This window comes from Crocodylus siamensis, chromosome 5, assembly GCF_052110815.1.
Source record: "Crocodylus siamensis isolate JL-2025a chromosome 5, ASM5211081v1, whole genome shotgun sequence".
Taxonomy (NCBI): Eukaryota; Metazoa; Chordata; order Crocodylia; family Crocodylidae; genus Crocodylus; species Crocodylus siamensis.
The window spans coordinates 159680761-160834193 of NC_143399.1; the positions used below are offsets into that span (position 1 = coordinate 159680761).

Genomic DNA, 1153433 nt, shown 5'->3' on the forward strand with positions numbered 1-1153433 from the left:
TTACTTTGTCTCATTCTTTCACTGGACCAAGAGAAAAATCATGCCAGATAGAGTAGATGATGAGCACTGTAGAAATAATTGCCTTCCTACTATTGCCATAGAATTGGTGTATGACCAATTAATAAAGTTAGATGTATACAAGTCAGTGGGACTGGATGATCTTCATCCAAGAGTGCTGAAGGAGCTGGCTAAAGTCATTGCAAAACCCCTGGCAAAACTCTTCCATAACTCGTGGCACTCTGGAGAAGTCCCTGAGGACTGGAAGAGGGCCAATGTTGTGCCCATCCACGAGAAGGGCAGGAGGGAGGACCCAGGTAACTATAGACCAAACTTCCATTCCAGGGAAAAAGTCTAGAAAAGTTCATCAAGGAATCTATCTGCTATAAGCTTGCAGAGGGTAAGATTCTGAATGACAGGCAGCATGGCTTCATCGTGGGCAGGTCTTGCCTTACCAACCTCAGCTCCTTCTATGGCCAGGTAACTCACCACCTGGACATGAGAGAGCAGGTTGACATTGTATACCTTGACTTCCAAAAGCCCTCTGATCTAGTATCCCACAATATCCTTATGATAAAACTGTGGATTGTGGGCTTAACTCCAAGATAGTCAGGTGGGTGTGAAACTGGCTGTAGAATATAACCCGAAGAGTTTTAGTGAACAGATCTGTGTCATCCTGATGAGAAGTGGGCAGCAGTATCCCACAGGGGTCGGTGCTCAGTCCAGTACTTTTCAACTTCTTTTATTAATGATTTGGATGTGGGAATGGAGAGCTCACTGGCCAAGTTCATGGATAACACCAAGTTATGGGGAAGTGTGGTTAGACTTGAAGAAAGGCTACAGTTACAGGCAGACCTGGACGAGCTAGCAAGTTGGGTGGATCAGAATCTGATGCAGTTCAACATCAAGAAATGTAAAATGCTCCACCTTGGGACGAACAGCCCCCAACACCACCTACAGGCTTGGTGGCACCAAACTAACACCATGAATGAAAGGGACTTGGGTGTAATAATAGACCACATTATGAATGCTGTAGCCAGTAGGGCAAATAATACTCTGGCATGCTTCAATTATGATGCATCTGCAGCAAAACCAAGGTGATTCTTCTGCTGTACTCAGCACTCATGAGACTGCAGCTGGAGTACTGGATCCAGTTCTGGATACCACACTTTGACAAGGATATGGACAAGCTTGAAAGAGTTCAAAGAAGAGCCACCTGTATGATCAGAAAGGCTGAGGGATCTGGGACTCTTCAGCCTGAGGAAAAGAAGGCGGAGTGGAAACCTGGTAGCAGCTTACTGTTACACTACAGGAGTACATCAAGGGCTCAGTGAGCAACTGTTCACCAGGGCACCCAAAGGGAAAACTGGGAGGAATGGTCACAAACTTGTGAAAGATCGATTTAGGCTCAACATTAGAAACAACTTCTTCACAGTCAGGCTATCCAGACTGTGGAATAAGCTCCCTCCAGAGATGGTGCAGTCACCTACCCTGGAAATCTTCAAAAGGGGACTAGACAGTCACCTTGCTGGGGTCACCTAACCCCTAGTTATCTTTCCTGCCAGGTGCAGGGAGCTGGACCCAATGATTTTCTGAGGTCCCTTCCAGCCTTGCGGTCTATGAATCTATGAAAGTCAGTGGGTGGGGTGCTGTCTGGGCTGCTCTGCTCAGTGTTCCCCAAGAGTACAATTTTTCTGAACCTCTGATCCATCTGTACATCCTTTTGTCACTTTTTGTCACCTGTAATTAATTGTCCTTGTCCTCACTATCTCCCGAGTTAGTAGGGGCAACTATGTAACATGATGGGCTTAGCTCACACCCCCGATAAGATAGATAGGCCTATACATCATGATTAAGAACAGGCATTTTTGGGATGCTTCTTAGATTTAGGCAGATTATTTTAAGCCACCTAAACCTAAGCAGGGAGCAGTAAATTCAGGTGTTTGCTGCTTGCCAGGAGTGATGCGGGCAACTGGAAGTAAGTAATTCAGTGTGTGTGTGGTGGGGGGGAGCTAGCAGAATCAGGGTGACTTGTGGATTCAAGGCAGATGCTACCTGACATGACAGAAGGTAAAAATAGCTCCATCAGGGTTGGGGGACCAAGAACAGCACATCCCTTTATCAGTCTAAAGGCAGCTCACTTCTGAGGTAAACTAATTTCAGATCACCTGTGCCATTTTTAGGGCAACCTAAGCCATGTGAATGCCTGCATGCTGCAGCATTTAGATCACCCTAACCTTGGTTAGGGTGGTCTACATATGTAATGCATGTACATACCCCAAGAAACAGTGCTTTCTTTTTCCAAAATCCTCCATCCTCCAAATAAGTATGAATCTAGCCCATCCTAAAATATCCTAATCTTAAAAAATCTTAATCTTTAATTGTATGAATAATAATAATATTAATACTAATTTTTAATTGTTTACTTTGTTGCTTTGTATATGGAACCTATCTCCTGAATTATCTCCTTTTAAAAGAATAAGGGATAAAGACCAGCTAAGCATTCCCTTGTATTTAACCAGGAAGAACATGTGGACTTCCCCAGTATACTTAATTATAGATTTTTGTGAGTCACTTGATGAGGTGAAATTCACCATGATTTTTAAAGGCAGCTTTCCCAGGTGGCTAAAGGTTATGGTTACACATTATTTTTCTCCTTAGGCTGCATCCTTAAGGTCTATTTTTCCTTTCATTCAGAGTGATGGAATTCTATTGGGTTCAGCAGAATTTCACCTGATTCACTGCAGTGTAGCAGTAAAATCAGCACTTCAACTGAATAGTTAGGCACCATTGTGAAAAGCTGAAGCATAATAATACCATTACAAATATAATTGAGTCACATGGACTATATAATAGAGTGCAAGTATATAAGAGAGATTGGAATAAATCAAATTATTTCTGGATTGCATATATAGGAATGTAAATATTTATTACAGTATATGTATTTGAATGTCTCTTTGTTATTATTTCCATATAAATAACATTGACATTCCCCCTTGTAACAGGAGAAATGTTTTATTGTTCACTGCCAGTTTTGCATTCTTAGTCAGCACTTGGAGAACCTGATGCCAAGTGGGAAAGCTGATGATACTGACCAGACATTTGTTACAAGGCCAAATTCATCCCTCACCTCACTTATTTAACAGACATTGGACCATGGACATTTGGTTCCTTAAATATTTCTGTAAAAGGCAAAAATAGGAAGGGACAGAATAACCTCTCTAGGATATCTTGACCCTTCTGCACACATATTGCTCCTGATAGCTAATTACTTGAGCCCAAAGATATAAACTATTTTGAACAAGTGATGTAGGAACCACTACGTGTTACCCTGTAGCTGTGTTCTCAATATCTGGTATGTTGATTCCTTTCCTTTCCATTTTTCATGTCCTTGTGACAAGGTATTTGACAGAATTTATAGATTCGTTGAATCCGATAGGTCTCCTCATAACCACTTCTGGTATGATCTCAAACTTGCGACCCTTAAACTGGGCTTTAAATTGAGATAGCCGGGGGACAAGCAGACAACTTCCAGAACAAGCCCAGGAGATGGCAACTGTGGAACTAGGAAGTCAGGAAACATTAGAAAATATACTTCAACACCAGCTGAAGGGATGATTTTTTCCTCAGCATACTGGGAATCCTAGGGCCTCCAACGGCAGGCTTAGTTGCTCGTACACAAATGCCAGGAGCATAGGGAACAAAGAGGAGGAACTGGCCCTCCTGCTAACCAATAAGGAATATGATCTCATAGGGATAATGGAGACCTGGTGGGACTCCAGCTATGATTGGACCACAGGTATAAGAATGCTACACCTTGCATAGGAGGGATCATGTTGGGAAGGTCAGGGGTGTAGCTGGCTATGTGAAGGAGCAGTACACATCCTTAGAAGCACTGACACTAAAGGTGGGCAACTTGAGACCCTCTGGTTAAAATCCAGGGACAGCATGGTGAAGAGGATTTGACCATAGGGGTTTATTACAGACCTCTGAACCAAAATGAAGAGCTTGATCAGGATAGATATCTGGCTGGGGTTTTAGGATCCCAGCCCTTGCTCCTGCCCAGGGCAGAGGCTCGGACTTGATGATCTATTCAGGTCCCCTTCTGACCCTAGAAACTATGAAACTATGAATTCTCTAGAGAACTGGCAGAGGCTGCATGCTCTTGAAGCATGGTCATTGTAGGTGACTTCAACTACTCAGACATCTCGTGGGAAGAGCAGTCAACAAGATCTGATTGGTCACAGAGCTGTCTCACTTGCACTGAAGAGCACTACAGGCTGACTGGGGGTAAGGCATTCCTGGATTTTGTTCCGGCCAAAGGGGACAATCTAGTAAGCAACCTGAGGATCGAAGGGAAGCTAGGCAACAGTAACCATGAGATGATTACTTTCTCCATCCATCACAAGACAATCAGCAGAGTAGAAATCCTTGATTTTAGGAAAGCTGACTTCTACAATCTTAGGAGATTGGTTAGTGAGGCCCTGCGGGACCATGGTCTGATGGGGAAGGGAGCCCAAGACAAGTGGTTGTTCCTCAAGGATGTGATCCTCAGAGCACAAAGGAAGTCCATTCCTGTTCATAAGAAAGGTAGCAAAAAGGCTGGGAGACCCCCTTGGCTCAATAGGGAAGTCATGGACCTTCTGAAATTGAAAAGAGAAGCTCTTAAGGGATGGAAGTTGGCAATTACCACCAAGGAGGAATTTACAGCAATCGCCTGCACCTGTAGGGAGCAGATTAGAAAAGCAAAGACTGAAACTGAATTTAAACTGGCAACAGAAATCAAGAATAATAAAGTCCTTTTTTAGATATGTAGGAAGTCAGAGAAAAGAAAAGGAAAATGTAGGACGCCTGTTGAATAAAATGGGATAGCTGATAACCAACACCCAGGAGAAAACTGAACTCCTAAATGAATACTGCACATTGGTATTCCACCAGTCTAAGGGTGTTATCCTGCTTGACAGGATATAAGATGATCAAGGTGGGGTTGATCACCCACCTATAGTTGGTGAAGATCTCATGAGGGAATATCTGGAGAGGCTGGATATTTACAAGTCAGCAGGACCAGATGAACTACACCTGAGAGTGCTGAAAGAACTGGTTAACATCATTGCACGATCAATGACAAAGCTTTTGAGAACTTGTGGCACTCGGGAGAGGTTCCAGAAGACTGGAAGAGGGCCAATGTGGTGCCTATCTTCAAGAGAGAAAGGAAGGAGCACCCAGGGAATTACAGGCTAATCAAATTGACCTAAATCCCTGGAAAAATCCTGGAAAAAAGTATCAAAGAATCTATTATAGAGTCATAGAAGTAGGGTAGGGAGGGACCTAAGTAGATCTTCAAGTCCAACCCCGTGCCCTGGGCAGGAGAGAATACTGGGCTCATATGACTCAAGCTAGGTGATTATCAAGCCTCCTGTTAAAGAGCTCTGTGTAACCATTAGTGATAGGTTAGCTGAAGGCAGCATTCTAAGACAGCCAACATGGCTTTGGTGTGGGTAGGTCATGCCTAGCCAACCTCATTTCCTTCTATGATCAGGTAACTGAACACCTTGATAAGGGAGATGATGTTGATATCATATACTTGGATTTCAAAAAGGCCTTTGATTTGGTCTTCCATGATGTCCTCATGGTAAAGCCGGGGAACTGTGGCCTCGACAATTTAACATTCCTGTGGCTAGGACCCAGAGAGTATTGATAGAACTGAGTCAACATGGTGCATGGTGACCAGTGGCATCCCTCAGGGTTCAATACTTGGACCATTGCTTTTCAACATATTCATTAATGATTTTAATTTAGGTGTTAAAAGCATGCTGGTAAAGTTCACAGATGACACCAAATTATGGGGGAGTGTGGTCACACTGGAGGATAGGCTAGGGATACAGGCTGACCTGGACAAGTTTGCAGGGTGGGCGGATCAAAATCTGATGATGTTTAACACCAAGAAATGTAAAGTGCTCCATCTGGGGAGAAATACTCCATAACACACTTACAGGCTTGGCAGTGCTACACTTGCTAGCACCACAACTGAAAGAGATCTGGGGGTCAAGATAGACCACAGAATGAACATGAGGTACCAATGTGATGCTGCAGCTGGCAAAGTGACTAAGACACTGACATGCATCTACCAATGCATCTAAAGCAAGACTAAGGATGTCATCCTCCAGCTCTACTCGGCTGTGGAGAGGCTGCAGCTGGAGTACTGTATCCAGTTCTGGGCGCTGCATTTCAGGAGGGATGTGGAGAAGCTTGAGAGAGTCCAAAGGAGGGCTACATGTATGATTAGAGGTCTGGGGAGCAGGCCATATGAGGAGAGGTTGAAAGACATTGGACGGTTCAGCCTGGAAAAGTGCAGGCTCAGGGGTGATCTGATGGCCACCTTTAAGTTTATCAGGGGTGACCACCAGGATCTGGGGGAACGTTTGTTCATCAGAGCGCCCCAAGGGATGACGAGGTCGAACGGTCACAAACTCCTGCAAGACCGTTTCAGGCTGGACATAAGGAAGAATTTCTTTACTGTCCGAGCCCCCAAGGTCTGGAACAGTCTGCCAGCGGAGGTGGCACCTACATTGAACACCTTCAAGAGTAAATTGGATGCTTATCTTGCTGGGATCCTATGACCCCAGCTGACTTCCTGCCCTTTGGGCAGGGGGCTGGACTCGATGATCTCCCGAGGTCCCTTCCAGCCCTAATGTCTATGAAATCTATGAAATTGAACTAAAGCTCATTAAAAGTTCTAGCCCCACACACCATATACAGCATGTGAGGCCACTCTGGTGCACTGCCATGTAGCGTGCAGGTCCCATGGGCCAGATGATAGGATACTGTGGGCTGGATCTGGCCCACAGGCCAAATCTTTGACATTCCTGACTTAAGCTAAGGACAATACTGGCACAGAAACAAATGGTTATAGACTGTTTAAGAATAATTTTAAGAAATGAAAAACATTTCTAACCAGCAGGCAAGTAAGGTTCTGGAACAACAGTCCTATAGGAGTAGTGGAGCAAACAACTATGTAGTCTTAAAAAAGAACCTTATGGGCGCATCCCAATGAGTGCACACATGCAGGGATGTGTGTTTCCCACAGGACAAATGCAGCTGCACATATTTGTGCCACTGCTATTTGTCCCTGGGCTTGCCTCTGCACATGTGCTCTGGCAGGCGGCAAAGTGACCCAGGATAGGGAAAGCTGGAGCCACCACCTTTGCTGTCCCCAGCAGCCTCACCTGAGGTCCTGGGAACCTTCTGGGGAAGCAGCAGTGCCGAGCCAGCCATTCAGAGCCTGGCTGGCAGCCAGAGCATGGCTTTGGCTCTGGCCAGCCAGGCTCTGGTTTCTGGAAGCACATCCTGCTGCCGCGTGCACTGTGCCACTTTTTTAGTGGTGGGTTTTTTTTTGACACTGGGATCTCTTGGTATAAAAAAACCCTGCCGCGCTGCTAATTATTAGCACAGCAAATGGGCGCGCGTACACCGTGTGTGGCTTGCAGCGCCTCAAATGGGTTTGAGGTGCTGCAAACCACATCTGTGTGTGCATTCGTCAGGACACATCCTAAATGCTTATAAACAGTATTATTTTCTATGGTTCGATCTTTAGATTTCTCTTATTAATTTTGATAAACTTCTACTCCCAGAAAGCCCCACATCTAGGCCTCCACAGATTTGTTTACTTTGTAACCAGGTTATTTCCTATTCGCTATTTTTTTCAGGCCTCGTTTCTGAGATGTATGTGAGGTCAGGAGGAGGCTGGACAACTGCTTTACCTGTGTTCTTTTCTTATGAGGCCAAACTCTCAAATTGGTTTTAGTGGATTGAAAACTTTGTATATGTCAGCCTTGGCCTTCTCCAAGGACGTCAGCCATTCGAGCTTTGGGTGTTTGTTTTTCAGAAATAGTCTTCAAGATTCCTCCATGACTATTAAATATATTGCAACTCTTGTGTACTACCTGAGCCTGAAGTGTTTTGTCAACTTCTGCAAGTAAATTGTAATCTCTTTTTATTGCCAGTGAGACTAATGCTCAATAAATACTAAATGATGATAATATCAGTATACCCATTTCTTCCCCTTCTCCCATATTAACTAATTCAGTGTAATTCAAGTTATATGCCTTGACTGCATGTGTCTTGGGCATTATTTCTATTCAAATGCATTACTTTTCATTACATTAATGCTCATTTAATTTCCTATTCCACCTCTGAGCCCATTTTCCTAATCTGTCAAGATTATCCTGTAAAATAGCTACATCCCTCTGGGTCTTAACTACTCCCCCTATTTTAGTATCATCTGCAAATTTAATGATCCTACTTATTGCAGCTTTGCCTAAAACATTAAATAAAATATGACAGACTTCCAGTGTTAATCTGCCGCCCTGTGGGACTTCATTCCTCAGCTGTCTATTCACCTTTAACTCCAGCTCTGTTTTTAGATGCTAACTAGAACCTCAGTCTTGAAGATTACTCTACATGGGCTGGTGCCTGTACCCATGTTGAGTCCCCTGATGCTAATTGTTTTCCACACAGTTCAACACAGAGTGCACACAACATTATAGGTCCAGGTCAAGGACTGGAGATTGCCCCAGATATGAACAACTCTAACCCTTCAGAAAACTTGCATGTCATATCTAAACTTGTTGCCTTGATTTTTAGTCCCAAATCATTTTGATCTATTAAACAAATAATTAACAACGCGATACTAAGGGACTTTCAATGATAATAATGATCATCTTTTCAAATGTTGTCCAAATCCAGATATATCAGATATATTGGTTTCCCTTGGCCAAGAGTCATTTAATTTTTAAAAGCAATCAGATTTGTTTGACATGATTGCCTTTTCCATATCCACGATGACTCACTGCTATTAAATCATGCTTATATACTTGTACCTTAAAAGAATCTATAAATATCATCTAAAAACCTTTTCTACACGTAAGGGTCTGATTCTGTGTGGTCCTGAGCCTCCTTGACTCTTGTTATGAATAACAAAGTTCAAAGCATTCAGCACTGAACAGGATTAGACAGATGTTGGATTTGTATGTCCATAATATTCAGTCTATATCCTATAATTTTACTTTATAGTTGAAGAAAATATCTGCTCTTTTCTAATCACTTGCTACCTGTCTATGATCAAAATACTTTTAGATATAATGCATGAAATAAATATGTAATCCCTTATCTTACATATTACAAGCAAGGCAAGACTTTTGCTACCTAATGCTCTATCTGATTCTTTCTTTATTACGAAGAAAGAAGGAAGGAATAGGCTGTGATTGGACCTAGACAGGTTACATGGGTGGATGGACAAGAATAGGATGGGATTCAACACTGACAAGTGCAAGGCGCTGCACATGGGGAAGAAGAACCAGCAGCATACCTACAGGCTGGGGAACTCCCCTCTCGTTAGTGCAGAGGCAGAAAAGGATCTTGGAGTCACCATTGATGTCAAGATGAACATGGGCTGGCAGTGTGAGGTTGCAGTCAGGAAGGCCAACCGTACCTTGTCATGCATCCAGATGGATCTCTAGCAGGTCCAAGGAGATGATACTCCCCCTCTATGCGGCACTGGTCAGGCTGCAGCTGGAGTACTGCATCGAGTTCTGGGTGCCGAACTTCAAGAGGGATGTGGACAACTTGGAGAGGGTCCAGAGGAGGGCCACTCGCATAACTGGGGGTAGCAGGGCAGGCTCTACGAGGACAGGCTACAGGACCTGAACCTGTTCGGCCTCCTCAAGAGAAGGCTGAGGGGGGATCTATTGGCCTGTTACAAACTACTCAGAGGGGACCAGCAGGCACTGGGGGAATCCCTGTTCCCCCGAGCACTACCAGCAGTGACTAGAAATAATGGTCACAAGCTGGAAGAGGGTAAATTCAGACTAGACATCAGGAGGCACTACTTCACGGTCAGGGCAGCTAGGATCTGGAACCAACTTCCAAGGGAAGTGGTGCTGGCTCCTACCTTGGGGGTCTTTAAGACAAGGCTTGACAATCACCTTGCTGGGCTCGTTTGACCCCAGTACTCTTTCTTGCCATGGCAGGGGGTCAGACTTGATGATCTGCTCAGGTCCCTTCTGACCCTACTAACTATGAAACTATGGATATATTTTTACCAGCAGAGCTGCAGCTGCAGGGGCAGTTGCCACATTGCAGCCCTGCCCCATGCTCACACTGGTGCTGGGACATGAAGTCCCAGCCTGGGGAGGGAAGGGGGTGACTCCTGGTCCCAGGAACCACTTTGGGGGTGTGATGAGCTGGGGGTAGGGGTGGAGGTGGCAGCAGGGGTTTTTGTGTGTGTGTGTGTGAAAGAGAGAGATGGGGGTTGGGGATGAGGGAAGTACTTCAGGTAGAAGAGGCTGCCAGAGTTGGATTTAGAGCTCCCATGCCCCGATAAAGCATCCTGTCCATGGGGAGGCTGGCCTGGAAAAGAAGGGGCTTGCCCATCATCCCTGAGCCCCAGTCAAAGTCTTCCCAGGAACAGCACGGAGATCACTGGGGCTTGGGCACAGGCGCAGGGAGCAGAACAGAAAGGGCTGGCACTGCTCAGAGCCACAAGGCAGCAGGTGGGACAAAACTGTGGGTCAGAAGTGAGAGGCACTGGCAGGGCTGTGGGTTGGGAGTGAGGGGCAGGGCACTGGCATCCCAATGCTGCTTAGTGCCTCATATCTAGGTGAACAAAGGGGGCAGGGGTAGCTTTGATTTTTTCAATGAGAAAAAAACCCAAAAGCAAATGCTGAAGTATATAAATATTTAGAATTCATTTTATTATGATGATAGAGGCACTGGTAGGCTCCCAAATTGCTTTAAAATTATTATTATATCAATAAAACATTACTGAACTGATCTCTTTATATATATATAGTGGTGTTTCATTTTAATTCAAGAAGAACACAGATTTGGGGTATTTAACTGGGAGAATTTGGGGGGTTTTATCAGAATTTGCAATTTTTAAACAGGGAACATCAGGATCCTTTTTGGTGAGGCAAGTGGTGGGACCCGGGCAGAGAAGCCTGTCCAGGAGCAGCACTGGGGACCCAGCTGGAGGGCAGATGAGGTGGCTGACCTCCTCGCCATTTTGGGCCAAGAGGACATGCTTTGACAGTTCAAAGTGGGCCACTGCAACAAGCACATTTTTCTGAGCAATAGCTGCCCAGATGGCAGAGTGAAGGCACCAGAAGACGTGACAGCAGTGCTGCCCGAAGCCCAGCTGTGCAGCCACAACCCACTGGCAGCTGGCCCAGAAGTGCAGGAGGCTCTGCTACAGTGCCTATAGCACAGCCCCAGGTGGCTGTGTGGTCTCCATCCAGGTCTGGCAGGTGTGCAGACATGGGGCTGCAGGTCCAAAGGGGCAGATGCTGTTGCAGGTGGCATCAGGACACAGATGGGTAGCAGCTCCCACTGCCAGGCTGCTGCAGTGAGTAGAGGGAGCATTAGTCCAGCTGGCAGAAGGAGCTAATGTCCCCAGATACCAAGTGACTGGGGCTCAGAAACTCCTGAGGAGGAGTATCCCTGAGCTGCTAGCCAGAGGAACTGGGCAGGTTCAGTTTGTCCCAAATGGTACAATTTGCCCCACACTGAAGTGCGTGTTCAGGCATGTGTGCTGAGGCATAAATCTCCAGCACAAATTTGTGCTGCTGCTATTTGAGCTGCTTCAAGGACTGTGTCCACATGAACATGGATGTTTAGTTCCCCAGGGACAACTAGTGCTGGTGCACCTTACGCCACCAGTACTTGTCCCTGGGGAATGCCTGTGGCATGTGTGCTTTGGTGTGTAGCAAGTTACCCTGGGTGGGGTAGGGGAGGCTGGGGCCAGCCCAGTGCTGGCCTTACCTGGGGTCTTGGGGGCCTCCCAGGGCTGTAGCAGCAGAGGTTCTGCCACGTGGAGGCTGGCCAGCAGCTGCAGCACAACTTCAGGCTGGCCAGCTCTGTTTTTGAGTGGCATATGCTGCCTGTGTGTGTGCTGCTCTACTTTTTTCTTCCATGGGGTCTTTTGACCCCTGGATATCCTGAGGTCAAAAAAAATGCAGAAAAATAAAAGTGGAGCAGTGCACACACAGGCAGTGCTCCCTTGCAGCGTGGAGAACTTCTGAATGTGTGGTATATGGCACTGCAGACATGTTTGCAGTGCAACATACAACACAGCTGTGCTCATCTGGATGTGGCCAAAGGGTCTGAATGAAAGCCACATGGATAAGTTTGTGAGTACGTGACATTACAAACTTAAAGTCCTTTTATCATGGGTATTTGGTGCTTATTAGGTAAACTAGAATTTTCAGTTGTGTTTAGCATCTACTTTCAGGGCTAGTTTTCCAGTGTTCAGCTACCAGATTCAGTGGCCAGATTTGCAAAAGAACTTTGCAATGTTGGGTAACATGTTCTTTTAAAAACCTACCTTAAGTGTCACAGTGGGTGGTTCTGGGTGAAGAACCTTAACATGTGATTCTTCTTTTGGTGTTAGAATGAGAGATGGGCTCTTTGAAACAGTGGCCCTAACTGTAGGTGATGAGCACTTGAACAGTCACACCTTAATTTTTTGGAAAGGCTGGTTTATCCAGTTTAAAGTGTTATGGGCAGAAGACTGAGCAGTGTGGCACCTTTTAGACTAACTTGGGAGACTGGAGCTTTCATAGGCAACAGTTTACTTTGTCAGATGCTATGAATGAACTTGCAGGGAGCAAGGGTACCATATGCAAAGAAAGACATTTAAATACAAAAAGAAAGGTAAGAAAGGGGGTACCAATGAGAGAGGCAAAGGTGGATTGAAGAGATCAAAAGAGATAAACAAAGCAATTAACACTTTGAGGGACATAGGGTTAAAAGTTAGTTCAGATACTGGGATAAGAACCCTATATACTTAACACAGTTCTATCTGTGGATGACTTCATATTCCACAATTTAGTTTTCAAGTCAGTTTTTAAAGTATAATAGGTACTCTACAGAAGTCAGGACAGGGACAGATTGTATTCTACCTACCCAATTAAGCCCATAAATTGATTCAGACACCTAAGAGTGATCTTATTCTACCCTACTACAGTCCTTGAAAAAAATGTGAATGCATGTGTTTTAGAACATGTCATCATCGTTGCCTTAAGTCATAGAAAGCAGCAAGCAAATTAAGGACCCATCCACCTTTTGCATTAACTTTTCCAGGGACTTGAACAAATGGAATAGACTCACAGGCACCTAAGTGAACTCAGGCGCCTAATAGATGGAATATGATCCAGTCCTATGTCAAAGAGCATGGGTCAGACACAATATCACAAGTAATAATAAAAGATGGTACTCATAAAATAGAATAAGGATTATGATAAAGAGACTAGGATAGTAATTCTGTAACTCTGAGTCATCAGCAGCAGCACCTGTACTAATTGGTACAGCTTGTAGCTACAGTGCTATTAATATCCCAGGCAGAGACTGCAGAAATATAAACTCACTGCTTCCAAAGTGCTTCTCTCATAGTGAAACTGTGTATGCTCTGCAGGTATGCTGCACTCTGATGAGGACCAAAAATCTCTACTGAGGCAGCAATGTGACCTTGTAGCTCACTGCTAGCAGAGGCATAACAGCAATGAAAGATTCATTATCCATTTCTTCCCCCAGGGACTGAAAGTGCCTCTTTTACAATGCCCCCAACTCAAAGAATGAGACTAAAATCTCAGTGTTTCTGTGTCCTAATTATCTGGATCTTTAAAAAAAAATGAAATGTAAGTTCATTCAAATTTAAACACTCCACTAGATTAATCATTTTATAAAAGTATATTTCCTGTTAAAAAAAGGAAAAAACCCCCATGTTTTCTAATCACAAAACAAAGTAGGAGAGTGTTAACTAAAAGCAGGGGGGCAGAGGGAGGGAGGAAGAACCTTTTTTCTGTTATGCATTTGCACTCTGTAGCACTTCTTCTGAAATAAAATATACTACCCTATTATCATAATTCCTCTATTCCCAGCCTTACAGCAGCCCATCAGGTTAAAAATATCTGATTGGAATAGAAAGATTGTATGATAGATTGCATGTAAATTACACTTGGTTTAGCTGACAAGCAGGAAGAACCAGGTTGTATCTGGTGAAAGTAACAACAAGCATTGTACAGCATACCAAAATGAAGAAATTAAATTGATGGACCCTTAAGGTGCTCAGCAGCTAACACCAGGAAGTAGGATCAGTTCTAGAGTAGTTAACATAATGCAATAGATAAATGGATCATCCGGTCCAATGCCTTACTTCTGAAAACAGTTTTCCCCAGATATTTTAGGTGAACCCCATACAATAACATACCTTAATTTAGGTCCCGACGCTACGGAGCACCATCAACTAACAAAGAGGCTTGCCCTAAAATTGGGAAAAATGGCTTTCATGTCCCTAATATTTATTGCCTATATTATTCTCAAGCACTCAGGCTTGGTTTTTTGAGGGGTGAATTTTATTGTAAGGGCCTTCAAAAGAACACTTCATTATTTTATTGCTTCCACAGCTTATCTTACCTAAGCTTTCTGGCTTGAACTGGAGGGCTCAGATTGATTGGTGGGGGCATTTGCCTTCCCCACCAATCCGGATGAGGTAGGAGAGAGGCTTGCCCCACCCTGATTTAGGGGCAAAGTGAAGAAGAGGACCTGAAGGGGAACTAACCCCTCAGACTTTCCTATTGGTCTGCTCCCAACCCAGGGGCGGAGCCTCTGGAAGGAATAAAAAGCCAGTGGCCCAGGGAGAAGTGGCAGGCAGCTGCATCCCAGCTGCCACAGGAAGTGTGTGGTGTTAGTGCATGGAGGGTCTGGAGAGCAGATGGGACCCTGGAGGCAGTGTGGGTCCCCAACTCTGCACGAGGCAGGAGCCCAGCCCCTTCAGTGCACAGAGCGGTGCATGGAGCTGGTGGAGAGCTGAAGGGACCGCGGTAACTGCATGAGTAGTGCAGGTCTCCAACCCTGCACGAGGCAGGAGTCCAGCCCCTTCAGTGCACAGAGCGGTGCATGGAGCTGGTGGAGAGCTGAAGGGACTGCGGCAACTGCATGAGTAGCGCAGGTCTCCAACCCTGCACGAGGCAGGAGTCCAGCCTCTTCAGTGCACAGAGCGGTGCATGGAGCTGGTGGAGAACTAAAAGGACCTCTTAACTTTTCAATATTGACAAATACGGATAGAATAGGAGATGGAGCTGCACACTAAGGTACTTTGGTGTACTCTTGTTCATATCCCTCGGATAGAAAATAATTTAAAATGTTAAAAACAGAAAATATCAATAGTGTTGACTAGTAAACAAAAAGAGAAAGCTAAATCAGCTGGGCTTAAAAACAGTATGAAAATAGAGATCTGATATATAATATAGATACAGAAGAAAGCTTGCAAAATCAACACATACATGAAAATATATATTTTAAAATATGATATATATTTATTATAATGTAATTGACACAGCACAGTGTTAAGGACCAACAGGAAATATGGGTATATATCTAAACATGTGCCAGACTCTAATGGTGCATTACCATCTTGTATAGATTAAGGTTAACTTTTAAGTAAAATTACACATCCAGTAATCAAGTATAATAAAATTTAAACACTTTAATTACTAATATTATCTTAGAAATTCTATCTTAGCCTGTATTTTCATTGTGGCTTCTGTAATCAGAATCCATTTCTGAAAGATCCACAATGATTTCTGAAAGATCCACTTTGATGCTGAATATTTAATTTCCTGTTTCAATACTTTTGTAAATATATTGTTGTGTTGTTAACACAATGTTGAAGATTCCTTCCTTCCTGTATATTTGTCCACCTATCTGTAAGTATTTGGTAGGAAAAGTGATTCATTGGTATATTTCCTTGCTCTGTTTAAATTTCAAACTCGTATTCAGATTGTAGAAGCAACTTGCACAAGAATATCCACTGGGTAACTGGTACAGTGATTTAAATAAATTAAATACTGTCTAAAAATAAACTATTTTTAGTGTCAGATAATAGTGTGGCTGAAGTATGGCTCTTGCAAGAACTTAGTCATTTTTTTTGTTGATATTTAGGTATAATTTTGTTTATAAGTGGCATTGTGGTTGGAATATAGTTGGTTGTGATGTCTGTTATGTATCTGGTGATTGAAAAATTGAACTCAAGTGTACAGCACTTTCAAATAGTGATGTTATAAAAACAGAAGGATTTCTGGATTGAAAATATTTGTTCCAAGTTCAAACATTATCAATTACACTTTTTGACATGCATCGCCACTCGTGGAAGATTTTGCAGGACATTTCACATATGTATGGATGCATCTGGAAAAGAAGAAGAAAAAAATACCAGCTACTCTGTGTTGGGTGCAACTGGTTCCTCCTGTGGATCTCAGTTTGGACTCAGAGGCAGGATTCATTTCAGTCCCTTAAGATTCTCCTTCATGCCTCCTTGAGGGACAGGCAGGCAGGAGACTGTTCTCTTGCAAAGCAGATGGTATTGACCTTTTAAACCACTGAGGAGAGATGATGGTTCTGTGCTGAGAGGGTTGTTGCCTGGGGCCAGGCAAGAGAGACAGCACCTACCAGGTGACGCCTATTCCTGTTCATCTGGTCTTTGCATTGTAATCTAATGGAAGGACAGAGCTCACAAAAGGTAGACAAGCAGCCACACACAAGACAGAGCTCTATATTCACTCCTCTTCTCTAGGAAAGATGGCAGCATCCTCTCCTCTCCACAGTCTGTAATAATATGCCTCAGGGGATTACGTATATATACCTAGTATATGGGAGCTGTATTTGCCTAGTACTACAACTATCTATATTTGATATATTTATTAGTTAGTAGAAAGCATTCTGAGGAACTGAACTGCAGGAATAATAATATAATTGTATTATATATATTAATTATATATATATATATAAAATATATAATTATTATATATGTTAATTATAGAATTATTATATAGATTATATATATATGATTATATTATTATTCCTGCACTTACATATCAATTATTATTATATATATACTTCTTTCACTGTGTATTCTGAGATAAAAATTTTACATAAACATTTATTTTCACTTTTAAAAAATCCAGTATTTCCCCAAATCCTGGGGAACAAAAAACCCAGGTCAGGTCGAGGTTTTTTTTGAAAAATTTCCATTTTTATTATTTGCAGACACCTCATATTTTTAATCCTGGCTCTGTGAACAGGGTGTTCAATCTGGGATCAGTTTCATTTAACATTTATAAGAAGAATTGACCTCCAATACAGTATTAGTTGGTTCAAATTCAGAGAAATCAGGTAAATCCTAATAACTTTAACTCTAGTCCTTATCATCCATGAATTACCAGTTATATCTTACAGCATTTTTCAGTGGCTTTTATCAACAAGATATGAAATACAGACAATCAGCTGTACAATAAACATCTAATCTTTATAGAAGAAAGAGAATATGTCTTGCATTCTGCAAATACTACACATAAGAAAGGAATAATTCATAACAGTTATTTATGCACCTATAGGATTTATCTGGGAGATTTATTTTTTACTGTCAAAGGTCTCCAAGGGGAAAGTGAGGCCCTGAGCCACATGCCTATCTATTTGCATTCAGAATCCAGGAAAGTTACCAAAGCTGCATTCCAGATAAAGAAATTAATTGCCTGTTGCTATGACCATGTGCTTTCTCCCATGGCCAAAAGTATGGCTGTGTTTTCTATTTCACAGCATTCTCCAGAACTCTATTAAAAAAGCCAACCAAACAAGAGACACAAAAGAAAGTTTGATGGCCCCACATTGTTCAAGAAGGTCCTGGTTTTCTTAGCCAATGTAGGTGGCAACTAATATTCACTTAATTAAACCTCCTCTAGGTGCTTTCCAGCCAACATTCCACATGCCAGAGGCCAGAGAAATTAAATCCTACAATGTGAAATTTGAGGGATGCCAATTTAAATAGGTGATTTTATATCCTATAAATATATAATGTAACACATTTTAGTCTTGAGAAAGTATCTCTCAAATTTCATCAGAGGTCTGGGTTATGGGTAAGACATGAAGTCATCAGCATGGATGGGTCTAGTCAAGGCAAAAGTAAAGTATATTTTGGTTTTTGGAATTTTTACAGTAAAACAGGGGAGCAGTTTGCAGGCAGTTCACAGGCCAGGTGTGGACAGGAATACACGGGGAGCGTCTATATATAGAGACTTCAGATAAGTGAATGAGGAATGGGGGTGGTGACATGGAGCACAGCCAGGGCCCCTGCCCTGCTGCTGCCTCCGGCCTGGAGCTCCTGTGGGGCCTCCACCCAGATGAACCCCTTAGATGGCAGTGCCCTGTCCCCCTGTCTTCAGGGGTTGCCTGGCGGCACCTCTGAGGAGGTGGGGGTTCCCTTGCCTGTCGCACATGTGCCCAGATTGAGGCACTGGAGGGGCAGGTGAGGGTACTCTAGGCAGAGGTGAGCAGGCTGCAGGGGATCAGGGCATCTGAAGCAGAGATTGAGGGCTACTTTCATTCTCTGCAGGACAAGACATCTGATGGAGAATCTGTGAGGGAATGCCCTGAAGCAGATGCTGGTAAGTGGAGGACAGTCACCTCGGGGTTCAGACCTCTCGCCGCGGACACAGATCCCCTGGTGCAGCTGGGGAACAAATATGAGGCCCTAGCTGCACTAGAGGAGTGTGTGGTGGGGGAAAGTACACTGGAGGGCCCTGCCACCATCACTGAGTTTGCTGAGGGCCAGCCAGGTAAACGGAAGAAGACACACTGTGTCATCATTGGCAATGACTCCTTGCTGAGAGGAACAGAGAGTCAGCTGTCTGCCTGGAGCCAGGATCAGGCATGTCACGGTGAGAATTGCTGACCTCATCCAGCCTTCTGATAACTATCCCATGGTCCTTATCCATGTGGGAACAAATGATGTGGCCAGGAGTAGTCCAGACTATATCATGAGTGATTACTGGACTGTGGGGACCAGGCTTAGAAAAGCAGGGGTGCAGGTGGTCTTCTCATCAATCTTCCTGGTCAGCGGTCACAGTAGGCATCATGTGATCTGTGTTAGAGAAGTCAACCCACAGCTCCAGAGTTGGTGCTATCATGCAGGTTTTGGCTTTCTGGACCATGATCCGCACTTACGTGTAAGGGACCTATTGGAACACGATGGGCTTCATCTTTCCACAAAAGGTAAGATTCTCTTTTCTTACAGGTTGGCTAAACTCCTATGTCAGGCTTTAAACTAAGTACAATGAGGGATGGGGAGGCAGGAGATGGAGAGAGTCTAGAACCTACAAACTGCAAGACATACTGCAGTATACCCCAGGTAAGTACCAAGGGGCCCTTTGGGCATCAGAATGGGGGGGCATGAAAGGCACCATTTGGAAGGCTCAAGTGCCTCTATACTAATGCTAGGAGCATAGGGAACAAGCAGGAAGAACTCACACTCCTGCTTGCAGACAATAACTTTGATTTAGTGGGGCTAACAGAAATCTGGTGGGACCCTACCCATGACTGCGAGGTGCACATTGAGGACTACAGGTTGTACAGAAGGGACAGAGTAGGGACAAAAGGGGGCATGGTTGCTCTCTATGTTGCTTTCTACATGTACTTTAATCAAAATGGGATCAGGGGAGAAGAAAGTTGAGGCATTGTGAGTTAGGATACAAGGAGGTATACAAGGGAAAGGGACTTGGTGGGTGGGGGGTCTGCTATAGACCACCACATCAAGAGGAAAAGCTAGACTTGGAATTCTTGAGGCAGCTCTCAGAGGCTGTACAGTCTAGGGATGTGGTTGTCAAGGAAGACCTGAACTACCCTGACATCTGCTGGGAGGAGCAGTCAGCCAAATCCAACTGTTCACATAGGTTTTTAACTTGCGTGCAGGACCTTCACCTAATGTAGGAGGTATATGGTCCCATTAAGGGGAATGCCTTACTGGACCTGGTGTTGGCTACAGGAGAGGACCTGATAGGGAAGCTGCAGATTCGTGGTCTCCTTGGGGACAGTGACCATCAATTAATCTAATTCATCATAGGGTGTAGGGTGGGTAGGATAACTAGTAGAGTGGAAGTGCTTGACTTTAGGCAGGCTAACTTCAGTGTGCTTAGGAGTGTAGTCAATGATACACCGCAGGATAAGAGTATTGGCAAGATGGGAGTTCAGGAAGGATGGTCGTTTCTAAAGGAAGTGATCCTTCGGGCACAGAGGGAGACTATCCCAGTATGAGGGAAAAGGGGGAAAGGAGCCAGAAAACTTTCTTGGCTAAACAGGAACATCCAGGGGAGCCTAAGGACAATAAAGAAGGCATATACATGATGGAAGCAGGGGGAAGCTGCCAAAGAGGAGTATATCTACTTGGCCCGTACTTGCAGGGAGGCAGTTAGAAAAGCCAAAGCAACTGCAGAGCTGAGGTTGGCAACACAAATTAAAGAGAACAAAAAGTCTTTTTTAGGTATTGTGATGGGCTAGCTGGTAATGATTTGGCCCAGGGGTTTTGAAAGTGCAAAAGATTATTGGAGGGCTTGGGATTCCCTTTCCTCACCAATCAGGCCCCAGAGACTCACCCTCCATGTCCCCGGATTGGCTTATTCACCTAGAGGGGAATAAAAGGGGCAGCGCAGCTGACTCAAGAGAGAGCAGTGAGGGACCACAAGGAAGGTGTGTCAAAGAGCTGGACCAGCAGGGCGGGAGCAGTTGCCCCAGAAGAACCTGAAGGAGTGGGACCTGCAGGCAGCAGTAGGACCCTCAGCAGCATGGTGTGTGGCCGGCAGGAGCCACTCTCCCGTTGGGCTCTAGGATTCCTCTATGAGAGGCTGCAGCCAGCAGGAGAGGTTCCCCAGTTCCAGCAAGAGGCCAGGAAGGTCGACATGTGGCAGGGTCTCCTGGAAAGTCAAAACCCCTAGCAGCTTAGAGTAGTACCAGCACTGGTGGCAGAGTTTCTACCTACCATGTGGGAGATCTGAGTTCAAGCCCTAGTTGGGGTGAGTGAAGTGACAATGAGAAATTCTTGTTGCAGTGGAAGGGGAACATTGTGATTTCCCTCTCTGCCCACCCCCCCACCCCGTACCTAGGCCCTATATTTCTTGTTATTTGACATTTTGTATTTTGTCCATTTTATATTTCGCCAACCAGTATTGTTTGTTGTGCTGTTTGTGTTTTATATTTTGTTAAACCTGTCTTTTGTCAACTGGATGAATATGTCTATGATTGTAAGTGTCTAACCTTTGTTGAATCCTGCCCCTTTGGGGCATTGTAGTGTCCCCTATACCCCCTGGTTTATACTGGTTATGTTCCCACTACTGTTTTCTCATTAAAGGGTATATGGTTAAGACCCCATTAGTGGTCTGGCTCTGCTTTATAGGGGAAGGAGGGTCCCTACACCTCCCACAGCATTTGTGCACCTTCAATTGGAGAAGGGGTACATCTTGGAGTACTGCTTAGGTTACAGTATGTAGGGAATAAAAGGAAGGTGCAGGGCAGTATGGGACCCCTACTGAACAAGAAGGAGCAATTAGTGACAGACAGAAGGGACAAGGCTGAGCTATTCAATGAGTTTTTTGCCTTGGTATTCCTGAACCAGGAGTCAAGATAAGTCTCCTAATGGGTTCTTAGTTGGGCATTAGAGGGACACCAGCCCACCAACTGTCGATGCTGACTTGGTGCAGAGTCACTTGCATGGACTGGATGTGTTCAAGTCAGCAGGCCCGGATGACCCAGTCAGTCTCACCTCCATCATTGGAAAGGTCTTTGAAAAGATTATGAAGGATCATATTTGTGGGAGTCCAGCTGGAAAAATAATGCAGCAGGGAAACCAGCATGGATTCGCAGCAGGTAGATCATGCCTGACCAATCTGGTTTTGTTTTATGACAGGGTCACAAAATGCTTAGATGCAGGAATAGAGGAGAGGTGGATGTAATTTTCTTGGATTTTCTTGATATCTCATCCCATTCTTATAAGTAAATTAAGAGGCTATGACATAGATGTTTACATGCTCTGGTCCGGTGTGTGGCAAATTGGCTTAGCAGTTGCACTGACAGTGGTAGTAGATGGTTTGGTATCGACCTAGAAGGATGTGGGTAGTGGGGTCCTGCAGGGTTCAGTCCTTGGACCTGTACTCTTCAATATCTTCATCAGTGACTTGGATGTGGGTGTGAAGTGTATTCTGTCCACGTTTCTGGATGATACTAAATTGTGGCATGAAGTGCACACTCCAGAGGGTAGGGAACATTTGCAGGCAGACCCAGACAGGTTAAAGAGTGGACAGTACACAATAGGATGCAGTACAACAAGGACAAGCGCTGAGTGCTGCACCTAGGGTCCAAAAATATACAGCTTACCTACTGGAGGGGACTCTAGGCCCCTTTCATGCTTTAGAGAAAGAACAGCATTGACCAAAGCTAGATGAAAACATATATTTTAGAACATTATTTAATAACTGAGTGATAACAAGTCTGTTATCTCCCCTTTCAAGGTCAAATTACATGTTTCTACTTGAAAGAATGAAGTTTATAGGAAAGTAAAGATAAGTTTTTCCTATTCCATTCTTCCACTGAAATTCTTTGTTCAGTTTTAGAAGCAATGGACTCCTCAGCAACCATTGCCATAAGACAGGCAGATGTATAGGATTTTCACTAGAAGATATCAGATCATGATTCAGGAAACTGAACTGATTTCTGAAATAAGGAGTTTTGGTACTCTGACTGGATTCTGTTTTCAAACACACTTGGTGTAAGGAGCTATCTGTGCATATTTGATTGAAGTAAAAAAATGTAATAGCTTGTTAGCATATGATGCCTGTAGCTAGAATATGATGGGTTATGTTCTTAGAGTAATATTTTCTAAAGTACCTAAGTGATTCAAGTGCCTATGTTCAATTGAAGGTCAGTGGAACTTAGGTATCCTTGAAAATTTGACCCATTTTTTTTTTTAAATCTAAAGAGGCCACTCAGGAGTGCATTTTATAGCTGAAATAATCTTTTCATTTCACATTACTTTAAAAAGTGGACTGAATCCCTTTACAAACATTCAGGTGTCTGCAGTTTCCACATTTATCTCAAAGGGTGTCATAGTATTATGTCTGCTACTATGTGGTGCTAGGTAAATCAATAAATTAGGCCCCTGGCAGATGTGCAAGTCAAAGCGCAATGGGATCTGGTGTGGGATCCCCACAATCATATTTTCTGCCATGCCATACATGCAGGGGGTCCAGCATCAGATCCCATCATGCCTTACTGCTGGTGCAGGGAGAGCTCAGGATCATGATCTCCCCGCACCAGCCAGTAGCAAGCTCCTGCAGTTGGGAGCCCCATCAGCAGATGGGGCTTCAAGCCATGGGGGCACATGGTATGCCCGCTCAGCTAGGACTCCATCTGGCCACATGTTCAATTAAAGGCGTGAAAGAAACTAGCCATAAAGTTATGGCTTTTTTTGTGATAACTTCCATTTTCTGTGATAACTTTGTGACTTATTTCTTGTTTTATCCCACCATTAATTGCTTTAATGTGCAGCTGGGTAACAACTTAAGACATAATTAACTGCTTAATCATGTCTTAAGTGTAATATGTGGCAGGGGCCTTAGTTGCATTCCAAGTAGTTCTTAAATGATTCAAAACAGTGTTTGTTAGCAGCAAAGTTTTGTTTCCATCTTTTGTGCCTCTGAATCTAGAGTAAATCAAAAATACCGGAGGAAATTCTTGTGTAACCAGCCTTCATAAAATCAAGAGTCATAGATTATAAGGCCAGAAGAGAACTTCCCAACTATCTTATCTGGCTGGACCATGGGATTCCAGCCATTGAATGTGTACACCTTTGCCTGCTAGACTGAAGGGCTCATTATTAGCCTGTTGTTCCCCATGTAAGTATGTACCTGGGAAACTTGATTTCCTATTTTAAAATGTAATTGTTCAGCCCTCGTGGTTATAGGGTGAAAAGCTTGAATGTGTGCATTTTAAGTGCTTAAAAACTAGAAAGCAAATTCTAAGAACTCCAAGTGAATTGTTTCAGGTTTTTTTTTTCATATGATTTAAAAAAGAAAGGATTTTTGTGGGTGATTTCTTTCATTGCACCAACTTTGTGTTTGGGATAGACTTAGACAAGTTTTTGGTTACCACAGTACCCTCCCACAGTACCTCTCCTCTAGAGACCTGAGGAAGGTTACTGTGGTGCCAAATGCTTGACTAATACCATAAAAAGATATTGTCAGCTGAAGCATATCAGTCGTGCCAGTTTTTTCAAGGTCCTTTTTTTTTCCTTTACAAATAATCCTTACTGTGTAACACGTGTATAATCTATTCTACCATTAGTATAAAATCAGTGTTTAAATTACCCAAACACTTGATGTATAGCAGTAAGAATACATTGTTACAATATACTTGTTTTTTGGGTTTTACTTGCCTAACGATTTCTTAAGGTATAAGAAATATAACAAGAGAATTTAATTTAGGGTAAAAAAAATGAGGGGAGTAGAACTCAATGGTAGAAAAAACATTCCAAATAACGATTAAAAAAAGCTGGCAGCCTGTATGCCCTTTATATAGGGCAAATTATTAGTTTCTACACTCACAGAGTAGTTCTAGAAGCTCTCCAATTCCCTGCATAGAAATTTGTTTTCTGCACATTATTTTAATATTTTTTTTTCCAGTAGGTCGCAGGTGGATAATTCATCAGCCAAGCCTCAAATGTAGGAGGAAGGATTTCTTTCCACTTAATTATTGTACATTTCTTACAGTAGCTTTCACTAAAGCCAATTTAATAAACTTCTCTTTTTCAACAGAAAAAGATGCTGGAACACCACCCCCAGTTGTCACAGTGGGAGTGGATTCTGAAGGTGCTTCTAGAAACTGCTCCTCACTAGCAACAAGCAACAGAAAATGAAAAATTTGGAAAGTTTTCAAGCAATTGTAAAACTGAGGCTAACAGCTCTTTTGTAATTATGGTTTGGAAAAGACCAGACTTCATCAGAATCTTCTTTCATAATTTAACAGCATACGTAGTAGATCACTCCCTACTATAATTCAAATCTTTGCTAACTAAAATTAATTTTAAAAAAGATTATTGTACCATGCTAAGTATTGTTGTTTTTTAGGGAAAAAAGGGCAGTATATCTGCTGCATATCAATAGGTTAGAAAACATTTGTAGTGGTCTACCAAAGCATTTCAATATTCTAGTAAGTCACGAGGCATCGGACCTCTAAATGTAGCAGTACTCTCTGTCTTATTACATTATTTTTCAGTCTGTTTGTGGTGCTGAATTTTTGTTATAAAAATGTTCAGTAGTGCCAAAAGACCAACTGTTAGTATTTGTCCATCCAGAAATACAGGGGTGCTTTTTGAGACACACGTTATAATCAAGATCACAAAAAGTTTTGAATGTTTAGGGAAGCTAAGTATACAGTTAGACACCTTGGTAGCCAAAGGAGCCGATGTGAATTTAACTGTTACTTCCCATTCTTTCCTTCTACCAAAATTATATGTGTTATGTTTCAGCTGGTTTGTCCTTGTTCAAATCTTGACTCCAGACAAACACAGGATAAGATGTGCATTTGCACAACACATTTGAAGTCATTTGATATCACAGCCAAAATCACCTCATTTTCTTTCCTAACACCATCACATACATATTGAACAAGGTAGTGAAAAAGCCTTGGGACATCCCACACAAGATATTCCTCTGGACAGATGAGGAATTGCCCAAAACTTCTCTCTGGATCTTTCAGGAAGAAAAAGGAAAGGCGCCATGCAAAATTGGCTTGACTGCCAGGGTCTGCAGCTGTGTCAACACCACTTTTCAACTGCCAAATGGCTCTGTATCTGTGGAGGTTATTGAGCTGCTCTTATTCCACCTGGGAACAAAGAGTTATTTTCCACCAGACGTTGCCTTCATTTTAATAAATTAGAGGTATAAGATTCTGTATTAAGGGTCTAGTGAGCTTAAACTGACCTTTTACAGCCAAATTATGATCCATTTGGAAATCTTTTGGGACTGCTGCAGATGTGTTGCATAGGTAATGAAATGCTGATTTGGAGCAATGAAGCATCTGGAGAAGACACCATTTTCACATTGCAGTTACACAAGATGATTTGACTTATCTGTTCCTATTTCCGACTCTCCCCACGCATCTCATGGGTCTATGCAGTTAAGTTAAATACCATGCGCTATAGAAACAATTCATGCTAAAGCCTTTGCCGGATCATTTACCTAACAGAATTAAATAAAATACTTCAATAAACCCTATAAACCTGCTGTTGTAGACAGATCAACAGGGAATTAGGCTGAATGTTCAATACTGCACGGTAGTAATATTAAGAATGGCTTGATCTATATTTCCCTCTATAATTTTCACCCACATCATGTTTGTAGTGTGGCTGATATTACATTTGCCAGTAGGCTGGTATGGATTCAGTCATAATTTCAATCAACAATACTTTGATTCCCATGACAACTTTTGATGGGTGTCTAAAACTTCCTTAGCTCCACGGGCCTGTCCCAAAGACACAGGGTGATCCTCAGTGATATCCTATGTGGAATAGAAAACAGCAAATAGTCTCAAGCATCATACCTTTATTGAGTGTCTTCATCACTTTATTGATTACCAGGGATCCAGGTTTTTCATTTCCCATGGAAAAATGGAGTAAACTGTGGATTTCCCCTCTTGCTGCAGTAAAACACAGATTTCTCATTTTAGCAGAGAAACCCACGGAATTTGCAATTTTGCAACAACCCTTCTGAACACAGCCGCTAGGCAGATCCTGCAGGTAAGTGTATATGTGTGTGGTGGGGGGAGGGGTTGGGCAGAGCTTGGGCTTGGGCTTGGACTGGGGCTGCTGCCCAGCTTAGCAGTGTGTGGGGCTTGGTGCCTGGGGCCATAATGTGCTGCAGGGCCCCAGAAGGGACCGGGATGGGGCCATGGGTGAATTGTTTGTAGGGGTGGAGGGAGTGGGGCTGGCTTCCCGCCATGGCATGAGCTCCCAGGGGCAGGGGGAACCCATGCCCCCCAGATCTGTGCACAGGGTGGGCACAGGTGTGTGCTGCCCACTGTGAGCTCAGGCTCCTACCTTGCTGTTCTTGCCTGGGACCTCCACAGCTGGCATGTGTGATCCAGTGGTGCAGGGAACAGTGGAGCCATGCAGGAAAGCTGCTTGCAGCTGTGAGCTCTGTGCTGCCCTCGTGATGTGTATTCTGTGTGCGTGGCTGCACAGCGGGGTTGTGCCCCTCACTGCAACCCTGTGCGGAGAGGATGTGTCACCAGGGCAGTGCAGAGCTCCCTGCTGCAAGCAGCTTTCCTGCATGGCTCCACTGTTCCTGCAGTGCTAGGTCATACACGCTAGGCTGCAGAGGCCCCGGGGGAGGGCAGCAGTCAAAGCCCGTAACTGACAGCATGTAGCCGTGCATGCCCCATGCATAGATCTCAGGGGCACGTGCTCCCCACCTCCTTGGGAGTGCACTTTTGGCAGGGAGCTGGCCTCACCCTTGCCCGAACCTGCGGCAGGCAGTAACTGGGGGGAAACCAGGCTCCATGCTCTGCTCCAGTGCAGCAGCCATCATCTCCTGCTGGGGCAGGGGACTGTGTGGGGGAGTGAGGGGCACCAGCAGGGCTGTGAGCCTGTGGAGGGCCTTTTATTTTAATCACAGATTTGGGGGGTTTATCAGAGAATTTGTGATAGGAGAGAGAGGGAAAAGGGGTGGGGGAGAGGGAAGGCTGGGGGGTGGGAGGCAACTGTATGGATAACAGCTGTCTGGGAAAAGACCAGATGATTTGAGATACCTGAGTATTGTGAAGCCACAGGCTGCAGCAGTGAGCTGAGAAAGCAGCATAGAGCCAAGTTTTCCCTCTTAGGAAAAAGACCCTAGGCTGTGAGTCAACCTTTTGTTGGCTATGCCTCTGCTGTTTGCTGATTACTAGTTTATACTATGCCCTGTGGGGCAAGTTTGCCCAGGTAAATAAAGACTGTGTTATGCAAAGTGACAGCCCACTACACATGGTGAACTCATATCAGAATGGAAGACCTCCAGCTCATTTGCCCTCTGGTGGGGATCTGTCCACCAGAGAGTAGCAGATGCAACATAACAGGCCTGTCTTCTCTCTATACAATAGAAGTGGCCATTAAATGAGTACTTCAGTTTGTCCAAAATGTATGTATATTAAGGAATTGGTTGCTACAGTGTTGTCAAAGACTTTGTTCTGTTTCAATGTGGAGATGGTTAACACTTGTTGCACTCAAAGCATTGCCTCACCAGCACAGTAAATAAAACTCTTGCACATGCGCTCTGTGGACTGCACGAAGAACATGCTTGAATCTGGTGAACTACTGAACTTATGTCGTAGCCACATTGACAAGCACGTGAAGTCCTGAACCTGGTACTGGGTTGGTGCAACCCTGGGCTGGTTCTGTCCAATGTCTATGTGTGCCCTCTCACTTTGGGATGTCACCCATTAGGAAGAATAGGTAATTTGTCGTTGTGTTTGTGTTCTTTGTATAAGGTCTTGTCATTGTCGCCTTATGTTGAATTATATTAAATCTGTTTATTTTTATAACTTCTGTGTTATTTGTTTATTGTTGTTCTTCATTGTTTCTCTTTATAATAAAAGTTATTCTTGTTTGTTCACTATAAATCTTTGTTCCAATTTATTATTTTATTATCTAAATATTACTTCTCATTCACTAACAATAAAACCTCACCTGGCAACATGCCTTTTTCCCTGTACTGATGCTAGCAGGCATCATGACAGAGAAAAAGGCATGTTGACTGGTGAGGTTTTAATGAGGTTGATTGAGAAAAAATAGCTATGTACCACCTGGGGGTGGGGGTTCTTTGCAAGGTTTGAACAGCTAGCCTTGTACCCGAAAAGGCTCCCCTCAACAACAGCAGCAAGCAGAGAATGAATTCCATGCCCACATGTTTCTCTTTGGCTCAGAGATAACGAGCTCATTATCCAATTGCAAAAGTTCCTTGGATTTCCCTGGACACATGACCCAACCTCAGCTGATATCTGACTTCAGGAAATTAATGAAGGTGGCCTGAAAATATTACAGAACTCTCCTCAGTTCTTCAGTAGGTGCCAAATATTCCCTGATACCTCTAAAAATATTTTGATTAGATTTTCAAGTAAGTTCCATTTCAGTTTGACCCAAACATTTTTTCTTTTTCTTTTTCTTTTTTTTGGTTCATCATATTTAGTGAAGAATACCTTATTCACACAGCTTTATCAGTGTGGATCTTGCTATTTTACCCATGCTAATCTACTCCTTCTCCTTTATTCTTTTCAGATAATGTTTAAGATATATCTGTAACAGGGATCCCCTGCCCGTGTTGCCAGAAGAGAAAAGGGTGTGTAGCTGAGGCATATCGCAGGAAGCCTAAATGACAAGGGGAAATGGGCATGAATCGCCCGTGTAAATTGAGCTGCAGGCTGCAGAAGGCCAGACTGCTGATGAGGGAATCAACAGCACCTGGGTGTTGGAGGCAGAGATCTGGGTCAGATGACTGAAAAGTGGCTAGACTTGGGTGCATAGAAACCCAGTCTCTGGACATGGAGTGGGCAGTCTGACATTGGCTGTCACAAGGTAAGCAACTCTAAATAAAACTAACTGAGCAAAGGAGAGAGATACCCGAAAGTCTGGGAAAACAAGCCAGCCCCCTAGGCAGGAGGTTAAGAATAGGCAGAGATCCATTTGAGTTGATATTTTGTGTTCACATTTAACTGGAGGTTTGGGTTGTAGCTATGTGGGAGTTTTGGAGGCCCATAACAGGGTGCCAGGGGCACTCTGCAGCCCAGGAATTGCTCTGGGAAAGGATTCAAAGGGCCAAGGCCCAGGAGCTGAAGTCCAAGACAGTGGACCTGGGCTGAGAGATCAGCCAAAGGAAAAAGGGCCCAAAGGCAGGAAGGCTGAAGCCCCAACAAGTGTTTGAGGTCTTAGGCCAACTATCTTAAAGAGGAAGTTTCCCTAGAGAAACGTAGGGACCCCAGGACTGAATTTGGGGCAGAGAACCCCAAGGATAGAGTCAAAAAGCAGGACCACCAGAGAAGTCACTCCTGACATCCAGTGGCCACCTCCCCAGTATATTATTGATAACATCAAAGGCATGGCAGGTGAGAGACTGGAGACCAGGTGGCTGGAGAGAGTGCAGCAGGTGGGCCTGACCCCACGGGACATCAGGTGTGGGGGGTGAACCCACAGGATGCTACAGTATATTCTTATTGCAAATCCTCCAAAGAAACAGGAGATTTTCATTTGGTAAATATCTCTGTTTGCCCATCCTCAGTGATTTTTTTTCCCTTTAAAATTTTGCCTTTCTCTAGCATGATATGAATAATTTGTCTTTTAATGTAGAGAATGTAAATGACTCAAGTAGTATATGAATAACATTAAGTGAAAAATTTTATTGAAATTAATGTGACTTGGAAGTTGTTTTTTTTTTCCTGTACACTCATTTATCACTTATTTTTAATGACAAATAGTAATTTTTTCAGAGTTTTAAGAACGTATTCAAAATGTTGAGCATCCCCTTTCCATGCTCATGATCTGTAACATCTTCCTTCTTTGTATTTAAAGTTTCTAAGTGCACACATAATGGGTAGGATCCATTCACTTATTGAGCCCCTTTCTGCCTCCAAATGGCTCAGAGGGGGTTGAAAGAGCTGAAAGAGTTCTGTATATAGCACAGGGAGAATTCCTCCAGTGCAGCAATTATAGTGCTGGGGACCTCTCTATTTCCTGGAGCGGTTTAGGATAGTTTGGTGCAATGTTAATTTAATGTCCTCCTCATTCTGGCTGAGAACTGGAGTACAGCCCAGAATCTCATCCAGAGTCTGACAGATACCATATATAAATGTACACTAAAAATAGGTTCATTTTCAAATTTTCCTGAGGGAAAGAGATTCCCATTTAGCTGAACTAAGGAAAGTGTACTAGCTAGCACCCAGAAGAACTGTTATCATTTAAAGAAGTGAATAAATAGCAAGAGTATCATTGTCAAGGCTGTCCATTTATATCTTCAGTAAGAACCCTGGGTGAAAATCAAAAAGTATAACCGTTTTCTGAAAACAAAAACAGAAGTGCCACTTGGATGTGCCATGATATTTTTGCCTTCTTCATACATTGTATGTTATATGGAGGCATATAGCATTTCAGGTATTAATGTTACCTTTTGTACAATATGATTACAGGGCTAGGACACTAGCTATGGGTGGGGAGTTAAGAAAACTGGAGTCCTTGGATACTATTTTAGGACATGAAACCCAAGGAGAAATGTTTAAGATACATGCGGGTAAATATAAATACCAATTCTTATAAAGCACTTGAAGATTACTGGCTCAGACCATATGTCCACCTAGTCCACTTTCCTGTTTCACATGGTGGCAGAAGTTGATGCTGAGAGGGGGAGGTAAACAGGGCATATTTATCCTTTGCTTCAGTCTCTCTGAACCTTCCAACAGTCAGACATTCAGGAAATTTTTCATTTGAGGCTATACTCATATTTACCATGTTGTTCAGTACCTACTGATGGATCTTTCCTCCAGGATTTTAAATGAGGTAAGTAATGTAACTTTAAGTGCCATGTAACATTTTTTAATTGGGTGTTTTTATATTTGCATACTTTTGACTTGGTGTTCTCAGTCAGAGGCCCCAGTAGTTCATTGTTTTGTCCATCTCCCTTTAATCTGTACCAAGTAATGATAATGCACCACGAAAACAAAGGGCCAGAATGCCAATTTGCTAGCCATTTGTACAAACAAAATGGGTCATAACACAAAGACTTTAAAATCAAAATATAAGACAAGAAACACCCAAATGGATACAGACAGTTCAGGGGAAGGAAAGAAAGAATGATGAGCCATTGTTATGATGCACATCATAAGCTGGAGTTTCAGCACACCAACACCTAGCTATTTTCAGCTTTTTTTGTAGGTATCACAACAAAGGAGTTTTAGGAGGGATTTGAGGGAGAATAATGAACCACCGTTACAGGGAGGTCTCCTGAAGAGTGATGGATACAATTGTATGGTTTTTTGAGTATACTACTTTTCACCAGCAGAGTGCAGCACCTGTAGGTATCCTGAAATCATCCTCATTACTACATCATTGATTGTCCACTTGGATAAGAAGGTGTGCCCACAGAAGCAGACACAGGTTACAGTAGACTTCAAAAGTTGCACGACACAAAGCATTCTTATTTTGAAACTAGAGTTTTCAGGTTTGATTGAAAACCTGTTATAGTGCCATCTCTGCCAGGCCACCTCAATGTTGTCTCATACCATAAAGGCTTTTTGTTACATTCAGCTTTTTGTTACATTCAGCCAGCCTGTAAAGGTTTAAATGATGTGTTCAGAACTAATTACCAAGACAAATTGAGGTTTTGTAAGTATTACTGTTTTTTTATAGTTATGCCTAGATGAAATTTCCTGAATTCTTTCATGGACATTTTTTAAAGGTTTATAATACACTGTGTATCAAGAAGCACCATTCTGGCTGACGATAAAAATATTCTTGAAATTTATATTTGTGTTACAGTGATTCTCTCATGAAGTGTAACTGGGTAATATTGGGAAGACATTTAGTAGATGTTAACTGTCAAATCAGACAAGACAATGTGAAGTTGATAGTCTATTCTTTTTTTCAGACTCACCAAGTCTTAGTTGAAAACTTATTTTGATATACTTATATCTTTTGAATGTACATCTGATTTTCCAATCATATTATTTCCATGTAAACAAAATTGTGATTAAAAATGAAAAAAACCCTTGAATTCCTTCCCCTATTTTGCAACTAGATCTACTTTTTTGGCTATACTGATAATATATATTTCATTATAAATCTGTATAATGGAAATATAGTAGTTCTGTTAAAAATCATGGAAATTAAAGAAAGGATAAGCCTGATAGTTTAACAGTCTGATTTCAAATACAGGAATCTTCTGTATTGTTTTATCTACTGTTTTTTTTTCTATATAAATTCTGTAATGCATTCATAATGGTAATATCTAGTTCCGAGTAGAGATTTGATCTTGTTCTTGTCAGTATGGGCTGACAAGAAAGGAAGCAAAAAAGGTTTCTATGAGTGGAAAAGGCTGTGGGCTTTGCTGCTCTGCAGTCTTTGGATTAGGCCCTAAATCTGTGATGTGCATTGTGCTATTTAAAATTAAGCTTATTTTTATGTCTCAAATGGCATTAATTATATTGATTGTGAAATGTGGTACTAACTGCCAGGTGGTAAATCAAGCCTGCTTCATGAAGTGGAGTTAATGGGATGACCTGCCTGGATAAGATTTGGCTTAAGGTGAAAGATAATCTGAGAAACATGTGATTTGTTTTGATTTTTAAAGCAGCAGTTTCATGGAAGTATGTCTAAATGAGGAAATAACTAGGAGACCTGGAATAACTGAGCAATTTCAGTCTCACAGAAGTTTAAAAAAGCCCCAACTGTTGCAGTGAGGACAGCACGTGTTTGTACAGTGTGAAAAAAATAATTGTTATTTTTCCTTTTGGCATTATCAGTTTGTGATACTCCTAATCTCACCATAATTGCAACTAAATCTAATATATTGTATCACCACCTGCCAAAGTCTCACACTTATGTTTGTGAAATACTTCATAGAAATTCAGTTACAGTTATTTCAGATTTGTAATTTCTCAAAGTAAATTAAGTTTATAAGGTAGGAATAACCCAGAGAAAACAGTACTGGCCTAGAAAACAGTAACAGTATTAGGGGAAAAAAACCCATTAGGTCGCTAAAGGGTTTTTCTATACAGGGCAGGTAGTATTAAATTACGGTGTGATAACACTAACTACTACTCCATATTACATCTTTTTATAAATGCTTTTAGTTCACATTAAATGACAAATAGCTTACTCTGCCTTTTAAAGGGGGACACCCTGTCCCCATTTGGTAATCTAGATTGACACTTTATTTCTATGTTGTTTGTCTGAGTGGCCATTAGGTCAAAAAGAAGTAGAATGTCAGTCGAGACAACGAAATGACAATAGGCTGCCACTCTAAGTCTTCCAAAAGGGGGAGTTAGTGCAGAGTGGCTAGTCTGGCGCAAGTTCATGCCCCAGCTTAATAAACACGAATTTTGAGAGTTCAGTCAGTGTACCAACCTATAATGCTTGGAGGATAAAGAATGGAAGTGCTTAAACTTGGGAGCTAGCTAAAAGAGAAGAGAAAAAATAAGTGGGATCATCTTTAATTAGGTCAAATACCTAATTGTGAAGAACTAAAAAAAATATGTAAAAGATTATGATGTATTATATACATAATAAAAATGACACCTGTCCTCAAAGCTAGCAGTAGCAAGGCTCTTGATAAACAGCAGGAGGTATGTGCAGACACCAGTAATATCTACCCTAAAGACCCAGGTAACTTTGTAACAATGGCAGCCTCTTTTTTCAGATATGACTCTCATGTGCATTCAGAGTTATATCTGCTCTCTTTACTCACTAAAGTACACTTTCATTGGCTTTTACTCTTGTTAGTTTGCTGAACCAATGCAGCTGTCACCTGGATACTATTTCTCCTTATGCTTCATCAATGATTCAGGCATCAACAGAATCATTAATGAAGTCCCAGTCAGTTATACTGATGACACCTAAGCAGAATCCAAGGGCAATGGACTGTCAGATAGGGGCAGGTTTTATGTGCGTGTACCCAGTGCAAGGAACTCCTGGCTCTGAGAAAACATATATGTTCCCTTGGGGCTATGGTGATAGGATAGGAGCAACAAAAGGAGGCAGAGTTTCCTAAATGAAGCTTTCAGGGTCATTGGTGCAAAGGGTGTTACTGAGCAAGTGACCACAATGCAAATAGGTTTGACATTCATGTAGGAGGGGAGACAAGAAGAAAATCTACCACAGTAGTCTTTAACTTAAAAAGGGAGACTACACCAAAATGAAGAAGCTAATTAGACTGAAGTTAAAAGGGGCCCCTAAGGATGTGAAGGATGTGCACTGCTTAAAAATATTATATTGGTTGCACTTAGCAAATGCATACCACAAATTGAAAAAAAATATATGAATGTAGACGAAAAGAAAGCCAGCATGGGTTAATGGCAGAGTTGAAGAACAAAAAGCACAAAAAAGGCTTATTTTAAAAAGTGTAAGTAAATTCCTAATGAGAAAAAGAAAAACAAGAGCATAAACTCTGGCAACAGACTATAAAAGAATTTAAGGAGAAGCTTGCTGCAGACATAAAAGGTAACAATAAAAAATTGTTTAAGTACATTAGAAGCCGAAGACCTGCTATGCAGTTAGTTGGGCCTTTGGTGTAAAAGCAGGGTGTAAAAGGGACTCTAAAGGACAACAGGACTATTGCTTGTCGGGGAAAACCGAAGGATTGGGCCCCAAGGTCACGGTGGGCCGGGGTGGCAATTAGATACGGACAGGTGGGATTAGCGGCGTAGAGTCTGGAGTTAGGGACTCGGAGCGGATTGAGAAAGAACAGGTGAATTTATTTGACTTACGCTTCAGGTGTAGGCAGAAAGGTCTTCAGTTACAGTTTGGAACACAAACAAATGATTAACAACAAAGGGGTCTGTTGGCCCACGAGGTTCAGTCCGAAGACCTAGTCCCAGGGCTGGTCAACAGCTCATAAATGGGGATCACAAACAATAAAACAAACTGTAACACGGTGATGATGAACCGCGTGACGCCAGTCCACAGCAATGGACAAATCGGGTGGTCGAATGAGAAAGCCGAGATCAGGAGCCAGAAGGTGATGCAGCGGAGACGTCAGTTGGAGGGATGAGCAGAGTCGTAGTTGGTGAGGAAAGCCGAGGTCGATGATTCAGAACCGGGTTAAACAAAGTCCAGAGGGTGATCCGAAATCGTAAGCCGTTAATCAGTTCAAAAGGTAAGTCAGGAGCCAGATGAACGTAGTCAAAACCGCAATACAATGAGCACTAAGCCACCGAAGGAGGAGATCAATAGGCCCTGAAGCCTGACTCAGAGAACAGTCCCTGCAGCAGCAGCCTCTGTCTCTAGTCCACGCGATCTCCCCCCCGAGGGAGGGGCTCACAGAACTTTTATATCAATTTGGTAGCCAATCAACGTGCTCTCCGCAGAGAAATTTCTAGTCTGATTACCTCATGTCAGGTTCTGACTGAGCATGCTCTCAGTCAGGAGCTGACACAATCTGAGCATGTGTCTGTGGGGAAAGTAGGTCAGCAATGATTGACAGCTCTGCAGGTCACCCAGGGGGCAAGGGCTGGGTGAGCCTTGGAAATTTCCACTCACAGCTTCAAACCACACATGTCAGTTTAACCTCTTCTGTACTGGCAGCACATACTCAAAAATTTCCATGACATTGCTGAGAAACTAAATACATCCTTTGCATCTGTCTTCACTGTGGAAGATGTTAAGGAGATTCTTTCACTAGATCCACTCCTCTTTAGGGACAACTCAGTGGAGCTAACCTAAATTGAGGTTTCAATAGATGAGGTCGTAGAGGAAAATGATAAAACTAAACAGTAGCAAAGCATCTGATGGCATTCATAGTTTCAAAGTTTCTAGGGTCAGAAGGGATCTGATTAGATCATCTAGTCCGACCCCCTGCCATGGCAGGAAAGAGTACTGGGGTCAAACGAGCCCAGAAAGGTGTTCATCTAACCTCCTCTTAAAGACCCCCAGGGTAGGAGCCTGCACCACTTCTCTTGGAAGTTGGTTCCAGATCCTAGTCGCCCTGACTGTGAAGTAGCACCTCCTGATATCTAGCCTAAATCTTCCCTCTACCAGCTTGTGACCGTTATTCCTGGTCACTCCTGGTAGGGGGAACAGGGTCTCCCCCAGTGCTTGCTGGTCTCCCCTGACTAGTTTGTAACAGGCTCCTTCTCTTGTGGAGGCTGAACAGGTTCAGGTCCCTTAGCTGTTCCTCACAGGGCCTGCCCTGCTGCCCCCTGATCATGCGAGCGGCCCTCCTCTGGACCCTCTCCATGTTGTCCACATCCCTCTTGAAGTGCGGCGCCCAGGACTGGATGCAGTCCTCCAGCTGCGGCCTGACCAGTGCCGCATAGAGGAGGAGGATCACCTCTTTGGACCTGCTCAAGATGCATCTGTGGATACATGACAAGGTACAGTTGGCCTTCCTCACTGCATCCCCACACTGCCGGCCCATGTTCGTCTTGGAGTCAATGATGACTCCAAGATCCTTTTCTGCCTCTGTACTGACAAGAATGGAGTTCCCCAACCTATAGGTATGGTGCCAGTTGTTCTTCCCCAGGTGCATCACTTTGCACTTGTCTGTGTTGAATCCCATCCTGTTCTCATCTACCCACCCCTGTAACCTGTCTAGGTCTGATTGTAGCCTATTCCTCCCTTCTAGCATGCCCACATCCCCCACATCTAAGTGTCATCAGCAAATTTGAACAGGGTGCTTTTTACCCCCTTGTCCAAGTCACTGATGAAGATGTTGAACAGTGCAGGCCTGAGGACCGAGCCCTGCAGAACCCCACTGCCCACGTCCCTCCAGGTCGAAAATGACCCATCCACCACCACTCTCTGGGTGCGGCCCTCCAGCCAGTTGGTGACCCAATCGACTGTGTGGTGTCGACACCACAGTCCCCCAATTTCTTAATGAGAACGGGGTGAGAGACAGTGTCGAAGGCCTTCTGAAAGTCCAGGAAGACTATGTCCACTGCTACCCCTGCATCTAATGATTTGGTGATCTGATCATAGAAGGCCACCAGATTGGACTGACAGGACCTGCCACTAATGAACCCGTGTTGGTTGCCCCTAAGCATGCAGTCCTCAGCTGGCCCCTCGTGGATGTGTGCCAGAATAATTTTCTCAAACAGCTTGCCTAGGATTGAGGTAAGACTAACTGGCCTACAGTTTTCCGGGTCCTCCTTCTTCCCCTTTTTGAAGATGGGAACCACGTTGGCCCTCTTCCCATCCTCTGGCACCACACCAGAGCACCATGAGTGCTCGTAAAGCCGTGCCAGGGGTCCTGCAATGACCTCAGCTAATTCCCTTAGTACTCTAGGGTGGAGATTGTCCAGACCAGCTGACTTGAATACATCCAGTCCCTCCAGAAGTTCCCTAACTAGCTCCTCACTAACCTTTGGCCTAGGTGCGTCCCACCTGGGGCCAGAGGGGGGGCCCAGCAGGGTCGTGACTGTTCCGGTCCCTGCTTAGGAAAATGGAGGCAAAGAAATCATTAAATATGTTGGCTTTGTCGTCTGGTGTGACGACCAAATTTCCTAACGTGTCCTGCAGGAGCCCCACATTACCCAGAACCTTCTTTTTGCCCCCTATGTATTTAAAAAAGGACTTCTTGTTGCCCTTAATCTGGGAAGCTAGTCCCAGTTCCACCTCTGCCTTGGCCTTCCTGACTGGCCCCCTACATCCCCGAACAACTGCAGTATAGTCATCCCTGGTGATGGCCCCTCCTTCCATTGGGTGTACGCCTCCCTTTTAGCTAGGAGACATTCCCGGATGCTTTTGGTGAGCCATGGGGGCTTGTGTGCCCTCCTGCTCCCTTTGATCTGTGTTGGGATTACCTCCCTTTGGGCTTGGAGGATCGTCTCCTTAAGGAGTGACCACTCTCCTTGGACAGCTGGCTCCCCTCCCCTCCGGGACCTTAGTGCTTCCCCAGCTAGTCTCCTTAGCTCATTGAAGTTTGCCCATCCTGAAATCTAGGGCTGCTGCCTTGCTGTAGGCCTTTGCCACCTTGCACTGGATGGTAAATTCCAGCAGGCGATAATCCTAGGGTCCTGAAGGAGCTTAGATCAGAAATTGCCAAGGTCTTAACTACAGTATGCAACCAGTCACTTAAAACAGCCTCCATGTGAGAGGGCTGGAGGGTACCAGTGTGACTCCAATATTTAAAAAGAGCTCTAGAGAGGACACAGGGAACTACAGGCCAGCGAGCCTAACTTCTGTTCTTGGGAAAACTGGTACAACCAATAATAATAAATTGTTCAGCACATGACTGAACATAAGAATGGGGAGGAACCAACATGGCTTTGTCAATGGGAAACTGTCTCATCAACATACTAGAGTTTTTTGAGGGTCAATAAGCAGGTGGATTGGGATGATACAGTTTACACAGTAAATCTGGACTTCCATAAAACCTTTGACAAGGTCCCCTGTCAGAGGCTATTAATTAAGTTAGATTGTCATGGGACTACAGGAAATGTCCACACATGAATTAGAAATTCACCTAAAGATAAAAAGGAAAGAGTGAGTATAAATGGTAAGTTTTCAGATGGAAAGAAGTAAACACTGGGGTTCTACAGGGATCTGTGTTGGGACCAGTGCTGCTTTACATATTCATAAATAATCTGGCAAAGGAGAATGAGTAGTGAGGTGGCCAAACTAGTGGATGACACAAAATTATTCAGAGGTAAAGACCAAGGTAGACCATGAGGAACTACAGAAGGATGTCGCACAATTAAGCAGATAGGCAAATAATTAGCAGGTGACATTCAGTGTAAATTAATGTAAAGTGAAGCACCTGGGCAAAAATAACCCAAATTACACCTACATTATGATGGGCTCTGCATTAACTGTTACCACACAGGAAAGAGATTTGAGAGTCATTGTGGACAGTTTTCTAAAAACATCAGTTCAATGCTCAGCAGCCACCAAAAAGGCAAAGAATATGTTAGGGTTTATGAAGAATGGAATTGTAAACATAACTGAAACTGTCATCATGCCCCTTTATAAAACCATGGTGCATCTATATCTTGAATACTTTGCCTAGTTCTGGTCCCCATGCCTCAGAAAAGGTACAGAGAACTAGAGAAAGTACAGAAAAGGGCAACCAGGATGATCAGTGGTATGGAGGGGCTTCCATATAAGGAGAGATTAAGGAGGCTAGGTCTATTCTATTTAGAAAAGAGACACTTAAAAGGGGATATGATAAGGCTTTACAAAGAGAAAATAAATAGAGATTTATTATTTACTGTCTCACATAATAGGAGTCACAAAATTAAACTATTTTTTGTTAAAAATAACAAAAAAAATTTTTTTCACACAATGGGTGCATCTACATGTGCAGTGAATGTGCCTGAATTTTCTCCACAGAAAAAAATCAGTCTCATTAAAGCACTCTTGGGCACATGTCTACATGTGCACCCACATCAGGAACAAATTGTACTTGATAGAAGCAGCTCAGTCCAGGTACTAGAAAACAGTGCATTAAACTAATCTACTGGGCAGTAATTGTTGTGCATATGTAGATGGGGATTCTTTACTGTGCATTAGATTAGTCAATGCAACCAGTATGTAATTCAAATGTGAAACTTATTGCCACTAGATGCTGTGGAAGCTGCTGGTTTAGCCATATTCAAAAGGGTATTGGACAAATTCTTGGAGGAAAGGGGCATCAATAGCTACTGGGCATGAGAGGGTTAAGCTTGTGAATTAGTGAACAGGAAGGAAAAAACCCTGGTCATACCCAGTTCACTCTCCCTTTCAGCATCCACTCTCTGCCACTGTGGCTGCATCTACATGAGATGCTTTACTGCTTAGTAGTGTAGCTTACTACACTAATGCAAGTAGCAAGATTACTTGTGAGTACTTACAGTGCAGTAACACACATGTAGACACCGCCCAGGAGCAGATTTGCTCCTGGTTAGCCCTGCCACTGGGGTGCCAGCTTGAGCTCGGGCCCAGGGCCCTCGGTCTGGGAGCCTCTTCTGCTCTGAGCTGAGCCACCTCCGTGGCAGCCCCAGCCACAGGCCCTTTAAAAGCATGCAAGCATTTTGAGTCCTTGGGCACAACAGCCCAGGGAGCCTGGGGGGAGTCTTGGCCTCTGATGCTCCTGCACAGGCCATAGGCTACCTGTGCCTTCCTGCCTGCACCCCAGGACTGCTGTCTAGCACTGCAATGCTGCATGGCTGCCAGACCCATGACATCCTGCCTGTAGGCTGCTGCAGGCTCTTGCTAGGCCTGCCAGTCCCTGGGCTCAGTTGCAGCCGGCTCCTGGCTTCCAGGGCCAGTGCCAGCTGCCTACAGCCAACCCCCAGCAATCTGCCCAGAGCCTGTAGGTGCTGCAGGGCATTGGCTTGCCGTGCGGCTTCCAGTTCTGTGCCATGCCCCTGCACTGGGTGCCCAGGCCTGGAAGCACAGGCACAACTGTGCAGAGGCCCAGAGAGCTGGCATGGGAGCTTTGATGGCCTTGTTGCTGCTGCCATTCACCACCACCTGGGCCCCAACTGGTTGCAGGAGACTGACAACCTTGTGGTGCTGTGGGGCAAGGTGAAGGTGTGGTAGCAGTTTGCATAAGGTGAACAAACCAATGTCAATGTCTATGAGGGGCTGTCAGGCCAAATACGGAAGCATGGGCACAACTGGTCAGCCTGGACATGTGCTCAACTTTATTTTCCATTACTTGAAAACTTTAACCGAAGCCTGGATGTTTCTCTAAAAGTACATTCTTGACTAAATTTGGGAATGACTTTGCAGTATCCGGGCACTGTGTTGGAACACTTCTATTTTCAGTGTGGTTCCCTGGTTTGTAGCTGTGTTCTTCCTGTTAATGAGGCTCTGGCTCACAGGGTTAATTCCTCTTACCTGGTCTTTAAAAAAAAAATCAAAAGATAAATTCTCATCAAAATGATAAACCAAGTTGCTACAAAATTCTACTCAGAAACTGACAGCTGACTAAATCCAAATAGAGGACATCTTTAGAAGTTTGAGGTCTGCTGATTCGTAGTTCAGTTTTGGCCAACCAATTAAAATGTGGCCTATGGCTAAAAATCAGTATGGGTATGAGGCACTAGGAAAATGACTTGAATCAAAGATTAAGGTTAGATTATACAAAATTTGACTGTATATGCACTGTACTGGATTTCTGCTGAAAAAAGAGAAGGGCTGGGAAGAAAATGAATTTGCTTAACCCTTGAAATGATTCCTCTGCATATATGTGTCAAACAACACTGTCATATATTCAGTGCCCTTTTGTTGTTACTATATAAATGATAGATCATACTTTGTAATTTATATTGCAACTTGTGTAGATTGTGTGTGAACTGATAACAGATCAGAATAATAGAATTCTTCACCTGCTTTGTACATAGTATAATAAGTAGGGTAGAACTGGTTACACAACCTCAGTGTGCTAAGTGTGCACCTGTGGTGGGATCCTTGTCTCTATTATGGCCTGTTTACATTATGTGTAAGGGATTGATCGGTGGGCCATAAAAGCCCACTATCTTATCAGGGGAGTATTTCCTGATTGCAGACATCCATGGACGATATCTGTAGGACTGCCTTCTTGGGACCTCTTTGCAAGTCTTAGCAATGGGATTGTTCTGGGACTGTGAGTAAGCCAGAAATGGTATGTTAATAGCAGAGCTACAGCACAGAGCACCAAAGACATTGAAGACAATTCATCAGTCCTGAAGGCTGCTGTAAATTTTGCTGGACCCTAGAACTGTCAGAGTCACTCTGGAATATCTTCAGCCCCCAGAATAATTTATGATTGGGATTAAAACCAAGTTTGTCTCCATTTCTACACTCATGCTCTTAGTTTTTGTGTTGTGCCTCTTAGACATAGGTCTTTACCTCAGGCTGAGGTGTGATAGGCTTTCTTTCTTTATGTATAATGTTTGCAACACTTTATATGGTACCCGCACAACAGCTGTTTGACATTAACCATTGTTTAGGGGGACCTAAAGAAAACAGTGCCGGTCTAGCTAGGGCTCATATATGCCACAAAGACCACAAGTTTGTACCTTTTAATAAACAGTCAGAATTAAAGAAGTGGTCTAGATACAGAGTTTGCTGGCAAGTTTCATTGTAGTTCAAGTGCATCCTCATTGTCAGACAAGGTTGAAATGACTACCTAGCTGCAGATGGTTTGGCTCATGTTTGGATCACGAGGCATGTTCCCAACTCAATCATTCTCTCAGGTAATGCCCACATTAATGTTTTAGGTTGCTATAGAGGATAATTTTGAGCTAATCTGAGCCACATGAGCCAACTTTCCTCATCTTTACTTTACTTGCCATGTCTGATAACCATCCACATTGTGCTTCTTATTCCTTGAGTGGAGTCCTTCTAGGAATAAATTTACAAATACTATTTTGTACTTATGGGTAGTAGAGACAGGAAGCGAGGTGCAAAAGTATCAAAAACTAGAACAGAGATTTATGGAATTGCTGCTGGAAACTTCTTCTTCTGGCCTGAAAGTATGGTCAACAGGTGTGGGCTTGAGAGTGGCTTTTCAGACTGAACCAAACTAGCAGTATAGATGTACCCATGGTCCTTGCTATACAATGAATCCTACATTGCCAGGAGAGAGATGGACCATTTCATATATGGTTTTAACCTATACAAGCACAAAGAATATACCTTTCTGAAAGTTGTGAGGTAATGGAACATGTGGGAAAACTGCACATGATGCAGGTCTGGCAGAAAAAAAGCCAGTATCACAGCATTAAACATCCTTGTAGTGTCCTAAAGAGAAGTACTGGTTGCTTCCTTAAGCCCTGCACCCCCTCCCCTCTTACCCCAAAACACAGTTTGAAGGAAAGCACAAGACAGAAAAATAGTGTGAGCAGGTGCTGGAGTCTTTTAGAACCAAATGAACAATTTTTGCACAGATCAACACAAGGCCAAGCTGGCCTGTGATTGGTCAAAATCAGCCCATCTCCTTCCCTGCCTCCCAGTAAAGCAAGCCTAGCTGGTTAATGCCACATCACTCTGATATGAAGGGATGGGAGGAGGGTTGTTAGAATTAGGGTGATGACTACAATGAGTTAGTAGTAAGTTGTCTGCCCTAAAAAAGGTGCAAGAGAGGATGTATATATGATTGAGAAATCATCCTAGAAAAGTTACTTTTCAGCTGAAATTTCATATGAGCCATGAATGGAGATCCAGAACTATATTTATAGGACAAGCAATCATCATAAGAAAGAACCTTTTCCCCCCACCAGTAGAGTTAGCAGCAGAGCTGTTTCAGGTTGTGTACATTCAATAAAATCAGTGTCAAAGAATGCTGTATTGCAGGGTACAATACTATTTAGATATATGTAAAACTTGGGGGGTATATTCTAAACTATTGTGCAACAATCCAAAAGTGTCATAATCAGAGTAAGAAGTTTATGTAGATTTATATTTCCTTTTAAATAAATAAAAAAAAGAATGTTTATGGGAATGTAAAGGATCCTGGCTTTAGGGCAGGTTTCTGCTTGAACTGAACTGTATGTGAGTTCAGCATAAACCACGTGGATAAGTGCTAAAAATGTAGTACTGTATATTTGTTTGTGTATAATGTTAGGAAAAGAAATATTAGGTAAAAGAATAACAATCTTAGGTAATATATCCCTGTCATTTATAGTTTTACTACATTTGAAAAATGGTTTACCTTCCTGGCCTATCTCAAGGGGCTTGACTCTACAGAGACATTCTGGGAAGCTAAGATGTATTGACTAAAAATATGAAGCTAACATGTGCAAATTAAGGAACAGTAAACATCTGTGTGGAAATTTCCATTTAGAGTTTAAGTCAACTTGGTTCCTGTAAAGCTTAATTCTCCTTAAAGTATCTGAATTAGGGTCACTTATTCACAGCTTCATTCTTCAGTTAATGTGTACTAACTTTCCAAACGCTCTTGTGTAGACAACCCCAAACCTTCCTTTGGTGTTGCTTATATGTCACGCAAGAACTGTATTCAAAGACAGAAGAAAGAGGGAACAATTGTTCACTTGAAATGGATAATTATTATCCAATCTGTTAACCAAACTGGTGTTGGATGTAACAGGAGATGAGTGAAAGTAATGACGTTTGATTGTGAACAGGTGCCTTCCCTCACTTTGCTCCAAATACATTCCACACATGTTGTAGTGTAATGTATCATCATTTGCCCCTTCAGTGGTTTGAGTTCACTCAAAAAAAGGAACTTGAAAATATATCCCAAGTTGTCTCCTCGTGTTATCTGTGCCCCCAGGAATGCTGAACTTGCATGGTCAATAGCTGCTACTGTTTATGTATTGGCAGACAGGATACCAAGTCATCTGCAGCAGTGAGTCAGTAAAACTCTTCTATACCATATATATATATATATAGTATATTTCAAAAACAAAATATATATATATATGGTATATTTAAAAAATATATATATTTCAAAAATTCAAAATAAGGGATTATATTGTTTTTTACATTGAGTATCAACATATTACGTTACCCCTGAGACTGGTTTAATTTAAGGGAAATACATTTTCACTCTCTGACAATGTTTCAAGTCAACATCAGTCACTGCTTTGATAGTTTAGTAGTACTGTGGTTATCATTATCACTTGTAATGGAAAAGGCAAGAGTTTTTCCACTGTTGCTTTACATACATCTCCTTTTCTTTTGTCTTCTTTGACATAGGGTAGTGTATTCTTGAACTTACAACACAGTTGGTTTGCATCCATGAATAAGTTTCTCTCTTTTGTTTTATAAGTCAATTGACTTGTTGCCTTGTACAAAGAGGGTTTGGATTGACAGGGCTTAAAGATCTAGGGCTTTGGATAAATTGAACTGTTAAGAACAACTTTAAAAAGCTAAAAGTCTGATCAGGCACACAGGAAGCGTTTTAGAACTGAATGAAGCGTGGGTGGGAGGAAAGAGTTGGAGTAATGTTATGAATACCTTCCTCCTTGCATTTTTCAGTAGGAAATTTAAAGCCCACTTATGGGAGTCTGGAAAGTTTTACTCTGGAAAATGGTGTAATTTGAAAATAAATGCCAAAATCAAACATGCCTCTGCTAAGGACATACATGAGGGCTTTATAAGTAATATATTACCTAGTTATAAGAAGTAAGGGAGTCTTCTAGTTTCAAGATGCTTTACTCTGAAGATAACATGGGGGAGTCATCTTTGGAATGTTTTTTAATGATGGGGCATAGGAGTAAGCTGAGAACAGCTGGTAAGGAGGGTAACAACACTTACCAGAGAAACTGCTATAACTTCAGCTGCTTAAATGGATAATAGTTCATTTAAAAAGGAAAAAAAAGCATTACTGCCAATGTGCTATCTAGAGGTTACATGATGTGTCTTAAACAAGGAGCCAATGCCCCCATTTGTGCTTGGAAGTGGGAGGTATCCCTGGCAAAAGGCCAGATAATAAATCTGTAACTTTAATATAGGTTTTTTAACACTATGGGTCTTGCAAATGAATGATTCTAAAATGAAATTTCCTTTGAACTTATCTTCAGACATGCTCCTGTTTATCCAGGAGATGTTGACAGTGAGCAGCATGATGCCTTTCTGCTCCTGGTGAAAATGGTCCCTTTATCTCAGGAACCCCATGGAGGGGAAGGCACAGAGCCCACCAGGGTTAAATTATGTAAAACTATGCCATTATGCATGGCCATGCCTTTTATGCACAAAATGGCATGGGTGCATAATTCCTTGGGTTGTAAAGCTACCTTGGTGAAGTGTATTTGCTCATCCTAGGCTGTGTGAATGGAGAAGTCAGAGTGAGGAAAGGGAGGAGACCTTTGGCCTGACTAGTAGTGACTACTGCCATTATGAGCTGGCATATCCTAGCCAGAGCACTGAGGAAAGAATAAAGTATGTAGACGCTGTTCTGGTGCAGGCACTTCTATCTTACACCATGGAGTAAGTGGCCTTCTTAGCCAGCTCCACAGGCAATACAGCAGTGCTATGTTCCTTTCCAGACTCATGACAGACCCAGTACTTAGCTTTAAGAGGGCAAGAAAACATAATCTTAAAGACTTTTACAAGTCTTTATTTTGGATCTATTTGATCATTTAAATTGTTTCCTCCCTTTTTTTTCTAGAAGTTTTATTATTCAGACAAGTATTTCTGACTTGTGCATCTGATGGCATTTCCTTTACTTGATCAAATTTTCCTCTACGGGTGGTGAATAATTCATTTTGTTTAGTGAGCTACTGGTTATGCATGTATAAAATAACTCCTGTCATGAAATTCAACATAAATATTTGTGCATATCTCCTTCCATAAACCATAGATCTCTCATAATTCTCAAGAGAAGCCAAAAATCCAACTACAACCAACATTGCAGCAAATGTGTTAATGGAGCCCCTTAAAAATAATTTCTGCAATTCTAATTAGTTCGTCTTTCTTAATTACCCTGTATTCCAGTTCTTTGTTTTGGTAATCTAAACTCTTTCAAAATGTATATGGGTTCTTATAAAGTCACATATTACTGTGGTATCTAATTATCTTAACACATAAGTCAGTGCTATGACACCCCTACTTCTTAATTATTTTCTATAGAAATGTTGTGGTCACATTTGAATGGGTTTGTACCATATCTAACAGTTGTCGGGGTAAACCAAACAGAATGAATCGGGCCCCAAGGTCACGGTGGGCTGGGGTGGCAATCAGATACGGACAGGTGGGATTATTGGCGTAGAGTCAGAAGATACGGACCCGGAGCGGATTGAAATGAAGATGGATTTATTTGACTTCCGCTTTAGGCGTAGGCAGCGATGTCTTCAGTTACAGTTACAACAACAGTGAACAACGAAGGGGTCTGTTGGCCCATGAGGTTCAGTCCGAAGACCTAGTCCCAGGGCTGGTCAACAGCTCATTAATGGGGAATACAAACAATAAAACAAAAACTGTAACTCGATGTATACGGTGAGTTGCGTGACGCCAGTCCCGCAGGACAACGGTGAGAAGTGGTGATGTCGGAAGCCGAAGTCAAAATCAGGTGAGTCGAGCCAAGATTGCAAACAGAGTGCAATGGATGATCTTGAATCGTAGTCGGTAGCCAGTGCCAAGGTACGTCGGAAGCCAGGTAGTAGATGCAAAGCCATAATTCACAACATGAGCAATACAAAATGCCAAGCGGAGGCGGCGAAGGAGGAGATCTATAGGCCCTAAAGCCTGACTGAGAGACAGGCCCTGCAGCAGCAGCCTCTGTCCTCAGGTAACGCGATCTCCCCCCGAGGGAGGGCTTCACTGAACTTTTATATGAATTTAGTGGCCAATCAGAACCCTCTGCGCAGAGAAATTTCTAGTCCGATTACCTCTTGTCAGGTTCTGACTGAGCATGCTCTCAGTCAGAAGCTGACACAATCTGAGCATGCGTCTGTGGGGAAAGTAGGTCAACAATGATTGACAGGTCTGCAGGTCACCCAGGGGGCAAGGTCTGGGTGAGCCTTGGAACTTTCCACTCACAAAGTCAAACCGTGCATGTCAGTCCAGCTCTTCTGTGTTGGCAGCATATACTCAAAATTTTGCTCTGACATGCCCCCTTGCTGTCAACACAGAAGTCTAATAAATCCGAATTATAGGTCCTCCTCGATCTCGCCGTTGTTTCGATCAGATTCGTATGTTGGCAATTTTGTGTATATCATAACTGATAGCGCTACCACCTTTCTAGATAAGATTCGGAAAATGCAACTCACGACAGAGGAGATCATTATTATTACTATAAAAATTAACAATAATGGAGTTAACAAATTCGTAAGCCAGGAAGACATATTCCATCCGAGTCCTTTAAAGACTCTGGACAGCCACCCCTGTCCTATGCCCGAAATGGCATTGACATTTTCTGCTATTTTGCGAATTTCCTTGATTTGACTTTGAAAGGGATCATTACGTTGGGTATACCAATACAACAAATTTCTCGAGATAAATTTAGAAATTGACATAACCCCCCTGTTGAATTAAGAGGGCGTCCAGTGCCAACTGATTTTGTATGGACATTTTTGATGCAGCTTGCAATTGTTCATTTAACAATTCAAAACCTACCACCGTGCGATTCGCGAAAATTTTGACCTGTTTGGATAGTTCGGCTAATGCCACCCTAGCTTTTGCTATGGCATAGCCCCATAGGAAAAGTCCCTCAAAGGCCCAGCTGAGGCCTTGAGCTACCTTCTCCCCATGCGTCAAGGAGCTCCATACTGGAGTGGCAGATCGAGTTTGCCGGTGTAATATAGCTGGACTAGGTGGGTGTGCAGTTGAGGCTTTCAACGGAGGACAAAATAGAACAGAACTTAAAACACATTGTGTACCCGTTAAGATTGCCAGGAGGGTTGTATACAATTTTCCATCCATACATGCCCAGGCTAAGCCAAAAGGTGCTGGTGTATTCATCTTAGAACACCTCCCCGGTCGTGGGAAGACATGTCTAGACCGCATAGGTGACCCTGTTTGACTAATGGGTGCCTTTCTACCTTGGCACGCAGTGCTTAGTAAGGTGGCACAGAGTATAGGATAATAAAATCCGAACCATGAGTTTTTTCCACGGGGGCCTAATTTTGTTAAATCAATGGCTGCCAATTTATCCCACTGAACCAGAGGAGTAGCTTCTTTGAGTGGTGTAAGAGTAAAATCTGAGGGCACCTTTTCACCTTTTGGGTTTAAGTCAATGTACCACGGTGGAATTACCGTTCTCGGATCCCACCGTAGGGATACGTCTGGTCGTGTCCACTCACTACCTTGGGGATGTATTCCCCATGGGATTTCAGAACAGGAACATGGTAACTTTTGTTCTTGACATTCCTTCCTGGCTGGCCACATATCATCAGCTAGGGTGTCCAGCGTAAAGTAACGAGGCCAGGTATAAATAGCTGAAACATAGCCTCCACCTTCTAATGGGATCGAAATATTAGTAGATGTCTTACGCCGTCTTGAAATTTTAGAAAACCACTCATGAATATTAAATGGGACAGGATAGGGGTCAAGAACCGAATCCTCTACAGAGGTAGGTAATCGCAGACAGGCAGTCAGCCCATCCCCTACTTCCTCATCCCCGGTGGCGTTTGCCCACAACGAAAGTAGCTGAAGGACCGTGTTTTTGGAATGATCCAACTCGGACATCTTTGCAACACATATACAAAATATACAATAAAGTATAAGAGTCTTTGTAATTCATTTTCTTCACGTATCCGCTGATCCGGAAGCTACATCGGTTCTTAAATCAAACAGTACAGCGATGTTCTCGAGTCCTCAGTTTCAACGTTTCCCGATCAGTGAACCTGTAACAATAAAACAGACAGGACAGGGTGTGTTCTAAAATATAACTATATACAACTATTACACTATGTGCCTAGTTTGTACTGTTCGTAACTGCCCTTCTAGTTAGCCAGTTATGATGGGCCAACACTTTCTTTCCGCTATCTTCAAGTTCTACCAGGTAAGTATTTGGATACTCTTCAGCTCCTTGTACTATTCCTTTTAAGATCTTAGGGTGCTTATTTTTGGGATCTGGAAATGTTATCCATACAAGCTCATTTTCTTTGAATTTCTTCTCCCATGGTTCAATGGGGGCTGGTTTTCTGTTTGCCCATAATTCTTTTCCTTCATTTAGGTTTACTAGTACTTCGTCGCAAATCCGTGTCCACCCTCTGTAGGACCCATTTCCTTTCAGCCGAAGTGCTTCTTTAAATAGGCCTACTGCCCTTTCAACTACTCCGTTTGACTGCGGGTGGTAAGGGATATGACGATGCCATTTTATATTTCTAAGGCAGCAAATCGTTCGATTGTGATAGATGCAAATGGAGGTCCTCCATCTGATTGTATCGTGTGTGGTACTTGCCACATAGCGAATACACTAGTTAGTGTGGCGATCACTGCAGTTGCGTGAGTTTTTCTTAAGGGTATTACCATAACCTGTCTAGTTCCTAGGTCTGCGACAATCAGACCTTTATTTGGTACGGATGCTCCCGGCAATGGTCCTAGGAAATCTATTTGCCAGGTTTTCCCTGGTTCAAATTTGTCTTTATCAAAAACACCCTTATTGTTTTTGGTCGGGTGGCATTTTTCTTTGGCGCAGGCTTCGCAGGCCTGTACTACCTTATTCCAATCTTGATGGTTCCCGCATTCCTGATTCTTCTTACTTCCTCGGTTCCACTTTTTATAGCATTTCCGAGAACTTGGGTGACCCCAATTCTCATGTAGCCACATTAGATATGGATCGATATTTATTCTTTTGTCGTTTTCTTGGGTTATTAGAATGTGTTTGCTGTGATTTGACTCTTGTAACAGCTTGTCCATGTATTCATGTACCGGATCAGTATCGATTTGATGCGACCTTGTATGCTTGATTAATGGTGGTGTCGTGAATTCAAATACCAGGCTGTAGATCTTTTCCCACACCTCGATGTTCTCGGTGGGTGCCGCTATACCAGTAATTATTTTATATATATACATTGAATCTATAGCTATTACTGGAACGGGGAGCGTTCCATCGTGATACGTCAAACAGTGCATGATTACATCTTTAAACCCCAACAATTCATTCTTCTGGGCTGATGTGCTCCCAGGATGGATGTCATACTTGTTGCATGGTTTACAGTAGAATTAGTATTTTCCTCCCTGGCGTGTGGTGCCATCGGAGGCCATCCATGCCGGGTCAGTTGTTCCGTATAGGATAATTCTTGAGCTGTCGGTGTTTTTGAGGATTGGTGGTAAATCTTCATGTCCCCAATTGTGCCAATGGTAAAGATGATTTAATACCAGTGTGCTCCACGTTGAAAGTTCCCCTTGAAAATATGGGTCCGGTCAATCATGCATTAATTGAGGCAGTAAAGTGGCTCCCACAGCTCTTAACTTTCCTTTCACAGGTATCAAAAATTCCACGAGTTGAGCTGCTAGCATGGTCTTCACCACTGTGCCGTAACTGTGTCTTTATTGTTTTATGAGCTAGGTATACTAAGTTTCCTTCCTGATTCTTTACCGTGGCGAATAAATGTTCTCCGGTGAAACCTACGGTAATAATTAAAGTAGTGGTCAGATTGATGGCGCATAATGAAGTGTTTTTTACGGCGTTTAGGAGCTCTTTCAAACTCTCCACATCCCTTTTGGTCCATGGCGTCTTCCGTCGCGTCTTTTCGCGTATTTGCCATTGTATACGGGCTAGTATAGACAAATGTTCTGGTCCAATGTAGTGACGGAACCAATTCAGCCACCCGAGTAATGACTGAAATTCAGCTTTCGATGTAGGAGTCTTTTTTTCCCATAAATCGTTGTCAATGTCTTTGTGGGTCACTCCATACCGCATAGTCTTATGGAGGACGGTTCCCAGAAATGTGATCTTATCCGTTGGTTCGAGATGTGATTTCTTCTTGTTTATTTTCCAGCCATCGTTAATTAGATACTCTACTAGATCATTCATAATCTTTTGTACAATAGTTCTTCCTCACCCCATAATTGCTATGTCATCAATGTAGCTCCAAATTTGTGTGGCTCGGCTTTCTAGGTTAGACTTTCTGAACTGTTCCAAGCTATCATTCATTGCACTGGTGGCTAATGTGGGGGCATTGCAGTACCCTTGTGGGCATACATTCCATTGATAAATTTTATACACACATTTAGAATTCCCTCTTCATCATTTATAGGGATTGAAAAGAACATATCCTTTAAATCAATTGTAGTTCCAACCCAAGTTTCTGATTGATATTCTGCCATTTTGCGCAGGCTCTGCAGCAATGTACAGGGTGTCGCCTGGGTTAACTTCGTGCACCTTTTATTCGCCTCCCTGTAATCAACTACTAGACAGACCTCATTCGGTCTTCCCGGTTTTGGGATACCCCATCCGGGCGATAAATGAGCGCTTGCATGAATCGGGGTTATTGATCCTTCCTTTTCTAGTCCTGCTAACAAAATATTTAAGGAATCAAGAAGTTGCGGCTTTGTCAGTATTGGAGTATATCTCCACGTTGACATTTTCTGTAAAGTCGGTCTGTGCCTCTCCTCGCTGGGTATCGTTGAGATCGGTAAGGCCTCGAGCACTTTCTGCTTTAAGTTTAGGGCTCGAATTCCTGGTACTCCTAGAATATTGACATTCCCAAGGACTGCATCAAGGCATTTCTCGCAGCCTTTTACTAAGAATTTCACTCTGCACATTGCCGTCGCAGCATTTAGTCCCTGCACCATCATTATCTTCTTTGTTTTTACGTGGGGTATGGATGACTTTATAACGTTCACTTGGGCTCCCGTGTCTAGGAGGAACTTTACATACGTTATATCCATTTGGTGATTGGGATTTTGAATCTCGATCCGAGCATATGGTCTTTGGTCGTCATTGAACATCTTCACGTTGTTTTCTGCTACAACAGCACCCGGTTTTGGATAGCTTGTTTGCCTAACTCCGACTTCCTCCTGCACTCCTTCAGTCAAAACAGTTTCTGTTACGGTAAGTCTCATGTTCAATACGTTTGGGTTTTCTTGGTTTTGTTTCGATTCATTTCGTACGGTTTCATCACGCTTCAGGCTTTGTTTCGTTTCATTCTTTCTGGATTTATCTCATTCGCTTGGTTCCGATTTGTCTCGTTGAGGGTCAGTTCGAAGTTCAGTTTGCTTTAAGTCGAGTTGTTTTGGTTCATTATACTTCGGTTCTGCTTGTTTCGGCTTATCTTGCATTGGTATGTTTTCCTTATGTACGCTTTGAGTGGTTTCGATTCGTATTAGTTTATCATTCATTGATTCATTTCGTGTTTCTTCGCTCTGGATCCATTTATTTCACTTTGTTGACTCATCTCGTCTGGGGTTACGTCGTTTCAGTTCGGTTCGTTCGTTTGGTTTTATTTCGGTTTTTTCATTTCATTGGTTGAGTTCGCTTATTGAGTTTCGCTTCATGTAGATTCGTTACGCTTTAGTTCATTTTGTTTTGCGTTAGTTTTGAAGTCCGTGTTCAGTTCGTTCAGGTTGTTGCAGCCATCGGTCACCGGACTTGCGCCGATGGCGGTCACTCGTTTTTTGATTTCTGTCTTTCGATGAATCCTAAAGTTTTAGCGAGAGCTCACTGTCCCTCATCTCTTAGGGCTCTTAATTGCTCTTTATTAAGGCTGGATTTCTCCAGAAGGAACCCAAACATTGCTTTTTCCAGAGGGGTCCTCCGGGGCGGTGAATAACTTGTCCGGGCTGGCAGTGGAGAAGATTGAGAGTAATATTTTCTCGTTTCCTGTGGTGACACTCGAGGTGGTTTCCGTTGGTTCTTATCGATATTTTTTGGATTGTGTTCGATCACATGTACATATCTTGATTCCTGTTTCTCATCCCTGTCGAAGCTTACATCCTTTTGATGTATTTGATTTTCCATCGCTCCTCTCAGCTGGTCGAGCTGTCCCAGGGTATGTATTACTGGTCCGTTTACCGATGTACTTAATAAGAGCCTCGCTGTTATGCTTTGATTTCCTCCATATAACTTGGTCGCTGCGTCTACTGCTTCCTGCAGACAGGGCACGTCTCCAGATGATAGGACATACCTATGAGGCCTGCCCCCTGCACCTGAGCAGGTGTCAAATTTAAGGCTTGGTGGGCTGGGTTCCACATAGTGTATGACACTCCAATCACTGTGTACACCAATGAAGTGGCACTCGCACGACCTGCATGTCCCTCATGCCAAGTGTGGATTTTTCTTTGCAGTGCCTCAGTAACCAAAGCTGGTATTGGTATTGGCCAATAGTATCTGGCTAGCACTGGCACCGGGTCCACTACCTTTGCTCGGCTCCACGCTGAATTGCGCACAAGCTGTAAGTCTTCGTCTTGGTTGACGGTCTCGCTTCCAGCCTCTGCTACTAGTCGCCCCAGCCAGGCGATTGGTGTTTCATCGTTTCTTATTCTGGTTTCCTTCCTCAGTTCATTCATCTCGGAGCGTGTTCTAGTTCATATTGTGATTGTTTGTCGGGTCTGGCCCTGGGGATCGGTTACCCATTTCTGGACTGCAATGGGAAAAGCTGATGCTAACTCTTCGATGTCTTGGTTGTCTTGTTGAACTGGTTTATTTCGTACTATTCTTATGATTTCACTTTCATTATCATCAGCACTTATGGTTTCATTTATATAATTCTTCTTAGTTACTGGTTTAGTCATCTCTATTAATCCATTGCTCGTGTTTGTTCTGATTGTACTTGTCTTTATTGTTCTTCTTGTCATTTCATCATTCGTATTGGTTCCAGTAGCTTTGTCTCTTAGCTTTCCTATGGTTACGTTGTCGGCTGTATTTTCATTCATCACTTCAGTTGCTTCTGTTCCCACGCTCTTGCTTGTTACTTTGTAACTGTTTTTGTTGTAATTTGTTTGGTTGTGGTTGCAGTTCTCATTGTTTGTTTGGGTGCTCTTCTCCCGTACGTCCTCCTGGTGGCGCTGGCTGACATACGGGGGCGGTGAGTTGCGTACAGCAGGTGGCGCTGTTGCAGGAGGCCAGTTCTCGGTGGGTGGAACCATGGGCGGCGTCTCTCTGGAAGGCGGGCTCAGGATGGGTGGAGCTGGACGCAGTGACATCAGTACTGGTTTTGGTGCACTGACAGTTTGGTTGGCACCATCTTGTAATGGCCGCTCAGCCAATTTTTCTGTCACAGCTCTGGTTACTGCCATGAGCTGGGCCCTCGTATCTGTTAGCTCTCTTAATAACGCAACGTACTCCCGAAAAAGCACATTTATTATGCGGCCTTTCTTCCATCGGGGTCCAGACCATTTGATTTTCTTGGCGTCCCTTTCTAACCGCTCTCGCAGCTGGGCCAGGAGGTCATGCCCCCTAGACCCGATGGCAAGGGTCGGACAATTGAACTCGTCAGGAGGGGTATCCTCACCACCCTCCTTTACATACTTTATGCACCAGGCGAATTCTCGGTCCGGGCCTGAGGTTGTCGTGCCCAATGATTTCTTACGGGCCAGGGCTACAGTCCTGGTCTCCCCCCTTGGGCGGTAAACGGCCCGAGGATCCTGGACAATGCAACCCAGAGCGCCAGGGGTGAGCCGAACGGCCCATTCTTCCCCACTTTCTCCCCAGAGGGACAGGTATCCGCTCACAGTTCCTTCAACCAGTGCGGCCTGAAGGAAAGCTATATGGTCCCATAAGTCCTCGGCACCAATGGTCTGCCGGACTCGGTTGCTCCATGGGCAACTCCTTATAATCTCCGACTCCAATACGCCTCCCATTGATCCTGTTCGTGACGCCATGTCGGGGTAAACCAAACAGAATGAATCGGGCCCCAAGGTCATGGTGGGCTGGGGTGGCAATCAGATACGGACAGGTGGGATTATTGGTGTAGAGTCAGGAGATATGGACCCAGAGCGGATTGAAATGAAGATGGATTTATTTGACTTCCGCTTTAGGCGTAGGCAGCGATGTCTTCAGTTACAGTTACAACAACAGTGAAAAACGAAGGGGTCTGTTGGCCCATGAGGTTCAGTCCGAAGACCTAGTCCCAGGGCTGGTCAACAGCTCATTAATGGGGAATACAAACAATAAAACAAAAACTGTAACTCGATGTATACGGTGAGTTGCGTGACGCCAGTCCCGCAGGACAACGGTGAGAAGTGGTGATGTCGGAAGCCGAAGTCAAAATCAGGTGAGTCGAGCCAAGATTGCAAACAAAGTGCAATGGATGATCCAGAATCGTAGTCGGTAGCCAGTGCCAAGGTACGTCGGAAGCCAGGTAGTAGATGCAAAGCCGTAATTCACAACACGAGCAATACAAAATGCCAAGCGGAGGCGGCGAAGGAGGAGATCTATAGGCCCTAAAGCCTGACTGAGAGACAGGCCCTGCAGCAGCAGCCTCTGTCCTCAGGTAATGCGATCTCCCCCCGAGGGAGGGCTTCACTGAACTTTTATATGAATTTGGTAGCCAATCAGAACCCTCTGCGCAGAGAAATTTCTAGTCAGATTACCTCATGTCAGGTTCTGACTGAGCATGCTCTCAGTCAGGAGCTGACACAATCTGAGCATGCGTCTGTGGGGAAAGTAGGTCAACAATGATTGACAGCTCCGCAGGTCACCCAGGGGGCAAGGACTGGGTGAGCCTTGGAACTTTCCACTCACAAAGTCAAACCGTGCATGTCAGTCCAGCTCTTCTGTGTTGGCAGCATATACTCAAAATTTTGCTCTGACAACAGTGACTGAAATAAGTTTGAAATTGTTGCAGATAAAAGAACAGAGAGTATGACATATATATGCATGTGTAAAATGGTTTCACACTATCCGGTTTTATTGCTGCTCTCTCCACAAAGGTTTCCGTTAAGAGAAGGACAATTCCTTCTTTAGTGTAAAGCATTGATAACTCCATCCTGTATGTCCCCCCTACTTTTTTTTAACTGAGTGATTGTCTGACAGCAAAACAGTCTCTAGGGAACCATTCTACCCTTAAGCACTCTAGAAATCTAAATCCACAGCTTGTACAAGTAATACATGTTTTTGATATAGTGGCTGAACCAAATAAAAAGTGCAAAAATATTGTTTTGAGTCCCCCCAAATGGTTTGTTCCATTGACATTAAATATTTAATTTCACTTGGGGGGGTTGCTGATTTTTTTTTTAAATAAGTTTCCAAAGATTGTAATTTCACAAAAAAGGCAAGTGAAATGTTTGAAAGAGAATCTTCTGATTTCTTTTTCTTCCAATTTACAATAACAGTTAGACTGAAATTTGTTAATTGTTTTAGTTCCCTTGAAAGTTGCATTTTTAAAATTTTAATTTATTATTCACTAGGTTGGGCAGGGGGAAGCCAAGTGGTTATTCATACTGTGGATGAAATACCAGCTCAGGGCAATCAACTTCTCAGTGTTTATTTTTAGTCTTTCTCCAAGCAATGAATGTTAAATCCTTGGATCCAGCCCATAACCATGCTGCATGCTTTATTAATGTATATATAAATACTTCTGCTACCTGTATTTTTGTCCTAGCAATTCTCGCACATTTTCTCTAAAATTCCTGAGGTATCAGCCCCAAATAATACTACAGCTCTCAAATGGTTTGATATGTTACTTCACATTATAACTATATAATACTAGAAGAAAAATCCTAGCTGTTCCTCATAATTGATGTCACTCAAATTCTTCAAAAAACAAAGTATTGATTGAAAAAATATTCACGTCTCTTCCAGGTACATTATGGCTGTAAAAAACAATCATCAATTTGAAGACAATGCTGATACTCATATATGTTTCTATGGTATGTAGGAGAAAATTATCAATTTTTATAAAACAAGCATGCCATATTCAAGTGGAGATTTTTCCCTTGAAATGTTCTGTTGGAATCATAAAAAATGGGTTGCAAAGTTCATTAGCTTGTTTCAAGGAACTACTGAGTACTTGCATCTTTCACATCAGTCTGTCTCTTATGGATTGAATAGATTTAATGACTTTTTTAACAAGGCACTGAAAAAGTACCAGAATATAGTCATATTAATAACATTTATAAAACCCCTCAGACTAATCCCCCAAAATAAGTCTGAAATAGCTCTTAATTGATGTAACTATATAGTCCTCACAAATTTCTGACTCTGCTCTGTTAATACAAACATCATATATGCTAGCTACCATATATTCTGAGCTATTTAAACAGATATTTTGCACACAGAGGAAATCCACACACCCTTTCCACAGATATGCACTATTTCATTAACTGAAGAATATAGCCTATTTCACACAATTAACTGCATCTCATCTGATCTAAGAAAAAAACTGGCAAGATCAAATTAAAAAGTGTAAAGAACCAAATACAGTTTTTCTTAAGAAAAGACAGTATGTCAAATCATTAAGGATATTTGATGATAGCTTTTCTCACTGATCAGTTTATTTCACAGTCATTCTGTGAAGTTCAGTGCTGTAGAAATTACATTTTTTTTTGCCCAGGAGAGTCTCCCACACACAAACAGTGTAATAAATCCTAAGTGCAACATAAAAGAGCTGAAAAAAATCAAATATATATTTAAAATTCCCCTGTGGGTTATACAATGAAAGCTTTACTCCAGTGTCATCATCATAATCAGATATATTAGGTTTCAAATCCTCCTTTAGTCATAGGAACCCTAGTTCATCTAAGCGTACGCCCTCTGAAACATGAAAGACAACACTCTGTGACCAAACATAGCCCCTGTAACTATTGACAGTCTGCATGAGTGATTTATATTCTGCCATCTCAGGGAGGACTGATATAACTAATGCCTTAGAATAAATCTTGCAGTTACAAAATATAGTGGTTATCTTGTTCTTGAATAACCCACAAAATAAAAGGAATGGAGATGTTAAATCCAATCATACAAACATTCCCTCCCTTCTCTGCCCTTGGGTCAGGGTAGCTACTTGTTGATTATAAAATTATAGTCTAGCCCTCAGCCATTTGGGGCCTGATCCAAAGGCTGTTGACGTCAGTGGAACTTTTTCACTGACTCCACTTGGGCTCTGGCCCTGTTTTCCTGAAGCAAAATACAATGCTCTTAACTAAGCAGTTGAAGAACTGCAGTATGTTTTTTTGTAAGTCTCAAAATAGCAGAGAGCACATACAGAATTCTGAATAGGGATTGTTGTTGTTGTTGTTCCAAGGCGCTTAAGCAGTGAGAAAGCTGCTGCTGTTACCTCTGAATATATTTATTTTGACTATGGGAAAAAAAAATCACTGCAGTCCTTTGTTGTTTGCATGGTGAGAAAATATTTGCTTTAGACTGTTTTGAGATGATACTATTTTGGAAATTCGAGATTAGGAAGAAAAAACTGAAGGAATAGTAACAATTGTTTTGTGCTTTTCCAATTGATAAATTCAGCAGAAAAAATAAAGACAAGTATTTTCCCTTTTCAGTTGCTATAGATTCTTCTTACAATGGTAACGTGATTTTTTTCCCTCTTTGTTTTTCACATTTTTGATTAAGGAGGTAAAATGATTCATACAGTAAAAGAATGCAGGGATTGAATAGATCATTATTAATGTTCTGAGTACTGCAGGAGTACTGCATGATCCAAAAGTGTTTCACAGCAATTTTTGCATCATGCTTATTGCTTGCTAATGTGTTGCTGTTTGAGACTTTCTGATGAATCATCCAAGTTTGTAAACACAGCAATATGGTTCAGTGAATTAGCTTAGACTGTATTGCTTTCTTGTTGCAATTGTTAATGTATACCTAAACTGTCATCAGAATTGTTGCTTTCCTGCGACTGTCCCCAGAAGGCCTGCAAGCTAAGTCAAAATTCAGTGCCCAGTATGATGATACCATTCTAGGGCAGAATTTGGTTTCACCTAATGAATGACCAAAGTGAAGCTGACTACTGTGTAGGAGCAATAATGTTACTCCCTTCAGGCATGTGAATGCCTCTGTTATTAATAGTTGCTCTCCAGAGATGTTCAGGCATCCCTTTACTCTTATAATATGGTCACTTATGTGCCCATAAGGGGATAATAGTATCACTTCTTCACCTTAGTTGGGTAAGTCAAAGTTAGTCTCAAACTGGATTTTAATTGTCCACTAGGTAAAACTGAATTCTGCCTCTAATGTTTTATAAGGGGGGCTTGTATAGGAAGTGTGATGCATTTACCTGAGCCATCATCTTTTCTATATCAAATTGCATGTGCTTTTAAAGAAGAGGGTATGAAAACTCAGGTAGTTGTTCCTGTTGAAGGACAGTGAGATAAAAAAAAAATCTCTTGCATGAGCTGGCAGGCATTCTCATATGGCAAAGCAGTGAATTTGGTTGAATTTTAATAAAAAATTTCACTGGACATGGCAATGTATAACTCTTTGGTTATACTTTGACTTTCTTTGGTGTTACCGCTGGCTTTTGGAGCCATTTAGCACCTAGCATAATACCTACCTTTCAGGTATTCATTGTGGGGTACCATACAGTTATTTCAGGGTCTTATCAGCCAGGATACTACTTTCCTTTATTTGTTCACTTATTGTAAGCGCCACTAACAATGGTGTGAAAGCCTGAAGAGGCTATAGCTACATTACAGGAAGATTGGGTGGGGGAATTTTCTCCTGTGGTTCAATGAGGCTTGACTTACAGACTCTGTTGCTTACTTCCAGACAGGACAACTGAGCTTTGTTTTATGATTATGGGCTTCAGAAAGGCTAGACTTCTCTGAGGAAAGTGGAATAAAAAAGTCCCTTCAGACAGTAGCTGCAGGGAAAAGCCTTCTAAAACAGTGAGTCTCAGGCTGGCAGTCGCAGTACCCTGGGGTGCCATGACATCTTTCTAAAGGTGTCACACAATATTGCCACTGCTAGGTAAGCATACACTTATGCATGATTCACCAGATAAACCCAGATATTTCAAAGAGGCATCCATGGTGTCAAAAACATTCTAGCCTCCTGTGGTCTTTCTCAAGTTTTTTGCAACAGAAGAATTTCTCTATCAATTTTCTTTTTATATTTCTTCATTTTTAAATGGGGTGCTGCTAAATTAATAAGATGCATGTGGAGGTGCAAGTTTTAAATGGTTGATAACCATTGTTATAAAGTGTTACTATAGGTCTTTTTGGAAGCAGGCTATAAATCATAGGCAGGCAATTTATTTATGTGACTTCATTTTCATTTTTCTCTATTTGATCCTTCCCACACGTTGTGACCTAAAACAGAACATGAGTAACTTGCCTTCTTCCTCCTGAAATACAAAAAAAAATGTAGCATGCTGTCATAAGAGGAATTTTTCTCCTTTCCCAAAGACAATGGGGAGCAGACTTACAAATAGTCACTAAAATAAGGAGGGTCTCATGGCCCTCTAAACATAAAATTTTTAAAAATCATCCAGTAAAATGATTGCCTGGAAATATTTCTTCCTTTTTATTTTGGGGATGGTGTTCATTGCAGGGTCTCTTACAAGCTCTGTATAACACCACTGCAGGCTCTGTTGGGTTTTTTTATTCTTATCTTTTTCTTGCTTCCTTCCACTTCTGGGGCTGTCTGGCCCATTTTAGACTAAAAATAGCTCTGCTGCAGCTGTTGAACGTGACCAATTCATCGCCCACGCAGTACCTGCTCAGAAAGACAACCATTTCTCTTTCTATGCTTCCTTAGCATTGCAAACAGCAGGGTGGTGGTGGTAGTGTGATGTTTCAGAAAGATGCAGCAGGGAAAAAACAAGGAGGTTTATATACATGTGATGCTTTACTTAGTTATGATTGCCACTATGATTTTACAAGGTATATAAATGTTTGTAGAGGGGTCTGGAGCCTTATTTGTTAAAGAAAATCTCATAAATCTGTTTACTTTCTTCGCACCAGGCCCAGACAGACCGTATTATCTGAACTGGAAAAAGATAATCAAGAGTTTATTGTGAGAAAAGGTACATTAGTGGATTTTAATGTCTGCTAAAATGAAGGTGAAATACTAGTGTAACATTTTAGTGGGAGATTTGGCTTATTTGAAACTATACAGTGTCATTGGATAGTAACATATAGTAGGAAATGTTTGTAGTGCTTTTTATATACTTTTTTGATCCTCTTGTAGTTAGTGTCAGGAGTTTAAAAACATTTCAGTTTTCAGTATAGAATTTTTGATAGGTGCATTTAATTAATCTTGATAGCCAAAAAGCCCCTCGGCTTTGTTTTCTGATGACATTGCATGAGAAATGTTGCCTCTGGAACTAAAATTATAAGGCAGTTTGCTTTTTGTGTTGTAGTAGTAGTGATAGTAGTAATAATAATTTAATGTAGTTACTATTTAATCTTAAAAGAGACCCCCTAGACCTTCTGTTTTATGATGGTTGGGCTGGGGAGAGGGGATGGGGAAAAAAATTGGTTAGAATACTTAGTTAACCTGGGTTTGATTTTGGATTCACAGTGTTAACTCCATTGGTCTCAGGATAATTTCCTCTGATATCTGACATACACTGCTATAACTGAGACCCCAAATTGAACCCCAAATCACCTGAACATGTTAAGATAATACTGCAAAGACATTTCACTTGTTGTTTTGAAGTAAGGGCACTAATTATTCAAAAATATAAAAAAGCTATTATAGATTCACTGCATGTAGAATAGGCCTGTGGATATGCATGTAATTATACAAGGCTATTCTAAACCAATCAGCTAACATATGCATTACTGAGAATACAACACACTGGGTATGTTTACATGTGCAATTGAAGTGACTGAATAAACTCCAGTGCATTTGAGCCAGAATAAACTAATCCCAACATCACCATCTACATGTGCAGTTAAGCACAATAATTTACTCTGCCATTGGATACTACTTGTGTCTGATGGGACTATCCTTTGCCAGAGTAAATTAATATACTGTGCCCTAATTGTGGTGCATGTGTAGATGGTGACACCTTACTGTGCAGTAAATTAGTCTAGTGCATATGTAGACATGCCCACTGATACTCAGTTCCAGGCCTGTTTTACTAAAACTAAAGGGCTTTCTTTTTTTCAGGCTAGCCACTAGGCTACAAAATTTATTCTTGATAATCAGGTTTGGGCTTTCATTTGCCTTTTCTCTAGGAGTCTATATGATACTAAAATAAATCAGTATGGAGATAATATTGGCAGGAGAGGGAGCTTAATATTCTGGGTTCGGAATGTGAAATTAAAACCATAGATGAAAAAATGGCACAAATGGCACACAGATTTAGAACTAAAATCTGCAAGAACTTTCAGATTTTTTTTTAGGAGTTGGTAGCATTACATAAGTAAGAGTTGGTCTTGTCTCCAACGAGCTAAAATATTAATGTGCTATTTCCGGTAATCAGTTTGCATGAATTATCAATTAGAACTTTATCATTTTATTCCTTATGTAGTTTCATTCAGAGTCTGCTTTAATTTTTAAGCAATAATAGCAATATTTACTGCTGATTGTTGCTGACTAGTGATCCTGGCAGGACCTTAAACACCTCTTCTGTTGTTGGGTGGTATCAGCTGAAGTAGTGAAAATTCAGCAGCATTGTGTTGTAGAAATAGATCCTTCAGAGCTAGTTTTAGGAGCTCATATTTGTAACCTAGCTAGTAGACAGCACTGAGAGTCTGAACAATTGGCCTTCTGTTTGACCATCTCAGCAAACATCTCAGATAACATGGTGACTGAATACAAGGGGGTTTGATTTAAATACAATTTGAAACTCTGATAAAAACAGAGCAACATCCCCTGTTCATACCCCCCATGCTATGAATATTTGAATACCTCTCCTATGAATCTCTCCAAATTTAATTGAAAATATGTTCTGAAACTCAGTGTTATAATTATATAATAGGAGTTTGGAAAAGCTTCAGTTTGAGGAAATTAAATATGGTAACATTTTATTGAAAACCTATTATTGTAGAAAGTTTGGGTTTGCCAATAAGGTAATAAAGTAGACTAGTGCTGATGCTAGGAAATTTTCTTGGGGGTGTAAATTTTCAAAATGAAAATAATTCAAACTGAAAATGTACTTGGGTGGGGGACTTCATAAAATCTAGAGAACGGTTAGAAGATACCTAGGTAGAGGGCAGGGGAGAAGGACAGCAGTTAGCAAATAAAAAATAAATCTAACAAATCATTACTTCATGAATACAGGGTCAACTTGAACCAAGGCTAAATTTGAAATACTTTTACTACCTAAAGCAAGTGTTTCTCAGGCTGCTGACAGACATGAAAAAAGCCATCACTTTACTGGAAGAGGAAATCCATTAGTTCAAACAGGCTCCTCAGAAACCAAGTATAGTTTGGGCACTTCAGTGGGGCTTTTTGGATCTTTAAAGTTGATTCAATCACCTATTAGATAAATGTGCTAGAAAGCTCCACTGAAGCATGTGATCTATATAGATGTTGGGCGAGTTGGGTCAAACTAATGTGATGCCTTATCTGGACATGCACTGAACTTGGGGTGGGGGCTTGTTGGGCTGAAAGTTAAGTGATTTTTGGGGAGGAGGGAGAAGGGGGTTCACATCTTTTAGAAGTCAAGTGTTTTAAACTCTTTGAGGCAGGCCACTAGAGAGGTAAAAGCCTCGCTATATCCAGATTCCTCCAGTACTCCATTAGCAGTTCACTTTAATGAAGTATGGCAACTTAATGTACATATCTGAATCTGGGCTGTGCACCATTAGGTGGTTTAGATGCTCATTTGTTACTGTCCATGGTACTGTATGATCTATGAAAATAAAACAAAAGAAATGTTGTAACTCTCAGTTTTAGAAACATTGGTTCTCATTTTTATTAATAATTGAATTAATATTCTATCTAAGATCAGTTACAACACTGATCTTAAAATAAATAATTTAGTCTAATAACACTTTTTTCTATTTTTCTTTATTTGTTGTGAACCATATTTCCATAGTTCATTCTAGTTTTTGTATATTTTAAACATGGATACATGATGAAAAATGGTCTGTGTCAAGTGCTGTTTGTTCAGACTAATATTTTCATACCTAGATACCTAAAATTAGATTCCTAAATTTAGAATGAGGCTCCTAAATAGCCTAATTTTCAAAGATGTAGAGCATCGTGTGTGCAGAAGGCCCAAGAGAGAGAAGGGGCAAACACACAGATCTATGTAGGTGTGAGCCTAAGAAAAGAATATACAGAGTGTCATGGCCAAAAGGAAGGAACAATGTAAAGCAGAAATCAGATAGAAGCCAGGAATGAGGGGAGGGTGAGAAAGATAGAATATAAGGTAAAAAGAGAGGAAAAAAAAAGAGAAAAACAGGGGTGCGGTAGAGAGGGAAGAGCATAGATGGGAATACCTGGATACTGTCTGAAAAGTTTTGAAAGCCAAAGATCATGCTGTCAGGGGGCACTTGGCACAGAATGTCTCTTGGGGTGCCAGCTTGCTGTCTGTTTGCACTGCTGCCAACGTTTGCTCAGGCAAGAGTGAAAAAATAACCTATTTTATCTCAGTTTCCTTTTTGAAAATCAGTTGGTATTGTACAATGCTTCCAAGACATCTTTAAATAGAATGAAAAATAGGCCAAGAGATAAAACTACTATGTTTTTTTCGGCCCATAAGTAAACAATAACATTTTAATACAAGCTGCCATAGGCATCTATCAGGCTCCATGTAGACCTTGCTGTTGTACTTTTTTGTTAGTCTGGCAGAAGTTATGCTTCTGTGCATTTCTGCACTACTAAAGCCAGAGTAATCATATCACTCTGAATTTAGAAGTCCTTGAATAGGCTTCCTGGGAAGTATCATATTGATTTGATGCTGCACAGTGTAATTGACATCACCCTGTCTGTGATCCTCGCTGTCTGCCTTACATTGCTGAGCACAATTAGGATGGGTTAGCATTTTTTACCTGCCTGATTTTATGGTTTAAGGCTTGTGGATACAAATCTCCTTGGCATAATATTCTCTGCCTTTTATATTCTCAGGAGCATGCAGTTCAGAAAGTAAAATGCTTAGTGGTTTCATGTTAGCTGGAAGAGACATTCGTAAGATTTACTTTTCCTTTGAAACAGCTCAATATTTATTAGATTGCAAGAAGCTCTCTGAGCCACTTGAATTGTACATAATGCAAGCTGTATTATTATATTGCATTATTCTGAAAACCAAAACAGGAGAATGTGAATTGATTTTAATATTGACAATTAAATCCTAATATCCAATCAATTTTTTTTAATATCAGTTATCAATAGTATTTTTCTTTGGAATACCATAAACTGGTCTTGAATAAGGGTATGAAAAATAGTAGTCTCTTTCCAAGCATAGAAATATTTCAAGAGATTTTCACTATTATCAGCTGCTATAAATTGAGATGGTAGGGTAATGTAATCCTTGAAAACAAGACTGCTGTAGATTCTCCCAAACTTGTTCCTTATAATTTTTCATTTTGTTTTTAAAATATGCAATATAGATTAATATTGAATACTTGGTGATCACTGATATGCTGTATTGGTTATTCATAAATTATATTGAATTTTTCTATCCAGTTCCTTTCTTCCTGTTTTATGGATTGAGATCACATGTAGACTCAATAGATACTTTACTGTATGTTGGATTATGTTACATTTTTGTTTTTATGTCATTGCCCCGTGATTCAGACAGTGGGGTGTAATGCATCTATCCTCCCATCTGTTATGCCAAAGGTACTAATGGCTTGCTCATTAAGGGTTCTTAACATGTAAGCAACCAAATCCTCAATAAAGATAAGGAGTTTGTCTGAGGTAAGGGACTCTTCGTTATCTGAGAACCGAGATGCTCGTGCTTATTTTTGAGGGCAAAGTTTTCCCAGATGACAAGCTAAGGACTACAAGGCCCTTATAAGTATCTGATAAGTATGGCTGTTACAGCAGGAAAAGAGAGCTGTTTGTTAAAGATCTTAGGCCATAGATGTGCGATTAGTTAGGTAGACAAGGTTATTTGGGTGAATCTGATATCTTTTATTAGACCAACTTAAATTGTTGGAAAAAAATTTCTTAGCAAGCTTTTGGGTTTAAAAACCCTTCATTGGGCTAAGGAAGCATCTGTAGTTGGTGTGTGCTCTTCCCAGATGGAATGAATAGTAAAGAGGTGAGAACCGGGTATGTATGCAAGAAAGGCAGTCAGTGAAGATGTAAATTGTAGGCCTGTGTGAATTGGGAAGTATTCAATTCAGATTCAGCTGATTTGGAGAACAGTGATTCAATTCAGTGATTTGAATTACTGTCCCCATTCGAATCAGAATCAGAAATTCGGTGCTAATTTGAAGTTTTGGATCTGCCAGGGAAAGGTAGACACAGCTGGGTGGCTGCAGGTTCTCCCGTGACTCCTCCAGCTGTGCTTGCCTTCCTCCAGGTGGGCAGGGAGCCACAGGAGAAGCCACCATGACTGCCCTGCTTGGTCCCATCCCCCGCCCAGCCCCAGTCTCCTGGCACTTAAAAACAAACACACCATGACCTTGGTTGTCATGGGTGACTTCAATTACCCGGACATCTCGTGGGAAGATCACTCAGCTAAATCTGAGCAGGCGCAAAGCTTTCTCTCATGCGTGGATGACCTGTACCTGACTCAAGAAGTCTATGGGCCAACGAGAGGCAAAGCGCTGCTTGACCTGGTACTGGCTAAGGGGGACGACCTAATCGGCAACCTAGTGATCGATGGGAAGTTGGGTGACAGCGACCACGAGCTGATCACCTTCACCATCTACCAAAAGCTGGCAAGTCAGTCAGCAACACAGAAGTCCTTGACTTCAGAAAAGCCGACTTTGACAAGCTCAAGAGGCTTGTCGGTCAGGCCCTCAGGGACCGTGACCCCAGGGAGATGGGAGTTCAAGAAGACTGGTTGCTTCTCAAGGAAGCGATCCTCAGTGCACAAGCTAAATCTATTCCAACACGGAGGAAAGGCAGCAAGAAGGTACAGCAGCCCCCCTGGCTCTCCAGAGACCTAGCAGACCTACTGTGGCTAAAAAGGAAAGCTTACAAAGGATGGAGGACGGGATTCACCTCCAAGGAGGATTACTCCGTGCTGGTCCGGTCCTGCAGGGACCAAACCAGGAAAGCCAAGGCTGCAACTGAACTCCAACTAGCTTCAGGCATCAAGGACAACAAAAAGTCCTTTTTCAGATATGTGGGGAGCCGGAGGAAAAGCAAGGGCAATGTTGGACCCCTGCTAAACCAGATGGGGCAACTGACAACTGACGCTCAGGAAAAAGCCAACCTATTAAATAGGTACTTTGTGTCAGTCTTTCATCAGTCACACGGGATGCCCATGCCTGCTGTGGGACAGGGAAATCTGGGTGAGGGGAATCCCCTACCCTCCATCAATGCTGACCTCGTGAAGGAACACCTTGAGAAGCTGGATACCTTCAAGTCAGCTGGCCCTGACAACCTGCACCCCAGGGTACTCAAGGAGCTGGCAAGCGTCATAGCCCAGCCCCTGGCACGGATCTTTGAAAACTCCTGGCACTCTGGTGTAGTGCCCGAAGACTGGAAAAGGCCAATGTGGTGCCGATCTTCAAGAAAGGGAGGAGAGTGGATCCGGCTAACTAGAGGCCCATTAGCCTGACTTCTATCCTGGGGAAGATCTTAGAAAAGTTTATTAAGGAGGCCATCCTTGAGGGACTGACCCAGGCTAACATTCTAAGGGATAGCCAGCACGGGTTTGTTGCAGGTAGGTCTTGTTTGACCAATCTCATTTCCTTCTATGACCAGGTGACCTATCACCTGGACAAGGGAGAAGAGATTGATGTCCTATATCTTGACTTCCAAAAAGCTTTTGATCTGGTATCCCATGATCGCCTCTTGGCCAAACTGGCCGGTTGTGGCCTTGGCTCCACCACTATCCGCTGGCTGGGAAATTGGCTTCGTGGTCGGACCCAGAGGGTTGTGATTGATGGCAGTCACTCATCATGGTGCCCTGTGACCAGTGGGGTCCCTCAAGGCTCTGTCCTGGGACCCATACTGTTCAACATCTTCATTAACGATGTGGACATTGGAGTTAGGAGTGGACTGACCAAGTTCGCTGATGACACCAAACTTTGGGGCAAAGCATCCACACCAGAAGATAGGCGGGTGATCCAGGCTGACCTGGACAAGCTCAGCAAATGGGCAGACGAGAACCTCATGGTGTTTAACACCGAAAAATGCAAGGTTCTCCACCTTGGGAGGAAAAACCTGCAGCACCCTTATAGGCTCGGCAGTGCTACGTTGGTTAGCACTACAGAAGAAAGAGACTTGGGGTTCATCATTGACCACAAGATGAACATGAGCCTGCAATGCGATGCTGCGGCTAGTAAAGCGACCAAAATGCTGGCGTGCATCCATAGATGCTTCTCAAGCAAATCCTGGGATGTCATTCTCCCCTTATACTCGGCCTTGGTGAGGCCGCAGCTGGAGTACTGCGTCCAGTTTTGGGCTCCACAATTCAAAAAGGATGTGGAGAAGCTTGAGAGAGTCCAGAGGAGAGCCACGCTCATGATCAGAAGTCAGGAAAACAGATCTTACGATGACAGGCTGAGAGCCATGGGACTCTTTAGCCTGGAAAAGTGCAGGCTCAGGGGTGATCTGATGGCCACCTATAAGTTTATCAAGAGTGACCACCAGGATCTGGGGGAACGTCTGTTCACCAGAGCGCCCCAAGGGAAGACGAGGTCGAACGGTCACAAACTCCTGCAAGACCGTTTCAGGCTGGACATAAGGAAGAATTTCTTTACTGTCTGAGCCCCCAAGGTCTGGAACAGTCTGCCAGCAGAGGTGGTTCAAGCACCTACATTGAACACCTTCAAGAGTAAATTGGATGCTTATCTTGCTGGGATCCTATGACCCCAGCTGACTTCCTGCGATTTGGGCAGGAGGCTGGACTCAATGATCTCCCGAGGTCCCTTCCAGCCCTAATGTCTATGAAATCTATGAAATCTATGAAAAAAGCCCCACACTAACTGGATGCAGAATGGGGCTCTGGGGCCTCCTGGCAGAGCCCCACACATTCATCCCAATTGCCTGCCCAGCCCCACTATCCCGGCAATTAAGAAAACAAAAAAGCCTTGCATTCTGGCAGTGGCCCTGCCAAGCTGCACTGCACCCACACCATGGGACATCTGCCACGTGGGTGCCAGGGGGGTTGATCCCCGCTCTCCCCCACTGCTCCACGCTGCAAGGGGGGGCTTTGTCATGGGCCCTCAGAGGTTCCAGTTGCCTCTGCCAGATCTGGTGAGTGCAGGGCTTTTTTTTTTTTTTTAAATTATTGGGATGCTGGGGCTGGCAGGGCAGCCATAGGGGGGTGAGGCTAGGCAGGGGGGGTAGATTCGGGGATAGGGGCTGTGCAGGGGTGCTGCCACATGGCCCCAGAGTCCCCACAGCCGACGCTACTGCCAGTGAGTGTGGGGTTTTTTGTGGGTTTTTTTGATTCCCAGACTGCAGGGGCTGGGTTGGGGGTGGCATAAGGGATGGGACCACAGGGGTGATTGGGGCACAGGGTCTTCATGGGGGGGCTCTGCCAGGAGGTCCCAGAGCCCCCACAGCTCCTGCTGCAGCCAGTGAGTGCAGGGATTTTTTTTTTTTAAGTGTTGGGAGGCTGGGGCCAGGTGGGGAATGGGGACAGGCAGGACAGCCATGAGGGCTTCTCCTGCAGCTCCCTCTACCTGGGGAGAGGCAGGTACAGCCAGAGAAGCTGTGGGAGAATCTGCAGCCACCCAGCTGTGCCTGCCTTTCCCCAGCCGATCCAAATCTCTGAATCTCATCGTATCTTTTGCAAATTAATTAGGAGGCTTCAGATTCAATTTGGATCTTTTAATGGATCTCCTGATTTGATTCATATTTGGAAATTTGGCTGCTGAATTGGGCTGAATCTCCTTTGAATCGAATCGCTGACTGAAGCTTCGCACAGCCCATGTAAACTGAGGAGTCAGCGGGTGAGATAAAGGTAAGGTGAAGATCTGGATATTAACCTGGAGCAAATAGCCTCCTAGCAGCTGTGGTCAGCTGAATCATCATTGAAGGGCAATTGATAGGCACTGAAAAGTAAGTAACTGAAAGCACAAGAAAATTTTCCCTGATTTTCCCAGATGTACACCACCCATTGTTGAAGTGGGACTGCAGTGCTTCTAGAGATTGTATCATGAATTCACAGCTTCTTTTTAATTGGGACAACTTAACCCATTTATGTGTCCATGACCTTAGATTTCTATGAAATACCAGGCAGGCAAAAGCAGATGCAGTTGTTTTCCATGAAACCCCTGCCTGTTTTCCCCTCCCCTGCCCATGAAAGCCTATATTCAATTTGTTCCTATCTCTGTTCAGAGGAGCAGGACATGTGCACATGGGAGAGAGGTTTCAATCTCTGGTGATATGGTGGTTTTGTCATTGAAGTGTTTTGTGCTCTGCAATGGGGAGGACTACACATTTTTGCACTTTTTACCTGTTTGTTTTTAATATTTGTATAATGAAAACTTAAAAAAACCAGCAAATATACAGTTCTGCAGAAACATAAATTAGCAAGATAATAAAAAGGAGAGTATGGAGGGAAGAGCCACATACCTTACTTGAAGGCTAGAGAAAATGACTTAGTGTGGGATTTAAAAAGTACAGTACAATCCATTTAGCTTATCAAAAGTAAAATTGATAAGCTATGATGATAACTTGATGGTGATATATAAAAGTGCTTCCATTAAGAGGAAATAGTGGTTGCAGAATCTTTAATCTAGGAGAGAGGGGCACAATAAGGACCAACCAGACATATTTAAACTGAAAATAGTACATTGATTTCTAACAGTGAGGGTGATGATTTAAAATTGGAACAAACTGCAGGAAAATAGCATCCTCAGATCCAGGCTGCATGTCCATCTGGAAGATAGGTGCTCATCAAAGTGTAATTAGAGCCCTGTTACAGGTGAGAAAGCAGATTGAGTAATTTAATTGTTCCTTCTGGTCTTAAATGATATGAAGGAACTCTAGCTGCCAATAAAGGCCTTTGAGAGGATTAGGGAAGGCATATGACCCCCAAACTCTCATAAATTTGCTGCTCAAAGCCCTCCTATTTGAGTAAAAAGCAGCATTCAGATGTAAAGAAGGCAAAGCTATTTTGCTATTGGTGTATGCCCTCAGCCACCCAATATGCATTAGAATTAGGCTCTTTGGGCTTGTCTGCATTTACATTAATGAGCCTTTTCTAATGAGTATTAAATTTAGTACCTGTAATGTGAAGCACCAAATTAATTCACATTAGACTGTGCTAATGCACAGTAGCACATTTGCACACTTTTTTACTGATGCCTAATGCACAGTAGATTATTTTACTGCACTTAGCATAATGTCATGCATTTTTATGTGATGCTTTAATGCACAGTAAAATAGTCTACTGTGTGTAAACTACATTTACTTTGTTTTTGCGTTCCTTAGTTTGTACATTTTTAGTCCGGGTACCTTGTTGCCTTGAGTTGCATCTTCCTGTCATCAGCAAAATGGTGGTTCAGTTGTCATCTTGCTTGTGTGTCGGACTGATCTCTTGAAGGAAAACTAAACCATGCCTAAGAATGAGCCAATCTCTTTGAACTTATCAAGTTGACCTTTATAAAGGTTTGGTATCAGTTTGATTAAATAAAATAACCCCAAATAACTCCTTTCTTTCCACTTGTACCTATTCTGCTAAATTCATCTCCATTCCAGTGTGAGTTTTCTGGGTTTGAAACCTGCATACAATACACAGCTTTCTTTACACTTCGGGATATAGCTCTTGGCTCTGGTCCTGGAGCATACTGTAATAGGGTTGTCTGTAGTCTCCCTTACAAAGAAGGAAGTGAAAGAGCAGGACAGCTCTTTACGTGAAACAGCACAGATTTGGAGGCCCCCCCTTTACAAACGATATAAAGGAAGGTCCCCAGCAGCCAGGCACTGAAATGTGCTAGCAGCAGAGGAGAGCAGAGTGTCTTAAAGGGGAAAGAAACACCTAGGATGCAAATGCTGTGAATAGGCTTCAGTGAAAGTCGAAGCAGAAGGAAACCAGACTAAAGGCTTTGTTACATGTTGTACTTCGAGCTGCTCAAATGTTGACTGGTATTAGGACTAGCTTGAATTTTGAACAGTTGCACCTGAAGGGTAAAATTCTTGTTAAATTGCCCCCTACCTACACAGCTTTGACGTGCCACTAGAGAGAGGGCTAGTGAGCGGGGCCCAGATTAGGAGCTATAGCTGTGAGTTGCCACTACAGAGCGGGTGAGTAGGACCAACTTCTATCCCTGCTCTAGGTTCGGGGTTTGTGAGAGATGGGTTGGTGGGTGGGGCAGGACCATGAAGCTGGGAAGCCAAAAGTTAATGGGATGGAGGTGGGTAATGAAATAGGAAGTGGAAGGAAATGGGGTGGGGGAAGTGTGGTGAAACGAAGGAAGTCAGGCACTAAAGGATAAAATAAAAATAAGTTTAAAATAATTTTAAAAGAAATAAAGAAAAAGTAAACTACAGAAGGTTTCATATTTTAATAAATTGGGATGGGGGCTGGTTGTGCTTCCCAGGGTGGCCGGGAGAAGTGAAGGAAGGTGTTTCTGAGGGAGTTATTGCCTCTGCCCTGGGAAGGAAGCTCATGAGTACCTGACCTGACCTCCCTACCTTGTTCTCCCCACAAATCCCATTCCCAAACCCATCTGCACCCTATGACCTGGCATATGCTTCACAGGCTACTTGGAGTCATGGATGTGGGAAGGTGGGAAGAGCCACAAACTTTACTTGAAGGCTAGAGAAAGGTAGGAAGGTTACACCACTGGGGGCAGGAGAGGGAGTTGGCTTGGTGTCAGAACTGCCCCTGGGCAGTAGAGTTCAAGGGGTGGAAAGTTTTCCACACAAAACAGGAGGGTGGGGGAGGGGACGCTGCATCCTGGTGTACTTGAGGACTAATTGGGTGGCTGATGTGGGGAATGGCCAGTGTCAGGCTGTGGGCTTGAATCTAGGGCTTTAGCCTTTTTGGGGTGCCAATGGCCTACCCTACTCTGCCACCTCCCAATGCAGCTTTGGGGCAGACACAGGTGGCCAGAACCCCTCCATCTAGGCCTAGGCACACACTCACTCCCTGCTACCACAGTTTCCAGCCAAGGTCAGCTCTTTCCCCCTTCCATGTAAACCCCTGACCCAGGAAGGGAGGTGTCTGGGCAGCAAGGTACAATCTCGTACCTAGGCTGCTGCACCCTTGGCTTGTGCTGCTTCCAATTCTGACAGATTCTTTGGATACTCCACCTGGCTAGCCGGCTAGCCCCCTGCCTGCCCCTCTGCATACCTGACATGGTTAGTCACCTGACCTCATGCTCTGCCTGATTCTCTGGCTTTCTGACTCAGTTCTAGCTTCCAAGAATCCCCTGGCTTCTGACTTTGTCATTTCTCTTGCCTCTGTGGTGATTCCCAGACCTGGCTGCCCACAGGCCGGCTTGACAGATCCATGTTGATGGAACAGGAGCCGGGTAATACAGATCGGAGAGAAACCTGCCCTGGAGTGGTATAACTGTAAGCCACCTAAAGTGTGCTGAAATTAGTTTCAGGTGTTCATGTATGGATAATCCATGGATTAAGAGCCCCAGGAACTATCTAAAATGCATGTGTATCAAGGCCCCAAGGCCAAGTAGGCTGGGACCTGTGAAAGCTTATTAGAAGAACTAGTAAAAGGCCTAATTAAAGGCTGGTTCTGGGAAAGACTCAGAAGATACTGTTAGCAATCCCAGATGTCATTGGAATGGGTAGAGAAGCTGTTACGAAGCCATGGGAGACTACCTGCACAGAGATCCCCAAGCAGTCTCATCTGGGAAAGGTGCTGCATCCTCTTCCCCATAATGACTTGCTGAATTGTCTTCAATGTACGGTAGATGAGTGGGATAGAGACGCTGAGAGACAGAGACTTGGTTTCTGTGCACATATGTGTATGTACACACAGTTTTTACATTCAGTGAGGTTGATTAAAGCCCACTAAATAGACACAGAGCAAACACTTGCCAATGACCCTGAATTTGCAGGCAGGTAAGGAAATGACTCGACCCTTTCACTGTCTTTTGCCTGTCTTTGGAGTTGCTGAGAAGTCTTTGCTCAGCAGGTGCTGTAGGCTTATGTGACAGTCAGTGGTTTCTGTCAGTCCTCTGCACAAGAACAAATATTAGGTATGGGGAACATAATCGATGATGAAGTTCTTCTTAACTGTTAATGGATTCAGATTTTAAGGCCCAATAAAGATGAGAGAGATTAGTCTTTGTTCCTCCATCCTCAAATGTTATAGAAGTCCTGTGAAGTTTTCTAGTATTGGATGTCTGCCTTTAATGCAATAATGATGAATGTCTCTTACAACGTACTAGTGGATTTGTATTGATCTGAGTATTTCTGGGAAGCAACAGAACGTTTCATACCCATGTCAGAAAGCAAATAAGCAGACTAACTAATGTCAAGCAAGAGAGAAAAGAAGCTAATTTATTCTGTAACACTTCTGTTTTTTCAAATATTAATTAGGCACATACATAAAATGTATAAATGAATACATTTCTACCCAGTAGTCAGACATAACACAGTAATATGGATATTTAGCAGTCTATTGCCAAAACTATGTTATTTTCCCCAAACTCAATGAAGGCAAAGCATCCTATAATATGTATTATGAGGCAAACAAGACAAACTTTTTTGTTACTTAATTTAATCAATTTTCTTTTTGTACGTCTGAAATTTGATTTATATTAAGAACAAAAGGTGAAAACAGGATCTCTCATGTATTTCCCTTAATATAATACAAATTCATTAGACTTTTCCAACCCCACTAAAGCATAGGTTCACAAATGTGATTAAAGATCAATGAAGATCTAATGTCATACAAAGGTTCCAATTTATTTCAATAGGAATTAGTTTCAGTTCCCTGCTACAAATTAAACTGTTTTTGTTAAAATATATTTAATAGAAAAAAAGAGCTATGAAACAACAAAGCCTCAATAATAAAAATCTATCTTTGTTTAATTACCTCTATTTTTTCAAGGTAGGTAATAAGGTTCCCAGAACATTACAAAGATAAAAATGTTTCATTAGCAAAAGAGGAAAACTAACAGCAGCTTTGAACATCATCTTTGTTTCATCTTCCCATTGTGACAGGGTTTGTGAAGACAGCTAGTTTCCAACAGATGCTTAAATAAAATATAAATGAATTAACAATTGCTGTAGAAGTAGCAAGTCTTGAACAGAGTTATTTTGTTCTATGTAGTGCAGTGCACCCTTGTTACAGAGAACTGAAAAAAAACAAAAACAAAAAAAGGACTGATGCAGATAGTTTGCCAGAAACCTACCAGAAAGCTCAGTGCAGTTTCTCATTTTGGTAGTCCCTCTACAACGTGTGTAGGTAAAATGCTTTTGATAATCAGCTTCTCACAGAATGTCTTGTTTCTTTATGCTCCCCCATCTGTCTGTATCCATCTGTGTCTTGTGGGCTGTTTGGGGCAGAGATTGTCTCTGTTCTATGTTTCTATATCACCTAGCACACTGAGGTCCTGGTCCAGCTCCACACCCAGGGTAGCCGCCAGGGTAGTCAAATGGCAACCGGGCTAATGCCAGCTGCTACTGTTCTGATCTCAGTGGTGTGTTTTAACAGCTACTGTAGCAATAGCTGCTCTTATGCCTACCCAAAAGGCAGGCAATACCCTGCCAGTTATTCTACTGGAAATAATCACAATAGCACCTGCCTAGGTATGAAACAGGGCCATCTAGACTGAAAATGATAAGCACTTGAACAGGTAAATCACTATATGCCATGCTTGCAAGAAATGTAAGGCATGGTGGTGCTTCTGTAACATTCAAATGGCTACGTCAAATACATGTACTAATGATGTATTTAGAAATGAAAGCTCCAGTCCTGCAAACTCTTAAGCACCTAATAGCCCTTTTGGGTACAGCTATGTTGCAGGTTTACTTCTGGCTCTGGCCAGTGTGTTCTAGCTCCCCCTGATCATCCCTGTACAAAGCACTTGTAAGCAGCCTTATGGGCACGTTGAACTAGGGTTTTAAGTCAAGCTTAGTGCCATCCTCTTTGCAATGAGGTTGTAGCTCAGGCCTAGGTAGCTGAGCTGGTGTTTTGATAAAGCTTCAATGGCATGTTGAAATTCCTTAGGCCTTTTGTGCTTTGATATTTCTGTCTGCTTATTTCCCTCTTGCCTCCTCTGCCTGAGAAGCTACCAACAGGCTTATGCTCTTTGCTTTAGTACCTGTATTGAGCACTTCGGCAATACATTTGTAACCCTGGGTGCGGCACTACATGCACCCTCAACTGAATGATGGGATCCTGGGGTACCCGGTAGCCAGTAGCCCTGCCCAGCCCTCCTGGGAAGCTGCTGCAGTGCCCCTGAGTGGAGAGCCTCCCCTTACAATCAAGCAACCTCGCAGACAATTCTCAAAATATTTTCAAGATTTAATTATTTTCAACATAACAAATAACCATTAAATAAACACATTGATATACCAACTAATAAACCCTCAAGAACTTATTTACACAGTCTCTCACTTGCACATGGTGTACTGGGCATCCTGTGTGCATTGCCCCTGGTGGGGTGTCTCAGGAAGTGGAACTGCCTGTGTCCCTGCACATGGTCTGTGGACACTCCCTGGTGCTGGTGTCTGTCTCTGTGCTAATGGGATCTCCAGGCAGCAAGGGTCTCTGGGCATCAGGCAGCAGCTCCTCCTCTGCAGTCCTTACAAGACAGCCTTCCCCTGCCTTTGAGCCCCTTCCCCAGCTCAGCAGGGAGCAGTGTCTGAGCTGCAGGCTGTAGCAACTCTCCTGTCCCGCACAGCTTCACAGCCCTGGCAAATGCAGCCCCTTCCTGGGCTTTGCCTGCCCCTGGAGCCCCTCACCCATCAGGGAAAACAGGGCAGACTCTGGCAGTCCCGTTCTCCCCCCAGCTCTGTTGTGGTCACCCAGCCATGCCGGGCTGCAGGCAGGTCTTCCCAGGCTTGGAGTCTCCACACAAGCAGCCCCTCTCTGATCCTGTGGCTGCAGGCTTCTAGGCTGGAGACAGGAACTGGATACTGTATCACTCTCATTGCAGCCTTTGCTGCTGCTTCTGCAGGGCACTCCCAGGGGCTCCCGAGGGACCACTGTGTTGAAACTCTGTCTCCAGTCTCCAGCCTGTCCCTCAGCCCCTTTCTCTCCCCTTTTATCCAAGCCTCTCAGCCAATCCCAGCCCAGGGCACTTCCCAGGCTTTTGCTAATGGCTCTATTTCAAAACTTTGCTGGGGTTATGTCACCCCTCCCACTTCCAACAGGGCTGCCTCCAAAAGAGCTTCACTTGCCCTCAAAGCCTACAGTGTCCCCGCTGGGACAAACTCTGTCTCTCTGCCGGGCAGCCCTTCCCATTCTTTCAGGTGGGTCCATTTTTTAAATGCTGCTACACATTCAATGTGATTGACTGAGGCTTGGGATAGACAAATTGGGGATTTCTTCTGAATGGCAACTTTTGGGCATGAGTGCCACTGACTGATCCAGTGTGCTTTGGGAAGCCCAGTCTCTCAAATCCAGGAATATTTTTATGTACATCATTGCATCCAGTGCACAATAAGTATATCTCCACTACCCCAGCATCAATGCCATAGATGGGATACGCCATAGAAGGGGTGGCCACTTTCAAGGTAGCAATAGCATCCTGCTGTCAGCAGCATAACTTGGCCTATTTACATATCAAGAAGGGCCAGAGGAAGATTTTTGATCAAGTCCATGGAGGTTTGCTTCCTCATGTGTTGCCCTGTGGGGTCAGGCCAACTCCCAGGATTTCAATATTGTGCTGTTAGACAGGAGGGTGTGATGCTATTGCACATATACAAACACCCAAATCAATCAGGTGGATACGCACACATACTACCAACTCAGGCACATACACATTTAAACTATCCTAGGCACATGCATACCTATCACCAGTTCAAGCACATACACTATTAGTTAGACAAAAATCAATTGTCCATACCTACACACTGAGTACACATACACAAGTCACTAATTTGTATATCATGCACACAATGACATATATGTATACACACACACTCACCAGTTCACCAACATACAACCCACCTACACATACACACAAGAAAATTCCTAACTTGGATGTTATGGTATGTATGTGTATGCTTGTGGTACCTGGGATACTTGGGGGAAGGTTAAGGTGAGAGAGAGAGTTAAAGTGTAGGGAGTGAAAGTTTCCAGAACCAGGATTAGAACCAGTGACCAGAGAGAAGCTGGCTGAGGACCTGAGGCTTGGGGTTACTTAAGATCAAGTGGCCTCAGGGTTACTCAAGGTAACTGGTGCAAGGGGAAAAAATCCTGGTGGCAAGGAGGAGACAGCCAGGAAAGAGAGAGAGACAGAAACCTGGGAGCTTGGGGCTGGAAACTGAGGCAGACAGCTGAGATATTGAGGGGGAAAGGGGCAGATAAGTGGTGGCAAGGAGGAAACAGTCAGGAAACAGACAAAAACCCAACTCAGGTTTTCAAAATAACAGGTATATTAAAAAGACAACACACTAACACAGCCCCATTAAGTTATTGGTTCACACACACAAGCACTCACAATGGCAGCAGCAGAAAGAGAATCAGTAGAAGGGTTGGAGTCCAGGTGGGGAAGAGAAACAGAGTCCAAGTCCTTGGTTGAAGAGGAGGTGGGGGGTGATAGCTACCTATCCAGGCTGGAAAGGGGTCCTTGTCCAGTAGGTGTTTTCTAGAGTGGGTCGCCAGCAGGTCCTCTGGGTGGATAGGTGGTGCGGCGTGGTGCTGGTCCAGATGGAGAGGGCATCCGGAGCAGTCAGTTTTCACTATCCCTTTTTATGGTGCAGACTACCTCTGGTCTCCTATGGGGAGGGCCTGTCCAGGCAAAGTCAGTCCTGTTCCAGAGGGCCCCAAATGTTCATACTGAGCATGTGCAGCCTTGGCACAATGGTGGGTTGCCTCATCTTTTGTTTCTTGAATGCTGAGGGTGGTTCCAAGGGCTGGGTCATGGGTCCAGGTATTGGTGTTGATGGTTTGGTCATTCAGAGAGAGCTATTTTTTAACCTACTGCCATTGTCTCTCAAGCACCCTCATCCATCCCCATTCATTCAGGAACCAAGTTAGATAAGAGGGGTAGGTGTGAGTCATAGGTTACACAACCAGGCATGGGGATAAGATGGAGGCTTGACATTACAAGATGGAAACTTGACATGACTTATGCTAACTTACATATATAAGCCTATAACAGTAATCACACAATATAAAAGCAGCAAAAAAAATAAATACAAGCATAATAATTATCACTTATAAAACAGTGGATATCTATATCAAAATTGCAGGGCACTTGAGGGGAGAGAAAAATAAAACTTACTACCTAAAATAAAATGTTAAAACTTATCCTACATCTTAGCTTACTTATACTTATCTATAGGGAATAGAGAGGGAGAGAAAAAGTCAGAAATGGTTGGGGAAGGGAAGAGAATGCATTTTAAAATGAATAAAAAAAAGAAAAACTGGGGGTTTTGCTACATACATAGCAGATGATCCAAGGTCTGCAGGACTCTGTTACCTCACTAGTCTGTACTACGTGTCTCATACCAGAAGTACCAGTCTCTGTATGAGGAATATGCAGCAAAGACAGTATGTTACTTGTATTTCTATAGCTATTTTAAGAGGGTCTCCTAGCCCCTTTTACTGTGGGGGGTGGTAGGGGAGGTGGAAGATTGCAAAAAGCAATCTGCATGTAGGAGGTGGGCTGCAGAGCTATAGGTCTGCTATTTAGCAATAAGGAACTCATGTGCCCTGCTAGGAGAGGGAGAAGATCAAAGGGGATGACGCTAGGGGCTATATAAGCCTAGCTCCTGAGCTGGGGAGCAGAGCTCTCTGAAGGACGCTGTAGGGAGACTGATAACCACAACTTGCAGATGGGAAGATATTCCTGGGAGATGGGTATGGGATTCCCTAGCTAAAGGGTCAAATTTTATTTGTGTTATGCATGTACTCTGGAGTTGGGAGAGGAGTTGGTTATTTCATTTACAATGGGATAGCTTTGTTTTTGCTAGCTGTGAGGCATTGGGGGAGTAGGGAAGCCACTAAGGGTGCCTAACAAAAGGTGCTTTGCTTGTCCCATTGACTTGTGGTGTTAGCCCTGCAAGATCTCTGAATGTGCTTGGAGAAGGTGTGTTGAGGAGTTTGTGACCCCCTGCAGAACTGTTCCCAAAGACACAGAGTCACTGTCCGTCTCAAAATTTATTCAGCATGCTGGGCACCCTGAGCGAACTCAGAGGCCCTGAATAAAACTGTTAGAGGCGATTTATAGTTTACAGACAAGATGCGCGCGCAGGTGGGAATTTTCCACTGTGAATATCAGGTCAGTGTGGGAAAACTCTTAATTATTTCAAAACTGGTTTTTGGCTACATGTTTGTTTTGAAATGGTAACTAATAGGGAGGAAACTTACTTCAGACTTCAAAGTGAATAGGATTCGGTCATTGCAGAGTCTTATCAGCCTGTCCTTCGAGGCTGAGTCTGCTGTAGAAGTTTAACTGCTATACTATTATTTACAATCTTGTTAGTAAAATTTCTACAGGTGCTGTGTGTTTGATTTAGGGCAGGAGACTGCAGGCTCAAGCACATTACTGTGGGTGGAGATTGCAGCCTGAGAGAGATGAGTGTGAGGGCAGAGGGAGCTATTGAGGTAGGACACCCAGTAAGAGTTCGTTGATAAAGGTTGGGCCAGACTGAGGTGGTCTAGAGAGTAATAGAGCAGAGTTACCTAGGTGCCACTTCAATAGTCTAAGGGCTGCCTTCTAAATTTAGAACTAACACTAAGTCATAGGTCAAAGGAAGCGCTGTGCCAGATCAGCCAACATGCAGAATGGGCTTGAGGTGGTCACCAGAGGAGTGCTATGGCCACCTTTGGAGGTTAAGCCTTTTGTTTCCTGAACCCATCATTGTCCTCTGAAAATCAGAAATTTACTGAAATGTGCTTCCCTAGTTCTCTTGTCCTGTATCCTGCTAAAATAACAATGCAGTATAAGTGTTGGATCATAGGTTGCATCCTCCTAGTAACATCAAGCTCAGGGCCTTGGCCTGACCAACATAACAGCTTGCTCTAGGAGGGTGGATGGTGGATGCTTAAGACCTGTATCAATGCCTGAGATTCTGCATATTCCTTGGGGCTTAAGTGGCTGGTTCATAACATCTGACCAGCAACTTCTTCTATATAAGACCAGAAGAGGAACAGGAAGTGGTTGGAGTAGATTATGCTGTGATGGAAACAAAACACCCCCAACTCACCAGCTGCTGCAGGGGCCTTGGGAGTCATGGCAGAGCCCCTCACACAGCATGGGGCAGTGCGGGGCAGTGGGGATCGCCCTCTCCCTCTTGCCTGGCAACAGCCAGTGAGTGGGGGCATCTTTTCCCCCAACGAGCTGGGGCTGAGAGAGCAGGTGGGTAATGGGGCCTGTGTGATTTGGAGATTCAATAGTTTCAGCAGCAGCCAAATCTCTGAATCAGATTCAGCCGAATCAATTCAGGACAGCGATTTGAAGCACTGTCCCCTGAATTGGCTGAATCTAAAGTGAATACCAGCTGCTCCGCACAGGCCTAATACAGAAGTAAGGAATGTGTGGAGCTGAAAGGGGCTCCTCTTAAATTTCTTTAGCAGGCTAAGAATACCTCCACACTGGGATTCAGAGGAACAGACAAGTTCTCTTGCAACTCTGAGAATCATTTTCTATAGTGCCTGAGTTACTAAGGCTTAAAACAGATAGTGGTGATGGATCTGAGTCAAAACCTGGGACAAAAGTGTGGCACAGCCTAACACACTTAGCTTGTATGTTAGCACACTTAGCAATTAACTCAAGTTAGCTGTGATTTGTCCTTGGAAAAAGTATTCAGACATATCACAGGTACTTATAGTAGGACAATGGGCTTGTATATCTGTAGAATCCTACACCATAAAGCTTTGTCCTGGAAGAAATTGTGTGTGGGGGGTTTGGTTTTTTTTTCATAGATGTTCAGGGCTGAAAGGGAAATTGGGAGATAATTGGGTCCAGGCCCCCTGCTCTGGACGAAAAAGACTGCTGGGATCAAATAACCCCAGCAAGGTGTGCATCCAGTCTCCTTTTGAAGATCTCTAGGGTAGGTGCCTAACCATCCCCACTGAGAGTCTATTCCAGAGTCTGGTCACACGAACTGTGAGGAAGTTTTTCCTTATATCCAGTCTAAAACCTTATTCTAGGAGTTTATGACCTTTGCTCTTGGTTTTCCCCTGGGGCACTTTGGTGAATAGTTGTTTGCCTAGCCCATGATGCAAGTCTCTCTTGCCTGTTTTCAGCCCTGAACTAATAAACTAACAAATAGGTGAAAAATATTTAATGAATTGCTTGTCTAAATGTCTGTTCACATCCAGAATATATTATGCAGATCCAAAGTAGACAGTGATTTAGAGGAATTGAGACATATAGACTAAGTCTTTGTATGAAAGCTATTAAAAACTATGCTCTCTACCTTGAAGAACTTGCATTCTGAAGGACCGAAGGGAGAATTCTTTTGTCACAAAAGCAAAGAATATTTATGCAATTAAGACTATTCTCAAGCATTAAGTTACACAAGAATTTCCTTAGCCTACTTTTTCTGCCCTTCACTCCAAAGAGAGTGAGGGCATTTAGATTACCAAAAGATCAGGTAATCTAAGAATTCCTGGGATTTGATCTAGTCCCTTTGTATTAATTGGGTATCTTTTCACTAAAGTCAGTAGGTACTAGATGATTCAGTCCCTGAAGAAGGAGGCTGTTTTTTTCTGCAAGGGGGAATAATTTGCTAATAACAACTGTCCTAGGGTCAAATGGATGAAGACGGCCAGTATAAGACCCACATTAAGCAACTATTAACATGTTACATCCTGTTTTAAAGGACTAAGTGGGATTTAAGAACTTGTGCTGGCATTCTACATTGGAGTAAATGTTACCTTTAACAGGAACGTGTATCATCATGATTTTGATACAGTTTATGGAATACCAAATAGCAATTTTCTGGGAGTGAGCTAATTTCTTACTTTTACTCATTAAGAGACATTTAAAAAATGGCCTTTAATTTTGGTTGCTGGGCTTTTCACATCTAGCTAGCTGGCAGCAACTGTTTAGAAGAGATGTGTTTAGTAGATTACCCACTTCATTCATGCACCAGTCTCCAAGCACTCCTCCTTTTAAAAAAGTAATTTTAATGTTCTGAATTAACGAGTCCACTGCAACACCAAATGATAACATAATTTATAATTTGAAAGATCTATAAGATTTCTGACTTGGCTAACAGGAAGTCTTCAGAGTTTCTGGCTTCCCATGAATAGTTTTTCTGTTTTTCTTTTTCTTTTTTTCTTGGCTTCTAGCATTTTATCAGTCATAAAACCAGCTGGAGCAAAAGATTAAAGGGTCCAATAATAGAACTGACAATAGTTAATACCTCTCAGTATATGATGTTGATGAAGCTTATCAGGAAGGGATGTTTTGTATAACCTTGTAGCTTGGGTAATGCAAATTTTGGGAGGTAGAGTAGTAAACAAGACATTCCTAAATATTGTTTTATAGGAATGACTTGTCTTGTTGTCTAATTTGGTTGCCATTGAGCAACTATTAACATGTTATGTTAATGTATCTATTTTAAGTAATCATAGTAATGATGTAGTTTTGATGGTTCCGGAAGCATATGGGAGACAAGGGTTTTCTGGGGGAGCGGGGAGGGAATGGGGGTGATATAGAAGTTAAGGGTTGGAATGGACCTTAGGAGATCATCTAGTCTAACCTGCTGCTCACAGCAGGACCATCCCCAACTTGAGCATCACAGCCAAAGCTTTTTCTAGCTGGGTCTTAAAACCCTCCAAGGATGGAGCTTCCACCACCTCTCTGGGTAATCTGTTCCAGTGTTTTACTGCCCTCCTAGTGAGAAAATTCTTCCTAATATCTAACCTATACTGCAGCTTGAGACCATTGCTCCTTGTTCTGTCATCTGCCGCAACTGAGAACAGTCTAGCTCTGTCCTCTTTTGAACCCACCTTCAGGCAGTTGAAGGCTGCTGTTAAGTTCCCTTTGTCACCTCTTGTCTAGACAAAATAAGCCCAGTTCCCTCAGTCTTTCCTCATAAGTCATGTCCCCCAGCCCCCTCACCATTTTTGTTGTCCTCTGCTGGACACTTTCTCCAATTTATCCACATCCTTTCTGTAGTGTGTGTGTGTTGGAGGGGTGCAAAACTTAACTCAGTACTCCAGATGATGTCTCACCAGTGCTGAATAGAGGGGAATAATCACTTCCCTTGACCTACTGGCAGCACACCTACCAATGCAGCCCAGTATGCTATTAGCCTTCTTTGCAACAAGGGCACACTGCTGGCTCATATTCAGATTATTGTCCACTGTGACCCCCAGGTCCCTTTCTGCCAAGCTACTGCCCAGCCAGTTAGACCCCAGCCTGTACTGGTACATGGGATTGTTCCATCCTAACTTCCGTTTGGAGCAATTGCATGGTTTAGAGAGCTCTTAGGGAAGTTACCAGGAACAAGGTACTACACAGTTTGTCTAGTAAAATGCCATTCCCCCAAAATCATTGCCTCTTATTAATTAATCATATAAAAAATGGACTGCATTTCTCTCAGATACTTATTAATTATGTAATGTGGTTACATAATTTACATTATAGACATAATATACATTATGTTAATAAACTGTTTGTTTAGAGTTATTTAATGCAAACTCCATGCCAAAAGGCACCTTGTTAACATCTGTATCATATATTTAAAAAGCATAAGAACCCAGGAGATCTAGTAACATACAAGCCAGGCAGATGCAATACGTTCTTCAGGATGATTTCTCTTAACTTTAGAATTTTAAGATTAACTACCTTTCTTTTCATAGTTGACAAAGTATTCCTAACTTTTTAAAGCAACTTTTGAACCACCAAAATCCCTTAAATCAGAGGTCACCAACCAGTGGATCTCGAAGTCTCTTGTGGTAGATCTTGGAGCCTCTTGGAATTGATCTGAGTCTGGGGTGGGGGGAACCGAGTGCCCACATGCATGTACTCATGTGCCCCAGCCCAGAAGGTCAGTCTGTGGGGGAGAGAAGGGGCCAGGACTAGATCAAGGTCCCCACAGTGAGGGACAGTGATACAGAGGCATGAACAGGGATAAATTGAGTGGGGCCCTGGCTGGGTGGGACTTACCTGCTGGGGAGGCGCACCCCCAAATAATTTTTTCTCCCTCTGCCGAGATCTGATCTCTACCTTCCCTTCACACAGACTGACCTGCTGGGTGGGAGATGGGGAATGGGGAGGTGAGGACGGTGGTGCACAGTAGATCTTGGGTTGCTTTTAAATGCCAAAGGTGATCTACTTTAAAAAGGTTGGAGACTGCTACCTTAAATTAAAAAAAAAAAAACAGTTAGATGTGAAATATAAAATGTGACTATTGCACATGCAGAAGAGATTTTGGTGTTTGCTAAAAAGGAGAGGCCACCTTATTAGCATTCTTTGAGACAGTAGTAATCTTTTAGGATTACAGAGAGAATGTGAGTTAAACTGAACCATGTGTCTTAGTTGGTATAAAGCTGAGAATTTTCATAGCAATAATTTCTGATCCAATTCCAATCTCTTATTTATGAGGAAAGAGAGAACAGCAGGATGTTATTAGGTCTCTGTGTTGCACCCAGGATGACTTAGGGTGGCTTTTATTTTATCTGTATGGCTGAATACAGACAGTTTAAAAAAAAGCCTGAGGCTGAATTGATTCAATCTTTGCAGGTTAGTCTAAACTGCATGGATTAAATCAATAAGCAAGTGAACAGACATTCACTTTTGATTCCAGAAATGCAGCCACATGCCTGTAGTGGCTCAGGCCAGAAGCCAGGGGGTGCTAGAGCACACTTTCCTGCTCTGCTAGAGCAGAAAGCTTGGGCCAAGGCTAGCTAGCCTGCCCACTCTGTGGGGGGTGCGGTTACATGGGAGGTGTAAAGCATTCTGGGATGCTGGGGGACTGTGAGTTAACTTGAATCTGGGACAGAAGTTCAATAAACTGATTTAACCTAAATCAGTGAAGTCATCTGATAATAGATCCATCCAGGATCAGACTAAACAGGTTTTGGCCATTTTGAAAATGGCTTATGTGCACTAAATTTCTGTTGTGTTATAGATTTGGACCCATTTGTGGTCATCTATACCAGTTTGTGTAATTTCTGTCCCTAGTTTGGGGCTTATTCACATTGCCCCCATGTCCATTTGTGTGTGCCATCTTCCCAAAATGAAGCAATGAGGAGTTGCCTTTGAATGGTCCTAAGCATAATTCCAGCACTATTCTTATCTGCTCTGTCCTGTATGCTTACTGGTGTGCGCTCAGGACTACTTCACAGTACATTCGTCTCATTTCCAGGACTTTGTGGGCTCAGTGGGATGTTTCATGGCAGTATACCCATGTGTGCCACAAAGATATTACAGAGAAAAAGTGACAGATAACTGATGCTGTAAAAGTTCATTTTTTGTTTTGTCATGCGACAAGCGAGCTTGGATTGCAGAGCTGTTTCAAAGGAAGTGTTATTAATGATTCAAAATAAGGAAAATAGCAAAATAATGACATGTGCTACCTAAGTTTGGTAGGACTGCTTCATACGAGTAGGGCCCAGTTGACTTGTCCCTAATTCCGTATTCAGCTATTAATTTATCTGTTCACTACCAGATAGTCGCAACTAATGATCTACATTTTTTCATTACCAGCAGTACAGTTTTATCAAGTGTCTGTCTGTCTATTTCTAGTGAATTTAGTGAATTTCATGCAAACAAATGGACTAGTCAACATTCTGAGACTTCCTTGCTCTTCTCAGGTAATGGTGTTTCATATAAATATTTATAGTCTAGATTGAGTATTATTTTTCCCTTCTCCTGCTTTCCTACACATGTTGGAAGTAAAACATGATTGATGTTCTCTGGACATATAATAGAAAAACCCAGCTTTAATATAAGCAGAGGAAACCTTGCATGCCATGTAAGTGCACACCACCTTCCCTGACAATCTGTACTTTCTAGAAAGACAAATACAGCTATTTTTAGGTAGTCTCTGCATTTATTCATACTTAAATATGTTCTTTGAAAAAGATGCAATCATTCTTTTAATGTGTCATAGCTTCTGTTTTGAAAAGAAGAAATACAGATTTAATATGTTGATTTTATAGTAGTATGATTAATATTTAATTGATAGGCAAATTTTCAAATTATTCTCAATAAAATATAAGCTTTCTGAGATGAATCAAACACAACCTGAATTATTTTATCCCCATTCCAATATTAACTGTGTATTTAAAATAATGCTAAAATCCAGTTCATGGTTTCGTTAATAATGATGGATGTCCTAGTCTTCAACAGTTTAAAAACTCCATTTAGATTTGTCATTAATCAGTTAAAGATGTTGGAGTGATAAACAAAGTTTATGAATAATTCATCTGAAATCTACTATATGAATTGTTGGTGAATAATCATGCACTTGTATGGAATTCATTAATAGGTTTATGAATATGTACGAACAACTAGTGTCATATGTGTTTCACAGGGTGGGGGAATTACAGGTGTACATCTTGGCACCCCCGGTAGCAGGGTAAAAATTACTTTTGATAGCAAGAGTATCAAAACTGTATATTTGTGAAATGAGAGATCAGAAAAGGCATTTATATACTTAAAGTATTATTTTAGAAGTGCCAGTAATATTGGCAAGCGCAGACTATTTAATTTCTGATCGTGTGCAAAGTATATATGTTGATAGCTACACAATATTCTAGTTTAATAGCTAGCATTTATTTAAACTGCTGCAAATATTAATTGGGTAATCTATCATCAAAACCTTTATTACTCGGTAATTTGATACTGGTTATATGAAGATTTGCAATGGGTTGACTATGCAAATAATGCTTTAGTTTTAAGATTGTCATCAACAGTCCTCCTGATGATATGAAACTGAATTTCTAGCAACAAAATTTCTTTTGGTCAATAAGACTTTTGAAGTCACTTCATTGTTTACAGCTGTTCACAAAGGGTGTATTCATGGAAACTAGCACAACTGTTGTTTATCTATAATTCTTTCTTCCACCCATTTTGTATGCGCACACATTTTTTTAAACTATGGCTTTCCCTAGGAAAATAACCTAAGCATGTCATAAAAAGTCTACTTCTCTTCCTGTCTGCTAAATTTCATTTTAACTATGTGTAAATGGCTAAGGGCCAGTCCCAGTCTGGTCATGTCAGTGCCAAAATAGGATTTAAATAGAATTTAGATGTCTATGTTCCAAAGAGTGAGCTGTAAGGTTAAGTATCTTCCATTTTGTAATGTGAAGTTTTCTAGGCATCTATACTCAGGCTTCTGAGCATGCCTAAACTCCATTACAGATTGATACTGGGGAGGTGCCTAAATCTGCAGAGGGACCTGATCCATTAAGGGTGTAAACAGCTGAGAAAGCCTTTGTTCCCGAATCCTACAGATGTTTACACCAATTGTCCCACATCAAGTATAAAATCATAGAAAGTTAGGGTTAGAAGAAACCTCAAGAGGTTATTTAGTCCAATCCCCTGCTCAAAGCAGAGAGGTAGATCATCCCAGCCCAGGCTCTGTCTAGCTGGGTCTTCAAAACCTCTAAAGATGGAGATTCCATAACCTGAGTAGCCTATTCCAGTGCTTTACTACCCTCCCAGTGAGAGAGTTTTTCCTAATATCTAACCTAAACTTCCCTTACTGTAACTTGAGACCATTGCTTCATGTCCTATTATCTGCCACCATTGAGAATAGTCTAGCTCCATACTCTTTGTAACTCAGCTGTTGAAAGATTTTACTAAATCCCCCTTTCATTATTCTCTTCTCCAGATAAAATAATCCCAGTACCCACAGCCTATCTTCATAAATCAGGTCCTAATAATTTTTATTACCCTCCACTGGACTCTCAAGTTTGTCCCCATCCATTCCATACTGAGGAGCCCAAAATCAGACATTTTGCCTAGGGCACTCTAAATCCTAGCCCTACCCTCTAGCATCTCTACTATTTCACCAAGCTTGAGGATTCATCTGCAAACATGCTGAGGATGTACTCCATCCCATCTTCCAGGTTGTTGATTAAGATAGTGAAAAAAACTGGCCCCAGGACTGCTCCCCAGGGCACTCCGCTTGATACTGGCAACCAATTAGACATCAAGCAATTGATTATTACACTTTGAGCCTATTGATTCCACCAGTTTTTTATCCACCTTACAGTTGATTCATCCAACCTATACTTTCTTAGCTTGCTTGCAAAAATATTGTGGGAGGGAGTGTCAAAAGCCTTGCTTAAGTCAACATATATCATGTACATGGCTCTCCTTGAATACACAGAGCCAGTCATCTCATAGAAAATAATCAGGTTGGTCAGGCATGATTTGACCTTGGTGAATCCATGCTGACTATTCCTAATCACCACCTTCTCCTCCAGATGCTTAGAAATGGATTCCTTGAGGACCTCCTCCATGACTTTTTTCCAGGGAGGTGAAGCTGACTGCTTGATCTGTAGTTCCCTGGATCCTCTTTCTCTAGCTTAGAAGGGCTGTATGTATTTCTCGTGTTTTGACCTGGGTCAAAACCCAGGACAATCAGTCCTATGTCAAATAAGATGTTTGTTTTATACCCTAAGTGTTTTGGAGTGTGCCTAACTCAAAGTAATGATATTTGGGAGTGTGAAGACCTGGGCTGGGTACCTACTGCCAGTACTTTTTATGTATTTGACATCAGACAATCATAAGTTAAAAAAAGAGAAATAACTCTGGCACGGGGAGCAGAACTCCCACCATTCAAATGCTGGTGGCGTGAGTTGGGCATGTTCCGAGCACACCTATTAAATCAGGAAGACCACCAGATTCATCTGTGTTCTTGTGGTTATGTCAGTGCCAGGAGGTAAGGAAAACCTAGAACCATTTTATCCCAGTTCTTGGGCAAGTAGACTAGTGGTTAAACATCAAACACCATTGGCTACCTCTAGGCACCTCTGGATTCTCCATAGAGATGCACACATCTCCCCACTGACTGGGTAAGGTTCCTGTGTACTTAAACCTTGTCAGTTTGATCAGCATCCTGGCAAACTACCCAAGTATAGCTGCCTATGAGACCAAACTTGGTCTGGCTATCTCTCTTAGCAGCTTCAAAAATTGTAACTAAAAAAAATAAGTGTGAGGGAGGAAAGGAGCCAGCAGGCTCTGAGTCGCCCTGTCCCGACGCAGGTAGGTGAGCCCCGCGCGCACAGGCCCAATGCACTGGGCGGAAACTCACCTCTTTTAGGTCCCCGGAAAAAGGAAGGCCTGGAATGAGCAGTGAAGTGCTGGAGCCGGACGAGGGGGCAGCGGGACCAGAAAGAGCCGGAGGAGAAGCTGCCACCAGAGAAAGCTCCTGGGCGCGGATACAAGCTGCCTGCGGGGGCTACAGGACCTTCTGGGGTAAGGGTAAGCCCCGGCAGAGCTTGTGAACTTGATCATCCAGTACAGGGAGGCCGTGGACAGTTTGAAGCCACTGGGAGTGACTGGAGCCCGCCCAAGCCAGTTACCATATAGACTGTAATAAAGGAGCAAGCCCCAACTGGGAGGCTGCCACCCTGGTAGGGAGGGGCTGAGCGAACTTGGGAAGCCTGAGAGAGGGCTGAAGCACCCTTGGGGAAGTGGGGAAGGGGTCCCAACCCAGTGGCATACAGGAGAAGAGAGGGGAACGTCTGCTGAAGATTGAAGCAGTCTCCAAGCCCTGTGGAACTCCTGGCTGTACCCTTTTGTTTTGATCCCTGTTTTCTTTTACAAATGAGCGGGAGTGATATCCTGATTACGTGGCCTGCCCAGATAGGTGGCCACGTACCCGGCGGAACGAGTGAGGGTGTAGGGGAGGAGGAGCCCTCAGCAACGTGGGACCCCACGCCTACAGTGAGTCCCGTTTCTGGACTGGCACACGCCAAACAATTCCAACTGAACTGGAACCATCAAAGTCGTGGCAGGCGAGTCAGAGGCGCGCAGGAGTCCAGGAACAACCTGCTGCAGGCGGGAAGCGGTCCCCGAGTAGGAGGTGTCGGTGTTTCAAGCCAACCCCCTCACACTAAGTTTAAAAATTATGATTTGCTTAATTGTCATGAGGTTGTCTTGATGTTGCCCTGTTAAAATTGTTGTTAAAGGACAGTTGCTCAGACAATTGCAAGAATAAATCAATATAAAGTGTCCCCCCACAAAGCAAATATAAATTATATTTTTATTGTTTGGTTAAATATTATTTAATACTTAACTCAGCCACAGTGATCTGTAGTCATCTGTCGCAGGGCACTAAGGTGTGCCTGCTCCTTTAAGGGTAGAAGCAGCTTAGCTACAGAACACTGGGATCTAGGCAGAAGTCCACAGCTGCAGGTTGCAGCAGGCTAATGAGGGAATTAGCTGGTACCTGCACCCAGTCAGCTGACTGGAAGGAGGCAGAGCCCTGGGCACATATAAGCACCAGGGCCGGGGCTGGCTCAGGGTTAGTTCTTTGTCAGGTGCTAAGGGAAGGAGCTCCTGCAGGAAAGAACTGCCAGAGATGTTTGGCTGTCTGATCTGCTGCTTGTGTGACTAATGGGGCTCCAGGAGCTCATAAAGTACCCAGGGCTAGGGGGCACTCAATGCTTGGGGAGAAGTTTGTCGTCTTAAAGAGACAAAGTGAGGCACCTGCATTGCTTTTATTATGTTATAGCCCAGGGGCTTATATTTATATTGTTATTTGCACCAGTGAACTGGAATGAGGCTATAGGGGAGGAGGAGGACTCATTTGGGCACAATACTGTGTACAGTCCCAGCATCAGAGGGGACGCAGCAACAGGGGCCACAGAGCCCAGTGACCACAGAAGGCCAAGGTAGGCCAAGACCGTATTAGAGAGACATTAATTATATTCCATTTGCGAGGCATGGGGAGTGGTGAAAGGGAGGTTTTGGAGCCATGCATCTAGCTAATAAGGCTTAAGGTGTCTTGTGAAGCACTGACTTGGAGTGAGACCCAACAAAGAATTCAAGAACCTGCAGGTTCTGGTGGGGTTCTATGGGAGTGTGACCAGACAAACTTGTGGGCAGCCTCCCAACTTATTATTTTAACCAACAAAACATGGCAGGGGAGATTAGAAGGCACCTGCAGGGCAGAACTGGCACAATCATGGAGCCCTACGGGCATCATGGCCATCCCTGGGGACCCCTCACTGTGACATAATCTTTAAAAAATCTTCCTTTGCTTTAGCACTTGCATGGAATTCTGTCTCCTCTTGCCTTGCCTGTGTTGGGCTTTCCTCTGTTTTTAAAGCCACTCATGGCTATCTACTTCTGTAGCTGCACCAGTGTAGTGTGGACCTACTATTACAGATGCCCATTCTTTTCTAATTGAGTGAAAGAAAAAAGAATGCTTATGTTATAAAGTCTGTAATTATATTATAATTCCATGGAGACATGCCAGAATGTTTCTTTTAGAAATACGATGCTTATTAAATGAGGTTCAATACACTCTATAAAAAATCCAGTATTTACTAACAGTTATCCATAATGGGCTCTAGAAACTCACTTGGAAGCAGGTGAGTGAAGGCAATTAGAAACTGCTGCTATAAAAGATTGCAGGCCAGGCATGTGGAAACAGAAGATAGAAGGATGTGTCTGTACCCAAGAACTTCAGAGGGAAGTTGAGAAATACTACGGAAAAAATAATGTGTAAGGGGAAAAAGTGCCAAATAAGGTAGGAGGCAGCTTAACAGAGTAGTGAGGGATAGGAAAGAATGGCCTTTTGCTGCTTGACACTAACTCCATGGGCTGGAATCCAGAGAGGAGGCAGAGCCTGGGTTCTTCTCAGCTTTCTGATGGGCTTTTGAACCTTGTTTATTTAATGGACCAATGAAAAATTCACGATATGGTACTATGTGAAGCACAGGCCTAGACCCATTTAAAAAAAAGCAAAAACATTTTAATTATATTCATTTGTTAGACATCAGCCTAGCAAGTACTACAGATATTGAACTTCACCTACCACGTGTAGACCATAACTTTAGATCAGTAGCCTCCAGCCTTTTTAAGTAGGAGATCAACTTTGGCATTTTCATAGATTTAAAAGCAACCCAAGATCTACCATGTGGTGTTGCTGCCACCCCTTCTCCCCCCCAACCATGGTAAGTCTGTGGGAAGGGAAGGTGGGGGGCAGATTGAGGCAGAGGGAGAAAAAATTATTTGGGGGTGCACCTTCCCAGCAGGTAAGTCCCACGCAGCTGAGGCCCCATTCAACTTACCCCTGCTTCTGCCTCTTCGGCACTGTCCTTCACCGTAGGGGCCTTTATCAGGCCACCACCCCTTCCCTCTCCTATGGCCTGACCTGCTGGGCTGGGGCACCAGCCTCAGATCTACTGCAAGAGGCTCCAAGATCTACCAATGGATCGAGATCCCTGGGTTAGTGACCATTGCTTGAGATTCAAGATGCTCTGCATCAGTGGCTCATTAATCATCCTGACCTAACTCAGACCCACCTCACAGATTTTGTTTGTTGTTGTTCAGATTTAAAATCTTAGGCATCAGTCTTAAATCTTCAGGATCACTCTTTCTTCTTGAATTATTTCACATTTCAGACAAAAACATGAAACAATCGAGGGAATATCACAAAGCCTGTTTGCTTCTCACTTAATGAGTTGTAACTGAGGTAGAGTCCATTCTTCTGTTGAGGATAAGCAGTGGAGAGAAAACATGGCATTGTGCAATGTGACTGGGGAGCATGCTCTTTCGTGGTCCTCTAGCTGCTGCAAAAGACTGACTAATTGCTAATAGCTTGGCCCTCTCACAGAAAGATTGAATTGTTAGGCTCACTAGGCTCTGAGGGCCAAAAATACTTTATCTTCTGAGAAATGCTTATCTTATTGAACTGATAAGCTGCCCAATAGTTGGCTATGCATCACATTTTACTGTTCTTGACCAAGCCAGTTGTTCTGTTGCGTTAGCATAACAAATTTATACTTGTGTTTTTATAAACATGGCCTTGCATTAAACAATAAAGGTAAAATAGTTCTTGACATAGTGTGTAAACGAAGAATAATAATTATTTGAATTATCACTTTAGATTGATTATAATTTTATTATATGAATCAGATTGCTTGAAATTCTCAACCATATAAATCTAAATTTAGACAAACTTCTCTTTTCATTCCTTTTATTAACTGCTTCTCTGATGAATATTGATCTCTTGATCATTCATTTTTTTTACTGATGTGTGATAAGTTATACATACTCTAGAACTGTTGTGATTATAACAATCCAATAATATTAACATCTGTCCAGAAAAGAAAATGCTATCTATTTAAAGACAGTTTGCAAGTCTGTGTTCTACTGGGTACATCTTATAGAAAGTGCTATTGGAACTGTAGAAAAATCTCAGACCTGGAGGTCTAAACTAGTGTGGTTGAGGTTATTAAGCACAGCTATTAATCCACTTGTTTTGGTGCTTAATATTGGTCAAATTACTTTGCTTTGAGGATACTCTGCTTTAGGTATCTAATAGGGCTGTGCAAAAGAGCATTGTTCCACTTTGACTTCCATTTTGACGGAACAGTGTTTCCGTTCAGATTTCATTGCATTTAGAAAGCACTGTTCCATTTCATCTCATTGAAACTCTTGCTGTTTCCATGTTTCACCCATAGGCAGCACTGGGAAGATCAGTGCTGCGTCTGGCCCCAGCCGGCAGCACCAGCCTCCTTTCATCCAGCAAGCAAATTGGCGACTCACCCGCACCCCCAGGAGGGCTGCGAGGGCTCTGTCGGACTGCTCCCAGGGATGCAGGCCCCCAATCTGCCTCCCAGATCACAGGAGGCTGGTGCTGCCACCTGGGACCAGTGGCAGCAGGGCCCAAGGGAAATCAGCTTGTGCTGGGACCTGTCCCTGCCCCAGGATTGGGATGGAGGTGGGTCCCTGCATGAGCTGATTTTCCCCGGGGCTCGCACCCTCCTTGGATTGGCTCTGGTGTGGGGCCCAAGGAAAATCAGCTCCCAGGGGCTCGCAGCACTGCAGAACTGAGACCAGTGGGGAGAATTGGAGTGCGGCACCAGGGCTGCGTGCTGCCTTCCTCCACTGGGCTCAGCTCCCAGGGCTCAGCCTGGAGGCAGAGTGCAGTGCCAGCTCTCTGCCAGCCCCTGCCACCGGGCTGAGCTCCATGTGGCTGGCAGAGCTGATTGGAGCACAGCCCGGTGTTGGGAGGTGGGCAGAGCAGGTGCTGCACTCTGATCAGCTCCACCAGCCCCAGGGAGCACAGCCCAATGGCAGGAGGCAGGCAAAGCTGCACTCCCCACCAGGCTGAACCACATGGGGCTGTGGAGCCACTCAGAGCACAGCTCTGGCTCTCACCTGCCTCCTACCACCTGGCTGCTTTGAAATTCAAAATGTTTCAACTGCCCTGGTTTTGTTTTGAGGCTGTTTCAAAGCTCTTCATTTCAATTTCACTGTTTTGAGCTCGGAACAGGTCAAAACAGCACTGAAATGAAACAGCCAGTGAAGCTTCACACAGCCCTAGTATCTAGGTCTGAAAGTTTTAGATTCTGGGCCAGATTTTCAAAGGTATTTAGAAAGGCATATAGGTGCCTAGGCACTTATAAGAATCCTAGCAGATAGTTACCTGACTTTTTTTAAAGGTCTCACTATCTTAGGAAATGGCTTTAAGTAATTTGCTCAGGATCAGAGTGGGGAATGTACCTCTATTTTTTTTGACTCCCAGCAATAAGTCGATCCATTAGCTCACAGAGCTTCCTGATTTTTCTGTGGTTATTCTGTTGTTGTGGTTGGGAACCAAATTCAGCACAGATGTGTTTATATTGGAACACTGCATTCAGAGCCTGCATTGGTCAGTGCATTCAAACTGGAAGGTCCTGTGGGAAGGAATAAAGGCTGCAATAGAAGCCTTAGCAGGGACTTATGGGAGGGCCTCTATATAAATTTCCTTTATGTTTTATAGGAAATGTCCTTTCATTTTTCACCTTATAACTCACTGGACATGGGAAAGTTGCTTGTTTGTTGTGGAAGTTGCTTGTAATCACAGTAGTCTCCCTTCCCTCCCATGGTGAGAGGCAGAACATGAGTTAGGTAATGCTAGCTTGTCTCCTATAATAGATTTCAAGCTGTCTGTAGTACACACCATCTCTTTGTGACAGATTGTATTCATATAATATTTTATGAATACAATGTATAATACAATAGAGTCTAGTCCTATCTGAGACATCTATGTGCAAACTTTTATTAATAGCACCTCTAACTGCTATTATTATAACGAGGAAAGCAGCTTACATCTCCCTTAATTTGCAAAAGAGGAGTACAGGAAATGAGAGAAGGCAGGTAGAAAGAATGTATGCTTTTCAGAACTGAAAATGTACAAGCATATTAGCTGAGTTCTATGAGAACAAATAACCCAGCAAACAGCCAGTTAAATTTTGATTTATTTTTTTTTTCAGATGAATGAGTCTCCTAAATCCAAACTCTTGATACTGGTTTATTTTGCAATGTGCATTAAGGGCATGGCCACACAAATAAGTAGGGTAAATGGAAATGAGTTTTCATTAAACATCAGCTGCTGTGGTAAGTACCTGCGTGTGCATTCTTAACCTGAAATATCTCACTCATTGAAGAAAGAAGCATAAGGTACCACATGTTAGCTTTTGTGTACAAGGCACATGATCTGTTATCTGGCACTGAATTCTAAGGGAAACATCTTCATTAGATATTGAGCCTATGATAGAAAGAATTTGGCATGTTAAATTCAGTGCAATTGTTTTTGAGGACTCTTCTGATGGGAGAATTTATCCAATCTCTTGGCATTTGATGGTGGTCCCTTGTGTTTACCAGTTTTTTTGTTTTGCAAGGCTACATACCTTAAATATACCCAACAGAAGTATAAGGTGGCCAGAAGCCCAGGACAGCAGCCACACAGAGGTGCAGCGGCAACTTGTGGTTGCCACCACACTGATGGCATGATTTGTTCAGCTGCCTGCCCTCCCCCTCTTCAAGTTGACCCTAGCTATTTCACTGATACCCGGAGCAAAGTAGGAGGTAAGGGGAAAGAATTTATGGTAAAAGCAGGCGGCCTGGCATATAAGAGCACAGTAAGATGAGCATCTGTTAACATGTTACAGTTAACATCTGATAACATGGACAACTAAGCTCAGAAAACTTATGCATTGCTTAGACACTGTTGTTATAAATATATGGAATCTTATTTTATACTATTGACAAACCTAGAACTCAGTTAAGCCCTTTTAAGGCCTAGATTTATCCCTAAATGCTACTTCGTTTTCAGTGGGATGTCCATTGCTACTATTTGACTTTCTCATGTCTCTTCATGAAATCACCATAGAAATTCATTTACACTGTCTAAGTCAGTTGATGCCTCCTAGTTAATCCTAAGGAGATGGAAGTAAATTACCAGTTTAAACATTTTCTGTTTTAACAAGGGATAACCCTGAGAAAAAAAGATGAGCCAGTGCCTTTTTTTTTCTTTTTGAAGTTTTCAATTTCAATGTAGTCAGTGGGGAAAGAACCTCTCTCCTTAGCATGGAGCTTTTCTGTGACTCTGCACATGTTACTTGAAGTCTGTTAATGTAATTCTCAATACCCTATTTGCTAGTACTGGAAAAATCAAACACTGCTATGGAAGTGGTGGCGGGGACAAAAGGGTGGCTTCAGTCTAAGGTAAGACTCTCCAGTTTTTAAGGCAAGACTGGCCAGGGGTGGAATGCCTTGTGGGTCACACCAGTGGAGGCCATACCAGGGTGAGCCGTGGGGCCCCCAGGTTGCCTGTGGCACAGATGCTGCAGTGTTCACTTGCATGGAATCCTTGCCACCAATCGCTGAACTATTTGCCCACATGCATTACCCGCCACCCCCACAGTGAGGCAATGCATGCCTGCACAGCCCAAAGCTCATCCTCGGCTCCCAACACTGTACTGCTGCTGTACTGGGGGCAAAAGGCAGAAGGTGGAAGATGGAGGGGCAGCCTGGAGCCTCCAGATACTGTTGCAGCCAGAGTAATGCAGAAGAGAGGTGGGAGTCCAAGAGCCTGAGGGCTGCAACTTAACCCCTGACAAGGCACATGCAGCCTGTGGGCCATCAGTTGGGAAGCCCTAGACTAAGCAAGCTTTTTTTCCTTGAGGGTTTAGAAACAAGTAAGTGATTACCAGATGGGATTTTAATGTGTTAAAAGATCACTTAACAGAGGAAACCAGATCTCTGTATAAGGTACAGATCTTGGGAAGATTGTAGGCTTCTCTTGCCTGGCATTCATAAGACTGAGCAGGAGCGCTAGAGTACTAGATGTGTTTTGTGTAAAAATAAACTATGATCGGTTTACATGTTACTTTGAAGTCTGTCTCTTCTCGCTTGTCAAAAGATCCACAGAATGTTAAACAGTAAATCAAACTTCACAAGAATGAAGCTCTGGAGTGGCCATGCTTAAACTGTTAGGGAACCTTGGTAGGGGGAAGCATTGGCTTTGGAACCGAGGGAAGCCTGACAGTAGGGTCCCACGTCTTGGGAAAGCAGGTACTAGACAAGTGGTCTGTATCTGGGAATGTACCACAAAATCAGGACTTGGAGTGCACATCCAGATGACCACAGATGTGCAGTATGTGGTGCCACAGACTTGCCTGCAGCACTGCACATGTAGATATTTCCCACACTAGTACTTCGCAGTGTCGGGGGGGGTTTCACCCCAGGAGATTAATCAAATCTGCTCCATTGCATACTAATTAGCACACGGAGGAGACATCTGGCACCTGTATAGGTGCCCTAGGAATGAAGTGGCTATCATAGATGGACGAGGGCAGATGCTAATCTTGAGAGAAATGACTTTTCTAGCCCAAGCTTCTTGTATGTGGAATACAACAAGATTCTATCTTGTTTTCTTTCCAGTTTTGAAGCATGTATGAGATAGTTAGGAAAAATTCTGAGGAACCAAAAGTTACCACGTCTCCAATAGATGCTGTGGCAGGGCACTAGGTGTGCCTGCCACTTTAAGGCCCTGGAGCTGGCAGCCTCCAGGTGCCTGATGAGAGCAGCCATTTTGGGTTCAGGGCTGCCTATATAAATGAGGCAGTTTGGCTGCTGGAGGTCAGGCAATAACATTGCTTGGCCTGAGCTGAGTTTCTTCTGAAGGTAAGGGAGGAGCTGTAGGGGATGGTAGGAGGCTCCTAGTTCTAGGTGTGACTGGAAACTACACCCTGCTGGGAGTGGGTGGCCTGGTGGGGCTCCCAGTGGCATGGGAGCCCCCAGGAAATACCAGGCCAGTGATCACCCCACTGAAAGGCGGGTTGGGGCACCTTAACCCCTAGCCCTCACCTTCCGGTGGGTTGTGTACACTGGAGGTAGTTGTGGGGGTTTGAGACCTGAGGAGGAGAGTTGGAGGCTGGGTGTGGTCAAGGCCGCCTGAGCCCTGTGAGGGCTTGAGACCCCAAGGAGGAGAGTTGGGGCCAGGCATGGCTACGGCCACCTGAGCCCACCTGTGGAGGGAAGCCTCAAGACCCCGAGTAAAAGGGGTGTTATGAGCAGTGTGGAGCCCCCAGTGTGAGGGGGGCAGTGTGTGGAGCCCTGTGAAAGGAGAGGGGGCTCAGCCAGAGAGAGAGAGAGAGGGAAAGCTGAGTCCTGACCCCAGTAAGTCCTCCAATGCGGGGAGGCAGAGTTTGGGTCAAGTATAACACCAGTAGTAGCACCACAACCTGCTACCCAAGGGATAGAGTGAGAGTCCCCTGTGAGACCCTGAGGCACCAGTTGTGGTGTGAGGTGGGGGCCAGAAGGGCAAGGAGGTCCACTGAGTGGGATGCCCAAGAGCCAGGGGCCTGGGGTCTGGACTGACCTTGGGTGGGCTGGGGCTAGTGTGAACTGAAGGTCCCAGTGAGGGGACCACACCTGAAGGGCAACCAGTGGCAGGGAGATATATGGCAATGTCCACCTGAGGGGAGGAGCTCAGGTGGGGGTCCCCATTGTGGAGGACTGGTGTGTATGAGAACATCATGATGTCATCTGCGAGGCTTGGGCTGCAGAGTAGGGGAGGAATGGAGCTGCAGATAGTGCCCCCTAGCAGCGGGGCAGAAAATGGGCAGCCTCCTGCCTAATTGCATCTATTAATTAATCAACTAAGACCAAGGTGTGGCGGGTGAGAAGGTGGGCGGTTTGCCCAAGAACAGGCGGGCGGGCCACGCAGAGAGTAGGCCCTGTGTTACAGACTCTATGACCGAAAACTCATCTGATCTTACTGAAACAGTAGAACAAAAGACTGTTTCTATGAGGGGATGGAATTTGTTATGAATGCTAATTGTTTGTGGCTCAGACGGGATAAAAGTCGTGTTTAATAGCACTGCATGTGCTTATTTCTGCAGCCTGACTGAGGTTATGCAATTGTCATGGCTACCGACAATGGGGCCGAAGGAGACAAAGTTCTCCTTTAGGATTTCTACTTGTTTTTGGTTTGTTAGTGCTCGCTTAGCCACTGGTATAGTTGAGCAGCTCATGGTTTCCAATTTGCATTTGCATGTGAGGCCATTTTAGTCAAATCTAGAACATCTAGGTGACAGAGTCTTCAACCATGGTGTCCCTTGGGACCAGACTGTGCAGCCATGCAGAAGCTTCAGTTGGTGCAAAACATGTCTGCCTGCTTCTTAAGTGGACTTTCACTCTGAGCACACCAGCCAGAAGATCATAACATTCACTGGCTTGTTATGGATAGAGTTTTAAGATGTTTGTTTCAGCCTTTATGCAAAGTTCACCACTTTGAAACCTGAGAGACTTCCTCCCTCCACAAGAACTACTTTCACAGATTGGAAGAGGCTTTCAAACTAAAATAAAAAAGAGCTGCTAACAAATGTGAGGACCACTGGAATTTACAGCTCAGTTTGGTCCATTCCGAATTTGATTTTTGCAGACTTCCTATAAGCTAAGCTTTTTTCTTAGGTGCTTGGGGTGAGTTCAGTTCAAGTTTCTTGGAGGACACTTAAGGGACAGGAACTAAATTGCATGTTGAGGTGGCAAGTATCTTGACAGCAGCAAAAAGCTGGTCTCATGGGGCAGTTTTTTTTTTTTTCTTTATCAGCATTGCTAAATATTACAGAGACAGCCAAAGCGTTTTAGATCTGATTAGATTCTTCATCAATCTGCATAGATGCTATCATTTCTGCCTCACATGATTTTTTTTTCCAGAAAATCATAGTTGGTCTTTATGGACATGGGCATGGGGCTCAGGGCACATTCATGAACTAGCCATGGAAACTGTCAGCTGGTTTATGAAGCATAAAATTAGCTAGAAAAGACAGTATAATGCTGAGGATAGGACTGCAAGTATTTATTTAAATATATGACTATCTTCTTGTTTTGTTTTTCTGTCTCTTCATAGGATATGTTTGTCATTACAATACACAGCAAGTTGATTTATTAGATATCATAGTTAAGAATGGAGACGTCCCCTGGAGAAAAGTCCAAGAAAGTTCAATAGCAATTAAACCAATAGGATTCTATAGAAATAACACGATTCTATTAAAATAGTCCAAAAGACACTAAATACTATTATTTTACTGTGGGGTTTCTTTTAGTATGGACTTCAGTTTTGGAGATAGATCTCTTAAATTCGATATAAAGGTTAAAAAAATAATCTAGAGGCCACTGTTTCCAGCAGGATGGTTTCATAAGACTAAAGATCACATTTTCTTGATTCCTTTCCATACAAGGTAATTTGCCACCTGCTGGTTACTGTGATTTCTTTAGCAGTTTATAAATGCCCGGAGAAAATGTCTATTTTGCCTATAGCCTTTCTTTTTCATTAGCGACACTTCCTTTCATTAGTGACAGTGCCTCGGAGGATGGGTCCAGCAAAAAAAGCATCTGATTCCTTCAGCATCTTCTAAGAGGAAAGGTTGCAAGGCAGAGAAGGGAGCATTTCCCCACCCATAAGGACTGTGAATAGAAGGATACTTTGTCTCTTTCTAAAAGAATCATTTTTAAACGTACCAAATCCCTAGTTGCTAAGTCACCAACAAAGGACTTTCACCTAAAGCAGTTTTTCCTGGCTTGGTTATTTATACCTCTGATATGACTAATGGAGCCCCTGGAACAATTTTTTAATTATACTGCTTCTGAATCTACTCTTTAGGCATTTATTTCTCAAACCATGGTCCTGGTCTACTCTCTAAGATTGCTTCAAATGCAGGGGCCCAAATCCTATTCCACCTATAAGATTTTACCAGACAGTGCAAAAATAATGCAACTTGCCTCAGGAGTGAAATCCTAATCTACCCAAGGAGATGCAGACATCTCTATTTCTCTCAATGGGCACCCTGGGGAACCTCCAGAACCTAATTTTAATCCAACTTGCATAGATAACTCTCTCCTGTTACAACAGTGGAAAGTCTACCAATTTTCAACCATCCAGGAAATGTCACAGTTTTATTTTCTTTTTTTTAACTGGAAACTCATATAACATAGCTACTTAAAAGGATCCAGTTTATTCAAGGAAGCTTTTCAGTGATGGGAGGAGGAGTCAGGTTAGGACAGTTGCCCAGGCTGTTTCTGCTCTTTATCCAATGACTAATTAAAGCAAAATGGAGAAACACCTTTGAGAGCCCAGAACTCAATGCAGTGCTCTCCTGCTTGGGTCACAGTCATACTCTTGCATGGTCGTCTCTGTTCCCATGACACTTAAATGCTTGACTGCTCAACACGGAGCTTCAAAAGGATGGCTGAGGATAGTCTTGGTCCTATGTAAACAATGGCCTTTCAGAAGATAGCTACGTTGTTAGGAAGTGAAGATATTCAGGTGGCTTGGTAGCAGGAGCATCCTCCACCATCCTGTAGATGTTAGCCTGCTGGTTAGCCAAGAATCTAGATGCCCACACGCCATTGTGGATTGTATTTTAGATGCCTAAAAGGCTATGTAAGTGCTTCACAGAAGTAGATTAAGGTCTGATCTTGAGTGCTTTGACATCTTAAAATATCTCCTGTTGACCAAGATACATTTAACCTCCTAGGCAGGCACTTGTGGCTTCAACATTTGAAAGCATTGCCATTAGAATTTTTTGTCAAAGTACTTTAAAATTATGGGGGTGTGGATCATAGCAGCCACTTCCCTTGACCCTAAGCCTTCAGGGGAGTGATGATCTTGCTTGCTATTGGGCTGTTTTAAAAAAAAAACACAAAAAACCCCAGACTCTTTCCCCAAACCTCCCCTCCCAAACTCCCCCTCCCCCGCAACAAAAGAAAAAAACAGGAATTCTTGGGTGCATATGAGATCATTCAGGGACATCTGTTCTAAAATAAACATCATGATTTTTTAAAAAAAAATTAAACCCAGAATTTTCTACATTTATGTTATTTATTATTTTGCCTCAGAGTTAGAATAGCATTTTTACTTGCAATTAATCAGAATGTAGAAACACTTGTGGGGTAATAAAGTATCTTAATAACATATTGGACAACTGTTTGTTTGTTTTCAGTTTTCCAGAAAATCTCTATCTGAAGTATTTCTGTAAGACTTTTCATGGACCCCTCTCTCCAAACCTGCCTAAGCAAAGTAATTCGAATTGTCATTTGCTCTTGTTTCCTATAATAACACCGTTCATTTTAGCACAGGGCATCTACTATAGCGTTTAATGCCGGACTATTTAAAATAGTCCTATAGTAATCAATTATTCCATCTAGTCATTAATCCATAGTAGAGGTTCTGTGTCTTACATCATAGCTTAAACAATTATAAATATAAATATCCAAAGTAGAGGTATACAGACTGCTGAGATTAACAGATGTATAGGCCCCCAAGGTATAGGTGTATAGGCTGACAAGGTGTATAGATCACTAAGGTCTAGATATATAGATGCATAGACCACCAAGATATAGATGCATAGACCACCAAGATATAGATGCATAGACCACCAAGATATAGATGCATAGACCACCAAGATATAGATATTTAGGCCCCAAGGTATTGGTGTAAAGGTTGCTGAGGTATACAGATTGCTGAGATATAGATGTATAGGCCATGATATAGGTGTGTATGCTGCCAAGGCATATAGGTTCTTGGTATAGATATATAGAATGCCTAGATATAGAAATCACAGAGGTATAGATCTCCAAGCTATAAATACCTAGATGTATAGGCCCCTAAGGTATAAATCACAGAGATACAGCTGTATCTTGGACATCTGTATAGATATGGAGATCACCAAAGTGAATAGATCACCAAGATATGGAAGTACAGACTGCCAGGGTGAATAAACCACTGAGGTGTATAGATATATCAGTCACCAAGATAAAGTTCTGTATGTAGACCTACATACCTCCAAGATGTATATCTACAATGTACAGCTATATAGAGATATGCACATACATTTTGTGAACAGCTGTCATTCTTCTCGAGTTTTGATTTTTTTTTTTTATGTAGAAACTGGCAGTTCCCAAATAAGCCTGTGTTTGTTTGAGCTTATAGGCAGGATCCAGTCAGCCCTTAAAATCATCCTCTCTAGCTCAAGAAATGACTGATCACACTGTTAGCATCTGGAATCAAAGTGGAATCTTATTTTATATTGAAGCAGAAGCTGCTTTCTTTTAAATTCATAGGACTGAAATACACAGAGTCAAGAAAAGAAATGCCAGATACATTGTTCTTTGTCATATTTCTTCTTTACCAAAACTCTTAAGAGAAAGTTAGAAAAGTAGTCAGCAACCTGTCTAATGTTTTTTTTTCAAGGGGCATAATTTTCTGTGTACTATGACATATGCTGCCTCACTTTTATAGCTGCTGATGTATAGTGACTTTAGCTTGTGTATGAAATTTCTATTTTGACTCGGTGTCCTCCATAAAACTTCCCAGAACACCTCCATTATTGGAAATGCTTTGGTTCAACTGGAGGTTTTGCTAGATGGACTTTGAAGGGCTTTCTCATTGAACATCTTGGTTATAATTTGTGAACTACTACATATAGTATTGTAGACATGTTCCAAATCATGAAAAACTATTTTATCTAAAAGACGAGAGAAACTCTTTTTCAGATTTGTTATTTTGCACAGAGCTTTAGTTTACTAAAATGCTTGGATAAATAGAAAGCAGATTCATACTCAAGATAAAGTTAAAGACATATGTTATCAAACTGAAATACTATATCAGAGCTGTACTCTGATGTACAGCTCAGCAACAAAACAGAGCTAATCAATTAACTCATCAGAATTTTGAATTGGGAACTGAATACCTACCGTGCTTTATTGTTCAAGTCAGGTTGCTAATCAGCCCAGTGCAGTGCAAACAATTCCTTCCTTTATGTGTGAGTTTTGCAGTGGAATATAATTCATCCAAACAGAGATTGGTTATACATATTTATAACCAGACTTTTCCCAGAAGCAAAGATCAGACAGGTACATTTGTTTAAGTAAGCAGGCTCACTGTGATGGTTAGTTTACAGTAGAATTAAAAGAACTGATTGGGATCACTCTGTTATTTTATGAAAATGCATATTCCGCTGAGATCTATAAAATCTAAAGGTCCAAAATCAGATGGGAAAAGACTGAAAATATTCATCCTACAAGCACTAAGCTAGGAAATGCACTTTAAAATAAACCCATTTATATGTAGAACCAACCTGCAAGCTGTCCTTTCATTACAAAGAAAAAAAGTGCTACTCCCATGCTTTTATTCTAAGATTAAAGCAAAGTCAAACTGCCCGTAGACAAAGATTTTTACAAAGGAAATCTGGTTTCCATGTAATGTGGGGGTTTTTTATATATTGTTCCCCTCTCTTTCCCTCCCTTCCATTTCTTCTGTAGAGTTGTAATTGTGCCACCTCCTCAAACTCCTACTTTCCCAATTCTGCCTCCTGGGCTTTAGTGCAACTAATTGCTTCTAAAATGTTGTGAAAAGCACTGGAGTGCTGTTAAACTTCTACAAAAAGTACTGGCAAAACAACACCACCATTAGTGAAAATATAACAAATTCATATAGTGCAAGAAGGGAACAAATTTTGAGTTAAGGGGAGGGGCGGATGGAGAGGGAGGCAGGCAATGCCAAACAAAGTATTTGAGTAGTCTTTTCCAATATTATTAAGATATTTTAATTTTGTTGGCCCTCTTCTGCAAAGATAAACGCACATTTTTTTCCCCCTCGGTTATGCTGGTTGGAAACCAGGCACTAATGCTTGGCTTTAGTGAGATTTATTGTTAAGACTCATCACTTCATAGAACTCGAATTATATGCAGGGTTACAGGCTGATAAAGCTGCATGCATGAGTTGGGTACTGTTACACATTTTTCAGCAGAAATTATACTGTTGCCTTCCAGCAAACATAGTTGTAATACAAGTTATGCTAAAGCTTTTCTTGTGCAGCCATGGCTTCAGCCTTAGGCTAGACTTGCACTGTAAGTGATGCTCTAAGAAGAATCTACAGTTGCAAGGTGAAAAAAAAAAAAAAAGGTAAGGTTACAGACTCCTTATTACGTCATGTTCAGTAACTCCCCTGAGTAGGAAACTACTACTAAAAAGTGATTAAAAAGGATTTGTTTGGAACTGACAGGAAGATGAAGGTTATCTCATTTAGAGAATGTCTGCTGATGTAGACAGGTGCTTAAAATGCATACTAACTTTATTTTACTGTATTTCTGAATGGCTGGCTAAATGCAAGTTTCTATACAGCATTAGCCCACTATAGGACTCAAGTGATGGATTTCTGGGTCACTCTGTTAAATTCTGTGAATCATTTAAAAAAAAATCTATAGCTAGACCATTCTCTATGCTTTGTCGGTTTTAGAAGTTTTTTTTTTTTGTGTAGGTTGAGCATTCCTTAAGTTCTGCAGGACTTTCCCTATTAATAGAGAAGGGAGGACCATTTAGGTATGCAGTTTATGTACTCTGTATTTTTGTCAGCCAGGCAGAAGCCACACCTGTTCTTTCACTAGCAGTTTTGTATTGTTTGGGATTAACTACTCTCATTTTGCCAGAGCTAAAATTTTCTGTAGAAGTGATAATACCTATATAAAAGATGTAATTGTATATAGGTCAAGTATTGGGCTTTCATTGGCCTTGCCTATTATTGTGGTATTGAAGTATCTGAAGGTATTTGCAACTTCATTGTAGGCTCTGGAGTTCTTTAGAATCAATATTTGTCTAAGAAGCAGAAAGATGGACTTAACTAGATTTAAATTCTTTAAGGAGCCCCCAAAACTATTTTGACAGCCCTAAAGCCCTTGTCTAGTCTCATGTGTGACTACAAGGGCTACAAGGTTGCTGACTACTCAGACTATTATCCCATGATGCTTATCCATTTGGGTACTCATGATATTGCCAGGGAAAATTGCAATAAGAACAAGTGATTACATGGCTCTGGGTGTAAGGTTGAATGGGGCAGGGGCCCAGCTGATGTTTTCATTGATCCTTCTAGTAAAGGCCCAGGCAGGAGTAGATGCATCTTGGAGATCAACACAGAGCTGTATAGGTAGTGTTGCCAGCAGGTCTTTGGCTTCTTTGGTCATGGAATGGTGTTCAAGAAAAAGGACTACTGGGAAGATATGGGATCCACCTGATGAGAGCTTTTTTGAGTTTCAGCTGTATGTAGAGTTTGCTTTCAAACCAGGCTGGTCAGAGCTGGCCTTACGAGTGGGAGATATGGGCAACTGCAGTCAGGGGGGTGTTGTGGTCAGGAAGCACCATGTGTGCACGCACATGTGAGCAGCCCACAGTCACAGCAGTGCCTTCCTTCCACCCTGCCCTGCCTTACCCCAGCAGGAGGAGCTGTGCCCAGCCCAGCCCAGCCCACTCCACTCCCCACTTCCCCTCTGCCTCCAGCCCACCCCACCTTGCCTCCAGGTTGCTCAGGAGGAACCGAGCTAGGCAGTACAGGTGGCAGCCACTCTGCCTCCCCATCAAATTACACCTCATGCCTGGCTGCCTCTGCCTATGGCAATGAGCATGCAAGGAGAAAATTAGGAAGGCCAAAACATAATTGGAGATGTAGCTGGCAAGGGACATGAGGCAAGTAGAAAGGGATTCTACCAGGATGTCACCAGTAAAAGGATGACCAAAGAAACAACAGATCCCTTACTAAATGCAAAAGACAATCTAGTTACAGAGGATGCAGAGAAGGCTGAAGTATTTGACGCTTTTTTCACTTCAGCTGTCATGAATAGGATCAGATGTCAGGTGCAGTTGGCAGCAAAGCTGAGCAAGAAAACATACAATCTAGGGTAGTGGAAGAACAGGTTTGAGGTTGCTTAGACAAGCTAGATGTTCAAGTCAGGTCTGAAAAAGATACACCTAGGGTACTGGAAGATTTGGTTAAGGTATCAAAGCCATGGATATTCTTTGAGAACTCATGGAGATTGAATGAGGTCCCAGGCACCTGGAAAAGAGCAAATATAGTGCCCATGTTTAAGAAAGGGAGGCAGGAGGAAGGAGGATCCAGGGAATTGTAGATCAGTCAGGCTGATCATGATGCCTGGAAAGTTCATGGAGAAGGTCCTCAAGGAATCTATTTTGAAGCACCTGGAAGTGAATTAAGTGATTAGGAAGAGACAACACAGATTTAGAAAGAGCAAGTCATGTCTGACCAACCTGATTTTCTTCTATGATAAGGTGATAACTTATGTTTATTTGGAGTATAATGTCTTTTTTAGCGATCTGGTTTTAAATAAATATGAACTGAGGATGATATTGAGACTACAATGGAAAGCTTGGTGTGTAAACAACCCAAGTTTAAATGCATATGTCCATTTTAGGGCACGTAAGGACCAAAGGGTCACCTCATGGGTTACCATGATGCATTTCTCCTCCCTATGTTACTGTACTTCAGGTTACTGTTCCACTACATATTTTTAATATGATCTTGGGCATGACTTGGCACTAGGTCCAAATCGGGGATTCCTTCACTCAGGATTGCAATAACTAAACATTGGTTGCCTTGCCCCAGCAGGGTAATCCAAATAGACAGGATTGAACCTGTAGGCTACACAGAGTCGAAGGAGAGAGCTTTCTGCCTCCACTGAGAGAGAGCTGCTAAGAAATGCTAGGCATGATGCAAATATTGCTAAGCTGTCATTGTATAAAATGTTTCTAAAATAGACTAAATGCATGTGCTTTTGCATTACTTTGCTCTTTTAACTTTTTCTATCAGGCATTTTTCCAATTCCATACCAGATGGAAATGAGAGGTGTAATGAGACCCAAACCCTGCTACTTGGACACAATGGAGGGGGTGGAAAACCCAATCGGCACATTCAGGGCATGTGCCAAAGCAGTCCACATGAAATCAGGAGACTGGGCAGGTGACATTAAGAGAGGAAAAACAGACAGACATTTGGGTTGGGACTGGGGATTGAAACAGCCAGTCCAAGAAGAGATCTGTGTCAGGAAGCCAGGGGACTCCTGCCACTTTAAGAGGACGTAGCAGCAGGAGTGTAGGCTGACCCTTAATAAAGAGTCAAACCCCTGTATGTAGCTGGAGGGAAGATGCATGTCAAAGGGGGTGAGGCTACAAGACATATAAACACAGGCCCTGGGAACACAGACCTGCCCCTTCCCCCCTCCCCCCCCCCCCCCCCATCCACGCGCACACAGACACTCATCCCCTCCATGTACATGCACCTACCCCCGGACAGTCCCCAAGCCCTGGACCTCCAAACCCCACCCCCACAGACTTACCTGCATCCAACTGCCAGGGCTGCTTCCACCACCCTACCAGGCTGCAAGCTGACCATGTGCATATGTGTGCAAATGCACACGATGCCCCCCCCTCCCCCCGGTCCAACCGCCCTCCTCTCAGCCCCAAGCAGCTCCTTGCAGGCTGGAGCACTGCCAGCCTGCAAGGGGAAACCTGCCTTTTCCAGCAATTTTCTCAGTAGTCTTCCACAGCAAATAGAAAATCTGGATCCCTGGTGATAAAGCATACTTGCAAATGAAAACAAACAGACTGAGCACAAATGCCCAAGACCTAATATTCAAGGTCCAGAAAATGAAAACAATAAGAATCAACATGGGTCCAATAGAATCAATTGTCTGTAAATAACACCAAGTAGAAGTAGACAATTTTTTTTATGAGTTCGGTAATTCAGAATCGGAAAACAGAAGGAGAAGAAGATATCCAGACCTGTATGCAAAAAGCTTGACCAACTTTTATTCAGCTGACTAATATGTAGAGGTCAAAAGTTGCTTGCCTTTTTGTGGACCTTCCTAGTCGTATCTCTAGGTCTTATCTTATCTGGTGCGTGTATCTTGGGGGGGGGGGGCGGGAAGGGGGAAGAGGTGTGCATGTGTGTACTATATTATCATATTTATCTATACATGTACTATATTAGGGATTGGGGATTGAAACAGCCAGTCCAAGAAGAGATCTGTGTCAGGAAGCCAGGGGACTCCTGCCACTTTAAGAGGACGCAGCAGCAGGAGTGTAGGCTGACCCTTAAAGGGTCAAACCCCTGTGCGTAGCTGGAGGGAAGATGCATGTCAAAGGGGGTGAAGCTACAAGGCATATAAACACAGGCCCTGGGAACACAGACCTGCCCCTTCCCCCCTCTCCCCCATCCACGCGCACACAGACACTCATCCCCTCCATGTACATGCAGAGGAATAAAAGTTCACTCACACATTTTTCATAAGGCTGGCTCCCCTATATACCTGTACTATATTATCATATTTATCTATACAGCTAACTTTCTGCTTTTTATAAGATAATTTTTAATTGTCAAGACAGCAAAGAGCTCACTGTTTAGCCAAGTAGGTGTTTTGTTATTTCATGTCCTTCCTTCATGTAAAGGTACAATATACTAAGCTGATAATTAGAAAATGTCCAAACACCAAAAGGAAGAAATGAAAAGATATTTTCTTTGACTCTGCCTATTTCCATTTAACTGTTACTAGGGAAGACAGCTGCTTCTTACAACCTTGTTTTGTGAGTTTCTGACATTCTGTTGCAGTCAGGCAGCTTGTGGCTATTTATAATTATTAAACTTAGTCATGGACATAGACAAGGAATAACTGAGAACCAGTAAGAAAATACTTTTGTGTGTTTGGGGGTTTTTTTGTTTTTTGTTTTTAATGGTTTCAGGGAAAGTTGAGATTTCAATGTTCTTTTTACAGTATCCTAGTAGTAAGAATGATGGCAAAGAGCCTTGGCTTGGAAGTAGTACTGCACAGGAGAATTGATGTCTCTGAAATGCTTATTACAAAACACTGTGTTCTTGCTGCTGTCTTCTTTCTTGCCCCTTTTATTATAACTATGTTAATTCTTTAAGCATGATAAATTTGTCAAAGCATCTCAGACTTTTGCAGGTTCATGTACTCAAATACTTTGTCTGCACATTCTGAGACTTTTATGCAATGTAAATTAGATGACATAGCTACTTCACTGGTATAAGTCCCCAATACAAATATAGTGTTTGAACATCTCACAACCTCAGCTTTAGGACAGTGGTTTTCAGCCTGTGGTCTTCAGACTGCTGGGGGTCCACAGACTGTCTAAGGGGTCTGTGAAGATGACTATGATCCATCAGAAGTGAATACTCACACTTATAATTAATAGCTTGAAGGGGGGCAAGAAAGGTTCCTTTTCATCTCAATCTCTGGAGTGATGAAACAGGAGAAGCCTAGTTTTGAACTATAAATAACATGCAACATTCACAACAGCTTTCACTGTCAAACACTTGGTGGTGGTGGTGGTGGTACCCACCTTTTTGCATTGTACTCCAGTGATTAGAGCATCTGCCTGGGAAAGTGAGATCTTGATATTAGGCTGTCATAAGTTGAAGGGTCTCAAAACCACAACTTCCCCCTTCTCAGGAGAGCACCTTAACCAGGAAGCTTTAGAAACACTTGTGTGGGACCGTCTCTGCCTCCACCCGTCTTGTTGGAGGTAAGCTACTAGGTATCCAAAAGTTCAAGACTTTTTTTGTGGTCAGAAAGATGTGGGCTTAAGATAAATACACACAGAGAGTCGGTAGCAGGAACCAAAATCCAGGACTCCCCCCTCCCAAATGAGTAACTTGACAAGTGGGCTACCGAATCATTCTCACCCTTGTGCTCTTCTTTCTCTCTCTTTGGCCCACACGGTGATACAGCTGGAGGAAGATGAATGGAGTGTGATCCTATTAAAGCATTATCATGGGAGATGAATCCCCTTAGGCAAAGGAGATAATATAGGCACACCTCTTTCTGTAGGAGTGCTTTAACTCTCAGTCCTGTATAAAGGAAGCAACCTCCATTTCTTCCACCTGCATTTTAAAGGGGAAAAATCACCCCTATTTGGTTTAGTGTTATTTTGGGAGGGGAAAAGTCATAGGTGCCTCCTTTCAAGAGAGGGGTCTAGATTGTAGATCCAAAGTGGATAGAGCTACCTCTGTATAACTCTTCTAAGCTTTTTTTGTTTCCTGAAAAATTGGGGAAGATTCAGTTTATTCTTTCTTAAAACCCCAAATACTTATTTTCCTCCCTGGATCTTTATCAGTCTTTCTCTCTCTGTGGCCTTGCTGCAGCATGCAGTAGTACAATGTGTCAGCAAGAAAGCTGCAGAATAGAAAGCAAGGCATATTGTAGCAGTTGGTGGGTCCAATAGGCCTAATGGTGTTAGCTGCTTGAGAAGGATAATCTGTAATTTTCTCCTAGAAACATCAGCTATGTTGAGGAATAATTCTTATGAGAGAGAGCTTATCCCATTTCAAAGGAAATGGTTTACTTCATTCAGCCCATTATTTTGTTCCACATCTTTCCCTATTGAAACTTTTATTAAAAATATATCTTGATTGAGAAACTGAGTTTACTATACAAGAAGAAACCAATTAACTTATCTGATTAAAAAACCCTAAGGGTCAGAGATGCTGTTTGGTTATTTTAAAGCAACTATACTAGATTTTAAAAATTCTTAATGTTTGGTATAATTAAAAAATCTCTTACTTAATGGTAGCTAGAACCTGACAATAACACAGTTCATGTATTCCTAGGGATTAACTGACCTACTGATTTAAATTGAAGCCTTCATTTCCTACTTTCCTTTACTGTTACAATCTGTAAGTGACCATAAAATAGACATTATGAAAAACATGTACCAGCTGATCTTATTTCTCAGCTGTAAATCTTCTATCAAATATCTCTGAGAAATACAGACTGACTTTTTTCATTCACACATTTGGCTTAATTTCCACTCCTTCCTAGATTCATTATTCAGGCATACTCATGCTCATCTGTTATATAGGTCATCAAATAATGTCTGTATAGGGAAATCTAAACACACATAATGGGTATGTATATACTTTCTACTGAACAGTAGGCAGAGCAGAACCACACTTTGTAGACTAACTAACTGAGAGATTAATGTATTCTTGTAAGTAATAGCTTGCTTCATCAGATGCCATGAAGGGATTACAGGCAGCAGAGTTTTTAAATAGAAAGCATTGGTTTGAATATACAGGATAGGGATGAAGGAGGAAAAAAGGAGGGAGGAGAAGTGGGTTGAAGAGAGGAAACCAAAGCAGTTAACTAAGTGGCTTAGCCATGATATTTTGGTTTATTTGGTTTCAAATGGTTGCTTCCCTGGAGTTAGTTGAAAGTAACCTTCCCTTTAATCTGTTTTGATGTGAAGGCTTGGGTGGTGAGAGGGGGCAGTCACATGTGAAATATGTACTTTTGACTTCTTGTCCAAGTTACCCCTTCTTTACACCACCAAAATTAAAACATCATACCTTTTTGGCATTAGTTGACTTGACAGTGATAAGGGATTTGGGTAGGAAAACATCAAAGTATTTCAGAGCTGACTCGAAACCACTGTATTTATTTCTCTCATGTTCCTAGCTCCTGATCTAGCAAATGTGTGCTCCTAAGTTGGATACTGAGCAATGATAAAACATACAATTAAGGATCATGGCAGTTATTAGGGCTGTGGGAAACAGCACAGTTTCATTTAGACTTCTGTTTTGCCACTTCAGTGGGACAGGGTTTTTGTTTAGCGTTTCATTACTGTGAGGAGAGAGAGAAGAGCCCCAGGGAAGTAAATGGCCTCACCTGTATTGCAAAGAACTCCACAGGGCTCCTTCTTCCCCCAGCGTTTCGGGAGTGGGGGGGAGTCAGCCAGATCTCCGGGATAAAAGGAGACGTGGGGCAGACAATAGAGCGACACAGGAAACTGGAAGTGACTGACTAGGTGTGTTAAGGTGTGACTGTTTTTTCCATCCCTCCCCCAGAGCATCAGAATTGGAAGGGACCTCAGGGGAGGATCAGAGTCACTGGCCGGCTGCACATGTCAATATCAGTAGTCCTTCCCCCCTCTTCCCCTCCCTCTCCTTGGTTTCTGTTTCCCTGAAAGCAAGCCCAGCTTTGAAACTCATTCTGTTTCGAGGCCATTTCAAAACTCATTCTGTTTTGAGTGCCCTCATTCTGTTTTGAGGCCATTTTGAAGCCTTTTGTTTCATTTCGATGTTGCTGTTTCAAGCTCGAAACAAGTCAAAACAAAACACCCAGCGACACTTCACACAGCCCTAGCAGTTATACCCATGATGACAACTCTAACCTTTAAATCGGACAGAGAAAATCTCCTGCCTAAGTCACATTCAAGCATTTTTTTTTCATCTTTCCTTCTTATTACTTCTATTATTCCTAGTCTGAAATTACAGAAGAAAACCCTAGGGGGTCTTGTTACTCATTGCAGTTTGAGCTGCTCATATGTTGATACGTGTTAGTGTTAGCTGGAGTTGGGAGCAATCACACTGTTTACGTTAAAAACCCTCTCTGGCTATCCTATACCTACACAGCTATGACTTGCCACTAGAGGGCTGGTGAGCCAGGACAGTCTTCTGGCTCTGCTCTAAGTTGGGGTGTGAGGGAACATGAAGCTGGGAGGCAGAGAGTTAATGGGATGGGATGGGTAATTAAATGGGGGGTGGAAAAGAAATGGGAGCAAGAGAAAGATGGTAAAATGAACTAAAAGATAAAACAAACAAACAAAGAATTAAAAAGAAATGAAGTAGAAGTAAATTAAAGAATCTCATCTTGTAATAAATTAGGATTTGGGATGGAGGTTTTGTAGTTTCATAGTTTCATAGTTTCTAGGGTCGGAAGGGACCTGAGCAGATCATCTAGTCCGACCCCCTGCCATGGCAGGAAAGAGTACTGGGGTCAAACGACCCCAGCAAGATGTTCATCTAACCTCCTCTTAAACACCCCCAGGGTAGGAGCCTGCACCACTTCTCTTGGAAGTTGGTTCAGACCCTAGCCGCCCTGACCATGAAGTAGCGCCTCCTGATATCTGACCTAAACCTACCGTCTGCCAGCTTGTGACCATTATTCCTGGTCACTCCTGGCGGTGCTCGGGGAAACAGTGACTCCCCCAGTGCCTGCTGATCCCCCCGACTAGTTTATAACAGGCCACAAGATCCCCCCTCAGCCTTCTCTTTTGGAGGCTGAACAGGCTCAGGTCCCGCAGCCTCTCCTCATAGGGCCTGCCCTGTTGTCCCCTGATCATACGAGTGGCCCTCCTCTGGACCCTCTCCATAGTGTCGACATCCCTCTTGAAGTGTGGTGCCCAGAACTGGACGCAGTACTCCAACTGTGGCCTGACCAGTGCCACATAGAGGGGGAGGATCACCTCCTTGGACCTGCTCGAGATGCATCTGTGGATGCATGACAAGGTACGGTTGGCCTTCCTGACTGTGTCCCCACACTGCCAGCCCATGTTCATCTTGGCATCAATGATGACTCCAAGATCCTTTTCCACCTCCGTGCTGACAAGAGGGGAGTTCCCTAACCTGTAGGTATGGTGCTGGTTGTTCCTCCCAAGGTGCATCACCTTGCACTTGTCTGTGTTGAAACCCATCCTATTCTCATCCGCCCACCCTTGTAACCTGTCACGGTCTGATTGTAGCCTGTTGCATCCTTCCAGTATGCCCACGTCCCCCCAGATCTTAATGTCATCAGTAAATTTGAACAGGGTGCTTTTTACCCCCTCGTCCAAATCACTGATGAAGATGTTGAACAGTGTGGGCCCGAGGACCGAGGTGTGTTGATCATGTTTCCAAGGGTGGCTAGGAGGTGGGAGTGATGAAGGAAGGCACCGTGGGGGGAGCTGCTGCCCCTGTCCCAAGAAGGAGGCCTCAGTTCATAGTGACCTGATCCCACCCCTGCACCCATCTGTGACCTGGCTAGCTGATGTGTGCTCTGCAAGTGGTTTGTGCAAGGATGCACTCCCTAAGGGTGGGAATGTCACACCCCTGGGGGCAGGAGGGGGAGTTGGCTTGGTGCCAGAACCACCCTCTGGGCAGTATTGTTCAGGGAGTAGAAAACTTGTCTACCCAGAACAGGAGGGTGGGGCAAGGGATACTGCAGCCTGGGATGCTAAAGGACTGAAACTTGGGCTGCTCATCTATGGGGTGTTGACTACACATTATTGTAACACGAGCTGGGTAACATGGATCAGAGAGAAACCTGCCTACAGTGGTGTAACTTTAAGCTGCCTAAAATGTACTTTAAAACTATAGTTTCAGGCATGTGTGAACCAACCAGGGGTTAAGAGCTCCAGGAGCTGCCCAAAATTAATGTGTAACAAGGCCCTAACTTTACACTGCTGGTTTCCCTTAGCTATTTTTATTTTTAATCACAGACTCAACTGTGGTATATTCCCATGTGATTCTGTTTTCAGAACTTGAGCAGAATGTAAATGTTGCCTCTTTGAGGAGACTTGACTTTATGTAAGCCATGAAGCTACAAAATTGCTTTTCCTTGATTTATACCTGGTATCTGTATGATAACATCTACTACAGTTTCTCTCTCTGAAATTGATTTATACAGAAGTCAATTATATAATTCAGATCTGCTTCAGATGCAGTGCTCAGTTCTGTGTGAGTGCTACTATACAGACTTGACTCCATTTACCCAAATTAGGCATAGCATAGCGTATATTTTAAAAAATGTAAACCAGTATTTATTTCTTAAAGGTGAGCAGTAGGGGGGAGGACAGAGAGAACAGGCAAGGTTAAATACAAAAAGTAAAAAGACTGATTTTTTTTTTTTTTAATTAAAACAAAGTCAAGATTCAAAACTAAGAAAATGAATTAAGCTCTTAACTCCAACCTGAATCCTAATAAGTGAGGGGCCTAGTTCTTAAACAGTAGTGACAATCTAGCCAATCCTTTTGATTTGAAACCTATGTTTGGGTATTTTAACACCAGGGTGATCTACCAATCTCTTAGATCAGGCCACCTTTTGGGTGGTTAAGTTTTTGGTTTAAAACTCCAACTTTAGGTTTCTAATGTTGAAAATCATGGCCAGAGTTCCATTAACTTTTATTTGAAAAAAGGGGTGGGGGGAGGAGGGGAGGGTACATTTTCACATGGAAGCAAGGGGGCATGAAATTAGGAAGCTATAGGTCTGAGCCACACTCCACTATAGTCAGTGAATACCTTTTCATTAACTTCATGATACTTTGGATCAAACCTTCAAAATCCTATCAGTCTGACCATGTTGCATGCCAGTTTTATTTCACTGCATGCACTTTGGAGCAAGGAGCATATTGTGTTAAAACATTTTAGATGTTGCTAACAATTCGGGAACATATTTGCAGTACAAAAAATACACTGCTTAATGAATATATTATGGAAAGGAAAATATAATAGATACAGTAAATACTGAGTTAATGTTTTCAAAGGCAAATCTAGTGAATTTTTAAAGGCCACCTGTCCAGGAAGTGCTTATGAGCTACTAAATGCTTCTAAGTGAAACGAGATGGATTCTTATCATAAGGGTTTATTGAGACATACCTTAGTATTGAGACTGTTAAAAAAGATCTATTCAAAGACTAAAAAATATTTTGTAGGAAATGGCAGCCTCCCCCTGCCCCCAAGCTTAAAATTACAGGTTTACTTGGCAACAGAACTAATTTCAGGAAAATAATTGGCAAAAGCTAGGAGAGCATTTTATACAGCTTCATGCTATCAAGTATAAATAATAAAGCTGAGGTAAAGTAGCAATTCTCAAAACAAAGCCAGTTATCCCAATTGTTACTAATTGACTGGAAAAATGCTATATCAATAGGGCTCTGATTCTGCATTCACTGAAATCAATTGGTGTGGGATCAGATTGTTAGCCTGCCTTATGCATGTACATAGATGTATCTGTGCCCTTTGTAAAAACTAAATTTCTTGCTGTATATGCTAGGTATCCTTATTATTATTTCACTTTTAATTCATACATACTTACAAATTTGAAATGGTCCTCATCTTACCACTGGTTCTCTTTCCCACTTCTACCCTTCCTTGTGCCATTGTCCTTTCCCTGCATGTACCATTTTTCTCCCTTTCCCTTCAATTTTCTTCTTGTCTCCCATCGCTGTTTTCTTCTCGCTACTGCCTATCCTCCTTCTCCTTCACTTTACATTTATTATGGGAAAGTTAATATATTCAGTAGAACTGGGGCTAATTACATGCTAAACTCGTATAATATAACCATTGATTTCTGTAGTGTTACAGCAATGAGTGTAAGTAATTTAGATCCATTATGTTGTGCTCCACACAGAGGTATTCATTTAAAAATAAGAATAAAAACTATTCTCTGAGAATCCCAGTAGGGCATTGTTCAAAATCTAAAACTCCCATTGAGTTTTTATAGTACATTAAGACATTGGGACAGGAAAATTCATCTCAAACTCTAAAGTACAAAAAATAAAGTAGCTTAGGTCACTCACACTGCAAAATGAACAAGCGTCCACATGTTAGGACTACAAGAGTCTGAAATAGAATTTCTGGGTGTAAATTAAAATACATAAATACATAATTTGTTTTTGTGAAGCTCATCGCATTAAAATCTATTGCATGTATTTGCAGAAAGGAAGATATCAATATTCATAGACTCATAACTACATTTAAAAGATATCACAAAAAACTAATCAAAACATAATGTTGGCTAATTTCAATTTGGAATTAAGTGTCTGACATTCCCTAAGATTTTTAAAATTCAGGTCCAAGTTATTCCTTTCATGAGAACATATTCTAGGAACTGCAGACTGACCTCCGTTAGTGGGAGGCTAAAATTGCTCAATTATTTGACAAGGTAGATGGAATATTTGTTGGTCTCTTTTAGTTGCCAGTAAGAAGAAACTTTCTTAATTGCTTCTGAAGTAAATTAAGAATTTCAGCTGCAAAGTGTTAAATGTGTAAACTTAATTTATATAACAAGCAATAATGGGTGTGTATTACTGGAATAGCACCAAGTTATTAGATATAAACTAAAGCTGAGTCTCACAAATTCCCGAGAAGGAACTATTCTCCAGTTTGAAAAAGCAATACCTTGAGGAATTTGTGACTGCAGGTATATCTGTATCTATTTTACTTGCTGGAATACAAAATGATCCATTCAGTACTTAAGGCTTTTACGTCTTTAAACCACCAAAAATATTGTCAACCCAAAAGAAAAAAAAAAGTCCACCTCATGAAGTGCTTTAAAAATAAAAAAAACCCCCCATAAGTCTTAAATATACTTAATTAGACTCAATTCCCCTTCTTTTCCCCCCCAATTTGTTTTTCACTCCCTGCTCTCTGGAAACCTTTTGGTCTGAAACTGATAGTAAAAAGGATCCAAGGGGAATTTCTAAAAAGTGTTTGTGACCTGACTATGTTCAAAATGCCTGAGGCCTCTCTTGTTCTTCACTATGACTAGGGTGTTTTTGTTGTTCCAAGAGTTACAATACTGGCACGTTAAAATAACACAAAACAGCTGCTTTGGTGTCAGGAAGGTTTATCCTGGCGAAACACCTCTGTCTTTGTTTGGCAGCCAAGCAATAGCATATACCCTGGGCAGCAGCTAGCCATGGACCAAGGATGCTGTCCTTGGAACATAAGAGAGAACTGCTGGACAAAGGAAAGCAATTGTCTCAGATCCTACGCTACTCTTTTTTGTGACCTGTTTCTACTCTCAGTTATGGAACCAAGAATGACCATCTTGGTTGCTAAATCCAGGATCCCAAGCAAGAGGACTAATTTCCCCACAAACCTGCAGGTCACTCTTTTTCTCTCCATGAAACTACAAAATTATCCCTACTCCCAGCTGTTACTCACACTCTCCAGTGACTGATCTTTTCAATAACCACTCTCCTCTTTTTTTCTCCAGTGGCAAGTGCCACAATTCCCTTGTATCTACCCATTCTTCCCCAGCCTATTAAGTTGTGAAGTCCTCTGCATGCTTCTAGCTAGAAGAGCACTCAGCCTTTTCTCTGCTTCTCCACTTGCATGAACTCTAATATGACCCTTGCTTTCCCATCCCAGTATTCCTAACTGCAAGTGGCTAAATTACCTTTTAATTATTCATATTTTCAGAAAGAGGTATTTTCAGAGAATTGATAAAAGAGAATGCATTTATTAAGACGAGGGATATATTGATGCAAACACTTTATCGTAGCCAAGAGCTTTTCAGGTTTTATATATGTATCTATAAAATACACACACACACACACACACACACACGAATTAAATCTTTATATGGCTGTTGAAAAATGTCAACAATTAAATGTGTGGTCAAAAAAATTCTAAGAGACTACTTCAAACAAACCAGCTACTAACTAATGGGAATTAGAAAATGCCTTCAGTTGTAGGCAGGACATTTTTTGTACCTTCCCCTGATATGTTTGGTTATGATGCTGTAAGGTACCAGAGCAAATGAAGTAACTGTCTAATCAGAAATAGTACTTTCCTGTGCTTTTACATAGTGCTGGAACCCTTTTTGGGGGGTCTTTACAATCTGAGCAAGCTCTCCATACTCATTTAGTGCTCTCAATGTTCAGCATGTATGAATACCTTGTTGCATATAACAGGCATCCTTCTTGTCCTTTTCAAGGCCTCTTTTGTATCCAGAGCTTTCTCACTTCAAAAAAACTGCTATTAGCAGAGTGAATAAACAAGCACTTGGCATGCAAGAGCTGTTAGGGGTAGAGTATGAAGCAAGACCAGCCTGAGCTTCATCCCCATATCCATTCACCAGCTCCGACAGTGTAGCTGAACTGTAAGGATACACAACTGTTAGAGTGATTAGCCTCATATCCTCTCCTTTTAAATTTTTTTTTCTCATCAATATTTTTCTCTTGTGACCCAAAGCAAAATAGAAGAGAGCCAAGCCAAGAAGCAGAAAGACTGGCAATTTTTTGCAGTCAATCTAGGTTTCAAAACAGTACGTTGTCAGAGCTTGAGAAATGCAGGTATTCAAACGCTGATGCTAAATAAGTATTTGAGACGCGTTTTTGGTTGAATGTAAGAGCAGGAGCGATCTAGTTGGTTACAGTCAGGCATGAAGAGAAACTCTGAAGGAAAACAAGTATAAAATGGTAGCAGGGATTTAAAAAGAAATGGGAACTGAAGGAAAAGGCTCATGCAAAATATTTGTAAATTGGCTAATAATGAGGAGAGGGGATGAGAGGCAAGCATAAGCCCAGTATCACCTCAGTAATTCTTGTTTCGTCATAATGAATTCTGCAGATCTTAAAGATCTTGGAATAAAGTTGGCTAAAATTAAAGCTTGCTGTGTGGGTCTGTCTAAAAATTGTTAAGATTGTGGGTAACTTGATGCAAATATTGCCTTCTTGCATATTCATAGATTGTAAGGCTAGAAGGGACCTCGGAAGATCATCGGGTCCAGCCCCCTGCAACAAGCAAGAAAGACAACTGGGGTCAGGTGACCCCAGCATAGTGACCGTCCAGTTTTCTCTTGAAGATTTCCAGGGTAGCTGATTGCACAAGTTCTGGAGGGAGCTTATTTCACAGTCTGGATACCCTACTTGTGAAGTAGTTTTTCCTAATGCTGGGACTGAAATGGTCTTCCAGGAGTTTGTGACCATTACTCCTAGATTTCCCCAAGGGTGCCCTGGCGAACAGTTGTTTACCGAGCCCTTGATCTATCCCTCTGATGCAGTGGTAAGCTGCTACCAAGTCCCCTCTCAGCCTTCTCTTTTTCAGGCTGAAGAGCCCCAGATCCTTCAGCCTTTCTTAGTATGGCTTGCCATGCAAGTTTCTGATCATATGGGTGGCCCTTCTGTGGACTCTCTCAACCTTTACCACATCCTTGTTAAAGTGTGGCACCCAGAACTAGATGCAATACTCCAGCTGCGGTCTCACCAATGCTGAGTAGAGTGGGAGAATCACTTCTTTGGTTTTGCTGGAGATGCATCAGTTGATGCATGCCAGAGTATTGTTAGTCCTGCTGGCTACAGTGTTGCACTGACAGCTCATGTTCATATTGTGGTCTGTTATCCTCAGGTCCCTTTCATTCATCATGCTGGTCAGGTTGGCATTGTTCGAGATGACACAGATCTGTTCATTAGAACTCCTCTGAGTCCTATCCGGCAGCCAGCTTCCTACCCATCTAACTGTTGAGAAGTTAAACCCACAGTCTTCCAATCTGCTTGTGAGAATATCATGGGAAACCAGATAGAAACCTTTTTGGAAGTTGGTGTATATAATGTCAACCTCCTCTCTCTTATCCAGATGGTGAGTCACCTGATGGTAAAAGGTGATGAAGTTGGTAAGACGAGACCTGCCAGTGATGAAGCCATGCTGGCTGTCGTTCAGAATCCTACCTTCTGCAAACCTATCACACGCACATAGTTAAAAGAGATGATGTACATTAGTGATGTGAAACTAATATGTTCTGTTTTATTGATTCCAGCATGTGAATCACATATGTCTTGCTAAAGGAGAAGATGATGGTTTGAACATTAGCTTTGGGCATGGACTACCTGGTTTCAGTTTCCTGCTTTGCTGAAGACTTTTTTTGTGGGACCTTGAACAGGTTACTAAGGTATAGGTCCATAGAAGAAGTGGGGATATGTTGCTAATAACAGTGGCTAACTTCTAGACTAAGCTTTAAGTGGAATCATCCCCCGTAAATTCAGAGCCTTGATTCCCTGCCTCATAACTGAAAGACATCAAATCTCTTATTGGTCTGATGTAAACCAGGTGTAGAGGATAATATGGTCCTGTGATGGGTATACAGATTGGCCAGGAAATGGCCTAATGAGCCAACATGGCTTCAATCAGTAGGCCTTGTTACATGTGAAATAGGTAACAGGCTTGGAGGAAGAAATTAAAAGGGGAGAGCCTGACTCAGTTACGTGCTGGTTCATTGGGAGATTGCAACCACAAGAAGATTTTTGGCTTCTGTGGCTAGGGAAAGGGATGATGCAATTGTTGTTTTGTATTATGTGCCAGCAACTTGCTCAGTTGTGTTACATTAGGTGGCTGAGATGATGCCTTCTCAGCGGGGAGAGACAGCCAAATAGAAGCCTTTTTTTTTGGTTTTATTGTGGCTCACTGGGTATTCTGTAGTTTGCCATGAGCCTGGACTGATGCAATCATAGTTGTAGTTAGCTGGAAAATTTGACCCCTATCAAGGTACATACCTTGTGCTTTGATGTACATGGCACTTTTTGACACATGCAAGATCCTTGTCCCAAGACTCTGGAAAACTGAGGTTTTGCATGTAGTAGACCTAAACTAATACTCTTATTGACAATGTTTTCACTGAGCTTGGAGTGATTCTACAGTCTCAGGATTCTGGTCAAGGGAGTTGCATTGAATTGTGCATAAAGAGGAAGAAAGCAGACTGTAATATTTTTGGGAGTGATTTGTGTAACATCAGCAATTGCTTTGAGTTATCTTTTAATTCTAAAGGCCAGTCTTAACTTATAGCTTTAACTTCCAAAGCGTTGCTTGTAAGTAATTGGATGGACTTCAGTAGGACTGCTTACATAGTTCAAAATCTGCTTGCCTGAATACAGGTTTTGTTGAATTAGGCTGTGGTAGATGGTGTATGGTTTCTGAGTGCATAAAGTGTTGTAACTGTAACATGTAACTGGCATCTGCCTAGAGATTCCTCCTTCTTTCAGCAGTTTAAGGGGTAATTCAGTCCTTCAGCCTGTTGACCTCATATATCTAAAAAAAAAAAAAAAATCCAAGGGGTTAGTTACTACATGGAAAACAATTATGGGAAATTTGTTGGGGGGGGTGATTTTATTTTTTGCTGTTCCATTCCAGCAGCTGTTCTGGGTTCTTGCCAGAGCTGCTTCAAGGCATAAATGGAAAACAGGGAAGTTTTTACCCTTAGATATGTTTCTGGTTCAAAATCTTCCATATGAATAAATTGTACAGTGTGGTTTGGATGCACTTTAAATTTCAAATCAAACACAAATGGTCTTAGGGTTTAGTTACCCTCAAAAGGCATAGGCTGGGTCCATCTGGTTATTGGAGTTCCAAATATGTCTTATTTATTTTTGGCAATTTAAGTTCCTTTTTATGCTACTTTTCAGTTATTTACTATATTAATTTGAGCTTTCTGTGCAGGCTGCTTGACTAAAACATGTATTGGTTTTATATTATTTGCAGGAGCAGATGGACCTACTAGAGATGAATCTTTTGCTGTGATAGACAAAAGAACAGAAAGAGTCTTTGGAATCAGATGCTTAGTAGGATCCAGAGTGTATCAGGTGTTGTCTGGAGAGAAGCAGCTGGAGAAAAAGGAACCAGAGCAGATAGGTAATTGTGAGTTTCTAGGAAACCAGAACATACCTGTTCTCAGGCCAGTGTGTCACAATGAAAATAGAAAGTTGTTGGCTTCTACTTGATTATGAGACCTGAAACTTTTTTTGTTTCCAGTCTGCAGGCATCCACATATGTCACCAGGTATTTATATAGCTACTGAACATGGGTGACACGTAAAGGGTGTACATGCACTCCCTAAGCATGGGGATTGCCGCTCACCAACTCCCTCCCCACCAACAGTGCTCCAGCTGCCTGAGGCAGCTCCCTACTTGCCTCCACTACATTCCCACTGCCAACAGCACCACTGCCACCTGTGGGAGCTCGCTGTGACTCCCCAGCCTCCGGGGGCACACATTGTTCATACTACTGGAAATAGTCAAGAAGACAGTAATTTTAGTTATATCACAAAACTTTATTTTTTTATTCTTAAAGTGGTTTCAGGTTAAGGTTTATTGCTCAGTGACAGGATAAAGTCATCTGTACAGAAGTTTCACTTGGAAAGAGGTAGGAAAAATGGGTTCATCTGATATTTTTGGTCTTTCCCATCTAAGTATTTGTGAGTCCAAACTTGCTCTGTGTGAGACTGGAAAAGGTCAGACCACAATGCTATGGATATAGTCTTTGCATTCCCATTAAGTGTGAGAGAGCAAGAAGGTGAGTAATCAAACTTGGGTATCATGGAGTAATATAGCAACAACCACTGGATCAGTCTTTTATGTAAAAGACTAATTATATAAAACTTTTAAAAATGTCATACAAAATATATAGTCATAAACACTTGTTCCCACAGTCATGGAATTTTAAATCATCATGAGAACCTCAGGAAATTATTTTTTTCCCACTAAAAGTGAATAAGCATTCTTAATGATATTGGTACAATCATTATGATTCAGGATAATTGTGGCTGTATTGCCTAGTCATTGAGAGTTAGAGTTAATATGATGGTTGAAGGTCAGAAATTATTTGTGGCTGGGGCTTTCTCTTTCATCAAGGTGTCCAGGAAATGGCGATCAGTTTACCTCAGAGGTGTTAATATGCAATTACAGATCACAAAAGCTTTTTCCGAATAAAATGTTTCGCAGCCTAAATACACTTTTTAATGGGATTGCTGCCCAACTGGAACGAATGGGCATTCCTGGAAATATACAAGGAAAGTTGCTGCTTTTCAAAGGAGATAAATATCTAAAACTAGTACATTTAATTGGAACAAGAGAGCCTAACTTCCTTAGAATCCTTTGACAACCTCCATTGAGGTTTTACTGCAGGTTGAACTTGGTTATCAGGTCTAAGCATCTAAATTAGTTTAAACCATGCCTAAAAACCCTCTTCCCCACCCCCCCCCCCAGAACATTTGGGGATAATGTCCATCCTTCTGGGCACACTGGAGGGAAGACTATCAGCATCTAAATGATCCTTACTGCAAAATGGATGGGTCACCAGTCCAAGAAAATGAAGATCAGTATCACCACCAAACTCAAGTGAGATGTTTTGTTGCAGAAGGATAGAGATAACACCCAGTACAAACTCTACAATGAAATACAAGCATTTCTAAAACATATAGAGATCAGTACTTGCTGTACTCAGTGTCTCATTAATTGTAAAAACAGGAGGAGATGAAGCCATCCAGACTAATAATACTATTTCTTTTCAAAAGATGCCGCTACCATTCCTTTACCGTGGTTATTCTCAACCAGGTTCCTGCCATACCCTGCAGTATCTTGCAATCTGTATAAGGGTAATGTAGCATGCTAGGTGTGTAAACACCTATACACGATCCACAAGACCTGTTGTGATCTGACCTCTCTGCAACAGAAAAATTGATCTATTATGTTTCTGTAATCAACAAAAGAATGAAAGCTAAGAGCTAGCATTTTCTAAGGAATGTCTTGAGTCCAACAAAATTGAAAACCACTGCTTTAGTAATTAACAGCTTCTGAGTTCTACTAATTCATTCCATGATGTTCAGTTATATCGTTCCAATATCTTTACTTTAGTTTGTAATACTGCTACACTTAATATTTTATAATCACTGCATACAGTGGGTTCTTAGATTGTTAAACTTTGTTTGTTGGTGTCTCAGCTGAATCGGAGCTCCCTGCTTGGACAGTATTGCATTATCTTTTCCCCCCAGCCACTGTGAAGCTTCCCCCAACCAACATCTTGGTTTATTTATTTTTCCTTTGATAATTATTCACTCTTAAATTCTGCTTTCTGCTGACAAACTTGATCAAACTGGTTTTGGAACTTGGGCTGTTTCTTAGCATACTCCTTAGTTGGTGGTCAGAGCATGATCTACTTTGTTATCCTTGGCCTCATGGATAGATGGTAGAGCAGGGGTTCCTAATCCCTGGGCCATGGCCCAGTACTGGGCTGTGAAGGGTTGGCTGCTGGTCCACAGGAGGGTTGCCTGCCATGGACTGGAAGTGACTGCAGACCTGCAGACTGGAAGTGACCCGCATATTGCTGACCAGCAGCCAACCCCTTTTTATGCTGACTATAAAAAGGGGTTGGCTGCCTGCCTGCAGTATGCTGGTCACTGCTGGTCCACAGTTTGGTCTGTGGTCACTTCTGGTCCATGGTTTGCCAGTCCTCAGCACAAAAAGGTTGGGAACCCCTGTGTTAGAGGCCTTGTCAGGAAACAGCAAATTTAGTCCTTTAGGAAGTGGAGTTTTTTTTAAAAAGTACTGCCTTCTCATCATAACTGCATAACTCCATAGCAGTACCCAGAATTCATACTCTGTAGATGGTTTTCAAATCATCACATAAGTCCTGATTATGTTCACACTGAAGTAAGCAGCATCACTTCAGTAATTCAGGTTTGGAACCATATTAATTAAGGTATGAGATACAAGAACAGAGGCCTTGCTATACCAAAACAGTCCTATTGACTGCTGTTGAAGATGTATGTCTAGTAATGCCAGATCTTGTGAAACAATTGCGAGACTCCTGATTTCCAAGTCAAGTTAACTCTACCTCATGATCTCTGGATAGAGATCAAATTTCTGGGTTTTTTTGTTTTTTTCTTTTTCTACTGGCATATGTAGAGCCGTGCTGTTCCACTAAGTCTGTGGAGGAGAAGGGAGGGGGTTGGGGCAGATCGAGGGCCCCCATGAAGAGGGAGAGAGTGGGCCCCAGGGCCGGGCCAAGTTGCGGGCTGGAGCCATAGGTGGCTTAGGCAGAGGTGCAGCGGTGGGGTGGGTGGCTCCCTGCCCCTGTATACACCCCTGGGGAGGCATGAGGGGCAGGTGCCCCTTGGATTTGTGCCTGGGGCAGAGGCAGGCTGCCCACTGTGGGCTTAGGGCTCTGGGCCCTGGTGCCTTTGTCCCAGGAGCTGGGCCATGTGTCCCCTGCCTTCCCAGCAGCATGATGTGGCTCCCAGGGCAAAGGCAGCAGGGTACAGAGCCCCAGCCCACAGCAGACAACCCACTTCCACCTTGCTAACACATCTGAGGGGCACCTGCCCCTCATGCCTCCCCCTAGGATGTGCACAGGGTCAGGGAGCTGCCCACCCTTCCCCTGCAGCTCTGTTGCAAGACCCTCAACCACGCATGCCTCTCTGCCTGCTTGCGTGTGTGTTGGGGGGGCGGGGGTGGTCTGTGTGTGAGGGGGAATGTGGGGGGGTCTGTCCATCTGCCCCTCACTCCCAAACAACAGTGCCCCGCATCCTGCCAGGATGTGCAGGGATCCCCCCCTCCCTGGGCTCCAAAGCACCTACACACACCCACAACCCTTACACCTTCATAAATAATGCCCCCCATACACATGTTTCAAAAATAGCATCTCATGATTTAGATTCCAAATCTCTTGGAATCTAAATTCTTTTTAAGAGTTTGTCTCAAAATTTTGACAGGGTGGGGTTGGCAATACTGTATGTCAGTCCAAATGTTTCAGAAGGAGCAAAAGAGTCCATAGTGACAGTCATAGATTCATAGATGCTAGGGTCTGAAGGGACCTCAACAGATCATCGAGTCCGACCCCCTGCATAAGCAGGAAAGAGTGCTGGGCCTACATTACCCCAGCTAGATACTCATCCAGCCTTCGCTTGAAGACCCCCAGGGTAGGGGAGAGCACCACCTCCCTTGGGAGCCCGTTCCAGACCTTGGCCACTCAAACTGTGAAGAAGTTCCTCCTAATATCCAATCTAAATCTGCTCTCTTCTAGCTTGTGGCCATTATTTCTTGTAACCCCCGGGGGGGCCTTGGTGAATAAATACTCACCAATTCCCTTCTGTGCCCCCCGATGAACTTATAGGCAGCCACCAGGTCGCCTCTCAACCTTCTCTTGCGGAGGCTGAAAAGGTCCAGTTTCTCTAGTCTCTCCTCGTAGGGCTTGGCCTGCAGGCCCTTAACCATACGAGTGGCCCTTCTCTGGACCCTCTCCAGGTTATCCGCATCCTTCTTGAAGTGCGGCGCCCAGAATTGCACGCAGTACTCCAGCTGCGGTCTGACCAGCGCCCGATAGAGGGGAAGTATCACCTCCTTGGACCTATTTGTCATGCATCTGCTGATGCACGATAAAGTGCCATTGGCTTTTCTGATGGTTTCGTCACACTGCCGACTCATGTTCATCTTGGAGTCCACTAGGACTCCAAGATCCCTTTCCACTTCCGTGCCACCCAGCAGGTCATTTCCTAGGCTGTAGGTGTGCTGGACATTTTTCCTCCCTAGATGCAGCACTTTGCATTTCTCCTTGTTGAACTGCATTCTGTTGTTTTCTGCCCACTTGTCTAACCTGTCCAGGTCTGCTTGCAGCTGCTCCCTGCCCTCCGGCGTGTCCACTTCGCCCCATAGCTTAGTGTCATCTGCAAACTTGGACAAAGTACATTTCACTCCCTCATCCAAGTCGCTGATGAAGACATTAAAGAGTATCGGTCCAAGGACCGAGCCCTGCGGGACCCCACTGCCCACACCCTTCCAGGTCGAAACCGACCCATCCACCACGACTCTCTGGGTGCGACCCTCCAGCCTATTCTCCACCCACCGGACTGTGCAGTCATCCAAGTCACAGCCCCTTAACTTGTTCACCAGTATGGGGTGGGATACCGTATCAAAGGCCTTCCTGAAGTCCAAGTATACGACATCCACCCCTCTTCCTGCGTCGAGGCGTTTTGTAACCTGGTCATAAAAAGAGACTAGATTGGTCAGGCACGATCTGCCTGCCACGAACCCATGCTGGTTTCCCCTCAGCATAACTTGCCCTACCGGGCTCTCACAAATGTGAGCCTTGATAATTTTTTCAAAGACTTTGCCAAGGATGGAGGTGAGACTAACTGGCCTATAGTTGCCCAGGTCCTCCTTCCTCCCCTTCTTGAAAATGGGAACCACATTGGCCCTTTTCCAGTCCTCCGGGACTTGACCCATGCGCCACGAGTGTTCAAATATTCCCGCCAGTGGCTCTGCAATGATGTCGGCCAGTGCCTTCAGTACCCTCGGATGGAGCTCATCCGGGCCTGCCGACTTAAAGGCATCCAGTTCTTCCAAGTGACCCTGCACCACCTCAGGGTCCACGCATGGAAGTCTGGTGCCTTGCTGCTGCCTCCCTACACTCCCAGTGAGAGACTTGTCATGCCTCTCGCTTAGGAACACTGAGGCGAAGAACTCGTTGAGGAGTTCAGCCTTGTCCCCTCTGTCCGTCACCAATTGTTTCTGCCCATTTAGCAGAGGTCCTATTCCTCCCTGGGCCTTCCTTTTACTCCCTATATATCTAAAAAACAATTTCTTATTGTCTTTTACTTGGGTTGCCATCCTCAGCTCCATGGTAGCTTTGGCCTGTCTAACTGCCTCCCTACAAGCACGAGCAGAAGAGGTATATTCCTCCTTGGTGATCTCTCCCTGTTTCCACTTTTTATGTGCTCCCCTTTTGGCCCTTAGTCTGCCCTGGATTTCTCTGGTCAGCCAGGGAAGCCTCCTGGCCCCTTTCCCTCTTTTACCTCTCACGGGGATCGTCTCGCTTTGTGCTCGAAGGATAGTTTCCTTAAGGCACAGCCACCCTTCTTGGGCTCCCATCATTTCAAAACTACTACTCTGCAGTGCGTCCTTCACTAATCGCCTGAGTTCACTGAAATCAGCTTTTCTAAAGTCCAGCACGTTCACCCTACTAGTTACTTTACCCACTCGACGCCTTATGTTGAATTGTATTTTTAGGTGATCACTGTCCCCCAGATGGCTACTGATCTGTAGGTCCCCTACTATGTCATCCCCCGTTGCCAATACCAGATCCAGTAAGGCATTCCCCCTAGTGGGACCATGTACCTCCTGCGTCAGGTGGAGGTCCTGTACACAGGTTAGAAACCTGCGTGAGCGGTAGGACTTTGCTGTCTGTGTCTCCCAACAGATGTCCGGGTAGTTTAGGTCCCCCATGACCACCGCCTCTTTAGCTTTTATGGTCTCCGAGAGTTGCCTCAGGAGCCCCAAATCTATTTCTTCCCCTTGATGTGGGGGTCTGTAGCAGACCCCTACCACCAAATCCTTTTCTCCTTGCCCCCCATGTAGCCTAACCCACAGTCCTTCTACTTCCTCATCCTTTGATTCTGTCTTGATGAGGGTTGATGTATATTGCTCCTTAACATAGAGCGCAACCCCTTCCCCCTTTTTCCCCACCCTGTCCTTTCTGTCCTTTCGTCCTGCATCAATTGATGGCTGCCTGAAACTGAAACAGAAGGGTTCAAATTCCTTCTCAACGCTTACTGTAGCTAGAGAAAAGAAGCATGTTCGTATTAACGACATAAACATCAATTCTTTTTTACTCTAAGCTATTGGTTTCAGTAGTGCCTAGTAACAGTGCATTCCTTATATCAATTATTCACTTGAAATAGTGTGGTGTTTTCTGATTCTTTTAGAGCATTTGCTTTTGAAACGGTAAACCGAGCTCACAGTTTTATCTATGCAATTTTTATATGCCTGTGCCATGATCTTTTATTTATCTCTCTCCAAGTCAACAATCCTAGTTTTTCAATTTTCCTGTGGCAGTATTTCCATGCATCTAATAACTACTGTTGCCTGTCTCTGGACTGCTCTGTTTCTAATATATTTGTCAAGGTAAAGTCATAAACTGAACAAATTATTCAAGCTTACACTGAGTATCTGATGTACATAGTAACATTGCAGTATTTTCAATTTTCTGTCCTACTTTTTTTCTTAATGCTCTGTTTGTTTTTTGTGACTGCTACAGACTGAGCAGATGTCTACATGAAAATACCTAAGCCTTCTTTCACTGAATGACTCGCTTGTTAGTTCAGAGCCAAACAAGGACTTAAAGTAGTTTAGATTATTCCATCCACAGTAACTAGCTTGAACATGTGGTACCAAATATCTTCAATGGTCCTGCCCAGGTACCTAGGTGTGGCAAGTTCCTCTGGGGACCTTCAACCTTCTGTGGCCTTGACTAGGGAAAATAACTTTGCATGGTTCATATATCATATGATTTTCCTCAAATGTTCCAGGCTTGCTTATTCTTCAAGCTGGCAAATCTTATGTTCTCGCTTCAAAATATATATAAAGATTTTGAAGTTTTAAAACAAAGCTATCCTTGTATTATCCACATACAAAGAGAGATTTTTATTTTTTTTAAGCCTGGAAAAAATCTTTTTTTCAGGCCCAGATAAATCAAAAAAATCTTAATGGTTTCTCCTAATAGTGGCTTTCTTTTCAGGAAGACAGAAATCACCTCAGGGCTCTAAAACTGCATGAGAAATTTTAGGCAAAAAGATAACGTATCAGGGAGTTCAGAAGTTATTCTTTTTTAATTTTACAGTGCAGATATAGGAAACATCTGTAGTCTTATGGTAGTTAACTATGGGTAGGAAGGACTGAGACAAGTGGCTGCTATTGCCAAAATAGGGTGTGAGGTTTTAAATTTCCATAAATTTGTATAGTGTGATTCAATTCACACTTTAAGTGTTAATGTGAGAAATTACCACATAAAGACCCATGACTCTAGAATTAACTAATTTTCCCACCTGTAAAAACTGATCTCTCTCTTCTTTTCCTTTCTTTGATCTTTTAAAGTTGAATTCAGCTTCTTTTATTTGTTGTGTAATATTTTGCCATTATTTTTCTTTCACTCGTGCAATTTTCTTGCCAGCAACACTCAAGAAGATACCACTACTACTGTCCTCTGGAGACCAGAAAATAGCAGACTCAAACAGAGCCAGTGGAAATTTGACAAAGTGAGTCCACTGCTCCTGTTCTTGACACGTAGCTGTTTCTGTCTCTCACTGTTGCTGTCCTGAGTTGTTCAAAGCAACAACCCTCTGCCCCATAGGAACATTATCCCACTTTTGTTTTTGAAAGCAACTTAGCTTACTTCCTGAATGTCATGCACAGTCCCTCTCCCTGTCCAATGAGAGAGACACACCCCAAGCTTTTAAAAATCATGAGATTTTCAAAAGTAGAAAGTTGGGAATTCTTTTATTGGCTTTTCTGTTCTGAGTCTTTTTAAGTTCATATTTTATATAACCTGGCAAGAAGTGTGTGTGTGAGACAACCAATTGTATAATTGCAGGACTCATGGATCTGCCTTTGGAATACCAAATACAATAGAACAATGAACAGCAGCAGTCCAGCTGAGCTCATGTTGTGCAGTTTCGTTCTTTTTCTTGAAGTTTTTGAAGAGTTCTTGCTCCTTTCTAATAAGGAAACCTCTTGCTCTTTGTCAGCGCTAGGAAAATACCTATGTAAACAAAGTACCTTAAAATCTAATCTCTCTTTTTTATAGTGCATTTTCATCAAGTTTTGGGAGGTTACTGTTTAAATATACAGGGGTTTTTGTGATATTCTTAATGTTCTATCATATTGTAAAACTTGCTATAGATTCACAAGACTTGGCCATGCTGAGAAGTCTCTTCTTCAGACAAAGAGGAGTTGTCTTTATTCTGCAGCCCTTGTTAACAAAGAATGAATATTTGTGGGAGAAGAGGCTGGAGAAAATGAAAAATCGATTTGATTTGGTGACAAGTAATCAAAATAATGGATTTAATCAGAGACCAACACTTTCTCTTTCTGCATTTCAAATTTTTTTGGTTTGTTTAAAAACAAACAAACAAACCCAAAAAACAAAATCTATTGCTAGGTACAGATGTTCAGGAAGGCTAATCTGGTTCAAAATGGTCACCCAATTTAAACTTGGCTCATCCTGGTGCCAATGCAACACTTACAGACCTGGTTTCAGTGAGATGAAATCAATCTACATCTGTAACTACAGAAATGGTGGAACCTGGTTTAAGGTAAGCCTGGATCTATGTAGTATCAAACTTACTTGATTTAGGTCAAAACTGTGCATGGAAGTTCTGTGCACTTTCCCCATGCAGCCCCAGGGCTGGGAGAACCTGGCTGCCAGCCCCGGCACTGGGGCTACACTTTTCACCCCTTCCCACCTCACATCGGATTATCTCTTGCCCCTCGGCCCCTCACCCCACCATCCAACCAGCCATCCATCCCCAATGCTTCCCATCCTGCAATGCATTTCAGGTGATGTAAGTGCCAGAGATGAGCAAGTAAGTCCTAGTGTGGGAGGGATAGGGGTTGGTGTGGGATTTTCATGGGGGTTGGGGGGGGGGTTAGCCCCCTCTCCCCAACCCCACAAGCTTCCCTGATCCTGCCAGACCCTCCCAGACCCCAGCAACACCTTGCAGATTGCACCTGCTCCCCCCACCCCCTGATCACTCTCATGGGTCATGCCTGCCCCACACCCCTCAGGTCACACCTGCCCCCCTCCACACCACCTGTGGGTCATACCTGCCCCTATCCCCAGGTGAACCTGTGATCCCCAGCCTGCTTGCTGCCCCAACTGCAACACTATCTCCCATTTTGATTTGCCTAATAATACGCAACCACTATGAACTGATTTAATCTCCCCATAGTGCCCCTGAATGTCTGTACTTACCCTAAATATTTCCCTATCCTGTATGACTATCCATTATTGTGAACGTTTTAAACTGAGACAATATTTTGTGTAAGATGAAAATATGAATTAAATGCATTATTTAAGCTATTTTAAGGTTGTTTTTCAAATAAATTCCTTACAAACCACCTTACAAAAATTATCTGTGAAAGGAAAGCAGGACCTTCTGAGACACTTAAGTGACTAATATAGCTACAGCTGATTTTAAATGAAAAACAGACCTATGGTTTCATAGCTGAGGGTGTCATGCTGAAGGATAGGATCCAAATCTGAAGAAATACAAGAGGGCTACTAATGGAGGGCAATTGAACATTGGAAAAAGAGCCCTCACTAACTCTAGCTCCATTTCACTAGCTCCAGCTCTATTATGTGATGCAATAGAGATGTAGACAGTAATCAGATGCCATCAACAAGAGTGCAACAGTTGCAAACCAGCCATGTCACATAGACAGATATCCGTTTTTCCAAATGTGGCTTACAGAATATAAGACTAAATTAATACTTGGCCTCCAAAGATATGCCTCAAAACAAACTTATGCAAAAACATACTGCACACAAAGAACAGGGTGCAAAAAGTATACTATTAGAAACTTTAACTGTAAAATAAAAAGATTAAGTACATGTAAGCACATATAAGTACCTTAATAGGTCCTGAAGAAATATGCTTGAAGTTGAAATTGACACTACAGCACAAAGACACTTAGCTCTGAAATGGCATTACCTGTATGGTTGAGACTAAAGAAATGTAAGAAGCCTCTCCTTTTAAATACTGATAAAATACAATATTAAATATAGGAATAAAGAAAATAGTCAAAATCTAGATTTTTCTGTAATGGACATATTAGTACAAGCAGGAGCTTGGGTGAATCCTGCCCTGCTCCGCCCCTGCTTTTAGTTTAGGACAACTGTCTTAGTCTCCTTGTCTGGTATAAGACTCCTTAGAGCATCATAGGAATGCAACACTGGCTTACCAAGCCTTGGGTTTGGCTCTGAGAGCTGGAGGGCTTTGCCCGTGCCTGTGCTAGGTCTTGGCAGCTTCCAGCTGTGCCAATGTCACAACTGCTTTTCCCCAACCTCCTATCTGTAGTCTGATGCAGCCAGGGTGGTTTCAGCAATGTGTCAGCAGTGGAGGACTTTTCCCAAATCAAGGCCAGGCAGCTAGGAGATGTATCTGCATTGCCACTACTTCCCCCAGCCCCCCACTCCCCAGCTGCAGTTCAGCTTCTGTCTGTGGGGACCAGGTATTTGCAAACAGCTTCTGTGCCACTGTCACTTCTGTTCCCCTATCCCCCAGGCTGCAGCCTTGGCACAGCCTCCAGCCAGTGAGGAGCTGTGCTGGAGCTAGGCAGCTTTTAGCCATACCTGTGCTGCAGATCAGGGGTAGAAGGAGGTGGGGAAAGTAGCAGCAACATGGATTCAGCTTGCAGTTACCTGGTTCTGGCGTGCTCCCCACTGGTTAGAAGATGCATCCATGCTGGAGCTGGGGAGTTTGGGGCTGGGCAAAGTAACAGTGGGCTGGGCACAGCTCCCAGCTGCCCAGCTCTGGCACAACAGGGGGTGGGGAGCAGAAATCCCCTTGTTGCTGATGTGCCAATAAGCTACCCAGCCCATATTGGATCAGATATGGGTTGTTCTGGCCTGCAGCTTGCAAAACACTACTGGTCCCTGATCTAAACCAAGACAATATATCTGGGATACCTAAGACTGCCACTCTGATCCTGTGTTAAATAAAAAGATCACAAAATATTTGCAGTTTCCCATAACCTCAGTAGGAATCTGCAGTACTACACGTCCTCCACTAAACGGTGTTGTATAAAGCTCTACAATTCAGAATTACGTTCCCTTCTGCTGCTGGCTGCTTTGCTCCTCATGAATCCAGTGGTAACCTGCTATGCATGAAACACTTTTCCACAGTAATACTTCCCTCAGATTGTGTCTCTGTAAGGTAATGGGCATATGTAGCTAGAGCTTAGGTAGAATCAATTCTGTGCACCCTCCTATACAGTATGTGTATCTGTACCTCAGCATACAAGCATATTTTTTTTATATTTTAAATTATTGCTTCAGCTTAGAAATTAGTGAATCCTATTGTGAGGGAGGAAAGGAGCCAACAGGCTCCGAATCTCCCTGCCTCGACGTAATTAGGCTAGCCCTGCATGCACAGGCCCAACGTGCCAGGCGGAAACTCACCTCTTTCAGGTGCCTGGAGGAGGGAAGACCCGGAACGAGCTGTGCCGGTATAAAGGAAGCACCCGAGCTGGACAGCAGGGCAGCGGGACTGAAAGGAGATGGAGGAAGAACCACTGCCAGAGAGAGCTCCCGGGCGCAGATGCGAGCCGCCCGCGGAGGCTGCAGGACCTTCTGGGGTAAGGTCAAGCCCCAGCGGGGTTGGTGAGTCCAGGTAATTGGTTGGACATTGCTATGGACGGCTTAGCACCGCCAGGAGTGGCTGGCACCCGGCAGAGGGCCGGTTATCGTATAAACTGTAAGAGGGGAGCACCCTGGCGGGACCGTTGCTCTGGCAGCGTGGGGCAGCATTGCCCCAAGGATCCCTAATCAGGGCGGCAGAGCTCCCGGAAGGGAACGAAAAGGGGTCTTAACCCCGCTTTCTCCAGGGGGACGTCAGCACGTCTGCTGGGAGGAAGCAGATGCCCCTCAAAAGGGGAATCCCTGGTTTTGACTGTCAAGTTAATCTGTTCCTACTAGGCGGGAGCTTGGAGTGACATCTTGATGCAGCCAGCCTAGACAGGCGGTCACGTACTCCCGGTGGAACGGGCGAGGGTGTAGAGGTGGAGGAGCCCTCAGCGACGTGGGACCCCAAGCCAGCTAAGACTCTCACTTCTGGACTGGCACGCTCTGGATAATCCAAACTGGACTGGTTCAACATCAAAGTCGTGGCAGGTGAGCCGGATGCATACAAAGTACAGGAGCAACCCTCGGCAAACGGGAAGCAGTCCCTGAGTGGGAGGTGACGGTCCCCCAAGCCTTGACCGCCCCCCCCACACCTATGTTGATTTGATACACAGTACACATGGATTATGGGATGTCTTTCAAATTCTGTGGCAAATGAAGAAGCTGTTTCATTAATCTCTGTTGGGTTTCAGGAAAGAGGTTTGATGCAAGAATAAATCTTTTCTGGGTTGGCTTCTACAATAGCTTTTTCTTGCCTTTTTTCTCTGACCCTGTGAGGTCTCTCCATCAATCATGTTTTGATCTGTTAATTCCAGAATTACTTATGTACTTTCAATATTGTTATCTGCTGTTACACTTTTACTGTTAGCAGTTGATCCATCATTATGTAGGTGATAAAATGAAAAGTTAGGAACGGGCTAGGAGTGTAGGCACGGGGCCATCTGGGGTGGATAATACAGTAATTCTGGTTTGCTACCAAGGGCTCTGGTCTCAGCTGCCAGCTGCACTTTTCAGCATCCTGAGTCTACTATCAAGTGTTTAAAAAAAAAAAAAAAAAGACTTTGAACACCACAGACCACTGATGAAACATCTAACTTTTATACCAGGTATTTGCATGGAAAAATTTAGGCCCTGTCAATTCTATTACCCTCTTTCCCATTATCCATAATCTAGGCATCCAGAATGTTGCAATATTGACCATAGTTATTTCTGTAAGAGAGCTAGTGTTTACTATATGGTTAGCAACTGGATGTTAACTTTTCTATTTTTTCAGTATGGGTAAGGTGCATATTTCTTATTCTGAACTGCTGGTGTGCTAAATGTGAAGTTGTAAAACAAAGGTGTTTGGAGTCCTAGGGTGTATCCAGATGAGCATGCATGTGCAGGGGTGTGCATTTTCTGCAGCACCAATAGCAGCAGCACATTCAGTGTCCACGGTCCAGTGTTAGGCCAGTTTACATTGTTTTCAGTCTGTTATTTTCTTAAATAGTTGCCTTAAATTGTGTCATTTGAGTTGAGTCAGAGCATGCTCAATAAGGAACAAGAATGGAACATCCTGGGCTTCATGCACTTATCACCTACTAGGACATTGTGACCTACTTAAAGTAGGTGAGCGTGCCCAGTGAGTACCCCTCACTTGGTAGGAGAGTATAAGGGGAAAAGTGAATGCGTTGTTTGTGACAATTGAGTGCCATGTGCATGAGTGACATGTGGAAAAGGACAAGTGGTATATGCACAGATGCTTGATTGGCTGTCTGGGTGATTGATAGATGTCAGCAAGAGGTCTGTATAAAAGGGAACAGATTTGAGTGATCTATGTTTCCTGCAGGCTGAGTGGTAAGCCATGTGTGTGCCTGAGATTGCAAGTGAGAGTTAGAGGGTCTGGGAGACCAATAGCTGCTTCCCACAGTGCAACTGGTGTGATTTGAAGGCTCAAGTGGGATCCCAACCTGAGGTTGTGGTTTTTCCCTATAGATTAAATGCAATGGTGAGAGGCGTGTGCCTGCAATGTCATGACTGGAGGGCCCAGAGTAGCCGATAATTAGGGACCTACCAAATTCATGGCAGAAGTAGAGTGTGCAGTGGTTCCTTTAATCTCGCATGTTTCCCTGTGCGCACCTCATCCCTTGCCCCCACCCCCTTGCTGCTGATTAGCAGAGGACCCTGCCATTCCCTCCTGGTCAGCAGGGAAGCTTAAACCACGGTTTTAAACATGGCACCATTTTTTGCCTCCCTGCCAGTCAACAGCAACCAGCAGGGCTGTCTGGGCCCCCTCAGCCAATCAGCAGTGGGAGGCAAAAATGGCGCCATATTTAAAACCACAGTTTTTGCCTCACTGATCAGGAGCGAGACACAAGTGGGGGCCCTCCAAGCAGTGGAGCAGGGTGGGGGCCTAGGGAAATCTGCAAGACTAAAGAAGCCACAGTGAACCCCACTTCTGCCATGAATTTGGTTGGTCCCCACTGATAGATGGTGTGGTCCAGCATATGTGGGTGTATGTCCTGTAAGTCTGCGGTGTGAATGGCAGGGAACAAGTGGGCATTTGGCCTAGTGTGCATGGAGTGATGGTCCAGGGGACCAATATCTCCCCTGTTTGGTGTTTGTATGAGTGGTGGTGCCTGGTGCCTGGTGCTGCTGCTGCTGCTGCTGCTGCGTGGTGCCTGCTGCTGTTGCTGCTGCTGCTGCTGCTGCTGTGTCTGAGAGAGCCCATCACTGCTGTCCAGCACCAGCTGCTTAGACTAACTGGGAATAGTGTTGATAATGTGTATTATTAGTGTTTGTACATAATTGGTATCAATTGTTGATATGATTGTTTAATACACTTTTGTTCTTGTTAATACCCCTTTACCCATGTGTCTGCATGGCACTGATTAACTGTTTTATCACATGCTCAAAGCAGGCTGCAGGGTTGGGTAGATTAGAGCTGAGGAGTGCCCCACACCCTGTATGAGACAAGTCTTTGTTTTATTTAATAGTGGCTATCTGGATTTTCTTGTGATGACCCATTCCCACATATATAATACCAGCATGCAGCAAATTGGCCCGGGTTGGGCAGGAGAGGCTGTGGCCAGCATCTATACTTGCCTCGGCAGCCTTACCTAGGATCCTGGGGTTCTCCCAGGGCAGTAGTGGCACCAGTCTGGATACCAGTAGCCTGACTGGCAACAAGAGCCATGCTCTGGCCAACCAGGTTCTGTTTCTGGTGGCACGCACTGCTGCCATGTGCACCACACCACTTTTATTTATGGCTTTTTTTTTTTTCCACGCCAGGATCTCCCAATGTCAAATTTTGATGCTGCACTGCAAATTAGCCATGCAGCAAATGGGTGAATGCATGTTGCATGCAGTTTGTGGTGCCTTGAACAGGTTTGAGGTGCTGAAAACCACACATGCACACTCGTCTAGACGTGCCCCTATAATACCAAAGGATGGATGTATTTTACAAAAAGACAGATTTTACTGTGATGCCATGAACACCCTCTTTTCCAACATAACTACAAATACAACCAAACATTGAGAAATGTTAGCTTCAAAGGGAACTTTTCAGAAAGCAAAGTAGAAGGGTCATGGCATCACAGTTGTTGTAAGATTCAGGGAATAAATAGACCTTACCTTCTCTTACCAGTCAGTTCCTCATCCTTTTCTAGTGATTTTTGTGACAGCATCCTTCAGTGATTTAAAGTAGATTTGAAGAGAGAGACACTTTCTCATTGCACCAGCTAATGCAGAGTGGGAACTCTTGGGAGAGTATGGCTTTTACTCAAGACAAGGAGAAGGGACATGCCTTACTTTTTAATGAAGCTATAATGCACAACACTTTCTTTCTCTAACAATTAAGCATCATCTTCTGAAGTCTTTATAGTATGGGAGATGCTGTATAGCTCATTCTCTTGTCTTCTGGTAGAGTTTAGCCCTTTTATGTAATATTAAAATACTCTGGATATATGGAAAAATCTACAGATTGCCCCAAACTTTGGCATCCCACATGACTCTGCTACCTTCTGCTGTTATTCTCTGGCTATTTGGAATTGTTGATAATTACCTACTTGGAACACCTCCTTTCTTCCATTACTCCCCACATACCCCAGAAAAGTATTAGGTCTTTTAGATAGAAATGAAGTTTTAAAAACAAACATTCTGACTTCTATTTAGTTACAGAAATATACATAATGTATTGACAATGTGTAAGCTCACATGGATCTTGAAGCATAGTCAATCATATAATGACTTTTCTTTTGTTCATGTCAGTACTGAATTTCTCATGTACTTAAGTATTCTGAGGATTTTCCAAAGGCTGAATCCTATTATTGATCAACACACAGATTCAAGTACAGTATATAATATGGCGTGACTAACTAGGGCTGCTGGTAAATGTAGTCTTTGCTTGTCCTGAGCAGTCCACTAACCAAAATGGCTCTGAACAACATCCTTGAAAATGTATTGTAGAAAACCACAGATTAGCTCTCTCCCAATTGAAGAATTGAAGGTTTTTTTTCACTTAAAGGTCACTTTGCAAAGGAGTAAATTTTGCAAATATTTTATCATAAAGTTTGTGTTTGAATCATTGTAAGGAGAGAAGTTTTCTATCTACTTTTTTTTACAGTTATTGCAGTAAAACGTTTCTAATCACTGTATGTACTGCATTATACGCTAATTTAACTTTGCTGCTAACTGCACTAAGCACCTATTCCAAAGATACAGGACTTTGACCATTTATTGTATGTCGGTTATAAAATCAAGGTAAAATGACTATCCTAAGTCTCACAAGTTATGGCCAGGCTCACAAATTACTATAAACATATCCTACCACTTCTGACTTCCCAGCTAGAATGACCAAGTGTCCATTAATACCTAGGTCAACTGAGGGTGACCTTCAGTATAAATCTGGAGCAGGGCTCAAACTCATACTTCTAGAGCTACAGCAACCTAAATCACTATGGTTTCCTATACACATATGGGGAGGCTGCTCCAATGCACTGGAATGCTGGAACATAGTAATTATTGCATTTCAGCAGACTCCAGTGTCACATGTATCAGCACCCCGTGCTGAAAAATGGTGGTGGTGCGCTTTAAACTAAAAGCTTGTTCGAGGTTTAGTTTAAAGCACCACACTGCAATTTTTCAGCATGGGGATGCTAATGCACGTGACGCTCCGCGCGTTTTTAATGAATGTGGCTTTCACAGTTGCACTAATTAAAGTGGCCCCCTGAGCCTCAGGACATGTCTATAAATGCCCTATGGCACTACTTGATCAAACAATCCACATGACATACTTAGAGGGAAGCTTGAAAAGAAATGTTAAATTTTTTTTTCTTCTCCCCTCCTCCCTGCCCGTGACAAAAACAATGGTCTGTATGTGACTTGATTTTGCCAATAGTTTTCCTCATTGAAACTTCATATCTTGGGGGGCAAATTTCCTGTTTATTAAAATAACCTTTAACCAGCTCTCCTGAAGACGCTAGGTTTTCAGGGTCTATGGCACTAGGGAATCGCTGCCACACACATTGTCTTGGAGTGGAGGCTCCCAGGACTTCCCCTACCTTAGATGCAGTACCTTGGATGCTCCAGGCTTTCTGGATTTGGACTCAGCTTTATTGCACAGAGCTTGGAAACCCTGCCATCTCAAGACTTGAGATGGGGATCTCGAGTCTTTCTTGATGAGAAGTTTGGGAGTCCTGGGAGCAATCTGGATCGGGGATCTCAGGGCTTCTTGACTAGCCCTGGTTATGGAGGACTACCTAGTTTTGTAGGACTGGGTTTATGAACTAAGCTTCAGAAACTACAGTGTTCTGCAAAGCTGGGAGAGTACTGTAAGGGAAATCCCGCCCCATAGTTTAGAGAGAGGTCACAGAGGGAAATTTATACTTCTATCCCTGTGAATATGATTTTTTTTATTTCATGTTCAGAATATTGGAAAAGTTTTCATTAAGGATGATGTGATTGGGAAGGCCTGTTGAGTGAAGTGAGTCACAAATTGGCTCACTAGTGGAATAAAATAGGTCCATATTACAAAAACCATTACCCCAATTATCGTTAACTGGCCATAATGTCAGACTACACATAACTATGCCTATTTAATCTTTGTGCAATTAGAACAGCTGAACTTCCTTGTTTTATAGAGATGGTTTTCCTCAGGCTAAAATCAGGACATATCGAACACTTCGACATGTGCTCCGGAGGGTGGGTGCTTTAATTGGAGCGGCTCTGAGAGCCACTCTAATTACAACTCCGCAGCATCTCATGTATTAGTGAAATGGCAGTGTGGGCACTTGAACTAAAGCTCATCTATTAATCGAGTCTGCTCCAATGCACTGTAATTACAGCAAGTCGGATCAGGCCCACAGCATGTCTGTAGGCGCTGGTTGTGTGGCATAGGCAGCTCTCACTATTGTTCCTCATGTTGTGTTTCTTTTGTGAATAAAGGGAAAAGTTTGGGCTTGCTGTCTGACACCAGTCATAAAATCAAGAATAGTTTTTGTGATATCTTTTGTTGGACCAATTCCAGTGTTGGGAGAAATGTCTCTCCATGTTGGGACAAATGTAGGCAGCAGTGTAGGGACAAGGCTGGGCACCAAGGGCAAAGCAGAAGTGGTGACTTCTGGTTGCTGCTATGATTGTGAATATGTGGCTGCCATTTCTTTTTTCTTCCCCCACACCCAGTCAGTGCCCAAGGTGATTGCCCTGTCCTGCCCCCTACTCCTCTGTAGTTATGCCACAGGATGCCAAACTAGCTTTCAAGCACAAAGTCCGCTTCAGATTTGGTCTTTCACACTTCGTGCCAAAAATATGTCCGACACCCATCTCAACCTTACAATGATTTCAGTAAGAGATATCACAGAAATCCCTAGCTTCATAGCTGCAATAATATTCCAATCCTCAAAAAGAGAGATTTACTTTAAAATTGTAGAGTTGTGAAAAGTTACTATGACTTGAAGAACAACTGGGCTATAATGGGGCATTTATGAGCAAAATGATGTGTTGTCAACAATCTTTTGCTTCTAAAAAACTTCTAATTCATGCTGAAGAGTACTTTGTAAGCAGCTACCTCAACTTCAGTAGAAGGGTAAGATATTAGGGGAGAAGAGTGATAGAACAAAGTCCCACATGCTGTTATGCTAACAAATAATCATTTTTCAATTTTTAATTTGTTAAAAATGATAAGACACAAACTTATCGGTTTAAATATTCTTCCTGATAATATGGAACTAATTTATAACTGAAAGAATTGGTGCAGTATTATCTGAATGGAGAATTAAGAAACAGTGTAAAAAAAATCTAAAGAGGCTTGAAAAGGGGATCAATATAATTGCACTTGGGATCAACACTGATGTTTTCTTCAGATAAATTGCTGCACTGATTGTCATGAAGTATATTGATGTCACTGTCACTATGACAACATTATGACAAGAACTACTCACTCCAGGCTACTTCATAAAAGGATCTGTCATCTATATTTTTTTGTATAAAAAGTACTAGAAATGAGAGCCTCTCTCTTACTGCGAGGCTTCAGTCATGGTAAGATTAGATAATTTTATGTAGACATTGGATCAAGGCTTTTTCAAGCAAATGGCAAGCTAGCTTTTCATGAGAGGTAAGAACAATATATTATTTAACCAATATGTGCTCTTACTTTTTAGCGAATCCAAATGAGGAGAAAATAAATATTGACATGTCCATGCATAAATAACCTGATTGTAATGCAAAACACCATTCTCCGTTAAACAAGCAGAAAAAGAGCATGCAGCTGAGGAAGTATGTAGCATTTGGCAGTGAACAAAGTAATTTACCATAAGATGGGTTTTTCTGTCAGTTGTTTCCATCTTTGTCATTTAAAAACACTCTCTATTTTCTTTTTTCCCGTATGAATGTTTCACATTTTTATTTGTGTCATCTTGTAGTTTGAGCCTTGGGACTTTGATGCATGGCACTTCAGTCATATTTTAAAATTCATAATCCTAGTTTTTCTCCTCTTAAATCCATTTGGCTTCCACTAGTTCATATTTTTAAATGCTCATTTTTCCCCACATAAGAAATATTACATTGATGCTGGCAAAAGCTTCTTTGAAAAATCTGAGTCATTAGAAAAATCACAAGTTAGCAAAAGCCTTCCTAGTTCACTTAAACTGCTTTTTTATGCAGCTGTTCCAGTTTTCTACAGTATGGTGCCAAAATTATGACACTAACTGTTTAGGAATATGTAGTATTACATGATAATGGCATGGAAATATAAACAAACGGTATTTTCTCTAGTGCTGTTTGTGCTATTCGATCTGAGTCAAATCCAGAGCTCTTCAGAGAATTCCTTTGCATGCCTGTTTTGGCTGTCTTTTACCACACAAATCTAATTAGACTCTTCTCTATAGTACTAGTTCATTTCATCTTGATTTTACTTATTTATTACAATAAGTTTAATGCCAGGAAACATGTCAATACAGGGCAGAACATAATGTTTAGTTTTGCTACAAAGCTTTAGTAAAAAGTATGATATCCAGTAGTATTCAAATATCACTATGGGAAAAGCAGTTTGATTTGTCTTTTAAATTTAACAGGATTTTTTCACTATTCACACCTGTTTTCTCTACTTTTACCTTGGAAGACAGGTTGTTTCAAGTGAACTGAAATTTAATGTAGGAGAAAACCATGACATGAGTAGTCATGTTAGTATGAAACTTCAAAATATACAAGATTTAGGCAATTGCTTTGTAGTGACATTTGGGTGTGCACAGGGAGTAGTATTTATAAAACACTGCAGGCAAAGGCAGAGAAAAGCGTCAACGTCATTACAGTAGGTTTAACAAATAAAGCTCTAACATTACCAACAATTGGTATTTAATGGTCCAATTTAAAGCAATCTCAAGCCTATCTATAAAAATAGGACAAAAATCCTGTTCCATTGCAGAGCCCAAGCAACTGTAAGAGTAAAAATGAATTGTTGCGTTGGAAAAAAAAATTGTTTTTGTCCTAAAATAGGCTTTTTCCTGAGTGTGTTCCATTTAAAAAAGTCAGGATACTTGCTTCTAAAATAACTACCTGGAGTCACTTTTTTCCCCCAAAGCCGACGATAGCTGGGTTTTCTTTAGGTGCTAGTGCATTAGACTGTAATGTAATCTTTTTGTAAAACCAAATGAAATGAGTTAGCATTATTTCACAGGGGAAGGAGGAAGGCCTCATTTGATCCAACTGCAAATTACTTAAAGATATTAAAAAGATATTAATAGTGAAGGGTAAATATAACAATGTTATTAAGAGTCTGAACAGATACTGTGCACTAGTGAACTGATAAGTAGCCTTTTCTAAATTGTGATCTTTTGTTCCACCGGAACAACCTGTCAGGACTCCCTTTCCACCTAGAAAAGATTTTAAAAGTCAGCTACATTCTTCAGGGCTACATTAATCTCCAACTACTAAAGATTAAGTTGACCCTCATTGGGGCAGATTATTTCATGTCTGTCTATTATGAAGCATTTGAAATTGTGATACAGTTAGAGAAATGATACTGAAATAGTGGCTTCACATATCTGATCTATGGCATCTTATATTACTATATACAGACAAAGAAACAGTGTCAGGTTGTGACCCTAGATTGAAAAATCGTAGGCTAGTGCATACAACATGGCACATTCATATGGGAATGAATAAAATAGAGTGTTTTTAAATGAGAAAGGTGGAAACAACTGACAGAAAACCACACCTTACAGTAAATTACTTTGTTCACTGCCAAATGCTACATACTTCTTTAGCTGCCTACTCTTTTTCTGCTTGTTTAATAGAGAATGATTTTTGGAATTACAATTCTACATTTTAATACCAACTCTAACTCTGGTTAGCATTTTAGCTTTTGATAAATTGTATGCTTTCTTAAGCGTCCTATTTATAAATGGAGTATGAGGGGTTCAGTGAAGGGATTTGGTTAGTTAATGTTTATGCAAGTTTTGAAAACTTAAAAAATACAGTTATTTGACTGTTAGAAAGTTAATAACATTTTTTGTAAGAGGTGGGAGAAATAAGAAAAAAAATGTAACCACGTTTGCAAATAGAAATCCTGAATTTTGAAATGTCCCTTCTGGAGAAAATAGCAACACTAAGAAAATTACAGTTTTTTATTTCTTAAGATCACTTGCCTTATAATAAATAATATAAAAAAACCCAGCCTTTTTTAAACTATTATTACAGAATTCTTGGAAAAAAACTGAAAAAGGAATCTTTAAGTGTCAATAAAACTTGATAGGCCAAGAGAGAAAAAAATCAACTTTCTTGAAGGAGATTGATTTAATTCAATTTTGCAATTTAAATTACTTCAGCGAGCTTGTTCAGTAAATGTGTGGATCAGGTAAATTAAGAAAATTTGAAAGTAAGCTTCAGGTGAAATCTTGTAACATACATTTTATGGTTTTAGTTTTTGGCTGTATCATTCACTTTTTATAATGTTTTCTACAAAACAAACACTTCTTATAAGCACAAGTATCTTAAGTCATCCACCAATATTTCATACACGATTAATTTAATGTTGCTTAGAACTACTTCTTTCTCTAATCTTTTTTTACACCTTTTGGTAGAGTGTTTCTGTAATAAGCTGAGCTAGTAAAAGACTGGACCAATTTTTAAGTGTTTTATAAAACTGTCAGGTCACACAGGACTTTTTTTTTTTATCCTTTAGGTAGAAACCTAAGAAGTCTTCATAAGTTTCATAAAAATTCCAGTAACTTGTTTCTTATAAATATCAGTAAAAGTGCAAAGCTTCATACCTTCTTCAGATAAAAAGGGGGAGGGAAAAGGATTGCATTAAGATGTGGAGGACTGTATATATACCAATGTCCTTTGCCTACTGTTCCCATATGAAAGAGAGCAAGCACCTCATAATACCTAGCAGATAGATTAATATGCTGATGGGAAGACAAAAATTAAACTCTACAGCAGCATGGCTTGGAAATGGCTTACTTCTACTTAAACTGTCCTTCACTCAGTCTTAGGCTGCCAACACAGGAAAGTTTCTATAGTTCATAACTATAGAACCATTTGAGGAAACTGCCTTTTCTGTTCTTTTTTTCTTTGGCTGTGCCTCATCAAGACCAAAATAAAGTAAACCTTTGTACTGTGGAGGGAATTTTTGCCCACTTCTTAATTATCAGTCTTTTAGAAGATAAGTCTGGAAGACCATAATCCGTAGGCTACTAGGCAGGGTTCTCCCCATTATTATAGCAGCATAGTTCTGTTCAGTGGGGTAGAGTTATTGGAAATTTCTTATAATTTTGGACTCTGTGGGCTCATTTTAGATCTTGCCCATGAGCCAATTTCTATATTAGGATGATGGGAGATACTAGCTGAGTCTCCTACTTTCATTCCTAACTCTTTAACACTTTAGTTGGGTGGCATCAATTACCCAAGCAGGCTCCTGGGGTTTCCATGGCAAATATGGGAGTGCTATAACTCTTAGAATTGGAAGCAGTCTCTGCAGGCACAGACAGAAGTGACAATTTTTGCCTGATGTAGCCACATAAAGCAGTTTATAACGGTGACCAAACACAAGTGCATGGCTGCAGACAGCTTTCAAAAATGGCCATTTGGGTAAAAATCTGGCCCCTCATTACATGAGACATCAGATGAAGATGCTTTAAAATGTAGTGTCTTCTGTAACGTGTGTCTGCGGAGGTTCTAGCCTGTCACTGTTTTCAGAATGAGAAGCGGGGAAGGGGAGAGGAGGGAGTTCAGCCTGGGGTCTTTCCAGTCCCTTCTGGAGGGTGGGGAGGGTATATTGGATTCTCCCCCACACACACAAACCCTGAGGTGCAAGGGGGGGTCTCCAATTCACCCACCCCACCCTCCAGTATCAGCTGGGGAGCCCCAAGAGTGAGCTCCCTCTGCTGTCTTTCCCCTGTCCCATTCTGAAAACAGTGAGCACTGGCAGAAAGCTATAGCCATTGCTATGGGAACCTGGCTGTAGCTAGATTCCCCTCTCTCCTGGAATCAAGAGTGAACTTCTGTTTGGTTTGGGGTAATGTTGTAACTCAGAACGCTTTGCAGAAATTGTTCTGAGTTACAGCTGAGAGCTTCACTTCTGTCTGCACCCTGTACCTATACCTTAGAACATGGTAGCCAAGATGCAGCACAAATACCACGTGATATGAGCCTGCATCCAATTGAGTCAAGGACAGGCAGCACAGGAGCAGATCAGACAGAGTGCTTAAAACAAAACAGCAGTTCGGGTAGGGAGCACAGGGCAGGGAACAGAAAGCAGAGCAGCTGATAAAACAGGGAAAGGAGATCAGAGTGGCACTCCAGGATAGTGCACAGCTAATTGATGCCATAAAGGTTGGGCCCCACTTGCATATAGCCTTCCCTGTGAATCCATAGACTCATTTCATAGTAGGAATTGTTTCTGTCAATGATGTATAAATTCTCTCTCCTCTTGAAGAGTTGGTCCAAACTATCACAATGGAAAAACATTGAAAAATAATGGGAGGCATGTTTAAGGCAGTGTAGCTATATGTAGGTGGAGGCACTGAATGGTTAAGAAGGTGTTATTGCTACTGGACCTACTGAGATTTTTGCTGATTTTACAGAAATCATGAAATATGGCATTTTTCGCAAAAGCGGGCAATGTCAATGAAATCCATTGGTGGGGGAAGGGGTGGGGAGGGGGAGATTGAAAGCTGCAAATAGACAAATTCAGTTTAGGATCAGGATTCAGTTTTCTAACATTATCACTGGAAACACTAATGATAGGGACAGGTTCTCCAGATCTTGCATTCTTATAGTCAAGTCTGGATGTACTTTTTCAAAAAGATGCAACTAAAAAAGAAGTTGTAGACTTCATGAAGGAATTCCTGAGTGAGATTCTCTGGCAAGTGTTATAGAGGAGGGCAGACTAGGTGATCATAAAGGTTTTACAATCTATGGAATGTGGTGAATCTTCAAAAGTTTGGGTTTACTTTTGTATCCAGGATTGGATTGCAGGCATAAACCCCATTATGAGGCATAAGAGGTCAGGTAGGCAAAAAGACAGTTTGGTTTTGAAACACAAGAGATGCAGGGGCAAACTGTGCCTATGGAGAAAACATTTTCATTATTATTTAGCACAGGATTATCCAACTTCTAATCCCCAGGGTCCACACACCCTGGAGACTGCATTAGGTGAGCCATGAGCCGCTGGGCCATGTACAACACAGGTGCTACCCCCCACACTGCTCCATGTGGGCAACCCTCACCACTGCACCAAGTACCCCCCACCCACAACTGCTGTTCCATGTAGGTGTCATACCACAACCCCCCACCCCATAGTACCCTTGTGGATACCCTTTTCCTCCCTGTCACTCTGCACAAGCATGATCTTCCCTCCATGAACAGCCTGGAGTCACCCTCAGTTCCCCATACTGTGTTGCTCTACCCACCCCCCTTGGTCAGAGGCATGGGAATGGTAGGAAGCAGATGCCAGAGAAGGGATATCAGAAGCTGTTTCAGCTGGAATGATGGGGATAGCAGCAGCTGGGAGAGAGCCCACGGGCTACAACTTAACCCCTCACAGACTGGACAGCCCTGATTTAGCATATTAAAAGCCAAGCTCTGAACGTATGCACAATACTAAACTGTGGTTTAAGAAGGAATGATCATATTATGCTAAAGTCTGAATGAAACTAAGACTTGCATGTAGCCCCAATCCATGGACAGAATAGTGTCTATTTCTGGGATCTTTCTTAGGCCCTGACTGCTTTGTGCATAGTGCCTTATGACCATGTGCATAGCTAGAAATCCCTGATGACCTCTAGAGCATTACAGTTGACAAGTATAGGAAATCAAGACTAAACAGTTAAACTAAATAGTGTTTTATTCCAGGAAATAACTGGGGTAAGTTAAAAGAAAGGTATGGGTCTACTAAGCAAAAAAGGGTTATCAAATAAATGATTAACTAATCCATCACACTTCAGTAAATAACCAAACCTTGATCCTCAAGTGTATTATATCTGTGAGGATCTTGGCATACATGCCTAAAAATAGAGTTAAAATTTTCATCAAGTCTTCCCCCTTCAGACCTTGGTTATTTGAGGGGAAGCTTGAAGAATTGCACACCTTCCTCTTCAGAAAAACAATAGTTCATTCTTTTGAGGCTGAGCTGGATCCCAGGCAGCCTCAAGTTCTGGCTCTCCTCTATTTCTCCAGGAATGTGAGAGCTATGAGGAACTAGGCAGTCTTCACAGGTACGGTGGTGACTTTGGCTTCAGCTTCTGTCTTGTAGATGTAGGCCACTCTCAAGCTCTCTGACTGCTTTCTGACTTTTGCCTCTCCCTTTACACTGCAGAGTGCAATTCCCTGAGCTGATTTTCCTATGATTGTATAATCCAGTTTCCTTCAGCACAGCCAGCCTTTCCTCATTTCAGCACACATCTCAAGGAGGTCCACCATGAGTAGTTCATTTGCTATTTGAAAGTAATCATTTGGTTTTGTCCTTCTGAGTCTTCCTGTTAATTCCCCTGCTTCCTCCTCTCCTGCAATGTTTCTATACAGGATTTGTTCATATGTCTAGATGGTACTAAAGTAGATGTATATTATCTGAACTTTTGTGGTTCATTTTCCATGCTTGTCAACTGTATTCCTGGTGTGGGTCTTCAGACAGTTTTTGTCTCAAGTAAAGACTAGGTTGTTGGTACCAGTCTTGGTCTGAAGTTCAGCAGAAAGCCTCTGCTGTCTCCTCTGGGAATTTTTGTCTTTTTGACTTGCAATGTCAAGGGGGACTACATTTATATTTTGTCTAAATCTTATCTGCACAAATATACTTACCAATAAGTATAAGATGAATTTGCTGTATGTAAATATTTAAGATATTTAATATTTAATAATTAATTGAAGTTGCTCAATTTAAATTACTACTATGTACAAATTTCTATATGCCCTGTGTGGTATTTGATTGTGTTTGTGTCAGGACTAAATTTTCCTGCAACCTACAGAGCCCAGAAAGCTGAAAGGGAGTGAGCTTGATTCTACTGTTCCATGTTCATTGTCAAAATAAATGTTTGCTAAATGCCACTGATTGATACTTTTGCAAAGATACTGAAAGCAAAGAGGTCACAGATATCTATCAAGGTTGATAATTTGCATCTTTTACATCACCTCAGTAGACTATAGCTTCTGAAAGCTCGTGCCTTTCTGCATGAGCTAGTCTATAAGGTGCCACCCTGCTCTGCTTTATGCCTAACTTCAGGGTAATATGGCTAACTACCTCTCTCTAGATGCTTGTAAAAGGGGTTCCCCAGTCTATATAAGTGATGATACACAAGAAGAAAAGAACGCAACTTGAGTTGAGTCCACATTATCATGAAGTGGAGAAAAAAACCACACCCGATACAAAAGAAATAGAAAAAACCCACAAAAGAACCACAAACAGAAAGAAAAAAACACACATTAATACTTGTAGAGGACATTAATTATGAAAATCATGGGGCTATAATAAATGTACCCCCCACTGTGCTATTTTTTAAAGATGTGTACATCTTTTAAAATCTGTAAACTATATACCATCTCATTTGATGCTTTACATTTGTCTTCTTTCTGGTTTTTATGACCCTTATATATGGAGTCATATTTGCATTAATTGTTGAACAAATACTTGTATTTCAGGAAAATAAACTTGACTATTATTGTTGGCACCTTTTGTTAGTTCCATTATTAACTGATATTTCATACAGTGTTCATATATTTAGGTAACTTCTCAACTAACTATTTCTAGATATTTTAAGGCTTAGGTTTAAAAAAAAAAGATTTGTGTTACTTATTCTGAAGTAAGTCTTTATTATTTACAATAGCAGCTTTAACTGCAAATAAAATGAAGTTTTTGGTACCTAATACTAAGCTAGATGCAAATCAGACCCTAATGAGGGAATAATGTTCTGATATGGAATTGCAGATTTCTTCCCTCTGAGGTTCGCTGAGAGATGCATACTTTTTATGTAGACAATTTTGTGTGCGCATGAGTGTGTATGTAAATACATACATACGTTTGTATATACATATACATATAATCACACACACATATTTCATAACTTGTCTCTTCTGCAACAAGTAAAAGGTTGGTTTTCATATTAAAATCTTATTTGGTCTACTATTCTGGTCTTCCTTAAACTAAAGATTACTAACCAAGCTATAACTAATTTTATAAAGAACTGTAAATAAAAATGGCAAAATCACAAGTAATGTATAAAGCAAAGGCTATATGCAAAAACCATTGCAGTGATTTTCATCCAGGGTGCTGTGGCACCACGGTGTTCTGTGAAATCCTTTTAAGGGTGCCCCACAATGTTAGTACTGTTAGGTAAACACCTACACATTTCATGAAAAAAACCTGGAGATTTCAAATAAGAATACATAGTGTCAAAACCATTGATTTGTTGTAGTCTTTCTGAGTTTTTTGCAACAGAAGAATTGCTCTATTATTTTTTTCCATAGTCAAGAAATGAGTGAAAGCTAATAGCTGGCTTTTTCTGAGGGTTTCTTGAGCCTAACAAAGCATACCTTGAGTCTAAAAAGGTTGAGAACCACTGGGCTTCCATGTCTTTATACACTTTTCATTGGTACCCATTTGTAGTAAAAACCCTTCAACTGCAAGGCTGCATCCACAGCTGCATGGACATTTGGTTCTCTGGGACAATTAACAGTGACACCCCTTGTTCCATCGCAAGTTGTTCCTGGAGAATGCCTGCGCCACACGCTGCCTAGCACATGGCAAGTTACCACGGGTTGGGTAGGAGAGGCTGGGACCAGTGCTTGGCTGGCCCTAGCAGCCTTACCTGGGGTCTTGCGGGGGCTCCTGGGGCTGCAGCAGAGGTGATCCAGGTGTGCAGAGCCTGGTTGGCAGCTGGAGCATGACTCTGACCAGCAAGACTCCAGCTTTGAGCAGCATATGTTGCCCCCACATGCATCGCTCCATTCCACTTTTTTTTCCCCACAGGTTTCTTTGATCTCCTGGATATCCAGGGGTCACTCCCCACTATCTTGCAGCACAGAAAACAGCTGAATGCTCAGTATGTAGTGCTAGGCATTTCTGCGGCCCCACATACTGTATGGCCTCACTCATCTGGATGCTGCCCAAGTGGTCATATGCTGGCAAACAGATGCTAGCAAAGTGTATTGCTAAGAGGGGAACTCTTACCCGCTTCAGAAAGAATAGATGGGAGCATATTAATTTTTGCATATTAAGTTTCCCTGCCTGGAATAAGGCTCACAAACCAGCTGTGTTATGCATAAATTCTATAAATATCAACAAGGGTTAGTCAGCCCTTTAGAGGAAGGATCTAAGGGGATATTATGTATTAAAATAAAGACCATGTTCCTAAGTTCAGGCCTGGTTCCAGACTGTTGAAAAGGGCTGGGATGGCCTGTATAATATAGGACAGATACAAATGTTCCTCTTATCTGGCTGTCACCATTGACTTATGCGGTAGCTGTAATTGGCCCCCATTAATCTGATAAGAGACTCAAACTAGCAATAAAAAAATAAATAAAATCCTGAGTCCTGGGCAAAGTCTGTTATAGATTATATGAATTTGAACAAGACCCATAAAAGCTGGTAGAGCAGGTACATTGCTACTGATGAATTGGTTCAGGCATGCCAAATACACCCAAGGATCAAAGTCTAATGAAGAAACATCCTTAATTTACTCATTTCTTCATTTTAATGCTCTACACTGCTCCCCTCTTCTCCCTCAGATGTATAACATACGTGTGTTACTTTTGTAAATATTAACATAATTTCTGACTTCAAAAAAGCACATAAGCTGACTATTTAAAGCAAAAATACTGTTTTTTTTCTCTTTGAAGTTGCTTGCTACAAGCTAGCATTTAGGTAGTGCTTTACACATTTAAAACACTGTACATATATTAACTAATCTTCATAGTATTTCTGTTTGATAAGTCGACAAGCATTAACCTTATATTACAGACCAGGAAATGAGGTGAAGAGGCTAAATAACTTGTCCAAAGAAAGACAGAGAGTCTCTGGTAGTCCAGATTAGCATTTAAAAGGTCCTAGTTTCCAACTCTGTTTTCATTTTTTTTTCAGTATGCATTGCCACCTCATATTTTAAGTACAACTTGACTGTGAAGGAAAGGAAAGAAAGTGCAGTCTGTAATAAAACCCAGATATCTAATATTTTTAGCTTTCAAACTGGTAACTGGTAGTTAAGAGGAAACAATCACAGGCCTTCTCTATATTATTATCTATGCTTTGTTGTTGAGGGTTGAGTTGTTTGTTATCACTTTCCGCAATTTCCTAACTGATCTTCTTTTAATCCAACATATACATAGGACAGGCACCAGACCCCTTTCACCTTTATCAAGTTTATTTAATGATTTCTCATGGCACTTTTTTTATTATAAAACTTTCATAAACACCAATTAGCTTCATTAGCTTGAAACCTTTAAAAGCCCTCTATTTTAAAATCTGGCTTATTGACTAGGTAGGCTATTTTGTGTTGCAATTTACTCTACAATTAAATTTCCCACAAATTGCTAGGCAAATTATTTTCATGTATGAATAAATTACTTATGCTTATATAATAAAATATACTTTTCATAGTGGCTTGGGGCAGATGTAAACAGTATCTTACCTGCAAATTAAATGAAAATTTCTTTCATCTTAACTTTCCTAGATGGTTTTTTTTTGGACAGAGGGCAAGTTTTTCCCCCTCACTGACTTAACTTCCTATCAACAAATAAAAACCTGGACACTACTGGCCGAACTTACAGCAGCCATCAGGGAAATTATTAAATTGTCTTATTTCAAGTAACTGCCTCATTGCACTGACATATTATCTGTATATTCAGAGGCAAAAGGCAGCTTGGTACCTGGAGGAGTGGTAACTTCTGGGTGCAATTGCCAGTAATGTGGCCAACTAGCAGCAAAAGAATCATAATCATAGAAAAATTAAGATTGGATGGGACCTCAGGGGGTCATCTCACGGCCAGCACTGCTGGTGCCCAGGGCAGGGCGCAGGCTGGCAGGGGTCTGTAGAGCTGGGCTGGGCTCCATGAGCAGGGAGAGCTGGCCCGGCTCCATAGAGCCCCTGCCAGCCAGGACCCTGTACTCCTGCTGCCCTGCTCTAGGCCCTGCCAGTGCTGGCCCCAGGACACTGGTGTGGGCCCCATGCTCCCACTGACTCCCATGCCCACTCACTCCCAGTACCCCCCAGCCCCACAGTACAGGCAGGGGGCAGCATGCACCCCCAATCCCTTGCTTGCCAGCAGAGCAGGAGCTGGTGCTGAGCACAGGTAAAAGCAGCCCCTCCCCCACCCTGTGGGCAGTGCCCCATGCTACAGCCACTTGCAGCCTATGTGGGGCAGCCTGTGCCTGCTGAGGACAGTCCCATGTGGGCTGCAAGTGGCTGCAGCAGGGAGCAGGGGTGGGGGAGGGGCCGCTTCCCCATATGCTCAGCACCAGCTCCTTCCCTGTCTGGGGTCCTCCCCTGCCCTTCCCCCTCCCTTACCTGAGTTTCTGGCACCGATGCAGTCACATCGCCCCAGGCCAGAAGCCCCTGCTGGGGTTTCTCACTGGGGGGCGGGCCAGGTGTGAGCTGCTGTTGGAGAAGCCCACCAGGTCTTTCCCTGAGTCCTACTGCCCCTGGCTCCTGTCATTTTTGACAGGAACCAAGGACAGATAAATATTAATTTCTAATTGTCCTGGGGGCCTGGATAGAATGGTCTTGAGGGCCGGATGCAGCCCACGGATAAAAAGTCTCACAAAGACACTCTCGTGGACCCAGAGGGACAGACTTTCATCTCCAGCTCCCTCTGTGCAAACATGAAGTTTATTTCCTACCTATTGGGGCTTTTTACCATCTTGTACCAGCTACACTTTTCCTAGAGCCTGACGAAGGGATTTTGATCCCAAAAGCTTGCAGAAAAGGAAAATTTTCTTGCCATTTCCCAGTTGATCTAATACAAGGTATCATTTTGGAACCAAGAGTTCTAGTTTTTTGTGTGTCTTTTTGTCTCAGACCAACACAGCTACCAAGTACGCCCATGAAGTAAAAGGGCGTTGTCTGAAGTATGGGAAGAACCATAAATCAAATCTGTATCTGAAACAGTCCTATACTGTATCTGCTTATGACAACTCACTGGGCTGATTCTCCATTACCTGGTTTAACAGGCTCCTCTAGGCTCATACAACAAAGATAATTTCTAGCAGTCTGTACTGGGACAGAATCTAGGGAAGTGTATGAAAATAGTTAAGAATACTAGGGACAGGGCCCAGGGAAGTGTGTATAAACAGATACAAAGACAACACACTGATCTCATAATATTAATATTGTACTATTATTTTGCACTGTAAAGCACCAGCTTTAACGTACTTACTTATGAATTTCAAAGGCAATTCATGAAAGTGGGGAAGAATCAGGTTGAGACTGGGCCTTTGTCTGATATGAGAGATGTTTAAACTAAATGGTCTGTTTCAGAGAGTAAGCTTATTGAGCTGGAAATCCCATCATCCTCTGCTTGTGCAGTACAGAGGATATTGATGGCTCTCCATTCATAATAAAATGCCATGTAATGCACAGGTTCTAGTGGAATGTGTATATGAAAACAGATGAAAGTAAAGTATTGAACATGGTGGGAGGAGATGAAATCAAATTAAGTGAACTGATCAGGAAAGAAGCTTTTGTCTGATTACAAAATGCAGCGTCACCTCTGAATAGGAAAAATACAGCGCTAAGGAACTGGATAAATAATCTTAACTTCAAAGTGAAATATTTTAAAATATGTCAGACAAAATATGACTAAGTCATTACAAGCTCAATGGGAGTTTCAAAGTAAGAATCATTCTAGTTTATGCACCAGTAAATAGCCATTCAGACAGAAAATGGAAAGAAAAATATGTATATAAAGGTCATAGAAAGCTTATGACATGGTCAAGAAATCCTCTTTTTAAAAACACCATGAGAGTTCAGTTGTATAATGGGCAAAAAGCCCAAAAAGTGATAAGTCAGGCTGAAACAAAAGCTAGAGAAGATGTGGACAAAATATTGTAAAAATTACTGTTTGCTAAGAGGAGGCGTTCATAAACACTATTAGCATAGAAATAATTGTAAGAAAGACCATGAAATTTTTTTCTGAGGCAAATAAAATGAAACAAGGATAATTTGTCTTTCAGAAATTTATACTGGACCAAGGAGCAATAATTTTGAGTTACAGGAGGTAACTGAAAGCTGATGGAGATACCAGATTCAGCAAAACAGAATAGCTGATAGAGGAAAATAATTGAGAAGGGGAACAGAGAAAAGTACAAAGGAAAAGTTTTTTAGTGTCACTTCTGCTCTGCCTCCTACTTCCTGTCTTATTTGCTCCTGTGCTCCATTTTCCTCCCTTAGATGCCTCACACCATTTGTAGCACTTGTGCTACATGTTGGCTACTCCCGGTTTAGACCAGCTGTTGAGTCAAATTTTGAGAGCTTTAGCCTCCTGTCTTTAGGGTGGGCATACTGAGCATGAAAGCATTATTTAAACTTTTCACAAGGAGGAAGTGTTAAGACAGGGTCTACTTGAGCTTAGCTTGGCCACACATTCATGGCAGGAGGCATGATTGTGGGATCAAGCATCAGATCCCATCATGCATTATTACCAGTGCAAGAAAAGCCTATGATTAGGTACCTAGGCTCCCTCTGCACCAGCAAGTGGCAAGCTCCCACAGCTGGGAGTCATCAGCTGACCTGGGATTCCAGCTGCAGAGGCTCACCATGCACCCGTGTGCCTGGAAGCCCAGATCAGCTGGCAGGGCTCCCAGCTGTGCCCGCACACCTGGAAGCCCGAGATTGGCCACACATTCAATTAATGGCATGATAGGAACCAGCCACAAATGTATTGCACCTATTTTGTATAATAACTTTTTGGCTTATTCCCTGTTTTATCACATTGCAGGGGTGACTGGGTAACTGATGAACATGCGATTAACTGGTTACTCGTGTCTTAAGTGTAATGTGCTAGGGGCCTAAGGAATGTATAAGGAAATAGAGTGGAAGCAGAGTTGGAGACAGGAGAGCATAAAATGAACCTCAAAGTATTTTCTCCCTAGTTATTACAGTATAAGGTGGAAATTTTGCTTCAAATATTAATAGCATCCATTAGAGCAGCATTTTCCAAACTGGGGTGTGTTCGCCCTAACAGGGGGTGGGTGGGGGAAGCACAAAAGTTTCTTAAGGGGAGGGAAAGTGAGTAAATCACAATGAAACTTGACTGGAAATCTTCCCTACTTCAGCTACGCTTGCCAGGAGCTGCCACTTCTCTCATTGCTGACTATTATGCCCCTTCCCCTTCCGCCATTTAACTCACCACTGCTGCAGGTTTCTCTGTTGGCAGTGAGAACTGGCAGGAAGCAGCAGCAAAGGAAATAGTGGTAGCTGAAGTAGGCAGGCATGAGAGAATTTGTGGCGTGGAAAGTGGTGGCTGTGACAAATATGGGGGGAGTACAAGTGCTTGCTTTCCTATAGTGGGGCATAAACCCACCAAGTTTAAGAAACACTACATTAGAGTGGGAAAATGTGTCACTTAAGGCAGCACAAAGGCTGAACAAATAGACATCCATGACAAGAAAATCAGTGGTGCAACAAAAGGTAATAATAGACTTTGCTACTTTATTGTGGTGGATGTCTGTTACCATGTGGTGCTTTCCCCACTCAGCAAAACCCTGCTTTGCCCACTGCTCCAGACCCATGCCATGAGTTTGGGGTAGCAAGAACAAGCGGTTATTCATCATTTATGAACATGAGCAATCGGTGCAATGTTGTAGCCAACAGGGCAAACAATACTCTGGCATGCATCAACTGATGCATCTCAGGCAAAATCAAGGAAGTGATTCTTCCACTTTACCCAGCATTGGTGAGACTACAACCAGAGTACTGTGTCCAGTTCTGGGTGCTACACTTCAACAAGAACATGGAAAAGCTTGAGAGAGTCCAGAAAAGAGTCACTCGTATGATCAGAGACTTGTAAGCAAGCCATATGAGGAAAGGCTGGGGGACTTCGGGTCTCTTCAGCCTAAAAAAAGAGAAGGCTGGGAGGGACTGATATATTCTCCTGATATAGCTTACCGCAATATGAGGGGAATACATCAAGGGCTCAGTGAAGAACCAGGGCACTGTTGAGGAAAACCAGGAGTTATGGCCACAAACTCCTGGAAAACCATTTTATGCTTAACACTAGAAAAAACTTCTTCACAGTTAATGTGTCCAGATTGTAGAATAAACTCCTTTCAGAACCCTGGAAATTTTCTAGATGAGATTGGACGGTCACCTTGCTGGGCTTACCTGAACCCAGTTGTCTTTCCTGCCTAATGCAGGAAAGCTGGACTTGATGATCTTGCAAGGTCCCTTCCAGCCCCTTACAGTCTATGAATCTATAAGTTAAGTGTTTCATACAGCCACACCCAGAAAGGCTTTATTAACTCCATCTATTCACTGTTAACTGAGAGTAAAGCAAACCTAAGTCCAGTATATTTAGCTGTAAAAGTGATTGTATCTCACCAATACAGGTAAAGAGGTGATTTGGTAAAGAGGTGATTTGAGGCATGTCAGCTTCTCAAGGCCTGCATCCACTCACCAGAATATCAAATGGTGCACTATCAGTTCTTGTGTTGAGTGATTTCTCATCACATGCTGAGAATGCTGCTTTGTTCATCTTTGATACCCTTTAGCTCACCATCTTCCAAGCATTTTTGCAGTTGTGGAAATCAAGAGACAAACCCAAGCAATAATTAACAGGGAAATCTTGTTAATCAAACTGTTCATTATTGATTATTAGAAAGTCCAAATTTTGATTGAATTACCTTCCTCAGTAACAGGAGGTTATCAATTTCTATCTGAGTTGGAACATATCAAGAAATTGATTAACATCTGGAAAAAACACAAAGTTTTTGAGGAGCTGTCCTTGGAAGATCAAGAGAACCACTGAGGCAAAATAAAGTAAACCAGGAGGAAACACCTGGAGAATGTCTCTTCCTGCACATAAACACAAGTTAATTGCAAAGAAATATTTACTATAAATTTAATCAGGGATAGAAATTTCAGAGTCACATATCAGACACAGAGGAGTCCACTTAAAATTATCATAGGTCCAGTAAGGTAACCTGGAAGTGATGTCTTATTTCTTTTCAGAAGGTTCAGCCGCAAACTTACATCATCTTGTAGGATGCAGTTGCTATCCATATTTTGTATTTTAACTTCTGTGAATACACCCAGCTCAGCTTAAGTTTCACAGTCATCAATTCTAAATTTTAATTCCAGGTTGAAAAGAGCAATTGCCTGTGTAAATCTATATCTGTAAATAATAGATAGATAGATAGATATATCTATGTATATCTATAGATCTATATCTAAGTATATATCTATATCTATATATTCTAATATTATAAAAGCCTTTGTCTGTCTGTCTGTCCATAGTACTTTATTCGCACTCTGATTAGCTGTCTCGGCAGCTAATCAGAATGCTCTACACAGACAGAGACAGGCGGTGGAGCACTGCCATGACAGTGGGGACTGAGGGGCCAGAGGGAAGGGGGCAAGGCCATGCCTCACCCCCCCCCCCCCCGCTTCTCAGAGGTAGAAGGGTATGGCGGGGACTGGATCACCAACATAATGGAGGGGACGGAGCGGGGGGGGGGGTGAGGCCAGCAGTGCCTCTTGGAGCCAGGGGCCAGCTTCCCTATGAACAACAGCCTCCAGGGATGGGAGGCAGCAGGGAACAGGAGAGGGGGGTTTACTGGTGGCTGCGCCACACCACAGCCATGACCACCACCGCAACCACCATGGTGGTTGCAGGCCCTGGCCTCAGCCTGAAGCAGCATGGGGGAGGTGGGGAGTGGCCCTGGCCCTGGCCCCGGCCCAAAGGGGAGGGGGAAAACGGCCCTGTCTCAGGCCCTGGCCCAAAGTGGTGGGGGGGGGGGAGGCAGGGAGAGGCTGTGGCCCGAGGTGGTGGGGAGCAGACTCAGGCCTCTGTCCCTGCCCACCCCCACATCATTCTTGATGGGCAATTTGCAAGATAGATAGACAGATAGATAGATGTACATAAGTTCATGTTTATAAGTTTTATATTATGCTGTATCATTAAACCTGTAAATAGTTAAATATCACTGGGTGTCCTTGGTCTTTGCTCTGCTCTGTAGGAAAAGGAACTAGTGTATAGCTAGGCATGTGTATAGCTAGGCACTCCCTACAGCATTTGTGCACCCACTGACATCCCTGCAATTGGAGAGGGGGTACCTTCCACGTACCACCCAGGTTACATTTATTTTCTGGCCTTGCCATGTTCTTTGTTATGAAAAAAAGTATAGATTGATCTCAAGATACATTAAATGGTGTAGATTTTGCCAATGATACAAGTCTTCCCAATGAGAACTTAAGAAACAATTTAAAGAGAAAAGCAAACAACTATCCAATGTCACAAAAAATAGTTATTCATCATTTACAAAAAAAAATCAAACAAAGGAACCCCAGAAACTGTTAGACAAGCAGTGTTTGAGAAGGCAACAGAATAGCAGAAATTTGGAAATTATATGAATTATATGAATGCCAAGGAGCTTATCCAAAAGAAAATAATGGCACAAATTGTGACTTCTGTTGCCAGTTTCAACAAGATTTGGTCTTTAAAAATGTACATTCTAAAAACTAGTCATGGATCTTCAGTTCAAATGTTATTTCTATCTTATTATACATGCAAGAAAACTGGAAACCCACTGAATGTAGAGGTGTACTTCTGTATGCCGTATGTCATAGAAAATACTAAGTATTAATTGGGATGGCCTTATAAAAATAGAGATTAATTAGAACTGAACAATCTTGAATCTCCAAAACTGATCACAAAAGAAGAGGGAAATATTTCTCCTGGACATCCCATTGCTTTGCATGTTGCTGCTACGATATGTATATTGGCTTATTTTTGTGAGAATGAAACCAGAACTTCTGCCATGGTAGACATGTTTTGTACAGCTGGAAGAACAGATGAAAAGGGATTGATTTACGGAATCCCTTCATCAACTGCAATCAAAGGGAAAACTTGGGGGGATTTAACAACATGGAGGATGTGCAAAGAAAAGTTCAGGGTAGAAAGAAATGGCAAAAGCCTCATTTACCATCTGAAATATCTGGAAAAAAAATTCAGTAAAACCAAAGTTAATTTAACTGTTTTTACTCCATCAAATAAGGATCTTTTGTTTTCAGAAATCGGATTGTAAGGATTGGGGGTGTACCGTGGGACCCCGAATCCGGATGTCCCCTGGAGAGGAGGGGTACTCAGTGGACCGTCCCGCTTCACCGCTCTCGCCTGCCACGACTTGATGGAAAATATGGGGTTCACCCGTGCCGGGAAGCTGGCGGTCCACGTGGGGTACGGTACCTCCAAAGTCCAGGGGTCCTGAGGGCTCCTCCTCCCCTACACCCTCGCCCGGTCCTCCGGGTTGAGCCTCCGTGAGGGGCTTCTTTGGTAGAGTCCCAGTCCGGTGGGAAAGGGGGGGGCCTTCCCTGGCCGGACCCTCACCGGTGTTCCTGCGGCACCTAGTCCCCCTGGCGCCGCTGGCTCCTAAGGTCTGGGGCTATCCCAACCCCCGTACGTCTGTCTCCCGCCAAGCGGGGTTTCCACGACCGGCCTTCCCCGCCCACGGGTCGTCCTGCGCGACCACGTGTCCCGCAGTCTCTGCAGAAGGGTGCCCCCGTCGGTGGCCCCCTTCCCGGTTGCCCCCAGGGTCCGCGTTACCTTCCGGTCCTCGCGGCCTCCTGCCGCTGCTGCCTCCACAGTCTCCTGCACCGCTGGTCCGTCTGGGGTCGTGTGGGGCTTCGCCGCCCTCCGGGACGCCGCCTCTGCCTCTTGCTGCGCGGCTCCCGGCTCCGTCTCTGCCGGCTGCTCTGCGGTCAGCCTCTGCTGCGGGGCTTCCGACTCCGCCTCCGCCAGCTGCTCCGCTGCCGGTCTCCGCCGCGATGCTCCCGGCTCCGCCGGTATCGGCCGCGCCGCCGCCGGCCCCCGCCGCGAGGCTCCCGGCTCCGCCGCTCCCTGCCTCACCGTCCGCGGGTCCGCGGCTCCTGGCTCCGCTGCCGCCGGCTCCCGCCGCGTGTCTCCCAGCCTCACCACACGTGGCTCCGCCGCTCCTGGAGTGGGCTCCGGATGAAGCCTCCCTCTCCCTCTGCGGGTAAGTGTCTCCTTTTTATTTTCCCGCGCCGATCCCGCGCGGGCGCGGTTCAGGTTCCGGCACCCGTTAAGTTCCCCGCCGGGTTTCCGGGTCCTAGCCCGGAAACGGGGCGGATTTCCAGGATTCTTCCCTCGGGCCGGGCCCCGCGGGGTCCTGGACCCCTCACACGGATGTATTTAGTAGTATTCTCATAAAGGATTTCTACAAGAGGATTTGGAAATTAGGCTGAAAATGACCATAAAAGCAGCTCTCAGGAACATTAAAGTAGATAGATTATCTCATAGGAGGTGTATTGTGGAAGAACAAATTGTAGGATTCAGAAAAGATGTGCAACGCTTTGGTCAAAAAGATGTGCAACTCTTGGAAACAATAAAGGAGTAGTTAGGCAGATAACTAAGGTGCTGGTAGATGTAATTGCTATCAGGAAGATGGAACTAGGTTTATAGTAGATGTCATTACTGCTAGAATGAAGAGGAATGGTTATGACTAGAAAGATGAAATAGTGCAAAAAACTTTTACTGAATAGCATTCCTTCAACACAAGGGATGTGTGTGTGTGCATGCATGTGTAAAAAAATTGTCGAGTTATAAAATGTGGACACTGAAACCTTTAATGTGGAGGAGTGAATTGATGCAAGATTTTCTGGTCCTTTTAATTTGCTCACTAAACTGCTGCCAGGCCATAACATTTAAACATACTTGTAAATCTTTCAATATATCTGTGCTATATGCAAACAAAAACTTCACCGGCCCTAGAATAAAGAGGAACACTGAGTTAACAGACTGCAAGTGGGTGTGATTAAATGAAAATATTACCTTTTTCCAGATCTAATTGTGCTATGGAGTACAAAAGTGCTGCCAAAAAAGAGAGAGAAACTTCATGTTTCAATATCTATATATTGATTTGAGCATTAAAACTGTCTGAAAATGATACATGGTGATAAATATGTCAGTATATTAAAGACAAAACACATTTCTGCTTATGTAATTGGGGTACGTACGAAAGCCTTCTTCATCAAAGAAACTATTCATGGGGGCAGAGGGGAATTGATCACATAAGTAACTATTGTACGTAATGAACCAAAAAAAATAATTTATATTTCACATGTGAGAGGGTACATATATAAACATAAATCAGTGGTTTGATGCTCCAAATATGTAGGACCATCATGGCTCTAGGGGCAGGGCACATGAAAGGGGCATTCCTCAGCAATTCTGTGGCCCACCAAACAGTTGGCTAAATTTATTCTTTTATCTTATGCACTACCCTGATTGGTATCAGCTTGAATAGTGGGGCAAATATAGGGGGACCATGTATAGTCAAAGAAACTCCCACACCTTTGGGTAATGTAGTGCTCAGGGTAGGACAGTGGGTGGCAGAAAGGGAAAACTGGCCTTTCTCCAAAGCTTCAGCAACAGCAGTGAGAGAGGATCGTGATGGGCAGAGGCGTGGAACGTGCTTATTTTATTGTCTGTCTAATCCCTAAACAGCCTCAGTCCCACTGCTGCTGAGGGGAGTTGAATCATGAACAGTAGAGGGGCAAAGGAGGCAGTGTTTATGGGGGAGGAAGGCAACTGGTTTATATTCTAATGGTGATATGGGCAGGCAAGTAAACTAATTAATCTAGCAAGAAGAAATAGCATACAGTAAGCACAGCATTGACGCTACTGTGCTCTAGCCTGCATTCTGTCTCTGCAGCTGCTTCTGGTCTCTGGATATAAAAGAATCTAAGACAGGGGCTCAACCCCCAACATGAAGGACAAATCCAGCCCATGGAGCCAGGTAATCTGGCCCATGGGTCTCCCCATGGGTCCAGAAATTTGTCAGTAGGGGAGAAATAGTAATTGATACTGCCACCACTCCCCCAGTGCCAAATTTCCAAGCCCTACATGGCTGTGCAGAGGAATCAGGCCCTATTCCTGCGTGGCTGGATTGAGCTAGGGCTAGGCCCAAATGAAGACACTAAGGGTGGGGCCCAGTGGGCTGTTTTGTCATGCTGCTGCATTATGCTACAAGCAGGCCATTCCCATGCTTCTGCATCAGGTCCAGGCAAACTGTTTCCATATGGCTGGATCAGACCCTGGGTGGGCCAGTCCCATGTACTGGATTGGGCCCACAGAGTGAATCTGGCCTAAAGCCAAAAGGTTGGGCATCACTGGGCTCTAGGAGATTTTAGAGGATCATCCTTCATAACATCCTGCATTGTGTCCAACAACTTTTAATGTTACTGCTGCAGCTTAATAGTTTGTAACACAAAGCAGCATTCAAGAGATGTCATGGAATAAGGAAGAATGAAAAAAGGAGAAAGGAGAGAAAATGGGACAGACAACTCAGAGCCAAAGAGCGGCTGCTTATATATCAAGTGCAAAGGTAGATATGGTACTTTGATATATACTCCACAACATAAAATACTTTCAGTTGGTGTAGAAGTAAAACAGAAAAAATGAGAAAAAGACAGACAATCATGATAGTTTCTGTGCAATGCAATTGCCTTATGTGAGTTGAGGTGCAGATAGCCTGTACATTGTGTCTAGTACCTACTCAAGCACAGCCCTTAATGAAATATTACTAGTAGGGTGCATCTACACATGCATTAATGCACCTTTGCTACTGTGCATTAAGTTTAGTACCTTAAATATGAGGTCCTAACTAAATGCACAGTAGCCAGTGCTTATGTACAGTAGCAAAGGCGCATGGTTTTCTTGTGATGCGTAATGCATGGTAGACTAATTCTACTGCACACGAGCACAATTGTATATCTTTTGTTGTGATGTGCTCATGCACACTAGAATTAGTCTACCATGCATTAAGCATCTTGTGTAGACTCACCCAGGGAGTATTAAAATCTTTGCTAACTAAGCTTTAATTTTTTCCTCCTAATTTTGCAGAGCTAAGGAAAGCAACTTTGCATATTTTCTCAATATCCAGGCGTTTAAACCTCCTTGATTAAAAATTTTTCATTTTTTAAAAAAGCAACCTCCTTTCTTAATAGACAGTTAAGTAGGTTCTATTTTTTACAGTCAGTTAGCACTAATGATATATGTTTGGTTGACAGTGTAACAGAGCCAGCCTTTTGTTAGCTTCTATAGGCTGTAATTTCCTTTCTCCAACTGTAGTCAACAGGGGGCCCTTTAAGGGCAGGGGTCTGTCTTTCAGGGACCCTCAGTGGTGATTATAGTAACAACAATGCCATTTTGTCACTAGGAACTGAATTTAAACCCAGCTTGCTTTAATATAAGGTGACAACCAATTATCCAGTGGAAACAAATTTCAGCCAATGCCTACCTCTGTAAATATGAACCAGTAGAGGTCAGGCCAACTCTCAGGATCTCAATATTGTGATGTTAGATAGGAGGATATGACACAATTGCATATATATAAACACACAAATCAATTAGGTGCATACCCACACACACACACAACCAGCTCAGGCACATACACTATATACCCCAAAAGTTAGACACAGATCACTAATTTGTATATCATGCACACAATTACATATATATATGCACACACACTCACCAGTTCACACACATACAACCCATCTACACATATACACACAGGTAAGTTCCTAAATTTGATGGTACAGTGTGTATGTGTGTGTTTGGGGTACATGGGATACTTGGGGGAAGGTTTAGGTGAGAGAGAGAGAGTTAAATTGTAGGGAGTGAAAGTTGCCAGAACCGGGATTAGAACCGGTGGACTAAAGAGAAGGTGGCTGAGGAACTGAGGCTTGGGGTTATTTAAGGTAGACCAGCACTGGAAACTGAGGCAGACAGCTGAGATATGGGGGGGTGCACAGCTAAGTGGTGGCAAGGAGGAGACAGCCAGGAAAGAAACAGAGGCAGAAACCTGGTTGCTCAGGGGAAAAAGAAAAGGCAGTGGGGATAAGACAGTGGCAAAGAAACAGGAGGTTTGGAGGCAGAAAGCAGCTCAGGACAGGTGTTGGAGGTAGCAGAGAGCCAGAAGCAGGAGCGGGAGAAATAGGGACAGAAGTTAGAGGGGAGGAACAGTGATTGGAGCAGGGCCAAACCACAGTAAAGCAAAACCCAACATAGGGATCCAAATAACAGTTTTATTAAATAGACAGCACACTACACAGCCCCATGAAGTTATTGGCGTTCACACACACACACATACACACAAGCACTCACAATGGCAGCAGGAGAAAGAGACTCAGTGGAAGGGTTGGAGTCCAGGTGGGGAAAAGAAGCAGAGTCCAAGTTCTTGATTGAAGAGGGGGTGGGGGGTGATACCTATCTAACCAGGCTGGAAAGGGGTCCTTGTCCAGTAAGTGTTGTCCAGAGGGGGGTTGCCAGCAGGGCCTCTGGGTGGATAGGTGGTGTGGAATGGTGCTGGTCCAGATGGAGAGGGCATCCCACTGGGTCTATCTTCACTGCCCCTTTTTATAGGGGCAGACCTTGTGTAACCCTAGTGACAGGAGGCATACCCAGGCAAGGGTCAGCCCCTGGTGTACCAAGCATGTGTGTTCCATGCAGGGATGTGCAGTTTCAGGTGTCTGTAATGGTGGGGTACAATGGTAGGGTTGCTGGTTCTGCATGGTCTTTTGTCTTTCAAATGCTGGGTTCTTGTCTCTGTTCCTGGGTGAGGTCTGTGGTTCCTGGATGAATCAATGTGAGGTGATGGCCTGGTCGTTACAGGCCATTCAGTAGAGGTCTGCTATCATTGTATTTCAGTCATTCCCAATCACTCTCATTCATCTGAGAACCAGTTTACATGGGAGGGGTACATGAATCATAGAGTTGCAACACAGGGGATACCCGGGCAGAGGACACAAGATGGAGGCTTAACATACAAAATGGAAACTTGACCCAACTTACACTAACTTATATATATAGGCCTAAAACAGTAATCACACAATATAAAAGCAGTACAGACATAATAATTATCACTTATAAAACAGTGCGTATCAATATCAAAATAGCAGGGAACTTATTTGCAAAGAGGGGAGAGAAAAATAAAACTTACTACATAAAATAAAATGTTAAAGCTTATCCTACATTTTAGCTTACTTATACTTATCTTTAGGGAATAGAGAGGAAGAGAAAAAGTCAGAAGTGGTTGGGGAATACATTTTAAAATAAAGAAAAAAAGAAAAACTGGGGGTTTTGCTACATACGGTGACAACCAATTATCCAGTGGAAACAAATTTCAGGCAATGCCTACCTCTGTAAATATGAACCAGTAGATAAAGGGTGAATAGTTCACCATTCCATTATTCTTGAACAATTCAGTCTCTTGGAACTCAGTTGGATTTATCTTTCCCTTCTTTTAACGGGCAAATTTATTAAGATCTGTAGTTTTAAGAAGTTTTATTGTTCATTTGCTCTGATTTTCCAGCAGTATGATTCGGTGTTGGGAGTGGGGAAGAAAATAACTAGATGTCAAGTCTAGATTAGTGTTACATGTTATTGCTTTGCAAACTCTTGCATTTTCGTGCTATAACATATATCTCTGTAGTAATTTATACCTAGTATTGTTATGCGTTGACAATGCACACACCAGGAACTATGCAAGGCACAAAATGAAAGCTATCCTTGCCCCAAATAATTTGATAGGGACAGCAGTGATAAAATGCTAGTAATGGTCACCGCCAGTGCCAAGAGTAAGAGATGGAGATATATGAACTCAATTCCATTCATAGGTTGACTGATTTTTCAAGTTAAAACCAGAGCCTGCTAGGGAAGAATTTTGCTGGGAAAGGCTATTGGTGGGGAGATAGAGAAGCTTTGTGGGAAAAGCACTGTTTAAACAGGGGCCACTGGATAAGTCTCTAATGAGCTATTTGCACTATTGATATATTTGAGTCAGTTGTCTCATCTTCACTTTGCTAGTCAACTTGATCCAGATATGTGATTGCTAATAACATTTATTAGAAGTTTTATATTTATTGAAATGTATGTTAAATGCATTCACTGTTCTTAAATTTATTTTTAAATCAAACCATACAGTCTATATCCACTTTCTAAATTGGTTTATTTTAATTAATGCTAAAGGATTTTAATTTTGTTATAGAAAGGGTTTTTTGCATATTTCTTCCCTATAATGATATCCCTTAGGACCATAGGAACAGACACAGGGATCTTTATAATAATTGCATAGTATCTGAGTCATCAAATAAGCAGTTGGTATGTATATTTGAAGGGACACACTCTAATTTATTCTCTGTCCTACTTTCAACATTCCAAGTTCTTTACCTTTCATTAAGGAAAAAGAAATTCTTTGGTTGTAGCTAGTCAACTGGAATTAAGGAAAAATAAGCTGATATCCTCATGACTTATTTTCCCTATGTGAATAATGATTTCTTTTTCTAAGATGTCTTGTCTGCAAGCCTGATTTGCTTGAAAATGAAAAAAGTACATTTTAATGTCATCTGAAAACAGAAGGATCAAACTGAGTCAGTTTTTGAGGACTTAACTATTTTGAAACATTTTTTTCTGAGAAATAAGCATTTGCCTATTTAAAAAAAATATTTATTCATCTTAATATTGTCATTTTAATGTGAATGTAAAAAGTAAGCTGATAAAAAAGACCAAGCTGGTACTCTTGAATTTAAGCGAGTTACCATATTTACTTGAATCCAAGTCAACCTTGATTTTAAAAAAATAATTTTCCAGGTATAGAATCGAATTCTCAGAGGGTTGTCTTAAATTTGTCCCCTTCCCAGTGCTACAGCAAGAAAAATACTGGTGCAGGGTGAGGGTGTGAGTTCAACTGGTCGCCTTGCCCTTTGCTTCCCCCTGCATTTCTTTTCCCTGCAGCCTTTCTGCCCTCTGGACACTGGCATCCCCCATACCCCATAATTTCTGACCCTTCCCATGCTGCTCCCTACAGTCTCTTCTGTTTTCCCCACCCATTACTGTCTGACACTGCTCAGGCTCCTTTCCATCCGGGGCACAGCACATGGAAGCTCAGTCCTTGTGGGGCCATTCAGCAGTATCAGTGCTGGTGATTGGACAGGCAGGGAACAGAATTTCCATGTGATCCATACCCCGGAGGGAATCCAGCCTGAGCTGGAGCCAAGCTGCACCTGACCGTAAGGGAGCAGAGGAAGTGGCAGAAACTGTAGAGGGCAAGTTGGGGGGGGGGGGGTGTCAGGAAGCAGCTGTGGGTCTGAATGTGGCCCCAACCCAGGCTCAAGGGAAGAGTTAGAGCCACAGCAACCACTCCCCCCACTCCTCCATACACAAATGTAGGATGAATGTGAGATGTACAGCTTTTCCAGTGCTGATTGGGGTTGTAGGGGAGAACCTTGTCTTAGATTCCAGATAGCTTACTCATATATAGTTCAAATTGCTTATTATAGACTTCTCCAGTGGCCTCTGTCTAAACGGAGCATTCAGGCTGGGGATAGACATTCAAAAAGCCTGAATATGAATCAATTCAATATTTGCAGGTTAGTCTAACCTGCCTAGGTTGAACCTATTTGCAAGTGAAAAGACATTCTCTCTGGACTGAGGAAATGCAAGTGCATGTTTGCAGTGGCTCAGGCCAGAAGCCAGAAGCCAGGGGGCACTTGAGCAGCCCTCCTTTCCCTTTGAAAGTGCTGAGCTGAGGTGGGGACATGAGTTTAAACCCCTAGCCTACCTGTGCAGTCCCAGGCTTGTCCCCACTCACTGTTCAAGGGGTAGGAGTGTTGCCGGCCCCCAGCTAGCACACTGGGGCAAAGGGGTAGTATGCAATGCATGCACCTGTTGATGATAATGATCTTTTCAATCTCCCTCTCCCTGTTGCTTCTTCAACAAACCTGACAGGCGAGGGAACCAGCATGGAGCTGATAACACGGTGTTTAGCAGCCCATCAAGAAAACAAAAGCCTTTCTCATTAGTTCAAGCTCTTTTTAAACATTTTTTTCCAAGGAAGGAATGGAGGAATATTAAGAGCTGACCTATTGATTAGCTCCAAAAAGCCCTAAGTGGACACTGTCCTGTTGCCTTTGTCCTGTCCCAGGGAAATTGGCGATACACACCCATACACCTCTCATCATTAGCTAGTATACCACATGCCTAGGGTCCATGGGGCTTGGATCTGGGCTGTAGGAGATGGGAGAGTGGGAGGGGCAGCAATTGGTGAGGGATTGGATAGGGCAGGGGGTAACCAGGCAGACCCTGCTGTGCCTACAGTCTTCACTGGAGCTCTGGCTAGGGAGTAGAGGTGTGGGGCCAGCCCTGCTCTCTGGAGCAGATAGCCCAGCCCAGAGCTACAAAGGGATGCTGGGATGCTGAGGGACTCTGGTTTAACTTCATAGTTTCATAGTTGGTAGGGTCAGAAGGGACCTGAGCAGTTCATCACATCCAACCCCCTGCCATGGCAGGAAAAAGTACTAGGGTCAAATGACCCCAGCCTCTGCTTAAAGACCCCCAGATTAGCAGCCAGCACCACTTCGCTTGGAAATTGGTTCCAGATCCTAGCTGCCCTGACAGTGAAGTAGCACCTCCTGATGTCTAGTCTGAATCTACCCTCTGCCAGCTTGTGACCATTATTTCTAGTCACTCCTGGTAGTGCTTGGGGGAACAGGGACTCCCCCAATGCCTGCTGGTCCCCTCTGACTAGTTTGTACATGGCCACTAGATCCCCCCTCAGCCTTCTCTTGTGGAGGGGAGGCTGAACAGGTTCAGGTCCTGTAGCCTCTCTTCATAGGGCCTGCCCTCCTGCCCCCAATCATGCAAGTGGCCTTACTCTGGACCATCTCCATATTGTCCACATCCCTCTTGAAGTGTGGCACCCAGAACTGGATGCAGTACTCCAACTGCAGCCTGATCAGTGCCGCATAGAGGGGGAGGATCACCTCCTTGGACCTGCTCAAAATGCATCTGTGGATGCACGACACGGTATGGTTGGCCTTCCTGACCGCATCCCCACACTGCCAGCCCATGTTCATTCTGGCATCAATAGTGATTCCAAGATCCTTTTCTGCCTCTGGACTGATGAGAAGGGAGTTCCCCAGCCTGTAGGTATGCTGCTGGTTCTTCCATCCACCACTACTCTCTGGGTGCAGCCCTTCAGCCAGTTAGCGACCCATTTGACTGTGTAGGTGTCAACACCATAGTCCCCTAGTTTTTAAAATGAGAATGGGGTGAGAGACAGTGTCAAAGGCCTCCCTAAAGTCCAGAAAGACTACGTCCACTGCTACCCCTACATCTAAGGATTTGGTGACCTGGTCGTAGAAGGCCACCAGGTTGGTCTGACAGGACCTGCCTCTAATGAACCCATGTTGGTTGCCCATAACCATACTCTCCCCTGCTGGCCCCTCGTGGACCTGCGTCAGGATAATTCTCTCAAAAAGCTTACCGAGGATCAAGGGAAGACTAACTGGCCTATAGTTTCCTGGGTCCTCTTTCCTCTCTTTTTTGAAAATGGGAACCACATTGGCCCTCTTCCAGTCCTCTGGCACCACACCAGAGCACCACGAGCGCTTAAACTTAAACTAGGAAGGGGACAGACAATGCATAAACTGGTTTGAGCCAAATCAGTTAAGTCTCATACCACATTCAACCAGGTTTATCTCAAACCAATTTCAGCCATTTTGAAACTGGTTTATGTGCACTGAACTTATTCTCTTACAGGTTTAAACCAATTTCTGATCACTTAGACCTGTTTATGTGCCATGTCTGTCCCTAGCCCCAGAGTTTAACAATCCACATCATGTAAGGTTGCTCAAATGATAAGGATTTGCAGGATCTTGCACTAATATAGGGAAGGGTGATAGCCTTTCAATGGAAAATCTCTTGTAAGAGGTAGGGGGGAGGAAATTTCTATGAATATCCCCTTGTACTAAATACATCCTTGAAAATTGTTCTTTCTGACAGACTTTGATTCACTATAGAAACCCACACTCAAATCTAGGTGGTCCTGATGAATCATAGGATTGGAGGGACCTATCAGATCATTAAGTCCAGTCCCCTGGCATGGGCAGAAGGTTGTTGAGCTCAAACAAGTTCAATGAGGTGCTTATCCAGCCTCTTCTTGAACACCTCCAGGGATGGCAACTGCACCATCTCTGCTGGGAGTGTGTTCCAGATTCTAGATAACCTTATGGAAAATAAGTTTTTTCTCATGTCCAGCCTAAATTCTTCCTCAACTAACTTGTGCCCATTAGATCTAATACTCCCAAGGGGTGCCTTTCTGAAGAGTTGCTCCCCTAGATCTTGGGGTTTGCCACTGACATACTTGTAGGTAGCTATCAAGTCTTCTCTCACTCAGTCTTCTCTTACTAAGGCTGAACAAACCCAGTTCCCAGAGCCTCTCCTCATAGGACTTAGCCGCCAGGCCCCTAATCATATGGGTGGCCCTTCTCTATACCCTTTCAAGCTTATCCACATCCTTCTTGAAGTGCGGTGCCTAGAACTGGACACAGTATTCCAGCAGTGGTCTCACCAGTGCCAAATAGAGGGGGAGAAGCACCTCTCTGGATCTATTAGGCACACATCGGCTGATGCACACCACAGTTCTGTTTGCCCTGCTGGCAATTTCATCGCACTGATGGCTCATATTCATCCTCTGATCGATTGTCACCCCCAGGTCCCTTTCAGATGCAGTGTCAGCCAGTGGACCACTACTTATCATATAGTCATGATGAGGGTTCTTTCTATCCAGATGAAGGACCCAGCACTTATCGTTATTGAACCTCATCTTATTGCATTGAGCCCATAGGACCAGCCTGTCAAGATCATTCTGGATCCTTACCCTGTCCTCAAATGAGCCAACACTTCCCCACAGCTTGGTGTCATCCACAAACTTAATCCTTGTGCTTTCTATTCCTTCATCTAAGTTATTGATAAAGATGTTAAAGAGCACGGGCCCAGGTATTGATCCCTGGGGGACACCACTCAAGATGGCCCTCCAGGATGAGGCCATCCCATCAATTACAACTCACTGGGATCAGCCTCTGAGCCAGTTGCCAACTGTAGACTCACTGTAGACTGGTCTAGGCCTGTACCCTCCAACTTAGTTGAGATAATTTCATGGGAAACCATATCAAAGGCCTTAATGAAGTCTAGGTAGATGTCTCATATGTCCCATATCCAGCAGGTTAGTTACCTGGTCGTAGAAGGACACCAGGTTTGTTAGGCATGACCTCCTGTCGACAAAGCCATACTGGTTGTTTCTTAATACCCTGCCAGTTATGAGCTTGTGGTTGATGAGCTCTTTGACAATTTTTTTGAAATTTTTCACCAGGACTAAAGTCAGACTGACTGATCTATAGTTGGCAGGGTCATCCCTCTTCCCTTTCTTAAAGATGGGCATCACACTGACCCTCTTTCAGTCATTTGGGACTACTTCTGAGTTCCACAACTCTTTGAACAACCTTGCCAGAAGCAGCGGTATGAGGTTGGCCAGTTCTTTCATGACAAGGTTCATTCTTTCAGATGGAGGTTGTCTGGCCCAGCACACTTGAAAACATCCAAATGCTCTAAGAGCATTTTCACCTGTTCAGGTCTGTTTTTATGTGGACTGCTGTCTTTCCCATATTCTCTGGGCATCTCATCTGGGCAGGTGACAAGTTCCCATCTGATTTCAAGAATACTGATGCAAAGTAAGTGTTTAGGAGCTCTGCCTTTTCACAGGGATCAACTGTGGGCTGCCCCTCCATATCAAGTAGGGGTCCAACGGTGGAGCTTGATTCTTTTTCTTGCTCCCTATGTACCTATAGAAGGACTTTTTGTGGTCTTTTAATTCAGTTGTCTTCTAATTTGTTGTCTTTTAATTCAAGCCTTCAGTTTACTTCTTTCATGCATTCCTCCCTCCAGCGACCACAGCCTCTAATTGGGAGATTGAGGAGAAGACCACTTGAGCTCCTAGTTCCTTGAGCTAGTTCCTCATTGACCCTGGCTTACCATATTTCCTTGTGTATAACCCACACCTTTTTTCACCAAAACTAGCTGGTGACACTTGGGGTGTGACTTATCTGTGAGAAAACCAGATTCCCATAAGTCTGAACATTTAGTGGGGTAGGAGCCATGGCAGGGTTAATTGCTATAACTCTGGGAGCCATGGCAATTAATGCTGCTGCCACTTCTCCACCATCAAATTTCCAGACCTGTGGGGAGCCCCTTAGCTAGATGACATAGCCTTGTGCACTGGACTGGGTCAACATGCAGGTCAGAGCAATATGTAACCCTGGACCCAGCACACCTCCCTTGGATCAGGCCAATGAGTTGGTTGTATCACATTGTCTTGGAGCCCACATGTGGACCTGGACCCAGGATGAAGAGTTTAGTCAGCCTTAGCATGCCAGATAAGACTGCAGGCCCTATCCAGCATGCCGGACTGGCAGCAGGCTTGGCTGTCTAGCTGCTGCTAATCAGTTTCTTCAAGGAATATATCTATATCTATATCTATACTATATGTGTGTGTGTGTGTGTGTGTGTGTGTGTATCTATCTATCAATCTATATTTTTTCACGCTGCCTCTTAAAAACAAGGTGCTTATTATATGGGGTGTAGCATATGAAAAAAATAAATGGTACTCATGGCAGATCATTGTGGAGGAACAAGTTTTTAGTCCTGCTTTCCTTCTAGCAGAATGTCTCGACTGGAGCCATTCTACAATGATTGTCTGCAGATGCCCTGGCAGAGATCAGCTAAAAAGATAAGATACTGTTACAATTGTTATTGCCATTACTAGATGAAGACAACAGCTTCATCTATTTTTCATCATTCCTGTGCCTTTTGGAAATACAGACAACATATCTTACCAAATATAGAAATGTGAGTATAAATATGGGCACAAATCAAATGTCGTTGTTTTTTATCCATAGTCCATAGAATTTTTATGCTTAATCATCAGGTGCCTTTTTCAGCAGGTAAATCAGATGCAATATACAACATTCAATTATGAAATTGGGAGAAATGGCAAAGTGTACATTCAGTAGCAGCAGTTAGTTACATTGCATAGATTTGAATTGCAAAGGAATATGTTTTTTCCTCCCTTACTTCAGTTCAAATCTGTAGCTGACACTTACACATGGCCTTCAAAGGGCTCTGATTTTGCTCCCCTCAAAATCAGTGGGATTTCTGTACTATACTTCAGTGGGATCAAGTGCAATCCTTATTTGTAGAGAACGGGGATAGTTTCAGCAAGCAGAACCAATAAACACTCTTCAGGAAAACAGCAAAGAGATAAATGTACTTTAGGTCAAGCAGACAAATGGTCAAAAACATTGATAATATATAAATAATGCATCTTTTTTGTATAAACAGGGTAGTTTAAATAATAAGTATCTTGTATGTGTAAGAATCCTGTTGTCTCTAGGTTCTCAATTGCCAAAAACAAAGCCTTTTTGCCTGTTGTAATAAAAGTTGATTTAAAAGTTATGTAAATACCTAAGGCTAACAAGAGCAAACTTTGTTTCCTTTGGTGAGCTCACATGAGCAGTTCCATTAGAGTCAATGGAACTGGTTATATGATGATGAAGCCCTCCTTGCTCATGTTGTACAGCAACCTAGTCCTTCAAACACTGATTAATTCAGTGACGTAAAATGCACAGATTCTTTTAATAAATTCTTGACATTTACATACACTAAAGTAAAGAGATTTATTCTTCTTGGCATTCAGTGATTTAGTATCCTGTACTTGGCTGACTTGATAAATGTTTCCTTGGTATTAGTGTTGTGCTATATGTGGATCAAAATATTATACCATTTATCTTTCTTGCCTAGAGTTGGATTCTGTAAGCAATCCATGCATAGTAGTCCTCTGTAATTCTGCAGGTAGAACATACAATTGGGTTTTGTATATACATCTTCGAGATTATATTTCAAGGCCCCAACTTTGCCAGAGTCCTATGTAAACTTCCCATCAAACTCCTAGGTTTTTATACCAGTGTTCCTTCAACCAGCAACATTCCAAGTTGTGTACATTATTATTCTAAACAAGAAGCCCTGACCTTAGTTTAGACTTCACAATTTGCTCTGGTATCAGTGGTAGGATCTCTCTAAGAAAACCAATAAATTCCCTTGCTACTGACACTTACAGTGCTGTATAATGTAGATTAAATCTCAAAGGATAGAAACTAATAAAGTGTGCTGAAAAATATGCAGTCATTATCACACAGTCTTCAGTCATGGTCTAGTCAATCTTGCTAAGAGGGAAAATTGCTCATGGGAGGGAGGGCCAACACACTGCTCACTCATCTTTTAGGGGCTTTGGTCAAGCAGCTGTTTAGCTCTGTCTGTACACAGCATGTATATGTGCCATAGAAAGGGTTTCTATGTTGGCCCCATAGAAGCTGATAGTCAAGATAAGGTTTTAGAGCATAAGAGTGTCAAACCGGAGGTGGCGAGCCCAGCTCACGGTATTGGTCACGGTGGGGCGGCCGGGTGGTGGCGGATTGGAACACGAACAGGTGGGATTAGCGGCGGTGGAGTCTGAGTGGCACACAATCGTATGGTTCCAAACAAGGTAGTTTATTTGACTTACGCTTTGATGGCATAGGTGCAGGTAGCTTCTTCGGTTACAGTATAACACAGAACAACAAAGGGGTCTGTTGGCCCACGAGGTTCCCCAACAGGCCCTTGCGTTCTACCCCTGGTGCCGAAGCCCGGGATAGGGGCGGCTGCCTGTTGGTTAAGTCTCAGGGCTGGTCAACAGCTCATTAAAAGGGAAACGAACAAATGAAGAAAACTGTAATGTGATGAACGATGAAGTGAGATGTGACACCAGTCCAAAAGGGGTGATCGAGGTCGAGGTCGATGAAGAGCGGTGCTGGAGTCGAATGCCAGGTACGGTGGGACGGATGGATAGTCGAGGATGAAAGCCGGAGTCAGGAGCTGTGCAATCAAGGTAGGTTCAGTTTGAGAGTCCGTTAATCAGTATCGAAGTCAGAGTCGCAGCCGGTGCCAGTTAGATTGAGGGCCAAAAGATCAATAGGATAAACGCAGAACAAATCGGAAGGATCGCAGTGTAGGAGACCGGTAGGCCACAGAGCCTAACTGAGGGACAGTCCCTGAGAACCAGCCTCTGTCCTCAGTTGAACGGATCTTTCTCCCCAGGGAGGGGCCCTCAGACTTATTTATAGCAGCCCTATAGCCAATCAGGCTGCTTGGCTGAGAGAAATTTCTAGAGGAATTACCTCATTCCAATTGTACACTGGGCATGCTCTGCAATAAGGTCTGTGTAGCAAAATGAGCCTGCGCAGGGCTGAAAAGTAGGTCAGGGCTGATTGACAGCTCCTGAGGTCACCCAGGAGGCACATACTGGGTCTGTTTCTATGGCGCATGCTCATATCAGCTAGTTCAGTTCCTGTATTGTCAGCATACATACAAAATTTTCCATGACAAAGAGCACCTGAATATCTATGACTACATGATTGGTCCCAATACTTATGATATTCCTGTAGAGATTATTTATTATATGATTGTTAAGATGGAACTGTAACCAGTGGAGAGGTTGAACAGTATCTCTGGATCCTGATTACGGTTTAGGCAAGGGATTCCTCCTTCATAAACTTTGGGAATGCTACCAACATAGAGACTGAATGCTAAGGCTGTAGGCAAGAGGAAAAATATATGCTAGTAAAACAACTTTATAAGAAGTTATATCAGTTAAACTCTTCCCCCACCACCCCTTAGAAAGTATGAAGGTTTATTATGACTTATAGTAAAAACAGAGATGATTAGTATTTAAATAGCAAGTATTATTCAGATAACCTATTTTTTTTTTATCTGTGAACACTTACAGTGTTATTTTAAAGAACTTTAATAATGGGTTTGTTAAATTAAGAATGTTATAACCATGAGGTAAAATGTGTTACTAAGTTTCAGTTTGCACTTAAACCAAAAATTCAAGTATTTTTTGTAGGAGGAATAAAGTATACCTTCCCAATATTTAAAAAGATTATTCTTGGATAAAGATTTTTTTTTCTGGGGTGCCATTGAAATAAACCCATTACTTTAGGTCACCCTTACTAGGTATTTTTATTCATCAGTATGGGGAAAGTGTATAACTAGAGCTTGTTCTCCTTCACCCATAAAAATCTGTGATATAGGTAGCCAGCACAAGTAACCAAGGGATTACTTATACTTTCATGGTTTCTTTTCCTTCTGCATAAGCTTACCCACACTTGACTATATATGCATGATTAATATTAATTAGAATATAAGACCTTTAAGAATTTACATCTCAGTTGCATTTTGCTTAAGTTTTGCTATATGCAATAGGAGTTATGGCAGAATTTTGAAGATTTTTATAGTTATTGCAGAGTCAGAGGTAATTGGTTTCCTTTATTTCTTTTAGTCTTCATACAGTACTTAATGTTTTGTGCCATAGCTTTTATTTAAACAGGTATTAGAACAAAGGCTATCCATACACTGGAGATAAAATACAAATTTGAGGTTTTTTATAATAATGTTTTTCCCGATTTTTGCTTCCTTTAGAGTTTAACCATAGCTTTTTCATTTATCCTGACAAGGAGATGTTGCTCATACTACTGATGACTCACATAAAGTGTTTTGCTGATTCTCTGTGATTAGGAAAATACAATAACAGCACAAAATTACTGCAATTTGGGGCATGTATCTATGCCACTATGCTGCCTGTCTATTTGCTTTTCTTTTGGGCTAAAAAGGTTAGATCTCTATAAATAGGACATGATCCAATAATCCTTAGAATTGTCTGTCCTTTACTTTTGTGAATCCGTGACATTTTCTTTTGATGATACCAGGTTCAATAGCTTTAGATAAATACATTTGTACTGGAAGATTTCAGCTGCTGTCCTGCTTTTCACAGCATTTTGTAGTAATTTGCACAACTACTTTGAATGATCATTTATAATGACCACATTTTTTGTGATATGTTGTTTAATGAAAAACATTCATTTATATTTTCTGTTTGTCATACTGAATTATTTAGGTCATAAGCTCTATGTTAAGGACCCTGTTATACTGTCCTAGCAGAAGATCTAGAAGTAGATTGTGATTTTACAGTCTTAATATGAGAGTGTCTAAAAATGTCCCCTAAAACCATATTCAACAGCTAAATAAGTGACCTGATTTAAAAAAATATGTACACCCAGCAGCTTCCTCCAAAATCAATGCCAGGTTTAGTATGGAGACCTTTATGTGTTGTTGTCATGATGGTAGTTGTCTTTCCTTCTAGTATACCTAAGTAATTTCTTATACAGCTTCTACAAGGGTTGAATTAATTATTTTTGCTAGGATTTGGTGAATAGGTTTTCATTGAAGTGAAGGTTGCTTTTCTTTATATAATAAAGGGCAAAATTCTCAAAGTCGGGTGCTCACAGCTAATCTTCTTAACCCTAATATATAGGGCTAAGTACAGACAGTCAAAAAGCCCAGGGCTGAATTGATTCAATCTTCACAGGTTAGTCTAAACTGTGTGGATTGAACTGATAAGCAAGTGAACAGATGTTCACATTTGATTTTGGAAATGCAGCCACGTGCCTGCAGTAGCCCATGCCAGAAGCCGAGGGGTGCTAGAGCAAACCTCCATGATTGGCTGGAGTAGACAGCTTGGGCCAAAGCTAATCTGCTTATCCTGCAAGTGGATGGGGGGAGGTTTGTGGGGGAGGTTCAAAGCATCCTGGGATGCTGGGGGACTGTGAGTTAACTTGAATCCTGCAGGGTTCTGGAACAGAAGTTCAATAAACAAATTAACCTAAATCAGTTAAGTCTGATACTATATCCATTTAGATTTATCTTAACCAGTTTCAGCCATTTTGAAAGCAGTTTATATGCGCTGAACTTCTGTTGTGTTATAGATTTGAACCAATTTCTGATAACTTATACTAGTTTATGTGTAATTTCTGTCCCTAGCCTAGAAATCTAACTTCTCAATTATATTGACCACCAGTAGATGCCACTTATGCTTTATTGCAATTTTAGGTTGCCCAGTACTTCTCTGATCATACAAAATTATTAGTAATAGTAAATAGCATTGAGTAGGTGGCATCTATTGCATGTGCTGTTAAAAAAAAAGAAGTGTGTTGCAATGATTTTGAAGTCACAGTTAATCTTGTTTTAAAGATTGCTGAATAGCCCTTGCCATATATAGAAGACATTAGCAACAGCTTGACAGAAGATCCTGTGGCTTAGTTTGTCTATCTGTATGTAGTTAAACATGAAGACCCTCTATTTGATGTACAGTTAATACCTAACAGAGGTCTCGGCTCTGTTAGGTATTACAGAATATCTGGCATCATGTAATATCGAGAACCCAAAACTCTTTCCATGATAGCATTATTACAGAAAAAATATTCAAAAGAATTAGAAGACTTAATTTGAGTATAACTGAGGACAAAGCATTATGAGGAGAGAGAGAGGGGTTAAGGCTACAGTTTACTTCTGAAAATATATGGGATGGTTCCAATCAGTAGCATAAGGATGGGCGGGTGAGTGGGCACAAGTCCCAGTCACTACCGAAGGCGAGGGTGGCACCAGAATAGAGAGGGGGTGCCTCACCCTCCCATCCCCTGTTCTCTCTGAACTTTTCAGCTCCATCACTAGCAACAAATAGCGGTGGCACAGGTGAGTGTGTCAGTTAGTGGGGGCATTCTTGGGAATCTGGTAAAGGTGGCAGCAGCTTTGCCATCAAAAACAGAAGATTTTTTGCCTACTTGACATCGGCACTTGCAGGAAAAAATGAGGTGATATTTCCCCTCAGCAGTAGTGAACTTGTGCTTCTGGTGCATCTGGAACTAGAGCCTTGCAAAAAAGTACAGATGGAAGAGGGAGGGAGATGGGGGGATTGCCCTACCATAATACTAGTAGTTACTCTGGTATCAATTAGGATTTTAGGCACCTAACTTCCACTGATTTTTACTCTGTCCATGTGAAACATGCACTGGCTTTTATAACTCTTTTATGCTGTTTATTGTGAAGAATGTCCCTTTTTCCTACAGATGTTGAACAACAATAATATTATTGTATCTGTTTGCTGTCAAACTTTATAGGGCTGAATCCCATATGACTGGAATGAGCTGCTCCAGAAAAGTAGCAAATGGCAGTGGAAAATTGCATAATAAGTAGCACGTAGAAAAGCCAAAGACTTTTGTACTTGAGATGGGGTGACTACTTTAAGCCTTGCACTTTCATAAAGATTGGCTTGTGCTGCTGCATACATGTGTAACATGCAACATCACTATTACTATCTGAAGGAAATTAAAAACATCTCATTTGTATTTCATTCTTTAATGGCAGTTGAAAAAAAAATATACAAGTAGATAGCCTGGTTGAAGGCTAAGAAAAGACAGTTTCTAGGGGTGTAGAAATGCAAACACTTTCAAAAGGAGAACATTTTACAAAGGATGAAGCTGGTACTTCTGATTGTTACGTGTGAATGAGCTGAAACCATTCAAATGTTCTGATTTTAACCCTGGATGGAGGAGTGTTAAAGTTGAAGCAGGTTTTGCTGCATTTGAATACATCTCAGCAGCTGATACATAACAACATACCAGCTGCTTCCCTTTTAAAACATTCCCCTTTCGACAAGCCTCCAGGAGTCCATGTATCCACACCCTAGAAGTGATTGTTTGCCAAACACCATCACCCTTTACAGGTGCTGGCCTAGAAATGTTAATCTTGTAATAGCTGCTTTTTTTTTTCAAGGAGGTGCCTACTAGTTACAACTGAGTGTAAGTAGTAAATAAATCCATTGTTGAGTGTTCCAACATTGTTAGATTTTTGGGAACATATGTTTCAGAATAATTTTTTGAGGTGAACGATGCGCTCTGTTCCAGAATCAAAGCTTTCATAAACATTTTATGTATATAATAAAAGGCAAAATTCTCGAAGTTGGGGGCTCACAGCTAAGCTTCTAAAGTCTAATGCATAGAAAGTCCTGACTTTTCAATTATGTTGACCACCAGCAGATGCCACTTATGTTTTATCACAATTTTACATTGTTCAGTACTTCTCGAATTGTACCAAATTGTTAGTGATAAGAGATGGCATTGAGTAGGCTGCATCTATTGTATGTGGTGTTAAAAAAGTGTGTTGCAATGATTTCAAAGTCAAAATTAATCTTGTTTTAAAGACTGCTGAATAGCCCTTACCATATATAGAAGATATCTTTCTATATTAACAGTTTGGCAGAAGATTCAGTGGCTTATTTTCTGTATTTAAACTTGAAGGCCCTCTATCTGATGCACAGTTAATACCTAACAGGGGAAGTCTCACCTCAGTAAACAGCCTATTTGAGTAGCATCAGTGCCTACAATAGGGTAAAGACTCACAAAAGACCTGGAATCCAGTACTGTTTGCATTATAGCATTATTGCATTAAAAATATGCAAGAGTTAAAAATCTAAATTGAGTAATACCGAGGACAAAGCATTATGGGGAACGGAGAAAGTTCAGTGTATGTAAGTTGTTGTTTTTAATATATCAGAAATAGCAGTTTACCAGTAAGTTGAAAAGAACAGTTAAATATTAACCACTTTTGGCACAGGTATTTGAGGAAACTTTGATGGTTTGGATCACTGACCACAGAGGTAGTGTCATCCCCATTTTGTAAGCAGAAAAAGGGGTTTTATATTGATTATGGGTATGTAAAGTGGGGCAAAGATCTCTAACGGTGGCATCTTCTATTGGACCAACTATTTAGCTGGCTTAAGTTAGACAAGGTTTCAGATGCAGACAGTCTTCCTCAGGTCTCTGATCAAAGGAACTAGGCATAGCATAGTAAAGAAGAATAGAGAGGGGGTGACAGAAAAATCTCAGGAGTAGCAGATACACAATTTGCCAAAAAAAGGAATCTGATTACTGAGAGATCAAGGCCTATCAAAAGGAGGAGGGTCATTCTGACCTTGCTGTTGTGGAAAGAATTCAGGAATTGAGTAAAATATACTGTACCATAAAATCGGTATCAATGCTTAGCTCTTGGTTCTTAGTGTCCAGCCAGCTCATGAATTATTGTTCCTAAATTTGTCTTTTAAAACTGTTAGGTATATTTCCTTGAGCACAAGGATACTGAGGTCAGAGAAGGAGCAGCTGTTCTACGAGAAATATGCTCCTAAGCCAGTTACAGACATTACAATCTTACTCATATAAGTGAATGGAAACTGGTCTCTACCTATAACAGAAGAGAATTTCGGCACACAAAACTGGTCTATACCCGTAACAGAACAGAAGTTTTGTGCACATATTGATTTAAAAATGGGAGAACCTGATCTAAGATTTGCTCTCTCTCCACTCCCCCCCACACCAGCAGCCAAATGTGTATTCTGTGCACTACTGATATAAACTGCACCCCTTACAGAAAACAACATAACTTAGATTGATTAATCAATGACCTGGAAGATGGGATGTAGTGCACCCTCAGCAAGTTGACAAATGACACCATGCTGTGGGGAGTAGTAGATATGCTGGAGGGCAGGGCTAGATTTTGAGAGAACTCAACAAATTGGAGGATTGGACCAAAAGAAATCTCATGAGATTCAACAAGAACAAGTGCACAGTCCTGCACTTTGGATGGAACAATCTCATACAACTGGTACAGGCTGAAGACCAACTGGCTAAACAGCAACTCTGCAGAAAAGGGCATGGAGTATACAGTGTACAATAAATTCAACATGAGCTAACAGTGTGCCATTGTTACCAAGAAGGCTAACAGCATAGTGGGCTGCACTAGTAGGAGCATTATGAACAGATCAAGAGAAGTAATTATTCCCTTCTATTTGGCATTGAGGCCACATATTGAGGACTGTGTCCAGTTTTGGGGCCCCCACTACAAAAAAGATGTAGACAAATTGAAGACAATCCATCGGAGGGCAAAAATGAGGAGGAGGCTGGGGCACATGACTTATGAAGAGAGGCTAAGGGGACAAGGCTTATGTAGTCTGGAAAAGAAAAGACTGAGTGGTGGTGGGGGGGGGGGGTTAATAGCAGCCTTCACCTACCTGAAGGTGGTTCCAAAGAGCATGGAGCTCAACTGTTCTCAGTGGTGGCAGATGACAGGACAAGTTGTAGCAAGGGAAGTTCAGGTTAGATGTTAGGAAAACTTCTCTCACAAGAAGGGTACTAAAGTACTGAAACAGACTACCCAGAGAGGTTGTGAACTCTCCATCCTTGGAGGTTTTTAACACCCAAGTAAACAAAACCTTGTCTGGTAAGATCTAGCTGGGAATGGTCCTGCTTTGAGCAGGAGGTTGGACTAAATGAGCTTCTGAGGTCTCATCCAATCCTAATTTTCTGTGTTTTGGTGAATCTAAGACAAGTTTTTTGAATGTCTTTATTTAGACCTAATGGTGTGTGACCTTAATATTTTTTTCTGTCAGAGTTCAACCTGGTGCATAGTTGCTATTTAGTTTCACCCACAGAGTTGCCATGAAGGCACTTGTTATACTGGATCAGGTATATCACATTTTCGGAAAGCTGTGTATAGGAACCATGGATTCTGATTATTTTTTAATGGGTGGTGCTGATAGTATTCTCAGTGGAGATGTGCTGACAGGTTAAGCACTTCTTGCCGTCACATGAACACATGATGTGTGTTGGGAAGTTGAAAGTCAGTTTCTAATAGTGGACATCTATAAGTATGTAAGGGGTTGTCACGGAGTGACGTAGGTGCCCCGTGATTGTGAGAGTGATTGGCAGAGCTGCCAATCACCCAGGCAGCTCAGGTGCCGGTTACCAGGGCAACCAGGTGGTCACATGGCCAGAAGGGGGCAGGGCCCGGCCTTTATAAACAGCTTAGGCCGGAGCCTGACTCACAGTTCTCTTCTGGCTGCCGCAGGAGCAGGAGCTCTGCGGCTCGAGCTGAGTGGCCTGAGTTGGTGGTCGCAGCCTTACCCCACTAACAGGCTGCGATGATGCGGGGAACAGGATCACCGTGACGGGAGGTAGGACTGAGAGCCCTGGCAGGGCTTGGAGGTATGGATAGGCGGATGGAGCCTCTGTGTTTATGTTACAGCCAGATGGCTGGAGTTTGAGTTACAGTTTACTCCGGAGGACCGGGTGAGGCTGTAGGGGAGCGAGGAGGCCTCACGGGAGCTCCCCCACAGCTTGGGGGTTCCCAGTGCCCAGTAGGGGCACAGTGCCAGCTAGGCACTACTGTCGGTGTCAGGGAGGCACTGTATTGCGCCAGAGAGGCGCGGGGTACAAGGGTGCAGACCCCAGCCCTAACGTGGGGTGGTGCCCGGTGGGGCAACTTGACCCTGAGAAGGGTCAAGGGGACAGGCACGGTGGCGAGCGCCTGTGCCCCTAGCGCGAGGCGCGCGGGGTCAGCCCTAGAGAGGGCAAGGCCCCAGGGAGGGGCAGAGACAGGGCGCGAGGCGCGCGGGGTCAGCCCTAGAGAGGGCAAGGCCCCAGGGAGGGGCAGAGACAGGGCGCGAGGCACGCGGGGTCAGCCCTAGAGAGGGCAAGGCCCCAGGGAGGGGCAGAGACAGGGCGCGGGGTGCGCGGTGCCAGCCCTAGAGAGGGCAAGGCCCCAGAGCGGGGCAGGGACAGGGCGCGGGGTGCGCGGTGCCAGCCCTAGAGAGGGCAAGGCCCCAGAGCGGGGCAGGGACAGAGCGCGGGGCGCGCGGTGTCGGCCCTAGAGAGGGCAAGGCCCCAGGGCGGGGCAGAGACACAGCGCGAGGCGCGCGGTGTCGGCCCTAGAGAGGGCAAGGCCCCAGGGAGGGGCAGAGACAGGGCGCGGGGCGCGCGGTGTCAGCCCTAGAGAGGGCAAGGCGCCGGAGCAGGGCAAGGACAGAGCGCGGGGCACACGGTGTCAGCTCTAGAGAGGGCAAGGCCCCAGAGTGGGGCAGAATAAGAAGCTATAGCGAGCCGGCCCAAGGGCGCCGAGACTAGGGCGGCGAGAGCGAGCCGGCCCAAGGGCGCTGAGACTAGGGCGGCGAGAGCGAGCCGGCCCAAGGGCGCCGAGACTAGGGCGGCGAGAGCGCTCCAGACCCAAGGCGGAGCCGGCGATTAGCCAGGCACCGGCTAGAACCCGGCCCAGGGGCGTCGATATTAAGCGGCGCCAGCGAGCCGGACCCAGGGGGCGCCAGCGAGTAGCTGGGCGCCAGCGAGACAGGCCCAGGGCGCGGGGAACGGGCTAGAGATTGGAGCCTGACCCAAGGGGGCGCCAGGTGGGCGAGGGGCCCCGGGGCCCGAGAGAGAGAACGAGGGCCCCCAAGGGGCGAGGGACTACACAAACGTCCCCCAGAACAGCTGCGAGGCTTGGGGCGTGCTAAGGGGGAGGTTTGGAGGCACGCATAGCCCTTAAGGCGGGACGCACATGGATACCCCAGTCTGGAATAGGGACAGGAACACCAAGACCGTCCACTAGGGAACTGGCAGCCTCCATAATATATATATGTCATCAAAGTCGTGGCGGGCGAGATTCTGAGGGTGCTACGTCACCCTAACGTGACGGTAGGGGGGCGCTAGGGGGTTCACGGCCGCCCCTAGCCCCCGCTCCCTCACAGGGGTATATATCTGGAGCTGGGAGAAAAACCCCAGGACACCTGAGGGCACCCAAGGGGAGAACAAGGAGCAATGGTCATCAACTGTTAGAGGATGGTTTCAGATTGGATGCAAGGAAGAGCTTCTTTATGGTAAGAGTGAACAGAATCTGGAACAGACTTCCCTAAGAAATGGTGCAGTCTGCAACCTTGGAAGTCCCCAAAAGAAGACTGGACAGACATTTTGCTGGGATCATTTGATCTCAGCAGTATTCCTGCCCAGAACAGGGTGGTTGAACTCAATGATCTTTTGAGGTCCCTTTCATCCTTTAATTTCTATGATTCTATGGTAGTATAGGTTTCATTGTGCAGTTTTCTAGAATTTTTTCCTCCAGAATTTTTGGCTTATGAAGAGGGTGGCATATTAAGGAGCCATCTTTATGACATAGTTAGAAGTTATGGGCCATAGCTTGAAGGAGCAATTCTGACACTATCTAGAAGACATTGGACTTTCCCCAAAATTCTGTGGAAATCTGCAATATGTCAAAAGTGTTACTCTACTCCAAAGTGTAGATTACAACCTTATCAGGGTATCTAATGAGGGACATTCAAGCAGCCATCTTTAAGAAAAGAAAAGACTGAAAGCCAAGCATTGATTAAGCAAATTAAAAAAAAAAGAGCAATTATAATATGTCAATAGATGGAAAATACCCTTGATAAGGTTTTAATCTGCCCTTTGGAGTAGAGTAATGTTGTAGCACATATTGTAGATTTCACAGAAATTTGGGGAAAGCCCAATATCTTTTAGTGATTTATACCTATTCAAAATAGCCATAGATATTCACAGTGCTACTGATACCATCTTGTTTACCAATGAAGTACTATACATTTTTGCAATATACCATTATATTTTGCAGTATACCAGAGAACTTTATCAGTAGGATGAGTCCACAGTAACTGGGATCATTGGAATTTGAGGAATTCATTAACTTAAATGAACCATCCATCCAAACTAAATCCCCTCATCTTCCATACTTCAGTGGCTTGGCTGAATGGTTTGTAATCCTTTTTCACAGTCTATGAAATCAGAAACGGGTGCTTGGAACAGAGAAACTGGCATACCTCTTACTGTGTACAGAAAACCTCAATAAAGCCAGCACCATCTGTTTTTTAAAGAATGCTTTGTTCTCAGCCGGATTTCTTGAACTAGGCCTTTGAGGATGCATTTATAAGAAACAAGTAAAGGAAGTAAAGGAAACTGCCAGTGGACATCAAACCAGTTTATGTAAACTGAACCTCAGCCAACATTTTGCATGGAGACCAAAAATGAATTCTAGGTATCACATCACAGTTAGTACCAGTGCTGAATGCAGGGTAAAGGGTGATAAAGAGACATATATATAAGTTTACATCTGTCATGGATGATATTTAATTGTAACTAGTTTGGTCCAGACTTCTTTCATACTAGGGGTAGTGTGTCCATATGATTTATGAATCTAATACATTCTACAGATTTTTTTCTGCATGAGGAATGGAAGTAACTAAACCAACACCTTACTATAACTACAGGTCCTTCTGTTCAGTGGGGTGATGAAACTAGTACCAAAGAATTAGCAGAAGATCATTGAGGGATTCCTTTAGAGCAGAGATGTCAAACTCATTTGCCTCTGTGGGTTTAAACTGGACTACAGGGCTTCCCGCAGGCCAGTTGACTGTTTAATTCTGGAGCTGCCAGAGCTGCTGTTTCAGTGCAGCTCCAGAACTCAAGGGGTTAACACTGCTGCCTCTTGCTCCTCCTTTTCCCCAACCACTGATCTTAGATTCCAGGAGTGACTAAAAACTCCTATTTAGGCCTTTGTTTGGGTAAAGGTGCAGGGAGATGAGCAGCAAGAACTCCTGGACTTCAACGTCTGTCTGCAACAGCTGCTTCTGCAGCCCCGGGGATATACATTGCAGCAGTGAGTCCAGTGAGCTGAATCAAGCTCATGGAGGTGGGTGGTCCAGCCCAAGAAGAGTCTAAAGGACTGGATGACCTCTCTTTATGTGCTGGATCCCATTTAATACCCCTACTTGAGATAAAACAAATCAGCTAGATAGAGACATTTGCCTACCCGTCATAGTGCATATTTAGTTAATGTCCTTGTACTAGACCTTTACATTCAGTGCAGAAAAAAAATATACATAGGTTGTATAATAGTACGAGAGCATTATGTGGTTATAAGTGTTTAGGGTGTACACCAGCATGGCCTAAGTATGCCCTGGTCAGAACAGTTCTAAGCACCCATATACCTTCTCTCCTTTCTCTTGAACAATACACTAAAAAAGTAGAAATACACTGGTAAACACATTCTAGGATCTACCAGAGTGGCCATTCTCAAGCATGCCAGAGACTGAGGTCTTGAGAGCAGCTGCAAAGAGGTGTCCTGGAGTTATCTTATGGACCCTTTTTTTCTGGGTTTGGAATGTGCTTATGGCAGCAACTTAAGAGTGGCTTGGGAAAGGTATATTGAAAATGGTTTGGCCTGGGAATGCTGCAGTTGTGATGTAGACATAGCCTCCAGGTTGAAATTTAAAAATGGAAAGTTTACTGATGTAAAAGTATAAGGGATTACAGAATTTAGTCCTCCCGCTGAATTTCTTCTGGGTGACAAAATGTGCCTGTGTGTTATCTTTAATGGAGTAGATCAATCCAAAATATGTTTTAATTTCATACTTAGATATATTCTTGATGATTTGTAGGATGTTTTGTTGAGGTCTGTGGGTCAGTAAGTCACCTCTTTCATGTGTTTCCTATCTGAAATCCTTTGGAACCTGAACCCCAGTTACATAGTAAAGAAACAGTCTTTTAACAAATTAGATGATCAGGGCAATTTTCTTTATTTTGTGCAATAGATAAAATTGCTGATTACTATCACCAAGTCTCCTCCTTAGCTGTAGAATCCATTTTATTACAAGTTTCAAAAATTAAAAACAATAATACTTCATTATATGCTTCATAGATTTCATAGAATTCTAGGGTCAGAAGGGACCTATTAGATCATTGAGTCTGACCCCCTGCTCTGGGCAGGAAAGAGCACTGGGGTCAAGTGACCCCAGCCAGGTGCTTGTCTAACCTCCTCTTGAACACCTCCAAGGTAGGCGAAAGCACCATCGCCCTTGGAAGTCTATTCCATATTTTGCTAACCCTCAATTCATATTATGTAGTTTTTAAAATCTGTTTTATTAAGTAGGCATAAGTTCTAGAATTTCATAAGTGCATGCCTATAAGCATAGGCCACTAGAAGATTAGTTAAAGCTACCACAAACAGGAAAAAGCCACGAGAAAACAAGATGCGTGTAACAGGGAGCCAGGGTCTCCGGTTGCTCTGAGAGTGACTGTAGCAGAAAGAACCCCAGGCAGTTGCACAGGGATTAGTGACAGGAGGTAAGGTAGCAACTACAGCCTGGGCACAGTAAGCTGCCCACTAAGGTGTGGAGACACACCTGCATGCTGGCGAGGAGATCACCTGACCAGAAGGGGAGGATCCCAGGGGATATAAACCTGAGGCAGAGGGCAGTACAGACCTGAACTTTACAGAGGAGCTCATGCCAGCTCAGGCTGGTGGGGAGAAGGAGCTTTAGGCCATGGCAAGTACTCCCTGGCCAGAGAGAGCCAGAGAGTGGGAAGGTGGCTTGGCTGTGGTGTAATGACCCAGAGAGGGAGGGACTTTGAGTTTAAATCAGTTGGTAGAATTTCTGTTCTAGTTTATACCAGAGGACCAGAAGTGATGGTAAGGGGTGGAAAGGAGATCACAGGGGCACCTGATGGACATGCTAGGCTTGAGCCCTGCCAAGGGCAGAGGCACAAGACAGAACCAGGCAGAGGCTGAGATTGAAAGGCTGACCCTGAGAGGGGACACCAGAGGTGATTTGAGGCTGAGAGGGCCAGAGCCTGAGCCCAGAGTGGGCAATAGGGGCAGCCAGGGGATCACAAGATGCTGAGACTGGAAAGGCTAGGCCACAGACAGTGGGTCTAGGCCACCAGTCAGCTGCTAGAGTAACTTGTTGGCTAAGGCTTAGAAGACCAACGCCTATGCAGGAAGGCAAACAGTGACTGAGTGATATCTGCAGCAGAAGGCCACAATTAAGGGCCCTAAGGCTTAAATAAGGGCCATTTTAGCCATAGATGGTGACTGGCTAGGCACCAGTATTTCCACCAGGGTGAAGAGATATCCGCAGAGAACAGAGTAGTGTGGAGTTAGTGAGCCAAGGACCTGGAGACCCTAAGGGGTCAATTAGAACAATGGAGGACAGTGAGAGCACTCCAGGACTTCCATATCATTGGAATGTGAGAAAAATTGAAGTCATGATTGTTGTATCATTCAGTAACATCTTTCATTTAATTCATGCAAGTAGAGTGTTGGAGAAATTCCTGCCTGAAGTCTTGCCTGAAATATTACATTGAATTAAGCAACTGCTGTAGATAAATTATGTATGTGATTAGTATTAAAGGTGATGGTACAGTGTGAAAAATCTAAAGAAATCTTCATGCAACAATAGACAAAAAAAGATGGGATTTTCTGGGACAAAACTGAACATTAGAAATATGAGCACTTTCCCCAGAATTGTGTTTGTATTGAATTGTGTGACATCACAAACAAATTTTATGCTAATAAAGTTTATTTGGGAGAATCCAAAAAGAAAATTAGCATTTTAACAAATTTGACTTTGAAGAACAACTTTCAGTTTTCAAGTCTATGTCTGTACTATGATACTTTCTTGCTGCATAATTTATCCAGCGGTTCATACTGTACCAATGAAATCTCCTATTTTTGGTGTCTGATCTATTGTACAGTGGCTGTAACTAGTGCACTATATATCACATTGCCCTTTAGTGGCATTCTGCTTGAGAATAGCATTTATGTGTAAGTGGAATTGTTCTTTTGACTCAAGAAGAAAAGTGTTTTGGACTTGGAGGTCCTGAGTTCATGCCCTGCATGAAGTTGGGCACAATAGAAGGAAAACATTTAGTAGCCTCATGAAAGACACTAAATGTGAAGTTTTATTCTTCCATTACAATGAAGTGCAATCCCTAATTTGTCTACAGTTTCCTACTTTGAAATAGGCTGTTCTGAATGTGGCAATCGTGCTTACATGACTTTGCTAGCAGTTGATGGCTTGATCTATTACTATGTCATGCTGCTGCCCAGTAGATGCTAAGGAACACTTGTTGGTATGAATCCATGCCTCCGTATGACTGGCTCTGCATGGGATTTGTTTCTGTGTATGTGATGCTCCCCGCCCCCCGGCCCTCCAGTCTCTATGTACTTAATGCCATCTAGTAAGAACACTTTCATCAGTAAGAATACCTAATATCCCTTTTGCACTGCAGAGTGCCTTCATACTGGTTTCCTGTTTTATCACACTCCTAGGGCTGCACCTGCATTTCTCCTGACTTTCAGATAATAGCTACTAGGACTGTGTAAAATTTAGATGGGTGTTTCATTTCAAAGCTGTTTCAATGCATTTTGAGCTTGAAATGGATAAATTGAAATGAAACAAAAGGCTTTGAAGTGAAATGAGGGCACTCAAAACATTTTGAAAGTTTTGAAAGGTTTTGAGCTTTGAAGCCGGGCTTGCTTGCAGCTAAACAGAAACTAAAGAGTATGGGGGCGGAGGACTGCTCTGACATTGACATGTCTAGCTGGCCAGTGGCTGTGATCCTTCCCTGAGGTCCCTTCCAATCCCAGTGCTCTGGGGGAAGGAAGAAAAAACAGCACAAACAGCCAATCAGAGCATGAAGAAGCATTCTGACAGGAAGCAGCCTGCCGCCATGATGATGGAGATACAGGGGATGGAGTGCGGGGGCAAGGCCAGCACAGCTGGCCCCATCTCCCTGCCCTGCTGCCTGGAGGTGGCAGCAACAGAGCGGATGGAAGGGGGGGTTGAGGTGCTGGCCTTGCCCCCCTCCCCCCGATCCCTGAAGGTAATGTGGGAGGGAGAAGGTTTGGGCCCAATGTGGGGGGGAGCGGGCCCGAGTGGGGGAAAAGCCGGCCCGCTGTGGTGGGTTGGGTGGGGACAGCGGGCCCGGCCCAACACTTCTGCAGCAGCAGTGAGGGAGGGAAGGAGACTGTCTCCTCCTCCCCCTTGGGCCTAGGCCCACTCCTGAACCCGCTTCTCCCATCCCCAAGTGGGCCTGACATGGGGTGGGAGTGGAGAAACAGACATGCCATGGTGTCGGCAGTGACAGTGGGGCCAGGGGAGTTTAGGGCTGGGCCTGATGCAGGGGGGAGCTAGCCCAAGCTTGAGGAAAAGCCGGCCTCCCACAGCAGTGGGGGGTGGGGGGACAGCAGGCCTGGCCTGGCCCGACCCAACCCAACCGAGCAGCTGCAGTGGGAGGGGAGGAGTGAGCCTCCTCCCCGCATCGGGCCTGGGCCCACTCTTCCCCTACCCCCGCTTTCTTGTGTCGGCCCTGAGCCTGCTCCTCCTGTCCCCCTGCTGCTGTCGGATCAGCCCGCACTTGCTGCTCCCCCCCACATCCCTGCCACGGCAGCCTGGTTTCTTCCCACCCTTGTACCCGGTCCTCCCCTGCATCAGGCCCAGGCCCACTACTTCCTCCCCCCCACCACTGTGGCAGGGTAGGGAGGAGTAGGCCCAGACCCCAAGCAGCAGGAGAGAAGGGGGAGTGAGCACAGATGCGGGGGGGGGTCCGTCTCCACCTGCTCCCACCCCCCATCATTCTCGATGGGCAATTGGCTAGTATTAGATAAATACATATTACATTACAGAAGAACACACAGATTTTTCCAGCACACCAAATACACTATGAAGTGTGCTGGAAAGGCAGCTGCCAAGCCTTCAGAGAAGGGCGGGAGGGTAGGTAGAGGGAGAGCTGTAAGTGTCCCCCACCTGCAAACTGAGACGCAGCCTCTTTCCCACAACTAGCATGCATGAGGCTTCTGGTTCTACTGGCAGCAAGGACAGGAGAGCAGTGCCACTGCCTGTGCCTGAGTCTGCATCACCTCCAATAGCACCAGCCATAACACCCCCACCACCACCATGACAACAAGCAGCACCAGCATGACTGTCTCCTCCATCCTCATTTCACTTCTCAGCCTGAGCCTTCTGGTGCCAGATGAAGAGCTGGAGGAAGAGCTGGGTCCGGATCCGAGTGCCGTAGTGAAGGAAATTTTGGGTAAGGGGGCAGGAATCATTTCAGTTTGTGCTCCATACCCCTCAAGTTTCTCCTAGAGCCAAGTCTCCTTCCCCAGAAATCACTTCAGAGCAAGGCTGAGGGAGAGGTTGTGGAGGCAAGTGGCTTGTCTGAGTCCGCTCCTCCTGTTGCTGTGCCTCTGCCTGCTGAGGAGGGGTAAAAGGCAGCATCTGCATATGCACCTGCACCTCAGAAACGACGGGTAGTGTGGTCTGGGATCATTTTGAGCTCACAGATGATTCAGGAAAATGGACTTATACAAGATGGCCCATTAGCTATTAAGTACAGACTTGTTGCCATTGCTGGAGTGTGCTCATGTTACATTATCACGAGAGTACACTGTACCCATAATATCTTTTAGGCATTCTTGAGTGTACTATTTTTGTGACTGTCCTGACTTCTGGCATCTCACTCTGAATGGAACAACATGGACCAGCCAGTCTTGGACTGAATCTCTGCTGGCAGCCCTGTGGTTACAAACTGTATTGATAACATAGCTCCAAGTTGCTCTTGGCACCTGCAAGGTTTTTTTTCCAATTTTCCAAGTTGCAAAGGATATGGAACAAAGGTTAAAACAGAACAAGGCTTACAAGCTTGGCTATGTTCTCTCAGCCTATCTATAGTTTTATCTTTATTTGGGAGAAACAGTCCCTGCTAATAAGCGTGTGTGTGTGTGTCTGCCTGTCAACTTTTCACTGTTATGTTAAGCATTCCCTCCTACCTCACTCCAATGAGTTCTTAAACACAACTTATGTTCTGTCAATGTGTACATTATATTCCACCAGCATAAATGGAATATAGCAGTGTTTTCTAAACTTAATAGTTTAAATCTGTACTCAAACGTGGGATGTATCCTGCATCCTCAGTTTTCCTTATTGATGTTCGGGGGGAAAAAAGGAGAAAAGAATCTTGACACAATACCATTACTTTCCCTTGTCCCACACTGAGCACTAATGGGAACACATATGGAGCAACCACAATCAGATGCAATCAATCAGAAGATTGTTTGACAGAATGGACAATTTAAAAGACACAGTTAACAAAAATAAGCCCTAGTATTCTTGGAAAATTTTGGAAAACATGTTTGCTACCCAAGCTGTTTTCAGCTAAATAAGAAGTCAGCCGTGAAAATACAGTGCCAGTTCCTTTGGCAGATTCCCCATTTTCAAATGTCTTTAAGTCAATGCCAGAAAATATTCCACAGCTTTAAACTTGTGTATTTGCTGTGGAAGTGTGGTAAAATGACAGCTATCAAAACACTATGGAATTAAGAACTACACATGGCTGAATGCAAGAAGGTACATCTAGTGTTTGCTTTTTTTAATGAGAAACTTAGAAGTTTACATATGTATATACTCCTGCCTTCACTGAAATCAATGAGAATTGTCATATTGGTTTAAGTGGATTTGCCATGCTGTTAATGTAAGTAGAAGTATGTTTGTACTCAGTATATATTCTACATTTTTCTTCTTGATATACAGTATAAGTATTAATTCAAACAAGCTACCAAAGTAGATACTAGTAGGGGACATGCATAACAAGAGAGATGTGCAACTCCTTGATTTGGAAACAGCAATGAAAAATCCCCAAGAAAACTTTCATTGTCGTTTTTCTGAAAAAAAAGCTAATTAAATTTTAAAAATAGGTTGAATGGAACATTTCACTTTAAAACTTTTTTGGGCATTTTAAAATTAATAAAATTGCAAAACAATTTTAAAATAGAGAATCAAATGATTACATTAAAATATTAAATCTTAACTTTTTCAGAAGTTAAATATTTTTGATGTCCTTTGACAAACTACTTCAAAATCCATGTGCATTTTCAAATACTTTGTATTTCTCAAGTCTTAAGGATTAAAAATATCTTATAGCCCCAAAGTCATTTTTCTTATGCAAATAAAATACTTGACCAAAACTTTCCCTTTTATAGCCATGTTCATTGGCAGATCCAGGATTTGTAAAGTGAGGGGGTGGAGGAGTGGACTGATTGGAGTGCTGGCTTGCAGGTTTCTTAGGATCTATCTATGATACGACAGGCATCCTTCAGTCTCAGGCTTTGGGGTTCAGTGGCCTGTGCTGGCAGAATCAGCAGGAAAGCTCAATTTTTGGGGATGCTTGCAGGTCTCAGGAGGGCTAAGATATAGTCAACTGAGAAGGTAAAAATCTTTGCTTGTTTTGGTTTGCTTTCTCCAAATCTATAGTCAGTATTGCGTGTGTAATCTTTGTATCTGATATAATAAAACTTTCTGCTGTTTTGCGTCCTTACTGATTGCCAGCAGAAAAAGTGAGTTTTAGGTAAGTGATACTCCAAGTTAACTCTTTTCATGGAAAGGGGGGCTTACAATTTCTTTCATAACCCAACAAGGTGGCCACCTGGGGCTGGCAAAGATTCCCTCACTGCAGCTACAGAATTGGATATAAGGGCACAGGAGTTGAGGTTTGCTGTGATAGGAAGCTATCCCCGGGATATCTCAGTCTGTTCCTTGGCACAGTAGGGAGAAACTCAAGACTCTGAGGCTTCCTTGTGGGTGGATTTGTGACACTGGGTACTTTTTTAAAGTCCCCATTTAGGTAAGAATCCTGCCTCTTCTCCCCAGCACCTGCATCTTTTCCTTTCATGCTCAATGGCATCTTCCCCCCCACACCCCCATTCCTCTACCACTGCCACTGTCCCCAGTTGACTCAGGGGTGGCAGGATTTTCAGAGTTGCTCCTGCTCTGCTCCAACCAGGTGGCATGAAAAGTCAGGCTTAGCCAAGGACTGCAGCATTAGCAGTGGTGGCAGATGGGTTCCCCCTCTGTGAACCTGCTCCTGGGCTGGAGGTGAAGACCGGTGGGCGGGGAGGGGCTAGCCAAGGAAGAGGAGCCCATCCACTTCTATCACTGCCTCTGTCGCTGTCTGAGCTCAACTTTCCATGTAGCCTGACTGTAGTGGGGTAGAAGGGACTCTGGAGCTCTGTCTACTCCTGGGTTAACCAGAGACAGCAGGGGTAGTAACAGTGGGGGAAGATGAGAATTGCAGAGGTGGAGAACATGTCACTGAGTGTAGAGGAGAAGGATGGAATTCTTACCTCCTTTATTCATAGATTCATAGAAGTTAGGGGCTGGAAGGGACCTCCTGAGATCATCAGGTCCAGACCCGCCCCCGCCTGCTCTAAGGCAGGAAAGACTGTTGAGGTCAGATGACCCTAGCAAGGTGTGCATCCAATTGTCTTTTGAAAATCTACAGGGAAGCTGACTGTACCACCTCTGGGGGAATCTGTTCCAGACTCTGGACACATGAACCATAAAGAAGTTTTTCTTTATGTCTGATCTGAAGTGAGCTTTTATCAGTTTATGGCCATTATTCCTAGTCTTTTCCTGGGGTGCCTTGGTGAACAGATGTTCTCCTAGCCCCTGATGTTTGCCCCTTATATACTTAAAGAATGCCACCGACTCCCCCCTGAGTCTTCTTTTTCAGGCTGAATAGTCCCATGTCCTTCAGCCTCTCCTCATATGGTCTGTTTTACAGACTTTAATCATTTTTGTGGCTCTCCTTTGGACTCTTTCCAGCTTCTCTACATCCTTTTTGAAGTGTGGTGCCCAGACTGGACACAATACTTCAGTTGTGGCTTCACCAATGCTGAGTAGAGTGGGAGGATGACATCCTTAGTCTTGCTTGTGATGCATGCCAAAGTGTTGTTCACTTTGCTGGCTATAACATTGCATTGGTGGCTCGTGTTCATTTTGTAGTTGATCATGACCCCCAGGTCTCTTTCAGTTGTCGTGCTGGCTAGTGTAGCACCACTGAGCCTGTAAGTATGTTGTGGATTATTTCTCTCCAGATGGAGCACTTCACATTTCTCAGTGTTAAACATCATCAGGCTTAGATCTGCCAACCTTATAAGTCTGTCAGGTCAGTCTGTCTTCCAGCATGACGGCACTCCCTCATAACTTGGTGTTGTCCATGAACTTTGCCAATGTTCTTTCCACACCCATATCCAAATCATTGATGAAAATGTTGAAAAGCACTTGTCCAGTACTGAACCTTGAGGGACACCACTGGTCACCTTTTGCCATGTCAGCTTGGTTCCATCTAACACTCACTGGGTCTGACCTCGGAATCAGTTTCCCAGACACCAGACAGTTAAGTTGTTGAGCTGTAATTTCTCAGTTTAATGTGAGGATATCATGGGAGACTAAGTCAAACCCCTTTTTGAAATCCAAGTATATGATTTTAAAAAAAGTTTCTTGCTACTGTTCCTGCAGCATGGTCTGAAAAAGGGGTCTGACCATGCCACTGCACTCCTTTGTATTCACCCCTGCCCATGTTGCTTGTATATTTCATATTTCATAGACATTAGGGCTGGAAGGGACTTCGGGAGATCTTCGAGTCCAGCCCCCTGCCCAAAGGGCAGGAAGTCAGCTGGGGTCATAGGATCATATATGCATATAATTTCATATATTTACATGTATAGCTGGTCAATTTACAAGTACAATTGATGTAAATGCTTGCACAACTGGTTTACATTTTTACAAATAAACCAAGCATGATACCTCAAATGCTTGTCATGATGTGTTACACTATTAATATGCATTCACTCACTAGCCTCAAAGATTAATTATTTTGGTCTGTGCCTTTTGGAAACTTACCTCTCCCTTAAACGTCCATGTGCTTTCAACTGAAGATGCAAGGCCACCACAACTTCCTTCCAGGTCCTTCTTACATTTTTCTGTGTGCTCCATTTGAAATGTGTGACTTTGTTTAGATCTTTCACTTTTTTGTGTAGTGGTATAATTGCATAGATCCTATGGTAATGCTCTTCATTTGATAAAATTTTGTGCAATTGTAAGGAGAAAAAAGAACTCCAGTCTCCTGGGAAAGAGATAGTTGGCTTAAGATGCCCTTAATTTATAACTGTTAAGGTCCAGAAAGACTTGCACCAACAGCCATTCATGACCTAAGCACAATTTCTCATCTGTTACTGCCACAGAAATCATGAGATACTGAGGTTTCTCATATATATTATTTATAGTACCAATATTACCTACTTATTTACCATCTGCAGTGACCAACTTGCATAGTGCCTGGGGTTATACCCATCATTTGGTAAAATTTAGGGTGGCTGGAAGGGAAAAAAGAACTCCAGTCTCATGGGAAAGAGAGAGTTGGCCTAGCATCAGTAGAAGTTCTCAGTAACAAAAAAAGTAACCATTTCTCCTTGTTACAGAACTCCCCAGCAATAGCAGAATCCTTAACTGGTACCAGCAGCTGCCCCAGTTTTAATACTGGTGTGGTGGAACACCTTTGGGGTGCTCACCACATGGCAGGGGCTGCAGTAGGCTGGGTCAGAGCCCAGCAGGGAAGGCAGCCAAGTGAAGCCCCCCAGATCTCATTCTAAGGGGTGAGGTGTGTGGCGGAGCACCTTTGGGGGTGCTCACCACTTGAGGGCTCTCACAGGCTCTGAGGAGAGCCTGCTTTGGAGGAGCAGCAGGGGAAACCTTCCCCAGGTACCATTTTAAGGGGGAAGGTGTGTGACAGGACACTGTTGGTGCCTACCACTTTAAGACCTGAGCCAAGCAACCAGCGGTGCTTGATTGTGGCAGACATTTTAGATCCCTGGCTGCCTATATAAACAGATCAGTAGCCTGCTGGCAGGACAAACAGCAACATTGCCTGGCTGCATGTATTATCCTGGAGGTAAGGGAGGAGCTGTAGGAGATGGTTTAGAGGCTCCTGGTCCTGGTCTTGACCTAAAACTGCACCCTGCTGGGAGTGGATGGCCTGGTGGGGCTCTCAGTAGTGTGGGAGCTCCCAGGAAATGCCAGGCCAGTTATTACCCTGGTGAAAGGTGGGTAGGGGTGCCTTAACCCTAGCCCTCACCTTCAGGTGAATTTGCATAACACCGGAGGCAGTTGGGGGCAGGCACAGCTATAGCCACCTGAGCCCTGTGGGGTATAAGACCCAGAGGAGTAAGAGTGGGGGGCCAGGCATGGCTGTGGACACCTGAGCCCTGTGGGGAGTAAGACCCTGAGGATGGGGACCCAAGTGAGGGGGCTGTGTGGAGCCCCAATGAGGGAGCAGAGATGAGGAACCTCAGTAAAGGGGGAGGAAAACCAGAGGGCTGAGAGCCGTGTGTGTGTGCGTGCATGTGCATGTGCATGCACGCATGTGTGTAGAGAGAGCACAATGCCATGCTGCTCCGGGGGGGAGTGAGAGTCCCCTGTGAGACCCTGGAACACCAGTTGTGATGTGAGTTACCCCAGCTCCACAACTGGGTGGGTTATGTCTAGTAGGGGCCAGAAGGCAGACCCAAGAGAGTGAGGGGGTTAGTGGCAGAGGCCTGAGGTATAATGCCCTCAATTGGTCAATGCTGGGGCCAGGACCAGAACAGTCAAAAGGGCCAGGGGCCCTCCTTGAGGGACACCCAGAACTGAGGGCCTGGGGTCCTGACTGGCCTTGGAGGTGAGGCCAGGGCCTGTATGGCCAAAGGTCCTGAGGGGATCACACCTGAGAGGGGAAACAGTTTCATGGAGCTAAGGAGCCAACTGAAGGTGGGATAGGCTGCCAGAATGGAGGGATCTTAGTGAGGTCCTGATAGGAGGATTCTGGGGCCCAGGGTGGGGCTGGTGAGATTAACAGCTGGATGCCATCTGTAGGGCTTGGACTGCGGTGTAGGGGAGGATTGAAGCTGCAGATAGTGCCCCCTGCCATCGCGGCAATAATGGGCAGCCTCCTGCCTTAATTAACATCGTAATTAATTAAGAACAAGGCGTGGCAGGAGAGTCAGGTGGGTGGCAAGTGGGGAAACTAGCCCTGTGGCCATAATAATGAAACAACATTAACCAGGATGATGTTAAGTGAGGAGTACTTGTATATTCATTTTTTCTCTTTGGGCTTTGAAGGTAGTTGTATGCCTCAGCAGGTAGATCACTGAGTTTTGTAGCCTTCTTCTCTGTTTAACCTTGGAGAGATTTTAGAATTGATTTCAGGTATCGGCATAGAAGTTAATGAAAAGACACCTTCCCTATACTACACCCTTATGCCTAACAGCATGTCTAGGCTACAGTATGGCCATTACCACTGGTTATATTAGGCCCTATGGTGAATACCTCATGGAAGAAAATCTGTATCAGTACCTGATTCAAAGGTTAGATCTCCTTTTTCTGCAACATCAAAAGGGGGAATTGTTATCAGCCCTGTGTGCCCCATCACTAGCTAAACTTACTGAATTTCCCCTGAAGAATCATCCAGCCTCAAATCATATAACCTAACTGCCAAAAGAAGACAATAGTACCAGAGTCATCTACTCCTGCCTGAGATGGTGTTTCAGGATCTTTTGGGAAGAACTGCAAATAATTTTAAGGTTGCAGTTGAGGTGAATTAAGGAAAATCACACAAACTATTGGACATCTCCCACACTTTGTTTCCTAGACATCTTGCTATGTTAATTATGTAAGAGTTTTAGATCCTGCCAAGCTTCTTTGGCAGACATCTGCCTCTGACTTCTTCAACAGAGAGCAGATTATTTCTATGAAGTACTTTTCCTTGAAAAATGTTACATTCATCCTGCACTCTATTCACCGTTCATTTTAGTGTCTTGTAAATGGTTGTGTCAAGGCAAAAAACAATACACTTAAGGAGAAATAAACCAAAACTTGGACTGTGTTTGGGCAAAAATATTACTCAGTATCCTCCAAACAAGAACTGTCAACTACCAAACTCTTGATAAAATATTTGTTAGTTGGAACTCCATCACATTAATGACAAACTTCTCCAGAATAAAAGAAAAGTTTAAGGCCATCAAAGCTGACGGTCAATTTGTAGCATAGGCTGTCAAGAGAGAAGTTTCTAATGACTTCAGTTACTAGAGGGAAGATCCTTTTGGCCGCATTCTTCTGGGGTGCCTAATGAAGTTCTAATAACAGCTAAAGGTATACAGTTCATTGGCAACACATGTGGGTGCACATGTATCCCCTGAGTTTAGCACTGCATCCCCTAAAAAAAGTGCTGCTGACATTGGCGGAGGTGCCTGTGGCCAGTCGTTGCTTGCCACCCCCTGCTTTGCCACCGACAATGCTGGTGGTGTCTGCCAGTGGTCTGTGATTGCCGCTAGCCACCACCACCAGCCAGCAGCATCTGCGGGTGGCCACTGACCACCAGTTGGTACTCACCACCCACTCTCCGCTGCTACCAGTGCCACCAACACGTGCAGGAGCTTGCTATGATCCCCCAACCTTGGGGGCGTGTGGCATTCATGATCTAGTTTAAGAGATGTGAATGTTGCAATGTAAAAGTCAAACAAGTGCTTGAAGAAGAAACACTTACTTACACTATACCAACTCTGGTTCTTAGAGATATGTGTGCATATTCCACAACTTTCTTTTTCCTTGTAGTCTTGATGGTCTGTTGTGCTTATAACTCTGAAGCATGTAGTTATTTCTGCCCACAATGGTAAACTGGTGAGCCTGGAATTTTCCTCTTGGAAAACATTCCAAACATTATTTTAACTCTACATATTCAAAATCAAAATGGAGATACATCATTCTGAATGCAATATTAATATTATAAATAGATACAATAACTCTAGTGTGATGAAATGGTAATGTTTCATTAGACATAGTGATGAAATACTGTTTTCCAGCTGCCACTATCATTTTTCTGAGGTCCCAAAGAAAATGAAGTAAAGTTACAGAAGCCAGTATTTAAGGAGAGTGAATTTGAACTCTTACCAATGACACAATATTTCCACTACCACTGGAATTTAAATTATGCAGTATCCAAGTATGCTTTTATAGGTTGCCAGCACTATTCTAAATTTCAGTTTCTTATTTGGTATTTTTAATTTGTGGTAACTGTTAACTAGGAGAAAGCATATAGCTCTTATTTAGAGGTGTATTTATCAATTTTCCTTTACAAACATGTAGGAAATTAAGACAGGCAGCTATATCTTATACAAAATGCATTGCTTTTAGGAAGTGATTAGCTAATTCCCATCAAAGCTTCTCTACGTAAGAACAATGGACACACTTTTGATGTAGCCATACCCATACCCGAAATACAGTAAAGGACTTTCTAAAATTTCTCAGTAGGATGAAAGTTAAAGCTGGTTATAATTTTGTGTGGAATTTTGAACTTGCAAACTTAAGGCCAAGAATTCTCCATAAATGAGCTGTAGCAAAGGAGAAATTCCAACAGTAAGTGAAGATGAAAAAAACTGAAGGAGCTGAACTAACCCCAAGCACCTTAAGCATCTGAAATATTAGCAGTGGAGCCCTCTGAACACATTTCAACTTTACTTTTTTGCTGAGTCTTAAAAAGGTATCTATTTATATAGAATAAAATGTGTTTAATATTATTAGTGTTCTTGGGTTCATGGGAAAAGGTATTTCATCTTCCTTTTTGATGATCCCTCAGTAATAGTCCAGAATCACCTTGGAGCCTACAAATGTAATTATTTACAATTCACCTGATATTGAACACTTTTTTTGTTCCACATAGACTAGCACAGAAATAGCTACAATAAATTCAATGCAATTCTCATTCCACAGTTTTCTTGCTTGCCACAGAACAAATATAGGCTGAAATGAAAAAAATGCTTTGAAAAATCAGGAAACCCAGTATATTAGGTAGCAACTTTAAAATTATAACACTAGAATCGTTCAAAATCAACCTAATAAAGAACATTTTGGTTGTTAGCATACTTTTGCTTAAAAGCATACTTTTGGTTTGAAACATTAATACTTTCCCAGATCTATCAGTTATCTGTCTAAAATTTCATGTATTCCTATATGGTCAAACCCTAAAGTCCTTACATAGACCAAGTTCCATTAAGTTCCATAAGCACTTAGACTAACTAAGGAAATGCAGTAGAGGCATTTGGAATATTTGGTCTGAGTGTGTAAAAAGCCATTTACTAGTCCTTAAGAGAAATAAAGGGTCTTTGATTTAATGTTGTAGGTTTCCCTTTGATTTAAAGCTATGTATATTGTTGTGTGTGCCTGTTTTAAACTAACTGTGTAAAATCTGTCATAAAAGAAGAATGCAACATAGATATATTTGCAATTGTTCCTTTAAAAAAAAACCCCTGTAGCATTTTATTTAAGTTTTAGAGAACATGGCATCTCAGAGAAATGCTGAACTCTCTAAAGCAGGGGTACTCAACACTCAGCCTGTGGACTAATTCCAGCCTGTGGTGAATGTGTGGATTGATGGAGAGCCCTGGGCCCTGCATGATGGATTGGACATCTCAATCTTAGTGTGCTGGGCCCCAGAGCCCAACTAGGGGGGGCAAACACCCCAAGGCCCAATTCTGGAACACAGGGGCAGGAGGGGGGGAAGTGCCAGGCCCCAGAGTGCAATCCCAGTGCATGGGGGCAGGAGGGGACAGTACTAGGTTTTCAGAGTCCAATTGCAGCATGGATAGGTGGGAGTTGTGATGCCAAGCCTCATAGCTTGATCGTGGTATTTGAAGTAGGGAGGGGGTAGTGCTGACCAACTGGCCCAAACCTGGAATGCAGGGCTTACTCCATCCTGCACACCTGCCCTGTGCAACTTATCTGGCTCATGCAGCCAAAAACTTGAGCACCACTGGTTTAAAGCAGTGATTCTTAACCAGGGGGTTGTAAGATTCTTTTAAGGGTGCTATGGGTTGCCACACAATATTAGCACTATGAGATGTGCAAATGCCTATGCAATTCATAATACAGCTACTCCTCACTTAACACTGTAGTTATGGTCTTGAAATATATGATGTTAAGCAAAAGGTTGGAATTACCAACAAGGAGTACTCGGCACTGGTCCTGCAGGGAGCGGATCAGGAAAGCCAAGGCTGAAACTGGACTCCATCTGGCTTCACATATCAAGGATAACAAAAAGTCCTTTTTCAGATATGTAGGGAATCAGGACAAAAGCAAGGGTAACATTGGGTCCTGCTGAACCAAATGGGATAGCTGATAACTGACACCCAGGAAAAGGCCAACCTGCTTAACAGATACTTTGCGTTGGTCTTTCATCAGTCCAATGGGACTGCCCTGCCTAGCAAGATGTGGGACAGCCAGGGTGAGAGGCTGGACACCTTCAGGTCAGCTGGTTCTGACAGATCACACCTTAGAGTACTCAAGGAGCTGGCAGGTGTCATAGCTCAACCATTGGCAAAAATATTAAAAAATTCATGGCACTCAGGTGAAGTACCTGAAGACTGGAAGAAGGCCAATGTGGTACCCATCTTCAAGAAAGGGCTGAAAGTAGATCCCAGGAATTATAGGCCAATCAACTCGACCTCAATCCCTGGTAAGATTCTCAAGAAAATTATCAAGGAGTCCCTTCTGGACAAGCTGGCTGAGGGCAACATCCTGAGAGATAGCCAGCACGCGTTTGTCACGGGTAGAGCTTGCCTGACCAATCTCATCTCCTTCTATGATCAGGTGACATATCACCTGGACAAGGGAGAAGAGTTTGATGTCATATACCTGGACTTTAAAAAAGCCTTTGATCTGGTGTCCCATGACCTCCTCATGGAAAAATTGGCCAACTGTGGCCTCGGCTACACCATAGTCCAATGGCTGGGATCCTGCCCATGAGTTCGTTAAGTGAGTCCAAATCTGCTTCTCTGGAATCCAGGGTCCTTATCTCCTTTCTTCCATTCCTTAGGATCCTGAACTTGATCATCTTGTGGTCACTGCTGCCCAGGTTACTATCTGTGATTACATTCCCCACCAATTCTTCCCTGTTTGTAAGCAGCTGGTCAAGAAAAGCATGACCCATAGTTGGCTGCTCCAGCACTTGCACTGAGAAGTTGTCCCCAACACTGTCCAAAAACTTGCTAGATTGCCTGTGCACTACTGTATTGCCTTTCCAGAAGATGTTAGTGTGATTGAAATCCTCCATGAGAACAATGGCCTGTGATCATGAAACTTCCACTATCTGTTTGAAGAAAGCCACATCCACCACTTCTTCCTGGTCTGGTGGTCATCATCGTTGTTACTCTCCCCTCTGACCCTAACTTAAACTTCTATTTTTGCTTCAACATTTTTTTAAAATGTCAGCTTTATGGGATTCATTTTTATAAACAAGCTTGCTTCATACAGTGATTCATAGTTGTTCTTCATCAGTAGTACTTCTAGATTGGAAAGATACACCAGTTTATCATTCAAGGGTTTGGGATTTGAAGACAAATATGAATATGTGATGTAGCACAGAGTGGGTGCATTTACATATGCACTTTACTGCTGAGTTGACTAATTAGTTCTGCAGTCACCATCTACATGTGCATCCTTATTAAGGCACAGTAAATTAATTCATAGATTCATAGATGTTAGGGACTGGAAGGGACCTCACAAATCATTGGATCCAGCCCTCTTGCACTTGGGCAGGAAAGACTGCTGGGGCCAGATGACCCCAGAAAGGTGCATGTCAAGACATTTTTTGAAGATCTCCAGGGTGATTGTACCACTTCTGGGGGGGGAGGGTCTGTTCCAGACCATAGGCACTCGAAACATAGAGAAGCTTTTTCTTATGTCCAACCTGAAGCAATCTTCAATCTGTTTGTGTCCATTGTTTCTTGTCTTCCCTTGGAGTGCCTTGGTGAACAGATGCTCCCCCAGGCCCTGATGTACAACCCTAATGTACTTATAGGCTGCCACCAAGTTCCCTCTAAGTCTTCTTTTCTCCAGGCTGAATAGTCCCACATCTTTCAGCCTCTCCTCATATGGCCTGTTCTCCAGACCTCTAATCAAGCATGTGGCCCTCCTTTGGACTCTTTCAAGCTTCTCCACATCCTTCCTGAAGTGTGGTGGCCAAAATTGGATGCAGAACTCCAACTGTGGCCTCACCTAGGATGAGTAGAGCATGAGGATAGCATCTTTAGTTTTGCTTGAGATGCATTGGTAGGTGTATGCCAGTGTTTTATTCACTCTGCCAGCTATGGCATCACATTGATGGCTCATGTTCATTAAGTGGCCTATCATGGCCGCCAGGTCCCTTTCAGTTGTGGTGCTAGCAATCATTCCACTGCTGACCCTATAAAATTAACTCTGCTGTAGGATTGTGTTGTCTGGGCCAAGTACTGTCCCACAGCAAAGTTATCTAGTGCACTGAGACCCACATGGAGATGGTGACTGGGGATAAGTAAGGTATAAGAGTGCTATAGTACAGGGGTCGCCTACAAGCTAATCTTATACAGTAGCACCTTCGTGCCCCAACCAACCCCCCCAGAGAACATTGAGCTAGGGCAGAGCAATTCTGGGCTAGCAGGCTGACCCCCAGGGTCCCCTGCCAGCTGATGCTGCTCTGCCCTGGCTCAATGTGCTGCCATTCCAGGTGCACCTTTAAATGTTGTGCCCTAGAGCAATAAGCTGCAGTATGAGCTGTGCTGGAGTTTATTGCTATGTGCCAACTGCACATGTATGTGCACCCAGTGGGACTTTTATATCATACAAGAAAGAGATTAACATAAAAGCCCCAACATAAAAATGAAGAAATACAAATGAAAATATTAATCTGTTATATATACATAGTTGCGGCAATTCATCTCTGGAATCACTAACGTCTCTTATTCATTCTTTCATTGCCTCTAGACAAATGTTTTCTCTGACCAAAGTACTGATACTGACCTGGAGTGTAAAATTGTACTTGCAATACTTTAAATTCTGCCTCCTGCTGATGTGTGATTCAAATTATGCTCTTTTTTTGTCTGTATCAGAGTGAGGTGCAAAAATGATCAATGGAAATTAGTATATCAAAGGTAGAAAAAAATAATGCTTAAAATGTTTTAGAACAGTCATATTTAGATTTTTTTCGTTGATAGGATCAAAAAGTGATATTTAGTTTACAGAAATGTCTGCCATGTGTAAGTGCATCTCTGTAAACGGAGAATTGATAAATATCTTTGCTATCAGTTTCTTTTCTTTTAGGTACTGTTGAGATCCTGTATACACAGATCAATTGTGTTCCCAAAGCAACTCTAGATTAGAAGGCTACTTGTAGCCTCATTAGTGCACACAAACCAGACTGCTCACTAACTGTTTTTCAGCTGCTATCTTCAAAATTCTTTAAGAAGGTTCAGTGGGTTTCCAATCTACTTTCACTTTAGACTATTTTTAAATTGCAGTCAACAACTCTCATAAGAACCCTATTATATATATGACAAAAGCTAGTTATAACCCCTTTTACTGTTCTAAAAGTTTCTGTAAAATAAATAATTATTATAACTTTCTCCTTCTTAGTAAGGATCTTTTGTATATACTCGTAGTATTGAATTCATTGTATATAATGGGAAACTTGAAAATAACCAAATAAAAAAATACAAATCAGTATATAACATAAGAATTACAAGTTTATAGTTGGGATTATATCAATGATAGGTTCATATTTATAACAGATATGAACCTCCTTATAGCTCTCTGTTTCTTTGCTTTTTATGATTCAGTTAATAGTCATTCAAAATAAGGGCTCTTTAGCATAGTTACAGTGAAATGATCTTCATGAAATAAATGCGCCTTACTGGGTGTATCTACTTATGCACTTTACTGTGGAGTTGACTAATTAGTTCTGCAGTAAAGTGTCACCATCTACACATGTGCCAGTATTATGACACAGTAAATTAACTAACTCTGCCATAAGATAGTACCATTGGGGACTGTACTGTCTTACGGCAGAGTCATTATGTGTGCTGGAACATAACAGGGGGCTGCCTAGCCACACAGCTCCGTGCCGTTGACACCCTTGTGACCCAGCCTGTTGCCCCAGCTCTGTTGCCTGATGCTGCCACCCGGAGCCTGGGACTAACCCCCCATGCCCTCTACCAGCATGGTGCTGCTCCACCCTGCCTCAAAGTGCTGCTGTCCTGGGTATATGTGTAGATGCTGTACTTGGGGGCAGTGTACTGTAGCTCAAACTGTGCTGGAGTTTATTGTGTCACCTTAACTTCACGTGTAGATGCACTCACTGGGGTCAGAAATTTGAACATTTAATTAAAATGTTTTATCCAGAAAGATGGGAATCAAATGTTCCAAATGAGTTCATAGCAGAATATCAATGCTCATAACATTTTTTTACTGGAACTTGCATGACAGAAGGCTTATCTAGAGGTTCTGCATTTCCTTTTAGATACAAACAGCTGGATGCCCCACAAATTACATAGGAAGTGCAAGATGGTCATAACAGTGGGTGATAAAGAATTGTAACATGAACTGATTTGGCCTTCAGTGGATCTTTAAAATGGGACGGGGTTAATATTTTGTGATGTTCAACCCTAAATTTAAATAGGTACAGCCCCCATTAAATGTAATTGGTATTCTAGCTACTTATGCCAGAACAAAATTTATTCCAGGAATGTTGAGAGTATTGTGGGCGTGTAAGGTAAACTAGGAATGGAAGAACTCAGTCTCATATCCTTTTGCTGTATTTCCCTTCTCTGTCTAGACTCTTATTTTGTATGTTCGATGAATACTAAAAATGAATGATTGTTTGATCGATTTTAATTTTCCGTTTGCATCTCTTAAATGACCATCATGCAATACTGTTTAAGGCATCACTGTATTTGGTCTAGAATAATATAGTACCAAGTCTCACTTAGTTAAATGTAATCCATACAGAGCATGCTGTTAATAAACAGCAGGACAGAAATAATCTCTAAATAAAACTACATTCATTTCAATAGAATTATACCAGAGGTGAATTTAGCAGCTTTTTATTGTTGTTTTTATTTCAAGACATGGTAATATATACCTTTCAGCCAGGAAAGGAAGAAAGTGTTTGCTTTAAACTCTTTTCTAAACTATTGCATCTTTAAATGCATGACAGGAAAAGCCTTAACATTTTCAATTTGTTTATTCATTGAAGGTGAAATGGAGGTTGAAGTCAGACCAAGGGACAGTATATTGAAAATGTGCCTTGCCAATCTCAAGTCTGACAGGTAATGTAAATTTTCCCATTCTACTCAGGTTATAAATAGATGGTCCACAGCTAAAAGGATAAATGGTATTAAAGTTGCTGGTCTTACACATGTAAATAAACAACAGTAACTGAAAATGTTTTCTCTCTGTATAGCATCTTTGTTCATAGGGCCAGGAAGAATGCATGGGTAGGCAAATATGCCTCAAAGCACTGAAGATTTATTGGAGATGATTCTTTTATCAGTTATACACATTTTATAGTAGTGGTTTGGCCTACCCTTTCTACTTTTACTGGCATAGCAGTATTGGTTTGACGTGTAAAAAATCATCCCCAGTTGACAAACCAAGTCAACAAAAGCTCCTGTGTGGAGAGAGCAGTACTCTTCCATACAACAGCACCAGCTAAGGAGAGGTGATGCTGTTCTTTCACCTATGCTTTCCTCTTTACCACCTTCTTTATCTTTCTTGTTTGTAGCACATAAATCTTCATATGCAGAAGATCTGCAGATTATATACAAGCTTTTCTGAAGTTGGTGTGGCTTGAAGACAAGTCAGGAGTCAGGGGAAAGTATAAAAACTAAATGAGATCTGGAAAAACACAGAACTTATCTTGAAGGGATGTGGATGGGAGAGATGGGATGATCACCTGCCTCTGTATAATGATCCTTTGGAGGGAACTTTCATTGTAGTTTATGATCCAGTAAAGAGGTACAGGACTGTGGATATTCACATGGCTTCATCTCCAAACCCTCTTGCTTAACTTTTTTATGTTAGTACTACAGTACTTCAGGATAAGGAGACACTTGCCAACTGAAAGTGCTTCTTTGGAAACATGAATTATTAGGTTATCCTGGCTCTGTTATGTGCGCTGAATCCTAGACACACATAAAGCTTGATAAGGGTCTTAATCAACGAAGTATTAATGCTTTTTTTATAAAGGAAAACTAGGACATTCAGTTGAGGGGGAAGAATCCATGAAAGATGCTTTCTGAAAGGCATTGGTATAGTCAGCAGTTAGGGAAGATCCTCTCTCATATTTTCAGTTTGTGTTTGATGAAATGAAATTGGTTTGAGGGCTAGGAATGGGTGGGTGATCTGCTATGACTAAAATAAATTGATCCAAGCTAAACCCGAGTCAGAGTTTAATGAGCTTTGTAAAAGAATAGATTATCTTTGCTGAGATAATTTTACGCTTTTGTGTTTCTCCAGTTCCTGGTTCTATCATTAAGTATAAGTACCAGAATTATTAAAGAAAGCCTTTTCTCATGACATTGAAAATGTCCGAGCCACTGCACACAACTGAAACAAGGGTTGATGCCTCCCTGCCTGGCATCTTAAAGATATGTAGCCTGGGTAGTACCCAGTTATGTACTCCCTTCTCCAATTGAAGGGAATGCTAGCAGGGCAGGTACGCTGTGGGGTGAAACTGTTGGCTGCATGCAGTTTCCCTCTTTCCCCTATAGAACCAGACTAAGACACTCAATAAATTTAACTATGTACAAATTTTAACATGATATAAAAATGGTCATATTAACATATTTATACATAAGATATAGGAGCCATAGACAATTTATATATAAGTCAATACAAATACTCCATATACAGGTGAAAAATCAGGGATGATCAAAGCAAGGGGCTCATTAAAAGATCATGAAATCTTAAAGTCTAATGGGATGTAACACTCACAAAATATGAGGCGCAGGGCAAAGCATGTCCAAACTTAGATGCCCAAGAAAATAAAAAGATAACCTGTGTTGCCCGGGTGCAATCACAGTAACCCAAGGGTAATAAGAGGGAAAAGTTTCTTTGTGAGGCTCCTGTACCCTGTTTGAATCACCCACAAGGGGGACCTCATAACTTGGGAATCATCCTCTTTGGGGCTTCCCCTCCAGCAGCTAGCCACAAACGATGGGAGGAAATCCCTCCTTCCCTGTGGAAAACCCTCTTCCCGGTAACTTACAATTCTCGAGGCCTAACAAGGCCCTCCTGTTCCACAGACCAAGGTGTCTCCTCTCTCAAAAGGGGGTCCTCAATTTCTTGAGGCCTTTTCAGCTTCAGGCCCTCTCTGGTCCCTGTGTGCTGTCCCATGCACTGACGGTCCTGGCTCATGCAAAGGGTTGGAGACCCGAGCCACCTTGAGCAGCTCTAGGGTCTTGGTCCTTCCCAGACCCTCCATACACTGTTTGTGCACTGTGTACCTAGCCCCATGCTGGGGGTTGGGGACACTAGCTGTCTTGTGCAGCTCTGGAGTTTTGGTCCACTCCCAGACCTCCATGCACCATCCCACGCATCGTGTTCCTAGCCTCATGCCAGCATTTGAGACCCTAGCCTCCTCGTGTGGCTCTGGGGTCTCAGTCTGCCAGGATCCACCGTGCACTGCCTGTGCACTGGAATGCTTGGCTTCATGTTTGGGTTGGAGACCCGAGCCGCCGTAGCTCCCAGGGTCTCTGTCCCTCCTGTATCCTCTGTGCACCGGCTGTGCACCAACACTGTGCTCCCTCATAGCAGGGCTGGGGACACGGCCACTTGCTACTCCCCATCCAATGAGACTTCAGGCTCTTCCAGGGCAATGGCTTTGTCCCTCTGGCCAGCTCTGCTAGTTCTTCGTTGCCCTATTCTCTGTCCCTCAACACAGTCGCCCATGTGCCAGGCAAGCTGCCTTTTTATTCCTTTTGGGGGCTTGTTATGATAAGTGAAATAGAAGAAAAGACAATGTCCTTTGAAAATGGAACTATGTAAGTATACTCATGAATCCCTTATTTTCTTTTAAAACTTGTTCTTGTTGTAGTATAAAACACTTTGAATATTTAGTGGATGGAGTACAAAGAATAGGTATCTCTACTGTTCCCTTTTTCACATCATGTTGACTATCTTTCCTAAGCCTGGTAAAGTATCTTGAGTTTATAAAATCCCACTGAATACTAGCTGAACCTGAATGGGAAATGATTGTGTGGTAGCATGTCCATCACTGAATAGCAATGTTTAGGTCCTCTTCAGCCATAAAGTGAGAGCTCACTTCTATTGAGATGAAGAGTGTGTATTTGGATAGGTAGGGATATGTGCTTTTATAACGCCGAGAGGCTGATTTTACTATTTCTCGTTGACATATGCCCTTATAGTTGTGAAGATGTTAATTTTAGGCATTGTGTTTAAATGCCATTGACTTCTAAGTGTGCCCTATTAGTGAAGCTGCATCAGAGTTTAAAACTACACCTCTGTGTCTACACAAGACGTTTACTGTGCAGTACATATGAGCCCCTATGAGGCTGGAGTAAATTAATTTACTCCACAGCAAGATAGTGCTTGTAAATACAAGTACATGTAGATACTGCCAGTTGGCTGGGGCCTGAGGGTGCTTCAATGCAGGGTCTGCCTGCTGCCTAGCCCCACACTGAAGCACCCATGAGCACCAGCAACCCCTCTGCATCATGTTAAACCAGGGGTAGCAGCTCTGGGTTGGCAGGCTGAACCCCCTGCATCTCCTGCAACATGATACTGTCCTGCGCAAATGTGAAGATGCAGCACCCAGGAGCAATAAGCTCCACAGCAATAAGCTCCAGAACTTATGCCATCACATTACTATGAGTGTCTAGACATGCCCAGTGATGACAACTGTTGGTTATATTTATTATGGTAGTACCTAGAATCCCTAGTTGAAACTGGGGTCTAATTGTACTAAACACTGCATTTGTGGGCAGCTGTTACTAGAGTTTACAATCTGAACAGAAAAGGCAGATGGGTGGGGAAGCAGATACTCAGCAGTGAACTTACATTTCCAGGATCAGGCAACAGATCAGTGGCAGGCTCAGAAATAAAAGGAAGTATTTCCTGACCCCCTCTGCCTCTTTTTGGTCTTGAAGGAAAAACAAATTCTACTCTTTTTTTTAGACCTGGCTATCCTTTACTTTTACCAAACTGTTGTTCCTCATGAACCGAATCTTTGTGTACACATGGCCAATCTAATGTGCCTGGATACAGTTAAAATATTTTAACATTTGTATAGTGATTTCAATATTAACCATGATGTCTAATATTCTTTCCCAGAACACACTTTTCAATGGGCACTACTTTATAACTTATTGTGCAGTTTCCTGTTGTTAATTTGATACACAAATTGATCTTTCTGTCATAACATAACACTGAATTCGTACACTTAAACAAGACCTTTAAGAAGTGCTAATTAATTCAGGCAACTTCTCTTCTGAATGCTCTCTGCTGGTTTAGAAACTATAAATTTGCACTATGGCATTTTTCTTAAGTGAATAAAAATCTCAGCACTTCTGTGTGAAAATTAAATTTAGTTTCACATGCTTTTTTCTCAGTCCTATAATTTCTGTGTGCAGGTCATATTTCTCTCACTTTTGGTCCATGTCCTATCACTATTTATTTTACAATTTCCTCAGTTTTATCTGGTTTTTTTACTCATAATTGTTAAAACTCCTCAAATTTAATTGAAATAGAGTTGAGCCTCCTTGGTTAAACAAGCCATTTTCTTTTTGTAATTTTTAAATGAAATTATTTGTCCTACTTTTTATTATACAACTTCACCCATCTCACATTCATTTCCATAATGTTTTTATCTGTGTAGCTATCAGCCTGATCCAATGCCCACCCAAGTTATTCCATCTTTTCATTCACTTCATATAGTGCTGGACAACGCGCCCATAATTCAGTGGGAAATTAGAAAGGTAATTATTTTAGTAAGAGGCTTAATTCAGTTATCATAGCTTTCTTGAAGGTTTCCAAAGAACCTCACTTTTAATATTAATCAACAACCCACTGTACTATTAAAAAGCAATTTAGAAACTTGGCACTGCTGGAGCCAAGTATCATTGGGTAATAAGTAGGCAAGACAGTGTGATTTTACTCCTGTTGAGATGCACCTTCTTTTTTGGGCACTTCTGTTGCATACATTTTATGGCTTAATCAAGAGATGTTGACAAATTATTTCTTTATAAGTCATTCTGATTGAAACATTATTTTATTACTTTTTTCAATAATATTAACAGGTGTTCCTACTATTTTACAGTTTCTTAAATATGTGAAACCATTAAATTCACACTTAATTCTATAACCTATCAATATTAAATACCTTATACTATAATAGTTGGATGAAAATACCACTTATATATCTTAGCCATATAGGGAGTGGGTTTAACACATCGATGTTGTATGTAGCATTTCTCTCCATGGTTCATCTAAGGAGAACTAACACTTCTTACGAGTATCATGACATTTTCAAGCATATTATTACAGTACTGTTTAATGTGAAGTGGTATTAGAATTATGTAAGCTTTTTACAAGCCATATTCTGTAAAATGTCACTGGAGTCAATGTTAGAATTTGGCCATAAGTATGAATATATTTTTGACTTCCCTAATAAGACATATTCATATTATTCATCTATTGCATACAAATTACCTAGAATGTCCTGTAAATGAGGTCCTCATAGACATTTCACATTAGCAAAGGGTACTCACCCATAGAATTTTAGCTAAAGATGGAAAAGAAAGAATATAATATGAAACACCACTGCAGCCTGACATGGAAGCATTGTCAGATTCCTTGGGCATTTTTTTCTGCTGTCACCACAAAGCCACTCTGTTGCGTGACTTCAAGTCTCTTTAGTTATCCTCATGTTTTGTATCTGGAATAAATAACACTTACTTCAAAATCAGCCATAATTTAATCCTCTTTCCTGTTCTTTTAAATGACTGTTTCTTTTGATATTTTAATTAGATTCTTTTGATCTGTTTTCCTCTTTATCCACCATTTTTTAATCTCTCAACTATTGACTTTCAGTCTTATTAATAAATCTCTTCTGTCTCTCTCTCTCATTGGTTGCTTTACTCTTCCCTCCCCAAGAAGGAAAGAATAAATTAGTATCTTTCCACTCTGCCAAGCATCTGCGTGAAATGTCCCTCCATTGTTCTTATAAACAGATATGCTTCCTCCTTCTGTGTTCAAAGTAAGATCTGCTGCATGTAGTGACAAAAATGATTTTATTACTTTATGCCTGTTAAACAGATTGTCTTCCTTCATTCTACCAAAGCCTTTTTTAGTCATTTGTTTAGTAATCAGTTGCTGTTATTTTTATATAATTGCTTTTGTGGAGTAGATCCAAATTTTAAGAGGAAAGAAACAATAGGGTATTGTTTTTTCTTTTTAAATGTATATTTCTCTTGTCTTTAAATGTTGAGAGGACAGGAAAAGTTAATGCAATTCTTTCTTCGAATCATAAGGTTAGAAGGCCTTTGAACGAGGATCATCTACTCCAGTCAACTGCCAAGACTCACTTGTTCTAAACAAGCCTGGAGAGCTGCCCATCAACTTTCTTCTTGCAAACCTCAACTGAAGGAGATTCCATAACAAATTTTTTAGGCAACCTGTTCTATTGTCCAGATATGCTCTTAATATGGAATTTTTCACTCTTTAGAAAGTGCTTTGAAGGAACTGGATTGACATAATGGCCTGAAGTGACAATCTTAGAAGGATGTAGAAGTATAATGGGGCCAGATCAGAACTATGCTCCTTTCTCATAAGTGAGAGGCACTTCAGGCTCTCTCTCCCCAAAATGGATGGAGTGTTGAATGTCCCTGTAAATTAGCTTTAAATATTTTCAGTGCAATAGCCCCTGCAGGCAAAAAGCAAACTTTAACCCTTTTGCTTTTGTAAGAAAACTGTTTCTAATCAAGTATTTGCCGGTTTCCAGGTAAAAAAGTATTTTCACCATTTAGCAGCACACTAGGTTTTTAGCTGATGATCATTTGTGTATCATGGAAAATGTTCTTTCATGACCTAGTCTTCCTTAATGTGGTCCTTGAAACCCTGAAAGATGCTGGAGGGTATAGGGAAGGAGTATACACTAGTCAATCTGCCTCACATAGCTTCCTGGTTTCTGAATGCTTGCACTACAGTTATTGTCTTCCATATTCCTTAGTCTTCCTCAACACCATTTTCCTTTCAGAGAGCTACTACCTGTGCAGATAGTACAGTTAATTAGAGTTTTCATGGCCAAGTCGCATTAGGACTGCCCTCTGAAGGATGTGCCCATTGTGTTTTGTATTCTCCTCACACTCTTCAACACCTATTATGTCATCAGAGCCTTACAAATGTTATCTGAGTTAAATTATATGTGAAAACTCTTGATTTTCAATAATGTATACATTAAATATTTAGAGAATGTACTTTGCATGTGCACATATCCCTCTCCAAACAACACTGGGATTTTGAGACCATTATTTTCTATAGTGTGCCTCTTGAGGGCCACATTCTGTAATGGGAGGGTAGGACTGATGCTGAACTTGATTGAACTATTCATTTTCCAGTGGTGATTTTAGTGAATCAAGACAGTTTAAGTTTAAATGTGCATTTTGGCCAGTGTATAGTGATATAAAAAATTAGTAATACACATATCCCCATAATTCCTGTGGAGCTAAAGAGAAGGGAAATTCCTGTGCAGGAGACCTGGATGGATGTCAAGTAATTGTAGAAAGCCACCATTTATAAAAGGGCATTGTCATATATAAACCAGTATTGGACTGTGGAAGAGATTTTGCTCTTTCTGCATTTATGTAGCAAAATAAATAAATAAAAATGTAGAGCTCCAGCTATGTAATCAGTTCATAAATTTCCTCTACATTTCTCAATGTACAGCATGTGCTAGGTAAAATTATTGTTCTGCCAAAGCTACAGATTGCTCTTGAGTGAGGGCGGGCAATTATTTCAGGTGGAAGGCTGCTTACCGAGTTTTGGGGAGCTGTTGAGGGTAGCGCCACCCTTTAACAGTTGCCCGCCCCCTGGTCACCATATTGGAGCTGGATGTCCTGCTCCTGACCCCTGACTTTTGCCACTGGAAGCCCTTCCCCCTGCCCTGGAAGCACTCCTTTTGGGATGAAGGGTGCTGCAATCTTGAAACTAGAAGAAAACCCCAAATCATATGCAAAACATAAAACATCTACTATCATTTAATTTTATTTTAAAATATTTTTATACTGATTTATGCATTTACGAAGTGTATCTAGAGGTGACTGCATAATACATAAAAAACAGTCCTACTGTATGTTGTGTGTGGGCAGTAAGGGTGTACTTGTTGGGGAGTGGGTGTTGAGGTCTATGTGTGGGGTGTTGTTGGGGAGTGGGTGGGTGTGTGATGGGGTATGGATATGGTGGATGGTCTGGGACAGAAAAAGAAAGACAGGGATGGGCTTCTGGCACCATTGCATGAGGCTCTTGCAGACTGCATGTGAGCCTCATGCGATGCAGCCAGGTAGACCCCATGCGCAGGCTCTGCACTTTTGCCAGCCCACCCTGGGTCCCAGGGTACCTGCATGGGCTCCTCATCCACCTGCTACCACTGTTTCCTTGCTTTCCCTCCTGCACACTTGCCCACCACTTTCTCCGCCATTGCCACTCCCCATGGCCACTACCATTCACCAGTGCAGTGGCTCCCTCTGTTCCCTGCCTAGGGACCCCCTGCCTAGGCAAGAAAGAGTTCTGGAGTCAGATGACCCCAGCCAGGTGCCTATCCAGTCTTCTCTTAAAGACCCCCAAGGTAGGGGAGAGCACCACCTCTTTTGGACCCCATTCCAAATTCTGGCCACCCTTACCATGAAGAAGTTTTTCCTAATATCTGGTCTAAATCTGTTCTCTGTCAATTTGTGACCATTGTTCCTTGTTACCCCAAGAGGTGCCTTGGTGAACAGAGCATCTCTAATCCCTTGCTGCGTCCCCCTAATGAATTTGTAGGTGGCCACAAGATCACCTCTCAGCCTTCTCTTGCAGAGGATGAATATGTACAGGTTCCTCATTCTCTCATCATGGGGGCTTACAGGACAAGCCCTAACCATATGAGTGGCCCACCTCTGGAGTCTCTCAATTCTATCAACATCCTTCTCGAAGTACAGCACCCAAAACTGGATACAGTATTCCAACTGTGGTCTGACCAATGCTGCATAGAGGGAAAGTATTACCTCCATGGTTCTATGTGTCCTGCATCTGCTGATGCATGATAAAGTGTGGTTGGCTTTGCTGATGATTTCATCACATTGATTACTTATGTTCATCTTGGAGTCCACTATGACTCTGAGATCCCTTTCTGTTTCTGTGCTGCTGAAGGGGGTCACTTCCCAGCCAGTAGTTATGCTGGATGCTTTTCCACCCTCTGCACTTGTCCTTGTACTGCATCCTATTGTGTACTGCCCACTTTTCTAACCTGTCTAGGTCCGTTTGCAATCATTCCCTACCCTCTGGAGTCTACACTTCAACCAGCAATTTAGGATCATCCACAAACTTGGACATAGTACACTTCACACTCATCCAAGTCACTGATGAAGATATTGAAGAGTACAGGTCCAAGGACCAAACCCTGCGGGACCCCACTACTCGCATCCTTCCAGGTCGATACTGACCCATCTACTACCACTCTCTGGGTGCAACTGCTAAGCCAATTTGCCACCCACCAGACTGTCTAAACATCTAAGTCATAACCTTTTAATTTATTTATGTTATGAGAATGGGATGAGATACCGTATTGAAGGCCTTGCTAAAATCCAAGAAAATGACCTCTACCTCTACTCCTGTGTCTAAGCATTTTGTGACCATGTCATAAAATGAAACCAGATTAGGAAGGCATGATTTCCCTGCTATAAACCCATGCTGGTTTCCCTGCTGCATTATTTTTCCTGCTAGACTCCCACAAATATGATCCTTCATAATCTTTTCAAAGACCTTTCCAAGGATGGAGGTGAGACTGACTAGACTATAATTATTCAGATCCTCCTTCCTCCCCCTCTTGAAAATAGGGACCACATTGGCCCTTTTCCACTACTCCAGGACCTGACCCAAGTGCCATGAGCACTCAAACAACTGTGCTCGTGGTTCTACTATGACACCAGCCAATTCCTTCAGTACTCTCGGATGAAGTTCATCCAGGCCTGCCGACTTGAACACATCCAGTCCATCCAAGTGAGTATCAACAGTTGGCAGGCTGATGTCCCTCTGATGCCCCTTTATGAACCCATTAGGAGACTTATCTTGACCTCTCCATCTCCTGTTGTATCATTCTCTCCATCTCCTGCCTCCCCATCCCCTGTTGTAGTTAGTACTTTGACTGGGAGTGAGTGGGCTCATGGGAGTCAGCAACAGCCAGATAGGAGCATGGTATCCCGGGGCCATTGGCGGGGCCCAGAGCAGGGCAGCAGGAAAGCTCGGTCCCAGCTGGCAGGGGCTTTATGGAGCCAGGCCAGCTCCCCTCTCTTCCTGCTGGTGCAGCCCAGCCCAGCTCCATAGACTCCTGCCGCCTATGCTGTGGGCCCTGCCAGTGCTGGCCCTGGTACATTGGCACTCCTGCACACTGCTCGCTTCCATTCCCTCCCACTGCCACTTTCCCCACCTCCCTGCCCACCTGCTGGCTGCTCTGCACCATGTGGCTCTCAGCTGCATGGCCAGACAGTGGGACTCTGTGGGAACCAGCCAGTCCCTGAGGACTGAGGCAATCACCTGCAGTCCTTCCCTGCATCCCTGTCCCCCTTACCTGAATTTCCTGCTTCCACACAGAGTGGCATGAACAGCCCCATGGTCCTACACCAGAAGCCTCTTGGAGACAGGGGCTTCTGGCTGGGGAGGCGGGGCTGGGCTGGCTTTACTGGTCCAGGAGCCTGCTGTGGCTTCCTCCATGTCTACTGTCCCTTTCCCTTGGTCCAGTCATTTTTGATATCTTATATACATGCACACACACACACCCGGCAAATCCTATACCTGTTATAGCTCTCCTGTTCTCAGCTCATTCTCTATTCCTAGCTCTGGGAAGGGGTCAGCTGTCTTCCACAGTGGCTGCCACAAGGGAATCCTCCCGCAGCTGAAATAAGGCCTTTATACCACTCTGGTCTATTGACAGAGCAATGTAAGTGTAGGACTGACTATCTTATTTGCAATGTTTAAAGTTGTGAACCCTCAGTAGACTCAATTCTGCCTATGCTCATATGCAGGCAACTGCAGGACCAAAGCCTAAATTTCTGCCTACTAGGTCTAAATATACAGGCCTTACTGAAGTAACTAATCCATCTGTATGATAGTTACTCTCTATTTTCTTGTGTAGACTGTTCATTTTAGCAAACACTTTCTCAAATGAGTATTTTCATTGGAGACAGTGGTAGTAGCTATGACAATAGGTGCATAACAATATAAGTAAATGTTGCCAAATCCTACTCCTAACTGAAATATTTAAAGTTATTTTATCCTTTCTGCTTCATAGATGCAAACATCTAGCACACAAAACTATGAAATTGTGCAAATTTGGGGGGATAATGAGCTCTGACATAAAATTCCCTTTTTAAATAGGGTCATAGGAAAGTAGGGGTGGAAGGGACCTCATGAGATCATCTAGTCTAGCTCTCTGCTAAAGAAATGATCAACCCTGACTAAACCATCCCAGCCAAATATCTGTCTAACCTACACTTGAAAATTTCCAAGGATGGAGATTCCATAATTTCTCTAGGTCACTTGTTCCAGTGCTTGACCACCTTCTTAGTCAGAAATGTCCTCCTAATCTCCAACCTAAATTTTCCCTGATGCAACGAGAGGCCATTGCTCCTAGTCCTGTCTCCTACAGTCACAGAAAAAGCCCATCTCCATCCACTCTGTAATAGCTCTTCACATATTTGAAGACTTATATCAAATCCTTCTTCAGTCTTCTCTTTCCAGACTAAATAGTCCTAATTCTTTCAACTTGTCCTCAGAAGGTCCTCATAAATCTTGCTTTACAGGCCTCTAATCATTTTTGTTGCTCTGTACTGAACTCTTTCCGAAGTGTCCACATCTTTCTTGATGTGTGTGGCACAAAACTGGACACAGTGCCAAATAGATTGGAAGATTAATTGCATGGTTGCAGTTTTATTTTTATAATAGATCATTTAAATTTTTAAAATTCTTTTGTTTACAATTTGCATTCAAAAAACACAAAGAACAAAAGAAAAAATCATGTTGCTATGCTATCAATGAGCCATCATAATTAAGTGGGGGGTTTTTCCTTGAACATTATATCAATATATCACTCTCAGCCTGCGTTGGTGTAGTGTAAGGCTAGTCCTGTCATTTTATTCTTGTTGCCCACTGAGCTTAGCTAAGGTTTGTGCAGTGGTGAAAACTAAAATAAGGTAAATTAAATCTTCAAAAATGACTGAAAATGAAGGAAGCAGTACATCAATTAGTAACAGGTATATTCAAAAACTGAGAATTAAAAGAGCTGGTATGAAAAATATCACTAAAACTTATCACGGTCTTGTTTGTAGACAGTGAAAACGCACATTTTTAATTCATGTTACTGTTTCCTACTGAGTGGTTACTTCATCATTTAGAGTCAAATGTTTTCTTTGCTTCAAAATGATAAGGTTGGCGTATTTCTTAGGCATTTCCAGAGCAGAACTGAAAAGACTAGAATGTACATATAAGCAGTAATAGTTTCATAGTTGGTAGGGTCGGAAGGGACCCCACCAGATTATCAAGTCCGACCCCCTGCCATGGCAGGAAAGAGTACTGGGGTCAAACAACCCCCGCAATGCGATTGTCTAGCCTCCTCTTAAAGACCCCCAGGGTAGAAGCCAGCACCACTTCTCTTGGAATGATCACTATTTTCTTTTAAAAGAAAGAGAAAATGGCACTGGTAGTGGCATCCCTTTTGTACTGGTATTAAACAGGGGTGCTTAAGCTATGGCACACAGGCCTGATCCACCCCAGAGATGTGCCAGAGTTTATTGCTAGATGCTAATTGCATGTATAGATGCACCCACATAGTAAATAAATCCTAGAAGTGTAGCATTAAAACACACATGTGTAGTATATAGGTGTTCTAAAACAAGATGCCAGTGTTCCAAAAGACACCTACCAGATGTATAAGTGAAAAATAAAGATAAATAATTGCAAGGATAAATATGGTAAATAAATTGCTCTTTGAGATGATACAAAACACAGTTGGGCCATAATTATAGTCCTACTGATTGGAACAGCTGGAATCTTTCCTTGTTTTCAAAACTACTTCAATGAAAAAAATCCATAACTGAACGAACTGCAAGATGGGTGAAACAGGTGCTTAGGCCTGAATGACCTATGTATAGGGTATCTATTCCTCTTCCTCCTCCAATTACCATTTTGTTCATTCCATTCTACTGTAATTAGATTAGGGATTTCCAAGTTTTTTATTGTTTTACTTTTGATGTTATATTATGCTTGTGTTTGAAGACAAGAAATACATGAGGAGTGAATCAAATTAGGTACAGTTTGCATTGTTACATAATTCTTCTTCCCTCAGTACATACCTTTTCGGATGCTCTTCCCTCTGCACCCTCCAGCTAGCAAGAATAGCAAAAGCAACATCATTCCCTATGTCTCTCCTCTTGTGTCATTCTCAGTTCTGTGGCTTCTGCAATGCCAACCTAAAAGTTTTCAACATTATCCTAGATTGTTTAAAGCATTTGCATTTATTTTTACTTGTAATTCCCAAATTAAAGCCTGCTTCATGAATCTTTTCTGTTCATCTCTTCACCATTTCATCCTTAATACCTTGAGTTATCTCTGAACTTCTGTCCTCTGTCTTATCTGGCCTTTATTTGATTTTAAACACTGCCCTTTTTTTTATTCTGACCTTTTATATGTTGTGCAAATGTACAGTGTTGTATAAATATATAATTATCATCTATAAAATCGTTGTAACTTTGGCAATTAAAAATCTATCACTGAACAAAAACTCTGTTTTCATTCCACTTTCTGCTTCCCTCCCTGTGGAGATCCATCAGGAGTAGGGCAAGGAAATGGCTCATTAATTGCTCCTGTGGATATGCAGTTTTAGAGATGGGATTATAATTCTTCTGGCTTCTTTATGATCTGCTTCCAGTAGGCATTGTGCTTCCTGTCAGCCACTGAAATAGACTGAGAGAAACACACACACATGCCTACTTTCAGAGAAAACTGGGGAAGTGGAATGGAGGGGCAATAAACTCAAGATTCCTTTACCAGATTTTTTGTATTTTCTTATAATCACAAGAATGAGTTCTGTGCAGGATACATGCTGTGAATTAATAGTTAATTGAAGTTAATGATCCATGACTAGAAATCAGGCCATTGACTCTTCTGATATGTTTATTGGCCACCAGGAAACACATTGGACTTCAATTGTTGTTGCGTGCAATAATAACCATCTTTTTAAAGCCAATTTACATTGATTGTTGAATGTTAAATAGCGATTCCCAAGAACATACTTATTAAGATTCAACAAATGTTTATAAAGAAGCAATATCTTTTCACAGTTGTCACATTGTCATAAACATGCAGATTGTTATTAACATTTTAAAACTATCTTTTAAGTATACATTAAAGCCATATTTGAGACACTTCACATAAATACAATTCTTTTTATTGTGGTAATTCTGTGGGACATATGCTTCCTTGTGATATGTTGCACATAATGAAGAAAAAGCAGAGTTTACAACCCCAAATCTTGTATGTTACTGCTAGACAGCTAAACCAGGAAATATAGTCAGTGTCATTTATACTAGGGGTGTTGGTTGTAGCTAGGTTGGTCTAAGGAGGGGCAGGCAATTATTTCAGGCGGGGGGCTGCTTACTGAGTTTTGGCAAGGCATCAAGGGCCACATGACAGGCAACCAGGGGCAGATAAATGTCAACTTTTAAACTTTTTTAGGCACCCTGTGGGCCGGATAGAATGGCCTGGCAGGCTGCATCCAGCCCACGGGCTGCAGTTTGCCCCCCCCCGGTCTAAGGACATAGAGGAATCTTCACAGACTTCTTGTTTACTTTAGCTTCTTTTCTACCTTGGAGAATGCATAACAGCAGCAGAGTCTCCCAATTCCTGAAGAAGTGTGTTTGTGCCAAAAGCTTGAAAAGAACTTTTTTCCAACTATTTAGTTGGTCTAATAAAAGATATCACATCTACTCAAAGAACCTTGCCTGCCATTTATAACAGGGGGACACCAATGAATACCAATAATACCCATACCAATAATCAATGATTAAGCAACCATATCAGCCAATGCCAATCTGATAAGGAATGTTTAGTAATAATGGAAGGCATTTTAAACTACTGACATAAATAACATACACACACACCTCCTGCCTTCTGCAGCCCTCGATGAGGAAGGCGGTGACCGTTTTATTCCCATGCACATTGCCCCCTCGCCCACAGCTTCTATCCATAGCCCTGCTTCTGCACAGTCTGTGCTGCTGTCCTGGGTGGATGGGGTGGACCCTTGTGTGGACAGTAGCACTGGGTGCATTTGGAGCCCTACAACACGCTGTTACCTCAGCGCCAGTGGGCCCTGTGCAACTGAGCTACCACAGCCATTGGGGAGAAGCTGCTTTTGTAAAAGTGCCCAGTAGAGTAGCATGTCCCTTGTGTGGCATCTTACCCTTCCTGTGTGCAAACAATGTCTCCACAGCAGCTCAGGCCACTGCTGCATGGCAGCAGCAGCAGCAGCAGCAGGAGATAGTAATGGTCCTGTTGTTGCTGATCATGGCACTCTGTGACCATTCCCCAGCACCCCATCTCCCTCCTGCTGCTCACCAGGACATGTAGTCTGCCATGGGCTTGGGCTGGCAGCAGGGCACAGGGACCAGACTATGCTCAGCAGGGTTCTCCAGGCACGCAGCCGTAATTGTTGGCTACGATGACCAAAAAAAGCTGATAGCCAATAGCATCTTTTCTCCTATTGGTGCCGATCCAACCAATATATCAGTGCATCCCTAATTTATATCGTTTACCTTTTGCCTTACCAGTGCCAAGGAACTCATAAAGAACTAATATGCTCCAGTTTTCTGCCACACCATTCAGACATGGGTGAATTGTATGTTGCTTACATTTAGCCAAGCAAATTACTTAAAGAGCTCTCTGCAATGACATGAGTATTTTAGATTTTATCCCACTATGGGCTTAATCCTGCACCCATTTATGTTAAGAGGAATTAATATACTGATATGGATTTCATTGGGATCCCAGTCTAACCCTTACTAAAATTTCTGGGAGTCTTCCCACTGACTTTAGTGGACTTCAGAACAGAGTTTGCAGAGGAAGTCAAAGTAATGTGAAGGATGTTAAGTGGATGCTATTGCTCACATTTAACGCCAAAATATGTACAAGTTACATGAAATTAAAAAAAAAAGAGAGAACAAAAATGATACAGGAAAAATGGCATTTACAAGGAAGGCAAGAATAGGAGGGTGAATGGGAAAAAAGGAAATAAATGTGCCTCCATGTGTTGGAAGGTGTTTTAGTTTGATCATTGTATGGTTACCGTTTTTGTTTAAAGTATTGGTAATAGCGTTTATCAAATCAGAGTATCCATACAAAGCAGTAATTCAACTGTCATTATATTCATACAACAAGTATTTAATCACTTGTTTATATGGACAGTAATTAGGCCTGGAAGTTTCACCACTGCCTTCCCACAAACTGTCTCATTTGATGGCTGCTATCAAACAGGCACTGCACCACTTCTGTTTATAGAATATAAATGCCACATAGGGAATCAAGCATGTATGCTTTTTGATGCCAGTAGCAACCCAACAGTTCCAGATTATAATGCTACTAGTACAGTATCTTCATGACGATACCTAAAGTGCATCTAAATAAATACTGAATGGACAAATACACAAAAGAAGGTTAACTTAGTGTCACAGCATGGGGTCTTAGGGGCAGCCATGATCTCCCCTAGCGCCCCCTACCATGCCAAGTTTGCATTAAAGCACCCTCATTCTTGCCTGCCACATCTTGATCTTTTATATGTATAAGGGAGGCTGCCTTTTATCCCCTTGGACACGGTGCTCTATTGTATCCTGGCCCCTGTTCTGTATTGTGTGACTTGGGACACCCCAGCCTTATGGGCTATGCATGGCTCCAACTACCCCTTTACCATGCCCCAAGCCTTGCTGATATCCCAAGACATTGTTCAGTCTGTCCGGCTTTCCACCACCCTCGACTTGCAGCGCGCCCCACAGGCACTCCGGCTCTCTGCCGCCTTGTCTGGCTGCCCCCTTTGCTCTGGTCCCTAGTCCCTATATAAACCCCAGGGCTGAGGCCAAGCAGGGAGTTCCCTGCTAGCAGCCATAGAGGAGAGGCTAGACAGCAGGCACAGCTTCAAGACTGGGGGAAGGATAGAGCATCCCTGATGTGTCAGGACTAATGCCCCCTTTGCTCTGGGGCTACCGCAGCCTTGGGGCCCAGGTGGCCATAGCTATTCCTGGCCCCAACTCCCCTCCTTGGGTTTTCAAACCCCCGCAGGGCTCAGGTGGCCTCGGCCTTACCTGGCCTCCAATTCCCCGCTCCCCTTCTCGGGGCTGAGGTCAGTGCACCCCTGACTGCTGCACCCTCTCTGACGCTGGGGTCCCCACACTACTGTGGAGCCCCTATGAGGCCTCCTCCAACCCCTAATAGCTTCTCCCAGTCCTCCGGTTGTAAACAGTAAACCATCAACACAAACTCAAGCCCCTTGGCTGCAACATAAATTCAGGCCATCCAGCTATAACATTAGTCCTGACACATCAGGGATGCTCTATCCTTCCCCCAGTCTTGAAGCTGTGCCTGCTGTCTAGCCTCTCCTCTATGGCTGCTAGCAGGGAACTCCCTGCTTGGCCTCAGCCCTGGGGTTTATATAGGGACTAGGCCCTGCCCTTCCTGTCAGCTGACTTCTACTGGTTGCCCTGGGAACCCGCAGCTGGGGGGGTCCTTACTTGCTGCTCCACAAGTAGCAGGTATCTCAGTGCTGCGCTACATACCTCCCCTCTTTATAGGAGCAGAGCACTGTAGTGCTCTGTGACACAGCTACTTTCTTCTGATTTTTGGTGTGTCCTTGAACAGGTCATGATTCAAAAGTGAATGTTCTGTGTGGCATATTTCCCTAACCTCCAACACATTATTCACAGACAAATGCCTATAAGCATTTGAGAAGTAATAGGCAAAATACGTTTTTATGTTTGATTGGAGGACCATGTTGGGCTTGAAGAAGTTATGAGGCTTTTTGAATGACTTGTATAAAGTTGGCAGTTAAGCAGAGTTAGGGAGCTGTTTAGGATTTTTGAACCTTTGGGTCATTTTGATCAAGGTATACTGAAATGTTTAAACAACCATAAAACAAAACAAAACAAAAAAATTCTGTGTGAGCTCTGAATTTTTCTTTCCTCATAGCCAGGGATTCTTTCCTCATAGCCAAGGATGGTTTACTCTGTTTAAAAAATTGCAAATTGTCTAATAAAACCTTACAAATTCTCTGACTTAAAAACCCAAAATTTGTATTTTTCTGCAATTACAATGAAACAATGCTATATATATAGATATCAGTTGAACACAAAGTTTTATTGATATATTTACCATTTTAAAGTCATTTTGAAGCCTACCAATGCCTCAATCGTTATAATAAAAAAAATTCTAAATACTATTTTGATGTTCAATTTTTACTTTTGTCATAGAAAATCTGAGCTCCCTCTGCCCCCATTGTTCACCAGGACGTGGGTCATGTTGTGGCTTTGCCTCCCACTGCTTTGTGGGATTGAGCAGCCCTGATATACCAGTGCCCTCCCCCTGCCATTGCCGCTCACTCCCAAGTCACAGCCCCTTGGTCCTGTTGGTGCCCCTCACTTCCCCCCCAGCCCACAACCCCCCCCCCCAGCACTGCTGTTGTACCTCACTCATGGCCCACAGCCCCCTTTCCCCCCCAGCCCTGCTGGAGAGAGCCCCTAGCTGCCAAAGTTACAGAATCAGGACTAGGGCTTGCAGTCGCTTGTCCCTCCCAGCAGCACCTGAGCCCTGGCTGCTGCCCATGGGAGGTGGCAGCTGCTGCAGCTAGCATGGAGCCTAGCTCCCCACTCCCCCATGGGTGGCATGGCCAGAGTGGAGCGCATTGTGGGAGGATGGAGAATGTGGGCTGCCTGCTATGGGCTTCGGGCTCCCTGCCCTGCTGCCCTCCACAGAGGTTCTCTGTTACCCAGTGGGCATGACCCAGTGTGGGAAAGCAGAGAGGGGTGATCAGGCTTGGTGCTGCCATCAGGAACTGTCAGTGCCACCATTGCAAAGTGCCCTTTGCCTACCCAGCAGCAGTGGTGCAGAGCTGTGCCCCCCGCTGCTGCTGTGTGGGCAGGGGGCACCTTGCCATGGCACTGTGTTCGGTGTGGGGCTCCTGGCAGCAGCACTGAGTCTGTCTGTCCCTTTGTTTTCCAGCACCGGTTCCCACCTACTGAGCTGCAGAGGCCCCCAGGGGAAGCAGGGCAGGGAGCCCAAAGCCCACAGTGGGCAGGTCACATCTGTCTCTGCCCTGTGCACAAATCTGCAGGGCACATGCCCCCTCCCCCCCCAATGCCTCTCTCCCCAGGAGTGTATGCAGTGTGGGGAGCCAGCCCCCCTGCAACCTCTAGGATGAGCCATCCCTGGCTCCATCCTGCTCCCCCAGCCAGGCCCCACCTTCCTGCCCCAGACCCAAGCCCTGTACATGGCCTGGCTGGGCAGTGCCCAGCCCCAGCCCTGGCCCACGCCCTCCCACAGCATGGGGGCCTTAATCTGCCAACCTGCAAAGAGAAGCCACTGTTTCCCATGTTTTTCTCCCAATTCTTTTTCTGTTAAAAGAGAAAATCCACGTCTTTCTCCATTAAAGGAGAAAATTCATGTATTTCAGCAGCAAATGGAAAACCCAGATCCCTGGTCATAGACACACAAAGCAATTGTTTAATTGCTTCAGTTCAGCTAACCTCTTTAATTCAGTACCGTTGTTGTGTTATGAGTTTGGATGCTTTCATATACTAACTATGTTAAGCACTATGTTATCCTGTAGAAACATACTAAATGCAAAAAAAAAAAGAAAATAAAATGTGTGCAGGGTGACCCTATGTGAAATAGTTTTAAACCTTGAGGAAATACTTTGGGGAGTTTGGTACATAAAGTTCTGTCTAATACATAAGCCCAATAGGATATATCCTTGACTTGTAGAAAATGATATAGCTCTACTTAAGTCAATGAACCTATGATGGTTTAGGACATGCTTCTAAGCATGATCATCCCATCGCTTTGGGTATGCAAAGTAGCATCTCCCTGCTCTCAATCTGTCCAAGTTCCTGAGAATTACAAATGAATGATTGTTACAATTTCTCAGTTTAAAAAACAGGCTTATTTTTAAAGAGTATCTAATGTTTGCATTTTATGCTCATATTTAAGAACTTAAATAAGTTTTAAACATGCTGTGCAAAAAGGCATCTCCTTTGATATAATTTATTTGGATGCCTAAATGTTGACTTCAGAATATAGTGTGTCCCGGGAGGCGAAGTCATGCAGGGCACTTACCGGCAGCTCAGGACGAGGCACATGTGGAGTGGACAGAGGAACCCGCATGGCTTGTTAGCCACATCTTTGTAGACTTGTGGCCGGTTGGTGACATCAGCGTCAAATGCCAGTCGGCGAAAATAAAAATGGTAGCCGCAGCTACGGAGGGGGTGGATAGCCAGGAGACGGAGCTGCAGCCGACGCCGGTGGCAAAGTGGGCTCTGCAAACAGACCCTGAGGAGATCAACAAGCCAGAGGTGACGTTGACTGGGGAGAGAGGAGCATCCCGGCAAAGACCTCTGCCGAGCAACGGAGGAGCGACTGGCTGGTTGAGCGAAGGGAGAGCGGGAGCGGCATCCTAGAGCACAGCAGGACCCAGGTGGGAGTGCCGGGATGGCAGGGCATGGAGGACGACACGCTAGGAGGCGAAGACCCTGGGGACAGCCCTGAAGGGGTTTACAGTCAGGGCGGGAATCACCACTGGGGCCTGGGGTGCTAAGCATTGGATTGGAGCTAGTCCGGGGAGCGACGAGCTGGGCGTAGAGTCCTCCCTGCCCTTAAGGGTCCAGGGACAGGGAATAGGTTGCGGGTTGGTGGAGGTGTATTTGTTTTGTTGTGGACTACCCAAGCCAGAGGCAGAGTCTATAGGGATATGTCCTTGTGGCAGGGTTGCAGGGAAGCCTTGGTAGGGGCTATAGTGGGGAAGGTTCCCCATGGGGCGGGATCAAGGAGTGAAACACTGCACGAGCTAGCCCGCGGAGCAAGCCGAGCATCCCGCCATTGGCTCCAGGACACAGAGTGGTGAATGGGACCTGCGGGGAAGACCGCAGATAACGGCTAGGTGGTCCATTGAAGGTGGTGTAAGCCCAGGGTGTAGGGGTGGTGGAGCCCTGTGAGCAGCCGTTGGGCCTAGCTTGGGCCACTGAGGGACCTGCTAACTGACCCCACCTACTGAGGAACACCAAGATGTGGCAGGTGAAAATGGGGTTGGCGAAGTGGGAGGAGAGAACTACCTCGACGACAAACCGGCCCGGAAGGGGCATGACATCTGCCAAGAGACCAAAGTCGCCTGAAAGTGGCTAGTCGAAGGCCAGTGGTTGCATAGTGTTAGATAACCACTTTCAAATACTTAGATTATGAATTTCATACATGGGTAATTTTTCTTGTCGAAAGAGAAAAGTGGTAGGTTGCAGACAAAGAGGATGTTATAGTCTAATTTACGTACAGTAGGTAACCTTTAGGAACAGATTACATGATGGAAGCAAAAATAGTTTTATACATCACACCATTACAAGAGCTGTACAGTAGATCTTTAGCACTGAAGACTGCAGGCAAGATGTTTCTGACTCTGCTATTCCCAAACACTTCCAAGATAACTCTTTCATTCCTAAGCCAAATTCCACCCAACCATCCTGTGGTTTTGTTGTCTTCTTAATGATGTGTCCTATAGTCATTTGTTTATGGGGTGTGGGCAAATAGATGATTATCACTGTATCTGCTTTGCATCATGGAATAAAATTTCTCAAACTTTATATCCCTTAAGGAGTTTGACAGCACTTACTCTGACAATGAAATACTGCATTAACTTAACTCAAATGGTTGGACACGTAGTTGCTTCCATTTCCATCTGAACAATGATTTGGATATTTATGTAAATATAGTAATTATTTTTACTACTCATGTCACAATGGCTTAAATGCAGCCTTTGTTTAACTGTATTAATCACAATGCAGTAACAACAGATGAATTTGCTTGTTATTTTTTTAACTTAACATACTAGGGTTTTTTTACAACATTCAAATATAGAATAAGAATATACAATACCAAAAGGGAAAATATATACCTAAACTCTAGACAGTCTATTGAACTATACCTTGCAACGTTTTTATAGCTATTCTTATCCTACGTTAAACAACAAGATGCCCTATGTTTATGTTTCCAAGCATTATTTGAAGACAAAGAGAGCTTTTCAAATATTTTAAGTATGTACCTATTCAACTTAAAATAAATATTGCAGAACCAGTATATGAAAACAGGGGTAAACTGGAAACGTCTTTCTTGCTATAAAATTATTTTATGGCATAGTTGGGATTCATCCCAACGAAATATTGGTCATTGTGCAGTAATGTTATGACCCATACCCAAGCCTCATATTTGTATTAGGGCCAAATTTCTTTGAGAAAATCTCTTGGAATCAGTGTGTTCAATTCAGGAGTGATAGGAGCCAGTGGTGTACTTCAGATAACCTGTTATTTGAAAAGGCAGTACTGTTTTTTATAGTTCTTTTTGTGATGGCAGATCTGCCTCAGCTGCTATATTTGAAGAGTTACTGAGAATGAGATTACTTCTCTAGGTAAATGCTTTTCCACTCATTGAGAGATTGCTTGTTTTCAGTTTTGTATATATTTGTAGAAGGGAGACCAACAAATAGTTATTTATGCTGCCTTGATATTGTGATGCTCTAAGTCAGTGGGGACCAATCTTTTTGGTAGGCATGCCACTGTACTCTCCTCAAGTGCCACTCTGATCCCCTTCTCTCCTTTGCCTCATCTGTTGCTCTATTTTCTGCTCCCTCCTGCTTTGCTTTCTGTACACTGTCTTATCTGGCACTGTGCTGCCTATCCCCTCCCCTATATTCAACACATAGAGCTTGCCTATGCCACTACTGACACCCCTTGCTTAAAAAGGGAATATTGATCACTTCACTCAGAAGCTGATTGGAGCAGGTGCCAAGAAAGTCCTTCTGGCCCAGATCTGTGGCTACTGAAGTAAACAGCAAGACTTCCATTGGCCTTACTGGGAGTTGGAGCTAGCCTTTAGACGTGTGGTTTTCAGGATGGGAGAGGAGGTTGAATAAAACAGATGCAGGTTATTTGCATCTGAGATAAGTGAGGTGTTGTACAATTGTAATGTGAGCATAGGTGGAGCTAGAATTTTGAAAGGGGTACTGATGGTGAGGTGCATCTTCAGGTATAACTCAACATGCATTGTGCGCCACTTAAAAATAAACTAGAAGCTTTACTAATATGCAGGGGGGCTAGAGCTGTATTATCCAACTTAAGACTGAAGCAAAACCAAATATAACTTCATTGGAATGAGTTCAAAACAGTTTGCAGGGCTGTGAAATAGGAGCTCCACCAGGAGCAGCTAACAGAATTGCTGAACAATGTTGGTTGAACATTAAGACCATTAAAAAAAAAAAGAGAGGGTCATTAAAACCTGTGGAATGAAGGGTTTAGAAAGGATCAGGTAGTTTATAATTGGTCCTGAAGTCAATTAACTCCCTCAGCACTGCCTGATTAGAAATGTAGCTGTCACTGCCAGGTAGATAGTTTTAGACTCTGGGTGGAGCCAGTGGTGTACTGTGGGTCTCCAGCACCCGGGGGCCAATACTTCCATTTGTACCCCCCCTATCCACAGCTGATTGCTGAGCAAGGGGGGGTGGAGGTGCCCCAGCAGCCAAGCCCAGAAACACTGGCAGTGAAACCAGAAGTGCTGGTAGGGGGGGCCAAGTACCCCTGGAGGGCCTGGCCGGTGCCCCCCCCGCAGGCCAGCACCCATGGGCATGGTACACACTGGTACACCACTGGGTGGAGCAGGAACCAAAGGAGGGGTGCAAGTGCACCAGCACACCCACTTTGGATCTGCCCCTGGTGATGATGATATACTACTGAAAAGGATCTGGGGGTTTCAGTGGACAAAATTAGAGGAGATCCAGCAGAGGGCAGTGATATCAAAGGATCCTGCTTTTCTCTGATTTAAAAAAAAATGCAGTTTTCAGATTAAAAAAGAAACTCTAAATCCACATTGTTCACTGATTAAAATTGCATGTGTGTGTGTGTCTGTATAGACTATATACACACACACACATATATATAATCACACTGATATATAAATATCTATATAGATGTATATATTAGTATCCCTAGCGATAGTGCTTAGGGGACTGGGACACATGGTTTCTGAGGAGAGGTGGAGGGAGTCAGGTTTATTTAGTCTGGAGAAGGGAGGACTGAGAGGGGATTTAATAGCAGCTTTCAGCTACCTGAAGGTGGATCCAAAGAGCTGGGCTGTTCTCAGTGGTGGCAGATGACAGAGCAAGGTGCAAAGGTCTCGAGTTGCAGCAAGGGAGGTTTAAGTTGGCTATCTGGAAAAACTTTTTCACGAGGAGGGTAGCAAAGCCCTGGAACAGGTTGCCCAGCCAGGTTGTGGGATCGCCATCCTTGGAGGCTTTGAAGACCCGGCTCGCCCAAGCCCTGGCTGGGATGATCTAGTTGGGGCTGGCCCAGCTTTGGGCAGGGGGCTGGACCAGACCTCCCGAGGCCCCGTCCAGCCCTCACTGTCAATGGCTCTGTGCTACTGTTGGCGAGGAAGGATGCCCTTAGGGAAGGCCAAGGCCCTGCTCCCCCACCCTTCATTCACTCCTAAGAGGCGGGAGACCCCCTCCCCCCGCCGCTTCTGGGCAGAACCGCGTGTCCGAGACGCGGGGCCGCGGGATTTCAGCGCAGGCAGCTCCCTACCGGCGGCCCGCCCGAGCGCGGGGCTGGCCCGAGCCGTGCGGGGGAGAGCCCCGCCCCCCCACGCGCGCGGCGAGCGGGGCCAGGTGCGCGCAGCCCACGGCCGCCCGTGCCGCACACCCGCGCTGCCGCGCACCCGCACTGGCGCCCGCCGCCCGCCCGCGCCCAGCCCGGCTCCCGCCGCAGCCGCCGCCGGCGTCGCTGAAGTTGCGGCGAGCGCTGCCCGCGCGGCGGGGGCGCCGGACAACAGGTCTCCGGGGCAGGGGCAGGCGGTCCCCTGTGCCCCCGCAGTCGGCGGGGCCGGGCTCCGCTGCCGCAGCCCCGCGCCGGGCACCGCTCGGCAGAGCACTGCAGTGAGTCCGCGCGGGCGGGGCGGGGGTCAGGCCGGGGCTGCAGCTGCTGCTTCGCGTCCGGGACCCGCGCGCCGGGGCCGCGTGGCCCCCGGGGGTGCAGGCGGGGCCCGCGGGGGCACGGGGTGAAGCGGGGCCTCCGGCACCGGGGCATGTGGCGGCGGCGGCGGCTTCCCGCCAGGGACCGGGCTCCGCGCGGGCGCTCCCCCTGCCGCCTCGGCGTCACCTCCTGCGTCCCCGCAGGCGGCTCCCGGCGCAGGGTTTTCCACGGGCATCTGGCAGGCTAACCCGGCCTCAGCCTCGGGAAGCGGCAGCCTTCCCTTCACCTTCGTCGTCGTCTTCTGCCATGGGCAGGCTTCCCGGAGACTCCTTCATGCAGGTGGGGGGGAAAATCCCAGTGAACTTTTTGCAGGATCGGTACAAAAAATGGCATTAAGGAACCTATTTTTTTTTTTTTCAGATTTAGGATAACTTACAACTGCTGGTAGGGACTACTAGGCTGATCTGCATATGGCAGCCAATAGAAAGCAGTGGCATTTTGTAAAATAATAATAATAATAATAATAATAATGGCTTTGACGGTATTAAAAAACTGCTCTTATAAAGGTCTGCAGACAGCTTTTTAGGTTTGAGCAGTGAGAGTTTGAATGTCTTTTCTTTTTAAATTTAGTAGTTCTGAATGCTGAAAACATACAAACATCACTCTCTGCAAAGAGGGATTGCATTAGGTCCCAAGAAGTGTCTCGGACCCATTTTGGAGAGCCTAACGCACATTTCTAAGTAGGCCTGGACCCTTGCCATGCTTTGCAGATAAAATGACAGGAAATGACACCTTCCTGGCCCCCCCCAGGAGTGATACAGAAATACCGTATTATGCCTGGAAGTCATAGGCTATACAGAAGAAAAGCAGCATCTAGGAAACAGCTAACATCCAGAAGCAGTCATCTCTTGCTGGGATGTCACTACAGCTCACGGTCAGGTGCGGTTATGGACAGTCCTGTTTATGAAGCCATTGCAGGCCCTCAAACAATTAATTGCCAGTGGACTGATGCTGGCTTTTGAGTTTTTAAATATTTTTTGATGAAAATATTACACATGGGTATTATTTAGACCCACACAATCCTCTGACATTAATGAGGTTACATGGGTTTAGGAGGAATAAATATGTGTAGGGCATGGCCTGCAAAGGTCATTGCAAATTCGTTGAACAGTTTTTTAAGAAGTGTCAGAGCAAAGTGTTCAACTAGCATGATAGCATCATCAGTACAAATACCTAGGTGGATATAGAAGTGCCTGTTTGAAGAGGGTAGGGAACTTGAGAATAACAAAGCTCTGTAAATTAAAGAGTCTTAGACAGTATTCGGTTTTTTTCACAGCCGGTACTTGAGCAAATTGTCATGCAGGTCTTTATATGATACAGGTGGACAGCTCTGGGAAACAGCTGAACTTGTCAGAAGGGGAATGAAGAGATCAGTGAAACACCTGTAGGAAAGCTGCTAGAGCAAAGAAGGACATAAATTTGACTGTTGTCTTAACAAGCAGATTTATGAAGAAAGGTGGGAATAAGTCAACACAGAAACTTTAAAGAGTCAGCTGTGTGCCTGGACTGGAGTTCTGCTTTTTGTTGCCTGCTTGCACTCTGGTATTGGGAGGCTAATAAGCACTTACTTTTGAAATAAAAGTTGAGGGACTCAGCTTAAACTTTTGTAATTAATACTTTCGATTTCAGACAGCTAGGAGAGAACTTATTTGAAAGCTTACATAAGATTGCTTTTCACTGCATTGGCATGACCTTTATGGTGCATTGCTTTGTTAAATATTCTCCCTGAACACAATTTTAATAGATCTGTTATTAAAAGAGATTTATTTACCATTTTCTCTCCCATTCATACTTTTGTTTTGCACAGCATGTCTATTTTCTATTGATACCCATATTGATCATTTCTCTGTTCTCATTTTGTCATCCCTTCATCTCTTGTGTGTACTGTGTGGGCCACAAGTAGATGGGAGCAAAAAGCTGTGGGCAGGAAGAAGAGGATATGGAAGAGACAGTTCTTGTTTTGTGACATGTTGGTTAGCAACACAGGACTCCTAACCAGGTTCCAAAGATGGGAATGATAACGTACCTGAGGATCCTGGTTGTCACACTTTTTCCCCTGCTTACTGTGATACAATATCTTTATAAAGAGCAGTGTGAAAGATGCTGACATTTGAGGGATTCCTTAAGACGATGGCTTCATGGAGAACAGCAGCACTTCTGCCCTTCTGAAATCCAAGTTTAGATTCATCTAGGGAGCTTTTGATATGGTTTTGCTTAATTTGTGTTCAGTATTGTGTGTAGAATCTGTCCCTTCAATTTTAGAGCTTTTTAACAGGTATTTGAAATATTACAAATGTTGTCTATCTCCATGCACTAGATCAGTGGTGCTCAACCGTTTCTTCCTGTGGGCTGTCTGTAGGCTGGACCTGGCTGGTGGGCTCGATCCAGTGCAGCAGGGTCTCAATCTGGCATTTGGGGTGTATAAACAGCTTGGGTCTGTTCTGACTGTGGGGGGTAGGGAACAATAGCATGGCCTATCTGATCTGGCCATTTGCTGGCCTGACCCTGTGTTCAGAGCCGGCCTACAGGACTTCCCACAGTTTTGGGAATTTAGCAATACTGGAGTGGCAATTAATGCTGCCACTGCAGCACTGTTGGGAAATTTCCCAGCCCTTTGGAGCATCCTGGCTGACTCAGCTGTGTGCTGGGGTTTGAGCAGCCCTGGTATATACTGGTTTGTAGGGAGTCATCCTGGACATACATCCTGGTATCAAGGAAGTTGATGTTGGTGTAGAAGTATTCCAGAGGGAATTGAATTGAGTTGCTTACTGACTTTCACTACAGGTTTAACAAGTCCAGGTTTTCAGTTTCGATGATGAAAATGTCACCTCTATAATGCAGGTATAGTTCAGGTTTGGTGGCACAGTTTCCTAAAACCTCCTTGCAAGTGACTTACGAAGAGTTTGGCATACTGGGGAGATGCCTCTGTGCTGATAGCTGTGCCCATAGTTTGGAGGAAGTGTCAGCTGTTGAAAATAAAATTGCTGTGGGTGAGAATGAAGTGAATGCCTTGTGCAGTATGTTGTGGTTGCAAATCTGAGTGTTGTCCATTTCCCTATAGGTATTTCAGGCTGGAAGCTGTGCCTTTGTGGTGTGGCTTATTCATGAAGAGGCTGGTGACATCCATGATTGCAAGTATGGCCTTCTCAGGGAAGTGGTTGATGGTTTGGATCATGTTGAGAGACTCTGTTGTGTTTTGTAGAAACTTGTTTTTTTTACTGGCAGGTGCTTTCTGGATGGTTTCTATGAGTCCTGATAGTTGTTCAGTGAGAGTACTGCAGCTGGATATGATGGATCTGCTAAGGTTGTCTCCTCTGTGAATCTTTAGGAGCATAAAAATGTTCTTGGGGTGGGAGAGTAGTGTATTAGTGGAAGTAGATTTTTCCTGAAGTTGGTAGGGTAAGGATTTGATAATATTTTCCAGGTCATGAGTGATATTTGTGTGATATCTTCCCCATGTACTTTATAGTAGTTGCTGTCAGAATTGTCTGTTAGCCTCAGTAATGTCATCCTGATGGTTGAGGATGATAATAGCTTCTTTCTCATGTGATTTGATTACTATTTTGTTCTTTGATCTTAGGGACTGTCTGGCTTCTCTCTGAGACAGAGTTTGCAGTCCTGATTTTGTTGAGAAATTCACTGCTAGCATTCTTCCTGAAACAGTTGATGTAGTCCAGTATGTGGCTCTGTCCTCTGGGAGTTGTCTAGGCAGATATTTTCTGTTCTTTATTTTTCCTGTTGCGGCAGGAAGGTTGTCAGAGGTGGTTGCCACCTCCCATCCCACACTTGAACCAATTAAAAGATTCAAAAAATTGCCGACCAGACCTTGAGGGAAAAGTTGCCAGCCTTCCTACAACTAAGCTTCAGGCAGCCCCTAACCCTGCTCAGCTTATCATCAGGAGTAAATTTCCTGTTGATCCACAGGCACTGAATGGGACCCAGCCTTGCCTAATGATAAATGTCAATTCATCTCTGTTTCCACAATAACCAGTACTCCCCACAACAAAGCCCTCAAAATCTATGGATTGTACACGTCTGTCCCAGAATGTGGTATATCCCACCCAGTGCACCATATGCCGTTATGAAAATGGTGGGTGAAACCAGACAAAAACTATGTACCAGAATGCATGGGTGACTGGTGCCTCCTGAGTCAGGGTGGGGAGGGGCACTTGCCTCCCCCCCACAGTGGCCAGTCAGCAACATAAGCAGGGAACGCTGGCTGTCAGGGGGTGCACATGCACCCCATATGCATTGCCACTGCCAGACTGAGTGATCAATAAAAAAAGGAAAAGGGCAGAGACACTAGAACATGGTGGGGGGGCGGAATTTTTCATAGGACTCGCACCTGATGTGATCTTATAGTTCTCACGCTCAAGGGAAATTTACAAAATGCTTTCAAGAGAGGAGCATGGGAACAATACTTCATTAGCCTATTGGACACTGAGGGTGTTTATACACATGCTGTGGAGTGGGGAGGGGGATTGGATGCTTTAATTAGGATAGCTCTGAGAGCTGCTCTCATTAAAGTGCCCAGAGTGTCCCTGCGGTGAAAAATGGCGGTGGGGGTATTTAACTAAAGCTCATCCAGCGAGCTTTAAAGTGCCCCCGCTGCTGTTTTTTTAAAGTTGGGACGCTGATGCACATGATGCCAGAGTCTGCTGGAGCACAGTAATTACCATGCTACAGCAGATTTGATTAATTATACTGTAATTACAATACACTGAAGCAGCCTCAATGCATGTGTATAGGCACCCTAAGAACCAGGGACTCAGCATAGATGATTACTTCATGTTCTATTACAATTGCCCTGATACTTGCTAATCTCTGCACTTCACAGGTGATAATGACCTTCCTGAACAGCCTTGCTTTTCCTTTATCAGCTTCTTACTGCATCTCTCTTGCCTGTTGGTCTGATAATTTCTCTTATATCTGATATTTATTTACATATGCAGTTTTACACAAGGTGTTGTTTCATTTGATGCTTAGCTCTGCTGTCTGCTTTTCTCCAAGAGACCAGAAGGGTATTGTGATACTGGAAATCTTATCTAAGTCAATCCCAACCATGCAGTTGATCCAATAAAAGACTGTTACCCACAAACGTTCTTGCTCCAGTCATACTTCTGGGACTATCGCAGCTACAACATTACTTCAACACTATCAATCCTGTCCTAAATAGCACTTTTGTTCTTCAGTGTAATGAATCAAATACATTTGAAATATTACATCTAGATAACCTTTTTCTTTTAAAAAGGAAGGTAAAGCTTTAAAGCCACATGTTGGTATCTCAGTTTTTGAACCTGTTGAATCAGTTCTCCAGTGGGAGCAGGAATGAACCTTTTGTGTATATAATGACACAGGTGCCCCCCTCCACCCAGTTCTAATTTTCCCTCTAAAGAATTTAACTTCAAAGGACCAATGCTAGTTAATTTCCTGCTGCTTCAAGTGTATTAGCTTTTAGGATTTGAGGGGTTGTAGAAGGAAGCTGACAACCACCTCCAGAATTTTAATTCTTTAGCTTTTCAAGGAGAACAAGCTTCAGAATAATTTCCTTTTGAAATTTTGCGTCAGTAAGATTAAGGACGGTTGTCACTGATATGTGGAACTGAGCCCTGTTTGGAAGGGAATTTCCACCAGTAGGTCTGTTATGGGAAGTCAGCCATGCAGAAGAATAGTTTTAAAGTGCAGAGATTTTAGGCATTCAGGCTGGTTGGTATCTGGGTTGAGTTGGACATTCCTGCTACTCTTTTTTTGTTTGAAGTTACTCATAATATCAGATAAAATACATAGGGTCTCAGTCCTGCAGCTCAGTTCTGTAACCATAAGGGACTACTCAAAAAAGGTTACATATTTGCAGGACTAACTAGGGCCCTAGCCTGAGAGTGAACTAAATTCAGACAAGTGAAAAAAATGGCAAGCTCTGTGATGGGGCCAACCAGAGAATCAGAGTATGATTATTTCTAGTGTCTTTCTCAAGACAGAGAATAGTCTACATCAACGTATATCTGGGACCTGTGGAGAAGTGGAAGACGTTCAGAGAAGGAAGTAAGGAAGGGAGAAATAACATAATGGCCCGACAGACAAAAATATTATAACTGTTTTAAAGAGTGAATCTCACCTATTTGTTGCACTGGTTTTAGGTATGGGTGTCAAACTGACCCTGTTCTGTAGGCCAAACCCAGACCATAAGATTCAGTGGTGGTGGTAGGGCAAGTGGTGATGGTTTTGGGAGTTAATTCAGCTGTCACAAGGCCCTTGCTGCTGGGGCTCAGTGTCCTGGATTTTGGTAGCAGGCCCTGCCCACGCATTCTCAGCCCCTCTGGGAGTCTTGTGGGCTGGATCCAGTCCTACATTTGACACTGCTGGTTTAGTGTGTCTGCTCATATCCTGCAGTAATTGGAAGCTAAATTAGGGGTACTCTATAGAGAGCTGTAACAACTGTTTCAGTATCAAAGGATACTGATATAAGCTATTTCAGTGCACCTGTAACTACAGTTTTAAGCCAGTTCCATACAGAGTTGAAATTAGCATGATTTAGCTCACTTGTACTGCTGTAAAATCATGGGGCTGTAACAGGACAAAAACAGCCGTTGCCAAATGAGGCAGATCAGCTGTACAAAAACACACCAGCACAGCTGATCTGCTGCATTGGATGAAATGCTTTCATTGCCTGTTGTCCTGCTTATTCATGCTGTGAGGCAATGGGTGATAAGTTCTTCTGAGGTAGAAGGGGCCAATTGTGTATAGCCTGGGAATTCCCCTGGGCAATTGGGTACTTCAAGGCACTAGAGGACCTGCCCAGGTTTCTCTGCTTATAGAGACTCACCCACAGGATCTCCTAGGCTCATCTCCTTAAGTGGGAAAGCCCAAGGTTCCCTGCTTACAGGGTGTTTCTACACGAGACACTTTATTGCACAGTAGACTAATCTACTGCACAGTAAAACATCACTGTCTACATATACACACATATACTATACAGTAGTCTACTGTTAGTACTACCTGTAGTTAGTTACTACCTGTAAATAGAGGTAGTAACTTAACTGTGCAGTAGATACTGTGCAGTAGTGTATGTGTGGATGCTGGCCCACAGCAAATCTGCTCCAGGTGAGTCCCTACAGTAGCGGGCCACAGGGGACAGGGAACGCCCCTGGTCCTGGCATTACTAAACTCCCAGCTTCCCACAGGATCTGGGAGCCGATCAGTGCTGGGACTTGGGAGCTCCTTGCTCCCCCACACAGCCCAGCACTGGCCAGGAACTGTGCCATTGTGGGGCAGGTGCCAGCCAGCTCCGGGCTATGTGGAGAATTCTCTGGACAGTGGGAAGCCCCGGCCAGGTTTGGGATGCACGTGGAGAGTGCTCCTAGCAGCTTGGAGCTGGCCAGGAACTATCCCATTCTGGGGTAGGTCCCAGCTAGCTCCAGGCTGCCAAAAGATCTCTCCACACAGCCTGGAGCTGGCTGGACCCTGTCCCATAATGGGACAGTTCCTGGCCAGCCCTGGGCTGTGCAATATTTTTACCGTGCTGTAGCCTACTTCAAATTACTAGCACATGTGGATGCGCCCACTGAGATGTGCCCTAGGAATTTTTCGGGTATTTCTCTGTAAGCAGAAAAGCTTGATGTTCTCTGCTTATGGAGATGCAACCCTGGGATCTCCTGGGCATACCACCTTAAGCAGGAAACACTGTGTTTTCTCCACTTAGAGATGTGCCTGGGCACTCTCTAGAGGTGGGCCTCTCCATATGCAGGAAAACCCAGGCTTTTCTCGCTTCTCCAGATGTGTTCACGTGATCCCCAGGGATGTGTCATAGAATCATAGAAGTAGGGTGAGAAGGGACCTTGTAGATCTTCAAGTCTGACCCCCTACCTGGGCAGGAGAAAAAACTGGGCTCAAATGATCCCAGCCAGGTAGGCATCAAGCCTCCTCCTAAAGACCCCCAAGGTAGGAGCCAGCACCAGTTCCCTTGGAAGTTGATTCCAGATCCTAGCCGCCCTAACTGTGAAGTAGTTCTTACGGATGTCTAATCTAAACCTACTCTCCAATAACTTGTGGCCGTTATTCCTTGTTATGCCAGGGGCGCTAGGGGAAACAAGGTCTCTCCCAAACCCTTCTGGTCCCCCCTAGTGAGTTTATAGACAGTTACCAGGTCCCCCGTCAGCCTTCTCTTGTGAAGACTGAACAGGTCCAGGTCCCACAGTCTCTCATTGTGGGGTCTGTCCTGTTGTCCCCAGATCATGCGGGGGGCCCTCTGGACCCTCTCAGTGTTGTCCACATCTCTCCTGAAGTGGGGCGCACAGAACTGGACACAGTATGCCAGCTGTAGCCTGACCAGTGTTGCATAGAGGGGGTGGATCATCTCCTTGGCCCTACTTGAGATGCACCTGTGGATGCACGACAAGGTGCGGTTAGCCCTGCCAACCGTGACCTCACATTGTCGGCCCACATTCATCTCAGAGTCAGTAATGACTCCAACATCCCTTTCTGCCTCCAAGCTCTCAAGATGGGAGTTTCCCATCTTATAAGTGTGCTGCTGGTTTCTACTGCCCAAGTGCAGCACCCTACACTTGTCAGTATTGAAACGCATCCTATTTTTTGTTAGCCTACTCCTGTAACCTATCCAGGTTTTGCTGCAGTCTTTCCCTCCCTACTAGCTTGCTCATCTCACCCCAAATTTTGGTATCATCAGCAAATTTAAACAGGTTGCATTTCACCCTGTTGTCCAAATCACTGATAAAGAGATTGAACAGCATGGGTCCCAGGATCAAGCCCTGGGGGACTCTGCTGCCCACTTCTCCCCAAGCAGAATATGACCTGTCCACCACCACCCTCTGAGTGCACCCCTTCAGCCAATAAATGGGAACAGCCAGGCTTTCCCTGCTTAAAGAAGTGTACCTGGGAGATCTTGTAGTGCATTTCCCCATCTTTCCCTGGCTATGGAGACGCACCCTGCGATTCTCTGGCACATATCTTTCTAAGAGGGAAAAATTGGGCAGGTGCCTCGGACATCTTGTTCTAGAAAGAAGTTGTTTCTAAATAACCAGTTTAACTGCCACTTAATGTGAGGCAGAGAGGACGCCTTAAACAGTCGCAACCTTGTTTTGAAATGCCTAAGTCTTGTCTGTCTAAATTGGTGTAACTATTTAATTTGTCCATATCTGAGGGTCTATGCTTATGGCAAAGCTCTTAGAATTTAGAAGAAATGAAACCCCTGGCATTGTAGAAACATTTAATAATTTTTAACAGAAATTTAAAAAAGGAGTCCTTTGCTCTGAGCCAGTGTCATAAAAGATGACACCATTGATACATAGCAACATTTTTACCATTTTGAGTTATGGTGGCTTGGGTTAGTTACAAATTGTTCTAGACTTTGGGCGCTTACTCAGTGTTCTGTAAGTAGAAAAAAATGGAGCGTCCAAATTCTGAAAATTTATAAAACACGTTCAAGCATTAGTAAAAATGAACATGAAATAATATGCAGTTGAGGTGAGTGTAAAATAGGGTACATTTTAGCAAGACTTAATTTTTGTTCCTCTACATTCACTATGGCTAAGTCTAAAAATTGCCTGCATAAAATAAGTACAGTTGGAAAGTTCCACTTCGTGAACATTTATATTCTGTGCGATTTTATTTTTCATAGAAAAGTTTCTGCCTGTCTTTTCAAATATTTTATATGAAAATGGAAATATGTATTATTAGAACAAAAATTAAAAACCTGGCATAATGTTTTGAAGTTTTACATTTTTTCTGGTAGGCTCCAATCCTGTGGAGGCTTACTCAGCTCCTTAAACTAAATTTGTTCTACATTTTACAGAAAATGGAAAAATAATTGGCAGTGAACATGATCACTTCACAGTTTTAAATTTAAGGAGGATTTATGAAAAGTAAGTTGGCATTGTCAGAAGTGGATCACTCTGTGGCTATAACATTAAAGGTCCTTTACTAAAAGCTACATATTGCACAAAAGACTTGAAATCTATCTATCAATTTAATTTGTTGGCATCCGGAGACTATGAACAACACCTTGTGAGTTTATTTGTATGAGCAATCATGATACTTATGACTAGACCTTGGTGAATTTTACTTGTCCGTCCTGGTGGTGAGAGAAATAATCTTGATGAATGACCCAATATTTCTCATTGTATTTCTAGTGCACAAGAGGAAATGCAAGTCTTTCCACCAAAAATATCTGTGAATTCCTACTTGGGTTGAATGAACATAAGTCACAGAAATCTTTTTGTAGTTGATGGAGAGAGTCATTTCTAGAGTTTTGCAAACAGGCTCTTATAAACTGCAATATTCAAAACGATCAGTCGTATTCTAAGAGCTACTAGCACGCTGATGTGCTTATTAGCTTATTTTCTTCTTTAGACAAAGAACACAAATATGTAAATAATGCACTACATCAAATATTTATTGAAACCAAATTTTAAACCATTTAAAATGAATAAATTGTGTATCTTTTAGAATATTTCATAGGTAATTAAAGGACATGTCGGCAACCTTTTGCCCTTTCAGGCTGGATGGAGGTTGTGGCTGGCACTCTGCTGTGCACCACAATTTCTGACATCTCGAGAGAGCTAAGTCACTTGTGCTTACTCCTACTACAGATACCCAGCCCTCTGTAGCGAGTTAAGCACAGACCCAAGAGATCAATGGAAAAGCTGCTCAGGGGGACGCTGCAGTGGGGATAGGTGGCTTAGTGCAGCTGTGTGACACCTGATTCCCTGTGCCACCTTGGGCTAGGTTGCCAACTCCTGAATTAAAATAGTTCAGGAATAATTTTCAGAGCTGTATGGTATATTTCGTATAAAATATGATGTTAAAACAAGTTTGCATGCCAGGTAGACACTCTAAGGTTGAGATTCATCAAAGTTAAAACCACAGTGTAACATTTTTCCATTATTTGATTGCAGGATACATTTTTTAATTTCATGACCTAGTATAATATATAAAACCATACAAAATAATAGTGAGCCATTTCAGAGTTGGAATCTATTTAACTGATACAATCCTTTACCACTGTTCAAATAATGCAATGTATATTTTTAAGAATAAAATCTACGCATCAAAATGGGGTGAAAAGTACAGAGCAGGGGTTAATACTGATAGATCATCAATTCTTGCAGAGATTTCAAAAGTAATTCTGTGGAGGGGGGTTGTGATAAATCTGTTTTCAAAGATAATTTTTGGGTTCTACCCACTTAGGGTGATTTCTTCACAGTTTACTCTAAAGCCCTGCTGTTATGGTTCAGTGGTAGAATTCTTGCCTATTGCATGGGTGACCCAGGTTCAAATTCTAGACATGCACATAACTGCAGCCATTGGGGCACCAAACATCTGGACTTAGTCTGACCTTTGGATTCTGTCTCAGTGGTTTAAGGGGAGATGCAAGGTCTGAGCAGCCTCCACTCCTTCATACTCTTGCCTATGTGTATGCTTTGAAGGTTTAGGTAATCTCTCCTGCACAAACCATGATCCAGAAGGATTGCTGGTTGCCTCCTACTCTGTAAAGGTAGATAACACTTCAGTGCTGTCCCCTCCTTTTAACAGCTTTGGCTTCACTGTGGATTGTCATAGCATTAACTTTGAAATTAAGAGCCAAAAGAGTGGTGTTCATGAATAACTTCATTTTTTGCGCTCTCAGCACTTCCATCTTCTACTGTCTGGATTTGCAGTTGTCAAATTATTTAGAGGTCTCAGACAAGACAGAGCAGTGAATCTACTTGAATTTATCTTTGATCTCAATCGGCTACATTTGTAGTAGGATATTAGTGCATATGCATTCCTGTGCCAGTTGGGTTATCTTCCTGTAGTACAGTGAAGTGAAGGTTCAAAATGAATATTCTGAAAGGAATTTGATGATATGCTTCCATGCTAGTTGTCACTAATTGGACAAAATCTCAAAGGAGTAAAGAAGAGAAAGTTCCTGTTCCATGGGATGCTCCTGGGGACTGAGGGAAACCTTATTTTACATTAGCTGTTGGAAAAAGTGAATAAAGAGCATTGGGGACAACTCTGTGTAGGCCATAGTCCACAGAGCGGGGTGGTTATGACTGTTTCTGAGAAGTGGGAGAAGTATATTCAAACCCCTTCTGCCTGAATGGGTCTCAGAACCTTGGACAGGGATCTTTATTAGGTATTGAGAAAAAGCTGGGTGGGTCCACCCTGTGCATTCATAATCTCACTTTCAAACAGCCACTTGGCATGGCTTGCGTCCACCTAAAGAACCAGAGATTTGTGTGGAGCTTATGTACAGAACTTCCTGGATAGTAATAGATTGCAAAAGGGCATAGTGTATGAAGAGATGTCTAGGTGCCTGCTGTGGATCACTTCTGAACGTATACAGTATGCCTTGTTGTCAACTTGGGAACTTTCACGTCAAGAAGGATATACATAGGAAATACAGAAATATCAATGGCTTTATGCTTACTATTCAGGGTTAAATGTATTTGTATTTAGTCACCTGAATTCCTAAAAAAACACTTAAGTGTACTTGGGTGTCTTGGACTCGGATCCTAGTCCATCTTTGTGTTGTCTGTGTTGCATATTAAGTGCAGCTAATTGTCTTGGCTTTGTTCATAGAATTGACTTAGTGTTTTCCTTCATTTGATCTTTCTATTTATATAAAGTTCCCCTATTTTTTAAAATTGTCTTTGAAATTTGCTTGAGTCCTCTATGTGTTTTAGTCTCAAAAAATCTGAATAGCTTGACAAAATTTAATGGAAATGGATTTCCTGGGAGAAATCATGATTGCATTTTTTTTAAAAAGTGAAATGGAAACTGATTTTGTTTCAAAGCAGTTGTCTTTTAATTTTTCGTTTTTTGCTTTTGGTATCTTTAAATTATATTTCCATTTCAGACTTCTGTATTCAAATCCAAAGTAATTTAAGCTGTCATTAAACATTTTTCTTGTGATTATGATTTTTATTGCTGATTATATGCTGAATATAGCCTCAAACATTCATCATGTATTGCAATCATGACTTAAATGTATAGCCTCTAAAAGATATCTATTACTGTTTAGGAGACTCATTAATTAACTACAAGGGTTAAGAGGCAATATTTAGAGAATGTTAAAGCTGTAAATGAATGTATTTATTTTTATTTGACTGGTACAACAGGGCAGAGACCTGCCATTCTTTTTGACGTTTAATAATTAGGATACTTTTAAATAAAGCATAGTGAAAGCTGTAAAAAATATTCTGCTAATTTTAATTTGAAATTTTAAACAAATTTAATTTGACTGTTTTGTGTCCTTGTCCTCTCTGTTTTTCAAGCTTTTATTTTAGCAAATGAGTTATTGGCAGGGTTGCTTGAAGGGCTGTTTAAAAGAACATTTTGGAGATTATTGGTAGAAAACAAAATTTGCCAGGTCATTCTATCCAGCCTGTGGGGCCCCTAAAAAATTTAGAAAATTAATATACGTCTGCCGCTGGCTGCCTGTCATGTGGCCCTCAGTGGCTTGCCAAAACTCAGTAAGTGGCCCTCTGCCCAAGTGTGTGTGTGTGTGTGTATGTGTAAGTATATACGTGTATATATGTCAGAAAATAAGTGAAAACTAAGCGGTGGCTTAGTTTTCCAAGAACTGCCTTGATTTGATGAGTTTAAGAACCACTGGTTTACACCCTGAATGCTTTTGGTTCATTGTTCAGCATCATGAATTCACATATGCTGAATGATACAAGAAGATACTTTCTAAGTGAATATATAAATCCCATTCTGCCACAACAGTAAAAATCTGGAATGTGTGATTATCCATAACAGGTCAGGGTCAAGGTCAACAACCTTATTTAAAAAAAATTCTTCTTAAACACCTCCCTTCCCCCCTCCCAAAAAAGTGTTTCTGAAGAGCTCAGTGTTGCATTTTCAAAATACTCAACAGAAAAATAAATATGACTGAGTAATTATAGGCCAGTTAGTCTCACCTTTATCTTTGGAAATGTCTTTGAAAAAATTATCAAGGATCATATTTGTGAGGGTCCAATGGGAAAAATAATGCAGCAGGGCAACCAGCATGGGTTTATAGCAGGGAAATCATGCCTTCCTAATCTGGTTTCTTTTTACGACCAGGTCACAAAATGCCTAGGCGCAGGAGTAGAAGTGGATTACTTGGATTTTAGGAAAGCCTTCGATACGGTATCTCACCCTAGTCTCATAAATAAATTAAGAGGCTGTGACTTAGATGTTTACACAGTCTAATGGGTGGCAAATTGGCTTGGGGCTCATACCATGAGAGTGGTAGTAGATGCAGGTTGGTATCAGCCTGGAAGGATGTGAGGAATGAGGTCCATCAGGGCTCCGTTCTTGGACCTGTAATCTTCAGTGTCTTCATCAGTGACTTGGATGTGGGAGTGAGGAGTACTCTGTCAAAATTTGTGGATGATACTAAATCATGGGGTGAAGTGAAAACACCAGAGGGTACGCAATGACTGCAGGCAGACCTGGATAGGCTGGAAGAGTGGGCTAAACACAATAGGAAGCAGTTCAACATGGACAAAGGCAGAGTGCTGCACCAGAGAGTAAAAATATTCAGCACGCTTATCGGCTGGGGAATGACCCCCTCAGCATCACAGAAGTGGAAACTGATCTTGAGTCATAGCGGACTCCAAGATGAACATAAGTCATCAGTGTGATGAAATCATCAGCAAAGCTAACCACACTTTAGCATGCATTAGCAGATACATGGCGAATAGAACCAAGGAGGCGATCCTTCCCCTCTATGTGGCATTGGTCAGACTACAGTTGGAGGACTGCATCCAGTTTCTGGCATCATACTTTAAGAAAGATGTAGGTAACCTAGAGAGGGTCCAGAGAAGGGCCACTTGTATGGTTAAGGGTTTGCCGGCCAAACCCTTTGAGGAAAGATTAGGGGACCTGGATCTCTTCAGCCTCTGTAAGAGAAGGCTGAGAGGTAATCTTGTGGCCACCTACAAATTCATTGGGGGCAGGGGACAGCAAGGAATTGGAGATGCCCTGTTCACCAGTGAGCCTCCTGGGGTGACAAGGAACAATGGTCACAAACTGACTGAAAGCAAATTTAGGCTGGATATCAGGAAGAACTTCTTCACAGTAAGGGCTGGCCAGAATTTGGAATGGGCTTCTAAGGGAGATGGTGCTCTCTCCTACCTTGGGGATCTTTAAGAGAAGGCTGGATAGGCATCTGGCTGGGGTCATCTGACACCAGCACTCTTTCCTGCCCAGGACAGGGGGTCAGACTCAATGATCTGATGAGGTCCCTTCTGACCCTAGCTTCTATGAATGACAATAACTCATTGGAATGCATTATGTATAATACATGACTGTCTGATTGAAAAAAGGCTCTTGAGCTTTGATTATCACTGTAAAAACTTTGGATTTGTAGGCAGTGGATTTTCTGTTAAGTCTTCCTTTTCAGGGAAAGACAAAAGTAAGGTTAGTCCTCCTTTGTTTATTCCAAAAACATTTGTCACTTAATTATGGCTGTATCAGTATATTAGGTAAACTAAAATACTCTCAGGTTTTCTTGATCAAAGCAATTGGCCTACTGAAATGTTGCTCTGTTAAATTACTAAACAGACTTTGGGTTTCTTCTTCTCTGGATTATTAGACTTTCTCTCTCTGTCTCCCCCTCTCTCCCTGCCATTCACGTAACTAAGGGTTATTTCACTCTTATACTTTATGGGGTGTTTTTTTTTTAAATCAGATATGATATATAGAAACAGAAGGTTTATATTGTCATTTTTTTTACTGTTCACAAAGCATATTTTGTGATCGCTGTTACCTGGGCTGAATGTTATATCATGCATCTCCCAGTCCAAATTCAAACAGCTCATTCCAGCAATTTTTTAATGAATAAATGCCTAAAGCATTCAAGTATAGCTTGTTCTGTTCTGCTTTCAGTAATGTACTGTGGATGTAGAGCATGTACAGTGCATTTGAAATGTATGAAATAGCTAAGCATATTCACAATGACTTCCTTAGGGGGGTGGCTAACCTGTGGCATGAGTGGCACAAGTGCCATGGGCAGCGTCCTGTGTGACATGCAGGGGACAGGCAGCACAGTGGTAGATAAGGCAGGAAGCAGAAAGCCAAGTGACAAATTGGGCAGGGAGCACAGAACTGGGAGCAGAAAGCAGAGCAGCACTTGGGAATGGTACAAAACTAATTTGTGCATGCCTACCAGAAAGATTTGCCTTTGCTGTCCTAGCTGGTCAACTCCAAAGGTGACTAGATCACCTTGCCTCCTTTAAGACAAGACAAGTGCCATCTGGAAATGATTGGTTCCTGTGGCTCTGTCAACAGTAAGTTTCCGAGGTGAACTCAGAAATTGGTTGAAATATTTTGGTTAAACACAGGTCCTCTAGGTGTTCATTTCCACGCTGAATGGCTATATTTTATCTGTAATTGTTTGTCTTTACACTCATTCCCTGATAATAGCTAGAGAAGGTTGTTAATGGTTGGAACTGAGAGTAAAAAGGAGTGTCAGATGAACTCATTTTGATTGAAATCCTGCTGGGTTTTTTTTTTTGTTTTTTTAAGTGCCACAAATTATGAAGGTGCTTATTTGTCATCATCTTTTTTTTTCTCTTGAGTTGGCTATTTTTCTGTCATGTTCTTCCTAAACTCTACATTTAAGACATTTACATACTATTTAGGGAAATGTAAGGAAAAACATAACACTCTTCATTGAAGTCACTGAGCTCTGATTAAAAAAAAAAAAAAAAGATGGCAAATGTGGCCAACTTAACACAATTTTCATTGTAGAATTATTTGTTCCCAGGCAAATTTACCATTCACAAAACAGTAGAAGATGCAACTTTTGATACATTCTGAGACTAACAGGCCCTGATGGTTCAAAAGTCATAAACTTTTTCCTGCTGTAGGGAAAAACCTACAGTAAACAGGATTTCAAAGTGATGTATGAATTAAAATGAAAATAACCCTGTTAATTTGCTGGAAGTATTTTGGGTGGTTGTATAAATTCCATCTTAATTGTCAAGGAAAATATGTATATTTGAATTTTATAAAGGAATATATACATGATATTTATTGGATGTAAATAGGAAGCAGATGCATGCTGTTTACTGTAGATTTTTGACCAGGAAAAAAGGTTTGACTTCTGAACCATCACTTAGTGGAACAGTTAGACTCAAAAACCTATTCTTTTAAAATTCATACTTTACTATTTGTAGTAGTGTCCTGTCTTATTAAGTTAGGGAAGAAAGACATTTTCAATATACATTGTGCTGGTTGATAGTCAGTGAACACAGTAATAACATTTGCGCTTATATGCTCTCTCTGCCTCCTAGTATTAAAATCTTACTTGTTTGGTTTCCTCCTTCCTTTGTTTTTGCTTGTAGTCAGTTTGCTTCTCGGTGCCAAATTTACTGCATCTCATAGTGAAAGGGGCTGCAGGGATGAAAGAATTTTCTTACAAGTCCATTTAAAGCTAGTGGGAAGACTCATGACAACTTTAAAGGGCCTTGGATAAGATATTAAATGCACAGAGAACTTGGCTATCAACACTGTCTATTTGAAGATGCACACACTACTTAAATTAGCTTTAGAAAATATGTCATTGATTTTGTGATTAAAACAGTGTACTTGATTACAGATCTAAGTTTGACTTACTATTACAGGTCCCCTATGTAACATGAGACTACCTGTTTGAAAGAATTTACCCATTTTAAAATGCATAAAATAATGGAGGTTGATTCTTAGGTTCTCTTAAATATCTCTGTAGGTACCTTCTGGCTATTGCAGTCTTGCAGAAGGTGAATTGTGCCTGAAATCATTCCAGGTGAAACATGGTTGCTAAAATTTCCCTTCTTTGACCCTTTGTCTTTATTATTTGGTTAGATTGTAAGCAGCTTGGGCTATGACTGTCCATTGTTGTCTTTGTATACAGCACCAAATACAATGGGATTTGATCTCTGTTGGTGTGCCTAGCTGCTTCTGGAATACAACTACATATATATTTGCTAGTACTCAGCCTTTCATAGAATCATAGAAAAGGTCATTTAGTCCAACCCTCTGCTCAAAGCAGGACTGTCCTCGACTATATCAACTAAGCCAAGGCTTTGTTTAGCCGGGTCTTAAAAACCTTCAACCTTGCTCTTCAGCAATAGGTAAACAGCTCAAATGATATGGCACGACTAAAATAAATGCTTATTGTCCACTATAACCAGGTCCTTTTCTGCAGAGCTGCTGCCCAGCCAGTCAGTACCCGGTTTAAATGGGTGCATGGGATTGTTTCATCCTAGGTGCAGGACTTTGTACTTGGCCTTATTTGGTTCAAACCTCCAATTAGTCTAGGTCTTTCTGAATCCTAGCCGTACCTTCCAGTGTATCTTCTACTCCCCCCAGCTCAGTGTCATCTGCAAATTTGCAGAGGGTGCACTCTCATTTTCCAGGTTGTTGATGAAAATATTGAACAAAACTGGCCCCAGGACTGGCTCCTGGGATACTCCACATGATATATGCTGCTGACTAGATATTGATCCATTGATTACTACTCTTTAAGCCCAACAATCAAGCCAGTTTTCTATCCACCTTACAGTCCATTCATTCAACTCATGCTTCCTTAGCTTGCTTGTAAGAATGTTGTGGGAGACCTACATCAAACACTTTGCTAAAGTCAAGGTATATCATGACTACTGCTCTCTCCATGCCCACAGAGCCAGTCATCTCATCATAGAAAGCAAGCAGGTTGGCCAGGCATGACTGGGTCTTAGTGAATCCATGCTGACTGCTCCTAATCACATCCTTCTCCTCCAAGTGCTTGGACCTGGATTCCTTGAGGACCTGCTCCATTATCTTTCCAGGGACTGAGGTGAGGCTGAATGGTCTGTAGATCCCCAGATCCTCCTTCTTCCCTTTCTTAAAGATGGGCACTATATCTGCTTGTTTTCAGTCATCCAGGACCTGTCCCAATTGCCATGAGTTTTCAAAGATAATGGCCAGCCACTCTGGAATCCTTTTGGCAGACTCCCTCAGCACCCTTGGTTGCATTGCATCTAGCCCTGTGGAGTTGTATATATCCAAGTTTTCTAAATAGTCCCTAACCATTTCTTTTCCCACTGTTAGCTGCTTTCTTCCTCCCCAAACTATGTTGTCAGGTGCAATAGTTGGGGGACATAGGGGGCTGACCTTCCCTGTGAAGACTGAGGTAAAAAAGGTATTGAGTACTTCAGCCTTTTCCTCGTCATGTCACTGGAATTGCACCTTGCATTCAATAAGGGACCCACACTTTCCCTGATCTTCCTCTTGTTGCTGACATACTTGTAAAAACCCTTCTTGCTACTCTTCATGTTCCTTGCTAGCTCAACTCCAGTTCGCTTTAGCTTTTCTGATTTCATCCCTGCATGCAAAGCAATCATCTTGAAGTGCTCTGTAGTTGTTTGTCCAAGTTTCCACTTCTTGTAAGCTTCCTTTTTGTGTTTTAGCTCACTGAAGAATTCCATGCTAATCCAAGCTAGTCGTCTGCTATACTTGGTAGTCTTCCTGTGTAGTGGGATGGTTCATTCCTGCACCCTCAGTAAGGTTTCTTTAAAATACAACCAGCTCTCCTGGACTCCTTTTCCTTTCAGACTGGCTTCAACCTGTCCATCAGTTCCCATTAGCAGCACACTGTTTACTTGCCCAGGTTGAATATTCACTAAAATACAAAGAATTGAAGAAAGGAGATCCACAATAATGTGTTAATTTTTTTATTTTTATACATTGTAGAAATCTACTTTACATATTCCAGTATGTAATAAAGAAAAGAAGTAGATAGCTCTTCCATTTATAACAAATCATTTTAGGAAGCAGAACCAAGCTTTTATTTTCATTTTTAAAATAAGGATACTGAAAAGAGTCTATTTTACAATTTGTGTCTTACATAGATCACTTCTTTGGGGAAGGAATTATACATGCAAATCCTATGCCTTTTGGTAACAGAATAGACCAAAGGGCCGTTAAAAAATCTTTTCATTTGAAAACTTCTATGAATCCATTCAGGATTGAACAATACAGAATAATTCTTACAAACCAATTCACTTGTTAAACAACAAATGTTCTCTCAGTGTTGTTTACATTTACTCTTACAGAATTTCAGTTAAGTACAAACTCAATGTACATTCCAGGTATGGCCTCTTCATAAAGCACCTAAATCTTTAGTCATTTCCATATAAAAATGGAAGGAGAGAGAGAGGAACAATACAATAGTGGAACTGTTTAAAAAGGGAAACTCTTAACATGAAAAACCTTGAAAAGCAAATAAAGCTAAATACAGTAAAAATAACATTTAGATATAATGGCCATCCTTAAGATAAAAAGATTATTGTTCTTAGCCTCTTTCTTGAGATGTAAAGCCAAACTCAGAACTTATGAACAGCTGCTCTGTTTGTAGGTTGCTTTGTGATGGACTATTATCCATCTGGGCGGCTACTCAGTAACCTTTTAGGCACTATGGCTGCTTGCAGATGTTTAAAAAACAAGCAAAAATAACCCCATGCTTTACCGGAACAAACAGTACATTACTTCAACTTGGGGTCCTCAGTGTCTGTACAGGTGAGGCGTTTCAGCAGGGCTTTTTGATACTTTTATCTAACATTGATTTAATCAGCTGTTAGATAAAAGTGCCAAAAAGCCCCACTAAAGTGCCCCATCTATAAAGATATTGGGTGAGCTGGATCCAGCTAATGTGATACCTTTTCTGGGCACGTGCTGGGCTCAGTGTGGGGGTGCACGGAGTATAAAGTGAAGTGCCGTTTTTTTGCAGTTTTTTAAATGTCTGCAAGCAGCCTATATGTATCAACTTCTTCAACCACTGTGTCCACACAAAGGTTTCTATACCCCTCACTACATGGCTTTATAAAAACAGAAATAAGTCCTTATCTGTCTGTTAAATGAAAAGGGAATCTGAGCTCATAAAGGGCTTCTGTGAAAATATTATTAATTTCCAATTTGAATGTAAAAGTGGTCAAATATGTTCATGCAGAGTGAGCTTAAGGACCAGTACTGTAGAAGCTTAGAAAGAATATGACTATTGAGCTTAAGTACAGTAAAAGCAAATTTTATCATGTTACTACTTTATATAAATAAAATGCTCATCTTGTTCCACAATTGGGTAAGACTTTCCTGTCAGTAGAAAGGGAAAACAGTACTTGTAAAAGCTGTTGAACATTCATTAAAATAGAGGCTGGTATTTTGACTTTGTTTAGTTTGCCATAAATTGAAGCATGAAAGTTGTCATGCTATTCCTGAGTCAGCAGGGTCTAAACGAATCTGTTGGTTTTGGCCTAGACCCTGTTTCTGTCATGCTGACTTTTGTAGTTGAATGCAATGCATCAAGTGCAGTGGACACATGCCAGCATTTCATCTTGGAAAGCAAATGAAGGAGGGAAATGGAGCCCAGGTTGGAATCAGAAAGAAGTTTTTATAACAATGATGCACTCCTAATGAAATAGAAATGAATTTGTTGTTGCAGCTCTATACTTGCATTTACTTAGTGGTGTTGCTGTAGAAATAAAGATCTAAATTCATGCAGGTAGCATATACATGGTGAATATTACTTTTAGCTGTGATGCTTTAAGTGGGGATTGGGTTAGAAGAGTGCATTTTAATTCTTTCTTTGACAGAAGAACAAATGTAATAGTATCACAATGCCGCCCATTTTGTGTTACTTGTACTTTTGTCTTCAACATTGTTTTAACTATTCAGGTACATGGATAAAATACATTTTTTCACTTCTTTATTTTAGTTTGCTTTTTCTTACTTTTACTTTGTGGCAATATGTTGGTTACCTGAATATGTTGCCAGAATGACTGACTCTACAGTTTGTGTTTTGAGCAGTAAGTATGGGTAATATTCAGAAAAGACCTAACAGTTTTTGGGTTTTTTAAAAATCTTTATAGGAAAGAGAATACTTTGCCTCTGCCTGGCCCCGCATGCCAGACCTGTGAGAAGCCCTGTGGGCTGGATTACAAGGTGCCAGGAGCTGAGCACCTCCGACCCAGCTCTGACCTGGGGGCTGATTGATGGATTCTCCTTGGGGTATTTGGGCTAACAAGCCCCATGGCTGATTCAGGGGCAGTCCACCCCAGGACATCCTAGCCATGCTACAAGCTCTCAGATGGTGAAACCTTATGCAAGGTCTTCAAGGGCTACATTTTGCCCCTTGGAGGTTTTTCTTCCACTTAAGTTCAAGTTCAAATATGCACATTTCAGAGTATTTGTTGCTGCGTCATCACTGAAGATCCCCTCTCGCCAAAGGGGTTCTCTTAAAAAGCAGCAAAGATTTCATCAGCAAAGGCACACACCCATACTTCACTCTTCAAAACCTAGAGCTTTCATCCTGATATGGGGAGTCCGATAGTTCACTTGAGAGAGATGGCTTCTGCAGTCCCCCTTCCCTTCCAAAACTGGCCCTGTTTGGATCTTGGAGTGGCTGCTAGACCATCTAATTAATATCCATGCCATCTCACAGGCCCTCTTCTTTGCCCCTTCTTAGGGACCATTCCTTTGAGAGTTTCCTATGAGATGAGATCTGCTCTCTGTTTGTACTAGAGGCCATGGAACCCGTGGTCTCACATCCAAGGAAAAAGGTGTTCCTAAAGTAGACTAATTCTAATTACAAAGAGAAAGGGAGGGGAGGCTGCAGAGCAGTCTTGTACAAAGAAAAGCTCATATCTTTCAACTGCAAGCTAAAGAAGCCTACTTGTGAGCAGAAAGCCTATTTCTACATTGCTGTAAAGCAGTGGTGCTCAACATTTTGGCCCTATGGGCCAAATGAATGGCATAGGGCTTGTCTGTGGGCTGGATAGGACCCCGCTTCCCAGGATTGGGCCCACATGCCTGGATAGGACTGTGATGCCCCACCTAGTCCCAGTGCTGGAATTTGGGCCCTGGGACCCTGCATTACCTCTGCCCAGCCCTGCATGCCAGGATTGGGCTCTGGGGCCCTACATTGCCTCTGCCTGGCCCTGCATGCCACATCTGTGAGAAGTCCTGTAGGCTGGATTACAAGGTGCCAGGAGCTGAGCACCTCTGACCCAGCTCTGTGTGCTGTGGAGGGTTAACCAGCAGGCAGGAAGCCTCTGCACTGAAGCACCCTCATGCCCCAGCCAGCCCTGTCAGTGCCTACATGGGTGCTGAGGCTCAGCAAATAATTCTGGTGTAGGACAGTACTTGTGAACACTTTCTTTCACACAAGTACTATCCTACAGTGGCGTTTATTAGTTTACTGTGGCTTAATAGGGCCTCACATGTAGATGTGGAGACTTTATTGCAAAGCTAATTACCGTATTTCAGAGTGTACAAGTTGACTGCAAATTTTTTATCGAAAAAGTTAGGTTTTCTATATATATATCCCATGTATAAGTTGATCTTCGCTTTGATCTTTGTCAAAGCAATAAAAAGGATCTGGCCCTTGTGTGTTGGCAGGCTCTGGGGAAGTTGGTTCAGGACTCTGGGAGCTCAGGAAGCACCCATGCAGTTAGCAGCCTACCCAGCCGGGTCCAGGGGATGCCACCACTGTGGCATGAAGGACCAGGGCCCTCTGCAGCTCAGATGCTGTTTGGCCCACTTTCAGCTTACCCTCTGTCTCTGGGCAGGGGAGGGGAGCAGATTCTGCTGAAAGCAGGATCGGGTCTCTTGCTAGTTCTGCCTTCAGCAGGTTCTTGTGGCTGGCCAGACACCTGGCACTGCCTGGGAAGTGGCTGCCTATGGGGTGAGGCAGCCCCTTCTCAGGCTGTACCAGGTGTTCTGCCAGTTTCAGGAGCCTGCTTATGGCAGAAGTAGTGAGGGGCCAGATCCTGCTTTCGGGAGAGCCTGTCTGTCCCCCCTCGCTCCACCATGGTAGGAGTGTGAGCTGCATGCAGGCTGGACAACCCCTGAGCTGTGCAGGGGCCTTGTGCTTACCTCTGCAGCAGCAGCCCCTGGGCCTTATTGGACAGGCTGCTAGCTAAGCAGGTGCTGCCTGAGCTCCCAGGTGCCTGACCCAACTTCCCTGGAGCCTGGATACAGTGTATAAGTTGAGGTGGAAATTTAAGGGTAAATTTTTTGGGTTCAAACCTCGACTTATACCCTGAGGAATATGGTAGTCAGCTCCACAGTAAACATTTCATGTAGATGTGCCAACTGGGAAGCAAAGTACGGGATGCTTGGTTCCCAGTGTTCTGCATTTTTTAACATTTTCAGTTTGATTAAATATATCACATGGAAAGAATCTGGATTGATTTATTTAATCAGGGTGATTTCTATGTACTTTGTTTTTTAGGACACTCTGTATTGCAACAGTTTGATATTTTGTAACTATATAATACACTTGTCAAGTCCTGTAGCTGGTAGCAATGAGTACTTGCTATGATTTACCAGATCACAAACTTGGTAATTCAGAATTCTTTCATTGTGAGAGTCAGCAGAACTATAATTCTGCTAGAATATCATTTATGCCTTGAATTTATTATTTGCAGCATATTAACAGATTTTTTGCCAGGAAGATTTTTTGTTTAAACAAATACATTATCAATATTTGGGGTTGTATCTTACTGTATTCTCTTCTGTTTAAAATATGATAAGCCTATAAAGAAAGAATGTGTGTGTGAATGAGAGAGAATGCTGCCCTATAGAGTAGCCAGTTTTAATGAACGTGTAAGTGGTTTTGCTAATGCATATGAGTCTGTGCATCTGCTTATAAATAACATGGCTGACTTGCTATTAAACCTTACTTTTTACATTTAAATGAGTAATTTCTTTTTAAACTGTAATCCCTGAATTTGAGATCTGGGAAACAAGCCCCTTGAGATACATTTAGTAAGCTTTTGAATTAAATACTTTTTGCCTGTGAAGCTTAAAATAAATTCCACCCTGAAAGATGTCGATCTGTATTTACTTGATTCATTTGTGTTATCTTAAATGAAAGCATCCAAAGGAGAAGATAGGCTGCACAGGCCTAGCATACAATTAGCAAGTTTATGTACTTAATTTTTCCTCTGTAGATTTTGTCTTTGAGGGTTTTTTTTCTTTTAGTCTCCAAATCTTTTTTTGTAGTGAAGAAGCCCTTAGAAATCCAGATATATTCTTTTGGATCCAACAGAAAGCTTACTGTAACTGCTATGAAAGATTTATGCCTTTCTGAATTAGTCTTTGAGGTGCTACCCTGCCTTGCCTTCCAGCTTGGATAATGGAGAAAGTAGATGGAGTTGAAAAGGCTTTATTAGGTTTCTTGAGATATGACTCGAATAGCTTTTAAAATATTTGTAAGCTTAGAGAGTAGGTGTGTGTATGAGACAGAGAATTGGGAGGGTGAATCAGGATACATGTTTTCCAAATGTAATCATAGTGAAAGAGGTTCATTTTAAATATGCACCTCTGTATACTACTTAGAATGAAATTGAATGTGTCAAAGGATTTTATTCAGTTCACTGACCATTTAACCTCTACTCTGATGCATCACAGTTTATACTGATGTAAGAGGATCTCTGTTATTAGCAGAAAGTAATACGGGCTACTATCACTGCAGTATTTTTCTCCAAGATTCAAGTGTCTGCCTAACTTGACACACACGTTCTGAGTGTTACTGGATATATTCCACATAAATCATTTAGGAAAGAACATGTAAGTGACTGGCTCTCTGAGGAATACAATCTGTTTTGTTTTTCTTTAATTAAAAATTTAAATGGACATTTTACAAACTCAATAATAATATGCCTTGAGTGAATTTGGGATTTTTTTTATCAGAGATTTTGCAGTTTTTAAAAGGGGAACACCAGGATTCCTGCTAGGGAGGCAAGTGGCAGGACTCAGGCAGAGGAGCCTGCTCAGGGCTGGTACCCAAGACCCAGCTGGAGGTGGCTAACCTCTGGCCACATGGGACCAGGAGGACATGCTTTGACAGTTCAAAGCAAGCCACCATGCTGGAAACATCTTCTGGACAATAGCTGCCCAGAAGGAAGGGTGGTGACACACATGGCAGTAGTGCCACATACAGGACAACTCTGCAGCCACAGCCCACTGGCAGCTGGCTCAGAGGTGCAGATGCCTCTGCGGCTGCACAGTCCTCATCCAGACCTGGCAGGTGTACAGCCTTGGGGCCACATGCTGTCGCAGGTGGTTATAGCCAGGTAGCAGACCCCACTGCCAGACTGCTGCAGTGGGTAGAGGGTGCAGAGAACTCTTGGTTAGGGCTGCTTCAGCAGTCCAGCTGGTACAAGGGGTAGTGTCTCCAGGTACCAATTGTCTGAGCCCCAGAAGCTCCTGAGAGCAAGTAGCCCTGAGCTGCTTGCCAGGGAAGCATTTTATGTTGCTGGGGCCAGTGCAGGTCCTGGCCCCAGGCTCTAGCTCCCCCTGGCTGCAGATCCAGGAGGAGCCGAGCAGGGTTATTTTGCCTCAAGTGGCACAACTTGCTCCACACCAAAGTGCGTGTCCAGGTATGTGCATTGAGGCAAAAATCTCTGGCTCAAATTTGTGGTGCTTCTATTTGAGCTGCTGTAAGTGCACGTGTTTGCGTGTGTGGACGCGCCCATTGTGATCCAATGATTTGCTAGGAGCCAACTTGGTAGTGTTTGAGAGGTGATGATGATAATGAGGTGAAAATCAGTTCAAACTGTCTGTATAATAATCAGCTAGGCATAGGAAGGGATATAGCCATTTTTTGATGATGGGGATGGTTTTGCTGTCCAGTATCTCTCTCTTATCTACATAGCTGTACCCTTCCATGTCCCATAGGCAAAACAAGCTTCTTCAGTGGGAGGAGGGGTATGCTAATCATTGTAGAGCAGGGTGAAGTGGGGGAGTGATGGAAACAGAGGGGGAGCGAAGTTTTACCTGCCATTGCTCTCTGCAGAGTGAAGGTTGCTGCTGCTGCTATAGTAGCATTGACTTGGGAAGCAGCAGCCCCATGAACAAGTTTCCTGAGAGTCATCCCTGATGCCACACTTGCTCTCTCCTGTCACAAATATGTTACTGACTTATAATCATTCAGCTAATCATAAAAACCTATTCCGACATGTTTATGACTTTTACAGAAAAATTTAGAACTATAAGACAACCACAGTTTCCTTTCAAGGAAACAACAATTGCTGCCTCACAACATGACAGATTGGTGACTTGTCCTGAGTAATAGGAACAAATAACATATCAGCAGAATATTTCACACCTTAATTGGTATGGAGGTTGAAGTAATTATGCTTTTCAAGAATTGGATTACTCAGTGCAGGACTGACTGAAATATATTTCCCGCCCCCTGCAATGTCATTGTCTTGAGTCACCAGGTTCATTGTGCAGAATTCAGCATGAAACAAACATTCTTACTCATATCCTTCTCCTATCCCAGATTCCTGCCACGTGCTAGCAGGGGGCAGCTTTCCTATGGAGGTTGGCTTTGAAAGTGGCATATGCCTTTGTGAAAAGTAATAGAGCATGCCTACAGTGCATGCATAATGAACTAGGTCAAATATTGGTTGAAACCAGTATAACTGTGTAGCACAGCGTTCACTGCAAGCTAATTTACCTGAATAACGTTTAAACTGGTCAGAATGAATCTCCCAGCTACCCTGACTAGATTGTTTCCGTTACCCAAGTGAACTCCAGTATCTTCACACAAAACTATTCACACAGTGCAGCTAGACAGAGTAGTCAAAGTTCTTTCCGTACAGGAGGAAAGTGGGGCATCTCATGTCACAGACAAAGCAGTAATAAAGGAGAAAAATCCTAATTTTCAAGACGGTTCAAGTTCTCAAAACAAGTTCAGTTCTGTGTTATACAGCAGTGAAAAACCATCAGCAAATATCACATTTGTATTTTAACCTGCTTGTAGACTAGAGCTCCTACAGCCTGGGAACCCTGTGGTCTAAGTCAGGTAAAGCTCCACCTGAAATGTTGTACACAAACTGTTTTTAAGCTTTTGAACGGAATCTCCAGGACAGTTTTCCCTATGGCTAGGGACAGACATTACACACAAACTGTTTTAAGTGATCAGAAACTGGTTTAAACGTGGAATAGATCAGATGTTCAGTGCACATAAATCGGTTTGAAAATGGCTGAAACCGGTTTGAGATAAATCTGGTTAATTGTAGTATCAGACTTAACCGATCTGACCCAAATTAGTTTATGCAATGCCTGTCCCAGATCCCTTGCTCTTTTAAGATAAGTCAAACACTCCCAGCATCCCAGCATGCTCTCTGGGCTGGGCAGGGCTCTCTGCTGCACAGAGCTGGGCTGGCCCTTCTCCTCTCCTCCCTGGCTGGAGCTTCAGCAGAGACTTCAGGTATAGGGTGTCTGCCTGGCTTCCTCCTGCTCCCCCACCTCCCCTCACCAGTCCCTGCTCAAGCAGGAATTACCCCTCCCCCTGCCTTACACAAGCACCTCTCAGCATTAGCTAGCATACATGCTGGCTACAGTCCATGCTGTGGGAGGTGGGACAAAGGCAGACAGGACAGTGCCACTTAGAGCTTTTTGGAGCTAATCAACAGGTAGCTGGTAATGTCCCTCCACTCCTCCTTTGGAACAAGTTGTTTAAGAAGAGCTTGGACTAATGAGAGGTTCTTTTGTTTTGCTGATGGCCTGATAAATGCTCCCTGTTGTGTAAGTAAATGCTGTGTAAATCCCTGCTGGCTCCCTCCCTAATCAGAGTGTCCTGCCAGAGACATGGCCATGCTCCCTGTCCCCCCTCAGCTCAGCACTATGGAAGGGAAGGATGGGTTGCTCCAGTCCCCCTCCCCCCAGGATCTAGCCTGAGCCACTGAAAGTATGTGCCTGCACTCCTTCAGTCCAGAGGGGGTGTCTGTATAGTTACACACTGATTCAGCCTAGGCAGGTTAGACTAACCTGCAAAGATTGAATCAATTCAGGCTCAGGCTTTTTGAATGTCTGTCCCTAGCCTATATGATTAAGAATGTTTCAGGTACATGTCTGCCTAGAAAAGAGTCTTCAATATCAGTTTTCAAAAACCAGTTCATGATATAGAAATATTCTGTGTGTGGGTAGAAATTAAGAATCTTTTTTGTGAAGAGATGAATAGTGGCATTTGCAATCTTATTTAACAACACACGTTTTTATATTGTTATGTGCATTAGAAGAGCAGAAAAATTAGTCCTGGGCTCCTAAAAAATACCCTCATACTGACATTTCTTCTGAGTCTGTACATTATTAAAACGGTGAGGTTACTAATTACACTGTGTCTTTTCAAATAATTGAGCAACCATGATCATGGTACATGATATTTTCTGGGAATTAATGACCAGCTTGGCAGAGTTGATGTACCCTTTGCTATTAATCCCCAGGAAATATCCTGAACTGAGATACTGAAAGAAATAAATTGACAGTCCCTTGGAAACAAAGGAGTTCTTCCTGGGGTTGTGAATGTGACATCACAGATAGATTTGTCAGACCTCATAATTCATTTGACATTTTCTAAAAAAAATCCTTCTGTCTAAAATGGTAACTAGACTTTTCCATTTTAGCTTGTAATTTATTCTGCGCTGACCAAGGGATTTAAAATTTCTCTGTTTGAGGCCTGGTTTTACTTTTCTTTTAAACAAATACAGAAATATAATGAGAAACAGTTTCATAGGATCATAGGAAATTAGGGCTGAAAGGGCCCTCACAAGGCCAGCACCCTGCTCATATCTTGAATGCATATCTTTTTTCCCTAAAACTGAGTAAATTAGGACTTTCAGTGAATGTATTGACAGATCTGTTAAATGAGGTGGGATGATTTGTAAAGGAATGTACTACTTTTTTGTGGCACATTCTAATGTCTACAGCCACAACTCCATGAATGTATTCAAGTGCGTGCCTTGCAGCTCAGCTATATACACAGGAGGAAAAATCTGTCATGGTGAAAGGGCAGAAAGCTGAGTGGGTTGTTACAGGTAGTAGTCACTTTCTTGGATTCTGCTTGGCAAGTTGGTCTGAATTTAACTGTACTTTTGGGACTGAAGCCCTGACATATTGTGAGAAGCTTCTTCTCTTGTAAAGAAACATTTGTTTTGCTTTTGGCCCCCTTGGCCTCGTTCTATAAATATTAGGACAGCCAAAGATTCCTGACGTGGAAATTCCAGGACTTACTGTTTTTCTACTTAATAGCTTTATTTGTGAAACTTATAACAAAGTGGTGATTATGAAAATTGGTGTTTATAGTATACTAAGCAATTGCCTGTTAAGAATGATAGGGTGGGGGGAGGGGGCTGGGATGGAGAGCCACCACCTAATGCCCCATGCTGCCACTGTTCTGCCTGTTGCAGGGAGTGGGCTGGCCTCGGCTCCCCCACCCCCTCTCTGGTCCTCATCGCAGCTTGCAGGGAGTGGCACAGAGCAGCGCTGGCCTCAGCTTCCCCTCCCTCTGTCTGGTCCTCGGTGCAGCTTCAGAATCATGGTGGTGGAGCACTCTGGTTGGCTGTTTCCATCAGCCAATCAGAGTGCAAACAAAGCATTACAGCTAGATGGACAGACAGGCAGACTCAGGCTTTTATAATATTAGAAGAGGAATCATGAAAGAAAAGCTGTAACATGTTATAATTTACAGCTTAATAATTTAAGGCGCCTTGTTATTGGGACATACCAGAGGAATTTTCTGTCTTATTCTTATTATGATAGGATGGATGCCTTACTAATATCATGTCTCTATTTGTCATATTTGTACAGTCTATTTTATCTAGTTCTTGGTCAAGGAGGATTGGGAATTACAAAACATATTTTGTATGAAGGAAAGGTTGGCAAAGATCCACATATTCTGGAACAGGTCAAACTCTTACAGGATCGATAGGTTTCTTACCTGACGTCTTGTATGTTGCTTTCTTCAAAGTTTTATGCCTTTGCACTGTTGATATCTGTTTAATGAAGCTGATCAGTAATTTGTTTGCCAACAGACAGGGAGGGACATGTTTGATTTCTGCTTGGCTTTGAGATTTTTATTTCTTTTTTTTCCCGGTGTGTTGTACTAGTGCCATTATGATTTTCCATGTAGTAAAGAAGAGTAGAGCTTTCTTTGTTCATTTATCTATAGCTAAGAAAGAGGCATAGCTTCAAAACAAAGTACAAAAAAACTAATGTAAATTAACATTTCTTTTAGCATTACTGAACATCATAACATCTGTAGAAAACATGTTTCTTGTTGAAATGAAGTGTTTATTTTAGCTGATTTGACACATATACCATAGCGTATAAGTATTCATTGGTGAATATTTGGCTTGTTTTTGCCATCTATATAATTTAAGGTAGTTACATAATTATCTGTATATAATTAAAGTGCTCCACTCTAAAAGGTTTATATAGGGCTGGACTGCTGCTCCTTCAGTGCAACCAGTGGTATGGGACTGAGGAGAGGAAATCTCTGTAAAGGTTTCCAATGTAGAGTTCACCACCTCTACTGTTCTACTTATGGATATTATGCCTCCATCAAGCAGAATCTGATAATCTGTAAGATTTAGACTCGGTTAGTATCATTCATCCCCAGAGGGTCTGCACATCTATGTGTACCTTTCCAGTAGGGCTGTGCAAAGCTTTGGCACGGATTCGATTTGGCCTGATTTGGTGGCTGAATCTCCGAATCTAAATTGAATCAGGAGACCCTTTAATCTCTCCGAATCAAATCGGAATCCTCTGAATCAATTTGGAAAGATTCGTGTTTTCTCTACACGCCTCTGGGTACCAGGTGGCTTGTGACTGTTGAGATGGTGGGGCAGATGGAATGTCCCACAGAAGTGTGGGAGGGTCCCCACTGCACTCAGCAGCAGACCTGGAAGTGAGCTAGGCCTCCCCTCCCCCTCAGACTCAGCGATTGGTGCCTTCTGGATCTGGCGGGGGTACCCAGAGTCCCCCCACAGCCGATCACTGATCCAGGGGGTGCAGGGGTCCCCCCCATCAGTTGTGGAATCAGAAGTGGACCAGAAGTACTTCCGGATTCACTGCCAAGTACAGGGGGGGCCCCCCTCCCCCACATTCCTGTGGGACACTCCATCCTCCCAACAATCATAGCGTTCATGAACTGTGCCTGGTACCTCGAGGTATGTAGAAAAAACATTTAAAACTGTGTCTATGGCCGAATCACTGATTCTCTGAATCGGTATCGAATCTTCAGATTTTCATTCAGTTGAATCGAATTGGGACAGTCATCCGAATCAATGAATCGAAACACTGTCCCTGATTTGGGCCGAATCAAAATCTGAATCAAATATGGCCTGTTTTGTACACCTCTACTTTCTAGCATTCCCCTCAGGCTGGCAAATTAGTTCTGTTGGCACTGGCTCCCCTGCAGCATTGTAGGCTTAAAATGAGGGCCCCTGTCTGGCTCCTTTGTAGAAAAGAGTATAATATAGCCATAAGCTCTTTTAGCTATTCCTTTAGTCTCTGCTTTAGGCAGGTTAAGCATTAGGTACCTTTTCCCTACCACTTCTGAATACCTGGTCTACCCCAGCACCTCTAGCTTGTTCAGCTCTTCTCCTTTCATCTTGTGGATTTCCAAAAATTTGAAGAATTTTTCAAGGGTTTTGGGGAAAAGATATTTAATCTTACAGATACTAATACACACAGGAAGCAGGAGGTATCTGTGTCAACACAACCACCCCTCCCCTTTATCTATGAAGTTTCCCTCTGACAGATTAGTCAACTAAAGTCATTCCATTTGCACACATGATTAGAGAAATTAGTTGAGATCCCAACCAGAAATTGCCTTGTTATAGGTGCTAATGGCAATGCCAAATTGTTCAAATTCAGTACATTTAAACTGAATTATGTTACAGCTATATAGTATATGCTAACATTAACTTTTACAGCTAAAGCAGCTAATATCATTCACAATACGTGTGGTAATATTGTAAAAAGTTGCAATAGAAATAATTCCATTGCTTGACTTGGCCATTTAAAAGTAAACTGTCTTCAGTAAAACCTAATCATTTGTCAAAAGAACGAAAAAGTCTAATGAAAAATTTCCTGATGAACCACCTATTTTCTTTTGATATAAATAAAAGGGTAAAATTCCCTAATTAGAATTATATGCATCTGATAACTGTCATTTCTCTTTACGGTAGTTATTCCCTTTTTCTTTTGAGGTTGAAGTTGATTAATTGATGTCTGGCACTATGGTCTCTGAGGGCTGACTTCCAAGGCCATTAGCCATCATTACCCACAATTATTTTACTGTTCTTTTTTTTCTTATTCCACTGTGTTTGAGCCAGCCAATATTTGGTGTTGTTTAGTCACTCTTTCTAAATTCCACTTCTTACATTTCTATCCTGTTATTTTACTCTAACTTGAATATGCAGATGACATGCTAATATGTTTGTGTTTTATCTGTTTGGGTTGTAGTTCTTACTCAACATGGCTATGAAAGCTGCCCTAGCAGAGATTTTGGTAGAGAAATTCATTATTTTTATTAAATGGCCCTACCTGTGATCTGTGTGCATATGTTCACAACACTAGTAAGGATGCTGCACTGGTGGGTTTAGAAGCAGGATCTGGAAACACCCTTTGGGACAGGGAGAAAATGGGGAATGTTTTCAGTGAAGAAGCTGGCAGAAGGTAGTACAGGGTGGTACTTTAGAGACTCTCTAACTGGTTCAGAGACACAGGAGCTTTCATAGACAATAGATTATTTTATCAGATGCTGTGAAAGGACTTAGAACGTGGGAGGGAGAGCAGGGGACTAGGGGAATGCTGGGGGGTCCAAAAATCCCTTAGCATTATGCATTGAACTATGCCTTGAAAAATCCCCTAACACTGGCCCTTTACAGGTATTACATATAGTGGTATAAAATATACATCTACCAAGATGTTTCTCTTTGAAAGAGGCAATATTTTGTAGCACTCCTCATTCTCTTTGTAGTGCTACAAATGGTTTGTATGTCTATGTGATCACTTCGTGTAGTGCTACAAGGTAGTATTTAGCATTACAAATGGTAATGTGTGTCCATGGCCTTTGTTTTTCCTTCCTTGTACCTCCAAGCTCTCAATATCTCTTCCTACTTTTGTTTTCTTTTCTTTCCTTCTAACCTTTTATCTCTTCCTCCTCCACCTTCTTTTTTTTCATGCCAAACTCCTCCTGAATTCCACTTTTGCCATTACCTTAGTGTGACCTTTCAAAGCAATTCCAATGTTAAACATTTAATGTATGGAGATTCCCCCATTAGAGACAAAATTGCATCTTACCTTAAGAAGGTGAAGCCTGCACAGACAGTTGGATTAAGACTGGGTACCAGAGCTTGACTGGGTACCTACTGCCTGAACTGAACCATATTAATATGATTACACTTGATTATCAATTTTGTTTTGATGGTGGTATTGAAAATCAAAGCCCTAATCATTCAGAGGATTAGCTTGTTTGTCTATAGTACTTAAGTAAATCTCTCTCTAAAGTGATAAGTAAAATTAGCCCATTTTTACAGGTGGTACCTGAAACGCAGGGGAAAAAAGTGGCAGGACTGTGTATAGAATCCAGTCTTTAGATAGACAAAAACTGGTTTAAGTGATCAGAAACTGGTTTAAACCTGTACCAGAACAGTCTTTCAGTGCAAATTAACCAGTTACAAAATGGCATAAACTCGTTTGAGATAAACTTGGTTGAACATAGTATCACATTTACTGATTGAGCTCAAACCAGTTCATGCAATGTCTGTCCCAGACCCCTTCCTGGTTTAAGTTAAACCAGAGTTCTCTAGTCTCTTGGCTGGACTGTCTACATCAGGGAAGTATGTTTGGCCCTGCCCTTCTGCTCCCTAGCCTGAGCAGGGACAGGACATGGCAAGACGCTGGCCAGCGTGACCTGGTTAAGGCAGAGTGGACATGGAGGGGGTTCCCTCCTTCCCTTTCTCCCCCAGTGCAGCCAGGGTCTGCTTGTTTGTCATGGAGCAGAGGGGAGGGGGTTGTGGCATTGGCCCCTGGGGCTGGCAGATCCAGGCTGCAGGGCGGAAAGGGTGGAGGGAGGAATTAACCCTTCCCTCCACTTAAGGGGCCATGCTGGGGCTCTGTTCTGTGCTGGGGTTGACTCTTCACCCTCCTCCAGGGCGAAGGGGGCGGGGCTTTGTGGTGCTGGGGGGGCTCCTGCTCCTTATCCCCCTGCCACCATGGGTTGGGTCGGGGGACTCTGTGGGGCTGCCCAGCCCTGGAGGGGGACTCTTCACCCTGCTTCTCCCCTGCCGCTGCAGGGTGGGGAGGGGAACTTTATGCCAGGTTGCCTGGCCCCAGAGTGGGGACTCTTCTCCCTGCTCCTCCCCCTGCTGCTGTGTGGTGGGGAGGAGGTCCTCTCTGTGGTGCTGCCTGGCAGCTGTGGTTCAGTGATGGGAAACCCTGTCAGCAGTGCAGCTTAGCCTGCCCCAGTGCTGGCCAGTCAGCAACTTACCTGGGATGGCTCGGAGACACCAGCAGGCCCGGAGCCCTGCAGCCATCCACCACAAGGGCTGGCTGTGGACTCGCAAGCCCTAGTGGTGCCTCAGAGCCAGCCTGCATAGCCCCGCTGCCCACCCGGCCACTGGCCGTGTGCACCAGGCTGGGCTGGGCTGTGCCCCTGACAGGGCTCAGCGTCCCTGTCACTGAGTCACAGCTTCTAGAGGTGTCCCCACTCCCGTGACCTGGTCCCACCATGCGGCTGCCTTGGCTGGGGCTCAGGGGCCACTCCCAACAGCTGTGGCTCAGTGACAGCCATACAGACATTGCCTCCCCACTCTGCAGCAGTGGGAGGAGGAGGAGAAAGAGGAAGAGTCCTTCCCCTAGCACTGAACAGAGCCCCCTTCCCTGCCCTGCAATGGCAGTGGGCAGGGAGAGGAGGAGGGGGAAGGATTCCCCCTCCAGGGCTGGGCAGCTCTTCAGAGCCCCACCCTGTGGGGAGGGAGGATGGGGTAGAGTACTGAACAGAGCCCCCCCTCCCCGCTCTGTGGCGGTGGGGGAGAGGGAGGAGGAGAGCTTTACCCTCTGGGGCCAGGCAGCCTTGTGTTCCAGGATTGCTCCCGGCTGTCAGGGAGCCGCTGGGGTGGGCAGAGCTCTCTCCTCCTCGTCCTCCCCCCCCACCACAGAGGTCTTCCCCCATTCTCTGAACCCTTCTGGCCAAGGTTGGGGCTTAAACCTCTCCTAAGTCTTACTCAGGCCTGCCTGGGCCTGGCCGTGCCCTCCCCCCCTGCCAGCTCAGCTTCCTTGTGGAAGGGCTGAAGCACCTCTGGGCTTCATGTGCCTGCATTTCTGGAATGAAAAGGAAACATCTATCCACTTGCAAACTGGTTCAGTCTCTGCAGGCTAGACTAACCTGCAGAGATTGAAACAATTCAGGCTTATGTTTTTTGAATGTCTGTCCTTAGCCCTTGCACCCCTAATACCAGCTCCAGCACCTATTCTTGTCCTGTGTACCTCGATCTTGTAATTGCTGCACACTAGCTTCTCAAATGTTTATTATGCTTATTGTGTTTCCATCTTGACAAAAGACAACCTACCTCTTTCTTTGGTATGTAAACCTCTCGTTACCGTATTTAATACAAGTGGACTTTAATATGTAACCTTTTTTTTGCCGTTTTCTATGCATTGTGGTTTAGGGCCTGATCTAACCAATAGTGTTTGGAAGTAAAAATAATTGAGGAAATGCTCAAAATCAATTAGCAGCACATTTCTGTCCCAATGTAAAGCATGAAGTGCTAAGAGTGTTTCCTTTTGGGATATATCCAGAGCCAAGAAATTTGGTTAGTTTGGATAATAATCATGTAAGTTTCTAAGTTTCTGAGAGTGTCTTCAGAAATGATCATATCTACTTCTCAAAGTTTCTTCTCCCTAATATGTTTTTTACTACTTTGGCGGTAGTTTTGTTAAGATTGAAAAGCTGTTTTAGGTCTACGTAACACATTTTCTCCGCTGAGGTGAAAGATTAGCATTTTTATAACCATCTTTTGCTAGATAACTTTTTCTTACTTGAAATTTATTGTGCAGATTAATTTTTATGTAATAATTTTGACATTTCAGTACTTGAAATCTCAGAATTTAGTTGAGGGAAAAATTGTCTCCATAACTACCATCCATTAATGCCACTATTTACTGCCTGTGTTCATGTACACAGTTGGAACAGCCAAATTTGCTGACAAAATTTGAATACTAGGGTTGGAAGGGACCTGAGGATCATTCAGTTCAACTTGCTAAATAGACACAGGTTTTGCTCTTCAGAGACAGGCCTGTGCTGCCATTTACTGAAAACCTCAAATGTAACAAATACTATATATACTATACATGGGAGAGAGAAAAGCTGATTAGCAGTTTTGCAGAAAGCCTTTAGAATAATGAAGAAAATTGGTAATACATGCAGAACTCTTAAATATTGGAATATTAATGTTTTAAAAAACAATGTCCCATGTGTCAGTAAAATGATACTAGTTCTGTAATTGGTGTGGAGGAATGTGGGTATAAAATATACTTAATGTTTTCCTTTTTTTTTTAACAGTGCTTTAATTTGCCATTGAAGACAACTTACACCATCAGACATTCCATGTAGAGTGATTTCATCTATCAAATCTCCAAGTACTGTGAATTGAAACTACTAAACTGTGTAGTTTATGAGCAACTGACATACAGGGCAGATGGCATGTTTCTTTGATATTTAACAAGCAACCATATTACCATTATGACGAACCAGGAGAAGTGGGTTAATCTCAGTCCTGCAGAATTTTCTCAGCTTCAGAAGTATGCAGAGTGTAAGTATCTAGTCTTTGAAATATTTTATTAATGCAAAATTAAGATGGCTTCAAACAGCAGCGTAAACCAAAATATTTAACTTATGCCATATATTGGAATGTTGAATTTGCATTGTAAAACAACTCATTATTTTTATGAGGCTTAACATAAACTTTTTTCTTGTTGGAACACGTATCCATAGATAAATTATGCTTTCAAGGGGAGAGATCTTATTTTTTTCTCTTTATAAAACCATGTTTTCAGAGGAGAGCCAACAATTTGATTATCCATGTAATGTGAAGCCCCCTGTCCAAAATGATTGTGGGTTATCTGAGCAACCTGTTTGCCCTGTTATGCTCACCTTAATATATTCTTTAACTGAAGTATCTGGAAGCTAAGGGAGCTCAGGCATGAGTGAAACAAATATTTTGGCTTGTACCTTGGCATTCAAGTTTGGTAAACATAAAACATATTGATTTGCTTCGAGAAGAAAGCATAGAATCATAGAACAGTAGGGTTGGGAAGGATGTCAAGAAGTCATCTAGTGTAGTCCTCCTTCTCCCCCTCTCTTTCCTCCTCCTTAAAGTGTGATACCTAAAGCTGTATACTGTACTTCAGGTGAGGCCTCACCAGTGCTGACAAGAGCGGAAGAATCACTTCCCCAGACTTGCATGCAACACTTCAATACGTTTCAGTGTGTGTTTTATTTTTGTTGTTTGTGTTTTGTTTTGGACTATTGACTCATTCAGCTTATGGTCTGCTATAATCCCTCTCATACTTTTCTGTAGTACTGAAGCCAGTATATATACTCCCCAGTATATATTTGTGCATTTGGTTGTCCCATCCTACACCCAGTACTTTACGTTTTTTCTTACTAAATTTCAACAAACATATTTCAGTCACTTTCTCCAAAATATCAAAGGTCACTTTTTTATCCCCATCCTACTCTCCAAAGTGTCTACTAACCCAGACAGTTTGGTTTTACTTGCAAATTTACTTAAGTGTGCGCTCAAACTTGAAGTCATTAATTAAGACACTGAACAGTACCAGACCCTGAACATACTTCTGGACAACCTCTGTTTCCTTCCAGTTAGACATTGAGCTATTCATGATTATTCTTTGAGCAGCGATCCAACCTGTTATGTAGCCACCTTACAGTAGTTTTCATCTAGACTGTATTTCCTTAGCTTACCTATGGGAATGTAATGGAAGATTGAAAAACTTGCCATTATGGTAGAGGTCACATCCAGATCTCTGCTAGGATAATGTTATAGTATTATGAAATATATAAAGATGCTGTTCCCAGTTGCAAGTCCTGGAAATCTAAAGCTCTTCGGAATACAGACCTGTTTAAGGCCCAAATCTGTAGTCCCTACTCATACAACATTTCCACTAAAATTGTCTGAGAAAGTATTGTGGGTTGGGTTCATAGAAAGCAAATAGAAAATATAGGAGCTCTTGTAATCAGTTTGGCATCATAAAGAGTAATGACTGAACTAGTATGAGAATATTTGCTTTCTTTTCTTGTTTAATGTATATGCAAATATTGAGAATAATATGGTCACCTATAGACAAGCAAGAAGAATACTTGCACAATTAACTAATGTCTGAAGGAAACGTAACAATAGTGCAGAAAGCAGGGTTTTTTATCTTTTTAGCTGTGAGATATAGGGATATCTTTAGTTATAGTTCACTGGAGTCATCCAATTTTGGAAAAAGTATTGTAATCCCAAAGTAATAAAGTTAATTTTAATCATAGTTGAGTGGAATGTACTATTAGGATTGAAAAATGTTTTTAGATGTGGGAATTTGATGATAACAGTTATGACTTCTGTTCAGTACTAATCTGGACTGCTTTTGAGAAATGAAAAGCTCCAACCTTGTAGAATTTACCTTTTTATATAATATGTAGATATGAAAAAAATCCCTTTTTGTCTAAATGCTATTATACAGTAGTAGTGGAATTCTGGTGTTTGAATGTAGAACTGCTTTGATAGCAATGCACAATGTTTATCCATGAATACCGTGTGCAAGTGGTTCTCCATTTGTTATATTACTAGTGGGCATTAAACACGTGCCATGACTTATTCTTAAAAAAAACAAACTACTTTTTATGAGAACTTTTTAAAAATAGCTTCAACAGCTTACTTTTTCAGTTCCAGAAATTGCAATGACTTTTAATAATAATAATAATAATAATTCACTGGTTTGGGTTTTTTTTACTTTTATGTATACTTTAAACTAAAGCCTCAAATGGAATAACAATTGAAATCAAAATAGACTGCTGTGATGGTTTTAAAACTGAATTAATTCTTGGAGGAAACAAGCACAGTTTCTGTATACATGTCTGTGAGTCCCACTGGTTTTAGTAGGATCTGTGTGCATGCATAAATGGGATAATTTGGAATTCATTGTAGTAAATGATTTTTTCCAGTCTTTTAAAACTGGATTTGACAAATATTAGCTATATTTTCTCAAGGGCTAACATTTGATGCTAATTGTGTCAATAACAGACATTCTCAGCAAGTCAAAAATACTCGAGAGTTTTAAGTTGCCTTGGTTTGGGTGTCTAACCTTATGCAAAGATACTCTCACTGAACATTTACAGTAGTAACATTTGTTTAATGTGTGACTGGTAGTTAGTTTAAAATATGCAGTTTTATTAAATATACCACCTGGAGCCCAGAAGCAATAATAGGTATGCCCAGGAGCAATAATAGGTTGACTCCCCAAGGTTGCCTTGGGACCAAAGAAGGTCTGAATGGTTGATTGCACTTTGTCCTGGGATAAGATGGTTTCTCTCAGGATAAATGTAACATCTGCTTGTAGTCTGTCTCTTTCCTTGTTAACTCTTCCCTTGAAAATGGAGCTGGGGCATAGTTTTCCCTAGTTTTTTGAAGACAAGGATGCTGACCCACATTGCCTCCAACCAGTCTGTTGTCAAATCCTCTTTTCCCTAGTGGTTCAACTGTAAACCTGTCTTTTTACCCATGTAGTAGAGTTAGAAAGTAAAGGGAACCCCTTTGTTCCCTCAAGAGAACTGTTAGCATCAAGGCCTGTGCAGTGCAACTATTTCCCAGTTCATGCAAGTTGGTGTGTGGTGATCAGAGTCCCGTTCCTTGCCATGTGCCACCCAGAGCACGTGAGCTGCCTGGCAAAATTCACTCTTCACCGGGAGCCATGGAAAAGCAAAGTCTGGGTCACCATTGTTCATTAATCAAATTCTATACTCCATGTATGCAGTTTGGTTTCCTGATGGCACTTTCATGTATCTTATTTTAAGGAAGCAAGGGCACTTCACCCCTTCCAACTATACAGTTGGTCCAGTAGAAGATATTACCCCAAACGCCCTTGCTGCTTGTGTACTTTTTTGAACTGTCATAGTTACAGTAACACTTATTTTTAGGAGGATATGCAGTCTTCCAGGCTGTCTGTGTGAGCATTGCATATGAGGAGTTCAGTTACACCAATATGCTCATTATTAATGTGGTGGGCTTGCCACTTTTGCCCAGCATGCAGGACTTGGAAGAAGGTGCTTCTGATTGATGGAACATTTCCACCAGTCAGACAATAACTGGGAGGGGTTTGCCCTGCCCCTGCTCAGAGATGTTGGGCGAGGGTGGGGTGGGGAGTGAGGAGCCCCAGACCTGATTGAAGACTGCACTTTCCAGGTCTGACAGACTCTAGGGGCGGGGCCTCCAGAAAGAATAAAAGGACAGCATTCTCGGTATGCTGGGCAGACGCATGAAGGGACTCAAGAATAGTGGGGCCCAGAACAGCTAGGAAGAGCTGCCCAGTGGGCATTATTATACTGATAATAGACAGTTGTTACAATGTACTGTGGCAATATAAAAGCTACTTTATAAACCTTGCAAAGAGCTGCACATCTTGGCTATTTATATTTTCCTAATAATGACTGGAATCTGATTTCTGGAAACTGAAAAGCAAAACAAACATTATTTAAATGCTAAAAGAATTTTATAAACTGCATGAATTATGCAATTTAAAATATTGTATTTTAATGCTGAATATAAATGAGGTGAATTTATCTTTGCTTTTGCTTTGCATTCAGTGTTATTTTAATGGTATGAATACACTTTTATAATTCACTTTCCTAATATGTTTCTATGTTTCTGGACAGGCACACTTTCCTAATATGTTTGTATGTTTCTGGACAGGCACAACTTATATGATGTCACTATAAATGTATGACAGATGCATTATGAGAGCCTAAAATACCAGACTCTTAGGGTCCCACCAGACAGTATATTTAGAGATAACAGAAAACAACAGAAAGGTTTATTGGTGGTAAAAATGCCTAAAGCATATCACAGAATATACTATTACAGGCTCCTTTTCTTTTTCATCCCAATGGTTACTGTAGGTACGTACTAGGTATCTGTACCATTTTTAATCTTTTTTCTGTGTCAGAAAGCTGGAGAGCATCTTGGATTCCACACTCATATACCTGTATGATAATGTGAAACACTTCCAGAGTTCCACGAGATTCTCCACAATATCCCTTCTGAAATGAAGTGACTTTCAGAAGGGATATTGGTATGCATTCAGAATTATGGATCCACAATAACAGTTGTAACATGAACTCAAAACACATTGGATGCTATAAAGGCCCAGGGGAGCTGATAAAGAGTTAAATAAACTCAATGTTTCTTACAAGTAGCATAAACATATTCATGAATAATGTAATATTTATGAGCTGTACTATATGAAAATTACTAAATACATCAAAGTGATATTTTTCACCCACATACTGTCACTTGAGATTGGCATCTACTGTGCCTTGCATCCAGTTTGTTTTAAGGACTTTATTTTCCAAAATCTTTGCTATATTATATATATAATTTTAACTTTGAAAAATCCCAGATATAAATGTTTGAAATTGAAAATGACAATTAATTTGGTGCCAGTAAGGTCTTGCACTAAATTTTAACATATTCTAAAGCCCACTTAAGTCAATGAAAGGTCTCTCGTGAACTTCAGTGAACTTTGGATCAAGCCTGTAATTACTGATTGGATAGTCAGTTCCTATTTTACCAGTCTTTCTTAAAATCAGAACCATGTTTGCACATGGCTGGCAACATGAACAGAGGACTTATCTGAGAATATTATAGATTACTTTTGATGATTTCACCAAACCCTTTCAGACTTTTAATAGTAGGCTATATGCACCATATGAATGAACAAATCTATTGTAGGCACTTCTAAGAATATGACGTTCAACAAAGAGCCTTTTTATCACCCCAGTATAAATTCTTGTACATAACTGATGGAGTGACAAAAAGGGGAAACACAAATATACTAAGGATAAAGTCTTAATTAAAGAAAGTAAGTAAAATAATTCGTAAGTAAACTGCTGAAGTCTAGTATGGGTGTCCTAGGCTTTTCTGGTCTCTTACAATTCATTAAGTTCTGCACATCTTTGTTGGTTCATGGTTACAATATTGTTTATACATTTTATTCAATACTTATTTAATGCCAGATACATTAGCAGTTACAGGGGCAAGTACTCCCAGGGCTCACTCACAGGGGAGAAGCCTTCTCATGGGACAACACAGTTGGATGCCATCTTGTATGTCTTCCTCATGACTCTTGCACTCCTTGCTCCTCAGTGGACCATAACCAACAGGAGTGGTGGCCCCAATTTCTTCCCCAGTCTAGGGAGGACTAGGACCCAGGTATTCCACTTGATGGGCAGATGTCCTAATCGATAGGTCAAAAGTCTTCCTGCTTCTTTAGTCTTATCTACATACTCTTTTCTTCTGAATCCTTAGCTGGACCAAGGGCAGGGGTGTGGCCAAATGGGGGGCTGGCATGGCTCTCTGAGGCAAAGGGAGAAGAGAGAGGGTTTCTTCCCACCTCTGTCCCCTCGGCAGACCGTAGTCAGGGTCTAGCAGCTTCCAAAGCAGAGGGGGAGAAGGGAGGGGATTTCATTTCCCCCTCCATCCCCTGTCCCACTGGGCGCTCGGATTTTGCCTGGCCAGAGCCATAGCACCCTGTCAGCCATTCCCCACTCCAGTGGCAGGGGAGGGAGCATGGCCAGAGCTAGCTGGAATGACCCTGCCATCCGCCTGCCTCTCCAGCAGCTGGGGCTATGGGGCTGAGCCAAGCTGAGTCAGCCTGTGGGTGCTGCCAAGTGTGGACATGGAGGGCCCAGCCTGGGCTGGGCTGTGAGGGCTGGGCCCTTCCCAGCAGCTTGGCCTGGGGGCATGGGGCTGTGCAGCCATTACTCCTGGCTCCTTATGCCCAGGTTGGGCAGGGCTGTCATGTCTCGGCAGTTGTGGCTCTGTGACAGCTCAGCCCAGCAGCATGGGCAGGGGCTGGTTGGGTAGAGCTGCCCAGGCTGGCTCAGAGGCACTGGCAGGTCTCAAATGCAGCAGCTGTTGCTGCACCCCCTGCTTTATGTAGTACCTGATGGCTGCAGCCACATCATCATTGGGGATTCCCAAAGGCGCTCAGCAGAGGAACACCTAGGACAGCCAATAGGCAGCAAGAAGAAGAATTCTACCCTTTTCCTGGACTTAGGTACCTCCTTGCAGCCTGTGTATGGGAGCAGATTCATACTATGAAACCCAAGGCTAAGCTTTGTTGTACAAGTTGTTAAATGGTGGTGGCCAGCTTTTGCCCAATCATTGAGGAAACAGGACACCTAGGTTCTAGTCTCTCCTCAGCTTAGATATTTGGCTGAAGCATGATGGTATTGAGTATTAGGCATGCACAATAACTACATTTTAAGAGAGTAGGCTAGCTTTTGCTACCCAGAAGGAAGAGGTCAGGTTTGGTAGGTTATCTGTGAATCTATCTCTTGCTCTTAGGCATCTAAATTTAATAAAAATCCCATTTTAGATGTGTGGATTCCTTTGTGAATGTCACTTTAAATGCTGGCAGTGATTTTAACTGTTTTAAAATGCTGAGAGGTAAAATCTTGTTTTGTTTCTTTGTTTGTGGCTTGCAGCATTAGAACAATGGACTCTTTCCTTACTCTGTGCTGAGAGCAAATTTAATTTTAAGAGATATGTGAAGAGAACCTAGGACATTATTTAGGATTGAAGCCTTTGAGTTGTAGCTTTACCTGATACTGTGCATCTTTCATTTAGTTATTTTAAAAAAAATCTTGTATCTTTTTAATATAGTAGAGAATGTTATTTGAGAGGTATATCTATCATGTTCCTTGTATTATTGTACATTTTCTATATATTTTTTCTTTACGATTTAGTAGTTTCCATGTATATTTATTTCATGTAAACAAGAAAGTGCTTTTGTGTATCATAAGATTGTATCTGTTCCTGATACTTATTCCTTTTTAGAATGATTCTGGGGGTAATGTAGCTGGTTTGACTGGTTTAACATAATATACAGATAGAGATCAATAGTTTAAAATCACTGCTCCGAAGAAATCGGAGGGTAAGGAAGTCCTAGAAATTTGGGATTATGGCAGAATCTCATTTTTAATTTAAAAAGAAAAGGGGTTCTAGCCCTCAGGTTTATGAAAAATGCTTGATAATATAACAATGCAGTTGTCATCAGACAGTGAAAAAGTTACTGTGACAAGTGGGAACAGCCCTATTGTTCCAATGGGATTTTAATGTCAAAACCATGTAACCAGCACAACCTTGGAAAAGGACTGAGTGTTTATGTGTGCATGCACACCTGTGTGTATGCATGTGCTCACCAGGAAAAGAGCAGTGCAGAGTCAGGACCACCCATGTCATTTGTGGGTGGGATACTGCCCTTGATTACATTGATCTTTCCTTCCTTTTTGGGTTATTGAAGATAAAAAGAATGTGAATTTTTAAAATATGTTCAGGGTAAGATATGTTTTCATTGCTATTGAGTTTTAGTGGACATTATGGAGTACCACTGCATAGTTCTGTTGGCTCTATTGCAAGTTGTAATGGCTGTTTTGAAAGATTATTGATCATTAATTTTACTTAAAGACACCATGCTGTGATGTATAATTTATTGGTATAGGAAGCAATTTGTAATATATTGGAAGGAACTTGCTGTTTAAATACTAATCCTGGAGAAATACAATGCTGTCTTAGGCTAGGGACAGCCATTAAAAAAAGCCTGAGCTTGAATTGATTCAATCTTTGCAGTTTAGTGTAACCTGCATAGATTGAACCAATTTGTAAGTGAATAGGCATTCACTTTTGATTCCAGAAATGCAGCCATATGCCTGCAGTGGCTCAGGCTAGAAGCCTGGGGGTACTACAGTGAGTCCTTGGCTGGAGGGAAACTGAGCTGAGGGGAGGCCTGTGACCAGGCCCCTGCAAGCCTGAGTATGACTGTGGAGGGGTTTAACCCCCCGGCCTGCAGGGATCCCAGCCAGGGTGTGCCTCGAGGGGCAGAAGGAGCCCGTACCAAGGGGCCTCAGCCTCCCATCCCAGCTCACTTACTTGCTGCTCCAGTGGCAGGGGCAGGAGTGTGGCCAGACCCTGGTAGCCTGAAGGGAAGTGGAGTTTAATTCTCCCACTGTGGGGGGGGGAGGGGGAAGGAGTAGCACAAGCACCTATAGGCTTCACTCATGCATCCAGGGCTGCTGCTGCCAGATGCTGCTAGCCTGAAGGGAAGTGACGTGGGCACGAACATGTCACTGACTCCATCCCATGCTGAAGATCTCCTCAGGCAGAGCCCATGCCACAGTGCCTGGGCCAAGTCTTTCGAAGGAGTGGTAAGCAGCCCCCAGTGCTGATGTGGGGAGGAGGGGGCAGGAGAAGGAGGATGTCACTTGTTTAGGCACAGAGAGAGGGCTGGGGGGAGCCAGACCTAATCACAGAGCCTGACTCACTGCTGCCTCTGGTTGTGGCAGCACGGCCTGGGCTGGGGCAGGGAGCCTGTGCCTGCTGCCTCCAGCCCCATGTGGGGGCCATGGTTTGCAGGTGGACTGCAGGTGGAGCACAGCTCTCCGCCCCAAGATTTGTCTCAAACTGGTTTCAGCCGTTTTGAAACTGGTTTATATGTACTGAACTTTGTTCTGTTACAGGCTTAAACCAGTTTCTGATGACTTAAACTGGTTTATGTGTAACTTTTGTCCCTAGCCTTACAGTTAATTTGAAAATAACAGTTCCTTTTTTAGTTAACTGTCATACTGTGTTAATACCTTCCTATCTTGAAACTGAGTATTTCAAAACTATTGGTTTGACAGGCACCTTATCATGTACTGGGCAGAACTGTGATGATACTTGTGATAATTAAGTCATTTTGAAAAGGTATAGGTGCACTGGCCTATTCAAGATTAGGGGCCAAATCCTCTTCTATATATTAGGCATTTAAATTTCTAAGTAAGTTCTTCTCTCACCATGTTTGACTCCCTGGACAAATGTTAATGGAAAAGGTAGGTGGGCCTTTCTCTCTTTTTTGCAGTTTACTCTTAAGGCTAAAATGAAGGTGTATTTCTGAAGCAGTAAAATTGTTTTTCATGGACTTCAGCAGTGGAAACCCTGCTAAACCTTATGTCTTGTGTATTACAGCAAATTGCTTCATTTCTGTGGAGGTGGGGAAGTTAAGAGAGAATCAGACCCCAGAGAGAAGTTAGGAAAAAATTGGATTAGGTTTATGGGAAATAAGAATAGGAGAAGAGAGCAAAAAATGAAGTGTTATTAGCTTTTACCTCTAAGGTAAATTCAGAGCATTTGTGTCTGAGGAAACATAAACATAAAGTGAAAATGAATAACACAAGAAAGGGACAAAAAGAATGAGAGTGATATCTGCTGAATAGAAATCTGGAGAGGCTGGATGAACTTTCCCTTTCACCAGTGATAAAATGAATTAAATGAGCCATTGTATTATTCATGGAAGGCCCCTGTAAAGGTTCTACAGAGGTATAATAATGATGATAATAAGCAATGAAAAGTTCTTAAAATAATGTGTATTGGCTTAGTTAAGGCTTGTCTATTCATGGAGGGTGGAACCCAAAATAGAATTTGAAATAAGTCTAGAATTGAATTGTCCACACAGGGATACCTATTGATGGGAAGTTAGTTTGGTAGACAAACTGTTAATAGAAAATAGCTAATAATCATGATAAAAGAATGATAGTAGACTGTAGAGGTGCCAAGTTTGTGGGGGCCCAGGGACCCCCCTCAGGAAGAGGGCTTTCACCTGAAATGCATAAAGCTTTCCACATGTCTGTCATCTTAGGTCTCCCATGGCAAAAATAAAAGTTGGTGCCTATGGAACATTGATTTCATCAGTTTATTATAAACACAGAGCTACACTGAGTTTTACATGAAACTAGATTTAATTAATCTGTCATATTGCTTTTTAAATCTCAGTTCAGTACTTCACTTTCTAATCTCTGCAAAAATAGTCAAGTATATTCACTTTCTAAAACAGGGTATTACCAAATTGTAAATTACACTGTCATATACTTTTAAATAACAATCCTGTAAGGTAATTCTGAAGATTCAGTATCCACTCAGAAGAATGATATTTGTAATTAAGTTGTCTCTTTTTCTTTAATGCATTCTAAGTCTTTCAGTTTAATTCATATAAGCTCTGAGTCAGAAAAATACCTAAGCATGTTTTTAACATTAAGTACTCAAGCGCTTTGCTGCATTGATATAGATAGTTATAAGTATGTGTTTAAAGTTAAATATAATTTTTTTTTTTTCAATTGAGGTCATCTTCTTCATCAGGGAGCTTAAGAACAGCACTCGGCTTCATGGTATCATGATCCTACCTATATTACTTAGGTACCAAAACAAATTTATAAAGGTTATGTTAAACTGTCCTTACAATTTTAAGCTGTTAAGGCAATGCTTGTTTTCATACTGCAATATGGAATGCGCTGATGCCAACACGCATATGATAAAACTTTGTAGCTCCAATCGCATCTCTCTAATCTAAGCCAGTCTACCTCATGTCTCTTGCTTTCCTTCTAGTTAACAGCTTTCACAAAACCCTGGGTTATTTTCCTTTTCCGTTTCCTTTTCCTCTCACTCCAGGATGTCAATGATTTAATCTATCCATACCTATCCTTCAGAAATATATTCTAGTTACATACCTTGCATGAGACTGAATTGAATCCTTTTCCTTTCAAAACGTGCTTTTGAACTGTTTTGCACAGATTCCAGATAGTAAAGCATTAACTTTGAAAAATGTTGTTCACAGTTAGGCCTAATGAAGTATAATTCCGTGCCTCTATTTATCTGAAAACTGATAATACATTTTTTGTATTAAAGAACGTCTTTATTTTAGGGCTGTAAGACCTGTTTGAGTTGTGGATCATCTCTAGGCTAGAGACGGAAGTTACACATAAACCAATTTAAGTGATCAGAAACTGGTTTAAACCTGTAACAGAACAGAAGTTCAGAGCACATAAATCAGTTTCAAAATGGCTCAAACTGGTTTAACGTAAACTTGGTTGAATGTAGTATCAGACTCAACTGATTTGGGTCAAACCAGTTTATGAAACTTCTGTCCCAGACCCCTCCGTGGTTCAAGTTAAATCACAGTCCCCCAACAGCCCAGCATGTTCTGCAGCCCTGGGCTGGGCTTTGCTGTCTGCTTCTGAGAGAAGGGCTGGCCTTGCCCCTCTGCTGCCTAGCTGGAGCAGTGAGGGCTGGCTGACAAAGGGGAGAGGGGGAGGCAAGCTGGGTTGGGGATGCATCCCAGTCTGCAGGAGGGGACAGACTGCCTGCCCCCAGGCAAACCCCAGCTGGGGCCAGGGAAGAGGGTTAGACACCCCTTCCACCACTCAAATTTACTGGCTGGACTAGAAATCCCAGCGGCATCTGGAAAGCAGGAAGAGGAAGCGATGAGCAATCCTGCAGAGTCCTGCTGCTGTGATTTTGGACTGCAAGTCCCAGAGACCTTGGGGGCAGGAGAAAGAGGAAGTGAACACACAGCCCACGCTGGCTACATGCCAGAGAGCTGTGCTGTAGTGCTCCCCACCCCTGCTTCTGGCCTAAGCCACTGCAGGCATGTGGCTGCATTTCCTGAATCAAAGGTCTATTCACTTCTGTTCAGTATAATTTCTGCAGCTTAGACTAACCTGCAAAGACTGAATTAATTCAGCCTCAGGCTTTTTGACTGTCTGTACTTAGCCCTAATGGATTAAAGCTGTAGAAGTTAGTCAGACTGAGTCTATTGAATTAAATGAATGGATCTAATGATTATAGAATATGGGTCATGAGTAGGTAGGCATTAGGACCCAGTCACCACTGCTGCATCTCTGCTGGTCAGCTGCAGTTTGCCATGCTGAAAGCCTTCTTCCCCTGGAGCGCCTGATCCTGATTGTGCTGCAGCAAGGGCAGAGCTTCTCTCCCTGGTGGAGGCCCAAACAGCTGACTAGGGTGTGCTGCTGGGAGAGCTCCCTGCTGCCAAATGCTGTCAGCACCACATCTCCATGGGCTGTATCCTCCAAAGGCTCTGTGGACCTTATCAGGCCTGTGAGCTGTGTTGCTGACCCCTGTTATAATGTGTCAAAGTCCTTGGCTTTAGCCTGTGCATACTTTATTATTATCTTTAAAATCAGGATAGCTTTAGATTGCCTTGTGCAAGGGCAAAAGGAATCTTTGATATGGTTGTCCCTATTTTTGTGGGTAGCTAGAGCAGCCCATATTTTAGAAAGATATTGTGTTGTGTTTTCCTTTCTAAAATGTAAGATGCAGAACAAATCTGACTTTGACTGCTTTACTACCATCCAATATAATGTTGAAAACTGAATGTTATATGGAGCTGTTAATATCATCTTAATGGATGCTATGACCTTCACTGCATTGCAGAAAGCAAGTGCAGCAATGAAATAATGTTGAGCATTCCGTGAGCTTAGTTAAATACCAGCTATGTTCTCTGCGTTGTTTAGTGTTAAATGTAAGGGCTGTTTATAAATGTTAACAAAGAAAAGTGAGAGACTAATGTTTATTTTTCATTTTCTATTGGGAGTAATTTATAGAATTGTGTCTGACTAGCTGAATGGAACCAGAGAGAGCACTTAGCTAAAGCAGTGGCCTGGTAAACTGTTTCACATCCCATTCAAGCATCTGAGACAGTTGGCTAGCTTTCAGATCAAGCTTTTATGTACTGTTTATTTGGAGTATAATAAAACAGGAGGAGTATTCTATTTATATTACTATTCAGATACACAGTAGATTGTTTTGGATAATATATTGACTGGAGTCTTTGAATTAAAAGATCTTGAAAGCTTTATGGAACTTTGGAATAGCAGCTAGGACTAGGAGGTGTTTCATTATATAGGATGATTGAGAAAAGCAGTGACTTTTGTGAGAGACAGCTGGGATTGCAAAGGTCTGAAAAATAGACTCACAATAGGAGATGGTGGCAGAGAGGCAAGGCTAATAGGAAGCTGGATAATGCATGTTAAATGAAGAGAATAAGAAGTTGTGTGTGAGTAGAAAGCCAAAGAAGTTGGAGATGACAGGATCTGGAAGAAAGTATGAGTAGAAGGATTCAAAGGGATTAGCAAACTAAGAAATGCATTTGTCTGTGCCTCTGCAAGGTAAAATAGAAATGAGTACTTTGGCCACTCAATCATATGCAAGTTTATAAAGGACTTGAATTGCAGTTGATCCCTTGGACATGAGTCGGGTGTTAATTCTTATGAGGGGATCACAACTCCTACAAGAAACAGCAATTTCCCAGCTTTTGTGTAACTGGAAATCTGTGTGATAATTACTGTTGTATTGGTGACTAAGGCACACATAAGACAGCATCTCTGTTGGGATAACTAAGTGAGTAAGTCTTTTATTTAAGAGAATAGGAGCAGAAAATAATAATTAAAATGATCCATCATACTCATGTATAATGTATTATGCTTAAGAATGTACTGCATGGTGCAAAAATAGGGTACAAAAGTAGGATTTCAGTAATATGGTTTAACTAAAATTAGAGGTTCTTACTTGATTAATGAAGCCAAAGTTTGGCTGCCAAAAGCAAGGCAGTATCTAAATGCATATGCTCATGTTAAGTAATGCTTAGTATAGTGGTTCTCAACATTTTTAGAATCAAGGCATCCCTCAGAAACTACAACCCCTTAGTTTTCACTCATATTTTTTTTCAATTATAGAATAATAACAGAGCAATTTTTCTGTTGCAGAGAACTCAACCCGGGTGCTCAACCAGTGCCCTGGTTGGTATTCACTGACTTAACAGACAGAACACTTATAGTCTTATAGTCTGGAAACATTTTAGGCACTAAAATTGGGAATTCTGGCTTAAGGTCTTTTTTATGGTCTGTACAAACATGAAACACTCAGAGTCTGAGTAACATTCTGCATGTTTACAATAAGCTTACACTGTAGGCTGCTGCACAATATAGAGATACCTAAATTTGCATGAATATGGGCAGCAGTATAACTCTGTGAAGCATAGTTCTGCATAGTCCAATTAACTCTGCTTTTTGCTAAGATGAATTAGCACTCATGGATCTCTGTGCTGGCATGATTCCACTACTTACTGTACCTGAGCTAGCTTGCTAAAAGCTAACTTAAATATCTCTACACTCCTCTGCAACAGCACTGTTGTACATTTACAGTCAACCAGAATTGGACACAGAGTAAGGCAGGTCTTTTGTATGCATCTTAAGATTTAAAAGTATGCAAGCCTGTCCCTTTTTCAGGCTCTGGGGCCTGGGAGCATGGCCATCTCCCCTTGTGGGGTCTGCTCCCTACTGGGGTCTCTGGTGCGCCAACTGAAGCAGCTCTAGGCCACGGTCCAGAGACTGCATGCCATTAGGGACTGTGAGTAGGAGATAGACTCTTACTGCCAGGCCCGTCTTCCCTGGGAGGTGGGGGGGTAGACCACGATCTCTCTCCAGGACAAGGGAGGACTTAGGGACCTCCCATTCTTTCCAGTCAAGGGGATGGACCAAGGTGGTCAAGGGCCACCGCACCAAGGTTCCTGCCCTGCTGGAACTCAGCAACAGGTATGAACCTCTTGCAGCCCCAGCAGAGCCTGCTAAGTTGCCAGCTCCCACAGGCAACACAGGCTCTACTGTAGCTACTGACCCCTCTGTCCCCAAGACAAAACACAAAGTGTTTGTCATGGGAGACTCCATCCTGAGGGGGACTGAGGGGGCAATCTGCCTCCCTGACCACTTAGCCCAGGAAGTCTGCTGCTTCCCAGGAGCCCACATCCCGGGGGCACAGGTGGTGTTTTCTTCAATCCTCCCAGTCTCGGGCTATGAGCTAAGGAGGGAGAGGAGGATCCAGGTAGTGAACCAAAGACTGTGGAGCTGGTGTCATCAAGAAGGCTGTGGCTTCCATGGCCACAGTCTGCTCTTTGGTGAGAGAGGCAGCGAGCTGCTGGGAAGGGACAGCCTCCACCTCTCTCCACTGGGGAGGAGGCTTTTCTCAGTCAGATTGGCCGACCTGTTCCACCGGGCTTTAAACTAAGCCCACCAGGGGATGGGGGGACTACTGCCACTGCTGGCCCACTGAGCAACCTTGCAAAGCCAGCGGGCCTAGGCACTTAAGGGAGCCCACCCCTGCCCCAGCCCTGGATCAATCTGTGGGCAATGCAAGGCCCCCCAAGGGGACACTTGCCTGCCTATACATGAATGCCAGGAGCTTGGGGAATAAGCAGGAGGAACATGTCCTCCTGCTTAACGCACATAATTATGATGTCATAGGGATAATGGAGACCTGGTGGGACTTCATCCATGACTGGACCACAGGTATACATGGCTATGAACTGTACAGGAGGGATCGAGTGGATAAAAGGGTGGGGGTGTAGCTCTCTATGTCAAGAAAAGCTACGCGTCCCTGCAAGCTGACGTTGGTACACATGGTGGACGACTTGAGATCCTCTGGCTTAAAATCCATGGGGAACATGGCACAGGGGGTACTGTGGTGGGGGTCTACTACAGATCCCTACCCAGAGTCAAGAACTTGACCAGGAGTTCACGAGGGAATTGACTGAGGCCACACAATCCCAGTGTATGGTTGTCATGGGAAACTTTAACTACCCAGACATCTCGTGGGAGGAGCGCTTGGCCAAATCTGAGCAGTCACAAAGCTTTCTCTCATGTGTGGATAACCTCTATCTGATGCAGGAAGTCTGTGGGCCAACAAGAGGTAAAGTGCTGCTCAACCTTGTACTGGCAACTGGGGACGACCTAATCAGCAACCTAACAATCAAAGGGAAGCTGGGTGACAGTGATCATGAACTGATCACCTTCACCGTCTGCAGTAAAGCTGGCAAGTCAGTCAGTAATACAGAAGTCCTCGACTTCAGGAAAGTTGATTTTGACAAGCTCAGGAGGCTAGTCAGAGAGGCCCTAAAAGGCCACAACCCAATGGAGAGGGGACTTCAGGAACAGTAGTTGCTCCTCAAGGGAGCAATCCTGGATGTACAAGCAAAGTCCATCCCATCTCACAGGAAAGGAAGCAAAAGGGCACAGCAGCCCCCTTGGCTCTCCAGGGAATTGGCAGACCTCATGCATCTTAAAAGGAGGATCTACAAAAAATGGAGGACTGGAACCGCCACCAAGGAGGAATACTCTGCTTTAGTCCAGACTTGCAGACAGCAAATCAGGAAAGCCAAGGCTGTGGTGGAACTCCAGCTAGCTACAAATATCAAGGAAAATAAAAAGTCCTTTTTCAGATATGTGGGGAGCTGAAGGAAAAGCAAGGGCAACATTGGACCCCTGTGAAACCAGATGGGGCAACTGACAACTGATGCCCCAGGAAAAAGTGAACTTGCTAAATGGGTACTTTTGCATCAGTTTTTCACCAGTTCCATGGGACGGCTCTGCCCACTATGGGTCAGGGAGGCCTGGGTGAGGGAGATTCCTTGCCTTCCATCAAAGCTGAGCTCATGAAGGAACACCTTAACAGGCTGGATACCTTCAAGTCAGCTGGCCCTGATGGGTTAATTGTGGCGTACCAAAGGTACTCAGGGAGCTGGCGAGCATAATAGCTCAGCCCCTGGCATGGATCTTTGAGAGTTCATGGCGCTCTGCTGAAGTGCCCGATGATTGGAAGAGGGCCAATGTCATGCCTATCTTCAAGAAAGGGAGGAAAGTAGATCTGGCAAACTACAGGCCCATCAGCCTGACCTCTATCCTGGGGAAGGTCTTGGAAAAGATTATCAAGGAGGCCATCCTTAACAGACTAGCTGAAGGAAATATCCTGAGGGATACCCAGCATGGGTTTGTTGCGGGTAGGTCTTGCTTGACTAATCTAATTTCTTTTTATGACTAGGTGACTTATCACCTTGGCAAGGGGGAAGAGATCAACATTGTATACCTTGACTTAAAAAGCCTTCAATCTGGTATCCCATGATCACCTCATGGCTAATCTGGCTAACTGCAGCCTTGATGTCACCACGACCCACTGGCTGGGGAACTGGCTCCACGGTAGGACCCAGAGGATGGTGGTCGATGGGAGCCAATTGTCTTGGTGCCCTGTGACCAGTGGGGTCCCACAAGGCTCTGTCCTAGGGCCTGTACTGTTTAACATCTTCATCGATGTGGACATTGGTGTCAGAAGCGGACTGGCCAAGTTCGCCGACGACACCAAAGGCTGGGGTAAAGCATCCACACCTGAAGACAGGAGGGTGATCCAGGCAGATCTGGACAGACTCATGAAATGGGTGGATGAGAACCTGATGGTGTTCAACACCGAACAATGCAAGATTCTCTACCATGGGAGGAAAAACCTGCAGCATGCTTATTGGCTCGGCAGTGCTACGCTGGTTAGCACTACAGATGAAAAGGACTTGGGGGTCATGGTTGACCACAAGATGAACGTAAGCCTTCAGTGTGATGTTGCGGCTAGTAAAGTGAGCCAAACGCTGGCTTGCATCCATAGATGCTTCTCGAGCAGATCCCGGGACATTGTTTTCCCACTGTACTCTGCCTTGGTGAGGCCACAGCTGAAGTACTGGGTCCAGTTTTGGGCTCCACAATTCAAAAAGGATGTGGAGAAACTTGAGAGAGTCCAGAGGAGAGCCACATGCATGATCAGAGGCCAGGAAAACAGACCTTATGATGAGAGGCTGAGAGCAATGGGGCTATTCAGCCTGGAAAAGCGTAGGCTCAAGAGTGATGTGGTGGCCACCTATAAGTTTATCGGGTGCTCATCAGGATCTGGGGGAACGTCTGTTCACCAGAGCCCCACAAGGGATGACAAGATTGAACGGTCACAAACTCTACTTTGACTGATTCAGGCTGGACATAAGAAATAACTTCTTTACTGTCCGAGCCTCCAAGGTTTGGAATAGACTGTCGTGAGAGGTGTTTCAAGCACCCACTTTGAACACCTTCAAGACGCATATGGATGCTTATCTTGCTGGGATCCTATGATCCCTGTTGACTTCCTGCCCCTGGGGCAGGGGCTGGACTTGATGATACTCCGGGGTCTCTTCCAGCCAAATTGTCTATGAAATCTATGAAGTGTTTAGTTCTCATTGATGAAATCAGTTGGAGTTAGAAACTGGCGTTTTGGGCTGGAGTGATCACTGGGCTTTGGTTGAATACCACAAGCTACTTGTGGGAAAGCAAGTATTTGTCCATATCCTTTATTTTGATATATAACGTATAACTACTAAATTTGAAATGTATGAAATTTTAGGGTGAACTATTTTGTCAAAATAGTAAACAAATAAATAAATAGTAAACAAATAAATAAGTTGAGTTCAGGTTGCTTATTAAACAAAGAAAAAAATTGGAAAAAATATTGGCATTTCTCATTTCTGTATTTTCAAACAAAATACGTTTTTTCCTTTAAACGATGACTTAATCTCAGATTTTAAAAAAAATGTTTAAAAATTGGAAAAAGTCACAAAAGCATTTGGTTTGACTGAAATTTTTCATTCAATCCCAAACAGCATTTTTTGTTTTGTTTTTGGCATGGAACAAAACCAGAAAAGAATAAAGTATTTGACCCCAGTACTTTTTCCTGCCGTGGCAGGGGGTCGGAGTTGATGATCTGCTCGGGTCCCTTCTGACCCTACCAACTATGAAACTATAAAGCCTTCCATTTTTGGGATAGCCTTTAACAGAATTTGTTTGTTTAAATTTGCTAGGGCTACCAAAAAAATTACCTTATTTCATGTGTACAGGTTGACCTGGTGTATAAGTCAACCCCATTTTTCTGATCCAAAAAGTTAGGAATTTCATATAAGTTGTATAACTAGACCTAACTTTGTGCATCAGAAATATGTGGTTGACCTATACCAACCCCTGTGTACCCTCACTATGGGCTGGGTACCCGGGGGGGTGGCTATGTGCCACAGTGCCACTTGTAGGGCATGGCACTTGGCTGGCATGGCCTGGGTAGCACTGCTTGCAGGGGATGGGGCTGCACTAGCTGAGTGAAAGGCCCAGCCTCATCCCTTATGAGCAGTGCTGCCTGGGCTGTGCGTTCCCTGTAAGTGGCACCAGACTTGGCCCATCCCCTATGAGCCTACTATGGAGGTGCTGCTGGATGGATGCTGAGCCCAGCCCTGTGAGCAGTGCTGCCTGGGCAACACCAGTTGAGCACCAAGCACCACTCACAAAGGATGGAGCTGGGTTCAGTGCTTGGCTGGCATGGTCCAGGCAGGGCCACTTGCAGGGTTTGGGGCTGGGCTCAGTGCCCAGCCGACTGGCATTTCCTTAGTGATGGTAAAGGCCCATAAGCTGTTCTCAGGCTGGACCCAGGCCCCATGATCTCCAGTGACAGGGAAGCTGTTGGTAGGTGAAGACGGTTGGTGCTGGGATGGGGTTAAGCTGCAGCTGCAGCAGCGCGAGGTGGAGGTCAAAAGTATTGATACGGTGTATAAGTCGAGGTTAAATTTTAAGAGTTAAAAATTGGGCTTCAAAACTCTACTTATACACTTGAAATATGGTATTAGTACAATTTTATATTGGTTGCAACTATTTAAGTATAGATAAAACATTTAGGCAGAGATTTTTTTGAAGTTGCCTTGGTAGTTTGGATTTGAATTTTGGTGTCTCTCAGAATTAGCAACCTTTAATCCTAAATCTAACACTGAAGACCTTTTGAATGGGAGGGTTTATTGTTATTATTTTTTATGTGGTAATGTACAAATATTTACCTCTTTGCCGTTTGTGGCTGACATCAAACTTGAGATTTACCAGAACCTGTCAGAATATCTCTTAACTTAGCAAGCTTATGACAGGGGGGCAAGGGGTGAGGATATTACTTTCTTCAGACTAGAACTGTATAACATTTGACATACCAAAGCCCTGACAACCTGAAGATTGGAGCCTAGTAAGTAATTTATTTTCAGTCAATCCCAATTCACGTTGTGATGAACATTGTTTCTAAGTGTACTAAATGTTAAAAAAAAAAAGACTAAAGCCAAAGAGATCTATGAATGCAGCTTTGGGTTGTTGTGTACTGTGTAACACACAGAATTATAAAGGGGATAGGTATGGACATTGTAAAGTCGTGTGAGGATTTTAATGTCCTCCTGTTTTAAACTGTAAAACATCCCAAAATGTTCATTTTCAGGTTGAATTTATCACACTTTTTCTCCATCCAAAAATAATGTATTTGAGGAAAGTGTTTAACAGAAATTGTTGCATTGTTTTGGAGGACAAGGTAAAGGGAGGAGGGATATACTTTATTTAAAATGAGCTGAATTGTCTAGTTTAGTAAGCTGGAAACTTATCACCTCCAGGAGTTTATAATATATTTGCTGTTCCGAGTATAAGTATAGCAACACCTTTAATTTATTTTCTCATCTGTGTGATCATTCCTGCAAATGTTAGGTGTCATTCCCTTAGTTTTTCTTTAGATCAGATGACTCAGTTCTCTTACAATTGGCTTTGTCCAAAGCTACACCTCACAGGCTATGGACAGACATTCAAAAAGCCTGAGCCTGAATTAATTCAATCTTTGCAAGTTAGTCCAACCTGGCTAGGTTAAATCACTTTGTAACTGCACAGACATCCCAGACATGCAGGCACATGCCTACAGTGGCTCAGGCTAGAAGTGGGGGGCACTAGAGTAGCCCTCCCTTCCCTTGCACAGTACACAGAGGGGGGAGTGTGGCCAGGGCCCAACAGGACACTCTGATTAGTCCAGCAGGGAATTGATAACAGCATTTATCACCCCATGAAGAAAACAATGGAGGGACATTACCAGCTATCTGTTGATTCTACCTGTTGATACAACACAGACCATAGCCAGCATGTGGTCTGCTAGCTAATGCACAGATACCTCTCGGCAAGGCAGAGGGGAGGGGGGAATTCCTGCTTATCAGGGAGTGGTGAGGGCGAGGGGGGAACAAACAGCTCTTCTTAAACAGCTTTTCCAAGGAAGGACATTAAGGTACCTGTTGATTAGCTCCAAAAAGCCTGTCTGCCTTAGTAATTTCCTACAGCATGGACTGTAGCCAGCATGTGGTTTGCTAGCTAATGCTAAGGTGTTTGTGTAAGGCAGAGGGGAGGGGGGAACAATCCCTGCTTAGCAGGGAGAAGGCAGGCAGATGCTGCTGTGCCTGCAAGTCTCTGCGGAGCTGTAGCCAAGGAGCAGATGGGAGGGGCCAGCCCTGCTGTGGAGCAGAGAGCCTTGCCCAGCCCAGAGGGCATGCCAGGAGCTTGGGGGTTATTTTAAATCACCAAGAGGTCTGGACAGACGCTGCATAAACCGGTTTGAGCCAAATCAGTTAAATCCGATGCTGCATTCAACCAGGTTTATCTCAAACTGGTTTCAGCCATTTTCATACTTGTCTATGTGCACTGAACATCTGTTCTGTTTACAGGTTTAAACCAGTTTCTGATCACTTAAACCGGTTTATGTGGTTTATGTGTAAAGTCTGTCTGTAACCCCAATACATTTATTGACAGTGTTTACTTGGACTGAATTGAAGACCTATAGATCTTTTCTGCAGGATCCTGTGATCAGTGAATTATAGTGATCTTGAGCAGCCTCTTAAAAGCACACTGTTTCACTGCATTGGGAGAAACAGACACTGCCCATTGTCCCACAGATTTGGTCCCCTGCTGCTCCTAGGGCTTCAAGGACCAGATCATGTGGAACAACATTGGGGTGCATCTCTAAAAACTGGAAAACCCTTTGTGTCCCCACTTGCAGAGGTGTGTCATTAGTTAGAACTGCTCGATGAGCCCCTGCAAGCAGGAAAACTCAGAGTTACCCTTTATTTACAAAGATGTGCCAGGGGATTCAGGGCACACCTCTGCAAATGGGTAAATGCAGTCAGGCAGAATTAGGACCCCGGAAGCCCCAGGACGGTCTGGTCAGGGTGGCTGGGGTACACGCCTTAGACATCCACCACAAAATAGGAGCACAGATTTATACTACCTTTTTGTTGTTGCCACAAATTTGGGCATTTGTAGCACAACAAAGGGCATGGATGGCTGGTTTTTTGCTTTGTGCTGCCATAAAATTTTTTCCTGGACAGGTCTAATTTCTTAAATACCCCAGACTCTACATTTTTTTTTGTTATCTTGGATCTCTCTGCAGGAAAAACTAATTTCACCTGTCCTGTACTTTTGCCAGTATTCTGTTAACACTTTTTCCTGGGCTTAGATCTTCTGCCCAGTTTTATATGGGATTGAACCAGCCTCCTCTGAGCCAGTTGCTGTCCTATTGACTTCTGCCTCATATTTACATGATGATTTTTTCGAGTCGTTGTTCTGCCTTTTTGCTTGTATAGTGTGAAAAAAAGATTACACGTAAGTTTCCAGTGCATTACATATGCAAATACTTGGGCAATATTAGGCTTTGGCAATCGTTCTTTGAAATTTTGAATGTTACATTAAAAATGAACAACATGTTTCTCTCTGCACTGGAATCTTGGCTGAATATTTACATATCAGTAGGGGCACCTGTGTCAATTCTAGACATCATAGTTCTTTAGAACATAAGGGACAAACTAGGTCTTTTAACATTCTGTGGGTTTAGATTCTCTAAAATGGTATGTCATGATTTACCTGACCTCTTCATAACTCTTTTATTATTGCAGGGGGATGTTTCTCATATGACTTGTTTCTGAGACCATCTTTTCTGGAGAAGGGGACAGGTGAATGGACTTGATAAAGGAGGGGAAGGGGATCTGAAGTCTTTTCTTCTCTTTTAAAGTTTCCTTTACATCTATTTTTCAACCCTTTCCTCCTCTTTTCCTAGGCATCTCCTTTCTTTTCTTGCCTACCTTATTTTTTTAAAATCCTTTTTAGGGCTGTTTTTCCATAATTCTCTTCCATTTTCTCTTCTTCTTTTCTCTGTTTGAGAATTCACAGAATAAAGAATTCACAAGTAAGCTTTAAAATATTAAATTCTTCTTCCTTTGCAGTAATGCTAACACTAGATACCTTCAAGAAAGAACCTTGGGTCAGTAGTATTATTGTCTTTGAAGACTGTGCCTCACCAGTTAGAGGATATCTATAAAAAAAAAATCAAAAGAAAAAGCTTGTTGCATGTTTGAAAAGAGAATAAATGGAGTAAGAAGGGACAGATAAATTAATTGTAATGTCTGTGGGCATTGTTAATTTATTTACATGCAGTGTATGGCAACATCAATTTGAGGCCCCTGGCAGATATTAAAATAATAGCATGATGGGGAATTTTGGCTGCTTGCAGCTCTTAAAAAATAAAACCCCAAACAAACCAAACCATGCTTTACTGGAAGAAGCACTGAGTTACTTCTACCAGGTTCCTCAACATCTGTGTAGATCAGACACTTCAGCAGTTCTTTTTGGTCCTTTTCATCTGATTTAATAAGCTATTAGATAAAAGCACCAAAAAAGCCCCACTAAAGCACCCAATCTATACAGATGTCAGGTGAGCCAGGTCAAACTAATACACTGCCTCTTTTGGGCATGTGCTGGGCTCAGCACAGGAGCACAGGATGTTTAAAGTAAAGCGCTGGGTTTTTTGGTGGGTTTTTTTTTTATGTCTGCAAAACAGCCTTTTTGTCCTATCCCAAAAATGGTGCACCCTGCCATTCCTCACGTGCTTCTCTTGTTACTTCCTGTTTGAGCAGAAAATGAATATATTTAAGATCTTGTGACATTATGGTGGTTTTGAAAGTTTCTCTCTTCCTTTTCAGTTTCTTGATGTGACGCTTTCCTGTAACCATTGGGGGGAAAAATCTTTTTATTGTGTATATTGAAATATGCCTGTTCATGTTTTCTTTTTAAATTTCTTTCTCCATCTAGACCTAGTCAGTTGTACTATGTTTCTCTGAAAAAGCAGAAAACTGTTATATATTTTCTCATGAATTTTATTAATTGTCCATGATACTCCCATCTGTTCTTACAAAAAGCTACTTGAGCTAAAATCAAGGATCCCTAATCGTGGAAAAGGCTTAACGATGTTTAAGGGCGGTTGTCTACCAATACCCTGGTTTTATTTAAAACTGACCCATTGTTCACATTTCCCAAGTCTAGTAGATGAGCTTCTGGAGCTTATTAGACATCATGGTTTTTGTCCATTTCTGTTTGCACCATATGAAAACATCTTAACTGAACATCGTGTGCAAATTACTGAACCAGACAAATAAATATCCAGCATGGAGGACAGAGCTACTGGGATATAAATTAGAGTAGGAAAAACGTAAAAATAAATTCAGACGGTGTGGGGCGAAATTGTGGATTTTGAAAGCAGGTTAATATTAATATTGTGAGTGTTTGGGCAGGGAGAGGAGAGAATAGGAATGACCCCTATAAATCTATTCACCCCTTACTGAGGGATCTTAAGGTGTCTCTTCACTAATGCAAGAAGCATGGGGAACAAGCAGGAGGAGCTTGCTTTCCTGCTTGCAAGTAGTAAAATCGACCTGCTTGGCCTAGTGGAGACATGGTGGGATGAAACTTTTGACTGGGCAGTAGACATAGAGGGCTATCGGTTGTTCAGAAGAGATAGGAAGGGAAAAAAGGTGGGGGGGTTGCACTCTATGTTAGGGAACAGTATACCAGTTCTACCTTCCAAATGGGACCAGTGGAAGGCTTAACTGAGACCCTGTGGGTCAAACTTCAAGGAGGGCGGGGGGGAGTGGGATCTGGTGGTAGGGTTTTACTACAGGCCACCACATCAGGAGGAAGAGCTGGATCTGGAATTCTTCAGGCAGCTGCGGGAGGTCGTGCGTGCAAAGGATGTTGTGGTCATGGGTGATATGAATCACCCTGATGTCAACTGGGAGGAACAGTTGGCCAGGTCTAGCCACTCGTGAAGGTTCCTGACATGCGTACAGGACCTACACCTCGTGCACGAGGTACTCGTCCCCACTAGGGAAAACGCCGTAGTGGATCTGCTGTTAGCCTGTGGGGATGACCTGGTGGGGGGGGTGCTAGTACAAGGGAGGCTAGGGGACATTGATCATGAAATGATCCAGTTTGCCATTCAGAGAAAAGTGGGGAGGGTAACTAGCACAGTGCAAATGCTTGACTTTAGGAAAGCCAACTTTGATGTGCTCAGGGCAGTAGTCAGGGAGGTACTTGGAGCCCAGGGTTTAGCTAGTATGGGGGTCCAGGAAAGGTCCTTTCTCAAGGAGGCTATCCTTGGGGCGCAGCAGGATGCAATTCCTCTGCGCAGGAAGGTGGGAAAAGGGTCCAAGAAACCTTCATGGCTGAGCGCGGATATCCAGGTTGGCCTGAGAGCAAAGAAAAAAGCATACTGGTGGTGGAAGCAGGGGGCAGGGACCAAGGAGGAGTACACCTCCCTGACCCGCGCTTGTAGGGATGTGGTAAGGAAGGCTAAAGCAGCACTGGAGCTTAGATTAGCTTCTGGGATTAAGGATAACAAAAAGTCCTCCTTCAAGTATATAGGTAGCAAGAAGAAGTCTCGGGGTAACATTGGACCCCTACGAGGCAAGGCAGGGCAGTTGGTGACACGTGTGAGAGAAGGCAGAACTCTTCAACAAGTTCTTTTCCTCCATGTTCCTGTCTGCTGACAATGGGGTGCGCTTGGGTGACAGCATAGAGAGGCCCGGGAAGGATGCGAGTCCTGTGACTGTTAGTTCAGACCTGGTTAAGGATTACCTGGAGGGCTTAGATGTGTCCAAGTCGGCAGGACCGGATGACCTTCATCCGCGGGTGCTGAGGGAATTGGCTGGTGTCATTGTGGAGCCATTGCCATGGCTGTTCAAAGACTCTTGGTGCTCGGACCAAGTCCCTGAGGACTGGAAAAGGACCAGTGTGGCCCCTATTTTCAAGAAGGGGAGGAAGGAAAAGCCTGGCAACTACAGGCCAGTCAGCCTCACTTCTATTCTGGGGAAGGTCTTTGAAAAAATTATCAAGGGCCACATTTGTGAGAGCCCTGCAGGGGAAGTGATCCTGAGGGGTAACCAACATGGGTTCGTGCTAGGCCGATCCTGCCTGACTAACCTGGTCTCTTTCTATGACCAGGTAACAAAGAGCTTAGATGTGAAGGAGGAAGTCGATGTCATCTTCTTGGACTTCCAGAAGGCCTTTGACACAGTGTCCCACCCAATTCTGGTGGGCAAGCTGAAGGACTGTGGCACTGGCGAATGCACAGTCACATGGGTGGCAAACTGGCTCCAGGGGTGCACCCAGAGGGTGGTGGTGGACGGATCGATGTCGAGCTGGGAGGGTGTGGGCAGCGGAGTCCCCCAGGGCTCAGTCCTTGGGCCGGTGCTGTTCAACATCTTCATAAGTGACCTGGACGAGGGTGTGGAGAGCGCCCTGTTCAAGTTCGCTGATGGCACCAAGCTGTGGGAAAAGTGAATACACTGGTAGGCAGGGACCGCATCCAGGCAGACCTGGATAGGTTAGAGAAGTGAGCGGATCTGAACAGGATGCAGTTCAACAAGGACAAGTGTAGGGTGCTGCATCTGGGGAGAGGGAACCAGCATTATGGTTTTAGCTTAGGGGCTGACCCTCTCAGCAGCACAGAGGCAGAGAGGGATCTTGGAGTCAGGATTGACTCCAGGATGAATATGAGTCACCAATGTGATGAAGCAATAGGCAGAGCCAGCCGCACCCTGTCGTGCATCAACAGGGGCATCGCTAACAAGTCCACACAGGTCTTGCTCCCCCTCTATGCAGCACTGGTCAGGCCGCAGCTGGTGTACTGTGTCCAGTTCTGGGCGCTGCACTTCAAGAAGGATGTGGAGAACCTGGAGAGGGTCCAGAAGAGTGCCATTCGTATGGTTGAGGGCCTCCATAGCCAGCTCTATGAGGAGAGACTGAGGGACCTGAATCTCTTCAGCCTCCGCAAGAGGAGACTGAGGGGGGATCTTGTGGCTGCCTACAACCTTATCAGGGGCCACCAGCAGGGACTTGGGGAAAGTCTGTTCACCAGGGCGCCCGTTGGAGTCATTAGGAACAACGGCCACAAGCTGAGGGAGGATAGGTTTAGGTTAGATATTAGAAAGAACTACTTCACTGTAAGGGTGGCATGTGCACTCTAGAGCAACAGCATCGTTCTATATATATATCATCATTTTACACACACACACACACACACACACACACACACACACACACACACACACACACATGCATCTGTACATACCTATGTGCGTGTGTGTGTGTATCCATGTATCGTATACATGATGATGTTGCACTAGAGAGAGAGAGACTGTGTGTAAAATGATGATATAAGTATATAGAATGATGATGTTACTCTAGATAGTAACACATGTATATTTAATAATAAATACTATGGGTCAGTGTCCCTGCACAGATTAAAGGTGTGTGCTACCCCCCACCCCCAATGTCCATGGTCAGGCAGACTCAGGGTGACCTATAGGAGTGTCTGCAATGTGAGTGGTGCCTTCTGGTGGTATCTGTCGGGGAGCTGGCAAGAGACCTACCACAGGAAGTGGTCCAAAGCATCCTCCACCATGAGGACTTCATGAATTCAGTGCTAGAGGAGACCTCCAGGATTGGAGAAAGGACTGCTAAAGGCAGTGCTAGAGAAGGGAGAAGACATGACCTCCAAGGAAGCTAGAAGCTTGCAACCTCTGGCAGCAAGCAGAACTTTTCATCTCCACCTGCAGCAGTTTGCCTGGAGAACAGATATGGAACCCTAGCAACAGAGGGGAAGGAGCTTATTCCATTGGTGGAGGAGGACAGGCTAGGCCTCCCCAAGTTGGGAATGATCAAAACTACCACCACCAAGAAAAAGCGATGGGTAGTGGTGGTTGAAGACTCCCTTCTGCAGGAGACAGAGGACTCCATCTGCTGGTCTGACCTGTTGTCTTGGGAGGTCTGCTGCTTGCCCAGAGCCCAGATCCAAGATGTCATAGCTCAATTACCGAGACTCATTTGGCCCTCTGATTACTATCCCATGCTTATCATGCATGTGGACACCAGTGATCTTGCTGGGGGGACCCTGAACAGATCAAAAGTGACTACAGGGCTCTGGGTGAAGGGGTCTAGGGCTTAGGTCCTGTTCTCTTCAATCTTTCCACTCAAGGGAAAGGATCCAAGGACCTAGAGGTTATAGTGGACAATAAGCTGAATATGAGCCAACAGTGTGCCCTTGTTGCCAAGAAGGCTAATGGTATACTGGGCTGCCCTGGTAGGAGTGTTTCCAGCAGATCAAGGGAAGTGATTCTTCCTCTCTGTACAGCACTGATGAGGCCACATCTGGAGTACTGTGTCTACTTTTAGGCCCCCCAAATGTGGACAAATTGGATAGAGTCCAGCGGAGGGCAGCATAAATTGTTAGGGGGCTGAGGCATATGACTTATAAGGAGAGGCTGAAGCTAATAACTGGGCTTATTTAGGCTAGAGAATAGAAGACTGAGAGGGTATTTAATAGCCTTCATCTACCTGAAGAGTCATTCCAAAGAGGATGGAGCTGGACTGTTCTCAGTGGTGGCAGATGACAAGAAACAATGGTCTCAAGTTGCAGCAGGGGAGGTTTAGGTTAGATATTAGGAAAAACTTTCTTAATAGGAAGGTATTAAAACACTGGAACAGGTTACCCAGACAAGTTATGGAATTTCTTTCTTCAGATGTTTGTAGGACCTGGCTAGGGAGAGTCTTGGCTAGCACGATATGGTGGGGATGATTCTGCTCTGAGCAGGGGGTTGGAGTAGGAGACCTCTTGAGGGGTCCCTTCCAACTCTAATTTTTTATGATTCTATAGAATCATACTGTATATCTGTTAATATTTTATACCTATATCTATACTTATACCTATGGTGATGTTGCGAGAGAGTGTGCATTCATATGTGCATGTGTAATAACTAGGTTCATCATCTTATAAGATATCTAATGTTGATGTTGCTCTAGAAAGCTTAGTAAGCTAGCATGAGCTACCCATTCCAGGATACTATGTGAATCCCAGATGTACTATCTTTTTATTTCCTCTTAACTTTTAAGCACTTCCTCTTATCCTGCCAATGGTTAAATTTACATACCGTTTAAAGCACCTTTAAGTCAGCTCTTGGCGGGGGGGGGGCAATGTCCCAGACCCCAGCTCTGCTACCAGCTATCCCAGGGATGGGACAGCTCCCCTTGCTCCCTGAAACCTGGCCTGACCCTGGTACCCCTGCTAGTCCAGGGCTGGCACCCAGGGGAACCTGGTGCTGCCCTTGGCTGCTATTTAGTAGCAGAGCAGGGCAGAAGTATCCCTGTGCTGAATTACTCCCGTCAGGAGCAAATTTACTTTCAACAGGTGCACATGTAGACATACACTCAGGAAAAGTTTACTGTGCAGTATTTTACTGCACAGTAAGCTTTCTGAGTAGTAATTGCATGTGTAGATACTCCTACCTAACAGCAAAAATCTCACGATCATAAGCTAGAATGGATCTCTCTGAAAAAATAATATTCAAATTATAACATCCAAAAATAACAACTTTCTAAATGTCTCCTCTGCTTTAAAATGACAAAGTTGAAAAAATGCCTATTTATTGATTACTTCCAGGACATTTTGAGAGATACAGGAATTATGGGAATGCCTTTCCCTTCCAACTGTTCTTCTGTCCTAATCAACCTCCTCCCTTGTTTTCATGTCTTTGTCTACTATCCCTATTGCCTTTCTTTTGTCCCCCTCTTTCTTCCAACTTTCCTTTATGTAACTTTATGTGATACGTCTTTCCTTTACTTCTGTTCCATCCATTATGTCTGAGATTGAGAGAAATGAGGAAACACAGTGTTTCCTACATTTAACAGTAGAGCTAGCATGGCCAGTCTGGCCAACAAACTGCAGTGGCAGTCAAGGTGATGAACAGTGCTGAATACAAAATTTTATTGTAGACAAAAATGTTAATACAGTTATGTTTCAAATGACTAAGCAATGATAATGAGTCTCAACTCACTTCAGAACCTCAACTCATTTTGTGTCTGTCTTGGTGGCTATTATTATTTAAAGATAGCATGATGACCTGTTTATCATTGCTCAGTCATTTAAAACATGGTTTGCATTAACATTTTTTTTGTCTACAATAAACTTTTCTCTGCAGCACTGTACATCACCCTTGCATCACCCCAGACTTTGACTCCTTTAAGATACTGATGGGCAGGATGTCCTGGGAGGCCAGTCTAAAGGGGAGACTTACTGTACTGTACTTTAAAGAAGCCTTAGTGAGAGTGCAGGAATAAACCACTCTGATGTGCTTGCTTGTCTTCCTGTGGTTTGTGCAGGAAGACAAGCAAGCATAGCAGAAGACCAGCTTGACTTAGCAGGGAACTATTCGGTAAACTAAATCACAAAAAGGAAGCTTAGAAGAAGTGGGTAGACACTTGGACAAAACAACAAGGGAGAAGTATAAGAGTATTGCTTGGGCATGCAGGGATGAAGTCAAGAAAGCCAAAGACTAGTTGGAGTTGCAGCTAGCAAGGGATGTGAAGGTTAACAAGAAAGGTTTCTACAAGTATGTCAATAATAAAAGGAAGACCAGGGAAACTGTAGGTCCCTTACTGAATTGGGGAGGCAACCTAGTGACAGAGGATGCAGAAAAGATTGAAGTGCTTCAGCCTTTTTCAGCTCCTAAACTACTGCACCTAGCAGCACAGTTTGGGGAGGAAGTGAGCAGCCAACAGTGGTGAAAGAACAGGTTAGGGACTATTTGGAAAAGCTGGACATATGGGGCCAGATGGGATGCACCCAAGGGTGCTGAGGGAGTTGGCTGATGTGATTGTAGAGCAACTGGCTGTCACCTTAGAAAACTCATGGTGATTGGGAGAGGACCCAGGATTGGAACGGGTCAAATATAGTGCCCATTTTCAAGGAAGGAAAGAAGCAAGGAGGATCCAGGGAACTACAGACTAATCAGCCTCACCTCAGTCCCTGGAAAAATCATGGAACAAGTCCTCAAACAATCCATTTTTAAGCACTTGGAGAAGAAGATAATTAGGAACAGTCAGCATGGACTCACCAAGGGCAAGTCATGCCTGACCAACTTGATTGGCTTCTGTGATGAGATAACTGGCTCTGATGTGGGGAAAGCAGTAGAAGTATATACCTTGACTTTAGCAAGGCTTTTGATACCATCACCCACAGAACTCTTGCAATCAATCTGAGGAAGTATGGGTTTGACAAACAGACTGTAAAGTGGATAGAAACCTGGCTGGAATATCAGGCTCAATGAGTAATAATCAATGGGTTAATATCTAGAGTCAAGTGGAGTGCCTTGGGTATCTGTCCTGGGGCCTGTTTTGTTCAATATCTTCAGTAACCATCTGGAAGATGGGATGGATGACACAAAGCTGGAGGGGTTTAGTAGATATCTTGGAAGGTAGGGCTAGGATTCAGAGTGACCTAGACAAATTGGAGGATTGAGCCAAAAGAAAACTCGTGAGGTTCAACAAGGACAATTGCAAAGTCCTGCACTTAGGACAGAACAAGCTCATGCACCAGCACAAGTTGGGAATGACTGGCTAAGCAGCAGCTCTGCAGAAAAGGACCTGGGAGGTTACAGTGGACAATAAGATGGATATGAGTCAGCAATGTGTCCTTGTTGCCAGAGGCTGCTTGTACACACCGTGGGGGTTTAATTCAGTTTAGTTCTGCCTAAATTGAATTTTTAAAAAAAAAAAACATGGCTTAAAGTTAGGGAAAATTAAACTGAGCTGAATGCCTGTGGCTTGTACACAAGGGTGGGGGCCCAATCCTTACCTGCCTCTTCAGCGGCAGGAGGGTTATGGGCAAGCTGCAGGTGGGCTGAGTGGTCCCTGAGCTGTATGGGGCCCCCCAGGTGGCACCCACCCACTGGCACCTAGCCCAGGCAGTCACAGAGGGTGCTGCAGCCATGGTGGGAAGCACTGGGCCCCCCCACTGCTGAGGCAGGCAGGCTCTGGGGAGAAAAAAAACAAAGATCAGGAAAGCTGCTTTTTTTTTGCTTCAGCGGAGCCTGCCTGCATGAGCTGCTGCTGGGTCCCACGGCCTCTGAACTGTGCAGGGCGCGCCAAGCCCCAAACATGTAGGCTTCCAGTGCCCCGTGCGCTGTTCCACTTTGTTAGGTAGCAAACTAAAACATCTGGGAGGTGTTTTATCTTGCTATGTACCAAAGTAATTTAAAGCGGAATATGCTGCCAAACGTGCAAACAGCAACACCATTAAAGCACTGCAAAAGGGGATTTAAGCTGCTTTAAAGGCTGATTTTGTGATGTGTGAAAAGGCCCAGGAAGGCTAACAGCATACTGGGCTGCATTAGTAGGACCATTGCCAGCAGATTGAGGGAAGTAATTGTAGATTGTTGTGTAATTATTCCATTCTATTCTGCACTGGTAATGCCACATCTGGAGTACTGTATCCAGTTTTGTCCCCCCCCACTATAGTAACATCAGTTTCAGTTCCATCTATGACACGATATGCAGCACTTCTTGAAGTCTTTAATAATGGACTCTGAAGATATCTTTCCCCAAAAAGTCAGAATCCATTCATAAGTCTGTGCTATGGTTAGCCAGATTGAGTACAGATGCCATAAATAGCCCCCCTACAATCTCGAGCCAAGGAGCTATAATCCTCCTTGGTGATGGCTCCTCCCTTCCATTGGGTGTATGCTTCCTTTTTGGCTTTGAGACATTCATGGATGTTTTTGGTAAGCCATGGGGGCTTTTGAGCACTCTTGCCCCCTTTGATCCATGTGGGGATTGTCACCCTTTGGGCTTGGAGGATTGTCTCAAGGAATGACCACCCTTCTTGGACTCCCAGCTCCCCTCCCCTCCAGGACCTCAGTGCCTCCCCGACTAGTCTCATTACCTCATTGAAATGCACCCTCCTGAAGTCCAGGGCTGCTGCCTTGCTGCAGGCCTTTGACACCTTGCGCTGGATGGTAAATTCCAGCAGGTGATGATAGTTATTGCCCAGGTGGTAGAGCACCTGCAGTCCCCTCACCAGGTCATTGCCTGTGGCCAGGACCAGGTCCAACAAGGCGTCTCCCCTGGTGGGACTGTGCACCTCTTGGGTTAGATGGAGGTCCTGTAACTTGGCTAGGAACATACTGTTAGGTCCTTTTCCCCCTGACCCCCTTGTATTCTGACCCAGAGCACCTCAGTCTGTCCTACCTCAGACCCAGTGCTGTTTGCTGAGTATGTGTATTGCTCTTTGACATAGAGTGCAACACCCCCCACCTTTCCTCCCTGTTCTATCCTGCCTATACAGCTTATAGCCCTTGATGTTCACCGCCCAGGTGAATGTACATTTAGAGAGAAGGTGAAAGGGGTTGGGAATTTAAGTCCTTTTGCAATTGCCATAATTTTGTATAGAGAGTAAATAGTTTATTTTTAGCAAGGCTACAGTTATACAGTGGATCACTTAGTAGAAACATGCATCGCACCTTTATGGATATCTCTAGTTCAGTCTAGTTCAAACAAAGGTGATAGCTTGTTTGTTTGATATATTTTTATTTTCTTTCCCTTCCATAACCATAGCCTTTGCTCTCCCTGTGATTCAGTGAATTCCCTATAGCTGTATGGACCCAATGCCATCTCCTGTGTGGCTGCAGTACCAAGGGAACCAATCAACACTGTGTACCATAAAGTAAAATAGAAATGATAGATGAGTTCTCAAGTCAGCAACACTACGTTTATGCTGTACCAAAAGCCTTCAGAAAATTATTGTGCAAGAGCTGAGACTGAACTTCCTCAACCTTAGCTCTTGGATTATGTGTAGTCTTCTCTTTACCCTGTCCATATGGTAGCTTTGAATTAATGCCTTGACATGCCTTCATCCCCTTCCTCTTAAAAACTTGGAAGGAAAGTTTGGAGGCTGCACTCAGAAATAGACCTAACTGTGAAAGAACTAAAGCAGAGTAAACCACTAAGCAGTGATAGAAACTCCAGTTGAGTCTTGTTTTATAAAATTAAATCTGACCAAATATTCCAGAAGCTCCTTGATAATCTCAGTGAGACTAGATATGCTCAGTTCCCTGCCCCCCATACACTGGAGGAATCCAAGAGCCTACTGACTTCACAATTTACAGGCCCATTTCACTTGTGATATGATGAGTCTTGCCAAATCCTTGCTTGCAGTTTGGCAAAAAGTTCTTATATTATTCATGGAAATCAAGTCAGTTTCTCCTGTGTCACTTAATGCTTTCACCATTCCACCAGAGTCATTGTAGTTTAAGAGATTTAGGCTGTGTATAGATAAAATGAGGGGATGTGTGCATAACACTTTAAAGTGGGCTAAAGTTTTGCACCACTTTAATAGTGTTGGTGTTTGCATGCCTCAGCGGCGTATTGTGCATGAATTGTAGCTGCTGTAGCAAATTTGGTGGCATAATGCACCTTAAATGACTTGGGGCATAGCAAACTAAAACTCAGAGAAGGAGTTTTAGTTTGCTGCCCTACCAGCCATGGAGTGAAGCACTGGGCTCCGTGCAGCTCAGGGGCTCTGCAGGAAACCCTGCAGGCAGCTTGACAGCAGCCTGGTAAGACAGGCTTCTTCCAATAGGGGGGTAAAAAAAAAAAAAAAGCTTTTTTTTTTTTCCCCCCCTGTTTTTTTGCACCGGTCCTGGAAGCACTGAATATTAGGTCAATGAATGGAGCGGATGGAGCAAGCTCCGGTTCCACCACCCAACACCAAAAAGAATCTGCTCAATATAGACCTTCGATGGAGGACATATCAGAGACAATCACCTGCCCTGGGGAGCCTGCCTACATGGTCATGCTGCTTCCCCTGCCAGGTTAAAAAAAAAAAAAAAAAAAAAAAAGGCAGTGAGCCTGATCTTTTTTTTTTCTCTTGGAGCCTGCTTGAGGTGCATGGGGGCATGGTGATTCCCTCTGCCGCTGCGGTGCCCCCCAGGATTGCCTGAGTCAGGTGCCACTTGGAGGGTGGGGGGAGGCTGTCACTGCTGCAGAGGGAAGCACCACCCCTCCCTACAGCCCAGGGACTGCTCTGCCTGCCAGCAGCTCTCCCTTTCCTCCCCACCACTGGAGAGGCAGTTAAGTCAGGTGTGTACATGATGTGGGTGGGGGGGGAGGTGTTAATTGGCCTTGAATTGAAGCAATGTTTTTAAAAACCCACCATTTCAATTTAGGGCCCTCGTTTTGTCTACACATGCCCTTAGTTTACTAAAGAGAGGTCTAAACCATGATGACCCAGGTGAGGGTCTTGAACTATTCAGTGATCAAATAGGGAAGTTACTTAACACCATCAAAGGCAGGCTACCCTAAATTCCCTTGTAGGTATCTTTATTTATATGCAAGCCCAAACACTCCTTCTGTGAGGCCCATTGCTAGGATATGCAGATGCCCTATGCCTTTTAAGTGTGTCTGGTCTTTGACCATTTACTCTCAGATGAGCCAGTAGCTAAGAAATGCCAACAGGTTCACTGAAGTAAACATCTGTTCTCTGCTAGGTCCATGCTGGCCTCCAGCTCTAGAGAGATTTTCATGGTGCAGTCAAGAGATGTGAACGGCTTCATTTTGATCCTTGCTTTCACAAGTTTTTGTCTCATTGCAAGCACACACACAGGCCAAATCATTTCAGATTGCTGTGTCTTAGCTATAATGTTAACTATTTACTCCATCCAAATTATTTTGTTCCCCTTTCTGCCGGTCCCTTTGAAGGGACTATTCTTAAGAGACCTGACTTCAATAAGAGATTTGCTTTTTGTTGGTGGCTAAGGCACTGAAAAAAATTATCTGGCAACCTAAGGTAAAGGGAATTCACTACAGTTATTTTATGACTCCAGAGAAGAAGGAAGGATAGTATTTGGCATTAGACATAAAAAAACAGACAAACCTTCCATATGTTTTCTCAGCTACTAAGTTTGAGATTTCTTGATAGTCCTTATTCTGTCCTTTCGACAATGGAATCACTTGACGTTTATTTTTATATTATAATAAGGTCTTTGAAGGGGGTGAACCTGAATTTTGTCGTTGGAAAGGAACATTAACAGCCAAGTCCTCCATTTTCTCCTTTAGCAGTACTGAAAGTTTTCACTAGTGTCCTCTCAGCGGTGGCTGTACTTCTCAGGAAGCAGGAGACTGCAGTAGACCGCTTCCTGGACAGTAGGATATTTTAAAGATATCGCATGTAAAAAGGTATTGCACAGCCTCAGGATGAATCTGGGGTTCTTCCAGTCTTTGGACCTGTGTGTCAGTCATCAGAAATTGACCATAATCCCATGTAGAGTCTCGAGCTCCACTCTAGGTCCAGTGACAGCAAGGGCTTACCTCTCACAGTATTGACTGCAACACCGAGTAGGCTCATTTGGAAGGCTACTGTCAGGAATCAAAAGCAAGGGTGAAATAGACTGTATTTCAGAGTTAAGCCTTTTTCATTTGGTTTTGGTTTGTTTTGGGGAGTGCTCTTGATGCATATGCCACTGGTCTCTTTGAATCAGAGCTGCCTGAATGCCTTCTTTATAGAGGCATCTGTTGAGAGTTTAATGGGTCTTCCAGGGTCATAGCATATTAGCACATGAGCCTTTTGGATTAATTCCTTCAAATTCAAAAATCAATAGCATACCTATGCTCCCAAATCCACTGAACATGGTTTTCTAGGTATGTTCTCATGTGTGGTCTTTTCTGCTAAGTTAGGTATAAACTTCCCTACAAAATTGACCATTCCCATTACCTTTTTTTCACCCCTTCTTTATCTTTATGGGTTAGGCATGTGGTCACAATCTTAAGCTTTTAAAAAAATTACTGTATCTTCCTTTGAAGGACCTTGAAGGACACAATTCTAGAGGAAGCCTGTAAATGTAGTATCTTCCAAAAAGCGTATTGCTATTTTTTTCCAAGGGAATTTTCCAAAATGTAGAGGATGCACCAAGAATGGAGAAATATTTAGCTTCTGTCATGGTTCCAAAAATTTCGTCTTTGGTAAGAACTGGTAATTCTTCTTCTTTTTTATTTTTTACACCTGTTCAAATGCTTAGGATCTAGACACATTCTTAAAGTTCTATCTTCCTTTTCTGGTATGACTAAGGAATTGAATGCACAATGTTGTTCTCCCCCTCCCCCATTATATTTAAAATAACTGATCTATTTCCTCTTTAAGTTTATTTTTTAAAGCAAGAGGAACAGTCCTAGGAACATGAATAGTGGGAGTGTCTGGTTCACTCAGTTTTATGTTGTACAGAGTTGACAGTTTTCCTGTACCATTAAAAACATCAGAAAACTGTTCTTCTCTATAGCTGTTTACTGGCTTCTCAAGATAGTTTATTATTTTAAATTCAAAGCTTTACATATCCTTAACCCAATAATAGGTACAAATGTTCTTGAAACAATTATGAACTAATTTTTTACCATATTGTATTTGTACCTAACATTCAATTCGCACACACCTTTAGTTGGAATTAACTCTTCATTATGTGCTCTGTGTGTTATTTTCTTTTCTCTGTACTCTGAATATTAATGTTCATTTGCTCAATTATAAAAGCAGGTGTTACATTGAACTTTGTCCCTTTATCAATTTTAAAAGCTATCATTAGTCCATTTGTCTCCAAGTCATTTTTTTCTAATCTGCAGATGAATCATAGAAAATTAGGGTAGGAAGGGACCTCATGAGGTCATCTAGTCCAACCCCACGTTCAAAGCAGGACCATGCTCAAGTAGATCATGCCAGCCAAGGCTTTGTCTAGCCAGGTCTTAAAAACCTCCAAGGATGGAGATTCCACTCTTCTCTGGGTAACTTGTTCTAGTGTTTTGCTACACTCCTAGTGACAAAGTTTTTTCCTAATGTCTAACCTAAACTTCACTTGCTGTAACTTGAGGCCATTGCTCCTTGTTCTGTCATCTGCCACCACTGAGAACAGTCTAGCTTCAGGTAGTTGAAGGCTGCTGTCAAATTCCCCCTCAGTCTTCCTTTCTGCAGACTAAATAAGCCCAGTTTGCTCAGCCTCTCCTCAGAAGTCATGTGCAGTGCCCCCTCATCATTTTTGTTGCGCTCCACTGAACTCTCTCCAATTTTTCCACATCCTTTCTGTAGCAGGGGGCCCAAAACTCAACACAGCATTCCAGATGTGGCCTCACCAGTGCTAAATAGAGCAGAATAATCACTTCCCTTGACATGCTGACAACACACCTACCAGTGCAGCCCACTATGCCATTAGCCTCTTTGGCAACAAGGGGACACTGTTGGCTCATATTCAGCTCCTTGCCCACTGTAACACCCAGGTCCTTTTCTGCTGAGCTGCTGCCTAGTCCCCAGCCTGTACTGGTGCATGATTATTCTATCTTAAGTGAAGGACTTTGCACTTTTCCTTGCTGAACGTCATGAGATTTCTTTTGGCCCAGTCCTCCAATTTGTCTAGGTTTCTATCCTCTTCCTATCCTCTAGCATATCTACTACTTCCCCTGCTTGGTGTCACCTTCAGACTTGCTGAGGGTGCATTCTGTGCTATATTCTAGGTTGTTGATGAAGACATTGAAAAAAAATGGCCCTAGGACAGGTCCCTGGGGCACTCCTTGGTACTGGCTGCCAACTGACATTGAGCCATTAATTACTACTCTCTAAGCCTGATGATCCAGCCAGTTTTCTATCTGCCGTACAGTCCATTCATCCATACCATACTTCCTTAGCTTGTCTGCAAGAACGTTGTGGGAGACTCTATCAAAAGCCTTGCTAAAATCAAGGTATACCACATCCACTGGTCTCCCCATGTCCACAGAGCCGGGCATATCATCATAGAAGGCAATCGGGTTGGCCAGTCATGACGTGCCCTTGGTTGAATCCATTCTGGCTGTTCCAAATCACTCTCTTCTCCTCTAAGTGCTTAGAAATGGATTCCTTGAGGGATATGCTCCATGATTTTTCCAGGGACTAAGGTGAGGCTGAGTGGTCTGTATTTCCCTGGATCCTCCTTTTTTCCTTGAATATGGGCACTTTTACAATTATCTAGAACCTCCCCCAATCACCATGCGTTTTCAAAGATTATGGCCGATGGCTCTGCGGTCTCATCAGTCAACTCACTCAGCATCCTCAGATGCATTGCATCAACCCCCATGGATGTCCAGCTTTTCTAAATAATCCTAATAATAATAATAATAATCTTTCACTACTGTTGCTTGCTCACCTTCTCCCCAAACTGCTTTCAGTGCAGTAGTCTGAGAGCTGAACTTGCCTGTGAAGACTGAGGAAAACAGCCATTGAGCACTCAGCCTTTTCTGCATCCTCTGTCACAAGGTTGCCTCTCCTATTCAGTAATGGACCCACACTTTCCCTGAACCTCTTCTTGCTACCAACACACTTGTAGAAACCCTTCTTGTTATCCTTCATGTCCCTTTCTAGCTGCAACTTCAATTGTGCTTTGGCCTTCCTGACTTCATCCCTACATGCACGAGTAATGCTCTTATACTCCTCCCTAGTTATTTGTTCAAGTTTCCACTTTGTATAAGCTTCTTTTTTGTGATTTATTTTACTGAAGAGTTCCATACTAAGCCAAGCTGATCTTCTGCTATACTTGTTAGTTTTCCTGTGCATCAGGATGGTTTGTTCTTGCACTCTCAGTAAGGCTTCCTTAAAGTACAGCCAGCTCTCCTGGACTCGTATCTCCTTCGGAGTGACTTTCCAGGGGATCCTGCCCATGAGTTCCCTGAATGAGTCAAATTTCAGTTTTCTGAAGTCCAGGGTCCTTATTCTACTGCTCTTTATTATTTTTTTTCTTAAGGATCCTGAACTCAATCGTCTCACAGTCACTTCTGCCCAAATCGCCATTTCAGTTCTGTTTCCCATCAAGTCATCCCTTTTTGTGAGCAACAGGTCAAGAAGAGCAGGGTGTCTAGTTGGCTGCTCAAGCACTTGCACCAGGAAGTTGTCCCAAACACTCTCCAAAAACTTCCTGGATTGCCTTTGCACTGGTGTATTGCCCTTCCAGCTGATGTTAGGGTGATTGAATTGCCCCATGAGAACCAGGGCCTGTGATCAGGAAACTTCTGCTGGCTATGTGAAGAAATCCTCATCCACTACTTCCTCCTGGTCTGGTGGGCTATAGCAGACACCCACTAGAACATTGCCTTTGTTGCTCTCCCCTCTAACCTTAACTTAGAGACTTTCAACAGGCCTATTTCCAGTTCCATACTGGAGCTCTGAGCAATTATTTGGCTCTTTTACATAAATCAGCTCCTCCTCTTCTCCCATTCCTGTCCTTCCTGAACAGTTTGTACCCCTCCATGATAGTGCTTTAGTCATGTAAGCTATCCCACCAAGTCTCTGTTATTCCAATCACATCATAGTTCCTTGAGTGCACGAGTACTTCTAGTTCTTCCTGCTCTTTTCCCAGGCTCCATACAATCATGTGCAGGCATCAAAAGGTAACTAGTCAATTGCCTTGATTTCTCAGGAAGTATGAGAACACCTCCCCTGTTGCCCCCTCCTGCTTGCTCTTCCTCCAGGTCTCCTGCTTTCCCACTTACCTCAAGGTTTTGGTCTCCATTCTCTGGTGAACCTAGTTTAATGCCTCTACACTAGGTTAGCAAGCCTGTCTGCAAAGATGGTCTTCCCTCTCTTTGTCTGGTGGATCTCATCTCTTCCCAACAATCCTTCTTCTTGGAACAACATCCCATGTCTGGAAAAGCTAAATCCCTGCTGGCAACACCACCTGTGTGGCCAGGTATTGATCTGCTGGATGCACCTGTTTCTGCTCGGGCCTTTTCCCTTGACTGGAAGGATTGAAAAGATCTAAGCCCCAGATCCCTTCACCCTTGCACCTAGAGCCCTGTAGTCACTTTTGATCCACTCAGGATCCCTCCTGGCAGTATCATTGGTGCCCATATGGATGAGCAGCATGGGGTAGTTGTCAGAGGGCCGGATGAGGCTTGGTAATCCCCCTGTGACATTTTGGATCCAGGTCTGGGCAAGCAGCAGATGTCCTAAGATGAGCTCAGGTCTGTAGATGGCTCCTTCCATCCCACACAGCAGGGGGTCTCCAACTACCACCACCCATTGCTGCTTCTTGGTGGTGGTTGTCTTGATTCTTCCCACTTTGGTGAGGCTTGTTCTCCTCCACAAATGGGAATGTGCTCCTTGCCCTCTGTTGTTGGGGCCCCAAAACTGTTCTCCAGACAGACTGCTTCAGGTGTAGGTGATTTCTGCTTGCTTCCAGCTTCCACCTTTTGGGAGCCTGTGTCCTCTCTCTTCTCTAGTGCTGCCTCTGGCAGTTCTTCCCCCACAGTCCCAGTGATCTCCTCCAGCATTGAATTGATGAACTCCTCATGGCAGAGGATGCTTCAGAGTCTCACCACCTTCTCCTGTAGCTCTCTTGCCTGTTCCCTGAGAGACACCACAACGAGGTACTGCTCACACCACAGGCACTCCCTGACCTGGCCATCATTGGAAGGAACCTACAAGCCGCAGTCCCCAGAGCATCAAACCCAGACCTAGTGGAAATCTTGATGGTGAGTGGTTCTGCATAGGCAGAAACCTCCCAGGTGCAGGCAGCAGCAGCGGCAGTGGCTCTGGCATTGCAACCATTTCCTCCAGCCATTTCCTTGGGTCTTTTAATCTACCTTCTCTCTCTTATTGCCCTTTTTCCAAGCACACTTTCTCTAGCAAACTCACCTGGAAGCTGGTCTGTTTGCTGCTTGTTGGCCCCAAAACGTTCCTTTTTTGCTGCTTCCTCACTTCAAGTTGAAATGCTCTTCCCTCAAAAGGAGAACAGAGAGGAAGAGGGGGAGGGACAAAATGACTCACAAACTGACTGACCTGTGAACTGCCTGCAAACTGCTTACCCTTTTTGGAGCTCCTGTTCACTGTCTCTTTGGTTGCTTTCTTTATCAAAGTCAAGCTTTCTTTATCAATCCAGTGAATAATTCCTCCTTCTCAGTTTATAAGGCATGTACCATTTATTTCTTGTGCCGTCCATCCTGTTTCTGTATGCAAACTTTTGCACTTTCAATGCTTTCCAAATTCTGGGCTATGCATGGGTTTCTGGCTACCTCCACAGCATGTGCAGCATTCAGTGATATCATAGATTTCATAGATTTCATAGGCATTAGGGCTGGAAGGGACCTCGGGAGATCATCGAGTCCAGCCCCCTGCCCAAAGGGCAGGAAGTCAGCTGGGGTCATAGGATCCCAGCAAGATAAGCATCCAATTTACTCTTGAAGGTATTCAATGTAGGTGCTTGAACCACCTCCGCTGGCACACTGTTCCAGACCTTGGGGGCTCAGACAGTAAAGAAATTCTTCCTTATGTCCAGCCTGAAACGGTCTTGCAGGAGTTTGCGACCGTTCGACCTTGTCATCCCTTGGGGCGCTCTGGTGAACAGACGTTCCCCCAGATCCTGGTGTTCACCCCCGATAAACTTATAGGTGGCCATCAGATCACCCCTGAGCCTGCGGCTTTCCAGGCTAAAGAGTCCCGTGGCTCTCAGCCTGTCATCGTAAGATCTGTTTTCCTGACCTCTGATCATGCGCGTGGCTCTCCTCTGGACTCTCCCAAGCTTCTCCACATCCTTTTTGAATTATGGAGCCCAAAACTGGATGCAGTACTCCAGCTGCGGCCTCACCAAGGCTGAGTGCAAGGGGAGAATGACGTCCCGGGATTTGCTCGAGAAGCATCTATGGATGCACACCAGCATTTTGGTTGCTTTACTAGCCACAGCATCGCGTTGCAGGCTCATGTTCATCTTGTGGTCAATGATGACCCCCAAGTCTCTTTCTTCTGTAGTGCTAACCAATGTAGCACTGCTGAGCCTATAAGGGTGCTGCAGGTTTTTCCTCCCAAGGTGGAGAACCTTGCATTTATCGGTGTTAAACACCATGAGGTTCTCGTCTGCCCATTTGCTGAGCTTGTCCAGGTCAGCCTGGATCACCCGCCTATCTTCTGGCATGGATGCTTTGCCCCAAAGTTTGGTGTCATCGGCAAACTTGGCCAGTCCACTCCTGACTCCAATGTCCACATCGTTAATGAAGATGTTGAACAGTATGGGTCCCAGGACAGAGCCTTGAGGGACCCCACTGGTCACAGGGCACCATAATGAGTGACTGCCATCAATCACAACCCTCTGGGTCCAACCACGAAGCCAATTTCCCAGCCAGCTGATCGTGGTGGAGCCAAGGCCACAACTGGGTAGTTTGGCCAAGAGGTGATCATGGGATACCAGATCAAAAGCTTTTTGGAAGTCAAGATATATGACATCAATCTCTTCTCCTTTGTCCATGTGATAGGTCACCTGGTCATAGAAGGAAATGAGATTGGTCAAACAAGACGTACCCGCAACAAACCCGTGCTGGCTATCCCTTAGGATGTTAGCCTGGGCCAGTCCCTCAAGGATGGCCTCCTTAATAAACTTTTCTAGGCTCTTCCCCAGGATAGAAGTCAGGTTAATGGGCCTGTAGTTAGCCAGATCCACTCTCCTCCCTTTCTTGAAGATCGGCACCACATTGGCCTTCTTCCAGTCTTCGGGCACTACACCAGAGCGCCAGGAGTTTTCAAAGATCCGTGCCAGGAAACTCATTTTTTATTTTTGCTGATCTACTTTGCTCTGACGTTCTCTATTCTGTGCTGTCTGTGCATTGCCTTAGGCCCCTGTGATTCTGTAATCTTCTCCAGTTGAGCAGGCTTGTCCTCCAAGCTTTGCATTTTGGGATTTTCTAATTTTGAGAGCTTGGCATAGCTTAATTGCTTTCTCCAGAGTGAGCTCCATTTTTCTAACAGTCTTTTCCTAAGCTTTGTATTACTGATCCCCAGCATGGTATGTTTTTTTACACCAGACTGTTAATTTTCCAAAACTCTAAATCTGACTCAGTAACCAATCCCTCAATTGTCTCATACTTTCCCTATTTTCATAACTCTTCTTTTCTGTTTCTGATAGTTGCAGATTATTGTATACAGTTAGAGCTTCCTGCTCTGCTAAATTAAAAAAGATGGGTATCCTGACTGTGTCTTCTTTCTTCATGACTCTGTTGGCCAACATATAGATGCTGAAGATGTGCTTGCTTTTTCCAGTTGTCTACTGTGTTGTTGGACAGCTTTAACTGCTTTGGAAGTCACAGATCTTCCATTTCTTATTTCATTCACTTTTTTTCTTCCCAACTTTTGAATGCAGAAACTATACATCATTTTATTGAAAGCAGTAGTAATAAACAACCTTCTACTAGGGAGAGATACTGCCAAGTACCCCAGCTAGCACATGCTGGCTAGAGACAGACATTCAGGAGTCTGAAATGATTCAGTCTTTGCAGGTTAGTCTAACCTGGCTAGGCTAAATCAGTTTTGTAACCAGACAGCATCCCTCCCTTCCTTCCACAGCATGGAGCTGATGGGGGTATGGCCAGGCTTCAGCAGGAGTGCTGATTAGCCCAGCAGGGAATTGATGACAGTGTTTATCACCCAATTAAGCATGGGCAACTGGTGTCATGTGAGTCAGCAGGGCACGTGCCCCACAGTGATCAGACAGTGACTAGGTGCCGATTGAGGGGTGGGTGTCCCCCTGTGGCGAATGTCACGGCCAATCACACTCACCTGAAAATGGCCATGGAGCTCCCAGAAGCGGCCACAGCCACTTCCAGGAACACTGCAGCTGCTTCATCCAGTGCTTCATCCGACTGGTGCTCTCACCTGCCCCCGCCCCCTGCCCGTCACCTAAGCGGGTGGCACTGACTGACAGGGGGTGCACCAGCGCTCTCAGGGGGTGCATGTGCACCCCTGTGCACCCCCTATGTGTTGCTACTGCAATTAAGAAAACAACAGAGGGACATTACGAGCTAATTACTGATTTTGCCCATTGCTTCTACCTGTTGATTCAGCATGGACTGTAGCCAGCATGTGGTCTGCTATATAATGCACAGATGCCACCTCAGCCAGGCAGAGGGGAGGGGGGGATTTCTGCTTAGTAGGGAGTCGTGAGGGAAGGGGAGAAGCAGTCCACAACCTCTGAGGTTCCAGCCAGGGGTCAGAGGGGGCCAGCTCTGCTGTGGAGCAGCGAGCCCCACCCAGCCCTGAGAGCATGCTGGGATGCTGGGGGGTATCTGATTTATCTTGAACCAGCAATGGGGTCTGGGACAGACATTGCATAAACTGGTTTGAGCCAAATCAGTTAAATCTGGTACTACATTCAACCAGGTTTATTTAAAAACAAACAAACAAACAAACTGTTTCAGCCATTCTCAGACTGGTTTATGTGCACTGAACATATGTCCTGTTGCAGGTTTAAACCAGTTTCTGATCACTTAAACTGGTTTGTGTAATGTCTGTCCCTAGCCACTGTGACAGACCCACCCTTCTCCCAGTCACCTTTGGAGCATGCAAATATATCACTTTGCAGAATTCTAACAGCCATCTTCACAGATTTTGGTTAAATTTATGGTTAACTTTTTTCAACAGTCAAAATCAACCACAGGTACTGCATCATTTTCGCATAAGAAATTTAAAACCTTTATGGCCTGGAAATTGATGCCTTGTAACAACTGTTTCAATAGAAGCAAAAGGCCTTCAGATATGCTCAGCAAAGAAAGTAAACCATCTTGACTTAAATCCTTTCCCACTTAAAGAAGGAGAGAAAACAATTGTTTGAATTTCTTTTGTTCCAGGAGAGGACCAAGACACATTTATTTTTTTTATGTCCCCTCATTCTCCACTGCTGAAATAGTCTTTAAATTCCCTCTGGCTTTAAAAAAAGAAAGCTAACATAATTTAAAAACTCATGGAGAAGACATTTCCCCTCCTGTGTGGCAGCTTTCTGTAATTTAGAGCTATTTGAGACAGGGTTTCTAGGGATCTTGCATGATTTGGAGGCTTGTCACAACTTTTTGCCTTGCTCATGACCATTCCAGGCTGTAGGTGGATAGTAGGTGACAATGCAGCAGTCTCCATTAAAAACAGGATCTCAGTATACTAGGGGTGCAACAATAGAGATTTTTTTGGGCTGATACTAATGACAGATTTTTAATAAGCCATATAGGCCAATACCAATCTGATTGCCATTTTTCAGCTGGGAAGCTAGGAGAGCAGCATTGGGCTGGTAAGTCTGTTGTGGGTGGGACAGGTTGAGTCCCCTACAGTGAGGGAGGGAGTGGGGCTGGGGCAGATGCTGCCCAGCCAGGACAGGATATGCAAGCAGCTCACTGGGGGGGGGAGGGGCATGGGGAGAGAATGGTGGCTTCCACCACAGCACACATCCTGGGAGGGCATGGGGGACATGTGACCCCGGATCTGCATGCGGGGCAAGGGTGGGCTGCTACTACAGGCTGGGGCCGGGGCTGCACTTTTTCCTAGCAGAGGGGCTGGGCCAGGGTTGCACTTGGGTTGGGCAGCGGCAGTGCTGGGAGAGGCGCTATGGAGGTTCAGCCACTGCCAAAATTCACCATAATCCCCCCCCAAACCTCCTCCCAGTGCAGCCTGACCCAGGCCCCCACACCAGGAAGAGCCTGGTGCAGCCCCAGCCTGCAATGTCAGCCTGTCCTCACCGTGCTCAAAGATCTGAGGGCACACGCCCTTCTGGGGTGTATGAAGTGGCGGAAGCTGCCCCCCCCATGCCCTCTGAATGAGCTGCTCACGGCTCCGTCCCATGCCCTGGCTGGACAGCCCCAGCTCCACTCCTTCCCCCACCATGGGGACCTCAGTCTTCCCCCCCACATACTTTTCCTCTCTCCACCCCTTCCCCCACAACAGGTTTACTAGCCTGGCACTGCTCTCTAAGCTGCTGTGTTGCGCTCCTGACTGCCTGTGTGCTACGTTGTAGCTGCGCACCTGCATGACGCATTTATTGGCCTTGTTATTGGCCACATCTGCCAAAAAAAAAAAAAAAAAAGCCAATTGCCGGTACTATGAATTTTTCTTATATCTGTGCTAATCTGATATGGGACCAATGTATTGGCGCACCTCTACAATATACCATAAATCTTATATCCTTCATACTACAAGTATTCATGTAATGGTATATGCTTTACTATTCTTGTCTTCATTCTAATATTCTTATCTCTCTAATTATAAATATTTAACAGTTCCTTAAAATACTCCTGTTAATTCTTTGTTGCAGTTCTCTGTTAATTCCTACTGTGTACAGATATATGTGAAATGAATCACTAACTATTTTTTTTTAAAAGTCCCTCATCTTATCTAATACAGGTTTGATTGGATCTCAGGAGTGTGATTTTTTGCTTGTGTTGGGTAGCTGGTCTGTAAAACAGAAATGGATAGACTGAACTGTTGTCTCTTAGACCATTATGTGGCACGTGCATGGATGCAAGATTTAGCGTCTGCAGGTTCTGGTAGAAAGGGAGAGGGAGTTGGAGTAATGTCACTTACATAAAGTGTGGAGGCTGATGTGGGTTAGATGGCAGAATTATGGTTGCTAGACTTTAATTGCAATTGGTTGTTTTTTAATGATTTATCTGAATAAAAATGTTCATCATTTTAATTAATAGATGTTTATTGCTTGAACAATTTTAATCCTTGGGTTTTTGACAGATTTTATAACATTAATATGGATGCGATTCATCCATGACTTTAAAACATTTTATCATTTATTTTTTATTTGTTCAGTAGCATTTTGAAGAAATTAAATAATAATATGTGAGTAGTTCCATGGAGTCTGTCACTTGGCTCTCAGAGGTAAAACCCCACCCAAAAACTAAGCTTTAATTATTGGAAATGTTTTTATTCTTTCTTATTGAAATGTATGTTTGTGCAAATATTATTCAGTGATATATACTGGATATACTATTCACTAAGACCCATGTACAGATATTCAGAAAGCCTAAGGAGGAATCAGTCTAAATTACATGGTCTTTTCTAAGTGGTCTAGTTTAGATTGGGAGAGAACAGTATAAATGTTGGCACTTGGGGAGAAGGGGGCTGCACAAGCAGCCTCCTGCATGCCTCCCAGTATGCTCTGTAGGCTCCCCAGGCTACCAGAGACTGCTGAACATAGTTGAGTATCCAGGCTACCCCTGATTAGCTGCCAGGCATAGACAAACATACCTCCAACCCCCCAGCATGTCACTGTGGGCCCTTCCCTGCACCCCACCCTGAGGCTTTTAGAACAGCCACAGTGTGAGTGTCCTCCTTTATAATTGCATGTGCCATGGCGCCCCACTCTCTGTACCTAAGCACAGAGATCTAGAAGCTGCAGTAGGTCCAGCTTTTTGGTCTGCACAATTCACAAAGGAGGCTGCAGGACATCACTTGCATCCATCTCGACATGAAGTGGCAACTGGTCACCCTGGGACATGGCTGCCTGCCATGCTAAATTGTGTCCAGGGCCACCTACACCCTGTGCCCACCAAGCGTCCTGAAGTCACCAACTTCCATGTGGTCAGTGAGGATAAGGCCACCCAGGATACCATGCATGTGGAGGTGCGGACCTCCAGATCATTGAGCATTGGTTCTGGGCCCATGCCAGCAGCAGTGTCTGGTGGGACCCCATTATCTTGGGCACCTGGGATGGTGAACAGTGAGTCCAGATCTTCTGCATGTGTCAGGCTACCTTCACAGACATCATGGCTCAGGTGGCTCCCTTCATCACGTGCCAGGACATCAGCATGTCCCCTCACTCTGGAGAAGTGGGTGGCCATCACCACCATGAAGCTGGCCAGCCCCAGAAGTCAGCAAGGGGTTGCCAGCAAGTTTGGCCTGGGCAAATTCCAGCCAGAGAGGCCATCTGGGAGGTGTTCCTGGTCATCCAGAATGTCCTGGCCAACTGCTTCACTCAGCTTATCAGTCCACAAGAGGTGCTCAACAGCATCTATCATGTGGGCTTCCCCAACTGCATGGGAGCTGTGGAAGGCACCTGTATCCCCATTCTCTGCCCACCCCAGGGTGCCCAGGTGTTCATCAACCACAAGGGCTACTTCTCCATTATCTTGCAGGGCATCTTCAGTCATGAGGTCTGTTTCACCTATATCTTTGTCAACTGGATGGGCTATGATGCCCCATCTTCTGCAATTCTCCATACTTCCAGTTAATGGAGAATAAGCATTATGCTCCAGGAGTCCCCAGTTTTGTCATTAGTGCTGTTATCATCCTTCCCCTCATCATCAAAGACCCAGGTTACTGCCTTCTGCTCTGGCTCATGAAGCCTTATGTGGGCAGTTGGACCACTGAAAGGAGCACTGAGACTACTGCCCATGCAGGTGCTGAATGTTGGTGGAGTGCACCTTCAGCCACCTCAATGTGTGCTGGCAGGCTGTCAGTATACACCTTGAGGTGGAAGAGGAGAACCTTCTGCATTTTATTGTCACCACATGCATTCTCTGCAACATCTTTGAGACTGGGGGAGGACCTGAGATACGTAGGGCCAGAGGGCTTTGAGTCCCCAAGCACCAATGACCTGTCACCAGGCTATGGATCTCCTACCCTGGGCCCCTCTGGCCCTGTGTCCCAGGCAATGACACTGTTCCCCAGTCCCTATTCCCCCAAGGGTCATTTGTGGGAATATGTGTGAGGAAGGGATGCATTTCAGATTACAAAGCTTCAGTTGGCAAACTTTTTTTTTCTTGTTTTTTAATAAAAAAAAAATTGTTGAATGTTGCCCTTGTCTCAACTTGGTCTCTAACCATTGAAACAATTCAGCAACCTTTGGAAGGAAGAAGGGGTGGAGAGGTTTGTGAAAGGAGCAAAATGTCCTTCATGGGCAGTTAGGACTGGGAACAGGGAGTGCTTGGGTTTAGGGGGAATGTGGCAGGGGTTGAACTCAACACAGAAGCTTGGAAGGAAGGCATGGGCACCCTACTTCCCAGACTCAGGAGTGAAGACCAGGGAATTCTCCAAGTAAGAGCTGGACAGGTGGGTGATCCCAGACCCACTGTCCACCTGAGAGGGCTTTAGTCTTGGGGCAGGAGGTGGCTGTGGGGCCAGGGGAAAGGGGGTCTTGGGGCAGGAGGTATTACCGCAGCTGATGGTTCCTCATGGAACCCTCAGCCCCCCCACTCCATGACATCACAACCCAAGGCCCACTTCATGTGGCAAGACTGAGGCTGGAGGCTGCCTCTCCCCATCATGGCTGGAGTAATCCCTTACAGCATGGAGAGGGGCCACAAGAAGTGGAAAAGGTTCTCCCACCTGACAGGTGAATGAACTGGGGCAGGTGGGCTCCAGTGCCAGCCACTGTTCCAACAGCTGCCTGGCCCAGTGGGCTGGTGGGCTGCACTCTCTTCTCCCACTCCCCAGTTTCCAGCACTCCTCCATGCTGGGACTGTCCTGCAAGTGCTTGAAGGACCTGTATACTCATGACCACAAGGGCTGGGGGTAGTGAGGGTTGGCTCAGTGAGGTGAACAGTGTCATGGACCTGGTCCCTTTGCCCACTGCTGCCTGCTAGAGGCCCCCACAGGGGCCTTTTTGTTTCCCCAGACCACAGGTCACTGGCTGCTTTGTTCCACTCCTGTCTCAGGTCTGCCTCCCATGCCACTAGCTCCCAGAGTGTGGTGGGGATCACCCCCCTCAAGCCTGGTATTCAGGGGTCCTTCCTATGGGACTCCTGTTCCTGTCACCCCTAAGAAGAGCCTCTGGAGTGGTGCACAGCATGCTGTGAGGGACTGGGCAGCAGTCCCTACTGCCATCCTCAGCCTGGCAGACTGTGGGCTCTTTGTGGGAGGCAGTGCTGGTGCCAGTCAGGAGTGTCACAAGTGGCCACAAACTGGTCCAGGCCAGTTTAGTCTGTGCTGGTGGCCATCTCAAGTCCAGTTTCTATAACTTGGCAGCCTGGGTGTAGGCATCCCCCAGCCTGAGGATGTCCCTCCCTCCACATCTGGAGTCTGTCTGTGCTCATGCTTCTGGCATCAGGAATTGAATCAGCTGTGTGTCTGGCACTTAGAGACAGCAATCAAGTCTGCAGCACCTCCTCCTTGTTTCTTTGATGCCTCCTATGAATGTCCCTCATTTGCTGTTCAGCTGTGTGTTCCATTGTCCTTGAGCCAGCATCATGTCCTCGGTGTGCTGTTTTCCATTGCATAGGTGTCATTTATGCAGTGTAACAGGGGAAGCAAAGCCTTTGTGTGCAGTTGCAACTTTTGCTGATACAGTGATGTATAAGGGCCTGCCTGTCTGGGACCCTCCCAGCACTCACTTTGAGATGGCAAGATAGCTTTGGCAAGTCCTCTGTCTGGGCCCTTCCTTACTCTGCTCAGGGCCAGGAACTGGGGTCTTGGCTGTGCTGCAGGTGGGCAGCAAGCTATGTAGTGGTGTTGGGGCAAGTTGCCGGATGGGAGAAGCATCCTTCAGGAACTGCAGTGAGTACCTGCTGTACTGCCACAGAGGCTCAGGGGAGGACCTGGGGTCTCTTGGGGACTTGAACCGCCCTGAAACAGGCAGGGACTTGCCACTCTGGAGAATGCTGGGAGAGTTCTTACACTGCCTTCTCCCCCTTGCATCTTTCCCTTACAGGAGAGCCTCTGTGCTGGAGTGGTACTTTGCTCCCAACATTTCCTGAGTGAGAGTTGGTCAGGCCATGAGGGATGAGCTTTACCACTATTCCTACTGGAATGCCAGCTAATACACCCTGTTTTTGCTGCAGGAAGTGGGCAGGGGGACTGTCTGGTTTGAAGGCACACAGGGGAAGCCCAGGTTGCTGTTCAGTGTGAGGGTCCAGTTTGCATATTACCAGTGGGTCTGCAATGATGAACTAACATGTGCAAATAGTTCACAATCAACAGATTTATTGATGCAATGGCAAACCCATGACCAGGGAGAGGTTCCCCAGAAGAAGAATCCTGCTTTGCACTGTTTTTGGCTTTCCAGCACTTTTGTTTTTGATTTGAATACACCAGAAGTGGGTGGTGGCAGGGGTTGCTTTATTTTCAGCGGTTGTGGTTGGGAGGTGGGGGGTGCTGTCCAGGACTGGGATGGGGCTGCAAGAGGGGGAGGGATCAGTACAGTGACTACATGTGCCATGAGACTCAGAGTTGACTCGCACCCACTGACTTTCGCCATGGATCAGATCAAAAGGGTGGGGGGAAGGTGCTGGAGTGCCACTTGCAAGCCTGACCACATGCATGATTCAGGAGTCACCCTGGCAGTGGGACTGGATCAGCTGAGCTAGGTCTTATGCAGGACTCCTGCTCTCACATCTGTGCCTTCCTTGGACTGGTAGGGAGGGAAGGAGAGAGGTTGTTTGGCAAGGGGGAGTTTTCCTTATTCCCACTGTGCTGCAACTCCAGTGGGTGTGATAGATAGTTGTGTATAATCTCCTGTGCCTGACTTCAGTGTCCTCTCTGCTATCTGGTTCGCACTGCTAACTGGGGTTGGGTGTCAAGTTCTGGCACTTTTGCCTGTTTTTTCACACTTTGCCTGCAGGGCTCAATAAACTTTTTTGGTGTTTTTATATGGGTGGAAGGGTGGGTGGGGAGAAGGAGAGGGATGCTGTTTCAGTGCCAGTGCTTTGGGCAGCTGGGAGGAGGCTCAGCTTCTCCCCTCTCTCTTGAGGCCATGCTCAGCTACTAGAAGGGAGGTGTGAATAAGGCAGATTTATGTTCCCACAGAATGAGAGATGGGCTAATAATCACCCAAAGCTGGGGGCGGGGGGGGGGTGGGTATGGGAGGGAAAGGAAGAGGTGAATGTGGTGCTATGAATATGGTCCAGGAAGGGAGGGAGGAGAGTGGAGGGGGGTGAGTGGTCTGCCCAGTGCTGAAAGACAGAAATGTCTCAAGCAACTAGCAGCCTAGGGTCCTGATCTCTGACCAGTCAGGATGGATGAATTGTGGTCCACCTTCCCCGTGCCCCTTCAGCCCTGCACCAGCCCCCCCTCCCCAGCCTCCCTTTCTGGACTTCTCAGCCTTGACGGCCTGGGAGAGGGCTGTGATGATGGGGATGGCCTGTAGTGGCCACCGGTTCTGCCAGTGGCTGGGAGGATGTGTAGGGTAAAGGTGAAAATGTTGGGTCCAGTGACCCCCTTCTGGGAGACAGGCTTGAACAGAGGGCTTTGGGCTGGTAGGGCATCTTTGTGCTATTTTCTGCCTGTTTCATTGGCTGTGGGCATGGCCTGCCTGCTCCCCTTTCATCTCCCCCATCCCCCATAGGGCTTAACATTTCCCCTGGTATCACAGTACAGCTTCATGGAGCTGGGTAGAGCCATACCTGTCAAGGACTTCTCCTGTCCCCCATTGGTACCTTACATGTGTGGGGTGAGAAAAGACAGTTCCTCATAGAAGGTTATGCCCTTCTTCTTGGCCTCAGACTTTTTGTCATGCTCATGCTTGTACTGGGTCTTCATCTATTTGTCTTGGCCTGCCACTGTACGCAGTCCCTGCTGTGGCCCTGTGCTTGCATCTGCTAAGCAATGCACTTCAGCATGTCCCTATTGCAGTGCTGTTTGTAGAGCTGGTGCTAGGTCTCCTCCTTGTCCTACATGGCAGCAAGATCCCTCATCTCTCTGTAGTCCCAGTTGTGTGACTGGGGTTGTAGTGGAGGAGACATGTTCTTCCATTTCTACAGTGGTGCCTGTGGGGTTGTAGCATCCATGGGTGGTTGAGGATCTGGATGTGAGGGGGCAGCTGGATGGAAGTGTGAATGGACTGAGGGAATAGTGAGAATGCATAGGTGTGGGTCCCAGTGCAGAGCTCTGCTTTTCAGTTCAGCTTGGTGTGGCCTGTGCTTCAGAGTGACTGGGGCTGCACTAGCCAGGCCACCCCCACAACCTCAAGCTTTCCTGGGGCTTCCATCAGACACCCCATGGGATTGGCAGTGCCACATGCTCTGGCCTGGAAATTTCCAGTGTCCTCTACCTGCAACACTGAGGTCATGCCTCACCTGCTTCTGAAATTTCCAATGGCATTTGCATGCTTGCCCTAGCTTGGATGCTCAGGGCCTCTTCATCTGTAGGCCAAAAAACCCTTGTAGCACCCCAGGTTCACATGGTGTGAGTACCTGCAAGCAGTGTCTGAGCTGTGGAGGTCACAGGGTCACCTCTGTGCAGATCCAACCCCAATATTCTACCTGCTACCCTGAGCCACCAAGGGTGAATCCTCACACTGGCTCCTGCTTGGGAGAGGCAGGGGTCTATGCTGGGTTGCAGGATGCTTGGCTTTGCAATCTGAGATGTGGTGTGTTGGTGCCAGGGTTATGGTCTGGGGGGCTATGCCTGAGCATGGAGGCATAGGGGTCCCTGGCTGGGTGTGTAGGTACCAAGGTGGTACCCACCTGTGGTCTGTGGTTGTATGCCTGAGTTCAGAGTTTCTTCTGGGCTCAGGGTTAGGACATGCATGTATATCATAGTGATTAGTGGTGGAGTGTGGGGGCATGGCCTAGGGAATTGGGTGCCTAGGTCCTGGGGCTCACGCAGGGGACACAAATGCCTCCCTTCCCTCCACTGGTTGCCTGTGGCTGACAAGTTGTTGGAGGCAGGAGGTGGGGCTGGGCACAGGGGCTGTGCTTGCTTGGCACTGGGGGTGGGGTGTCCTTGGTCCTTGGCCTGACCAGCTGTGCATGGGCCAAGTGCTAGCATACCTGCTTACAAGAAGTGGAGGTATGAGGTAGAGGTGTGAATGGGACCCAGAGCCCCATCTGGTGTGGGGACTCTTGGTCCTGGCTACATGTGGTGCCCATGGCTATAGCCCTCTCAGGAAAGGGGGATCCCAGTGGTGGTTGCCTGCTCCTTGCCAAAGTAAGATAGGGCTTCCCCTACACCACCAGTAAGGTGCAATTGGATCTAATGTGCAATTCTGCAATTATGCCTCCTGCTATGCATGTATGGCAGGAAATATGATTGAGTGGATCCTACATTAAGTGCAATTGCTCTTTTCCCTGCATGTGTAGAGATGGCCTTAGAGGGGTGCCTTTACCTCAGGGGCAGACAGTTATTTCAGATGGAGGGCTGTTAACCAGTTTTGACAAGCTGTTGAGGGCTGCATGGGTAGTCCCACCTCTTGACAGGTGCCACTTTCCCTGGTTGCCATCTTGTGACTGGAAGTCCTGCCCCCTAACCCCTGATCTTTGCCACCAGAAGTCTTTCCCCTTGCCTCTGGAAGTACTCCTTTCAGCAATGGGTTTTGCCATCTTGGAACCAGAAAAATACCAAATTATATTCTGAAAAGCAAACATCTACACCAGGGGCTGGAAATTATTTTGGGCAGAGGGCCGTTTACCCAGTTTTGGCAGGCTGTTGAGGGCCACATGGGTAGCCCCGCCCCTTAACAGGTGTCCCGACCCCTGGTCACCATCTTGGGACCAATGTCCCAGGGCCAGCACTGGTAGGGCCCAGAGCAGGGCACAGGCTGGCAGGGGTCTGTGGAGCTGGGCTAGGCTGCACCAGCAGAGAGGGTAGAGCTGGCCCAGATCCATAGAGCCTCTGTCAGCTGGGACCCTGCGCTCCTGCCACCCTATTCTGGGCCCCACCAGCACTGGCCCCGGGACACTGGTGTAGGCCTTGTGTTCCCACTGGCTCCCCGCCCAGTCACACCGAGTGCCCCCAGCCCTGTGGTACAGGTGGGGGACAGCACACAGCCCTGACCTCCTGCTTGCCAGCAGGGAAGAAGCTGGTGCTGTGTGTGGAGAAAAGTGGCCCCTCACCTGCCCCATGGCTGTCTGTTGCAGGCACAAGCAGCCTCATGTGGGCTGCAGGTGGCTGCAGTGCGGGGCACTGGCCATGGAGCGGGCAAGGGGCCACTTTTCCCCGCACTCAGCACCAGCTTATAAGCTGGTGTTGAGCTCAGGGTGCAGGAGAAAGCAGCCCCTCTCCGCCCCATGCCCAGTGCCCCACACTGCATCCACTTACAGCCTTCCTGGGGTTGCCTGTGCCTGCTCCAGACAGCCCCGCATGGGCTGTGAGTGCCTGCAGCAGGGACCACCAGCCATGGGGAGGGTGAGGGGCCACTTTTCTCTGCTCAGGGAAGAAGCCTGGGGAAAAGTTGAGCGGGGGGGGAAGCAGCCCCTCCCCCACCCCACACCCAGTGCCCCACGCTGCAGGTGCTTGCAGCCCACATGGAGCTGTTGGGAGCGGGCACAGGCAGCCCCTCATGGGCTGCAAGCAGCTGCAGCACGAGGCACCGGGCATGGGTGGGGAGGAGCCACTTCCCCGCCCCATGCTCCTTCTTTGCGTGAGGTCCCCCGCACTTACCTGAGCTTCCCACACCAGGGCAGCCATGTGCTCCCAGCCCAGAAACCCTGGCTGGGGTTCTGGCTGAGGGGCAGGGCTGGGCGGGCCCTGCTGTTGTTGGAGCCCTCTGGACTTCCCCTGAGTCCTACTGTCCTTGGTTCCTGTCATTTTTGACAGGAACCAAGGGCAGAGAAATATTAATTTTCTACAATTTTTTAGGGGCTCCATGGGCCAGATAGAATGGCCTCACAGGCTGGATCTGGCCTGTGGGCCATATTTTGTCCACGCTTGATCTATATCATTCATTAATTTGATTTCAAAAAATATTTTTGTCCTTGTTTACATGTGTTTGTGTACATAGGGGTGATTGTATATAATAGCTTAAAGTGAAGTCTTACTCTTGTATATTGAGGGGTGTAGATATAGGTTTGTGGGGGGCTGTGGGTATATGGGGTATGGGTGTGTCTGTGGGTGGTGGATAGGTGGGGGTGTGGGGTAAGGGAACATGTAGGTTTGTGTGTGTGTGGATATGTGGGGTATGGGTGGGGATGGTGTTTGAGGGGGAGAGTGTACGAGGTGGTGTGGGTGTGCGGGTCTGCATATAGGGCAGTGCAAGGTGGGTATGGGTGCATGTGTATGGTGGGGTGTGCATATGGAATTCACCCTCTGAACACACACACACGGTCCTCCCCACCACTGGCATACTGGTGCAGCTCTGTGCTCCTGTGGTTGGGCAATACAGCCGGTAGCCATGTTATGCTGCAGTGCAGGGACAGGAAGGCAAGGAAATGGCTGGGGGTGGGTGGGGCGAGGCTGGGCTGCTGTGTTCCTGCTGAGTCTTTGACAGGCAGCCAGGAGCAGATAAATATTTTCTAAATTTTTTTAGGGGCCCGGCGGACCAGATAAAATGCCCTGGTGGTCCAGATACAGCCCATGGGCTGCATTTTGCCCACCCCTGTTTTACCTGCATGTTCATATATAGTCATTTAAATATATATTTGTCTCTTTTGGTGTATGAACTACATTATGAACCATTTGGAACTTTCTACACAATTGGACATCTTATGCCTCAGGTAGGATTCTATACTATTCTACGCGTTTAATATTAGAATATGGGAAGTTAGCAAGGAATTAGCTGGTCTTTAAAGAGAACCAGCATCTTTGTTAGGATTGAAGAACAATTCTGCAACTTTGAAAACTGGATTGTTGTATATGCACAGTTATTATTTAGATTGTTATAGATACATTTGCTCAGTTTTCTTATCACCAGGGATCCTGGTTATTCTTTTAAAAAGATCCTAAATTCTCTGATAAAATATCCAAAATTCTCTGATTAACAAACCCCAAACACATGTTTTTTTTGTGATTAAAATGAAGCACCATTCTGTTTCTAGGTATCAGTTGAACAAAATGTTTTATTGATATATTTACAATTTTAAAGCAGTTTGGAAGCCTACCTGTGCCTCAATCATTGTAATAAAATAAATAATAATAATTCTAAATACCTATATATTTTTGTGCTTGATTTTGGTTTTTTATCATGAAAAATGAGAGCTACCATGGCCCCCTTTGCTCACCAGGATGGGCGTCCAGCTGTGGCTGTCCTCCCCACTGCTTTGTGGCACTGAGTACTCCTGATACATTGGTGTCCTGCCATGGCCCCCCCACCAGCCCTGCTGGTGCCCCTCACTTCCATCCCACAGCCCCCTGAGCTTCCCATTGTCCCTCACTCCCAACTCACAGGAGATGGGAGGGTGGCATGGGCCCCCATCTTGGGAGCCATGGCAGTGCAGCGCTCCTTCCAGCACTGGGTCTCACCCACTGGGTTGTGGAGGCAGTGGCTGCTTGGACCTGGTCCAGCCCAGCCACAGCCCTGTGCCCTGCTCTAGGTGCAGAAATCTGAGGGGGCATGTACCCCCCTTGCACCCCCCTTGCCATATTGCCTATACCTCCCCAACATATCATCTGTGCCCTCTCTGCTCTCCTGTCCCATATACTTACCTGGAGGGAGCTGCAGGAGCTGTTGTCCGTCACCCTGTCTGGCTGCCATGTGCATGCACATGATGCCCCCTACATCCTGGTCCCCCAGTGCCAAACAGGCCCTTACAGGCTAGAACTCTGCCAGTTTGCAAGGGGAAACCTGAGGTTTCCCAGGCTTTCTCCTTTAAAGAAGAGAATCCACATTTTTTCTGCGGCAGATGCAAAACCCAGATCCCTGTTTATCACATACTGAGAATTAGTATTTTTATTCTGAAATAAAATGTATGTATTGCCACTCAATGTCCAACATCCTTCTCTTTAGTGATCCAGGACCTTTCAGATTAATTGCTGAAAATCCAGTTGTAGTTATTCCAAAATTGTTCTTCACATACTGCTCAGTAACAGATATCCCTTTTCTATCCTGCACGCCCCATCCACTGCAGTTTAGTAATTTTACTGTTTGTGATTATATATAGGGAACAGACATGGTTTTGAAGTTATATTACAAAACTATTAGGAGACATATACTAGGATGTCTGCTGAGGCTTTAGGCATGTGCAGTGCTAATGAGTTCAGGGGAGGCCGTATGCCCCAGATTCCTTTGCTACCTAGGGTCTAGAAGTGGCTAAGGAGTGGGCTTGTCACTAGTTCTTTTTTCTCCCATGATCCTCCTTTCTATGATGCCAGTGTTGCATTAAATTGGTTTCTAGACATGTCCAGATTTTGTTATGAGTGAGCATATTTTCATATGACTGAAATGTGTAATTGTCTGATGACTTATGCCTGTCCATTCTCTAGTGCAGCTGCTATATCTGCCGTATCCTAAAGCTTTTTGATTCATTTTTCTGTTTAAAAAAATATTTTTAATTCATAGTTTTCCTCATGTTTCTTCTGTCACCAGCAATTTTTTGTTGTTGTCAGAACAGGGTAATGGTTGGTACAGTAGGGCTGTTGGAATTTTGTTTTTTCCCCCCAAAATAAACTGTTTTTCAAAAACATAATTTCAGTCATTCACCAACTACAAGTGCAACCTCTGGTTGTGGAAGAACAGGTTAGAGATTACTTAGAAAAGCTAGTTGCTTTCAAATTAGCTTGGCTGGATGGGTTGCACCCTGGGTACTGAAGGAATTGCCTGAGGTAATTTCAGACCCACTGGCTATTCTCTTTGGGAATGTGAGAAGGTAAAAACTAAACTCATTTCCTCCTTTCATTTAAAAAAACCCCAATACCTTGGTTTTAGCTGTGTTGATTTCCAAGCCATCTGAGGCACCATACTGCTGAAAAGCATCTAATAACCTTTGGAGACCTATTTGGGATATATTGTGACAATAATAATGCATTATTTGTATAAAGCAAAACAAAGATATTGTTGTTCAGTATAATGGTTGCATAGAATTGATTCAGTGGTAGGACATGGTTTAAGTAATTCAAGAATAGATTATAAAGTAGCAGAATAAGGAAACATCCTTGTCGTATCCCTCTATTAGTTGTTAAACTTGGACAGAGTACTGCCAATCTCATAACTCATCCTAGGTGCTATATTGAATAGTCAGTAATGATTAATTGTAAGAAAGCTTTATCATTGAGCATTATTGCCTGTTTCTTCCATAACTTTAATCTGTCCAAGGAGTCAAGAGCTCCTTTACATCTATGAAGGCTACACAGAAATGATTTCGTCTGTTTACATATTTATATTCTACATAGTGCAACTCTAGGTAGTGGTCCATGCAAAAATAATCTTTTCTGAAACCAGCCTTCTCTTCTCCCAAAAAATACATCTAAGAATAAAAAAGTAAATGTGTCTCAAATATTTTGCCTGGAATGCCCGCATAAGACTAATAGGACAATATGGCATAGGATGTCTCTTATCACCATTTATAAAAATAGAGACTACTGCTTTTTTTATTCCAATACTCAAATAAATGCCTTCTAAAATAATTATACTATTTTTGGGGTCAAAATTGCACACTGCCAGCTAGTGATTTCTCAAAGACTTATGCGGGGAAAAATCAAGGCCTTCCTATTACTCAGTAAGGATATACATGGTCTTACTTGAGAATCGGAGCAGTAATGACTCAGATGTGAAGCAAGGTCTTTCACCTTTGAGGAAATGTGCCAGGAGTAGCAAGCTACGGGAATTTTGTTCTGTTAATCTATCCTGGTCATTTATTTTTTCAGTTTTTTATTTTGGCACCTGAATAAAAATACGTATATGTACACGTGTGTGTGTGAGACATGCAGCGAGACACACACACATACATGTGTGTGAGCATGTGTGTCTGTGTGTGACTTTAGTAATATCTCTCTTTTGCTTGAGAAGACTTGAATTCACATTTTCTGCCTCCCAGGAATATCCCCTCAATACTACATGATAGGCAATTCCAGAGTGGGCTTTCCATTCATCCTATTAAGTTGTTAAATTTTGCAAGCTGGTAGGTGATATGACTGAGCAGGCCCCAAATGCAAGAACAGTGGCCTTCCATATGAACCCTGGGAAGCTTAGGTATGAACTGTTTACCACTCAAGATGTAGATACTTCTGAGTAAGTCCAGAAGCAAACCCTTTGGTGATTAGGGTATTTTACTGGTAGAAACTTAGTTATCTAAGGATTTCAGAATCTACCAGGATTAGGCAGAGGATTTCGAGGATCTGAATTTTGGATTTAAGTGTTTTTAGTCAGAGATGTCCTGTAGATTATCTTCGGATTTACAGTCTCAGACCCAGTGCTTGGGGGCAGATTTTTTTTTTTTTTTTTTTTACAGATGTGGCCTAGCCTACCTCCCCTAAAGGACTGACTCTTCCAATGTTAATACCGTGTTTCCCCAAAAATAAGACATACCCATAAAATAAGCCGTAGCAGGATTTCTACGTATTTGCGCAATATAAGCCATACCCCGAAAATAAGACATAGTGATAGGCGTGGCTAAGCGTACCGGCGCAAAGCGGTAAATAAGACGGGCAGCCCTTCTCATTTGCCCCATCGTGACAGCCGGCCCGGTGCGAGGTCCACGTCCCGACTTTGACCGCGGCCGCCCCCGCCCCCGCGCGCGGCCATGTTGTGGGAGCGCGTGCGGCGCCTGTCTGTGGAGCTGGACTGCCCGGCCGAGGCCCCGCCCCCGGCCCCGCCCCGCCCCCGGCCCCGCCCGCGCTCCCTTGCCACAGGCGGCACCTACCTACCTAAGTTCCAGAAGAAGACGACTTAATTGTATTTGAATAAATGTAGATTGTTGTACTATACTTAATAAAAATAAGACATCCCCTGAAAATAAGCCATAGTGTGTCTTCTTGAGGAAAAATAAATATAAGACAGTGTCTTATTTTCGGGGAAACACGGTAGCGCATCATTGGTAGTGGTTGTTTCTTCATGTCAGGTTGTTTCATTTTACTGTCGTTGTGGTTTTCAATCAGTCTGTAAACAGCAGGGCTGGGGTTTGTTTTTGTCCTGTGTAATTGTAATGAGCCTTGTACATATTCTCTTTTTGAATATTTTTTTTTTATGATTAACTTATTTTGTTATACTATGATTAATTTTTCCACTATTTGCAGTCCAGGAAGAATATTAATGATGATTGACTGTGGCTATAAAGCTTTCTTTCTAAAAACTACAAAGAAGGCATGATGGTTTATTTTGACATCATCCTGCATTTCTAAAATTCACTTGATATGCTATATCAATCTTGTGAAGTACTCAACTGTCATGTGCTTTACCTTTACTTCCGGCATGTGGCGACTCCGTAGAGTTATGTCCTATGTACAGTTGGGAATGAGCAGACAAATTATTTTATTCCAACAAGTTAACCAGAGGCAAGGATAATGTACATTGGGAACAGTTTCAAAGTGGGAGAGGAAGCTGCTGCTTGGAAGTGTGCTGTAGTTGATATATGTGCATGAGCCTGTAGTGATACAAGTGATCTGTCATCCAATTTTAACAATAGATGAAGCAGCATTCTGTGGGATTCCACCACCTAAATATTACACTGTAACAGGTGCCGCAGGTCCAGAGCAGCAATTCCCCCTCCCCTTTTAAAACTGGTCCAAGAGTACACTTGTCTATAAAAAGACTATATTAGTGAAATGAGAAACACTGGTATGTCAGGTTTAGTCCTTAGTTACAGCACACTCTTTTTTTCAGTCGTAGGGAAAAATGCAACCCTGAGTCATTCTGCTTTTCAGTCTGCTTCAGAGACTCAGTAGGGGTTATGCCACAGTGTAGTCCTTAGACTGATTTCTTTGGGGGTTCCATTTGAACATTACCTATTGAAGCAACTCATTAATGAAAATGCTATTGCATGTCTCCTCCTCACGGTTTTCTTGACACGTTTTCCTATGTGCTATTAAATGTGCACTGCCATGGAAGGAACTTTATCAGAAGTATAAGAATAAAGTCAACTTTTTTCACTTTGCTTATTTGGCTATTCATAGTAACCTCAGGCTAAGTACAGACATTCAAAAAGGCCCTGATGGAAGACTCTCATTTTACTTATAGCACTTTAAGTTAAAGCAGGAATGAACTGAGCAGACATATTTGTTTGGTGTGGGGACGGGGCGGGGGGAGGCTTGGTGCCTGCCTACCTGGCTAAGGCCAGAAGGTGGGGGGTGCTACTGAACACCTCCCAGGAGGTTGCCAGAGTGGACCCTCTTCCTTGGGAGGCAGGCCAGATCTGTGTGGCAGGGGAAAAGAAGCCACTCTGCCATGTTATCCTCACCCAGTCCCCTCTCTCTTCCCTGAGACCCCAGTCAGCAAGCTATGGTGGGGGGGACCCTCATGGTGCTGGAGTTCCCTTTCCCCACCCCTACCCAAGCCTTCTAACAATGGTAGTCAGAGGCTGCAGCACAGGACTGCCTGGCCCAGCTTTATGCTGTGCCAGGAACTGGGGTCACGGCGGGGAGGGGGGAAGGAATGGAGCCTCTCTGCCATGTGAACCTGGTCTCACTGTGCCCTGCCCCACCCTGCCCTGCCCCTACCAAGATTAAAGCCCACAAGCTTGGGGTAATTCTGTACAGCAGAGAGGCTCCCTTTCCCCATCCTTCCCACCCAGCCGATCTGGCTGTGCAGGGGCAAAATCGTCTTTTCTGTCTCTTTGCCATGATAGTCCAGGGGTAGAACTGGGCCAGTGCTTGCCTGGAGCAGATGAGCACTGGATGAGGGTAGCAAGTCACTCAGTGAAGGGCCCCTGGCAAGGTGGCAGAATGTGACCTACATTGAAGTGCCATGGTTGTTGTATGGACATTCAAAAAAGCCATCTAACTGAAAGTGCTTTGGTTTAATACCATATTCATTGAGGGTTAACTTAGAGTGCAATCTGCCATTTTTAAAGGGCTGTAAGTGCCATGAGCATCTTCATAGTTTCATAGTTACTAGGGTTGGAAGGGACCTGAGCAGATCATCTAGTCCGACTCCCTGCCATGGCAGGAAAGAATACTGGGGTCAAATGATCCCAGCAAGATGTTCATCTAACCTCCTCTTAAACACCCCCAGGGTAGGAGCCAGCACCACTTCTCTTGGAAGTTGGTTCCAGACCCTAGCCGCCCTGACTGTGAAGTAGCGCCTCCTGATATCTAACCTAAACCTACCCTCTGCCAGCTTGTGACCATTATTCCTGGTCACTCCTGGCGGTGCTCGGGGAAACAGTGACTTCCCCAATGCCTTCTGATCCCTTCTGACTAGTTTATAACAGGCCACAAGATCCCCCCTCAGCCTTCTCTTTTGGAGGCTGAACAGGTTCAGGTCCCGCAGCCTGTCTTCATAGAGCCTGCCCTGCTGTCCCCTGATCATACGAGTGGCCCTCCTCTGGACCCTCTCCATGCTGTCGACATCCCTCTTGAAGTGCGGCGCCCAGAACTGGACGCAGTACTCCAGCTGCGGCTTGACCAGTGCCGCATATATGGGGAGGATCACCTCCTTGGACCTGCTCGAGATGCATCTGTGGATGCATGCCAAGGTGCGGTTGGCCTTCCTGACTGCCTCCCCACACTGCCAGCCCATGTTCATCTTGGAGTCATTGATGACCCCCAGATCCTTTTCCGCCTCCATGCTGACAAGAGGGGAGTTCCCTAACCTGTAGGTATGGTGCTGGTTGTTCCTCCCGAGGTGCATCACCTTGCACTTGTCTGTGTTGAAGCCCATCCTATTCTTGTCCGCCCACCCTTGTAACCTGTCTAGGTCTGATTGTAGCCTGTTGCATCCTTCCAATGTACCCACGTCCCCCCACATCTTAGTGTCGTCAGCAAATTTGAACAGGGTGCTTTTTACCCCCTCATCCAAATCGCTGATGAAGATGTTGAACAGTGCGGGCCCGAGGACCGAGCCCTGCAGAACCCCACTGCCCACGTCCTTCCAGGTTGAGAAGGACCCATCCACTACCACCCTCTGGGTCTGGCCCTCCAGCCAGTTGGTGACCCATTTGACTGTGTGGGTGTCTACGCCACAGCCCTCCAGTTTCTTAATGAGAACAGGGTGAGAGATAGTGTCAAAAGCCTTCCAGAAGTCCAGAAAGACTATATCCACTGCTACCCCTGCGTCTAATGATCTGGTGATTTGATCGTAAAAGGCCACCAGGTTGGTCTGACAGGACCTTCCACTGATGAACCCATGTTGGTTGCCCCGAAGCATGCAGTCCCCTGCTGGCCCCTCCTGGATGTATGCCAGCATAATTTTCTCGAACAGCTTGCCTAGGATCGAGGTGAGACGAACCGGCCTATACTTTCCTGGGTCCTCCTTCCTGCCTTTTTTGAAGATGGGGACCACGTTGGCCCTCTTCCAGTCCTCCGGTACCTCACCAGAGCACCACGAGTGCTCGTAAAGTTGTGCCAGGGGACTTGCAATGACCTGGGCCAGTTCCTTTAGAACTCTAGGGTGGAGATCATCCGGGCCGGCTGACTTGAATACGTCCAACCCCTCCAGAAGCTCCCTAACTAAATCCTCGTTAACCCGGGGCCCAGGTGTGCCTCCCCTGGGACTTGAGGGGGGCCCAGCAGGGAGGTGGCTGTTCTAGTCCCTACTTAGGAAGACGGAGGCAAAGAAATCGTTAAACATGTTCGCTTTGCCGTCTGGTGTGACGACCAAGTTTCCCATGGCGTCCTGCAAGGGCCCCACATTACCTGGGACCTTCTTTTTACCCCCTACGTATTTTTTACCCCCTACGTATCTGTTCTGTTAGGACTTTAAAGTGCATTAAGACTAAGGACAGAAGTTGCACATAAACCAGTTTAAGTGATCAGAAGCTGGTTTAAACCTGTAACAGAACAGAAGTTTAGTGCACACTAATTGGTTCTAAAATGACTGAAACTGGCTTAAGATAAACTTGATTGAATGTAGTCTCATACTTAACTGATTTGGGTCAAACCAGTTTATGAAACTTCTGTCTGAGACCCCTTCCTGGGTTAAGTTAAATCAGAGTCTTCAAGCATCCCAGCATTTTTCAACCCTAGGCTGGGCTGTGCTATCCAGAGCAGGGCTGGCCCTGGCCCTCTGTTCCCTAGCTGGAGCAGTGAGGGGTGGTTCACTATGTAAACCCTGACTGGGGCCTGGGGCCTGGGGCCAGGAATCTGGGATAAATTCACCTTCCCCTGAGTACAGAGCCGTCCTGCTAAAGCTTAGTGCCAGCTGTGACTGTGGACTACAAATCCCAGAGGCACCTGGAAGCAGGATGAGGACGTAACAAGCAACCCTGGGAGTCCTGCTACTGTGGTTGTGTCTGCAAGTCCCAGAGACGTCAGGGGCAGCAGGAAGAGGAAGTGAATACACAGCCCAGGCTGCATTTCAGTTTATAGTTTTTCAGAAAACTTGTTCAAGTTTTTATGAATTCAATGCCACTCCCTTCTTCCCCTCTTCCCCCACCCCCTCACCCAGGCAGAGCATGAGCTGGGGCCTGGCCACACCCCCTCTGCTCCAGCAGGGCTTTCTCTCCTGCCTCTTCATTAGCAGTGTCTGGAATATGTGCTTTAGCACCCCTGGCTTCTGGCTTTAGCCATTGCAGGCATGTGACTGCATTTCCTCAATGAAAAGTGATTTTCTGGTTCTTTGCTTGTTGGTTCAATCCCTGCAGTTTAGACTAACCAGCAAGGACTGAATCAATTCAGCCTCGGGCTTTTTGACTGTCTGTACTTGCCTACGTGTAACATTTGTATTTAGCTTCAGAGGGACTACTAGTAAAAGTGAGAGAGAAGCAGGGTTTGGCTCATAGTGAGGTTGCCCATTCGAAGTCACACAGGGGAAGGCAGTTTTAAAGCTTGGATAAATAATTTAAGGATCATACAAAACTTATTTCTATAATTCCTTTTAACAATTTAGAGTTTTGCACATATTTGAGAGAGAGAGACCATATTTCAAGACAGGGCTGCCCAGCTGAAGATTGCATACAGCCCCTGAGGCATCAGCCTTTAGCCCCTGGGCTCCAGGTCTGGGAGCCACTCCCTTCCTCACTTTCCGTAAGAACTATTACAATATTATATTTTGCTAATGTAACTTAAAAAATGGAGACGAACATTATTTTAGTAACTTGAAGTAACTTTTAAGAGGTTAATTACTATAGATTAATTGTGGCTAACTGGTTCAGTGGTCATATTTCTTGGGCATATTGATGGTGTATTTGAGTGAATCAGAGTTCAGGGATATGCAGTGACCAGTTATTCGAACTACTGCACTGTTATCCAATCAGAGTGTAGATTGCAAACGACTAAATAGTTGATATTCAATAATTGCCTTACCTCCCTACACCCTGATTGCCTAAGATGATTCTATTTTAGTTTAATTTCTCCAGCTCTTCTTCCCTTCCTGCCAGCTCTAAATGCTAAAGGCGTCTACATTTGCTGCATGGGAGTTCTCTTGTATGACTGCTGGTGTGAAGTTACCTTTGGTAGGAGGATCCTAGAGCAGCTGTAGAACTGGCTGCTTGACATTTTCCCAACTGTTTTGACAGATTCTTCTATCCATTGGCAGCTGAGTCTGAAAGGGTCTGTCCAGCACTACCAAAGGATCAGAAGACTGAAACAGTGATTTGAAATTACTTGTTTTGAAATATATTATCATAGTCAAAGATAATCAGAGATTATTGGGGGTGGGGCGTGTAGTATATAGATTCTTTTCTTACATGTTGATAACTCCCATACTGCTTGAGGTAGTTATTCATGCACATTCAGTGTAGGTTATATTCTGAATATAAACCCAGTCTAAAACAAAAGATGACTTTTTGACTGCTATTAATGAGATAAATCAATGTATTATATTTTGTTTCCCTTCTTTAGATTCCACCAAGAAAATTAAAGATGTTCTAGAAGAATTCCATGGTGATGGTGTGCTAGCAAAATATAATCCAGAAGGGGTAATTCTTTTTTTAATATATTCAATATATGAAAATTGTATTGATTGGAAAAGTAAATATTGTTTTAAAAATGCCTTTATTACATAAGTGCAGATATTTATAGACCAATTAGCTGTTTGTGATGGGGTTTTATTGTTTGAAAGGAAAAGGTATTTTGAAGAACTAAAAATGGTCTATCAGTAATGTCATGTAAATGTTTTTAGTGTTGGGACATAACAGTGACTATCCCAAGAAACATCACAGTGTGCCATGGGATCCTTTCAAGGGTGCTGTACAATGATAGCACAATATCCTATGCTAATGTGCAAGCACCTACACATTTAACAGCTAAACCCAGAGTCCATAGTGTGAAAGACATTCTGACCAGCTCTGGTATTTCTGAGTTCTTTGCAACAGAAAAATTGGATTTATTATTTTTCCATAACCAAAAAAAAAAAAAAAAAAAAAAAGGTGAAAGTTAGGAGTTGGCAGTTTTCAAGGGGTGCTTTGAGTCTAACTAGGGGTGCCTTAAATCTAAAAAGGTTGAGAACCACTGTACTATACCCATCAGTAGACTATGATGGTGGTGATTGTATATCCCTTAGCAATTATCTACACATCCTAGCTTATAATTTATATGTGCTACCATCAAGTTCCCTTTTTTCTCTTTGTATTTTTAAAGATTTTTTATAGCTGCTGTTATAACTGCTTTCATTTTGACTCTAGGTCAAGCTACTTCTATAACTAATGTAGTTTTCTTTCTCAATTGTGGCATTGTATCTTTCATGGTTATATAGTAAGATGTTTTATATATTTATTTCCCTTTTTTTTGTTATCTGACAAAATGAGGTCTAGTGCAGAATTCACCTCATTGGCTGTATCACTTTCTGAGATAGGAAACAGGCATCTGTAATTTTTAGAAATTCCAAGGCTGTGTTTGTACTTGCAGCATGACATCTCTAGCATATTTCACTCAGACCCAAGTCCCTCAGGTTAAAGCATCTTTTTTCTTCCTCTTTTTATATATAAGATTTTCAGAAGATAGTCATCCTGTTCCCTTGTAGTATTCTGTGGTCTGTAACAGATAGCAACTCTACTCATCTCATGTTTTATTTGTTATAACGTTATTCTATAATCATTCAAAGGCATTTGCTTCTAACTGTTGGTAACTTGGAAATAAACAATACTGTTTTTGACACAGAATGTCATAGTGTATTCTGTGAAACGTTGCAGAGTAATAGATTTATGGAGATAAGAGTAAGCTAATAGAATTTCTTGTTCAATGCATGCAAGGTTCTTTGGGTAAATGTGATATCTCTTATTAGACCAACTAAATTGTTCAAGGTGTGTTACTTTGTGAGCTCAGCAAAAGTATTTTGTTCTAATGCTGACAAAGCAGTCATCAGGGCTAGGGACAGAAGCTACACACAAACTGGTTTAAGTGATCAGAACCTGGTTTAAACTTATAACAGAACATAAGTTCAGTGCACATAAAGCAGTTTCAAAATGGCTGAAACTGGTTTGAAATAAACCTGGTGGAATGTAGTATCAGACTTAACTGATTTGGGTCAAACCAGTTTATGGAACTTCTGTCCCAGACCTCTTCCTCGTTTAAATTAAACGAGAGTTCTCCAGCATCTCAGCATGCTCTGCATCCCTGGCTGAGCTGGCCCTGCCCCTCTGCTCTCTAGCCTGAGCAGGGACAAGGACATGGCCAGATGTGTCCCAGCATAGCCCCATTAAGGCAAAGTGGACAGGGAGGGGGTTAATTCTTCCCTTGTTTCCTTCCCCCCGCCCCAGCCAGGGTCTGGCTGTCTTCAGGCTACCAGCAGAGGTGGAGGCAGCACCCAAGGTTGGCAGACCCCAGCCGCGGTCACTGAGGTTAGAAGGGACAGAAGCAGGAATTAACCCCCACCCTCGCTGCCCACTTCCCCTTAATGGGGCCATGACAGGACGTCTGGAGCAGCAAGGGGAGTGGAAGGGGCAGTAGCCTGTGTCAGGGTGCCCCAGGAAGTGCATGTATAGAGTGGATTTATTTCCTCCCCCCCCTCCCCTCCCGCTTCCCTGTCTCACTGGCAGGGACCTCAGGCATCCGGGCATGGCCCTGTTAAGGCTGAGGAGATAGGGAGGGGGTTTTCTATTTTGGGAGATTTGCAGCTGGTGCTGAGCACCCCCACCATCACCACAGAATGGGGAAGGGGGCTCTGTGTGGTGCTGAAGGGGGACTCCTCCTCCTCCCCTGCTGCTGCAGGGCAGGGAGGGGGTTTCTGTGCAGTGTTGTCTGGCCCCAGAGGGGGACTCTTCCCCTTCCTCCTCTCACCACCCAGCCCACCTGGATGCTGCTCTCTGCCTTCCTGCAGCCCCTTTCCAGCTGCCCCACTTCACGAAGGGACCATTTTGGTATTTTTGGTGAGCAGTGGCAGGGTCAGACAATACAGGTGGTACTTTTCATGTGGCCTAGCATTTTAAATGATATTTTAGGGCTAGGATGTGACTGGCTTTTATCTGGGTATTTGTCAAGATAGATGCCTTCCTTTCTTCATGCAGTCATTCTGTTCTTTTAGTAGCACATGAGATTGTGCCTCTCAGTGACACTGTCTCCTCAGCACTGGCCATGAACAGACATTCGTTTCTATTGGTGGAATTTTCTGAGAAACTTCAGTTTGGCTCCAGTCTGAGGGAATTGGAGCAACCCAGCCAACTGCTCTCCAGGCTAGGGATCTATGCCTGAGAAGTGGGTGAGGCAGAAAAGAGTAGCTACTCCTCTGCTCTGCTCCCAGTGATGGAAGCAGAACGAGGCAGAAGTAGGGAACCGCCCCCAGCCCCCGCCACTCTGGAGCTCCATTCTGGAGAGTGGGTATGACATGAAGGAGGTGATGGGAGCAGTGGGCCAGGAGGTGGCCTGCAGAAACTCTCAAAGCTCCCAAACTCCTCAGATTGGGATACAGTTTATAAGCATTATTTCTCTCACAAGATCTTCCAGGTTGATACCTGGAAGATCTTTCTCTTAGAAGGGGTGGATTTCCATTGGGAGAAATTGAATGGACATTGGTATGTTCCTAGTTTCTACCAGGAAAGCAGTGATATAAATTTCTCCTAATTTGGAGGGATTATATCATAGCTAAAATGTAAAGGACAGGGCTCCAAATTTATTTACTGTTTTTCCTCAAATACAAGATGAGATTCCTTCCCCCATCCAATCAACATGGGGGGGAAAAGAAAAACTACTCATCTTATTTTCACAAGGAAACCTTATTAAATACATTGCATATCATTAAACTGCTGCCAAAAGCAGCATGTGTTCAGTAATAGAGACCAGCTTTGAACTTGAATAAATGCAGCCAGTGCTGTGTATGACTGTAAAACATGTGGGCAATATTGGGCAAACATACTGATGGGAACCTAGTTTTATTTTTATTTTCTTTGGAAAAAAATATAGATAGATATAGATCATCTAGCATAAAACTTTCCATCACACACCTTAAACCACATTAAGAAACCATGCATCCATTACGATAAATGCACCCACCTGCTTCCCTTCCCCAACCCAATCGCAGTCTCTTAGTCCAAGCCCCAATTTGGGGTTTACATTCTCAGTTCATTCCCTGTCCTTGTCACTGTCACTGTCATTGTCGTTGTCACTACTGCTGATGATGATCATGTTGCTGTCTTCCTTGCTGTCTCCAGGTCCAGTTGCATTGTTGTCCTTTTCATTTTCCCTGTCCTCTTCCCCTTCTGGGGGTCCTTGAACAGCCTGTGCCAAATGTCCCTTTTCCAGGTGGAGCTGGTTGCATCCTTTCTCACCGCTTTCTGGTGGTAGGACTGAAGTTCATTCAGAAATGTTTTAACACAATCTGTTTCCTTGAGCTCCACGTGTCTGTACATCAGAAGGTTCCTGCATTGCCACAGGGCACTCCTGATGCAGGACACAAGCTGGTAGAAACAGGTTGTCAGGGACCCCTGCTCATTAAACTGCTGCCAAAAGCAGCATGTGCTCAGAAATGGAAAGCAGATATGAAAGTCAATAAATGCAGCCAACACTGAATATAACTATAAAACACATGGCCAATATTAGGCAAACATACTAATGGGAACCTTTTTCTTTACTCTCCTTTTTGCTAAAAAAAAGGCTGTCTGTGTAGATATAGATATATCTCCACCTCAGAAACGCTTTCAAGTGGCCCTTGTGGTTCACTTGACAGCTCAAAGCACACTTAAAAACCTATTACAATTTGCACCATAAACTGTGCACTTATCCCTTTACCCATACCACTGCCCTCCCTAGAAGGGCTAATCCTGAAAAGGTCTGTGTCAGACCCCTCTCCACCAGATGCGGTCTGCCATTTCTTTCCCATCATCTTCTTTTGTCTTTTTGTGGTACCAGTACATTTCACTTAGTCCCATTTTAATACAGTCCTCAACTGTGGGTTCCAAGAGTCTGTTTGTGAGCAGGTTCCTGGTTTTCCACAGTGCAGACCTGAAGCAGGAGACGAACTGGTTGAAGTGCGCTGTCAGGGCCCCATGCTGTCATGTCATGTGTCCATAGAGAACTGCTTCCCTGGTGAGGTTCTGAAACCTGTCACCCCTAGGAGGAGCTCACAGACTTCCTTCCACACCTCCCTGGTATATAGGCAGTCCCAGAAGAGGTGGTCAGTTGTTTCTGCCTGTCAGTGTCAGGTCAGCCATGGGCAGTTCGATGGACCTCTCTGCTCTGCACTGTTTCTCCATGCCCACACAGGAAGTGCCTGGTGGCCTTCCTGCAAGTTTAGGTCTCTGTACTACTTCTGCAAGTCCCTGTGGAAGATTCACTCCTACATGGTCTGGCAGCTGTCACCAGGTAGTAAGTCTATGGTGTCTGTTGCCCTTACCACTTCCCTCATCTTCCAGTGGTTTACCAGGGTCACTGGGGTAGCATCATGCAGCTTGTATTTCTGTTGAAAGCACTTCAGGATCTCATAAAACTATGGGGAAAACAGGGTCTACAGGCTCCCATTAATCATTGGGTGCACTTGCCACTGTTGCAGCAGCTGCCCTGCAAAATGCTTAACAAAGCTGGTGGTTTTAGATTTTTCCCTGTTGCCAGCTTGCAAACCTGGCTCATGTACTTGGCCCAGAGGAAGAGGAGGATGTCTGACATTCCTCTGCCTCCAAACTATTTTGCTTTGTAGATCTTGGCCCTTGCCACTTTCCAAACCCCCCTTCCCCCCCCCGCCCCGGCTCTCTGGATCCTGCGAATGACTTGTTCTGAGGGGGGAAAACTAGAGCAGTGTGTAGCAGCACCAGCAGGAGCGCCACCTGTCCCCCTGTTGACAGGCAGCATGATTGCCATAGCCACAGTTTCTGTCTGGACTTGCCCTCCATCTTTTCCCATGCCCTCTGCCTCGTCAGCTCTGGGTCAAACTCCACCCCAACGATCTTTACCCCTTCCCGGGGGATGGAAACCTCTGGGTGCAGTGGGTCCTCCACCTTATCCAGTACTGGGCAGGTGCTTTTGCTCACATTGAGCTTGGCCCCTGCTGCTGCTCCGTATACCTGGGTGTATTGTAGTGCTCTTTCCACTGACCTTTTGTCCCTGCATATGATGTTCAGGACATCCATGTATGCGAGGACTTTCATTTCCTCCCCATTCCTCTCAGGGATTTCCACTCTTTTGATCCTGGCTTCCTGTCTGAGTCCATGTTGTCCACATCCCTCCTGAAGTGCGGCACCCAGAACTGGATGCAGTACTCCAGCTGCGGCCTGACCAGTGCCGCATAGAGGGGGAGGATCACCTCCTTGGACCTGCTTGAGATCTATCTCTGGATGCATGACAAGGAGCGGTTGGCCTTCCTGACTGCATCCCCACACTGCCGGCCCATGTTCATCTTGACATCAATGATGACTCCAAGATCCTTTTCTGCCTCTGGACTGATGAGAAGGGAGTTCCCCAGCCTGTAGGTATGGTGCTGGTTCTTCCTCCCCAGGTGCATCACTTTGCACTTGTCAGTGTTGAATCCCATCCTATTCTTATCCGTCTACCCCTGTAACCTGTCTAGGTCCAATTGCAGCCTATTTCTCCCTTCTAGTGTGCTCATATCCCCCCGCATCTTAGTGTCATGAGCAAATTTGAACAGGGTGCTTTTTACCCCCTTGTCCAAGTCACTGATGAAAATGTTGAACAGTGTGGGTCTGAGGACCGAGCCCTGGGGGACCCCACTGCCCACAGCCCTCCAGGTTGAAACTGAGGCATCCACCACCACTCTCTGGGTGCGGCCCTCCAGCCAGTTGGCGACCCATTTGACTTATGTAGGTATTGACACCACAGTCCCCTAGTTTTTTAATGAGAACAAGGTGAGAGATGGTGTTGAAGGCCTTCCTAAAGTCCAGAAAGACTACGTTCACTGCTACCTCTGCATCTAAGGATTTGGTGACCTGGTCATAGAAGGCCACCAGGTTGGTCTGACAGGACCTGCCTCTAATGAACCTGTGTTGGTTGCCCCGAAGCATAACCTCCCCCACTGGCCCCTTGTGGACATGTGCCAGGTTAATACTCTCAAATAGCTTACCCAGGATCAAGGGAAGACTAACTGGCCTATAGTTTCCTGGGTCCCTAGAGAGAGAAAAAAAAATCAATAAAAATTAGTTAATTACAAGAGCGAGCTCTGTGAGTTTTAATCATAAGAACCACAGAATTTTCAGTGTTGTTAAGTGGTGTTACAAGAGAGTTCACAGCCACAAGAGAAACCAACCTTGGTCCTGTTGGTTAATGGTGTTTAAAATTCAACCGTCCTTATAGAAATCCTTTTACATCAAGACGTTGCAGGTGAGAGTCGATCACCACTAAGATAAACATGTGATTGAATACTTTTCATTACTTGAGACATAATCTTGAAGGCTGAGGCTATTTATACTGTTGAAAGTTTAGTCTGACAACCTCATATTTACCTTCAGCAGTTCTTGGAGGATCTTCAGTCCAAAGTCTTTCGTGGCCATAGGCAGCTTCCCTGGGTTCTTGAGGTATTGCCTCTTCACCCTGAACTTTACAGGGTAGTATTCTGCAGGTCTGTCTGATGGGTTTCTTTTTCTCAGGGCTGGTAGAACCAAGCCTTAGGGTTTGTACCAACTCTGCCCCCACCCCACCTTGCACGAGAGATGAGGGAAGAAGAAACATTTATTTTGACTGCAGTAGGAATCAGTGATCAGCTGCTAGGTAGGAAAAACACCTGTTTGGTCATGCTGTTTCCCCTTTCAGGTAAGAATGAAAACCTAGTACAAGGAAAGGTTAGTGCATCTCATCTAAATAAGATATATGTTAGTGCCCATTGCATTCAGTCCTCTCAGTGCTGACTCCCTTTAAAGTCTTGGTGAGACAGTATATTGCATACATTTCTACTATCTCTTTGCTCCTACAGCACAGCTGTGCCTTTCTTTCCAGTTTCCAATAATTCCTTCTTCAACAGCCTGAAATGTCTGGCAAACATCACCAAACAGGACCCCATAGGAGTTCTGCCAGAATTCCTATGTCACCCACTTTCTCAGCCTGCTGCAAATGATTAATGTGATCCTACCTTGCATGAGGTGGAGTTGAACCAGGTTTTCCTGCTCCTCATTTGCATATAATTTTTTGGAGGATCCCAGGACTCATAACAAAAACACCTGGTTCCAGTCATGAGTTGTGAGATAAGTAGGACACAGATCCTTTGTGGGTATCTGGAGTACATGCGTAGTGAACAGTGCTGAGCTATGAGATCACCATGGCTTCGAAACACCTTTGGCTCTGCTGGGACCCAGCCCGATAAACTATATTGTAAATCATGAGCCTTTTGGCTTTGGACTAATGTTATGCATAGTTTGTACCATATAGAAGTAGGTACAAAAGTGATACTTAAGTGGGCTTATGGAGTACCTGTGTTTAAATTTGCAGCAGTTTCCAAAAAGATAAAAATACATCAATTCTGGATAAACTAAGTATATGGGTACTCATAGTAATTTGCCCATATACAAATTTACTACAGGCATGCTTATTTCAAAATCACTGTTTTCAAATTTGCTTCTCACTTCCATGTGCTCAGGGAGAGCAAAGTCTGATAGTAAAAAGAGGAGCAAGGGGGCTTTTATGGGAAGTTGGGGGGGCAGAGAGCAAGGGGGACCTCCCCCCCCCAGCCCCCTCCACAACAACTTATTTCCCCTGCTGTAGCAGTGGGAAGGGGACAAATATATCAGTTTTTCCATATATAGAATCTAATTATTGAGGGTCATCTTATAATTAAGGATGTACTTTATTTGAGTAAATACGGCAGGGCTCATTTTAGCTAGTGACTGGCATTCACTTTCCCTTTGAATGGATATACTGAGCAAGTTATTGAGGATTAAGAAAGTGGATAAAGCTGAAGGGAATTGAATGTGTATGTGGAGTAAGACTGTGATTCAGGGGGTTATACTGCTGCTTTTGTTGCATTTTCCCAAGCCCTGCCTTTGGCGGAAAAATAAGTGACTTGTGGGCATATTCTATGATCTGCCTCTGTCCAGGGGTTTTGTACCTTTGAGAAATGCAAAGCTACTTCTTTAAAGGGTTCAGTTTTCAGGGTTTTTTAAAGGGTTCAGTTCACCTTTTCCTGTCCTCATTTCCTACTTTGCGAAGTCTTGTGTTTTGTTGAACTTGATGTTTATGAAGGCGTTAGACATAATTGGTAAACGTTTACTCTGTGCTAAAAACATTCTAGGCCATTTAATATAACTTCTACCTGTTACTGATTCCCATTGTTCACACTGGCTGATTTCCAAAGAATGCACAATATGTAATTTGTTAAGTTATTTATATTGCTATTTTTCTTTGCATAATTATTATTGCATGGTTAAAAAATCAGGTTCTTCTACTGTCTAATTAATTAAGAGTGCTGACTCTTAATTTCTTGTTTTCTTGACACTTGCACTAATGAAAAATCTTGTAACATGTTTCTGTAATCTTTTTCAGACATATTTACATCACTAATTTTTTAACTAAAATAGTTCTGTTATACAAATAAGAGTTTTAATACTACTATGCTGTGTTAATGTGTTATTTCTTTTTCTTGCATGCATTCCAGAAACAAGATATTCTTAATCAAGTAAGTAATCTTTCATTATATTTTTTTCCTTGTTAATATGCACAGTGATTTTGAATTTACAGTGATCTACTGGGAATTATTTTATTGATGCATATTTCATATGGCTACCTTATCTGATAAAGTATTAATATTTTGTGGTTATTGCCATAGAAATATTAAAAATCAGGTTTTATGATCAAGATCAAAGTATCCATGGCAAAGTGTCCATGGCAGTGTCAAATTATGCAACTTTTCACCCCTCAAAATCCAGTGCAACTCTTCACTCTTCTATGCCAAGTTAATTCCTTTCCCATACTCCCAAAATGACAGCTAACAGATTTTTGTGTCAGATATGGGGAAGGATCGCTTACTTCAGGTTCATTATTCATCATCAGCTATGTTAAGAGCTTACATTAAGAGTAATGGCATAAGGTTTTAGAAAACTAGGTTCCCCAGCTCTTCAACTTCTGGAGAACATGTTCACATCCAATAAATATTGTACTAATAGACACTAACTAGTTACTATTTATGTGAAGGTCAATTGTACCAAACTAACTATTTTCTTTTATAAGTTTGTGGTTTACTTGACTCTGTTTTGCTGAAGAAGGGGAAACTGTGGTAGATCTAATCTATGTGGATTTCAGTGAAGTGTCTGATATAGTGTCACATGGAAAATTGTAGGTTAAGATTGAGAACAGGGGCATTGATATAAGAATTATGAAGTGGCTAAAGAGCTGGTTAAGGGGGAGGCAATATTAGTGCTGGAATTTTCAGGCTGTAGGGAAGTAGTGGAATATTTCAAGATTTAATCTTGACACAATCTTAATAATGTTTTCGTTAATATCTGGCACAAAAACTTGGAGATTAGCAGTGGATTTTGTTTATAACTCTGACTTGGTAGACCAATGAGGCTACTGCCGGCCAGCCCTTCTGCGCATGTGCATAGTTTAAAAAGGGTCCAGCAGTGGCAGAAGCCTCATTGGTGTCCCAGCTCTGGTGTGAGATGTGTGGGTGTAAGCCCGCTGTGCCTCTGTGAGCCTAGGGACCCCAGCAGAGACCCCAGGACCCCCAACGAGCCCCGGTCTTTCTGCAGGTAAGCAGGGGCCCTTGGAGGGAGGGACCTAGTCAGCTGGGAGAGGGCTGAGTGGGCTGAAGAGGCTCATGCCTTTCCCTGCTCCCCCAGCTCCCACTTGGCCCAGCCCCCCAGAGAGCTGCGTGACCGGAGCCTTATGAACAGGCTGCGCAAACAGATGCGCTCCTGGGCCCAGTGCGGGAGTTTGCACAGGAGGGTGCATGGGAGGGCCTGAGGCCCTGCCTGTGAACCCCCCTAGGGAAGCTAGTCCCAGCCATAGCCAGCCCACCAGTAGCATGACATGGATGGGCACACACTACCCCGAGGGTCCCCTTGGGGTCTGTTGTCTCCCCCTCTGGCACCTCAGAGGCGTCCACCCAGAGCTCATGGTTCAGAGCTTCACGCAGACAGAGCCTCTGGCTGTGGGGCCTGGGAGCATGGCCATCTCCCCTTGTGAGGTCTCCTCCCTTTTGGGGTCTCTGGCATGCCATTTGGAGGAGCTCCATGCCACAGTCCAGAGACTGCATGCCATCAGGGACTGTGAGCAGGAGATTGACTCCTACTGCCAGGCCTTTCTCCCCCGGGAGACGGAAGGTTCACCATGGTCACCTTCCAGGACTGGGGAGGACTCCAGGACCTCCCATGCTGTCCAGCCCAGGGGTTGGACCAAGGTGGTCAAGGGCTGCAAGGTCCACTGCACCAAAGTCCCTCCACCGCTGGAGCTTTGTAACAGGTTGCAGATAACAGATCCTATTTTAGGGGCCAACATGACTCTTATCCTCTGTGACTTTTTAAAGACTGCAAAAAGCACATTCTTGGGAATCCTATGCAGTTCCATAGCTTACTGTAAAAGTGAAATTGGCTACCTGAGCCTGTGCTTTGTGCACACTTAGAGTAGGAACATAAACACAGCTGAGACATGTGTACACCATGTGTAGATGTTTACTGCTGGTCACCTCAACGATTGCTCATTTGTGACCTGTCTGTGTCTGCTACAGGGCTGCTCACCATACCTCACTGGATCAAAGCTCTCCACCCCTGAGTGGGGCCTCTTATCTGCAACCTCTTGCAACCTCTTGCAACCCCAGCAAAGCCTGCTAAGTTGCCAGCTCCTGAAGGCAACACAGGCTTTACTGTTGCTACCGCCCTGCTCTCCCCAAGATAAAATGCAAAGTGTTTGTTGTGGGAGACTGCATCCTGCGGGGGACCGAGGGGACAATCTGCTGCCCCAGCCCCTTAGCCCAGAAAGTCTGTTGCTTCCCAGGAGCCCAGATCCAAGACATTGCAGTGAAGATCCCTGAACTCGTCCAGCTCACCAACCACTACCCTATGCTCCTCATCTATGTGGGCACCAATGACATGGCTCGGAGCATTCCCAGCCAAGTCATGAAGCACTACAGGGATTTGGGAGCGGGCCTTAAGGGGTTGTAGGCACAGGTGTTGTTCTCATTGATCCTCCCAGTCTCGGGCTACAGGGTAAGGAGGGAGAGGAGGATCCAGGTGTGAACCAAAGACTGCAGCTCTGGTGTCATCGGGAAGGCTTTGGCTTCCATGACTATAGTCCACTCTTTGGAGAGAGACACAGTGAGCTGCTGGGAAGGGATGGCCTCCACCTCTCTTCTCTGGGGAGGAGGCTCTTCTCAGCCAGACTGGCTGACCTGCTTCACTGGGCTTTAATCTAAGCCTGCTGGGGGATGGGGGGACTACCGCCACTGCTGGCCTGCTAAGCAACCTTTGCAAAGCAGCAGACCAAGGCACTTAAGGAAGCCCACCCCTGCCTCAGCCCTGGAACGAACTGTAGGCAAGGCAAGGGGCCCCAAGGGGACACTTGTCTGCCTATACACAAATGCCAGGAACTTGGGGAACAAATAGGAGAACTTGTCCTACTGTGAAACAAAAATAACTATGATGTCATAGGGATAATGGAGACATGGTGGTACTTCACCCATGACTGGACCATGGGTATAGATGGCTCTACCCTATATTGGAGGGACCAAGTAGACAAAAAGGGCGGGAATGTAGTTACCTATGTCAAGGAAAGCTATGCATCCCTGCAAGCTGAAATTGGCACCTGTAGTGGACTTGAGACCCTCTGGGTTAAAATCTGTGGGGAATGGCACGGGATATTATAGTGGGAGTCTACTACAGAAGCCCTAGCCAGGGTTTCATAGTTTGTAGGGTCAGAAGGTACCTGAGCAGATCATCGAGTCTTACCCCCTGCCATGGCAGGAAAGAGTACTGGGGTCAAATGACCCCAGTAAGGTGTTAATTTAGCTTCCTCTTAAAGACCAGGGTAGGAGCCAGCACCACTTCTCTTGGAAGTTGGTTCCAGATCCTAGCCGCCCTGACCATGAAGTAGCCTCCTGATATCTAGCCTGAATCTACCCTCTGCCAGCTTGTGACCGTTATTCCTGCACTCCTGCTAGTGCTTGGGGGAACAGGGACTCCCCCAATACCTGCTGGTCCCCTCTGACTAGTTTATAACTAAGACTAGATCTCCCCTCAGTCTTCTCTTGTGGAGGCTGAACAGGTTAAGGTCCTATAGCCTCTCCTCATAGGGCCTGCCCTGCAGCCCCCCAATCATGTGAATGGCCCTCCTCTGGACCCTCTTCATGTTGTCCACATCCCTCCTGAAGTGCGGCACCCAGAACTGGACGCAGTACTCCAACTTTGGACTGACCAGTGCTGCATAGAGGGGGAGGATCACCTCCTTGGACCAGCTTGAGATGCATCTGTGGATGCATGACTAGTTGTGGTTGGCCTTCCTAACAGCATCCCCACACTGCCCATCAATGATCAATGATGACTCCAAGATCCTTTTCTGCCTCTGTACTGACAAGAAGGGAGTTCCCCAGCCTGTAGGTATGGTGCTGGTTCTTCCTCCCCAGGTGTATCACCTTGCACTTGTCAGTGTTGAATCCCATCCTATTCTTGTCCGCCCACCCCTGTAACCTGTCTAGGTCTGATTGCAGCCTATTCCTCCCTTCTAGCATACCCACATCCCCCCACATCTTTCTGTCATCTGCAAATTTGAACAGGGTGCTTTTTACCCCCTCGTCCAAGTCACTGATGAAGATGTTGAACAGTGCTGGCCCGAGGACCGAGCCCTGTGGAACACCGCTGCCCACATCCCTCCACGTCAAAAATGACCCATCCACTACCACTCTCTGGGTGCAAACCTCCAGCCAGTTGGCAACGCATTTGACTGTGTAGGTGTTGACACCACAGTCTCCCAGTTTTTTAATGAGAACGGGGTGAGAGACAAGTATCCAGGAAGACTGTCCACTGTTACCCTTGCATCTAAGGATTTGGTGACCTGGTCGCAGAAGGCCACCAGGCTGGTCTGACAGGACCTGCCTCTAATGAACCTGCGTTAGTTGCCCTTAAGCATACTGGTTGCCCCTAAGCATAATAGCCCTTGACCAGGAGTTTTTCAGGTAATTGGCTGAGGCCCTACACTCCTGGTGTATGGTTGTCATGGGAGACTTTAACTACCCAGACATTTTGTGGCAGGAGCACTCAGCCAAATCCAAGCAATTGCAAAGCTTTCTTTCATTCATGGATGACCGCTATCTGATGCAGGAAGTCTACAGGCCGATGAGAGGTAAAGCGCTGCTTGACCTGGTACTAGCAACTGGGGATGACCTAATCAGCAATGTGTAATGATTGGAGGGAAGCTGCATGACCGTGACCATGAACTAATCACCTTCACCATTTGCTGTAAAGCTGGCAAGTCAGTCAGCAATGCTGAAGTCCTTGACTTCAGGAAAGCTGACTTTGACAAACTCAAGAGGCTTGTCAATGAGGCCCTAAAGGGCCACAACATAAAGGGGAGGGGAGTTCAGGATGAGTTATTGCTCCTCAAGGGAGCGATCCTGGATGTGCAATCAAAGTCTATCCCATCTCAGAGGAAAGGCAGCAAAAGGGCACAGCAGCCCCCCTGGCTCTCCAGGGATCTAGCAGACCTCCTGTGTCTTAAAAGGAAGACCTACAAAGGATGGAGGACTGGAACCACTACCAAGGAGGAATACTCTGCTCTGGTCCAGACCTTCAGGGAGCAAACCAGGAAAGCCAAGGCTGTGACGGAACTCCAGCTAGCTACAAATATCAAGGAAAATAAAAAGTCCCTTTTTAGATATGTGGGGAGCTGGAGGATAAACAAGGGTAACACTGGACCCCTGCTAAACCAGGTAGGACAACTGACACCGATTCCCAGGAAAAAGCAAACTTGCTAAATGGGTACTTTGCATCAGTTTTTCATAATTTCATAGTTTCATAGCTGGTAGGGTTGGAAGGGACCTGACCAGATCCTCAAGTCTGACCCTCTGCCATGGCAGGAAAGAGTACTGGGCTCAAATGACCCCAGCCAGGTGTTCATCCAGCCTCCTTTTAACTACCCCCAGGGTAGGAGCCAGCACCACTTCTCTTGGAAGTTGGTTCCAGATCCTAGCCACCCTGACAATGAAGTAGCGCCTTCTGATGTCTAGTCTGAATCTATCCCCTGCTAGGTTGTGACCGTTATTTCTTGTCACTCCTGGGAGTGCTCGGGGGAACAGGGACTCTCCCAATGCCTGCTGGTCCCCTCTGACTAGTTTTCACTTGTCCCATGGGATGCCCCTGCCCACTGTGGGACAGGGAAGCCTGGGTGAGGGAGATTCCTTACCATCCATCAAAGCTGACCTCGTGCAGGAACACCTTGACAGGTTGGATACCTTCAAGTCAGCCAGCCCTGATGATTTACATTCAAGGGTACTCAAAAAATTGGCAAACATTATAGCTCAATCCCTGGTATGGATCTTTGAGAACTCCTGGTGCTCTGGTGAAGTGCCCAACGATTGGAAGAAGGCCAGTGTGGTGCCTATCTTCAAAAAAGGGGGCGGGAAAGTAGAGCAAACTTACAGACCCATCAGTCTGACCTCTATCTTGGGGAAGGTCTTGGAAAAGATTATTAAAGAGGCCATCCTATACAGGCTAGGTGATGGCAATATCCTGAGGGATATCCAGCATGGGTTTGTTACGGGTAGGTCTTGTTTGACCATACTCTTTCCTTTTACGACCAGGTGACCTATCACCTGGACAAGGGGGAAGAGATTGATGTCATGTATCTTGACTTTAAAAAAGAGCCTTTGATCTGGTATCCCGTGATCACCTCTTGGCAAAACTGGCTAACTGTGGCCTTGACCTCACCACGATCCACTGGCTGGGGAATTGGCCCTGCAGTAGGACCCAGAGGGTGGTGGTTGATGGAAGTCAGTCGTTGTGGTGCACTCTGACCAGTAGGGTCCCTCAAGGCTCTGTCCTAGGGCCTTTACTTTTTAACATCTTCGTTAGTGATGTAGACATTGGTGTCAGCAGTGGGCTGGTGAAACCAAACTCTGGGGTAAAGCATCCACACCTGAGGACAGGAGGGTGATCCAGGCAGATCTTGACAGGCTCATGAAATGGGTGGATGAGAACCTGATGGTGTTTAACACCAAAAAATGCAAGGTTCTTCACCTTGGGAGGAAAAACCTGCAGCATGTTTATAGGCTAGGCAGTGCTATGTTGGTTAGCACTACAGATGAAAGGGACTTGGGGGCCATGATCAATGACAAGATGAACAAGAGCCTTCAGTGTGATGCCGTGGCTAGTAAAGTGACCAAAAGACTGGCTTGCATCGATAGATGCTTCTCAAGCAAATCCTGGGACATCATTCTCCCATTATACTCAGCCTTGGTGAGGCTGCAGCTGGAGTACTGTGTCCAGTTTTGGGCCCCACAACTCAAAAAGGATTAGAAAAGCTTGAGAGGGTGAAGAGAAGAGCCACATGCATGATCAGAGGTCAGGATAACAGACCTTATGATGAGAGGCTGAGAGCCATGGGACTCTTCAGCCTCAAAGTGCAGGCTCAGGGGTGATGTGGTGGGTCCCTATAAGTTTATTAGGGGTGTTCACCAGGATCTGGGGGAACGTCTGTTCAGCAGAGCACCCCAAGGGATGACAAGATCGAATGGTCACAAACTCCTCTGTGACCAATTCCGGCTGGACATAAGGAAGAACTTCTTTACTGTCTGAGCCCCCAAGGTTTGGAATAGACTGTCGCCAGAGGTGTTTCAAGCACCCACTTTGAATCCTTCAAGACACTTTTGGGTGTTTATCTTGCTAGGATCCTGTGATCCCTGCTGACTTCCTGCCCCTGGACAGGGGGCTGGACTCTGATCCTCTGGGGTCCCTTCCAGCCCGAATGTCTATGAAATCTATGAAATATAGAGAGGAGAGTTACAATATATACAGGAAGAAATATATGGACTTAGCAACTAGAATTATAAAAAGGAAGGGCCTGTAATAGTTCCTTTCGGAAATAAGTATTTCTGCTGCTGCGGGTTTAGTAGATAGTAATGACAAAGGAAAAACCACTCCCTGCTGCCCAGGGTTTTGTCAGTCATATGCTGATTTTGAGTCGCCAATGTGATGTGGTTATGAAAAAGGTAAATATGAGAATATATTATGGATGACACCTTAAAGTTTAACTGGTTCAGAGAAGCATGAGGTTTTAACTGGTTCAAGTAACTTGCTTTGTCAGATGCTAAAGCAAACATGATCGTAGGCTACAAGCAGATGCCACATTTGTCCTGGAGAAAACTACTTTATCCTGGGACAACATGCAGTTGTTCAGAGCTCCATGTCTTTTGCCCCAGGACAAACCCTAAAAAAGATTCATAGGATAAGAAATACTAACAATTTGACCTGGGAGTGTGTCAGCAATCGGTGGTGGAAAAACAGCAGTGCATTCAGCTGTTCACTAAAGCCTTATTGAAAGGGCAATGTGTGTACATGCTAATTCCAGAACTTTTCTCCTCCAGGATAAATACAAACACAATGGAACCCAGTACAAATACAGTGCATTTTAGTAGCTCTAGATATACTAGATGACTAGAGAAAATGATAATTCCACTGTAAAAGGTGCTGATAGCACATCATCTGGAATGTGGTGGACAGTTTTCATTACCTATGTTCAAGAAAGATGAAGTATAGTTCAACTATAACAAGTGAAGATAAGTATTATTAGGATGATGATAGAGGAAGCTTCTTTAATGAGCAAAGGCAAATAAAGTGTTGGAGGGGACATTTACTTTCTAATGTGTTAGGGGGATCACAACAGAGAGGAAGAAAAATATTTCAGTTTTGCCAAAATGAAATGTTTTCCTAGGCTGCCAGGATTTCTGGGAGCTAGCCAGCCAGGGAGACAAAGAGCCCACAAGCAGGCAGCCCTAAAGAGCTGCCTTAGCTTTCAGGCAGAAAGCCTAGGGATCCTTAGAGAATTAGACAACCTTCTGAACAGGGAGGCAAGCAGCCTGGGGAGCTAGATTGCTTGAGCTGCTTTCTGTTGAAAGTTTCTTGGAGTTGTCAGGTTTCTTTAAAAAGGTTTCATATCTGTGTAATGATCATTTTCTGATAGAACACCTTTAAGTTAGCTTTTTTTTTTTTTGGTCTGTTTCTAGTGGCATCAAATTATTCCTCTGATCCCCTTCAATTCATATATCCCATTCAGTCTCTCAGGTAAAAGTTACAGTTCTGATTCTTCTCTCAGATCAATGTAGTTATTGAATGAATATGAACAAAGGTTCTTTCTGGCTTACTTTTGTATAAGCTAGTGGAGAAGTAGCATCAGTAGGCAGTTGAACAATTGCTTTAGGTGCCTTCTGGGAGGGGTGATACAAATCCTAGGCTTTTTGGGTCTATATGCAAAAGAGACTTGGGTACCTCTCAAGAACCATCCAAATAGATAGTGGTAGGCAGCTGGGTCCTCTATACAGAGAATGGAAAGAGATTCCTCAAAAGGGTGATTCAACAATCCTAGGGGCAGCCAGTAAATAACATTAAAAAAGGGGTGTCTTATCTCCTCTTAGGACCTTACGAGCTGACTCTAGCTGCACATTGAGGTGTTTCCATTCATTTGAAGTCCAGAACACCTAGTTTCTCTTAGGGTAGACACCTAAATGCTGAGGACTGGTGGCACTCATCTCTTGCACAATAACTTAGTAATTAAATCACTCACCCAGGAAATGGAAGACTGCTGTACGCAGCCTTTTCAGCCAGAGAAGATTCAAACCCATGTATCGTACTTCCCAGGAGAGTGCTTCAGTTGCCATGTTATAAAACAGTGTAGGTGGGCTCATACTCGACCCTTCATGTGGAAGCTGGGCCAGTGACTAGAAAGGAATCATGGGGCCAGAAAGGCAATATCAGTAGATTGACTCTGTAGTTCACTACCATCAGTGGTGTTTTGGAGCTGAACTCTATGCTACCCGTGGGAATTAGGTACGCTCCAGGTATGTCTAATTGATTGGGTGCTGTTAGGGACTGAGATACTGTGGGAGGCATCTATCTGCATTTTAATGAATTTTAGGCAGAAGGTGGAACTCTAGGTGTTGCAGTTGGATTGCTACAGAACATGCTTAAAAGCTCATATATAGGCACTGAGGGACTTTAGCAGTCTAGTATGAAGATACTACCTGAATTTAAGTAGCTACTGATTTTGTAGAACTGGGCCAATCTAAATTGTGCTATGGGACTTCGGCTCTGTAGAGGTTTAAATTGGATTTATGTAGATTTAGGCACCTATCTAGATGTATCACTAAGTCCCTGGCCTTTTACTTTTGTTCTTCTCTGAACTAGAAAGCTGTCAGGTGCTCACATGTACTTTTCCCCTTCTTCCCCCAGTCTAAACTAATGATGACTAAAGGATGGTTTTTAATGGTTTATGAGAAAAAGTTGTGTTCCCACAAAATTTAAATTCTCTGTATTTTTAAAATACATTATTTTATGATAATTGTAATCTATACCCACAGGATTTCAGTTATTTTATCAGAATGAAACTGAAACGGTTGAAAAGTTGTGCAACCTTCCCTGCCTCCCATCCCCCTCCCCGATTAATGTTGTGGCAATTATAGCTGGTTAGAAGACAGGAGAAACCGTATCCCTTTTTATTTGACAATACTACTTTGAAACAGTGCCTGGTTGGTTCACTTTCTTTTAAAGTGAAATAAATACTTGGTTAGAATCAAGGATCATTCAATAAATCCAACACTTTTTACATCATCATTGATGAATATTTACAGACAATGCATTCTCGCAGATAAAAAGCAGCAGCACAATCCTTGCATGCATATTTCACTGGTAATTATATCAAGTCAGTTTGTTTACCAGTCATTTCTGATAGGTAGGTAGGTAGCATGATATTTAGCTGTTAAACTGATATTCTGAAATGTCAGCTGGAAAGTAATTTTTCTGCGTAGTTCCTTACTTCAAAAAATATGTTACATAAAGTGTTTTTTGTAGGAAAGTTGTCCTTTCTGTTTGTCCTTCCTCTGTGCAAGAGTATTCATCATAGAAGCCATTTGTATCAGAACAGTAGTTTTCTCTTAATTCCTATAAGACCCAATAATGATATCTGACATTTTACAAAACCAGTTCTGAGATGGTTAAATGTGCCAGAGATGTGGTAATATTCAAGAGAATACACTTTGAGTCCTGGTGCTTATATTGAATAATTGATAAAATAATTATGCTTATATTATAAAAATCTCAGTAGGGGGAGGAACAGTGGTTCCCAAGCTAATTACTTTGTTTATTAGGCTTAATGGCATATATATGTTTATGCAGCACTGCTTGTGATAAGAAAATTGTGTGAGCAAACTTTATAAGCAGCAAAACAAAATAAACATTTTACTTGCTTCCATGCTCTTCATACTATATAGTCAGAAATCATTCACTAATAACTAATGTTTTCTAAGCCAAAGAATGCCTATCTCTGTGTAGATATATTTCGGGGAGGATGAAGAACCCTTACAATCTTGTTCCTTCTCTAGCTTCTGTATGCAATAGCATGGGAGGCAGCCGTAATGCAAGGAAGAAGAGTTACGGCCACAGTAGGAAAGGAACTGTTCTCTCCTTGCATACTTGTAGATTCTGGTAGAATGGACATCTAGAACCATGTCTGAATGTGGTGGCTCTTCAACTAAATCTGTTTCAAAATAAGCTTGGAGAAAAAGGTGTGTTAAAGATCCAGAGAATATTGTAGATTGCCTTGAAATTCTTTTTATGACCAGTTTCTTGTATCAATCACATCATTAGCATCTCAAGAATGAGATAGCGGGAGAGTAGACAACTTCAGCAATAGAAGAAATGGCAAATAGTTTTAAAATTAATACAGTATAGTCTATGACAGAATGCATTAGAAAGACACTATATGGTCATCAGGACATAAAGTTGTCTTATAACTATTAAACATTTGGCTTGTTACTTTTGCATGGGGGTGCAACAGGTTTTTTTGAGTTTTCAGTTATATCAGGACAGACAGAAACAGGCTCCCACTTGTTATATGTTTGAAAACTTGCTGAAATTTTTTATTATGTCAGGTGTATAGTAGAATAGTAAAGGGCTTAAGAAAAGCAATATTATGTCAGTCAAATACTGTCATCTTATACGTATGTGAAGGAACTCTAATGTAACTTCTCTTCTCATAAAATATTAGTGCTGGGTCAGGGAGTCATCACCCCTCCTCTTCCTCCCGCCTGTTAATTAAGTCATCAAAGTTGTGGCAGGTGAGATAACAGCAAGGAAGACCGACCCAATTGTGCTGACTGGTACCTTCCTCAACCTCTTGAATTATGTCTTTTTTTTATTTTTCATTATGTTGTACAATATTTTTGACCCCTATGTATCTTCAAGATGATAGTTTTGTGATGCAGATATAATTGAAGAATCTGCTCAGTGGCATATACACACAATTTATTCATTTCCATGTGAAACAACATAGAACAAAACTCTTCTAATCAAGTATTTCCCAAACTTCTGATACCTGGGCACACTTTTTTCTAGATGAAAAATGGCAGCATGCTGTAGTCTTTTACTTGAGAAGAGATATATAAGTGAAAATGTCAAGTCAGTCTGTGGGCTGCAACTAGTCATTGGGCCTGATTCTGCTTGTGGTGCTGGCCAAACCAGGGCCCAATCCAGTTACCCGGAGCTTGGAAATTTGGTGATGGGCGTGGCAGCATTAATTGCCACCACTCCTACACCATGAAATTTCTTGATCTATGGCGAGCCTGGCAGGCTACATTATATGGCTTCATGGGCCAGATTGGCTACTGATAAGGTATCATTTTTTGCAGTACACTTCCACTCTCACAACATACTAGTATACCATGGTACACCCTTTGGAAATCATTTCTCTAATCATAACATTTAAAGTAATTAATTAAACACTGGAGAATACTTGGGGACTGTATTTTTAAAAACAATCCAGAAAACTGTTTTTTCTGGTGTCACCTTGAAACTTCATCAATGGGCACATGATCAGCTACATTTTTCACTCCTGCTTTAAGCCACTGCTTTTACCTTTTTCCTCTCATAGTTTCATAGTTGTTAGGGGCTAGAAGGGACCTAACAGATCATCAGGTCCAGCCCCTCGAACTTAGATGGGCATTAAGAAATTTGTTGAAGATCGCCAGGGTGGATGACTATTGTCTGGGGGGATCCTGCTCCAAACCCTCAAATGCAATCTTCTGTTTAGAGCCAGATATCCAGTTCATTCAGACTAACACAGATACTTCAAATGGATAGCTTTCTGAAGGTGAAAGGAGCCATAGCAAAGGGCCATATGCAACTTGTACATTCATTTACACTAGTGCAAAGAGAGGTAGCTAGCTGTGTTAGTCTGAAGTCATGCAGAAGACAGAGCAGTTTGGCACCTTAAGGACTAAATCACAAAGGCATGAGCTGTCATAGATAATGGAATCATAGATAATTATGGTTGTAAGGGACCTGAGGAGGTCATTTAGTTCAACCCCCTACTCAAAGCAGGATCAGCTCATGCTGGATCATCCCAGCCAAGGCTGTAAAATGTCCAAGGATGGAGATTCCATCACCTCTCTGAGTAACCTGTTCCAGTGTTATACTACCCTCCTAGTGATGCTTTTCCTAATGTCTAACCTAAACTTCCCTTTCTGCAACTTGAGACCATTGCTCCTTGTTCTGTCATGTGCCACCACTGAGAACAGTCTAGCTCCATCCTCTTTGGAACCGCCGTTCAGGTAGCTGAAGGCTTCTATTAAATCCCCACTCAGTTTTCTTTTCTTCAGACTGTATAAGTCCAGTTACATCAGCCTTTCCTTATAAATTATGTGCCCTAGCCCCCTAACCATTTTTGTTGCCCTCCTCCAATTTCTCTCTGTCTTTTCTGTAGTGGGGCCCAAAACTGGACACAGTATTCCAGAGATGGCCTCACAAGTGCTGAATAGAAGAAAATAATCAGGGTGCAGGCAGAAGTGCAGCTCCTCGATGTAACTGATAACACTTTGCAGAAAGTGTTTTTTAGTTACAGTGTTCCTCAGATGTTCACTGCTGGTTCCAGGTAGGAGGGGAATCTAGCGGCTGGCTGGAGCCTGGAGTCAGTTTCCCCAAGCAAAGGCCCCTCCTCCCTGCAATGCTTTCAGAGTGGAAGAGGGCGAGGAGAGTGGAAGGAGCTCATTCTAGGGTTTCCCAGCCAGTGCTGGAGGGTGGGCTGGATGAATTGGAGCCCCCAACCTTGGGAGGAGAGGGCCTCCATTTCACACAACCCACCGTTCAGCTGAAAACCCTGACACTGAATTCCCACTGCTCCCCATCCCCCTCCCATTCTGAAAACAGCTCAAGGCGGCAGGCAGTGCAGAAAGAAGTTACAGAAGATGCTTTGTTCTGAAACTTCTTCATTTGACCTCTCATGTAATGCATGGTCAGATTTTTCACCTGTTTGGCCATTTTTTGAAGTTGTCTGCAGCTGTGCATTTGTGTTTGCACATGGCTATAAAACACTTCCTGTAGCCAGATATGGAAAAAAATTGACACTTCTGTTTGTTCCCTCAGTCTGCTGGCCACACTTTTACTAATCACCCCAATTAGTCATTACCCATCTTTGTAAAAAGGGCACACTATTAGCTGATATTTAGCTTATCTTCCACTCTAACCCCCAAACCTCTTTACTGCAGAATTACTGCTTAGCCAGTCAGTTCCCAGCATGTACCGTTGCATGGGATTGTGTGCTAGTGCAGGACTTGTCCTTATTGAACATCACAAGATTTCTTGGATTTGGTCCCGTCCTCCAATTTGTCAAGGTCTCTCTGAATCTTATTCCTACCCTCCAGTGTATTTACTACTTCCCTTAGCTTGGTGTCATTCACAAACCTGCTGAGGGTGCACTCCGTCTCATCTTCCACAGCATTGATGAAGATATTGAGTAAAGCTGGCCCCACGACTGACTGTTGGGGCACTCCATTTGATACCAGCTGCCAACTAGACACCAAGCCATACCCCCTAAGTCCAATGCTGCAGCCAGTTTTCTATCCATTTTACAGTCCATTCACCCAACCCATACTTCCTTAGCTTGCATGTGAGAATGTTGTAGGAGACCTTATAAAAAGCCTGGCTAAAGTAAAAGTACATCATGTCCATTGCTCTCCCTGCATACACAGAACCAGTCATCTCATCATAAAAGGAGATCAGGTTGGTCAGGCATGACTTGTCCTTGGTGAATCGATGCTGACCATTCCTAATTGGCACTTTCTCTTCCACATGCTCAGAAATGGATTCCTTGAGGGCCTGCTCCATGATTTATTAAGGGAGTAAGGTGAAGCTGACTGATTTGTAGTTGCCCAAATCTTCCTTCTTCCCTTTCTTAAAAATGGGCACTATATTTGTGCTTTTCCAATCATCCGGGACCACTCCCAAGGTTTTCAAAGATGGTGGTCAGTGGCTCTGCAGTTAGGTTGGCCAACCTCCTTAGCATCCTTAGATGCATCATGTTTGGTCCCATGGACTTGTACACATCCAGCTTTTCCAAATAGTCCAAATCATTATCTATAATTCCATTATCTATGACAGCTCATGCCTTTGTGATTTAGTCCTTAAGGTGCCAAACCTTTTCTCAAACTACCAGGGAGGCTACTCACCTCCTTCCCAAACTGTACTGCCAAGTGCAGTAGTCTGGGAGCTGACCTTGCCTGTGAAGACTGAGGTGAAAAAGGCATTGAGTACTTCAGCCTTTTCCATATAATCTGTCACTAGATTGACTCCCCCATTCAATAAGTAACCCACTCTTTCTCTGGTTTTCCTCCTGTTGCTGACGTACTTGTAGAAACCCTTCTTGTTACCCTTCATGTCCCTTGCTAGTTGCAACTTCAGTTGTGCTTTGGGCCTCTTGATTTAACCCTGCATGCCCAAGCAGTGGTCTTATAGTCTTCCCTAGTTGCTTGTCCAAGTTTACACTTTCTGTAAGCTTCTGTAATGTGTTTTAGGACACTGAAGAGGACCATGGTAAGCCAAGCTGATCTTCTGCTGTACTTGCTCATCTTCCTGAACATTGGGATGGTTCATTCCTGCGTCCTCAGTATGGTTTCTTCAAAGTACAACCAGCCTTCCTTGGCTTCTTTCCTCCTCAGGTGGGCCTCCCAAGGGATCTTACCTATCAGTTCCCTGAGCGAGTCAAAGTCAGCTTTTTTGAAGTCCAGGGTCCTTAATCTGCTGCTTTCCATCTTTCCTTTCCTGAGGATCCCTGAATTCAATCATCTCATGGTCACTTCTGTCCAAATTGCCATCCTCTTATATATTCCCCACCAGTTTTTTCCTGTTTAGGTCAAGAAGACCAAGGTCCTTAGTTGGTGTCTCCAACATTTTCAGCAGGAAGTTGTCCCCGGCACTTTCAAAAAACTTCCTGGATTGCCTAAGCACTGCCTTCCCAGCAGATGGCAGGGTGATTTGAAGTCCCCCCTGAGAACCAGGGCCTGTGACTGGAAAACTTCCACTAGGTGTTTGAAGATAGCCTCATCTACTTCATCCTCCTGGTCTGGTAGTCTATTGCACGCAACGTTGCAACATCACCCTTGTTTCTGTCGCTTGTGATCTTAACCCATAAATTTTTAACAAGCCTATCTCCAGTTTCATAATGGAGCTCTGAGCAGTCAAGCACAACTCCTCTTTTCCCCTGCCTGTCCTTCTTGAAAAGTTTATACCCATCATGACAGTGCTATAACTATGCAAGCTATCCTGCCAAGTCTCTGTGATTCCAAATCACATCACAGTTCTGTTACTGTGTGAGAATTTAGAATTCTTCCCTTTTGTTTCCCTGTCTCCATGCATTCATGTAGATACTTGAGGTAATTAGCTGATTGTCCTACTTTCTCAGGAAGAATGAGAAGGCTTCCCTTGTTGCCCCCTCTTGATGTGCTTCTTCCAGGTCACCCACTTCCCTATGTACCTCAGGATTTTGGTCTCTGTCCCCCAGCAAACCTAGTTTAAAGCCCTCCTCACTAGGTTAGTGAGCCTGTCTGCAAATATGCTGTTCCCTCTCTTCATCTGGTGGGTCCTGTCTCTTCCTAGCTATCTTTCTTAAAACAACATCCCATGGTCAAAGAAGCCAAAGCCTTGCTGGTGACACTATCTGCGTAGCTATGCATTTTTCTGCAGGATGCATCTACTCCTGCCCAGGCCCTTCTCTTTTATCAGAAGAACTGAGGAGAATACCACCTGAACCTCAGACCCCTTCACACTTGCATCTAGAGCCCTGTAGTCGCTTTTGATCTACTTAGGGTCCATTCCCCCTCCCCCCAGCAAGATTATTGGTGTCCATATGAATGAATAGCATGGGGTAGTAGTCAGAGGCCTGGAGGCATCTCAGTAATCCTTTCGTGACATCTTGGATCTGGGCTCCAGGCAAGCAACAGACCTTCTGAGCCAACTGGTCATGCTGGCAGATGGATGCCTCCATCCCCCAGAGAAGGCAGTCTCCAATCACTATCACCTCTTGCTTTGTTTTGGTGGCAGTGGTCTCAATCCTCCCAACCTTGGGGATGCCTGCCCTGCCCTCCTCCACCAAGAGAAAGTGGTCTTCCTCCTCTGTTGCTACAGCTCCGTATCTTTTATCCAGGAAAACTGCTGCAGGTAGAGATGAATATTTCTTCTTGCTCCCAGATGTCACAAGCTTCTAGCTTCCAGGGAGTCCACGCACTCTTCCTTGTCTAGTGCTGCCTTTGGCAGTTCTACCTCCACAGGTCTCTTTCAGTACTGAATTGATGAAGTCCTCATGGTGTAGGTTGTTTTGGAGCCTTACCACCACTTCCTGTAGCTCCTTTGCTTGCTCCCTAAGAAACCCCCAGGAGCACTGCTCACATTGCAGGCACTCCCCAACCTGACCATCACTGTAGGAACTTGCAAGCTGCAGTCTCCACTGTGCCAAACCAAGCCTCAACAGGGAGCAGTCCTGCCTGTTCAGACATGTCATAGGTGCAAGCAAGGGAAGAACTGGCAGTAGCAGTGACTGACATTTATTTATGAACTCTTTGAGAACAGCACTCATTTATAAAGAGAGAAATACTGAGGGAGGTTTGCCATTTTGTATCTCTCAATACTTTTGAGACTGGGAAGAAGAAATGGGAAAGTTCAAACACCTTGACTATTCATTTATACATAGATATTGATTGATTGATATATCAAGCTATCTAGATTAATCAATCTGTCTTTTGAAATAGGGCAGCAAGCTTTTCTTTGAAGCTTGCAGAAATGTCTGTATTGTTTCTATAGGTTCACTTTAAAGATATATTCATTGCAATTAGTTTGGAGGGGAATACGGGTGAAATGCTGTGCACTTAAAAATGTAATTTAAAATGATATTTACTACCTTTAAATATTTTTTATAATTACACTTACATTTACTGTGCATCTAAAAATGTAATTTTAGTCTCCTTTTCAAAAAAATTTAAATGTAGCTAGTCTTAAGCTATCTCTGGATTTTAGCACCAATTTCATAAGGAGGTGAGTGGTTTGATTCAGTTGGAGCTTCCCCTGCTTCTGATTTAATCCTTTTCAGGGATCCAGTTATTCTGAATGTCTTAGCATGAAACAGAACGTACATTTACAGCTCGCCATGTATTGTAAAGGCATTTACAAGTGCTGTGGGAATATGGCATAATCATTATAATTATGCTGATGATAATTTGATTTCTTTGTATTAACACTTAGATGGATAATAGAGTCCATACACATATGATAATGAAGAGTTGTATTCTGCCACTAGATACCATTTTAAATATTAATATTCTTTACAAAAAATGTAGACTATTGAAGAAAAATAACACGCTATACCTTCCCTAATGAAAACATAAACTGTGTGCGCTCAAAAATACTTACTTGCAGCCATTACTAATTAAGATGATAAAAACCTGGAATAAGTCCACAGAGATTAATGAACAAATTCTGGATTAATCTCAGTAATTTAAATCAGTTGCTGCAATTATGGCAGGCATGAGAAAGTAATGGTTGATTATATGGAAAAAAGTGTCAGTGCATAAAATTTAATTCAGGTAGTGCTATCTTTCTACCCCACTGCTTTTTGTTATAGTCCATTGAACTTTTCAGAGGGAAGATGCTCCTTCCCCACTGCTGCAAAATTTTGTTTTTGGTTCGAAATGCACGGATTCAAAGTATCATAGAGTTGGAAGGGGCCTCAAGGGTCATCTAGCCAGACACTTTGCACAGGTGCATGATTTGCTTTTTTTCATCTATCCCAGGCAGATGTCTATCCAATGAGGGAAGATTATGTAATCCCCCAGGAAGCTTGTTCCATTAACCTACTTTATAGAGCCTCTTCCCAAGAATTAAGTTAAATTTGTTTTTCTTGTCCTGCCTTTGTGTCAAAGAGAAACAATTTTCCTCCACCTTTATGGCATCCTTTTAAATGTTTGAAAACTGGAGGGATGGGATTGAAACACGTTATCTCAAATACAAACCCATCTAGCCCTTATTTTTTTATCTTTTTTCCAAAATTAAACAATAGTATTAAATTTAAATGTGCTATTATTTTCCTATTATGTAAGCATTTATGTTCAGAGATGAACCTTTTAATCTGAATTCTTAAGTCTGATTCGGATTGCGTTATCTCTGCTTACACAGTTAATATGATGAAGAAACATCTGAGGGTTGGTGTCTTTTAACTGCATAGGAATGAACCTAAAAGTAATTGATCAGTCTGTTTATTTTGATACCTAAAGTTCGTAAAGATTTTTATGTTCACATATCTGTTATATCTGATTCTACAAAAAGTTGTATAGTATAATAACACTATTTCATTTTCTGCATCACAAAACAAGCAGGTTTCTAATAAATCACATTAACTCTTAATTTATTCAGTAAGCTGCTTGCAAGAATAGTTATAGTTTTCAAATGAAATGTCATAATATTTTTATTTGTTAAAAACAGCCTTCAAAATTAGAAAATACACATACATACAAGCATTCTATCTTCCATATGATAAAAATCATAGTGAATCTCCTGGAATTTCTTACAAGTGTTCTCTTCTTTGATGAGGATGTTGTTTGGTATGTGAAGAGGAAGCAGGTGTTATGGTCAGCAGTCCCAATGAATGATAGGTCTGTATGGGATCAGGAAGTTCTAAATTTGTGGAATGATAACTTGCTTGCAATTCTTCCTAACCTTTTTCTTTCTACTGACAGCATAGCTCTTTTAGGATCCATACTGCCCAGGATCCTGTCACTCTTCTTTCCATGCATCTACAATAGATCTTACGATACAAGGTGATGCCAGAAGACAGGAAGTAATAGACTTGAGCCCTTAACTTCAGTTTTGAGGTCTGTCAAAACAGGCATATAATTTTAAAGGGAGTAAACCTTGTACAGTGGCTGATCCCTGTTCTATTCCTACACAGAGCAGAATTAATATAGGTGGGCTTCCACAGGCTCTTGGGAAAGAGATAGTGAGAAAATACAAAGCTTTGTTTCCATCTCACTTTCTGCTTTTTAGGGAGCTGGGCTGCTCAGTTTACTTGTCTGACTCTCCATATCTCAGAAGTCATAGAAATATTAGGTTCAAATGAGTTTATTTTGTACTTGAGGAGGATTTATGCACTGTCTCCAACAGTTACACATGCAGTTGCCCATATGCGTTGAATAAACACCACACATCTCCAGTTAGTACAACTATAATTATATCCTGATGCTGGGCACAGACAAAATTCCTAATGATTTAAAGGAGATTCCTGTAAGCAGAACAGGATATGACTATTAGAATAAATTTTATTTCAGTAGGATTTAAAAAAAATATTGTTAGCTTTTGAGAGAGACTTCTTTAAAAAAAATTATGTCTAGTATTTCAACATGAACAGCTGTTTCCAGGGTCATGGAAAAGAGAAATAGAAAACATTACATGTTCTAACACATTTTTATGAAATGCAGATTTCAAGAAATAATAAAATGGTGATCCCAATTACAATTGGAAGGAGAAAGATGTTGAAATACAATCTTAATTAAGTTGTAGTTTAATTATACATCTTGTTGTCTGATTTCCAGCTGCTTCCAAGCATGGAGACTACAATTGGCATTGCTCCATAGATCATAATAGCACTGTGCTTGTTTAAAAGAACATTTACTGGTCCCAGTATTTAAAAGTAGTTTGGGGAGGAAGTGAGCAGCCAACAGTGGCAAAAGAACAGGTTAGGGACTAGTTAGAAAACCTGGATGTGTACAAGTCCGTGGGGCTGGATGTGATGTATCTGAGGGTGTTGTTGGAGTTACCCAATAAGTTTGTAGAGTCACTGGGCCATTATCTTTGAAAACTCATGGCAATTGGGAGAGCTTCTAGATGATTGCAAAAGGGTCGATCAAATGTCCATGTTTATTTAAGAAATGGAAAAAGGAAGATCCAGGGATTGACAAACTGGTCAGCCTCACCTCAGTGCCTGGATAAATTGTGGAGCAGGTCCTCAAGCAATCTGTTTCTGAGAACCTGGGGGAGAAGGTGATAAGGAACAGTTGGCATGGATTTACCAAGGGCAGGTCATGCTTGATCAACCTGATTACCTTCTAGGGCAAGATGATCAACTCTGTGGATGTCAGGAGAGCAGTGGATGTAATATACCTTGATTTTAGCGAGGCTTTTGATAAAGTCTACCACAGCATTTTCATAAGCAGGCTAAGAAAGTATGGGTTGGATGAATGTACTGTATAGTGGATAGTAAACTGGCTGAACTGTCAGGCTTAGAGCGTAGTAATCAATGGCTTAATGTCTAATTGTCAGCTGGTATCAAGTGGAGTGCTCCAGGGATCAATCCTGTTTTGTTCAGTATCTTCACTGATGATATACAAGATATGATGGAGTACACCCTCAGCTGGGTGCACTCCACCAAGCTGGGTGGAGTAGTAGATAAGCTAGGGGGTAGGACTAGGATTCAGGGAGACTGTGACAAATTGAAGGATTGGACCAAAAGAAATCTTATGAGGTTCAAGTAGGACAAGTGCAAAGTGCTGCACTTAGGGTAGAACAGTCTCATGCAATGGTACAGGCTGGGGACTGACTGGCTAAGCAGCAGCTCAGCAGAAAAGGACCTGGGGGTTACAGTGGACAATAAGATGAATATGAGCCAACAGTGTGCCCTTGTTGCCAAACAAACCAATGACTGAGTGCGCTGTATTAGTAGGAATGTTGCCAGTAGATTGTGGGAAGTGATTATTCCCTTATTTGGCATTTGTGAGGCCACCTCTGGAGTACTGTGTCCAGTTTTGGGCCTCCACTACAAAAAGGATGTAGACCAATTGGAGAGATTCCAGTGGAGGGCGATGAAAATGGTGAGGGGGCTGAGGCACATGAGGAGAGGCTGAGGGAACTGGTCTTATTTAGTCTGGAGAAGAGAAGCCTAAGTAGGAATTTATTAGCAGCCTTCAACTACCTGAAGGTTGGTTCTAAAGATGATGAAGCCAGACTGTTCTCAGTGGTGGCAGATAACAGGACAAGCAGTAAGGGAAGTTTAGGTTGGATATTAGGAAAGTCTTTCTCACAAGGAGGGTAGTAAAGACCTGGAATAGGTTACCCAGGGATATTGTGGAATCTCCATCCTTGTAGGTTTGAAGACCCAGGTAGATTAAAGCCTTGGCTGGGATGATATAGTTGGGGATAGTTCTGTCTTGGCTGGACTAGATGACTTCCTGAGATCCCTTGCATTTCTAATATTCTTTGTTTCTGTGTATTTGCAGTGTAATAATTTCACAAGTTACAGATACCACAGTAAATTACATGATTCAGGAAGTAGCAAAATTATATATAAATATATAGATAGAATAAAATTCCATTCTTTGATTCTGTAGTAATTAACGAGACGTCAAATGGTGTCTGTCTTCTTGACTTCAGTCATATTACAAGTAGGAGAAGGGATGACTTTCTCTCACATTATGGTCCTTATTTAGTCCATAATCAAAACTTCCTCTGATTTCTATAACCATTTAGAACTGATTGGAGAATTTGTTACATAGGTTAAACCAGTTTAAGCCCATAAAGAAAATAATCCCTACAGCCATCTTAAATTCTTATTGCCTGCTTTGTGCTTGAGTTAATTTGAATTTTTGTTGCCTAAGTCACTCATAGATTTGTTTGTGACAGTTTGCCACCTCTTATTTTAGGTAGCTGTATAATGCATGTATTTCTAATTCTTCTCTTTACAGAGTCACAGTAGTCTGTTTTCAAGGTAAATGCAATATTTGTGTCTGAGTAAGAAAAGAAGTTTTATAATTGACAAGTTAATTTGCTGAAACTAATTCAAGTATAAGAAGTGCATGGTTTCCTAGTCTTCTGGTTTTTCTTAATGTTTAGCAAGTAGACCCCTTGTATTCTAGAATTTTAGGTAATTAATGGATAATGATGATAACATTTTGCACAGTTTAGTAACAGAGGCCCTGCAGCTAACTACAAGTATAGTGACCTTATTATCTTGATCAAATCTGGGATGAGGGGTAACACACATGCACACATACCAGCCAGAGGAAGGAGCTGCTGGTGCTGCAGAGAGTAAGACACACCATAGTGGAGTCCCCTCAGGGCCACCAGGCTGTTTCCAGAAAGCAGCATACACTGCAGCAACCCACAGGGACCTCTCCCCTACTGCTGGGGCAGAGTGGGACGCTTACTCCAGGTGGTCAGGAGGCCTTCTAGGTCTCTGAACAAAGACCTGTAGAATTGCCCACAGGCAGGCAGAGAGCTTCAGAGCAAAGCAGGGCTGGGTGTGGGGTGAGGTGGGTAGCTATCTGGGAGCCCCAGAGGGATCATGATCGAATTTGCCCCTGTGGTGCACTGTTTGCAGCCCACTCATGGGAGTATGTGTCCACTGTCTGCAGCTGCTGCTTAGGGCTCAGGGTGGGAGTGGGTGGGGAGTAGTGTAGGGGAGTTAGCAGGTCTTTTTATTTGATTGCCCTCAAGGGACCCACGAAGGATCCAGCCTTAGTGGGCCCCAGGGTGCTGTGGAGATGCAGGTTGCCCCTGGGCTACAGGATCTCCTCCCAGGAAGGAGTGGGTTATATACAACCAAGGGCCAGCAGGGCGGTGATACGTGGTAAAAAAAAAAAACAAAAAAAACAAAAACAAAAAACCAACCAAACCAAACAAACAAAACCCCGCTGTTAGATAGATATTTGTGAACCAGAAGAGTATTTCTAGGAAGCGAGGTATAAGTATGTGCATACAATATGCACAGAAGGCTTCATCTGCAGCCTTAAGGGCTAGAAATATAATTTCCAATCTCCTATCCATATCCTCCAATTTATATGAAAGCTCAGTTTCTGCAACATTTTTCTTTTTATTATTTTCAGTTCCCTCTTAATTATAACTCTTTGTAACTAATTGAATGAAATATTTATTGGACATAATTCACTAATGCCTAATCTAATGGTAAAATTACTGGGTCATTTGAAATGTTGAATTAGTGGTTACTATATTAGTAAGCTGTCACAAAAAACATATTTGAAAACATTATTGTACTGTTGTTGACAAATGACCAGTTTTCAGTGGATTGTGACATAATACACTGTTGCCTTGTAGCTAAATTTTTAATTGCTATTCATTTAAGTATAATTTGTCTTATTGAAAACATTATAATTAACTAAAGTGTATTCTACCACACTGTAGCTTGAAATTTATAATGATGTGAAAAAAATGTGGACTGCTAAAACTTACTGAGGAGGTATTTTCCCTAGAGACTACACTGTATGATAAGTTGTTAATCTACGTTTTCTACCCAGTCTGAGATTTTGTAGATAATATTGTGGTCTAGATGCCGTCTCTTAGTTTCCACTAGTGTTACTCATGTTAGGTAGAATTTTGTTCAGTGTTCCCATTGAAAGCATTGCTGTCCAGTTGTTGAAAACACTGTTGTCCTGCAGTGGTGATGCGTAGGGACCCCCCCCCCCCCGGTCAGCGTGATCAGCTGCTGGGGGATTCCCACCCCCCCATCAACATGATTGGCCACTGGGGATTCCTTCCATCCCCCCCAGTCGCCCATGATGTCCAGTAACATACTCAGTGTGGATGGGGTTTGCTTCAGCTACCCTTATGTTAGGTTCCATGTTTTTTCATCTCTTGCAGTAACCTCAGCATGCAAACAAACACCAGCACCACACTTCAGCATGAAGTCCCACAGAAAGAGGATAAAGAAAAGTAACACAACCTCATAAGTGGTAGAACACTTTTCAAAACACAACTATTCCATCTCTCACTTCATAGTCCTTATTTTCAAAGGAATCATGGAAAGAGAAATTTGTAACTTTCTTGAATACCAAAGCCATGGACTAAACAAAGGCATTGGCTCATTAATATATATCTGGTGCCTTTTCATCTACTGTCTTTTTTTTTTTTGCTTCAGAGGTGAACACTGGCCACATTCTTATCATAGAAAAGTAGAGCTAGAAAGGACTTCAGGGCTAGGACAGAAGTTGCACATAAACCGGTTTAAGTGATCGGAAACTGATTTAAACCTGTAACAGAACATAAGTTCAGTGCACGTAAACCAGGCTCAAAATGGCCACAACCAGTTCGAGATAAACCTGGTTGAATGTAGTATCAGACAACTGATTGAGTTTATGGTACTTCTGTCCCAGACCCCTTACTGGTTTAAGTTAAGCCAGAGTCCCCCAGCATCCTGGCATGCTCTGCAGCCCTGGGCTGTGGTGTGCTGTCTGCTCCAGTAGAGCAAGGCGGGCTCTGCCCCTCTGCTCCCTACCTGGAGCAGGGGCAGGCAGGGATGGGGGCATGGCTAGATGCCAGCCCCACCTGAGACAAAGGGGAAGAGGTTTATTTCTCCCTCCCTGCCCTGTCCCACCAGCATGGACCTGCCAGGCATTTTTCTGCTCGCTACTTCAGCGGTGGACACGTGGCCAGCCCCAGCAATGGCATCAAGGGAACTGGCAAAGGAGGGGGTTTAATTCCTCCCTCCCTGTCCCACTGGCATGGACTAATGCCAGGATCCACCTGGTGCTCCCCCCTTGCTACCACAATGGCAGGGGTGGTGGCATGGCCAGAGGCTGGCCAGCATGGCCTCCTTAGGCAAGGGTGCAGGAAGGGGGTATTATTTCCCCTTCCCTCTTGCATCTGGCAGAGGGAGCAGAGAGGGAGCTTATCCCACTTCTCACCCCACACAGTGAGTGACCAGAAGAGGGAGCAGTCAGGGCTGGCAGACCTCGGCTGTGCTCCCCTGAGGGCAGAGGGAGCAGAGTGGGGAGTAAACCCACTCCCTGCCCACTCTGTCTCAGGGGGCCATGCTGGCTGGCCTCTGGCTGCACCTCTGTCCATGCTGCTGCACCTCTGTCCATGCATGCAGGCAGATCCTGGCTCTGGTCCATGCGAGTGGGACAGGGAGGGGGGATTTAAACCCCCTCCCTGGCTAGTTCACTTGAGGCTACTGCCAGGGTTAGCCATGCCCCCTCAGCATAGTTTCCCTGCAGCCAAGGGTGCTCTCTATCGTTCCCCGGCTTCTGGCCTGAGCCACTACAGGCATGTGCCTGCATTTCCTACATTAAAAGTGAATGTCTGTTCACTTGCAAATTGGTTCCATCTAGGCAGGTTAGACTAACCTGTAAAGATTGAATCAGTTAAGGCTCCGGCTTTTTGAATGTTTGTCCCTAGTCCAGGAGGTCAACTAGTCCAATCTCCTGCTCAAGACAGGATCATTGTGGGGCAGGGATGAGCTCTTTGCACTGAAGCAGGGCACAGAGAACCTGAACTTAGCTCCGTACACGGGGAGAGTGGGGAGGACCAAACACTTCACTCCTCACACAGGGGCAAGCAGAGACCTGCATGAGCTTGTCTCCTTGCAGTGGAACTGGGCAGAGACAAGCCTGTGCTTACCTCCTTGCATAGGGACAGGCGAAGAAGAACAAGTGTTTACTTTCTTGAACCTTGTGGCACCCTCAAAAGAATCTTGGGACTCCCCAGGGTCCTCACTGACCTAATCTTGAAACTATGCAAACGACATTATCACGCAGATGCAAATAACTCTGTTCAATAAGTAGTTAAATTTATTTTGTTTAAATAAATTAAACTAAAGCAGTTGTTCTGAGTTATACTTAGCTTGGACTGTGATTGCTTCTTTCCCAAGCTTGGTGACAGATGGTTGGTAGCCTGAAAACTTGTCTCCTAATTCTTTCAACTACAGTATCTAATAGAAGATACTACAAATATGATTCTTCAGTTTTACCATAACATTATTCAAGGAGGAAAACTCACTTTCCTAGTTTATGACAAAAAAAAGATTGTATCGTTCACTCTTCTTTTACATTAAGTTGTCCTTTTCAGTATAATCACGGACATAACAATATGCAGGTACTCCTCACTTAATGTCATCCCGGTTAACCTTGTTTCATTATTACATTGCTGATCTATTAGAGACCATACTCGTTTAAAGTTGTGCAATGTTTGGTTATAACGCTGTTTGGCCACTGCCTGCTACCAGATAACTACTGTGACATAATTGGAATCCCTAAACATCATTTCGCTTAAGGTTGCATTTTTCAAGAAAGTAACTACGATGCTAAGCAAGGAGTAACTGTAACTGCATTGATTAGTGTATAATTATGACACAGTTCAAACTTACAAGTGAAATTATTTCAAGTTTTCTTGATCTATTCCATGACATCTTTATTTCATCATAATTCCATATTACTTACTAGGATAAAATGCTATCATATAGTATAACAATTAATTATAACTGATATTATTACTGTATTAAAAGAATAAAAGTCATAATGAAAGCTAATTAATCACTTGGTTTTACCTTGCTTCAGAGTACAAAAGAAAATGAGGTTAAATAGCAAAAAGTAAAAAGTGATGCAAGAGATTTCATCATCTGCCTGAACTATTGGTCCTTTAATGTCATTCTCTTGGTGTAAGGGACTTTTGGTTCACCAGGCCTTTGTGTAAATAGAGGAAAAATAATAATCATAACGTTCTGATTTAATTTTGTGAGTATTAATTTAAAAAAACCACAACTTCCCACCCCCAAAAAACAGAACTCCAACTGTGTAAGTTAAAACAGTATGATGATACCCTTATCTCATAGACCATTGTTATTAAAGCAGATGTAATGTCTGCTAATAGCTACAATTGTTTAAAATAAAATGAGATTTATTCTGAACTTCAAAAGCTTAAATGTTTTATTTTTTACTTTAGACAATTGATTTACATGGTTTTAAGCTGTTCATGAAGACCTTTCTGGAGGCAGAACTTCCTGATGATTTCAGTGAACATCTCTTTACCTCATTCAACAACAAAATCCCTCATTGCAGTCCCTCTGTTAAAAGCAAACCTCAACTCCTTTCAGGAGGTAAGTAGTGGAAGTCATACGAATGTAATGAATGATCTATTCTTTCCAAAAACATCTACATGGGAAAGTGTGCATATGGCAGTAACATTTTTTTAAGACCAATAGATTCTAGGCAACTTAAAGAACATGTTTTATTCTAGACTCATTTTGTGATTTGACATTCATATATTTGAGGAAACTGTGTCATTAACTTTTTACTGGAGGTTGTGTTCCTTTATACAGACAGTGAAATGCTTGCAGAAATGAAGTATTTTCATTTTACATTAGCAGCCAAAACAGCAAGTGGACCAGGCTGGTATCAATTTAGTTACTAAGGTTACATAGCACTTCTGTCTACTTTGCAGCATGTTTAGACACATAAGGAATCACAGTTTCTGTAAAAAGTCTCCCACTGTTTTTCTGAAGCTTCTCTTCTCAATTACTTCATTTCTTGTAATTGACTGACTATACTGCTGCCTTACCCATTCTTTACACTTAAGGTAGAAATAGATGTCGCTAATTAAAGCAGATCATCTCTGTTGTGATCTGTTCTGGCAGTTATCCACTTCACTGAGCAAAAAGTATATCACCTGTTGTCCCAGCTGCTTGTGTTTTCCTGCCATAAAGCAAATAGATGTCCACTGAAATAGTGGCACAAATTATTAGTACCTTTCGTTGCAACTACATCTGGGTTAAATTGTTAAAATTGTATTAAAAACAGCCACCCGATATAAGGTAAGTTGGGCTGGGGGAGGCTAGCAGGGTAGTTGCGGGGTTGGAGTCAAGCAGGCCGTGAGTGGGGGGTTGGGGGTCTCTGGACAGGTCAGGGGGCAAACAGGATCTGTGTGGGGATGGAGGAGAAGGTGTCATCCACAGGTGGGATAGGGGGCAGGTGGCATCTACAAGAGAGATTGGTGGGGCAGGCGGTGTCTGAAGAAGGATGGGGGGTCAGGCAGGATCCACAAGGGCATATAGGGACAAGTGGTATCCATAGGAGGATGGGGTGGCAAGCAGGGACTGCTGGGGGTTGCTGGGGGCTGGGATGTTTTGGTGGATCAGAGGGGCTTGTGGGGTCTACATGGGGGCTTCATGGGTGGGGGACAATGGGCTAATTTTAGCCCCCTAACTCCTGCCCCAGAAAACCTCCCCCCACTAATACTTGCTCAGCTCCTGGCAGTGGTGAACAATGATAAAACTTGTGGCACCCGGTGTGGTTTGTGGCATGGAGGATTTGGGGTGCTGGTCGGATTGCTGGGGGGCTAAAAACCACTTGGTGCCAGTGGAGTGGGTAGGAAAAGCACAGGCCCAGGGCTGGGGCCAGTGACTGGACTTTCCCACCCATGAGGCTGTGTAGGTAGCTGTACTGAAGGTCCATTCACTGGTCTAATTTAGATTGATTAAGTTTGAGTGTACATCAAGCTGTGTGTCTTAGACTGCTTTCGGCCATTTTTAGAACAGTCTATGGGCATGGAACGTTTGTTCTGTTATGGGTTTAAATTGATTTCTGATCACTGAGACTCGGTGTAAGCCAAAGGTCCACAGTCTGGTGGCCATTTTCAACCCAGTATAACCTTTACCTAACCCTCATAAATGTCTGCACTTAGTCTTTTTCACTTTGTACTGCCATAAGCATGTGTATGGCAACACAAAGGTAATGAAAGGCAACGTCTGTTTCTACCCTTTAGATAGTTAAGATAGGTGCTACCTCTCAATCAATTTTTTTTTCATGAAACCTAAGGCCCAAGTTTTAAGTGAAGAGGTGAAGCTTTCAGCACAGTTTGCACTTTTTAATTAAATACAATTTATTGTGAAAAAAAGAATTATTACTACCTTTTGCCACAATTTATTCTGAAAGAATAAATAACATCTTAAATTCTTTAAAATCGGGACTAGTAAGATTGTTACTAAAACTTTGATGAAAATTTAGATTTTGTATAAAAAGATGTCTGAGAGATGCCTGTGAGACTCCATTGGTTGGAGTCTGGAGCTAGAAAAAAATTAGACCAGAAAAAAGGTGCACAATTTTTACAGTGAGGCTTATTAAACAAATAGAACAAGATTCTTTCCCTTGAAGTTTGTCAGTGAAAAATAAGATACCTTTTAAAAGGTATGCTCTAGATTTTCCAGAAGTTATAGAAATACTAGCTGAAATTCTAGATATTGTGATAGAAAAGGTCCAGCTTTATGATCTTAATGGTCTCTTCTGGTGTTAAAATCTATGAATCCACAACATTCAAGTTTGGAGTACTTGGGATAGAAAACCAAATGAATCTGAATCCAAATGAAATGACCTGTCCATATCCATATTTTAGTATGCAGAAGTAATTTTGAGGTTTTCTAATGAATCTGTATCCTGTAGCCTACAGTTGCAGGTATATATCTTGTTTTGTAGGGTTTTTTATGAGCCTTTGTGATGATTTTTGCAGTGTGTACTAAGATTTATTTTCTATTACACATGCATTAATAAGACTTTTCACCTTTTTTTGCTCGTTGTCTTTTGTTTTTAGATCCCTTGCTAAAACAACACCTGTTTCTACAGAGCCTAATACAATGTGACAGCTGAAGGGGAGGGCGGGGGGGAAAGGTTGTGGCAGGGCAGATCAAGGCCCCTGCTGTGAGGGAGTGGGGCTGGGGCAGGCACTGCCTAGCTGGGGTGGGTTAGGATGCAAGATGGAGCCACGGTTCATCTGGGGGGCATAGGGGAGAGTACAGGGGGGCAGCTCCCACTACTGCATGTGCCCTAGGAGGGCATGGGCAGTATGCCCCTGGATCTATGTGGGGCATGGGTGGGGTGGGCTGCAGCTGGGGCTCTGCCTGGCTCTTCCCAGTGGCCAGGCTGCACTTGAGGTGGGCAGCAGCAGTGCTGGGAGGAGGAGTGGGGGGGCTACAGTGAATTTGGGGGTGGCTGAAAGTCTTCTGTAGCCCCCCTCCCAGTACTGCTGCCATCTGCCCTGAGTGCAGCCCAGCCCAGCTCCCAGCGAGAAGAGCCTGGCACAACCCTGGCCCCAGCTCACAGCTGCAGCCCAACCTGCCTTGGTCTGCGCATATCTGGGGGCACATGCCTTCCCCCCACTCGCCATACCCTCCCAGGGTGTGTGCAGCAACAGGAACCCCCCTATCTCCCTGCATCCCTTGGACAAGCCACAGCTCTATCCCGTGCTGCACCCCGCCCCAGCTAGGCAGTGCCTGCCCCAGTCCCTGCCCCCCAGCCCCACCCCTCCCTCAGTGCAGCGGCCTTGATCTGCCCCCACCAAACTCCTTCCCTCCCGCCTCCTCTTCTACCACAACAGACTTACCAGTTTGAGGCAGCTCTTCAAGCTGCAGGGCTACCTATCAGAAATTGGATTGGTATTGGCTGATATGCCTCCTTAAAAATTGTCTATCCTTATCGGCCCCTAAAATCTCTATTGGTACATCCCTAACAAATGCTGTCAATTATACTTGTATGGCTTACCTGTTGATTATCCGTTGTTATTCTGCCCAATTATTGTGTTGTTACTGCCTGTGATTCGGAAACAAGTATAAGTGGCCAGGACTCGACCAATATTTTAGCTCCTTTTCCTTTTTTGTAGACAGAATACAATAATTTACTTTACCTTCATGCTTCTAAATTCATTCTTTCCAGAACAAGTGACAATATAAAATAACTGTTTACACAACTTATTAGGTGCTTTGGCTTGCCTTTTTGTGTAATTTTTTTAAATGTAAATTGACTTTTATATCAGACTCCAAGGAATGTTAGACTGGACTTCTTCATTTGCTGAAAAATAGTTGTTCCTTAACAGATCAGTTTTATTACCTTATTTATTAATATTTTATGCCACTTTGTTATCAGTTTAGGCCCCAATCCTGAAAGTTATCTGCATGGGCAGAACTTTGTTCCTGTGTGAAGCTGTATTCAGTCACCTGGGATTCCATACAGACATAAGAAGGTGATAAACAGACATTACCTTTGTCACAGGACTGGTTGTGCTGTGGCTTGTTCTGCAGTGGAGGACTTGTGGGATTGGTCTGTCCACATGTTGCCCTTCAAAGCAGGTTTAAAGAGGGCTGAATGCACTGCTGCTCTTCCACCTGCAGATGGTCTGAGAGAGCTTGCATGCTAGCATGCCTTGTCAAGTGTCTGGAGGTTTCTGACTCTGCCAGCACTGTGTAAAATGCCTATTGGTTGTTCAAACTGTGGGTGAGTGGCAGAATTTGTGTGGGAGGGATTTTGGTGCAATTCACTTGACAGCTCAGGTTCCTTACCACCTGCCTGAATTTCCACTCTGTTTATGCTCCCATGCTCCATTTTACTCCATTTGTTGCCTGCCACCACTGATCATGACCCAGAGGTTCTAGCACCATTGGCCATTATGGATTTGTATGTGCAGACCTTGCTGACATAGTATTGTGACCTTGTGAGGGATATTGAGTGGAAAAGGTGATGTTGGCAGGCTCTGATGTAAACTCTTACTACCTTTATGGGCACCAAGAATGATGGAAAAGCATCTGAGGGAGAAGAATCTCATGTGTGTGCTCACTGCCAAAAAATGGAGGGTCCACATTTATATTTAGAATCTACTCTGTGACAGCCGCTGTTGCTCTGAAGATCTTTTGGCTGCAGGTTAGCATATTGTGGCCGATGTGGGAGCAGCTCAAAACTGTGGAGTGGGGTTTTTGAGACAGGGAGATGAACAACAACTAGTGGAAGCAGATCAGTATGGCCACCTGTGACAACAGACAGCAGTGTGCAAACTTCTTCTGATCAGGGACCCTGCCTACCCACTGTGCACATGGCTGATAAAGCTCTTGACTGGATGCCCAGAAGGAACAGTTCGCTTACCAGCTCAGCAGCTGCAGGATGGTTGTAGAGTATGGTTTTCAGCAACCCAAGGCTTGCTGGAGGTGCCTGAGGACTTGCACAGATGCCATATCCTGATATGTGATCTTTCCAGAGGTGTTGTGCAAGATATGCAAGGGCAAGAGGAAACCCCTACCCCAGCAAGTCAGTGCAGGGCAGGTGCTGGCTCTTACAATGCTGTGCTTACAAATACTCAAATGGAAGCCAGTTGTCTAGTACTGTCTGATCAAGGGGTGCAGGCTCACCACTTCTGCAGATTCTAGGTTGAAGGTAGTAAATCGTAAAATGATGAGAGCTGGGTCTGTGGGGGTAAATGCTCAGCTTGGTGCTGCTTCTGTGTTTTTGGGGATGTGGGGCAGTGAGGGGAGGTAGTGCTGAAGAGCTTGGGCTTTGAGACTAGAAACTTATCTTAAGCTCTGGGTGTGAGGCCAGGTTACAAGGTCTCTATTCCTCTGCAGTTCCACTATTGTATTTTTTATAGGGGGATTGATGAAGTATTAAGTGGGCAATTAATATAAACAGTATAAGTAACTGCATAACTGAAGTGGGCACAATGATAGTTAAAGATGAAACAGTGACCCTTAAAGATGCCTTTCTAAAAACATAATGCCAGTCCCCTGTGCAAAGGAGTGGGGGATTAGATAGATAGGGAAGGAAGAATACCTTGCAGCTCTCTGTGCACACTTCCTTCCTGCCTAGTTTGTTTAAACACTACAGCTATAATTCTCACAACAGGCAGAACTTTTTATTAAACAGAAATGTGAAAATGGGTGAACAAATGCAAGAAGTAAATAGATACCGTGTTTAAAAAAAAAAAAAAGGAACCACTCTGGTGATAGCATCTCCCTCCAGGAACAGTCCCACTTGTAGGTTAAATTTCTGGGCAACGCAGAGAGCACCAATGCTGCCCTCTTTCTGTATATTCACAGCAGATGTGAGGTGATCCATGGGTACCTGCTCAGCCCTCACAGGCTCCCTGAGCATCTCCTCTGTGCACTCAGTAATGGCTGTGTAGCACTCCTTGGCCCCTGCATGCCTCCTAGAAAGACATGTAGTAGCATGCCATTGAATCCTTGCTTATGCAATCAGGGAGTCAAAGGCTACTTTTACATGCCTGATCATGGCTAAGTATGCTCTCTCCTCCTCCCTCCACTGTCTAGCCTCCATGACCCAAGAGCTGCTAAACTCCTCTATAGAAGCCAGCATGTCCTTCTTTGTGGAGGCTTGAGTCTTCCTCTGCTTTGCTTTCTGGACACCAGTCTCTGACCACATCTTTGGCCAGTTACCCCATCAAGAGTATCATTGCCACCATTTGCAGGTGTCTGGGCTGAAAGTAGAAGGATGAACAGTAGTTCATTGTTTTCTTCACTGTTGCCCTAATGGCATGAAGAACTTCCAACAAATTTGCACATTTCAAAGGTTCTTTTGCCTGGCAGACTCTCTGTATAGTAAGTATGCTGTCCTCTCTGCTTCCTAGGAACACAGGAAATTAGAAGACTTGCTTGGGCATCCACATGACAAATAGCTATGGGGTACAGCCAGTGACCCTAACTTAAAGGAGGCTGAAATACAGGTGGGCCCGTTTAAGGGGCAGGGGTGGTCTGCTGAGTGTGGTCTATTGCCTTGGGATCCCCTAATGCCCCTTAGCTATAACCACAGGACTCTGGTATGATGGCTGATGTCATTCCGATCCATGTGACCCTGCAGTGGAGATTTCACCCAGTCATTGCTTGCAGAGCACAGTCAAGCCATTTTTATATGCCTCTTTCTAAAAGCAATAGTGGTCCCTGATGACTTCAGCTCATGGAGAGGGCAAACATGTTACACATACACAATACCAATTCTACTAATCACCCAGTTCGCCTAAAATAGTAACTTTTAGCACAGCACACTCGCATGTAGGGAAGGAGGAATGGGGGAGGGAAGCACAGCCATGCAGTTCCAGTGAAGTCCCAAACTGCAATTCTTCAAACCCCAAACAGTGCAACTCCAACTATAACAATTGCTTGCCACATACCATCCCTTGAATATGTCTTGTTGTAGGCTGGGTCTTCTGGGGCATTGATTCCATGGTGGGAGATGGATAGTTAGGATGTTGAAGATGGTGGGTGAGGCAGGAAGATCCCAGCTGTTGTTGTTCAAGTCTGGGTCCATTTCAAAGTCAGTGCAGCTTTGTCAGATGGCCAGCAAGCCTGCCTGATTCAACAGGATCGGCTGGAAGTCTCTGATCTGACTCAATGGCTGGGTTCCTACATTGGTGTGTAAACTCTGCATGTCTTTGAGCACAGTTGTGTCGGAGTCCTCACTGTTCTGGGCAGCTGCGTGGGCCACTATGTCTACCACCTTTTCAGACGTGGCAACCTCATTGACTGTGAAGATGTGGTGTCAGTTCCACATCCATGCAAACTGCTGCTTCAGTACCTTGCACTTGGACTGTCATCGATCCACATCGTGGTCTTGTCCTGAGCTACTGTTTCCTTGGTGATCCATTGAAATTGCCCTGCTTTGGTGATTTGAACACAGCACCTGCTAATTCTCAATCTCACCCCAGATAGTGATGAGATCTGCTACCTTCTCTGTTTTCCAGCTTCTAGCATACTTTTTCAGGGCACTGGATTCATCAGACTGGTGGGCTAGGGTGAAAAGAGTATGGTTGGGTGTGTGGGGTGGATGCCCTGGATGGGTCTGATGGGTCCTGGAGGTTCCCAATGTTTGCTTAGTAGAAACAGTCTCTGATGCCTGTTTTGGATGTGTAGCAAACATGAAATGGTTGGCAAGTTGCTGTGAAGGGCAGTTAAAAGTTAGGTACAGCCACCACGGCCTGGCATTTTTAGGCAGTATAGTTCTGCGGTTGTGGCCAGAGCAACTGGGCAGGCTTCAAGAGGGGCCAGGATTGGGGTCAGATCGGTGCATTGTAGGATACCTGGAGGATTCATGAGACTATCATAAGGCAACCATTCATGTCTATCCTGATAGCGGATCCCCAAACCCTTTTGGAGATTTATCCTATGACACGCAGCAAGGGCATCTAAATGCTCGTGTTTTATCCTCCAAAAAAACATTTTATCCTGTGATGAGGGCAACAAAAATGTTTTAAGGGCTGCGGCACATGACTTATGAGAAGCTGAGGGAAATGGGCTTATTTAGTCTAGAGAAGGGAAGACCGAGGAGATTTAATAGCTTTCAATTATCATCAATTAATTATCAATTAATAGCGGATCCCCTACCCTCCATAAATGCTGACATCGTGAAGGAACACGTTGAGAAGCTGGATACCTTCAAGTCAGCCGGCCCTGACAATCTGCACCCCAGGGAACTCAAGGAGCTGAGAAGCATCATAGCCCAGCCCCTGGCACGGATCTTTGAAAACTCTTGGCGCTCTGGTGTAGTGCCCGAAGACTGGAAGAAGGCCAATGTGGTGCCGATCTTCAAGAAAGGGAGGAGAGTGGATCCGGCTAACTACAGGCCCATTAGCTTGACTTCTATCCTGGGGAAGATCTTAGAAAAGTTTATTAAGGAGGCCATCCTTGATGGACTGGCCCAGGCTAACATCCTAAGGGATAGCCAGCACGGGTTTGTTGCGGGTAGGTCTTGTTTGACCAATCTCATTTCCTTCTATGACCAGGTGACCTATCACCTGGACAAGGGAGAAGAGATTGATGTCATATATCGTGACTTCAAAAAAGCTTTTGATCTGGTATCCCATGATCACCTCTTGGCCAAACTACCCAGTTGTGGCCTTGGCTCCACCACGATCCGCTGGCTGGGAAACTGGCTCTGTGGTTGGACCCAGAGGGTTGTAATTGATGGCAGTCACTCATCGTGGTGCCCTGTGACCAGTGGGGTCCCTCAAGGCTCTGTCCTGGGACCCATACTGTTCAGCATCTTCATTAATGATGTGGACATTGGAGTCAGGAGTGGACTGGCCAAGTTCGCCAATGACACCAAACTTTGGGGCAAAGCATCCACGCCAGAAGATAGGCGGGTGATCCAGGCTGACCTGGACAAGCTCAGCAAATGGGCAGACGAGAACCTCATGGTGTTTAACACCAAAAAATGCAAGGTTCTCCACCTTGGGAGGAAAAACCTGCAGCTTCCTTATAGGCTCGGCAGTGCTACGTTGGTTAGCACTACAGAAGAAAGAGACTTGGGGGTCATCATTGACCACAAGATGAACATGAGCCTGCAATGTGATGCTGCGGCTAGTAAAGCGACCAAAACGCTGGCTTGCATCCATAGATGCTTCTCGAGCAAATCCCGGGATGTCATTTTCCCCTTGTACTCGGCCTTGGTGAGGCCGCAGCTGGAGTACTGCGTCCAGTTTTGGGCTCCACAATTCAAAAAGGATGTGGAGAAGCTTAAGAGAGTCCAGAGGAGAGCCATGCGCATGATCAGAGGTCAGGAAAACAGATCTTACGATGACAGGCTGAGAGCCATGGGACTCTTTAGCCTGGAAAAGCGCAGGCTTAGGGGTGATCTGATGGCCACCTATAAGTTTATCAAGGGTGACCACCAGGATCTGGGGGAACGTTTGTTCACCAAAGTGCCCCAAGGGATGACGAGGTCGAATGGTCACAAACTCCTGCAAGACCATTTCAGGCTGGACGTAAGGAAGAATTTCTTTACTGTTCGAGCCCCCAAAGTCTGGAACAGTCTGCCAGCGGAGGTGGTTCAAGCACCTACATTGAACACCTTCAAGAGTAAACTGGATGCTTATCTTGCTGGGTTCCTATGACCCCAGCTGACTTCCTGCCCTTTGGGCAGGGGGCTGGACTCGATGATCTCCCGAGGTCCCTTCCAGCCCTGATGTCTATGAAATCTATGAAATTACCTGAAGGGTGGTTCCACAGAGGATGGTGGTAGACTGTTGTCAATGGTGGCGGATGACAGAGCAAGGAGCAATAGTCTCAAGTCTCAGCAAGGGAAGTTTACATTAGATATTAGGAAAAAACTTTCTCACTAGGAGGGTAGGAAAGCACTGAAACAGAGGTTGTGGAATCTCCATCCTTGAAGTTTTGAAGACCTGGCTAGACAGAGCTTTGACTGGGATGATCTACTTGGGGATGGTCCTGCTTTGAGCAGGGGGTTGGGCTAGATGACATCCTGAGGTCCCTTTCAACCCTAATTTTCTATGATTCTGTTCATTTTTAGAATGTCTTGGTTTTCAGATGTAGAATAACTTAAACCAATTCAGATAATAATTGAAAGGGAAGGATTTTTGTGGATGATTCTTTTATTGGATCAACTGCATGTTTAGGATAGATTTAAACAACATTTCACATTCCATTGGGAGGCCATTTGAATGTTAAGGGAGCAATCCTGGTATTTGAAAGTTTTGTGTGGCTCTATTCAAATCTTGTAGTTGGTCCAGCAAAAGATATCGACCAGAGAAATCCTTACCTCTTGCATATTTACTGGACCATAATGGTTACATCAGTTCAATAGTACCAATAGATTATAATGAGTTTTAGAGGTATTATACTTGGAATTACATCAGCTCTCATTGCTCGTTTATTTACTTGACTATCACCCTTTTTATATTCACTAATTTTAGAAAAGATTATTGTGGGTACAAACCTGATTTAAATGAATTCTGCATGCCAGAATACTATATATTTTTGAAAAGGCATCAGCTCCTCACCTTGCCCTTTTTAGAAGTCCCATTGATATAAATGTGGAAGCAAGATGAACATAGCAGAAATTAGGAATTGATTTCCATTGGATAGAATAATATGAGAGAGAAATTAAGTGTGCAGGTTATCAACAAACAACCTGTTCTAAATTAATTATAGAAAGAGTTGAGGAACAGTTAATCCTTTTGAAAATATTCTTTTTTGATGCTGTCAAGATCCACTTCTATGATCAGAAACTTTTAATTTTTCTTTCTGTCATTCTTTATATTAGGAACTGATCCTACAAATTCTCATGCAGGAGTCATCTCACCAGCTTCTAATGAAAGTACAAAGATTAACGGAGCTGAAATGTATATTCTATTTAGTGTATCAGCAATATTCTTGCTCATAAGTGATGTGGTTGTACATTATTTTTATAGTGACCTTTAGCAGGGATGGTTACGGCTTAGTTGTGCTTCTGGCACATATCTTTGGCAAAGGGATCTATTTGGATTCCATTAATTAATAAACACATCTTTAAACAAGGAGCAGCTGCTGACAGGACATTGTATCAGAGACCCTTGGAACTTCTGCGGACCTGCTGGAAAGGTTGCTGCATTGGGATGGGGTTATTTCAGTGCATTAAATAATAAATACTTAGATATACTAATGAAACAGTATTCAAAAAAACTGCTGTGCTATCAAGTGTAATTTAACACCTGAATTACTACAAATTATATGAATTCTGCCTTTTTACTTTATTTGTTTCCCACTGCTTTACTTTTATTTCAGCTCTTTGCAAAACCCTTAACACTAGTTAATCTTGCTTTGTTAGGTAAAAATGAAATGGTTGTAAATGTTTAAATCATGGCTTTATTTCTTTATATAGAAATTAATTGAATTCCATTAGGTTTTTAAGGACTGTAACTTTGTACTTGTATGAGTGAGCCCTGGTTTTATTCTTTCCTTGTGTCATTGATAAAGCAAATACATAGTAAAGCATATTTGTTATTTTCAGGTCTGAGAATTACTAAAAGTACTGCTACATCCCGACCTCCTACTTCTGCCAACTTAAACTTACCAGATGTGATCCAGTTGAAAGACATTGTTTGCTATTTGTCTCTGCTGGAAAGGGGAAGACCTGAAGACAAACTAGAATGTAAGTATGGCTTTTTTCCATGTACTTGCTGAAAATACTGTGACATCTATGGAAATTTTAAATGTTAAACATGATAATTTGTTAATGGATAATTAACACACTCTTAATAAGCTATTGGTTTACATTTCTATTATATAAACCTGTGAACTGCTGGATCTTGCAGATGTTGTAAAAGAGAAATTTCTGATTCTATATTTAAGAGCCAATACTCTGGTAAAAGTTGATGCTTAAAAAATGATACAGTGAAGTTCTACAATTACTCTGTCTTGCTGATTTCCATATCAAATTTGCTCATTTAGTTGAAAGATTTTTGTCCCCTTCTTTTCAACTTTTATTTGGTCTTCCATGCAAACTGAGTTATTTCCAATTTGTACATTATTGCTTGTAATATAGGTTCAGTGATCTAAATGTATTTCTTTAAATATATCTCACTAACCCCATCATATGCAGTTTTTTCATCAGTCATGGGTATGAAAGATCACTTAGAGGTAATAAAGATGTACAGGCAGGACTGATAACATAAGGGATTGTGTAACTGTACTAGAGAGATTGTAATGAAATACTTGGTAGCTTTGCTGCAGAAATGTAGACATCGGGCTCTATCTACTGGAAGTTTAGCTTCCCTACAAGATGACATGTCCCGGCCTTCTTAAGCCCTCTTTATGTTTCCTTACCTATAACTATGGTATCCAAGTTCCTAGATCTGATAATGTGAGGTAATTGGGAGTTTTCCCTGAGCAAGGACATCAGGATTTGGCCCCAGAATTACTGATATTGGACTCCTGGTATCATATAAGTGCTCCTAAATTCTACTGCTGATTTTTGTCTAGGACTAGGAAAAACTGAGCTTCTAGGACCGATTGCTATTGAACAGCATTTCTCAACCCATAGGTTGCGACCTAAAAGTGGGTCACAAAGTTAAATGACAGGGTCACGAACAGTCATGGAAAAACATGGAAAATCACAGATTTTCTCCTTTAAAAGTGGGTTTCCCCTTGTAGGCTGGCAGAGTTCCAGTACGCAAGGGGTTGCTTGGGGCTGCAAGAAGTGAGAGAAGAGGAGAGTGGTCAGGAAGGGAGTGTTATGTGCAAGTGCACACATGCACATGCCAGCCAGGCAGTATAGAGAGCAGCTCCCCGTAGGTAAGTTAGTGGGGTGAGGGACAGGAGGGGGGCAGAGATGAAGCACTGGGGGGGCATGTGCCCTCCCCCCCAATTTGTGTGCCTATGGCAGGCGTGGGGCTGCAGCCTGGCCAGACCAGCACAGGCAGGAGCTTCCTCCATGGCCCAGTGTGCAGGATCCAGTGCAGGAGGGCAGAGTAGAGTGGCACAACTTCATGAGGAGTAATGGATGAGGGTGAGGAGTCTCTCTGCCTTCACCTCCTCCCACCACCATCGCTTTCCTCAGGCTGTGGCTCTGTCCCAGAGGGCTGGTGTGGTGGTGTGCAGCGTGGGTGGCCTGAAGTGAGCATCAATGACCAGGCAGCCAGGTAGAGCCACAGGCTATTATACAAGGTGCTGGCAGCAGGAGGTGAGGGCAACATGGTTCCCCATCCATTACTCCTTGCGCTGCTGGTGGCATGGCTGGCATAGGGGTCCTGGAGATAGCAGTGACAGCAGCAAGCCTCAACATGCCACTCTGTTCCATCTGCTGGGCTGTGGAGGCAGCTGCTGCCTGTACTGAGCTGGCTAGGCTGAAGTTCTGGGCCTGCTGTGGGCTCATACCCCCCACTCCAGCCCCGCAACCATCCCACACGCCCATCCTCTGCTCCACACACTGCAGGGCTGGGCCCTGGGGACTGGGGACAGTGAGTCAGGAGTGAAGGACACCAGCTGTCTGGGAGAGTTGGAGGCTGTGGTTTGGGACTGAGGGGCACCAGCAAAGCCATGGGGCTGAGAGTTGGGAGTGAGGGGCACTGGCAATTTACAATGTGCAAATTGCACGCTGATGGATATCACTTGGGAGTAATGTAGGGCCACATGTTGATATTGCTGTTAATATTGTCCTGTTGATGTTGATTTCTTTCCTCAAAATTAAGACTGTTGATCTGCTTTAACTCAGAGTGTAGTAAGTATTCTGGGGCTAAAATACTTCTGTGTTTTCTACTTAAACAACTTACTGTGTCAGGACTGGCCATCAATGTTTATAAATGGATCCTGGTACAAAAAAGTTTGAGAACCACTACCATAGAAAATATATGGATGCTGTCCTGCTGGCTGACTATGTAAACTATTCCAGAGTTTTAAAGTGAGAACATAATCTTCAGATCCACTTGTGGAACAAGGGTTAGCTGTATCTCTTGAGCACCAGGGGATGTGGACTGAGAGGCCAGACTGGAGTTAGTAAGGGGATTCAGGTTTTCCTTCCAGTCCCTTGGGTTAGAGACAGAACTTACACATAAACCAGTTTAAGTGATCAGAAACCTGTAACAGAGCATAAGTTCAGTGAACATAAAACAGTTTCAAAATGGCCAAAACTGGTTTAAGATAAATCTGGTTGAATGTAGTATCAGACTTAACTGATTTGGATCTGGTTAGTTTATGCAACTTCTGTCTCAGACTGCTTTCTGGTTTAAGTTAAACCAGAATCCCCCACCATCCCAGCATGCATTTCAACCCTGGGCTGGTCTATGCTGTCTGCTCCAGAGAGCAGAGCTGGGTCCACCCCTCTGCTCCCTAACCAGAGTTGGGGTGGGGTGTGTCCAGATACCAGCCAGCATGCCCCTCTGAGGCAAAGTGAGCAGGGAGAGGGCTGATTCCCCCCTCCCTCCTCTCCCACTGAGGAACTGCAGCTCAGGTCTGCCTGGCTAGGGTGTAGAGGCCCCTGTCAGCCCCCCCCCCCCCCCCCGTTTCCTTAGCTTGAAGCAAATTGGGAGAGGGAGGGATTCCTCCTTGCTCCCTGTGCCCAGGCTGGGCAGGGCTGTCATGGAGCTGGCCCATCCCAGCAGCTCCATCTCCATGACAGCCCAGCCTGGCAGTATGGGTAGGGGCTGGCCAGGTAGTGGGATGCCTGTGTGGCTTGGAGGTGCTGGAAGGCCCCAAGCCCGGCAGCCACTTGCCACAGCTGCTAATGAAGCACCTAGTGGCTGCAGCTGCATCACAAGCTGTGCAGTGGCCTGGTGGGCTGTTCCTCCTCCCTTGCCTCCAGTTGCCATTGCCGCCCCTGCTCCTGCCATGCCATGCCACTCTGGGTGGGTGGTCAAGAAGCCTCAGCTCAATAGCTTGTGTCCAGCACATAGTTTCATAGTTTCGTAGTTTGTAGGGTCGGAAGGGACCTGAGCAGATCATCTAGTCCGACCCCCTGCCATGGCAGGAAAGAATACTGGGGTCAAATGACCCCAGCAAGATGTTCATCTAACCTCCTCTTAAACACCCCCAGGGTAGGAGCCTGCACCACTTCTCTTGGAAGCTAGTTCCAGACTCTAGCTGCCCTGACTGTGAAGTAGCGCCTCCTGATATCTAACCTAAATCTACCCTCTGCCAGCTTGTGACCGTTATTCCTGGTCACTCCTGGTGGTGCTCAGGGAAACAGTGACTTCCCCAATGCCTGCTGATTCCCTCCCTGACTAGTTTATAACAGGCAACAAGATCCCCCCTCAGCCTTCTCTTTTGGAGGCTGAACAGGTTCGGGTCCTGCAGCCTGTCCTCATAGGGCCTGCCCTGCTGTCCCCTGATCATACGAGTGGCCCTCTTCTGGACCCTCTCCATGCTGTCGACATCCCTCTTGAAGTGCGGTGCCCAGAATTGGACGCAATACTCCAGCTGTGGCCTGACCAGTGCCGCATAGAGGGGGAGGATCACCTCCTTGGACCTGCTCGAGATGCATCTGTGGATGCATGCCAAGGTGCGGTTGGCCTTCCTGACTGCCTCCCCACACTGCCGGCCCATGTTCATCTTGGAGTCAGTGATCACTCCCAGATCCCTTTCCGCCTCCATGCTGATAAGAGGGGAGTTCCCCAACCTGTAGGTATGGTGCCAGTTGTTCCTCCCCAGGTGCATCACCTTGCACTTGTCTGTGTTGAAACCCATCTTATTCTCGTCCGCCCACCCTTGTAACCTGTCGAGGTCTGATTGTAGCCTGTTGCATCCTTCCAATGTACCCATGTCCCCCCACATCTTAGTGTCATCAGCAAATTTGAACAGGGTGCTTTTTACCCCCTCATCCAAATCGCTGATGAAGATGTTGAACAGTGCGGGCCCGAGGACCGAGCCCTGCGGAACCCCACTGCCCACGTCCTTCCAGGTTGAGAAGGACCCATCCACTACCACCCTCTGGGTGCGGCCCTCCAGCCAGTTGGCGACCCATTTGACTGTGTGGGTGTCTACACCACAGCCCCCCAGTTTCTTAATGAGAACAGGGTGAGAGACAGTGTCAAAAGCCTTCCGGAAGTCCAGGAAGATTATATCCACTGCTACCCCTGCGTCTAACGATCTGGTGATCTGATCGTAAAAGGCCACCAGGTTGGTCTGACAGGACCTTCCACTGATGAACCCATGTTGGTTGCCCCTAAGCATGCAGTCCCCTGCTGGCCCCTCCTGGATGTGTGCCAGCATAATTTTCTCGAACAGCTTGCCTAGGATCGAGGTGAGACTAACCGGCCTATAGTTTCCCGGGTCCTCCTTCCTGCCTTTTTTGAAGATGGGGACCAAGTTGGCCCTCTTCCAGTCCTCCGGTACCTCACCAGAGCACCACGAGTGCTCATAAAGTTGTGCCAGGGGACTTGCAATGACCCTGGCCAGTTCCTTTAGAACTTTAGGGTGGAGATCATCCGGGCTGGCTGACTTGAATACGTCCAACCCCTCCAGAAGCTCCCTAACTAAATCCTCGCTAACCTGTGGCCCAGGTGTGCCTCCCCCGGGGCCCGAGGGGGGCCCAGCAGGGAGGTGGCTGTTCTGGTCCCTACTTAGGAAGATGGAGGCAAAGAAATCGTTAAACATGTTAGGTTTGCCGTCTGGTGTGACGACCAAGTTACCCATGTCGTCCTGCAAGGGCCCCACATTACCCGGGACCTTCTTTTTACCCCTTACATATTTAAAAAAAGACTTCTTATTGTCCTTAATCTGGGAAGCTAGTCCCAGTTCCATCTCTGCCTTGGCCTTCCTAACTACCCCCCTACATCTCCGAGCAACTACAGAATAGTCCTCCCTGGTGATGACCCCATCTTTCCACTAGGTATAAGCCTCCTTTTTAGGAAGGAGACCTTCCCAGATTCTTTTGGTGAGCCACAGAGGCTTGTGTGCTCTCCTGCTCCCTTTGATCCTTGTTGGGATTACCTTCCTTTGGGCTTGGAGGATCGTCTCCTTAAGGAGCAACCACTCTCCTTGGACACCTGGCTCCCCTCCCCCCCGGGACCTCAGCGCTTCTCCAACTATCCTCCTTAGCCTGTTGAAGTCTGGCTCCAGCTCCAGCTACCCTCCACTTGCTGTGTCCACTTGCAGGGCCTGCTCATCATGCTGAGTGGGTGGAGAGGATGGTAGGCAGCCAGAACTGGAGCCTGAGCTCCTTGCACTACGTAGAAGACACAGGGCAGATGCTCCCCCCCCATCCCAAGTGGTGCAGCACAGGGCAGTGGAAGCAGGAACTATAACTGGAGGTGAGGGGAGCAGAACAGACCTGCTGGGCCATGTCTGCTTTCCCTCACCACCAGTGGCTACTCCTCCTCCCACTTCTGCCCCTATTGTGCTGCTGTAGGTGGTGGGGGTGTGGAGGGAGCCCCAGACCCACAGCTTGTGCACGGAGCTCCAGCTGCCTTCCACCTGCTTCACCTGCTTGGCATGATGTGCCCCTGCGGATGTGCAGAGCAGATGGAAGGCAGCTGAGAGCTGGAGCCACAGGAGGTGACGGGAAACTGGCTTGGCCCAGCAGAGTTGTTCTGCTCCCCTCACATCCAACTGTAGCTCCTGTTCCTACCACCCTGCACAACACTGCCTGGGGAAGGGAGAGGTTCAGCCCTGTAGCTTCTGGCCAGAGTATGAAGCTGCTTGCATCCCCTCCATCCGCCCAGCGTGATGAGCACCCCCCATGGGCAGGCACAGTGGGTGGAAGGCCGCTGGAGGTGGAACCAGAGCACCATGTGATAGGCAGAAGCCACTGGGCTGAAACTTCCCACCCACCCACCAGAGCAGCGTAGTGCAGCAGGGGTAGCAGCAGCAGCTGGAGGTGAAGGGGGCAGAACAGCCTACCTGGCCCTGGCCAGTGCACAACTTGTGATGTGGCTGCTGCTGCTGCTGGGTGCTTCACAGGACAGGGGGTGTGGCAGCGGTTGTGGTGGGCAGCTGCCAGGCTTGGGACCCACCAGCACCTCTGAGCCACCTGGGCAGCCCACTACTCAGCCAGCCCCCACCTGTGCTGCCAGGCTGGGCTTTCACAGAGCTTCAGCTGCTGGGAAGGGCCTGGCCCCCTTGGCTCAGTCCTGCTTGGCCCCTCTACCTTCACTCTTAGCAGCACCTGCAGGCTGTCTCAGCTTAGTCCACAGCTCTGCATCTGCAGCCCCAGTCCTGGGTAGATAGCAAGGACATGCTGGCCAACTCTGGCCAGGACCCCTGCCATCCAAGCATGAGCAGGAGGCAAGTGGCTCCTGCCAAAGGGAAGGGATGGTAGCTCTAGTGCAGGGGTGGGCAATTATTTCAGGTGGAGGGACACTTACTGAGTTTTGACAAGCCATCGAGGGCTGCATGATAGGCAGCCGGGCCAGATAAATATTAATTTTCTAAATTTTTTATGGGTTCTGTGGGCTGGATAGAATGGCCTGGTGGGCCACATGTGGCTCATTGGCCGCATTTTGCCTACCCCTGCTCTAGCACCACCTCCCTCCTGCCTCTGGCTTCTAGTCTGAGTCACTGCAGGCTATGTTTCCAAAATCAATAGTGAATGTTTATTCACTTGCAAAGACTGAATCAATTCAGGCTCTGGTTTTTTGAAGTTCTGTCCCTAGCCTTAGAGATATTTCAGAAAAGAGGAAGCAAGTAAATATCAGCGAGCGAAACATCAAGTCAGTCTTGAGTGCTTTTGACCCAGCATATCTAAGGAAAAGGAGACATACTATTTTCATATACAGTTTAGAAAAAGGGAGTCTTGGAGATGAATAGATATAGGAAGAATATAATAATCAATAGATGTTTTAATATATGGTCAGTAATTTATCACAGATTGATATGGAATCCCTCAGGTCAAAGGGTTGTTTATAATCATGTTTATAAGCCTTTTTGCTTGCATCCTTAAAACAGTCTTTAACACTACAAATCCTATCTGTGACATTCTTAAAATAAAACCATCCTCCTCCTCATATTTTTTGTAATAGATGCCTGGTCTCCTGTATCTATCAGCTTCCACAGCACCATTCAGGGCTGTCTTTCCACAAATTGTCTGTGGCACATTGCAGGACAGTTGGTCTTTGCTTAATTGCCCTAAGACTAAAATGTACTTTGTTGCTGTGTTAAAGAAACATGGATCCATTAGAGGAATTCCTTCTTTTGTGGTCTAAGAGTTTGTGACAGTTAAGGGAAATACTAGAAAGAAAACTGCAAAAGTCACTGCATGTGTACAACATGATAGAAACAGCCAGGCCAGGTACTGTGCAGGGCTCTTAAGCAGGTTAGGTACTTGTTCAGAAGCTTGCACAAGGGACTGTGGACAAGCTAAGAGTTCCTGGTTCTTCTCCCTCTTTAAGGTCTCCTTCCAAAACCTCTCTGGATTTCTCAGTTCCTGTTCATCTCAGGCCAGCAATAGTGTCCTGAATCCAAGTGCCTTTCTCCGTATTTCTAAAATGAAGGTGTCCACACCTGCCTGCCTTTTGCCCTTTGAAACAATGTTCATGTGTTCAGGCTCCTGGGAAGGGTGCTTTGGCCTTTGAAACTTAAAGTATGTGTGGTGGAAGAGGGAGAGAGTTTACTCAGTATTTCCTCAAAGAAAGCAAGATTTTTTTCCTATGATTCACTCCTTTTATTACCAAGCCAATTTGCAGTTTTTATTGTTTCTGGTGTTCCTCCCCTCATTTTTGAGATGGGGTAGCAGGTGAAAGTTGTGTAAAACAGCAACTAATCACAAAGCGGTAAGTTCTTTATCTGTTCTAATTAGTTCTTTAAAAAAACGCAAGGCCATCTATCCATCGTGCTTGCCTGTTTAGGTTGGGGAAGAGGATGAAAAGGAACCTCTCTTACCGATCTAACTTCCCTGGCTTTTTTTTTTGGCTTTTTTTCCCTCAAGCTGGGACAAACCATCTAAGACATGAAAATTGTGGAGATTTCGTAATAGAAAAAAGAGGTGATTCTCCAAACGAGGGAAAGTGTTCCTTCAAGGCATGCGAAGAAGATTTTTAGTAGCTTACTGGTCATATAACTTTTAAGTGAATAGAAGAGTCTTTACAGTTGTGAAGGTAGAACAGCAAAATTTTCAGTAAATGACTAACTAAAATTCCTGATGGATGACAAATTTGTCAGCCATATTTCCCAGGACTGGGTAGACATTAGGGAGAACATTGATAAGCTACTGAAGTAACCACTGCTTTCATGATAGCCATACATAAGCTATAGCACCCTCCACAGGGTTGGTTATGAGAGGAAGACCAAAATGGTTTGGAATTTTTCATTGAGGACTTCATTTATATCAGCAAAAACAGTGAAAATTCAACAGGACCATAAACATTATGCTTATATGGATCATAATATTTTATTAAACATTGATCTTATGCAACAACTCCTGAAATTGTATGACCAAAGAATGATAGTTAGTATTGTTAAGGCAATGCAGAAAGGCATTCATCATTTTGTTTGTCTTACTTTTTTCTCCCCACTACTCAGCCATTCTCTGGGAAGACCACAAGAGTGTGGAATTAGGGAGAACATACCCTTGTATAAATACCATATATGGTTTCAGCCATAAATAAATCTGACCTCACCCCCATGGAAACCAACATCCACTCCTACTTTACCCTCTTAATCATCTATCAGGAACTCCTTTTCCTTTTCTGCCAAAACATATAGAGGTGGTAGACAGCATTTATTGGTCCAAAGATTCTTTTTCTTTGGTTGTACTTCTGCAGGTCATTCCTGGGTAGGTACTCAGGTGAATCTCCCAGGGTTTTCAGGGGAAAAACATCTTGAGGAGGCCTTTCTAGGTTCACTGTGGGTTGAGTCTCCATAATTTCAGTTTGACCTTAGAACCTCTCTGCAAGAGGCTTCTCTCCCCCTTCCTCCCTGAAAACCAGCTCCTGCAGGAGAGGAATGGGGTTGTAGAAGGTTGCAGGTCTGGTGTGCAGAGCACTGGCAAACTCATTGAAACTCTTTGAAAAAGGGGAAAGAAGGTCCTTTACTGTACCTCTGGTTTGTGTCTTTTCCATTTTAGAAACAGTACTTTAGGTGTTTGGTATATTCCTTGCACTGCAAACTGGCCCAATGAATGCTTAAGTTGAGCATGCTCCCTTGAACAGACTATTTCAGGAGTGGCTATTCCTCCAACTGTAGTTGAAATTGTGGTTCCTAGTGTATCTCCTCCAGATAGTAACCAAAGTTCAACTATACTTTTCCAGCTAGTTAACTGCACATCAGGAGCATATTCTCAGATGGGGAAAACAGGCCAGGCTGGCCATCTGAAGCAGCAGCATATGTGGAAAGTGAAGGGTTAAACACTCCACAGCTTCCAATTGGTAGTAGAGGAAAAGGAGGTGTACAGAAGGGCTGGAAGAGACAGGGACAGGGAATTGTGGTGACATTGGTGAAGGACTGCCTGTATTCAGTTTCGGTAACTCTTGATTATGCTGTAACCTCACTGCCCATTGATTGTGAACAGAGGTGAATAGTAAGTTGAGTAGGTCCTGTGGGCTCAAGCTGCACTTGTCCTGAGGAATTTGCTTTCAGACTGTAAACAGATGTAACACTAAATCATTTTAAAAGGGAGCATATTGTGGGAGAATACCATGTGGGAACATTTTTTCAGCTGAACTGATGTAACTCTTCCATCTGTTGCCACCTATACCAGTATATTGCAGCTTAAAATGATGTAATGTTAAAACTGAATAGAACAGATCAGTTTACCATCTACTTAAAGCAGACAGAGAAAGCACCTAAATCTAATTTTAATGACTTGGGAGTTCAGCAGTGTATAGACCGTGTTTCATCTACATTGCTCAACATTTTTAGCATCACTGAAATTTTACAGGTATGTCATTAGCTATTTATTTTTGTTGTAGATAGTTCTCCATATTTTACATTGAGATTCATAGCCTCATTACAGAATGACAGTTTTACTTCTGTTTTGTGTTCAGCTCCAGTATTGTATAGAACTCTCCAGTTGATGACATCGCTAGAAATTCAGTAACTCAATAGGAAATCCCTTCTTGGAAGAGAAGAGGAATGCTATATTGATTACTTACATAATACTGACTAGTCAGAAAAGAGATAGATGAATGAATGGGTGGATGGATAGATCTTTAAATTAAACACTTAAAAAAAAAGGCGGGGGGGGTTGGTTTGGAAATAAAACAATTTCCAAAACTATGAACCTGGAAAGTTGTGTCATTTCTAAAGTGAATCCAAGACTACTAAAGGGTGAAAGTTCGAAGCGAAGCATATTTATGCATTACAACTCTGACTACTTAGAGTAAGTCTAAACTGCACATGAAAACGGGATTGCAGTACAGGCATGAAAATGTCCATCCAGTGATAAAGAGAGTCAACTAGCTACAAAGTCAGTGCTTAAAAATGTGTAACAACTTTATAAATGGTTTCTGTTCAGCTTTAATTTGAATGTGCAACAAGGCCGAAAGTTAATTATCTTGTCAAATGTTTTTTTCTGAATAGGAATGAACTCCTGTATTATGCTCAGATGTCTTTGTAGAATTATGGAGAATCTGATCACTGGGGTGTTCTGAGAGAATAGTCCCATGATTTCAAAGAAACATCTAATATGTTTATTATGTGTAGCATTGTGAACTGAGTGAAACAAGAGACAATATGACTTTGTAAATTTGTTTGCACATGCATTAAACAGACCTGTTAAGTGTTGTAAATATATTCTGCAATTATATTTCGTTAATCAGTAAGCATTTGTAAACTGAATTGAAGGATTTGCAGTAGGGGGCCAATAGATCATATGACTTAATGTAGGTGCAGTCATGATCTCAGGTTTGAGTAAGATACTAATTTTAAGTTTTGCTCTGGAATTAACCATTTAAATGAAATAGTTTGGATCTTAGATTTTTTTTTCTCCTTAATATATTTTTTCTCTTCCTTCCTTCCTTTCTTTTTAGTTATGTTTCGCTTGTATGACACAGATGGAAATGGATACCTGGACAGTTCGGTAATTTTATTTACAAATATTGATGTTCATTTTTATGAAACTGCATTAGTTGACACAGACAGCAAACTTTGGTGGCAATAATAGAAGTAATATAAAGTATTCAATAAATATATGCATTAGGGACACCTAATGCAAAGCAGGCTGTATTTGATTTGAATTTGGATTCAGCCTGATTTGGGGGACAGTGATTCTATTAATTGATTTAGATTATTGTCCTGATTCTATTTGGCTGAATCTGAAGATTTGATGCTGGTTCGGAGAATCGGCGATTCAGCCATAGACGCAGCTTTAAATTTTTTTTCTACATACCTTGAGTTACCAAGCATGGCTCGTGAACACTGAAATGGTGGGGCAGGCGGAGTGTCCCACAGAAATGTGGGGGACCCCACCTGTGTTGGCTTCAGCAGTGTAAAAAGCTGCCCTGTCCTGGCCCCATCAGTACAAAAAGCTGCCCTGGCAAGTAGCTCAGGGCAACTTGCTCTCGGGAGCTTCTGGGGCCCAGCTAATTGGTACCTGGGGACACTACCCCTTGTCCCAGCTGGACTGCTGAAGCAGCCTTGAGCGTTCCCTGCACCCTCTACCCACTGGAGCAGTCTGGCAGTGGGGGTTGCTGCCTGGCTGTGACCTGCTGCACACTTGCCCTGCCTGGCCCCACCCCCTGCTTCCACCCCCAGACCTCTCCAATGGCTGCCCCACCCAGTTCTGTCTGCTGCCTACTTCCCCAGACCTCCTGATGGTGGCCCCACCTGGCCCCATCCCCTGCTTGCACCCTGAGACCCCTGATGTCTGCCCTGCCTGGCCTCAGTCTCCTGGTACTTTAAAAAAAACAAAAAACGCCCCGCGTTCACTGGCAGTAGCAGAGGCTGTTGGGGTCACTGGGGCCTCCTGGCAGAGTCCCCCTCTCCCCCTGCCCACAGCATGGGGCAGTGGGACCCACCGCCTAGCACCTGCACTGCCACTGCTCCGTCATGTGGGTGCAGTTCGGGTCGGCAGTGCGCTGCATTGCTCCATGCATTGTTGGGCAGTTGGGGCCACTGCAGCTATCACCTGGGACCCAGCACCACTCAGCCTGAGCCGCCCCACTGCTTGGCAATGCGCAGAGCTGTGTGGCACCCTGCTGACCCTATCTGTGCCCATGCGGTGAGGCAGCGGCAGTGTGGGTGGCAGGTGGCCCAGGCTGTTTTCCGCTGTTCCACGTTGTGTGGGAGAGCTCTGCCAGGAGGCCTCAGTGACCTCAACGGCAGCTGCTACTGCCGGTGAGTGTGGGACTTTTTTTTTTTTTTTTAAATTGCCAGGATGCTGAGGCCAAGTGAGGCAGCAATGTGGGTGCTGCAGGAACTGGTGGGGGATAGGATCAAGCAGGGCAGTGATCAGGATGGCTTAGGGAGCAGGTGGGGGATGTGACTGGGTGAGGTAGCGATTTGGGGGGCTTGGGGAGCGGGCAGGGGATGGGGCCAGCAGGGGTCTCCAGCCCTGCCCCCACCTCCTACTTACTGGCACAGAACCCATTTTTTACGTTCCCACACGTGCCTCTTACAGCATCTCAAAGGGCTTTAAGACTCTGCAAGAGGCACATGCACGCCCAACTGGACGCACTCTAAGAGTGCAGAACATGGATCTACTGTGCATTGGTTCTTGTCCTCCATATAGCTCATGAGGAGAGGATCCATCTAGTGTTTGCACCCACAAACTATAGCATCTTCTCTGCAGCTGCATTTCTAACTGCACTGTATTCTATGTCACTTACCTTTTCAGAAGTTTTGCTGGTAGCGTGAAATTAGAAGTTTTCTAGTTGGAGAATACTATGTTAATATCATTCAAATGAGAGGACCAATTTAAATGTGCCATTCATTTGAATTATAGAAAAATCAGCAATAGGTGCAGCTCCAAATGACACAAGAAATGAGGGTGCCTATTGCTGATGGAGAGGACAATATGCACTAGGCAATTTAGCTTTACTTTGAATTAAAATAAAGAAATTCTGTCTGAGTAAAATGTTACCCATTGCAAATTATCATCTCAAAATCACATCTTAAAGGCTGGATTTCAATAAAAATATTAATTATGACAGTATACTGAGTTAATAAAAATAACTTTCTAAAATCAACATTTTAAGTGCTAATCAATTGAAGGCTATCCATGAATTAACTGACTTCATTTATCTACAAGATTTTCTGTGCCTGTGTTCTCATGAACTTTTACAAGCAAAAAAAACCTAAGCAAACAAAAAAAGTCTGGAGAGCATATTGCTTTATCGTACTTAAGAGAGGCTGCCTCCATAGTAGGAAATTGTAGGAATAGCAATTCCATTCTGATCCTTGTTTCCAGGGCTCTTTCACATTTTACATTAGACTATCATTGGTTAAAAAATGGAAATAAACATGGTAACAAGGACTGGAACTCAAGTACCCCTTCTTCTAATGAAATTTTCTAATCTTTATGATACAAAAACATGTTTTCTCTTGTACTTTTGACTGCCGAAAGCCTAGTTTCAAGAGAAGTGGAGGGGTACCTCTACCCACGGTGTTTTGTCGCTACAGTCTGGAAATTTTTTTCGGGTGAATGCTGTACCCTTTAGAGTATTATTTAGGTGAAAGCTTGGGACACTTTTACATATGCTCTAGAGGTGGGGGGAGGGGCAGCACAGTCATTAACATGCTAATTAAAGTGCCACAATGCCTCCTCATATATTAGCATCTCTGCACTTCAAAAAGGTGGTGAATGAGCTTTAGTTCAAGTGCCCCACCACAATTTTGAAGTGCGGAAAAGCTGAGACATGGGAAGGCTGCTGGACTAATTGGCTCTATGCTCCCATATAGCTCCGCACTTCTATTGATGATCAAATGTTAGGCATATAATTAATGATTGTAAGTATCTCTACCACACACTTGAATAATTTCGATTTAAATGATTGGTTTGTTAAAGTATACATTTAATATGTTCACACCCAGAAAAAATTCACTCTTATACACCGTTTTTTCTATCAGCATAATTATCAAATAGGTATCTGAATTGTAAAGTGACCTACAAAAGACTTAGTTATAATATTGCATTAAAATGCCTTTGTTTCTTTTTTACTGCCCAGGAGCTGGAAAATATCATAACTCAAATGATGCATGTTGCAGAATATCTTGAATGGGATGTCACTGAACTCAGTCCAGTAAGCATTTTGCCAGATGAATGTTGATATTAAGTCTGGAAGATGTTGGGGACACTTTATAAATCTGTACATGATACATTAGTATATAAATAATAAAAACTAACAATGGCTGATTCTTTGTGGGACTGCTGTATCATTCACTCAATCTTTTTTTTTTAATGAGGATAGCAAACTACTGTGGTCATAATTATGAAACCTAAAGTTTAAGGCCTTGTCCTTAAGGCCTAAATCTATCACAAAAGCTGAAGGAAAATCAATTATGATTTGTTCTATATACTACACCTAGCCCAATTACAGTTTATTGTCTTTGGGCAGTGCATCAATATAACTTAAATAACAATAATCATAATATGACATTGAAAAGTCTTCTAATTCCCTATAATTTGGTTTTATTTTATTTACCATATTTACCCAAAATGAAGATGACTTGAATTTAAGACAAGCCCTGAAAAATTGTATTCCAAATATTGAAATTGTATAAATTTGTTATAATTTCCCATATATAGAATTGAATCATTGGAGCAGCATCTTAAATCCGTGCCCTCCAGCCACTGTAGCAGGAAAAGCAGTAGCCCGGGGGGAGGCAGTAGGGGGACAGGCAGGGGCAGTTAGCGAGTAGGTAGTAGGAAGGTGCAAATAGCAAAAGCAGCCTGTGGGGGCAGCAGGGAGAGGGTCAGGCAGCTTGCCCCCCACTTTTGTTGACCCTCTGCAATTTGGCCTCTGCCACTTTTCTCCTACCACTTACCTCCCTCCTTCCACTGCCACATCTGCTACTCTTGTAGCTTCAGTCTTCCTATTTCCCTTCCTGCAGCATCTGCCCCCTATCACCTTCCCATCTTCTTCAGCCCTGCTTGAGCCTGGAGCATAGAGCATGGAGCCCCTACCCAGCCCAGTAGCAGCTGTAGCTGCGTGGCAGCTCTGGCCCTGGCTCCAGCCAGGACTGATGTAAGCGGTAGGGTGAGGGTAAGTGAAGTGGAGGCAGGGAGCCTGAGGCTCCAGGAGCAGGGCAGAAGCTGTGGGGACAAGGGCAATGGGGCAGAGGCAGTAGAGGGACAGACAGCAGTTGCAACTACAGCTCTTGCCATGACCCCAGGTTTGGGCTGGAGCCATAGCCACAAACACAGCAGCTTTCTACTCTTCCAGTACCTCTTTTTGAATCTGAAAGAAGGGTCTTTTCCCAAAAGTTAAATGGGGAAAAAAAGCTTGTCTTGGTTTTTAGTAAATGTGAGACAGTAAGGTATGCGCCTTTACCAATACAGTAAGTGCCTTTTATTCTATGAAATGGAGAGGGCCAGAACAAGGTCATGTGCCATTTAGGTTCCATTTTAAAACAAAATGTAAGTGATACTCGGGTTTTGTGTGAGGTGAATTTTTCCTTAAAGCTGTGTCATGCTGTAGAATTCAAGAAGTTGTAATGCTCCAAGAACGACAATGTAAAATTGTCATATAATGTCTTTAGGGATTAGGTAATGCTACAGTGGTGTTATAGCCATGAAGGAATAAGGTTAGAGGTGAACTGTTTCTGTTTCCTTGATATATTTGTTGGGAATAATAAAATATGCGTGTTTCAGTTTTGATGCAATGTTATGTAATATGATATACTTCGTTATTTCTTGCTGGCAAAATTGTGGAATAAATTGGGGAAAATTGAAAATATGGGGCAGAAATGATTTTTTTAAATTGAAAAATTAGATGCTTTAGAAAACACATTTTGTAGAAAAATATAGAGTTTTGATAGGAGTGGCTGATACGAGTTGTTTTTTCACTGAAGAAAATGGTTTTGAATGCTTTTGGTTTAGTTCTTATAATGATTTAGGAAAAAAAGTAAAAAAAAACTTATTTGCAGAGTTCTTCCACACAGGGTAATTGTTGTTTTTCCTTCTGAAGCGGTGTTCAGGAGGCACAGACAAGTTACCTTATAACGTGGAATTTACAGATTTTTATAATTGTACAGATCCTTCATGAAATGATGGAAGAAATTGACTATGACCATGATGGCACTGTATCTCTGGAGGAATGGATCCAAGGAGGAATGACAACTATCCCACTGCTGGTGCTTCTTGGCTTAGAAAATGTGAGTAGTATTAACACAGCGATATCTAAAGGGTAACTTTTTGAGTCAGTGGGGGCCATGAAACTGGTACATGTGCATCCTGCAGACATCTTCATTTTATTTATGGAAAAAAATTAAAAGACCACAAGTTCTCTTAAATAGCTACATCAAGTGGACCATGTTGTTAAAGAGTGGGGCATGACATACTGAAAGCTGTGTTCTCTAAAGATCAAAACTTCATATTGAAGATGGAGAGCTACACTAAGATCACTTTTATACCAATTAGGCACAGCTGTTGTACTGTTGGCAGGGTCCAGTGCCACCTGCTGTCCTGCCATTGAGCAGATTTTGGGATTATATAGTTTAGCTGGATCATCTTATTTCTGGGTGCATGCTGTAAATAGTACGCAGTGCTGCAACTTAAGCAGCTTCTCTAGCAGATTATTTTCTTCTTTAATTTTTAATTTTTTTTTTTAGGAATATGCACCTTTTCTTCCATTTGTATTATATAGCATACTTATAGTTATTTGGGGAAGTAGTGAAGTACATGATTTTCAGTAGGCATATTTCAATCTCTTTCAATTTAGAGCCACCTACATTACATCTATGAATTAATAGAAATTGTTCTTTGTGATATTACTTCATTACTGTATATTAGAGGCAAAAGCTAAAATTAATTCTGGTGCTGTACACACTAACATAGACCTACAAAATAACAGCAAATTAAGCAGAAAATGTATAGGCTGCCATGCTTGATTCAAACATTTCTCCTGTTGAGTATTTAATTAAGGAAATGGTTGTTTGATAATTATATTTTCAAAGGCCAGTTCGGTCATGTCAAAACTCCATAGCATTGTGAAATCGTTGTGAATGTGCATTGGTGTTTTGTCCAATGGAAGATATTTCCATGGTCTTATATGAGGAAAAATTATAAATACTTAGCTGTAAACAGAAAATAAAATGAATTATACTAAGTGTATTTTAATTGATAAGCAAAGAAAACTTCAAGATTTATCTGCCACTTATATTATATTGAAGTGCTTTGTACTTTACTGTGATTTTCTGACTGATCAGACCACGATCCAGGTGGACCCCATGGATTCCCTTCACTAGTTTTACAGGGATTTAATAAAATTACTGTAGGGATGGTGTAAAGCCCTGAAATTATTGCAAACTCAATGAAAAATAAAATTGAAGCCCCTATCAGTTCCCTGAAACATTTGTATCATTTACATTATCCATAGATCCAGCAAGAAATTATTTTGCTGTTAATGTTATGTTTACAATTTGTTTATAGTTTTGATGACTGCATTTAAATGTATTTTGAACAAAAAAAGCCAAAACTCTGATGTCTGTCTCTGAGAGTAATTTGCACAGATAGGGGAATATTTTCATTTGATATGGATGAGGGTGCATAACCAAGACTCTCTGTTATATGCATCAGTCCACTAGTCAAAAAGCTGAGTTTTTTTTCTCAAACTGTAATAATATTTGTCATGCCAGAGTCCCTAGCATTCTGTAGTTTGTCTCTCTGCTTATAAACATGGTAATGAAGACTGTGGTGAAAATGCCTTGACTCAGAAATTAAATGTAGAGTTATGGCAAGGTGAGGATGTTCATAATCAAGGTAGTATCTGAGAGGAGAGAAGACAAACTCCTAACAGATATAGCAGTCCGTTTTTGGTAGTGTTAACAACTTGGGTATCTAGAAACTGAGAGCAGCCAAAAGAAATCCTGTTTGTTCTGGAGGCAAATTTCCTTCATGCAAGACTAGTTTAGAAAACGCTTCTGCCTTCCCAGAATATTGCTTAGTTTTTAACTTCAGCAAAGCAAGCTACATTTTAACACAACACCAAACTGGTACAGTTGGTTAGTTTAGAGATGTTGGGGTTAAAGTAAAGTAGAGATCATTATTATAATTGGTCTCATGCTCTGAGAATAGTGACAGTATGAAACTGAGATAAATCACGCTAGATAGGCCCAGTTCAGTGCTCTCCCTCTGAAGCATCCATCCCTGCCACTGTTAGACAGGATACTAGGCTAGATGGACAGTTAGTCTGACCCAGTTTGTCACATTTTATATTCTTATATTATATAGAGATTTGAGTATTGCTTGTATTGGAATCTATCATGCCTCATGAACATCAGTGGCCTCAGGAATAAAAAAAGGACATAAAACTAGGGAGGGCATTGAGATTAGTGGAACTTTGCAAGTCAGTACTTCTGAGGTGAAGGAGCTGTTTCTGTTGCAAATATCTGGGATTGTCCTGATAGAAACAGTTAAAGGCTTCTCCATGCATTTCCTCAAGCCCCTGCTATAATATCATTTTAAGGTTAATAGTATATTGATTGTCTTAATTCATAGATTTAAGGTCAGAAGGGACTATTGTGATAATCTAATCTGACCTGCAGAGCAAAGGCATAGAATTTCACCCTCTAATTCCAGCACCCAGCCTAGTAACTTGTGGTTGTACGAGTGTATATCTTTTAATGAAATATCCACCCTGATTTAAGGATTTCAAGTAAAGGAGAATCCATCGCATATCTTGGCAAATTTAATCCAATGGTTAATTACCCTCTCTGTTAAAAATAATTGATTTATCTCTCATTTGAATTTGTGTAGCTTCAGTTTCCAAACAATGGCTTTTGTTGTGGCTTTTACTATTACATTAAAGATCCCTTTGCTAGCAGAAATTTTCTTCCTAAGTTCTGTTTTTGTAAACCATCATCAAGTTACCTCTTAACCACTTTTTCATTAAGTTAAGTAGATTGAGTTCTTAACATCTTTTAATTGCTTGGTATTGAGCCAAATAGGGGAAGGTATATATTATTTTCCAGGTTGATTATTTCATTGTTGATTGTCTGCAGTGGTGTTAACTGTTTACTTAGATATCTCCTCTCATCTTATATATTATATGTACATTTAATACAATCTGGCAGATCCTTAGTTAGTTTAATTTTTCAGAGTTCTATTGACCTCATTGGAGCTATAATATTAGCTGCCAATACACCCTGACATCTTTATCACAGCTACCACATCATTTATGTATTATATTTATATTGTATATATACATAAACAAAAAAAACTAGAAGGCTAACATAAAAGCTTTCAATTACAATTACAGTAGAATCTTTCTAATTACACACCTGTTCCAGCTAGGAGAACATTAATATAAAATGGTAGCAAAAGAGTTAAAAATAAAACATTGAATTGTATTATATAAAACTGAAAAGAATAAAAAAGGTTATTCAACCTATATTAACTATATTTCCCCTGTTCTTCATTATTTCTTTTTCTGCAACTACTCTGCAGGCAAAACAATGAAATAAATACGAATGTTGCCTGTGAAGCAGCTACAAAATGAGGGCAAGGAATTATATTTACATAATGCCCCTTGCCAAGGCAATCAGCATGCCAAAAGGCACAGTTAAAATGCAGCATAGTTATATTTTAATTGATAATTGGTTCATTCTTCTTTATTTAATATATCAATATATAACATTTGGCAATTTCTGTACTTAAAGACCATATCTTACAGTTGTATACCTGGTTAACCACCAGTTTTACCACTTAGCACTTGGCTGACTGCTTCTCTATCAGATGTCACATCTACTAAAATTGTTCTCCTTAAACACCAGTAATTACTGTTCACTAGCATTTACTTAAATTGGTTTCCTGGGAGATGTTCCAATATAGTATCATTCTCATTTAAGAGTTTCCTGATTAAGTGAAAATTAAGATTGTTACAAGTGACTGAAAACTGGGAGATATAATAGAAACCTAACCTTTGATGGTTGCCATACATATACTATATAGTGCTTCTGAAAGTTTAAAACTGCTTTAATAACATTAATAAAATAAATCTCATGATATTGCCATGAAAACTTTCATATCTATTTCATAGGGAGACTGAGACACAGAAGGTTTAAGTGATTTTTTTCACAGCCAAAAAGGTCTAAAAAGGCACTTCATTGTCACAGTGCTAAACACTGACTTTCAAGTGCTTGACATTTGTAGTGAAATCCGGAGTTAAACACCAGAGTTAGGTGCCTCAGAATGGGAGAAATATAGCATGATGAGAGCAGGGAGCCATGTCAGGCAAGACAAAAGAGAAACATTGAGGACAAGTCCTAAATCCTGTCTCTTTGTGAGGCACAAATGTTTTACTTATTACTCCTGGGAGATGCCTTTCACCATTTTTTTTTCAAAAACAGAGCACAGGTCACTCTTTCAAGGCAGCTGGAAAAGGAAATGTTGTCCCTCATTTATATGGTAACTTATGATGGAAAAACACAAGATGTGGTAGATCTGCACTCAGTTTCCTATTCTGCTAGAGAAAATTCAAACCCTCATCTTTTGCTCCCCAGAGAAATAACCTAAAGCAGCGATTCTCTATCAGTATTGTGAATTTTTTTTAAGAGTGTCGCCGAGTACTGCCAAGTATTAGCACTCTTAGATGTGCAGAAACTTGCACATAATTTGCAAGATATTTCAAATAGGTTCAGATAAGAATGCATAGTGTCAAAAGACTAGCTATGGTCTTTCTGAGTTCTTTGCAACAAAAGAATTGCTCTATAATTTTTTTCCAGAGTCAAAAAATGAGTGAAAACTAAAAGCTGACATTTTTAGGGGTGTTCTGAGTCTTAGGATGGGGGACTTAAATCTAGTTGAGGCCCTGGAAGATGATATTTTCTTCAAGCAACAAGTAATATTGTTGATGGAAGCTGTCATGCTATGTGATTTGCTTCATGTTCACAGGGCAAACAATCTGGGGTAGGGGAGGGGGAAAGGAATAAGTGCCCTGGGAACTTGATCTGCTAGCATTTGCCAACAAAGGGAGCTGGAGAGCTTGTAGAAGGGACTGTCAGACCCCTTCCCAGACCTTCAGCTGTGCTGCTAGTGGGAAGGGGGAGTGGTGCTTCTTGAATCCTTGTGCAAAGCAGAGGAGGCCCATACAAGACAGGGAGGCAAGAGTGGTGGAGTTCAAATTCTCCAGGGACATCTTTGAGAAGTTTTTTTGTGTGTATGTACTTTCTGGTTTCTCTATCTTGCCCCCACTGGCAGTTTTCCAAACAAATTCCCTCCACCTCTCTCAGATTAGTGTTGTGTGTACCTAAAGCATGTCATGTTGAGTGTCTGTTTATAGTCTGCTTCTCACAGGAGAGAGGTGCTAATGGCTCCTTAAAATGTAGCCTTGCAGGCTGACTGTGAAAAGGGAGGAGGGACAGTGAATCATGACATCTCCTGCTGAAGCACTATGGGGCAGCAGAGTTCAGCATAAATAAGTGTCTCCTTGTAGGAAGTGGGAAGAGAAGAAAAGGGAGAGCGGTCCACCCAAGGATTCTAGAGTACCTGACTATGACCCTGTGTGTAACATTTCACACGTTCAAATTAAAGTGCAATAGAAACGAGCTGCAGAGATAATCTACATTTTACAAGCAACATTTTTGTGCCTGGATGGCCATTTTGCGGCTTAGTATCCAGTGATAAATTGCTTAAATATGTTACAATTTATTGCTCCATTAATAAAAATTGGAGCACTTGATGTGTTATTTCTGCCAAGGGCCTGAGAACCTCTACCCTAAACCCTATTCCTACTGAAACTGATCCACTTTGCATAAAATAATTCAAGATTCATTGTGTCAGTGAAAGGGAGCAAGAGTGTGCATGACCTTGGTCTGCTTGTTCTTGCACCTCTTTGAAAGAAAAATCTCTGCTTCAAGAATTGTTCATGTATTTTATGTTGTGCAGCTTCAGAACCTCCAGGGTTGGGTGGCATTTGATCAGGGGTTTTCAGAAATGCCTACAGGCTGTATAAAAAGGCCATGGATTCTGCTGTTAATTCTACCACTGATTAGTGGCATAGTGTTCATAGAATCATAGAAAACTAAGTTTGGAAGGGACTTTAGGAAGTCATTGAGTCCAAAACCCCTGTTCTTCAATTTCTTTACTTTAAGGTAGTTAGGGTTAGTAAGTGGAGGGATGGCAGCCCTATGCATAACAAAATGGACAACATAGTGCCAGATTCATAGGCACAGATAATACAGCTTATCACTCCCAGAAGAGTGCTGGATTGACTGTGCCTCAGGAGCCTCTTTCTGCTCTTGTCCATATTTTCCATCTAGAAGCTCAGCCACAAGATTTGCTTTCTCTTTGGCCCCTGCCTAGGGTTACCATATTTCCAGTTTCAAAATAAAGGATGCCAGTCTGGGAAGAGGGGGAGTATATGATTGTTGGGGGACATTTTCTAACAGTTAACAGTAAATAACAAGTGTCATTGCCTCAGAAATTACATGTAAAACAGAAACAAAGCCACCAGCCCTGCCACTGTCTCTCACTCCCAACCCACAGCCCCCTTCTCCTGCGGTGCTCCTCAATCCCAACCCATAGCCCCGTGGTGCTGCCAGTGTCCCACAGTCCCCTGACCACCCGGTGCCCCTCACTTCCAAGCTACAGCCCCCATCCCCACGCCTTGCAGGTGTCTCTCACTCCTGACCCACAGCTCCTTGCTCCCCCTAGTCCTGCCATAGGGGGTCCCTAGCTGGATAGAGACCAGAGGACCCAAAAAGAAGGCATGTCTGGGAAAGCCCAGACATACAGTAACCCTACCCCTGCTGCATGTTACACTTCAGTCGTAATTAACCAGTTGTGCAGTAACTTTGTGGCTCCTTCCAATCACATTATTAATTGAATGTGTGGCTAGGAAAACCCTGTGGCTGGGACCCCATCATGCCGACACAGGCTCCCAGCCACAGGAGCTCATGTCTCCATGGCTGAGGGGTCCATCAACTGATGGGCTTACAGCCATTAGGGCATCTCAGGTGTCTTTGCAGCTGGAAGCCCATAACCAATGCAGGCTGCCAGTGATGGGGGCACTCCAGGTGTCTATGTGGCTGGGAGCCTGAATCAGTTGACAGGATTCCCAGCCATGGGGACACCTGGGTTGCCCCTGTGGTTACACTGTCTGGGGCAGGAGGAGCTTGGGATCATTATCCTGGGCTCCCCCTGTGCCAACAATAAGGCATGTTGATATCTGACACCTAATCCCACAATCACATTCCCTGTTATGAATGTATGGCATGGTAGGAAGCTTGATTGTGTATCACATATCAGATTTTATATGTGCCTTTACCTGTCTCTCTGGAGTGGCCCTAACAGTCCATTTTTCTTGCACTTTTGCTTTCCCTCATCTTGGAAGAGGGGGCAGCATCCACTGACTCCTGTGATTGATTTATCTATTTTTCATTGAGCATCATCTGGGATTCTCTTTTTAGTGACCCACGCTATCTCCAATCATTTGATTCTGCCACCAGCACTGCACTTTTTGTGCTCTGTTTTTCCACAATCATTTGATCCCACTTCTATTTGGCTCCTATTGTGCTCCTTCAAGACTCCTTTCTCAATTTATGCCTTTTTTCCCCTCAACTTGCATTAGTTCAGCACATTCAAGACCCCACCACCTTCAGACTTCCTCATTTACACTCTACTAAGCACCAGCCAAGTTATCCAGGAGAAATAAAGTTGATCAGTGGGTTGTTCTGCACAACTTTGAGACTAGTTTTCTTGCTTTCATTAGTTTAGATATTTGCACAAACTTCCATTTACTACTTAAGTCTCTTCTTGGAGCTGTGGGCATCATCTGGTGTTCTCCTCTTGGTATCCCACACTTCCTCTTTTCTACAACAGCCTTGTCCTGCACTTTATTTGTTTTCAGCAGTCATCAAAGATCACATCTAGTTCTGATCTCTGGGTGATAATCAGCATTCCTATGGATGGGCCTACAAAACGCTAGTAATGGCCCATCTATTCACATGCACTAGATTTCACTTATAAGGACCTAGACATTTTGAAGCTCAGAATAAACTCTTTCCTCTTGGTTGCCACTAGATGTCATAATTGTACTGTTGTAGCTCAAAGATTAGTTCTGCTTTTATTAGGCAAGAGAGAAATTCAGTAGCAGTAAATGCCTTGTAACCTATATAACCTGTGTCGCAAGTAGCCGGAAAGAATGTAAGAGAACATAGTGGCTTGCTTTTTTAGTATTAACCTGTTTACCTGCACTCATGAAAGAGATGCACACTGAAAATATACAAGTGAAGTAAATCTAAATGAGGTAAATACTCTACAGCCCAAGATCAACAAAGCTAGAATTGAATTAAAAGAACATTTCCTTGTGAATGAGATTTATTTCATATCCTCAAGCAGCTAATGTACTAGGCCATTACCACTGAAAATTTAAAGGATAAGCATTGTTACCGCTCTTTTTTATTATTATCTTTTATTAAATGTTAAATCGAGTGTGTGGTGAAATGCATGATGTCTAGTATATTATTATCATCTGTTGTTCTGAGCTGTATGTATGTGGAATTGGGGACCTGAACCAAAGGTACTGTAAAGTCTTAGGCTGTTTAGATCCATTATAGCATAAGTGGTACTTCTTCGACTGAAATGTTCCAGTGATTATAGACAGCACCTAACTATTTATGGTTTTATATTTTTGTTTCTCTGTGTCAGTGAGAAGTGAGGCAAGCTTTGCTTTATATTGCAACAATAAACTTATCATCGATGATGATCAGGCCACATTTATAGAGTATGTTTGTAAATGATTGTGGCATAGATTAATTATGTGCTATATGTAACCTCTCTCTCTCTCTCACAAACACACACACATGGGGCTGGACAGAGTTTGTCACACATGGAGGTATAAATTACCTCTCCTTGTGCTAGCAGGGTTCTCTTTTAGAATGGATATAGGTTCAGTATAGGAAAAGTCGAGTGGGTCCGCCACTGTCATTTCTTTGATTTACCACCAGAGGGCGCAGCTTCAACTCTTTCCAAGACTTGTTTGCAAGAGCTATCAAAAAAGTCAGTGCTGTCAGCTTTTACCCTGCACTGTTGCCTAAGGGAGTTATGCAAAGGGTGCTGCAGGTACTTTTCAGCTCTACAGCATTGCCACTGACAAATTTTCTTTCTTGGGAGCCTTTTGGCAAGGTTGTCCTGAAAGAGGTCAGTGTAGAACAGAAGCAATATTAGCTCATTCTGTATCTATGCATGTGTGCTTATATAAGGAGTAGAGTGTATATCTGGAAACCACACCACCACCTAAAGTCTATCTATACTATGTGCTAAGTTTTACGTGAAGCATTTCTAGATGTGTACAATAGAGGGCTATGGATAGTGGCTGTGCTGCAAGCCCACCTATTTAGGATTAGCAAAATGTGATGCAGTAGAGAGGTGAGTTCTAGAGCTGCTTACACAACTAAACTTCCTTCCTTCTGTGCTTCCATCTGTTCTACATCTGACCTTTTCTATTTGCATAGTACTGACTAAAGTATATAAGATTTCTTATTGTTCATTATTTTGGATCTTCCTGGTGAGGGAGGTTGTTCCTGTCTTAATTTTAATAGAATGACAGGGAGTCTTTCCAGTTGTTGAACTGGAACTATATGGGAGGATCCTTTTCTTGGAATATAATTGTTATATGTTGGAGGCTTGATGGATGCTTTCCTCCTTCTCTTTGGCTGACAGGCATAGAAAGGTCAGTCATGGAAAACTCTTTAGGCTAGGTAAACTTTAAAAAAGATGCAAAGCAAAATAAAAGACCATCAGCCAACCCTAATGTCTCCTAACATCATTCCTCTCTCTGACTGCCATGTATGCTGCTTGCCACAGAATTTTCGTTTATAAATTATAAAAAAACCCTGTAAAATAGATTAGAGATGCATAACAAGGAAAATGCATGCATCTATTTATATTTTAAAGTTGGCTAGTAGAATGATGGGTGGTCAAGCAGGTCACGAGTCCTAGGCACTCCCTAAGGCTGGGGTGTATGCCAGGATGGAGTTGGGAGGGTGAGGCATCCCTTCTGTCTTCAGTTCCTGTTTCCCCCCTGTACCTTCATTGCAGCAGCTGCTGCTCCAGCAGCAGGGAGGGCAGCAAAGCAGTAGTGATACATTCTGTGGCAGCATTGGACAGAAGTTTGCTGCTGTTGAGGGAGGTGTTGCCAAAACCAGTAGTTTTGGCCACTCTCATACATGTATCAGCAAGGAAAAAAAGGAAGTAATATGATCCCCCCCCCCCCCCCCCCCCCCCCCCCCCCCCCGCAGTAACCCTTGGATGCTGTTCCTGCTCCACTGTCACTGCCGCTCGACCCGTCCTTTCTTCTGGATTCAGAGCTGCAGCTGCTTCAGGGAAGGTGGAGGGTGTTGTGGGGGGAGGGGCATGGAGTGGTCACTACTGCCTAGGGTATGGTACTAGCTGCTTACATCTCTGGGTCTGTCTGTTTCTTCGTTTGTTTGTAAGGTCCAGTTCTTCTGCCATTATAGGTTGTGACAACCCCCCTATTGATTTCAGAGGTAGCAGGATTAGTACCACAGTGAGAGATGAGAGCCAGTATGAGTAAAATAAATATTAGTAATACCATTATATGCTTATATGTGTATATGGTATATAGACATATCATATACTTTCTATTTTCACTGCATCTGCCCTAGATCTTCTAAATTACTATTAGTTTTTGGATTCTTTTTCAGGATATGGAAGCAAAATGACTGAAAGTCAGTAAATGCACTGCTGGATCAGAAATGTGAATTTTACTCATACTTAGTCTTATACTGAGAGAGGTTTATTTCACATTAGATGGGCTTTTTTCCCCCTATACAGTGTTCTAAAAAGTTATGTACATACATAATCATCTGCAGCACTTTATTGCTGATTTTGGCAGTGCACAAAAGCAAAAATTTAATTTGCTATTTTCTAAAAGTGTGTGTGTTTATGTAATGGATTTGTGCATCGGTTGCAGCCTGTAACACAGTTAAGTGTTTTAATTGGCAGAACACCCACATCAAGACTTGTTTGTTTTTCTGATAAGGAAAATGCCAGCTAAGTTACTCCATATGTTCTGTTCAAATAAGAAGAGGCATATTCACATGTAATGGACATCTTTAAAAAAAAATAAAAATTGGAAAAAAATAAAATGAAACTAATGTGAAGCAAAAATGTATTTATGCATAACCATGCATTTTATGTTAATTTTAATAAACAGTAAATAGTTTTGCTTATGAACACAGATTAGCTTGCATTTTAAGTGTTTTTAGTTTATTACAGCACATGTTGATGACCAGACTAATATGTCTGAAGAGTAGAAGTGTTTATTATTTATAGTGTTTTTTCTCAAAAACATTTACAGTCTTTAATTTTCTAGTAAATGAATGGTGGCTTTCAAAGACTCAAAACATATTTAGTACGTTGACGTTCAATAGTATTAAAGAAATGCATTGAAGCGGGTAGTAAGACAAAGTGGAAAAAAATTACTGATCAAGGATCTCTGGGTAATAAAACAGGCCTGCTTAGCAGTGGTCCTGAAGGAACTTGACTGGAGACTGGGACAAAGTACAGGGAATCTAAAAGCCTGAGACTGAATCGGTTCAATCTTTTCAGGTTAGTCTAAGCTGCATAGATTGAACCAATAAGTAAGCGAACAGATATTCACTTCTGATTCCAGAAATGTAGCCACATGCCTGTCGTGGCTCAGCCCAGAAGACAGGGGGTGCTAGAGCACACTTTCCTGCTCAGCTGGGGCAGTCAGCTTGGGCCAAGGCTAGTCTGCCCACCTTGCAAGGGGGGAGTTTGTGCAGGAGGTACAAAGCATTGGGAATGGTGGGGGTCGGTGAGTTAACTTGAATCTGGAGGGGACCTGGGACAGAAGTTCAATAAATGATTTAAACTAAATCAGTTCAGTCTGGTGCTACATCCATCCAGGTTTATCTTAAACTGGTTTGGGCCTTTTTGAAAGCAGTGCGTATGCACTGACCTTCTGCTATGTTATAGATTTGAACTAGTTTCCAATCACTTATACTTGGTTTACATGTAATTTCTGTCCCTAGCCTAGGGCTCCACAGCTGCAGAAGCAACTTCTGATCCTTCAGAGAATACTGGAAAACCTTCACACTCTTTATCAAGCTGAGAAGTCCTGAATAGGCATCTCCTTTTGTTCTCTGTACAGACAAGAGGCCCTGAAATTGCATAGCTGTCAAGGATGGCTTTTGAGTTCTTGCTGATAATATCATGGAACTCCACACAGGATCTGACCCTGATGTCTAAATATATGCAAAAACATCCCCCATGATTTTAGTTCCTATTGATTTGTTAGTACAGGCATTTTGTAGACATTATTCAAAGTTGTATTCAAAGTAAGACCTTCCTTTAGAACAGGTGTAAACGTTTTATTTCACTAAGCTGATGCTCACATAACTGGATATTGTTTTCCTGCTTATGATGCTGTATAGATAGATCCAGAGTGACTGTGACTCATCAGTGGACAGATAACTTGAGTTGAAAAAAACAGAACAGTGCTATAGTTCTAAGAATTTAGCATGTGAAATTAAATGCTAATATGTAAAATCTAAAAGATTTGAGTTGCATTACATCCGTTGATTTACTTTAACGGTTCTTATGACTAAGACCTCATGAAATACAATAAACTATAGACAGAGGTATTTACAAGTATTGAGAGAGACACTTTTGTGTTCTTTGATATCATAATTAAGAGATTGGACAAGAACCAGCTATAGATGTAGTCATGCTTTTTAAAAAAATATATTATTTTAAATATGTCTAAACAATATATTGAAGATGTTTTTGTTTACTTTATGTCTTCAGAACATTGTGTATCAAAATAACACGGTTATCAAAAAGTAATCAAGCAAAACTGGCCCAGTTCAGGACCGACAAAATTCAATAATCATCAGCTTTCACAGGACCTGAATTTGGCCTAGTATGTTGCAGTATGTTTTGATCTGGTACATGGTATTGGTGAGCTTTTAAGTATTTTGGTTTCATTTCTGACAGTAGGTTATGAGAAATTAAGATTATGGTGGCCATGGCTTTTTTTCTTTTTTGTTGCACCTAAAATTAAGATTTCTAGATCACCCTCAGGTTCATTAATTACATTAGATTTTGTATTTTCAAATTCTAGAAATAAATTCTATACATAATTGTAATCTGGTTACATTGCTAGTTAAGAAATGGCCAGAAATCTCACAGCAGTATAGGAACATGTAGAACACAAAAATGAAAGAATAACATGTTGAAAAAGTCTTGCTGCTCCGAGACTTACTACTTTGGTTTCTTTTCATATTGTTTCACTTACAAGTAACAGACTATGTCATTTAGGGTCTCAAAAAAAAAAAAAAAAAAAAGAATATAAAGCAGATTTAGTAAACTTTTTATGTGTTAAGTAATCTTAGTTGCTAAATTAACATGTTTTAATAATTATTGATTTTGATTAAACAGTTTTTTAAAAACCCATCCCCACATGCTATTGTCAGCCAAATCAGTTATTTGAGGGACTAGTGGAGCTAGGCTTACAGAATTTAAGGTCAAAGGGGACCATTATCGTATTGCACTCAGACCTCCTGCTTATTAAAGGCTATATGACATCCACAGAAATGTTCCACATCCCAAGAGCTCTTAAAGGAAATTTGTTGACATTTAAAAAAAATCTTCAGTCAAACTATAGCAAAGATATTTTTAGAATTAACTGCAATGTAATTAATGTTATAGCTGCTTTATAATGTCTATAGACAAATCTGTGTCGCAGTGTTAACAACAGGTGGCTACTCCACTTCATAGTTTGGAAATGCATGGACATGCTGAAGCTTCTGAGGAATCTATTGTCATATCAGTTCCTGTGTACTAGAATAATTATATTTTCATCTGATGTAAAGTAATAAATGAAGTAACAGCTTGTCTTTTACGTTCTTGAGTCAATCTCCAATTTTTATTGGCACTTATATATTTCACTGTTTATTTCATTAAATGAAATCTGTTTCTTTTATGGCCTGTGCAGAATGTGAAGGATGACGGGCAGCATGTATGGAGACTGAAACACTTTAACAAGCCTGCCTACTGTAATCTTTGCTTGAACATGTTAATAGGAGTAGGCAAGCAGGGTCTCTGCTGTTCTTGTGAGTATATGCATTTCATTGACCATTCTCCGTATACTTTATATTAACAGCATTACAAATACCTATACACTCTTTAAACCTGGATCAAATGATCAGTCTTAAAGTACAGGGAAAAAATCAATGTGTTGGCATGGGGTTAGTAAAGTGATTGGATTTCAGAACTTCCTATGAGAGTGTGTTCTATATCATAATAGAACTTGGTATTAGAATAAGCTCTCTTATCTTGCCTACAGTTTTACACTTGCTTTATGTTTTAAATTGCTATTATATATCCTGGTTATGAGAACATCCCTTCTTCTTTGATACTTCCTCCTTTAAATATTTGTAAATAGTTATTCATATTCTTTATTAGTCATCAGCTAGCATGGGTACTGAATACCATATTTAGTTATTCTAATCTTCCTCATAATGCATTCTATCTGGTATATTTGGACCTAATTTTCAAAAGCTCAGGTTCCTACGGTTTGGTATCCAATTTGCATAGAAGCTTTGATGGCATATGCAATTACTTGATTGGTTGTACAATCACAAGACTTGATTCTGCCACTATTACTCACATTTTTAGAGTTTAAGGCTGAAAGGACAATTACATCATCTAATATAGTCTCCTTGATAATAGAGAGTCTTAAATTTCACCTGGATACCCCAGTATTGAGCCCAGTAACTCATTTTTGACTATATCATAACTCAGATCTTTCTAAAACATATTTTTAGAAAGGTGTTTTCTCCTGGTTTGAAGACATCATGAGATGGAAAATCCAATGTTTCCTAAAGTAGTTGTTTTAAGCAGTTAACTATCCTTATTATTAAAAAAAAAAAATTTTTTTTGAGGGGGTGGAAGGGTGGAAAGTTTTATTTGAAATGTTCTGGCTTTATTTTTCAGGCTTTCTCTACTAGTTTTAATAATACTTGGTCTATTCCTCCTGGGAACAAAATTAACTGCAATAAAGTTGCCTTTCAATCTACTTTTTGCTATTCTAAACTTTTTTTTCAGCTTCCTTACATTTTCAGTGTCCTTTGAATCAAAGCTACTCCATTACAAGTATGATGACCAGTAGCTTTCTGAGCAAGTAGGACTACTGATGCATTTCAGCTTATTAACTGTAGATAAATGTGGCATAATCTGACATACATTTTTGGGAGGAGACACTGTCCCACTTAGGACATATTAAAAAAAAAATCTTCCATGTGCTTACTTACACACTGAATAATCACACATGGAGAGTTTTGGAATAAAATATCCACTTTTATTCCAAATAATTTAAACTAATGGAAATCTAGCAGCTTTAATACATGGTTATAATACAGTATAATAACCTAGGGAGTTAATTTTCCTAAGTTCTGAACTGGCTAATACATCATGATCTATTCCGTCTTCTCTAGTATCATTACTCTGTCAACCTCGTGGAAACAAGTTGTCCTTATTCTAAACACCAAATTTTATTTGTTTGAGAAATACAAAATCCCTTTGGATAAACACAGTGGATCCTTTCTTTTTGTATATATATAGGTATCATGAAAATAGGACTTTTCCTGTCTGTAAAATAAAACTGCTTTGATCCTATTTATAGAAACATTCTCAGTTGCTGTGAATGTGTCTTGTTGTTTGGTGTGGATCTCTTAATTTTTCTTACTAATGATACCTGAAAGGAATGATAGTCCCAAATGAACAATGTGGGGAGCTCATGTGGGTTATTTTTAGTTTCAGGTAGGAAGGAGTCTGGATATTCCTTCAAAACCACTTTGCAGTTTTGCATCAAACTGAGCTCCACCTCCATTCCTTCTACAGGAAAAAAAAATTCTGCCCTCCCACGTACTTTCAAAGCATTGCTATAGATTGCATTTTTTGTTTTAAATTGTGTGGGAGATGGAAAAAAATAAAAAAGGAACTGCAGGGGGGCCCACCATCCCTCCATGGCCCAATCAACAATGTTACTCCCTGCAGTTTGTCTGATTAATGGCTGCACCTCCCACTGGGTCTGTGTAATAGGTGCAAGTAAGGTGTTTAGAAGTGCTTTGTGCTTAATTGCTGTCGAGGTCAAAAGCTTGAGACTTATCTGTTGCAGGGAGAAATTCACCTTTAAATAGTAGAATCTATTGAATGCTGTTGTTATAAGCAGTAGCATTATTTCCTCATCAAAGCACAGTTACACTAATGTTAACTATTCAATCATCACAGAAATATAGTAGTAGAGTTTTATAATTGAAGTCAAAGGAGCTTTGCATCATAAACTGGCATTTTTATATTGCTCTATTATAGCTAGTGTGATCATTATAGACAAGGTTTGTCAATAAAGACAAGTATGTAAAACAGATGGGGGATGGGTTAAGAAATGGAAGCTTCTCTGTATAGAGGTAGTGTTATGGCAAGCCAGAGTTGAACTTTGGATGATTACATGAAATGCATGACAACAATTGCTATCTGGAAACGGACTTATCAGCCATTTAAGGTTTATAAATCAATAGAAGGAATAACATAAACTCATTGGCTTTTATTTTCATGCTTGCCAGCTGCTCTCATGCTTATAGTTTGTAAAATATAGATTTCTTCCTACTAGCAAATGACACCAAACCATTTGGCAGTCATCATTTTGTCTTTGATATTTTTACCATTTGGGAATTATTTTGAAATAAAAAATTAGTGAGGACTGATTTAATTAAACAGTTCCTGCTACGGGGTTGATAGACACTCTTGGATTTTTCACTTGCATATTTCCTGCACTAATTGATCTTTTGTATGGGAAAAGAACAATATAGTTTGATTTTTTTTTTTTTTTTTTTTTAATGACCAGTTGGATTGATTAAATAGTAGGCATGAAGCAATGTTTTGTTAATGTTACTTATTGTATAAAATGTTATCAGAAGCTGTATTAACTCAGTATTAATAATATGTTTCTCTTTCAGTTTGCAAGTACACAGTGCATGAACGTTGCGTCTCAAGAGCACCTGCCTCTTGCATCAAAACATATGTGAAGTCCAAAAAGAACACTGAAGTAAGCCCATGACAGTATTTTATGTGGCACATAGATGTTAAAGTCAGTAACTCTACCTATGCCTGCATTTTTCTATCATAGGTAATGCACCATTTCTGGGTAGAAGGAAACTGTCCGACAAAATGTGACAAGTGTCACAAAAATATAAAATGTTACCAAGGCCTGACTGGACTTCATTGTGTTTGGTGTCAGATCACAGTGAGTATCTACAGTCTGAGGATCTGTGAAAATGATAAACTTGATGGAACCTATTTATACCTTTTAGGTAGTAAAATGCATTGTGGTGCTTCCTACTGTTTTTTTTTCTGGGAAAGTAAGTGTTTTGTGGAGTTTGGCCAATATCCACTGTGTATTGCACTTGCATAAAGGTAGAACAACGGACATTCAGGAGGGCAGAATGACTTCATAGCTCTTGAGGGAACAAAGAGAGAGGAGAAAGTAGTGTATTAATCTATACACCAAGAGCAATCCTCATTCAGCTAATGTAAATGATGTGTTCTACAGCCACCAATAACTGGGACCGAATGGCAGTCAGGGTATACTACCTTTGTTGGTGAGGTCTTCATGACAGACAACACAACATTTACCATTTTTACTTCCAGTCAAAGTAGGATTTAAACATGTAGAAAGAGAGTCAGCACTCTCAGTATTTTTTTTTAAATCTGGCAGAGCGATAATTTATTTGTTCAGTGTTTTAAGGAATAATTTGAGAACAAAACATTTGTGACTACTTGTGGTTGATGTACAAGGTTGTCTGTTTTAAGATGCATCTTTTCTTAATACAGTGGAACAAACTTTGAAACATTGTCTAAGAAAATAAATCCAGCATACCTCCAGTAATAAACTGTTATGATTATGTATAAACAACATTTCAGAAAGAAGCAAATGTGTAGTACAGGTTGTTCACAAGATTGGAATAGTTTATTTAGTGAGCAGAACACCTAATCCAAAGTATTTAAATTCAGGTAACTAAAGATAGAGAAATTTATCTGTTTTTAGATATTTATATAAGAAGGTTCTGACTTTTTTTTTTCCAGAAGTGTTGAGCACCATAAACTCCAATTCTAAATAAAAACTGGAAATGCCTAGCTCCTCTGAAAATTCTGTACCTATTAAATACCTAGCTACATGTGATGGGGCCAGATTTTTAAGCATATTTAGGTGCTTGAAGATGTTGATAGGTATGTTGGGATTTTCAAAAGTGGGTAAGTGTGCCTATGTGGCACTGAGGAGTGAGGAGGCCTAGGGCTTGGGCATTCAAATTTGAAAATCTTGGCAGTATAATTTCTATAATTGATAACAATGACATGTCAACATTTTAAGTCTTATCTGTGTTTTTGTCAGAATAGTACATTTTGTTTTCAATTTGTCTCTAGGATTTCAGATAGAAATCAGTAATGCATGAGTAGTCTTGCCAACCTCTGAAAATACTTAAGATTTGTTTTTACATTACATCTACTATATTTTTTCCTTCCTTGTGATTTCAGTTCAGAAGCTTTTTAACTATTCTCCTTCTGTAAATATTACATGCTGAAATGCCTTAAGTTCATCAATTTAAAAAGAAACTAACATACCCCTAAATCTGTAACATATACACAAGTGACTTTGAATTATATACTGAAGAAATTAAACTATCATCACACTCTTATGCTAATAGTGTCTTTTTACCTGGATATATATGTCCCTCCTGCTGTTTGTGGCTGATACATTGTGTTGTGATGTGAGAGACTGTTAGTTTTCACAAGGCTAATTCTAAATGTGTCTTTCTTCCCTTTTAAATGTGCCCATTTTTTCTAGAAATGCAGCAACAGAGAAACACACCTAGAAAAGAATGTGACAGTATAAAAAATAGTATTTAGCAGGCATTTAGCAAGGCAGTGAAGTCCTAGACAACTGAATCTCTCTCTCTCTCCTGGCCCTATTCATGTCAACATAAACTCTTAGCAGGTAATGGGTTTAAAAAATGAGTCAAATCACATGATACTTCCTCATTCTAGAAAAAGCAGACAACTAATATGCTGCATCTCTGTTTCTTGATTTTGATATAAAAAGAACTTAAAACATTGCAAATGCCAGAAGATTTTATGATGTAATAATTCAGAAAGTTCTATGAAATTATAACATTAATAAATAAGTGCACGTGAAAATAAGTGCACATGTGCATGCACACACACATGCACGTGCCTATGAATGGCAGACTGCTTTTCCTCTGAAGATGTATTGAGGGTGGCTTCGTAGCCTCAGATCAAGTATAGGTGGCCTTCTGGGACTATTTGCATATCTCATAAGGGAACCATGCAGCCAAGAGAATGGTGGTTTGACCAGAAGAACATGACTGGCTCTTCACAAATCCCTAGATTTGTCAGTGGCTCCTAGGATTTTTCTGTGATTTGAATTCTACATCCCATCCAACTAGCTACAGACTCTCATTTTAGAGGAGTTGTTGCCTCAGAAATTTCAAATACATTCCTGTGGAGTTTATTTTTATTTCTAAGCTCATTTTTCTCCATGAAGAGCAACAGTATGTTGCTAAGTATTTTTTTAATGCAGGTTCATAGGGTAATAGAGGAAAAAGGGTGGAAGAGACCTCACAAGATCAACCAGTCCACTCGCTTGAGGTAGGATCATCCCTGACTAAACCATCTCAGCCAACTTTCTATCCAACCTACTATGGAATATTTCTGGAGATGGAGATTGCTCCAATTTTCTAGATAATCTGTTCCAATGCTTGACCACTCTCATAGCCAGAACATTCCTCCTAATCTCTAATCTAAATGTATTCTGCTGCAGCTTGAGACCATTGATCCTTGTCTTGTCCCCTACAACCACAGAGAATGGGCTACTTCCATCCTCTCTGTAGTTGCCCTTCAGGTATTAGAAGACTGTTATCAAATCCTCCCTCCAACTTCTCTTCTCCAATCTAAATAACCCTATGTTTTTCAGCCTTTCCTCATAAATCTTGTTCCCTAAGATTATGATAATTTTTGTTGCTTTATTCTGGACTCTTTCCAAATTGTCTGCATTCTTGAAGTGTGGGGCTTAGAACTGAAACACAGTATTCCAGGACAGGCCCCATCAGTCCTAAAGAGAGTGAAAGAATAATTTACATTGATTTGCAAGTGGCCTCTTTGTTGATACAATCTAGTATTTATTTATTTATTTTGTCAACAAGGGAAAATGAACTAATGAGGAGAAAAAAGGTTGTAGGAAAGTTTATAAAACATTTTAAGGTATTATTTTTCTGTGTTGCAGTCTCAACCATTCATTTTGTCTCCTATACCTCAGTTTTGTTGTCAAAGATCAGCAGAGACTAATAAGAAGATTAAGCCATTTTTTTATAGATAAGTTTGCATGCCACTGAGTAGCAGAGCTGCTAATTATCACTGAATGTGTGAAGATACTTCTATTTGATGTAACATGGCCTGGTGTGCATTAATTATGGTACAAGTAGCCTTACCACTGGGGCATAGAATTAGCATGACAAATGCTTTAGATTACAGGGCTACCAAAATACCCTCACAATAAGGCTTTAATACTCAGAGTAAATCAAAACTCATTAGACTTTTATTTTCTGTTGCTAAGTAACTGCCTGAGAAGGTAACTTTGCAATATAAATGAATATGGACAAGACTAATATTAGGTGCCATTCAATTCAAAATTCAGAAATAATATGTCTATAATACACTGTGCTAGATAACTTTATGAAAAGCATGTTGCTTGTAAAGTTTATATGTCACCCACTGAAATGATTATATTGTAAGTTTGATATAGTTCATATTGATATGGGTAAATCATCTAAAGAGAAATGAATCACTCACTTACTAGAAAAATGTCTTTTATAGGTGCAGCTGTAGCACCACAAATTTTATATCATCTGCTGAGTGAAATATCACCTATTGAATTATAAGCTGCATGCTACTTATTAACTAGATATATCATTTTCTAGATTAGATGTGCCTTTCTAAGATCTTTATATATGCTTAGAATACCAGGTTAATTTCTATTAATTTAAATATATGTATCTGCTAGTAAAAGCTCTCTATATGCAGACATGCTCATTTATGGGAAATGCACATGTTATCTGATAGACTTAATATGCAGTTTATTAAATCAATGTAGCGATAATAAAGTATGCTAAATTTCATAGTATAAAGCTCTGCTTTTATTATGATTGTCTGGTCATATTCTAAACCATGAAAATAAAACTTGAATGCTTTGCATATGTCTCCATAAACTAGACATAAAATTATATCTTCATATTATGTGGTTTTGTGTGTGTGTGTGTATAAATAAATGAATATTGAATTAACTTAAATTTTTGAGTAACATCAACATTTCTAAGACAGATTATATTATCTAACAGCTTATAATGTTAATTGTATTTATTAGAATTATACATTTGTTACCTACAGATCTTTCTCTTTCAACAAGAATGTAAATGAGTGCTTCTCCGTAAATGAACTTCGCAAGGTTCTGTCCTTGTTTAGAGAATAGAGCTCTTATTGCTCTCAAAAAAAGCCCCAGGCTAGTGGGAGGGTGGAGGGGAAGGAAGGGGTTGGGAATTAGAGTTCCATTCTAGTTCTATTGGATTTGATCTAAATACACCCAGAATTTTAATTTTAAGTAAGTAATGCTTGCTTATAGATTATAAGGGCGGAAGGGATCTCAGAAGATCAACTGGATCCAGCCCCTAGCACCAATCAGGAAAGACAACTTGGGTCAGAGCAATGACTCAACACTCCCATTCATTTTCTTCCTGTTCCCTATGTACCTAAAGAAGGACTTCTTGTCCTTGATTTCTGTTGCTGATTTTAGTTCAGTCACTGCCTTAGCTTTTCTAATCTGTTCCCTACAAGGGGCATTGCTATATAGTCCTCCTTGGGGGCTGTCCCTAGCTTCGATTAACTGTACATCTCTTTCTTCTTTCTTAAGAGGACCATGATTTCCCTGTTTAGCCAAGAGGGCTTCCCAGCCTTTTTGCTATATGGGAATGGACTTCCTTTGTGCTTCAAGGATTGTGTCCTTTAGCTTTTTCCTTAGTTATCTGTTACCTTAGGTTACTAATTTTATGTAACCAGGATTAGTAGTTCAGCAGTGATTAATGGTTCTGTCCCCAGAATTGGGGCTTTTGTGCAACACACTGTGGTGTTGTGGGAGGGAAGGAGGGAGGGAAAGAGAGAGCGACTGACCCTGTCTTAAACAGCTCACAGTCCAAGAAGATACCATTTTCTCTTAGGCTAAGTACATTCTTGGGCATTACAGGGTGGTTAAGTGAATGCAGAATGACTGTCCACTATTAGATGAGTCAGGATGGAAGGGCTACCATGGGGATTTTAGGGTCCAGAAGACTGGATGGGATCAGGGGTCTGCCAGGGGATGGAGGGGAGATGCAACCTATGGGTTGTGTGTGGTGGGGGGGGAGCTGTGGCCCATGTTTGGGTGAGAGGGGGAAGCATGACCCACAAAGGGTGGTGGGGCGGGTGTGACTCACGGATGGGTGGGGGGTAGGCTCAACCTGCAGGTGGGGTGGGGTTCCCTCCCCAGTGAACCGAAACCCTGATGCCACTCATCCCTCCCCCAACCAGGACTGATTTGCTTGCCTCTGGCAGTGGTAAATGCTGATATAAAATTAACTGCACCTGGAGTGGCTAGTGGGATGAGGGTTAAGAGGGCTGACTGTTCAGAGGGCAAAGGGCCAGGGGAGATGCAAAAAAATACACTGGTGCGAGGGGAGACAGGTGAAAAGAGCAGCCCCAGGCTGGATTTTCCCATCCCAAGGCATGTGTGGAGAAAGTGTACAGAAGTTTCATGTACCAGTTCGGCCTAAATTAAATAATTTTGATACTACATAGATCCAGGTTCATTTTAAACCAGGTTCTGCAATTTTTAGACCAGTTTGTGTGCATGGAACTTTTGTATGGTTGCAGGCTTAGACTAATTGCCGGTTACTGAGGATTTTTGGGAATCTAAGTCCCAGTGGCTGATTTTCATTGCACTATATTAATAAGAAAACCTTTTTTTCTTGTTCTTAGCTTATGTTTTTGTCTAAGTTTCTTTCAGGTTTTTCATTTAGTCAGGCATTGTTCTGCCTATATTTTCTCTCCAATATTGAACTTAGGTAATGGAGGTTAAGTCCAAAATTCTAGGAATGTTTATTAGCTGAGATAGCACTGAAATCATTTGTAAAGTCCCTGGGCATTTTGAGGCCAATCCACAGATTTTACCTTGATTGTACCTTGTACAATCAAGCCACAGCGAATAAAGCATTGCCAACGGCAAGTATCCAAATTCATTTTTGATTTTTTTTCTAGCTTTTTGGGAATTTAGGTCATGCGTTCTTCATATTTTCAAACTTTTCAGGGAGCAAACCAGGAAAGCCAAGACTGCAGCTGAACCCCAACTAGCTTCAAGTATCAAGGACAATAAAAAGTCCTTTTTCAGATATGTGGAGAGCCAGAGGAAAAGCAAGGGCAACATTGGACCCCTGATGAACCAGATGGGACATTTGACAACTGATGCCCAGGAAAAAGTCAACCTATTAAATGGGTACTTTGTGTCAGTCTTTCATCAGTCCTATGAGATGCCCATGCCCACTATGGGACAGGGGGGTCCAGGTGAGGGAGATCCCCTGCCCTCTATCAATGCTGACCTCGTGAAGGAACACCTCAAGAGGCTGGATACCTTCAAGTCAGCTGGCCCTGAGAGTCTACACACCAGGGTATTCAAGGATCTGAGGAGCATCATAGCCCAGCCTCTGGCACGGATCTTTGAGAACTCCTGGTGCTCTGGTGTAGTGCCCAAAAACTGGAAGAAGGCCAACATGGTGCCTATCTTCAAGAAAGGGAGGAAAGTGGATCCAGGAAACTATAGGTCCATCAGCCTGACCTCTAACCCAGGGAAGGTCTTAGAAAAGTTTATTAAAGAAGCCATCCTTAATGGACTGGCCGACGCCAACATTCTGAGAGATAGCTAGCATGGGTTTGTTGCAGGTAGGTCTTGCTTGACCAATCTCATTTTCTTCGGCAACCAAGTGACCTATCACCTGGACAAAGGAGAAGAGATTGATTTCATGTATCTTGACTTCAAAAAAGCCTTTGATCTGGTATCCCATGATCACCTCTTGGTGAAACTGGCCAATTGTGGCCTTGGGTCCACCACAATCCACTGGCTGGGAAATTGGCTCCATGGTCAGACCCAGAGGGTGGTAATTGATGGAAGTCAATCATCATGGTGGCTTGTGACCAGTGGGGTCCCCCAAGGCTCTGTCCTTGGACCCATATTGTTCAACTTCTTCATTAATGATGTGGACATTGGAGTCAGAAGTGAACTGGCCAAGTTCACCGATGATACCAAACTTTGGGGCAAAGCATCCACACCTGAAGACAGGAGAGCGATCCAGGCTGACCTGGACAGGCTCACCAAATGGGCGGATGAGAACCTGATGGTGTTTAACACCAAAAAATGCAAGGTTCTCCACCTTGGGAGGAAAAACTTGCAGCACCCTTATAGGCTCAGCAGTACTACACTGGCTAGCACTATGGAAGAAAGAGACTTGGGGGTCACAAGATGAACATGAGCCTTCAATGTGATACTGCGGCTAGTAAAGCGACCAAAACGCTGGCTTGCATCCATAGATGCTTCTCAAGCAACTCCCAGGACATCATTCTCCCCTTGTACTTGGCCTTGGTGAGGCCACAGCTGGAATACTGCATCCAGTTTTGGGCCCCACAATCCAAAATGGATGTGGAGAAGCTTGAGAGAGTCCAGAGGAGAACCACATGCATGATCAGAGGTCAGGAAAACAAACCTTATGACGACAGGCTGAGAGCTATGGGACTCTTTAGCCTGGAAAAGCGCAGGCTCAGGGGTGATCTGATGGCCACCTATAAGTTTATCAACGGTGACCACCAGTATCTGGAGGAGTGTTTGTTCACCAGAGCGCCCCAAGGGATGATGAGGTTGAATGGTTATAAATTACTGCAAGACTGTTTCAGGCTGGATGTAAGGAAGAATTTCTTTACTGTCCGAGCCCCCAAGGTCTGGAACAGCCTGCCATCAGATGTGGTTCAAGCACCTACATTGAACACCTCGAAGAGAAAATTGGATGGTTATCTTGCTGGGATCCTATGACCCCAGCTGATTTCCTGCCCTTTGGGCAGGGGCCTGGACTCGATGATCTTCCGATGTTCCTTCCAGCCCTAATATCTATGAAATCTATGAATTTCTGAGGTTGGAAGTTTCTGGTGTGATGTTTTTATTGATTTTTATTTTGAAATGTTGACTTAATGTTTAGGGCTAGAACTCTCTATTATTTATGGGTTTTACTATTCTTTGTTTGGTCTTCACCTTTTTTTTTCTGGGGCATACTGTCTACATGATGTAGTGACATGCAATGAAAGGTATTTCCAGTTATGCTGTTGTTAAAAGTGTATTTGTAGGGTATTCTTATTGCTTAGCTCTTTGGAAAGGTTGTGTAGTCCTGTCCAGAATATAGTTTACATTTTTTCAAAATGCATAGGCAGAGGGTGAAAATATTGTGGGAGGGAGCTGTGTGCATATGTGCTTGTCCGTGTGCACCTACCCACACACACAGCAGGTAAGGCTGTCATGGGGAATGGGCATGGGGGGGCAGATTGAGGGGCCTGTGGTGGGGGAGTGGAGCAGGGCAAGGGCAGGGGTGAATGGAGCCCCAGGGCTGGGGCAGGTTATGGGATGCTTAAAGCCTAGGGGGCTCATCCAGGGGCATGGTGGGTGGGAGAGAACTCCTGCTGCCACATGTACCCCAGCGGAGGCCCATGGGCTATGTGCCCTCTGGATCTGTACTGAGCTCTACGCCCCACTGCCGCTGCCTCGGGAGTGACACAACACCGTGCACCTGCCACCTCTGGGCAGGCAGGGGATGTGGCACAGTCAGCATGCAGGAGGCACATGGAATCACACCACTCCTGAGGCAGAGGCAGCGTGGCACAGAGCCCAGCCTGCGGCAGCAGTCTGCCTCTGCCCTGCACACAAATCTGGGGGGTATATACCCCCCCAGGCCTCTGCTGGTGTGTGTGCAGGGCTAGGAGCCTCCCTGTACCCTTTGACAAGCCAGATAGGCTCTGACCATCCCAGGACATGCCCTGGCCCTGGGACCCCATTCACTCCAGCCCCTGTCTCTGCCCTACTCCCTCCCTCACCGTGGGGGCCTTGATCTCCCCCCACCCCATGCACCTTCCTCATGACAGTCTTACCTGCTGTGGTAGTCAGTGTTCTACATGCTGCTGGGCTGCTGCAGGCTTTTGCTGTGTGTCTGTGCTTGTGTGTGCCCCTATCCCACCTTGCTGCAGCCGCCTGGAGCCCACGCCTGGGCTGCCCTGCAGCCCTCTGTGCTGCCACTGCTGCTCCATGTTTGGGGGGGCTAAGCCCCATTAGCCCCAGACTTCTGCTGCCTGTGCCAAAATGTAAAATAAAACAAAAATAGTGTATGTACACAAGTATGGGTATGCATGCATTTGTGTTGGTTATCTGTTTTGGTCTGTCTTTTTTTTGTTTTGAATAAAGGAAGGGAAAGTAGTTAATTTGTGCAATTTTGGTTTATTTGCATTGAGAAGTAACTTTTAGGATTCTGAAAACTTGGGAGAAAATAGTTCAAGTAAAGCAACATAAGTTCCTAGAATATGCTATAGGTCTAAGAACAGACAGTCAAAAAGCTAGAGGCTGAATCAATTCCATCTTTGCAGGTCAGTCTAAACTGCATAGATTGAACCAATAAGCCAGTGAGCAGATATTTACTTCTGGTTCCGGAAATGCGGCTGTATGCCTGTAGTGGTCCTATCTAGAAGCTGTGGGGGGGTGCTAAAACACCCTTCCCTGTTCAACTGGAGTAGACATCTTGGGCCAAGGCTAGCCCACCCACCCTGCAAAGCATCCTGGAATGCTGGGGGACTGTGAGTTAACTGGAATCTGAAGGGGATCTGTCACAGAAGTTCAATAAACCAATTTGACCTACATAATTTAAGTCTGATACTACATCCATCCATGTTTATCTTAATTTGCTCTTGGCCATTTTGAAAGTAGTTCATGTGCACTGAACTTTTGTTGTGTTAGAGATTTGAACCAGTTCCCAATCACTTATACCAGTTTATGTGTAATTTCTGTCCCTAGCCTACAAGTCAAATAGCTATAATTTGACAACACTACTTATGTTTTCCTGCTCTATGATTAGTATAGCAGTTCTTTGGTTAATTTAGTATAGCTATATGTATTGTGTATAGGTTGGGGCATTGTGAAATATTCTAGTATAATTTTGTGGTTGAATAGTAATTTATTATCTTTTCTACTCAGCTGCATAATAAATGCGCTTCACATCTAAAGCCTGAATGTGACTGTGGACCACTGAAAGACCACATTTTACCACCCACATCAATTTGTCCAGTAGTATTGGTGAGTTCATGGTCTCTTGTCTAATAAAGACCTATATCAAAGATATTGGAAAAACCTGTGTTAAATACTTGATCACTAACTTTTTTGCTAATTTGACAACCCAATATAAACCCCAAAACAGAACAAATAATTCTAGTTTATTACTTACAGGCAGAAATACATTTTCCCCCAATATATTGCATTTTCCTTCATATGACAATGAACTTTCTGTAGGAGCGCTCTACTATATAACATGCTATAACTGAAGCTGACTCAGGTTTTATCACTTAGTCGTACTGTACTTACCAGAAATTGTACAGGCAGAACACTTCTACATTTTACATCTTTTATAGATCCAACTTCCCAGAATAATGAAGTTATTCTTATGGGCAGTTTTTGCTTGGGATGCATATTGTATATCTGCAATGCTGAGGTCTCTCATCTAAGCCGGAGGTTACCTAGAATGATGACATTGGCCTTGTAGCAAGCTATGCATCAATATTATGGTGTATTTTATTCCGCGGGAGTGGACAGTAAATTTCACTGTCCACAAAAACAATAACTCAATTAAATGAAAATAGAAATACCTACTGTATGTACATAGCACTGAAAAAAAGCCAAGCAGTTTCTCATGGATAGACACGTTCAAAATTAACTTGTATATGAATTTAATGTTAAATTGATTTTTTATGCTCATGAAAGTCACAGCATCATCACATTAATGCTAAAAGAAGGCATGATATACACGGACCTCTCATTTTAAATTTACTTTATAATAAAAATAATAGTTGAATTTGAGAAAGCATGAAGTCAACTAAACTAGAGTAGTCATAAAAACAGGAAAAATGACTGTTAAAACTTAAACCTGTTGCTGGTAATTTTAAAACTACTCCTGCTTGTTGAAGATTCTGTATGATTTATAATGTAAGAGTCACTCTACAGCAACCAAGAAGTTAAAACAGTGGCAACCTGGTGATGATGTAAGTAAAAAGGTAATATGGTAATTTCCAAAATGTTCTGTAATGATATAGATTGCAAAAATGGAAGTATGGGTCTGCGCTGAAAAAATTACTGAAAAATAATTGTTTGGGTTTCTTTGATGATTGCAATTCCATGACTCTAGTTTATACTTACCAAATTTATATTATATCAATCCTACAAACTATCTGAGATGTGTAACTCAAGCTGGTTTTATACTCACTTGTGCATCATAACTAGTAGTAAAGGCTCTGCAGCTGAAATTTTGCCCTCATCTATATTTGTGTGAGCCCATTTTCTTCCATGGTGTTTTGCAGGTGCAGAAGAAGTAGAATTTGGTTCTGCAATTGAATTAATTTAGCACTTTTACTGTTCTTACAATCCAGTCTTGATTCCAGTTCACCCTTGCGCAGCACTGCTGAATCTGCAGATTTAAAAGGCCAAAAAAGTAATGACAAATATTTTTGTTTTAAAATATTTTGTTCTAAAAATATGTAAAGTTGTTCTAAAATAAATAGATATTGTCTCTGACTACATACAGATAGTTTTACTTGATAAGTACATGTCAGTACTGTACATAAATCACAAGAAAGGAAACAAAGTTGATTTTTGGTGTACTGTGTTTCAGTGGAAACTTTATGATTTTACAATCCAGTATGCTTGGTCAGCCAGCTGATTTTTATGAAAATATATTCTGATTATACATTTATAATTAGTATTAGATTAGAAAATTCTTAGAATATATTACTCTAGTATATCAGGGCTTGCAGACAGAGGTGATATCTCTTATTAGACCAACAAGATTTTTGCAAAAAAATATTTCTTTAACTGCAAGCTTTCGGGCACAAGCACCCTTTGTCAGCCGTTGGAGAATAGACTGCAAAAGTCCTCCTGGGTAGAAATGAAAGTTCATCTGTTGACTCCTCTGTGAAATCCTATGAAATATGAACTTTCATTTCTACCCAGGAGGACTTTTGCAGTCTATTCTCCAACGGCTGACAAAGGGTGCTTGTGCCCGAAAGCTTGCAGTTAAAGAAATATTTTTTTGCAAAAATCTTGTTGGTCTAATAAGAGATATCACCTCTGTCTGCAAGCCCTGATTGCTTTTTCCTCTAGACCAATATGGCTACAACCTGGGTACCTTATTCTAGTATAAGTTGCTCTAAGGGTATTCTAATGTAGTAATATATATGCATTTGCATCACTGCTAGCATATCACTCGCATGGGTAATAAGAATTCTGTTTAGAAATATCGACTACAGCATACACGTGATTTCTTGGTAATTTTTAAATTGAGTTTTCTTGTTTCTTCTTTATGTGGATTCCTCTTGATGCATGTAGCATTTCAGTGAAGATGAAACCATAACCATCAAGAACTAGAGAACAGTAGCAACTATCTGTTATTAACCAGAATCAGAGTTAGGTAATCTACTATGTGTGCAGTGTTAAGCATGCTCCTCAACAGAAATAGTGCATTTCAGATACAGTGCCTTATATGAAAGGATAGGATATATTATTCAGAATGTTGCTTTAGCTGTAACAATCTCTAAATTAGTGTGATTTTTTTTTTAATTTTGCGTCTTTGAGTGGATATACACTGTGCCATAAAAAGCAAAAGCAAATCAGCGATCATATCTTGTGGAAATCTGAGACTATGGGAAAGAACAATTTTTATTCCTTTCCTAGAGGAATTATTTTTTGTTAAAACTTTCCTCCAAAGAAAACAGATTCTCCCCAGGTAGGTTTACATGTCAAATTTGAGTCACGCAACAAAATCCATACAAGGAAAATAGTTTCATGTAACAGTTTTCTTCTTCCCAGGTGTCACTTATTGGAGCTCAGACTACTTTCTGAGATCTGGTGGGCATAATTCAAGGCAGGTTCTTTCATATGGACTGTCAAAAGTCTTGTGTTCAACAGGAATGAGACATTTTATACCTGTTCCATTTCCTTTGGTGTCCTATTGGAAATGCATACAAATTCTAGTGCACTCCCAAGATTTCTCCTATTGAGAATGTGAAGCTTTGCATCACCCTCACTTTAAGTACCTGGTATTTTGGTCTCTGTGGAGACCTAGCAGCTTTGTCCCCTGTTTTCAAACTGCTTCCCAAAGACAAGATCCCCCCAGTTAGTGGTTGTCATCTTTATTCCCTAGGCCTATGCTTGCTGTAAAAGCCAAACAACTGACCATCAAAAAAAACAAAAATCAAACAAGCAGGAAAAAACCTCTTGAGCTCATACATATAGCAGTAGAGACTTGTGGTCCCTGTCTTGCAAGTTACAACGTGTGGGCAAACCCTTGCAATCTGCATTAAACCCCACTAAGTTCAGTGGATCTATATCCAAGCTTATGGATATATAAATACAAAGTATCTTCTAGGATCACAGGAAGTTTCTGTAATCTACAGGGTTTTACTGATTCATTCTTTTGTTCATAGAATTATTACAAATTAATTTGAATATATTCACACAGATTCACCAATTTGCAGTAGTAGTAAAATGTCAAGATTGTTAAATGTGTTGGGGGTGGGGAAGGCAGGGAAAATCATTTGTATTTTGTGTTTTTATTTGCACATAAAGAAAATTCTGTCTCTGAAATAAGAAATGCAAGAAACTGTCTAAAATAGGAACTAACAGCTAGCTAGAAGAGCAGGGTCTGAAAATAAGTAAAATTGATGTTTTCCATTCAAACTCAAAGCACCCTTCAGAATTACAAAAGAAAAAAATGAGGTAGATTTTTTTTGCTGTATTTTATTTATAGATTCAATTGGCAAAGTTCTCAGCTGCAAAATAGGGGCAACAAAAGTTTTGGAAATTAACATGGTGTACACAGCAGAAGATCCACAAGAGATCTTTCAGGAATCCATCTTTTACCAGCATTTCTCACATTCCTATGTTTTAGTAAGATATAGTTTATTTACTTTAAAAATAGTCTAATTCACGTATTCACCATTCTAATTTAGAATAAATGTGATGTATTGCATGATGAAGTTTCTTGCTTCAGTTAAATGAGTTTAGTTATAAACTGTGCATGCAGATCTCAAGTGATAGTCTTTTAATAGATGTCAGATACACTTTAATGTTACCCTCTTTTATTTCAGTAACGTTTTAATTAATTCACACTGATTGAATAAATGTACATTGAGACTTGTTTCCTAATGAGGGCACATTTAGAGGAAAGGTTTTGCATCATTCTGATATCCTGTGGGTAATTATATTCTAATTATATGGTGGGGGGAAAAGTCTATAACTCAGTGCTGATATTGTTCATTGGACCCAATTAATTACATGCATATAATGAGAGTTCATGATAAGGTTGACTGGCAGTGAGTTTAAAAATCTTTAACTCAATTGAATCCTAGCCTACCATGAGTATAGAATTAGATGATAACCAGGTTAAAAGCTGAGTATTGGAATGAGACAAGTGAGTATCCAAGAAGACTGACCTCTCTTTTCAGTATTGCTTTTTATATGAAGCATAAATGGAGAAATGGTTTCTGACATCTTTGTTTATCTATTTTTGTGCTTTCTCTTTATTTCATTCTACTAATGTAAACTCAGTGTTCTTTCTATTAATATAAATAAGTAATAGGATAATTAGATTTTCCCTTTCTCATATATGATCCTTTGTGTAACAACAAACCGACTAACCGACATACACAATAGAATTAATATAACAGCCTAATTCTCCTGTCATTTATACCATTTTAAAGCCAATGAAACTTTATTCTACTTTACTGGAGCTAATTTATATAATTACTTTATTCCAAATAAACAGTCTTGAAAATCATAATAAGAATAATATATTTACATATCCTGCTTTAAATACAAAAACTTATGTACATTGACTTTACTGTTTGAATATCTGGAAACTCCATACTTCCTTGTTTCCATAGTAACAAATGTACTTCAGATGAAGGGAAATGCTATACCATTAAAGGAATAACTAAATGTGAAAGAAAAAAACTTATTGTGAGATTCAACAGAGGCAGCCCAAACACAGTTTTTAATAATGTAGAATTACCTACTTAATTCCCTATTTGTCTTTCCTAAATAATCTGGTCACTCTAAGTCATTGCAATAAAAAGTTGAGAGCACCTTATGAAAACTTGCATTTTCTCTAACTGGAAGGGTGGGGGGAATTGTAGACAAAAGATGTATCTATTTATATAATGTAAAAATAGAAGAATGGATATTCTCATACATATTATATGAGTGTATAGATAGAGTACAATATTAAATTTACATGGAATGCAGCTTATTTCAGTTGACCTTCTGTATCTGAATGCTGTGTTTTTGGTTAGATGACAAAGCAAATCTGATTTGTATTGGGATCTCACAATACTGGACGGGAACATAATTGAGAGGAGAGAAGGATCTTATGTTTATTGATCATTGTGATACAGTATCCAAACCATTATGAGAACATAAAAACAGCTAAGTTGCAAGTTTTTGGTATACTCCTCTCCTATTCCATTTTCTGAGTTTTAAGTGAAGATTCAAAAATCTTGATGTTACGTACGTCTTAGCAAATTAATTATGCTATTAAATAGGAATTTCCTCAAAAATTATATGCTGATCTTGTACAGCAGCGATTCTCAACCAGGGTGCCTTGAGAACCTTTCAAGGGTGCTATGCAGTGTTAGCACTGTTACGTGTTTCATAAAATAAACCCAGAGATTTCAAATAGGAATTCATAGTGGTAAAAACTTATGATTTGTTCTGGACTTTCTGAGTCCTTTGCAACAAAATAATTGCTCTTATATTGATCTGTAGTCAAAAAATGGCAAGGAGCCCTTTTTTTATGAGGAGTGCCCTTAATCTGTCCAGGTGTGCCTTGAACCTAACGAGGTTGAGAACCTCTATTACTTGGGAGCATTCTTTCTCCTTGAGAATTTTGAGAGAATGGATTCACATAAAGCAAACTAGTGTTTTTATTAAAATAGTTATATATGTGATATCATGACATTATTAGGAAGTTTTCTTGTGAAGTAGGTAACAAACATTCTTTTTACACATTGGAAAACAGGAACGAATGAATTAGCAGTGGCACGAAAAGACAAAGTGAAGGAGGTGAGAATTAGTGTCCCTTGGGCCTTACTCCTCTGCCTTAACCCCAAGAATATTCTTCTGTTCTTCTCATGTATTGGAAAGGAACAAGGAAAAAAAAAGTCTTAGCCCACCATAATCTGTGCAGAGAATCAGCTAAAGGCTCATGTAGCTTATCAGTACAATCTAACCCCTTAAAATTAATATATATACCATATGGTGGTCTTCTGTACATGGATAAATGCCACACTATTGGAATAACTTCCTTTTGTATTAAGAGTTAGTGGTATATTTTCTTGCACAGCAAAATTAAATAAAAAGCCAAAACATGGTGTGGGACAACATATAATGAAACTGTGAGGCTGAAACACAGAAAGCTATTTTTCTTTCTCAATTGCACATCAAATCTCAGGTTTAGTTTAACTGAACATCTAAAGCAGATTTGAAATATAATAGTGTTTTTATCTGTAGTTAGAGCTTTTTCATTTCTTTGAAGTTAGGTTGAAATTAATAATTGCAATGGAGGAAAATGTATCTTTCTAACTAATTATCTGGACTGCAAACACAGTTCAATGTTAAAATGAATAAGATGCTGATAAATTGAAATGGCAGCCATTCAATCATTTTGAATTATACCTAGCTTCCTGTTCACACCCCCTCTCTACTTTCTGTTCCTATGTTTATTTCTCAGCTCCTCCTCCACTGGTCTCTATATTTTTTTTTTTTAATCTTAGATCATTTTTTTTTGTCTGTACCATCTTTTTTTTACATTATTAGCTTCTATAATGTAAGCTTATTGTAGGTTACAAATTAAGGAAAAAATCAAGCTGTCCTGGGCCTTACTACTGGCACATAGTTCGAGAGTGTTATGTGCCTTCAGCCACACTAGAAGTACACTCATGCTCTAGAAGTAGGGACCTAGTAGGGACCTATCAAATTCATGGTGGACATTGTGTGAGTTCGATGCCGAATTATATGACTAAATTAAGCACAGGCTCAGACTTGGATGTTCAATTTAAAACTTTTATTGTCTCACAAAGCTATAAGCTAAAGGAGGTGTGTTGGGTCACGAGGTTCTCAAATCAAGCCCTTGCTCTCTAACCCGGAGGCTAGGTGCGGCTGCCTTATTCAGTAGTCTCAGAACTGGTTAACAGCTCATTTAAAAGGAGTCCTTTATCTTTTTTTAGACAAAAGATACAAAACTCTCCCCATGTTGGCAGTGAAGCATCTAACATAACTTTACTATTACTTATATATGATAGCACTTATACATATGCATTTCTAATTCTTACTTTTATTGGTTATTTAGTTAACTTATTTATATTATAATATCAGGTGATATGCTTTGTATTATAAGTTTTACGCTTCTTATGTTAATTCTTAATGACTTTTATATTTCTTACGTTAATTTTTTATAACGTAAATACATTATTCATCTATATGTTTTGCTGGTTTTTGCAGGGTTAAAATGCCAAGACTGACATAATATGCGGTTGTTTTTTGTCATTGCGGTTTAGCCATGCGGCTTCCTGTTTTAACAATATAAGCTGCTTGCCTGCTATTTTTATCATTGTCCAAGGGTCAGAAGGTCAGCATTTTTATCTAAGGCTCAGAAAGTGATTACCAGAATGTCAGTCGCTGATTCCTCAACCTCCTTGAAGCATTCTGGGAGTTTTAGTGCATTGTTCTTAATGCTAGGCCTTGCTTAGCATAAGCACTATCTCACAGAAATAGAGTGCACAGCAGCTCCTTTAATCTTGCATGTTCCCTTGCGTGCATCTCGCCCATTCCCCCCTCCCTCCCGCCATCTTTGATGCTGATTAGTGGAGGACCCTGCCACTTCCTCCTGATTGGCATGGAGGCTACAACCATGGTTTTAAACATGGCACCATTTTTGCCTCCCTGCTAGTCGGCAGCAAGCAACAGGGCTATCCAGGGCTCCTCAGGCAAATGGTGGTGGGAGGCAAAAAAGGCACTATATTTAAAACCGCAGTTTTTGCCCCACCACTGATCAGGAGCGAGCACAAGCAGGGCCCCTCAACCAATCAGTGGGGCAGGGCAGTGCAGGGGAACCTACAAGATTAAAGGGGTCACACTGCACCTCACTTCCACCATGAATTCAGTAGGTCCCTACCTAGAAGGGACAATATGTCCTTCTATTTGACATTTAAAACTGCTGAAAAGCAGCTGGTACATATTCTGAAATGCATCCAACGGAAGTGCAGCTCCCCACTGTAACTCATAACGCTTTGCAGGAAGTGTTCTGAGTTGTAATGATCTACTGGACCGAACAGAAGCTCACTGTTGGTTTCAGGGGGAAGGGAAATCCAGTGGTTAGCTGGGAGACTGCTGCTCGTTTCCCTTAGAAATGACCCCTCCTCCCTCCCAGCTGGGTGCTGTTTTCAGCATAAGAGGGGGGAAAGGAAGAAGAGGAAGCTTGTGGCATGGGTTCCCCTGGTAGTGTTGGAGGGTGGGGTGGGTGAATTGGAGACCCCCCCACCTCAGGGAGAGTGGAGGGAGGGGTGGGGGCTGAAAAAAGCCCAGATTGAACTCCCTTCACTCCCTTTCCCCTCTCCCATTCTGAAAACAGCTCTGAAGCTGAGAGGCTGCACAGGTGCAAATTACTGAAGCCGCTCTTTTTTTAAATGTCTTCAGCTGAACCCTCATGCAGTGAGGGTTCAGATTTTCATGGATTGGGCCCTTTTAAAGCTCTTTGCAGCCATGCACTTTTGTTTGGTCATGGCTGTAGAATGTTTTCAGGGGCCAGTTTTGGTGATAATTGTCACTTCAGTGTACACCCTAAGTTACTCTTTTGTTTTAGTTTTGTTGTACAATGGGTGCTTGAATATTTACACAAGACTGTATATGTGATAATCTGAGATCCTTTAGAATTCTGCTTCATTAAATACTAAAACAGATGATCTGACCTGAAGGTTCCCAGACCAAACCAAATAGCTTTGAAAATTAGTTCAGTTAAAAAACCCCCAAATCAACCAAGCAAGAAAACAATTGAAATGGGGTGTTTAAATCTCGTATTTAGATTTCCAAGAGCTCAGTCACAGAAGGTACTGAAAATTTAGGTTCTGATTCCTCAGAGCATCTAAGCACATACTTAACTATAAGCACGTGAATAGTCACACTGGCTTCAGAGAGTTGTACTCATGTGAACAAAGTTAAATATACATTCATATGCTTCATTGGTTCAGAAATGAAATGCTCAGCAATTTGACAGTCCTCTTGGTACCAAAATACTCAAGTAAATAATCTGTTTCTGTTTGTGCACAGTAATAGAATGCAGGGCTCTCTGTAATGTCTGTATTTAGAAAGTGGACTTGTCTCACCTAAAGGCATATATTTTAATAAGTTCCATGGAGAACAGATCTGTAGTTTTCAGTCAGTGTTTTGACAAATTTAATTATGTTGTTAATTATTCACTGATGTCTTTACGTACCTACTTAAATACAGCTTTTAAACTTATAGCATGTTAACTAGTCACACCAATATATTGAATTTATGTAGGAAAGTACAGACGTGTACAAATTAAATAAAGTAGGAGGACAAGGAAAAATATATTTTGCCTATATAAACACTGAATGCCAAATCTGCAACAGAAGATAAACAGATCTCTGTTTAGTAGAACATTAGCTGTTACCTCTTTCTGTTTCTCCCCATAGCAACACCAACTAAAAGCATTAAATATTCTTGAATGTCATTATTTCACTTTAAAAAAAAAAAGGTATAATTGCATGTACCTTTGCATATCAACAAAGGACAGAAGCACTTTTTCTAGTTGCATACTGTATAGTTCATTAACTATAGTAAAAAACAGACATTTTATGAGATGCTCCTGTCTTTGGACCAGGATTCAAAGAATTAAAAGAACATGGGAATAAAAGAAAATATTTATGACATACCAAAAAAAAAAAAAAAAAAGCATCTGGACTATTTCAGGCCACCTTCCTTCATTTCAAAGCAGAATTCTCATTTCTTTTACTGTTTTAAATCTGTAACAAGTTCTTTTGCACACTCTTAGGAATATGAATTATGAGATGTGATAGTCATAGAACTGTTAGACAATATTTTTGTTCAATGATGTCATAAAGCAAAAATAAAGCAGTATGCTTAATTTGTTGATTACTTGTTCAACCCAATGGCTTCAACTTAATGTTCCTTCTAGAAAGGGTTTCCCCTGCCATTTGTTATAACTTTACAGCTGAAGCTTCTTTTTTCCCAACAGACTTTACCCACTGTAGGAGTTTTGCTTCCTGAGGTGCGTAAGCCAGAGCTGCCCATGTATAAACTCATATAAAAGGGTCGTGATATTGCAACATTTCTCTTGCAATACAGTGCATTTTGGGGCTGACTTGTGGTGGTGGGGTTTTGTATCATCACTTGAGATGTGCTATTTCAGTTTTTAGGGGGTAGGAGCACCTTTTACAAAGTGCTTCTTGGTATCAAACTGTGACCCCCTGGAACAGTATTCTTTGGTATAAGTTCCATCCAATCTAGCAACCAGCGGGTAATGGCTACGAAGTGGGAACAGTGAAAGTGGAAAATAGGGATATGAAAGGTGAGAAAATGGATGGAATTAGAAGACGCTTTTTGTTTGACAAGTTTTGTTTGGGATTGTTATCAGCCTGACAAATGATTAAAACACAGAAGAGATTGATTCCCTAAGCCATCAAAATGTACAACAGCTTTTCAAAATTTGTCAATTTTCCCTCAACTTCAGCCACGTCCATCAAAAAAAATGATTTATAGCCATTTGTGAGTCATTTTGTACACTTTAATTAAAAAAAAGTAATTGAATAGAGCATGTTCATAGTATAATGTTTACCACCTTGAAAATAAATGCTGGCATTTTGCCATTTCATTTATTTTCAATAAGTGTTAACTTTGGCTAAGTATTAATTTAAAAGTTATACACTATTATCTAAAAGTGATTTTATTAAATTATGTTATCTTTTGAGAAAATGACACTAGTTTCTGATTAAGCCTTAAATATCATAGTACTATCCCAACTCTTAGAAGTATAAATGTATCTGTTTCTAATTAGAAAAATAACTATTGCCTAGATTTCATTTTTTGAAGGTCTACAAAGTATGAAGTGAGAGGGGATCTGAAAATAGATATTTGCCCCATACACTGTAAATCTTTCTTTCTATTAAAATTAAATAAGTAAATAATCAAGGTATAGGCATAGGTAGAAATACATATGCATTTTAAACCTGACTGTAGTTAGTGCAGTGCTCATCAAAGACCTGTTGCTATCCTCAGAAGCATGCCACTGAAGCTGAACATCTCTTACCAGACTTAGAAAAGACTACAAAGAAGGCACTTTTGCTTATATTTCAACATTGCATATTTTATTCACCTTAGATAGATGACAGACTGCTGAGTATAGCCATGTATGTATATACAAGGTCAAAATAAGGAGATTCATCCTAGGCTCTTTATGTTATGTAGCCCCTTAGGGTTCCATCCTTCAACTCTGTATCAGCAATATGAGCGAGCCTATTCACATTTGGAAAAGTGAAGATGGGTACCTTATAGTAGAGAAGTTGTTTTCATTCTGTATATTTTAGACTTGCAGTTGGCATTACTGGCATTATTCATCTCCATTTCTGAAGCAAATCTTAAATTCTCTGGAGCTGTTCGTTTTACAAAAGACCTGTAGAAATTACTGTAAAAAACTATTGTCATAATGGATTATAATGTCCATTCTATGGATTTCCACAGTAGCCTATACAATTATACTGCAGGGTTATCATTTTTCCTTTATGTTCTGTAGGATGGTTCAGATATAATATAGAAAACTGATTGATTTCTGTTAAGTTCTAGGAATTTTCTGTTTCCTGTGCAAGGAGAAACTTTATAGCATGATTGCTTAGGAAGCTTTCATATTCAGGTAGGCAAGTAGTAGTCTAGCTTAGAAAACAACTAATAAAAACTGAATGAAGGAAGGAAAAGGAAGTGCCAGCCATAGTGCCAACTGAAGGGTTGTGCTGCTATCTGTCTCATGCTGGGACAAAAACCCAACTGTGCTTGAAGTAATCATCACTTGCTGCTTCTAGTTCAGGAATGATCAATAACTGCAAGTTTGGTCATTGTGGTAAACATCCCTTTTGTTAAGAAAGCTTTCCTCAGTGTATAAATACTTTCCCACTGAGAAAACAGCATGATGAAAAAAATAGTTTTAACAATACATATTAGGAATAAGCCTATTTTTAATATGTATTCTCTTTTAAAATTAATTTTCCCTATGTCATGCATTTCCCTTTCAGTAATCTTCAAGCCTCTGGAATTATTATACAATATGTTGCACATGGCTAGTGGCACAAAGTATCCTGAATGCCAGCTTAATTGGCCTCTAGAGGATTCTTGTAGTGTAGGGAGACTATCCAGTTAGAATAGAGTTTCAGATCTGTTCTGTGCCTCATAGGTATGATTGGAAATGTGGTCAGATTTCTACTGTGTCCAGCAATCCCAGGCTAGTGGAAAGATCACAAGTAGCTAGGCCTAACAAGAGCACAGCTTGTACCAAAGCCAAGCCATCCCCTGTGCAGCCCCAAATTTGGGAAAATGCAAGGATGGCATAAAATCAATAAGGAGGTAAAGTTAATGAAGCACAGCCGACATTGGCTCTCTGATTTTAAGTGATCATTATTTTACAATACATTGTATGAATTTGTGAAAAAGAATTGATGGGTGCATGTTATCCTTAGGAAAATAAAAGATACTTTTGTATCTCCTGATTTCTTCTTCATTTTTAATTATCTGTGAGATGAACTGATAAATAGTTGGAAATCTAAATGCCACAATATTTCTGGTAAGAAGATTAGTATTTTCCTTATTTTATTCTCATTGGATGTTCCATTTATCCAACTACTTATGAACCTGATGTACATTAGTTTGGAACATACCGTGCTGTCTTTATACTATGCTTGTATAACAAAATAGTATAATTTTGTAAAAAAGTTTAAAAATATGTGTTTTAATTATAGTAAGTTGATTGACAGACTTCTACCATGGGTATATTTTGGTAAGTAACTAATAAAAGTACCCTTGAAGATGTCCAACATATGTCCAAAGTTAGAACCAGTCTTCCAGAAAATATTGATCCATCCTAAACTTTTCATGACTTAATTAATTAATTTAGGATTCAGGCTGAAAGCCATACTCCTGAAAGCAACGTAACAGGCATACAACCATAATATAAATTTAAACAAAAATAACAGAAATGCAAATATAGTAATACTATAGGGCCAATAATTATAAGAGCATTATTCCTACTCCTAGAATTAACATAATCAAGTACAAATATAGTGATAAATTTGATCATGAATCTATAAAAATATTGTGCATAGGTCCACAATTAACACAGTAAAAACAAATATAGTGATAAAGTTTATCGGTCATATCAACAATAAAGGATGTTTAGCTCTGATTGCTTCAGCCTTGTAAGCAAAAATTGCAAGACCGTTTACTTAATATGGATCTGTTTGCTGGAGGAGCCATATTAATTCCTCTCTATTTGAGAAGTATGTCAATTTTTGCAAGAACGGTGATAAATACTTTCTCCTTATGTCATTATACAAAGGACATTTTAAAACATAATGAATAGTGTCTTCCAAAACTCCTAGACAGGCTGGACAACATCTTTTAGCCCTTGGAACTTTTAATGACTTAGGATTTTGTATGATAAGCTTCTGTGTTATAGAACCAATGTTTGTTACATGGGGATAATATGCAGTTCCATCATCTTTCACGTCATTGCATTGATTTTTGTTATGATTGGATTGTTGTCACCTATCTATTGCCTAGCTAAATATATCTAGGTATATAAATAGATGCCATGTGAAATGGACAAAAATCATGTAGCAACTAGGTCTCATTTTCATTAAAGTAGGATCTGACTTTTATTTTGAATGGAAAATTTAATGTTTGGGGTGGCTTCCAGCTATGGTAGCATTCCATCACATCCTATGTTAAAGTGTTCTTTTTCCCCACTTTTTCCCCTAGGAGCGGCAGGCAACTGTGAAAAGAGAAAAGAGTTGTCCTCAGCAAATGAACAAGCTGGGAGAACGGAACAAAATGCAAAGAGCAAACTCTGTTACAATAGATGGACAAGGTCTTCAGGTGTGATTGTTGTTTGTGATTCTTGTTTGCCACTGATGGGGAAGGACTAACTTGGCTCTAGGTTTGTGTCATGCATCTGTAGCTTTTCCGAATCAGACATGGAAATTCAGCACATCAGAGCAGACTCAATTAATTGAGTCTTCTGGAGCACAGAAATTGACATGCTGCAACAGCCTTCCACATCATGTGTATCAGTGTCCCCATGCTGAAAAAATGTTAATGGGGGCTCTTTCTAATAAAACACGTTCAATGAGCTTTAGTTCAAAACCCCCTCCCACCATTTTTTCAGTGCAGGGATGCTGATACATCTGACATGTGGGTGCTTTTAATTAGTGTGGCTCACTATTTAGAGTGGCCGGCAGCACATCCTAGAATATATGTAAAAATGTCCTATATGTTTTGTTTGGCAAAACCCTTAGTTTTCTATGTAGCATAAGATTTTCTGATGCTGATGTTTTGTAGCTGGAAAATTAAGGTTAATGTTGTATTTATGCTACTTTAATTACACAGGAAGGTAGATACTTATATCTTGTTGGATCAACAGTAATCCAACACAAGATTTTTATTTTTTATTATGCTACTATTGCCCTTTAAAATATAGAAATCACCTTCAGCAATTTAGCTCAAAACAGGTGTTTCGGGAGTTTAGTTTTGTAAACAAGTATGTGGATCAGAAAACTTAATGGCGACGATAATTGGCACTTATTTGCTGTCTTTATATTTCTGGAATGTTATATAAACACAAAATAAATTTTTTTCACAACATACCTTTGAGATTGCCAGAATAGATTGTGTTTTAAACATGAGGGAAACTTAGTTATAATTGATCTGCTCCTACTGAAACTAATGGCCAAATTTCTTTTGCAGCATTGGGACCAAACAATGTAAGGGATCCCTTCTATGACTTCAGGAAGGCTGTCCTTATATAAAATTAAATTGAATTAAGGCATAAAAATGTTCAATAAATTAGTCTAAAACTCAGGTTGCATTTTGAATTATCTAGAAATGTCTACATTATTTAGAAAAGTCATTTAGAAAAGCTATAAGAAATTAATTGAAAGGGACCTTATTTTTTTCCAGAATGGAGTGAAATAGGAATGATTAGACTTTTTTTAACTAGTTCTAGAACTTCTGTCTGCAATAATGTGGTTATGTTTTGAAATAAAAAACTGGAAATGGGAAATAATTTCATCTATACATTTTTTTGTATTAAGAAAAGTATCAAGAAAAAACATCGAGTTGCAGAAGTGTGTGCAGATAACTAAGTGGCAGTAGGGATCTGCGCTACTTAGTGAAGACTATTAATCATAGTTAAGCACATTCATCTTACTTCTTTCTAGGTAACCAGCATAATGATCAGGATTATTATTTCTAATTAGAGGAAGTAATAGATCATGTATAACCTTAGGATGAGTCTCATTAATTAACCTGAGTCCTAAGGGACTTCAATAGGTAGTCCATCTTTGTCACAATCAGTACCATTGGTTTACATTTAGTTCATGGGAACAAACATCATGGGAATTGGACTAAATAACTAAAATTGATTAAAACTGTAGATAAGAATTAAATATATGACAATCATTGATATATAATAACAAACTGCAGAATGTATGTTCAAACATACAGTGCCTAATGTATATGCATATATTGGATCTGATTCTGATGCTGCATCAGTTCTGCACTTGTGCAGCTCCACTGACATCACTGGAATTATTCCTATTTTACACTGTTATAGATTACACTAGAATTAGACCAAATGCAAACATAATTATGGGTGGAGCTGATATGACTGCATTTAGCTCAAATTGCTCAAAATTTTTGTTTGGAAGACAATGTTGCTTATAAATATACCAATCTTTAATCATTTGTGCCGAAAATTTCCATGGCTGATGTGTCTCGATACTATGTTTTTTGAAGTTTCAGCTGAAAAGAGTCTGTCATTTAAGAAAATAAGATTAAAGATAAATATTATATTTTACCAGTGGTAAAAATATATATGCAACCATTTTGTTGAGAAGCATTACCATCTCCGTGGTTTGGGGACAAGGGCTTAAAAGTTGTCAGAATGGTTTTCTTTTTTTCATATATGTGCATGTTGTTGTCTCTGTCAGTCTGGCAAGTCTGTAAACCTCTCTCGGTTTGAAAATGCCCAGTAGAAACTTATAAGAACTTGGTAGATAATTTTTCCAAGGATTTTTTCTGTACTGAATATTTTCCAGCTCAGGGCTACAAAGACTGAGCAGGACTTAGTTTACAGTTATTCCAGAGGTTACTGAGGCAACAAACACAAAGTGAGGACAGGGATAACATCAGTTGTAGGTTTTTCTAACTTGTGGGTATTAGATTTGCAATGCTGACATCTTTTAAATATTTTTATATGTAATGTATACATCAATTAGTGTTGAAAATAGTACTTGGAAAACTTTCTAAGCCCTCTAGCTGCAGATCAAAATCTTGGCACAGCCAAGAACTGCAGGACACTGGATGTTGACAGATGTGAAAAAAACCCAAACCATGCTTTATCAGAAGAGACTGCGTTAGTTTGACTGGCTCCGCAGTGCCTGTATAGATTCTGTGCTTCAGTGGGGCTTCTTGGCACTTTATCTGAAGGTGATTCAGTGAACTATTAGATAAAATCACCAAAAAAGCTGCACTGAAGCACCCGGTCTATGTAGACGTTGGACAAGTGGAGCCAAACTAATGCAATGCCTCCTCTGGGCAAGCGCTGATCCATAAGCAGCCTACTTTCAAGACATGCGTGTTCTAGAGCAGTGGTCACCAGCCAGTCAATCTCGATCAGCTGGTCAATTGTGGAGCTTCTGACAGTCGATCTCAGTCTGTCAGAGGCTCCATGATCCAGAATGGCAGGACGCACATGGCTGGGCTAAGCCACGCCCCCTGCTACCCGGGGTGGGCTGAGTAAGTGGGGTCAGAGCCCAGGTAGCTTGCCCGGGAGGTGGGGGGCAGGGACAGGGGGCGGGGTGGGACAGGCTGGGGGCGGGTGGTAGATCTTGGGGTGCCAAAAAGTGATCTTCACCATAAAAGGGTTGGAGACCACTGTTCTACAGTCAGTGATCTGCATCTAACACCTGGACTGAAATGATAATTCGTCATTAAGATAAGTAACAAGCAAAAACTGAAGAAAATAATAAAAAATAGGAAAGAATAAGTGAAGTGGTAAGTGGGGAAAGGTGTTTTTATTTAACTAGTACTATTCTTCAGGTACTGCCTTTAAATTGCACAGAGCTCATGAGCCATGGTTTGGTCACCCCGGTACAAAACTACTGTTTTATGAGTTTAAAAGTTTATAGAAATAAAATGTTAGCTAATTTAATTTTTCTGAAATATCTTGAAGTAAATGAAGATAAAAAAATTCAGAACAACTGAGGATCTGTCCCATAATATCTGACAGTGAAGAGTGATTATATTGTCCATCAAGGTAGTAGTGGTTCTGCTGCCAAACTAAAAACTGAAGTCAATATGTAATATATTAGAAAACCAGTTGAGGAAAGATGAATGGGTCAGAAGCATACTCTCTTCTCCAATATCCGCATTTCTCCCTTATTTTCTTGTTCTCTTCCTTTAGTCACTCCTCCTTCAGCAACCATATAATAGCTCCTTCTTTTCCTTCTGGGTTATTTGAAGGGACTACTGGTACTTGTTTTTGACTGCTACATTAAAAAATTAAACCTGTATGGTTTTATGTCATCATAAATGTGTAAGGGTTGTGTGACATTTCAAAAATTTTGAAAAAAAGAGCATTGTTCGGTTTGTGAAATTCCCTTCAAGTTCCAGATTTCATGTAGTTCAGACACAATTTTGTTTGTGCATAAAATTATGCTCACAGACTTAAAGGCTTGGCTGAAAATCTATAATGAAATACAGTGCTATTTTTAAAGCATAATTTTATTTTCTCTCAGAATGTGTATTTCCTTACTTGTTTTTTTATATGGAGATTACTTAGTGTGTCAGGCTCAAAATTATTAATTTCTTGCATCATCTGATGTGCACTTCCTTTCCTGATGAATATAACTCATATGTTCCAATGTTGTACTTATTTAAATGGAATTTAAGGTTAAAATGGCAGCACAGCAGTATGCCAGAGAGCTGGCATCAATTGAAATAATAAATGTCATTTATAATTTGTAGCAAATTAACCAAGAGGGGATTATTACAATTTGTGGAATTATTTCCAGATGGATTACAGTTACAGGAGCACAGCTTGCTGTTTTCTGTCTAGTGTAAGATAAATCAAATGCAGCATTCAACATTGATGAGTGGCTGTGTTGTTTGTTCTTTTAGATCACTCCAGTTCCAGGCACTCATCCACTTCTGGTTTTTGTCAACCCTAAAAGTGGTGGGAAACAAGGAGAAAGGTAGGTTGATTTTTCTTTTTCCCTTTTGGCAAGTTCATTCTTTGTGTCAAAAAATGCATTTGTAAACTTTAGAGCTGAAGAAGAAATGGATTTGAACAATTTTGGAATATATTTTAATAATGCAATGCCTTATTTTTGGGTATTCAGACAAACGTTCAGCAGAGATATTGTATAATACTACAACTTAGTTCTGTAGTTAATAATTGCAGTGACTTCTATAGAATAGTTTAATTTCAAGCCCAGAGTAGCTACTTCATTGTTTTTCTGTGTATGCATAAATTTAGAGTTACTGTATCTTGTATTCTAAGGTCCAGATCCTATTCCAAGTGCTCGAAATATAAAGACTTAGCTTGCACTTGTTTCCAAAGTATTCATCTGGCTCAGGAAAACATACTGTTCTACCCAGAGAAGCATATACTCTCCCATTCAGTGGATGGCTTTGTACAGTTCTGGAGGTTAGACCATATTCCTTCCTGCAGAATCTAAGGACTCTCCCAGTGGGCAGCTTCATGTGCTTGTAGAGGCATATCCTATTCTGGAGGGGGTGGGAGGGGAGGAAGGGAGGGGGAGAATGTCTAGCACTCTGTTCCTTCAGTGGTCAGATTTAGCATAACCTCTGTCATATTGTGGTTTAGTTGCTAAGCTGGAAGATACCTTATTGGGATCTAGCTCCTCAGAAGGAAGAGGTCTACCTGAATCAGCATGTCTAATCGACAGACAGCAGCATTGACCAGAAATATAGGACTGTGCCTTTGATGCAGAATGTCCCCTGAAGAGTTTTGCTCTGTCCTGTTAAAGCAATGGCTTCTAAACTTGGGGTTGCAACCTGAAATAGGATCATGGTTTCTATGAGTGGAGTCATAAACCCCTCAGACATTTAGTTATTACCCAGAGGGGCTTTGGAGTGGCAAGAGGGTCCTGGAATGTGTGTGTTTGCTTTTTAATATAATTGCTATTTGGGAAGTAGCCAGAAACAGGAAGAGCAAGCCTCATGTAAATGGCTACACAAAAAGTAAATCAGTGTAGAGTCTCTGTCTCTGGAGGTCTTACAATATGATCATTTCATATTGTATAACCAAAGGGTAAAGAAATGGATAACTCAGCATGATGACCAGTACTGTTTGGCCAAACTCCTTGTTAATTCTGTGGTTCTGAGGCTAGGTTTATTTCTTACTTATTAAAGATGATAATAATAATTCACAAACAGCCTATTCTAAGCTTCTTGAAAGTAATACAACTCTTTGGTGTTTTTGAAGGAACTTCAAGAAGGTAGGGGGCCTATTGTCAGTTTAATAGCCCTTATAAAGAATAGATGAGAATTTAATCTATTCCCATAGAGAATCCCATAGAAGAATTCTCTTTTCCTGAATGCTGGTAATGTGTACAAGTTGGCTAAAATTTAGGATATATGATGAATGGTATGCTTCGCACGTGAAAATTATAGCTGTGGAAAAACACCTTAATCTTACAGACTAGACTTTCATTATCCTGGCTTATGCAGATTAAGGTAGTGTTCTATGGAAAGCTATTCTTCAATCTTTATTCAGGATTTTCTTTATTTGGTGGATCATGATGAGCTGAGCTATGATTTTAACTGACTTTCACTCAACAAAAAAAGGTTATCACACATTTTGTAAGAATCAGCTAGCTATGTATGAGGTGCCTCCACAGATATTGGAGTGGACATGTCAACACAATGTTGGACTGTTCCATGTAAGCACATGGTTCACTACTGCTCTACATGAGGCCAAATACTGAAAAAATAGCACATAGCTGCTTTTTGGCATATGCTTAGGGAATGCCTGGTGCCCTTTTCAGGCTTTGGATATGCTCATGAGAGCAGTTTTTGGTATGCTAAGTGCCACGTTAATGGTGACTACATGATGTCTTGTTGCTGTGGAGAATTTTGGGAGCAGGAACATGTGGATGTGGCATGCTTTCATGGCAGTGCTTCCTAGCACCATTCAACATAGTGTACACATGCCCTTCGAGGTTGCATATCCTGCAAAAAGATGAAATCACTTGTGTCAGATTATCCATACTTGTTCTTTCAGTGTCCTAGAACAAAATCTATTAATTCTTTTTCAGCCATAACTTTGTCTTGTTTTCATATTTTCAAGCTTTAAGATATGTATCTAATGTAACAGAGTAGAAAGATGCTGAGGAAGAGTTTGTTATGAAAAGGGAACTTTTATATTCCTGGTTTGTGAATTCTGGAACAGAGTAGATATATAGAAATAGAGTAGTCAGAGGATAAAGTTAATATTCCTAGTCTCTATTTTCTTACTAATGGCAGTTAAAAAATTGCATGACTTGCAAATGATTATACCAGGAGTTCACAAACTGGGTTGTTGCATCACTCTGGGACCCCTTTGAGGGGTCCTGGGTCACTTTGTAGTGCCAAGACACTTTGTAGTACTACATATGAACACCTTTACATACCTGAACTGTTTGCTACTACATGTATAAAACTGAAGAAGTGATATTATTGAACTGTCCATTTTCTGTTCTTGAACATATCATATATACATCGTCACATCCAGTTACAGTTTGGCATGAAGGGAATCATTTACAGGCAGTTTCTTTCTCTTTCTTAGTAAACCTGGGAACTAAAATGAATCAATCCCAAGTTCTAGTTTTGCTACAACAACCAGAAAATATTAGTATATAAGTTACTGAAATATTATACTTAATACATTATTAATATATAACATATACAATAATATTGTCTTAACATTGTACTAGTAAAAAGCAGGATGCATGGTTCTCCATGACTCAACACGGATTTTGTTAGTGTTAATATTTAACTGCTACCAGCGAAATATGTAATGAGTTAGTTGGGATTCTTATATAATGGGACTTTATATGCATCACAACATTGGCTTTTAAAGCAGCTTAACTGCCCTTTTGCACTGCTTTAATGGCATTGCTATTTACACTGTCAATGGCATATTGCGCTTTAAATGATTTTAGGATGTAGCAAAATAAAACACCTTTGAGGTGTTTTAGTTTGCCACATAACACAGTGCAACAGCCGTGGAGTGAAGCACCTGGCCCCGTGCAGCTCAGGGGCTATGCAGGTAGCCTGTGCAGGCAGGCTGTACTAAAGAAAAAAAAAAAAGCGGTAAACATGATTTCCCTCCCCACCACCCTGGAGCCTGCCTTGCTGCCTGAGCTCTGCAGTGGCCTGGTGCTTCCCTCTGCAGCTGTATGGGGGGCAGGGGAAGGCGGTGCTTCCCTCCATGGCTGTGGTGCCCCCCTGAACCACTGGTGCGGGGTGCCTGCAGCTGGGTGCTGCCTGTGGGGTGCCGCTGCGGAGAAAAGCACCAGCCCTGCCCCCCCCCGGCAGATCGTGGACCCCTCGCTCTGCTGGCAGCTCGCCCCTCCCCCCCTGCTGCTGGAGAGGCAGGTAAGGATCGGGCCTGACACTTTTATACATACCAAAGGAGGAGTTATTTCAGTTTAATTCTCCCTAAATTGAAATGGTGTTTTTAAAAACCCATTGCTTCACTTTAGGGAGGATTAAATGGAAGTAAACCTCTGTGGCATGTACAAGTAGCCAATATTCCCAATATGTGAAGAAGCTTCACTCTTTTCACATTGGAATGTACAGACTTTTTTTTAGTGCCATGCTATGTATTGAATACAGTAAGGTCTGTTCAACAGTAATTCACTGCATAGTTAAAGCTTGTCCTTAGACAACCAAATTTGAGATGAAGGGATATAGGCTATTAAGTCTAGGTACAGACAGTAAAAAAGCCCAAGACTAAATCAATTTAGTCTTTGCCGGTTTGTCTAAAGTGCACAGATTAAATCGGAAGAGAAGTGAACAGTACAGGTGTGAGAAGCAGGCCCCATTTGATTCGGATTCAGCCCAAATCAGGTATAGTGATTCAATTCATTGATTTAGATCACTGTCCCTGATTCGATTCAGCTGAATCTGAATCTGAATATTAGATTCTGATTCAAAGAATCAGCGATTCAGACATAGACACAGTTTTAAATTTTTTTTCTACATAGTTCCAAGGTACCAGCATGGCTTATGATCGCTGCGATGCTGGGGCACATGGACTGTACAACAGGAGTGCCGGGGGGCCCTCCACGTGCTCAGTGGCAAACCCAGAAGTGGAATGGAAGTACCTCCTGTCCACTTCTGGGTCCAGTGGGTAGCACGGAGGTCCCCCCTGCACCGTTGTGGCTCAGCAATCGGCTGTGGGGGGACCCTGGGTGCCCCCCAGGCCCAGTTGGGACCAGTGCTTCTGGTCTACTTCCAGGCCTGCTGTCAAGACACTGCATGCACCCCAGCATCGCTGCATTCATGAGCCGCCTGCTACCTACAGGTATGTAGAAAAAACATTTAAAGCTGCATCTATGTCTGAATAACCGAATCTTTCTGAATCTCTCCAAATTGATTTGGAGGGTTCTGATTCAATTTGGAGAGATTAAAGAGTCCTCTGATTTGATTTGGATTTGGAGATTTGGCTGCTGAATCAGGCTGAATCTCTACCAAATAGAATCAGAGACCGAAGCTTTGCACAGCCCTAGTGAGCAGACATTTACCTTTGATTCAGGAAATACAGCCACATGCCTGCAGTGGCTCAGGCCAGAAGCCAGGGGGTGCTAGAGCACAGCTTACTGGCAGTGTATTCACTTCCACTTCCTGCTGCCCCTGATGTCTCTGGGATTTGCAGTCCAGAATCGGAGCAGCAGGACTCTGCTGGATTTGTCATTACTTCCTCTCCTTACTTCCAGGTGCTTCTGGGATTTGTAGTCCACAGTTGCGGTCAGTAGTAAGTTTGAGCAGGGGAAGGGAAATTTAACCCCCTTTCCTGGCCCCAGCCCTGATCTGAGGTTTGCCTGGGAGGGACAGTCTCCACACATCCCCATAGACTAGGCTGCATGCCCAGCCAGGCTTGCTCCCCCTCCACCTACTTGTCAGCCAGCCCTCACTGCTCTGGCTAGAGAGCAGAGGGGAAGGGCCAGCCCTGCTCTCCGGAGCAGGCAGAATAGCCCAGCGTAGGGCTGCAAAATGCTGGGGTGCTTGGGGACTGTGACTTGACTTGAACCAGGCTTATCTTAAACCAGTTTCAGCCATTTTGAAATTTGGTTTATATGCACTGAGCTTCTGTTCTGTTATAGATTTAAATGAGTTTCTGATGACTTAAACTGGTTTATGTGTACCTTCTGTCCCTAGCCTAGCTATGTGCCAATATGTACGTCATCTGTGATCCTATGCTTACAATATGGAGCCAGCACGGGTGCCATAGCTCAAATTGCACAGATGGGATTAAATCCTTGATGCATTTAGATAAGGAATAAAGCTTCCATTATTTCCTATGACCCCTGATATATTACATATATTACACAATTAACTGGTTAATTGTGCAATAAATTTAGAATGGCCACAAGTGAAAAGTAAGATGAGCCACAAATGCAAATGATTACACACTTATTAGGTTAATTGTGCAATAAATTTAGACCAGCTACACATGCAAAGTCATTGTCACATGAAAAAAAGAGCCAACTAGCTGCAAAATTAGTGCTTGAAAACTCTATAGCTGGTTTTATGTAGCTTTAAGTTGAATAGCAGGGCCCTCTCGGACCAAGTTTTCAATGGCATAATACCCACAGACCAGAATTTTTGGAATCTTTTGATTCTAGAAGACAAAGGACTAGATGTAATGAAGTACTAAAGTAGGATTTAGGCAGAATTGAGGTACTAACAGAGATGATCCAGGGCTCGGTCCTTGGGCCGGTGCTTTTCAATATCTTCATTAACAACCTGGACAAGGGAGTGCACCCTGTTCAAGTTTGCTGATGACACCAAGCTGTGGGGGAAAGTGAATACACTGGCAGGCAAGGACTGCATCCAGGCAGACCTGGATAGGTTAGAGAAGTGGGCGGATCTGAACAGGATGCTGTTCAACAAGGACAAGTGCAGAGTGCTGCACCTGGGGAGAGGGAACCAGCGTTATGGTTATAGGTTAGGGGCTGACCCTCTCAGCAGCACAGAGGCAGAGAGGGATCTTGGAGTCATGATTGACTCCGGGATGAATATGAGTCGCCAATATGATGAAGCAATAGGCAGAGCCAAACGCACCCTGTCATGCATCAACAGGGGCATTACTAACAGGTCCAGACAGGTCTTGCTCCCCTTCTATGCAGTGCTGGTCAGGCCACAGCTGAAGTACTGTGTCCAGTTCTGGGCGCCGCACTTCAAGAAGGATGTGGAGAACCTGGAGAGGGTCCAGAGGAGGGCCACTCATATGGTTGAGGGCCTTCGTGGCCAGCCCTATGAGGAGAGGCTGAGGGACCTGAATCTCTTTAGTCTCCACAAGAGGAGACTGAGGGGAGATCTTGTGGCTGCCTACAACCTTACCAGGGGCCACCAGCAGGGACTCAGGGAAAGTCTGTTTACCAGGGCCCCCCCTTGGATTCACCAGGAACAATGGCCACAAGCTGAGGGAGAATAGGTTTAGGTTAGATATTAGGAAGAACTAATTCATTGTAAGGGTGGCCAGAGCCTGGAATAGGCTTCCCAGAGCAGTGGTGCTCTCACCTTCCCTGGAAATCTTCAAAAGGAGACTGGATAGGCATCTGGCTGGGGTCTTATGACCCCTGCCACTCCCAGTGCTCCTTCCTGCCCATGGCTGGGGGTTGGATTAGATGATCTGTCTAGGTCCCTTCTGACTCATTGATTCTATGGTTCTGCTTTGAGGAGGGGGCTGAAATAAATGGCTTTGTGAGGTTCCACTGTTTTCCTATGATCTTCTTCTGACATATGGCTAGAGGTGGTTATATCTTCCTGTTCAGCCAGAAAGAGGGACACTTTAGTTCATGTTCTCTCTGGGTGTGTTTATCCAAGATGTTTTACTGCTCATTAGAGTAATTTACTGCACAGTAAATATGCGTGTCTACATGTGCACTTGCTTACTGTGCAGTAAACTCCTCTACTTGCGAGGTAAATTTGCTACCTGCAAATGTAAGTAGCAAATTTACTTGTGAGTAGTTACTGTACAGTAATACGTGTAGACACTGACTGGGAGCAAATTTGTACCCGGGCAGCCTCATCTTAACCCCAGGGCCGTAAGGTTAACGGCCAGCTTTATGCCAGCCCCAATCCTGAGACCATGCTGAAACCCTGGGGCAATTACAGGTAGCCTGTGGCCATACCTGGCCTCTGTGTAGCCCTGTACAGGCCACAGGGCAGCTGAGGAATCTTGCCTGCACCCCAGTACTGCTCCCTGACATCTATGGCTGCTAGTGCTGCACCATCCAGCCTCACAGGGTGCTGCAGGCACTTGGCAGCATGTGGGCCCAGCTGCAGCCAGCTTGTGGCTACAAGGGACAGCTCCATGTGGCAGCAGGTGATCCACAGCAACTTGCATGGACCCTGCAGATGCTGTCTGGTATCACCCCACCATGCAGCTGCCAGTTCCATTCTGTGACCCTGCACTGGGTGCTGCAGGTAGCTTCCCAGGCCTGGCAGCACCAAGAGAGTGAGCTGTTGTGAAAACCATGCTGGTGTCCTCCCTTATGCCACAGCCACTTCCCAAGGACCCAACTGGTTCTAGGAGGAGACTGCAGATCTTGTGGCACTATGGGGCAAGGCTGAAGTGCTCAGCTGGTTTGCGCTGGGCAGGCACTCCAAGACCCATGTTCACAAGGGGCTGTCAGGCCATATGTTGGAGTGTGGGTACTCTAGTGCTGCACAGAGGTCAAGGCCTTTCAGGCACAGTGGATCATTGTCACTGACCATAACCATTGGTAGGGGACTGCCCACAAGTCCATGGCCTTTTATGTGGCAACTGGATATCATTCTTGTGCCCTGGGACCCTGGCCACAGCTTTGCCATGTACTCAAGCATAGGTGGCCTGCCCAAACTTCCTACATGGCCTGGCACCCACAATGATGTGACACTGGGGAGGCTCCTTGGGCCACCAGAAGCCCATCGTGACAAGCTCCCCACCCCCAGCAAGATACAACAGCTTTGGAAGCCCAGGCCAGTGCCTGCCCATCACCATCATCAGGGACCAACCTGAGCTGCCAGGCACACTGGCCCCACCTACCTGGTAAGCTCTGCACTAGGGGGGCCCTGCCTGCCACGGCCCCTGGCTCTGCCTCAGCCCCCCTCCCTTCCTTCCTGGCCTGCCTGTGTTCCCCTGGCCCCCAGATTCCCCCCCATCCAGCAGGGAGGTTGGAGATAGTGCAAAACTATTGAGTAGCCTGTGCCTCTGCATGGGCATGGGCCTGTCACATGCCAAATAATGTGTCAGTGCTGGCGGTGATGTCCTCTTCATCTGCAGGGGGCAGGGACATATAGGTCAGTCACAGGTAACCCTCCAGATGGCAGCAGAGGTTGCAGGGCAGTGCACGTGGCACTGGCAAAGCTCTGGGTCCTGTGCCAGGTGTGCAAGTAGGTCAGACACCCCTCAGTCCATGCAGATGGATCCTTGTGCAGTGCTTGGGGCACATGCAACAGAGGCATCCTCGGGGCACAGCGCTGGCATGGGGGTCCTGGCATGGAGGCCCTGTGGTGCCTCCCAAGAGAGCAGCTTCATGTCCCAGTCATCTGGGAGCTCTCTGCCCCCTGAGCATGAGGGTTCAGCTGCAGCACAGGAGAAGGCTGGCCTGCAGGAGAAGGGTGGGGGGGATGGTTCTGTAGCCATGATAGCAGATACTGCCAAGAGCCAAGCCTAGCCCAGCCTGGGAGCAGGGCAGGGGAGGCAGGCTGACTGTGGACAGCACCCAGTGGCTGGTGAGTGAATGGGGATGTGGGGCTTAGTCAGTGTCTGCCTGAGCCTGGGCCTGCCCAGCCAACTTATGTGGTCTGTGGGCACCTGTGCATCCATGACCCCTGATCTGAAGCTGCACGTGACCTCCTGGAACAAAGCATCTTATCTCAGAAATGTTGGAAAATCTCAAAAACAGCTTTTCTCATGGTTCTGCAGGTGCTGCAGCTGCGGGGGTGAGGCAGCAGTTGGCATGTGGGATAGTGGACTAGGGTCCTCAATGCCTTTGGCCAGGGCCCTGCCATCTCTGCCAGAGGAGGACCCAATACAGTACCCTCCTCCAGAACTGTCTGGTGACGGTGTCAGAGGAGTGGTTGGTGAACTTATGGACGTGGCAAGTGGATGATGTCACCTGGCAGGAGGCCTGGTGGGTGGAGGCACAGGACTGGGTGGACCAGTGATTCAGAGTAGGGCTCCTGGCCCTGGAGGAGCTCCACATTGAGGCTCTGAAGTAGCAGGCTGTGCTCATAGCCAGGGCAGTGGAGGCAATGGAGGAAGACTGCTGGGTACTGGACACCATCTGGAACCTGGCAGTTACCCTTGTGCTGCCCGATGCCCTGTCCCTACCCACAGCCCTGGCACGCACCCACTGCCCAACAGCAGGCTCCCCCATAGCCCTGGGCAGAGGTGCAGTACCACCTCCGCCAGCCAGGAGCCCATGCTCTGGGATCCCTGCCACCCAGTTTCACGGCTCGCCCCAGCTCCACATGGCTGCAGAGCAGCAGCTGCCTATAGTGGACCCAGCACTATGTGCGGGCTCTGCTGGCCCTGACCACTGGCTGCCAGAAGGGAAGAAGGGTGCACTGGGAGAGCAGTGACTACCGTTACCCCTGGGCAAGCCCCTTGCCTGCTGTGCTCACTGCAGCATGCACACCCACAGGGACATGGCCATAGGCCATGGTGCTGGGTGCCTGTCCACAGGCTCTGCCTCTTAGGTGCCTCTACCTCATGGCCCCCCACCCCAGGAGGGCATGCACAAGCACAACAATGTAAATAGTTTGTATGTGGAAGAGGGTTTCTTATTGATGGTGTAGGAGTGCTGTGGGGAGGGAGGGGGGATGGGCTCTGTTGTGGTGGGAGTGGGGATGGGCTCTGTTGTGGGGGAGGGAGAGGGAAGAGGGCTTTGCTGGTAAGAGGAAGGGGGTTTGTTTCTGTGATGGGAATAAAGTGTTTTTTGGAGAACTATCTGCAGTGACTGTGGTGCTGGGACTGGGTGGTGGGGAGGGGGTCTGTGAACATTTGTCCAGGTGGGATGGAGTGGGGAGTACAGGAAGAAGTGCTTGGCCAGCACATCCTGCACCTGGTGCCCTGGCCCCTGCTGGAAGGTGTGTGGCTCACCCAGGGCCCCTGTTACTGCCATCACTGCTGGTGCTTCTGCTGTCAGGCATCCTCCGCCCACTGTGCCTCCTTCTTCCAGGCCTTGCAAAAGAGTCCCTCCTCCTGGGCTTCACAGATATTATGTAGCACACAGGCTGTGACAGTGACCTGGGTGGGGAAGGGCAGGGGGGTCTTGGCCTCGGCAAACTTGAAGCAGGCAGTGAGGGAGCTCCAGCATCCCTTCAGCTGACTGAAACCACACTCCATGAGGGTATGGGTCTGGCTTAGGCACCAGTTAAAGTGGGCCTGGTGGGAGTCCATCTGGCCAGTGTAGGGCTGCATCATGCAGGGGAGCAATTGAGTAGATGGGGTCCCAGATGAAGGGTGGGACAACCACCACGGCCATCTGGAGATCCAGCACTCCCAGCATGAAGTGTCCAGGGGGCACTACCTGCCCAGCCAGCACTCACATTTGTGAAGTAACCACAGTAGTTCATTATGGTCTGGAGCATGACAGAGTGCAAGCCCTGCTGGCAGTAGTAGGGGTAGTCACTTTGGGGTGGGCAGGTGATGGGGATGTGGGTCCCATCCAGAGCCCCAATACATTGGGGAAAGCCCAAGCATGGAACCCTGTCACTACAGCCAGTGGGGCTTTTCATGCAGAGCACAGTGTGCCCCAGCATGTCCTGGAGGGAGTTGAACATCTCCAGGATGGCTTCCCTAGTGGTTGCCTTGCCCACTGAAGAGGTGGCCAATGTAGATGAAGCTGGCAAGCATGGCCAGCTTAATCAGGGTGATGACCGGATAGGTGTCTGTGGGGAGGGGTTGCCACATGGTAGTGTTCTGCCTCTCCAGATGTGGGCAGAGTTGCTCTAGGAAGTCCTGGAAGTTGGCCTGAGTCATCAGAACACCTCCAGCTTTTGCTGAACAGTCTGCAGCCACCAGTACTGACTGGCCACATGGGCCCAGAGGCAGCACAGCTGGAGGCCCAGGAGGGCATGAATGGCCCTGGCAGTGGCATCCAGGAGCATGCTGTCAGTGTCCCTGCCAGAACCGACAAGTGGGACCAAGTCTGGGTGGTATCTGCTTAGTGGTGGGAAGCCTGGGATGGTGCGGTGAGGCTGGCCAGGCAGCTGTTCTAGCATGGGGGAGCCAGCAGGGTCTAGACTGTCCTGGGCCAGACAGTGGTTACTGTGGTGGGCCAACAGGGCCAGCACTGTGGCAACCAAGAGCCTAGGGCATTGGATGTTGCTGGCAGGGGCAGGAGCAGCTATGGCGTGGGAAGGCAGAGTCTGCAGTGAGGGAGCTGTTGCGTGTTGCTCCCACATTGTGCACACTACTCCTGGCCAGAAAAGCAGATGGCCAGGAAGCAGGGACTGGGGCTGTCTTTTGAAGATGGTTGCTGACTGCAGGCAGGAGCAGCCAGAGCCCTAGCTCCCCCTGGTGGTGGAAGGGGCCCAGTGCAGGGCCACAGGAAGCAGGAGCAATTTGCTGCTAGGAGCAGGAGATCTGCTCCCACTTCTCTGCATGTGTAGATTTGTGCCCTGGAGCGTTTACTCTGGAGTACTTTACTCGAGGGTGAACTGTTCCCAGAACAAATGCATGTGTAGACATGCCCTGTATAGCCTGCAGGAATTCAAACCTACCGCTCCCTCCTTCCAGGAGACAACCATTGGGCTAGGTTCAATGAGGCCACTTCCCTCCACCCTTGCCTCTCTCTCTTTTCCTGCAATGCTGGGTGACTGTGTGGAAAAACATGCAAGATCTTTAAGGTCAGAGAGAGTATCCAAAAGGAGAAAGTTATTGTAACCTGGCTGCTAGGGCACCCACCTGTAAGGGGAGAGCTTTGGCATCTGGTTCCAGTTGTCTGGAATATTTATATATGTTAAATAGAAGTCATTGGATAAAATGAAAACTCCTGATTTGAATCTGAACTCATAATAACTAAGGAGGCAGCTGAACCCATGTCTCCCAGTTACTGTGATCATTAAACTGTTAGCTTAACAGCATCATAGCACCACTTCTTCCTCTTGTCGTATTTTAGAAAGGTGTTAGCCGCACACACTCCTATGAAAGAATGATTGTAAGCACTTACCATCAGTAGGGGATTTTTTGATGTGGACCTCAAGTAGACAGAGTTATCTGAGAGGAAGGGGATGAATAGTGGAGAGATACCTGGGGAGTCAGATGTCAGGCAGGTTATAATGTGTCATAAATCCAATGTCTATATTTAGTTCATGATTTTTAGTATCCAGGAGGTTGATGAAGTGGAGTTCATAGGCTCATGTCTGGGAAGTCTTTTGTAAGTTTCCTTTAAGGATCAGGACTGAGATATTGGAGAGAGACAGTGGTTTTCTTGTGAGAAATGTGCCCCCACAGGTAATTGAGTATTCCTGTCTTTGATAGATTTCTGGTGTGCATTCATTCTGGTGCACAGTTGTTGTTTGGTCTCTCCTGCATATTTTCCATCAGGGTATTTGGTGCACTGGATGAGATATATTACATTTCTGGAGGTGCAGCTGAAAGATGCAGGAATGCTGATGGCTCTGTTGTGGGGTGTAGTATGTGGGGGTGGTGGAGATGTGTTGGCAGGCTTTGCATTTCTTGTCATGGCATGGTCTGGATCCTTTTGGTGTGTTCTGGGCCTCAGGAAGTTTGCCTCTGGTGATGAGGTTAGCGAGGTTCTAAATATAGACGCTGGATTTATAACACATTGTAACCTGCCTAACATGTGACTCCCCAGGTATCTCTCCACTATTCATCCCCCTTCTCTCTCTCTCTCTCCCCACCACTCCCCAGCCTGTCTCTCACCCATTGACTCCTCAATCTACATTTTCACTGACTGCCTGTCTTGTATGCAGCCCAGCCCAGCCTCTGGCTTCTTTACTTTTCATTCCATCCAGGAAGAGCACAAACCAACTGCAGAAACTTCCTTAGCCTGACTAAGGGTTTTTTAATAATTGTTTTCCAACTATTTAAGTTGGTCTAATAAAAGATACCAGATTCACCCAAAGAACCTTGTCTGCTTATGTCCTTAGACCAACACCGCTACAACCTACACCCCAGGATACTGTGGTGCACTTATCTTTTTAGTGGCTAAGGTTTTTAATAAGCATAGTCCCAAGCTTTTAGTACCTCCTAGTAATAGTGATTTTGAGGTCCTTTTAGGTCTAATTGATGTGAGTTTAAATAGACATGTATTTTGAGCAAGTCATATTCCATGAACCATAAAGCTGTGGCTAAAATATACTAGCCACCAAATTAAGATTACAGTTTTTTGCCCTCTTGTAAATTAGCTACTACATTCCTTGTAACTACTTGTTTGTAAAAAGAAGGTGCACAATATTTTACAATCCACCTGTTATGTCTGATCCAATAATCATCATAGCAGTTCACTATAATTTGCCTATCTGCAAAATTAAGCCTATCACCCCACATTGACTTCTTCTTTCATGACTGATGGGAAGGCTGAAATGTTTTCTCTGTGCTTGTATGTGATTATTTGTTAAGGGGCTGACTGGCATCAATAAATAATTGATAAACTACAGAAATTCTTTATATAGTGATTTACAGATGACCATAGCTTAAGAGGATTTGTATGTGTATATGTGCGCTGTGTATGTATAACCTTCCCCCTTTAGACCTTTAGTACATTACACATTGCCACTAGGAAGTGCATGGAATTATGTCTGGGAAATTCTGTTTTCCCTAATTTTATAACCATTCAAACATTGTAAGTTCAAAAGTTCAAATTAGATGTCGTTAGGTTCCCAGTTTTGCTTAGGGGAAACATCTGTGAAGAAAGGACTGGAAATCTAGTGGAAAAATAGGGTGAAAATGAAGCAGAACAGAAAGCAAAAAACAAATAACTAGAAGCTAAAACAAGATAAGGAGGACAGTGGAAAAAGAATTTTAAAATGTATAATTTAAAATATTAATTAAAATGTGAGTGTGGGGTTATTAATTCACTTAGCATTATACATCCCTATTATAGATTTTGCTCACTTTTAAAAAATTGTTTTGTAGCTTTGCATAAATGTTCCATAGCTGTTTTCATAGGTGGTATGACAAAGATTTGTACTGGTATAACTGTAAACCCCTTTGTGAAACTTAGTGAAGAAAACAGATTTAAGATAACTAAAGCCATCATTAAGGCTCTTTATGAGTGCCTGTTGTATCTCCTAATATACCCACACAGCATCACACAGCCTACAGGCTGAATCTGGTCCACTGAGCTACTGGATCTGGCCCATGGAGCCAGGGGACTTTGGCATTGTTGGTGGTGTGGTGCTCTAGAAGTGTTCCAGTGACAGGGGGCTTTGCCCACACCAGGGCTGAGTGGTGAGGAGCTATGCCCATACTGCAGATGGGGAACAGCAACAAGTGGTGGTGCTAGTGGCCAGCTCAGAACACCAGCCCACCTCAGACCCAAGCCAGGTTGTTCCAGCCTACATCTCTGAAAGACTCCTGGCCACTATAATATACCAGTGCCTCCCTCCACTCTGCTAATTCTAAATACTTTCCTGAAGTCATACAGTTGAGTATGTCAACGTAGCACAATGTGGTGCTGTACAGAGATAACTGAGTAAGTTCTAAAGTAGCTTGAGTACCAGAAATGGTATAGCCATATTGTTGAGGCAGTCCACATAGGCTAATATACCTGCTTTTCTAGACAATATGCCTTACTAATGTACCTATATTGCTTCTGATACCCAAGCCAGATTGTCCAGATCTAGTTCAGCTATTAATACACCACACAAAATGTTGTGTAGAGATACTTTGTGTCCTGTTCAAGACTCCAACATGTTTTTCATGCTGATTCCAATATGTGTATCTGCCTGCCTCTTCTACTCGCTGTTCATGCTCCTACAACTGAAAATGATCAGAAGTCATGACAATTCAGAGGGCTGTGTATGCCGTAGAAGTGCATAACTTTTACAAGTGCCTCTTTTTGTTGTCCATCCACTGAGTTTCTGAGATTATAGCAGCTAAAGAACTTTGGCACAAACTGCGATAGTTCAGGCTTTTCCCCCTCAGTTCAAAACCCCAAGAAATGGAGATCACATAAGAGTAAGTCATTCTTTAGCCGTAACCCTTGGGTCTTTCTCGAAGGTTCCTCAGCTGTCTCTCAAATGAGATTTTTGAAGCGGTGATTGCTACTTCTCCAGGTTCAACTACAATATCTGGATCTCTTTGAATATAAGATACCAGATTACAGGTAATATATGAGTTTCCAGCTGGAACTGTTATTGACTCTTCCTTTCACAGTCATCTCACTTCTATCCTCTTGTTGAAGTTGGCTCACTGCAGTTTTTGACTCAGTAGTTAGACTTATTCATTTGGTAATGAAATCATCTTAATCAAATGAGAACTCCATTCTTGCTTACAGTGCTCAGTTAAATGCTAGTGTTAATGCGTAAAACTGGATAAATAAGAACTAGGATCTAGTTGGTCCCACAAATAGCCTTTGAGAAATGCAAAGTTATGTAAGGAATGATTTATACTTCATTCCTTTCAGTTTATTGTGTACCACAAAGGAGCTGTGGATTTCAGGGGTTGCAAACCATTTTCTGGGAGATGGTACAATTGTACAGACATCCTTGTCCATTGTCTTGGGATCAGTCCTAAAAGAGTTTATCAATAAGAGGTACTAACAGTTTCTTCCGGGACATTGCAAAGTACATTCAAACAGTTATGCTAGGACTGCATCATTGAATCAGTGGCAGAAAAACAGCACTGCTGCCAGCAGTTCACTAACCCCTGATTAGGAGGACAATATATGTACAAGCCAATCCTGAGATATTTTAGTTCCAGGACAAACATAGACACAGTTTATCCAGAAATAAATACAATGTCTGTTTCTAGCCAGAGAGATAAGTGTTCACTGCACTGTTTCACTTGAGCATGGTAAGTGAAAACCAGTATCTGTTAAACATGTACTTTGCACTATATCTGTCTAAACTTAGCTGTGATAACCAAGCCCTACTAGATTTTGAACTGCCTCTGTTTTCCACACAGACCCCTTGCTGGTAGCTTTGCCTGGGGAAGATCTTTTGTTTTTGAAGTTTAAATTAATTTGATCTTTAGTATCTGCTGTTCAGTTGTTTTTTGCACAAAATTGGGGTTTGGAAGACTTTTCAGTCTCCTATGACATGCCTGTGCTGTAAACAATTGAAATACATGACCTTTGATTCTGGTACCATTTGGTTACTAATTTCCTTAGGCCTCAGAGGAGTTAAATGTCTTTTTGAGGTGGGTGGAACACGTTTTGACCTAACGGTGTGTAATTTATCCAACTGCTGCTCAGTTTGGAAGCATTTCTCTTTCCAATCTCTTTCAGAATTTCTTACAAGTATTAAATGACCTTCAGTTTCTTCACCAGCTAAATCTAGCTTTATTATTGGGTCTTTCTTTCTCTTCCACCTCTTGATGAAGCTATCTCTTACACTTGTCAGAACATTCATCCTTGATAAATCTCAGTTCAAATAAGAGTTCATCATAGGGCATATTTTTTTGTGTTGACCATCCAGACTAGTACTCTTTGAATCCCAAATGTGGTTAGCAGTGAGTTATGCCTGGAATCTTGTATATGAGAGGGCAAATCTCTCTCCTTTAGTTCAATAGCCTTAAGAATTTTTGAGCTAATGCCTGTATTTGTGCAGGTAAACAGAAGGTCATTTTCTGATATGGTAATACATCTCAGAAAGCATACTCTTAAGCACAGAGGCATTCACTATAGTGGCTTTTCTAGATCCTAAAACAGTCTCCAGCACTTGCCTACCCTCAGTTCTGGGTGCAATAAACTCTCAGTGAACTTTTTCCTCTTGATTTTGTGAGGGGCTTCACTGCCTACTATAAAATCTCTGGTCTGAGTTTGCCAAGTGAGATAATTGACGTTTCCACTGGGTCTGGGAGAACTGCCTGCACAAAAAGAAACTTAGATTCCATCTGCTGTAATCTTTACCTCAGATTTCAAAACCTGTTCTAACAACATTGTTACAGCTCAAGAAAGATTCACAACAGGATGGGGGGCCTCCACTGAAGGGTTGCCTGTAAGCCTGTAGGTCTACTATTTGTTAACAATCCAACTTGTTAATCATAGGTATAAATAAAATGTGTCTCAGTAAACTGCACAGGTTCCCCTTCCTCAGTGTGCTGGGAGTCTCCTCTTCCTCGGTGATATGGTATGCTGCTACAGGCTGTAACCCCAAATTTTGCCAAGTATCTATGAATATGCAGAAAATTTAGATCTTGTGTATAATTTTTTTTAAGTTCCAGATGCCATTGTTCTTAGAAAAAGACATCTCACTTGAAACTCTGTGTAATCCTTCCCTGTCCTAACACCAGTTGTGTGATGAAACAATGAAATACTAGGGAAGCATGATATACGACTCTTAAACTCCCTTTTTTCCTGCATCTCATTTTGACTAGTTGCTGAAACACTGGCCTGAAAAATCTTTCCAGAATTTTACAGAAAGCATCACACACAGTCATCTTTTAAGGAGAGCATCATACTTTTTTCTAAATAAAACAACCACTTAATACGTAGCAGAGGGATGAGGAGGGGCAGAGGCTGCAGATACAGGTGGGAGAGGGCAGGCAGCTGTGGCTCTGACTGGCTCTTATGTAGGTTAGGGGCCAGTATCAGAGCTCCAGCAGCTGTCTGCCCCCTCTTCCACCTTGTACTGAAATCCCAGACAAGGAAAATTTCACCCAAGGCAGAATGGGGTTAAAAACCTCATTTTTGAGTCAAGTAAATGTGGCATTTATATACTAGATATTTGATTGCAAGCCCTTGTCTTAACTTTACACCTGAAAAGCATTGTGAACACTTGCAGAGCTTTCTAAAGTATAATAGTAGATCTGCTCTATCTACTGTTTTGTAATACTGTAAGATTTTATCAGAAATGATTAAAGTACAACTTAGTGTGTTAGCTGCTCTTGTATCCAGATTTCTTTAAAAGTCATTGAACTAAATGCTTTTTCTCCTATCTTTTTAATCTTTACAGAATTTACAGAAAATTTCAGTACCTTTTAAATCCTCGTCAAGTTTATAGTCTTGCTGGAAATGGACCAATGCCAGGGTAAGTCTAAGGCTAATATCATTACAGGAGCTCATTTAATAAAATACAGCATAATTAAATAAACATAGTAATATATATAGATATAGATGGCTTTGAATATATCAACCAAACATAGTTATGTATTAATAATTGAAAGAATGACACAAATTATGTGTGTATATATACTTGTAAAACTACACATCATCTATACTGCACTCTATGCTATCCATGCATTGTACTGTCTCCCTATGTGATGTATTATATTTTCCTTGTACCTTTGACTGCTTGACCTGCACTCTGAATCCCCTCTGGGACCACTTCTACATTCTATGCATCTCAGCACCACCTCAAAGAGGCATCTCTAGGAGTTATAGTTTCTCCCCCTCCCCCCACCGTGAAATATTTCTGCAAAGATTTATATCTCTTCTAAGCCATCAAACAACTTCATAGATTCAATGGTCAGTACAGATTAAAAAAGCATTTGACTTAATTTAGAGTGCATAGGTTATAGTAGCTGCAGCAGTTCCAGGGAGAACATTGTGCCAGCTAAAGTAACGCTTCTTCAGCCACACCCTTGGTATGCTTCTTCCTTGTTCTAGCTCCTGCTATGGAAAGTAGAGTAGGTAATATATAGCTGACAACACAAATTTAATGCCAACTAAAGGAATCTACACCTGCAGTTTTAAGGTAAATTTCTTATTTTCTACTATCTGAGCCTGAGTAGTGGGGAATAGTCAAACCCATGATGAAGGATTTTAAGAAGTGTTGTATATTAATTAGATTAAATTCCTAAATTTCACATTAACCAGAAGAAAAATGGAATGAAAGTATTTGCACATTCATGCTATGTTGTATGCATTATGCAATATTAGTTTTTACGTTTCCTATTTTGTGTGGGTTTTGAGGAATTTTTCTAACTATTTCTTTTTGGTTAGGTGAGGCCTAGACCTCAGTATAGAGCTGTACCCTCCCCTTCCCCTCCCCCCGACATCCAAGTTCACCTCTTGCAGGTTGCAGTGAGGGAGTAGAATCTCTGGACTGGGCTGGCATGAAGGCAACCCTATGACCTCCACAGCTTGGCCACTTGCAGAAGGTACCAGGGTCATGTGCACATGGGGTGTTGCAAGCATTTTTGGCCTGCACCAAAGGGTACCAGAGTACTAGGACCTAGGAGAGGGAAAGCTTTCAGCATCCAAGGAAGGGCAGGCAGGCGGACAGCCCTGGAAATTTCAGGAGTAGGTGGAGCATGGTCAGCTGTATCAGGGTTGCAGGTAGAGGTCACTGGAAATTTACAGGTTGAGGCATGGGATGTTGCCAGCATTGTGGGGACATCTGCGGTAAGCCCCTGGAAAGTTTGAGATCACGGGGGTGGCCTGGCCAATGGAGTCCCAATCATTCTGGAGCAGAGGCCACACCCAGCTGGAGTTGGAGTGAGAGCCATGTGCCATGACCCACACTTGCATACAGCCACCATTCATCCATTCATCTACCCTCTCGCCCACCCACTCCTTGGAGCCAGACCCTCACCCACATGCAGATTCTGAGACCCCATGGGCATCACCACAGACCACCAAAGACCTCTTCCGCTACCCGAACCCTGGTGACACAGCTGGGGCCATGGCGAGATGAGTGATCTCCCCTCTGGGGTGAGCAGGAGACCCAGGACCAGCAGGGTTATGACAGCTCAGTGATGCTGGTCCCCAGAATTTTGATGGATGTAGTAACAGAGGTGCACCTGAAGGTACACCTCAGCTCCCTCTACATCTTATCGACCATGGTGAAGGCCACAGACCCCAATGTACAGGATGTGGGGGAAAGCTCTGACAGCACAATTGTCATGACCCAAGACCTGAACCCCAAATGCAGTGCCCTCCATCTTCTGGAAGCATACCTGTATGTATTGCCCCCTCTCTCCCCTCCCCAGTCTTCAATACAGCTAACTTGGTTGAACACCTAGCACTAGGAATACTGTTCCAACATCCTGAGGTCAGGAAAACAGATCTTACGATGATAGGCTGAGAGACATGGGACTCTTTAGCCTGGAAGAGCATAGGCTCAGGGGTGATTTGATGGCCACCTATAAGTTTATCAGGGGTGACCACCAGGATCTGGGGGAACATTTGTTCACTAGAGTGCCCCAAGGGATGACTAAGTCGAACTGTCACAAACTCCTGCAAGACCGTTTCAGGCTGGACGTAAGGAAGAATTTCTTCACTGTCCAAGCCCCCAAGGTCTGGAACAGTCTGCCAGCGGAGGTGGTTCAAGCACCTACATTGAACACCTTCAAGAGTAAATTGGATGCTTATCTTGCTGGGATCCTATGACCCCAGCTGACTTCCTGCCCTTTGGGCAGGGGGCTGGACTTGATGATCTCCCGAGGTCCCTTCCAGCCCTGATGTCTATGAAATCTGTGAAATCACTGCCACAGGTGTTCTGGTCCTCCAACATCTATTCATTTTCCCACTTCCAGATGCCCAGAGCACTCCCTAGTTCCCTAAGTTCCAGAATAGTGGCTGCTATGACAGCACCCACACCCAGCCCTCCCCACAGTTCTGGTGATGTTTTTGGAACCGAGCAACTGCACCTTGCTGCCAAGGCAGGTACTGCTCAAGCCTGCTCCATGTGACTGTGATGGAGACCCAGGCACTGGAAGAAACATGAAGCCCCTAAAGGGAAGTGAGGGGAAGGGAATGGGCAGGCCGTGTCCACACACAGCAGGGCAGGGAGATAGCAGCATGATGATGCCATGCCAACCCAAAGCCATCTGTGCAAACTTTTATCCAGAAAGTAGGTGCAGGACCTAACCTGCTCCCCTTTCCTCCCCTCCCCCTGCCCCTCGTGGACCAGTGGCCCCTAGAAACCATTCCATGGTCACAAGTATCTCCCAGCCCACTGCTGTGGAAAACCCCAGAAAGGGGGCTTCAAGTGCATGGATGGGAGGGTGTGGCGGGATCAGTAAATTGCCCTCACACTGACCACTCAAAGCATGGAGCCTCAGGTTGAAGATCTATCAAGATTCCTTGATAGATCTTCAACACAGGTAACACAGTCTTTCAGCATTGAGCAGACCAGTTACCCCCTCACCTACCATCCCAACTCCTTTCTCCCTCCCTAGAGCTTAGTCAAGGTGCCAAGTTCCCCCCTCCCCCAGTGTGGGTATCAGCTCATTATTGCTGAGCCACAGGTAGAATGCAAACTAGACTCTTTTATGGTGAATAGCAACCCGGGCTTCTCCTCTGGACCTTGAAAGGAGATGATTCCTCCCCAACCCCTCCCCGGTGTCAAACCCCAGGTCTTCTGGGAGACCATGTCCTGCATAAGGAACAGGGTGTATTGGCTGGTGTTCCCCAAGGAAAAATGGTCAAGCTTATCCCTCCAGGCCCAGCCAACATTCACCTGGGAAAAGTTAGCAGTGAAGTACTGGTCATGCACAGGAGTTGCCATAATGTCTCTCTTTTAAGGGAAGGATGGCAAGGGTTTTAAGATCTCTCTTGGCAGGACTCATCCCCAAATCCTCTGAGGAAGTGGAGCAGGTGCCTGCCATAGATCCCAAAGAGGGACCCGGCCCTTCCCTCCCCAGTAACCTGTCCCAGCACTGCTGCAGGGCTTACTGCTCACCCATGGGACCTGTTCTCTGTTTTTCAGGGTAAAAAGCAGAGTGGGGGCTCCCAAACCCAGGGTGAAAAGGGACAAGACAGGGAGCTTATCAAATCTACCTTCCTATCTCTTTGTCAGTATGCAGCTGAGTGTTGGGATGGTCTTAAATGCCTGCCCATATACTTCTTTTTTTTTTAGCAAAAGTTGATACTTTACCCAAAGATGCTTTCTTTCCCCTGTCAAACTGCTGAGACACCACCTGTGTCGGGGAGGACAGTGCACAGAGGACAGAATGATGGCTCAAGGACAGGGGTCATGCACTTCAGAGTACACAAGGGACACCTGTAGGTAGTGTCAGAGAAAGAGGGAGGTGATGTTGCAAGTCTTGGTGATTACCTCTGAGTGCTAGGCATGTGAAGATGACTCCCGGCACTGGAAGCTGAGGGAGTGGCATGAGGAGAGACTCCAGATACGAAGGGAGGACATCCTCAGGTCAAGGGATGTCTACACCCAGGCTGCCAAGGTGCAGGAACAGGGGCTTGAGATGGCCACCTGTAGTTTTGAGGAGGGAACCTGTGCCTCAGTAGAGCTAGCAGAGTCCCAGTGCCAGGAGAGGGAGTGTGTGGACAGGGTCCTAGATTGCTTTGTGGCCACTTACAGTGCCCCAGACTGGCACCACTGCTGCCTTCTGCAGAGACCCTATAGCCCCCACAGGCTATGGATGGTGGGAAAGACTGCTGACCAGTACCTGATGGCATGCCACTCCCCACTCTGGGAAGTCTTACTTGGGGTGAAAGTAATGGGGGTCCTGTGGGAGGGATCCTTGGGTGCCAGACAGGGGGGAAAGGTCTCTGCCATGCTCTGACTGGGAAGAAGAGAAGTTGAAGGTGGAGGCAGACCCAGACAGAGTGAGGTGATGGACCTGGTGACCCATGTTTCAGGGAAATAGAGCTTTAGTGGGACATGCTCTGCTGGGTGTTGATAGGTGAAGAGAGTGGGACTGGAGTGCCTGTGGCCCCAAACTAAGGGTATCCCAGACACCATCCTCCTCCCCAGGCTGATCCATCCCCCACAAGCTGTGGCAGTTGACTTCTGTAGGCAATCCCCCATGCAGTTCTGAGACAGTTCCAGCTGGGTGCAGGACAGCATGGAACCAGTGGGAGAACACAGCTCACAAGCCACCTGTGCCAGACTCATCCACTTGCAACATGGGCGGTCCACGGGGGATCTCATCCACTTGCAATCTCTCTCCTGGTCCAAGTGCTCATTTCAGGGGAGCATTGTAATTACAGTGGGGATGGGAAGGTCCTAGCTCCATTCTTGGTCTCATCACATGAGGTGGGGTCCAGGCATGGCTGATGGTTGAAGGGGCAGAGTTTCCACAGAGGGAGACTTGAACTTGGAGTGGGGGAGCAGATGAGTCCTGTGAGGGAGCACCAGGAGTCCACAGCCCTTGTTGTGGCCATACCTCCAGCTCTACAGTCACCCCCACTCCCAGCCCTGCAGCACACTCAGGTGGCTAGTGGGCCAGGATCACCCACCTATCCAGCCTCTACACAGAGAACTCTGGCCTTCACTCCTGTGTGCCAGGTTTAAAGCCTTCTTTCTTATACTTCCTCTCCAAGTTTTGTGTTGAGTTCTGTCCTTGGAGCATGCCTTCTGATGGCAACCCATTCCTTGTTCCCCACCCTAACCTCCACTGCCCCTGCCAAAGGTTTTTTGGCTTGCATCAATGGGAAGAGGAACCAAGTTCTAGCACAAGCCATGTTCAAATAGGTTTTCTTTAAAAAAACAACAACAAACACAAAAAAAACCAAGGAAAGTTTGGCAATTACAGCATTGTAAACTGAGATGCATCTCTTTTTTGCATCTCATTCCCCTGAATCTTGTCATATGGCTCTCAGGGGAGTTGGTGGGGAGAAAGGCAGACAGGGTTATGGGCAATCTCACCTGGGATGCAGGACTAGAGCCAGGAGATCAGTCACCTGGTGCCAGGGCATGGGCACTTTAGGACTTGAACCCCTCTGGCCCTACTCATCCATGGAGGGCCCCTGGTCCCTACAAGCCAGGAAGTGGTCTGCCAGGGCTTTGTGGACTTGAACTGTCTGTTAGTTTGCAGGGCTGGTACTCCCAACATCAGTGGGAGGTTCACTCTCCCCAGGCTTCCTTTGCTGTGCATTTTCAGCACACCGTTCCTGATCTATGTACCATGCACATGGTTTTGCAGATGTTGTGGAGGATGCTTACAGAAATGATGAGGCATAGCAAGTTCTCCTGCACCTCAAGATGCCCTCTGGGAGCCTGCCAGCATGCCTTGACGTAGCCACTCAACAGTCATGTTCCACTGCTTGGGTAATAGTTGAAGTGTTATTTTTGGCAGTCCAGCTCAGGCAGTAGTAGCTTAGCCATCGCTTAGGTACTGTGGTGCCATTGCTTAGCCCCAGCCATTGTTGTGGCCATGATGTTCCCCTGTGATGCTGTACCTGCTCAGGCAGTAGTTAAAATGCTGTCTTTGGCAGTCCAGCTGCCCCATGTAGGGCTTCATGAGCCAGGTCCCTGGTGATAAGGGGAGGGACAACCATGCTTCCCATGAAACTAGAGACCCACTAGAGATTGTAGTACCCATTTTTCATCCATTGAGGGAGGAGGGAGTTGCAGAAGACATGGGCATCATAGCTGCTGCCTGCCCAGCTGGTGAAGATGTGGGTGAAGTGGCCCCAGAGTTCAACAAAGCCCTTCAGGATAACAGAGAAGTAGCCCTTGCACTTGATGAATGCCTGGGTGCCCTGGGGCAGGCAGAGGATGGAGATGTGGGTGCTGTCCATGCCTTGTAGGGAAGCCAGTGACCACTTCCTGTGGGTTGATGAGGCATTTTTCCAGAACATCTTACCCAACCTTACCTGTTTTGTGAGGGAGTGGAGACTGCTGGAGTTGGCCAGTTTCCAGATGATGCTGGCCACCCACTTCTCTGGTGTGAGTGGGGAGCATGTGCCAATGTGCAGTCACATGATGTGGAGGCCACCTGGGTGATGATGTCCAAGAAGGTGGTTCAGCTCATGCAGAAGTTCTGAACCTGCTGTTTGTCATCCTAGTATCCAGCAAGATCTGCTCCCATCAATCACTGCTGGTGGCAAAGGCCCAGAGCTGGTGCTCAAAAGTCTGAAGGTGATGGCTAAACACCTCAGCTTTCTGGGTGGCCCCATCCTCAGTGGCCTCATGGAAGCCGGTGGCCCAGTCCAGGATGCTTGGTGGGTGGAAGGGGTGGTAAGTGGCCCTGTCTGGAGTGGCCAGCTGCTAACTGGTGGGCAGTAAGCTGCATCTTATGGAGCCCACTTGCTGGGTCATGTCCAGTTGGCCATGCTTGATATCATAGGCGACACGTAAGGGGGACGTGGGGTGGGGGGCACGTGTCCCCCCTGATGGGGCCATCCCCGTCACTGACACCACCAGCCGCTTCTGCAGATGCTTGCCATCTCTACCCTTGCCACCAACATCGCCGGTAGCTTCTGTGGGTGTTCCTCCAGACTCAGGAGGCACCAGTCACCCATGCATAATGTCCTGTAGCCTCTGGCCAGAGTTGCAACAGGCAAGAAGCAGGATGTACCACAGCTCCTGGGTCTTCAGTCTGGGGCCTGGGTGGTGTGGTGCCATGGTGGAGTGCTGTTGCACTTAGAAAGTGTTTTTTTTTAAGTTAGCACGTTGAGAATTGACACAACATTTGGTTGATGAATAGCAGAAAGGCCTGTTTTAGTAACTTCCAACAAGCTACAAAACTAAATAACAGAAAAAGACTCTTTCCCAATATAAAACAAGCTATTAGTTCTTAGTATTATCTTATCTGCACAGAGATCTTTACCCAATACAGCCAGAAAGAAGTTCTTGTACATCCTCAAAGCATGGATCCTTCACTTGTTGGCTGGATGGCAGGATGGTTTGGTTTAGATGCACCTTGCTGGTAAATTTGCTAAGTTTTTATACTGTTTAATTGTATACCTTCATAACATTTTTCCTTGATGGTTGGCCTATTAGAGCCCAAGCAAATGGAGGAAAAGATTGATCATTCTAACACAAGTGTTAATTACCTGGTTCCTGTTCTGGACCTGACTAGGTGTGACGACTGTTGTTCTTTCTGCAGCCCCTGCAGTTATAGGTCAGTTTACAGGTGATAGGTCTGAGTGATCCAACAGGATCCTTAGAGGTGTCACCAAACCTGTTTTGGGGCATAGGCAGTCATCAACTTATAACATTTTGACTTACAACATTTTGCACTTACAACTTTATAAATTGACACCATTTCAACTTTATGACATCAGTTTTGACTTAACAACACTTAATCCAATGCAACGCCACTCCAGCGAACAAGTTCGCTGCATCGCTCATCTCCCTGGAGATCAATATCAATCCCCATTTATAACATTTATGAGAAAAATTGGTTCCGAGTTACAATGTTTTGGCTTAAGATGCAATTTTCAGGAACCAGTTGTGTCGTAAGTCTGAGGACTGCCTGTATTTGTAAATCAATGGGGCGAATTTTCAATAGCTTGCACTGGTATTTTCTGTTTACCAAACTCAAGACATATATTACACTTTAGATATTGTGCCTGTTAATGTGAGCAGAGTGCATTTGCCACATACAGGGCATCCCTTCCTATACCTTTTACAAGTTTCTCTTGAAATGCATATTTAGTCTTTTGTTTTCTTTAGCAGCTAGGTCAATTGAAATGCATATGTGTTACCTTGCCTTCACTGTGTCAGCCTTTTCTTGCTTTCTTAAGTATACATACATGTGATGGGTGGGTCAGATCTTTCACAATTTTAACCGGTTTTATTATTTTATAGCATAGGTCTGGTATTGGGTGTACCATAAGCACTCCACTCTCTCAACGCCTAATGGGTTGCAAACCATTAGCGGAGTTTGATTTTCTTGAGGTAGTCTTATTACCACAGTCCAGTCTTGCCCCAGCCCCTGTCTTGTACACTGTCCAAGTTTTCAGGTTTTGTATGCAGCAGTGTGGGCAGGCTTGGACACAGAGGTGCATGCAATTAACAAGGGAAGGCTCTGGACAGGGAGCAGGAGAGGGTTTGTGGTGAGACAGCAGGGGTTTGGAGGCATGGTTACCTGTGTCCAGTAGCAATCAGGTGTGGCCTGGGAGCTTGGCTGTGGTCAGCAGTATCCAGCAGCACAGGGCATCTGCACAGTATTCTGGAAAGTGTGCAGAAGCACTCCCTGTCTGCCTGCCACCACAGCGCAGGCTACCTGTGTGGCATCCCCATCCCTCGTCCCCTCCATCTCACCTGCAAGGGTGAACAGGTATGCTGGTTGCTTCCAGTCTAAACTGGGTTTCTACGAGTAAACCACATAACTTAGATTCTTCTCCCAGTTTTTTGAACATCTGTACTCACCTCTAGAGACCTCAGCTCCTAAAACCACTGAAATTATTCTCTTCAAAGTTATCCTGTGTAGGTTTCACTGAAACATACAGAACAAACTAGGTCTGAAGGCTCTGACAGATATAGAATGGTATGAAGTCAGAGTGTATGTGCTAGCTTTGTCAAGTAATATGATGATGTGAAAGGACAGTGTATTTTAAGGCACAAGAGGGCAGTGTTAAGTGCAGACACAAAGCCTTAATGGGAAACTTTTAAAATTGGTTTCTCTGAACCAAACCTGTGTTTTAAGGAAATATATTTTTTCTTTTTTTTTAAACTAGGAAACTAGTTTTATGTCAGAGTACATGTGAAGAAACATCTAATTAGTTTTCAAATGTTCATTACATTTTATTAGGGTTATTTCTTTATTTGTATATTTAATTCATTCAACAGGGTCAGTTTGTTGCATGTTATTCCTTGCTGCTTCTGGCAGTTGACAGTTAGTACTTGGATTGTCTCTTTAAGAGGATCATTGCTTCTATATAGTACCATACAGCTGAATAAGTCATCTTTTCTCAGCCATTTACTCATTTTTCTTGTTTGCATAGGAGTTTTTATATATATATATATATATATATATATATATATAAATATATATATATATATATATATATATATAAAAAAATTCCAAAAAATCTGGAACAAAAACAAGCAAACAAGAAAAAAAAACAGCAGTAGCAAAAAAAACCAATTGCTTTAGTTGTTTCACATCAGAAAGTATACAATCACACAACTACTGTCACTGACTGGGGGAAAAAAGGCTATACAAATATAAAATATATTTTTAAATTATTTGTTTGCATCATTCATGATTACTGGGTCTCTGCACTATTTTGTCAAGCATTTCAATTCAAATGCATTTATCACATTTATGTAATAATAAAATCATAGAGAATTAGGGTTCAAAGGGACCTCAGGAGGTCATCTAGTGCAACACCCTGCTCAAAACAGGACCATTCCCAATTAGTTCATCCCAGCCAATGCTTAGTCTAGCCAGGTCTTCCAAACCTCCAAGGGTGGATATTCGACAACCTCTTTGGGTAGCCTGTTTTAGTGTTTTATGAGCCTCCTAGAGAGCTTTCCTAATATTTAATCTAAACTTCCTTACTGCAACTTGAGACCATTGCTTCTTGTTCTGTCATCTGCCATCACTGAGAACAGACTAGCTCCATCCTCTTTCAAACCACCCTTTCTGGTTGTTGAAGGCTGTTATTAAATTCCCACTCAGTCTTCTCTTCTCCAGACTAAATAAACCCAGTTCCCTTAGGTTTTCCTTGTAATTTATGTTCCCTAGCCCCCCCCCCCCAACCATTTTTGTTGGCCTCCACTACTCTCTGTCCAATTGGTCTACATCTTGTCTGTAGTGGAGGGGGGCGGGACTGGACACAATATTGTAGATGTGGCCTCACCAGTGCCAAATAGAGGAGAAGAATCACTTCCCTGGATCTGTTGGCAATGCTTCTACTAATTAGCCCAGTATGCCATTAGGCTTTTTGCAGAAAAGGATGCACAGTTAGCTCATATTCAGCTTATTGTCCATTGTAACCCCCAGGTACTTTTCTGCAGAATGTCTGCTTAGCCAGTTAGTCCACAGCCTGTACCAATGTATGGGACTGTTCTGTCCTAAGTGCAGAATTTTGTACTTGTCCGTATTGAACCTCATGAGATTTATTTTGGTTCAATCCTCTAATTTCTTTAGCTCTCGGAATCCTAGCCCTGCCCTCTAGTGTATTTACTACTCTCCCCAGCTTGGTGTTGTCTTTAAACTTGCTGAGGGTGCACTCTATGTAATCTTCCAGGTCATTGATGAAAATATTGAAAAACCCTAGCCCCAGGATCAACCCCTGCAGCACTCCACTTGATACAGGCTGCCAACTACCCTCTGAACCCAATGATACAGCCAGTTTTCTGTTCACCATACAATCCATTCATCCAGCCCGTACTTCCTTAGCTTGCCTGTGAGAGTGTTGTAGGAGACAGTATCAAAAGCCTTGCTAAAATCAAGTTATATACCACATCTACAGTCTCCCCTGCATCCACATAGTAGAAGGCAATCAGGTTGGTCAGGCATGAATTGCCCTTGGTGAATCCATGCTGTTTCTAATCACCACCTTCTCCAAGTGCTTAGAAATGGATTCCTTGAGGGCTTCATGATTTTTCCAGCGTCTGATGTAAGGCTGACTGGTCTGTAGTTTCCCAGAACTTCCTCCTTTCCTTTCTTAAAAATGGATTACCCTTTTGCAATCATCTGAGATCTCCCCTGGTTGGCATGAGTTTTCAAAGTGATGTCCAGTAGGGCTGCATGAAGCTTCGGTCCCCGATTCAATTTGGCGGATATTTGGCCTGATTCGGTGATCGAATCTCCAAATCCGAATTGAATCAGAGGGCCCTTTAGTCTCTCTGAATTGATTCAGAACCCTCTGAATCAATTCAGAGAGATTCAGAAAGATTCACCAATTCAACATAGATACAACTTTAAATGTTTTTTTTCTACATACCTCTAGGTAGCAGGTGGCTCATGAATGCTGCTATGCTGGGACACATGGAGTGTCCCACAGAAGTGCAGGGGGCTCCCCAGGGCACTCGGCATTAGATCGAGTGGTACCTTGAGGTATGTAGGAAAAACATTTAAAGCCGTGTCTATGTCCGAATCGCTGATTCTCTGAATCAGCATTGAATTTTCAGATTCAGCCGAATAGAATCAGGGATAGTGATCTGAATCAATGAATCAAATTACTGTCCCCGATTTGGGCCAAATCTGAATTGAATAGGGCCCATTTTGCACACCCCTAATGTCCAGTGGCTTTACAGTCTCATCAGACTACTCCCTCAGCACCCGTGCATTCATCACATCTGACCCTATGGATTAATACACATCCAGCTTTTCTAAATCATCCCTAATTTGTACTTTTGCCACTGTTGGCTGCTCACCTTCTCCCCAAACTATGCTGCCAGGTATAGTAGTCTGGAAGTTGATGTTGCCTGTGAAGACTAAGCAGGTAAAAGAGGCATTGAGTACTTAATGCCTTTTCCACCTCATCTGTCACTAGGCTGCCTCCCCCATTCAGTAAGGAATGCACAATTTCCCTGGTCTTCCTCTTATTGCTGACATATATTTGTAGAAACCCTTCTTGCTACCCTTCACATCCCTTGCTAGCTGTAACTCCAGTTGTGCTTTGGCCTTCCTGATTTCATCCCTGCATGGCTGAGCAATACTCTTATACTCCTCCTTAGCAGTTTGTCCAAGTAGTTTGTCCATTCCTCATAAACTATTGCAAGCAATAATATTAATTTTATTTTTGTGTGTTGTAGCTGTTTTCTGTGGAAGAAAACTGTCCACTGTTTAATACCTACATTTTGTGTTTAGGAGTTTATATAGTGTGATCTCATCTTGAGGGACCATTCTGTACCATTCAACAACTAAAGAGATATGATGTTACGGTTTTGTGCCCTGAGTCTCTAAATTCTTCAGTTAACATGAGTTCAACATTTCATTGTATTTGTATAGGAGCTTTTTATGCTTCTAGGGGAATGAGATGCTCTACAGTAAAGGGGAAAGTACAAGATTGCACAGTGTCTATGTGGTTGCAGTACTGTAAGTGACTGCAACAAAAAGGATAAATCCTTTAAAAACACTCCTCAACAGTAACAGGTCAGCAGAGGAAAGGTTTTTGAATCTTGTAAAGGCAAATTTGCTACTGCTCCCTGACTCTTGCTAGGGTGAATTTTCTCTTGCTCCTTGGATCTTGATTGAGTAATGGTCATTACCCAGGACTGAAACGTTTTGTAGTTTGAGACTGATTAGAGAGGTAGAGGGACAGAGACAATGCTGGCTGTTTCTGGTGACTTTTCAGAATGACCAAGATACGCTTTCTAAAGCTGTCTGGTTCTGTCTCAGTTTAAGGTTGACAGGCCTCATGTACATAGTTCAAATAAGCATATGTCTATGCTGTATATAACAAATTACACCACACTTGACTCTGTGACAGTGATTCCTCTCTAGAAACAGAAACTGACCCGCTGTGAGGCCCTGAAATCAACCACTGCTCAGCCAAAGGGCAACAGTCACATTAAGCATTGGCACATATTAATTAATGGTTTAGAAATTCTTTATTTGGGAGCAGAGAGATAAGGGTGCACTGGAGAAGCCCTGTAAGCTCTGCAGCTGAACAAAAGTATAAAAGGTACTGCACAGTTACAGACTGCCACAGTTAACAAAGTGACATGAAAATTGCCAGGCTGATACATTGTGTAATTTGTGCCTAGCACCTGTGTTTTTAGCCTTGAAAAGAGTTTCCCTATTTGGTTGTTATATCTCTATGGGAGCCTTCTACTTCTGACAACAACTGTTATTGTGGATTTAATGATCTTGAAGAATCTGAAATTCAGTCATTATTCACTTCATAGAGAGCTGGAAGAATAGCAGTTCAGCTGTAGACCCACATGTCACTGTAGAGAGGTCAGCATTTCTCAAAGACTTTGTCCAGCTGAAAAGACTCCACATTCCATTAGGCGTATTATTTGAAATGTCTAATTTATGTTATTTTTATACCTGATAATAGGAATTATTTCCACAAAAGTTGTTCTTCTGTTAACTATCTTAAACACTTAATTTGATAAAATGCCATTTTTAAGAACTCCATACACAAGTTTGTACCAACAATCCTATTTAAAACTTCACTTCCATCTGCTTAAAAGACACCTAACTCTGCAGCATGAATTGTGATGAATCCCCACAACTCTCTATAATTCAGTGGATAGTCTTCAGCACCTTGACCTTTGTGACTTCACAAAACTACAGACCTATTCTGAGAATACACTATTTTTCCTTGATTATTGAAATCCATTACAACAGTTTATTCATGATTACTTTGCTGCTAGGCACCCTACAGTCCACAGAGACTTTTAAACAAAGAGATGTATAACACAGAATATTTTTAGGAGACAAAAGTTGTAACTAGCAATGACAATGCATAGCTTCCTTAGCAAAATTTGCAGGTTTATGAGTCTTTTAGAGGACCTCTAAGTTTAGAATAGAGGTAGATTTATAGAATCATGGAAAATTAGGGTTGGGAGGGACCTCAGGATGTCACCTAGTCCAACTTCCTGCTCAAAGCAGAACAAGCACCAACTACATCATCCTGACCAACGCTTTGTGTAGCTGGGTCTTGGAAACCTGTAAGAATGGAGATTCCACAACCTCTTTGGGTAACCTTTGTTCAAGTGTTTTACTACCCTCCTCATGAGAAATTTCTTCCTAATATCTAACCTAAACTTCCCTTACTGCAACTTGAGACCATTGCTCCTCGTTTTGTCATCTGCCACCAGAATCTCGGATGTTCTAGTTGGGGATGGTCCTGCTTTGAGGAGGGTGTTGGACTAGATGACCTCTTGAAGTCCCTTGCAACCCTAATTCTCTATGATTTCAGTCAAGTTATTCCACTTTTCCCACAAACACTTCTATGCTTTCTTTAGTGTGTTAATAAACCTTTATCCAAGACTTGTAAAACATATTTTCCTTTTATTAAATCCTTCCTTAAGGCTTGTTTCTGCTACAGTGCCTGGGCAAAAAGGACCATGCATTGTATCCACACACCATCTATATGAAAATATGAGTAGTCGCTTACCTCATTGTCTCTCTCCCTCCATCGTTTATTTTTTTCCATCCATTTGCTGTGTCTTATTATGTTATAGGCTCATTGGGGCATGTTGTAATTCCTTGCTATATGTCTGTCTTTGCCTCCATATTCCTGAACAGGGACCAGGACATCTCTCCCCACTAGAATTGTGGACATACCCAAGGGAGGCATTGCCATACCTGGGGTCAGGGATGACCTAGTTAGGGAACTTTTGGAGGGACTGGACATATTTAAATCAGTAGGTCCAAATGCTCTTCACCTGAGGGTGCTGAAGGAATTGGTGGGGGTCATAGTGGGGCCTCTGGCACAGCTCTATGAGCACTTGTGGGGCACTGGTCAGGTACCAGAGGATTTGAAAAGGGCCAGCATGGTCTCCATTTATAAGGAGGGGAGAAAGGAGGATCCTGGCAATTATAGGCCAGTCAATCTTGTCTTGGTCCTTGGGAAGACCTTTGAGAAAAAGATCATGGAGCACATCTGCAAGGGCCCAGCAGGGGAGGTAATGCTCAGGGGCAACCAGAATGAGTTCATTGAAGGCAGGTCCTGCCTGACAAACCTGGTTTCTTTTTATGGTCAGGTAGCAAAGTCCGTGAACAAGGGTGGATGCCGTCTTCCTGGACTTTAAGAAGGCCTTTGACACAGTTTTCCACCATATTCTCTTAAAAAAAACTAAGTGATTGTGGCATTGATGCCTACACAGTCAGATGGGTGGCAAAGTGGCTAGATGGTCGCACCCAGAGAGTAGTGGTGGATGGGTCATTTTTGACCTGGAGGGATGTGGGCAGTGGAGCCCCCTAGGACTGTACTGTTCAACATCTTTATCAGTGATCTGGATGTGGAATGCACACTGTCCAAATTTGCTGATGACACCAAGTTGTGGGGTGAGGTGGGCATTCTGCAGGGAGAGACAGAATCCAGCTACATCTAGACAAATTACAGAGGTGGGCGGATGAGAATAGGATGGAATTCAACGCAGACAAGTGCCAGGTGCTGCAACTAGGGAGAATCTTATATTACAGGAACCAGCAACACACCTATAGGCCTTCTTGTCAACATGGTGGCAGAAAAGGATCTTGGAGTCATTGTTAATTCCAGGATGAACATGAGCCATCAATGTGAGAAAGCAGTCAGTAAGGCTATCCACACCTTGTCGTGCATCTATAGATGCATCATAAACAGGTCCAGGGAGGTGATCCTTCCCCTCTATGCAGCACTGGTCAGGCCACAGCTGAAGTACTGTGCCTAGTTCAGGGCACTGCACTTCAAGAGGGTTATGGCTAGCATTGAGAGTGTCCAGAGGAGGGCCACTCGCATGGTCAAGGGGCAGCGGGGCAGGGCCTACAAAGAGAGGCTAAAGGGCTGGAACCTATTCAGCCTCCACAAGAGAAGGCTGAGAGGGGGATCTGGTGGCTGTTTACAAACTGAACAGTGGGAATTGGAGGCTCTGTTCCCCCAGGCACCACCTGGGGGTTACTAGGAATAAAGGCCACAAATTGTTAGAGAGAAGGTTCAGGCTGGACTTTACAGTTAGGGCTGCCAGGCTCTAGAATGGGCTCCCAAGTGAGGTGGTGCTGTCTTCTACCTTGGGGGTCTTCAGGAGGAAGCTGGGCAGATATTTGGCTGGGGTAATATGACCCCGGCACCCGTTCCTGCCTGGGGCAGGGCGTGCGACCTGATGATCTGTTTAGGCCCCTTCCGACCCTAAGCACTATGCCCAGTATTTTTTTATTATGTCAGTTTATTTATGCTATCTTCAGCTTAATTGACTTTCTTTCCATTGGAGAACAGAATTACCCCTTCATGTGTATCCTGAATAAGTATTGGATCACTTATTTGTATATAGTGCTCTGTAGTTTTAGCTGGGGGCTGGGAGGAAGGGGAGTTCATAATAATGCTAGAATATCCTTATCATTCACTTCTGCACGACAAGTATATCATTAGCCAATATTTTCAGTCTGGATACCTAAAGTTAGTCTCAAAAATATAAATATAGGCTCTGATCTTTCAAGGCAGTTTGCTTTTGCACATGCCTACCATGGAGTATGTTGATTTATCACTTTGTGGACACAGGTATTGCAACAATGGACTATCATCCTTCAAATACACCTTTAAATTAGTTTTCTATTATAATGCTACAACCTGAATCTGAAGGAAGTACCCTCTACAAACAGTGTTTTTAGCTTGTACGACTGTTTGGCATGCATATACCAGTTAATCTTCACACATTAAATATGATCCTCTGGAGTGGAGTATTTGCCCCTTCCCCTCAATAATTAATTTTGTTTAATGAAAGTGATTTTATTAGAGTAATTTGGTCTAATTAGTATACAAAAACTTGTAACTGAGTGTTATAATGAGGATGAAATGTGGGTTGTCCAGTTACATGGCCAACGTACAACAGCTTTGACAATCTAGGAGAGAAATGATGTGGTCAGATTTTCATTCATAGTCAAGCAAATAAGTGTTTTTCAGTTATTAATATTCACTGTAGCATTTATATTTATGGCAAAATGTAAAAGATATGGTGATAAAACAACAGAGCAAATATTTCAGCAACCAAACTGTGGTTGAGTACTGTTGTTTCTTACTGTTACTTTGTTTAAGAGACTTCAGTGGCAAGTTTACGTAGAAAAGGTACATTGGTAGATTTACTCAGTTACCCCAGCATTCTTTATGTGGAGAGGGAGGGATTTAAAAAGTAGCATGATATGGAAGAAATCCATTGTGTGAGTTCTGCCAGCAAAACTTTTTAAAATGTGTCTGTACCCAAAGCTCCTCCTTTTTTGGTGGCAGAACTCTACTTTCTGCCAGCAGAATTATACCACCTCTGCCAGGTAGAGTAATAGATTTTGACATCTGGCAGCCAGCAGACACTGATCTGGCCCCTTCAGTAGCTGGTTCCTAACTGAGATATGTTTTGCACTTTGGAAGCACAGTTGCTCTAGTGGAGCTGTGGAAAACTATCTGAAGCATACAAATGTGCATATGCCTTTGTAGCTTGGCAGTGCGAATGGGTGCCGTTGGCTGCAGGGTAATTGTAGACAGTGCCATAGCATTGCTTCGATGTAAATCTGTTCATGTTAGTCCTGATTTACTTTGAAGCAATGGGGCATGTCCCGATAAGCGTACATGTGCAGGGGCACACGTTCCCAGCAGGACAAATACTAGCGGCACGTATTTGCACCTCTGCTATTTGTTCCAGGGCATGTTTCTGTACACATGCTCTGTGTGCAACAAAATTGCCTGGATAGGGTAGGGGAGTCTGGGGCATTGGGGGCCTCCACAGAGAGCACTGGTGTCAAGCTACCTGCTCGGAGCCTGGCTGGCAGCCAGAGCCTAGCTCTGGCTGTCTAGGCTCGATTTCTGGTGGCGTGCACTGCTGCTGCGTATGCTGTGATGCTTTTTTTATTGGTGAGTTTTGTGTTTTTACACCAGAATCTCCTCATGTCAAAACCCACCATGCTGCAAATTAGCAGCATGACGAACGTGTACACATGTGCTGCGTGTGGTTTGTGGGACCGCAAATGGGTTTGTGGCACTGCAAACCACGTGTGCATGCTTATGGGGATGTGCCTATGGTGTCAACAGTTGAACTTTTCTCTTCTCTCTCCTATTAACCCATCTTATCAAGGTCAAACCATACAACATTTTATTTTTGTGTGTGACTGACATATTAGACTGCAGTTAATAAAAATGGTGGAAAGCTATTGGTCATATGAGATAAGTGCTCCTACTTAGTTCGTGTCTCACTTTAGAGAAAAATTGTTTTAGGAAATATCTTAGAGATTTGATATATTAGTTGGTTCAGTACTGTTTAGGTGAATAGCAAGCAAAAATAGTATTAGAGAACAGTCTTAGTACTGTCTTTTTTTAAAGACAATAGACCTTTTCCAGATACCTGGGTAATTTCCCAGGGAAAATTGTAGAACTTCAGTTATTAAAACCTAGTTCAGTAAACCATGGCTTCTCTACAAAAGATAATTTTATTTCATAAATACAATTTTTATTCCTCCATCCAGGTATGACCCACCTTACTTTCACACAATAAATTGCTTCAGTCTTTTTATGGTCTGGCTGAAGTACTTATTTGAGTTGATTATATTTGATGGGGCTATAAATGTCTGCACTTCAGCCATTCCAGTCTCAATGCAACTGTTATCACAGGGCTTTGTCACACATTATATGTAGGGTATGGTAACTGCACTTAAAATTTTAGGGTCTGAGTGTTCAGCCAGTTAAAATGTGTGTTAAGTGCTACTGTAGAGTAGCAAAGTTAGGACTTTTCCAGGGAGGAGTATCTCCAGTTTATAGTATTTGTCCTGTCCCACTGTCCTACATAGGTAATATGATCAGGAAACTTCAGTGTGGTGGGGGATGTGTTCAAGACTAGTGCAAAACTGAAGCTGGGACCAACAAATGGCTGTTTGGCAGTCCTGGCCCTCGCAGCTCACCAGTCTTGAATGGGACTTAGGGAGGGTTTTATTTAGATTGTAGTAAGTATTACTGTGTGATTGCTCAGAAAACTTTCTAACTTGTAATAATGCTTATTACAATTTAAATAAAACATATCCTAAGCATAACCTACACAGTCACAGGCTACCTGAACTAATCTAGTTCCCAACAACTATCCCATGCTGCACTGCTAGCCTTGTGAAATCTCCATAAAGCTCCATGAACTGTTTTTTGGAGCTGAGGAAACTGAGGGATAGGTACACAGAAGCCTTTGAAATGTTTGAATACAGTGTTACACTAACACACTACAGTGCTAGTGGATGCGAGACAAACCACTAAATTATATGTTTAAACCACTTTAATGCTACTCTGTCAACTGGTGGAGAACATCAACTAGAAAAAAGTATGAAGAATACAATTTAGTGACAATATATTTTTAATTGCACCAACAGGAGAAAAATCAGATACCAAAATATAGCATTATCCCATAATAAATTCAATAGATTTTGCTAGATGTTTCATATATTTCGTAGACATTAGGGCTGGAAGGGACCTCGGAAGATCAAGTCCAGCCCCCTGCCCAAGGGGCAAGAAGTCAGCTGGGGTCATAGGATCCCAGCAAGATAAGCATCCAAATTTCTCTTGAAAGTGTTCAAAGTCCAGCCTGAAATGGTCTTGGAGGAGTTTATAACCATTTGACCTTGTCATCCCTTGGGGCGCTCTGGTGAACAAACGTTCCCGCAGATCCTGGTGGTCACCCCTGATAAACTAACAGGTGGCCATCAGATCACCCCTGAGCCTGTGATCTTCCAGGCTAAAGAGTCCCATAGCTCTCAGCCTATCATCATAATGTCTGTTTTTCTGACCTCTGATCATGTGCGTGGCTCTTCTCTGGACTCTCTCAAGCCTCTCCACATCCTTTTTGAATTGAGGAGCCCAAAACTGGACACAGTACTCCAGCTGCGGCCTCACCAAGGCCAAGTACAACAGGAGAATGACGTCCTGGGAGTTGCTTGAGACGCATCTATGGATGCAAGCCAGTGTTTTGCTTGCTTTACTGGCCACAGCATCACATTGCAGGCTCATGTTCATCTTGTGGTCATTCATGACCCCCAAGTCCTTTTCATCTGTAGTGTTACCCAGCGTACCACTGCCGAACCTATAAACGTGCTGCAGGTTTTTCCTCCCAAGGTGGAGAACCTTGCATTTTTCGGTGTTAAATACCATCAGGTTCTTGTCCGCCCACTTCTTGAGCCTGTCAAGGTCAGCCTGGATCGCCCTCCTGTCCTCAGGTGTGGATGCTTTACCCCAGAGTTTGGTATCATCAGTGAACTTTGCCAGTCCACTTCTGACTCCAAAGTCCACATCATTAATGAAGGTGTTGAACAATATAGGTCCAAGGACAGAGCCTTGGGGAACCCCAGTAGTCATAGGGTATCGTGATGGTTGACTTCCATCAACCACCACCCTCTGGATCTCACCGCAGAGCCAATTCCTCAGCCAGCGGATCATGGTGGACCCAAGGCTGCAGTTGGCCAGTTTTACCAAGAGGTGATCATGGGATACCAGATCGAAGGCTTTTTTGAAGTAGAGATATATGATGTCAATCTCTTCTCCCTTGTCCAGGTGATAGGTCACCTGGTCATAAAAGGAGGTAAGATTGGTTAAGCAAGACCTACCTGCAACAAACCCATGCTGGCTATCCCTCAGGATGTTGCCGTTAGCCAGTCTGTTGAGAATGGCTTCTTTAATAATCTTTTCTAAGACCTTCCCCAGGATAGAGCTCAGGCTGATGGGCCTATAGTTTGCCACATCCACTTTCCTCCCTTTCTTGAAGATAGGCACCGCATTGGCCTCCTTCCAATCTTTAGGCATTTCACCAGAGCACCAGGAGTTCTCAAAGATCCATGCCAGGGGCTGGGCTATGATGCTTGCCAGCTCCTTGAGTACCCTGGGTGTAGATTGTCAGAGCCAGCTGACTTGAAGGTGTCCAGCCTCTCAAAGTGTTCCTTCACGAGGTCAGCATTGATGGAGGGTAGGGAATCTCCCTCACCCAGGCCCTGCTGTCCCGTAGTGGGATTGATGAAAGAGATTAGATACAACTCAGATGCATATTTTAAGAAACCTGTTAACCTATTTAACCTATTCAGATCACAATGTATTTTATTTCTTTCAAGATAAATTGTGTAATTGGCATTTGGCTATCAGATTATCATGTTTATGATTCTTAGTCATATCTCTTACATTTGTAGTGTAAGTTTAGGCATGGAGAATTGAAAGGGCTGAAACTATACATTTGTATACACAGTTTTTGGAAAGGGTAGAGTCACTTGTGATTAACTATTTTTTATTTTTGTACTATTGAGATAGTTATGAATAAAAAGTGTTTTTTATTTTCTGGGCAAGTTAAAGATAGTAAAACTGATATTCATTTACATTGGAACCCTTTACATTTGCACTATTCTGATAGGGCGCAGGGGCCTTACGTTTGTTCTAAGTTTTATTTACAGGTTAAGGCCCTTTATTTATGCTTCTGTAGCAGTGCAAGGGAGACCTAGTGTATGTAAAAATCAAATGCAATATTTTCATTTAAATTGCTTTAAAATATGTTCTGTAGATTAGAAGCCGTAGGTGCAAGTAAAATGCTAATTGACTAGAGAAATCTTGATAGACTATACTTGCACCCTCTCTCAGATTCTATTAGCAAATCTGTCCAATTCTTTATTTGCAATGCTGACTGTTGCTTTGTTTGAAAGAAACCATATGGGAACAGATAAACATGTTCCTTTATTAATCATAAGTACAGGCTTGAAATTTGTACTGAGTTAAGGATTTTAATATATATTTAATCTTTAAACTTATACTACCATCGTAAGAATGATAACTAAGAATCTATTAAGTATCCAGAGGATCCAGACTAATAATGTGAAGTTGATGTTGGGCAATAAGGTTTCTTGTCAAGTAAAAGTTTCTCTGTATCAACATAAAACACTTCCAGGTGGACTTGAATAGGGTTTTTTTGGAAATCTTTTCAGAATTTTTTGATTTATCAAACAAAACTTTTTTGTGAAAATTTAGTGTCATTTTTGACACAGGTAGAATTTCTGGACAAACAAATGAGATTCTATGCCAGAACAATCAGTAACTCATTGCTTCAGGCACTAATGTAGGATGTGTGAGACTGTGTGCTAGGTAATGAAAATTTTTGTGGGAGCAGGAACAGACAAGCTTGCTTTGCTGCACACTAATACTGTATTAAGCCATCCTAGAAAATGTTGTGTAAGATTTGAGGTAAAATAAAATGTCTGAACTGATTGAGTTTTGTTGATAAAGCTAGTTTTCTCTGTTATATTCAGTTAGGGTAGTCTATTTTCACTTGATATCACTGACAGGTAAGCAGTGTCCAAGCCTTTTAAAAACAGGGAATGTTTGGTATAAGCGAGAAATGCAGGATTGGGGAACACTCTGTGTCATGCTGGAGGGCCATGCTGACCCTCCTGCTGAAGGACCTGAGGAACTGGCATCCCACGTCCCTCCTCTGCATGGAGTACAAGGTGGCAGTGAAGGCCATCTCGCTGCACCTGTGGTCCATGCTGATGAACGTGATCCATCTCGACCAGATGTACATGGTATCCGGACGTTCTGTCTTTGACAACCTGTACCTGGTTTGGGGCCTTCTGGAGCTAGTGAACCAGGAGGTCCTGTCTTTCACCCTCCTATCCCTGGACCAGGAGAAGGAGTTTGACAGAGTGGATCATAGGTACCTCATAGGCACACTGAGGGCCTTTAGCTTTTGGCCCTGCTTCATACAGGCTCTCCAGGTGCTGTATGCCTCTGCAGAGTGTTTGGTCAAGCTCAAATGGACCCTGACAAAGCCCATCCCATTCAGGAAAGGAGTGAGTCAAGGCTGTCTGCTGTGAGGCCAGCTATATGCCTTGGCCCTGGAACCCTTCCTTGTCCTCCTGTGGAGGCGGGTGGTGGGGCTGATGTTCCAACAGCTGGTGGTGCAGCTGGTCCTGTCAGCATAAGCTGATGATGTACTCCTCATGGTCCAGGACTCAGGTGACCTGGCACAGGTGGAGGCCTGCCAGGCATTGTACTTAGCAGCCTCCTCTGCCCGGGTCAGCTGGGCCAAAAGCTTTGGCCTGATGGTGGGTGATGGGTGGCAGGTGGTCTCACTCCCACCCATGCTCCACAGGATCCACTGGAGTGCAGGTTCGCTGGTCTACATGGGTGTCTACCTGTCCCCCACAGGCCTGTCCCTGCCTGAGAACTGGCAGCAGCTGGAGGCAAGGGTGGTGGAACAACTCAGGGCATGGGCAGGGCTCCTGAGGTGTCTATCCCTGTGTGGGAGAGTGCTCATGATGAACCAGCTGGTCCTGTCCATGCTCCAGCCCCGCTTACACATCCTACCTCTGCCCCCTGGAGGCACTGGAGCTTTTCTGGCCAGGATGGCACTGGGTCACTGCAGAGGTCCTGAGCCTCCCCTTGTGGGAGGGCAGCCAGGGCCTGGTTTGCCTGCACATCCAGGTCCTGATGTTACGCCTTCAAGCCCTGCAATGACTGCTATATGGTGTTGGTGGCCCCATGGCATGGGGCCATGTGGGGTGTGTCTTCCTCCACCATTTCCGGGGGCTCTGATAATACTGGCAGCTCCTCAGCCTGTGAAGTTTCTCCTTACAGGACTTACTAGGGCTGCCAGAGTTCTACCAGGACCTCCACCAGGCCTGGAGGCTGGTTTTTCCCTCCAGGTCCCCTGCAACACTCGCCCAGGGGACTGAACCACTTGTTCAGCCCCTCCTCTGGAACCCCCAGCTGGAGGTACTGACAGCAGAGGCACCCCAGTTGTGACAGAGGTTGTTCCTGGCTGATGTCACCCATATTGGAGACCTCATGGACTATGATGGGCAGGAACAGGTGGACCCCGCTGCGCTGGTCTGGCGCATGGGTCTACCTATGACACATGTGACCTTCCAACTGATCCAGGAAGTAAAATCTGTCCTACCTCCCAACGCCCTTGCCTTTGTTGACCTGGTCCTGCAGGGTGGTGGTCCCCGGCCCACCATGTCCTCCAGCCCACTGGAGTTTGTTATGGGTCCAGCGCCTCACCCGACTTTGTGGCACTCCCTGATCCACCACCTGAGCCAGCTGGAGGATACCATACCCATCCACTTTTCCACCGTCCATCACCACCATCTCTACATGCTTGTGTGTCGCGTGACCAATCATGCTGCCCTTGCCTTCTGCCCAGACACTAAGTGGTGAGACCTGCTCAGCGAGGGTGTGGTGGGGCACCTTAGTGGCTAAGTCTGTACTCCACCCTCATCCCATGAGCCACTGAGCACCTTGGCTGGCAGCTCCTCCATGAAGCCATCGCCACAGGCATGTATGTGGTGAGCTTCCCAGATACCCTGGTTGCCTGCCCATTCTGCGGGCAGAGGTAGACTCTGGCACACATAACCCTCGAGTGCACCAGGCTGCAGCCCCATTCACCTCCAGAACTTCCTCCTGAAGTTCTGGTTCAATTTCACCCCCCAACTTTTTGTTTTTGGTCACCCCATCCATGGCCCCACCAAGTCCTTGGACCTCCTAGTCAACCTTCTCCTGGCCCTGGCCAAGTGGACCCTGCACTTGACCAAGAAGGAGGCTCTGGCTGGGATGGTGCCCCAAGACTGTGGGACCATTTTCCTCTCACTTTTCTGTGCATGTTTCTGGGCAGAGCACCAGTGGGCAGTGCCCACTGACTCCTTGGATGTCTTTGAGGAGTGGTGGGTGCAGCTTGTGGGGGGTCTGCTTAGTGTTCCCCTCAGATGCATTCATTTTCTCATTTTGACTCTTTGCTCCTCATTTCACTCCTGTCCTGTTTTTTGCCTTTTTTGCCCCAAGTATTTTGTTGTAGAATTCACACAGCCCCCATACATTAGGGGCTACTAGTTAGCTAGGTGGGTCTTAGGGCTCACAGTATTTGAATATTACAAATAGACAAGTTCTTTGGAGGCCCGGCCAGTTGGTATCTGGGGACATCAGCCCTTCATACTAGCTGCAACAGCCCTAACCTAGAGTGGCCCCTGCACCCTCTACCCACTGCAGTAGTCTGGCAGTAGGGGCTGCTGCTTGATTGTGACTTGCTGTTACCTGTGACAGCATGCATCCTTTTGTACCATGCCTGTGATCCTGCCAGACCGAGACAGGGACCACTTGGCTATCTGGGCTGTGGTATGGGTGCTGCAGTAGACCCACCTGCACCTCTAAGCCAGCTACCAATAGGGTGTGGCTGCACAGTTGACCTTTGTTCAGCGCTGCTGTCATGTCTTCTGGTGCCCATGCTCTGTCATCTGGATAGCTATCACTTGGAACATATGCTCATTGCAGTGGCCTGCTTTGAATTGTCAAAGCATGTCCTCTTGGCCCCAGATTTCTAGGAGGTCAGCCACCTCATCTGGGGAGGTCCCCAGTGTTGGCCCTGGGCAGGATCCTCTGCCTCAGTCCCACCACTTGCCTCACCAGCAGGGATACTGGTGTTCCCTGCTTAAAATTGTGAATTCTTTGATAAAAACTCAAATTCTTTTATTAAAATACCCAAAATCTGTGTTCTTCCATGATGAAAATGAAATGCGCCTATATGTAGGAGGTCAGTTGGGCAATGCTTTATTGATATGTTTACAATTTTAAAGCAATTTGGAAGCCTCCTAGTGCCTGTGTCATCATAATGCAATGAATTCTAAATATCTATACACTTTGGTGTTTGCTTTTGTTTTTTTATCATAGAAAAATGAACTGGGATACTAATGCTCTGTTTCTGCCCATGCCCTTGGCCCTAACTTGCAACCGACAGCCCCTTCAGTGCCCCTCACTCATGACGCACAGTCCTTGCCTGCCTCCACTCCCTCCCTCCTGGTAGCAGCTCTCAGCCCACATGAGGACGTGGGTCCACCTGCAGCTGTTCCATCCACTGCTTTGTGGCAGTGAGTAGTGCCAAGCCTTGCTGTTCTGCTCCCTGTGACTGCATCCAGGCCCCAGTGATCCTCATGCTGTTCCTGGGAAGCCCTTGGCTGGAACTCAGGGACTGTGCTGGACAAGGCCCCTCCCTTCCAGGCTGGCCTCCCCCTGCACAAGCTGCTCTAGCAGGTCAGGGGGGCTCCATGCCTGGCTCTGGTGGCCTCTCCTACTGGAGTGTTCCCACATCCCCACTCCCATCTCTCTCTCACTCGCACCTCTGCTGCCACCCCTGGCTCATCACATACACACATAGACCCCTGCTGCCACCTCCACCCTTCCCCCCCAGCTGGTCACACTCCACAAGTGGCTCCTGGCATTAGAAGCAGTGCCTCCCCCAAGCCGGGGATGCATGTCTCAGCACCAGTGTGGGCACAGGGTAGGGCTTTAGTGTGACAGTTGCCCCTGGAGCCATGTCTCCCACTAACAGATTCCATCCCTTCTGGCACTGGGCAGGGTGTGGGGTTTGGGGGGGCTTGTGGGGGGGACAGTGGGGAGGGTTTGGGGGGGTGAAGGGGAATGGGGTTTGTGGGTGGATTGTGGGGAGATTTGTGGGTGTGGGGTATGTGGATGGAATTAGGAGTTTATGAGAGTGGCTTGTGGGTGTGGGGTTTGTGGGTCAATAGTAGGGGGTTTTTGGGTGGGGGAGACTGTGTGGGAAGGGTGGGTCCCCTATGCAGCCCCTGCCACAGCACACAGCTCCCATTGCAGCAGCAGCCAGCAGTGGGCCTTTATGTCACTCATGACCTGCTGCCAGCACAGCCCCCCAGAAGAGCACAGTGCTGCCTGAGAGCTGGGCCAAAATGTGCTGCATAGAGCCCACCCATTCCCCTGGTGCACATCTTTGGCCAGGACCAGGCCAGCTCCTGCCACCACCTGGGGCTCCCAGCACTGCGAAAAAGAGCAGTGCAGTATTGGGTCAGGTTGGCTCCTGTCTCCACGTGTTCCAGGAGCTGGCCCAGCCTGGTGGCACGCGGGCCACAGGGAAGCAGGAACTGGCCCAGCCTGATAGCTCATGACTCCTGCCTTTAGTGCTGGGAGCCCCAGGTGGCATCAGGAACTGATCCTGTCCTGTCCTAAGGTGCATGCTAGTGGGCTGGGCCAGCTCCGTATGCCACCTGGAACCCCCGGGTCTCGGGCAGAGCCAGGGGCTGCCGGGATTCCCTCCTAGCAGGGGGCCTTGAGTGTCCTAAGGGACCACTGCTGGCTGTTGTGGGCTGGGGACCCACCCCTCCCACACAATCTCCCCCCCCCTCGCAATCCCCCCCACTCCCACACAATTCCCCCACAAACACACTTCCCTGCTTATCAGGGACAGAGCCTGGGTCCAAGCCACTGCTACCAGCCTTGCCCCGCTTCTATATCCTCCAGCACACTGAGGCAGCATGCTGAAGCAGCAGAGGCATGAGGAAGTCATAGAGATGCTCTGGCTGGGTGCTAGAGTATCTCTTTGGAGGACCCAGACTCCAGTTGCTTTGGAGCATGCCCTCTGCTGCTTTTTTCCCACATGTTTTCTTTTGATACCAGGATTTCCCAATATCAGACTTGGAGTCCCTGCTGCATGTTTGCAGCACAGGGAACGTTTTTCCATTCATGGTGTGCCTCTTGCGGCACCTCAAACAGCTTTGAGATGCCACAACAGGCATGTTCTTGTTTGTCTGGACCCAACCAAAAAGTCCCTGGTCGCCACAGAATGTTGTCCTCCTGCTGCCCCCCAACTCATGCTACTGGCAGCTGGTCCAGCCACCACCACCTCTGCTACTGGTGTTCCTCATGCATCGCTGCCACTGAGGGCACAAAAGTGCCCAGGTATGCATCTGCTATTTGTCTCACTATGTTGTCATGTATTATAGTATTTTTAAATTCCTTATGTGATTATTTGTGAAATATGTGGAGGTTATTCACTGACGTGTGAAAAAAGCCATTGTTATTTTGAAAAAGGATGAATTGTACCATGAACAAGAATGAAATGATGAAAAATAGCTGGCAGAGTTGTGAGTCATCCTTGGCATTCTTTGCTTTTGGCTACCAGTCAATTTTTAAATCTTGTTTTGGTTTCTTTTTCAATAAGGGTGTTGGTGCACAGGCTTGCTTCGTACGTTGCATATAAGATAGCGAAAAGGCATTTCAATTTCCACTTTCCCTTTTAAAAACAATAGAGGTTGTCATAGAATTCTAGAGCCATATATTCTCTGTAGACAAAATAAAATGTTTCTTATTCAGCCTTCTTCAGTTTTAAAGTAATAACATGTTCTATACTCAAGAATTAAAATATTCTAATAATCTGTGAGTTAATATTTTCATAAAAGGGTTTATCAGACAGTTTATTGTGAGATTTTGTGAATATAGATAATTTTTATTGAAAAAATGTTAAACATGAGTTTTGTTAGGTGAAACATATGTTTCTTTCATATAATAGAAAAATATTCTTCTCACAATTGAGAGAATAGAGAAATTTTTTTTTAATTAACTAAGTATTGTACTTTTTTCCAGACTAAATTTTTTCCGAGATGTTCCTGACTTCAGAGTACTGGCATGTGGTGGAGATGGAACAGTTGGTTGGATTTTGGATTGCATAGGTAATGTAGAGGGTTTTTTTAATTATTTATTTTGACCTATTAAATTCTGGGGGTGTGACAGTGTTTTGTCTTATTTTTGAATATATTCATTCAACAGTTTTAAATATTTGACATATTTAAAAGACTGATGGTTAGATGGTTTACGGTGAAATCCATTACCTTTTAAGAGATATGGTAAATGATTATCATTAACAATATTTGGAGTGCTTAGTTCCCTATTTCCAGTCTACTATTGCTAGTTCCCTAGACTACCTAAACACTTAGGATCATTGAACTAATACATGTCAATTTTGGTTTAAATGCATCTTACAAAGATTAATCAAATATTTTTCACATCTTGATTAGTTTCAGGAATTTCCATTTATTCACCCCCTTCTTTCAGTTACCAGATTTTTGCTTTCTTCCTGTAATCCCAGGGTATGTTTGAAACTTCTGGATTTAGTCATGGTCTATGGCAGGGGGTGTCCAACTCACCTGGGGCCTTGAGCCAGATTAGCTCCATGGTTACCTATTGTGGCTACAGTGGCAGAAGCAGGGGTCCAGTGATGGTGAGGGTGGTAGTGCAAGGGGTCTGAGGCCAGAGATGGGCCTGATGGTGGAACTGAGGGGTCTGGAACTGGTGAGGGGTCTGAAAGTGTGGGGGTCCAGTGGTAGGTGGGTCTAGTAGTAGCAGTGGGTTGCAGAGGCAGTGGTGGTGAGCCAAGCTCGTTGCTTCTGGCCACGGCCACCATAGCCAAAAGACCCCGAATTCCAGGGCAGGACGTCCCTGAACGTATAGCTTGCTGGTAAACCTGGATAGAGTACTCTATGGGCCATAAATACAGTGGCTTGGAATACTTAGTCTGTGTGAGAAAACAAAAGTCTCTTAAGTTTAAACTACAAAGTTTCAAAGGACTTTGTCACATATAAAGTGGTAAGATAAAGACACCTGATTTGCTCAAACTTTATTTCCAAAGGGAAGAATGTATGGGTATTGGGTCCAGAGACTGCTTGGCTTTGGATACTCATATGCAGAATGTAGTCCATATGGAAAAACAGTTAAACTCAAACCTGACCAGTTTAGCAGAAATCTACAAGACTTGATTTTCTGCTCAGGCCTTTTAAATTCATTATATTCTGCTTTCCTAGCTGACTCATAAAACTTAAAGCATGTTTACCAAGATCTTCAATCTCTCTTGTTAAGTCTGATACTACAGTCAGGGGTGCCAACACACTGTAATAATGGTGGTAGTAATGGTAGTAGCCAATGACAACAACGATGTAATTACACAGTAAATGCCAGTTCTTGGGGGGCTTGCACTGTGGCTGATGGAATACCTGTCTCTAAAGCCAGCTTCCTTCACAAAGTATATTTCATTATCTTTTGTTGAATCAAAACCAAACCTTTATTTATTACCTTACCATTTTATCTGCACAATTTTATTTTGGTTGATCAATGTCTTGTCCATTTAATTATTTTTTTTTAAATTTATTTACAGAGAAAGCAAATTTGCCTAAGCATCCTCCAGTTGCTATTCTGCCTCTTGGGACTGGCAATGATTTAGCAAGGTGTCTGAGATGGGGAGGAGGTAAACACAAGTTAAAATATCTTCTATTATGTTGTTTAAAAAGAAACAGAAGTTTGCTAAAAAATATGTTAATTTCTCTGTTATGATCTGTAAAGAACATTAACAAGTTTCCTCCCTTTCATTGGAATTAATAGTGAGAGTAAACTGGACTGAAGTTAGATTTTTTTTTTTTTGTCTACAAATGGCATACCTAAATGTCTTAAAGGAGGATCTATAAAGGTCCTCTTTTGACATGTTGCATGTAACTCCTGTTTACGTGAATGAGAGCTTTATGGATTCAAAGAGTAAAAAATATGACCATGGAAGTTTAAAATAGTCTGCATTTTTACAGTCTTTAAAGCAGGTATTCACATGCTTAGGACATGATGCAGAAGTATATTTAAATATATTTTAACTGGCTTTCCTGAAAGAGTTACTACATATGACTAGTTATTTTCATTTATTTATTTTTAATAGTCAGAAACATTGAAGAAAAATGCCAGTCTGAGACCACAGTAAACTAATGGCTTTGATGTGAATGTTTTTATTGTTCATTGCTTCTTTAATCCTGCAGAATATTCCAGACAATCATCATGGTACCATCTACCAGGAAGGAAGGAGGCAAAGAATAGTGAGGCAAAAAAGATGTATAAAGCCAAGTTTTTCGTATCCTTTGCCTCTTTTCCTGGAAGCTTGGAGCCTAGCTTTCATCACTTTCTATAACTTCTTTCCATCCAATACCTTCATTACAGGGTACAAAGGGAAGACCAAAGACAACTTGCTGAAGAAGGACATAAACGAGAAGGACTCAGCTAATACTGACTACTTGCCGGGTGAACGTATGCTAGTTTTGTAGATTCACGACATCAGATAAATATTGGAGAATGCATTTCCAAGGATACCTCCCTACAATTTCTCACTCTTAATGGGACTAATGACTGTGCCTGTCAGATTCTTTGCTCCCTTTAGATCTACACGTATGATCCAAACCTGCCTGTCTGTGGTTTTAGTTTGGATCCAGTGCCTGTTCGATTTTTGGCTCTGTCATTTCTGCATGAATGTTGCCCTGCTCCCACTTTCCCTTCAACTTCTGCTGGTCCCTCCTGTTTCCCTGCTTCTTCCTTCTCACATCAAAATTTACGTAATTTATGGACATGCTTTTTTCTTCATCGGTATCTATTCATCCAAAATTCCTGGGAGCGTGTCTTTCTAGTGTTACTTCAGAGATGGCAAAAAACTCCAGCAGTAGAGTGCTTTCTACTGTAATTTAGTAGATATAACTAATATATCTGATATGGCAGTGTTTGTCCCATGCAGTTGTTTCTTTACTTTTTGCAAGATAGTCACAGGTCCAGGGACAGCTTGACCCTTTCTTGGGTTTTCTCCCTCTCCAGTGTGTAGAATCCTATTCATGTTGTCCATTGGTGGAAATCTCAGAGAACCATGACCTCCTGCCAGGGACAGGAAAAGGACAAGTATATAAATTATGGGACTATGATTTTCTTAGGCATCGAGACTCTTCAACTTTATACTCCAGCTGGAAGATGCGATAAAATGCTGCTCTTCACAGCATGGATATTACTAGCTCCTACCTCCCTTCCATTAGAAATGCCTTCTTTCTATTATAAGATGTACAGAAATAAAGAACCAAGAGTTCTAGTTATTATAATCCATTCCCTAAATAATAACTGTGAGTATGGCTTCTAGGTATGGCCTTTCATCTTTTCCCTTTTCTAAAAGCTAATTGGATTATAAAAAGTCAGATTTTGAGGTACACTGACTATTCAGTGCTTCCAGTGATCTGGATGCAGCCCAATGCATCGACTTGGAGGGATGTGGGCAGTGGGGTCCCCCAGGGTTTGGTCCTTGGGCCTGCACTGTTCAACATCTTCATCAGTGACTTGGATGAGGGGTTGAAAAGCACTTTGTTCAAATTCCCAGATGACACTAAGATGTGGGGAGAAATGGGCACGCTAGAAGGGAGGGACAGGCTGCAATTGTATCTGAACAGGTTACAGGCGTGGACAGATGAGAATACGATAGGATTCAATACTGACAAGTGCAGGGTACTGCACCTGGGGAGGAAGAACCAGCAGCATACCTACAGGTTGGGGAACTCCTCTCTCATCAGTACAGAGGCAGAAAAGGATCTTGGAGTCATTATAGACTTCAAGATGAACATGGGCTGCCAATGTGGGGACACAGTCAGGAAGGCTAACTGCACCTCGTCATGCATCCACAGATGCATCACGAGCAGGTCCAAGGAGGTGATCCTCCCCCTCTATATGACATTGGTCAGGCTGCAGTTGGAGTACTGCATCCAGTTCTGGGCACCGCACTTCAAGAGGGATGTGGACAACATGGAGAGGGTCCAGAGGAGGGCCACTTACATGATCAGGGGGCAGCAGGGCAGGCCCTATAAGGAAAGGTTATGAAACCTGAACCTGTTCAGCCTCCACAAGAGAAGGCTGAGAGGGGATCTGGTGGCCATCTATAAACTGGCCAAGGGAGACCAGCAGGCAATGGGAGAGTCCCTGTTCCTCCAAGCACTACTCAGAGTAACAAGGAATAATGGTCACAAGTTGACAGAGGGTAGATTCAGGCTAGATATCAGGAATAGCCACTTCACAGTCAGGGCAGCTAGGATCTAGAATCAACTTCCAAGGGAAGTGGTGCTCGCTTCTATCCTGGGGGTCTTCAAAAGGAGGCTAAATAGACCCCAGCATCCTTTTCCACCAATGGCAGGGGGTTGGACTTAATGATCTGCCCTTCCAACCCTACCAACAACAACAGCAATAATTATCTTAGAGAGCAAGATGGTTTGGTTTTGGCAAGGTTAGCTGCTTGAAACTCCTTAGGGTCTTTGGTCTGGTTCACTCTCCCTTTGTTCTTACAGACTGAATACTGACTCCTTGGATTAAGTCTAGACATTCCTGTTCCCTCTTACCAGGAATGTAGGACCACCTATAAGTGTGCATCCAGGCTGTTCCAATGTGTTGTAGTTCCAGCGTATCGGAGCAGACTCAATTAATCCTGGCTGCTGGAGTGTAGTAATTACTGCATCATGTGTTTCAGCAATCCCGTGCTGAAAAATGGCAGTGGGGCACTTTAACTAAAGCTTGTTTGACAAGTTTTAGTAAAAGCGCCTCCACTGCCACTTTTCAGCATGGGAACGCTGATGCACGTGATGTGCCAGGTGGAGCCGCTCTAATTAAAGTGCCCCCCGCCCCCGCTCTGCCTCTCAGAGCATGTGTATAAACACCCTAGGACACTTGTTTGCTCCACCCTTCAATTGTTGGTTAACAGGTGTTGGTGATTGTTGGCTCAATAAGAATTTCTGATATTTGGGAAGGGCTATTTTTCCTCCTTATGTTGTGACTGATTTTTCCCTTTATTTTTCTGTTCCTACTCAGGCAGGCTAATTCATTGGTTCAGCTGAAACAACATCTCTTTCTCCTCATTTGCTGGATGAGGTTCGTTTTCCTTTCTCTGCTGTATAGTGGCAGATTCTTCCTCCAAATATTTTGGCCCCTTTCTCTTATGTGCTCTCTTTTCTTACCCAAAGGTCCTTTTACAAATTCTTAATAGCACGTCTGCAGCAGTGCCATTTTGTGACTCGCTGGGTCTGTTAATCTCAAGACAATTCAGGCCCTTTTAACTTATTTTTGGTGCCCTTTTATTGCCTGTTTGCTGCCTGCTGCTTCTGTATTAGAAAAAGAAATCTGATCAGTCATGCTTACCTTCTAACCAATTTCTTGCTTAGAGAGTCCCTCTTCATGGAAGACATTTATGAATCATTTGTTTTGGTAAATGAAAGGAAGTTAGAATAACTATGACAGTCTCTAAAAATGTTGGTGAGACTTTCATTCAGGAACCGACTGTAATACACAAGTGTCCATATTTTTACCAAATCAGCAGATGTCGAGAAAGCCCCAGAAGCCTCATAGAGACTCTTAAAACAACAAGCAGAACACAGTTTTTTGGTATCAAAGAATTCCAAAACGATTGTTTAGTAGCTGCAATATTTCACAAGTATTAGGCTGTAAAGAATTTGCAAGATTTTTGCTACAGACTTAAAGCCAATACCCTCTGGTGAATTAGATATGTGCTGTCTCAGTAATGAAATCCCACTTTTCAAACACCTTGTCCTTAAACTTCTTTGTTGCTACACTATATTCTCTATCCTCAAAATGAGCATTTTTATACTTAGATATATCTATTGCAGTGCTTTGCTTTTCTTTTGTAGTAAGTATCTGTAATACTGTCCCCATATAGACAGTACACTTCCAAGGATCTTGAGATCTGTGTACTGTCTCTTAGAATCATTGTTCTTAATATTTTTCTGTGTAGCTGTCCTCTCTGATTCTTATAGATCTCCAACTTAAGCTGTTTTTTCAGGAACAGCATAGTGTATTAGAGTGAGATGAGAGAAAATCATTTTTATCTGTGATGAATGCTCTGTGCTAGAGTTCTGGAAAATGGTAGGCCACAGGTGCATTCTAGCTAGGTTTATATTTCTACTTATGTCTCAGGCAATATTCCCAGTATTAATGAGTATCCATGTATCATGAAACCAATTTGGGATAGATAAAATGCTGTTTTGTTGATGGTGAACCTGGGGCACTGGGATACTCTACAGTTTATGTAGGATCTCACAGGAGGTTATGTTGCAGTGTCCTGGTGCACAGTCCTGGATCTTGTATAGAAAATCAAGTGTATACATCTCTCTAGATTTCTTAAGGCCAAACATCCTTTGGCAGATTAAACTCTGAGTGTTGTCCCATATCTCAACTCTCAGACCTGTTTTTTTGTTTGTTTGTTTGTTTTTTACTTTTCTTAACTTTCAGTTTCAGAGGAAAGAAGAGAGGTAGATACTCTAGTTAAGAGTTCTGCACACTAACCCCATACACCAGGGTTTGCATTAGGAGACCTCCTTTCTTTTTCTGCTGTGTTTAAAGAAGTCTTTGAGTAAATTCATCTGCCTCTAGTTCCCAAGGAAAGCTCTCAAGATTCTGGGTTTAAGATATATTTCTGGCTTGCTTTCTCTGTTTTGGGAAAAGAATTTACCTATCTCTTTCCTAATGTCTTTCTAATCCCCAGAATTTAACTCAGAGTAGACAAGATGCTGAACCTTGCTATTCCTGTCTGACTGAGATTGTCCTCCAGCTCCCAGACCTTGAGGTTGCACCATGTTTGGACCCTTTCCAGGTGTCCTCATTTCCTCTTCCACAATTCTACAATTTTATCTTCATGTTATCTTCATGTTTCTATACTTCATGGCCTAGAAGAACTGAAACAAAATTAATGGCAATTAACCATTAATTTAATCTTTAATAATTAATTTAATACTGATTGGCATAGTACCTGCAAGTCTGTGATCAAGAAGCAGTCATAGGTCTATGAGCTTTCTACCTGAGTTTTCCAGAGCCTGAAACTATCCAAACTACTCAGATTATAAATACCATGGGACTTCAGGTTTTTCATACAGATGCCTCCAATTTTTTTAGATCTCTATTTTATGGAAACCAGTTTTCAGGTGTTTACTGCTCAACGACAGGAGATGCACTACAGAATTTGTAGGACATACATGAAAATCTCTCCTGAATCTGTCAACTTTGCAAATTCCTTCTTCATCCATTTATTAAGTATTTTATTGTCCAAATATCAATTCTCAGTTCTCACAAAACCTAAATTGGACTTGGACTTCCATGAATAATCCCATGTCTCTGCTAACCCTCTATTCAGGTATTTCCTATTCCTCTTTGAGAAGAGGTTTTTTGTTTTGTTATGGTTTTTTTTACATCTAGAAAATGGGAATACATTGTACTTGCCTATTTCCCCTCATAAAATGCAGTCTATTTGTCCATTCTTGAAAACTGAACTGAGACAGGTGTTTGGCTTATATGCTGCTGTCAGTTGTTGGCTAAAATCAAGTGTTAATATGACTTGCGAACAGATAGGCAAGATTCCATTTTTGCCAGCAAAAGCCAAAAATACTCTAAATATATTTTATCCTTCTGGACAAAGTAAGCAGAGGTAATTTCAGTGGAGATATGCAAGGCCGTTGTATTCTTGCTTCAGACATTAATCACACAGTATCTTATACCCTATCACTATTGTCTGAATTCTTTCCACTATTTGTTCATAAGCAGCTGTAAGGATTCACATCTTCTTGCTATATCTACTGATTGTCTGGAATCTCCTGCAAGATGGAAGAAGTTGGGAACAAATAACAATGGAAAATTACTCACTTGTAATTTAAATTTGTCAGGGTTCCTCCTCTTCTCCCATCCAGCAACCTTCTCTACTGCTCTTTTGTTTTGAGTTATCCCATCTGGACCGAGAGATACCAGTTTGAAAAGTAACTGATGAGATGGTGGGGAGAATCACTGCTCAAATATTCTCTGTCTTTCATTATTCTTTGCCTCCTTGCTTCCTGGTAGACAGTGCCATAACACTGATTTTCTGGAACTTTCCATAGGATGGGAGAACAGAAGGGGCTTCGTCAAACCGAATTACTGGTGAGTAATTTTCCCAATCTCAAGGATGCAGACACCTGGCATGGACTCTAAATAGTGAAAAAACAGTGACTCTGATACTCAGCTATCATGCACATTCAGGGAATCGTAGCTATGAAGGTTGGTAATAGCTAGGTAGTAAAAATATCACAGACTACTACATGCTAGTGTGTGTGTGTGTGTGTGTGAGAGAAAGTGTGTGTGTGTGCGCGCGCGGAGAGAGAGAGAGAGAGAGACTGACTCTGTGTACTGTCCTGGAGGGCTCTGGATGATTTTGAAGTGTTGAATTTTGCACCAACAAATAGATTTTAAAAGAATTTCTGATGCTGCTCCTAGGTTTCCCCAACTATAATTTTAACTAATGATAGACAGACTGGGTGCATTTACATATGATAAACTCCAGTGCAGTTTTCATGTGTGCCCAGGACTACAGCAGTTTGAGCTGGGGCTCCAGGTGGCGTTGTCAGGTGGCAGAGGGGCTGGCTGGAGCACAAGGGTGCTAAAGTGTGGGGCTAGGAGGTGGGCAGTCCTGGCGCTTTAACACCTTTCTGCTCCAACCAGCCCCTGTCTAAATGTATATTTCAGCACGCATAATTACTCCTCTGTAGGATAGTATTATCTACTGTGCCCTAATATCAGCGCACATGTAGGCAGTGATGTTTTACTACGGACTTAATTGGTCAACTCCATGATAAAGCACATGTGTAAATGCACCCACTGATGCCAATTGACATATGCTTTTATTGATGACTCAGCAAGTACCTAGGTTTGTGTTATACATAATTACTTCTGCTTTCAACACTGGATATATCCACAGATCCGGGTTTGCTGCTCCATGGTCATTTTGCGTCAACAGCATATAAAGTGGTGGCCAGTATAATCCCTTTTTTGTTTTGCAGGGGCTCAACAAGTGGTAAGCCAGGCCGTTTCTACTAGCATATAGTGTAATTAGTATGCTAGTGAAGGGCCTATTTATTCACAAGAAGTGTCGGGCAAGTAGGAGTAAATTTCTCTATTCTACCACAAGATTATCAACGTATGGAAAAACAGTTACTATGCTTATCATTCTCCTTAACGGTTAGCAATGGCTCTGGACATTTAGTGTGTTACCATAGAATTCACTAGAAACATTGTCTGAAAGGTCACAAACCACAAACAGAAGTTTTACCAATAACGTTTAGGTTTTCAGTGTATCATTATGCTTTTGTAGGACAATGCTAACACTCCGTTGCTCTCTGTACAGATATTTTGCACTTAAAGTAATTTAATTATCATGACAAAACGTAGTATGAAATACAGCCTGGTGCTATCAGGTAACTCTTGTAACACTTGGGAAGTTTAAAGGAATTTCCAGTTAGGAAATGCAAGATCAGATTCTGCTCTCAGATGCAATGTCCTCTGAAAAATTCAGTGTTACACTAGTTTTCCAGTGGTATAGATGAGTGTTAAAATTAGCTCTGTATTTGCATTTCCATTAATGACAGGTGCTGGAAGAAAAATATTTGGTCACAATACAATTCTGTGCTTCAGTTTTGATATGTGGAAGTTACATTTTTCAAGTACCCTGGGAGGGAGAGATGAACAACAGAATTGGTCACTTTTATTCAAAATTGTCATTTTCAACTCTTGCTAGGATATGAGGGTGAGAATCTGATGAAGATCTTAAAAGACATTGAGAACAGCACAGAGATTTTGTTGGATAGATGGAAATTTGAAGTAATACCCAATGACAAAGATGAGAAAGGAGATCCAGTGCCTTACAACATCATCAATAATTACTTTTCTATTGGAGTGGTAAGATTTATATTTATGTGATATTTTTTTCTTGCCTGCATAATATCTGCATTGCATGTCTAAGAGTGAAGAATGAGTGGCTACAGATAATTTATTATGTCATTTTACCAGTAAAATGAATACATAGATGACTGACAACAATTTACATGAATTTACTTATACATTCAAACTAGAATTATTTTTCAGAATCTTCCACCCACTCATGTATAGTGGAGATAATCTTGTTGTTCCTGTTAGTTTATGAGCAACTATAGCACTAAATTCAGCATGTTACTATAATGACCCTATAAAAATATTTTAAAAATTAAGCATTTATTATCCCTTTTTAGTTACCTTGTCCGTTAATGTTCATACATACAAAATCTTGCTCAGAAAGTGGCATTTTCTTTTTCTTTAGAGCTTTTTTCTTTAGAGATGCTTTTCCTCACTTCTCTTTCCTTTATCCTTAAGTTCTCCTAGAAATCAAGAGAATAGTCCTCAAATAGAAAGAGTAATCAAAGTATCTTCTTGGTTCAAAGCCATCATTTAATGTTCATAGGGATCTTCCACTCTGCAAACTATTTTGCAGTCCTCTTTGTTGCTTGTATTTTGGAATGCTTCTATTCATGTGGGAATCAAAGGTAGTTTTGTCTCTGACTACACTGAAAGTTGGGTCGGTCCTTCATTTTCTTGCAAAGTATGGTTGAATTTAAAAAAGGCATCGATAAGTCTGGTTTTTTTTCTTCTTTATAGTGGTTAAAATAAAAATCAATGCAGATGACCAACATACTCATAATGTAGAACAACTAATATGCAGCAGCCACAGCTCTCCATAGGGGGGGCAAATTGAGGTGACCTCCCTGGGCTATGCACTTTGGGGGGGGCCCTGCAGAGCTGGGTGGAGTGGTCACAGCGACTCTGCACCACTGCTGACAGCTTCATGTCCAGCCACTTGCTACTCCTCCGCCGATGCTGCTCATGGTGGTGGCAGCTTCTTCAGGTCTGGGGCGCATGGGATCAGAGTGGGGGCGGGGTCCCACACGGGCTGATTTGCCCTGGGCCCTGCACTCTTCTCAGGTCAGCTCTGGAAACAGCCTTTCTGTTAGCAGCGTAATATTTGCATTTACACAGACACCTGCAAGCCCTCAAGGAACAGGATTTCCCACCAAGTTCTTTGAATCTTGATGATCTGAAATTCAGATATATTCCCTAAATGAAAAATGTAGGCCATGTAGAAAATGCAGAAATTTTTGTTTTTTTCAAAATGCCTATTGTTGTTGTTGCTATTGTTGTTATGTGTTTTTTGTTTCCAAGTTATTGAAGGATAAACTATATATCCTCACAGCACTGTTCTCAGAACCTTACATCAACTGAAGCTCATGGGTAGTTTGTGCTGTCATAGCCTCAGATCTACCTTCCAAAAGATGAAGGGATATTGTAAGTACTAAATGGAAGTAACAGCCTGTACTGCACCGTGCCAGTAGTGCCCAGTTGTTTTTAACTGCTATGTAATTGTAGCAGTGTGCTATAGCAATGTAGCTGCAGAGTCATGACTTGTGCCCGACAGTGCTACATCACCATAGCGCACTGATTCAGTGACATAGTGTCTTGTGTAGATGCAACCAGTACCACTTACCTTATGTGGCAAAAGTAGCCTTAACACAACAGCAAATCAAATCGCAAGTGATCATTAAAGTCAGTAAGTTATTTTTGTTAAGATAGAAGCATGTCTTCTAGAACTACTTATCTCTAGGTACTTGTGCTTTCAAAAATTCTATCAATCACTATTTAAGAGGGTAATATGAAATCAATATATACATAGTTTCATTCCAAGGAAATTGTAAATTAAGGAAGAGGAGTATAGCTAGCAAAACTCCCTCACCTAGACTGACATACTCACCTCACATACAACCTTGGATGCTTGTATATAGTTTGGGTGATGATTTACTACAAATCCTAATACGGGGATGGATAAATGACATGCAAACTAAACTTTTCCTTAGAAATACTTTTCTTTGTGCCTTCCTGATCTCTCCCGTTTAGTCTAAGTGTCTAAACTTTGAGACAGATACCCTAAAAAGCCCCCAAATTTAAATAATAATAGTATTGCATGATTATTTTTAATTGCCTTTGACGTTTGAGCCTTTATTGTTTATATGTTCTTGTTATTCTCTTTCAATTTGAGTGCTAGAAACTTTTATTAACAAAATCCTGAGATTCTTATCTAAAAGTGGCAAGAAGCTGGGATTTAAAATTGTGAGAGTTGGTAGCATTGCTGCTGACCTTTTTCAGTATAAAGTTGCCTTTTTTCCCCCCCTTACATTTCTATCTGAGGATTGCTTTTTTCACTATAACAGCTGCAGACCTTTGGTTGCCAATTTGAACTCATAGCTGTTGGCTGCATCTTCTTCTTTTCCACCTAGTAAATGTTAATTAATGTTATGTTGCCACCCTTGTTTTTCCTTTTCTCTCCTCCAAAGAGAGGATGCATTCTCAGAACAGTAGGAATAGATTGAATGCTGTGCTGAAGTAATTTATCTTTTAGGCAGTCCCATAAGCAGTCATAGGGAGACTGGTGTCATTGAATAGTTCAGTGCAAGAAAATGAGAGGGTTGTAGGGTTTTTTTGCTGTCTCTTGCTGTATTGAGACATGTGTTCCTCACCTGTCTTGAGTCTATGCTGAGTACAATGAATATTGTACAGTGAGTTAGTAAGTTGTGTTTTTGCAAGTAGCTTGCTGGGAAGCCAGACGGAGGGCAGCTATAGTGTCCTGCAAGCTATCCCAAAGTTGGTAGGAAGGAGATCAGACCTATGCAACAGTACATGGAGTAGGATCTCTGCCAGGAAAATGCTGTACTTCCTGTTTTTGTCTATTCTGCTGAACAATTTTGAGACCTGCTGGACTCAATCTTGTGATCATAGAATCATAGAAGTAGGGTCGGAAGGGACCTTATAGATCTTCAAGTCCAACCCCCTGCCAGGGCAGGAGAAAAAAAACTGGGCTCAAATGATCCCAGCTAGGTAGGCATCAAGTCTCCTCTTAAAGATCCCCAGGGTAGGAGCCAGCACCACTTCCCTTGGAAGTTGGTTCCAGATCCTAGCCGCCCTAACTGTGAAGTAGTTCTTACGGATGTCTAATCTAAACCTATTCTCCAACAACTTGTGGCCATTATTCCTTGTTATGCCAGGGGGCACTAGGGGAAACAAGGTCTCTTCCAAACCCTTCTGGTCCCCCCTAGTGAGTTTATAGACTGTCACCAGGTCCCCCCTGAGCCTTCTCTTGTGATCATTGTTAGCTCTGCCTAGGAGATATGATTGCTTGCCTCCTGTATTCATGTCCTCTCGGGAAAAGCAAGCAGTAATCAATAAGTAGAACATACCTTTTTCTTCTCTCAAACTGACAGAATTTGTATGGGTTCAGGTGGGTATGTGGGTCTGAGGATCATGGAGAGAGTAGCTCACACTGTTTGGGCAAGTAATTTTCCAATAGGTGGTGCTATAAGAAAGACCAGAAAGAGCACTATGGAAAAAATAACAAAGCCAAAGTGTGTCGATGTCTTGGCTCTGTTTAAATGCCTGAGCACTGAATGTGTCAGGACTGAGTTGGCTCCTGCAAGTGTGTGAAATCAGAAGTGAAGACTAGACTAAAACCTATTCTCTCAAAACGCAAAGAAACAAAAATGTCATGACACCATAATAGATTCATGTCCCTGAACAGGTAGACATAAAAGAGGTAATGTTTAGAAACTGGATTTTTGTAGATCACAATAAGAAAACTATGAAATTGTAACAGAGCAAGAGACCAAGGAACATGAAATAAGAACGTTTATGTACTGTAACAGCAAACACTGTTGCATCTCCAACATCTGGATGTGTCTAGAGCATACCGTGGGCACCTATGTAAACTTCTATAAGTAAACAGAAAAAATTCTCAACCTTGAAAAATGTCATGTACAAAAAGTATACGTTTAACAAGTATAACCAAGAATCTGGAGAAGAAATAGATTAATATGTAGCCAAACTATGAAAGAATGGCTTAATTAAATAGTAATGAATTCTTAAAAGATGAATTAATTCATTTGTAACAGGCAGAAAGATGTAGGCATGTAAAATGCCAGGGGAGCCCATGTTAATCTACCAGGAGTTACAGTCACAGGGAGAGATAGTGGTTGATTTTTTTATTTTTTTTTTTAACAATTGGGGTGTCTTCCAGGCATGATACTCCTGAAAATAAGTTTTAAAACCAACTGTGTTTCAAAGTATCAATTGCTACAAGGCAATTGATAGAAAAAAGAGAAAAACATAATGCAATATTAAACAAATGGAAGAAGTCATTAAAGACTTAACATTAGAGTTGCTGAAGTCATAGACCACATGTTGGATATAAGCACCATGGTAGCCACTGAGATGCCAAGCAAACTGTGCATTTACAGAAGCCCCAGCATTACACAAAGATCTAAACACAGATCACTACTAAATGCTCACAGTTGAAGAAATATTTCTTGAATTGGCAAGAATAAAATATCCTTAGTGCTTGATACTCAAGGTAATTTTTACTAAATGCTACTGGAAAATTGAAACAGCTTCCTCATCACTATGAGAAAAATACAGATAGTTGAGAATCATGTTTTGGTATCATATTGCAGTAGAAGAATATCAATGCTGTCAAGTTGTACTTACGGGATTTGCAAGGATTAGTGTAATAGCTGATGACATTCTGATGACATTCATGTACAGGAATGGAGACAGTAAGATGGAAAGAAACTATGACAGATCAGAATCACAGACAGATCTGACTGATAGAAATAGCTGGGAAAATAAATGAAAATGTAATAAAACACTAGATGAAATTGTGATTGACCATAGTACCATGCAAAATGATGCCACAGAAATGGCACCTGAGGCATTTTTCCTACAAAAGAGATGACCAGTAGCTGTCACTATTGACAACAGAGCAGAGCTTCACCAAAAATGAAAAGAATATTTTACAGTATGGTGAAGGATATTTTACAATGGTGTTTGCCTGTGAAAAGTTCATTTAGTATGTTCAACCTATATATTCAAAGATGGGAAAATATTTGAGTAGTAAGTGTAGACCACCAGAAAACATTCTTACAAATCTTGGAGTGGCTCCAAAATATCTTTAGGGTATGCTAATAAAATTACAATTTTACCACTTTTGTCTACTACAAAAAATGAACTAAGACCAGCGTTGCAGCATGAGGATGTAGGAGGTGAACAAGGCTACGAGATGCTTGCCCTAACAAAAAGCAGAGAAAGACATGCCAAATTTCAGCCAAACCATGTGCCAGTTTCCAGGCAAGGGGTGAAAATAATTTGATAAACACAATAAAGCAAAGATTTACAAGTGCTTATATTCTATTATGTTGGCTGGATACTAGGAAGGAGGTCCTACCTATCTCTAAGGATATTGGAATAATCGGGATAAGCTGATCATCATATAAAAAGTCAGTTGGATCATTTTACCCTGATCATTGAGAGTAAAAATTATCTTGGGTGTGCTTCAGAACCATTCTGAGTTAAATACTTGTCTCCAGAGGGCCAAGGACATGTGGGGAAATTAGAAAAAAAACCCCCTAAAAATATGTAACTTTGCAAACAGACCTTAAAGAAAGTGGGAATGGGTCTTTTCACCACAAGCCACACAACTATTACATTAGTCAGATTTTTAGAAATTAGAAAACTGTCAGAAGCTCTCATAATAACCATAAAAGACAAAGCAATAACATATTTCAGCTAGATTGGTATTCTAAAGTGTTTGATTTCAGATGGGCTCCAGTTCTTTGGAGCGAGTTTTTTCATTTTGCCTGGCGATGGAAGTTCAGTTCTCTTACATCATTTTCATGCTACGGATAGTCAAATGGCAGTACTGAACTGGAAACTGAATGGCTAAAATTATATTATAAAGAACATCAAAAACCAAAGAACACATGGCAAGGCACCCTTTGAAAAAGAAACATGCCCCAGAATTAATTAATATCAGAGCAGTCTAGAGAAGACTTGGGGGTTATGGTGGTTCTTCCACTGAATATAAGCCAACAGTGTGCTCTTGTTGCAAAAAAAAAAGCCAACAACATTTTGGGTTGTATTAGCAGGAACATTGCTTATAAATCAAGAGAAGTGATTCTTCTGCTCTATTCAGCACTGGTGAGGGCTCATCTGGTGTCCTGTGTCTAGTTTGGAACATCACACTTCAAGAAAGACATGGACAGCTTGGAAAGAGTCCAGTGCAGGGCAACAAAAATGATCAGGGGCCTTGGAAATGAGATGTATAAGGAAAGGCTGAAATAACTATGTTTAATTAGCCTGGAGAAGGCTGAAGGGAGGTTTGATAACAGTCTTGACATATCTGATGGGAAATTATAGAGGATGGAGATGGGCTTTTATCTATGGCTGTAGGGAACAGCTAGGAGCAATAGCCTCAAGCTGCAACAGGGGAAATTTAGACTGGAGGTTAGGAGGAACTTTCTGACCATGAGGGTGGTGAGTAGGGTTATGAGAATCTTCAGTTGGTGATTTGATTTGGAGGAGATTTGGCCCAATTTTGGTGGCTGAATCTCTGAATCTGAATCACATCAGGGGACCAATTAAAAGGTCCGAATTGATTCAAAGCTCTCGGAATCTTCAGAAAAGATTCAGAGAGCTTTGATTTGGGCAGTCCCCGGTGGCTGCAGCAGGAAGCTGCAGCTGGACTCCGAGCTGGTAAGTAGTAGGGGCGAGGGCTGAGCTCATGCAGAAGCCTTCATGCAGCATGGGGCAGTGGGGGGAAGAGGGGATCGCCCCCCCACCTGGCAGCACCTGCTGAGCTGGGGCTATTTTTTTTCCAAGTGCTGTGATCTGGGGCAGCCATTGCAGACTGTGAGACGGGTGGGGGACGGGCCTGGCCTGGCTGATTTGGAGATTCGGCAGCAGCCAAATCTTCGAATCAGATTCAGCTGAATCAAATCAGGACAGTAATTTGAATCACTAAATCAAATCACTGTCCCCTGAATCAGCCGAATCTGAATCCGAAGCAAATACTAGGTGCTTCACACAGGCCTAGTGGTCAGTGTTTGGAACCTACCTAGAGAAGTTGTGGAATATCTGAGTAGGTGAGATAGACACTTGACTGGGATAATTTAGTCAGAGGGGATCCTGTATTGAGAAGTGTGCTGAATTAGATCCCATCCAGCCCTACTTTTCTATCATCCTATAATGCTTGAAGTGAGGAAACATTCAGGCCTTGGTGCCAGAAGCCCCAACATTATCTCAACTGGCACCGTTGAAAGAAATAATAGACAGAAAAGAAGAAAGGCCAGAAAAGCCAACAAGTTAAAACTTCAAATAACTACATATGGGACACCCTGTCAGGTTCAAGCAATTTCTTCAAGAGAAATAATGCACTTGGGAAGAAGACACCTAAGTAGATATTGTGTATTAGGAGCTTAGGGTATGTATATACTGCTTCTAAGGTACTTTCAGAAAGCATGCATCAGCCATCCACACCAGTCACACATGTTAGACCTAGAAGTAAGGCAATGAAACAACTCTGAGGGTGCCCTCTTCTACCATTTTCAAGCTGCCAAAGACTGGTCTTGAGAGTAACTAAGTGGGGCTGCCCCCAGAGAAGTTTTACTGCTAATATCAGTGTGTGATATATAAGAGGGTGAGTGGAGTATTCTTGACAGTATTCTGACAGCATCATAGAAGCATTGAAGACATACCTTTAATTGGCTGGATTGCTGAAGAGTTGCAAAGTCACAGAAATAGTTATTTCATCATTTTTCGGAGAAGCTAACTAATTGCATTCTCACTTGTGTCTTCAAGCAAGTGTCTCTACAGCAAGGGCCAGAATATTATTCTTTACTAGCTGAAACCTACAAAACATTTGCAATTAAATTTTTATTGCAAAAGCATTTCTTAAATACAGGATTTTTAGTTATCCTTTGAATGAGTACTTTAACAGAATCAAAACTTCTCACCCTCGAAAAGGCTACATAGGGCTGTCCATATGTAAACACAGGCTTAGGAATTCAAATACATATTCTGTCAAAAGTCTGACCTTGTGACTTGTTTATAGTCATAGAATAAGAGGGCCCTTGTACACATAACTAAAGGCCCTTATACATGTAAGGAAATTGCCCCTTTTAATGGTTTAATTGTTCTTTTTAATGATTGAATTGTGTAACAGTGTACATGTTTGGTGGCATGTTATGGTTTAAGTGACTTTTTAATGTAGCAAACTAAAATACAACCCATGTATTTTAGTTTGCTATGTAACAAATTACAGCAATATTCCTCATGTGTACAAGGGCTTTATCCAGAGAAGGCAGAAGGGACAGTGCACAGGGCACTGGAAGCCCAGGTGTGCTCGGGGAAGCTTGGGCTTGGTGCGTTTCCAGTGCCCCATGCACTGTCCCTGCCACCTTGTCTGGCTGCCAGCATACCCAGACACCCTCCTGGTACCTTTCTGGGGCAGCCAGCCCATTCTTGGGTGGTCCCACGTGGCTGGAAGGTGGTAGGGATGGTGCACAGGGGCCTGAAAGCCTGCCAAGCCTGAGCTTCCCCAAGCACACCCAGGCTTCCAGTGCCCCATGCACCGTTGGATCCAGGGGGTGCTGCCTGCTAGCTGGGGCTACATCCACACAGCTAACATCCCACCCAGGTAGCCCCAGGAGACACCGCTGCTGTGGAGGGAATCACTAGGCCCCCCACACCTCAGGGGGCCACATGACCCAGCAGCAGCTTGCATGGGCAGGCTCTGCCAAACATGGGGGGAGGAGGAGGGGCAGGAAAGCAGTAAGGGGCCTGATTTTTTTTCCCTCCTGGAAAAAAACCTGCTTATATCTCCTATGGCCAGGGAGTGAGCTGTGGGGGACTCTGGTGCTTCCCTCCACAGTGTCGGTGCCCCAAGGCAAGACCCAGCTGCTGGCACCCTGCCTGGGGGTGCTGCCACCATGGAGAAAAGCAATGGCACCCTCCGCAGCTCACGGTCTGCTGACAGCTCACCACCTGGCCGCAGAAGAGGAGGGCAGGCTCCAGGAAAAAAAATAAAAGGATCATGCCCCTCTCCATTTTTGTTTTCGTTTTTTTTTCCCTTTGGCAGAGCCTGCCTTCTCCATGTTGGGGGCCCTTGGTGCTTCACTCTAGCTCTGGCTTGTCTTCATATCTATTTGAAATGCCTTGGGATCTATAATAATAACATGCTTATTCGGTCTGTCTGAAGCACTCTGATTGGCTGTTTCAGTAAGCATTGTGATTGGCTGCCAGGACAACCAATTGGCGTGCTCCAGGTAGACAGAATAAGCCTGTTATTATTATGGATATTTGGGAGACTTGACTGTTATTTCCTTGCAAATACACTGAGAAAATGGGAAGCTCAAAAATTAAAAGAAAAACAAAAAAAAATTACAATACAATCTTAAACAACAAGCAACAATATGATTTATTTGACAAGAGCAGGAAGTGGTCCTGATCATTGTCATGATGACTGTGTTCAGTAAACAAGCATAGGTGACTGGTGCTGCCTTAGTTGAGCGGGGGCATGTGCCCCCCCCCACGACAAGTCCTGCCAACTGGGTGGGGGGCTCCTCCCCTGGTGATCCCATGATGGCCAGTCACTGCAGCCGATTGCTGCAGCTGCTTCTGGGAGCGGCTGCAGCTGCTTCTGGGAGCAAGCACCAGCTGATTGCTGCAGCCACTCCTGGAAGTGGCTGCAGCAATTGGCTGGCGCCTGCAGGGGAAGCACTGGCACTCCCGCCTGCTCCCCCTGCCCATCGCCTAAGTGGTGAGCATGGCCAGTCAGGGGGTGCACCAGCTTTCTCAAGGGGTGCACATGCACCCTGTGCACCCCCTACATGTCACCACTGAACTGTACACATGACTGGAAAGAATAACAAACTTTAATTGTGGAACAGTGGACAACTGATGGAGTTTCTCTTCCAGTAACCCAACTCCATCAGTCTCCTGTTAGTGAGCCTCTCTAAATTATAATTTCTATTACCAGATCTTCCCTCTGACTAATAACTAGAAAATCAATTAGTACAAAAATTGATTAGCACACATCTACAGAGGAAAGGTTCACTCTGAAGTGAGTTCTTACTACTAAGTTTCTTATTCACCCTTTTCTGCAACTTTTTCAGGAAATGTCTGTGAATCTTTCAGGAATTTTGATTTTCCTTTCAGACTGGTGAAGTATCAGACCTGGTTTCCAAATTGGTTTTCATGGGAAGCTTTTCCTCCAAGTCTTGATAGACTTGTGTCTTTATATTAGGATCAATTGACTTGCTCTTTTAGCAGGTGTGCTTTCTGCATAGTACCAAGTTCAGTAGCTACAGACTGTTGAGGTTGATTTCCTTTTTTTAGATGACAGTGTCCATGTATTTTTGTCTGTAGGTAGATTTCTTCTCATAAGGGGGATGGTTGCTTCTTGTGTACTAGAACAATTCTTCCTACGAAGACTGTCCCAATTTGGGCAGGATGGCCAAGATTATCATCAAGAGACATGCCTTTTGTGTTTTCTTGTATTGCAAGCACACATTTGACCACACGCACGGTCAAGGGGCAGCAGGGCAGGCCCTATGAAGAGAGGCTAAAGGGCTGGAACCTATTCAGCCTCCACAAGAGAAGGCTCAGAGGGGATCTGGTGGCTGTTTACAAACTCACCGGGGGGACCAGAGGGAATTGGGGGAGGGTCTGCTCCCCCGGGCACCATTTGGGGTTACTAGGAATAATGGCCACAAATTGTTAAAGAGAAGGTTCAGGCTGGAGATCAGGAGACATTACTTTACAGTTAGGGCTGCCAGGCTCTGGAATGGGCTCCCAAGTGAGGTGGTGCTCTCTCCTACCTTGGGGGTCTTCAAGAGGAGGCTGGACAGATTTTTGGCTGGGGTATTATGATCCTGGCACCTGTTCCTGCCTGGGGCAGAGGTTCAGATCTGATGATCTGTTTAGGTCCCTTACGACCTTAAGTACTATGATACTATGATTTACTTCAGTTCAGTTTCTCACAAGCTGCCAGACCCAAAATTGATGTCATTTCCATAGGAAACATAATGAATGGGAGTTTGTATACTCTGTATTTATGTTAGGTGCTAGTGACACATCTCCCTTTTCCTGGTAGATTTGTTCCTGAATAGCCAGTTATTTTCATGTTTGTTGGATTCACTTTTCTTCTCAATTTTAATTTTCTATATTTGTGCTCTGGCAAAATATTAACCTGTAGGGCTAGGCAAAATTTCACCGGGTGTTTCGTTTCAAAGCTGTTTCAATGTGTTTTGAGCTTGAAGCAGTGAAATTGAAATGAAACCAAAGGCTTTGAAACAGCTTCAAAACAAAATGAGGGCAGTCGAAACATTTGAAAAATTTCAAAATGTTTCAAAGCTGGTCTTGTTTGCAACTGAACAGAAACTAGGGACAGGAAGGGTGAAGAGGGCAGAAGGACTGCTCTGATATGGACATCTAGCTCCCTATTCGATTCCGCGGCATTCTGATTGCTTTCCCCAGCTCTTCCCTGAGGGTGTGGGTCCCCGTATGCGTACAGAGTTTCAGCCCGCAGCTCCTCCCAAGGGCAGCCTACTGTTTATTATTGTTTAAGTTGTAAATGCTGTAAAAAAACCTTGAACTTGTAAAAGCTTATAAGAAAACAAATAGTAGTTTCTTATAATCATAAATGACTGTAGTCTAAAGAAAAAAAAATATTCCCCAAATACGTGTATCCTTGAGAACATACTTATTTAGCTCTCATTCATTTCAGTTGTTCCTCATGCATCTTTGCCTCTATTTATCATTTACATATGCAAAGTTACTGAAAGCACTTATGTTAAGATTTGGGATATAGTTAACAGCCTCTTATGGTTGGTTTTCCAAAAGCATGATTAGCATCAAGCCAATGTTTTACTTGCTGAAGTTAGTGAAGGTCCTTTTTTATGTTTAACTCTTCATCCAGTGAAAACAGATAGGCTAACCCAAAACCTTTAGAAAATCCTTCCTGCCGTCATGAACAAATTCTCCCCTTTCCCTCTCCCTCTCTAAAGAGTTCATATATTTATTACACAATAACAGAAAATAAATTAGTAAGAGCACTGTTTAGCTATTCCTAGAATAATTATAGCCTAATAAGATATTATAGAGCATATGCTACCAGATACTTTACAGTTCTGTAATTTAGAGCATCAGGCCATAATCATAAACTAAACTCGCATTATCTTTCAGTGCAAGACTAATCACTAGGACTGATTTTGAGGCAGATTGTAGCAGCTGTAGTAGTGTGTCTCGGGCATAATCAATGCAAGACAGCGAAGGCTTTAAGTGAAAAACATCATTCTTACTAATCAGAACAGTTCTTATCTTTGTACTACAACATATGAAGTGGCTTCCACTGATATCTTGGAAATATTGTTACTTTTTGCAACACCAATGTTAATACAGAATTTATGTTATAAGAATACATCAAATACTACAATAATACTACACGTGGCAACTATAAATATTACAGTGGCAACAATTGCGTGTAATTGCAACTAATTGAAGTTATACTCTTGTACATGAATATAAATATGGCTTTGGGGAGTTATCATAAAATCATAGAAAATTAGAGTAGGAAGGGAGGCCATCTAGTACAACCTTCTGCTGAAAGCAGGACCAGCCCCAACTATATCATCCCAGCCAAGGCTTTGTCTACCTGAATCTTCAAAACCTCCGAGGAAGGAGATTCCACAAGTTCCCCTGGGTAATCTGTTCCAGTACTCTAATACCCTCCTTGTAAGGGAGTTTATCCTAATATCTAACCTAAACTTCTCTTGCTGCAATTTGAGACCCCACTGCTCCTTGTTCTGTCATCTGCCACCTATAATAACAACCTAGCTCCATCCTCCCTCTTTGGAACTACCCATCAGATAGCTAAAGGCTTCTATTAAATCCTCTTCGGTCTTCTCTTTACTAAATAAGCGCAGTTTCCTCTGCCTCTCATAAATCATGTTTTCCAGCCCTCTAACCATTTTTCTTGCCCTCTGCTGGAGTCTTTCCAACTTGGCCACATCCCTTCTATAGTAGAGGGCCTGAACCTGGACACAGTACTCCAAATGTAGCCTCACCAATGCCAGGTAAAGGAGAATAATCACTTTGCTTGATCTGCTGGCAGCAGTTCTACTTGCATGCTTTCAGACTTCTTTGCAACAAGAGCACATTGTTGGCTCATACTCCACTCATTGTCCACTGTAACTGCCAGGTTCTTTTCTGCAGGACTGCTGCTTAACCAGTCAGTCCCTAGCCTGTACCAGTGCATGGGATTGTTCTACCCTAAGAGCAAGACTTGCACTTCTCCTTATTGAACTCCATGATGTTTCTTTTGGTTCAATGCTCCCATTTGTCAAGGTCTCTCTGAATACTTGCCCTACCCTCCAGTGTATCTACTACTCCCCCAGTTTGCTGTAATCTGTAGACTTGCTGAGGGTGCAGTCCATCCCATCTGCCAGGTCATTGATGAAGATATTGAACAAAGCCAGCCCCAGGACCAACCCCTGTGGCACTCCACTTGATACCAGCTGATAACTAGACATTGAGTCATTGATTACTATCCTCTGAGCCTGATAATGCAGCCAGTTTTCTGTTCATCTTACAGTCTGTTCATTCAACCTGTTCTTCCTTAGCTTGCTTGCAAGAATTTTGTGGGAGACCACATCATAAGCCTTGCTGAAGTCAATGTATATCATGCCCACTGCTCTCCCTGCATGCACAGAGCCAGTCATCTCATCATAGAAGGTAATCAGGTTATTCAGGCATGACTTGCCCTTGGTGAATCCATGCTGACTGTTCCTAATCACCTTCTCCTCCTTCAAGTGCTTAGAAGTGGATTCTTTGAGGACTTGTGCCATGAACTTTCCAGGCCCTGAAGAGAGGGTGGCCAGTCTATAGTTCCCCAGATTCTCCTTCTTCCCTTTCTTAAAGATGGGCAGCATACTTGCCCTTTTCCAGTCATCTGGGATCTTTCCCACTCACCACAAGTTTTCAGAGCTAATGGCCAGAGGTCCTTCAATCACATCAGCCAACTCCCTCAGCACACTCTGGTGCACCACATCTAGCCTCATGGACTTGTATACATCCTGCTTTTCTAAATAATCCCTAACCTGTTCTTTTGCCACTTATGGCTAATCACTTCCTCTCCAAATTGTGCTGCCAGCTGCAGTAGTCAGGGAACTGACCTTCCCTGTGAAGACTGAGGTAAAAAAGGCATTGAGTGCTTCAGTCTTTTCTGCAGCATCTGTCACTATGTTGCCTCCCTCATTCAGTAAGAGACCTCTGTTTTACCTCATATTGTGTTTGTTGCTGCCCAGGGTCACTGTGGTCACTGTTGCCTCCCCCATTCAGTAAGAGACCTATGCTTTACCTTAACCTGTGGTCACTGCTGCCCAAGTTGCCATCCAGTTCTATATTCCCCACTAATTCTTCCTTGTTTCCAAGCAGCAGGTCAAGAAGAGCACAGCCCCTAGTTGGCCTCTTCAGTACCCGCACTTGGAATTTATCCCCAACACTCTCCAAAATGTGCTGGCCTGTGCACTTCCAGGAGAACCAGAGCCTGTGATCTGGAAACTTCTCAGTGTTTGAAGAAATCCTCATCTACATCATCCTCGTGGTCTGGTGGTCAATAGCAGACACCCAGCATGACATCACCCTTGTTGCTCTCCCCTCTGACCCTAACCCTAAGGCTTTCAACACACCTCTCTCCAATTTCATACTGGAGCTCCAGGGTTCTGTGTTTGTATCTTGATGACTTTCCTATATCAGTTTTGCTAACGTTGGGGTAGATTCTTCATGGGCTTCCTGAAGAACTGTTTTTGGGGAGAGAGCATATGGAATCTTTGTAGTTACTCTTATGAGGCCTGATAATGGTTAAGCTGGAAGGAAATTGGGGTAGGGAGGAGTCATCACCCTATTTCCACTCAGTAGCAGCATTGTTTCATAGGAGTTGTGAAGGTCACCTCAGGCAGTTTGTAGCTCTGGACACACAGCATCTAGGGAGTTTTAGGAAGCAATCTATCTTATCGTAACAGTGTTTCCTGCTGCTCCCTCTAAGGTGTGTGGCTACGAGCCTTTCTCACCAGCAGCCTCAAAGTTCAGTTTTGATCAAAACATAAGCTTTGATCTTTTTTTAGTCAGTGCATCATAGCCAGTAAAATATTCTGCTGATTCAGTTCCCTTCTCTTTCATACCTCTGGAACTTCATTGTCTTTAATCTAGTACCACAGATGCAACTATCAACTGAAATTGAATATGGATCTGGAATTATTTAACGCTTATGCAACATTTAGCACTCTAGAAAAAAAAAGTAGCGAAAAGAAAATCATCTTGATAATGCAAATGGCAGAATGATTCAAGCTAATTATTGTCATAGCTGCATTGACTCCGTACCACTAACTGGACTAAAAATCATATCACTAAGGCAGGCAGACATAATCGATAACAAATAGTTACTCCATTACCCCTGAGTAAAGTGCTTATAGCATTTGTGACTGCCTTTGGAACCTTTGGGAATGACAGAACATAAAAGTCATTGTAAGTTTCAGGAACCAAAGGCTCAGTCCTTGAAAAGACTTAAATTTCTAAAGCAGGCACATCAGCCTAAGGCTGCTATCTAATAGCCCCTTCCTAAACCCTCAGGCACTTAAAGTGCAGAAATATCTATGTTTCCATCACTAAAATTCCCTAGGCACCTAAGTTCTGATTTTCTTCATACCCAGAACTGCCTCTCTTTTGAGGTTGAGGAACTTGGCATTGATCTGATAGGCCCAACTGAGATCTTAAATCTAGGCCTAAACCATGTACCTTCAGGCTCCCACTGTGGTGGATGGGGTCAGAGTACACTCTACACATTCCAGCAAGATCAGGCTTATCCAAAAATGCAGGGTCAAAGCCAGTGTCATTCCAAACCAAGGGTGATGATGACCTCAAGGTACACAGTCAGGCTCACTAGTCAGGGGTGGTTTGGGACACCAGGTTCTATGCCTTTCTCATGTTGAACAGATTCAATCACAGTTTCTTAGCTTTCAGAAGACTTCTGAACCAACTGGATGTAGAGCAGGGCTATCCAACTGGTAACCCATGTGCTGTATGTGGCCCCAAGGGGTTAAATTGCAGCCCTGAGGCTCCCTCCTGGCCACCACTCCCCCTGCAGCTGGAGTTTCCTGGCTCTCCCTTCTTCTTTTGACTTCCATGTTATGTCCCTGCCCCAGGGGGTGTTGCATCATGGGACAGCTTGGCTGGGGGCGGAGATGTCTATGCAGGGTCATTGGAGGTGGGGGGAATCTGCATGGGCATGCATGCAGCAGGAAGGGGGATGTGGGTGCACAGTGCAGCAAGGGAGGGGTTCATGCAGCATGTGGCCTCAGGCCTGCAACCCCCACTGATGTGGCCTACAGAATGTGTGACACCTGTGACTGCAACCTGTGAACGTGTGGCTTCTGACCAGTTAGACCATAAGTTGAATTTGAGCCAACAGTGTGCTCTTGTTGCAAACACAGGTGTCAAGTGATTCTTCTGCTGTATTCAGCTCTGGAGAGACCTCACTTAAAGAACTGTGTCCAGTTTTAGGCCCCATGTTTCCAGAAAGATGTGGACAGATTGGAAAGAGTCAAGTAGAAAGTGGCAAAAATTATTAGAGGCCTTTGAAACATGACTTAAGAGAAGAAGCTGAAAGAACTAGGATTAGTCTATTTACTTGACTACAAGATGACTCCTCTATAATTAGATTCTATATATGGAAAATTTATAAATTTATCATAATTTTCCTGGCATGGAATCTAAATATTGGAAGGCTGTCTTGAATCCTCCCTCTTCTCCCCACTGTTACAGCAAGGAGAGTAGTAGCTGGAGAGGTGGGGATGTCAGGTGGTCCCCTTGCCCTCCACACTCTCTACTTTTCCCTGAACCCTTCATGCTTCCCCACCACCTGCACTCCCCCATCCCCAGCTCTCCTCAGTTTCTACCCCTTCCCCCACAACTCTCCAGTTTCTGCCTCTTCCCTGCTTCCCGCTTACTGTTAGATGTTGCTCAGGGTGCTCCACCTGCAAACATAGCACGTGGAAGCTCAGCCCTTGCCTGGCCATGTAGTAGTGTTGATGGTGCTGTTTGGCTGGGCAGGAGAAGGAACTTCCATGTGCTCTTTGCCTGGGAGAGACAAAAACATCCCAGCCAAATGTCTGTCTAATATGCACTTGAAAATATCCACGGATGCAGATATAACAACTTTTCTAGGTAGCCTGTTCCAATCCTTGACTATCTGGAGCTCAATAGTGGAGCCAGAGCTGAGCTGCCCTGGATATAGGTGAGGGGTGGGGCAAAAGCTGCAGAGAGGAAGGGGGGTGGAGTCAGGAAGCTGTTGTAGGTCTGAGTCTAGCCCCAAACCCAGACTCAAAGCCAAAGTTGGAGCTGCAAGAGCTGCCTGCTTCCTGCTTCACTTCATATGAGAATGTAAGACAGGGGGCTTTTTTTCCTCCTGCTCACTGGTGGGGAAACAAATTTCTTTGCACAAATATGGTATGTAGTGAGGTAAATAAAAGTGAGGGGATGCATTTGATTACAGGTCTCTAAATACCTGAACAATGATTATACAGAGGATACAGATAACTTTTTTTCTGTGGCTGTAGGGGATAGGACTGGGAGCAATGGCTTCAAATAGCAGCACAGGAGATTTAGATTGGAATTTAGGGAGGACTTTCTGACTCATAGGATAGTCAAGGATTGGAACAAGCTGCCTAGAAAAGTCGTGGAGTCTCCATCCCTGGACATTTTCAAGTGCAGGTTAGAGGCACTTGGCTGGGATGATTTTGTCAGGGATGAACCTGCTTTGAGGCGAGGGGTGAACTAGATGACCTCATGAAAGCTCTTCCATCCATACTTTCCTATGATCCTGTAATTTATGACTCACTGAGCCAGACAGAAAGAGTAAAAGGGAATATAGTTATTTAGTACAGTGTTAAGGACACTTAACCAGAAGGAGAGAGGCCTAGATTCTGGTCCCAGTTTTTAAAATTACAGCTGTGAGACAAAACATATAGCAATCCTTAGAGCAATGATCAGAGCTCAAGTCTTTCCCTTCCAGCTGAGTGTTTTAATCACAGAGCTGGAAAATGTCACCATATCCCAGAGCAGCCTATAGTTTGGTGGTGAGGGTAACTGCCTTGTGGGAAATGTGGATTTGAACTCCATGTAAGGTTGTGTACAACATATGATGGAGGTCTTCTACAGTTGTGGCTGAGTCTTCTAACTGCTGAGTTTGTCAGATAATAGGGAAATGGCACCACCACATACTTCATAGTTTTTGGTCTTTTAGAGAAATTGGTTAGCCTATTTAAAAAAAAAAAGAAAGAAAGAAAGAAATAGCTTAGATGAAGGGCTGGCAACACTTTAGAAGCAACAAGCTACTTTAACAGAACTAGATCTAAAGATGGTCTGCTGCTTCTCACCTGGCTTCTTCTGCAATCCCCCTCCCTCAATCTCCCCTCACTCCCACCATCTCCATTGATGTTCTGGCTTGATAGGCTAGACCTGGTTTGCAGCTATAGATGCAGACCCCTGGTTTAGATGCTAACTCCAGGAAAGGGGTCCAGATTATGAATCGTATTCTGACAGAGGTGCCCGGAACTTAAGAGCTGGGTGCCTAAAACCCCAAAAGGAGTAGGATTTAAAGTACACCCTTCTTTTCAGTGTTCTAATTGGCTAGCTTTGGTAGCACCTCTTTTAGCATGTTGACAGTTCTGAATCCCTTTATGTCTAACTCCATATGCACTTTATAGGCAATTTTAGGGTATTTCTTTAGAACTGTAGTTTCTACTTTGGCAGTCAGAATTTTTGATTCTTTTGTGAATTTAATTGTTAATTTTCTTTGATCTACAGAACAGATATGTTCTTTAATCGGCCTGATTTTTTTCCACAATCACTTTTCATATCAAAACTATATTTAATGCATTATTCTGAATTGAGCAATACTTAACATGTTTTCTAGTGATGTAACAATAATAGCAAAAATAATGTCAGCATGTATATAATTTTCTGCAGGCAACTAATTCTATCACTGCCAATGGGAGTACTCACATGCCTAATGTTAGATATATATTTGAGTAGCTTCTCAAAACAGTCCAAAATGGGTATAAAGTGCTATCTGATTTGATAGCATTTTAAACATTACATTGTACCAATGTAGGCATATAAAAGTGCTAAATCAGACTCTGAATTTATTTTCAACTGTAGATGTTGTAATCCTATATACATATCCATCCAATTGCTGTGACCAGTGTGAATAGGATTTTTGCTGACATTGAACTCCAATGCAAAATCAGTTCTAGTGCAAATAGTGAACCAAAACTCAGTTCTGGTTTTACATTAAAGAATTTTGATTTCAGAGCAGTTTAGCAATTTCTCATTTAGCTGGTCTTCAGCAAAAAATATTAGCATTGAAAGCCTATATATTAAAGCAGCAAATAGATTAAGATGGGTTTGGAAATATTGTCTAGGTCTCTTGAGTACGGAATCAGTATTACATAGTGTCTTAACACACATAGGCACCCCAACCCCCATCCCCTTTATACTGAGAATGAAACCTTATTCATATTAGTATTGCTGATGAACTGAAATCAGTATGTGTTTCCTGCAAAATTATTATCAGAAGGTAGCAAAGGTCCACGACAAAGACAAGTGTACTTTTACAACACCTAATATATTACCACCCAAATGCACTATCAAATAGATATCTGCATGGTCATGATTTAATATCCTTCAGTGTTAGCCAGTGACTAAGAGCCTCTTATTCTGCCAATGTGAAAAAATATGACTACTTAATTCTCATAATCATAAATTTGAAATTGGTATGGGTCTGCTTCCCCATCACTGTCCCCTAAGTCATCAGCCGCCACTTCCATTATATCTCCTTAATTCTTTTCTGTAGAACTGGAGGAAAATTTTAGCTGAAACAACTTAGTCCATATTTTACTCTTGTGCTATGTGACAACTTCCTGTTGACATCCAATGGAAGCTTTATGCAAAAACAGTGCTGTATATTTTAGTCAATAATGGTGGAGTCTAAATATGACCAGTTGTTTAACTGATGAGGATAATTTCACAAAGTATTGTTCTGTTTTGTGTTCTTGGACCTCTTTTAGTATATATTGATTTCTACAGAGTAATATTTTAATATATTATATATAATTCAGGTGCAATATTATTTTTTGGTTTGCTGTAATTAAGTATCTTAGAAGCTCAAAACATTTTTAGACTTTACTCTTTGCTTTTTACCATGGTCCCGGAGAATCTTTGTTAATAGGTCATGGAAAACTTCTGTACCAATGAATCATTTAGGTTTTGGACTTCCAAAATGAAGTCCAAATCATGTAGGTTTATAGTCAACAAAACATTTAAAAATGTGTTTTAAGCTTATGCTGATTCAAGAAAGGGGTTAAATATGTGCTTAATTTAAACATGTGCATAGGTTCCAGTGTTGTTAGTTGTGTTGATGCATATGCTTAACTTTAAATATTTGATTATGTCCAATTCATGATAGTGAGATTTATGTGCATGCATAGTTAAATGCACCAGCTATGTCTTGCAGAACTAGGATGAACATAATGCCATGTTTAAGTGCTTTGGTGACTCAGAGCCTCAATATGTTCATATTGTTAATGGAATATAACCTGACATGTTGGATTATTTCTTAAACCAAAAAGAAGAGATTACACCACATAGTAAACTGTGCTGAAATCAGTGAGGCTCTGTTTTGGCACAAGCATTCATTCATATAGATTTTAGTACAGGCTCCAAATAGTTGTGCCAACCACATACTTAGCATTAGTCTGTCTGTTACTTGGTTTATTTAATTTAATCAGGAAAATGAGTAAGCAGTTAGGAAAGTGACCTTTTTCTTTTCATATATCACCTGTTTGTGTGAATTTATTTTGCTTTAGTTTGGCTTTTATGACAGACCTTGTCAAAATTTTCTTACTAATATAAATTAAACCTGCATTTTTAATATGTATTGCAGGTCCTTTTGTTTTTTGTTTTGTGTTCAGGTTAAAGTATTTGGGTTTTGGAATGCTGATATTTTAAATGAAAAACTAAGACATTTTACTCAAAATAGTTTACAAAACCACCAAGTTTTTGTTTCAGGTTCACTTTTTAAATGTATAACTTTTCACAATAAAATATTAAATTATATTTTTTTCAGAATTTTACATAGGTGAAATAATTGATTTTTTTAAATTACTTATCTTACATATTTTTTACTTAAGTCTTAAGTTCAGCTCTGTGTCTTACCTAAGGGATATATCCTTGAAAATGTCTTAAAGCAAGTTTTTGATGCAATTTAGGAGTAAAATCTAAAATTGTGATTAAAGGAATCCTGCTTTAAGCTCTTAGGAATCTCCTTTTCTGACCTGAAAGTTTTCTTGTGCACATCTGGGTACATGCAGAAGACAGAACCATAACTACTCCATATTGAGTAGCTGGAAGCATTATTCCCTGAACTGATAGGCAAGTTGTCCCTTATTTATAGGATGGGTACCCTGATCCGGTAAGTATGCTCAAAATGTGCCTAATATACATCAGCAGCATGAATTCAACACAAGTTATCAATCACAGTTAGCTTTAATTCAGAAGTCCATATAGTGGAATGAATCATATCACCCACCTTTTATGAAGTAGTTTACTGGTTTTCAACCTTTATAGACTCGAGGCACCCCTCCATAAAGTGAAGATGCAAGAAAAAGCTAGACTCCTTACCATAGTGGTTCAGGCACTCGGTGAAGAAATAAGAGTTTTGAGATATAATCCTTGCGTTAGGTTCAGTTTTGGTTTTTGACTGTTTAATAAGTGCATTAATATTACAGGGACCAGAAGCCAGGATTCCACTCTCAGCTGAGTGTCGTAATCACTAGGCTCAAACTCATGCTGCTTCTGACTTTCTTCTTCTGGTCCCATGATTCTTGTATTCCTTTCTTCCCAGTGAGCCGTATTCTTGTGGCTGGTATACTGTCCTGGGAGGTGAGATATGTGGGTATCCATCTTCTCAAGTTATGTAGTGTCTAGAACCCAGGTTTCCACTTCCTGGGTGAGTGCTAATTGGTGAACATCACCACTTGTAGTCAGATTATAAATATGATTGAGCTGTACTTACTGCTTTCAAAGAATGGGTACAATCACCCATCCTCAACACTGGGCACATCTACATGAGATGCTTAACACACAGTAGCCTAATAACACTGCGCAGTAGCGTGCTGGGCAAAAATTGTGCTAATACACTACTACAGTACACTACAGTAGTGCTAGGCTACCTCACAGTAAACATCACAAAAAAAACATGCACTGGCATTACTGTGCAGTATCACAAGTTACCGCACATTTAGTTAGTACTCCATTAGGCAAGTACTAAATTAAATGCGCAGTAACTACTGCACATTAATGGAAGTGTAGACATACCCACTGGGTGCTAGGCTCTAGATCCCAAATGGACAAAGTCACCTTCTTTGCTGTCTGGATTCAGATGCCTATGTTCTAAAGAGGGAAGGGAGTTCAGGTGTATCTCTGTGCTTGGTGTTTCCTGTTGGCCAGTACTAAGTAGCTTTCCACTCAGTACGCAGGTTTTCTGGACTGTTCATCTGAAGTATATAAACCTCCCTGTAAATGTTATCATAGCAAGAGAGATTATTGCCTGTCAGAGGTTTAAGTAAGATCTTACTTAAACCTCTGACAGGCAATAATCCCTGTTGCTGTGATGCCACAATTTAGTTGCATTTTCTTAAAATGTGTATATGTATATTGCGTACTATAAGTTACGCACACCAATTACATATGAGCACATATCAATACATGCATATTAGATGTATTATATATAGGTTTTTTTCAATATAGTCTCTTCTTTAATGGAGAGAAAGCTAAGGAATGAGCAGAAGCATTGTAGATTTATACAGGGGTCAGCAAAACTGCAATGTTCCAGCTTCATGCTAGCAGAATGGTTGCGAGGGGTATAACTGTATATCTCTTCTCACCTTCCTTCTTTCCTTCCCAGTCTCCCCCCATGCTACATTTTCTCTCATGACATTTTACATAAATGACAAACATCTACTTATTGGTTGTTATTTAACTTTAACTGTTACATTAGAACAGCAAGCATCTTGAATAGAGAAAGGAACCCTCTCATTTTCAGGTTTATGAGTTCTTATCATTAATTATTCTGCTGATTCTTGTCATGTAAAATTATTCTCACATTTAGAGTCAAAGACCAGAGGTGAGCTGTTTTCTATAATTTGTACAAGTTTTAAAGTAAAATCACTGTGATAACATGAAACACATTTCTAAAGCTTCCTTTTTAATTTACAGGAAATGTCTAAAATATAACAATTTTCAGAACTGGTTTGAGATGGTTTATATTAAATTTCATGATTGAGAAAGTTAATTGCATTAAATGAAATGCAATGAGGCATTACAATTTATTAAGAAGGTGCCATAAAAGATATTTTGTGGATAGATGTGCAGTGAAATGAGATGTAAGGCTTCTTATTCTTTTATATCTAAGTTTAATTCAGCTCAGAGAGAGACTGGAACTTTCAAAATCATCTTGTTTAGTGCTGGGGATGTGGTTATATTTGGGCTTTAGTCCTGTTTTACTTTGTTTTTTTAAAGCAAGAAATTACAAAGCAACCTAGCCAGCAGCTAGTGTCACAAGTGACAATTATAAATGAGAGTATGTGCCTGAAGACATAATTAATCTGCACCAAGATCAGAACATCTTCTTAGCTAAATACAACTAAATCAGCTATGTAGTGTATAATTAACTTACAACTATATTAGTCCAAGTACAATATTACTCATTATATATGTAAGGTATTATTTTCTCCATATGAAATTTGTAATGTACTAAGTAATGATTAAAAGTTCATTATAGTACTTCATTCATATTATCATAATGCAATTGTGATGCATGTTCATCTTGTTAATGTTGTTATTCTTAGTAATTCTTAGCAAACATAAAATGTATGCTTCTACATATGAGGGTTTTTTAATACACAAAATAAGAAGTATTTGGAGTTTTATGAAGTTAGGGAATATTTTAACTTCTACTCCTTTCACTGACTTATACTGCTGCTTTTTAAAACCTGCATGGTCTGTGTGAGCTTGAAAGAAGTTCTGACCAATAGTATGGTCAACAGTAAGGTGGGCAAGCTGAAAGGGTGGTTATGAGTCTCAGCAAGCTGAAGGTAAGAAGAGGCTCGAAGAAGAGAGAAATTGACATGAAGGAGAAGGCAATGCTTTTGAAGAACAACTGACTATGAGAATGGGGGTGCAGGAGAGGCTAGATACAAGAAAATGAGTTTACATGAAAAAAGTAGTGTTCAGAAAGCGAGATCTTGTTCTCAGTCCTGACTCAGTGAAAGATGACAGAATAAAAAAAGAAAAGGGGAGAGAGATGTGGGGAGGGGGAAATTCTGGCTAAGACTGAGGGAAGTGGGGGCTTGAACTTTTTCATTCGGAGAAAATGGCTGAAGTGGCAGGCATAACGAACTCTGAGAACTGAAAGGAAGCATCTAGGGGTTTTTAAGAATCTTAGGAAAGGACAAGGTTTTTGTAAATGGTGGAGGGGTGTGTACCACAGTTTCAAGGTGAACAAAATGGGGACCAGAAAGCAGAGGGAAACTATTCTAAAATAAAGAAAAGCTACTGCTTAGACATTTCAGTCCTAGGAGAAAGCTGCATGTCTGAGGATATTTCCGTATCAGAAAAAGATGTAATAATCATTATTTTAAAAAATGATTTATTATTGATATTGTGAAAGATGTACCACCATTTAGGAAAGAAAAACCCTGCGAATTTCTGAGGCCTAAGATATTCTGACATTTAGCACTGTTTACATGTCTAGGGAGTTGAAAGCTTAATTGAAGTTCCAGTGGTACAAAAATATTCATCATATTTCCAGATCTGCATGTTTTCTACATTTTCATGGCAAAATCCCAATAGGAACATGATTTAACTAAAAGTGGGCGGATTTAGCCAAGAAACAGTTAGTCGTATGCTACCATCTGAACCAGGTGGATCTAGAAGCAAATTACTGAACATAATTTATTCCATGTCCTTGCTGGAACAATTTGTGCTAAGGAGCCTCTGCAGTCAATAGAGAGCTGCCTGGCTATATGTGATTTTACAATTCCTTTAGTTAACCTAGAGATCCAGTTGCAAAATTTAGCACATCTTTTGTATTTGTGGCAGTCATTGGAGGACTCAGGGTTCGCAAAACTCCGTTGACTGGGTTACAACATGGTATAAGTATAGGATTATGATACGTAAAAAAAGCTTCATTATTTTTCACATTGTACAAAGTAAAGCTTCTTCTTTGTCCCTCAGCCAACTTTTTATGTTCTTACTGTATTAAAACTAGACTATGACATGCACTTGTCAATCATATGTTAATAATCATTGTGACATGTCTTTCACTTCAACTGGAACCATGCAAAATGCTGTCTATGGTTCATATTAATTAAATATATTGTAATTTTGAACTTTATAATACTTTGTAACTTTAGAAATATGTAATATATAGTACTTTGTAACAGGTTTTCTGTATCTTACAGTTCCAACCAAAGATCATAACATGTAACTAATGCTATTTGGTTTAAAATATGGTACAGACCATTTTAATATTAATAGCCTCATTAGGTAAAAAAATAGACTCAAAACTGTATAAGTATAGGTTAGAGTATGTAAATACATGTGGTTTAACCACCGCATGTTTGCTAGGCAATTTAGTATTATAGATTCCTGACATGTTTTATGGAAGTTTATAAAATTTGAATTAAATTAAACACTTAAAGGAAGAGATTCAGCCTCTTGTCTGTGTGGAAACAACTTTGTGCACTTTACGGAATTCTCTCCTAGTACAAAATGAGTTTACTGATCATTTAAAAAAAAAATGGAAAGATACCATATTTTTCTAATTCGTCTGAGCATTGTTTACCATTACATCCCTTGGCACTGTCTGTGAAGATGGGCAGTAAAGTTGGCAGAGCCAACTGATCATGGCATGCAAGGAAATTAAGATACAGCTACAAAGGGCACATCTACACAAGACATTTTACTGCACAATAGAGCAAATAATGTAGCACAGAAAGCGTTGCTGTCTACATGTGCAAATGCAAGTAGCAAATTAACTGCCAAGTAATTACTTCACAATAAGGCACTTACAGATGGCTGACTGGTAGTAAATTTGTTCCTGGTCAGCCAGGCAGCAGGGAATAGGAGATTGCTTCCTGCTCCCATGAGCTGCCTGCTGCCAGGGCAGGCTCCTTCACTGGGCAATGCCCCCTTTCCCTGGCAGCAGGGAGCTCCCAGTCCTCACTCTGTGTTTATGTGCTGGGAGTTCCCTGCATGGGGAGAGTTTTCCACCCAGCCTGGGGCTGGCCAGGACTTGCCCCAGACTGGGACAGTTCCAAGCCAGCTTTGGGCTGCTCCGGAAAGCATGCACATGCAGCTCAGAGCTGGATGGGACTGAACTAGTTTGGGGCAGATCCAAGCTCCACAGCTTTTTCCCAGCTCCATGCTCCAGTGGGTGATTGAAGCATGGGGCTTGGAAAGAGCTGTGGGGCAGGAGCACGTCCCAGACCCTTACTCCAATCCACCTGTGGGGAAACTAACAGTGAGCCCCCAGCTCCACCCGGCCTCCAACACCAGAACCTGCCGCAGCAGCAGGCAGGTCCCAGGGGCAGACAGATATCTGCTAGTACCCAGGGGAAGCCTAGAGGCCCCCCAAATGTACACAGATATGCTCCCAAATGTATGCATGTGTAGATGCACCCTAACAGTGTCAAAACAACACTATCCTGTTTTATTATTTTTGCACATGAAAAATAGGAGACTATAACTCTAAATGCATATAATATTGTATTTTTGTATATTATGATTACACAGCTTACCACCAATTGACAAAAATATGAGAGCTGGCATCCTTAATGCAGCACTATCTAACTGAAGACAGGGTTCAGTCCAAATACTGATTACCCCTACTCAGCAGTGGAAGGAAGATGAGGTGCCTTAAGCTGTGAAATAGTCGTTCTGTAGAGGATTAAAGGGTTTATACCTGCTAGCACCTAGATCCTGAATTTAAAATAATGCCAGGAACTGACTCTTCTTCCCATGCTGGCCAGTAGGCCTGTGTGAAGCGGCAAGTATTCGCTTTGGATTTGGATTCGGCCAGTTTAGGTGACAATGATTCGAATCACTGTCCCGAATCAACTTGGCTGAATTTGATTCAGAGATTTGGCCGCTGCCAGATCTCTGAATCAAACAGGCCCCATCCCCTGTCTAGCCTCTCAGCCCTGTCAATGGCTGTCCTGCCTGGCCCCAGCCCCCTAGCTCTTAAAAAAAATAAAAGCACTCACCAGCTGCTGCCAGGAGGGGGGAGGGGCGATCCCCACTGCCTGCCACTGCCCTGCACTGCATGGGGGGCTCCGTCATGAACCCCCCATCCCTCACCCGCTCTCCCAGCCCCAGCATCCCGGCTCTTTAAATAAATAAATAAATAAATAAATGAAAGCCCCCACTCACTGGCTGCTGCCAGGCCAGGGGCATCCCTGCTATCCCTTGCTGCCCCAGCTGTGTGGGGGGCTCTGCCATAAGTCCCCCAACCTCTGCTCACTCTCCCAGTCTCCCCACCACACCCCATGGCTGCCCCTCCCAGCACCAGCTCCTGGCTCTTTCAGGAGAAAAAAAACCAAAACAACCCTGTACTCACTGGCTCCTGCCAGGGAGGGGGGTGATCCTTGCTGTGCCCCACTCCCTTATGCTGCACGTGGAATTCTGCCACGAGCCCCCAGAAGCCCCAATGGCAGCAGCAGCTGGCATGTGTGCATGGCTTTTGGGGTTTTTGTTGGTTTATTTTGGGTTTTTTTTAAGAGCCAGGAGCTGGGCCAGGCAGGGCAGCCATGCGGGTGTGGGGGGTGGGCGGGGCTGGGAGAGTGGGTGGGGGCTGGGGCCTCATGGCAAAGCCCCACCTGCAGCCCAGGGCAGTGGGGGGCAGCAGGGATGCCCCACCCCCTCTGCCTGGCAGCAGCCAGTGAATGGGGGCATTTTCTTTTTTTTTAAACAGCCGGAAGCTGGGGCCAGGTGGAGCAGCCGCATAGCAGGGTGGGGCTGGGAGAGTGGGTGGGAGTTGGGGGATCAGGCAGATGATGGGTTCTGGTGCAGATCCCCCCATGGTCCCTTCCTCCCTCCTACAGCCCTCCCTCCCCTGCACCCTACTTACCAGCGTGGAGTCAGGGTTGAGCACCCTGTGATAGTGAGCAGGGACTGCCTGAATCACCAAAGCTCTCCAAATCTTTTCCAAATCAATTCAGAGAGCTTTGAATTGATTTTGATCTTTTTATTGGTCTCCTGGTTCAATTCAGATTCAGAGATTCAGCTGCCGAATCAGGCCGAATCTTCTCTGAATCGAATCAGTACCCAAAGCTTCGCACAGCCCTGCTGGCCACAAGTTTCAATGATTACTCAATTTATGTTAACGCTTTCCTTTGTTTTAATTTTTCATTCCAATGAATATCCCATGTTCATGTTGTTCTGACCTATCAGGTGTCTAGATTACTAGGAAAAAAGCAAAAAAACCTCACCAGGAAAACCACTAGCAAAATACTAACAGATTTGAATACAAACTAGTTGTAATGAAAAATGCCTTTTCATAGTATTACACAGCAAATGCATGAAATTTATGGACTACAGTAGGTTCTGTATCAACAGCCTTGCCACTTTTGGCCAGAGGGAAAAACTAATTTCTGATCAGATCCAGAACAAGCCTGGAAACCCAGCCCTGATCCCTGCAGTTATTTTATAGGTCAAAGCAGCATGTGGACAACTAATGTGGGTTCTTGAGGGTCTTAAGTGGTGAAAAGAGATTTGAGGGAGCTAGTTAGCCTCTTTTTATTTTTTCTCTGAATCAGCAATGGGTAAAGAGATGGAGACTTTTCATAATGGTCCTCCACCCACAGGTAAACTATGTGAGTTCTAGAATGAAAATGGAAGAGTTGTAAGTGGGACTTCCCAGACATCTGAAAGGATGTCCTCCTGCCTGACACAGATTTCAGATAATTGTTAAGTAGCCATCACCATTCTTTCCAAAGTAGGACTGGGGGGTGGGGCAGGGGGGCAGAAGGTATCCCAACCTCACAGTAGTCAGAGAATCTGTAAGAATCTTAATATACCCAGTCATGGCCTGGGATTCCAATCTCTTGATGGGGTAATAATATAAAAGGTGTACTTTCCCTTGTATAGAGAGTTTTACTGCTCTACTGAAGTCATTGGGAGGTTTTCTACTGGTTATATTTCTGTTTTTCTTATAATTATTTTTACACTTTTAAATCATTTATTTGGGGATGGTACAGGAAGACAGCAGATACTATAAATGCCTTGAGTGTATGAATAAAAGGCTATTTTAAACCTAAAAAGAACATAATTTCCCTGCCTCAGGAAGATTATGGTATCTGTTCCAATAGTGACTTTTTCTTGGATTCCAGTTGTTAGGTATCTTTGAAGAAAGTGCAGTGATTTTGAAGAGAGAAAATAAACTTAACAATGGGGGTCTAATGAGGAAAAAAGCATTTTGTGAAAAGCAACTGTGCTCATTTTTGAAGTTATTAGATTAATAAGTACAGTCTTAGTCAAATGACATTTCCCATCTTAGGAGGGTTATTGACATTTTGATATGAGACAGAGAGACCTTTAATGAGATCTCAATCAAAGGTAATATTTAGATAATGATACATGAATTCATAAATGCTAGTCAAATAAAAATGCTATAGTCCATTTTGGCCTTCACCTTTTGGGAATCTGTACAGGTCACAAGATGAACAAGATCAGTGAATGACTACTAATGTGCTCTCACTTGACTGTTTAATTATGTCTGGCTAATTGTATGATACAATGTTTGAAGCTAAATTGTACATTGTAACTTAATCCATCACCCAGACAAATCCCATGGAAAAGCCATGTACTACTTCAGATATTAAAAATTGCTGCTGGTAATAAATGTGCAAAACTTTCAAAGGGTGACCATACAGTAATGGTCCCAGTGCTCCTCTCTGATACAAAAGTATGTGATGGAGAACAAATGAATGCAGAGTCTTTGTAAATTAGATCTTATCTTTGATTGAAAGGCACAGAGCATGAGGATGGTATGTAAATGCTTAAAGATCACTTACTGCTGCTTTTGTCAAAGTAGTTCCCATACGTAGCGTTTGTGTCCAAAGGTCTACTATTTCTTTCTTTGGCTGCAGTAGTTACAGGGTGCCAAAAATGCAGCCAAGCTTAGTGTATTATGTAGCGGGGGGTGGGGGAAGGTGGTGTCTTGGGGGTCTGAGCTGGCAGGTGGCACCTATAGGTGGATGGGGGGCAGGCATTTTCTGCAGATGGTTTTGGGGGGGCAGATGGCATCTATGGAAGGATGCAGGGATCAGGCAGGGTCTGGCACAGTCTAGGAGGGTTTGGCAGGATCAGGAGGACTCACAGGGTCCGCGGGCAGGCTTGGGGTGGGGCCAGGGGCTATTTTTAGCCCCTGACTCCTCAGCAAACCTATACTCCCAACGTGTAGGCTGGCTGGTTCATAGGGGGAACTGAAAAGCTGGGAGGTCTAAAAATGGTCCACTTCCAGGTGAAGAGATGTGAAAAGCACAGCCCCTGGGCTGGGACCAGCAGCTGCATTTTCCCAGCCCTGGGGAAGTGTACTGAAGTTCCACACCCTGGTCTAACCTAGAATGAATAAGTCTGATACTATATTGATCCAGGTCTGTCTTAGACCAGGTTCTGCAATTTTTAGACCAGTCTATGTGTGCGAACCTCCTGTACAGTTTCGGATTTAGATAAATCTCTGATCACTGAGACTGGGTCTGCGTGTAAGCTCCGCACCCATGGAGAACTAAGTTACATTGGGTGGCCATTTTGAACCCGATTTAACTTCCCCCTAACCTTCCCCAATGTCTGCACTTAGCTTTGGTTCATAACTGAGGAATATCATACCCACATGTCTCTTAATTCAAAGCAACATTCATGTAACTGGTTATCTCATTTTTAAAAAAAGAAAAAACACCCCCAACTGCTCTCATGAATAATAAAAATAAATCCCTTTTCCACTCCCACAGCAAGGGGTTATAAGTGCTGCCACCTGGCATCTTAGTGAAAGATCATAATCATGTTTTCTTAAATATTTCACTGAGATGGTACATGGCAAGAATTAGTAAATTTTTATTCCTAGACCCAAATTAAATACTCGGTCTTCACTTGGGGTTAAATCAATGAGAGGTTTTCCGAGCATCAAGGCTTGCTTATTGAAATGCAACATCTTTTTACATAACATTTTTGTGTGATACGTGCGTTGAAATAATAGTACAAGGTGTAAATCTGTATGACCAGGCTCTTCAGTCCATTCTTGTGCGCTCTCTCTCTCTTATTCTGTCTCCCTCCTCATTTACTCATTTCTTATCCATTTACTTATCATTCATTCATTCCATATCCTATTCATTATTACCTCATCATCGCTGCTCTTTCTTTCTTTCTTTTCCTCTCAGTTAGCATTTCACTTTGGGTTGCGTTATGCACAGAAATTGTAGATGTTTAATAAAGTCAGTTTCTAAATTCATTTAGATAAATAGATTCAACTGCTTTACATGAACACTTGAGTAGTGTAAATGTGGCTCAAATAGTTTTTAGGTTAACAAAATCAAGCTAAATCAGTTTTGGCTGCTTCTAAACCACTTAGAAAGTGCCCAAACAAACAGATGCACACATTTTATGTAAATCTATTTTGTTAAGTCACTTCAGTTTATATGTAGACCAAGACTTAATCTCCCTCACTTTCTGTAATCCATTCTCTCTTTGAACATCTCATACTGAATCCCACACATTTTTTGCTCCAGTCCAACACCCTGGTCTCTGGACCAGACTGGCGGTAGGGTACAGCTGGAAATTGCTTTTATAGTCCATTGTACTCTGGTGGGTGAATTCCAATTTGTATGTTGATGTGATTCTTTCCAAATGGATATGACTGTGTTCAGATTCACTATGTGTTAGCCATGATGGCTGTGCTGCAGGATTGCTAGCACATTCAATTACAGTTAAAGCAACATCTGTGGCTTACTTAAATATCCCATTGAGTGAAGTATGTAAAGCAGCAGAGCTCTGTCATTATCTCCTCATAGCATGACTTATTTGTTTGAACATAGGGGGACAAACTACATTCTTGAAGAACAATATTGCAATCATTTCAGTTAGTTTATACCTCTGCCTACCTTAAAGGCTAGGAGTCTTTGAGAATAATCCAGCAGTGGAAATCTACGTGAGGCAAGTCTCAAAGAATAAAATAAAGAGTTTAACAAATAAATTATATTCTTCCATTGCATGAATTTTATGAATCATGCCACACTTCTCTCCCAAGTGCTTCATGATCATAGTTTTATGCAGCAAGAGCTGTTTCTTTTGCTTTAAGGAAAAAGTCCCTGTTTTAATATTGCCAAATATTATGGCACTCATCTATATACAGGCCCAAAGATTGTGTGTGTCCCCCCTCCCCCGCCACCCCGCCCAAGCAGTGACTGATAGAGACTTATAGGTCATAATGGATGATCATCTGTATATGAGCTTGGTGTGATGCTACTGCTAAGAATCAAATGCTATCCTTAGCTTTATTAATAGTGGAATGTTGGGTAGTGTATGCCCATTGTGGAGACCATGAATGTATTAGGAAAACTACTAATTCTGGTGCCTACATTTCAAAAAATATATTGAAGAACCAGACAGTATTCAGAAAAGAGCTAAAGGAAAGTTTCAAAGGAAGGGTAGCTTTGCTTTATATCAAAAGAAACGCAATCTATTTAATGTAATGAAAAGAAGATGAGGTTGGGACTGAATCATTTAATACAAGGGCATTTCTGGTAGTGGATGGCTCTTTGAAAACAAAGATGTAACAAGATCAAGTAGCTTGAAGTTAAAGCTGGATAGATAAAGAGTGGAAATAGAGCACAAATATTTTATATTAAAATGTAATTAATTATTTGAACAACTTACCTAGTGATGATATGTATTTCCTGCACTTGAAATGTTTAAACTTAGATTGTTTTTCTTTCTAAAATTATACACTATATCTCAGTAAGAATTTACAGGATTGATATGGTAATCAGTGGTGAAGTTATATGGACTGTATTATGCACAAAGTCATAATGGACCCTCAGCATCTTAGAGTATTGAATTCCTGGCTTCCATGAATTTAATAAAAGTTTTGCCATTGATTTAATCTGAGCCAGGATTTCTTTGTAAGAACCTATAGTGGAAAAAAGAAATAGTTGGAAGCCCCTTTAACATTCCATGTGCGTGTGGATAATGTCTTCAAAGTTACTGCAAGTACTAGGTCCCAAATGTATTGCTAAATATACATACATACATCTGAAATGGAGAGTAGTTCTCTGTAAATAATACAGTCAAAGAACATATTACTTACATAACATTTTCTTTGCATGCATACAATGATAAGGTTCATTTTTATCTGCAACCATGCATCCTTGGGTGAGGAAATTTTCTGAAGTTTAATTTTTACAGGAATTGCATATAATACAAGAATTTCATTTCTTACACAGCTGAAGCATACAGCATTTTGATATTTAAAACAGGAGACCTTCATGAGTTGAACCCTATTATGGGCTTCTGTTGCATGGTTGCATGGTCTGTTGCATACTGTGCAAATACCATGTATTTGCACAGTATGATTGAAATGGGTATACTTTAAACAAAAAGCCCCCAACCTTTCAATTAAAAAAACATACTCTTCATCTAATGTCCTCTTTTTATCACATTATCTATTTTGATATCTCTCCTAGTCCTTTCCCCTTTTCTGTTTGAAATCTTTTTTGGAAGTAATTGGAGTTTAGGTATGTGCCAGATAGCTTGATTTAAGATACTTAAAGAATGCTGGTCTTAAAAGTACCAAGTGACTCAGATGACATTTTAGAAGGGGGATTTCAGGCAAGGATAAGTTTAAGTTCCATGAAAAAGAAACAGTAAAAAATGTTGCAGCAAAAAAGCATGTATGTATAATTTAATTAGAAAATAACATTAAAGAATTATAAGCAGGTCTGCCTCACTCATTGCTCCCTGAAGACTCTGGATGCCTTCTATTTGTGAATCATATTTCTTTAGCTATGTTTGAAGTTAAACAGCATATAAGATGTCTTTTTCTGTCAAGAAGAGTGACAGATTCTATAGTTCCCTTTCTTCACAGCATATAAATATTCCAGTGACTGCTCTGATGGTTTTGATCATTGAGTTTTAAGATATAAGCCTATTGATTATCCTGTTTTGATACGTAATGGGCCTCTGCCATGATTTCCAACAATACCAAACTTCTCACATACCAGAAATCTAAAACATATTTAGATACCAATTTTTAAATTGGTTCCAAAGTATAAAATAAGTCAGCTAATTCATTTGTGTAGCATTTGTGAACTTTATTTGTGTAACTAGAAGTTATATGGGGCATAAAACATGCCTACATTTGTCTACCATACCAGTAACTTTCTAGGAGTTCTTGGGAACACCATAGGTGCACTTATTTTGTGTAAAATTATGCATAAAGCAGTCTCTTTATGAGGCTTTAGGTCTAGCATGTGTACAGAAGCTGGCTTACACAGATGATACTGGAGCTGGTATGATGTAGTTTCCCACATACATCTTGTGTGCTCAATCACATCCCTGGAAAGCAAGTGTAAATCTACTTGTTACCACTGTATACCCACTTTCCTGAAGTCTAAACAGTTGCACGGAATGTCAGAAAAGAGAGTACATAGTCCTTGCAACTTGCACATCAGGTCTAAGAAAGGCAGTTGGCCATGCTGAAGAACTGTAGGTTCACAGTTCACCCATTCCTACTGTTCACAAATAAGTCTTCAAAGGTATTTTTACTTAGGTACGCTATAGTGCTATTAAAACATCACCTGCTTGCGATTGTGTTCTATATAAACTGTGGCATGATACAACAAATGATGACATCAAATGAAAGTGGTGGGACAAGGGATAGGAGGACTGGAGCAATGAAAAAAATCATCTGGTTATTTTGAATTTCACATGCCTTTGTTTTAGCTTTACTGTATTAAACCAAGCTGTAATATGTTACCTTCCTTGCCTCTGTTTTTTTTTCTAGCTCGTGGACTCAGAATTCTCTTTAAGAGTAGCCCTTGCCATTCCCACTAGGGATGTGTGAAGTTTCAGTCCACGATTTGATTTAGAGAAGATTTTGCTCAATTTGGAGGCCAAATCACCAAATCTGAATCAAATCCAGAGAAGGAAAAAAAACCTCTGAATTGATTTAGAGCCTCTGAATTGATTTGGAAAAGATTCAGAGATTCTGAAAGCAGTCTTTCAGGGGAACAGAAACTGAGAAGATGGAGGAGGAGCAGGGGGGGAAAGACTGACATCTGCAGCTGGCCAGTGACTATAATCTTTCCCTGAGTCCCCTTCCAATTGCAGTATTCTAGGGAAGGGACATAGAAACAGCATACCTCTGTCTGCTGGCTTTCTGTGCCTTTTGTGAGCTGTTTCTGCCTGAGCAACAGCATCTGAAAAGTACTCAACTGCTTAGCTTCCTACCTAGTCCGTCTCCTGCTACTTTCTGTTCTTGGAAAAGATTGGATTTAGCTTAATAACTACTTATCCCCATCTAATCCATTTCTTTCAATTTATATTTTTTCTTGTTTCCCTTTTCCCCCCCACACACTTTTTAAAAAGAAAGCTGTGTTTTCCCTGGCAGTGAAACCTCTGTACCTATCTCCTTGAAACTTGGCAGGCCTCATGCCCTCAGATGGGGCTACCATCCCTGCTGTTTTCATCCAAATCTGCCTTAACACACACATACAACGTGAGTTTAGGTTTCAGCAGTTTGAGGTGCAGTTTCCCAGAAACCCCTGTACCCATCTTCTTGAAACATGGCAAACTTTATGCCCTCATATGGTACTACCATCTCTGCAATTTTTATGTAAATCAGCCAAAAAATAACAAAGCCACAGGTATTTCAGTGATTCCCTATTATAGTCTATGGCAAAATCTCCGAATCTCTCTGAATCAGCACTGAATCTTCTAAAACCAATTTGGCCAAATTGATTCAGGACAGTGATCTGAATCTCCGAATTGAATCACTGCCTTTCAAATTGACATAATCCGAATCGAATACTTTCCTATTTGCACAGACTTAATTCCCACCTTCAGAGATGGTGGGAAGATGCAGTTGCATGCCTCCTCTCCCCCGGCCAGTGATTCCTGCTCTACCCAAACTTTAAAACCAACTGCCTGGGAAGGACAGCGGCATTTCTAGTCAGGCTTCCCTGACAGAGTTAATGGACTTCATGGCTCATCATCTCCCTCATTCCTGTTAATCTCTCTCTACTCTACAGGTTTTAACAATCTTTTATCCTTTTTAATTGTCGTGATGTTCACTATGCAAACTATCCTTTTGAATAGCAGGATAGAAATGACTGCCTTTTACTATTACTGTAGAACTGGTATGTGCTCATCTGAAAAAAATTGGACATATAGAAATCAACAGGGCTGAATGAACTTCATCTGAAGGTGCTGAAGGAACTGGCCAAAGTCATTGCAGGACCACTGGTGAAACTTTTCCAAAACTCATGGTAGTACGGAGAGTGCCAATCTTCTGCCCATCTTCAAGAAAAGGAAGAGGGAGGATCTAGGTTACTATAGGCCAGTTAGCCTAACTTCTGTCCCATGGAAGATCCTGGAAAAATTCATCAAAGGGTCTCTGTGTGATACGCTTCCAGAAGGTACGATTCTGAATGGCAGCCAGCATGGCTTCATCACAGGCAGGTCTTGTCTTACCAACCTTATCTCGTTTTATGATCAGGTAACTGGCCGCCTGGATAAGGGAGAGGAGGTTGACATTGTATGGCTTGACTTTAAAAGGCCTTTGATCTAGTATCCCACAATGTTCTCCTGAGTAAATTGGAGGACTGTGGGCTCAACCATCAGACAGTTAGGTGGGTAGGGAGCTGGTTGTGGGGTAGGACCCAGAGAGTTCTAATCAATGGATCTGTGCCATCCTGGCAAGGAGTGGCCAGTAGTGTCTCTCAGGGGTCCATGTTTGGTCCAGTGCTTTTCAACATCTTTATCAATGATTTGGATGCAGGGGTGGAGAGTTCATTGGCCAAGTTGGCATATGATGCCAAGCTATGGGGAAGCATGATCACACTTAAAGATAGTTGCAGATACAGGTGGACCTAGACAGGCTGGCATGTTGGGCGGATTGAAATCAAATGAAGTTCAATGTGGAGAAATGTAAAGTGCTTCATCTGGGGACAAAAAACCTCATACACACCTACAGTCTTGGCAATGTCAAACTGGCCAACACCATGAATGAAAGGGAACTGAAGGTAATAATAGACCACAGTAGGAATATTAGCCGGCGGTGTGACGCCATAGCCAACAGGGCAAATAATACCCTGGCTTGTATCAATCGATGCATCTCCAGCAAAACTAGGGAAGTGATTCTTCCACTCTACTCAACATTGGTGAGACCACAGCTGGAGTACTTCATCCATTACTGGGCACTGCACATCAACAAGGACATAGTAAAGCTCGAGAAAGTGCAGAGAAGGGCCACCTATATAGAAATGACTGACTGCGTAGTGGAGGCACTGTCAAGAAACTCAAGAAGACTTCATTTGGTGTTATGATTCTAAATAAGAGACATGTAAGTATTGTGACTACAGGAGAACACTATCTTTTGATGATTTGACTATTTTTTGCCTAGTTTGTTGTGCTTTTTAAACTTATAGCATCTAGTAAATTAGTGCATGTTGAAATAGTTACATATTTGATCTTAAATGGAATAATATAGTGCTAGCATATTAGCAAAGCTTGTAACTTCTCTTTAACTGGAAAAACGCTTGTATTGTATTACCATATTTACTTGAATCTAAGACAACCCTGAATTTAAGATAACCCCCAATAATTAGTTTATATATATGGAAAATATATAAACTTGTTATAATTTTTAAGGTATAGAATCTAATTATCAGAGGTTCATCTTGAATTTGTCCCCTTCCATAACTACAGCAAGGAAAATAGTGCTGGGGGGAGGGGGAGAGGGAGGGTCAGCTGACCCCCTTACTTGCTGCACCCTAAACTATTCCCCTTCAGCCTGATCCTCAGCATACTGCTGGGCTCTGTTCCCTCCCTGAGCATGTGGAAGTGAGAGAAATTTGAAACACAAGGAACCAAAAAACATTGACTTTGAAATAAACATACCTGTAGTAATTTGCATACAGGCAAAATACTGTAAGTACCTACAGACTTATTTCATCCAGAATTGATGCATTTTAACATTTTTGCAAACTGCTGCTATTTTCACCACAGGTACTTCATAAATCCACTTTTGAGTTGCACTTTTTACACCTACTTATACACTATATAGTACTAATTATGCCTGATATTAGTCCAAAGCCAAAAGGCTCATGATTTCTCATATCTCGTGTACATAGATGTTTGGTCATGGGGTGATGGAGCCTCTCATCTACATCGATGTCTGGTAATGTTTGCCAGACATTTAAGACTGTTGAAGAAACAGAAATCATTGAAAATGGGAAAGAAAAGTGCCATTCAGCTGCAGGAGTGAAGAGGAAGTCAAAATGCATTTGATGTAATGGTTCACCATGAGTTGAAACAGTCAGTGCTCAGGGGGGCTGAATGCAATGTATAGTATATCTTATGAGAGAGGCTGTGCTAACCTAGCTTTGTGGTAGGTTCTGTTTGCCCAATATGGGCCATGTGTTTTATAGGCATGTTCAGTGTGGGTTGCATTTAACCAACTTCATATTTGGTTACCGTTACTGAACACATGTTACTTCTGGCAGCATTTTAATGATAGACAATGCATTTCATGACAAGGTTTTCGGGTATGGGAATATAAGTGAGGTTTTTCCCTCATGTTGATTGGGGGGAAGACTCTCATCTTATAGTCAAGTAAATATGGTACAGGCAATGACGTGCCAAACCATTTGCACCCCACTTTTCAAAATTCCGGATCTGCTCTCCTCCACATTATTTTATATGCTAATACAATTGAAGTGAACCACTCACAGTGAACATCTATTGTCCCTTTGATTAATGCTAAAACAATAATACCTGAAATTTTTCCTTAGTGGAATGATACTATAGCAGCAGTTATCATAGCATCAGCCCATCAAGAGAGTCTGTATCATAAATAGTTTAAAACTCAGATATTTTGGGGGAATGTCATTGGAGCTCTGTGCAGGTATAGGGAACTGTTTGCTCAGTTTCCAGTGCAGAATCAAGGCTCCTCAGTACTTTCTATTAGATTGAATACTTGGAATGCTACAATAAGTCCCAGCTGATACGGTCACTTGCTGCTTCAGGTACTATTAATTTTAATTTTGCCTTGTCTAAAAGTGTGGATTAGAAATATCACATAACAAAACAATCTGCTTATCATGTCTGTGCTCACCTTACGTGATATTGCTATATATTCAGGTAGCCCTAAAGGGTACTCAAGACTGTAGCAGCATACCACATAGGCATTAATTTCTCCCATTAGGGTCTTGCTAGCACTTTTGCATGTAAGTTGTATAACTTATGACCAGCTGCTTCTGTGCGCGGCGCATAACCGATGGGAACATATGGCTTTAATTAAGTAGCCTATTCTAGCTGCTTTTTAGGCATCTATCCACATGGCATACAGTATTTATTGAATCCAAATCAAGTTTCACAGCTGTCTCTTGAGATAATCTGATTGACTGACATGAGCTGCTTTTAAATACTGTTAAAAACAGGTTAGTTCCCACAACCTCAGGAGATTCAGACAATGGGAAATACTGGCTCAGCCACATGCAAAAGCTCATATGGCTGAGATACAATTTTTTTTTTAATACTGCAGGCTAACCTGAATGTATTTAGGCTAAAGGGAACCATTATGTAACTGCTAATGCTGGCAGGCAGCAGCATAGAACCAGAAATGATAATGAAACCTCTATCTTTTTCAACTTCATCTATAATATATTTACAGTAGTTCAGAGTATGAAGTTGACCCCAGTCTGAACTTTGTTTTAAATGCTTTTTAATAGTAAAGATGTTCACCTAGTAAGCTGGAGTGTTGAGCTAATACAGTTATCAAAGAACTACATTTAGACTTAAACATTTCATTTTCCTCCAAAGCTGACTGATATTGGCTGGTTGAGAAATCACTTTGAGTCAGAGATCCACCTAATAAAATACTCTTGTTCATTTGTTGAAGAAGTGAGTTGAGCTGCAGCTGTGAGAATTTGCATGTGATATACCCTGATTATGAAATGTACTTGCTGTTATAAAGAAAAGCATATAGAATCGAAGGTTATATAATGTGAAGAAATATTCACATTTTATAAAAGTACAAGTGTATCTTGAAGATATTTTTGGAGTTACTCCATCCTGAAAGAGAAAATGATAATCATAACTGAGACCAAGTAATATTCTGGCTTTGAACATGTACTAAAGATTGCAAATGTAAAATCAGAAATCCTATGTCTCTTTGGCAGCAAAGGGAAACATATATATTATCTGGGTGAGATAAATTTATAGCTTTGTATTTTAAAAGGTATATTTTTATTTAAAAGTAATAGGGAGCAAGTCAGGAACTAATAATTTAGAAGCCTATGGAATTCACACTGGGAAAATTATGCTTTTATAGTAAATCCTAGTTTACTGATTTTCTCTAACATGATGTCATATTCCTGGCATCAAAGTTGTACTGAAAATATATACGACTCCATATCCCTTTGATACTGTGTTGAGCATCGAGACAGGGTTTTTAGGCAGGTCATGCAACAGCAGTGGCAATCTCTCGATTTGAGGTTGATCTCTGATATAGCAAATTGATGGGTCTTGAGGTGACTTTTATAAGCCAAGGACCCATCCATGGAAAGTCTCCCCTGCAGGTCTTTCTGCAGGGGTAAGTAGCCTGCAGCCCACGATTCTTGCCTTTTCCTTCCATTTCAAAGGCAAGACACTTTACCTCAAAACAGGCTGCTGCTTGTTTCAGGTTGCACCACCAAAGGAGTTGGTTAGCAGCCAGCTCCTCCCAGTTCTTGATGTCAGTATTCATTTTCTTGAGAGATGCTTTCAGTGTGTCCTTAGAGTTCTTTTTTTCTCTGGCCACCAGGAGATCTTGGGCCACAAATAAGCTGGGAGTAGAGCGCTTGTTTTGGGAGTCAAGATTTGGGTAGGCTCTTGAGATGATGGTAGGTCACCCATGTTTCACATCTGTAGAGGAGGGTGGGGATGATGACTGCATTATAGACCTAGATCTTGGTGTCTTTCTGGAGATCATGATAAGTAAAGACACACGACAACAGTTTCCAAAAAGAGGCACTTGTGCACTGGATCCTATGCTTCATAAAAGTTCCCTCTTTGAGAACTGGGCTCTGTTCCCGTACTGCTGGGCTCTGTTCCCTCCCTGAGCATGTGGAAGGCTTACTTTGAGCATTGGAGTAGAGATGGGTATGAGAGAGGTTCTTTCAAAGTGCCTAAGTCCCTCCAGAAAAACCTCTTCACTAAGAATGTGCATGTAGAGATGAGGATTGTATTTTTATGGAAAAATTCTCTTGAATATATAGCTGTCCCCAAATTTATTGAATTATTGATGTTAGTGGAATACCCATGAATACAGAATCTATGTCAAGATGGCAGCTTAGACTAATTCATTCAGAAGCATACACTGTTGTCAGTGACAGTCTACTTGTCAGATGCTATAATTTCAGACTAACACTACCAACTACCACTCTCTACCCATGAACAAAAACCATTTATTACATATGAGATATGCAGTGCAACTTTGCTTCTTTTTTATTAAGTTCATGGTTTATTCGTGGCAGTCTTTGAAAGCAGAATAGTTTGGGGGGGCAGGTCTGGGGTTTTTTTGGATCAAACTCAGGTGCTGAACCCAATTAATGTTAGAAGTTCTAAAATAACTACAAAATTGGTCACTAGACTGCTTAAGGGACAAATAATTATATATCCCCAAATTATCCTGTACCTGATCAAGACAGAAACTCAGTTTTTAAAAATGTTTGTTACTGATGGCTGAATTCCAGAAGGTTTGGAAGCTGAGGGTGGAACTTTGTGCTGCACCTTTAAGAGCAGAAATTTTAGGTCATGTCCATACCATTAACTTACTTTACCAGGGCGCACTTTACTGAAACATGCCATACATCTTGGGACGAAAACACTTCCTCCCAAACTAGAAGCAGTATAGCTGCCTTAATGAAATGTAACTGCCTTCATTGAGAGGCAGCGAGGTGCAGGCTATGAACATAGTTATGTTACTTCTGCTTCAGAGGGTAGTTTGCACAAAACACCATGGCTACCTTTGTGCTTCCAATCTCCTCTGAAGACCTAAAACATTTATTGTGGAATTTAGGCAGCCCAGGATAGCTGTCTGAAATGATATCTTCACTACAGCCATTGAGGAAGTAGGGTAAATCAGCAATGCTCTCTCAAATGCCATAAATACAGCTAACTTGGATATCTCTACAAAACACTTCATTTGCTACCCTTTTATGACTAGTCCAAACATACCTAAATCATGATCTCTTTTGCCTCCTGTTACTCTGTCTGGGCTCTCCTCTTACGTCTCACTGTATAACAGTGTTCTGTGAAAAATACTTCAGGTTTCTGTGGGAGATGAATAGGGCTCCTTCCTCAGTCACTTTTCTTTTTCTTTTCTTTTTATCTTGTTTTGGGTAATGGGGTGAGAAATGAAATGGAAGGGGAAAGGAAATGGGGATGGGGGTGAAATGAAGGAATTCAGCTGCTGAAGAATAAGATTTTTTAAAAAGTGAAAAAATTGAAAGGAGTAAATGAGAGAATGTATTGTGTTTTAATACATTGGGATTAGGGTGTGGAGGTGGGGTGCTGGTTGTGCTTCTCAAGTGGAAGGGAATGGTGAGGGAAAGTGCTTTTGGGGGAGCTACTGCCCCTGCCCTCGAAAAGAAGCCCCAGCTCATGGGGACCTGATTCTCCCCCCTGCCTTGTTCCCCTGAAATCCCTATAGACCCACTCCCAGACCCTTCTATGCCCTGCAACCTGGCCAGCTTACAAGTGCTCTACAGGCTGTTTCCACGTTGTTGTACCCCTGGGGATGGGAAGGTTGCACCCCCAGGGGTGGGAGGGAGGGAGGGATTTGGCTTGGTGCCAGAACCCCCTCCTAGGCAGTAGAGTTCAGAGGGTGGAGAGTTTGTTCACATAGAACAGGAGGGTGGGGGTGGGGATACTGCCTCCTGGGATGTTGGAGGATTGCAACTTAGGCAGCTCTTCTGTTGGGAGGGGCCACACATTAATGAAACACAAGCTGGGAAACATGGATCAGAGGGAAATCTGTTCTAGAGTGACATAACTTTAAGCTGTCTAAAGTGTGTTTAAAACTAGTTTCAGGTGTTAATGTGTGGACAATCCAGGAGGTAAAGCACCCAGAGCATCATGTGTATCAGCGTCCCTGTGCTGAAAAATGGCAGTCCTGTACTTGCTAATGATCCAGCTGGACACTGGTAGAGCTTACTGATTGGCTGCTGTGCTTTGCACATTGCCACTTATCCTGGCTCTGCACAGTGAGATCCTGGTATATAACTAGGGCTTGTAGGTTCAATGATGATTTAGGTAATAAAATAATAATGTGCTGATGTAGATGACATAATGTCTACGTATTTTTGGACCCAGTTACAACACATTCATCAACAGAAGGCAGCTTTAGTAGTGTGGGGTTTTGTGTGGTCATATCTAGATTCCTAAACAAATGGACCTTATCCAAAATGTTATTTAGTTATTAGAATTAAGCAATAGTAAGTTTAGGCCTGTTACTTGGTGACTCATATTATCTGAAGGAGACTGCATCGTTCAGAATTTTTCCAACTTTTTTATGTACTAATTTGAACTAGCATGTAAACCTCTGGTTCTAACATTAGAAACTAGTAATCCTTGCTCTTTGGAAACCATGGCAGTATGGCATGATGATGTCAGTGAGAAAATAAATGTGTGTCAAGGTGACACAAAGGATGCCTAATAAACCTAAGACAGTTATTTTTGAGAGACTTGTTTAACTAATATTGAAACCACACATTAGAAGTACTTTTTAAGTGTGATCAGTGCCTCTGAACTGCTGAATTTGACTTGTGTAATTATGTGTTCATAATTGAGTTCTGAATAGTTTCAAGAGGGAATGTACAGCAGGAGCTCTATATCAGTATAATAAAAGATTAAATTAAAAAAATCATTAGGACCAAGTGAGAAGAATTCTTTATGAATTGTTAGTTTTAATTTCAAAGTGACCTGAAAGTTTTCTTTTAAGTAATGTACGATAGAGCTGAATTGCCCCAAGTGGTATATAAGAGCACATGTATGATTTTAAGTTTTCCTTTTTTCCAAGTTCCTTTTTGGCTATAGATACCTGGAGGATTTCCCAGCATTTTTATACTAGTGATATCACAGCCATGCTGGAAGATCCAAACCAAACCTCCTTACCCAGCACAATTCCAGTTAACAAAACTTAATTTGTTTTAATCTGTTTTACTGGAATACAGCATGAAACCAGCCTCTAAGGGTTTAGATAAGTGATTTTTAAGCAGATAGAATGATTCCCTTGCCACTCCCTGCCTCCTAACTTTATTGAAAATACCATTCTATGGGCAGGGCACTGGGTTGACAGTGAAGAGACATGGCTTCTTTAGCCACTTTGCTGTTGAGTAACTTGGTTATCTTAAAAAAAACAGTAAATGCCTCAGTTTATCCCCCTGGAAGACCAAATTAATGCAATTTATCCCTAAAGTGGGCCAGTGCATGTGACCCACTGCCTGTGTCACTTTACTTGCCACCTCCCTGGTTCTGCATGCCTCTCACCACCCCTTCCTCCTGGTACCAATTCCCTCCAAGAGCTGGATCAACACTTCTATAGTTTATCAACTCTGCCTTAGAGCAGTCACCTGAAAAACATATAGGAATTGCAATTAATTAGAATGTTGTGTTAATCAACACAGTGCTCAATGGATTCAGTTTTCTTGTTTAACAAATAAAATGGGAACATAATTTATATTCCTATTTTTAATATTTTATATAATATATTTTAAACATATATATATATTTACAAAATAACTGCTATATGAGCTTCCTTTACCTGTGGTTAATCTTATTGATGTTTATTTCATGTTGTGTTAACTTTATTTATTCAGTACCTTGCTACTTTTGACTCTCCATTTTCCAAGGAAAGGAATTAATAACAATTACACAACAATTTATTTAAGAAATAAATATGAAAGAAATATTAAGAATGACCATGCATGACTAATATGTTATTAAAACAGCAGCTAAATGAAAGAAAGAATCGTTTCCATTACACGTGAATGTTCACTACCAAACCTAGGCATATGCATTACTGTCCACTTAATTCATGGGGAATTTTTTATGTCAATTCTGCAAGAATTAATGAGAATTATGCATATAAAAATAGATAGAAGAGTGTGCTTTTAATGACTCCTTGTGGTTTGGATGTTTGTATAGACAAGATACCAAGGCTTGACATCATTAGAACACATTTTTGAGCGAATTCCTTGATTTTGTGGGGTTTTGTTTCCTTGGGTTTTTTGGTTTTAGAAGTCCAAAATGAAGAATACAGGTTTGGGTGTAGACCTCACCATTGCACTGTAAGTATGTAAGCTAACAGTATACATATATTCTGAACATAAACTGTTTTTACTATTGGTAGCCTTATAGGTCCCCCACATTTCTTTTAGTGTGTTTGTGCTTATACTTCATATGTTTTACAAGTGTTATGGTCCTTCAGCCCACAAAGAAAGGAAAGACATTAAAATATAGTTAGTATGGTTGTCCTAAATTGAAGTAACTGAAAATAATATTGCCTATTCAGTTTTGTTATAACTAGTATCCCTGTGGCATACCATTAACTGGTAGTCAGAAAAGGAAAGCACTTTCATAAGGATCAGTAATGTTGTATCAAGAAACTTTTATGGAGATGCACAGTGACTGCTCTCCATGTTTTCCCAGGGCTGAACTTGGTCATATTTCTAGATGTGTTGCCTGTCTGTATGATTATGATTACAGGTAGTGATTATATGTCACTACCCACCTTGTTTTTGTAAGCCAAGTGTGTAGTATGATCCTGGGTGATATCTTATATGAATTCTGAGGGTGCAGTGAACTGCTGGGAAATATAACCTAATTATATGTTCCCCTGGAATTAAGATATGTTTTGAAATCTCAATACTGATTTAGAAGCTAAACTTTGAATACAGGAAACATAAGGTACTGACTCATTCTTTGTCCTGTTGTTTTTTAGCTAGTTAATTATCCTCTTCCTTGAATTATCAGCATTGTCTGCTCCTCTTTGCATTAAAATTTTTATTTATTTTGAGCAGCCAACATTTATTGAGAATGAAAAATGGTACTGTTCATACAGTAGGAAGGACATATGTTTTATAAATGTTTATATTCATACAAGAAAAATATGTAATAATTTTTAAAATTGGTTATTTAAAGTTAAAAGATGCTATTTTTTGTATTTTGAATAGTCACAAGAGGTTTTACAGATCAGCATTTCATTGTGGATTTTTCAAATGACTTATAGTCTAAGAAATTGAAGTTTCAGTCATCTTTAAATCTGTAGAAAAAATAATTTGTATACATTAGCTACTGATTGTAAATTATAAATCTGTGGGATTGTGTTCAAATTTCTAATTGGTGAAAAAAATAAGTAATTAACTGGGAGGACATAAATGATTTTCTATCAAAGCTGTCTTCCACTGAGAATTCTACTAAAGCTGTTCACTATTGTAAGGGTTATGATACATGGAAACACTATAATTTGTATACAGATGTCAGAATGGTATAATCTTATTATAAAATGTTTTAGAAATTGGAACATTCTGATTGGTTAAGAAGAATTGAAAGCACAATTCTGCATAGAGTTGTTTAATCCTATCAAGCTCCATGGCTGCTTACAGACATGAACCCTCCTGTCTCCTCCCCTTCCCCCAACAAATAGCACTTTACTTCCAGCTTGGTGCACCCCCACACCGAGCACAATACTTGCCCACCAAGAAGAGGCATCTTGTGAGTTTGACCCAGCTTTCCCAATGTCTGTATAGATTGAACTCTTCAGTGGGGCTTTTTGGCACTTTTATCTAATAGCTGATTAAAGCAGTTATTAAATGAAAGCACCAAAAAGCCCTGCTGAAGTGCACAATCTATACAAACACTGGAAAAGCTGGGTCAAACTGATGCACTTCCAGTAAAGCAGTGGGTTGTTTTTTTCCACATTTGTCAGAGGAACACAAAATTAATATAGCTTCTAGAATTCAGAGAGCAATTGAGAGATCAGTAGAATACACAGGGAAGGAAAAATATATATTCCTAGCAATTCTTCTCTTTTTACTCTGCTGTGCTAGTTAAAGAACTATTACCACCTAGCACCTCTGCTCTGGGCAGGAAAGACTGCTAGGGTCAAATTGCCCCAGCAAGGTGTGCATCCAGTCTCCTTTTGAAGATCTCCAGGGTAGGTGCCTACACTACCCTTGCTGGGAGTCTATTCCAGAGTCTGGTCACATGAACTGTGAAGACGTTTTTCCTTGTATCCAGTCTGAAACCTTCTAGGAGTTTATGGCCATTGCTTCTGGTTTTCTCCTGGGGGTGCTTTAGTGAATAGTTGTTTGCCTAGCCCCTGATGCTCACCCTTGATATATTTGCAAGATGCCACCAACTACCCCCCAAAGTCTTCTGTTTTTTAGGCTGAACAATCCCATATCTGTCAATCTTTCCTCATATGGCTTGCTTTTCAGGCCTCTAATATATGATTATGTAGAGTGGCTCTTCTCTGGACTTTCTCAAGCACCTCTTCTCTTGCAAGCTTCTCTTGCACATTTGTACCTCTAAATGCAAGCACGTGCAAAACACATAATTCCTCATTACTCTACTTGTATCTAAAAGTGGTACAGATAGGAAGAACAAAGTGGAACATATTTAGAAAGACAGAACCAGGGAACTGAAGCTTTCCTTGATCCTGCCTGCCTCTGGATGGAGCAAGAGAAAAAAGAAAGCGGGGCTCTGTGTAGACAGTTCTCTTAGATTATTTAAATTAGTAAAATATTCAACTACAGAGATGATCATGATGGTTAGGGGCAGAAGTTACACAGAAACTGGTATACCTGATCAGAAACTGTTTTAAACGTGTAACGGAACATAAGCTTACTGCACATAAACCAGTTTCAAAATGGCTGAAACTGGTTATGTGGTTGAATGTAGTACAGCTACTCCTTGCTTAACATCGTAGTTATGTTCTTGAAAAATGTGACTTTAAGCGAAATGATGTTAAGTGAATCCAATTACCTCACAAGTTACCTACTAGCAGATGGAGGCCAAACAACATTATAACCAAACATTGTGCAACTTTAGACTAGTATGTTCTCTAATAGATCAGTGATGTAATAACGAAACATTAACTGAGATGACCTTAAGTGAGGAATACCTGCATTAGACGTAACTGATTCAGATCAAACCAGTTTATGGAACTTATGAAAACCTTCCTGGTTTAAGTTCAGTCAGAGTCTCCCAGGATCCCAGCATGCTTTTCAGCCCTGGGCTGGGTTGGGCCGTGCTGTATGCTCCAGAAAGCAGGGCTGGCCTCACCCCTCTCCTCCTTAGCAGGAGATGAGGACAGAAAATCATTTATGTCCTCCCAGTTGATTACTGATTTTTTCATCAATTAGAAATTTGATCATAATCTCACAGATTTATAATTTACAAACAGTTGCTAATGTATACAAAATATTTTTTCTACAGATTTAAACCCCTCCCTAATCAGAGCATCCTGCTGGGGCCTGGCCACACCCACACCTCAGCTCAGCACTGTGGAAGAGAAGAGAGGGCTCACTCTAGCATGCCCTGCCTTCTAGCCTGACCCACTGCAGGCATGTGCCTCATTTCTCGATTCAAAAGTGAATGTCTGTCCACTTCCAAATTGGTTCGAGCTCTGTAGGTTAGACTAACCTGCAAATATTGAATCAATTCAGGCTCAGGTTTTTTGAATGTCTGTCCCTAGCTGATCATTTTGGAATAAAAAATCTAGATGAATGATTTGGTTAGATACTCATTTACCTCTATACCCAATTATGTTTTGGATAACAGTCTCTATTGTAGAGAGAAATTTGATGTTCATAATGATTCCATTTCTACCCATTCTTCTAATATTTCTGTTATAATCATGTCATATTATTTTGAATAAGCTACTTCAGAGTTTTATTTTTATAACTGTAGTGCTTCTGATAATAGCATGCTTATCTTTATATTATCAGATACCCTGAGAAAATACATTTACCTATTCTTTTCTTGTTAATTTGAAGTATGTATTCTAGTTATGTTAATCCCACAGCCTAAAACCATGAATTAATAAATGCTGAAGATTTCATGATGCTAATATAAAATGATTTTTATCTCTGCTGATTTGGCATGAAATCAGATGCTCCAAATGTGCTTGGCCTTTCATGGCAAATGATAAAATCTCATTAAATTATAACAAAAAACAGCTTGATGATCTATTTTGTTTGTGAAGAGAGGGCATAAAAGTGATTTTCAGTATGGGAAAGAAGAATTAGGGAGTGATTATTCCATAGAGAAATGGCCTGATTTTGCCAGTCGGGGAGCATAGTTATGACTACATTAGGCCACTGGAAGTACCATCCAAAAATAAACAAGAGGTAGTATCACAAAAATGATGTCAAACACAAGTTAAGAAATCAGAAGATGAATCAAAATGCTTGCCTATCCTATTCTTCCCCACTGTCACCTACTAATCTCATTTCAGATCCACCTCAAGTCCCTCATTTGTTTTATGTCAGATTTGGAGCCATCAGTCATATAGCCCACCATATTCTTCAAATGAGAAAGATATATACTTTCGATAGTGCTAGGGAATGTCACTGTGAAAGCATGCTATATGTGTGTTCCCCGTATGCCAAATGTTTTTTTTTTAAAAGGCACAAGGTAAATTTTTGGTAAATTCTGGAGAAGTATCTCAGTTTCCTGCATGCTCATGAGAATTGTCCTATACATGCTCAGTGCTGAACATTTTTATTTGTATTGCTTTTTTAAATGCAGTGCAAGAAACAGAAATCATCAGCTATATCAGCTATAAATGTTAACCTGAACTATGTATGCATCTGTCTTAAAAAAGGAAAGGTGGGGGGAAGTGGAGAGGGAGAGAGAGAGGAAGGAGGAAGAAGGAGAAAGGGGTAATAATTTTGTCACCAAAATATTCTAAGACCTCTTTCCTAATTACACCAAATTTTCAAAGAAGTTAAGCCTGCTAAACATGCCTCTCCATAGATGGTAGATGTACCATCTCACCATACCAGATTTCAACCTTTATAGATGTCCTACATTTCCAATGCAGTAATATAATCCAGCATGTCAAGGCTGCTGTAAGAGTGCAGTCTGGGAAAGATTCAGTTTGGTTTCTTGGGTATATACCCAAGAACACAGATTTGCCAGAATCCCATGCTGCTGCCCAAACACAGATCTAAGCAGCCTCATGCCCCCAGTGCCACACCACTTCCTAGTGGCATGGAGCTCTGACTGTTTGGCAGTGCCAAGGGAATGTGGCATTGTGGAGCTGAGGGTGTGTTCTTCTGGTAGCCCACTGAACTATTGGTAGGCCTGATGCAACAGTTCAATGGGCTAGATCCAATCCACAGACCATATGTTTGACACCCCTAGTTTAGTAGAGCCCAGTGCAGATCAAAAACGATCTTTTGTTATATAGGATGAAGCCTAAGATCAATTGTTGGTGTTTGAATATCATGACTTGCTGATTTCCACTGGGTTTCTGTCATCTGTATACCTATTCCACCTCAGTCCTAAATAGTACATATTAGGTCTTCAGTCCACTTCAGTCCGAAATAGTCTGTATTAGGTCTGTTATGTGCATTTTATGTTTATAGAGTGATGGCACCAAATAGGAAAGATAAGCAGATTTCAAGGCAAAAAAGTAGTGCATCTGTAGTATTTGCTATACTTAAATCTTCAGACTCAAACTCATTTTTCTGAAATTTGATGTGACCATATATATGTCATTCTACTGTTTTCAGAAGGTCAAATTTATAACAACTGAGAAAAGGATTTAATATAATTTCCTGCTAGGAGCTGTTCTACATGCAGAATACCCTTATCCATCCACTTTCTCCAGATCAGTTTGTGGGACTTATACTTCAAAAAGAGATTGCCCCAAACAGAGGCCTTATGATGTAATGAAGAATGAAAATTAAGTAAGTTCACCAAATTTTTCCAGGCTTGTCAGGCTGCAGAAATTATGGGGTTTAGAGAGTTACAAAGACTTTGATAAGTAGGGCTTGGTAAGAAAAGGGGAAACATAAGTGCCTGTTCAATTTCCATTCATACAGGAGAGAGATCACTTATATCTGTTGTCCAGTACATAGCCATATAAGAAGGCATTGGGGTATTGTTGAAGAAGATGAAAGCCACCCATTTCAATTGGTAGTTGCATCTTTTTTAATGAAAGTCAAGCCACTTTATCCTCTCCCCACAAAAACCTATTGAACATTTGGCTGTTTTCAACAAAATAGGATTTGGCGGATTACAACTATATAATAAATAAACTAGGTGAAGTAATATAATCATTTTTTTAAATATTGTCATACCCCCAAAAGGTTATTACCAATCTGCTACATTTGTTCAGATCCTATATTATAACACTGAGCATATTCTGAAAGTTTTGTTAGACAATAATATTATTACTAGATATTTTAATACACATTTAAATGATATATTCTGATTCCCATTGAAACTGCCATTTGCTAAACGTATACTTTGTTGCCTACTTATTTAGTTCAAGTAACTCAGATTTATTCTGATTAATGTTGTAATTGGATACAGTGCAAAATTATTGCTTAATGATAAGAGGACCTGAACTGGTCTCTGAGGCTGTGACAAAAGTAGTAGTGCATTACCTGCATACAACAGGAGATTGTATTTAATGGGCACATCTACACATGGATTTTAATGCTTAGTAACCTATTTTACTGTGCATTGAAGTGTCATATAAAAACATGTGATTTATGCTAATACACAGTAAAATAGACTACTGCACAGTAAGCGTCACTTAAAAACTGTGTACATTCATTACCATGCATTAAGGCAGTCCCATGCTCATTTCTTTAGTACCTCATATTAGAGGTACTAAATGTAATGCACATAAGAAAAAAAAATATTAATGCATGTCTAGATGCACCCAGTATCTCCTGCCTTAATGCCTTTCATGTCACCCTTATTTCTTACAGGTGTAGCTATTGGTTCTAATGCTAAATCAAATGGAAGAGGGGATAATGGGCAAACTTTATGAGTCCCTCTTTGCAAGTGAAACTGATCAGATAGCATATTATTGTTGACAACTCTTGAAGTGGGATTTGTAAATAACTGTATCCACCTTATGAATTCTTTTCCAAGTTCATTTTTTTGTAGTACACAAAAAGGTACCTCCAAGAAATGCAATCAAAGGCCTTCTCTTCATCAAGTGCTAAAACAGCCATAGGGACACTGGAATTTTGTACTGCTGATACCATATCAATAACATAGAATACATTTTCTGAACAAGTCTTTTTTGATGAATTTTACTTGATTTTTTGTGAAATTACTTAGGGAGGACCTGTTCCAATCTGTGATAAAATTTTGGCTAGAATTGGCTAGTAGTGTGTGCATTTGTTCAAGAAATTGGTCTGTGGTTAGAACAATTCGTAGAATGCTTGCCTGGTTTAGAAATTACAAAATAATAGCTTAATGTTAAGTGCTTGGGTATCTACCTTGGTTTATTACTATAATTTATATACCTTCAATAATTGAGGTAACAATATTTCCTTTTCCATCTCTGAAATGTGTATATAATCCAGGAACATATCTATTTCTTCACTTGAAACATTCATGTTCTTGGTGTATAAATTAGAAAAGAATTGACTGAACTGTTGGTTGATTTGTCTCTGTGTTATAGGCATATTCCCTAGAGAGTCTCATATAGCTGATATTTTATTGATGTTGGGTTTACTGTTTAGTCTATATGCTAGCAACCTTTCAACACATTCCCCCGATTCCCAATAATCTGTCTTTTGGAACAGTAATTTATTCAATTCGTATCTCATTGGGAAGAATGCATAGTTTGTCAGGCAAAAGATTTGTAACATAATCCTCATCTAAAGACTTGATTTTTGTTATGAAAGTATCTGTTTCTGAATCTTTTTTTTTCAGAAGTATATGATATTATTAGACCTTTGTAGGACGACTTTAGTAGTTGCCTATAACATTGACATGGAGGAAGCAGTAGGTTGATTAAACTCCATAGAAGCATTGGCTACAGAGTCAGTTATGCTGTGAGAAATGTAAAAAATAGTCAGTTCTAAAATATACTGAATGAAGTCTTGGGAAAAACAAACAAAATCTACAATCCTTCACTGATGGAGTCACTCTTTTCCAAATATCTACTAAACCCAGGTCTGACACATTTAGTAACTTCCCTACAAGTAGATGTTTGTGGATAGTGGGGCATGAGACCTATTAGTGACAGGATCCAAACATTCATCCCAGTCTCCCTTTAAGGTAAAAGGGTATTTCCCAAATCCCAAATGACAAAAAAAGTGATAACATGTTGAATTGTTGCACTGGGACCATAGGCATATCCTGAAGTAAAAATCTAATCTGTAATTTTAACATATGTAGGAACAAATCTATCTTCTGGATCATCACCTATGTCAATTATATGGGGGCGCAGTTTTGAGGCACTAAAATAGAAACTCTACGTGACTGTTTTATATGCACTAGAGATTGATGACTCCACCCAACAATGTTCTAATTGTCAAAATTCCTCTACTAACAGATGCATTTATTGGAGCACAGCAATATCAGCCTGCTGTTTTTGAAAAAAAAATCCTTTTTTTTAAATAGGGTTAAGACTTTCAACATTCAAGATATATGCTTAATAGGATTGCCATTCTCAGTGCCTTTGTCTTCTATGTTCAGCTTGGTATAGATAGCAAATTACAAGTTTCCTTGAATCAGATGTACAACATTTATCTGTATAGTGCCATAGTTTGTAACGGAAACACTCTCATATATACAGGCAACCCTTGCCATTCATGAGGGATACATTCTAGGATCCCTCACGAATGGCGAAATCCACAAATAGGGCACTGTGTTCATGAATGCTGTCTGCGCTCATGAACTCAGTGCCCCCGGTGGCTGGGGGGGGCATGGCTGCTCTGATGATGGCGGGAGCACAGCAGTGATGGCAGGAGCATGGCAGCAGCAACTGCAGAGCTCCTGAGGATTTCCTTTAACTCTATTTAAGAAGTGAGTTCAGCATTCAAGAATATTTGAAACCGTGAATGCCAAACCCACGAATAGTGAGGGTTTCCTGTATAGAGTCCATAACAAAATTTACTCCCAGTCATGCTCTTCAAAAGATCATGAGGAGGAAGAGTAAAGGAAAGGAAAAAGGAAAACCATACACATGTAAAGAACAAGAAATACTAACTTTAGAATTATTACCTGACCTACTATGTCTTCCAGGAAGGCTTCAGCAGATGTAACCCAAAGCTGTCTACTACTCAGCAACAATGAAGACGACAACATTAACCAAAATCATGTAAATGCTCTGCATTGACATACAGGCTATGGACAGACATTCCAAAAGCCTGAGCCTGAATCATTTCAGTCTTTGCAGGTTAGTCTAACTTAGGTAGGCTAAATTAGTTTTGTAACCAGACAGACATCCCAGAAATGCAGGCACATGCCTGCAGTGGCTTGGGCTAGAAGCTGGTGGGGGGTGGTGCTAGAGCTGCCCTTCCTTCCTTCCATGGGACTAAGCTGAGGGGGAGCATGGCCAGGCCCCAGCAGGATGCTCTGATTAGCCCAGCAGGGAATTGGCAACATTGTTTATCACCCCTAGCTTAGTGTTTATCACCCAATTAAGAAAACAAAGGAGGGACATTACCAGCTACCTGTTGATTCCACCTGTTGATTCAGCACAGTCCATAGCCAGCATGTGGTTTGCTAGCTAATACACAGACACTTTCTCAGCAAGGCAGATGAGAGTGGGGAATTCCTGCTTAGCAGGGAGTGGTGAAGGGAGGGGGAAGCAGCCCACAGTCTCTGGAGCAGCAGAGGAAGAGCCTGCCCTGCTGTGGAGCAAAAAGCCCCACCCAGCCCAGAGAGCATGCTAGGATGCTGGGGGTGTGGGTTTATCTTAAACCAGCAAGGGGTCTGGGACAGACATGGTATAAACCTGTTTGAGCCAAATCAACCACATTCAACTACATTCAACCAGGTTTATCTTAAACCAGTTTCATACATTTTCAAAACAGTTTATGTGCACTGACTATCTGTTCTGTTACAGGTTTAAACCAGTTTCTGATCACTTAAACTGGTTTATATGTAATGTCTGTCACTAGCCACAATGCTTAACAGTTTAAAAACCCTAATGTTTTTCTCTTTTTTTTGGCTTTTTTTTTTGGGGGGGGGAGAGGGGCTCTCGTTATTTCTGTGCCAACAGATTATTTTATAACTTCACCCTCTTGAGATGTTATTGATGTAAGAAAAGTTTCTGCTTCCTTAAACCCTCAACAGACATTACACTAAAGATGCAATTAACTGGTTAATCATGTCTTCATCACTGACCTGGCCTCATGTTCATTCAATTGATGGCATAATAAAATGAAGAGTAAGTCACAAAATGCATCATAACTTTATGGCTGGTGCCTGTCACACCTTTAATTGAACGTGATGTCCTTCCATGGCTGGGATCTCTGATCAGGTAGCCAAGCCTGCTACTTGCCAGTTCAGGGGGAGCCTGATCCCACTGATCACTGGGATCAGGCTTCCCCTGCACCAGTAGTATGGAGCAATGAAATCTGATGCTAAATCCCAAAACTGTGCTTCATAATATGTATGTGTGGCATGGCAGGAAGCACATTTTTGGGATCCCACATCAGACGCCATTGTGCCTTTAAATTGATATCTGTCAGGGGCCTTATGGTCAGAAAAAGTGTAGCTTTTCCTACGTGAGTTAGATTCGGGATGGCAAGATGCCTCATGGAATATCTCAGGTGCTTGCACAGGGCCTGTAATTTTGGTGGTTTAAACAGAGTCTGGTTTTTGCTGCTTTAAAACAGATACACCCCAAAAGGCAGATCAGAAAAAAGTATTATATAAATGCCGGACTTATACCATATCATCTTTCCTAGTTCTTTGGCAGCTTTCAGTTCTCTTGATTTAGTAGAAAGTCTCAGAAACTTGGCTATAAAGGCCCTGTTTTCTTCCCAGATCAGGTTTTCTCCAGCAGGGTCTGTGGGCCCACATCAATGTCTGAGGGGAGTTTTAACATGCTAACAAGTGGGGGGGGGGGTTTCACACACTCAATAGGATTACCTTAGTTGCACCCCTCAGGTACCTCATTGATTCAGACATTGTATCTCCCGGATCTCCTCTCCATGTTCAGCACTTTGTCCCTCAGAATGTACTTCTCCTTGCTGTGAGAGCCCATCTGCCTGGCCATTTCCACAGTTTGATCCTCACAGACAGAAATTCAGTCCTCCACTGCCTGAACCTGTTTCACCAAGGCATCCAGTGAAGCTTGAACACTCATAACAAATTCTTGAGTTTTATTCACTATGTTTTTAATTTGTAGTAGCTCTCTAGCCATGCCTTGTTTCAGAGAAACCAGGTCCTCCTTATTACCCTCAGGTCTTCCCTCATCTTGGAAGCAAAGGAGCTTCTTGATTCTGTGATTTTTTTTACAACTCCTGACAAGGGAGGGGAGTGAGAGTTTTTACCAGCCATAAATGAAGATCTATGGTTTAATCATTGTATAGTTTTATAAGAATTTGTATAACTTTAACAATTGAAAATGTTAATGTTTATCATTATGACCAGGTCACAAAATCTTTAGACGCAGGTGTAGCAGTGGACATAGTCTTTCTGGACTTTAGGAAGGCCTTCAACACTGTCTCTCACCCCATTCTCATTAAAAAAAAAAACAAACTAGGGGACTGTGGCATCAACACCTACACAGTCAAATGGGTCACTAGATGGCTGGAGGGCCGCACCCAGAGAGTGGTGGTGGATGGGTCATTTTCAACCTGGAGGGATGTGGGCAGTGGGGTTCTGCAGGGCTTGGTCCTCGGGCCCGCACTGTTCAATATCTTCATCAGCAACTTGGATGAGGGTGTAAAAAGTACCCTGTTCAAATTCGCAGTTGACACTAAGATGTGGGGACACTAGAAGGGAGGAATAGGCTGCAATTGGACCTAGACAGGTTACAGGGGTGGGTGGATGAGAACAGGATGAGTTTCGGTACTGACAAGTGCAGGGTACTGCACCTGGGGAGGAAGAACCAGCAGCATACCTACATGCTGGGGAACTCCCTTCTCATCAGTGCAGAGGCAGAAAAAGATCTTGGAGTCATTATTGATGCCAAAATGAGCATGGGCTGACAGTGTGGGGAAGTGCTCAGGAAGGCTAACCGTACCTTGTCATGCATTCACAGATGCATCTCGAGCAGGTCCAAGGAGGTGATCCTCCCCATCTATGTGACACTGGTCAGGCCACAGTTGGAGGATTGCATCCAGTTCTGGGCGCCACACTTCAAGAGGGCTTGGACAACATGGAGAGGGACCAGAGGAGGGCAATTCGCGTGATCAGGGGCAGCCTGGCAGGCCCTACGAGGAGAGGTTAAGGGACCTGAACCTGTTCAGCTTCCATGAAAGAAGGTTGAGGGGGGATCTAGTGACCATTTACAAACTGGTCAGGGAGGACCCCCAGGCATTGGGGGAGTCCCTGTTCCCCCAAGCACTACCAGGAGTGAGAAGAAATAACAGTCACAGGCTGGTAGAGGGTTGATTCAGGCTAGGTATCAGGAGGCGCTACTTCACGGTCAGGGCGGCTAGGATCTGGAACCAACTTCCAAGAGAAATGGTGCTGGCTCCTACCCTGGGGGTCTTAAAGAGGAGGCTAGATGAACACCTCGCCAGGGTCATTTGACCCCCATGGCAGGGGGTCAGACTTGATGATCTCCTCATGTCCCTTCTGACCCTATCAACTATGAAACTATGAAAATGGGACTTAAATATTACAAAATATTAGGACCTTGTCAGACTGCATCTGCTTCGCTCCATGGTGACCAGTAGCTCCTGGCCAATGCTGCTGTAAGGCCAGCTATGTTACATTTTTGGTGAGTGGCATGTTCAGAGTCAATGGGCAGGATGTGCATTCATGGTAGATCTTCCTAGCATATTCACTGAGTTGTAGAAAATGACCAGAGTACTAAAATGTTTGAAACTGAGGTATCTATGGCTGCTGACAGACATTGAAAAAACAAAACAAAACAAAACTGCGCTTTACTTTCAGTTCAGTATGCCCCTGTACCAAGCGCAGTGCATGCCCAGAAGAGGCACTGTATCAGTTTGACCTAGCTCACCTAGAATCTGCATAGCTTGCATTTTTCAGTGGGGCTTTTCGGTGCTTTCATCTAATAGCTGATTCAAACAGGTATTAGATAAAAGTGCTAAAGAGCTCCACTGAAGCATGTGAGCTATACAGGTGCTGGGTGAGCTGGATCATACTCATCCTATCCTGTCAAACCTGTGGCCACAGGGGCCCTCACAGCTAAGGGGCCTCTTGCGTCTGGCTACTCACCACACCCCTGTATCCCTGACGTCAGCTTCACAGCCAGCTGCTCGCCACCCCCCCCCACTCCCCCAGTGGCTTCTTCAGCCACTCACCCTTCCCCCCCAAGGGTAGCAGCTTCTTCAGGGCAGAGGGCCCCCTAACTATTTCTTGCAGGGGCCTCAAAAAATTGTGGGCCAGTCCTGGTCATACCGATGCAATGCCTCTTCTGGTAAAGCACTGGGGGGTTTTTCTTGATGTTTGTCATCACCCTGTCTGTTTGCTTTGTAGATTTAAAAATGCCTGTCATGAGTTTAGCAAAAAATACCCATTAATAATATTGGTATGTTCACTATGTCCTGTAAATCTCAACACTTTTAACTTCTAAAATTTGGGCTGTGGATGAGGGATGAACTCTTGAATCAGCATCAACACCTTTTTTACTCTTATTGACAAAAGCTTATCATGGGCTGGCACAGTGGCTGAAATATCACTGCTGCTAGTAGGTTTTGCAGTAATTTTCACTGCATTGAAGGTTCATAGTCATAGAAATGCAGTGGTTTTTGTCAGGTCAGTCTGTGTCACTGTGTAGGCTTGACAGTGCATGTTGTAGCTCCCTTGACACTGCATATACATTTGTGGAAGAACACAGAGAATCCGACTCTGGTCTACATTGTGGTTCCCTGGTGAAGAGCATAGGATTCCATCTCTAACTTGCTGAAACCCCTTGTGCTACATAGGTTTATCTTGCTGAAATGTTATTCACAGTACAAGGTCTGGATGGGCCTCAGAATTAACACTGCAGTGTATGGCATGCTTTGTTGCTATGATTATAAGGTGACTTGTCACTGTTTCCAGGTCTTCAGAAACAACCCTTCAGATCACCAAATCATTAGATGCAGGAGTAGTAGTGGACATAGTCTTCTTGGACTTTTGGAAGGCCTTCGACACTGTCTCTCACCCTGTTCTCTTTAAGAAACTGGGGGACTGTGGTGTCAACACCCACACAGTCAACTGGGTAGCCAACTGGGTGGAGGGCCGCACCCAGAGAGTGGTGGTGGATGGGTCATTTTCAGCCTGGAGGAATGTGGGCAGTGGGGTTCTGCAGGGCTCTGTCCTCGGGCCCGCACTGTTCAACATCTTCATCAGTGACTTGGACGAGGGGGTAAAAAGCACCCTGTTCAAATTTACTGATAACACTAAGATGTGGGGGGACGTGGACATGCTAGAAGGGAGCAATAGGCTACAGTCGGACCGAGACAGGTTACAGGGGTGGGCAGATGAGAACAGGATGAGATTCAACGCTGACAAGTGCAAAGTGGTGCACCTGGGGAGAAACAACCGACACCACACCTACAGGTTGGGGAACTCCCCTCTTGTCAGCACAGAGGCGGAAAAGGATCTTGGAGTCATCATTGACTCCAAGATGAACATGGGTTGGCAGTGTGGGGACACAGTCAGGAAGGCCAACCGCACCTTGGCATGCATCCACAGATGCATCGCGAGCAGGTCCAAGGAGGTGATCCTCCCCCTCTATGCGGCACCGGTCAGGCCGGAGCTGGAGTACTGCGTCCAATTCTGGGTGCTGCACTTCAAGAGGGATGTGGACAACATGGAGAGGGTCCAGAGGTGGGCCACTCATATGATCGGGGACAGCAGGGCAGGCCTTATGAGGAGAGGCTACGGGACCTGAACCTGTTCAGCCTCCAGAAGAGAAGGCTGAGGGGGGATCTAGTGGCCTGTTACAAACAAGTCAGGGGGGATCAGCAGGCACTGGGGAAGTCCCTGTTCCCCCGAGCACTAGCGGGGTGACCAGGAATAATGGTCACGAGCTGGTAGAGGGTAGATTTAGGCTAGATATCAGGAGGCGCTACTTCATTGTCAGGGTGGCTAGGGTCTGGAACCAACTTCCAAGAGAAATGGTGCTGGCCCCTACCCTGGGGGTCTTTAAGAGGAGGTTAGATGAACACCTTGCTGGGGTTGTTTGACCCCAGTACTCTTTCCTGCCATGGCAGGGTGTCGGACAAGATGATCTATTCAGGTCCCTTCCAACTCTAGAAACTAGGAAACTATGACTTTTTGCTGAAAAAGAACTGGAAAAATCTGACTATGGAAGAAACTGCAAATCTATATCCAGTATATCCAGTCTTGAGGTAGGTAAACATCAGGATGTACCTGATGACTGAGTTTCTGATAAGCAGCCACAAATCACTCTATTTTTAAATACATGTTTTAGTTGGTCTTCAGACAATCATTAATGGCAACCTAGGGAAAACTTGCAGACAACATTCACGCATTTGATTAAAGGGTTTCACAACTGAGACTGATACAAAGATTCAATACCTGAATTTGATTACTTTTTCTCCTGTTTATAGAGAAAAATGTCATCTAGCAAAACAGTAATTAGGGCCTAATTTTGCATGTTTTATTATCACCAAGCTTCCAGTGAATAAAATGGGCATTCAAGATATCTAAGGAACAGAGACCAAACACTGAATTTTCTAGATTGCTTTGTGATTTGAATATAAGCACCTAAAATTTAATATATATAGTATTAGATAATACTGTTTAATTAGCCTGTGATTTTAACATTTCCAAAAAGGCTTTCTGGATCATTCTTCTATCACAGTTGTTCATGCATGTTTAAGAGTGATTTGTTTAAACATGGAGCAGTGTAACAGGGAGTCCTAGCCCTGTTACTAAGAGGCAAAAGTGTCCCCTTTAAGACCAGAGTCTTCTGAGCACAGTCTGCCAGCAGAACACATATTAAAGGGTAACCCTGTAGGCTGGTCAGCTGACGGGGATGGTCACATAACTGTGTGGGAATTCAGGCTAGGGCTGTATAGAGAGGGTGGCCAACCCAGGCTGTGGCTGAGAGTGGACTCCTGAATACTCCAAGAAACTGTGAAGCAGCCCTGCCAGCGAGAGCACCTGGCTGAGTGATTTAGGGATGTGGAGCTAGGGATAAGCAAGCTAATTGCCTCTATTATTTCTTTGCTTTGTTGGAACCCATGGTCTTAGTGTTTATGCTGAAGTTTAATCTGGTGGTTTGTGGCTGAGGCTGTAAAGAAGGTGGAGGTCTCATTAGCACCCGCAGGGGTGAAACTTCAGGAGCCAGAGAGCTGGTGCTATAAGGGTGCAACTTTAGGGGCCAGATAGCCTGGAGATGAGTTGTATTGATTGAAGCTAATGCCTCATAACCAGGCCCAACATAGTGGGTCTGAGCTGGATGGCTTAGCTATATAAAAAGGGGTGGAAGCTGCATTGGCTGAGACTCCAACAGAGTGAGCAGAAGACGCAAATGATACCTCGAAGGCAAGGGGCATGATAAGGGAAGACCAGAGTCATGCAGATAGCCCTTAAGGCAGAAGCTTGTCACCTGCAGGTGTTTGTGAGCATAGACCATAGCTGGGAAGCCCTGGGGCAGCCTCCTCTTTGAGAACCAAGGAAACATTGATACCTGGCAGGCAACTAAAGGGGAGTCTGTTCCTAGAAGAAAATTCAAATATAAAGGGACAAATGCTCCTGGGGCTGACACCATTACAAGCAGCATGATTCTACTCATGTGAGATTGGGCTGTGGCCTAGCATTTGCAGAAAAAAAATGTTAAATTCAGATGTTACATTGAAATTTAAAGAACCTAATTATAATAAGTCCTTTAAAAAGCATATTTTGGAGCTAGAGATTGATATAAATATAAAATGCATATAATCCTGTTAGACACATTAATACATCAACCTACTACTAACACCCTTGCAATCTGAGTCATTCCTGCATTTCTGCCAGCCGGTTCAGATTTTCTGGCCCATTGTCCAGACATAAATTCAGTTTAAAATTATGTATCTAACCATATTATCTTTAGAAATTACTATACTTAAGTTGAAGCTTGCTTGTGCAGTGGGCTAATAGGCTAATCTTTTAATTTCTGAACCCCTGAGTTCAAGTCCTGACTTGGTATCCAGTTGTGATTTACAGTCTCACTGCTTTTTGTTTTGTTCATATTGCACACTTGTCATTGCTGTCAGTATCTACACAAAAGTGCTTCATGGTTAAGAGGGAAATTAGCAGGAGATACTGTGGATCAGTACTAAAATGCATTAAGAAATTTCCTTTTGTAGAGGTGAAATGAATGCTACTGGTCTTTGTAGAAATTAGATTTCAGAAATGCCTCAATGAGTTAAGGTAAGAAGCTGGGATTTTCCAATGAGCGGAAGGTGGAGTTGCCCAGCTCCCAGTGAGGGTTGTATGTAAAATGTCCTTTGGCTTCTTTACAAATCCCAGATAGCCAAAAGTCCAACTGAAAATCTATAGGATCTATGTTTCTAACTCACCAAGGAATTTTGTAAAATCTTCCTCATAATATAAACCACTAAACATTGAAAACTGTCATATAAACGCAAATATTTAACTCACACTTAAATATTCTATTAATTTTACCTATTTTTGTATAACTAAGGAACAGGGAATCCAAAATAAAATTGTATTAATTCTGACCCTGAACAATCAATTAAACAAAGAAAGTCATTGTAGGAAATTTACTGTAATCTTAAGTAATAGCTCTTATATCTGATATGAATGAGAAAAATTAACTTTTACTTTTAATTAAATATAATGCCAAAAAGGTGTTCAAGCCATTCTGACATATGTAGAAGATAGAATAATAAAGTGCAGACACAGTCTTAATCACCCTGCATTATTAAACATTAATATACTGTCATTAACAGTACCTGTTATAATCTATGTCATTTTGTGCCTTGCAAGAGAAGCACTCATCTCCTTTCCAATACTAATCACAAAAGCAGATGCATAAGATACTTGAGTAACCCTTTTATTGCCAAGCTTGTTATGCAGATTGAAGAGGAGAATTGACAAAGTGTCATTGAAGCCTATGTAGACAAGGTATCAGAGAGTTCTTTGGCTGTGATATGCATAATTTCCCAAACGACAGAGCTAGGTTAAAAAAGCATTTTTATATACATGTTTCACTCAACACTGTATCAATCCTGTAGCTTGTATATAGCTAATAATGTATGTATACTATATGTATGTGTATCTATAGACTATAGTATGTGTATAGCACTTGGTTACCTTTCCTTAGTGAATCGAAAGCACTTTACAGTTAAGCCTCAACACATCCCAGTAAGCTAGGTACGCTTTGTTATTCCTCTTTTATTGATGGGCAAACATAGATGAAGGAAATTTAAGGGGGTGCTATCAACTTGAAAAATAATAATTTAAATATTCACTGTAATGTGGTTTCAGAATGTTTCCAATTATTTTTGGAGCAGGGAAAGAGAAATTGTTTACATTTGTAAGGTAGTTGTATTGCTCTCTTTTAGACCTATTATCAGATGAGGAAATGAATTAATTCCACAGATAAACAAATTAAAAAAAAAACCCAAATTACTACTTGTACCTCTTTGGTAGCAGTCAAATTACATTTTACTTACAGTAACAGGAGATAAATTCATAGTTTCATAGTTGGTAGGATTGGAAGGGACCTGAACAGATCATCTAGTCCAACCCCCTGCCATGGCAGGAAAGAGTACTGGGGTCAAACGACCCCAGCAAGGTGTTCATCTAGCCTCCTCTTAAAAACCACCAGGGTAGGAGCCTGCACCACTTCTCTTGGAAGTTGGTTCCAGGCCCTAGCTACCCTGACTGTGAAATAGCGCCTCCTGATGTCTAACCTAAACCTACCCTCTGACCATTATTCCTGGTCACTCCTGGCAGTGCTCAGGGGAACAGTGACTCCCCCAATGCCCGCTGATCCCCCCTGACTAGTTTATAACAGGCCACAAGATCCCCCCTCAGCCTTCTCTTTTGGAGGCTGAACAGGTTCAGGTCCCGTAGCCTCTCCTCATAGGGCCTGCCCTGCTGTCACCTGATCATGCAAGTGGCCCTCCTCTGGACCCTCTCCATGCTGTCCACATCCCCCTTGAAGTGCGGCACCCAGAACTGGATGCAGTACTCCAGCTGCGGCCTGACCAGCCCCACATAGAGGGGGAGGATCACCTCTTTTGACCTGCTTGAAATGCATCTGTGGATGCATGACAAGGTATGGTTGGCCTTCCTAACTGCCTCCCCACACTGCCGACCTATGTTCATCTTGGAGTCAATGATGACTACAAGATCCTTTTCCGCCTCCGTGCTGACAAGAGGAGAGTTCCCTAACCTGTAGGTATGGTGCCGGTTGTTCCTCCCCAGGTGCATCACCTTGCACTTGTCTGTGTTGAAACCCATCCTATTCTCATCCGCTCACACTTGTAACCTGTCTAGGTCTGATTGTATCCTGTTGCTTCCTTCTAGCATGCCCACGCCCCCCCCACATCTTAGTGTTATCAGCAAATTTGAACAGGGTGCTTTTTATCCCCTCATCCAAATCACTGATGAAGATGTTGAACAGTGCAGGCCCGAGAACTGAGCCCTGCAGAACCCCACTGCCCACGTCCTTCCAGGTTGAGAAGGACCCATCCACTACCACCCTCTGGGTGTGGCCCTCCAGCCAGTTGGCGACCCATTTGACTGTGTGGGTGTCTACACCACAGCCCTCCAGTTTCTTATTGAGAACGGGGTGAGAGACAGTGTCAAAAGCCTTCCGGAAGTCCAGGAAGACTACGTCCACTGCTACCCCTGCATCTAATGATCTGGTGATCTGATCATAAAAGGCCACCAGGTTGGTCTGACAGGACCTGCCACTGATGAACCCGTGCTGGTTGCCTCTAGGCAAGCAGTCCCCTGCTGGCCCCTCCTGGATGTGTACCAGAATAATTTTCTCGAACAGCTTGCCTAGAATCAAGGTAAGACTAACTGGCCTATAGTTTCCTGGGTCATCCCTCCTCCCTTTTTTGAAGATGGGAACCACGATGGCCCTCTTGCAGTCCTCCAGTACCTCTCCAGAGCACCACAAGTGCTCATAAAGCCGTGCCAGGGGACTTGCAATGACCTGGGCCAGTTCCTTTAGAACTCTAGGGTGGAGATCATCCAGATCAGCTGACTTGAAAACGTCCAGCCCCTCGAGAAGCTTCCTAACTAAATTCTCACTAACCCTTGGCCTAGGTGTGCCTCCCCCGGGACCCGAGGGGGGCCCAGCAGGGAGGTGGCTGTCCTGGTCCCTACTTAGGAAGACGGAGGCAAAGAAATCGTTAAATATGTTAGCTTTGTCATCTGGTGTGACGACCAAGTTTCCCAACGCGTCCTGCAAGGGCCCCACATTACCTGGGACCTTCTTTTTACCTCCTATGTATTTAAAAAAGGACTTCTTGTTGTCCTTAATCTGAGAAGCTAGTCCCCGTTCCATCTCCGCCTTGGCCTTCCTAACTACCCACCTACATCCCCGAGTAACTGCAGAATAGTCCTCCCTGGTGATGACCCCTTCTTTCCATTGGGTGTAAGCCTCCTTTTTAGCAAGGAGACCTTCCCGGATGCTTTTGGTGAGCCATGGAGGCTCGTGTGCTCTCCTGCTCCCTTTGATCCTCGTCGAGATTACCTTCCATTGGGCTTGGAGGATCGTCTCCTTAAGTAATGACCACTCACCTTGGACACCTGGCTCCCCTCCCCTCTGGGATCTCAGTGCTTCTCCAACTATCCTCCTTAGCTCATTGAAGTTTGCCCTCTTAAAATCTAGGGCCACTGCCTTACTGCTTGCCTTTGCCACCTTGCGCTGGATGGTGAATTCCAGCAGGCGATGATCGCTGTTACCCAGGTGGTCGAGCACCCACAGCCCTCTCACCAGGTCATCACCCGTGGCCAGCTCTAGGTCCAACAAGGTGTCCCCCCTGGTGGGGCTATGCACCTCCTGGGTTAGATGAATTCAACTTCCTAATAAAATGCTGTAACTGCAGCATGCCCTGCCTCCTTCACTGAGAGATGGTTTTGGAACAAGTTAGAAATTTATGATCCAAATATAGGAGATACTCCTTGTTGAGTTTTAAGATTTTATAGGAATAATGCTGGCAGACTTGATAACAGCATTGTTAGCTGCAATTCTAAAACAGTGACAAGTCAAATGACTCTAATTTACTAAAATAAAACCATTAATTTAGTTATAACTCTAAGCAGGTGTCCCTTAGTGAGAGTGAACCATGTACACTGGTAGTCAATGTGGCATAGCTGGATTTGTCATGAGGTACCTAGGTACTCTAGAGGGTAGTGCAGCAGCTCACTAAAACCATCCAAACCGTCTCCCACTATAGTGTAAGAATCCTAGGAAAGGAGTCAGGAACAGTTTATATCTGCATTACAAATCTTGCTAACCCTATTCAATGCTGTTGTGTTCCTCTTTAGATATGTCTATTTCAGCTTCTTGATGGCAAAGCATTGCCCTGTAATCATTACTTACTTTCCAAATTTCCCAGTTCTTTTGTAGCTGAAAGAACAAGTCACCAGCTCCAGCGATTCCTCTTTGATTATATCATTTCCTTAGGCTTAGCCTTAAGAAAGAGATCTCGCTTAAATTCAGCCCCTTACATACAGAACACGTTGTCTGGCACATAGCCATCTCCAGTAAAATTCCATCCTTTGTTCCAGGTCGGTATATGACGATGTGCTACTGTCCGCTTTCTGGTTTTTTGTTTGTTTGCTTTTCCCTCCTTTCCTGTCGATCACCTAACAAGCAATGAAGGGGCTTATTGAAGAAGTGATGTCATTGGCTAGGGACAGATATTCAAAATGCTGGAGCCTAAATTAATTCAATCTTTGCAGGTCAGTCTAACCTACCAATTTGCAACATCACAGACATTCCTTGTGGACTGAGGAAATGATGGTATATGCCTGCAGTTGATCAGGGCAGGAGCTGGAGAACACTAGAGCATGCCCTCAGCTGCAGGGAAGCTGTGCTGGGAGAGGGCGTGTCCAGCCTGAGCAGTAGCCTTGATTGAACTGGCCAGAGAGGGTTTTAATTCCCCCTTCCATGTTCCACCAGCAGGGACCCAAGCCAGGTCTGCCAGGCACTTGCCCCTCCCTGCTTCAGTGGCAGGCTGGCATGGCCCCTGAGGCAGGGGGGTCAGAGAAGAGGGTTATTCCTCTCTCTACCCCCACTGGCCCCAGGGGACCGCAGCTGGGTCTGCCCACCCAGACCACCACCACAGCACTCAACTCCCTGCTTGGAGCAAGCAGCAGAATAAGCCTGCTCTACTGGATGCTGGAGGGAGGGAGAATAACCCCCATCCCTGCCCCCACCTGGCCACTGCAGCGGCAAAGAGGCAGAGCCCTTGATGTGGGGAGCTACCCCTGTCATAGTGTCAGGGAGCGCAAACCCCTTCCTGCCAGGGCCCCCTCTCCACTCCATGGGGTGGTTAGAGCTGCAGTGGACTATGCACAGCAGCAGCAAGGTTTGGTGGAGGACAGAGCCCCCCCACCCCACACACACACAATGCCACCACTGCCGCAGTATGCAGCAGATTTCCCCACCCCTCAGCGCAATCATGGTCACTCATCTGCCCCCAACATGGTCACTCCCCCTTTGCTGCTCCAGAGGCCAGGTGTGGGGGAGGGGTGCTGGAATGGGACCAGAAGCTGGCTGGCAGAACCCCTTAGGTGAGGAATGGGGAGTAGTTTTATTTCTTCCTCTGCCTCTGGGGCACCGGAGCAGGGTCAGCCTGCCCTGGCTGCTGCCAGTTGCTCTGTGCCTGGTGCATCCAGTGGAAGGGGCCTATTCTACTGCTTGCCCTAGGCACACAATGAGTGGCAGTGATGGCAGCTGGAGCAGGCAGATCTGGTTGCAGTGGCCCCGGGACAGAGGAAGAAATAACCCCTGCTCCCTGCCCCCTGCCAGCCACTTGCCCCAAGCAGGGAGTGAAGAATGGTGGCAGTGGTCAGGTGGGCAGACCCAGCTGCAGTCCCCTGTGGCAGGAGGGTAGAGGGGGGAATAATCACCTTCTCTGCCCCCTCTGCCTCAGGGGCCATGTGGCCCACTGCTGCAGAACCAAGGTGGGGAGCACCTAGCAGACCCAGTTTGGGTCTCTGCCAGTGGGACAGGGAAGTGGGAATTAAACCCCTCTCTGGTCCTTCAGCCAGGCTCTGGCCAGTTTAGCCAAACCCCTCTCTGGTCAGACCCTTGCCCTGCCTGTCCCTGCTCTGCTGGGGAGCAAAGGGGCAGAGCCATCCCAGAGAGCATCCTGGGATGCTGGGGAACTCTGGTTTAAGTTAAACCAGGGAGGGATCTAGAACAAACATTGTATAAACTGGTTTGAGCTCAATCAGTTAAGTCTAATTCAACCAGGTTCATCTCAAACTAGTTTGGGCCATTTTGAAAGTGGTTTATATATACTGAAAGTCTGTCGTTAGAGCTTTAAACCAGATTCTGATCACTTAAATCAGTTTATGTGCAATGTCCCTAGCCATTGAGGTCTACTCGTGTATGTTCTTATACAACACACAACTTTTTTTCCAAAATGTAGCTGCTGGAAATTGGAATACATGTTTTAAATGAGAAACTACGGTAGTAGCAGCTTCTGGTGCCCAAACCTCTGCTAGTGGAAAGAGAAAGTGACACTGCATGAGCTTGAGTCTTGAGTGCCAGGGCAGAGGCCCCTGCTGAATCATCTGGGTGGGTCTTCAGCTGACTCAGCAGGTGGTGCTGGCTTGGGTCAGACGGTTAACTGACCTAGCAGGGACTGCTTCAGAAAAGAAGAGAGGTTGGGCACTTTGGTTCAGCCACCAGCACCTGGAGAATCCTGCAGGTAGGGGACTAAAAGGGCAAACAAAGTGTTCTCCTACTTCCCACCTCCCTGGTGATTAGGGGAGCTACACAGTGGCTCTGAGTGAACCGAGTGGAAGAGGGAAGCAGGGAATTGCTGAGCTGCTGGTATGTTGGTATAGAGATTTGCACATGCAGCACAACACACACTAGCACAGTGCACACACAGCACAGCATAGACACACACACAGTACAACATACACATATGTGGTAGTGGGGGGGGTGTTTGTGCATTTCCATAGTGCACCTCTGGCTGCTTCCCAGTGATGACAGGGTGTGCTATCCATGTACTCCTGAGCTCCATGCAGCCCCCCAGAGTCAGGGACAGCCCCTCCTCCACTGCCCCACTATGCTGCAGCTGTGCTGTTTGGCAGTGGCCAAAGGCAAGTCTGGGGACAGGTATGTGTGTGATATGTGTACATGCCGGTGGGGAGAGGGCATGCTATGCTGGGGGCAAAGGTGTTGCTGCTAGAGAGCTGGCAAGCAGGACAAGCACAGAGCAGACTTGTTAGATCGTAGGCACGCTCCTACTCACCAGTGGCACCTTAGAGCTGTTCATGTTACAGTGGTATCAATGATCTACCATTTCTTAAAGATAGTGGGTGCTACTTACAATGTGTGAGCACACCCTTACAAGGCCAAACTGGTCAGATTCTGCACTCCATCTGGCCATCTACTAGCAGAGGAGGAGCAAGACAGCTTGAAAGGTCTCTGTGTGTAAAATGTTGTGCTACTTCTGTTTTTGATCAGTGTCAAAACCCAGAATATTCAGAACCATCCCAAATGAGATGTTTCACAACCTCAGAGCGTTGTGTTTTAGTGGTATGGGACCAAGATTCTTTCTTTGTTAAGTTATTTGGCACAAACAATGACCAACTCTCAAACAGAAGCTGATTTAGTTTACTTCAGTTGACAGACTTTTGTATATCTTACTGAACACTATCAAATTCAGTTTTACAGTGGCCACTAACTTTGCAGTCAACTAACTTTATTTTTATAATCAATTTGAAGGGGATTAATTTTAAAACATTAATTTGAAGGAAAAAAGTCTCAGCTTATGAGCAATAGCAACTCCCCTTAAAATCCATGTAAAAAAAACCAAAAACAAACAAAACAACAACAGCAGCAAAAGGGAAAAAAAAGTATGTCCTGGTATAGAATCTGGTGATCAGTTACTGTTACAATGATCATAAAATCACACGAGTTATGTCCTCACGAGTGGGAAAGTGTGTTTCCCATATTTGTGCTGTTGCTAGTTGTCCTCGGGCATGCCCCTGCACATGTGCTTTGCCGTGGGGTAAATTGCCGCAGGTGGGATGGGGGATGCTAGGACCAGCACCTGGATTGCCCGTGCAGCTTTACCTGGGGTTCTGGGTGCAAACAGGTAAATAACACAGACTTGGCCTGATGGGCAAGAATTGACTAGAATTGGGCAAGAAGTTGGAGACTATGTAGATAAAGTAGACATCTTCAAAATTAGCTTTGCTTGATTAAATCAATCCTAGAATGCTTAGGGAACTAGCCAGCACAATTTTAATTGAGCTTCTCTTCTGTTACAGGTTTAAACCAGTTTCCAATCACTTAAACTGTTTTATGTATAACTTCTGTCCCTAGGCATAGGGGACAACCTACCTACAAACCTGTCTGTGGTGCTGCAAACCACGTGTGCCACACATGCAGGTGTTCATTGTGCTTCTAATATGCAGTGCAGCTGGGTTTTTTTGACATAGGAACAGTGCGGTGTCCAAAAAACCGGCACCAGAAAAAAGTGGGGCAGTGCACATGGCGGCAGCCTGAAACCACAGTCTGGCCAGCCAGAGCCAGGATCCGCCTGCCGAGCAGGCTCTCCATGCCCAGACACCACTGCTGGAGCCCTGGGAGGCCCCCAGGATGTCAGCCCAGGTGCTGGTCCCAGCCTCCCCTACCACACCTGAGGCCACTTGCACCAGAATGTGTATGCAGGGGCATTTCCTGGAGACAACTAGCAGCTAACAAATAACTAGCAGCTATGTGACACTAGTTGTCCCTGGGGAATGCATGTTCCTACTTGTACCTATAAGGTCCATGCTTCTGCTCAGTGCAGGATTATCCCTAACTAAACCGTCTCAGCCAAGTGTCTGTCTAGCCTTCCCTTGAAAAATTCCAGGGAGGGAGATTCTAATTAAGTCTTTCTTTAAAAAGGAAGATGGAAAACCCAGGAGTTACAAACTAGTCACCCAAACTTCATTTCCCAGAAAGATACAATCAGTTTGTGAGCACTCAGAAATTAAACAGAGTAATTTGTTGAGAACAAATCATGTTAGACCAATCTAATTACCTTTTATGATAAGGCAACAGAATATGTGAATAGGGAAGAAGTATTAGAAGTGATATTTCCTGACTTTAGAAAGACATTTGATACTGTTTCACATAGCATTCACTTAGTATAAGGATAAGTACATGCTGGAATAGTTTATGTAGGGGAATTGTGGAATCTATATTATTGGTTGTCTTTAAGAAAAGAGTAGACAAATTATAGACACAGCAACTTGGCCCTGCCTTTGGGCAGGGCACAGGACTAGGTGACCTTCCAGGGTCTCTTCCACTCCTATTTTCTATGCTTTTGTGCAATTACAAGCTAGGATCTATTCACTGACATGATTTAAGAAATAAGGCCCCTGGCACATGTTGCACTTAAGATGCAATCGCACCATAATAGTGTGATTGGGTACATATTCATGCTGTCACTGGTCTGACAAAACAAGAAACCAGCCAAAAAATATTCCACAAAATATGTGTATATTTTGACTGTTTTCCATTGTGCCTCAAACTGAACGTGTAGTCAGGCTGAAGTGAACTGTGATGCTTGAACGTAGGCGTCTGAAACTGTGAAGCTGTGGAGTCTGTTGAAACTGTGGAGTCTGATACAGATGGCCTGGAAGGTATTGGTTGATAGCTCTCCTCCTCTTCCCTCACCCCTGTTGAAAAGCTGACAGTCATGTGTTTTCAGGGTAACGAATTGAGGGGAGCTCATCAGCTGGGGCTCGCTATGATGCTTGCTTTGTCTTGCAGCTCCAGTGGGGGCTGAGAAGCAAGGTACACTCTAGTGCAGAATTGCAAGGATCCCCGGTTCTGTAGGACTACATGCAACCCATCAGGTTAACTGCCTTGCCTCACAGCTTTGGCAGGGGCTGAGGAGTAAGGCACTTCCTGTTGATGGGGACTCTGGGTTTGAGGGAGAGGTTCCCAAATCCCAGGTCTCCAAACCTTTAAAAAACACATGCAGCTTGGCTTTACACAAGATTTTTGGACATTCCAGTACACAGGGCTCTGGAACTGGACCCAGGGCTGAGTCCTGGGACCTCATCAGAGTCTCGAACCATCTCCATTTTGGTCCTGGGGCTGGGAATGACCATCTACTGATTGTCCCAGCCCCAAAACCCCACCAGTTCATGCCCAGCTATAGTTATCTGGCTTTCAGCTTGCTAGTGCATAATTACGGCTCCAGGCTCCCCCTGCACTAGCAAGAAGTAGCAGCATGATTGTGATCCGATCTCTGATCCCAACATCATGAATTGGGCCGTGCACACATGGCAAGAGCTGCAGTTATTGGGATTGGGATCAGATCTGATTGCACCATTAACTGAATGTGTGCCAGAGGCCTACGTTCAAGCATCAAATGAATATGGAAAAAATAATTCGTTCCTGACCATTTTGAGACAGAAAAAGTCTTATTTTGTTGAATAACAAGCTAATTATGAACTCTAGCTCATTTGTACTTTTGATCCATTTAAATGACACATGCCAAAGCAAAACCATTGGATTAGGTGCTCATCTGAGGCTGATAAGCATTGCACTATAGGGAAATGTGGGGAAAAATTAATTTATAATACTTCAGGAGTTCCCTTGCATGCATTAGGTGCCATCCTGCTGCTTGTGGATTATTTTGAACAGTTCTTGGAAATCCTGCAAGCTGAAACTCTGCAAGCTGAAACTATATATTTTCTGCTTTCCTTAAAAGTGCTTTATATTCTGGGAAGAAGGAAGCTGGTGAGATGTCAAACCTGTTATCCAGGCTTTGCACCATAAAGGCATTCCCACACTAGAGGAGGGGAGGGGATTCTTATCTGGCCAATTCTATCAAGTTTTTGGCTGTTATGTGTTGTCACAGGAACATAAAGCAGGCAAATTAGGTTTGAGGACTTTGCCCCCTCTTGTAATTTTCCTGTGGAGGAACAAAGAAGTGAAGACAAGGAGTAATTATGCATTGAATTTAAAAGTCAAGTGTCTTCCATATTCAACTACAGGAATAGTTTATATATATATTTGGAAATATATATAAATATATAATATTTGAAAGTTAAACCAGCTCAGAGCTGGATTATTGATGAAACTCTCTATAAACATAAGCATGTAAGATCAGGGTGGACAAGTGTTTAGACCTTCATGGCTGGGAATCATGCCATCACTACCCACAATTGATGCACATACATGGCTATTTGGCTGTCTACCTCATGCCATCTGTTCAGCTGGCATGGTGCCTGCTCACAAATTGGTTAGACCTGTGCCAAGAGCAATTGATGTAGATGGTTATACTGCAAAACACTGTAAGTGGCATCTCTTCTATATGAGGTTCATCTCTTTTGGATATTGCATTTACACAATATGGGGTCCTACAAGAATACCTGCCTTTTGCAGAGATGGGGGAGAAGAAGCTTATTGAGTCATTCCAGTACCCTGTCATTAGGAAAGGGGAAAAGAAATGAAAAATGGTGTTTATGCTCGATTCTGAATGGCAACAAATAGTATCACCCAAATCATTAATTGGTATACGTTTCCAAGTTGATAAAAATATTTACAAATAGACCAGACCTGCAGAACTGGTTACCAAAATGCTTACCCATCAATCCCTCCTCCTCCTATACCTGAAAAATATTTATTTTTATGAATCATGAAGTTAGAGACATAGGGCTTGATCCAAAAGTATGGAAGTCAGGAAGAGTCTTCCATTGACCTTCAATGGGCACTAGGTTGCTGGAAAACACAGCAGTAAGTCCCATAGATTTCTAACTCCCCTTTTTAATGATGCAATGATCAATAGCAAATTGAAACAGTGGATTTGAATGGTTTCATGGATTCAAACTGGGATACAGTGATTTTTCAGTTTTAGATTTTTTTAAAAATTTTAGTTTAGCTAATGTCTGCAGTGCCAATAGGTTATCAACAGGTGACATTCATACAACTTCCTGAAGACTGATCCTTTCTGGAGCCTAGATATGTTCACATCTCACAGTTGGTACATTTGTTGACCATTTCTACAGAGCCTCTATAGAATTTAATTGGCACAAAGGTCAACTTACTATTTGCAAGTAGAAATGTCTATGTAGGTCCAAGTCAAAGGGTCATGGCAATGCAATGTGAAAAAATCTTGTGTTGTTCTTTCAGTTATGTATCTGCTCTCTGCATAAATATAGGGCTCTAATTGCTTGCTTCTTCATAGTAACTAAAATCTACTTAAAAAAATGAAACAACATAAGTTTCAACTAGCAAGATTCATTATCTGAAACAGAAATTTCAGTTTATGTGTAACAGTAAAGGAAAGGTTTGTGTGTTTCCCTTTAAGAGTAATTAACTGTAGGAGTATTGTCATTTTCCCTCTGTGAACTTTTCTCTGTGTATGAATGTCAGTGTTCAGTTTGAGCATGCTTAGTTAAGTCAGGATGATATCATTTATGTGGGTGAGTTTCCATATATTGGTTTGTGGGAGGCATGATATTTTACTGATTGTTAATCTGGATATGTTGCCAAAGCCCTTAGTCTGAGTTTCACAGAAGTGGTACTGATTAGCTTTGGCTTCCTAATGGGAATTCAATTGGAAAGGGCTGGGTAAGCCTTAAAAAGGCAAGTAAACAGAATAAAGCTGAGTTTTTTTCTCTCTCGCTCTCTTTTTATTGGAACCATCCTATGCTTTTATAAATGATAAGAAATTCAGATTCCAGGAGATTGTACTTTAAATCAAAAAATTATGCCATAAGCTTAGATTGTACAGCCCTGACACTGGTAAGTAACTTCATCAGTATAAGTCAGTGGATAAAACCCTAAATTCCTTGAAAATAATAACAAAACTCTCATCAGGTCTTCAGTAGACTCAGGTTTTCAAAAGATTTCATTTTGTTTAATTTTCATCAGTGTAAAAGGAGAGTTACCTAATCTGACCCATCACTTGACCTGATTGAACTTTATTTATAAAATTATTTGATTTTATTTAGAATGTTGAATATATTGTAGAACAACTCTTGCTACATATTCATGAGTATAGGCCAAAGCTGTTTTTCATAGATTCATAGACTGTAAGGCCAAAAGGGACCTTGGAAGATCATCAGGTCCTCCAACATGTGGCAAGTTTTGTTGATGTATTCGGTGATTTTAAAAAACATTTGTCTGTAAAGCTTTACAGAGAGAAATAGGTATATTGTGCAAAAAAATTGCACTAGTGACAGTTACACCTAGATTTTTTGATGATTTTGTGAAAAATTAACAATTAAAAAAAAACCTTTTCTGCATTTTTTTTTTATCATGTGGGGGATAGATTCCAAATGTATGAACTGTTTTTGCACTTCAACATATGACTGTCTCTTGTTGCTGATGTTTGAAGGGTTGTATTTTATTGTGGAAATTTTATTATTGTCCAAATGTGCAGTTTTCCACAAATACACGTGCAGTTTCACATGCCAAGCTGAGCAAAGAAAAAAAGGTAGATTCTCACAGTTCTATTATGTGGGTGCTTTTTGGGTTGAAAATGGGACATTGCTTAATTCATAGTTGCGGAGCCTTTCTGGAGAGCCCTCAATAGCAGCATTCTTCAAAAATCCCTGAAACAGTGGCGCTGATCATTGTGGCTTCCATTCAAATAAATGGGAGTTTTCCTTTCACTGGGATTGGACTTCTCTTGACTTGACCAGCACAAAGTAACATTTATAGACAGGAAAAAGAGATTTTTTTTTCTAGCTCCAACAAGTTCATTTTTTAAAGACACTTTGCTGTAACCATGTAAACCTATGTAAACCTACAGTTTGTTAACACGGAACTTTAATGAGCCCTGATAAGAATCCAGTCAGTGGATATCCATTTAGTTAGTGATGATCTGAACTCCAGCTGATTGTCCTAGCAGCTGTGTGACTTCATTACCATTAGAAAGGCAGACAGCCAAGCCAGCTGGTATCCAAAGAGGCTACTCAATAGGCATTGCATATCAGTTTGTTGGTTTACATATCAAAATTACAAGAGACTCCCATGAAAAATTGTAGTATAAAACAGAATCTCCATTTAAAAAAAACCTTCACTTAAAGTCAAATATTCCTACTGTGCCAAATGGTGGCTATTTTATCATACAATGTTTTGTTTTTCCTGTGATGTACATTATTGGTGCTTTTTCAACTCTTGATTTAATGAACCCAACATGTCAATTTTGCATTTAGAGTCCAAACATAACTGCACATCATAATTTCTAAGTTAAGAAAACATCTTTTTTGTGTGTTTTGTATTGGTGCTTTTGAGAATACATTGATATTTTCTCATATTGATTGCAGAGAAAAGAGCTGCTGAACTTTGACAATACTAGTTGTTTGCCAAAAAACAGCTACTATTGTAACAGACAGTATTTAACAACTACAGATAATATCCACGAAGACCATTTCTACCTATGGGCTATGTGTATTTTTAAACATAGAATGTGAGAGAGGGAACAGCAATAATGTAAGCTTCTGCTCTAGGCATGCACATATACAATACAACAGTGCTCCATTAAAGAACCCAAACCAATAACCTCAGAAAATATCTTCATACATTAGTGCGTATAAAATATATAAACTAAACTAGAAACAACATCTTATTGATTCTATATTGTTCAAACAAGTAGAAGACAAATTTTAAAAGTTTATAGGTTAAAATAGTTCAGTTCTTGTTCAAGCAGATATTTCAGGGTGGGAAAAGCCTAAAGGGCATTAATTTTTATGTATAGTTTTTAAATATTTAAAAAATTATGTACTTGTAAACTATCTCCTCTAGGAAATGTTAATTCTTTAATAGCTTCAAGAGACATCCTCTCAAAGGCACACACATGCATTTGTTTCATTTGGACTTGAGATTTAGGAGCAATTTGGCCATAAACCTTGACTGAGTAAAAAATGCATCTCCAGATGCATGAGTCCGGACCAAACCAAGGTGATGAATTAAATTTTGGACATTTTCTTCTCTTTATAAATGAAGTCAGTTGGAAACTCTTCTGGATGCTAGCTCAAGAGCCTGGTTCTGCCCTCTTTAGATAGAATCCTTTTGCAAAAAAAATTAAGGTAACAGACAGGATAGCTTTTCATATGATAGACTAACTAAAGTCAGGGATATATAAGTTTTTATAAGCAGAAGCTTACTTTATCGGATACTCTGAAGAGATACTATGGGAAGCAGAACTTCTAAATAGAAAGCTGTGACTAGAATACAAAGAGGACAGGGAGAGGAAAAAGGAGAGGTGCTGCCAAGAAAGGCAAGGTAGAGTAAAAAAAGAAAAAAACAAAGCAGTTAATTCATTGAGGGAAATAGGGTTATAAAACCTAACCTGGGTAATGGGATCAGAATCCATAGTCTTGGTTTAAACCAGGGCTGGGCAAAATCTGACCCACAGGCTGGATCTGGCCCACCAGGCAATTTCCCTGTGGGGACCTACCAATTAATTGTACCTCACCCAGCCCATGCATCTTGTTCCCACCCTTGTAGGAGAAAGGACCTAGCCGAGCTAGCACAGCTTCTGGGTGGGGCTTATGCTGTCACTGCTACAGCTGCTGAGGGACCTGCTTGGCTTCCCCAGTGTCCCTCTCACTCTGGACACCACGTAGGGAAGCAGTGGGAGAGCTGCAGCTAGGCGAGAGCACAGAGCATGGGGCTGGGGCTGGCAAGAGTGAGGAAACTGCATCCGGGGTGGGGAAGTGAGAGTGCACAGCTCAGGTGGGCAGGGTGTGAGTGTGAGGGATGGTAGGGGGCTGTTGGAAACCCTCTACACACTGCCCCCCCATGGTGCACAGCCCCACTTAGCAGCAGGCAAGCACTCAAGCTGGTTGTAGCCTGCACAAGCGCTGCCCCTGGCAGTGTGTGGCTCTGGCCAGTGCTCCTTCCACATGGCAGCAAGGACTGCAGCCAGGCCAGCCCACCTGTATTGTGCGGGCCTCCCCCCAAAGCATGTGCAGCTGCTGACACTCACGTACCACTGGGGGAAGTCTTGCACGATGGAGCTGGCTGCCTTCTGCACACCCTGCTATGCAAGTCCTGGGATTCTGCCAGAAGTGGAAGAGGGCCTCGCCCCCTACTTCCCAGCAGAGTCCCAGCACTTGCATGGCAGGGGGCGGTGAAGGCAGCCAGCTCCATTGCACGGAGCTTCCCCCAGTGGCATGCTGGGAGCTGCATGTGCGCTGCATGGAGCCCAGCATGATAGGGGTGGGCCAGCCTGCCTGTTCTCCTTGCTGCCACTTGCACCACTAACTGGAGCTATGCACCACCAGGCCACAGCACCTGTGAGGGCCATAAGCGCCGTGAAGGTCTGCTGTCTGCTGCTGCTGGTGGGTGAGGTACACCCTGGAGAGGCAGTGTGGGGTGGGGTCCATCCCCCCACACACAGCCACACCCCACACCTTACCATACACACACACACACACAATATGTAAGAGTAAGACTTTATTTTTGAGTTGCTATGCAGTAACACCTCTATATACAGTACACAAACAAATCATGACAAAAATATTTTTTGTAATAAAATTAAAATACATTATAGCAAGTGTTTGCTTTTAGTGTGTGACTCTTTTTTTCTGGTTCCAGGATAGCAACCCCCCACCCCCAAAAGAGTGCTTCTGGGGTGCAAGGGGAGGGACTTCTGGTGGCATAGGTCAGGGGTTAAGGGCCAGACTTCCGGTCCCAAGATGGTGGTCAGGGGCCGGGGCACCCATCAAGTGATGAGGCCCTTTGTGTCCCTCAACAGCTCACCAAAATGCATTAAGCAGCCCTCCAGCTGAAATAATTGCCTGCCCCTGGTTTAGATCATACTTAACACGATTTGGTCTTTGGGGCTAGGGACAGGAATTACACAGAAACCTGTATAAGTGATTGGAAACAGGTTTAAATCTGTAACAAAACAGACATTCAGTGAACATAAACCTCTTTCAAAATGGGCAAAACTGGTTAAGATAAACCTAGATGGATATAGTATCAGACTTAACTGATTTAGGTTAAATCAATTTATTGAACTTCTATCCTAGATCCCCTCCAGATGCAAGTTAACTAGCAGCCCCTCAGCATTCCAGGATGCTTTGCAACTCCTCCACAAATCCCCCTGGCAGTGTGGGTTAGCCTTGTCCCAAACCATCTGCTTTAGTGGGGCAGAGGTGTGCTTTAGTGCCGCCTGGCTTCTGGCCTTTCTGCATTTTCCCTCTGCATTTCCCGAATCAAAAGTTAATTTCTGTTCACATGCTTATTGGTTCAATCTACTCATCTTAGATTAACCTGAAAAGATTGAATTGATACAGCCTCAGGCTTTATGACTGTCTGCCTCAATGATTTTGTTATGCAATTTCCTGTTCAAGTTAGTTTTAAAGTTTTGTCGACTAGAAAGAGCCACTCTGAGATCAGAGATGGAATGACCATGGAAGTTAAAGTGTTCTGCCATATAGACAACAGAACTTTAAAACTAAGTTGAACAGGAAATTGTGGAACAAAGTCATCCAGGTTAAGTACAGACGGTCATAAAGCCTGAGGCTGAATCAATTCAGTCTTTTCAGGTTAATCTAAGATGAGTAGATTGAATCAATAAGCACATGTCTGTGGAATCAATATTTGATTGGTGTTCATTCATTCTTACATGTAGGGGTTTCCCCATCTGTCCAACTGTAAACAATACAAGGGGGACTGTAAGCAGGTGATGGCATACATGACGTTGGTAGTGGAGCAGGAGCAGCTAGAATGTTCATAATCCATGAGATCTGGTCCAGTGATGATTTGATCTGTTGATGAGGGACCACAGCTGGCATCTGTGTCCAGACCAAGGTCTGGTATCCTGTTGATATAAGTGTTAGGTAATCTGTTGCTGGAGAGATGCCGTTTGAGGTTGGGGGCTGTCTATACACCAGGACAGGTTTGTTCCCCATGGCTACCTTGAGAAAGTCATAATTTTCCAGATGGGGTTGGAGGTCATAAATGTTGATGAGGATTCACAGCTAACCTCTGGGTGCAGAGCAGGGCATGATGCCTTGATGAGTAGACAGTCTTTTGATGGAGACGCACTGTTTTAGGTTGTGGGGTTGTCAGTGAGATTGAGGTTTCACTGAGTAGAGCCTTTGGTCACAAATTCTTTGTTGCTGATGGTGATTTACTTTCAGATCCTGGGCTCCTGTTTGCCTCATCTGTTTAAGCTTTTGAAAGAATAGTTATCATGTGTTTTGAGCCTAGAGAAGAATATGAAGTTTTTAAAATTGAATCCATCAAAGTACTCAGAGGCGGTTAACCGTGTTACACTAACATGAGGCCAAAGTGAGGGCAGAGTGACACTTTATAATCCAGAGGCATGTGCTGTCATAAGCAGCAGCTTACTTTAAAGCTTTAACTTTAAAAACCAACTTGAACACAAAACAGTGGAACAAGGAGCAGTTCACAGACTATATTGTGTTAAGTATGGCCTGAACAGAGACTCTGGATTCGTATTCCATTACCTGGGCTAGCTTTTATAATCCTGATGTCCCTATGGCTTTAGTGTTTTCTTTACCACCTTTGCCCCTCTCTCTCAGAAGTGCTTCCTCTCTTTTCCTCACCCCTTCCCTATCTTTTGTATTTAAATTACTGCTTTCTGTTTAGAACCCTTGCTTCCTCCAGGTCCATTTACAGCATCTGATGAAGTAAGCTATTGCTTACGGAAGCTTATGTCTGTCTGAGTTAGTTTATACAGTACTACTCTGCCGTCCCTTCTACCATCAGTTCATTGTCTACTTCAAGAAATGCAGAAGTAAAGATTTATCCATTGGATGGAACCTCTTTAACAGATGTGCTTTAAAGAGTTCCTATAAGTAGGATTTTGGACCATATCCTAAATGCCACATGAAAAGAGTTCTACTTAAACTATATTAGTAAGAATCAAGCTTCCAACTGAAATCTAACCAGTGTGACATGAACTGAAACTTTTGAAGCATGTGATACAAGATGTTGGTATGATAATTCCAGACCTGATTAAACAAAGCAGCTGCCTTAAAAGAATACATTGAAAAAGGCATAATTAGGGGGAAATGTTAAGGTATTACAGTCTATATCTGTCTTTAGGTATGTGACATGTGTGATGTGCCCCACCGATGTCAGTGGGACTAATCATAGGCTTAAAGTTAAGCACATGGTTAAGTAGTTACATGAGCAACCCCAGAACAAAACAGAACAAGACTCTGATTCAGGAAACAGTTAAGAATGTGCTTCAGTCCACCCTGTCTAAGGAAATCATTTAAGCACACTGAAAGTTTCATACTGATCAATGGGGATTTTGCTTTAATAAGAACTTCAAGTAAGCTATACCAGTAAAAACTCATTATTCAGGGGATACCTACATCAGCAATAGGAGCTGCAGTCAAGCAGCCAGTTAATCAGGGATCAGTCACACCCTTTAACATGCCTGACTGACTGATGCAACATTGCTGGGCAAAGACTGTGAGCCCTTCTACACATGCAGGTATAGGCTCAATGGGATCTAATGCATGATCCACACAATCATGCTTCCTAACTATAAAGTTAGTACACAGTTTCAAGGTATAACTTTAAAGGTTGATGGAACTGTTTATGGTGTGATAGCTACTATGCACATGTAGCTGCTCAAGGTAATTGCTCAATACCTGTAACATGTAGAGAGACCTATATTGGAGACATGGCCTTTATTACTTTTATGCTTCCTTGCCATGCTTCATGTTTAGAAAACATTTGGAACAATGATTATAAACTGGTATGAACAAGCCTTATTGCTTGTTCTCTCAGATATTTGAATGTTGCTCTGGCTATTATGCTCCCCGGGCTGATGTACATTAGGAACTATGAAAACCTGTTGTGTGCTGCAGTTGATAATAGGTAAATCATTTAATTGTTAAAGGTGAGGTTAGAAAAATGCTGTTTCAGTAGGTAAAAAAATTGCAAGGCACTAGGTTAAATATTAATTTGAATGTCTACAATAATGGTATCTCTGCTATTTAAGGAAGTCATTATTCCACTGTGTAGTCAACCAGGGTATTGATTAGAATTAATTCACTACAAAAAGTCCCCAATTATTTTTAACATAAGTTTTTCCTCTTTAACAGTACCCTGAAGCTTGTCTTTTTCGTGGTCAATTTAGCAACAAATTTGCAATTAATCATTTGCTGATTGCAATGAATGCTCTGTCGATAATATGCAGCTTACATTGCTAAAAGGGTTATACAGAGCTTTATTGTTTTCCTTTTGTCTTGGGAACACTTTGTCTAGCTGTGTTTCCTAGAATGGATTTTGAATAGATGTTTTGAAGTAATGCATGCCAGTTTTAAAGAGACACCATGGACTGCTCTGAGGATATTAATCAAGATATGCCCCAACTTTCTTTTGGCGTTACAGTATTTGGACATCTGTTCTGACTCCTTATATGTGAAGTAGGACACACTGGCATAAATGAAGGGTTTCATTATCTTAAATGTCATAACATTTGTTTGAATTACTTTGTGTAGATTTTAAATGCTGAAATTGTAATCTTCGTTTTTTATAGATTTCTTTGTCCTTTCAAAAGACTATAAAAATGGGAGCCTTTTAAAAATTCCATCCATAATTCAGAAAGCATAATTTACAATTTGTGCAATAACAGTGAAATTGTTGTGGATGATACTTTAGTAATTTCTAACAGAGTATTTTTACTGAAGTAAACATAAAAGTAAAAAAATGTTTCTTATTCCAGTGGCATCATGTTTTGTGACAAACAGTATATGAATGAAAGGGAGTCTTTGCCCATTGTATTTCCCTTTGGGGATTATTGACATGAGTTCTTTTCAATTGCAAGCTACTGCAACTTAAACATTTTTCATTGTGTTGTTCAGAAATAAATGTCTTGTGTGTTTCAAATACCATTATGGTGAGTGCCTGAGTAGTGTACATTTCAATCTGAAGAGGACAGAACACTGAAGATTGTTACAGGGTTATCATGAAACTAGAGATGGGCTTAAACTACAAAGTTCAGAATCAAAATGTAAGGCATTTGGAAAGGTCTGATCTCTAAATTTTGTTGATTTTTCCCCCTAGGTGTTATTTACTTCTACAGTAAAAATAAATTACTGCTTTGAGATTGTAATTACAGTATAAATGTTGTTCAGGTTAATTTTTATTCAGATATAAGCATTACAGCCATGCCATTGGAAGTCAGTGACTATTTAAGAATATTCAAATTGTTATAACTATTTGGTACAATATAGGCATTAATAATAACAAAGATAACTTTATTACAAGCATTGGCAAGACAAGTGTCTGCTTATTGTGCAGCAAATTTGAGAATACTAGCTTGTCATTTAACATTCATTACAATATCAGAGGTGCTGAGGCAAAACAGTACCTTACAAACATGTGCATTTTGATTTGCAAATTTATAAAATTTAGTATGATCTTGCAGCCTGGTGCAATGTGGATTATTCAGCTCAACAGTTCAGGGCTGTTTTGACTAACCCTATGTTTAAGCGAAAGGTTCTTTGATTTATGACATCAATTACATCATTGGGGTTTAATCTAGTATATAGAACAATATAGTTCTCCATCTGTAACAAGCACGTATAAAATCTACATCAGGAATGGTCTCTCTGCCCTATTCAGACCATTTTCTTTATAGGTAATTGGACCTAGGTAGACATCTAAACCGAAGAGGTGCTTACGTGCTGTTTTACTGAATAGAGATGGATTGTTGTATTGTTACCCAGGTGCTGAAATTGGTGTTTCAAGTCAGATTTTCGAACTGGAAGAAGCTTCTTGCCATGCACAAAACTTCTAATAGTTGTACAATAAGTGACGAGCTTGGTATATACTCAACCGTTTATGCACTCAGATACTTCACTTCCATGTGCAATCATAGGGTTCTGGATTTGTGCCCCGTTGAAACACTGGCATTCTTGTAGATTCCTAAAACAAGGATGTAAACCAGGGTTGTCTTTAGAAATTGGATTGAAAATGGGGGGGTTTTTTTGGCTTGCATACTTTTGAGATAGGGATTCATATCATTATATTTAAAAAAGAAAAAGTGGAGAGGAGGGGAGTAAGAAAACTTAGGAGGCTTGTTGATTTTTTCATCAGTGTACTTCAGGAGGTGAAAACCAAGCATGGCACTAGTAAAAACAATAATTCTTTGGCACTGGTTTTTCCAAGGAGACTTTGTGCAATGGACTGATATGTGGATTAATTAATGGAATCCTTCTAGACACCTTAGGGCAGAGGATAGTGCCCTTCTGTTGCAGATTCAAAGCACATTAGTAGTAAGTTGTTGGAACAACTGAGGTCCATGATGTCTATCCAGACAATTTCATAAAGAGTATGATTAAAATAACAGACCAACAGACCTAAAGTTTTTGGCTAATGGATGTAGTAAATTCACAGACTCATATTCACACACTCATTGATTTTTGGCCCTGCCCAATTCTCCACTATGTGGCATGAAAGTGGCAGCAGTGCCACTTTCTCCTTACTTTCTGGCACCACTGTAGTTCTGTTGTGATTTTGGCATTTTACCTCCATAGGAACCGAATGCTAACTGTAAATTGTCACACTCAAGGAGTTCACTGAGAACGGTGGTGTCCTGTAGACCCATCCAAGGGCAGACTTTGTCCTTTTGTTCTGAGATTCTTCAGCAGTGAAATAACCTTGTATAGTTATAAGATGTAAGATTAGTTTACTCAAGCCACTATGTTTTCCTTAGCAACTTACATGAAAGAGAGCAATTTAAGTAGATTCTACTGTTATTCCTTTTCAATCCTTAGTTATTAGTCAGCCAAATATAGCAAAAGACAAATTTCTGTTGCTTTCCATTTTAAAACATTCAGATAATGTGACCTGTGACCTGTTGCCTTGTCACACAATAGAATCTGTCTTCAGGATAAATCAACAGAAATATTTAACCTCCCTCAATATGTTTTAATATCAAAAGATGACAGAAATAAGTACTGTATAACCTCTGCATACTAATCACTGGGCAGATAATCTGCGCAAAGGTTGGGGGGGGTTGTGGGGGTTGCATATCTAAATTATTTATACAAAATAGATATAGAGAGTAGTTGGTTTGCTTCATCAGGAAAGTCCAACTAAATTGTTTTTACAGAATTTGACTACACCTATCATGAAGTATAAGTCTCGTATCTGATATTGTTGACAGTATTGATTTAATAGAAACATGGCTAGCTTTAACCCTTTCTCAGTTATATATATTTAAACTCTTTCAGTCATCCTTAACATGTCTTACATTTTCTGGAATATAGGATCTTGCATTTCATACCAAGTATCTATTTCGGCCCCTAAATGCTCAGTGAAATGACATCTAATTACATTCATTTAAAAAAAAAATGAATCCCATCTTTCTAATAGCCATTTCTGTGCTGGCTATACTGTTCTACTGAAGAGTAATTGATATAAAGTACTTCCATGTATACCCTATATTAAAAAATTATCCTGAAAAATGGTAGGAATATTTCATGGAATTTTTATGGATCTGCTGGTAATAGGTCTGTAGTGTATGGGTATGTTGAGATTTGCACTTAAAGAAGAGCTTCAGTTGTTTTATAAGTATAATGCAACATATAGCATATCCAGTTAGAAATGACAAATTTGGAGTATAATGAAAGTTTAGCCAAGGTTTAATCAGAATGATAGGGGGCCATAATTTGATACAGGCCACCTTTGTATGTAAGGACTGCTGGTTGTTTACCCCTGTTGGTCTCAGTGGGAAACATTGATCATGCTTACTGGGAACATTTGTGGTCTCCTTCACACTGAGCACAAGAGAAGATGACATCTATCTTGAAATAGCCCAATCAGTTCTTCATAAAATTCTCTGTAGAATCACATTTTTCTTCAGCTGCTTTTGAAGTAGAAGTTTCCATTTATGAAAAAATTATATCCACTGCCATGTATTTTCCATGTTTCTTTTAAAATCTATTTGTTTCACCAAATCTACTCTACCAGATGAGAAATACAAAGAACCTTTACTTTATCCTTTAATAATGGGATGAACAGTGAGGAGGGAAGGTGGCAATCAAATGTGTTTTTAAAAATATGTTGTGATAACTATATGATTGTGGAGTCAGTACAGTGTGTGGTTAAGTTTGGTGCTTCATCTGTCAATTTCTGAATCGCAACATGTTTGGATTTGATTGTAATGTTTTATCTTAACTTTGAATTCCCATAGCTTATAGTGATTTTTGCAGTATTCCTGTCACTTTTACCTTGAAGTTTATCAACCTTAATTCTACTTTAATACTTTTTATCTAGAAAGTATACTACAATGAAGTTCTATTTAATACAGTGTCTTTAAGACAAAAAGATACTTTGACTCGCCTATCACCAGTAAGTTAGAACAGATGGTGGGAAAGGGCAGTATCAACCATGTCAATTATATACCATTGTCAGACAATGATGAACAGAGCAGTCATAAGGGACTTTCTTCCTGAAGAAAGAATTTTGAAACCAAAGAAGCACATCATCAGGAGAAAGGAAGGTGAGTCTTGAAGTAAAGAAGAGGGCCTGTCTAATATTTGGGGTAAATTTTGAATTGGGATAGTAGGTAAAAGGCTAAAAGATACTGAAAAATAGAAAGAGAAGCCTCAGTTAAATGGGGATGTAGTGATATAGATACAGGCAAAATTTTGAGCTGTGTGTCATAACAGAATAAGTTAGGGACATCAAATTCTTGAGAGAGCAAAGGGTAGACATATGGGATATAAAGAAGAGAGGTTTTGGAATTCTAAAATGAATCACTAAGAATTTGAATCAAAACAACCAACCTTTATTTTTAATCTGATTTTTTTTTGTGAACTATACAGTGCATAATAATACATATAATGCTATGATAGCTATCTTTCATGCCCAGATCTTTGCCTTCTAAAAGTTGTTTGCCCAGGACAGATTACTTCATTATAATAAATGATATTACAACACAAAACAGTTTAATTTCAAATGGAAAAACAGTGAATGAGGAAACCAGTGACCCATGTGCCACCTTTTTTCAATTAAGAGGAAAAATCTCTTTTCAGACTGTAGATCAATAAGAGACATTCCAGTGGTTGCATACTTCTTATAAAAATAAGTATCTGCTATGGAAACAAATGGATAATGTAAATATGCATAAAAACAATGCTCTGTTGCCAAGGCTTTGACTAGCAAGTGCTGAGAAGTTGCTAAGGAGAAGTCAGATGAGATTTTAAAATCCAGCCTTGTCAAAGAAATAAATGTATAGAATTGAGTGGTGGGTGATATTAAGTACAATTTGGAGATCAAGGGGGAGTTTTCAGTGTTAGTCTTACCCAAGGTCTAAAGTGTTTAAAAGCAGCTTTATTTTATGTAAAGTCAGAAGTCATAAAAAGATGTGTATGCAATTTTTTATTTCTCATATTTGCACTGATAGCCTTCTGACCTGAGAGACGGATTTTTATTTTTACATGACAGCTTTTATGGTTGTTATTGCTATTTTTATTATTGTTGTTATCATTTGATATAAGCACCAACTCCATGGGTGCTCTGGGGCTCAAGCACCCATTGAAAAAAATTAGCAGGTGCTCAGCCCCCATGGAGCCATGCTTGCAGATTTTTTTTTTAAAACACTTTATCAGAAGAAGCAGCACCTTACTTCAGCCTGGCTCTGCGGTGTCTGTAAAAATCGAGCACTTCAGTATGGCCTTTTGGCTCTTTTAGCTAAAGCTGATTCAATCAGCTATTAGATGATAAAAGTGCCAAAAAACCCCCACTAAAGCACCTGATCTTTACAGATGCTGCAGAGCCAGGTTGAAATAATGTGCTACCTCTACTGGGCATGTGCAGGGCTCCACATAGTTTTACATTGTTTGGGTTTTTTTGAGGGGAGGGTTTATATTTGCAGCACCCACTGGCAGAAAAATAAGTTGGTCCCCATGTCATTTGACATTTATATCATGACAGTGCTTGAAGGACAGGACCACACTGAGTTCCACTGGGTAAAGTGCTGCATAGACAAATGGCGTTCCCTGTCCCATAGAAAATTAGGATTGAAAGGGACCTTTGGAGGCCATCTAGTCCAACTCCTGCCCTGAAGCAGTATCAACCCTATCCAAGCCATCCTATATAAATCCTTGTTTAACCTATAACTAAAACCACACAATCAACTGTTACACAACTATGAAGCATAGCACCCTAACCCGCCATATGTAAATCAAGGGAACAATGGCAGTCAGTGTCCTACTGCTGGAAGCAGTATTGTATTGTTCAAATAAGCTTTAGAGATCCAGGGAAGATTGGATTTATAGTTATATGAAAGTACTGCACACACAAATGATTCTTCTTTTTCTCTAAGTTTTCTGCTGTGGTGGTAACCTGCACTTCCACAAAATTGTGCTGCTTAGAGGACTGCACACTTTCCATCTTGTATTAATATATTTGCTTAAAGCTGGCCTTACTAAGCAAGCTAGATGGAATCTGCTTGTCTGCTCTTTTCCTGATTATGCATGTGTAAGCCATACATACATTGTTTTTTTTCTCTACTGTAGCAGCTGTTTATATTGCATTGTATTGATTATATGGATTTTCAGTTTGAGCAGTGACCTCGATTAAATCCTGCTCAGCATCACTGAGTAAAATAATTTTGGGCAACTTTCAGCATAGTTCTTCATCAGCAGTTAACAGAATCACTATGATAGGTTTACCACAGTGATATTTGTTTAATATATTAAAGGTTACCAAGCAACATATGGTCATGATGCTAGAATTACTTATATACCTGTGCTGTCTGACTGATATGTGAACATTGCTTCACTCTTTGTTGGCCACATAATTGCTGTAGCTTCCCAGTTCCAATACATTCATATGAACAGGTAAGTGAGATCTATGCCGGTGCGAAAATGTACATGCATATCCCCTAGAGGTTTTTAGGTCTCTGTGCACAAGCAGGACAGCAGGGTTTTTTTGTTCTGTTTTGTTGTTTTGTTTTGAATAAACACCTCCATCCTGAAAAATAATTGTACTTTGGCTGCATGGAGGGTTTCAATTCACCGTTACTCAAACAAAGTCAAAGATTAAACAAAGAGCTTTTATACCTTCCAAATGTATATCTCCTTTCAGTTGTCCAACACTTATAAATACTGATTGCAGAGGTGTTATTTATTCCAAAGCATTTTAAGGTGTACTTAAAATGTAGACTATCACTTGAATTGGTTATCTTTCTACAACTAGAAGTATTTTTAAAGAGTGGTCACCTTAGTGTTGGTATTGTAAAGAATATCATTGGTTCTGGAAAGAGCATAATGTTAAGCACTCCCCTGTATTTGTCCTGGAAATGTAGACACACAACAGGTAATCAATCCAGAAAAGGCTTCAGGAATATTTTACTGAAATTGTGGTGGTGTTGTGTAAATTGGTTATTTTTTATCTCAAACCTGCCTGAGTTTTGCAGGCATTGAATTTTACTAGAACCTTTCACAAGCTCTGGGGGTTGAATACCTTTCTGTACTCTTTAAGTTGTTCCATTTCATTAACATTTTTTTGAAAATGTGTAACTATTAAACTATTAGCAAAAGCTTTCTAAGAATATTTTTCCAACTATTTGAGTCGATCTAATAAAAGGCATCATATTTACCCAAAGAACCCTGTAACTATTAAAAAAACTAATAGGTCCTGAGCTGGAAGATTTTTATGTTCTTAAGAAAATAAGCATCTTTAGTAGATTTTTGTAATGACTCTTTTTAGACCATGAGAAAGAGGATCACATGAAGTAGAAATTATTTTTAATAGATTCTCTGTAGCAGGTCTACTTTAATGGTTGTTTCTCTGATTTTTATGTTTCTCAATCATTCCACATTAACAATAAAATTGATAAGTGCAAACTGGTTGTTCAGGTTATATTTGCATTCTGATCCCAAAGATTATAGGTCTCTGAATTATCTCTTAATCCTTCTAGCCTCCTGGATCCATTAAGCCCTAATTAAAGAAGCATCTTAGAAAAAAATAATGAGATTGTTTGTATCCAAAGAAGATGTACATCAGTCATTTGTTTGTTCACTAGCATAAAAATTATTATTTAATGGAGATTTTAATCATAGCAAGCTTATAGAAAGACATACATTAAATGCATTAATCTTTCTATAAGGGTATTCACAACGTATAAGGTTACTTCTCTGAAAAGACTGCTTCAGATTGCTTTCCGGTAATGCTAATACCCATTAAAAAGATGAATATATAGATGTGTAAGTCAATCATAAGGTATTAAAGAGGTGTAGCAACTTAAGCTCCTTTTCTTCTTGGCAGGTCACTTTGAGAAATGTCCCAGCTCAATTAAAATATTTTTTCCATTTCCTAGGAGTAGATTCAGATATGCTCTGTCCATTCCCTATCTCATTTTTACTGTCAAGGTTTAAACCAAACCTGAATAAGATGTGGGTAAGGATTGTCCAGCTGTTTAAAATTTGGGCATGGCTTGGATTAAGACTGTGTGTATGAGATCACTCATGTTTGTGTACTTTACTGTGCATGTGTGCTTGTGTGTGTGCAGGGCAATGCTTTTGAAAGATAACAAAAAAATGCGTTTCTTTTAGGAGTGTGCCTAACAAGTGCAACCCAAGATACAGTAGAAGTATTCCTGTTTTTTGTAAAAGTTAGGGTAAATTAGGATTTATATTAATCAAGATTCCTATCAGTTACTTAATTTCTGATTCCAGATTCCCATTCATTACCATATGAGTTCACTACCCTAGCAACAATCTAAATGAGTGGAAAAAATACAAGAAGAAAATTGCTTTCAGGTTAGATTGATTCCATCGTCTATGGCAGGAGAGGTAAAGAAAAAAGACTTGATCAGTCTGGACTGCTATATTAATATAACGTGTAGATGACCATAAAGAAGAGAAAAAACTGTCTGTATTAAACAGGAAGTCGAGTAGACATTAGGTTATTAGTATACTATTATTGAAGAATTGTAATAATATTTCCAGGGTGTCATTCCCTAAATCAACTCATTAGTTGCTTAGAATAACTCTTGGTAATAAAAGTTTGCTATTCAGTGTTATCTGCAGTGCAGACCTATAGACTTTACAGAAAAGCATTTGCTTTTCTTGCTGGAGATCTTGTAGTCCAATGTGGATATTTTGTGTTGACTCAGGATAGATATTTCCACTATAGCCACTGCTATAAAGGGGGCAGAAAGTAGGGCAGAGTTAGGGCATGTACAGACATTATATTTAGAGCTGTCTAAGTGAATGCAAAATGATCTAAACCTGTAATTGTGCAGAAGTTCAGTGCACATAGACCAGTCTAAAAATGGCTCAAGCAGTCTAAGCTAGAGCTGGTACAAGGTAGACTCAATTCAGATTGATTTAGGTTAGATCTATGCATTGAATTTCTGTACTGCTTCAATTCAAGTTAAAATACTGTCATCTTGCATCCCAACCCACCTTGTGCCCCTCCCTATCCCTCCCTTATAGGGAAGTGTGTCAGCATATGGCCTGAACTCATCTGCTTCAGCTGAGCCATAGACCCCAACACTGAATCCCAATGTTGAACCCCAATGCTCGGGCACACCCCCATGGACTTTGACCCTGGCACCTACACAATGCATCTTGGATGTAAAAACCAGACACCCTGTGACCTGGACCCCAGCATAGATACCTTCCCATACTGGGCAGTGTGAGCAGCTTGCCTCTGGTGGGTCAGGGTGGTAGGGGCCAGGACATAGGGACTGGGCCTACATGAAGGTAACCTTCTGACCTCTGTGGCTCAGCCATTGCTGCTAGGTACCTGGACCATGTGCAACTGGGGTGCTGCAAGGGTTTTTTGGCCCACAAATGGAGGGTCACTGAGCAGCTAAGCCAGAGCAAGCAGGTATATATCCTGGAAACTTCAGGAACAGGTGGGGCATAGCCAGCTTTCTCAATGTTGCAGGTAGAGGACACTGGAAATTTCCAGGCTAGGGCATTGCCAGAATCATGAGAGGTCATCTGGAAGACTCTGAAAATCCAAGGTTGTGGGGGTGGCCTGGCCAGTGGAGCCCCAGTCACTCTGGAGCAGTGGCCACATCCAGCTAGAGTAAGAAGGAGAGCCACATGTTGGGACCCATACCTACATGCACTCTCCATCCATCCATCCATCCATCCATCCATGTGCTCACAGCCAGACTCTCATCCACTTGTGGATGCCAAGACCCTATCAGCACCACTGCAGACTATTGAAGAACCCATCCTGTCCTCCTCCACTGCCGGATCCTAGTCATACAAGTGGAACTACAGGGAGACAAATCTTGTCATCATCTGGGGTAAGAAGGAGAGCCAGCACCAATACTCCACAAAGGGCACCTCACCAGGGATGTGTTGAAGTACACTGCCCAACAAATGCAAGTGTAGTGCCCAACAGGGCTTGGATACAGTGCCAGACCTAGATGAAATGGATGAAGATTCACTACCAGCATGTGCATGACACGATTAAAAAGTCTGGGGTGGACCTTTCTTTCAAGCTTTCCCACTTCCTTGCCATGGACAAGGCCTTTGTCACCGTGCACATGGAAGGTACAAGCAGAGGACAGGTGGAGTCATTAGTGGGGATCCCACCAGGGGAAGAGGTACAAGAAGTCCCTGGAACAGTGGGACAACCAGATCTCCAGAAGCAGAGCACCCAGGGGCCACAGAACACAAGGTCTGCTGATGGCAGTGGCCACTAAGGAATCCTACCCAACAGTGCTGGTCCCCCACTCATTGCAGGATCTGGGAGCAGAACTGCAGCAGCAGATGGACCACAGCCCTCTTGATATCATCTTGGGCATTGTCAAAAGCATGGAGCACAGCATGCAAGAGCAGGGGGAAAACCCTGATGCAACAGAAGTCAAAATGCAGGGCCTGGAGCCTGAGCTTGAGCCCATACCATCCACCTCACAGGAACCCTCTCCATGGTCCTCAGCCCTACAGACTCTGGCCAAACATGTGGCCCCCAGGACACTGTTCCCATCCCAGCTGCTATTGGTGTTCTACTCTCACTCTGACACCTCCTCGCTTTCCAAATGTGCAGAGCACTACCTAGTCTCCAAACTGCCAGCACAGCAGCCACTGCTGCGGCGTAGCCCACAGCTGGCTCTCCTCCCAATTATGGTAAAGACTCTGGCACTGATTGATGATGCAGTGCTGCTCAATATGGTATGACTCTACCCTGTTCCACATGGCCATGACAGAGACCTAGGCACCGAGAGAAGTGCAAAGGCTTTTGGGGGATGAAAGGGATGGGGGATTAGAAATGAGCAGACTATGTCCACAGGCAGCAGAGTGGGCAGGTAGTAGCACCATAATACCTCACCACCCTAAAGTCCTCTGGGTTGGGTCTGTGCTAGCTGGTCTGCAGCAGATCCAACCCATTGCCCTACTCCCCCGCCCCAGCTCCTGGAGGACCAGTGACCACTTTAGGCTATCCCTGTGGTCATGGCCCTCTCCCAAGCCATCGTGACTGAAAAACCCAGAAGGTGGGTCTGTGGTGCACAGATGAAGGGGTGTGGAGTGCTAGTAATTCACTCTACCCTGACTGCTCCAAGTGCAGGGCCTCAGGCCACTAATTGCTTAAGAGGTTTCTGTCTTTTAGCATTTGGCAGGCCTTCTCTCTCCTCTCTCCCTTCCTGGACTGCAGCCAAGGCACCAGCGCCCCTGTTTTTTTGCCTTGGGTGGTTAGCAGCCCACCTCCATTCTGTGGGAATAGAAATCTGCCTCATTTACACCTTCCTGCCCTATCTCTTAGGGCTATGCTCAATGACTGGGTGAAGCTGAGCCTTAACCCAGCTGCCCACAGCATTGGAACTAAAACACCTCCCCCTTCTCCCTTCCATTCACAGAAAGGCACTACAGCAGTTTTTTGAACTCTGCAGACGAAATGTAAAAATCAGTACAAGTGCCAGTGCTCTGCACCCTACCCTAGTTGGCAGCTCCACAGGGCCAGGTGGCAGAGCAGACACCAAGGCTAGGGACAGGAGATAACACACAGCTATCTGTGAAAACCACTACAGCAGGAACAAATAAAAAAACTCTTGCCAAACAACCCCTCCCCCTCCCTCCCTCCCAGTCTAAAGATGTAATGGCAGAAGTCCCATGTAAGAACCATTGTTTCAGCCAGTCTGGTCATGATGCCAGAGTGACTTGTGAGTCATGCATCTGGAGATGCTTGCAAGTGACAATTCCAAATCTCATGGCACAAGCAGTCACTGTTCTGACCACTCATGTCACTCCCCACCCGCCACCCCAAAATCATGCCCCCATCCCAGTTCCAGACAGTGCCCCCCTGCACCCCATTCCCTGAAAGCAAGGAAACCCCTTCCTAGTGTATTCAAAACAGTAGAATGGTGCTTAAAAGCCAAGGGCAGTACATGGCAGGACTTTTCTTAGACAGCTGGGATGTGGGTCAGATCATGCATTCGGTATCACATCAGTAGTTGTGGTGATTGTGAACTTATCCATGGGTGTCAGCTTATTATAGTGGAGCCACAGGTATTACATGAACTAGACTCACAACCTGGGCTTCCCCTGCATGCCTTCAATGCAGATGAGCCCACTCTAGCTGTCAAACGTCTCCCAGGGAACCCTGTGCTGAAGCAGGAGTAGGGTGTATCTGTTGGCATTCACCTGAGAAGTGGTAAGACTTTCCCTCCAGGCCTGGCCAACCATCACCAGGAAAATGTCAGGAGTGAAGTACCACTTTTGCATAGGGAGTGTAAGGGAAGGATGTGGGGAGAAAGTGGTGTAGGATCTTCCTGGAGTGGTCAGTCCCTGAATGCTCTGGGGATGGTCTGAGTTCCTGTTGGACCCTGGGTCCCTAAACCCTCTGAGGGAGCAGAGCAGGTGCCTTCTACAGTTCCTGGATAGGGACACAGCCCCTTGCTCCCCAGCATCTCATCCCAGTCCTGCTGCAGGGCCTGCACTTTGGGCCTGGACACCTGGAAACCTGGACTTTGTTGTGCGAGTTGGAGAGCAGTGGCATGGCTTTCAGGCCTGGGAGGTGGCAGGAGGGTGGAAAGGGCCAAGACAGAGAGTTCATAGCTACCTTGCCATCCCCATATGATTGCCCAGATGAGTGCTGAGATGGTCCAAAATGCCTGTCTTTATACTTCATGTTATCAGCAAAAATTGCAACATCACGCAAAGGCTCTGTCTCCCATGTCAAACTGCAGAAACGTCATCTGTGTGAGGGAAGACAGTGCTTAGAAGACACAATGTCAGCTCAAAGACAGGGGGAGGCTGCAGAGTACATGAGGGATGTCTGTAGGAGGCATCAAAGAAGTGAGGAGGAGATGCTGCAGGCCTTAGTCATTGCCTCTGAATGCCAGGCTGACTTCTGGTGCTTGTTGCTGTGGGACTGGCATGAGGAGAGACTCCAGGTGTGAAGTGGGGGGACATCCTCAAGATGGGGGATGCTTCTACATAGGCTGGTGAGATGCAGGAATGGGAGCTCAAAATAGCCACCCACTCTTCTGAGGAGGTTCCTTTTGCTCTGCAGAGTTGACAGAGTCCCAGCGCCAAGAAAAACCATATATGGACAAGGACCTGGACCACTTTGCGGCCACTTATGACACCCTTGCCCTGATTAGTGCCAGCACTGCTTCCTGCAGAGACCCCATAGTCTACTGAACTAGGGGTGGTGGGAGAGGCTGCCCCTCCTCCCCAAACAGCATGCCATGCCATGCTTCAGGAGTCTTCCTAGGGGGCAGCGGGAATGGGGATCCCATAGGAGGGACACCAGGGTACCAGGTGGGGTCCCTACCATGTCCTGACTGGAGACTAGAAGAGTGGGAGGTGGACCCAGGAGAGGAGGAGTGGTGTGACAGAGCTGGTGACCCATGGTCCAGGGAAGCAGAAAGGCCCCTGGCAAAGCCCGCACCAGTGGGCAACAAGAGTGGGACCCGACTGGGTGCCTGAGTCTCAAAGCCAGAACCATCCATGATGCACCCTCTGTTCTCAACTGATCCATTCCCCTCCAGCCCCGGTGGTCACCCCATATATGCAGGCCCCACAAGTGGTTGCAGGACAGTCCCAGCAGAGCACTTGAAACCAAGGAGAAAGTGCTGCCCGTCAGTCCACCAGGGTAGGCTGTTGCTGGGATAGTAATTGACATCAGAGGCCACCTGCCCCAGCTTGTCTACCTGCCAGGAGGATTGTCCAGGGTGGAAGCTTTTCTACTTCCTGTGACCTCTCACTTGGCCGGGGTCCCACTGTAGGCGAGTACCTCAGCCATGGAAAGTATGGGCAGCCCCTGGGTTTGATCTTGCTGTGTGAGGTGGGCCCCAGGCATGGCTGAGGGTCATGGGATCAGGGTCCCTGCAGGGGGATATTGGGCCCCAGAGGCATTAGGGTAACGGGTTGGGGGTCCCATGAGGGAGTGCCAGGAATCCACGGCCTCCGATGTGACGATGCTTCTCACCCTTTAGCTACCCCCCACCCCTGCCCCATAGCCCTCTTAGGCAGACAGTAGGGATCACCCACCTGTGTAGCTTCTACACAAAGAAATCCTCTTCCCTGTGCCCCCTTTCAGTTTCAGTATTGAATTCAGCCCCTGCAGTATTCCCCCGACTCCAACCACCTCCCTGTTCCCCATCCTAACCAACCCTCTTGGGTATTTCACTCTTTTCACAAACCGCCCCTAGCCCTGCCCCCGCCCCCACTCCCACCCCTTCCAAAGGTTTGCTGGTTTGTATCAATGGGAAGGTGCACCAAATTGTGACATGGGAAAAATTCAACAGGTTTTCTTACTAAAAGCAAGTTTGGCAACTGCAACTTTGAAAGCTCAGGCATGTCTCTTTCTCACACTGAACTCCCCCAAATCCTGGTGTGCGCCTCCCAGGGAAATGTTCTGGGAAGAATGGTGTCCAGGCAGCTGGGGTTGGGCTGCTTGGGACACAGAGCCAGAGGACCCCAGGCCAGGAGATCCATCCTCTGCTGCCAGGGCACAGGCACTCAGAGACTTAAAGCCCTCTGGCCTCTGGTTTTTTGAATGTCTGTATGTAGCCTTAGAGACTAACTGGTTTCCAGAGGCATAAGCCATCATAGGTAACAACCTACTTGATCAGGTGCTAAGTTAAAAAGCACTAGCTGAAAAATGGGAATAGTGTGTAGACTCATTTATAGTTAGGCTGGTTTTAATGTGTATTGTCTTAACTCCATATTAAAGATTGCTGTTAATCTTACCTCCTTTTATATCTGTCAAAAGATTTTTAAAAAAGTTGTTTTCCACTGGCCTATTTTTATTATAATTTATTATTTAAAGGATTAATTTATCTGGGTCATTCTTGTACATTTTTGATGTCCTCAAAAGGTAGGAAAGTCAATATTTTGTAAAAGGTATAGTTTTTCATCCTAGAAAGTATGTTTGCATTTCAGCCCAGAACAAATATCAATTAACTTTAAAGTAACTAAATAACACTTATGTGAATTATCAATTCCCAACCAGTAACAGGCTGCTAAGTAGCAATTCCAGAATAGCTGCTCAATTTTTTAATCTATTAGATAACTCAGTGATACCTATAAGTATGCTTTCCTAATCACTGTCCTTGGTTATGTATATCAGTTTTCTTACAAGGATTCTTGTATCAAGCCCAAAGTTCAGTTCTCAGACAATAATTGCATGGCAGGATATCCAGAGGATTCAGTGGTGAAGATAATCATTCAAAAATGTTATTTTATATTCTTAGAAACATGAATGTGGTGGGGAGGACAGTTTGGTTTATTTTACACTTGTTCACCTGGAAATGGAGTATAGCTTCAACCACATGAAAAGAAATTAAATATCCATTAAACCAGTGTTGCACCATCAAGTGTACTTAGGCTCTCTTGATGAGTCTGGTTTAGAGATGATGCAGTACAGTTATATAGTCAAGTGGGTGCATCTACACATACACTTTGAATATCTCATCAAATCAATAGTTTTGTCAAAATCGTCCTAAGGAATCTCCATGTTTTAGCCACGTATTTTTCACTCTGTACCATAATATATCAATTAGCTGTGTATTAATTGTCCGCTCCTCAAAAGAATCATTACTTCCATATTCTTCTTGTCTACTTAATCCGTGAATCATTTCCAACCCTCCATTGACTCTTCCATCTCCACCCTGTCGTAATATTTCTGAACATACTGTCCTTGCCTAGCAATTCATGGAGACGTATTTGTATGGCTAGCTTACTTGGAAACTTTAATTACAGCAGCTGTAATTGTTCATAAAAACTGTTCTATGGTCACCAGCCATGGAGCGGTTGTCTGGATAGAGACATGGTCTTCTCTTGCTATGACTTGAGCACTGATTGTAAGAAGACGCTTGGGTGGCTCTTGAATTTGAATTGTCATCTCTATCTACCGGTGATCCTCATCACACAATCTGGTGTGTTTCCTTGGTTTTGTCAGAAATTGGTTTCCAGGCTTCCTTATCATACTGGTCAAATCTTGTAGGAGAAGTATCTAGTCACTTAAAGGTGAACACAGGGCTCCTTTATGTATGGGCCCTACTTGCTCTTTCCTATTGATGTCTTGGAGTGAGTGGTAGGCTTATGTACTGGGTTGTAAAAATTAGGTGCTGCCATGCTTTCCTAGTCGCACAGTTTTGGAATACTGGAGTGTTTCTCTTGTAGCAACTGACACGCCTCTGGCATTAATAAACCCCACTTGCAGCTAAGCAGAGTGAACAACAGATAACTCGTCCCCACCTTCAGAGCAGGCTGGAAACAGTAGCGTACAGTACCAGTCAGAGTCTTGATCACTGTCTACTATAACCACCCACCTGTGCATGGAATCAGCCTAAGGATTTCAGGGAAAGTTTGTGTAATGATTGTTTAAGAGAGAAACCATATGTATTTGGTTCAATTTGCATCAAAAGTGCATGTGCTAGCTCTCTGCTTCCCCTATCTCTGGTAAAAGGCTCATAATATGGATGTCATAAGACAAAGAGAATATGGATAGGATTGCTAAGTATTGATTCCTAGTTGTTATACACAGTCGGTGCATCTACACGTACACTTTACTGCAGTTTACTAATTAGCTCTGCAGTAAAGCATCACAGTCTATACATGTGCATAAGGGCTGTGCGAAACAGCACCATTTCATTTCAACTTCTGTTTCACCATTTTGATGGAACGGTGTTTTGTTTCGTCACTTTGTTTCATTTCAAAGCACTGTTCTGTTTTGTTTTGTCAAAACTGTTTCGCAGTTTCGCTCTGTGGGACTGGCAGAGCCACTCGGAGTGCAGTCCTGGCTCTCCCCTGCCTCCTGCCACCGGGCTGTTTCGAAACTCAAAATGTTTTGAAACTTTTGTGCCCTCATTTCGTTTCAAAGCTGTTTCAAAGTCTTGTGTTTCATTTTGATTTCACTGTTTTGAGTTTGAAATGCATCAAAACAGCTTTGAAATGAAACACTTGTTGATATTTGGCACAGCCCTAATGCGCATATATTAGGACACAGTAAATTAATTAACTCTTCTGTAAGATAGTACAGTCAGAGACGGTACTATCCTACAGTGGAGTACTTTACTGTGCCCAGATGCTCACATAGATGCTGACTGGGTGCATTAATTGCACCCAGTCAGCTGGGGCCAGATCCATGGCTTGTGCCAGCCCCTTCACCACTCAACACTGCCACCCAGAGCCCAGGGCTAACTCCCCAACACTTCCTGCCAGCCTGGGTCTGCTCCACCCTAGTTCTAATTGCTGCAGTCCTGGGCACATGTGTTGATGCTGCACTCAGGAGCGGTTAACTCTAGCACAAACTGCCCCAGAGTTTATAGTGGTGCCTTAATAGCACGTGTCAATGCATCTATTAAGAGGCAGAACTTCCGCTCATCTCCACTTGCAGCTTCCTGCTGCTGATCCTCTTCAGCCCCTGTGGTTGGTTTACATTTTTTACACCAGCTTATGAAAGCCCTAGATATATATTTTAATGAAAGCTAACATACATTATGATGAGAACAAAGTGCCCCCCGTTAACAAGAGGCTAATGTAAGCTCCTTCCAGCTCATCTATGATACAGAACCCTGACAGTGGGCCAGGCCTGGCAGCAGGACTGGATGTGATAGAAGATCACTGAGTAGGACTTGGAATCAGCTGGTTTAAGAATAGTGAATGATACTATCAGTAGATTGAAGAGAATCCTCAATAGCTCCCCTGTCTTGGAACCTATCGGCAGGTAGACATTAGTGACCCATCTAGACTTTCCCTAAGCCTGAAGGAGGGTGTTTGTGCCCCAAAACTTGCAAAGAACAATTTTTCCAAGTATTTAGTTGGTCTAATAAAAGATATCGCATTTACCCAAAGAACTTCATTCATCTAGTTTTACCCTTGGTAAAGAATGTTGTAGTCTTTCTCCAATTTTTTGCATTAAATTTGTCTGGGATGCATCTGTCTTGTGTTTAGCCCTTCAAAATTGATCTTTATGCATTACGTTTTTTACCTCTCAGCTCATTAAGTTCCTTGATCTGTTTTGGAGTCAGAAAATGTTCAGGCAGGAGAAAATTTCAATCAAATCAACCTTCCATGGAAAAACAACTGCCTGTTTGCCATCTGCAGTGGGCATTGATCCCTAGCTTGTTTGTGCCTTGCATTTGTTATGCATGAGTAAGCACATTAGCCTTTTCATTTCATTCATTAGACAGTAAGTCTTTGATTAGTGTTTTCTAGTTTCTGTCAAATATACTACTACTAGTTTATTCATTTTGTCCCAGGTTTCCCTTTTACTTTTGTTTTAACATAGAGGAAATTTAACAGTTAAGCACAATTGTAGCCGTTTTGGCCTTTTTTCCCATAGAATTGCTGAAATATATACTTTTGTCTCATTGAAGTATCTGATGTGTGGATGATGTATCAATGACTTTACCTTTTAAGTAGACTGATTATAATGAGATCCAGGACATCTGGGACATCAGGGACGCTACCCTCCCCACTCCTCCAAGCGCTCTCACAGGTTGGCAGGGGCACTGCGTGCTGGGTAGGCAGCGGTACCTGCCTGCCCACCTACAAGGTACTCCATGCCACTCCAACTCCTGGCCAGACTATGTCCCACACCCCTGCATTTCTAGGATGCCCTCTGTAAATCCAGATAGGCAGCTGGGACCAGCCTGTGAAATCCCAGACTGTCCCAGCTAACCCAGCACATATGGTCACCCTACTTCTCAGGCTAATGCAGTGATTTTTTTTTCAGATAGCAGTGTTTCCTCAGATTAGCACTCAAGTTTGACTGCTAGCCTCATTTTATTCTTAAATGGAGACAGGTAGCAAGCCATGTTAGTGTGAAGTCAGGCAGAAGATATACCTTATAGACTAACTAAATCAGAGATGTATTAAGTTTTCATGAACCAAAGCTCACTTTATCAAATGCTATGAAAATACATGGAAAGAAATGGCAGTCAAATAGAGTTATTTGAATACAGAACATCTGACAGCATCTGATGAAGTGAGCTTCAGCTCATGAAAGTTTACGTTACATATATGTATATAATTAGTCTGTAAGGTGCAAATCTATTCTGCCTTCTACATGACTTCCGATAAACATGACTAACTGCATCTCTTCAAAAAGCATCTTGATGTTCATCTTGCTGGGGTCAGCAGTCTTTCTTGCCCAAGTGCAGGGGGGCTGGAACTGATGATCTGTAATGTCCCTTCCATCCCCTAACAACTGTGAAATTAATTCAAAAGCTAGGAAACTGTTGAATGTAGGAGTGAAGGAAGAGGGGCTGCAATGCTGAGAAAGCCAAACAAGTAATAAATCCATAGGGACACAGAGATAAAACAAAACAAAAAAAACAGGTCATCATAATTTGTAATCCCTGCTGAGACCATACTTTACACAATCTGGTCTGTGGATATTTCTTGTTCCACAATGTTACCGTTTTAAAGTTTTGATGAATAAGCTACTCTGAGGTCAGCCATGAGTTATCCATGAACGGCTTGAGTGTTCTTCCACGGCCTTTTGTGTGTTTCTGAAGTTGACATCAGATCAGTTTCCCCTCTCTTTCATGTACTGATTGTCCTAACTGTCCAGTATAGACAGTAGAGAGGCAGTGTAAGCAGCTGATGACATATATGGATGCATCTACACAAGATGCATCCATATATGTGCATCGTTACTGTGTATTTATTTAGTACTTGTATTAATAAGTACTAAATAAATACTCAGTAACCGGACTTAGTGCACAGTAGTGCCAGTGAACATCTTCTAAGTGATGCCACTGCACGATAGCCTAAGACTACTGCACAGTAGCGTATTGGCACCATCTGTGCTGTGACGTGCTACTAAGCAGTATCTTTTGGCTACTGCACAGTCAGTGTCTCGCGTAGATGCGACCACTGTTTGGAGGATTGTGTAAAGAATGGTTTGAACAGGGACTGTGGATTGTTATCCCATTACCTGGATTAGCCTTTTTGACCCTCTTTGTCCCTATGGGTTTATTACCTGTTTGCCTCTCTCAGCACTGCTCTCCACTTCATTCCCTGTTTTTCGTCTTCAAATCACTGTCTCTATTTGATTACCTGTTATGTGCATGTCCTTTCATAGTGTCAGATGAAATGAGCTCTGGCTCACAAAAGCTTATGCATTAGTTAGTCTACAAGGTGTACCTGTACCCTTTATTCTTAGTGTTTTACAGCTCCAGTATCACATATAGTAGTGAATGTTTGCTATGTAAACTTTGCGACCTTCTATAACTAAAGTGATTAGTGAATCAATAAGATAAGAAAGACAAAACAATGATTTTTGAGATGCTCCATAGGGAAATTTCAGATGGCAGTTTAGGTGAGAGGTCAAGCTGATAAACCTGGTTTTTATTAACACTGTTGCTTCTCTCATAATACCTATACTTTTCTTTTCTTTTCCTGGTGGAGCTACAGTTCCCTCACCTTCCCTGCCTTTGGTTTGATGTATATGAACTACAGCAAAATATTTTTTACTAAAATATTCTGTTTCTGCAAAGCACATGGTACTTGTAAAATGCATGACATGGAAGTATAAGCTGAAGGTTTCTCTGACCAGTTTTTGAGATGAGAGACAGTTAGCCATGTTAGTCTGAAGTAAAGTAGAAGGCAGGGTATATTTGCACTTTTTTGAGATACTTCGCTTAGGTCTTAATTTATGTTTTAAGTGATATCACTTGTGAATAGTTTGATTGGCAATGCCAAATGCATACTGCTCAAAATCTTTATTCCATGCTACATCATCATCAGTGACTAAAGTGTGTGTGTGCTCATGCTTGTAAAAGCTTATCTTTTTCTTTGTTGTTTTTCATGTATAATCTGAAAGTGCTTTACATCCTCTTTATCAGATAATTTAACTAACTGTATCAGTGTGCATATGTATTATAAATATTACATGAAAATTTAAAAACTAATTTTTTTCCTAAAGTGTTCATGCATTAGTAGACTATATAAAACAGCTGGACCTGCCTCTGATGTGGTAGTGCCATTTTGGGAATCTAACGTCAGCTAAAATGGAGCTTTTCAATGTCAGTATTTTTTGTTTGCTTGTTTGTTTGACTGTAGTGAAACATTGCCCCATACTTGTATTAGAATGGATTTATTTAAGCCAAAGTAATTTTAAATCACTGGCTTTAATCGGAATTAAATCACCAAGGAGAAGACAGTGATTTAATAATCAATATAATTTTTTGCTTTTGACCTTTTGTCTATCTTCTTACAAAAAATCAGTTCTCATTAGTTGATAACCATTAAAATGTGTTAAGAAATATAGCCTTTATTTTAAATCTGGTATTTTTCTGTTAATCTTTATGACCATTTACTTAAGCAGTTATGTGGCAGGACATGAATTTATTCAGATTCTCAATATTTACTATTATGTTCAAATATTGGGAATGATTAATTACTACTTTACTAGGTTATTAATATTATAGTCAGGATTAGTTTTGATCTGCATTTGGATGGAAATAGGAATTCAATTAAAATGCATAAAACGTTATATCATTTAAATGCACTGATAACAGTTTGGGTTTGGTATTATGCATTTCCCCACAAGTTTTACAGGTGTGATTTTTTTTTTTCCTGTTAGGATGCTTCAATTGCACACAGATTCCACATCATGCGAGAAAAACATCCAGAGAAATTCAACAGCAGGTAAGACACTTGAATAGGCACTTGGCTAGGATCATCAGGGACAATCCTGCCTGGAGCATGGGTCTGAACTAGATGACCTTGTGAAGTCCCTTCCAGCCCTACTTTCCTCATGATCCTAAGAACACAAACATTATCTGTATAAGAATATGTTGTTTCCAGATATGAAATATGTGTTTTTTATGAGAAGGTAAGTTTTGCATATCCCTTTATAAATCTTCATTATTACTGCAAGGCAGATTATCATTGCATTTCATTTTAAACATGGGCTGTCAACTTACTTCTGATACCACTCAGTTATATCTAGTAACACAATTGAAATGAATGGAATTAGAAATTTGATGTTCTCATATGTAACATGTTTGAGTTTTAAGATTAGGATGATGGAAACAATGCACTGTTTATCTGAAGATCCCCGAGTTGACACTGCCATTAGACACTGCTGAACATTTTATTATACAGCTGCAGCTGGTATCCGTGTGTTTCATTCCCACATGCATGCTGATAGGGGGCTCCTCCACATATTTGCTTAGAGAGGGCGACTGAATGCCATTTAAAAAATACATGCTTCTTATTAAGAAACACTGGGTATATATACACCGATAAACAAAAACTTAGCTTAAAAACTTACCTCTGTGTTCCTTTTGAGTTTCATATGGATGGTTATTCCAAATGTGTTACAATGTGCATCATAAATGTGGTTTGTTGGGTAGATATGGTTTGTTGGGTAGATAATATCTCTAATACAGTGCTTGTTTGTCTCTTTTACGTGGGCAAGTTAACACATCAGGCTGATGGGGAGCTGGAGAGTTTCAGAAGCATTAAGTAATACTTAAAGGCACAAGGGGAAAAAAGAAAAGAAAAATATAGGATATACAGTAGGGCAAGCTGTATTCATACGCACATTCTTTCTCTGAGTCAAAGCATGGCATTTACCTACTGACCTAAGTAGAAAGCCTATTCTGCTTTGTTCCATGGGGAGATCCTGGACTGCTTGTGCCTCAGGTAAACAAGCTGCCCTGTGGCTGAGAGACTATGTATGCTCCCTGTCCTGCGGGATAGCAAAACTGCTCCTTAAGCAGTGGCTTCATCTCTTGACCTATGCCATATGATATCAGTCTCGGCCTTACACAGCCTTCTTATTTCCACTGGACAGAAGGGAAAGGCACTAAGTTCTCTATGTTAAGATAAGCCATAAAGGAACAAAGTTTCTTGCCCACTGTCCCCTTGCTACATATCATCTGTACTTTTGATATATGGTAGCAAATTCCTTGATAATCCCCCTAATGGCTCCTCTGTATAAACTGCTAGGGCCACTCAGTATACTCAAGGGCACTCCAATGGTTCAAAAAGACAAACACAAAGAAATTCTACTCTTTGAAGCTGGAGTTGGTTTATTAGTGGTCTTTCTGCATATTTTCAGCAGTTGGCAATTATAATTTATAAAAAGATCAGCTAATAATATGAGTTTCAGATCAGATTTAAGTCACAATAAATCATATGCCATTAATAACATCTGCTAGCGGGCTCACCTTGAAATTCATCTATATTTTAAAGAATCTGATGTTTCTAACATTATCTTAAGGAAATTAATTACAAAAATATATAGTTCAGTCCCTATACCTCATGTTACTAAGATATTGGAAGAAGTTGAAAAAAGGAATGATTTTCCATGGTATAGGAGAGTTCTGATTTTGGCAGATTATATAATGTGTCAAAAATTAATTAATGTAAGTCCAAGTACACTGTTAATAGAAAATATATACTTTTATTGGCTAGACTGTTTATAATATGAGTTCTTCTAATAATGCCATATTTTTAGAAAGGCAGGTTTTTATTTATGATATTTTAGATGAGATGATATACATCTTTATTCAGGTGGTGTGTTGAAGCATTATAATAAAAAAAGATCATTTCATGAATGTTTTTCTCATTTTCCACAAGTGAAAAAGACAGATTCTGCCAGTTGCTAAATGCAACTTTCCATATAGTTATGTATTTTCAATTGCAGTTTGTCCTGCTAACAACAATAAGTATGTAGCAATGATAAACCTGTTACAATATATTAAGTATATAAAAATAAGCCCCATTTTAAAATTTCACTGAGTCAAAAGTGGTAACTTTTATAATTTACTAAAAGACAAAATTTTCAAGAACATCTTGAAACTGATAATAGATGCAGCTGATTAAAAGATTTGGGAACACAGGTCCCATTGCTGTAAAAAAAAGACTAATGTTCTTAAGATATTTAGGGTCTTTTAAAAATCTCACTCCAAACTCCTAAATTCTTCTCCTAGCCATGAAAAAATAAATCCTTCAGTAGCTAAATTAGTCTGGTGTCTGCTTTTTTCCAGAAATGTTGAGCTCTTGTGATCCCAGTTAAAGTCAATGACATCTGAAACATTTTTCTGAACCAGGCCTTTTGTTTTGTTGTAGTTTCACTCTGAAGAGTGGGGCTTAGAATATAAGAGTAGTAACACAAATACTTTAAATAAGTAGTATAGACCAGGAAGTTTGTGCTGGATTCCATCCTGGCAGAAGTACCAAAAGAATTGTTAATTTTACTAAGAATGGAAGATCAAATCCTACTTCATTTAATACAGCTGCAGAATTCCATTGAATGAAAAGGAGGCAAAAATGTTGCCGAACTATGACTTAGGACTGTTTTTGTTCTGCATAGTCCTTCTCTTGAACTGATGTGGATGATTATGCAACAATTTGATCTCAGGTTGAATTGTCAGAGCTGGTCACTAGAGAAAAAAACTTATACTTTTAAACTACAACAAGGCCATGATTTGAATGTGGCAGTTTTATATACCTGGATGCCAGTTTTATATATAACTATTATTATAACAACATATGCCTACCTCACTGGGTTTGAGAGAATTTTTTGTTAGCTTGGGTAAAGTGCTTTGGAAGTCACTGACCTTAAGTATTATGCATATGTAATGCTGTTCAACATGTGACAATATTCCTAGGTTTTAATACAAGGTTTTAACATTACCAAATTTCTCAACAGTACAAACAATAAATTAAGTTGTGTATTTTCAAAGCTTCCGATGGTTGGGAACATCCAGGTCCCAGAAGAATCCAAGCTTAAATATATACAAATGTGCTTGTAAATAAGCAATGCACACAATATTGTAATGTTGGGTGATTCTTCAGCTAACCTAGGTCTGAATTCACTAGTTTGTCCCCTTTCTTTTCAGATTAACTGTTTCGTAGCATTTTATTGGTTAAGATAAATACTTTTGCCATTCTAGGGATGCTGTAAGAGGTAAATGTGTGAAAATAACGTGAAATAGGTTTATGGCCATGAGTTTCGAGTTCATTTAAGTTGTTTTAATGTCAGTCCTATTTTCAAAAAGCAACTCAGACATTTGGAAGCTTTAAATCTTACTGAAAATCAGTGGGATTCAGTTTTCTTATTGCTTGAATTATGTGGGAAAATGTTACCATAGGCTATAAAGGCAGTTGTGGAAATCTTTCCTTTGTCTTTCTTTTATCATCCATATAAGGGGTGAAGTTAATCGTCTCTCCAATACATTTTTAAAATTCATAGTGGGTTTGTAAAGATAAGTCTGTGGGGTGAAGGTCATATAAATAGGATAAAAAAAAAAGTGAAAGGAAATCAAGCATCCTCACCTCTGTCAAGCAACCAAAAGCATCCCCGCCTTTGTCTAAGTCTTTGTTTAGAAAGTAGTCCTGATGACCAGTAATTCACCAATCAGAAACCAGTGTTCTACATTCCAGCATTTCATCAGCTCTTACATGCATTCATAACTATCAAACTCAAAACTGTCTAGCAGCCAAACACTCTTGAGGATTGAAATGAAGGATTGAAATTACTGCACTTGAAAAAGTCTTGTTCAGTTCCCAGTATTCCTGTTAAGAGCAGGATCAAATTTCCCAATATCAGTAAGGAACAGTCTAGTTAACTGTAATGGGAAACTAGAAGGCAGTAGGGCCTGGGGTGGTATGGGAGCTAAGGTGCACCATTGATAGCCCCAGAGATCAGAAATTCAGGGCCATAGCCAAAGTGCTCACGACAGCCCTGTCAAATTCCAACATATCAGTGAATTCTGCTAAATGCCTTGTAACAAGGATGTGAAAAAGGAAAGGAAAGAGGGCAGTATTTCAAGTAATGCAGGATAAGTAAACTGGGACATGCTGTTGAAATAAAAATCTAGTTTGGGTAAAATGTCCAGCGGGAAGATTGGTGCTGAGAATTACGAATGTATGGGATGAGTAAATTCTATGTATATAGGAGATAGTGTAAACATTGAACAGAAAACATTCAGGTTAATATTGGCTGCATCTACATGAGAAGTTGACTATGCAGTAGCTCATTACTATGACACTACGGTGCAGTAGTAACGAGCTACTGCTCAGTTTGTGTCGCCTAAAAGTTGGTCGGCAAATTTCCTGTGCAGTCATTTAATACTTGTCTTGTGTAGACATAGCCATGGTGACCTAAAATAATATTCAGTTATTAGCTTTCTATCATCATACTGTAGCACTTAATAGCATAAAATACATTTTTAGTCTCAGCAAACTAAAGTAGGATTTATAACTTGCATTTACAGTTCTAAGTACATCATCTTAGAGATTTTCAAACATGAGTCTCTCCTCCTGATTTATAGCTTTTTATGATGAAGAGATCCTAAAACAGAAAAAAAATAATCTCATATGCCTAATAATTTGATTAGTGTGGTATTCTTGACCTTGTATTCTGGAAATTCACTTTCAGCTTAATTATGCTTTTATTTTGTGCCAGTATCTGTGCACTTAACCTCTGAAGACACTGGCATTAAAAAATAACACAAAATACCAATTTATTTGTTGAAGAAACACCTACAAGAAAATAAATCCTTTGCTAATGAATAAATATGCACAGCTGTCTGATTGTGGATTAGATTCTTGACTTATGTACTATGTGGGTGTCTTCAGGAAAGACCAGTGTAAAAAAGGAAAACTATGTAACTAAGCAAGCTTTCTATACCCCCAGCCAGTTTTGGTACTGCAGTGTCCTGAGGTCAGCATAAAACCTCATCCTATCTGATCTCAGCTATCCACTTGAGAGAGAATTCCCTAACTTATAAACAGTGCTGTTGCTCTGTATGGGTTCCCCTGGTAAAAAAAACATAATCGGTGTACTTGAGGATTTGGAGTCCCCAAAAAGCAGGAAGGAAAGAAGGAATAATAAATAGAGCCTTATGAGTAATAGATTTCAGTTTGGTGGTCAGATATAAAAAGAGCAAAAAATGGTGCTTTTGGTCAACTCAAAACAAAAATGTATCAGTCCATAACCAAAATGAACAAACTGAAAACATTTGTTTTGGGTTGAATTAAACAAGCATTCAATTTGCAGGTACTTTGTACCCTGGGAAAAAAAATCTAAATTTAGTTTTGAAATAAAAGCAAAATGTTTTGATTTTTTTCCATTTTCCCCCTCCCCCCATTTTTCAGTTACAGATGTATAGTGAATTCAGCACACATTTGCATGTAGTTTTGGTCAAGCCCAAATGGCATTGTTGGGTATAAGTAGTTGATCAACAATAATAACAAAACAAAATTAACCAACTCTAATGAGAAACACTGCAATGCTTCTTTTTTGGTTGTGGCTGAGCTGAGTAGGGTATGTCTGCACTGCATCCTTGGCATGTCCAGCAGGGACAATCCAATGCACATCCAATCACCCACTCATATTTGTATGCTCCGGACTCAGAAATGTGCCAGTGATGCTCCTCTCTGATTAACCTCAGCAGTTGTTTTTGAAACCTCAGTCTCTGGTGTGACTGCAAGTAGCTTTGTCGGCACATTTCTTGGCCTAGAGCATGGGAATGAAATGCGTAGATATGACATACTCAGGAACATCCCTGCCAGCACATCCTAGGGATGCCATCAACATATAATAAGAACACAGCAGCCCCATGCAGAGACCGGATTCTAGACATAAATTACAGCGCTCTAAAATGTGCACAGAGCACTTTTGTCTACACACCAAGGGTATAATAAATCTGTTTCTCTGATTCTTTAACTCTCATTTCCTTTGAGCAGGACTTTTGCTCACTTGCATTGTAGAGATGAAAAAGTGGTGCTACTCTGTCCTAAGCTTCCTGTAGAAGCAGTTTGGAAACTACAGCTGATTCACTACGCACTTCTAAGAGGTTGGTCTGACAGTAACTCATATTTCTGAAATTCTATATCTCTCTTGGCTGTCCACCCAACACAAGGATCATTTCAAAATGTTAGTCTTTATCTAGAAAGCTCTAGCCAGTTGAGAGACTATTTTGCAGTTTATTAAGCATAGTGGATATCTCTGATGGTGAGGTTGACAGAACACAGGTTCCTAGTTCTGGGACTTGGAGGTAGTGTACTTGGGTGAGATTTGCCCTGTTTAGAAGACTAGCATTATTCTTATGAATGTCAGAGTCTGTTTCTGGTGAAATATAACCTGTGACTAATACGTGCATTGACTCTGCACAGGAGCAGATATCAGACTCATTTGCAAAGTGCTCACCTATGGAATTCACTGCTCCTCAAGATGAAGGTGTGCTCAGGTTTACCACCTCTGTGATGGGCATAATGTAAGACTTACCTCCATTGATCACCTTCATCTAAGTTGATAGTGAAATGTCTTCAGTTGAGTGCTCTAAAATATTAAATATGTACTATTAATCTCTGCAGGAGTGGTATAGGTGTTTTCCCTTCAGGGAAGTGGTACATGTTTTAATTTATACAACAGCCCCTAGCTATTGTTGCCTCAGAAATATGCTTAAAATAACAGTCAAAATAACGGTATAACCATCTCTACAAGAGGAAATTCACAGATTATATGTATTGTGTAGCAGATCAGGATTGCTTAGCATTCTGCCACACTGAACAAAACAAATTATCCCAGCATGTGTTCCACAAGTAACATACTGATGATTCATAACAAACCTATCCATATTCTGTAACTTAAGGTCAAAATATTATTTTCTTCAAATGATGTAAATGTGGCATTGCATTTTATTGAAGAAGACATTTACCTACTGGGAGTAGGTCATGAACGTTTTAAAATGGAATTTAAAGTAGCAATTGGATGTTCTGTACTTCTTTAATTAAAAGCACTGCCTTCTTTTTTTACATGGTAATCTTAAGGCAATATCACTAATCTAAATGATTTTAAGAATATAGGGAATAAATCCAAGGATTTTTATTTTACAAACTTATAATTTTGGCATCAGAATTAATAATACAATGCTTCAGAAAAAAATTAAAAAAAAACATCTTTTTTTTTTTTTTTTTACTAATCTCCTTTGTAGTAAGTTTGCACATGAAGGAAGTCTTACAGTGATATATGAGAACTGTTGTTTCCATTTGTTGTTTGTTGCCTGCTGAAAAAACATACTTGTGGTTTTTAGTTTGAATTAATACAATAATTTTCCATAGCTTTTGAGTGCACACCAGTACAGTGATACAAATCTATAATGAAACATCCATTGGTTTTTTTTCAATTGGGGGGTGATTTTTTTTGTATAAGGCGGGTTATGGAATAGCTGAATGGGGGAAGTTGTAGCTGAGCTATCTAAATCCTTACTATATGATTAGATTGCATATGTCCTGGAAGAAATAGTTACATCAAGTTCTGGGTTCTGCAAAGAGGTAAACAGCAGAAATTATTAATATATATTCCAAAATGAAAAGAAAATGTTTAATTTAACAAAACAAAAACAATTAAGTTTACTAAGTGACCACAGTGCACTTACCAATCATATTATTGACAAAGCCCAAGCCATTAAAAGCAATTAAATAAATTGTTAAAGGTCTTAAATCTTATATTTCCCATTTAATAAACATAAACACATTATTCTTAAGTACAAAGAAATGAAAATTTAATCATTATAAAAAAACAACCCTTAACTCTGACCCATGGATATTTTACGGATTATATTTCTTATTTATTCCAGTATCTAAGCTCTGATTTAGGAAAGGTGCATGGCCCAACTTCAAGAGGAGGTATTATGGGTGCCCTCTATTAGACTATTTAATACCTAGTGGCTATGACACTCATGGAAAAAGGGAGATGTATATTTCAGTCCCCTGAGGCTGAGGAAAATTTAGCACCTTCATTACTTCCTGGGCAAGACACTTGGCAAAGATGGGTAGCACCATCAACACCAGTGGCTATATTTCTGAATGAAAGTAGTCATGGATGCTGCACTTTATACAGAATTTAGCCATGGGGTGTGTGTCCACCTTACTTCAAGTACCCATTCATGCAATGCCTTGGCGTGAGCGCCCGGTGATGAGCACAAGGAGGCTTCATGCAACCTCTGACAGGGACCCCGACCACTCCAGGGAAGACCCCAGAACTTGCTTGCCATGACTTTGGGTGTTTCTTCAGTGGTGGGGGGTCCCCTGTTGGCAGTCCCTCAAAGTTGGCTGCTCCACCCAATGGGTATTTGTGGGGCTCCATCTCCCCTACACCCCTTCCATACGCCAGCTGATCTTGAGGTGGCTGGCCCTCCAGCCTTGGTGATTCTTACCCGTCGCATGATCCCCACTATCATGTCGTCTTCTCCTGATGGGCTACGAGTCTGTTCAATATTTTCCTCTCCTGCGGGTCACCCTTGCCTCCTGCCAGATGTCTGCTGATTCTTGTGAGTGGTCCTTGGTGTCTGGCTGCTGCCCAGACCACTCAACACAGAGTGGTCGACCAAATAAGAAATAGAAAGACAAAGTCCAAAGACAACCAAGGAGTAGGCATGGGTTAGTATGAAACAAAAGGGGAGAACCACACAGGAAAGAAAAAGAAGAAAAATGCTGGTATGGGAGAACAAGTAAAGATCAGGCTGAACAGCCTTATTAAACTGGCTCCACTCTAGAGCCTGTGCCTGTCTGCCTCCCCTGATGCTATACTGGTCTCTGCCCTACTTGAGAGCATCCTGTAATTCAGCCTTGTGACTAGTTATCCTCTGTGATCCAGTCCGTGTGTGCCTGGGTTGTGGAGTACTCTCCGTTTCCATAATCTTCTCCCCATTCTTCCAGGAATGGGGTCTCTTTCCACATGCTGGTGCTGCCCATGACTGGTGTGGGATTCTTCGTCAGCCATTGCTGCCTAGGCATCCCTGCCTGATAGGTGTTTTTCTTGTTGTGGAGAGCATCCATGGCCTATGCTGCCTCTCTCACTCTTCCCAGCTCCCAGCTGGTGCTGGCTTTTATCCTGACTGGCCGGTGATCATCCGTGACATCACCCATTGGCCCCAGCTGTATATAGGCACAGCCGACAAACTGTGTGGGTTTCTCTTATTGGCATTCCTCCTCTGGATTCCAGAACCCTAAAGCGGGTAAGTCATCTTTACTTTTGGGGTTTCTTCTCTGGGGTTGCATGCCCCCTGTGCTTATGTCCTTGGGACAGGGTGTCAGATACTTCAGCATGAGTTCACAAAGGAAATGGCTGAGGCTGCATGCTCTCGGTGCATGGTTGTCATGGGTGACTAACTACACGGACATCTCATGGGAAGAGCACGCAGCCAAATCTAATTGGTCATAATACTTCCTCACAAGCATTGACAATCTTTATTTGTCTCAAGAAGTCTATCGACTGACAGGGGGCATGGCACTGCTGGACCTGGTACTGGCCAAAAGAGATGATCCAGTCAGTGACTTGAGAATTGAATGGAAGTTGGGAAACACTGACCATGAATTGATCACTTTCTCTATTCATTGCAAAGCTGGCAAGCCAGTCAGCATTACAGAACTCCTTGACTTTAGGAAGGCTGACTTCCACAAGCTTAGGAGGCTAGTTGTTCAGGCCGTAAGAAACCACAGTCTGTCAGGGAGGAATATGGTTGGTCCTCGATGATGCAATCCTTGAAGCACAAGCGAAGTCCATTCCAACCCACAGAAAAAGTAGCAAAAGAGCTGGATGACCCCCTTGGCTCAATAGGGAACTCAAGGGCCTCCTGCTCGTAAAAAAAAAGAAGCATATAAAGGGTGGAAGATGGGAATTATCACCAAGGAGGATTTGCACCTGTAGGGAGCAAATTAGGAAGCCAAGGTTGAAACAGAGCTTAAACTGGCCACTCAAATTAAGGACAAAAGTCCTTCTTCAAATCAGAAAAAGAACAAGGGTAACATTGGATCCTTACTAAACCAAGTTGGGCAGCTGATAATCGACACTCAGGCAAAAGCCAATCTCCTTAATAACTGCTTTGCATTGGTCTTCCATCAGCCCAATGGGGTCACCCTGTCTGACAAGAGGGAGTATCACCAGGGGAAGGGTGAACCCGCCTCCATCATTGATCTTGTAAGGGAACACCTTAAGCGGATGGACATCTGCAAATCAGCCGGCCCGGCTGAAATGCACCCAAGACTGCTAAAGAAACTAGCTGACATTATAACACAGGCTATGAAGAGGATATTTGAGAACTGATGGTGCTCGGGTGAGGTGTCTGATGATTGGAAGAGGGCCAATATTTTGCCTATCTTCAAGAAAGGGAGAAGGGAAGATCCGGGGAACTACAGGCCAGTTAGCTTGACTTTAATTCCTGAAAAATCCTGGAAAAAATCATCAAGAAAACCTTTACCTACATCCTAACAGAAGGTAATATTCTGAGAGATAGCCAACACGGCTTTTGTGGCAGGTAGGTCTTGTCCAACCAACCTGATTTCTTTTAGTAACCAGATGATGCGTCACCTGGACAAAGGAGAAGAGGTGAATATCATATTCTTAGACTTCAAGAAAACCTTTGACCTGGTGTCCCATGATGTCCTCATGGAAAAATTGGGGAATTGCCACCTAGACAAAGGATGTGGAGAAGCTCAAGAGAGTCCAGAGGAAAGCCATGCACATGATTAGATGACAAGAGGGCAGGCCTTATGAGGAGATGCTGAGAGACATGGGACTCTTCAGCCTGGAAAAGCATAGGCTCAGGGGTGAGCCTATGCCATATTAAATCTATAGTGCCTAAATTTTAGGCATTACAGTGTTTTATTTGATGCTTCTACAACAATGATTTGGATCTGAACCTGAATTGTTAACTAAAATGTCATGAACATCCTGTTTTCACTAATTCCCAACTAATTTTTTCCACCTAGATGGGTTTATATAACAAGAAATAACACCCAAAATTTGTTGTTGTTGTTGATACAAATTTAACCTATTACGCTTTTAAAGTGTTTAAATCTAGTGTTCAAAAAGCATTGGTATTCAGTAAGTATATTTCTATAAATCACTCAACATACAGGACACCAAATTCTACCTCGATATCCTATGCCTCTTTGGGTAGTGTTGGCAGTCACCAACTGGGATACGGCAACTATGTTGCCATAGCAACATGCTCCCTCATTATAGTGAGTTGCTACAGCGACATAGCAGCTAAATATAATTGTGCAGTGCACATGGCACAGTTTGGGCTGTTGCTGCACCGTCATTTGGTACTTCCTTTTGGAACAAAGATAGTAACACAGTAACAAAGACACTATAAGGACACATGTAGATGTGCCATTTGTTAACCATATGAATGTGTTGTTTTAGCTATTTAGCATAACTTAAAATAGGCCATGTGAATATTTGGTGATGCATTTAAAGATAACATTTTCCTTATTGTTCCATCTTATATGAATGCACTTGGGCTTGCTCACATTGTTTTAAACCTTGTATTGCTTTCATGTAAAAATCAGATTTTTTCTGACTTCATTACAAGTTTATAATATCCATAACAGCATCAGCAGTGTTGTTTTGTTTGATTTTGCATTATGATATATACAGAATGAAAAACATTTCTGATCATATTCCTGATAGCACATTAAGTATTTGTCAAGTAATAATAAGGCAAATAATATAGATCCCCCTACATTAACTTTTGAGTGCCCAAAGTTAATTACTTTAGCTTTATCAATTTGTATTCCTCAAGTAAATATACTCTGAAAATATTCATTTTAGAAACAATGGAAAATAGCTGTACACTCTTGCCTATTTAAGAAAATGCATTTATGTCATTCTTATATTTATTTAAACAGCAGTGCAAATGGTCCATGTTCTGTTTAAAATAATTTTGATTAGTGTTTATTTTTATTATTTTAGGTAGCCAACACAAAAAAATAGCTTGTCATATTGCATCATAGTATTTATCATTTTTAAAATCAATGTGTAGTCATTCTCCACATTTCAGATCATTATGTTGAAAGCTTATATGGGTAAATAAAGAATGAAATTAGATATGATGTACTCATATTCAAAATATAGAAACCTCAAATCATTTTCCTTCTAAAACTGTACAAAAAGCAAAGATAGTTCAAGGTGACCATGCATTCATTCAGAACACAAGATAAAAGCATGTAATCAGCAGAAAAAAATTTACCAGTTGATCAGTGACATAAATGGTATTAACGATAGCCTTGCAGCTTCTGAGACTAGTTATTTTGCAACTGCCTCAGTTCTTGAACATTGCAAAACTGAAAGTTTAACTGAAAAAAGAAAAGGAATACTTGTTTTCTTTTGTCTCCTTTTGTATTTGGCCTAACTGGTCATTCTAATAACACGCAAGCTTTGGGCTAGGTATAATTTCACAATATAGTGTAGTAGTGACATTCGTTTTTCATTTGTGATGTTATTTAGAAAAGTTAGAATTAGATACCTTCTCATTTAGACATTTTGAAATTAAACTACACAAACTCTTTGGTGCCTTCCATAATATTTGGTATGTTAGCATCTGTTCTACAAAACTCACATCTCTGATCCGCAAGAATCTCTGCATATTAGGAAATTTCCATAGCCTGTATGAGGCTGAATTACCATATTTTCTTGTGTATAAGATGCATATATAAAAAAGACATCTGCCCCTCCCCCTTACGCCTTCCCCTCCCCCTGAGAAAGGATAACATTATGATACATAAACATTGATTGATATTTGACCAACTTTTATTACAGTGATGTCAATTGTTTCTTGTTGCATCATTTTTGTGTATAGGAGGCACCTTCATTTTAAATCTTTTGGGGGACCAATGTATCTTATACATTAGAAAATATAGCAATCCCATTTTTTCCTTGTCTTTTTTTCTTGGAACTTTGTCCTTTTAGGCTTACATTAAGGCACCTAAATCTGAGCTGGGTTCCACAAATGCCTGCTTGAAAATTATCTGTTAATGGGCACTTTCTGCAGCTTGGTCGTGCTCTATGTTTGCTTGTAGTGTTAGCAATTCTGAAAGAGACATAGCATTGTCAGAACTGATTTGTGGGTATGATGAATTGTTGGTTAAGTAATCATCAATTCTCTGTCTTGAGTTGATGAATGTCATCAAAGCCCTGTGGAGAATGTGCGAGTATGGGGAGAACGGTGTGCCAGGTATTTCCCTCATTCTTTTGATAGTGTCTCCCAATTCTTCAAGGAATGCTTGAAGGCTTGAAGGAGACCCTGAATTCATTGGCTGGCCACTGACTGCCATGAGGGAGAGGATGTTATCTGGCTGGTCCTGGCATAACAGATACAACAAAAGAAAGAACTAATGTATCAGAAATAAAAATGGTTACGTAGCAAGTTGTCAGGATTTCCAACCCTTTTGTGCTTTTTAAGACTCATACAATTTAGATAACTGGGACTTATTTTAGATATAATTATACCACAGGATTACAAATTCTGTGGCTAGAATAATAGCAAAAAAGTTGTTAATTTGGAGAACTATAGCTTTAAATTTAATGAGCGTATGTAAAGAAATTTGTGTGTGGGGCTAAAATCTTGGGATGGAGGTCTAAATTTTTATGTAATAGAAATTTAGATTGATAGTTTAGATAGATTAAAGTGTCACCAATTATTAAGGACTGCATAGTCCAAGGAAAAGAGTTTGATTGTTAGTGTTGCCATTTTTGTTCAAATGAAACTTAGGGACCAGCAGCTAGTCACATGGATTCTGGATTCTTTAGAAACTTTCACTTTAGGCATGTGAGTGCGTGCACGCGAGCACACGCGCGCACACACGCACACACACAGATTTTGCAAGGTCTGGTAACCTTTCTTGCAGCCTTCTATTTTTAAACTAATTATGAAGATCTCTAAAGGGACGGAATGCTCTTTGAAACAGTAACTTGTGATTTGGGAGTGTAATGGCCTCTCAAATAATTCTTTCAGGCTTTGGAGTATTGCTGCTTGCAACATATTAAAATTAAGGACAATACTGATTGTACTTTATGTGCTTTAAAACATTTTCATGACTTCTGCCTTTTCTGGTTATGATGACATACGTTGCTACTATATATATATTAATATTATACATATTGGTATTGTAGAAAGGTCTAAATTCACAAGTAATTTAGATTTTGATGGTAAAGCTCCTAAAACTGCATTAAATTCTCAATCTGTAGCCCTTTATCAACATTTCTTTGATGCTTAAAGGAAAAAATGGGTTTTAGGAAGGAAACATACTCTTTTTTGCTTGTATGAGAAAGCGGATAATTCATTCTGAGTGACATTGTCAAAATGTCTAGTTCCTTCGTAAAAAGAGATCCAGGATAACATTTTCAAAAATGCCTATCAGTAACATAGAAACCTGTATTTCATTCAGATATAACTTAGGTAGTAAAGAAAACTTGGACTGACGTGAACCAAATGACTGATGGGATTTCCAGCTCTTTTGAGAGATGTACTACTTACCCCCTTGGAAGAATGCACATCACCTATTTGAAAATAACTGTCTCTTGTGTGTTCCTATACCAATAGACATGAGAAAAAACTGCTGTAACTGAACAAACAGGTTGCAGTATTTTACCTCACTTAGACTGGTGTAGAAGAAAGATGTAACACCTACATTGGAGTAGCTTTTACCAGTATAATTTAGCACTGAAACAGCTCTTACATTTGCCTGTGCTTGCAGCAAAAGCAGTGAGAATTAGGTATCTATGCAGTTTTGAAAAATCCTACTTTTTTTTTTTATTTTGCCTGTAAATACCTGAGATATTTTTGAAAATGGCATTTAGTTTCCAAAAATATTAAGATCCTTTTAAAATGTTTACCTTGTTCTGTATATCTTTATACACAAATCAGTTGTTTCAGATTTCACCTGCTTTTACCAGGTTGGTACCTTTCAGGCATACATTGCTTTTTAAGTGTCACTGTTTTTTTTGTTTTTGTTGATCTTATTTTCTCACAAAAGACAATAATGTTTACCAAAAGTGATGCTAAGAACGACATGTATGTTGCAACTCCTACAAATATACAAGAACAGTAGGCTATCTAACCTAAATGCCAAAAAAACAAACAGCACAGCAGAAGGGTGTCTTTTAAAAGCTCAGTGTACACCTTGTACCATCAAGTGGCTATATGTTGCAGAATTAAAAAAAAAAATCATACTTTCATATATATGGCAGAAGACATACAGGTATTATGAGTCCAAAAAGAAATGCCTCCATTGGGTTTTTCAAAAAAACATTTATGAAAGGCTAGGTTTGGCTTGGCACAGAACTGTTCAATTCCTGATTCCTATGGCTCAAGGTAGAAGGGTGAAGTGTTTGTGCTATTAAATTAATTACATTTTCACTGTTTTAGATCCAAGGAAGGCAGAGGAAGGCAAACCCCCACAGTCTGACAGTGGGGTAAAATTGTTTCCTGATCCCAAAAGTGGTGATTGATATGACCCTGCATCTTCTATCCAGGAATTTTGGGGTTTAAATACCAGCAGGTCCACTGGCACATCCCAGTCAAAATCCCCAGGCTTGGCTGCACCTAACACATAGTGCTTCAGAGGAAAGTGAAAAAAGGAGAAAAACAAATCCCTCAAACCCTGATACTTCTAGCAACATGGGTGGGGGGAGGGAATCCTTCACAGCACCATGTGACACCAGCAGAGGTCAGAAGCATGGGAATTATGCATAGCATAACATAGGCATACTGTTCCTAGATAATCCCTGACCAATGTTTGTTCAGCTTTTTCTTGAACACCTCTAATGACAAAGATTCCGAAACTTCCATAGGGAAACTATTCCTCATTTTTCTAACAGTGAAAAGTTATTTCTGATATCCAATATAAAACTGCTTTGCTAGAACTTCAAGCCATTGGTTTGTGTCCTTAGTTCTGAAGCAAGAGAGAAATGGTGTTCTCCTCCTTTTTTATGGCAACCCTTCAGATATTTGAGGACTACTAAGATATCTTCTTTTAGTTGTCCTTTCCTCAAGTTAAACATGTCTATTTTCTTCAACCACTCCTCACACAGCTTGCCTTCTAAGATGTCATTTTAATCACATTACTTCTCTGACTTCTCCACGTTCTCTTTAAAATGTGGAACCCAGAACTACCCTCTCGGCATGTCTACACATGCGCCCAACTTCACGGTCATTTAATCATTTCTGGCCCTCCTGTGCAGTAGCATTAGCGTCATGGTTCATGCCTGCAAACACTATGTTGCCATAACTCATTGCTATGAGCAGTCATGGAAATTAACTGGTTAACTAACTAGTTAAAAAGTTAAAGAAATGGCTCTTTTAACTTTCACTAGTTAACTTTTTCAGCTGTCAACTTTTAACTTTAACTATTTTTAAAAAGAAGGTTAACTGTAACTTTTTTTAAAGTATAAGTTAAAAGTTTTAAAAAATTGAAATCCAGCTTTCCCAGAGTTTTTCGTGACATAGCCACTCTCTAGGACTTACATGGAACAATATTTCTTTATTGAAACTCCAGGACTTCTTGTTTGAGAGAAAGAGAGTAAGTAGTGTGCTTTCCTATGAGATATGGTCTCTTAAGAACTACAAGTCCCAGAGTTCCTTAGTTCATGCTGGCATTTTCTGTGCATTTACAGAAGTTAACAGGACAGCCAGTTGGCTGCAGGAGAGGGAACGAGCACAAGCAAGCAGAGACGTTAATCTCAGTAAGAGTGGGAGCAAGTAGTGAGGGTGGAACAGATGATGACTTTTTTAATTTTAATGAAGATCCAAACCAGGGCTCAAAAAGTAGAGCCATGAACAGCGCATGCCCCCAAGGGCTAGGGGGAGGGGTATGGCTGCACTGGCGGCAGTGCAGCAGCAGTGGCAGGAGCCCAGGAGCAGGGAGCTCCCGCAGACAGTGCCAGCAGTATCGGCAGTGGGGTGGAGGGGGGTGATGAGTGCTGACCAGTGGTCGATAACCGCCTGCAGGCACCACTGGCAGCTTTGATGGCAGCCAGGGGCAATCATGGACCACCCACAGAAGTATATTTTGAAATTCAGCTTTTGCTGAAGTTCAGTACGCGTGTTTAAACAGTTTCTGCTATGCAACTGAACATTCTTATTCTCATTTAAAGTGATTTTCTCATTTCAGCCTAATTTTGATTTTCAGACATTCATTATTTCTAATTCAGATACATTTCATACCCTTCTGTTACCTTTTGAGCAATAAAAATTGTAACAACAGAGGTTTTCTGTAGAAACAATTTTCATTTGCCACCTGGCTATGGATGTCTCCTTTCTGTTATTCCAGTATACCTATGTGATGCATTAACTTTTACAAAGTACTTCACATGGAGAGGGTGAGAAGGATCTAACATTACATAGGTATTGGTAAATTGTTATTCTGAAAACTGTATGAGAATATAACATTGTTTTCAGGTAAAGGAGAGTGAGTTCCAAGTAAACTAGTGTGCTTCCGTGGGCTTATGGAAAACAAACCCACTCCTTGCAATTGAAAATGAAAAATGATGCCAAGAGGCAATTCATGCATTTCTCATGAATCAACTTAACTTTTGACTAGTTACTTTCTTTTTAACTTACCTTTTAACTTGTTGGAAGTGGAAATATTTAACTTTTCACTTAACTCAAGTTAATTTTAAAGGCTGCTAACTTTTAACTAGTTACATTTTTCATAATTTTTCCCATAACTGGCTACAAATAAAGAGGCACTATCATCTTCTGTGTCTTGCACCTAATATGCCTATTGATGCAGCACAAAACCATATTCACCTTGTGTGTAGCTGAATCATACCAAGACTGTCAGATCCTTCTCTGTAGTGCTGCCATCCAGCCAGGTACCACCTATTTTGTATATGTATTTTTTTACTATTCTTTCCCAGGTGTAGCACTTTGCATTTCTCAGCATTGAACTTCATCCTGTTAGCTCCAGCCGTGCTTTTGAATCTCTTGGGATCCTTCTGAGTTTCAGTCCTGTCCTTCAGTGTATTCATAATCTTTCCTAGTGTTTTTCCCACAGACTGCAGTGGGACACCACCCAAAACTTTTTGCTTTTTTGACCTGGATCCATTTATAATTACCCTTTGCATGTGGCTGTTTAGCCAGTTGTCTGTTTGCCTTATAGTAGTTTTGTCTACCCCACATTTCTCCAATTTGTTTTAGAGAAGGTCATGTGGCATTTTGTTGTTGAAGTCCAGATACATTATGTCTACACCATTCCCTTCACCTACCCAAGTGATTACTTTGTCAAAGAAGGAAATCAAGTTTTCTTGCCACCATTTATTGTTAGTAAATCCATGCTGGCTGCTTGTAATCAGTTTTTCCTGCTTCCAAAAGGACTTTCTTATGATGTTTGCCAGTAACTTCCCAGGTATTAAGGTGAAGCTAACTAGTCTGTAGTTCCCTGGGTCCTTCTTACCTTTTTTTAAAGAGGGGTAGTCCTGTTGCATTTTACCTGTCTCTCTCGACTTCATAAACATTGTTCTCAAGGGCTCTGACAACTCCTTTGGCAGGTCCTTCATTTCCCTCTTTTCTCCAATAGTACCATGGCTAGTATCCGCTTGAGTTGCTTAACAAACTCCTTCTAGAAATCCAGTGTCTTAGTTCTGCTGACCTCATGCTTTCCCAGTGTCAGGATCATTAAATCTATCATATTGTGATCTCTTCCTCCTGGTTTTCCCATCATTCTCATATCCTCTACCAGTTCTTCCCTTTTGGTCAGGACAGGTTTCAAAATAGGTGGTCCCCTAGTTTTATCCTCAGCCTTCTGAAATAGAAAGTTGTCCTACATACAAGTTAGGAACTTGCTCAACATTTTGTATTTGGCTGTATTATTCTTCCAACAGATGTCCAGGGACTTAGTCTCCCATCAGTACCATCTCATAACTTTTGGATGATTTTATTTCTTTAAAGAGTGCTCATTCACCTCTTCTCCCTGACTTAGCAGTTTATAATAAATCCCCACCATTCTACTGGTGCTGTATCTATCACCTTTTATCTTTACCCCGATACATTCTGATCTACTACCATCCTCCTCTTCTACTGGGAAATAAGCCTGTGTATTTTGGACATGTAAGGCTAGGCCACCACCTTTTCTCCCAATCCTGGCCTTTCAAAACAAAGTGCACTCCTCAATTGTGATATTCCAGCCATAAGGGCTTTCCCACAAAGACTCTCTGACACCAGTCAGGCCATAGTTCTTTTCACAGAGTGGGACTTCTAGCTCATCTTTTTTGTTTCCTATTCTTTTCACGTATGTGTGCATTCAATGGATGTATTTTGCATTCTGACCAACTCATTTCCCTTTTGTGTCCCTTTTGCTGTCCTGTGACCCTCTGGCCTTTTAACTGAGTTGAGCTGTTTCTTCCAGTCCTTTTGCCTTCTTTATTGTTTCCTCTATAGCTCAAGGGTTTTGCTCACCATATCTTGTAGAACCTGGTTTAAACCCTTCCTTACTAGGTTGCCCAAACAATACCTAAAGATTAGGGCTGTGCAAAATTTCTCTGGCTGTTTCATTTTGATGCTGTTTCAACTCATTTCAAGCTTGAAGCAGCAAAATTGAAACAAAGGCTTTGAAACAGCCTCGATACCGTACGAGGGTAGTCTAAATGTTTTGAAATTTTCAAAATTTTTCAAGTTTTGAAGCTGGGCATGCTTGCAGCTAGAGAGAAACTAAGGAGAGGGAGGGGAAAGGACTGCTCTGTTATGAACACGTGTAGCTGGCCAGTGACTGTGATCCTTCCCTGAAGTCCCTTCCAATCCCAGTGCTCTGGGGGAGGGATGGAAAAACAGCATAAAAAACATTGTTTGAACTGAGCTTTCTCTGTGCTTTCACACTTACAAGTGACACAAGTTTTATTCTGAACAGTTTGAGATACAGTTTCCCAGAAACCCCTGCACCTATTTCCTTGAAACTTGGCAGCCTTCATGGCCTCATCAGTTGCTACCATGCCTGCTGTTTTCACCCTCTTGTGCTTTCACACTAACAAGTGAAATGAGGTTTGCTCTGAACAGTTTGAGGTGCAGTTTCCCAGAACCCCCTGTATCTGTCTCCTTGAAACAGGCTTTGTGGCTTCAGCAGGGGCTACCCTCCCTGCTGTTTTCATTTGAATCAGGCAAGATGTGATAAAGTTATAGGCATTTTCATGATTCTCCATTATAGCCTGTGGGCAAAACGTTGAAACACGTTGAAACAGTGAAACAATTTTGATGAAACAAACTGGAACAGTGCTTTGAAATGAAATGAAACATCAAAATGAAATGCTGTCCATTTGAAACGGCGAAACAGAAGTCGAAACGAAATGGTACTGTTTCACACAGCCCTACTAAAGATGTTCTTTCCAGTTCTGGGTAGATGGATCCCATTTCTTGATAACCGTCTTCTTTCCCAGAACATTTTTGAAGAATTCAAACCTTCATGACAACACCATCGTGTCAGCCACACATTTACTTCCATAATATGGTGGTCCCTGCTTAGGCTCTTGCCTTCCATGGGGAAGATTGATGTGAATACCACTTCTGCCAAGAGACTCATAGTCTCCTCTGAGTGAGATGGGTGAATAACTTCTAACACATAATTTATTCAACAAGTATTTTGCTGTTTTCTTTCCTTGGAATCCTGCTTTTGAACATGTCATAGCTCTAGAACATATTTGTCTGTAATTATTCTTTACTAAATATTTAATGGGAATAATTCTTGATCTCTTTAGTGTTGATAAACCATTAAAATGTGTTTAATATTGGAAATTAGAGCTAGTTTCAACTGGACACAAAGTGACATATTATGCTGCTATTCCCTAATTATATGACTTTTATAATTTTCCAATAGAAATAATCATATTTGTGAATTTAAATTTCTTTGCACAATTATTTGACAATATTTTATTAAAGTTTACTGTTTTGCCACATTCTGGCAGTAGCCTATATGAATGAGGAATAGCTTGTGTGTTCTGAAAAAAAAAAAAAGTAAAGTGAATTTATTTGAGAATTCATATAGATATTTGCAGTAACCTTTGCCAGCTACCCTTATAATGGGGACATAAATATTAATGTAGATAGACTCTGCAAAGTTATCAAGAAAATTTTCACATCTAAGAACACACCTACAAGCTACACGTAGAACAAAATATTTACTAAAACCTTGAGATAGTGAAAGGGAAAAGAAAGTTTCTCTCCAGATACGGGCCAAATAGTCCCATACATAACTGTGGTTTCCAGGCTCCATCAAGGAATGTGATGAACAAGACTATTTTATGCCTTTGTCATCTTGAATGCTTTCTGAAACAGTACCTATCATTCAGTAGTGCAAAAACTTTCTGTCAATACTAGGTGTGAAACCCATTGATGTTAACAGCAAAATTCCCCTTAATTTAAATAGGACCAGAATTTGACCTCAGATGTTTCAAAGCTTAATGACATGGCTTATCTGCTTTCTAGTTACTGTGAGCTCAGCCTACCTCAGTCATATTGTGATCTCAGAAATTACTCTTTATCTTTTCAATACCTTCCAGGTTTAAACTTCTTTCTGCTGTATAGCAAAGAGTTCAGTGAGCCAGCCTACTAAAAATTCATTTAATTTTAAACTTACTCCTTTGTACTTTATCTCCTCATTTTGTATATTGCATGTTTGTTACTAAGAAATATAGGCACTCTCTTAGTATATGTTCTCATTAAATAGCATGATGACACCAGCTGCTGTACAAATGCTTAGTGTTTAGTTTTAATGAAGAAATATGCTATCCCTAAAGTAAAGCCTCTATTTTTTTGAAGAACGAATTATAACTCTATGATTTTTTTTAAGATAAAATAATAATGATTCTGTCAGCAGCAATAAGGTAAAAAACCTGCTGTTATTTTCAAGACATACTTGTATGTCAAATGAGAGTTTAAATTAAAGTCTAGTAAAAATAAGATTTTTAATATGTTTCTTAATGAGAATCTACTGTGAATTTCCACAAGTGCAAACTATATAGTATAAAAAAAGACTGCATACATCCATAAAGGTGATGGTGCATTTATATTGCAGTGCTGTCTATGGACCTCAATTAGAAATTGGAATCTATTTGTGCTAACTTCTATTATATGCTCATAAAGAAAACACAGGCCCTGATCCTGAAGTTTGATGGGGCACAGTAATCTTCACAGCTACATAAAGACTGGCAAAAAGCCTGATGCTGAATCAATTCAGTCTTTGCAGGTTAGTCTAAGCTGCACAGATTAAATTGAAACAGAAGTGAATAGACATGTATCTTTGATTCAGGAAATGCAGCCACATGCCTGTCATGGCTCAGAACAGAAGCCAGGGGACACTAGAGCACAGGTCTCTGGCTCTGTGTTCACTTCCTCTTTCCGCTGCCCCCAGGGTATCTGGGATTTGCAGTACAGAATTACAGTAGCAGGACTCTGCAGGGTTTCTTATCCCTTCCTCTTCCTGCTTTCAGGTGCCTCTGGGATTTGTAATCCATAGTTGTAGCCAGCAGTAAGTTTGAGTGGGGAAAGGGATGTTTAACCCTTGTCCCTGGCCACAACCCCCAGCTGGGATTTGCGTGGGGTGGGGTCATCCCCCCCTCCCATAAACTGGGCTGCATCCCCAGCCAGGCTTGCCCCCCTAGCCCCCTTGTCAGCCAGCCCTCACTGCTCCAGCTAGGGAACAGAGGAGCAGGGACAGCTCTGCTGTCTGGAGCAGGTAGCACAGCTCAGCCCAGGGCTGGAAACCATGCTGGGATGCTGGGGGGACTATGATTTAACTTAAACCAGGAAGGGCTCTGTGGCAGAAGTTTCATAAACCAGCTTGACTCAAATCAGTTAAGTTTGATACTACATTCAACCAAGTCTATCTTAAACCATTTTCAGGCATTTTGAAACTGATTTATATGCACTGAACTTCTGTTTTTTTACAGGTTTAAACCAGTTTCTGAGCACGTAAACCAGTTTATGTGTAACGTCTGTCCCTAGCCCTCATGTCTGGACAGCAGAGTAGCATGGACTTCCACTGGTCTATCAATAAGTACAGGCATATACCTTTCATATTTTGTCTCTTTTGGGTGTCTGTTGTTTTCTTTCTCTTGCATTATTTTTTATTCTTTTTAACTTATATGGCCGTTCTAGACTGTTTTTAGTTCCTTCATCCCCCAGAATGATGCATATTACAGGTTCCAATGGAACTGCGCTCTTGGCTATACAGGATTTCAGTTTTTTTATAAGACCAAACTAAGAGCTCCTGCATTTTAAGAAGGAAATGAAACAAGCTGGCAGCCAAAAGGAAATGCTGGTAAAGAATGTACCTGTTACTTGAAGTTTTAAAGAGCTATATGTGCATTGGTGTGTTGCTTTATTTTTTTCTCAATGTCTTTATTTTCCAGCACATATCTTTTGTCATTAAGTTCTATCATTTGTTCTTATTATTCGCTATTAATTCATTAGAATGCATACTTCCGTGTTATACTTTTCTACCATGGGTTTCTTTTATTAACTTGAAGTTAGATGGTAAAATAACAATTGCGACAGTTTGCTCCTTTGGGCAGTGAGATTTCAGACCCTTGGGGCTAAATGACCCTATGTGGTATTCCATACCAAGGTTTGCCTGTTATGGAACTGTAGTAGGGTCAGTATCTAATACTGACAGTACAGAACCATACCAGGAGTTGCTGACTGTGCAATTAGTTGTGTCATTCTTTTTAACTCTCGATGAAAATTAAAGAACCAATGCAGATAAATGGAAAGTTACCCTAGTGTCCTGAGAAGCATGCTTCCTTCTGGTAAAACTAGTCCTTAAGTATGAGACTGCATCTTAACTGCTGTTGACTTCATAATTGCAGTTCCATTTGTTCACAAAACCATTAAGTTCTAGCTCTAGCTTTCTCAAATCACCTTGAAATCTCCAAGCATAAAAGTCATACTCATGTTTTCAGCTGTCTTCAGCTATTCTGTAAGAATTTAGGTTTGGAATAAGTCTGAGCCTGTTGAATAAAAATTAGTTCCAACAGACCAGCTTGCTCTTCCACAGAAATCCTGAACCATTTGATCTTATATATTTTTCACCTTATATTGTAAGGGATATTTTTAGTCTTCACATTATAACCACACAAAATGCAAAGTGGTAGTATTAATCATAAAAACATTGATTTTTAGAATGTGTTTCATATACTCAAGTACTATCTTGTACCACTAAAATAAGTAACTTTATAAAATTTTAGCTTGAGAAACTGTTTAATTGTAGTCTGCAGAGAAGGTTCCTTATAAATAGGATAATATGGACATTAAATTGTCCTGTAACATGGATATTCAGGATAGCTATATAGAGGGTTTATCTGTACCCTGGAACTACAGAGGTCAACATTTAGGTATGTAAGAAAGCAATTAAGGAGGGCAAGTTTGTCTTATTCTTGCAGCTTAAAATACTCTTTTATTAGAAAGAAATTTCGTAACAGCAAAGAATTTGATTGATGTTTTAAATATTGACATAAAATTGGATTACATCACATCTATGGTCCTTATTGCTAGCAGCAACAAAGAGAGGATGTTCAAACGTATGTAGACTTTTTGGGATCTGTATTCAGTAATAAAACAGTAGGAGAGAAGTGACTGTTTTAAGGAAGCCCTGGAAAGACTAGGAACCTTGAATTCTTTATTCTGAAAAGTTCTGTTATCCATTAGGGAAAAATGTTGCATGTCTTGTATTGGGAAGAATATAATTATTTGAGACGTAAGAGAAGATCTGGGCAAGGATCTGTTTTCTCCTGTGAAATATTTTGCCATTTGAAATTTTTTGCCATTCTACATTGGAACAAAACTTAAACATTTTGAAATTTCATTTTGAATAAAGCATCCCTCGTCCATCCCAGAATAGCCATTAGTACAATGATCAGGGCAATAACCAGGAATGTGGAGACTGAGGTATAAATCCCTACATCAGTCATTATCCATGCAAAAATGTTTCTTCAGCCTAATGATAGGATATTGTTGGCACTGGATTTATGACCCAGATACCTTGTTCCAGGCAGACCCAAACCCTCAGAACAACCACAACCTCTCTATTTGATAATAGGTGAATTGTATTGATACACAATGATAGCAGATGACAATAATGCAAACAATTCTATATCTACTAGTCCCAGAATTCACAAAGTCAAAGTATGTCTAGCCAGCATGTGAGCTTGAGTCTGAGGTTCTCTCTTGAATGTCAGATGTCAGCAGCCTGGAGGTTGAGGGCTGAGGCCCACCTTCCCCCAATGGGGAGGGTGAGATGGGCTGGTGGTGTTACCTCTGTCCATGATGGCTTGTCGGGGACCCTTTGCTGCTCTGAAATCCCTCTTTCTGTTTTCTTTCCTCTTTTGATAACTCTTCATTAGGGCTGTGCAAAATAGCACTGTTCTGTTTTGACTTGCGTTTCAAGGTTTTGAGGGAACAGTGTTTCGTTTCCAATTTTGTTTCAATTCGAAACTGCTGTTCAGTTTTGTTTCATCAAAACAGTGTTTCAATGCTGTTTTGACATTTCACCCATAGGCTATAATGGGAAAGCTCAAAACAGCCTCTCTCATCCGGCAGGCAAATGAGGCCTAACCCCGGGAGGGCTGCGGGGGCTTCACCAGTCCTCCCAGGGTTGCGGGCCCCCATCTGCCTGCCAGATGAGGGAGGGATGCTGCCTGGGACTGGGCAGCTGGGGAAGGGAACTGAGCCCTATCACTTAGTTCCCCTCCCCAGCACAATGATTGGGCTGGGGAAATGAACTCAGCCCAACTGGGCTGAGTTCCCATCCCCAGCATGACCATCCTTACTTCCCTAGCCCTGTGATTGGGCTGGGGATGGCAACTCAGCCCAGCTGGGCTAAGTACATTTCCCCAGCCTGATGGTTGAGCTGGTGAGGGGAACTCAGCTCACCTGGGCTGAGTTGCCTTCCCCAGCCCAATTGTAGGACTGGGGAGGGGAACTGAGCTGAGGCTCAGTTCCCTTCCCCTGTGCTGTGATTGGCTTCCTCCAACCGGGCTGAGGAGGTGGGGAGAGCCAAGGCTGTGCTTCCCGCCTGGCTGAGCCTGGTGCTGCTGGGAGTGCAGCCCTGGTTCTCTCCTGTCTCCTACCACCTGGCTGCTGGATGCCTTAAAACTAGCCTTGTTTTGTTTTGTTTCAAGGCTGTTTTGAAACCCTTTGTTTCATTTTTATTTCACTGTTTTGAGCTTGAAATGAGTCAAAGCTGTGGAAAAACAAAACAGCCAGCAAAATTTCACACAGCCCTACTCTTCTTCTCTGGGCATTGCTGATTGTTCTTTCAGTGGTTGTCAAACTGTCCACATTCTGCCCTGTCAGCATGTTCCTTTGTTTCACAAACTCATCACATGCACACATCCTAATTTGAGCTTTACTGGTTTCTCCTAGTTTGGTTTGTTCCCCAAAAGCAGAAATCCCAAGGGCTCTGCAGCTGGGCACTGTGACCTGGTCAAAGCGGCAGAATCCCTTATCTCTGTTACGGAACACTGTGTTACATGTCTTCAATTTCTCAGCCTGTGTCCCTGGTTGCTGCTTGCCTGTGTCAGACACAGTGGGCCTGTCACAAACAGGCTTTTAAAAATCAGTTACCCCTTGCCATTGCCCTGGACCATTATTCTAATGCATATCTACTTTACCTACAAACCAGTTCCCAAAAGTAAATCTCTAAATACCATTTTCTAGCCATCAGACATAAGAATATAGGAAGGGAAGGGACCATCTGAATCTCTGAGTCTAGTCCCCTACTCTATCAGAAGCAATCTTACGATATAGTACTTTTTGTAAATTTATTTAAAAAGCATTATTTGTCCCCAAATACTACTCCTATTGGAAGGCTCCCAAAACTATTCCTATTAGAAAGCTGTTCCAAAAACTAACTACTCTGGGGATTTGGCATTTTTTAATGAAGAATGGTAGAGTAGTTACTTAAATTCAGGTTTCTCATTCTGAATACTGAAGGTATTCGCAGGATGAATGCCTTAACAGTCCCCCTTTCTGCCTCTCCCTTTCTCAGTTAATATATTCTGGGGTTGATGACCAGCCTCATCACTGAATTTTGATCAGAAATCCCATCCTGGATCTAAGATTTCCTTGTGATTAAATTTTTTTTTACCAAAACTGGTGCTCTCCCTGAAAAGTTTGGTTTTAGTTGATAGCATTATACAGTGAAAAATGACTTCAGAAAGCTCCAAACTAACTCAACTTGGATGATTTAATTAGATAGAACATGAAAAGAAAAATTTATGGGCAACAAAATATATTGTGGTATTTAGATGCAAAGCATTTGTATCAGTGAACAAAAACCAGAATTAACATATGGGCCATGCTGTGCCTTGCAAGAAAGATGGCCCCTCGTTGGAATCCTGTTCTTATTGCCTTGTGTGGTACTGATGCTAGGAGAAGCCTCTGCAGGTTTCAGTGGTATAGTATTGGCAACCCCACCGTGTGAAAAATCATGAGATAAACTCTTAAAGAATCAAGAGCTTGGCATGTAAATCATGAGGTGCTATTTTGAGGGGGAGGGGCTATGTGTGTGGTGGGGGGGGGGGTTGGAGCCTGGGGATGTAGGGTCCCTGCACACCATGGCAGGATGAGAGGTACTATAGGTCAGGAGTGAGAAGCAGCAGCAGGGTTGGGGAGTGGTGCTGTGGCTTGGGAGTGAGGTGCAGATGCACACAGAGATATAGACACATAGACAGCACCCATCTAGTAAGTGGAGGGGAAGGAGGGAGGGGCAGATTGAGACCGCCATGGTAAGGGAGGGAGTGGGACAGGGGCTGGGGTGAATGGAGACCTGGGGCTGGGGCAGGTTGTCCATAGGATTTGAGGGTGGGGTTGGCTCCCTGCAACTGCATGCACCCTTGGGGCAGGCATGGGGGGATGTGCCTGCTGTGGGCTTGGAGCTCTGCACCTTCTTTGCTTTGCTCTGGGACCTCAGCTGTGCGATGCCAATGTGTTGGGCAGGCAGAGGATGTGTCACATGGCCAGGACATCCCGCATCCCCTGCCTGCCTGGTGGGCATCAACAACATCACAAAGCTGATCTCCTGGGGTAAAGGCAACAGGGCACAGAACCCCGAACCCATAGCAGGCAACCTCCCTCTTCTCTGCAAGGACCACATGCCCCCCCCATGCCTCCTCTAAGGATGTGCACTATGGCAGGGAGCCACGCCCCCCAACCACACTCTGGACAAGCTACCCACCACATGACCTACCCCAGCCACAGGGCCCCATTCACCCCAGCCCCTGCCCTACTCTCTCCCTAACCTGGGGGCCTCAATCTGCCCCCCAACCCCTTCCACTTTCCCTCCAGCCCCTTCCTCTCCACAGATTTACTAGCTGGGCACTCTCTACATGCACCAGAAGTAAAATCCGGAGATTTCAGTGTCATATCCTGAGATTGCAAGTTAAAGTTAATTTGATTTGGAAATTGGGGGTTTTGCAAATGTTTCATGTGAGTTGGCATTACTGGAGATGGAAATTCTGCAATAGGTATTCTACAGGAATTCATAAACAGACATTCAGAAACGCTCTGCTGAATTTCAGGGCCCCATCTGAGAATTCCATAAGGCAGTAGTTTTCAACCTGTGGTCTGCATACCCCTGAGTGTCCACAGACTATGTCTAAGGGGTTCGTGAAAGATGACTCTGATCAAAAGTATGTCCAGGCTTACAATTAAAAGGGTCTGCACCTCCATTCAAAAGTTTTTAGGAGTCCACAAATGAAAAAAGGTTGAAAACCGTTGCTATAAGATGATCTAAAGATGACCTCAAAGGGTGGCCATCATAGCTCTTAAAATACCATTTTCTCAGGTTTTATAACTGAGGAATAGGACTTGAGCTGGCAGTTTCACAAGAAGAACTAGAGAGAGAAGTAATGTTTTGTTCCCAAAGCTTATGACTTCCTGATTGCTTGTTGACCAAATATCAAAACCCCTGAAATAATCCATTTTGTATTGTTGAATATGCAACAACTACATCAAGTGAAAATAATATGGATGTTCTCTGAATTATATCTCAGTGTAATGTAAAACGCACATGGACCATGGTTGTTTCTTGTAGTTTTAGAAACGGTTGATATCCTCATTTGTACTCCATAATCCAACACAGTGAAAGCTTAATAGACCATTCAAGAAACGGTGGGAAGTTAATTCTAATATGTAATAGTGTGAGAGGTTTAGTTTTTTCCTTAATACAATGAAGCTTCTAACAATTTTATTTGCAAAGAAGATGATTATTTAATAAAGTGACAAACTGTCCCACTGATAGGATACATTAATTTGCTTCTAAAGCTGTTCCTTGTACTCCATAAGAAGGTGATAATTAGGTTTGCAGATTAGAATAACATAATCAGACCACTTGTGTGGATGCTTGTTAAAATATATTTTCCTCTTCATATAAGCCTTATAATAATTAAAACCTGTTTAAAAAGAGAGGCATTCTTTTTCAGCATGGACTTTCCAAATGAATCCTAATAATATATCAAGTTATTCTTAAGCTAATTCAACTCTTTAAAAGGTTAATATTTGAAAAAGAATATGGAAAGTGATTAACTGATGAGTTTAAGTATTAGCATTAGGTTTTGCTGGAACACCTACAATATAAAACAGTCCTCATTCATATCCTGATTTAATTTCTTCCACTGTCACTGCTGATTGTTCTATTTAATCTTTCTAAAGTCACATGAAATTATCTTGTATGTGTAAATTAAGTCATTTTCTAATTCCACTGCAAACTTGAGGGATTGTCAAAAAATATTGCTAGTGACTGATTCTTTATTTTAAACAAACTAAATACAGATGCTGATGAAATGTGGCACGCTGAGTCTACACTGGATTGTGTGATAGTACTAGATACAAATAAAGTCAACATAAAACAGCGATGAATATGTAATGAGTTTTTCAAGTTCAAATGATTTAGGTTTGTCTATACCACAGTGGATCTAAATTGTATCCTCTGGTATTTTTTGGTCTCCAAAGCCAATTTCCTTTGCTCAGGACTCTTGCAGTATTAAATTACTTATTAAACTAACTTCCTGATCTGAATGAAGATCAAAACTGTGCATATCAAGATCATTTAAAAGAACTTTAAATGTTCTTACTCCATTACTGTTAACAGGATTAAAAATAGTTTTGTGTACTTAAAATATATAGAACCAATACTATTTCTTTTTTTGGAATGGACATGAAATTAGTTCTATACCAAAAGGAAATCATTAAGAGGAAAAATGGCCCTTAAAAAGCACTTCTTTGCAACTTATTTTCATTATAAACTTAGTCTGAGGAGTTTCCGTAAAATGTTTATGGAAATTATATAAACAAAGGGAGAAGGCCCTATTCAACACGGATGTAGAGGATCTATTATCATGTGTAGTCTTGTATCTTTTGACACTGGAAATAAATTTGACTCAAGTACCCAGTACAGAATAGTAGAAGACAGTTGTCTACCTGGTTGCAAAATATTAAAATCATTTACTATCTATGTAGCAAACATATTTTCCTATATGCATTGCTAAGTGGATAGTTCCATAGACACACACACACACACACACACACACACACACTTATAAAACTCTACTTGCCTTTGGTGACTAATATTTGTTGGTTGAGTAAAAATCATATTTTATCTTATATTAAAAGGTAGGTGAAAATAATTTAGTTTTGGTAAGCTGGTAAATACTTATATCAGTAGTGATAGATTCATATTACTTCACTCAAAAGGATTCTTTTGATTTAATGGCTTCTTTTTAATATTACCCATTAAAGACTATGATGGTATTTATAAAATGTATATTTTAAATCATTGTTATTCTTTTTTCTCATTCCTTAGAAAGCATCCCAATATTCAGCTGGTTGAAGTAAACCATATGACCAAAATGGTATGTGTTGTTGCCCAGACATTGAATCGTAAAGACCCTTCAAGTCTATGTATCAATAATTTAAAAATAATTGACCACAACTTTCTTTATGTGAATAGACAATTCATGGCAGGCGGCATGGTATATAACTTTACCAAGTGGCATCTTTGCCTAGGATTTTGCTCTAGATTTTTCTGGTTTGGAGGGAAATATCTGTCAAAAGACACTAACCAAGGACAGCCACTTTTTTTTTTACCTGTGAGCTGCCCACTCACTTAAAGCTGAACACTACTAACTATTGCTCTTTGACTTATGGTCATATCACAGAAAAATAGGAGTTGTCATGCATAAAACAGGTATTTCATTAAATGCATAGGAGACCTTTTAGGGATAAGATGACCCTGTATCCAAAGTCACTGAATCTGGATACAAACCTTTTGGACCAACTTTTCCTGTAAGAACTCACTTACGCAGTTGCCTCCATCTTTAAAAGGCTGGTTTATGGAAAAGAGAGGTAGGAGGATTTGAAAACAGGAAAGTGATCATGCTTAATGCATTACAGATGGAAGAAAAGACTATCCCTCCCACCCCCCTCCAATCCACATGTTGCTGCTGTTGTGTGGTTCTGGATTATCTTTTAAAAGATTTTGCACTTAATTATCATTTAAAATAATGCATAGCTATATACAGGAGAGATATTAAGTTTCTAAAATTCCTATTCCATAGTTTCTATAATTACTATTCCACATAGGTGAGAAGACCCATTATCCACTGATTAGCAGTTGCAAACACACATAGATGCAGTTCCTGAAAATCCTAACATTACCCTTGCATGCATTTGTATCTTTTGTGTATGATACCCTTCACCATACTGCCTTTTAAATATTAATCTGTTTATTCTTACAGGATCTTAGGAGAAGGACATATTGTGACTGTTGGAAAAGAAATATAAATCAGCTATTTTGCTTGTGCAACAAATTTTCTAATTATAGTAGCACCGTTTACATTTATTACATTGTGTTAGATGTCCTCTATCTCTATGTTGCCGCTGAGGATAAATAGAATATTTATTCCTAAGGGAAATATAAACTAACAGTTAGCAAAATTATTTTGGAGTTTTAAATGTTAAAAAATAGCTTTGAGAGTAATAAAGTTTAGAAAGTTTATCAGGTCACTACATCTTTTTCTTATTACCTGGTTTTAAAGCATTCAAGTGTTAACCTTTTGAAAAGGCAGAAAGAGAGGCCAGATGATTAGGAGCTACTTAATTATCTGTTTCTTCAAGGAAGATATAGTCAGGTCCAACCTCGTTCAGCTGCCAACACTTGCATAAGGCTGCTGGAGAGAGCTCTTCTGAATACCCAATTGCATGGCTCTAATTTGAGATAAAATAATGTATCTAACTATGCTGTCATCTATAATTCATGGGCACTTATGAGTGTAATTCATTGAAATCTCACCTCTGGCCCAACCTCTGCCACTCCAGGAAGTGAGATTCATAGCACTTTTCTTTCTGGTTTTATCCAAATCATTATGTGAGCCTTATAGGGGGTTTAAGCAGTAAATTGTACACAATAAACATATAGCAGAAGCCTGGCATGAAGTTGAGCTTTTTAATAACAGAGGTTGTGTTTGTTTTCTTTTCCCTTCTTTTAGAATATAGGGAGAAAAAGAAAAAAAACAGTTTGGTTGGTCCCCTGCTAAGGCTAAGCTTTTCTTCGAATGTCATCTGTTTTCTAGGACTGTAAAAAATTGAAGAGCTTTGCCCTTTTGACCTACTAATACATCTCACTCACAGTTCACTGAGAAGCTGTGACAACATACACACTGATAACAAGACAGAAAGTTACATCCCATTTTTTTAAATCCTGGCTATACCAGCACTGCACTGAGCAAGTCTAAACAGCAGCTTGGTGAAATATGAATTAATTTGTACTTGTGTCTTTTTCTGTATTTAATTTAACAGCTCATCTATAGGATTATCAAGAAGATTTAGGTATTTAATATTACCAAACTAGACTTTTAATCTTGACATTGGCAATTAGAAATCATATTTTTTCCTTTATGCTATTCTGTCCATATTTTTTTCTCTGATAAAATGAGCCTTTTCTTACATACATTATGACCATGAAAAATGTGGTCCTGTAAGAGGATGATCCTCTGCCTTGTTCTCCTCCTCTAGTTTTGTGTGGGCCTGTGAGGTCCAAGAAGCAGTGTGACTGCTATTATTCTAAGGCACAGAAGTGGGTATGTGTGCAACACAAAAGCAGGGGCTTTAGTCCTCATGTGCATTATGAAGTAGCAGACTTTCTGTTTCATCCTTAACAATGTGGAAGTCAGAGAGGAAGCAGGAGTGTGGCCTGTTTTCGTAGAAGCAACAGTCCACTGATAATGTTTGTCTGGCACAGGTTCATGCTGGTTTAACTGCTGGCTTAACTGCTGGTATGATTCTGTACCAGTTTGGTGATATTTTGTGTGTGAACACTCTCACTGTGCTGAAAAATTGTTTTTTGTGAAATTGACCTCACTTCATTAAGTCCTGTGAAAGAACAAACATAGAGGCTAGAGACAGACATTACACATAAACTGGTTTAAGTGATCAGAAACTGGTTTAAACCTGTAACAGAACAGACTCAGTGCACATAAACCAATTTCAAAATGGCTAAAACTGGTTTGAGATGAACCTGGTTGAATGTAGTATCAGATTTAACTGATTGAGCTCACACCAGTTTATGCAATGTCTGTCCCAGATCCCTTCCTGGTTTAACTTAACCCAGAGTCTCCCAGCATCCTGGCATGTTCTCTGAGCTGGGTTTTCTGCTCCAGCGGAGCAGGGCTGGCCCCACCCCTCTGCTCCCCAGCTGAGCAGGGACAGGCTGGGGCAGGGGTCTGGCCAGAGAGGGGTTTAATTCCCTCCTCTCTGTCCCACTGACAGGGACCTGAGCTGGGTCTGCTGGCTGCTCCCCCCTCGCTGCTGCAGCAGCAGGGCTGGCATAACCCGAGGCAGAGGAGGCAGGGTGTGGGGTTATTCCTTCCTCTACTCCCACTATGCCTGGGGGACCGCAGCTAGGTCTGCCTGCCCTGATTGCCACCACTTGCTCCCTGCTTGTGGCAAGTGGCAAAAGAAGCCCACCCTGCCAGATGATGGAGTGAGGGGAAATAACCCTCACCCCTGCCCCCCTGCCTAAGCGGCCGCCCTGGCCAGCATCTGTCCATGCCGCTGGCTACAGCGACAGGGGGGCAGGGCTCCTGATGGTGGCAGCAGTCCCTGTCATAGTGTCAGGGAGCATGAGCCCCATCCCGGAGCGGGGAGGGGGAGGGGGAGCACTACAGAGTGAACAGAACTGAGGCAAACTCTGCATTGCAGCATTGGGGCTTGGAGGAGGCCAGGGCCCTTGAAGTTGCTGCCACTGCTGCAGTCCACAGCAGTTTTCCTAGCTCCGCAGCTGGGAAGGGGCTTGCATTCAGAGAAACCATGACAAGGGCTGCTGCCCCATCACAGTCAATCCCCCCTTGCCGCTCCATCCACCAGGTGGGGACAGAGCCAGAGGCCAGCTGCCAGGGCCTCTTAGGGACGGGGCAGGGAGCAGGATTATTCCTCCCTTTGCCCTCAGGGCACCACAGCAGGTTCTGCCCACCCCAGCTGCCACCACTGCCATTCACTCTGTGTTCAAGGCGAGTGGCAAAATAAGCTCCCTCCTGCCCCACTCCCTCCAGTATCTGGCAGAGGGGGCTTCTTCCTCCACTCTGGCCCACTCTGAGCCAGATGCTGTGTGCAGTCCATCAGAGCTCTGCCTGTCCCACAGTGGATCCCCTCTCCCCCCTCCTCCCCACTGGGAAGGGGCTTGCCCTCACTGACACTATGACAGGGGCTACTGCACCCATCAGGAGTCCTGCTTCCTTGCCACTGGGTCGATTGGGCAGGTGGGCCATAGTTTCCCAACATCCAAGGGCGCACTCTAGTGTTCCCCAGCTCCTGGCCTAAGCAACTGAGGCATTTCTTCAGTCCACAAGCAATGTTTGTACTGTTACAAATCAGTTCAACCTAGGCAGGTTAGACTAACCTGCAAAGATTGAATCAATTAAAGTTCTGGCTTTTTGAATGTCTGTCCCTAGCAAGAGTGTATAAGGTGGGGTGAGTAACTTGAATACAAGAGGTGAGAAGGGCAAAGAGGAGGCAGCAGTGCTGGGAAAAGCAAACAACTGAGGAACCCATAAGAAATTAGTCTGTTGCTTGGGAGGTGCCCCGAGTTGAGCTGTTGTTCAGCTTTGGGGTCCCAGGAGGTAATGACAAGGATGTGATAAAATTATCCAAAAGTTATTAGATGGTAGTAATGGGAGACTTCAAGTCTCCAGACAATGCTGGAAGAACAATGAAGGCAAACACAAAATGTCAAGTTGGTTTCTACCTTGTGTGAAGGACAACTTTCTGTTCCAGAAGCCTGAGGATACAAGTAACTTGGATCTTGTCCTGATCAATAGGGAAGAATTGGTGTAGGATGTGAAGGTGATGGGAAACTTGAGAGAAAATGATCACAATATGATTGAATTCAAGATTCTGAGGTGGCAAAAGCATAAGATCAGTAGACCTAAGATTTTAGATTTCAAAAAGGTGGATTTCAACTGACTCAAAGCATGGTGCCATAGGAAGACAGGATGAAGAATAAAGGTACCCAGGAGGACTGGAAGCTTGTAAAGGGAACAGAATTGGAAGCCCAACTAGAAAATGTTCTGACATGATAGAAGCACAAGAAGAACAGTAAGAGACAAATGTGGCTACACAAGAAGTTTCAAACATGCGTAAAATACAAAAGGAAAGCATACGGACAATGGAAATATTGGGGGTTCACCAAAGAAATATACCAGAAAATAGCAAGAACTTGCAGAGGCAAAATTAGGAGGTAAACGTAAAAAATGAGCTGCACCTGGAGAGGGAGATTAAAGGCAACAAGAAGAGGTTCTATATGTATGTTGGCCAGGAACAAAAGCTCTGGGGCCACTGTTAAATAGCCAGGATGACCTTTAAAAAGTAGATACAAAGAAGGCAAAGCTACTCAACTTGCCTCAGTCTTCACAGAAAAGGTTCAGTTAAGAAAGGGGACAAGCTGAGGGATGAGATAACAAAAGAAACAGAGCTTTTGATGGGTCTGAATGAATTCAAGTCAGTGAGGCCTGATGAACTTCATGTCAAGGTACTGAAGCAAATGGCAGCGATGATCTAAAAAAGCTTATCTTATTTAGTTAGTCTATAAGATATATATCTACCCTGCCTTCTGCTTCACTTCAGATGAACACTGCTAACAACCTCTCTCTAATTACTGGCTTACCACAGCTTAGCTTGCCCCAACTGAAAAAAATAATAATTGTAAATATTCTACATCAAAAGAACCTCACAGAAACAGAGCTACAATAGTACTTGTTAGTATTATAATCTGCTATTAAGCCAATGTAAGAATTTTCATATGCCAAAATTGCACTGATTTAAAAAAAATAGGGCAACATTGTTTCACGTTTCATCTGGGCCTTACAGATGTGTTAGATGCTGCAGATGTGACTGGCTGAAAGACTGAAGTAGCAATTCTGGACTGACTATGTAGCTACTCTATTTCTACCTTCTGACCAGGGAGAGAACCTGTCTTCTCCTGCCCTTTAATATATACCTGAACTTTGCAGATGCATAAAAATGTTACAGTTCTCCCAATTATTTCCCCATTCTTTTGAAAACAGAAATGATTTATCTTAATAGCTTTCAAAAAACTATCATTAAAAAAATGTACTAGTATAAAAAAGATTTGGGGACTTTTAGTGGTTTGTTTATTTGGGGGGAGTGAGGTTCTGTTTTGGTTTGTTTTTCTGCTCCTACATTTTTTTCTAGTAAGTGTTAAATATTGAAGATACTTATTATAACTGTTTTTCTGTGTTGAGGGACAGGGTCTTTTGATTCAGCAGAAATAACCCTGATAAAATGCTCAGTTTTGCAAAGATGCCCTTTCAAGATGCAAATTAACACAATTACCTTAGTTGAAAACATATTTTGGAGGTATGCAATCAAAATAATAAACTAGTTAAATAAAGCTTGCATGTGCAATCACATTTGGTAAATAATAAATACTTCCTAATGAGGAACTTGCAAGCTTTGCTTAGTGTTGTTTTAAATTCAGCTTGTAGACAGTTCTGATACAGGTACAGCAGAACGTCCTGCCCCAAACCCAGGTGCTCCTCTATCCTACACAGCACAAAATGAGAATTGATCAGCAGGAATTGATCAGAAATGACCTAACGGCCTACATGAGATGCTGACTGTGCGGTAGTAGCTTGTTACTACAGAGCAGTGGAGTTGTGTGGCACAAAGCATGATGTGATGCTACTGCTGTAAGCAGGGCTGCCAATACAAGCTGTGCCAGGGGGCACAGGCACTCTCTCCTTTGAGAAACTGTCCCTTAGGCCCAGACAGCTTGGACTTCAGCGTGCCTCATGTATAACCTAACTGGGATGAGCATCACATGAGGATGCCGCTTGGGGCTCCACCTCCCCTTATGCCTCTGCCACATGCCAACCAAATGCTGGGGTGGAAATGATTCCCTGACCCCAGAGTGAAGTATCCCCCTTCTGTCACACATAATACTTAGCCCCAAAGCCCCAATCCAGGCGCACTTGTACAGGTTGCAACACCAATGACCATGATCCCTCATTTGGATGTAGGCTTGCCCGCAAATAAATAGTCCAGAATCAATTCCTGCCTTGCTTCATGGCTTAACAACTAAATTAATGAATTTAATCAATTCCACTTGTCTCACTGATGGTAATTAACTCAATCTGTTCCTGCTGCCGCTTCAGTATCAATTACTCAGTTCAATTTACTCAGTCAGCAGCATCCTTACTAGCAATTAGAGTTCATAAACAAAAAGAAAGAGTTCGTTCAGGTCACTTACACCTCCTTAGGCAAGGCTGCTTCCATCTTCAGTCATGCATTGCTGCCACCAGGAAGGAAGGGCACAATGCTCCTCTTTCCCTCAGGCTCCTGGTGCATCCCAGAGGCTTTACTACCCCTGCTGCTTCTGCAGGCATCTGAGCAGCTGCTGCTGAGCACTCCTCTGAATGTGGAACTCTGCTCCCCTCACTGGCACGGAAATTTCCAGTTGGGCATGGTATGGTGTGCCTTGGAGTTCTAGCTCCATGCCACTCCTGCTTCTCTGCTTCCCACCAGCACTGGACTTCCAGTTATGCCAGTATGTTATACAAGTCTTACATGTTATACTTAGCACATGCTAACAGCACTTACAATGCTAGTGTCCTAGCATTAAAGCAGGAAAGCAAGTGCTAAGTACCATCCTAGTCTAGTAAAGTTACATCTGTTTCAGGAAGGAGTATCCAAATGGTATCTCCTAAGTCTTGTGGAAAGTACTGGCCAGATTTGGATGTCCAGAAAAGTGCATCGAGGGTCTGAGGCTTCTTCAAAATCAGATAACTGTGACCATCAGAGACAAAACCATTGCCATTCAAACTGGGGTCAAGCAAAGATGCATCATGGCCCCAACTGTGTCCTCCATTTCTTTTACAGTCATTTTGCCTCTTACTACAGACTGCCATCCTTCTAGAATTGACACTAAATACCTAACAGGTGGAAAGCTCTTTTACGTTTTCAGTAAAAGACCCAGGGCACAGACAGAAGTGACAGTTTTCACTTGATCTGGCTGGAGAAAGAGGTCTATAGCCATGACCAAACACAAGTGCACGGCTTCAAACTGCTTCATAAATGGCTGATCAAGTGAAAATGTGAACCCTCATTGTATGAGTTGTCAGAAGAAGACGTTTAAAAACAAAGCATCTTATGTAATTTGTGTATGCACTGCCTCCCAGCCTCTGAGCTGGAGGGAGTTTAGTCTGGGGTTTATTCAGCCCCCACTGGGGGTAGGGCAAATGTATTGGAGTCTCCCTGAAAGGGAGAGGCTCCAATTCACTCACCCCACCCTCCAGCACTGGCTAGGGAACCCCTAGAATGAGCTTCCTCTACTTCCTTTCCCCTCTCCCGTTCTGAAAACAGCATGGGCAGAGCAGCATGGGCAGAGGGAGGAGGAGCCATTGCTAGGGGAAACCAGCTACAGGCTTGCAGCCAGAATCTATATTCCACTCCTCTCAGAACCAACAGTGAACTTCTGTTTGATCCGGGGGATCAGTATAACTCAGAACACTTCCTGCAAAGCGTTCTGAATTGCAGCAGGAAGCTCCACTTCTGTCTGCACCCCAAAGTACTCAGAACAACCATTCTTGAACTTCAGTATGCTGATGATTGCACCACCCTTGTGCACACTGAGGAAAACTTCCAGGCCACGCTGGATCTTTTTGGACAAGCCTACCGAACTTTGGGCATCTTTTAAAACTGAAAAGACTAAAGTGGTCTATTGGGGTCACAAATTTGACCTTTCCTCATCCCCAAATTACCATTGTGAGAGAGACCCTGGAGTTGCTTGAGCACTTTCCCTACTTAAGTTGCTGCTTGTCATAGATTCTTAACTCCCAAAGCAAGCATTCTACTCCCAGCTTAGTAACAGCCTGATATCTCACAGTGGCCAGAGGAAATACTGTAAAGTCACATTGAAGACATACCTCAAGAAAATAGATGTCAATATTGAGACTTGGGAGGAGCTGGCTACTGACAGACTCCAATGGCACTGCGACCTCAGTCATGCAGATGCCCATTTCAAGGTACAGCTTCTTGCCCTCAAAGTAGAGAAGAGAGAGTGGAGGAAGGATGAGGGGAGAACCAGGCCAGAAATGCTATGGTAATTTTGGATTCTTATGTGGTTTTTTTCTTTAAAAATATGTTTTGTAATTAGATTTTATTTTCATATTTTTTATAGAAGTGTTCTTTTTGCCTTTCTCATATCTTGTTTACTTTTAAGTAGTGACTTATAATATGTGCTGTTTGGTGTCACAGGCAGATCTGTAATCTAGGTTGCCCTACTTTCCTAATAACATTATCAACAGAGTGTATTATTAGTTTGGCAAGGGAAAGCTAATTCCTAGTAAACATAGGATAGTATTCCTAATGAGGCTGCTGTTATTGCAATGAAAGCTTTGACATCAAAGGCGGGTAACAGGGGGAAAGGACAGCTGAGCATATTGAGAAAGAAAAAGTTTGCCTCCTGTATTATATATAGAAAATGTGTGGGTAGAATAGTACATATGACAACTGCTTGTCCAATTCTGCAGTCCAAGGCAGAATTTTTATTTATTTTCATAGGAGCTGTGTCTGAGTACATAATTCAGGACTGGAGTCTCATTGATATAGGCTGTAGGATTGGTGATGAGTAAGGAGTTTTATTTGTTTGTTCTCTTGTTTACACTGGACCTTTGCACATGTCTAACTGGTATCCACTCTGCCATTTGTTATGGATGGCCAAAGCAGAGATTGCAAAATTGTATTCTCCCAAGTCCAGTAGTTTTCATTTTCTGTCTTGCTGTAGCTACAAAAACATTATTATACATTTGCATTAGGAAAATCAACTTGAGGCACTGGTTTTAACATTTAGGCTCACTCCTGGCTTAAGCTGATGATCCACAGAATGACATAGTCTTAGCACAGAAAACTGAGGGGTTGTGGCACTATAAGGGGATGTGAGTCTACAAAATAAATATCCTTCTGAAATGAGGTGCAAAATTAAATGGAAAGAACATCCTTGGCCTGAGACAATGAGCTATTGCCTAGCACGTGCCTGTTGCAATGCTTAAAAAAATAAGTCTAATCTAACTGCATTTTATTAAGTGTTAAATAATTTCAGTGCAATCCTCCAAAATCAACACTGTCTGTCTGTCAGTGAATGTTGTATGTACTTTTTGAATCTGTGGAAATGAACTTCATCTAACAATCACACTCTTTTGCAATGTGATGCCATACAACTTAGTTCTGTAGAGCAAATACCCTTTCACATTTAATTATCTTTTCAACTCAGCTGACCATTTTAGTCTTCTTCCATTCCCCATTTAAATACCATACTCTCTTCTCCTATCTTTCTGCCACTGCTTAGAAGCAATTATTTACCAGGCTGCAACATATGTTCAAATAAAAAGTTTGATTCTCTTGTTAAAGTCAATAAGATTTCAAATATTGTCCACATCATAGTATATTAAGTATATTTTTTTCAGACTAGGGTTATTACAAAATGCAAAATGTTTTAAGATTACTTGAAAAACTAAAAATGCTGTGTGGAAACATCCCTCCCTCTTGAGATTATGTAAGTAAACTTTGATTCATACTTTCAACCAAATTCTCAGCTTTAATAAATTGAAATACTGACTTTGGTACAAAAGTTCTGGTTTATACTTGGTGAGTGTCTGATCCTAAAATCCTATTTTTCACTGACGCACACAACTTTTACAAGTACCTACTTTGCACATGGGTTACTGTCCAGCTGATGTTTAATCTTCCCTATTATAGGTGGAATTTTGTCACAGCTAATTTTGAGAGAGTGTCCATCTTCTTCTGCTCTGTTACTCTCTAATGAGATTCTTCTGCTTTTTCCATGAGCTTCCATAAAGAGCAGTTATATATATACCTAAAATTACCCCACAGTAAACAAAAATTAACTGGGGCTAGAGTAACCTTGAACCAACCAGCTACTGTAGGCTCAATACAGGTGCAACTTCCAGGGACACTTCTCCCCATGCCACTGTGTGGGTTTGAGTAACACGCAGCATAGCCTTTACTTGCTGTCAGTTATGTCATCAAGCCAACTGACAGAGGGAATACATGCCAGGATACACAGATCCAAAGTTCCCCTAAAAATGCATTATTGTGCCTATATCATTCATTGAATAAGCCAGTTTAGGCTAATACACATACATACAGCTGTGTACTGAACTTACTCACATATGGCATGCCTTTTTCCAAAAATCATTTACTGAAAAGTGGAGGGATGCATCTTAAATGTGGGCAGAAGAAGGCTGATCATGTGGGAGCCGAGCTTCTCAGTTCCTCTTCTCTAGCCACAAGTGAAGTTAGTGATGTCTGGTGAGTCAGATGAGGGCCCAATCTTGCAGGAGTTTAAATACCTTTCTTGAGCTGAGTGGGCCCTTAGTCAATATGGAAGATACTTCCTGCTGCCCACGTCATTGGAGAAGAGGGACCAGGCAGTTTGGCTGAACGCCCACCCAGCTGGCAAAGACTGGACAGGCAGATCACCTCAACCAACAGCATCTTGCCAGGTCACCTGAGAACTAGTCCTGCTGGAGCTGAACTGCCCAGTTCCACTTCTCCATCCAATGGGGAGGGGAGTGGAGGGAGGGAGCCAAAAGTTCCTGCCACATCCTGTATGTAGAGGGTTAACAGAGCAGCCATAGGTTTGTGCTCTCTCTTCCTTTACTGCTGTACCTTTTTTCCCTGCAAAAATACCAGTATTTTCAAGGAAAGATCTTTTTTTTCTTCAATCTGTCTTCCAAAACCAAGATAATCAGGGAAATTTAGCCCTGTTTCATTTTGGGCTATGGTGTTTTGCTTTCATTGCTTCAGAGTAAATGTGGGCACAGAAACATTACTGTGGACAATGTGCAGATAAGTCCCTGCTCCCAATGAGCTGCCATTCCTGTGTGAGCAACTGACAGGAGACTATCACGTGCACTGCTCTGTGATAACTGTCCTTGTGCTTACAACCATGCTGCGGTAAATGGAAGCTAGATCAAGACAGCTTAGCTTTATTTCATTCAGGTCAAAGGTTGAACACTTTGAGGTAGAAGAAAACACAGGGACAGTGTGTTACTGCAGAACAAATATCCAAGTCCCTGCTTGTATTTAACTTTTCTCAACCTGGGGGGAAGTTGACTTTATTGGGAGGAAATAATTCATTTTTATAAGAATCTACGTAAGTCAAAAACTGAAAATCGCATTCATAGTAGCGGAATATTAACTAGGAAAGGATTTTATTCTAGCAAAGATCCGCTTGGCACCCACCATTCACTATGGCCAGCAGCTGGGGCTTAGAAATATTTTTGTTATAATAGAATTTTATCAAAATGGACTTTGTTATACAGTATAACCTCATAAATCCAGCATCCTTGGGACCCAGCACCTGCCAGAAATTTGAAAATACTGGATTTTTTAAACCAACTGTGAGGGAGGGAGGGAGGGAGGGGAGGCTGGTGCTAGGGAAGGGGCGGGGGAGGGACACAGTGCAGCCCAGTGGCTGCAGGCAGTTGGTGCTGGCTGCTTCCAGGGCTGCAGCAGGGAGCAAAGCAAAAGGAACTGTCAGTGGGTGCGGGGCAGGAGGCATAGCTCTTGCTGCTGTGCACACTCCAGGAGGACTCTGGGTGCAGTGGCTGCACTAGGCTCTTCCTGGGGAGCATGTAGCAGCAAGAACCATGACCCAACACCCACTGACAGTGTACCCCCTAGGGCTCTGCTTGTTCCCACTCACTGTGGCTCCGGGAGCAGCCAGTACCACCTGCCTGCACCATGGCATGGCAGCCCAGAGGCTGAAGTGAGTGGGGAAAACAGGGTCTGTGAGGCTTGGGGCATGGCACAGCCCAGCAACTGCAGGCAGGTGGCATTGGCTGCTGCTGGGGCGACTGCAGCAGCTGATGGGGTGAGTGCAGACAAGCTGTGCCATGCTCTACTTGTTCTCACTCACCCCCAAGAGCTGAGCCCCCCTGCCCTGCACTTTGCTCCCTGCTGCAGCCCCAAGAGTGACCAACACCATCTGCCTGCAATGCCAGATTTTCTGGAATTCTGGAATTTTGAATGCCGGATTTGTGAGGTTATACTGTATTGAAATTCGGCCTGTATTAAGACATCTTATTTCTTTCAGTAGAATAGAAGCAAATGCTTTTATCATCTATTGAGATATAACTGACATAGCCTTTAGAAACTGGCAAATGTCAAGATGCTGCAAAATACATTTGTAAATAATACATCTGATGTGCATTTATGGTGACTCATTCATCCTTTAGTGGGATTGTAAGTAGTCATATGTACTAAATTCCATTAAGAAAAAAAAATCACTTCATAGCTTCGCTGTATTAGGAAGAATATGCAGGGTGACTGCCTATAGATAAACCTATGGCAAAAATGAGCAGTCAGGTATAACATGACTGCAGATTTTTCAGGCCCAGGAAACTAAATTATTGAGTGACATCCTATATTCATATTGTGTAAGTTCAGATACTAAAGCATAAAGTAATTACAAAGATGGTGGTAAATATTTCTGAGTAAAAATATAAAACTATATTGCATTAGTTGTAGATTTCTGGGCCATGTTACAGTTAAATAGCATGATATTTTTTTTTCCTAAAACAGCAGATAATATGCCATCTATGTGCAGCCAGAGGAAGCAATAATGTAAAATTGTAAATTCTTTAAGGGATTGTTAAATATATTGTGTTTTGTAGTAATGCTAACTTAAAAACAATTTACCTGTAGTTCTAGGTGACCTGACTTAGATTAAACTTAAAACTGATTGAGCACAATTGCAGTCTTGCCATATTACCTGTAGTATAAGTGTAAAATCTGAAAGTAATTGATGCTTGAATGTAATTGGATGTAACAATGTCACAAGAGCTAGGGATAGACGTTATATATAAACCGGTTTAAGTGATCAGAAATCCATTTAAACCTGTAACAGAACACAAGTTCAGTGCACATAAACCACTTTCAAAATGGCCAAACCCAGTTTAAGATAAACCTGGATGGGTGGAGTATCAAACTTAACTGATTTAAATTAAATAGTTTATTTAACTTCTGTCCCATAACACTCTCCATTTTCAAGTTAACTCACAGTTCCACAACATCCCAGGATGCTTCACAGTCCTGGGCTGTGCTGTCTGCTACATTGGAGAGGGGCCAGCCCCACCCCCAACTGTCACAAAACTAAGTAAAGCCTCTGCTTCCTGCCTGTGTCTGTCAGCCGTGCAGGATGAGGAGCAAGGGAATGGACCTCCAGGTCCCCATAACCTGAGTACACATGGTGTGAGGGGGAGAAAGCCCCTGCCATGGGGGCTTTTCACTAACCCACAGCTCTGCTAGCCAGGCTGGGATCATCTCAGCTCTGCCCCTTCCCCAGCCCCCCACCTCTCCCAGCCCTGGTGGATGTTTCCCCCCCATGCCATACAGATGTCAGCTGGTGGACCTGGTGCTGGGCTGGGGGGTGCATTCCTCCCTGCCCCCTTCCTCTCACAGGCAAGGGGCTGGGAAGGGGATGAGGCTGCAGCAATCCTAGCCCAGCTCACAGGGCTGCGGGGGGGGGGGCGGTAAAAGGCCCCCACGGTGGGGGCTTTCCCACCCCCACACCATGCAGGTCCCAGCTGGAGGGGCCAATACTGGGTGAGGGAGTGCATTTCCCCCTCCTTCCTCTCAGTCAGGCATCAGCTGACTGAGAACTGCACTGAGTTCAGCAGCCATAGGCAATGCCACCAGGAGGAATGGTGCACATGAGCACCTTCAGGTTCCTGGCCTGAGCCAGTGCAGGCTTCTGTCTGCTTTGCTTACCTGAACAGTGAATGTCAGCTCGGTTTGTTCAATGTGCGCAACATAGGAAAGTTTGCAAAGACTGAATCGATTCCACCTTGGACTTTTTTGAACATCTGTACTTAGCCAGGATGACTGCCTGTTTTTTTTATACTATTGCAGAGATCCTGTACAATACAAAAAGAATTCATGGAAAAAGTACACACTCACCCATTATAACCAGAGCATATTTGATTGGATCAACCAACAGTTGGCCAACCAACTGTGGTTAAAGATAGATCTAGTCATGATCAAACATGCCAGAACTTTTGCTTTCAGAATTCACCTTTCTTCAGGTCCATGTGCTTCCCAGCAGCCAGTTGAGGAACTAATTGGATCTTGCAGACCTCAAGTTCATAACATAAAGCATTCACAAGTGTTTTAACACCATTTTGTTGCTATTGTTGACAATCCTAATTCTCCCTTTTTATTTCAGCATTTGTCATCTGTATTTCCAGGAGCAGATTATATAGGTGGAGAAGGATTTTATTTCTCTGCGGGCCAAATTGGCAGAGTGTACACGGGGGTTATCTTTTTCTTGTTGTGTTCCTTCAACCAAGTGTATATGTGTGAATTAGTTTGGATAAGAATCAAGAGGCAAGGCTTTTCTAAAAATTCTAAGAATACAAAGGTAATGTTTGGAATATGGAAATTTCTAGCACTTGTGATGGTGGCTAGTGCAGATGAAAAACATGAGTGAGAGCATTGGGAGGTTGCTGGTGTAAAAAGAAAGGGAGACTTCAAGGCTTCAAAAACTGACATTCACCAAGGGCAAGTCATGCCTGACCAATCTGATTGCCTTCTATAAGATGACTAGCTTTGTGAGTGTGGGCAGACCAGTAGTTGTGGTATACACTGACTTTAGCAAGGCTTTTAATAGAGTCTCCCACAACATTCTCACAGGCAAGCTAAGGAAATGTGTGTTGGATGAATGGACTGTAAAGTGGAGAGAAAACTGGCTGGATCATCGGGTTTAAAGGGTAGTAGTCAATGGCTTGATGTCTGGTTGGCAGCTGGTATCAAGTGGAGTGCTCCAGGGGTCATTCCTGGGGCTGGTTTTGTTCAATATCTTCTTCATCAGTGACCTGGAAAATGGCATAGAGTGTACTCTCAGAAAGTTTGCAGATGGTACCAAGCTGGGGGGAGCAGTAGATATGCTTGATTGTAAAATTAAGATTCAGAGAGACCTAGACAAATTGGAGGACTGGACAAAAAGAAATCTCATGAGGTTCCATAAGGACAAGTGTAAAGTCCTGCACTTAGGATGGAACAATCTCATGCACCAGTACAGGCTGGGAACTGACTGGCTAAGCAGCAGCCCTGCAGAAAAGGACCTCCGGGTTACTGTGGACAATAAGCTGAACAGTAAGGATGCATAGGGGGTGCATGGGGGTGCACATGCACTGCCTGAGAGTGCTGGTGCACCCCCTGCTGCTTAGGTGGTGGACAGTGGGGGCAGGCAGGAGCAGCAGTGCCCCCCTGCAAGCGCTAGTCAATTGTTGCAGTCGCTTCAGCCCCCCCACCCCCGGTTGGCTGGATTGGCCACAGAGGACCCCCCCCCCACCCAGCCAGCAGGACTGGTTGCAGGGGGGGCACACATCCCCCTAAGGTGGCACCAATCACCCATGAAACTGAATATAAGCCAGCAGTGTGCCCTTGTTGCCAAGAAGACTAACAGCATACAGGGCTGTATTGCTGGGAGTTTTGCCAGCAGATCAAGAGAAATGATTATTCTACTCTGTTCAGCACTGGTGAGACCACATTTGGAGTACTATGTCCAGTTTTGGGCCCCCCACTACAGAAAGGATGTGGGCAAATTGGAGAGGCCAGCAGAGGCTGATGAAAACAGTGAGAAGGCTGAGGCACATGACTCAACAAAAAAGGTGAGGGACCTGGGCTTATTTAGTTTAGAGAAGAGGAGACTGAGATGGGATTTAGTAGCAGGCTTCAGCTGTTCAGCTGAAGCAGGGTTCCAAAGAGGATGGAGATAGACTGTCCTCAGTGGTGGCAAATGACAGAACAAGGAGCAATGGTCTCAAGTTCCAGCAGGGGAAGGTTAGGTTAGGTTAGATAGTAGGAAAAACTTTCTCACTAGGAAGGTAGTGGAACAGGTTACCTAGAAAGGTTATGGAATCTCCATCCTTGTAGGTTTTTAAGATCCGGGTAGACAAAGCCTTGGCTGGGACGATTTAGTTGAGGATGGTTCTGCTTTGAGCAAGGGGTTGGACTAGATGACCTCCAGAGGTCCCTTCCAATCCTAATTTCTGTGATTTTATGACATCATCTGATATCCCCTTTCTAGAAAAGGAGTGATGGGATTCAGAGGTGGGCTGAGTCTTTCTGACATCAGTGTAATATAGGTGACAGAGACAGCAAGTGTAATATGGGGCGACAGAGGCAGCAGCCTTGGGTTCTGACTTCAGGACCGGGAAGAAAAACTGTAGCTTCTGCCACAGCCTCAGCAGCAGCACCAGGAGCCAGAAGTCAGTGTTGCCCCTGTGCCTCACCACTTCTCCAGGCACTCAGCTTCCTTGTTGCACCTCTGTTGACTGACTATATAATATGGGTAAGGATCTATCCTATTCACGATTTCTCATTTTTCATGGAAACTGCAAAAAAAAAGTACTTTCCACAAACCGCACAAAATAGTGATCCCTATAATTTTGGTAAAGAATCACCAGGGGAAAAAAAACCCTAAAATTAAAATGCTGGCTCCCCAATGGGCCACTGTGGCCTGGCCTTACAGCCCACAGGGTTGGGGAGAGACCCCAGCATGAAGGGAAGCAGGAAAGATAGTGCTTCCACCCCCACCCCTCACTGGTGATTAGCTGCCTGTCATGCAGCCCCACTCCTCTCCACTAATCAGTGGTGATGGGCAGTGTCATCAGGGCTCCACAGCCAATTAGCAGCAGGGGGACTGCTGTGAAAAGAGTGCAAAAATGGCACAGCCTACTATTTTTCTTTCACCTCAGCCAGAATTCAGTATATCCCTAAATATGGGGCCATGTAATCCTCACTGGACATAATAAAAAATGTGGCACTTAAAAAGGTGTGCAAGGTAGATTAATAGCTCTCTTACCTCATAAAAATTATTCAAGTTGCAGGCCTCCACGTTCAAATCTCTCCCTCTGGGTTTCATTTACCTGTATTTCCTGATAAACTTGCAATTTGTTGCCTAATTAATCTTGTATTCCCTTCTCCACAGTTCCAGAGTTTCAAGAGATACAGGTTGTAGCCAAGTTGATCTGCAGGGAAAAGTAATCAGAACTCTTGGGGAGGTGATATCTTTTATTAGACCAACTAGATAGTTGCAAAATATTTGTTTATTTGCAAGCTTTTGGACACATGCATGTGTTCCCAAAAGCTGAAAATGACATTTTTTAGCCAGGTCACCATCTTAAGAGAATGGAACATGTGAGTATTATCTTTTTTTGGCTGAAGAAGAAATGAGCCAAGTGCCCAATGGTGAGGGATGGGTAGAGTTTAAGATATGATACTACCAGATTGACTAGCCTTGGATCGCTCTCTGCTCAGCATACTTCCCCTCTTGGAGCCTATTGTGAGGGTGTCCTTTATTAGACTTGGCTCATGGCCTTAAAATCTTGCCATTGCTGTGAATTCAAATTGGTATCCACTAAATGTTGCAATTTTTCTACCCTACTTTATGCAAGTCCTATACTTTATATATATATTCCCTTTTAAGCATCTTTTTTAAGCATCTTTCTCAGAAAGATCTCTTTAAAAAGATTAAATATTTGATGTGACCACTGAAGAGTTTCTGCACTGTTATCCTTAAAAAATTTTAAAAAAACACTATAAACTGAATGACTCAGTGCAAACTATTATTAGCATAGATAGTGCACTATGTAGAACTGTATTTTTTTTCTATGAAAAAAATCTCTGCTGAGGATAAAAGGTTTGTCCAGTAGAAACAGAAGTAAAGGCTGTACTATAAGGTCATTTTATCTGGGTACTGTTTGCAAGAACATAGCTTGTTCCTTTTGCAGTCTTCAGTGGGTGTGTCTGCACGTTCATTAATGTGCCATAATTAACCTAAGGCACTGTAATCAGCACTTCTGTGCAGAAGCACCATCACACACTTTTTTCATGATGCTAATATGCAGTAGGCTAACTCTACTGTACATTAGTATGTTTTTTGCCGGCCGCGCTAATGTGCAGTAGAATTAGTCTATTGCGCCTTTTAACGCTTCATGTAGATGCACCCAGTGGGAAGGTGACTAGCATATATTCTGCCCATAGTTAAAATTTGTTCCATCTTTAACCAAAGTGAAAAACTTTTCATGCCTGTTCATCTCCAATAAAACAAAATAAGAATTAGAGCTTTCTGTAGCCAGTCTTACCAATTGAAACTATCACTTAATATTTCAGTAAACTATTTAAACTAAGAGTATGTAATAAAGTAGGGTATGCACCCAGTTCTCAGAAGTGGAAAGAGAGGTGAATAGATTGTAAGGGAACAGGGGAGGAAGATGGTGAGTGAAACAAGGTCTATGTACTCATTTTTACCTCTGAATTTGAGCCCAATTTGGCAGATTCAGGGCTCTTTGATTTCAGTGGGACCTGGATTTCACCCCAAATCTTTCTCTGTTTGCTATTCTAAGAAGATCAAATCACACTGTAGTCCTTCTGCTAAGGAGCACCTGCTTACGGGAAAAGATCTATTGTGTCTGATTTTTGCTGTCACACTGATGTGCCTCCTTTGATGTGAGCCACTCCTAATTCACACTAGGGTAAAGACTTGGATTCATGACAGTGTTTACACCAGTGTAAAAAAGGAACAGATACATGACATAGAGCCCTACTCTATAACTCACTGAAATTCAGTATAGGATTATCCAAGGAAATAATAGTAGTAAAAGTGCCTCAGAGTAAGTTACGCTGTGTCTGCAGCTTATTTTCAGGTAGCTGCTTGCCTAGTGTCCTGTAAGAGTCTTTACTGTATGCAGCTATCCTGAAAGAGGAGATTTTATATCCTCACCAGATTTATATCTGTACACAAAACAAATGCAAATTATATCAGTATAAACTTGTCCTGTAGTCCAGCTACTAAACAAGAGAGTTGGGCTCACTGATATCAGTTAGACTACCAGTGCGAGCAAGAGATACTCAGTGATCCCAAATAGTATTACCGTACTTCTGAAAATAGGACTGGAAGGGACTTCCCAGAATCCTAGAGGTTCTCAGGTATACCTAATTGATGTCTCACAGATATTTGTGTAACCTGGTCTCTAAACTTTTAGAGCAGTGGTCTCCAACATTTATATGGTGAAGATCACTTTTTGTAAGTAAAGTGCACCCCAGGATCTACCGTCCTGGCCCCCCTGCCCTGCCTCCCGGACAAGCCGCCCGGGCTCTGACTCCACTCGCCCAGCCCAGGGTGGCAGGGGGTGTGATTCAGCCCAGCCACGTGCATCCTGCCACTCCCAATCATGGAGCCTCTGACAGACTGAGATCAACTATCAGAGGCTCCACAATCGACCACTACTCTAGGGCATGTCTACACATTCATTAATGCACAATAATTACTGCACATTGTTTAATACGTCGTGAAGTACTAACTAAATGTGCAGTAACTACAGTTACTGAATCTATACATAGTACTCCGGCTGAATAAAACAGAAGTAACCCTTTTTCCTTGCATAAGATACTCCTGTCTTATAGCTAGTTTTGTAATATATGTATATTTGGTTAGTCTGTGATCTGTTAAAACTCCTAGGTCTTTTTTCAGAAGAACTGAAGCACAGCTAGTAGTTCCCCATCTTGTATTTGCTTAGCTGGTTATTCCTACCTAAGTTTAGTACTTTGGATTTGCCCTTTTTGAATTGGCCCTTTTTTATTTCAGGCCATTCTCAAGCCTGTCAAGGTACTTTTGAATTCTAATCCTGACCTCCTAAGGTTGGTATTATCTGCATATTTATCAAGCATGCCCTCTGTTCCATCATCCAAGTTATTGATGATCACCACATATTTTCAAACAAGCAATTTTCTCCCATGCTGATCCTTATACATGGGAACCATCTGCAGAACTACTTCATTATGTTCCTTCAGATCATTCCCTAAATCTCTCCTTTTTCATGATACCTACAAAAAGACCTTGCAACAGTTAAGCTGCTGATGTGCTAATTCTCCTGTTTATTGTGAGGACCAATATTATCTAACTGTTCTTTGCACTTTTGATCTATCTGTCTGTATACATTTGTTGTCTCTTCTCTTGGTGAATATTTCTACCAGCTCTCTGCCATACCTGAGCCCACTACTGCCCATTCACTCGCACTTCAACTCAGTGCATGCCAGAACCTAAGAATGAGGCAGTATAGCCACCTTTGTGCTTTAGTTGGCAACTGGAATCATGCCTGAGAGAGATCCTGAGCACTGTGGTGAGGTTCTGTTCTGTGAAGGGTCCACCCTCTGGGATTTGGCATGTAGGGAGTAGAAGTAAAATGGTAGAGCCTGTTTCTCAGCAGTAGTGCCAGTGGTGGCATGGAGACAGTTTAAACAAGCATGGACTGTAAGCTTTTTTTGTTCAGTGCTTAGTGAATTGCCATCCTAGCCAGGACTCGGGCTTTTAGGTACAATGGTAATACCAAAAAAAAAAAAAAGTAGTAATAATACCTGAAACATCTTAATTTCCCCAGGAGAGATGAGAACAGGAACTCTTCCAAGTTCATTACCAAGATAACTACCTTGAAATTACTTAAGTTCCTGCAACAGAGCAAGAGTTAATTTTGTATTTTAGTTCTCATCTATAGCTAAGAAATATTAAGGTGTAAAAAGCCTCTACAACTCATGTTAAAGGTTGTGTAAAGTGAGAGTTATAATTAGCTTTGCTGTGTCTTCATTAGTAATGAAAGTCTCATTTTATTGCACCACAGCCTTTTTCTAGTCTGTTATGGAATGAAATGTCACTGAAGTATTTACTGATAGGTAAAATAAACTCTTTACAGTATATGTGAAACCTAAAAAGAGTCTGGTACTGTTTGTTCAGATGTAGCAATTTTTGATGGAACACTTATGAGAAGCAGCACCTTTAAATTAGCCATTCCCAAATTGCAGTCTGCTATGTGTATTTTGGTGGTCCATAACAAACAAACCGGGCACATGGTGTTTCCTTTTCTCTTTGATTGTGTCTTTTGATGTAGGGGTTTTTGGTCATCATTAACCCTTAAATAAAGCAGTTGTGTGATTAGTCTGAGCAATTTCATCAACAATTGTGTGTGTGTGTGGGGAGGGGGGTTCATAGTATAGATAAAATAGTCCATATATATGTATGTTTTCCATTTTCAGAAATTCTTCTCTTTACATATTATGGGGAATACTGCTGGACCTGATGAAAGATGATAAAACAAAAAATACTTTTTAGGTTTCCCAATGTCATGTGTACATTATGAAGTATACCAAGATCAACTTTATTTTAAAAAAATATATTTCTAGATAATGTTCATCTATCAAAATAAACAGTGTGAACCATGTTGTACTTTTAGATATCCCAACTTAGTTTGGTTACTGAATAATCTAGTCATTGTAGAAAAGTTAGATAAAGCAGAGTAATATATGTAGATTAATGCAGATAACTACTTCCAATAGTAATATTTATTTAATATATTTAATATAAATGTGCATTTAAATTAATAATATATTTAATGTAAATATGTTTAGAATGAGGCAGGACCAAAATTACCATCTCAATGATCTTGTTAACCCAAAAACACTCAGTTATGTCAAATGGTTACAAAAATATATCTTCTTCTCTACTTTTTGGCAGGCAGGTTTTAATAGTGTGATATTGATTTCTAATTGAATAGTTTGTAAGCATTACTATTTTATTAATTTATTGATCTAGAGGCCAAACTCAGTGGGCATGTCTACACGCGTACTCAAATGCACAGTTTAGCAAGTACTAAATGACTGCCCATTCGCTGCCGTTACTGTGCAGTCCCAGCAGTGCACAGGCTGTTTCTGGCCCTACTGCGCAGTAATAATGAACTGTTGCACAATAACTCACTAGAGCCAATGTCACAGTTCACCCCCCTGTAGCATCTCATGTAGACACTCCTAGTGTTACCCAGGGAAAACTACTATAGAGCTCAATCGATGTTTTATGTAACTAAGGTAAATTAAAAATTTGGTCTATTTAGTATAAGCTGGTGACTGTAACACTTCTTATTTTTCATATGGTTTAAATGAATGCATTCTTCCTATTTTTACAGTGAGAAACTCTTTTATCCTTTATTTCCATGGGAGTTGCTTTAGTAACAAGAGCAGCGTAGTAACTAATACATACTAAATAACCGTATGAAATTGTCATTGGGATCAAAGAGTTTGTAAACTCTGACTTATTTTAAGTTAGAAAGAACTGTTCTGGTTTATTTTTACTAAATAAATCAATTAGCAAATTTACAAATTATGTGCCTCCAAAAGTCCATTTAAAAATCAGTTATATGTTAATCTTTAAGTCATTCATTCCTACAGTTTTATTGCACTCATGACTCAAAAATGGATGCATTTTTTATTATTAAGTTTTGGAAACAAAGTCATTCCCAGCCCAACTTTTAGTGGCAGTTTAAATGTAGAACATAATTTTTAATCATCTAAAAATAAGGATGTATTGATAATGAATATGAAGACAGTTTTTCACTGGACAAATGGTACTGTTATAAGAGACACATACTGCTGAAGAAAATGTAAGAAACAGAATACAGAGTTCCTGGAGAAAATGCCAAATTGTACTGAAGCCTGACTATTTTTAAACAAAATAACATTTGTTCTAGAGTCCAAAACTCCCTCTAATAATGCTAGAAATAAACATCTGTTAGTTTTTCCATTATAAAGTTCCATTTTTATGGGCTTATAATTGGGCCATAAAATTCATTCTTCTCAGAAACCTGTCATCTTTAAAAGCTAGGAAAGTCCTTTGAATAAATAGTAAACAGATTAAAGGGGAGTGAATAGATATATTTGCATCATACACACTATGCACTTACATTCTCACCTCATCATCCATTTGACTTAGGGCCATTAACCTTAACTAATCATAGGTTCAAACTGAAACATAACTTCTCTTTGAGCTTTTTACCTTTTAATTCAAGAGCTCATTACCCCATCTGAATCTTATGAGAGACTCAGACCAATTACAGACATTACATTTTTATCTGTATAAGTGATCAGAAAACAGTCTATACCTGTAACAGAACAGAAGTTTGGTGCACATAGACTGGTTTAAAAATGGCAGAACCCAGTCTAAGATTCCTGCCCCTCCTTCCACCTCCCGCCTCCCACCAGTGAATGTGTCTTCTGTTTGCTACTGCTCTGTAATACGCCACTTATGAAAAACCGTGTAACTTAGATGATTCTGCCTCAGACTTTTTAAATGTCTTACCTAGCCTCAGAGGAAGGATCTGCTCATAAAGATTTTCCTCGTATTGCTTCATCATACTTGGGGTTAACTTCCAAAACCCATCAATCCTGCAATAGATCAGGTTAATCTTCAAACATGCAGTTTCATTTTCTTGCTCCCTTTCTAGTATTAGTAGAAATCTGGAGCAGACATTTAAATATTGGCCTTCATATTGCTTTATTTTACTAAGTACTTAAACAGTTACAAAAACCTACTGTTTGCAAATTACATGGAAGTATATTGAAAAAGAATTAACGCGAACTCGGATAATTATTATTTTTTCTTTTTTCCACACAAAGTAATATACTAGATTACATTCACTATCACTTCATTACCCAAGGGTTTATGTTGTTCTGGTTTAATAATTTTTTTTTTAGGGCTGTTGAACTATTTAAAAAATTACGCTCAATTAATCATGAGATTAAAAAAATAGTTGCAATTGACTGCAGTTTTAATCATGCAGTTAAGCAATAATAGAATCCCAACTGATTCTATTATTTATAATTCCAGGTGTCCCTCACTCCTGACCTGCAGCCCCCTAGAATGGCTGGTGCCCCTCGCTCTTGACCCACAACCCCCTGCTCCCCCCAGTTCTCCCCAGCAGCATCTCCTGGGACTGCCCAGCCCCTGCAAGCAAGGGCCCCTGCGAGACCCTGTGCCATTCTCCTGGCCACGGAGCTCCCCACCACCAATTCCTCAGTTGGAGGGAACAGTCCCAACATCAGGATAGCTTCACCCAGTACTGGCAGGCACCCTAGACAGTCCCCAAGACCTGACCCTCTAACCACTGCCCCCCACCCCCAACATGTTTAACTGCACCCAGATGCTGAGTCTGCACCCAGGACCCCACCTGGATGCTTGCTGGCCACATGTGTGTGCAGCCTGGCAGCAGCAAGAGGGAAGGAGCCTCTTTCCCCCCAGCACCAGCAAGGATTAAAAAAATCAATGCAAAAACAAATTAATGTGTTGATTGTGCCCGTTAAAAGCGATTAATTGACAGCTCTATATTTTTTAAATTATGCTCTTAAGAAGAAAGAAAAATTGCCATTTGCAGGCACTTTTAGCTGCAGACATAGGTACTTGTGAAATCTTTTAAGAAAAATTTGGTTGTCATAACATATTACTCTGGGTATAATCCTCCATCCATTGGAAATCACCTGCAAAGCTCCCATTGACATCAATGGAGCAGGATTAGGCAAGTAAGGCATGTCATTTATAAAATATTATCACTGGACAAAGAAGCTGAACCAACTGACACACTGATATGTTGGGCCATATTTGGCATCTGTAAGTAGAGAATTGCTTCCGTTATTTCAGTGGTATTGGTTGTGACCATGTTGGTCTAAGGACATAGGCAGACAAGGTTCTCTGGGTAAATCTGTGATCTGATTAGACCAACTAAAATAGTTGGAAAAATTCTTCTTTGTAAGCTTTTGGGTACAAACACCCTTCTTCAAGCTGAGGAAGCAGCTGCAGTTGCTCTGTGCTCTTCCTGGATGGGATAGAATAGAATAGAAACCAGAGACCAGTATGCAAAAAATACCAGTCAACGAAAATGCAAATCGAGGCAGTCAATGGGTGAAAAACAGGTGGAGGTGGGAGGAAGGGGACTATAGACCTGGTGATAAGATGTAGCTGGTAAATAGTGAGAGGTTATCTGGGGTATCAGATATTAGCCAGGTTATAAAGTGTCATAAATTCAGTGACTGTATTTAGTTCATGATTTTTTTGTATCCAGTAGGTTGATTAAGTAAAGTTCGTAGGCTCGTCTGCAAAAGGTGTTTTGTAAATTCCATTTGAGGATTAGAACTGAGAGATCAGAGGGAGTGATTGTCTTGTGAGACGTGTGCCCCCATAGGTAATTGGGTGTTCTCGTCTTTGATAGATTTTTGATGTGTGTTTATTCTGGGGTGCGGTTGTTGTTCAGTTTTGCCTACATATTTTCCATTGGGGCATTTAGTGCACTGGGTGAGAGATGTTACATTTCTGGAGGTGCAGATGTAAGATCCAGGAATAGTGATGCTTCTGTTGTGGGTGTAGTTAAATTGGGGATGGTGCAGATATGTTGGCAGGTTTTACATTTCTTGTCATGGCATGGTCTGGATCCATTCAGCATGTTTTGGGCCATAGTATGTTTGCTTATAGTGATGAAGTTGGTGAGGTTTGGTGCTTGTTTAAAGGCTAGGATGGGTGGTTCTGGGAAGGTCTCTATAAGAACTAGGTCTTCTTCTAGTATGGATTGCAGTTGTTTGAGGGTTTTCCAGATAGGTTCGGGGGGGGTGCTATGTCATGACTAGTGGTGTGTGTGATTCTTGGGGGTTTTCTTTCTGTATTGCAGCAATTTTTCATGTGGTGTCCAGGTGGCTCTTTCAAAAGTGTGATCTATCTCTCTGGAGTAGTGTCCTTGTTGAGTGAAAGCCTTTTTGAGATTTGTTAGGTAACAGTCACATCTGTTCTCAGTGCAACTTAGGTGGTATTGGAGAGTTTGGCTGTATATGACAGCTTTCTTGGTTTAAGGTATTTCTGTGCAGAGATGTTTGTTGGTCTGTGGGTTTCTTGTATATGGTGGTTTGTATTTTACAATTCTGGATAATGATCATAGTGTCTAAAAAGGAAATGTTGGTGCTGGAGTATTCAAGAGAGAGTCTGATGGAAGAGTGATGGTTATTGAATTTCTGATGGAAATCAATCAGAGATTGCAGGTTTTCAGTCCAAATGAGTTATTTAAGTTACTTCAGCATTATAACCTTGGGCTTATGATAATGTCATGAAGAGTAAAATTTGATTATCTCTTCTCTAAAGGGAGTACTTAAGATGATGGTCAAGAATGATGTCACAGTACTTTTAACATGAATCATTAACAAAATGTAAAATTTGCGAACAATTATTCAAAATGTGAAAAAACGCAATGATAAATAAAAATAAACTCAGATTAGCTAGGTCACATTTACCTAAAGTTAGCACAGATACTGATATCCTCAAAAAGCTCAGCATCCAGAAATATATATAAGGAAAATACAACAGAGCAAGTGCTTGTGTTGAAAATTAGATGCACTTTGATGTCACTTGTTATCCAGACCCCTTCTCTCCTTTGCGGCTCAATTACTGTTTTTTTCTGAAATTCAGCAGTTATAAAGTGTATATTTTTCATGTATCATAGCCTTTCAGTTTTTGCTCTACTACGAATTCTTAGCAACCTGCAGGTAGGTTTTATTTGTCATTCATTGACTGTTTAACTATACATAAATAATCCTTACTAAGTTCAGTTAAATGAAACCAGATGTACCCTTAACAATCCTTATTACCCGTTTCAGACTTCTTCTCACACCTTAATGTGTATAATTCCACGGGATAGTCCAAATATGAATTACCATGTATTCTCTCTTAACTTTTGTGAATGTGTGAATCACTGTATTGTTGTAGCATGCTGTATGGCAACATAGCGTGTTGCTATGTTACCATAGGGTGACATGTACATGTACCCATAGAGTACGTAAGAATCCTTCCAAGAGGTTAAGTCCTTGAAGGGACCTCGTAGATAATTGGGTCCAGCCCCCCTGATCTGGGCAGGAAAGGCTACTGGGGTCAAATAACGCCAGAAAAGTGTGTTACTAGTCTCCTTTTGAAGATCTCCAGGGTCTGCACATCTACATGTCACATAGGTCTACATACGATCAGCAGCTAGGTTGTCATAGCAGCATGCTTCCCCATTAATAGTGTGCTGCTATGGTGACATAGTGGCTTTAACTGTGTGCATGGCTCAGTACACGGAGTTACTGTGCCATGATTTGCTACTTCCAAAAGTACTTGAATTCTTCCCTCTACAAGAGAATAATTACTGTATATAGAATTTTTTACAAATAGATCATTATAAAATGTGGGTCGACTTATGCACTGGATCTACGAAAGTCCTAACTTTTTAAATCAGAAATATGGTGTTGACTTATACACCATGTAGTCTTATACACTGTGAAATACGGTAGATATCACACTGTTGACTGCTGCCTTCTGAGCCTGCTAGTTCCCTGGATCCTCCTTCTTCCCTTTCGTGAAGACGGGCACTATATTTGCCCTTTTCCAATCGTCCAGGAGTTTTCAAAGTTAATAGCCATTAGCTCTGCAATCACATTGGCCAACTCCCTCAAAACTCTCAGATGCATTTTGTCTGGTCCTAGGGACCTGTATATGTCCAGCTTTTCTAAATCAGCCCTAACCTGTTCTTTGGCCACTGTTGGCTACTCACCTCCTCCCCAAACTGTGCTACCAGGTTCAGTAATCTGGGAGCTGGCCTTGCATGTGAAAACTGAGGTGAAAAAGGCATTGAGTACTTCAGCCCTTTCAACATCCCCTGTCACTAGGTATAGTAAAGGATCCACACTTTCCTTGATCTTCCTCATTGCTGACATACTTGTAGAAATCCTTCTTGTTACCCTTCATGTCCCTTGCTAACTGCAGCTCCAATTGTGCTTTGGCCTTCCTGATTTCACCCCTGCATGCCCAAGCAATGCTCTTATACTCCTCCATAGTTGTTTGTCCAAGTTTCCACTTCTTGTAAGTTCCCTTTTTGTGTTTTAGCTCACTGAAAAATTCCCTGCTAAGCAAAGCTGGTCTTCTGCCATACTTGCTAGTCTTCCTGTGCATATGGATGTTTTGTTTCTGAACCCTCAATAAGGTTTCTTTAAAGTACAGCAACCTGTCTTGGACTGCGTCCCCCTCAGACTGGTCTCCTAGGGGATCCTGCCCATCTGTTCCCTGAGTGAGTCAGAGTCTGCTTTTCTGAAGTCCAGGGTTTGTACTCTGCTGCTCTCCTTCCTTCCTTTCCTCAAGGTCCTGAACTCGATTGTTTCATCATCACTACTGCCCAAGTTGCCATCCACTACTATATTCCCCACCAGGTCTTCCCTCTTTGTGAGCAGCAGGTCAAGATGAGTATGGCCCTTACTTGGCCTCTCCAACACTTGCACCAAGAAGTTGTACCCAGGTTGATTGAAGTCCCCCATGAGATCCAGGGCCTGTGATCAGGAAAATTCTGCTAGCTGTTTGAGGAAAGCCTCATCTACTTCAGCCTCCTGGTCTGGTGGTCAATAGTGCACACCAACCATGACATCACTCTTGTTGCTCTCCCCTCTGATCTGAACTCACAGACTTTCAACAGGCCTATTTCCAGTTTCACACTGAAGCTCTGAGTAATCATACAGCTTTTTTACATAAAGAGCAACTATTCCTCCTTTTCTGTCCTGCCTGTCTCTCCTGACCAGGTAATACCCATCCATGACAGTGGATCCAGTCTTCATTGTTAAGGTGTCTATGTCCAATCCCTACCGCCTTAGCAGTGAAACCAAAATGCCAGCATAATTTCACATTTCCTATCTTTAATCTTTCCTGTTTAGTCTTGATGTTTTATAGGGAATTTTTTTTTGCATCAGACAGTGGTAGTTTTTTTTGTGGTTTTCATTCACAACAGAACCAAAAATCTCATTAACAACAGAAGATTTATCAAGCCATAGTTACCATGTTCATCTTGATGTTTTGCTATTGCAATAAGAATTTCTTCAGGAGAGAGATATAGAGGACTTACACCATCTTAAAGGGGAAACTCTTTAATACAAATGTTAGGATAGGACTATTTCACCAATCAGCTTCAACTTATAAAAAGTAGCCTAATGCAACAAGAGCATTTACATTTAATGAAGCAGATTGATTGCGTAATGTAGCTAACTGAAGGAAAGAAAGATCTGATGCCAATAAAAATCTCATCAGGTGATGGCTTTGACAGAGCATCTCAGTATCCCTGTCACCCAGAGCTGTCATAAACAAACTACTGATGAGACAATGACAATAATTAACACAGTGTTAATGGGACAGAGATGCTCACAGTTATTTTTCAGCTACAGTGAACTGAATGAATGCCAGGCAGTGCATGTGGCATAACATCATAACATGCTTCCCTTTTTATTTACTGTGATTACTGTTGGGTCTCTTCCTGCTCCAAATTGCATGTTCTTGCTTTGACCTCATGTGATAATATATTAAAAAAACAATTTGGAAAAAAATGGACATCAAGTAACAATACTAATACTATTTCAGGGAGAAAAAATCTCACATATTTAGATATGCTAACTGTTCTTTTACAGTATTAGCTGAATCAAAAGATTGCCCATTGCTCTGGGGATGTGCTACTATTTAGATATTGTTGTTTAGGATTAAATCTCCATATAAAATAATGTTACTACTGAACAAAAGCTCTGAAAAGAAACAAATTTCTGCAGTAAATTATTTCAGAAAGTTATCATGATTTTTTGTCTAATGAAAGGCAGTTTCTGTTTTAATGTTGCCAAACCCTTGTGATTTTTGTCCCAAGGGTCATGAACTTTGGAATCATTTAGCAATCAAGTCTTTTGAGAATCTTAGTTTTCACCAACAAAATGTAAGTTTTCAGCCATTGTGGTGACAGAGAAAAGCTTAAAAACAGGATTCTGACAGCCACCTTAAGGCTAAAGACAAATAAAATTGTCACAGGATGCAGTTTAACAAGGATAAGTGTCATGTGTTGCACCTGGGGAGGAAGAATCATCAACAGTCCTATAGCCCGGGAGGTACCAGTCTAAGTAGCACAAAGGCGGAAAGAGATCTCGGAGTTGTAGCCAACTCCAAAATGAACATGAGTCACCAGTGTGATGAGATAATAAGCAAAGCTAACCACACACTTCCTTGCATAAGCAGGTGCATCACAAACAGGTCTAGAGAAGTGATACTTCCCCTCTATGCGGCATTGGTCAGGCCGCAGCTGGAGTACTATGTCCAGTTTTGGGCACCGCACTTCAGGAGGGATGTGCATGGCTTAGAGAAGGTTCAGAGGAGGGCCACTCATCTGGTTAAAGGCATACAAGAAAACCTCTATGTGGACCGACTGGGAGACCTGAACCTCTTCAGCCTCCTCAAGAGGAGGCTGAGAGGTGATCTCACGGACACCTATAAACTCATACTTTCATAGTAGGTAGGGTCAGAAGGGACCTGAGCAGATCATCTAGTCCAGTCCCTTGCCATGGGCAGGAAAGGATGCTAGGGTCAAATGACTCCAGCTAGGTGATTGTCTAGCCTCCTTTTGAAGACCCCCAGGGTAGAAACGAGCACCACTTCCCTTGGAAGTTGGTTCCAGATCCTGGCCGCCCTGACTGTGAAATAGTGCCTCCTGATATCTAGCCTGAATCTACTCTTGGTCAACTTATAGCCGTTAGTCCTCGTTATTTCTGGTAGTGCTTGGGGGAACAGGGAATCTCCCATAGCCTGCTGGTTCCCCTTGGCCAGTTTTAGATGGCCACCAGATCCCCTCTCAGCCTTCTCATCAGGTGGCGCCAGCAAGAAATAGGGGATATAAAGTTTAACAGGGCACCTGTCAGGGTAACTAGAAATAATGGCCACAACCTGGAAGAGAGCAAATTCAGATTGGACATCAGGAAAAAATTCTTTAAGTGTGGGTTGCCAAAATATGGAATAAGTTTTCAAGGCAGGTGGTGCTATCCCTTTCCTTGGAGGAATTTAAAAGGAGATTGGACAGACATCTGACTGGGGTCATTTGACCCCAGCACTCGTTCCTGCCCAGGGCAGGGGGTCAGACTTGATGATCTAATAGGTCCCCTCTGACCCTAACATCTGTGAAACTATGAACTTGGCAGCTTCTGTCCTTCTACAGAATAGCCTACCCATACATAAGAACATGGGCATGTAGAATCCATAAAACTTAGAGCTCTTTGGGGTAGGAACTGTCTTTGTTCTGTGCTTGAAAATATCTAGCACATTTAGGTCCTGGACCATGACTGGTTTTCCTAAAGGCTACCAAAATAATGATGATAATGAAGATGATTCAGATAAACATTCTTATCAGCCTTAATTTTATTGTTATTGTCATGATGTAAAGATCTATCTAGAGATTAAAGATTAGGGCATAATGTATTATCTTATAAATATGAAAAAGAGCCCTAATTTTAGAGTGCTGAATATTCAGCAGGTTCCACAGGAAGTTGCATCACTTTTGAAAAGCAGGTCAGTGATTTAGATAGGGACATGTTCATTCTCATTGGCAGGCCCTATAGAGTGTGTGTAGATGAAACAGGGGCCCTAAATTGAAGCAATGGGTTTTAAAATACACCACTTCAATTTAGGGCTGATTTAACTTCTGTGTCATGCACACACCCTGCTGACTTAACCTGCCTCTCTGGTGGGGAGGGGAGGGCAAGCTGCTGGAAGGCAGAGCAGTTCCTGCGCTTCATGGGGGGCTGATGCTTCCTCTGTGGTAGTGGCAGCCCTGCCGGGCAGCCCCCTCCTGCATCCAGTTTGGGTGGTCTCAGGGGGCACCACAGCTATGGAGGGAAGCACAGAGTCCACATGCAGCTCAAGCAGGCAGGCTGGCTCTAGTGGGGGAGAGGAGATCAGGCTTGCTGCTTTTCCTGGGCAGAGCCTGCTTTCCTGGGCTGCTGCCAGGCTGCCTGCGGGGCTTCCTGCAGAGCTGCACTGAGTCCAGTGCTTTGCTCCATGGCTGTAGGGGCAGCAAACTAAAACTCCTTGAAGTAGTTTTGGTTTGCTGTGCCCCAAGTCATTTAAGGTGCATTACAACGCCAAATTTCCTACAGCAGCTGGAATTAATGCGCAATATGCTGCTGAGGTGTGCAAACACCAACACCATTGAAGCGGTGGAAACACTTTTAGCCTGCTTTAAAGTGTCGTGCGCACACACCTCTCATTTCATGTACACACGGCCAAAACTGTTCATATCAGGGGTATAGGTTGTAGCCATGTTGGTCTAAGGACATAGGCAGACAAGGGTACACAGCTATCTTTGGATAAATCTGATATCTTTTATTAGACCAACTTAAATAGTTGGGAAAATTCTTCTTTGCAAGGTTTCAGGGTACAAATACCCTTATTACATTTTGAGAAAAGAATATGGGGCTTCTGCAAGCTGTGAACAAAGTTTTCTGAGGCTCCATAGATGCACATAAAGTTTGCTGGAGGTGAGTGTGAGGCATGGCTAATACATCTATGATTAAACAGTTGAGTCAACAAAAATTCTTTTCTTATGTTTTTCTTTTGTTGTGTGTGGTGAATATACCTATCCCAGTCAGTGGAATCAATCTTTTGCATGGGGAAAAAGTCCCTGTCCAAACGCTCATGAATAGATGTAAACAGGTTTTATTTGGTATATAAAAATAAACAAAAATGGACTGTTGTATATCCAAGGTTAAATTCACCCATTACAGTAGTCTGGAACTGCTCTGCACCAATCAAGGTATCCTGTCAAACTTGAATAAAATATGGTTAGAAATACTTGGAACCTGTGAGCACACAGCACTTTTTAATGGCTACATCAATTAATTTTAAACATGCTACTTGCTTAATCTTTATACAATTAATTACAACTGATTATTACACACTTTAAAGAAAACCCATCAGCAAATGATAGCTAATGTCAGGTCTCTGCTTCACAAAGATTTAAAGCCAGATGGGTCCTTCTGGTTTTAAGTTAGCTTAAAGTATCATCTATGCATTAAAGGCTATTAACAGAGGTTTAACACCAGAAATAATGATTTATGCATTTCAATTTAATGTCATTTCTGGTTGCAAGCCAAAATAAATAATTTCAAAAAAATACCATTTTTAATTATTTAGATAAATAATGCAAAACCATTATGTAGTTTAGCCTTTTAACTGATAACCAAATAATTTTCAAAGGTATCTCCCAGGACCTCAGTGTGTCTTAATTAAAGCAAGTGACATTGGATTCTGTTTGACTTATAGGAAAACCAAATGCTGTTTTACACTTCTAGGACCTTAGGAGACCTTTCAAAAGTTGGTTCTATTTAAAAAAAGAAAGAAGCAAATATTGTTAGAACTTTTTTTTTATTTGATTATCTCTCAGTTAAGGGAGGAGGAAAACAAATATCCTTTTCCCTTTGAAATGATTAGAAGTGTTATGCATTGAGAATTCATAAATTTGCACGTGACTAGATTCCAATCAGGGACAGCTATCTAGTAAGTTTATGTGAAAATTATAAGAAGTAAAAATAAACAGTGGTGCACATTTGGTACAATTTGTTTTTAGATTTTTTTATATTACATATTTATTGGTGGCAATATCAGTATGCACTTAATAGAGTCAATTGTCTTTTTGTCTCACAGCTATCTGATAAAGAATGTTAGTACAATAAAACCCATATTTCTATTACTGGTTATATTCAAAATTTCATTTATTAGCTGAAAGGTCACAAGCCAAATTTTTGTATTAAGTTTAAGTAGGAACAGGTATTTTGTTTTAGTTACTCAAGAATGAAATAACATGTAGTTTTTTTAACATAAAACATAGCTTACCATTGGCCATATACTTAATATGTAAGACTCAACGTACAGTAGACTGAAAAGGAAACGGTAAATGTGTGTAGAATGAGTACCAGATCAGCAATGTAGCATTTTCCACAGGGGCAAGTGTCTATTCAGGGCACAATGTGCAGAAGAAAAAAGGCAAGAAGCTATTTGCTGGTTTAGAAGATGGGCATCTTTTTAGATTACTCATACTGACACAACCACATTATCAAATCCCTTCTTGGAAACGATTATTTCTGACGTATATGAACGCACAAGCAAGTATTAATGCTGAGAAGAACCACTAGATCTATATTATTCTTTTGCTGATGTGAGGACTCTGAGCAATATGACACAGTCCTCTCTCATCCTAACTGCTCACTGGATTGACAAGGACTTTAATAGAAAACTAGCAGTTCTGCACTGTAAGACTTTTGATGGAAAACATAGAAATACTGTCCTTTCTGACTGCCTTCTAAACATGCTAGAATGACAAGTTGTCAGAATTAAGTGCCACATTGTTCATGTGAAAACAAAGCAGACATGAAGCTTTTAGTGACAGTTGTGGTTTTAGTTTGGACTATTTTGCCAGTACCTTGCAGTTATACATCAATGATGCTTATTCAAAGAATTGCTTCTAGAAAAAATGATTTTATTGAACCACAATATGATCAGTTCTTTTAAATATGCCTTTTGCTTCCTGTACTTCTTGACATAGCTAACTAGGCTTTCCTGTCTCCTAGTTCACAAAAGTTGCAAGAATCCATCTGTTGTCACAGAGGCTGCATACAGAAATTTGGGGAAGTTAGGGGGAGGTTAGATCAAGTTCAAAATAGCCACCTGATCTAAGGTAAATCAGGATCGGGGGGCTAGCAGGGGCAGTCAGGGGGACTGGGGAAGCAAACAAACTCCAGGGGGGAGGAGACAAAGGGTGCACAGGGAACTGGGGGGGTAGGTGGAGTCCCTGGAGGACATATGGGGTTTGGAGGGCAGGCAGGGTTTGTAGGGCTGGGGTCTGGGTGGGTTTTATGGGATCATGGGGGCTTAGGAGGAGAGGGAGCTCTCTCCCCTGCCCTCTGGGACCAGGGGCTATTTTTAGCCCCCCAACCCCTCCAACCCCAAACCACCCTGGTGAAAGTACTCCCATGCCCCAAGACCTTTGTCCACCCAGACTTACTTCCTCTTTTCCTAACATTGGTGAAGACTAATAGAACCAGCACTGGGAGCAGCTTGCAAGATGTGTGGGGGGAGACAGGGTTAGTTGGCTGAGAGCTGGTGGGGCTGGCTGGTCCATGGGGGTGGGGGTTGTCAGTCTGGGGGTTGTAAAGGCTGGGGGCTAAAAATAGCCTGATGCCAAGGAGTGGATTGGGAAACCACAGCCCTGGGCCTGGGCCACCAACTGGGCTTTCCCAGCCCCAGAGCTGTGCTGGGAACTGTACAGAAGTTCAGCTAGAACAGTCTCACCTGATCTGAGCTGAGTTAGACTACCTCAGAGGTACAGCTCAAATTGGGTTGGCTATTTTTAGACTGACCTAACTGTCCTGAACTTCTCTATAGTTCACACTTAGATGTACCTAACTAGTGTAAAGTCTACACCTGGGCAAATAAGTTAGATCGGGTGGCCATTTTTAAAGTTATCTAACCTCCCCACTAGCCTCCCTAAATGTCTGCACGCAGCCACAGAGACTGTCTTAGTCAGAACCAGATTAAGTGTTAAAGCTCGTGCGTAGGGGCTGGGCTTCTGGAGTCACGTGATTACATCAGCAATCTAAACTTTCTTTCTAAAAAGAGACCATAAGCTTAAAAAAGGCAGAACTAATATAAGATGCCTGCTTGTATCTGTAAACCTGAATCTGATTCTCTAAAAAGTGTAAAGATCCTTATTTCCAATATCTGAAATAAGAAGTTCAAAGAAAGAGAAAAGCACATTTGCTTTTTCCAGTTCACTCCGATTTTTTTTTTACTGTATTTTTATTTTAAATGCTTCAATGTCATTCATGATCTTTGAACCTTAATTGTACCACTGTATCCTTGTATTAAATGGATTCAAAGGCCTAACTTTCCCTTTTTTAAGACAGGGATTTTTTTGGTCAAGTGCTGAAGTACAGTTCTAATAAAACACAGGGTTGCATTAATTTCAATACAGGATGACAGTTTCCTATCAATATATTGATGATTCACAATGGGAAATCTTGTAATTAATTTAGCCTTTCAAAAATATGTTGTGTACCCGTATATTATTTAGTTACATAACTTTGTGACATCTATCACAAGACAGAAGCCCAACCATGATTTTTAAAAGCCAAGGGTTGTATACTATATGCTGGAGAAGAAACAGTAGGCTGTGTTTTTTGTATACCCTTCAATCCAAATATTTACCTGTAGTTTCTAAAAGGTATCTCTTTTTCTAGTGCTCTTTTTCATTTGTGCTGAGGTTGTACATTCTTACATGCATTTTTAGATTAGTTTAGTGAGAGGATAGTAAGAATTGCAAATATTTTATCTTCATAACCATCACCATAAATCACAAACCATAAGATTTGCCTTTGTGTTTAGAGGAATCAGCTTTTGTATTGACTGTCTTCCATAATTAATAGCATTTACTCCATAAATCAAATTAGCCCCTGTTTTTCTATAAAGGTTTAGTGTGAGATCATTTTTTAAAACATTAAATGACCTTGACAAAAATGAGGGATCAATAATGTGTTGATTAGCAGTCTGTTTTCTGTAATATTGGATGTTTCCCTTGTCATTAGCTTTTCCTGTTGCAATTCTGGCAGGGGTTGAAGGTCACTGATACTTCTGGTAATACTATTTTCCATAAACAGTTGATTCTACTTGTGTTAACACTGATGGATTCACTTAGCCATGTGCATGAGTTTTTCTTTTAATCTGTACCTTTGGGATTCACGGTTATTTTGTGGGAATATTTGTCAACTCTGCTATAAGAAAGAAATATTTTATTGGACTTGGTGAAACAGATTCTGATCTCAGTTTCCAGTGTGACCCCAAACTGATATCAGTGTTAGTGACATTAAAAACCATCCCTAGAACCAGAGAGAAGGATGCTTAAAATCAGGGGTGGGTAATTATTTCAGGTGGAGGGCCGCTTACTGAGTTTTGGCAAGCCATCGGGGCCACGTGACAGGCAGCCGGGGGCAGATAAATATTAATTTTCTAAATTTTTAGGGGCCCCACAAGCTGGATATAATGGCCTGGCAGGCCACATTTTGCCCACCCCTGTTTTAAATGGTCAGGCACTAGCTGTGAGGACTGGGGACACCTGGGTTTAATTCCTTGCTTCTTTACAACTTTCCAAGATACTTCCAAGACTAGCATCTTAGGGTGCCTAAACATGCTCCAATGTGTTCTGATTAGAACGCATCAGAGTGGGCTGGAGCAGTCTAATGAGAATATCCCAGCATGAGGCAACGTCTTGTGTATTCAGTGTCCCACATTTTAAAATGGCAGTGGGGGCACTTTAACTAAAGCTCATTTAACAAGTTTTTAGTTAAAGTGCCCCCACTGCTATTTTGAAACACAAGATGCTGAATCCATGTGATGCTGTGGCCTTTTAATTAGAGTGGCTCCTAAGAGCTGCTCTAATTAAAATGTCCCCCTTCCTACCCCAAAGCATGTGCATAGGCACCAGTTGCTAATCTGTAAAATGGGGTTAAGAAGGTATGTCTCCAGGTTATTATGGCAACTGGTTGCTCACTTACACTACTGAAACAAAACCCCAAGCACTTACTCCCACTCTGAGCACTGGGAGCACAGACATAAACCAGCTGGGCTAAATAGGAGATTCCCTAAGCTGCCAGTCTTAAGGCAAAAATTTAAATCTTGAGCATTCCTAGGACAGCTTTGCAACCTCATTTCCAGGTCTGATGAAAGTAGAGCAGAACATAATACCCTGCTGGTTAGACTGAGGTCTCTACCACCACAGTAGTATGTATGTACTCAGAGTACTTCCATACTTCTTAGAGCTGTCATGAGGATTCACATTCAGCACTGTGAAGCACTCAATTACTATAACAACAAAGGCTATATAAGTACCTAAGGTATCTATAGATACTGTAGGCAAACAAAAGTCAGAATTTTCATCTTGTAGGAAATTCCAATATTCTGGCGCTTGTGTGCGTCTCAAATTGGGACAAGATGGCAACATTTTGCATTGAACCAAAAGTTTTTAAAAAGATTAGGGATATTTGAACATTTTCTGTTAATATTGAACATTTTCTGTTAATGATTTACTTTGCATTGGTAGACGGTCAGTAGTGCTGAAATGTCTAACACATATTAAGGTACTGAAACATGAATAACTAGGTAACTGCATTCAGAAATACTTGGTCATATATCAAACCAGTGGAGAGCTAGGAAACCAGTGGAGAGCTGGGGAAAGTTATCCTTGTCATATAAGTCCTTATCTCCAGGTGGACCCTTCTGTCTCAGATACAGTACTTAAAGGGACAGATGAGTGAAGTCTAGAATAAGAACCTATTTTAATAGAGTTGATTTTCTTACCATAATCACATTTAAAAATAGCTAAATTGATTTTTTTTTTCATTTGCTTTAGCTAAAACAAGCAAAAAGGTTACAAACGTATGCATTACATACAGTCTGCTAAAATCAGACTCTCAAAAGCGCTGCAGTTACTTCCATTGAAATCAGTTAGAATGTTGTCATTAACTTCAGTGTATCCAGAATATCATCCTAATTGCACAAGAGAAGAGAAAGTTTACAAGAGACTAAAATAGGTATATTCTTATATTAAAACAAAACAAAACAATGTTTTTTATCCCATGCCCATGAATGCTAAATCTAAACAGAGGATAAAAATATGAGGAATATTAAATACATGACTTCTTAAAAAAAAAAAGTCCATAGACCTTGGTTTCCTTAATTGCATCTTATATTTTTATAGATGGCCCATCTATACCACATCCCTAGGGTTCCCATCAATGATGTCAAGCATCACTTGCCCCTTTGCTCCCACTTTTGTATTTGCCAAACACAGAAATATGGTGGTTTCCTCAAGGTGTCCTCACAACCACTTTCAGTCATATCAGAAACGGTGATCCTGAGAACAGCCAGGAGTGCTTCCCCAACACTGCTGCATTTCTAGGTTTGGGACATGCAAGTTGGACCAAGTGGGAGTCTGTGCTGGAGAAGGGGGCCTACCCTGACAGTACCAAGAATGTAGAATAGATATATTCTATCAAAATAAATAATGTGGATTATTATTTATCTATGAGAATGATTAAGATTTATTTGCTGCCTTATGTGTCCAAAGCACTGTGCAGATATTAAGTAATAGTCCTCACAGTGGTATTCAATATGTCTGTTAGTGACCTGAAAGAGAACATGAAAGTCTTTTCAAGCAAAATTTTCACAGCAAAAAAAGGCAAAGTGGTAAATAACAATATTGTTGGTACAATTCTGCAAAGCAACTTGGGCTAAGTACAGATGTTCAGAACCCCCCTGGTGGTAGGAGAGTTACACTCTGAGTTAACCCCAGATGGGATCTGACTCACATGCTTGATAAAGTACTCTAACAGAAAGCACTTTAGGTTAGTTCACATGCATCCAGGGTTAATTTAGAGTAGAATCTGCCATTTTTAAAGCGCTTTATGTGCTGTGAACATCTGTTCTGTTATGGCTGTAAAGTGCTTTCGGCATGCTTTAAGCACATTAAGTGTAATGTCTTTACTTAGCCTTGGACTGCATAGAAAGCTAGGCTGAATTACACATAATATATTTTAAAGCAGCTAGGTACAAAACCATACCTCTAAAAGGCAGGAATATGGGCCATGTTTTAAGTTGGGGGGCTATATTTTTAAAAGCAGTAACTCAGAAAAGGGCTTCACATTTCTGATGGATAATCAGCTGAACATTAGCTTCCAGTCTGAAGCAGTGACATGATGCTTAGCTGCAGAAGCATGGAGATAAGGAAGCAGAATTTTTTTTCCCTCCCATTGTATACAGGAATAATGAGATCATTACTAGAATACCATGTCGTTCCCCTCCTCCCCGTCCCCCCACCCCAAAAAAAAATAAAAGGGTTGCCAATCTGCAAGGATTTAGGGAAAAGCTGCAAGAGTAATTTGAAACCTGGAAAATAGGCTTTACAGAGTCTCAGCCTGTTTATCTCAACAAAGGGAAGGTAATTTGACCATGGTATATAAGTACTCATACAAGTAGGAGATAGGTGATAATAATGGACTGCTTGATTCAGAAGATAGTGGGGTGGACAGGATCTGGAAGTTGAGACTAGGCAAATTTGGTCAAGAAATAAAGAGCAACATTTTTCACCGTAGGAAGTTGTAAACAAGGGAACAGCGTGCTTCATGCTGTGCTACTACAACAACCCCTCAACAAACACTTAGCAACACAATCCAGGACACATGAACCCCCCACAACAGAAATCCCCACTAACGCTCCACCCAGCACAACAAAAGCAAATATGGTTATGGCACAAGTACCACAAGCCTTTGGGATAATAGTGGGATGATTTTTTGTACCCTTTTATGTTTTTCCTTGTATGTCTCTGAGGCCAGAAAATGGGTAAGAAGGGGTGCAGAGCAGGGGACATCTTTAAGGATTTCATATAGACAAAGTAGTCTTTGATCCAGACCCTAAAATTACTCTAAGTTCCAGCTAAACATACCTAATATTTTCATGTAGTGCCATTCTCTGTAAATAAAAAGTAGTTCAATTATGAAGTCTCTAAGGCCCAGATTTTTCAGGTATTTCAATTCTGTTACTTACAGAGCTAAGTCCCATAGACTTTCATTGGCACACTAATAGTAACACCTGAATGCCTTTACAAATCTGGGTTGAAATTGCTATAATGAATAGTAAAAATAATGAATAGCCTTTTTTTAAAAAAAGGTAAGGCAAGTACATACTCTGGCAATCCCCATAGCAGCAGATATTAAGATGTATTTCACCAGGTGCTGCAACTGCATTGTCCCAGAATTGCCGTGGTCATCAAGCTGCATTTATACCTTTGCACAGCTTTGCTATGTGCACTTTAGCTCAGTTGGAAGGGCAATTCTCCAGGGTTTTTTTAGGACTCCCTTGACCCTCACATTGATATAAGGATTCTTTGTCAAGTACCCATATACATTGGAGATGCACATAGCCAATTTTCATAGAAGAAGGAATAGTTACTTACCACAGTAATGAAAGTTTTTTCAGAATGTTTGCTTGATTAGCTCCATAGCAGGGGCTCCATACCTGTCCTTTTCCAAACTTTTCAGTATCTACATATTTTTGATTTAAAGGAAGTACCTGAATGGCATTTGGGTCTGTGTCCTTACAAATGTCCTTTGTAGGGAAAAACATTAAACAAATCCCCAGATACTGATATTCAAATTGTCTAAGCTCTGTGCATCCAGCAATGGGTGCTGTTCAAGTCTGTACAGGAAATTTCCCTAGAGAACTACAGTTAGGATAGTAAATAAATAGTCTTTCTAACTAATTATCTTTCAAAGTATCTGCAGCTTTGGTGTTGTTATTAGAAGTGTTAGAAAACTATTGACAGTAAGAGTATTTCATGGCTTTTTTATATCATAGTTAACTCTGTTTTTTCAGAGGAAATTCATATACATAGCAGAAGAGAACACTTGGTGTCTTGGCCTGTGCCTCTCTCTGGCTAAGAGACTAGCACACAGTGCTGTCTGAGCTAGAACCTGTAGTAATTCAGCATGTCTGATCATATGAGAGCTTTTTGCTTGCTCCTTTGTAGGGGGAGGGGAAAGCTTTTTGATCCAGCAAACATCTGGTAGCTCAGGAATGAAAAAAAGTACTGATTGGTTCTGACAACTGTCTGCTTCACAGCAGTATTTAACTAGAAATATTTGAAACAGATTGATATGAATAATGAAAGATTGTGTGATGTATGACATAAATAAACTGCACCATAATTTAACTCATTAACAAAGAACTGATGTTTCCCATCTAGAAATTGGGATTTAAACCCCACTAACTATGTTTGCCTCATTCTGGATATTTTGTTTTTAATAATCTGACAACAAATAGGACTTTTATAATAATTCTTTATGCAATCTATTGCAACTGTTTTGTTGTAAAATAGGCTGAATGGGATGTCATTGTCCTTTAACTTTAACAAGTGCTGCTGATGGATGTGGTCCATTTAAATGTACAAGAGAGAGCTGAACTAGATAACGAACTTATTATTACTCTCTGAGGATTATAGGTTAGTCCCAAAGGAGTGCAGTAAGCCAGAGAAAATCCATATCTACTGGCTAAACAATAGCCAGAAGGCTGACTGGAGATATTGATTTACTTTCTAGGCCATTTAGGCCTTAATGGTGGAGAAAAGCTGAAGTGCTGTTTACTTTTCTGCCAGAATCGACCAAACAACCAGTCCGTTTTTTACAGACTTTTGATTGATTTCGCTTAGAGGAATTAAAGGTGATTTATTTTTAAGCTGAAAGCAACTCGTAAATATCTCCCACTACACAGGTTCCCTGAGAGTAAATGTTAAGTGGAAATACTTATTGAGAAATACTTTGTTGCAAATCAATGTGAGCAGGTAATACGCCTCACTAGGAGCAGTCAGGTGTCAGACACCTTTCCAAAGAATGGTCAAGACTCTAATCGCACTTCTTGAGAGACAGTGCTTTTAAAAAGTCTCCAGTTTTGCAAACTTGAATAAACCAGATTGTCTGGCTGAATTTGAGCCAACTGTACCCTGCTGACTTAGAAAAGGGCCTTGGCTAGGGCAACATAAATGGTATTCAAGGTTTGTGTTGAAGAGCTGTTGCATTTGATGGATGAAAACAGTAATTTATCACGTAAGTAACAACTGTCCGCGATTCTTGAAACTCGTGTGCAGAAAAATATGTAACACTAAAAAAGGAACAACTCTGACAAGGAACAAGGTGGGGCTGTTGAACAAAGCATTTTGATAGACAAATTAAAAAAGAAGCTACTGAGCATAAAACCATGAGTACAGTGGGTTAACTACTGCAAGAGATGAAGATCCTAAAGAGGGGCTGGCTGGCAAGTGAATTAGCTTTATTTATAAACTGCTGAGTTTATTACACTTGTGAGCCCAAGGATGATTAACTAAAGTCAATGGAAAAAAAGTTTTCCAGTGTATTATTGTGGAGCTTACAATAACATGTCAATAACAAATGCACAAAAATCTATACTTTTTATGTTAAGAACATGCACAAACACAATCTACATTTTCTCCCTTGGGAAACTTCCCCCCCCTAAATCATCTTAATAGAATGTCTTTGGTCGGTTCTGTTTTAATTCCAGATTTTACTTTATTTTTCTTAACTAGTCCTAGCTAAAAGGATCACAATGTCTTATTTATATAGTTGTTGTAAAATAGAAATAAATTTCACTGATCAAAAGTTCATACTTATAATTTAATCTGAGTCTTACACATAGGAAAGTGTTGTAAATATTGTGTCTTTCAATCTAAAGACTTACAATTCAAATCCTGAACTAAGCAGTTTTAAACTATCCCCCTACCATAATTCCAGACCTGCTCATTTGATGGACAGTAAATTGCACAGTTCCCCAATTTCGTATCTTGTTGTAACATAAACACAATCCCGTCATGCTGTCTATCTCTGACCATGCTTCTGTTCATTGGACTAGGAGTCACTAACCCAGTTCCAAACGAGGAAAGCTCCCGTACAGTTAGCTTTGCTTCCATTCTGCCCCAATGGACTGGTACGGCAGAATCACAAGAAACTAAAAATCTGAGCATATATTTCAACCTGCTCCCCAACCCAGAATGAAAAACTAATACTGAATTCTTTGTCCTATCCATTCCCAGTTTGGTTTATAGTAGCTCCTGTGAAATACTTTGCTCTTTGCACTTCAGTGCACCACACTTTGCCCAAGTTACTCTAAGTACTTACTTTAGGATTCGGTGTGTGTTGCATGTGTTGTTGTTTTGAAAACTAATAAAAAAGAGAAAATCTGAAGTGCTGTTTAAGGATCTCTTATGGCTTTCTTTGCTTTTCATAAAAAAAAAAAATCATCTCCACCCTTCCAGCATGTAACAATAAAACATCCTTGAACATTTTGTCCTTAAAATATGGGTACTGCCTGCCTTTGAAACCTTAAAGGAAAAACACCCTGAAGTCCTATTTCAGGGCTCAACTGGTGTCTCCTTATTTACTCTTAAACCTTGACTTTTTGAAAGAAGGCCAAGCCTGTAAGCTTGCAAGCAAAAATCTATGAGCTTTGTACAGTTTGCCAGTGAGACTGTTTGTTTGCTGCATCTCTCATGTAACTACTACAAACCCAGTCCTGCAGTAATTTATGTGCCGATAATTTTACATTGTCTTGCTTATCTGCTACTGTTCGCAAAGAACTATCCATGTATGTGAGCAAACTGGTAGTGATTTTGATGCTATCCCTGTGATGAATAGGAGCTTGTCTATACAGGAAAATTGTACCAGTTTAACTTAAGGTTTTAATTTAAAGCTGTATGATTAAACTAGCGCAGTAGGCAAGATGGTATAGGTTGTAGCTGTGTTGGTCTAAGGACATAGGCAGACAATGTTCACTCAGGATTGCCACCTCACAAATCTCAAAAGCCTTTCCCTCAACAAGGCCACTCCTCCAGAGAGAGAGATTGCATGTTTGAATGAGCCACCTGGATACCACATAAGAATTACTGCAGTACAGGAAAATCTCTATGAATCGCACACCACTGGTTATGACACATAACCCCTCCCTTGAACCTATACAAAAAATCCTCAAACAGTTGCAACCCATACTAGAAGACGACCCAATTCTTAAAGAGATCTTCCTAGAACCACCCATCCTAATCTTCAAACAAGCACCGAACCTCGCTAACCTCATCACCAGAAGCAAACTTCATATGGCCCAAAACACACCAAATGGATCCAGACCATGCCATAACAAAACATGTAAAACCTGCCAACGTATCTCCACTGCTCCCACAACAGCTACACCCCACAAAAGAACCATCAGCATTCCTGGATCTTGCACCTGTACCTCCAGAAATGTAATATATGTCATCCAATGCATCAAATGCCCTGATGGAAAATATGAAGGAGAGACCAGACAATAAAAGCACACTAGAATGAACGCACACAGGAAATCTATCAAAGACAAAAATACCCAATTACCTGCTGGGGCAAATTTCTCAGTTTTAATCCTCAAATGGAATTTACAAAACACTTTTCACATACAAGCATATGAAATTCACTTCATCAACTTCCTGGATACAAAAAATCATGGACTAAATATAAACATTGAATTTATGACATGTTATAACCTACCTAACATCTGACTCCCCAGGTACCTCTCCACTATTTACCAGCTACATTCATTCTCCTTCTTTTCCTCCCCACAGGCTGTCTCTCACCCACTGACTTCTCAGTTTACATCTTCACTGACTGCCTTTCTTGCATGCATACCAGCCTTTGGCTTCTTTACTATTCAGTCCATCCAGGAAGAGCATACATCAACTGAGATGCTTCCTCAGCCTGATAAAGGGTATTTGTACCCAAAAGATTGCTAAGAAGAATTTTTCCAACTATTTGAGTTGGTCTAATAAAAGATATCAGATTTACACAAAGAACCTTGTTGGCAAGGTGGGCACTTTTGGTTTAACACTGACTTAATTGAATTTAGCTTAAATTAAATAGGAACAGTTTAACTAAATCAAAGTCACTCTACCCAAGACTCTAAAAGCACAGCATATTAATTCTACTATACATTAGAAAGCACAGTAGCAGTAGACTTAGTCCACTGCTCATTAGCAGCACATAAAAGATGTGCTTTGGTACTACTGCACAATAGCACTGATTATCATAGGATCATAGAAAATTATGGTTGGAAGGGACCTCAGGAGGTCATCTAGTCCAACCCCCTCCTCAAAGCAAGACCATCCCAACTAGATCATCCCAGCCAAGGCTTTGTCTACCTGAGTCTTCAAAACTTCCAAGGATGGAGAGTCCACAACCTCTCTGGGTAATGTTTTCCAGTGTTTTCATAGATTCATAGATGTTAGGGTCAGAAGGGACATCAGTAGGTCATTGAGTCCAGCCTCCTGCCCTGGGCAGGAAAGAGTGCTTGTCCAGTCTCCTCTTGAAGAACCCCAAAGTGGGGGAGAGCACCACCTCCCTTGGAAGCCCATTCCAGATTCTGGCAACCCTTCATGTGAAGAAATTCTTTCTGATGTCCAACCTAAGTCTGCTCTCCATCAATTTGTGGCCATTGTTCCAAGTTATTCTAGGCGGTGCCATAGTAAATAGAGCATCTCCTATTCCATGCTGCTCTCCCCTGATGAATTTATAGGCAGCCATAAGATCACCTCTCAGCCTTCTCTTGTGAAGGCTGAAGAGATCTAGGTCCCTCAGTCTCTCCTCATAGGGCCTTGCCTGCAGGCTTCTGACCCTTCTCTGTGCATACCAGCCTTTGGCTTCTTTGGCCTTTCTCTGAACCCTCTCAAGATTTTCTGCATCCCTCTTAAAGTGCGGCACCCAAAACTGGATGCAGTACTCCAACTGAGGTCTGACCAGTGCCATATAGAGGGAACACATCACCTCCCTGGATCTGTTCGGCATGCATCTGCTAATGCATGATAAAGTGCGGTTAGCCTTGTTTATCACTTCATCATACTGATGATTCACGTTCATCTTGGAGTCAACTATTACTCCAAGATCCCTTTCTGCTGCTGTGCTACTGAGAAGGTCATCCCCCAACCTGTAAGTGTGTTGGTGGTTCTTTTTACCAAGGTGCAACGCTTTGCACTTGTCTTTGTTGAACTGCATCCTATTTCATTCTGCCCATTTTTCCAACCTGTCCAGATCTGCCTGGATCCATTCCCTAGCCTCTCATGTGTTAACTTTTCTCCATAATTTGGTACTCTCCTAGTGAGAAAATTATTTCTAATATCTAACCTAAACTTCCCTTGCTGCAACTTGAGACCATTGCTCCTAGTTCCGTCATCTGTCCTGGCACATTGTTAGTACCTGTTATTACGGTGCATTAATGCACATGTAGACATGCCCTCTTATAACAAAATAAGGTCCCTGAAACTTCATGCACTGAGGTGAATGCAAAATTGCTATTAGGAGTAGTTACAGTGATTTAAATATCAGGGTCCCAGAGCATCTGCACAGTTTTCTGCGCTGGTTTATAAATTTGATTCAAAACCTGGTTTAAACTACTGTGATCTTCTTGTGTCATACTTTCATAGTTTCAGTTGGTAGGGTCAGAAGGGACCTGAGCAGATCATCAAGTCCAACCCCCTGCTATGGCAGAAAGAAGTACTGGGGTCAAACGACTCCAACAAGGTGTTTGTCTAGCCTCCTCTTAAAGACCCCCAAGGTAGGAACCAGCACCACTTCTCTTGGAATTTGGTTCCAGACCCTAGCCCCCTGACAGTGAAGTAGCGCCTGTTGATGTCTAGCTTGAATCTACCCTCTGCCAGCTTGTGACTGTTATTTCTGGTCACTCCTGGTAGTGCTCGGGGGAACAGGGACTCCCCCAGTGCCTGCTAGTCCCCTCTGACTAGTTTGTAACAGGCCACTAGATCCCCCCTCAGCCTTCTCTTGTGAAGGCTGAACAGGTTCAGGTCCCGTAGTCTCTCCTCGTAGGGCCTGCCCTGCTACCCCCTGATCATGCGAGTGGCCCTCCTCTGGACCCTCTCCATGTTGTCCACATCCCTCCTGAAGTGTGGCGCCCAGAACTGGACGCAGTATTCCAGCTGTGGCCTGACCAGTGCCGCATAGAGGAGGAGGATCACCTCTTTGGACCTGCTTGAGATGCATCTGTGTATGAATGACAGGTACGGTTGGCCTTCCTGACTGTGTCCTTACACTGCCAGCCCATGTTCATTTTGGTATCAACGATGACTCCAAGATCCTTTTGTGCCTCTGCACTGACGAGAAGGAAGTTCCCCAGCCTGTAGGTATGCTGCTGGTTCTTCGTCCCCAGGTGTAGTATCTTGCACTTGTCAGTGTTGAAACCCATCCTGTTCTCATTCGCCCACCCCTGTAACCTGTCTAGTTCTGATTGAAGCCTATTCCTCCCTTCTAGCATGCCCACTTCCCCCTACATTTTAGTGTCATCTGTGAATTTGAACAGGGTGCTTTTTACACCCACGTCCAAGTTGCTGATGAAGATGTTGAGCAGTGTGGGCCCAAGGACCGAGCCCTGCAGAACCCCACTGCGCACACCCCTCCAGGTCAAAAATGACCCATCCACTACCACTCTCTGGGGGCAGCCCTCCAGCCAGTTAACGACCCATTTGACTGTGTAGGTGTTGATGCCACAGTCCCCTAGTTTTTTAATGAGAATCGGGTGAAAGACAGTTTCGAAGGCTTTCCAAAAGTCCAGAAAGACTACGTCCACTACTACCCCTGCATCTAAGGATTTTGTGATCTGGTCACAGAAAGCCACCATGTTGGTCTGACAGGACCTGCCTCTCATGAACCCATGTTGGTTGCCCCTAAGCATAACCTCCCCTGCTGGCTCCTCGTGGACATGCACCAGGATAATTCTCTCAATAAGCTTACCCAGGATCGAGGTAAGACCAACTGGCCTATAGTTTCCTGGGTCCTCCTTCCTCCCTTATTTGAAAATGGGAACCACATTGGCTCTTCCAATCCTCTGGCACCTCGCCAGAGCACCACAAGTGCTCATAATGCCATGCCAGGGGTCCCACAATGACCTCTGCTAATTGCCTCTGTGGGGTGGAGATCATCAGGACCAGCTGATTTAAAAATGCCCAGTCCCTCCAGAAATTCCCTCACTGACCCTAGGCCTGGGAACACCTCCCCAGGGGCTTAGGGCAGATCCCAGTGAGGGGGGTGACCCAGTCCCTGCTTAGGAAAATGGAGGCAAAGAAATTGTTAAATAGGTTTGCTTTGTCATCTGGTGCGACAACCAGATTTCCTAACGTGTCTTGCAAAGGCCTCATGTTACCTGGTACCTTCTTTTTACCCCCTATGTATTTAAAAAAGGACTACTTGTTGTCATTGATCTGGGTAGCTCGTCCCAGTTCCATCTCCACCTTGGCCTTCCTGACCACCCCCCTACAGCCCCAAGTAACTGAAGTATAGTCCTCCCTGGTGCTGGCTCCACCCTTCCATTGGGTGTATGCCTCCTTTTTAGCTAGGACACATTCCTGTATGCTTTTGGTGAGCCAAGAGGACTTTTGCACCCTCTTGCCCCCTTTGATCCATGTTGAGATTATCTCCTTTTGGGCTTGGAGGATTGTCTCCTTAAGGAACGACCACTCTTCTTGGACACCTGACTCCTCTCCCCTCTGGGACCTCAGTGCCTCCCTGACTATTCTCCTTCTTTCTCATTGAAGTCCGCCCTCCTGAAGTTCAGGGTTGCTGTCTTACTGCAGGCAGGCCTTTGCCACCTTGTGCTGGATGGTGAATTCCATCAGGTGATGATTGCTGTCGCCCAGGTGGTTAAGCAACCACAGACCCCTCACCAGGTTGTCACCCGTGGCCAGAGCCAGGTCCAACAAGGTGTCTCCGCAGTGGGGCTGTGCACCTCCTTGGTTAGATGGAGGTCCTGCATCTTGGCTAGCAAGCTACATGAACAGTCAGATCTGGCTGACTGCTCTTCCCAGCAGATATCTAGAAAGTTCAGGTCACCCATTATGACCACGTCCTTTGACCTAACTGCCTCCATGAGCTGACTTAAGAATTCCCAGTCTAGCTCTTCCCTTTGGTTGGGTGGTCTGTAGTAGACCCCCACTTTTAAGTCCCTTCCCCCTCAACTTCCTTGTATTCTAACCCAGAGCACTTCAGTGTGCCCCTCCTCTGACCTTGTGCTACTTGTTGTGCTACCCCCACTTTTCCTCCCTATCCTATCCCTCCTGTACAGCCTATAGCCCTTGATATTCACTGCCCAGTTGTGTGTTGGGTCCCACCACATTTCTGTGAGCCCCACTATGTCTGGATTGGTGTCAGCTAGCCGGAGGGTAAGTTCCTCCTGCTTGTTCCCCATACTACGAGCGTTTGTGTAGAGGCATCTGAGGCCTCCTGAAGATGTGTGCACTGGCCCCCTAATCTCAGTACTACCTGGGCCCCTGTTGCTTACCTGGGTATTTGTTCTGCTCGTTGTTGGTCTAGGCTGGGCTGTTCTTGTGGGTGATGCTTGGTTTAGTGGGCCAAGCCTTCCTTTAGTGTTGACAAGCCTTAGGTCTGCTACCCTGTTAAAGAACCCAAAAAGATTATGGGTTTTTTGTTCAACATGTGAGTTCTTTATTAATTAATTCCCCAAGTATCACCAGTTTCAGAGCTAAGCTTGACTGTTCATTTTCCTTTTGTCTTGAGAGCTTAAAAGGAGAGCTTCACAGTAAGTAAGTATGAGGTTCAAAGAAGTGCATTAAGAAGGAAAACAACAGCTGGTATCACAGAGCTGTGATAGATTTTAAAAAGCAGGGGTGAAGTAATGATTAGAAATGCAATATGGAGTTGCAGTATAAGAAGTAAAACCACAGAGGCACTGAACAAGACAAATATAATTTAGGTAGTAGCACAGGTCTAATTACTAGGCTTACTTGATAGCTTAGAATTATCTCCCACAAAGGATGTTTCTTTACTTGCACTCTGGCTGCAAAGAAGGGTCCCATTAGACATTGAAACTGCATTTACCACTCAGTGTATGATTACCTAAAAATTAGGTATAAAGCATAATAGTTTTCTCAAAGTTCTTGTTTGATTATATGCTTATGGAAAAGTTCTATAGAATTCTAGACTGCGTTGCTGCTTGTCCAAAGTTGTTCAACTATATTCTGTGGTTTGATTTAAGAATTCTGTTGAAAAGAGATGTTTTCTCTTTGTTTATGTACGTAACTTATTTATTTCCATAGAATTTTGAATTTCCATAGAATGTGCACACCCCAGTACTCTTGTTGTGGCTGTTGAAAACTCGGAGCTATCACTGCAGGCACAGCCTTGCTTGAAGCCTCCCACAGGAAACCATATGTAAGACCTTGTGCCTTCTATGGAATAAGAATAGACAGGAAAAACTTAGGCTTGGAGAAAGAACTGTCAGGCCAGAGGTTTGTGAAGAAGACACTTGGAAGAAGAGGGAACCAGCTGCCAGAGAAGTTGCCAGAGAAGCCTTGCAGACAAAAGACCCTGTAGGGCAGCAATGACAACTGTTGTGAGTTGTTCAGTTTAAAACACAGTTTCCAAACTAATAGAAAAAAGCTCTGAGCAAAGGAAATGGAAATGACCAGGTGTCTGGAATGTGATTTCACCTCCTCTACTGGGGAGCACACCTGGCCACCAGTTTACAAGAACTGTTGCTCTCATCATTACATTCTTTAGAATTTTTTCATGTGGATAAAAACAATAAAAATGAGTCTGTTTAACTCTCTGCTGTGTAGAATGGTTAACAAACTACTTCAATTTTCAGATTGCTGTCAGTACATACTGGGCACATCTCCATGAGATATTTACTGTAGAGTTGACATAGGCAGAGGGAGAAAAAATTATTTCCGGGGGGTGGTGGTGGTGCTGAGCATATGCATGTGCCCCCCATCCCAGTAGGTAAGTCTTTGGGTGAAGGGTCAGGGGGAGGTGAAAGGGCTGTGGGGGGGGAGGGAGTAGGGCTGGGGCTGGGGCAGGCACTATACAGCCAGGGCAGGCCATGGGGCATGGGATGGAGCTGCAAGCGGCTTGTCTGGGGAGCACCCAGCACAGGGAGTGGGTGGTGGCTTCCGCTGCTGCTCGCACAATGGGAGGGCATGGGGGGCATGTTCCCCGGGATCTGCCTGGGGCAGGGTGGGCTACAGCTGTGGGCTGGGGCTGGGGCTGGGGCTGGGGCTGAGGCTGTACTGGGCTCTCCCAGCAGGGGGGCTGGGCCACGCTGTGCTCAGGGTGGGCTGCAGTGGTGCTAGGAGGGAGGATTGTGGGGGCTATGGTAAATTTGGGATGGCTGCAGCCCCTTCTATAGCCCCCCTCCCAGCACTGTCACCCTCTGCCCCAAGCACAGTGTGGCTTGGTTCCCCAGCAGGAAAAGCCCAGTGCAGCTCCACAGCAGCAGTCTGCCCTGCCCCAAGCAGATCAGGGCACACGCCCCCCATAGCAACAGGAGCTGTGCCCCCCAAACGACCTGCTCGCAACTCAGTCCTGTGCCCTGCTCCAGCTGTGTAGTGCCTGGCTGAGCCCCAGCCCCATTACCTCCCTTACCACTGCCTGCCTGCCCCTCCCCACCCCTGCTGCAGCCACTGGAAGCCCACAGCTGGGCTGCCTTGTGGCCCTACTTCTGCCTTGTGTTGGGGGGGGGGAGCTAAGTCCCATTAGCCTCCCCCTTCTGCCGCCTATGGGAGTTGACTAATTAGCTTTGCAGTAAAATATCACCTTCTACATGTGGGGTGCTATTAGGACCAAGTAAGCTAATTAACTCTGCCATAGAATAGTATTGCCAGATACAAGTACGATCCTATGGCAGAGTTATGTGTAGACACTGACAGGGCTGGAGCACAAGGATGCTTCAGTATGGGGGTTGCCTGTCAGCTAGCCCTGCGCTGAAGTACCTTTGTGCCACAGCCAGCCCCTCTGCAGCACATTGAGCCAGATCAGAGTAGCCCCAGGCTGGCTGACTGATCCTCAGTGCCCCCTGCCAGATGGGGCTGCTGTACCACAGTTCAACATGCTGGGGTCCCAGGCATATGTGCAAACACTACACCCAGAAGCAATAAACTCCAGCATGAACTGTGCTGGAGTTTATTCAGCCACATTAATTGCACATGTAGACATGCCCACTGGGGCCTAATTATAACCAGTCTATCCTTCTCTCCGAACAGAGTAAAATGTAAGATACTCTGTTGTTTCCCATTCTGTGGATAGCAGCACAGAACAGCTTCAATGGAGTTTCATGTTTCCTTTTTCCTTGTAATTCATGTGTGGTCAGTGTAATGGGTAAAATTTTACTGCTGAATAGTTTCTGATGGCTTCTACTTTATCTTTAGATAAATTGCTGAACATGGTAAGGGATAAAGGGCAGTGGACTGATCAGTCTGGATAAGCTGTGCATATATTCTCTTCTCTTTAGCATCCACTCTGCCATTCTGAGACCTGTGGTCTGATCCACCATGACATTTCTTATGTTCACAAAGGAAATCTGCAACTCCAAATATGATTCCAAAGATGTGTACTTCAGTGACATTGTGAAATTGTATATGAACAGATATGTTACATGTCTTCTAAAACAATGACATATACTGCTGAGGGAAATACCGGGTATGTGTACAGTTACGCATAACTAGTAGAGAGAGAGTCTTGCTTATACACCTGTATCTTCATGTAAAGAGGCAGAGCTGTTACAATACTGTATTCTTTACTCCCTCGCTGCCTCACCTTCCTAGGTGCCACTTAAAATGTGGGAAGATTTCCAGAGGTGTATTTCAAACAGCTGTGTACAGCAGAGCTGTATTTCAAACAGTGAGGTGATAAATAGTTGCAGTAGGAAAATCTATTATTTATATGGCCACCATGTACACTTACAATGGTAAGCCCTATTTTTGCTAAGTAAAAACCTTCTGACACATTGAAAATACACTATGATGGCTCTTAATATAGAAAACATTTACAAAATTGTATTTTTACCACAATTGACTGCAGTAATATTACTGGGATCCAGTACTCATAAGTATATCTATTGATGATACTATTTTCAGGTTTCTGAATAATCTACAACCCATTGAAAAAACAACAGAAAAGGAGCAAATGTCTACAATCACTATTAACATTTATTTTCCAAAAGAATTTTTTAAAATACTTTTTTATAAATCTGGGCATGCAGAGGCACCAGGGAGGCGAGCAGGCACCGCCTGCAGTCACCACTGGTGGTGTCGGCAGTCAGCAGGGGGTGTGGTGAGCGGCAAGCGGGGATTGCTTGCAGACACCACCAGCCATATCGGTGCTGAGTCAGGGAGGGTGAGTATGAGTGGCAACCACGTGCAGAAGCCAGCGGCAGCTTCAGTAGCAGCTAATCTTAGAGGAGGCATGTGCCCCTCTCTCTCCCCCCACCCCCCATGCATTCCCTATGAATCTAGGCATCCAAGTCATTGATTCACAGGTATATTTGTCTAGTAGTGTTCTGCAGCTCAAGGCTAGTACTTATGCTGTAACAGCAAGACCTGGGAATGTCCAGGATAGAAGGATCTAGTTCCTTACACCTCTGAAAACCCCCCATGAAGAAGATTAAGAGGAAGGAAAGGTGATAAACATCTGTCTGACAGCAAGGTGGGCTTTGTGGAAAAAGCACTGGACTGAGACTGATCATCAGATGATCAGGGCTCCTGGCCAAGAGAGTGCATTGTGTACTCCCCTTACTGGGAACTTCGATATGCCATGGGGGCTGCCAGCCAGGGAAGTGCATTGTCTACTCTCTGGCTGGGAGCCGCATTAACCGAGGGGTCTTTCAGCCTCAGCAGCAAACGAGTCATGAAAGATTCCACTGTGCTCTACAAGTTCGATTAAAGGTGTTACAGGAAACAGCCACAATTTTGTGTAATACAATGAGGAATAAGCCACAAAGTTATCTCTCTGCTAATTGATTGAGCATGTGATCAGGTCACTACTTAAGATATGATTAACTGTGTTAAGCCTCAGTCAAATGGAAGATAGTGCCTCTTTTTAAAATTTGTTTATCCATCCTATGTTGTTAGTGTTTAGGTTGTTAGTGTTTCAAAGCAAGAACTATCTCTCTCTCTCCCGCTCCCCCTTTGAGAGAGAGAGAGAGAAAAATATAATCATTTTTATAAGGACTGGAACTTAAGGGTAGTAGAACTAAAGGGGGGATAGACACTCCCAAGCTCATGTATCCACACAATCTGCCAAAAGGTATTTATTCACTAAGTCAGTAAGTGCACATCCATATAAATAGCAGTCTGCACCCAGACATCTGTCAGTACCTTAAAAACAAGTTCTTTGGTGTTAGCTTGTATTGGACCAATAAGCATAGATGGGAAAGAGTTGGGGGAGGTTTCAGGCAAGCTTTTGGACAGAATTCTCTTCCTCAGGCCAGGTACAAGGTGACCTGAGAAAGAGGACTTTGTGTCAAAAAAGCAGGTTTAACATCTTTTCCAACTATATAGCTGGTCCAATAAAAGAGATCACTAAAAAAGTCCTTCTTACATATTTCCTGATCTGCAGGAAGACTAGCAAATATGGCAGAAGACCAGCTTGGCTTAGCAGGGAACTCGTCAGTAAACTAAATCAGAAAAAGGAAGCTTATAAGAAGTGGAAACTTGTACAAATAACTAGGGGAGAATATAAGTGTGTTGCTTGGGCATGCAGGGATGAAGTCAGGAAAGCCAAAGAGGAATTGCACCTAGCAAGGGATATAAAGGGTAACATAGATTTAATAGATTTCATCGACATTGGGGCTGGAAGGGACCTCACAAGATCATTGGGTTCAGCCCCCTGCCCAAAGGATAGAAAGTCAGCTGGGGTCAAATGATCACAGCAAGATAGGCATACAAGTGTTTTTTTTTAAAGTGTCCAGAGTAGGTGCTCACACCACTTCTGGGAGCAATCTATTACAGACTCTGGAAACTCCAACAGTAAAGAATTTTTTTTCTTATATCAAGCCTAAAACAGCATTCCCAGATTTTGTGACCATTAGGTGAACAGATGTTCTCACAGATCCTGATGCACATCCCTTATATGCTTATAGGCAGCCACCAAATACCTCTGAGCCTTCACTTCTTCATGCTGAAAAGTCCCATGCCTCATCTCATCAGGCCTGTTCTCTTGTCCTTTAATTATGCGTGTGGCTCTTCTCTGGACTCAAGCTTTTCCACATCCTTTGTAAAGTGCAGAGCCCAGAACTGGATGGAGTATTCCAGATGTGGCCTCACCAGGGCTGAGTAAAGCAGGAGGATGACTTCCTGGGTCTGGCTTGAGATAAATCAGTAGATGCAAGCCAGGGTTTTGTTTGCTTTACCAGCTGTGACATCACATTGGTGGCTCATGTTCATCTTGTGGTCAGTCATGATCCCCAAGTCTCTTTTGGTTGTGGTGCTAGTGAGAGTAGCACTGCTGAACCTATAAGTATGGTATGGGTTTTTTCTCCCAAGATGGAGGACCTTGCATTTTTTCCATGTTTAATGCCATCAGGTTTTGATCTGCCTACCTTGCGAGCCTGTCCAGGGCAGTCTGAATCACCAGCTTATCCTCTAGTGCAGTGGTTCTCAAACATTTTTTTGCAGACCACTTGAAAATTGCTGAGGGTCTCGGCAGACCATTTAAACTTTTTTTTGTTCTACAAATCAAAGCACACAACTCATATTTTAATATCAGTAGTTTTACCTTAGAAGTACAGATATTCTTGATTACTCTGCAACCTTTCTGTGGACCACCTGAATGGAGCCTGCAGATCAGTGGTGGTCCACAAACACAGTTTGAGAACCTCTGTTCTAGTGTGACCACAGTTCCCCATAATTTGATTCATCAGCAAATTTAGCCAGTCTGCTTCTGATACCTGAATCCAGATAATTTATAAATATATTAAAGAGTACTGGTCCAACTATGGAGCCCTAGGGGATGTCACTGGGTACCATGCACCATGTTGACATGGTTCCATCAACTATCACTCTCTGGATATGACCACAGAACCAGTTCCCCAGCCATCGGACTGTGAAGTTGTCAAGGTCACAGTACCCCAGTTGTACCATGATGACTTCAGGGGAGACCACATCAAAGGCTTTTTTGAAGTCGAAATAAATTTTATCAACCTCTTCTCCTTTGTCCAGATGATGTGTCACCTGGTCATAGAAGGAAATGAGGTTGGTCAGGCAGGACCTACCCACAATGAAGTCATGTGTGCTATTTCTCAGAATGTTGCATTCCATTAGCCTGTTGTTAATGGTTTCTTTGATAATCTTTTCCAATATCTTACCAGGGATTGAGGTCAAACTGTTTGCCCTGTAGTTCCCTGGATCTTCCTTCCTCCCTTTCTTGAAGATAGGCACCACATTGTCCCTCTTCCAATCTTCAGGAACCTCTCCTGAGCACCACGAGTTCTCAAATATCCTTGCCATTAGGCTCGCTATGATGTCAGACAGTTCCTTTAGCACTCCTGGGTGCCAACTGATTTGTGAATGTCTAGCCTCTCAAGGTGTTCCGTCATGAGATCTTCACCAATGATGGGCATGTGTTTGCCTGTGACCTGGTAATTTTATATCCTGCTAGGCAGGGTGATCTCCTTGGGCTGGTGGAAGACCAATGCAAAGTAATAGTTGAGGAGATGAGCTTTTTCCTGGGTGCCAGTTGACAGCTACCCCATATGGCTGAGCAAGGGTCCAATGTTGCCCTTGTTTTTCTTCCAACTACTTATGGATTTGAAGAAGGACTTTTTACTGTCCTTGATTTCCATAGCCAGTTTAAGTTTGGTTACAGCCTTGGCTTTCCTAGTTGCTCCCTGCAGGTGCAGGCCAGTGCTGAATACTCCACCTTGGTAATGTTAAGGTTGAGAGGCGACCTGGTGGCTGCCTATAAGTTCGTCAGGGGGGCACAGAAGGGAATAGGTGAGTATTTATTCACCAAGGCGCCCCCGGGGGTTACAAGAAATAATGGCCACAAGCTAGAGGAGAGCAGATTTAGATTGGATATTAGGAGGAACTTCTTCACAGTTCGAGTGGCCAAGGTCTGGAACGGGCTCCCAAGGGGGTGGTGCTCTCCCCTACCCTGGGGGTATTCAAGAGAAGGTTGGATGTGTATCTAGCTGGGGTAATGTAGGCCCAGCACTCTTTCCTGCTTATGCAGGGGGTCGGACTCGATGATCTATTGAGGTCCCTTCCGACCCTAGCATCTATGAATCTATGAATCTATGTTACCTGACTTCCATTCCTTACAGGCTTCTCTTTTCAAATAAAAGAGTTCCGTGAATCCCCTATTTAGTCATGGGGGTTGCCCAGCCCTTTTGCTTCCTTTTCTATGAGCTGGGATGGACTTTCCTTTTACTTCGAGGAACACATCCTTAAGGATCTACCACTCATTGTGGACTCCCTTCTCCCTCAGATCCTGGTATCTCAGGGCCTTGGCAACTGGATTTCTGAGCTTATGAAAGTCAACTTTCCTAAAATCAAGGATTTCTGCATTGCTGAGTAATTTGACAGCTTTGTGATAGATAGAGAAAGTGATCAACACATGAGCACTGTCTCCCAGCTTCCTTTCAATTCTCAGGCCACTCATTATATCACCCCTTTGGCCAGTACCAGATCTAAGAGCACTTTGCCTCTTGGCCCATAGACTTCTTGAGACAAGTGGAGTTCATCAATGCAAGTGAGAAAGCTATGCGACCAATCAGATTGGGCAGAGTGCTCCTCCCATGAGATGTCAGGGTAGTTGAAGTCACTCATGACAACCATGCTCCAAGAGTGTACAGCCTCTGCCAGTTCTCTAAATCTTCCTCTTGGTTAGGAGGTCGGTAGTAGACTCCTACCATTATATCACCTTCACTGCATTCCCCCATAATCTAACCCAGACAGTCTCAAGTCACCTTTCTTGGGTGCCAAACTCCACTTGTAGGCAAGTGTATTGCTCCTTCACATAGAGCACTACACCCCCACCCTTTCTAGCAACAGGATCCCTCCTGTACACGGTATCACCATCTATACCTGTGGTTCCAGTCATAGGTGGAGTCCCACCAGGTCTCTGTTATTCCTGTGAGATTGTACTGATTTTTGTGTAGAAGGGCTAATTTCTCCCTTGACAAGAAGGGTTTCTACAAGTATGTTAGTAGCAAGAGAAGGATATGGGTAAGTGTGGGTCCCTTACTGAATGAGGGAGGTAACCTTGTGACAGAGGATTCAGAAAAAGCTGAAGTGCTCAATGCTTTTTTTACTTCAGTCTCCACAGGCAAGGTCAGCTCCCAGGCTACTGCGCCAGGCAACACAGTTTGGAGAGGAGATGAGAAGCCATCAGTATTGAAAGAACAGGTTAGGGACTACTTATAAAAGCTGGACATGTACAAATTTATGGGGTCAGATGGGATGCACCTGAGGGTGCTGAGGGAGTTGGCTGATGTGATTGCAGAACCATCAGCCATGATCTTTGAAAACTCATGGTGATCAGGAGAAGTTCCAGATGATTGGAAATGGGCAAACATAGTGCCATATTTAAGAAAGGGAAAAAGGGGGATCCAGGGAACTACAGACCAGTCAGCCTCACCTCAGTCCCTGGAAACATCGAAGAACAGATCCTCAAGGAATCCATTTATAAGCACTTGGAGGAGAAAAAGGTGATTAGGAACAAGTCCTCATGGATTCATCGGGGCAAGTCATGCCCGACTGATCTGATTGCCTTCCATGATGAGGTGACTAGCTCTGTGAATGTGGGGAGACAAGTGGATGTGGTATTTCTTGATTTTAGAAAGGCTCTTCATATGGTGTCCCACAGCATTCTCACAGGCAAGCTAAGAAACTATGGGCTGGATGAGTGGGCTGTAAGATGGATAGAAAACTGGCTGGAGCATTGGGCTCAGAGAGTAGTAGTCAATGGCTCAGTGTCTAGTTGGCAGACGGTATGAAGTGGAGTGCTCCAGGGTGTAGTCTTAGGGCTGGTTTTATTCAATGTCCTCATCAACAACCTGGAAGATGGCACAGAGTGCGCTCTCAGCAAGTTTGAAGATGACACCAAGCTGGGGGGAGTAGTAGTATATACTCTGGAGGATAGGGCCAGGTTCAGAGTGACTTAGACAAATTGGAGGATTAGGCCAAAAGGATTCTCATGAGGTTCAACAAGGACAAGTGCAAAGTCCTGCGCTTAGGACAGAACAATCCCATGCACCAGTACAGGCTGGGGCTGACTGACTGGGCAGCAGCTCTGCAGAAAAGGACCTGGGGGTTCCAGTGGACAGTAAGCTGAATGTAAGCCAGCAGTGTGCCCTTGTTGACAAGAAGGCTAACAGCATACTGGGCTGCATTGGTAGGTGTGTTGCCAGTAATTTAAGGGAAGTGATTATTGCTTTCTATTCTGCACTGTTGAGGCCACATCTGGAATACTGTTTCCAGTTTTGTGTACCCTAGTACAGAAATGTGCACAAATTGGAGAGAATCCAGAGGAGGACAATGAAAATGGTGAGGGGTCTGGGGGATGTGACTTATGAGAAGAGACTGAGAGAACTGGGCTTATTTAGTCTAGAGAAGAGGAGACTGAGAGGGGATTTAATGGTGGCCTTCAACTACTGAAGAGGGGTTCAAAAGAGGATGGAGCTAGACTGTTCTCAGTGGTGGCAGATGACAGAACAAGGAACAACAGTCTCAAGCTGCAGCAAGGGAAGCTTAGGTTGTCTATTAGGAAGAATTTTCTCACTAGAAGAATAGTAAAGCACTAGAACAGGTTACCCAGAGCGGTGGTGGAAACTCCATCCTTGGAGGTTTTCAAAGCCCAGCTAGGCAAAGCCTTGGCTGGCATGATTTAGTTGGGGATGGTCCTGCTTTGAGCTGGGAGTTGGACTAGATGAACTCCTGAAGTCTCTTCCAATCTTAACTTTCTATGATTCTGTTTCTGTGATTCTATTCCTAGACCACTGTGGCTACAATACTCCAACCCTACCTCAATACCTTAACTAGGCCACCAAGATCCCAGGAGTGGGTGCCTAAAAGTGAATGGAGCTTTAAGATCTATTAAATCCCAGTCAGGAGAGTGGTAGGTTCTCCTAAACCTATTCTAGAATCCTGCAGAATCCCAACCCTTTCAGACTGCTCTACAGCAGCTTCTTCAGGGACCTAAAGAAGAGAGAGAGAGAACATGTCAGAGGGACATCATTTCCCTTATTCTACATGGGCAGGTTGAAGCAATTTCTTTGTGTAGACCTGGGAAAAATATGTTAGGTCTTTTAAATCTGCAATAGCTGCTTTCTCCCTTTACCGAATTTTTGTTTTTTGGGGTTTTTTTGTTTGTTTTTTACTAGCTCACTATTTTCTGTTCAATAGTGGTAACAGTCTTTTTAAAAGTTTTTTTTAGATTTTTTTTTAAGCTTTCTCAGAATTGAACATCTTTGAGTTACTTTCATTCATCAATGGGAGTTAAACACTCTTGGGTAGAAGAATGGATTAATGAATTCCATATGGATCTACTTTACAGAGAAGCAGTTCATAAAACTGCTTTATGCATTTTTTATTCTGAAATATAGTGAGAATCATGCAGCTGAAGTAGCCAGCCAGAAGTTTCTTCTTATAAACCTGTTCCTGAACCTTTGGAGAACTATAACAATGGTCTCATTAATTTAAGTGGTACTCAGTGTCATATCAGCTTTTACATACCAGGATATTAGGGGGAAGAAAAAAGGAAAATAGTTTTATTCATCTGACATAATTTACAGATGAAATGTGAAGTTCTGTGACCTTGATCTAAACTATTTGGTCTATTATAACATACATGTAGAGGTTTTCAAACGGTGCTTTATTGATTCCCTTGTACAGTCAGATCTGGCAAATGTGAAATAGTTTACAGATTTTCTTTCTGTTCATGTAAAAAACCTCTTCAGATTAATGACTCATTGGTACATCAGCATCTGCTCCCAAGACTGGGGAATTGGGAGAGAAACTAAGAGGAAATATTGGGATAAAAATAAAATGTAAAATGTAGGAATTCTCAAGGCGCAGACTGGGCACAAAGGAGTTTAAATGACATAGTATAGTTTAGTGTATACAGTGTAATTTATAACAAACAAGCTGATGATTCACAGCACTTTTTGAGAAACTAAACATATTTTTATTTTTCAGCCATGTTGATAAGTTCTTTAAGACCTGTTGTCTTTAAATCCAAATACTAGGATTCTTCATTTCAATCACAAACCTATTTGTATCATAGAATGGAAAGCTTGTTTGGTTACGTGGGGAATAGCTTGTAAACTATTATCATTCAAGCTTCATACTGTTTTGTAATTGCTGGGTTTAATACCAGGTGCTCTAGGTTAACCTACTGCTAATTTGTGCCAATTGAGAGTATCACATCTATGTAACCTTGGGAGAAATATATAATTTTTTTTCCCATTAAGCAAGAAAATATGTCCTGTTGCATGTCAGGATAGCACAGGTGCATTCTGAGGTATGACTCAGAAATCATCTAGTTCATCCAGTAACTAGAGAAGTTCAAACAGCTAGCACAGTGCCTTGATTGACTGAATGTTGCTTATCTGTTAAAATAAGTCGCATCTTAAATAGCATTATACTATAAAATTCTCCTCTATGTGTCATTTAATTCTTAACTATGTGGTGAGTAGAACATGTGAGAGGGTCAGACTCATAAGTGATCCAAAAGACAAGAGTCAGGTTTTAGAGATGGCTAATAAGTGGAAAAATATGGGATGGAAAGAGATCTTAGATGGCATTTCGCTTTCTGAGTAACAGACAATAAGAGAAAAAAAGAAATGTAGCTGGGACTAAGGTCATACAGGAGCTGGCAAAATGTAGGAGGGTAAGATCAGGGATGGAAAGAATAACACACTTGCAAAAAGCTGGAAAAGTGGGAAATGGTGACTTCAGGATACAAGTTGGGGATCACACAATCAGAAGGCAGGCAGGCAGGGAGATGGTCAGCAGGCAGCACTTGTGGTACATAGTACAGAAGAGATTATAAAAGAATATCATATTCAACTGCAGGATACAAAACAAAATTAATTGCAAAGCAAGACAGGGAGTGAATTGCTGGTAAAGCATTGCAAAAGCATTTATGAAACTCATTAGTTATGGGATAATTCAGTTGCATAATGCTATTGAATAGCATAACCATTTTATATGTTAAATTTACATTTGATGATCACTGTACTCTAGTTGTGACAGTGTGGATATCTTATTTTGTTTATTTTTGTAAAGCTAGTGTTGTAGCTGTCTTTTCAAAGCCCTTAGATTTTATCCTAGTGTTTGTACAGTTTATACTTATGCTGTGTACCGTAGCAGATTAACATACTTTATTTGCCATAAGTATAGTAGGTAATGGGAAAGAAAAAAATTGACAAAGATGTACCTATTAAAATCTTGCCAGCCTCACATAAATCTCTTATGGATGTGCATCTCCAACTGGCTATTTCCTTACTTTTGCGTATGATTCATTATAAAGCCTAAAAGGAGTTATATGATTGTTAAGACAGAAGTGGAAAGAAAAGAAGAACATTAGAAAAAGTCATACAATCTTATTAATATATATTATATGCTACAATGAAATCATTTCTACCTAAGTATAAAATTACCTAGATAATAGATCTACGAATAATGAGAAACGATGGAAAATATGTTGTCTATTGTACACTGCTGTAAGAAAGTCAGATTTATTTTTTTAAAACTCTTTCTTTTAATTTTGTGAAAAGCCCAAATAGTGCTTCATTTTTAACATTTAAAGTTATTAGATTAAAAAATGTATTTTAACCAGTTTTATATCAGAAATATATAGTCATTGTAATAGAATTATAGGGTTGTAAGCGCTCATCTACTTCAACCTAACAAATTTGCATCCTAGGCAAATGCTTATTCAGATGCTTCTCTAAAACCTCTAATGAAGGAGGTGTTATTTTACTTATTAATTCCTGTATGATTTTTTTTTCACTAGACATGGTCTGCCGGGTATTATGAGTCCAAGTTATTTGGGGTTTAGCAGGTTAGAAGCAACAACTTACTTTGTGTTTATGCTTTTACTGTCTTGAGTAAAATCAAATATTTAAGGTCCTAAATGAACACACTCATTACACTCAGAGCTTTGGAGAGTTTTGTAGCCTGTCAGGTCTCAGTTGTTCCCGAGCGCAGAATTTTTTCTTTGCTTCTGTTTGGCTTGACTGCTGCCACTGCCTGGCTAGGGTCGGGGCCAGAGCCAGAACTAGGGCTGGAGCCATTGCCATTGCTGCCTAGCCATGATTGGGGCTGAAGCCACTGTTTGCTCTCTGCCTGAGATGTAACCAGAACTACTGAATAGGATAAGCAGTGAGGAGGGGCAGGCAGGTGTGACAAGTGGCCGGGAGTAACAGGTAGGGAGTCAAGGGAGTGGTGGCAAGAGGCACAGGTCAGGCTGCCTGCTCCCCTGCTACTGATTCCCCACCACCACCATGGTGTGGTGGAGAACAAATTTAGTACAACCCTCCAATAATTAGATTCTGTATGTGGAAAATTATAATAAATTTATGTTTATGTTTATATTTAACAAACTAATTGTTGTGGGGTCATCTTAAAGTTGAGGTGATCATGGATTTGAGTAAATACAGAAAATAGCCAGTATGATCCACTGCCAGCTTGCCCGTCACCTCCTCCTTCCTAGAATGAGAGTTCTTCAGGCTGACTGTCTCAAGGCATATGGTCTGGCGATGTGTCCTCATGCTCAGTGCTGCAACATTCTGCACTTGAGTAATTATGTTTCTTTTTCCTTGGAAATCCTTACTTGTGTATAATAAACAAAGTAATGGTAAAAATGTTATTAAGATTGCAAATTCAAGCACTTGGAGCTAGGTTTCACTAGACATTCTAATGTTTCCTTAATAGTCCCCGTGATCATATACATTATGATATGAACTTTGAACTGATTATCAGGTATCTGGGCTTTCCTTTTTTCTGCAGAAAAACACAGATTTCTCCTTTAAAGGATAAAAACATGAATTTTCCTATTTGAAGCAGGAAGCAGCTCTCTGCAGCCTGGCAGTTCCATCCTGCAACAAGCTGCTTGCAAAAAGGGTGCAAAACCCTAAGCCTTTTCTGGAGGTCGAGAGGGAGAGGATGAGGCTGAAGCTGGGAGCAGGACCTGAGAATCCTTTGGCCAAGGGACAGGATGGCAGAACACAGGACACACATGGGCACTGATAGCGCTGGGGGGGCCTGTGGCTTAGAAGTGAGGGGCAACAGTATGGGCAGGGTCAGGGCACCGGCATGTCAGAGCTTCTGAGTACCACAAAGCAGAGGGGAGGACAGCCACATTTGGACCCAGATCCTGATGCAGGGGAGGAGCTGCTGCCAGAAAGGAGTGGGTGGGGAGTAAACAGGGGCTGTGAATCAGGAGTGAGGGGCACTAGCAGGGATGGGGGAGCTGTGGCTTGGGAGTGAGGGACACCAGCATATCAGGACTGCTCAACACCACAATGCAGCAGGAGGGACAGCTGCAGCTGGACCCATGTCCTGGTGAGAAAAGGGGGCAGAGGGAGCTCTGATTTTCCATGATAAAAAACCAAAATCAAACACCAAATTATATCGGTATTTTAGGTATTTAAAATTTATTTTATTATAATGATTGAGGCAATGGTAGGCTTCCAAATTGCTTTAAAATTTAAATATATCAATAAAATATTGTGTTCAACAGAGACCTAGATTCATAGATTGTAAGGCTGGAAGATCATCAGGTCCAGCCCCCTGCACCAAGTGGGAAAGACAACTGGGGTCAGGTGACCCCAGCAAGGTGACTGTCCAGTCTTCTCTTGAAGATTTCCGGGGTAGCTGATTGCACAACTTCTGGAGGGAGCTTATTCCACAGTCTGGATTACCCTAGTTTTTCCTAATGTTGAGCCTGAAATGGTCTTCCAGGAGTTTGTGGCCATTACTCCTGGTTTTCCCTTTGGGTGCCCTGGTGAACAGTTGCTCACCAAGCCCTTGATGTACTCCCTGAATGTAGTGGTAAGCTGCTACCAGGTCTCCTCTCAGCCTTCTTTTTTCAGGCTGAAGAGTCCCAGATCCCTCAGCCTTTCCTTGTATGGCTTGCCTTTTAAGACTGTGATCATACAGATGGCTCTTCTTTGGACTCTCTCAAGCTTATCCACATCCTTGTTAAAGTAGGATGCCCAGAACTGGATGTAGTACTCCAGCTGCAGTCTCACCAGTGCTGAGTAGAGCAGAAGAATCACCTCCTTGGTTTAGCTGGAGATGCATTGACTGATGCATGCCAGAGTATTATTTGCCTTACTGGCTACAGCATTGCATTGGCATATTCATACTGTCTGTTGTTACCCCCAGATCCCTTTTATTCGTGGTGCTAGTCAGTTTGATGCCACCAAGCTTGTAGGTGTGTTGGGAGTTGCTCATCCCGAGATGGAGCACTTGACATTTCTCAACATTGAACTTCATCAGATTCCAACCTGTCCAACTTGCTTGTCTCAGTTCTCCTGTAACTGTAGCCTATCTTCAAGCATGACCACGCTTCCCCACTGTATATAATTCATTTTAATTGCAGAAAAACATGGATTTTGGGGGTTCAAATCAGAGAATTTGGGACTTTTTAACAGAGAAAACCAGGATCCATGATGATTATTACACACTAATTGTTGGACCCCCAAATAATACCATGCACGTTTCTCCTCAGTCTTGATCCCTTTCTATTTATCTTTGACAATTTGGCTCTGTTCAAATTCTATTATCTGTTTTCTGTCCCTGCCTTCTTGTTTCAGTTACATTCTTTGCCTAGCCAGTCTCAGTCTTCACACCCTGTCCCCTTGTTCAGCAAGTCCTAATATTGTCCCTCTTTTTTCCAGTTCCAGCCTGATTGCCCAAGCATTCCTATTCCCCATATAACCACTTTCCATCTTCATTGGATCCAATATTAGATCTCCATTGTTGGGCTACTTGTACAACATGAGTATTACCCCTGCTTCAACTTCTTGTTCCAGTCTCTTTGCCCAGTCTCAGCTATCCATCTGCTCCCTCCTGTTTTCCTCCCTTCCTTCTCCCATCTCACTGGTTCCCAGTGCCAGTCTCTTTGCCCAGCCACTCCAAATTTTCCCCATCTCCTCTAGTGTTGATTGTCATAATTTATTTAGGTAATTTACTACTAGTTCATTCCATTTCCTTCCCTAGTTCTTATTCCCAGTGTCTGTCTATCCTGATTCCCAGTCTCCTTGTCCAAACACTTCTAGTCTTCCCACAAGCTCCCAGTCTCCCTGTCTAGCCACTATGGGCACATATATAAGTGTTCAATGCATTCTAATTAGAATGCATTGCAACAGACACAATTAATCAAGTCTGCTGAAGCGTGCTAATTAGTGTCATATGTGTTCAGTGTCCTCATGCTTCAAAGTGGCAGCAGGGGCATTTTAGCTAAAGCTCATCAAATGAACCTTAGTTAAAGCGCCTTCACTGCCATTCTGAAGCATAGGATGCTGAATACATGAGACACTGTGGGTGCTTTAATTAGAGCAGCTCCCGAGAGCTGCTTTAATTGAAGTGCCCATCCTACCCCGGCCCACGTGTAAAGATGCCCTACCAGTCTACCATTGTACCCTAACTTTCCATCCCTCTCATCCTCCCACTCACCACATTTCCAGATTTTCTCGCCTGTGCCTCCAAACTGGCAGTTTTTCCTTTCATACTGCTTGGGAATGTATACAAGATTGGAGCCCTTGACCCAGCAAAGCTTTGGAGCAGGAGCCCAAAGCTATGGTTTCAGGGAAAGTCCTGCTCCGTCCTAGATGGAAGCATGCTTGTCCTGGATGGAAACTTCAAGGAACTTTGCTGGTAAAATCTAAGAGATATGTAGTGAGCAAGTGCAATTTTTTTCAGAGATTATAATTTAGCCAAGTTTGGGTGGAATATTTTTGCAGATGGCAAACATCAAATCACTAACACAAGGTTATTCCAATGCTGAATTAAATGTCCCTTCTTCAAAGCATGGAGATGGGAGAGGTTTTCAAAGGAAATGATAATAGAAATGTTTAATGTGAGCAAATTGGCATACTAATCTCCCCCCTCACCTCTCAACTCTGCTCTCAATAATTTTGGCTAAAATCCCACCCCCCTACTGAAAAAGGTACAAAATAAAATTTTCCAAAAAAAAAAAGGTAAAGCTGGCAAAGTTCTAAGCACGTTAATGCAATCTTAATAAGAAATTATGTTTGTATCCTGAATAACTTCTCTTCCTTGAAGTTTGGGGGTGGAGGGTACATTTTTTCAAATTTAAAGGTAAACTTTCTTATTGACTGACCCCTCTTTTAATAATATGCCATAACTAATTCTGGTGTTATCATGCATATTTCATTTGGCTGCCTGTGCATATTGTGATGCAGTGCATGTGCTCTTCTAGTGTATAATAAAACATTTATTATTTCCATATTTAGATACAGAACAATTTTTTCCAATAATGTGACTTGTAATTACTTAATCAGAAAGGTTATATAAAATAATTTTAGCAGTAGGGGGGTTTCTAATGAACTGATAATAAAGCAAAGCTTTATCACAGTCTATTTTGATCACGATAACCAAATATTGGCCTGACCTTATCCAGGAAACATTCAGAATAACCAAACTCGCTTGATTCTTGGATGAAAATACTTCTCTACCATTTTTTTTTAATTAAGTGAATGTAGTACTTGTGAAAGGTTTTGGATTGACAGCATTAGAGGCAAAAGTGTGCTATTCATCTACAGTACAAGAATATTGTCGGTAATGGCAGTACAGACTTTCTTCTACTGCATTGCCAATTTGTCTCAAACCTATTCTAGAGGATTGTCCTACTTACCACTGAATTTTCTAGTACTAGACTACATGAAATGAGAGAAAAAAAGTTAGACTTTTGAAGTATGGTTTTGTTTAGTGCATCCTTAACTTCTGTACAGATTGTGTATGTATTATATTTTTATCTAATATATACATTTGTTCTAAGTATTGTTTTCATTATTGATCTTGTATTGCATTAGCAGTCAAAATATTGTTTTTAAAGAGAGATTACATTTCTGCTTCAAAATATACACCAAACATTTCTTATAAAATAAGCAGTAACCTTTACTGTTCTAATAAAAAGTGAAACAAATAAAGGTATAAACAGCTAAAATGTTTTGGACTAGAGCTTCCTTTAAACAAAAACTTCAACACTCAGTCATCAGCCAACCTATTAAGAAAAATCAGTCAATCAGGATAGCTGCCTACACTTTGATGTGTTTATTCTGACCACCTTACAATCAAATATCTGCCATTTTTTACTATTCTACAGTATTCCGACTTTAATGACTCAATACATAGTATAACAAATGTATTTCTGTTACATGCTCACAATAAGATATATTGCACTTCCAAAAGGAGTCTTGCTATATTTCCTGCTGCCATTGATAAAATAGACATGCGTCATCTACTTAAAAGCACAGCACATAAGCTAAAGACAGATTTGGAGATTTTTATCTATTAAAACAAAGGAAAATTGTTTTAAAATAAAGAAAAAATGGGTTTTGCATATGATGTTTAGTGTTATTTTCTCTCATCTCTCCAGTTTATTCATTTTTTAACTTGTAACTTTGTTATGTATAAGAAAAGAATATATGAAGTGTACAACTTCAAAAATATCTCCTTTGCTATTAAAGGTAATTTGCATATTTGAAGGAAACCTCTAATCTAGTCCATTTCATAGTTTGCTGAGGGTTTTGATACATCTGTTTGAAACTGAAGCCAAAAAATAATATCTATATCTATCTTTCTAATGGTTGTATTTCTAGTCTTCTTCTTGATAACAGATGTTTCATCTTTCCTATTCTTCCAAGAAGAAAAAGGAGAACAAGCATATACAATACTTACATTTTAGGGAATAATGTGATCCCACAGGGTACAAAGCAGTGACAGGAAATAGATATTCACTCCAAACAGTAACTGATAAATAGATTAATCCACAAGAACATAATTCTACAATGTTCTGATTCATAGATTCAAATTTTCTAGTAAATATCAAGTGCGCTGTCAAATTCTGGGTTTTGTTGTTATTTCTTCAAGACAATTAGCATGATTTTAACATCACTAGGTTCTTGATGTCCTTAAAAAACTATGTGATTGCTATCATATAATTTCCCGCCCCCCCCACCCCCCGAATTAGTCAGGTTTTTCAGCATATGCAGCCATTCACAAATGTCAAGTCAAAGCAAACTTTATAGACTGGAGGGAAAGATAGCAAATAAAGGGAAAGGAATTGAGAGAGAATAGGAATAAATAGCAAGAAGAGAGGCTGTAAAAAAAAAAGTACCAAGGTTTGTTCATCTTTATTCCTAAAGAGTAAGAAAATAAACTGCTTTTCTGTATTCTTATAACTGACTGTTTTGTTTTTCCTACTTTTCAATTGCATACTGTCCCACTGTAGAGCATAGGAAAATGCCAGTTTTCAGTTTTCATTCTTTAGGTTGCATCAGTCTGAGGTGAGCATGAGGCAATAACGTTTGCAAACCCTGTCGTCTGGTAATGTAAATGTTCCTTGATCTATTCATGAATTTACTAATTGACATCAGCAAAGAAGCCATCTAAAGATCTGGTTTTCAGAAGTAACAGGGTGTTACAGCATCCACTCTTACCGCATTCACACACAATCAATGGGTACAAAAAGAAGGGCCCTTTTGAAAATATGGCATGATAGATATCCCTGAAAACAATGTCATGAAAAAACGGTTTTCCTTTTGGAAGATGTCTGTTAATTTAGAGTTCAGTGCTGAACTACAGCGAGTTTAGTACCCCTCTACGTTGTCTTTATGTGGTTGTAGCTTTACAATACAGCTAGTTTTTTACCTGAAGCCACTTACTCTGTAGAGTGAACCCAACTCTATAGCTAGTTCATTTTATAATTAAATCAGTCTGTATTCCTTCCCACCCCTCCACATTTGTGCACTGATGCAGAAGCAGCTATATCAACTTCCAAGCACAGTATGTTGTGTTCATACCCAAGAATGACTGATACAACTGGATGCACTACATTCATATCTGATTCTTAAATGTGAATAATGAATTCTAATTTGGTATCTTTTTAGGATAGTTTTTTGCCACTGAATATTAATTAAAGTCTTGCTTTAGTTACACAAAACTGCATTTAATTATATGAACTGATGTACTGATTATATTTAACAGAATAAAATAAATTGAGTAAAGTAGAAGTGCAGGCTTCATTATATATTTGGGAGGAAACAGATGTAATATCTCCACTGCTTCATGATAAACTATAAATGTCAGTATGATGTAAATCTGTTTTTATTTTACAATAGAATCCATTAATGAACTTCAGGATACAAATTCCACCATCTTTTTTATGTGCGTCAGTGACTTAAAATGACTTGATAGCACCGCTGTCCTGGTGCAAAGGATCTGAGGAGAATGCTGTACTTGGAATTTTGATTTTCTCTGAATATCTTGGGGTACTTGCAGCTGGGCACTGTACCCAAGCTGCAGCCATGCATCTTACTTTAAGCCATGCGATTGTACATCAGAAATGGCTTGTGCACATGTTCTCCGGTGCTGGGAGCCATGCCATGAACTCAATCTCAGTAACTCAGGGTGGGGGGAGGGCTAGCAGGTCTGTAGAGTGGGTGGGGGTTGGAAGTGTTGGGGGCAGCTGGCATGTCTATAGGGGTGCTGGGGGAGTAGTGGGTCTGTGGGTTGGATGTCTGTCTGAGGGTGGGAGGGTTGTGGGGTTAAGACTCCTTGGTTAGGGAGGGATAAGAAGAACGTAGCCTGGAGCTATGGAAGCAGCTTGGCATTCCCAGCTCTAAGGATGTGCTCCAAATATATACAGACATTCAGTAGATTTGACTAACCCAGAGGTTCCCAATCTCTGATATAGGTACCACCAGTGGTACACAGACAACCTACCTGTGGTACACGTTAACAGATTTATTATAATGAGTTTATATGACAAAAAATTTCTGGTGGTAAAATTTCAACCTAATAACTTAAGGTTGAACTGAAAAAATTGCTGGTGGTACTTAAGGTTGTATCATTTTAAATTAGTGGTGTGCAATCTGTCAGTTTGGGAACTGCAGGACTAACCCATTCCAATCTAACTTAGTTCACCTCCTCAGGTGAACTAATTTAGATCAGGCTGGTCATTTTTTGCCCAGTTTAACTTCCTCAAACATCTGCACAAATAGACCTGTAGATTGACCTAAACCAAGTTAGGTTAGTCTAAATGTAACATCTGCGCATACACTTATCTGTCATAGGCCCTGTGCAGGTGTTACATTTCTACCAAGAGAATCACCACTCTCCTAATAGATACTACAAACACACAAGCATTTTCAGTTTCTCCCTGGAGACACATTCGCCCTCCAAGAGAAGATCTTCCAGGTGTTAACTTGCAATATCTCCCTTGTGTGAGAAACTTTATTGTAAGAATGAACACTTTTATGTCCCCCCCCACCTCTCCTGGACCAGGGACTGAGTTTAGGGAGGCTGTCCCCAAACCCAGTTCTGACCCTGTCAGCTTCCCCTTGCTCACCCCACCACCTACCTGCATGGTTAGGCAGTGATTTAAAAGCCAGTAGGGGTTGGAAGTGGGCTCAGGGAAGCTTTTTTGTCTCAGATCCTTACACTAAGGACTTTAAATGTTGCATGTGCCACCCAAACTGGGGGCACAGACAGTGATTTAAAAGCCCATGGAGCTGGGAAAGTTCTCCCTGAAGCAGCAGGACAATGCTCCCCACACTTCCGCAGACCAGGAACTGCCCAGTCTGGGGGAAAGACTTGGGCTTCACCCTGCTGTCCTTCTGCAGTCCCCTTCCAGACTAGTCTATGGGAGGGTAGGGGAGCAGTGGAAAAAGACTCCCTCCACATTCCCCAGACCTGGGATCACCCTGAGCTCCAGAAGGAGCAGGGAAGAGGGGGCAGTTACCGTCTGTATGCCTGTACTGCTCCCTGTTCCAGAAACATTAGTAGCAGTGGAAATTCTCAGAAACGTCTACTGCTAGAAATGAATGCCTGTTCTTGCCAACAATAAACAATAACCAATTAACTGGCTTGGAGCTGGCTTCTCTACTTATGTCTTCTTCATCAAGGAAGAGCCCTACTTCCATACACTTGAAATCTATGGAGTAGGGATTTCAACCACACAGTAGGTATAAGATATGAAATAAGAATCAATAAGTTTTCAGAGGGATGTCACTGGTTAAGTGACAAAAACCTTGTGATAGTCACTGAGAACGAAAAGTCAAAGGTGCATTTGAACCTGTCAGTTCAACACATTTCTGTTATCCCTTTAGGGGATATCATAGAACTTGACACCAACATTTAAGCTTTGAAAATTATGAGCTCATCTATTTCAAATGGGATGTCATATGTTCCCAAGCCTTTGCCATTACTTATGATGGAAGACAGGATGATCACTTTTTTTGTTCAGATATTGATATTGCATAAGCTTATTTCTTTTCTTTTCTTTTTTCTTCCCTGTTTCAGAATGAAGAACAAATTTTGGTATTTTGAGTTTGGCACTTCTGAAACTTTCTCAGCCACCTGCAAGAAGCTGCATGAATCTGTAGAAATAGAAGTAAGAAACTAATTATTGTATGTCATGCTATGAAATGTTACTGGTTTGACTGAAATGTTAGGGAGCCAAGGGTGCAGAGTGCCTGAATCCAGCAAGACAGAGAAATGCACATACTTTTGACCCCAGATCCCAAAATATTATTTTTATCATGTCTATTTGTGGCGTAGCCGTGAACATTGGAACAAAGTTCAGTTTGATGATTAGTGAAGTCTTAATACAGTGGAAGAGGGCAAAAGGTGAACTATACCATTAGAAATCAATAGGGAGTGTGACTGGGTCAAATAGAAAAATGAAAGACTGTTGGAGGGAGTGAGAACTGCTGCAGGATTAAAATAAAAAAATCTTATTATTTCTAGGTCCCAAGTTTTTATAGCCTTTAAAATTCAATTCTCTAAAATTGTACTTACTTTTCTGAATAAAGGTTAAAGAACACATTTTTGGAATCATTCCCCTTCATCATCTATCTTTTCTCTCTGCTTATCATTATCATTGTGCATCAATAGTTAGCTAAAAAGACAACCTGGATAAATAAGGACAGAATAGGTACAAAAGAAAAACTACCTCCAAACAGGGGGACTAAGCAGTTTGTGACAGAATTGACTGCATTAGGTAAACCAGGAGCTGCTATTTTGATTAAAAATGTAATGTGAAATAGATTGTATTTAATATAAAAATGGTATTTTAAACTACTAGTATGTAAGTAATAATAATGAAATTGGATAGGCACCTGGCTGGGGTCTCCCACCCCCAGTGCTCATTCCTGCCCATGGCAGGGGGTCGGACTCGATGATCTGTCTAGGTCCCTTCCAACTCATTGATTCTCTGTTTCTCTGATTCTTTTCTTCAAGAATATTTCAATCCTTTTCTCTTCTGAATTAATTGTAGAGCATCTAACGATATTCTTTTGGAAGTAACAGAATATTTGACACTTACCAATGAGCATGAGAGCTCAAAATGTGTAACAGAAAGCCGTTAGGACCCGGTCCAAAGTCTACTGAGAACAACTAAAAGATTCGTATTGACTTGGACGTCATGGGCTTTGAACTTTGTTGTTCTCCAAGCACCTGAATATTAATACTAAGACTGAAGTCAGGCACAGAACTTGCCTAGTGTGTTTGGTGGAAGTGCTTGTGAAGGTATTTTGTTGCTACCAAAAAAAAATTGATGAAATTGCTCTTTTCTTGAAAGCTGAAGTATTTATAGCTGTTCTTTTAAAAGCAAAATTTTAATATCTATTCTGCTTTCTAAGGAACTGTTTCATATTCGTTTCTAAATGCAATCAACCCCTGAAAAAATATTTTACTAAACTTCTAAAGAAGTGACTATCTGATTTGTTTCTGAATGTGGTCCTGGAGTCTCTCTCGCATACATTTTAATAGAGACAAAGAAAACAAGTAGGTTTTATTTCCAAGGAACTACTTTCCAAAATTCTCTGTAAGGCTTGTTTGTGGTTAGATTTTTTTTCTTAACTAGATGACCGTAATATGGGCTACAATTGTTATAATCCTGCAGTCTCACAATTATCCTCTTGGAATGGCACTAAATCTCAGTCTTTTATGTATAATACCACTACTACTAATAGCAACAATAGCCATTAGAATGTAACGCTATAACATGCACTTGTCCTTAATCACTTTATGCTTGCTGGTTAACATCATTAAGGCTAAAGAAAGGTATATGACCGAACCAAATAGAAACTAACCTCGTTAATATGGGTGACAGGAACAAGTAATTGCAGTCATTGCCCTGCTGATCAGGCGCACCAGTAATGCTTAACAGTGTATTCATATTTGGTTTTCCTTTGTTTCATGCCATCAGCATTTGTGTTTACAATGTGCTTTTATCTGGTTTGTAACCTGCTGCCCCTTGCTTGAGGATATCATTGTACGTGAGACCTTGGTGAACAATACCACATTTCACTTTGTGTGTTTTACTCACAAAGAGCTCATTTGCCAGAGAGCCAAATTTTGAATGAACAAAGCCCATGAAGATTAAGGCTCTATATCTCTGAGCTGGGAAAATGTAAACAGGCATTCTATGGGCAAATATTTGTTCATCTCTGTATTTGATTTCTAACCTAATCAAGCATGGCCTTTCTATTATGCAGTCCCATACCCTAAGTCCTGTATTTCTGTTTTGTATGAGGGGCACAGTAATTTTTAAACTCTTAACTGACAAACTAGAATCCATGTATAAGTTACAGGAAGGGTCACCAGTTCAGGAAAGCATCGCATCCTAATTGTTGTCCTGAATCGCTTCACCTTCATAACTGCCTTTAAAGAAGAAAGCCTGATGAGAGAAGTTAATAGATGGTATTATCTGGCACAATGCTGCACTTGTTTAGACTGCATAGTCTTTATGTCATTTATTTTCAGGAAGCTGAATCAGACATTATGGCCTTAATGTAAGGATAATCTAAAATGTTCCCAGGCTAGCGAAAAAGCTAATGTAAGGCTCAGAGAGGGGCAGAGGGGGAGAGGCTGAGGTAAAAAAAGGAGCTAGAAATAAGCTACTATTAATTTCTAACTGTCGTAGACATGCTATGCATGCAAAAAGCATGCTGTTGTATTAGCAACACCTTTACATTATGTGAAACAGAAAAAAATGGGAAGAAAACACATCTGTGTTTTGTTATTTTAGCATATGAATGTGTTAGGGCAATGGAAAGCTACCTGTCGTGCAAACTTCTCGTCTGTGTATGAACAAAAGAAATCCTCCTTTACTAATTTTAAAAGTAACTCGTCACTGTGGGATTCTGAGGCCTAGTCAAATAATTGTCTTAGTGTACTACCTGCTGTGTTCAATATTGAGTGAAAATGGAAGCCAGGCCTCTGTACCATCTTATTTCACAATTCTTCTTTTATTTAAATAATTCCAGTTGGTTTGGGGGACGCCAGACCTTTATAAATTAACAGCAGGGAAATACCAAAGGTGTCAGATTGCATATTTATCATCTTTTTCGTGTAATACTTAAATATGTATTAAGAAGTGACTGACATAAATTAGGCAGATTTCAGAAGCCACAGGCCGTGGCTTGTAGAGGACCCCCTTCTGCTTGACATTTCATCCTTGTCAAAGATCAAATTATTTTAATTTAGGCTGTAAATTATAAGGAATGAAGACTTCTTTGTGGGAATTCCCTGTGGTAATCTGACTTTTGTTGTTACTGCTGCTTGTCAGTGTGCAAAAGATATAATATGCATGCAAATAAGGTTAAAAAATATGTACTATCTAATTATCCAGCCAGTACATTCCACTTGAAGACAGTGGGAGGCCTGACACACAGTATGTGTTTGATTCATTGAGGCCTGCAGGGTATTTACACAAGATTACTTTTAATTATGAAATTAATATCTGTTTATCTAGAATGTATAGTAGTAAGTGACTATACACATGAGCAGAATTTTTTAGTAAAATATGTCATCTTAATGTTTAATACATATAAAATATTGGGAAAAACATGATTTTTTTTCCTCAAAAATGATACTGAAGTCATCACGTTTATCAAAAGGAAAAACAATCAATACAGATTTGCACTTTCTGTTATACTTCTTGTCACAACTGCCAAGTCATTTCATGATGTGTCATTGCACCTTGCCAGCTTCCTTCTATGGATATTATCCACAAATTTAAACCTTAATTTTGGAAGAGAAACATAAAAAATACTGTGACTGTCCTCTCCTTAGATTGTAGCATTGTTAGAATTTAAAAGGTACTGAGTCTGCTTTAAGTATGGTTCTGTTTTGTGCTCTGGTAGCTTTCATATAAATGAATAATGAGGGTGTGGGCAGTAATAATGATATGTGGCTATCTCTTGAGTTATAGTCTTTTTCATGTTAAAAGCCTTAATACAGGCTTAATATTAAGCAGAGAGAAACTGACAGTGACCCATAGAGCGGCAAGCTGCAAGATGTCAGTGAACTATCACTGAAGCATAATGAATTATTTTTCTAGTTTTCACCCTGATAATTATATATTGGAATTGCAAAATAAAGCCTGTATCCTTCAATTTACAATGTACAAGTGGACCCCTGCAGCCCTAAAGTACCCCTTTAAACATGCAGACATCCATGGAAAATTGTAAATTGCAGGATTTGGAGTGAATACATTTAATATATGCTGTGGTGTTTTTGCCTGGATGTCTCCACAGTTTAGCTGTTTTGTGTAGCATAAGGCTTTCATACAGATGCCACAGGAATGTGGATACTAGGGATACTAGATGGCTCTGTGAATTAATATGTGGATAATGGTGTCTTTGCCTTTTACATAATAGGTTCAAAAGTGATACAGGGTGGATTAACCTTTTTTTTTCCTGTTGTCCTTGCCCCCATCATGCCCTCCCCATCTTTGTAGTCAATGTTTTGCTGCTGAATGGGCTGGCAGTCTCTGTCTGATTCCTAAGGGAAGGGGTATGGCTGTGTTAGTAGCGCTTTGCCTCTAGACAAGATAGTGGTTTTAACTCCAAAAACAGACTCATACCCAATGCTGTCATACCATATATTACTTAGAAGAGGCTTTGGATAAATCCATCAGATGGAATGATAAATCGAGGCTCCCAGTTCAATCTCTTATAAGTGAAAAAGTCCTCTGGAGGAATAATTTAACAAGTAAATTAATAACAACATCAACTGTGAAGCCTAATATTTCTCTAAAGAACAAGGGAAACATACAGTGATAATGCAAGCTGCCCTTCAGTGGCAGGCCTCAAACTTGAAAAGACAGCAATGGCAAGAGATACCTGTGTCTAGTTAATCTTTAGTTCAGCAAGGGCTTTCCAGCATAACCCGTGCCCCCCCCCCCCCCGCAACTGATGCTCTCTTCTGCCCAAAGACCCTGCCAACAAAATGAAGCATATGAGCCTAAAAGAGTAAATTAACACAGCATTTAAAAATTAAATATTAAAAATTCCATTTAACCCCAAAAGGGAAAGATGCCAGAGACTGTGTAGCCCATCTGGGGATTTCCATGATTAGTGGTAATATGTAAGGGCCTCAAACACTGAGGTGATGGGAATCATCATAAAACTTAGAGAGGGAGTGGGTTTTTCTTGGGAGCAGACAAAAGGACTGCAGACTATTATGAAGGTAGGTACTTTAATATGGATATCTGTCCACTAAAAGCTGAAGTAAAATCATAAATACATTTAAGTCAGGGCAATACATGATCATCAAAGAACAGCCTTTTACTACCCAATAGATCCATATTTAAGCAATCAACCTGGGAATCGGTACTAGTAGTATAGACCAAGATCTGTTTTCCTGAATTCCATCTCATAGCTCCTTTCCTGTGATAAGTATATATTAGAATATAACCTTAGTTCTGGAAGAACACCTTGGAAGTAGCCATTCTACAACCGTAATAATGAGAAATGGAAGAAAAACATTTGGTAGGTAGAACATTTTGATTTTCTCTTTCTCTCTTACTGCTTTCTCTCTTTATTTCCTTCTCTCCCCGCCCCCCTTTGTGAATCAGTGTGATGGAATTCAGCTAGACTTAATCAATATTTCTCTGGAAGGAATTGCGATTCTGAACATTCCAAGCATGCATGGTGGATCAAACCTCTGGGGAGAGACGAAGAAAAGACGTAGCCATCGTCGAACTGAAAAGAAGAGGTCAGATAAAAGAACAACTGTCACAGACGCCAAGGAATTGAAGTTTGCATCCCAAGGTAAGCCTTTGGATTAAAATGATTATCTGATTCTGGAGAGTCAAATCACTTACTGGTACTATATGCCTCTTGTGCTACAGCAGTGTATTGGGATAATCATGGATATACTGAAAATTGCACTCTGAGTACCAGCAAACCTATCCTTTTTTAGAATATCACATGGTATGCAGACTAGATAAAGCAGGGAACATAGTTTTTCTGCTTTATTCAGTATAAAAGTGCTTAGTTTTGCTGGAGCCAGCTAACATTTACTGCAAATGCTAGTATACAAACAACTTGGTTTAGAGGATAATAATATCCTTTCTCCAACAAACTTTGTCTTCTGTGCCCAGGAAGCCTGCCCCATCATGGTAACAAGGAGGTGACTCTACAGCACAGTGGTATTTCCCCCCCAAAAAATATATGATGTTTTGCCATGATTTTTAAAGCTATTGTTCATTAACCTAATATGATGTGTTTTCACACTATTACCTGAGCATGAGATAAGAAGGTGTATAGCACTGATCTGGAAACATGACACATCACATCAGCACAGCATGCTGATATAAATAAAGTATAACAGTGTCTAGAGCAGAGAGATAAGCAGCCTTTTCTAGTGTACCAACCTATTCTAATGTAAGTTGCTATTAGGGTCTTGTTACATGTTAACTTTAGGTAGCTCCTGGAGCTCTGAATCCCTGGATTATCCACACATAAACACTTAAAACTAGTTTGAAGCAGTCTTTAAGTGGCTTAAAGTTGCACCACTCCAGCCTAGGTTTATCTCTGATCCATATTGCCCATCTCATGTTACACTAAGTTGTAGCCACTTTAGGCTACACCTCAGTGTAAATACCCCACCAACCTCACTGGCCCAAATCAGGCCAGTACAACTGCACCTTCAGCACCCCAGATCCTCATTCACTGCCTGGCCCCATGCCCCTCCGTACACACTTACTTGTGGCTGTCCACATTCTCTGGCCCCAGGGGAGCAGGTAGCGAAGGGTTAACCTGCCTGCCTGGCCAACACCACTCACCATTGCTGCTGCTGTCTGGGCTGGGCTCAGCCCTGAAAAGAACAGCAGCCTTGCAGTGGTGGCAATGGCCCCTGCACAGACAGCACAGGCTGCTGATCATGGGAGGGGCTGTGTGTCATGGGAGGAAGCATGTGGGAACAAGTAAGTTGGGGGGGGGCAATGGAGGGGAACACTGAGTGGCAGGGGAAACCCAGAATGCGGGGGAGAGATTCTTGCCTTTCAGTCCTCTAAGCCCCTGCTGATCTGAATATGTGACTGTTCCAAACTCAGGCTAGCACTAACACTGATCAACATTTGTACAGCTTGCAGTGTAACATGTAACAAGGCCTTTATTACACCTTGTCAGCAAGGGGTGGGGGGCAAATGGTCTCCAAGTTAGTCGAGGACAAAAGGCATATACACCAGTGTGTAGCTCATCGGTGACACGTGGGGGGTGCACGCGGGTGCATGCACCCCCTGAAAGAAACATAACTAACACTGCCGGCGGCGCCTGCAGGTGGTCACCACTCGCTACCCTGCCTCCTCTTCATTGACACCACCAGCAGCATCTGTGGGCGGTCACTCATTGCCACTGGCTGCTACCAATGCTGCCAGCAGCATCTGCGGGTAGCTGTTGTGCCCCTCCACCCCAGCCTCCAGGACCGCACGTCATTCATGGTGTAGCTTGTACTGATATTGTTTTATCCTTGATTCTTTTAGAGGTAATGCTACTCTGGATTGGGCATACCCCATTCTAGGGGGTTATGTCTTCTGTCTTCTCCTTGTTTAGTCTAGTGAAGAAGTCATCTATACCAGTATAAACATTAGGTATATCTGAGTTGTCTCCTGAGGCACAAGGCCTCTGGGATTGCTGAAAGAGTGTACACAGTAGCAGCATTTGCTGTGCCCTTGAGCATGTTGCAGGATGTTCTCTTTAACTTCCAATGCCATTTCAGCCCCAGTATCCCTATCACCCCTCCCTGTCAAGTCCTGAGTTTTCTTTTGCTATAGTCCGTGCCAGTATCCCTTGATTCTTGCATACCTGGAGAGAAAAGAATCAGGATTGAGTATGGCTGAAGTGTAGTGAAGGCTTTATTTCAGTTTCCCTTTTGTATTGCCTTTGTATAGCTTAACAAACAAAGGGATACAGTGTCCTTCACCTCTCGGGCCATGATTCTATCTCTTTGTGATGAAAGTTATGATGAAAAACTACTATAATCTTTCAGTTGTTACAAGATCTGTATGGAATGAAATTGCTTTTCAATCTATTTGGGCAGTGGATTGGAGTCCAAATTTTAAAAAAAATCACCATTACACTTTGCTTAACACAATTGTTTACAGTCTCAATGAATATATCAAGGAATTTAGTCTGTTACATTAACCTTTTAAAGGTGGTCCCTTCATTTCAGTATTCAAGAATATTGTCACATAGTGCAAAGAGCACTGTGTGTTATATCTATTATGTGGATAAACAATGGAACTCTGTTTCCAGTGCTGATCTAGTGTCTTTAACAAGTCTTTTAGTATAGTTTATATAGTTTAAGTCTAAAGTAAATAGTCAGTGGACAAACGTTAATGGTAATCAGAAAACAAAATAATGTGCTATGAAAAGAAATGTATTTTAAAGGTTCTAAGATTATAAAACACATATTTTTAATTATATATACACATGTAAAAGTACTTGACTATGGTTCTTTTAAGTCTGGAATTTATAGACAAGCCTTGGTTAGGTCAGGTGAAAAGTTTGATAGCTTCGTTAGCTTCAGAAGAGTACATGCTTGAATCACATTTTGTTATAGATGAGCTTTTTTTTTGATTTTTTACTCCTTAAGTCTCTTTAAGATTCTTATTTTTAGATGGGAGCAAACATTTCACAAAAATGTTAAAGACATGTGCTGAAATTTGTACTGCTGGGTTGAGAACGAAGATAAATACACACCTGCATGCTAATCTCTGTTCCTTCATTTACATATTCTGAATAAATATCCTTTCAGCTGGTTTTATGTCCAACACAGAATCTAATCACTAGACCTAACTAAGCACTACATTTATAAAAGACTATTAGCTAACCTAAGGGCTTCTTGCTTTTTGAGGATATGTATTTGATTTCTCTGAAAATCTAAATCTCTGAATTATAACTTTGAATAGCATTTGAATTTGTGTTTAGAGCAGTCAAAAATAGCATTGCTACTATGTCAACTAAACTGTGGGTCAATTTACACTTCATTCTACTCCCTGCTCTCTGCCTTTGTGAAGTTATAACCTGACCCAAATAATGCACTTTGGGGTGAAGCTTGGTATACCAGGTCTAAGTCCTGGAAAGATATATTTATATCATCAGTACTTAAGGCTTTGCTGTAACTGAGCAATTTGTGTAACCTGTTGCATCACTTCCCTGCAGCAAGCCAAGAAGGAGATTGTGAATGAGAGCTCAAGGGAGGGAGTAAGTTGATATCCACTTGTCCTGGTGAAACTAGACCACCTAGTTTATTAAAATGGGAGAAAGTTAGGAGGCAAGAATCAGCCCTTCCTGCCTACCTGCAAGTAGGTACTATTTCTCACAGTCCAGCTTCCCTTTCTGTGTTTCTTTACAGGGTGAAATTAGCCCAATCGAGAGAGTAAGACATTGCCTTACATCTCCAATAATCTCTTGTGCATCTGCACTAGCCAGGCCAATGAACAGGCTGATGATAACTGTTTGCAGATAATTGCACAGTTGACTCTGTGCAACAGACATTAACATTTAAAAGCTCAAAAGACCACAGTTTTCATTTTAGGTACCTGAGTGCAACTTGTATTGATTTCTGTAGGAGCTAGGCATATTAGAGTGTGAAGTTAGGCACTGATTGTTTTTTTAACTGGAAAATGCAACCTGGATTTAACACATAATTTGTTTAAAGGAAACCATTATCCGTAATAGGCTAAATATTTTTGTATTTTTTTAATCAAAGGTGATATTGATATTTTTATTTTGCCTCCTGTATATAAATAGTATAACAGTGGTGCCCTGCAGACCAGATGAGTGGGGTGGGGCTGGTCCCCAGGTTGGATTGAATACTGAGAGCCAGCACACTGGGAATGCATCCTGGAGGTCCAGCACCTTCCCCTCCCACCTCTGCATGCAGGGATTGGTCCCCAGGGGTTCAGCACCATCCCTTTCCACCAGGACTGGTCCTTGGGGACCTGGCATCACCCCTTCCTACCCCACCATGCTGGGATTTGGTCCTGGGGGCCTGACACTGTCCCCTTTTGGCCCCCACATGCTAGATTGGACCCTGGGGCCTGGCACCATCACCATCCAGCCCTGCATACTAGGATTGAGCACCCAATTCAGTGCCCAGGTTCCCTCAGGTTCAGAAACTTGGTGGAGGGGGAGCAGTGCCACCTCCCTCCCTCCACTAAATTTCCTACCTGCGGGGAGCCCCTGGGGGCCATGGGCTGGCTTGAGCATCTCTTGTGTAGCATGTTTAAACAAAATGCTAGCATAGACATTCACACAATTCTTAGTATGATTGAATTAAGGAAACATTGGTATATTTTTGGACATATATTTCTTACATACAGAATAATCTACTTTTCATAAATAAAATAACTAAATACAGATTTATTTAATTATTTAAGAATCTAAAAATGGAGGCATGGTTAGCATGTTGATTGTGCAAAATTTTCACATGCAGCATTTTAGTAAGATAGGTCCCCAGCATTTACAGAGTTACGCAGCGTCTGTCTGCTAGTGGGTTTCTAGGTCCAGGATTTTAGCAATGACCATGAATTATGCTTAAACTTATTTGATCTTTTTTTTCTATTTTTGGACAAAAAGCCAAAAACTGGTGCTTTAGCAAAGATTAGTTGAGACCTATACATGTAAATACCACTTTTTTTCAGTTGATCCATCATCAGTGATCTATATTAATGTTTCCTTCCTGAAATATTCAATTCAGTCCTTACACCTTTCATTTTCTTATTTAATGTTTGTGATAAAGAAATATGTTATCATTGGATTTGCACTGCCAAACTTCTTTTGTGGGGGAGTGGATAGAAAGACTTCTATTTCCTAGAGTTTATTTACAGCAAAGCTTGCAAGCTCTTTACAGGATGAAGGCATTATATTATAAACTCTTCACAACAAGAATACTACTACTTCTGTATTTTGTACAGCACTGGGTATACTGATTCTTAACAAAGCATTAATGCAAAGCAGAAGACAAATTTGACAAAAAAGTTGTAGTGAGTTCTTCGAGACATGTTAGATTAATTCAAGACAATGCACGTCCGAGCATCTAGATATTAGCTGAACTCACAAGCTGATTCAATAGCTCTGGGTGGAAATGTGTGTTGATAACTGCTTTATGAGTTTCTGAATGGAAATGGGAAAGTTGTAAAGAAGTAATACGTGTCAAGGCAAAATATTCACCAGGAAAAATAAAGGAACCTTTAGAAGCTTGGGAATATGATCAGAGCCCCCAAAACACAACAGCTATATACAAAGTGGGGGTAGTATATTTGTTGCAGTGAGGGAACAAACCTATCCAAATGGGTTCCAAATAAGTGATCTTTGTGGTCCCACAAAATCCTTTAGTCTAGAAGCTTTATTCTTCGGGAAATTTTTTTTATGTTAGTGAGTGGCCTAAGAGGTTTCATTGCTGTCATGCATCTCCAGATTTCCAGTGTTAAAACATTGTTGTGATCAGAGACATAACTAGGAGTTTTGTTACTCTGGGCAGGGAGGAAGGGTAGTGGTGAGGAGTGCTTACCTCCTTCAACTGGACCTGCTGTGACAGCATGGGCCTTACCTGCTGCCATGGTGCAAGCTCCCTAAACACAGCATGGGCTCCATTGTGGTGCTGCGATTGTGATGCCCCCTCAAAATTGGTGCCCAGATCTGGTACCCCATACACCCACCCCTAGTTACACTGACGATAATGATTTTCAACATCTCCAAAGCTGAATAAAGATACGTAAGAGAGGCAGAAGCTGCATTCTAGGGTGAGCTTCACTGTAAAACCTTTCACTGGGAAAAACACTTTGGAATGAGTCAAAACTCAAGTTATCCATATTAGGGAGTTATCCATGCTTTCATATGCATAATATTATAAAGTTTTAATTGGAGTCTGGAGAAAATACAATATCGACATGCAGGAAAGAGGCCATTTATCCAGTCAGTTACAATACATTATATGCTCTGCTCACCTTTACTCTTTTCCTTTTTGGTTAAGACATTTTTTAAACAAAATGCAACTATCAATCATTCTTTCATAAAACAGAATTGCATAAATAAAAATAGCTATTATATTTCAAAACCATTCATTATTATACTTCAGTTACAAAAAATGATGTGAAGATAGCTTTAGCACACAAAAAGGATGTTTACAGTTCCTTAATTAATAACTTGACAATCCTAGCTAGGTATTTGAGAACACATGCTAAATATGTAGTTTGATGGAAATGGACAGTTCTGCTATTATCATTTTCACCAAACATATTAGTTAGATTTGTGAGTTATTTAGGTTAATTTAAGGAAAATAGTTTCAAATTGGCTAAATATAACTACAGTGTCTGTTTTACAGCTATAGATGATACATTTGGCATTCAAATTCCAGTAAGCAGAAACATTTCCAAGCATTTAAATTCAGTGACTAAATCAATTAAATGTTGAAGCAAGAAAATAATTACATATTGCTAGGAACTGGGCTAAACCTCACTGAAACTGAAGAGGTGGGGATATAAACACCACCTTTCACTTAAGATAGTATAAGAAACAGTTACACTCCTTTATGATCCCCAATAGCTAAAACAATAGCAGTCTCCATCCCAAATACATGCATGTGTCACCACCCTACAGGCACCTGCAACGCACATGTGGGTGGAGGGGTTTCACTGGCTGCTGTTATGTGGAGACTTATGTGTCTTTGAAAGCGAGGGAATAATACCAAAGGAGCTAAAAACAAATGGAATGCTGTACACAATAACAGCCAAAGTAATAGCTTAACCCTAAAAAAAAACAGAGAATTCCTGGACCGAATGCTGGCTAAAAGAGTATTGGCACTCTGACCAAAGAGAAAGTCCTGTGCTCGGGAAAATTGGATTTTATACACTCTTTGTACAGGCTTGCATCAAACATACTTGGCTGCATCATCAGTGTGTCCTCTTAAAGCAAACAAAGCAACCCAAAGTACCCAGAGCTATGGCTAATCACTCAGCTCAAAAAAGAGAAACTATTATCATTCCTAAATTTATATATATAATACACACACACACACACACACACACACACAATGCAGCAACAATATATATAATGTTCTGATGAAGAATGGAAACTTTTCATCTTCCATATATATCATGTCTAAATTTATATATGTAAAAATTTAAGCATGATATATATGAAAGATGGAAAGTCTCCATTCATCAGAACATTATATATACTATTGCTGCATTGTCTTCACTGACTGTACATAGGGTAGTAAAAATATTTAATGATTGACAATTCAGAGTCAGGGACCCTATTTTCTACTTTGTTAAATATATAGCATTAATGATATTACAAATCTTCTGCAGAACCTAGTTCTGTACTGTTTTTCCAGGACCTTCCCTATACACATTCATAAATTATAACATTGCATGATCTTCAAAAGTTTTAAAGGCTTTATGTGAATACCTTTGGTTTTGCAATGTCACACAAGCTTATATGAATATCTTTGGTTTTGGAATATCACAAATTTGTCTTTTCTAGATTTCCACTATTTGCTAGTTCTAAGTTGTCTGTCTGAAAATTGTATGAGAATAGCCTACTACATGATGTTTTGGCATTTCAGGTTCTGGCCTTGAATGATGTGAGAATACAAAGCAAAGCCCATAAATTAATCCCATAATCCAGCTATTTCCACAAATGACAATGGAGCATTGCCATATTTATAAGGTTTGAATACAGCATAGGTAGTCAGTTCTATTTTTATTTGAATCACTATCTCCCATTTGGGATAATCCTCATCCAAAATGGACACAGTTTAAGTAATATGAAGGTTAATTTGGGTTAAAGAATGAGAAGGCTGCAAAGGTAATAAGTAAAATGAAGGAAGGAGAAGGAATAAAAAAAGAAGGATGATCCCACTGGTCCAAAGTTAGGAGAGCAGTAAGAGTAGGAAACACAAAGTGCAGGAAATGCAGCTGTCATCAGCTGGTGGTGTGACCTTTTATAAAACATGTTGATTCCTGGTCCAGTTATTTTGCATTAAGGACAGAGTTGAATTATAGTGAGAGGCCTCATAGTTTTTACCTTGGAAAAGTTTACTGGGAGTGATTTGATACAACCATATGCCCCAGTTATTGGTTTAATTTTGTTTAGATGCTTAATCTTTATCTAGAATTTATAACTTTCCTTTTTAGAGCTATTCCTTGTAGGTTTACTGTTGTCTTCAGAGATCTTCATTTTGATTTTTTTTTAATAATGAAGCCTAACCATGCAGATATTTCAGAGTATCAAGTCGAGTAAGATCTTGCTGTTCAAATTAAATCAGTACTGTGCTCTGTATTCTCTTTTTTTTCAGTGATATCTCAAGAGTGTAACAGCATCTTCTGCATGGTTTCACAAAAGAAAAGTGTTGGGATACTAAGTTCACCACATTGAACACCCAGAGAGGAATCTACTCTGTATTAGGCACATAAGTTCCTGGGGAAAGTTAGATGCCTAAGAATGGGATTCTTAGCAGCATGCTAAGCAAAGAGCTGAGAAAGTCATCCAATAGAAAATACTGAAGAAAAGGATGCTTCTCAAATTCTGCCCTTCTCTGAGCCTTAGGTACCTATACCTGGGATGTAAAGAAATTCTGATGGCAGATTGGGATTCATAACTCAGAACCTTTCCCTAGCATTAAGAGACTGTTTTTCCTTTCAATAACCTAAGAGGACAAAGCCTTGTGGTTTAAAGAGCAATGGCAGTGGCTGTACTCTCTTACACAATAGCTCAGTAGCTAAAGCACATATTTAAGATGTCAGAGACTTGATTTTTATACCCTCCTCAGTATAAGGATGTTCTAACCACATCTCCCACCTCCCAAAATAGTGTTATACCTACCATGAAGTCTGTTTAAGCAGTGTCACTGTGTAGGAAAGAATTCAGGATTCACTGAGTGAAAGAGGAAGCACAAATCATGTGCAACTCAGTACCCAGTGAACAGGGCATCCACATGGGAGAGGGAAAAGCAGAGTTCTTGTCCTTGCCCCAAGGACTTTTTCTGTGTTTTATCCAATGCCTGTTAAATGGAAAATACAGAAATAGCCTTTGGAGCTGTCAGAAGAATACAGGGCTCTCTTCTCCCAAGTGAGTGCCCTGATCACCAGCCTACAAAAGCCATACTTCCTGTCTCTGGCCAATGGATCATGAATTCCTTCTGTAAACTGTCATGGCTCCAACTGGAGGAGTGGAGAGCGGTACTGTCCCAGAACAACCAGAGCACTTTCCTGGGAAGTGAGAGAGGTTAACTCAATCTATTACCATGCGTAGGTAGTAAATTAAATACCATGCACTTCACGTTCTGAGGTCTTAAGATCTCTTTATAATTGTTTTATGAGATCATTAAAGACAGGACTGCTCTCTTCCTGAGACAATGGTATCCTCTGAAAAAAATATATTTTTCCCCTTTCTTGTTGTGCTCTATGCAATGCCAGTGTTTCCTCTTGGATATTACCTCTTCATTAAATCAGTGCTGAAGGATTCCACAACCCTTACTCATATTTTTCAGTACCTGAAAAACTGAGCCCATATTTTGTAAAATACTTAGTCCTTTAGAATGCAAATCACTGCAATAATACCAAGATATACATGATGATGATTAAGAAGTAGTAGCCTCTTGATAATTTGAATGGCAGTCTTATTTGGATGTATATTTATAAAGCATGTATGTGTGTTTCTGTGCAGTGTGTGTTATGGTAGAAAAAACAATTTCCTTTTATTTACAAGGCAATTGAGATTGTCATTGTATTATACCTTTTGGTTCACAGAACATTCATTTTCTTTCGAGAGTTATTCATTGAAAGAGGATAATTATGGTGTATTTCACAGACTGCCAGAAGGAAAATGTATCTCTGAAAAGTTTAATTTCCCTTAAGTTGCTCATTTTCTATAGGAAGACAGAGCTATTAAGTAACATACACATGACAAAGATTGATTAAAACGACATAAAGGACTATCTTATGTCTAAGTTACATGCATAACTTCCATGATTTCAAACGTAGTTGAAGTAATCTATAAAAGGGCTAAGGAAATGTGTTTGTTCAAGGAGGTTGGCAGGCATGGGAGGAATGACATGTTAGCCACCCACCCATAAGTAGGAATTGAGCATTTTCTCACACTAAGGGCCTTGTTACACATTAATTTTGGGTAGCTCCTGGACCTCTTAAGCCCTGGATTGTCCACACATTAACACATGCAGCTAAGCACCATTTAGGTAGCTTAAAGTAATAGTGTTAAGGACCTTTTAGGTAGCTTAAAGTTATGCCACTTCTGGGCAGGTTTCTCTCTGATCCATGTTACCTGTGTGGATACCTTTATGAGTGTTATGTATAAGTTGTTACGTTGGCCTGGGGATTGCAGAAGGTAATAGAAGGACACAGCAGAAACATAGTCTGAGTACTGCTCTCTGAACAAACAAACCTTATCATTTTATAAACTTCTTGGTCTTTTGAGAACTACACATTACCTAGCTTGTGTTACACTAATGTATAGCCACTCTAGGGTACCCATTAGTATAAACACTGCCACCCCCTCTCTTGATGGGTCAGATCAGGCCCACTGCCCCCTCTGCCCCACCTCCCTGCCCCTTCATCAGGCCACCATCCCCCTCCCTTCTCCGCTGACCTGAATTAGGCCTGCTCTCTCCCCTCCTCTCCCCCACCCCATCCCATCCCCCACCAACCTGGATTCTTCTGCTGGCCCCTCAAATTGGACCCACTGTCCCCTGCCCCCCAGCACCCCAGATCTTCACTCACCCCCCTCTTGCCCCCTGGCTTATTTTTGGCTGCTGGACTGTCCCAGGGAAGCAGGCAGGAAAGAGGGAACCTATCTGCCTGGCCCCCACTATCACCAGTGGTGCTCTCTAGGCTAGGCTTAACCCAGAGAAGAGTGGCAGGCTAGCAGCAGCAGTGGCAGTGGTGGGGGTTGGGCACACAGATTTCCTTTCCCTGCCTGCTCCCCTGGGACACCCCAGCAGCCAAAAGTAAGACAGAGGAAGCAGAGGGGGAGCCTCAGAGACAGGAGATTAGAGGACAGCAGGGGTGAAACCCCAAAGGGGTGGAGCACTTGAGGGGTAGGGGAAGCTTGGCACGGAGCAGGGGAGAGCCACCAGCTCAGATTGGCTCCCCCAACCCCCATATTTGGTCCACCACCCCCACTCCCCCAGGAATGCCCTTCTGCCCCCCTCTCCCCTGCTGCTTACTTTCAGCAGACACTGTTGCAAGGAAGCAAACAGAGAAGGGAAATCTGCCTGCTGACGCCCCACTGCTGCCACTGCCACTCTTTGGACTGGGTGATACAAGTAAGCCAGGGGACAAAGGGGATGTGGGTGAGCCGCATGAGCAGGGGAGTGGAAGGATCAGGTGGGAGCCCAGGGTCAGGCAGGAAGCTTAAGATGGTAGGGGAGGGAGGGCATTCTTACCTTTCAGTCCTCAAGGCCCCTGCTGGCTTGAACGTGTCACTCCAAACTTGAGCTAGCACTAACACTGGTCAATATCTGAGTAGCTCAAAGTGTCCTAAGTTGGCATCTCCTAACACATCTCTCTTTGCACACATCATACACATTGCATAATTAGGGGGGGCTGCTTATGTACATCTGCCCCATGAGTCATATGTCACTTTTGCTCTAGTTTAATGCTTTCCAGGACCCCTATGCTTTCTCAGCCTAAACAAACTACTTTCAAGACTGCAAATTAATATTTGAGAGGGGAAATGCAATGTAATACATTGCCTACAAAGAACTCTAATATACTGAACTCTCAATACATTGTCAGTTAGACATACAGTTTCCACAATTAATCCTGCACTGCCAGTGAGATGGATTAAAGTGCCTAACCATTTCTTCCATCTCTAATACCTAAGACACTAGTGTTGCTGGTGTATATGCATGCAAAAACCTGAGCTTCAAGTTGAGAATGTACCCTGAAGAATATGAAATTCTATAATATTTAGCCATTCAGCATATACTAGGGGACCCCAGGAAAAGCCAAATTTTTGTTCACGTGGTCTGCTTTGTCTATTTCCTCCATGTCACTGTCTCTTTTTTTTTTTGACAACAGCTTCATTGGTGTGTGTTAGCAGCCTGTGAAACTGAGTATAATGTAGTGACAATCTGGAATTAAGTGTGCTAAAACAAGAGAAAAATAAATGTTGTTTGAAAATATACTGTACAATGCAACAAATAATATTTGGATAGGAATGTATGACATAAATTTCATTGGCCATAACTCCCTTTGGGGTGATTCCTTTTGAAATTACCAGATATAAATGAGGGAAGAATAATAATAAAGAGCTGTAACTAAGGAATGTTGCATACATGCTACTCCTAAAAATGAATAATTGAGAAACTTTGCACGTTCTTGCTGACAGAATGGTAACATATAACAGTGTGTTTAATGCAGATATTTTTATTCTATGTATATTCACCTGTGTTCTTATTCTGGTATTTGCCTCCTCCAAAATCATATTTTGAAGACAGGCTATGGATGAAGCAGAGAACAGTAAGATTAAACTAAAAATCTCTACTGAAAGGCCTCCTTTTAAATGTAAATAAAATGCTATATTTAAAAAAAAAAAAATCCCTAAATTCTATTTTTTTCCAGGACAATGAATTATGGTCTCTCGCTAGCATATAGCACTGCAACAGAATTTCTGGTGCAGTAGTGTTAAATGAGGGTGAGGGTAGAAACTAGCCGGTGTCTTTAGTTATAAATAAATATATATGTATATTCTATTACAGTACTTTGGTAAAGACTTTTCCCATAATTGTCAAAATGAAAACATCTGTTGCTTTCTCCAATAAGCTCATTTGCTTTCATGCCATTTTTATAATTCACTTGTCTCTTTGCTTCTGAAGTTTTTCAGATATAAATTATTTGTAAATGTTACTTTTCTTCCAACTGCTTACAAAAAGTCAGCAATTAACTAACTATAACAGGTGTTTCCTTTCTTGGGGAAAGGAATGCATATGATTATTGTAATTTAGATTCCTTTGCGAGTTAAGGAATTGTTCTCTTATTCAAAAACATTGCAAGTACATAGAAAATGGTAAAAATTGAAGCTTTTAGGCATAAAGAATTTTTTAACCCTTCCAGAATTTTTCTCAAGTCCATCAGAATCGTTGAGCCTTTGGGTACTTGTCAGTAATGACAATGCTTTAAAACTCTGACATAAGTGGAATCACACTCATGCATATGGGTGTGGTTAAAATTCACAGTGATCTCTTTTAATGCCAAACTGTATGTATTTTCATTATGACCTTTCTACAGAGAGGCGGAAATATCTATCTTCAGTATTCAGTTTGTTTAACAGCAGACAAGTATTCCCAGGGAACATCCACTAGTGTATTACCCAGACTATTTGCGCGTTTAACCCTGCCCTAGATGCATGAATCTTAAGATTAAAGATTCAAAAATACAAATAAGATATCCCAATGGAATATTTGTGGCTGTGATAATATATCATCATGTCCACCCATACATTCTAATTTTTTTCATTAGAAAATTTCAAGTTCCTTTCAAGATTTGTGATAGGCATCATACTGACAGCAACAAAAGGAAGGACAATTTCAGCTGATATACCTGAAAAAGCCAATCATTTAAAAAAAAAGGTAAAACATTCTAAAAATGTTTCTAACTTGAATTATTTTAACCAGTCTTGTAAGGCAGCAAGCTAGGTGTATATTTCTTCCTAGTGCATCACTCACCCCAGATTTGCTATGTAGAGGAACAGCATTTGTGCGTGCGTGTGTGTGAGAGAGAGAGAGAGAGCACATTCTCATTTCTAGTAAAATTTCTAACTGATTTTTTCATGCCCTTCGGAAAGCGTCAGGCTCACTGCGTATAGGTCTCTAGAATCATAAAAATATTCTATGAATAACTAATTCTTTAATGGTTTTGCAAGAAAGAGACCCTTTAAAATGATGATGAATTTACAAATTTTGGTTTTCTTTTCCCATTCCCTTCTTGTTCCTCCCTGTCCTGACTGTTATCACTGCAACATTTTACCTCTAGGAACAGGATAAGCAAATGTCATGCTGCAGATATTGAAAAGGGAGAACACTGGGTGATATTGTCTCTGTCTTCTCTTTTCAGTATAAAGACTGGTATAAATCAGGGGTAAGTGTAAGTAAGAGTAAAATCAGTCCAGCCATGTCATCTCAGTGACCTACTTCATTTTTCCCTGCTTCCTTTAAGTTGTGGTTTTCCTTCTGACACTGTTAAACTTTGTCAATAAACCACCAGATTGTTTATAAGAGTACATTGTAAAGTAGGTTGTACTAGAAAGTACAAGCTACCTAACAAATTAATGGCATTGTGAGGTGCTGCTTGCTGGGGTGAAAATAAATTGTAAGAAAATAGAGGGAGACAGGTAATGGGCACTAGCTATGCTACACAACACTTTTCAGACTGCTGCTGACTGTGTGCCAATAGATAGGGCAATAACTGTCAACAAGATTTACAATACTTTCACATTTACACAGTGAGAGTAGAAAGGTTGAAAGAGTTCTATAATTTTATTTAAAGTTTAGTGCCAACTATTTCTGAACCAACATTCCCAGGTGACAGGGTCACAAACACATTGGTTGTCATTCACAAGTATCAGTGAGAGAGTCCTTTCTTTTAAATCCAGGAGTTCTTGAAACTGGAGTTTAGAAAAGTTTGTATGTATGCAGGGATGTAGAGTTGCTTAAAAAGTCCAAGCGAGCAGCAGGTATATTCCACAATTTCTGATTGCTGTAAATTGTTTCTGGTTGTCTGTGGCCCTATTCCATGAGTGATAAACTCTTAGCGTAAAGAGCTCTTTTAACCCTGTCCCTGGAACTGATAGAGGGAGGTTTAAATCTACTTTTAAACTATCTGATGAAGTAATCCCTCTGCTTTGAAAACATGCTACATGTCTCTAATTCAGTTAGTCTTTAAAGTGTGAATGTACCATGCCTTCTGACCAAAGCTACTTTGTCGGCTTTGTGCCACCTGTGAATTCACCCTGCACCAAAGGCATCATCAGTTGGCTGATTAAGCATCTAAAAAGCTCCCCTGAACCTTCAGAGCTAATTTTCCTGGCAAAAATTTTTAACTGTTTTCAATAGTTGTTAGTCTTGAAAAGCTGACAAAACTGGGAAAATAAGTTGGACTCTTTCACAAATTATCAGTAGAAATGTCAGATAATTTCTGAGCACTGAATCTTCATTTCTTGCTAATAATGCCTGACCTACAAGGGAAGGGCTTATTTTGACTTTTTGATTTTGCTGATCCTCAATAACCACCCATATAAGTACTCTTACCTGATGGTTAAGAAATCTACACTGTGCTAGTTTACGCTCTTTCCTTGACAGGTAATCTGTGGGGTAAGAGCATGCACAAAGTGAGTTACCACAAAGCAGCTGTTGTTGAAAATAGCTCTTTATGAATTGAAAGTAAATGTGGACTGGACATTCCTGAGAGATGATAAACATAAAATGCACTGTGGAAATTATCAGTCATTTCCCATGGTATAACAATTCTCTAAAAATAGTATTGGAAAATCCCTCCTTTTTCTCCTTTCTTTTTCTGAGTTAAAACCATGAACACATTCCTTTACATTCTTTTTTAAAGGGTCAGCTACCAAACACTTGCAAAATCTACATTCCCTAATGTGACTGGCATGATTTTATTGGGACTGAGTGAGGTTCCTTACACTCTTGAACTAAATGATAGATTATGATTGTTTGGCTTTGTGTTTGATTCTGTTTACTGCTAGTATGACTTAACCCCAAATTCTCAGAAAAGCTTCCTGTGGTTTTTACATTCATTGGTTTCAGCTGCCAACCAGAAAGGAAAAATTTTAAATCTGAGAGATGTAAGACTTGGATCAAACCACAGTAGGTGTCTTCATAAATCTCTTACATAAATCTCTGTTGGTCATTTTTATTGTGGGACTAATATCTCATTCAGTAAAGAAAAAGGGTCAAGATTAGTAAATAAAAAATAGTTTTCAAATCTCAGATAATACAGGGGGCTGACTAAGCCATTTCTCATCCTATTTTATGTGAACTGAATAAGCTATCATGTTTGGACAAACTGGCATCTAGTGGTTAGTATTAATTTGTACTGTGGTAGCACCAGGAGGTCCCAATAATGAATCCGGCTATAGTGCGCTAGGCACTGTATACAAAGGGATAGTTCCTACTTGCAGAGGAAATATTTGTCAATCTTGTAGCACTTGTGAATTTCACCAAGGCCTCACTAGTAGACTGATTAAGCACCTGAAAAGTGTCATTGTGCAAACACCTTAATGGTTGCACGAAGGAGTAAAAGGGGTTGAATATCAGCTGCTTCTTGGTAACTGACTTTGCATGCCCTAACACCATAGTAAGTAGGGTACACTCTGTCAACTTAGCGCTCAGTGAAAGAGGGGTAAACTAGCATGATTTAGCTTTCCTTAACCATCAGGTAAGAGTATTTGTATAGGTGGTTACTGAGCTCAGAAAACACATGATAAATCCACTTCCTATTCCTTTGTAGTCACCTGCCATGCTGTCATGCCTTCAGTTTAAAATATTAACTTAGTAAGATTAAAATATATTAACCAGGAGTCATCAGGCCCTGGGTCCTAGCACCATCCTCCCCCACCCCCATTCACTGGGATTAGTCCCCTGGGGGCCTACCGCCCTCCCCCCCCCCGACCCCAGCATGCTGGGATTGGCTTTGCATGCTGGGATAGAGTACCTGATCCAGCACGCAGGGCCAAGGGCTCCCTGTGGGTTTGAAAATTTGGCAGTGTTCGAGTAGTTCCACCATTCCCCTGCCATCAAATTTCCAGACCCATAGGAAGCTCTGTAGACTAGATGATACAGGACTTCAGGGCAGATCAGGGCCACAAGCCAGGGGTTGAGCAACCCTGGGCTACAGTATCCCATCTGGTAAGCCATGTTATTTCCTTGACCCTGAATGTCCCCTCCTGGTCCCTCAGGATATGTCTATGAAGCCTAAAGCTGTTCTATGCTGAGATGTACCATGTTTGCTCTCCTGAACCAGAAGTTAGTAAACTGTAAAATGGAGAAGGTTATGAGCACCTGTGCAATGTCACACTAGGTGGATAAACCACTTTACAGTCAATTTATTTGTTTCAATTTCACTAGGAGCTAACATATTGGGAGCTGGAATAGTATGTCTCAGTACAGAGCTGCCTTGTACTATATGGACACACTTTCCTCTGTTGGGCGAAAAGGTCTCCAGAGTCCTATTACTTCTTAGGCTAGCGCCTTCCTTAGAGTCTTTAAGGTACAGCGGAGTCGCATTACATGGGGGTTAGTTTCAAAAGTCAGCGCATAAGGCAAAAATTGCGTATAGTCAAAATTACGGACTCTTGATGGCATGGATGCTAGGTTCGTTGTGGCCATATTTACACGCGGCGAGATGCTCACACTATGAGAGGCACATGGGAACTGACACCGACTAAGAGAACAGCAGATTCACGTCTCCCATCTCATGCTTACTCCGGGGCATACGCTCATTGAGTGGAATGGCGGGTGGAATCGCCCGCACTATTTAAATTATTTTCTCTTTTTTTTTTTTTTTTTGTCGAAGACATCTGGTTGAATTCGCGTAAGTTGAATGCACATATGATGCAACTCCACTGTACCAGCTGTCATGATGAGAAAATTGTATGTGCTCCCCTTAAACATATTCTGAGGTATCTTCCCAGTCCTGCTTTTAGTACTGAAAAATACAAAGAAATTACCAATTTCAGTCTCTCCTCCTAAAGTCGTTCATCCCCCTCTTATTCCGGGATATAGAATCAAAGGAAGTCACTCCTCTTGAATACTCTCCTTTCCCTTGGCTTACCAGAGTTGTTCTTATGCAACTTTTCTCAAACCCTTACCTACATCCAGCGCTCTTCTCTCAAGAGATGATCCAAAGCTTCCTTGCTCCAAGGCTGCGTTCTGTGATATCTCTATATTCACTATTTTACCTTTCTCCCTATGCTTAGCCTGGTTCTTTCTATGTGTTTCATCTTGTATTAATGGAGCTTCCACGGCTCATTAATTCCATATTCACTCCAATTATCCCCTTCATGGTCAGTGTGGTATCACACTTCCCTTCAAGAAAGTACTTAAGCATCTGCTGAATTTTAAGCATGTATTTAAATCTGATTGAAATGGAATATGCTAAAGTCTAAAGACGTGCCTAAATGTTTCCCCAAATTAGTGAGAAGGAAGAGGTTTTCTTGGTTTTATTGAATCAACTATATAGTTGGGAGTGATGTTAGACAACTTTTTGGGCACTGAGGGAGATCTGAGGAAAGGCACTTTGTACCCAAAAGATTGTCTAACATCTCTCTCAACTATTCTATTAGTCCAATAAAAGATATTACCTTCCCTTCTAACCCTCCCTCCCCCCCACTTCTTCTTGCATATTTTCTGGATCATCATTGCTAAACTAAACTCTAACCCTTCCTAAATGAGGATCTTCATGAAGTACACTTATTTTTTTAGCAATTTGTATTCTAGCATGTTTGTGCTTTTCTGTCCCTTTTATCAGGGACAACAATTCTGTGGAACAGATTGCCCACGGAAGTTGTCGAATCTCTTTCACTGGAGGTTTTCACGAGGAAGCTTGATAAGCATGGCAGGGGGTTGGGACAGGTAACCCATAATGTCCCTTCTAACCCTTTGATTCTATGATCAGCAGGGATCCTGGTTTCTTCTGTTTAAAATTCCCAAATTATCTGATTAAAAATGGAAATTCTCTGATTTAAAAACTCCAAAGCCATGTTTTACTGCAATAAAAATGAAACACCACTATATATATATATATATATATATATATATATATATATATATATATAGGTATCAGTTGAACATAATGTTTTATTGATATATTTACAATTTTAAAGCAATTTGGAAGCCTACCAGTACCTCAATCATTAAAATAAAATAAATTCTAATATCTATATATTTTGACAATTAATCTTGTGTGTTTATCTTAGAAAATCAGAGCTCCTCCTGTTTCCCTCATTCATCAGAACACAGGTGCAGCTACAGCTTTGCCCCCTACTGCTTTGTGGTGCTGAGCAGTCCTGTTATGTCAGTGTCCTGCCCCATGTGATTGTCCTCCTCCCATTCCCCCCAGCCCCAAGAAACCCCTTGCAGGCTGGAACTCTGCCAGCCTGCAAGGGGAACCCTCTGTTTCCTGTTAAAAGAGAAAATCCACAATTTTCATCATTTTTCCTTAGCAAATGGAAAACCCAGATTCCTGATGATCAGTTAACCAGGGTATGTAAACTTGTCATTTTAAGAGATCTGAATCTTAGAACAATAGATGATCATTTAGTCCAACCCCCTGCTTGAAGCAGAATCATCCATATCCAAATCATTCCATGCAAATCCTTGTCTAGCCTAAAACTGCATAATCAAATCTATCACATAATGTAACCTGCCATGGGTAGAGCATGAAGACGATGGCAGCCAGTGTCCTGCTGCTGCAGGATTGTCAATCTATGCTTGAGAGATCCAAGGAAGAGTATACAAAGAAGGTAATAAACTCCTATAGTTTGTACCAATCTGACCATGGGGTAAAATTCCTTCCTGAACTCAGATGTGACAATTTGTATAGCTCTAAGTGAAGGGACAAGACCCTGTAGCCGGGAACCTTTGGTTTTAAGTCCCAGCAGAAGCACTGGCACACCCAGTGAAAATCCCCAGCCTTGGCTGTAGTCAACACCCAATATTTCATAGGAAGGTGGGGGGGGAGAACAGACACACACAGCTACAGAAGAGGGACAAAAATTCCTTCACAATCCCATGTGACAACCAGCACAACTCAGAAGCATGAGAAATACTCCTAGTGTAGCATGGGCATACCTTCTCCTAGAATCCTTGACCAATGCTCGTTCAGCCTCTTCTTGAATACGTCCAGTGATGAAAACTGCACAACTTCCCTAGGTAGACTATTCCACTGCCTCACTATTCTATCAGAGAAGTCTTTCCTTATATCCAGTTTAAACCTACTTAGTTGCAACTTCAAACCATTGGTCCATGTCCTATTCTCTGCAGCAAGAGAGTAAAGGTGTTTTCCCTCTTCTTTATGGCAGCCCTTCAAGTATTTGAAGACTGCAATGATATCCCCTCTGAATTGCCTCTTTCACAAGCTGAACATGCCTATTCCGTTCAACCTCTCCTCAAAAATAATACTAACAGTTGCTTGCTGTGATGATCAGTGCATGAAGCAAAATATTTATAGTGTTTTAAACTAAGGTGATCTGATTACTTTAATGTTGGATGATGACTTTGATTAGTGTTTTTCATTGCAGGACTCCAGATTGGGGGGACCGCACTGTGGGCAGAGCCGAGGCAGAGAAAGCTGCTACAGAGTGGGAGGGGAGCAGCAGTGGCAGCACTAGGAGGGTTTGGAGGGCTGTGGCCTCCTCCAAGCCCCAGTGCCATCACTTGCCCTGCACAGTCCATGACAGCTCAGACCCCCCCAGTCGTGGCCTCCCTTCCTGCTGCCCCGCCAGAAAGAAGCTCACACTCCCCAGACACCATGTCAGGGGCTACTGTCCCCATCAAGGGCCCTGCCCCCTTGTCGCTCCAGCAGCAGAGCAGAGGCATGACCAGAGCCTACCCAGCAGAGCTCCTTAGGTGGGGGAAGGCAGGGAGGTAAGTTATTCCCCACTCCCTTTGGCATCTGGTGGAAGGGGCAGGAGGAGGCTTATCTTGCCACTTGCCCCGTGCTGGATGTGAGTGGCAGTGGTGGTGTTCGGGGCAGGCAGATCCTGCTGCAGTCCCCTGGGGGTACAGTGGGGAATAATCCCCCATCCTGCCCCCCAGCCATCTGAGGGGGCCAGGCCAACCAGCATCTGGCCACACCCCCACCCCTGCAGCAGTGAGGGGAGAGCAGCTGGCAGACCCCAGCTCAGGTCCATGGGACAGGTAGGTGGGGATTCACAACCCACCACCCCCGGCCAGTTCACTCTAGGCTACTGCCCGGGCTGGCCACACCCCCACCACTGGAGTAGCCATCAGAGAAATGCTGGTGGGATGGGAAGGAGGTGGAGAATGAACCTCTTGCCTACTCCCTTCTGGTGCCAGCATCTGGTCAGGCCCCCTCCCCTGGGTTGGACCAGCCCTGCTTCACTGGAGCTGAGAGCACAGCCCAGAGAGCATGCTGGGATGTTGCAGGACTCTGGCTTAACTTAAACCAGGAAGGGGTGTGGGACAGAAGTTGCATAAACTGATTTGAGCTCAGTTAAATCTGATATACTACATTCAATCAGATTTATCTCAAACTAGTTTCAGCCATTTTGAAACTGTTTTTTGTGCATTGAGCTTATGTTCTGTTACAGGTTTAAACCAGTTTTTGATCACTTAAACCAGTTTACGTGCAATTTCTGTCCCTAGCCTAGGGGATTAAGCAGAGCAGTTTGTGTAATGTGTTTATGTGTAATGTCTGTCCCTAGCCCTAGTGGCTGGGCAGACCCAGCAGGGAGGCCCCCTGGGTTACTGCACAGTAACACATCTACACGTACATTAATGCACAGTAACTAATTGGGCATAAATTTGATACCTGCAACATGCGCAAGTCATGTAAGTCACCATATTTACTGAACAGTATGGGCAGGCACATGTAGCTGTGCGTCCATAATTTCGGTAATTTCGGTTACAGTAAGTAATTTCGGTTACTGCACAGTAAATGTACATGTGTAGACATGCCCACTCATGAGTACCTAATTCCCATGAAGCTTATTTAAATTAAATTAAATTTTACTAAAACTGCATTTGGTATTTTAGTCAAAATGTGCTACTTAAATACATCTTTTCTTTTTAAAAAAAGTATTTCACAAAAGTTTCCCCAAGGCTGCCTAAATGGCTTGGGTTTCATGTCTGACTGTTAGTTTTCAAACGTTATTTCTGCCCCTATAAGGCCTACCTAACAAGAGGATTTGTGTGAAATCTGTTTTGAGTTACTTTAAGCCCTGCCTTAGAATAGTATTGTCTTGTCAAAATCTGAAAATCCCACAATTCTCAGATGTTTCTTGAGAGTAACATTCTAGGCTCTGGCTTGGGTTCACAGATAGGCAGTTAAAACTTTCACTTAGCAATCCAGCACATGGGAAAAGCAGAGCTCTTCTGCTAGGGAAAGAAAAAGATTGTGTTAAAACAAAAGCTAATAGGAGAGAAGATGGCCTTTTAGCTTTAAAAGTGAAGGAACTGCTTGCAACAGCTTGAAAGAGAGGGTGACACTGTGACCACAGAATTCAAAAAATCACTGGATTCCTTTCATTGTACATGCATTAAGTATCTTTTGGTCTGGGCCACATGTTTGATTTCTGTAGGGATTTGGGGGTCTTCTTAACATATGTTCCATCGTTATAGGAGCCTGACATATCTGTGAAGTTTATGAGAAGTTTGGACAATGTGAACTGCTAGATAATTGACAAAATGCTGCTAGATAATTGAAAAAGAAAAAAAATCCATTTAGCTAACATGTACTACTTCTACAGCATGGTGAACGACTTTGTTATCTATCTAGCAATAAAAAAAGACAAAGTATGTAAAGTATCAGAGCTGGGGCATCTTGGATGGATGGGAAGGCAGCTGAATGTGTGCTTCTGCCCCTCGTTAGAAATTTTTTCTCACTTTATGTCAAGACCTCAAGAAGGCATGAAGTGCAGTCTGGACTTTGTGATTGATTTGCATGATGATAATGTTGCAGGATGTTAAGTTGTGCTCTGTGTGTTTACAGTTTCCCTTCTTGAATGTGAGCTTGACTATCATAGGAGTTTTCATATCTGAAATGTTAGTTAAACCAATAAAAAGACATGTCCTATCTTAACATTTTGAAACATAGTCATGATTCTATTTAGAGAAATGGCTAAGAAATGTGTACCTGAGGAATCCAAAGAAAGTGACAAAGGGAGCTAGAGTTCAGTCTTGAATTATGCAGTAATTTCTCTGTATAAATGAAGGTATACCATTGCTTGCTAATGGTGCTTTCTCTTTGGTTACTCAACTCCTGCACCCATCTAAAAGGGTCTTGAGATCAACCCACTTGTCACATTAGAGGCTATTTTTCCTTTGACTCTTTCTAACCTCATATACCAGCTGTTAATACAGTAATCATTGTGCATTTGGGAAAACCCTGAGGACAAAGCTTGCTTTTTAAAAATAGGGATTTTTTTAGTTTGCTATACATTTTTGCTTCAAATAAGCAAAAGTAAACAAAGTTTATTTAGTGATGTAGTTTAAAAAAATGAACAAAACAGCGATCATGTGTATTCTCGCATAGTAGTTATCCCTTCTTACCTACCCAGCAAAGTACTTGCTAGAGGGCATGTTTTTCAGCTGGCTCAGAAGTAGCACACATAGGGGCATGCACAGCTTGCAGTTTCATTTTGGAGTGCTTAAGTGGTGAGCTTTATTAGAAGGACCACACACAGTTGTTGCACATAGGAGAGAGAAGCAAGCTGACAGATGTCCACATCCACTGGCTTTAATAATAATAATAACAACAATCCTCCAGCTAACAGTTTGCAAGCAGAAAGAAGCTTGTTCAACTAATAATGGTTACCTTTCTCCTCCAAAACCAAGTGCATTCCTATAATATTACTATATATAAAATTACATTGTGCATAATTTCTATCAACCAAGTGATCAGAAGTGTGACTGATCTTGAAAGATGGGGAAGGTAGCTTTTAACCTATACTTTCAATATGAGTCTAATATTTAACCTTTTTTACTGTATAATTATTTTACTCTAAAATGTAATTATAAAGTACCTTCACGCCCTCCTATGGGCAGGAACAAAAGCAGTGCCAAGAACAGAAACCTGCTCTAAGGCTGATACCAACACTGTAGCACAGAGGTGGAAAAAACTGCATGATAATAATGCCACAGGAACTAAGTAGAAGAAGCAGAATAAACTACCTGCATTGTCTTGCCTTCTTCCTCCCCAGTGTCCATTACAATCTAAAGTGACATGTACAGGGGTGACTGGTACCTCCTGAGTCTGGGGGCACACAATTTGTGGGCGGCCCCGGGGGGCATACCAAAAGCCTCATATCCACTCCTATACTTCGGTGCTGCAGCTCAGTGCTACTCCTCCCTCTCCCCAGCCCCCCAGCACACCTCTGGCCTGTACAGCAAAAAAACTGCCTCGTCCTGAGTGGTGCCAAGTCAGGGGCCAATCTTGGGGGCAGCATATACCCACCCTGTACCCCCCTGCCTGTGGACAAGTAGTCAGTACCCAGGACTACATTGCAAACTCTCATAATATTTGGTGTTTTTCTTAAAGACCCAGCTTTTGAAATCATAAGGAATATATGAGATTTTCTGTATATGTCAGAGAAAAGGTTTTGGTGCTGCAAAGAAAAACTGTGAAAGGTTGAATCGTAATGCCTCAAAAGACAGAAGCCCTCCCTCCCCCCAAAAGCTCTAAGTCTGAAAAAAAATAGTCGTTTCTTGGAGGACTAGAGCTTGGAATTTTTGAATACTTGAGTTTGGCAATGCTGTCAGTATTGCAACAAGATAAAGTGATGAGTAACCCAAGAGGCATCTCTCTGCAGCTTTTGGAGGCAAGAAATCCATTGTTCAGTATACAGCCTTTGCATTTGGAAGGTTTCTTCACAACCGTAAAGGCTAGAAAGTTTTCTTCAAGTACAAGTGAAGATTCTTTAGAAACTGCCAGTTTTCTCTCCCCTGCTTGCCATGCTGAGAAGATTTTTAAAGCCCTCTGACTGCATGAGTCAGTCAGCAAAAAACATTTGTACAGAAACAGCCATAGTCTTTTAATTACAGTTCATGCTCACATTCATACTGCTATCACAACCGTCAGCAATTGCATCCATGCAGTGTCAGCAAGAGTTAGCTCCAAAAACACAGGCCTCTCCTCAGTAAGGAACAGATCTATTAGCTTAGAGCTTATCTGTGTGGGGAAATTAGTGCAAAGCAAGTGTGGATATGAATTTATAGCACTACACCACACAAAGGCACTCTTAGCTTGGGCTTGAGTGTCCACGTAAGAGTTTGTTTAGAGTAGCTCTGGAAATTCAGAGCCCAACTTGCTCTGCTTTAGGTTTCCTTGTAGGCAAGCTCTCGGTTAGTAGAGGAAACAGACATGCGCGTGCGCACACACACACACACACGCACGTATGCGCACTCGCGTACACACACACACACACACACACACACACACATATATAGATATAGATATTTTTAATTTCGTGTCTCAGGCCAAATCAGTCAAATTTGTTCTGAATATCATCCACTGAATAGAGCCCAATCATTCAGGTCCATGTGGTGTTACCACTGTCAAGTATCTTCACACCCAAACTCTTCAGCCTAGTATTTCAGAGATGCCCAATCCATGGCACACATCCTACATGCGTGCCCCAAGCCTGGAGGTCTTGGGTTTTGGATGCCCCCAAGGCTCATTTGCCCATAGCCAACAGGCCAGAGAAGCAAGCTAGGGAGAAATCTCCCATCTTCATAAAATAGGCATGTAGCTGAGATCCTCTCAATGGGAAGCTATAGTAGACTCTTGTGGTGAGGGGGAACTTTCAGCAGAGCTTTGGACGGGTCTCCACCCTTCACTACACAATGCCATTCAAGGTGATCTAACCTCCATGGGAAAACCACTTCGTGGTGTTTCCCCTGCCAGGTATGAGCAAATATAACATGGCACAAAAGGCTAGATCCTCAACTAAGGCAAAAATAATGGCTTCATTCACTTCTATGGAGCTGTAGCTATTTATGCTAGCTGAGGATCTACCTTGTTGTGAATAAGAGACTGATGTCTTTAAGGCCATTTAAATAAGTATTAATTAAGCCTACATTGTTATCTAATCATCTGTGATACAGTTTTAAATCCTTTGCATTTCATTGCAGTGGAGATTTCAACCCTGAACTCTAGCAATAAACTCATTCAGATATGCATTAGTATCTAGATATACATGGGCCTGCTCATGAAAAACATTCTACTTCCTCTTTCAGCACCAGATATATCCCCTCTGCAGCATCTGAGTGCTGCTGACCTAGTAAACAGATTTGAGATCACTCTTGAACCAAGATCCAGCCCTTATTAATAGCATGCAGAGCAGAGCCCCAGAGCTAGAGCTGGCAGCTTTGTTTGTGTGTGTTTATTTTTTTTAAATAAGGGAACTATTATACTTTCTGAAATCAAAGCCCTGTTTCATCTGGAGAGTTTTCTCTCCTTCTCTGTCATGGGATTTTGGGTGCGGAAGGCTGACTGAAAGATGGGTGAAAATCTTAAATAATTTAAAAATAATAACATGCATTTTAAAATCTCCTGCTCCTTGCTGAATTTGTTTTGGCATGCAGAGACACTAATGCACCTGTGGAGAGAATGTTCTCAGTAATGGGTGACATCTGGTTTGAAGACAAAAGTGGAATGTCAGTAGATACAGTTAAGAGTATGACAGTGGTTAGAGCCAATCTAGCTGGCAACTGCTGTGAGGTCTTTGAACAACTGTTTGAAAACACATTTATCTGCACCCTGCTTACAAACAATACTGCTACTTTTTAACAGTGGTGAGTTTAGGCTGATAGAGATTTTGTCTTCATCTTCTAAAACCTCAAAAAATTCCTAGATGTGAGATATGTCTGTCTTGTGAGACTTTTAATTTTGCAAATATTTATAGATTTAAAATATATTTGTTGCTGTGTGACAGCATCCTGTTTTTCTGTTTGTTCAGACAAAACTAAGATTGAATTTGCTTGGGAGTTTCTAATTGGTTTTGAAATTTGATTTCTTTATGATGTTGGCCAGTGAAAGGCCTAGTACTACTACCATACCGGCTTAACCTATCTAGCTCCTTTAACTTTGTGGGACATTGCAGTGTTTAAAGCTAAGCATCTATATATGACTGTTCAGAAATAGCGTCTTCATAAGAACTACAGGGTTTTGTCCGTGATTAATCAATGATTTTCACAGTTCCAAACAAAATGCTCAAATGGTTATGAAAATGATTGAATTGCTTAAGTATCATTTCTCTTTATTTTGTTTCTGATTTTTGCACTGAATAATGATCTGTTAACAGCTTGTGTATATGCAGTTGTAGGACAGGCGTGTGTCTGATTTAAAATCAAAATATAATGCAACTGATTTAGACTATAGAAAGAAAAGAACCAAGATAGTTGTTTCAAATGTACAAGATAGCACTTCACAGGTGTGGTCCATTTTATAAGCATGAATATAAGGAATTATAAAGGAGCTCCAGAAACGAGAAATTGGCATTTCTTTTATGATGGATATATGTGTGAATGTTTTAAAAAGCACAGAATATGCACTTAGGCAAATTTGCTTTACTGTAAGCAGCCAAACTTTCCTTTACACAGATGAAGAGTCCCTGCATTGATGAGCTTGCATGGTAAATGTTCACCTAGGCCAGTGATTCTCAACTTTTTTTGGACTTGATGCACTCCTCATTAGTCTTGAGGCACCCCTCCCTAACTTGTGTGAAAGCACCCAATTTGAAAAATCAATTTATAGATTACAGTGTTTACCTCTATGCAGAGGGGCCTGGCAGCAGGAATGAAAGATTGTCCAGGCAGGGCCAGGGCAAAATTATTGAGTCGTTAGCCAAAGTTACATTGTAAACTTTTAGCCTCTTAATGAAATATTGGAACTTTTAACAGGACCTTTGGCAGAATTTGTGGAAACAGTCACAATTTATTTCACAGAAGTATTTATTTCATAATACTTAGCAGTCCTCTGTGTGTCACCCAGATCCAATTTAAAAGCCAATAGTAAAGAACACTTGTCCATCAAGCCAATTAAATTTCACATTTAAACCAATACTGAACTTGCCTTGTGTACTAGATAGAATTCAGTGAAATTTTAAAAAAACAAAACAAAATAAGCACCATCAGTAATAGTGGAAAGAGAGGAACAGCCTGCATAAGTATGAGTTTTCAAAGGCTATAAACTGATGTTTTCTTTGGAGAGGGATCAGCTGTGCTGGGATGTGTCCCAACACAGCTGACCTGCTTCATTCGCATCGAGAAATGTCTTTGGGGGCCTTGTTGCTCTTAAGTCTCCAGAGGCCCAATCCTTTGAGACAATGACCCTGGATACCATGCCCCAAGTCAGGTGTGGCAGCCTGACTCACACACCTGCAGGGGGATTCCAGGACACTGCAAGCAGGGAAACCCCTAGGCTGTTGTTCAGTAAGCAAACAGATGCCCTCCCATTCACAGCTTTAGTCACAGCACCATTTTTGAGCACTGACAATGGACTAAGATGTCTGGTTGCTCACAACTTGTCCTGCCATAAAAATGTTTATGGTAACACAAGGTCAATGCCGGTTTGTACTCTAAATGAAAGCACCACAATTCAGCACCGGCTGTCTTCAGCATTAGTGTATCTCCTTCTAGTGGCTGGAATATTGACCTGTAACATCCCCAGACTGACAGAACATGAGGCTGAGTTCAGACAAGGGTTAAACAAAATGAGTGTTGAAACAGAAGTGGAGTTAAGGTAGCAGGGGATTCAAGGTTAGCGCCTTGTGGAGTGCTGTCTTTAGACATACTTAACATATAGTAGACAATAGCAAAGGATGCTGTAATAATCCCTCCATCAATGAACTTGTGACTAAGCAATCTGAGAAAGTGTCAATGGGATAAGCCTTAAAAAATTTCTTGTAATAATTTTTCTTCCCCAGATGGAGTGTTCCCACATTGTGACAGAATTTCATTTGTATCTATGTGACTGTTCCCTTGAAAGCAATGCCAACAAATACTTTAAGCATTTAAAATCATGTCCCAAGCATTTTGATGCATGGTAGTTGAAATGATTCAACCTAAGTGTGCTCTCCACTCAGGAGAGCACATAAAGCAACAACTTACTCTTCCGGTGCCTGAAGAAGGGTGTTTGTACCTGAAAGCTTGCAAAAAACACTTTTTCCAACTATTTAGTTGGTCCAGTAAAAGATATCACATTTATCCTAAAACCTTGTCAGCCTAAGTAAGGGATTTTGTTTAGTCACTATACAGTAGATTAATAAACAAGGAAATTTATCATGCAATAGAATTTTACAAATTCAGAATAATGACTTCATCACTTCTTGCACATCTTTCTCTTTTATAGGTGCCAGGAATTATTTTCTTTTTACAAAGCAGCAAATCCTGTGAAATCACAAGCTGTAAGAGCCATCATTTTTATGTCTGAATTATGCAGTATCTGCATGAGAATAGTGTGAATTAGCAAATTTGTAGGAAACAAGAGGGAAAAATAAACACTGTACATAGTGCTTTCCGTAGACTTGGCCCTAGTGCATCATCAAGCACTGCATGCAGTGGAAGTGTTCTTCTCTCCTGGCTACGCACACTGATGCCAAATATGTAACTAGTGCACCGATAAACATGCAGAAAATTAGATATCTATGACCTAACTTGCACATGTGCCTGTATGACTACATGCAGATACAGTGTGTTTCCTCTAAATCATCTTCTTCGGTCTAAAAATGAGTGGAGAGCAAATAGAGCTATAAATATAATTGTACATGTATAGCTCTTCAATAGCATTTTTTGATGTAGGCAAATGAAAGCATTAGCAAGATTGCTTTCCAATCTTAAGCAGCATCTCTAAATCTGGAAAGCTTTGAATAATTCCTTTTAGCATTCCAAGTGACATTGAGAGTTTGGATTAGCAAGAGGGAAGACTAGATGGCAAGTTGATTCATAGAAATGCAACATTTCATTTTTGACCTCAACAAGGAAAAAAGTGAAGCATAAGGCAAGTGGACCACTTTGGATCTCTTATACGTAAGCCATACTTCACGTGAAATGATTTACATTGTTTATAAGCTTTTTAGTAACAGGCTTATATCCAACACTAGTAATTTACAGGTGTTCTTTGAGAGAACTCGTCAATATATTATCTCTTGTTTTAAGCATGTGTCTTTAAAAGGAAACCATACAAACTGTTTTACCGTCTTGCTAATTTTCTCTGAGTTATAGGAAACCTAGATCTTAAGCATATAAATATCTGGATCAAATTTTAAGAAAAGTTGTTTCTAAGAACAAGAAGCCTTCTGTTGCATAAAAGCTAATACAGAGGCTAAGTACAGACAGTCAAAAAGCCAACGGTGACTTGATCAAACTTATGCAGGATTTTGTACATAGCATAGGTTAGTTCAGGAGTTCACCTTTTGGCCGAGGAGAGGTGGGGCATGCAGGCTGCCTACACTGGTGAAGACCAGCAGGTTGGGGCTGCTCCTGCATGCCTTGCAGTGGATCCCCCAGGCTGCCAGAGGCTGCCGAGTACAGCTGAGTGGCCAGGCCACCCCTGATTGGCTGCCCGGCATGAGAGAACACACCCTGACTACCATCCTTCCCATCATTATCAGCCACAGGAATCTGTCAACTGTAGGCAGGTCACTCATCCCCTGCAACCCAGTTGTGCTCCCTGGGACTGTGCCCGCTCATGGGCAGCATGCAGGTCCCTGGGCCCTGCAGGAGCCCACCCTGGGATCCCCATGCCTCCACAAGTGGGAACAACCCCAGGGAGCATGAGCGAGCTGCAGGGCACAGCCAAGCACCCTTTCTTCCTCCTTCCCCTACCATCGTCAGGCACTGTACTGATTTAGCTCTGTCAGAGCCCGGGGGGGAGCTGGCTGGGGTTCAAACAAGGCACCCAAACATGGGGTGAGCGGTAATGCACCTCCTTTCAAGGGGGAGCTAGTGAGAAACTGCAAAGCACCTGGGATGCCAGTGGACACCAACCTAACGTGTATTGATAGAGTTCTGGTACAGAAGTCCGATGCAAGGTCTAACCTAAATTGATTAAGTTTGAGTGCGCATGAGTCCAGGTTACAACAGGTTCTGCCATTTTTAAAGCAGTCTATGTGCACCGAACTTCTGTGCTGTTACAGGTCTAGACCAGTTTCCAATCACTTATACTAGTAAAAGTGTAGTGTCTCTACCTGGCCAGAATGGTAAGGGTCAGTTTCAGTGTTGTTAGAAGATACCATAAAAAGAGGCTTGATCCAAACACTACTTTTATTTTGGGGGCATACAAAGTCTTAAACCTACATATGCTACAGAGCAAAAGGTACAACTAATATGCTTGACATATAAGGACGTGCTCAAGAAACTATTATTTCTTCTTGCTTCTTCTGATATGCCACAGGTAAAGAAAGCCCCATATGACTCCTACCGACAACATGAGAGAACTAGCTTCCTAGTGTTGTTCAGTCTACATTACTCCAAAAGACAGTGAAGAAGTTAGGACAAGTTCTCTTGTGCAGAAGATAGGAGAGTCAGCCAACTGGAGAAGGTCTCTGAAAGCACATAATTTAATGTTTGTGAAGATTTAAAAGCTTCTGTAGCTCTGCCTCTGTTGTGTTGAAGCCCTTGCTAATGACTCCTACCTATGTGCATTAACATGGGTTGAGTCCTATCTACAAATGTTAAAATCTAGTAGCTTTTCCAAAATACCCCACCAAGACCCACAGATCCATTCCCCATTTTGATGTTAATATCTCACTTCTATTATTTCTACAAAGACTTCAGTGCATAAAAATACAAGAGATAATATAATAAACAGCAACTAACTTCAGTGTAATATCCGTTTTAAACCCTTGGGGATAACTATCTTCTTTTCAGCTGAGCAGATTGCCTTCAGCTTTGGGCACTGTAGCACACTCTTAAAAGAATTATTTTTTCCTAAGCAATATATTATTGTCATCTGCTCTCCAAGTCCGTTATTATTTGAGGATTATAGCTATAGACTGCCAATTTAGCAATTTATAGGAAAAATATTAATAAATTGTGTGTAGCTTTTTATAGGAACCAGAAAAGCAGAGTTGATGCATAGAAAATGTATAGAAATAGTGTCCTTCCCTCAGTGTAACATTTGGCATCTGTGGGACAATATTGGATGAAGGAGAGTGAATCTAGACTTTGGGTGTAATACACGGTGCTTTTTGTGATATGTGTTACAAATGTGGATTGTGCATACAGGTGAGAATAAAAAAATATATTCAAGACTGTAAAATAGGTTGGATGTGAAATCCACAGAGATACACCATCTGGAAAAGATTGGAACAAAAAAAAGAACAAAAGCAGCACAGGATTTAGACTTTGACTAAGACTTAGGATTTGAAGGGCCACCTCAGTTATCCAGTCCAGTTTCACAGATGTAGGTTATTCTCTCATTTAATATGCATCATAAACAGATCAATTCAGTGTCTATAGTTTTGGATTTTTTTACAAATGCAGTCATGATGCAAAAAATAGCCAGAATACAAGTCTTCTATTTTATTTTTTTCTAAAAAGCAAAGAAAGCAACTGAAAAATAGAAAATAATTAAGCAAAGTATGATATCTCTTTAGCCTTCCTGCTTTGTAACTGAAAGGGAAATTGGGATCCTTGAAGTTTTCTGGGATGGAAGCATTTTACACATCCATTTCCATTTAAGGTATCCAAACCTAATTTTACCATGATATTTATTTTTTATTTAGTATATATTAAAATAGAATTTCTTGAAACAGGGACCATGAATGTGGGGCTGAATCTTTTCCTTGATGTAAAGAAGTGTGAAATGTGGGTGAATTGTGGGAGCTTATATTTTATACGCAGGCTGCAATTTGGCTACTCTGCATCATATGCAGTTTCCCAGTGTTGCGTCTTTTAAAATTCATTACCCTGTTACTGGCAAAGAGACCTTTATAGCTTTTCTCCTGATATCTAGCATGACAGACTCTTCTCACATACCTTCACAGCAGTAATTCTCAACCTAGGTGCCATGGGACACCATGGGGTGCCACCAGATTGTTTAAAGGGTGCCTTGAGGTGTGAGGAGAGAAGCAGATAAGCAAAGTAGATAAATGCAGACTCAGGCTTGTCCCTGCCTGAACAATTCCCCATCCCCACTGCTCAGGCCCTCTACAAGGAGGTAAGCACTGTAATATAGAAATCAGTTTTTGAAACCAGGTGCCTTTTAATTAAAAAAGGTTATGGCCTTGAGTCCAAAATGTTGAGAACCACTGCTTTAGAGAAAGTTTAGCAACATCTATGCATTATGCTACTGTATCACAGGAAAATAGTAAGCATTAAATCTGTAAGGCTTGAAGAATAAGATTTATGGCAGCACTCATTGAAAGCTAGTAGTTGTATGTCTTACAGGCTTAAATTAAGCTGTAACCAGACCACTACAACAGTTAAGTGTTAGCATTTGGTTGGTAACAAGCCTGGCTGAAAGTAAAAAGCCAAACAATTATGCCTGGCTGTGCTTAGACCAGGCATTTACTAAAATTAACTGTGGACAGATATTTATTTTTCATGAGCTGCAAACTTATTTTTTGTATAGTGCTTCCAGTTTTCAGTCCAAATTGTAGTGTTATAAACTGAGACAATGGGTTCTTTAATGTACTAGAATTGACAGTACAGAGTTCCTCATTTAAGAAATAGGGAAATTCCAAAATTGTTATAAAATTGGAAATAGCTGAAAGCACAGCATCCTCCAGCTTTCATGCTTATCAGTTTGTTCTATGGTATGATCAGCAAAGCAGATTAATTTTAAACCTGCAAGCACAAAATAGTAGCTTGAAAGCAATTTGTTGCACTTTTTCCCTTAGTAAAATTATGATTGAAGACTGTTCACCTGGGAAAATCCAAATTCACATCATAAACATAATGGTGCTTAAAAGAAGTACTAATGATACACTTTATGAATTTTAATTTGTGTTTGGAAGTCAGCAAGTGTACTTTCTATAAATGTAAACCATCTGTTGGCACCTTCTAAAAGACTAGAATTCAGTCCATCCAAACATGAATTATTTATTTTGAATTTTTTTTTCTAAGTAAACTCTAGGTTTCCTTTTTTAATGTTTTTATCTACCATGAAGTTTCAAAAGCAATATATTCATAACAGTAACTCATAAATAAGAGTTTGGAGAATGCTTTCAAATATGATTACATCATCAGGACAGGTTGTTGGAGTTTGTTGTTTTTTTCCCTTTTATAGAAAACATTTTGTAACATGATGTCAGAGAAGGTGCCTTTTCTGAGCATTTTACTTCCAAATGTTGATATCATAGATCTATCCTGTTTAGTATTTGGCATGGATGAAGGGAATATATAGAAGGTACTTTACTCATATAAGTCCAGGTTCATCATAAATATATTCTTCCACTAATTTAAATATGAACAGATTAAATGTGTAAAAAGGCTGCTCTGCTGTGCATTAAGTCTGAACTTCCATGCTCAGCAACACCCACAAATATTATTTAAGTACAGGTTTCTGGTAGCGCACTACATCTACAGTTGCTGTAGCTTCAGTGGTGACTTTTGCTGTTTTTCTTGACCCTTTTATACCCACATGACGTTTTTGTTCCCTTGTAGTTGTACAAACTGTGATTGATGAAATGTGCTTGGACACTTCTGGAAAGCGGTGGAAGTGGATGGCCCATCTTGTTACATCTTGTTACACTTTGTTCATTAGAACAGTTCCCGATGACCTCTGTCTGCATGGGTTCAATTTTGTCTTCGAGGCATGAATCAACATATGCATTTTTTCCTATCGGATAATTTGCCGTTTCTTTGATCCCATGAACAAACAACACATTAGCCTTGTCTGTCGTTCCAGTGCTTACTGATGAACTGCTTCCTTTGCTATTAGCTGGCATTCATTGTCATGAAGCATATGCACAGGCTTGTTTAGTGGCAGCACCAGTTGTGTCATCAAATTTAAGCCAATTTTATCACATTGTAATCTAGGCTCATAGAATATTGGGACTTTTATATCTTCCACTTTTTAAACAGCATCATGGGATTTTCACACTTGATGATGTCATAGCTGTCTTGCAAATCAAGTCTTCAGGTATCTATTGTCTTTAATAACATTAGTATGCAGGTTGCATATATCTCAAAATTCTTTTGCTAAGTTAATATAAAGTGTTTCCACATTGCAGGTATTACTGATATTTTTGACACTTTCAATAATTGAGGATACAAGTACGCACACAGTTCTGTACAAAGTATGTTTGTTTTGTTAGTGCAGATATGTGACCTACTTCTAAAATCTACAACCTCCTTAAAACTATATCTCTTCATCAGTTGTCTAAAATAAGACCTCAACACAATAATTTCAATCTGTTTGTTTTGATATGGGCTTGTTGCTGTCTTTGTTGTTGTTCATTATTAAAACAGCCAATATGTTCAGCAATAAAGTTTCATTTAAGAGTTTATGTGCATAATTTTATTTAACTACAAATAATCCCAACTTTACTCTTAGGATAATATACTGTAGTTTACTGCATAACAATTTGTAACAATCCAGTAGATCTTTGGTAAACAGGACAATGGACCAAATCTTGCTCGTTTTATTGACGTGAGCAATCTTTTTGATTTCATGTGAATGACGGAAGCAAGATTTACCCCCATGTCACCAGAAACAGGAATTAAATACCTTTATAGAAAAGAATTGTTCGCAATCTTTCTGTTTTGCTTTGGAAAGAATGGTTTGCAATACTGATACCATATTTTAGGAAATGTATAAGACTTGCTACAGTAGCTGTGGAAGGATATCAGCTGGTGTTTCCACCTCACATCTATCAAAACAAAGTTAGAAGCAGCCTGTAAAATTATCTGGTCATTTTAACATAGCCCTTACTGTGGGATAGTTTGGAGAATCACACTATTCCTTTGGGAGTTTAGGGGCATTCTTCCTGAGATGACCAGGGTGCTTCCCTGAGGTTCTCCCTGCACAGGTGTGTGGTCAAACTGCTATATACATTTACAGGTGCAACATACCTGTCACTTTCCACTTGTCCTCATTATGCTGCCAGTAATTGCTGAAGGCAGCTGAATAGCAGAGACTGAGCCAGGGCCAAACTTTTGCCTACATCATATCCTCTTTGGGGAACTATGAGGGATATGGTTTCAAACATCATATACCATAACATCCACTATTATCCAAATTGAGATTTTTACATAAACATCTCAAAAAAGGTAGTGTCTTTGTATTCTGGACATTTAACTTAAACAGTTATCTTTGTATACGGAGCCAGCATTTCTCTGTCTACCTGGCTCAAGGTCCACTTTGCTAACCCTTTCAGCACTGCCAACTCTCAGGACATCTGGTGTTTTCCCTTAAATTCCAGGATCCTGGAATCACATGATTCTGTGAAAATTTTCTAAGCTTTCACATTTTAGTTAAAGTAAGGATCCCCATGACAGGAATAACTTGAAAAAAATTACATTGGAAGACTAAGACATTAGAATCCAAAGAAATAGACTTCCAAGTTATTATTTTCAAATTCACTATTTTAACCAGTCTTGTGATTTATGGAAGCAGAAACACAGTTATGATTTTCAAATAAATGGGGATGTCTATGCTGTACTTTAAATACATTATTGACAGTTTCCAGGACAAAGCAAGCGAGACTTTTCTTTGATTTTGTTTCTTTATAGAAGAGCTTTCATGTCTTTGGCTTTAGCACCTCTTAAATTTACTGTTGCTGATACTTCTATTATTTAAAAGGCCTAACAATGTATTCAGATATTGGTGGTGGTAGTAGTAGTAGTAGTTTTGTTGTTGATTTGGGAAGTCATGATAGGAAGAGTTATATTTTAGGTATTAACACTGTTTTAGAACACCAGTTAAATCTTATGAAGGCTTTTTTTTCTGTTTCTTTTGTGATGTAACATGAGCAACCATCAGTACTTGTTAGAGGTATATGTCACATAATAAGACATTGCTTTGAATGGGTGGGGTGACTTACTGGCTAAAATCTGACCTTAAGTCCTAAAGAAAAAAGCTTGACAACTCAGCTCTATTTCAAAGAGTCATCTGCAACTCTAGTGGAGTCCTGGCCACAAAGAAGCCAATGGAAGTTTTGCCATTGATTTAAATGCAGCCATGATTTCATTCTACATTTGTAATAGGTTGTCATAGCAGGTAATCTAAACTGTTGGTGGTATAAGCATAGGTAGCACAGAGTTTGAATTACCTTTCCTTTAGAAAAGACAGACTCAGGGTCACCAGCAAGGCGGTATTAGGATAGGTACTATTCTATTTCTTCGCACTGTTTGGCTGATTATCCTGCCTAACTCACACATCTGGACTGCTCAGTAATTCAAAGAAACCTCACCCTATAGTAGAGGAGATCAAGACTGGTATTCACCAGAGACTGTGAACAGCGAAGAAAAATTATGTCAGCCTGCAGAGGGGTCATTGACTGACTGAATTAAATGAAATCTATTTAGTTTCCTGCATACTCTGTCAGATAAATATGAAGTAAGGAATACAGATTTGCCTCACACTTGGCCTTTTATGTAGATGTGTTTGGAAATGTATAAATTACAACAGTTCAATAAGCCATTGCGATTTGTTATATTTTTCTGTCTAGTTATGTTACATCTGCTGCTAATAAAATATTCTACTGCATGGTATTTTCTTTGTATTTATTTTTTTCTTTCTTTTTATAGTATACTTTGAACATGGTGTTTGACATTCCATTTCCAAATATACACTTTAGTCGTCTTCTCCTTTGTAGATACATATTCACACAGATGTTGTGTACTCCTGACACTATTGTGATGGTGCAGCCACAAACTTCTCGAGAGCAAAGACTAGTCATTATTATCATTTCTATATTAGCGCAGTCTAAAACAATGGAATCAACTTATGCAAAAAGGTCACCAGTATTTAAAAAAAAACTAAAATAGAACATTGTGTATTATTATTTGTTAAAGCCAGCCTGCAGCAGTGTGCCAGAAGGCCTTTGTATGTGCCATGTGGTAGATCAGAGAGGAGGCAGGCAGCACAGCAGCAGATAGATAAGGAAGCAGAAAGCAGAGCAGGAGATCAGGCAGAGACCAGAGTAGCAGATTGGGCAGAGAAGGTAATTAGAGTGGTAGTAGGGAAACAGTTGGGCCAAACTTCTGACATGCCTGCCTAAAACTTTGTCCCCCATTATTCTATAACATTTGCTTTGTAACATAAAAGAAACTACTGATACCAACGGAAAAGTAGGTAAAATGTTGCTGGACCTGGTACTGGCCAAAGGGGATGACCTAGCCAAACACATGAACTAAGAATTGATGGAAAGCTGGGTGACAGTGACCACGAGCTGATCACCTTTACTATACGTTGCAAAGCTGGTAAGTCAGTCAGCAATATAGAAGTCCTTGACTTCAGGAAAGCTGACTTTGACAAGCTCAGGAGACTCATTGTCAAGGCTCTAAGAGACCACAACTCGACAGGAAGAGGAGTCCAAGAGGAGTGGTGGCTCCACAAGGCAGCGATCCTGACAGCCCAAGGGATGGTTGTCCCATCTCGGAGGAAGGGTAGCAAAAAGGATCAGCAACCCCCTTGGCTCAGCAGGAAACTTGAGGACTTCCTATTCCTCAAAAGAGAGAATATAAAGGATGAAAGGCTGGAATTACCACCAAGGAAGAGTATTCAGCACTGGTCTGTACCTGCAGGGAGCAGATCAGGAAAGCCAACGCTGCAGCCAAGCTTCATCTGGCTTCACATATCAAAGATAACAAAAAGTTCTTTTTCAGATATGTAGGGAGCTGGAAAGAAAGCAAGGGTAACATTGGACCCCTGATGAACCAAATGGGACAGCTGATAACTGACACCCAGGAAAAGGCCAATCTGCTTAATGGGTACTTCACATCGGTCTTTCATCAGTCCAATGAGACCGCCCTGCCTAGCAAGATCTGGGATAGCCAGGGTGAAGGTGTATTTATACTGAGCATCAGTGTTGATTTATCAAGGAGACCCTTCTGGATAAGCTGGCTGAGGGCAACATCCTGAGGGACAGCCAGCACAGATTTGTTGCGGGTAGGTCTTGCCTGACCAATCTCACCTCCTTCTATGACCAGGTGATGCATCACCTGAACAAGGGAGAAGAGATTGACATTATATATCTGGACTTTAAAAAAGCGTTTGATCTGGTGTCCCATGACCTCCTTATGGAAAAATTGGCCAACTGTGGCCTCAGCTACACCAGTCTGATGGCTGGGAAAGTGGCTCTGAGCTTGGACCCAGAGAGTAGTGGTCGATGGTAGTGAATCATTATGGTGCTCCATGGCCAGCGGCATCCCCCAAGGCTCTGTCACTGGACCGGTTCTCTTTAACATCCTTATCAACGTTGTGGACATTGGTGTCAGAAGCATGCTGGCTAATTTTGCCGATAACACTAAACTTTGGGGCATAGCGTCCACACCTGAGGACAGACTAGTGATCCAGGCTGACTTGGATAAACTTAGTAAGTGGGTGGATACAAACTTGATGACGTTCAATACTGTCACAGGATGGGGTCCCCAAGGATGGCCATGTTACCCCTGAGGCCCCTTGACTGTGCCAATTCAGCCTGATGGGCACCCTCTATTCTCGCCCGCCATGTCTTGGTGGATTTATGATATAGGGAGGCTGCCTTCACATCCCATTAGACACCGTCCCAATGGATTTCCTTGAACCCCGAGGGTTCCAAAACCCCTTGTGGGTCCCATTCCAAAATATATGTCACGGGACATCCCAGCCTTATGGGCTATATGTGTAGCTCCAAACAACCCCTTTACCACACCCCAAGCCTCGCAGATGGTACTTCCACAACGTCCCTCCGAGGCCTTGGTTTCACTCGGTCTCAGGTTGTCTCTGGGCTCTCCACATCCCTGTCTCTCATGACACTCACACTGGTGCTGGGCTCTCCGCAGCTCTTTCTGTCACAGTGCCTACACTGGCACTGGGCTCTCTGCAGGCCTGTCTCTGGCACTGGGCTCTCTGCAGCCCTGTCTCTCGCTGTGCCCACACTGGTGCTGGGGTCTGTGCACCCCTGTCTCTGTCACTGAGCTCTCCACCGCCCTGTTTCTCTCCACATCCGTGCTGGCGCTGGGTCTGTGCACCCCTGTCTCTCATGGCACCCACACTGGTGCTGGGGTCTGTGCACCCCAAATACCACATCCTCTCTGGCACTGGGGCTGGTGCACCCTGAATAGCACCCTGACTGGCTTGAAATGCCATGCCATCTCTGACACTGGGGTCCCCATGCTGCAGTGGACCCCCATTGAGGCTTCCTTCTTCCCCAAATAACCTTACCCAAACCACTGGTCTTATAAACAGAAATCAACCTGCAAGCCCCAAGGCTATAACATAACTCAAGCCGCCCAGCTATAACATAATTCAAGCCACACAGGGCGTGCTCTGTCCCTCAACAGTACCAGAAGGTGCACTTGCAGTCAGGCCTCTCCCCTTTGCTTCCTCTGGAAGATCTTCTTCCCCCTTTGGCTGCTAGCAGAGAACTCCCCTCCTGGCCTCTGGCCTGGGGTTTATATACGAGCCAGGCCCTGCCCCTTCTGGTCAGCTGACCACTGGCAGGTGTGGGCCCACTAGCTCATTCTGGCTGCTCTGCTAACCAGCAGCTGGGGCTCCCAACTGACTGCTAGGGCTCTCTCCCTAGCAGCTCCAGCCCTTAAAAGGAGCAGGAACCCCTAGTGCCCTGCGACAAATACTGATAAATGTAAGGTACTCCACCTCAGGGAAAAAAAAAACGCAGCATACTTATAGGCTTGGCAGTGCTACACTTGTTAGCACCACTGCTGAAAGAGACTTGGCGGTCGTGATTGACCACAAGATGAACATGAGCCACCAATGCGATGTTGCAGCTGGTGAAGCAAACAAAACTCTGGCTTGCATCCATAGATGCTTCTCAAGTAAATCTCAGGATGTCATCCTCCCACTATACTCGGCCTGGAGTATTGCATCCAATTCTGGGCTCCACAATTCAAGAAGCTTGAAAGAGTCCAGAGGAGAGCTATGCGCATGATCAGAGGGCAAGAGAATAGGCCTTATGAAGAGAGGCTGAGAGCCATGGGACTCTTCGGCATGGAAAAGCACAGGCTCGGGGGGACCTGGTGACTGCTTATAAGTACATAAGGGGTGTACATCAGGACATGTGAGAACATCTGTTCACCAGAGCGCCCCAAAGAAAAATGAGGACCAACAGTCATAAACTCCTCCAAGACTGTTTTAGGCTGGACGTAAGAAAAAAATGTTTTTACTGTCCAAGCCCCCAAGACCTGGAATAGACTCTCTCCAGAAGTGGTGCAGGCACCTACTCTGGACTCATTCAAGAAACGCTTGGATGCTTATCTTGCTGGGATCCTTTGACCCTAGTTGACTTCCTGCAGGGGTCTGGACTTGATGACCTTCGAGGTCCCTTCCAGCCCTAACGTCTATGAAATCTATAAAATCTATGAATTTAGATTTGGTATGCTCAGGTGTCTGGAAAAAATCATTGGTAATGCCATACTGATCAGCAGGGATCCTAGTTTTCCCTGATAAAAAAATTACAGATTCTCTGATAAAATCCCCCAAATCCATTATTAAAATGAAAGGCCTCTCACTTCCTCCCACAGCTCCCACACCCTAGCTCATGCCCCTCCCTCCCCTCCCTTCCCTTTTCCCTTCCCTCCACCACAGCCCCTGGGCACATGGTGCTCTCTGCCTGACCACCCTCCTCCCATTCCTTCCCGATCCCTTTGCATGCTGGAACTCTGCCAGCCTGAAGAGAGCTCTTTGCAAAACTGCAAAATCCGTGACTGTGTTTTTCTCCAGTAAAGGGAAACCCATGGTTTTCTCCATTTTTCCATGGGAAACAGAAAACCCGGATCCCTGCTGATCAGGCCATGGATCCTTTGAGTCCATCCTGTGTTCACCTTTTACTGAATGTCCAGAACCGGTTGCTTACAAAGAAAGTATAAATCTCACGTAATAGACACTTCTGCATGGTTCAAACAAGACATTTCTTTCTTACATCAGTGAAATGGTAGAAGCCTAAAGATTATATCCCCAATATTTTTTTTATCTGAGGTAAAAAATTAAGGGAAGATATACATTCTTTTCTGCTGACAGTCTCCACAGGTATATTCTCAAGGTGTTTGGTCTGTATTCTTCCATTGGGAAAAGTCAGATTTGCTGTACAAAGAGGACATAAGCCAACAACCTTCCCCAAACCACCCGACTTCCCAGAGATCCACATAAGACATTTGCAGAGGACCAGAAGAGGCATTAACTTCCTCTCCTGAGAGCTCACTGACAACACCAATTCTGTTGTGACATAAAATAGAGGCAACACCATATAAAACCTGGCTGCAGGTTTTCCCCTCTGCATTTTTACACCACATTAAGAGAAGGCCAGACATCAGAGAGGTTCAAATTCCTTGTCATTTTCACTAGAAAGTTCTGAGTTTTAAATCTAGTGTTTCTAGCTTTTTTCATTTAGCATACCTTTGAGCTTTAAGCTTTCCAGCAGACATTTTTAACATTATGTTTTGGAATCAGCAATAACCCTGCATAAGTTGTAAAAGCCTGATGTTCAAACTATACCTTTTTATGTCTTTGTACCCTTTGTTGGTTTGATTGCCAATATGAGTTAAAAAACCAGTCACTTGGAAACAAAAGGTGCAGAAAAGATATGAAAAAGATGCAATGACTGCTGCAATGCTATGTTGTAGATGAATAATAGACTAGTACATAAACAGATGCAAGCTGAACATGAATGCAAAATGAATGGAAGGAAGCAAACAGCAAGCGGAGTTGGCAAGGTAAGGAAAAGATTAGGAGCACGTAATCCTTTCCCTACAAAGGTGTTCTCTTGCTGATGGAACAAACCCTTCTCCTCACCGTATTATAAAAATTACTTTAGTAGTATCAATCCATCTTGGACACACACAAAGAGAAGAAAATCTAGACACGTACAAGTGGGAACATTTTGGGGGAGTTTCAGATAGACCTATCTAGTAGAAAATTTGCTGGAGTTATCCTTATATCTGGCCCTTTTGGTCTGCAAAATATTTAGATAACTCAGAAGAATGTTTTATACCAGTTTGAAGAATAATGTTTACAGAAAACTAGGAGACCATATCTTCTAACTGAGTAACTGGTATTTAAAAAGTGGGACTCAGATGTGTGATAATCAAACCTTTTACTTGAAAATCTTGGTGTGGGTTTCCATGAGTATAGTTTTCTTTGTGCTTAGTACCACTGCCTGGACATGAGGGGAAACAGGATAGGTCAAGTTATTGATTGGTGTGTCATTTTGTGGCTCTCAGGAAGAAGGAATTGGACATTGTATTACCCCTGTTCCAAGGGTAAGTCAGGGGCAAGAAAAATATTTTGCTTGAAGCTGTTTCAGTGTAAAGTGCTTTGATTTGTACAGAACTTTGTGATCCTTTATACAGTTTCTTTTAGTTTAGAAGCTCCAAGCTAGAAATGCTAGTCCAGGTCTGTGTTAGCTGTAATGGGCTGATTTGATTTAGTTTCTGATTTGATTCAGGTTTTAGTTTGGATTTAACACACAGAGATGTTTCTTCCTCTAAGGACGCATTGTTCTATATCTGTTCTTCATAATCTTAATGTCTTCTTCATTACCATTGTATAAAACTATATGTACTGGGAGAGGTTAATTCTGAAATGGTTTCTAGCTCTTGGAATTCTTTCAAGGCTTATAAGTGCCCAGCTTTCCCCTTTGCTTTCATACCTGGGAAAGTCCAACATCAGATTTATCCTGTGACCTCTGTAGTATAATATTCAGCTAAGTCTTATATTAATATAGCTATTTCTTTTCAGCTTTCATTTGTAGATTTTAGGAAGTGGTAGAAAGCAAGCAGCTTTTTTATTTTGAAAGGCATCGTGCTGTAAGGGTCACGTTGAAATGTGAACAATTAAAATCCCATTTTAATCATCTCTTGCTGTCATTATTGGTCTTTCAAATGATCCTGGTAAATGAAGAAACACAACAGCCCTATGCTGTAGAGTTTCAGCATATATGCAGTTCAGAACCTTAAAGCAGAGCCACAATATGCAGTCATTTAAAAAGACATGGTTAAAATAATTGACTCAGCACATTTGTCACCCTAATAATTTTGACACAAAGTTTTGTGTAAAATTAGCATCATTGTGAAATTTAATAGCACTGACACCATAAAAGAAAAAATAAAACAGTTAAGCATTCTAGAATCATTCCTGTGCAATTTAGGCACATCTCTCATGTTTACTGTCATAAAATTTTATAGCTGCATAGAGCAGCCAAATTAGCTACAGGAAGCTAAACATTAATAAATTCCTCTTTAAGTATGCAAGAATAGATTAGGTCCTTTCAGGAGTGGTGAAAGGAGAGATAGACAAAGGAAGCAATAGTAACACATGCATAAATACATAGCACCCAATCCTGCTCTTATCGAACTCAGTGGAAGTTTTTTCATTATCTTCAGTGCATAGTGAATCAGACCTACAATCCATATTGCTATCTTTTTTTTTTAATGGAAATTCAAAGCATTTAGCATGTCACAGGATCAGGTCTTATCTTCCTGATTCAGTTGTTTTTAAATATTGGAGAGATGTGTGTCAATATATTAGGCCAATTTCAATCCAAAATCAAATGGCATGGTAGACCACAGAAAGTGTCAAGGACCTAGTCGCCTGACTATCCTTGTAGCTCCCATGCAGATTAAAGTTCTTCTTCTGTTAGCTAATCTAATTCTAGCTGCAAACATTTCCTAAGGAATACTGTGCTAAAATAGGTGGAATAGAGCTGTGTTCTGCCCTGTATTATAGTTAGCCTGCCTACAGCAATAGAGATCTACAAAGGACATTGGAAACTACATAGCTTTTATTAACTGGGTTTTCAAAAAAACTTTGTTCTCAGGATTGTACCCAGCACACACAGGGAATAATTAAGAAACAGTCTCTTGAGTCATTTGTTGTATTTTTCTTAAAGGAATAGTGCACCTATTTTTTAATTGTGCAGGAACACAATACTACCTCCCTGTAAACAAGAGAAATTTGGCGACATTGTTAGTAATATTGCTGTGTAGTTACAACATGTGGAGATATCATAATCCTTCCATTCTTTGGGTTGGAAGTTACCTCTGTATCTGAAATGAACATTTTTTCATATACCTGTAAGTATAGTCACAGTCTCATCTGAAGTTGTAATTTTGTTGTTAATTGTTGATATGCTTTGCTGTGAGGCCTTACAAGTTATTCTAGATTCGTTAAAGTTCTGTCTTTGGTATTTTTGACAAGAGCAATGATGTATGACTATTTCTTCTGTTTGTGCAATCAAGTTGGGTCAACATGGCTAGGTACAGAAATTACACACAAACCAGTGTAATGAGAAGCTGGTTTAAACCTGCAACACAACAGAGGTAGGTACAGACAGTCAAAAAAGCCCAAGGCTGAATTGATTCAATCTTTACAAGTTAGTCTAAGCTGCATAACTGATAAGCAAGTGAACAGACATTCACATTTTATTCCAGAAATGCAGCCACATGCCTGCAGTGGCCCAAGACAGAAACCTGGGGGCACTAGAGCACACCTCCCTGCTCAGCTGGAGCAGACAGCTTGGGCCAAATCTATCCCACCCACCTTGCAAAGGGGAGGTTTATGGGGGAGGTGCAAGGCATCCCTTGATGCTGGGGAACTATGAGTTAACTTGATTCTGGAAGGGGTCTGGGACAGAAGTTCAATAAACCAATTTAACCTAAATAAGTTAAATCTGATAGTACATTCTTCCAGGTTTATCTTAAATTGGTTTCAGCCATTTTGAGCTTCTGTTGTGTTACAGATTTGAAATGGTTTCCAATTACTTATACCAATTTATGTGTAATGTCTGTCCCTAGCCTAGAAGTTCAACACACAGAAACCAGTTATAAAATGGCCAACCCCAGTTTAAGATAGATATGGATGGATGTAGTATCCAATTAAACTGATTTAGGTTAAATCACTCTATCAAGAGTCTGTCCCAGATCCCGTCCTGACTCAAGGTAGTAAGTCCACCTGCATGCCAAGATGCCTTGCACCTCCCCCAACCCCCCCCGCAGGGAAGGCTGGCTATTCTCAGCTGCTCTGTCTTCTTCAGCCAAATCAGGCCAGCCCCACACCTGGGTTGTCACAGAGCTGAGGCTGCAAAGCCTCTGCTCCCTAACCTGCATCCTGCCTTCACCTGTCAACTTGGCAGGCTGGTGGAGGGGGTGGGGAAACAGTGCCCACCAGCCCTAGCTTTGCCCCCCAGTCCACAGTCTGTGGGAAGAGGGTAATTTTCTCCACCCATCCCCATGCTCAGCCTGACCCTGAAGTGCCCCAGTCTGTAGTGCCACATGGAAGCAGAGGGGATTCTCCCCATCCCCCTCAGTCCAGCCAGTGCTCAGCCCAACCTGCAGGTGGAAAGGGGAAAGCAGTCCCTCATCCCTGAAGCTGGGGGGGTCACCCATATGGAGGGAGCCCCCACCTCAGTGGGTTTCCCCCAGACCACCTGAGATCCCCTAAGCCCCAGTCTGTCCTGCCACTTGGGAGTAGAGGGGATCCTTCTCCTCCCCCATGGTCCAGCTTGATGCTTGGCCCACCCCATAGGTGGGAGGGGGGAGCAGTTCCTCATCTCTCTGCAGCCAGGAAAGGCGGGGCATAATCCCCTCTGTTCCTATGTGGGAGGATAGACAGGGGCTTACAAGGCCCAGACTGGGGCAAAGAAAACTAACTGCCAGGACAGGGGACTCCACCTGCAGAGGTGGGGCTGAGCTGTGGCCAGACTGCTTAGGAAAGGTGCAGAGTCTCTGCTCCCATGTAGCAGGGCAAACTGGGGCTCAGAGGATCCTGGCTGGAGTGGGGGAAACCCCTTGAGGTGACTCTCCCCACATGGGCAGCCATCCCAGCTGCTAGGATGAAGGACTGCTCCTCCTTCCCACCTTTAGGGGCAAGGCTGAGCCATGGCCAGACTATTCAGGGAAGGCAGGGGGACTCCTTTCTGCTCCTGTGCAGCAGGAGAATCTGGGACTTGAGCAACCCCAGCCAGGGCAGGAGAGACTCCCTAAGGCTAGGACTCCCCCATGTGGGCAGCCCCGAACTGCAGGGTTGGGGGACTGCTTCCCCTCTCCCACCTATGGGGCAGACCATGGCATGGAAAACTCCCAGGCACTCACAGCAGAGCACACCAGGGGTCAGGGGACCCCAGGTAGACGGAGGGAAACCCCCAGAGGCAGTGGCTCCCCCACATGGGTTAATCCTCAGCTGCAAGGGCCAGCAACTAGATGGGGGATCTTCCCTCCCCCCTGCTTCAGTGAGACAGCAGGGGCCTGGGGGCATGTGCTGGGCAACTAAACATGGATGGCCCCCTATTGGCTGGGCTCAGCAATGACCAGAAGGCTGGAAAGTGTACTCTAGCGACCCCCACCTTCTGGCATGGGCCAGTGCAGGCATCAAGCTGCCTTTTCCAATTGAAAAGTGAGCATCAGTTCAATCTACACAGCTTAGAGAAACCTGCAAAGATTAAATTATTTTTGCCTTGAGCTTTTTGACGGTCTTTACTTAGCCCATGTGTCTCATAACCTTCTGTTTTTCAATAGCACTAATACCAAAATGGCATTCTTGAATGGTTTTCAGTATCTGATAGCCAAAGGAACTTGTTCATGTGCAGGTTATCCTGACTGTTGTTTCTTTTAAAAGATTCATTGCACTATAGCTTGGCAGTTCTCTGTTTCTGCTAGTAGATACTGATAGGGTTAAGCACATTAAATTCACATTTCCTTCCATATCTGTGATGTTGGGAGCAGAGCTTCGGGTTACTGCAGCCCCCTGTCATGCGGATGACTGAAAAATATACCCCCCTATGCAGCCACAGGAATTTCGAAGCACTCTAGCTGAGGGGGCAGCAGAAGGCTGTACATCTATCAACAGCTGAAATGCTTCATTTTTAAGGATTTCAAAGTGCAGCTGAACTTTGAAATACTTCAGATATTATGTCTGCATCTATTCTTAAGTTGTCTTCCATGGATCTAGTAGATAACAGTATCAGATGTTTGTCTTGTTTCTCTCTGGTGCTGCCATGTTCTAGAACAGGGGTTCTCAACCCCCAGGCCACGGCCCAGTACTGGTCCATGAAGAGTTGGATGCCAGTCCATGGGAAGGTTGGCTGCCAGACCAGAAGTCTAGAAGTGACCGGCATGCTGTGGACCAGAAGTCAACCCTTTTTATACTCAGTATATAAAGATGCTGAGTATAAAAAAAGGGTTGGCTGCCTGCCCACAGTATGCTGGTCACTGCTGGTCCATGGTTTGCCAGTCTGCGACCACTTCTGGTCCATGGTTTGCCGGTTCACAGTCACTTCTGGTCCATGGTCACTTCCGGTCTGCGTTTTGCCAGTCTGCAGCATAAAAAGGTTGGGAATCCCTGTTCTAGAACATCACTGATGATTACTGGGGGCCTTGTTACACACTAAGCTTGGATGGCTCCTGGAGCTTTTAACATCTTTTAAAACATTAACACCTGAAACTGGTTTCAAGCACTCATTATGCAGCTTAAGCACTCCAGGCTAGGGTTAACTCTGATCTATGCTCCCCAGCTCATGTTAAACTAAGGTGCTACCACTCTAGGCTACACCTTAGTATAAGCACTCCACCTGCCCCCACCGCCCCCTCCTGCTGGCCTGGTTTGGATTCCCTGCCTCCCCCCTGCCTTCCTCAGCATCCCAGTTCCCTGTTCTCCCCCTCCCACCTCACTTACTTGTGGCTGTCCATGCTGTCTGTCCAAGGGGAGCAAACCTGCCTGTCCTGCCACCATTGCTGCTTCTACTCTCTGGTGAGCTCAGCCCACAGTGACACCTGGGCGGGCAGATTAACCCTTCCTTGCCTGCTCCCCTGGGATAGACAGCTGGGAAGCTACAAGTAGGCTGGGATGTGGGGGGAGCAGGAAAAGTTGTGAAATCTCTATCCTTGGAGTTTTTAAGACCCACCTAGACAAAGCCTAGTCTATATCACTGATATAGTTGGACATGGTCCTGCTTTGAGCAGGGGGTTGGACTAGATGACCTCCTGAAGTCCCTTCTAACCCTAATTTTTATGATTCTATGGTTGCATCTGAATTTGTCTTTTTATATATGCTCTCCAGTTGCATACAGTGTTCACCCTGAACTTTTCCATTTGCCTGTGCAAAATGGTTTGCTTTGTGGCACTTCCAGTATCTTCCCTGAGGCAGAGCATTCTTTTTGTCTTACATAACATAATCCAAATTTACTACAAGCCAGTTGTGTCTATGGTTTTGCTGCATTACATACTTAATACTGTGTCTGCTTGGTCCCCTGCAGTTATACGCTTAAGCCTTCATTCTGTGTAAGTCCAGTTGCTATTCTATCATATACATGTTGGACCTGGTGGTAAGTGAGTAGTTTTAGCTGCTGTCTGGCTGTCTCATGTGCCCTAGCTATTTTAATAGCTTTTGCTGATGTTAAATTGTCCTCCCTTGATAATTGTTCTTGCATTTCTTTTGAGTGTGATCTCACAAAGGTTTGTCCTTCAGCATGCCATCTCTGTTTGAGAAAGTATAGTCTTTTATTGTTCACAGAACCCATTCACCAGTTGTGTTACAAAGTACCTGATTTCACCCATAGTTTTTTATTGTCTGCGTATGGACGTAATTTTACTTGAGAAAAATTGGCTTCACATACTTCAAACAGCCTGTCCAGAGTTGTTTCATGAGCCTGCCATTGAAACCAAAGCTCTGCCTTTTTTCCCTATACATATTAGAAAATGAGCAGCTTTCTGGCCTTTACTTATTTTTCTCATGGCATGTGAAGATCAGATTCAGTAACACCTTCCAGCTAGTTTGGTCCTTTCAAATGCTTCAGCATCTATACAAAGACATTTCTTATGATTTCTTACCAAAACTAGGGGGATTGATAAGAGCCACTTCATGTAGTGATCACTGGTAACATCTCTAATGGCTAAGAGCTCCCAAATTGACAAAAATTCCAAAATGCACAGAGATAAAGATATAGACAATGTTTTAATCATACAAAAAAAAAACCAAAGCATGAATTTGCTCATTTTGTTTCTGACACCAAGTATTTACTTTGTTTTAAATTAAAGATGCTCAGCCTTTTGGCCCTGTGCACCAGTTGAATGGTATGGGGCTGGTCTGTGGGCCAAATGAAACCCAGCATGCCAGGATTGGGCCTGCCGGGGTCATGTGTCACCCTGTGTGCCAGGATTGGGCCCCAGGGCCCTGCATCACCTTCACATGCTGGGATCAGGTCCCAGGATCCTGTGCCACTTCCATCTACCAGGATTATGTGTTGAGGCCCTGCACTACTACTTCTTGCTGGCATCAGGCTCCAGAGTCTTGTGCCATGCCTGCATGCCAGGATCAGGTTCTAGAACCAGGAGCAGGCCCTGAGCTGCTCTGCATGGCCAATCTAGCTTTCAGGGCCATGAGGAGCCCAGTGAGCTGGATGGTATGGTGTCAGGGGCTGGATCTGGCCCATGGGCCAGGTGTTGAGCAACCCTGGTTTAGGCTCTTTGCAGCAATAGAAATTCATAAAGGGTGGGGTAAATTAGTAGACTTCTACTAACACAATTGTAGTTCTATTATTTATAATCTAAATGGCTCTATTAATACTTTACTCTCAGCAGCTTGGACAAAAAGAGAGATATATTCCTGAGTCTCTTCCTAGCTCTCTTAAAGGAGCAGTATCTCTTACCTGGCAATTGCTGGATTTAATAAACCTCTCTTTCTCTTTAATATGTTCCTCTACTCTCTGATAATTCCCCTCACCACCACCGTGTGCTGTGGAGTAGAAGTTATTAGACAAACTGGGAGTTCCCTCTGTGGCAGAAGGCCACCTCTGTTTCTCCCCAAAAACTCTGCTCTGTGACAGTTTGGTTAGGATGGGCCCTGCAGAGAGTACAAACCTTACCCCATCTCTTTAGATAACCTGAGCTGGATATATTCTTGAGGGAGGGAGAAAACCTGCTCCTGCCTATATAGTTTCATAGTTTCATAGTAGTTAGAGTCGGAAGGGACCTAGGTAGATCATCTAGTCCGACCCCCTGCCTTAGCAGGAAAGAGCACCGGGGTCAGATGACCCCGGCAAGGTGCTCATCTAACTTCCTTTTAAAAATCCCCAGGCTAGGAGCCTGCACCACTTCCCCTGGAAGCTGGTTCCAGGCCCTAGCCGCCCTGACTGTGAAGTAGCGTCTCCTAATATCTAATCTAAACTTACCCTCCGCCAGTTTGTGACCATTATTCCTGGTCACTCCTGGCAGTGCACGGGGGAACAGGGACTCCCCCAATACCTGCTGATCCCCCCTGACCAGTTTGTAGCAGGCCACAAGGTCCCCCCTTAACCTTCTCTTGTGGAGGCTAAACAGGTTCAGGTCCCGTAGCCTCTCCTCATAAGGCCTGCCCTGCTGACCCCTGATCATACGAGTGGCCCTCCTCTGAACTCTTTCCATATTGTCCACGTCCCTCTTGAAGTGTGGCGCCCAGAACTGGACGCAGTACTCCAGCTGCGGCCTGACCAGTGCCACATAGAGGGGGAGGATCACCTCCCTGGACCTGCTCGAGATGCATCTGTGGATGCATGACAGGGTACGGTTGGCCTTCTTGACTGCCTCCCCACACTGCCGGCCCATGTTCATCGTGGAGTCAGTGACGACTCCAAGATCCTTTTCCGTCTCCGTGCTGGCAAGAGGGGAGTTCCCCAACCTGTAAGTGTGGTGCCGGTTCTTCCTCCCCATGTGCAACACCTTGCACTTATCAGTGTTAAACCCCATCCTATTCTCATCCGCCCACCGTTGCAACCTGTCAAGGTCAGCTTGTAGCCTATTGCACCCTTCTAGTGCACCCACATCCCCCCACATCTTAGTGTCATCAGCAAACGTGAACAGGGCGCTTTCTACCCCGTCATCCAAGTCACTGATGAAGATGTTGAACAGTGCGGGCCCGAGGACCGAGCCCTGCGGAACCCCACTGCCCACGTCCTTCCAGGTCGAGAAGAACCCATCCACTACCACCCTCTGGGTGCGGCCCTCCAACCAGTTGGCGACCCATTTGACCGTGTGGGCATCGACACCACAGTCTCCCAGCTTTTTGATGAGGACAGGGTGAGAGACAGTGTCGAAAGTCTTCCGGAAGTCCAAAAAGACTACATCCACAGCAACCCCTGCGTCTAATGATTTGGTGACCTGATCGTAAAAGGCCACCAGGTTGGTCTGACAAGACCTGCCACTGATGAACCCATGTTGGTTGCCCCTGAGCATGCATTCCCCCGCAAGGCCCTCCTGGATGTGTGCCAGGATAATTTTTTCAAAGAGCTTACCCGGGATTGAGGTAAGACTAACTGGCCTGTAATTTCCCGGGTCCTCTTTTTTTCCCTTTTTGAAGATAGGGACCACATTGGCCCTCTTCCAGTCCTCCGGCACCTCGCCAGAGCACCACGAGTGCTCATAGAGCCGCGCCAGGGGTCCCGCAATGACCTCGGCCAGTTCCTGTAGAACCCTAGGGTGAAGATCGTCCGGACCAGCAGACTTGAACACGTCCAGCCTCTCCAGAAGTACCCTAACTAACTCCTCGCTAACCCCTGGCCCAGGCGTGTCTCTCTCGGGGCCCGAGGGGGGCCCAGCAGGGAGGTGGCTGAACTGGTCCCTACTTAGGAAGACAGAGGCAAAGAAATCGTTAAATATGTTAGCTTTGTCATCTGGCGTGATGACTAAGTTGCCCATCGTGTCCTGCAGGGGCCCCACATTACCCGGGACCCTCTTTTTACCCCCTATGTATTTGAAGAAGGACTTCTTATTGTCCTTAATCCGGGAAGCTAGTCCTATCTCCAACTCTGCCTTGGCCCTCCTGACTGCCCCCCTACATCCTCGGGTGACTGTAACATAGTCCTTCTTGGTGATGACCCCATCTCTCCATTGGGTATATGCCTCCCTTTTAGCAAGGAGGCATTCCCGGATGCTCTTAGTGAGCCATGGGGGTTTATGTGCCCTCCTGCTCCCTTTGACCCTTGTTGGGATTACCTCCCTTTGGGCATGGAGGATCGTCTCCTTAAGGAGCAACCACTCACCTTCGACATCTGATTCCCTTCCCCTCTGGGTCCTCAGCGCTTCCCCAACGATCCTCCTTAGCTTGTTGAAGTCAGCCCCCCTAAAGTCTAGGGCTGTTGCCTTGCTGCAGCCCTTTGCCACCTTACGCTGGATGGTGAATTCCAGCAAGCGATGATCACTGTCTCCCAGGTGGCCCATCACCCGCAGCCCCCTCACCAGGTCATCACCCGTGGCCAGCACCAGGTCCAACAAGGCGTCTCCCCTGGTGGGACTGTGCACCTCCTGGGTTAGATGGAGGTCCTGCACTCTGGCTAAGAACCGACGTGAGCGATCAGACTTGGCTGACTGCTCCTCCCAGCAGATGTCTGGGAAGTTCAGGTCCCCCATGATGACCACATCCTTAGCTCTCACTGCCTCTGTAAGCTGACCTAAGAATTCCTGGTCGAGCTCTTCTCCCTGGTTGGGAGGTCTATAGTAGACTCCCACCGTTAAGTCTCTCTCCCCTGGACTGCCTTTTACTCTAACCCAGAGCACCTCAGAGTGCCCCCCCTCTACCCCCTTGCTAATTAACGAGGAAGTATATTCCTCCTTGATGTAGAGTGCTACTCCTCCACCTTTCCTTCCTATCCTGTCCTTCCTGTATAGCCTGTAGCCCTTGACACTCACCGCCCAGTCATGCGATGAGTCCCACCACGTTTCTGTGATCCCTACTATGTCAGGGCTGGTGACAGCTAGGAGGAGGGCGAGTTCCTCCTGCTTCTTCCCCATACTTCGAGCATTCGTGTAGAGGCATTTGAGGCCTCCAACGGTTGTGCCTGGCATCACATAGCTGGGTGAGGGGCTTGGGCTCCCTGGTGGGCTAGAAACTACCAGTCTGCCCAACATTTCAAATTAATGCATTTCAAATTGGTTGGCTGACAACCAACAGGTGCTGGCCTCCATTGGACCAGGTAAATGAGGTCATAAGGCCTATATAAGTTAAGGACTGCCCAGGAGGAAAGGGCAGCAGCCATGAGGAAAACCTAGAGAGAGAAAGGAGCTGGACCATCTGAAACTTGCGCTCTCTTTCAAAACTCACTTGCCTCTGGATGATACTTGTGAGTAAGCTACATGAGATCTAACTAGCTTGCAGTAACACAGAGGCTACTCCAGCCACCCTGTTTGATCTAATGGATTTTCCCGATACTACTCAACTCTGTACCCTATTCCAACCCTACTCCTTGTAACCAATAAAGTTCTCCTTTGTACCTAGTGTGGGAGACTTATTGGGAGCGAGTCTAGTTTATGCCTTGGGGTCCCCTTGGTTCAGCCAACTAAGGGAGACCACTACTTGTGCTTCTGACTGAGGGAAACACCTCAAGTTCTTGAAGTGAGTCAAGTATCCTCAAGGGCTACTAGGCCTGTGTTTCCCAGGGGGCGCAGAGCCAGAATCAAGCCCATCCCTGGGTGATGGCAGGTCTACCCCCAGGCTAGTGGGTGTAGAGCTCCAGGAAGGGGGTTGGCCAGACATGAGGTGCCCCCAGGGAGGTACTAAGAGCCTGGAAGGTGGTCAGACACAGTGAGGTGGGTGGCTCAATGCAGGAGCACCCCCTACTTTCCTGCCACACCCTCTTTCATCAAGAAAATATTAGAGAACAGCTAGAGAATTGAGTCTCTGTCACTCTGGGTCATGGGACGGTGGGGTCACAGTTGGGGCCCCTCAGGGAGAAAGATTCCAGGGACAATCCAGGAGGTCAATCCAAGAACAGGTCTAAGAACAGGCTGAGTCAAGAAGCTGGGGAGGATCAAGCAGAGGGTGGAGTCAGAGAACAAACCAAGTTGATAAGGCAGGAGATCAAGTGGAGAGCAGGGTCTAGGAGCAAGTTAGAATCATAGAATAATAGAAACATAGAACTGGAAGGGACCTGTAAGTCTGGTCCCCTGCTGTGGGCAGGAAGTTATTGGGCTCAGATGAGCCCAACAAGGTGCCTATCCCCCCTCATTTTGAACATCTCCAAGGAGGGTGACTCCAAGATGAACGTGGGCCAACAATGTGAGGTCACGGTTGGCAGGGTTAACCGGACCTTGTCATGCATCCACAGGTGCATCTCTAGCAGGGAAAAGGAGGTGATCCTTCCCCTCTATGCAACACTGGTCAGGCCACAGCTGGAGTACTGTGTCCAGTTCTGTGCGCCCCACTTCAGGAGGGATGTGGACAACATTGAGAGGGTCCAGAGGAGGGCCACACGCATGATCCGGGGACAACAGGGCAGACCCTACAATGAGAGACTGCAGGATCTGAACCTGTTCAGCCTTCACAAGCGAAGGCTGAGGGTGGACCTAGTGACCATCTATAAACTCACTAGGGGGCACCAGAAGGGTTTGGGAGAGACCTTGTTTCCCCTAGCGCCCCCTGGCATAACAAGGAATAACAGCCACGAGTTGTTGAATAGTAGGTTTAGATTAGACATCCGTAAGAACTACTTCACAGTTAGGGCGGCTAGGATCTGGAACCAACTTCCAAGGGAACTGGTGCTGGCTCCTACCTTGGGGGTCTTTAGGAGGAGGCTTGATGCCTACCTGGCTGGGATCATTTGTGCCCAGTTTTTTCTCCCGCCCAGGTGGGGGTCGGACTTGAAGATCTACAAGGTCCCTTCCGACCCTACTTCTATGATTCTATGATATTAAAGAGCACAGATCCAACCACTGATCACTGGGGGACACCAGTGGAGATGGCTCTCCAGGATGAAGTCATCCCATCGATTACCATCGTCTGGAAGCAGCCTCTAAGCCAATTGTCCACCCACCTCACTGTAGACTGGTCCAGACCAGCACCTTCCAGTTTGTTTCTGAGAATCCCATGGGCTTTACTGAAGTCTAAGTAAATCACATCAACTTCATGTTCCTTGTCCAGATGGCTAGTTACCTGGTCATAGAAGGATACCAGGTTTGTCGGGCATGATCTACCCTCAACAAAGCTATGCTGGTGCTTGTAATTGATAACCTGCTTAATAAATTTTTCAAAGATTTTACCCAGGATTGAAGTCAGACTGACCAGTCTGTAGTTTGTGGGGTCATCTCTCTTCCCTTTCTTAAAGATAGGCAGCACATTGGCCCTCTCCCAGTTATCCAGGACCACTCCCAAGTTCTATGATTCTTCACACAGCTTGGCCATTAGTGCTGCTATAAGCTCAACCAGTTCTTTCAGGATTCTTGGGTGTAGGTCATCAGGCCCAGCCACCTGGAAAACATCCAAGTGTTGTAGGAGATCCCTCACCTGTTCAGGACTGATTTCATGTAGCCTGTTCCCTGGGCCTCTAGTCAGGTAAACAGCCCCTGTTTGATTTCAGGAATACCAACATGAAGTATATCTTTAGAAGTTCAGTTTTTTCATGGGCATTGACTGTGGGCTACCCTGAGTATTCAGTAGGGGTCCCACAGTGGAGCCTGATGTTTTTCTTGCTCCCTATGTAACTGTAGAAGGACTTTTTGTTGTCTTTAATTCCGGTTGCCAGCTTGATCTCCATGCCTGTTAGGGCTGTGCGAAACAGCACCGTTCCATTTTTACTTCCATTTTGATGTTCCAGTGGGACAGTGTTTCATTTTGAGTTGCATTTCATTTTGAAACTGCTGTTCCATTTCATTTCATCAAAGCCGCTTTACTGTTTCAATGCTGTTTTCATGTTTTGTCCATAGGCTATACTGAGGAAGCACAAAACTGCCTATAACTTTTGTCATTTCTTTCCTGATTCAGTTGAAACTCGCAGGGATGGTAGCCCCTGCTGAGGCTTCCCTAACCCTGGCAGAGTGCAGTTTTAGTGGTCACGCCCAGGACTTGGACCCTCCTCCTTCCCCATAGACCCAGCCCATACTTTCAAGTTCATCCCAGCATGGGAGCTCAGCAGGGACATGTTCTTCCCCTGCTGGCTGGTGATGCAGTGAGTGCTGCCTCCAGCTCTGAGAGTGGGGCATGAAATGGCTTTTAAAAAATGAAAAAAGAAAATGGGTGCAGATGGAGTGAGAAGAGTGGCATTCACTCCATCTGCACCTGGAGCTTGGAGAACCCCAGCAGCAGATGGTTCACCTTGAGGAACACCAGCTGATCCACCAAAGCAGGATTCAAACAAATGTGGTGGGGTCTCATTACTTCCCCAGCAATGCTGAACACCCTCTTACTTGGAACACTGGTCACTGGACAGGACAGGTGTTCATGGGCAAACATGGCCAGATCCAGTGGGCAAACATGGCCATGTAGGCTAAGGGGTCGCACAGCAGTGGCTCCACATCCTTGGCAAGATAGGCAGCCACCAAGACCTGAGTTCTACATGCCTGATGGTGGAATCTGGTGCCTCTGGACCCCATCATGGAAGCCATGCCCTTGGCCCACAGTGGCAGCATCTGTGGTGGAAGAGGAGACTGGCTAGTGGATGGCATGCTAGCATGGGACAGTTGATCCTCCTCTTCCACGCCCCCCTGCCTCTGCCACTCTGCCTCCCTGACTCTCTTCACCAGCACTTCCATCCACTGATTCAGGCTTTGGCTGCTGCATACACTGCCTTTTACCCTCAGGTCACACATGGTGGCCAGTACACAGACCATACTGAACTGAAAGGGATCGGTCTATTTTTCCTGATGCCCTCCTTCAGCTGCCTCACTAGTGCTTGGACATCTGGTGAAAGCAGCTTGCCCTAGCCAGGAACATTTGTCCCCTAGAAGCTCTCCATGTGGCTTTGAAGTTCCCTCACCATGGGGATCATCTGGCTAAGGAGGGCGTTGCTAGTGCTGAGGGTCTTGGTGGGCTCAAGGAAGGGCTTGAGGACCACCAAGATCTGGGAGATGGTATTATCCCACTCAGCTCTGTTAAGGGAACCGCTGATCCCAATCTCATGGCCATCTCGAGGATGGCCATCTCATGGATGGCCTTCTGTTGCTCCACCAGCTTCTTGAGCATCAAGTATGTGGAGTTTCACCAAGTCTCCACATCCTGCATGATTTTGTTCTGCAAGATGTTCATCTCTGCTTATTTGTCCTACAGCATCCTGCCCCGCTTGATGCTCCAGTGGAAGTAGCCTGCCACCTTCCTGCATTTGGAATGAGCTTGCTGGTGCCATCACTGGCAGCTCTGTCCCCCTCCAAGGCATCCCTGACAATGAGGTATAACTTGTGTGCCACACAGCGGATGCCAGCAAAGTTGGCATCACGGACTGCCTTGACTATATTGGCCCTATTGTTGGTGACTATGAACCCACAGGTGAGCTTGCCCTGTCCAATGAGCCACCCCAGCACCAAGTGGTTCATGGCCCTGTTATTTCTGTTGCTGTGTGGGACTCATCCATGACCTCAGCTTGAAGGAGAGCCCACCCGTGGCCTGACTGGTTGCACCAGTGCCCTATGAAGGAGAGAGAGTTGTGATCTCCACCCCAGATGCTCCAGATGTCCAAGGTGAAGTGTAAGGCCACCTGCAGACCTTCTTTGTGCAGCTTCTCCCTCAAGTATTCCCTGCATGCCTCATACAGGGAGGGAACACTGCCCTGCTGAAGGTGGTGTGTGTGGACATTTGGTGGGATGGGGGCATGAGCACCATGAACTGCCTGAACCCTGTCCACTCAACTAAGGAGAAGGGCTTGGCATTGACCGCAAGCATCACTGCAATGCTCTGGGTGATCTTGTTTGCCCTTGCAGCACACCCCGCTTTCTGTCCTCCTTTCCCCCACTGTTCCAGGGTGGCCTGCCTCTGCTTTGGTGGGATGGGGGCTTTGGACCAAGAGGGGGACTTCCATTTGGGCATGCTCGCACTGGTGCTAGCCTGAGGAGGAGCAAGGACAAGGGGTAGTGCCTGTGGAGATGCATCAGCATCTCCACAGTGCTCATGTGTTTTGTTCCCTTTCCTCAGCTAGTTTTGGCTCAGCAGTGCAGGCAAATAGCATACATGGGATCATCTGCCAATTCAACATGATCCCAGACCACACTACTCGCTCACTTCTGGGGTGCGAGTGGATGTGTGGATGCTGCAATTTCCCTTTCCTCAGCAGGCAGAGGCACAGCAACAGGAGGAGTGGACTCAGCTGAGCTACTTGCCTCCACAATCTCTACATCAACCCCCTCTGAAGTGCCTTCTGGGGAAGGAGACCAGGCTCTAGGGAAAATTTGAGGGGTGTGGAGCACAAACTCAGCTGATTCCCCCTCTTTCCCCATAATTTCCCTTGCTAGGGCACTGAGATTCAGCTCAGCTCTTCCTCTGGCACTGGAAGGCTCAGCATGGGAAGTGAAATGGGGGTGGAGGAGACTGTCATGCTGGTGCTGGTGCTGCTGCTTGTTGTCATGGTGGTGGTGGGGTTATAGCTGGTGCTCTTGGAGGGGTTGGAGTCTCAGGAACAGGCACTGGCACTGCTCCCCTCTCCTTGCTGCTTGTGGAAGCCTCATCCCTGCTAGTTGTAGGAAAGAGACTGTGTCTCAGTTTGGGGAGTGGGGGGGAGCTCTACCCCATCTTCCACCCCTCCCTGAAGGCTTACCAGCTGCCTTTCCACCATGCTTCATGGTGTGTTTCATAGCATCTTACTTTTATACAAATATGTAAATACATCTGTGTTCCTATATAAATTCTGTAAGGTGTGTAGTCTATGCCACAAGGTATAAATGAATCTCTCTTCCTATATAAATTCTATAAGGTATGTAATGTATGCCACAAAGTATAAATGTATATAAATAAAATATAAATGCATCTCTCTTCCTATATAAATTAAATTCTATAGTATAATATCCAATATAATTAAAAAATTGAAAAAAATAAATGAATATAATAATAACATAAAAGGCTCTAAAAGAAAGAAAAAGGTATTCTGGAATGCCACTTACTAGGCTCAGCTAGCAAGTAGGAAATCATTCAAATCTGTGCTAGTAATAGCCTTCATTTTTGAATGCTCCTGAGCTGCTGGAAGACGCAGCTCAGTAACTGTCAGACTCCAAGCCAGAAAGCAGGCCAGTTCAAACTATGCTGCCTTTTATGCAGTTTTTCCATTCCTCCTCCAGCGCACTTGGATTGGAAGGGACTTCAGGGAAGGATCACAGTCACTGGCCAGCTACACAGCCAATATGAGAGCAGTCCTTCCCTCTTCCTCTCTCCCCCTCTCCTCACTTTCTGTTTCCCTGCTGGCAAAGCCAGCTTGAGCTTCGAAACTCAAAACGTTTCAAAACTTTCAAAACTTTTTGATTGCCCTTGTTTCATTTTGAGGTGGTTTCAAAGCCCCTCATTTCATTCTGATTTTGCTGTTTCAAGCTTGAAACAAGCTGAAACAGCGTCGTAACAAAACAGTCGGAGAAATATCACACAGCCCTAATGCCAGCCTTAGCTTTCTGTGTCTCATATTTACACACCCTGGCGATACAGATGTATTCCTCTCTGGTTGCTGAGCCACTCTTCCATTGCTTATACACTTGTTTTTTGTCTTTTTCAATAACTTCTTAATACCCTAGTTAGCCAAGTGGGTCTATTAGCTGCTTTCCCACGTTTTGTCTGCATGGGGATGGACTGTTATTGGGTCGTGAGAATTGCCACCTTAAGGAAGCACTGCTGCTCCTGAATTCCCAGATCATCCAGCTGCTGGTTGCAGAAGCCTCTCAAATAGCCTCATGAGTTTGCCAAAATCTGCCTTCTTGAAATCCAGGACTTCTGTTCTGCAGACTGATTTCCCAGCCTTATGGTGGATAGTGAACCTAACCAAGTCTTGATCTCTGTCTCCTAAAGTACCACCAATCCCTAGGTTGCTTATGTTGTCCTCCCCTTTGGCCAGCAATAAATCCAGAATGGCCTTACCCTTAGTAGGCCCTTCCGTAACCGGTGTCAGAAACAGTTGGTCTATTGTTGCCAAGGAGTAGGCTGACCTGCCAAAGGTGGCTGAGTGATCCTCCCAACAGATGTCAGAGTAGTTGAAGTCACCCATGACAGTCATGTCCCTAGTGTAAGCTGCCTCGATCAGTCGTCTAGAGAATGCCTGATCACTCTCCTCTTCTTGGGAGGGAGGCCTGTAGTAGACTCCCATCATCAAGTCTGCCTCTCCTGATTCCCCTTGTATCCTGACCCAGAGGGTCTCAAACATGACCTGCAGGGAGGGGTACTGGTCTTTCACATAGAGGGTCACACCTCCTCCCTTTGTTCCAACCTGATCTTTCCTGTAAACCGTATAGCCCTCAATATTCACTGCCCAGTCATGTGCACCATCCTACCAGGTTTCCACCAACCCAGCCACATCAAAATTCTTGTCGACCACAAGGAGTGCCAGTTCCCCCTATTTATTTTCCATACATCTGGCATTCCCATAAAGACACCTGAGCCCTCCCCTACACCCCTCAGGTTTTCCATCACACTGCCTGTCTCTCAAGATGTCAGTCCTAATCTGGTTGCCCATTGCTTGAATGCCCTCTCATGTGTTGCTGGGATTAGTGGCATCATGTACAGCAGTAGAACATTTTCCCTATCCCCCGGATGTACCTAATATAAAGCTTTCTTCAATAAATTGACGTTACTCATAGCAAAGAGCTTCTTCCCTATGCTTATGAGATGAATAACATCCCTTGCATGTAGAACACTCTCACATAACTATGTACCAACTGGCTTGAACCAGGAAGCCAGGGGGTCAGGCAGAGAGCAGAGTGAGAGCACAAGTCAGAGGAATAGCAATGCAATCTGGGATGAAATTGACTCTCATTGCCCAGACACTTGCTGTTCTGGGTATGGGGTTTATACGGGTGAAAGTGGAGGATTAGCTGACCCTGGCCAGGCCACTTTAGTGCCAGTGAGTGGAGGAATAGGCCCAGCTGGAGGCTTCAGTCCAGCCTTGGCCAGCCAGGGTGACCAGCTATAAGTGGCAGGCTGAATTGAGTGGTTGTGATGGTCAGACTGAGGCCCCAGGTTTGAGACCATGGCCTGATACCCCTTTTCATTTCCTGATAGGTGATCAGTGGCTACATATTCTTAAAATTAGTGCCTTTTTAGTTGACAGATATCTGCTGCTTACACACAGAAATTATTTCACTTGGGTTTAGCAACAGATTGCAAAAACTGAATCTGAAATTCCCAGGGTGCTGTATGCTTTTTCAGCATTTTATCATGATTATAACAATTTAAGCTATTATGTAAATTACAACAGTCTTGTAAAATGGCATGAATCATTCTGAAACATTGCAGCATGAAACTGTGAAGCAAAATGCTGTTATAACATGAAAAATGCAGAGACACAAAGAATGGATATTTCATTAAACTCCCCTGTTTTGTGCCAAGGCAGTCTCAGGACATTCCTTTTGCCACTTACCTGTCTTTATTACTAGAGCTTTCATTTTTCTTAAGCTATTTTAAACCCTTCTTTAATAGTTTTAACTAATTTAAGTGTGCAAAGTGGTATCTAAGTTAATGTATATAATTTTTATAGTCCTCTTTGCATACATATTTTATCAGATATTGCATTGTATTTGTAAGGGAAAGTGCAGTCTTGTGTTTTCTGTTGTTGTTCCTGTGAAGAAGTCATTCTGTTCCAATACACTGATTTTATTCAGTTTCACTTGACAAGCCTAGGCTGTGTACACATTTTCAAATGATCTTGGAGAATTCTCCTTGGTTAGTTCTCCTTGTAGAAAACTAATCTAGAGCTGCTTGAAGAGACATTTGCAGGCTGAGCCCCTGAAAAGCAGGCAGCTTGCAGTGCTGAGGCTGCACAGCCAGGGGGCCCTTTTTCACACATATCTCAGCATACTCTGCAGGCACCCTCAGTCTGTCTAGAGACAGATGGCAGCAGTGCAAAGGGCAGCCCTGCTTAGCTCACCCAAACCCAGAGTCAGCTCATATCTCCCTACAGCACAGTGTAGAATTGTGAAGGAGTCATGTTTTGCTCCCTACTTAGCTGGAAAAGCTGAGTCCATCAAGTGACACACTGTCTCGCTGAAGGGTGAGGAGGGAAACAAAGCACCCAGGGATGCTGGAAGATTATGCTGTGGCTTTTCCCATAAGAGAATGTGACATTGTTTCTCCCAGGAGAAACTCCTGGGAATGATTTAACCCTGGTTGTTCCTGAGTTATTTTTCTACTGGAGTGGCCAGTTTTACTCCAGCAAAAAATCTTTAACATCTGTACACTCATGGTTTCTCCTGGTAGAGTGGTGGTTTTCCCAAGAGAAACTGAATATCTGTATGTCGTCTTAGCTATTTGCTGGCTTTTTAAGAGGGGATAATTTTAATGCCCATAAAAGTGAATGGGGTTCATTTTTCCCAAGCAATAGTCAGTGATCACAGCCAACATACAAGCTTTCCTACACAGGTCTGCCAATAAGACTTAATTCTGACATGCAACACCCCTGCTATTCCAGCACTTGGCCTTTTCTGAACAGAGACAACAGCCAATTGTGACAAATTGTGGTGGTTTTGGCTGCTGCTTTTTATCTATCACCACAGTATAATTTTGTTTGTTTGTTTGTTTTGGCAGACTTTCTAGCTGCTTTGCACCAGAATCAGAAAGAGCTGAAAAGGAGATGTTTTCTGGCCTTAATGAGTCTCAGTACTCCCCTCATTAAAGGAATAGTGGATATTTTTTCTTAGGTTGAGTGTCCACCTCTAAGTAAGATGCATTATTTAATTGTGCAGTCAGTGCTTCTAGTTAGAGCAGTCATAATTTTTTACTATATGAAATGGAGCGGGAAAGGAATTGTAATTATGCCTCAAATATGTAGGAAACAGGGGACAGCATTTTCAAGAATCAGAAACAAGGTGTAGTATTTAGAAAGAAAGTATCAACTTGAAAATAATATTTTCTATCAGAAATTTTTTTAACAACTATATTTACTTAGACCCTATCATAAGCAAGAGATTGTGTACCTTTCGAGCTCTAGTTTTGTATTATTCTATGTACTAAACTTTAATCATGACAATAATCCCATTTTCTCCATTTTTTCAGATTAGCTAGTACTAAATACTTATAGTTATGCTTACCATCAATCTTCTTCAAACCTTTGTACATAAGTCTTTGAACTAATTTCAGCTTAACACAATCATTTTGATAAAATATTGATTATTGCTCTTGGAGTGTAGCAAGCTACACTAAAGAAATATCTCTTTCATTATCATTTGCATACAGGGTACTAGATTCAGCTTATAAATCTAAATTAGTATGAAACACTGATTTAAGTCAGGATAGAGCTCGGTGCCTGGATGTTAAATGGAATATTGTGAAAGAGAACAAGGTGATAGATGCCACCCCTGACTTTTAACACTGGGGTCACGTGACTTTACACAGCTGTGAGAATGCATAGATCAGACATTTTTAAGATTTAATTTCTTTTAAAATTTGTTGAAATTTTAAATGCACCACATCATTCTTCTTTTTTAGCTTCAGAATTCAAAAACCTTCCTATAAAAATACTAGCTTGTTTGCCTAAAAAAGCATGTCTGAATTAGGAAAATTTATACTGCTATAGCTATACCAGTATGGCTACCTCAGTGCAAACTCCTATTATAACTGTCCACTTGTTATCAAAATAGGGTTTGCACCATAGTACCATATTTTCACATATCACATGCCACCAAATAAGGCACTCACTTTGTTTCTGAAGGCAGAATGTTGGTGGCTTTTTCATGGAGAGGCTCTGTTGCAAGATGTCTTCCAGCTTCACTATCAGACAGCAACCAAAGAGTAGATGTAAAAGATTTAATACTGAGTCTTTTCTGAATGCTTGTTGAGAAAGAAGATGGCAATTTTGAAAAATAGTATCTTCATGTTTCTAGTCTAGAGATTCCAGCTCCCCCACTTAAGACACACTCCCCAGTTTCTGAGGGCTGAGGGCGGAGTGCATATAGTATGCAAGTCAATTCAGTAATTTACAGAAAGGAGTTGCAGTATTTTAGCAAAAATGCTTGATATAACTATTCAGTTGAGCCAGCACAACTGTGGGTGTAGACAAGTGTATATCAGCCGGGATTGGTTTGGGTTGCCCCAAAGTTGCATCAGTGTAACCAGATCACTGCAACCTCACCTGTCTAGTTTAGCCAGTGAAAATGTTCTGTTGCATCTCGGCATTGCTGCAATAGCACACCACAGGAAGTTGCTTCAGTACAAGTTTGTCTTTATAACAACGCTACATATCTGCTGCATGGTTTCTAAATGTAGACAGCTCTACATAAACTTCCTAATGTATTTCCTTAAATTGAGGCTGTCCATATGACATTCAAATGGTGGCTGATGTCAAGTCAATGAACTGGAGGACGGGCAGAAGAGCTTTATAACAAATAGTATTTGTATAACTGGTTTTATAAACTTCCATGGGTTTCCTGTCCTGATTTGATTTTTGGGGGGCCAGGACTCGCAACAAAATTTTCATTTTATAAAGTCTACATCCATTTTTAGTTCTGGTTACACACAGTTCTCTTTAAGAGGACAGGGCCTCTCAGGGTGGCATTACTTATTATGAGCTCAGTATAATGTTAGGAAGTTGTTGATATAACACAACCCAAGAACTGTTTCCAGAATGTTTATATTGGATTTAGTGTCTTTTCATATTAGGGATTTCAGGTTTTACTAAAACTGTAATGAGATAAAAACTCTTCATCACAACAGACAAATTCTAGTGAAGTCTAAGTATTAAAATAATAATGGCTACATTTTCTGAATTAATTCAGTGTATGCTGCAGTGGGCAGTGACTGGCTTTGCCAGAAATGTGGAACAACAACTTAGTCTTTGTCCTCCAATGTTGTTAGCCTCCTGCTTTACTTCCTTCAAATTGAGGAAATAATCAATAATACCAGCTGCAGCTGTTTCTGTCCTTTTGTCTGCTAGCCATTCAGTTTCAATTGCAAAATCAAAATCATAAAGAAACCAGCAGTCGTTGAAATTAGTGAAGCACAGAGACTTATGACATAATACAGTATGTCTTTAAAATCAGAAATTCTGCATGAAGGGAAGGTAAGTCCTTGTATCTCTTTATCTGTTACACTTGAGTATTCTCTCTTTTTCAGAATAACTAATAAAAGGCTCCATGTAGCAAGCTATGATGAGGGGAAGGCTAACAAGTAAAATTAACATAAAATAGTAAAAGTTTCCCTTTTATGTTCCATAATCAATATTTGATATATTCAGTGACGTAATTTTTAAAAGCTGGGTAGTGCCACTTTAGTGCACAGGGAATTTCCCAATCCAAGTAATGCAACAGGAGGCACCGAGGATTTGATCTTTTTAACTTAGACTGTGTGTAGATTCAAGTATTACCTCATTAAAATTTTTAATATGATGTACACATGATACAAATGTTTGAAGTGATTATTTTGTGACATTTATAAATTGCCCAGAGCCTTTTTTAATTTGGATTTCACTCCGGTCTTTAGTTATTTGGACTTCATTATAAAAATGTTGTATAGTTTGATTGAAAGAGAAAGTGACATACATTTTGCTGAAGATCTCAAATAAGGAGGAAAAAGTATATGGCTATGAAACTCTAGGACCAGTGCGTGACAGGCTTCAAAAAAGTGCATGGAAGTTAGCGAGAAAAGGCAAAGGTCTTCTATCGCTCCTTATGTGTCCAAGGCCAGGTACAGACATGACACTTTTACCAGTATAAGTGATTGAAAACTGATCTATACTCATAACAAAACAAAAGTTTGGTATACATACAGTGATTTAAAAATGGTGGAGCCCAGTCTAAGATTCCGCCCCCCCCCCCCCCCCCCCCGGCCCACCAAAGAGCAAGTATGTGTTCCATTCATTACCAATCTAAGCTATGCTATTTAAAGAAAACCACATAACTTAGATCAATTCTGGTTCAGGCTTTTTGAATATCTATACGTAGCCCAAAGCTCTAGCTATGTGGAATCTAGAATGCCCCTAGAGATGTTCCAAAAGTAGCTGAGTGGAAGATATAGATCTGCACTGCCCTTTTTCTGAGTGGTGCCATCAAAGGAAACTTACAAAACTGAATGTAGCACCATGCTGGAAAACCAAAACCCTGTCATCCCGTTACACAGTGGAAGCATACTTCATCTGTTGTGTACATATTCCATGCCTGGGGATAAAGAGGACAGTATTCAGTCTTTTATGCAATGTACAAACTGAACTAGCTTTTCTTCAATTCTGTGACATTTACCAGGTGTACGTGCATGTGTGGTACACATTTAAGCTGTGATACACATGCAGCTTAATACATTTTTCAGCTGCTTTGTTCCTAGCCAACTTTAAAATACAGAACAAAGCAAGAAAAAATAGTTTAAATGGAAATACTTTAGATCATGTTTTGTTTAGAATTCACTTTGATTAAAAGGCTTGCCATATAAAGGTGCAGACAGAAGTGCTGTTCCCAGGTCTAACTCATGATGCTTTACAGAAAGTGCCATGAGTTAGACCAATCCTCCCAACGCAACAGACATTAGCTGTTGGATAAGGAGGGTGGGGAATCGAGCTCCAATTTGGAGCTGGTCCAAGGAGAAACGATACATCTTTTCAGCCTCATCCCCTAATTCTGCCCTCCTTCTCCCAACTCCTGTTCTGTCTCAGGATGGCAGGGAGAGAATTCTGTTCTGCGGTTTCTCCAGCCACTCCGGATTGGGGGGTGGGTGGATTGGAGCCCCCACCTCAGGGGGACTCCAAACCGCCCACCTTATTCTCCTGCACTGGCTGGGCAACCCCCAAAATGAAATCCTTCCTCTCCTCCCCCCTCATTCTGAAAACAGCACTGGGACCAGGACTGGGCCATGTCACCAGAGCCCTGCTCCTGGCATATGCAGGCAGAAGTTATTGAAGTTATTTGGAGAACCTTCATCTGAACCATCATCTAGTGAAGGTTCAGATGGTTGTGGAATTAAGCCCTTTTAAAGCACTCGTAGCCATGCACTTGTAGGGGGCCAGATTGGGTAAAAATGATAGTTTCATAGTTTCATAGTTTGTTTCATCTAGTAGATCATCTAGTCCAACCCCCTGCCATGGCAGGAAAGAGTACTGGGGTTAAACGACCCAGCAAGGTGTTCATCTAACCTCCTCTTAAAGACCCCCAGGGTAGAAGCATCACTTCTCTTGGAAGTTGGTTCCAGATCGTAGCCGCCCTGACCATGAAGTAGCGCCTCCTGATATCTAGCCTGAATCTATCCTCTACCAGCTTGTGACCGTTATTCCTGAAATTCCCAAAATTCTCAGCTAGTTTTTTGTTGTTGATATTGTTAAAAATTGCTTTGACTAAAACTAAAAAGTACTTTTATCATATTTTAAAAGAATTCTCATAAAAACTTTATTGAAAATGGTATGAAAGTCATGATTAAAATTTTTCATTTGCTGAAAAATAGTTTTCTTGGTGGTAACACATTGGTTTTCAATAAACATAAAATGCTGTTAATGATCTTCAACAACATTTTAAATAAAAATGTAATAGAAATTAACAATATTGTTCAGAAAAATGAAAAAAAGGAAAAAATACATTGAGCTATGGAAATTGGGAAAACCTGGAAATTTCAGACATTTATAATAAATTCTGTTTTCATTTTTCACCACATTCAAGATCCTTTACTAAATGTCTTCAGTTATGTCAAAGTCCTTCTCATGATCTCCTTTTCTGGCTAGGGAAATGTTATAGACTCTTCTAAATTTAGTATTTAAAAGCTTACCTCAATGTCAGATCATCCAAATTCATAATTTATTCCTACCAAGTCTGTCACTCCAGCACAAACAAACTCCCAGATGTACACAGCACAACATAGTGTTCAGTCTGAAGAATGTTTTCCACATCATAAGAGGACATTTTCTCTCTTTACTTACTAGTCTGCCCTATAGACACATATAGGTGCTCCTTTCATACTCCTTACTTCTCTTCTCACAGTACAACATAAACTACAGAAAAATTTCTTGTCCTTATTTTCAAAGGCATGGACCATTTTAATTTGTCTTTCACAGTTACCATAATCCTCTGTGGACACTTATTGTTTATATATATTTGGGGGAAAAAGTTTATTTTTTCAAGTCATAAAATAGTGAAATGCCTGTTCATCATATTTCATTCTCTGGACATGAGTAGTTATTTTAGCCTTTTTATATGTGTGTATGTGATTAATTTAATCATTTTGAAAGGTAAGCAGATGTAATAAAATGGATTTTTCAACTTTTGTTTAAGGTAGCTGTCATGAAAGCAAAGAAAACAGGAAATCTGCATCTCAGAATCCTCAGGACAGATATTTTTCCTTCCTTTGGATTTTTGCAGTAGGTGTTACTAATAAAACAATAACAACTAATAGAATAACAGCGACTACGGGCCAGATGCAGAGTTCCTGCCCACCTTCAAGCCTTCTCAGCTGAACTCTGGATCAGATGAGCTGGTGCAGAGGTTAATTCTAGGGCAGATATGGCACTTAATACTCATAAATCATAGCCCATGTATTGAAGATTCTGAGAACCTGAGATCTTTATAATACTCCTGTGACTTTTGCTAAATGACCCAACCTAAGCCTGCATTTTCTTAGAAGAAGGGAGTGGAGAATTTCTGAATCATTGGCATATACACACAACCTAGTTCCACCACTGCAAATATAGACTTACCTAAGCAAATCAGGAAGGGAGATCTGGCACATTGACTATTTTAATTGAATTGTTTCCCAGATCAGCCAGGAGATCAGAGTTCTTTTCTTTGCTCAGTCTCTTCCCTTTCCTCAGTCTCTTCCCTTTGTGAAAATGAAATAAGACAATTTAGTCCCTTAAGTCTCCCCTGCCTTCCACACTGTCCCCCCAAAATTGCCTTTTCAAAGAGATTCTCTGCACAATTCACAGTGTTAAATGAATGCATTCTTGTTTATTCATTTATTAGGCCACTTTTCTATCCCTGTCTTGTAAGATAGAGATTTTTTTCTCATGTTCTCATTTTGAACATATTAGTGTATTTCTCATTGGCTTCAGTGGGAGTTGTGTACATGTAAGCAAAGTCAGAACACAGCCCTTTGCCTTCTGAACAAATTACTCATTTTGATCCATTTAGGAAAATAAAGTTATATACATAATAGAGCAGTTATATAGTGTTTGTTATGGTGGAACTTTTTAGGTCTGTATTGGGTCCAAGGCGGAATACACAGTGTATCAAAGAAGGGAAAGAACATTAAACAGGGAAGGTAATAAACAACATAACATCTGTGGGATTCAGAAGTAAGATATAATCCTAATATCCAGTTGTTCCACATAAGAATTTGATTTCCAACATGACTCTCCCTATGCCATTCAGATCACTATAATTTATTTCTTTTAATTCAGTATTTACTGAAGGAGTGGTTTTGTTTTGAGCACAGGCTGTAGTGCTTTTTGGAATCACTGGAATATTAATATGTTGCTGTTTGTAACAGAGCAACTCAGTTGTTTTCATTGCTCTGACATTCAGGGTTTATCATTTGCCAAAGCCAAAAAATTGATAAGTAATTGTGCCATTGATTTTTTAAAAATATAAACAAGTACACTTTGCTGATTTTATTTGAAGTTAGTTTCTTTTTGCTTTGGTGTTCCTCAAGATGATTTGTAGGATCTTAGACTGTGTGTGTGGATTTTTTTAATTAACCAATCTGTATTCTGTAACCCAGTCCTGCAATAAGAAACATCTCATAAGATGGAACTGGGTTCTACCCTCAAAATTCTCATTGTGATCAGGACCCAGACTATTAAATTGGAAACATGGCATATATTAGTAGCTGTTTTGGTGATCTATATACCTGTAAAACAACCAGAGGTGTAAGCTAGGAAATTTTGCATGTTGAGCAGCAATGGTAGCTGAGACAGCAGTAGTGACTGGGCCAGTTGTGCTGGCGGGGTTGGCAATAGTGGCTTCCAGGGCTGATGCCCCACTCTCCCAACCCCAGCTACATTACTGAGAGTAAAACAGTACTAAAGTAACTGTGCTTCATTTCAAAAAATGAAAATGTGACATTAAAAAAATCACTGTGACAGGATCCAGTACTTAGTGTTAGTCATTGACAATGGAATATAAAAGATGGGATTAAGTAAAGGACACAGTAATAAAGACACAAGCAGATGCTACTAGAAGCATCAATATAGCTATGAGAAAGCAGAAGGGTAAAAATTAAATCTAATAAAAAGTAATAAAAAATGTTACTCCATGAAATACTATTAAAAAGAAGCAAAAGGAAGTTGTATAATGTCAGGCTGAGAAGTAGATAACAGAAAAGGCAGGTACTTACCCGAACTACATTGTAAGCAGAATTCGTCTGCCCATACAGAGAAGTAGGATGGAGTAGAGATCTGTTCTTTTATATTACAATGTAAGAGACAACCCCAGTTGTACTGGCTAGACGTCATATACTTTGGGAGTTTTGATGAAGTATTGTTGGCCGAGGGGCGGGGGGGGGTGTCGATAAAGATGCTGACCAAGTCCAGTTCAGCAGGGCAGGGTGCAGACCCAGGGTAGTGGGGGAGGGGTCTGACCTGGTATGGCACAGCAAGGGGGGTTGTGCTTACCTGACCCAGCATGGTGGGAAGGAGCAGGGAGTACTTGATCCTATTCAGCCAGCCCATCTGTCCCATACCCACCATTGTGCTGAACAGAGTGGGCAGGCAGATGGGCAGGATCTTCATGGAGGGTGGCCCAGGACCCACATGAGCAAGGCATGCTCAGTTGGATGGATGGGATGGAGCTGTAGCAGACAGTGAGCAGTGTCTGGTACCGGGACAGGTGGCCAGGGCAGGGCAGGGATTTCAGGGCGGTGACAGCACATGACCAAGGCCTGGGGCAAAGCCGTGATCCACTCCCCATACTGTCATTGCCCTGTGATCCTGGCCCTGGGACTACCCCCCTCCTGCCTGTCCCACTCCTGGACACCACTCCCCAACTGCCTGTGGCCCCATCCTATGCACCAAACTGAATGTGCCCTACCTGCAGGGGTCCCAGGTCAGTCTTCATGGAGACCCTGCCTGCCTGCTGACTCTGCCCATCACCCCCAACAATGGGTGAGGGATGGACAGGCTGGGGTGCCAGGGCAGTGGGGCAGGGTCCAGCAGCGGTAGCAAAACTGGCAGCAGCATCCAGAAGGAGCCACCACCAATGGGGCTGCTGGGAAGCTGAGTCCAGCCTCTGTGCCACCCCAGCCCCACTGTGCTCCAAAGGGTGATGAGACCAGCTGCATGCACCCTTTGCCCTGGCTGCCCCTCCCCCCCCAGGCTAGGTGGGGCTGACAGCCCTGCTGTAGACCAGGTAAAATCCCTTGGTGGGCTGAATCCAGCCCATGGCCTGTATTTTGCCCATCCCTGTTCAAAACCAAGGCTCTATCTTGAAATGTTGACTTGCTATTAAAGAGATGTATGAAGTTTCTCTGCCTGGTTGTATTGTGTAATATGGCTGTGTATATCATCTTACTCAGGCTGCACCTAGAAGAACAATATAGCCCTCAACAAAGGGTGGAAATGAAGGCTCAGAGATAACTTCAGGTCACTTGTTTTGTCTTTTTTTTCCCCTATGTATTCAGTTTTTAAAAATATAGACACTGGGAAGCACAGTCAGTTAATAGTTAATGAGAGTCAGTGTAAGTCATTGGAAAAGATTGATAAGGAAGTAAAGAATATCTAAGCAAGCTAAATATATGCATAAATCAGCAGGGCCAGATGATGTTCAGTCAAGGGTTCTTAAAAAACTGTCAGAATAAATTGTTGGGTCACTAGCCATAATTTTGACAACTCATTAAGAACAAATGATATACCAAAGACCTGAAGGAGAGCAAGTATATTGCCAATTAGGTATAAACTGGCAGATTGGACCACCTGGTCCAGTAGCAGCTAAAATTTCTTTCACTGAAAGACTTTTTCTTCAACAACTTTATTTGCAGGACTTGGGATCCATACTTTACAACAAAGAGAGGCAACTACAAGATTTTATAAAATCAGACAAGCAATCAGGGCCAGTTTGGTTTCTAATATCTACAACTCTCAGTTGCCAGGCCTTAGAGTTTTACATCGTCAGAAGTCATGTCTACATGTACGAATCTGATGCACATTAGCCCAATTTAAAGCACGTTAAGGCCACTGGTCTACATGTGCACACTGTTAAAAATGGCGATTTAAGACTATTCAAGCCTAAATTTGATAGCTGCATAATACAGATATCAAATTTATGTGCAAACAGCTAAATCACATTAGTACAGTGTTTGTTCACTGACTTGGGACTAACTTTAGTCCCAGATTGGTCCACACACCCACATTAATGCACATTAGTGGGTGCACAGATAGACATATGACTAAGTCGCCTTAATGCGTATGAGGCCAACGTGAATTAAGTTTAGGCGCATGTAAAAGCACATGTAGATGTGCCATGAGGCACATCTTGTTAGTAATTGAAGAGCCATCCAGTATAATTCCCTGTATTCCTAAGTGTGCCATGAGCTCCATAAACAGTAATACCGAGGCTAAATACAGACATTCAAAAAGTCCAAAGCTGAGTTGATTCAATCTTTGCAGGTTAGTCTAAGCTGTATAGGTTGAACTGATAAGCAAGTGAACAAACATTCACTTTTGATTCTGGAAATGCAGCCACATGCCTGCACTAACCAGTCCAGAAGCTTGGTGGTATGAGGGCATGCCTCCTTGCCTGGCTGGAGCAGAGAGCTTGAGCCAAATCTAGCCTACCTACCCTGTAATAGGGGACTGCAAGGGATGTACAAAACATCCTAGGATACAGCGGGGCTGTGAGTTAGCTTGAATCTGAAGGGAAACTGGGACAGAAGTTCAATAAACTAATTTAACCTAAATCAGTTAAATCTGATACTACACCCACCACATTTATCTTAAACCAGTTTTGGCCATTTTGAAAATGTTTTATGTGTACTAAACTTCTGTTGTATTACAGATTTGAACCAGTTTCCAATCATTTATACCAGTCTGTGTAATTTCTGTCCCTAGCCCCAGAGGTTCCAATCACTTTTAGACTTCTTTGTATCGGACATTTTACAAATACATATTAAGAAGTAATCTCTTTCACAAAAAGCAACAATACAAAGTTTCAGTGCTGCACAGATAATTGTAGACAGATGCCCGAATATATGTAAAACTTTGTTAAATCAATGAAGACCTTTCCGACCAGGAATCATGGGGTGCCTGTACACGAGAGCAGAGGCTGGTCTGATGCACTGTAACTAGAGTGCATCGGAGCAGAATGAACTGAGTCTGCTGGAGCACGGTAATTAGTGCACTCCAGCATCCTCCTGCATCTTGTATACTTGTATCTCCGCACTTCAAAATGGTGGCGAGGGCCCTTGAATGAAAGCTAGTCAAACAAGCATTAGTTCAAGGGTCTCCCACCACCATGTTGAAGCATGGGAACACAGATACATGAGATGCTATGAAGCTTTAATTAGAGCAGTTTTCAGAGCTGCTCCAATTAAAGCACCGCCCTCCCCCACCGCCCCTCCCCAACCCCTGGAGTACATGTAAAAGTGCCTGTGGTGGGCAAGGAAGGGCAAAATGAGGCCTGAATAAGGCCTGCCAGCCCATTCTATCCAGCCTGTGGGGCCCCTAAAAAATTCAGAAAATTAATATTTATCTGCCCCTGGCTGCCTGTCATATAGTCCTTGATGGTTTGCCAAAACTCAGTAAGTGGCCCTCCGCCCAAAATAATCGCCCGTCCCTGTGTTAGAGGGACCTCAGGGACCATTTAGTTCAATGCCCTATTTTTAAAACCTGAGAGACAAATGCCTAACAAGGCTCTTTAAAAGTTTCAATGAAGGAGACTCCACAACTTCCACGAGCAAGTTTGTTCCATTTTACAATTAATGAGTTTTCCTCAGATTTGACCTAAATCTGCTTTGCTGCAGTTTAAAACCATGTAACTTGTTCCCTTTGGCAAGGGGGAACAATCTTTATCCCTCTCTCTTATGGCAGCTTTTCAAATATTTATAAACTGTTTTTGTGTCTCCCCTTAAATCTTTCTTTTTTAAACTAAACGTCTCTTACTCCTTCAACCCTTCCTCATATGATTTGGATTCCAAGCCCTTTACCATCGTCGTCCCTCAAATCTGGAGCCTCTGCAACTTTTCTACATTCTTTTTATAATATAATGTCCAAAACTGAACATAGTGCTCTGACTGAGGCCTAAATAATATCAGTTCGGGTAATATTATACTTCCCAAGACTTGCATCTATTATGCAACAAAAAATACCATTTTAACAACATTTCATTGCTGATCTCATGCAGAGTTTGTGATCCACTGTAATTTTGAAATCTTTCTTAGCAGTTCTAATGTTAAACCAGTTATCTCCCATTCTCTATATACACATTTGGTTTTTTTCTTCTCTATACGTATACTCTACGTGTGTTTAATTCCATTTGTTCAATTCCAGTTCTGCAGGACCGGAATCTAAGTTAAGAAACAGTACAACAATTTAATGGAACAAACCATTGGCAATAGTAAGAAATGAGGACAAGTGGACTAATAGCAGAAAGTTGTGGTTAGACAACTGATTACATCAGTAACATAACTAGCAGTGGGTGAGGGGACATGAGTCTGAAGCAGAGGTAGGAGGCTCTGGAACAGAGATAGTATGGCTTAAGACGTCAGTACCTATAGCCTCTGGCAGCACAGAGCAGATGGAAGTGCAGGCAGAGGGGCTTGAGAATTTGGAGGCAGGGACAGAGGGAGGGAAGGAGCCTTCAGGGGGTTTATTCTATTGGTGAATTGGCATTTTACATCATTGCTCGGTGTGACATCCAGTGGCACCTTCAAGCCCCGGTGCCTGCACCCCCTGGCTGCTGGGTCCTGGCCACTAGCTCCTGCTCTGTGCTGATGGAGACCATAGCTGCTGGAGTCCTTCTGACTCTGGTACCTCACTGTCAGGTAGGCTTCTGCTGCCCAGGGAGCAGAAAACATTATTACTACTCTTCTCTTTTCATTTTTTTTTAGAAGCCCCATATTTATAAGTTCTACATTTGTGCTTACCAAAAAAATTCAATTGCACTGATACCAGCTGTTGACTTCTGAATGGTTCCACTGAGTTTGAAAAACTTTTACCAGACATGAATGCCATTGGTCCAATGGCAGCTAAAATTGCCAAACGCCAAGGAAAAAGATTTTCATGGTGTAATCTGGATGGTACGTGGAAGGCACCCGCTCCCCAGTCAAAAGGATATCAGTGGGTGCATATATGCTTTGTGGGGGGAATGCAGCCACTTAGCTGTAGGCCCACTCATATCTCTTTCCTTATAGAGCAGAACAGAAACCCAGGTCACTCAATGACATTTAACTATGTACAGGTTTAATGAATACAACTAATATAAAACGTGTAACCATAAACTTACATATATATATCTTTATGTGTATATAGTTTTATATGTATGTGTGTGTATACACACACACACACACACACACACACACACATCTACATATATACATAAATCTATATCTATTTAGCATATAGAATCCCCTTCCCCGGGTAACTCACAACTCCCAGCATCCTCCCTCGCAGGAGGAGTTGACCTGTCCAGTCACTGTTCGTAGCATGAAGGTCCGAGTAGCCTCGTGCATCCAGTGGGGCCTATCAGCCTTCTCAGCCCCATGCACCAGTCTGTGTACTGAGGGCTCCTCCTCGTGCAGCCGCTGCAGCCTCTTTCAGCCCTATCAGCCCCATGCACCATGGGGACCTCTGCCGCTTGCAGTGTCACAGATCCAAGCTGCCTTGTACAGTGCCAAAGTCCCATTAGCTCTCCAGCCTCATGCACCGATCCATACACTGGGGGCCCGGCTTCTGCCTCATGCAGGGTTGGAGACCTGCACAGTCTCGTGCAGCCACTGGGGTCCCATCCATTCCCAGACCCTCCATGCACTGACTGGTGTACCATCACCATGCTCTTCTTGAGGCAGCTGGGATGCAGCCACCAATGAGTGGACCCTTCTACCTGCCAGAGGTGTCTTCAGGGTGCTTCTGGGGCAACTGCTTTGCTCCTGCTGGTCAGCTCAACCAGCTCTTTTACAGCCCTGGTCTTTGTCATGCCTCAACGAAAGCTACTTGTGTACTGGGTACACTGGCTTTTTATTCCTTTCAGAGGCTCCACCCCCAGATTGGGAACGGACCAATAGGAAAACCTGAGGGGTTAGTTCCCCCTCAGCTCCTCTTCAGGGCAGGGCAAGCCTCTCTTCTACCTCCTCCTGATTGCTGAGGAAGAGGAATGCCCCCACCAATCAAATTGAGCCACCAGCAAGCCTGCCACAATGAGTATTACCAGATATGTAAGCCCTTTTTTAAAATCTTGATGTTTTACATTTTTATTTTACAGAACTTGCTTGTTTGTCTCTAATATACATTATGTTCCTTAAGTCAAGAAACAGGCCTCGCATTTGTCCCAGGACCAGTTGTGCCTGTGTTTGCTTCAGAATAGAAGAGTTGTGGGATTGGTTTGTGCATATATTGTCCTTCCAATTGGGATTGTAATGACCCAGCCAGTCCCATTCAAGAGATGGGGGCAAATCATTCCCAGAACAAGGGCTACCTGTAGCAAGCCCAGAGTTATCCCCTTGTGCCTGCTGGGCTAAGTGAGGCAATCAGGTCAGCTAGTACCCTTAAGCCACAGGCAGCAAGGCCCTACTTCCTCCATCCTTTAAAATTCAGGCTCAGTCCACAGGCACCTTGTATGGGGAAAAGCAAAATTTCTTGCCCCTGCCCTCCCATGAGCTTCCTTGTTAATCTTCAGGTTTTGACTCCTGTCTCTGACTCTGGCTTCCAACTCTGGTAAGACCCTTGGCTATCCTTGATTCTGGTTCCCTGTTCATAATTCTATTTTGACCTCCAGCTCTGGTTTTTGGCTTCTGATCTTGGTTAACCCTTGGGTTACCTTGTCTCTGGCTTTTGACCCTCATTCTGATTTTGGCTATGGCTTCTGAGTCCAGACCCCAGGTCCCTGGGAACCCAACTACGTGCAGACTTTGGATAAGTAACCTGGGCTAAGCCACCCATGCCCCAGTGCATAACACAGTTTAGTGAGTAGTGCTGCTTTTCTGCCATTGATCCAGTGATGCAGTCCCAAAACCATTCAAACACAGTTCACGATGTCCTGGGGCAAGGTGTTAGTACTTCTTATCGCATGAACCTTTTTAGGGTTTGTCCTAGGACAATGGACATGGCCATCTGAGCAATTGCACTTTGTCCTAGGAAGAAGTGGTTTCTCCCAGGACAAATGCAATGTCTGTTCATAGCCTAAAAGACATTAATGAGTATGAATAAAATTGTGTAACAATGATGGTAGAATACATAACTGAAAATAGTCATTTTTAGTTTTATCAGCTTTGATTCTATAAAATGAAAAAAAAATCACTATTTATTATAGGGCCCACCCATGCATAAATAAGTGCTCTAAAGATGCCCTGATAAAGAACTCTCTTTTGAGTGCAATGCAAGTGCCCTAACATTCCATGCCAAAAACCTAATTCTGGTTTTATTTTTATTAACATTCATAAAGAAAATATATGGGAGGAGCTTTACTCTATGCAAGTGCTAATTGAAAATAGAAGGATAAAAAGATGGGGCAGATTATTATCTAAATACTTTCTAGATTGGAAGCTAATGGTGCTAGTGGCAAAAAGCCATAAAGCAAGAGCTTGGATGGCTGAGCAGCTGATGTTTGTAGTAAGAAGGAAGAGCAAGCACAAGGCCTAATTCTACAACCAGTATTCACACTGAGTAACATCTGTTCGTGTGAATAGTCCCATTGAACTGAAGACTCACTCAGGAATTCAGAGAAAAGCCACGATACTGTACAAATGCGATTCTCTGGTGGTCAGTATAGAAAGAATTCAACAGCATGATGTGAGTGAGCAAGCATCAGACAATATCAAAAAGGTTGGAAGAATCAGGAGCTCAGTTAGTAAGAGCATTTCAGAGTATTCCTTTATGCTATCATTATCCTTTTACAATTATCCTCATCCATTCATGCATATTGAAAGCTGTGTGGGCAGAAAAATAGTTATGAAAAATAAGCATGTATTAGTAGAGTCTCCTGCAACAAGATTAAGTGACTGAGCAAGCAAGCAATACTTCATGAAGGGATAGCCATGAAATTAGAGGGAAAGTAACTGTCCATTAGCATTGGCGTGAGATTAGAACATTGCTGGATGACCAGCTAATGGATGACCATTTCTCAAACATATTAAATTGTATATGTAGTCTATGCTTACGTGTTAGTCAACATTCAGGAGTGCTAGCAATAGGTAGTGTAACTTACCTAGATTAATAGTGACATAAAGACACATACCTAATATTATACTGTTAGTCATGTTGATATGGCAATGCTTAATGGCCAGTAGGGCCCCTTTATGTTAAGTCCTATACAATGTAGAAGATGCAGCAAGTGTTAGTAGTAGCATATGGTCACTGCCTTGAAGAACTTTCTAAACATAATTGACACTATATCAAGGCTTTGTAGAAGGACTAAAACACTTTTAAACCAATGTAATAATATCTAAAAATTACCGGAGCTACTTGAAAGATTGTAGAGTTTATTAAAAGGAAATAATGGATAATGCCGAACCTAATATATGTATAAAATGTCTGTCTTATATTTATGTTTATAAATATATAGTCATAATTTTATTTATAATGTTTAGCTATATTTTATCTATAAATATACTATAAATAAGTCTGTTAACCTTAGCCCTGTCATTCAAATGCCTTATGATACAATGTTTAATTATGTTATCTCACACTATTTTTCCATAAAAACCTATCTCCTTTACTGCACAGTATGCACCTGCTGTAATAAGGGCTGTATAAGAAAGGAATGCCTTATAGATTACCATTTCCTCTAATAGTTTCAGATCTTGGATAGAATACAGTGAGTGAGGCATGGTATTGCAAGAGGAAGAAAGAATGAATAGTCTCATAGTTAAGGCAACTGAAGCCTGCCTCATCTCTTGCAACTTGTACATGTGGCAATCTGTTCTTTCCCTTCCCCAGGCTTCTTGTCCCAGTCCCATCTTCATTACTTATCTAGTCCCATCCTTCCCCCTAAACCTTTCATCCCATTCCCAGCATACTTGCCCAGCATATCTCTGTCTCATACATCCAAACTCCCTGTATCAAATGGAAGCTACAGCTCCTCACTCATCACTCCCACCAGCCTGGTTTCCAGTTCCTCCCTGTGGCAATCAGTCCCCAGACTTTACCTACAGTCTCAACTGGTTAATCCAACTCATTTATCAAAGTCTCTTTATTCAGGCAGTACCCATTCTTTCCCCAACACTTTCATAACAGTTTAAGTAGCACTTTTTAAAAGGCTTTTGAACTGAACTCCCAGGAATTACAAGAGGCTGATAACTGTTTGCCATACATTTTTATGGATGTTTCATTTTATGCAACAAGCCCTCCAACAAGGTTTTCAAGAACATTGATATTTTTAGCAGTGTGTAACTCTAGTGACCATTATCAAGTAAAAGGCTGTGAGAAATGAGATATTTTAAAAGTAGCAAATGGCAGCTTTTACAATTATTAAATAAAGCTTTTATTCATGTAGGTTGATGACACAATTACAGCATATTCAGCTCAACTCCTAAAATGTAATTAACATGAGTTGATGTCATAGTTAAATATTTTAGGCAATGCACTAGGCATTTACTTCCATGGATTCTTGGTATTGTTTTCCTTTCCTTACAGTAGCTCAAGTTGTACAGTATCCATTTATATCCACAAACCAGGACATTGATTGGGATTTGATTTTTTTTTCTTGAATTTATTCTATTCATATTTAGGAAGATTAAAGCTGTGTTAGATTCTTTCATGGCTTCAGTCTTAATTAACAAATCTTTAATTTGTACAATGAAAGTCAAATCAAACTCTAAAGACGTGTCAGAAGTCAAAAGGATATGACTTGCTTCAAACGACTTTGAGCAGGTTGCCATTTATTTTTGTAAAATTACATGAAAATTTACTTTTCAGAAAATTCCAAAGTTGCACAAATTAGAGATGGAAAAAATAAATAGCTAAAAGAGCATATATTCTATTATTTATAGGGCAGGCCTGATTTTTCATATGTTCTTGGGGTCTTCTGTTAGTCAGAACAGTTTGTTTTTGCAGAATTTCAATATATTTATCTGAAACACGGTGCTGTGGCAAAAAACATATATTTTTGTATGTTTTTCACTATGTGTTAGTTTGCTTTGTGTTACGTAATATAGTCAAAGATTATCATAATTTGACATCGAGACATTTATCCAATTGGCAAATGACTTCCACTTTGCCGTTCCAGGTCCCAATCTTCTAATAAATTTTGCATTCATTGAGACTATGCAAGTGTCAGAGTCCATCTTCATAGGTCCAATTACAAGACCAGGGCCTTAGACAGTAAGCTCTTTGTACAATATATATTTATACAGTGCCAACCAAAGTAGAGCTATGACTCTGATTGGAGCCCTTGGACACTACTGCAATCAAATAATAATAGGTAAAAGTTTCATAATCCAACTCAAAACTTTATTGCTTCAGAGGGAATGTATATATTGCAAATTAAAATGTAGATAGTGATAAGATCTCTGGTATAGACATATGGCTAGGGACAGAAGTTACACACACATAAACCAGTTTAAGTTATCAGGAACTGGTTTAAACCTGTAAGAGAACAGAAGCTCAGTGCAAATAAACAAGTTTCAAAATGGCTGAAAATGTTTTCAGATAAACCTAGTTGAATGTAGTATCAGACTTTACTGATTTGGGTCAAACCAGTTTATGAAACTTCTGGCCCAAACCCCTTCCTGGTTCAGGTTAAATCAGAGTCCCCCAGCATCCCAGCATGCTTTGCAGCCCTGGCCTGGGCTGTGCTGTCTGCTCCAGAGAGTAGGGCTGACCCTGCCCCTCTGCTTCCTAGCAGAGCTGGGGCAGTGAGGGCTGGCTGCCAAGGGGGTGGGGCCAAGACCAGCTGGCGATGCAGCCCAGTCTATCGGGGGATACTGCCCACCCCTTTCCCCACTCAAACTTACTGCTGGCTGCAACTGTGGACTACACATCCCAGAGGCACCTGAAAGTAGAAAGAGGAAATGATAAGCAGCCCTGCAGAGTTTTGCTACTGTAATTCTGGAGTGCAAATCCCAGAGATCTCAAGGACAGCAGGAAGAAGTGAACACACAGCCTGAGTGCTGTGCTCTAACATCCCCTGGCTTCTGGCCTGAGCCATTGCAGGCAAGTAGCTGCATTTCTGGAATCAAAGGTAAATGTCTGTTCACTTCTGTTTCAATTTAATCTGTGCAGTTTATAGTAACCTACAAAGCCTCAGGCTTTCAGACTGTTTGTACTTAGATAATGAAGGAAGTGTGTGTAAGATTTGAGGTATTGTTTATCCCTAGAAAGTATGAAATTTATCTCCACACAAGTTTTCTTAAATCCTGTTTTTAATGTATTTGAACACACATTTTATTGAACACTATTATATATTTTTTAAATGTATCGAAAGCCATCTCATGGAAAATCATTTTATCTCACTTGTACAGAATCTCAACATGCTAATGCCAGATGGTATTTTATAGCAGGTCAGAAAATAATGAAGGAATCTGGCTTTAGAAGTGAAGTAACAAGGAAAGATGAGTAACTAAGGATTACAAATTTGCAAAAGCATTTATTTCCTAAAACCAGCCCTTTGTAATGGTTTCTGATATGTCTGTGCCTGTTCTCTGTGGATTTATTTGTATTTATTGCATATCTGTCACACCTCATTAGGGTTATAAAAGATTATTAATGATGCAATGAAACATGTTCTCAATCACCAGAAATATGTAGACTTGCAATAATTTGACCTTCACTTTCTTAAGATTATTTATTAGAAATATGTGGGAGGCTTAATTGGTGATTAGGAACGGAAGAAACAGTAGAATTTCAATTGCCAAGAGAATGGAATAGTTTTTTTCCCCCAAAAAAATGTTGCTGAAGAAATTCATTAAAAGCTCAACTTGTCTAACTGTATTGCTGACAACATTTTCTTTTTGTCTTTCATGTGTATTCAGTGCTTCTAGGAAGCATTGGATTAACATATCTAGATTTATCCATAAGTATACAAAGTAAATAACAGTTCAAACATTCCAACAGTGTCCCACTGAACCGTAGAGCTACTCACCAATTGGCAAAGCGAGTTAGCTGAGTTGTGGCACTATCTTAACATAGGCATATTGCTTCTGGTTCTGGATATACATGATACCAGAATGTGCCTTGTAGACCTGTCTCAGGAATCTCTGAATGGCCCTGCCTTGTGTCATGTAGACTGGTGCTAAGTTTCTAGTCCATATGGTTAGAGACAAAAGCTTAAAATTTGAAGTGAATGCATTTCTTTGCAGAAAGTAAAAAGGGAATGAAAGGGCTGCAACATATACTATTTAAAAATATTTTTAAAATTGATTGTATGATTTTTTGGATTGACACAGTTTTGAATTGCTTTGGGGTTGACAATATTGCATTTACTTAAATTTTGTCATAAAAGTAGCCATGTACTGGATTAAGGTAGCACTCCTATGGAGAAAAGAAAGTGTGATCAAGTAATTAAAGCTATATCCTAATGCAAATATAAAAAAGATGAGGGTTTGAATTAATTTTATACAAGTGACCTTAATTCTGAAATTACCTAAGTTTTGAATTCTGTCTTTGTACCCCAAATAACATTAATTGCATTTTTCAAATGTCATATTACATTTTCTTTAAAAGAGAAAAGCATTCACTTATGCAATTGTAATCTTCCTTCTCCTCAAAAGCAGGGAGTGAATATTTATTCTTCAGCACTGCAGCACAGTCTTCTTTACCAGAGTTAAAAAATTCACATTTAATTATATTAGCTAGTTGTCTGCTATCCTATATAGAACAGTCATAAGAGGAGAATACATAGTGCATACACATTTTACAGAAACTGTAGCTGAATGCTTAACCCATTTCTTCACTGCAGTTGAAAAGTGCAATTTCCACGTAGAAGGTATAAATGAACAAGCATTAGTCTAACTCAAGGACTAACAGCAGTGGAGCCACAGCAGCAGCAGCTACCTCACAGACTATTTGGCAGCTGAATCCCAGTAACATAACTAGGAATGAGCACCAGTGCCTGGTACTGACTTCTGGCGGAGTATGCAAACAGCAGACACAACAGCTGCCAACCTGGTGACTGCAGCCACCACTGATGACCCAATGGCCCCTGGGCTAAGTAGAGATAGCCCAAAAGCCTGAAGCTGAATGGATTCAATCTGAACTGCAAAGATTGAACTGATAAGCAGTAAACAGGCATTCACTTTAGATTCCAGAAATGACCCACATGCCTGCTGCGGCTCAGGCCAGAAGCTGGGAGGTTCTAGAGCTCGGCTGGAGCAGACAGCTTGGGCCAAGGCTAGCCTACCTAACTACCCTGTGAGGGAGGGTTTTGGGGGAGGTGCAAAGCACCTTGGGATGACTTGGGAGCTAGGAAGCACTTGGGAGACTGTAAGTTAACTTGAATCTGAAGGGGATCTGGGACAGAAGTTCAATAACCTAAATCAGTTTGGTCTTATACAATATCCATTCAGATTTATTGTCAATCAGTTTTGGCCATCTTGAAAGCATTTTATGTGCTCTGCATTTCTGTTGCATTACAGATTTAAACCAGTTTCTGGAAAATACTTTTATTTTACTTACACACGTTTGTGTGTAATTTTTGTCCCTAGCCCTGATGCCAAGGGTATAGAACCTGCTTGTTATATCTCTGCTGAATCTTATACAACTGTAGTTTCACTCTTGTTGATTCTGATCTACTTAGATTAAAGCTAACCAGTTGAAAGTCTATACATCACACCTTCATTTGCAGTGGAGACATACCCTTACATAATCATTTTATTTCTGAGTGTCAGTATGACTAAATACCTAATATTGGGTGTTTCCTATATGAGATCTAGGTTTGATTAGAGTTATATCCTAACTTAAATAAACTTTCCCTGGGAGAGAAAACCTTGCTTAGTAAGAATCATTAGAGAGGTCAGATTTTTACTTACGGGCCAGGATCCCAACAAGCGTTCCCTGCCATGCCGCATATACATAGTAGCAGGTGCGATTGTGAGATCCTGCATCAGATCCCAGCAAACTATATTGCTGGTATCGGGGAACCTGATCCAGGGAAGCTTGGCTCACTGCATTCCCCAGTTGGAGCCAGCTAGAAAAGCCAAAGGGTGGTCCCCAGCTGGGAACCCTTATCAACTGAGGGACACTCTGAGTCTCTGGAGAACATGTAAGTCTTGAAAGGTCCAGTGTACTCCAGAGACTGGGTACTGGCCCCACTCAATTAAAGGTGTAATAGGAACCAGCCACAAAATGATTACGTGTATTTTGTATAATAAGTTTTTACCTTATTCCTTATTTTATCATATAGCTAATTGAATGAATATGTGGCTAGGTGACTACTTAAGATGTGGTTAACCCATGTAATGTCTGTCAGGTACCATAGTTTCCATGAGAAGCATCAAGAAGTATAAGATGATCAATTCTGTGTTTTGTGTTTGTCATAGAACCAACAGAGTCAAGCTTTGTTGCCCTCATCCCCCTCCAGGGTGGGTGGGCTGGCTGTGGCCCAAGCTGCCTGCTCCAGCCAACCAGGGAGGCATGCTCTAGCACCCCCTGGCTTCTTGCCTGGGCCATTGCAGACATGTGGCTGCATTTCCAGAATCAAAAGTGAATGTCTGTACTGTCTAAAAATCCTGCTCTAAACAAGTACAAGTACTCTTAAAGAGAAAAATGTCTGCAATTTGTTTAGAATGGAATGTGTTAAATGATTTAACCATAGGTTGTTCCTGCCTTTTTCTGTGAGAAATGTTGAATGAAAATCCTTTGTTTGAAAATATTTCTGACTTTTTTCCAATTTTTTCTTGGAAAGTTTCAAACTAAATAAAGTTGACATTTTAAGTCAGAATTAAACAGAACATTTCATTCTATTTTGAAATGCTGATTTGGAAGGATTTTTTTTTTCTTTTGGGAAAACCAAAATTTTTCATCAAAGCTTGTGAAGCGTTTCAGTTTCAGTGAAACTGTTTTTCACTGGGAAAGATTTCTACTCAAAATATTTTAGCAGCTATAAATAAGTAAATAGATGTCATAATTCCTACTCTTACTATTTATTTAATTTGCTTTTTTTCTGTGAAAAAAACTGACATCTTTTCAGCACTGCAGTACACATTTTGAAAGTTGCTATTAAGGCTATGTGACATTCCTGTGTGGGGGAAAAACAGTTTGCTCTTCAGTATAAGAGCCAGTAATGGAAGGATTGCAACCTGTCTTTTACCATTGCAAAATCCAGAGCCAGATGTAGAATATAAATACTCTAATGGAACATAGGGAGCTAGGAGCATAGGAGATAATCTGATGCATGCAGATGCTAGCAGTCAAGATTACTCAAGCTGTACTGAAATTTCCTTTGCACCTGGCACTGGAGGTGTTAGCCATGCCAGTTCAGTCCCCCAACACAGATGTTCTTGTTGTACCACTTAGCATGTGTAACATTTAGGTTTCTGTTTAGCTCGGCATAGTACACATAAATACTGTAATCCAAAGACCACCCATTTATTAGTGCACCTGCATCTTCCATTTCCTTTAATTCTGTTTGTGCATTGCAACCCCCTTGTGCTTTGGAACCTAATGCAGAAAACTAGGATAGAGGCACAAAAGGCTAAAATATTTATTTAATAGTACTATGACTGTCTTGTGATGTCAAAAGAAACTGCATATTCAAAAGGTTACCAATTATTTGTGTATACAACTTAAGTCTAAATTTGCAGAGGTCTTCATTTTGTAAATGTCTGTGTATTGGCATCACATACATTTGTTCATTTCACTTTCTACCCTGTGGTCTAGGCTACTGTGATATTACCCCAATTAACTAAAGCACTTAAGCCCGTGTTTATCTTGAAACACCTGGATAGTCTTTCTCAAGTCAGTGAAGTCAAGTATATGCTTACAATTTTGCAGGTAAGGGACTCTAAAAATTGTGCTAATTATTAAATGACTCTACAAAAAATAAATTTTCTCAAGTATTAGAGAAAAATCTTTCCTAGTTAGTGGCTACCAGTAAAAGCAATAATTTCATTTTTGCTTTGTAAAATTTCTGGGATTTAACAAATACTACAAAAAATCCCCACACATGAACTCCAGGTACCCTAATAACGATTAAATTTAGTCATTAAAATATCACCCATAGTCCCACACAATAGAAAAAATAGAATAGTAGCCGGAAAACTAAGGAGCATAGGAACATGTCCCAACATGCTCCACTTAAAACCCATGTCCTCAACTCACGTGAGAAGCTCTCTCAGATACGTCTCTGCAATGAAAGATAATACTTCTATATATGTTTCATTGCAATACAGCCCATAATACTCAGACAAAAATGGAAAAAATGCAAACAAAGCAAGTTATTGGAGAGAATTAGTATTTTAAAATAGTAATGATGAAGCCCTACAATGATGGAAGCAAGTAACCAGAAAGGCAATTCTTCACATGGATTTAATCAGCATAGCTGTTCAGGAAGTAAAGGATACTGTTCTTCTGTAATTCCAGATGTAAACAGAACAAGAGTACCTGATTCTGTTTTAGCTTAATCCATTTGGGGAGTGGATAGACTGCATATATAACATTAAAAGCCTTGACCTGTTGTTCCTTTTCCCCATTTGTGTTTTGTCTCCCTTTATATAAATGAGAATCAGATTCTTGGGGCCAGATACTATCATATCTATCTTATTGTGCTAGGAGCTTGTTTATGTTGAGTCAGTGCAGGTCTTTTGGATCGTGTATTTGAGTATTCCCTGCCTATCCAAGTTTACTCTAGAACCAGAAGTCTTCCAGTGAGGCTGCTCTGGGCGTGATCTCAGCGCCTGCCCTTGGGCCTCAGTTCCTTGAGGTACTGAGAGCAGAAGCTATGGACAAGTCTAGGGCTGCCTCATTAGAGAATTTCAGATGTTAAGATATAGCAGCAGATGCAGGTGATGTAGCATGATCAGCGCATTCTCCCTTAGATCAAGGTGCAACAAGTTTGTACATAGGTGACCTAGTGCATAGTTTCATAGTTAGTAGGGTCGGAAGGGACCTGAGCAGATCATCAAGTCCGACCCCCTGCCATGGCAGGAAAGAGTACTGGGGTCAAACGACCCCAGCAAGGTGTTCATCTAGCCTCATTTTAAAGACACCCAGGGTAAGAGCCAGCACCACTTCCCTTGGAAGTTGGTTCCAGATCCTAGCCGCCCTGACTGAAGTAGTGCCTCCTGATGTCTAATCTGAATTTACCCTCTGCCAGCTTATGACCATTATTTCTAGTCACTCCTGGTAGTGCTCAGGAGAACAGGGACTCCCCCAATGCCTGCTTGTCCCCTGTGCCTAGTTTGTAACAGGCCACTAGATCCCCCCTCAGCCTTCTTTTGTGGAGGTTAAACAGGTTCAGGTCCCTTAACCTCTCCTCATAGGGCCTGCCCTGCTGCCCCCTGATCATAGAATCATAGAATCAGTGAGTCGGAAGGGACCTTGACAGATCATCTAGTCTGACCCCCTGCCATGGGCAGGAAGGAGCACTGGGGGTGGGAGGATGTCATAAGACCCCGGCCAGGTGCCTATCCAGTCTCCTCATGCAAGTGGCCCTCCTCTGGACCTTCTTCATGTTGTCCACATCCCTCCTGAAGTGCGGCACCCAGAACTGGACACAGTACTCCAACTGCAGCCTGACCAGTGTCGCATAGTGTCACCTCCTTGGACCTTTTTGAGATGCATCTGTGGATGCATGACAAGGTACGGTTGGCCTTCCTGACTGCATCCCCACACTGCCGGCCCATGTTCATCTTGGCATTAATGATGACTCCAAGATCCTTTTCTGCCTCTGCACTGACAAGAAGGGAATTTCCCAGCCTGTAGGTATGGTGCTGGTTCTTCCTTCCCAGGTGCAGCACCTTGCACTTGTCAGTGTTGAATCCCATCCTATTCTCATCCGCCCACCCCTGTAACCTGTCTAGGTCCGATTGTAGCCTATTTCTCCCATCTAGCATGCCCACATCCCCCCACATCTTAGTGTCATCAGCAAATTTGAACAGGGAGTTACCCCCTCATCCAAGTCACTGATGAAGATGTTGAACAGTGCAGGCCCTGATATGGCTAGAACCTGGACATTACACTTCATATGTAATGTCCAGGTTGTAGCCATATTAGTCTAGAGGAAAAAGAGTCCTGATCAATACAAAGCAATCAGGTCTAGAATCCTGATTGCTTTGTATCTAATGCATAGAATAGGATCTGGCCTTTAGCCTTTTTTGGGTGTTCTGTTGCATCTGGATACTAGTTCAGATCCCAGTAACAGTGAAACTGTATAAACACTAAGTAAGAAGTGATGATGTCCAGAAGGCTTGTACAGCCTGTACTGAAGTCTGCACTGCCACACTTTCACTGTTATTAGTACCCAAGCTGTCTAAATAAGAGGTATATTAAATATCTTTCCAAGTGCTCTTGTGACACTGCAGTGTAGACATAACTTTAAATAATTTTTTTTATGTGGATGTTTCAGACCGGGGTAATACATAGACAAAGCATGTGCACCTCCTGAGTGTGGCGATGCACCCCCTACAAAAAGGCGCTGCTGACACTGTCAGTGGCACCTGCAGGCAGTTGCCACTCACCACCTTGCCGCCAACACCACCAGTGGTGTCTGCAGGCAGTCTAGGATTGCCACTGGCCACCACTGCCAGCAGCGTCTGTGGGTGGTCACTGACCCCTGGTCAGCACTTACCACCCCACTGCTGACAGAGCCGGCAGCGTCTACAGGAGCTCCTACTTACCGCTGCCACACTCCCGCTCCTGCCATCCCAGCCACCAGGGGCATGCATCATTCATGTTTCAGACCACCAGAAATGGCTAAATGTTCTGAACTGTGGAAAATTTCAGGACCGTCATGGGTGGCTTCCAAAATATTTTCAAGTGGAAATCTTTTGAAGTAGAAGGCAACTATCTAAAGTACACAGATTTTCTGAAGGAGAATGCTTCAGAAATTGCTGTTGTTCTGAGCCAGATTAAATCCACTCCATTTATACATTACAGAACCGGAGATTATAGAATGTAAGTATAACAGGACATACATGGGAATGAGACCTATGAATGAACTGTGTGCCAAAGAGATGGAGGTCCTTAGATTCTCTGGGGCTTCTAGATCATGTGCCTGCTTTTGACAAAAATCCTAGCCCATTGAAATCAATCTGAGTTTTGTCATTGATATCAATAGAGTCAAGATTCACCCAGAGAAAAACTCCTTTCTCTGAGGGGAAAATGCAACACTAACTACATTAGAACATTTTGTTCCCTCGAAGAAGGGGAATATTTATCCTCTGTCTACTACTCTTAGAAATGTACAGATCAAAACTGGTTTACATTGATCAAATTTCTACAGGTCCATCAATATTATTGTATCTTTCCTTTCTAAACAGTGGCATTTTTATAGGCTAATCAAATATACAGTATTACTAGGAGCCATTTGAAGTGAATGCCAGAACTACATAGAAGTAATCTGAGAATTAGATCTATTTTTGTTAGTTGAAACAATCTTGACTTGCTCATATTGTATTGTACCTGATGCCCAGTAATCTGATAGTACCAATACAAACAGAAAGATATCCGGTTTGAAGTTCTTAAATATCTGTTAAAAGTGGTGAGCAGTCCAAGCACATTAAAATTCCATTTTCCCCTACAAGTGTTTGCTGCCGATGACCCCCACTGATCTTAAATATATTTCTGTATCTGTAACTGAATAGAGGTTTTCCGTACAGCATGTTCTAATGGTACTCTGGCCTTTAGCCAACAAGCCACTGAATAAGGCTATTTTTAAAATACAGAAACTGGGAACAGCTGCAGCAATCAAATTTGATAAAAACAGAGAGGAACTTTGCTTTTTTTACAATTTGTCCAAGTTTAGACTCCTTTCATAGAACGGCTTTTGTTCTGTTGGATGAAGAGGGTAGAAGAGTAACAGAGTGAAACCCTTTTGAAAAAATAACTTTTAAAAGAATACAGATTAAAATAATAGGGGGGTTTTGGTGCAGCAATATGTTCAATACAATTGTACCTCAAACTATTAAAAGAATAAATCTCTAAAAAGAATACATTTGGCCTGCTAAGCTGTGCCATAAAAGGCTTTTCCATAATGATCTCCTGAAGAGGAAGACGAAACCTCTTGTTTCAGAATGTTAGAAATCTGAACATTGGTCTTGGGAGCAGTTGTTGGATTGGGGAGTGATTTGATTTGAATGCTTCATTTCTTTTTCCCTTTTTTCCCCCCAGTGTTAATCAAGAATGTATCTGTTAAGGGGGGAGGGAAGGGTTCATGTAAGGAAAAAGTTTTACAAAGATCTTTTGTGCATGTTAAAATGTTTCACAAAATATTTAATTATAAGGAGTTACTCATCCTTGTTCCCCTGCTAGTTTTAAGTAAGCTCACAATTGCATGCTAAATGAAAGTCAGGAGATGATTTTGTACTGAAAATCCAATCTGCAGTAGGAGGCTGTTAAGAGATTCCATTTGAGGAGTGAGTCTGTGTGCTAAGCTTATGCAAGACAGAAAATACTGGGTGATAATGTTGTACTACTGAAATCAGTGGAAATTTTTGCCCTTTTTTTAGTAGTCACACTTTTATTCTTTTTATTCTTTTTAATCACTTGCAAATTACTTTAATTCAAAACCCTATCCCACTAAGCTGCTTTGGTGTACACCAATTTCAAATTGGTTAGAAAGAAATATAATTTTCCTTTGTCTTGTCTCTTCTTCTTTGCATCTATAAAGTATAGATATATATACTTTATACACATATATAAAAAGTATGTGTGTGTGTGGGTGTGTGTGTGTGTGGGTGTGTGTGTGTGGGTGTGTGTGTGTGTATATATATATATATATAGAGAGAGAGAGAGAGAGGTATGTGTATGTATGCATATATAAAATATTCTTGTACTGGCACCTATCATTGTAGCAACTGAGTATCTCTTAAAGGTAAAAATCACAATAGGCCAACTTATATTATTCAAGGTCTTTTTCTTTCCTTTTTAAAATATCTAAGTATAAGGGAGAGTGTGTGTTGCTTCAGTAAGTCTTGAGCAAGGAATTGGGCTTAGAATCAATCTGTGTATGACATACAGCAAGGCTATCCAACTTTTAAGCAGCCAGGACCAGACAGACCACACCAGTGGGGGCCACATTTCATGTGGGCCATGGGCCCCCCAGGCTGCACACCACATGAGTGTGTGGGCCTCACCTCCAGTTGCCCAGCTGTGGGCTCCACTGCATCATACCGCATGATTGCTCCAGGCCAATAGCTTCTCTGGTGCTGCAGACTTTGCCATGCTTCTCAACCCCAGCCTCTGAGGTAGGGCTATGCAGCAGAAGCCCAAGGATGGAGGAGGAGCTCTGAGCCCTTAGCTACTGCTTAAGCCAGAGCAAAAAGGGGAACAGCAACCAGATGAGAGTCCAGAGGACACACATTAACCCCTTGTGGGCTGCATGTGACCTACAGGCCGCCAGCTGGACAGCCCTAACAGACAGGCTACTATAGGATGCATACACACTAGAACCAGAACTCTGCAGCACACAGAATAGAAGTGTGTCAGATGCTGGAGACACGCACGTTGTATAGAACTTTACTCACATAGGTAGTCCCATGAAGTCACTACTCAGAGAGGATAATTTTGATAATTCACTTGGGTTTCAGAAAAACTGAATTCAGATCCTTTATCTGTCACAAACTTCATGTGTGACCTTGTTTAATAAGTTCCTGATTCTGCAGAGACTTACTCATAATGCACTCTGACTAACTTCATGGACCACTCATGATGTGAAAAGTTTTACACATACACACACACACACACACATTTTGCAGGATCAGAGCTGTGATCTATGTATCATTTCTCCCTCTATAAAACTAAAGTAATAATACTTCCTTCCTCTGACCTTTTCTTTGTCTTATCTATTTAGATTATAAACTCCTGAAGGCAAGGTCTGTCTCCCTCTATTTTTACTGCATAGCTAATATAAGTGGGCCCTGATTTCAGCTGGGCTTCAAGTTTCAATTACAATATAAATTATAACATGTACTATGGTATATTTCTCTGTTCCTGCTAGTCCTTGCTTTTTTTAAATCTTCAGATTGCACAGTTTACTGTGATTTTGCTACTTTATTTTAACAAAGTAATCTAGCAACTGTCTGTCTTAAAGCATGCAAAGTCCATGATTTAAGCATATCTTTAGCACTTTATACAACAGCGGTTCCTATCTCTGCATATAAGAATGACCCTACATTCTTGCATAATGGAAAATTGTATTTTTAATACATGCACTGTTCCGAGCAGATACTATAGCATTCATGTGGTGCAGAGCATTGAACTCAGCAGGTTTTCAAGGGCTTTCTGGCAACACACCAGTTTTCAAAGTCTTATCCTGTATTTTAACTGGAACCAAAAAAATTTCCAGCATGATGATTACCAGGGTTTAATTACATTTAGTCAGCCATGTAGTCCTTTCTCTCCGAAGACAAAGTGCCGCCGGAGACAGATTTACCACTGACCAACAGTGTTTTTATGCAAATGTGCCTGAGTAAGTACAGTAACCCCAAATTATAATAGAGTCTTTCAATCTCTTGCCAGGACAGCAATATTTATACATTTCAGAGATAAATTGGATATCAAAACAGTTCCATTACAGAAGGAAAGTTCTTTATGTAAATCACTGTTTCTAATCACACTGTTTCTCCCCACCCCCTACCCTCATTTGGTTTCCTTGTCTTAACTTCATACATGAATTCCAAATGTATTATTGTATTGTACATTCACTTTATATATTGAAGTGTGTATTTAGTGCAGAGATAAGAGGCAATATAAACTTTGCATTGAAAAGCTTTAAGGTTTCCAAGTGTGTTTCTTCTAGGGTTGAGGAAGTACTGTAAAGGGCTCAAATTCATGCATGGTGTTTTGTCAACTACTAGTGCAAGTTTTCATTTGTGCTCCTCCCCTCCACTTGCCTGAGAGGAGGAAGTAGGCTGCCAATATCCCTAGTGACTTTATCCCCCCATCAGGAATGAGTGCACGGGGTCAGATGCCCCTCTGCATGCTATTCAGAATCTGCTAACATCAGCACTCGCTCATGAGAGCTGGCTTTGTTTACTGATGGTGCTAATATGAGGAGACACGTGAAGTAGTTTGGTTTATGGAAGAGGGCAGGAGAGGCATGGTGCTGTGAAAACATTCCCACACAATCTAATGGCTCATTCAAATAGAAAACAAGTGAGAGCCTTCAGTTCTTTTACAACGCTTAAAGTAGATCAAACTAACTCAAGAACCCAAAGACAGTAGTCAGAAACCACTTTTCTAATGCACTGATCGCAAGGGACTCTTCAGGGCCGATTAGCCGTTAGAGCTCAGATCACATTTGCACATCTCAGTGAAACAGCCTGATTTTAACATTACCCAGCACCCAGCAGTTGTAGTTGTTCTCACTGGGAAGTGCCGGATCTAAACTCTTTTGAAAGTCTGACCTTCAACTTATAAGTATTGATTATAGCAGATGAAGGATATATATAGGTATAAAACGTAGTGTCAGATAACTGTACAGCAGAAAGTAACAAGTGATTAGTTTAAGATTGCGACTAAAAATATTCCTGTTTGGCCCAAAGTTCCTCCCATTTGTAGAGGACTGTCTCATTACAAGTGTGAATATTTTGAAATGGCCTCGCTTTTCGAAGGTCAAAACCATATTGTTGGATTCCAGGGTTTATCAATTTTTGGATGTAGGTAGTGTGGATCAAGGGGCAGGATTTTGTCCTTAGTTCCCTGCTGTCACTGGCATGAACATCTCTATAACTGAAAAATGATGCATCACATTTATGTCACTGCAAATGTCACTATCTTGAATCTTGCATATGTTGCATGAGCTGTCAGTAAAAAAAAAATCTGTTCTTAATTATTCTCCCATTATTTAAAAAATAATTTTAATTACCTAGTAATGGATCTATGATGTTAATTTATCCAGATTTAATACATGATTTAATACATTTATAAAATGTTGTATGCTTTTACTATCCAAGAAATGTTGTCTTTTAACCCTCTGGGGATATCAATGAAAATGGAATACGTTTAAGCTTGACTTATGATTGGATATACACATGGGTAATTCAGTCTTAAGAGAATATTATATTTTTAAGAAAGTAGGCAATAGAAAACCATAAATACAAAGTTAAACTTATGTTTTTTTAAATAAGAAAACAAATTAATATGGAAATACTTTTGTCTGTGGTGTTTTAAACAGAGATGATGCTGCCCAACAGCATTGGACAACATGACTTCTTGAGGTCTTTTTCAGGCCTTTTTTCTATGATTCTATTGTATCCAAGGAGCTGCTGTATTTTGGTCTATTTTCTATTTTAACATTTTAAAATAGTAATCAAAGATTGTGTTTGTTGTTGCACTGTCATTGTATGAAACTAATTTCACTCTGAAAAAAACAGCAAGGACATAGAGAAAAAGGAGAGAAATAAAATGAAGGTACTTTCCAGCAATAATCTTTCTGACTGAAAAGAAATAATCTGGACCAGTTACTAAAGTAACTGTATTCTAATTCTCCACCAAATTTCCCCCTTGGTACACAGGTTTCAGTAAATTACCTCAATCTAAATACCAAAGAGGTTAAAGTTTCCTTCTGAAATTTTAGAACAGCCCTTTAGTTACAAAACTAATCATGAATTCCACCAATATTAATGGTTGAAGAGTTAAAACATACAAATAATAATGTTCTCTCCTTTCCTTTGGCAATGTCATAAAGATGACCTCTCAGATTTTAACCTTTTTTCTACTTCACTAGCTAGACTATCACATGGTAGCATGGATATTAACAGCCAGTTTATAAAATAAGGGACATTGAAGCATAATATACAACTGAAAGAAAATGTTTCTACTCCCAGTCCATCTGTTCTTGGCAACATACATTTCAACTGGAACTTGCAAAACATTTTGCACAAAGCAAAGCAAGTGGGATCCAAATAGGATTTTGCTAACTTGGGTTGCATCACAAACTAGTCTCGAGTATGAATATTGATATTCATGGTTATAGACCTTTTTTGCATCCTAAACTGTGTCTACTGATTCCTTGAAGTTGTCAAGAAGTGTTTATTTCACTTTCAATAGTGTATTAAATTAAATTTTAGAAAGTTAAGTAACAAGAATGTCACACACGTATTTTTAAACTCTCTCTCTCTATACACACACACACACACACACACGGTATATATATAGTGTGTGTGTATAAATTTGGGATTTCCTTTCTTTTTCAACTATGTGTGTATATGTGTGTATACACACTATATATATATATATATATATATATATATATATATATATATATATATATATAGTTGAAAAAGAAAGAAAATACCAAATTATACACACACACACATTATGTGTATACATATATATATATCTATATAGTGTGTGTGTGTGTGTGTATGTGTGTATAGCTGAAAAAGAAATACCACATTAAAAATTATCTATGCAACTTCAATTATGCTCCATTTTATATCTAACTTGTGCGCTCTGTGTAAGACAAGAGTCTCATAAAAATTACAAGTTATCGTGTAATTAAACATTGTATTATGATGCTACATATAAGGGGTCAAATTAAAGTTGTAGAAGGCTGCCTGAATGGAATTTAATGAGACAAGAATAAGGCAGTTCTCTAGCTCAAGGTCTTTTCCTCTACCAAATTTCAGATATCTGCTGCAAACAGTAGAGTTGACACAACTTCTCAAAAAAGATTTAAAGAATCTTTTATAATGGTATATGCTAGGGTATCAAAATAGGAGTCATGTACAGTTCTTCACATAATATAATCAGTATTATAGGTATATATTAAAATACCCTTTAATATTATAATAAACATGGACACTTCTTATTATTTGATTTGAGATTTTTTTTTGGTAGGTTGTTTTGGATGACTTGCAAGTGAATCTAATTTTACTAGGCCTTAATACTGTAACTAACTTCTAGTGAAGTTAGGTAATGTTTTCACACTTCCCCCCCACCCCCATATTTCTCATCTGATGTCACTATCACAGTTGTTTTTGCTATTGATACCTATCTGTCATGTTACTTCAATATTTATTTCTAGATGAAGTGCATGCATTTTCCTAAACAGCAGTGTGTTGCATTGTTTCAGATCTGAGTGATCAACTGATGGAAGTGGTTGGTCTGGAAGGAGCTATGGAAATGGGTCAGATATATACAGGACTGAAAAGTGCTGGAAAGCGGCTAGCCCAGTGTTCATCTGTTGTTATCAGGTATAATATTTATTCTGCCTAGCATATTGGAATAACACATTCATGTTTTAAATGCTATTTGTTCATTATATTTGTATTCTAACAACCACAGTAATATCTTTTGGTTAAAAGCAATTATTGCTACATATTAAATGAAAGCTACATACTACATGCATAGGAAAACCTGTCAGAGGTGGATGGTTAATGATTCCGTGTGTCCATGAAGTTTCCTTTTTTTCAAACATATCAAAAAGAGACCAGACAAATTCTTAAAGTTAGTCTTTACATGGTATTTTCAGCTTTTACTTCATTGCGAAAGGAATGGTCCACTGGTCCACTTGTTAGACCAAAGGATGGCAATTTAAAACTCATGGGTTTCATTATTAACACAAACTTCGTGTAACTTGAGGCACATAGCTTATCTTTGGTGTATTTTATGCCATATCATATCATTAGTATCTTCGTATAATCAGTAGCTTAATACTTCCATATGTATAATCAGTATCTTAATACATTCTTCACCAGAGTTAGCAGTTGTGATTAGTGTTTGTAAAGGACTTTGTGATACTCAAAACTCAAAATCCTTAATTTTAATGTATGTATTTATTGAACAATGACAGGCCAGCGTTAATAAAGGTACCGGTATATGGTAGCCCTGAAGTAATAGGAGAGGCTAATTTGGCTGTGACATTATTTCCTGAGCTAAAAGTGAACGTGGTTTTCATTGGTAAAAATAAGTGCTGAGTACAATCAAGAAAGACCTATATGTTCAATTTATGAAATATTGCAAGAGCAGAAATTGCAAAGTCTTTCACTTATGGAATATAGGCATGTGTAGGTGAAATGGGGGCCCTAAATTGAAGCGGTGGGTTTTAAAAAACAACGCTTCAATTTAGGGCTGATTAAACCCCCGTGTCATGCACACGCCCTGCTTATTTACCTGCCTCTGCGGTGGGGAGGGGAGAGCGAGATGCCCGTGGGTGGAACAGTCCCTGGGCTGCTGGCAAAGCTGGTGCTTCCCTCTGTGGCAGCAGCGGGCCCCCCAGATGGCACCCACCCACAGTCACCTGGCTTGGGCTGTTCCAGGGGGCACTGTAGCCATGGAGGGAAGCACCAGGCCCCCATGCAGCTCAGGCAGGCTCCAGGGAAGGGGGAAAAAAAAGATCAGGCTCACCACTTTTATTGGGTGGAGAGGCTGCTGCCAGGCTGCCTGCAATGCTTCCTGCAGAGCTGCAGAGCTTCACAGAGCCTGGTGTTTGCTTTGCAGCTATAGGGGCAGCTTTAGTTTTAGTTTTAGTTTACAGTGCCCCAAGTCATTTAAGGAGCATCATGCCACCGAATTTCCTACAGCAGGTGAAATTCATGCTCAATATGCCACTGAGGTATGCAAACACTGACACCATTAAAATAGTGCAAAAGCATGTAGTCTGCTTTCAAGTGTCGTGCACACATGCCCCTCGTTTTGTCTACACACGGCCCATGTCATACCCTTCCTCGTCCCATGCCAGAAAAGACTGTATGAGAAAAGGCCATGTAAGCCTTGAAGAAAAGAAGATGGAATTTTTTCAAATGGCTGGGGTTTGTGTATATTGGGGGGGGCGGGGTTAAAGAGTGATGCCCAAAGTGAATACCACATCAGAGCCCCTGGATTAGAATGCTAAACATTCTAATGGCCAGTTCTTAAAAGGAAAACTTCTGTGAACAGTACTTCAGGGAACTGATTTGATTGTTATGTGACTACAAGTAGGGTAACCAGAACTAGACACCGGTTTTATGATAATCATTTCTTCTGTCATAAAAAAATATGTTGGTGTGGCTGACAGAACGTTTTTGTTTCCTTCATCACTGTTGGTCTGAAATTGTTACAGGTAGCATGGGATTCTCTTTATTATTATTTATTGGTTGTACTGTAGTAGCATGTAGGAGCCCTAGTACCACTGTACTAGCCCCTATGCAAACTTATGGGGAAAAGGCAGTCCTTGAAATCAAGTTTATCCCTAAAGTTCTGACATAATTAACTTTGGATTCACACGCTTCAGTGCCCTCTCTTAGAAAAGAGAAGCCCCATATTTTGAAAATGCCAGTATACTTTTGTTCTGAATTATAGAAGTACGCTTAAGCCCTGGTTATATGTTACATTTGTAACACTAAATGCACCCTTGTTATGCTACAAAAAGTGAGCATACTGCCTTTCAAGATGTTTGTAGCACTTTAACAGTGCTGCAAGGCAGTGGTGCTTCCTGGAAAAAATTCACCCAGGGTAGCCATTTCTCACCCTTTGCCCCCCTTCCTCTCTTACCTTTGGCTTGCAGGCACAGGAAGCAGAGAGCTGGGAAGCCTCATGAAGTGCAAGACATTTTGGAAGTTGTAGTTCTCCAGAGTGGCAATGGAGTTTCCTGCAGCTGAGGCAAATTTCAACCCCATTTTATGCCATTGAAACGCATGTCCAAAGGGTGAAAAACAATACTGGTTCTGGCAGTAAAAATTGGGGTCAGTTCTTCGCTAAGTAGCAGTGAACTCCACAGCAACTCTACGAAACTGATTCTCAAAATGTTTTCTATTCTGGGACGCATGTTGCCTGTACTGGCTGCTTTCTGGAGCCAGAAGTACAGGCAAAGTGAGGCAGTCAGTAGCCCACCTTTTCCTGCCTCCCTGCTTGTCCCTCTGGCACCCCTTCCCTTAGGTCAATAGTTTTCAAACTTCCAGGTTGCAGGACCCTTTCACATTGCTTCTGCTGCAGAACCCCTGTCCCTAGCTCTGGGCCATCTGAGCTGATGTGGAACCAGGCAACCAGACCTGGTAATGATGGCATACTACTTTCCAGCCCACTGCACCATTACCCCCAATCTCTTTGCAGAACCCCTGATAACATATTGTGGAACCTCAGTGTTTTGCAGAACAAAGAGGAAGGAGAGCTGTCAAGGAGCCCTTCTGCAACCTTGCTGAAGCTTTGCTTGTTGCTATAGCTGTGCCCAAACCTGGGTATCCACAGCTCTGCGAAGCCCCCATGGGGGTTGCAGAGCTGATAACTGGAAACGGGCAGCTGTGGGCTCTGCCAGATGAGCATTGATAGCCTTCCATGGCAGGGGAGAAGGAAGGTTATCAGTCATCAGGCTCCACTATGAGCCAGGGGGACCCAAGGAGCAGCCCCCTATTACCTGCTGGCTGGCAAATTTGTAGTTCTCCAGGTGCAGGGACTGTACCCCCCATAACACTTCCAATGATGAGATGCTTCTTAGTAGGACAAAGTAATGTCTGTCCATACCATTAGGTTTCTCTGCAACACACCATCTACATACATTACATATGTCAGAAGAAAACCAAGCTCTCTATTTTGTAAAAACATAAGGTCACATACATATGCTTAATTTAAGACTGAAATTCTTGATGATACTAGTGGAAATTGAGTGTACAACTGAGGGCAATCTTGTAATTGCCTGAGTCTGTCATGTCCTCATGTATCTGTGTTCACAATGCAAATTTCCTGAACTTTGTCCAAGCACACTTCTTAATACAATTAAATGTTTTTCCTTAGGACCAGCAAATCTCTGCCTATGCAGATTGATGGGGAGCCATGGATGCAGACTCCTTGTACAGTAAGTATGCTAGTATTTGCCATATGTCATGGAGCTGGTTTTCAAACAAACTTTGATGGAGAAGAAATATTTTTTCTTGACAAAATTGACAAATACCTCAATACTTTTTTTTTCAACTAGCTCTAATAAACAAACTTTCATTTCAGCTTTTCTTAAATGGTAGGCAAAGAGACAACTGAAGGCATCACTGTTGACTTAGCTTTTCCCTCATCAGTTTCTTCATATGTAGATAGAATTCACGCCCACTCTCACATGAATACAAAGAAACAAAAAACCTGTAATTTAATCATGCTATTTCTTCTACAAGCTGAGATGGTAGGAAAAAGGCACAGCTTGTTATTGTACTGTTTATTTTAAATACTTGAGAAATGCTCGGATACAGCAATGAAGAGCAAGCCATAGAAACAGATAGATGCATGAAGCCAGAACAGTGGGGAACCTCATGAAATTTAGAACAAAATATTTTGGAGTGAAGAGATAGCAAATTACCTTGTGCAGTGATAGCTGGATGATTAAAAAGCAACAGTATGGCAGTCTGCACTTACACATCCAGAACAGAACCTGGGATTTTCTACTCACTGGACTTGGAGAAGGACCAGGATAATCCATGGAAGGGTTTTTGGCTGCATATTTTTTTACAAAATCCCATCTTAATGAACTCTGATGCCATACACATGACGATCGTGTGCATACACCATCGGGTGACTTGCAGGTTGTGCATGTCTGTGCTGTCATCCTGTGACTCTGCCCAAAATCCAGTCTTTGTTATCCAGCCACTGTTCTTAATACGATTAAATATTTTGCTTTCAGGCTTATAAGTCTATACAGTTTAAGAAAGAGAATTATGGATGCAGAACCAGGTCTGATATTTAAAATTCCAATGTGAGAAAATAGTAAATTACCAAGGCTAATTATTGCTATCTAGTAAAAATACCCTTTAAAGGGGGACAAAAACTGCACATGGTCTCGGGCTCAACCCCTTCCCAGATTTACGCTGATTTTTAAAAGAAATTTATGTGTCCTACAAAAGCGTGCTATGGAATATATTCATTTCCTTTTATAAATAAATGATTGATATAAGCTGTTTATTTCTTGAAGGCAAACAGTAGTGGGAGCAAAAGTGGACCTCAATGAATCTCTCTCAATTTAGTTACAGAATCATTATAATGATTGTATTGTATTTTATTTTATATTACAGAAAATATATCTCTTTTTTCTTCTCTGGAAAGGGTGAGGAGCTTTGTGTGTTTACTGATGTTGCTACTATTGCTCCTCACATTGTAATGAGCTTTACCTGATCTCATTTTCTATATCCCATGCACAAAAATGATTTGTGCAAAAAAAAAAAAAAAAAACAATAATGATGACAAACATAAGAAATCTTAATATAATTTATCCTGGAATAGGTGCTAAGTAAATGGGGGCATTTACTGTCCACAGGGGGCACTTAGGACAGATAAAGTTGTGGAGGGAATTCTGCCCCATCACTTTCATAAACCTGGGGTGACCCAGGTCTGTTCAGTGGCCGGGGGCCACTAGCACTGCTGCCTGAATATTTTAGGGGCAGTTTCTTAGAGTTTTCAAGCAACAGAGTCCCCTTCCTTGCAGATTACCACTGCATGGGCTACCAGGGAGCCAGTGTTCTCCCTCCCTCCCTTCCTTCCCCTTGGAGTAGAGGAGGGCAGAGGACTGAGATACTGGTGGTCCTTAGGACCTGAGAGACGTATACGTGCATTCAAGCTAGCATGAGATAAAAGAGATCTTCCTGGTTGGAATTGCTCTCATTTTTTTTGTGGAAAAGCCAGTTCTTTTCTATGCAAAACCTCTTGAATGCCCATATGCTAGCTTTTGGTGCCAGGAGAAAGGCATTTCTCCCAGCACAGATGTAATGCCTGCCCATAGCTTCAGCAACTAGAGCAATCACCCAAGTTGTAAGATATTTGGGTTTAATTCTTCCTCTGCTGATTCAAACCCCATACCCCAGAGAATGCCAGATATGCTGTTCAGAGACTCCCTCTTTGCAGCTCAGTGCCCTGATTACTGAGCTAAAGGGTTATGCTTTGTGGTACTTCCTGGCTCTGGCCTAACAAATATTTATTTTAGAAGTTATAAGATTAAATGTTTATTTTAAATATTTTAGAAGCAGAATAGTTTCAATAGGAAGGAGTTAAAATAACACTTACCCCTCCTTAATTAATTTCTGTATTTAGTAGGGGTACACCAATAGAGATTTTGGGGGCCGATACCGATAGCCAATATCTAAGGAAGCATATCAGCTGATACCAATCTGATATCCAATACAGCTGCCATCAGGTGGTAAGTCCGGCGTGGTGGAAGGGGATGGGGAAGGGAAGGGGCATGGGAGGGGCAGATCACCTCCCCCTATGGTGAGGGAGGGGGCGCAAGATGGAGGCACAGCTCATGGGTGGGGCAGCCCCTGGATCTGTGCAGCACAGGCTGCCGGTGCAGGGTGGAGCTGGAGCGGGGTGGAGCTGGACCTGGGGACGGTGCTGTGCAGGGCTTTTCTTGCTAGAGGTGGGCTCGAAGTGGGCTCTAGCAGGACTGAGAGGAGGCTGTAGCCACCCCAAGTGTCACCACAGCTCTGCTCCCAGCCCCATGTTGCCCCTCAGTACAGCCCCGGCTGAACACCTCACCTGCACCCAAGCGCCGGGAAAAGCTGCAGCTGTGCTGGGCAGTGATATGGGAATGCAGTGAAATTTGGGATAGCTGCAGCCTTCTCTGAGCACCACCAGAGACCGCTCTGAGCCCACCCCCAGCAAGAAAAGCCCTGCGCAGTGCCGGAGCCAGCTCCACCCTGGAGCTGCAGCCTGCGCCATGCAGATCCGGGAGCACACGCTCCCCCACGCCCTTCCAGGGTACCAGCAGTGGCAGGAGCTGCCTGCATCCCACAAGCTTCATCTGGTGGCCCTCCCACCTACCCAGCTGGGCAACCCTTGCCCCCTCCCTCACCGTGCGGGGTGTTGATCTGTGCCCCCATGCCTCTTCCCTCCCCCTGCCCCTTCCAACTTACCAGCTGGAGGCAGCTTTCCATGCTCCTGGCTCTGCTCCATTCTGCGCTGCGGCTGCACAGCACGGGCATTTATCAACCAACTTATCAGCCCCATCAGGCCGATATCCAATACAGACAATTTTCTTTATATCGGTACTGATCCGATATCAAACTGATATATCAGTGCACCTCTAGTATTTAGTTATAGAATAATAATATTCAGAAAGAGTCAGTGAATGGTGCCTATATGAAACAGGCAGCCAATGGATTATCTGCCTACATTCCATAAAATGTTTTTATAGGATACAGAGTAGTTTCTTTTGACAGTAAAGAGTATATCAGGGAAGAGGTTATAGTCAAGAGCATCAGCAGTTTCTGTCACTTTTTAAAAGGTATTTTTATTAGATAGCAATAAATATTGGCAATCATTTACTGCTCCCTCACTCTACTATTTTGAATCTGGGTCTCCCATTTGCTGGATGGGTGTTCTAACTACCAAACAGTTGTACAATATCATACTACTGAGACCAGCACTACTTCTTCCTCCAGTTGCATTTTAAAGGGTTGGAAAAAAAACATGTTTCATTTTTAGAACAAACAGGTTTAGGCACCAGCCTTAAGACATACTGGACATGTCTACTTTAATGCATGGTAGTTGCTGCACATTTAATTTAGTACTTTCTAAATGAAGTGCTAACTGAATATGCAGCAATTACTTTTACTGTGCAGTACTGCTGGTGCATGGGTTTTTGTAACACTTACTGCTCAGTAGCCTAACAACACTGCACAGTAGGTTATTAGCACAGTTTTTGACTGGCACACTACTGGACAGTGTTATTAGGCTACCATGCAGTAAGCATCTCGTGTAGATGTGCCCACTGTGAATCCTGAGAGATGGCTCCAGTAATGCTGAGTGAACTTGTCTGTACATTGCAAGTTTGAGGTACACTCCTGGCTTTAGTGTTTCTTACTAGCCAGATTAGGTAGCTCCCTTTCAATGTGCTGCCTTTTGTAACTCACCAAACGTTATATAGGGAACCTAGGCACATAACTCAGTGCTGTGGATTTTGCTACAGGAACCAAGCACCTAAAAGTCTTGTCCCTGTGCCTCTGTGGGTCATTCTCATGCCTCTGTGGATCTAGACTCAAGTGCCATCAACACCCATTGAGTTTATTGTGGCATTTGTTGGAACTGAGGGCACACTGCACGTGGCTCAAATGATAACTGTATTCAACACCTTTCAGGAACTAAGCAACTTTGTATTTTAGAGACTAGACTCCACCAGCAACTGAGACATTCCAATTCTCAGAAAAGGTTGAGTCCATCCCTTTCCAGGATGGACTAAGCTATGAGTTCCTTCTCTATTTTCCCTTCAATTTACAAGTTGAACCAAATGACAACAATGCAAATTATGTTTTTCAAGCGGCTAAACTTGACTTCTTGGTTAATGCTGCTCTAGATCCAGTATATTATGCAGAAAGAAAATATTCTTCTACCAGCTCCTATGATATCTATGGCATTTCAGTAAAACATCAGCACATGTGGACTTTGAAGATTGCAGGCTGTTTGAGTGAGATGAACAAGACATCCACTTTTCCTGTTACTACACTTTGACTGGCATTTTTGTATAGGAACAGCACAGCAGCACATGGGTTCTTGAGAGCTTTTTCTTTTTGGTGAATAAATGTAACTTTCCCCTAAGTGATGGTGTAAAACATGGCTATTGTGGAATACAATTATTGTGGAATGCAGAAAATATTGTGATAATCCCCATAATTTGTAAAATCTGATTTGCATGCTTTTGATTTCTCTTTTGTCTCTGATGCTAAAGAATTTGCTGCATGCTTTACTTGCAATCTCTTTTCATGCAAATTGCCCCTTGAGACCAAGAAGATCTGTGCCTGCTGACTCCTCTGCTCAGACTGGGCAAAAAGATTCTGCATTCCTTTCACAGTGGGTAGGACTTTACTGTGCTACACTGAAAGCTAATATCCATAGATGCTAGTGTAACAAAACCCTAGGGTGTCAGGGTGCTCCCGGAGATTCACTCTGGATTTGCAAAGCTTATTGGATCCCCACTCTGCTGAATGGGTATACCTACATTACTGATTTGTCCAGAAATCACAGTTTACTACAGCATTTTGGTAAAGTAACAGGAAAACAAAAGGGTATATTTCAAGGGAGAACAAACAGTATTTAAAAAAAAAGGGAAAAAGTGATCAATTGCTTTGACAACAAAGTGTGATAGAACAAGACTGACAAAATCTTTATCCTATGTTCAGACTATCACCTGCCATTCATAAAAATCATGTGAAAGTCTCCCTGGGGTCAGCCTTCTCTTACTCACAGCTGCCTCCCTCAACCAGGGACCTCCATGCTCCCTCTCCATACCAGGAGCCTTGTAGCCACCCACTAATAATCACTACCTCCAGAACATTTTACATGGCTTCCCCAATGCACACACCCCTAACTTCAAAGGAGACAGTGAATCCACTGGAGCAGGAGTGGGCAAAGTCCATACCTCAGGCTGGATTGGGCCCACAGCAGACTCCATTTGGTACCTCTGTGAACCAGCTTTTAAGGTGGCACCCTGCCCTACGTTCTATATGGTTTTGTTGGAGACTATGGGCTAGAACCAGTATGGTGCTGTGACAGGTAACTTTTAGGGTCATGGTGCCTGGAGTCAAATACATTTTACATTCTACATTTGAACGGTCATTGGCTAAAATCAAAACTTGTGTTCACTCCTCCTGGTCCCAAGAATCTTGCATTCCTTCTTTCCAATCATGGGCAACTGGTGGATCCTTAGTTGGGGGGGGGCACATGCCCCCCCCAACGACCAATGCTGCTTACTGGGGGGGTGTCCCCCACAGTCAATCCTGCTGACCTGGGGGGGCAAGCACCAGCCAATCACTGCAGCCACTCCCAGAAGCAGCTGCAGCGATCGCAGCGATTGGCCAGCACTTGCGGGGGGGGGAGGGAGCACGGATGCTTCCATCTGCCCATCGCCTAAGCGGCACGCGTGGCCAGTCAGGGGGTGCATCTGTGCTCCCAGGGAGTGCACGTGCACCCCCGTGCACCTCCTATGCATCACCACTGCTTTCAATGGCCAAGTTCAACAGGAGAGATGCAGGGGAATTAACTCTACACTACCCCAGCAGAGCCTATGATCTGATGGTTAGGAGTGGGGAGAGGTGGGTTTGAACTTCCTCAGACTTAGACAAGCTTAGAATACAAGCCTTCCACTTACTGCGAAGACATATTAGACTGTGATATAAATGCGGGTGCTGCCACCATTGCTACCACCACCATGCCTGTCGCCCACTTTTTATGAAGTCTGATTCAGGCATTGTATGGTACGCATGTATGCTCCAAGCACGCTATTAGATCAGGCCCCCAAAAATATTCTATCAAGCTTCTGGATTCTGATGAGGCTTAGACAGGAGCTAGGCACCTGCCTGCTCAGGCCAAGGCAGTCCTATGCATGCAAAAACCAGAAGCAAGGTATCTAAATTAGTTTAAGCTAGTTTAAGCAGCAATGTGTCTAGTGAATTTTGGTTTAATTCAAGTTAGACAGCTATTGAGAGTGGGCATGGATTGCAATTTTGAATTTAAGCACCAATGTCCTTTATTTTGGATCTGGCTTTCTATATGAAATCCTGACTGCAGTGAAATCTATGGGAATTTTCTGCTGATCCAAATTGATTCAAGATTTTAGTATAGTTATAATAATGTAAACAATATGACAGCTGTGTATTATATTTATTAATTGCATTGGAGTAGTACCAAGGAGTCTCAATAGGGAGAAAGGCCACACTGTGTCAGCAATGTACTCAGATATAAAATAGAGAGCATCACCACCCTTCTCATATTATTATCCAAGTTTCTGCAGTATGTTGCATACAGGCAGACTGCTGTGCTACCCAGAGCCCCAATCAGTCTGCTGAAGCATAATAAGCTGTAGGATTGAAGCCTAAATTGTATTGTTTTCACCATCTTTTTGTATAACGTTCTTTTGGGGAAGGAAAGATTATAACGTTAATGTTATGTTAAACATCTTGTCTAATTAGCTGCAGAGGAAATTTTATCATAGCTCTCTCAGACAAATACAGTGACATGAAAGATATTTATGGTTTCACCTGATTTCCAAACAGGTCATTAATAGTAATGAATCTTCAAAGGCTTTCAAGTTAATTCGATAAATTTCTAACTTCACCCATCAGGATTTCTGGAAGAAAAATAATCTTTCAGTTTAACTACCTAGCTTAATAGCATTGTTTTTAGAAAGCTATAAGAATATTCTGTCTTAATTACAGATAACTGTGATTACATTTCTTTCATCTGTTCCTGACTTGGTGAACATCAAGTCTGAAGCTGCTAAGCATCACAAAACTAAAGTAGAAGAAAGAGACCTTAATAGAAGATGCAGGCATTCTTCCTCCATGAACAAATGACAATAATAATCCTTAGATGGGTCCATTTTAATGGAGAGCCAGAAATTTATGATGTCATAAAATTATTTTTTTTAAAACATCAGGTACATTGTATATCTATTGATAAGAATGATCAAAAGGAAATTTACTATTAAGCCATTATTTTTCCCCTGTACTATTGCTCATAATGTATATTAGACCAGAAAATTGTATGTTTTGGCTGTTTTTCAGTCTTTTATTTTTATATGCTCTCTGGTGAATAAGCCTGAATAATGGGTCATTTTCCCCTGGCCTTTCTCTAATTCCCTAAGGGTACAATTGAACCATGGTGCAAAATGCCCAAACAAGGCCAACTCACTACTTAAGCAGTATGTGGGGAGAGAGAGATACTTTTTACGCACCAACTGAAGAGCATCTGCCTCATCTGATGGGAAATTCTAAGAGAGGAACTCACTTTTGCATAGTTCTGTCAGCCCCAACAGGCCATGGAAAGGGCACAGAAAAGCTACCACTCTTCTCATCCCATGAATTTCTCAAGCCATCCACTCTCTTATGTCATTGAATATGTTGTGCCTATTTAAACACATCCATTGCGTCTGTTTTTTCAGCAGGAGCAGGATCACACCCTAGTTGCATTGGCTGATGTAGGGAAACATTAAGTAGTAGTTAAATAGTTAACATACAAATTGATGCCAATCTTTAGAAAAGTTTCTCTCTAATGACAGTGAGCAGAGGGTGTATTACTTTTTTTTTGTTGAGGGTCTGACACTTTATTGTGCAGTTGGGCGTTATTTTTTGTGTTCACTGGTACATTGCGCATTAATTAGTTTTGTTTACCTATGCATAATTTTTCTTAATTTCACAACAGTAGTTTTTGTAATTGACAATGCAATTTACTGCATGTGTGCTTTCTGCACCTCAGACAAGTATGCTAACATGTAATGCACCTATCTTTCCAGTTCAGATTGTTAAGAAAAGAATTAGTTGTGACTAATTGCCAATTAATTTGCAGTGGTTTGAGGGAGGGAGGGGGGAAAACAATTGCACCTAATTAAAATTTAAAATATTCCAAAGTGTCATCTTTAGGTGTCTGTGGAATACATAATTTCCATTTTAGTTCTGTGCTGGATCTGTAACAACCCTGAGCTTGACAGCTCTATTAATTTAAAGGCTCAGTGATACCTATTAGTACAAAACATGAAAAAAATGCCATTAATCATTTATTTTAATTTTGCAGCTCTGTCATTTTCTCAGTATGTTTAAAAATTATGATGACACCATAATGTTTTCCAATCTACCTGTGTGAAGGGGAAACGGATCACACTACTTAGAAGAGATACTAGAGTATATTATTAGAGCTTAATTAATGCCAAACTGATTAGGTTTGATTGCATTTTGCACAATAATATTGTTAAGAAATTATTTAAAAGAAATGTGGCATAACCCACTATTTAAAATCATCGGACTGAATCAAAGAGTTTGGCCAAAATGAACACAGCAGAAGCCAGGAGAGAGAGTTCCAAATCCATCACATCTCTGCACAGTGTGGTCTCCCTTCTCAAGGTTAGAACAGCCTTAAGGGATGTTCTTGCTGAGCTGCCTCTGGGCCCATCCTCTCTTGGTGAATGGTGTGGAATAGCAGTACTGCAACCATGCCTTCCCACGGAAGGGAGTAGCCTCTCCACTGGGAAACAGTTCCTTATGTTAGAGCACACTTCCCAGCCAACCTCACAGCTAGTTTCTGTTGACAGCTTTGAGTAAAGTGATCACAGAGCCCTCAAACCACTGCATCAGTGTGTTCATACTTGAGTTTACTTTGTGGCCCCTAAAAGGTAGAATTCACTTCCTTACTGTTAATCCAAACACTTTAACAGAAATTAGAGAAAATGAAGACTATCGTCTTCATTTGCAGTTTCTAGTTTCTTAGTATCGGTGATCCTAATTAGTTCCCATATTTATAGCACCACATTCTCTTTTCAGTGGAAAGGTAATGATCTCTTATTTAAGCATACCATGAAATCAGTAATGCATACATACATAAATAGTGCATATTGTAGAGTCCAATCACATAAAAGGAAAACTGTTAGGTATAAGAAATGCAGCTAATACATTCAATGTATTACTCCCTAGTGCATTTTATTTACTGGATGCACTGTATTAATGCAGCTTCTAGGCATATTTTGAAGCTCGGACCTGCTCCTGAAAGAAATAAATGTCCATTTTATGCATTTATAAACATCTTGAATATCACAGACTTGGACTTCTCATTTATTACAGAAGTTATCTTCAAATAGAGAGCAATTACCATCTCTAATTTTAAGAATTATGCCGTTTTCAAAACTGGCTATGGTTTTCCTTTCAGCAAATATATCATTAAATGCACTTTCCATGACTGCAAAAGTTATTTTAAAATTTCTAATGCTAAATTTTTTGTTAGAGCCATTTATTAGATGTCACAGTCTGCAAAACTTCATTGTTAAGACTACAGACTCATAGGAAGAAATCTGGGCCCTGAAGAAGTGAATGGGAGTTTGCCATTGATTTCAGCAGAGGCACAAACATACGACTGGAAGGGGCTTACAATAATGTTATTTACGGAACTTTCAACACGGACAAAATCTGCCTTGCACAGTTTGTATCTGAGCTTGCAATTTCCTGTTGGATGCAACTTTTCTGGGTTTTTATGATTTTTTCCCCCCTAAATATATAAAGTTACTCCAAGCAGAAGCATTTTCTTGTGTATTTTTTATGCTTGCCTCTCAATTTCTTCATCAGCTTTGCATGTTTTGTCATTTTTTTGCAAGAATTATCCATGATTGCATTTCCTGTGTCCAAGAAAACGGAGTAAATTTTCCCAGCTCTAGAACTCGAAGTATTCCATAAAATTTCTACAAATTGACTTTACGAAAGTATCGACAGTTAGTGATAATGATGGTTTTACAGTAGAATGCAAAATATTGCCATTTTTAAAAATTGGAATGGGCATATTTATGACTGTGATTCTTTTCACATAGCTGTTACCTGTGTCTTTGTGAGAGTTTGTATGTGCTTACTGGGCCTTAAGCATATTGGGTCTTTTTTTAATGTAGTTCAACAAGAGATGACATAGGTGTGTTTGCGGAGAGTAGCAGATAAGTTGAATTTAATAAGTAATCCCCCAGATATTTCATAAATCTTCATATACAAGGTCATACATTACTCTCTTCAGCTTAAATTTTGTTTATGTATATAGTTGATGTCAGTGGAATAAAGCTGGTTTATCTTAGCTGAAGATCTGCTCACTACACCACATTCATAAAGATGTACTTAAGGCTGTATACCCTCGTATACACTGATCTTTCAGAATAATTACCGAAAATGTTCAAATTGACTCCCATGTCCATATTAAATCCTCCAAGCATAATAAGACTATATGCTTTTTCCACTCAGACTTCTCACTCCTGGTTGAAACCACTCCCTTCAGAAAAGCCTGAGAAGAGAACCTAAGATGCACTCCATGATAAGTCAAGAGGTTCTAGATCTCAGACACAAAAGAGGTTGAGGTTTCAGACTCTGGAGCCCTTTTCAGAGAATATGTATTTGAACTGCTTAGTTATTCTTATCCAATGGTATAAAAAAGTGTGAGAGGGGTGCTGGTATCCAGAATAGCTGGTTCAAATGAAAGAGATTTACAAATAATTTAGTCAGAAAGTAATTATAGTTGTCCTGAGAGACGCAATATGTCCTCCCCTTCTAGGGGATTTCAGAATGAGTCCTCAAGATTACCCCTCCACTTCTTTTTAAAGCCATCCTTTGCCTTTTGCTCTCTGGCTGGGTAGAACACGATTTGTAGAATTATAAAATTACATCAGTGGAAAGAAAACTTTTCTGCTGCTTCATCATGGTTGAGTTTTAATATTCTCTACGTATTTTAGTCTCAGTGAAATTAGTAGGGTTAGAGTGTTGTTGTAGCTGTGATGGTCAGGGAGATATGTGAGAAGCAAGGGGTTTTTTTTGGAGATACCTGCACCAGCTGTTTTCCAAAAATGGCTCAATCAAGTAGTAGCTGCTGATTAGCTCATTATTGAACTCTGTGATCAGGCTGACTGTATGTGGCCACTGTCGTCACTTCCAAAGCCAAACATATCTTATGCATGTGATGTATGGCTTATACCAAGCCATGAGAGAGATTTTCAGAGCTGGATCATTTGTTGACAGGAAATTGATATAGATAGAGCTATGCTAATTTACCCCAGCTGAGAATCTGTCCTCCAAAGTGGAACCTGAAGTGGTGTTTATTGTGAAAAATTGTTTTGTCACCAAGTCTCTAGAGCAAGAATACTTCTCTGGGTGAAATTAATCAAAACCTAATAGCAAAGAGAAAGATAAACTAAATTTGATGCCAGTGAATACTGATGTTATTCTAAAGTTATATAGTGGCATTGCAATGCGCATGTGAAGAGTAAGCTAAGGTTCCAATGTAGTTAAATAAACCTACTCATCCCATGAAGATTTTTATGTTTTGGTCTCTTTAGATTGTAAAGTAAATTCCTATCCTAAGAAATAGCCTGTTCTATATTTTAATGAGCCTCTCCACGTGGCATACATTTTTTGTTTCATTACTATTAGTGAATGACAAGTGAAGGATATTTATTTTAACTTGAAAATGTCAGGTATGCACTTTAAGAGATATATTTTTTGCAGTTTTTAATGAGGTGGTGTTTCTTTTTGAAAGAAATACCCATCTCTGATGTGGGTACTGTGCAGGTGACAACTGATATTTAATAAGTGATGGTTCTTGTATTAGTCGTAGTTCACTAAAGAAAATGTCTCAGATTGCTTTTGAAAAACTCTTAGCGTCACTAGCCCAAAGGCAAGATGTGACCTTTTTATTACATAATGAGAATCATTTATTATCTTACAATGTATCTTAAAGTCACAGACAAAATGCCACTTTGATAATTGCTTTCAATTAGCTTTGAGCATAGCATACATTCATAAAATGTCTTCTCTAATTTAGACTTGAATTAGAGAAAATTGCAGACATAATCTACTTTAAGGTTGTCTCATTTAAGGTGATTCGTAGTTTTATATCAAAGAAATCAAAATGGGTGGCTTTAGAGCAGTCTTTCAAAGTGCTTAAACAGGCTTTTCAATATTTGAGTCTATTCTATTGCCAGTTAATTAACAAATTAGAACACTAGTTCATCCTTTTTTTTACATGTTAACTTTTTACTTTAATTCCAATGGTTATTTTGATATTAAGCATTGTGTTTTATGTTAAAAGAGAACAATCTGATTAGGAAAATAAATAACATATACTATAAGACAACACCATGTATATTTTAATAATGAGCACCAACTTGTTGCCCCATCTTACAATGTGTCCTTTCCTGCTATTAAATTATTTTTCATCCCATGGATACATAAAACATTAAAATCCAAGCAATGATAATGCTGGTTATAAATCTCCCAAATAGGTAGCATATTGCCAAGAAGTTATTATGTATTTAATAGTATAACACAAATAATTATAATTATGCATGGTAACCTTGAATATAATGGATTTGCTTTATGGTATTTCAAATATTAGGTATAATAAAATATATGTTAATTTTTTCTCTTCAATCTTTGGTTATATGAAAGGAAAGGAGCTAATTTTTAAGATCCAAAATGATTCAGCTACATTGGTGTTTTGCAAAAATACAAGAGAGATTGTGCTAGCTAAATACTAACTATATTTTCTTTTCCTCCCCTAGATAAAAATAACCCACAAGAATCAAGCCCCAATACTGATGGGACCTCCTCCAAAAACTGGTCTTTTCTCCTCCATCATCAAAAGAACAAGGAACCACAGCAAGGAATAAGCCTTTGTAGCTGAGTTCTTAGAAAATAAATTAGCAGCATTGGCTTTTGAATATTCATGCTGGAAATCTTTCAAGAGTTTTAGAATATTCTTTACTTGCAGAATCATGGAATTTGGTATAGCAGTTTCTGTGACTGAGCTAATGTAAAATGATGCTATTAGAAAAATTATTGTCACGGTTTTGTAGGCATTTTGCATGAAGAAAGCAGATGTTTACATAAAGTGATATGGCATATTTTTGTTGCATGCATTACCATTTACTAATTTATGAGATAATTCTGCCATGAAATACAAGAAGGGAATGCCATAAGTAATTTGATTTTCTTGATATGATTCCATTTCTAGTTTACTCTAATGCAGTTATCATAATCCATAGATTTGATAATTGCTTCTCGTAATCTGAAGAAGTTTGGAATTGGTAATCGATTTGACCTGTTGCAAAAGAGCCTGAAAGGTCACAGGTCTCGTTAACTCATACTTTTACATTTAACATTGCTTCCCACTCTTAAGAATACTTTTCTTTTGCATTTGAACCCCACAAAATAGTACTCAAGTATTTATATCTTTGATAAGATACCTCTCATCCTGCAAACACAGGCATGAGTAACTTTACACATAAAAACATCTTATTCAGCTGACCTGCATTACTATTTGCATGCATATAATTACTCATGTGTAAGTTTTTGCAAGATCTGGTATTAATGAAAGTCTGCCTGATTAAGGGCTATGAGACTAAGGCCATGCTAAGACAAAAGATAATACTACCTGTAAAACTAGCCAGCAACATTGTTTGCTGAAACATTAAAATGCTCAACTCAGCAATAAATCTTTGTAGTATGCCAAACTTTAAATCATTTTGCATATTGACCAGTAGTGCAGTGTGTATGCACACAAACAGCCAAACCTCATGCCTAATAAAGTGCATTTCCCACCAAAGATTTAGTGAAGGATGCTTCAAAGAAATGGCTTAATGCATAATTAATCAAGCACGCTGGAGCAGATTCACTTCTGAAAATTTACAGTTCTTTTGATTACCTTGGCAATGTCCAGACTAATTCTAGGATAGGAAAAACAGTCAGTTAATCGCAAGTAAAGTGTTCACCTTTCATTTGTTTCATATAGTAATAAACACAGACACATACGATGAGTACTGCACAATTAAAACTATATCTAATTTTCTTTTACTGTTATTTGTACATTTACAACATACACAACTTTCTCATAGTCTGAATCAATCTCCTGACAGCATGGACATGATTCAAAACTTTTTATAATTTGCTTCCATGAATCAAAACTTTTCCTCTTAAAATGATTTGGGAAGCAGTTGTTCAGGTCTTCATTTTCTCAGCTCTCTGAGAAACTTCTCAGCAGCTTAGAAATCACAGCACAGGTATTTGCCTATGGTTTGCATGGCACTGTTGAATTGCCTAAGGCAAATCCGAGAATGACAACCTTTTTCAATGTTGCATATAAACTTACAATCTGGATCTACAGTAAGATGCTTTTTTGTGCAATCTTTACATTGCTCTTCATACAGAATGACCTGCACCTCATCACTGCATGTTTTCTGTTCTCAAACATCCCATGAGAAAATAAAACCTTTTTGAAATGCATGATTTATTAGTTTGCTCCCACCTTTATCTTTCCATTAACGTGCTAATGTTTTATCAAATCTATTTTATATTGATTCATTCATCCTTAAAAAAATTAACTCACATTTAATTATTCTGTAGTGCACGACACTGTGCATGGGTTTAAGTAAAATTGATATTATTTGGTTCCTAAGTGTGTGAACTCAACAGAGTTCCTTTGTATATAGTAGATACTGAACTAAAAGGCAGTATATTGATGGTAAAGATTAAATATATATGAAATGTGCTCTCAATGTTCTGTAAACATTAGGAGGCAAATACCAATTAAGTTCAGCATTAGTTAAAAAATCAGAATGACAGTTATTTGCTAAAATTAAGATACTGTATTTCACCATTTCTGGGACCAGTGTTATTAACAATTATGATAAAACAGAAACTATTGCTCTTGTATATTGCATATATATCCACACACCAAAAAAAGAGTCTGTTGCAGTGTAGTTACTGCAGTTATCTATAGAGGGCAAAAAGTATTTGCATAAAGAAATACCTTGTTGGCATAATGTTACATAATGTGTACTGTACATTGATTTTATGAAATTATGGTTACAGGTATTTTCACATATCTTAACAAAGAATTTTCTACCGTTGCTATTCAACCTTTTGTGGCAAAATGTGTTTAATGATATCAATTATATTATGTGCCCTCTATGATAATCTCATTAATATTGTAACCCTGAAAAACAAATAAAATGGTGCATAAACTATTCTTTAACCATGTTTTTAATTTAAAGGTGCCAGCTGTCAGATATATGATTTTTTCTATATAGAGAGAAGGATGGGTTTAAGCACAACCCAAATAGTTCATTTCTCTTGTGATAGCTAGGTTAAAGAAGCTAACTCATAAATGACATTCCCACTGAAAGATTTAATAAAATGAATTGGCCATCTTACTGTATATAGACAATTGCTTTTATCTGTTATATTTTATAGTCCTACTAATCATCATGATAGTTTTTTAATGCAACCTATATGGTAATTAAACACGACGTAGAAATTGTGGATACTGAAAGAATATGATGTTCTGAAAGCCAAGGGAAAAGTTTATAGTACATGGAATACAACATGAAAGTAATATGGTATATTTGATGACAAAGTAATTCACATTTTTTCTTTAATATCTTCTGTGTGGTCACCAATTAAAAAATACACTTCTATTTCTTAATGTAAAAAAAAATATACAGAAATACCTTCATGTAGCAGATATAGACATACATTTCTTGAGGTGCAACCTTGCACTAAAATGAATGACAAAACCATCGTTTGACTTAAATGAAGCACTGGGAGAGATCCAGGTATGATAATTTGTGCAAACTGCTCATAGACTAAAACTGACTGAATGATCTCATTAGATTGGCAAATTTGCCATTTACTTGCTAGAACATTGCCACTGCTGAATGCAATATTCAGTCCAGAAAACTATCCTTTCTCCTTTCTTGACTTCTGTTCATTCATTTCCTTCCCTTCCTCATCTTTTTACTTCCCTTGTTATGGCCATTCCTAGATTCTTTACATAGAGAACCTTCAAACCAAATACCCTCAGCAAAAAGTCAAGTTTTGAAATGAGCCAGGCCTACTTACTTATGTGCCTACAATAAAAGAAAATGAAAGGCAAGAATATAATCACTGTTAAATCACTATTGCACACAGAATTTATCCAGTGGTTAACCTGTTCTACATCTCACAAAGCTGTTCATTAAAATTAACAGATTTCCTTACATTTTATGGTTCCTCTGCATCTCTGTGTTTGAGAGGATACCTTAATTTTTCATTTACATATATGATGAGCTAAAAAATACTGAAATTTCTTTACTGGTTCTGAAATAGAAGTAACGCTCTGAATCTATCATCGTTCCCACATTAATGTTACAGTATATTTCAGAAATATATGCAGTAACAATGATGTTCATTTTTTGAAAACTTTGTGAAATTAATAGGCCTACAAAGTAAAATGAGAATATTTCAAGTTATATGGGGGGGGGACTCAAAAAAGTCTGGTTTTGGCACTGCATGCCCAAAAAAATTGAAAGAGAAATGATAAAAGTTACTTTAAAGCATATTTTGGATGATTTTATTTATTACTGGAACAATGTACTAACGCTATTGCTTTTTGTAATCAGTAGGAACCTACTTTAATCACAGTTTTGCAATTTTCACAGAAACCACAAAAAATGGTTTCTGCAGTCACTGCAAAAATTGAGATTTCCTAGAATTTTGTCTGGAATTGCACCCCCTCCCCCCCCAAAAAAATAAAATAAAAGCTTACCAGAATGAAAAGAAAGCATAGCACTCTCTCTAGCCATAGAGCACATGTTTTGAGAGAGAGCTGCTGAGAGGCTGAGCTAGTGACATAGATTTAGTAAAGGTGCCAATCAGAAAAGCGAAAAGGGTTCAGCCCCATCTTTTAAGAAGCCACATGCCATGCTGTAGTCTGAAGATGAGTGACTGACCTCTTGGCCAATCAGGGAGAGTGGCAGGGCCTCCAGGCCCCACGGCAAATCAGCAGCAAAGCGGGGCTTGCCACAAAAAGATTACAAAATAAGTTATGTGCACTGCAAGCAACCTGTGAAAATTTCTTCATCTTGCTGCAATGTAGGTAGGTGCCTAGTGAGCGGTTCCACTAAAAGAGCTGGCTCTTTAAGACAATTTCACAATGACTTGCTTCCTGCCATCTACAGGAAGTTTTAGGGCTTATGATTCCTAGCTGGTACATGGGATTTTAGTCTAGCAAAACTGGCTGAAAACGATCAGGTCTATAGGAAGCTTCCAGCTGTTACTTTGTAGAGTAGCTCAGGCAGCACCAGCCCTTGGGTAAGGCCAATCAGAATGACCCCCCCGGGCCCCACACTTTGGGGGGCCCCATGGAGCAGCCATGGCCACTCCCACATGGTCTACCTGGAACTGGCCACTCAGCCCACACCGCAGAAGAAATGTCAGGCCATTCACCACCCCCCTCTCTCTGCTGCATGCCGCTGGTTTTGCATCTGCTGAAGAGCAGCTTGTCCAGGGCATGTGGGATCTGCTCCCCCCATGCCAATTTTCATTGCTATGGCACTGCCATGCCCTGCCTTTGTGGGGGTCCCACAGCTCTGTAAAGTGTTAAAGGGGCCCCACGCAGACTGATTTGCCCCAGGCCCCGCACCCATCTTGGGTCAGCTCTGGGCTCAGAAAAGCTGACCATTGGGAAAAACTGAAAGTGAGTGAAATCTGTATAAAACCATCTGCAGTTTCCCACAAATGCCTTGAAAAAACATGCCAAATAAATGAGGAAGATTCCAGTGGAAGGCCTAGAAGAGAGACAGGTATTGTATCAAAGGGCTTTGGTCAGGTAAGGGGATGTGGGTGGCTAGTGCCTTAACCAGGGACCAAAGTCAAAAGCTAAGAGGCAGGAATACTCCAGAAGTAAGGAGCTGAGAGTCATAGGCAGGAACAAGCTAATTATAGATATCAAGATAGGAGCATGTAGCAGTGGTGAGGACTGGAGTTGAGGCCAGGTACAGGTATTGAGGCAATCTACATACTCCCCGTGAGGACGCTACAGACTGTTCGCCACTGTCTTTCCACTGTTTTTTTAAGGCTGTGTTTGGAGTACAATCCTCTTCCTGTAAGCTCAAGACTCCATGACTGGCCATTCTTCAGGAGCATGCTGTGAGAGGAACAGTTGGAAAGCCCAGGAGATTCCCGCACGTCCCCACAACGCCCTACACACATACTCCTCAGAGACCTCTCCGAGCATAACTCAGAGATCACGAGAAGAGCTGTACAGCCCAGAGCAGGTAGAAATTGCAGAGGAACATTCTCAATAGCTGAAAAAGAGTAAAGCAGAGCTCCACAACTGGCTTCTGCAAGAAGATTGAAGGAGCTGGCATAGGCTTATTTGAGCGGACACATGATAGAGAGTTCTGGTTCACTCTGCTGCTGGCATTGAGGTTTTTTTCACCTTCCTCAGAAGCACTGGGCATTGCCTAGTATTTGCTTATGAGGATTGTTCCAGAAGTGTCCAAGAACAGGTTAGACAAACATTTGCCTAGGATGGTTTTGGTAGGGATGATCCTGCCCTGAGCAGAGAGTTAGAATAGATGGTTTCCTAAGGTCCCTTCCAGCCCTGCTTTTCTATGATTCTGTGGTTCCCAACTGGAGCAGGGAATAATCACAGCCCGAAGATATCATGAAACAAGTTTTACATAATGTCAGACCCTTCTGGGTTAAGAGTACAATACTCCCTGCTGCCACAGTGCAGCTAAGTAGACAATAGAAATGTCTGCCAGTTAGGAATAATAAAGATTGTTGCACGCCAAAGTGTGAAGGCTGGCTCAAGCAGCATGATAAACCACTGAGCCCTTGCAGCAGCAGAGAGAAAGGGGACTTTGAAAAAAAAAACAAAAAAAAACACATAAGCAAAAGAAAGGACTTCCATAAAGGCTTGTAGGGTTTTGTTTATTTCTGGATACTTTGTTACAATAAAAGAAAAGGCCAAAAAAGCTGAGACAATGGTAGAGAAACTGAGTCACATTTGAATATCTTGAAAAAGTGAGGTGAGCAACATGGCTCACCTCTGCAGAAAACTATTGCTGGCCTTGTCCACAATCTGCTCAATTAACAGAAGGCTGTGGAGCAGGCTGCTCTTTCCCAGATGTTTTTGAGTAGAAGCAACCTTTTTTTCCTTTTTTGTGCTCCTACCCCATTTTACCTTTCCTATAAGCTGGACTCTATGAATCTATAAGCAAAACCATGACACCATTCTTGGTTAAACTGAAGGTGATGTTGCCTCCCAGTAAATTAAAACTTACTTTCATTGGGATATGAGAAGATTTTTTTTTTTTTAACATTGAGGGCAAATTTTATGCCACATATCAATCTTCGCCAACAGACACACAGCTATGAAAAATTGCTATACAGCTTTCATCTATTTCATAATGAGGAATGCTTACCATTCTTACACTCAAAGACTGAACCTGGATTTGACTTAAATTTGATAACTGGTCTCCTTTTAGCTAGTAACCATGTATAATTTCACTCCAATTGATTAAAGCATTAGAAAGTCACAAGGCATTGAAAACAGTACTGCATGCATCATATATATCATTGTTTATAAAGTTTTTTCTGAGATTTCAGTACTGAATAACGTCGGGGTAACTGAACATCGAGTGATTCGGGCCCCAAGGTCACGGTGGGCCAGGGTGGCAATTGGAATACGAACAGGTGGGATTAGCGGCGGTGGAGTGTGAGCTGTGCGGGAAGTTTAAACAAAGATGATTTATTTACTCACGCTTGGGAAGCGGAGGCTCAGATATTTCTTCAGTTACAGTATAGCGAACAACAAAGGGGTCTGTTGGCCCACAGGGTTCACTAGCGAGCCCTTGCTTTCTACCCCCGAGGGATAGGTGCGGCTGCCCACTAGCTAGTCCCAGGGCTGGTCGACAGCTCATGAACAGGATAACAAACAACAAAAACTGTAACGTAGTGAATCGAGGAACAGGGTCTTGACGCCAGTCCAAAAGACAGTCTGTAAACCGAGGTTGGAGATGAGAAGCCAGAACAAAGTAAGCCAAAGTCAAAATCGAAGCCAAACAGTCCCATAACCGAGATCAAAAAGACTAGTCGCTCCACCCGCCGTCCGCAGCCTCTGCTTGTGCCTCACAGCCCCTGCCGTCCTCAGCCTCTGCTCACAGGATCGAGCACAGTCTCTCCTCCAAAACACACGCACACTACCTCACCACACCCGGGTGGCGGCTCACAAACCTTTTATAAAAATTTAGTGACCAATCAGAACACTCTTCACAGAGAAATTTCTAGTCAAATTACATCATGCAGTCAGTGAACTGAGCATGTGCGTTAGATCAGATTACCTCATGCTCTGTGATTGACAAACCTCCAGGTCACCCAGAGGGCACATTCTGGGGGCCTGTCTGTAGTTTCAACTCCCTGTGATGGCAGCACCAAACTTAAGATTTTTCCTTGACAAATAACATTTTTGTTGCATGGTGAAAATAGGTTCTCCATCCTTTTTTATTCAACGAGAACAGTAACTAATGCAAAGAAACTTCTATGACTGTTCACATCACTTCTGTCAAATTGCCTTACAGCTTGAAGCTATAAATAAGGGACAATACTCTCTAGGTATCTAGAAACTCTTGGCATGGCAGCCTTTCAGAGATTGTTTTCTCTCTCTGATTCATGATATGAAGGACTACCTGTGAAGCACCTCGGGGAGCTCTTCACATGTGACTCATACAAAGAGTAAGTGATAATCACTGGGTATTGTTATTTATAGAAAAGCAACAACTATGCTGATGACAGAGCAACACCATTTGATGTCTTAAGTGCCAGTTTCAAATAAACTTGTGGAGTTATTCCCCAGGACTGCCTGATTCAAGGAGCAGGAACAGAATTTGGATTCTTTCACTGGTAGCTCACTGGTTTGAGGCCAAACAAATTTAGTAATAACTAAAAAAATTTACTTTCTGATAGCAGCTCAGTGGCTTATTTGAAATAAGCTTGTTGTACTTGAATCAGTGACAAATCCATATTATAAAAAAGTGTCACAGCTGGAAGTAACTGGCAGCTTTCTTGGTAGCCTGGGTAGAGCAAGACCAAGGGCTGGATGGGCCCAGGTTGTGAATATATCGCCATCTATGATCAGCCTATCAATAGGAAAATAGAAGACACCAGTCTCAAGGCATGCTCCCCTATCCCTTTCCCGTTCAGAGTTTTAAGTAAAAATAACATCAACAGTGGCAACCTGCTCAGTTGTGTTTTAATTCTAAAGGGACAACAGGACATGAAAATAATGAGCACCAAGTGTGAGTCCTTTCCATCAGCAGTAAGTCTGAATGATGTTGAAAATAAAAGTAAATCTGTTTGGTTATCTCAAACTCTCTTGATACCAGAAATTGGAAATATAGGCCTTCTAATTTAGGCAGTTAAATGATTCTAAAGCATAATACAGTGTCCAGCATTTGTAGAAATGACAGAGAAGCCAACGACTGTTTTACTTTTGTGATTTTGTTTTTAAACCAGCAGAACAAGGCACCCTCTTGTTCCGAAACTATAAATTAAGGACTTTTCATCCTATCTATTGCTCCAATGAAGTGAATGCTGGGTTTGTACTCTAACCAGAGACTTTGTAATGATGGCATCATTAGGTTTCATGTCTTATTTTCTATATCAATATAATTTGGTTCCAAGTAAAAGGATGTTTTGGAAAGTTTTTCCGTGTGCTAGTCCTGCAAACTCAAATCAGGATCGCAATCACAAGATAGGTTCTTTTTATCTTGTATTTTATCACTGGACCTGGTCAACAAAATCTCCATCAGAATATGCTGTTCCAGCCATGGCAATGTGGTTGACAAAACTGAGTCAATTATCTCCTGAATTTCATTTCAGGGGAAAAGGAGAAATTCTGATATTTTCTGAAAGTTCTGATATTTTCAACATAGTCCGTTTCAACATTTTTCAGAAAATTCCTTTTGATTTTTGCTTTTAGGTTCATTTAGAACTTTTTCCTTTGTAGGTTACTTTATAATACCAATTCAAAAAAAAAAATCAAAATTGAAACAAAGCATAAGATTATTTCAGTCAATTTACACCTATTTGTTTCCTAAACTTTTCTCTTTGTGCATAATTTTGTAATTTTTTATTTTTATTCTAATTGGATATGAAGCTGAATTTTAAAATGTTAAAATCATTTCTGAAATGGGCTCTAATTGCTTCCTATACTTCAGGGTCTGTAAAATCAAATTATGAACTTTGTAATTATCTCCAACAATTTGAAGCCTTCCTTAAACTGAATTATTTGAGTTCTTAAAGAGACAGATTTAGATCATAATTCTTTTTTGCTCAAAACTCATTCGTCAAAATAGATCGACACTGGCACTGTAATAGTTTAAAATGTCCCTTTTTACTAACTATGGTAAAAATTCATTAAATCTCAATGTGATTCTTTCAAAAACATCAACAGTCTCACCCCTCTTATCAAACTTTTAACAGCCAGTGTTGAAGCTAGCTGTTCTATTAGGAAGACCTCATTACTCCTATAAAATAAGTGTATAATATGAGGCTATTTAAGAATAACACAAAATATGTTAAGATAATGCAATTATATTTACTACCATAAATTTAAAATAATATATTTATGTAATGTTTGTTGTAACTCCATAATAATGTAGTGTACAGAATGTGTTCAGTCAAATATAACCAGTTGAACAACTTACATGAGGTATTCAAGACCTCACAAGGTTACACTGTAATTCCTAGAATCTTGTACTCCTTAACATGTCCCCAGGCACTTGTATGAATTGGTGAGGTCGAACTGTTTGTTATCTATCAAAAGAATGGGCCTATTCACCTAAGGGTTACCTAAAATTTGCATGGTTTTTTCTGTAGTGGCTGTATCTTTATCACTATATAATATTAAGTGGTCACATAAAATTGTTATCACCTTAGGAAACCTGCCAATTCAGTCAACAACCCTGTTTTAGTTTTTTTTGTTTTGGTTTGGTTTTTTTGGTTTTTTACCAATGCAGGACAAGAGGGGAGCTGGCTCTATGTCAAGGTTAATGGCTGTGTAAGAAAAAGTTATGTCCTCTTAGTGTAAGATAAGGTTCTATTCCTTTTGATGATATTCTATCGCTACATCACATATATCAGTGTTTTGCTGCCAGACAGTTGAAGTTCTTGCCAGTGAAGTGATTTATAGTTTTTCCTTGGATTGCATGCTGTATCTTGGACAAAATAATAATTCTTTGGCAGATGCCAGTTGTTCCTCATTGGTTTGACTACTACTCTGAGAGCTAGTCAAAGCATTAAAAGAACATGGTTGTTGACAGCTTGTCTAGTAAAATACATGCATGTCTGTGCACAAAAGTCTATACATAGATAGATAGATATCTGTTGATTTTATAGATATAGTATGTATATAGTACATGCTGTCATGCTGCTTATTTTGCTCCAGTGTGCATGAGAGAGAGGACATAAGCCTAATGACATGGCTACAGCAGACCACAGGGGCACATCCAGACGAGCGTGCATGTGTGTTTCCACAGGGACAAATAGCAGCAGAACACAGCTGCCACCACATGTGCTACCCCACTTTTTTTTGGTGCAGGTTAATTTTTACACTAGGATTTTCTGGTGTCAGAAAACCACCGTGCTGCAAATTAGCAGTGCAGCAAATGCTTGCGTGTTCAGTGCATGTGGTTTGCGGCACCACAGATGGGTCTGCAGCACCACAAACTGCATGTGTGTGGTCATGGAGACACACCCCAGTAATGCTGCAATGTAGCATGGCCTTATTGGGGACAGTAGTTGCATGTCAATAAATATACCTGAGAGAGAGGTTACTGTTGTGCATTCAGTCCTGCTCTAAAACATCTATATTACATGCATTTCAGGGTATGAATTGTGTAAAGAAGTTGTGCTCTCTTCCACTATGGCACTCCCAAAGTATGGATATACCCTAACTTACCTCTCTAGAACAGAATTTATTTTGTGGAGAATTTTGAAGTTTTTGATTTTCATTCCAATCTGGTATTATGATGAATTTTAAAGATAATAATAAGTCAAGACAATAAAAATCAGATATTGAATTGGTTAAAACAATAAAAAATACAGTTGCAAATTAAGACCATGAGAGAAAATTCTGGCCCCATGGAAGTCAATAGGAGTTTTCAAAGAGAGCAGGGTCAGGATTTTACTCTTGGTAGCTGAACTGTTATGTTTTTAGAAAATAAGGAATGAGTTGGGGGTTAACTTCTGCTCCATTGCTTTAAGGGTCCCAAATAGTTCAGCAAACCTGGCATTATTTACAGTATGACACATTCTCTACAGGCTGATTCTAACTAGAATAGTTGCTGTTTCGGGATACATGCTCTTACATACTTAAAACCTCAGCAAAGCAATAGTGACTTGGGTTTTTTGGCTGTGCTTAGATGCTACAGTGCTATCAAAAAACCAACCAAACAAGCATTGGTGAAAACAAGAGTCATATGGATAAAACCTGACAACTATGCCAAACATAAAAGGTATGCAAAACAGGGTGTTCAGTGGTGATTCATAGTCCCCTGAGAGCACTGCTGCACCCCCTGACAGCAGTGTTCCCTGCTTAGGTAATGGGCAAGGGAAGCAGGCAAGACCACCAGCTAGGGTGTGGGGGTACCAGGAAAAGCGATCCCCACAGTCCCCTCACGATTGTGCTGACCAGGGGTGGTTACCCCACAGTTGATTGCACCAGCCTGGTCATGGAGGGTTCCCCCGCCAAGTCACTGACTGGCCACTGGGGGGGGCAAGTGCCCTCTCTGACTCAGGAGACACCAGTCACCCATGCACGTTTGAAAAAGAATGTTGCATTTGTCTAAAGCCTTTTGCTTGCAACCGCATTTAACATCTATGGGTGCTGACAGATGTGGGGAAAAAACTCAAAACAAAACACTTTGCCAGAAGAAGAATTGCATCAGTTTGACCTGGCAGCCCAGTGTCTATATAGCTCACATGCTTCAACAGGGCTTTTTGGTGCCTTTATCTAATAGTGGATTGATCAGTCAGGCCACCCTATGTCCTGACTGCTGTTTTATCATCATTGCACAACCAGTGTCTTTATCTAAGTTTCTGTTGTCATAACCTACATGTGCCATTCTCAGGAGATGACATTCATTTCAAGGTAATTAGGCCATGAGTTAGAACATTATAAAAAAGTGGGAATGATGGATAGTGTATGTGTGTTTTTATCCAGAAACATTCTCTGAAACAAGAGTACCACCTATGCCCTAAGATAGAAAATCCACTCTCCTTACCCATTGGTAAAAGGAGTATTTCAGGTAAAGTAAATAGTGAGGTTACAATGGTGATGTGACTTTTTACATTATCATCTGTTACTAATTCTGTATTCAAATACAAAGGACCAGAGACATTTTGCTTAAGGAGACATAGTGTGTCTTTACATATGCTCTAGAGGTGGGGAGGGGCATTTTAATTGGAGCAGCTTTCAGAAACTGCTCTAATTAAAGCACCCTCAATGTCTTGTGTATGCAGCATCCTGTGCTTCAATATGGTGGTGGGAGCACTATAACTAAAGCTCATTTGACAGTTTTAATTAAAGTGCCCCTGGGAACATTTTTAAGCATGGGCATGATGAATACATGTGACACAGAGACTGTTGGAGCATGCTAAATTAACATGTTTTTGCAGACTTTATTAATTGAGTCTGCTCCAACATGCTGTAATTATAGTGCATCAGAGCAAACATCCCACATACATAGGTGAGTCCCGCATCCCTCTACAGGCATCCGTAGGTATTAATTTAAGCAGGAATAATGGCCTAAATCACAGCTTCACGGATTTTGTGGAAATCACAACACAACATTGTCTTGATTACTGTGATCACTGAGATATCTGCCATTGACCATGTTTTCCCATGAAATCAACCAAAAAAATAACAGCGGTCATGTAGACTGAGTAAAAGTACACTCTGCCAATCAACAGCAAGGGGCAGGGCTATCAGGGTCCCTCTGCCAATTAGCAGCCAGAGGTGGGGCTGCCACAAAATGCCCATGAAATCAGCTTAATATCACATGTAAATACACACACGGTGGGCTAGTTTACCCTGGTAAGAAGCGGGGTTTTCAATACAGATATAAACTGATTACTTTCTCCCACTTTATAAAATCTATGCTTGAATTCTCTATGCTTCTCCACCTACTGCCCTCTCTCCTCCATTTCTAGCCTAGACCCTTTCTAGTCCAGCTTCAGTACCTTGGACTTCATATATACCACCTTGCCACAGTGGCCAATGACTTCTTCTTAGCCAAAAGAAATGCAGTCCATCTTCTTTATCCTTATTGACTATTCACTTGCCTTTGATAGAGTCAATCACGTGCTTGAAATCTTTTTCTTATTTGGTTTCCTTGATTCTGTTTTCTTCTGTTCAGAAAAGCTTCCTTTTCCCCACTCTAGCTTTCCTGGGTTCCTTCATCTTTTCCCTAGGCAATTTCCTTCCTAGGCATACATTCAGTTATCATTTCATTTTATTAAAGAGGTTCTATTACAGATTCACAGATTCACAGAAGTTTAGGGCTGGAAGGGACCTTGTGAGATCTTTGCGTTCAGCCCTACTGCTCTAGGCAGGAAAGACTGGCGGGGGTGGTCAAATATTTCCAGCAAGGTGTTCATCCAGTCTCCTTTTGAATATCTCCAGGGTAGGTGCCTGCACCACCCCCAGTGGGAATCTATTCCAGAGTTTGGTCACATGAACTGTAAAGAATTTTTTCATTATATCCAGTCTGAAACCTCCTTCTAGGAGTTTCTGACCATTGCTCCTAGTTTTCCCTTGGGGTGCTTTGGTGAATAGTTGTTCGCCTAGCCCCTGATGATGGTTTGCAGTGCAAGGGGACTGGATTCAATGACCTGGATTCAGAAACGACTTTAAGTCATATGTTCCTTGGGACATCTCACAGATGTGCTTCTCTACTCAAGAACTATCTTGATCTGTCCAAGCCAAAATCTTAGTTTCTATTTCTGTCTCTGACATCTCTTTAAGAATGTACAGTCCTAAGCTTAAGTTCTACCTAGTTAAATCAGAGCTCTTTTCTTCTTAATGTCTTTCACCACAAGTCCTTCTCATGATTTTGCTTCTTTATTGCTATGCAATGACAACATTATCCTGCTAGTTGCACAGAATTATGATTGAGTCATAATTTTGGTTTCAGACCTCCCTCAAGAGTCACACATCTGAGCCAGACTGCTCCTACAATTTGCCTATCCAGCCACACAGCTAAAACTCTCATCCAGAAATTCATCATTTCATGTCTCAGTTATTTCACTTCTTTGTCTCTGACTTAAAAAAAAACTAATCTTCCCCATTCATATCCATATAGAATGGCAGAATTCAGAGATTATATGGCTATATCATCAAACTGTTTTTGAACCCCTCTATTGTGCTTCAGCTCCCTCTTCTCTCTCACACTGAACATAAGCTAACTATCTTTACTTTTGAAGCTATTCCTGGACAGTCTACACCCTACCTGTTATCTCTTGTTCAATTTTAGACAGGAGAAGTACTTTGAGTAAGTGTGATATCTTTTATTAGACCAACTGAATATAGTTTATAGTTTCATAGTAGCTAGGGGCAGGAGGGACCTAAACAGATCATCTAGCTTGATCCCCTGCCACAGGCAGGAATGAATGCTGGGTTCACAAGACTCCAGACACATGATCATCTAACCTCTTTTTGAATTTACCCAAGGTAGGGGCAAGGACCTCTTCCCTAGAAAGTTGGTTCCGGATTCTGGTCACCCTAGGTGTAAAATATTGCCTCCTGGTCTCTAACCTAAACCTGTTCTCCATCAGCTTATTACCATTGTTCCTCATCACCCCAGGTGGTGCTGGGGAGAATAGGGCTCTTCCTATTTGCTGATGATTTCCCCTGATGAGTTTATAGGCAGCCACCAGGTCCCCCCTCAGCCTCCTCTTGCTGAGGCTGAACAGATTCAGGTCCCTCAGTCTCTCCTCATGGAGCCTGTCTTACTGCCCTCTCACCAAATGGGTGGACCTCCTCTGAACTCTCTCTAGGCTGGCCACATTGTTTTTAAAGTGCAGCGCCTAGTACTGGATGCAGTACTCCAACTGCAGCCTGACCAAGGTCACATAGAGGGGGACACCTCTCTGGACCGGCTTGAGATGCATCTTTGGATACATGACAAGGTATGGCTGGCCTTGCTGGCTGCAGTCTGGCATTGGCGGCTCATGTTCATCTTGGAGTCAATAATGACTCCAAAATCCCTTTCCGCCTCTGTGCTTTCAAGAGGGGAACTCCCCAGCCTGTACGTATGCTGTGGATTTCTTCTCTCAAGGTGCAGCACCCTGCATTTATCTACATTGAACCCCATCCTATTCTCATCTGCCCACTTTTGTAGTCTGTCTAAATCTAGTTCCAGCCTCTCTCTCTCCCTTTAAGTGTGCCCACCTCACCCTACATCTTAGTGTCATCAGCAAACTTGGACAATATGCTTTCAACCCCCTCGTCCAAGTCACTGGTGAAGATGTTAAACAGTGCAGGCCCAAAGACTTAGAAATGAAAGAAGCTACAGGTGTGGCAGGATGTCAGTGAAAGTGTAAATAGGTAGAATTAGAAAGAGAAAAGGCAAGGCAGAAAGGTGAAACAAAGGGGGAAGGGGAAGGGGAAAGAGAGCAGAGGGGAAAGGCTGAAGGGAAGCAGTGCAGCAATAGAATACAAGGCATAAAAGAGGCTGTCAGGCAGGTACCTGGTGAATCAGATGTCAGGCAGGTTGTAATGTGTCATAAAACCAATGCCTATATTAAGTCCATGATGTTTTTATTCAGTAGCTTTATGAAGTGAAGTTCGTAGACTTGTCTACAGAAGGTTTTTTGTCAGTTCCCTGTAAGGATTAGAACTGAGAGATTGGAGAGGGAGTGATTGTCCTGTGACAAATGTGCACCCACGGGTAGTTGGGCATTCTTGTTTTTGACAGATTTTCAGTGTGAATTCATTCTGGTGCGCAGTTGTTGTTGAGCTCCAACATAATTTCCCTCAGAGCATTTCTTGCACTGGATAAGATATATAACATTTCTGGAGGTGTAGCTGTAAGATCCAGGAATGGTGATGGTTCTGTTGTGGTGTGTAGTTATAGTGGGGAGGGTGGAGATATGTTAGCAGGTTTTGAATTTCTTGTCCTGGCATGGTCTGGATCCATTTGTCGATGTAGTTTGAGTCATAGGGAGTTTGCTTCTGGTGACAAGGTTAGCAAGGTTCAGTACTTGCTTGAAGGCTAGGATTGGTGATTCTGGAAAGATCTTTTTAAGAACGGGGTCTTCTTCTAGTATGGATTGCAATTGGTGGAGGATTTTCTGTGTAGGTTCCAGAAAAGGGTGATATGTCATAACTAATGGTGTGCAATTTGTGGGGATTTTCTTTTTACACTGCAGTAAATCTTCACATGGTATCTGGGTGGCTCTTTCAAAAGTACGATCTATCTTTCTGGAGGAGCGTCCTTGTTGGCTGAAGGCCCTTTTGAGGTGGTGGTCACGGGTATTCTCCTCACTGCAAATTCAGTGGTATCAGACAGCTTGCTCAGTTTTAGTTGGTTAACTCCTGCTACCATTCCACCCAAGACACAAGCTTTCACTGGCCACTCGATAAATTTTCACACAAGCTGCTTCATGCTTTCTACACTGTTGTCTTATACTTACTCTTCAAATAGCTTCTTAAAACTCTCCCTTGCTAAAATGCCTACGAAAAAACCCCAAACAAAGCCTGACAGTGGTTAAATCACAAATGTATTTAGGCAATTGCTTATCATACTACTCAACACTGTTTAGCTGTGACAATCCATTTATTGTTGCTAGTCTTAGATTTAAAGTCTTTAATGTAGATACTTTTCTTTTGTTTGCTTTCTAGCTCCTGTGGGCTAGAGCACAAATACTTCATGGCTGCATCCACGCAAGCATGGATGTTTGTTTCCCTGAGGACAAGGAGCAGCAGCACAAGGTCCCTTGTGTTGTTGCTTCTTGTTCCCGGGCAGTGCCTGTGCCACACGCCCTTTAGTGCACAGCATGTTACCCTGGGTGGGGTATCTCGGGTGGGATAAGGGAGGCTTACCTGGGGACCTGGGGGCCTCTTGGGGCTGCAGCTGAAGTGTGGCTCCAGCTGGCCAGGCTCCAGTTTTACATGGCACGCTATGTCCCCAGGTATGCTGCTCTGCTTTTGGGTTTTTTTGGTGCAGGTTTTTTTTTTTATCCTATGATCTCCTGAGATCACCTCTCTCCTCCCACCCCATGCTGCAGTGCAGAGAATAACTGAATGTATGGTATGTGGTGCCACAGATATGTCTACAGTGCCACATACCACACAGCTGCGTTCATCTGGACACAGCCCATAAGGTTATTGGCACCCTAGAAAGGGTGAGGAATAGAAGTTGATGGCTCAGCCACCCTCCATGCATGGAAGTAAGAAGAATTATTCCAATTCTGAGGGAAGAATATGTATACCTTTAAAGGAGTTTTGTCTCCATGTTCCTTTCTGTAATGGTGACTTCCAGGGGACAGTATGGCTTTGGCCCACCCCAATGAAAAGCTGCATGTATAATGCTTAATCTGCTCAGGAGGGCAGATGTTTGCAAGATGATATATTAAAATTATTTATATTTCTTTATTTAAATATATATATATAAAAAAAGGGGGAAATATCCAAAAACTGAGTTGAGTGCAACTTCCTATAAGCAGTTTCTGTATTGTTTCATCCACTAACACCTAGTATTTCCCATTGGTGGTTGCCAGGAAAAGATGTTAACCAGGATAAAACAGAGCGAGTAAGATGATTTGGAGTCAGGGGAAATTAATGTGTTATTTGCAACAGAGCTGAAGTGCCGCACATTCAGTGGAAAATGATTTTAATTAAAAACTTTTAATTTAGAAATAATGGAAAATTAGGCTGAAGTCTACAAAAGTGGGGGGGGAAGGAGTTGCAGGGGTGAGAAGGGTGTAGGAGGAAGGTGCAATGCAACCTAAATCCTTCTAGTTATTTCTACAGAAGTTACAGCAGACCTGATTCCAATGACCAGTACATACCTCCACATTAATCAAGACAATTGTTCAGGATTTACACTGGTGTTAATGAGATTTCAGTGTGAATGGGAGCGTTTATTAAATAGAGTGGAATAAACCAGTACTTAACAGTATATAGAATTGCCTCTGCAGGATTTCAATAAGACATAATTCCTCCCTTGATTGGATATTTTAGAATGAATCCTACCTTAGCTGCATAACAGAAATAAATTCTCTGTGCCTTTGGCCCTAAAAATCAAGTCTCTTAAGCAGATTTCTGAAATCCTTACTCAGCATTTACTTATTGGTACTTCTTACTCGGGCAAAATTCTCACTGAGCCACATCTAGACCTACCACCACTTTTATACTCCATTTATTTCAAGTCACCAGCAGGAGTTTGATTCAGTCTTACTGGCTTCCTGATGAGTTAATTTGAAGGGATGTCCCAAAACTTGAGGAAGTGCCACCATCACAATTTCTATAGTAGTAAGGCCTTACTGTAATGCCGCCATCAGAATTTCCTAAAATTTAATACAAAACAAAAGTTATAGCCTGTAAGACCCACCATGTGATTTTTATTTTGCTAATTATACACCTACTTTGCCACAGGCAGGTAGGACTCTGGACCTAACCTGAGATGTGCGTCTTTTTTCCTGTCACCATTTGTTCATTTACTGCCATGCAGATAATGCATTGCATTTCACAGCACAGCAAGTTTAATCAGGACATGTCATCATTAATTTGTACTGATATGCACTGATGGACAGGGTTTTCCAGGAGCATGACTAGCTGTTTATCAAACGATTGTCAATTCTGGAGAAGAAATGGTGCTATCCCCCTGTTGTTTTACAACATCTGCTTTATCATCTGCTCACAGGAGCACTTTTTTTTGTGGGCTTTCCCTTGTAGCTGTCAACTGCAGACAGCTTCATTTATTTCTGCTGATTTCTAATTCCTTTAAGACAAGTGTCCAAAAAGAAACAGTTGATTCAATGGTTAAAGAGCACAAAACAAGACCAGCGACCACAATATGCATTTTATTTTTTATGCTTTCCTGTTATTTACCAAGTGTCTCTAAGTATCATAAATAATTTAGCATTCAAAGTGACTTCTCCTTCTCCTCCTGCTCTTCCTCAGCCAAATTCACCTTTATTTCATTTGATAATGTGCCACATTATAGCACAAAGTGGAAAACCACTCATATAGCTCTAGGATTTAACATGAGGTATGTGTGTAAAATGTAAATGTTAAGGGCTCTTGTAATTACATGGAACTAGTAGTTCTGGAATCCTTACTCAGGCAAAATTCCTACTCACAGTATAGTACTTTTTTCTGACTAAGAACTCCAGAATGAGTACACAGACTTGTGAAAAGTGTCATTTTATTATACTTGATAAACACACTATAATAACTTCCTTATAGTGAAGAAACCAAAGCCTACACATTAAAAACAGACCACGTGCACCAGTAATATTAGTCAGGTGCCTGACAAATTGTCCACAGCAGGCTCAGGTAGCACCCACTACTTTTAAAGTGCAGTTATTGTCAGAAATGCAATTACTTAAAAATACGGTGCCTTCAAAATCAAAAGTTGTGCTCCTGGTGTGTACTTGGTCACATCTACTTACCTTAAATGACCAAAACTATTTTTATTCCTGTTAATATCATAGATATATCTAAGAATGGCACTGTTCAAATGCTTTGTTGGATGGAAGCCTAAATGATGTTAAAAGATCTACTAGAAGAAGCAGCTGCACAAACCTGCTGTACTGCTTTAGCCAAAAGGTTAAAAATTCTGTGTGTTATAACTATCAAACATTCTGTTTTAGCTGGAACAATCCTAGGTCAGGGATAAAAAGAAAAAAAAGAAAATCCTAGCATCCTGAAGAAATAAGAAAGTTGTGATTTTGCCCTGAAAAATGTATGTATTTTGTAACTGCCCCAGTATATGCTACCAGGAACTGTACTGAGACAACCAATGCCTGTTCAGTGTATATTATCTCCCAAAATGCAAGCAGGGTAGCTGCCTCCGTAATACTGAGCATGGTCTAATAAGATAGGAGCTGAGACTTCCATAAGTTTGATGGCTTTAATTATCATCATTTTTTCTCTTGTTGTCTCAACCAAAAGCTGATAACCTTAATTTGAGTGAAACCACTGTGATCAACACTTTGCACAAAATATTTCACAAAATAACATGCAATAATTTTACTAAAACTTAATGTCAGCACAGTAATAAGTCCATTTCTACATAAATAATCTCAGTACTATTAATTTTTGCTACCTTTTGAGAATATTTTCAAAAGCTGGTTCATAAATAAAGAAAAAAATGTTTAAAAAGGAAATAAATATCAACTAATGGAGTCCAAACAAGCTACCCCCAAGGGACATTAAAGTTCAACTGAAATGCAATGTGAAATGTATGTGCAACATTGTAAGTGATGCATAATTTCTGGAATTACACATGGATGTTTTGACATTAGAATCAAAAAGAAGTTAAATATTTGCAGAGTGCTACTACACACATTCACACACAGCTCCGGGTTGGAGCGGGGGGAAGCTGTATTTAAAGGTTTCTCTAAATCCAGAGATAATTACTACAGCTTTTCTAACACAGATCACATCTTAATATTGCTATCACTTAGGTAATATTTTCATCAATCAATTCAACTTCATAAAACAATATTTTACATCTATGGATTTTGTTTCATTTGGAAGGACTCCAAACTTCCTGGACACACACACAGCAATATAAAAATATATACTTAATATTACTCCAGCCATAGTGGAAATCCAGTATCCTCTGGATTCAAATACAACAAATATGTAATAATGCTCAGCAACCATTTAGAATGGGAAAGGAAGAAGACTAATATATGTAACTGATACTGCAGAAGGAAATAAGCAGTAACCAGACAAAGTGGGCATATATGCATTTAAGCTCGGTATTCAGCTGAGGTAAGTAGGTGCAGCTCAATTGATTTCAATATTAGCTGAGGTACTAGTCTTTCAGCAGCATTGCTTCTACTCTTTTGAGCCAATACACAGTACTTTCTAAGAGGGCAAATGATGAGGACCTTGATTTTGAGTAGATTTGAATATAAATTGTGATGAATGGCTTACTGAAAAACAAGGTTCCGTTCAACCTGTTTTAAAAAATTGGGTCTATTTTGCCAATCTATTTCAGATTCAGCTGAAAACAATAATATAATGGTCGGGTCACAAACTGAGCAAGGAGAAGTATCCATGCACCACTTCTTACCTAATAGCCTAGTGATTAACACATTAACCCAGGCAATGGCAGACCAAGGATCAGATCACTATATTTGCCATCTGGTAAAGGACTGCCCTAATCACCATCTTCCAGGTAATCTGAAGTGAAGTGCTTTCAATCTTTCCTGTTAAATTTGCCCCATTTTGCATAAAATGAGTAAATGTCTATTAAATAAGGAAATAGAACTTTTCCCTTCTGAATGTATGTCCTATCCATCCAAAGATAGGGTCATTTTTACTTTTTCTCTCTGGCCCAGTATTTAGAACATACATTTTAAAGCTGGCATGATGTGGCCATACCAATCCTGGTGAACAGTGTGTGGTCATTTTGTTTACTTATGCTGGAGTAGTAATGCATAAAAAACCCCAAGCATTAGTTCTGCAACTCAAAAGTGGTAACACAGAGGACCAACATTTGATCTTTAATCACCAAGGGAATAAAAGAGATTAGTGCATTGCTAGCATTGAAGCTAGAACCACATTTGATATTCTTTTATAGAGGGTATTGTCAAATGAAATCTACTGCTTACTAAGGTTACTTATTTTGTCTGTGAAGGCCATGTAGTAGTGAATTCTCAGTTGGTGATTAAATGGAAAGGAATGAATAGGCACAGCCCCCATTTGCATTTCTGTTATATCACAGCTTTGAACATTTGAGTAAAAAATTCAGTTAAGGCTTAAGTTTAAGGACACTGAAATTTCATTATACTTATTTGGTAGTAAAAGGATAAAAGACCTACCATAAATGTGCATGGGGTGACAGGTTACCCTGACTTGGATCTCAGTTTAGCATGATGAGCTAACAAACCACTGATGTGACAAAGTGTTGTCTTCAGCTATCTCTCAATTTGAGGATGGTCTCTATCCAGATCTTGTTGATGGGTTTTGAGGTGACTTGAGTCCAATCCTTGAGCAACAGATATATTCACAGAAGTTGCTGGTCTTTCTGCAGGGGAGTGTAGGCTGCAGGCTGGGATTCTTCTTCTTTCTCATCCTCTGCTCTCTCTCCTTTGCTCTGAGGGCAAGACATTTTACCTTAAAACAGGGTGCCGGCCACTTGGTTGAGGTTGCAGTGCCATTGGAGATGTTTGGCAGCCAGTTTCTCCCAAGTCTTGATGCTGGCATCCACGTTCTTGAGATATGCCTTCAAAGTGTTCTTGTAGTGTTTCCTCTGGCCACCACAAAATCTCAGGCTGTAATTAAGATGGAAGTAAAGCATTTGGTTTTGGAGTCAAAAGTCAGGCATCTGCTCACAATATCCAGTCCAGCAAAGTTAGTGCTTGAGGATCACCAATTCAATGGTGGTAACATTGCTTTCAGCAAGGATGTCCAGTAATCTTCCCATTTGATGTGGAGGATTTTTTGGAGGCATCTTTAGTGATTACCATTCCAGGCTCTTGAGATGATGATGGTAGGTCACCCATGTTTCACATCTGTTGAGACAAATGGGGATAATGACAGCATTGCAGACCTGTATTCTGGTGTTTTTCTGGAGATCATAATGAATAAAGACACACCAAAGCAATTTCCCAGGCCCTTGTATACCATATCCTGCGCTTTATTTCATCAATGATCACTCTCTAAGAGAGGTGGCTACCAAGGTAGGGGAAGTCCTTGATTATCTGCAGAGTCTTTCCCTCGATGGTATTTTGGGAATAGGGTTCATATTCCTGGCCTGGGACAGGCTGATAGACCACTTTGGGCTTCTCTCTTAACATTGAGAAGATTAAGGTTTGGTAGGGGTTTTTTTAAAGAGATCCAGCACAGTCTGGAGGGTTTCCTCAGTGTGCACAAGGATGGCACAGTTGTCAGCATACTGAAGGTCAGGAGAGGTTGTTTTAAGTACTTTGGCCTCTGAGCAGAAACAGCCCTTCATCTGTTTGGTATGCATTGTCAGTTCTGGAAGGAAGGTTGTTCTTTATAAGGACCAGGATGACTGTAAAATAAATGGAGGACAGACTTGGGGCAATGATGTATCCTTACTTGATCAAAGTTTGGATAACAAATTGATCTATCTTCAATCTGCTATGTGGAATTGTCACAATCATCTGGTTATGAATAAGCATCAGGACTTTGATGTAGTTTTCAGGACATCCAAATCTAGCCAGTAATTTCCACAGGGTTTTATGATTGATTCAATCAAAGGCCATAGGTTAATGAAGGCCATATACAGGGCCTGATGTTGTTCCCAACACTTTTTTTGGATCTGGAGGGCAACAAAGATCATGTCAATTTCCCCATGGGATGGTCTAAAACCACACTTAGATTCCAGCAGGAATTCTTCAGCAAGAGGTAGAAGACAGTTCAGGAGGATGCAGGAGAGGATTTTCTCTCTTGTGGAAAGGAGTTCCTACACACAGATGTATCTCTTTTCTTGCAGATAGTCATGATATTGGCATTCCTCAGGCCCCCAGGGATCTTTTCATTGTTTCAAATTCAAATAATAAATTTGTGCAGTCTCAGTACCAGTTCCTTGCTACCAGCCATGTAAAAAATTCAGCAGGTATGCCATCTGGTCCTGTAGCCTTAGATTTCATAGACATTAGGGCTGGAAGGGACCCCAGAAGATCACCAAATCCAGCCAAAGGGCAGGAAGTCAGCAGGGGTCATAAGATAGACATCCAAATTTCTCTTGAAGGTGTCCAAAGTAGGTGCTTGGACCACCTCCAGCATCAGTCTATTCCAGACCTTGGGGGCTCAGACTGTAAATAAGTTCTTCCTTATGTCCAGCCTGAAATGGTCCTGAAGGAGTTTGTGACCTTGTCATCCCTTGGGGTGCTCTGGTGAACAAACGTTCTCCCAGATCCTGGTAAGCACCCCTAATAAACTTATTGGCAGCCACCAGATCACCCCTAAGCCTGCGCTTTTCCAGGCTGAAGAGTCCCATAGATCTCAGCCTCTCATCATAAGGTCTGTTTTCCTAACCTCTGATCATGTGTGTGGCTCTTCTCTGCACTCTCTCAAGCTTCTCCACATCCTTTTTGAATTGTGAAGCCCAAAACTGGATGCAGTACTCCAGCTGCGGCCTCACCAAGGCCCAGTACAATGGGAGAATGATGTCCTGGGATTTGCTTGAGAACAACGGAAGAATGACGTTGTTGTTCTTGGTTTCCTTGATGGCATGCCAGGCTTCTTCTAGAATACGAGGGTTGGCATAGGGATCCCCTTTCAGGGTATGGAGAGATGAACTAGATGGTGGTATCCATTAGGGGTGTGCAAAGTGGGCTGTATTTGATTTGGATTTGGCCTGATTTAGGGGACAGTAATTCAATTTGCTAATTCAGATCACTGTCCCAATTCAATTTGGCTGAATCCAAATCTGAAGTTTCGAATCTGATTCAGAAAATCAGTGATTCGGTCATATTTTCTACATACCTCAAGGTACCAGGCATGGCTCGTGAATGCTGAGATGGTGGAACAGATGGAGTGTCCCACAGGAGTTTGGGGGCAGGGGCAGCAGATCCAGAAGTGGACTGGAAGTACTTCAGGGTCTGCTGTCAAGTGCACAGTGTCCCCCCTCCAGTGTCCCCTTGGCTTGGTGATCAGCTGTGGAGGGTCCCTGGGTGCCCCCCTCAAACTCAGGAAGCACAAGTCACCAAGCTGGGGAGGTCTCCCGTGCGCTCTGCAGCAGACCCAGAAGTGCTTCTGGTCCACTTTTGGGTCTGCTGCCAAGCTTGCTAGGGAGCCCCCCACGCTCCCATGGGATGCTCCATCTACCCCACCATCTCAGCGTTCACAAGCCACCTGGTACCTTAAGATACATAGAAAAAATATATAAAGCTGTGTCTATGTCCAAATCATTGGATCTCTCTGAATATCTCCAAAATGAATTGGAGTTCCAATTCAACTTGGAGATATTAATGGGTCTCCTGATTCAATTCTGATTCAGAAATTCAGCCACTGAATCAGGCTGAATCTCTTCCAAATCGAATCAGTAACCGAAGCTTCGCACAGCCCTAGTATCCATCACAGTTGACTTGCAGTTCAGAAGTGCCTCAAATGTTCTTTCCATCTAACTTGGATAGATCTGTTGGATAGATTCTTTGAACAGAATCAAGCCATCCTGCAATATCAGGAAAGTTGGGCCATAGATGCCTTTTGTTACCTGGAAAAAAACTATGCATGTCATGTTTGTCAACACAGACCTGGATCTCATTGGCTTTACCTTACCACCACTGATTTTTTGGATCCTCCTTTGAGCTTTGGCTTTGAGGAACTGATACATCATGCACTGAAGATGGTGTACTAATTATTGCTGAGCTTAAGATGGATTTCACAAAGTGTGTTAATGCCCACAGCATTAACCGATGAGCTGATTCTTTATGGCAAAGCTGATGCCACAAATAAATCTGTCATGGGCTGGTTTCCCCTGTCACAAAGAGGTATAGCCTCCACCCTCTTCCCTCAGCTGACCTTCACCTGTCATCTTGGCTCACTCAAAGCTGCAGTATCAAAGTTGTATCTCACTTGTTCCCTGGAAATGATGGCAGTTCTTCCTTCTCATTGTTCATTGTCTTGATTATCCATCAAAGTATAAATGCTCCATGTTGCCAAAATCATTGTTATCTTATGTTGTTTTTTACCTCAGAGAGAGTGACCCCACTGGACATGGTTATCTAGTCAGGGGCAGATAAGACAGCCAAGGTTTGGGGCATCCTTTCTAGCCCCTTCCCTCTATGGGGTGAGCAGAAGGGATCCTGCACAGGAGTGCTCTGTCATGGTAGCAGGCTGCCAAATTCCACCCCTGTCTCAACCCAGGTGCAAGACAACCATCAATTTATTGCCACCTGCATGCAGATTCATGTCTAGAGACTGCCAGTTTCTTTAACCTGTCTCCATCACCACTGGTCCATCACTGCAGGCCCTTTGAAGGTTGGTATAGGAGAGCCTGTTGTTTCCTGTGGTAGAAACCTGCACATGACTTGGTCTTACATGAGAAAGCTGGTGCATGGAAACAGCAAACACATGATCTTGACAAGGTGGAGATCTGGCAAGAGAGAATCCTAGATGACAAAAGACATCCATCTTTGCTACAGCATTGTTCCAACTTTACAGCCATTTAAATCCTGACATCACCTTCTGCTTGATCCACTGTTGAGGACTTGGGGTTGAACTGTTGCTTGTCTGGAACTGTTGCTTAGGCCTGTTCGCCATGGATCACCCTGCCAGGAATGTGAGACTGGGCGACGCATCTCCTAGGATCATTGGGACACACAAGCCTCTCTACCACTACAAGGTCTCAGTGCATGGCGAGGTGTGATGACTAAAAGAAAAAAAAGGACCTGCAACTCTTGTATATTGGTGAGAATATATTCACTGCCAAGTAATTTGATTGTTCTTGTTCTCACTCTGAAGACCTTGTAAAGACTGTGTAAAGAATTCTGGTAAGGGTTTTCCTACCCAGCAACTAACAAAACTGTAACCACAATGCCTATATGAACTGGCAGATTCCCCTGGATCAGTCTGAGTTGTATTTCCTTTAGATGTTGGAGATGGAACTACAAAAACCCCAGACAGCAACAACTAGGTATGCAGCAGAAGAGGGAAATGGCTATGGCAAGAATGCATTGCTTTATTTGACTTGTATAACGTGAGTGGAGAACTGAATTGAAGACTATTGCCAGCACATCCTGGGGAGTGCCATTAGAGTCCTACCTACTTAATCTATTTATCTAGATATTGAACAGTAATCATTACTGTTTTTTTCATGTTAATTCTGTTTCTCCTACCCCTTTCTCCTACCCCTTCTGTTTCTCCTTCCCCTTCATTTATTCATGCAATGGACTTTGTGTTTGCTTATCAGGGGGTGCCTGGAGAATTATTTGGCTTCCCTGGCTTTTTATGGGAGCTCAAGCCAGTACTTTTTTGTTAAGGTCTAAGAAGGAACCCTTACATAATTGATCCTGGCTCTTTTTGCTCTTGGCAGCATCTGATGAGAGTTATGACATGAACATTACCTATATAGATATCCGTTATGGGTGCATGTGTGATACCCAGTTAGGAGATGAAGCTCAATAAAGCTGAATTTTAGAGCCAGTAATGCTGTTTAAGTGACCATCTGACTAACGAATAAATCCATTTATTCTCCCCTTCAATTCATCCTTACGCTAGTGAGAACTTCACTAGTAAGGGAATAAAATCTGTACATATTTTTCAATAAAGAACAAGCAAACTACAAAGAGTACCTGAATGAAATACTCCTAATTTGAAATGTAGTTAAAACTGAAGGCAGATTTAATGGCATTGTGTTTTCTTCTTTGCTAACATTCAAATCCACAGTTTCTTCTGGATTTGGTTTGGCAGTCACATCCCACTCAATATGAAGGCGTGCGAAAGAGAAAATCAGTCTGCTAGCATACTAAATCAGACCCAATTTCTTACTCATCTTATGGCAGCAAGGCTTCTTTTAGCTGCAGTAATGCCAACAGACAGAGCAAGTGACAGATGAAGCAGTTTGTAACAGTTTGGCTATGGAATTTGGGATACTTCTTTCTCCACTGTGAAGTGCCCTTTGGTACTGGTTGCGGGGAGGAGGGTAGAGAGAAAAAGAAAATAAGCTCCACAGAGTTTTTTCAAAACCACCAAGTGATTTGGCACCCAAATCTCATACTTCAAAGGAAGAGTTTCTTAGTTATACTCTCTAGCATACCATGGGATTCAAAAAGTTTATCTAGATATATAGCAATTATTTGCGTGAAAGTTTTCAACAGTTAACTAGTGATTTAAAATGACTATTGAATGTCTTTAGTTCCAAGCTTGCTTACTCTTAATACTTGATGGCCCTATGTACAATTTAACCAGCTACTGCGGCACCAGAGGATTAGCTATACCAAGTTAGCAATTCTGTCAGTTGCCTTTTCACACTATATTCAGATATTAATAGAATGAAAAAATGCCTATTGCTAATGAACATTTTATTTGTTTTGTTCAAATAGCAATATTAATACTATCTTAATTCTTAGTTTTTCCATTTTTCAGAGAATTGTCCCTTAACATTTTTTTCCAATGCCTCTCACCTTTCAAAGAATAAGCCCTCCTCATAAAAGACTTCACAGCCATTTTTAGTTTTCTGTATAGGATTTGCATTTGATAGAACTTCCTGGAAGCTGAGTAACTTCCAATATCCTTGTACTTTAATCTCCTTCAACAACATCAAGTTTTCCTGTCATTGAAACTGTATGTCATGAAATGAAATGGTATGTCTATACTACATGGTTAACCTGGGATATTATCTGGAATTTAATCTTAAATTAATTTTGATCCAGATTTAGAGGTAGTTTTAGTTCAGACTAGGTAGCTCAACAGGGAACACGAGTTACAGCATAAGTTTGTCCTTTAACATGGTCTAGAATCCATACACTGTACTGGTGATGCTAACTTTAGACACTTGAGTGCTGACACTTTCAATGTCCCTCCTGTAATTCCCTCCCAAAGGTCATACATGTTCTCACACAGTTGACACAACTGACTAGGAAAGAATTGTCTCAGATTACATTGATACTGTCTCTGTGCAGAGCCTGGGATCACAGCTGAGAAGCAAGTCTTGGCAATTGCTTCCTCTAAGCATGTGATAAAGCCCCCAGATTAGTCAGTGAATTTACCTTAGAGCAGGCATGAGACTGTGGTGACTTGAAAGGTATACTGAATATGTTTTATGGAAGAATAATTGTGTGCTTTGTACTGATAGAGTTTTTGATCTACTAAAAGGTGTTATTCCTTCCCATCATGACAATCGGGTAAATTGCTTGCAAGTATACCTTAGAAAATAATCTGATATGGAAGCGTAGTTTATATAGTGAAGAAGCTCAAATACTATGACAGGTAAGTTCACAGCTGGATCACTGAGTTTTCAGGAAAATAACTGATGGCAGATTTTCATTCTTCTGTTTGTTTCATTAACCTATTCAGTTGCTCATAGCTCTCATCCCAACAATTTATATATATCTAGAAAAAGCCATGTGTTCTTTTGGGGTAGTAAAAAGGTAGTTTCTCAATCACATTGTAAAGACTGACAGCAGCTTGACTTTGTACATCTTGACAAGAGCAAAAATCAGTTTGTAAACTACAAAATACACAGACCTTCTGGATAATCTTTCTCGTGTATTCTTAAACTCCAGAAATAGTCCAGACATGACAGCATTGTTATCACCTGTCTTCCATGAGTGCTAAATTTTGAGATTGCCTTAAAATAGGCATAAACTTCTTTCTGTACTTTTTGATCTGAAAACTAGAAAGAAGAGAAACAAGAATATCAAATATCACTTCTCCAGTTTATGGAAACTATATTTGTATAAAATCTGGGCACTTTCTATGGCCCTGATCTAATAAAGTAGTTAGGCACATGCTAAAATTTTAAACATATAAATGTTTCCATTGAGGACAATGAGATTATTCCCATGCTTAAAGGGAGCCATGGGCTTAGGCATTTTGTTAGATCGTGGTTATTCTATCTAGATAAATTATAAAGCCCTATCGCTGAAAGTACTCAGAAGGCTTTCTGATACTACAGGCAAAAACAGCAATAACAATCTTTCATCACTTCCTTCCATAGAAGAAATAGCTTGATTAAGTTATAATTTTTATTTGCTTTCTGGCTTGTTTGTGTGCATGAGTGAATAGATGTCATCTGCATGGATATTAACATCACTCAAGACAGCAAGTCTTGTGAACTTTATCAGCATGTCAAACAGCATCTCTCTTATCAGTTACTCAGGAAGTCTTTGATATCTTGGAGTTTATGGATTAACAAAATGCTCCCCAAGTTAATTTTGTCTCTGGTATCACAGATTGAAAGCACTCACTTAGAATTTTAATTTGAAAGAGCTTTATGTGTATTTAAGTCCAGACAAGAGAGGAATAGCAACTCTCTATCTCCAGCTTTGGCTTATTTGGATCTGGGCATTTGGTGTACTGGAAGCATGAAGTGAACTAGCTGATACAAGTTCTGCAGTGACCATCAACTAGATTTCTGTTGATACAGGTTGGGTGATTTGTCGTGGATGTGCTTACATAGATCTTCTATTGACTGAGTGAAGCTGAGGTTATACTAATATATTGGCATAGGAGGCAACTGTTGGTAAAATATACTTATCTAATTTCATATTATTTCCTGGAATGCATGTATTCCATTGACCTCTGTCACAGTATTTACTGACTCTAAGTGAAGGTATGACTCAGGCCATCAATTTTCTGATTTCAGCCTGAAATAGAGGAAGAAGAAACAGGACTTCATGGTAGAAGCTTCCTTTTCAGTTTCCCTAGACTTAGGCATAGATATTTCATTTCTCCCCCTGCAGGAGAAGAGCCCTACTCCTTGCTTTGGGCTGACCCAGAAAAGTGCAGGGAGAGGCCATGTGTGTGTATGGGGCGGGGGGGTTGAAAGGGGACAGAGGGGGTTGGCTCACTCTTGCTGTGGCAAGGGGCATGGCAGCCTGCCTCACCCAGTGCTGCTTTAGTTCAGCTGGGCAGCAAGGGAAAGCCAGAGGGTTTGGGAGTGTGGTGTACAGAGGCTTTCCCTAAGCTGGACTCCTGGTCCCTTTGGTTTCCTGCTGCCTTTACCTCCCAGCTAAGTGGCAGGGGGAGGCAAGGGAAAAGCAGAGCAGCCAAGAGCTGGGCTTGCTCCTTGCCTGTTTCACCTTGCCCCCACCACCCAGCTGGCACGGAGCACAGTGGGTGAAGCCAGACTGCTTTGCTGCAGTAGCAAGGCTCAGGAACCGTGCCACTGCAATTTAAATGCTCCCTCTTTGCCCCACACTGCAATTCTAGAGTGAGAAAGGGGCACAGAGCATCTAGAGGCCACTCCTTCTCTCCCCTCCAAGACTATGAGCTGGGGGAACAGCTGTCTCCTGCACCTTCTCCAGACCAGTGACCCTAGTCTCGGGAAGGCAAGAGGGACTTTCCCTTGTCTCCACTCCTCCTGGTCCCTGAGAGGAGTTAAATCAGGAGAAAGCATGCAAGCGTTCAGTCTGCCAGGAGAAACTCTCCAAGCAACAAGTCAACCCTAGTTGTTCTGGGGTTACTTTTCTTGCTGAGCAGCCATTTTCTGCTCCAAGAGAAAAAGCCTTGACATCTGTACACTTCGGGTTTCTACTAGGACAACAGCCATTTTCCTGGTAGGAACTGAACATCAGTATATGCCCCATGCATAAGGTAAGACCTAGAATGGGACTTTTTAAGGACAGAGCTGGGGAATCAGTAAAGAGGAAGATCCTTTTTAATATAGTTGTGTGTTTGAAGTGCTGAAAAAAATCATGTCAAAGAACCTGATCTCAAGAATAAGGCTTACAAACAGAGAAAACAAAGGCAGAGGTGCATTCAGACTCTGGAAGGAAACTACTGGTCTATGATCTCTCTACTTCTTTTAAAATATGTTTCCTTTTTTGTACTACCTGGAAGCCTTTAGTTCTTAAACATCTGGAAATAACAGTTTTTCAGATTCCCTTTCAGATTTTCATCACTTTTAGGCTGTCAGTCTTTGAACACCGCTTCCTTGTCTTTCCAAGAATAAATGGTTTTCTTTTTGTATTTCTCCAGTTTTTGCAAATGGTCATGGAATTGGGTTTCACTGTGGTGAAACAAGCAACTTCTTTGAGATATTTAATCACTGCAAATGAGTTCCATGTGTAACCATCTTCCCTCCTTGGGGCTGAGAACATCTCTGTGAAACAGTGAAGCTCAGCGTTTTTTGTTATAGTATTGCATTTGTTCATGTCAGAAGGCATTGAATTTACCTCTCACCTTTGAACTGAGTAGCACTAACATTAACAAAGATGATTTTGTGTGATGTAAAAAGATGTCTGCTTTTCTCCATGAGAAATTGTACTGAACAATGTCTTTCTTCAATAGGATTGTATTTGCATACAGTGATACCAAATTTGGACCTGTGTTGTCCTATATGAATTATTTTAAACTATTCTTTGTAGTATTTACTCAAGGTTTCTCCTATACCTGAATTAACATGAATCATATTTAAAGTAATACCTTCTTAAGTAATTATAGCTATACTGCTGGGTTATTAAATAACATTATCTGATAACGTCTCTGATTTTACACAGCATATAAAATGTTGTTTCATTTTTTTGTCAATTACTTGTAGATTGAAAATTTCTCTAAAGTTTGAATAATGTGTCTAAATGTGTCTAAAACAAAGCCATTATTTATCTTCAGATAAAAGAAACTCTCACTGGGACTTCTTAGCTTTGGAGGTTCAAGCTGAACTGCATGTGATTGCTCTATTTTATTTATTTTTTTAACTTTATACTCCTTGAAATTACAAGTAAAGTAGTACATTTGGAAACTATTTTTGCTAAGCTATTAGCAAATAATGAAATTAGAACATTTATCTTTTCAGTCATAAGTATGTGATTATTTATTCTCTGTTATTATTATTTATTCTCTAGATCATCTGTCGGTTCCTTTCTTTAATAATCAGCCACACAAAGTTACTGGTCAGCAACGATCCCAGGATACCTACTCTCTTACAGTCCAGTTGCCCTTGGCCTTAACTTAAGTATTTCCTCCTCTTAATGTGACAGGAGACCTAGGTCTCCTGCTACAATCTCCTTCGGTCTTTCCCCTACCCTCTTGCTTGCAGGGTAAGAATTAGGCAAAAATTATTTATCTTCTGACTGGAATTGCAATCTAAGCAGTGTTGTCTAAGGATAGGGTTACCATATGCCTGGGTCTTCCCAGAAATGTCCTCTTTTTTGGACCCCTGTGCTGCGTCTGGGTGGGATTTTAAAATAAAAGCACATGTCCGGGTTTTCTACTATCCTGGGTTGACTGCTTGGGGTAGAGAGCAGCAGGCAAAGTGATTGGCTGTCGGGGGTCACATGCTCCCTGTGCAGGCTCTGACAGGTCAGGTAGAGTGAGAGAGGTGAGTGTGAGAGTGGGTGTGCGTGCAGTGCAGGAGCTGCTTGGGCAGCAGGGCTGGAGGGGTGGGGGTCTGTGGGTCAGGAGTGAGGGGCACCAGCAGGGCTGGGGGGCAGGGCAGGGGGCTGTAGGTCAGGACTGAGGGGCACTGGCAGGGTTGGGGGGCACAGGGCTGCAGATCAGGAGTGAGGAGCAGGGGACAGGGACAAGAGAGGTGACTGTGGGTTGGGTGTGCAGGGCACTGACAGCACCAGGGGGCTTCAGGTTAGGAGTGAGGGGCACCAGCAAGGGATGGGGGGCAGGGTACTGCTGTTTGGGAGTGAGGGGCACTGGCAGGGCTGGGGTCTGTGGGCCCAGAGTGAGGGGCAGCAGCTGGGCTGGGGCGGGGAGTGGCTTGTCAGTGTGGGACAACAGAATGGGTAGAGGCAGGGCAGCAGCATGTCACTGCCCACCCCCACCATCATCATATTCCCCCTGCCCCTTATCCACCCCCGTGACAGATGTACTCTTTTTTGGACCTGGAAATATGATAACCCTGTGGAGGAAACTTTTCCCCCTGCATGGCCAAGTAAGGGCCGTGACATCTAGCCTTTGGTGATAAGAGAGACAGTAAACATGTCTTCCATGCTTAAAAAGATGCATCATTTTAAAGAAATGGCTGTTGTCCTAGTAGAAACCCAAAGTGTACAGATGTCCAAGCTTTTTCTCCTGGAGCAGAAAATGGCTGCTCAGCAAGAAAAATAACCCAGGAACATCATTTTAATTACAATGAGAGCTGTCCTGAGGCAATGTACACAGTGAAGAAGAAGTAAAGTTGCAAAGGTTAGTTCCAGCTGGGGCACAAAGTTAAACTTGACAGCTTTACCTTGGAGTAGAACTGAAGTATGCTTTTATGTTGCATATTAATGCCTTCCTTTTTCACCCTCTAGGACATAGGCTCAGAAGCAGCAATAGAACTGAGTGAAGTCTTGTCACTCATTTGGTTTTTATGGTCTGATCGTCATAATGTGTTCAATCACTGTTCTTTGGTTTGAACTACAGCAGCTCAGGTTCCAAGGTGATCTCCCAGCCAAGCCAGCCCAGCACTTAGCTTCCAAGATCAGATGGGTTCAAGTATATCCAGTCAGGTTTAATCACATTAGTTACGCCAAGGTTAAAAATAAACAAACTTAAAACCTCTAACAGTCATGAAGACAAGCCTAGAGTAAAAAAAAAAAAAAAAAAAAAAGGGGATACCTATGCCAGACCTATGCAGTTTAGTTTAGAGGTGATTGTGTCCTCTCCTACCTAACAAATAAATTGGAGGATAAGCTGAGACAAAGAGTTGTGAGGGAGAACAATAATGGCTAGGTATACAGATACCTAGTTTTAAAGGGGTTCAAGGAAAGTGTTGGCAAACTGTGCTAAGTGCTTTTCTTGTCTTGCAGCTGATTTGGTGTGTGTGCAAACCCAAATGCAACAGGAGGAGCAATGGCTGCTTCTGTCACAATCCATCTATAATAATAAACACAGATATCTTCTATTTTGTGGTATTTACTAACACATTTTCTGGCACCCAATGGAATGAGCTTATCTATTCACCTTATGTTATATTAGGGGTAACAAATTAGTTTATTTTAGATTTCTTCAGGGATATTTTTTTTAATACATCAGTGCTTTGGACATTGTGTTACTTACAATATATCTCTCAATCTAATCTAACATCTATTATTGAATTGCCGTTTCCAAATCTGATCTCCATTCTTTCTCAAACTTTTCCTTCAACACATTTAGTACCCTGGAAAAAATACATTTTCACATCTCTGTCTTCATTTAGAACACTGTGTACTTTTGATCTCAGTATGTTCTTTGCCCTGTCTCAGTAAAATAAGCAATTTGCTATATTTTCTACAACAGTCTACAAGTGGCACTTTTTGTTGTTGCTGAGTGCTTGCTGTTTTGGGCTTGTGGTATTTATTTTTTTCCCTTCATTTCATGCACGTGCAAGCGCATGAATTTTGTGCTTGTGAAAAGTGCCAGCTTGACAGCCTGGAAAAATGAAGTCCTTTATTCATTCACATAGGAATAACAGTACAGGTAAAAAGGATTACTATCTTCTCTATGTGGTCCACTATTTAGACTCAACTCTGGAGCCACCTAAAGAGGAAGAGGGCATCCAAATTCTCGGCCTCTATTCTAAGACTGCCAACCATGTTATCAAATATTGCAATGGTGGTAGTAGATTTGAGCTGTGAAATGAGCTAACATATTTCACTCAGTTATAAAAAGAAATACTTGTCACTAATACCTGTCAATATATTCTCTTCATCTCTACTGGCTCTGGCTTGAACTAGTAGATCTGACTTAATCTATTTTAAGCCTATTTAGCAGTTGAACCAAAGTTCACTAATTTCCATGCTATGAAGATTCCATGCTTTTAACAAGCCAGCTCTAAGTAGATCCCTCCTCATGCTGCAAATGATTGCCATCCTAATTTAAAAGATCCTCTGACTGACTGCACAAGCTTTGCTTTCTTTCTTGGTTCCATTACGCAGGCAGTATAGTTGATAACTCATCTTAATATATTAAGATTAACCTTGACTCTTTGTATTAAACAAATGACTGTTGTAAATGTTCTTCTTTACATCTTTAGAACTCCTCCAATGTACCACAATATACACTTTAATCTTCTCTCTCCCCTGTATGGTGTTTTATAACCTATTTCTACCAGGTTCAGTATATTTTGGCAGCGACAAAAGTCTCTTATTCATAAAAAGTAAATGTCCAGATTTTCAAGTATTTTGAAGTAAATAACCAAGTTCCAGTTCAGCATGTCATACATTAGAATGCCTCAGCTGCTATGCAAAAATCTTAAATTGTGCTGGTTGATACACATTTAATTCCAGGCTCATATCTTGTGAAAAGATCAGCTGCAGAGTACCTCAGACCAGTTGGGTCACAATACCACTTGGACTGTTTTCACTTCCCAACTTCTTAAGAGTTTCTTCAATTCCCTTTGCAATCTATGGGCTCCTACAGACATGCAGGGAGCCTGCTCTGATGCCCTGGAAATCCAGTGTGTTGGAACAGACTCGATTAATTGATTCTGCTGGAGCCTGGAAATCAACAGGCTCCGGAAGCCTTCTGCATCACATGTATCAGCATTCCTGTGCATCCTCACACTGAAAAAAGTGGTGATGGGGCACTTTGAAATAAAACATGTTCAATTAGATTTAGTTTAAAGTACCCTGCCACCACTTTTTCAGCACAGGGACGTGCAGGGATGCTAATACACGTGATGTGCAGGCACTTTTAATTAGTGCAGCTCTGTAATTAAAGTGCCCGGCGTTGCATCCTGGAGCACCTGTAAAAATGCCCTGTGTGGCTAAATTTCTCTAATCCTAAAGGCTGCAGTGCATCAGAGCCTCCAACCCTGAGGATCTGTATTCTGTTGCAAATGACAGAACACTGTTCGGAGGTTGATCAGAACTGCCACTGAAGCATCCCTTCAAATCTTCCTGAAGTTTTAATTTCACCTTCAACTGGCACAGTTTGGCCTTCAGTTCAGTTTTTCTTAAATGTGAATATGAGCAATAACCCAAGTTTTTTTTTTGTTTAAAATAAGCACAGAGAACTTACAATTATTTCTGATTTAATTTAACAATTATGAAAGGTTATGTTTTCAGTGATCTTTCCCTATACAAATTTCCACAGCTTTTCAGAGCTAATGATTCTATTATCCCTTCTTTAAAAGACATGATATCATTTTTATACTCACATCATACCTGCATTTCTAACATGCATAAATAATATCTTCTGATTTATCAGATCAACTGTTTTTTACTTGGGCATATTGACATATTAATTGTACTTGAAACACTTTCTTTCCAGTAAAATATGTCATAAATACAAGCATGGCAGAGTGAGTTGGACTCACTTCTGACTCAGCTATCAATAAAATAATTTACAAAATCTGACAACTTTACCTTTTTAATGATGATAAAGGACAAATCAAAAAGGACATAGCTTAACGTTCAGATTCCTGGCTGAGTTTACAATATGCCATATGTTTATCTTCAGACAAAACAGAAGTTACAATGGGTCAAAAAGAAAATCCAATTCTTCCAATTTTTTCGTCTAAAGTCACTCTAAAAATACAATGGTACTTTATATGTAGATCCATCCACTCAGAATAAGATTCAGTCCCAAGCCCAAAATAATTATAAATAGAGGACAGTCGGTACAAAACTTGTCAAAATGACAAAGGATCTCCCAACCTGTAAAAATAGTCTTTTCATATAACATCAGACTGTGTTACACTTACAACAAGTAGTGAAAATAAACTGAATAAGGTGAGAACCACAGTTAAAACTTCAAATATAACAGTACATCATGTACCGTACAAAGTAAGTGCTTAAAGCTTGATTTGACTATTACAGATGTCAATGGAAACCTCTGGTTTTGCAGCAAGGTGGATTAGATCCTAACTTATGCCCTGGCTTGCTCATAGGTTTGAATAGGCACAGTGGTGACTCTTCCTTCTGCTTTAGAAATCCTACTAGTCAGGGCAGGATTCTTCCAGACAGAAAAATGCACACTAATTCATCCTGTAATTCCCTAAATACTAATCAGAAGGTATCCCTGAGTAATGCAGACCGCTGAATGTGTTGAATATAGTAGCTTCTGGGACTTTATGTGTACTTTATAACACTGACCATGCCTCTTGTGTTGTGTGTTTAAGATTTAGGGAGAAAATTCCACTGTAGCTACTAGCAGTTTTGGAACAGAGATGGGTATATAGTATTTTTTTAAACTAATGAGGCTACTTCTAGTTAGGAGCTGAATTATGGGTGTCCACTTTTGAAAATGTTAGTTACTAATAAAATAATATACCATCCCACCATTTTAAAGCATGCATTACTAGTCTGGTTTTGTTTGTATAGAGAAAGCATAAATCCTTCCCAGATTCTTAAAGTTTCAGACCAAGAGTTGTGTTCAAGAAACATTATGGACTCAGTTACGGCTTTAACCCACAGCCTGTGATAGGGTCATGGTTCAGTTTGCCCCAGCTTAGCAGGAAATCCTATGGGCATTGGGTCAAATGCCATTCAATTTCTTAGTGTTGGCCACAAATTGGCCCTCCATAACCAAATAATGATAAGCAGATCAGTCCCTATGTTAATGTTCCCACAGGAAACACAAAGAATTTAATAGATGTGTGGAGGGTTTTAGTATCACAATTTTAAAAGCTTGCAGAAATGTGCAAAAGGATGCTTTCTTACCTGGTAGGCAATGAATTGAATTATTTTCTTCTGTTAGATATTTGTCCTTGGTGATCGAGAACTCTGTCAGATCTCAGTAATCTATCAACACAAGCTGAGAAAATGAATTTGTAAGTGAACAAGTCAAGAACAATTGAGTACTTATAGTCATGTAATGTGATACTTTTTAACACCATTGCTAGAAGCAATTGCTTAACACAGAGAAACTAAGTACCCAGTCAAATATCCCAACTTCATAGTATTCAAACTTCCATCTTCTATTGCAAGTGTCTCGCAATAGTGAATCTAAACATTTAGATGAGAGATTCTGAATTACCTACATGCAACTGTGTGTTTGTGTCTTTAACACTTCTGAGGTTGCCAACATTTTTGTAGAGTTGGGCACTGTTTAGTCTATACAGGAATGTGGGATGTGGTCAAACAGCCTATCTGCTAACAATGAAATGACATGCCTTAAAAGCAAACATTTTATTCACTTGCAACCAGACTGTGACCCATACTTCAACTTTCTGTTTTTGTGAACTCCCCATATGTTTTGATTGTTATCATCTAATGGTTCACATGCCATCCGTCAAAACAAAGAGAGAACTCAAACTCCCAGGAGAATTTATTTAATATACAAAGGTTTCATTTCATAATTACTTTTCCCCTATTTTTAAGCCTTATTATTGATGCATGCATAGCTTATTTCTGTAATCATGCAATGGAGTTTTTGAAAAACAGACTAGCATTTGCGGTTTGGATTTCCCCCTCCTCCCCTCCCACCCATGTTTTGGGTGCTTAGTTTAGTTAAAGGAGAAACATTTTTCACTATAATATTTTTGCCATGATATGGAAGGAGAATCCAGATATCTTTTTGTTCTTCTGGGTTTTGTGACTGTTAAAGCAGAAGGGTCATTTATTTGTACTGTTATTTTGTCTGTATTTCATGATCTTTGATCTTTCAACCTCTACTCAGTTGCAAATCATGTTTCCTTTAGTACAAGCAACTCCTGAAGCATCCACTTTGGCCATATTCAACCTACATAGCTTTCTTGAGGACATACACCCTGTGGTTCCACAGATTCCAAAACAGGAAGCAATTTAGTGAACTCTATTCACTGGAAAGGTCAGACGCCCTCTGCTTAGAGAAAGACAACTGACCTAACACATAATACTATCCAAGTGGAAACAACTCCTTAGGACTGCTGTTCCATACCTTTTATATCCTTGTTATAGTGCCAAAGACTTTATCTTACACGTTGCACAATATTGTTGTTTTTTAACCTATGCATTTTATATGAAGATCAAGAGATTAATTGGTTAGGAATCTTCACTTAAGATGTATGCACAATTTATGCATGAACAAGAATACTGATGCATACTGCATGGGTCACTGTTTTATCACTGCATGTGGGAAATTAGGTGACCCTATCCAATTAACAAATTCAGGTTAGGCCCAAGAAGTTGTCCTATAAGTCAGCCTTTCCAAAAATGTAGGGCATGCCCCAAGGGGCTGGGGGGAGAGTATGCGCATGCAAATCATGATGGTAATCAATGGTGCTCTCCTGCTTCAGTGTCTGATGATGATTCCACTCACTGCTGATTGCCATGGCGGGTATGGGGGAGGGAACTGGTCACAACTGACAATGAGGGCAGCTGTGAAACTGGGGATCAAGAAGCTGAAAGTGCCTGACTTCACTATGGTGGGGCATAAGCTCACAGGGTTTGGGAGGTGATGGGTTAAGTGAATGCCAATAATGCATTCAATATGAAATCTAAAGAAAACAATTTCTAAAGCAGCTTTCACCTATTAGCAAAGGTAAAAAATAAAAAAGTGTGAATATTTTCCAAAAAGTCATATACACATTTGCTTGCTGTTACAGACAGGAACAGAACTTGCAGAGTCCCGTAACTATTGCCTCATCTCCAGAGTTTTCAGTGAATAAACACTGCTAATCAATAAAACCACAGGCAGCAGGTCAATACTGGTTAGTATATCAGATAAGACTACAATGGATGTCCTGATAAATATATGGGCTGGTGAAAAAGACAAGCACAAACTCTAAAGAGGACATTTTTGAAGGCTTCTGTTGAGATTTTAGCCAAGCGATTCACTGGGATTCATGCAGCAGCTTTTAGCCACACAGAGCTCATAGGGAATTCCAATGCTAAAATCCCACAGACCACTCCTGAACTTCAAAGAAAAAGTTCTTGCAATAATGTTAATTCTAGTCAGAAATGTTTCCTCTTTCTCTCCTCCCAATAATAGTAATACTTGACAGTTCCATCCATCTTAGTTATGTTTGAAATACCTACCCTTCACATCAGAATAGGTAGGACCTATTGTCTGAAGATTTCTGAGTGTATTACAAACATTAATGAGTAGACCTTGCAACACACCTCCTAGCTAAGTAAATATTATTACTCCCATTTCACGTCTCATGTACATTATTTTACAGATAATGAAATGTATGATAACTTGCCAAAGGTTACAGCAGAACTCTAATGTCTGAGCTGGAACATTCAGGATTCCTTACTTCTGATCCTGTGCTTTAGCCATAAAACCATCTTTCCTCTTTTAAAATCAAAGGAAGGCTAAATGCTGTCAGTGTGATCCAGTGGGTGGCATGTCTACATGTGTATTTACGCATGTCTAAACATAATGCACCTTTGCTTAAGGTGCATTAAGACAATTTAGGCACACGTCTACATATAAACATGCTAATGTCATATTAGCGTATGTGTAGACATGGTAATGAGCATCAACATGGTGTCTATCCATTGACACACACTGTTAATGTGCATTAGCGTGTCTACTTGTGCACTCATGTGAATTAGCTAGTCATGCCTAAATTTGATATCTGCTTTATGCAGGTATCAAATTTAGGCTCACATAGCCTTAAATCTCCATTTTAAAGGTGCATTAAGGGTATGCACATGTGTGCACATGCCCTTAAAAATGGTGATTTTAGGCTAAGCCTGCTTAAAAGAGGTGCATGCCCTCTGTGGAGCAGAATGCAAGCAGGGCAGTTAAAATAAATCCAAACTCCTGTGTTGCCAAGAGAGTCTGGGCAAAGTTGAGGATTTCTGATTTGTACTCCTACAATGAAGTGTCAGACTTCAATCAATAACTAAGCCTGTATATATAGAGATGGATATGTTTTGGTTCATGGTAATTTGGCTGCCATATACAAAATTGCCTCCATATTTATTCTTTGTCTGGAATGTGTATGAACTGGAACAATGTATAGAGCCATCTAAGTTTTTTCCTGGAAAATTAGCAAAACAACAATTATATACTGATTATAGTAGAATCTAGGCATGTTATCAAGATGTGGCATGACAAGTTCACTAGACATATCCTTCTCCAGCCTGTCCACAGGATGGCAAAGTCTGCATGCGGTAAAGAAAAGTTCATTTCAGATGCATCCCCTGTAGGGTAACTAATTCATGTATAAGAAATAAGGGGAGAACAAGGCAACATTTGTCTGTCTGTCTCTTGCCTCTCTCTCTCTCTCTCCCTCTCTCTTTCTCGTTTAGAAAGGTTGTAGTATATAATTAAGTATTTGTTGGTATGATGATGTGTACTCTGAATAACTGAAACCTCATGTTACACAAAGGATACTAAGCAATTTTGTTTTATAATAGGTTGCAGAAAGTGACCACACTTTGCATTTCCTGCCCTTGTAGTGGTTTTTTGGCTTTCCAAGTCTCCATCAATATAAAGAAAGTAGGAGTCTAGTGAGATACAGCTTACCAAGTAGACAACAGAGACATGAAAACTCACAATATGGTAGGAAGCAGACAGATCTATATCATGATTCAGGTTACAGTCATGCCTCTGTCTCCATGTATGTTGTCACATTACCCCAAAGTGCTTAAGGTTCTGGATATTAAGAAGTTGCATTAGAGAAGAATAAGGGATGTATGAAGTTTAGCTGCGGTAAAGATCTTCGTGTGGTTCTGTATTAGCACTTCGCCTAATTAGCTACCAAAAATCCCTAAATTAAAATGAAAGTTTCAATTAACAAAAGAAAAGAGATTCAGAATGAGATCTTTCATAGCATTCTTAGCTTATCCTTTCAAACTACTGTAACTTACAGTACTTAGAATACAAGGCCACATATGGCTAGATTTAAATTAAAGGTCAGGAAGGCACCATGACTCTGAAGCAAAATTCCTCTCTGATTCCCTTTTGTTCCAGGAGTTGGGGGAGAGTATATTGTTTTGCTTTAAGCTTACACCAGCAGTAAGTTATGATGCCTCCATAGCATGCTAAATACTTGATTGTGCAAGCAGGAAACAGAGCTAAGGTTCTGCCCACCTTCTGTGGATGGGAGATGTGCAGATATGATACATACTCTGATACTGAAGGAGGAAACACAAGCAGTGTTGGGACTGGAGGATTCTTAATTACCCAACCTTCTCCACTGCATGATACTGGTGTCCAAATTACAATATGTGCCCAAGTGGTCCAGGACACTGTAAAATCCTTTGGTGTTTGCGCTTAGGCTAGCTTATCCCTCCCAGTCCAAAAAACCCCACAGTAGCGACAATCTATATATAAACAGCAGAATAAGTTGAAAAATATAAAACAAGCTTTCATACTGATTTTCCATGCTTTTGTCGTATAGACAGACAAGTAACATTTAAATATAAAATATGGTGTTAAAAATACATCCTTTGTCTTTTTTTTCTCAGTAGAAGAATGTGTGTAAGACATTTCCATCGATGACATAATGGCTCAGAAGTCAAAGGAAATGTAGGAGACACTGATCCATTATAATATCAATGGAAATGTATGAAACACTGCAATTGGCATACTCAGTGGAAGTTTAGAAGTCACTTTATGCAAGTGCAAGATACATTCATTGACATGTATGGGATACTCCTATGGATGGACCTCATCCAATGTCATTTTGTATTATTACTGGATGTCTTTGATGGCAATGAAATTACATAACCTATAAAAGGGGTGTAAAAGGAGATCTATAGTGCATGTGTGGTAGCCTCCCTTTCAAAAGTACAACCTCTTAGCTCTTTCACAATGTTATTGTTTTTAACGACTAAGAGTCTGAACCTTATGCTACTTATGGGAGTAACTTTATTTGAATGAGTTGTCCCATTTTTTCCTTTAATAAAACTTTTCACATAAGGAAAACTACAGATGCATGAGTGATTATAGGAACAGATCCTGTGAGACATCAATCAATGGTGCAAAAGAACACGTAATTAAAAAATAGTAACAAGAGAAACCAAGAAGGGGGAAAATGAACAGTGAAATTTAATTGTGTTTTTATTGGTACTAATCAGAAAACTAAACTTGAAGTTACTTTTGGCTCATTTACACTTAAACATATATATATCCAAATCTTATTAGAAAAAGAAATCCCATTTAGGCTGACAGTTTACATATCAAATTTCAGTGTACTGTGACTGTGAAAAACTACCACAGAAACTTCATTCGCAACAAATAGTCTGCCTTACATATCACCTTCCGTGCACTCAATGATATTATTGCACTATTAATGGTACTACAGTAATCCCTTTTAGTGGATCATTCCATTGTCTAATTGTCCATGCTGTTAAGCAACAGTTTCCAATGATGAACCTATTTATGACTTCAAACTATAGTTTCTTGTTAGGCAATTCTCAACCACTGTAAATAACCCATTTTGCCTCACTTATGTTATTAAATCTCAAATATTTTATTCTAAAAAAATAAGGTTTTACCTAATCTGTACATAAAGCTTCTATAACTTGTCACAGACTATAAATTCTGGCTTTTTCACTATGACTGACTAGTAGCATTATTTTTAATAGTTTATTTTATATTTAATGCCCTTTTTGTCCTTTTTTTTAATGAGAGAATCTTTAGTAAACTTTTCCATTGATGGCATAGTATCTTAGAAGTCAAAAGAAGTATAGAAACCTGAGCCATTATAATTTCAATGGATCCTGATGCAGCCCAGCAGTTGGCTTCATCAGTGGCCTTGGGCATAAAGTAAATCATCTGGGTTTATTCCCAGCTTTGTGGTAAAATCACTCTAATGTTTGAAGAAATCAACTAGACAAAATGTTTCAATCTTTGGGATTCCCAGTACTTCTGAAAGTCAAGCAACTTTTGCCTGAAATCTTAAAAATTGTACATGCTTCCCAATTTGAGGCATCCAAATGTAAAAATCCTGGCAGTCTTCACTGTTTCTTCACTTCATTCTCTGTACGGTGAAGATAAAAATAGCTCCTTAAACAGTGAGAATACTGTGAGGCCCCCAGATAATTTAGCAATAGACATCATAGAAATGCCTATTCCTAGGTAACTATGAGCTTCCTTCATTAGTGTAACTTTTCTTTGAACTGTTTTTAAGTTCAAAGTTTCTCCCTAGCATTTTGCAATTCAGATCTGTTTTCTATGATGCTGCAGTATCTTGGAGGTTGCTATAACATCTGCAAATCAGAACACAATTTTCTCAAGGAAAAAGTATCTCCCCTCACATTTCTCCTTATTTTGATGTATCTTTCATATTTACCTTTTGCTTATTCTCAGCCAGTCTTTAAGCAAAGAACCATTTTCCGTTTCCCTATAAAGTTTTTTTCTGAGATGTTTTGATGAAAATCTTTACATAAGTCCAGGCAAATTACTATATTATTTTTGTACACCAAACCTTTCTCTCTCTTTTTTTTCCCCAAAGAAGACTTTGCAACTGCTGCAACTTAATGGAGTTAATCATTGTTACTTATCACTCAATGTGCCTTCCTTTCCTAAGTATTTGACTGTTTGTGCCTTTATTATTTGAAGTTCACTTTGTGAGAGGAATTGTTCTTCTTATTCAGGCCACAGAACAGCAGCACAGGTGACCCATGCCTTCCTTCTGGCTCATTTCTTACATAGGAAACTGTGGCTCAGTGGATCCATGTTGATTTACAATTAACCAGACCCTAAAGTCTCACTGTTTGGGATGATGGGAAGTCCTTCTGTATCAGCACTTCAAGTTATGTAGCAAGTATCTGACACCCTTTGCAAACTTCACATAAACTCCTGAATCCTTAAGTGGAGCTTCACTAGTTTGGCTGCATTGTGGCTCTCTGCAGTCACAGAAAAGGGAGTAGGATTTTGTCCTTTTTTATAATTGATTATGTGCTATCTGTAATGTTAAGATGAGTTTCTTTGTTGGTGTCCTCCAAGAAATGGAAGCGCTGCTTTGCATGGCAGCTCTCCCAACACTAAAGGGGGAATAAAAGCCAAGAACAAATTGTCTTGGCTGGCTATAAAAACACAAACTTGAAAATAGAAAAGTCCCCGATTTAAATATGCTGTTTCTTTTGCAGACCAGAAATATGATGAGCATCTTTCAAAGACCTTTGTTGCAAATTATTTTTTACAATTATTTTCTACATTGAGGCTATTAGATATAATTCACCTTCTTATAAATAAAGACTAATGCTTGCAAGGACTCTCGCACCTGAAATGGATCGTTTATTTTTACTTGACGCTTTTGTTTTAAAATAATCAAAAATGCATTACATATTATTTTGGTTTGGTTATGTAGATCAAATTCTCCTCCCTAGCTGAAATCCACAATTTGCTAGCAATTCTTGTCTCCAGGTCTCAGGAAAGGATCCATTCTTAAATATCTGAAACCAAATTAAACACAATACAGTGCAATTTGTTTCAGTTCTCATAACCTATTGTAGTCTGTGATATCACACAGACATTTATAGCTTATACGTTCATTATCATTCTCCTAAAGTGGGATCTTGCATCCCTTTTCCAGGGTGTTAGGCTAGCTTTTTTTGCAAAACATAGAGCTATACAAAATAGAATTTGCAAAGTATTTTTAGACAGGAATACAGATATTAACTTAAGGTTCCTTGTTAAGCATTCTGTTGTGAAGAAGATATTAGATATTTAGATATTAACTTTTAGGTTACAGATGCCTGGGTAACTGGTATGCCATCATAGCACATCCCGTTAGCCCAGACAAATTATTCTGTAGGTATTCTATTGTTCAAATACATAAACAATTGTTGTGGTAAACTGTTATTGTGCAATCAAGTTTCATATAGTGACGTTTCATAGCTTTACTAATAAGGCAAGACAGTTTTAAGAATAATTGTGTTACTCCGGATATCAAACCATCCATTTTTGTAATGTAAACTAAATGTAACAATGTAAACCAAATCAGCAAAAATCTAGCATGCTATATTTATGTATGTACCTTTCACATTATGATATATTTTATGAGAGTTAACATCACATTACAATTTGTTCTCTTTCTTTCATGCACTTTGACTGAAGAAGCTGGCAGTTTTTTGAAGAAAAAGGAACATGACCCATGTACAACAAGGAATTAGAGAAGTCACACTCCAGGAGGGACCTAATTGGGAGTGAAATTGAGCAAAGGAATGAAGGGATGTTACCAGATGACCACTACCTACTTAGCATGTATGACTGGCCTCTGCACGTGCTCAGCTCCTGGGTTGGGGCAAGTTAAGATTTTGATTCCTATAACTGAACCATCTTAATTGATGATGAACTAGTCTGAGATTTTAAATTCTTGTATTAGTTGCTAGAATGGTCTCTTAAGGCAGAAGCGATCACTGTAGAACAGAACAGTTATGAGTACTGTAATTTAAACTCTTGGCTGCCCTGGTGTGTAGAGGGATAATAAGATATAGAACGGTAACACTGGTGATATTCCTCAGCTGTATACAGTACAGTGTACTGTTAACTGTGTAATCAGTGTTATTTTAGTTATATCTTCGGGTCAGCCAAGAACAGAGTTTTCTTCTGCTAGCCACTGTTCAAACACAGAATAAGAGTCCATCCATTCATTTAAATAGGCAAGACAGAAATGGGGTAGGGGAAAGTATAAAAAGATGCAATCAGAGTGAACAATGTGATGTTTGCATTTTTGTTTGGTTTTTTCTGATTATTGAAATCCTTTCAGTTGAGGGGAGGGTTACGTTAGGAGGAAATTAGATGGAAGGGCCAAAGAAAGGGGTCAGATATGACAGGGTCTGAGGCAAACAGGCAGTCAGCATGTGGAAGAAGGTGTTCAGAAGAAGTTTGCGTGCATTGTACTGGTGAGAGTTCCTGGTGAGGATACAGCTGAATATGTCCCACCCATCTGTGCTTGCTGATGTGCTCCAGACCTATGAACTTGCTCTGCAATTATCTCCTGAGGCTACTCTCAGGCTTGCTGGAGACCAAGGATTTGAGAGTAGACATGGAAGGCACAGAGGTCTCACTAGTATCTTCCTAGGGGCAGAGAATGCCTGTGCGCTTGAATACGATGTAGTGGGGGGTTGCTTAGCTCCATCCTTACCAGAACCTACTAAAATGTAGACAAGCCTAGTGAAAACTTCAGAATATAGGCTAACATCATTAGTGTTGATCAGCCTCAGCTATCCCCTCGCTTTTAGCCCTTTTCCTTCAGTGAAGAGGTATCTGCTTGAATTAGTTTCTCAGTGTGATAATCTGTCCATATCAAAATGTTCTGAATTGAATAATAATAAGTATCATGTCATTATAACTAATTTATCATAACAGTTAAATAACACTTATTGTAAAACAAGTTAATATGCTATGATAAAAGCTGAGAGTACTAGAAAACTCAAAGCACCTCTGATATGCTCATCTTTTGCAGCATGAATTAAGCACAGTCTGAAACTTAAATGGTCACTATTGAGTCCTTTATGCCAAATCACTAATCTACCATTAAAGTTTAATATTCTCATAGGGAATATAATTTCTATTCCAATTAAGTTTAAAACAAGCATTTCCCCTGGTTATACCTCATGCACATTGTGCTAAATATCTAATGTAAAAATTAAACTCATGAATTCATGATTTCTCTGAATCCTGCCCATAATTCTGGGTACTACTATGTAAAAGTGGGTGACATGTATATGTTCTATTACATGCTTCCAATGTCCCTTTGAAATAAAATCTTGGAATTGGAAGTATTTCTTTAAATTTAAAAATAAGGATTTTTCTTGAATTTCTAAATTCATGGTATATTACATACCTGATCCAAACTCTGTTAAGTCAATAAAAAATCTCCCATTGACTTTATTGGAATTTGGATCCAGTTCTAAGGACCGACAAAAGACTTAGATGGCTAAGGCCAAAATTGCAAATCTGAAAATAGTATCTTAACTTTGGTGCCACCCAGGAGGTGGCATATGCACCTTTGAACGTCAAGATTCTCCAGGCACACAAAGTTTGGCTCTGTGAGCTTCTTTTCATGTGCTCCAGGAGCGAGGGTGGGGGCTTTAATTAGAGAGGCTCCAAGAGCCACTCTAATTAAAGCGCCCACGGCATCTCTTGTATTTGGTGTCCCAAGCTTCAAAATGGCGGCAGAGGTGCTTTAACTGTAGCTTGTTTGATGAGGTTTAGTTAAAGTGCGCCCTCCGCCCACACCACATACCATTTTGAAGTGCAGGGATTCTGCATATGAGACACAGAGACTGTGGGAGCATGCAAATTAGCACAGTCCAGCAGATTAATCAAGTCTCTTCCACCACACTGTAATTACAGCACATTGGAGCAGTGTCCCCACCCATGTACAGGCACCTGTGCTCAAAATGCCTGGTCTTGACAGTACATATCAAGTCCTTGAGGAGCTTGATCTGGTAGCATTGTAATGGATTCTAGTTCCAAATCCCAGGATTATTTACTTATTTATTTGTGTTTTGCTTTGAACTGCCCTAGGAGCAGGTAGCAGACCCCAAGACTCCCTGGCCCAGGAGAGTGTTTAACCTCTAATCTACACAGTGACACTTCCGCTTGTTTTTTCTCACTGATGTTCTTTTTCAGAGGAGCACAACTTCAACAGGCAGGGGGTAGTGTACCTCAGAGTACCTTGGTGGTTAAGATACCTGGGATCTGGGACATACAGGTTTTAACCCACCCAGGGAGAGGATGAAGTTGACCTTGGGTTTCCTATTTTCTATGGGTATCGTATAAAAGGGGGCTTCATTTCCCAGCTTTTAAAAGAAGAATGACCCCAGTTCTATTCCTTTTACAGAAACGATGTAAATATCTACCTTCAGCCAAGGTTCAAGTCTATGAGGGACCCCAGGGGTGAAAGTATCTCCTTGTAGCCCTGTCTAATACACCCTAGACATAAGATTTAATTGCTCAGTAATTTATACTGGCTAACTAGGCAGTTGCCTGGTAACTTTAGGTAGACCTCTGATCAGCCTGCTGATATTTTGTGTTACAAAGGTACTGAAATGTCCCCATGCATGGTATAGAAGACCTAAGCATCTAATACAGGATTTGCAATTTCACTAATTTTTATGTGCCTTTACTAGTGATGGCTGTAGTTCCTGGAGCTAAATCACATTTTCAGCTGAAAAATGTTCACCTACATTTATCTGTATCATTTGGTGAAAATGAGGTCTTGACTAACATACTGAAGCTACTACCATCATGGTTTTCTCTAATTTTTGATATAAACCATTATTTTGCATTGACTTATTATGTAACTCAGTTGAAAAAAATATATTGCTGAAGGCTATAAGTGTTTCACTTCTGAAGCAGTACACGATGACCTTTAAAGTCCTCTTAATCAACCACAAGAGAGATGATAATGCTCATACAAAAAACTCCATTATTGATTTTAAGAACCTTTAAAATCCTCAAGATGCAGTTTATATGCCTGCATAGTTCAGTAGGTGTACCACAGTTCACTCTTTGGAATGTCTGCCAAATATTTACAGTTGCATGTTACATATAGTGACCTTCCAAGGAGGTATTTCTAGGGAGGAAAAGTGGTCAGAAGCAAAGAGTAGGCAAGCAAGGGATGGTCTAAAAGAGGGTAACACTCATATATAATTTTTAAAACCTCTTCAGTCCTGAAAGCCCAACCACAGTGACAATAGGAAGCACTGATACCATTTCTTTTCCTTAGAAGTTTCACACCCCTCCCCCTAGTTAATAATTTTGTTTTCACAGTTCTTAAAGGTTTTGCCAGCAGCTTGTTCTTTAACTCACCTAGATGGGCTATGCTAGTTGTGGAAGGAATTGTTTTATGAAGACATTTCCAAGTAGTACTTGCATAATGATGTTGTCACTGGTAAAGAAACACAGTTTAAAATGAGTTAGGACTTACACATAGATTAATCCAAAACCTGTGGAAGTCAGTCAGGTCTTTCTACTTATTTCAGGACACTTTACAGTAACACCTAATCCAAGGATTAAACCTCTTTGATTATGTATAAATAATGCATTATTTACAAAAATTTACACCCTTTAGAGAGAGATTTTTAAAGTATATAGGCATCTAAATAAACTCATAGATGCACGGTGGGATTTTTCAAAGTGCCCTTATACCCACTGATTTCAGCAGGAATTAGGAAGCTAAGGGCTACATCAAAAATGACCTTGTAAGTGGAGTCACTGAGTATCTGAGGAGACATAAAGAATCATTGTTTTGGTAGGGTGATCTAAATTAGGCATATACTTCCTGTACTGTGAAGAAAGCCATCTAAATGTCTCTAAGACCCAAATTGCTCATGTGGCAGGCACCTATACCTAGCCAACATGAAATGTCAGCATCTAAACTCCTGCTTCTCAGATCCGAGGCATTTGATTCAGGATGCAAAGAAGGTACTTGGGAACCAGACTCTCAAAAAACCAAAGGCAGAATTGATCGAAGTTATGTTGTTTTCTGTAAGCAGCATAGTTTAGATTGGTAGCGAACAGAACACACATTCGCCCTTTGGTGGGGGTGGGGGGGGTGGGAACAAATCTTAGACTTGCCTATCCCTGAGCAAGTGTAAAAGTGCCCATGATTCTCCCCTCACAGCTCTTTTCTCACTGGGCTAGAGACACACCCTCTCCTGCCTGCTTTCCTTCTAACACTACAAAGCTTGTTTCCTTTGCTGTACAGTGGAGTGGGATGACAAATCTATCCAGACTAATTTATAGCCTGGAGGCTGGGACAGTATCTTGAGAAGCAAGAGATATGGACTTGAGTTCCTTCAGAGTGGGCACATCTACATGAGACACTAAATGTGCAGTAGACTAATTCTGATGTGAATCAATGTATCATGGTGAAAGCCATACTAATGTGCTAATGCACAGTAGAATTAGTCCAATTCTAGACTAATGCACAGACTAATTCTACTGTGCATTAGCGTCACTTAAAAGACGTGTGCTGGTGCTGATTACCGTGCATTATGTTAATGCCTATTACTGGTACTAAATTTAATGCACCATCATTATGGCAGATTAAAGCACGTGTAGATATGCCTAGTGATGGGTGCCTAGAACCCTGATTGCCCATTTCCTGGTTGAATGTTTTACTTAGTAGGATATTCTGCAAAAGATAAGCTACATCCTCCTCCATTTTTGTACTGAGTCACACTCTCAGTATCAGAGGTGCTAAGTCCTGCCTACAAAACTGAGGATTTAGGAGGAGCTTAGGCATCTCCCAAAATGATTTTCATTACAAGAGAGGATAGGTAGGAGTTAGTCACCTAGCTGGCTAATCTGGATCAGGTTAGTTCAGACCTAGTTAAGGATTACCTGGAGGGCTTTGATGTATCCAGGTCGGCAGGCCCAGATGACCTGCATCCGCGGGTGCTGAGGGAACTGGCCGGTGTCATTGCGGAGCCCTTAGCACAGCTGTTTGAGGACTCCTGGTGCTTAGGCCAAGTCCCTGAGGACTAGGAAAGGGCCAGTGTGGTCCCTATTTTCAAGAAGGGGAGGAAGGAAGCTCCTGGCTGCTACAAGCCAGTCAGCCTCACTTCTATCCTGGGGAAGGTCTTTGAAAAAATTATCAAGGGCCACATTTGTGAGAGCCCTGCAGGGGAAGTGATGTTGAGGGGTGACTAACATGGGTTTTTGCCAGGCCGATCCTGCCTGACTTAACCTGGTCTCTTTCTGTGACCAGATAACAAAGAGCTTAGATGTGAAGCAGGAAGTCGATGCCATCTTCTTGGACTTGCAGAAAGCCTTCGACACAGTATCCCACCCAATTCTGGTGGGCAAGCTGAGGGACTGCGGCATTGATGAATGCACGGTCACATTGGTGGCAAACTGGCTGTGGCTGTGGATGGGTCAATGTTGACCTGGGAGGGTGTGGGCAGCGGAGTCCCCCAGGGCTCGGTCCTAGGACCAGTGCTATTCAACATCTTCATAAGCGACCTGGACGAGGGTGTGGAGAGCGCCCTGTTCAAGTTCGCTGATAGCACCAAGCTGTGGGGGAAAGTGAATACACTGGTAGGCAGGGACTGCATCCAGGCAGATCTGGATAGGTTAGAGAAGTGGGCGGATCTGAACAGGATGCAGTTCAACAAGGACAAGTGCAGGGTGCTGCACCTGGGGAGAGGGAACCAGCATTATGGTTATACATTAGGGGCTGACCCTCTTGGCAGCACAGAGGCAGAGAGGGATCTTGGAGTCAGGATTGACTCTAGGATCAATATGAGTCACCAATGCAATGAAGCAATAGGCAGAGCCAACTGCATGCTGTCATGCATCAACAGGAGCATCACTAACAGGTCCAGAGAGGTCTTGCTCCCCCTCTATGCAGCGCTAGTCAGGCCGCAGCTGGAGTACTGTGTCCAGTTCTGGGCACCACACTTCAGGAGGGATGTGGAGAAGCTGGAGAGGGTCCAGAGGAGGGCCACTCATATAGTTGAGGGCCTCTGTGGCCAGCCCTATGAGAAAAGGCTGAGGGACATGAATCTCTTCAGTCTCTGCAAGAGGAGGATCTTGTGGCTGCCTACAACCTTATTAGGGCCTGCAGCAGGGACTCGGGGAAATCTGTTCACCAGGGCACCCCTTGGAGTCACCAGGAACAATGGCCACAAGCTGAGGGAGGATAGGTTTAGGTTAGATATTAGGAAGAACTACTTCACTGTAAGGGTGGCCAGAGCCTGGAATAGGCTTCCCAGAGAGGTGGTGCTCTCACTTTCCCTGGAAATCTTCAAAAGGAGACTGGATAGGTACCTGGCTGGGGTCTTATGACCCCTGCCACCCCCAGTGCTCCTTCCTGCCCAGGGCAGGGGGTCAGACTCGATGATCTTTCTAGGTCCCTTCTGACTCACTGATTCTATGATTCTATGCACAGCAGCCCAAGTCTAGGCACTTAAGTGTGCAGACAGAAGTGACAATTTCTGCCCAATCTGACCAAAGAAAGCAGCTTATAGTTGTAACCAAACACACATGCGTGGCTGCAGACAGCTTTAAAAATGGCTGATCTAGTGAAAATCTGACCCCTCATTGCATTGTTTGATGGGGTCCATAACATGAAATCCCTCCTGAGCACATGCACACTGAATAGAGGTGGGAAGGTTTTAAAATAACTGAACTTTCTACCTTGATGATGTCAGTGACTCACTTACATGTGGGGAGCCTGCACAGTAAGTTGGTGGTCCCATCAAGTACCATGTGCTGCACCTGAGTGCCAAGAGCACAATAGTAGGGTGTTGTGTGAACATGGGTATGATTGGTGAGAAGAATGACTGATGCATGGTGTGATTTAAGGAATCCTGAGGTATGATTCAGTGTGTGAATGAAATATAGATGCTTGAGAGTACTTGAGGTTTGAACAGTGTGCAAGTTTACATGGTTGGTGATAATAGCTGTGTGTCTGATGCGTATGCGTAGTGACTGCAGCAGTGAGAGAGAGAGGGGTGACCGATTGGATTATAATTGGATACTTACCTGTAAAAGCGTTGTTGGATCGGGACCTTGATCATCCATTGGACTGGTAATTATCACCCTTCCCTCCCTTTTGGTCTGAGACCCTCTGAGGGAAAAGACTGAGGGCCTAACTGTCACTCCTGTGAAGGCCCCGCCGCTGCCCTTCGCTGCCTCTTGGCAGGTCTGTTTATGGTGCCATGCGGTTAACAGGTATGTAGTTAATGCTTGATGTTATGTACATGTCCTACTGTTAATCTTGGTTTCTGTTGTGATCATGAGTTTATAATATACTTTTGAACTTTATTGGAGCCTCTCTGTATATATAGGGTTTATGAGGGCAGGCTGTAGCTCTGTGTATATCCCTGACCCCCAAATCCACCCCTAACAGAGACAACACACAAAAGGCCCTGCTGTCTGAGGAGGCCTAACAACCCTCCACCCCCTAGATTTCTCATAGGTGGTCAGTGTCCAGGACACCCAGTGGTATCAGAGATGGACATTTCAAAACGTAACTTGTGTTTGCCAAACTCCCAACCTGTTCAGAATGGGTGAGGGAAAAGGGAACAGAGGGAGTTCAGTCTGTGGGGTTTTTCAGCCCTCCTGGAAGGTGGGCTGGGGATATTGCCGAGGTAGGGGGGCTCCAGTTAACCTACCCCATCCTTCAGCATTGGCTGGGAAACCCCAAGAATGAGCTCCCTCTGCTGCCATTCCCCACTCCCATTCTGAAAACAGCAAGCACTAGTAGAGAGCCCTGGCCATTGCTATGGGAACCTGGCTGTAGGCTCCCAGCCCCAGCTAGATTCCTCTCCTACTGGAACCAGCAGTGAACCTCTGTTTGGTTTGGGGTAATGTAAGTCAGAATGCTTTGCAAAAAACATTTTGAGTTACAGATGGGAGCTGTACTTCTATGTGCACCCTTAAGGATTTTTTTCAGGCCAAAATAGTGGCAACTAATAAAGTCAAATACTTTAAGCAGTTCTGCAGTAAAGGGGATGTGGTTGATCTGGATCATTTCTTGTGCTTTTTAGTGTCTAAATTCTTTGCAAATGCTGTTCAGGTGCCTACAAATTTGATTTGGATCTGGACCCTAGGTGCCTAGCTGTATCTTTAGCCAACTAAATACCTTTAAAAACATGGCCCTACCATTTGATTATATATATTTTTTGGTGAATGTATAAACAAACCTGTCAATTTGATTTTAACAAACTAAGATCCTGCCTTGAAAAATAGTAACGAAGTGTTCTGAATAAATATGCATTGAACTAGCTTTTTCCAATTAGTGCAGAAAGGTGGCCTTAAGATGATTTTTCAAGTTTTTTAAGGTTAGTTCCTGAAAATCACTGGGGAGGTGTTGTTGATTGATTTACTTCTATACTCTGACAAAGATCTAAGTCAAAGGTCACTTCCTAAGTGCAATAATAATGTGTTACTTAATAACAAATATCAATACCATTTATCTACATTGTGATGTTAAAAGTAAATATATTCAATATTCAAATAACATTCATTAGTTTATTATTAATATTATTACTATATATTTTGTTTATTCAATATTCAAATAATAAACTAATCATCTAAGCTTTACCCTCTATCCCCCCAAAATTATAACACTAACCATATATCTAGCTGGCATCATGGTAAAAAAAATGTGGCAGACTTAAACCAAAGCCATGTTTTCCTGAGTCTGCAGTCAGGCTGAAAAATCAACCTCTGAAAAAATAAACTGCTCCATTTCCCTTGATGTGACAGTTGGTTCTGCAGCCTGAAAATGACCATTTAAATGGAAGAATCAGTAACTATTTTATAGATGATCAATGTAGGAAAAACAAGCATTCAAAGCAAGAAATAGATCCGATGATAAATGGTTTGAGGCAAAGCCTGTTATTAAATGTATTTAATGACTAATGAGTTGTTGACAAAACTTTTAATGTCACTTGTAGATTATTCCAAAATCTAAGCCATGGGTTACATAAAAAGTTTATTTATGTGCAGATTTTTTTACTACTGTGTCATAACCATTTATCTTTTATATGGTGACTTGTCATATTTCATCAAATTAATTTATAATAATATTTTGATGAATATCACAACATATAATTGATTTTTGCATTGATTATTTTCTGCATGAAATGGTTTGTATGTTGTATTTGGGTGACATAAAAAAGATAAAACAAGAATAGAGAATCTGGCCCTCATTCCTCTGATAGAACATCCAGATTGAATCCAATATGTATAATATTGAAGAAGTATTTATTTAAAGATTACAGAACAGAATAAATTAGATCTTTAACACAGTACTTTTTCTTACACTAAGAGCTGTGAAGAAGTGTCCTTAAATTACAGAAGAGAAACATACAAAAAGGCTTTTAGGTATCAGTTTTTTAAGGGCATTTTTGTACCTAAGGAGGCAGATGGACACCTTACAGGATTTTTCAAATACCCCTAGGTGCCTCACTTGCTCTGTTTTCAGTGGAAGTTCAACATCTGTGGGCAACCAATTTTAATCTAAAACCTCAGCAGAGTTGTCAAGATCTCATCACCACATAACAGATTAGTATTAAAGGTGATGTTTTCTCCCCAGCATCAAGCATTGATAAATCAGAAGTCTTAAGAGAACTTTAGCAGAATTAAGACACCTCATGGGCAAATAGTGATCTCGGATATTAGTTCCCAATCCAGTGGGCATAACATGAAATCAGTTACATTTTTGTAAAGTGCCTTTGGTTGAAAACTGTCTGCTTTTATTTTATTTTTAAATAAAAATCTTTTTTCTCCAATTTTTTCATTAAACTTCAAAATTTACATGAAATTTATCACAGAAATTTACAAATTTAAAATATTTCAAGCTGCTCTTACTCTAATTCTGATGGTATAAGATACCCATCGTTGTGTTATTTGAGCCGAGCCCCTTTTAAAGGCAATGTGGCTGCTATGGCTCCTTTCAGTTCTCATTCCAGACGAAAAAAATTTGTGGGGTGGAGGGTTCTGTTCCCTCCTCCACCATCCCCCACCTTAAGTAGAGCTTTATAGTCCTCTTCACTCTTCCTGTTTAAAGAAAAGACCAGGATCTGGTACTGGGGCTTTCAGCCCTACAGAGAAAACAGAACTGGCAGTGGTTTACCCACAACAGGGGCATTCTTTCCACTAATCTCACACAGGATCCAAGATGAGAAATCACCTGAGAAAGTCCTGTAGTTATACAGCGCACGAGAGCTTGAGTTGATTCTGTGGAATTGTCATCCACGTGGAAACTGAAGTCACAACAGGACATTTAGTGGCTTAAAACTCATAAAGAAATATAATAAATAAATAATCAATAATTAAAATGTCTATGGTAAATACTTTATTAGACACTGACCTTAAGGACCTTGTATTTGGCTTTGCATTTGTTGATTTAACAATGTGAATCTTACAGCATGGTGTCTGCTGCCAGAGCACTAGATTCCCAAGCTAAGATTCCAAGTATAGTCACTGGAAGAAATAAATACCTATTTCTGAGTCGTCTTCACTTCCCAAAAGACAGGTAAACTGACATCATCATCAACAAACCACATCTGCATACATATGGAATATATTGCTAAACAGCTTGAATCACAACTGCTAGATGTGACCAAGTTAATTGTGCTATGTCATCATCAGCAACAATCCTTTGTAGTCAAGGATTACTGTCTTCCATTATTGTCTTATCTGTGGGTCCAAAGATGGCTGACAAGGCCTATCCAGGATCGACACTCGACAGGCTATGTTGTAGCTCGTGCATGTGTTTGTATGTGAGGTGACTGGTTCTGAGTTCTGTCTGTGAGCCCATTTCTGTTGCTCCCATTTTTCCTTCTCCTGTTGTTGTATGGTTTCAAAGTACTGAGATCCATTGGTAACATGTTGGAGGGCCATGGGGGGCACATTTCCCCCAAGATTTCTGTGCTGACAGCAGAATGCAGGGCACAGGGCTGGTGCAAGGGCCCAGCAGCAATGGGGAGGGTGGTGGCAGTGTGACTTCTGAATGAACAGCAGTGCATGGGGCTGCAGCCTGACTGGACCCAACACCCAGCAGCATTGGGGACTGAGGTGGTGGCAATGGCAGTGCAGAGTTGTGTCCCACCACTGTGGTGGCAATGTGGAGATGTTCCCCTACCTCAAAGACAGCACTTGTGCATTGTTTATGCTAGGATCCTTGCAGCAGACTTCCTATGTTTGTGGAGGTCCAGGGCAATAGTCTCTCATGATTTGATATTGATGTTACATTTTTTCAAGTTGGGCTTGAGGACATTCTTGAAGCACTTTCTCTGCCCTCCTCTTGAGCCTTGACAGAGCTGAGAAAATAAAAATTTGCTTCAGGAATCTGGAGTTGGACATCTGGATGACATGGCTGGTGCAGTGAAGTTGATGTTGGACGATCATCAACTCAGTGCTGTGATATTTGCTTGCGAGAGGACACTAATGTTGGTGCATCTATCTACCCCCTGGATTTGAAGCATCTTCTGCAGGGAGCATTGAGGTACTATGTACTATGCCAATTATTTTACTACAGTTAAGAAACCTCGTATGACATACAATACTGATCTTAATCAACAAGATTATTATTAAGTATCCATCTACATGTTTTACTTTGTATTCTGATATTTATTTATGGATTTTAAATGTGAAAATGGATGGGTGTATTGCATTCATACTGAAGGGAGCTAAATAATACCTAAAATAAAGCCCAGAACTTGCATGTAACATTTTTTTAATTGGTTGCTCTAGAAGACACAGATAGCTGTATGAGTTGAGAAGAGTTTTGTTTGTGTTTCTAGACTCTGCTACTAAGAATTTTTCAGAACTATAGTTGATACCCATATGGGAAGTATAACAAAAATAAGCATTACTCAAGACAAAGAAAAGCAAATGTGTCGTCTTGCAAAACTACCACTACAGTTGACATGAATACCTTACTTGGCACTACCAAGAAAACTAGGAGTAAATTGCATCAAGCCTAAACTATACTGTGGGCGTGTCTACACATGCATTTACATTGCAGTAACTTACTTTCAGCTAACCGTTCACTTATGGCACAGTAAGTGGTTTTTATGCTGGCATCTATCTACACATGCAGGCATTACAGTGCAGTAACTGGGTGTGTGGATTGACTTGGGACTAAAGTTAGTCCCAAGTCAGTCCACACACACAGGGGTACTATGCAGTAACTATTCAGGTGTAGATTTGCTACCTGCATCAGGCAGGTAGCAAATTTACCCGCAAGTCAGCATAAGTCGTCATTGTTACTGTGCAGTACAGGTACGTACGTGTAGACACGTACCTGAAGTGTACAGTAATTTTCGGTTACTGCTCAGTAACTGTGCACATGTAAACACACCCTGTCTAGATGTGTTCTCTCCAGAAGAGAGCTGAGGTATGTTAGTTCAGCAGTATGAGGAACAGTTCAGTGATGCTCCCCACTTTCTGTCCACTTCAAAAAAAATTAAGATGACACCCTTGTATGGCACTTCAGTACTTTTGCAAGTATTCAAATGATTTTTTTTAAACTAATGACAAAAGGTATAGGTGTATTTTCTAGTTTCACATAGGGAGAAGCCAGGCAAGCACCTGCAGTCTCGTCTCTGTGCTTTGTGGACCCCAGTGTCACCACCAGCCCCAGCCCACAGCAAAATTCTGCTCTTCTCCCATGCACAGATCTGGGGGCACAAGGAAGAACCCAGCTCAGCCCCCGCCAGCCTGCAGCCCTCCTGGGATGCACATAGCAGAAAGAGCCATGCCTCCTGCCCTGCACTCACTGACAGTTCTCTCCACTTTGCTCCCTGCTGCACCCCTGGGAGTGGCTGACACCACCTGCCTGCAGCCACTGAGCTGTGCTGCACCCCTCCCCCTGCCCCTTCCCTACCCCCTGCCTCACTCTCTCCCTACCTCACCACCACGGGGATGTATTCCTATTTGTTACCTTATAAACTGGGTTCCCTTTATGTAAATTTGATTTATGTGCAGTTTTCTGGAAACGCATGTACTGCATAAAGTGAGGGAAACCTGTTAGTGACTTTATGGTTTCTTGTTGGTTTCAAATTATTGAGAAGAAAATATGTTTTGGGACAATCTAAAAGAGGAGTGCCAAATGTGTGGTTTGCAGGCTGGATCCAGCCAACAGAACCCAACCATTTGGTCCCCGCTGCTCCCACAGGTCTGATCAGATCCATACAAGTCATAGCTCATATCTGTGGCATGCGGCTGGTCCATGGATTAGATCCATCCTGCAGTCTCCCTCCCTTTCCATCTCCCCTTCCCCTTGCACACCTGATTTAGCACCCACCCCAGTAGCTCCAGGACTGCTCTGCACATGATGCCTGCTCTAGTCAGTCCAGGACAAGCTGTGCAAGCACCAGATGAGGTATGCTGGGAAAGAGGATGGGGAAAGAATATGGGGGTCTGTAAGCCAGATCTGGCCTGCAGACTGACCCAAAACCACTCAATTGGCCTGCGAGGCCAGATGAGTTTGGCATCCCTGATCTAAAATGTAATATTTTAAAAAAATATGGTGATCTGAAACAAAAACAGATTTGGGGTTACATTAAATTTCTTATTTTGCCTGAGCAATTTTTCATACAATTGAAAGAAATCTCTAAATAAAGTACTTATTTGATTTCAACCAATTAAAATGAATGGGACACAGGACATAGAGCCATTCTGTTTTTTTATATAAAACCTACTAGAAAGTCAAAAATCAACTTTGTTTCATAGGATCATGGGAAAGTAGGGCTGGAAGGCAGATCGCAAGATCATCTAGTCCATTCTCCTGCTCAAGGCAGAAACTTCCATGACTAAACCATCTCAGCCAAGCACCTGCTCTTGAAAAATTCCAAGGATGGAGATTCCATAATTTCTCTAGGTAGCATGTTCAATGATTGACCATCCGCATCATCAGAAAGTTCCTCCTAATCTCCATCTTAAATTTTTCCTTCTTCAGTTTGAGGCCACTGATCCTCATCTTGTCCTCTACAGACACAGAGAAAACCCATCTCCATCATATCTGTAATCACCCTTCAGGTATTTTTTTGGCAGAGGGTTGAACTTCAAGGCCAATTCAATAGTGAGTAAACATGAACTGATTATCTTAATCCTACTTCTGATGGACAGGTATCCATGTCAAGACTGTAACTAGCATAACAGTTAGCTTTGACTTTATCATCAGAGAAGCAAAGGCTGGAGGGTCTTAGAATATGAGTTGTTGACATGGGGAAGTTAATGCAAAGAAAACTAATATCTGAATTAAATCCTTACATCAGCTTCCCAAGCATACAAGAGTAAAGTAGCTTACTCCACTTTCAAGTGGAAGAGACAAGACCCTAGTTATCTTTTTTAGCTCAACCTGTGAGTCTTGTGGGTCAAAAATGGTCAGAATTGGAAGATCAAAGTAGGAATGAATTAACAGACTATTTTTACTCTCCAATGCGATCCGTTCACTACCACCTGAAAATACTTAAATATAAAGAGAAAAAAGAATAATAAGAAAAGGCATGATGTGAGAGAGAGGCCATATCGATTTCTCAGCCTGTCTTTTTCTCTCTCATTTTTTCTGCTTCTCCTTTTTCTTCAATGCACTTTGACTTTTTTCTTTTACATATTTTAAACCTTCCTACCTTAGTGAAAGTGGACTAAAAGCCCCATGCTGTGCAAAATCGTCAGCAATCACTCTCAGTGGTGGACAACAGGTGCTATTGGCAGGGGGTGATCATTTAGCATAGCTGGGGACCAGCACATTGGCAGCTGTGGGAGTTTTATGTGCAATTCCTATCATGGGACTGTATCAGTCTTTGAAATGTAGACTGTGCTCTTGCTTTGTTGGTACATTATGTTCTGATGCTCAGTGTGTACTTACACAAGTCTAATAAAAGAATGAAAGGAAAAAGAAATGCTTGGTTGACAAACCAGTAGGAGTTTGGCTACAATGTTATAATAAGGAGAGTGAAGAAGCAAGAGTAGATTCAGTGTCTGACAGCTAACCCCAAGAGGAGGAATTAGATTTATGACATCATATCTTTGCTGTTATGCCTTTTTGTATTAGTCTTCACTTTACTTCTGGACTCCATTTTAGGTTCAAGTTTCTTTGAAGAAGAAAAACAGGGTTTTAGTTAAGGCACAGCCTGAGATGCAAGAGATCTGGATTGACCTATTTAGAAATGAAATTTAACATTAAGTTCACACAGGGTGTATCTATACAAGATGCTACTGCGCAGTAGTTCATTGCTATATTGCAGTACCATAGCTTGGCTATCATGCAGAACCGTTGCTGAGCACTAACCGAGATGTAATGCTACTGTGTAATAGTAATGAGAAACTGTGCAGTAGTGTTGGGAAAAAAAAAAACTGTGCAGGGACAGTACTGCACAGTGGCACTGGTATTGCACAGTCATTTAGTACTTGCTTATGCAGGTAACAACTGTGAACTTTGCAGTCCACCCCTCATGTAAATGCAGCCACAGTTAATTCTAAGTTATATTCCCATATAAGGTGATCACTGCTGTGAATATTCTGTAACCCACTGTATTTGTAGATCTCACATACTGGTCCACAGTTGACTGCCTGGAGAATACTGATACAGATTGTTCAAAGTTTTGAGAAGAAATCATTTTGTTTGTTCCACATGAAGATGAGCACAGAAGCTATCATAATACAAGAGTCTCTGATATCCAGGAATAGTGCATAAAGATTGTTAGCGTGTCTGCATGGGGTACCGCCTGTTCTCCTGGTTCTCTCCTGCCACGACTTCAATCTTATTAAAGAAATGGGGAAGGAAGAAATATTGCAATGATCATTACCTGTGGAAGGAGCACACTAGATGCTTTTTTATTCTTTCTTTTACAGAGAACTGGATGGGAGGCAGCAGCTTGTCCGGGTTGTTCCTGGGATTACCCCAGTGCTTTGAAAAGGGTCACTGGCACCTCAGTTGGTACAGTAAGTGTCAATAGGTGCCTCGCCAACTTGTGGCTGTGTCCTCAATCAGTCTCTGCAGGGTCCTGTCTGAGTCCTCCGCCCTGTGTAGGGTGTCCCCGGGCTCCCTCTGCTTATCCAGGTTACTTGCCATAACCCTTGGCACTTGCAGTCCTTGCCTGCTTCCAATAATAAAGAGACAGTAAAGGGGAAAAAGGGGTTTCTTTCTTTTCTCGTGTCTCGGCTCCCTGTCACTAATTACCTCATTAGCAGCTCATTATGGGTGCCACCCAGTCTCTTTTGCCGCGTGCTGTGCCGGCATGCGGATCCAGGAGTTCACCCGTCGTCAGGTCCGCAGATCTTGGCCCCAGCTTCCCTCTCCCCTCAAGTCATAGTTTCATAGTTTCTAGGGTCGGAAGGGGCCTGAGTAGATCATCTAGTCCAACCCCCTACCATGGCACGAAAGAGTACTGGGGTCAAATGACCCCAGCAAGGTGTTCATCTAGCCTCCCCTTAAAACCCCCAGGGTAGGAACCTGCACCACTTCTCTTGGAAGTTGGTTCCAGATCCTAGCCACCCTGACCGTGAAGTAGCGCCCCCTGGTATCTAGCTTAAATCTACCCTCTGCCAGCTTGTGACCGTTATTCCTGGTCACTCCTGGTAGTGTTCGGGGGAACAGGGACTTCCCCAGTGCCTGCTGGTCCCCTCTGACTAGTTTGTAACAGGCCATTAGATTCCCCCCTCAGCCTTCTCTTCTGGAGGCTGAACAGGTTCAGGTCCCGTAGCCTCTCCTCATAGGTCCTGCCCTGCTCATGTGAGTGGCCCTCCTCTGGACCCTGTCCATGCTGTCCACATTTCTCTTGAAGTGCGGCGCCCAGAACTGGACGCAGTACTCCAGCTGTGGCCTGACCAGTGCCGCATAGAGGGGGAGAATCACCTCCTTGGACCTGCTCGAGATGCATCTGTGGATGCATGACAAAGTACGGTTGGCCTTCCTGACTGTGTCCCCACACTGCCCACCCATGTTCATCTTGGAGTCAATGATGACTCCAAGATCCTTTTCCACCTCTGTGCTGACAAGAGGGGAGGTCCCCAACCTGTAGGTGTGGTGCCGGTTGTTCCTCCCCAGGTGCATCACTTTGCACTTGTCTGTGTTGAATCCCATTCTATTCTCATCCGCCCACCCTTGTAACCTGTCTAGGTCCGATTGTAGTCTGTTGCTTCCTTCTAACATACCCACATCCCCCCACATCTTAGTGTTATCAGCAACTTTGAACAGGGTGCTTTTTACCCCCTCGTCCAAGTCACTGATGAAGATGATGAACAGTGCGGGCCCGAGGACCGAGCCCTGCGGAACCCCACTGCCCACGTCCTTCCAGGTTGAGAAGGACCCATCCACTACCACCCTTTGGGCGCGGCCCTCCAGCCAGTTGGCGACCCATTTGACTGTGTGGGTGTCGACACCGCAGTCCCCCATTTTCTTGATGAGAACAGGGTGAGAGACAGTGTCGAAAGCCTTCCGGAAGTCCAGGAAGACTATGTCCACTGCTACCCCTGCATCTAATGATTTGGTGATCTGATCATAAAAGGCCACCAGGTTGGTCTGACGGGACCTGCCACTGATGAACCCGTGTTGGTTGCCCCTAAGCATGCAGTCCTCAGCTGGCCCCTCGTGGATGTGTGCCAGAAAAATTTTCTCAAACAGCTTGCCTAGGATTGAGGTAAGACTAACTGCCCTATAATTTCCTGGGTTCTCCTTCTTCCCCTTTTTGAAGATGGGAACCATGTTGGCCCTCTTCCAGTCCTCCGGCACCACACCAGAGTACCACGAGTGCTCGTAAAGCCATGCTAGGGGTCCTGCAATGACCTCGGCCAATTCCTTTAGAACTCTAGGGTGGAGATTGTCCAGACCAGCTGACTTGAATACATCCAGTCCCTCCAGAAGTTCCCTAACTAGTTCCCCACTAACCCTCAGCCCAGGTGTGCCTCCCCTGGAGTCCTGGGTACTGGGCCTGGTCTCTTCAGGGGTCTGGGCTGGTGACCCTCCCCCTTTGGCTTCCGAGTTGCCTCACCACATCCCTACATGAAGCTTCTGCCTGTGCAGCAGCTCCATCCTCCCCAGACTCACTGCCGCTGCTGTGTGCTCCTGGTAGGTAGTGAGGGTGGGCTGCTGGTCCTGGGCTCTGGAGTCCATCAGCGCGCGTTAGCTTTGCGGCGTGGATCCCTCCTTCGGATCTTTCCTTGCAAGAGTCCCCAGAAGCTCCTCTCTTCTCTGGTGGTGCCTGAAGGCATCTTTCCCTGGGCATTGTCCTCCTGATATTTCTGGGCGCTAAGCCCCATTGGCCCTCCTAGTTTCATAGTTTCATAGTAGCTAGAGTCGGAAGGGACCTAGGTAGATCATCTAGTCCGACCCCCTGCCTTGGCAGGAAAGAGCACCGGGGTCAGATGACCCCGGCAAGGTGCTCATCTAACTTCCTTTTAAAAATCCCCAGGCTAGGAGCCTGCACCACTTCCCCTGGAAGCCGGTTCCAGGCCCTAGCCGCCCTGACTGTGAAGTAGCGCCTCCTAATATCTAATCTAAACCTACCCTCCGCCAGCTTGTGACCGTTATTCCTGGTCACTCCTGGCAGCACACGGGGGAACAGGGACTCCCCCAATACCTGCTGATCCCCCCTGACCAGTTTGTAGCAGGCCACAAGGTCCCCCCTTAACCTTCTCTTGTGGAGGCTAAACAGGTTCAGGTCCCGTAGCCTCTCCTCATAAGGCCTGCCCTGCTGACCCCTGATCATACGAGTGGCCCTCCTCTGGACTCTTTCCATATCGTCCACGTCCCTCTTGAAGTGTGGCGCCCAGAACTGGACGCAGTACTCCAGCTGCGGCCTGACCAGCGCCGCATAGAGGGGGAGGATCACCTCCCTGGACCTGCTCGAGATGCATCTGTGGATGCATGACAGGGTACGGTTGGCCTTCTTGACTGGCTCCCCACACTGCTGGCCCATGTTCATCGTGGAGTCAATGACAACTCCAAGATCCTTTTCCATCTCCGTGCTGGCAAGAGGGGAGTTCCCCAACCTGTAAGTGTGGTGCCGGTTCTTCCTCCCCATGTGCAACACCTTGCACTTATCAGTGTTAAACCCCATCCTATTCTCATCCGCCCACCGTTGCAACCTATCAAGGTCAGCTTGTAGCCTATTGCACCCTTCTAGTGCACCCACATCCCCCCACATCTTAGTGTCATCAGCAAACTTGAACAGGGTGCTTTCTACCCCCTCATCCAAGTCACTGATGAAGATGTTGAACAGTGCGGGCCCGAGGACCGAGCCCTGCGGAACCCCACTGCCCACGTCCTTCCAGGTCGAGAAGAACCCATCCACTACCACCCTCTGGGTGCGGCCCTCCAACCAGTTAGCGACCCATTTGACTGTGGGCATCGACACCACAGTCTCCCAGCTTTTTGATGAGGACAGGGTGAGAGACAGTGGGGCATCTCCTCACCCCACCAGGACATTATCACCTCCAGCTGCTGGAATTTCTCAAGTAACAGGGCTCCAGTTAGGAGCTCTGTTACAAAGATGAACGGACAAGACATCAATTATGCTTTTGTGAAATGCATGCCTCTAGTTTGAAGTTCCTTTCTGAGGGCAACAGTTTGCTTTGCAATTGATGCCTTCATAATAGTCTCTGTACTGTGATGAGAACTGTCTTTTGGTAAACTTAAAGTAGTTTTGAAATTTAGTGGAAACCCAGGCACATGTAGAAGATGGAATGCTCTTCAAATTGAGATGAGAAGATGCCTTGAAGGAAAACTATAAACATAATTGTTTGGGGCATGCTGGAGGAGAGGGACAGGCTACTAGATCTGGACAGGTTACAGGGGTGGGCAGATGAGAACAGAATGGGATTCAATACTGACAAGTGCAAGGTATTGCACCTATGGAGGAAGAACCAGCAGCATACTTACAGGCTGGGGAACTCCTTTTTCATCAGCACAGAGGCAGAAAAGGATCTTGGAGTCATTATTGATTCCAAAATGAACATGGGCCACCAATGTGTGGACGTGGTCAGGAAGGCCAACCACACCTTGTCATGCATCCTCAGATGCACCATGAACAGGTCCAGGGAGGTGATCCTCACCCTTTATGCGACACTGGTCAGGCCACAGTTGGAGTACTGTGTCCAGTTCTGGGTGCCGCACTTCAGGAAGGATGTGCACAGCATTGAGAGGGTCCAGAGGAGAGCCACTTGCATGATCAGGAGGCAGCAGGGCAAGCCCTACAAGTGGAGGCTACGGGACCTGAACTTGTTCAGCCTCCACAAGAGAAGGCTGAGAGGGGATCTGGTGGCCACCTACAAACTGGCCAAAGGGGACCAGCAGGCTATGGGAGAGTCCCTGTTCCCCCGAGCACTACTGGGAGTAACACGGAATAACGGCCATAAGTTGACGAAGAGTAGATTCAGGCTAGATATCAGGAGGCGCTACTTCACAGTGAGGGTGGCTAGGAACTGGAACCAATTTCCAAGGGAAGTGGTGCTCATTCCTACCCTGGGGGGTCTTCAAAAGGAGGCTGGATAATCACCTAGCTGGGTGGTTTGACCCCAGCATTCTTTCGTGCCATGGCAGGGAGTTGGACTTTATGATATACTTAGGTCCCTTCCAACCCTACCAACTATGAAACTATAAATTTTCTGTTACCTCAATCTGGTAAGAAGTCATTATGATTGTTATTAAGACATTAGCAAAACTCTTTAGATTGGTGACAATTCAGTAAGATGACTTGAATTGATGACTTCTATATGTAAATTTTAGAAAATCAGGCTGGCTTTTGCTAATAGAAATTAGCAATTCATAGCTAAGCTTCTGCAAAGTCTAGCCATAAAATTATTGGAAATACGCTGGTTAGGAAGATTATGGCTCCTTGGAGGGAGTTTCAAAAATATCTAAGTAATTAAAAGCACAAGACAATAGGATTTGTGGGAGATCTATTCAAAGGAACAAATGGAAGACTGATGCCTGACTTCTACTGACTTTCTAATTCTCAGCTGTGTCTAAAAAGTTACTCCTCATTCTTTTAAATCATTTAGGCACTTTTAAAAATCCATCCTTTAGCTAGAATTTCCATATCTTCATCTATTAGTTATTTAAGATTTCTTTTACTTCTCCCTGTGTTGTTTTGTACTAAATATAGAATATTAGCTAGAAAACCTGTGTTGTGGACATATTTATTCTGGTTCTCTTAAAATGATGAGATGGGGAACCTTCATCTCTGATGCTTAAAAATGTATTGATATGAGCAATTTTAAGAGGACATATGGGAAGAATGTGAATTCTATGAAGACAAACAAACATTTTTTTTTGGTCCTTCCATAATCATTTATCTGAAGTTGATTCTCTTCAGGAGTGTAAGGCCCCCTCTACATGTGCAAGTAAAAGTGCGATGGGATCTAATGTGCAACTCAGGCAATCAAGCTTCCTCCCATAGCACACCTGCATAGCAGGAAATGTGACTGTGGGAACATACATTAGATCCCATCACACCTTTACCTGCATGTGTAGAGGAGGTCTGGTCCGAGACTCCCCCTACACTGGCAAGAAGCAAGCATCTGTGGCTGGGAGCCCCACAGATTCCAGTTGAGTGGTTCCCAGCTGTGGGGGTGCCCCAAACACCCCTAGGGCTGGAGGATCCCTGCTGTGGTGATCTTCCTGCCCTGTTGATGCAGCTTATCCCTGGGGCTGTAGGATCACTTCAAGGGCAATCCCCCTGTCTCAGGGGTGCAGGGAAATCCCTGGGACTGAAGGATTGCCATACAGGCAATTTCCTGCTGCCCCAGAGATGAGAGGAAATCCTTGAGAGCAGAGAATCACTGCAAGACATTTCCCCCACTCTGGGGATGTGGTAAACCCTCAAAGCCAGAGGACTGCTTTACAGACTATCCCCTGGCCCTGGGGGTGCATGATGCCACCAGGACTGGAGGATCATGATGATGCAGTCGGGGGGCACATGTAGGTGCACCCATTTCTGAGGTCTAACTTTATAACTGTTTGGAGATTTTTATTGGTGTGATAACTGCTTTTAAATATCTGTAACATGTAGAGGAGGCCTAAGACATATAAACTTCCATGTAAGAGATGCCTCTTTTGGGTTCAGGATGAAGGGTCACTGGGCTTTACTTTTACACCTCTAAATTCAGTATTTATTTGTGGAATAACAATATATACTTGCACTGAAGTAGAATATTTTTTTGTTTCTGATTTATATACTACTTAGGAAGATGTGCTTAGATATTTTTACATTTTTTACTACGAAGTTGGTTTCTCCAAATAATTTAGCTCGTGTGTATGGAGCTGTGCATTTAATTTAGTAATACAACTCCCATTGGCTTTTATTCGGTATAAGTTCTAACACCATCCTCACCACAGTAGCATCCATGAACCTTTCAGTAGTAACTTAGGAAACTTACATAAGATCATTCAGGTGTGGTTCACTTTCTGTTTAACTGACTCTTCAGTGGGTGAATTGGATGTACAATGCCTATGGTTGTTTTTATTGTTAGGGTTTATATGTGCATGTTTGGGGACCGTGTGCCTTCATGTGCCCATAAATAAAACACTTCCCTATTTTTATAACAGAGAAGACAAAGTCAAAAGAAATGTACCATGATTTTACTGAGGAAGGAAATGAGGTTTGTGATGATCTTTGTGATGAACACAGTGTGTTCCACAGACTTGGACAGTTCCCTAAAAATGTTTTTTTCCTGCACAGATAAGCTTGTTCCTTTCTGTAGAAAGTTCCAATGTGCTCCAGGAGCAAGAGCTGTTGACCAAAGTCTTTACAGTGGAACTTTAGTCAGTCTTTTAGATAACCTTGTCCCAGATCATTGAGCCCCTTCAAGATAATGTCCAAGAGAGTGAGAATTTAATCTCAAACACTGAGAATAATATAAGCTTTGATAAGAGTGGTGGTCTGAAGTCTGCAGCCATAACTAGAATTGCCATTGCTGCACTGGGGTCCTGCATATATTTGACACAAATGATATTGCAAAAAAAATGCTTAAAAATTCTCAAATACAAAAAAGGTAAAAATATTAATGTAGCAACAAGTACATGTACGCTGTCTGAGAAAAAAATTGCTCAGAGAAGGTTAAGGTAGATATCCTTGGCAGATTTGGGTTCTTCCAAAGTAGGAGAGGAGTAGATGCCAGCTTTCCTCCACAGGGCTACATCCAAAGTTCAGTGGAAACAATTATTCTCATTTACTTCAGTGGACTTTGGATCAAGACTCTCATTAGTAGAGTACCTATTGTAAGAGATAAGAAGGGTCATTGGGAGACATTCTATTGTTAAATATCACAAACCTAGTTGACTATAAAAATATGATTTACTCAAGGTAAGCCTACAATATTTGATAAACTGGGTATTATCGTGTAGGCTGAACTTTAGCTGCTACTAAGGTAGGAAATCTGGATTAGAGGTAAAATATAGTTTAAAAGTAGTTTTAGTCCTGTTCACACATATAACATGTTAGAAATAGACTCAATGTAAAGAGGGTTTCTTGGCCCAAATGAATAAAGTTGTACACTTCATAAAGCAGTGTACAACTGCTGTTGTGAAAAGGAAAAATAAATTTAGAAAGGCAAATAAAGTGAGGTATATGTTTAGTATTAGAAACATAAATATATTTAAAGATATGAGCTCACACCAACATCTAAATTGTGACTGAGCTCAAAACATTTGTATTTGAAACTCTTGAGTTGATTCCTGCGGCTTAGGTCCATCTCTAAGAAAATAAAATTAAACGGATCATGACATGAATGGCATAGTGTAACTCTATCATCTAAATGCTACCAAACATGAACTGCACCTTTCAGTTGTTTTTGTTAGAGATGTTTATTTCTTTCTCTTCCTCTTACCCAACCAAGATGTGATTTCGAAATGCAAGCAAGTAAATGTCAAATCCTTTCTGTCTCTCTCCTGCCATTGCACGTCTGAAATTCAGCCAAACTGAAAATTTCCATTCAGACTGACAGGCATTTGATCCATCATTTTTATGTATTTATTTTTTAAACACTCATGTTCGAAAGCAGGGAAACTTTGTGCAACTCTTGCTGTTTCTATGCATGAAATTTTAAGAACAGCTGTCTCTGTGAATCCTTTTCACAATGGCACATTTTCTCCTGCAAATACTCCTTCCTCCTTCCCTCACCCATTTAAAAAAAAAGAAGAAACTTCACAACTGCTTGTGAGTCTTGGTTTTCTGTGATTCCAAACATGTGTGAAAAGCAGGTAGAAGCCAATTTAGTTCCATGCCAAGCCAAAAAAAAAGAGAGAAAAAAGAAAAAGCTACAATAAACAGTCAGTGAGATCAGTGGTAAGCTTGTTAAAATCTTATGACCTTCATCTTCTTTAGAAAAAAGGAGATCATAGAGACCTTTGGCTTTATACTCTACTCCTACTAATGTCTGCGATCCCCATTTTTACTTTATTTAAATAAAAATGAATAGCTAGAAATCACAAGGAAAGTGATGGAGCAGAATTGCTTATGAGAAATCCTTTGTGTAAAAAAAGTCTTTAAAGTTAACAACAGTAGAGAGCAATCTCCCCAGCCTGCAATATATAACAAGGATGTGAGAAGGTGTAATATAGGGCCATGACAGATTGGGGGAACCCCCCATCACTTTTGGTGAATTGCATATACACTTTCACCTTGTGAAAGGCAGCAACATTTTTTAAAGGCTGAACTATTTTTTTACTTGACGCTATTTAAAAAAAAAGAAAAAAAAATAATTTTGAAAAACGAATCTCCTGTTAATTTTTTGTAGCTGTGCAGGCTTGATCATTCTTCTTCAATTCTATCACATCCGTAGTTTTCATCTATTCTAGCTTTTTACAGGGTTTTGTTTGTTCATTCGTTTTCATCTCGGGTACTGTGACCAGACTAAGAATTTGAATACAGAAGTTTTAAAAACAGAATTATTCCCAACAGTAAATAAATAAGCACTAAATATTATTAACATTCTAATTTTGTGCCAATACTTTAAAACAATAGCATAATATTATTCTTCTGCCTTGAACCATTAGTATGTTATAAAATACAAGGCTCTGACAGACATTATATTCATGGTGTGATTAATGTGTTAATGATACCATAAACAGTAACATGCCACATGTTCAGCCAAATTATGGCAGGATAAAATGGTAAACCAGACACAAAGATATTCCACATTTAATGTAGAACACACATGGCATGGCAAGATGGGCAATTTGGGGGATTGGGCAAAAATTGCTCTGATCCCAATCATATTCTTATATCAACATTTGCCAGGGGTCACAACATTCCAGATGATCTTATTTCTTTGAGATGTTCTAACTGGTGTTGCTTCCATTAAAGTGTTCATCTTTACGTCCTATCTCTCTACACTTTTATACAGAATATGACTACAGACAGCAACTCTTTGGTGATGACTCATAAATGTGTCTCATTCTCCTTCCATTGAATTCCATATTTTAGTCCAACTGAGCAATTTAAGATCAAAATGATCATTACAGAGCTATTAATCTTCTCTCCCAAGCTTTCCTTTCTTCCCTGTTTCTTTCTCACTGTGGAAAACTTCATTTTCCACCCAGGCGTTCACAGTCCCTTGGCATCTTCTTCAGCTCATCTCTCTCTTGTTACTTGTTTTTATGCAACATAGCAAGGACTTTCCTTCTTATCCAGATTGACAAGGCTCTTGTTCAGGACCTAATTATTTCACAGCTCATTCTGTAATCTACTTATCTCCGACTTTGACACCATGTCCTTGCCTACAAGTCCATTCCAAATGCTTCTGGTAGGATCACTTTTCTGTCACATTACCTGTCTCTCCCCACTGTTTCTCCTTGTCTACCATATTAAATTCAAGTTCGTTGGATTTAGTTTGACCTGTTCTTGCTTGCCTCCCTCCCACTTGCATCTGTGTAAGGGCTTATCACAAGTTGAGGCCTAGATTCACCTGGGACACTAGTTCATGCACTAGATCTTATACCAATCATCACATAGGTAAATGATAACAGCCCTGATTTTCTATTAGTCATCTTCTTGGGTGTTTATATACATGCTCTGGGGGTGGGAGTGGGGGCATGCTTTAATTAGAGCAAAACCTGGAGCATCTCCTGTATCAGGGTTCCTGTGCTGAAAAATGGTGGCAGGGGTGCTTTAACTAAAGCTCATCAAATGAGCTTTAGTTAAAGTGCCCTCACCACCATTTTTCAGCCTGGGAACACTAACACATGAGACACTAGAGTCTGCTGGAGTGTGAATTACTATGCTTCAGCAGACTCGATTAATCAAGTCTGTTTCGATGTGCTGCAATAACATCACATCAGAGGAGCCTCGCCGCACACAGATAGACACCCCTTGGCCTTTTCTTTCATGCGGTCTCACATGCATGGAGAACAGATCCCTCTGAAATCTCAGTCCTCTTTTTAAATAGTTCCAAAATCCCTCTTTTCCTGAAATTGCTATGAATTCTTTCTGTCTTGCACTGGTTAGACAGCAAGCTTAGATCCCTGTTTTGTTACCTTATCCTCTGTCTGCCCCAACTCATCTGTCTGTTCTGTTGATCTACTGTCTGACAAATTAGAAGCTTTCTGGGTCTTTGTTTTGTGTCCACCTTGTTTCAACTACAGTGAGGCCCTGATGGATCACTGAAGGTCTTGGACACTGCCATAATAAAAATAAATATTAATATTGTACATTGTGTATTAAAATTACATAATGTTGCAGAGCTGGGAACAATATTTGTGTTACTGAATCACCTACTTCTTTCATGCAAGAGAAATCTATAGAACCAACAGTCTATCTGCTATGTAGACACACTAAGTAAATTCTGTGCTAAAAAACATAAAATCATATTTTCCTTTTTGTTTCTCCTCCACACCTACCTACCAGAGCAACATCCCAGGACACAAAACCAAACTTCAGTTTTTATGTGTGCTGTGGAATTTACAACCAACATGTGTGTAAGCACAAGTAGCACATTTACTGTTTGGGAAGGCATTAACTAATACTGTGTTTTTAAAGAAAACCATGTCAGTTACTTGTCAAATGCATTGATATTTTAAGTCTTGAAAATTCTTCTTAGATTTCTGCACACTTTTCTTATCTACAGACTACTACATTTTTCTTGGAACCATATGATATTGTGTTGGTATCCAGTGCAAAGGAAGGATGGTAGCTGTTTGGGTTTGAAAGGTGAGGTGACTACAGTCAGATATATGTGTGTGTGTAGGAGGGAGCACTTAGGTAGGATAGATTGTGTGGCAAATGAAAGGACAATTAGCTTGATAATAATGTGAGTGTGTCTATAATAAAATTACATAATATCAGTGTCATGTTCCCCACTAAGTCTTGGGAGCATTCATTGTTATACAGATTTTTCTTGTTGTTGCACTGATATGGCACATGTGGTCTTGTGTAAATGCCCATGTCACTTACCTCTTTGTATGGATTGTGTTACACTGTCTATATATCTCTTTATTATTTTGAAGGTGGTTTAGGCAAAGAAACTGAGAAAGATACTTCAGGAAAAGTGTAGGGTAAACTGCTAAGTATCTCTTTCCACTGTATTCTGGGGCAAGGACAATAATCACTCCTAATCACAGACAAAAGGAGCCACTGGTGGGTGGGCACCCAAGGTATTGTCTGTTTTTAGTAGGAAAAAACAACAGCACTATAGTTAGGTGAAATGGCCCATTATCCAGAGGAATGCTGGCTTTCCCTGGCAGGAAATAAATTTCTATAGGATTCTGAGACTCAGGAAGAATTGGGACTATACTGGTGGCGGCGGGGGCGGGGCTGTCTTGGAGAGTGTTTTAAGGGCTATCTGAAGTTACTAGGGTCTTTGGCTTTTCTCAGGCTTCAGAGGAGTTCAAGAGCACAGTAGTCAGGGCTGGCAGGAGGAAGACTAATCTCTGAGAATAGTGGCAGGACTCTCTTAAGTACTAGGTAGTTAATCAGATGAGAGGGTAAAACAACTTTACTTGTTCTGTCTGCAAACTTATGGTCAGTTTTTCTTGTACAATCTTCTTCTATATAATAAATCCTCTTGTTGCTTGTGGTGCCTGTGGTGTTGTTACTGATTGCCTGTGGTAAAAAGTGATCTCTGGGTGAGTGATATTTCAAACTAACCCTTTCTAAGGAAAGGGTGATATACAATTCTTTCACAACCCAAGGGTAACAACCTGGAACATGCAGAGATTCTCCTGCTACAGCTGCGAGGTCCAGCATAAGGTCAGTGGACCTGAGTTTCACAGGGATGAGGAGTTATCCCACAGAAAAGTTTTGCACAAGCAAGTATGGCAGTGGGTCAAATGGAGTTACCCCACAGATGGGTTTGTGGTAATCAGTATGTGTATTACTTTGCTAACAGCTACTTTAAACTTCTGAAGAAACCTAGTGTGAGCTCAGGGTGAAATTCTATACTATCTCTCTAAGAAGAGGCTTTAAATGATTATAGATGGCTATCCCATCCCCCATCCACACTGGTGTCATGTGTTTTAGGTTGTCAAGGAGTAACAGTATAGCCCACAATCCCAGTACCATGGTCTTTATATCCTCCCAGAATACTTCTACGCTAGGCTTTATGGAGAGGTTGGAAGGGCAGCTTAGGTCTGTCTCGCTCAAATTTGTGTTAGAGGAATTGTCCTCGAACTACCCTTTTGATTTCAGCAGGCTTTTGAGGATCCTGTAGGATACCCCTTTTTCAAAAACATGGATAATAACCTCAAGCAAAATGTTTACAGGCACCTGAACATATTCAGTCTCAATGTTTGTACCTTTTTCTCCAATGCCCTGGAGCTCATAAAATACTATAGATGTAATTGTGACACTGAACACTTGTCTGAAGTAGGGGTGTTGCATGAGGTCTCTGCATAGCTAGTGTCCCAACTAGTGAATTTAAGTCTCAGATTTTGAACTGTGACTGGCACTTACATGGATGTAAGTGGAAGGATGGTTAACAAGGAACCTCTTTCTCTTATGCCGCTTGTGAAAGGTCCTGTTAACATGTACAACCACCCTGTTTTATTTTTCCCAGTTAATCACATACTGCTATTTTAGGTGTCAGTCCAGCATTTGGAGTATTTTTCTTGATTTTGGGTATGCCTGTTTGCTCTACTGGTCAGGAAATGAGTGTTGTTAAACCTAGGAAGTAATAATAGGTAAGGGTTGATCATCCTATCATTTGAATTGCTCTTGGTATTTTGTGGTGGAGGGACTATTTGCTGCTTTGGTTGAGATGGCATCTAAACTTTAGTGTTATTCTCCACGTGTTGATTATGGTGGCTAGGTGACCCAGTTATGCTCTGCAGCCACTGTTAAGAGTTCTTGTAATATTTTTTCTACTCTCAGGTTTGTAGATGCAAGATTAAGGCAATCTGATGCCTAAAGAATAGTTCTCTGCATCCCTAATCATCTTTGGAATGGTTATGGCAAGGCATACGTACACAAAAGCCTTTGCATAGCATGTTTTATCAGCGGTTTAAAGAGCACCAGAATTTCCACTCCTGTTGGTCTGATGCTTCAAAGCACAGGTGAGCTTGGGAGGTTAAGAACTGAGACTTTCCATTTCCTCTTCCAGTTGCTCCATGGGACAAGGGCAAGCTCCCAGGTTCAGTCACAATACTGGCCCAGCCACCTGTCTAGGGCAATCTGTCCAGTCTCTCCTGACACACCTTTGTTGTTAAATAAGAATAGTGGCATTAAAGCAGGAGGCTGCCCATTTATGAGCCGTATGTCTAGGGGTGTACACATGACTCCAACCTTCCCTTATTGTGTCCCATACCTTGAAGATGTTACCAATATTGTTACCTCTGTGCACCCCTCGGGTGCTGGGCCCTACAGCCCCTGTGTAGCTGTAGCCCTCGGGCACAGAGCTCTCTAGCACTTGGCTGTCTGCACCTTCCTCAGTGTCTCTCCTCTCTGGCTCCTGTCTCTCTGCACCTGCCTCAGTGCCTCTCCTCTCTGGTATCTGTCTCTCTACGCCCCCTCAGGCACCTGGGGCTCTGTACACTAGTGTGCCCCAATGAGGCTTCCTCTTCCCCATTAGCCTCTCCCAGTCCATTGTTCATACAACAACATAAACATAAGCTGCCTGAGCTATAGCATTACCCTAATAATGAAGACTGTGCCCTGCCCCTTTTAGAAGACAAAACTCCTACCCTAGGATAGTGTCTCCTAGTCCTGGCTACCTTATAGGCTTCTACAGTCCTTCTAGACATCAAAGCTGGTGACCAAAGGTCTCTGGGTAGCTCTTGAATACTGTACTCCTTCCTTAGCAGTCTCCAGAGAGAGAGTAACACCTAGCTCTAGCCCGGAGCTTATGTATTTGCAGAGCCCTACCTCCTTCTGATCATCTGACCACTTGCAGGTGCTGGCCAATTATCTCATTAGGCTGTTGTTCAGGCAACCTGCAGCTGTGGAGCTCTGTTTAGCCTGCAGGGCTCTCTGGCCAGGCAGTTTCTACCCTTAAAGGAGCAGGCACATCTTAGTGCCCTGCTACACTCCCCATCAAAATAGAAAGGTATTTGTGCTTGAGGCTCCCACAACTCTTGAGCCCAGTGGAAGGACTGAAATCTGTAGTTTGGGTGGTTTTATGTAGGTGGGTTAGAATAGGTGTTGGGATGTGTGTGTATATGTACATACATGTCCTTCCACTATGCCAATAAAACAAGGCTGTCCCTTAAAATAAACTGTTTTGGCAGTGCCCATTCCCAAGAATCTACTCATCCTCTTGCCAAGCTTCATCTCTTCTCTTTCTAAGCTAAGTTCATGTATTTCTTATAAATGCCCAGGAAGTAATCACTCCACCTGGTCAACTATTAATAATACCTACACACTTTTCATTCATATACTTCAAAGTGCTTTACTAATAGGACAAGAAGGCTTAATCCCATTTTGAAGATTAGGAGACTGAGGCCTGGAGAAGTAATTTGCCCAACATTGCTAGCAGATCCAAAACAAAAGCCCATGTCTCTTAAATCTTGTGTGAGTGTTCTGTCCCATAGGTCATATTAGTTTAGGACTATTGGATCCTGTTCTTTCAGCACATTTTTCATTCTCAGCAATCTCACGTGTCTTCATTTATTTATTATGAGGATTGGGTATATATTTAAGACATGTTGAGTTTTCATCTTTGCGTAATAAAAATTGGTTCATTGCTGCTTATTTTCCAGACAATTTTGTTTTCCAATATATATTGTTACATATTTTTAGTATGTATGTGTCCCTGAAGACTATCTTACATTAGTTTTAGTATGACCAGGTGTTCACTATAAGTAGAGATGACATTCCTAACATTTAGTGGGAGTTCTATATAATGTCAGAATTATTAGATATGATACACTGATTCATGTGTTGAAAGTGGAAACAGGAATGGGATTATTTCTCTGTTTTTCTCCTTATTTTCTTGAAGATCCCATTTGCACATTATTTTTAAATACTACATCTGATAGATTATAGCATATGGAGGTAATCATTATGTGCTTTTTTCCTCCAGTGCTATTTTGTACCAATTTATAGTTTAATCCTGGATGCCTGGATTCAATCCCTGAATAAAAAGCTTTACAAAAATCAATGAAGTAGGCAAATATCTTTTTTTATGTTTTGGGGTTTTTAAAAAAATATTTTTTTGTTCCTGAATATTGTATTCTGGGAGCATCATAACATATTAACTGCTGTTAACATATAGGAAGACATCACTGGCAGGTTAAAATGTGGGCAGTGGTCCATTTCTTTGGGATAAATGTAATTTGATTTGTATGAATTATGCTATAGCTGGTCACATACTGTATTGTTATTTTTGAGGCTGTTACAGAATATCTTGGTGTTGCTGCTCACACAGATAATTGTATAGTAGTTTGGGTTGAGGGTACCTCTGATTTTATCTTTTGAATTCATTAGCCCATATTCCTAAATACTGGGGAAGTGTCTCACTTCAGTAACCTGGATATACTGTATATTATAGTTGTGTTTCAAAATCTTACCTGGCATCATGTCTAAGACATGGTCTTCACTGTTTGTTTCTGATTGGTTTTATTTGGCATCCTCATTACGATAAGGATATCCTGAGGGTTGCTCATTTGTTTCTTCTTCTATCAAAGCTTTGCCTTGCCCCGGTTGGCCTACTTTATTCTTTTATGTTAGAGCACTGGCAGTTTTACCTTAAACAAGAACATACTCTTCTGCCCTTTCACACAGTTTATATTGCAAATAATGTATGCAATATAAACTGAAATTTTGTTTCAGTGTGAATGAGCATATGTATTTCCAGAGGAAAGTAAATACCGTATTTTCTTGCATACAACACTCCCCCAAATAAAAGAGACACCTTGTTTTTGGAAGGCAGAAAGTAGAAGAAGAAAATGGTTTCAGAGTCATGGCTGATTGTGTGCCATTAAGCCCTGGAGTGCCCAGAAGTGTCCAGAAAGTGTGACATCAGGAACTTCCTGGTGTGGTAGACTGTCTCCTTCAATGCCACACTTTTTGGATGCTCTGTACTTACAGGAGGACTTGCTCTGTGCCATGCAAGGTTAGGCCCCTTCCAAAGGGCAGTAGCAAGACCATTACTTCTTTAGTGTGGCACTGATGGGCAAAAATTGTGATGCCTCAACATGCTCTCTCGTTGTAGTGTGCTGCTATGGTAATGTAGCAGCTAAAAATAACTGTGTGTGGCTGGCACAGCACACTACAGGCTGTTACTGTACTTCCAAAAGTACTAAAGTACTAAATGATGGTGCAGTAACAATGATGCCATACAGCCACGTGTAGATCTGCTTAGTATGTAGTTCTTTATATAGGTTCCTGTAAATAAAGTGTGGCTTCCATATCACAAGCCTGACCAAGATACTACCAACAGCTCACTTGCTGGTTCCAGCACAGGCTACAGTGTTTAGCCAATTCCTATGGCTGTGAGAGGGTTAACACAAGTCTGCCCCTTCAGCAGACACAAGCAACAGCCATCCTGGCAGCTCCATGGCATGTGCAGTGTCTCTCAGAGTTCTTCTGTAGTAAAGAGCAGCTTCCCTCCTTTATAAAACATGAACCCTGATTTTGTATGTGTGTACAGGGGAGGGTATTATTTGGGAGGAAAAGGCACGCTTTGTATATGGAAAAAATATGGTACCTTGCTTGTAAAGTATTGCAATTAGCGAGTTGGCATTCTTGTCAAAACTTTTTTTTTAAATGCAAAATGGCCTTTCAAACAAACAAAACACTATTTGGAAAGTTTTCAATTTGGTTATTTTTTTTCCTGGTTATCCAATGAGGAATTAGAAATTTTCCAAAAAAAGTTTTTGTCTAAAAAAGTTTCCAAAAACTAACCCCCCCCCCAAAAAAAAGATAGCATAGCATTTAAAAAAAAATCCTATAATAAATAATTAGAATTTTCCCACCAGCTTTCAGATGGATTGATCATAGTTAATGATTTTTTTCACAGGATTGTTTTTGAATTTCCATATAAAGACATTTGTTTCAGTTCCCAAGGGAAAATTGTTTTTTTGCCTGCAAGTATCTCTCTCTCAATACTTAATGAAATTGCACTCAGTACAGAGGAGGGATGTAGGAATAGGTAAAAGGTGGCTTTAGGCCAGCTTTGTACTTCAGCTCTTCTCAGATCTGATGAAGCTTTGCTAAAATAGCCTCAAGACTCCTCAACCATAGGTATTGGGACACTGTCAGCATGTTGACCACCCCTCCCATCACTGGCCATAACATCCTTCCCCGCTTCTAATTCAGTGACTGTTCTGGCACTGATGTAAGTAGGTGACGAGTATGATGGTGGAATTATTATGTAGCTTTGACATCATCCAGTGAATTCTGCTAAAACCTGGAACATTACTGAGGGCCCAGTTCTACTTTAAGGGAGCTGGAATAGCTAAAAGGGGTGGGAATGCGTCATGGTACAAGGACTGGGCATGCACACATGAACATTTGTTTATAAAACTCTTCTAATAATGTTTAAATATCATGAAGTACTATAACCCTAGGCATGCATCTATATATACTCATACATATATACAAGGGTATTTCAGAAAGTAACAGCAATTTTGAAATAAAACCATTTTGTATTCAACAGCTGGGAAACTTCACAGCAGTGGGACATGATGATGGCAGCATTGTCAAATGCACTCATTGTTAGAGAAGCGATGTGGTCCAGTATATGATCATTGCATGCAAAATGCTTTGTTTCAAAATGCCATTACTTTCTGAAACATCCTTGTGCCTGTGTGTGCGTGTGTGTAATACATAATATGCATACACACACACACACACACACACACACACACACACACATAGAGGAAAAAAAAGTCAAGAAGGCAAGCTGATGATGGTAAATTGTTTTCCTTCAAATGCATGTAGAAGTGTAACTAGATTAGTCAAAACTTGAAATTCTATTCCTAAGTGACTTGAAAGCAAGTGGCTAGACATGGTGGGAAAAAGCCAGAGAAGAAGAAAGAGGGAGAGAGTTGTGGGGAAACATTAGACATGGGCTGATCCAGGATTTTGTAAGGGGTAGGTATGGGTGGCTGCACCCCTCTTCCCAGCTTCCCCCCACCCCCAAACAGAACAGGCAGATCATACTGTGAAAGCAGCAGCTGGCAACTTTTTAAAAAACCCTGAATCAGGCTAGAATCTAGTCCCCCCTCTCCTAAACCTGCTCTCAGTACCCTGTCTTATTCCCTCCATCCTCAGCAACATATCACCTCTCTCCCATCCTCTCTTTCTCCCTGCTCCCTTCTTTGCCCACATCTGCCACTGTCCTTGCTGTCTCTGGTTGCCCAGGGGGCCAGAGGAACCTCCAGAGCTCCCCGTCTCACTCCAGCTAGGCTGCATGGGGAGCTAGAGAAGGCAGGGACCGTGGTACTTGTGGTGGGGATCAGGTTTCCCATCCCTGTGCCTGTTCCTGAGCTGGTGGGGAATACCAGGAGGATCGTGCAAGGAGGAACAGGGGAGTCTGACTTAAGAAGCCTGGCTGGAGTAGGGCAGGAGCAGCTCTGGAGCTCCCCCACCCCCGGTGCCAGGGGCAGCTGAAGACAGCAGGGTGATGGCAGTGGCAGGGGGTGAGGATTCAGGACTTTTTAAGGACCTGGCTGCTGCTCTTGCCCTTTGGATCCCAGTGAAATGAGACTCCTTGAACCTAATACAAAAAGTGATGAAGCAACTGTAGTTTTCCAAACTAAGTAACATGAAAGGAATAAGATGCAGACTGTTAAAACAGGTCCAGAAAATTTGTTCAAACCCTTTTCCACATGCGTTTATACCCATTGCAGGAAGATCACAGAACCTTTGGCGGAGTAGCCAACTGTTCCTAATTTTATAGCATGGGCTTGAATTTCAGGGCTGTGTCTAGCACCCCCCAAAAGTTCCTGATATGGGACTTAGGTCCTGAATTTGAAACATTGGTCTTGCATCAGCCATCCCCTCCCACCTACCCACCTCTAGAATATTCCCACAGCACCCATCAACATCCTGTTGTGTCTGCTGAGGGCATACAGGTGAACACCACATCCCAGCTAATTAGCTGTGTTGCATAGCGACACCACACTAAGGATGTATACAAGCATTCAATGCAACCAGCTGAAGTTCAGCCACTTAGTTTAAGCCATTTGAAATTAGTTAGAAGTGGCCTGTGTGCTCCACAGACACCCTGCACTGCTAACAGCACCCAGTCCAGTGGGAGGAGGGGTTCAGAGCATGCATCCCAGCATGCTTTGTAGATTTTCCTCCTGCCTAGAAACAGGTAACAGCAGGCCAGGACACCAGTCAGGACTAATTAACTGCTGGTCGCAAGGGAGCACTTCTACCACCTCACAACTCTCTCTGACACCTTTTGAAACTGGGTCCTAGGTGCAGTGCAGGGGCTTTACTCGTGAGCAGCTAGAGCTAGTTGGGCCTCTGGCCATGGTGAGCTGCGCCCCTGCTGTGATGCGGGAGGGCTTTCTCTACCATGCTGCTAGGGTTCTGGCCATGGGAAGCCCCACCACCATGGCCAGAGCTCAGGGCACTCAAGCCTTGTGGGGGAAAGCTTTTCCCCCCACGTTAAACTATGGAGCTCTGCTCCCACACCCTGCACATTGGGCCACAGGCATGTAGCTCTAGATTGGTGTGAAAAACTACCATGGGCACATCTACATGTATGCTTTAATCTGCAGTAGCCTCTTCTTCTGCACAATAAATTGTCATGTCAAAAACAGCGCAGTAGAAATAGGCTACTGAGCATTAAGCGTCTCTAAAAAGGCATGCACCTTTGCTGCTGCGCATTAGGGCAGCCTAATGAGCATTTATGGAGTACCTCATATTAGAGGTACTATGCTTAATGCACGGTAGCAAAAGCAAATTAATGTACATTAGAGGCGCTTGTGTGGAGCTGCAAGCATGGGGCTTTAATATGCCATGGGGGAATATCTCCCCCCCAACCATATATTAAACCCCATGCCAGCAAGTGTGTGGCTGTCAAGTGCCATGGGGGAGGATACTGCCCAACTACAGTACATGAGACCCTGCAATCAGAGCTCTGCAGCATGGTGGCATTTAAAGCCCTGGAGGCTGTGGAGAAGGGTTGAGTTTTCCCAGCTCCTCAGCCTTCAGGGGGATGGGTTTGTGTGATTTGGGCTGTTAGAACAGACTTCACTGCAGCCCAAAAAGAGCATCTCCCTGGAGGGGGGAGAAGAGGGAGCAAGGCACATTGGATGCCAGAGAGCACCACAGTGGCTTCAGTCTTTTGGCAATGTGTACAGGTGTTCATTCAAACACTTGAACCTCAATCAAATTTAGGTTTCAACCTGGTCTGATGTAGTGGACATTTCTACTGCATGGGCCTTTTAAAATAATTGTAAATCCTTTGAATGCTTGTTCACGCAGCATTTCAACGAGTGAAACTACGACTCCACCAGTTGCGATGTAATAATTGTACATCCCCTTTGACAGCTATGCTAACCTGAACCAGAGTTAGTGTCATTTTGTGGGACGCCCAGGACTCTGTCAGGGGCGTTGGTCCCCCAAAGTTTTTCATTTTTTTTTAAATTGTTGCCTGCAGTATCTTGAAAAAAAGGGGAGGGTTAAGTTAGATGATTCTCCCATTTGGGGCTCCATTTAGTTAAAGAACGAACTCACTTAGCCACACCTACTGAACCTTCAGAATTGGAACCGTGATATGTCTTTTCAAATCAATGTCACAAATATTCTATTCTGTCCCTTGGTTCTTCCCATCGTGGAGACACTGCCTAAATAAAAACCTATTATAGATGCTCCTGTTATGCAAAAGAAAAGCAAAGCAGTTGGACCTTTGCACTTCATCTTACAATTTCTGCTGCAATAGACACTTAAAACACGTCAGACACCCAAATCTTGCCGCGTCCTGGTACAACGGTGCCACAAAACCCAGAATCAGGGTCTATAACCAGCCAAATTTTGGCCACAAACCACAGAAATTGTACCATCATAACAGAAACATTTGCTTCTTATTACTCAGTTTAAAATTCTGGATCTCAACAGCTCTGGGAAGATTCAAAAACTCTAATTTGCCCAGCTCCAGTTTTACTGAATGCCTTTTATTTCTGGTTTACTGTCTAAAGGCTGTATATTTGCATCTTTTCCTTGCTCACTAAAATAATCCAGATCCCAAAATATTATATTTAATGGTACTGGTTTGGGATTTGCGGCCAAAATTTGGTAGGGTTCAAATTTGCTGGCTGTGACACTCTTTTGTGATGCTGTTGTACTGGACTACATTGGTCTTCAGCCCTTTTATGCAATAGAAATGGATCCAGATGTTCACTGTCCAAGCAAGAGAAAGGGGGTGCAAGGGCCAAAAACTGACAGGATCCAACTGGTCAGGGATATAATGCCATGCTACATCATTACAAAAATCAAAGCAGCAAAACTTGATCTCTTTGGAAGCAGTGGGGTTTGCACTGGATCCTGGAGGATCTCAGTTTGGGGTGGCTGTGGTGATGCTCCTTGCTCTGGGACAGCTATTTTTTGTCAGCCAGAAACAAGCAGTTGCATTACTGCAACAGATTGAAGGGGCCAAACATCGGATGGATCCAGCAGGATCCGGCAGGATCCAGCTTTTACCTTTTTCCCTGAGGAAAAGAGGGAGAGAGGCAGCCTGACTGACAGGCAGAAATCTGATCCTGTGAAAGACACAGAGAGCCAATGGGAGGCAGAGATCCATCAGTTTGGCTTGGAGGCCCCTGGAGGAGAAGTAGAGGAAAAACCACGGATTTGAGCTCTGTCAGTGGCGCTTTCTGCTTCCAAGGGGGAAGTGCTGGGGAATAATTAATGTTTTTATTAAATTTGGAGGGAATTTTTTGCAGCCGATCGCCTTGCGTTACCTTCAGGTGGGTCTTTCCAGCAACTTTTCCCCGTAGCTCCAGATAATTGCATGGTCGTGGGTTGCAAAAATGATCCTTTGAAACAAGGTAGCTCCGCGTCTGGCTCGCTCGCTCTCTACTCCGTTAGGTGCAAAGCGAGTCATGTTGTTCGCCATTACTAGTTCTGCACACGTTTGCGAATCAGTGCTGCCACTGACACACACCGCTCTGGGGAGACAGGAGCGGTGTAAATAGATACCTTGCCTCTTGTTTTGCTTTCGGCTACTGTTCAAAGTGCTTTTGCTCGGCGTTTTCCCGGCACTGCCTTGTAACCCAGGTGAAGGCAAGGAAGGGAGGGTTGTTGTTTTTTGTTTTGTTTTTTTTTATGAATGGGACTCTTTGAGGTTAATTAGGTATGCAAATTCAAGCAGTTCATTCATGTTTTTTTTTTTTTTTTTTAAATCTAAAAGCCATCTTGTATTCCCCTCCAGGCTGCTTGCAGTCCAGATCCTGAGGAAAGCTGCAGATCAAATGCCCAGAAAATAAGAGTCAGCTAAGACTTGTGGAAGAGCTGCAGGATGGATGGATTTTATGACCAGCAAGTGCCTTACATGGTCACCAATGTGAGTGATCAGCTCCAAAGTTGGTGTTTATAAACTTGACTCGGACTTAACATGTCTGGGGGAGTTTTGCCGGTAGTGTCTGGTTTGTTTTGCCTACAAGATAGGCTTATCTTTGAGTTATTGCAATAAAGCATCCTGCTCTTTTCAAGACAAATGTCTGGATGATTTAAAAAAAAAATCAAACAAACCATGCACACGATGAGTAGGAGAGGAGGGCAGCAGCAGCTGCTGCATTCAAAGTTTCTGGCTGGGCTTGCTTGTAACACTGAGAATGAAGTTAAGACCAACGTTAACACTTTTTGTGTGTGTTTGTTTTCAGGCTGTTGCAAGCAATTTTACAAATAACACTGGGGAAACAAAGCAGCCTATTGTGATCTCCTTATGTCCGAGATCTCCTGAATAGCTTAAGTAAAGGGGATTTTTATGTTGGTGCGCAGGTTTCAGAAGAAGGCTAAAATTCTATGTTTAGCCCTGTGCTGGTGCTGGAGCATTTTCCATATGTATCTGTACATCTGCACATGGAGCTGTGTTGCATTTAGGCACTGGGATCCCCTGAGCATGAGGCACTCAGGAGAATGCTGGTCTATAAACTGCATGTAAAATTTAAGACTAGAAGCTCTGGGATAGTAATTTTCTCTGTGGAAAATGTACGGACTCTGTGTAGGTTTTGAATATTTTGGTTTAAATCTAGAAATCTGAGGGTTTTGTTTTTTGTTTTTTTTAAGTAACTGATCTTTCCTGTTTATAGAATACGCGTGGGAGAAACTGTAATGAGAGACCAACAAATGTCAGGAAAAGAAAATTCATTAACAGAGACCTGGCTCATGATTCAGAAGGTGAGACCACCCCCCCCCCCCTTCTCCCCTGTTTTACTTAGAAATGCATAGGAGCTTCAGGAGAACTCTTTATGTACTTATTTTGGAGATATGTTTGTCTAGATCAATTTGTATAAATAAGACAAGAAAATTGCATTTAGGGCTGTGAAACAAACTGGCAAAGGCACTTGGCTGCTGAAGTTGATGTTCCCTCCTTCACTCACCCTGTTGCGTTTTAAGTATTGCTGCACATCTGGTACATAAATGACGTGCACTTGAGTGAGAATGTTTTGCAACTCCTGACACAATGACACACGTTAAGGATAAAATGCACCTGGCTTCTTTGCCTTCAGGACTTGTGTACAGTAATCCCTCCCTGCAACTCTCCTTCCCCCCCCCTATTTTTACAAAAATTTTCACTTTAGCTGCTACTGGCACAACTCCATGAGTGGTAGCTAGAGTGAGACTGTTGGTATATACCAGCTGCTGGTATTTGAATCTCTGTCTTAGGGCAGGGCTGAATACAGTAGCTGTTGGTAGTCTGTCTACATTAGCACTTGGTAACACCAGTGAAATTGTGCTGATGAGAATTGCCTTGGGAGATTTAAGCCCAAAATTGACTAGGCTTTATAGGCCCAACTTTTTAAACCTTACTCACATGAGTAGTGATGAAATACTCACATAGGTAGCCCTATGGACTAAGGTGAGCAAGCTGCTGATCCAAACTGGAGCTTTTAAGTGCTTTGGTAATAACATTCTCCTAATTTACAAGGGCTAGTTAGCTTCTGCATGGGTTTGTCAAAAAGGAGTTTGTTTATAACTATGCATTTTCTATCACAATAGGATCCTGCATCTGTGTGTTTAAAAACCTTAAAGGATTTGTGAGCGGCCCTTTGTAGCACCCACTGAAAGCCAAATCACTTGCTGGTTTTTAGTTAGAAGATTTCTCAAAGTAAAAAAAACAGCAGCAGCATCGCACGATATGGACAAGAGCCTGTAACTTTTAAATGTGTGCAATAGATATCTGCTAAGAAGAAGTTTCTTTCCAAAAACTTAGTGAATTAAGAATGAATTCTTCATCAATGCAGACATCATAGCAAGTCGTAGCTTTGCTGGGCAAATTTTTGTAGATGAGTTACTGCGCCCCCGAAATGAGGTCAAATTCTGCTTTGCCTTACACCCATCAGTGTAATCCTTGCTGATTTCAGTGAGGTTGCAAATGGACTAAATCCTTGCAGATTTTGGTCCATGGAAGAGATGATGCCACTTGATAACATTGTGCAGGATAATGTAATCAACCTATATTGCAACAGTGTTATCACTAGTGCATAAAGATTAATATCAAAGGTTAAATTGTGTGTTTAACAAAAACACTGATTTTTTTCCCCCCGTTTTGCATGTTATTTGCTAATTTTTACCCCGATTTATTTGTGCTGGATAGTTATTTTAAAATAAGAGAGTGGGGAAGTGGGGGCAAAAAACAGTCTTTGGTCTGGTAAAGTTCTCATTGAGTTCTATGGGAGTTTTGCCTGTGAAAAAATTAGAGGTGGTCTAGGGGGACCGGAATGTTAGAATCCAAGAAATTTTCGTCTGAACTTCACTTTCGGGTTGCCAAATAAGCATTTTCTGCTATAAATGTAAGAAAAGAGAGAAATGTGTTAGATTTAGACACAGGTATCTCTGGATTCTGATTATTAGTTCCAGAGTCAATTAAATATTTGGTTAGGCTCCTTTAGTAGAAAAAAGATGTAAACTAGTATAGTTGTGACTAGGATATGTCTGGTTTTTTCCCTTTTCTGTCTGTATGTAGGATTTGCAAAGTAAAATTCTCATGTATTTTCTTTGGGAAAATACACTTTTTCTAACATTTTCACCTTTTTAAAGACTAAAGGTGTGAGTCTTTTAAATGTGTCTTCATCCTTTTTCAGAACTCTTTCAAGATCTGAGCCAATTACAGGAGACATGGCTTGCAGAAGGTAAGAGAAAAAAAAACTGCTTGTAAAAAAAGAAGAAAAACAACTCTGGAGGAAAAAAAAGTCCTGAACTTGCTGTCTTAATGTTCAGCCCAATTAATTGAGCTCTAAAAGAGCCACCTCATGTGTCATGCATACATTAGAGCCTCTGATGAGTTTGTCTTTGGGGACTCTGGGGCTGCTCTACCCAGTGTCATCACAAATTACCAGGAGAAATTGCTTCCAGCTCACAATCACATCTGCTTTTGGCAAGAACTAATGCACCAAGACTTCAAGTTCTAAGCCTCTGTTCAGATTTTAATTGCAATTGATCAGGTTTATATTATTGTACCTCGAGAGACTGCATACAGCCAGAACTGGGTTTGCTGTTTCCTTTAGAGCAGCACATATAATTATTTGGTGTTCTGGTGGAGTACTTTTCTGATGGCAGAAATTAGTTTCTCTGGGTTCATCGGGACGGGATGCTTCAAGATTTAAGTGCAAGTGTCTTCTTTCCACCTTGTTCACAACACAGAACATTAGGTGTGTATCAAATACTTAAGGAAGATTTTTCAGAAGCTATTTGATATTCTGAATAAGTTGCTTGGGGTTTTATTTTTTTTTCCTTCATGTCTTGTACTTTTTATAGTACTGCGAATGGGGTAATTGAAAATCTGACATTTGTCGTTTTACAGTTGCTTTCATTTTTTAAATATTTCAGGTAATCTCTCAAAGCACATAATTCTGTGGATGAAGGTTTTAAAAACAATATATTTGAAATCTGAATTTAGAGTGGCTTTTAAGAGATGGGTTTACTAGTAATAAAAAGGATGAGATATTGCTACAGGAGAACTTCAGCAAAATGCAAAAGAGATTTCTGCTGCTTGAAGCATATTTGTTCACTTCAGCAATATTTTGTGATGTTTTCCCTTGATATTAAATATACTGTTTATTTCAGGCTTTAAGGTTCTTATGCTTTGTCTGTCTCTCTAATGTATTTTTGGTTGAAATTTAAATGGAAAATGCTGTGGCTGAATTTTTAACATGATTTTGATATAAATAAGCCTCTTTTCTGAAAATTTAGCCTGACTTACGAACTGTGGATATTCACGCATGTTTTATTTTCCTCATAGTGTATAGTTCAGTATAATAATGTTGTTTATTGCATTCATGTTTTGTTTTTTGGGAGTGGGGATGACTGTTTGCAACTGCTTACCATAAGAGAAAAAGGAAATATTACTGGAGGCACTAGGGAACAGACTGATTTTTTGATAGCCATGCATGGTTAAGGTTTTAGTTTGTAAGAACATTTCTTTGTTTTGCTGGTGTTTTAATTCTCTCAGAAAAAAATCTTTACTAGTAACATGTGTCTGTGTTATATATAATCAAAGAGTCTTTGTTAAACCGATAGAAAGGGAGTTGAGTAAAAGTATTAATGTAATTCTTTTCTAATCACTGAAAGTAGGATGTACTGCAACAGGATAATCTTTTACTATAATCTTCAGCTACACCATTGACTGTCTCCCTCTGGTCATTGTAGCAGGACTGTTTTGTCTATTTAATTCATTTTAACAAACTAGAAGTTTGTAAGACCACTTATGGAAAGGTATGATTTTCTTTCTTTCTGTCTTTCTTTCTTTCTCTCTTTCTTTCATGAGGGCAGGGGGTCGGGGCAAATTTTCAGTTTTACTTTCACTGGTGTGTTTCTTTTGTTCCTGAAAATGATTACAATTGTCCGATTTTTAAGTCAGAAGAAATCTGTCAGTTTGATAATATATATGCATAGCAGCTTTGCAAGTTTAGCAAAAATATGGGAATGATCACACCCTTAATAATTCCTATAGGTAACTTACTAGAGTGGCATTTTTTCTTCATAGCTACACTTGTTTCTTCAGACTCCATGCTTTTTTTCAAAGCCTTAAGTTTTTTCCTTGTGCTCTTTAACTAACTCTATAAAGTTAGAAATGATTTGACAAAGCTCTGTCTAGACTAAGTTGAAGAAATCTTGTAAATGCTGTGTATATCATATGGTGAGTATAACAAATGTGCTTTACAACCAAACTATTGACGTTCATATTCATTTGTAAATCTTTTCAGGATGTTAAATATAAATAATAAACCTATCCCATTATTTTAGAAACATTTTAAAGCATCTCCACATTTTGGTCTACCTTATTGTTTTAGCCCTTAAAAGAGAGAGACAACTTTTAAAGAATTTGCAAGGACTTTATCATATAACTGAAATAACTGAGTTTATGCAAGACTACTAGAACCCCACTGAGTGTGTATTTATTAATATGAACTCCTGATTTATTTAGTAAGTGTTTAAAAATAAAGTTTTTTAAACTTGCACCACTATTGACAATATACTGGGTGTTTGGGATGCTGCTTTTTAGCTCTGCTGAAATGTCTGCAGAAGTTAGCTTAGTCAAGAAGGAGATTTTGAAATTAGGCTTGTTTATCCATTGCTAGATTTGTCCATTTATGTAATTCTGGAACTTCCTAAACTAGAACTCTGCCAATTTGGCAGCATCAGGAGTGTTTACATATTTCTTTTCATGATGCTCTGTAGCCAGGAAAATGACCATGAAATTTTAAAACATATTGACCCTTTTTAAGATCAGTGGCAACTGACCAGGTTTCTCCTATGAGTTCAGAACCCCACTGGGTTTTCACCAGGTCAGAAAATTTGCTTATTAGATAAGAGTCAAGTGAGTTGTATGAAGAATCCTTGCCAAATAAAAAGAAAAATTTTATAGGCACTTTTAACACCTGAGATTTTTATAGAACACTGCCATTTATTGTCTTCTATAAAGAGTCTTGGTAATATATAAGCCTAAAGAAATGACATTTCATCTAAGTTTACTTATACCACTTCCACTGAAAACAATGGGAGCTTCCAATGTAGATTGAATGAACAAAATAATCCAGAATATAATACATAAACATTGTAAAAAACATATTAAACAGGTTATCTCCTTACTACCTACTCCCCAACCCAACTGAATGCCACTAGTAGAAAAAGTTAGGAATTTGTTACACTAAATGCAGTACTAGAAGTCTGTGGTTATAAGTTTAGCTTTTTTCTGAAAGCATCACTTAAAGCATGAGGGGGAAAAAACAATTTATCCTAATGTAAAATGTAGATAGTATGGATTCCCAGTGTCGGTTGTTAAAGAAAATAAATTTGCGCTATTGTTCAGTGTCAGAATTTGAAAGTGGAAAGATTTTAATAATTGTTTCCACTATTGTACTTGAAAATAAAGAGTTAAACTTGCCTATATTTCCAACCAAGATAAATATTATTCAGGTTATGCCATTGGTTTATATTTAAATACTTTGGTAGCTACATCTTGTCATGATAATATTATAAAAAGCCTTCATTGATTCTGTATATTTGGAATTAGATTGCTGTTGGCAGATAGCAGTCTTTCAGTGGCTTGAAATAATTGTTTCAAATATTAATATAATATCTCATCATGGTAGCTGCTGCTACTTATTCTGGAAGAGAGTAGAGAAAACAAACTCTTTGCTACTGAAAGCCTCCTATCCATGGTGGATGCATTTGGGGTTGGGACCTAACAGAAAAAAAACCCCAACAAAACCCCCCCGGAGTATGTGTTGGTTTAAAATGGTGCTTATTTAGTAATTTGGATACCATTTCCTACTACAGCTTGGTAAAGATGAGTAAAAAGCGTCTAAAATTAATGTCAGTAATCAATGTTTTTGATTAGTTTTAAAGTAGTAGTTCCTTTTCTGGTAAAAACAGCAGGATTTTTTTTAATTCATTAAATTTCATTTTTTGTGCTTTGTGCTTTCCTCAAAGTTAATTGCTTTTCAAGTGAGAAGTGCTGTGACAGGCTCTCACGCTTCCACTCTCTTCCTAGCTAGTACAAGTTGGTGATGGTCGCAAACTGTCCAAACGAAAGAGATACTACATACTGATTTCTATAAAGCATTTTTCTCTGCAACTCATTAATGGTCAAGTTTGGATGATTAAGAAACAATTTAGACTATTAAGAAATAGTTTCCATCATCCCTGCTACCACTGTCAAGTTTGTGTGCACAAGTGCTATAGTAATGTCTGATACAGTATTACGCTATGGAGATCCCATGAACGCCATGTATGAGAGCGGTCACTTTTAATTTGCATGGCTCTGCAATGCTCAAATTACCTTCTTCAGCAGAAGCTGAAGTTACAGAGCTGTATTCTCAAGGGGTGTAAATTGTTGTAGCTCCCTTGAGGTCAGTGAAGCTATGATGGCTTGTACCTTCTGAAAGCCTGGTCTCTCTACTAAACAATAACAAATCCTACCAGAATCTGGGGTATATGGAAATTAAGTATTGTGTCCGTCTGAATAGTCAATAAAGTGAATGTAGACAAGAAAAGACCACTGCACATGTTGGAAGCTGAAATTTCCCTAGTGGGACGGGTCTAAGAAGGATAGTAAAATTATTTTCAAAGTTGAGATGTGTTGCATTATGAAATATTTTTGGATGCTACTCATTTGATCCATTTGACTTCCTAACACCTGACATGAATGCCTAATTTCAAATATCTTCATATACTCAAAAAAGTGGAGGAAAGTTGGATTTGACAAGATGGTACTAATCGCTTTTATAAAGCTGTCAGGTCTGAAAGAGTGACCACCACTAATGCTTGTAAGAGTTTCTCATTTACAGAAAAAGCAAGTTCCTAATTCTTTTGCAGTGCATTAGTAGAACTTATTGTGCACATGGGATAAAGTTGGATGTAAAATGTGCATAGGCATTTTAAATCAACTTTTGTCTTCTTTTTAATTTAATAAATAATATATATTAAAAAAAAATTAGTGGAGCAGATTCCACCAGCCCATTGTCACATTAGTGATTATGCAGGCTCGGAAGAGTTTCAGGCTATGGGGTTAGTTTTAAAGAGACATTAAAGATAACAAGTTGGAACAAGTTAATGTAAATGGTGGGAAGGAAGGGAAGGGGAAATAACTTTGGGCTGTTTTGACAGTACATCCAATTTTTACAGGCAATGATGTGTCCAAAAAATTGTCACTGTGCTATCATCTGAGTCCTTTTTTTTATTAGGAGCTGTTATCCCTTTTTCATTATTTTTAGTACAAAAAGTTACACTCTTGTATTTATGCTTATATTTGATGTAATTTTTTTAAATGCCCAAAACAGATAATGAGTAAAACAAAGCTGCGTAGGCTCACTTCTTTGTTCTGTGGCCTGAAGCCTTATTTTAGGCTAAGCCAAAGCACTGCTGTTCATATATTTTATTTCCTGTCAATTTCAGTTTCTTTTGCCACACTGAGTAAATCTTTTGATGTTTTGAAACAAATTGCTTCTAGCTCCAAAAGCAAACCTCGAGGTCAGAGGTGGGAGTACCGTAGGAAATGTTACGATATCCGAAATAAAGTTCTTAAATGAAGCGAAGAGAAGTGGCAGCTCTCTGCTTTTCAAGCAGCCTTTGCTACATGTCATGCCGAGCAGCCGGCAGAAGTTCAGGCCTGGGACAAAGAAGAGTTAAATTTAATTGCCTTTTGGTTTGCTTAACTTTTCGTTTATTAAATATGTTCCTTAGCAGGTCTGTGCTACGTCTTGAGACAAAGCAATGAAATCAGTGTGTTTATGCATAAAGTTCAAGTTTACTTTCCTGTAGCTTTCTGGAAGGGTGTGACATGAAAAGATTGTGGTTGGGGCCACATGGTTCATGCCGGACTGTGTTTTTGTGAATGGAGGCAGAACTCCAGTTCTGACTGCTTGTCTTGAGGAATTGCTTAGGAGATCAGCTGTCTCATTCACTGGCAGAAAGAATGACTCATACATCTTCTGCCTTGTTTGGCTCCAGGTCATTGTTACAGTGGATAGAGCTGGTTTTAATTAAATATTAACTCCTTTTGTCCTGGATGTTTGTTGATGGCAGCTTTATTATTGTTTGTTTGCAATGAAAGAAGGGAAACTGGCCCCGGTTCCAGCTCAAATTCCTCTTCCAAATAGTTCTCTTTTTGCAAGATGTAAGTTCAGCTTTTTAAAGCGATGTTTTAAATTTGTCACTCAAAATTACAAACAGATATTAAGCATTTATATGCTTTGAACAGTTGCTTTTGGCAAGTTGATTTTAATTGAGTAGGTGATGAGACTATAAAATCCAAACTGATATCTCTCCTGCAAAACTTAAGATCATAATTAACATGTTTGTTCACTTCCCCCACCCCCTTGGGACGTACTGCTGTAGTTTGAAGGAAAAAAACTTTTGGTAATAATCTAGGCTAAGCTGAAATAGCTGATATTGCAGATGTTGCTCACTTCAAGTAAGAGAGTCTGAGACTTGATGGCAACTTGTCTGTTGATCTGGAATGAACTGATAGAGCTAGCTGCTTCTGTTATTACAAATAAAATCTACCTGCTTAATCTTCTCAAAAGCCTTTTAATATATACTTTCCCCTCCTTCTGTCCCCTAGTCCCTTTAATTATTATGTGGAAATATTCTTGTTCTCTGAGGTGATCATTTCAGACATATTTTCTAATTCTCTGCTAAATGCAAAGGGAAAAGTTTTTTGTGGACTTTTACATTGTGTCCTATCTTGAATGTGCAAACAGAAGACCACTGTAGATTTAATGGCAGCCTTGCCAAATTGCAGTGTCTGTGACTAAAAGAGAAGAGGAAGCGAATGATATACATATATAAATGTGCATACAGTTGCAACACTCCGAGTCACTTTTTCCTTTCAGGGATCCAAGTTAAACTATAGTTAACTGTCTATTTGCTGGTTTAACTTGTTACAAAGACTCCCTTTTAATTATCCAAACTCGGGGTACAAAAGCCCTCTTTTCTATGAGTAACGTGATGGTGCACCCGGTCCATTTGCTTTTGCATAACTAGCTGCTGTTGGAAAAAGTCTGTGTTGGGTGGATGATGGCTTGCTTTTTTGTAATGACCATGTGTGAGTTTCTCTTTGATTCTTCTCTTTTTAAATAGGATTTATAATGGGGAATAAATTAACGATTCTGATTGCCACACATCCTTTGGTTAGCGGGGCATTGACTCTTACCCATATATTGTTTTCAGGAGAGGCTTTGTGGATTTGCTTTTTACAGTACTTGATCTTTATTTAAGCGTTTCAAGGAAAAAGTGTCTAATGCTGTGTATAATTTTACAAAATAAAACACGTTGCTGCCTTTTGCTGTGTTATTCTTTTTTTGGAGTGGCTTCTCGAGGTGTACATATTAGTACATGCATTTAAATGATATTACATTTGACAGTATAAGTCACCTATTTTTACTGTTGTTAGAAAATGGTTTGTGTGGTTTTACTAGGTTCTTGTAAATATTTTGATGTCCAGAAATAAATTATGCCCAGTACTAAGATTTGATTCTTTTCTGGTTCACCCCAGTGCAAAGTATTACTGTAGTCAATGGAATTTTACAGGTGGGGGTGGAAACAGGGCCTTAAAAGTGGGTTTTGCTTTATACTTCTTTGGAAAATAAAGGACCCGATTCGCCGTTGATTTTTTCCATTTCCATACCATTGTAACTCCACTGAAATCAATGGAACAGGAGTAAAGCAGGGGTGAATCATGCTGGGATTAAGTATGTGCGGGGGGGCTGTAGTGTCTCAATGTATAGTGGTCTCAATTTTGCTACCACCATGCACACAACAGTTATTTTAGGAGTTGCTTGTATGTGGTAGCTCAGAACTGAGCCCATTTATTTAAAATGTTTTTTAACCCTCTACTAGTTAGTTGAATGTAAAAGTGTCAAATCAACTATGTTTCAAGGAAAATATATTTCGTATTGATATTTTATGGAAAAAGAAGCTAATAAATGGAAAGACACTATGCTTTATATGTGCCTCAAAATTAAACATTCTTGGGGATGTGTAAAGATTTCTTTTTTGAATAGATTGCTTGGCAGCATGACTTCAAAACTCAATTGTCCCATAGCGGTCAAGTATCCGATATATGGAAAATGCTCAAGTGTAGGGGTCAAAATGAACAACTGAATTTACAGACTTTTCATTTCTTTTTTAGTTGATTTTTACCACTCTTGGTGCTTGCATTGCTCTTGAGTTCCTATTTGGTAAGAATTCTGTGGTTTCTTTTGGAGAAAAGAAGAGTTTATCGTACCAAAATCTACTAGTAATAATTGACGTGGTAACAATGTACATTCTATGAAACTTTAATCTTCGATCAGTTAACATATCTACAGATATACCTCTTTCTCCTTAAAGGGATAGTGCTGTTAATATAGCTTAATATATTTTGTGTTATTAATACTTCAGTACCTCCCTGGTTTGTAGTTTTACCAAGGTCTTTTATTTTTAATGTGAGCTTGCTACAATTAATTGTCTAGGATTCTAAACATGTATCTTAGAATCATGTGAGCACTGTTTTGCTGCATCGTGGGCCTGATCCTGAAATACTTATTCAGAAAACAATTTTCAGTTAAGTAAATGGGATTTTTTTTCTGAGTAAAGAGTGAAGTTCAGGTCTATAGGTTATTGTATAAACCTGCTATCAGTTCTTTTGAGTGCTAAATTTTAAAGATTACAGTCTTCCTTCTTGGCTAATATAAGTAATTCCCACTAACGTAAACAAGTTACGCCAAGGTGTTAGTGTAAACTGAGTCCTTAATATATCTTAGACTAAAAAGTTTTCTAAAATGTTTGAACACTTTATTTTTGAATATCTAAACTATTAATGTTGCAACAAATGATTATATAACTGAGAGATTATATACCTCATGAAACATGTTGGGTGATGTTATGTTAATATGGCATAATGTCATCTTTAATTGTATTTATGTGATTTGCCCATCTGTAGACAAGAGTTGTCTAAACTAACAGACTTGCAAACGACTAATTTCATGGTAAAATTCCAGATACCATAGCTCGACAGAAGAGAAAGGGAAAATTAAGTTACAGTAAACCAAGTTTTTGCTAACTCTTGATATCTCTAAAATTGGTAAGAACATAGTTGTTTCATGATCAGTTTAGCTCACTTGAGTGTATAGTGTTTACCTCTCTCTCTCTCTCTGTATTGTGCTAATGTCTTCAGTGTTTACAAGGCATTGACCTGATTTGAGAAGTTGGTTATGGTCTCTATTTTGCAACAAAACAGAAATGTGATAGATCACCAAAGGACAACCATGATGTCAGAGCTCCTAATACAGTTATCGCAGTATTCATAATAGCAGCAGTTGTATAGATGGGTCAGAAAGTTACCTAAAAACAAAGATTGCAGAAGGCAGATGGACTCTGATTGTAGTTCTTGAATTAAATAACTATTTTGTGTCCGTCCAAGAAAAGATAAAATTTGTAACGTAAATTCTGTGGTCTAGAAAAATGGCAGGTTTTTTTTCTTTTCTTTTCTCTTTTTTTAAACTCTCTTTTCTCTTATTTTGTTTGTTTGCCATGAGAAATTGGACCCAATTATAAGTGTACCTGCAGGCTAAACAGACATAGATTTTAAGCACTGGGATTTATTTTTGTATATAGGTCCTTAATACCACCTCAAAAATTCACTCTTAGCAGGTTTTACCTATGGAAAGGTAGTTTTCATGCCTGATGTCAGACCTCACAATGGTTGAGCTAACAAAATCCTAGTTTTGACTTTGGCTGGGGTTCAAGTTTAGCAGGAAAATCTTTTATGCTTTAGTGGCTTCTTTTAATTCTTTCCTCTTTTTTTTTTCTCCCCCCCCCCCCCTTCTTCAGCTCAGGTACCTGACAATGACGAGCAGTTTGTGCCAGACTATCAGGCTGAAAGTTGTAAGTATAGTATAAATCATCACTTTCTTAACATTTTTTGTCTCCATTTCTATTATTTATTGTGTTGCCTGCAGTCATGTGACAGTTCTTTCTGCCTGTCAGTGACATCAGCGCAAGGAGTAGACGAAGTAAGTAGGGTTTTGAACTGTAGCCAGTAAAGGTGATTTTGGCTGAAGGTGTAACTTTTAGCAGGTGGTACCATTTTCACTTCTTTAGTTTTTGCCTCTGAAAGCAGAAAGAGTTTTCTTATTCAGCATCATAGGAATAGTGGAGCTTTCTGTTTCTGTAAGCAGTGGGAGCAGGATGGTGATGCTATGGAACCAAGTAGCCTGAGAGGTAGGCAACAAGTCCCTTTTACAGAAGTCTTTAAAAAACATACAGAAAAATCCCAAATTATTTCTCTCATTTGTACTTAACAAAGAGAAGCGGCACTGAGCATTCATTTGCATGGCCTGTTTTAGTATGGCATGTCTTGGCATTCTGTGTGGCACCATGAGCCAGAACTTGCCATCCTTTTCTCGAAAAAATTGCGTTTGGAGTTCATAGGACTTTTATCTGTTAGAACAGCAGGAATCAGTCCTTTAGTATCGGGTGCCTGTTTTTACTGAGCCCTTTTGAATAAGAATAAGCTGGACATTTTGTTGTGTTTGCTAGCCCTCTTACTCTTGTCAAAATTGTTTAAAAAACACAAAACAAAACAAACCCAAGCCATGTATCTCAAATATTCATTCCTGCTGCTGCCAAAATACTGCTTTTCTGTTGCACACTGACCCTCCTTTGAAGTCCCTTATACCAGCGTTGCTCTGTGGTTTGACTGGCACAGGATACATGGAAGAAATGACATAATAGACATTACATGGCAAAGCCAATGCTATCTTGCATCCTTCCACAGCCCTCAGTATGCCCATCTCATTAGGCCATAGCAAGTCTGGTCTCCATCAACAGAGGTCACTTCTAAACATTGTCTGCTTACAGCAGTTAGAGTGCATGTCTGTTTTCGCACTATGATAAATATGTTCAGTTATTGAGCCTATGATAGCGAATTGCTGCAACCATCTAACACAAATTTAGCTTTAACTGCTTTAAAGTGTATAATAAATATGAAGTTCTCATGGAAACATTACAAACACATCGTATATCAAAATTTATTTTAAACTACATTTTAAAACCATTTAAAAATCTTTATTTGGCAGATAATTTAGATACCCATTTGAAAAAAAAAAGAATCTATTTCTTGAGACTTGGATACTATAAAACCTTTATGAACAAAAAAAAATTCTCCCATGGTCACACATTATTATTGTCATATTAAAGTTACTTTTGCTTGTAATCAGTTACAACAAATAATTTCCTTCAGAATATTTACTGACATAATGCAAACAGTTAATGGTCATTTTGTAGACTTTTGTAGGAAGCTTTCGCCTTCCATTTTCCTCTTTCCCCTTTCAATATGTTCTTCTAATACAAGGTCATATCAACCAAAAATTGCTCCATAGATTGAAAATAGTGTTGCTGTACATGGGTTCATATGTCCGGATAAAATTTCTGTATGCACAGGTCTTTTTTTTTGTATGAGTACAAAGTTCTGCCAGCACCTTTGCTACCCTGCAGTTGTCTTTACTGAACAACTCAATGATTCTTGGAGAATAATTTCTGAACTGTAAATTAAGCGACACATCAAAGGTTGTCACTTCTTTTTGGTGATAAAGAATTTTTCCTAAAACGGCTACTGTATTCATGCTGTTGTATTTCTGAGTTCTTTAGCCACAGCTTACATAGTATTATCAAAGGAACATTTATTTCTTCATTTCAGTTGCTTTCTTTATCTTAAGGAAAGGTCAAGCGAGCTTCCTGGAGAGTTACTCTGGCAAAGGTTACAGAGTTTCAAACATAGATTTGGATGAAATGTACCGAGCTCTGAGCTCTTCAGAAAAGAAATGGAGAGCGGTGTAAGCAGCCAGAGGGAAATTACTGTTGTGAAACACTGCTTCCCCACGGTTTTGACTATTTCCTTTAGGTTTTGAGACTTACCATTAAATTGTAGTATAATTATTTACTGTATTTAATATATAATGCTCTATAATGTACACTTGATGAACAGCCTCCAGCGCTGCAGGAACCTGTAGGGTAGGAGAGAGCGAGCCAGTTCAAGTGCATGTGAAACTATGGGTTCTGTGGGTGGTGTACGTAACTGAGATAAAAACAGAAGCGAAGGATGGAGACATAACCCTAGAAATATGGTTAACAACCACTGTTCCACCCAGAGGCAGCTTGCCCCATGCTCTGCCTGCATTTCTGGTGCGTGATTTCACATCTCCAAATGTCAGTGGAGTTCTTAGAACAAAACCTTGGGCTTTATACAGTTGTACATGCAGGGGAGAGAGAATTTAATGCTTTAAAGCTTAGTAAAAATGACCATAGCCATAACTTGCAGGTGTTACAACCTAGAATACACATGGAAGAGTCATGTTATTTCCTTCTAGATTCTTCCATTAAAAGATATGTTCTAAAACTGATGAAAAATTTATGGGGTTAAATTAGTCTTGAAGGAGAGTCTTTTTAACTGAATAGCAGTGGTAAGAAGGAGGGGGAAGCTATTTTCTAATCAAGCTCAGGATTGTAGCAATAATGGACTTTTTTTTTTTTTTTGCAAAACTTTTCATGTGTAGAAAATACCTGTGTTGGCAACAGGGAAGAGTGGATGCAGAAAAGAAGTTGGCTGTTGCATTGAAAAACATATGCTAGTGCTTTGAGTCAGTGAAACTACTGGTATTTCAAAATGATTCTAGTTTAGATACATCACCCACTTTACCTGAATAAGTAGTTGCTTTCAAGGCTAACTTGGAACCTTGAAAATGCTAATATGAGTTCAGATTAATGTAAGAAGCAAATATATAGATGGTTTGGGATACTAAAAATGTTAAGTCTGAAAATGAGCAGGCAGAAGATGATGTGGCTATGTTAAAATTAATGGAATTATATTGATATATGCCTACTGAAAATCATGGGCATTAACTCATTGATTCCTCCTTTTTATAAGGTAAAGCAATTGGCTTTTGCTAACTTGTTCTTCACTATCTCAGCAGTGCCTCTCTTTCTCTTCTCTTTCTTTCTTCCCTGTATCCTTTTTATATATGTGGCTTTATTCCTTTCTTTTTTGTACCCCTGTGCTTTCTACAGTTGGGAACAGACATTCAAAAAGCCCGCAGCTGAAACGATCTAAGTTGCATGCTTTTCTGTATGCGGCGTAATTTAGATCCACAGTGAAGAGAACACAGATTTATGTTTGGTTGGGGGGCAAATCTTAGACTGGGTTTTGCCATTTCTAAATCAGTCTACATGCCAAACTTCTGCTCTGTTACAGGCATAGATCAGTTTCTAATCATTTATACCAGTAACAGTGTGATGTCTGTACCTAGCCTACAAGTTGATTTACAGCATTTGGCAACATAACTTATGAAAGCTCATGGCTCTCAGTTACTCTGTAAGGTGCCACCCCACCCTACTGTCTAATTTTGGATTAATACAGCTAACTGTCTCTCTCTGTTTCAAAGCCTTAAAAAACAAACCTCGATTTGAAGAAGAATCTGTTAATTTGAAAGCTTGTCTAAGTCTATCCCAACCATGGAGTGGTCTAATCAAAGAAATCACCCACAAGAATCCTTGCCTCTTACAAATCTTGATTCAGCCTTTTTTTGTTGCTCTGATTGTTGCTTTCTGCAAACATTTGAACACTACTTTTTATAGGGAGAGATTCTCATAAACATAAATATTAAGCTTGAAATAGACTGAAAGCAAAAATGAAACTGCACATTCAGTACTGCACTTTGTCCTGCATGGCTTAGTTAAGTCAGGCAGAAAGCATGGTAGATTTACACCTTATAGACAAACTACACTGGGGATGTATAGCATAAGCTTTTGTGAACCTGTGCTCATTTCAGATGCTGTGAAAGCATGTCACAGAGCAGTGTTACCAAATAGAGTGATTCTGAATATGAAAGACAGGGAAGGGAAGGAGGGGATGGATGGGGAAGAGAGAGAAGTGATTCTGATACTTGGGGCGGGGGGGTGGGTAATGTGGCCATTGCAAACCTTCACCGTGGTGTCCAGGAAATGAATTTGTGAGGTAAGTCACTCACCTAGTGAAAGAACAGAAACTAACATGAGACTTACCCAAATAAGCAACCTATTGCCAATCAACAAAAAATGTTGCATACAATCTGGTCATGAAAATAAATCACCAAAAATGTTTGAGAACATCACTGTTTACATGAGATGTGGTGGGAGGGAGGGAAGGAAGCAAATCTTCAAGAAAACTTTTATTTGAAATTGTTTTTCTCTTGCTAAGCTTGAGTCTCCTGCTTGGTTACTTCATACAGCAGCAAAGGGACTCTAAGTTGTTTTGTGGAGCTGATCTAGCATATGCTGTATTAAAAAGATAGTGACTTTACAGTGACTTGAGTATGGTAAGTATATGAGAAGTTTATTGTATCAAAAGCAGAAAAATGGCTCCAAAATTTTCACCTACTTCTCTTTCTAAATGTCAGCTACATTTTCTACTAGCCCTATCCTCAAAGGTCAGCAAAACCATTTTGGTGTCCACATCAAGCCTGTAATTGGTTGCTAGGAAAAAGTGGCCTGTTTGCTTCCTGCGGAAAGGTTTTCAAGTGTTTGAAGTACATAGTCATGTGCTGATGAGGAGCCAGATTAATCACCTATTGTAGTCCACGCTAAGCTCTCAGCAACTCTGGGGTGAATAAAAATGGACCCCAGATTTGCCATCCTAAAAGCCAAAATTGATCAGTTGCTAGAAGCTAAAAGAGGTTAATATTTTAAAGCTTTACCTCTTCCCCTCAATAGCATTCATGACAGGCGAAGGAGGAACAAGGGTAGTATTTGCTAGCATTGGCTGATGGTTAAGGGATGTTGTTGGCAGTGAAAATTTACATTGTCAACAACAAACTGATTTGTAATGTGACCTTGGTTCAGTTATAAACAAGGATTACCGTGAACCACACCAAGATGTTTTTTCCTTTCACAGTATCATTTTCTGGTGTTGCATTCTGGATTTTTATTTATGTCCTGTTCCTTTGGAGCTTCTTATTTTCTTTCTCTAAAATCTAGATTATCAATTTAAGATTACTGATCAAGTCTTTCTTTTGTCTATTATTGAATTTTCTTGTTTTGAGGATTTGTGCTCTGCGTTACCTGATTGACCAGGCTCGCCTGCGCATGATCTCTTTCTCGCTCCGTTTTTTGTTTATGTATTGTCTCCGTGCCTTCACTTAACACTGCCAAGGGGTAAATGTTAACGTTAGACCACAGCTGTTGACAGTAAATTGGAAGGGCTGGCTGTAAAATCTCATGGACTCAATGACTGATTAAACTTTAAGATAGGAAAAAATACTTTTTAGTAATGATTTTGGCTGTGATCTTTCAAGACCTTTTTTGCCAAGGTTAGCAAAGGAGTTATTTCACTGTAGATGCTGTGATACTTAAATTATTCAAGGCCCATGCTTTTTAGATGCTCTAGTTTGCAGTCTTTTTAAAAGCCTATTAAAGATTCTTTATATGCGGCTTCAGGTAGCTCTGTTCTTCTGTCCATTTAGGCAATGTCTTTGCATTTAGCCTGCCACTGGAAAATGCTAAGTGTCAAAATATTTGTGTGAATGCGATATTACAGTGGTCTTTTTTTTTTTTTCTTGGGGGCTTTTAGTGATTTAAATATTAAAAACAGATGGTGTAAGAAGACATTTTTCTATCTAATTCAGGCTGGAATATCTTGTGATCAGAGCTACTGGCCCTTTAATTTTAATTTAATTCAAGGTTATTTTGTTTAACAAATACTTTCTTTTTTACTTGGAGCTGGAAGTATCAATGAAATGCAGGTTCTGATGCCTGTCAAAGTTGATAGGAACGTAATAAGAGTCATATCAGGCAGTATCTTCATTTTTATGCCTCTATTAACAATGCTGTCGAGTTTATTGAGGGGATAATTTTGCATTCACTAGAAACAGTTGTCAGCTGACTAAAAAACAAACCACAATTTTTTTGAAGTCCAGTGTTACACTGCCTGATTTAAGTGGTGAGTCAGTGCTTAAGCAGCTGGTAATCATGTCTTAGTAGTACAAAACGTCCTAGAAAGTACAGTTGCTGCTAGTGTTTTGGTTTTCAAGGTGTGGTGATTTGAAGACTCACATCAGGATACAATTTTCCTTTTTTAAGTCTATCTTGCTATAGAAGTGTCTTTTCTTTAAATACAGTTTCTTCGGGTCATGCCATGTCCCAGCGCTGCACAAAGATTGTTCAAGGTGGTGCTTCGAGTCTTTTCTTATTCTTTGCCCAGAATTCCCATTTAGTTTCAGCTGCCAGTGGTTTCTGCAGCCGTTTTGTTTAGTTTTAAGCAAAAAGCCAAAATGACAAACTTCCTTGGTTAGGACAGACTTTTTGTCAAAGACTGATGAAATATATTTGTTTAGCTCAAACCTGAGAGGCACTTTTTAGTGGCTAGAACAAGGGTCAAGGAATGAGGACTCCATGGGTTTCTTTTCCACCTCTGGAGTCTACATGACCTTGGGCAGATCGCTTAACTGCTTTGTTTCTCCGCATGGAAGTGAATACAGACATGCATGCATACCTCACAGGAGTATGGCACAGCTTCCTTAATTATCTCTTCTAAAAGGCATTGAGATCCCTGGATAGAAAGGCTCTACTGAGTACAAAGTAATGGTAGTGGTTGTTTTGTAAAAGTAATAATGGGTCAAAGTCAGGTTAACAGCTGCTGTGTGGCCCTCATCCCTCCCTTTTCTGCCAAATGTTCTTGCCTTTTTTCCTTTCTCCTTGCAGTTTTTTTTTCTTTTTTCCTGAAGTCACTAACATTTCACTTTAGCTGCTCTGACTTTTTAAATTCACATTTGACATAAATTTATTTGTGATTAGTGTCTGTGGATTCATTTTGTGGTTCAGCCTTGGGCATCAGTCTGTGCTAGGCAAGTTTTTTCCTTCTTCTGGAGGAGTCTTGGAATTGCTTAAACTTAATCCAACAAGTCAGCAAAAGATAGCCTGTCTTTGGTTAAATTTAATTCTTGAAATTAGTCCTTTTATAATCTATAATGCCTTCAGCTCTGTTGTCCTGATAACATCTTTGAAAGAGTCTGGATTTATTTTGTTTTTAATAGGTAGATTTTCTTTTCTCTCCTCTCTGCATTAAATTTCTAGCTCTGAAGGATGGAAGAACCTGGTAAAATGTTGTTGTTTTTTCTTATCAGTCTTATTGATATTAAGTACAGCCAGAGTAAGAGTAAGGAGAAGCACAAGTCTACATCCTCTAATGATATTATGATCCTTGCCACAGTTGAATCCCTTTAGACATTTGGGCTTTTCCTTTTGAACCAGCCTTCATGCCTTTACTCTGGATTGAAATTGCCTTTAGCTGTCCCAGGGGAGACAGCAGTCCTATTATGTTGATGTGGTCCACTTGTGTAGTACTTGGCAACAGAGCCCGGATGCGAAGTGACCTGATTGTCTCCAGCTTACTGGACTACAGAGCAGTCCAAGTAACTGGACAGCATTTCTGTGTTTTTTTGGCTCCTGCTGTACACTAGAGCCCTACACACGCTTGTCCCTTCCAGGCCAATCAAACCCAATTTTTCTTGGTTGGACCCATTGTCCTTCACTATTTTATTGCAGATTAAAGGCTTTGGTTACATGAAGAGGTTATCAGCTAATGAATAAACTTCAGTCATCCTGTCCTGTGATAAATCTGTCTTGTAGATCAAAGATGAAGCTTTTAGGACTTTCTTTCTTTCGAATGGTAATTTCTTAAGGCTGTCAGAGAACTTCCTTAGGGCTGTTTACATAAAAACAAAGACATTCAATGTTTTGAATAAAATATGTTTAATTTTCAGTTTTGTCAAAAACCTTCCATTTCTTATTTGAGGAAGTTTTGTGTAGAATTTGAGAGGTAGTAGTTCTGCTAGTCTATATGGGAGAAGAGGTCCAAACAAAATCCCTGAATTTAAATATCCTTAAATATTTGGGTTTTTTGAAACTCAGATTCAGTCCTGCAACTAATTCACTTCTATATTGAGTGTGTCGTCATAGAAAAGATATATTCAAAATCTGTTTCACTTTGTTCTTTCTTTTGCTTCCTGGATCAGCAACTAAAGACAAAAGTCAAAGTCCTTAACAGTCAACAATAAGCTTTTCATAGGATGGTGGAAGGGAGAAGGAAAGAATGACAGTCCTGGATATATTCAGTGTTGACAGATCACAGAGGCTGAGACACAGAGTGCATTCATGTTCTCTGCAGACCATCCTGCTAGTAGCTGGTCTGTGAAGTACTCACGTACACGTACATGAAAATGCTGTCCCTCATTTTTTGTTTTTTGTTATCAAATTTGGAGATAGTTGTAGTGGGTCAATATATAAATTGGCCCTGATAAATAACTAATAAAAATATATTATTATGTCTATTAGCCACACTTAGGGCATTAAATTGAAAAAGAAATGCAAGATTTTGTCAGCTTTAGAGATCCTAAATATGTGTTTACTATCAAAAATCTATAGTTGTGTTTAAACTTGCAGGCAGAAAACCAGTGTCTCTGAAAGCAGGATACACAATCCTGCAGTGAATGGAAACTTCACCTGAGAAAGGACCAGGTTCACTCCCCCCGCCAGCTCTTCTCATGCTCTGTATTTGACACATTATTCTTACCATTATCTGGAGTTTAGGATGACCTTGAATTAAGGTGAGAACAGGAGTAAACTAGAGCAGTGAAAGATGTGTTGATCCTTGATTCATATTCCTGCTGCCTAACCTGAGGAGTGTGGATGTAAAAATGAGTGAATCGTTAGCAGTTTTATTTCTGGTCGACTTTCTCTTTGCTGCTGTTTGTTCAGCAAATGTAGTTGCCAGTAAGTTAATGTAGTGAAATATTTTGAGAGCAATGGTGTTTACTGCCAATTCTGGGAGTCACTGAATAGACAGAGGACAACCTTCTTTAATTTTAACTTAACGTTGTGGGTCATGATCAAGGACACTGGAAAATCACAGGTGCAAGGAGCTTGTTAGTTATTGTGTAGAGTGTTTTTGGAAATAAAATAGCTTTTTTTCTTCAGAGTCTAACTTGCACTTTAAAAAGCAAACATTCAGCTCTTTGCCACTACAGGGACTTAATGCTGAAAATTGATTACATGTTTTCTTATTAATCCAGTCTTGGAAAAAAAGTTCACCTTAGCTGAAACTGAAGTAGTAGCTTTCTTAGTAAGGTGCTATTATGTTTGTCCAAGGCATTCGCAAATAAATGACTCCAACCACAAGTGTGGGGAAAGAGTGCTGTCAGGCTGTCCGGCACATAATATATTGTAAACATAAAGTAAAACTGTACATGCACTGGTATTAGCAGATTCAACAGAAAGTAATTTAAGATTCACATGTGCAGATTCAACATAGAGTTCACAGGTGCCAACATTCAAAGCAGGAACTATATAGAACTCAGGTTCCAAAGTCTGATCTATACAAACTCTATGTACAGAAATACATATACAAATACTAGATTGGTTTGTGCTTATTGTGTATTGTTTGTATAAACTAATTGAGGCAGTGTGATGGGGCAATCTCCCAGGCCCCGTCACAGTAATGGCCATCCTGCCTGTCTAGGGTATCCTGCCTGGTCTCGTCTGCCATGCCTTTGTTGTAAACTGATGTTACAATAAGTGGGAGGCTGCCCATTTTAAGACCCCGATGTCTAGGGGTATACACATGACTCCAGCCTACCCTTATCATGTCCCATGCTTCACAGATGTCATCCTTGAGTTGCTATTTGCTCCAGGTTGACCTGGTGGCTGCAAGGCTGCATGATTTGCCTGGGGTTGACCTGGTGCCTACAAGGCCCCATTCGCTTGCCAGGGGCTGACCTGGTGCCCAGACTTGCTGCCGCCCGGGGTTTCACTCCCATCTTGAAGCTCGGCCAAACTCAGGCCCTTGCTAGGCCTCACATATTCCTCCTTTCTCTCCATCCCAACAGGCCTCGCTCATACCACCCACTCTGACTGGGCATCTCGCATGCTGCCCCACACAGAGCCAAACTCAGTCTGCCCTACTACCTTGAGTGGCTCCCGTAGGCCATCGGGCTTGCCTCCATGGCTGGCCCTGGCACAGCCTCTTGGGCCTCTCCCACAACCCTCATCTGAACAGGGACCAGCCAATTTGCCTGGTGCTGGATGGAGCTCTGACCCAGACCCCTCTCTGGGTAACTCATAAAATGCTCTGACTAAGCCAAAACCTTCTTTCTGGGGCTCTGGACCCCACTGGGTCTGTAGGAACCTCCTGCCATCCCCATTGTTCCTCCCTTACCAACAAGGTACTCCGTGAGCTCAGCCGGGGGTTGTTGCTCCTTTGGCTGTTTGCAGCAAACTGCTGCCTCAGCTTAGAGAGCCAGGATCTAAAGTGCCCACCTCATCAGAGCTGGCCTGCACCTGCTGGCTGCCTGCTGTCAGCTCTTAAAGTGACTAAGCACCAAAGGTGCTCCATCACACACCTTACCCTTAAAATGTCTACGGGGGGGGGGGAGAAAGATCTCCCTGCTGCTCACCATACAGGTTCCTCTGTAGCTTGCAGCAGCATATTAAGTGGCAAGCACCCCGATTGTGCTCCGCCACTTAAGACAGCTTAAGAAACACTTCGATTCACATACACGTTGATTTTTCGGGGGTTAAATTTAAATGAGATGCCTGATTCTCAGTACCTCAGAATATTGGCCTTTTTTGTTTAGACTCCTAACTTTAGGTATCCAAATAATGAAATCCTGAGAGTATGTTATTTATTTCACTACTGGCACAATGATTCTTAATTCTACTGACCCATCTCAGTAGCCTGCACCTTGTCTAGTAGAAATTTAAATAGTTTTTGCAATAGCTAGTTTTTTCACAGGTCTACAGAAAATACCTGGATGCACAATAGATTAAAGATGTACAGTTGAGTTTCAGTCTTCATTTTGACTCGTATTATGCAGCATCAGTTAGTATTGCCTAAATGGTAAGTATTCTTTCTAAAGTGACATTATTGTAGGTCTGAAGTGCTGCACATACTTCCACATACAAGTCTGTAAATGAATCTCCGGTTAATTTTTAAGGCTGAGACAGATTCAGTGGGAAATCCACTTTAGAGCTTCCTAGGTTCCTAGAAGGATGCACAAACTTTAGATGTGCAACTGTAATTTAGTGAAACAGTGAAAGGATTCACGGTGATTTAATGAATACGTTGTAGTAATGTACCATAGGTCTGCACATGGAAGGAACAAACTACAGAATACAAACATCCTGTGAGGTCCCAAAGGTTTTGTGTATGGGATCATCATACATACATATCCTGGACATCCAGTAAATGGTTCTTTTCCAGGTTAGTCTAGCCCCCAAAACATGATATCATATTTCATGTGCAGCCCATAAGAGCAGTAAATAAATGCTTAAAACCATGATTTTCATCCCTTTTATAAGGAGTTCCTGGCATCCCTTGTTAAGACTCCAGCATCCCTCTAAGTGACACATTTTAGCTTTCACTGTTTTTTTTGTCTACGGAAAAGCAATTCTTCTGTTGCAAAGAACTCAGACCATAACAGGACAGAGTGTTTTTGATACTATGGATTGCTATTTAAAGTCTCTGAATTTGTCTTATAAATCATGTGGAAGTCATTGCACGTCTAACAATGTTAATATTGATCCGCTTCCCAGGTCACTTTGGTTGAGAATTACTGGGTTAAACTCTTTAGTTCCTGCAAAGGCAGTATGCATACTCTGTACACACCCCTGTGGGGTGTAACTCGCTGCCACCTGTGAGCTGTACTGACTAGTGCAAAAAGCAGGGGCATCTGTTTTCTTGGAGTACAAAGACAGCAGTCACTTCAGTACCTGGGTACAGGCCAAGCATAATCTGAGCCCAAGAAAGTAATAGTTTTAAAGTTTGTAAGTCAGCAGACAAAATTTGCCCAGCTACACAGCATTCAGGCTTCAGTGATTTGGCAGATTTTGGAAAAAAAAATATCACATACCAATTAAATGAGCTATGAAGGTTTCAGGAATTCTTGCTCTTTCTTGGAACTACTGTATATGACTGAGCAAGGTTAACGGGGTTGGAATCTGATTCATTACTTTTATGTTTGCTTATAAAACTCAATGTGCATTGTATGCGGTTTGTAAAATTCATTGTTAGACTACAGCAAGCCTTGTTGGTGTATTCTTTTGCTGTTAAAGATGCAGTCAACTTAAATCACATTCTGAAATTTTTCAGTTTTTATTTTTATTAACGCTACACCTGATTGAAGCTAAAGTAAAATCAGGCCTTAACTTGTGTTTTTTGTTTGTTTTTTTTTAAATTTGTTTACTTTGTACATGGGCCAGCCCTTCATACAATCATTTTTTTCTTTTTACTGGCCTCTGTGGTGGCTGTGATCTGTAGTATCTTCCCTTTTAAGATAGGGAAGACTTATCCCAGTTGTATTGGTGGTGAAACTGATGCACATAATAATTATGCTTTTTAGATTTGGAGCCCAAAAACTTAAATTTCCCCCAATTGGAAGCCACTTTTTTGAAAAGGTAAGCTTAAGTGTCTTGCTCAGGTTCCCACTGGCAGTCTGTGACAGAACCAAGAACTAAATCTAGTTTCCCTGATTCTCAGACTGAATTTTATTGATCTCCTATTTTGTCTGCTGCTTTGGTTTTTGTATGGATCAGTCACAAAGCAATGGAGAAGTGAAAAAGCAGCCTTAAAAACTTCATGACTGGAATATGACTGGAAATTCCTTAATTCTGGTGGAAGGAGCTGGAAGCAAGAATAGTACCTGACTACCATTTGGTCATTTTTTCTGGAATCTGACCAAATGTCACACTGAGTACTCTTTTAAAGTAATTAATGCAAAAATCAAATTAAGCGATTTATCTGTTAAATCATCTGTCATAAAGCAAATAAAGGCAAAATCATGGCCATTTCAGTCTCAACTGAATTTCCTCAAAGCTTCCTTTGGACTTCTGTTGTCCTTGTAGTTCTAAAGACTGGGCCAAGTTATGTTTAAGACCCTTTTGAAAAATTACTACAGAATTAAATAGAAAATTAACTTGTTCATGGAAAACGGCATCTCTCTATCTCTAATTATTACCATAATATCTGAGCAGCTCTAGGGTTGTGATTTGCTAGGTACCTACCCTGTCTTCAAAAGAGCGTATCCATAGTTTAAATGTCCAAATTCTTCCTCTGGCGATTGAAACAGGAACATAAAAGCTTAGGCTTCTTACACAGGCTTATCTGTTTCCACAGTTTCTCTCCTGTCTTCAGTTTTAGTTTTAAGTTCCTAAGAGACCCTCCCATCCTTTTACATCCTGGCTGAAATTCATTGGGCCCACTGTTATTCTTAAGGTAAAAACAGACATGGTCAAACAAAGTGGATCAGAGGTGGTAGGACACATCCTAACAGAGCAGATTCACTTTATTGGATGAAACACAAATGTGTTTCCCTTGTCTGGGAATTCCCTGGGTCCCTGTTGCCCTTTGCCTCCTTGTTGGGGCCTGTCCTGACCCATGCATCATATGAAGGCACAGGTCCTGGACCTGGGGAATCCCTGGCACTCTCTGCCTCCTTGTTCGGAGTTGGGTCAAACATATGAAGCATGGGTTGGCACAGGTGCTGGCATGGGGTGGCATGGGTCCTGGGGACTTCCTGGTAGCCTGTCCTTCTATGGGGCTTTTGTCAGTTCCCTCTCCAACCCACGCTTCATATAAATGCGTGCGTCAACACAAGTCCCACTGTTGAGGCACGGGGTGTGGGAATTCCATGGGACCTATGCCAACCTGTGCCTCTAGGTGAAGCTTAGTCTGGGCAGGTCTTAAGTGTAGGCACAGGGCCATGAAGGTCCTGACATGGACGGATGGAGTGCTGGGGTTCCTCAGGTCCCATGCTTCCTTGTTAGGACCTGTGCGAGCTTTCCCCATTTATGGAGATGCTTCCCTGGAGATACCTGGGCAAGTCTCCAAAATTGGGGAACCCCAACTTTCCCTGCTTACTGAGAGGAGAGGTGCCCCAAGAGTCTTTAAGGTGCATCTCCTTAAGCAGGGAAAGCCAGGTAGGTGCTCTATTGCCTTGAAGGGCCTGTTTCTGTGGGGGAATTCCCCGGGTCCATAGGATTGGGCCCCTCAAGCTCCTGGAACAATTGCCCAGGATGGCTAGAGAGTGTAAGCAGTTCTGGGCTGCCCACACTCACCTGTCAAAGAGCAAATAGAAGTCTGTCACAATAAAGCAGCAGTATTTAAACACTACCTTTGTTGCAGCCACTGATGTGGCTGCAAAAGGTAGAGCCATGTGTTTGCTTGCTATTTTTCACCATAAAAATGTGACATCAGGTGACATCTGTTTGCACTTTAAGGGTAACTACTGTGGGTCTTAATGCAGGATTTTAGCACCTGGTGAAAAAGAAGAGACACTGCCTATGCTGGGTCTTTGTGGCTGCCTTCCACAACTGGCTTATATTGTACAGAATCATTTAACTATCATTTAGTTTTTAGAGAAATTTCCATAGAACACAGTTAGCTTCATCCCAGTTATTTATATTGAGACTCTTCTTTATCCTGTTTACCTTAGTGGGAACTCCAGTGAATCCCAGAAGGGATGAATATGGTTGTAATTGCTTAATAATCCATCATTCCCTGTGGCATTTCTCAACAAGCTCACTTTCAATGCAAAACATTTGCTTTTGAGGCAATTCTTTGTACAGGCCTAAGGACATCTGCCTCTAGTGCCAATCTCTTGCCCTCCAATGAGACCCTGCAATTGCAAAACTCAGATAGGTAACGCTTAGAAAGAAGCAGTAATACAACACAAAGTCTTTGCAAGTGTGTGTCAGGGGGAGAGCTGAGAAAAATCAGTGTCAATTACTGCCCCAGACAACATTGCTGTAAGATTGCTGCTTTTTAAAAAGTTAACAAAGTCCACAGCTGTACTGAATAACATATCTAAACAATTCTTAACTAGATGTTTTAATTTTGGGGGATGGAGGATAGTAGGGTGTGAGCTAACTGAAACCATGTGCCAAACAACTAACTTGCTTTAAAAAAACTTGTTGACAAAATCTTTCTTAAAACGGGGATTTTTAGCCTATTAAGCAGCCAAAACAATTTAAGCCAAATGACTGATAGTGTCCTAACAAGGTGTTTACTGGCAGGCTATTGAAAAGTTTGCCTTGTAATTGCTTTGTCTTTGTTGTTTTGGAAGCAGGTTAACTTTTATTGGCATTTACTGAAAGCTGTTTTTTCCCTTTTCTTCTAGCCAGCTGGCTTTCCCTTTTAGGCAAGCTTTCCTAGTTTTGATATGGAGAACATATTTGCAACTTTGATTGTCGACTGATGTGGTCTTTTTGAACAAGAAGCCAAGTGGCTAATAATATCTGGATTGTTCTGTCATACCTTCAGCAGAATTACATCATAAGCATGCTGCAGGTGTACTCCCAATAGTTCTGATTTAACATTTTTGTAAGAGTGTTACAGTCAAGCAAACCAGGGATACTCTATACGAAGAACTTTTACTGGTACAGATTTGCTGGTTGAAGCTGTAATTTTCATTTTAAAGTCTTAAGTTATTCTGGGTGTGTCTGCACATGCATATTAATGTACTTCAACAAATTCTGGTGCTTATTGCTCTGGAGTTTCTTGCTCCCAGGCATGTGTTTATACATGTGTCCGGGATTGCAGCATGTTGAGCTGGGTTGGAGTAGCCCTGGCTGCCAGGGAACTCCAGGGGTCAGCTTGCCAGCCTAGGGCTGCTCCCCCTGGCTCAGTGTGTTTGTAGAGGGGCTAGCTGGGACATGAGGGCAGCCCCCTCACGGAAGCACCCTCATGCTCCAGTCACCTGGGGCAATGTCTACACATGTGCTGCTGCGGGGTAAAAAACTTCACAACAGTATACTATTTGTAGTTGCAAGTACTGTTGTGCTGCGGAGTAAATTAGTTTACTCCAGCCTAATAGGGGTGCATGTGTAGACCTGTGGTGTTCACTGCACAGTTAGTTAGTCTACTGTGTAGTAAATGTCTTGTGTAGACGTGCCCACTAGTATTATCCTTAGCATGAACACAGTTTTACTGGTGTATTCTATACTAATATAAGCACTCTTATACTGATATAACTTTAGCCACATTTGTGGGGTTTGCTGGCTTTAAGTATTCAGCTATAGACGTTAAAAGATTCTTTAAAAAGTTCCTTTTTACATTCCATTTGGGAAGACGCACACTAACTGATGAATCACATATATTCTTTTCATGAATAAAGACATGTTGAAAGGATTCCATTTGCTAAAAGTATACAGGAGGGCCATTTTCAGCAGTCTGAAAAGTAGAGAAATTGGTGAATTAAGGGTTTGTCTACATCAGTGCTTCTCGACCTTTTTAGATTTAAGGCACCTCTTGTTAGACGTAAGGCACCCATCAGAAAATGCCAGCTCTTCACTTCTTCTTTGACTACAAAAAATAATAGAGCAGTTTTTCTGTTACAAAGAACTCAAAAACCACAACAGGTCGAAATGTTTTTAACACTATAGATTCCTATTTAAAAGCTCTGGCCGCATCCAAACAAGAGCAGCTGTTTGGTTCTCCGGGGACAAGTATCAGCAGCATATTTTTGCTGCTGCTGTTTGTTCCTGGAGATTGCCTGGGCCATGCATGAGCCGCAGGGGTAGGGGAGGCTTGGGTCACCAACTGTGCCAGTGTCAGCAGTCTTATCTGGGGTCCTGGAGGCTGAGGAAGCTGCAGCCGTGGCATTCCTGCAGCTGGGAACCTGGCTGGCAGTTGGAATGTGGCTCTGGCCAGGCATGCTCTGGTTTTGGAAAATGTGCGCTGCTGCCATATGCACCGCCCTACTTTTTTCCAGGTGGGTTTTTTTTTTACCTTGGGATCTCTCGTGTGGTGTGTGGTATTACAGATGGGTCCATGGTCTATGGTGCCACATACAGCACGGCCATGCTCGTCTGGACATGGCCCCTGGGTTTGTCTTGTTAATGTACCTAATGGTGCTAACATCTCATGACATCCTGTAGCACCCTTGAAAGGATCCCAGGGCACCCCAGAATGCTGTGGTACCCTGGTTGAGAATCACTGGTATGCATGGATAAATTGACTGATATAGCAATATCTAGACATTTTGTAGATTTAGCTGCCTTGTGCTCTCTTTAAGAGCTATGTTATCATTGATCTACAACAGCCCATTTATGTGAACTTGCAAGCAATTCTCCCTTACTTGCTTTATTTCCAAGAGCTCCCTCAACACATAGTTTAGTAACGTGATCTTGACTGATCCTTGGAGTCCAGTAACAAGTACAGAGTTATTTTCTGTTTGGACAATAGTTCATTTCAGCAGCTCCACTAGATACTTGTATTGAGGTTCGACTCCAAATAACTTTCCATTAAGACACTTTAAACATGCCAGTTGGTTTCCCACGTAGACTAGCCCTAACGTAAATTAGCTCTGCAGAAGGTAACGTGACACTTGTTTATAGTGTATTAGGTAATAATGAACTATAATGTCCAGCACGGTTCTGGTGCCCTGTTCTAGTAAACCCAAGTCTATTCTTAACTGTTATATCTCAGGCCTCATTTTAGTCTTACACCTGGTTTATTCAAAGAGTATTTGTTCGTGTTAGGTCATGCTGAAAACTGGGGAATAATTGTGACGGATATTTAGAACTAAAATGTCCTACAGGTGAAAGGTCAGTGTAATTAATTTAAACAAATGCTTACTGATACCTTTCTTAGTCATTAATCTCCTGTTTCTTCACAGTTTGCTTTTTTAAAATGTCACCCCTGCAGCTAGAGCAAATCATTCTAAGATAGCAGTGTTTGCTAATACAGAGTCCTTTAGCACTCCTGATTTTAGTGTGGGGCATAAGGATCAGTATTTTCATAGCTATTGGAATGGGAAAAAAAAAATTCTGCTCCTGTATCCAAACTAGCCCTCCATAAACTAGAAATAAACTAGAAATAAGTTCCAGTTTCAAGCACCATACTGTGCCCTGGTGAGAGTAACTAGCATAGAAATAAGGGATAAGAATCCCACATATGGTATTTTATTTATTTATTTGGCTAAATCAGGTATATACTTCTTTATTATGTAGCATACATGTGGTGCAGTCCTTTAACACATTTTTGCATATTCCACTGGATTATGAATCTACATGCACTTGACTGTGTGTTCTAGGCAGGAAGGGAGAATAATCATGTTCTTTATCATCACTGAATCTTTAAATGTTACTAAAGTACGTTTGTAGTTGTGTATTTTCCAGTAAAGGTGGCAGCTTACTTCAAAGCTGGTATTTTCCTTTTGTTAGACAAGGTTCTCAAATAGCTCCATATTGCCCACATATTTGATTCTTGCCAGTTGGCTCTGAAATCTGGTGCTTGGGCTCATCATACAGAATTAGCTTCCAAAAAAATGAGGTCCCATGCTGTTTCTATCTACTGGGCTAGTGGGGGTTGGAAGGATTTGATCTGAAGCCAAGGCAGAACTAAATTGATGGAATCATACTTACTATGCTTGCCAATTACTGCCCAATATTGAAGCTCCTGTTTTCTGGGAAAGATCACTGAGAAGGGAGTGGTAGGTCAATTCCAGTGACATTGGACATCCTCAAATTTTGCTGTATTGAAACAGAACTAATTGTGTGGGTTGATGATCACTCTGGCTAGAAGCCAGATAACCTTGGTGGTATAATATAGCATGCTTCTTTTCATTGGGTTTTGATCCTGCTGTTTGTGAAGCTTTGCGGGTGCAACTAGAGGGTGGACAGAATGATCTTATGGAGAATCTACATGTTCCTTTCAGAATGATTGACTGGGTAGTTTTGGAATACTCTTTCCCTTTCGTAAAGGCTCTGGAGTTTCCCAGACCTTAGTTCTTCTCTCTCTTGTGACCGGTGTTTATATTAAGCTGTTAGCATGGTTTCATGAGGGCCCCCAACGATACACCTCTTGGTGCTAGTTAACTTGTTTGTCGCTATGTTCTCCTAATATATATGACAGATATCAAGTTCTAATCATATCTAAATATGATCCAGTTGACATGGGTTCAATCAAAATAAGGTAGTGATTTTTTTGATAGCCAAGCTTTTTGAGAACCTGATGAAATCTGTGAAGATGTCATGGGTCAGATTCTACTTCACCCAGCTGAAATCCCTAAAAATCTGTGAATGCATCTTTGTAGCATACCATCACAAGCAATGAGGACTCGCCTGCCTCTTATATTAGCAATTTTTCAGATGCATGTGGAATAGAATCACCCTAGGCATGTAACTCCACTCGTGCACCCACCAGGTGAAACTAAATCTGGCCCCATCTGCTAAATCACTTTTAAAGCAACTATAAATCTATGGTTCTTGTTCATCTCTGTCTAGCCAAGAGGTTTCTTTCATTGAGATGCAGGCGTTGCCTTAGTTATCCATACCTTTTAGTTAGGTCTAGACTCAATAGAATATAGTTTCATAGTTTCTAGGGTTGGAAGGGACCTGAGCAGATCATCGAGTCTGACCCCCTGCCATGGCAGGAAAGAGTACCGGGGCCAAATGACCCCAGCAAGATGTTCATCTAACCTCCTCTTAAACACCCCCAGGGTAGGAGCCAGCACCACTTCTCTTGGAAGTTGGTTCCAGATCCTAGCCGCCCTGACCGTGAAGTAGCACCTCCTGATATCTAGCCTAAATTTATCCTCTGCCAGCTTGTGACCATTATTCCTGGTCACTCCTGGCAGTGCTCGAGGGAATGGGGACTCCCCCAATGCCTGCTGGTCCCCTCTGACTAGTTTGTAACAGGCCACTAGATCCCCCCTCAGCCTTCTCTTGTGGAGGCCCGAGGACTGAGCCCTGCAGGACCCCACTGCCCACATCATTCCAGGTCGAAAATGACCCATCCACCACCACTCTCTGGGTGTGGCCCTTCAGCCAGTTGGCGACCCATTTGACTGTGTAGGTGTCGACACCACAGTCCCCCAGTTTCTTAATGAGAACAGGGTGGGAAACAGTGTCGAAGGCCTTCCGAAAGTCCAGGAAGACTATGTCCACTGCTACCCCTGCATCTAAGGATTTGGTGACCTGGTCGTAGAAGGCCACCAGGTTGGTCTGACAGGACCTGCCGCTAATGAACCCATGTTGGTTGCCCCTAAACATAATCTCCCCTGCTGGCCCCTCGTGGACATGTGCCAGAATAATTCTTTCAAAAATATACCTGAGACTAATATAAAATCCTTTCAGCTGGTGCTGAGTGGAATTATTAAGATAAAAGGCTAATGCTACTGGGATCTTTACTGTCTATACTGCTTGTTAAAATTCCGGTTAGTATCCATCAAAGTATCTATCAAAGGACTAGTCACAGTTATTCCCCAGTTTTCAGCCTGACCTAAAATGAACAAATACTCTTTGAATAAACTAGGTGTAAGACTAAAATGAGGTCTGAGATATAACAGTTAAAGGTTACTTTCAGGCTTGGAGACCTACACCCATCCACATTTCTAGATCTTCTTTCTTAAAGGGTGACATTCACATCTACTTTTAGAGATTTTTATGGAATGTGAATGAAGACTAACAGCACTGCCTAGAATGCAAGTCCAGTGAGTGTTCAGTTTTCTGTTCTGTTTGGCAGGGGACCATGGCTACTAAATTCTCAAGTTTTAGGTTTAAATAACAAATAGCTGTTGCTGTATCATAGCATTACAACCCTCATGTAAAGCCATGCATCTGTGGGTGGATTTGTTTCTTTTATATATAAGAGACATTTTGGAACATCTTTAACAGCTGAGAAGTAACCAATGTTTTACCCTCTTGAGCAAACCACTTCACAACTAGTATATTGAAAACAGAAGACTTTATAGATCAAAAAAGCTTATGGTACCTGCCATGTTGCAGCATAAATTCTTTCTTAGAATCATCAGGTGAGTGCTTGCTATTACAGCAGGTGAAGAAAATCGCAAAAACACAAAATTGGGTCCCTGTCCTTAAGTGTATCTCAGTTTGCATTTTGATAGCAGTTTAGAAATGTTATCGCCTGTTTTGTCACAGACATAATTCACATCTTTCTTCAGGCACTGTAAACAAGAGAAATGGTTTAATGGCTCCATAAAAGGCACTCTGTGCTGATAGCTGAGATTAGACCCTTTAGTAATGGATTTTCATATGTTGGGGGAAGGGGAGGGTTTGGCAGAGGTAAATGTACTGGAAAAGAATCTTTGAGAGGCTCTGATGTATCTGAAGTGCCTGCTGCACTTCTGTGCGTGTCAGAAGTTGGATTTAAAGAGTCTGTGACAGCATTGGCTTTATTGGTACATAGGCCTTCCCCTTTGCTTCTGGAATTTAACTACGTACTAATTGAGGTCATCTCAATCAATTTATCACCTGGAGTTGAAGTGATATTAACTTGAAGTGAATGGTTTTTCATTTTCTTGCTGGTGAGAAAGTCAACTGCCTTGTCTTTAAGTGTCTACAGACAATACATTGTATAGTAGTATTGTATAATGCCATTTGCACCTTAATTGGTGTTAAAAGTGAATAAGCTTAAATGCAAAATCTAATTTTACCGGTGATTGGAGGGTAGGAATGTAAAACGCACCCCAAACGCCTTTTCAGCGGAAATGTCCAGAGCATGACTCATTCTGATTTCTCCATTGCTTTCTTTTTCCGCAGGTGCACCAAATCCTCCAAGCTATACATGTGCGTGTAGCATTACTAAGTGCCTTGAAGTTCTCTAATGCATACAAGTTGGCAGGTGTCAGTGACTCATTCATTTTGCACCAGATAGTACATTAATACTTTCATATATGTGTTGATAATAAAGAGGCCGCCCTTAGTCTGTGGAGTCAAAAATCACTTAAGAGATCAAACACCACTAGCAAAGACCCTTACATTTCCAGCTATAGAGGAGTGTTTTCTCCATATGCCTTTCTTTTTCTTGAAAACCTTATTTTGAACTTCGTAATTAATGCAAGAATCTCAAGTCTACAAACTAAATACTGTGTTGTCCTGATTTTAAGTCAACATGGTTTTCCCCCTGAAAAAAAAAAAGTTATGCTTGACTTACATGTACGATTGACTGTAATGGAGCCTCCAACAATCATGACTTTTGTACTTGGAATATTTTTGTGCATGCAAAAACAAACCTGTGAAGTTTTTATTTTAGTATTTTTAGTGCATTTATATCTTCAAATCCTTTCCTTGGTTATTTGATTCTCCTGTGGAGTTTTGTAAGGCCAATAACAGTTCGAGGACTTAATTTTATCAGCTTATGTTCAGGGGAAAAAACAGCTTTCCCCTTCCCCTTCCCCTAAAATTGAATCTGAAAATATGTGGTTAATTTATATTAGGGTTGACTTTTTAATTGGAATGGTATGGTATTACTTTCTGCCTAAAAAAAGATGTACAATCAATTCTATGAGTTTCTCCAGATCTTCCTTAAGTATTCACACCTTACCTGTCTTGAAGTAATGTTGCTATGTAGTAAAGAAGTATTTACGGTCCCTGACAAAGACTATTCCTAAGATTTCCCTAAGCAAAGATTGTGTGTTGTATCCAGTTGGTCCAAATGGTGTATTTTTTTTTTACATGTGCAGAGAAGTTAGTTTATCTCAGGATTAGGGTCCAGAAGATGCGATGGGGAGGAGGGAGAAAAGAAAGGTTTTGCTAATGCAATTCAACTTATTTTTAAGCACTTACAGAAATCTTAATACAATTACTCTTCAATTGGGCACTAATCTGAAGACCTTGTTCTGGACAAGTCCTGTTGATTTGAAATGGAGTCTTCATGAGTAGGTTAGGATCAGGGTGTAGACGGGTAACACTTTCTCAAAAGCTTGCCAGATGTAATTGAAATGGCCTTCACTGTGTATGAGTTAATTCCACAGGGAGACTGTTTACTTTATTTTCTACAAAAGGGTTCTTTAAGAACCCCCCCCCCAAAATGTGACAGTATTTTCTAGACTGCCAATATAAAGAACACAAATTATCATGTAGTCTATATAAAATTCTTAATCTTCTGCTGCATATAAAACTGTTCTATAGGTATACCATCATGTATTATGCAGTGGTCAGCTACTGCTTAAAGCAGTGAGCCATGTCATGGTTGCCTTATGTATTCAAGTTAACTTCATAGAGACTACAGGCATGATGATAAGTACCCTGAGCAGCACTGATCCTCACAAAGCCTTTTCTTACAAGTCATCCAAATGGAGTGCAAAGAAATTCACTGAAGTGAAGCTTTTGGGACTAGGTCCTTATTTTTAATAGCCGGGGGGAGGGGGTTGATTTACTTTAAATTTGGAGATGTCTGTACACAAGTAATTATTAATTCAGATCATAAAAATTAAAATACTTAGTCACTTGAAGAGGGCTGGGATTTTGTCCTTATTAGAATAATGTTCTGGCAAGCAGAGAGTGGGGGAAAGAGGGTGGGGCCTGGAGGACGAAGAGTGAAAAGGGAGTGAGGAAGGATAAAGAAAAAGTGGGGAGAAGGACTTTGTTGTTTGAAATGCCGTTGTTTTTTAAATTTGAAAATATAGGAAGCCTGCCTTGTTTGAGTAAAAATAAAATATATAAAGAAGCAGCCTTGCTCTTCTCCCCAGAAAAGTTTTACAGTGAAAGGAAAATGTAAAATTCAGTGTAGCAAGTCAACAAATTTTTAAAAAAGGAAGGTTACAAGTGAATGTCGCACTAAAAAGAGCTATAATGGGTGGGAGTGACAGTGAAGGTAGAAGACTGGCATTTTGCATACTTAAAATTTGACTATTGAAATAACTCCATCCTTGTCAGCCAGCCTAAAAATGCAGTTTGAAAGGTCAAGTAGACTTCAAAGAAAAATACATAGTGAACACATTTTCTCAGGCTGCCTTTTCTTTGCTCATCTAAAAGTGTGCATTTCAGGAGGAGCTGATAAAGCCTTGCATGGCCTGTGTGTCTGGGGAGTGCTTGAGGATGACTTTAAATTTTACAGCTACATTATCTGTACTGGCCGTAGTTAAGATAAAAATCTAATGTGAAATCATTTTGGACTATAATGCTTTCCCTAAATGAAATGAAAGCGTTAACCTACTTGATTTGATACACTTTACCCTAGCTTATACAACCGGGAAGAAGGTGGGGTATACTTTAATTAAAACTACAGCACAGATGCCTTCTAGCTTTCTGCCCTGTGCCTAGCTAGGACTGTATAGTTAAGCAAAGTAAAATGTGCTTTGCAGCTGAGGCAGCAGGCTGGAGCCGTGTTCAGTGAAAGTAATTTAATTAGTGTTGATCATGACTCCAGATGATGGTGATTTGATAAGGAATAATTTAGTACTTAACAGCCTTTTACATGCACCAACTCCATGTGGGGAGGTAAAGCAAATTGCACAAAATGAATGTGCTGCTTTCACTTGCGCCTGTGCCAGTGAGCTGGAAAACTGCCTGTTAGCAGACGTTCAGGCTCTCAGCACTGTGATGAAATACCCAACCAGTTCTGCATACAGGGCTGTGGTGTGGGAGTCTCTGTACTCCCATTATTTAAAAATAAATAAGGGAAGTCATTTTTCATAACAGATGAACTCTGAGGAAGCAGCGAAGTTAAAAACAAAAAATAGAGCAGTGTGTGGCCCTTGTGTGAGTATGAGAGGTTGGCTTTGATAAGAAATGTGTTGCATTATAGGTTTAGCTCCGTAGCTTGAAATCAAAGTCATTCATATACTTAAGGTAAGAGTCACAGTTCAGAAGATGCTGGGAAGTGGAATGACGCCTCTGGATCCTGGACTTAAAACTATTCCTAATGGAGAGAAGTGGACATGGACATAAGCATGCAACAGTCTGCTCAACTGCATCTGAGCCCTGTTTTGTGTTGCTCAAAGGATTGGCACAATAGAAAAAAAAGTTGCATTATAAAGAAATATTGAGTTTCTTTTCTATTTTTTATTAAAGGCTGATTTGCCCAAATGATGGGCTGTCTAACCTCTAAACGCCTGTGGGCCACACAAGGCAAGCTATGGTCCACTGGGCTGCATGGACACTCTCTCCCATTTTCTAAATCTAGCGAATATGAAATTATTGCTTTTTAAGATATAGGGAAGGGTAGAGATACTATAAAGCCTAATGATGCATAATGATTTGATTCTGCTGACTGAGATTCACTAACATTGACCTTAATGTGTGTTTGAATTCACTGAAGCTCCACAAAGGTTTGAGGGTCCATGCCTTTCCTGGGGCTGAAATTCCAGGTCACATCTAGATATTTTGGTGTTAATAAGGTGAATTAAGGTGATCCAAAACTTGAAGTTTATCAGAGATGAAAGAGGCACTATGTCTATAACTTTGGCATGAGCTTTAAAACTGTTAAAAAATAAAGTCTTGTACAGGGCATGTGGTCTACAGTTTTTGTCTTCCTATATTATATATCATCTTTTACCACCGTAGTTGCTTTTTCTGGATTAGGAACAGGGTTTGGAGCAACCTTGCACTTTTCCCTAATTTAGATACAGATTAACATCTTTTACCTCAGTTTTAGTAGACATTTGACCTTGCACTGAGAAATATAATGGGTTTAGCGAAACTATTTTGGCTAACCTTAACTTGTCCTCAACTTTTTTTTTCTTCCACAGACTGTGTTTCTCATTCATATTTCCTTTCTGGCTCATCCCTTCTCTTTCCCCAAATCCTGGCTTCATTCATGTCAATAGCAAAATTCCCATTGACTTCAAGAGGGCTAATATATATTTCTGACATTACTTTATTACTATACCATCAGCTATTAAAGAAGCGTGTAATCCTCCAGTTTCATAAGTTTTATTACAGGTTTTCGTATAAGTTTTGGGACTAAAAAGATTAGTGGTCCAGTATTTGAGGCTCATATAGGAGAAATTAATTTTGTACTCATAGCTGTGATACTCTTTGAAGTGAACTACTGTGCATTTACAGCTGAAAGCTGTCTTGCTAATATATTACTTAGAAGCAGTTTGTGCCTGTAAAGTATTTTGCTTCTGACAACATTTACAGTAGTTAAGCCAAATATAAGTGGGCTGTTATTTTCCTGCTAATGAGATGGGATCCTAGCCATCATTCTATTAAACAATAAAACTGCTAATAGCCAATGCAAAGGATCTCTGGTGCCTATTTCTCAGCTGACACCCAAAGAAATGTTTGAAATGTGTATTTCCTATACTGTATCTAGTATTCTAGTGGCTTAATTAATCCTGTGTTTAATTAGTAGCATCTAGCTTGCTTCATAAGGCATACTGTTTAATACTGTACTTGGTATTTAATTGCATTTTTTTCCCTTCTTTTCAGTGGCTTTTCATGGTCTCCCATTGAAAATCAAGAAGGAACCCCACAGTCCATGTTCGGAACTTGGCTCTGCTTGTAGTCAAGAACAGCCATTCAAGTTCAGTTATGGGGAAAAGTGCCTGTACAATGTCAGGTAAAATAGTCAGGAGTATGTTTATGGTGGTTTCAGTTAGGACTGCAGATTTAAGTGAGGACTGACTAAAGAGCAATAAAACCATAATAGAGATCTTACAAAAGTTACCTCTTCAGCAGATACCAGACTGATGAGAGAATGCATTTACTTGAATGCTGATGAAACTGTTTACCCTGCTATCAAACACTTTACATAATTATTTTAAAGCAATAATTTTCATTGCAATATTCACACTCCACTCCTCCTCTGTTGGATAGAGCCAGAGTCTAAAAACAACAGGTGAGGGACCTTATTTGCCATGAGCTATGTTTGAAAGTACTTTAAAAATGCATTACACACATTAGGCTGAGAGACTGCTCTTTGTAACAGGCAAGAGATTGGCAGGTCTGAGAAACACATTATGCATTTGACAAGTTTTTGGTAGATGATATATGCATGTATTCATGGATAATTACAATGTAAAACTAGTGTTTTGTTAGACTTTGCAGATAATGCTGTCTTCACAGATGCAGTTTGTCTCCCTCTGTTCATAAGTTTAGATAGTGAAAGTTTAAATTATTTTAAGATATAAAAAATAATAGTTTACCACTGCATTTTTTCTTGATTTTGCTTTTGGTTCACATGTATATCTTTCTTTTCCCTTAAATATCAGCCGTTGAAAGGCTTTCTTAGTGACAGTTTAGTCTTACCTTGTTTTTATTCACATAAGTACACTGCCATTAAAAGTAGAGCACAAAGCATCTTTTGCCTCTTCATCTGATAAACAGGGGGCATCACTTGGTTACAGAGAAAAGTAGGCAGAAGGCACTAGTTTGCTTAGAAACTTCTGTTCTCTGGAGGGCCATCCATCAAATCTGTAGCCTACAGAAACTCATACATCTTTTAATGAGTAGTCTATGAGGTGCCACCTTGCCCTGCCTAGCCTCTGACTTCAGACTAACTTGACTAAGTACCTATCTCTGTGAGCTGACTACCTCTGTCTATTCACAGAGAAAGGTAGTGAGTGAGCCACGTCAGTCTGAAGTCAGGCAGGAAGCAGGGCTGGGTGGCACCACATAAACTACTTTGCTAAAAGAGGCATGACATTTTTGTAAGGGACTTTTGTTGCCAGATGCTAGAGTCATCTTTGGAAAAGTTCAGCTTTATTTATCAAGATAATGTCAACCTGATAACCTAATGAATATCCTCCTAGATCCTTTTATTGTCTTGGCCAAAACAAATGCTTACTCCTAAATGCTTAAGGTTAAGTCTGCAAATAACGACATTGTCTTCAGTGGAAAGTCCCATTGCCTCGATTCAGAAAACCACTTAGGCATGTACTTAACAGTGAGCACCTGCTTTAGTCCTTTCTTAAATTGAGAGATTGACTTAGCTATATGCCTGAGTATTTCCTTAATTGGGGCACAGGTGAATAAAGTTAACCATCTGTGTATCTGTTTACAGGGTTACAGACCTTTAGTTTTGTGAGAGGGGGGAAAATATATCCTGTCAGCAGAAGCTGCTGGTATCTGAATATAGGTAGCTAAAGCAACATAGCACTGCTTTTTCTGGGTCACATTTCTGGTCTCCAGTAAGGTTCTTTTTCTCTCACTCCTGAGGTTTGTGCAGACTGACAAACTTGACAGATATTACCTACTCTTCCTGCTGTGGTCCAGGTGGCTGTGCTTTCATGTATTCTGAAACTTGCTCTACACTTGTGCCTTATTACGGCATCACTGTATGCCAAGTGCTTTCAAAAGTAATTCTCTGCTCCATAGAGGGAAATAACCTGATTGTAATGCATAGCTATTACCCAGGTTCTAACTAAATTTTCTCAGTGCTTTTCCATATCCACAGAAGAGAATTCCCCCAATTTGGATACTAAGGCAACTTTATAATAAAAAAAAAATCTGAATGGAATGGAATAGTTATTTCTCTGGGTGGAAGTGCTGCATTTAATTGAATTGAAGAGAAGGTAACTTCTGATTTCTCCTTCCCTTCCATCCACCACTTCTATTTAGTGCCTATGATCAGAAGCCACAAGTGGGAATGAGGCCCTCCAACCCACCAACGCCATCCAGCACTCCTGTGTCACCACTGCACCATGCATCCCCAAACTCAGCTCAGACTCCTAAACCTGACCGGGTTTTCCCTACTCATCTTCCTCCCTCCCAGTCCATTCAAGACAACAGCTTTCCTATGGACCACAGGTAAAAACCAACAAACAAAACCCCTTTAAGTAACCAAAATTCAAGGAATTGCAGTCAATTGTAGGCTGCGTAAAGTTTAAACAGATTCTGGGATCCACCGTCATGTGAAGTAGAAGCTTTGTAGCTATTCTTATGGAAATCAGTGGGACCCAGATACTAGGCATTGTGAATAAGAGTGGTGGAAACATACCTCCTCATAGGTGTGCTAACCCCATACAAGAGACTGGCATTCTGTTTGGATAGAGTCTGTTGGGAGCACGGTTAGGAACAACCATGTGTAATGGCTACCTCTGCCATCTTTTCTTGCTATGAGCACTCAACAAGTAATTCAGCTGAGTGTTTTCTAGAGGAGTAAGGCATCAGAATCTAGCCCTATGCTAATAAGTGAGCATTTTAGCTTGTCTAAATACAAATCTAAATAGCTGTTAGCTTGCTTCTGGAGTTTCTTCTACAGACAGTAGACTCTGCCTGCATAGATTTTCCTAGAAGGGCGGGTATTTAAACTTTCTGAAATACAACAGTTTAATATAAGGAAATTTAAGATGCCAAAATAAACTACGTCCAAATAACATTAGACTGAGTAAAACCTGTGAAAGCTAAAAAACCCCCCATAATCCAGAATTAAAGCTGAAACTGTCCTCAAGTCACCTGTTGTGTTTTGGTATGTTTAGAGGTCTCCAAACAAATCATGTTTTTTCTCTCATTCTCCTGAGAATATGTGCTGCAAAATGTAGGCATAAAATTGATTTCTCCTAGTTTTGAAAATGTTTGTTTGTAAATGTAAATATAAGTGACACACTATAATAACCAAAAATGTGTTAAAAACGAAGAAAGTCAGACATTATGTGCCTGATTCACACAAGAAAGTGCAGTTTATGTGCTTCTGCAGCAATAGAAACTTTTTATATTGCTTTTTATAAATGATATAAGAATTATCATTTGTCAGCAATATTTTTTGCTTCTAGTAGTCAATTTAAAGTACCATCAAAGGCTTTATAGGAATCCTGGCTGCTAGAAGATAGAGTAAAGAAGCTCTAAGAGAAGCTCATTCATCTGCCTTAACCGTGGTCTCTCATATCCTTTTTTGGGCTGTAGAAGAACAGTGCAGGCCCCCAGCAGAGGCCAGGTTGTGGGTATGATTGCAACTTACTGGCCACATCTACATGAGGTACTGACTGCGCAGTTGTTACTGTGCAGTCATTTAGTACTCACATACCCAAGTACTAAATAAGTGCTCAGTAACTGCCATTACTATACAGTAGCATCTCTGCACAGCTTCGTGGTGGCGCTGGCTGTGCAGTAGCTCATTACTACTGCCTAAAATCATCACATCGCAGTTTGTGCCCCATAATGCTACTGTGCTTTAGTAACAATATGCTATGGGATAGTAACACGCTACTGCACAGTAAATGTCTTGTGTAGATGTAGCCACTGTGGGACAAATGTATTTTTATAAACGTACTGAATTCAAATAGCCCAATAGATTTGATTGAAACCTCCAAAAACTAAATTGCCACTGTTGGAAGAGCCAAGCATGGGGTATTTTAGAATAAAAGGTTTTTGTTTGTTAGCCACCAGAAAGGACCAGAAAGGATGGTTATAGTTCAAGCTGCATTTCTGCATTATCTTGTGCTTTTTTAGAGGCTTGTATGTACTGTGAATCATGTTTTTCCAGTGAGCCACATAAAATGCCCTCACAACTTTATCATAATGAACTCTAAACATGATGTCTTTATTTTATTAAAGTATGACTGATTCAGTGTCCTAAAAAATATTTTGTGTTAATAGGAATAGTGTATTCAGCTAATAAATAGTGTATTCAACAACCTTTCAGCAAAGTCCAAAGTAACTAGTTCAAAGAATAGAGCTTGTGGCTAGGTACAGACATTCAAACGCTCAAGGCAAAATTGATCTAAGTTATTCAGCTTTCTGTAAGTGGTATAGTTTAGATTGGTAGTGAACAGAACACACATTCACCTTTTGTTGGCAGGAAGAGGGGGAGAGTGCAAATCATAGACCGAGTTCTGCCATTTTAAAACAGCCTATACGTGCCAGACTTCTGTTATGGGTGTAGATCAGTTTTGTGTGCCTGACTTCTCTTATGGGTATAGACCAGTTTCTGATCACTTATACTGGTAAAAGTGTAATGTCTGTACCTGGGCTGTGTTAAGTGACCAGTGTTCCCTATTTCCGCATATTATGTTTTGTTTCGGAATGTGTTTTTCCTTTTTATTTTTAATTCTAAATCTATTTTATGTTCTCCCTCAATTCCACTTATAAAATGGTATACAGTGGTAAAGCATATATGCATTTATAAACATTTTTTGAAAGGACCTCAGTTTCAAAATGAGCCACATACAAGCATTTGTTTCTAGCGGTGGAAAATTTCTACAACTAAAAATGATAACAGGAGAAGGAGTACTATAGGCATTCAGTCTACAACCACCCTTCTTTGCCCAAGAGCCAAGTGGATTGAGCAGTGGGGCAAAGTCTTTCTCCACTTGTTGCACCAGGGACTCCAGCATGTAAGGAGCTGGCGGGGAGCACCTGGCTTCCACTCCTGGTCTACTTGAGGAGTGGGAGCAGCTGCCCCCACTCTCCCAACGTCATCTCTAAACCAAGGTGATCCTGGTTTCTGGAAGGCATGAGAGCCTTCCCCCCAACTCTGTTACTCCTGGAAGGGAGTTAAGCTGTGGGAAAGTATACAAACATTCTCCTAAAAGAAAATGTCCTGGGAGCAACTTCTTAGTTGGAGTTGGATTATTTTTCTCCTGGGACCACTATTTTTTCTTTGGGAGAAAAGTCTGTACACTTTTGCTTTCTACCAGGAGCATGGCAGTTTTCCCACTAGAAACAGAATATCTGTGTGTGGACCATGTTTTCAAAATGTAGTTGTCTGGATTTATCTAGCATGTAATACTGTGTCTCTGATAATTTATAATATATAATATGGGAGCAAATTTTTCTGAACTGTTTGTTGTGTGGCTTAGGTTAACAACAGCCTCAAGAACATGCAGCTTCATACGAATCATGAGTACATGGGGGATAAATGGTCTTAACAAGTACCAATGGGAATCAAATCCACTTGTATAAACAAATGGCTTGATTCCATACAAAGCTTCCAGTACAACAAGTATTATTAACTTCCTTTGAGGCTTTGTGAGTGAGCCTGTTTCTTATTTTAACTTCAAGTTGCAATTTTCTGATTCACTCCTTGACAGTTCTTAATGATAATTTCTGCTTCTTTTTTTGGCTAATGAAAAAAGGAAAAGAGGGGAAATGAATGCAGTGCCAGTCAGCCTAACTATTTCATAATATGTTTGAATTTCTAAGTTTATTTTCTGCAGGTGTAGGTGGAATTGCAAAGCCTAATGTTATAGTGTGCCACTTTTTATACTGCAGCGTAGAATATTCTTAGAAGCGTTAAAGCAATTGTCTTTCAGTTTCTATTACTACATACTAACAGAATGAGTACTAATAGTTTCTGTGTTGGTTTTATTTAACTTATGATGGTACATATTTAAGTGAAACCAAATTCATGAAAATATTCTGATGGAAGTTAATGGAGTTAACATTTTTAAATGCTTACCATGCAATATTTTATTCAAGAACTTACTGACTAAAATCCCTGTTTTTCTCCCCCTCCTTCCACTCCCAGTTTTCTCAAAGAAAACATCTGATTATAGTTTAGGAAACAAGTCAGTTCACTCCCAAAATTAAAAAAAGTATCTGCAGAATCATTAAGTCTTGGCTTCATATTCATAGAGAAACTTCCATCTTACTTGAAGGAGCTGTGTTAAAGTAACATTTTTGTCTTGCTTGTAGGTGGGTCATGGTAGGACAAGTATTTGCTTGAAGAATGTCTTAGTTGCTGTGGATCTGTAAAGAAGCAATGGACATTTATACGCATACTTTTTCTCCCTGTGACGTGCCAGAGATCTGCTGCTTTGGAGCAGATTCGATTAATCAACTAATCGAGTCTGCTCCCCATGTGAGCTGGCGTGCACTGCACTGCTGTGCATGCAGTAGCATAAACAATGAAATGCATGTCAGCGCACAGAAAATGCTGGTAGTGCACTTTGGAACTAAAGCATCTCCAGTGTGTTTTAGTTCAAAAGTGCACCACTGTCATTTTCTCAGCACCGATATGCATTTCGCCACTTATACAACTGTAAGCGTTGCAGCACCAGGCACTTTTGAAAGAACTCAGCACTGCAGTTCTTGCATGTGTAAAAATGCCCAATAGGTTCAATCTCCATTGCTCCTGTTCTAGTTCCTGCATATATAAGGATGGGAGGAGCAATGTGTGAAAACCTGTGTGGGTCCCCAGGAAAGCAGAGGGAAACAGCAGTTCAGAGGAAGCCCAAAGCTGTGCTTTCTGCATAAATTGTTCTTGGTAGCTCCTGCTTTTGGAAGCAAAAGTCCCCTGAGAGCCATTTTGTAACTGGTACTCTCCAAGCCATGTGCACACAACTTTCTGCTCTAAGAGCAGTGGAAACTATTGAGGGAAGTAAGTGCTGCATGGATCTCTGCTGAGTGCCATGCACCCACATTTGGAGAAACCTACATTAGGACGTGGGTCCTTTCTACTACTCCCACTACTAACACACAGAAGCTGCTCTAATACACTGTGGGGATTAGGACCCTGAATATGGGGAATACAAAAGGAATTTAAAACTGCATTTCCCTTCTATTCTCCCTACCTCAAATTTAGGAACACAGTTAGGTCACAGTTTGGTCATTTTCCTTCTCCCACTCCACCACAAATTTTCTCCCCAAATTCTCTGTTACATTTATTAAGAATGAAGGAGAGCGGTTTATTGTCACCATCTTGTCTTATTTTATTTTTACTTTCTAGGTGCTCTGGTTATAGCAATGCCAGCAGTATACAATTAAGTGTCTTGTCTACCTTGTGTCCCAGATTTCGCCGCCAGCTCTCTGAACCTTGCAATTCTTTTCCACCTTTGCCTGCAATGCCAAGGGAAGGACGCCCAATATACCAACGCCAGATGTCTGAGCCAAACATCCCTTTCCCACCTCAAGGTTTTAAGCAGGAATACCATGATCCAGTTTATGAACACAATGCCATGGTTGGCAATGCGGCCAGTCAAAATTTTCCCCCACCTCTGATGATCAAGCAGGAACCTAGAGATTTTGCGTATGATTCAGGTAAGTAAGATGTTTCTTTAGCTCTGTTGGATAATGTCGTAAAACAGCCTGAGTTATTCTCACTGAAGTTTAGATGAATCAAAACTCAGATCTATTTTTTTGAGTTTAAGTTCAGCAAATAGCTATAACCTCGATAAGACAATGAAGTGTCCTGCACTATGGTTGCCATCACATGTCTGCTCTAAAAAGGCTTGTGTTTCTTGAGCTGTCAATCTAGCAGTTACACACCTAAATTGTGAAAGTCAGAAAGAGAAATGTATGGATGCAAACACAAGCATACTCTAGCTGAGGTATTTGTTCTGCAACATGACAGAAGAGGTTGGCATTTTAATTTCTAAATCTGTACTTATGGCTTAAGAGCACATTCATCAGTATCTCTCAAAACAAAGTCCTGATTCTCTGCTTGCTCACGCTGCGTTATGTCAGGAGTAACTCCACTGATGTGGACTTTATATTAGCATAAAAACAGTTTGAGGAGAATTGCCCAAATTACTGTCATCATCTTAGTGGGCATATTGGGTATAAATAATCTGTGGTGAGTTTGCCAATGAAGAGGATAAGTTGTCAGTTACTATGATTGTGCCTAAGGGCCAACCAAGAACAGGGCCCTATTTTGCTCGATACTGTACAAACAGTAGCCGGTCCTTTCTGTCCTTGAAAATTTTTAAGAGCAGGTTGGATAAACATTAGTCTGGGATAGTTTAGGCAGGAGGATGATCCTGGCTTGAGTAGCCACGTGGACTCCTGGGGTCCCTTCTGTCCATGTTTTCCCATGATGTACAAAAAGCATCCAATCTAAATAGATGAGACAGATTCTAGGTTGTGAAAGGAGGTTTATAATATGTAAGCAGGATGAATGATGCATAGATCACGATAGTTTTTCCACAGTCTTTCTTTTGTTTTCTGTTTTTATTGGGTGATGTTTGCTATTACTTAGAAGGGTATTAGGTAGAGTGAAAGGCCGAGGAAGGGAGAAGGGGACCAAGCAAGTGAGAAGAAAGGTAACGAGGACAGTTGTGCCGTGAGGCTGAGGTGAGGGCTCTGTTTGAGGAAGTTGGAGGAAATAGACATCAACCTAGGGCAGCAGAGTAGTCAAACCAACAAAATATTGGTAGCTACCCTGGTTGAAGCTCCTTCTTTAGCTCCTTTGCTAGATTTGTTTTTTCCTGCTTTTTATCTTTTGGTCTCAAAGGCCATAATGCTGTGGAATGAAAAGGCCACTGCAAGGGGGCCCTAGTGAACCTCCAGAGTGGGCACTTCCTCATGTGCAGCTCTGGGCTGGGAGAGTATTGTGATGGGGAAGGGGGAGAATGGTGCTGGCTAGGGCCCTTTTTTAAAAAAAAATTGACTCCCTTCCTTTCATGCAGCAGAACCTGCTTAAATGAGTTCTGCAGCTGCTCCTGCCAGCTTCAATCTGGCTGGCTTCTCCTGTAGCCTCTTTGCCAAATACCACTTGCTGGCTGACTTGTGGCCCCATTGAAAATTCAGCTCATAATAAACTATTTCACTATTTCTGGTGCAACTGAGAACTTGTTTTTAATATATTCTCTATGGAGCCACTCAGCCGATTGACCTTTGAGTGATTTTTTTTTTTTTTTTCATAGCCTGATCATTATAAAGTGCTGGTTTTTAATAGTCCATAGTAGAACAGAAGAATTTAAAATGTAGGGCTGTCTTTTTGTGTGTGTGTGTCATAGCATAAGATCAAGTGGAAAGAAGGAATATTCCTCTGATCTTTTTATGGTATTTGTGGGGGCAGGTAAGGAGAGATTTCTCCTGAATTTGAGAGATTATATGAACTAGAAATGAGCTCAAACTACAAAGATCAGCTCCCAGACCTGGACCTTTTCATAGGTGAGGTGCTGATACCCTTGGGTTTGGTGCAGATGTCTCTCAAGTTGTAACATAGCAGTATGAGGGAGATTATCTGCACAGTTAACATGGGCTTGGATAAAAAATAGGGGACTTCAGTTTCAGGCACTGCCAGTCCCTTGCAACCTTTCACAAGCACCATTATTCATCCTACTAAGTTAAAGGGTAAAAAAAGGGCTCTTTTGTAAGCAAACTTCATATCTGGCAAGGGAATGGGATTGCCTTATTGCATACTGTTACTTTAAGCTCTAGTTTCTGTTAGTTCTCATTTCTGTTCAGAATTTTCTTTATAGCTCAAAACAGATTTTATTCTTAAAGGAAAGATGTTCAGTCTTTTACTCCTCCGTTCTTTTTTCGATGCCAGTGAGAGAAACATTCTGCTTTAGAGTAATGACATTCAAGCAAAGTCATTGTTTCTTTTGTAGGTGAATAATTAGTTTTTAAAAATGTAATAGCTGTGTAACCAGCGGTCATGAAAAATTAATCTGTTGGTATCAGAAAGTATTTTTATTGGCCTCAGACTCACTGCATTTAAGTTGACACATCTGTACACTCCATAAATTGCAGTCAACAACTGTGGTCTGTTGATATTTTGTCTTGTTGCCATCTGTTCTCCAGAAACCATCATTTTTCCATCCTTGCTAAGAGTACATTAAATAACCCCTTAGGAAACATAATGTATGTGTCTCGGAATCATTGATTTCATTTTTTTACCTATGAATGTTGAGGGAAGGGAGAGTGCCATAGTGAAAAGTCTTTTGCATGCTATTTCATTGCACCTCAAATAAGAACACAGAAACATATTTAAAAAGTTCATTGCAATATGCTGAGATGTTCCTTTTGGGATGTTTATAAAGGAGCCTCATAAAAGTTCATTGCTTTTGTGCACTATACTTTTATACTTTGTGGAAATCTGGTGAATGAAGAGCATTATTATGGGATGATTATAACTCTATTAAAACATGACATTAATTATGACATGGGAAATGGCAGATCAATTAGTTGTAATTGTAATTGCAGGTATGCAATTTCTATTGCAGAATGTTTGAGATAATGGAAAAAGAAAAAAAGAAAAATGTCAACAGAACAGAAGCTTTTTCTCCCCCTCCTGCTTAGAAATCACAGTTCATCATGTATGTTGAATTAGACTTAATGTTCTACTTGGAAGTCTTTTCTTGGTTGTCAGTCACACTGACACTGTTTAGACCCAAAGTAGTATCCCCTCCTGGATGTATATTATTATAACTTCATTGGAGCTGTAACAGTCTACATCAGCTGGGGATCTGTCCCACAGTGTTTTGCAGTGGTGCACGCAAAGAAAAAAAGATGAAGTCATAGGCACTTAAACAAAGATATTGGACTCTTAGTTCAGGTCTAGGTTCTTTGTAGGTTCCACCCAGACCTTACCCTGTTTAGTTTGTAAAATCTTATGAGATCATGATCTAAGATGGCATACCTGGAGTATACTAAATATATTTGCAAGGCTAGATGTGTGCAATTTTGTATGTCTATTTCCTTTTCAGAGTTCCAGAATAAGGTTTTCCTTAAATTACCCACACTGTTTTGCCTGTCTTTTAAAATGAAATTCTAGTGACCTTTCGTGAAGAAAAAATCCCTAGTGTTCCACCAGTAATTCTTTTGAACAGGAACTTTGACATCTGTTGTGGGGGTAGTGCTTTTTTTGTAAGGGGTGTATCTTTTGCCACCTTGGTCAAAAGTCTCCCACACTTTGCCAAGTTATAATTCTTTGGAAGAATCACCATTTGTACACGATCAGTAGAAACTAAAGGAAAATTTGCTGCTAAACCTAAGTAGATTCTGCAGCACTATGAGACTATTCCAGCTGAGGCTGGGCAGGGCTTTGCCTGCGATAGCAATTCTGGGTCTTCTGTAGCCTCTTCCTGGTTTGGGTTTAGAAACCTGAACTGTGAGCAAGGAGGCTATCCCTACTGGGTTGATAGTATTGCACCTTTTTGGCTTAAATGGGAGGAAAATTGCCCGATTTTGAAGGGAGTTCTAAGGAGTGCGACCTAGACTGGGACAAGGAGCTTTGATTAAAAAGGGGCAGAAATACGGGAGCTGAAGCCTGGTGAGAGGGGAGAAAAATGGTACTGGGATTTGGGGTGACAAAGGAGGGGGAAAAAACTGAACCTGAAGTCATGATAGAAGGGTGGGTCTGGGAGTCAGGGTGGAACTGGGACTGAATGGCAGAGGAAAGGGCAGAGAGAAAGAATGCTAGGGGAGCTAACAGGAGGTTAATAGTCTCTGGGCAAAGACCCTGGGACTAAGCTATGAAGACAGTTAATGATTTCCTCATGATCTTTTCTGTGACACTACAGTAGTACCTCGCAGTCATCCTTCGCTGCACAGCTTTGCACTGCACCTCCCTGCAACGGGTTCATTCTGTATATGGTATAAGATAAAGATTCTGTTAAAAAAAATATATATATATGATCATCTATTTAAAGATTGTGTCATAAAGCATATACTGGGAGCCGAATTAAGGTTGCATAGGGAACCTTCATTTTGTCATTTCCTAGCTTCTGCATTCTTGATGCTATAACCTTAATGTTTTCTTTTAACATAGTTTTGATTTGTGATATACGAGTCCTGTGTTGTACTTTGTGCTATAAATGTGTTCCCACTCAGCAGTGAGTGGGAGCAGAATAAAACTAAAGTTTCGCTCCAAATACTGACTACATGGGTTTTTTTAAAATGAAGTCAGGATAAGTTTAACTAAAAGAGATTCTATCTGTTGTTCAGCAATTTTTCCATTAGTGGGCATTTTTTGATATTTCTTTAGTCCTGGAAACTGGCTGAGCCACTTTTAGAGATTTACTAAGTTAAATTTTCAAAAGAGACACATTTTTAAAAGCATCTAGTTTGTTTGTTTGTTTATTTGTTTTGCAGTTTTTCAGGGGTAAAAGTAACAATTTTTGTCTATTTCCAGAATGTGGCTTTTTCAACTGGGTTAGATTTTGGTCTGTGAACACTTTGATGTGGACTCCACAGATGGGGAGGTGAAGATGGAGGGGGAAGAGGGAAATCCAGATTATCAATCTAAACCAGACCAGTATTGTTCCCCACAGGATATTCTTCAGATAGTTAGTCTAGTCTATAAGTGACACAAATGATACCATTTTCACTTCTTTCCTTAATTATATTGGCTAATAGTTGTATGGTACTTTGAAAATGTAAAGCACTATTGAAGTGCCAAGTATTATTATTATTATTATTATTATTATTACTATTATTATTCTTGCTATTCCCCAGGGGAATTATTTCACAAACTAATAAGAGTTCACAGTTAAGAAATAGTTCTTGATATTAAGCCTAAATGTCCTTTGATCGGTTCCATTTCATTGCACATAGTTATACCTCCTTGGCTTATCCTAAACAATTCCTAAGAATAAGCATACTGTTTCTAAATCTTTGTTGACAGTGTGCAGGTATACGCTTAGTTTGGTTATGTGTTTTAATGACTAAAATCTTGCCTTCTAAATCCTCTAGCTCCTTAATCTTTCTTTCCTTCAAATTTACTCTTTTCTCTTCTTTCAGTATCAGGCTGCCACAGTATTTTTGGTGCACTTGTATCACTTCTTCATAAAAGTAGAACTAACACTTGCTTTTAATGTGATTTTTCTACATATGCAGCTGAAAATTGCATCACCATATTTTTGGGTAAGAATATACCTAATTGTTGGTTTACCATCATGGCCATAGGCAACACCCCAGCCCCAAGGGAAGTCACTGAGGGTTTTGCTGTTGGCTTCGGTGTGTGCAGTTCACCCAAAAAGCAGTCTTTTGCTGCTTTCCCAGGATGTTCCTAAAATAGATGAACTTGATTTAAAATACTTCACCCTTTTGCTTCAGAAGCTTGTCTTTGCTGCATTGCTTAGATAAATGAGCATGGATTTTATGATGTTGCTGAACTGCTTGCTCAATATTCTTTCCTAAAGAACAAGAGCATGAATGCTCATTTGGGTGTGTGTGATTGTGGAAACATAATGAGCTCTGAGAAGGTAAGGTGCAGGGAATTTAAACTTGGACTCACGGAAGATCATTCTTCAAGTTGGCTAGTTAACTTCCTGGGCAGCTGCTTCCCTCTATTAACTGTTGCTGTCACATATACTAATGTGCTGTGTGCACGCACAGACACATGCACACACACACCCATCTTTGTGACATAAGAATACATTCAGCAACCCACTGCCCTCCTGCATGTAACAAAATGTCAAACACCTATTTTAAATTCCAAAGGGAAAAAAATATAAAAAGTTGCCCTCTGTTTTTCAAAGATATGGATAAATATCCTCTAAATCTACGGTTACAGTAAGTGGCACTGGCTAATGATTTGATTTGAGAATTGAGAGTACAGTCTGGATTTACTCTTTGTGCATTAGTGCAGGTCAAATGGACACAGGCTGCATTTTAAATCAGTAATGGAAGGCTGAAGCCTGCCTTAAACCAATCACATCAGCCTAGCCCAAGACCGATTGATCCCTAGAGACTGAACCCTGTGAGCAAAGCTTTTATATGAATGGATTCTGTACAGCCTGAAGTTTCATTCATAAAATGGATGCTGAAGGGAAAAAAAAACAAACCCTGGAATGTCCATTTATACAGAGCTGAAGGGTGTAGTGTTCCATCAGCTGCTGCTTTGCCAGTTGACTTGAAGTAATGATTAATGTTTATTGGCCCTGCCTGCATGCAACTTGACACCATTTACGGCCCTGGTGTGTTTCTAATGTATAGTGAATGAGAAGGCTACATTCTCAAATCAGAAACATAAACAGGAACTGGTTGGTCTGAATTCCATTCAAATATGTCACTTCAGCCATAGTGTTTGTCCAACGTAGATTTTACAGGCAGGGAATGGGGTGGGGGAGCAAAAGCAACACAGACTCTCTTGCAGTCAGATCATCAGAAAAGGGTGTGCGAGAGTACTTTGCCTTGCTGAATATAAAGGGGAACTTAAACTTGAAACAAATAGTTATTAAAAGTAGAAGTGAACATGTGCCTCTGAATTATCTTCAAAGTATCAGTTCTTTGTGGAGTTGCAAGAATTATCCTCGAAGTATCAGTTCTCTGTGGAATTGCAATTCTGAATTGAATGTGTGAGCTTTTTGTTTTCTGTTCTGCTGTATAAAATGCTGCATGTTGCCCAGGCAGGCTGTTGACATCTGGTCTCAGAAAATACATTAGAAATCATAATGTTGTCATAGATGTAAAAGCCAAAGTTGGTTACATTTCAGAAGGGAAAGGAAGTTGTTTGCTTAGAGGGTTTTGGTTTTTTTTACGCTATTAATTATTAGTCTTGACACAGTTCTAGGGGGATGAAAAGATTTGGAAGGGGAAGGTTTCTGCAATACTAAGGAAAATAAGGAATTATTTCAGACTGGGGATCTCAGCAGGTCACATGGCAACAGTGGTGGCTACTGTGGTGGAAGTGGAAAAAGTGGCTCTAGGCTAGGCAGGCTTTTGCCATGGCAGAGATGCAGAAGCAGCAGCAGGCCAGGCAACCAAGGCCTGTGTTGCACAGGCCACGCTCACACACTTGCTACCAAAGGCCGTATCTACTGCAGCTGCAAGGCCTCAGATTCTGCGGCATCTCGTGCCCATTCCTGGCCATGCCCCCAGCGTCTAATAGCCTAGCAGGCCGAATGGAGCAGCTTCCAGGGTTGGATCCAAGCCCGTGGGCTGTATGTTTGACACCTCTGAAATAGAGTGTTAGGAAATGAAAGAGAAAGTCATCCTTTCTTTGTGTGTTTCTGTCCCCAGATACAATTCTTTGAGCTCCACATGATTATTTTCTCTTGCTATTCCTGCCCCCATTCACAGCTCCTTTTCTGTAGTCCTGCAGATACTCTGACTTTCCACATGATAGTATTCCTATGAGTTTAATTGTGTGTTTGTGAGGACTTAAAGTGGGATCCCTGATAAGGTACATCTGGGGAAAAATCTAATCCAAATTTGCTTATGACTATCAGATCAGAACATTATCCCCATGGCCTCTTTTTGTTTCCTTACTTCTGAATTAAAAATAAATAAAACAAAACAAAATAGAAATAAGGCAATGGCAAATTTGTTAACTTAGAATGAAAGGAAAATTTATTCCATGGTTTTCATTTGGTTTGTTGTAATTTTCCAGAAGAATAAAGTACAGCATTATCGTTTAATGATGTATCTCCATATATTATATATATTTGTTGGAGGGAAGGAGAGAACAAAATGAGCTACATAGTTGATATATAATAGCGCTCCTAGAAAAGGATAGAGTCTCATTTAATAAAATTGCATTGTTATTCTGCATTAGAATTGTCATTTTAGAACAATCTGCATAATTTAAATATAAGATTTTAAGATCAATTTCTAGATGGAATACTAAGCATTTGCTTTAATTTATATAATTTAAAGTTGTTTACATCTTGCATTAAACTTAATAGCAAAACTCTAATTGTCTTCAGCAGAGCCAGTATTTTATCCTTTGTGCAGAATTCTGTAATGAGCATACCAGCCTTCTTGGGGAAAATGTACACTGAGAATGTAAAGACAATTGAACTAAAGTTTGATCCACCAGGTCATTTTTGAGTTGTGGATTTCCATAGGAAATTTGTGTCGAGAGTAGGATTGTTTTAATATTTTCATCTAAATCTGTCTGACTGTAGTCATACCACTTTCAATTAATTTTTTTTCCATAGGATCTTCTGCAAGAGGCTTAGCTTTCATAGGTTTTAACGATTGAAGGGCATTATGATCTGATATAAATCCCTGTAAAACCTAGGCCACACATTTTTACAGAATGATTCATACAAGTACAACTAGCCCAGGAATTTGTATATGAACTGAAAGAAATCTAGATACCTTATACAGTTATTTTTGCTATCAAAGGAATACACAGCAATGAGAAGATCATATTACAGTTTGTTATTGGAGTCCTTTATACTGTAATCCTTTGGTCAGTAGACCTGGTCTGGTAGGTACTTGGATATGGGACCTCCAGGGATTATTTTCTGTTGTGCTGATGTTCTTTCCTCCAAGTCAAGGCTGAATAAAACCCCATGGTATAGTGCTTGAGCCTGATCCTACAAATAGAGTTAAATATCTGTATCTTTACTGGTGGGTGGGGAGCGGAAGTGCTCATCAAGTGTATTGCTTTGTAAAATCTAGCTCTTAATTAATACTGTGGAAGATACTGCCTATTAGATGAGAGGTAATGTCAAGATCCTTATGGTGTGTAAGGTCCCAAAGAGCAGGAGTTGTAGCATTATTAATGTTTCAGCATAGTTTTGGCTTGTTGCTGTTTCATGCTGTACACTGTTGGGCTGAGTTGCTATACATAACTGCTATACATAACTGCTTTCTTAGACTGGAGCCACCTGAATTTCATTTGTGGGTGAGGTGACCATATAGTAGATCCTTTTCAATTTTAAGAGCTCCTGCATCTTCGTGTAATGAGGGGTACAATATGAATGTAAATTATTATTTTATCAAAAGCTTATATTAAGTTTGGGAAGCCTAAAAGAGGTGTCCTTACTATAACATTTACATTTAAAAATAAAGGTAAGTGTTTATCCTGCATCTAGAAAAGAAAATCTAATGATCCTTTCATAAATCAGGGCTTGGTTGAACAGGAGTCTCATGAATTTCTGAATTCTGCCCGTTTATAAGAACGTGGCAGTCAGAGCAGAGGGACAGCATGGGGGCAAGAGGGGTTGGCTACTTGTGTGAACAAACACAGCTACAGGTTTGGTGTCCTGAGTCACTGTAATAGAAGCCTAAGACTTTAACCACATCATATCCCTTGTTTTAAGGGGTTGATGGATTTTTTTTTTTTTATTTATTTTGAAGACCAAAAGAACATTTGAGGCCATGTTGTCAGGCTAGGTTAATGAGTGCTCCCTGGTCTGTATAACTCCTTGAAGTTCTAAAGCATTTTTACAAATGCTGTGAGATGCAGTGCTGGGCCGTATCCCACAGAAGTTAATCACTAGGGGCTCCTATACACATGCTTGACTTGATTAATTGAATCTGCTGGTTGACATTCTGGCAGCCTTCTACATCACATACATCAGCGTCGCCGCATGTCCTTGCACTGAAAAAATGGCGGCAGGGCGCTTTGACCTAAAGCTCATCAAATGTGTTTTATTTCAAAGCACACTGCCACCACTTTGTCAGTGCAGAGATGTGTGGCAATGCTGATACACGTGACACGGAAGGCTGCTAGAGCTCGTCAGTTTCCATGCTCTAAGCACATGTATAGGAGCCTTAGTGATTAACTTCTGTTGTTACAGTAGTGTTCTTACCAGCCATGTATGTAGGCCAGAGAGGACTAGGAAAAGAACTAAAATAAAAGCTACTGTTTTCTGATTTTTCTGAACCCCCCCCCCCATTTTTTTCATTATGGCTAGGGTATACTGATCAAGATGGGTATGTTGTTCACAGACTCAGTAGAAGTGATTGGTTTTGTCTGCTGGGATTGCATTACATGGTATATTTTTTAAGTTTACTCTCTCCTGTTGTCATCACTGTGACATCATTTGCAATAAGGTGTAGGTTATAAGCTGCTTGAGCTAGCCAAACAGCTCTTTTTGATTCATTGGAACTTGTTGGCTGAGAGTTTCTTCTAGACAAGCTTGAACTTCAGGTTTCCAGGTGAACTTTCACTTGGCCCAATGGAAGGCTATGGAGCACTGAACATGAAAGTGAATTGTGATTCAGACCACCCAGTTCTTTCTGTTCTTCATTGTCTTGGAGAGGAGTTTACTTCATCCCTGGTCATGAAGTACCTTATTCTCCCCTGCTGTGGAGCAGAGGGTGAAATTCTTCCCATTTCCATACAGCAGAGAGTACTTGGTGAGTAGTCCCTTCGTTCCTGAGAATCTCAATTTGGCCAAGAGAGTTAGAGCCCTTGGCTAGTTTACTACCGTGCACATCTGAAACAGCTTAGGCCATTTAATAGGAGAGAAGCCAATCAGAGGCACATGATTTTGGGCTGTATTTGAGGGTCAAATCCAGAACCTCCTTGTTTAGGTCCTGACCCTTGTGTCACTAAGAACAGTTTTCTCTAACTGCAGTGGGAGGAAGGCTGGGCACTTTCTCTTGTACTTTGTGACATCTTGATTAAGACAGCATTTCTCTACTAGTTTCTCCTTGGCATTCCCACATGAGCAAGTGTTGCTGAAGTCTCAGAATTATATATTATTTTCAAATAACATTTACTGAAATAACGGGTGTCAGAACAATACAAAGTAAGGGAGTTTTCACAGTTTTAAGTAGAGTTCTGTAGTGTTCTTAGGATAAGGAAGGATGAGAATGACCTCAGAGTATTTTAGATTAATAGCATTATTTATGCTGCCTTTATGTTTTTACTGGACTTTGCACCTCCTGAGGTGATTTAACTTTTACAGTATGAAATAATTCAGTAAGAACGTGAAGTAAGTGTGCTGCATATCTTAGTCAAGCCTATTTATTTAGACACTGGATGCTGCTGAAAAGTCTGAGGGTGATACCATCAGTCACCTCAACCACTTGGATTTTGCTCTGAAAGTAACTCTGTGACTTAGCTCTCTTTTATCTATCTTCTTGCAACAATATTGTAATGAGAAGAAAACATGTAATTGCTCTGCAATTTCTATACTAAAATGTTTGCTTTTGAAGTAACTCCTCTTAGCTGGTTAAAATACTTCTGGGTCTTAGTCAAGCATTTAGTACAATTTGAAACTGCACTGTTAAATTTCATTGGTTGGACTTTTTATTAGATAAGGTAGAAATGAAAGCAGCAGGCAATTTAATTAGCAGTAATTTTTCTGGGCAAGTCATTACTTTGATGAACTTCAGAGCAATGTTTATGGCTCCTAATTAACCATGTTAGTCATTTGATTGAATAATCACTTTGGAAATGTTTCTACAATTTGATTAGAGTCTGACCCACTCTGATAGTCATAAATTAACTGATAGCACTTTAGAATAACAAGACTCTAGTTACTTTATGAGGAATAAACTTTCCTCTACTATATTTTTCAGTCCTTTGTGGCCTGTTTAATCTTACGGTAAGTTTGTATTTGAACAAGATTGGTACAAACAGGGCTTGTCTTGAAATACTGCAGATGTTATTTATAATTGACTTTGGAATACAAAGAATTATAGCCAGAGTTGTTTAAATGCACAGCTGTATCGACAGAGACATAGCCCCCTTAGACTGTCAGTTATATCATTTTGTAAGAGCAGGGTTCATGAGCTGCAAATAAGCTAGATTGCCAATACTCACAAATTTTTACCTAAACTAGAAAATAGCATCTGTTTCAGTTATCAAGCTGTATCTTTTATGTATATTTTCCCTTTCTTACAATCCAGTTTATTTGATAATCGAAATGTTTCTTTGCAAGGAGACCAATACTTGTAGTTTTGACTTCTAGCTTGCAAAAATACACTTGAACCATATGATCATTGAATCACTGATTTACTGCAGTTGCTCAGAATAGTTTTAAAAGAGGTCTGAAATACTAGAGCTCCAAAGAGACAGGTACTGAACATTTCATAAGGAAAAGAAGTAATAAAAAGTTTAGCAGGAATGTGCGAAGGAGACTTCAGACAGTTAAAGGAAAGTCTTATTACTATCCTGTGTTGTACTTGCTTTGTGAAGTCAGTGTAAAACCTCATTTTCTTATCCTGCCAAGCCCTTGATATTTATCACTAGTCAGTGAACAGTGAAATTTAGAATTGCATTCTGAAAGGATTTTGTAGAGTGTATTGGGAAGATAATGTCTGGCTGTTCTGACCTCTCATTGCATCTTTTCCTGAGTCATGTGTTACTGATAGCAGATTTCATGGCTTAGTATAGGAGTTTATCACAAGATCAAATAGACTTTCTTTTGATAACCAGTAGGCAGGTTAAAATGATCTAGAAGAGCAAACATTTGTGGTGTGTGTTTGTTTGCAAGGTCCCGTGCACAGATGTGACTACCTGCAGGTAGAGAAAGGTGTGGACAACAGAAACATGTCTGATCAGAGCATGTCATTTTCAGTAACTTTGTTTAGCTTTTCTCAATTTTTTTTGAGTGCTTAAAGAAGCCTCAGCAGCGTAGACAGGAAATCATAATCTGTATATGCATTTGCAGTGGCTTGAATGTGCACAATGCTATTGAAAAGTGGAGGGAGGAGTGAAGGGAGGATCGATTTATAGCTGGATTGCTTAACTGGCTTTTAAAGTGTCTTAACAATTAGAGAAAATGCCTTGAGCCTTTCAGATCCCTGAACGCAAACTCAAAAACAGTGCCCTACTCAAGACTCAGCCTGGCGTTCCTTGTGATAATGATACCACATTTTGTGGTTTATTAGACTCCGCTATGACTGGCAGGCTATTCCATGTAATTGATTTTAAAATTATTGTTATGTCAGATTAGTTACCAGAAGACTTTGGATGTAAGAGTGTGGGTTTAAAAAATTAATTCCGACTTGTGTATTTTTGTTTGTAATCAGACTAAAGTGTGATTGTCATGGGAGCTGACCTTTAGCAAGGTTGATTACGATAAAAGTTTGAGTTCAAGTGCCTGTGTTAGACAAGATCAATGTTCCTTGCATTATAGGTTTTTCCTTCCTATGCCTTGTGCATGCTGCTCTGAAATGCTAACTATGTGCTGACAGGTTCCCCTTGCTGTGACTTATGTCCATTTCTGTTACTCTTCTGTCTGCAGCCTCTCATTGACAACCTGCACACTTTCGATTCCAGACAGTCTTTTCACTCACATTGTCTTCTTCTTTCAGAAGTGCCTAGCTGCCACTCCATTTACATGAGGCAAGAAGGCTTCCTGGCTCACCCAAACAGAACAGAAGTTAAGTTTTCACTTATGCGTTCCTTTTGTACAAGAGAAAATTATTTTTATTTAAAACCAATGAAGGAATGTGGGCATTCCACAATTGTCATTCTTCTCTGTTTCCAAATGATAAAACCATTGCAATACTTGTTACAAGTGCAGGGTAGCTATGTGATAGCTAGCTACAGGTTGGCTACGTTAAAAGCAATTTTAATGGAGATTTGCTCATTCTGCATTCTTAAGTCCCTATCTGTCAAAGAAAGGAGCACTTCTGAATTTGTTTATTTTTAATAAAATGATGACTTTTCCACCAGGCAATTGGTATGACTAAGGATAAGTTAAGGGATCATGTTGATATCATAAAGTTTTGAGCATTGTTTATTTGTTTTGGTCCTCTTTGAGCCTAATCCTACACCCATTTAGTAATGACAGAAATCTTGCTTGCTTCACTGAATGCAGAATTTGCAGTCTTTGTCACAATCAATTTTAGTAAAATGTAGTAATGGCATATTATATTTAAATAGTAAAGATAATCTAGACTAGAAGAAAATTACTGCTAAAAGGCATTTTATCTTGATTCCCAGTTTCCTACTTTAATGTACAGTTTTCCATGATAGACAAAGGGTTTTCTCTCAAAAATGCTAATTTTGCCTGGCTCAGGAAAATTATGAGTGGAAATGACCAATTTAAAGGAAAAATTAGACAGAAAATTGAATGCAAAAGCAGTGTTCTCTAAGGGGAATTTAATACAGGGTCAAATAAGGCCCAGTTCCATCATCAAGAAAGAACAAATTTGGCTACAGGTTGTATGTAGTTCAGTGATAAAGAGAAGGCAAGCACTATAAGACAAAATATATAGCTCACATAGGGAAAAGGGTGAATGAACAATCTCATTATAAACGATAAATTATGAAGTTCAGAAAACTGATAAGGGGATTCTGAAGACATCAAGGAAAAATCTATAATGAAAACTTTCCTTAGTGTCCCTTAATACCTAGGTACCAAAAATTGTAGCACTAGTATAGACCTCATACTGGATGAAGATGGTAAAACTGATGATGACGTAAAAGGAGCAGAGATGCTCAATAAATATTTATATTCTGCATTTGGAAACCAGTCAGTACAGTTTTATGGAAAACAGGTCTTGTCAGACAAACCAGATTTTATTCATTGATGAGATTACAGGTTTGATTGATAAAGGTAATTGTGTAGAGGTAATATGCTTAGACTTTCATAAAGCTCTTGATTTACTGCTGCATGATATTCTGAGTAAGAAATTAGCACTATGTAATGATAAGGCACATATTAAAAAATAATTAAAGGATGAAGAATTGTCTGACAGATTTCAAAAAGTAGCCATCACTGGGCTATTGTTCAATTAGGGCATGTCTAGTGGGTACAGTAGGAGTTAATACGGCTCATTATTTTATTGCTAATTTGGATGTAAATATGAAATCAGTACTGATTTTTAAAACAGAAACATTTTTGGATGATGCTACGGTTGGTGGAGTGGTAAACCATGAATATGGGAGTGTCATAAAGAGTGATTTGGATTACTGTGCTAACTGGGCCTATTAAAACAAAATGATGTATTTTTATACAGACACTGCAGAGTTTCATATTTAGGAACAAGGAATGCAAACCATCCTCATAGGATGGGGAACTATTTGGGAAAGAAGTAGGTCTGGAAAGGAGCTAACCTTGTTAGTGGATAAACAACCTGGCATCAGCAGTATGATGCTATGGCAAAGAACTTTTGAAATTTTTATGTTTATTTAGAGAAAATAGCAACAATTATAGCATTTTTACTTCTGGAGATGGTAGTGATGAGATTTGAACCTGGAATGTTGTGCATCGTTGTGGTATGTACAACTTAAACTGAAAAATCAGAGTGTGTGCAGAAAAGGATTGCAAAAATTATTTAGTTTGGAGAATGTGCTTTTACAGCGAGAGAAATTTTTAAAAGGGCTCATTCTGTTCAGTTTATCTAAAAAGATTGACAGGTGGTTTGATTACAGTGTACAAATACTGCATTGCAAGAAATACTGGGTACTAACAGGCCATTTAATCTAGCACAGAAAGGAATCAAAAGCCTCAATTTGTCAGAAGCCAGAGTAGTGTAAGAGTGATGTTGTAACTGTAATGATCCAGAAATTATGCGAGAGGCGAGGATTTTTTAGAGTAGTATCTTTTATTGGACCAACTGTATAATTAGGAGAAAGTTAGACAAGTTTCTGAATTCTTCGTCAGATCCCCTTTCACTTTCCAACTGGGAGACCTGAAAAAGAACATCTTGCATTCGAAAAGGTTGTCTTACTTTATCCTAACCACATAGTTGGTCCAATAAAAGATATATCACCCTAAGAAATCCTTTCCTCTCAGAAGCCAGGCACATTTTTGGAACAAACAGCTAAGGGAAGTGATGCTTTAGCCAAACTCAAGTTGTTAAGCACAGTATAGGTGTAAATTGGGTGAAACATTGAAGGCCTTTGATATACCAGAGGTCATGACCTTCTCGCCCCTTACTGCTATAAACTCAATGAAACTTTATTTCTCATATATCTGGTAAATAAATGCTTTTTTTTTTTTTTTTTTTTTTGGTAATTTACAGGTTGTATGTATGAAAAGGCACCTAGACAGTTTTATGATGATACCTGTGTTGTTCCAGAGAAATTTGACAGTATGTATCCCACATTTTCTCTTCTCTTGTGAAGGGGGTTGAAAAGGGAAAGGCACAATGTCTCTTTTCTGTTGTTGATTAAAAAAGGTCAGTAGCATTCCAATGTTAAGATTCCTTAACACACCATTTGCAGTGTGCCCAACCAAAGCTGACCTTTGTCTTTTGAAACCAGTCTTTCTTCTTCTTTTTTATTTTATCAGATGTGATTGAGATTGTGTCCAGAATTATGATAGAGGAGCATGCTTCTTGCTATCATGAGAGGCAAAAGGAGGTTTTCCATTGCACTGATGATCATATACAGCTTGTTATTAGGGAGTTAATGAAAGCTTATCTTGTAATTAAGAAAGCAGAACAGAAAGCAGCAGCTCTGGATTTACTGATGATCAATTCAGCCTTTGTCTCATTGTTCAGGAAGAGGTCTATCACTGAAAGCAAGTGCAACTGCTCAGTTTGGAGTTTGAAATATATTTCCTTTTTTAAGGTCTTTGAATATTGTGAGATGGGCTGTGTTTAAACATTGTGCGATTTAGTAATTTTTTAAAGGTGTTAGTGCCAAAAGATTTTTTTTTTCATAGCACTATTATAACTCAGATTTTTCCAAGAGGAGTAAAGGCGTCAAGCTAGATAAATATCCCAATTATCTGGGTTAAAAAATGAGAACTGCACACTTTTCAAACGGGGGAGGCTCTCGCATATCCAAGTTGGTTTGGGATAGCAAAAAATATATGCCATAGTCTGAATCATACTTTTTAAAAAAACTTAGGTCTCAGTATTGCTAAATTTCACCATTCCATTGTCACAAAATAGACATGGTCCAAGGTGTGATAGTTTTTACTGAAAATTGCCCATATACTCTGGGAATGTGATGAATGTTGGGAATGTGATGAATGCTGATTGTGTCTTTTATTTAGCATGTCATTTTATTTTTTATTTCTGAGATAAATCCTCCTTTCAGAGATATTCATGACGAGGAAGCAATATCTATCTATTTCCTCCTTGAAAAACTTAAGATTTTCTTTTGGGAAAGGAGGGAAAAGGCAAAATAAAACAAATGATTTTGATTTAACCAACTAAATCTTTGGAAATATTTTTGCATTTGCATTGGAAGCAGTCAACCTAACCTTTCTGGAAGCACTAAGTAACAGAGCTCCATTCATTTGACAAGAACAGTGTGACGTAATCAAAAGCTGTGTGTGTTCAAGCTGGTGAGAGTGTGAGTGTGTGGAAGTAAACACATTTTTCTCTCAAAATTAGAGTTTTAGGCTATCTTGTATTGGTTAAGAATCTGATTCTCATAGCACTGCACTTGCTATTTACGCATTACTCAACTCCCCTTAGAAGAAAAGACTTGTCCTTGAAAGACAACAGTGTCCAGGATTGGAACTTAAACCTCATATAAATCAACACAAGGTTCTTTGATTTATTTGTTTTCCACTGCTCTTGACTCAGATCCCCCACGATTATAAAGAGTGGTGCTATTTTATTTTTATTATTATTATGATTATTATTATTTTGACTACATTGAGCCTTTGTGCAATGGCAGTGAGGTTGTCCTGTGTTCTGATTGATGTAAAATCCTGCCTTCTAGGACTAAAAAGGACAGACTACTTATTGGTGAGAACTGCAGCTTTTGTAGTGAGGAGGAGAATAGTTTTACCAATTGATGGAGGATCACTGTCATTATTTGCAGAAAAAAAGTCTCTGCTTTTACCTCAGATCTTTTAGCCATTGTTGTTTCCATGAGCTGTTCAGTAGCAATATGATTTTAAAACAGACTAAAAATGCAAGGGGGGAGGGTTCATTTGCAATTCGTGGAGCAGTTAGCAAAATGTTGTTGTTTATTTGATTGCTTCCCCTGGATTTGGAATTTAAGAAAAAATAACTTACTGCTCTTCAGGGGAAATACTAATCTAATATGTAGGTATGCGTAAAAAATAATGTGTGCTAAAATGTGTTTATATGCAAGTCCCATATGCCACAAAGGAACTCGCATATCTACAGGATTTGCATACCTATACATAAAGCACATGCTGTTTAACTCCAAGTCAAATATTCTGTCAGATTTTCCTTAGAAGAATTTGCATGCAAAAGAAGTTTCAGTCAGTAGGGTTTTACAGCTTTATGAAGTACGCATTACATTTTCAAACCGGGGATTGTGCAAAGTATTGTAAACAAATAGTTCTTTAGACCTTAGAGTTGCTTACAAAAACAGCTTGTGTTCTTTCAGATACAGGGTGTTGCAAAATGTTGTTTGCAGCTGCGATTTGCATGCATCAAAACCGGGGTGGTAGGTGGGAGCAGGGTGGGGATAACAGGGACTGACATGAAATGTGACTCAATTCAGGTAATCCATATCTTCATCTTAGTTTATAATAAATTACCTGTAAATGTATGTTGTATATAATTGACAATAGGGGAAGGAGGTGGTTTGGTAGGATTTTTAAGATTTTTTTTCACACAGCTTTAGGAACAGTAGTAATTAGTTTTGCATTGCATCTAGCAAGCAGGTAATTGATAAATTTTAATACTATTTTGTATATGTAGGCGACATCAAACAAGAACCAGGGATGTACCGTGAAGGACCCACATACCAGCGACGAGGCTCACTTCAGCTGTGGCAGTTTTTGGTAGCCCTTCTTGATGACCCATCAAATTCTCATTTTATTGCTTGGACCGGCCGGGGCATGGAGTTCAAACTGATAGAGCCAGAAGAGGTTGGTGTAGAAGGTCACAATCATAAGGCCAACATTTCCCTAATTAGATTTATGCATTTTGAAAATTACTAGTGCTTCTTTTTGGATGCAGGCTTTCTTATCCTACTTGAAATGTTATTTGCATAGGAAGCGAGAGAGGAGTGGTACTGTACATACCAGTACATCTGGAATAGATGGACATTGTTGTAAGTCTCTGTCAAGTTACTTCCGGACTTTCCTTATCAAACACAGACAATGACAAAAGCAAAATGGGAGCTTGAAAGACAGAATGTCAAAATGCTTGAGAGTCAAAATTAGGGACCAGAATCTTAAAAGAGCTGTTTCTGAGCTCCTTAGATTAACTTGGGATCTGTGTACCTAATAAGGCAACCAGGTTGTAGCTGTATTTGTCTAGAGGAAAAGGCATCCAGGACTCATAGTAAAGCTGATATCTAATAAAAGATAGTAACTCTACTACGAGTTCTGATTGCCTAATAAGGCAAGGAGTTTTAGCACTACATTTTCAAAATGTAGTATTTGAAAATCATCTTTTTAAAGAGTTTTGGCTGTTGAATGGGGCATCTAAAATCTACAGCTGAAAATTTGAAAATTTCAAATTTTTCAAACAATTCTGGAATCCAGTAGGAGTTAAGTGTATACTCCCTTTAGGTTCCTTTGAACCCCACCCTTGCGCAATGTGGAATTATTAATATACTCTCAGACCTTGAACTGGGAAGGATTCATTGTTATATATGATATATAATGCTACTAATATGCATAAATATTTGTTGAAGAGGGGCTTAAAAATCACTTGTAGAACTAAAGGAAAATGGAATAAGAAATATAAATATAATAGCTGTTTAAAAAAACAAAAGAAAACACTAGATAGAGCATGAACCATCCAGAATCTCCCCACACTCCAAAACAAAAATGGAAATTGTTGGACAGTGTTCCTATATGCATTTAACAGAAGTTTGCCTGTACGTGTTTGTTTTGGTCCGTATACTCAAAATGAGGAATTGGTTTAATTTGAGCATGGGGAAAGAATTATGTATGTTGAAGAGGGGATTAGAATTAACTTTCTCCCTTAGGATCTGCTGCTAGCTACAGCAAAGGAGATTTCAGGTTGGGAAGGGGTGTAAGGTGTCTGTACACACCCTCAAGTGGGTGTGCTTTGTTAGAGGAAATCTCTGGCATCATTTAAGGAAGTTTTCAGATTGCTTTATTACAGCAAATCAAGCAGCTAGTAGCCCCAAAGGACTCTTAAAGCAGTCAGGGGCTGGCAAACTGGCTGTGTCTCCCTTCCTCTAGATGTGGCACCTGTAGTAGCAGACAAGGATGGAGATGCTGGCTTTGCTGCATCAGCGAAGTTATGCTGGGCAGGTCCTTGCTTAAATAGCTGATCATTTAAAGCAGTACAGTGCAACAGAGGATTTTAATTATTTTAGTTGATTTATGGTAAACCGTAGTAGGTTCACCATACTCTGTTCATGTGCTGGTTGATCAGTGAGGTTAGGCGAATATTGCATTCACACTTCTGAAGCCTAATGTAATAAAAGAAGTCTGATGTGTAATACCTTCTGAAGTCAGTGAACAGACTCTTGTTGATTTCAGTAGATGTTGCAACTTGCCTGCGCAAATATTTTTCCAGATGAGTTTGTTAAATCAATTAAGGAGGGTGGCCAGAATCCTTTAAAGATAATGAAGTTTTCTTTAAAAATAGTTCCTGACCTCTGGAAGTCTGCAGTTGATGTTAGATGCAAAACCCACAGGACATTGATATATTATACACCTACTTTGGTGCTCTGTGAACTTTTTTTCTTTCTTTTGGACAGTGATTTTTAACATTTATTTTCAAAACATTGTTTCTCCTCCAAAGGGCAGATCCTTGTCTTATGTAAGTTATCTTTCTCCCCTTCTTTCTGCATATCCATCACCCATTGCAGATGCAACAGATTCTCCATTTCTCTCCCTTACTCTCTACTCTCTATTGCTTGTGGTTAGCTATGAAGTCTAGTCTATGATGTCTTGCAGATACTAACTGGAGGTGTTTAATATGAATCTTTTAGTCTTATATCTGCACGTAAGACAATGGGCCAAATTCAGTTGTGGTAGGGGGAGGATGTGCTCTACATAGTGTAGGACATGTATTACTGTATTCCTCTGTTTTGGACAGAATAGAGCCAAATGTACCCCAATCTGAAGGGTTTAAGTAACTACCAGCAAAGCTCAGGCTAAGTCGTCCCCATCCTCCCCCCGCCCAATTTATGCTGTTCCTAGGATTTCCCAGCAAGACCTTTTAATCAAAGAGCACCCTTCCCTCTAGGATTAAACTCTTTTTATCCTGACTGAAGTTACCCAGATCTACATGGTAGTTTGACTAAGCAGTAATTATGCTGCACTTCCATATAGTGAAATCAGGATGACTCACTAAACTTACTCACAGTTCCTTTGAGCATTTTTACACATGCTCCTGATGCAGTGCTGGGTGCTTTTAATTAGTGAGCTAATTAAAAGTGCCCAAACATCACATTTCTCAACAGTGCAGTACGCCTCTGTGCTGAGAAAATGGCAGCAGTGCGCATTGAACTAAAGCACATTGAATGCGTTTTAGTTCAAAGTGCACCACTTGCATTTTCTCAGCACAGAAGCAAGCTGTGCTGCTGATACACATGATGCGCAAGGCTACCAGAGTGCATCAATTTACGTGCTCCAGCAGACTCGATTAATCAAGTTTGATGCGCTGAATGATGCGCTGAATTTACAGTACGTCGGAGCAGGCTCCCCTTGTGTGTAAGTGCCCTTTCTGATATGTTCAAACAGCTTAGACTCCTTCATGCTCACTAACCTAAATGCCTAGAAGACATAAGGAGATCTAAATTAAAATAGGAAGAGCTTTTGTTAATTTTCAGACTTCTGTTAGTTCCTTTTCTTGCTACTCTACACTATCATGATCTCCTGTATGGTATGTGGACACTCTTAGATTCATAGAGATGCAAAATTCATAGATGTAATTGTGCAGGGGCTAAATTATGTATTGGTAAGTGAGCTGTGGGGAATCTAATGTGGTTTTTCATGAGGAGGAGGGAGCTGGAGTTCAGTTGGTTCTTCCAGGCCTACTTGGTCATAGCCTTATCTCTATTATGGCCCATTTTCTTATGACTAACAGCTCCTCAACAGCTCTTAAGGAATTCTAATTCAAATTAGGTGAACATGGCATGCCTGTTACTTGCTAATCATCTTTCCCCAATAAAAGACCAGACAGTGAAGTCCTGTACCCCTCTCATTTATACCTATAAGTGGAGGTTGGAAGCAGCTGATGTATCTTTCATTCTTCTATGCTTTAAATGTTTGAAACCATATCAAAGGAACACCATTCCTGTTAGAAAGCACTACCTTGTTGAAGGTTATATACCTGATTTGGTGCTATGTCCATGCTCTGTGTTCATTTCATGTTTCAGGTCTGAAACAAGGTTCTGATAGATTCAGGAATAAATTAGGTGCAATCAAGTCAAATAGGAGCTACCAAGAGATGAATATGCAAACCAGTTGGTTTTTTTGAAAGGGGGAAGAGTATTAGCTGGTGTAAATTGTCATTGACACACTAATATGATTCATAGCAAAGTCTGGTTAGTCAATGGAGTTGTGACAATCTGCACCAGCCTGACAGTCTGCCCCAGAGATATGTAATAATGTTTTGAAAACGAATTTTTACAGTCACTGTCCAGTTGGAGACAAGATTTTTTTTTCTAGCAGGCATGCTTTTTGGTGCACACTTGGGTCTGCGCTGAGATGGCAATATTGCCTTATTTAGGAGTTGGCACCTGGTGAGTGAGAGCAAATGGGTGGGGGGAGTGCTTCATGGCATTGCTAAGAAGCATGCAGTTCACTGTTCTTCCTGTGATCTGAAAAAACTTTTCTGCAGTCAATAAGTGTGATGAGACATACAAGGGATTGTGGCTTCAGGTACAGAACGAACAGCTGAACTCTGAAACAAGCAGCTGTTTTCCTGGAAGTGCATCTGGTAATAAAACAGGAAGTATAAAGATGGACAGAAAACAGGTTACAGCAACAGGCATATGTTACTAAAGAGCAGCTTTTGGAGAGCTCCATGAAGTTGCCTGTGACTCATTTTAGAAAAGGAAATAAAAGAATTGCAACCAGGCAGTTTTCTGTGGGCATGCTTTTTTTGTCGTACGTTTTCCACAAGCCAGTTCTTCAGCCAGTTCTCATAGCAGCAGTTCTCATTTCTGCGTATAGTAGTTATGTACTGGACCCTCAGAGGTGGTTGTCTGTTGACTTGCATCTTCTAATAGTTTTAGTATTGTTGCTGCAACAGCTGCAATTTGTCTGACTTCTTGAAATGAAGTGTAAAAGGGTTTGATCTATTTTTATTGTGTATTCATGTGTGTACATGCTGTACTTTGGCGCTCCAGCAACAAAGGTGAGACAGGAAAAATAGGGAATATCCACAAAGTAACTTGGAAAAAGTAAAATTCTCAGGCTACTGACTCTTGAAAAGTGTCTACCTTTATTTCTTTTCCATTTTTTTTTTTTAAAACTCCCCACTGCATTCACAACTAAAATAGCCTATTGTCAGGTGACAGTGGGTGATTGGCTACCTAGTTTAAAAAACACGCTAGGACATGGAAATGTGGGTCACAGCAACCTTTTTTTCATTATTTATACTGTCAATGTGAAGTTTTAGTCCCTACTCCTGCTTTTTAAGTAAAATATTTACTGATAAGATCTACTTGTTTAAATGCATTTAACAAATCAATGCTAATCCATTCTTGTGGCAGGTGGCACGTCGCTGGGGAATTCAGAAAAATAGGCCAGCTATGAACTATGATAAACTTAGCCGTTCACTTCGCTATTATTATGAAAAGGGAATCATGCAAAAGGTGAGCAGCTAATGCAGCATTAAATTTCCCTGGAATGTTGTATGTTAAGGAACACTTGTAATTGCATTGCTTAGGCAGGTCTTTCACCTGCTTAGACAAATGTGGAGCTTTAGTTTTTATGTCCTATAAGGCTTTGTTAAGTGTACAGGGGGGCAGTGTACACTTTTATGCTATGTTAACCTATCTGTGTAAAAGATGGTCATATTGCTAGTCATATTGGGGATCCTGTTTTTTCTCTGTTTAAGAATCCCAAATTCTCTGATTACCTCCAACCCCCATCCATGTTTTTCCGTGATTGAAATGAAACACCATAGGTATCAATTGAACACAATGTTTTAGTGACATATTTACAGCTTTAAAGCATTTTGGAAGCCTACCAGTGCCTCAATCATTATAATAAAAAGCATTCTAAATACCTGTATATTTTGGCGTTTCATCTTGTTTTTTTATCATGCAAAATCAGCCCCCTTCACTCACTAGGATGTGTGTCTAGCTGCAGCTGTCCACCCTGCTGGTTTGTGGCACTGAGCAACCCTGATATGCCAGTGTCCTTCAGTCCCCTCCAGGCCTACAAGTGTATGGGTATATGAGGAAGAGGGAGTATTGGCAGAGGCACTGCGTTTGAGTGGGGCGGAGGCCATTGGCCACACGGGGAGTGGGGGTGGGCAGGTGATACATCAGACACATGCCCTCCCCTGCATCACCTGTGGCCTCCACCCCCCCCCCACATCACCTGTGCCCCCCTTACCCCCGTGGACAAACCTGGAAGGAGCTGCTTTCCATTGCTGCCTTGCTCCTTCTAGCCCCAAGCAACCCGTTGCAGGCTGGAAATCTGCCAGGCTGCAAGGGGAAACCCTCTGTTACCTGGGGTTTTCTCTTTTAAAGGAGAACACCCATGTTTTCCCACAGCAGATGGAAAATCCAGCTCCCTGGTCATAATACACAACTTTCCCCATCTGCTGTGGGGAAAATAATACCTAGGAAAGCTTGTGGTTCATGAGACATGAGCAGAGGAATCCATTGTGGGTAATGCTTTGTAGTCCTAAAATACTTGTCCAGTATTTAAGCGTCATCTTGGTAACTGTAAAAAAGGAAAAGAAAAATCATTGATAACTGAGATATCAAGTGAACCATATTAGGATAGTTGTGATTTTATTGGATTCTGGATTTTCATTAAAAAACAACAAACGTTTAATGATGTTTAGAATCACTCATACACTCCAGTCCTCTCTTGTTCTTTTCCTTCGGGGTTATTGTATTTTTAAGTTGCTGTGTGAATTCAGCTCAGAAGTCAGTGAAAATACCTGTTTGCAGCCACTGAGGAATCAAGCTCTTGCTTCTGAAGATGTTACCAAAGATCCTAATTTATCTCTTTATATCTTGCTTCATAGTCTATTCAAAATATCTTGTGAATCTGCATGGTTCACAAGTTTAAACCTGGGATTGGCACTGTAAAATCTACCCACATGAATGTATTCATAAAGTATATGTATGCACTTGCACCATTCAGCTTCTGAAATTGAGCTCTCCAAAGTTTGGCTGTTTTGAAATTCTCCAAGGTCCTAAGAACCAAAGGCATGTAGGTACCTAAAGATACAAATAGATAGGGCCCTACTGAAATCATGGCAGAAGTAGGCTGTGCTGCGACTGCTTTAATTGTGCAGGTTCCTCTGTGTGTCCCCCACCACTGATGGGTGGAAGTGCCCTGCTTGTGGTTCACTCCTGATTGGCAGTGAAAACCATGGTTTTAAACTCAGTGCTGTTTTTGCCTCCCCCCTGTTGATTGGCCCAGGGGCCCCAGCAGCCTCCCTGCTTGCTGCTGACTGGCAGGAAGGCAAAAACAGTGCCAAGTTTAAAATCATGGTTTTCACTTCTCTGCCCATCAGAAGTGAGAGCCACAAGCGGGGCCCCTCCACCAGTCAGCAGTCAGGGGTGCGTGAGGGAACCTGCAAGATTAAAGGAGCTGCAGCACAGCCTGCTTTTGCCCTGAATTTGGTGTAGGGCCCTACAAATAGCACAGAGGCGGGGGTTTCAGAAGCACTAAGGCACGGGCATTGTGCTTACATAGCCCATTGGATTCCCAAATGTGTCTATATGTGTCTTCCTGCTCCTTAACACTTTTAAACATCTGGTCTTAAGACCTCCTTGCGAACTTCAGTTTCCAGTTTAATTTGTTGCAGCACGTTCCAACAATCATACTCTGTACCTGGCGGGATTAAGCTCATAAGATCCTGCAACAATGTTAACTGAGGTACGCAACCTGTACGTATTCCTGTATGTGTTGATAAAAAGTGATAGCATGTTAACTTAACAAGCAGGGATGAATACAACCTTTTAGTTATGCCTGTTGCCCATACATTTGCTTCTGGAATATCCTGACTTCTGAGCAATTGATCTCACATTGATTTTATGTCCATGCTAATTTTTAGCACATAATTTCCTAGGGTTTTTCTGGCAGTTTTATTTTTCAGGGAAGGAGAGGTAATTGGCCAAACTATACCAGCTTCTGACTTTCTTAGCAGAGTTGGGAAAGTTTCAGGTTATATTGCTTACCTTACACCCTCTAGTGTCCTGGCCAGCAGAGCTTTTTAGCTGCTGCTTTTCTCCTCTATTAATCTACCTAGTTTGCACGGGTAACAATTTCCCTTGGCAGCCAGCTAACTAGCAATTGAATTGTGCACACAATTCGTCATTCAAAGGGCTTGTGTAGCAAGTTGTTAGCATTTCATTTAACACATTAAAAGAGAGTCTAGATTTTTTTTTTGCTCCAAATAAGGACGTTGCTAATTTGCCCGGGGCTTAGCTTAACTAAGCAATTAAGTTGAAGTAAGAAACAATGCAAGCCTTAAATTTTATCAGGGAGGTTGCAGATTTAAAGATGTATTGTGTTCTGCATGTCTTAAAACTGTTTCTTCCAAGTTAACCCAAGGTCGTCATCCTTAATGACAGTTATGTGGATGTCCGGTTTCACGCTGCAAACTTCAGTTCAATTCTGTCACATACACCCTCTTGCTGCAGTTAACAGGTCTTAAAAATAGCAAACCTTTTGGCAGAAACCAGTCAAAGCTCAATGTTTCAGAAAATTGTGGGCAAATGAAAAGAAGGAATTAAGATTGAACCACCTCTGCTACCATAACTATAGCACACATTAGTTGCATGCCATATGGAGGTAGCAGGAACTAGAATATATTACATGAAATTAAAAAAAGTCTTTAGAATATTTTTCATATATTTTTCACATATCCCTTTAAACACTGCACGGTAAAGTATATGGCCTCACTTTCCAAGTGAAAGATGTTAAATGTGGCTCATTATTTTCCCATTTTGATTGCAAATGAAGGTCAAAGACCTCCAAGTACTTGAGAGGCTTAGGGATAAGCCCAGAGTTTTTAGGCAAGTGGTCCCTCATTCATTAAGCAGATCTATGTCTAAGGCTCTGTAGGAGCTGCTGCTAGGCACATAATGATTTTCTTGTTTGATTATACACACCTTGCACTACCAGTATGTGCTACAACTCATTTAAAAAAATTTTTGGAGATAACTGAATATAAATTTATCTATATAAAGTCAAATTTGTATCTGTCCTATTGCAGTGTATATTTTCTCCCTCATTTTATGCAAACTAGTATGTCATTTACTAGTTTTAGCATGTCACTGTGTTAACAACCTGTTTACTTTCTCCTGTAAAAGCAGTTTTATTTGCCATTAACTACAGAAAGGGAGCACAGCTGAGCAGGTTTAGAAATGGAATCCTCTCCTCCTTCCCCTACAGGAAATCAGGTTGTCCCCTGTATTGAAACATGTCATTTGTAGACTGTTGTTGCACAGTTCCTGGTGACGTCAGTGGAACCAGGATTTCAATTATGTCTTCTGAAGCAAGTTCTTCAGAAACTTGAATTGCAAGCAGCCAAATGGCTAAACCTTACATTATTCTTTTTCCCCCCTTTTAATCTTAAGGTTGCTGGAGAGAGATATGTCTACAAGTTTGTTTGTGACCCCGAAGCGCTTTTCTCCATGGCCTTTCCAGATAACCAGCGCCCCTTGCTGAAGACTGACATGGAGCGTCACATCAACGAGGAGGATACTGTACCTCTGTCCCACTTTGATGAGAGCATGGTCTACATGCAGGATGGTGGCTGCTGCAATCCCCACCCCTATAATGAAGGCTATGTGTATTAACAACAGTGACAGTGAAGGGGACATCTTCCCCTATGCTTCTCCTCTTTTACAAGACCTGGAGGAAAGCTGAATCCACTCCATTCTGTTTTTTAAATAGTACACTAAAGGGGCTTTTCCTGTTGCATTACTCCTATAGTCTGCCATGGACAGCGCACTTTATTTGAAAGGGGAGGGTTGGAATCCAAACATTTATTCTGTGTAACAGGAGGAAAAGGGTGGGTTTGATTTTTACTTAAGTTTGGGAAGGGAACATACAGGTTTCAAGTACAATGAAGCTATATCATGTCTGTTTTGTTTCATATCAGCATAAGATATTGTACATTTTCTCTGGGTATCCGTAGTACAGTTAATTCTTACTGTGCAAATTAACTGCTTGGATAATATCATCAGAGTAATATGCCTTGGGCATTGTCTCTTGTCATTCCTAATCATTTTTCTGAAGTTTATAAGAAGGAACAAAACATCCATTTCATAATTCAATTTAGAAACTCGGAGTGACTGACCCTGCACCTTCTTTAAAAAAAAAATCTAAGATTTCTTTGCCAATCTCTTGATTTCGATTTTGTTTTTTTATTGCCTCACATAAAGCACCCATCTAATGGGATATTAAGCAAAGTATAGTGACTGAGGAGCACAGTTCCTGACTTCACACCCTATTTGTACAGGCCTTTGGCATGGTGTGCTGGATTTGATGGCACCTTGTGTTGCAAATCCAAGCTATCCTATGCTTTTTACCTTTCAAAGTCCATTTGAGGGGAATAATTACATGTGGTGGGTCTTTCTGATCAGTGTGTCAGCATTAAATACAGGATCCTGATCAGTGGAAAAAACATTTTGTTTCCTTCCATTTCCTTTGGTATATAAATAAGTTATTTAATCAATAGGAATTAACTGTACTAAGTCACATATCTAATTATGCTGTTTAGACACAGCAAGCACTCCTTGAGAAAAATATCCAATACACTAAATAGGTACTTTAGTAATTTTTAGACACGGTACCCATTAATATGCATTTAAACCTTTTACTGCTGTGTTATGTTGATAACATATATAAATACTAGATAATGCTAATGCTTCTGCTGCTGTCTTTTTCTGTAATATTCTCTTTGATGCTGAATTTATGATGACCATTTATAAGCAATGCTGTAACTACAGGTAGCATTTCAGGACAAAATAGATGACTTGAACCATTTATTGCTTAGAAAATAGCTTATGCCATAGCTGTGCTATAAGCAGCTTTTATGCGCATCAACAAATGAATAGTAAGCTTCAGCTTGCTAAGGGAAGCTCTGCGGAACCTTTTGTAACTTTCGGTGGAACGGAGACTTATACGAACTGTCAAAGAATACAATGAAGTCACTGTATGACGTTGTAGTGCTGGCACTGATGTTATCAATCAACTTGTTTTGGACACTAAATGTAAATGTGATCAGATATGTTTGGAAGACAATTTACATTTTGAGGTTTGCTTCTTTTTTAATCATTTTATTTTTGAGAGGGGTAATCTTGAAAAAAAAGCCACACATTATTCTTCATGTAAAATGAAAAGAAAAAAGAAAATTTAAATATTTATCAGCACCTTTTCTGAACATTAATATTTCCCATTTTGAAGGGGGTGGGAGTAAAAATGGGATTTGAAGTACACAGTGAGCTGTAGAATGTGGTACTTCATGGGAGAGCCTCTTTCCAATGGATGATAAATCTAGGGGAGGGAGGATGAGGAACAAAGAAGCATAAAACAACAATAATTTTCATTGTAATGGGTGAGATTTCAGAGGCAGTCCTAGTTGGTGGCTTAATTTTCTACTTTATGTCAGTCAAGAAACCAGTTAGCTATAAATGATTCATTATGCAATTCATTCAAAACTAAAAAGCAGTGGACACTGGAGATGGCAAGTGCAGAAAAACAATCTGGGCATGCATCTAATTCATCAAAATCCATGAGGCAGTGTGTTTGATGGGTGCATATATGCCTTAATATGTCATCTTATTTTGTCTCTAATTTATAGGTCTCTATTGCACTTAATTTTTTCAGTGATCAACCCAAAATCAAAGCAAGAACTCTGAAGCTGCAGAAGTCTCATCAAGAAGGGGGGAAATTAGAATGTTGAAAATTGTCGCTTCCATTGAAATAAGGCCCAGTGAAATATGCTTTGATGAAATACCTGTGATTGGTTTCGGCTCTTATAGTCAGTGTGGAGCGCCTCCTGTCTGGAGCAGGATATGGGAATATTGGGGAGAGGACAGAAATGAGAGAACATTCATCAAATGTGTAGTATTTAAAGAAGAAAATTTATATATGCTGTATATGGTAGTGATTCACTGAACAAAACAAGCAATCAGCCCAACATTACATTCTCTCTCCGCAAAAGACGGAAAAAAGTTCTTTCATTGAACTGATTAACCCTTTTGAAAGTGTACCTAAAAGGATTATTTAAAATTCTGTTTTTATTTCACTTTTTTGTTGTTTTTGTTTGTTTTGTTTTTTTCAGGTAGATTAATAAACCTGGCAGCTGATTTCTGCGAGAATGTTGTGTACTGGATTCCTAATCATTTTAATTGGAGAAATGCTTATTCCAACTTGGTCTAAGGTTCTCCTTTTGGAAGAAAGGAATTGAAGGTTTTGCTTGCAGTGGTTAGCATTGCTTCTAATAGGTTAAAGCAAGTGAATAGGCTTTGAGTGTGCATGCACATACATGTGTATACACACATATACTCATGAGGTCTACCTAGTATTAAGGCTGCCACAGCAAGTGTAGTTGAGAGAGAGAGAACATGGAAATAAGAGAATGTGCTGATTATGTCTGCATCTTGGTGACAGCACCTGTGACTCTTGCACAAAAAAACAAACAAATGAAGCAAACAAAAAACCCCAACTGGTATAAATTCCACTGAATCTGAATGGCAGGCTTTTTTTCACCTATTTCATACAAATTTAAGTGGATACATGATGGGGAAGACAGTGGAGACCCAGGATCTCCGCCTTTGTTTAGTAGACATTTTATAGGGTTTAAAATTCATTATCAACCCAGAACAAGAGTAGAGTAGTAGTGTGGCTCAGGAGAAGACCAGGGAGGCAGTTATGACTGTATCATCTTTCCCTCATTCTCTATTTATTCCAGAAAGGAAGAAGCCTTCTTCTGTGTCAGTAGATAATTGTCTCTGCTTCTTCAGCTGAGCTGTGCAGGTAGGTGCAGGGGTCGGGGGAGTCCAGTAAAATCCCGGCGTATTCCCTGATCATCTATGGCCACTCACAAAAGTAAGAAAGCACTAATTATTCCCTAGCATCCAGGACAGAGATTGGCACCAATTGCTGGTGCAGTCCTCTGTGACTTTCTCTCCCTGTCGCCTCCCTCCCCTGCCCCCCGCCAGGCAATAAGTCTCTGCCTTACAGAACAGCTAGCTCTGTGCTTACCTTTCTGCTGATTCCCAACCCCTCTGCAGCAAGGACCAGTGGAGATGCAGCAGAGCTGCAGGCTCTATGGGCGCTATCCATTCCATCTGTCCCCTGCCAGATCAGACCCCAGATCAGGCCAAATCAGACCTGTGGGCCTTAGGCTGCCAAACCCTGGTCTAGGACAAGATGCAGTCCTACCCATAATGGAGAGTGAGTTTTCATTATCACACAGCTGTGTAGAACCTGATATTTGCCCAAACAAAATGACTGGCACTTTGACTTGAGTAGCATAAGAAATTGAGGGAATTGGACAGAAAGTAGTCTAAAGTATTAAGTAGATAAGTGCATATTGTGGCAACAAGAACAAGTTGAGGCACAAGAAAACAAAGCTTCACAAGGTTGTCCTCTTAGTGACGCATAAAGCCTACTTGCTGCTTTCCAGGGGTTCTCTTCTGGCTGGAAAAATTCCCTGAGGAGTAGATTCAACTGTTTAGTCCCTTAATGCCTGACTGCACTGGCTAACATCCATCCTGAATGAACAGCTCGTTAAAAGCCATCTTTTGCTTGTTTGGCTTTCAATAAAAGATGAACTGTTGCGAGGAAGAAGCAGCAAGTCTTACTAGTGGCTGTATTCTTACAGCCATGAAGTATGTTTAGGTTGGTTTTTGACTGCCTAGCCTGTGCACACCATGTAAGCACATGTGTTTAACATCATGCCTACTACCCATATTGTAAATGCCAAGTACTTTCCCAAACTTTCCTACCTCAAAAAGGTAATGTGAAGCTTCAATTTATTGTAGCACTTTAAAAATAGGTACGGCTAAAAGCAATTCCACTCTGAAGTACTACTGAATGCTCCTAATACCAGGTGATATAAGTTGCTAAAAAGTATTATCTCCTCTTACCCCATGACCCTAGCACTTTTCATTTCTGTACTATACCCCATCTGTTTCTAAAGAAGCAACTTGTCTCATAACAAGCCTGAAAATTCCTGTTTAGATTTAGATCCCTTGGGATCTGACATGGCCGCGCTGTGAGCACTTCTGCTATGGCCTCAGACTTGGGACCTCTGGGCTGTCAACCAGATGCCTTATCCCCTGCACCACCCCAGCCCAAAAAATTCCTGTAAAGACCCCTAATGGCATGTTCCCAGAAAGCTAGTCAGATGATAATGTTGGTGTCATCCAAAGGTGTATGAGAGTTCCAGGTGGAGAGTGTCCACCTCGCCTGTCTTGCATCCATCTATCATATCCAACATTACATACATACATAGCCAAAAACATTACATACATAAAAACACCCATCACATCATTATGCAAACTCATACCTTAAGGCTGCTGCAGACAGTCCTGAGTCGTCTGGAAATATATCCACACTGTCAATGGTGTTGGCTTTATAGAGCTTACTGTGTGTCTACAGCTAAAAGAAAGGCATCCTGTGAAGTTCATGGAGACAGGGGTAGGTTTGGATATGGTTAGCTTTGGTTTCTACCTATTTGATTTTCTCTGTCTGTTCCATATATCCTGCCTTTTGTGAGTTAGGATCTGAACCGCCCTCCCCAGAGTTGGAACAATGTAGCAGGACAGCTACAGCCACAGAAAATTCAAAGTCTTCTCTGTGTCTGTATCCAAATGGCTATACGTTGTTTCATCATAAATGTTCTTTCTGTACCTCTGCCTCAAATATCAGCTTGTGTGGTAATCAGTTTAGATGTAGTGAATGTGCCTAATAAGCAATCTACTGTAATGTGTTATACCACCAGAAGTCTTACTTAGTATAAAGTCCTAGAAGTACTGAAAGGAGGTGATTTCTGTCATTAATTTTTCTATCTTCTTGACTGATATGGCTTGGCTGGTCTATTAAAATCTTGTTGAAGGCAGTTCTTCATTCACCCATGACTTTTCAGTGAGTTCTATGTTCATTTGTCAGTGCTGTGGCACTTATGGAACCTCAAGCATTGGAATGTAAGTGCTTTGAGCATACTGCAATGAGCTCTAATATAGTTTTTTAAGACAAATCCATGCATTCAAGATGGCATATGGCCAGTCAGGGAAAGCACTAGGTGTTGCTGTCCCAGATTAGGAACAGACAAGTGTATTCCACCTTTTATTCTGGGATCTTACAGATGCATAAGCTAGGAACCTGTCAGGAACTGAGATAACACTTCTCCCACCCCCCACTTCCTCCACATATGGGGGGCAATTTGAGTTAGTTGCCATTCAAACTGCATGTCTTCTGATTTGAGTTACCCCAAAGCTGTCCACAGTCTTAGGGGAGCTCCTTTCCTTCAGAGATTGCAGCATTCATTTAGCCAAGCCACAGGTTGATATGAGGGCCACAATTCCCATCTGCAAGGTGGTGGATTGGGACCAGGAGATTTATGCAGAAAAGCACAGGAAATGTGGGACATGACAATATACGTTCTCAACCATACAGGGAGTGATCAGGTACCAACCACCTGGCCTGTACAGATCAGACATCCAGAATTTCCTAACATGAAAGATGTGTTGAGAGAAGGCAAGATATGTGAACAAGTGTTTTATTGATGGTAAGTAGAAGGTGGAAGTGGGTGGGTGGTCAGTGAAGCAACTGGAGGAGAGAATCTTTAAGCAAAATGAAAGGAAACAAGTGCTGGAGAGGTTTTAGGATTATTGGCAAGCAATTAGGCCCTCAGAAAATAACTGTGGTCTAAAGGGAACCAGTAAACATGGAGACGGCTGGACTTCCTCAGAAGCAAAAATCACAAAAGATGGTGAAATACAGAAAGGCATAATAACATTAGATGAGAGCAACCAGAGTTAAAGCATGAAAGGCATTAGGAGACCTAGAAGATTGCAGTGTTTTAGATAAGGAAACAAGGGACTAAGATAAATACTGAGGCAGTAAACTGAGATAAGAGCAGGAGGGAGGAGGTAATTAGCAGCAGTGCACTTTGTGGTCAGTGGGCCCAGATACACTGTGCTGAATGGAGTTTTGCAAGGGGATGAATTTGGCCCAAGTTTAGCCCCAAGGACAGGAATATTAGACTGACTTTGGAGTGATTGTTGATAATTTAGTAAAACCATCTGTACAGTGTTTGGTAGCTGTTAAAAGAGCAAACAAGATCTTGGAATATACACAAAGAGTTCTGGGCTATAAATACAGACAGCTTATTGTCACAGCATATAAAAAAAATACAGAGACAATGGGCCAGATGCTGAGCTGCTGTAAAAGAGCTTATATCTGCTGGGGTCGATGGAGGCAAGTGGATTTACAATCTTCCAGGTTCTAGCCTGGGTTTTGTAAGATGACACATTGTTCTGATCGCGGGACTCTGCAGCAGTTGTTTAGCCCCCAGGAAGGATATCCTGAACCATGGGCAGACTTAGAATTTTGAAAAGGGGGGGTGCAGATGGAGTGGTGGATCATCACATATAAGGCAACACATATTTTTCTCCAGTTAAAAATAAGCTAGAAACTTTGCTAATATGCTAGGGGGCTGGGGCTGTATTACTCAGTTTTAAAATTGAAGCAAAAACAAATAAAATGTCATTAGGTGAGTTAAAAACAATCTGCCGGGCTGTGAAATAGGAGCTTCATTTCCAGGAGCATCTAACAGACAGCAGAATTGCACACCTTGATTGGTGGAACATCAGGACAATTAAAATGAAGAGAGGGTCGTTAACACTCATGGAATGATGAGTTTAGAAGGAATGGTGTAGATTATAATGAGTCATGAAGTCCATAAGTCTATTGACTCCCTCAACATTGCCTGACTCGAAATCCTGCTGCCACTGCCAGGAAGATGGTTTTAAATTTTGGGTGGAGCAGGAATCAAAGGGGGAAGATACAAATGTAGCAGGGGACCCCTCCTGCCCCCTACCCCCATCTGTCCCTGTCCTGAATGACAAGGTTTGAAGGACCAAATTAGATAAAGCACACGTCAAGAAATTACATTTGGGTAATATTCAGAAATAATTCAAGATTTAAATAAGAACCTTTATTTTTGCAGGGATCAAGCAGGCTAGATATTCTCTGCTCTCCATCCATGACAAACTTTCAGTGGTGGATCCCACAGTGAGGATCACAGGATAAAGAATTGGCCTGGGAAGTAGCTGTGGTAGAATCAAAACACCTGCAATCTAAAGCCATCCAGCATAGTAATGAGTCTGTCTCTTGTACTTATTTGCCTCCCAGTTCTGAGTAGAGCTTTTAATAAGCCAGCTGGGTGCCTGGATTAGCTGCCATGCATAAAGGCAGCAACAATTTCCAGTTTAAAACAAATCCCCAATAATTAGATTCTATACATGAAAAATTGTGTGTGCCTCTGCCACTGTGATCCATGGCTTGGGCCAGGGATGGTCTCAGCCACCATACTTAGTCAATGGCAGCAGCGGGAGGGCAGGTGGCCAAGGAGGGGGGAGGAAGGGGGAGACAGCTCTGGAGGGGCCAGACAAGCAGGATGGCTTTTGTGAATATAGTTCTCAGCCACCTCCCCCTGGCCACTTGACCTATTGACTCGTGTCTCCACCAGTTGTCCCTACTGTGCCTGGCCCCTCCAGAGCTGCACCCCTAGCTACTTGCCCCCCAGCCACCTGCCTCCTGCCACCACTTACCCAGTATGGTGGCTCTGAGTCCATTTCTGGCCTGGGGCATGGAGTACATGGTGGCCCTGGCCATGTTCCCAGCCCCAGCCAGGCAGAAGTGGTGGCAGCAGCTCTAATCCTGGCCCCTCAGGTAGGCTGGGGCTGGAGCCAGAGCTGGAGCAGCTCCCCAACAGCTGTACAGTCTCCCCTGCCCCATTCAGGGGCTGCGTACCACAGTCTCCCCTGCATGCCCCCACTCACACCACAGTCTCCCCAGTGCTTTCCTGCTAGGCAGCCCCTCCCCAAGCTCATACCCATTTCCAGCCCAGCCAGGTGGCAGCAGCAGCTCTATCTCTGGTACTCAAATTGAAGACAAGGTTTGCTTCCCTGCCCCCATGTTGAATGTGGTATCAAAGTAAGAAGCTAAGTGGTTAGGAGCCTAGATTCAAATGGAGACATAATAGGACACCAAGCATTCAGTACCTACCTTTTAGGTGCCTACCACCCTACTAGAATTCACAATGTCTAGAGTCGTCTATTTTCTGTGTAACACATGGGAGGGAGAATTAGATGCCTAAGAATAGGATTTACAAAAACTAGCACACTAAGCCAGGAGCAACCTAGGTTGGCCAGCCAACCAGAGAAGGCAGAGGACAAGGGTGTATCTTGAATCTTTGAAACAGCAGGTTTGTTCTTTCAGTTCATTCTTTCCAAATATGGCCTGAGGAGACGGAACTGGTTCCTTATCATTTTATTCTTTCTTCCAGTGTTTTAGTGGTTTGAGCACTAATGTGAAATGCAGGAAACCTAGTTTTACAGGATTTGGACATATATATTCCATGAGTGAGTTCTACCCTCTAGGTTATATGTGTTATGGGAACTTTAATTCTCTCCTGATGAAGCAATTCCACTGTGCGGGATAAATAAATCTGTATTGGGTCAAAGAAAGAAAGAGACCATGCTCTAACTCAGTGGTCTTATGGTCTGGATCTGACCCATGGAGCTGTTTCACCCAGCTAATGGACATAGGGCTATGTTGGCATTTGGTAGCTGTGGGCTCTGACTGTGGGTAATCTTCCTGTGCTGCCACTGGCAGAAGCACCAGCTGCAGGTGGATCCCAGCACCTGCCTGCCCTCCTCCCCAGACTTGAGGTGGGTCATTTCAGCACACACTTGGAAAAGGTTGCCTATCATTGCTTTAACCTGGTGGGTTAGAGGACTTGCCTTTCAGGAGGGATGACATTAGTTTAAGTGCTCGCTTCAATGAAGACATCATCATTTTCTATAAAATGATTTCTAAGAAGGGTCTGGAACTCAAGTCTCTCTCCTGAGTGTCCTAATTCATTAGCTAGAGTCATGCTTTCTCTCTCTCTTGCTGGCTCAAGGGATTTAAGTGATCCATGCACTTGGCAACAGTTTTAACAGAACAATGTGAGTACCCTTGCTCTAGAATATCTCGTAAGCCATGTTTTGAATGGATTGACTCATCTTTGACTTTTGAAAATAACCCCCTATGGCTTTTACTACTGCTTAGCCCAAATAACTCCCATTTCACCATGCTAGTCATTTTGAATGCAAGTTTCTGAATGCATCTAACTGTAGCCTAAGTATCAAACTTTGGGCTGTGGATTCCACTAGGCAACAAGAAGCCTTAAAGCTAGGGATTGCAACTTTCAGTTTTGCAGTGCCCAATTCCCTCGTGAATCTAGATCTTCTTGCCTGCTTCAAAGAGTAGGTAGGTAACAGCAGAGGATCCTTCTATGATCTTTTCCTGAAGCATTTTTGCTGTAAGAGTCTGGGTAGATTCTAAGATCATGACCTACCTTTCAGTAAGTAAAAGAGTCTAGTAAAGTCAAAACCTCAAACCTCATTACAGCATTACAGTCTAGTAAAGTCAAAACCTCAAAACCTGGTGTTCTTAGGCCAGGATGCTAACGCTGGGGAGAAATGAAAATAAATCTTTTCTAGATATTCTGGCATGCATGGGTTTTGGAGTTTTTCTTTCAGTTGGTGGTGGAAGTATGATATGATACATCTGGACTGGTTTTTTTTCTTCAATTAATCCTTCCACAACTTGAAGTTAGAATCTATTTCCTTGCTGATTTGTTTCCCCTGTCTATAAAACACATTCATTACAAGGGTCTATTGTAGATGTGCGCGGGATTGCTAAGCTGCTGACATTTTTTTATTTCAAGGAGAAAAAAGAAACATTGATGTGTTTGTTTTCACAGAAAACTGCATGACTTTTGAAGGAAAAAAAAACAAGAACAACAAACCATGAAGAAAAATCAAGTGTCTCAGTCACTCATGAGTAATACATCTATCCTGGACTCTAGCCACTAATACCTTTTATAACATTGCAGCGGGATGTATTCTCTGTGTGTGGTAGTTGTTTCCTATATTTACCAAAGACACTGTTTAGTGATAGTTAAGGTTGTGGCAGGAGTCTAAAGCTTAGAGAAAAACTGAGAGGATAAGGAGGTGAAACATGTATTCCTTTCCCTTCTACAACTCTATTTTACATGCTCCAAACATTCCTTAAGTTTAACTCCCATCTCCAGCAGAAATCATTAAATGATATGTACCCCAACATCATCAAACTCATGCTCTGAGTACTTACCTTCAGTAAACTCATACTTTTTATAGCGATAGTTCAGCATATCCAACATGATCTCTGTGTTTTGGAAGGTTTTCTTATTCAACACTCCTGAGGTTACTTTTATGATTCTGCATTAAAATCTGGCATTATTCCAGTGGGTCAGCCTCATACACTCTTTGTTCATCTGCGCCATATCCCATCCCAGCCAGTATGTAGCATACCTTTCAACTTTGTCATGGCTGTGTGGGACATGTAAGCATGATGACCACCATTTTGGCAGTCACTGAAGGGTGAAATAAGAACTCCAGAAATAAGACCCAAATCCTGTTAAGCACAACTTAAGCCACATAAAGCACTAAATCACTGAATGTCATCCCCTGTGCTCCTAAACTTTTTTTTTCTTCTAAGCATGAGAGGGCTTAACTACATTTTCACTACCTTTTAACCCTAGGGCTCATGGGAGGATGCACAAATTCCCTACAAGTTCCCAAATGCATTAACACACTGTTACCAGATTTGCCTGTCACTATGGGGTTTGCTCATTTATTAGGGATACGTTTCTGGCCGTCTCTGTAATTCTGTCAATGTGCTGCTTGTGTTACTTGTGTTTCTGAACAGAGCTGTATCTCTCCCTTCTGCAAGTCCTCACCCCCCCAATGGAGATACCTTGCAGGACTCAGTTTCAATGGGCTGGGTTCCTGCAGACACCAAATCAGTCAAATGCACACACACACAGATTAACATGACACGCCTGACTTGGCTGGGCTGATCAGCACGGACAGACTGACACCCTCATATGCCAGGAATCAGTTCATTAAGGTAACAAAATGCAGTCAGACACAAGCACATAGGTAAACAGAATACCTCTGAATCTGGCTGGGTGTCCAGATGACACCCTCATGGGCCAGCATTCAGTTCATTAGGGCACGTCTGAGCCAAACTGGGTCAATCAGCCTGTACAAGCTGATCCCCTTATGTGTCTCAAACTCATCACGTCCCAATCTTTTGCCCTAACTGTCCTAGTAGTAACTCCCTTGATAAGCAGACCCCACTGTGGTTTTGAGCATTACAGGGATCTTTGGCGTAGGTAAAAGAAGCGTTGTTACAGAGCAACTGGGGAGGTCAAGGGGAAGAAAGAGTAGGTGAAGTTCATAGAAAAAGTATAGCAACCAGCTTGACCATAAAAGTTATTTACTGCCAGGTATACCTGTAATAATAGCCATGTAATACCTGCCAGGTATACCTGTAATATTAGAGAGACAACTAAACAGTTAAAATATTACATAGTTTCAATTAGGGTTTTGGGGAAGTCTAGCTTGAGTTTGATTAGCAAAAGTCAGGTTTAGAAAGCTGTGCCTGGAGTAAGAGAGAACACTAGGTTTGTTTAGGGGTAAACAGTGGCTCATATGCTGGATAATAGGAATTGATCAGTGCTGGCTGTAGGTGGCATCACTCTGAGGGAGCTCACAATAAAGACAGGAAGATTCAGTGTTTTGGATACCAATAGAGGAGTCATTACTAGAATTGGCCTGATAAATGCTGAGCTGGGTGTGTGTAGCTCTGGGTTGATTAGCATTTGGAGCAGGGATCCCCCATCATGCAGTGCTCCCCTGTTTTTCTGATCCCAGAATTCAGCGCAGTCCTTGCTTTGGAATCTCTGCTCTCCATCCTGAATGCTAATGAAGGTGCATGCCTGTCCCATCTCCCATTGAAATGAGTTGTCATCTGGTTCCATCTTGGATGCAAGTGAGACCAGGGGAGTAGCTTCACTCTTGTCACCCTTATCTGGAGGGCTTTAGGTGCGTCTCCCACTGCATCTTCTTTGTCTTCTGTAAGTCCTTCCTCTAATCAGTTCTTGTTCAGGGGTTGCGGTGGAGAAGGGAAGAGTTTTTTGTGAGTCAGACAGGCTGCGTCCTGTGCCAGGGTTCCCCAAGAACACAGAACTGAGAGGTAACAACACAGGGGAATCATTGAATGCAAAATGACTATATGGTGGGGGCCACTTTCTCAAATACCCTGATAGTTAGAGCACTTGCCCAGGACTTGGAAGACAGGTACTAGGCCCCACTTAACCAGAGGGTGATCTCTCCACTCCCCCACTCCATTATATCTTTCCCCTTCCTAGTAAAGCATCCTAAGGCTCAGACCATGGACAACATAAGGATGCCAGTTCATGTTAGCTTGGTGTCCAGCCAGGGGAAAGAGCAAATATTAGAGAGCCAGGCTTTGTGAAGTTGCCTTCAGTTCTGGTCACTTATCCTGCAACCTTCCCCACCTACCACCTACCACTCCCCATGTCATTGAACCATTTTATCCAACAGTAGACTAAGAAGCAAAAACTCCAACCTAGGCCTCCCTCTTCCCTGCATGTCCTAAACACAAGGCTGCAGCACCAATTCCTTCTTGCTTCCTTCCAGAAATATTCATGCGCTTTGTGCTATACATTCATTGGCTAGCCAGCATGTAGCCATCATCATTTGCAATCCTTCAATACAAGGATGACAGGAAAACTCTTTTTTATGTTTCCCATCTCCTTTTTTAACTGCTCCTTTCTTTAGCTCAGAGTTCCTGCTCACTCTAACACTGAAATGACCATGAAGACTTATCTCCTTTGGGGAAGATGATTCTGGGAACATAAAACTCAGACTTGGTTGAGTTTAAACTAGAATCCTTTTGTTTTGTCACCTGCATCAAGGGTTAGGGTGATGATCGTCACATGTTGTGTGTCAGTCAGTTGAAGCCAAAAAAGTCATGAGATGTTTTCTGAGGCCAGCTGGACATTCTGGCATCCGAGTAACAATCCTGTCTTGATAGCAAAATCAGCACCATAGAGGTATCTGTCTTTTTCATCTTTTCCCTTCCAAAAGATGGTGTAGCAATCATGGTCTGTGAGCTCCCCTTCTCCTGGACTCACTAAGTGCAGCAATGTCATGATCAGATCATTTACATTCTCTGCTCTGGTCAGTTACTGTTGGGGTTTGTCATCAGGGTGTGGACACTCCTGGTTTCAAACTTCATTATAGATTCATAGATTGTGAGGCTGGGAGGGACTGCAGAAGATCATTGAATCCAGCCCCCTGTACCAGGCAGGAAAGACAATGTGGGTCAGGTGATCCCAGCAAGGTAACTGGCCAGTCTCCTCTTGAAGATTTCCAGGGTAGGTGACTGCACTACCTTTGGAGAGAGCTTATTCCACTGTCTGGACACCCTGGCTGTGAATACATTTTTCCTAATGTTGAGCCTGAAACAGTCTTCCAGGAGTTTATGGCCATTACTCCTGGTTATCCCCTAGGGTTGTTCACCAAGCCCTTGATGTGTGCCTCTGATGTAGTGGTAAGCCACTGTCAAGTCCCCTCTGAGCCTTCTCTTTTTCAGGATGAAGAGTCCTGGATCCCTCAGCCTTTCCATGTACGGCTTGCTGTACAAGTATCTGATCGTACAAGTGGTCCTTCTCTCCAAGCTTTAACACATCCTTGTTGAAGTGCAGTGCCCAGTACTGGATGCAGTACTCCAGCTGCAGTCTCACCAATGCCGAGTAGAATGGAAGAATCACTTCCCTAGTTTTGTTGGAAATGCATCAATTGATGCATGCTAGGGTATTATTTGCCTGTTGGCTATGGCATCACACTGCTGGCTCACATTCATACTGTGGTCTATTATTACCCCCAGGTCCCTTTCATTAGTGGTGCCGGTCAGTTTAGTGTTGCCAAGCCTGTAGGTGTGTTGGGGGCGGGGAGGGGATTGTCCACAGGGGGATCACTTTACCTTTCTTGATGTTGAACTTCATTTGATTCCGATCTGGCCAACTTGCTAGCCTGTCTAGGTCTGCCTGTATCTGCAACCTATCTTCAAGCATGACTATGCTTCCCCATAACTGTCATCTGCAAACTCGGCCAGTGAGTTCTCCACCCCTGCATCCAAATCATTGATAAAGATGTTGAAAAGCACTGACCTCTGAGGGGCACCACTGGCCACTTCTAACCAAGACAACACAGATCCGTTCATTAGAACTCTCTGGGTCCTACCCCACAACCAGCTCCCTACCCACCTAACTGCCTCATGGTTAAGTCCACAGTTCTCCAATTTATTCACAAGAACATCATGGGATGCTAGATCAAAGGCCTTTTGGAAGTCAAGGTATACAATGACAACCTCCTCTCCCTTATCCAGGTGGCAAGTTACCTGATGTTGGTAAGACAAGACCTGCCCACAATGAAGCCATGCTGACTGTCATTCAGAATCCTACCTTCTGCAAGCCTATCACATATAGACTCCTTGATGAATTTTTCCAGGATCTTCCCTGGGACAGAAATTTGGATGACTGGCCTATAGTTACCCGGGTTCTTTCTCCTCCCTTTCTTGAAGATGGGCACAACATTGGCCCTCTTTCAGTCCTCAGAGACCTCTCCTTCCCCATGAGTTTTGGAACAGTTCTCCAGCAGTCCTACAATGACTTCAAGCCAGCTCGTTCAGCATCCTTGGATGAAGTTCATCCGGTCCTGCTGATTTATATACAGTAAAAGTTCTGTTATCCAGCACCCCTCACTAATGAGTAACAAAATATGCTGGTTAATTGAGCAGCCCTGGCTGCTGCTTCTCCTGATGCATCTGGGGCATCCCTCCACCACTCCTGCCTCCTGCGGCATTGCTGCCCCTCCCGCGGGCCCTGTGGATCCCACAGGACAGGGATATGGGCCCCATACAGCTCTCTACAGCCTATGCCCCCGGGCTGTGGGGGCTTGGCAGCGCAGGCTCCTTTGATGTGGGCCATGGGGGCTCAGAGAAACTGGAAGTGCCATGGTGGGCACTTCCAGTTTCTCTTTTCCTTATAAGCTGGCATGCCAGTTAACAGAGCATGCCAGCTTGTACGGTGTCAGTTACCAGACAGTTTACTGTATGTCTATTTTTTTTCAAAGGATCACATACCAGTTCTAGGGTAATAGTAGGAAGGCAGTCATTCCACCCTGCTCATTGTGTACTCATTCTGGCATGATTTTGCCTTTGGTCAGGTGAAAGACTGAAGCAAAATTGTCATTCAGGAGTTCAGTTTTCTCTTGAGTGCCAGTAACAAGCTGTCCTGAGTTGCTGAGCAGTGGCCCCACACTCCTTTTTGTTTTCCTCCTGTTCCCTACATACCTAAAGAAGGACTTCTTGTTGCCCTCGACTCCCGTCGCTAATTTTGGCCCTCTTTCAGTCCTCAGAGACCTCTCCTTCCCCTTAGAAACCTCTCCTTCCCCATGGTTGCTGCCTTAGCCCTTCGAAGCTCTTTCCTACAAGTGTGGGCCATTGCTGTATAGTCTTCCTTGGGGCATGCTCCAAGCTTCTATTGTTTGTACGCCTCTTTCTTCTTTTTTAAGCGGACCCCGATATCACTGTTTAGTCAAGAGGGCTTCCCAGCCCTTTTGTTACCTTTCCTCCATATGGGAATGGACTTCCTTTGTGCTTTGAGGATCATGTCTTTAAGAAACACCCACTTTTCATGCACTTCTTTCACCCTTGGCCCCTGGTCCCACAGCCCTTTCCCTACTAGTGGCCTGAGTTGGTTGAAATTTGTATTTTTGAATTAGTTGATTTGGACTACATCTAGAGTGATTCCACTGGATGTGGTTTCTGAGTCAAGTGAAATGACATAGACTGTGTTTAGGGTAACTTGTTTAGCCTCCTCCCCATATGTGGTAAGCAAAGCAGAACCTAAGTAAGCCTGCTCAGTCATGACTGCAGCTGCCAAATTGCACACCTGGTTCAGTTCCAAGTACTAAAACAACCATCATGCAATCATCTCCTCCATCTAAGTCCGTGGCTGGTCACTTCTGGTAATCACTACCATCTGTCCCCGTTGTAACTTTCTCTTGAAGGAAGATACCTACATGTCTTCTTTTAATGTGGGGATGCTATTGTACATCAACAACCACATAAAACTGGAGGAAGGAAATCTTGATCTGATGGCAAGGAAAACCTAGATGACCAGAAGTTTCTGTTCCACTCCAGCTGTCATCCACTTTTGTAGATAATGTGAAGTATTCTAGCTTTATCTATCTTCTCTGCCATTGAGGACTATTGTGCCAGTCCAGCAACCCCAAAAACTGGCTCAAAAAGCAAGGGGGAGTTCCCACTTTTATACAGAAAATCATAGAGGTTAGGGTCACAAGCTAACAGGGAGGGATCAGGTAAAAGGAAAAGAAATAACAATACTATGGTAACATAGGCTCAGAACCTTAATTTCCCTCTCACATCTACAGAGGTGTCCCCAACCAAGCCTTTATCCCGTAGAGTGCTCAAACATCAGTCTGCAGCTTCCCCCAAGTCTAAATCCAGCTCTTCAGTCCACAGTCCTGGCTGACCAAGCCAGTGAGATCTGCAGTTGTATCGCATAGGGCTAACCAGGTTCTGTGCCACTGCTCTCTCTTCCTCATACACCCGCCTCAAGCTTCCTCTTCCTTTTTCCCTTTCCTTCCAGCCCCTTGGGGTTTCTGGGAACTGCGGTCCAAACTAAGTCAGCACAACTCTGCAGACTGTCCCTTAGTTTCTTTTGTTTTTATACACATTACATTCACATGACTGGCTTTGACTGGTTATTGCCTGTTTGCTTAAGAAGTCTGTTGGGTAATTGCTGATTTCTGCAAATATGGATCTGGTTCAGTTACTCATGATGATGACACAAAAGGTATGTCTACACTTCAAACAAGGTGTTCAGCTTTCAACAGAAAGATGACAAGTCTTGAAGTTTGCAGGTTTAAAAATCTACCCTAATAATGTCCCCTGCATAGTGAGGATGTCAATTCAGGGGGGATCTGAGTGTTGGTACTCAGTCCAGACATGTCAGATTGTTTCTGCTTGGTTTCTTCTCAATGGAACAAAACCAAAATTGAAGGTTTAAATAAAAGAACATGAAGAATTAAAAAGCTGAAGCAAAAGACTAGTAGTTTGGGTACTTATTTGCCATGGTCAGCAAGAAAAAACTGGAGGAACACAATTGGTCTGCCTTATGTCATACTATGCAAGCACAAGGATTCACAAAGGACATGGTTGGCCTTTCCCCAGCAGACTCTGCCATTCTGAAGACACTGACCTCATGTGGATGAGGTCCATGCACACCTGAAAGTGGGATCTACTATGACACTACAGTCTATCCCTGACAATTAGAGAGTAGTGTGGTTTTTACAGTGGTTAGAAATAGGATAACTCATAATAATATGGTCACTAGACAAGGCAGGGTGATATAGTTTCTAAATTAAGGATGCTTTAGCCTTAGAAATTTGAGTACTGGGCTTGCAATGATCTTGCTAACTCATTTTAAAAACTGGAGCTATATTCTGTGTTTTGGTTTTAGCCATTTTAATGAGATTTTACAAAATAAGCTCCTGGTGAAACTGAGCTCTGTAACCCAACCTTAATTACGGTGCAATTACTGCTGCACCATAATTAAATATAGAATACATCATGGTGCAGTGCAATATAACATTTTTCTTGGTATGAATATAGGGTGGATGTGTTAGTCACCAGGGCCTAGGCCACTTGTTATTTCCATGTTGTCTATTGTGAAAACGCAAGTAACTTTATAGTTCCTTTCAAATGAGTAAAAAGGCTTTTATATCTCACAATCCCTCATCAGCACGTATCTTGTATATGCCATATACACTGCAGGCTAAACTATTTTTAGAACATTTCAGTTTAAAATAACAGCAATGGAACTACTTCTTATATTTCTGGGTCTGTAGTTCTTTTCACTATGGTTTGATTCTATGATGCAGAGATCAGAATTGGCAGTTGAAGGGCAGGCTGAGATGTTTTTTAGATACCTTTGCATCCTCCTGATCTTGAGCTGCCAACACTAGGTGCAGACAGAAGTGCAGCTCCCTGCTATAACTGAGAACATTTTTCAGGAAATATTTTGGGAGGCATGGGTGGGGAGGGATCTAGCTGCTGGTTTCCCCTAACAATGGCCCCTCCTCTCTCCCAGCCTGGCACAGTTGCAGAATGGGAGGGGAGACAGGAAGAAGAGGGGGTTTGTTCTAGGGTTTCCCAGCCAGCGCTGGAGGGTGGGGTGGGGTGGGTTATTGGAGTCCCCACCTTGTGGCGGGGGGGCTCTAACCTTCCAGCAGGGGCTGAAAACCGTCCAGACCAAACTTCCTCTACACTCTTTCCCCCCTCTGACTGTGAAAACAGAGACTGGCCAGCAGGCAGGCAGACAGAAGTTACAGGAGATGCTTTGTTTTGAATTGTCTTAAGCTGAACTCTCATGCAATGAGGGCCATTTTTGAAGTGGTCTTCAGCCATGCGGTTGTGTTTGGTCACAGCTATAGACCACTTGCCAGATCAGGCGAAAATTGTCACTTCACTTTTGTCTGCACTCACTATGACTAGAATATGTTTTCACTGCAGCAGCAGATGGTGCAGTATTGATAAGCCTCATCCACCAGTTCCCACTCTACATATATCAACGTCAGAAATTAGACAGCAAGGGTGCCTCAGTGGGGCATTCAAGACCAGAATTCCCAGCATGTTCAAGAGTAACAGTTTGGTGGATGCTGTCTTCCATGCTGACATCCATGCTGTCTTCATCCCATCACTTCCTTGGAGTGGGGGCAGTAGAGCGTATTTTCTTGGTGGCAAGACTGAGTGATGTAGACATAGTCTTAGTCAGCATGAGACTAGGGCAGCTCAGGCTCTGGAGGATACAAAGGTGTCTTCAAGTGTAAACATACCTTTAGATACTCCTGATAGTCTTTGGAAGGCAGTCCTACAGCTGAGTTTTGCAGTGCTTTCTCTGGGGAGATCCTTGTCCTATCTCCAAAATGAGGCTTACAAGGCTGCTTTATACTGTGCCAACCCATTTATCTGAAGGAAATAAGCTGGGATACAGAGAAAATTGCATCTCGGGGTCATACAAAACTCTAAAAATAACCTTAAATACCTTTTCTGTGCCTTCAAAGTCCAACAGTTTAATGTCAGCTACTTGAGAACACTCCAGAACCAGAAGCCAGCTCTCGTTTCCAATGAGCTCTTAGTTCTGAGACTGCAAGGCACTGACCCTCAAAGGCAGAGAAGCAAGGGGTTTTTTTGGTGCTATCTTTTTATTGAACCATGTATATAGTTGGGACAGATGTTGGACAAGCTTTCAGACACAAATGCCCTACTTCAGGTTGGAGGAAGAAACACATGGAGCCTAAGCTCAATACCAGTTAAACAATGGTATGACTCCATATTTAAAAGGTATGTAAGGAGGAGGGCTGTAAATAGAAACAAGAGAAGTTATCAGGACTTGCTTAAAAGCAAAAGAAGTTTAGTTGAATAGCTTGCTTACTTATGCAAAAGAATAAGACCATTCAAGCTTACCATCCTCTAGTTTCAGGACATTATCCCATGGAAGCAGACCTGTGGCCAGATCAGTTAAGGATCCCCTAGTGTGCCCTGCATTGTCACACAGTGTTGGGTAGGTTCCCCTCTCAAGCTCTTGAATATCACTTTGCACCATCCAAGAGTGAAGGTGAAACCTGTATGGATTAATCACTGGAATCATCATGGTGTGTTAAGACATTCTTTCCATACAGCATAGTAACTGAATTCTCCTATCTCAGTTTTGTAAGCTGCATTTCATTTCTTTATGACAATGACAAAACTAAAAAAAAAAAAAAAAATGAATATGCCTTCATTAAATGTTCTTAATTTTTGCACTTTGAGTATTTGTGTTCATACAATAAAAATTCCAGCTAAATTTTTTTCAGTGCAGTTTTTATTTTAGTATTTTTAGTGCATTTATACTGTTGTGGTTTTTTCTGTGGTTATTTGATTCTCCTGAGGGATTTTGTAAGGGGAATAGCAGTTCAAGGACTTTAGCTGTACTTATCAACTTATGGTAGGGAAAAACTGTATTTTCTAAAGCTCAACCTTTAGATATGGGGCAGGGTAAACTCCTTATTATCAGACCAAAATACTACATAGGCATATATGCTCAATATATATGTTATGTATTCACATGAAAGCAAAATTGCTTCTGTTATAATATTAATTTTGAAGGAATTTCATGAGAAAGTAAAGTACAACTTGCTGAATATTAAATAAGATGTTTTTTGAAACATTGACAGAAATAGGTGAAGGGGTAAAATATTATTAAACCTACACCATAAAATCTACTAATAAAACTGACTGATATTTTAGAAGCAGTTAGAGGCAGCATATAAAATGATTGTCCTAAGAAGGGAACCAAAAGCCAATATATTTGCATGGTAGATGTGGAAGAGCTGGAAGTGGGTTAAGGTAGACTTAAAATAAACTAACAACAGTCAGATTTCCTGGAAGAGGACAGATGGTCAACTACTGTAAAAGTAAAAAGCATAATGTATTCACAGCAATATCAAACTTTTCCCTTTCTTCTTTAATATGGCAGTGGTAACTAGAAAAAGTCAGAGAACTGGCGCTAAAGTGAAGATCATTAAAAAGTTCCCTGTTACTGCAGTGAAACAATCCATTTATTTGCTACAGGTTTCTGCAAAAATGGTAGGAATTTTTTTCAGCTATCTTTGGATGCTTTTACAGGCAAAGAAAATTATATTTCCATTAGCGTTATGGGAAAAGAGGAATTACTGTACGGCTAACTGTAATTGCTAGGAAAAGTAACATTGAATCTTAGACTTGCAAATATGTTTAGTCCAAATATCACTAGTTCAAGAGCAGATAATGAGTGCCCACACGTTTTAATATATTTAATATTGTCACAGGCTCTCATGCTATACAGCATAGTTATGTCTGCCTGTCTTTGTTATATAGGTCAGGATAGATGATCTAATGGTCCCTCCTGGCTTAAAATCTATTAATCTGTGCAAATATGGGAATATGAAGAAAGGCAGAGTTAAAACAAACAGAATGTGGGCAGCAGTTTCTGTTTATTCACTGGTGGCAATATGATTTTAATTTCTATTTAAGGCTTCCTATATTTCAGACTGGTAACATGAATATTTTTACTGTGTGTGTAACATCCAATAAAAACCCACCCCTCACCCACTCTGAATCCAATGGGAACCTCATTCGGATCTACCCCTATGTTCATTTATTGTTTGTCTTTATGCTATTTATGAGTATAATGATTTATATTCACTGTTACTCTTTGAAAATGCCCATGTAAGGGTAGGAAAGTAACTTTATTTCCATGCCATGTCTGGTTATCCCATTCATTAGTATTTCAACTGGGCACCTGTAGAGACCAGGAAGGAATATTTTTGCCTCCTAAATGCTTTATTCATTTCTATAAGGTAGTCCTTCCATTTCTTTTGAAGTGTTGGATATTAACCATCGATATCAATATGGGAGTTTTAAATGGGATGTGTTAGTGCTTCTTTTGGGTCTTAGGAACCTCACAGGTGCCTGGCTGGAAAGTTGTCTTTGGGTTATGTTTTGGAATCAGGAAGTAATTCTCACCTCCGGCCCACACCTCGCTGGGGTTTCCCTTGTTTCCCTGCTTTGTACCAGTTGTATGCTGTAGGGTTTTTTTGGTTTTGCTCTCTTTACATGCTTCATGACTCTGTAAGTGAAGATGATTTTTAGGACTCTGGATAAATGGTCGCCAGAGAATGCAGTGGACTGGACTCAGTGGCCCAGGAAGGCCCATCCAGTCCTTCAATAGAAACATGGAACTGATTGTCTTGTGTTCCACATCTCATGCATTTGTTACTGAATCAGAATGATTTGCACAGATGCAAAAGAAGTAATGATAAGAGAGAATCAGTTCTTGGTTCCATTTGGTTGGTTTCTCCCAGAATTCCAAACACGGCAGCATAACTAGCGGTGGGCAGATGGGATGCTCACCATGGGTACCAAGTTAGGAGGGGCACCAAGCCAGAATCACTCCCCATTCCCTCAGATTCCACACCCTGGCAGCATACCCATGCCAGGAACTCCAGAATAGAGCCTGGCTGTTGCTGTTACTTTAAAAGCAACAGCTAAGGCAACAGTTGGGGCAGGCAGAGCATGCAGTGGTGACAGTAGCGGGTCAGCCAGGGGCCGTTTAGATGTTCCTGACATGGGTAGGACTGATGCCGCCTTTGTCCTCCTTTCCCCCTCCCAACGCCCCCACAACTCTCAGAAATCATACGTCCCCTACCCCTGGTCTTGAAACTGATCCCTCCCTAACCTCCACCCTGCTCAACCACAGGGTTTGCCCCAGGTATCAATTCTGCTTGTTAAGCCACTGTCCAAACATTTCCCTTCTCCTTGATTTTCTGAATAGTAAAAAGCTTTTACTCCATTTTCTTGATATGGCACTGGATCTCTAGGTTAGTGGTTCTGAACTGGGGATACATGTACCCCCAGGGGCTATGTGAAGCCTCATCAGGGAGAATGTGAGATATATTTCATATATTGCCTAACACAAGGCAAAGGACCTAAAAAAATAATTTCCCATGCAAAGCGGGGTACGTGAAATCTCACTCTGAGACCAAGGGGTACGTCAACTGAAAAAGGTACAGAACCGCTGCTCTAGGTAATCCATTATGATAATCAGGAGATAAAACTTGCTGACTCCTATTTTCAGACTGAGGAACTGAAGTCATTCATTTTTCTTTGATATCCTTCAGCTGGGCTGGATTCTTCTTTTTTCTGTTCCATTCGGTGTCAGTGGCTGCATCTACGTGAGATGCTGATAGCGCAGTAGCTCCTTACTATAGCACAATAGCTCATTACACAGTGGCATTGCGTAGCATGAACCATGATGTGATGCTACCGTGCAGTAGTACCAGGCTACTGCACAGTATGAGCTACTACACTGTCAGCATCACCAGGAAGCTGTGCAGGGATGCTACAGCGCAGGAATGCCGGTTACTGCGCAGTCATTTAGTAACAACTGCACAATCACAGTCTCATGTAGATATGGTCAGTGTGATGTTTTCCTTTCTAGAAAGTCTATTCAACTTGTTCAGAGGTTTTCTCGTATTATAAAGGGAGGGCTGAGGCTCTGAAATAATACAAAATGTACTATTCAATCCTAGATCACAAGTATGAAACACTTGAGCAGAAACAATACTATATAGCAAAGCGGACCATATTAATATTCCTGTGTGGCTATATAAGAACATCTTGGATGCTATGTATCTGGACTGAAATGAGATGTGGTCTTCTCAGAGCTCTCAGTCAGTTTAGACTCCTTCCAGATTTAGGTGCACAATGCAGCTTGCTGTGTATAGCACTGGACCAGGACTCAGAAGACCTGCGTCCCTTCTTTATTTTATCTTGAATAAGTAATTTTCACCTCAGAGAAAGCCCAGTGGGTCTTCTGGTAACATCCATGTGTCATTCTGGGGTCTGCTGAAGCAGAGAATATCTGTGTAGGCTAACTGGAATTTTTGCACTGGACTCCATCTTCACCTTGGTTATCTACTGGCATAGTTTCTGTTGGAGCTGTGTTGACAGAGGTTCACATGCTGGCCACAGGCCTCATGACTTTTTCTTAAAAGTAGTTGCACAGCCTGAAAGAGAAGGAAGAATAAAGTATGCCCTTTCCTTATGAAAGCTTATGCTGTACCTCTATGGGCGCATCTACCTGTTGCCGTATGGTGATGTTGCCACAGCTCTGTTCTTTAGTACTTCCTTTTGGAAGTAGTAAAACATGGTGCAGTACAAGCTGTTACTTAACCATGCACACAGTGCCTGGGTAGATTTTGCCACTATGGTGCCATAGTTGTGCACTATCCCTGAGGAGTGCACTTCTATGGCAATGTACCTGGCAATCATATGTAGACACATGTGCTTGCTACATCACCATAGTGTGTTGTATAGTGACGTAGCACATAGCTACATCACTGTAGGGCAATGTGTAGACATGCCCTATGATTTGGTTAGTCTATAAGGTGCAAATCTACCCTGCCTTCTGCCTAACTTCAGACTATTTCTCTCCAAGTTAATACTATCACTGTCAACCTATGATGATCAAGTGAAATTATGTAGGTTTCATGCTTGCGTCTCAATTCTACTACATTCTTTCCCCATAAGTGGATTAAAGCCCTTCTTTCAAACACTCATCTTTTGAGCTAAAGAAGGGCTGTATTATACTGCAGATGTAGTTTTTCTTCTTTGTATGTCTCACCAATCAGGATCTACTGGATTTCTGCTCCTTTTACTTACAAAGGAAAAGAATTTGGTGTGGTCCTTTGTTTTACACTTTGTTTGTCAGCCTTACCCACATCCATGAACTGCATGCCTCTCTTGAACATTAACTATCAAATGTTTTGTATGTGTGAACAAATAGGGACTAGGACATGACCTCAATATTTGTTTGTCTTTGAACCTCATACCTTAACTTAAAATCTGCTCTCTTCAGTCTGAAAGGCGAAAGCACTAACCTACAATATCAGCTGCAGCTGCATATTTGATTGGGGTTTTCTTTTTTCCTTATAGAAGGTTAATTTCCATGAAAGGGATTTTGATTTGCCTGTGCTTGTTTGGACAAGAATGTATGGGATTCTGTTTCAGTCATGGTGTTTGGTGTCTTATTGCATAAAGAAATGGAGCACAAAGGCAAGTGAATACTGTTTAATTTTTCACTTAACCACCCTATCAAGTGTCTTTTTGTATTAAATGTATTTGTAGGTATATTATGCCCTGGGCTACAGGAGCATTTTGCTTAGTCTCTCTTCCTTATTACCAGTATCTCCCACACATGAGCACTTATGTTAATACAGTGTTTTGTATCCTAGTGATCTTCATGCAGACTGTTTGCATTTTATTAAACAAGAAAAGAAGAGCTAAGAACCAGATTGATACACTTGTTATGTTCTTGGAATGGAAGTTAGAGGTAATTGTTGATTTATTGAAGGCATAATAAAAAGGAACTGCAGACCCAGAACTGTGTGCACAACACATGGCTGTGATAGTGGGCACTATAGAAAACCATAAGATAGACAGAAGGCTTCTAACATTGCTAGTTATAAGCCTGATTTAAACATCCCAGACTCTTGCACAAGTGTGGATATTACAGTCAACTGGTAACTAGAGCTAATATTAGTAATTAATAATATACAGGGAGGTGAAAAATCCTACTGGAATTCATTATGTTGATCATCAGGTTCCCCATTACGCTGAAGTCAAAATGTAGTACAAGAATATCTTTTTAAAACTATGACTCTAGCATATTGTCATAAGAGACTGAAGAAAGGAAATCTCAAGGCAGTAAAAAATCCATCTTCTTTAACTGTATTTGTAGAATATTAGTTAAGCTGTATATACGCTCATGGAACTAAAAGGGTTTGCATAGGGATAAGTGATGGGAGAGTTTGCCCCGTGACACTTTTAATACCACATCTTCATTTGGTACAAGCTAGCAGAGATGAAAGACAACAACCCTTTGTGAATTTTACTGAACACAAAGATCTAGAGGAGCTTATAAGCATCATAAGGTACTGTTGAATCAGTTTGTATTGATTGTGCTTCAGGGCACCTCCTTGTGGAGAAGGATTGATTTTTATGTGTATGTATGTGTTAGTAAAGAGATTTTAATAGTTTTTATTCTTGCTGTCATGTTGCAAAGCCCCACAAGCAAGACATGTCTGATATTAAAATTCTAAATGATCATGCTCTCCACCTGCAATAAACATCCATTCACAGTATATAAAAAGACCTTTAACAAAATTACCCAGAAGGTGTATTTTGTAAATTATAAGGTCAAATTCTTTCCTCTTTAATACTCATAAAACTCCACTGAAGTCAATCATCTGGGAATTTAGTCAGCTGAAACACAGAGACATTTATATGGATAAAGTTTACCTCAAATTAGTGTCCTAGAAATAGGTTAATTATAATAAATATTTTAGTCATAATTTATTGGTAAATATTTTTGTTCTAGAATTTTACAGTTCTATCACTTGAAAAGGTAATAAAAGCACCATAGCATTTAACTACTAGGGCTATATAGATCTTACTATAATATATTAGCATTGTATTGTTATATACAAAGAAATCCTACTTATAATTATTTTAAAAAACCTCTTACAATTCATTAACACGATAATTTTTTATTGAATTGTATTGTATGGTTCAAGAAACTCTGCTGAAGTCTGTTGGACCTTTCTAAAATGCTAATGTATTCCTTTGTTTCTAAACCCTCATTCCACTGAAAATCAAGGAAATAGTAATAGCTGTAGAATTACACTGGCTTTAATTGATCTTATGGTTTAATAGCACAATTAAACACTACCTTTGGGTGTATTTTAGCTTTGAAACTTTTTCACAAAGCATTCAAATGAATAAAGTTGTTCAAATGTTCATGGAAAGTAAACAAAAAAGTCACAAATATATCTGAACTGAAATTCTCTTTCCAATTGGAATTCATATTTGAGGACATTTTTTTTCCACCATTCCTAATCATTATCATTTCTCACACAACCACATAAACTCATAAAAATTATATTGCTCTCTTTTATGATATCCCTGCTAAATGTTCATGGTTTCCTAAACTCATGACAGCAGCAGCATAAACATTTGTTCTCCATTCACAATAGTCATAAATCCTTCTCATGGAAACAATGACTGAAAAAATTGAGTAGGAGATGGAAACACTAGATCATGCTTCAGAATTTAATACTCACCCTGACCAAAAAATGAGGTGCCATGCAATCATTTGGTTATACATTGCTAAAGGACATCTAGGAAGGAGGCAGGCTGGTAAAAAAGAGAAACGAGTAAATTTTTTTAATTCAAACAAATACTTCTAGACATATCACACTCAGATCACTTCTCACAAATGAAAAGCACAGAATATTTAGAGAAAAGTAGAGGACAATACTATGAGAAAAACAGAGAGCCAGCCAGATCGACCATTCCATGAATCAGCTGGTGTTGGCAGTCCTTCATAAAATTCTTCACTATTTTGGGCATAAGTTTGGAGTAGAAAACTGCACATTGTGCTGTATGGATCAATGAGTTAGAAGCTGCATTAACTGCTTAGCTAATGAGGAAAAATTAAATAATCCAAGAGGTGCAAAACATCGACTCCACATCCTGAACAAAAGAAACAAAAAACCTTGGCTACGTGGGCTTTAAAACAATGGCACTGCTGTCACTATCGCTTAGTTTTTCCCACTCCCTATAGCAGCTCTTCTTCATAAGGAAAGGATTGCTTGAGGAGTAGAAATGGTGGGAGGTAAATTCACTTTTCTTTACAAACGTGAGCATTCTACAATATGGAAAGAAATATTATCAACCCTTGCACAGTAAAGTCAATCTGAGAGACTGTTCAAGGGTTGCCAGCTGACAAGAGAGGTGGAGAACCCTAGAATTGATGACACCCTATTGGATTGATAGGCATAAAAACTCAGGCTTTCTGTGGAGCTCTTTCCAAAAGAGCTGATATCATCACAGGTTTCATAGAGGCCTCTTTCTGAAAAGCTGAATTTTTCTGATTCTCTATTTCCTTCTCAGTGGACACCACCAGACACCAGACACTGACTGCATGGCAAAAATCGTGCTGAGATGCTACTGTGCTCAGCCACCAAGTACCCAGCCACCAAGGGATCCAGTCAAAGATACTGCACAGTAGCATCACATAAAAGGCATTTACTGATGCTACTGTGCAGTAACTTTGGTTACCATGCATTTACTTAGTACTTACCTATACAAGTACTAAATAAATGTGCAGTAACCACTGAGGAGTACTGTCTTATGTAGATATGCCTACTGTTTATATCAGGGGATTAGGGGAACTGTAGTCCAATGTAATTTACCTAGCTATTATAAGACCAGAGTTTAACAGTGAGATTAAGATCTTTGGAAACAAGTACATTCTTGTCAGTCAAACAGTATGGAAGTACAGTCATAAAAAGCATATATAATCATATAATCAGCGATGGAAAAGTGTATTTTTTCAGACATCTATTCCAACTGTGTCTCACTGCATGATCATTTTCTACAGTATAATTTTTGCTGCTTTTGAAAGGACTATATTTAAAAGCCCCAAAGAATGATGCGTCCTCCCTTTCTCATGGGACACTATTCCTTCATTAAAGAAATACATGCACATGTGACTATTTTAGCCATAGCTGTCTGTGCTAAAATAACAAATCATAAGCAATCAGTCCAAACATATAGTGATATAAAAAAATGAACATGTAATAATTTGTCTTGATATTACTTTTTACTTCCTGTAACATTTGGCTTTTAACAATTGTGCTGAGGGATTAAACACGAATCTTGGTATGCAGATAGTGCTTAAGGGCATATCCAGATGAGCATTCATGTTCATTTCCCTGGGGACAAATGCCAGTGGCACATAGTTAGCCAGTTAGCACCTGGGCTTGCCCTAGCATCTTTATCTGGAGTTCCAGGGGCCTCCTGGGGCTTCAGTGGTGGCAAACTGATGCTTAGAGCCTGGTTGGCAGCTGGAGTGGAGCTCTAATTTTGGGTGGTACATGCTGCCACCATGTGCACCACCCCACTTTTTTCAGGTGTGGATTTTTTTTACACTGGGGATCTTCTAGTGTCAAAAAGCCCACTGCATTGCAAATTAGCAGCATGGTGAATGCCTGCATGTGCAGCACCTGTGGTTTGCAGCACTGCAGATGGGTCTACTCAAGACATTTACTGCAGAGCTGACTAATTAGCTACACAGTAAAATGTCACTAAACTAATAGTGGTACTATTATGATAAACTAATTAATTCTGCCGTAGGATAGTACTGCCCAACACAAGTACTATCCTATGGCAGAGTTATTTCTCTGCCACAGTGCACATATAGATACTGCTGGGGATGGCCAGAGCATGATGGTGCTTTAGTGCAGGGGCCTCCTGATGGCTAGCCCCATACTGAAGAAACCTTGTGCCCCAGTTAGCCCCTCTGAAGCACATTGAGCTGGGCAGGAGTAGCCCCAGGCTGGCAGTCTGACCTCAGGAACCCCCTGGCAGCTGGGACTGCTCTGCCTCAGCTCAACATGCTGCAGTTCCAAGCGCATGTGCAAACACGGTATCTGGGAGCAAAAAAATCTGGGTTGAATTACGCTAGAGTTTATTCAGCTGCATTAACTGCATGTGTAGATCCCCCCCAGTATGTAGTAAACAGTGGAGAAAACATTGTAGTTGGTAGATTGCACAGCACAGAATCCAAAGGCTACCTGTAGCATTATTCAGATAAATATAATATTTTCTGTTATAGGGATATAGGTTGTAGCTGTATTCATCTACAAGCAAAAGGAATTAGAACTCATGATAGAGACGATATCTTTTATTAGACCAACTAGATATTTGCAAAAAAAAAAAAAAATCTCTATTTTTCATTTCTACCTAGGAGAAATTGTACAATCTTTGCATACTTCTACGCCTGAAGAAGGATGAGTGTGCCTGTAAGCTTGCAAATAAAGATTTTTTTTGCAAATAACAAGTTTGTCTAATAAAATATATTACCTTTATCACAAGTTGTGATATTTTCTGTTACAGAGTCATCAAACATGTTATGTGATCTGGTACAGAATAAAATAAGTCTCTAGTGATCCCTTTCTTATCCTACACACTTAAAGATATGACTTGAAGTGTGGTCGCAAAACTTTGCACGAAACATTGTGTGAGAGTGGGTCTGTCAGCAGATGTTTTCCCTCTGACAGGAAAGCAGAATGATGCCAATTACAGGTCAACCATCTGAGAAAAGATTAGAATGAAAGAGCCCAAGGGCTCAGTTCTTATCCCAGAAACATGAGGGCGTATGCTTGATTTACTATATTCTTTGTCAATTTAACTCCCATGTGATGCTATGGATGACGCAAGATGTATTTTTATATTTGATAGAACAGTTGAGTTCTAGAAGATATGTTTTCAAATTCTTGCATGAGGATTTACTAACGTGACTTTCATTTTATGTTTATAAGGAGAACATACATTTTAAAAGCACTATAAAACATTTTTCATTTGAACCTAAGGCGGTTTGGAAAAATAACATGTTCCACTGACTAAAATTATAGAACTTACCTGGATTTATTTATAATTTTTACTACTTGACTTATAGTGGTGGGCAAGTCATTCTTTTTTTTTTGTGCCCCAGTATCTCCATCTACTCAATGCAGATGATATGTGTGGTGGGAGTGGTTATCTGTAATATTATTACATTTCAGCAAATAGTCTTAAATCTTGGTTTTCTCTGGTTTAATATTTAACAACTTTAAGATCCAGTGGATTTGCATCTTTTATGTGCAGCAGGACAGAACTTTTATTGAATAAAGTGTTTTGGATAAATTTTGAGTTTTATGTTTAATATTCAGTTTTCTTATCAGATTCCAGTACCCAGTCACCAAGGGATCCAGTCAACACAGGCTGGACAGGCTCAGCAAATGAGCGGATGAGAACCTGATGGTGTTTAACACTGAAAAATGCAAGGTTCTCCACCTTGGGAGGAAAAACCTGCAGCACCCTTATAGGCTCGGCAGTGCTACACTGGCTAGGACTACAGAAGAAAGAGACTTGGGGGTCATCATTGACCACAAGATGAACATGAGCCTGCAATGCGATGCTGCGGCTAGTAAAGCAACCAAAACGCTGGCTTGCATCCATAGATGCTTCTCGAGCAAATCCCAGGACATCATTCTCCCCTTGTTCTCAGCCTTGGTGAGGCTGCAACTGGAGCACTGCATCCAGTTTTGGGCCCCACAATTCAAAAAGGATGTGGAGAAACTTGAGAGAATCGAGAGAAGAGCCATGCGCATGATCAGAGGTCAGGAAAACAGACGTTACGATGACAGGCTGAGAGTTATGAGGCTCTTTAGCCTGGAAAAGCACAGGTTCAGGGGTGATCTTATGGCCACCTATAAGTTTATCAGGGGAAATGTTTGTTCACCAGAGCGCCCCAAGGGATGATGAGGTTGAATGGTTATAAACTACTGAAAGACCGTTTCAGGCTGGACATAAGGAAGAATTTCTTTACTGTCCGAGCCCCCAAGGTCTGGAACAGAGGTGGTTCAAGCACCTACATTGAACACCTTCAAGAGTAAATTGGATGCTTATCTTGCTGGGGTACTAGCTGACTTCCTGCCCTTCGGGTGGGGGCCTGAACTTCATGATCTTCTGAGGTCCCTTCCAGCCCTAATGTCTATGAAATCTATGAAACACAGAGAAGCAAATGGATGTTTGTAGGAAGAATTTGGAGGTTTTGTTTTTTCTTTAAAGGTAAGGACAAGGAAGAGACTTGGTAGCTGGTGCAGAAGACCCAAGAATGGCAGTGATAAAGATAACTGGATGCATAAGATGCACAATGTATATTTTCCTTGAGAAGGTACCTGACAGAGGCTATGCTGACTGTTTTTCTGGTACTAAGGGAAGAGAAGTTCTAAGAACTAGAGGTGCTGCTGTAGATGATGACATAGTTCAAATCTGAGAACATGACAGAGAACAGGACAAAAGGCAGCTATATAGATAGCTTAAAATTTGGTGACATCTTCTGAATAAGAAGGCCTAGGTCAGACCTAGAGATAAGGATGGTGACCAGGAAAAGTATCTGATCATAAAAACAAGTCAAACGAAGAGACTGGCTAGTAGAAAAAAATAATTCCAGGAAACTGTTTTACTGGACTGGAGGATATGGAGGAGAGGCAAGAAGAGAGAAAAGATGGGGTTGCATGGCAGAACAGCTATACCAACAAGATAAAATAAAGGATTATGGGAATGACTAGAGTCTGAGGAAGAACAAGAATTGTATACAGGAGACTGTGAAAGGGAATAGAAGGCAGTATAATCTGTAGACAGATGGAAGAAAAAAGGGAAGAGGCTTGGAATTTTACACAAACCCCAAGAAGGAGTCTATGTGACAGGAGAAGACTTGTTAAGAAGAATCTACAGGCTTCTCACCAGATCAAGTCTCCAGAAAAGAAGGATGAGCCATCTTGTGAGGAACAAGATGGAGTTGTGGCTGGAAAGAGTCCTGAAGAAAGTGGTGAAGAATTTACTGATCACCTATATGGCCATGTTGGAAGGAATCGAAACAGACTATGTCAGTGTGGTGGGCTTGCTGGGCTTTGCTCAACTCTTCGGACTTAGAAGGCCTTGATACAATTGGTGGGGCAAAACCCACCGATCAGAGATAGTCAGGGGAAGAGCCAGGAGGAGAGTCTGCTCCCCCTCTAAAGGTGGGGATACGAGTCGACTTAATTAGGAACTGCAGTTGCAGCCCCCCTAATTGGTTCATTTTCAATCTGGGGGTGGAGCCCCAGAAGGGGATATAAGCACTTGTATGCCGAGCACATGGAGCAGTTTGTGAGGGACAAAGAAGACGGAAGGGGTCCTGGGGCCAAGAAAAGCTGGGAGAGCTGCTTAGCTGGTGTATCCAGCTGCCCAGAGGAGCCCAAAAGATTCTGCCACTGAATGGAAGTGGTAGGTGGTGCAGGTGTTGCTGCACAGAGGGTCCGCGAGGGACCAGAACTGTGAGAGCTGCAGCAAGGTGGCTCAGGTCTCCAATCACAAGGCCAGTCTGCAGTGCAGGTGTCACTGCATGAAGGGTCTGTGAGGGACCAGGAACTTGGGAGCTGCAGTGAGGTGGCTTGGGTGTCCAACCCCGGCACAAGACCAGGCTGCATGGAGGGTCTGTGAGGGAAGGGGACTTTGAGAGCTGGAGTGAGGTGGCTCAGGTCTCCAGCCCTGGCACAAATACTCTGTTTACCAGGGCACTCCTCAGGGTTATAAGAAATAATGGCCACAAACTGAAGCAGAGTAGATTTAGGTTAGACATCAGGAAGAAATTCTTTATGGTGAGGGTTGTCAAAATATGGAATGGGCTTCCAAGGGAGGTGATGATCTCCCCTACCTTGGAGGTGTTCAAAAAGAGCTTGAATAAGCACCTCGTTGGGGTTACATAACCCCAATGCTCTGGGGGTCAGACTTGATGACCTACTAGGTCCCTTCCAACCCTAGAAATCTATGAAATCTATGGAGATGGTTGGGAGAGACTCAGTTAAATTTCATACTTGTTTTTAAGACACAGGAAGTTGAAAATCAGGTTAATGAGGAATTAGCAATGGATAAATGACTGTCAGTGGATAGGAGGATGAACAAGCAGTAGAAAAAAATTGCTAATAGAATTGACAACACTTTTACCAATAGGTGGCTCTTTCCATGACTAAGACAGAACAATGAACCAGCTTACCTGAGCCACACGGTGAAGATATGGACCCAAGAAATTGGCAGTACTAGCCAACTTTCCTTTAAGCTTCCCTTCATCCTGGAATTGTGCCCCTTCTATAACCAACATTAGAACCAGAACTCCATTGTGAACCAGCTGTTGCAATTCACAGGAATTTATTACAATTTACTGGAGCACAGTACTGTTCAATGGAGCAGTTTTACAGTCCTGTGTAGTCCACCATAATTGCACCAGCTATGCCTTAAAGAATTGATAAATTTTAGGAAATTCTGAGGAAATTTGGGGTCACAGAAATTATATTTAAAGTGTAAGTTTAAATCTGAGCTTTGACTTTAGCATGGACAAGATTCCATGTGATATAGGTGTTCCAAAATGAGACTAAACACACACACACAGTATATTAATTTATGGTGGTAAAATGCTGCTCAAACTATTTATGGAGTATCTGTGCTGAAATGTGCAACAGAGTTGGGGCCAGATCCATACCCACAACTGCCTCCTGTTTCTCTCAGCCGTTTTTGCCCTCCTCTCTGTTCCCTTTCCCCTCTTACTGTCACATGCAGCTCAATTCTACATTGTGCTTGGGAAGGGAACAGAGCCTGAACAGGGTCTGAAAGAAAGCCTGGGGGGGGGGGGGGGGCAGCAGCTGGAAGACTGCAGACGGAAGTTGGGGAGGAGTACGAGTGGGATAAATTCAAGCCAAAACTCCAGAAATTAGATTCTGCACATGGAAGTTTGTAACAAATTTGTAATTTTTTCATACCATAGAATCTAATTATTAGGATGTGTGTCTTATATTCAGGGTCATCCTGTATTTGAATAAATAGGGTGTTTATGAAGTCATCACAAATTGCTTTTTCTTAAATGAAATCGCTTTCTTCATGAGTGTGTAGCCTCTTAAAAGTAGCTAACAATATTTTTAACCAAATTTTTTGTTACCTTTTGATTAATGGTAGGTATTTCTGAAAAAAATAGGTTATATTTCAGTGGATAGATGATAGGAACTAATTTGTAAGTGAAACACTGATGATATTTTTATGCTTATTAGGTCTTATCATTTCAGTAGAAGATTAAGCTTTCTTTGGAAACCATAAACATTTAGTTTGTTGTAACTACAGATTTTAATGGTTGAAAAATAGTTTCATCCATCTGTTAGAGACCAGCCATACCTCGAGTTACCTGTATAAACTGATTTCTCTGTAAATGTATTTCTAAATAGGCACAATGAGAACTGATAATACTGCTCATTTTTTAGATGGTATGTCAAATTTAGGGTAAATGATGCTAAAAAATATTGTAAAATGCTCCCTAGCCTCTGTTGGTACAATAAAATGATCACAGCAGTTCTTTTTCTCATCAAAGCAGATGGCCTTAATGATTTTTTGAGCCATAGTTAATTTATCTGCAAACAACAGAGATCGGTTTGCAAATGTGTACTGAAAGAGAGAGACGTTACTGTTCATAAATGCTCCTTAAGTTTGTTTTGCCCTATCATTAGTAGCAAATGGTGTTTACTTAAGGTAAATTATTTGTGCGAACCATCTCAGAGTCAGTGTTGCAGCTACAATAAATTACCTGTAAAGCGAAATGAACATCACCTGGTAAATGTGGTTAGTGCAATTGACCTCATAGAGTACATGAAATTATGTATTTTCTTTTGAATTAAATTTACATTACAGAAATCATTTACATCTTCCCTAAATGCTTTTTTTTTGTGCTATTTAATTTGTGCCTTTCCTTTTACAAATTTTTTGTTGTGAGGTTACTATTAATATAATGTTGGCATTTAATATCATGCAGAGAAAACCACATGTTCAATACACATATGGGTTCATAGCTTAATAATGGTATTACATATGATTTGCTTAACACTAGAAATAAGTTTAAAGAAGATCCAAAAGAAGCAATACTCTGTACATAAAAACTTTCTGAAAAGGCTTAAACATGTGATGCGTAGACCTTAAAAAATTCTGTCTTTTTTACATCCAAGAAAGAGGAAGTTTATATTTTAAATATAATAATTAGAATGATATATTTCTGAAAATATATGCAGATGTTCTTTACCAATGTATCCAGTAACTGATACATAGTGGGACAAAATCTCTTTTTTTGATTGATGAAACGATGGATATATTTCTAAACTTTGAAGCTTACTTCTGAAGATCCCTTCTCCCATTAAAAGTACAGGATTTATCAATATTGTGGTAGCTCCAGGTTACATAGGAACTGGAGATTTTAATTCTGTCCGTATTATACACTGAAAATCTGAAAAAAAACAGTTTTCTTTCCCAGAACAGGCATTTATCACTTATAGATGTGAGTAATGTATCCAATTAGGCCATACAAGACTTGTTTTCTTTCTAAACTGATCTTACTTGAAGTTAAAATATGTTTCATGATTTATGATTGATGGTTTGCCAGCTAAACCATTTAAAACGTAGCAGAAATAGACAAAGGTGTTGGGATGACACTGACTATAATAAATAACATGAGATATGTGTTAAGAAAACTGTGAAATTAGATATTGAAGAGCATTGATGCTTGGGGTTGTAGATGCTCTTGATTTCTAACTGGAATTATAAACAAAAGAAAGTTGCATTAAATGATTTAAACTAAAGAAAGTTGCAGGTGGCATTCTTGATGGACATTGTTTAGCTCTTTATAATGTTTTATTTTGTCAGGGACAGCATTCTAAACCAAAATATTTCACTGTGTTGAACAGTTTTGTGATAGGTAATAATAATTCTTTTTAATTGCATTGCATAGGTACTCATCTCTGAAGATCTTGAAATCAGCTTTGCAACAACCTGTGTTCCCATTACTGGTCATAAAGTTAAAGGCTTCTCTAATTAACCACAAGTGATGGGTTACTTATGACTTTTACAGTAAATTGTTTTATGTTTTCAAAGAGCAATATGTACTTTTAATCTTCCAGGCATCTGTTGGGACTAAAGAAAGCAAAAAAGAAAAAAGATGGGCTCTAAAATCTCTTTGGGAAAGCACTCCCTCTCCACAGTAGCGATTATGAACTGCCTCATGCCACTGAAACGTAACCACTTCTACAGGAAAACATAAAAAAATCACTTTAAAGTATGCAACAATACCGTCTCAGGCCAAGAGATGAAGTTGAGTGCCATATCCAATTGTGACTATACAGAGCATTCAGGTAAGTAGAATATAATCTACCATTGGTATTTGGACAGTTGATTATATATACAATAATCTTTAGTCAAAATTTTAAGTGTTGTTTACGCATTACTCCTTGATCAAATCCCATTGACTTCAGTGGGACTAGGATTTCATTTCTATTTTTTTATTTCTGGATATGATCTGGTTGCCAGCTAGACAAGAATTTGCTACAGCAGTATAATAAGACACTAATCAGTTCACTAGTAGACTCAGCACTTTCCACAAGGTCTTTGCATTTCACCTTTAGAAAAAGCATCTAAATGATATACTCTTTTAAATTCTTGAAGATATAGCATCTCAAGATATCAATTGTCTGAAAGGAGGACAGCAAGCCACTGCATGCAACATTGTGAAATTTTTTAATAACAGCAATCAGCTCAGTTATATCACACAATATATCCAAGAAGAGAAAGAACCATGCATTTTGAAAAGCCAGAACTAAAATAATCCACAATATTCTTTCAATACAGTCTGGAGGTCAGTTGTATAAATATTATATTAATGATGCCAGCAACAGTGTTAGACAGCATAATTTAGTCTCGACAACCATGTCTAATGCCAGGAAAGGGGCAGGCATTCTACAAAAAATTTCAATTCAATGGAGTACAAACCTAAACATGCTATGACTTAAAGATACAGAAGTCAGGTAACACATGGTTTCACTAGAGACTGAGTGTCACTAAGATGCTGGCATTCTGTAAAAGGAAGCAGTAGATTGCTCTCCTTCTGAACAGAGTTTCAATATTAAGGCTTTACTAAGAAAAGGACAGAGTAACTAAATTTAACATACATTCTAGAAAAGCAATCAACTCATATAGCTTGAGGTTCAGTAAATAATTCATGTGAAACCTGATGAGATAAGAGGACTGACATGAGAGAACATCATAAATAACATACTGTAAAAAGACCAAAGATCTAGTTTCTCATCAGCAGGTACAAGCTACCATTCTCCTTTGGACATTGTGTTCCCTCTGCTATCAGGGTTCAGACCCTGTTCAGGTAATATTTTCACCTACTTTTCTTCAGGAAGTGATGTAAAGCAGGATTGTCCTCTTGGCAAACTAAGTATCACTGTTCTCCTACACAGAAATTTGCTGAGCAAAGTAACACAATAGGATTTCTTTCCTATTCTCAGTTACTGTGGCCATTGCTACAATCTGTCCTGTAGTTCAGACCCATAACCTGGACATCATCATTGATCATATCCTTTTTTTGTGAAGACTCGGGTATCCAAGTCATGGCTAAGTGCTACTGTTCCCTCCTGCACAATATCTCTAAAATATAGCTTAGCTTGTCCATTCCAATTACAGAACTATAACTCTTGCCTAGGCCTTCATCGCATTGCATTTTAGCTATTGATTTAAACCCTTTTCTTTCTGGTCTTTGCAAATACACTTTTAGCATCTCAGACTGATCAAACATTGTTGCCAAGTTCATCTTCCCTGTCTAAATTGCTGCTGATCACAAATGCCAGTGAAAGTTATACACTACCTGAGCTATTTCGCAAACTCAAATTCTTCTTTTTCTTCTTTTTTTTTGTTTGTTTGCAGTGGACCTGGTCATGGGTCAGCAATTGCACCTGTGGGTGCAGCCTGGGGAGCTGTGGCATTTGATAGGTGCCCAGAGCTTGAGCAGAGGAGGGTTATTCCTACATCACAGTTGGGTAACAGTGGCTGTGGAGGAAGAAGAGCTTTACCTGAGCTGCCCCGCAGTTGAGTGGCAGGGATGGCAGTAGAGGGGGACTTTTGATGAACCATGTGGCAGCCAGGTGGCAAGGAGGAGCACCAGTGTAGGCCAGATCCTTGTGCCTGCCTGTCTCCAACCTGAGCTGAGTCATTCCAGACTCCACCCCAATGGAAAATGTTGCTGATCCCTGGACTAGATCACTTGATGACAATGAGCCTACTCACATGCTTAAAGTTAAATGAAAGCTTAAGTGCTCCATTGGACTAGAGCCAGAATGTTCAGCATCCTACAGACTCAAAGCTCTTACTCCATTGCTACTAGAGTTGGTCAGTAATTTTCCTTCAGCGTGATTTTTCTAATAGAAAATGCTGTTGCTACATACTTGGAATTTTCAGCAGTAAAAACACAGCAATGTGTTTCATCTTGGATCTGTTCGAGCCATATAAGAATATTTTATGTTAAACTGAGCCAGACAATTAAAGGACAACTCAACGTTAAAGCACAACTGTAGTCTTATGGAAAAATATAGTTCAGGTATCTCATGCCCCCATTCTCTCTTCTGGACAAGGTTCTTGAAAGAACTATATTTGTCCTTTTGGGGTATGTATGTAATTCCCCTGACCAAGTTGGGTATTAGAGTATCACGTGACTATAATTGTGTCTTAGGGTGCAAACAGATATAACAATTGAACCGTTCCAAGAATATCACAGTTGGGAACTAGTGCACATTTGTCCCGGTTTAGAGATGTCTGCACATACACTGCCACGAATTCTAAATAGAGCAGTCACCATTTAGACATTTCTGTACTGTGAAACCACCACCTAGCCCAGCATGCCTCCCAGTGGTGAATACCTGTTTCTTCAGTGTTACCTGAGCAGGGGAGGAAGACCCTGATTGGCTGGATGCCAAGGAAGGGGAAGAAGAAGACATCAACTGCAGTTTTTGGAGCCTCCTTTTCACTAACTTTGAAATCAATGAAGACAATTCTTACACTTTACTAGAAGCTGCTTGGTGGTACCCTGATGGGGAGGGGGTCCAACTTATGTATTTGCTGGGTGTGAGGGATGTTGCTTAGACCCCTGTTTCTGGGCTCCCAAGAGCTGGGTGCTCTGGGGCTGTCAGAGCTTTTGTGGCTTTTATTGAGCTGTTTCTTTCAAGCTACTCATCAATTTATTTCAATTCCTGGAAGTGTACCAGGGTTTGGTGTATCACAGGCTGATTGGGGGTGAAGGGGTGGCCAGTTAGTTGCAGGTGGGGCCAGGGGGTGCTATCTAGACTCCTGCTTATCATTTCTCAGGGGGTTGGGCACTCCAAATGGCTTTCCAAGGTTTATGGATCAGGCTGCAGCCTTAAGCCTTTTCAGAGGAGTTGTTGGACCCTGCTTCTGGGTTCCCGGGGAGCTGGGTATTCTGGGGTGAGGGGATTGGGATGACCATGTGGTGAGATGGGATATTCCTGTTTTTGGGGTGCCAGGATGCCCCGTGCTCTTGGGAGCTCTGTCTGGTCTTCATGTCAGTTGTCAAGAATAGAATTAAAGTAATCAGCAGCTTGGGGGAAAGTGCTATATAAAAGCTGCAAAGACCTTGGGGAACTCCCTGGGACTGCAGAAGTGAAGGTCCAGGTGGACTGGGTCAAGTGCAGGCAATATAGGTTGTGGCAGTTTTGAGACTGTATCAATGTAGCCAGTGTGGGGAGAGGGGGAGGAGAGGTGCAGTGTGGGGTGCCTGGAGGATTGACTTGACACTAGTCATGGAAAGCTTGTTGCCTGAACTCAACTGGTTGAAGGAGGAAGATTTCAAAATAATACCTGATTATCCAGGTATACTTTTGAACAGTTGCAGGATGTTTAAACTATTCCATAGTGGCTTGTACATCTGGAGCCTTGCAGTTTAAATGACATTTACAATGTTTTAAGTGTTCTGTCTGTCTGCACCCGGCCATCTAGAAGCTGGATCTATAAAAGAAGCTAAAAAGTGTTCCCGCACTAAAACTCCCATGTGGCAATTTTATTCATTTCCACCTTTCTGGTTTAATGTTATTTGGATTTTATTTTAGGAAAAATTTGTTTCTTCCCAATTTGAGTTGCTAACAAATCTTCATATTCCCTGGGGGGATATCAACCAAACCTTACTCTGGGTTATCAGGACCAATGTAGTTTATTGACTGCTGAGATAATTCTAGGCTTCTCCCTTGGGAAGGTAAACCTAAGACTACTCCATTTTACCTTAGAAGCTGAACCAGCTCACAGTATCTCCAGGGATCAGTGGAATGCAGAAATACGTGCGACTTCTTCTTGGGTCTTCTGAGCAATGCTTAGCCAGACTTGAAAAATACAGCCAAAATACTAGATCTCATGGACCACTGCTCTGCTGTCCAGTAGCAGACTTCATATTTCCTGCTTCCTTTTTGTCACTGAAATTATTTCTCAGAGCTTTCACATGCTACGCTTGTGATAGTCCACCTCCTCCCCTTCCCCATGACTCACTTATAGGAAAGATAAAGGACATTTCAAGTTGTAATGACTTGTATGTTATCAGTGGTAGAAATCAGACCCAGTTCTGCTGTTTTTTCCTGTGAATTTTATTGAGCATTTTTTCTCTTTTCTGAAGATGTTGGCTCATTGCAAACAGATCCAAAGGCCAAGCCTTTGATTTTATGTGCATAACTGAGGTCAGGAATTTGGGCTGAAGCATTCAAACCAATGCTGGAGGAAATTACTTTAGGATAAAGTTAAGCCTATATTTTTCAAGGCAAGAATAACTCTCATTAACATTGTTGGCAATCATGCAGCCTAATCCCAAGCACGTAACTTTGAAAAACTTCCCATGTGGTTAAAAGGACAAGTGTTCTCAATGAGTTTCTAAATTTATAATAGGCTCAAAGGCTCATAGCCCCTACTTTTTGTTGTGAAAGTCTGTAGTTTACTCCCAAAGGTAAGGCTGCACATAGCACTTTTACTAGGCCAACAGCATTTATCAAAGCGCATTAGCACATTATTCTTTACACATTTTTATTTTTACACATAATTTTCGTTATGCTTTTTAGCTCTGTTCCCAACAGACTTCTGAAGTACCATTACTCTAATCTCCACCGACTAAGAAAACATGCAGTAGATTAGGCAGTAGTAATGATTACCAAGTGCAGGGCCCCTGCTGTTAAACTCAAATGACAAGCTCATCGTGTGCTCTTTTTCTGATGTTCAGCTGCTTTCCTTCATTATTCCCTGAGAAACAAAGTTGGCAAGTCACCACTCAACTCTGAGAACAGAGTGACACTATAACTAGCAAAGTCAAGACTTAAACTATGATCTCAAGAGCACAAAAAAAATTCTAGAGAAAGAGATGCCTTGTTGATAGGTATTTTTATTTCAAACCTTTGAAAGAGAGCATGAAAATAACTTTTTAAAAAAGAAGTTGTGATAACATATAAAGTTTGGTTCAATATCTGTTTTCTGCAACTGAACCAAACTGTTTTCTGCAACTGAACCAAACTGGTGTGTGCTGAAGTTATAAAAACAGAAGGGTCTTGGACAATTTTATTCTTCTCTAGCACAACGTTGATGTGAAAAAAGGAGTAAAAACTAGAATGTGAATTTTTGGTCCTGACTATAGGTTCTGAAAAAGACGCTCCTAAGAAGGGAGAGGATATTTATACCTCTAGCTTGTGGAACATCGAGAGAAGCCATGCTTCAGGCATCTGGTTGACTGCTATTGTTATATACCCAGGCATGAATCCTGGATGGTTAACATTCATGGCCTATTACCTCACAAAGCCAGCATGATCATGCTGTGTAAAGGAAACAGTTGAACACCTTCTAATACTAACTGAAACCACAGAAAATGGAACAGTCCTTGTGTGAAGGTTTTGAATTGTAGATTCACAGTTGTAGCTGAATTAGCCAAACTCCAGTTGTTTCTTCTACACCCACATGTACTTTGCTGGTATCTTCAGATAGGTCCCAGTGTCAGGGCAGCAGGGCAGCAAGAATTCAAATAAAAATGCACAGATCATTCTTTTCAACTCCCAAAACTTCTCGTCAATGAATATTTTTCTTTGGGTTCTACCTGGGGAAAAGCTGTGTGCTATGAACAATGTGGATTTTGGTCAGCTGCAATTTAGTATTATGCGTACCATTGATATTTCCTTTCCAGTGTCAGCACATACAGAAAAGGAAGCCTCAAGTGTTAGGGTCAGGGGGAAATGGAGGGGTAGGAGGGTGATGTTAGGGCCATGTTTTGTGTCCTTGCCCATTATTTTCATCCTTCAGTGTCTTCGTCTTGTGTTTTTGGATACAACATTTTACCTACAAACCTGTAAATACAGTTCAGAGTCAGAGAATCAGATATACTTCCTTAATAAAATGATTTGGTTTGACTCCTTTCTTCCAGAACTCTAAGTCTCACTGTTAATCCAGCTCCCTGTTAAACACCCCAGATAGCAGTACTTTTAGAAATAAGTATATAAACTAACACATTGTCAGTGCCCTTGTGCCACAGTTATAAAGATGCTTGTTGTACACCTGTGACAAACAGGGAACAAGGTTTATTGCTTTTGACCGCATTAACCTTAGCATACACATTAATTTCAAGAAAAGTCTGTCACCCTTGTGCTTCAGCTCTATGGAATACAATGGAGAAGAAACACCCTTCAGATTGAATAAATATTCCTTCCTGTGACAACTGCCGAACTGCTTTCTGGCAAGTCCAGTCCTCTCTATGCTCACTTTAAAGCTGATATGTGAAAATTGCTTTGCAGTGGTAATAAATATATTCCTGGTCAGAAGGGGGAAAAGCAAATGAATTTCCTTTTGAAAGTTGAGGTTGGTGATTGAGCTATACAGGCTTATGTGGTAGTTTTGTAAAATCAGTTGTTTCCAGGAAGATGTTCAGGAGCTGTGAATCAATCATTACCCTACTGGTGTCTTTTAATATTCTTAGGTTTTAAATATAGCTCTATAATTCATAATTAATTCCCACAGCTCTGAGCCTCTGATCCATGACTAGAACCAAACAAGGTGCCATGACCACTGTATGATGAAAACATATCAATATCACACTGCCAATATGTCTGCCAATGTGCCAGAGGTTTGTACCTACTTGAAAAAGAATCGCTGAGAACTTCCAAATTTAATTACAAGGTTTGGCATTAGAGTAGGCCCTTCACTGCAGGTATGTCTTCACGTGCTAATAATGTGAAGCAGTAAACTCCAGCACAGTTCATACTGGAGTTTATTGCTCCCAGGTGTCATGTTTACAGTGGGACTGGGATCATGCCGGAGTTTATTGCTCCCAGGTGTCATGTTTACACTGGGACTGGGACTGCAACACATTCAGCCAAGTTGAAACAGCCCGCACTGGCAATGTGCCCTGCAGGGGCTCCTGGGCTCTGTCTCAATGTGCTGCACAGGGGCTGGCTAGGGCATGGGGGTGCTCCAACAATGAAGATGGGGCTGCAGAAGAGCTGGTAGAGCTGACCAGCGGGGTGGAGCAGTTGCCCCAGAAGCACCCTGCAGATGCCTTTGCTGAGCAAGAAGCAGCAGGTGGCTGCACCCCAGCCCCTGCCATAGAAAGAGTTGTGGCATTGGTGCACTGGTCAGTGCACAGAGGGCCTGGAGAGCAAACGGGACCACAGCAGCTGCATGAGGCAGTGCAGGTCTCCAACCTGCACAAGGCAGGAGCCCTTGGTGCACGGAGCAGTGCACAGGGCTGAGAGAGCCGAGTGGAGCTAATGGGACATGGTGGTTGCATGAGGCAGTGCAGGTCCCCACCCTGGCATGAGGCAGGTGCCCCATTGGTGCACAGGGTGGTACATGGAGCTGGGAGAGCCGAGCAAAGCTGACAGGACTGGACAGGACAGGCAGCTGCCCACGGCAGTGTGGGTCCCCATCCCTGCACGAGGCAGGCACCCCTTCAGTGCACAGGGCGGTGCATGGGCCTGAGACAGGGCTGACAGGCTTAGGCCTTTCTGCAGCAAGTGACTACTGGACGGGTCGACCATCCTAGTGAGGAAGAAAGCCCCTGAAGCCAATGCACAGAAAGAGATGAGCCTAGCCCACTAAAATTGCTCCAAGACATGAGTCACCTGGGAAGGGGATTGCAGTTCCCAAGAGGGGTGCCACTGGCAGCATCAGCAATGGCCAGCGGAGATTGCTAACCACCTGCAGATACTGCCGATGGTGTTGGTGGTGGGGTGGTAAGCGGTGACTGCCCACAAGCACTGCTGACACTGTCAGTACTTTTTGCAGGGGGTGCACTGCCACACTCGGGGTGCACATGTACCCCCTATGCATCGCCCCTGCCTACTAGCACAATACCTGAATTTATTATATTTATCTTTATGCAGTGAATTTTATTTGATGTAATCTCATGTATGTATGTTCAGTTATTGTTCCCTCACTGCCTGGTCTTCATTTGTTGATTTACTGTCTAATCTGTGTTTTATCATTTAGTGTTCCCTTGCCTGCTGCCTGGAGGGCCCTGCTGAGGGCAAGGGCTGCACACTAACCAGAAGGCCAAAGAGGGTCAAGGCCTATGCTAATATAATGCCTTCATCTGCTATATCTGGCTGAGATTGCCTGGGTTTAGGGTTAATAACAGTTATTGTCTTTGTAAACTGATATTTGTAAATTATATGCATGCAGCACGCACGTGTGTACGTGTGTTTGTACATGTTTATAAGTTTTATATTATATTGTACAATTAAACCTGTAAATCGTTAAGCACCACTGGGTGTCCCTGGTCTCTGCTCTGCTCTGCTCTGCTCTGCTCTGTAGGGAAAGGAGGTGAGCTAGCCTGAAGCTAGGCAGTCACACTCACACAGCATACACACACCCACTAACATCCTTTCAGTTGAAGAGGGGGTACCTGGGGTACAAGAGGAAGATAATTTCTGAAAAGTAATTTTTCTAGAATTTTTCAATGCTCATTCCATTAAAAGTAGAGAGACTTTTCTTCAAAATGGTTACTGATTCAATGCTGATTCAGCTAGGTACTTAGAGCATAATCTTAAATCCAAGAGTGTTCTCCATGATATTCAAGTTACCTGTTCAAATATTTTTCTGAGTTTGAGCCATATAAAGCTGTACCACCCTGCGTAAGTGATCCCTTTTATTCTCAGGGAGCTATTTTCAGAGTACGCTAGAATATGATAGGAGTAATAGTCCCCTCTACATATTATGGGCATTGTGCAATTGACTGGTTAATTGCGCAATTACCTTGAGACCAGCTACACATGTAAAGAAGGGACCACACGATAAAAACCTCTAAGCAGCTATAAAGTTAGATCTCAAAAATGTGTAAAAACTTTATAGCTGGGTGCTATTGAGCTTTAATTTGCACGTGCAGCAGGGTCTCTATTGTGGCTGGGAGCCCTGTCAGCTGATGGGGCTCCCAGCTGCAGGGGTGCACTATGACAAGCCAGGGCTGGGAGTCCTGCAATTGAGGGGAATCTCAGACCCAGCAGCTGCTGACTCTGGGTCCTGGCAACACCCCATAGTTACTGGGACCTAGAATCTTGCAGCTGCAAGTGCTGGGTCCCAGCAGTGTGCTTCCTGGTACCAGGACCCAGCTGGGTCCAGGCAACTGCAGGGCAAGGCTGTGATCTCCCAGCTCCAGGGGTTTCACGCACTGCTGGGGCTGGGAGATTGCAGCAGCTATGATTTCCCACACACCTAGGGCTGAGAGATCATGGTAGCTGCATTGCCCAGTCATGAAGGGTGTGGGATGCCACTTACCCCAGGGGGGTCCCAGCTGCAGGAGCTTGTTTCTTGCTGGTGCAGGAGGAGCCCAGGATTGGGCTCCCCCTTCACTGGTAATAAGGTTCTATGGAATCTAATGCGTGATCTCACAATCATTCCTCCTGCCATGCACTGTTCTTTCCCAACCTTTGGTTTCCAGCCCACTTTTGTTTCTAAATGATACAAAACCAGAAAATTTCAATCCAGGACCTAGAATGGCTTCTGTATTGCTAAAGCATATTCAGTTACTCGAGTAATGTATTAAGTTGTTGCCCACGATATCAGAAGTAGTGCATAACTGAACTCAACTTAGTAGGAAAATAATAGTTGAGTTTGATTCAGGTGTTAGAGGATCTATAGGCCCAGATATTTTGGATTTTATCAGAATAAATTATACATCTCTCAGGTATATATACGTATATGCATATATATGTGTGCATATATATGCATATGTAGATGAGTATATGCATACATACATATACATTTGTGTGTGCGTGTGTGTGTGTACACACATATATATATATACACACATCTATTATATATGTACACATAAATACATATATAATAACTTTGTACATGGGAGATGTATGATTTATTCTGATAAAACCAGGAACTACAGGATTGATCTATCTATCTATCTATCTATACGCATGCACACACAGATATATGTATATATACATATCAAGGGTTTAATTTTACTTGCTAGTAGATTATAAAGACATCATTATCTAAACCGTTTAACATTTTAGTAGACAGGGCCCATGTGTGCTGTGATTTGTAAAGCATTATGTGATAAACCAACACTATGATTACACATGCCTGGAGTAAAAAAAAATACAGCATTAGGTAATATATACTGAAGACATCAAATTGACTCTTAACGTCTGAATTTCAAGCCTGCTGCTTTTTGTAACAGAAAATATTATTTGTTACTCTAGTGGCAAAGAGCACCAAATCATTTCCAAGTAATAAGTTGCTTTATACCGTACCTGGTACCTGAAGATACCAAAACACTTTGCAAAGGTGAGTAAGAAAAAACATTCTCTCTCCATTTAAATTCTGTTGTTGTTAGGGTTTATAAATGTTCTATGCTAAGGTAATGTGTGTGATCCAATGTGCTTGTCCAATAATGATATTTTCACTACATTTTTGTCCAATTGGAAAGATATAATGATGATTAACATATTAGCAGAAATTTATATTTCAGAATTAATTATTTCCTTTTATTCAAACAGTGTTTCTAAGCATTATATACAAACCTGATGCCTCGCTGTCCAGTTAGCTTTACATTAGGTGAGATGACTTAAAGCAGTGATCACAAACCTGGGGATCCTGATCTACAGGTAGATCCTGGGCTGGGAAGACAGCTGGGCTTGCATGAATGAGCACACCCACCACCCCCAGCCTCAGCAGGTCAATCTGTGGGGGGAGGAAAAGGTTTGGAACCAGACTGAGGCCTTTGCAGTGAGTGACTGACTGTGCAGTACATCCAGGAGCAGGGGAGGGTCAGTGGGGCCTCACCCTGACCAGGTGGTAGGAGGACCAGAGCCCAGGGGGGCTCCTCCAGGGGTGCAGGGGGCCCCTTCTCCATCTCTGCAGGGATGGAGGTGACACTGGCTGCTGCCACTGTGTCTCAAGTCCAGCTGCTCTGCTGAGCCGCACCTGCAGCTGGCTATGTGCAGGCGCGGCTCAGCAGAGCAGTGGGGACTGACCTGGCCCAGCTGAATCTGGGGAGATCTGGTTGTCCAGGGGCACATGAGGGTGCTCCCACCACTGGGCGCAGCCTGGCAGAGGCCCTGGGGGCCCATTCCCCCCACCTGTGCTCAGGGTGCAGTGGGCAGTCCTCAGCAGCAGCAACCAACAGGTGGGGGGGCACAGCCCCCCGCCCCAAAGAAACCCCTGGACCATGGAGACTTCCAGACCCAGCCAGGCCAGGGCTTGACACCATGTAGCTCTGGCTGCCGGGTGGGCATAGATCAGCACAGCTGTGGCACAGAAGTGGGATTGGGCACCATCTTGGCCAGGTCTGGGACACTTTGAGGTCCAGGGGTGCGTGAGTTATGGAGTGGGGAGGGGGAGCGGGAAGATCCTGGGGTGACCTTTAGTTCCAAAAAGTGATCTCCACCATAAAAAGGTTAGAGACCACTGACATAAAGGACACATGCTGTACCATAATAATGGCCCAGTTATACCAAGATGGTAATGTCATTACTGTGCTTCCCCCAAATCTAATCCATGGTTAATTACATGAAGACAACATGACATGTCAACAACATTCAACCTTTGTACAACAACATGTGTCAGGCAAATAAACCCCCCCCACACTGTGCTATGTGCTTTTCTCACATAAATGGGCATAATAAAGTTCCCAGAAGGGCATATAGTGAAGGAAATATGCAACTGTAAAATACTGAGCTACAAGTAAACCTTGTATCTGAAAGAGGGATGTTGGTACAGGTGGAAAAGAATTAGCACTGTGAACTCCTGTTTTTTATATGAGCGCTTGTTCTTGTTTCTCTTGTTTCTACACCATTCTGAGCAAACACTTTGAACTGTATGAGCACCAAGCTTTTTGTAAATGCTCTTGTGTCCACGCTATGATTTGTGGAGTGTGGTTTCAGTGTTCATGTTTACACTGAGGGAGTAGTCTGATATTTGTGGTATGCTTGTTGTCTCTTTTCCTTAAGATTACCAACATGCAGCCCAATATTAAGGACATTCTTGGTGATCTTATTGTCTATAGTTTTGATCCCATTGCCTTTGCCTTGGTGCTTTCACGTTCTGTTCTGTGATCTTTGCTTTTGCTAGAGTGCCACTGCTTTTGGTGGTGTGTCACTCTGATCTCTGAGTGGACTAACACAATTTCTATTTGTATCTATAATTTACACCTATATAAATTGAAAATAGTCATACTCTATTGTACTCTGTCTCTATTTCTATATACTTTATCTACATGCTCCTAGCTTTTATAATTTTTGCTATGTACCTACCACATGTTGGCCACATATGGACATTACACTTTTCCCAGTGTATGTGATTGGAAACTGGTCTATACCTATAACAAAACAGAAGTTCAGCACACATAGACTGGTTTAACAATGGTGGAATCCAGTCTAAGACTTCCCCCCTCTCCTCCCACAAAGGATTACCAATCTAAACTATACCACTTACAGAAAATCATGTAACCAGACCGATTCTGACTTGGACTTTTGGAATGTCCATACCTAGCCTTAATCATGCTTTTTGTCCACAATATCCCTGATTATACTTTCTTCTTCTGTATGTTATTTGATGGTCTTTAATGAAGTTAGTATTTTTAAACCTCAACCATGCTATCCTGCATGGTAGTTTCTGCCCCATCTTTTTTTATGACTCCTTTCATGGTTGTTGGAGTCAGATAGCTGCTGCTGGCATAGTTTACACACATTACTGACCATCAGTATCAAGACCATTTATGTCAGAGACTGCTTTAGTAGACTTCTTAGTTCATTAGCTTCACTTGGCTTTATATCAGGCCTACAGGAATCCTTGTGTATCTATCTATCTATCTATCTATCTATCTATCTATTTGTATTGATAGATATAATAACGTAAAACTTACCTTTCTGCATTGTCCTGTATGTAATTTTATACCATGCTCTTTTTTGTATGAGAATTTCGTCCAGGAAATACTTTCAGATTTGGGCTTTGCTGCAGTTATCAATGCCTTGCAACTCCCAGACTGGCTAAAATATATTTGACATGATGCTACATCCTAAGAGCATTCAAACATTTAATTTGAAGAAGAGGCATATTACACATATTGTACCTTTCCTCTGCTATCAACACTGGCATCAAATTAGTTTTTCAGATAAAGTCTGGGTGTTGTTTTTTTGTTTATAAGACCTTAAACAGCCTAATCTGTGCTGACCTTAATGCCTATTTCCATGAGATTCCTTGGCAATTAAGATCAACTGAAGTAAGCAAGCTAACAGCCTCCAGTTTTTAACAAAAAGAGCTAGTGATGATGTACTTAGAGTGAAGGGGCCTCAACTATGGGTTTACCATCTCCTCTTACTTTTACATAACCTTGCATCAAGTGCAGGCAGTAAGACCTAACAATTCTCCCAGAGTTTCCTTGAGGGAGTGAGTTGATTAGGGCCTGAGTAAGTTGTGTGAGTAGACAAGGAATCTTTGGTAATGTTTTGTGGATAGTAAGTAGATGGAAGCAAGCAAAAGTTAAATTGTGGGTAATTCTTCATGGCTATTAGTCCAACAGAAATTTTGTATACATCCTTAATAATTAAAAAGCTGCTAAAGGGCAAACAGGAATATATTACACTGAAATGAAGAAATACAGTATTGTCCTCTCTCTTGCTTCTTAAATATTCAGATGTCGGTTTTGACTGACAGGTTAGAAATTCCAACATCCTAAGAGTTAAGGACTTCCTGAAACCTACAGATTTTGTAACCAAAATATTAGATCCTAAGAAAGAAAAAAGTCTGTCTGTTTGTCTTTCTTAATGGCCACAGGTGTGTTTGTTCAGAGCTCTGAGAGTTTGGACCTTTCTGTGAGCCTTTTTCCTTCTCTTGCTTTGTTTTCCCTTCCCCAAATAGTCTGGCCCCTTTCTCAGCATAGCCCCTTTCTCACTTTTCATTACTTTTCTCTGCCTTTTTTCATCTTTTAAAAGCATTTTCTCTTGCAGAAACTCTTCCCCCTCTCCTCCCCTCTCCCTCCCTCTGGGTTGATTTTGTTTTTCCTCTCTTACTGGAGCTGCTTTTTCCTTTCCCTTCGCTTCCCTATTATATTGCTCACCTTTCTCCCCTTCTCCCGTGGTTGTTTTTTTGTTTTCCAGCTTCTTTGGTCCCTGTTGGCATAGGGCTGCCCATCCCCCACCCCTCTAGTTCCTTGCAGGGTTAACCCTTTTTGCTGGAATGCTTGAAGGTAGCTCCCAATGGTTCACTGCTGGGCTGGAGTTTTGCTTTCCGGACTGGAGTTTTGTTCTCTGGCTTTATGTCCCTCCTCCATTGGAGCACTGCTGAGGGGGTGCTGGTAGGCTGCAAAAATGTCCTTTATGCTGCCCAGGTCAGTTTTGTCCCTATCATTTTCTTCAGCTCTCCTGCTTTGGTGCTTGAGGTCATGGTAGTAGGTGTGTCTTTCAGGGGTGTTTTTGCCTTGCAACACCTTTTGACACACTGGCCATTCAAGTGGTAGCCACCAATATCCCCCCATTTCTCTTGGATGATGAGCTCACCAACTGCTTGAGCCCTTAGGACAAAGTGGCAGGCGCTGTCTGTAGACTGCTTCTTGGCAACAAGATCCCCAAGCTCTGGCCCACTCCATGTCCTTCCTGACTGATGGGCAGCATTACAAGGTTTACCTCACCGTTGGGGACACCTCATGCTTTTTCTGTGGTAGCAGGTTCCATCTGGCTACCCAGTGCCTGAAGAAGAAGTTAGCCGCAGTGGCGCTGCTGGCAGCTGTGCCCAATGGTGGCCCCCCTGCCTCTGGTGTGCCAGCCCCGTCCGGTGGTGGGGATGAACCTTCCACCTAGCCGCTCCCAGCGTCGTTGGAGTCAGCTGGCTCTGCAGCAGCGGGTCTGGGCCCTTCTTTTCCTCCCCCCATAGGAAAGGTTTCAGCTCTTCCTGCTGGGAAGGGCAAATGCCAGAAACAGAAGGAGTCTTCCCAAAATGCCTCATCATCCCCCCAAGACCTCCCCACCACTTCAAGGGGAGCTGAGGTTAGTGAGTGGGAACCCCCACCTCTGCCTGCCTCCTTGCCTTCCCCCTAAGCCTCTGTAGTGGTCAGAGATGGCCTGGGGGCATGGGCAGTGGCAGGGGAGTCCACCGGTCCTCCCCCCAGCTCTCAGCTCCCTGAACCTGATGAGATCAACATGGAGTTTGGGCCCTCTGGGAGCTGCAAGCGGCTCCAGGAGCAAGAGTGCCTGGCCCAGGAGATCACCCTTCCCAAGAAATTGGGTACTGATCTCCCCCTCCCCCAGGACCCCTCGGAGGATGCTGCTTCCAATGTTCCCTCTAAGGTGTAGTGGTCCATAAACATGCTGCTTCAGTCCATGAGTGCACCACTTGTTGTGAAGTTCCCACTGGGTCTGAAAAAGGAGCCTGGCTTAACTTAGAGTTGGCTTTTCTCTGATATGGCCTCGAACAAAGAGCCAGTGCTATTCTGAAGGCTGATCCCAGATTGAAACAGGAAGGCCAAGCAGCAGGAAAATCCCTGACCTGGATTTCCAAACAGTGTACAGGTTGGTGGGGCCCACCTGGGAATGCACCTTGGTCCCAGGCACCAGCTTTCCCAGCAGGTGCCAGGCCCCCACCCTCCACCTAGGCTGGGAGGAAAGCTACTTTGAAAGGTGTATATACGTTAAGGTCACTCTTGCCGTGCCTCAAAAATGCATAAGTGGCTCAGAACAATTCCCCCACATCGGAGGTGCTCTGACAAGTCAAGGGAGTATGCTCTTGGCTGAGCTGTGCAGGCCAAAGTCTCCTGAATGCTTGGGGGTCAAAGATCCCATGCCGATATATATATATTCCCCCTCCCCTTGTAAATAAACTCCACCTCTGGATGAATGCCAAAGCAGGCAATTGCTTTCAGCCTACCTTCAGTTGAATATACTGGAGCCCCTGCCCCCACCTTGCCTTGGGGAGGAGCCACTGCCTGCCCTGGGGCGCTCTCCCTCCCCATGGGGATGCTGGCACAGTGAGGAGTGGAGTGGAGTGGCCCCTGTGCAGCTGAGTGGTAACTTACCACCAGTGAGGTGTTCTGCACCAGCTCTGGTGCCTCCACCATGCTCAGTGCCCAAAGTTTAGAGGAAGCCGCAACCCAGCTCCTCTCTGGGTGGGTGTGTGGCATTAAAAAGTTTGTGCATGGCAAGATTTTTTTATTGTGCATGTGTGCAGCTTAGTGGGAACCTTGGCTGCTTCCACAGGGCCTGATTTTGAGACTCTTGGTGAAGGGGCGATTCCCCTCCCCAGGTCTTGGCAGCTCTCGGTACAGGATGTGTATAGCTCCTCCTCTTTGGGGTCAGATTCTGATTCTGCCTCTGAGGATGAGTTGACAGAAGTCCTGGCTCAGAAGGTGACACCCCCCCCACAAGTGGTTACAGTTCCCCCTTCCATTGAGAAGGTCCCCACCCCAGAAGTGAAACCTGTTCCTGCTTTTGCGGAGCTCTCTGTGTTAGTTACTTTGTTGAATGCCTTACTGAGTTTCTTGATCAAACCAAGCACCACTGGAAGGTTGCACAGAGCATTTACAAACGGTTCCTGGAACCTGAGATGTTCGTGCTTTCTGCCAAAGCTGCAGCACTGGCATTGGACTCCACTCTGGAAATACGCAGCATTATAGTTTTCGTCTGAGCAAGCTTGCAGGCAATGTTTGGTACGTGCTGCATGACGCACAGGCTGGCAGGCAGGCCCATTTTTTTCCCCTGTCCTGTACACTTACTCTTATCTGGTGTTCCTGTCTGCTCTTTTGGCTTGCCTGTCCCCTCATGCTCTCTCAATGCCAACAGCTACCAAGCCCCTGTAACACACATGGCTCTCTTCAATTTCTTGTGCCACAGTCAACTAGATGTCACCTTTCTGCATCAAATGCATGCTGCTGCAGCTGATCATAGGCAACTGGCATGCCGCCGGGTGGGGCTGTCTGTTTCTGGGTCATAACACATCCCTCAGCACAGAGGTCATGATTCTCTTGTTGCTGGACCTGACACCTGACTCGGCAGTTGCCCAAAAGGCTGTCCCTGACTACCTGCTGACTGTTTGTGTCTTGTTGGCACTATATTACCACCTCCTCATTACCATCTCTGTGCCTGATGTTGGGCAGGAACAGATCACACTCTTTTTGACCCTGGCTGACTTTTTATGAAGTGCAGCTGATGGCGATGACTTCCTTGGAGGGGACCTTAATTCACAGAATCAATGAGCAGCTTGATCAGAATGGGCCAGAACCCCATTTGTTTTTGGCCCAGCAGCTGCAGACTGCTTTGGAGGGAGTGGACTTTGTTGCTCTCTGGCCACTTCCAAGCTGATGCGAGGCAGCATCACCTGGCTGATGGTGACCTCTGGTGGGATTGCTGTGGCATGCTGTGGCTGCTTGTGCACTGGCAAGTTTTACCTCCTAGCCCTGCAGGTTGGCTGCTTCATCCCACCTAGGCTCTTGGATTACATTCTGTGGATAGTGACATGAGCGGTGGGCCCAGTACTTTCTTGAGTCTTCCTGTGCCTCCTGACAGCAATACCAGAATTTCACCTTGATGCACTCCCCTGGGGGGTCCTGTACAAATGGGTAATTCATGTCCATTGCATACTACATGAAGTGTCTAGTGGCACCGGCTCTTGGCACCTTGCTCATGGTGCTAGACTTGGGCCTCTTGGACGTTGCCTATTTGTTTTCTTTTTCATGCCAGGCAGCTGAGGCGGGTGCATCTGCCTGGTCAACGTTGTGTTTGGTTAGGCTGATATGGCCACCCTCCAGAGATGAGGGAGTTGGCTCACTGGGGCCAGAACTGATGCCGCCCTGTGACTCTTCCAGTTTTTGGTCCAGGCATGCCTGTCGCTGCAGTTATTACATGCGGTTCTCCAACAGACAGTACCTGCCTTCCAAGTGCATTGGCCCATTTAGGGGGTGCTGTGCAGCACTGAAGGTGCCTGTTTGGCCCTCACACTGTGACACTGCTTCAGCCCCCACTCCTCCTTGGATACCAGCATGGGACCTAGTGGTTTGCCATGCTACTGGATGTTTTTCTCTTTGTTTTGCGTTTGTTGTTTTGCTGTATTGTTCCCCCCTTTCCCCTAATAAATGTTTAGAAAAAGCCAAAAAGTCTTTCTTTCTTTCTTTCTTTCTCGCTCCACCACTTGACTATATCATACTGTGTTGCTGGTTGCTGAGGTGCTGCTTCACCTTCTGCAACGTTGCTTGATCTTTGATTTCCTGTGAAGCACAATGAATCTTACATTAGACTGTTCAGAGTCAGGTGGTGCACCATCTGTTCCCAGGCTTGGAAAACACTGAGTAACAGAGATCAACAGAAAGCAACAGCTACACCAGTTTCATCAGAATATTCATATTCACACAGTGACAAGGAGGCAGATGAATCTGTTTTCAAGAACAGAAAAAAAGCCTTTTATTTTTCCAACAGTTACCTATTAAATCTAGCATGTTATTTTTTAACTCTATTAAAACATGTTTAATATTCATTAACATGACTACATCCTAAAATATGTTAATGAATTCTTGATTTTTTTTTTTTTGGTGATATAAAGTTAGAAATTATGTGATTTAAGCTGCAAAAAATAGTTTTAATTTCACAATATTTAATAGCAGCTGTGCATGCACCTATCTGAAGATAGCTGGAGAAGCTGCCAAACCTCAGTACTAACATTCAGAAGCACAGGTAAAGCAGGAGATATAAAGAATTGAGAGATCAGTGAATCTCTACCTGTCAAAGTACGATAACACTTTTTAAAAAATGTTCACTAACATTCTGTTAAGAAAAATGTACCTGTCTTGCAGTTAGAAAGCCCTGTGCTGAATTAGTTAACACAGATTATGAACCACAGGTTAGAGCTTTTTTAGATATATATTGTCTCAGGTACTATTTAATGCGGAGAAAACAAACAAACCTGAGTGCTGAGGAATATGCTTGTCCACTTAGAGGAATTGTTCAGATGATAGAACCAAAGTTGCTAAGACATATGCTTGTAATACTTTAATGTTCCACCCCTAGTTAATGCTAGAACAGATTAAATCAGATTTACAGGAGCCCGAAATTGCTTTAACTACTTGGCTAAATATTGTGCCTATTATAGAAGAAAGTGGAAGAAAGATTTATCACATTTTTGGAAACCATTTACAAAGCTTCATTGATCTTCCTGCACTTTAAATTTCCAGCACACTTGTTTTCAAGTACTAAAATACAAGAGAAATATAAAAGGAGAAAAAAAAGGAACTTCTGCCAAAAATGAGGAAATGAGAAAAAGACCAATACCTTCATACTTTTTATTGGTAAACAATGCCTCCACAGTGTTTTTCTTGAGTGATTAGAACACTAAGTAGCTAGAGTTAGTAATAGATATATTGGATGACTAGGTGGTCTTTTTCTTAATTCTGCAACTTATAAACGATTTTGAGAAGGTGTCTGTGTACCACTGTTTGCTCAGCTGCAAATGTGTGTGCATGCGCACGTGTGTGTGTGTGTGTGTATTTACCACACACAACATAAATGTTTACAAAGGGCTGTAATTCTTCCTACTTAAAAAGTGCACTGAGCCCACCATTTCAAACATTACTGTGGGGAAAAAGAAAGACTGAGTTTAGAAACTGATGCAAACTTGGATTGGGTGCTAATGTTTGGCCCAAACTGATTAGGATTTTCCTAAGTTCAGAACACTGAATTTTGAAAAATTAGACCAACGGAGATGTAAACGAATGGAGACACCCGTGGACATACTTGAATGTGTGCCATGTGAAACCCAATTTCAGTGGCAGGTGCAGTCAGGTACTTCAGCTAGGCTGGTTCAACTTCAATCACTTGAACAAGAGACTTCTGAACCTCTGAGCTGCAGATACCATTTAGATCTGCAAAGTCAAGGAGTCCTGGACAACTGTAGTATCAGCCCAAAAATGTATGAGCTGTAATTTGCCTCTTTTTCTCTAGACATCCTAAACACTCAAGGAAATTATATGATCAAAACTACATGAATGTATTCTTTTTTTTTGGCTAAATCTAAATATATTAGGAGGCAGTTCTATCTCAACTTCAGTAAATGACAGTATTTCCGTTGGCTTCAATGTGTGCAGGATTATACTGCTAGTCTTTTGAGGCCCAATCTTTCTTTCAAGCTATGTGAGGTGTAGGAAACAATATTGGATGTGTCTAGTCAGGATAGCTTGTTGATAGCCTAGATGGAAGATGGTTAGAAACAATCTGTAGGCACAGGAACATAGGGTCGTGGGCTAATGTTTCTCTGTATCTATCTGTTTGACTATGTACTTACAAGACCTTCATCGCCACAGTATCTCAGTGTACATTAATGATTTTATCCCAGTGAGGCAAGGAAGTACTATTCCCATTTTACAAAGACCACCTGAAACATCTGGGAAATCAAGTCACTTGTCCCAAGTCACTCAAGAAAATTGAGGCAAGGCTAGGAATTGGACTGTGTTCTATTTGGGCAAGCAAATTAAAATGATGATAATGTGATTACAAATGAGGAAAATTACCTCCTACATATTTATCCTTGGAGAACCAAAGGTTCATAATGGAATTTTTCATAATAGTTTCCAGAATATCATATCAAAAGTAGGCTAAGTATCATACAGGTTCTATGTTGACTCAGAAGCCTGATACTAAATATTAAGAACATTTCTATTCTATTTCTATTCTATATCCTCCTTCATGTGACATGTCTGATTCAGAGACTGGCAAACACTATCTTCCATCTTTTATAAAGCTGTAAAATATCCATTATTATTCCATCTAATAATGCCTCTGACACAGGAAGCTCTCTGTCTCTCTCTCCTTATTTTTTTTCCGTTTACTTGATCTTAGCCAAAAGACTGTGAAAAAGATCAAAGTATAAACTATAACATTAACAATCCAGACTTACAGTGTTGTTGGGAATTACTGTTTAATATGAATATTCATTATTTCTATCACTACTTTTACATTAAATGTTATTTATAAAGAGACTGGCTGTTCTGCATATTAAGTAACAAAGGAAAAAACAAGTCATACATGTGCTTTTCAGGTGTAAACTACTGATGGTAAGACACTTCCTGAAAATGCCCCACACTTGAAATGGGTCAGCTAACATGTTTTGGATATCAGAGCCACACAAGCTGACATTTATATTGGACAACTAGCTATTGGCAACATTTCACCTGGTACTGGTCTGAGGCAAAGCTGACGCATGACAACAAGGTAGTCTGAGTTTAACAATTGACTGCATTGGTTCAAACTATGGCTGGGATCACCCCAAATCCACGTGAAGGCTTTGGAATACAGATTCTGTGCTGTGATCTTTTCATAACCACATTACTACAAACACAGGCTGGCAGTTGATTTCCCATTGACAATGGCAGCAGAGTGAGTTATTTCTTCTTAGGAGTAGACTAAATTGAGTACCTGAAATGGACTTCACTTAAGCCATTTTTCAGATGGCATAAATTGAATGAATTGTTTGCCTTACTGAAAATAGCCATTTTAAATCATGACCTCATTTTGTGTGACCCTCTGCTCCTCTCCAACTTATTCTTAAGAAAATGGTAGATCTAGATTTAAGTACATTCTAGAAGGCAGACACATCTCAGACAGAAAACCCTATTTTCCTGGGGTTTTTTTTTTTACTTCTGCCCAATGTTTATAATTGGTTTCATTGAAGTCCTCCTAGGATAAGCATGTGTGAACCTGACCTTCACTGATTTACAGAGAAAACAATCTCAGTGAAAGTTTTTAGAAGAAATCTAACTGATTGGTACTCTTTGCTGGGGACATTATTGTGAAATAGCTGAATAATAAATAATATTGAAAATACAAGCTATACAGGAGAAAAATCCAGTCTTTTATTCTTTTATGTGCTTCTTTATGGTGGAAAAGAAAACATTAGGAATTTTGAATCTTATCTTTACTTTAGTTGAATCTTATCTTTCTCTATTTTTACTTGTGGGACCAGAAAAACTTGGGGCTCTTCCAACACTTAGTCAACAAAAATATGTTAATTGTTTACCAGAAAAAGAGTATTTTTATCTGTGTACATCTTAAAGTTAATTTAGCTAGAAATTCAATAGTACAGAAATCTCTTCAGGACAAAGAGCAAAAGAAGGAAGGGACTCAGAGAAGAACCATATAAAATGGAAGAACTATACAGTCATCTACTCTTTGAAAGAGACTATTGCTGATTAACATTCCTCAGGTGCCTTTATAGAAGCAGATGTGATTCAGGAATGCTGTATCTTTCTGTATATGTAGATAGTTAATAAAGAGCCAGTAGATGGAGCTCAAGAATATGTTGCAGAATCCCCAGGTTTTGTAGGGCCAATAGGATTTGCTGTTTTGTACTACAAATGCTCTGCACAATAGCTATTAACATGGTGTAACAGGCAAATAGATGGTGACAACATCAACTAGAAACCACTGAATTTTAAACAATATAAAAGAAAACACTGCCCCTCTCAAATCATGACTCACTTCACTGACAATGTAATATAATTGTCCTACTAATTCTCCAGTTGTGCACGACATCTTGTAGGTTGACAAGACCTGAGTTTCTAATAAAGAAAAATATGGGGATGTACAGAGCATTCTAAGGATTTTTCTTCAGAGTCTGGTACAGTTTTCCAGACTCTGGCAACAGTTGCCCAAACACAATGGGAACAAAATAATGCTACATCACCATTTCCTTTCTATCTGCACAGGTGCACAGGGAAGGCAGGTTTGCCTACAAGTCCAATTCTGGATCACTCACGAAGCTATACTTTTTAGGAAGTATAGTTTCCATGCCTGCTTTGGGCTGCCTGGCACTGCATGTCTTTTACAAAATGGTTAAATGCTTCAAATTGCCCAATGATTTCAGGTCATCTTTAACTGGAAAACTGTTTCATAAATTCTTGCATTTTTTTTTCTCATCACAAAAGCCATAGTATTAGTAAATATTAATTCCTACTTCATTGGTCAAACATACTTTGATAAATTAACTTCATAACTTTTAGAATACAGGAAGAAACAGGTATAAGCAGAATAGAAAAAATGGAATAAGAAATCAAATTTGTAATTTGACAGTCATTCTTGAATTTCTATATAATGGGTTTGGTTGTACTTTTTGGTATAGCCATCAGAAAGGGATGAGGCATGATCTATCAAGCTTGGTATAACCTATCACTTCCTCCCCTGTTTCATACCTGTTCCAAGTTTGGAGTAGGGGTACTAGTAATTTCTTGACTCACAATGACAACAAATTATGATAGGCCCACATACCAGCTCAATAAGGCTGGATAACCAATACGAGGGGAAAAGGCATAACATGACCCTTTACGAACTACTACTCTCCACTAATTGACTATAGAAAATTAGCAGGAATGTACTGGCTGGTACTTAAGATTGTATGTTTTTTGGAGCGCAGTCTATATCTTCGTTTTGTTTGTACAGTGCCCAGCACAATGGGATCCTGGCCCTTAAAAGGTTCTTGGTGCTAAATTCTAAGGTAATACATAACAACAACAACAAAACCAAATATTACACCTGCTTATCTTACCTCAATCCAAGTCTGGGTGACCCATGACCAGGTAGAAGGAAATTAATTTTTCTTTTCTGAACAGCCATGTAGTTTAAGTCACAGCCTACCTCCAAAGAATTTTGACAAATATCATCCAAAAGGCAAGAATTTCCTAGTGTTTTCTTTTATTGGACCAACTTCATAGTGGGAATAGAGTTACACAAGCTGCCACATCAATGAGATTCTTCTTCAGGTCACATATATTTAAAGGCTAGAGAACAGAAGTAAAATAATACACCTGCAGTTTGAATTTGGTTCATTTTTTATAAAGGATCCATACCTCATCATATGACTACCTACATCCTCTGAGCTCAACTTCCCTGCCTGCTTTTTTTCTATAACTCTCTTCCTTCTTTCCTTCTGTTACTACTGCAGCAATTTCTCTGCTCTCCTCTCCTAGCTGTATTCCACAGTCAGAACTCAGTCCTCACCTTTTCTGGCCTATTAGGTGCTTTTGCCATGTTTGACCATTCTCAACTTAGAATCTTGTCCTCCCTTGGTTTCTGTGACTTTGTGCTCTGATCTCCTTTTGCCTTCCTAATTACTCCTTGGTAGTTCTTCCTTCCTCCCACTTCCATGGGACTAAACATGTAACTCTGCTATTGGTCCCCTTTTCTCTTTTCTACATGGTATTTCTGGCAGATCACTTCTGCAAACACAAATTAAGTGGTCATTTGTTGACTCACAGATTGGCTTCTCTACCCCTGACTTGTCATCTTCTGTTCGAACTAGAATTTCACCCTGGTTGTCTGATGTTTCCTAGTGGATGGCTAATTGTCACCTTAAATTCAACATGGCTAAAAAAGAGATTTTCATCTTCCTTCACAAGCCTGCTTCATCACTCCCTGATTTTGTAATTATTGTGGAAAACATCAGCATTTTGCCTGTCCCACACGTCTGTAAACTGGGCGTAATCTTCAGTTCAGACCTCTCTCTAGGCCCTCACATCTGGGCAGTTTAAATCTTGCAGATTTTTTTCTGCATGACTGCTCTAAGATATAGCTTTCCCTACCCACCCACACAACTGAAACTTTTATCAAGCCCCAGTTCTTGATTATTGCAGTATGTTTTTCTCTGGCCATAACAAAAGCAATCTTAGGACGCTCATATCCATCCTGAATACTGGTGCAAAAATCATTTTCTTAGCTTGTTGTTGTGAATACATTATCCATCTCTATCATTATCCATCCATTATCCATCACTGCTGGTTTTGCCTTCTGTATTGGATTACTCATGAGATGTTTAACTTCCTTTTCAACATTCTTCACAACCCATCCTACTTGTCTGTCATTTCCCATGTGGTATTGAGAGCTTGAACCCTGTCTCCAATCAGTTAGGGATGCTAGTCTCTATTTCCCACTTTTAAAATTTTCAGACACATACTTCCTTTTTCTTGTGCTGCTCCCCTCCTGTTTAGGAGGAGATCTCCATAAATATCTGCAAATCACATCTTCTTCCTTTACATCTTTCCTTACATCCACTTTTATGGTGATACCCACAAAAATGACAAAAGTTATGTTGCCAGTATAGTATGACGATTGCCTTGTAGGCCTGTGTGAATAGGGAAGTATTTGATTCAGATTCAGCTGACTCAAAGGACAGTGATTTGATTTGGTGATTTGAATAAATGTCCCCATTCAATTCAGCTGAATTGGCTTTGAAAGATTCAGAGCTGATTTGGAGAGATTCGGTGATTTGGATTGGCCAGGGAGAGGTAGGCACAGCCGGGCAGCTGCTGTTCTCCTGTGGTTCCTCTGGTTGTGCCTGTCTATTCCTGGGTTCGGGGAGCTATAGGAGAAGCCCCCATGGCTGCCCTGCCCAGCCCCAGCCTCTCAGCACTTAAAAAAAATAAATAACGTTGCACACTCATCTGTTGCAGCAGCAGCAATCAGGGCCTCATCACCTGCCGCCCCCCACCTGGCACCCACATGGCAGCTGCCTCATGGCACAGGTGCAGTGCAGCTCGGCAGGGTACTGTAAACTGCGTACTGTCTAAGAGCTGGGGCCACTGGGGCTGAGCGCTGCCAGGCTCTGGGTAACTGCTGCAGCGAGTGAGTGTGGGGCTTTTTTTTTTAAAGTGCCAGGAGCCCGAAGCTGGGCAGGACAGCCATGGGGGCTTCCCCCGTGGCTCCCCCTGACCAGGGAGAGGCAGGCAGAGCCAGAGGAGCTGTGGGAGAACCTGCAGCCGCCCAGGTGTGCCTGCCTCTCCCCAGCTATTCTGAATCTCTGAATCTTTTGTGAATCTCTTCCAAATTGATTCAAATGCTTCTAATTGATTTAGAGCTTTTAATGGGTCTCCTGAGTCGATTCAGATTTGGAGATTTGGCCCCCTAATTGGGCTGACTCTCCTCTGAATCAAATCGGTGACCAAAGCTTTGCACAGCCCTACTGCCTAGACCAGTGTCAAAACTGTTTTACTGCTTTTCCATAAGCCCACATTTGTCTGAGATAACTTCAAACAAATTAACTCAGGTATTAGTAGTAGTCAAGCTGCAGCCATGTGGACCTCAGTATAGGCTAATTTACCTTTCTGTAACCACATTTTAGAAATTGGAAGTTTTCTGGGGTATGGGTTTGTCTTTTGTTCTGTTTGTACTGCAAATTAGCATAGCATGGGTCTGATTCATGACTGAATCTCTTATATGCTATGTTAATGGACGTTTCTCTAAACATAAAATAGTCAAGGTGATCAGCTAGAGGAGTGAAAGAGGTTGCCTTGGCAAAGCTTCATGAGAAACAAGCAAATAAAAATCCCTGCTCTCACCACATTGTACCAGCCCACTTCAAGATCTGCTTGTGTTAATGACTAACAGCACACGTACATCATGCAATTTCTGCTGGTTTAATTAGAGATCTGTGAAGAGTGGATTCTCTAGAGATAAAAACTTATGCTTACCATATCCACTAATTATCTGCTGTTTCTTTGAACAGATATTTGATATTAGAATCAACTGTTCTGTGGAGGAAAAAAGTTACTCTGACCTTTGATGTGACATAACACGAAGTGAGTGAACATGGTAGAACGTGATGAAATGTTGTTAGATTGATCTTTGGAGTGTTGAGACATAAAGCAATATAAATAAAGTGAGATGCCTGTGGAATTTATGAGACACGTCTACTCTTTTTATTACCAATATCAATTATATTTTCAAACTAATAGTTACTGTTATTCACAAACTACTTCAGTTTTTTGCTCAGTTTAGTACATTTCTACTGATGAACAATACACCAATTATGTTATTATGAAACAGTACCTTTTGTTTCGGCTTTAACCATTGCATGACAGAAACATTTCAGATCCCTTTACATCTAAAGAAAACTATCACAGGGCAAAAATAATTTATTATATACCTTATTATAACAGCTCTGCCCTCTGGAAGGCCCTGTACCGACTGCCCTCATGGTCTGACCAGTGTGGTCTGCTGGGAACAGGCAGGCAGGCAGGCTGTGGGGCTGCTGCAGCAGCATGGGTCATGTTCACCTCAGGTAGAGATGGGGACAAGGAGGGAGCGGACAGTGCAAAGAACAAGGTTCCACCACTACCACCACTGTCAGAGGTTATCAGGCCCTGCACCAGCAGCCACTTTCACCCATTCTCCCTTCCATCTCCTTCAGGAACAGCTGCCTCCTTAAGGGTCTAATGACCCCCAATCTGCTCCATTGAACAGCCCCTGCCAGCACTGAGCACTGTACATCATGCCCACCATATTCTCAGGGTTGCACTGCCCACCCTACCACTCTGGGAGATTCTTTTAAGGGTGCCACAGGGTAAGCACCATAAGAAATAAATTAGGTCTTCTAGCCTAGTTTCTGATCACCACCTTTATTTTGCTTCAGTAATTATTTTGAACCAGATTAAATCATTAAATATATGACTATTTTCCAGGAACTTGGGGAAAGGGTTTTAAGATAGTGGGAATTTTTTACTTTATTTATGAGCTCAAGAAATGCTAGAGCATTATTACCTTGACAGTTGAACTCTTTTCACAAAGCAGTCATTGGCTTCATAAATGATTGACCTCTCCTTAGTATGCGAGTTTATATGATTCAGTCAGAGGATCAGAACTGTAATTTTGTTTGCAAGAAATCTAATCTAATGCTGTTAGAGGCTTTATACCAGTTTTACACCAGTGTGAATTCAATGACCTCAGTGGACGTATATCTAATTTATACTGATGAAAGTAGAATAAGAATCAAGCCTGTAATAGATACAGGGCAGTTCAATTTACTGTCATCACTTCTCAGATAAATAAGTTTAATATGCCAATCCTCCATTATAAAGGGAATGTATTTTTGATACATTCAAAATACGGGAAAGCTAGAGCAGAGATGCCTTCTTTTAGGTGAGGTACACAATGAAAGGTACACAATAAAGTCCCCATGATACTTTCATAGCAATCAAGGTATAAACTTCAGTGTCCTGATGAAATTTAACACATAATTATACTCTGCTGATGTAAATTCCTGAATGCCGTATTCTCTCCTGCCTCTCCCAAAGTTTTGTGTATTCTGGCTGAGTTACACACAGCTGCTGTATTGCACAGGAAAAGTGGGTGAAGTGAGTCTTATGTATGTGGATTTTGGTAAGTGATTAAATCTGAAATACATGATGACAATGATTAATAAACTTAATTAGTGTGATACCTAAAGGTCTAATTCAGATTGCGATTCCCACTGCAGTAGGTGTTGGACCGACATATAGAAAGATGCTGGCTTTGCTCCAATCTAATTCTAACATACTTAGATATTAGGGCTGTGCGAAGTTTCAATCACTGATTTGATTTGGAGGAGATTTGGCCTGATTTGGTGGCCAAATCTCTGTGTCTGAATCAAATCAGGAGATCCATTAATCTTTCTGAATTGAATCAGAAGCCTCTGATTTGATTCAGAGAGATTCGAAGAGATTTGACAATTCGGCCATAGACACAGCTTTATATGTTTTTTCTACATACATCAAGGTACCAGGCAGCTCATGCATGCTGAGGTAGTGAGGTGGATGGAGCATCCTATGGGAGCACTGGGGAGGTCCCCCATGCAGTCAGCGGCAGACCTGGAAGTGGACCAGAATTACATGGGGGACCCCCCTCCCACCTCCGGTTTGGCAACTGGTGCTTCCCAGGTTTGGGGGGCAGCTAGGGTCCCCCTGCAGCTGATCACTGAGCTGAGGGCAGAGGAGGTCTGCTGCTGAGCACACGCCCCCCCCACTCCTGTGGGACGCTCCATTTGCCCCATCATCTCAGCATTCACAAGCCAGATATGTAGAAAAAACATATAAAGCTGTGTCTATGGCCAAATTGCTGATTCTCTGAATCAGAATCAAATCTTCAGATTCAGATTCAGCTGAATTGAATCAAGACAGTGATCCAAATCAGTGAATCAAATCACTGTTCCCCCAAATCAGGCCAAATCTGAATCCAAATCAAATATGGCCTGCTTTGCACACCCCTATTAGATATTATCAATGTATATTGATACATTGGGCAGGCCTCCTGTCAGTGAATCTGATAAATATACCTGCAGAACAGGTGGCTAAGTTTGACAAAGGTCAGTATTTCTAAAGATGTGCATTTCAAACTGGTTCACCATACCTGTATTTAGGCATCTGAACAGGAATGTCTCATATTATAAACATCAAATCCAGGTTTCCCTCACTTTATGTGGTACATAAGTTCCCAGAAAACTGTGCATAAATCAAATTTGCATAAAGGGAATCCAGTTTATAAGATAAAAAATAGAGATGATTTACCACATCACATATAATGAATTTTGGGTATAAAAAGGGTCATTGCATACGAGTGAATTTGCATATACAGAATCCACATAAAGTGAGGGAAGCCTGTACCAAAAGTTATTTCAGCAAATACTAAAAATTAGAGGAATAAAGAAACATTGAACTGGAAGCCTCCCTCCTCTCCCAAACTCAGTTCCCTGTAAATGCATACAACCATTTATTCTAGGATTCCCACAAATTGCCACTTCAAACCCTTGCAGACATCCTACAGCATGCTGTTAGAGGGAATCAAGGACAGTACCAATGTTGTGTCACTGCAATGACAGTAGCTGGTTGATATATGCTTATAACAATGTATTAGCCTAGGTAATCTTTCTGACAGCAAAGAGATTTCACAAACATTTCTGAGAGTCCAGCATGGCCTGCTAAACCTTCAATGCTAGTAATGATGATAATAAAGACACAAGCCCTTTCTTGGAAATTTATATCTGCATAGTAGCAGTTCTCTAAAAAACTACAAAGAGGTAGAAGCTTGACCCTTTGGAAATATCTCCTTTTCCCTGGAGGATAAAGCCTGGGAAGAGTGATAACGGGGCAAATTAGGACAGTCCTCAAAAATTCTTTACACTAGATACCAAGCAGGCTTTCAGTAGGCCTTCAGTCAGCTCTTGGGGGGCCTATACATGAGCACAGAGGCTGCTCCAATGTGCTGGAATTCTGACAGCAGACTCGATTAACTGAGTCTGCTTGAGTGTGGCAAGTACCAGGTGTCAGCATCCCGATGCTTAAAAGAGGTGGCGGGGGCACTTGAACTAAAGCTTGTCAAATGAGCTTTCGTTCAAGTGCGCTGCCACCATTTTTAAGTGCAAGGACACTGATACATGAGATGTGGTGGTGCTTTAATTAGAGTGGCTCTCGGTGCTGCTCTAATTAAAACACCACCTTCCCGCCAGCGTTGGAGCACAAGTAAAAGTGTATTAAGAGCTCAGGTTCAAATATCTGAACTTCTGGTCAGAAAAAGAAAATCTGTAAACTTGGCACGTGATGTGGGAACTATTGATTTGCAATGAATAGGGAACTCTACAATGACATCTTTACAGACTAGAACTGCACTTAATGTTACAATTTTAGTAACAGAACCATTCTTTTTGCCAAACCAACAACAGCCTTGCTATTTCAGTTTTGTGAAACACAAAATGACAAATTGGGGGTGATTCTGGGTGTGTCTACATGTGCAAATGCTCCCAGATGGGTTTACTCTAAAGTAAATTATTAGAGTAAACCCATTCAGTTCTAGAGTAAACCCACCCTGGGCAGGCACCTATATGTGCAGGTATTCGGCAGCAGATTTGCTGCTCCTGGCCTGTTCTGCTTCAACCAGGGGGAGCTGGAGATGCCAGTTGCTCCTGCCTGTGGCTGGTGGCCACTTTTAAAAGCCAGCCCTGCTCCCTGGCCACTTGCCTGGAGCAAGCTGTAAAGCACGGTGGTAGCCTGCTGAAACTGTCACCAGAGCATCTTCCCACTGTACCATGGCTGCTCCACCCCCAGGCACCCGCAGTGATGTCTAGTGCCCTGGGCTCCTGCTAGCCACCCTGATTGTTGTGCTGTGCCACTGCAGTGACTGCCGTCTGGCCCAGATCAATCTTGGTCCTTGTGGCCCCTCCTGCACAGTGTGGCCACCTGGCTTGACTCACTGTCCTGGCCCAGGTCCCCTGCCACCACACTGCTGCCAGCCAGATCCTGTGCTGCCACTTGGACCCCAGCAAGGATGCCAACAATGTGTTTTTGGATGCCACCACCACTGCCATCCATGTGCTCCTGGGCCTCCAGCTCCACCACCTGTGGGCCCGCCCAACCAGCCAGGACTGGTGGTTGCACAGAGGTCACCTGGATGGCCAGCCTCAGACCTCAGCCACTCTACTCACCCCCAGCACCACTCTCACTGTGGACAGTTCTCAGGAAAGCACTTTATTTCCATCCACAAATACCGACCCCCCCTCCTCTCCTTCCTCTACAATAGACCCCACTCCTCACTCCCCACATTCCCACAGACCGTTCCACCACCCACCCCACCCACCACAAATAAAGCACTTTCTTTCCTATACAGACTATTTAAGTGCATGCTGTGCCTGCCCTCCTGGGGGCAGGGAGGGGAAGTGGGGTAGGGGCACTTAGGCAGCAGAACCTAAGGAAAGACACCCGGCACCCTGGTCACACCCCTGGATGTGTGCTTGCTGTGGTGAGGCTGGTGGGTGGGGGTGAGACTCACCCAGGTGTGATGGTGGCTTTTGCTCTACTGGGTCATCCATCTCCCCCCCCTGCAGCCAAGAGTCCTGGCCCTGCTGCAGGCAGCTCTTGCTCTAGGGCCACATGGACAAAGAGTGAGCAGCAGGGCTGGGCCCAGACATGGGGACTGGGTGGTGAGGGCCCTAGGGTAGGAGCTGGGGCTGGGACACCTAGCTGGTGGACATCCTGCTACACCTCAGCCCAGGCCCATGGCGGGGGAGGGAGGGGGCTTGCTGCTGGGTGGTGGGCAACTGCCAGGGAGCAGGCGGGGTTGTGGCCAGGGGCAGGGCAGTGGGGGGGAACAAAGGTGACTGCCAGGGCCAGGACCACATCCAGTGTCCAGCAAGCCTCCTCTGTCACCTCCACTGCTCTGGCCACCAGGAAAGCCTGCCACTTCTGGGCCTCTGGGTGCCTCTCCCCTAGGGCCAGGAGCCTGTCCCTGAACTCCTGGTCCACCTGGTCACTCTGCTGCTCCCTCTCCTCCTAGTACCAAGGAAGCCCAAGATACCAGAGCTGCCGGATGAGGTTAGGGGTGAGGAGCATGGTGGAACAGGCTGCTAGTGGCCTGAGGGGCCCTCCTCTGGTGACACATTGCTGCATGTGCTAGGCTGCAGTGGAGGTTCAGGCAGGCTGCCCATGCTTGAGTACACAACATGGCTGTGGCCAGGGCCCCAGGGTGCAAGGATCTGGTCCAGCTGCCACATAAAGGACATGGATTTGTAAGCAGTCCCTGATGGCTGGTTGTGGTTGAGGATGGTGACCTACCATGTACGTAAGACTTTGGCCATTATGTGGCACTGACACGCTGACCAGTTCTCACGTGTGGCTTGACAGGCCCTCATAGATGTACATATTGGAGCACCCACTCCCATAAACTGCCTGAAGACCTTAGCCTCCCCACACAGTGCCACAAGTTTTGTAGTGTCCCCCTAGGATGAGTTCTGGGAGGTGGGGTGTGCCATTGGGGACAATTCCAGAGTGGCTCCCTCAACAGCCCCGTGGGCCTGCATGCTGCAGTCCCCATTCTGGAGGCTTGGGCAGATGCATGCAGTGTTCAGCACAGGTATACAATGTGGGACAGGCAGGTGTGTAGTGCTTCTGTGCCTGGGACTAGCACTGGGGTCTGGGCAGACTGCTGTGGCTGGCCTCAGATGAGCTCAAGTGTGACCCAGTGGCTGGAGGCTGGCTGCAGGTGGCCCAGGGTACTGCAAGGCCTGGCAAATGGCTGCAGTGCCCAGCCCAGTGCACAGCCCTAGCAGGCAAGGCAATGCCAGAGATCAGTTCCAGGGTCCAGGCAGGCTGCTGCAGCTGGCTTGAGGCCTCTGCTGTGAAACACAGTGGCCAGAGGCTGGCTGCAGGTGGCCCAGGGCCCCAGCATCCCCACAGGATTTCAGGGGCCAGGAGCTGGGGCAGGCAAATATCCATCCCAGTCCTGGAGCTGGAGAAGCTCCCAGTCCTATGGCCTTGGGACTGGGCTGAGTGTGGCCCCTGGTGGTGGGGCTGACCAGGAGCATATTTGCTCCCAGTCAGCATCTACATGTGCGTTACTGTACAGTAACTACTCAGGAGTTAATTTGCTACTTGTATTTGCAGGTAGCAAATTAACTCCTGAGTAGAGCAAGTTACTGTGCAGTAAGCATCTGTATGTGTAGACAGTGATGCTTACTACTCAATAATTCACTCTACTGCACAGTAAAGCATCTTGTGTAGACATGCCCTCTAATTGCCAAATTTGCAACAATGTTTCAAGAACTATTGTTCTTGACCCCAGGGTTCACCTTTATTATCACTACTTTTAGAAACAAGAGAGTAAAAAATCTTGACAGGCAAAATATGCTGACTCTTTGATAGCCTTAATTAGAAAACCTGTAATTGGGTATCATGTCAGTTATCATGTTACTGGCAGCAATCATCAGGAGCACATCTAAATCCCTTTTCTTTCATTCTTTCTCAAACACTGTCATTCATTTGGGTGACTATTCATGCATAACATGATAGCCCTGGGGTGCAATTAATTTGAGCAGTTGCACAACTTAGTACAACAAAAAAAAGCATTATCAGTATCATGTGCACACTGAAGGTCATATGATATCACAATTTACACCTTTGTTGCAAGAAATGAAAATTAGCAATTAACACAAATATGCAATTAACATATGGATAGTTTACTTGATGTACTAATGAAGCTAATCATATTTTTCACATATGTAAGCATTCTACTGGTTCTGTAACTAAAAATATTTTAAATATTTTGGTAGACATCACGGCATGAAAGAAATGTTCAGCGCTGATAAAGAATGGAAGATAGGGCATAGGCAACCTAATAGTGTCTGCGAGAGAAGCTAGGGTATGAATTTGCAGTATGTGAGCTAATACTTAATAGTAGCTGCCCATTTGGACACTTTCACCCCACAATACATGCAGTGTAGCTTTCGTGTCAGTGAAAGTAGGCTAATCATTCTTATATATACTTTGAAGTAAGAGCATAAGCATAGGCAGTTAATACAGACTAGGGAACATGACATACTGTAGAACCTGGATACTTTGCAGGCTCAGGTTCCTAACCCTTCTGCAAAGATGAGGCTAGCAAAGTAACTGGGAACATACAGCGCTTTAGCAGCCGGCTTTGGGAGACTGCTGAGGTGCTCTAGCTTTTTGCCTGACTTTTGTTTCAAAGGGTGCTGCTCCTCTGATTAGCTCTGTGGGACTGCAGCTTTGCTCCAGCTGAATAGAGAAATGTCACCCTTTGAAGTAAAAGCTGCAACAAGCATCTGAGCAGCTTGTTCTTAATTTGTTGGGAATTAAGCGGGTTGTGAAATACCCAGATACGAATGATCTGGGTTCTACTACAAATTCACACTCTAGCTTATCTCTTGGTAACTTGTTCCTGTGCCCATACCCACAGAGTAACCAGCAGCATAGCTAATGGCAGGGTTGGGGAGGGGGCAGGAAGAGGAAGGCCAAGGGCAAGCAGAGTAGCAGTCCCAGGCACTGACTTAGGGAAGAGGTGGAAAAATAACAGGTGCTGCTACTGCTGGTGAGCTGTGCCACCACAGCCAGCAGCTCAGAGCTGCTGCTGCTCTGTGTACTGGAGCTACACAGGGTACAGTTGTGGATCGAGAGTTTGGCAAAGGAGGGTATGGGAGCGGCCACCCACACTTCAGCCACCTCTGCTCCCAGCCTCCTCCCCCAGCACCCAATGTAGGCAGACTGCATTGCAGGAGCTTCTAGGGACTTTTACAGTTCTCAAAGCAAGCAAGCATCCCCACCTTCCCCTCTGTGCTCAAAGGCACATCATCTTTTCTCCCCTTCCTTTCTGTCCCCCCCTCCAGTTGCTGTTGCTTTCCCCACTGTCCAGGAGATGGGAATTTTTAGAGCTGTTTGTATCTGCTCCAGCCAGGCTTTGCCGTGGTTGGGCTCAGCAGAGAATAGTACCAACAGCAATAAGGAGGAGGATAGTTCCCCCACACTGCCCAGTTCCTCCAGGAGTAGGCTTGGGAAGCTGCTGCTGCTGCCACTGTCACTTCCCTAGGTGAGCTCAGCCCCCATGCAGCCTAGCAGAGCCAGAAGCAGCTCTGCAGATTCCCCCATCCCTGGACAGCTAGGAAAGCCATGGTGGGTGGGGGTGGAGGAAGAGGAGAGGAGGGGATGTGCCTCTGAGCACGAAGGGGAAGGGGTGATTCTATTCTGCTTTGGGGTATTATGTATTGGTGGGGATTGGAGGGTTAAAAACAGCCCACCAGTCAGGGTAGTGGGGAGAAGGAAAAGTGAGGCCCCAGGGCTGCACTCCGAATGCCTACATATATTCAGTTAGATCAGGCATGGATCAGCCTTCTTTTTAGGTGAATTAAGTTAGATCAGATCAGCCATTTTTTGTCCAACCTGAATTTCCTGAACATATGTACAGATTGGCACTTAGATTGACTTACCCTAGTTAGGTTGATCTAAGTGCAATGTCTGTATGCACCCCTGGTTAAGTTATATTTAAAAATGAGGACGGAATGATGATCACATGGTTAGTTGTATCTAACACAATAATGGCCAGATGGAGCTCCTCACTTGAGTAAAGGCTGAAATATGAAGACTTAAGTAAATGATACAGTAGAACCTTGCTAATTTGCATTCTGCTAATCTGCACACTGCATAATTAACACACAAAAAGGCGGTCGTTCCCCAGCTTCTCAGCAATGATTTAATATCTGAGTGTTATAGTGAGGTTTCATATCATTAAGACTTCATTAGTTTTACAAATTATAATGCAATATTTTTTTCTAGCACACTATGGAACAATTACACTCAAAATCACTTGATTCTAGATTTTGTAAATTGAACTATTCCACTTGCTCATTGGTCTGTAAAGTTCAGTAATTAACTAGTCTCTTAGCATTTAGTGTGATTTCCTGAGATTTTATTTTGTCTACAAATGTTCTTTGGGGTGCAGGAGTTTTAGGCTTAGAATTTCTTCCCCTTCCCATCAGTCATGCTCTTTAACTGGTTCTTGTTTAACTAAGACATAACATCAAATTTGTAAAGTATGAAGCTAAGGACAAAGAAAGACTGAATTTCCTTGTTTTATTATTATGTTATTACTAAAACATTCCATAAAACTTTATCATATACAGTTCTGAATAGGTCTGAGGTATAAAATTACCAATTTGTTTGTTCTCTAGTAGTTGCAGATTTGAGTTCAATATAATGTAGCCACCTTCTGTTTTCAAGAGCAGTGGTCTCCAAAGTGGGGTGTGCAAGATGATCCGTTGGGGTGCAGGAAGAAAATATTAATACTTCTATTTATATTTATTTTTTATCTAAAAAAATAAGAAAGAAATTAAGCTTTACTAACATTTAATATATGGATTGACACTGGTGCCCTCACTTGGTCTGTATGTCAAATAAATAAATATACATATATTGGGGGGTGCATGCTTAAAAATTTTTTACTGATAGGGGTGCACGATCAAAAAAGTTTGGAGACCACTGGTCAAGAGAATGGCCTCCAAGGTTATGTGGATATGACATCTAATAATGCTGCATGAAAATACACTCCTCCAATGAGCATACCTGCTTGATATGCATCAACTGCCCCCAAAAGTAATGTAACTGCCTTTGAAGGGTCACTAAGTATGCATTAGTAGCCATGCCCTAGACTGAGTGGTATTGGCCATATCTTATGTGTCTACCAAGCTGTGGCAACATTACATATCTTTGTATTTGGTGCATGAATATAATCAGAGAATATGGATATGCAAGTGTTCTCTTCAACAGCTTCTTTTTCACGAGTTGAAGATCATTTACATCAAGTTACATGAAGGGAAAACAACAGGTCTGACTAAAGGACAAGAATCCTATTTCATGACATTTCAAGCCTCGAAATGTCAAGGCTTTGTCATTCTGCTTTGGAATAAAAAAGAAAACCTTTGAATATTTTCACAAGAAATACTTGTGTCAGAGAAATATGCACATCTAGCTTGGGATGTGGGAGGCCCATGCTCAAGACCTTCCTCTCCTTATACATTTAAAAAAACTCAGATCACTACAGTACTGGCAGTCCTAAGACTTAAACATTCTTCAGGTCTCTATACCAAGATAGAGTTAGAGGAACTTAGTTTCTTAAGAATAACTAGAATACAAATGGCAGAACTGTCAAAATGACTCTTACTGGTTATGTCATAGGCCAGATCCAGAGGTGGAGGCACATGTGTTTGTGATGCTGTAAACCATTTTGTGCCACCACAAACTTGATGCCTGACACATTAAAACATGCCCTGTTCTGCAAATTTGCAGCTCAGGGCATAATTTGCTACCAGGAAATCCCAGTAGCAACCCACATAAAAAAGTGTGCACTGACATACACCACAGTTCAGTCCTCCTGGGAGATGCTCTGGTTGCTAGCCAGAGTGTCTCCATTCCTCTAGTTGTCCTGTGGTTCCTCCAGCATGCTGGGAGCCAGGAGGATTGGGTTAGGATTGGGTTAAAAGGTAGTTTCCCCAAAGTGAGGCATTTTGCCTCACACCAAAGTCCATGTGTAGGGGCATGAGCAGATTTGTGCTGCTACTTTTCCCTCTACTACAAGAACATGTCCCTTCACGTGAGAAGGCACCCATAAAGGTAGTTTAAAAATATTATGCAGTGAATCCACAGGAGGCAAAAAAAAGTTGGGTTTGTTTTTTGGGGGGGTTTGGTTTCTGATGACAGCATCAATAAAACTCATTTAACAGCTTTATTACAATTTGATGGCAGCAGGATTAACTGTTCAGATTTGCATGCATAACAGGAACAATAAGGAACAATATACATCCTCTATAATCAAGATGAGATCAGAGCACGGCCAAACTGAAGTACTGTGGGTCAGGATACAAGGGGGTCAGGGAGGGAAGAGACTTGGTATTGGGGGTCTACTACAGACTGCCACACCAGAAGGATGAGCTAGACCTGGAATTCTCCAGACAGCTCTCAGAGGTCGAGAGACATGGTTGTCATAGGTGACCTAAACTACTCTGACATCTGCAGGGAGGAGCAGTCAGCCAAATCTAACCGCTCATGTAGACTCTTAACCTACATACAGGACCTCCATCTAACACAGGAGGTATACAGTTCCACTAGGGGGCAGTCCTTGCTGGATTTGGTGTTAGCTACAGGGGATGACCTGGTAGGGAATCTGCAGGTACAAGGTAACCTAGGGGATAGTGACTATCAATTGACTGAATTCACTATCCAGCGAAGGGTGGGTAAACTAACCAGCAGGGCTAACTTGTTAGACTTCAGAAAGGCTAACTTCAGTGTGATCAGGAGATTAGTTAGTGAGGTATTAAAGTTCAAGAGTATTGGTGAAATGGGGATCCAGGAAGGGTGGTTGTTCCTTAAGGGAGTGTTCCTTAAGGGATCCTATGTGTGCAGAAGTAGACAATCCCATTGCACATAAAAGGGGGCAAAGGGGCCAAGAAGCCCTCTTGGCTGAACAGGGAAGTCCAGGAAAGCCTAAGGGCAAAGCAAGAGGTATACAGGCTGTGGAAACAGGGGATAACTACCAAGGAGGAGTATATCTCCCTGGTTCATACTTGCAGGGACCCAGTTAGGAAGGCCAAAGCAGGATTAGAACTTAGACTGGCGACAAAAATTAAGGACAACAAAAAGCCCTTCTTCAGGTATACAGGGAGCAAAAGGAAGACGCAGGGTAACATAGGACCCCTATAGGACAAACTAGGGCAACAGGTGACAGAGAGGAGGACAAAGCTGAGCTCTTCAATGAGCTCTTTGCATCTGTATTCCTAGACAGACCAAGACAAATCTCCTAATTGGATCGTTGACAGACACAGAAGGGGCACCAGCCCACCAACTGTTAGTGCAGACTTAGTAAAGGGACACTTGGAAGGGCTGGATGTGTTCAAATCAGTGGGCCCAGATGAACTTCATCCAAGGGTGCTGAAGAAATTCGCCAGTGTCATGGCAGAGCTACTGGCATGGCTATTTAACCACTCATACTGCTCCGGTCAAGTCCAGGAGGACTGGAAAAGGACCAATGTGGTCCCCATTTTCAAGAAGGGGAGGAGGGAGGAACCGGGAAATGATAGGCCAATTAGTCTCACCTCTATCCTTGGGAAAACTCTGAAAAAAAAGTCATTAAGGATCACATTTGTGGCAGCCCAGCAGCAGAAATACTGCTGAGAGGAAATCAGCATGGATTCATTGCAGGTAGATCCTGCCTGACTAACCTTGTTTCTTTTTATGACTAGATCACAAAATGCTTAGATGCAGGAGTCAGGGTAGAAAGCCTCTGATATAGTATTGCATTCTGATCTCATAAATAAACTGACAGGCTATAACATAGATGATTACATGGTGATGTGGGTGGAAAATTGGCTTAGGGGCTGCACCCAGAGAGTAGTGGTGGACAGGCTGATATCAACCTGGAAAGATGTGGGCAGTAGAGTCCTGCAAGCCTCAGTCTTTGGACCGGTGCTATTCAATGTCTTCATCAGTGACTTGGATAAGGGAATGGAGAGCGCTTTGTCCAAGTTTGCTGATGATGCCAATTATGGGGCAAAGTTAACACACCAGAGGGTAGGGAACGGATCCAGGCAGATCTGGACAGGTTGGAAAAATGGACAGAATGAAATAGGATGCAGTTCAACAAAGACAAGTTCAAAGTGCTGCACCTGGGCAAAAAGAACCACCAACACACTTACAGGCTGGAGGATGACCTTCTCAGTAGCACAGCATTGGAAAGGGATCTTGGAGTCATAACTGACTCCAAGATGAACATGAGTCATCAATGTGATGAAGTAATCAACAAGGGTAACAACACTTTATCATGCTTTAGCAGTTGCATGATGAACAGGTCCAGGGAGGTGATGCTTCCCCTCTATGTGGCACTGTCTCTATGTGGTCAGTCCACAGTTGGAGTACTGTGTCCAGTTTTGGGCACTGCACTTCAAGAGGGATGTGGAGAATCTTGAGAGGGTTCAGAGGAGGGCCTCTGAAGGTCAAAGGCCTGCAGGCAAGGCCCTATGCGGAGAGATGAGGGACCTAGAACTCTTCAGCCTTTGTAAGAGAAGGCTGAGAGGTGATCTTGTGGCTGCCTATAAATTCATCAGGGGAGGGCAACAGGGAATAGGAGATGCTCTGTTCACTAAAGCACTCCTGGGTAACTAGGAACAATGGCCACAAATTGACAGAGAGCAGATTTAGGTTGGGCATTAGAAGAACTTCTTCACAGGAAGGGTGCCAGAATCTGGAATGGGCTTCCAAGGGAGGTGGTGCTCTCCCTTTCCTTGGGGGTCTTCAAGAAGAGACTGGACAAGCACCTAGCTAGGGTCATCTGACCCCAGCGCTCTTTCCAGCCCAGAGCAGGGGGTTGGACAGGATGACCTACTGAGGTCTCTTCTGACCCTAACATCCATGAATCTATGAACAGGGTGATTCCCTAGAACCCAAAGGGGAAATGTGGGATGAACTTCAGTCCATCTGTGTGATCTAGTATCATTCCCTGCAAAACTGAAGAAGACCAAGGAGTCTATTATTGTTGGAGATTTTTAACCTTTCCCTACAGGACAGATGGATGCTGCATGCCTTGGAAGAAACTGGTGTATTCCCTTTGTCCAATTAACCACTGTTTGGCACTGACTATCTATACCATTATCAACTAATTTCAAATAGTTTATGCAGAGATGTTGTGACGTTAAAAATGTTAAGATCCTTGGTAAAATGTAGCATAAAAAGTGAGAAAAGTCACTCTTTGAATGTTGATATTCCATATGCAATAGCTAATGGAATCATGATGTAATGCTTGAAAAAGTCAGTTTTGTGAGGTGGAATATTTTGCCACAGAACAAATAAGCCTCTGTTGGGGAAGCCCCTTGGAAGACTCCATAGTGAATTCCATGCCAAATACGGTAGGGCTCTAAGGGCTCCGTTCAGCAGAAATTATATGCTGGCTTCCACTGCTCTGGCTTTTGTAACTAGATGAAGAAGAAAAATTAGATGGGCCAAAAAAATCTTTGTTAAAATAAGTTGATGTCTGCCGTGCTGAGCTATATATATTTGTTTCCCTATTCTTCCTCCTCCTAGCGAAAAGGCAATTGTAATTTTGGAGAGGAAAAGTTGTTGCTAGATTAACAAACATTGTTTACTTTTAAAAGGGAATCTTTCTTTGACCTAGACAAATGACAATATATTTCTTTAACCATTGGTACACAAGCGCCACACAGACCGGCTCATTTCCACATTCTTGGAAGAGAGGCTGGCCTACTGTACTCCAATGTGATGCACATACTGATTCTCAACATGCCAACACTCATGCCCATCTGTTAGGATGGCACTGTGCCCACCACAAAGGTGGGACACCACTCTCAGGAGGCATAGGTGCCAATCACATATAGATTTAAATGGATAGTTTACAGAATACAAAAAGTGACACTTTCCTTGCAAGTGTCTCTACTGACACAACAAACTATTTCAAATGCCTGCCAAATGTCCCCTGCCAAAACTTTGCTAGCTCTGCACTAAGAGACAGCAGTTCTTAAGATCTGAAACAAGTAAGCGATTTCAAATAGAAACATGTATTCTTAAAAAAGTGAATTAGACAAAAATCAATAGCCATAAAATAAAACCCTCACTCACCGACCTAAGGTTCATTGAGTTTTTATAAAGAAAATTCTAGGAAATTGATAATGGCAACTTGCTACCCCTCTCCCTAACCCATCAGTCAGGTAACCTGAAAAAGAGAAAGAAAATTTGTTACTAGCCATGAAACTCCAGACAGCTGTTTCTCTTGCCTCTAAGCACTGGTGTGTTTTATTTTGGAAAATGCAGTTTCTTTCAAATCAGAGTGATTGTACACAAAACTCAATGTGCAATCAGTCTGATTTGCAAAAAGAAACTGTATGTATCAAAACAAATTCCCTATTTCACTTTGGGAGAAATGAAAGAGAAGATTGAGGGAGTAAAATATGCTGCCTTGCTAATTTAAGTTTGTTACACCTTCCTGTAATGCATTTTGATGCTGTCAGCTTCTAGGCAGGCAACATAAATTTTTTAAAGCCTCTGCATACATCCAAAACCTGAATATGATCATGTTGTCCTAAAATCAGGCCAATATACAATAACCTGTTATCAGAGATCCTGATATTGGTATATTTTTTTGTTATTGGTAGTACCTTAGTTTGTGAATAGTTCCATTGACTTCACCAGGAGTTCACAAGGAGTAAGGTTATCATAATCTAGTTCATAGTGAGAGACAAAAAAATCTTTTGGATTAAAGAGAGTTGAGCAAAATCAGCAGCAATAAAACTAGGCTGTCAATAATGATATGTATTTCGTCTAATCTAATCATTTATACAAGGAACCCAGAATACTTTTTACTTTCTAACCAGTTATGAAACAATGATGTCTTTCTCTCTAAAATTTGTTGTCAAGTTTTAATTTGTTTGTCCTTTAGTAGTGCAGCAATGTCATCAGGAAGAAGTTTTATTTCCATTCTGAAAGCAAGGAAAGAATTGGTTCTTTGGGCTACAACTCTGGGCTTTATGTAAAGAGATACAAATTTATTTCACATTGATGTAGTTAAGAAAACATGGATGCAGAATGAGTTTTTTTATGATAAAGTTGTTTAAAATGAAATCTTAAACTGGACTTTACCCAGGTACATCTGAGGTGCTAGAAAATTGTGAACATGAGACCCCTCAAGCTCCATACTCTATATTTACATATTAAACCAATGCACACATCTAGGATTTTTAAAAAGGGGGGTGTAGATAGGTGCATCATTGGATATACCACAAAACCTATTTTTCGCTACGTAAAATAAAAAAAATAGAAGCTTTATTAATATGCTAGGGGACTAAGGACATATTATTCAGTTTAAGACTGAAGCCCAAACAAATATAACTTTACTGGCATACAATCTAATATCATACATTATGTATTAAAAAACCAAAAACAACCTAGGTAAAAATAATCAAAATATGTTTTTTCTTTAGTCCTGTAGTCATTAGAATTAAATGTACATCTTTTCAGATTATAGGAGAAAATCAAGCCTTCCTGAGCATCTTGACAGTGCAGCCAATGCTTCATGGACATTTATTTCTACACCCGAGTTAATGGTTTTAGTTAGAATTAAAAACAGTCTGCAGGGCTGTGAAATAGGAGCTATATTACCAGGAGCAGCTAACAGAATTTCAGAAGGAAAAATACCTTGATTAGCTTAAGACCATTAATAAAGGAGAGATGATTGTTAACACCTGTGGAATTAAGAGTTTAGAAGGAATCAGGTAGATCAGGGGTTTTCAACCTTTTTAAATAAGTGTACCCCCGGTGGCCCCATTTTTAATAAGTGTACCTGGGGGAGTGTGTTGATCAGCCAGATGAAGAGAGGAGGGGGGATGGGTGATGAGCAGCTGGACTCAGAACAATAGGGGGTGGCGAGTGGGCAGACACGGGGCACAGGGGGGCAAAGTGGTGAGCGGTTGGACATGGAGTGGGGGGGGTGATGAGCAGTGGCAGCACAGCATCTGTGCAACCCTGCTCTTGCCCCACCTTGACCCTGTTCCTGTGAGACAGTGGCATGGGGTGATGGCACTCTGGCCCCGCCCATCCCCACATATCCCCTGGGACCTTTTGAAGTACCCCCAAGGGTACATGTACCTCTGGCTAACAACCCCTGAGGTAGATTATAATGAGCCATGAAGTCAAACAACTCCCTCACTACTGCCTCAGTATAAATTCTGTTGCCCCTGCTAGGGGTACACACCCCAAAAATGTTTAAGAACTGGTGTACTAAAGAAAACTACAGTTTGCTGCCCTTCCTTTCCATGGGGACAGCAAAACAAAGATGGGTTCCAGAAGTCAAATGAGAAATTGTTTCTTAAAATACATTACATGCACTTCATCAATCTTAAAATGGACTTGATTTGGTTATGGTCTGAATTTAGAAAAGTCTGGGACAATTCTTACTCTATGCTAGTTGCTTTGCCTTCAAATAAGAGCTGGATCTGTTACTGAAACATAGGCTGTAGCTAAACATAAGCAAAAGTTATTGGGCCCACTACAGGGTTAACTGGATGAAGTGTAATGGCTTGTGACATATGGCAGGTCAGGATAATGTTTCCTTCTGGCTTTAAACCATAGGAATCTGATTTCCCATGGAAGGTTTTGGTATAATCAGAACTTAATTTGTAAAATAAACTAACCGGAATCAGACACAAATTTGAAAACAGGCTGCTTAAATCTCATATTTTTTCAGCTGCCATAGCTGCACATAACTCTGTAGATGTATGGTAGGCAATCTGCAGGTCAGGCATGTATGTTTAGCTAATTTTTCAAATAGCTATGAGGTTGTGTTTTCTCTAGCTTATATATAATTAATGGGGGAGGGGTTCTCCCCCTTCCTCCTCACTTCATTTTTTCTGCAAAGCAGGGACTCTGAAAGTAACCTGCCCCCCCAGTCAATGGTATCTGCACAATTAACTATTAGAAAAGAGCCAAGCCCAGTGGGTAGCTGACAGCTGCTTGAATTTAGGCTGACACCTTTAAACAGGAATAGAGATAGCAAATGTATATCAGCTGGGATATCTCCATGGGAAATACAATAGATTAGTCACTCTGATCATGGGGTGTAACATCTGTTATCCATAAAGAAAGACTATTGTACATTTGGGCCTGATTCTGTGAGATGTTGTGATGGCCAGCACCTTTCTCTATGTCTAAATAAGAATATACAGCAAAAAGCTAGGGACTAGAGAGTCTGACTTTTATATAATCAGCAAAATTTACCCATTATATTTCCTTGCATTTTCAGTGTGTGTGGATCAGGTCAATTACGTGCAAACAGTCCACTAGGTATTCACTACATAGACTTAATGGGAGCAAAGGCTTCGGGCTGAATTGTTACAAAGGAAAGGAAGGTAGACAGACAGTGAACATAAAGAACAGAGGAACTGATCCATTGACTAACCTCAGTGAAGTATAATCAGAGTACGGAGACAAAGAGAAATAGGGTGAGAGGTGATGGAGTCAAAATGATAGAAACACCAAAAAATATTTTCTGACTTTCCTTCAATAGGTGGCATCATTTTTCCTAAGATATATTCAGGGAATAGGTTCTATGAGCAACAACGTTAAGAAAATCAAGGGTATCTTTTATGGCACAAAATATATACAATGGGTGCATCTACATGAGACATTTACTGCACAATTGACTAATTGCTACACCATAAATGTCTTGGTGTCTACAGATGCGCCTGTATTAGTGTAGCATAAACTAATTTACTTTGCACCAGGATAGTACTTGCAAATGGAAGTACTACCCTGTTGCAGAGTAAAAAACTGCAGCAGCACATGTGTAGATGCTGCCTCAGCTGGCCAGGGCATGAGGGTGCTTCAGTGTGAGGGTAGCCTGCTGGTTTGCCCTATCCAGATCCTCCACAGCGTGCTAAGCTTGGGAGAGCAGCCCTGGGCTGGCAAGGTAACACCCCTCCTCTCCCTGCTCCCAGACTTCTTGTCAGCTAGGAGTATGCTGTGCCTGAATCAACTGAGGAGCTTGTTGTTCCAGAGTTAATTGCTCCTGGGGACACACTCAGATGGTGCACCTGGGAGCAATAAGCTCCTTAGTTTTTTCATGTGCCATAATTGCATGTGTAGATGTATCCATTGGAAGAGAGAGGTCACTCTGTGAAACAAAGACAGACATTTTAAACGTGATACTTACATTGGAAAGCAAGACTTTACACGTTATATGGTGAATTCTGCTCTTTTAAATCCATCCTAAAAAGGAACATGGTGCATCTTTACACGTGCTCCAGGTTAGGGGGCCGGGGCACCCACAGCATCTCATGTATTCAGTGTCTTTTGCTTTAAAATGGTGGCAGAGGCACTTTAACTAAAGCTTGTTTCATGAGATTTGCTCTGATGCATCCCGGTTAGAATGTGTTGGAGCAGGTGTTGGGCACATGTATACGTGGCCATTAAGACTATCCATTTCTAAAGGCAGCTAAGCTGTCACTAAAATGCTGTGAGTTGCTAAGTTAGGAACTTAACATATTTGCTTGAATCTAAGATAAGGTTTCTTTCCCATTCAACACAGGAGAAAAAGGTTGGGGGAGGGGCAGCAGCCGTGGCTCCAACTCCCACCCTGAGCTTGGGGTTAGAGTCAGAGCCACAGTCACTGCTGCCTCCTTGACACCTGTGCCCCGCAATCTATGTTCCCTCCATACCACCATCCCCTCGGCCCCCAGCTGCTTTCTTTCCCTTTGCAGCTCCCAGCCAGAGTCAGAGCTGCAAGGGGAAGGGGGACGGGGAGAGGAAGAGGAGGGATGTCAGGGAGCCAGGAGGACCAAATTGGGGGCAGACAATGAGGGAACAAAAAGGAACAGAAAGGGAGGGGGGCAAGTGTGGTGGGGGAATAAGCACAAGGGCGTGTAAGCACCATGGGGAGATACAGGCATCAGGGGTTGCAGAAGGGGGCAAGTGGCAGGAGGGCCAAGCAGGGTGGATAGGTACTAAGGGAGACAGGTGGGAGGGATGAAAGTATGGGGCCAGGAAGTGCAAGGCTGGCACAGGGTGTGCAGGCACTGGGAGGCAGGCAGTTGGGGAGGCAAGTGGTAAGGGGCAGGTAGCAGGGACAGGAGTCAGGCCCCTTGACTCCTGTCCTGCCTGCTCCCGTATCATCTGTACTCTGCATCTGCTTGCTCCACTGCAGCGGTGGTGGTAGTGGGGACAGGACAAATTTAAGATGGCCCTCAAAAATTGTGATTTTAGGCATAAAAAATTATACCAAATGTATACATTTTCCTTGTCAAAAATCTAATCAGTAGGGGGTCATTTTAAAGTCAATGTTGTCTTGGATTTGGGAAAATATGATAAATATTGTTATTATTTATCCTATGTTAATTTATAGAATCTCCTACAAAGTGTTGCTGACAGAAGTTCCTTCAGCAGTGTTCCCAACATAGCAATTTCAGCAGATCTCTGATTTCAGTTTTCCCCTAAAAATGAACAAATGACACCCATAACTGATAGACAATAACTTCCTAAAGTCTCATCATTTAATGGTAGTTCATGTCAGTCTTCAAACCCCTCCTAGCAATACTCATTTTTCGCTGTTGTTGTTGCTTTTCTTTTTTTCAAGTGCTTAGGAAGATAAATCTGTCAACAGCTTGGTGGTCGGATGGATAACTAAAAGATATATTATAGGTATCATAGCCCTTCACGACCATGACTAAATTTGTTAGGCTACATAATTTTTGGCATGAAATAGTCTTTGACCTATACTGATTAGGCTGCCCCGGATTTGGGCACACAAAACAAAATAAGAGGTTTTAATCAATATTGATTTTTTTTCCAAAACAGAACAGCTGCTCTGAATAATTTATTCCTTATTTATCCAATCTGCATTCATTTTTCCATGCAGCTTACTGATCTAAAAGCTGTAAAGCCCATGTTTAAATCCATTAGTTTTAATTCCATAGTAAATGGAAGTGCTATATAAAATCACAGCTCACTTTTGGTTTGAAAGTGAAAATCTAGAGACAACTAAATATTGCTCTGCTGAGTTACAGAAACAAAGTGTTTATAGAGGATGAGGGTACTTATTATGTATGTGGTTGGATGACTTATTTGCTTTCTTTCATAGTTCAATTTGCCTTTGATATTCTGTCTTTTCTCTCTCTTGCTTGTTTTACAGGCCTAGAAAGGAAAATACGACTGGTGCTGGTCTTTCAGTAGATGGCACACTTTTCTCTGATCCAGTCCTGAACTAGGACTGGTTTATTCAGGGTTTAAAGTTTTTTCGGATGATAGGTAATGAAAGCCATGATCAGTTATGGTCACTCAAAATTCTAAGGCTCTTTCAGTAAGACTAAAAAGAGGGATCAAGAACAAATGTCGTATTTAGATTTCTCTGATAGTATCAGCTAGTTGCATTATCCTTCACTTGTCATACTAAGACCCCTGCAGTTATGGTGTATATGTGATTTCACTTCACTGGTGAGTAAAATGATCCTGTGCATTTGCCTTATGAAGCAATCTGGTGTCTTCTGGGATCTAAAAGTCTGAGGTCAGATTCTGGCCTATGTCTAGTCCTTTTATGCTGTTCCATTGTGGGTGCATCTACATGGTCATTAATGAACTTTTGGCAATGTGCATTAAATTTAGTACCTCCATTGTGAGGTGCTAGAAAATTCACGTTAGCCTATTTTCATGTGAAGTAGTGAAAGTGTATGTTTTTTTGTGGCACTTTAATATGCATTAAAAGAGACTAATATGCATTAAAGTACACATATAGATGTGTCCAGTGTGTAGGATCAATAATAGCACTGCATTAACCTGGGAGTGAATTCCCCTGGTGCAAGAGCTATCTTGAGGCTGGTGTATGCACTTCTACCCTGCCCTGACTTCCAAACTTAAAGTTTACAGAAGGCCAGTGGCAGAGTCAAAGTGTTTCTTAAAGAAGGAAGCAGCATGACCATACAACCATAGGCAGAGGGAGAATTTTTTTTTTTTGCGGGGGGGGCTGAATGCGTGTGTTCACCACCCCACCCCACAGGCAGGAAAATTTGCAGGGGAAGGGGTGGGGGGGAGGGGAAATGACCAGAGAGGCAGAGGGGAGGGAGTGGGGCTGGGGCTGAGCAGGGATGGGAAGAGAGTGGAGCCGAGCCAGGATTGGGATCAGGGCCTGGGCCTGCTGCACCCATGTTGCTACCCCTTCCACTGTGTCCGGGCTTATTGGCCTGTGCTGGCAGCCCTCATGCCAGTGAATCTGCCACCCCCCAGCCCTGCACTGTCCCCAGCTGCCTCCCCACACTGGCCCTGCACTGCCCTGGTGGATTCAGAGCCAGGGCCAGAGTGCGGCCAGCCTTGGCTGAGCTGCCAGGCCAGAGGGACAGAGGTCCTGGCATCTCTGCACCCACGCTGCTCTGAGTTGGGGTGGGGTGCAGGACAAGGGGGTGTAGAGAGAGGGTGGCAGTTCCTGCTGCTGTATGCATCTCAGGAGGCATGGGGGGCACGTGCTCCCGGATCTGCATGGAGCAGGGTGGGCTGCCCCTGTGGGCTGGGGCAGAACTGGGCTCTTCCTGGTGGGAGGGGGAGAGCTGCACCGGGGTGAGTGGAAGTGGCACTGGGATGGGGGTTGGGAAGGCTACGGTGAATTTTGGGGTGCCTGCACTCCCCCATAGGTCCCTTCCAGTGCCACTGCTGCAGCCCCAGCCTGCAGTGGCTTATTCTAAGTACCATACTTATGTGAAGGAGCTAGATGAAGGATGGTTTAATGGTCAGCAGAAACCTATTATAGGATTGCTAGACTAAGGCTCCTTCTATAAGTTACAGGTATTGTGCAATTAACTGGTTAATTGTGCAGTTACTTTAAGACCAGCTACTTGTGCAATGTAGCTATCACTCCATAAAAAGCCCCAACCAGCTATAAAGTTAAACCTCAAAACTGTGTGCTAACTGTATAGCTGGTTGATATTGAGATTTAATATCTATGCAGCCTCTAGAGAGAAGCTCTGTCCTCTTACACCTACTTCATATGTGCTCAAGACAAATTAAGCAGAGTAGATGGTTCAGAGGCATGATTCAGCAATGCTGAACTGTCTACCACACCACAGTAACCCATGTCTATACTTTCATTTACTGAGGTAACAAAAAAGAGATATGAAATTAAGTATTATGTTTATGTAGCTTTTCTGTAGCACCTCCTTTAGAGGTCTCAACGAAATTTACCGGCCTAGGTGCATTCATAAGCTTTATAGGTACTAGAAATTGGCACACTAGATTAATGTACTATGCAGTAATTTCTGTGTGCGTGTAGATGGTGACACTTTACTACACAATAGACTAGTCTAATGCACAGTAAAGCATCTCTTATAGATGCACCCAGTTTCTTGTGAATTACAACTTATAAATCTTATGAATTCAAGAGGAAAATTTCTAAGTCTTGAGACTTAGAATAAGATTTCTGCTCTGCTGAATTGTTCCACTTCTCAGGAAAAAAAAATCAGCAAATCAAAGGGCATTCTGAAGGGGATATTTTTATTTATTTATTTACTTACTTATTTTTAACATGCCTTAAACATGAAATCTGAACATCATGCATATTACTCACCAATCCCAAATTGATAACCCACCCTATGTTTTACCTGCTTTAAAAACCTGTCTCCACATTAATAATGCTATAAGATTGAAGTTAGTTGACTAAGAGAGAATTGTTTTAAACTTAATTTGGGATGAAGCTAGTTTCTAGAGTTCAGTTTATCAAACTTTCAAAGGTAAATCTGAACCCAGTGTAATTGAAAGAGAACCCAACTTTTTCCCTTGGCTGCAAGAAGGTCTTGATATTTCATTTTGTTTTGAGACTGAATCTAACTAAAACGTGATTTTACACAGATTCCTTTTGTCAGATGTTCCTAGTATTCCATCTAAACTGATCTGTGCATTCACAGTGAAGCTTCATTAAAGATCAGGCCAAGCAGTCTTTAAAAAGTACAGGGCTTCAATGATAGACAGATGGTGGCTTTCATGATGTCAGGAAGTGTCAAATATTATGGTTGGCTGCAGAATGATGGCTACTATCCAAACAGATTGAGAAACAGACAGAAAGAGCAAGAACACCATTTGTTGTATTTAGATACATGGTGAACAGAAGGAAGCAAGACAGAGCATACTTTTACACATCTTTTTTCCACTCCTTGTGAAAACAGTTTAGGATTTGTTATGTTATATTAGCCCTATCATTATGCAAAAACATGTGAAAACCAGAGATACTGATAAAAAAAATGTTTCCATTGTGACTTTCTGTGTTTTTATTTGCATTTCTGTGTTCTTCTTTTCTTCTTCTTTTTTTTAATTTCAGAAATGCTTAACATAAGAGACAGATAGAAATCCAAGATTTTACATTTTTAGGAATAGGGCTAAGCTACTGCCATTGTGTACAAAACATTTATAAGCTCTTGAGGACAGGGCCCCCACTCAGGAAAGCAATTAAGTATGTGCTTAAAATAAAGCAAGTATTTTAGTGCTTTCCTGAATAGGGTTGGTCTATTTGATAGGATGGGATGGTCTGAAACAGAAGCTTCAACTGTTAAACAGCAGGTGTTTATTGACAGACAGATACTAAAACAATTGAAACTTAGTGGAAAGATCTCTGAGCCTGCATTGAATCTAGCTGAAGTCAATTAATCATGGACTAAGTTTAGTTATTCTGTATGTTTATCTATTTAGGGATAAGTTTCATCCTTTGAAGGACAGTGAGAAATGTGCCTGTATATTGGAACTCTGACTTGTACTCTGAAACTCAACAGGAGCTTTACCATTAACTTCAGTGGGAGCAGAAGCAAACAGTGGTGTAGGAGAGTGCACTAGACAAGATGATCCAGTATAATCTCTCCATTCATATTAGCTGGAGGTATTATTGAGACCACCACTTCTGTAGAGGGGACTAAATAATGTCTTCTGCCTGTTATCCTGAACAAACCTTATATAAAAAAAGGCTTTGTGGCTGTAGTAAGGTATAGGAGCTACTTCATGGGTACAAGGACATGAGAGTGGAAAGAGAGAATAAGAATCCTCTTCAACTTGTTCTTATATTCACAGGTTAACTAAAACTACAGTTGTTTTGCAGTTATTTAGCCCCACAATAACTCATATCTTTGCTTGCCTTCTGCACATCACATCCTAGTCAGGAAAGTAGAAGTAGTTACATTCTTCCAGTGCACTAGGATGCACAGTATCTCCTTGGCGGTACAGACAGTCCAAAAGGGTAAGGCTGAATTGATTCATTCTCAGGTTAGCCTAAACTGTGTAGATTGAACTGATAAGCAAGTGAACAGACATTCACTTTTGATTCCAGAAATGCAGCCAGTAGTATATAGGCTCACTACCCTTCAATGCAAATATGACAGGTGGGCGGGACCGGACATCCCACCCCCTTAGCCCAGCCCCTTCCCCTTGTATGGTATGTGATGTCACCAGCCCTGCCCCCGACTCCAGTCACGTGATGTGTGACATCATCAACTCCGCCGCCACTCCCAGTCACGTGGTGTGTTACTTCAGCAACTCCACCCCAACACACAGTTATGTGGTATGTGACATAGATTCATAGATTCATAGATGCTAGGGTCGGAAGGGACCTCAATAGATCATCGAGTCCGACCCCCTGCATAAGCAGGAAAGAGTGCTGGGCCTACATTACCCCAGCTAGGGTACATCAGCAACTCCACCCCCACCTCCAGTCACATGGTGTGTGACATCAGCACCACATGGTCTATGACATTAGAAGGACAGCCCATGCAGACCCCCAAAGCCCAACCCCTCAGGCTGCAAGAACTGCCCTAGATCATGTGGTGCAGTTATGGCCTATCAAGTCCCAGACTGATTTAGGCCCCCTGCCAGAGCACAGGCATGGTCTATGGGGTCACAGGGTGGTGGTGTGACCACTTTAACAACCCTCCCTACCACTCCCAACCAATTGGCAGAGCTTTCAGAGGCCTCAGACCTCCCAAGAATGATGCTGAATGAATTGGAATGAGTAGAGGGGGTGGGATTTGGGCGGCAACCCCACCAGGTCTATCTGCTTTCCCAAATGACTTCTCTGTTTATCTGAGACTGTGCCAAGGCAAGCAGGGGCAGATATGGATTCTTTCACAATGCCTGTAGGCCCTCTCAATACAACCCCAAGACGGCCTTATAGAAAGCATTACTGTAGAAATAGTTTTGAGGAGGAAACACGGCCCCTTGTCCAAAGACTCTTTGAGATGCCTGACCCTGTTTGGGAAGATGCAATGAACATGCAAGTGGAGGAGGCCCAGACCCTCGAAGCAGATGTTGAGAATTTGGAAGAGGGTATCTTTGTGCCATGGTTTAAATTTGTCCTCAAACATTTGAATGCACCACACAGGTGTTAGCATGGAGGTGGGTGTTGGGGGAAGTGGTTACCAGACATGTCTACACAGGAGGCTAAGTTAAAGGAAGTTTATTACTGTCCTTGTAAAGCTGGCAGTTTTGGCGGGGTGAACACACTTTTTGAAGCCACCAAAAGGCAGAATAATGTTCTGAACAGAAGCGGCGTGGCCGCTCGGCTTTCAGATCAGGATGCTTACACCCTACACAAACCGGCAAGAAGACATTTTAAAAGAAACAAGGCTGTTGTTTCAGATATTGATGCACAATGGCAGGCAGATTTGGTGGCTATGCAGCAGTTTTCCAAGCACAATGGTGGGGTTAAGTTAAGTTCATTGTAACAGCGATAGACATATTATCAAAGTATGCCTGGGCCATGGGTCTAAAAGACAAGTCAGGTGGTGAATAGCTCGGGCCTTTAAAACCATTTTTATGGAGGGCCGTGTACCTCAAAAATTACAGACTGATTGGGGAAAAGGATTTTTAAATAAGTCTTTAAAGCAGCTTAAATAATAAACTGTTAAAACAGTATAATATTCACCATTTTGTGATGAACAGTGAAGTAAAAGTGGTGGTAGAGAGGTTTAACAGAACATTAAAATCAAAGATGTGGAAGTATTTTATGGCCCGCAACACCTTTCGCTACATTGATGTGTTACCAGAGTTTATAAAGAGCTACAACCACAGTTTTCACAGAACTATCCACACCAGGCCTGTTGATGTGAACGTCTCAAACTCTCAAAGGGTGTGGAAAATGGTGTAGGGGGCTATTTCAAAATAAAACCAGTAGCACCCGTGTTTAGAAAAGGAGACCACGTGAGAGTGTCTAGGACCAAAGGGAGATTTGATACAGGTTATGAACAAACATTCACCGATGAGATTTTCATAGTGGATGAAGTCCTTAGACACGTGCAGATGCCTGTATACACCGTCTAAAAGATTACAAAGATGAACCTATCAAGGGTTCTTTCTACCCTGAAGAACTACAAAAAGTGAACCCCAAACAGGACAGAGTTTAAAGGATTGAAAAAGTTCTAGCAACGAAAGGAAAGGGAAGAAAGAAGCGGTTGTTGGTGAAATGGTTGAGGTGGCAGTCTAAATTTAACAGCTGGATGGAAGCCAACCAAGTTTGTAACATATAGGGGTACCTCAGACCAAGACCAAGATGTGTGATGGCGACTTTTATATTACTTTGCCCAGCAATGCATGCACCAGCATTTTTCTGCAGAACACCAGCTCAAGTTTTACCATACAACTGGTTAAACCTCTGGATCTGTTGGGAAACTGGGAGATAGGGTTAGCAGGAATGCAATACCAGCACAGCTGGAACATCATCAATGAAGACACACCTTTCAAAATCATTTCTGGGACTTAAAAATGGTACAGCCTGCCTCGGGGGTATTATACAACCATCACAGAATTACTGGATCTTATAAACAATACAATTACCACCAATCCTGCTCCACCCAAACTAGTTATGCACTATGACCGAGCATTTGGGAAAGTGATACAAATCCAAAGATAACTCTTATGTTTTTTATACTCATGGTGAGCTAGCCTATATTTTGGAAATGCTACCCGGAGTCTCTGCTAAAAAACCACCCTTCCCTACTGATATTACCGGTGGGTTCAATTCACTGTATGGAACATCAGCTTGTCGGGGAGTTTTCAGTACCTTTGCTACACTGCGTCCCCATCCGTGGAAGCAACAAGTTTGTTACCATCACATATGACAATTCGCATTATGTCCCCATCAGCTAGCACCACATAGACACAATCAGCATTGAAATAAAGACGGATCAAAACAAACACATCTCATTTCGCTTTGGCAAGGTGATCATTAAGCTTCACCTACATCCCCGGAAGACTTTGAGATTTTAAAATAAGTAAAAGCATGATGGTGATGGTAAAAAACTATGGGGACCCTAATTTGTACAGAAATTATTATAAAGCCCAGGCTGGGTATGGTCTTCCCGGATATCAGGGGGTGCCCGTGATGTAAGGGGCTGGTGTGGGAGGCATATTTCGCAGCCTCTTTAAAAAACCTGTTCTGCTTTTAAGAAGGAGTCTGGAGATTATTAAGCCCCACACTAAAAAAGCGGCACAAAACATAGCCAAAGATGAGATTGGTCACGTCTCCTGAGCTGTCCTAGATAAGGTAGTTAAGCTGGCAAAGCAGGAGGGGTCCAGTCTCATGTATATTCAAAGAAAGAGCCTTAAAAGAAAGAGAGATGCAACAGACTCTGGATGTGCAGGAACTCCTCAACCCCTTAAAAAGAAGAGGGTTAGTCGACAGGGCAGCCAGACACAAAAAACCAAGAAGCAGCCTGGGAGAAAGAAGGGGCACTCTCCTGGAGGAAACAGAAATATATTTTAACTGCTATGGCCTTTGTTCACTGTGGGTCTGAAGAATGCACCAAATCTGAACTAGATGCGTTTCAAATAGCCCCTACGCAGACCTGCATTGAGAAAAGCCTGTATGTTGAGATCCCCCCGCTCTTGGCTATTACTAAGTCCAGCCCCCTTGACTTTTTCATAGCTGGGAATGGCGAAGATTACATGGATTTGAACAATACACTGCTGTACCTTTGCTGCAAGATTGTAAAAGGCGATGTAACTGATCTTCATGCTGGGGCAGTGGTGGGTTTGGTGAATTACCCACTAGCCTCTGTCTTCAGTCAGCTGGATGTCACTCTGGGAGACCGTCTGATAAGTTAGAGCAACAACTGTTACCCCTACCGAGCTTTCATCGAATCGGTTCTTAACTACAGCAATGACACCCTCGCCACACAATTTTCTGCCGGCCTGTTTTACAAAGATACCCCTGGCCATCATGAAACATTTGTGCAGGATGGTGCTAATCAGGGGTTTCAGAGACAGGCAAACCTGACAGACTGGAACAAAAAGATAGATCTGCTTGGTCATCTCCATAGCGATTTGTTTTTTCAAGAAAAACTGTTGCTGAATGGCGTGGATGTGAAAAGTAAGCTGACATGCAACAAAGATGCCTTCTGCTAATGGGTACCACAGCAGCTAGCCCCTGTAAACTAAAAATCACATCTGCCTCACTTTTTATGAAAAAAGTGAAGGTAGCACCGGACGTCCTACATGGCCACACAGAGGCCTTGCTTACAGCTAATGCTAAATACCCCGTAGACCGCGTGGGTATGAAAGTGTTTAGCATTCCTGCTGGCAGCACATCAGCAACCAGGAGAATCTGTTTCTGGGGCAGCTGCCCAAACTCATCGTCATCGGGTTCATAGATAACGATGCCTTTAGCAGGAATTATGCTAAGAACCCCTTTAACTTTAAACATTACAATATTAATTTTGTGGCCCTCTATGTCGATAAAGTACAAACCCTGACAAAGCCCCTACAACCAGAATTTGAGAACGATAACTGTGTGAGAGAATACATGCAGGTGGTACAGACAGCTTGTAAACATACGAAAGACCGTGCCCTGATAATGAACCGTGAGGAGTTTGCTCTGGGGTACACCTTATTTGCCTTTGACCTGTCCCCTGACCAAGAGTGTGCTGATCATTATTCGCTGATTAAAACCAGGAACCTGAGAGCAGAAATACGCTTTGATGTGGCTTTGCCCACCACGGATAACATGATTGTGTATGGGGTCTTTGACAACATCATAGAAATAAATCAGAGGAGAAATGTCCTGTTTGATTATGTTAAGATGGACACTGAACAGCTCAAGGTTTTATCCTCAGACCCTTGTGCCAAAGAAACTTTCTTAGACTTTTTCCCCTGCGACTGGCTTCCTAAGACTCGACTGTCTAAAAGGCCCCTGAGCTTGGTGGTCAACACACACCCACATAATCAACTCGGAGAACACTGGTTGGCTGTTTACCTGGAGGATCGGAACTGCAGAGAATTTTTTGACTTGTACGGTCACGTCCCAAACAGCGCTCTCTTTCCTCAAAGCATTATGTTGTTTTTAAACAAGAACACTACCAACACTGTTTTTTAGATGAAAGTTACAAGACCCCCAGTCTGTCACCTGTGGGTACCATTGTGTGTTTTTCCTGCACCACCATAGCAAGGGGCTATCATTTGAACAGATTTTAAAATTGTATTATTCTGACGATTTAGCACAAAATGATAGGGTGGTGATGCATTTTGTAAAAAGTAAATATAAAGATTTCCGTGTGGCCGCCTGCTCAAAACATGTTTCGACATGCCCAGACATGTATTTCTTGCTATGACTTTCATGAATGGTTTGTCTAAATAAAACACTCAGCTGATGTTGTGTAAATAAAGCTGTTGTTATTTAAATGTGTGTGTGTGTATGTGTTTTCATTCAAAAACTCCTCTGTAGACAAAAACTTTATAGCAGTATAGAATAGTTTATTTCAACGCGTAAACTTTACATGGAGAGCCAATGGCTTTTAGAGACAGTTTTTCGCTTCTTAGGCGATGCTGTTGGTGTTTCTTGGTCTGAGTCAGATACTTTCAGGAGTTCCAGATGATCACGATTCATTATGTTGCCCATAACAGAAGATGGTACGTTCAGCTCAGCCATGGCTTTCATAAAGATGTCCCAGCCTTTAGGCGGGCATTTAGTAGTCCCGGCATGAGTCTGAAGGGTTCTCCGGACCAAGTCGAGCATGTTAGACCCCTTGACGAGCATCCCTTTGTAGACAAAACCCCCTTGATCATCCCAAGAAGAAATATCCTTGTGCTGGCTCAGCTTAGTGAGCAGTACTTTAGCATTTTTCCTGTATCATGCAAGCACGTTATCCAGTACTTCCTGAACGACTGTGTCGGGTTTTATGGGAGTTTCTAGGGGGTATCTGGCTTCTAGGGGGGGTCTGTTCCAGCAGAAATAGGGTTAATTTCCCTCTGTCCAAATCACTCTGCTTTACGTAGGTCAGGTATTTCTGAAGCATGGATGCATACAAGCCTTATCATATTCTGCTAAACCTGGTCTTTGGAGAATATCATCATTTCAAAATCTAATAAGCAGGTTGTTTCTGTTCTGATATTTTCCTGAGGCGGTGGGGGAGCCCTTAATTGTTCCAGCTCATGTTTGGGCACCAGGTGGGTACTACATTTTGGAATTCACCATCTACTTTCACTTGGTCTACCTGCCGTGTCATTTTCATAATCTCATCCCTGTAGAGGCAGCGGGCATCTTTCAAAATTTTGACATCCTGCTGGCAATAATAGGCCAGCTCCTTTTGCATGTCAAAGGTCTTATCATGGTTATTCTGATACCATTCTAAAAACTGTCTTTTCTCACCGGACATCATATTTTCAACGCCGTAATACTCCATCTTTGGGAGAGGCCCCACATAATTTTGGTTTTCTGCTGTGTTAAAAAAATGTGGGAAATAACCTTTGCATCCTTCAAACTCCATTGCCTGTGGAAGCCTGCTAAGTTTCACTGGCAAAAAGTTTAAAGAAACTATGAAACAGATGCCTAGCCTGGTCACTGTAATACACATGAGTTTACCACCCTGAGTGTTTAGTTTCACACCCATTTTTTCCTTCAATAACTGGCTGACAATGAAGTAAACATTGTAGCCTTTGTCATTGTGAGCTATGAAGGTGTAGTCCTTGAACTTTTTATCCATAAAGACCTTAATAAAATCAGACAGGCATTCTTCACCCTTAAACTCCCAAGTGCTTTCTGGCTTTTTGGGCTCAGGTTTACAAGCATTTTGGGGGGTTTTGCCTGCGGCTTTCTGCATTTTTTTCCCCCGTCTTTAGCTCCATTGTAAAAATGTAGTTGGGCACATGCATCCCCATCTTCTGCACACATTCAAAATCATAAAAAATGTACCCCGTCGCCTTCTTCAGGCTCTTTAATCTGACGCATAAAGCACCAGTGTGTGTTTACATCTGTGATTTTCTCATAACACCGTTTGCACTGCCGCCCCTTGCACTCGTGCTTTTTGTCCATGTAAGATTTACACTCATCGCACAGAGTTTTAGTCAGACGTTCAATCTGTTTTTCAGAGGCCAGGGCCACGTGCCTTTCTAAACACTCTTTGGAACGACAGAATAGCTTACAGTTAGGGCACCTCCGTGTCCTGCCCGCATCTTCAGAGCAGTCTGGGCTCAGGCAAAGACGACATCGGAACCTGCACATGTGGCTGTACAACATCTGACAAAGATCGCAATGATTTCTCATGCCAAACACCCTTTTCACATCCAAAATACCATAATAATGTTCACTATGTAGCAGAAGAAAACAGGTGTTGGGGTATCTGGGTGGGTCCTGTGTTTTAAATAAACTCCACCCAGTTTTTTCCTTATGAGTCACTATGTGAATGTTAATCTGTTCAAGGTCTTCAAACAAAGGTACCTAATGGAGCATAACCTTTTCATATATAGACAGACCTAATTTCCTATGCAGTTCTTTGGCACCATCTAGCAGCTCAACATCTCTGGCCCCTCTACGTTTTGTAACAGCCAATAGACTGCCTGCAAAACACAGGTTAGTATCATAGGTATTCAAGTCAATTAAATACTTCCTTTTTTTAGTAATGATCTGGGAATAGGGACTAGAGCTTATAACTCTATGGCTTCCACCTCCCCAACCTTTCATAATGACCACAACCAGCCGAAATGTCGAATCGAGCAATATTTCTCTCTGGCTTTGTAACAGATTACTGAACCACTCTTAAAACAGCTCTGGGGTTAAATTGTTTAAATTAATAGCTTGTGAGTATAAACAGTTTGCCATGCTATCTGCCTGAATACATAACTGTGCTTAGTCGTTGCCTGTGAATCTCTGTCAGAGTTCTGCTACAATTTCTTCCACCCCTTGGGTTATGGTTTCGTATGCCACGTGTAATGGCACACGCTCCAAATTCACAAAACGGAACTCCTCAGTGTACCTCGTGCCACCAAACCTGGCTACAGACCACTCTTGCCTTCTCACCCGTGCCATATGTACATCTGGTAAAACATCCTCTGATGACTTAGGAAACCCGGGGGCACTTGAGGGATCCTCTAAACTGTCTTCTACACCAGATTAGTTATCCCAACCCTCTGCCCCTCCAGGTCTTGGTGGTGGGGATGGTCTGGGAACATTTGAAGGACCCTCTAATGGTCTTCTTAAACCATATTCTCCACCCCCTCTCTCTAACTCTGTGGGTCCTGGTGAGAGGTCAGGTCTGGGAGGCTAGGGTACATTTGGGGGACCCTCTAACGGGCTTCCTAAACCATATTCTTCACCCCCTCTCTCTGGCTCCAGGGGTTCTGGTGAAGGGTCAGGACTGGAAGGAGGAGAAGTGTTTGAGGGATCCCTAGGGGATCTTTTTCTTTTTCCCCTCAACCAGTGTTTAGCCTTCCCCATGCTCCTTTTTAACTAGGCCTTTACTTTTCACCCCGCGAGCCACTTGCTGGTTTGACACCCATTCTGACCCTTGTATTTACCAAGACCCCCTTCTTATGATACAGACCACACCTGCAGTCCAAGTTACACAGACTACCTCCTCTTTGAGTAAAATTTACGTTTTTGCTCTGGTAGTAATCATGATCTTTCAAGGCACTCTGCACATTCTTTCTGAGATGTATATGTCTGCCAGTATCACCCCCAAACCCCTCTTTTTTCACAATAATCATGATCTTTCAAGACAAGTTGTTTATACCCACCCTGAAAACCCAGCCTCTTTTTTTCACAATAATCATTATCTTTCAAGACAAAGTGGTTACACCCACCCTGAAAATCCACCATCTTTTTTCACAATATTCATGATCTTTCAAAAAAGGAGAAAAACTCTCCCCTTCCTCTAAACTGAGTGAGTAATCAGTCCTGGGTTTCTTATTCAAGGGGTCCAGATCACCTCTTTTGGGGGTATGAATCCTTGTCTTTTTACATATGGTTTTCTCAGAGGTATGTGGCTTGTTTTCCTCTGAGGAATCATACCCTTCTGTTCTGTCCCAGTGGTGTTCTGATACATGGGTATTATGATCTTCAGGCTGAGCATTTCTGGGTTTTTTTGCTTGTGCTTTTAGAGGTCTCTGCCCAGACCCCCACTCTTCTTCAGGAGTGGTGCGTGTGATCACTTAGGAAATATAAAATTTACATCTCAGCATTGAGAATTCACTTTCCTCACACACTACAAATTTCAAATTTTCTTAACCCCCTACACACCACTTCTCCTCCCACAAGAAACACAAACTTTCAGAAGCTGATTTCAGAAAAAAATGACCTTTTACTACTGGATAAAAACATGACTGTATGTGCTTGTTCTGCTTTTCTGTTTTAGAAGAAGAGGTTCTGTTTGAAAACAAACAGCTGTTATAACTTAGTGTGATTATAGTAACACAGCCACAAATAACCTACTATTTAAAAATAATTTTTACCTTGCTGTGATAAAATTGCATGGGGCTTCCCCATCTGATAAGCTCTCTGTAATATAAATTAAATGATACAATAAATAAGTCCTTTGTATTAAAAAATTAAATAATAGATTAAGGAAAATAATGTATGTATAAAGTAAAATGTAACTGTATTAAAATAGTCACCACTAAAAGACAACTCCACCCCTTTAGTCTTAAAATATGTGGAGATCTGGACACACCGATCAGCCTTTATTTATTTATTTATTTTGATCTGGTTTCTCTTTATGATACACATCTGCCACTCCATACCATATACAATCTATGAGAATATATATTTTTAAATTCAGTCTTTATTTCCATCAAAAATGTTTATAATTACTCATTTCTTTTGTTAAACCTTCTAAGAATTATTTTTTATCATTTCCTGTGACCATTAAACTGTGTCGGCCTTATCTTTACAGGTGGCTTTTTGGTAAAAGAGAACTCCTTTAGTCTTAAAACAAGAAGAGCTCTGAACACAATGGTCATTTTTTTTTTGTGGTCTGATTTATCTTTATAACACACACCCCCACCACCCTCCTACCATGCAAAAACTGTGAGAATATATATTTTTAAATTGTCTTTATTTCCATCGAAAGTTTTGCAATATTTACTAGTTTATTTTGTTACCCCTTCTCCTAAGAAGGTTTATTTAATCATTTCTAGTGGTCATTAAGTCTCACTGGTTTTATCTTTACAAAAAACCCTATATGTATGTGATTAAAGATCCAAGACATTAAAGCAAATGCTAATGTACATTAGCTGTAGAAAACTGTCTATGTGCTTTACAAAATCATATCCCCCACCCTCCCAACAAGATCAGCAAAAGATATAACCCCCCACCCCATTTTAAACAGTTTTTGCTAAGTCCTTCTCTTAAGTAGGGTTTTATAATTTCTAGTACCAATTAAACGTTCAATATGCAGTATGAGTGTTTTATCTTCCTCAGTGATCAAATCATGAAGGGCAGCATTAGGATCTTCTGCAGAATACACAGTGTTTAGAAGCTCTCTAACCTGAATTAAATGTTTCACAGTAATTCTGAGAATGTTTCTGGCAAACCCAATGATTGTAACAGCATTGAAAATGCTATCAAGACATATTTCCTGACAAATTCCTGAATTATTTGGTTTAGGTCTTCATCTAACCAAGTAAGACGTTTGTGGGCTTCTGACCCCCCTGGTCAAATGTGCACCCCCAGCATAGGTCAAAAAGTCTCTTCCTCAAGCAGTATTTCATTATGCCATAAAAGGAAACGCAAACAAGAGACTTCATAAAGATTTTACATTCACGTGATGTAATAATTTGTGTTGATTCAATACCTAGATGTCTTCTAAACTCTTCAGGTTCATCTGGTCTTTGGTCTCTGCAAAAGCATACACCTTCTTGTGTACTGGTGACTAGGTTTTCTGGAGTCATTAAAAAGGCTTCGTCTAACTGCAAAGGAGTTCAAATAAAGGACTTAGTTAGATGCTGTTTAATCAGTCCTTAGCTACTTCCAATCACACACGTGCCATGCAGTGAACCCACACCAATGCCCTGAAAACCCAAGTGCCCCCACAAACATGCTCCAAGTCTCTTACCGGTTTCTCCTCTGCGATGACCTCTACTTCGCATGCAGGCTTTGGCACCAAGATACCCTCTTCCAAATTCTCAACATCTGCTTTGAGGGTCTGGGCCTCCTCCATTTACCTGTTCATTGGATCTTCCCAAACAGGGTCAGGCATCTCAAAGAGTCTTTGGGCAAGGGGCCATGTCTTCTCCTCAAAACTATTTCTACGGTAACGCTTTCTATAAGGACGTCTTGGGGCCTACAGGCATTGTGAAAGAATCCATATCCGCCCCTGCTTGCCTTAGCACGGTCTCAGATAAACAGAGGGGTCGTTTGTGAAAGCCAATAGACCTGGTGGGGTTGCCGCCCAAATCCCACCCCCTCTACTCATTCCAATTGGTTCAGCATCATTCTTGGGAGGTCTGAGGCCTCTGAAAGCTCTGCCAATTGGTTGGGGGTGGTGGGGCAGGTTGTTAAAGGGGTCACACCACCACCCTGCCACCCCATAGACCATGCCTGTGCTCCGGCGGGGGGGCTAAATAAGTCTGGGACCTGATAGGCCATAACTACACCACATGATCTAGGGCAGTTCTTGCAGCCTGAGGGGTTGGGCTCTGGGGGTCTGCATGGGCTGTTCTTCTGATGTCATGGACCATGTGGTGCTGGTGTCACACACCACATGACTGGAGGTGGGGGTGGAGTTGCTGATGTCACATACCACATGACTGTGTGTGGGGGCGGAGTTTCTGATGTAACACACTATGTGACGGGGTGGGGAAGGAGTTGCTGATGTCACATATCATGTGACTGGGGTCAGGGGTAAGGGCTGGTGATGCCACGCATCATGTGACTGGGGTCAGGGGGAGGGGCTGGTGAAGGCACACACCACACAGGGAAAAGGGGTGGGGCTAAGGGGCAGAACTTCCGGTCCCACCCACCTGTCACATTTGCATTGAACAGCGGTAAGCCTATATACTACTGCAGCCGCATACCTGCAGTGGAGCACTAGAGCATGCCTTCCTGCTGGGCTGGAGCAGACAGCTTGGGACAAGGCTAGTCTACCCACCCTGTGAGGGGTGGTTGCAGGGGAGGTGCAAAGAATCCTGAGATGCTAAGGGACTGTGAATTAATTTGAATCTGGAGGGGATTTGGGACAGAAGTTCAATAAACTGATTTAACCCAAACCAGTTCAATCTGATACTACATCCATCCAGGTTTATCTTAAACTGGTTTCAACCAGTTTCAAAGCAGTTTATGTGCACTGAACTTTTGTTGTGTTACAGATCTGAACCAGTTTCTGATCACTATACTAGTTTAGGTGTAATTTTTGTCCCTAGCCCTAGAGCTACTCTTACCACAGTAGAGCTGCATCCTACACATACAAAGCAAGGTATGCTGTGAAGTACAAGCCCACTTATTTTTCACGATACTCTTACCCAAGTTGTGCTGTTTGGACGCTCTTTAAAAGTAAAGGAAGGAGCAGATGTAGGTCAAGAGGAAAACTTTGGGTGAAAGGGCTTATCAAGACTGAGAACAATTTCCTTGCATGTTTTTGTGCCTATTTTACTTATTTATAAGCATTTCTATGATACTGATTCAGATAATATCTGCATATAATCTCTCCTTTCCTCCTGACTGTTTTCAATACCAATTTTTCCAAAAAAAAATCCAAGCTACACAAGTTAGAAGTAAAATAGATGTTGACATTTATAATAATGAAAACCTTGTTTTAAAATAAATGCCCATTTTCAAGAATATTCCTTTATCATTTTTGCTTGGTATTAGTTCAGTAGTGGATTAGGTAAATAGATGGGACCATCTCATGAGAAACAATTTGCACTTCTAAATTATAAAAATATTTACAAACAGAAGAGCAATTACAATCCACAAGGAACCCCTTTAAATGGAATCCTATTGCTGTGTGTAATAAAACAAAACTGTAGATTAGAACTTAGTCCTGACTTATTAAGGTGAAATTCATGAGAAACTGTGAAGAATATAGAGGCTTAATGTTACCTGTTTGCAGTTTTTGCCACACTTCTTGTAGAATTTCAAGGTTTTTATCTGAATGCTGGCTTCCCTGAAGCATTCCTATTGTGTTTTCTGCTCTTGGCCTTTGTAAAAATATGGTGTTTATTACTAACTCAAGCATGCAATTTTTTTATCTTGTTTCCCTCTCTCTAAAACACTGCTATATAAGCAATGTACAGATGTCCACAAGGGCTCATTAAAGTTTTTAAAATGAATTCTCCTTCCTGTTTGTGGTCACACACAACCCATTTTGAGCTCATTGTCTATGAACATACAAGCAAATTCATTTTACTGGCAAAAATATCAAAGTTTGAGCATTTGTAGAAATGTAGTTTTAAAGTAGAACCCACAAATATTCACACCAGAAGTTTTTTCACAATCATTCAGTCAGGAAATATAAACAATGTGACCTGTTTTACCAATTACAACTAAGCAACACAGCTTGAATTTCAAATATTTGCAATCAGTTCACAAGGTAAAAATTCAAATATATTGGTTGAGTGCATTTAAATTAGGAATAAGTTTGAGAAAATCATGATCTGCTGATGGATATTCCATGAGAAGAAAAAGAGGCTAAATTAGTCAAAGAAATTATACATTGAGAATTACTCAGCTCTACTATCAACAGTAAATGAGCAGCAGCAAAGGAAACAACTAATAGAGTCTTCTCTTTCTCTGTCAGAGCTGTAAACCAGAGGGCAACCCACCCTGCCAGATTGCTCTTAGAAAAACTTTTGCTTACTATTTTTACTCAGATTACTATAATTAAAAATAAACTCTTTAGGCATGTCTACACATGTACTTTAATGCACACAGCCCATTTTAATGTGAATTAAAGCATCATCGCAAAGAACCGTGGGCATATCTACACATGCATTTTAATGCACAGTAGCCTATTTTATTGCACATTAAAGCATCACATAAAAAAACACAATGTTTCACTAATGTGCAGTAAAATAGGCTACTGCTCATTAAGCATCACCTAAACAACTGTGCACAATTGCTACTATGCATTAAAGCAGCCTATTGCATATTTTTAGTACCTCACACTGGAGGTACTAAATTAATGTGCATTAGGAAAAGTGCCTTAATACACATGTAGATGCACCCAGTGCACTTTTGCTAATATGCATTAAAATAGGCTAATGTGTCTTTTTCTAGTACCTGAAAATAGAGGACTTCTATAGACGTGCAACAAGGCTGCTCTAATATGCTGTAAATACAGCACGTGGGAGCAGACTTGATTAATTGATTAATCTAGTCTGCTGGAGCATGGAGATGAATGCGCTCCAGTAGCCTCCCACACCACGTGTATCAGTGTCCCTGTGCTGAAAAATGGTGGCAGAGTGCTTTAAACTAAAGCTCATTTGATGAATCTTATTTCAAAGTGCCCCACCACCATTTTTCAGCATGGGGACACTGATACTCAGTGTGTATACATGATGCTCAGAAACTTTTGATTAGAGCAGCTTGCTAATTAAAGCAACATCCCCCCCCGCAACTCCCAGAGCATGCCTATAAATGCCCAGAAGTACTACATTTAATGTGCATGTGCATTACCTAAAGTGCACTAATGAACCCATAGATGCACTCTCTGGATCCTAATTATGATCTCCAGTAGACTAGTTTTGTGTTGGTGCAATTTTACTCATGTCTGTGGATTGAATCCCAAATTATTAACAGATTATGACTGCAAAGCACAGTTTAATTGCCTGGAGAATGGGTAGGATTTTTGTTCCAATACTATCCTCACAGAGAAAGTATGGTAACATTTAAATTTAGATTACTTTTAATAAACTCTTAACTTACTTTCTCTCTCTTACTTTTGCACTGCATCTGAGAGAAGAAATTATTTCTTTTAAAAATCTCTAGTCTTGTTCCCTCATGCCCCTACCTTCTGGAGCCAAATTCTCCTCTTTGGATACTTTTCTATGCATTGGATGTGTGAAGGAAACTGCGTGGAAGCTTAGGGAACTGGAAGCCATTTATTCAGTCCCTCAGTTCTAAGGTAGAAGGCAGAGTAGGATGCAATCTTAATCTAAGCACAGCCATTCAAGAAGCCCAATGCAGAAGCACTAACTTTTGAGCTTTACTCTCAGTGCCCAAGTTTAGGTGAGGAGCAAACAGAACAGATGTTAGCCCTTTGGTTGGGTGGAACTCAGAGCCTGCCTGCACAGGCTGAGCCCAGTAGGTAGGGGGTCTCTCACATGCCTCCCAACTTGCACCCTTAGATTCCCCAGGCTGCTGAGGACTCCTGAATGGAGCTGAATGTGTGAGCCACCCCTGCTTGGCTGCTGGGCAAAGACCACCATGCTTCCAACTAGGGTTGTGAGAAACAGCACCATTTTGTTTCGACTTCCATTTCACCATTTTGATGAGACAGTGTTTCATTTTGTGTATTGTTTTGTTTTGAAAGCACTGTTCCATTTCATTTAATTGAAACAGTTTCGCTGTTTCAATGCTGTTTCGATACTGTTTTGATGTTTTGCTCATAGGCTATAACGGGGAAGCACAAAACTGCCTATAATTTTGTTATCTTTTGGCAGATTTGGATGAAAGCCACAGAGATGGCTCAGAAGGGTAGCCCCTTCTGAGGGCATGAAGTCTGCCAAGTTTCAAGGAGATAGGTGCAGGGGTTTCTGGGAAACTGCACCTAAAATCTTGAAACAAAACTCATGCAAGGAGATACATGCAAGGGTTTCTGGGAAACTGTACCTCAAACTGCTGACAAGCAAAACTCGTGATGCATGACTGTGTGTGTGGATGTGTTAAGGTTGCACCCTCACTGGCACCAGGGCCTCTACACAACATGGTAGTGTGCCCCAATGAGGCTTCCTCCTCCCCTACAGCCTCAGGCTGGTCCATAACAACAGGTAGAATAGTAACTTAGTGAGCACTAGCACACTAGCATCAGCAGCATCTCAGGCAGCCAAACTGTGACAGAGTGTTTCTTTCCTCTCCTGCAGGAGCTTTTTCTCCAGCATATGTATTAAGGCACACCCTCACTGTGTCCTTCCCCCCTCTCCTTACTTACTGTTTTCCTGCAGGCAAGCCCAGCTTCAGCTTTGAAACTCAAAACTTCTTCAAACTTTCAAAACTTTTCGACTCCGCTTGTTTTGTTTTGAGGCTGTTTTGAAGCCCTTTGTTTCATTCCAACTTTCAGGCTCATGAAACCCTATGTGGGGGCAGATGGACTGCCAAAAGGAGCACTTCAACTATGGACCAGGTTTGGCACTGTGAGCACATGTAACTCAGAGATAAGGGAAAGGGTGAGCCTCCTGCCCCCACAGCAGCAGGCTGTCCAGATTTGTGAAGCCCTACCCGATTACCTTGCTGGGGTCGTTTGACCCCAGCACTCTTTCCTGCCATGGCAGGAGGCTGGACTTGATGATCTGCTTGGGTCCCTTCCAACCCTACTAACTATGAAACTATGAAACCTCCTCACCCAAGTGGACCAGGATCCCTCCCCAGATGAGTAGAGCTAGAGGGTTCAAGTGCCAAAGCCCTGGCACTGGACTATGGGTTTCCTGCTCCAGGTTCCTCTGGCCCCTGTGTCATGGGCAGTACTGCACACAACCAGGCTGCCTGGGCACCATTCCCCTTCCCCTCTCCCTCCCCAACCCTCTGCCCAGGGGCACACACCATGGTGTAGGGGAATGTGGTGCAAGGAAGTGATGTGGAAGTTTATAAGGTATGGGGCTGGGATGGGGCCATGATTGCAAGAGGGGAGTTGGGAGTTTCTCTGAGGTATTGATACAATGCTGTGAGAATCAGAATCAGCCAGCACCCACTGGACTTCACCCCTGGATCAGATCAGAGGGGAGGGGTGAAAAGTGCTGTTGGGCCACTCACTAGCCTGTCCAGGTGCAGAACCCAGGAGTCAACCTGGCAGTGAAAGCCGAGTGGTTGAGACAACAGTTCCCACTTGGGAATCCTTCCATTATGTGTCCCTTTCCTGGACTGGGAGGGAGGGAGGTCAGTGGAGGGGGCAGGGCATAGACAAGAAGGCATATTTTTCTCCTTCCTGCTGCACTGTGACTTCAGTGGTTGTCAGACATAGCTGTGTGGTACTCCTGTCCCTGACCAGGGGGGTGCTCTGTGCCAAAACTGCTGTTTACCATTTGCCGGCTGACCTCAATAAACACTATTGATGCCTTTCCATGAGTGCTTCGGGGGGAGGGGGAGCAGTTTATGTAGAAATGCTTGGGTTATCTGTGTTTAGACTCCAATTTCCCACAGAGTGCAGTATGGACCTGAGAGAAATAGCAGGGATGTGTCAATTATGCAGATTTATGATCCCACTGAATGGAACGTGCTCTCTGAGGTACCCAGGATTTGTGGGTGGTGAGGGGGAAACTTGCTGCCTTGGCTAGGCTGTAGGCTTCAGCTGGGGTGGAGGAAAGTGGGTGATTCACCGTTCCCCTATAGCCCAGCATTTCTGACCCCTTCCCCTCCAGTCCCAAACCCTTTGTTGGCCTCTCTGCCATAATGACCTGAGAGAGGGCTATGACCACAGCAGGTGGTCTGTGGCAGCTTCAGCTCCCCACAGTGCCCCTTCATTTCCCCTCACTTCCCACCCTAGGAGTTCTGCATTTCCTATGGGGCCTGGGTTTCTGTCATAGTCACACAGAGCTGGAGTGAACCTTACCATCATGGGTTTCACAGTGTCCTCAGAGGACTGGCCACAGGTCATGTAGGTTGTGCTAGCACAGCAGCCACCATGCTGTTATTGGGGGAAGTGTGGGGCTAGTACAATGCAATGACACATGAGAGCACTTGCTCCAGAACAGCTGTGGCCTCTGTGTGACGAATAGTGTCCCAGGACTTCCCTGCATCTTCTCCCCCTGTGAGGACCCTGCAGGCAAGTCCTCCAAAACACCCCTGGTCCCATGGATGTGGGAGTGTTTCATAGTTCTAGGGTCAGAACGGACCTGAGCAGGTCATCGAGTCTGACCCCCTGCCATGGCAGGAAAGAGTACTGGGGTCAAACGACCCCAGCAGGGTGTACATCTAGCCTCCTCTTAAAGACCCCCAGGGTAGGAGCCAGCACCACTTCTTTTGAAAGTTGGTTCCAGATCCTAGCTGCCCTGACCGTGAAGTAGCACCTCCTGATATCTAAATCTACCCTCTGTCAGCTTGTGACCGTTATTCCTGGTCAGTCCTGGGAGTGCACGGGGGAACAGGGACTTCCCCAGTTCCTGCTGGTCCCCTCTGACTAGTTTGTAACAGGCCGCTAGATCCCCCCTCAGCCTTCTCTTGTGGAGGCTGAACAGGTTCAGGTCCTGTAGCCTCTCCTTGTAGGGCCTTCCCTGCTGACCCCTGATTATGTGAGTGGCCCTCCTCTGGACCCTCTCCATGTTGTCCACATCCCTCTTGAAGTGCGGCGCCCAGAACTGGACATAGTACTCCAGCTGTGGCCTGACCAGTGCTGCATAGAGGGGGAGTATCACCTCCTTGGACCTGCTTGAGATGCATCTGTGGATGCATGACAAGGTATGGCTCGCCTTCCTGACTGTGTCCCCACACTGCTGGCCCATGTTCATCTTGGAATTAATGATCACTCCAAGATCCTTTTCTGCCTCTGTACTGACAAGAAGTGAGTTCCCCAACCTGTAGGTATGGTGCCGGTTGTTCCTCCCCAGGTACATCACTTTGCACTTATCAGTGTTGAATCCCATCCAATTCTCATCTGCCCACCCCTGTAACCTGTCTAGGTCTGATTGCAGCCTATTCTTCCCTTCTAGCATGCCCACATCCCCCCACATGTTAGTGTCATCAGCAAATTTGAACAGGGTGCTGTTTACCCCCTCGTCCAAGTCACTGATGAAGATGTTGAAGAGTGCGGGCCCAAGGACCAAGCCCTGCGGAACCCCACTGCCGACATCCCTCCAAGTCAAAAATGACCCATCCACCACCACTCTCTGGGTGCGGGCCTCCAGCCAGTTGGCGACCCATTTGACTGTGTGGGTGTTGACACTACAGTCTGTCCCCCAGTTTCTTAATGAGAACGGGGTGAGAGACAGTTTCAAAGACCTTCCGAAAGTCCAGGAAGATTATATCCACTGCTACCCCTGCATCTAAGGATTTGGTGATCTGGTCATAGAAGGCCACCAGGTTGGTCTGACAGGAACTGCTGCTAATGAACCCATGTTGATTGCCCTTAAGCATAATCTCCCCTCCTGGCCCCTCGTGGATATGCGCCGGAATAATTTTCTCAAAAAGCTTGCCCAGGATCGAGGTAAGACTAAATGGCCTATAGTCTCCTGGGTCCTCCTTCTTCCCCTTTTTGAAGATGGGAACCACACTGATTGCTCTGTTCTTGCCAAGGAAATGGCACAGGTCCTTGTAGAACAGCATGCTCTGCCTCCAGCCCACAGTCCACTTTGTAGCATAAAGCACATGGTAATAATGCCTGTTCATCAACACGCTCTTGGCGAGACACTGTGACCAATTTCTGTTGTGCTCCTGCATGCATATCTGCTGAACAATGCACTTGAAGTCATCTCTGATTCACTGCCCTATCTGGAGCTTGCACTGGATATATTCCTTGCCCCAGATGGTGATGAGATCCTTTATTTCCCCATAGTCCAGTTCTGTGCTTAGGTTTGACTGGTAGCAGGGGATAGGGTAGGTTTGTCCATGGTCTGCAGTGATGCCTGTGGTGGTCTTGATGTCCATGGGTGGGTGAGGGTTTGGCTGTGAGGGGGTGGGTGGAAGGCTGGAAGAATGGATGGAAGCAGCAGTGAATGTGCAAAGGTGCAGTTTGAGGTGCATGGCTTTCGGTCTCACTTCAGAGGCTTGTGGACCCTGCTCCCACTTCACTTGAGCTCCACTGCACAGGTCACCTCCACAATCTCACAATTCCCAGGGGCTTTCAGCAGATGCCCATGATGCTGCATCTGGGCTGTAAAAATCAAGGGTCCTCAACCTGAAATCAAGGATGCTGCTGGCTGTGCCCCACATGTTTTTGAAGGTTCCAGAGATATGTGTCTGCTCACTTTGGCTTGGAGGTTCAGTGCCACCCAGATATTATCTATCATGTGCTCAACTAGCTAGTTGATCATCTGCTAGCTAGTTGATCAGCATGGATCCTGATTTTCTCTGATAAAAATAATCCCCAATTTTTTAATTACAAAAGTAACCCAAAATCCACATTTCTCTGTGATTAAAATGAAACACCACTATAGACACATATATATAGTGGTGTTTCATTTTAATCATGTAGAAATGTGGATTTGGAGTTACTTTTTTAAATCTGAAAATTAGGGATTTTTTTTTATCAGATAAAATCAAGATTCCTTTTGCTAAGGAAGAAGAGGAGGAGCCACTGAATGAGAATGCAGCACATGGCAGGAGCCTTTCCTCCAAAAAAAAAATTAAAAAACCCCATGATGGCAACTATTTAGGGCCCAAGTAAACCATCCTTCCTTTACACCCTTATAAGATGGAGGGCTTTAGTGAAGTGGATTTTATTAGAAGCATGTTACAAATTTCAACCGCAACTATCACTTACCAATTTGATTAAATTTATTTGTTTCACTTTTATTTTTTATTTTCCCGTCCTTTACAGGCACTGTATCAAGTCCCTGTTTTTAGATTTCAATATAAATATAGATGTCACAAGTGAGAAGGAACACGGTAACATACTATTGAGTGGATGTTTTACAGAATTATGAATTCATTTTGGAGAGACATCAGCCATATAGGACTCAGGGACAGCTGTGTGGGGATCAGAACCCTCCAGATGCCTACGTGGCTGGGAGAGGCATCCCTGCCCAGTGGAGACCAGCCACATGGTGATCAGGAGGGTCACAACCCCCATGTGTCCAGGAGAGCTATCCTCACCTGAAAGGGACAGCCAAGTGGTGTCCTGATCCCCACATAGACTCATAGATATTAGGGGCTGGAAGGGACCTCACGAGATCATTAAGTCCAGCCCCCCCACCCACAATAGGCAGGAAGTCAGCTGGGATTAAGTGATCCCAGCAAGAAAAATATCCAGATGTCTTTTGAAAGAGTCCAGAGTAGGTCCAGAGGGAGTCTGTTCCAGACCCTGGACACTCTCACCGTAAAGAACTCTTTTCTTATGCCTAGTCTAAATTGGCCTTCCTGAAGTTTATTGCCATTAGACCTTGTTATCCCTTGGGGAGCTCTGGTGAACAGCTGTTCCCCCAGGTCCTGATGTACCCCTCTTATATATTTGTAGGCTGCTACCAAGTCCCCCCTGAGCTGTCTCTTTTCCAGACTGAAGAGTCTCAGATCCCTCAGCCCCTCCTCATAGGGCGTGCCCTCCAGGCCTTTGGTAATATAAGTGGCTCTCCTCTGGACTCTCTCAAGCTTTTCCACATCCCTGCTGAAGTGGGGGGCCCAAAACTGGATGCAGTACTCTAGCTATGGCCTCATAAAGGCTGAGTAAAGCGGGAGGATGACATCCCTGGTTTTGCTTGAGATGCATCAGTAGATGCATGGCAGAGTTTGGTTTGGTTTGCCAGCCGCAGCATCACCTTAGTGACTCATATTCATCTTGTAGTCAGTCAGGACCCCCAAGCCTTTCAGTCGGGGTGCTAGCAAGCATAGCACTGCTAAGCTTGTCAGTGTTGAGGGCTCTTCCTACTGAAGTGCAGCTCTTTACACTTCTCAACATTGAAGGCTATCCAGTTTTGGTCAGCCCACATTGAAAGCATGTCCAAGTCGGCCTGTATCCCCAGCCTGTCCTGCAGTGTGACCACCCTCCCCCATAATTTGGTGTCATCCATGAACTTTGCAGTTCATATCTGACTCCTGACTCCAGATCGGTAATGAAGATTTTAAAGAGTACTGGCCCAAGTACCGAGCCCTGAGGGACTCCACTGGTCACATATCTCTGTCAGGCAGGAATGCCTCTCATGGCCATATGGGGATCTGGAGGGCCCTGATCCCAATATGGCTGTCCCCACCAGACAGGGATGCCTCTCACCACCATGGGGGAATCAGGTCCCTACTCGATCCTCACCTGGCTGGGATGCAGCAGTTCTGGCTGCTGGGACAGCTCTCCCAGCTATGTGGGGATCAGGATGGCCTCGAATCCCCATGTGGCAGGGAGACAGCTGCCCCTGCAGCCAGTACAGCTCTCTGCCACATGGGGCTTAGCCAGGCTGCAGTGGTCCCCCTGTTTCCTGGGCTGACTGGGAGCAAATTGCTGCTGGTCAGTATCTACATGTGTGCTACTGTGCAGTAGCTAATGCACAATTAATCTACTACCTGTATTTTCAGATAATAGATAACTGTGCATTAACCTATTTATTGCACAGTAGTCTAGTGCATGGTTAAATAGTGATGCATTTCCAAAGAGTAGACTAATCTATGTAGTAAAGCATCTTGTGTAGACACATCCAGTAGGAGCTAAAATTATTATGCCACGTTTCCCTCCTTGAGAGACTAAACTATTCCAGGAATTGGAAAGACACATAGCAGAATTTATACATGAAGAGCTGCCTAAACTACCCATAGGCTCTCAGGGCCATGTCATGAAATCTGCAGAGGCAGTCTTTGGTATAAATCCAGAGCTTTAACAAGCCTCCTATACAGTGGCAATGCATAGGTGGTTCATGGGGGTGCACTGGTGCACCCCGTAACAGGCCATGCTCCCTGATTTGGCAATGGGCAGGGAGGGCTGGCAGGAGTGGTGGTGTTCCCCCTGTCATCACCAACCAGGGAGTGCTGTGGCTACTTCCAGAAGCCAGTAAGTGAGATTGGCCATGGGGAACTCCCCCCCCCCAACCCCCGGTCACTGACTGGTTGCTGGGGTGGCACGGTCCCCCCTGACTAAGATGGTACCAGTTGCCAATGCTCCTTTACCAGCCTGCTATCAAACCCCTAGTAGATCTAAGTGGCTGTAAATGCAGGTGGCCTACTAACAGAGGTCACTTATCGAGTGCTCTCCTTATTAACCTTAGTAAATGCCCTTTGACCTGGTCGAATAGAAACAAACATTGTAGAAAAATTAATGAGAATCCACCTAGATAGCTAGCTATTGAGAGACTTTAAAAGTAGCTTAGTTTCAAATTGTCTGAATACAGGACAGGAATGCTGTGATGAAACAAATTCAGAAGCTTGCAGTATATCATCTATTCTTTCTGTGAGCCTATTTCCTCACAGACATCTTTAATAACTATCAGATCTATACAAAATATAAATAAATGTCTCTCCATGAAGATGGTGAGACTCTTTAGGGAACTGTATCAGTGAAATCAGATTTATATTACTCTGCAACATGATTTTAATACTATTCTTCCCTGATATAATCAAGTCTTCTTTTGAAAGAGCTCCTGTGAAGAGCAATTAAACATTAGTATGTTAGGTAAACCCTTATTAAATTATGTCTTCAAACATAAGTATCTAGGAATCATCTTAAATATGTTCTTGAAGTTTAGGGTGTATTGTATCTTTGAATTATACAGAGGTGTAAGGATTTGCTTGGTTTTTGATTTAGTTCTTCTTGCTTTAAATGTTATTTTACTATTAAGTGTTCCATGCAATTGTTAATTAGGCCACTAATAGATTACGGCAATATTATTTTTATGATTACAGCTTCTAGTTTTTAACATGAAAAGGAGCTGACAATCAGGTAGGAAATTTTTAACATAGTCATTGAAAGCTTTACAGTAAATAAAAGGTACTTGATTTTTTTTCAGCACTTGTATATTGCTTCAGCCTTCATTTCTATTTCTTCCTTTTAACATTAAATCCAGATATGGCAAGGAGCTCAAGACTAATACATTGTGATTCTGCCATGAGTCCTGTTCAAGAATCAACTTTGAAGTGCGTTGCCTCAAGAGCAGATTTAGAAATAGATTGTGACTGAGAGAATGCATCTACATGTGCAATTAATTCAAAGCAATACATTCTGGAGCAGTGTGAGCCAGACTAAATTATTCCCAGGCACAACATCTACATGTGCACCTGGGACAGCAGCAATTTGAGCTTGGGTGGAGCAGTTTACACCAGAGTTGGGGATACTGGGGGTCAGTCCCAGGCTCTGGATGGCAGCATCAGGCAGCAAAGAGGCTAGCTGGGGCATGAAGGTACTGAAAGTGTTGAGCTGTGTGGCTAGGTGGCAGGCAGGAGTCTTGCCTCCTGCTGGCTGGGCTGCCTAGGTGCACTTTATACTTGCAGCCAGTCTACCCATGTGTTTAATTGCAATTAATAACTCTGCCATAAGATAGTACTGTCTCTGACAGGTCTTGGTTTAACAATGGCTAGGAGGTGCTTGACTTTCCTTTAGCATAAAACCTGATCACTTTTTTATGTCTAATAACTATCTGCAAAGCAAATTTAAATATTTATATCACCACAATTTTGATCACTGACGGAGGTGTAAGGGCCTTTTTTCCATCAATGTATGAGTGAAAGATATGAATGTTGTGGAGTGCAAGCTGGGTGCATTTAAAAAATCCATAGAAATAAAAAATATTAAATGAAATGTCATCTCCACTAATGATAATGGAAATTGTCTCTATTGAGACATACTGGACACATCTACATGTGCCCCTACAGCACCATTGTTACTGAGCCATTATTTAGTACTTCCTTTTTGCAAGTACTAAATGACGCCCAGTAACAGCCCATGTTGCACTGTGCCAGTGGTGCATAGTTATTTTTAAACACTATGCTGCTGTAACAACCTGCTATGATGAGGGAGTGCATTGCTATGGTAATGTAGCTGCAGCATCATGGTTTTTGTCTGCTGATACTACATCGCCGTAGTGTGTTGCTGTGGCAATGTAGTGTCATGTGTAGATGTCACATGGGTACACTATGCCACATTTCACAGAATATGGTTCTTGCACTAGCTGCGTAAAAGCGCAAAGTTTCACTGGAGAACATATACTGTTTCTCACTTTTTTCTGCTCCATAAGACAGGCGAAACTGGCTAATTGTGGCCTTGGGTCCACCATGCTCTGCTGGCTGGTAAATTGGCTCCGTGGTCGGACCCAGAGGGTAGTAATTCATGGCAGTCACTCATCATGGTGTCCTGTGACCAGTGGGGTCCCCCAAGGCTCTGTCCTTGGACCCATATTGTTCAACATCTTCATTAATGATGTGGACATTGGAGTCAGGAGCAGACTGGCTAAGTTCACCGATGACACCAAACTTTGGGGCAAAGCATCCACGCCAGAAGACAGGCGGGTGAACCAGGCTGACATGGACAGGCTCAGCAAATGGGCAGATGAGAACCTGATGGTGTTTAACACCGAAAAATGAAAGGTTCTCCACCTTGGGAAGAAAAACCTGCATCATCCTTATCGGCTCGGCAGTGCTACGCTGGCTAGCACTATGGAAGATAGAGATTTGGGGATCATTATTGACCACAAGATGAACACGAGCCTGCAATGCGATGCTGCAGCTACTAAAGCAACCAAAATGCTGGCTTGCATCCATAGATACTTCTCAAGAAAATCCTGGGGCATCATACTCCCCTTGTACTCGGCCTTGGTGAGGCCGCAGCTGGAGTACTGCGGCCAGTTTTGGGCTCCACAATTCAAAAAGGACGTGGAGAAGCTTGAGAGAGTCCAGAGAAGAGCCACGCACATGATCAGAGGTCAGGAAAACAGAACTTATGATGACAGGCTGAGAAAGTGCAGGCTCAGTGATGTGATGGCCACCTATAAGTTTATCAGGGGTGACCACTAGGATCTGGGGAAATGTTTGTTCACCAGAGCACCCCAAGGGTTGATGAGGTCAAAAGGTCATAAACTACTGTGAGACTGTTTCAGGCTGGACATAAGGAAGAATTTCTTTACTGTCTGAGCCCCCAAGGTCTGGAACAGCCTGCCATCAGAGGTGGTTCAAGCACCTACGTTGAACACCTTCAAGAGTAAATTGGATGCTTATCTTGCTGGGATCCTATGACCCCAGCTGACTTCCTGCCCTTTGGGTGGGGGGCTGGACTTGATGATCTTCCAAGGTCCCTTCCAGCCCTAATGTCTATGAAATCTATGAAATCTATGAAACCCAAGGCCACAATTGGCCAGTTTCACCAAGAGGTGATCATAGGATACCAGATCAAGGGTTTTTTGAAGTCAAGATATATGAAATCAATCTCTTCTCCCTTGCCCAGGTGATAGGTCACCTGGTCGTAGAAGGAAATGAGATTGGTCAAGCAAGATCTACCTGCAACAAACCCATGCTGACTATCCCTTAGGGATGTTGGCATCGGCCAGTCCATTAAGGATGGCCTCTTTAATAAACTTTTCTAAGATCTTCCCCGGGATAGAAGTCAGGCTGATGGGCCTATAGTTATCTGGATCCACTTTCCTCCCTTTCTTGAAGATACACATTGGCCTTCTTCCAGTCTTCGGGCACTACACCAGAGCACCAGGAGTTTTCAAAGATCTGTGCCAGGGGCTGAGCTATGATGCTTGCCAGCTCCTTGAGTACCCTGGGATGCAGATTGTCAGGGCTGGCTGACTTAAAAGTATCCAGCTTCTCAATATGTTCCTTCATGAGGTCAGCATTAATGGAGGGCAGGGGATTTCCCTCACCGGACCTCCCTGTCCCGTAGCGGGCATGGGCATCCCATGGGACTGATGAAAGACCAACACAAAGTACCCATTTAAGAGGCTGGCTTTTTCCTGGGCGTCAGTTGTCAGTTGCCCCATCTGGTTCGGTAGGGGTCCAATGTTGCCCTTGCTTTTTCTCTGGCTCCCCACATATCTGAAAAAGGACTTTTTATTGTCCTTGATGCTCGAAGCTAGTTGGAGTTCAGTTGCAGCCTTGGCTTTCCCGGTTTGCTCCCTGCAGGACCGGACCAGCAGAGAATAATCCTCCTTGGAGGTGAATCCCATCTCCATCCTTTGTAGGATTTTCTTTTTAGCCTTAGGAGGTCTGCTAGGTCCCTGGAGAGCTAGGGGGGCTGCTGTGCCCTCTTGCTGCCTTTCCTCTGAGATGGAATAGACTTAGCTTATGCATTGAGAATTGCTCCCTTGAGGAGCAACCACTCTTCTTGAACTCCCCTCTCCCTGGGGTCATGGTCCCTGAGGGCCTGACTGACAAACCTCCTGAGCTTGTCAATGTCAGCTTTTCTGAAGTCAGGGACCTCCGTGTTGCTGACTGCCTTGCCAGCTTTACGGCAGATGATGAAGGTGATCAGCTCATCACTGCCACCCAGCTTCCCATCAATCACTAGGTCGCCGATTAGGTCATCCCCAGTACCACCCAGCTTCCCATCAATCACTAGGTCGCCGATTAGGTCATCCCCAGTAGCCAGTACCAGGTCGAGCAGCACTGTGCCTCTTGTTGGGTCAGGTGGAGGTCATCCATGCACAAGAGGAAGCTTTGTGACTGCTCAGATTTTGCTGAGTGATCCTCCCACGAGATGTCTAGGTAATTGAAATCACCCATGACAACCATGGTCCTGTAGCATGCAGCCTCAGCCGGTTCCCAGAGGAACTCCTGGTCAAGCTCAGAACTTTGGGAGGGAGGTCTGTAGCAGACTCCCACCATTGTGTCCCCTGTGCCATGTTCCTCATGGATTTTAACCCAGAGGGTCTCCAGTCATTCACCCTGGTCGCCAATATCAGCTTGCAGGGACATGCATCTTTCCTTATCATAGAGACATACACCCCCGCCCCTTTTATCTACACAATCCCCCCTGTACAGGGTATAGCCATCTATACCCGAGGTCCAGTCATGGGTGAAGTCCCGCCAGGTCTCCGTTATCCCTATGGCATCATAATTCTTTGCACTGAGCAGGAGGACAAGCTCCTCCTGCTTATTCCCCAAGCTCCTGGCATTTGTGTACAGGCAGGCAAGTATCCCCTTGGGGGCTCTTGCCTTGCCCACAGATTGTACCAGGGCTGAGGCAGGGGTGGGCTCCCTTAAGTGCCTTGGCCTGCTGGCTTTGCAAGAGTTGCTCAGTGGGCCAGCAGTGGCGGTAGTCCCCACATCCCCCAATGAGCTTAGTTTAAAGCTCGGCAGAGCAGGTTAGCCAGTCTGGCTGAGAAGAGCCTCCTCCACAATGGAGAGAGGTGGAGGCCATCTCTTCCCAGCAGCTCACTGCCTGTTTCACCAAAGAGTGGGCTGTGGTCATGGAAGCCAAAGCCTTCCCGATGACACCAGCACTGCAGTCTTTGATAGACTACGTGGATCCTCCTCTCCCTCCTCAGCCCATAGCCTGAGACTGGGAGGATCAACAAGAACACCACCTGTGCCCCCAGACCTTTTTGCCTTGCTCCCAAATCCCTGTAGTGCCTCATGACCCAGCTGGGAGTGCTCCGAGCCGTGTCATTGGTGCCCACATGAATAAGGAGCATAGGATAGTGGTCTGTGGGCTGGAGGAGCTTTGGGATCTTCTCTGCAATGACCCAGATGCAGGCCCCTGGGAAGCAGCAGACTTCCTGGACTAAGGGGTCGGGGCGGTAGATTGCCCCCTCAGTCCCCCACAGGATGGACTCTCCCACAACAGACACCTTATGTTTTGTCTTAGGGAGAGTGAGGATGGTAGCTGCAGTTCAGCCTGTGTTGCCTGTGGGAGCTGGCAACTCAGCAGGCTCTGCTGGAGCAGCAAGAGGTGGAGCAGCTAAGCTCTGTTGGGGCAGGGGCCTTGGTGCAGCGGGCCTTAGGGCCCTTGACTACCTTGGTCCATGCCCCTGACTGGACAGACTGGACAGAGTGGGAGGTCCCAGAGTCCTCCTTTGTCCTGGAGGGAGATGGTGGTCTACCCTCTGGCTCTCAGGGGAAAAGGGCCTGGCAGTAGGAGTCTATCTCCTGTTCACAGTCCCTGATGGCATGCAGTCTCTGGACTGTGGCCTGGAGCTCCTCCAGGTGGTGCGCCAGAGACCCCAAAAGGCAGCAGACCCCACATGGGGAGGTGGCCATGCTCCTAGGCCCCAGACCCTAAAAAAGGGACAGGCAGCCTGCACAGCCTAGAGCCAGGGACTCCATTTGCGTGGAGCCTGGAACCATGGGCTCCACCTGGGTGGCAGTCTCTGAGGTGCCTGGGGGGGCCGCAGAGCCCAAGGAGACCCTTGGGTTATGGCGCTTGCCCATCCATGTCATGCCTCTGGTAGGCTGGCTATGGCTGGGACCGTCTACCCTGGGGGGGTTTGCAGGCAGGGTCTCGGGCCCTCCCGTGCCCCCTCTTGTGTGAACTCCACACTAACTCATGCACCAGCAGACAAGCGCACCTGTTTGCACAACCTGTTTGCGCGGCTCTGGTTGCGTGGCTCCCTAGGCGGGGCTTGACCTGGCCCTGCTCCATGCAGCCGCCTCCTCCCACTTAGTGAGCGGTTAACCCCTTCCCACCATGGGCCCCACTTGCCTCTGGCTGTGCTGGGGGTTGGTGGGGGGCTCTGCGGCTGCTGGGGGATGTCTGGGGGGCTTTGGGGGAGTGGGGGCATGGCGGGCTTTCACCCATGTGTCTCTTGCCACTCTGGAGCCTAACTGGGGCTTTTTTTGCTGTTGGCAGGCCTTTTTAAACTGCGCACATGTGCAGTGGGCCCGCCATTGGGGAAAGCTGCTCTCGGGCAAGGGGGGGCCCTGTCCTGGATTTGGGGGGCCTGCCCTACTGGAGGGGGACTTCTGAGTACCCCCTCCTACCTTTCTCTCTCCCTGGGGGGCTGGGCCAAGTAGGGGCCTCGGCGCGGCTTGACCCTGCCCTGCTCCACACAGCTGCCTCCTACCACTCAGTGAGGGGTTAACCCCTTCCCACCATGGGCCCTGCTTGCCTCCAGCTGTACTGGGGTCAGTGGGGGCTCCGCAGCTGCTGTGGGGTGTCTGGGGGGCTTCGGGGGAGCGGGGGTGGGGCGGGCTTTCACCCATGTGTCTCTCGCTGCTCCAGAGCCTAACTGATCCCCATGATCCAGTGGATGGGAAATTGGCTCTGTGGTCAGACCCAGAGGCTAGTGATTGATGGCAATCACTCATCATGGTGTCCTGTGACCAGTGGGGTCCCCCAAGGCTCTGTCCTTGGACCCATATTGTTCAACATCTTCATTAATGATGTGGACATTGGAGTCAGGAGCAGACTGGCCAAGTTTGCTGATGACACCAAATTTTGGGGCAAAGCATCCATGCCAGAAGACAGGCGGGTGATCCAGGCTGACCTGGACAGGCTAAGCAAATGGGTGGAAGAGATCCTGATGGTGTTTAACTCCGAAAAATGCAAGGTTCTCCACCTTGGGAAAAAAACCCTGCAGCTTCCTTATCGGCTCGGCAGTGCTACGCTGGCTAGCACTATGGAAGAAAGAGACTTGGGGGTCATTACTGACCACAAGATGAACATGAGCCTGCAATGCGATGCTGCAGCTAGTAAAGCGACCAAAATGCTGGCTTGCATCCATAGATGCTTCTCAAGAAAATCCTGGGGCGTCATCCTCCCCTTGTACTCGGCCTTGGTGAGGCCGCAGCTGGAGTACTGCGGCCAGTTTTGGGCTCCACAATTCAAAAAGGATGTGGAGAAGCTTGAGAGAGTCCAGAGAAGAGCCACACGCATGATCAGAGGTCAGGAAAACAAACCTTATGATGACAGGCTGAGAGCCATGGGGCTCTTTAGCCTGGAAAAGCGCAGGCTCAGGGGTGATCTGATGGCCACCTATAAGTTTATCAGGGATGACCACCAGGATCTGGGGGAACGTTTGTTCACCAGAGCGCCCCAAGGGATGACGAGTTCGAAAGGTCATAAACTACTGCGAGACTGTTTCAGGCTGGACATAGGAAGAATTTCTTTACTATCCAATCCCCCAAGGTCTGGGACAGCCTGCCATCAGAGGTGGTTCAAGCACCTACACTGAACACCTAGCAAATTGGATGCTTATCTTGCTGGGATCCTATGACCCCTGCTGACTTCCTGCCCTTTGGGTGGGGGGCTGGACTCAATGATCTTCCGAGGCCCCTTCCAGCCCTAATGTCTATGAAATCTATGAAATCATTGAATAAATGCCTTTATTGTAAACAAATAGTTACAACACTGAACATGCAATATCATACTGGGAAAGTAAGCACTGTAGCAATTATTTGCTAATAGCTTATTGGAAATCTCTGTTTGGAAAACAATAAAAACATACGGTTAACTCAGCAGTTAATGGGAAAGTGGATTTCTCACTGCTCCTAAGAAACTCATAGATTGTAGTGTGTCAGAAAAATCCTGCATATTTAATATCAAGTGATAACTTAATCAATCACATGGCTAATGTGAAATTCAGAGATCTTATAGAAATATTCTATATATACAAATAAAACTATATAATCAATAAAGCAATCTACCAGTCCATGGATGTTTCTGAGGCAAGTTCAAGTGAGATGGAGAAAAACATCTAGCCCAACAGCCTAATACATTTCAATGCAAAATTGTCCAGTGTATCATGTAGTCTCTCTTTAAACATCTCATGTAATATTTCCTTTGGAGATTATTCCATAATTTACTTTTTTCCAACTTTCTGTCTATTTTTTCTTTTCTGAGTGTCATCCCAGGTCTATCAGATCTGATCTCTTAATGTCTTCAATTAGGATACTCTAGCATTCTGGCTACTGAAGGGTCTGGGGTTGGGACAGAGATAAAAGGACACATTCCTGGAGACTGTGCTGTTGGAACATAGCTAAAGGGAGACATGATTTCTCTAGTTCTAGCCAAGTTTAGCATAGTCACAAAACACCAAAGATGGCATTTATCTGAAATGTTTTTTGTAGAATTTCATTTTTATATTTTTATTCATAGCTGACAGCATAGCCTATAGCAACCTGTGCCACTGTTAATGAAAATTGAAAAGTTATATTATATATTGTCCTTCAGGGGAAAAATATTAAAACATCAACTTTATCTACAAAGACTGTTTCATTCCAGCTGCTGTGTTTTGGGAGTGAAGTGCACGCAAGGCATATACATTATCCAAGTATCTTGGTCCCCAAAGAATGGATGAAAGAATGTTTTCTGGGCATGGATCTCTGTTTTTTGGAGAAGTGTTATGGTAATTTGTTGTTTGTACTAGACTGTACCATAAGGAAGGTTTTACATGTAAAATGCACATTGAGAGATGAAGTCATTCACAAATCCTACTGGAAAGGGATGGATTCTATTATTGAAACTGCCTCTTATTTGAGTAATATATAAAGCATAGGATAATGAAGATCAGTTTCAATGCATGAAAGGGCCATCCCTGGCCCATATTAAGAATTAAAATACTGTGGCTCCAACCCTTACATCTGAGCTCAGCACAGACATAACAGTAAGGGCTGGCACAGAGAGGAAATTCTGGCTTCCTGATTTTGGGCAGTCCAGTCCCAGAACATGTTATATAGCCACTGATATAAAGTCCGCGCTATTTTACATCAGTGGTGGATTTTGCAAAGCAAAGCTGTACTTTGCCAGCACTCCTGTCTTGCCTGTGTCCCATCTCTACACACCTCTCCTTCCCTTTGTGTTGTGGGCAAGCGGTAGCCAGAGGCACAGTGATTGCTCAGTGCTGAAGCCACAAGAGATCTTTATTCTGACTCCACTGTCAGGTGACTGTGTGTAATAACAAGAACTTCACAGGCGTCTGCCATACTCTCCATCCAGGAATCTCAGCCCTTCAAGGCAGTCCCCAATATCAGACCCACAGTGCACGGTGGCACAAAGTGGCTTAAGTGGACCCAAGAATCCTGCCCAAAATATATTTAAGAATAAATTAAGCAAGTATGAAATCACAGGCTGCATAGTTAATTTTTAGCCAGCATTACTTTCTGTTGACTGTTACTGAGTGTAGGAAGGATGTCTCCATGCTAAGGAACTGGACTGGGACTCAAGGGATCCAGGTTTAGTTTTAAACTCTCTATCAATCATTCTCTTTTTGTTCCTGTAGCAGCAAATCACTTAAACATGTGCTTAAAATTAAAAACATGCTTAAGTACTTTGCTGAATCTCAGCCCATGACCTTGGGCAAACAATTCCAGCTCTCAGAGCCAAAATATGAACCCTTTACTCTTTCAGTAACTTACGCAAGGCGTCTCATTGATTTTAATGGCACCAGCCATGAGTGTAACTGTTTATCAGCCTAACTTAAAGGATTGTCAGTCTGGTACTCTGTGCCACAGCTGTTTATCTGTTACATGGGAAAGAAAACATTTCCATATCTCACTAAGCTGTTTAAGGATAACTAAACTGGACACAAAGACACTACTAGATTTCAATGACACCACACAAACACACATGGGAAATAACAAAGTATTAGCTGACATTTTACATATTTTAAAAAACAATATAGTCAAATAAAAAGTATTGTTACATGTACTAGCTGGATAGTTGGAGTGTAGATTTATTTTGTTCATATTGAAATATATGATGTATAAGATCATACTACTCGACTTAAGGAGTATAAAAAGACATGAACACATAGCTTCATTCAGCATGCATACATTCTTCCTACTTAAGGTAATGTAATGTAATGTTCAGGACAAAACTCTTCCTCACTACGACCTCTACTTCCTCTGAGCCAATATGTTTTGATGATATGGAAGTTAAAATAGGATTTGCTCTGAACTGCTTATTATTTGTAGGTGGGTTCTAGACCGAAAAGAGAGTAAAAATATCTCATTCCTTATACAATTACTCATTTTTCCTTTCATCTACTGTTAAAGCAAAGTTGTATCATTGTCTGCTGTGCCAAACCAACTTAGCTGTGTCTATTCTTGAAAGAGAAAAATTCAGAGGAGACCTAGGCTAGGGACAGACATTCAAAAAGCCTGAATTAATTCAATCTTTACAGGTTAGTCTAACCTGCTGAGGCTCAATCAGTTTGTAACCATATAGAAATCCCCTCTAGACTGAAAAAATGCAGGCGCATGCCTGCAGTGGCTCAAACTAGAAGCCAGGTAGTGCTAAAGCAGCCCTCCCATCCCTTCCATAGTGCTGAGCTGAGGGGGGTGTGGCCAGGCCCCATCATTCCCTCCCCCCGCAACCTGGCAGGGGTTTACACAGCACTTATCAGCAGAACAAAAGGATCTCTCATTAGTTCAAGCTCTTCTTAAACAACTTGTTCCAAGGAAGGAATGGAGGGACATTGCCAGCTGACCTGTTAAGCTGACCTGTTGATTAGCTCCAAAGAGGCCTAAGCCACTGTCCTTTGTCTTATGTCCTACACCATGGACGTAGCCAGCATGTGGTCTGCTAGCTAATGCTGAGAGGTGTCTGTGTAAGGCAGAGGGGAGGATGGATCCCTGCTTAGCAGGGAGTTGTGAAGGGATGGGGGGTGGCACAAGGGTGGGGAGGAGGAAGCTAGGCAGATGCTTGCAGTTTCTGCCAGACCTCCAGCCAGGGAGCAGAGGGGAGGGGACAGCTTTGGTGTGGAGCAGAGAACCCCGCCCAGCCCAGCCCAGTCCAGTGGACATGCTGGGATGCTGGGACAGTCTGGTTTAACTTGAACCAGGAAGGGGTCTGGTACAGACATTGCATAAACTGGTTTGACCCAAATCACTTAAGTCTGATACTACTTTCAACCAGGTTTATCTCAAACAGGTTTCAGAAATTTTCAAACCGGTTTACATGCACTGAACATCTGCTCTGTTACAGGTTTAAACCAGTTTTTGATCACTTGAACTGGTTTATGTGTAATGTCTGTCCTTAACCCTAGTGAGAAGGGCAAAAAATATACCAAAGATAAGAAAAGAACCAGTTAAAATTCTAAGCAGTGGAAAAATCCTCAGCTGGCCTAAATTTATATAACTTCTTGGAAACCAACAATTATGAAAATCAGGGAGAAGGGTGTCAGATTTGAGCTTTGGTCCAAAAAAAAAAAAAGTAGGAATATTTAGTTTTAGGCTTCTTTTTCTAGACTATTTGTAATTACTTGGTATCCAAAACAGCTCCCCACCATTGCCAGTGCAACTGCCTCAGTGAGCAGTTTTGCATATGGGAGCAATTTAAGTGGAATTGACTACTGATCCATTTAATTTGATACTTCAAAGACAATAAAGACTTCAGTGAACCACACCAGTTATGCCACCTCAGTGTTGGAGGTCTGGAATGGTGTGTGTGGTAGCAAAACACTGAGCAGCCATGATAACTGTCAAACATCATAGGCATATTTTTGCAACAGTCAAATTACCTTTGTGAACTCAACCCAACTCAATAAACTTAAAAAAAAATGTTGATTTCAAAGTCTGTAATGAAATTTGTTCCACTTTGTGAAATCATACACAGTTCTTTAGCTGGAGTTGATGAGACTTGAGTGTTTCATTGTCACTCATCTCCTTCTCTCTATTAGCTTCCCATGCTGCCCGTAGTTTAACTAGTTCTTAATGAAATGTGTTCCACTATGTTCAGTTAGGCTTACTGCACCCATCCAATCCACTGACTCACGTGCAAAAATCCCAGAATGTCAAAATTATGGATATTTGTTATAAAAATATGAAAATCATGGAATCCCAGACTCCCATGACAGCCATGAGAAAATTCAACTGTTTAGCAGAAACACAATACCCCCTCCTCTGCATTTAGTGGTGGATTTAGTAGTGGTGGATTTACAGTGAACACTAGGGAACGCAATATCCTGGGCTATGCATCCATGAGGGAGGATGACAGAAAGTGAGAGAGCAAGCATGGTAAAATGAGAGTTGTGGCTGTTACCTTCCTTTGGTGCTCCACCTTTCCATGAGTTGGGGATGAGGCTAAGTGTACGAGAGAAAGACCAGATGACTAGATTTTGGATATAATTTATTTCCACATATGCTTACTTGCACTTTTCTAGAACTTGGTTCTAATAAGTGGCCTGGCACTCTTCACCTTCACTGCAGCAAGGAGCTGCCCTACAAACCTCTGGGTCTCATTGACCACATGTTTGGGGTCAGCAAGGATTTTGTCTTTGTTCTAATTGGCATGGTGTCTGGGGTGTGCACTTATTTATTTATTTATTTTTTAATTTCCATGCAGCATTAAAGGGGCATACTTTGGTTACTAGCCATAGGATTTCACTCACGTTAATATTAAGAAAGTAAAATAGGTAGCTTGCTGCAAATTGTGGCCATTAGCCAATGCAGCTAAAAGCTAAAAAGACCAGCTCCCAGGAATAATTGATATTAGGGATTACATTGGTGAACCTCAAACCTAGAGAAAGGGAAGAGCTGAAATCTTTGTAGAATGTGGTCCTCCTCAGCTTGGTGCTTCCTGTTACCTCAGACCCATACTTGGTGGCTTAGATTCAGCAAAGGATCTGGGATTTTGACAAGTGGGGTGGGCTCAAATGATGTGATACAGCATCATATATAAAACACATATTTTTCACCCAACCACTGTGCCGTACTACATTGTGCTGAGCCTGTTATTGGGCTGCTCATGTTTCAAGATTGCCATGATGTCTGATGCTGACACCAGCACAGCACTGTCTGATGCTGACACCAGCACAGCACTGTATATGAAATTGATTTGAAACTTTAAGTAGAGCCGGAATTAGTGCGTGCCTGACAGAACCACTATATTCCCCCTTAATTCCTCTGTCTGGAGTAGGTTAAGGAGAATTTATCCAAGACCATCTGTTTTCTTCCCAATTTTTTGTTTAGTTTGTGTAAATAGTATGAAACCTTTAAATTTCAGTGGAACCAATTAACTGGCTAGCATTGGAAGATGGAAGGCAAAGCACATAGCCTTCCTTCCTGATGGTCAATAAATACATTTTTGACTGTTTCATCCCAGGTGCCTGATATTCATGTACCTGTTGGTCCTGCTCCATCACCAGCTACATTGAACTTCCTAAAGCTTTATTGTTGGCTATAAGGGAGCAGAAAGCACTCAGAACTATATTAGTGTATAGGTTGACCAATCAGAAATATATCTGGTGAACAAGTCTGATAAAGAAATGATCAAAATGAAAGTACTTACGGACAATTAAACTGTCATTATTGAAGGTAATCACACTTTCACGCCTATAAATTCCCAGTAAAAAATTAATTCATGACAAACGAGAAAACTTCAGCTTTCAGCATAAATGCTTGTGCCACAACATTCATCAGTGCCTTCACAATGAGGGATCTGAGGTTAATGAGAGGAAATGCAAGAGCCTGGGGCATGCATGTTGGGTGGGGGAAGGGTGTGGGTTAGGGAATTCAAGACAACAGGTATGTTCTCAGGAATGAGTTCAGTTGGTGCACACAACCGCTATTCCACTGACTTCAGTGTTATTGGGTATGCTTACACCATGACTGAATTCACCCAGTGATACTAATACTCTCTTTGCTGGGATTTTATATAGCACAGCACATAAAATAGGGTGTTATTTATTAGTCTAGTCCTCTGAAATATCTGAGCAAATCCTTTTGCGATAACTGTAGACAGTTTTCTTCATTTGAGTGGTTAAGGTGTCATAAAAATAGATTCCTTCTGACTGTAAATCTGGATTATTATCTGCACCTTTAAATGATGTAAAGTAAGACAGCTAAAGGAATCCTGATGGCAAAAGTTCATACTCACCTCCACTATAAATGAAAAGTAAGACTGTGAACCTGGACAAGTTCAGTATCAGCAGGTAAGAGAATTCCCTGAAAATGACAGAAAGATAATAAAGGTAACTGTTCTTTTAAAATAATTTTAGAATAATAACTCTTAACAGGAGAAGGTTCTTCTTTTAAAGCAGGGCTGTTCATCTGGCTGCCCATGGGCTATATGAAGCAATGAGGGGTTATAACATGTGGTCCCCAGGCTTCACCCAGTCACCACTGCACTTATTCTTCTGGCAGAAGCAGCAGTTGGGTTCCTTAGATTCCTCCTCCCTCCTCTAGTTCCTGCTACATGCACTTGCCCCAGGGGCCAAGATGGCACATTGCAGCCCGCAGTGCCAGGGGAGACAGCAGCCTGGAGCACCTGTGCAACATAGTGCCACAAGTGAGCTTGTAGGGGTCTGAAAGTGAGGCAGGACACTGCACTGTACAGCGAGGGGGAGGGGTTGCCCACACATGCATACAGTGTGCAGCGTGGGGTGCTCATGGCTCCTGCACTGTGTGATGTTTGCTGGTGGGGAGTGTGGGGCAAGTGGCTCACGGCCACTTAGAAGTTGGACAGCTCTGTTTTAAAGTGGAGACAGAACATGTATAACTCAGAAAGTGGGGGGCAAATATAAAATACCATGGAACATGTTGTAACAGATTGGCCACTTAGGTTGTCATCATTCTAAAGCATAGTCATTCAGAACCTCAGCACAGCTATGAATAGAGAAATGTAATCCACCTCCCCGCAAAGTGTAGGCCTCTAGCACTGAGAACTAATAATCTTGCTAATTTCTTGTGTGCCAGCTCTCCATGACATGTCTTTTAGGAATTCCTTCTTGGCCAAACACTATGTAGGGTCAATGGTTTTGTATCTACAAAACCAAAACTAGAACACAAAGAACAATTATTTCCATAATTTCTGAGAACCCAGAATTAAATTACATGAACTATGGCCAAACTAGGCACCCTTTATAACCTTCCTGTTGTCATACTCAAAATATCACCTAAACAAGTAATCATTTTTATATCTAGAGAGATAAATATCTAGTCAGTGACCATGGCATAGAAGGAATCTTACCATAGTACCTAACTACCCTCCTACAGGTGAGGATGTGCACAAACCAAACAACAGTCATGCTCTGGTAAAAAGAACCAGGACCTTAAATATCTTTGTCTATGTGGCAGGAAGCCACCTTTGTTTCTCCCCAAAATCTCTGTGCTGTGACAATTTGATTAGGATGGGCCCAGCAGAGGAGACAAACCCTTACCCTATCTCTTTAGGTAACCTGAGCTGGCTACATTCCTGAGGGAGGGGGGAAACCTGCTTCCTCTGCCTACGTGACTGGTATCAGCTACCTGGGTGAGGGGCATCTACCTTGTGGGCTAGAGTCTGCCCAACAGCTAGTGATGTATTTCAAATTGGTTGGTCGACAGCCAACAGGTGCTGGCCTCCATTGGACCAGGTGAATGAGGTCACAGGGGCTATAGAAGTTAAGACTGACCAGCCATGTGGGGGACTCAGACTTAGAGAGGAGCTTTACCATCTTAAACTGGCTCTCTCTCCCATAAGTCATGAGCTAGGAACAGCCTGCCTCCAGAGGGAATCTCAAACAGGCTCCGGATGATGCTTGTGAGTAAGCTACTCGAGATCTGATTAGATATATTGCTGGCAGTAACTCAGATGCATGATCAAAAGGCTACCTCAGCCAAACTGTTTGCTTTATGGGATTTCTATGCTATTGCTCTATCTTGTACCCTATTTTCACCCCACCCCTGTAATCAATAAAGTTCTCCTTTGTGACTGGTATAGGAGACTTATTGAGGGGTGGGTATAAATTATGCCTAAGAGGCCCCTTAGGTCTGCAGACTAAGGGAGACTTTCCTTTTAGGCCCCTGATTTGGGGAAGTGCCCCAAGTGCCTGTATTGTGTCAAGTACCCATAGGACTATTAGGCCTGTGTTTCCCCGAGGACACAGGGCCGAGACAGTCCCTTCTCGGGGTGGTGGCAACTTACGTTACCCCCAGGCTAGCAAGTGTGCTCCAGGAAGGGGGACAGCCATACGTGAGGCACCCCTAGGGAGGCACTTGGAGCCTGGAAGGTGGTCGGGCGCAGGGAGGTGTGTGGCTCAATGCAGGAGCACCCCCTATTGGCCTGCCACAGTCTAAAGTTAGGGTTGTTGGTTGTAGCCATGTTGGTCTAAGGACATAGGCAGACAAGGTCCTCTGGGTCGATGTGGTAACTTTGATTCGACCAACTAAATAAATAGTTGACACACATAAAAATCCAAATGAAGGTTGTGCTTGGTCTCCTTTTATTAGAAAATACCATTAAGACTTTCAGATTATCCATGAGAAAGACTCATGAGCTCATGAAGATTGGGCAGAGTTGACATTTAAAATGTATTACTGAACCCCAATGCTCTTGGAAGCCCTGAATATGTAGCTTATCAATCCTGCTGGAATACTTTCAGTCTGTACTACTTCTGAGGCCTGGAAATTTAGCCATTCCCAGATTTCTTCATCTAGTGCCAGCGAGGTATCTGTGCCTAATTTTACTTGTGCAGTAGAAATCCCTCCCACTGGACTGGAAATGAAACACAGTTTCAGCCTCTCTGGTGCCCACTTTGTAAAAGAGAGTGAGGGTTAAAAATCTTTCCCAGATGCGACCAAAGGACTTTAGTCTTAAGGAGTCAGTAGATGTCCAACAGAGATGTGAAGATTTCTTTTTTTTTTTGCTCATAAGCCAGTCACCAAAAATGGTTTCCCCCTTCCTGCACTGCACTCTGTAGTAGTGAGAGCCATTCTCTCAAATTATGGAGCAAGAGACTTACAGTTGCATCTTATTGTAGCTTTCATTCTCTTTCCTATGAGCTGCAGAGTTCTCTCTCCTTGCCATCAACATCAGGATATGCCTGTCTTCTTTACTTTCTGTGTGTAGACTTTTGCTGTTGACAAAGCCTAAGAACTTACTCAACTTCACCTAGTTTACTCATGAAGCTATACAATACTGCAGGTGGCTTGTTAGAAGTGGGAACCCTTATTCTCTAATGCATCAATTAAAGACCCACTGTATTAACTAAGACAATAACAGGCTCATTAACTTCTAAATGGGGCCCATTCACCTCTGGAAGACAGAATTAGAATGGACACTCTTGTGCGTTTTGCAGTTTCTAAAATTCTCACCTTCAGTTTCCCTTATATGCTGCCTTACCAACTAAAGCTCTATTTTGTCAGATAAGTACAGTATGCTGACACATTTGAGGATATTGACTTCAGTTATTTTCATGGATTTCTAACACTGAGTTCTACCAAAAGATTGCATAGGAAGGGAGAAATCAGGAAAGTAAACTATATCAAGAGTATTCCCATACATTCAACTCAATCTAGTTACATATCACCTTGCAGGATAAAGCCCTCAGGATATGATCTTTTAACTATTGAAGTCTATGAAAGGTTTACAGCTGGATTTCAGTGGGTACAAGATTAAGCCTACACAGGAGGAAGAAAAGGAATCTGGTTTAGTGCATTAGAGCAGTGGTTCTCAATTCATGTGACCTTGAGGGCTAGGTGAATGACATGGAGTCAGTCCACAGGATAGAGTTGAGGGTGGCCTGTGGGCCCTATCCAGTATATGAAATTGGTTCACAGGTCTGATCCAGTGCACAGAGCTGTTAGCCAGCCCATAGCCCTTCCCCTAAGGTTCTGAAATTTGGGGGCAAGATGGGCAGTGAAAGCATTAATTGCTGCACTTCCCACTGCTTCCCTACCACTAAACTCTTGTACCCATGGGGAACCTCAAAGGCCAGATGACACAACTCCATGAACAGAATACAGCCCATGCACTGTGTCCCTGTCACTCCAGCATTAGATCTGATGATCTGCTGAGGTCCCTTCCAGCTCTAATGTCTATGAAATCTATATCTTGCTGGGATCCTATGACCCCAGCTGACTTCTTGCCCTTTGGGCAGGGGGCTGGACTCGATGATCTTCCGAGGTCCCTTCCAGCCCTAATGTCTACGAAATTAGAAAGTTAGTTAAAATAAATGGTCAGACTTTGATTTGAGATCACAGCAAAGAAGGGACCTCAAAAGGTCATCTAGTCCAATCCCCTTGCTCAAGGTAGAATCATCCCCGACTAAATGCTACCAGCCATGTGTCTGTGTAACTCACTCTTGAAGACTTCCAAGAATGAAGAATCCAAAGTTTCTCTAGGTAGTCTGATCCAGTTTACCAGCCTCTGAGGCAGAATGTTCCTCCTAATTACTAATCTAAATTTTCCCGGCTGAGGCTTCCAGCTATTGCTTCTAGTCCAGTCTACTATGGCCATGGAGAAAACCCATTTTTATCCCTTCTGTAATTGCACTTTAGGTATTTGAAGACCGTTATCAACCCCTCCACTCAGTCTTCTCTTCTCCAGCCTAAATAATCCTAGTTCTTTCAGCCTGTCACTTAAGTCATGCCTCCCAGGTCTCATGGCACCCTACTGCTGACCAAGCCTGTCAACTGTCTCTATGAACCTCCCCATTATAGTCAAAGTCCTTGTTATTGGTCTCCAAGTACATGACACTCCATTTTTTACTATTACATGTCATACCATTTTTAATATTAATTCCTTTATAATAAACTCATCATTTTCTATATTAGCTTAATGTTGTCTGAAAATGTTATGATGATACATCTAGTTCCAGATCATTAATAAAAATGGAGCCAGGTATCAGTGATGTACTCCTCCTAACTCTTTCAGTTAAGGCTCAGCCAAAAAGCTGCACTCTTGCTCTCCCTCTTTTTTCAGGGCTGCATTATCAGGTTTTCTATCAGGGTCTCTTTTCTCGTAGCTGCTATTTCTCTCATTGACATGCAAGCCTTCATAAAACAACGGCTATAGAAAGTTCTTGACTTATATGTGTCTTGCATGTATTTCTCTTTTAGATGACCACATATGTTTGCATTTGGGAGGGACGTTACTAATGTTGTATCTGCCTAGTTTCATAAAGGAGCCTACTTTGAATAGAGACAACTGTTTCACCCACCAAATTCAACAATATGTAACTTTATCCAAAATAACCAGTATTATTCACATCTGTCACATCCATATGACATTTATTAATCCTTTGTAAATTCATTTTATAGAATATCAGTAAAAGTTTTAATCAACTAAATATAATTACATAAATAATAAAGTTTGGTTTATCAGTTTATGAAAATAATCTAAGTTTAGAAAGAAAAGAAAGAAAAAAAACCTATAACAAATACAGCATTTAGTTCTTCAGCTGCTCTGATTTTATCATGTATCTTCAGGTAATTTACACTTTGCTTACCACCCCTGCTTAGGAGACAAGTTATTATGACAAAGCCTCTGTTTTCATTTATAAACAAAAGTAAGTTTTACTGTTCATGGTTACAGATAAAAGCTTGAATATGTGAACGGAATGTATTTGAACATCTCAGAAAACAGAAGGCAAAAAGGACACTGTTAGAAAAATAAAAACAACTCCTCCTTACTTTTATTCCAGGCAATGCCATGACTAGACAACCTAGCTTCAGACTATGAAGATTTGGATATAAATCAATGTTATTTGTTTCTCTAATCTTTTGAATATTGGCATTTTATAGGTTCATCAGTCAAATGAATTCTTAAAGAGGAAGGATATGTGGCCAGAACAGGCATAGAGCTAAGCTCACAGACAAACCAGGTCAATTGCTTGGGCAAAATGTATTTTTACACAGGTATTTGTCATAAGAAGACCAGATGTCTGGGTGCCAATAGTGCAGTGTTTTTTTTTGTTTTTGTTTTTTGCACATTAGTGCAAGTGCAGTAAGGCTGTATTTGACTTGTATTCAATAAAGAAAAGATCAGTATATTATATATTAACGCACATACACTGGAACCATTATTCTCTGCTTGGTAAGCACTGGGCAGTTTTTAACAATGAATATCTCTGTCGTGTTCAAAAATGATTTATAACAAAGTTTACTTGCAAGCTGTAACTTGAAACTCTTGTTACACCATTATTTTATTATTCTTAATAGCACCGAGTCAATCCGCAGATATTTCATCCTGCAATTTTCCTCTGTTATGAAAATGCATAATGTTAATCTTTGTAATACTTTATAAACTGACCATAAACCACTGTTTATGGCCAGTTAATCATTGTATTACTTTGCTTTAGGTAATTTAGTACATTACCATAATGTAACAATCTACTTAATATAAATTTTAAAGTGAACACAGTGCAAGTTGCAGGGCATTAATATATTATGCTTTCTAACCAGAAATTCAGGAACACAATTGAAATTTGGATGTAGCTCAAATACTTTATGCCTGTGATCATCTCAACGCTTTCCTTGAAAGAATAGTAAGATTTTATGATGGACATAGAAGCAAACTAATATTTTCTGAGATATAATTATGCCTAGAATTCTCAATCTAGATTGGGGCCCCTTATGATAGGCGCCATACAAATGTAAAGTAAGAGAGTTCACCCACCCAACAGATAGCTTATAAGGATTAGTTTCTGTTCCACCTACTGGGCATCTAAGGCTATGTCCAGACTGGTGTGGACATTTGGTTCCCTGGGAATAACTAGCGGTGGTGCACCTTGTGCCGCTGCTAGCTGTCCCTGGGGAACACCTGTGCCATGTGTGCTTTGGTGTGCAGCAAGTTACCCCAGGTGGGGTAGGGGAGGCTGGGGTCCCGGTGGCCTCCTGGGGCTCCAGCCAGCCAGGTCCAGCTTTGGGCGGTACATGCTGCCACTGTGTCCACTGCTCTGCTTCCCCCCGCCATATGTTTTTTTTGATTCCTGGATATCCCCCACACTGCTCCTTTACAGTGCAGAGAACAACTGAATGTACGGTATATGGTGCCACATACTGCAAGGCCGTGCTTGTCTGGACATGGCCTAAGTGGACTTAGGTGAGACTATTCCATCCTGTTCAACTCCTAAAAGTCTATTAATGCATTTACTTTTGTAACACACTAGAAGCTGATCCATGAGACTGAGTTATAGAAAAGCACACACAGGAGGAGGTGACCCCATTCACCTTTTAAATTAACAGGTTTTTAAGGGACTCAAGCAGAGTGAAACAATCATATTTATGTGCTTAAATCCATTGACATGCCAAACGGGTGGCTTTAGCTAAAGTCTTGATGTGCGTTTAGCTACTGCAGGGTTTTTCAGAAGTCAGCTGCAACTTGCTTTCCTTTATCTTGATAGCACTGCTTGGACAGTACCTTCCACAAACTGTCGCCTGGTTCACAGGAAGACAGGAACAGCCTCGGACACGGTAGGTACATCTACACATGCGCTTTAATACACAGTTGTTTATTCTACTGTGCATTAGAGCGGCACATCAAAAGCTGTGCTAATACGCTAATACAGAGTGGAATAGGCTATTGTGCATTAACCGTCACCTAAAAAGCATGTACTTGCACTACTGCACATTAGTGCAGCCTAATGTGCATTTATTTAGTATTTCATACTGGTGGTACTAAATTTAATGTGCATTAGTAAAAGCTCCCAGTATAACTTTCAAAGCCTGAAACCAATTGCACACTTTTACTGAAGAACACATATGTAACCAAGGGTCAGATAAAGCTTTATAGGCCCTACAGATATAAAGCATAGAAGCAAATATTTCCTGCCCCTCAAGAAACATCAACTTCTCAGGAAAAATAAAATGAAACCAGAAATGATTTGATTTGGAAATGTTGCTTTAATTCCTCATGTGAGTAGCAATCTGTCTCCATTTTTCATTCTTCAAGAATCTAAAACACAAAGATTTCCTCAGTTTGTGAGACTCTGTATGTAGACTGGCCTTTATTTTTGTTTAAGGATGTTGGGGTGCTGCAGCACACACTAAAAGTTGTCCTCACAATGGGAAGATGTAATTCTATATTATTCCCTGACTCCTTCTGCCTTATTGTATGACCAGACTGCCTCTTGTTTTCTCAAAGTACTACTGAAAACAATAACCCAGTTTGGAACCACCTAGAGAACCTGAGGCACCAGAGTATGGCCATCTAATGCCTGAACATCACATCCAAAAGAGGAGGACCATTCTGCTTCAAGAAGGCAAAGTTCTTATGTGAAGTTCTGTGGCTTGACAGACAGGGATGCAAAGGGATCCAAATGTCTATGTAAAGTAGGAGAGGTTTGCTCCATGTCACAATGCAGCAGAACTCATTCCACAGGTTCTAGTTGGCCTTGTATGTGAAAGGAACACTGCAGCATAGCTCTGATTTATGGGTATTAATCTGGCCACCAGATGGCTCCCATATTTTTACAATTATTTCAAGAGAAATATATTGGCAATTAGAAGGAAGCATTTTAAAACTGTAGTTAAGAGAATAGGAAGTCTGGGGCACATCCCTTTGTTCATTAAGTAGATTCCCTGAAAAACACCTGCAAAATACTTATTAAATGTTGAAACAATTAGATGAAATATTGCATATTAGGGAGAGCATTTTTTAGAAATAAGGTATTTAGAATTGCAGGGAAGTGCAGAGTATTTTGATTTGTAAAGATACCTATTAAGTACTGAAAAGATACAGCATCCTACAAGGAAATGCAATTATTTGGAGATAATAAGACGGGATCTGCTCAGCTAATGATTCCGTTATGTCCCTAGAATATTTTTATACCCTTTCTTTAAATGTTCTTTACCATAATGTTTCCCATCTTTTCTTTGTCCTTTCTACACCCAGAGGGTGCATCCCCACATGCAGATGTGTTTGCTTGCAGCAGCAAAAATAGTAGTAGCACAAATTTGTGCCACTACTCTTTGCCACAGTGCACACGCCTGCACATGTGCTTGGTGTGGGGTAATTTGCGCTGCTTTGGGGAAACTGCTATTTCCCCTCTCCTCCTGGCTCCCGGCATGCTGGAGGAGCCAGGGGACAAGTAAAGAAATGCAGATGCTCTTATTGGCAGCCAAAGCGTCCCCTGGGCAGACCAAACCTCTGTGTCTGCCGGCACATGCTCCTCTTGTGTGCAGTATGCTGCTTTTTTTTTTTTTTTTTTTGCACCATTTCTTTTCACTACCAGGATTTCCTGGTAGTGACATTTGCCAGTTCGGGGCATGTGTTAACATTCTGGGCATGTGGTTTGTGGCACCACAGAGATTTGTGGTGCCACAAATTGCACATGTCTGCATGTCTGGATGCAGCCTCTGTCTCTAATCTCACACCAGTTGAGAAATCAAGCAACACCTCTCCTCTGAAGTATGCATTGGTCATATATCTTAATCTGTACACTAACAAAAACATCCCAGCAAGGACAGCTGAATGTATTCTAGTTGGCCAGGTACTCCTCAAATAGTTTTTCTTTCTACCTGACCAATTCCATCCCCTGCTGCCTTGCCACCTACAGTCTTTCCAAGTATGATCCCAAATACAGAGTGTCCCAGGCCCTGGCCCCATGGATCCTATGCAAGTTATTAGCAAAGATTTTTGTTTTGCACTTCATGCAGTTGTTTTTTCCTGCATAATACAGTCCTGAATAATACAACATGCCCGCTATCAATTATGGTACAATTATTAACTAATATACTATGGTTTCTCTCTTTTGAACTGGAATGTGTTTGTCACAATTCAGTTAAGGATGTAAGTACTGTTGTGTCTCATTGGTTCATGCTGATTGAGTCCTGAGCCATTCAGAACTGGGTGTCACTGCCCTAGGTAAATCAACATTATTACTGATGATACATTATTATGATAAAACATATGATTGCCATTATATTTCATACAATTATTATAATATACATTTTATATATGTGTTATTGTAATAACACAATTATATATTACCATTAGATTATATGCATTATTGTATGTATTATTATTGTAGGGAGATACCCATAATTAAGATGGCTCATTGATTTTCATTATCAGTCCCTGCTTTCTGTTGCTTATAATAAAGAAGTGATGTGAAGCCTACTTGTGAAATGTGAATCTTGTCCTCATGGCATGCTGGTTCACCCAATTATTGCCAACTTACTCTCTTGGCCTAAATGGCAGGACTCTAATAAGACATATGCTGTTGATACAAACATTTTAATCCTTCCCCAAGGAAGGAGTCAGTGTGGTTCCACACAATGCTTCATGTTCCCCCGATTTTCCAGATTTAAAGAAAAAGTTAAGAAAGAAAGCTGGATAGTTAAATATAAAGTCAAGCATTCAAAAGCTATGTACTGTGCAATGTGAAACACAGACTATTACTGCTAACAATCATCCCATTAACACAAAATGCTAGATGTCCGTGATGTAGATGCAAAGGTTTTCATTCATCTTATGGCCCACATGAACATTTAATACGGAAAATATATGTTTCAAGATTCCGCCCCCCCCAAGTTTTCATGTGAACAGGGTGTTTAATATTCACTGCACAAAGGGGTTGAACTAAGCATACAAGCATATCACCCCTTTTGAGTACTTCACCTTTTTGTGTTTGTATTTGAGACACATGCAATTGCATATAATATGTCTTATTATCAAGGCATATACATTTTAGGGGTTACTAGGAAAGGAACTGGATAAAAAAACAGAAAGTTATATAAATTCATGGACCATACACATCTAAAAAAATAGAGCAGAACTAAAAAGATGTGTAGAAAGGGCAAGAAAGTTGCTTGGTTGTATGGGCAGGCTTCTATGGCTGTGTCCAGACAAGCATGGATGTGTAGTTTGTGGTGCCACAGACCTGTCTGTAGCACCACACACCACATATGCAGGCGTTCCCTGCACTGCTACCTTTCAGCATGATGTCGGGGAGAGGTGGGGGGCTTTTGACCCTAGGAGACCCTGGGGTCAAGAAAACCCATGCTGAAAAAAAGCAGTGTGGTGCATGTGGTGGCAGCACGTGCTGTCCAAAACCAGAGCGTATCTGGCCAGAACCACACTCCAGTTGTTGGCCAGGTTTTCCATGGCTGTAGCCCCAGGAGGCCTCCAAGGCCCCAGGTAAGGCTGCTGGGGTCAGCACAGTTGTTGGCCCCAACCTCCCCTACCCCATCTGGGATAACCTGCTGTGTGCCAGAGGGTGCGTGGGACAAGCGTTCCCCAGGGACATGTAGCAGTGGCACGCGATATGCTGCTGCTACTTGTCCCGAAGGAAAAAAATGTCCACTCTCATTTGGATGTGCCCTATGTGAGGAGAGACTGAAAAGGTTAGGACTGCTCTGTTTAGAAAGAGATAATTGAACAAAGGTCTATACAACCATAAATGGTGTAGAAAAAGTAAAAAAGGGATGGCTATTTACTGTATGTCATCATAGTACAAGAACTAGAAGGCACCTGATGAAATTATCAGATGGAAGGTTTAAAATAAATAAAATTAAATATTTTCTTGTCAGTACAGAATTAATTTTGGAGCTCATTGCCACAAATGTGTTGGAAGCCAGAAGTACACAGGGACTCAAACAAGGATAACAAAAACAATTATGGCGGGTTCATCAGGTCCAATCACAATAGTTAATAATATAATGTATTCATGGTAATTGGAAAGGTGTAACAGAGGATGGATCACTCTATTTTTTTTCTTATCTACTTTCTCTGAAGCATTTACAACTTGCCATTGTCAGAGGCAAATAAATACTGGTCTAGGCAGACCTTTAGTTGGATGAAACATTGTACTTCTTGCATTTTCATGTTGTGATAAGCCATGCATATGTTAGATTATGTAATTATATATGTACAATTTAATGCATGATACATAAATATATTATACACAATTAAAACTTAGAACGTCAGTTCCTCCAATGTCAAATTATTTTAATTAAATAATATACCGCTATTTGTGATTCTCTGATTCTATGACAGTGAAATGCTGGATTATATTTATAGATCTCAAAAATGTTTTACAAAGAGTCACTTAGCCCCATTTTCAGATGAAGAAACTGAGGCACGGATCACCCACAGAACTGGGAATGTAAGTGAAGTGTTCTGAGTCCTACTACAACGCTTTAACTTAACTTTGGAAACTTGTCAGAAGTAATTTGAAAAAAAAGAAGATAACTTTGTACATGCACAAGAACAACACATGACTAAACAGTGAAACATCACAAAGATTCACTGCTTTAGTTATGTGAAATGAAAATATGCATTTTAAATAGCTCTACAGGTGTACATGGTATTTTGAAATCATCTACAGCATCAACATCCCTGGTGTGGGGACGGCTGATAGTCTAAGGCTGGTTACTGACTTTCCATTTGTACCAGGAGAATTGCAGTTCACCCAGTAGAAACCATGGCTGTGTCTGCACAAGCGGGAACGTGCATCTTATGGTGCCCCAAAGCCTTTAGGTAGTACACATGGATCCGTTCACTGCCCTGCATATTTGCAGTGTGGTGGCAAAATGAGATATCAGGAAATGCTGGTATCTAAAAAAGCTGCAAGAAAAAATGGCAGTGTGGCACATGTGGCTGCAGTGTGTGCCACCAGAAACTGGAGCCTGGCCAGCCAGAGCCATGCTCCAGCTGCCAGCCGGGCTCTGAGTAGCAAAACTGCCACTCCTGCAGCCCCGAGAGCCCCAGGTAAGGCTGCTGGGGCCAGCAAGCCTCCCCTACCTGCCCTGGACCAATTTGCCCAGCACCAGAGCACACATGCAGGGGTGCACCTGGGGACAACTAGCAGCAAAACAAATCATGACATGCCACATTTCAGCTTTTTCTCCCAAAGCAAAAATAGTGGTTCCATAAGAAATATAACCTGATTCCACTCAGGAAGAAATCACTTCCCGGAGAACTTATCTTGAGAAAATACACATCTGCACATTCTCCTGTGGCTTAGGAGTGGAGTCATGGGGCTCCCGTGCCTTCCAAAGACCCTGTTCTAGAGAAGGAGTGCGGGGGAAACTGTTCCTGCCCCTCCTGTAGACCAGGAGGACAGTGGGGAAGCAGTGGCCAGCCGCTGTCTCCTGGCACCTCACACACCACAGGCCCTGCTATGAGAAAGGGGCAGCAAACTTTGCTGCACTGCTCCATCCACTCAGTTCGAGGCCTTGGGAGATGAATGGAGGGAGTGGTGCTGCAAGCCCCTTGCCTGCTTCTCACATCTGAGTCCCTGGTGTGAAAAGCAGGCAGGGGGCTTTGCTTCACTGCTCCAGTCTCCCCAGGAACAGAAGAACTGGAGTAAGCCACACTTTCCCCAGATCAGTATCACCCTGATCTTAGGAAAGTGCAAGGAGCAGGGGAGAGGGGCAGTTGTAGACTCAGAATCATCCCACAGCAATAGAAACTGTAGAATAGAAATATGGAGTCTTTTGATTCAAGTTCCTTCCCTTGAAAGAGAAATTTGCCCTGCTGTATTTTGCAGCTGCCACAAACTCTCTCTCAGATAAAGAATTAAAACATTAGAGGAAAAAACATTTAAAACAAGGGGCAGTTACATTCCTGCTGAAATATAGATGCTTCTATTGCATTTGGTAGCCGCTGGAAGATATTATGCATGAATCACAGTATGTAAGCTATTAAGATTGAAGGCATCTGTACAAACAGCTCTGACTGCTTTTTAAAGGATAAGCTGCACAATTTGTCTTTCATTAAGAGCTGCTGTGCAGTTTTGTGATTTGTAGCTAGCTCAAGAGAGTATACTTCTATTTTGAGATCTTGTCAATAAACAAATAAGACATATGCTTCAATGAGTCATCTCAGCCGAGCAAACTATCACAAGAATCAGTTGACCTGAACTTCCTTCCTGCTCCTGAATCTCTCTCTACCTTTCTTGTTAGCACAAAGTGCGCCCCTATGCACCTCACAAAACAGAGAAACCAGAAATGTGAAGGCAAGGTCTCCTTCATCCATATGGTTTTATTTGTGTTCCGCTAGCACAGTTATAGTCATACAGTAACCAACATAATTTTTTAGTTTTATTATCACCTCTAAAAAGAGACAGAAATGTGAAAATTGAAGCCAGAAGGTTTGTATCACAGGATTAATTAGGCAGGGCCAAGTGGAGTCACACTCCTCCTGGCAGTGAGTGCCTCAAGAAGGTGCCTGCCTTCAATTATGGAGCGCACAAAGCAATTAAAAACCCTGTTTCTTTTTCCTGAGGTGTTACTTGTTACTTGATAAATCTCTTTTTTTTTAAATTCTCTGGAGATCTGAACTGGCTTGAGGTGCAATCTACTAGGGTAGATAGTCATGAAAAATTGATTTAGCAGTAGCCTAAGTGCAATAGGTTTAAAATAAACCTGAAAGGAATGAACAGTGTGTTTCTTGGCTGACATTTTATTGGCCATTTTTAATACACAAAAAAGACCAGATAATTAAGAATCCAGACATTATGGATCTCTAGGAAAGAATTTTGTCACTGGGATACATGAAGAGAATCAGTCAGCCATCCTATGCATCTCCTGCACTCTCAATTAACCTCTTCCTCAGCACTATATATATATGGAAGTCCTTGAATGACAGGGTTGTATGCACAAGTCAGATTTAAACACCTCTCATGCAGCCCTTGTTCTTAGCAAATGGGAAGTTAGTATTAGTTTTCAGTTATCCCTAGTTTATAGGATTTGAAACCTCAAGCCATTTGTATTATTTATGATCTTCTGCTTTAGCATGGTATTACTGAGAGATCCATTGGACCATGGGCTATGAACCTTGATGCCAGTGTCCCTGATCATACTTTATGTGGCTGGATCTTCATGTAAAGGCTTTTGCCACATTCATTTCATTTACCCTAATTCTTTTTCGTCATGCTAATTCCCATGAGAGATAAATAATTCAAAATATGAAATAAAGTACAGCGTATATCTGGTACAAATAGTGCTCTATTAAGACATATGTGTTTGAGCTATAACAATGACCTCATGCATCCTGTTGAGGAGGGGGAAGCAAAATAATATTTAAATCAATAAAATAAAGAACCAGGATTATAAATATAACAGAGTTTGAGTTTTCTTCACAGTTTTTATATGAAGTAAACACACTACTTAACAAATAAGGGTTACACTGATTCATACCATTGGCATTTCGATATTCTCAGCTTTCTTTAATAAAACTAACTTCATTTTTAAATGTAATTATATTGAAAAATAAGTGCTGGGGAGTGGAGGTATTTTTCCCATCATGCACTTTAGGGTTTTTTTTATTATTATTCCCAAGTTTAAATATAACCAGAAGAAGAATGAGAAAATTCTTTATAAAGGTCATTAAATAAATGCTGCTGGAACAAATCTTTAAACAGGATCATCACCGAAATGGGAAAGTTATGCATATGGAACACTTTTACTTGTAGCACAGATTAAACAGTTGGCAAAATAAAGCTTTAGATTGCCAGACATTTTGTGTCACTAGAAATCAGTTCTGACAGATTTTATTGAGCCTTTTACTGATATTATTGCTGCTATATTTTTTCAGTTAAAAAAAAAAAGGAAAAAATGGATTGACTTTTTCATTGCAGGTCAGCCTACTTGGCAAAGAGGATACTATCACTTGGCAAATTTTTGTACTAATTGTGATTTAATGTGCATGCCATATTTATAAAAGGGAAATATCAGGGTGTCAATAGCTTTCAATATCTGTGCCACTGGCAGAAGAACTTCAACACATAGTTTCAGGCTTATTTCAGGACTGTTCTACAGCTTCACTAATCCTTCCTGAAAAAGGGAAAAAGAAATCTCTCCTTTGTTTTTTAATGTTGTTGTTCTGGGTAATGATACTTCAGTAAAGATCCCTTAAAATCATGTGATAATTGGGGAATGGCAGCTCAATACACAGTACTTCATTGTACTTATTAACTTGTCCCAAGAAAGGTATTAATAGGCCAGATTTATTAAAAAAGATAAAAACATTGTAGTAAATGATTTTGGAGCAGGGATGAATTTGTCATCAGTATTTCTAATTGTTCATGTATTATTTTCAGCAAGGTTTCAGAGTTAATCAATGATAGAATATGAGGGGCAATCAAAAAGAGAGATAATTGCAGAGAAATAAACATTTTTTCACAATAGCTAACCAGACATGGAGGTAACTTAGTTAGGAAAGGAGATTTATACACGGATAGAAAAGATAAAGGTATGTAGTAAATAATGTACATTATTTAGACTGCAAATCATATATGGCTCTTTACTGTCTTTCCAAACAAAAGAACAAGCAGACATTCCATGAAGTTGCAGGGCAAAGTTAAAACTGCTTAAAAATAAGATTTTTCTATACTTAGACAAATTATCTTGGATTCACTGGGTGCTTCTATATGTGCAATTAATGTGAAGCAATAAACTTCAAGCACAGTGTCTACACATGCAACCAGGACAGCAGCAATTCGAGCCAGGGCAGACCAGGCTTCTAGCTGGATGGCCTGACTGGGTATAATTTACACTTATGTTAACCATAGGTTGCATCCAGATGAGCATGGACAATTGGTCCCCTGGGGATAACTAGCAGCAGCACACTTTGTGCCTCTCCTAGTTGTCTTCAGGAAACACCTGTGCCACATGCCTCTGGCACACGACAGGATACCCTGGGTAGGGTAGGGGGGCTGCAGCCAGCAACTGTGTTGGCCCTAGCAGCCTTACCTGGGATCCTGGAGGCTGAGTAAGCTGTAGCTGTATTGCTCCTGCAGCTGGGAGCCTGCCCAGCAGCTGGATTGTGGCTCTAGCCAACCAGGCTCTGGTTTTAGGCAGCATGTCCTGCCTCCATGTGTGCTGCCCCTTTCTTTTTTATGTGGATTTTTTTGACACCAGGATCTCCCAGGGTCAACCCCCACTCTCCCCGCCCCCCGCCCCCCACCACTACAAGGTAGCAGTGTGGGAGATGCCTGAATATGCATTGTGGTGCCACAGACAGGTCTATGGTGCCGCATACCGCGAGGCCACACTCATCTGGATGAGGCTTACATGTGCATTTCAGCCCAGTAAAGATTACCTTGCCAAGTTTACTGTGCTGTAATACTTGCGCATGTGTAGACAGTGATGCTTTACTGCTCAGCTAATTAGTCTACTCCTCAGTAAAGCGCACATGTAGATGTACCCACTGGTACTAAACATCTCTGAGTCTGAGTATAGCAGGATTAAATAAAGACTAGACACTTACACTGAAAAAGAGATCAACCACTATTACAGTAGACAGGACCACAAGAAATCTAGAGAAATTTATTCTAGAGAAGAGGAGACTGAGAGGGGACTTAATAGCAGTCTTCAACTACCTGAAGGGGTGTTCGAAAGAGGATGGAGCTAGGCTATTCTCATTGGTGGCAGATGACAGAACAAGGAGCAATGGTCTCAAGTTGCAGCAAGGGAAATTTGAGTTAGATATTAGGAAGAATTTTCTCACCTGGAGGATTGTAAAACCCTGGAACACATTACACAGAGAGGTGGTGGAGAGAAGTGGTGGGAGCTGCAACTTTGGGGGATTTCAAAACCTGGCTAGACAAAGATTGGCTGGGATGATCTAGTTGGGGCTGGTCCTGCTTTGGACTAGATGATCTCCTGAGGTCCCTTCCAACTCTAACTTTCTATGATTCTATGAATTCTTTTTTCAGAAATCTAACCATGACATATCTTGCCAGCAGTATGGGAGTAAATCAAATGGCTACCACCTGATAACCCAACTGATGTCAGATGGAGTTAGAAAGATGCTGATTGTTTTTCTTTACTGTCTTTACTTAAAGAACAAATATAAACTAAAGAGAAACAGGTATGCATTATGAGTGGGAGGATTAAAGGAATTAGAATTACAGTAAGTGTGGGCATCTATACATGTGCTTTACTGTAGAGTTGACTTCTTTGGGGAGAAGGTGAATAGCCTCAGTGGTGAAGGAACAAGTTAGGTACTATTTAGATGTGTGTAAGTCCATGGGGAGCACTAGATATGCTGGAGGGTAGCGTTAAGATTCCATTTCAACGGATGCTAATGCCATCTCAGGAGTTTTCTTTTGTTTCATTAGGACTTTTAATATTATGGATTGCTATGTTGGAAACAAAAGGAAGCAGAGGTTTCATGAGGTCTGAGAAGTAACATGGGTATCCCTGGAAAACCGATGGCTGCCAAGACGCCTTCCATTGTATTCAATGGGCTTTAGATCATGGGTTGGTCAGGAAGTACTTGTAACAAATCTGCAAAAACACAATTACTTACAAATTGTTGATTTGGACAATAATAGTTGTAACCGACTGTAAGATATGTTGCTTCGTAACATCTCATTCTCCACCCTTAATTCTAGTTGGTTAATTAAAGAGGCTGGAGGAACACAGCTAATCATGGTCTTTTTGATGCACTTAATCACATTTGAGGAGAGTTGCATTGAACTTAGCTAGCTAAATTTTGTATGTCCCAATGAGCATTTCCAGCATTATTTTGTGGGTGGGAAAGAGCACAGTCCTCTATTGTCTCTCTGTTTTTCAGATTTCTGAAGATATGATTCAGTAACTGCTTTTTGACAACATTTTCAGCAAGGGATCCCTAATTACAAGATGGTAAACATGCCTATCATTAACTTGGCTAATCTTCTGGTGGGTCCCAATAAAAAACTGTTGAAGTGTCCTAGAGCAAAAAACTAACCCCAGGCTGATAGTTATGTGGGTCTCCAGTATACCATTTAAGGTAATGGAGATGGTGAAAAAAACTTAAGGTTTTTTTCCCATTCTCTAACTGTAAGGCTAGAGGTCTTCGTGTAAGTTATCTGCAAAGCATTCAAATAATTATATGATTCTATACAACTGAAGGCTTTCTTAATCATTCACTTGCAGCATTGCTTATTCACTTAAATTAAATCCAACGTTTGGCTATATTTTAACTTCTGTCCACTTCAAACTGACCAATCTGACCAGGCATTATTTTTCTCTACTCTGATCAGATACAAACCTATCAATGCACTCTGAGACGTTCATTGTCTTTTACCGTATCTCACAGTGTTAAGTGATGACTAACACCATATTTTAACTATCCATTATCTGTTACCACCACTTCAAATTATGGGAAAAGTTTCCCTTGATAAATGAACATCCTTTCTTGGCTTTTATATCAAATACAAATGTGCTAATAATAATTTAAATCTATCTTCTCTAATAAATTAAACAAAACCCTCATTCTCTTTTTATGGCAAGATAGGAAATTCAGATCTGATTCTGAAAACCTTAAAGTTAGGGGAACCTTAAGATTGATTCAACTTCTCAAATATAAAATTACATTTCTGGTCAACCGTGTGAATATTTGAGTAAATGTATAGCTGGAGACCATACCTATATCGAAATGGATCAATATCATGGCAGAACATTTTGTTCGGAGTTTTTTATGCTAATCTTCTTTTAAAAGCAGATGAACCAGATATAGGATTCCATGAAAAAGAGACATAACAGAAAGTATCCAGCCTCATGACTATCTACTTTATTAAATAATTCTGACAAGCCAATCAGAATGTCAAATCTGGTTTATAAACAATGAGATCAGAAGGTTTTATTCTAATGTAAAGATTGTCTGATGGGTAAAAAAAAAAAAAATGCAAGCCTGAGGCTCTCATAGGAAAAATCAATTTTACCATGACACCCAGGGTTATATTATTTTTAAGAAAAGGGTTTTATAGCAAGAGACTTGTTTGAAACCACACCATCTTATGAAAGCACATGCAAAAGAATACATTTGAAAAAGTTAAGAAAAATCTCTTACGTTACAATATAGTCTAAAAACACAGTTACCAAAAGATTATATACACCATACAGCTGGCCCACAAAATGTATAAACAAAGGACAAAAAGATGTATCATAATAGGTGATTTACATATGCTTTTCTCTGAATATGAAAATATACACATTAGGAAAGCCTAGAATAACAATAGTACACTATCACGACCACATATATTTTCTCTATAAGCTAATGCAAAGAAATACTTATTAAATAACTGTCTTCAAAATCTTATGAGGGGGTGAAATCCTGTCTTCACTGAAATAAATGAGAATTTACCACTGATTTTTATAAACCAGGATTTCACTCATATAATACAGGTAGCCTCTTTAATAAAAAGTAATTTTCTGTGGAAAATGCACATAAATTTTAGAATGCAAAGTTGAGAATGGAAATAAATAGTACTCAAAGACTTCAAGGTTTTCTTCAAAAGCCTGACTTTTAATGGGCATTAGATGCTTGATTAACAACTGTGCCTCTGAAAACCTCCCCTCAAAAGCAAAACAAATAGCTATTTCCTACTGTAGAACAATATGATTAATGATGCTAACTTTGTATTCTTACAGTTCCTTGTAAAATAAACAAAATTATTTTGTATGCCTTTATAGCCTGAGTATGTCACAAGTATATATTTTCCTTTAAAAAAAAATCTTATTTTCCACAGTTGAAATCATATATCTGTCAGTTAGGTAAATGGACACTGCAGATGATTACAATAAGAATATTTTAAACATCTACTTGTATTGATAGGAAGAAGGCCTATTGGAAATTTTTGCTCCATTTTTTGTAATAGGCTCTGGCCAGATTCATATACCTTCATAATGCACCACTGGCTTCAGCAGGGGTCTGGCCACTTCAAATCTTGTGTAGGCCTAGCAACAGAAAATGTAGAAAAATGCCAACTCTCAGTTAGTGAATCAGTCAAAGTGTATCATTCAGCATTTGGAAATGTATTCCAGTACTACACACAATTTTATTTTTCTTGGTTCAGTGCATATGAATATTTTGTATAAGAGAGAAATGGAGAGAGCCAGAACATTTTAAAGTTTTCACTGCTCAAATTATATTTTTGTAAATGTTTGGACCTTGTTTGGATTTTGGAATGTGTTGTGAACTTTCCTTGGTGTCTTAATAGTATTATTTCATGCAATCCTAGCCAAAACTAGGAAGAGCAGAGACACGTGAAAAAGCACAAGTTTCTTTCTTTCTTTCTATTTTTAACTTTTACCCAAGCCCAGGTTTTATTCAAGGTGCAGGAGACAATTTGAATTAGCTGTTATTTTATCTAAACACATTTATGTTACCATAGTTCCATATTTTATAAATAGGCTAAAGCATTCTTGAGCCAAAAGTGAATGTTTCAGGCTTTTAAAATACAGTTGTTTAAAAAATAACGACTTTTGCTTTTAGCCAGCAAAGCTTTCTTCTGAAGTACTGTGCTGATTAACAAAGCTGTCTGTGAAATTCATGGTGCCACTGCAAGATCAGCCTAGAAGAGGATAAAATGTCCATTTGGAGATAAGAAAAATTAATTTGTTGGCTAAAGGGATACTTCCCTCCAGTATTAAGGCATTATGAAATATATTAGAATTGAGTTGTATTCTACAAGCCCTGTCTTTTCTTGTAACAATTAGTATTTCATTTTAATTGCATGTCTGCATAATTTGTTGAGAATCTATACTTTCTGTGGCAAAGACTGAAACTTATACTGTCAGAGAACACAAGATAGGGTGTAGGACTACTCCTCTATCTAATAAATTGATACTGCCATATTGTTTTTATTTAGACATCTTAAGCACAGTGCAGGGACTTCTAATATTTCAGACATAAGAGATGCAGGGGAGCTTATTGGTTTTGGCTTGCCCCTAGCCTTCAAATTGCCTACAGTTTTACCACAGCGTAATTTCACCTCCTTAGAGATGCCCTAATTTCTAGTAGTCTGTTGCCCTGTTTGGTTTATACTTGAATGGCCTTAAATGAGTTGGAGTCTGTAGACTAGAACTTAGTAATATCCCCAAAATGACATACCAGAGTAAACACTATTTCCACAAGCAGTCAGACCTATATTATTCACTCTAAAGTTGTCTTCTATCACACAGCTGACTGCCTCTTGCTTTAGAAGAGGAGTGTGAAGTTACCATCTCCCTTACTGCCCTGTGCATGTTTTAGGCTTTTACTATCAACCAGCAGTGTTGATTAGACTACATAAGCACAGCTGGCTCCACTGGGACTCCCTGGGCATGTCTACATGTACCCCTGACTGCACATTTGGTATTGTACAATCATTTAGCACTTCCTAAAGTGGGCACTAAAGAAAGTACTAAATGACTGCATAGTGCCCACCAGTACTGCAGTCTCGGCGGCGCAGTTATTTTGAGATGCTACATCACCTTAGCGATAAGCTAGTGATGTAGCTCGCTGTTTCTAAGCTGTAGCGTCAGCATCACAGTTTACACCCACCAATGCTATGTCACCATAGCAACAAGCAATGTCATGTAGATGCACCCCCTTAGTAAACCTTTAGCACCAAACTTTGATTTTACTCCCTCCCAAACAAACACTGCAGCAAGCAGCGCAAGAGGGAAGCACCTGGCTATTAGGGCTGTGCAAAGTTTTGGTCCCTGATTCAATTCAGTAGAGATTTGGCCCAATTCAGTGGCCAAATCTCCAAATCCAAATCGAATTGGAGGACCCTTTAATCTCTCCAAATTGAATTGGAACCCTCTGAATTGATTCAGAGAAATTTGGAGATTCAGACATAGACACAGCTTTTAAAGTTTTTTCGACATATCTTGAGGTACCAGCGCAGCTCATGATTGCTGCAATGCTGGGGCACATGGAGCATCCCACAGGAGCACAGGGGGCTCCCCATATGCTCAGCGATGAACCTGGAAATGGGCCAGAAATACTTCTGGTCCACTTATGGGTCTACCAGCGAGTGCACTGGTGTACTGCCCCCCCCCCGGTGCCCCTTTGACTTGGCAGGGGGACTTCAGGTGACCCCTTCACCCAGACCCAGGAGGCATCAGTCACTGAGCCAGGGTGATGTGGGGTGGCCCCCCAGCATGCACCCTGGCAGACCTGGAAGTGGACCATAAGTGCTTCTGGTCCACTTCGGGGTCTACTGCTGAGCGCACTGGGCACCCCCCTCACACTTTTCTGGGACACTCCATGCACCCCAGCATTGCAGTATTCTTGAGCTGCCTGCTACCTACAGGCCTACTCTATGCAGGCCTATGCAGAAATATGAAGAAAGTAACCAACACTTATTTTAAACTAAAATTCTTGTTCTTGGTCATGGGACTAAATTAAAGCATTACTATTCAAAATGAAAAAATTTACATAGTGATCCCCATAGCTCCTGGATGATAAAGGAACAGCAATGTGAGCTACTTTCCTTGGAAACAATATCACATTATTGGTTACTTTCATGCTGAATTTTGCAGCAGTTACGTAAATAATACAGGTCACCACTGCATATTACAAATAAAATCTGCAAGAATTTTAATGACAGCATCTGTTTTCGAGAATAGGGGTTTATTATTATTATTTGATCAACGTTGGAAAGTATAAAATGTCAGAACTATTATTTTCTATTAACTGTATCTGGCACTGGCATAAACAGTCAACTTTGCCAAGTGCTTGAATGGGTATAGAGGGGGAAAAGGAAAGGAAAGTGCCTGCCAAACTTAGTAAAAACTTTATAATCAATTTATAAAACACCTCATTTGCTTGCAGTTTTTATTTAAAGATTATTTTATAAAAACAAAATTATTTTGATATTGTTCAGCTAAAAAAAAAAAAATCTCACACATGTAAGAGTTTGAATGTCTGGCTTGTCACAATTTTAATTGTAAATCCCAGGAAATGCAGAATATGAAAATTAAATTAGGAAGCGCTCAATGGATTGCAGAACAGTAAATTTTATTAAATTTCTTTACAAAATAGCATTTGGGAAATAATTTAATACAAAGCTGTATGTGCATTACTAAGTCAAAATGAGAAAGATTGGATCAGTTTTTAGTACATCCACAATATTTTTTCCATATTATAATATCAACGGGCCTAATGCAAATGCCATTTGTGCCAGTGGGAACTGGATCATAGCCAACACTTTTTTAAGATCTACTTACTATTTTATCTATTTAAAAATTATTGCAAAACTGACTTGTAATTAATAAATAAATAATTTACATTTGAAATCCCATCTATACATATATGAAGCAAAAACAAAATGTATGGTCTATAAGTAATCATTGGGAGCTGTTATTGAACATTTATAGTTGGCAACATATTCAACCCAACCCCTTTTTAACATGCTAAAACCAGCACTATGCAGGATTTTGTAGTGGATAGAGCAGAGCTTGTGACACATTGATCAGATGTATGCTGGTGCAGAAATCTGCATCTAGATAACAGATCATCAGATGTACGGACAGTTAGGTTTGTTTAATTTTCACAAGAAGGTAACATGTGATATGTAACTCAGTATTAACTAATGTTAGTTTCTCAGCATTTGGGTTTAAAGACGTTCTGTCCACAGAACTTTTTTCATGCAGCTCTTCCCTTTAACTGCTTTTGTAGTTTAGCAAACAGAATAAGGGGAGATGGGATTTCCAAAGTTGTCCCCAATGATATATAAACTGGGAATGAGTTCATTTTACAAGATACAGCTCTCATGAATAGAATTATGCTATTTGTTTCAGTGAAATGGAATTACTGGTTTAATTTAGATTGGTTTAAAGTCAGAAACGTGTATATTTATTCATTATGGTCAGATGAAAATAGCTTAGTTTCTTGTTCTACTTCAGATTTGTTAGGGAACACAAGAACTACAGTGTAAGACAACAGGTGTTTCATGAGAGCAGTTTAACTCACAAAAGTTTTCTTGTCTTAGGTAGCAGAACAAATGAGAGCTTCAACAGCTGGACCAAGAAGTTTGAAGTGGACAAAGACTCAAGTGGAAATAGTCAAAGAAAAGGATAAGTTTAAACAGTAACCGTAAAGCGCCAAACTGTAGCCAAGGATTTTGATTAGTTCTTCTTAAGAAGGACTTAAACGGAAAAAGATCTAGAGACAATAAGGATAATAAAGGAAAACTAGCAATAGGATTAAAGGTTGAAGGAACCATACATGTTCAATCTGGAGAAAAAGAGAGTAGAAAATTGAAAGCAGTTTTAAAATATGTGAAAAGTTACCATAAAGACCACAGAGAAATATTGTTTTCCCTTACTACAGAGGTCAGGCCATGTGACAATGAATTTAAGATGCTGCAAAGCAGATTTAGATCAAATTTCACGAAAAGCTTTGTTACTGTATGAATAGTGGGAGTTACCTAGGGAAGTGGCAGAATCTCCTTTTTGGGGGGTAAGTTTTCAAAACAGGCTAGCTAGGAACTGATCTGAGATATTTTAATAACAGCAAATCCTGCATCTGTACAGAAGATTCAACTAGGTGACCTTTGAGGTCCCTTCCGATCCAATAGTTTTATGATACTGTACTAGGAAATTCCCAGCATACATTTTGGATATAGCAGAAAGTGATGTATGTTGAAATAGGTGCTATATATACAGAGCTGCCCTGTAATGTTATTGAAACGATATTTTGAATTTTCTATTGTGGTATCCATGTTACACATCCAGGAAAGGAAAATAGCTCTAGAGAACTACTACTACTAAGGAAAATACTTCCAAGCCTATAAGGGGTCAACACCGTAGCTTCTGGTTTGATGCTGCTGTCTCTGAAGTGGTTTCTCCAGGAATGACTGAATATGATCAGATCAAAATGCCTGGGAAGTATTTAAAGAAGGGAACTGAGGTAAAGATACCAACATCAACTGTGCCAGCAGTTAGGCCTGCCTGTTTTTCTATCATGGTAAAATGGGAGGTAAAATTATATTATTTGTTATTTTAAAGCCTTTTCTCTCTAAAGCATTATTCATGTTGATACATAATACGTTTTTGTTTTAAGATGGCTGTTTCAGTGATACAAAACAACTTATCACAGGTCCCTGATAGGAATAAATACAATTGCCAGAAGTCAATCTGACCTGCAGGGATGAAACTGGTTGTTACACAGGGTAAGGTACCCAAAGTCTGGTCTAAGATATAGCAATAAGATAAAAATCCAAGACCCAGTTTGTGTGTGTGCAGAGGAAGAGGAAAAGGGAAACTCACTATAACCAGGACAGTCATGCTTACATTGCAGTGATCATCCTGTAGTTCTGATGGCAACTGAGATTAACCTCATGGTGGGCATGAGCAGCACATGGAGCCCAGTGGGAACAGAGCAGGCTGGCAGGAGACCCAGGAGGTCAGCCTGCCAGTGCGGGGCTGCACTGACTGGGCTGTATGTGCTGTGGAGAGGCTAGCTGGGACCTGAGGGTGCTTCAGCCAGCCACTCCACAGCACGTAGAGCCTCATCAGAGCAGCCCTGGGGCTCCACATGCTGTGGAGGGGCTGGTGGGGGAACGAGGGTACTTTAGCACAGGGGCTGTCTGCCAGCTAGTCTTGCACTGAAGCAGCCTTGCGCCCCATCCAGCCCCGTCCCTGTCCACAAGTATGTTTAAGTGCAGTAATTTACTATGCCATCAAATAGTGTTTGTGTTTGCTGGGACTATCTGATGGTGCCTAATCTAATTGCCATGCACTTGTAGACAGTAAAGGGCACATGTAGATGTACCCCATGTGACAACTCTGCTCAGGATCTTTTCTTCTAATTTTTTACTCTTGCAGCTTCAGGGAAAGCCTCTGGCAAAACTTCTTAATTTTAGGTTACAATGCTTTGTGGCCCTATCCGAGGCAATGACAGAAAATCTACTGAAGATAGTAAAAATCTGTGTTAATTTACTCCTATTGCTGGGAAAATTTCTCCAAATATTAAGAGAGAAAATCCCAATTTATGCTTATTGGAAATGATTTAACACAAACCTTCCAATGATTGATTCACCTTCAGGTTTTATTCATGAAATGACTAAGCAAAGGAAACTAACTGATGAGTATTCATATTGGTCAACTGAATTGATTTAATGACACAATGAGCAATAAAATATGAGCAGAGAATCTCTCAAGACCAACTTACTCATAATCCTGCCAGGCCACATATGTATCTCAACAGGCATTACAATATCCAAAAAAAAAAAAAATCTCACATCTTTTTAGATCTGATTTAATTTCTCCCACAATTCTGAGAAAGAGAAGCAAGTGAAGCATAGACCTTGACTGGGTGAACTCAGAATGATAGCTGAGCAGTACATTAATGTTGTCATCTGTTGAGGAGAGCATGTCACACAGAGGACTCAGCCCTCACTGTCCCAGTGCCTTACTTAATGCCTGGTTGCTCTCTGAAATACATTGAGTTTCCTAACATTCCTGAGGACTGGCAGAGAGTGCAGGAAAGCTTTTATTTCATGCCTCATTTCTCCCAATATCCTTGGTCTGACTTACCTCACTCATGTTCCCCTGGCAATTACAGAAAAAAGCAGGATTATAGAAAGAATTAGTATTTTTAGTGTAAGGACACACTGCTTCGGCTATATTGACACTCATCCAGCAATGCATGTTTGTAAGAGATATGCAGGAGAATTTGCCAAGCCAATACCTGTATGTATTGAGAGGGGAGT

At 42.1% G+C, this 1153433-nt stretch overlaps 2 protein-coding genes and 1 long non-coding RNA gene across 5 annotated transcripts; 2 read left to right on the plus strand and 1 right to left on the minus strand.

The window, feature by feature from the left end:
• The first annotated feature begins 237102 nt into the window (after positions 1–237102).
• On the plus strand, positions 237103–841755 carry DGKB (diacylglycerol kinase beta). Its single transcript, XM_090046888.1, has 26 exons — positions 237103–237461; positions 274928–275177; positions 342624–342700; positions 351745–351765; positions 379328–379481; positions 390934–391074; positions 402320–402369; positions 405455–405529; positions 407484–407603; positions 421433–421550; positions 424455–424543; positions 424625–424741; positions 434870–434968; positions 445212–445244; positions 448997–449113; positions 453416–453489; positions 471608–471682; positions 500269–500354; positions 501833–501922; positions 510053–510213; positions 614933–614997; positions 719339–719429; positions 724902–725097; positions 822293–822413; positions 825928–825988; positions 839171–841755. Exons 2-26 carry the CDS (start codon positions 275108–275110, stop codon positions 839276–839278), a joined length of 2409 nt encoding a protein of 802 aa, XP_089903014.1. The 5' UTR covers positions 237103–237461; positions 274928–275107; the 3' UTR covers positions 839279–841755.
• On the minus strand, positions 756581–794739 carry LOC149864833 (uncharacterized). The gene is made up of 3 exons (XR_016442299.1): positions 794677–794739; positions 789711–789777; positions 756581–756600 (listed from the first exon to the last, which is right to left on the minus strand). It is a non-coding gene; the product is annotated as an uncharacterized LOC149864833 (long non-coding RNA).
• An 82927-nt stretch (positions 841756–924682) lies between the features above and the next one.
• Positions 924683–1002353, plus strand: ETV1 (ETS variant transcription factor 1). Of its 3 annotated transcripts, none has more exons than XM_090046889.1 (13): positions 924683–924823; positions 925288–925419; positions 926168–926255; positions 928163–928210; positions 937896–937949; positions 964266–964395; positions 966396–966584; positions 971506–971753; positions 985392–985458; positions 988051–988121; positions 990666–990835; positions 995617–995718; positions 999676–1002353. In XM_090046889.1, exons 2-13 carry the CDS (start codon positions 925375–925377, stop codon positions 999895–999897), a joined length of 1434 nt encoding a protein of 477 aa, XP_089903015.1. In that variant the 5' UTR covers positions 924683–924823; positions 925288–925374; the 3' UTR covers positions 999898–1002353. The 3 variants fall into 3 exon arrangements, with proteins under 3 accessions (XP_089903015.1, XP_089903016.1, XP_089903017.1); XM_090046890.1 differs by lacking the exon at positions 924683–924823 and adding an exon at positions 924996–925133; XM_090046891.1 differs by lacking the exons at positions 924683–924823; positions 925288–925419; positions 926168–926255; positions 928163–928210 and adding an exon at positions 928491–928729.
• Positions 1002354–1153433: the final 151080 nt, after the last annotated feature.

What these genes read in the sequence shown, in the direction of transcription:
- ETV1 (XM_090046889.1), top strand. Translation starts at nt 925,375, where the DNA reads ATGGATGGATTTTATGACCAGCAAGTGCCTTACATGGTCACCAAT. An exon ending in GGAGACATGGCTTGCAGAAG is followed by an intron (nt 928,211 to 937,895) that starts GTAAGAGAAAAA and finishes CCCCTTCTTCAG; the next exon opens with CTCAGGTACCTGACAATGAC. An exon ending in TGTTCCAGAGAAATTTGACA is followed by an intron (nt 988,122 to 990,665) that starts GTATGTATCCCA and finishes TTGTATATGTAG; the next exon opens with GCGACATCAAACAAGAACCA.
- DGKB (XM_090046888.1), top strand. Translation starts at nt 275,108, where the DNA reads ATGACGAACCAGGAGAAGTGGGTTAATCTCAGTCCTGCAGAATTTTCT. An exon ending in ACCTCAACTCCTTTCAGGAG is followed by an intron (nt 379,482 to 390,933) that starts GTAAGTAGTGGA and finishes TGTTATTTTCAG; the next exon opens with GTCTGAGAATTACTAAAAGT. An exon ending in GGAAATGGACCAATGCCAGG is followed by an intron (nt 471,683 to 500,268) that starts GTAAGTCTAAGG and finishes ACTTTTTTCCAG; the next exon opens with ACTAAATTTTTTCCGAGATG.